The 941,262-nt window shown below is 42.5% G+C and overlaps 6 protein-coding genes and 1 long non-coding RNA gene across 7 annotated transcripts; 2 read left to right on the top strand and 5 right to left on the bottom strand.

The window, feature by feature from the left end:
* Positions 1-4,514: 4,514 nt before the first annotated feature.
* On the bottom strand, positions 4,515-54,245 carry LOC126295340 (RNA polymerase II subunit A C-terminal domain phosphatase SSU72). The gene is made up of 5 exons (XM_049987808.1): positions 53,593-54,245; positions 53,222-53,365; positions 21,112-21,251; positions 18,606-18,724; positions 4,515-7,219 (listed from the first exon to the last, which is right to left on the bottom strand). The coding sequence occupies exons 1-5, from the start codon at positions 53,673-53,675 to the stop codon at positions 7,118-7,120; spliced, it is 588 nt and encodes a 195-aa protein (XP_049843765.1). The 5' UTR covers positions 53,676-54,245; the 3' UTR covers positions 4,515-7,117.
* Positions 54,246-142,939: 88,694 nt separating this feature from the next.
* LOC126295339 (transcription initiation factor TFIID subunit 10-like) lies at positions 142,940-264,925 on the bottom strand. The gene is made up of 6 exons (XM_049987807.1): positions 264,009-264,925; positions 196,618-196,854; positions 186,498-186,758; positions 172,763-172,827; positions 156,734-156,939; positions 142,940-143,780 (listed from the first exon to the last, which is right to left on the bottom strand). Exons 2-5 carry the CDS (start codon positions 196,843-196,845, stop codon positions 156,738-156,740), a joined length of 756 nt encoding a protein of 251 aa, XP_049843764.1. The 5' UTR covers positions 196,846-196,854; positions 264,009-264,925; the 3' UTR covers positions 142,940-143,780; positions 156,734-156,737.
* On the bottom strand, positions 214,799-264,011 carry LOC126295338 (chloride intracellular channel protein 5-like). The gene is made up of 3 exons (XM_049987806.1): positions 262,321-264,011; positions 248,090-248,289; positions 214,799-226,835 (listed from the first exon to the last, which is right to left on the bottom strand). Exons 1-3 carry the CDS (start codon positions 262,716-262,718, stop codon positions 226,597-226,599), a joined length of 837 nt encoding a protein of 278 aa, XP_049843763.1. The 5' UTR covers positions 262,719-264,011; the 3' UTR covers positions 214,799-226,596.
* Positions 264,926-384,164: 119,239 nt separating the features above from the next.
* LOC126295341 (uncharacterized) lies at positions 384,165-406,463 on the bottom strand. The gene is made up of 2 exons (XR_007552460.1): positions 392,719-406,463; positions 384,165-392,553 (listed from the first exon to the last, which is right to left on the bottom strand). It is a non-coding gene; the product is annotated as an uncharacterized LOC126295341 (long non-coding RNA).
* Positions 406,464-445,542: 39,079 nt separating this feature from the next.
* On the bottom strand, positions 445,543-566,996 carry LOC126295336 (phosphatidylinositol N-acetylglucosaminyltransferase subunit A-like). Its single transcript, XM_049987805.1, has 11 exons — positions 566,868-566,996; positions 566,518-566,674; positions 534,672-534,851; positions 466,369-466,487; positions 464,340-464,461; positions 462,377-462,468; positions 459,431-459,636; positions 457,848-457,933; positions 452,701-452,884; positions 449,037-449,127; positions 445,543-447,448 (listed from the first exon to the last, which is right to left on the bottom strand). The coding sequence occupies exons 1-11, from the start codon at positions 566,882-566,884 to the stop codon at positions 447,344-447,346; spliced, it is 1,359 nt and encodes a 452-aa protein (XP_049843762.1). The 5' UTR covers positions 566,885-566,996; the 3' UTR covers positions 445,543-447,343.
* A 302-nt stretch (positions 566,997-567,298) lies between these two features.
* On the top strand, positions 567,299-938,009 carry LOC126295335 (E3 ubiquitin-protein ligase MIB2). The gene is made up of 19 exons (XM_049987804.1): positions 567,299-567,698; positions 577,101-577,361; positions 592,379-592,550; positions 602,713-602,828; positions 622,845-623,030; positions 663,865-664,031; positions 682,700-682,915; positions 694,308-694,482; positions 707,781-707,911; positions 711,669-711,817; positions 713,708-713,864; positions 718,116-718,270; positions 729,795-729,987; positions 734,923-735,075; positions 747,587-747,807; positions 757,715-757,949; positions 767,063-767,372; positions 773,309-773,852; positions 937,616-938,009. Exons 2-18 carry the CDS (start codon positions 577,136-577,138, stop codon positions 773,536-773,538), a joined length of 3,192 nt encoding a protein of 1,063 aa, XP_049843761.1. The 5' UTR covers positions 567,299-567,698; positions 577,101-577,135; the 3' UTR covers positions 773,539-773,852; positions 937,616-938,009.
* Positions 801,393-806,575, top strand: LOC126295030 (CARD- and ANK-domain containing inflammasome adapter protein-like). Its single transcript, XM_049987280.1, has 2 exons — positions 801,393-801,859; positions 805,903-806,575. The coding sequence occupies exons 1-2, from the start codon at positions 801,393-801,395 to the stop codon at positions 806,513-806,515; spliced, it is 1,080 nt and encodes a 359-aa protein (XP_049843237.1). The 3' UTR covers positions 806,516-806,575.
* Positions 938,010-941,262: the final 3,253 nt, after the last annotated feature.

Here is a 941,262-nt window from a genome sequence, read left to right as displayed (position 1 = left end):
TCATGCCTGATGCCATGTGCCCACTAGCCACCACAGCAGAGCCTCACATCTGACACCATGTGGCGAGTAGCCACCACAGCAGAGCCTCACGTCTGATGGCATGTGCCCACTGGCCACCACAGCAGACTCATGCCTGATGCCATGTGCCCACTAGCCACCACAGCAGAGCCTCACGTCTGACACCATGTGCCCAGTAGCCGCCACAGCAGAGCCTCACGTCTGACGCCGTGTGCCCACTAGCCACCAAAGCAGAGCCTCACATCTGACACCATGTGGCGAGTAGCTACCACAGCAGAGCCTCACGTCTGATGGCTTGTGCCCACTAGCCACCACAGCAGAGCCTCACATCTGACACCATGTGGCGAGTAGCCACCACAGCAGAGCCTCACGTCTGATGGCATGTGCCCACTAGCCACCACAGCAGAGCCTCACATCTGACACCATGTGGCGAGTAGCCACCACAGCAGAGCCTCACGTCTGATGGCATGTGCCCACTGGCCACCACAGCAGACTCATGCCTGATGCCATGTGCCCACTAGCCACCACAGCAGAGCCTCACATCTGACACCATGTGGCGAGTAGCCACCACAGCAGAGCCTCACGTCTGATGGCATGTGCCCACTGGCCACCACACCAGAGCCTCACATCTGACACCATGTGGCGAGTAGCCACCACAGCAGAGCCTCACGTCTGATGGCATGTGCCCACTGGCCACCACAGCAGACTCATGCCTGATGCCATGTGCCCACTAGCCACCACAGCAGAGCCTCACGTCTGACACCATGTGCCCAGTAGCCGCCACAGCAGAGCCTCACGTCTGACGCCATGTGCCCAGTAGCTGCCACAGCAGAGCCTCACGTCTGACGCCGTGTGCCCACTAGCCACCAAAGCAGAGCCTCACATCTGACACCATGTGGCGAGTAGCTACCACAGCAGAGCCTCACGTCTGATGGCTTGTGCCCACTAGCCACCACAGCAGAGCCTCACATCTGACACCATGTGGCGAGTAGCCACCACAGCAGAGCCTCACGTCTGATGGCATGTGCCCACTGGCCACCACAGCAGACTCATGCCTGATGCCATGTGCCCACTAGCCACCACAGCAGAGCCTCACATCTGACACCATGTGGCGAGTAGCCACCACAGCAGAGCCTCACGTCTGATGGCATGTGCCCACTGGCCACCACAGCAGAGCCTCACATCTGACACCATGTGGCGAGTAGCCACCACAGCAGAGCCTCACGTCTGATGGCATGTGCCCACTGGCCACCACAGCAGACTCATGCCTGATGCCATGTGCCCACTAGCCACCACAGCAGAGCCTCACGTCTGACACCATGTGCCCAGTAGCCGCCACAGCAGAGCCTCACGTCTGACGCCATGTGCCCAGTAGCTGCCACAGCAGAGCCTCACGTCTGACGCCGTGTGCCCACTAGCCACCAAAGCAGAGCCTCACATCTGACACCATGTGGCGAGTAGCTACCACAGCAGAGCCTCACGTCTGATGGCTTGTGCCCACTAGCCACCACAGCAGAGCCTCACATCTGACACCATGTGGCGAGTAGCCACCACAGCAGAGCCTCACGTCTGATGGCATGTGCCCACTGGCCACCACAGCAGACTCATGCCTGATGCCATGTGCCCACTAGCCACCACAGCAGAGCCTCACATCTGACACCATGTGGCGAGTAGCCACCACAGCAGAGCCTCACGTCTGATGGCATGTGCCCACTGGCCACCACAGCAGAGCCTCACATCTGACACCATGTGGCGAGTAGCCACCACAGCAGAGCCTCACGTCTGATGGCATGTGCCCACTGGCCACCACAGCAGACTCATGCCTGATGCCATGTGCCCACTAGCCACCACAGCAGAGCCTCACGTCTGACACCATGTGCCCAGTAGCCGCCACAGCAGAGCCTCACGTCTGACGCCATGTGCCCAGTAGCTGCCACAGCAGAGCCTCACGTCTGACGCCGTGTGCCCACTAGCCACCAAAGCAGAGCCTCACATCTGACACCATGTGGCGAGTAGCTACCACAGCAGAGCCTCACGTCTGATGGCTTGTGCCCACTAGCCACCACAGCAGAGCCTCACATCTGACACCATGTGGCGAGTAGCCACCACAGCAGAGCCTCACGTCTGATGGCATGTGCCCACTGGCCACCACAGCAGACTCATGCCTGATGCCATGTGCCATGTGCCCACTAGCCACCACAGCAGAGCCTCACATCGGACACCATGTGCCCAGTAGCCACCACAGCACAGCCTCACATCTGATGCCATGTGCCCAGTAGCCGCCAAAGCAGAGCCTCACATCTGATACCTTGTGCCCTGTAGCCACCACAGCAGAACCTCACATCTGACACCATTTGCTCCCCAGCCACAACAGCAGAGCCTCACGTCCGACACCGTGTGCCCACTGGCTGCTGCAGCAGAACCTCACATCTGATGTCATGTGCCTGTGACTATGACTGTGGGAGTCACTGTGTTAAACAGCATTTTGGTTAAAACGCTAACATTCACACAATATTTTCAGTTTCAGACAACCACAATTTTTTATTAGTTGCATACTGTACTATCACTTCCATTCATTGCACTGCCTAAGAGGACGGGGGAGGGGTGTTAATCTACATCTATACTCTGCAAGCGACCATGATGTGCATGGCAGAGGATACATCCCATTGTACCAGTTATTAGTGTTTCTTTCATTCACATACGGAGCACAGGAAGAATGACTGTTCGAATGCCTCTGTGCTTGCAGTAATTATTCTAATCTTATTGTCACTATCCCTGTGTGAGCAACATGTATGGGATTGTATAAATCCCAGGAGTAGTCATTTAAAGCCAGTTCTTGGAACTTTGTTAATAGACTCTCTCGGGATAGTTTACTTCCGTCTTCAAGAGTCTGCCAGTTCAGTTCCTTCAGTGTATCTGTGTCACTCTCCCACAGATTATCCTCTGTTAGTCCTGTGTGGCACGAGTCCCACACACTTGGGCAATATTACAGAATGGTCACACAAGTGAGTAGTAAGCAATCTCTTTTGTAGACTGACTGCACTTCCCCAGTACTCAACCAATAAATGTGACTTGTATGTAAAGTACAAGTGATTGAAATTGTCCACATAGATGGTGGAAAGGGGGGGGGGGGGGGGATATGACAATTGTAAAGTACCCAGTTTTCGCGGTAGTCTGTAATGTAATGCTTACTTTGGTCCTTCAGATGAATAAAGATGGGGTTTATTTTATTGGGTTTTTGGAGTTTTTGTGTAAATTGATTTTGTTAATGGCACTCTTCAGAGGGAAGATTACTGTGGTGTACGAGTTAAACAGGAGGCCTTTTGGCAACTGTTTTATTCAACCAGTCGGTGTTCTTTCTTGTGCTTTGGTATATGGAGATGATTTTACAAATGTCTCAATGAGTCTGTGGTTAGGTCATGTGATGTAATGTTGTGTAGCTCAGAGCGCTAACCACTTTTGTTAAGGAAGTGTTAATATACTTTATGGCAAGTCATGTTACTCCACAATAGTTTGTGGCTAATCTTGGATGACACAGATATTTTGAGTTTTTTTGTGGACATTTAAATTTTCTATGTTTAGTATAATTACCATGTGGCCTGTGCAGTCATAACAGTAACCTTGAGCAAGTGATCAAAATCACCAAACATTGACTGTATTTACAAACATGAAAAGTATGGTTCTTTGCATAACAGTGGAGGAGGGAGATCTGTAAATATGGAAAAATTAGCATACTGATTATTTCTGTGCTTTAATTTCTAGGATTGTGTACTCAAAGTTATGTATTATAACAGAGGTTTCATTCAAGAACTTTTTAATTTGGTAGTTCCAGCTAGGAAAAAGAAAAATTAATCCACTTTACAGTGATGATACAGTTAATGCCATGTGCCCCGAGGTTGAACACACTTGTGTTCGTGTTTTTTTACGAATAAATCCCATGTGCTCTGTTGCCAGCTCTTCTCAGCTAACAACACTATACAAATGAGGCTGCGCCAATGCACAGGTATGAACACTAACATTACTGGTTGAATGAGTGGTTCGCTAACCACAGATGTCCAGTGACACAAAGGCAGAATAAGGAAGATTAAGATTTAATATCCTCTCTCAACAATGGTATCAGTATAACAGAGCACATGCTCCAGACTGAACAAGGAAATCTCAGCATTTGCTTTAAACAATTTATCTAAACAGAAAATCTAGATTCAAATAGCCAAAAAGGGTGCTAACCACTTTCTTCCCAAAAACGAGTGAAGTGTCTTATACACAATACCACTCCACTCAGTATCTAGGAAGCAAATTGCAGTTCAGCAGTAATGTGTGCCTGCCTGAGCTATGCCACAACAAGCAGTGATGCTATCAAACCTGAATCATCTCCCATATTATAATTACAGTCGTTTTATTTATAATCTGGACAAATAGGCATTCGGCTGGGAAAAGGAAGGAAACTTTGGTACCTTCAACGTATCTGAGGTGTTGTATACAATAAAATACCAGAACAGTTTACAGAAATAATGATTTATAATTATAAGCACAAAAAAGTTATTTGTATACATATATATATATAATCGCTATGTCTCACAATATCGCCCATGGTACTAATGGAACACAGGCAATTGCACACAATCCAGTAGTCTCTCAGCTTGAGGTAAAAAAATTGGCAAAAATCTAAGAACGGAGGGACAAGCAAAAGACATGCTAGTACAATAATCAGTTCACTTCTTCCTCATCCCTCCAGAACAAATCTGACATTAATTCTAAACACATGACATAAATAATACTTTTGCAATATAAATAGAATAACAAAAAACAGAAAACATTTAGCAGTGTGCAAATACAGCTCCGTAATTGCTTCAATTTTAGTTTCATTCAGACTGACATAGTTTACAAAAAGTAAAATACTACATGTTAATATATGTAATCTGTTTATCAATGCATACATATCGCAACATCAGAATGGAAGAGAGATTGTTTTATGGAAGCACTGAGCAAAAGTTTCAACATTTCTCCTTAATATTAAAACTGCACTGTGGGTATATGTAGAATTGATTGAGCATTGTAAGATAAACATATACGGTTACTTCAGGTTTATACTACACTATTTCCTGGTAATTACAGATACGGAAACAACAGCTATGTCATACTTCATAGCAGAAATCACACAGATACATTTCACATGCAGAATCGAATGAAATGTATGTCAGGAAGTTCTTTTCCATTTATATCTTCTGATTAAGAAGAGAGACAAAAGTTATATTTTCACTTTCATACTTTTGTTTTATAAGGAAGAAAGGAGTAAGGAAAAATCAGACATCGAGTGCATAATAAGCAGATAGCCAGAAAGGCTGGGAGTGAAACTGGAATTCTTGTGCAACAGCTACATGGCACACGCCCAACAGTAAAAATACCCACTGAGAGTCACTACTGTTCCAGAGTAGGACTGATAGCAGTGAGTAAATGACGACAAGTGTATTTTGCACAGCATGTACCATTAAAACCAGAAATAAATATCCGAGCACCCTGGTAAGCAAGCACAAAATTGCATCAGTCACAGAAGGCCACCTAATACATATTCACATTCCTGACATGCTATGAATAAATACAGATCATAAGTAGGGCAGGGGATTTAGATACTTCAATCTGCTACAAAAGTTTCTTCCTGTAGAAGTCATGGCACTGTAACTTCCACAGCACTCTATGCTGTAACTTCCACAACACTCTTACCTAATTTCTTTTCTTCTTTGAAACTGTTGCCAGAATCTATCACAGGTGTGTCATCTCTGCATCATTTTCACCCAACTGCATTCTTGCCCCTGCTGTTACCATTTTCTATGCATTCAACTTCTTAGTAAGCCTTATAGTGCAATAAACATATGTACAAAGGACTTTCAAATATCTAGAACTAAGAAGATATTAAAACATATCAGCAATTTGTGCTGCATTTGCTGGACACACAGTACACTACTGAGCGAACAAAAGGATGACAAGACCATTTGTTATTAGCACATGTCCAGCATCAGTTCATATAACTGCAACTACAAGTATGTGGGACAGACAAACACATTAGGTAGCACAATGTCTTCACAGGAACATTCATACAAGGTATTCAGTTATCAACATAGTTCCAGATAATCTCATATTTGCTACATTTCATCTATTAAAGTAAAAAAAAAGGAAGTGACACTACACTTAGTAACACAGTAATAACACAATTCTGAATTGAGAGCTCAATCTCTCTTGAAATCCTTGCACTGATGGCTGCAAAGTTGTATCCTACCCCATCAATATCCTGAAAATAACTTCAGTTCCAAGTGTCCTATAAACTTTCCCGAACATTTTAAAACAAATCGGTATATATCTGCCAGCCTTTTAGCAATTGGAAAGCTTATTCCTACAATAATTTGAGCATGTGCATTTAGCTGTCATTGGATTACAATTAATTTTCAATATGAAAGGTGGACATAAAGGTAACCCGGAGAAATCTTACTGGCTGCTTGCTTAAATGAGAGTTAAATATGCTACGTATTATGTCTCAAGCTCTACAGTAAGTCTTTCGAAGAACAGGTTGTGGCAGTCATCTCAGAATACGCGGACCACAATAACCAATTGCAATTCTGTGCAACACAGGCTGGAGGATACAGAAACCGATTAATACGCCGGCATTTGCACACTGCTAGCTATAACTACACGGAACTGCAAGAAAAACATTATTTCTTTCCTTCTTTCTTTCTTAAAAATGTAACAAAATAAAAATGTCATAGTACAAATGCTGTAGTGGCCAATTCATCCAGTGCCACTGTTGAAATCAGTTTTTATTAAAGCTTTCTGTTTATAGACTTATAAGAGGAATTCTGACTTCCTCAATCCGAACTAACTTAACAAATATCACTCATTTCTGGAGCACCAGAAGGTAACCTGCTAAGGGAAGAGAAATTTCTTCGCCGGTTCGCACAGAAAGTGAGGTACAGACAAACGCATCGGTGTGCGAGCACACCACCGCTCCTCTCACGTCCCCTCACTGATGGACCGGACGTCGCAAAGTGCATGCGCGTGTCAGTAGAAACTTCTATCTGTCCTCTGGTCGTGTAGCATGCAGTCTCCATCAGTAGAACAGGACACAGTGGAGGATGGGACGCTGGCACTTCGACTCAAATTCGTGGAGCATTTCATCGATATCATTATCCAGGTCTTCACTCTGTGCCATCTGAAACAGAATGGCACATTTACCAAATTACAGCTGAAGAACAAGCAGTTGCTGTACGTATAACAATGGATGTTAGTTTCAAATTGAATAGTACCAATCACGTATCTTCATAAATACCCTTAATTTGGGAAATACTGAATCTACAGTCTGTATCTAAACTGAAAAGCGAACATGCCTGTCCCCGCAGTCTTTATCCAACTATGTTATGATGACCACCCACAGGCTGATGATGTTTTGCCAGCCCTTCCACAGCCCACCTTTTAAATGAGTGGGAATGTTGTGTTCAAATATTCCTGACAGTTTATTTCTCAATAAATGCATGAACACCTACATCAGTATCTAATGTAATGCACAATAGAAACTACGTGGCTCGCCACATACTGCAACCGCACTGCTAAAGAGGAAACTGATTCATTGTAATTCTGTACAGCAGGTAGAGCGTTCTTCTAGGAAAGACCAGTTGCCCGCCGAAAGTGCTGTTCGCTCTTCAGTTTATCGACAGATTATACTGAGACCACCTGTACGCTCTGACCCACAATATAAACTATTCGTATGCGTAAAATAAAGGATACATATAACAAGAATTTAGTTATTCTCATGACATCACATTCATTGGTTTCAGTTCTCAAACCAACTTCAACGTAATCTAGACCTTGAGTTATGCTACAGATTGATGTGTTGCCACAAAAGTAACGTAGCAGTAAAATGAATGTTTCCAGTGATTTGTCCATCCCCATTTGTGGACACGTCACATTCCAAAACTTCATTGTCACGTGTCACACAGACACATTTGGTATTTGTAGTTTTTAATTACCCTTAATTCGTGCACAATATTAATAATGTAAAGGTGATAGCCAGGTACTATGCAGAGAAGTTCAGATGCACTTGAGGATTCACATACTTACAAAACAGCCCATTTGTTGTATAATAGTATTTGTAGGTAACAATAAGAATGAATTTAGGATTGACATTGTCCCTGTCTACATTTTAGAATGAAGTTTTATATTCTATGAAAGATTATGCCAAACAAGGCAGAAAACCTGAAATCCGCAAAACACTCAAAGACAAAGTAAAAGAATATCTTATTAGCCGCTATTCCCATAATTTACCAGAATATTTGGACTTAATGTCCATAACTCTGCTCAACTCTAATGTTCATATTAAATGGGGTTTGATTTTGCCAATACACTATGTGACCAAAAGTATCTGGACACCTGGCTGAAAATGACTGACAAATTCGTGGCACCCTCCATCGGTAATGCTGAAATTCAATATGGTGTTGGCCCACCCTTAGCCTTGTTGACAGCTTCCACTCTCACAGGAATACGTACAGTCACAAGCTGGAAGGTCTCTAGGGGAATGGCAGCCCATTCTTCATGGAGTGCTCCACTGAGCAGACATATCGATGTCGATTGGTGAGGCCTGGCACAAAATTGGTGTTCCAAAACATCCCAAAGATTTTATATAGGATTCAGGTCAGGACTGTGCAGGTAAGTTACAGGGATGTTATTGTCATGTAACCACTCCGCCACAGGCCGTGCAATGTGAACAGATGCCTGATCATGTTGAAAGATGCAATTGCCATCCCTGAATTGCTCAACAGCGGGAAGCAAAATGGTGCTTTAAACATCAATGTACGCTTGTGCTCTGATAGTGCAACACAAAACAAGGGGTGCAAGCCCCCTCCATGAAAAAACGACCACACCATAACACCATCACCTCCAAATTTTACTGTTGGCATTACACACGCTGGTAGATGACGTTTGCTGGGCATTCGCCATACACACACCATGCCATCAGATCACCGCATTGTGTACCGTGATTAGTCAATTCACATATTGTATTTCCACTGTTCAATCGTCCAATTTTTACGCTCCTTACACCAAGTGAGGTGTCCTTTAGCTTTTTTTTTTGTGTGAGCTTATGAGCAGCCGCTTGACCATGAAATCCAGGTTTCCTCACCTCCTGCCTAACTCTCATGGTACTTGCAGTGGATGCTGATGCAGTTTGGAATTCCTGTGTGATGGTCTGGATAGACCATGTCTGCCTATTGCACATTACAACCCTCTTCAAATGTCAGCGGTCTCTGTCAGTTAACAGATGAGGTCGGCCTTATGTTTTGTGCTGTACGTGTCACTCCACGTTTCCACTTCACTATCACATCACAAACAGTGGACCTAGGGATGTTTAGGAGGGTGGAAATCTCGCATACAGACGTATGACACAAGTGACACCCAACCAACTGACCACGTTTGAAGTCCGTGAGTTCTGTGGAGTGCCCCATTCTGCTCCCTCACGATGTCTAATGACTACTGAGGTCCCTGATATGGAGTACCTGGCAGTAGGTGGCAGCACAAACATATGTTTTTGGGGGTGTCCGGATACTTTTGATCATATAGTCTGTATAAACAAGTGACAGTGCTCCATCTAAATCTACATAAATGCTTATTGGGATGAAGTATGGATGAAAATAGCAGCTGCATAGTGTATGAGAAGGAGCAGTAGCTCTCCCCTGAAGCAGTAGTTTTTCTCCTAGTATAAGGGTGGATCGAAAAGTAATGCCTTTTGTGTCATAAAAATTGAATAATGAACATGGAACACCAGAATTAGTACAGATCACAGCCTGAATGGTCTTCTACACAACAGTACCATTCAACAGTCACTACACAGTTGTACAAATTTGCACTACCATTGAATGCAGACATCACAACCATCATGAAAACAATTCAGTTTTTACTTCTTGACCTACGATTCTTAAAGCTGTTTTAACCTCACCCAAGTCACTGAATCTGTAACCACGTGAGCAATAATGTCTTTGTAAGTTTCTTAAGTACGGTTACATAGATTTCACTGCGATTGTGAAATCTAGCATGTGTGTCTCTTCAAATCACTTGATCAGCCTGTCCTCAACTGGCAGATGTTGGCCGGCCGCTACACGGTTTATCTCCAATGTCTGTTTCTCTGTTAGCAAACTTCTTCACCCAACACTATAGATTGCTGCTGTCCATCACAGTGCCCCATAACCCACAAGTGCACAATGGCTATACTGAATGGATAGTTAGGCTATGATCTGTTCTACACAATCCAGTCAAATTAATGTGACAGCCACCTATGTTCAAAATCAGCACGCAAGAACCTCTAACAGATGGCAGTACTAGCACTTGACGGTATATAAAGTGTGTCGGAGATTGCAGGAGACTGTGCAGCCATTGTCGTAATGCAGAAACAAAGCGATTTATCTGCTGTCCAAAAGGGCCTGGGGTGGAAGGATTTGCGAAATGGCTAAGTTTGTAAACTGTTCGTGTGCTCCAAAGGTTAAACTATACCGTGTGTGACAAAACAGAGCTATCCAAAACCGACATCGAGGCAACTGCAGTGCACCGCAGGCCACATATGACAGAGGTGAACAGATGTACAACTCATCATTACATGTAAGCTTTCACGGCCAGCGTCCATATATAAAACTACTTCTCCTTTCTGACATTTCATTGCCTACTGCGGGCAACATCTTCTGAAGTGAGTTGGCAGCTGGCTGTCCCACTTACATAGAGCGTTTAGATGGCACCACCACTCGTCACGTGCTTTCGACTTTAAAACTATCTCTGGCTATTGCCATCTCTCTCGATTACAGGTAATCAACTGTCACTTCGTTGGTACGGAGTCGACTGCCATATCTTGTCTAGTTTTAATCCTCCTCCTTTTCTGTTTAAATTATTTCCGTGCTTGTATATCTCTATAGCTTCTCAATACATGCGAGTATAATAATGTGAGGTCCTAGCTATCACGTTTGTCTCACTAAATTTTATTTCGTCATCACCGTCTTTGAAAATGTGTTCCGCTACAGCTGATTTGTCAATCTGTCCCAATCTACAGTTCCTTTTGTGTTCCATTAGGTGGGTATTAACACTCCTTTTAGTTGTTCCAATATAAAGCATGCCACAGCTACACGGAATTTTATACACACCTGGGGTAGCTAAAGGGTGTCATGCGTCTTTTACCGATCTTAAACTTTCACTAATTTTCTTGGTAGGCCGAAAGATTGTCTCCACTTGAAACTTGGACAAAACTTTACCAATATGGTCCGTGATGTTATCTTGCAAGATGAATTAAGCCATTTGCTAACAGTTTTCAAGAGAAATGGGTACACTGACAAGGAAATAGATCGAGCATTCCACCCTAGAAGAAAAGTGTCCGAAAATACACGACAACAACAACCGTCGGCTGGAAAAGTTTTTCTTCGATTTATTCATAACATCACGGACTGTATTCGTAAAGTTTTGGCCAAGTTTCAAGTGCAGACAATCTTTCGACCTACCAAGAAAATTAGTGAAAGTTTAAGATTGGTGAAAGACTCAAGACAACCCTTAGCTACCCCAGGAGTGTATAAAATTCCGTGTAGCTGTGGCACGGTTTATATTAGAACAAATAAAAGGAGTGATAATACCCGCCTAATGGAACACAAAAGGAACTGTAGATTGGGACGGATTCACAAATCAGCTGTAGCGGAACACGTTTTCAAAGACGGTGATCACGAAATAAAATTTAGTGAGACGAACGTGATAGCTAGGACCTCATATTATTATACTCACATGTATAGAGAAACTACAGAGATCTACAAGCACAGAAATAATTTTAATAGAAAAGCAGAAGAATTAAAACTAAACAAGATATGGCTGTCAGCTTTGTACCAACGAAGTGACAATCTACCTGTAATCGAGAGAGGTGGCACTAGCCAGAGAGAGTTTTAAAGTTGAAAGCACGTGACAAGTGGTGGCGCCATCTAAGCCCTCGATATAAGTGGGACCACCGGAGCCTAGCAGCCAGTCGCCCACTCACCTCAGAAGGTGTTGCCTGCAGTAGGCAATGAAACATCATGAAGGAGAAGTATTTTTATATATGGACCATGGCAATGCAGCCTGGAAGTTTTAATTAATGGAGATGTACAACTGTTGAGCAACTGACTGCCCAGATGAACTGAGGTGCTACTGACAGCATCCCCTCAACAACCGTTCAGCAAATGTTCTGCATATGCACTTCCGTAGCAGGTACCTGCTTTGTGCACCCGTGCTGGCAGCTGTTCATTGGTGACAAGGGCTGAAATTTGCACTGCAATACTGCAACTGGACATCCGCGAGTGGTGGCAGTCGGCTTTTTTAGATGAATCACGTTTTATGCTCCTTCGGACAGATGGTTGTTGGCACGTATGGCACGAAACATCAGAGCAAACACCCCACAACAACTGTCGGAATGATACAGTCTGGGGGTGCAGTGTTACGGTCTAAGAAATGTTTCCGTGGCATTCCTCGGGTGATCTAATCATTCTGGAAGGTACAATGGATCGACTCAACTCCATTCTTAGGGGCCATGTCCACCCCTACATGCAGTTTCTTTTTCCTCAACACAGTGGCATCTACCAGCATGACAATGCAACGTGTCACACTGCTCGCAGTCTACGGGTGTGGTTCAAAGGGCACCCCTGGCACCAAACTGGCCAGATTTAAACCCAATCAATGCGTACACCTCGATCAGGTGTACGTGACATGGATCCTCAACTGTGAAACACAGCACAGGTGGAGGTGGCATGGCTCCATATCCCTGTCATTACTGATCAGAGCCTCACTGACATTCCTCCTGCATGTCTCTCAATGATCTGCGCTGCAAAAGACTAACTTTTAGTAGGTGGTCTCATTAATGGGACTGGACAGAGTAATTCCGCTGTCATATGTTCATTATTACGCGACACATGAGACATTGATTTTTGATCCATCCTTTTATACAGCTGCATAAATGACGTACTCTAGAAATATTTCCAATAAATACCAGTATGAGCAGATTACCAGTAGTCATAATATACTGTTAGTGTACTTTACAGAATTGCCCGGAGTGGCTGCTTTGCCTGTTATACTTGCTCCACTACCCTTGACAGCTCTCTTTGAGAGAAGAATTATATGACAACTGGTGTAAACTGCCAATGTGAAGAGCATCAGACCCCCCTCCACCTTTAACAATGCCAAACCCACAAATGTCAGGCTGACCTTGTGAAGACACCAGATTAGACCAGGAAGTAGTAGTTATGTAAAAAACTTGATAGACTTCAGATGCAGTAATGTTTGAGCTATTTATTGACACGATCACCACCAGAATTCAGGTACTTGTTATATTAAGGGATCAACTTTTCTATTCCCGTGTCACAGAAGGCTGCCGCACGGGAATCGAATAAGTTGTGGTAATCCAGCACTCTGCCAGTGACAGTCCTGAGTATAGGACTAAAATTTCTTGATTGAGAACAAGATCATAACTGTACGGTGGATGGTCAAACAGCCCAGACAAACTCCTTCAGAACACTGGTTGTGTGCAATTTTACATAGGCAGGTATTGTCACAGATCAGCAGATTACCTGCACTAGGCTTTACACACCTCTCGTTCTAAATGAGCCATTGCAGTTTCCACAGTATTTCACATTTATGGTTCAGCATTCACTGTTTCACCTCTGGGCAAGAAGTCAATAAGCAGAATGCCTTTATTGTCCCTGAACAATGCCCCCTCTCCTACCCAAGACTTCTATGACAAAGAAATACAAAAGCTCATCTCATGGTATGACAACTGTCTTATTTCAGGTGGTGATTACATCCTTAAACAGATCAAACATTGTTGTATCCATTGCAACAAAGTTTTTAATATGATTGCTTTTTTTTTTAAATCGGGAAACAATTGCTAGACTGCCCTCATATACATGTACATTAGCGGAAAAACAGCTACTTTGATAAGAACCACTGCTCCTCCTCTTATACTACTAAGCTGTTCTTTTTTTTTATCTACTCCTTCGTTCTAAGCATTTGTGTAACTTTGCTAATTTCTGATACCACGGTGGCTCATTGTATACGCCGTATTATAAGAATCTATATAACACAACTGTAAGTGTTAACCAGCAAAAATAGGAACACAAATTCCTCTAATCTTGTATGCCCTTCACACTATACAACTAGACAAATGCTTAGGCTGGGTATTCCTACCAGCATAAACTACAAAAGATTTGTAGTGCCATAATTAGGAACACCAAAAAGTTTGTGCCAAGAGGCTACGGAACCCATTATATCTCTTGTTGGTCCCAAGAGAGTGAACAATTGCATCAAAGCTTCCTCAAACATGGCAACTTGAATCTGCAGCTGTGACACAGTATGGAGAGAAGGCATAATGTAAAATTTTGTCTAATCTTGAGATATACGCTAAAAGATCGAGTTCCGAATAGACACGACATCCAACATCAGTTCCCATAGTAAATTAAAAAATAGTTTACCACAGGGATCAGTCCTTGCTCCACTTCTCAGCTTGTACACTGCACATACGCCAAAAACAAATTCAAGCAGTTCGGTTACACTGATGACTAGGTACTTGCAACAAGATATAGCTAAATCAACCAGTCAGAGATAAACATAAAAAATCACTGAATATTGTGCCCCACTTTGGCTAAACAGCCAGTAAGCATGAAAGACAAGATTCCCAACTAAATAAGGTCATGAGAATAACTGCTGGGATTATTAAATCAATATTTATGGTATGGCTGCCAGTATAAGCCACATTCCTCCCCCTACATTGCTTAAGTGCTCTAACGAATGTGTACAAGAAGATCATGGGTAATAAAAATCTACCAATCCATCAAGATGTTGATGACATGAACCATAACCAATTCCACTCTAGAAGACCACCAACAATAACAGCAAGGGTCACAGTGGAAGATTAGTTACTAATGCATGGACTCAAGAATCAACAGTATAACAATATACCAATATGTTGTGTACCACACAAAATCCATTAGGTTTAGACTTGTCACAGAAAATATCATTAATGCTATACAGAATCAGAGTCCAACATGGCAGATGTGCAATTCCCCCACCTCCTCTTCTTCTTCTTCTTCTTCTTCTTCTTCTCACAGATGGGGTTCGCAACCATCCCCACTTTATGACAGTGGAAAACCATAGACCATCAGACACATCACAGACGAGTGCCCAAAAGATCATACAATGATATACCAGAAGACTTTCTTCTCGCAACTCCAAAGTTTGTGTGTGACCTTCAGCCCAAAGACTGGTTTGATGCAGCTCTCCCTGCTACTCTATCCTGTGTAAGCCTTCTCATCCCCGCATAACTACTGCAACTTACATCCTTTGGAAACTATTTACTGTATTCCTCTGTTGGTCTCCCTCTATAATTTTTATCCCCCACACTTACCTCCAATACTGAACTGGTGATCCCTTGATATCTCAGAATGTGTCCTATCAACCGATCCCTAGTCAGGTGGTACAAATAATTTCTTTTCTCCCCAATTCTATTCAGTACCTCCTTATTAGTTATGTGATCTACCCTCCTAATCTTCAGCATTCTTTTCTAGCACCACATTATGAAAGCTTCTATTCTCTTCTTGTCTGCCTATCATCCATGTTTCACTTCCATACATGGCTATACCTCGTACAAATACTTTCAGAAAAGACTCCCTAACACAAAAGACTCCCTAACACAAAAGACTCCCTAACACAAAAGACTCCCTAACACAAAAGACTCCCTAACACAAAAGACTCCCTAACACAAAAGACTCCCTAACACAAAAGACTCCCTAACACAAAAAAAACTCCCTAACACAAAAAAAACTCCCTAACACAAAAGACTCCCTAACACAAAAGACTCCCTAACACAAAAGACTCCCTAACACAAAAGACTCCCTAACACAAAAGACTCCCTAACACAAAAGACTCCCTAACACAAAAGACTCCCTAACACAAAAAACTCCCTAACACTTAAATCTACATTCAATGTTAACAAATATCTCTTCTTCAGAAACACTTCTCTTGCCATTGCCAGTCTACATTTTATGTCCTCCCTTCTTCCGCCATTATTAAGTTATTTTACTGCCAAAATAGTAAAACTCACCTACTACTTTAAATGTTTCCTTTCCTAATTCAGCATCATCTGATTTAGTTTGACTTCATTCCATTATCCTCATTTTGCTTTTGTTGACATTCATCTTACATCCTTCTTTCAAGACACTGTCCATTCGATTCAGTTGCTCTAAGTCCTTTGCTATCTCTGACAGAATTACAGTGTCATTGGCAAACCTCAATGTTTTTATTTCTTCTCCCCGAACTTTAATTCCTACTTCAAATTTTTCTATTGTAACTTTTATTGCTTGCTCAATCTATACATTGAATAACATTGTATATAGGCTACAACCTTGTCTCACTCCCTTCGCAACCAATGCTTCCCTTTCATGCCCCTCAAGTCTTACAAATGCTGTCTTGTTTGTGTGCAGGTTGTAAATAGCTTTTCACTTCCTATAATTTACCCCTGCCACTTTTAATTATTGAATGAGAGTATTCGAGTCAACACCGTCAAAATCTTTCTCTAAGTCTACAAATGTTAAAAACTTAGGTTTGCCTTTCCTTAACCCATCTTCTACAAGAACTCACAGGGTCAGTATCGTCTCGCGTGTTCCTACATTTCTTCAGAAACCAAACTGATCTTCCACGAGGTCAGCTTCTACTAGTTTTTCCATTCTGTAAAGAATGTGTGTTAATATTTTGCAGCTCTGACATATTAAACTAACAGTTCGGTAATTTTCACATCTGTCTGCATCTACTTTCTTTGAATTATTATATTTTTCTTGAAGTCTGAGGGTATTTCACCTGTCTCATACATGTTGCACACTAAATTGAAGAATTTTGTCATTTCTGGCTCTTCCAAGGCCTCTGTTGCCTTCACTGTTTCATCTCTCAAAGCTTCCCATTTGTCGTCTACTGTATTCCTTTCCCCTGTTCTAGTCAGTCATTGCCTAAGTTCTCTCTGAAACAATCAACAACCTCTGGTTCTTTCAACCTATCCCAGTCCCATCTCCTTAATTTCCTACCTTTTTTTGCAATTTCTTTAGTTTTAATCCACAGTTCATAACCAATCAATTGTTGTCAGAGTCCACAACTGCCCCCGGAAATGTCCTACAGTTTAAAATCTGGTTCCAGACTCAGCCGTAACATTACATAATCAATCTGAAACCTTATGGTGTCCTCAGGTCTCTCTCGCGATTCTTAAACCAAATACCAGCAATGATTAAATTATGGTCTTTACAAAATTATACCCAGTGGCATCTCTTTCATTCCTTTCCCCCAGTCCACATTCAATTAAAATTTTTCCTTCTGTCCCTTTACCTACTATCAATTCCAGTCCTCCAACACAATTAAATTTTTGTCTTCCTTAACTATATGAATATTTTCTTCTTTCTCATTATACACTTCTTCAGTCTCCTCATTTACAGAGCTAGTTGGCATATAAACTTGTGCTACTGTGGTGGGTGTTGGTTTTATGTTTATCTTTGCTACACGTTCACTATGCTTGGCTACGTGTTTGCTATTCTGTTCTTAGTAGCTTACCTGCATTCATATTTTCTTCTTCACTATTAAACCTACTCCTGCACTGACCCTGTTAGATTTTGTGTTTATAACCATGTATTTTCACCTGACCAGAAGAACTATTCCTTCTGCTACTGAACTTCACTAATTCCCACTATATCTAACATCAACCTATACACTTCCCTTTTTAAATTTTCTAACCCACCTGCATGATTAAGAAATCTAACAATTCAATCCATAGAACGCTGGTTTTATTTCTCCTGATAACATTCTCATGAGTAGACCCTGCTTTGAGATCTGAATGGGAAATTATTCCACCTCTAGAATACTTTATCTAAGAGGAAGCTGTCATCATTTAACCATACAGTAGGGCCACGTGCCCTCAGGAAAAAATTACAGTTGTAGTTCTCCCTTGCTTTCAGCCACTTGCAGTAACAACACAGCAACACTAATTCAGTTGATCTTACAAGGCCAGATCAGTCAGTTATCCAGATTGCTGCCCCTGCACATATTAAAAATGCTGCTGCCACTCTTCAGGAATCTCACATTTGTCTGGCCTCTCAACAGATACCCCTGAAGTGCTTAAATGCTCTACATGTTCGTTTAAAAGATTTTATATTGTATTTATAATGTGTATTGCTCTACATTCTACATATTTGTGTGTGTCACGAAGCCTTATGATAAATAAGATCTCAAAGTGCAAATATTCTCATAAATCATGGGAGTAACTAAGTAGGTACTCCTTTACTTTGCCTTTGAATTCAATTTTCCCGTGTATTACATGACTTATTCTTTCCTTATAGTCTGAACTGTGGCTACAAAACATCAGTATCCCATATTTACCAACAGTTCAAAATTAACTTTGGTCTAATCTCTGTTATTAATGAAGTGTAAATGCTAAAGAAAGGAAAAAAGCACTAACAAAACTTATTTCACCAGAAGCAATAGGTTATTAATCAGTGACCCACAAGATCTTATGGTCGGAGACTCACCATCGTAATCAGCTCACAGACGAGGAAGGCCCCTATCGTCGCCTCCTCGTGATTGTCCTGGATGTCAATGTTGATGACGTGGACTGCTGAGTTGTCAGTCGGTGTTCTGCTCTCCAGTGCTGAAACAGGCATTGGCAGGATACATCACATCCTCTGAGAAGTGACAGGAAAGTGAGGGCTTTCAGCGCAATGGCAACAAGTGTCATCCAACTAATCAGGAAATATTTAAAAGGCCAGTCTATTTAATGTAACATAGTTCTCAGTAAAGCATATAGTGCTACACAATTTACAAGGATCATTCTAAATGTAGAGAAAGTTTTGATCTGCTGAATGACAAAATTCTCTCCTCTCCCCCCCCCCCCTCGCTGCCACCATCATAACTATTGGTATGAATATGATAGTAAAGTTTATCGTTATCTGAAAAATGGGAAATTATTCAACTCAAATAATGGAAGAGAACAAATTCATTAAAATTATGAGAGAATGATATGCCAGAATTGGTGCCACACTTCAGTTTCATGAGTAGTTTACTATATTGACTCCCAATTATTGCTACACTCCTGGAAATTGAAATAAGAACACCGTGAATTCATTGTCCCAGGAAGGGGAAACTTTATTGACACATTCCTGGGGTCAGATACATCACATGATCACACTGACAGAACCACAGGCACATAGACACAGGCAACAGAGCATGCACAATGTCGGCACTAGTACAGTGTATATCCACCTTTCGCAGCAATGCAGGGTGCTATTCTCCCATGGAGATGATCGTAGAGATGCTGGATGTAGTCCTGTGGAACGGCTTGCTATGCTATTTCCACCTGGCGCCTCAGTTGGACCAGCGTTCGTGTTGGACGTGCAGACCACGTAAGACGACGCTTCATCCAGTCCCAAACATGCTCAATGGGGGACAGATCCGGAGATCTTGCTGGCCAGGGTAGTTGACTTACACCTTCTAGAGCACATTGGGTGGCACGGGATACATGCGGACGTGCATTGTCCTGTTGGAAAAGCAAGTTCCCTTGCCGGTCTAGGAATGGTAGAACGATGGGTTCGATGACGGTTTGGATGTACCGTGCACTATTCAGTGTCCCCTCGACAATCACCAGAGGTGTACCGCCAGTGTAGGAGTTCGCTCCCCACACCATGATGCCGGGTGTTGGCCCTGTGTGCCTCGGTCGTATGCAGTCCTGATTGTGGCGCTCACCTGCACGCTGCCAAACACGCATACGACCATCATTGGCACCAAGGCAGAAGCGACTCTCATCGCTGAAGACGACACGTCTCCATTCGTCCCTCCATACACGCCTGTCGGGACACCACTGGAGGCGGGCTGCACGATGTTGGGGCATGAGTGGAAGACGGCCTAATGGTGTGCGGGACCGTAGCCCAGCTTCATGGAGATGGTTGCGAATGGTCCTCGCCGATACCCCAGGAGCAACAGTGTACCTAATTTGCTGGGAAGTGGCGGTGTGGTCCCCTACGGCACTGCGTAGGATCCTACGGTCTTAGCGTGCATCCGTGCGTTGCTGCGGTCTGGTCCCAGGTCGACGGGCACGTGCAGCTTCCGCCGACCACTGGCGACAACATCGATGTACTGTGGAGACCTCACACCCCACGTGTTGAGCAATTCGGCGGTACGTCCACCCGGCCTCCCGCATGCCCACTATACACCCTCGCTCAAAGTCCATCAACTGCACATACGGTTCACGTCCACGCTGTCGGGGCATGCTACCAGTGTTAAAGACTGCGATGGAGCTCCATATGCCACAGCAAACTGGCTGACACTGACGGTGGCGGTGCACAAATGCTGCACAGCTAGCGCCATTCGACGGCCAACACCGCAGTTCCTGGTGTGTCCGCTGTGCCGTGCGTGTGATCATTGCTTGTACAGCCCTCTCGCAGTGCCCAGAGCAAGTATGGTGGGTCTGACACACCGGTGTCAATGTGTTCTTTTTTCCATTTCCAGGAGTGTATTTTACATCATATTCACTTTCCAGTTCTCCCTTCCATATGAATCTATTCTACATGTGAGTTTTTAGTAACACTGTTCTCTGTGACTAACATGTTTTGTTTCCATGTATGTTCCTGTCTGTTGCCAGAGAACAAAAAAAATGTATACTGCTTAACAATATCCGAATTTGAAAATTACCTCTGTCTTCAAAACCATATCTGATGGTTTGGTGAAAGCCTTTTACTTCTCAATCGCTATTTTATTTGAAAGTAAATTCATGTTTAACTCACAGAATTTAAAATTAGAAAATTTGTCACATATGAACTTTCCTCCAGCCAAAAGGCATACACAAATCAAAAATTTTAAGACAAAGTAAAACCATTCAATTACATCAGATAATAAATCACATATAATGGAAACTGGTGTAATGTATAGAAAGACTGCAATGATGTAACTTAGAATAAAATTTGCAATATGAAGTCAAAAAAAATATCTGCTTAGAGAATTCCTTTCCAATAATTACAGTGTCAAGTTGTGATTGGTTCTCACCTTCAATAACTTGGTCATAGACCCGTTCCTCGCAAGTGACGAGGATGTCAAACTTGTCCTTAGACGTCTGGAAGCGCTCGGGCCTCGGTTTGATTCTCCTGTTACGGTCCAACATGTGGAGCAATCCATTCTGAGTGTAGCTGTAATACATGAGTCAAGGAGAAATGTAAACATGTACAAGAAAAAAAAATCACATCCAAAAAGCAATTTCAATCTCTGAAAACAAAAAGTAGGTCAAACAATTTTTATTTTACAAAATAATGACAATTTGTCAGTCAAAATACTGATACCCATTAATCATCTATGCAAGTGAGAACAATTTATCATTTGATCATCACATCTGGGGGAGGGGATGGCCTCTTAAGAGATGGAGCTTTCAGCATTTTGGGAGAATGAAAAGTGTAAGAACAATATTTCCGAAAAAAAATTAGCACAAAACGTTGAATTTTGTGCTGTGGAGTGGTTTTTTGTGCTGCAGGCTGAAAATTAATTCCCTATATTGAGGCTAAACCATTTCTCTGAAACATCCTTTTTCCAGAAGCACTAGACCTGCTAGGCATGTATGAGAACTTTGGAAGGTAAGAGATAGTTACCGGTGCAATGACAGTTCTGAGAGTGAGTCAAGCTTAGATAGTTCACACAGTACTGCATTTGCCCACAGAAGGCAAACATTCTCGGTTCTGGTCCAGGTCCAACAGAGTTTTAATAAGTCAATGTTTCAAACAAGTGCACACTCTGCTGTGAAGTGAAAATTCGTTCTGAATTTCATATGTTGATCAAATTGGTACTTTTGAACATAACTGGTTAATGTCAAACTGAAATATCTAATAAATGTGTTCACTAATTTCTCAAGATAAAGTTGTTTTGCCATCGACCCCCGAGAAGGAAGCATTACTCAGTGTCATTTTTCAGTTGGTAAGGGTCACTATTCAAAAGGAGCTCCTTCTTAATATGACAACCCTATCGGCTGATAAAATAGTTGTAAAACTGCCTCTGAAACATTAATATTCCCCGACTATGGTATACAAACAGCTGCAGCCCATGGACAAAAATTTTAAAAAAGTTGGTGCAGCTGAATCTCTACATGCTCTACATGGCTACTGGTATATGAATGGGCACCTGTTCTGGGCTTGCTGTGCTCTGTGCTCACTTCATTGAAAACTGCAGGCTACTATGCCATTGCCCAATTGTTTCAGCACCTGTCTCTGCAACAGTAGCATATTAGCTATAGACACTTTAGCTTATTACTTTGAGAAGAGTCATCTTGTAATGGATGAGATGCCTCCTTTTTTTATTCTTGACCTGTTCATAGTTATTTTACCCAAATTATTTACTTTTCTTCAAATATGCCACAATTTTGACACAAACACTTTGCACAAAGTCTTATTTTTTTCCAGCCTCCATGATTATGCTATGGGTTACACGATACAAAATAGCAATTACACCTTTTTTTTTGCTTACAATCATCATAGATTTATCAAGCCTTGTACAAAATTAACTGCTGTTATTTAACATGTCCCATATCGTGTTTTAACACGTGCACTGCCACACACTTAGCGACATATTTCAATGCCCCGCCAGCCCAAGCACACATTAGCTGTGAGACTCTGCTGTTGCCTTTAGCGGACACACTGTTTCACGTGTGCGGTTATGCTGTAGCCACTGGTTGTCACACAGTGGTCAATATGTTGAACAGATAACCATTGTGTATTTCTCAAAATAAAGAAAATTACTACTATTAAGAAATTTACAGTAACTGTGGACTGATACATACAAAAAGATTTTTGAAACACTGATCAAACAATGGAAAAATCCAGGATGGACTGTAACAATACCAGAGAAGGAAAGTTGCTAATTACCATATAGCGGCACACATACAACTTGGCCGAAAGCTATGATTGTGCGAATCTTTCTGTTGTGTCTATCACAACTCAGCATCTCCACTATATGGTGAGTAGCAAATTTCCTTCTCTGGTATTGTTTTTGAAACATTGGGCAGATGCTTAGAGAAACCAGAAGTGGCATATTACAGCACTGCAATGTAAATTTGTGTAAAGTTGTGGTTTTCACCACTTTAAATCATAAACCAAAATTTTTTCACAAAATTGTAGTGTAGCTTCAACGCAACTTTTCCAAGTCTTGTAATAACTGCTACATGCAAATGCAAACAGAGCTTACACAGAACTCAGTAGCTCTACTTTTTATTACTTATACAATTACTCTCATCAAAGAATTTAATTTGAAGGTTATTATATGGCTCAAAAATTGGCTTTCTTGAGTAGGCACACAATTTGACTGGATTCATGATTTTCTGTCGAAAAGGTCACAGTTTGTAGTAACTGACAGGAAGTCATTGAGTAAAACAGAAGCAATATCTGACAATTCCCAAGGAAGTGTTATATTCCCTTGTTGTTTCTGATCTACATAAATGGTTTAGCAGACAACCTCAGCAGCACTCTTAGATGGTTTGCAGATGTCTGTGTGGATTGTGATGCTAAATAATGAAACGTGCAAAGTCATCCACACGATTACTGAAAGTAATTCACTAAATTTTGGTTATAGGATAAAAAACACAAATCTAAAGGCTGTAAATTCAACTAAATACTTAGGGATTATAATTACAAATAACAAACTGGAACAATCACATGGATAATGTTGTGGAAAAAGCAAATCAGACTGTAATTTATTGGCAGAACACTTAGACAATGCAACATGGCTACTACAGAGACTGCTTACATTACTCTTGTCCACCTGTTTCTGGAATATTGCTGTGCAGCGTGAGAGCTGCTTCAGATAGGACTGACAGAGGACATCAAAGAAGTTCAAATAAGGGCAGCTCATTCTGTATTGTAGCGAAACAAGGGAGAGTGTGCCGTGGATATGATACATAAATTGGGGTGGCAATCATTAAAACAAAGGCATTTTTGATTGCAGCAAGATCTTGTCATGAAATTCCAATCACCATCTTTCTCCTTAGAGCATTAAAATATTTTGTTGGTACCCGTCTACATAGGAGGGAGGGGGCGATGGTCATCATAATAAAATTAGAGCTCGCATGAAAAGATTTAAGTGTCTGTTTCTCCTGCACGCTGTTTGAGAGTGGTACAGTACAGAAATAACTTGAAGGTAGTTTGATGAGCCTTCTGCCAAGCATTTACTCATGAACTGCAGAGGAATCGTGCAAATGTAGATAATGAGTTATGCAAAAATTACACTTTCCGACCCAAGTATTCTGATAAATTGTAGGAGGGGCAACTGAGGTATTCTCTTCCTTTGGTTTTTAAATACTGGTGAATGTTCAACTTCCTGCCTGATGTCCACTGGCAACCTTTTACAGAGTTCTGCACCAGAATGCAAAAATACATTCTAAACACTAGACAAGGATGCAAGCCTGTACAGAAATTTTTTAGCAATCCCTTTTGCAGCTCAACACTGTGAGAAACCACCACTTCTAAAAAAAAAAAAAAGCAAAATGGCGAGTATACATCTCCCACAGCAACATAGAGGTCATTAGACAGGGCCTAAACTCAAATCAAGGAAGCATATCAGTCTTATCCTTTTCCGAGAAATTATCCCAGGCATTTGCCTTAAGCCTTTTACGAAAACCACAAGAAACCTAAATCCTGATGACGGTACAGAAATATGAATCACCATCCTCTTCAACGAGAACAGAGAGTCTTAAGCAATGCGGCCCCTCACTCAGTCACTTCTTCCCAACAAGCAGTCTATTATCACAATGCAAGCAAATCCTTTGGTAAGAAGTGACCAATAGTGCAAAGACTTAAGTTTTTGATAGGCCATACTTTTGATATAAAACTTTTAACAACTTCTGTGAAAAGAACAGGAACAGTCATCAACTTTCTCACACATGATGCTTCAGCCCTACTCAAAAACTTAACATGCATTGCATCTGGCTCTAAATTACTTCTCTACATTTATATTCACAGATTAGAATTACAACACTGTTTTGTCATAAGTGATAACATCTATTCCATTTCCCCTTTTTTATCATGTTGCGCAAATACACTCCTGGAAATGGAAAAAAGAACACATTGACACCGGTGTGTCAGACCACCATACTTGCCCCGGACACTGCGAGAGGGCTGTACAAGCAATGATCACACGCACGGCACAGCGGACACACCAGGAACCGCGGTGTTGGCCGTCGAATGGCGCTAGCTGCGCAGCATTTGTGCACCTCCGCCGTCAGTGTCAGCCAGTTTGCCGTGGCATACGGAGCTCCATCGCAGTCTTTAACACTGGTAGCATGCCGCGACAGCGTGGACGTGAACAGTATGTGCAGTTGACGGACTTTGAGCGAGGGCGTATAGTGGGCATGCGGGAGGCCGGGTGGACGTACCGCTGAATTGCTCAACACGTGGGGCGTGAGGTCTCCACAGTACATCGATGTTGTCGCCAGTGGTCGGCGGAAGGTGCACGTGCCCGTCGACCTGGGACCAAACCGCAGCGACGCACGGATGCACGCCAAGACCGTAGGATCCTAAACAGTGCCGTACGGGACCGCACCGCCACTTCCCAGCAAATTAGGGACATTGTTGCTCCTGGGGTATCGGCGAGGACCATTCGCAACCGTCTCCATGAAGCTGGGCTACGGTCCCGCACACCGTTAGGCCGTCTTACCCTCACGCCCCAACATCGTGCAGCCCGCCTCCAGTGGTGTCGCGACAGGCGTGAATGGAGGGACGAATGGTGACGTGTCGTCTTCAGCGATGAGAGTCGCTTCTGCCTTGGTGCCAATGATGGTCGTATGCGTGTTTGGCGCCGTGCAGGTGAGCGCCACAATCAGGACTGCATACGACCGAGGCACACAGGGCCAACACCTGGCATCATGGTGTGGGGAGCGATCTCCTACACTGGCCGTACACCTCTGGTGGTCGTCGAGGGGACACTGAATAGTGCACAGTACATCCAAACCGTCATCGAACCCATCGTTCTACCATTCCTAGACCGGCAAGGGAACTTGCTTTTCCAACAGGACAATGTACGTCCCCATGTATCCCGTGCCACCCAACGTGCTCTAGAAGATGTAAGTCAACTACACTGGCCAGCAAGATCTCCGGATCTGTCCCCCATTGAGCATGTTTGGGACTGGATGAAGCGTCGTCTCACGCGGTCTGCACGTCCAGCACGAACGCTGGTCTAACTGAGGCGCCAGGTGGAAATGGCATGGCAAGCCGTTCCACAGGACTACATCCAGCATCTCTACGATCGTCTCCATGGGAGAATAGCAGCCTGCATTGCTGCGAAAGGTGGATATAGAAACCGATATTGTGCATGCTCTGTTGCCTGTGTCTATGTGCCTGTGGTTCTGTCAGTGTGATCATGTGATGTATCTGACCCCAGGAATGTGTCAATAAAGTTTCCCCTTCCTGGGACAATGAATTCACGGTGTTCTTATTTCAATTTCCAGGAGTGTAGTTTCAGTATTTCCAACGAAGTTGTCTTAAAACTATGCTGACCAGCCAAAATATTACAGTTGCACATTCGCACACATAAAGTGTACAACTAACTATGGACAACTATAAAAATTTTGCAAAGAGAAGTACAGATTCTAAAATCATCAGTTTTGGCATGACTGATTTGGTCAGTTTGCAAACATGTCATGCCCACGAAATATGAAAATACACGCACAAATCCTACTGCATCTCAAATGAATGACATTCATTTAGTATTTTGTGGTAAATTACTTTGATACACAAACAACAAAGGTACTCATAAAATTAATGTTTTCATTAGTGGATGTCTTAGCTGCTGGCAAGTCTTCTGGATTTTATGGCCGTGAACCATAAAACATTTCTGTTCCTAACATTTCGGCCAGTGCAACTCTGGTGGAGCTCAGCCATACAACCTGAAAGACTTACCAACAGTTAATAACTGTACTTAGACACTATGTATGAAGTGCATCTTTTTTATTATTAATATGAAAATTGATGTCACATTTTTGTGTAAAAAGCTGAAATTAATTGCAATTATGATTAAACCCACAGTATCCAACAAGTTATGAAAACAACTAGAAAATAATTACAAAAAATATTTTTTCATATCCTCTTAAAGTTAGTTTGCAGCTGAACACCAAAAAGACAATAATGGCAAAATAGTGTCGAACACTAACAGAAATAACCAACAGAAGGTACTCCTCGGAAAAAAAAGAGACTTGTCGAACTCTTAATGCCATCCTACAACAAACTGTTTCCTACAGAACTTCACAGATGATCACATTACTGGATATAGTGTGTTGTTTCCAGCCCTTTTACATTTTTTGCTTAAGGGTATTGGTGCAGACCACAGCCACAAATATGGTTGCCATATTCAAGTTGTGCTGGGGTTCTGCACATCACGGTGTCATATCGGTCCATTTTTGCAGCTCGATATGTGTGTTTTGAAGAAGTGCCACAGAAAATATTGAGAACATTATTTTGGCCCAATTCTATGAAAGTTCACAGAACAGCACCAAAACCAACATTGGGCCAAGGAGTTGGTGCCATTTCCCATGAACAGCTTCACAGCAAAAATAAAATCCAAAATATATAGTGACTGCCACACAAATGTAACAAAAGTCGTGAAGTACATTCTAATATTGTGTCGGACCTCCTGTTGCCCGGCACAGTGCAGCAACACAAAGTGGTATGGACTCACCAAGTTGCCTTAAGTCCCCTGCAGAAATACTGAGCCATGCTCCCTCTACAGCTGTCCACAATTGCGACAGTGTTGTCAGTGCATAATTTTGGGCACGAACTGACCTCTCAATTATGACCCATAATTGTTCGATGGGATTCATATCAGATGGTTTGGGTGGCCAAACTATTCACTCGAACTGTCCAGAACATTCTCCAAATCAATCTCTAACAACTGTGGCCTTGTCACTCATAAAAATTCCATTGCTGTTTGGGAACATGATGTTCTGGAATGGCTGAAAATGGTCTCAACATAGCCAAACATAACCAGGACCCAATCCATTCCATGTAAACACAGCCCAGACAATTATGGAGCCACTACTAGCTTGCACAGTGCCTTGTCGAAAACTTGGGTCCAAGGCTTCGCTGGGTCTGCGTCACACTCAAACCCTACCACCAGCTCTTACCTATTTAAATCGGTACTCATCTGACAAAGCAACAGTTTTCCAATTGTCTCAGGTCCAAACTTTACTATCACGAGCCCAGGAGAAGCACTGCATGCAATGTTATGCTGTTAGCAAAGGCATTCACATCAGTAATGCTGCCATAGACCATTAATTCCAAAATTCACAGCACTGCCCTGACGGAAGCATCTGCTGTATATCACACATTGATTTATGTAGTTATTTCATGCAGTGTTGCTTGTTTGTTAGCACTGACAACTCTATGCAAATGCCACTGCTCTCGGTTGTTGCCCATGGTGAGAGGTGAGAGAGTTAACCGCTGAAATGTGGTATTAACTGCACATCCTTGAAACTGTGGGTCATGCAACACTGAATTCCCCAACAATTTTCAAAATGGAACGTCCCGTGCATCTAGCTCCAAATAAAATTCTGCATTAAAAGTCTTAATTTCCCGCTGTGCAGCAATAACCGTGTGGGGAACCTTTTTACAGGAATCACCAGAATACATACGACAGCTCCACCAATACACTGCCCTTTTACACCTTGTGTACATACCACCTCTCTCTGTACAGGTACATACCACTACCTGTGACTTTTGTCATGCCAGTGTAAAGTCACAGTATTTTACAGTGCACACAACAATGTTAAACATAAAGTTTAGTAAAGTCACAGGCAATCATAGGTTGACATGAGCAAAAATTCTGTAATGAATAAAAATTCTACACACACATTCCAGGAGGGGGCAAATGCCCCATCTTGCCTCATCCTTCACCCCTTCCCATTCCCACAGACACCAGTGCAACTAATTGCAGTGAGGGTTTTACACGTTCTTGTCTAATAACCATTAAGTGGCACCTTAGATCAACAGACCACATGGAACAGGAATTGCTATTTAATCAAGGGTCGTATACAACAGTTGAACCCAAAGTTGTTCGGGGATATTTTCAGAGTATTTTCGTATAAGGAGCCAGTGGTCTCCATTGACTCATTACTGAGTAATTGCATGTCATTTCGATTTCTTATCCCCATTTAGTTTTGTGACTATCACACTGAAACTACCTGCACAGGAATGTAAATGTCAATGATACACACTGTGTCTTGTTAGCAAGTGAACTTGTTCCAGTTGCACACAGTACTTGCTGTTGACGACAGTAATGCCCAATTTACGCTTTGCCCTCAAGCTTCCATTCATTACTGCTCAGTTCTGCCTTACGGTTTTTTTCCCAAAAGTATTAGTTATACATTGCCAACAGTACAAGGCAGTATGCACTGATTAACTGGTGAAGAGCTGGCCAACTTGCACCTCATGCGAGGATTCACAATGCAACGGAAGAGTGGCACGAGCTGTTCCCACAGAAATAACGACCGCAACACACTGCCTTTGATTAGCTTTTTTATCACAAAAACAAATGTAATAAACCACAATTACATCATTACTCTCTAATGAGGGAATGGAGATCACCCTTCCCTTACACAAAAATGCTTGGAACGTATCCACAAATATCCTTCCCAATAAGGTATTTACGTCACATGGAAAAAATTAAAAAGAAAAGCATCGGTGCATGAAAATGACTTAATTAAAGAGATTGAAAGACAGAGAACCCAAGAGTGACGTGAAAATGAGGAGGTTAGTACTTTTATAAGTTATCACCACACTTCTCGAACCAATAACACAATTATGGCCGTTCACATATAATATTGTTCACTGGATTTTCACATTACCAATGAATGGGCACATAATTCTCGATATGTGCTACTTTATTTGTTCTGTCCAAATCTAGGCCTCTGAACAGCTTTTTAATTCATTTGATATAAGATTTGCCTATTATGCAAACTACTGTTTTTTTCATGTAACCCAAATATTTTTCAACATCTGTGCCATCATAAGTGGGCTTCCTTGATTCAATTCTTAATTTTACATTACACGGTTATGTTAGACCATTTATACATTATCCTGTAATGGTAGCCTATTATGTTTTACTGTGGCAGAGACTTTTTCTTTCACGTTCTCACAAGTTATTGATAACCAAATGCACATACTAATGTATTTTGCAGAGTTTTGTTCATAACAAATGCTTCCCACTTCACCAAAACACAGTGTAAATGTTTTTATTCAGTTTGTCCAGAAGATTTGGGTAGTTTTTACCAGCTGCTGTTCTATCATATGCTAGGAAATTAAGCTCTCTGCTATCACAGAAAACACTTTCCATAACATTTCAGCCAGATGAAACTATGTATTTTTTGGTTTGCCTTTCCTCTCATTGTACTTCCACTGTGGCTTGTACAACAAATTATTCACAAGACTGCGAGCAGTCTTTCTTCAAAACTGTACAAAATTTGGTGACGACAGCCTTCTCGATCGCCACAGTTGAGTCTAATTTACTGAGGGAATATTACATTTTAAGTTTCAGGAGGATGAAATAATACAATGGTGAGAAATTGTGTATATAAGGTGGACACTACTGTGTTCAAACTTACTTTTCAAAAAGGAGCTGATAATACAATTTTGCTGAGATATGTATGGAATTACTGCACAGTATGGAGAGAGAAGAGAAAAAAATGAATATTTATTGGATTCAAGAAAAATAAGCATTTTAACACTTGTTGGTATAATTCCTTAATAACAATACTTTGTGAGGGCTCGAATTCTTTGTGAACAATGCAAACATTGCAATATTCTTGATTGTGTTGAGCTCTAAAGCTGATTGAGACTAATGAAAACCACCACAGCTGTATTAACACATACCTATTATGTCATATTTTTCAGATAATCACCAGGATGCTGAGTTGAACTAATATCAAGACAGCAAAGGTCTAAGTTCTTGTGCACCCAGCATACTGTGCTGAACGCACTTACTGCTCACCTACTTCTTCTTAGTCATCAGCAGAATACTTCTGTGGTCTTTGTTTCCAGAACGAATGACAGCCAGACCCTTTATAGCACATTACTGTCTGGGCTCAGCATTCTGATGGAGTTCTAAAAGAATGAAACTAGTCATAACACATTAAATATGTATGAAGACAGCGGCATTGTTTTTCACTAATCATTAATATTAATGCAAAGAAGAGTATTGTTATTGACGATTTTGGAAATCTGAGGTTTTTTCGGTCTTAGGGTCTGGCCTATTCAGCATTCTGTATACCAGTTACATTTGTGGCGATGACACACTATCGGACCCTGTGGAATCATCATTGCTCTAGGCGAAACATACAAGAAAATAAATTTAGCAACAGCTGCAGTGTTCTCACGGATACAAGTTGTCAGCTGGCCAACGCATTCATCATTCTTCACTGCGTACTGTCATTCGCAGAAAATCAGCTATGTACTGATGCAAATCCCCACCCCACAACATGTGTGCATACTGGAAATAGTATATTTCTACACTCATTTTTGCAATTTGGGCTCTGTGAATATTTTTGAGTAAGACCCTGCATGACATGTAACATTCCTTTTTGTAGTGTCTCCCATTGAAGTTCACAGAGCACCTGCGTGATACATGCTAATTAAACAAACCTATCACGAATTTAACAGCTCTTCTGTCTATCTTTTCAGTCTCTTCCACTCATCCAACTTGCTAAATGTCTTAGAGTGATGAACAAGGGTTACATAAGTGACCTCTTGTACATTAATTATGAATTACACTTCCTAGAAGATTCTTTCACTACATCTAAGTCTGGCAATCTTCCATCAAATCAGATGAATTTATTTGGTTATTCCACCCTGAATCATTTCAGGCAGTGGCTCCTCCTACAATCAGACTTCCTCCAAACTAACACAGCCTCAAAGCTCATTTTTCGCATCAATAAAATTTTCCCATACTGATTGGGAAGTACTTTGAGTTTGGACACCACACAGATAATGTACCTAAAAGTTTTCACTGTGTGTCAATGCAATAAAATCTTGAAGGGTTTCTCACACGTAACATCACAATGACCGTTTGATTTTCTGGAAGATTCCTCCCTCTTTATATCTTCTGGCAAAGCACTGGTCTAATACAGTCTGCTTCCTTACCCATGTATCGTCTGCAGTCATTTAACTCTCATAAGAGCCACTCCACAACAGTTTAAAAGTGACCCATCTGACTGTTTACAAAGTTGGCAATCCACATTCGCCATCTGCTCTTCACTACAGTGCAAGATTTAAATTCCCACTGTTGATATCTAGATAAGGATATGATCTGTGATACACTGGAATTTCACCTGACAGTGGAAAGGAGGAGGAGACTTTCCAAAATGTCATGCTCACACTGCGATCTTCTGCAGCAAGAAACTCGTGAAGAATTTATAACAGCATAGATAATTTGGAGCAACAAAGCGGCAAAGAAAATGACAGCAAACTGACCATATAACAACAGATATGAAAAGGGGGGAAAGGTATAACGCAACAGAAATTTAAGGATGGAAACAAGATACAAAAAAATATCGTCATGCAACCATCCATCTGCAGCTGAAACATGAGCGCATATACAGATTACACATACGTAGTGTTCATCTGATCTGTGTATCAACCTATGTTTCACCCACAGGTCCCAGCTATGTGTGTGCAGAGGCCTGTCCTCTTACATACAGAAAACAAGACATTTAAAATTAAAGAGTAAGAAAAAATAAACCAAAAATATTTGTCACAGTGACCTTTACATCCCATATGCTAAAATGCAGCTATCATATTCGACTGACATACAAATTAAAAACTGAATTTATCATTTGTATATTTTAAAATTATTTGCTACATGACAGAAAAACTACAAATAAGCGTAGAACATTCCTGTTAACAGTCCAAAAAACAGTTTGCTCCAAATCTCCAAGTGACTATCCTCTCCAAACTACTTCATTTTCCATATCTACTGCATCCTACACCCACATGACATGCTTACACAGTTTGGTCACTTCCCTGCTCTTTTAAACCACCAACCATGCTTAAATTACTCAAGGCTTGATATACTATTATAATTTAATTTTTATCCCTCTCCTCAGTATTAAATAATTTTCTTGATGCTTCAGGAAGTGTCCTGTCAATCTACACCTTTTAATAAAATTGTCCCAGTAATTGACTAGGTATCTGTAACATAAAAAAATTGGAATAAAGCAAAAATGGGGGAATGCTACTCCTTGATCTACATAAGAGTACTAAAACCACTACTTTCAATAAGAAATTCCTGTCAGTAGTAATTTCTGGCATTGACGAGGATTTAATATCAAAATGGCATTTACGTGGAATCAAAATTTTATGAAAAGAAGCAAGACTGAACATGGAAAAATCAGATACAGGATATCCAAAAGACTGATTGGTCCAAGCAAGAGAAAAATGTTAAATTCTTGCATACCCTTGGGAAAAAAGAGGGAGGGGGAGAGAGAGAATGGAAAAATACTGAGAAATATAAATGCAAGTTCCAGAAAACAGAAAAAAAATTGTAGTTTGGCAGAAGAGAACCAACTTTATTAGAAAGAGATTTGAGATACCCCAAGTTCAAGATGGGATTCCATGCTGGGACGAAATTTTATTTTCTACGCATAAACTACAAAATTACCCATTGTGACCACTACAATGTACACAGGGAAGTTTCCCCTACACTAAACCAGCTGAAGGATGGTTCTGCAGGTCTTTACTAGACACTGTCCTACTGGAAGTGGTACACCTTTGCCTTCCTCCCAGCTCCAAACTGGCTTAAAAATCTACTTTTAGGGAAAGCTACACTTTAAACAGGGTACAGCATGCCACTTGTAACATTAACAGGTAATATAGAGGTGAAATAAGCAATAAGCAACAGAAAAATCCCAATAAGGAGAATTCTGGTAGAATGTAAATAATTTTTAAGTAAAGGAGACAAATCGCTAGATAGCAGACATACTGAATTGTCAACAGGCATGTACTACTGCTCATTAAGGAATGTGTCCGAAAGTTATTGAAGTCTCTATTCTTTCCCGAGTGCCTGTCAGTGACCTGACGTTTCTACTATTCTGAATAAATACCATGATTGACGCCAAATGTTTGGATTTGTTCTATCGGTATTACACATTTGACAGTTTAAATGGTGCTGTGCTTAACTTTCAAATGTATATTTTTCATCTATCAAAGTTGCAAACTGAACTAATATTTCTAAAACTTTTACCACCTTTACTTCACTTGCAAACAGTATAAAGACAGCTACTGTGTTGTCCTCTCACCAAGGCAAATGGAACAGGTGGACAAGTCACTTAACTGGGACGAAATCTGATCTCTTAATGGTCACCAGACTGACAATCTAGTGTGGATGGATGAGACGTGCGATAGTGACATATACGATCTGGGCCAGGTCACGGGTGCAAGGTGCACAGCATACTTAGCCGTGCGGGCACCGGGCCAACTGCATCAATTTCGGAAAACAACTGCCATCACAGTCGGCTGCCACAAGTGACAAAGTGTCAATAACAGGGTTCTAAAAGAGACTATCAGAAGTTAAAATGACAAAAGTGAAGGGTGTGTCAGTTTGTTACGTTTTGTCATACATCTGCCACTTGAAATGGCAGAAGACATACTTCATCTTAAAACCCTTGCAACTGATATAGTACTTCAATTTAAAAGGGATCAGTTTGTCTTGTATCTGGCATATTCATTAGAATGAGCCCTAACTCGTGCAAACAAGAATCAATAAGGATTTTCGCCAGTCTATTCAAGGAAACTATGCTCAATTAATGGATACTTACAGTGATTTAAAGCACAGGAAGTTTAAACAGGAATGGCTGGCCAAGAATTAGAACCCGGTCCTACCAGTGTGAATCCAGTGCCCTCACTACGGTCAGTTCATCCCTCCAAAGGTTTCACAGCTTTAGTTCTGTCACTGTAAACCCACTCTGCATGTTTGCTGTTTAATCTGCCTCTTGTTAAATTCATTTGTAAGTCTAGCTGCCAGGTACATGAAGTTGAATGGACTCTTTCCGGTAATTTAATTTTGTTTCCACTTTTCCCAGTTGTTTGCACATTTATCATGTCAATTCAATCTACTCTGTCTCTTGTAAAATCATCTGCTATACATGCTGCATTCCTCTCAAGTACATAACTCCCAAATTTCTTCCACTCTTGCCAGCAATTGCTACTGTACCTTTCTGTCTCTCCCCTTTCTTGCAACAGTTAACTATATAATGCATTAACTTCTTTTTCTATTATGGTTTTCCACTTCTGTAGCTACACTCATATGTTGTTGCTCTGCAGTTGCCCATTCTTGGAGTACCAACCATAATTAGAATGAACCCATTCTACATATTTTTCCAAATGACAACGGACAAAATTCACCTGTCCACACCCTACCTGCTACAAAGAGTATGTTGTATGTCACTGTTCACACAGATGATTTTCTTCATCATGCTTATGTTTGCATTTAACGTGAACTAAATATGTATTACAGCAAAAGATTATATATTATTTGAAAAAAAAGTAGCAGGCCTTTATAGATTACATAATCAATGATGTTACTGAGTAGGTTGAACCTACCAATAATTAAACATCAGCTTTGACCTGTAACTTTAATGATGTGGTGTGAAAGACCAGACAGGCACAAACAAGAACAGAACATTGATAATTTTTTGCCTGTATATTATTTTCTGGAATGTAGGATGCAGTAACAGACTTCTGTTGTGTAGCCCAATGTTTACCTCAGATTGGAATAGGGCAATCTTGCTGCATTTTGCACAAGCTGAGGAATGTCAACACAAAATCTTGCAATGACTTACTGATGTGTAGTGTGGCCCATCTACATGGTCAGAATAAATGGTGACAGTTTGGCTGTAAGGTGGTAAAGCCAATAAAAATAATGTCATGAGTATAACTACAATTTTTGTTATGCCAAAACTTTTACAAACAACACATTCTGACAAGGCTTTACATCCATCACTTTGATGGTAACACGGGTCAAAGCAGACTGAAGGTTTCAGCATGTTCAGTTTTCCGCCCAACCCATCAATTCCTTCTTCCTAGACACCACTTCAGCAAAACTAAACAGAAGCCTACTCATCAGATTTCCAAAGCAAGAGCAAGCAACATTAACATTACAGTTAGAAGAATCTCCTTATGTGAGGTCAATTCTCCTCAGCCACATCTGCTATATGAAAAAAAATTAAAGACATTAATGGTAGTTATAATCCTAAATTCAATCAGTCTTTGACCTAACTAAGCAGCTGCTTTATCACCAATACTTGGAAAAGGATAGATTGCAACTCACTATAAAGATAACCGCTGAGTTGCAGATGGGCACAATGAATAGACTGTTACACATTATAGCTTTCAGCCAAAACCACCTTCCACAAAGAAAAAACGCACACATTCACACAAGCCAGCCACACGTCACACACATGAACAGCAGCTCCAATGGGAATTCCACTTGCTTATGTGAATGTGGTCTTTGATGAAGGTGGCTCTGATCAATGCTATAATGTGCAACAGTGTTCCTGTTGTACCTGCCTACAACTCAACATGTCTCCTTTATGATGTGTAGCGATCTATCCTTTTGCTAATATTGTTGATATTCCAAGACGGAAACCCAGATCTAAGCAAAGAGGGGAAAGCAGAAAGGTGGAAGGAGTATATAGAGGGTCTATACAAGGGCGATGTACTTCAGGACAATATTATGGAAATAGAAGAGGATGTAGATGAAGATGAAATGGGAGATACAATACTGCGTGAAGAGTTTGACAGAGCACTGAAAGACCCGAATCAAAACAAGGACCCCGGAGTAGACAACATTCCATTGGAACTACTGACGGCCTTGGGAGAGCCAGTCCTGACAAAACTCTACCATCTGGTGAGCAAGATTTATGAGACAGGCGAAATACCCTCAGACTTCAAGAAGAATATAATTATTTCAATCCCAAAGAAAGCAGGTGTTGACAGATGTGAAAATTACCGAACTATCAGTTTAATAAGTCACAGCTGCAAAATACTAACGCGAATTCTTTACAGACGAATGAAAAAACTAGTAGAAGCCGACCTCGGGGAAGATCAGTTTGCATTCCGTAGAAATGTTCTATGACTTATCTTAGAATCTAGATTAAGGAAGGGCAAATCTATGTTTCTAGCATTTGTAGACTTAGAGAAAGCTTTTGACAATGTTGACTGGAATAATCTCTTTCAAATTTTAAAGGTGGCAGGGGTAAAATACAGAGAGCGAAAGGCTATTTACAATTTGTACAGAAACCAGATGGCAGTTATAAGAGTCGAGGGACATGAAAGGGAAGCAGTGGTGGGGAAGGGAGTGAGACAGGGCTGTAGTCTATCCCCGATGTTATTCAATCTGTATATTGAGCAAGCAGTGAAGGAAACAAAAGAAAAATTCGGAGTAGGTATTAAAATCCATGGAGAAGAAATAAAAACTTCGAGGTTTGCCGATGACATCGTAATTCTGTCAGAGACAGCAAAGGACTTGGAAGAGCAATTGAACGGAATGGATAGTGTCTTGAAAGGAGGGTATAACATGATCATCAACAAAAGCAAAACGAGGATAATGGAATGTAGTCAAATTAAGTCGAGTGATGCTGAGGGAATTAGATTAGGAAATGAGACAGTTAAAGCAGTAAAGGAGTTTTGCTATTTGGGGAGCAAAATAACTGATGATAGTCGAAGTAGAGACAATATAAAATGTAGACTGGCAATGGCAAGGAAAGCGTTTCTGAAGAAGAGAAATTTGTTAACATCGAGCATAGACTTAAGTGTCAGGAAGTCGTTTTTGAAAGTATTTGTATGGAGTGTAGCCATGTATGGAAGTGAAACATGGACGATAAATAGTTTGGACAAGAAGAGAATAGAAGCTTTCGAAATGTGGTGCTACAGAAGAATGCTGAAGATTAGATGGGTGGATCACATAACTAATGAGGAAGTATTGAATAGGATTGGGGAGAAGAGAAGTTTATGGCACAACTTGACCAGAAGAAGGGATCGGTTGGTAGGACATGTTCTGAGGCATCAAGGGATCACCAATTTTGCATTGGAGGGCAGCGTGGAGGATAAAAATCATAGAGGGAGACCAAGAGATGAATATACTAAGCAGATTCAGAAGGATGTATGTTGCAGTAGGTACTGGGAGATGAAGAAGCTTGCACAGGATAGAGTAGCATGGAGAGCTGCATCAAACCAGTCTCAGGACTGAAGAACACAACAACAACAACAACAACATTTCAAACTCGAGTTTCCATTGTTAGTTTTAAGAAGCTGGTTTCATTTATGAACAGCTTTAGAGGATTCATAATAAGAAGCCAAACAACTACTTTTTTACCTTCAGCCTAACACACACTACAGGATTGTGTGTGTTTTTTTTAAGAATTCCTGGGCTTTTTTCCACAGGTACCTACACAATATGACCTCAACTATAACTGTAGAATTGTAAGCAAGCACTACAACAGAGCTGACAATATTTTCGAACTGGATAAAAGGACCACTGTTACCCAACTCGACAATCAAGATTTGTACAAAAACTGACACTTCTGAAAATGCAGTCTGGTATCATGGTTCAAACTAATGTGCTCCTTCCAGAACCTCACATCTGAATCCACTGAACTTACTACTACTACTACGTCTTCCTACTGAGTCTATTCATAAGATAAGCATACCTAGCCGTGTTGTTTGCTTTACTGATGGAGGAGTCAAAGTGCGAACTCAATGTGCCACAGGTTAGACGAAATAACAGCTGCAACTCATTCTCCAAAAGCTGTATTCTTATGGCAAAGCACTGCCAAGTCTGACAAAACTTGTATCTCAACCGCATTCTCATCTGGGTAATCAGCAGTTATGTGAAACCCTTTGCTTTCTCGACGTGTACGGCTTGGTCTTGGCTGAACAGTCCACAATCAGCTCAAACATAAAAGCAATCCTACTCTTATACCTCCATTTCCCTCACACCTATAACTTTTATCTTTCACAGCAGCAGCCTTTGCCTTAATTCCCTCATATGCAGCTTGGGATGAACGTTATTAAATCTAAAACTGTTGACATTTTGCCTAGTGCTGATTTTTAAGGCACTGTAGATATTTCCTGGAACAACCTGACTTGTTTCATTCGGTCCTCTTGGGTCACATGGCACCTCCCTCCATATTTTTGTACTTGTCCACTGAGAAAGAATATTACTGCAACAGTTGCCATTTGGACCTACTAAAGGAATCCATATCGCATTGGCATTTTTCATAATCGTGTGGGATACAATGCCAATTTGCTACACAGATACTCTGCTTGCTTTCTTACCATTACTCGATCTGGGGGAACACAAACAACCTCCTATGCTATCTTAGCTACTACCAGAACAAGGATGAGAAATAATTTAAAACATATCAGTATAAATGAACAGAATGACTTCCACACAGCAACTATGATCTCCGAATGTTATGTACCAAAATGACACACACACACACACACACACACACACACACACACACACACACACACACACACAAACCCCCCAAAGCCAGAGCATGAAGGGAGTACCCACAACTTATACCAGCTGGTATGCAGCTACTGTCTAGCTTTCAATGTCAGCATGCACTACTACAGAGTTGAATGCAGGCAATGTTCTTTACTTTTATGATATTAAGGATGGTCAACTGCTGAAGACATTGAAACCGCACAAAAATAGTTTTAAAGCACAACTCTGTCACAATAATGAACTAAACTAAAATTTGAGGTTTTATTTAAAAAATATGTTAATTCAATTGGCAGTAAATATGATTATAACATGGTTATTGTCATGACCGAAACTAGTATTACAGAGTAACAATTGTGTGACTCCTGCTTGAGTAAACAAGTTTTGCCTGCACTATTTCCATTTCTTCTCCAGAATGTTTGTCCACTATACTCCACCATTTTGCCCAACTTTACCACAGTTACAGTTTTACTTCTGGTTAACTGATAACTATTTCCCAAATATCTTGCTTCGCAAGTTTTCAAAATTACCTCTCGCTAACTGCTCCCTGCCGACTGACTTATTTAATTCACGCAGGCACCTAGGGAGAACGTTATTAAAACTGACAAACTACAGGGCTGGTTTCCTGATTGGAAATGGAGGAAAAAAGGTCCTATGAACATGTCTCTGGAAATGGACAGTGTGCGTGCAATAACAACAAATCATCCCGGAACACAGTACAGACCTGTCTCACATCCACGTCACAACAGATGTTCAAAGTGGCCGTCATGCAAGCATTCACATGTTGCATCACGGATTGGCGCACTCTTTCACACGTTCTGGCCCCTCTCCGAATAGTGTCACAGGTGTTGTGAACACATTGTTCAAGTGTTTACATGTCAGAAACCCATTCAGCATACACCATGCTTGTCAGTTGCCCCCAGAAGTAAAAATTCAGGGGGGTTTAAGTGTGGTGATCTAGCAGGCCATTCTTCAGGACCTCTGCGTCATATCCAACATCCAGGGAACACGTTGTTGAGCTGTAATGCAGAAATGGGGTGGTGCTCCATCATGCTGAAACCACATAACCTGTCATATCACCAAAGGCACATTCTCAAGCAGCCCACAGGGAGTATTCCACAGGAAGTCCAGGTATGGTCCTCCATTGAGCCATGTGGAATAACAATTGGCCCAAGTATGTGAGACACCTCAACCATTCCTCGAAGACTGTCAACAGACCTCAGATGGTCATCATGCAGATGAGGATTGAGGATGCCATTTCTGATAGAGATTACCTTGTTGGTAAAGAGGACTGATGACAGAAATCCCATAAATTTGATGGTCTGGTGCAAAAAGAATTGACAAGATCCTTCCCGTATAGTGAAGTCCACTGCTATAGTCCTTTAGACCTTGCAATGGTTGCAGGTGATAGGGATAGTAGCAATTGTCATGCAGCACACATGCAGCTTACACCATGTTGGTGGGACACCTGACTAGAGCTTGTACTAGGGTTTGTCTCAATATCCTATAAAACCCAGTCTTCCAAATCTGGTGTAAGCACAGTCTGCTGCTCCCTGCATGTTAATCTGTCTGAAGGGACCCATGATCACACCAATGCCCAAAAACAGCTTGAAATGTTGTGTGATGTGGTTGATGTGTGTAGGTACTTGTTTTGGTATAGCCGTGCTGCCTCTCAAGTCTCCATCTGCTTGGCCATACACAATCATCACCTCGGCTTGTTCCCAGCATGAATACAGTTTCATTTTGCTGCTTACAGTACACAGCATCAATCACACAAGGTACACGCGGCACATGGTCAGAGGAACAGTCATTCATCAGTGTCACCTAACGTGGCAGAAACCCATTTCCGAATACATGTTCATAGGGCCTTTTTTTCCTGCGGTAAACTATTATTGGCTCCTTCCATAATATCTTGCTTTAAAGGGGGAATGTGGAGTCTGATAAAGGTCTAGGGATTCAGGGTAAAAAATTCTAACACTGTCAACCCTATTCATAGCAGTTTGAGTCATTCTACACTCACATTAAATTTACAAAAGCACAAGGCATTTTCAAACATAGCATCACATTACGGCAAACAAAACATCTACCAAGGCTCACATTATGTTACGAAATTAAGTTATTTCTATCAATAAAAAAATTTGAAATACATAACTAATGACTTACAGAAGCCAACATCACTCCAGAACCTCACTATCTTCCACTTTAATATGTTGAAACTATTATCTGTGGCCCAGAGAAGAACATCAAACAAACTTTGTGCAAAACAAAAAGGGAAATGAAGAAACTCATGAAACTATATTGATTGATTAAGCTAAAAGGAAGAAGAAAGAGATGAACAATGAAATTGTGGGAGGTGGTGTGCATGTGTGTGTGTTCCCACAGACATTCAAAAGTACATGTAACAATATTATGAAAAGGACTACTCACCAAATTGTGGAGATGCTGAGTCGCAGATAGGCACAACAAAAAGACTGTCACAAATATGAAACCACAATGTGTGTGTGTGTGTGTGTGTGTGTGTGTGTGTGTGTGTGTGTGTGTGTGTGTGTGTGTGGTTTTTTTGACAAAGACATTAATGGCTGAAAGCTTTATTTATTTGTGACAGTGTTTGTCCTGCCAATCTGCAACTTAGCATCTCCGCTATACGGTGAGTAGCAGCTTTCCTTTTCATGATATTTTTACATTCCATCCTAGATTTTCCATTGTTTTAAAAGTACATGTAATTCACTTTCCTGTACCAATGCTCAACATCATATCACCATTGGAAATTGGTCACAACTGAACACAAGGCCTATAAGTCAGGGAAAGATGCAGATTTGTTATTGTAGGTACAACTCCCAGTATTGCTGATACAAATAGTACATCAAAGTTTTGGGAATAACAGGTTCCTTTTTCTTTCCTAAAGAAGACACCTTCTATTCCTAAAGCTAAGAATAATGTTTCACCTAAATTGGCCTTTCTATAAAAGAATTAAAAAATGGGCATGCTAGTCATGAATCGAACAAATTTGTGTTTTTGTGGAAAGGTGGTGATGAAGCAAATGCCACTGCTCACACTGATGATGTAGTCAAAGAAATTACTTTTGGAGTCTACTTCACTGACTTGCATGTCCCTCCAACTGAGGTGCTATTTAATTTCCACAGCAGTGAGAGGTGAATGGTAAGTTAAAATGCAGATTGAAAAATCCGGGTTTGATACTACTGCTAAAGTGCCACATCCGACTTTACCCTTGGTGACCATATAGCACTGGCTATCATCTGGACAAGCCAACTTGGTTACCACGTTCATTTAAAAAGCTGCACAACGATTGTTGACAATATCATGTCCACACAATCCTTTAATTGGTATAAGTTGACTCCTATGAGATTTGCTTGCGAAGATGCTGTATGGGACATGTATCACATCTAGTGCACAGAAGTGTCAAAATTGTTAGCTTCTTTTCAACAGTGAAAAATGATATGATGTTTTGCACCTCTGAGACCAGCTGACTCGATTACCTCTTCACTTCTGTGGACTTTCATCATTATTACTTTGAGTTTATGCAGATAGCAATTGTTTATTTGTGGTGCTTCGTTACCAACTTTGCACTCATAAATAAGACATGTCCAACAAAGAAACGAAAAAGTACAAGATCCATCACATAAAAGATAAAAAAATATTAATGCTTCCATACTGATGGAGAAATACAATCTAAGAAATTAAGCAGGACATATGGAAACCTATGGACTTGCTTTACAGAGCATACAAGAAACAAACCCAATAACACAAGGAGAACAAATATTTCCTTCAGTTATCCTTAGTAATTTTGTCTTCAATAAACAAACACTAATTTAATCGATGCCATACTCAAATTGTGGATTGGCAGACTATGACTTATCTGTCACTCCCCTATCACTTCCGATAAGATTTGTTTATGTGATAAATGCATCATTTCGCCATTGTTTGGAGACAATATTAAACTGTAGATTAACCTGTAACTACATGGGTAAGTCAGTTTAAAGATTGGAGGAAGGCAATGGTATACCTTTTATAGTACAACCACGTACATAAAGCACTGTAGTGTTCAAGCTGATCTTCAGGCTGATCTATTCACTTTCTCAGTCCTACTTTCTACAGTAAGCTATCACACCTTCAGTCCAAAGCGACTTTTTACTTGACACATACAGAGCCACATCTTAAGTTTATTTGCATATTTAACATGTGTAGGTGTCATATTTTCTTTTAATGAAGCTGTTCACCACTTTAACAAGATTGCAGTCATTATTATCGCGTGGCTGCGTGTGCTCACAGTTACTGCAGCCCTCCGGGAGGAATTGCTCAGTAACATCAAGTGCTTATCTGGCAATACCTAGATAGCACTGGAGTATCCCCCATGCCAGCTGCAGCAGTGCAATGTGCGAGCAACACTGCACAATGTGCCCTGCAATTCACTGGTGTTTAAGACCGTCTGGGATGGGGATCAGGAGTGGTGGTAAATGGCCAGCATATCATACAGATTGGCTCGAGGGGAAACACTACTCTGGATGGAGAAACCACCACACATTAAGTGTAACACACCACTTAAAGACTTCATCCTCTCATCAAGCCTAATCAACATGAGTTATAACCATGTCATTCAGCTTATTGAAGATATCATGAATGATTGAATCTCACTCCAGCAAATGAAGGGCAATGTGTGACATTACCAAGTCATCTCAATCAATGGCCACAATAAATTTGAAAGGAAGAGTTTACTTGAAACATTAAGAATGTTTGCCATTCAGTACATTTAACGGCTCTCTTGTGGGTCACCTATCCATAGGTTTCCAAACTGACGATTGTGTCCATCCAGCACATTCCACAATATGCAACAATCCTTCATCCACTTCCATACTATTATCCTCCTTTCCCGACTCATTCCATTCTAAGAAAGAAGTGTCTTCATCACTGCATCACATTTGCTCACTATCAAGTTTAAGTTAACTCCTGCCTTTAATGACATTCAAGAGCAATAAGGTGAGCAGCAGTCTGTCATTGTGATATAATTCCATTCAGCACTTACAATTGGTGGGGCAATTACTCTACGACAGATATCTTCCTGAACCTTATGACACAAAAGGATATCCTTTCTTTGAAGAGGAATTATATATATATATATATATATATATATATATATATATATATATATATATGAATAAAAATAAAAAACTAGTGCTTCAAACTGACACTTCTGGTTTAATTATGTGAGGGTATGTCAGTTTATTTTGACATGTTGGATCCTCATTTTTTTTTAACCTGACAGACAAAAAAAATTAAAAAATAGGAATTTAATTTTTTCACTCAAAATCGAGAATTCCTACCAAAAATAAATAAGCCATTACACAATGACAGAACATTATGAATTACCTAATGAACAATGAAACATAATATCATATATTTAAAGCAAAATGTGAAAAAATGTGCCAACAGGAAAAAAGTTCTCCTTTCTCAGTTTTCCAAGAGCACCACCTCTATTGAGCTGTTCTCCCCTTTTTCTCTGTATATTGTCAACACAACAAACAGGATTGAAAAACAAAGCAGACCAGGGTGTTCCAAAATGATCTTCACAACTTTGATCAATATATTTTAGATATTGGATAGGTAGAAAGGTGGTGTTTGCAGCATAATGTTATCAAACATCTAAAGCTAGCGCTCTCGCTCTCTCTTTTTCTCTTTCTTTCCAGGGTAATTCAATAAAACTGGCCTGTCCCCAGCAGACAAAATTTTACACCCATGTATAGCAGAGATACTGGACACTTTACAGAAGCACGCCATTATCACCTCAAACTACCAGACGGTGATACAGGAGGTTCAAGAAAACTGGAGTTGTCAAAATGAGAATGAGTTTTGTGTGTCTAAACAAGAGTAATGCAGATGCAGAACAAGTGCAACAAATAACGCAGATATCCTGCATGCTACAGGTGGTGCACAAGTTGAAGACAGCTACTAAGACTTGAGGTGTTTGTTAACATTATGCCACAAAACACACCTTTCTCCATTTCCTCATTTTTTTTAAAAAAAAATATGATTGATCAAAGTGGCAAAGATCATTTCGGAACTATGGGCATCAGAGTAGTGTACAGCATGGGCAATACCAAGTCAAAAGGAAATAAGATTCTGTTAAGGCTATTCTCTTTACCTGATGTAAACAGTGAATTTCAACCCACCTTCTCATTATCAAGTGATCCTAGTGGAAAAGTTAAAAACTAAGGTCTTCTAATCGTAAGCACCTAAAATAATCAAACCCACTAAATTACCTACGATGCACATATGGTATTGGTATACTGTGCATAGAAATGCCTTATTGCTCTTTTTGTTAAATCCCTTTTTTCTGGCTACCTCTTTTTTTCAATCACCCCCTTTCCTCCCACAGTTTCAATTTGTCACCCTACTATTACTTCTCCTCGCAGTTCCTCAAATACTTATATTCTTATTTCTAACTCTATTGCTGTACTTTTTTTTTAATCTCATCCTGTGCACCCAACTGTCAAAAATAAACATTTCTGATGGCAGGTACAATCTACAAAATCAGTTACCATTCTCAAATTTTGTCCACATTCACACGCATGACCTTGGTGCATCCACTAAGCAATTTGACACACCTCTGCCAACCTTGAGCAGTGGTATCAATTGTGGAGAGATCTTCAGAAGATAATACCAAGATGTTAAAGGTATGAACCATGCTGGGAAGCAAGTTCTCACCTGTGATCGTCTGGACACCTAGTATCGTGAAGCACTCACTAAAACTGTTTTACCACAGGGCACACACTACAAAGCACTATAACTACACACTGCTTGCATTCAGTCATTTGTGGTTCATAATGACCGTAAAGTTCTCTGCTTGTAAAAGGGAATTGACAAGCATGCAGTATTAGCAAATATATGCACTCCACTATTTAACAAGAGGGACACAGATTTCCTGCTTCGTATTTGAATACTGCAGCAATTCATTTTTCTTGCTCAAAACCTCACCTGGTCACACTTTGCCCTCTTTTCTCTGTGTCCTACCAACTAAGACAAATATCATGTTCCCTCCCCATTACCATCCCTTTTCTATTTCTGGCACTCCCCCACTGCCTCTTTTTCCCTTCTCTGAAGGGATTAGGGTTTAACATACTGTCAACAATGAGGTCATTAGACACAGCTCCTGTTTGGATAGGTTTCAATTTTCCACCCCATCTGCATTTCTTATACTTTCTACTTCTACAAATATAATCCATAAGAAATGATACAGTGCCTGGAGGTAGGTACTTTACACCGGTATCGGCGATTTCGTCCTATTCAGTGCCTCGGTGTGTCCCATACTATCTTTATATGAAAATCCTTGAGATATGCGACAGCAGCATAACTTTCATTTAATTATGACCCAGGTTCAGTCTTTCTATGCCATTTTCATGCGATTGAGCTTGTGACAAACAATGGCATAAAACCCTGACACCTGTATCGCAATTAAAGAACAATGCAGGTGAGTGACAGTGTGTTCATTTAAAAACTTGCATTCAAGTTCCCCGAGCATCTCTGATACTCTCCCACTGAAGCTATATTGACCTGCCACAATCTTAGGAGTGCATCTACAAATTTGTTCCATGTCTATCACCACCACTTGATAAGGACTTTTAACAAACTACCAATACTCTCAAATTGGCCACACTAAATTTCCCTATACTATTTACTTTATGAATGTACAGTACTGTCCAATCAACTCAAGTCTTCCAATTCTCCTTCCTCCATGGCAATTGGGTGTGTTGCTCATTCCATACCACTTAGAACACGACACCACCTGATCTTTAATCTAGTAACTGAATTTTATAGGGTTCTAACTCAAAATCACGGATATTACCTTACATTTACCCACATTTAAAGACAGCTGACAATGACTACACCAAATGGAAATTTCTGCATTACCTCACGACCATCTGCGGATGGTTCTGTCCTGTAAACAGCATTGCTAGTGTATAATCTGAGAGTTCTGTTGGCACTATCTCATGAACTGTTTAGGCATATTGCCATATTTCACTTTCCTGAGGCATACCCATTGTTATGTCAGCCTGTTAAATATGCCGTGTGTTTGGTTCTGTCAGTCAAAGATCAACTAACACTTATGGAAAGATATTCTGCATGATCACATCTTCGTTATTATTCACCTATTAAGTGTTGAATGCCTTTTAGAATTTTTCCATTCTTATCTCTAACTTAATTGTTACCTCACAAAGTATTCGTTTAGACAACCCCACCCCCCCCCCCCCCCCTTCCCTTCCTCCCATTCTCAATCTTATCTTGTGCAGTCCACTACAAATTTCACTTCTGTCAAATCATTTTTTCCATACAGACTAACGTTTAGCTTTTGCTTTAAAATAATCACTTATTTCCCTTCCCTCTCTACCTTTTCCTTCGTTGGAATAGAAAAGGATTCTTTGGTTCTGAAACTGCAATCCTCTTACATCATTTGTATTTGTCAGTGTTCGCAATGGATAGGCTGCTTTCTAACTAACGTTCATTTCGTGTGTACAACTTCTAAAAACTTACTCAGGCACTTGTAATGTTAGGAGATAAATAATCTTATCTCACCAAGAACTAGTTAATACTAACAGCATGTCAGATAAGTATTTGAAGCAACAAAAGTCACATTATCCGTGGGGAAAAAAAAAAGAAAAAAAAAGGGTACTTTAGAACAAGAGGGGGCAATGAAAGTTGACATGTTCCTTAAGACAACCAAAATATTGAAAAGTAGCTAACCCAGCTCTAAATATACAGCACATTAAAAAGTTTAGTTTTTATGCCAGTTCCTTCTACCAGGACTATTTCAGTCCATCTACCTCCCTGCCCTCCCCCCCCCCCCCCCCCCCAATAACAAAGCAACATTTTGAAGCCATACCCCTCCCTCCCCCCCCCCCCCAAAAAAAAACAAAAAAAACAAAAACAAAAAAACTGAACTGTCAAAACTCCATTTGTTTCACCAAAGCTACACCACCACTTACAGCAGGTCATATTCAGTGTCAATTGTATGGAACTGGGCAACAGCAAGTTAAATGGAAAACTGAAGCATGAAAACTTTGATCAATATATTTTATACAACAACTGCTATGAAATTTTAGTGGTTTTCGTGAGATTCAGAAGCTGACAGTTCAATATAACCTTGAAATGTGTTGCCATCTTGGGCAAACATTTCTATATGGTTTGTTTAATGCTTTGTAATAACTGTTCCTTCAGTCACAGCATTTAATAATATTTAACTCTTTTTCCTCTTCTAGTCCACTTATTCCCATCAGCAATCATACTTAAAGAGTTTTACTTTATGCCTCGGGAATTTTTAACCTTGTCTCATTAAATTAGTCAACTGCCATCAAAATTAAAGTTCCTGATCCTTCTGAAAATTACTTTCACTATATAGCCACATTCACCTTTTATATTCATTAGTTAAAGCTGAATCAGTGGGGGAATCTGTGTTTGCTATTTCTACACTTGAGACTGCATTTTTGTTAACCATTTCTTACGTTCTCAAATGCATCCACTTCCATCACTATCCCCCAGGCCTCCCACACACTGACTGCCGCATGGATAGTTATGGACATTTTACCACCACAAGACGCCATGAAATCAGATGTGAGGTTCTGCTGAGACTACTGGCAGCCTCGTGTGAGCTATTGTGTTAAAATACATGAACAATTTCCTCTCTGCAGTCTCCTTCGCTGCTGTTCTCTACTTTTTCCAACCACATAATTTCCCACTTTCATCATGTCATACAACCCTCCAAACTTCAGCCCTTGGATGATTTAGTCAATCTGCCTCTTATCATTAACCTAGATGTGCTAACACTGGAGCTGCATCGCCTGACAATGATAATTTCTCATTTATATAGCTATGGTGCATTCTCTAACTCTCACCATTCTGGATGGAGCTGCCCAAGTTGTGCCAACCACACCAAAGTTTCCACATATTAATCCCATCAGTTTCTAAATGGCCCCAAATACTTCAAATAAAGCAACATCCATCTGAGTTTTCAGGTTCACACCTACCTAAGAGAGATACTTATTACCAAGCCTCCCCCCCCCCTTTCCTTTCCCAAAGCTATATAGCGGAAACACTAGAATCAAATAATCTACCTCACTAAAGAGCACATTTCCTGTAAGGCAGAAAGACAGGTATACTTCTGTACATTCTTTAGCTGGTCAGCCTCATATGAAAGTTACTACACATGTTTCTGTCTGCACTGCAGTAATCACTTAAACCTAGTGAACATATTTCCAGCAACTATTTCCCATTCAGCAATATACTTCATAACATTCACTTCTAAAATGCTTAACCAAATAGCGTTAACACCAATTTTCAGTCAAGTCTACATCTATTTCTAACATACAGGAGAAGGGGTTGGGTGCCTTAGCAAATTTGTTTTGAGGACAATCACTCCTTTTTTAAACACTTACTATCCACAAACAACAATCTCATCATTTCCTCACAAAAAAGCCAACTTTCATGCAGACATTACTCCTGCTTTATTTTAGACTGCTTGCCTCGCCGCTTGTCTTTTAATCCATGTACTCATTTCATACACAACAGTATATTGTTACTTTTGACTTAATTCCATTCAGATTCATCTCTGAATAGGGCTGAGTTACTTCCTCTCTTTCCCTCTCAAATAACGTACATATTCTTAAAGTTAAATCTGTACTTTTCACACAAGACACTCAGAACAGATCAATATCATTGATTAGACTGTTTCACATTAAATTATGGACTATGTTAATCTTGGTTGCTTAGAATATATTACTAAAGAATTTTAACAAGCCACAGAGCTGCAAATATTTCACTGGTATATGTGTTTGTAAGGGGTACCAACATGAAAAGAGTGTTACATTCACTAAGCTCAATTATGATTCAGGGATTAAAAACAGCATGGTACGAGTGAAAAGGCAGTCATCCATTAAAGCGTATATTCCACATCTCAGTAGACGAATTGCATAACCAACAATTTTCACAACTACTAAAAACAAAGTTTATCAGCTTTTAATTCTCATTGGGAGAGGAGTGCACAATCATCTTTACAGCTCAGTTTTCTGAACAATGTTTTAAACCATTCAATTGTTACTGGTAACCACAGTATAGAACCTGAGATGAGCAATTTTTTTAGGGGCATCTAATACTCAGAAATATAAAAATATCTTCTATTTTCATAGCCTCCGTCCTACCAGGTTCTGCAAAGTTTATCAGGAGTTGTGGATGTAGTACAAATCTGATCTTAGAGACACTGCCTAGTGATGAAACAACAGTACTGACAATTAAGACTTTCAAAACAGAAAACTATGTTCGATAAAACATTTTTACAATAATCTTCCCATGTTAGTTACCACTATCACCGCCAATGGCATATTGGATGAGTGCACAACACTAAATAAGGTGTGAGTTGGGTGTCACCTATTCAATTACTGCTTGTAGCTGCTTCACTGCATTTCCAATGCTTAAATAGTTTAAACTGTTCAACCTAATTTCAATTTGAGCAGTTCATATAATCACACTGCTTGCACACTCATCAGCTACAACTACATTTTACCAGAAATGTGGAAACTTCTCATTAACCACATCCACAATAAAGTCTTATAAGCACTTTTAACAACAAAATATTTCTTTTATTCAATGACTAACATGTATCTTTCACACTCGTGTCAGGAGACCATGGATTCCACTTGTGTCTAAAAGTATGACCATCTTCACCTCTACCTGAAGCTAACTTTTTTTTCATTGTCAAACTACTAATAAATAAACTGAACACATTATTTGCTTTCATCCTGCTCCCTCCTAATACAAGACCTAAAGTAACACTGATTCAACTGCTCACTAAAACCTCTTGAGACACTAAATACTACAAAGTAATTTTGCCTTGCAACAATTAACTATGTCATCCTTGAATACACTAGATATTTCAAAATAATGGCACCTAGTTTTCATACATTTGCACTGAGATAACATTTTCATCCTAAAAGGATAAAATCTAATCCCAACATACAACAAAACAGTTCTCTATTACAACACCCTGGATTTTAAAAATAATACTTTAGCTTCAATACTTTCACCTGGATCTCTACCTCTTCTTAACAAGGTGTTACTACTACAGTTTAAATGCTTTCCTGCACATGAACGATACTGTAATTTAAGGCAAACCTCAATCCAGTAGTTTCTACGCTTCTGCCATGCCACTCTGTACCATAAACAAAAATAACTCCCTGTGGGTCTTTTCATATTTGTCAACTAAATTACGTTGTTAGCTTCAATACCTGTGTTTAGCACTAAACACTGCCACAGCAAAACAGTGATTTTCTTGGATGCAACTAAACCGGGAATATGCCTTATGCAGTCATGCACCACAATCTGATCCTTTGCAGTGACTACATGAACAGAAGAAGCAGAATATGTTCAGGTGGGTGAATTCAGCTGAATTATGTTTTTACTGTACCACCTGCTGGGAGTTTTCCACCGTACAGCATACTCTGCCCAAATCAGATTTAGCAGCATCAATAAAAACCAAAATCTCTCCGATCAGCACCTCACCTATCTTACTATAGATAACTGAAGACAGCGAAAGCCTCCACCGATTATAAAATATCGTTACCATGTAACTAATAGTAGTAGTAGTACACACACACACACACACACACACACACACACACACACACACACACCACTGAGAAAAATGCCGAAAGTGTTAATATGTTTGCTGAATATAGGCTCTCTGTAACTAGTTTCACCTTCAATTAACGACACTGTAGAATCCTATGTTTTTAGCATTCCAATTAAATGCATCTCAAACATGACCGAGATGATTGTCGATTTGTATCCAAGTTTGATACTGTTCACACTTATATAAGCAGTATTTTCACGTTTAATCTGTGTGCACATTTAGATTACATTACTCTCCCTTGTTATGTATATCAGTTGATTACCAATTTTATATGCTTAAATGTCAACTGTCTTCTTGCTCAACTGTTTTAAGTTTGCTCAAACTTAAGCATTTTCCCATAAAAGCAAGTCACTTCACGTGAGATACCCTCATCCCAATCCCACAAAGAGAACAGTTCATGCATGAGCATACACAGGCAGATTATGTGTATCGCAGTGTAAATATGTTAACAGAAAATGTCGCATTGGAATTTTGAGCTCTACATTTCTGCCATGTGTATGTATGTAGTATCATACAAACCAGCAGTCACCCACCCCTCTTAATGCAGTACAGGTGTTCTGTAAAATAAATTATAAGATATTATTCACAGACTTTTTTTTTATTGATGCAATACATGATCTCATGTAATGCTATACTAAGTAAAAAATTATACTAGGAATAAAATTTTAAAATAGAAATAGGTAAACTTAATTATAACGTCTGGCAGAACAGCTGGATGACTGTGACCAATGTGGTGTCGAAGTTCCCACGAACCAGCCACCGCATTTCAGCAGCCTTGACCTATAAAACAAAACATGTGAGCGAGAGCAAAGGAAACATACGATCAGTCACCAATCACTCGTGAAAATAGTACACATCACTGGCAAATTTTATGAGTGAAATTTTAAAAAATCCGAGGTGGTATTCATTTTCCTAGTTTCTTTAACAGATGTCAAAGGATACAAAGATTTATCTTTGAGGAGAAGATCTTGGTATATTTCTTCGTATGTCACTCCGAATTCATAACAATTAGGTTTGTCTGGGGCTGTTCCAGGTAGCTTTACTTTGTCTCCAGTGCCAAACGATTTCACCAAGAAGCCCTTTTTGCTGTACAAAATCAAAGCAATATCATAAAAATAGGCTATTTATACATACACATGAGCAACGAAATTAAGAGCCTGTAGAAATCAACTTCTTAACATTTTTTTAAAATTTATTATTTCAACCTCATATCCCTTAAAGGAACTATTACGCAATCGACGCCATTAAACACATTGGCTCAAAATCACGAGACGTATCTTGCTACTATTATACCTAATTTGTAAATTACAAACCTCAAAAACGCATGGGCTTCCATGCTTCTGTTCATATTACTCGAACATATAACGGCTACACGTAAAGGACAGCACACTGGCATCTTTTTGTCAGTAATTTACGGTATTGACTAAAGTAATCTATACACTTAAATCTCTAGGAACGTACTCAAATTTAAATGAAAGCCAATCAAAACATTAGCTGAACATTATAAGATAGTATCTGACGCTTCGCAGATATTAAGAATTTTCATACACAAAAGTGCAGGAGGAAATACCAATTGCCTTTCTTTCCCTACTAGCTCTGAGTAATGTCCCCCTATGTCTTACGAGTGACCTACTTCTTGTTCTCGAATATTCGATCCAATGCATTTCATCACAAAGATATTCTACTATACAAATCAAAGTGGTTATCTGTGACTCTTTTGTAGACCTCAAAGGAATTACTTCCTCAAAGTTATTTCATAAATGACGTTTTATAAAATATATGAAAGCGTACGACAGTACAAACTGTTTTAAGGCTCGTGTAAACGTTAAAATTTATTTGTTAAATTCGTCGTCTGATTTCCACGGGATTCTTAAACAAACGTGCAAATGTACCACCCCAGCTTGTCAAACAAAATCTCACGGTTGAAGTAGTTCTCGCTTTGTGTGTAAAGCGCAGTGAAATTTTGACAACATGGGAAATAGCTACCAATGCAGCCAAAGTATTTCTTGCAGGGAATTGAAATTTGCTGACACGCCACTTGGAGCGCTGCAAGTTTTGTCATGTCGATTTGTTATTGGTTGATATATTGTAAGCATTTCAATATTTGTTTTTGCTGCGTTCATAACAGCTGACAACAGTTTATACACCACGGACAGGGGCAAATTTGCTAATGTGAACTGCTTCTTGTGTGTATCGTCTTTATTGAATTGCATTTTAAGTGTGTTGCAGATATTCTGCTAATTTTTTTAAATGCACGATGTTGAGTGATGTAAATAATTCTCATGTTTGTGTTTGTCTCTTTTTTTGGAGTCTCATGTATTTGTTCCTGGTGCCGAAGACGTGTGTTTCTGTGTATTTCTCGAATTAATTGTGTTGTAAGTACAGGGTGTTTCAAAAATGACCGTTATACTTGAAACGGCAATAAAAACTAAAGGAGCAGCGATAGAAATACACCGTTTGTTGCAATATGCTTGGGACAACAGTACATTTTCAGGCGGACAAACTTTCGAAATTACAGTAGTTATAATTTTCAACAACAGATGGCGCTGCAAGTGATGTGAAAGATATAGAAGACAACGCAGTCCGTGGGTGCGCCATTCTGTACGTCGCCTTTCTGCTGTAAGCATGTGCTGTTCACAACGTGCAAGTGTGCTATGGACAACATGGTTTATTCCTTAGAACATAGGATCTTTCTGGTGTTGTAATTCCACCGCCTAGAACACAGTGTTGTTGCAACAAGACGAAGTTTTCAACGGAGGTTTAATGTAACCGATACCGAAAAGCGATACAATAAAGGATCTGTTTGAAAAATTTCAACGGACTGGGAACGTGACGGATGAATGTGCTGGAAAGGTAGGGCGACCGCGTACGGCAACCACAGAGGACAACGCGCAGCTAGTGCAGCATGTGATCCAACAGCGGCCTCGGGTTTCCGTTCGCCGTGTTGCAGCTGCGGTCCAAATGACGCCAACGTCCACGTATCGTCTCGTGCGCCAGAGTTTACTACACCTCTATCCATAAAAAATTCAAACGCGGCAACCCCTCAGCGCCGCTACCATTGCTGCACGAGACATTCGCTAACGATATTGTGCACAGGATTGATAACGGCGATATGCATGTGGGCAGCATTTGGTTTACTGACGAAGCTTATTTTTACCTGGACGGCTTCGTTAATAAACAGAACTGGCGCATATGGGGAACCGAAAAGCCCCATGTTGCAGCCCCATCGTCCCAGCATCCTCAAAAAGTACTGGTCTGGGCCGCCATTTCTTTCAAAGGAATCATTGGCCCACGTTTCAGATCCGAAACGATTACTGCATCACGCTATCTGGACATTCTTCGTGAATTTGTGGCGGTACAAAGTGCCTTAGACGACACTGCGAACACTTCGTGGTTTATGCAAGATGGTGCCCGGCTACATCGCACGACCGACGTCTTTAATTTCATGAATGAATATTTCGATGATCGTGTGATTGCTTTGGGCTATCCGAAACATACAGGAGGCCCGTAGATTGGCCTCCCTATTCGCCAGACATGAACCCCGGTGACTTCTTTCTGTGGGGACACTTGAAAGACCAGGTGTACCGCTAGAATCCAGAAACAATTGAACAGCTGAAGCAGTACATCTCATCTGCATGTGAAGCCATTCCGCCAGACACGTTGTCAAAGGTTTCGGGTAATTTCATTCAGAGACTACGCCATATTATTGCTACGCATATATAAAATGTAGACTGGCAATGGCAAGGAAAGCGTTTCTGAAGAAGAGAAATTTGTTAACATCGAATATAGATTTATGTATCAGGAAGTCGTTTCTGAAAGTATTTGTTTGGAGTGTAGCCATGTATGGAAGTGAAACATGGACGATAACTAGTTTGGACAAGAAGAGAATAGAAGCTTTCGAAATGTGGTGCTACAGAAGAATACTGAAGATAAGGTGGATAGTGCACGTAACTAATGAGGAGGTATTGAATAGGATTGGGGAGAAGAGAAGTTTATGGCACAACTTGACTAGAAGAAGGGATCGGTTGGTAGGACATGTTTTGAGGCATCAAGGGATCACAAATTTAGCATTGGAGGGCAGCGTGGAGGGTAAAAATCGTAGAGGGAGACCGAGAGATGAGTACACTAAGCAGATTCAGAAGGATGTAGGTTGCAGTAGGTACTGGGAGATGAAGCAGCTTGCACAGGATAGAGTAGCATGGAGAGCTGCATCAAACCAGTCTCAGGACTGAAGACAACAACAATGGTGGATATGTGGAAAGTATCGTACTATAGAGTTTCCCAGACCGCAGCGCCATCTGTTGTTGACAATTGTAACTACTGTAATTTCGAAAGTTTTGTTTGCCTGAAAATGTACTGTTGTCCCGAGCATATTGCAACAAACGGTGTATTTCTATCGCTGCTCGTTTAGTTTGTATTGCCGTTTCAAATATACCGGTCATTTTTGAAACACACTGTATATTGCTGTTATTACACATTATTATTGTTAACACAAGTTTTTCGCTTTTTCTTGAATTTAATGCAGAACTATGTTTTAACAGGTTTTACAGAATTGGAATCCAACTTTATTATGTATTGTCACGGAATGAGTATGTAACTTTGCATTGAATATCGTTGTTTTTTCACCACTGAGTGCACTGTGTTATCTTAATGATAAAATAAATAGTTATTGTGACAGGAACTATTGCACAGCAGACATACTCTACATCAAAGTACAAGCTTGTACTTGGTGTTTACTGTGGATGTGTTTCTCCATGCTGAATGCTTCTCCATTTAGTAAACTCTTAGTTATACATAATTCACTACTGCATGAGCATGATAAGTCAGTAGTACACTATCGAACTTGAAAGTTGGAACTGAACTGTGCTTCACTGAATGTCGTTACATGCTGCTCAGTTGATCTGCAGTGGTGTTGTCCAAACTGCGTTTTTTTTTTCTGCAGTTAGCATGACCGTATTTCTAGTTTAAAAGAGAATCTTGCTGCTGAAATGACACGTTAAAAAAAATCAGTAACATGTTAGAGGAGAAGGTTCAAATATGGGTGCTGATCTAAATATGAGCTAAGAGGCCTGGGCTCCCATCAGTACATATTGCTTATAAACAGTTAATTGATGGAACTTGTAATGCTTGGGTGCAGTCGATTTCCACATTTGAGAAACTGTTTTTGCAGTTTGTTTGTAGAACTGTTTTACTTACGGCTGGATTAGCTGTTGGCCACTTTCTTACCTACATTTTGTAATGATTGTCATGACCATTTTCTGATAATCAGTGTGTGGCACCAATCTGGATGCCATAATGAGTCTAATTATGAACACTCCCATATATTTGGACCAATTTGCATTCCTATATTTTTAGTTTAAATAAAAATAAATAAACACCCTTTTCATTGTTTTGAGATGGCATATCCCAAGCATAAATGCCAGTCCAAAGGCAAAAGGAAGACATTGGAACCCTTTTGAGATGGATGATGTGATCACTGCTGAGAGGGCAAATAAAATGGGAACTCTTAAACTCTAAAAATGTTTGTAGTGTACATCACTCTACTCTGCAAACTTTAAGCAAAACACCCCCCCCCCCCCCCCCCCCCCTAGTCCTGTGATCACGCCTGTAAGAACTTGTTCCTTACGTGTTTATCAAGGAAGAAAAGTTTTTTTCTTGTTTTACTTTATCTGATTGAAAACAAATGGAATTTGTTTTAGCTGAGAGGAATAGCATTAATGCACCTTTCACCACTAACGAAGCTGGTAGTAATTGGGCAGATCTGTTTCTGAATTGCCATTCATTGCGCCTATCAATTTGTAAGTCCTGTGGCATGTATTTTTCAAGAGCATTGGGTTTGAACAAATGTCACAGCTTTTATGAACTATTAGAAGAGGCTTACAATAACCAGCACTATCCAACAGATCACATATATAACATTGATGATACATGTTTTGAGTATCGTGCGAAGGAAACCTTATCAAGTAATTGCAAAAAAAGGAACATTTCAAGTTGCAGCCTTTACATTGCCGAAAGATGTTCAGCTATCACATTCATAGCTTGTATGAGTGCATCAGGATACTGTAGTCCTACTTATATTATTTTTCCCAGGTTTAGAATGTCAGACTGGTTGATAAAAGGAGCTTCTCCTGTACATATTGGCTGAGCCCACTCATTTGGTTGGATTCAGAATCACATATTTCCAGAATTGTCTGACTACTTCATCAAAATGGTTAAGGCAATTAAAGAGTCATCCATTCCCATCGTTTTAGACTAGCTTTACCGCCTTGTTCACAACCTGGAAATGAATCGTAAGGCCAGGACGAGCTAAATTTGCATAATGTCATTGCCACCTCAACCAAGAAACTAGCTCCAGCCCCTAGATGAAACTTTCTTAGGATTATTTAAGGCCTACTATAGCGAGGAAGCAAGAAAACTGTTATACCGTGTGAGGTAATGGAACTTTTCAGGAAAGCTTATCTGAATGTTTTAAACTGGTCAGATGCAGTAAGTGGTTTTAAAGTGACTGGTATTGACCCACTGAATAAACACCTTTTCACTGATGCTGATTTTCTAGCTTCTGTGCAGGAAGCTCACTGCCTTTTTCTATCTTAGTGCTTTCAAACGCTGCTGACGCGCCTTCTCTCACTTTATCATATCAACCAGGACCTTTAGCAGCAAGCGCTCCCACCGTATTCAGTTATCCTGTCCTCAGACATGAAAGACTTAAGCAGTTGTGCTGCATCAGAAAGAAAATGTCCGACAGAGGTCGGAAAGCTTTAAAAATTTGTTCGATTACAGGATCACTGTAAATCAATTCGCACATGCATCGGATAGACCAGTGAAGAGGAAGATGGTGTGTCCAACTTCTCAGACTTTGAGATGGCTAGTAGTAATACAGTTAATTAGATCACTACGAATAAATAATACTTTATTAATTACAGCGGAACTTATCTTTGCTTGCCAGGCTTGGCCTGCGAGCTAACATCCCAAAGATGTTCGGGCTCACGTGCGGTTCTTCTTCGTCGAAATGTTTTGTCTCAAACTCGTCTAGGGGTTGAACCACACGTGTCGCATTACACTCTGTAAATTAGACACTTGTGGCCCTTTGGTTACATTGTCTGGCTGATGGCAAGTTTGCAAAATACAAGGTTAACATAACATATAACAACAGTAATACTAATATCAGGAACTAAATTAATGACCCATAAATGAAGTAGGCCACATAGTTGCGATTTGGTTAGAAAAATGTTTATTCAGAAAGCAAACTAAAAGTGAAAGTGGTCGTATTTAGAGTTACTGTTACATTCAAGTGCATATCCATTTGACACAGTTCAATCATTCACAATCTCATTGCGAAATACAAGTTATCTACATGGAAAGTTAAAATTTCACACCAGGCTCACTGCACAGAGACTAAGTCCTGTGATAACACACAACGCGAAATTTTCTGTCGTTTCACTTCCTATCTGCCTAAAGTGCAACGGTCCGCTTTTGCGTCTGCATACGAACTGTACCCTTTGGTGTCTCCAGCCGAACTGTCTGCTTTCGCGTCTGCCGCAGTACTCCCTCTGCCCGTCCACAGCTGCATTTCCTGCGCTCTAAATATCCTTGCTCAACTGACTAGGGCAGTTCCCTTTCCTGAAGCCGTCCATCCGATTGGCTACAGCTTATTCTCCATTATTTTACATTTTAACATGTTTAAATAATCAAAGCATGACCACTTTCACGTTCTGAATAAAGTAACAATAATATCCATTACATAATAACGTTAAATTCTTTTACATAAAACCAATACAGTTTACTTCTTAGCTTTGAATGCCACGATTAGTAGCCTTCTACCAATGTGCTTTCTGATAAATAAATAAATAAAAAACAAAAGTAACTATTATTCACTAAACCTTGCAAAAAATATTCTACTACCTAATGATTCAGTAAGGTGTCATGCTGTCACTGTTCATTGTGTTTTGTGGGAGAAATGATGTTCTGATGCTTAACTGAAAATACAGATAATTTTATTATATCTTTTAAACAAATAAAGTTACAGAGTTGATATTTACAATGTTTGTCATGTTAATGGTGAGCTTCTATACGAAATGTCGATCGTTACGATCGACCAACGCAGTCAGATTTTAGCATTCAGGTTTTTTTTTTTTTTTTTTTCTCCAAAACTTTCTAATTTCACTTTAACAGTAAATCCTAAACTATTATAAATATGATCAATATTCAAGTTTTATTGGCATCACCACGAAAATTTATGAAGGATGGTAGATTAAAATAACTGTGGCTTAATTCCCTGCATTACTATAGAGTTTCCATAAGTATTTCCCTTTATAGCCGATCTTAGGTCCGCCATATTTAACACTGCTACATCTCCTCAACCACAAACGGCTTCTACTGGGTTACCCTACAATGTAGGTTCTCTTCTGTCTCACTCGTACACGACAGCACTTAGGCCTCGGTAGACAATAGATGCCTGTGAATTTCCTCATCTGGTGGTGAATCTGTGCCTTTTGTGACTCGCAGTCCTGGACGACTGGGTTCATTTCACAATTCCTGTAGGCTGACTCTTTCGGCTGTACATTTAAATGAGAGCGCAATGCTCGTTAACTCGCAGGCCGCGGCTACGAAACTGCACGTGTAGACTGGCAATTGAGAATGCACTAAATGACTCACCATCACTGAGTGGTGAATCGACACAAGTTCAGAGTAGCCGTACTGGAGCTTCACTACAGCCACTAGAAGATGCAAGTTCCTAGACACTTGTTGATAAAGTTCTGACAGTGTTGGCGCATAGGCACAATTCACAGGAAACGGGAGTCTCTTCGCTTCCAGACGGTCGAGCGGGCTGTGTCACTGCGATTAGATAGCACAGTGATGTTACTCTGACAGGAGCTTCCTGGAAGTGGGCAGGGTCTGACCTCGAACAGAACTGTCCTCCGGGCCTCTTGAGATGCAGCTTCAGGGCAGTGGTGCCTCAAAATTACGAGAGGCACGGCTTCTTCCTAGCATCTCATTGGGACCTCGTGATACCACTATGCTGTGTGTGCAGTATCGCTGCGGTGGTCGATACTTCTCGAGATACTCGACGACACCACTGAAGAAAGGGCTGCTTTTTTCTGATCCAAAAGTGAAGCAGAATGAAAAATCGTGTAAAAAGGGCAAAAGAAATAAAAAATCTGTGTAAAAAGAAGTAAGTGTTTTCATCTGTCGAATCGTGCAATAATGGACTTCCCATAGATGATTAGCATAGTCGCCTTCTGGAAAAGGTGGAACATGGATATTCTGGTGGCATCCCATTCTCAATGGACACCAGCGGAGAAACTTGGATTTGAAGTATCCAATGCCATACGGGGGTGCATACTGAGCTTTTGGGGGTAGACATTGACATTTACATTTGTGATTATTCCAAAAAGCTTGTGCTTTAAATTATTCTTCTTAATTTGAAGGTAGACTGTATTTTGACTCAAGAAAAAGTTTGGCATTTTTGTAATGTTTTTCGAAATAAATTATTTTAAAGGAATATGTTGCTTTTAAATTATTTAATCCTTCATAACATTGAAGTGCACATGCTATAGTACAATTTCAGGGCTATTTCAATTATTTGATTATTAACAATATGGTAGCCTGTGGTTGGGGTCACGAGAAGTGTCCAATTCCAGCCACCTGCTTTGATTCGTGATGTACTGCTGGTGTGGTGTGGTATGTGATGTCACTTTGGTGTGGTGTTTATGGATTTGTCTGTGTTTGTGATGTTGTGTTGTAGTATTTGTTGGTGCCGTCTTGTTGTAGATGTTGAGATTTGAAGTTGTTTGTGGCGTGTGTGGTATTCGGTCATTTGTCTCTGGGTAATGATTGTGTAAACTTGTTTTCGGAAGAGAATGCTTTGTCACCATTTTAGTTCATTTCTTCTGTGGTTTATAAGTGTTTTTTTATTAGATGTGATTGGTTTTGCGTGTTCTGTGGAACAAAATGTAATAGTGTTTTATGTTTCTCACTACCAATGGATATGACTGATAAATCCAATGGTTATTCTCTCAGTGTTGCATTGGGCGATGACATGATGATTATGATTGAATTCTTCCAACTGTACGGACTGAGTGCAGATTACGTGACATGTCACTTTTGTTGTGAGAGTATGAAGTTGATAGAGTCCCATCCTCTTGGGCCATAGGCTTATACACGTGGAGATGTTGCCTTGATAAATATTTGGAGATTAATTCAATGTGGAACCTACTTCGAGAGGCAGGCCGTGATGGAGATCATTTTACTAACTTATTATGGGAGTGATTGTGAAAAGTGTGGTAGTTTGGTTTTTTCTGTAGGGAAATATGTTGGAAGTAATGTTGATGGCGTTGAGATGGCAATCGGCGACAAATTTATTTTAAGGTCCTTTATTCGAGAGGTGCCGTTACCAGTTTCAAATCATTACAGTCCATTGTCAGGTGGCTTTCATTAGCAAGTGTGGTGCATTTTTTACTGATTAGTTGTTGTGAAATGCTGGTTTGCACTACTTGCTTTCAGAGTTTTCATCCAGCAGACGGTGTTCATAGTTTTCGCCACATTCCCATCATTCGCACATAAACTTTTATAATTGAGCATTTCATTCAATACATCTCCACCACATTCCTACCGTTGCACATGTAAATTTGTATCACTGAGCACTTTGTATTAGTCACAGAGCAGACTTGAACCGCGTGTTTTGATAGTATATTCTGCGACTAATATGAAGTGCTCAGTGATACAAATGTACGTGTGCAATGGTAGGAATGGGCTGGAGATGTATTCAATAGGAAATCTGAAGCGTTCAATTATACAAGTTTATGTGTGCAATGATGGGAGTGTGGTAAAAACTACGAACATTGTGTGCTGGATGAAAATTATGAAAACAAGTATCCAAACTGGCATTTCATGACAACTAATCAGTAAAAAATGCACCACAAGTTCTAATGAAAGCACAAAAGCCATCTGACGGTGAATTGTAATGATTCAAAACTAGTAACGGTACCTTTTGAATAAAGGAATATAAAATAAATTTGTAGCTGGTTGCCGTCTCTATACCATCAACATTTGTCTTCAAATAACAGCCAACGGTGTCCAACCATGACATCATATGACAAAATGGCATGTTGAGGGTATTTATGAGTATTGCTTGTAGCATTGTAGCAGTGGATGGGATGTGCAGGTCAGCGGTGTTAAATTTGGGGAGGGGGGGGGGGGGCTGGAGGGGTGTTCATATAGTTTGTGAGGTAATGGGGCAGGTTTTGGGTAGATAGTGTGTTTAGGACCACTGTGTGTGGTGGTGTCCCCACCCCCGCAGGTGTTCTAATTAGGACTGGCGTTGGGTGGGACACAGTTGCTTTAAGGAAGGTAGGTTCAGGGCTGGGGTGTATTTGGAGGATTTTATGTGTGTGTGTGAGTGCTCACACCAACCTAGTTTTATTTGTTGATGGCTTTGGTTCGTAAGTAATTTTTTTATTTTGATTTTAATGCACCCTTTATTCTTTGTTTGCTTTAGCTTTATAACTTTTTTTTGTGCTGTACTTTGTCTGATGAATATGGGTGTTCTGGTTTCTCGATTTGTGTGTTGGTTTTTGGTATCGTTGGTTGCTTTTAAGCTGTATAGGTTATGTGGAATCTGTGGTACTGGGATTTTTTATTTATTCTTGGGTTCTACAGTTTGAGTACTTCATTTGAGTTATGTAGGTCTAGTGAAGTTAGCAATATTGTGTAGTAAAGTCAGTGATATCATATTTTGCAGTAGTGTACATTGGTTTTTTGGTATCGAGGTCTTTGTTTGAGCTGTATAGGTAAAGTGGAATATGCAATTCCTGTGGCTTTTTATGTTTCTAAGCATTATGTTGTACTTTGAAAATTGTTTGAATATAATAGAGGGAAACATTCAAATTAATGATATGAATATAATAGAGGGAAACATCCTTTTGTCTTTCCCTCTCCTTCCCTCTTTCCTGATGAAGCAACCGTGGGCTGCGAAAGCTTGAAATTTGTATGTGTTTATATATTTATTGTCTCTATCAACCTACGAACACTTTTGTTTGGTAAGTTACAGCATCTTTGTTTTTAGATATATTTGAAAATTGTTTGTTAGACTTTGTGGATAATGTGTGTTTTTGGTTGGTGCTGTTCTTTTTTAATTGTATATTTAGATTGTAGCCTTCCTAAGCACCCTACTTCCCATAGTTGTCCCATTAGCTTCAATGTGTTGCTGAGGTGAAATATTCACATGTCGTTTTTATTTTTGATTGCGTGTGTATGCAGTGATATTATGGTCGCCATATTGGATATGCTGAAAGTACGGGTGTCTGCCACGTTGGGACTTCATGGGTCAAAGCAGATGGGTGGAATTGGATGCTTCTGTAATGCGCACATTTAGATCGTCTTGTCTCCCTTCTGCCAATAAGTAACACAACACAGGTCCTTCAACTCAAATGACATTTACACATAACATTGTGGTAATATGAAGTGCAACTGAAATTTTCTCCCTCTGTAATGCTTGGCATAATCTAGTATTATGGTTTAAAATATAGATTTATCGCACTAACTTTTTATCGTAATATGTACTTGGATCTCGCCTATAACATGATATGTAGTGATATTTGCTTAAATATTACAATTATCAGTGTTTTAAAATTCCACTATTTGAGGAGTACTGTTCAATGGATTTGTATTACAGATCTGTTCTGGAACCACATGCCGTGATATTGAATGTGTGCTCACACTGTAATTATTAGCAGAATGTACAGAGATTTAGTACAAATGAGATTTTTAAATTATTTTTTCACCTTGCTTTGTAGTAATAGCACGTCACCAAAATTACGAGCCATAAGCCTATTTAGTGACAATAACCAATATCTTGTCAGTACGGGAGAGTTGCATGTACCTTCATTCTTAAGATGCGGTAGTATTAAATAAATACATAACCACTTTTCCACTACCTGTTCATTACTACCCTCCACCACTGCTGAAATTTATCTGTTTAAGTGTATCACCATTCTCTGCAGCTCCCACTCACCTAATTTTTTTTTTTTTTTTTAAAGAAAAAAAAACCTCGACATTCCATTTCTTCCATCTCAGTGATCAATATATCTTTACATGGCACATTCTTTTTCCATATGTACAAAAAACTGTTTCATTAAGATATGAAAAGAGGGTGGTAAATCATACCTAAAAGAAGTTTTGCCTTTCATAATAATAACCGGAGCAGAACAGTCACAACATTTTAACAAAAATTAAATTGATTTGTGAAAGTATACTAAAGAAATCTGTGTGAAATTAGTCATCCATGTGGTCTGAATTTGCATTTTTTTTTTTTTCCAGAATTTTTGATTATAATAACAGACAAGTGAAGATGGATCATACGGGAAAGAAAAATTCTGGTTTAAGATTGAAATACTCATGTAAGTTTCCTGGATGTAGAAGTGGTTATTTTTCAAATATAAACACAAGCATAAAACATCAAAATAGACATTTTTACAAATTCCCAGCTCCATCAAAGAGTGAGCTGCTAAAACAGTGGAAACTAATTTGTAATATAGCTGAAGACATTGACTGTGGTTCTTATTCTGTGTGTGAAAATCATTTTTTCCAAGCCGATTTTGTAAACTTCTCTCGGCATAGGTTAAATCGTGGGGTTATTCCGAAGCATACGGAATTGGTGTTATACCACACGGAACCTACAGTGACTGGAGAGGCATCTGTCATTTTGCCGCCTATTAAAAGAGAAAACGATAAGGAAACTGCTTCTCATGAAACTGCTCCCCAGAAAACACAGTTAAAAACTAAATTACAGGTCCTCGTAAATCGCATTGATTCGTTGGATATGGAAACCGTGGGTACGCTGGAAAAAGAAGTGGACCATTGGCTGTCGTGCACTAATTCTGGTTTCAGTAGGGAAGGTGTGCATTGTGCTAGCAAAGGAAAAGTGAAAGTGCAGGAAATACCTGATCAGATTAAAATCCATATAAAGAGCATTATAAGAAAACCAACTCTTGCTGAGAAGTCTATTGTTGCTGATCTAATGATGCAATATGACAATGATGTGTTAACTGTGAGTGTTGATTCTGACCATACATACTGTACCAGTTGTTCTGATCACACATACTGTAATAGTTGTTCTGATCACACTTATTGTATAAATAAAAACTGACTTTATCTGTCCTCAATTCTTGTGCATGCATGTCTGTCTATCACAGTTTATAGGCCTTCTGGGGAAACTCGCCGTTTAAAAAAAGAGAGAGAGAGAGAGAGAGAGAGAGAGAGAGACACTTCAGGTTCGGTACCTCTTATAGTGTTGTGGAAATTGAAGCATCTTAATAAAGAAAATTCAGTGTGTACATGTTTCTGTTCATTTCTTTATCCTATCACATATAGTTAACAAGATTTAACTGAAATATCCCATTGACTATTTCAACAATAAGTGGACTACTTGTGTTATCATTTTTAATGACTTTTGCTACTTTTTGCAGGTGATGTGTTGATATGTGATTTGTCTACTGTAACTACTTACATTGTATAAATCAGTCACATCACTGTTATCACAGAAAAGTTTAAGTGGGCCACTTTCAGAGAATGAAGAGATTTCTCTTCCTAGACTTTGCAGCCAGTGTGCCTAGTATTCAGACTCAGCAGTTTATAGGGTAATGAGGGCTGTGCTGTGGCGCTCCAAGAAATTGCACCTCCTTGCAATTTAAACAGAAATCTAGTGATTGACGTTCCACCCAGTAACTGTAAAATGTAAATCTTCACAGTCAGAAATCTCTTCAATGTCCCACACTTTTACGCCACATTCGAATGGCTTTGTTATTGAAACCTGACAGTTTGTCCCTATTAGCGGAGGACATCTTCGAGAGGGCTCTTAGCTTTTTCGAATGTCCGATGCACATCCTGGCTCACTACTAACTGAAGCAAATTCGATTTCTGCATGCTCCCGAGCAGAGACATGACTTACCCATTTTGAACAGTGCAGTTGGCTTTTGTCAGTTTCCATCATCTGCTATTGCTATCATTCCTTGGTGGAGAATTGGCACACATCTTCTAAAGCACCAGAATCCAGATACCATTTAGTTTCATACCTTCCTCCTCCTAGGCACTTCAGTCCGGAACCGCGCGACTGCTACGGTCGCAGGTTCGAATCCTGCTTCGGGCACGTATGTGTGTGATATCCTTAGGTTATGAAAGTGTGTGTGTATGTGTACACCTGTCCTTTTTTTCCCTCTAAGGTAAATCTTTCCGCTCCCGGGATTGGAATGACTCCTTACCCTCTCCCTTAAAACCCACATCCTTTCGTCTTTCCCTCCCCTTCCCTCTTTCCTGAAGAAGCTACCGTTGGTTGCGAAAGCTTGAATTTTGTGTGTATGTTTGTGTGTCTATCGACCTGCCAGCACTTTTGTTTGGTAAGTCACATCATCTTTGTTTTTAGATATATCCTTAGATTAGTTAGATTTAAGTAGTTCTAAGTTCTAGGGGACTGATGACCTCAGCTGTTAAGTGCTCAGAGCCCTGTTTTTCTTCCTCCTGATTATAATTGTTGGAGCATTTAGTAAGTGAGTATATCACTTTTATATAGCCTTTCATAGTATCCACTTGTAGCTGCCAGTACTCGAGTCTTATCAAATGAAATCTGTGGTCACCTGGCTGCAAAGCATGTTCTGCAACAGCTGATGTGTCAGTTTCTCTTCTTCAACAGTTGCCCTTCTGTTCTTCTAGTTGTCTTTCAACCATTCTTTTAGTAGTACCCATATAAACGTCTACATAATCATGTGGTATCCTGGGTACTACTAAAAGAACAAGCAAACTGAAGGGTGACTGTAGGAGGGGATAATTTTCTGCATAAACTTGCAACCTACAAACTGGCCACCAGTTTTTATGCAGGCTATAGCACACTTGTTCATTCCTCAGTAAAAGATGAAATCAAACTGTATTGGAGTGTATACGACCCGGGAAAAACCCAGGAATTTTTTAGAATTCCGAGAATTTTTCATTGTTTTAGTTTTCAGTTAAATTTTTGTAATTTTGACTGGTAAGAACCAATACTCTAACAAAGGATATTACTGTGTCCTGCTACTGCAGAATAATACTTCAACAAAAAACATAAACGAGAGAAAAATACGAAAATAACTTAAATTGCAAAGGAAATGCACCACATACGACGACGACACACAGTGCTCATGCAAGCGTATGCCAATAGCAAAATGTGTCAAAGGCTTTAGGAAGACCATGCAATGCTTCATTACAACAATTTGCCTCCTGTAAGTGTGAAGTCACAACTGTTTACATTAGATTTGTTTTAGCAGTTACGAGCGGGCTCATGCGCACTTTAGTCGCGTTTGAGCAGTAGGTTCTCCTGCTTCTGCCTACAGGAATTTAGCTGTTGGCTGTGCAAGCAGTCGCAGCAAGCACCTAGATGCTACCGGGATTAGTGAGCACCAAATTCATATGCTTTAGGGAAACAAAACTTGTTGGACAAAGCGCTTAGCATCCAGCGCACATTTGTCTATCGATTATTCACATGATTTTGAAACGCTTCCCTGTTGGTTTTTGAACATTTTTAAACACAGTTTAAGTTGATTTCTGAATGAATGCATAGTGTACGTCTCTGTCAGGAGAATCCTTGTCGCATCTAGAAATAAACTTTCCGCAGACAAAAAGGGACGGGGCCATACGAGCTGACCAGAGTAAAGCTGAACGTATTATTGCCAGTCGCTGTCTGATTATGTGGTTGATTGGGTTTGTGAATGATGAGCGTTGTCATAATTACTAGCAAAATCCGTAGATTCAGATTACCAGAATGGAAATAAACGACTGACAGGAAGTAACAGGTGAGAAAGCTTACATATTATCTTCTCGGTGTATCCAAGAAATGGAAATTTTGAAGAAAATTTTTTGCGAGATCGCTGCACTAGTATGGACCAGTTGTACAGTCGCCAGCTAGCAGCCGCTTAAGTTCTGTTCTGGAAGTATGCGGAAAACGTGTTGTTCAAACATGTAACAACACCTAACCGGAGAATGATCACGGGATAACTAACGCGGTGATTCTGGCAGGGTTAGTGAAGGTAATCCGTGAACAAATTTTGACAGTGGTAGGAATAGCTACAGAATTGGTGATAACAAGATTGTTTGTTAGAACGAGGAAGGAGGAGAAACAGTGACATCACACAAATTATGGAAGAAAAAGACTATTCCAAATTTATGTAAAAATTTCTTAATACTACTTTTCGATCTCATGCTTGAGAAGCTGGTGCTTATCAATGAAATGTGAAACTATTTCCTAACGTAAAGCTTTTTGCTTCTAATAGGCATTTGGTATTGGTACTTCGTGAATTATATTCTGTCGTGTTATAAAAATTGCCATTTATGCCAAAACAGTCTCGTTTATTTGGTGTGTGTTACAAAATTGGTGCGACATTAGAAAGGCCTATTTTGTTTTATCTTGCAGACAATAACAAAATAGACGTTATCAGATTGTGAAACAACACCAGTCTTGGATATTATTTGTGTTAACAGCTTTTTCAGTATTAGGTAATGACAATTCGATTTTTCATGTAGCAAAACGTTTGACGAACTTTGAAGAGGTAATAGATTCTTATGCAGAAAGGAAAGCACGCCATGTAAAGCTGTAGCAAGATTAGAGAGAAAAATTTCTAGGAAGTAAGGATTGAAGAAATGTGTACTTTCTTGCTTGTCTCTTGTTTATATTGATTTATGTATCCTATATTAAATTTTATGTCACACAAAACAGCAAGTTATTAGCTAATAGGCAATAAAGAGTGCAAATTTTCTGAAGAGTTCTTGTTCTCCCGATTACAAATAATCCCATCCGTTATTAATTGTGAAATTTAAAAAGAGAGAGAGAGGGGGGGGGGGGGGGGTAGACAGGCTGTCAAACCGGCCGACTGGGAGCAGGAGAGGCACCACAGGACATTTCAACTTCCACTGTTCTGAATACAGTTTGATGGGATCCATTACAAAATATACATGTTTCAATTCCACAGAGCGAAATACAGCGACGTGCGATAGAAGAATGCTTTATGAAGAGGTGTGGCACTGCACTTTGGCACACTTAAGACCAAATAACATGTCTTACATTTCCTCGAACACATGTTTTATGTTTCAGGCTTTTCAGGAAGATGTGGTCTACAAGATGAACATATTTTTGAAAATACGATTTTGTTTTTTAGTGTTGACTCGGTTTGCAAATATTGTAGATCCGGGGCTGATGACAGAGCAGTCTGAGTTATAATGGGTAGTCTCCACGTGACCCGTGTTTACATTTAGTGATTTTACTGTTTCCCCTTCGTTTACCCCCACGTCAAGTGAAAACAAAACGAATATCTGTGGCCGGGAGCTATCAAGTGAATTAAAATACATTCACATAATTACGGAAGGCTAAAATATGTCATTAGTTTCAGATTTTATTTTATTTCCACCTTTCTAACAGTCAAGCATTAATCGCCTTGCAGAACAATGAAGTTATTTTAGTTTGTTTGCTAAAGAAATTTGACTTTTATTAACCTTTAGTGCAGACGCAGTCAATGTGTTTAAAACGAAATGTTTAATTCCACAGTACTGGCTAGTTTCAGCCGTTTACTGCATTTCAAGTGCACATTTTCATCTTTTAGCATGTACGGCATTATGCCATAATAAAAAACCAAAGTAGTATAATACAGTACTGACGCTCCAAGAAAAATTTACATCCCGAAAACCACACTCAAAAGCTTGATATCAGGTCTAGGTCTACTTCATTGGGAATCTGAACATATGAATGTGCACTTGAAATGTGCACATTTTAGTATGGTTCACGAAATTCCAATGCTCTTGGAGTATCCTGTGATGTCTTGTTTCTTTTATGACATAATGTATGATATTTAAATGTTTTACACGTACGTATATATAGGCTTCCTACATCATGGTAGATGCGCATGCGCGCTGTCGCCTGTTATCTGCACTCTCTGGCAACTGCTGAAACAAACCTATTTTTTACAGGTCACGGGAAAATATTGCGAATGATGGTTTGTAAAGCATTACTTTCATAGTAAATATCCTTTTATGTAAGTTGAACTATGTGCAAGAATGTAACGTGGATTTCTTAAGCCACAGAGCTTTTGACTCATTTAAAACTCAACTCTTTGATGACGAGCCATTTAGAAGAATTTCAAACCCTGAAGATCAGACATTTATGTCATTATCATTACTGGCACATTTGTGTGATATATCTTCAAGTGTAACACGCGCAAAAAAGATCAACAGTATATGCGAAAGCTTAGCTTCTCTTGTAGCTTGAGACCAATATTATATATGAAAGCTTTGCTTTTCTTGTAGCAACACTCTGTATATTAATTAAACTGTTAACTTTCCCTGTTTGTGTGTCCATGCTACTTCACAGTGATGCTGTTGGCTGACTACATCATGTGTCCTATGCTCTGAATATCCACTGTCATCAGCTGGCATCGTCACCTGACAGGAGCTATGACTGGCTTACAGAAGCGCATCGCAATCTCAATTTCAATGATTCGGAAAGTGACATGCGGTGTTTGGTTGAATTCCAATGTATACTTTCGTTATACGAAAATACGCAGCATACTTTCTGCTGCACATCAAAGATATTTCCAAAAAGTGTCTTTTTCTCTGAATTTCGTTTTCTAATGTGCCGAAAATTCTATGCCCCTGTATAAAACCATAACCATTCAAAGGATTGATACAGGAAAATATATTGTCACTTAGCACGGAAAAAGCGTGTCTTCACCCAGCAGAAATGGTATTTTTAACTGGGAAAAATCTGGGAATTTTTTTTCCTTGTCCGCATATACACCCTGAGTATGGTAGCCATCTCAATGAAGAGCTTACATTTGAAACTTGTAGTACAGAACTTAAAGAGTATAACAGCTTAATCATCAGTATATATCTCATCCCTGGGTAGTGTATAAGTTCTGCATTCTTTGATAAATTTGAAACATGGTTACATAAATGAAAAACAAAAAAACCTGTGTATGAAACTACCTACATGTGCTGATTTCATCATAGATGTAAGAACTGACAAGAAATTTGCTTCATATTTCTACATTTACATCTATACTCTGTTAACCAGTGTAAGGTGCATAACAGAGGGTATGCTCCATTGTACCAGTTATTAGGATTTCTTCCAGTTCCATTCACATATGGAGTGCAGGAAGAATGATGTGCTTGCAATAATTGTTCTAACCTCATCCCCACAGTTCCTATTTGAGCAATGAGGGTGTTGTAGTATATTCCTAGAATAATCATTTAAAGCCGATTCTTGAAACTTTGGTAACAGGCTTTCTCGGGACAGTTCACAGTTGTCTTCAAGAGTCTGTCATTTCAGTTCCTTCAGTATCTCTGTGACACTCCCTCATGGATTAAACAAACCTACGACCATTTGTGCTGCCCTTCTCTGTAGCCTATACGATTAATATCCTGTGTTGGACCTATGTGGCACAAGTCCCACGCACTTGAGCGCTATTCTAGGATGGACCGCACCAGTGATTTGTAAGCAATCTCTTTTGTACACTGATTGCACTTCCCAGTATTCCACCGATAAACCAACGTTGACCACTTGCTTTACCCACAACTGAACCTATGTGATCATTCCATTTCATATCCCTACAAAGTGTTACACCCAGTCATGTGTATGAATGGGCAGATTCCAACAGTGATTCACTGATATTATAGGATGCTACATAGTTTCACTTTGTGAAGTGGATAATTGTACACCTCTGAGCATTCAGAGCAAATTGCCAGTCTTTGCACAACATTGAAATCTTATCCAGATCTGACTGAATATTTATGCAGCTTCTCTCAGATAGTACTTCATTATAGATAACTGCATCATTCGCAAAAAGCCTGTTTTACTATTAATATTGTCTGCAACTTCATTAACATACAACATGAACAGTGAGGATCCCAACAAATTTCCCTGGGGTACACCCGAACTTACTTCTACATCTGATGATGACTCCCCATCCAAGAAACATGTTGTGTCCTACCTACCAAAAAGTCCTCAGTCCAGTCACAAATTTCACTTGATACTCCATATGATCTTACTTTTGACACTACTGAGTAAAATGCTTTTCGGAAACCAAGAAACACTGCATCTACCTGGTTGCCTCAATCCAAAGCTTTCAGTATGTCATGTGAGATATGTGCGAGTTGGGTTTCACAAGCTGGTTGGCACTGAGATCACGCTGCTCAAGATACTTCATTATATTTGAGCTCAGAATATGTTCAAAGATTCTACCACAAATTGATGTTGAGGACATTGGATGGTAGTTTTGTGGATCACTTCTACTACCCTTCTTGTAGACGAGTGAGACCTGTGCATTTTTCCAAAAACTGGACATGGTTTGTTGGTCGAGGGATCTGTGAAAGATTATAGTGAGAAGGTGGAATAACTCAACCACAAATTCAAAATAGAATCTGACAGTGATTTCATAGAGGCCTGGAGCTTTGTTCAGTTTTAATGATATCAGCTGTTTCTCAATACCACCAACACTAATACTTATTTCATTCAGCTTTTCAATGGTACAAGGATTAAATTGGGACAATTCTCCTGTTTTTTCCTTTGAAAAGGAACATTTGGTAACAGAGTTCAGCTTTTGCTTTGCTATTCCCAATTTCAGTTCCTGTCTCATTTGCTAGGAGCTGGACGCTTACTTTGGTGCCACTAACAACCTTTACAAACGACCAGGATTTATATGGATTTTGTGAAATGCCATTTGACAATATTCTGCTACGGAAGTCATGGAACGCATCACACATTGCTCTTCTGACAGCCAAACGTGTTTCATTCTTCATCTCTCTATCTGTAGCCCTACTCTATTATGGACAGGAAAGCTGCCACTCCTCATATAGCGGAGATACCAAGTCACAAATAGGCACAACAAAAAGACTCTCACAAACAAAGTTTTCAGCCCGTAAGGCACTTATTTACACATTGGCTTAAAAAATCACAATTAAACAATATAGCAGAAGACCTAGTTAAAGAAAACTTGAGATGCTTTCCAGGCTGAAGGCCCAAAACCACACAGCAAACACAAGAACGGCTGAAGGCCTGGCTTAGAAATCATAGGCAATTGAAAGTAGAAGGTAAAATTTTTGTTAAAAAATTATGCAGTGAAAACAATTAGCAGCTGAAGGTCTATACTACACGTCTGAAGAACAACTATAACTAAAACACATTAATAAACAATTTTTCTCACCAAGAAATTTCCTTTTGAACTTACAACAGAACGGCCGGACCCCTATTAAGAAAATATTAACTTGCTGCACAGCTGAAGGCCACAAACAAATTTGAAACAACGGCTGAAGGCCTTTAAGTAAACCTAAAAAAAACTGAATTAATACACAGTCAAAGGCCTCGCACAATACTTCAACTAAAATGAAAATCACAATTTAAAACCAACAGAACAAGTGGTGCTCAGAAATGTCCCAAGGGTCGGCCTGGGGAGGTAGCACAAACGTAAGGTGAGGTGAGACAGGGAGCCAAGAGTTAGAAAGTTAGCTAATTGGACGGCAACCCAAACTAGGGACAGCCCAAGGACAGACCAACAATTTAATCAAATCCCTTCTGCTGACCAATGGCACAGCAATGGAAAATATCGGCCGAGGAGAGAATACGAAGAGCACCTGGCCCCGCACCGCGGAGACTTACTTGCTGCTATGTCGTAACCGACTGACTAAATCCAGCACACAGACAGCATTAAAATAACTGCCGAGTCAAAACCACATAAGCTGCACACAGTTCCGTGAAAACATTTCCACAAACAACTCGAACAATACTTAAACCAGTCACTGTGGAAGAACTAAAAACGAATCACAAGTCAACACACGCAGAGAACCCAGAAGCGGTCGGCAACCAAATACACATCATCCGGTGAGACGACCGACTGAATGACCAACCCAGGTCGTCCACATTCGAGTCATGGCTGTCCGGACTTTACTGCTGCCCCATCCTGACTCCCTTGATGTCCTTTCGCAATTTGGACACACGACAACCTGGAGACATTGGCTCAGACCCAACCATGCAGAGGAAACACTTGCCCATTGGCCATCTGACATCTCTGCACAAGGAAGGAAGTGACCCACGTCCCACAAGATGACCAATTGAACGGGCCCAGAAGTGGTCGGAAGATGAGACGACCGACCGAACAACCAACCGACAGTTGTCCCTGCACAAGTCTCCTTCCGTCGGACAGTGCATGTGTGTAGCCAGCGGTCGGGCAAGTACTGGCTTTGCAGACCTCACTGGAGCTCCATACTGACTGACTTCACGACAAGCCAGAAATACTAGTGGTCGCTTCAAAGGTAATACTAAAGTGCTCTTATCAGTAGGTACTGCTGCTGCCACTCATGGGCAGGCAAGCCAGAAACTTAGTGACGCCAGTAAATCGAATAAGAAACAAGGTGACAGTTCCGTAAAGTCAAGCTGTCAAGCAAGGAATGAGAAATGGCATGAACACGAGCCGCGCAAGAAGAGAAAGAAGAACGGACATTGAGTATAGTGATGCATTAGAAAATATTAACAACGGAAACAACACTGGGTTAAGATTGAAGAAAAACAGTCAGCCAAAAATCAAACAATGGGAAATCCAGGATGGAATGTAACAATATTATAAAAAGGAAAGTTGCCACACACCATATAGCGGAGATGCTTTATTTGTGTTGTACCTATCTGTGACTCGGAATCTCTGCTATATGGTGAGTGCTAACTTTCCTTTTCATAATATTGTTACAGTCCATCCTGGATTTTCCATTGTTTGATTGTAGTCCTGCTCTTTGTTTACCACCTATTATGCAGTAATGTCTGTTTCTTTAGAAGTTTCGTTACAGTGACTGTATACTATGAACGTTCCCTCCTATTATGAACTGTTCTACTGAGTACGTATCTACCCAGTGTGTGGTCAACTACTCTTTTCAACTTGTTCCCACAAGTGCATCATAGTCACTGATACTAGTTCGATGTGGACATCCCCAAAGAGGAGGTCAGGACTATTTGTTGCTATTACGTCCAATATATTTCTGTCATGAGTGTGGTTCCTAACTATCTGTTGTAAGTAGTTTTCAGAGAAGACATTTAGTAAAGTTTCACAGGATGCCGTATTATGCCCACCACTCAACAAAATTTTAATCTAAAGCATCTGACAGCCACAAATGGAATAAATATAAAATCTGAATTCTGACCAATGCGCAAGAGTTAGAGTGAGTACTGCAGCATGTAGTACTAATATTGTAAGTAGTTATAATTACTGTGTAAAGAAAAATTTATTCTAGACTGAGGAGACCAAGAAGCACTATTTGTATCACTATGAAAATTAAATACAGGCTGCACAACAAAAAGATGTAGGAAATTCAGTCAAGAAAATGTGGAAGTATTTATTAATAAACTAAGCCTCACCATATGGTCAGTCAGCCAATGCAATTCAACAAATGACAACAATAACTTTCCAACCAAATTTATTAGTATATTCAGCGAATGCTTCCCTTTGTAGCAGGAATTAAGAGTCTAGTATCAAGAAGAGGAAACTGCATATGGAGGCAGAAGTTAATAGAAATCCTGAATTACTTAAATATGTGAGTACACACAAAAAAAAGAAACATTTGACAAGTAGTTAAACTAGCTAAGAATACACTACACTCATTTCAAATGCAAAAACAAATCCAAAGTTTTTTGGTCTGTTATAATAAGTGAAGTTGCCAGTGAAATGGAGAGAAGTTTCTCTTTAGACTAATGATAAATAGTAGAGCTATGCATGAAGCCTGCAATTATTTCTTCATTGATTGTAATAAAATTGGTGGTTGCTCGCCACCAAGTACAAATCCTAGCATGGCCGAGACAAACTGCTTGTGTTTTAAGTTTTCCGCCATTTCAAGATTTGGCATTATTCAAAACATAATATCAGTGGGTTGGAATGAGGTTCCAAATAGAATAATAAAAATAGTCTGTCATAGTATTGCACATCCACTCTCCTTCATCAACCAATCTTTCGAAGAGCCATGTTTTCCAGACCACTTAAAACATAGTGAAATTTGGTCAGTTCATGAAAAGGGAAAAAGAGATGAAATAGGAAATTGTAGGCCCAGCTCAGTGTCACCATTTTTTTTAACTATTTGAAAGAGTTGCATGAGATCAAATAGAAAATTATAATTCATCCTGACACCAGAATTTTGTGTAATCAGTATGGTTTCGAGAAAGGCTGCAACACAATCCACACGATAAATGAATTTGTAACAAAAATCACCAGTTGTCTCGATAATTGAATATGTGTGACAGGGATCTTTTTTGACCTTATCAATACCGTAAATCACAACCTGCTTCTTCAGAAGCTGAGTAGCTGTGGTTTTCAAGGTAAATCATTTAGTTGAATGTCATAATTGACAAACAGAAGAGAAAGAGTATTTGTTAATAACAATGGCAATAAACTCCTTTCTGGCTCAAAATACACAATTTGGTGTTCTTCAAGGGTCATTATTAGGCCCACAAATATTTTTGTATTACACTCCTGGAAATGGAAAAAAGAACACATTGACACCGGTGTGTCAGACCCACCATACTTGCTCCGGACACTGCGAGAGGGCTGTACAAGCAATGATCACACGCACGGCACAGCGGACACACCAGGAACCGCGGTGTTGGCCGTCGAATGGCGCTAGCTCCGCAGCATTTGTGCACCGCCGCCGTCAGTGTCAGCCAGTTTGCCGTGGCATACGGAGCTCCATCGCAGTCTTTAACACTGGTAGCATGCCGCGACAGCGTGGACGTGAACCATATGTGCAGTTGACGGACTTTGAGCGAGGGCGTATAGTGGGCATGCGGGAGGCCGGGTGGACGTACCGCCGAATTGCTCAACACGTGGGGCGTGAGGTCTCCACAGTACAGCGATGTTGTCGCCAGTGGTCGGCGGAAGGTGCACGTGCCCGTCGACCTGGGACCGGACCGCAGCGACGCACGGATGCACGCCAAGACCGTAGGATCCTACGCAGTGCCGTAGGGGACCGCACCGCCACTTCCCAGCAAATTAGGGACACTGTTGCTCCTGGGGTATCGTCGAGGACCATTCGCAACCGTCTCCATGAAGCTGGGCTACGGTCCCGCACACCGTTAGGCCGTCTTCTGCTCACGCCCCAACATTGTGCAGCCCACCTCCAGTGGTGTCGCGACAGGCGTGAATGGAGGGACGAATGGAGACGTGTCGTCTTCAGCGATGAGAGTCGCTTCTGCCTCGGTGCCAATGATGGTCGTATGCATGTTTGGCGCCGTGCAGGTGAGCGCCACAATCAGGACTGCATACGACCGAGGCACACAGGGCCTACACCCGGCATCATGGTGTGGGGAGCGATCTCCTACACTGGCCGTACACCTCTGGTGATCGTCGAGGGGACGCTGAATAGTGCACGGTACATCCAAACCGTCATCGAACCCATCGTTCTACCATTCCTAGACCGGCAAGGGAACTTGCTGTTCCAACAGGACAATGCACGTCCGCATGTATCCCGTGCCACCCGACGTGCTCTAGAAGGTGTAAGTCAACTACCCTGGCCAGCAAGATCTCCGGATCTGTCCCCCATTGAGCATGTTTGGGACTGGATGAAGCGTCGTCTCACGCGGTCTGCACGTCCAGCACGAACGCTGGTCCAACTGAGGCGCCAGGTGGAAATGGCATGGCAGGCCGTTCCACAGGACTACATCCAGCATCTCTACGATCATCTCAATGGGAGAATAGCAGCCTGCATTGCTGCGAAAGGTGGATATACACTGTACTAGTGCCGACATTGTGCATGCTCTGTTGCCTATGTCTATGTGCCTGTGGTTCTGTCAGTGTGATCATGTGATGTATCTGACCCCAGGAATGTGTCAATAAAGTTTCCCCTTCCTGGGACAATGAATTCACGGTGTTCTTATTTCAATTTCCAGGAGTGTATATCAGTGATATGACACACCAGGTACCATCCTTTATGCAGATGACTGAACACTTGATAGTCTGCTGTGAAATCAATGGAGACTTAATTGACCGTATTGGGTAGACACTTGGGAAAGTGACATCATGGGACAAAAATAATAATGTGAAATTAAACTTTGTAAAAACTTATACTGTTCATTTTCGAAATAGTCAACACAATGTGTAAGTGAAGTAAGCTCCATGGACAAGCTGTGTCAAATTCCTTGGTGTGGAGTTATCATGTAGACAGTACACTGACAGAACTGAACAGTCGTGTGTATGTGGTGAATGTCGTACGTAGTACCACTTATTTAGCTGTAAAAAAAATCATATTACACATTTGAATTGTCAGTTGTTGAAACAAAAAAGGCATTTTTTACACTTTTTAGGAGAAACAAAAAACTGAATACTGCCGTATGTATTATTGCTACATTACTGGAATTTCTCAGAACTGAAAGTAACTTCATTCCGCTTTTATTGAGAGAGAAATAGTTAACTTACAGTACATTATTTTGATATTTAATGATTTCAAAGTTTTTGACTTCTTTGGTTTCAACAATTTACCAACACTATTTTTGTTTTTTTAGGATTTAATTGTATGAACACTTAATAATACATTAGTGACGATGTAAATAAAACAGAAAGAAACTTCCACATGGGAAAAATATATTAAAAATAAAGATTCCAAGACTTACCAAGCGGGAAAGCGCCGGCAGACAGGCACATGAACAAAACACACAAACACACACACAGAATTACAAGCTTTCGCAACTGGCAGTTGCTTCGTCAGGAAGGAAGGAAGGAGAGGGAAAAATGAAAGGGTGTGGGTTTTAAGGGAGAGGGTAAGGAGTCATTCCAATCCCGGGAGCGGAAAGACTTCCCTTAGGGGAAAAAAAGGACAGGTATACACTCGCGCACACACACACACACATATCCATCCGCGGATGGATATGTGTGTGGATATGTGTGTGTATGTGTGTGCGCGAGTGTATACCTGTCCTTTTTTTCCCCTAAGGGAAGTCTTTCCGCTCCCGGGATTGGAATGACTCCTTACCCTCTCCCTTAAAACCCACACCCTTTCATTTTTCCCTCTCCTTCCTTCCTTCCTGACGAAGCAACTGCCAGTTGCGAAAGCTTGTAATTCTGTGTGTGTGTTTGTGTGTTTTGTTCATGTGCCTGTCTGCCGGCGCTTTCCCGCTTGGTAAGTCTTGGAATCTTTATTTTTAATATAATAATACATTAGCATAGTCTGACAAAATAGAACAGGCTGAATTATTTTAATAGCTATAATGATTAACTGTACATTAGCTATAATTTTAGTCAATCGCAGGCCAAGAAATAACTTCTTCATAGAATGATCTCTTTGCAGCATGCACATATTCAATGACTTTCTTCACATCTTCCATCTTCATCCTGGAAATAGGTACTTGTTATGTTGGGTAGGCCATTGTAATGCTGTCCATTAATCTTGGAACGATGGTCTCATGTCTTTTTCTCAAGTGAAAAGTATGCTTTATTAAACCATTTATATATCGAAGGCCAACCATCTCTCCTGTTGAGGCGCCCACTGAACCAGCTGGCCAGAACAGGTGATTAGGATTGTGGAAAGGGCCAAATAAGGTTGGGGTCAGTTTCACCTAAAAAATTGCAATTTATTGTAATTTAATAACACATTTACAACCAAAGCGGCACACAGCTGAACCCTTTCAACTATGAGTTTCAAACTCTAAATATTTCACAGCTGAAGGCCTTCAAAAAAGAAACCTTAAAAATCAACAAGGTAGATTTCAAGAGACTGAAAATACGCAGTTACAATTACAAATGAAATAATTACTATGTATGACAGCTAGGCTGAAAACATCATGGCAAGGGTGGATAGACAAACATAAACAAAATGCAATACTAACGGCTGAAGACCCACAATAAAACTTTCAAGATTTTAAAATAAAGTACCATAACCTTTCAAAGGCAGAAGGCCACAAACCTTAAGCTCGAACGGTAATTTTAAGAAGAATGTTCCAAGCCGCAATGTTTAAGCTTGAAAGGTAATTTTAAAAATAAGGTTCCAAGGCTGAAAGTCCACAATTAATATTCCAAAATTAAAAAAAAATATAGCCATAAGCCTTAAGTTTCAAGTAGCTGAAACCGGACTAAAAGAAAAGACAACACAACGTCAATAATCTTTCAGCAAATATCCACTTGCTGGAATTCAAACTTACTTACATAAAACATAGTAAAACCTATAATTTTTGTTTTATAATTGACTATGATAGATTATAAACAGACAATTAAACACTGGTGGGAAAGGCAGTAAAGATAACAGCACTCAGAAGCCTCCAGGGGGTCGGTCTGCCCTCGTTCACTTAGGTGAGACAGGTGGTAAGCCCAACTACACTTGATCTGTTGGAACTCAACCAAGGGACAGCCACAGACCTACTGACCAAACGACTTGCTTGCCATCAATCGGTACATGAAAACTCAAACACAAAATGTTACAGACTTAATTATCTGCAATCAAATATGCATATGTATAAAGCTGTCAAACCTACACACTGTGTTGGACAGTGACAACAGGTGAGGAAAGGACACTGCCTGAAATTACATTAGTGGCCAGGGCAGGTAACCGGAACACTAACGGCCACAAGGCAGAAAATTCCGCTGGTGCACTTGAATTGTAGTCAACCAATATAGTTAATTCCACAGCATGGCGGCTAACTTTCAGCAATACAAACACTCAAGTGTTGCTCACAGGAAAACCTCGCCAACAGCAAACTACTGAAATGAACTACGCAACATGAATGGACGTGGCTTGGGTATTTGAGACCACTACTCAACTTTGACGTCCTGGGTCGGTGAACCATGAAGCTTGTAGCGATCGGACAGCTCCACATACGCTCCGACACTGCGCAGGGACCACCAGCAGACCCAGCCGACTGCAGTGCGCGGAGATAACTTCACTGGTCGCAAGCAACCGACTGACTCCTCTCCGAATGCTGACAACATCTAAAATAGTCGTCAGTGGAAAAACGCCAACTACACACACAACACACAACCTAACAAACACTTGCACGAAGACCTGAACGATACTCAACAGTAACTAGGCACGTCACGAACGATCGGCGGGCCAAAACGCGTCGTCTGGTAGGATGACCGACCGACGATCCACCGAGACCGTGGCCCGGCTCAAGTGATGTGTGGCGGCAATGGTCGGGTGAGCCATGTCAAACAGACCTCACTGCTGCTCCAACCCGACTACACCGGTGCCGCATTGCAACTCCCCGACTGGCAGGCCCGTACTGTGCTACAGACGCGTTCTTACTGACTGGCAGGCTGAACTCGCGACCCGAACTGGCTTACGACCGACAACGACTGGGAAGTAATAGCAGTCGAGCAGAGACTACGAGAGGGGATATATCGATATGCGCTGCGAGTGCTGGTCACGGTCAGCCAAAGCAGCAACTCAATGACAGTAGTAATTTAAATTAATGTAGTGAGGTGGAAGTACGTTAAAAACAGGCTGTAAAATACATGATGGCGGGAACACGAGCCACGCATGGCTCACTGGTCTCAAGATATTGTATTTCTTTGAAGCTACTCAGAGCGAAGAAGATTTTTTTGATTGCATTGTTCTGTCACTGTTCCACATGAAACAACACTTTTTCTAAAATATTTTGGCCACCAGTTGTTGAAATCTGGTATTTCCTCTCCATTAACTAATTTTACTGGCACATTCCTTTTACCGCTTACTATGAGTTCCACGTATACATAAGGAGTGTAAACGCAGTAATGAGTTTTTATTTTCCTCTTATATTGTCCAACATCACGATCACACAGGAGGAATGAGCCTCCTCTCTCTGTAAATTTGTGTATTATGCTCTTGAGTATCCCTGCTTGAACCATGCCCATACATATTTGTATAAAGGGGTGATTTTTGTTCTGGCCGACACAGCGATCAGAAAACAAAAGAAGATCAGTCACATTTTTACTGAGATCATTTTTTATGTAATCAGAAATGAAAGATGCTACTCCGTTTGCATCTTTCCTTCCTGAGCCTTCATGGTACAACTACACAGTGCAGTGTGCAGTTTTCAAATCATGTAAGCTGAAACAGTACACAACAGACAGAATATCTGTTGGATAGATAGATGTGGAAGTGGCAAGTTTTTCACATAATTAAATGCTATTGCTCCCATAGTATCGATAGATTGGGCTCTTCTCTTACCATCCCGAAGTGAGCTGTAAAATTTAGAACTGCAACATTTATGAACATTTAGTTCCACTCTGGTGACAAGCTCGTCTCTTTCATTTAAAAGTGGGCTTTTCAGTTTGAGTTCAAGCTCTTCACATTTACAACACACATCCACTTGGGGTCTGCCAAAGGAATAATTAAAATTGTTGCGATAATAATTACAATAAACGTCATATTTTACTTTACAATCTGCTTAATTGTTGCTCACATGGGGATTGCGAGGATAACAGAATAATTACAGGTCACACAGAAGCATTCAGACAATTATTCTTTCCACACTCCGTACATGAGTGGAATGGGAAGAAACCATAGTAATTGGTACAATGGAACATAACATCTGCCATGCACTTTATGGTGGTTTGCAGAGTGTAGATGTGGATGTAACATTACCAGCGCCTTTATTGACAGGCAATACCCCGTCCAGCTCATCCATGAAGAGATCTGAGCCATCTCCTCCTCTGACACCTGTAAAGCAGCCACTGACCAGCACTCCTCTCACCAGTCATTTGATTTGATTTTTTTGGTCCAGTTTTATCATACAGCACAAATTGTACAATTGATATTGGACAGGTCAAAGATAATTTACAATAATAAATAATATTAGCAATTAACAATTAGGTACCTATTACAATTAATTTTGTTACTTATTCAGAAATTCTCCGGCAGAATAGAAACAGTGCTTTAAATATTGGATGAGTAGTATTTTTTTCCCCCTGGTATCTTATTGTGTAGTATTACACCAATGTTAATTATGCTCCTCTGATAGATGGTTGTTCTGTGATATTTTTGCTGTATATTTGACTCCCTTCTGGTACTATAGTTGTGTACACTTTTGTTCTGTAGCAGTTTGCCTGTTTTCAGGAGGTAGTCCCTGGTGAACCAGATAGTTTCATAAATGAATAAACTTTGAACATTTAGAACACCAAGCTCAGTAAAATGGGATTTACAAGACTCCATCTTTTTAAGGCCACAAATTATTCTTAAAGCTCTTTTTTGCAATCTAAAAACCTTTACACTGTTAGTTGAGTATCACCAGAAAATGATCCCATATCGGATTAGTGAGTGGAACTGTGCATAGTATGCCTGCAGTACTGTTGTTTTGCTTGTTGTAGCATTTAAAATTCTTAGGCCACAGCACACAGATGATAGTTTTCTACACAAGAAATTTATTTGTGTGTCCCACTTTAAGTCTTAAAGTAGTAAAGGAGTTTTGCTATGTGGGGAGCAAAATAACTGATGATGGTCGAAGTAGAGAGGATATAAAAGGTAGACTGGCAATGGCAAGGAAAGCGCTTCTGAACAAGAGAAATTTGTTAACATCGAGTATTGATTTAAGTGTAGTGAAGTCGTTTCTGAAAGTATTTGTATGGAGTGTAGCCATGTATGGAAGTGAAACAAGGACAATAAATAGTTTGGACAAGGAGAGAATAGAAGCTTTTGAAATGTGGTGCTACAGAAGAATGCTTAAGATCAGATGAGTAGACCACATAACTAATGAGGAAGTATTGAATAGGATTGGGGAGAAGAGACGTTTGTGGCACAACTTGACCAGAAGAAGGGATCAGTTCGTAGGACCTGTTCTGAGGCATCAAGGGATCACCAATTTAGTATTGGAGGGCAGCGTGGAAGGTAAAAATCGTAGAGGGAGACCAAGAGATGAATACACTAAGCAGATTCAGAAGAATGTAGGTTGCAGTAGGTACTGGGAGATAAAGAAGCTTGCACAGAATAGAGAAGCATGGAGAGCTGCATCAAACCAGTCTCGGGACTGAAGACCACAACAACAACAACTTTAAGTCTTGCTGAACCCAAAGACCAAAGAATTTTGTGACACGTTTTCTAGGGGATCATTTTTTAATTGGGATTGAATAGACATTTGATTAGTTGGAGGAATTAAATGAAAATCGACACACACAGTTTTTTCAGTATTTATAATGAGTTTGTTTTTGGTGAACCACTCAGAAAGTCTTTTCATAGAACTTTCTGCTGTGGTCTGCAAAGTTTCTGGACTGGATCCAGTGAGCAATATGCTGGTGTCATCAGCAAACAGGATAGTTTTTGTGGGACTCCTATATTCAACTTAGTCGTCCACATAAATCAAGAAGAGTAGTGGACCTAAGATTGAGCCCTGTGGTACACCATATTTTATTGGTAATTCCCTAGAAAGGAAGGAGGTGTTTCTTGTTTTATTCATTTTGTTGAATTCATACTGAAGTGATCCTTTCTGCCTGCAGTTTTTTAGGTATGAACACAACCAGCTATGTGCTACACCTCTTACTCCTCGTCTTTCTAATTTTTCGAGCAGAATGTTATGGTCCAGGACGTCGAAGGCTTTTGATAGATCTAGAAAAATACCTGCAGCTAATTTGTGTTGATCGAGGGATTTTAAAATGCAGTCTAAGAATTCGAAAATTGCTGTTTGTGTAGATTTAGACTTTCTAAAACCATGTTGTTGTACTGTAAGAGGTGCATATTTCTTTATGAAACTTAAAAGCCTGTCATAGACGAGTTTTTCTAGAATTTTTGAGAAGGAACTTAACTGTGACATGGGTCAGTAGTTTGATATTTTTTCAGAACAACCTTTTTTTAGCAGTGGTGAAACTTTTGCTATTTTAAAAACATCTGGAAATACACCAGTTTTTAAAGAGAGGTTGAAAATTTTTACCATGGGGTTTGCTATGTGGTGAGCACATGCTTTTAATATGAAATCAGGCACTTCATCAAGACCACTTGACATTTTATTGCTTAATGATTTAATTTTACTTATAATTTCATTGGGGTTTGTTTCATACACATACACAGAAGCAGTCGAGATCACTGACTTGCTGGAGAAACTTGGGAGTGGTCCTTGACAGTGTACTTGAACGAGATCTTCAGCTAGTGAGGTGAAGTATTCATTAAATTTTTCCACAACTGAATTTGGGTCTGTGACTTTTGAGCCTTCTAGTGTTAATGATACATTCTTTTTCTTTGCCACTGAACTACAAGTCTCTTTCTTTGTAACTCTCCATGTGGATCTCATTTTGTTAGATGAGTTTCTTATCAAATTGTCATTCCACATAATTTTTGCCTCTTTGACTGCTCTACCACAGATTCTCTTGTAGGCTTTTGAATAATCCGCGAATTCTTGGGTGAACTCTACATTTCTTACAAGAGTACTGCAGAAATCTGTTTCTCTCACTGGAAATTTTTATGCCTTTAGTTACCCATTGCCTATTATTGTTAGGTTTTACTGTTTTTACTACTTTTGGAAATGCTGCATTCAAATAGTGAAGAAAGACGCACTGAAAACTCATGTACATGCTATCAACATTGTTCTGAGTGGCGCTGGCCTTGAAAATTCAACCACATCTTCCGCCAGGGTTTTAATTAGCTTTTGCCGTGTCCAGAGATGAGGCTTTTTTTTTTTTTTTTTTTTCCCCCAATCAGTCTTCTGGCTGGTTTGATGCACTCTGCCACAAATTCCTCTCCTGTGCTAACCTCTTCATCTCAGAGTAGCACTTACAACCTACATCCACAATTATTGCTGGATATATTCCAACCTCTGTCTTCCTCTACAGTTTCTGCCCCCTACAGCTCCCTCTAGTACCATCAAAGTTATTTTCTCTTGTCTTAATAGATGCTCTATCATGCTGTCCCTTCTCTGTCCTCTCCAATTCTGCACAGAACCTCCTCATTCCTTACCTTATCAGTCCACCTAATTCTCAACATTCTTCTGTAGCACCACATCTCAAATACTTTGATTCTCTTCTGTTCCAGTTTTCCCACAGTCCATGTTTCACTATGATTCAATGCTGTACTCCAGACGTACATTCTCAGAAATTTCTTCCTCTAATTAAGGCCGATATTTGATATTAGTAGACTTCTCTTGGCCAGGAAGGCCCTTTTTGTCATTGCTAGTCTGCTTTTGATGTCCTCCTTGCTCCGTCCGTCATTGGTTATTTTACTGCCTAGGTAGCAGAATTCCTTAACTTCATTGACTTCGTGACCATCAATCCTGATGTTAAGTTTCTCACTGTTCTCATTTCTACTACTTCTCATTACCTTTGTCTTTCTTTGATTTACTCTTGATCCATGCTCTGTACTCATTAGACTGTTCATTATGTTCAGCAGATCATGTAATTCTTCTTGTCTTTCATTCAGGATAGCATTGTCATCAGCGAATCATATCTTTGATATCTTTTCACCTTGAATTTTAATTCCGCTCCTGAACCTTTCTTTTATATCCATCATTGCTTCCTTGATGTGCAGATTGAACAGTAGGGGTGAAAGGCTACATCCTTGTCGTACATCCTTTTTAATACGAGCACTTCGTTCTTGGTCATCCACTCTTATTATTCCCTCTGTGCCCTTGTCCATATTGTTTATGACCTGTCTCTTCCTATAGCTTACCCTACTTTTCTCAGAATTTTGAACATCTTGCACCATTTTACATTGCCATACACTTTTTCCTGGTCAACAAATCGTATGAACATGTCAATTTTTCTTTGTCTTGCTTTCATTATTAACCGCGACATCAGAATTGCCTGTCTCGTGCTTTTACCTTTCCGAAAGCCAAACTAATCATCATCTAAGACATCCTCAATTTTCTTTTCCATTCTTCTATGGGGTAATGCAGGAGTAGGTTTAATAATGAATAAGAAAATAGGAATGCGGGTAAGCTCCTACAAACAACATAGTGAACTCATTATTGTGGCCAAGATAGACACAAAGCCCATGCCTACTACAGTAGTACAAGTTTTTATGCCAACTAGCTCTGCAGATGATGAAGAAATGAAGAAATGTATGATGAAATAAAAGAAATTATTCAGATAGTGAAGGGAGACGAAAATTTAATAGTCATGGGTGACTGGAATTCGGTAGGAGGAAAAGGGGGAGAAGGAAACATAGTAGGTGAATATGGATTGGGGCTAAGAAATGAAAGAGGAAGCCGCCTGGTAGAGTTTTGCACAGAGCATAACTTAGTCATAGCTAACACTTGGTTCAAGAATCATAAAAGAAGGCTGTATACATGGAAGAAGCCTGGAGATACTGACAGGTTTCAGATAGATTATATAATGGTAAGACAGAGATTTAGGAAACAGGTTCTAAATTGTAAAACATTTCCAGGGGCAGATGTGGACTCTGACCACAATCTATTGGTTATGACCTGTAAATTAAAACTGAAGTAACTGCAAAAAGGTGGGAATTTAAGGAGATGGGACCTGGATAAACTGAAAGAACCAGAGGTTGTACACAGTTTCAGGGAGAGCATAAGGGAACAATTGACAGGAATTGGAGAAACAAATACAATAGAAGAAGAATGGGTAGCTTTGAGGGATGAAGTAGTGAAGGCAGCAGAGGATCAAGTAGGTAAAAAGACGAGGGCTAGTAGAAATCCTTGGGTAACAAAAGAAATATTGAATTTAATTGATGAAAGGGGAAAATATAAAAATGCAGTAAATGAAGCAGGCAAAAAGGAATACAAACGTCTCAAAAATGAGATTGACAGGAAGTGCAAAATGGCTAAGCAGGGATGGCTAGAGGACAAATGTAAGGATGTAGAGGCTTATCTCACTAGGGGTAAGATAGATACTGCCTACAGGAAAATTAAGGAGACCTTTGGAGATACGAGAACCACTTGTATGAATATCAAGAGCTCAGATGGAAACCAAGTTATAAGCAAAGAAGGGAAAGCAGAAAGGTGGAAGGAGTATATAGAGGGTCTATACAAGGGCGAAGTACGTGAGGACAATATTATGGAAATGGAAGAGGATCTAGATGAAGATGAAATGGGAGATACGATACTGCGTGAAGAGTTTGACAGAACACTGAAAGACCTGAGTCGAAACAAGGCCCCCGGAGTAGACAACATTCCATTGGAACTACTGACGGCCTTGGAAGAGCCAGTCCTGACAAAACTCTACCATCTGGTGAGCAAGATACCCTCAGAATTCAAGAAGAATATAATAATTCCAATCCCAAAGAAAGCAGGCGTTGACAGATGTGAAAATGACCGAACTATCAGTTTAATAAGTCACAGCTGCAAAATACTAACACGAATTATTTACAGATGAATGGAAAAACTAGTAGAAGCCGACCTTGGGGAAGATCAATTTGGATTCCTTAGAAATATTAGAACACGTGAGGAAATACTGACCATTCGACTTATCTTAGAAGCTAGATTAAGGAAGGGCAAACCTACGTTTCTAGCATTTGTAGACTTAGAGAAAGCTTTTGACAATGTTGAATGGAATACTCTCTTTCAAATTCTGAAGGTGGCAGGGGTAAAATACAGGGAGCGAAAGGCTATTTACAATATGTACAGAAAGCAGATGGCAGTTATAAGAGTCGTGGGACATGAAAGGGAAGCAGTGGTTGGGAAGGGAGTGAGACAGGGTTGTAGCCTGTCCCTGATGTTATTCAATCTGTATATTGAGCAAGCAGTGAAGGAAACAAAAGAAAAATTCGGAGTAGGTATTAAAATTCATGGAGAAGAAATAAAAATTTTGAGGTTCGCTGATGACATTGTAATTCTGTCAGAGACAGCAAAGGACTTGGAGGAGTACTTAAACGGAATGGATAGGGTCTTGAAAGGAGGATATAAGATGAACATCAACAAAAGCAAAACGAGGATAATGGAATGTAGTCGAATAAAGTTGGGTGATGCTGAGGGGATTAGATTAGGAAATGAGACACTTAAAGTAGTAAAGGAGTTTTGCTATTTGGGGAGCAAAATAACTGATGATGGTCAAAGTAGAGAGGATATAAAATGTAGACTGGCAATGGCAAGGAAATCGTTTCTGAAGAAGAGAAATTTATTAACATCAAGTATAGATTTAAATGACAGGAAGTCATTTCTGAAAGTATTTGTATGGAGTGTAGCCATGTATGGAAGTGAAACGTGGACGATAAATAGTTTGGACAAGAAGAGAATAGAAGCTTTCGAAATGTGGTGCTACAGAAAAATGCTGAAGATTAGATGGGTAGATCACATAACTAATGAGGAAGTGTTGAATAGGATTGGGGAGAAGAGAAGTTTGTGGCAACTTGACCAGAAGGAGGGATCGGTTGGTAGGACATGTTCTGAGGCATCAAGGGGTCACCAATTTAGTATTGGAGGGCAGTGTGGAGGGTAAAAATCGTAGAGGGAGACCAAGAGATGAATACACTAAGCAGATTCAGAAGGATGTAGGCTGCAGTAGGTACTGGGAGGTGAAGAAGCTTGCACAGGATAGAGTAGCATGGAGAGCTGCATCAAACCAGTCTCAGGACTGAAGACCACAACAACATGTATTATTCTTGTCAGCAACTTGGATGCATGAGCTGTTAAGCCACACTTGTAAGCTGTTGCAGTCTTCAGGATTATGCAGATGATTTTTTTCTGAAAGTCAACCAGACTCATACATTCTACACACCAACATGAACAGTCATTTTGTTGCCACTGCCCCCAATAATTTTAGTAAGTCTGATGGAATGTTATCTATCCCTGCCTTATTTGATCTTAAGTCCTCCAAAGCTCTTTCAAATTCTAATTCTAATACTGGATACCCTGTCTCTTCTAAATCGACTACTGTTTCTTCTTCTATTTCATCTGACAAATCTTTCCCCTCATAGAGGCTTTCAGTGAGGCATATCATACCCAAAATCCTACTCACATCATGGAACCCTCGCCTCCCTCCCTCTCCCCCCCTCTCTCTCTCTCTCTCTCTCTCTCTCTCTCTCTCTCTCTCTCTCTCTCTCTCTCTCTCTCTCTCCCCCTCTCTCTCTCTCTCTCCCTCTCCCTCTCTCTCCTCCCTCTCAACATCTAACATTGATTTAAATGTTAAGAAGTCTTTTCTGAAGGTATTTGTCCCTGAGTGCAGCCTTGGCTGGAAATGAGATGTGGGCAATAAGCAGTCTATACAAGAAGAGAATAAAAGCTTTTGAAATGTGTTTATAACAGGAGAATGATGAATATTGGATAGATAGATTGAGTAGCTAATGAGTAGGTACTGAACTGAATCGGGGTAAAAAGAAATTTGTTGCACAACTTTTAAAAAATTGGTCAGTTGAAAAGTCAAACGCAGAGACACGAAGAAATTATTAATTTGGTAATGGAGGGAAGTGTGGTGGTTAAAATTTGTAGAGGGAGTAATACAGGAAGTCACTTTTCACACGTTATTGTTTTGACCACGTGGGGAAAAAAACTGACTGGTAGCAGTCTTTTAGTGGAGTGGAAAACACCCTAGCCCCTTTCACATTGCACAGTGAAAGCACAATGCCACAGCTGTGCCGTATAGGAGCCATCTAGTACCACCGCAATCACAGTGACCGATAACGTAGTGGTGTATGTTGCCAAATACACACTTTCACATTTGACGGTTTTGAACTGCATGATCAGCTGTCAGTTGCCTTCGAGAGTGTTTAGTTGCATTTTCATTGTTTGTTATTTATTTTAGTTGTTTAAATAACAAAATAACATGTAGAAGTTTTGATTACCCTTGCGGAAGCTCAACCTGTGCTGTCAGGCAATTTTCTTGGCATCTAAAGAGGTAAAAATGCTACAAAAGGTGGCTGGCATAAATTTTGTGTAGAGCTGCTCCCAGAATTTGGTACTCTTGATCTTGAGGACAGAAACGTATCTGGTAAGTAAATTTTTACTAATACTATCATTTGTTCATAGGTTTGCATTTATATTCTTGAAAGAAAGGACTACTGTACAAAAACGCTTTTTAATGCTTATTTTACTTTATTAATTTAAGTTTATATTTTTGCCATGGCAGACTTCCGACGTCAGAAACAAAATATTTACAAAACACATTTCTCAGATAGTTTGCAGTTGGTCCTCCTCTTACTGTTCAGTCTTGTGGTAACTTTTACAAACCTGTTTGTGATAGGCATTGTATCTACATCACTATGTCTGTTTCTTTCAAAAGTGAAGATTCCAAAGACATAGCTTCTTGCTCTGCACAGCCAATAATTAAGTATTCTTTTCTCCACTGTCAGATTTGATCCTCCAAAGGGTGTCAACAAATACCAATGTAATCCAAATGGTTCTTCCCCAAGTAAGAAGTGAATTATATTTGGACTTCCTGTCCCGGAAGAGATTTTTCTTCCAGTAATTCTTGCTCTGTACAACTACTTGCAAGATACCTAGAAAAGAAAAATTGTATACAAAACTTTGAAATTTAACCAACAGTTAACAGACAGCCTTAATTATTGTTTTGTTTCAGGTGAAGAAGTAATAAGGAGTTGGACTGAACTTCGAGATTTGTTTTCAATGTACAAGAAGATCGAGGTCAACAAGACAAGTGGTTCATAAACGTTAAAATTGGAAAAAAAGTCCATTTTGAGAAACTGCATTTCTGAACTAAAATCTACGATGAACGAGAGACTGTTGTTAGTATAGAGCAGAGAAAGGAACAAGAAAATGAAGGGGAAGGAGGCACGGGACCGCAATTGCAAGCTTTCACAGATATTTTGCATGTTTCGACTCCAGTGACTGAAAAATCAAGTGTACCAACCTCGTCATAAATCTGATGAGGTTGAGCTGAGAATTTGAAAAACAATAGGACGAGAGAAATCTTGTAGCAAAATGGCTTTCTTAGAAAGTCTTTTGCCTCATATGCAAAGCTCTTCTGATGAGGAATTCCTGCAATTTCAGAAGGGCGTTTTGAACATCATGGGAAACCAAAGAAAAACAGAAAGGAATCCACCCTCATCCACCTCATTTTCCTAATCACCAATTCTTCAGTCGTCCCCAAATGAATTTTCTGCAGACTCAATTCCCAACTACTTCTTATCACCCTCAATCAACCTCCTTTTTACTGTGAACAATTAAACATCTGTGGCCAAATTCCTCAACCTTCCACCCAACTCTCCAAACCTCAGCAGCCTACAACTAGTATAGTGCCCCCAGGGGGCTCGCCGCTCTTCGGTTGGTTCGTGCTGGGCTACCGTGGGGCCACAGCCTTTGTAGCATCTTTTACCTTCCGTGCTGCATTTCTGTCCTCTCGCTTTTCTTTTCCCCCTCCCTTGGGGAACACGTCTGGGATGTTGTTGGAAATGTGTTCTGCATATTCAGTCACCGATATCAGAGCAGTCTTCCCACTGTCTGCGGTTCCTCCTTTCTTTTTTTGTTCCCCTTCTCCTCTCCTTCCTCTGCTTCAGCATTTGAGGTTGCTCTTTTTCGCCTTCCTCCTTGTTCTCTTCTGAAGGCCAGCCCATGCTGGGTCGACAGGAAGGTTCTCACATACCCCCTGGTACAGACCAGGTGCAGGGAGGTTTGATAGCCTGAGCTGATACCTTTCCAAATTGCCAATTGGTCCCTCTGTGAGGTGTTCGGGAGGTGTGACCTGAGTTGTCAACTATCACCTAAGGTGAGTGCACCCCTCCTGAGTGGGGCCCCCAGTTTGAAGGAGCATGCCATCGCAGACACTGGCAATTGTGGGGGATTTTCTCGCAATGAGCCAAACATCTTCATCTCAGTTTACGTTTATTAAATGTAAACGGAATGAGGCTAACGATTCAAAGACCCTCCCAACTGCTCCACAGTTACACGTGGTTTCACGTGCTGAAGATGGTCAGTCCTTTGCTACGGTACATTGTGTATTATTCAGAAAGATACTGATGCAATTACTGGGCCAGTGAAATCCCACTCTCGTTTACGAAATGGCATTTTGGTTTTTGAGACTTCTACTGATTCTCAATCCCAACTCCTTGCCCCTTCACTCCTCCACAGCTATACTGTTCTTGTCAAAGCCCACCAAGCACTCAATTCTTCCCGTGGTATTATTTACACTATTATTGTTGTTGCCTTCAGTCCTGAGACTGGTTTTATGCAGCTCTCCATGCTACTCTATCCTGTGCAAGCTTCTTCATCTCCCAGTACCTACTGCAACCTACATTCTTCTGAATCTGCTTAGTGTATTCATCTCTTGGTCTCCCTCTACGATTTTTACCCTCCACGCTGCCCTCCAATACTAAATTGGTAATCCCTTGATGCCTCAGAACATGTCCTACCAACCGATCCCTTCTTCTAGTCAAGTCCGGCCACAAACATCTCTTCTCCCCAATCCTATTCAATACCTCCTCATTAGTTACGTGATCTACCCATCTAATCTTCAGCATTCTTCTCTAGCACAACATTTCGAAAGCTTCTGTTCTCTTCTTGTCCAAACTATTTATTGTTCATGATTCACTTCCATACATGACTACAGTCCATACAAATACTTTCAGAAACGACTTCCTGACATTTAAATCTATACTCGATGTTAACAAATTCCTCTTCTCAGGGAACGCTTTCCTTGCCATTTCCAGTCTACATTTTATATCCTCTCTACTTCGACCATCATCAGTTATCTTTCTCCCCAAATAGCAAAACTCCTTTACTACTTTACCTGCCTCATTTCCTAATCTAAATCCCTCAGCATCACCCGATTTAATTCGACTACATTCCACTATCCTCATTTTGCTTTTGTTGATGTTCAGCTTATATCCTCCTTTCATGACACTGTCCATTCCGTTCAATTGCTCTTCCAAGTCCTTTGCTGTCTCTGACAGAATTACAATGTCATCGGCGAACCTCGAAGTTTTTATTTCTTCTCCCTGGATTTTAATACCTACGCCAAATTGTTCTTTTGTCTCCTTTACTGCTTGCTCAATATACAGATTGTATAACATCGGGGACAGGCTACAACCCTGTCTCACTCCCTTCCCAACCACTGCTTCCCTTTCATGTCCCATGACTCTTATAACTGCCATCTGCTTTCTGTACAAATTGTAAATAGCCTTTCGCTCCCTGTATTTTACCCCTCCCACCTTTAGAATTTGAAAGAGAGTATTCCACTAACCATTGTCAAAAGCTTTCTCTAAGTCTACAAATGCTAGAAACGTAGGTTTACCATTCCTTAATCTTTCTTCGAAGATAAGTCGTAAGGGCAGTATTGCATCACATGTTCCAACGTTTCTACAGAATCCAAACTGATCATCCCCGAGGTCAGCTTCTACCAGTTGTTCCATTCATCAGTAAATAATTCGCGTTAGTATTTTGCAGCTCTGGCTTATTACACTGATAGTTTGGTACTTTTCACATCTGTGAACACTTGCTTTCTTTGGGATTGGAATTATTATATTCTTCTTGAAGTCTGAGGGTATTTCGCCTGTCTCATACATCTTGCTCACCAGATGGTAGAGTTTTGTCAGGACTGGCTCTCCCAAGGCCGTCAGTAGTTCCAATGGAATGTTGTCTACTCCGGGGGCCTTGTTTCGACTCGGGTCTTTCAGTGCTCTTTCAAACTCTTCACGCATTGTCGTATCTCGCATTTCATCTTCATCTACATCCTCTTCCATTACAATAATATTGTCCTCAAGTACATCGCCCTTGTATAGACCCTCTATATACTCCTTCCACCTTTCTGCTTTCTCTTCTTTGCTTAGAACTGGGTTTTAGAACTGGGTTTCCATCTGATGTCTTGATGTTCACACAAGTGGTTCTCTTATCTCCCAAGGTCTCTTTAATTTTCCTGTAGGCAGTATCTATCTTACCCCTAGTGAGATAAGCCTCTATGTCCTTACATTTGTCCTCTAGCCATCCCTGCTTAGCCATTTTGCACTTCCTGCTTCATTTATTGCATTTTTATATTTTCTCCTTTCATCAATTAAATTCATTATTCTTCTGTTACCCAAGGATTTCTACTATCCCTCATCTTTTCACCTACTTGATCCTCTGCTGCCTTCACTACTTCATCCCACAGAGCTACCCATTCGTCTTTTACTGTATTTCTTTCCCCCATTCCTGTCAATTGTTCCCTTATGCTGTCCCTGAAACTCTGTACAACCTCTGGTTTAGTCAGTTTACCCACGTCCCATCTCCTTAAATTCCCACCTTTTTGCAGTTTCTTCAGTTTTAATCTACAGTTCATAACCAATAGATTGTGGTCAGAGTCCACATCTGCCCCTGGAAATGTTTTACAATTTAGAACCTGTTTCCTAAATCTCTGTCTTACCATTATATAATCTATCTGAAACCTGTCAGTATTTCCAGGCTTCTTCCATGTATACAGCCTTCTTTTATGATTCTTGAACCAAGTGTTGCCTATGATTAAGTTATGCTCTGTGCAAAATTCTACCAAACAGCTTCCTCTTTCATTTCTTTGCCCCAATCCATATTCACCTACTATGTTTCCTTCTCTCCCTTTTCCTACTGTTGAATCCCATTCACCTACGACTATTAAATTTTGGTCTCCCTTCACTACCTAGGCTACTTGATGGTCTGACTGAGGCAGAAATGCAAATGTACCTCTCTGACCAGGGTGTTATTGCAGTCCATCGGGTGATGAAAAAAGTGGATGCATCCTTAGTGCCCACATGCACTCCTTTTCTCACTTTCGACAGAGTGATTCTTCCATCAAAGATCAAAGCGAGCTATGAAGTTATCGCAGTACAACTGTACATTCAGAACCCGATATGCTGCTACCATTATCATTGTTACAATCACACCCTAAAGTCCTGTCGACACACGGCCAAATTTGTAACCTGTGGTAGGTATTCTCACGAGGCCGATCGTCCGCCTCGTCCTCTCCTCTGTATCAACTGCAATGGTGACCATCCCACTGTAACACCTACAGCGCCTCTCAGTGAAGAAAAAACAAAAATAGCTCCCAAATTAGCTCCCATGTCCTTAAAATATCAATTCACAAAATGACCCAAGTCTCTCCACAAGTAGTAATTACAAAAAATAAATAAAAATCAAATAGAGGGAAATATCTAGTATAGAAAGCAAAAGAAAAGAAAAGGAAAATTTAATTATAAATTTGAGAAACATGGTAAAGGGGAAAAACAGTAGAAAATATTAAAATATTAGTTATTCCAGTTCGTAAGAAAATTTTATTAAAGTATAAATAGCCATACATTGTAATTACTATACTCGAGTCTCTAGTCTGTTCCAGTTCGGAAGTTATTTAGGACATACAGCTTTAGAGAACAACAATTGGGACTTCATTAAACGGGGATCAACAATAGATCGTGATGAGATTGTTTTTGAGGATTGTCAATTCTAGTCTTAAATTTGGACATTTATCAGATTAGATAAATGGGAAGGTGAATAATAATCTCTTTGGCTTTAATGTCAATTTGTGTGAATATTTAAATGCTTTACTGAATTGAGAGTTTCAACCGGATTTGGACTTTGAATTGTGATAGTGGGAAACTTTAACTTTACGCGACTAGTGATCACAGTTAATGACAGCTGACGGATATTAAATAGAAATAACTTATTTACTGGAAGTGACAGGATATTTTCTAACATCTCTGATGATAGCGGGAATGCTACTTAAACATCTAAGTAAAGAACTTCTTTGAATGAGATCGTATGAGTGAACCTATTTATTAATAATTCTTGTCAATAAACTGATGTTGTTAATTTGAAACATAATACAAGTCTTGAACATTAATTAAATTTAGATTAATAAGCATTAAGGTTACGTGATGTATGCCAAGAACAAACTAGCGATTTGTAACTAAAACAATTGAATGAAAGGTTAGAGTATCATCGTCTGTAAACATTGGTAGTAAAGCTACTACAGATTTTTTCTCTCAGAGTTGTGAAAACTTTACATGTAGTGACCCACATTTAACATTGGGTTTTAAAAGTAATCAAACTGATACTTAGCCGGGACAATATTAAATAAAAGTAAAACCCTTTAATGGCAGTAAAAAAACAAAAAATCAAACTTTCACCTATTAGACGAAAACAGAAAAAGGGCTGCTACACCACCTTCTGAGCAGGTTGTCTATGAGATGTGGGTGGAGGAAAAAGTGCATTACCTGGTCGCTCGCAAGTTGTTGGCTAGCCAGAAACCCTGTATTCTACTATCTGGCATCTGCAGTACTGTTCTTGGTAAATCTCATGCCACAAAGGACACAGCCATGCAGACATGTGACCGCAAATCTAGCACCACAGTTGTGAAAATGCCCAGTGTCGTCGCGGCACCCCCGTCTCCTCCTCCAGCTGTGCAACAAACTGCCAAACTTTCGTCTCACAGGGCGAAGTCACCTGCTTCACATCCAGAAGGCTGGAAAGGACAGAAGGAATACTCCTATGTCCCTCCAGCCAACAAACATCTGGGTTTTCCTCTGCCAACTGGAAAGGCTCCAAGAAGTCAAACAAAGGGAAACGATCTTCTCATTCGCCAACTCGGAAATCCTCTTCGTCGGTGTCAGCACGTGATACCGTCACCCGGCCAACCTCCGTGTCGCCAGTGCACACCACCAACCATTTTTGCGCCCTGGACTCAGCGGATTGACAGAAACAGAATGCTGACGCCTCTGTAGACCTCGTGGAGCAGGATCCGCCTGCCTCTGTTCCCCGTAGCAGCGCGTCTTCGAAGGCTGGCACTCGGGATCTGCTGATGTGAAACCCCTAGATTTTTTCCTCATTGACTCTCTTACACAGGAATGTTTGTGGCCTTAGATCCAACAAACAGGACTTACTGCTGCTCTCAGAGTCGTAAAGTCTGCTTATACTCTGCCTCCAGGAAACAAAATTGCGCCCTCACGACCAGTTTGAGCTGTCGCATTTCGTCCCAGTCCGCTTCAACCTTCCCCCTGAGGATAGCATTCCATCTCGTACGGGAATCGTGCTGCTCATCTGGGATGATATTCACAGTCAACCCATCTCCCCGACTACCAGGCTCCAAGCCGTTGCAGTCAGCATTTTCCTTCCTCAGCTGGCCTTTTCCCTTTGCACCACTTACATCCCTCCATCTTTTAATGGCACTAGCGCAGATTTCCTCCAGCTTATTGGGCAACTCCCTTACCCCTTTCTGCTGCTCAATGACTTTAATGTGCACCATCCCCTTTGGGGCTCACTCAGAACTTGTCAGTGAGGTGCCCTCTTGTTTGACCTCCTTAATTATCTTAACCCCATCTGCCTTAACACAGGAGCACCCGTGTTCCTTTCAGACTCCACACACCTGTTCCCATTTGGACATCTCCTTCTGCACTCATCATCTCGAGTGGTCTGTTGTTTCTAACACATACTCGAGTGACCATTTCTCGTGTGCCATCCGATTTCTGACCCCTTCTCCACCTAAGTACACACCCAAATTACAGCTTTCTAAGTCAAACTGGAGGCTTTACCCCTCCCTGGCGACCTTCGACAAACAACAATTGCGATGACCGGGTAGAATATCTTACAGACATTATCCTTACTGCTGCAGAATGTTCCATTCCTTGCACTTCTTCTTTACATCGCCGTGTCCCGGTCCCTTGGTGGATTGTGGTGTGCTGCACTGCCATTCACTTGCAGACAATTGCTCTCCGCATTTTTAACCGTCATCCTACAATGACAAACAGCATACATTATAAATGGTTTTTTGCACTATGTCGTTGCATTCTTAGGGATAGCAGGAAAAAAAACTAGCTGTATTTCATTTACTAGTTCTTTTAACTGTCACACTCCCTCTTTCGTCATGTAGGCCAACCTCTGATGTCTCTCAGGGACCGAGGTCTATTCCCCAATTTCCAACTTGACAGTACCAGACGATGTCATAGTGGACTCTATTGTTATCTCCATTGGGTCACCATTATGCAGAATTTCAAGCTCTCCCCACTATCACCCTGCCTTCCTCCATCAGAAACGAGCAGAGGAGACTCAGGCAATACCCTTCTCATCTCAGAATAATGAGTACTACAATGCCACCTTTACTACAAGGGAGCTAGATCATGCTCTTACTTCATCCCAACCCTCTGCCCCATGGCCAGACAATGTTCATATTCAGATGTTGTCACACCTTTTTCTAGTGGGCAAGCATGTTACCAGGGCAGAGGGCACATTTCCCAGACGCTGACGTGAAGCCACTGTCGTACACATACCTAAGCCCACTAAAGACGAACACCTTCCTTCTAGCTACTGCCCCATTTCTAAGGTGGTGGAATGTACTATTCAAGCCCAGCTGGTACGGTGGCTCGAGTCTCGTAGTTTACTAACCACTGCACAGTGTCGATTTCGAGCGTGCCGTTCTGAAGTTGGCCATCTCCTCACTTTGTCCACCCATGTCACGAATGGTTTTCTGTGGAAATCCCAGACTGACAGTGTTTTTTGATTTCGAGAAGGCCTACAACACTTGCTGGAGGCCTCGTATCCTCTGTACTCTCTACACGTGGTGCTACCGTGGCTGCATGCCCCGTTTTCTTCAGGAATTTTTAAAAGACCGAGTTTTTGAGGTATGTGTGTGTTCTGCCTTGTCGGACACCTTTACCTAGGAAAACGGTGTGCCTCGGGGTTCCATCGTGAGTGTCGTCTTCTCTCCTATAGCCATTAACCCTATAATGGCCTGTCTTCCACTGGGCATATTCGGCTCCCCTTTTGTTGACGATTTTGCCATCTGTTGCAGTTCCCCGTGCACCTGTCTCCTTGAGTGGCGTCTTCAGCAGTGCCTCAATCATCTTTACGTGTGGAGGATCGACAGTGGCTTTCACTTTTCCACTGACAAAACTGTTTGTATGAATTTCTGGTGGCACAATTGATTTCTTCCACCATCTTTACACCTTGGCCTGTTGCTCTTCCATTCACTGAAACTAAAAAATTCCCAGGGCTCATGCTCGGTAGGAAACTTTCTCGGTCCTCCCACATGTCTTACCTGGTGGCCCGCTGTATGCGGTCCCTCAGTATCCTGTTTGTCCTCAGTGGTACTTCCTGAGAAACAGATCGAACCACTGTCCTCCACTTGTACTGGTCCTTTGTCCGTTCAAAACTAGACTATGGGCGTTTCGTTTATGCATCTGCACGTCTGTCCGGCTTACACCCTCTGAATACTATCCATCATCGTGGTGTCCATTTGGCGCCTTTTAACGAGCCCAGCTGAGAGTTTGTATGCAGAAGTTGCCAAACTACTGCCGTGATGTTCTCCTTAGCAGAAATGCGAGCCCTTTGTCTGCCATGCACAGCCACCTATCCTAAACCTTGTTTTCTGACGACTCCTTTGATCACCAGTATGGGGCGCACCCGTCTTCTCTGTTACCTCTTGAAGTTTGCTTTTGGCTCTTGCTCCGGCAGCACAACTTCACGCTACCTGCCACTTTTCCAATATGTGTGAACACTTCACCACCTTAGCTTTGTGTGGTGGCCTGTATTCACCTCGGCTTTCATTTGCTTCCTAAGGACCATATTCTGACCCCACTCTGCTGCCACAAGTTTCACGACCTTCCCACGGAACTTCGTGATAGTACCTTTCTGTACGCTGATGGCTAACGGGCTGACTTTGGTCTCGAGTGTGGCTTCATCGTTGGTACCGACGTTTTTCAGTATCGGCTTCCAGAACACTGCTTATTATTTACAGCAGAGCTCTTCGCCCTGTATCAGGCCGACCAGTACATTTGGTGACACAGGCTTTTCAATTGCGTCATCTGCACTGCCTCTCTCAGTGCCCTTCAAAGCCTCTGTGTGCTGTACTCTGTCCGTCCCTTAGTGCAACAGGTCCAGCAATGCTGTCAATTGCTCACTATTGATGGAGCCACTGTGATGTTTATGTGGGTTCCCGGTCATGTCGGACTGACAGGAAATGAGACAGCTGACACTGTTGCCGAGGCTGCAGTCCTCGTACCTCAGCCCACGAGTTCTTACGTGTCCTCTGGTGCTCTCTTCTGGCAGCAGATGTGTCACTTTGGCATCACCACCGGTCCTCGCTTCACGGGAACAAGCTCTGGCTTATTAAGCCTCTCCCAGCGACACGGACGACCTCCTCTCAGCCCTCTCGCCACGAGATCATTTTAGCTAGGTTGTGTATCGAGCATTGTTTTTTTAGTCACGGCCATTTGTTCATTGGTGCTCCCCCACCACTTTGTGCTCATTGCCCTCAACATTGAAGATTCACCATTTCCTGACAGAATGCCCTTTTTTAACCGCTTACATTCTCGTTTGTGTTTGCTGTCTGAGTTACCGGCCGTTTTAGTGATCGGCGCACTAGCTGTCGACCACATTTTACTTTTTATCCGCCGTAGCAATATTTCGAAGGAGATTTACTTCTTCGTTCAGGACCTCCGTACTCTTTTGTTCGGGACCTCCATATCTCTGTGGCATATTTTATAGACCTTTCTCCACAAAACTGTTTTTAACTGTCTTCTCTTTCATTGATTGGGATTCACATTTAGTCAGTTTTAACTCTTCTCCTCGTCTTCGTGTTCTACAGTTTTGCACTCGGTGCGTAGCACCCTACTTGTTTTTGCACCCTAAAACAAAACAAAAAAAACTGGTAACAACCAAGCACTCCTGTTTCAAGAACTGTCTGTATCTTACCAGTGTGAGCCATCTACAGTTGGAAGTAACTGAAACCAACCACCTCCAGCATCGTGCTATTCCAGGGACTTCGTCTCTCCAGAAAGAGAGGATAATACTCTGTCTGTAACTTCGGTGCCACCCTCAAATGCAGACAGTATTGATTTGGGAGAAGTAACTAATTATGTATTAGTTCATTATTTTAAAAAATAAATGTTTTTTTTGCTTTCTCTGTATATTTCATTTTGCAATATTATATTGTTCAATAAAGGTATATAGAGATCATTTGTGTTTTTCTTCTTTCAGAATTAGACTCCTTAATAACCGATTACAAGAGTACAGTTCCAGTAAATGCAAGTAGATTCAAACAAAGCATATATTTACACACTGAAGAGCCAAAGAAACTGGTACACCTGCCTAATATCGTGTTGGCCCCCAGCGAGCATGCAAAAGTGTCGCAACATGATGTTGCGTGGACTCAACTAATGTCTGAAGTAGTGCTGGAGTGAACTGACACCGTGAACCGTGCAGGGCTGTGCATAAATCTGTAAGAGTACGAGTGGGTGGAGATCTTTCCTGAACAGCACGTTTGCAAGGCATCCCAGACATGTTCAGTAATGTTAATGTTTGGGGAGTTTGGTGGCCAGCTGAAGAGTTTAAACTCAGAACAGTGTTCCTGGAGCCACTCTGAAGCAATTCTGGACGTGTGGCGCGTCCCACTGTCCTGCTGGAATTGCCCGAGTCCGCCGGAATTCACAATGGACACGAATGGATGCAGGTGATCAGACAGGATGCTTACATATGTGTCACCTGTCAGATTCGTATCTAGTTTATCAGGGCTGCCATATCATTGCAACTGCACATGCCCCTCACCACCACAGCTCTTCCACCAGCTTGAACAGTCCCTTGCTGACAAGCAGGATCCACGGATTCAAGAGGTTGTCTTCGTACCCGGACATGCCCATCCATTCGATACAATTAGAAACGAGACTCGTTGGACCAGGCGACATGTTTCCACTCATCAACAGTCCAATGTCAGTGTTGACAGGCAAATTTGAGACATAAAGCTTTGTATCACGCAGTCATCAAGGGTACGCGAGTGGGCCTTCAACCCCAAAAGCCCATATTGATGATATTTCATTGAATGGTTCGCACACTGACTCTTGTTGATGGCCCAGAATTGAAATCTGCAGCAATTTGCAGAAGGGTTGCACTTCTGCCAGGTTGAACATCTCTCTTCAGTCATCATTGGTTCCATTCTTGTAGGATCTTTTTCCAGCCACAGCTATGTCAGAGATTTGTTGTTTGATTGGATTCCTAATACTCGTGGTACACTCGTGAAATTGTCATATGGGAAATTTTCCACTTCATCACTAGCTTGGAGTTGCTGTGTCCCATTGCTCATACACGAGTGGGTGGAGATCTTTCCTGAACAGCACGTTTGCAAGGCATCCCAGACATGTTCAGTAATGTTAATGTTTGGGGAGTTTGGTGGCCAGCTGAAGAGTTTAAACTCAGAACAGTGTTCCTGGAGCCACTCTGAAGCAATTCTGGACTATGTTCAAACTCGCTTGAATCGTGATAACCTGCCATTGTAGCAGCAGTAACCAATTTAACAACTGTTTATGTATATCTGTACTTAAATACGAATGCCTATGCCAACTTCTTTGCCACTTCTTTGTATTAAGCTTAATGTAATAGCAAACATTTCAATTCAATGTACACAATTCCTGAATTGTGTTGTTTTGGTGCTGAAGGGCAGTCTTGAGTTTTTCATGTTATTCACCCGATGCGTTGGACCTTTGAAAGTAATTGAAAAACTTTTTTCCATCCTTCCATAGTTCCCGAGAATAGATATAAAATAAGTCCACCTCCTCTCTCCTTTCATTGACAGGATGCAACCAAACATGAGGTTTTGCATAGTTGTCTCTTTCGACAACAGTTATATAAGAACAGTTCAATAATTTAAAACAGTACACACCATAAACTGAGCTTAAAGTTGGAAAGATGGAACAATGCAATGCATAAACTGTATGGTGTGACCTTGTCGCCCATTGGGATTTTCGTCATTCGATTTTTTGCTGTGTGGTCAATACCATATAGTGTGAAACGAGCCTATGCAGATTCAAATAGAGGTAGGTTGCAGAGATTAAGAGGCCAGCATGGGATAGAGTAGCATGGGGACATTGAAGTGTGAGATGTCATTCTGGGAATGAGACGTCCACCTTCGCTGCTCACCATTGATCAACAAAAGATGTTTGTGAGTTAAGGCAGGTAGTGAGTAGGAAGCACCCCACGTTCAGGAGGTGTTTAATTGTCTGTGCGGATTGTAGTTGTACTGTTTCTGTGCTGTCGGCGAGGTGGGCCATGACTGGGCCCTTCTATATGCTGCGTGGAGTCTGCTCTGTGGTGTCGTGGGTGAAGGGCACGGAGAGAAAGTGATATCTGTCACGTCAAAGAAATGGTTGTCAGAGAGCAATTTACATGGAAATATTCATGTACCAGTTGTTGTCTTGTTGGACTCTGACAGACATTTATTTATTTTATTTATTTATTCTCCATGGACAAATACAAGGGTTTGTTTTCTGTAGTTTACATAGTGATCATTCCTCCTTATAACATTGTGGGAAACAATTATATACAATAGGCCTACAGATAAAAAATTATTTTGCTTTTTTTTTGTACATGTAAATACTATTTATACAAATGAAAGTATTCTACTCCTCTGAGAGGAATTCCTTAATACTATAAAAACACTTATTGCTGAGGAACTCCTTCAAGGCAATTTCAAAGCAGCTTCCACTTAAGCTTTTTTTGGAAGTATGTTATAAAATTTGATCCCCATGTAATAGGGGCTCTTTTCTGCACTTTTTGTATTATTTCTTTCCAGGTGATAATCATCGTTCCTCCTAGTATTGTACATGTACACTTCTCTTGTCTGACTGGAATACAAGCAATTGTTGTCGATCCCCCATCATCTATTACTGTATATTATAGGCAGTACATCAAGTTCAAACTATCTCGGTGTGTTATTCCAGTGGATATATCAAACAACAGAAATATCTTTTAGTGCCTTTCGATGCGAAAGTGGTAGTAGTCTGCTGAGAAATGCTGATCCACAGTTAAAGAGGCACTAATTGGCAGAACCCTTTCAGCACAAGAAATACAGCGATCAGTAAACATATTGAAAGTACTTTGAAGAAATAAACTTCGAAAATTCTACAGATCAGCTAGTGAATTGTTTTATCTATCAACAGCTATCACCAAAATAGGAAACATTTCAGCTGGCGACCTCAGTAAAGTACACTAAAAGGTGCGAAGAAAGGGAGGAAAAGGAGAGTTTTAAAAAACTTTTTTTAAACACAAATAAGTGAGTAGATATGTCATTGCCCACGGCTATCGAAGTCAAAACAATAGAAAGTCTAGCAGTCCACGTGGTGTGTGGTTGGATTCAGATCAGTAAAATATTAAAGAAGAAGATGTCTGTGTTTGTTATAACAAGTAAAATAAGGAAATTATTTGAATAATAGGAAGATAAACATAGCAGTTGTCTGTAGCAACAGAGTCAACCGTTACAACACTGTGATTGTTGACGGAATAGTAGATGTGACTCATGTACACACGTTTAGAGCTGCACAGAGGAATGGTTACATCGGGTTTGGAGAAGAAAAGCTTTGTAGCAGTGGACAGACTTCTCGGCAGCAGTATAACTCGGGATGCAGTCTACGGCTCCACGCAGTTTACCTACTGCCTGCTACACCGTAGCAATTTCAGCACTAGCCCACTACATTTGATCTCCAGAAGAGATTTGCAGTGTGCGCCAGATCTGTAATAGTTTACTGCAGCACAAAGTTATGTCATGGGTGAGCTCTACTGGTCACAGTCTGTGACGAACATTACGATTTCTTCGCAGTGCACGTTATTAAGAAGCGATGTTGATAAATTGTGTCTAGAGCTAGAATTCATTGTCAGTTGTTAAATAGCCTTCATTTCAGGATTATAATTTTGTTAATAGCCTATGCCAAACACCAAACGTAAAATGAAAATTGAAGCACAGTGAGTCAATATGACAGCTCTACTTTTGAAATTCGGAGAAATTCTCAAAGCGCAAGGGGATAAGAATAATAAAAAACAGGAGAAAACCTTAAAGCACAGGGGGAAATGATAAGTAATAAACTAGGGGAAACAATAAATGTGATTAAGATACAAGGTACTAGGATGACTACTTTAGGAAATGTCATAAATAATCTGCCTAAGGATTTATGACCTGAAATAAACGTGGAATGTGAGTTAGTTCCTAAGGGTGCAGATGATAATCTCAATGAAATTCATAATGATTTAAAAATAATTGATAAAGAAATCTCAGATACTAAGGAAAGGGTAAATATATTAGAACCAGGCAGGGCATTTAATGAAATTTTGAGTCCAGATACTGCACTGCCTAGTCTGTAAGAGCTATTGCAGGAATTTGTAGAACAAAAAGGATGGAGAGGAGTGATTCCTCTAGTATTACACCCATGGTACAAATTAATCTCCTGCTAGTCAGCAAGAGTTACAGAGATTATGGAGATAATCAGAAAAGACACAACAAGACGTCAAGAGGAAAACCTAACGTAACTGGTGCAAGTAGTACAGGCAAATGGTTGGAAGGATAGGAATTAATTTATCAAAACAATTTCCTGAGTCTTAAGCCAAACAATGAAGTATACCCTACTTACTTTTTGTAGTAAAATGAAATCTTTGCCTAAGAACTAGAAATACCATACAAGAATAGATTTTACTTTTAGGTAATTGATTGGAGATGCAGCTGAAAGGAGAACAGGCCGTTCCAAAGTATTTAAATTGTGGGTGCAGCTGATTCTGGAATTTCAAGTAGTAACAAATGAGTTGTGTCCTGTGTCCACGGATTATCTCCCTTTAAAATTATGGATAGATCTTTCATTGGGGAACCATTATTAGAATTATTTAAATGGCTACCTACACCCAAAGAAGATTCAGGTGAAATACTAAAGACATTAGAACAGCATTTACAAAAACATGCAAATTTAAGAGTACATATGTTTAATAGACATGCATATACTCCAAAATTTAATATAGATGAATTAGTTATAGTTCAGGATCATCATTATAGTTTAGATATCAAATATGAAACAAGAAAATTTTTTACCAAGATATTGAGGACCATACAAAATAATTTATGTTCCACAGCCAAAGGCTGTCTATCCTGCAGACCCTATAAACAGAGCAAGATAAAGGTCTACACTGTGTAAACATGTTAAGATAACTTAAATCCTAAGGTAAAGTTGCACTCTGATTAGGTTCAGTGGGGTTACATCCACCAGACACTGAGTTAACATTTTTTTTTTTTTTTTTTGCCTTTAATTTCTGTGAAACAGTTTCTACCTTCCTTTTCTGTCCTGTCATCTTGTACTATTCTATCCTACAGTTGAGTGTAAGGCTACGAGTCTTGCTGCGAGAGAGACATACGTGTGTGGCCTGTCTATGTACCTCGTGTTGGACATGTCATATGTTGTGTGGGGTAGAGAACAGGAACTTTACAGCATGTGTAGCAAGTCAGTTAAAAAGGTGACCTGTGAACATGGGACACTGTGTATTTTAAGAAGGGATGAAGTCAAGAAAGTAGTATATAGTGTCCATGAGGAGAGGAAATAACATTAAACTATAATATCCTAGGATAACAGGTTAGAGCATAGTTGTTGATGGAAGAAATCACAACCGTTGTAAAATATTCTAAGGTAATTAATAATTTAAGTGCTCTCACAGCACAGAAATACTAAGGGACATGGAAATGGTAGTGGAAGACCTGGGGAAGGTGCAAACATACATATAGTAATAAACCAAAAAGTGTAAATGACAAAGGAGAATAATATCTTTGAAATGTGCTATTATGAGTAGGGTAAGATAGTGCGTATAGAAATGGAAAAAGGACGGTGCAGTGTACCTAATATAACAGAGGTATTTAGGGATAAAATGACCCAAAGAAGGGAATGCCCAGGGCAGGTGTATCAATGGGTAGATTTTTGTTAGGAAATAAAGGGTAAGTGGACCTATAAAAAGGATGACTTACACCTTAGGCTGACTTGTTCTGAAAGAGGAATGACCCATATCACTGTAGTGAAGGGCGAGTGGTAAAAGGGAGGCTGTCAATTGGAAAGGCAATTGCAAAGTATCCACCCAAAGAATGGAGTGTACATGAACAGGTATGAGGAATATGTTCACGTTGAAGAAGCATTCTCCCAAACAAATCGATGTGCTATGAACCTGAGTGACTATATTTGCATAATTTGAGGACATTTATACTGTGGTTCAAAGACTCAGGTATCTTAGATTGGATATGGATTAGCATATTGTTGATTCCTATGTCAAAAGTAACTCCTCAGGCAAATAAGTGAAGCAGATGGAAATCAGGACGAAAAAGGTAAATTAATTTTGACAGTAAATGTGTGCCAGCTATGTTGTTAAGCAAAAACAAATATTTGGTTAAATGAATTATGTTGGAGGAAATAAAAAACCGGCGATAAATGTTAAAATACAATGTTTAAGTAAGGAACCCAGCTTCAAATTGTGAACACAAATGGAAATAAACAATGGATGAATAATTTTAAGTTGTATAAAGATATAATGAATTTAAAATAAAACAGTATAATTGACAATTATAAGAAATATATGAGGGTGAGTCAAATGAAAACTTTAAATTTGTAACAACAACTTGAAATTTCATGCCGTTATCCTGTAAGTTGGTAAGCATGCTACAAACTTCATGCAGAATGGCCTGTAGGTGGCAGCACAGTGCAGATTCACACATACCGTCGCAGTATCAGTATAAAGATGGCCGCCCCACTTGCAGCTTGCACCAGGGAAGAACAAAGTTCGGTTATTCGGTTTTTGCGAAGTGAAGGTGTGAAATCATCAATGAATGAAGGTTCAGTATGGTGATGCATGTTTGTCACAGCAGCAAGTCTATGAATGGAGTAGGAAGTTCACAAATGGTGTGACTTCAGTGGAAGATGATCCTCGTCCAGGTCAGGCACTACGAGTTGTGACTCCACAGAACTTACAGCAGTCGAAGCCTTAGTGAAGGAAAACTGCCGAGTGACACTGAATGACATTGCAGCATGTTTACAGATTAGTCATGGGTCAGCACACCACACTGTGCATGATGTGCTCCAGTTTCACAAAGTGTCTGCAAGATGGGTGCCACGGCAGCTGACTCCTGAAATGAGAGAACAACCTGTTGATGCATGTGAAAAACTTCTTCGGCACTTTGAATGAGAAGGTGATGGCTTCCTTGCAAGAATCGTTACTGGGGATGGAACTTGGGTCACTTTCACCAACAGGAAATGAAGAGAGTGAGCAAGGAAAGGCGCCATTCCTCATCACCAAAACCAAAGAAGTTTCGAACAGAACCATCAGAAGGGAAGGTTATGTTGACTCTGTTTTAGGACGAAAAAGACATCATTTTGGAGCATTATGTGCCTAGAGGGACTGCTGTCACCAGTGCATCATACAAAGATCTCCTAAAAAATCATCTGCGGCATTTTATGCCCACTTTACTTCAGCATCAGTAGTTACTTCTTTTAGCATCTCATTTCTGTATTAATTTCCTCTGACCTGTCAGATTTAATTCAACTTTATTCCACTATTTGCGTTTTACTTTTGCTGATGTTCATCTTATATCCATCCCATTCAGCAGCTCTCCCAAGTCCTTTGCTCTCTCTGACAGGATTACAGTGTCATTACCAAACCTCAGAGTTTTTCTATCTTCTCCCTGAAGTTATTTCCTTCACTGCTTTCTCTGGATACAGAATGAATAGTATAGGGGATAGGCTAAAACTGTGTCTCACACCACTCTCTACTACTGCTTCACTTTCATGCCCTTCAACTCTTAGAACTGCGCTCTGGAACCAGTACAAGCTCCATATAACCTTAGGTTCTCTATATGTTACTGCTGCCCCCTTCAGAATTTCAATGGTCCAGTCAGCATTCTCAAAAGTTTTCTCTAAATCTACAAAGGCTTTTAAGTGTAGGTTAGTATTTCTTTCACCTATCTTCTAAGATATGTTGTAGGGTCAGTCTTCCCTTGTGTGTTCCTAAATTTCTTTGGAAGCCAAACTGATCTCTCAAGTTGACTTATACCAGTATTTACATTCCTCGGTAAATAACTCATGTCAATATTTTGCAAGCATGACTTATTAACCTGATCAAGTAATATTCACATCTGTGAGCAGCTGCCTGCTTTGGAATTGGATATATTATATACTTCTTTAAGTGTGAGGGAATTACACATGTCTCATTATCTTGTGCAAGCAGAATATTTTTGTAATGGCTGGCTTTTCTACACATCTCAAAACTTCTGAGGGAACGATGTCTGCACTAGGCATTATTTTAACTTAAGGAATTCTAGTGCTCTGTCAAATTACTCTAATAGTGTCATATTTCCCAACTCATCTTCATCTACTTCCCTTCCTACAATGTTGCTTTCAAGTTCGTTTCCCTTGTATAGCCCTTCTATGTATTGATATGTATTTTTGGATATTTATATAGGATGAGTGACAATAAGCTGACAAAACAAATCTTCAAGTGTGTCTGGCATAATAAATTAACAAGATGCTGAATCTAGGAAGTTAAAAGGGTTTAGAAATACACAACTTAAAGCAGAAGAAGCAGCAAAAATAGATATACTCACAAGGGAAGATTTAAATTTAGAAGCATCTCAAGATACAAGCAGCAAGAGAACATGTGTAAAGTGATCTGAAGAATAGAATAGAACAGAATAGAATAGGATCTTTATTGTCACATTACATGTTACATACAATCATTTGACTGAAAACTGGTGACTCGCCAAAGGATAATTTTATGTCTATATAGTCATACATCACAAAAAGATACATTCAAAGAAAGCATATTACAACGTAAAAAGAGAAGTATATGTTACATGTCTTCCTGATTCTTAAAATTTTCCTTGTGGTTTAATTTTTTTTCTTTTTAAGTATTTTTCATGTTTGTTTATGTTGTGTATAAATATGGACATATACACAAAAAGAATGCATACCTACATGAAAAGGGAACATGTCTATGCACCTAGATACTTACCTACATAGTTTACATACATACATAGTTTATAAGTATGGATACATACAAAAAGAATATATACCTTCATTAAAAGAGAGCATATGCATACACATAGAACATAACATAGAAAAAAAAACAGAAAAGCAAACCAAATTTTATATCCCTACTTGTCTTCTTTGTTAAAAAAAATCATCCATGCTGTAGTAACACTCACTTTTAAAATATTTTTCTTTTTTTGCACCTGTGGGTTCTAGCTTTCAATCCTTGAACTTCAACCATATTTTGTTGCTAAGTTTCAAAGCCAAGTACTATGGAGTATTTTCAGGTAATATCATTCTGTGCCAAGGGAACATGTAATCTTGTTTGTGCGTTGTTTCATAAGCATGTTAAAGAGAATTTCCTTCAAAAAGATGTGGGTTGTTTAGCTCAATGACAAGTGTTTCATATATAAACATAGGGGGAATTGTCAATAAGTCAAGGCTCAGAAATAAATGTTAACATAAATGTCTATTAAGTGTTCCAGTCATAACTCTGATAATTTTTGTCTGTTATCTTGAATACTCTGAGATGGTTTCCTTTCTCAGCACCTGAAAAAATTATGCCGTATCTTACAACTGATATAAAATATGCATGGTACACAACTTTCTTAACAACTAAGTCAGTTATTTTATTTAGAACCCTCATTGTCTGAGGAAAACTTTTTAATAGCTAAAAATAATCAAAAAAACATGGAGAAAAGATTAAAGAATGTAATTTGCCAAAACAGAAAAAGCAGAATAGGGATGGAATCAAAAAAATATTGAATATAATTATAAGAGAAATGGGAAAGTCTAATGAGGAATGACAATATCTAGTAATTAAAGATAGTGACAAACAGCCCATGGCACCAAACATGTAGGAAGTCTCTTTCGACAGGCACTCTCTAGATTTTGCTGAGAAATATGTTACAGTAAACTTGAAAGAAAAGGCATTACAATATGTCCAATGGTCAGTACCACAGGCTTCAATCAATTGGAGATCTCTCCATCTTCTTCCAGGAAAATCAGAAAAATAATTTACTTCCTTGTAAGCAAATTTTCTCACAGAGCGATAACATTTCAAGCAGAATATTAAAATGTATGACAAACTTAAGTATGTCGTAGATAAAAAAAAAAATCTACTCACCAAGCAGTGACAAAAGAACATGCATATAAAAAAAAGTTTTACTATGTGTGTTCTGCCACCATTGATGAGTAGATTTTTTTATCCACCCAATCACATTATATTGTCAAAAATTGATTATTTTCATTGTTATGTATGTCATAGTTTGATCTCTCTCAAAAAGTTTTGAAAAAACCATATTTGCAAATATCAGATTCAGAGTTGAGATTTTCACTGTGCAGTGGAGTGTGCACTGATATGAAACTTCCTGGCAGATTAAAATTGTGTGCCGAGCCGAGACTCGAACTTGGGAGTCATAAGAGTGTTTACATAACAAAACTGTTGCATCCTTGAGCCTCTGGTTCTAGATGTACCCTTGTCCGATTAGTGGCTGGCGCTGCAAATCTTTATTTATGGAAATATACAGTACAATCAGCTACAAATTTTAAATATTCACATACACCTTTACCTTTAACCCATATAAAAAGAGATTCATTTTGATTAATTTTTCTTTTGCTACGAGTATACAAGACAAGCGGAGAAGTTGAGTCACAGGCTGATTTACCAAAATCTTTACTACGAATTTCAAACATATTATAGGTACGATAAGCAATTACATCTCTATCATTAAAACTTTCAAGTCCAGGTACACTAGGAGCCCTGCTACCACCTGTTACTGTGGCAACGGTAAACCATCCATTTCCATGTGAGAAAGTGTCGTTTATATCCAAGCTAAAATTAAGAGAACATCCAAGCAATACACAAGGTCCATCGAGGAGGGCAAGGGCTGCAACTCCCTTCACTGGAATGCGATTTTTCTTGTCTCCTGATGTTGTTGTAAGTACCTCCAAGTCCTTATCTAAGGTCAATGTCCTTGCACAGTACATAAACAAGCACTCTCACGTGCTACACCCAGTCTGTGTCTTGCTGCTGCACAGGCAACTGCATTGAACGCCGCCAGCATGCCCTACAGGAGGTATCGCCATACTCGCACAACAGTCTACAAAACCATAGGAAACATTGAACTTATGACAACATCAGGAAACAAGAAAAATCGCATTCCAGTGAAGAGTGTTGCAGCCCACGCCCTCATCGATTGACCTTGTGTATTTTTTGGATGTTCTCTTAATTTTAGCTTGGATATAAACCATGCCGCTGGCCACTGTGAAAACTCTGAGTCCTTATCTAAGGTCAATGACCTTGCACAGTATATAAGCGAGCGCACTCTCGCGCTATGCTCACTCTGTCCCGAGTTCGAGTCTTGGCCCGGCACACAGTTTTAATCTGCCAGGAAGTTTCGGATACAGAGTTAATTACAATGTAGATTCTCAATACACCTCTCCACTAAAAATGGCATCTGCCATTTCACTAATCATGTATTATAAAATATAAATGACAAGATTTCATGTACCTGAATTTCTTGTGTTCTAAGGTATTTGGAGAAGTTAACATTTATGGCTTCCGAGGTACAATGAGCAGTGTTTCACTTTATGTTTCATAAACATATTTAACTGATATGGAGCAAGGGGTCATGTTAGATTAGTACATGCAGTTCTCATAATGTATCTTCTTCTGAGTGGGAACAAATTACTGCCGGTGTTCCACAGGGGTCAATTCTGGAACCTCTACTGTTCATGCACTATACTGGGAGATTCAGCTGCCTACCAGTGTCATTTTATGCAACCTGGAATGTTAAATGTGTCCTTCAAAAACCATATGCTAGATTCTCATACGCTCTCGCTCACTAATTATAGTACAATTTTGTACTGGGAAATGTTTCTGATAAATACCATAGTTTTTGAGTTATTAAAGAAAAATCTACAAAAGGGCCTGTCAAACGCACCCCCACTCCCACACTCAGCCACCACTGGTAAGGATTTCTAGTATGTTGTTCACGGCACTCCCTCTTACCGCTGCAGAAAAATTTGCGACTGCACAAATTCTATCCCACATGCGACTTTTTTGGTCATCACTGACTGGCCTCATTCCAGCACTTACAAATTGTGAAACTGACATCTGTGTAAATTTTACCTAACAGTTTTGTGAATTTCAACAGCATAAAATAAATGGTTACGTCACTGTATTTGTCAGGCTTTCTGACTACGAAGCTAGTGTGCTTTTAAGAGTTAAGTTTGGATCGAATTGTCAGTGTAATCGAGCTTAGCATAATACTTTCAAAAGTTGTTTTTCTTTCATTACCCTCACAGGCAAATTTAAATTAATAATAGTAATTAAGTAGCTGACTGTGCTGGTGGCATAATAGCCCAATCAATAGTGAACAAAAAAATGTCGAATATGAGGAATAGTTCATGTAGTCTGAAATTTTTGTACGGTGGTAGGAGTGAGTGCTACATACAACATACTAGAAATCCTGACACGTCGAGGATGAGTGTGGGCTGGAGTTGTGTTTTGTGGATCACTGTTGTATGTTTTCCTTGATAACTTGAAAACTGTGGCCTCCAGAAAAAACGTATGCCAGTACAAAATTTAACTACATTAAATTTTCTACAAAAGGTGTTGTTCAATTTTTCTGTAGGACTAATTGTTTGCACATATTGAGCGAGAGAATACGAATATCTCACGTGTGGGTTTTGAACGTCATGTGTAACATTGTGGTTTGCATAAAGCAATGCTGGTAGGGGCAGCTGAGTTGTCTTGTATAAATAACTTTCCCTCTTATGCTTACAAATCGGATCTTTGCTACTAATTAAAGCATTGTAATCAAGCATAACAGAACTGCAGCAACAGGTGCAGCACTGAATCAAATATTCAAAAGTATTGGTTTTTGGAAGATGGTATATCACTTATTTTTCAAAAAAGCAGTTTAATCCATTCTGTACAGTTACACACCACAAACCTTCGAGAGCACTTGAGTTTAATAACATTTGCTGTGCATGTTATTGCTGAGTTTTGCAATGAAAAAATTAGCTTACTTTTTATACTTCCAGTCATCAATATCAAATAGAAGAGATTTATGGAACAAGTCCACACAGACCTAAAGCGTTCATTGCAGAGAGAAATGCTGCAAGGTGGTGGTACTATTTTCTGTGGGGAGGGTTGTACCAACAACTCCACACAATAAATTTACTCTCTTAGGAAAGAAACAGGCACAATTGCAAAACAGTAGTGGTAATCTTTAAAGTATGGCACTACCTACAAAAAAAGCCTCCACTCCTGCAGAGATATGAGCAAGGTATGCATTCATAAACGAATTATAGATGTCATCAGATAATAAAAATTTTGTAAACAAATTGAAATAATTTATGCTTGGTGACCTATTCTATACAGTAGAGGGATTTCTGAATATGTATTATGTATGTGGTTGTATTACATTTGTCAAATTTGGTTCTAGACCAAGTTAAAAAAAAAAAGAATACAGTTTTGTAAATGGCACATAACCATGTTTTCACAGAGAACATGTATTTCATTTGTAAACCTAGTGGCATATTCCACAAGATAGCAAGATGTGGCAAATAAGATACACAGAACATTCAAAATAACTACCGGTAAGCTAATCCTCTCCAAGTAAATCTAATGGATCTGTTTTCAATTATTTTTTGTGTTCCCTCTGTTTTTGGCAACTGTAAGGAGCATTAATTGCATGTAGTGAGCTAGCAATTTGAATTTAATATCATATGTCTGACTGCCAGTTGTGATTAATTTTAGTGTAATTTGCCTTGCTGAGTTAATTTGTTTCATGCCTAATAATGCTCCAAACCAGTCATCGTCAACTGTGGTCTGTTGGCATGCAGTCCAATAAAGTAGTAGTACAGCCTGCGGTTCTCAGTCATATTTTATAATAATCAGCATCTAGCAACTAACAAACGATTAAAACATCAACTAATGTTAAAGAGATTTTTAAGAGTGTAGCTTTTCTGCTCAGTTTCTTTGGGCCTTTGTCCTGGGTCGAAGTGGGGTCGGCCAGGTTATTACGAATTTGGCAGCGTTAGTTGCAGAGGGTGGCCGGATTCCCTTCCTGCCGCCACCCCGAACCCCCCAGGATGTAAGGAGTGTACCCCAGCTGTCTGCATCTAGTGTAAGAGATGAAAGAGTGTGAACGTCTGCAAATGTCTGTGAGTCACTGAGTTACTGAGGTTGGACGTGGGGACCAGCCCGGAATTCACCTAGCGGGATGTGGAAACCCACCTAAAAACCACATCCATGCCGCCCGACAGACTGGCTCTCATCATTAATCCACCAGGTTGATTCGATCCGGGGCTGACGCACCCACCTGAGTCCAGCTAACAGTGCATTAGTGCTCTCAGCTACCCTGGGGGGTGGTAGCTTTCCTGCTCAGTAACAAACAAATAGAATTAAGATGCAATAATATTTTAAGATGTTTTTAATTTTAATTGACAGTGGTGAATTTAACCTTGAGATAAGCAAGCTTGTCACTTCCATCAGGGATAGGGAGGGTGGTAAGGCAATAAGGCCACTGTGGAGTTAGATGAATGGAAGGGGGGGGGGGGGGTGATATATTATTGTTTGTCTTCCAGAACTGACTACATACGGGGTGTGTGTGCCTCATACCAATCAGCTACTATGGTAAAAATTAAAAGGTAATAACATGGATGCGTAGATGGGCATTACAGAGATGATCCCATGTAGGATTTCACGGCCGGCGTCTTCATCAGTAAACACTTCCGGGCTAAATTTCCGTGGTCGATCTGTAGAACTTCTTCTCCTGACGTTTCATTCTCAAATACGGAGAACATCTTCGGAGGTGAGTCGATGACTGGCTGCTAGAAGCGGGGGTCGCCGCGGCAACACCAGCTCCTAGCAGCCAGTCATCGACTCACCTCGGAAGATGTTCTCCGTATCTGAGAATGAAACGTCAGGGAGAAGAAGTTCTACAGATCGACCACGGCAATTTAGCCCGGAAGTGTTTACTGATGATTACAGAGATGGTCATTCTCAAGTGTGATACGTACTTGTAACAAGGAAATTAAATTAACTAATTAATGGAAAATCTCATATAAAGATGTGAAACAATTACTAACAAAGATATAGGGGGGCTGGCCAGTACTTACCTCAGCTCAGTACAGCCGATAGAAACACAAAAAACAACCGAAAATTTAAGCTCCTAGCTTTCGGAATAAATGTTCCTTCATCAGGGAGGAGAGAGGGGAAAGAAAGGGAAGAAGGGAAAGTGGATTTAGTTACTCACAACCCAGGTTATGAAGCAACAGGGAAAGGAAAACAGGGAAGGTAGCAAGGATGGAGGCATGGTTGTCAGAGGGAAGCCAAAGATATTCTACTGCAGGTACTGTGCCAGCTTCAAACCAAAGAGGATGCATACAGAAGTAAAGAGGTGTATAGTATAAAGATGTAGGATGGAAAGATGCATGAATGGCTAAAGAGGAAAGGGAAAGAGGAGAAGACTGAAAAGTAAATGGGAGTGAGGTTGTTTAACGTAGGTTTAGTCCAGGGGGATGGCGGGATGAAAGGATGTGCTGGAGTGCAAGTTCCCATCTCCGCAGTTCAGAGGGACTGGTGTTGGGTATGCATCCTCTTTGGTTTGAAGCTGGCACAGTACCTGCAGTAGAATATCTTTGGCTTCCCTCTGACAACCATGCCTCCATCCTTGCTACCTTCCCTGTTTTCCTTTCCCTGTTGCTTCATAACCTGGAAATTAAATTAAGACTGTTATAATACATTGCGATGAGTAGAAGAAAAATGACATTCCGACATTTAGTGAATGTTTGTGATTGTTGATGTGACTGGATTACATTTTCCTGGAGACATTTGAGTCTCAGCTTTATCTTTGATATGGACAGAAGCTGAAGTAATGAATTAAAAGTTGTGCCAAGGCCAGGACTTGTACCTGAATCTCCTGCTTAATAGACAGATGTGCTATCCCCTATGCCACTTTGGCATTCTAGCTGACACAGCTTCACAGAATACTTTAGTCCAACACCCTCCCTAACGCAAACCTCAGTTCAGCCTCAGCTTGTCACGATTTTCCCCTTCTTAAATTGTCAGTATTACCAAGACTCTACAATACCGGAATAGCACACCAGCTTTGTACGTAATGGGGAAATCCTGCCGGTCATCTGATAGAATTACATTTTCCTGGAGACAAACTTTAATTCATTACTTCAGCTTCTCTACTATACTTCATCAGCCAATTCAGAGTCCCAGCTTTGGGGTCACTGGAAGTGACAGCAATACAAAACACAGATTATTCGACACACAGTGTTTCCCGTGATGGTGACTTTTAAAGAACAGTACTTGGGGGCCGGTAGTCAATTTATTGTGCCCTTACTAAAGCTAGTGTATTGGTAGCTCATAACATACTACGAGGGCAAATCAAATATAAATGGGATTCTATTTTTTATTTAAATTCATTTATTGAAAAACTCAAGGCAATTATAATATATTTTTCCACATAATCTCCTGCTTTAGAAATACATTTGTACCAGCATATGGGCAGCTTTTTGATGCCCTAATCATAAAAAGAACAGAGCCGTGACACCAACCAGTTGACATGAAGTCTTCCACACTCGCATCATCTTCAAATTGTCATCCTCCTAGAGCTTCTGTAAGCGGTCCGAATAAATGGAAATCGCAGGGTGATAAGTCCGGGATGTAAGGTGGGTGATCGAGTGTAGTCCAGTGCATTTCCTGTAGCTTGGAGACAGCTAGAGCTGCAGTACGGGGTCACACATTGTCGTGGAGGAGGATGACCTGTCGAATCAATTGGTCTCATCTTTTCATCTTTTGCGGCGATACGCAACTCTCGCCTTCTTCAACATTTTGCAGTAGTAAGCAGCATTGATTGTGCATTGCTCTTGCAAAAAATCAATCAGCAAAATGCCTCACTGATCAAAAAAAAGTTGAAAGAACCTTGCCAGCTGACAGTTGAATCTTTGCTTTCACTAGTGGTGAACCCATGTTCCGTCACAGGTGATGATCTGACTCAAAAATACATCACCTACTGTAAACCTTGCTTTAAGCCTCTGACAGACCTCCGAACATCTCAACTTCAGATTTCTGGTCAAAAGTTAGGGACCGATCTGGAACACACTTTACAGAACTGTAGGTCATTTGTGGTGATTTGACTTTTTGTGTGCAATTTCTCATACTATCACTTATCGATTGTTGTCAATAATGTCTTTAACTGCATGAATATTTTTGTCTGTACTGCTGGTCCAAAGACAGCGATCATGTTGCTGATTTTCCATATGTCCTTGTCCGTCCTTGAACTTTTTATGCCAGGCAAACACATGCATCCTTGATAATGTTTTATCACTGAACAGTGAAGTCAATCTTTGGCAAATTTCCACCACTGTAACCCTTTCATGAGTAAGAAATGGAGGGGTGCACCTGTTGCTCAGACCTTGTGAGCATTACTGACAAAATGGCAGGAAATATCTAACAAGTTGCTCTCCTCACTTCTAACGGTCCCACCTAAACACAGCACAAGTATGGGGCCAGTCCTACCAACTGTTGATGTTCAGGAATAAAAGTCCCATTTATATTTGATCCCTCCTCGTAATTTATGTAGGTAAAATATTTTCCAGTCCATTGAATGGCAGGTACAACAACAGTTACAAATTATTTCAAAAAGAAAACAGTCTTGGTTGCAAAATAATGTTTACTTAATAAAGCAATCCATCCTTTTAGAGCAGCATCGGATTAAGAGTACTTTGCAAATAAGCATCCATCAAAAAATGTGCGACATTGAGTGTGGACTTTAAATGCATTTGCGGAAGCTGGTGTATTTAAGGTCAATATTTAAGGTCAAGACTTTAAACACATCTGCAGATGCTGGTGTATTTAAGGTCAACGTCCTATTTGTGATGGATGCTAATTTGCAGAATACTACATAATCCGAAAGGATGAAACACATTATTAAGTAATCATTATTTTGCAATTGAGAATTTAAGTGGCTCAGGGTGACACCCCACAATATCAGTATAGGCTCTTGAGCAAAAAATTTTGATGACCACTGCTCTAAACTGTTTTTGCTTTCTATTTGAAATTCTGAATTTTTTTGGCCACAGTTGACAACTTTTAACTCTTTCAATGACGCAGGGAAGAATTGTGCAACGTTGCACCATTATAGCTAGTTCTTTGCATTGAATAAAGCTCTCTTTCTGCCACAAGATATTTTGATCACAAAAATTCGTCATCCTTTCAATGGTTTTTACTGTAGTTCTCCCATAGCCACATTAAAGAAAACTGAATTGATAGGGTTGATGGGATATTTACAGGGAATATTTCGAATAGTGTTTACCTTTGGTGATCTTCTTTCCATTGTTCATCAAGAAAATTCTGACTGAATCATGTGACTGAGTCAGTATTTGTGATTCCATAAGGCACAGCAAGTAGTAGCATATTGTTCCACACCTCTGTCATTACAAATGTACATTGTGTAACAGTAGTGAGATTAGAGTTTAACGTCCTGTTGACACTGAGGCTATTAAAGATGGAGAAGAGTTCAAATTAGGAAAGAATGGGGAAGAAAATCAATTGCGCATATTTAAAAGGAACCTGTCTAGCATTTGCCCTAAGTGATTTGGGGAAATAGTGGCAAATCTATATCTAGATGGCTGGATAGGGATTTACCTAATAGAAGCTCAAATATTATTAAGCACTGTAGTCATTATTTTATCCATTACAGTTGGGAAACACCATAACTGTTTTCATAAATTATACTGCAGGAAATACTGCAACCAGCCACAAGATTTTTAGAAATTACTGTGCTGTACCATTGCTAGTTTTGGGGCTGAGTCCATTGTCAGATGATAGCATCAATTTTTTGGCAAGGTTTACATCTGCGTCTTCATGAAAAGCTCTCTCCTTTACATATTATAAGGAGAACTTTTCATGAAGACAAAAATGTAAACCTTGCCAAAAAATAGTTGCCATCATCTGACTATGGTCACTGAAACTGGTAATGGTACAGTAAAGTCATTTCTAAAAAAAACTTGTGGCTGGGTGCAGTATTTCCTACAGTGTAACATAGTAATTTTTCATTGTTAATACACTGTACAGATTAAATTTCTAAGAGTTGCTTCTATTTTGTTAATGTACATCTCATCTCATTCTCAACCTTGAAGGTTCTTCTTCTCCATGGCATCTCTTTAACCGTTTCACTGCTGTGGGCATGTATACATGTTCTGCAATACTGTGCCCTAAGTGTTGTGGATGTGTATATCCACACTGCTTGGGTTTTCCTACATTCCTATGGGCTTATGTATGCATCCTGAACTGCCGACCTCTTACTGCTGTGGACAAGTTACTTCCATATCTCAGTTAATAAAAAGATTTAGGGTGGTATTTATCATACAATATATGTGCCTCATTGTGTGCAATCATTTGAGAGAGTGAGAGAGAGAGAGAGAGAGAGAGAGAGAGAGAGAGAGAGAGAGAGAGAGAGAGAGAGAGAGAGAGGGGGGGGGGGGGGGGGGGGGGGGGGGAACACCCCTCATTCGATATCTTGAATTGTTTATGAGATATGAATATTGCTATGAGGACTTCATTTACGATCTGCAAGGACGTGAATGGACGCATCATGTGTGACTATCCTTCAGATTGAAGACCCAATAACTTGAGAACAAAATGAGATATCCCTGCTGCTTCCATTTTTAAGTAAAATTTTGATATCTTATGTACATTTCATTGACTGCAGTGTATGAGCTAAAATCAACAATATGCAAATGTTTAAAAAAAATTCTCACAATGTTTTAGTTAATTTGATCCAGCACATTAACTATAGCGTATAACAAAAAGAAATTCAATCCTTTGTCAGGCAAAGATATCAGGCTATAAACTGTGCAAAAATGAAACTTTTTCACTGAACAGTTTTGGAAAAATCAAATAATAAGTATTTTGTATCAGCCAGAATGCCATCTATCCACACAGGCCGAGCAGTACAGCCACAACAAAATCCACCTAGCACGGAATGCAAAGTATAAGTCTGTAACAGCAAAAGGGTTAATACTACAAGCTTTGTACACCAATATAGAGAGCAGCAAAAGGGTCTGTAGCACGAAAGTGTTAACACTACAGGCTTCATACATCAAAAAACATACAAAAATAAAAACTGACACAAGTTTATGTGCAGTAATGATAATGCCTTCAGCTGTATGTATTAGTTACTGTTTATTTAAAACTGGTTTCAGTGGTACAGTTCGCCATCTTCAGGCACCTCTACAATGTATAGAGATCATGTTCCTTAACAGAACAACACCATTATACTTTCACTTAAAGTTCAGGACCCTCATTGTCTGCAAAATCGACTCTTTCATCTATAGTGTGTGTGGCTACATGGTGCAACTGTGGATGAAGATTAACAAGGCAGATTTTAAATTCCTAGATTTCCAGAAAGTGTTCGATACAGTGCCCCACTGCGGACTGTTATCGAAGGTCTGAGGATATGTGACTCGCTCGAATACTTCGTAAGTAATAAAGACAGTACATTGCCCATTACAGTGAGTTTTCCTCAAGAACACCCCATGGAAATGAGATTGGACTTCTCCTGTTCTCTATACACATAAATTATGTGACTGTTTGCTGACAATGCTGAAGTGCACCAAAAGGTGTCATCGTTGAGTGACTGTAGAAAGATACAAGCGACGAGGAAAGAATTGCTGTTTGGTGCAATGTATAGCAGCTTGCTCTAAATGTGCAGAAATGTAAGTTAATTCAGATGAGTATGAAAAAAAAAAAAAAATGTTCGAATGTAGGATTATTGTAGTGCAGTTAGAGACAGTAACACTGATTAAACATCTAGGTGTGATGTTTCAAACTGATACGAAACAGAACGAGCATGTACAGTCAGTAGTAGTGAAGGCGAACGTTCGACTTCAGTTTATCTGGTGAACTCTAGGACAGTGCAATTCATCTATAAATGAAATATTTGGAAACCCCACCAGATCGGATTACAGGAAGAAATCAAAGCAATTCAGAGGTGTGTTGTCAGGTTTGATTGACGGGGACTACACAAATGCTCCACAGACACAGATGGTACTTCACAGAGGGAAGATGGCGATTTTTTTGAAAACATAATGAGAAAATTCAAACCAATGGCATCTGCCAACAGTGTAAGTCTCCTGTAAGAACTGCAAAGATGAGATAAAGGAAAGTAAGGTTGATATAGAGGCATACAGACAGTTATTTTTCCACCACTGTATTTGTGAGTGCAACAGGAAAAGGAACAACTAGCAGAGGAGCTAGGTACCCCTGCCATTCATTGTGTGCTGGTCTGTGGAATAGGAATGTAGCTAGAGGTATACATCTACATCTATACTCTACAAACCACTGTTCCATTCACATGTAGAGCATGGGAAGAATTATTGATTCACTGCCTGTGTGTGTGCAGCAATTACTGTACTCTGACTGTCGTGATCCCTGTGTGAGCAATAAGTAGTATATCCCTAGAGTAACTGTTTAATGCCAGTTCTTCAAACTTTGTTAATAGACTTTCTCGGGATACTTTATGTCTGTGTTAAAGAGTTTAAAGAGTCTGCCATTTCAGTTGCTTCAGTATTCCCTATGGATTAAACAAACCTGTGACCATTTGCATTGGCCTTTTTTGTATATGTTCAATATCCCCTGTTAGTCCTATCTGGTATGTGTCCCACACACTTGAGCAATATTCTAGTACCGGTCGCACAAGTGATTTGTAAGCAATCTTTTTTGTAGACTTGGTACGAAGCAAGCTGGGATCTCCAGAATGAGATTTTCACTCTGCAGCGGAGTGCGCGCTGATATGAAACTTCCTGGCAGATTAAAACTGTGTGCCCAACCGAGACTCGAACTCGGGACCTTGCCTTTCGCGGGCAAGTGTTCTACCATCTGAGCTACCGAAGCACGACTCTCGCCCGGTACCCACAGCTTTACTTCTGCCAGTATCTCGTCTCCTACCTTCCAAACTTTACAGAAGCTCTCCTGCGAACCTTGCAGAACTAGTACTCCTGAAAGAAAGGATATTGCGGAGACATGGCTTAGCCACAACCTGGGGGATGTTTCTAGAATGATATTTTCACTCTACAGCGGAGTGTGAACTGATATGAAACATCCTGGCAGATTAAAACTGTGTGCCGGACCAAGATTAGAACTCGGGACATTGTGGAGATAATGGCAGAAGTAAAGCTGTGGGTACCGGGCGAGAGTCATGCTTCGGTAGTTCAGATGGTAGAGCACTTGCCTGCGAAAGGCAAAGGTCCCGAGTTCGAGTCTCGGTCGGGCACACAGTTTTAATCTGTCAGGAAGTTCCAAGCTGGGATCTTTTTGCTTCCTCTCTTGTTTTGTCATATGCCTCCTTAAACTCATTTTTTATTTTTGATTAATTACCAATAACATAAATGGGTATAATCTGAATTTTCATAAAAGAATATAGCACCAGATCTAATTTTGTGCATGTAATTAATTTCCTGATTTATTTTGATTATTCCTAGTTAATATCTTTTGTTATAGGGTAAAATCAGTAACTGTTTCGTAACTTAAATTCTAATGCTGACTTACAAACAAATATAAATTCTGTACTAATTATACACCTTTGGAGGAACAGCCATTAGAATCCTTAAAGTATATATTTGGGTCTAATCGAATATAGCAAAGCCAACCCTTAACTTCCAAAGTAATTATCAGGTTTGTCTATTTTGGAATTAGATTGTATAGTATACATTGTAAGTGCCTTATTTTCAAACATACCGTGATTATTAAAGTAGAACTTATTATAAACACTGGTTAAGTCATTTTAATTATGACACAAATTAATTTTTGTTTTGAAAGAACCTTAACACATTACTGTGTACTTTAATTATGGATTCTTTGTGGGATTCGATTCTCTGCAGTTTCTGAGTCCCCAGTTACCGAGGAAAATCAAATGTTTGCTGCAGTTTATTTATTACTCAGGATGTCGTTACAGGTGCCGACCCCATGAGGCCTGAGACCCCATCAAAAATTCGTTTGGGGGGACAGACCGCCGCTGCCACCCCCCCCCCCCCCCCCAGTAATTTAATAAAATTATTAGTTATATTATGCTCTGTAAAATCACGAAACTGTGTTGGAATTTTTTATTTTACTTGTTTGTAGATAGTTACCTTTTAAAATTCATTCAGTAATGAGTTAAAACAAATAATTATTATGGTAATAAGCAGGTTAACTGAAAACAAGTGGTGTGAATCATGATAGTGTTACGGTTCTGTGGGCACACTTAGAATTTGTCCCAGTAAGCGAACCTTCGGGTGAAGTCTGGAGCCAGCGGTGACATCAAAAAGCTCCTGAAACCCTCTGTCTCACGTCGTCTTGATGCTTCAAGACATTACAACAGCGCAGCTATATAAAGTACACCCTGCTGTCACAGTCATTCAGTGCGGATAGTTTCGTTCAGTGCATGCTGCGGTCATGTTTAGTGTTCTGACTTTAGTGTCTGGTGGACTATTTTATATGACTATATTTTATTTGTTTACTTTAGTCTCTTAGTGTATTGTGAATTAAGTTTGCAATGGATAAATTTGTTACGAAAAAGGAGTGCTTGATGATACTGCAAGTCAACCTCCAACAATTATTGTCACATCAATTGCTTCGTCGTGTTCAGGTAGGAACCATTCACAGACAAAACCTGGACAATCCACTAAGGCAAGATCATTTCAGAAGTCTTGGTTGATCACATATAAAGCATCTACCGAAAAAATTTTTACAAAACGTGCAAAGAGGCAGATGCTAAATATCTATTACAATTTTCTTCAAAAAAAGAAAGGTGCATCTACTTCTGTAGGGTTTTCTAACTGGAAATGGGTTTGGAAAAATTCCGTCTTCATGAATATAGGTTTACACATAAAGAAGGTGCTCTGGAACTAAATTCTATCACTAATTGAATGAACAGTTAGATAGATCTTGAGGCAATTTCTATGCCAACAAGGACTAGCTATTAAAAGGCACAAAGATGGAAACTCAAATGTTTTTCAATTGTTGGAACTGGCATACCTGAGTTTAAAGATTGGTTAGTGCATTCGGGGTATAAGTGGTTATCCCAAGATATTCAAAACGATATCACTGACCTACTAGTAAAGTTTGTGTTGAGAAAGGTGCTGACTTCAATCAAGAAGACTGAACATTTTTCTGTTATGGTTGAGAAACAAGTGATTCTTCGATTCAAAAACAAGTGTCATTTTGTATTCGTCCTGTCAATGTTTCCTTAATCATCAACAAAGACTTTATAGGCTTATACGAGACCCCCAACACTGAATCACAAACTCTGTTAAGTATTTAGAAGACGTTTTTGCTCGTCTTCATTTGTCGATGGATAACTTAAGAGGACAGTGCTATGATGGTGCCTCAAATATGAGAGGTAAGTTCAAAGGACTAAAAAAAGTTAGTTTTGGATAAACAACCCAAAGCACATTACATGCACTGCACTGCTCACAGTTTAGACTTGGCAGTTATAGACAATCTCTGCCATCTTACGTCTATGAGGGATATTATAGCTTACCAAACAAAAGTGCTGGCAGGTCGATAGACACACAAACAAACACAAACATACACACAAAATTCAAGCTTTCGCAACAAACCATTGCTTCATCAGGAAAGAGAGAAGGAGAGGGAAAGACGAACATCCTTTTGTCTTTCCCTCTCCTTCCCTCTTTCCTGATGAAGCAACGGTTTGTTACGAAAGCTTGAATTTTGTGTGTATGTTTGTGTGGCTATCGACCTGCCAGCACTTTTGTTTGGTAAGTCACATCATCTTTGTTTTTAGATATATTTTTTCCATGTGGAATGTTTCCCTCTGTTATAGGGATATTATAGCTTTAGCCAAGGACTTAATAAACACCATAAGGTAAAACAACAAACGAATGGGACTTTTCAGAAGCATACGCCATGTGAGCGCCAATGATCAAGCTGGTCTATGACCCCTTTGCCTGACTCAATGGACTATGGGAGCTTCTAGTATCTTGAGAATATTGAAAAACTTTGAAGAAATTCTAGAATTTTTTGAAACGTTTTCTGCAGAGGACAAAACAGAGGCAGTTTACAAATGTGCAGGCTAAGTCAATGTTACAATTCAAGACTTATTTCTTTTTACGTCTTTATTGCCACGCATGAATCCAGTAGAGCATGTCAATGAAAAAATTCAGTGTCCTCATCTAAATGTTGCTGATCTGGAAAAAATACATGAGGGCTTGATTTGTATATTGAATGGAAGGCATGACAGTTTTGAACATTTTTGGGAATTGTGTTTAAAAGAAAAACCTTCACAAGTTGATGATCCTTCGCTTTCTCAGAATCGAAGTATAGCAAAGAAGAATGAAAGCAACGAGGCCAGATACCACTGCACACTTTCAAAACCCCAAAGGATTACTACAAAGCTATTTACATTGAAGTTTGTGAAACGTTGCAATCTTCCATTACTGAGCGGTTTGCTTCGACTGGACTCACACAGGTCATTGCAGTTAAACAAGAGTGCTTGCTTTTAGTAAACAGAGGGGAAACAAATTTGGAAAAATCAACAGCTTTTCAAAAATGACCTAGACATTGTGAGACTGCTTACACTTGAATATGTTACCTGATATCACTAATAGAAAAGAACTGGTCTTAAAAAACATGTGTGATGTAAGAAAGTACATTACACAAGAGCCTGCAGTTGGAAAAATGTCATATGAAGTAGTGAATAAAATAGAAAGAAACTTCCACATGGGAAAAATATATTAAAAACAAAGATTCCAAGACTTACCAAGCGGGAAAGCACCGGTAGATATGCACAATGAATAAAACACACAAACACACACACACAGAATTTGAACTTTCGCAACCAGTGGCTGCTTCGTCAGGAAAGAGGGAAGGAAAAGGAAAGATGAAAGGATATCCATCCATACATACACAGACACAAGCAGACATATTTAGAGGCAAATGTGCCTGCTTGTGTCTGTGTATGTATGGATGGATGTGTGTGTGTGTGTGTGTGTGTGTGTGTGTGTGGGTGCGCAAGTATATACCTACCCTTTTTTCCCCCTAAAGTAAGTCTTTCCGCTCCCGGGATTGGAATGACTCCTTACCCTCTCCCTTAAAACCCACATCCTTTCATCTTTCCTTTTCCTTCCCTCTTTCCTGACGAAGCAGCCGCCGGTTACGAAAGCTCAAATTCTGTGTGTGTGTTTGTGTGTTTTATTCATTATGCCTATCTACTGGCGCTTTCCCGCTTGGTAAGTCTTGGAATCTTTGTTTTTAATATATATGAAAAAGTGAAGTGCATTAAGCTTCTCCAAGTAGTTTCAATCATGACAGCAACAGCAGAACGGTCATTTAGCGCCCTTAGACATCTGAAGTCATATCTCCGATCAACAATGGGCCAGACGTGATTAAACATCTTGGCTGTTCTTCATGTTCACTGAGATGTTTTGGATGAATTGGATATCCAACCAGTCATTGACAGCTTCATATTCAGTAATCCAGTCAGATCGTCGACATTTGCACTTTTCTATAGACACTCTAGCCCTAATAGTGGCATTTAAAGCAACATGAAAAATGTTTATAAAATAGAGAATTAAATACATACATAATGTTAAATTTTCAGTTTCCAAATATTAGTACTAGTTTAGTACTGTATTACTCTACATCACTATAGTACTGTATTAGTTATTTTCAAATACTTAAATATTTTTAGGGTGTAAGACACAACTAAAACCCACTATTCACATACTTTTTGACTGAAAGTATTAGGCATAATGTATTAAAGAATTAACTTTGAGTTATTGCTTTTATTTAATGAATGCTGAGCCTTATTCAAAGTAAGCTTAAATTAGCTATTTAACTTATTAATCAAAATGCTATTACTGTGCGGTAGTAATATTTTATGTTTTATTCTTTTAAAGGTAGTTTAGGATTTAAATATAATTTCAGTCTTATCAGAGCTATTATTCACTGCTCTGTAATAGTCTATAAGCATGATTATTACTGTAAATTAAATTAGCTTTTTACAAAAATACCGTGCATGTTGATGTTTTGTTTGTTTTTTCAAAGCCACAACCTGTGTCTACATCTACATCTACATTTATACTCCGCAAGCCACCCAACGGTGTGTGGCGGAGGGCACTTTACGTGCCACTGTCATTACCTCCCTTTCCTGTTCCAGTCGCGTATGGTTCGCAGGAAGAACGACTGTCTGAAAGCCTCCATGCGCGCTCGAATCTCTCTAATTTTACATTCGTGATCTCCTCGGGAGGCATAAGTAGGGGGAAGCAATATATTTGATACCTCATCCAGAAACGCACCCTCTCAAAACCTGGCGAGCAAGCTACACTGCGATGCAGAGCGCCTCTCTTGCACAGAGTCTGCCACTAGAGTTTGTTAAACATCTCCGTAATGGTATCACGTGTACCAAATAACCCTGTGGCGAAACGCGCCGCTCTTCTTTGTATCTTCTCTATCTCCTCCGTCAACCCGACCTGGTACGGATACCACACTGATGAGCAACACTCAAGTATATGTCGAACGAGTGTTTTGTAAGGCACCTCCTTTGTTGATGGACTACATTTTCTAAGGACTCTCCCAATGAATCTCAACCTGGTACCCGCCTTACCAACAATTAATTTTATACGATCATTCCACTTCAAATCGTTCCGCAAGCATACTCCCAGATATTTTACAGAAGTAACTGTTACCAGTGTTTGTTCCGCTATCATATAATCATAAAATAAAGGATCCTTCTTTCTATGTATTCGCAATACATTACATTTGTCTCTGTTAAGGGTCAGTTGCCATTGCCTGCACCAAGTGCCTATCCGCTGCAGATCTTCCTGCATTTCGCTACAATTTTCCAATGCTGCAACTTCTCTGTATACTACAGCATCATCCGCGAAAAGCCGCACGGAACTTCCGACACTATCTACTAGGTCATTTATATATATTGTGAAAAGCAATGATCCCATAACACTCCCCTGAGACACACCAGAGGTTACTTTAACGTCTGTAGACGTCTCTCTATTGAGAACAACATGCTGTCAGGCTTGTTGAGTTTCTCGGAGAGTCGAGTTGTTGAGAGTCCAATTTTTGGGGTTCTAATGTTGATCATATGACTCTAAAATGCTTACAAAAACTATTTTTCATGTACAATTAAGAAAATTTCCCAGGGCAAGACCCTCAGTATGCCCCCTCCCCCAATATTTTTTATAAGTTGGCACCCCTCAATGTGGTACAGGACAATATACTGATATAATTTCTTGCAAAGATATAAGTAGGCAGGTCAGTCAGTTATGCTTCCTATTTTTGCCCCACATTATATTTATCATGTAGTAATCACGAATTTGCCACACTTCTGTGAAGCTTCTCCTACAGCCCACTCAATTAACAGCACCCTACGTCAACAGGTGGCAACAGTGTACAAGTTTAGAAACTGGCCAACACTGACGTACGTACGTATGAGATTGTACTCTGTGGTCTGCAGCTCGTGTTGTATTGGCTAGTGTGGCCGCCTCTGGATCACGGGGTCCCCGTTCCGATTCCCTGCTGGCTCAAGGATTTTCTCCGCTCGGGGGGCTGGGTGTTTGTGTTGCCCTCATCATTTCATAACCATTCGGGAAAGATGTGAGAATGGACTGTGTAAAGATTGGGAATTTGTACGGGTGCTGATAACTGGGCAGTTGAGCACACCACAAACCAATCATCATCATCACTCGTGTACTCTGTGATGGAATTCCTTAGTGCAGAAAGTGAAATGTCCAATCACATTCACAAAAGGCTGAAGAAAGTGTACAGAGATGCTACAGTTGATGTCAGCACCATCAGACAACGGACTCCTCTGTGTGGAGAGGCTGGAGGGCAAACATAATCAGCAGATACAATGCGGAATGCCCAGCTGCCAAATTCAGTGACTTCAGACAACTTCCAGCATTATCAGACGAAATATCAGAAGAACAAATAACACTGATTAACTGATTTATTTGTTGATCCATGAAACAATTTACGTTGTATGGGCTTCGTCCTTCAAAACATTAAAAATCAACAACTTAAAATTAATTTCTTACAATGAATTTTCTTTTGCTCTAATTACATTTGTTTTGTATATTTGTCTGTAGATGTGCAGAGTAGATTGAAAAGAATGTTGGTAGGTAAGGTGAGAGAGAAATGTAACTTGGATGTTCTGAAGGAAGAAGGAATAACCAAAAGGCTTGAAGAAGAGTTCAGAGACAAGTGGAAAATTAGAGAAAAGACAGAGGGCATAAATGAACAGTGGAACCAGATCAGAGACACCCTGAATGCAATCAGTAAAGACATTGTTGGTCTGGTGAAGTGCAAGCGGACAAGGAAACCGTGCGTTATGGATAACATGATCTTGAAGATGGCAGAAAGGAGAAAATGGAAAAATGCACAAACTGATGAAGGAACAAGGCAATACAGAAGACTGAAAAATGAGCTGAGAAGAGTAACTGATCAGACCAGGGAAAAATGGACGAGAGAAATCTGCTCAGAAATTGAGACCCTGGAGAAAGAGGGCAAGTACGAAAAAGCTGTATCGAGTAGCCAAGGAAATAGTATTTCAGTATTCCAGGGAAGGAAAAACAAAACAAAAATGGAGATAGAAGGGAAAGATGGAACTCTGTTAAGTGACCCACACGCTGTTCAGAATAGATGGAAAGAATGTACTGAAACTCTCCATGAAGCAGATCAAAGACCTTCCAATCTGCAGATTGGGATGGAAGAATCAGTAAATGACTGGCAGAAATATTAAAGAGTTTAAAAGAAACAGGTGAAAATGAGTTGAACTCTGTTTGCAACATCATCTATGACAAAGGAGAATGGCCATAAGACTTTCTCGTAAGTATAATAGTCCTAATTCCAAAGACTAATAATCCCAAAAAGTGTGAAGACCACAGGACAATTAGCCTAATATCGCAGGCAGAAAAGTAGTTCTTCGAATTATATGGCTATATGAAACGCTGGAAGAAACGCTCGGTGAAGAACAATGTGGTTTCATAAGGGGAAAGGAAACACGAGATGCCATTGGATTTCTAAGAACTGTCAGAAAAAAACACATAGAAAAGAGTAAAGAAGTGTATGCCATCTTCATAGGCCTCGAAAAGGCCTCTGATAGAGTGCCATGGGATAAGCTGTTAGATATCTTGAAAAAGAAGGAAGTAAAGTGGAAGGAGAGAAGACTGATGGCAAATCTTTACCTGAATCAGAACGCTCAGGTACGAATAGGTAATGCGATCTCCGAAGTCAGCAATATTGGGAGAGGTGTTAAGACAGGGCTGTTGTCTCTCGATGATCCTATTTAACATCTATCTGGAGGAAGTACTGGGAAGCTGTTTGGATAGGACAAGAGGGATCGGGATAGGTTGGCGGAAAATTGAACGTATAAGATTGGCAGACGACATGGCGATCCTCGCAGAAAATCAAGACACTGACTCGAATGCTAAATGACCTGAATGAAGCCTGTGCAGCATACGGTATGAAAATTATTAAAAACAAAACCAAAAGCACAGTCATAGGCCTAAAAACAAGAAAAGTGAAAATTAAGTTGGGGTCAGAAATCATAGAACAGGTAAGAGCATTCAAGTATTTGAGAAGTTGGATTAAAGAAGACATGGATCGACAAGATATAAAAGTGAAAATGGCTCTGGCAAAAGAGGCATTTCAAAAGCAGAGAAAACCCCTAACTAGTTGTTTAACCACGAATTAAGGAAGGGACTGGTTAAGCGCTTAATATGGAGCGTGGCCTTGTACAGAGCAGAAATGTGAACTTTGAGAGAGCAGGACGAGAAGAGAATTGACGTTTGTGAAATGTGGATATGATGTAGAATGGAGAAGATCAGCTGGGCATATAAAGTGTCAGGAATGAAGTAGTACTGGTGAGAATGGAGGATCCTGCTGACGGTGAAGGACAGGAAACTAAACTGGATAGGCCACAATCTAAGAAGAGATTGTCTTCTGGAAGATGCAATTGATGTTTCATTCCAGGAAAGAGGGGGAAGGGCAGAAGAAGGTTCCAGATGTTGGATGATGTCAGCAGACCACAAGGAGGGTACCAAAGAATGAAGAGGAATGCAGAAGACAGAGAAGCACGGAGAGCTATGCAGTCAAGACCTGCTGCAAGGCAGACAACCTGATGATGATGAAGTAGTATCAGCTAATTATTATTTTTACAGGTATAAAGTACTTCTTAAATTAGGGACCTGTTTAATTCCAGTACATTTTATAAAACTTTTGTTTTGTAAATTATGTTTTAGTTTTGTTTTGAAAGAGAAGATAGAACTATGTCTTTTACACTAATGAGCTAAAACTTTATGACCACCTGTTTAATAGCGTAATGTTCCGCCCTAGGAATGCAATACAATAGTGGTGCTGTGAGACTCGGATTCAACAAGTATTCAACAGTTTTCTGGAGGCATATGGGACCAGATATCTACAAACCAGATGGTTTGTGAGAGCTGGCACCAGTTAAGTGTCCCAAATGAAATTCAAATTTTGTGAAGTTGGTAGGTCCGTAGCTCACGGTCATGAGGTAGCGTTCTCGCTTCCCGCGCCCAGGTTCTGTTCCCAGCGGGGTCAGGGATTTTCTCTGCCTCGTGATGACTGGGTGTTGTGTGATGTCCTTAGGTTAGTTAGGTTTAAGTAGTTCTAAGTTCTAGGGGACTGATGACCATAGATGTTAAGTCCCATAGTGCTCAGAGCCATTTTAACCATTTTTGAAGTTGGTAGCAAAGACATCAACATAAGTTCACTATAATACTCGTCAAACCATTGAAGCAGGATTCTGGCTTTGTGATGCTGACAGTTACCCTGCTGGTAGGTGTTATTGCTGTTGGGGAGGACTTAGGGCATGAAGGGATACGGCTGCTGTAATCTTCACATGTTCAACAGCTGTCGTGCTTCGGTTACTACCACAGGATACGTGAAGGACAAGGCAAATGTCCTCCACAGCACAATGCCTTCCCTGACGGCCTGCACGTGTGATGAAGTAAACATTTTGAACAGTCCTTCACCTGGATTACTGTATATCTGGACACATCCGTCGACCTGGTGTAACAGGAGACACGATTTGTCAGACCAGACAATACGTTTCCGTTGATCCACGCTCGAAACTCGATGATCCTGTGTCCCCTACAGTCGTAACTGACTACCTTACTGGGTCGTCGTCGGAACAGCTAGGAAACATCTGCTGCCGGGCCCCGAGTTCGAGAGTGTGTGCCGAACAGCGTGCTCAGAAACACTTGCGCCTGCACCGGCGTTGTACCCTATCACCAGAACTGCCACAGATTATTGTATATCCTGCTTTTTGGATCAGACAAGCCTCTGACACCCACGTTACGTGACGAGACATACACATCCGACGCCTTGGCATCTTTTTTGGTCTCACCGTCCTACAACCCCTTTGCGTAGATATTCACGATAAGGGCGTGAGAACTGTCGACCGGCTTCACCCTTTCCGAGATGGCCATTACGAGTGCCGGGCCGTGACAATCTGCTCTGTGTTAAAGTCACTTATATCAGCAGATTTACCTATTTGCCTCCCACATTGTAGCTAGAATCATTCCTCATTTGCCTTCACTCTATTTACACACTCGCAACTCCACCAGGCGGCATTTAATCTCGCAGTGGGCAATGTTTGAATGTAACAATATTAGAGGAGGAAAGTTGCTAATCATCATACAGCAGAGATGCTGAGTCGCAGATAGGCACAACAAAAAGATTCTCACAATTATGGCTTTCGGTCATTAAGGCCTTTGTCAACAATAGACACGCACACACCCACAAACGCGACTCGCACACGCAACTGCAGTCTCAGGCGATTGAAACCTCACTGCGAGCTGCAGCACCATTGTATGATGGGAGTGGCAATTGGGTGCGGGTAAAGAGGGGGAGTGATAGCAAGGTGGGGGTGGTGAACAGTGAAGTGCTGCAGTTTAGACAGAGGGCAAGGGATAGGTGGGGACGGGGAGAGGGTGGGGGGAGTGCGGAAAAGCAGACAAACAAAAAGACTTGGCGTGGCGGTGAAAAGACGGCTGTGTAGTCCTGGAATGGGAACAGGGAGGGGGCTGGATGGGAGGATAGTGACTAATGAAGGTCGAGGCCAGGGGGGTTATGGGAACGTAGGGTGCGTATGCAGTAAAAGTTCCCACCTGCGCAGTTCGGAATGGGCAGTGTTTGGTTCTTCGGTATTGTGGTATTTTATTAGATAATTTGGTGGCATTGTATACGCAAATTATAGTCTTTTTTAGTTTCTTAATCATGTACTAAACAATTCTCACAATTCTTAATACAGTAGTCAATATATTCACATACATAACTCTACAAAAAATGCTTTCACAAGGGACATTTATTACTTCCAGCATTTTAAAAAGTTCAAGGCAGTGAGCTGTGTTGTCACTTTTAATCATCATATGTATTTCTATTCCTGAACTCTGAATATATCTTGAATATTTTTCCTATTCACTCTCCAAAATACAGGGCATTTCAAAACGAATATACGTATTTCTAATGCATATATTTATTAAAGTTTACGACATACGAATATGAAACTTTCCACAAATATTCACGAACCTTGCAAGTACAGGTTACAGATGTTCAATATGTCCTCTGTCAGTGACACAAGCAATATCACATCGATACTCAAATTCCTCCCATACTTGGGCAAGCATGTGCTTCATCACTGATGTTACGGCAGTAAGGATCCGGTTCTTCAACTCTTCGAGTTTCTGTGGGAATGGTGGTACACAAACGCTGTCTTTAACAAAACCCCACAGGAAGAAGTCAGAAGGTGTCAAATCTGGTGACCGTGGAGCAGACGGTTCGGTAGAGTTTCATTCAGATATTCACACACTTGGTGACTCCAATGAGGGGGTGCCCTGTCTTTTTCAAAAGTGAAGTTGTCTTCATGCAGCCTTGGAAATAACCAGTTTTGTAACATAGCGAGATACTGCTGACTGTTAACCGTGTTTCTATCAAAGAAGCATGGGCTGTAAACAGATTACTGGGATGTCCCACAAAACACATTGACTTTGAGTGAATCTCGTACATGTTCAGTGGGTGCATATTGGTTCTGTAGGCCTCAAATTTGAACACTGTTTATTTACCTGACCACTAACATGGAACAATGCATTATGTGAAAGTGTTATCATTGCCAGTAGCATCAATAATCACGTTACAAAATGCCAGACTTTTGTGTTTGTCATCACGACACAAAACTTGTAACAGCTGTAGCTTGTATGGCCTCGTAACCAATCGATGTCTCAAAACACACCAAACTGTAGTTGTAGGCAGTTGTAACTCCCAACTGGCATGACGAGTTGATATTGAAGGACTACGTTGGAAAGCAGTTTGAATTCGTGCAACATTTTCTTCAGGAATACGATGGTGGCCAGGACTCTTTCCTTTACATACACATCCTGTATCTAGAAACTGTCGATACCATCAGTGAATGTTCCAACCATTCGGTGGATCAATTTGGTACCTCAACCTGAAATGTCTTTGCGCTGTAATAACGGTATTGCACTCCGCAAACTCGAGAACACAAAATCATTTCTGCTGCAGAGTAGCAATTTTAAATTTATTATGGTTAACAAGCAAAACAGAAAACAACTGACATCTAGTGGCTACTAATATAAACTAGACTATGTATTCATCTCTCCAATAGCCGAGCCAAGGTGCAGCGATCGACAGTTTGGACAAAATAATATTTTGTAATACATATATTCTTTTTGAAACACACCGTATTATGCTGTAACTAATGCTAAAATGGATAGCATTTATCCTGGATGTGTATTCAAAATATGACAGAACATTTGATATGTCGACCAAATTATTCGTAACAACTACTGGGTCAAACAGGTGTATTGTGTTGACACTTGTCTGTTGGTAAAGGCTGTGTCCATTATTGACAACCAAGGCAACTGCAAGATTTGTGCATGCTGTGTTCCAAGAGTGTCCACTCAAGCTGTGGAGATGTTTGAAAATTGTACACACCAGTGGTTGAAGGAGCAACATGCTCTTGTTTCGATGTGGAAATTTAATCGTGATCTCTGTTATCCTATGCACACAGTACTTGTAAAATAAAGAAGAAAGTATTAAATTTCTGCCTGACCCTCGTATCCATTGCATAAGAAAGAGTAATTACAATTATACTTGCATTTCACACAGGTACATCATGCAGGCTTCTGTATAAGCAGTTGAGGAATTAACAGTGACCTCAGAGTACACTTATTCTCTGAGAAAGTTTATAAATAATTTAATGAACCATGGACCTTGCCGTTGGTGGGCAGGCTTGCGTGCCTCAGAGATACAGATAGCCGTACTGCAGGTGCAACCACAACGAAGGGGTATCTGTTGAGAGGTCAGACAAACGTGTGGTTCCTGAAGAGGGGCAGGCAGTCTTTTCAGTAGTTGCAGGGGCAACAGTCTGGATGACTGACTGATCTGGTCTTGTAACACTAACCAAAATGGCCTTGCTGTGCTGGTACTACGAACGACTGAAAGCGAGGGGAAACTACAGCCGTAATTTTTTTCCGAGGGCATGCAGCTTTACTGTATGGTTAAATGATGATGGCGTCCTCTTGGGTAAAATATTCCGGAGGTAAAATAGTCCTCCTTTGGGATCTCCGGGTGGGGACTACTCAAGAGGACGTCGTTATCAGGAGTAAAAAAACTGGCGTTCTACGAATCGGAGCGTCAGATCCCTTAATCAGGCAGGTGGGTTAGAAAATTTAAAAAGGGAAATGGATAGGTTAAAGTTAGATATAGTGGGAATAAGTGAAGTTCGGTGGCAGGAGGAACAAGACTTTTGGTCAGGTGAATACAGGGTTATAAATACAAAATCAAATAGGGGTAATGCAGGAGTAGGTTTAATAATGAATAAAAAAATAGGAGTACGGGTAAGCTACTACAAACAGCATACTGAACGCATTATTGTAGCCAAGATAGACACGAAGCCCACACCTACCACAGTAGTACAAGTTTATATGCCAACTAGCTCTGCAGATGATGAAGAAATTGAAGAAATGTATGATGAGATAAAGGAAATTATTCAGGCAACGAAGGGAGACGAAAATTTAATAGTCATGGGTGACTGGAATTCGAGAGTAGGAAAAGGGAGAGAAGGAATTGTAGTAGGTGAATATGGATTGAGGCTAAGAAATGAAAGAGGAAGCCGTCTGGTAGAATTTTGCACAGAGCACAACTTAATCATAGCTAACACTTGGTTCAAGAATCATAAAAGAAGGCTGTTACATGGAAGAAGCCTGGAGATACCGACAGGTTTCAGATAGATTATATAATGGTAAGACAGAGATTTAGGAACCAGCTTTTAAATTGTAAGACATTTCTAGGGGCAGATGTGGACTCTGACCACAATCTATTGGTTATGAACTGTAGATTAAAACTAAGGAAACTGCAAAAAGGAGGGAATTTAAGGAGATGGGACCAGGATAAACTGACTAAACCAGAGGTTGTACAGAGTTTCAGGGACAGCATAAGGGAAAAATTGACAGGAATGGGGAAAAGAAATACAGCAGAAGAAGAATGGGTAGCTTTGAGGGATGAAATAGTGAAGACAGCAGAGGATCAAATAGGTAAAGAGACGAGGGCTAGTAGAAACCCTTGGGTAACAGAAGAAATACTGAATTTAATTGATGAAAGGAGAAAATATAAAAATGGAATAAATGAAGCAGGCAAAAAAGAATACAAACATCTCAAAAATGATATCAACAGGAAGTGCAAAATGGCTAAGCAGGGATGGCAAGACGACAAATGTAAGGATGTAGAGGCTTATCCCACTAGGGCTAAGATAGATACTGCCTACAGGAAAATTAAAGAGATCTTTGGAGAACGGAGAACCACTTGCATGAATATCAAGAGATTTTTTAAGGAAACCCAGTTCTAAGCAAAGAAGGGAAAGCAGAAAGGTGGAAGGAGTATATAGAGGGTCTATACAACGGCGATGTACTTGAGGACAATATTATGGAAATGGAAGAGGATTTAGATGAAGATGAAATGGGAGATATGATACCGCGTGAAGATTTTGACAGAGCACTAAAAGACCTGAGTTGAAACAAGGCCCCCGGAGTAGACAACATTCCATTAGAACTACTGACGGCCTTGGGAGAGCCAGTCCTGACAAAACTCTACCATATGGTGAGCAAGATGTATGAGACAGGCGAAATACCCTCAGACTTCAAGAAGAATATAATAATTCCAATCCCAAAGAAAGCAGGTGTTGACAGATCTGAAAATTACCAAACTATCAGTTTAATAAGTCATGGCTGCAAAATACTAACGCGCATTCTTTACAGACGAATGGAAAAACTGATAGGAGCCGACCTCGGGGAAGATCAGTTTGGATTCCGCAGAAATATTGGAACACGTGAGGCAATACTGACCTTACGACATGTTAGAAGAAAGATTAAGGAAAGGCAAACCTACGTTTCTAGCTTTTGTAGACTTAGAGAAAGCTTTTGACAATGTTGATTGGAATATTCTCTTTCAAATTCTGAAGGTGGCAGGGGTAAAATACACGGAGCAAAAGGCTATTTACAATTTGTACAGAAAGCAGATGGCAGTTATAAGAGTCGAGGGACATGAAAGGGAAGCAGTGGTTGGGAAGGGAGCGAGACAGGGTTGTAGCTTATCCCCGATGATATTCAATATGCAAAAGACCACGTTGTGACATAAATTTCAATTTAATTCATCTGCCTGTTCCTGCACGCATTCCAGAGAAAAAGGGGCCTTAACGACAGATGGACAGACAGACAGTCTAACAAAAAATCAAAGAAAAATTTTTCTTGTGTTTTAATTACAAATTAACAATTTTTGGATTTTTTTTTCCCTTTGGTTGTAGAGTAAAACCTTAGTTCTTGGGAAATTTCATGACTATAGATTGACGGGAAATCCCTGTAGGTTTTGATGTCAGAGTTTGTGAGTTTCAAAATATGTGGCATACCATATTTACTTAAATTTAAGCCACACCTGAAAACTGAGACTCGAAATCAAGGAAAAAAAAATTTACCGTATCTAAGCCGCACCTGAAATTTGAGACTCGAAATTCAAGGGGAGAGAAAAGTTTTAGGCCGCACCTCCAAATCGAACAAAGTTGGTCCATTTTAATATGAGACACAATTTGGGTCGGATGAATGACGATACAGCTACAGTAGTTTGGTTCGAGTCGTAAACTTAGCAGTTAAGCTTTACCAGGTAGCCATTGCTATGCGTCACACGCTCGTCTGTATTTATACAGGTACCCTTCCTTTTTCACGTGCTTCGTCTGGTTTGAATTGATTGCTTATTTTTCTTTGATCTCGTAAGTGCCGTTCTCTTCGTTATAGATGTTTACGTCACTCTAAGCTGAAAATGCATTATTGTACTGTGTCGTGCATTGTTTGTCGCATTCTGGTAATGAGTGTTTACGACCTGTTGCCGCTCGCTGCACGGCTTGCTTTTTTGCACACTACCCCCACTTACAATGGGGAGGGGGGGGGGGGGGGGAAGAGATACGAATTGTCTCATTAGTGAAACAATGGCAAGAGACTGCTATTTGTTGTTACTTACACTGCTGCTTTCTTTGATAATGATCAACAAGAGCCAAATAATAGACTGCGTATGATAGAAGATGTTCTGAACGAGAGATTAGCAAAAATTTTTCTCCGTTTGAAAATCTTTAGTACATTACATTCTGCACAGAAATTAGAGTCATCTTAGATTTAAAAATCTAGTCAATTGCCGTGATTCATTTCTGATTGTATCACTATCAGGCATCAGAATAATATGAATATAAACATGACATGATATGTATATTCTTCCGTGTTTGCTGTTGTCTCACTCTAGTTTCATAGTTTATTAGGCAGACAGGATTTAAATGAGATAGCTGCAAACACGAAAGAATACATGACAAAATGTTTATATTCGTATTATTCTTATGGTGAAGAGTATAATGCATGTGATTCACAATTCATAAAAGTTCCTATTAGCAACCATCTCTTCTCACAGGTAGGAAAAAATTCAGAATGTAGAGTTGGCCATATTGACAAACATCCAAAACAGTCTTGCCAGTCAGATTTTCATTGTACATTGAAATGCTGCTACATTCGAAGATGAACAATGTGGAATTTGTATTTACTTCATTGGATAATGTATGAAAATGCAGTGGTCGAAACTAGGGGGCAGAGAAAAAAAAACTCATCTCTCACCTTTTTTTGAAATTTGTTTACTGACACAAGGGTTTTGGTGCCAGTATTTATCTTTGCGCCTGCAAAGCAAGCGTGTGTAGCACTACATATATTTGATGGCAGAAGTTAGTTGTGGCCAACATTTTTCAGACCTTCTGCTTACTTTGCACTCGATTATAAGCCACAGGCGTTTTTTTTTTTTTTTTATTCCAAAAACCGGAAAAAAAAGTGCAGCTTAGTTTCGAGTAAATATGGTAAGTGGCTGTATCTTTTTTGATTGCCTAGTCTTAGCAACTTAAGTTTTTTACATCATCAAGGGACCATAGAGCTTCACATTTGACATAAATTTCTACTCGATACAACTGCCCGTTTATGAGAAAAATGATTTGAAGAGTCACAGGGACAGACAGACAGATCAACACAGTAATTCTGTAAGTGTTTCTTTTTTACCAACTGAGGTATGGAACTCCAGAAAGGACTTATTGGAAGGCTAGCAAACTTTCCAGTCTTTTTTAATGTGCCTTTGAATGACTGAATACCTCTTCTACTTGGTTAGTCGTTACGTTTACTCTTCAACTACGTAGCTAGTCAAATGTTTACAGTACTTCTTTAACTACAGGTTTTGCGCAATGTTTCATGGCTTATGCTCTGTGATTTTGCTTAACCTTGCTCTGAAAAGCATCTGTCACTTGTTTTAGAAAATATGCTCACATTTACTTATTATACTTACCTCTTGACACAAGCACGTGGTGGTTTATCATAAACAAGCTTATGGCGTGGGCACATTTGTGTGGCTAACTTCAAGATACAGACGTGGATCTTGAAGAAGAGGGAAAAAACACTGAGTAATATGATAGGAAGGCAGGCAGTGGGAAGAACTTCTAAAAATGGTTTTAATTCAGTTTATTAAATACATTATAATCCTTGATATAAATGACAAGAAAGTCAAAACTCAAATTAAACTCAAGTCTTCTGCATCATAAAACAGTGGAGACAGAATGATATTTCAAAATAACATTTGAATTCTTAGTGTCAGATAACAGGTTGGAGTAAGGATAAAGCACATGTTGTGTTATTATATGACACATTTTTTTTTTAACAGGAATGGCAATAAAGTTTTCTTCTTTATTTCCTTTAATTTTCCTCCTTTGTTTAGCGTAATACAGAAGTGCAGACGTGCACGAATGTTTGCACAGAATCAAGTAAGCAGTTACTTGTGTGGAAAGTAAAAGGTTTGCCATACATTACACAGGACAACTCGACGGTGATATACCTAACGTGAGACATCATTACAATTTAAAATAACACCACTTACTTGACCACATGCCACAGTTCTAATCACTCTGAATATAATACATAATCATTTTAATGCAGTAATGTCCGTTTTGCTCGGCATTTTTCTGTTTAATCAACACAGCCTTCTAAAGTAATTTAGCTCATCGCAACTGCACACGCAGCACCCTAAAGGCAGTTCACATTAACTGAATAAATGTTGTCAACGAAACAATGCAATAAAAGGCATTCCCAACAAAAGTACTTCAACCTGCCACAAAATCTTCCTCAGCAGCAAGTGGCAGTACTAGCTCAACCTGCACACAGCTACCACAGAAGGCGGTCTGAGAATTGTAGTACAGCAGAGAAGGACAAGAGAAGCCACAAAGCTCTTCAGCGGGCAGCACTCGATGACCGCAGAAGGCCACCTTCCATTGCAGTCCCCGAGGTTTTCTCCCTGCACAGCACAAATTTATATTAAAGCTGCCTGTCCACATCACAAACTCAAATACCAAAAAAGATAACTTTACTGACACCTGATCACTATCAATCTTTTAGTCACAGCTCAGTTAAAAGGAGATTCTGTACATTGTCGTATCTGTTATCTTCTATGAGTTATCATTAGCAAAATTAGCAGATGGTGCTCACAATAAAGCATTCAAAAACATAATATTTTTGCAGTAATCCACATGCTCCAGCTGATGACAGCCACAATGTTTGCTGTAATCACCAGATATTACAAGCTTTTCACGTCACAAATTTCACGTGTCGATATTTTGTGATTATGTACTGATTGTGATACTAACTTGGAAAAGCAATAGCAAACAACTGGGGCGAACCATACTTGGCACGAAGAATCCAAACAAGAGTTGCTCAATAATTAAAACAATGCAGGAAGGCGAGAAAATCTTAAATCAGAAATGGAGTCCCACAAGGTTCAATTTTAAGTCCACCTCTGTTCCTGAAAAATGTGAATGACCTTCCACTTCACATGTGTCACACAGTGTTGGTACAATTTCTAAAAGACCCGTATTATTGTTCATTCTGCTAGAGCAATAGATATCAGATTACTCCATGTGGGGTGGGGGGAGAGGGGGGAGGGGGGGGGGTAGGAATTACATTATCTGAGTAGTATACACAAAAAGCGTTCAATCACAGACCAGCCCTGAAACGATATTCTTTAATTAAAATGATCTTTATTATGCTGTATAGTCAGACTGAAATTCATTAGGTAAGTAACTACAGCACACACATAAAAAAGAGTTTTGCATCATCCCGGTTCCCAGAAGACAGGAAGATAGACGTTGACTGTTGATATTGTATCACAGACACAGTCCCTTTGACTGTTCAGAGATGTCACTAACCCCACCAAAAGATGTAAAAACCATGTACGAGCAGTGCCTATTAGAGGGAGGGGGCCTGACAGCCGTTCAGTTCCAGTCATAACACTGGGAACGAGGTACACGGTTCGTGCTGTCTGTAGTTCAACCGTGCCTAGACGGTCAATACTGCAGTTCAATCGCGTCTGCATTGTTACTTTGTGGCAGGAAGGACTCTCAACAAAAGAAGCGTCCGGCCAACCCGGAGTGAACCGAAGTGATCATGTTCAGACATCCACAGGACATCGTGTTACGACTCAAACTGTGCTGAGCAGGCTGCACGATGCGCAACATCACTCCTGACGTCTGTGGCGAGGTCCACTGTGTAGCGCGGTACAGGTGGGCCCAACAACACGACAAATGGACTGCCCAGGATTGGCAACATGTTCTTTTCACCGACGAGTGTCGCATATGCCTTCCATCAGAAAATTGTCGGAGACATGTTTGGAGGCAAACCAGTCAGGTTGAACGCCTCGGACACACTGTCCGGCGAGTGCAACGAGGTGGAGGTTCCCTGCTGTTTTCGGGTTGCGCTATGTACGCCGCTTGCAGACGTTCCTAAAATGGTGGAAAGGGGTCATTTTCACCCCACATAAAACATTTTCATATTTGACTTAAACAAATACTTTTTTAAGTATTTGTTAATCCATACTTTATTTCTAGTAATCACAACAATTATAAATAGTGTGTGTGTGTGTGTGTAGGAATTCCTACCGGACCAAACTGCTGAGGTCATCAGTCCCTATACTTACACACTACTTAAACTAACTTATGCTAACAAGGGAACCTCCCCATCACACCCCCTCAAAGTTAGTTATAAGTTGGCACAGTGGATAGGCCTTGAAAAACTGAACACAGATCAATCGAGAAAACAGGAAGAAGTTGTGTGGAACTATGAAAAAAATAAGCAAAATATACAAACTGAGTAGTGCATGTGCAAGATATGCAACATCAAAGACAATGTGAGTTCAAGAGCGCCGTGGTCCCGTGGTTAGTGTGAGCAGCTGCGGAACGAGAGGTCCTTGGTTCAAATCTTTCCTTGAGTGAAAAGTATAATTTTTTTTTCCAGACAGTTATTAACTGTCCGTCCCATGCGAGGTAACTGCGCCGTAGTATGGGGACGCTACACCTAAACAAACATCGTAACACATGGTGTCAGTCGACACAGCGCACGGAAGAGAGAGTATTCCTGCCAATGAGGCTATCTGGCTGGCAGCTGACTGTTCGCTACTTTGGACAAGAGTACATTAAATACATGAGATGTATTCTGTGGGCAATATGAATCCAGCAAATATAGCTCGCGACTTTCTTCTACTAATAGCATGGTTTTGCAGTGCAGTCGCAAAACACAGACACTAAACTTATTACAGTGAACAGAGACTTCAATGAACAAACAGACAGATCATAACTTTGAAAATAAAGACAGTAAATTTGTCACTCGAGGGAAGACTTGAACCAAGGACCTCTCGTTCCGCAGCTGCTAACGTTAACCATGAGACCACGGCGCTCATGAGCTTACATTATCCTTGATGTTGTCTATCTTGCACATGGACTCCTCAGTTTGTATATTTTGCTTATTTTTTTCATAGTTCCACACAACTTCTTCTTGTTTTCTCGATTGATCGGTGTTCAGTTATTCAAGGCCTGTCCACTGCGCCAACTTACAACTAAATCTGAGTGGGGTGCGATGGGGAGGTTCCTTTGTAAGAACACCACACACACCCGTGCCCGAGGGAGGACTCGAACCTCCGGCGAGAGGAGCCACGCAATCCGTGACGTGGAGCCCCTAGCCACGAAGCCACTCCACGTGGCTATAAATAATAATTACAAATTTATTTGAACAACAACGTATTGTAAAAATTTATTGTTGCTACTGCTAACAAGTTTCTCAACTAAAGATTTTAATTTTTTTAGCTATTCATACAACCTTCTAGACACATTTAGTATATTTGGTCCATTTTACTCTCACACGTGTTTTACAAACAGCTCTGTATTACTTTTCACTCAGGTCATTTCAAGATGCTAGTTTCACTTAGCACAGGTGATTCTTGTTTTACGCAAACATTTTCCGCACACTGCTTTGGGGCTCTTTCTCTGCTTTCTAGGTGATTTCAGTCCCATGTCCTATTCCTTTGCCCGACATTCTTGCTCTTTCATTCCCTTGAGTTCATATGCTAGTTGAAGTATGGTCTTCCTCCTTTCCATTTTCTTGTTACAGATCACCCATGGATTTATTGCTGCCATGTCCAGTATGATGTAGAAGACATGCATTGACCATCTCCTATACGCAACCTTCATAGTATATTTAAGGGTCATTTGATCAACCACATCCACCCCATACTTTGTTGCATTGTAGAACGTTACGGTTTCAGGTTTTTTTCTTTCCTCCCTTGCTTATAGCTACTTCAGCATGCAGCATACTCAGAAGAATGACATTTTGATTCTTCTTTCCTTGGTATACAGTCAACGTGCAGTCTGTGTTGCCACTGGTGTGCAGTCTTGTGGTGGAGTGTATTTCAGCATTCAGATTCCTTACTTCGTCGGGGATTTCATGACGGATCTTCTTCATTGTACCAACTAATGAAGTTTTTTTTCCTTTTCTTTGAGTTTTTTAGCAAGTTGAAGAGACGTAAATAAGTTGTCTGTCGTCACATTTCTTCCTCGATTCACAAATTGCTCCACGAGACCCAGAACAACGTAGTCTCCAAGTGGTTGTTTCTCTCTATGTGTGTCCTCTTTCTACATCTACATCTACATCCATAATACCCAAGCCACCTGACAGTGTGTGGTGGAGGGTACCTTGTTCGTGGAAAGAAGAATTGTTGGTATGCCTCTGTGTGGGCTCTAATCTCTCTGATTTTATCCTCACGGTCTCTTCGTGAGATATACAAGAAGGGAGCAAATATACTGCTTGACTCCTCGGTGAAGGTATGTTCCCGAAACTTCAACAAAAGCCCGTACTGAGCTACTGAGCGTATCTCCTGCAGAGTCTTCCATTGGAGTTTATCTATCATCTCCGTAACGCTATTGCGATTACTAAATGATCCTGTAACGAAGCGCTCTGCTCTCCGTTGGATCAACTTTATATGATCGTTCCATTTTAAATCACCCCTAATGCGTACTCCCAGATAATTTATGGAATTAACTGCTTCCAGTTGCTGACCTGCTATATTGTAGCTAAATGATACGGGATCTTTCTTTATATGTATTCGCTGCATATTACACTTGTCTGAGTTTCAATTGCCATTCCCTGCACCATGCGTCAATTCGCTGCAGATCCTCCTGCATTTCAGTACAATTTTCCATTGTTACAACCTATCAATATATGACAGCATCATCCGCAAAAAGCCTCAGTGAACTTCCGATGTCATCCACAAGGTCATTTATGTACTTTGTGAATAGCAATGGTCCTACGACACTCCCTTGCGGCACACCTGAAATCACTCTTACTTCCGAAGACTTCTCTCCATTGAGAATGACATGTGGAAGTTCTGTTATCTAGGAACTGCTCAATCCAATCACACAATTGCTCTGACAGTCCATATGCTCTTACTTTGTTCATTAAACGACTGTGGGGAACTGTATCGAATACCTTGCGGAAGTCAATAAACACGCCATCTACCTTGGGAACCCGTGTCTATGGCCCTCTGAGTCTCGTGGACGAATAGCGCGAGCTGGGTTTCACATGGTCGTCTTTTTCGAAACCCCTTTGCCGAGGTACGGGAAAACATTACACATATACTTTGTCGTTACATCAACAGCCGACCAGAATTTGAGACCATATTTGTCTGGTTTGTTGGACACGAATTGAGTAAACCTGCACCTTGCTTTGCTCGGAAACAGTTGCTCGTCAATGGGTATATTTTCTCCAGGGCAGTAAGCACGAATACTGTTTTCAATTAACTTTCCCCAAATTTCAGATACAAGAGCAAATTTGTTGGCTGCTGAATGTTGAGCCCCGGTTGATTTTTCATCAAAATGGAGAAATCTGAGAAGCTCCTGAAATCTGTCCCTCGATAAAAGCAGGCCCCGAAAAGTGCGACCAGAGGCCATCCACAGACATAAATTTTGTGCACAATACATCCCGAACATACGTGGTGGCTATCAGTTTCTCCAGTTCCTCAAGAGACACAGTCCAGTCATTGTTTTTTAGTACTTTTGGAGCATTTGACTGTGTGTATTTCCTCACGACACGTAGCATTGCTTCGTCAAAAATAAGACAGAAGGCACTGATGACAGAGCTGTCTACTCTTTACTCGTCGGCAAGCATAAGCAGTGGCACCTCCTCTCTCCTTCAGAATGTTCACAGCTGACCGCCTTCCAGAAGATGAATAATTTCCAATATCCCACACAGTTCCATCCCTTGCAATCATCTTTGTAGATGCTCCCAACTGTATCTGCTGTGGTGAAAGAATTGAGGATTGACATGTATCAGCATCTGAATCCTCTTCCACTGATCACCCCTCCTTCACAATGTCTTCATCTTCCCCTCCTTCACAATGTCTTCATCTTCAGTTGTGTGAGGTACATAATGATCATCTTCATCAGTTAAGTCAATTTCCGATTCAACTTCGGAATTCTCTAAGAGATGTAACACTTCTCCATCAGAAAGTTCACCCTGACGACACGTGTTTGAAAACGTGTTTCACGGACAAGGACTGCCTGAGTGACACAAAATACACTGTGGCGGACTGGAATGTACACGTGCCGAGTTGCAACAATGAGGAGCAACTGCTCCGTATTACTGCTCACTGTTACCACTGTATTGCTTGATAATTTACTTATATTCAGAAGAGAAATTACAGTGGAGTCAAATTGACCCCTTCCGCCATTCTAGGTATACTAAAATGAAATGTCGAACAAAATTAAAATACCAGAATGAGATTTTTACTCTGCAGCAGAGTGTGCGCTGATATGAAACTTCCTGGCAGATTAAAACTGTGTGCTGGACCGAGACTCAAACTCGGGACCTTTGCCTTTCACGGGCAAGTGCTCTCCCCCATGCTGTAGCTAAGCCATGGCTCCGCAATATCCTTTCTTTCAGGAGTGCTAGTTCTGCAAGTTTCGCAGGAGAGCTTCTGTTAAGTTTGGAAGGTAGGAGACGAGATACTGGCAGAAGTAAAGCTGTGAGTACCGGGCGTGAGTCATGCTTGGGTAGCTCAGATGGTAGAGCACTTGCCCGTGAAAGGCAAAGGTCCCGAGTTTGAGTCTTGGTCCAGCACACAGTTTTAATCTGCCAGGAAGTTTCAAAATTAAAATAATTTTAAATACTGAAAAATCTTCAGAAACAGGAGAAATAATTAGAAAAAGTCATATAATTTCATTAACAAATTAAATAAATTGGATATGACAATGAAAGAAAAACATATGAAAGAGGTCATTTTGACCCCTTCCGCCATTCTAGGGTTAAAAGCACCTCATGTGCACAACGTTTGTGCAAACGGTCACACTTGAAAATAACAAAACTGAAGCAATGTGTAGATAATGGCTAACAATTCTAAGTAGGGTCTTGAGAAAGTAAGATACATGCTACGTCTCACATAAAGACCACTGCGCAACAAAAGTGCCACATTCTCAGAATAGAGTATGTGTTCCAGTTTCCTGGAGAGACAGTTCTGCTGTCGTACAGATAACACGGGCATCACTGCGTGCGAGATAAATGGTGCTGCCAACTGGAAATGTACTATAAAGTACGATTCTTGTGGGAAAAACACATAAATTACACACAGATTCACTGTGAAATTTTGGCAGTATACAGAGTAAATGCAGTGTTGCATCCAGCTGTAGTGAAATGCCACAAAAATTTTGACTGAGGCTAAAGGATGTGGGCGATGCCGATCAGGAAGTTGAGATCTCGTACCCTGCCATTTTCATTTTTACAGCAAGCTAAAAAAGCAGCAAAGTGGATTTTTACAGTCGACGGACTGAGCGATCGCTACAACAGTCCGACTGTTGTTTAGACTCGGTGACTATGATGAAAAACAATGTCGTGTATCTGTGTCACTTTTAAGTGTAGGGCATCATTACAAAGCCTGCCATTATAATGTGTAACTTACTTTTTGAAGTCCCCTGTAAAAACGTATAGAAAGGTACGCAGAGGACGCAAATCAGATCAGAAATTTGCAAATGCAAGATGTCAACACCGACACAATGCCTCCCCAGATAATCTTTTATTGTGTGACAGCAAACTGTAGTTCCTTTTACTTACTGCATCCTTTAAGAGACAAACAAATGAGCATTTTGCAATGAAAGCATTATGTATTACTCGTGTGAATGTTTCGTAAAATAAAATATCAAATTGCTGAGCAAAATCAAGTGCTGATGACCTCACTGTTGGGTGCCCATCAGATCCAAACACGTGCAGCACAATCGATGAGCCGTCAACAAGCACTACCCTGAAGGTGATGTTAACAAGAGAACTGGCCCAGTGCCTTCAAACTCAAGACAAGGTAATGACCTATCACCACTACTATTCAACTGTGTTCTACAAAAGACTGTGAGAATTTGGACATCAAAACACAAAAATAAAAAAACCTCACGGCAAAAACCAGAAGGAATTAAGGTTAACTGTCTCACCTTTTTGGACGACCTTGTGATACTTTCGGAAATCAAAGAGGCAGCGAACGTCCAGATCGACCTCCCAGAAAGGACTGCCAGTGGAATGGGGCTGAGTATGTCAATAGCAAAGACCAAATTCACGATTAGTGGCAAATATGGACCAAAATTCCTCGAAACAGAGTTAGGTCAGATCGCGAGGGTAAAGATGATCAGTACAGTCACCCTCATGCGACCACCATTCACACTCAACAACAACGTGCAATAACTATTCATAGATGGCCGGTGGAAACATTAGCAGTGGAGGCCCTAAGAAACCTGTTGGGGGAACACAGAGAACAGTGCAATCGTTTTCACAATGAAGAAACGGAGCAAGTTATCTACCATTTGAACGAGCACGGTGATTGATTTTTGGGCCAATGGTGGAAGTATTTACGTAACAGCTAAGTTTATCAGCTGTTTGCCTGCTGTTGTGGGTAAACTGCACTGAAGTGATAAAAATTGTGGACAGTGAAATGCATATATCCAGATGGCAGAAGGTATGGGAAGGCAGAGCACTCATTTGTACCCTGCTTTCCAACACGATTATGCCCACACAACGGGAATTAACAGACTTTGAATGCAGAATAGTAGTTGGAGCTAGATGCATAGAGCATTCTATTTTGGAAATTGTTAGGACATTCAAAATTCCAAAATCCATAGTGTCAAGAGATTGCTGAGAACACCAAATTTCAGGCATTATCTCTCACCCCCAATGATGACAAACGTCCTCATTAAGACGATTCATTGAAATTTAGTGTTAATGGGTTACTGACGCAAGTGCCTTTGCTAACAGCGAGACACCGTCTGCAGCTCAGTTTCACGATCTTCGCACAGAACTTTGCGATAGTACCTTTGTATTTACTGATGGCTCTCGGACTGACTGTGGGGTTGGGTGAGCCTTCATCATTGGCACCCGTGTATTTCGAAATCGGCTTCCGGCACACTCTTCAATCCTTACAAATGAGCTCTTCGCCTTGTATCAGGCCATGCAGTATATCTGTGGACACAGCCTTTCCAATTGTGTCCCCTATTCAGACTCAGTCACCACCCTCCAAAGTCTGTGCTCTGTACACTGCCCATCCCTTAGTGCAGCGAGTCAAGGAAAACTGTCACTCATCTTGGTGGAGCCAATGTCATATTTCTGTGGGTCCCTGGTCATGTCGGTCTGCCAGGAAACGAGGCCGCTCTCACTGCTGCCGAGGCTGCAGTCCTCGTACCTCAGCCCGTGAGTACGTATGTTCCCTCTGATGATCTCTGCGTTGCCACCTGCCAGGTGGTGGTCCTTCCTTCATGAGAATAAGCTTCAGCTTATTAAGCCTCTCCCAACGACTCGGACGACCTTCTCTCGACCCCCCTGCCGGGAGGAGATAATTTTAACTCGGCTGCCTATTAGACACTGCCTTTTTAGCAATCAACATTTGCCAACTGGTGCTACCCCACCACTTTGTACACATTGTGCCCAAGTTTTAACTGTCCACCACTTCCCGATGGAATGCCCTTTTTTAACCACTTACATTCCTACTTGGGTTTGCCGTTTATCAGCTGTTCCAGCAAATGATGTGCGCACTGTCGACCGCGTTTTACTTTTTATCCGCTGAAGCAATATGGCAGAGACCATTTAATTTCTAGTTTTGGATCTCCGTTTCTGTATGGTGTTTGTTTTAAACCTTTTTCCACGTGACTGCTTTTAGCTGTCTTCTCAATTGGGACTGACATATAGTCATTTAACTCCTCTCTGTGTTTGTGTTCTATAGTTCTGACTTGGGTGCATATGACCCCCGTTGTTTTTTGTGCCCTAAAGCAAAACAAAACAAACAAACCCCCTGCAGTGCCTCTCCTGGGCTTGTGACCGTATAGACTGGACCCTAAACAACTGGAAAACCATGGTTTGGTCAGATGAGTCCCAACTTCAGTTGGTAAAAGCTGATGGTAGGATTTGAGTTTGGCGAAGACACTTAAAGAAGTGGACCCAAGTTATCAACAGTGCACTGTGCATACTGGAGTCGCTCCATAATAGTGTGGCCTGTGTTTACGTAGAATGGACTGGGTCCTCTGGTCCAACTGTACCAATCATTGACTGGGAACTGTTGTGTTCAGCTACACGAGACCATCTGAAGCCACGTTTCTAAACATGTCACCAGACCATAACTGTTTGCAATTCGTTTGAAGAACATTCTGGACAGTTCGGGTAAATCATTTGGGCACCGAGATTGCCCGGTACGACCCAAATGAACATTTGTGGAACATAATTGGGAGGTCAGTTTGTGCACGAAATCCTGCACCGTCAACACTCTCACAATTTTGGACAGCTAGTGAGGTAGCACGACTTAACACTTCTGCCGGGGGCTTCCGACAACTTGCCGAGACCGTGCCGTGTCGAACTGCTGCAATACGCCGGGCATAAGGAGGTCTGATACAATATTAGGAGGTATCCCACGACTTTTGTCACCTCGGTATCTACTGCAGATGGCACAATGATGCTATCCAAAACTGCCACTGAGGAAAATGTGGAGCACCACAGACCACAGACGATAGGACTGAACGACAGCTGTCGATCACTGTTTGACTGGACAGACTCGCAACTGTTGAGCTACTGAAAGAGGCCAGATGAACTGAGGAGTTACTATCTGTCTCTCCTCAACACCCATTCAGTGAATGCCTGTGTGCAGTATGGGCCTCCAGAACAGGCCGACTGAAGCCTGGAGTTGGCATACCAATACCGCAACTGCCTGTCCACTCGGTGAACGCAGGTGGCCTTTTCGGTCGGATCACATTTTATGCTCAATCGGACAGATGCCTTTAGGTCGTCAGAAGGCTTCGGGCCAGAGGAGGGAGCATTACGGTCTGGGGACTTTTTCTGAACCATTAACTGGGCGATCTCATCATGCTGGAGGGCAAAATGGATGAACACAAGTAGCATCAATCCTCGGGACCGTGTCCACCGCCTCGTGCAGTTTGTGTTTCATTGGCACGATGACATCTACCAGCAGGACGATGCACCGTGTTACACAGCTCACGGTGTACGTGTGTGGTTTGAAGAGCACCGGATTTTAACACAATCAAAAATCTGTGGGACCATCTCGACTGGGCCGTTCGTGCGACATATCGTCAACCGAGAAACCTAGCAGAGTTGGGCACGACACTTAGTTGGCACGGCTCCACACATCTGTCGGTACTTTCCAGAACTTCATTGACTCTCTTTCTGCACGTCTCCCACTGCAAAAAGTTGTTATTCAGGATCTTGACAGGTGGTGAGACTGTGCAAGAAAGCAGACCTGAAAAAGTTGCTGTAGTGAACTCAATCTTAGAACTGGAGGGAGCATGCGGGCCAAATAAAAACTTTTACAGCTAAAAGTTCATCTCCTGGAATGTCAAACTAAGACGTTGTAATACTGTGGTCAAACAGAATGCCCGTGAGCCAGAAAACAGCTCTCGATGAATGAGCTAGAGAAATTGTTGAATCCAGCAAGGAGAGCGACAAAAAATCATGGCTGTAATCCACATTGAGTCCAGCTGGAAACTTCAGAGCAGCAATGTGACGTGTTACACGCCATTCAGGCTAATGATATTTCACACTCCTTGTGTAGTACAAGGAAAGATGATGGTAAAATATAAATGTCGTGTGACTAGGGCCTCCCGTCGGGTAGACCGTCTGCCGGGTGCGAGTCTTTCGATCTGACGCCACTTCTGCGACTTGAGCGTTGACGGGGATGAAACGGTGGTGATTAGGACGACACGACACCGAGTCCCTGCGTGGAGAAAATCTCCAACCCAGTTGGGAATCGACCCCCGGGCCCTTACGATTGACATTCTGCTGCGCCGACCACTCAGCTACCAGGGGCGGACAAGATGATCGTGACAAAGTAGGGAGTAAGTCACGGAATGTATGTCGTGCACAGCTGTTTGTTTTCGCATGTGCAGACATTAAATAGGAGGTGCGGGATATGACAAAATGGCAAGGTATGGAGACAAGTAAATGGCTTCACCTGCTGTGGGTGGAGCGTTTTACTTATTGGAATTGTGGCTTGACAGTTGCTTGACCATCAAGGAGCAACCACACTCTCCAAGAATGAAAACAAAAGACAAGATGGTTTTATGACAAGTAAAATACACGGTAATCTTGTCATGTTGAGCCTTCGATACATATGTGGTATGAAAAGTTGTGTTCTACTCTAATCCACGTGTCACCCTAACGTTCTGCACAACCATTCACGGAAATACAAGTCTGTAAAAGGAGAGTAGTGGATGTGCTTTTTTTGTGATATGAGTAGAAGTTGTCTTCGTTTGCTCCAATAACAGCTTCAAAATGTGAAGAAGTAAAGCCTTTCCTCAGCTACACAAATGATTTCAAAGGTGTCGATTACCAAGATGCCTTCAAGAGAGTCAACTACGATGACTGGATTAAAAGAAAAATGTAAATATGTCGCGAAGTGTTCAGAGTCAGCTTCAACTACAATTAGCGAGCCAGCAGCTACATAAAACTATTTATAATAATAATAATAATAATAATAATAATAATAATCCACCCACACATCTCTGAGACGCTAGGAAAAGAAGGCTGTTATTTTTTTGACATCTGTACGGAATGGTAAAAAATAATAAACACTATCCAAACAAATATTTGATTGCCTCTGTAACAAGAAGACCACCACGACGTCGACTTAAGAACCTCAATAATACCTCGAGACACCCAACAACAAGGGAGCCTTCAGAATACGAAGTTATGAAGTGTTTCACGCCAACGGGTATCGTATGGAGTAGTAGAAACAGAGGAAACTCTGAAGTAAGAGGGCAAACTGAAGCTCTAGTGTGATTCTAAATGATCAATTTACAATTTAGAAAAAAAAAAGTAATAAATAAATAAAATGAATAAAAAAAATCACAACTGAAGAAACGAAGAGAGCAAACAGACAAATCAGTACACCAAAAAATTTTTTCTAAAGATGTTAAATTAAGGCATTATAATGCAGTTCTAAAATCCCAAGTCCCGTGTGGGTCACAAACACTGCTTTTATCTCAATGCAAAACAGCAATAGAAGATTTAGAAAAAAAAAGAAGGAAAAATATTCCGAAAAGTATTAGGCTCAATCGAGAACAAAAACGACAGTTATGTTTCGAGACCAAATGAGGGAATGTATTCAATCTGCTCTAACAGAACAAATGAGGTCAGGAAGAGGTGTGTTACACTCTGTGAACATCTAGAGGTAATGGAGGGAGACAGATTAACAGAGAAGATCCACACACAATCTTCCAAAGCAGGAAAACGGACAAAGAAAATCAGTGGGGAGAGAAGACAAAAATTGTTCGATTCGGAACACTCGGACATCCCGTGCCGTAACTGATCTGCCCCGTCAGCTCACATCATCTGCCTGCACGTGCCACGAAAGTCGGCACGACAGATTTACCTCGACATTACGAAGGAAGAGAAACTTACAAACTCAGACGTAGTAAGGAGGTTTCCGCACGACGATGCCGTACTCTGCGAGGGCAGGCGTCAGGTCCTCCAGCGTGAGCGTGTAGCGGCGGTCCTTGAGGCGCGCCTTGGTGTTCTGTGCGGAAGAGCGTGTCTTGCAGTGCTGCAGGGCGTCGTTGGCCACATCCGAGATGAACTTCTGGGCTGCCAGCGAGATCAGCCGCACTCTGCAAACACGCAGTCCTCTGTTGTCGTACCACTCCTGATACCAACATCTATCTACCACTGCTTTCTTGTTTGGTAAGTCACAGCATCTTTGTTTTGAAACATTCCACGTGGGAAAAATATATCTAAAAACAAAGATAATGTGACTTACCAAACAAAAGCACTGGCAGATCGATAGACACAGAAACAAACACACAAAATTCAAGCTTTCGCAACCGGCGGTTGCTTCGTCAGGAAAGAGGGAAGGAGAGGGAAAGATGAAAGGATGTGGGTTTTAAGGGAGAGGGTAAGGAATCATTCCAATACCGGGAGCGGAAAGACTTACTTTAGGGGAAAAAGGGATAGGTATACACTCGCGCACACACACACACACACACACACACACACACACACACACACACACACACACAAGCAGATATTTGTAAAGGCAAAGAGTTTCTTTGCCTTTACAAATGTCTGCTTGTGTCTGTGTATGTGCGGATGGATGTGTGTGTGTGTGTGTGTGTGTGTGTGTGTGTGTGTGTGTGTGTGTGTGCGCGCGTGCGAGTGTATACCTGTATTATTATTATTATTATTATTATTTCCCTTTTTTTTTGTGGCACACACCTACAATGGTCATTAGCGCCCAGACTAAGTTAGGAATGCACCACGAAGCACAAGGTTAAAACAGCAACTAAAAGGGACAACACTATATAAGACGTATTAACAGGCATAGGATTTTTTTAAAAAAAACAGCATAATCAAACGTCCTTAGACAGGTTAGTCAAGTTGATTAAACGAAGAACGCAAACAGCAGCTCCTGGGTCATCCGCTAAAAGGCCAAGATCAAGACACAGTGTATTAAAATCCGGACAGGACGTTAAAATGTGGCAGACCGTCAGCAACTGCCAACACGGACAGAATGGCGCCGGCGCAGCCGTCAGCAGATGGCGATGGCTGAACCGGCAGTGTCCAATTCGTAGCCGGGCCAAAACGACCTCCTCCTACCGAGAAGGGCGTGAGGAGGACGTCCGAGCCGCAGGAAGAGGTTTCAAGGTCTGAAGCTCGTTGTCCGTAAGTGCAGCCCAATCGGCATGCCACAGCGATAAAATGCGCTGACAAATAACCCTGCTACAATCTGACGAAGGGACACAACAAGAAGCCGTCCAAGGCTGGAGAATCGCAGCCTTGGCCGCGGCATCTGCAGCTTCGTTCCCACGGATACCGACACGGTCAGGAACCCACATAAAACTAACCGGAGAACCATCATCCACCAGCTGCTGAAGAGAGCGTTGGATTCGATGCACGAAAGGGTGAACCAGATACGGATCACTGAGGCTCTGGATAGCGCTCAGGGAATTGGAGCAGATGACATAAGCAGAATGTCGGTGGCGGCAGATGTAAAGAACAGCCTGGTAGAGGGCAAAGAGCTCAGCTGTGAAGATTGAACAATGGCCACGTAGCCGGTATCTGAAACTTTGTGCCCCGACAATAAAAGAAGACCCGACCCAGTCATCGGTCTTAGAGCCATCTGTATAAATGAAGGTCATATTAATGACCTGAGAACGAAGTTCGACAAAACGGGAGTGGTATACCGAACGGGGGGTAACCTCCTTTGGGAGCGAGCTGAGGTCAAGGTGAACGCGAACCTGAGCCTGGAGCCAAGGTGGCGTGTGGCTCTCGCCCACTCTAAAGGTTGCAGGGAGTGAAAAATCAAGGTGTTGAAGGAGGCGACGAAAGCGAACTCCAGGGGGTAGCAGGGCTAGTATAAAACGCTCTGATCGCAAGACGTAAACCCCGATGTTGTATGGAGTTGAGGCGGCGTAAGGTGGACGGCCGTGCAGAGGAGTATACGAAGCTCCCATAATCCAGCTCGGAGCAGACGATCGACCGATATAGGCGAAGTAGGACGGTTCGATCCGCTCCCCACAACATACCACTGAGAACACGGAGGACATTTAGAGAGTGGGTACAACGGGCAGCCACTCGGACAGGGAACGTGTACGGGAGTGTGGCCCAAAGCAGTTTTTGTGCCTGAAAGGCGCTCTCAGTTTCTAGTAACAAGGTACCGTTAGACAACCTGGTACAAGACTTGACCGATCTGGCTATGGCATCTACGCCCTTCTGGATAACGAAAGAGTTGACAGAGGAAAAATCCTTTCCGTCCTCAGATCGAGGAACTACGAGGAACTGTGGGGCAGGCAGTAGTACTTTTGTCACTGGTGGCTGGTCAAGTTTCCGTTTGTGGGCAGAAGTCGAGAGAGGAGAAGAAGAGAAATCCATTGCGGAGGAATCCCCCACGATTGCCAGCATCTCCGATGGCGTGCTCCTTCCTTGTGGGGACCCTCTCAGAGGGCACTCCCGCCTTAGGTGATTGTTCACACCACGGGTCACACCTCCCGAGGAACGGACTGAGGGACCAATCGGCATAGTCGAAAGGTGTCAGCTCAGGCAATCACCCCTCCTTGGGCCTGGCCTTTACGAGGGGGTACGTACGTGCCTTACCTGTCTACCAAGGGCGGGGAATTATGCGTTACCCCGTCACCGGCTACGCGTGCGAACGCGTGGGTCGGCCTTCAGGCACGCACAGGGAGGAAAGAAGAAGAGGAAAATAAAAGGAGAGAGGGAAAGAAAGGACAGACTGTCTCAAATGTCTAGGCGGAGACCAGAGAAGACAAGGAGAAGAAGGCAAGGGAAAGAGTAAGTAAAACAGTGAGATGGAGAAGAACAAAGAAAGGAACCAACCAAAGGAAGGAAGAAACCAGGAGAAGTGAAAAACCAAAATGACCGCAAAGATAGGTCGTGGAACCGTCTGTCTCCGGACGCAGGCGCTAACTACCCCCTTGAGGGGCAGGCACTCCTTTTAGTCGCATCTTACGACAGGCAGGAATACCTCGGGCCTAGTCTAACCCCCAGACCCACAGGGGGTGTGTGTATGTTTGTGTGTCTATCAACCTGCCAGCACTTTCGTTTGGTAAGTCACATCATCTTTGTTTTTTAAACATATTTTTCCCACGTGGAATGTTTCTATATATATATAAACAAAGATGATGTAACTTACCAAATGAAAGCATTGGTATATTGATAGACACACAAAGAAACACAAAAAATTCAAGCTTTCACAACCCACGGTTGCTTCATCAGGAAAGAGGGAAGGAGAGGGAAAGACGAAAGGATGTGGGTTTTAAGGGAGAGGGTAAGGAGTCATTTCAATTCCGGGAGCGGAAAGACTTACCTTAGGGGGAAAAAAGGACAGGTATACACACGCGCGCGCGCGCGCACACACACACACACACACACACACACACACACACACACACACACATATCCATCCGCACATACACAGACACAAGCAGACATTTTCTGCTTGTTTTTAGATATATTTTTCCCACGTGGAATATATATATATATATATATAGGGAAACATTCCACATGGGAAAAATATATCAAAAAACAATGATGATGTAACTTACCGAACGAAAGTGTTGGTATGTTGATAGACACACAAACATACACACAAACACACACATCACTCCTTCCCTCTTTCCTGATGAAGCAACCGTGGGTTGCGAAAGCTTGAATTTTGTGTGTGTGTTTGTGTGTCTATCAACATACCAATGCTTTCGTTTGGTAAGTTACATCATATATGTATATACTAATCTCTTTTAGTTAATAGTACATATACAGTAGTTACACAAAATAACTAATTTCTTTTACAAGCAGTATTTAATAAGACTTTATTATTTGCAGTATAATTTAATGACTGCCTAATACAATCATACATCTGAGTACATCTGATGTGAAAACATTTTATATGACGAAATATTTGTGATTTGCTGTATGTGTGAACAATATGAACATAAAAACATACTGATAACAAAAAATTGTTTGTTTCAAGATTGTCTTAGATGGTTTACGAGCTCTCATACTACTTTTTCTACAAATATCTTACTTTTTCTGAAATTTAATTTTTATTTGTATTCAAAATTTTTGGGTTCCACAATGTTCAAATCTTAAAAATCTATTCTAAAACTGTATTCTTTCACTAAAATCTCTCATTAGTTTGTTAAGTATCCAAGGTGGAAGATTTCACTTCAAAAGCTCTTTGACGAACTTTAGAAATCCCTGTGCACTTTACACAGATGTCCCGTAAAACAGTACTGATAAATTTGCCATTTTCTAATCATGCAGCACATAGTTCAACACACTTACTTTACTGCCTAAGGTATCTTTGTTCCTACTAATTTTCTTGTATTTTTTTGTTGATATCATTAATGTACGTACGTGTGTGTGTGTGTGTGTGTGTGTGTGTGTGTGTGTGTGTGTGTGTGTGTGTGTGTGTGTATTTTGTAAGAAGGCCTTCTGGTCAAAAGCTCACATGTTTAGCAGTCTTTTTTGTTGTGCCCATTTGCAACTCAACATTTCTGCTATATGGTGAGCACCAACCTGTACTTTTAATATTATTGTGACGGAACACACATAAATAGTCATTAGGTAATGGAAAGTAGTCCTGGTGGATTGTAAATGAAATAATAATTCAACAAACAATAGCAGTTTCGGAAAAATCCTATAAAAGATAAGCACCTGTATGAATATCAAAAGCTCAATGGCAAGTATGGACTAAGCAAAGAAGGGAAAACTGAAAGGTGGGAGGAAAATCCAGTGTGTCTGACTAGTATAGGTACAAATGAAAGGTGTGAGTAGAGAACAATGATATGCACAAACAATTCTAATAAACAGAGGTCCAGAAGCCAACAGGTTGCCTGACTTGACATATTATGAATGAGTACATCATCATCATCATCATCATCATCATCATCATCATCATCATCTTGAACAGTTTCTGGCCACACACTGGGTCTGTCTGAAACTTAATCCTCACCATTTAGTCCTGTTTGTTCCGGTGCTTGTCTCTTTTTCCAACACTCTCCTCCACACCCTTCCGCCATCTACCCTCGGTCCTCCCCTCTACCATTTCCTCTGCATCTCCGTTTTGTTTATCTTCTTGGGAATCATCTTTTTTTTCCATTCTCTTCCAGTGCCCATACCATCTTAGCCTTGATATTTCTATCCCACCTCGCAAGGGTTCCTCTTGCAGTATTTCCCTTATCCTTTCGTTCCTCATCCTCTCTTTCTTTGTTACTCCTATACTACGAGGCGTGTTTTTTTAAGTAAGTACCATTTTGAAATTAAAAAAAAAGACATGCTAAGATATCTCAATAATTTTATTTTCACATGAAAGCCTTTACCTTAATCTATGCACTGACACCATTACAGTCCAATTCTTCCTTGTTTACGTTGTTTACTGAGTGTTTAAGATGCATCCGATAATCGTGAGTCCTGCCAAGTGTGAAGTACAGGCTGTTACAAGATTTCTTATTGCTAAAGACCTAAAAGCGATCCGTATTCATCGTGAGATCTGTGCAGTTTACGGAGAAAACATTACGAGTGATGAAATGGTAAGAAAGTGGGTGAGAGGATTTAAAGATAGCCCCACAAATGTGCAGGATGAACAACGGAGTGGGCGTCCTTCGGTCGTTAATGAAAGTTTGGTGCAGGAAGTGGACAATAAGGTGAGAGAAAGCAGACGCTTTACGATTTCCTCCTTGTGGGATGACTTTCCTAATATTTCTCATAGTGTTTTGTATGGCATTATGACCGAGCACTCGAATTACCGAAAATTGTGCGCATGTTGGGCACCGAAAATGTGGACGGATGTGCACAAAATCAAATGTTTAGACAGTGCATTGACTTTCCTTGAGTGGTACCACAAGAACGGTGATGATTTCTTAAGCCAAAATTTTATGGGCGATAAAATGTGGGTGGCGTATGTCACATCAGAATCAAAGCAACAGTCTGTGGAAGTTGAGCAAGGGCATCGTTTTGCTGCAAGACAATGCCTGCCCGCATGTGGCGAATCAGACCAAAGATCTCATCACATCTTTTTCATGGGAAACTCCAAATCATCCTCCGTACAGCCCCGATCTTGCGCCCAGTGACTACCATCTGCTCCTGCACTTGAAGAAACACCTGGGCAGTCAGCGTCTTCAAAATGATGACGAAGTCAAAACAGTGGTGACGCAGTGGTTAACAAGTCAGGTGGAAGACTTCTATGATGAGGGTATTCAAAAACTGGCACAACGTTATGACAAGTGCCTCAATATTGGCGGAAACTATGTAGAAAAGTAGATTAAGGTACAGACTTTCATGTAAAAATAAAATTATTGAGATATCTTAACACGTCTTTTTTAAATATCAAAACAGTACTTATTTTTAAAAAAAAGCCTCGTACTTGCGAGGAACTACATTTCATATCCCTATAATCTGCTTGCATTGATTTCCTACGTTTCAGATGCACAGGTCAGTACTGGGATGTAGTAACTTCTATATATTACATCTATGCCTTCTTGTGGGATATCTTTGTTCAGAAAGAACAACACTTCACGGGAATGTTTCTGAATATCTGCCACATTCACTCATCTCTTTCTCATTTCTTCCATTTCCCTCTATCACACTTCCCAAGTACTTGGAACTTCCCACCTTCTCGAATCCTCATTCCACTAGTTAGTCTTTCTTTCTTTCTAGTTGCAGCCACCATCTCAAATTTGTTTGCGTCAATTTTCATTCTGTACCGTCTCTCAGTTTCTTCCTGAGCATCCTGATGTTCCTGAATCTCCTCCTACCTGTTTCTCCAGATCATAAAGTCATCTGTGAACACCACTGCTTTCATTTCCTCTTCTCCAGTTTTTCTGGCACCTTAGTCATCACCACATCTGAGACCACTATGATGAAGAGAGGAGACAAGAAGTTGCTCTGTTTCACACCACTTGTTTCCTAGGACCAGATTGTCGTTACATTTCCCACTTTCACACAACTCAGGCTACCACAGAACAACACTTCCACTCTGCTTGTTGTCTCTTTTTTCCACTCCTCCCCTTCTACTGCTTCCGAGACCTTTCTTCTACAGATGCTATGAAATGCCTTTTCTGTATTGAGAAAGGCCATCACCAGATCTTCCCCAAATTCTCAGTGGTGCCCCTGGAGTTACCTCACTGCAAATACTAGGTCAACAGTTGACCTTCCAGGTCCGACAGTACACTGCTCGTCTCTCAATTTTTTCTCGAATCTCATTTGGGTTCTGCTCTCTGGAACATACCTCAGCACAGTGTGTCGTCAGTAGTCTATCTATCTATCTATCTATCGCTGGTGCCTTTTCCCACAGTTCACAGGGTGAGCATGGTTAAACAGATTTGGCAAAGTTAGTTTAAGGGGTGGCCGGATGCCCGTCCTGTCGCCACCCCGTACCCGCCGGGACAGAATTACTGTACCCCAACTGTCTGCGACTAGTGTAATCCATGGAAAAGTGTGAATGTGTTCAAATGTCTGCGAGCTGTGCAACTGATGTGGGATGTGGGGACCAGCCCGGTATTCACCTAGCGGGATGTGGAACACTGCCTAAAAACTACATGTGGCCTGGCTAGGACACCGACCATCGTCGTCAATCTGCCAGGTGGATTCGAACCAGAGCCAGCGTGCCTACCAGAGTCCGGGAAGCAGCGCATTATCGCTCTCGGTGAACCTGGCGGGTCGAGCGTGTTGCCAGTAATGAGTACAGGAAAAACTTATAAAGGAATCCCTGAACATTCGGAAGTGCACTCGAGGACAGAGACATTACAAAAATGAGAAACCCAAGTTTCTCCCGGTATATACAATTTTCAAATAACTTACAAGAATGCAGACAGTTGACAAATGCATATGTGCCTCAAAAATGACAGGGTGCACACCTGTCAAAATATAAGCAGTTACCTAAGATGTCACCCGGCTGTACTCCATAAGTTATTTGAACATTACGACAAGTGTCCTACGTGGCAATCGTTTACGTGAAGGCGGGGTTCAGCACATCTTGTCAATGCCCGTGCACGTTCAGAAATCCCAGTTGTGTTCCCAATGAACTGACAACCATCCACAAATGTTTCCCAGAGTTCGTCGAGACCGTCACCAGTGTCAGAATACACCGGATGCTTTTAAATGCACCCACTCAAAAATTCGAACAGTTTCAAGTCCATGGACCTAGGATGCCACAGTTTAGTGAGCAATCGGAGACACTAGTTGCTGAAACACAATGTATCAGTACTTGGGAACCTGAAATGTTGATGAATCAATGAGCACAGTTTTTCCCTTTGTAATTTATGCCCCACTTGCAGTGTTTGAAAAGAAAAGCAGCCTTAGACATTAGCAGTATCGTAACATGGCATGACTTCACTTAGGCATAAACTGTAGTGGACAAACCATTGGTTTGCAGACTCATGTTCACAAGGATTACTTGCACATCTCATTGTCCTCTACTTACTCCTTTTGTTTGCACCTGTGTACGAGGTGTGTGAGAAAAGTAATGAGACTGACAGCCCTATGAGAAATCCTGTACTCTTCTGCAGATGTAGACCTGTGTGTTCAACCCTTCCAAATGCTCAGTTGGATTTTCTGGTCTGTACAGCCATCATGTGCTTTTTGAGAACACCGTAAGTGAAGTTGTGTTTTTGTTGTGTGTTATGAAAATCGAATAGTGCAATTTAGAGCAATGTTATGACTTCAAGTTTTGCAGTAAACTTGGGGAACTCCCAACTGCGATCTTTGAAAAGTTGAAACTGGCTTACGGGGAACATTCCTTATCGAGGGGAGAATTTTTCACAGGCACAAATCATTTGTGGAAGGCCGAGAACATGTTAAAGGTAAACCCTGATCGGGGAAACCTTCACCTTGAAAAACCAATGAAACCGATAAATGTACACGTGCCCTAGTGAGATGAAACTGATGTTTAAAAATAAGAATGGCAGGTGACCTGGTAAACACTTTCACTGTACACCAAATTTTGTTTTGAAAAAGGAAGAGAACCGCAGGACAGTTGCTTAATCTCCATCTTTTATTTGGTACACGGCCAGTTTCGGAACAGTTAAGATTGTAAACTGCAGTAGTAAAAATACTCTGTTACTTGCAAAAGGGAAGGGAACATCACGTCTGATATATTACATAAGGAACTATGAATCTCAAATTTCAAAATTAAAACAAATTAAAAGACAGAGAATAGGATTTTACTTACAAAGATCCGTGTCAAAAAAGTAAGAGAGACCTAAAATGAACTGGGAACAAACAGCTGTCATAAACACACACCAAAAGTTACCAAACTAATGAAACATGTAAAATGCTATAAAAATGGGTCACGGGTCTGTTAACATACTGCGTGGAATTGCCTGCAAAAATTCCATAACAGCCATTCCCTCATGCTGTGTGACCAGAAACACAAACAGGAAAACTGTGTAATAATAAATACTAGCCATGAGTATTGAACTGCACACGCCCCAAGAACATGTGTGGTATGAAACAAACATGGCAGTGGAGAATCGTTTAAAGTGAAAGAGTTGGGAGTAACAGCTGAAAGGAGATGGAACAATCACAACATTAATGGAGAAGAAGACATGTACATTAAAAAAAAAAAAAAAAAAAAAAAAAAAAAAAAAAAAAAAAAAAACAAGGAAAAATATTATGTTACATGGACACCTTAATCTGCCTGGATAATGTCATAAATAACTGTTTGCAGGTTTGTTGGTTTATTAATTTTATCAAGAGGATGGGAATGAAGACTCCTTAAAATTTCAATTTCTGGCTTTTATCACACTGAGTACGATCCACTCTGGGATAGAAGGAGTGTCGTTTTTGAAGATTTCATGGTTCCTTTATCTACTACCGAAATTTTTTGGTATGAATAATGACTTGAGGAACTCCTCCCTTCCGTGTGTAACAGAATATTTTTACTACTACAGTTTATAACAGATGATGGAACTGCAACTGTTCCGAAACTGGAGGATTAAGCATATGTCCTGCAGTTTCCTTCATGTCTGAAAATGAATTTTAACAATTGTGGCTGCCCCATTAGGTGAACTCTTCATGCATCAAATTTTGACTGAAGAAAGATTTGTGCCACAATGGTGCCAAAAAACCTCACAACTAAGTAGAAGGTCAGCTGGAGAAACGTATGCATTCGTCCTGTTAAGAGGATTGCTAATAACTACTGTAAAGGAACTTAATAATTTTTCTTATTGATAAATGTATAGATTATTCAACCCTCATACCAAAGATCCGCCTGAAAAGTATTAAACACTGACTGACAAAATAAGCTTTATGCTATTTGTTTATTAGTTTAGTATTAGTTACCTTTCATTGTTCTCATGCCCTAGTGATAAGACGTGCACTGTAATTTTAAGAAATTGTGCTATACAATGAAAGCTGCTTATGAAACAGAACGACTTTCTGATTTACGATACCATGGATTTCAGCTGCTGTAACTCTGGAAGGTTACTATTATTTTAATTTTATATGGATAATTTAGATGGAGGCGACAATCTTCACGATGTGAATGTGTTCATCTCTTTCCCTTCACGGCCACCAATATCAATTTCAATATATTTGCCGTGACTTTCTGAAATTGGAATCTTTCTTTCCATTTAATTACGAAGTCTGATTATTTTCTATCCCAGACAAATAAGTGCATTTTTACCACAATTCTTTTCAACCCAGGACACGGGAAATAATAGTACTTACAATGTACGTGCCTCTATCCCAATCATACATTCGCATACATTGAGTGTGTACCAATGTAACTATACTTACGACCCATTTCCATCATAATATCATTCTTATTTTGTACCACTCACTCGCAAATGTGTGTGCTCTCTTATTTTCTGTAGTCAGTCAGGTGTAGTCTTTAATAACGTCACTTATAATATTCAGTTGCTTAGTTTCCACAATTGACTTTTGCCCATGTCAAAACGGTGCTTCACGCGAAATACTTATTATGTGACCTTCATAATAACTCTCATTTCAAAATTATGACAATGGCTGACTAAGCTTGTGACAATTTAACATGGAGGTTACACCACAAATGGTTCAGTCACTTGATCATAGGTGATGAATCCTGGACTTTTGAGTACAATTCTGAGACAAAGCAGGAAAGTGAGGAGTGTCACACTGAGATGCCTCTTCAACTGAAAAAAGCTCGAAGGAGCAAATCTGAGATTTAAAAAAAATGATGATTTGCTTTTTTGACAATAGTGGTATCGTGCATAAAAAATTTGTTCCTCCAGATGAAACTGTCAATGAAATGTTTTACAAAAATGTCATCAAAAGGCACAGGAAAAGGGAGGATCGAGTGTTATCGGACATCGCAGAAAAGTGGATGCTGCACCGTGACAGTGCCCCACATCACACGACCACTTCAGTCACCGTATTTTTCACCTCAAAAGTCATTTCTGTTGTTCCACAGATCCCATATTCACCTGATCTCGGTCCTTGTGACTTTTTTTTCTTTTTCTGATACTGAAGAAGTCTTAATAGGACGTAATTTTGGGACTCTACAGAACATTCAAAAGAATGTGATTGACAAGTTAAAGGGCTTACTGTTTAAGCCTTTCAAACCAAGACTGAGAAAAAACAAATCTACTTCAGTATAGCTTCGGAAGGGAGACAATATAGTTCTTTGAAAGAAATATAAACTCTGACAAGGAGACGGCACGACCGTGCGGTTGAGGATTTGTCCAAAATTTTGTGTGGTGAAAGAGGACCCCTAACACCTCACGTGGTTAAAATATTAGGACCCACTAACTGTAAAATCTGGGGAAAAATCGATCCAAAGTTTCTCAGGTGCCTTACGAGTATACAATGTTAGTCCATTGCCGAGCTGCCGTCTGGCGTAGATAATTAGGGCTCGGACTCTTACACCAGATGTCTTGGGTTTGATTCCTCCTCTGGCACTTTTTTTTTTCTTGTTTCATTTTCTTTTGTTATTCCACCAATTATTCAGAAAGTTTCCCAAACCTACCAACAACACAATTCATGGTGGTGGGCTTTCCATTTTTCATTGTAAAAGTATATGAGGAGAAACATTGAGTTTTTAGTCAGAATAACAAAGTTGATTGGGAAACATTTAATTTTTATACATATAATAATTATAAACAAGAACATAGCACCGCGAGAGATTTCTTCCGAAGATGTCGATGCAATTAAATTATTTTCCATCAACAGCTTTTCATAATGCACCACTGTGTCCTTCAATCGTAATTTTGATAGATCACCACGAATGGATTCTTCAGGAATTTCTTCTATTCCAGACGAGCCAGCAACTTCCTTCAGTCGACACGTTTAAGCTCGGATCGGAATAATACGTCGAAAATTGAAACAGGCACGTCTGTTCACGACAAAATCGAAAAACAAACTGCCGTTTACTTCTCACGGCTCGTGCACAGTCCTGTGCGCAGATGACCGTTATAATCCCAAGGGGACCCTTACAAAGCCCCTTTAAACCTTGAAACACCATAAAACCAAATGGAACAACGAGCACGAATATTTTTCAGTGAATGAAAAACTTTACGTTCTTGAGTTAAAATAATGTTTTAAAATAATGTAGGTTTGAGAAAGTTTTTGAGTAATTGGTGGAATAACAAAAGAAAATGAAACAGAAGGAAAAAACAGTGCGGAGTAGGAACTGAACCCGAGACATCTGGCGTAAGGGTCCGAGTCCTAACCGTGTAGGCCAGGCGGCGGCTCGGCTATGGACTAACACTGTATACTCATAAGGCACCTAAGAAACTTTGGATCGATTTTTCCTGGGATTTTCTAGGTAGTGCGTCCTAATATTTTAATTGTGTGAGGTGTTAGGAGTCCTCTTTCACTACACAAAATTTCGGACAAATCCTCGACCCCAGAGTCGTGCCGTCTCCTTGTGAGAGGTAAAAAATCAGTCATTACTTTTCTCACGCACCTTGTGTAATCAAATAATGTGTACAGTGGATGACCTCAGGGAGGCCTGTCATCAAAACGTGGGGCAGGCTCGAGCACCAGCGTCTCGACCACCTCCCGGACGGTGTGCCGACGAGGGTACGAATCTGTCACAGTGCACTGGATGTTAGCCAGCGGCAGATTTTGATTCCACTGATGATCGAGGCTGTTCACTTTGCTTTTATTTTGGGTACTGTTTTGTTTCTATTCTAGCAGATGATCAGTCTGGCAGACAATCACGCTCCCCAACAACTTATCAATAACGTATACAAAATTTACAGAACTAGTTTAATCTGTGTCGAGAAAGAGGGCAAATTATCAGAGTGGAGATGAACACCTGCAGCAGTACAACAGGGATGTGCACCTTCACCACTCATATTTATTACTTACATGAATAAACTCATCTACAGGTGGAGGCAAATGCCGTACAGCTTCATTCAAATCAGCAGAAACACAAAGCTACATTCTTTACTTTTTCCACACGATTTAGCTCTTTTAGCACCTTCAGAATTGAGCTGCAGCATTCTGTACACAATTTACAGATATATCTGATAAATACAGTAGGGGGGGGGGGGGGGGGGAGAGATTGTGTTCTTCCGTGGAAAATACCCATTACCGAGTACGAACTGTTTGAAAAATGAAATTCTAGAAAGAGTGAACAGATTGATATACACATCAAAAAAAGTTTTGCATCACCCCGATGCCCAGCACTCATGAAGAGAGACATTGACTGTGGTTATTGTATCACAGACACAATCCCTTTGACTGTTTAGCGATGACACTAAACCTGCCCAAACATGTAAACAACCATGCACGAGCAGCGTCTATTAGATGGAGGGAGTCCGACAGCTGATTAGTTCCAGTCATTCCACCAAGAACGTACACGGCTAGTGTTGACTGTAGTTCAACCGTGCCCAGATGGTCAATACCGCAGTTCGGTCGTGTCCACATTGTTACTTTGTGCCAGGAAGGGCTCTGAACAAGGGAAGTGTCCAGGCATCTCGGAGTGAACCAAAGTGATGTTGTTCGGACATGGAGGAGGTACAGAGAGACAGGAATCATCGACGACATGCCCTACTCAGCGCCCCCCCCCCCCCCCCCCCCTTCCAGGGCGATTCCTGCAGTGAATGACCACTGCTTACGGATTATGGCTCAAAGGAACCCTGACAGCAATACCACCATGTTGAATAATGCTTTTCATGCAGCCACAGGATGTCATGTTATGACTCAAACTGTGCACAATAAGCTGCATGATGCGCAACTTCACTCCTGACGTCCGTGGCGAGGTCCATCTTTGCAACCACGACACCATCCAGCGCGGTACAGATGGGCCCAACAACATATCGAATGGACCGATGAGTGTCTCATATGCCTTCAAGCAGACAATCGCCAGAGACGTGTTTGGAGGCAACCCTGTCAGGCAGAACACCTTAGACACACTGTCCACCAAGTACAGCAAGGTGGAGGTTCCCTGCTGTTTTGGGGTCAATGTACACTGATGGTGATTACGGAAGTCACCGTAATGGCTGTACAATATGTGAATGCCATCCTCCCACCAATACTGCAACCATATCGGCAGTATATTGGCGTGCCATTCATATCCATGGACGACAACTCGTGTCCCTATCATGCACGTTTTGTGAATGACTTCCTTCAAGATAACAACACCGCTCGACTAGAGTGGCTAGCATGTTCCCCAGACATGAACCCTATTGAACATGCCTGGGATATATTGAAAAGGGCTGTTTATGGATGACGTGACCCACCAACCACTCTGAGGGACTTACGCCGAACTGCCGTTGAGGGGCGGGACAATCTGGACCATCACTGCCTTGATGAGCTTGTAGATAATATGCCATGATGAATGCAGGCATGCCTGAATACAAGAGGATGTGCTACTAGGTATTAGAGGTACTGGTGTGTACAGCAATCTGGACCACCACCACTGAAGGTCTCGCTGTATGGTGGTGCAACACACAATGTGTGGTTTTCGTGAGCAATGAAAAGGACGGATGTTTATGTTGATCTCTATTCCAATTTTTAGTGCAGGTTCTCGAACTCTCAGAGTCGAGGTGATGCGAAACTTTTTTTTATGTGTGCATTTTAGCTACAATTACCATTTTGCAAGAAACAGACTTAGCTCAAAAAGTCACTAGATACACAAAAGCAGTGAGAATCATTAATAACATAATGAAAGCTTTTCCAGTCCAGAAGCTCAGTTGAATATGTTTACGAGATGTTAGCAAGACTTGTACTGTGGTACTGCAATGAAGTCTGGACAATAAAAGCAAAAGATGTGAAAAAGACTTACAGCCTGTGAAATGAAAGACGAACAGCTGGTTATGGCAAATGGGGTCACAAAAGAATTGAAGATGTGTCAAAGGAACTTAAAATGGAACCCATCACACATAGTCAGAACTATCAAAATACCTGGAGAAAACATCTACACAAAATGAGTTCAAAGGAGACCTCAAAATCCACAGTACACTGCTGATTAAAAGTCGGCAGGAGAATTTCTTGACCAGATCGTAACAGGTAGAGAAGCCTAATACTTGGAAGGAATATAATGACGACATTTTGTTTATATTACACATTAAAGTCATTTTTTCAATTTCCTAAGGTCATTCCTTCATATCCTGCTCTCTTTAAATCTAAGTTTACACACACATTAAAACGTTCGCAGGTGGTGTCCAACTTTTTTCATAATTTACAGTATAGCGGTGAGTGGGTCAGGTAGGACTGTAGTTAAGAAAAGGGGTGACCCTCTTTCTGATTAGTTTATTTACACACTGAGTGATTTTCTTAAACAACTTTACGTAAATGCTGGGAGGGGTTGTCAAATGTCACTGCAGCTTATTTCTTCCACATTCTGATCCAACTGAACTAATGGTCTACCTCCGACAAACTGGATGTCACGAGACATCAAATATTTACCAATTTCCGTCCATCAGAACTGTTTACATATAATCTTGATTGTTAACGTGAAACGATTAAGGCAGAGAAGTGACAACAACTTACATTCGGGGGTCCTCAGTATCGAATCCAGCTGTCTGCAAGTAATAGCTCGTGACTGCATCAGGAATCTGCAACAGAAAGTATGTGCATTTTCTACAGCATTCTGTTCCTGACTGACTTAAAAAATGTGTCTGAGATACACCAAATGTTTGTGAAAATCACACGGTCCTAATCTTCCCAACCTCTCGGTTGAAAGCTGGAAATGAAGCAATAATTCAGTCACATAAGTACTGCCTGTACGAACCGCAAAATTTGAAACTTTAAACAATTTAAAGACTGTAGAAAGTACAAAAGCGTGTTGTTGTTGTTATGGTCTTCAGTCATGAGACTCGTTTGATGCAGCTCTCCATGCTACTTTATCCTGTGCAAGCTTCTTCATCTCCCAGTACCTACTGCAACCTACATCCTTCTGAATTTGCTTAGTGTATCCATTTCTTGGCCTCCCTCTACGATTTTTACCCTCCACGCTGCCCTCCAATACTAAATTGGTGATCCCTTGATGCCTCAGAACATGTCCTACCAACCGATCCCTTCTTCTGGGCAAGTTGTGACACAAACTCCTCTTCTCCCAAATTCTATTCAAAACTTCCTCATTAGTTATGTGATTTACCCATCTAATCTTCAGCATTCTTCTGTAGCACCACATTTTGAAAGCTTCTATTCTCTTCTTGTCCAAACTATTTATCGCCCATGTTTCACTTCCATACATGGCTACACTCCATACAAATACTTTCAGAAATGACTTCCTGACACTTAAATCTATATTCAATGTCAACAAATTTCTCTTCTTCAGAAACGCTTTCCTTGCCAATGCCAGTCTACATTTTATATCCTCTCTACTTTGACCATCATCAGTTACTTTGCTCTCCAAATAGCAAAACTCCTTTACTTCTTTAAGTGTCTCATTTCCTAATCTAATTCCCTCAGCATCACCCGACTTAATTCGACTACATTCCATTATCCTCGTTTTGCTTTTGTTGATGTTCATCTTATATCCGACTTTCAAGACGCTATCCATTCCATTCAACTGCTCTTCCAAGTCCTTTGCTGTCTCTGACAGAATTACAATGTCATCGGCGAACCTCAAAGTTTTTATTTCTTCTCCATGGATTTTAATACCTATTCCGAATTTTTCTTTTGTTTCCTTTATTGCTTGCTCAATATACAGATTGAATAACATCGGGGGGGAGGCTACAACCCTGTCTTACTTCCTTCCCAACAACTGCTTCCCTTTCATGCCCCTCGACTCTTATAACTGCCATCTGGTTTCTGTACAAATTGTAAATAGCCTTTTGCTCCCTGTATTTTACCCTTGCCACCTTTAGCATTTGAAAGAGAGTATTCCAGTCAACATTGTCAAAAGCTTTCTCTAAGGCTACAAATGCTAGAAACGTAGGTTTGCCTTTCCTTAATCTTTCTTGTAAGGTAAGTCGTAAGGTCAGTATTGCCTCACGTGTTCCAGTATTTCTACAGAATCCAAACTGATCTTCCCTGAGGTCGGCTTCTACTAGTTTTTCCATTCGTCTGTAAAGAATGCGCATTAGTATTTTGCAGCTGTGGCTTATTAAACTGATTGTTCAGTAATTTTTACATCTGTCAACACCTGCTTTCTTTGGGATTGGAATTATCATATTTTTCTTGAAGTCTGAGGGTATTTCGCCTGTTTCATACATCTTGCTCACCAGCTGGTAGAGTTTTGTCAGGACTGGCTCTCCTAAGGCCGTCAGTAGTTCCAATGGAATATTGTCTACTCCGGGGGCCTTGTTTCGACTCAGGTCTTTCAGTGCTCTGTCAAACTCTTCACGCAGTGTCGTATCTCGCATCCTCTTCCATTTCAATAATATTGTCCTCAAGTGCCTCTATATACTCCTTCCACCTTTCTGCTTTCCCTTCTTTGCTTAGAACTGGGTTTCCATCTGAGGTCTTGATGTTCATACAAGTGGTTCTCTTATCTCCAAAGGTCTCTCTAATTTTGCTGTAGGCAGTATCTATCTTACCCCTAGTGAGATAAGCCTCTACATCCTTACATTTCTCCTCCAGCCATCCCTGCTTAGCCATTTTGCACTTCCTGTCCATCTCATTTTTGAGACGTTTGTATTCCTTTTTGCCTGCTTCATTTACTATATGTTGGAAAATTACAAGGAGGCACAGCTACTGGCCAATATATTGCTATTAGCACCCCAAATCCCAGGTAGCATAACTGGCAGATGGTTTTTTAAATTTTTTCTTGTCTTCTTACCTGCTTTCCACCAATTTAATTGTACTAGTTATTTCACTTATCATTTCTTCCTCTTAATCCATTCCACTTCTCACTCCGCCCTTCTGTCATCTTTGGACTGTTTCTGGAAAAGTGCTTACGGGTGCATATTTATACCAATACATTCATACATAATTTTCCAATATATTTATTGTATAACGCTCTCACTACCATTGGGACATATGTGTCACAGATGTGCTAATGAGGAGAGGTCACCAGCAATGGGATTGACTTATTGAAATCGTCTATACGGTATTGTAGGTTAAGGTCCCAGGTATCACACCCTGCAATCATTCGCACAGGTAGGCCCTCATTTGCAAGTAATTGATGAAAAAATTTCAGAATTTCACGTGATGCTCAATAGCTTCAACAAATATAACTCATACACATTGTCTGTGTAGTGCAATGGTTATAGTATGAACCTCGTATGCTAGTGTTTGTAGGTTCAAATCTTGTTATGCGTCTTGAAATGCCTAAACGACTCTGATCATTATTTCTAGTCAGTTAATGTGTTTTTAATGTACCTTTTTTTATATATTTTTATTCCTTTGTCACATAATTTTTAATCACCATATTAACTTTTTCAATTGCTCTCTTTTTTTTTTCTTGTAATTCTTTTTCCACTTGTAATCTTTATGTTCATGATTGTAATTATTTCCATACATTAAGACCGATTTAACTTCTTCCGTTTCATTATCCAATACTTTTGTCCATGCTATTGCGTTCATTATTTCTATTCCTCAGTTTGCTACACTTTCATTTTACTTACAATCCCTTCTTTTGTTTAAACCTTCATTTGTATTATTTTGTTGACTGTGCAATAAGAATTAATGTTTTTAATGTTTATGTAACAGTTACCATAGACGAAAATGCAAATCTTGTAACGAAAATGGCATTTTTGACACCGTTGTACAAATAAATAAAGTATTTCATCTTTTCAAACAATGGAAAATCCAGGGTGGAATGTAACAATATTATGAGAAGGCAAGTTGCTACTCACCATATAGCGGAGATGCTGAGTCACAGATAGGCACAACAAAAAGACCTTAACAATTGAAATTCTTTTCTTGTTTTGGTATGAGGAACCTGTCCCCAAATTTTTAAAATGCCATTCTGGAACACCCTGCAGGTTACAATGTAGAACATGTGGTCATTTTCATATAAGCCAAAATGGTCAGGACATGTCAGCCCAAATGACAAGATTGCTTTTGGCCATCACTTGAGAAGCATAATATATACAGAAGGTAGTATTTAAAATACTATGAAAATTTAACAAATTCAGCCTACAGGAATGGAGTTAGACATATTTGAAGAATGGGAAATATATAAAGAGAAAATAAAGGAGCCAGACAAACTGATGAACACACAGACTGAAATGAAATACAATAATTTTTCAGCTCTTTTTAAAAATGATTCAGTGAAGCAATTAACTAATGACATATCAGTAATTTATAAAATAGTGTGTTAACGTCTGAGACCCGTATCAGTACAGTATACCGATATATGCATTTAGATGTAATGTTACAATCTCTGGAGAGACGTGGCATATGAACACACAATAACAACTAAAGATGCCTATTAAATTTTTATGTGTAAACAACTGAAGACATCTATCAAATTTTGAATGCCAAGACAATTGTAATACAGTAAAACAACATTCATTACATAAATCTGATGCAGAAACAAATGTAGTGTGTGCAGTAAAACATCACACATACAAGTCTCACACGAGATTTATTACGCTACTGTAATCTCCCCACACAAAATGTTGGCAAATTTTGTAGTTCATGCTTTATTAATAATATTGCACCTGCAAATGTACGTAATGGTTTGAGAATGAATAAAAAGGTTTCTACGCCTTTGACCTTATCGGTTGGGTGCTATGTGACTAAAAAACCGTTGCCTAGTGAAATGCATCGCAATTTCAGTTGGTAAGAGCTGACGGTATGGTCTGAATGTGGTGTGGATCCCAAAAAGGGGACCCGAGTTGTCAACAAGGCAATGTGCCATCTGATGGTAGCTCCATAAAGGTGTGGGCTGTATTCACACGGAATGGACTTAGTCCTCTGGTCCAACTGAACCAATCACTGACTGGAAATAGTTCTGTTTGGCTACTTGGAGACCATCTGCTTCCGCTCACAGAGTTTACATTCCCAAACAACAAAGGAATTTTAATGGACAATTTGAGCAAACGATTTCACCACCCAGATTGCCCGACACGAATCACAATGGACATTTAGGGACATAATCGGGAGGTCAGATCGTGCACAAAATCCTGTCCTGCCAACACGTTCACAATTACGGATGGCTGCAGAGGCGGCACGGCTTAATACTGGGTGTCCCTAAAAGAATGACCCGATTTTAACTTGTAATAATATTAAGACAAATGTCACTAGGTAACTCAAACAGTGCTAGATGTAATCGGAGTTTCAGAAAAAATCCGCTAGATGTCACTACGAGTGCTGACCTGGAGCGTGCAGCCAGTCTCGTGCAATATGGCATCCGCACGACAGAAGGTGTATTGTGTTATTGGATTTAGTCGTACTCAATCAGTAATCACAATTCAGTGGGTGTTTCATATTCAATTTTGTGCTAAACCACCATCACCGAAGAACATTCGACGGTGGTATAAAAAGTTTGAAGAAACATGGTGCCTCTGTAAAGGTAAAAGTTCTGGCCGGCCACGCGTTCCTGAACAAACAGTGGAAAAATCCAACGAGCATTTGAGCACAGCTCTGACAAGACTGTCCTTCGTGCTAGCCGAGAACTTGTGTTACCGTGCACGACAGTGCGGCGTGTGTTACGGCATCGTTTAGCCCTCAAATCGTACAGATTACAACCGGTACAAGCTCTTCGAGATACTGACAAAGGGAAGAGTGGACTTAAGCAATACTATTCTAGAGGACACGGAAGATGACACACTTTTGTCACGGTTGATGTTCAGCGATGAAGCAACTTTCCATATTATCAGTAAGATTCACCGTCACAATGTGCGTGTTCACCAAAACTGAATGTTTTTTGTGCTGTTTTGCAAAGCAAGGTTTATGGACCCTACTTTTTTTGAGGAAGAAATCGTAACAGGAAAACATATCTTGCAATGCTACAGAACTGGTTATTTCCACAACTTGAGTATGACAATTTCATCTATCAGCAAAGTGGAGCACCTCTGCACTGGCACAACAACGTGCAGTTTCCTCAACATTGCATAGGGTGTACAGGACCACGAGACCAGGCTTTACACTCTTGGCCTCCTAGGTCCCCTGACTTAACACCATGTGATTTCTTCCTGCGGGGACATATTAAACAATGTGTTTACGATCCTCCCTTACCTCGTGACATCGATGAACTAAAAACCAGAATTTCAGCTGCTGTAGCTTCCGTGACAGAAGACACCTTGCGCTCAGTTTGGGATGAATTCGGCTATCAGCTAGATGTCATCCGTGCAGCCAATGGAGGACATATTGAACGTTTGTGATGGATTTTTATACACTATCTTTTCTGAGTAATTTAGTATGCAATTTGTTGGTGTTAAGCCCTCCTTCCTAATAAATAATTCTATATAAAATTGGGTCATTGTTTTTGGGACACACTGTATTTCTGCAGGGAACTTCGAACAGCTCGTCGAGTCCGTGCCATGTCGGGCTGCCACAGCACACTGGGCAAAAGGAGGGTCGACACAATATCAGGAGGTATCCCATAACTTTTACCACCTCGGTGTAAAAATGACAGTGTTGTATATGTGTTTACTGTGAGAAGTGGAAGCAAAGTAAGGCATGACAGATGAACTGAGGAGGACATAAAAAGCAGACTAGCACAGCAAGGAGAGCTATCCTGGGTGAAATAAGTGTGGTAGAGTCAAACAATGACCCTAATACGATGAAGAAATTTTTGAGAACACACATCTGGAGCACGGCATTATACAATAGCAGGGGGATACTGAGAAGAAGAGAATCACAGTGTTTGGTATGTGGCACTGTACAAGGGAGCTGAACAGTACAACAAGAAATTCTTCAGAATAGCACACTTCACTTTTATCCTCTCAGGCTGATTAAAGATGTCTGTAAGAACTCACGGGCTAGGCAGTGCCTCGGAGGTTGAGAAGCAAAAGGACATGTGTGAGAAGGTAAACCAAAAAATGTGCAGAATTATCACAAAAACTGCCACAAGCTACAAAGTAAAAGAGATCTGTTCACCCACGAAGTAACAGAAGTTGTGTACGAAAAAACTGAACATAAAATACAGAAGACTTACTGCTAAGCTGTTAGCTTGGACAGATTGGTGCTCTCTTCCAGCACTTGCACATTGCAACAAGGTGAAAGCCTACATCTACATGGATACTCTGCAAATCACACTTAAATGCTTGGCACAGGGTTCTTTTCAAACCACTTTCACAACAATTCTCTGTTATCCTCTCTCGAACAGCGCATGGAAAAAATGAACACCTACATTTTTCCGTGCCAGTTCTGATTCCTCTTATTTCATTATGATGATCATTTCTCCCTATGTAAGTCAGTGTCAACAAAACATTTTCACATTTGGAGGAGCAAGTTGGTGATCCAAATTTCGTGACAAGATCCCACCATGACAAGAAATGTCTTCATTTTAATGACGTCCACCCCAAAACCTGTATCATGTCTGTGAAACTCTCTCCCCTACTGCTCAATAATACAAAACGTGCTGCTTTTCTTTGAACTTCCTCTATATAGTCCGTAAATCCTATCTGGTAAGGATCCCACACCATGCTGCAGTACTTCAAAAGAGGACAGACAAGCATACTGTAGGCAGTCCAGTCTCTTCAGTAGATCTGTTGCATCTTCTAAGGGTTCTGCCAATAAATCACAGTCTTTGATTCACATTCCCCACAACATTTTCTAAGTGCTGTTTCCAATTTAAATTGTTTGTAACTCTATCTGCTAGCTATTTAGTTGAATTTACGTCCTTTAGATTTGATCGATTTATCGTGTAACCGAAGTTCAATAGATTCCTCTTAGCACTTATGTGGATGACCTCACACTTTTCATTATTTAAGGTGAATTGTCAATTTTTGCACCATACAGATATCTTATCTAAATCACTTTGCAATTGATTTTTATTTTCTGATGACTTTACTAGATGATAAATGACAGCATCATCAGCAAACAACCTAAGACGGCTGCTCAGATTGTCTTCTAAATCGTTTATATACAGAAGGAACAACAGAGGGCCTATAACACTACCTTGGGGAACACCAGAAATCAGTTCTGTTTTAATCAATGACTTTCCACCAATTACTAAGAACTGTGGCCTCTCTGACAGGAATTTATGAATCCAGTCACATAACTGATACGATATTCAATAAGCACGCAATTTCTGTAGAAGCCATTAGTGACGAAGTGTGAAAAGCCTTCTGGAAAACTAGAAACAAGGAATCAATTTAAAATCCTTGTCAATAGCAGTCAACACTTCCTGTGAGTAAAGAGCTACTTGTGTTTCACAAGAACAATGTTTTCTAAACCTGTGTGTCAATACACCATTCTCTTCGAGGTAATTCACAATGTTCAAACACAACATATGGTACAAAATCATACTGCATATCAATATTAAAGATATGGGCCTGTAACTTACTGGAATTTTTTTTTCCAATCGTATTGACCAACTAGTATCACGTTAACGACTTCAGTTCCTCTTCTTCCTTTGTTGTTGTTTCCTATTTTTCCAGTATTCCCTCATTTTCTCCCCATGAAGTCTCTGCCTTTCTTCTGTCCATGTTGTTCCCGATTTTTTATTTCTTCTGCTTTGGAAGCCTTCCAAATTTAGTATTTTGTTTTTAAAATGGTGTCTTTCTGCTATTTCTGATTCTTTGATGTTGTTTCTTTCAAGATCTTTTCTTACTTCTGTAATCCATGCTATTGCCGATTTCTTCTTCCAGAAATATAGGAGTATTTGTTTTATTAGTCTATTTCCATCCATTCGGTAGAGATGTCCAAAAAAGGTTAATTCCGTTTGGCCATTATTTCAGATATTTTCTCTATATTTTTGTAGATCTCCTCATTACTTCTTATTTTCCAACCATCTGCAGTTTTCGTTGCACCCATTATTTTTCTAATACTAGTACTTTCCAGTACCTTTAGTGTCTCCATCTTATAGTTCATAGTTAGGCATTCAGATCCATATAAACATTCTGGTCATACCACTGTGGTGTTGTGGTTTAGTTTTATTTTTCTAGATATACATTTATTGTTGTAAACATTTTTGGTCAAACCATAGCTCTTTCCATTTTGTTAATTCTTACATCTATTGCAAATTTTTCTAGTCCATTCTGTTGTGTAGTTTCTCCAAGATATTTAAATTTATTATTCGCTCTATTTTACCTATTTGTGGTTCTATGTATTTTGGTCCATTTTTTATATTTGTCATTTTCTTTCGGCTGAAATTTTGAGACCAGTTCTGTTTGCTAATTTTTCCAGAATGTTTATTTCAGTAACTGCTTCTGTCAGGTTTTCTGAAAGTATTGTGAAATCATCCGCAAAAGGCAAGCAGTTTACTTTAATTCCATATGTTTTCCTTTCCAGAGTTATTGGCTCAATTTTGTGATTTTTTAGCTCCGAATTCCAGATCCTTACTGGATTACTCTTATTGCCTTTCTTGAATATTGGTGTGACCTGTGCCACTTTCCAGTCCTTGGTTACGGATCTTCCGTCGAGCGAACGCTTGTATATGATTGATAAGAATGGAGCTATTGTATCAGCATACTCTGAAAGGAACCTAATTGGTACACAGTCTGGACCAGAAGACTTGCTTTTTATTGAGTGACTTAAGTTGCTTCACTACACTGAGGATAGCTGCTTCTAAGTTACTCATGTTCACGGCTGTTCTTAATTAGAAATCTCGAATATTTACTTTGTCTTCTTTTGTGAATGAATTTCGGAAGGCTGTGTTTAGTAACTGCTTTAGTAGCACTGTCATTGATTGTGTCTTGCCGCTAGCATACATTACAAACATGTAGAATCTCTCTGGATTTTCTGCCAGGTTACGTGACAAAGTTTCATTATGGAAATTGTTATACGCATCTCACACTGACATCTATGCCAAAGTTCTAACTTCTGTAAAAGATCACAAATCTTGGGCGTTTTGCGTTTGTTTAAATTTGGCACTTATTTTGCTTGTTGTTTCTGCAACAGTGTTCTATCCTGTTTTGTGTACCACGGGGAATCAGCTCTGCTGTTTGTTAATTTATTTGGATTAAATCTCTCAATTGCTGTCAATGCTATTTCTTTGAATCAAGCCACATCTGGTCTACACTTACACTGTTAATTTGGAAAGAATGGAGATTGTCCCTCACGAAGGCATCAACCGAATTTAAATCTGCTTTTTTGAAGAGATATATTTTTTTGTTTATTTTTGGAGGATTTGGGAGTTACCGTGTTCAATCTTGCTACAACAGCCCTTTGTTCACTAATCTCTGTAACTATTTTGACACTGTTATTTGCTCAGGATTATTTGTTGCTAAGAGGTCAGGTGTGTTTTCACAACCATTTACTATTCAAATGGGCTCAGAGGCAAACTGCTCAAAATAACTTTCATAGAATGCATTTAGCACACTTTCAGATGATGTTTTATGCGTACCTCTGGATTTAAACAAGTATTTTCGTCAACATATTGAGGGTAAATTGAGGTCACCACCACCTACAAACCCGACAGTACAGGACTGGAAATGGAGTATAAAGAAAAACTGACAGGCACGCTTCAGGATGACAGATTGCACACAGAGTACAGTTCATAACTGGCCATGAAACATCCACTTGATAAGGAATGATGGTTGTTGTTGAAGTTGCAGTGTTGTTTCTCTTTCTGTATACAGGGTGTTACAAAAAGGTACGGCCAAACTTTCAGGAAACATTCCTCACACACATAGAAAGAAAATATGTTATGTGGACATGTGTCCGGAAACACTTACTTTCCTAGTTAGAGCTCATTTTATTACATCTCTTCAAATCATATTAATCGTGGAATGGAAACACACAGCAACAGAACGTACCAGCGTGACTTCAAACACTTTGTTACAGGAAATGTTCAAAATTTCCTCCGTTAGCGAGGATACGTGCATCCACCCTCCATCGCACGGAATCCCTGATGCGCTGATGCAGCCCTGGAGAATGGCGTATTGTATCACAGCTGTCCACAATACGAGCACGAAGAGTCTCTACATTTGGTACCGGGATTGTGTAGACTAGAGGTTTCAAATGGCCCCATAAATGAAAGTCGAGAGGGTAGAGGTCAGGAGAGCATGGAGGCCACGGAATTGTTCCGCCTCTACCAATCCATCGGTCACCGAATCTGTTGTTGAGAAGCGAACGAACACTTCGACTGAAATGTGCAGGAGCTCCATCGTGCATGAACCACATGTTGTGTCGTACTTGTAAGGGCACATGTTCTAGCAGCACAGGTAGAGTATCCCGTATGAAAACATGATAATGTGCTCCATTGAGCATAAGTGGAAGAAACTAAAACGAGCTCTAACATGGAAATTAAGTGTTTGCTGACACATGTCCACATAACATATTTTCTTTCTTTGTGTGTGAGGAATGTTTCCTGAAAGTTTGGCCGTACCTTTTTGTAACACCCTGTATAATTGGTATTATATACTCACATACAGCTCTGTTTCCCATGACGTCTCTTTTTTAATGACAACAAACTCAGAATCTGTACCCTGCTATTCACACTTTTTTCTCTTCAATCACATGTCTGGTTCGATGCAGCCTGCCGCAACTTCCTCAGCTGTGCCAACCGGTTTGTCTCTGAATAGCACTGTCCAATGCTGATAGTAAAAATATTTGAAAAACACGGACAGGAGAACAGGACGGAATGAAGAATGCGTGTCAAGATACTGAGGAATAGCTTCCACTGTATTGGAGGCAACTGTAGAGTGTTAACAACTGCAGGGAAACGCAGAGATTGGAATAAATCCAATAAATAATTTACAAATAACTCTATGGTTGAGGCATCTGCAACTGTGGTAGCACATTTTATAGGAAGAACTCTGCAAACAGCCGTACCTTGAACCTATTTCATTAAGGCTCTACTTTTATTGTGGCTTGTAGCCACATCACCAGGTACATATAAAAATTAAAACACAGTATACAAATAGTGGACAACCTTCACCACATCTTCAGGGTAGATAGTTAATGAATAAACTTCGCGCACTACGTAACGAGGACGCAGCAGCAAGTTGGCATGACACAGAGCCATCCAGGTGAGCCACAGAAACTACTGGCTTTGTTGCTCTCGTGGAGTGAAGCGGTGAAGCAAAGCCCTCAACCATCTAGCTCCAATCGACAGTGTGGCCAGTGGTTGCCGACACTCACCTGGTCGGCTCCGTGTCACATCGACTTGCTGGCGCATCCTTGTTACATAGCAACAAATTTTTCTGTTGCCCAACTGTTTATTCATCGACCATCTGCCTTACAGACATGGTGAAGGTTGGGCCTTCAATATTCTCCCCTAATTATTTATCATATTTTAATTTTTGTACGTACTGGATGATGTGTCTATAAGCCATGAAATCGGTTGTGACTTAATAAAATTGGCTAGAGATACAGGTCTTCGTGAACTTCTCACTACAATAATAAGTAATAAGTTACACTGTTGGGAGCAAATGCAACTCAGAGATGAAGAGGCTCGCACAGCAGACAAAGTCAGGGTGGGCCGCATTAACAAGTCGGAAGACATACATGAATAAAAGAACACAAAGTACGAGTGTGCTGCCATTAAAAAAGAAACAGCATTTCACCCGAGTAGATAATACAGATATTATTATATAATAGAGGGAAACATTCCACATGGGAAAATTATATCTAAAAACAAAGGTGCTGTAACTTACCAAACAAAAGCATTGGTATGTTGATAGAGACAATAAAAAAAGAGACAAACACACACACAAATTTTAAGCTTTCACAACCCAAGGTTGCTTCATCAGGAAAGAGGGAAGGAGAGGGAATGACGAAAGGATGTGGGTTTTAAGGGAGAGGGTAAGGAGTCATTCCAATCCCGGGAGTGGAAAGACTTACCTTAGGGGGAAAAAAGGACAGGTATACACTCGCACACACACACATATCCATCCACACATATACAGACACAAGCAGACATATGTAAAGGCAAAGAGGTTGGGCAGAGATGTCAGTCGAGGCGGAAGTACAGACGCAAAGATGTTGTTGATAATATCATATATACGGGGTGTTGCAAAAAGGTATGGCCACACTTTCAGGAAACATCCCTCACACAGAAATAAAGAAAAGATGTTATGTGGACATGTGTCCGGAAATGCATAATTTCCATCTTAGAGCTCATTTTAGATTGTTCTTCCACCTACGCTCAATGGAGCACGTTATCATGATTTCGTACAGGATACTCTACCTGCGCTGTTAGAACATGTGCCTTTACAAGTACGACACAACACGTTGTTTGTGCACGATGGAGCTCCTGCACATTTCAGTCGAGGTGTTCGTACGCTTCTCAACAACAGATTCGGTGACCGATGGGTTGATAGAGGCGGAACAATTCCATGGCCTCCACGCTCTCCTGACCTCAACCCTCTCGATTTTCATTTATGGGGGCATTTGAAAGCTCTCGTCTACGCAACCCCGGTACCAAATGTAGAGACTCTTCGTGCTCGTATTGTGGACGGCTGTGATACAATACGCCATTCTCCAGGGCTGCATCAGCGCATCAGGGATTCCATGTGACAGAGGGTGGATGCACGTATCCTCACTAATGGAGGACATTTTGAACATTTCCTGTAACAAAGTGTTTGAAGTCACGCTGGTACGTTCTTTTGCTGTGTGTTTCCATTCCATGATTAATGTGATTTGAAGAGAAGTAATAAAATGACCTCTAACATGGAAAGTAAGTGTTTCCGGACACATGTCCACACAAAATATTTTCTTTATTTGTGTGTGAGGAATGTTTCCTGAAAGTTTGGCCGTACCTTTTTGTAACACCCTGTATATTACATATATTATATTATGCAAAGGATGGATATTGTGGAGATGCTGACTCACACATAGGCACAATGAAAGGACCGAGTTGTGTTTACATGTGTGTGTGTGTGTGTGTGTGTGTGTGTGTGTGTGTGTGTGTGTGTGTGAGGGGGGTGTCTAATTTCCACGAATGATTTTCGCTGATATTTAACAGTCTTTTTGTTGTGCCTCAGCATCTCTGCTATCCAGTGAGTAGTAATCTATTTCTTTCCTAATACAGTCATTATTCCACCCCGGAATTTCCCATTATTGGATTACACACAGAAAGAGATGCAACACCACAAGTTCGTCACTGTTCCCGGTGACGGTGACAGGATCGATCACCGAAATACTGAGCCCTTCCGACACCGACAGTCAGACATACACTTGCGAATCATTTCAAATTATTTTATTACAATATGCACTGTGATCAACTGAATGACGATTTGTGGTCTGTGTTACTAAGACAACACAGAGCGACACTCACCGTGGGTGTGTAGTCCTCGAGCTGGGTGAGGAAGTCGCAGAGCGGTTGCCCGGCCGACCGCCCACCCGGACCCGCCCCCGCCAGCTCGTCGTCTGCTCCTGGGCCACCGCCGTCGGCGTCCTCCCCGCCCACCTCCCGCTTGGTGCCACCTGAGATGCCGGTGCCGGTCACATCGTTTGAGCTCTGGCTGTTGGAGCTGTCGCCGACGGAGCCGGGGCCCGTCGCGGACTGCAGCGAGCCTCCAGCCGCGGAGCTGCCTCCCTGCGGGCGGGAGGTGACAAAACGTGTCGATGGGGCCGGTTAAAAAAATATCTGTCTACGTTTTACAAACCCCTCCCCCCTACTCCTCACAAGGGAACCTTCCCTTCGCACCCCCCTGCTCATCCTTTGGCTCTCGGTAAGACCGTTACAAATGAATCTAAATCTAGTGATCACAGTTATGATCAGGTTCATTCTTTTAAAATAAGTACTACATACTCATTTCACTGTAACAGAAAAACACTTCTGATTTTTATTCCAGCACTAAATATTACAAGGAAAAACAATGCATTTAAGGTAATTCCCAAGGTCTTTGAAAGATTTTTACTGAAAGCAGAATACTATGTCCTATTTTATTGTTCTATCTGCAATAAAAAATGTCCTAGATAGAAACATTAAAAATACAGAATGTGTGTTTTTTTTTTATTTCAATAACAGAATTGTTTGATTCTAAAATTATCAAACTTACTTCACTCTCCATCAGAAACTGGGGAAAAGAAAGAAAAAAATCATTTAGCTTTAAACTGACATGTTAAACATAAAGCAAATCACTGTTTATACACTCCTGGAAATGGAAAAAAGAACACATTGACACCGGTGTGTCAGACCCACCATACTTGCTCCGGACACTGCGAGAGGGCTGTACAAGCAATGATCACACGCACGGCACAGCGGACACACCAGGAACCGCGGTGTTGGCCGTCGAATGGCGCTAGCTGTGCAGCATTTGTGCACCGCCGCCGTCAGTGTCAGCCGGTTTGCCGTGGCATACGGAGCTCCATCGCAGTCTTTAACACTGGTAGCATGCCCCGACAGCGTGGACGTGAACCGTATGTGCAGTTAACGGACTTTGAGCGAGGGCGTATAGTGGGCATGCGGGAGGCCGGGTGGACGTACCGCCGAATTGCTCAACACGTGGGGCGTGAGGTCTCCACAGTACATCGATGTTGTCGCCAGTGGTCGGCGGAAGGTGCACGTGCCCGTCGACCTGGGACCGGACCGCAGCGACGCACGGATGCACGCCAAGACCGTAGGATCCTACGCAGTGCCGTAGGGGACCGCACCGCCACTTCCCAGCAAATTAGGGACACTGTTGCTCCTGGGGTATCGGTGAGGACCATTCGCAACCGTCTCCATGAAGCTGGGCTACGGTCCCGCACACCGTTAGGCCGTCTTCCGCTCACGCCCCAACATCGTGCAGCCCGCCTCCAGTGGTGTCGCGACAGGCGTGAATGGAGGGACGAATGGAGACGTGTCGTCTTCAGCGATGAGAGTCGCTTCTGCCTCGGTGCCAATGATGGTTGTATGCGTGTTTGGCACCGTGCAGGTGAGCACCACAATCAGGACTGCATACGACCGAGGCACAAAGGGCCAACACCCGGCATCATGGTGTGGGGAGCGATCTCCTACACTGGCCGTACACCTCTGGTGATCATCGAGGGGACACTGAATAGTGCACGGTACATCCAAACCGTCATCGAACCCATCGTTCCACCATTCCTAGACCGGCAAGGGAACTTGCTGTTCTAACAGGACAATGCACGTCCGCATGTATCCCGTGCCACCCAACGTGCTCTAGAAGGTGTAAGTCAACTACCCTGGCCAGCAAGATCTCCGAATCTGTCCCCCATCGAGCATGTTTGGGACTGGATGAAGCGTCGTCTCACGCGGTCTGCACGTCCAGCACGAACGCTGGTCCAACTGAGGCGCCAGGTGGAAATGGCATGGCAAGCCGTTCCACAGGACTACATCCAGCATCTCTACGATCGTCTCCATGGGAGAATAGCAGCCTGCATTGCTGCGAAAGGTGGATATACACTGTACTAGTGCCGACATTGTGCATGCTCTGTTGCCTGTGTCTATGTGCCTGAGGTTCTGTCAGTGTGATCATGTGATGTATCTGACCCCAGGAATGTGTCAATAAAGTTTCCCCTTCCTGGGACAATGAATTCACGGTGTTCTTATTTCAATTTCCAGGAGTGTAAGTTGTATGTTAGATGTAAACATAACTAACCGGTAAGTAGTTAAATTTTAGAAAATTTGGCATTATACTGAAAAGCAAACATACATTTTGGTGTGATACAAGAGAGAAATCGACTGGTAAACCGGAGTTCTGTTTCTGGTGACAACACCCATCACAGAAATACACATTTCTCTATATAGGACATACATGAGTGTTGCACATCTTATTGACAATATTCATTTGTTAGAGGAAAAAAGAATATTGTGATTAAACATGTATTTTAAAAAACTAATATTGAATTGTGCACATTATAGCATACGCTTCTGCAGATGCAGACTATTTCAATAAAATTCTTTTTGACTTTGTGATGCACAGTAAGAACTGCCACGGAAAATGAGCTGTTAAACGTACAACGAGGTGTTAGTGGTAATGTGGGCAAAATTCTATGCTGAATAAGAGACTTTCCGGATTGCAGAGACAAGTCCCAAACGTCAGGAGCACACAAGCTAACCTGCGATTTTGCAGTTGTCTACACCAGTGAGAGTGGGCGCACACATCGCGGAGCACAAGCATACGTGCAGCTGAGTCACCGTACTAAATTGGCAGTGGCAGAACGTGCAGATATGTTGGCAGTTCAACACAACTTAAACGTGCCCCTGTTTTAGTGGTTCAGTCAGTTATTATCAAGAAAAAGACCAGCGAAACTCTCTCTGTAGCAAAGCATCCCTCCGACACAAAACTTGAGGAGACATGTACAGTTTCGCCGTTTCAGCTGCCAATACCGTATTTACTCGAATCTAAGCCGCATTTTTTTCCCTGTTATTGTAATCCAAAGAAACACCTGCAGTTTAGAATTGAGTGCAAAGTAAGTGGAAGTTCTGAAAAATGTTGGCAGGTGCTGCCACAACTAACTTCTGCCATCGATTACATGTACCGCTACACAGGCATGCTTTGCACGCACAAAGATAAATACTGGCGTCAAAACCTCTCTGTCAGTAAATAAATCAAAAGACAAGATAGAAGAATGTATTTATTATGCCATGTATTCTTCCGTGTTTGCTGCTATCTCCTTTACATCCTGTCTGCCTAATAAACTACGAAACTAAAGTGAGACAACAGCAAACGCGGAAGAATATACATATCATGTCATGTTTGTATTCGTATTATTCTTATGCTGAATAGTGATAGTCAGAAATGAAGCACGAATCTAAGATGACTCTAATTTCTGTGCACAATGTAATGTACTAAAGAGGTGTCTGCAAAGATTTTGAAACGGAGAAAAAAAATTTTGCTAAACTCCCGTTCAGAACATCATTTATCATACAAAGTCTATTACTTGATTCTTGTTGATCATTATCAAAGAAAGTAGCAGTGCAAGTAACAACAAATAGCGGTATCTTGCCATTTTTTCGCTTATGAGACAATTCCTCTTTTTTTTTTTATGTCATGTTAGCGCGCACAAAAGCAAGCCATGACGCGAGCGGCGACAGGTCGTAAACACTCATTATCAGAATGCGACAAACAATGCATGACACAGTACAATAACGCATTTACAGCTCAGGGTGCTGTAAACACCTATAACAAAGAGAATGGCACTTATCAGATCAAAGCAAAACGAGCAATCGATTCAAACCAGATGAAGCACTTGAAAAAGGAAGGATACCCATAGAAACACGGACAGAGTGCCTGACACACAGCAATGGCTACTTGGTAAAGCTTACCTGTTAAGGTTATGACTCGAACCAAACTACTGTTGCTGGATCTTCATTAATTCAGCCTACATTGTGTCCCATGTTACAATGGAGCAACCTTGTTTTGATTTGGAGGTGCGGTCTAAAACTTTTCTATCCCCTTGAATTTCGAGTCTCAAATTTCAGATGCGGCTCAGATTCGGGAAATTCTTTTTCCCTTGATTTTGAGTCTCATTTTTCAGGTGCGGCTTAGATTCGAGCAAATACGGTAACAGCAATCAATGGGCCAAACACACTCAGGGCTGGCTCACGTGCCAGATGCAGGTATCGGGAAACCTCGACAGGTACAGGCGTTACCGGCAGCTACGTAAGCAGCTCTACGTCTCAGTAGCAGCTTCTGAATGCGACCGAGACAGCTTTCCAACTGAGGTAAGGCACTCGGTGACAACAATCGAAAGGAACAGGTAAGAAGGGCACAAATCGCTAGTATGCATTTGATTTGACAGCAATACTCGCAGCAGAGTCAACAGAACCTTGGAGCAACAAAAAGCCAAATTTTTTTTAAGTTACTTCCTCTACTCATAACTGTTCATTTATTTTACACTATCTACATCTACACCTACATCTACATGACTACTCTGCAATTCTCATTTAGGTGCTTGGCAGAGGGTTCATCGAACCACAATCATACTATCTCTCTACCATTCCACTCCCTAAAAGTACGTGGGAAAAACGAACACCTAAACCTTTCTGTTTGAGCTCTGATTTCTCGTATTTTATTTTGATGATCATTCCTACCTATGTAGGTTGGATTCAACAAAATATTTTCGCATTCAGAAGAGAAAGTTGGTGACTGAAATTTTGTAAAAAGATCTCGCCGCGACGAAAAACGTCTTTGCTGTAATGACTTCCATCCCAATTCGCGTATCATATCTGCCACACTCTCTCCCCTATTACATGATAATACAAAACGAGCAGCCAGATTTTGCACCCTTTCGATGTCCTCCGTCAATCCCACCTGGTAAGGATCCCACACCGTGCAGCAATATTCTAACAGAGGACGAATGAGTGTAGTGTAAGCTGTCTCTTTAGTGAACTTGTTGCATCTTCTAAGTGTCCTGCCAATGAAACGCAACCTATGGCTCGCCTTCCCCACAATATTGTATATGTCGTCTTTCCAACTGTAGTTGTTCGTAATTTTAACACCCAGGTACGTAGTTGAATTGACAGCCTTGAGAACTGTACTATTTATAGAGTAATCGATTTCCGACAGATTTCTTTTGGAACTCATGTGGATCACCTCACACTTTTCGTTATTTAGTGTCAATTGCCACCTGCCACAACATACAGCAATCTTTTCTAAATCGCTTTGCAACTGATACTGGTCTTCGGATGACCTTACTAGACGGTAAATTACAACATCATCTGCGAACAACCTAAGAGAACTGCTCAGATTCTCACCCAGGTCATTTATATAGATCAGGAACAGCAGAGGTCCCGGGACGCTTCCCTGGGGAACACCTGATATCACTTCAGTTTTACTCGATGATTTGCCGTCTATTACTATGAACTGCGACCTTCCCAACAGCAAATCATGAATCCACTCGCACAACTGAGACGATACCCCATAGGAATGCAGCTTGATTAGAAGTCGCTTGTGAGGAACGGTGTCAAAAGCTTTCCGGAAATCTAGAAATACGGAATCAACTTGAGATCCCCTGTCGATAGCGGCCATTACTTCGTGCAAATAAAGAGCTAGCTGCATTGCACAAGAGCGATGTTTTCTGAAATCATGCTGATTACGTATCAATAGATCATTCCCTTCGAGGTGATTCATAATGTTTGCATACAGTATATGCTCCAAAACCCTACTGCAAACCGACGTCAATGATATAGGTCTGTAGTTAGATTGATTACTCCTACTACCATTCTTAAACACTGGTGCGACCTGCGCAATTTTCCAGTCTGTAGGTACAGATCTATCAGTGAGCGAGCGGTTGTACATGAGTGCTAAGTAGGGAGCTATTGTATCAGCATAATCTGAAAGGAACCTAATCGGTATACAATCTGGACCTGAAGACTTGCCCGTATCAAAGCGATTTGAGTTGCTTCGCAACCCCTAGGGTGTCTACTTCTAAGAAACTCATGCTAGCAGCTGTTCGTGTTTCAAATTCTGGAATTTTCCATTCATCTTCCCTGGTGAAGGAATTTCGGAAAACTGCGTTCAATAACTCCGCTTTAGCGGCACAGTCGTCGGTAACAGTACCATCGGCACTGCGCAGCGAAGGTATTGACTGCGTCTTGCCGCTTGTGTACTTTACATACAACCAGAATTTCTTCGGATTTTCTACCAAATTTTGAGACAATGTTTCGTTGTGGAACCTATTAAAGGCATCTCGCATTGAAGTCCGTGCCAAATTTCGCACGTCTGTAAATTCTAGCCAATCTTCAGGATTTCGTGTTCTTCTGAACTTCGCATGCTTTTTCCATTGCCTCTGCAACAGCGTTCGGATCTGTTTTGTGTACCATGGGGGATCTGTTCCATCTCTTACCAATTTATGAGGGAATCTCTCAATTGCTGTTGCTACTATATCTTTGAATTTGAGCCACATCTCGTCTACATTTGCATAGTCAGTTCAGAAGGAATGGAGATTGTCTATTAGGAAGGCTTCTAGTGACACTTTATCCACTTTTTTAAATAAAATTATTTTGCGTTTGTTTCTGAAGAAATGGTATTGGCCTAGCTACAATGACCTTGTGGTCACTAATCCCTGTATCAGTCATGATGCTCTCTATCAGCTCTGGATTGTTTGTGGCTAAGAGGTCAAGTGTGTTTTCGCAACCATTTACAATTCGCGTTGGTTCGGGACTAACTGCTCGAAATAATTTTCGGAGAAAGCATTTAGGACAATCTCATAAGATGTTTTCTGCCTACCACCAGTTATGAACAAGTATGTTTGCCAACATATTGAGGGAAGGTTGAGGTCCCCACCAACTATAACCGTATGAGTGGGGTATTTATTTGTTACGAGACTAAAATTTTCTCTGAACTGTTCCGCAACTATATCATCGGAGTCTGGGAGTCGGTAGAAGGAGCCAATCATTAAGTTAGTTCGGCTGATAAGTACAACCTCCACCCATACCAATTCGCACGGAGTATCTACTTCTACTTCACTACAAGATAAAACACTACTGACAGACACAAACACTCCACTACCAATTCTGCCTAATCTATCTTTCCTGAACACCGTCTGAGACTTCATAAAAATTTCTGCAGAACTTATTTCAGGCTTTAGCCAGCTTTCTGTACCTATAACGATTTCAGCTTCTGTGCTTTCTATTAGTGCTTGAAGCTCAGGGACTTTCCCAGCACAACTACAACAATTTACAACTACAATTCCGACTGTTTCTTGATCCAAGCACGTCCTGTATTTACCATGCACCCTTTGAGATTGCAGCCCACCCCGAACTTTCCCCGAGGCCTTCTAACCTAAAAAACCGCCCAGTCCACGCCACACAGCCTCCGCTACCCGTGTAGCCGCCAGATGAGTGTAGTGAGCTCCTGACCTATTCAGCGGAACCCGAAACCCTACCACCCTATGGCGCAAGTCAAGGAATCTGCAGCCAACACGGTCGCAAAACTGTCCGAGCCTCTGATTCAGACCCTCCACCCAGCTCTGCACCAAAGGTCCGCAGTCGGTTCTGTCGACGATGCTGCAGATGGTGAGCTCTGCCTTCATCTCGTAAGCACGACCGGCAGCCTTCACCAAATCAGATAGCCGCTGAAATCCAGAGAGAATTTCCTCAGATCCAAAGCGACACACGTCATTAGTGCCGACTTGTGCCACCACCTGCAGCTGGCTGCACCCTGCGCTATTCATGGCATCCGCAAGGACCCTTTCCACATCAGGAATGACTCCTCCCAGAATGCACACAGAGTGCACACTGGATTTCTTCCCCTCCTTAGCTGCCATATCCCTAAGGGGCCCCATTACGCGCCTAACATTGGAGCTCCCAACTACCAAAAAGCCCACCCTCTGCTATTGCCCAGACCTTGAAGGCTGAGAATGATCCTCTGAAACAGTGCAGGCAGCGGCATCTGGCTCATCCGAACACAGCAAACGCAGTCCCTGTCCATTCTAATCGATGTCGAACAATAGTTACTGAAACACGAGTCTGTGCCTAGATAACGCAAGCGAAACACGCATAGAATGTATTAACTAACCTGCACAAATGCCTAACGACTGCGCTACAATCTGCGTGAATTTATGATTACAGTAACTAAAACTCAAAATTACACCTCCTATACGGAACTCACACACAATTTAAGTAAGAATCTATGAAGTAAACACTAAAGCGCAATGCTACAACTCTCAAATACTAAAATACGCCCGAAATTTATGAATTAAACAAAGCAACTACCAAAAACACGCAAAGAAATTAAGAATTAAACTATGTAATAAATAAGTAAGCTAAGGGTATACGACTTGCTGCTGCAGCTGCTTATCCAACAGCGGCAGGGAACACACTTTGGCTTCATAGCCGTTCTCATGTGCATACTGAAACGTTAAAATGTCTGCGAAATACTTTAACACTGCCAATGACCTAACACTGGTTCCCGTCAGATCACCGAAGTTAAGCGATGTCGGGCTGGGCTAGCACTCGGATGGGTGACCGTCCGGTCTGCCGAGAGCTGTCGGCAAGCGGGCTGCACTCGGCCATAGTGAGGCAAACTGAGGAGCTACTCAATTGAGAAGTAGCAGCTCCAGTCTCGTAAACTGACACACGGCCCGGAGAGCGATGTGCTGAGCATGTGCAACCTCCATATCCGCATCCAGTGACGCCTGTGGCTGAGGATAACACGGCAGCTGGTCGATACCGTTGGGCCATCCTTGAACTGTTCGGGCAGAGTCTAGTTTAGTATAACATTTCAACATGTGGCTGAGAATGGTTACAAAACTGAAATTGTGATTGTGTAAAATAAATGAACTGACAGCAAAATGGCAATTTCTTTCAAAAAATTCTATATGATTTTTGTCCCACAAGAAGGAAAGCTCAGTCTCAAATGTGGATTTCACCAATCCTCCCAAGACCTTCACCATTATTTGGTTCAGCAAAGAACAATCTAGGCCTCTGCAAACTGGGGGTCTAGCAAATCCCCTGCCACCGTGGAAAGGTGTACACTGGGGAAACTGTATGCACGGAAGAACAGAAGCGCCGTCAATGCAGATGCCACATAGAATTATGCCAGGACCACCAAACTGGCCGTGGCCGATGTCAACATAAAAACTGGCTGCAATATAAATTACAACAAAACCGAGATTGATAGGCAGTAATCTGCCTCCTGGGATTGCACAATAAAAGAGGCCATTGAAAATAGGTCTAAGGTCATCACACAGGAATTTTAACTGCATCACGATCCACTGCAAGTACTACAACAGTTTGGCAGGAGGTGAGAAAACTTGGAATTTCACACTTGTATGGCTGCTCATAAGCCACACGTCACGTCGGTAAATGCCAAACGACTCCTCACTTGGTGTAAGGAGTGTAAACATGGGACGATTGAAGAGTGGAAAAATGTTGTACGGACTGACAAATCACGGTACACAAAGTGGCAATCCGGTGGCAGGGTGTGGGTACGGCAAATGCCCGGTGAACATCATCTGCCAGAGTGTGTAGTGCCAATAGTACAATTTGGAGGCTGCGGTGTCTGTAGTTGTGTTTTTCGTCGAGGGGGCTTGCACCCCTAGTTGTTTTGCCTGGCACTATCACAGCACAGACCTACATTGAAGGCTGTTGGCCACTGCGTTGTCTGCGGTGAGGGGTAAGGCCCGAAATTTGGTATTCTCGACACACTCTCGAAACTGTGGACCTCGGAATATTAAATTATCTAACAATTTCCGAAACAGAATATCCCGCGTGTCTAGCTCTAACTACTGATGCACTTCTGAAGGCCGTCAGTTCTCATCGTGCGGCTTTTTCACACGAATCACCCGAGTACAAATGACAGCTGCTTCAATGCACCACCCTTTTACAGCACATACACACGATACTACTGCCACCCGTATACGCGCTTCTCACTATCCCGCGGATTGTCACCACAGTGTATATTAATGTCAGAGGAGTTTACGTCGAGCAGTAAAAGGTTTCTGCCATGCACTGCCGGTCTGAAACTTGCCGAGTAGAGGTGTGCGTGTGGTGCTCCTACCAGGTGCTGGTGGTGGTGCTGGTGTTGGTGCTGCAGCTGGTGCAGGTGGTGCACCGCAGACCCCGGCCCGGGGCTGCTCGCCACCACCTCCATCGTCTCATACGGCTCCTGCTTCACCTGCCCGTCAGACACCTGCGACAGCACGCCGTCGGCCGTCTGGATCCCCGCGGGGGTCAGAGGTGCGCCGAGGCCGAGTGCGCCATGGATCGCCGCCTGCTGGTCCGACATCGCTCCCACCTGCGGACGGAGGGCGCGTCACACTGTAATGTTACGTCTCGAACCTCCCTCCCGGCGTCGACACACAGTGTAGTCTGCCTACTACTTTACTGGTGACGATTTGAGAAAACTGCAGCTGTTTTTGTAAATGGCACTCGAGAAAAAAATCTGACCTGCCACACTTACCGACAAATGATTTACTTTGCTGTAACTTTAAGGGGCAAACAAACGAAAATGTGATGAGTGGAAAAACTAAGTAAACTGTTTAAATCACACGATGGCAAATCCAGTACGGAATAACGACAGAGGATAGATTTACTTGGAAGGAGAGACAGCGTTGGTTGTATTTTGTTGTTTTATTAACCGCAAAATCGATTTTTGGCGCCTTAGTGACCATCCTCAGTGCTGTAATATACAATTTACATTGGTAGGCACTGCTGTCAACAAGTTTAGAGCGATCACATAAACTTGACGACCAACGCTGTCTCTCCTTCCAAGTATATCCATTATCTGGTCGTGGTGCACAGGACACTCCATGGAGTCACCAATCAATAAAGGATAGATTGCTTCTCTCCACATAGTGGAGACGCTGAGTCACACACGGGCACACAAAAACAAATAAGCTTTCGGCCAAAAGACTTCCTTCTGATGTAGGCAAAACACACACACACACACACACACACACACACACACACACACACACACACACACACAAATCATGACCACTGTCTCTGGCCAATGAGATAGTGGACACGTGTGTCTGAGTCGTATTTGGTGAATCTGAACATGTGTATATACGCTACTGGCCATTAAAACTGCTATACCATGAAGATGACGTGCTACAGACACAAAATTTAACCGACAGGAATAAGATGCTGTGAAATGCAAATGATTAGCTTTTCAGAGCATTCACACAAGGTTGGTGACGGTGGCGACTCCTACAACGTGTTGACATGAGGAAAGTTTCCAACCAATTTCTCATACACAAACAGCAGTTGACAGGCATTGCCTGACGAAATGTTGTTGTGATGCCTCGTCTAAGGAGAAGAAATACGTACCATCACGTTTCCGACTTTGTTAAACGTCGGATTGTAGCCTATCACGATTGCAGTTTATCGTATCGCGACATTGCTGCTCGCATCGGTCAAGATCCGATGACTGTCAGCAGAATATGGAATTGGTGGGTTCAGAAGGGTAATACAGAACGCCGTGCTGGATCCCAACAGCCTCGTATCACTAGCAGTCGAGAAGACAGGCATCGTATCCACATGGCTATAAGGGAGTGTGTAGCCACGTCTCGATCCCTGAGTCAACAGATGGGGACGTTTGCAAGGCAACAACCATCTGCACCAACAGTTCGACGATGTTTGCAGCAGCACAGATTATCAGCACGGAGACCGTGGCTGTGGTTACCCTTGACGCCGCATCACAGACAAGAGCGCTTGCGATGGTGTACTCGACGATGAACCGGGAAGCACGAATTGCAAAACGTCATATTTTCGGACAAATCCAGGTTCTGTTTACAGCATCACGATGGTCGCATCTGTGTTTGGTGACATCGTGGTGAACACACATTGTTGCGTGTATTCGTTGTCGGCATACTGGTGTATCACCTGGCGTGATAGTATGGGGCGCCATTGGTTACACGTCTCTGTCCCCTCTTGTTCACATTGACGGCACTTTGAACAGTGGACATTACATTTCAGATGTGTTACGACCCGTGGCTCTACCCTTCATTCGATCCCTGCGAAACCCTACATTTCAGCAGGATAATGCACGACTGCATGTTGCAGGTCCTTTACGGGCCTTTCTGGATACAGAAAATGTTGGACTGCTCCCCTGGCCAGAACATTCTTCAGATCTCTCACCAACTGAAAACGTCTGGTCAATGGTGGCTGAGCAACTGGCTCATCACAATACCCCATTCACTACTCTTGATGAACTGCGGTATCGTGTTGAAGCTGCATGGCCAGCAGCTGTATCTGTACATGCCATCCAAGTTCTGTTTGACTCAATGCCCAGGCGTATCAAGGCCATTATTACGGCCAGAGGTGGTTGTTCTGGGTGCTGATTTATCAGGATCTATGCACCCAAATTGTGTGAAAATGTAATCACATGTGAGTTCTAGAATATTATGTTTGTCCAATAAATACCCGTTTATCATCTGCATTTCTTCTTGGTGTAGCAATTTTAATGGCCAATAGTGTGCGTGTCTATACATTGTGTGACTTGGGCTTCCCGCCAGGTAGACCGTTCGCCTGGTGCAAGTCTTTTGATTTGACGGCACTTTGGCGACTTGCGTGTCGATGGGGATGAAATGATGATGAACACAACACCCAGTCCCTGAGCAAAGAAAATCTCCAAGCCAGCTGGGAATCGAACTCGGGCCCTAATGATTGACATTCTGTCATACTGACCGCTCAGCCAGCAGGTGTGTGTGGTTTAATTCTGATGGATGCCCATTTGGCTCAAAGCTTTGTTTGGCAGTCTTTTTTGTCGTGCCTCTGCGACTCAGCATCTCTGCTATATAGTGAGTAGCAACTATCCTTCTCATATTATTGTGAGAAGAAGGCCTTTGGCTGAAAGCTGCTCACTTGTTTAGCAGTCTTTCTGTTCTGCCTGTCTGAACATCTCATGCACCCAACTCTAGTCAGCAGTGCCATTGGTAGCAGAGTGAGTGAGTGAGTGAGTGAGTGAGTGAGTGAGTGTGTGCGTGTGCGTGTGCGTGTGCATGCACGCACACACACACAAGCGCACTTGCTTGTGTGAAAGTGTGTGTGTGTTTTGTTTGCCGATTTGCTGATGAAGGCTTTGGCCGAAAGCTTGTTGGGTAAAAGTCTTTTTGTTGTGTCTGTCTGCAACTCAACAGGTCATCTTTAAAGGAGTGGAAATTTATCCTTTTCTTAAGTCTGCTTAGTTTTGTGGTTTTAATGCAGATTTTGCTTTATTATTTTTTCATTCATTCTACTTTTGATAACAGTGGGGTGCTCACTTAAGCAAATATATCTCTCCTGCTGACACATTTTCATTTTTCACCGATGGCAGGAGGTAAAGAACAACTTATATTAGTCACTTCTCGTTCAGGTAGCAGTAAAAGTGAATGGACGAGAGGCAAAAGCATGCTAACATTCTGAATGTAAGACAAGGGGGAGGGGGCGAGGGCGGGAGGGACGGAGGGACGGAGAGAGAGAGAGAGAGAGAGAGAGAGAGAGAGAGAGAGAGAGAGAGAGAGAGAGAGAGAGAGAGAGAGAGAAGGGGTGGAGAGGGGGGCGGGGGATTTTTTAAAAATTATGTTATCACATCTACCTTGTGTTTTACTTTTTTGCTGTGTATATTTTTTTGCTGCTGCACTGAAATATTGTTGTCGAAGAACAGATACCTTACCAGGTGATAGACGCTGTATCTATTTGTCGCTTAAATCCATGAACAGGAGCAGCCACAGCACCTTGTTATTGATCATTACACACCTCTCTGTGTTGGAAATCAATTCTCCAGTCAAGGCTTCAAGCTGAGTGAAATGGACAGCACTTCACAAGGCCATCATTTCAAGAAAAAGAGTAGTGCTTAAAAGTGGTGATTTGTTGTCGAGAGTGACCGACAGCTGTCGGCAATCGCACTAGTCGTTAATTCACTGCAGTCTTTGGGCATTGCAACCTTCCTGTAAACAACTTAATCCACAGCCAGGCTCACCTAGCTTCAGATTCTTCAATAATACGGTATTTCACTACTCTGCAGTTCCATTTTTTTTTACCTTGTACAACTTACACAGTATTCTTTCAGCTACAGTTTCATTTGAAAGAACTGAGAATCCATCATTCCCATGGAAACAGTAAGTGCGCACTGAGAAGAGTACACCGACTGACTCAAAGCCAGAAAAGTCAGTAACATGATATCGTTTTTCTGCTGACAATTTGTAGGTTCCTCAACACACAACTCCCATGGATGTACCTTATCTTCTCAATTTCATTATTTTGTCCAGATGTGCAGGCTGAAACTAACTGTCATATTTTGTTAAGCTCAGCAGTATAATTATTCATCAAAAGCAAAGTTCACTTTCATATTTTGATTAACATCTTTCTGCAATTATACTCCGTACAAAAAAAAAAAAAAAAAAAAAATCCTCTTCTTCATCTTGCTACCCTTCTTGTTCTTACTGCCATGCCATAATGCCATGCATATTGTATGCTCTGTAATCTAACTTGAAATAATAACTCATTTGAACTTGACTATATTTTTGTCCATTAGCAACGTGATTGATCCTGTTCGCTAATAACGTCTTAAGTATTTGTACATTTTTCAGCCTGTTAAATATGTCGGAACTGATTGGTTCGATGATGCCAACGCCATCATTTCCAAATTTCATTGTACATCTTTCGAGCCAGCAGTTAATGATATTAATGAAGTCTGGTCATTTTTATTATTTTCATGCAAATCATTCCTTGCATTCAGACTTAATGTACAACTCACTCTTGTGCCACCAAACATTTCCACTCTCCAACAACAGCTTCTGTGTGCCTGATGATTCATTTCCATAAAGATAACAGGTATTTAATCAATCGAACAGAACAGGAGAATTTTATTCCAGTTCATTCATTGTAAAGTTTATGTTTTCATGCTTTTTGTATTCTTTTCTCACTGTCAGTGTGATGGGGCCTTATTTCATGAACATTTTAGTTCTGATTCTACAACATTTAAAAAATCAACATGAGTCAAAACAAAGCCAGTATTACAAGGTTCAAGGCTTTTGTTGATGTTAGGTTAATCTAATGTTGTGTTACCAATGAATAATGAAAGAAACATTTCACAATGGTTGCTTACTTTTATTTGAGCACATGTGCACACATAAGAAATTATACTGTACAAAACACTGCAACCAGCCACAAGTTTTTTCGAAATGATTTTATTATACCATTACTAGTGTAACTTACATAAGTCTAAAACTATGTAATCACAAAAAGTTTGTTATATTTCAGAACTACACACCACAAAAATTTGTTAGATTTTTAGGACACAAATATAAAACTTGCAAAGAGATCAACATTACTATCTGACGGTGGGCTCAGGTCTGAAACTAGTAATGGTATAATAAAATCATTTCAAGAAAACTTGTGGCTGGTTGCGGTATTTCCTACAGTGTAATTAAAAAAAAAAGCGATGCAGTGTTCTCCAACCAAAATAGATAAAATAATGCTGCACTAGAAATTCCAAAATGACTTGAGATGAATATTGCCATCATAAAATTATGTAAAATGAATGCAGTGGTGCAAGAATTGTAGCAAACATTCATTACATGTCTACCTAACCTGGACGCCGTCAGGGTAAAGAATTTGGCTGAATTATATCCCAGAATTATATCCCAGAATCGGTTACCTCATTGTTTAGAAATGAGAAAGCATGGACACAACAAATTTTATCACAATTTCTATTATAATTAAATTACAGAAAGACATCATTTAAATGTATTTCATATCCTGTATTAGTTCAAATATTTTTTTTTCTTTTTTTTCCATAACGCCTTGGGTAGCATGCAAGAAAAGGAGTTTGTCAGCAGACACCCATACATCACAGCACGTCATGCAGAGAGCTACCGATGCCACACCGTGTGCCGAGGAGTGCTTCAAAGTGCTACATCAACAGAAATCTTTACAAAAGTGTCAATAAGAAAAAATATATTCAGAACTCCTTACCAGGTCTTCAGTCAAGTTCAAGCCATCGATCACATCATAAATGTTGCTTTTCATTCATACACGAAAGTTATTTGAAAGAGAATAATATTAGAAGATTGGTAAGTAATTACTTCTGGAATAAAAACACATACTGAGTAATTGGTTCACCACCCTTCCAGCACTGCGACTTATATTTGGCATATTATCCCCCCCCCCCCCACCATTTTCAGTTTATTCCATTTCCTTTGATCACTTGTTCCCCACCTCATTGTTGTGGTGCCCCTCGATCTAAATATCATAAGTATGACATGTATTTTGGATCAGTTTATATTCTCCATAGTTCTACATTTTATACCCAAAATTAGTGTGACAATAAAAACATATTTATAATAAGAGTGTACATAAAGACTGGGAACACTTTCAATTATTTATTGCACAAGAGCCAAACATTGTACAGGTATCATACATCCGTCATTTTCAAGAGAAACTCTAAGAGTTTTTTTTCATGTAAACTGCCACATCGTAGTTTGGTAATTTGCCGATAGTCACTGTCAGTCGCAAATATGGCGAGTTCAGGTGCGGAGAGAGATTTCTGTGTGTTGGAGTTGGACTAAAACAAGTGTGCTGCAGCTGTTCAACAAATGTTTAGAACCAAGAACGGTAAGAAGCCCCAACAAAGAAGGGCATTTACCTCTGGCACAATAAATTCGTTACAACGGGTTGCTAGTATCTGGCAAAAAGAAGCGGATGTCCCAGTGTTAGTGAAGTGAATGTGGAGTGCCATCGTTCTTCACCGAGAGTACTGTCACTGGATATTCCTACTTGGACATGTTGCAGCAATGGCTGATGCCTCAAATGCAATCGGGCAATCCATTCATCTTTCAGCAGGATGGGGCTCCACCCTATCTTCATCATGAAGTCGGTGGGTACCTGAACACGGAGCTGCCGCATCGATGGGTTGGCCGTGCTACAGAAGGGGACAGCTGTTTCACGGAATGGCCTCCCCGATCGCCAGACCTCACTCCGTGTGACTTTTTTCTGTGGGGACACATTAAAGATCTGGTGTATGTACCGCCTCTACCACACGATGTAGCAGAGCTCCGGGAGAGAAAACGGGAAGCGACTGCCACAATCGATGATGCCGTGCTGGGACAGGTATGGCAAGAATTCGATTACCGTATTGACGTCTGTTGGGTCACTCATGGTCTGCATATCGAATGTTTGTAAAAAAATTTCAGAGTTTCTCTTTAAAATGCAATATGTATGACATTTGTGCAATGTTTAGTTCTTGTGAAATAAATAACTGAAAGTGTTCCTGCACTTTATGTTCACCATGTATATTGATTGAGCTAGATCAAATCTCTAATGACCTCGTTATCAACTCTGACCTTCCTTCCATTTTGAAACTAGGATCAAAGGGTTAAAAGCAAACAACAAAATCCACATAAATAAAAATAAACTGGCGCATATACGAAATATCAGCACTTGGGAACGACTTTCAGTTTGACAGTTCTGCTGCCGCACATTTTCATAACAACAACAAATTCTGCAGTGAATATCGACATTTTGCAGAAAAGAATACAACGTGTTAATTGCTGTGCTCATATCTTTCATGTACTACAAAGATTGAAGTTCACGGTAATTTTTTTGCAATGCAAACATACAGCCGATTTCAGTTCTCAGTTTACTACCTTAGAAAAAATGCTAACTGGGAAGCTTCAAATTATTGACAGGCATGCTCGCAACACAGGCCAACTACATAATCACCTAGTAAATGACACTGACTAAGAGCTGACCACAAATTTCTTCCGAATGATTTCCTCGGAAATTCTGACGACGAAATCAAGCAGCACTGTGCCGTAAATCACGCAGTCAAGTGAGAGATTATTTCGCAAGTACAACCAGTACGTTAACACCATCAATTTATCACATAGGTCAAGATTTTCAGATGACCACAAATAGTGAACAGGGCAGACAAAAGACCAGACTCAGTTGGGATGAACCCCTTCTCGACCATCTGACAGACAGACATTGCACAGCCTAAACAACTCAAAATATAAACACATTACACACTAAACATTTTCCGTTGAACTGGCTACGAGAAAGAATGTGCAAAGCCGTGTTGTGAAAATGTACAGTTTTTTTCTTCTTATCATAGTCATTTATACCAGAAAACATGGCAGTTGTGATTAAGACTAACTTTATGGTCCTACCTGTTTGTACATTAAAACCACGTGAAATACTGTCATTAAAGCTACTACCCTCACATACCCAACAGCTCATACCCTATGCACTAATGATTGCAACTGATTAACACATTCATTATCACTTCTGCTCCCAATTGAGGTTCCATTTGCAATGACAATAAATAAGGTCACAGAGAGAGTGGGGAGAATATGAATAGACAAGGGGGGGGGGGGGGGGGGTTGGAGGAAATGGATATGAACGAGAGGAAGGAGGACAGGGACAGAGAGATGAGGGAGGAGTAGCTGTATAGAGTGTGGGATAAGAGATGTACAAGGAGCAGGGGGCAGGTGATAGACAGAGATAGGAGGAGATAGACAAAGAGAGGGAGAAGGAAGAGAGAGTTGGAGAGATGGGGGGGAGAAAGAAATTAGGGCGTGTATCCAATTCCCATACATATTTAGCAATTACGAAGCATTGCCAGTTTCGCCAGTGTACTATAAAATTGCCAATATTTCTTAAGTGTTTCTGTTGATAGAGGTTTTCCATTTTTTTTTTTTTTTTCCATTTTTGTAACTTCTTAGGGTGTGAAATGGCTAAGCAGGCAAGGCTAGAGGACAAATGTAAGGATGTAAAGGCATGTATCACTAGAGGTCAGATAGATACTACCTACAGGAAAATTAAAGAGACCTTTGGAGAAAAGAGAACCACTTGTTTGAATATCAGGAGTTCAGATGGTAAACTAGTTCTAAGCAAAGAAGGGAAAACAGAACAGCAGAAGGAGTATACAGAGGGTCTATAAAAGGGTGATGTACTTGAGGGTGATATTATGGAAATGGAAGGGGACGTAGGTGAAGATGAAATGGGAGATATGATACTGCGTGAAGAATTTGACAGAGTGCTGAAAGAGCTAAGTTGAAATTAGGCCCCGGGAGTAGACAACATTCCAGTAGAACAACTGATAGCCTTGGGAGAGCTAGCCATGACGGAACTCTACCATCTGGTGAGCAAGATGTATGAGGCAGGTGAAATATCCTCAGACTTCAAGAACAATATAATAGTTCCAATCAGAAAGAAAGCTGGTGTTGAAGGTGTGAAAATTGCTGAACTATCAGCTTAATAAGTCACAGCTGCAAAACACTGACACGAATTCTTTACAGATGAATGGAAAAACTGGTAGAAGCTAACCTCGAGGAAAATAAGTTTGGACTCCGCAAAATTGTTGGAACATGTGAGGAAATACTGACCCCACGACTTATCTTAGAAAATAGATTATGGAAACGTAAACCTATGTTTCTCACATTTGTAGACGTAAGAGAAAGCATTTTACAGTGTTGACTGGAATACTCTCTTTCAAATTCTGAAGGTGGCGGGGATAAAATACAGGGAGTGGAAGGCTACTTACAAATTGTACAGAAACCAGATGGCAGTTATAAGAGTCGAGGGACAGGAAAGGGCACCAGTGGTTGGGAAGGGAGTGAGACAGGGTTGTAGCCTGTCCCCGATGTTATTCAATGTGTATATGGAGCAAGCAGTAAAGGAAACAAAAGAAAAATTTGGAGTAGGAATTTCAATCCATAGAGAAGAAATAAAAATGTTGAGATTTCCCGATGACATTGTAATTCTGTCAGAGAGAGCTAAGGAAATGGAGGAGCAATTGAAACGAGGATATAAGATGAACGTCAAGAATAGCAAAACAAGGAAAATGGAGTATAATTGAATTAAATCAGGTGAGGAATTAGATTAGGAAATGAGACACTTAAAGAAGTGAAGGAGTTTTGCTATTTGTGGAGCAAAATAACTGATGATGGTCGAAGTAGAGAGGATATAAAATGTAGACTGGCAATGGCAAGGAAAGCGTTTGTGAGGAAGATAAATTTGTTGACATCGAGTATAGATTTAAGTGTCAGGAAGTCTTTTCTGAAAGCATGTGTGTGGAGTGTAGCCATGTATGGAAGTGAAACATGTACAATAAATAGTTTTGACAAGAAGAGAATAGAAGCTTTCAAAATGTGGTGCTACAGAAGAATGCTGAAGATTAGATGGGTAGATCACATAACTAATGAGGAAGTATTGAATAGGATTGGGGAGAAGAGAAGTTTGTGGCACAACTTGACTAGAAGAAGGGATCGGTTGGTAGGACATGTTCTGAGGCATCAAGGGATCACCATTTTAGTACTGGAGGGCAGCGTGGAGGGTAAAAACCGTAGAGGAGGCTAAGAGATGAATAGAATAAGCAGATTCAAAAATATGTAGGTTGCAGTAGGTATTGAGAGATGAAGAAGCTTGCACAGGATAGAGTAGCATGGAAAGCTGCATCAAACCAGTCTCAGGACTGAAGACCACAACAACTTCTTATTTTCACTAATTTATAAAATGGAACAAGGAACTTCTGTTCCTCAAATGACATATTATACCAGAAGATGGAATTATTTTATTCTGTAACTGGGCATAAACAATAAACTACTATTGATTAGACTACTGTTGCTGTTTGTGAAGTCTACCAAAATAAAACTGGATAGAACGCTACTACACAAAGACATACGAAAGTAAGCTACACACGGCTTACGACACTAAAACCACTACACTGGAAGAGGGTGCATTGTCAGAAGAGAATGCACCTTGTGGGCTTCCTGTAGACACGGTTCCGCTGCAGCAGGTCACTACAATGTGGGGGTGAAATGGGACTGCAAGTGGAAACGTTGAAGTACAGGAGCAGTATAATTCTTGTGGGCGAATTGTCTAAATTGCACACAGATTCGCTGTGAAATACTGGTGGTACGTCCACTACAGGCAATGTCACTTCCAGCCACATTGAAATGGTGTTAACAATCAACAGGTTGACTGAGCCCAGAGACAGATGATGCTGATCAACTATACAGTCCAAATCCTGCACTGTGTGATTTCCGCCCTTATGGAAAGCTGAGAGAACATTTCTGCCAATGAGATTTTCTGACAAAAAGTACATTTATTATGTCCTCAGGTGGCTCCATTATTGGGGAATGGATTTCTATCGCTAATGAACTGAATGATTGGCAGAATGTTTGACTGTTATTTACAGAGACTTGGACCGAAATAAAGTGTCATGTATCTATGTCACTTTAAATGTAGTCCAACATTCAATAAAAGTTGCATGGCCTGCCATGATAATGTGTAACTAACTTTTTGAAGTCCCCTGGTATTATGTATTTTAAAAAATACCGGTCTATTAAGGAGTACAAATGTGGACTCAACATTCCTGAAAGAAATGTATTTTTTCTCAGTAAGGAGCACAGGGTTATCGTTACTACACAGGTCCACCCCACACACTGTGCACAATTCAATGATCTGCTGCATCCCTTAAAAAATAACACGTACAGTGCACTTTTTCCTGTCACTCAATAAACCAAACAGTTTCACCTTTTACCAGTTATGATTCTTTTCGTTTCTGTTCTTCTCTGAATTGATCTCCTTTCTTCCCCCTTTTCGTTACTTGCATTTTACCACACACCCCTTTCTCTTTCCCTCCCTCCTTTCACAAGCTCCAACTGCTGCTGGTAATTTTCGGTTACATCCACACAACTATAATCTGTCTCTGTCATGCTACCTTTTGTGAACTAATATAATTTCTACTTTTTTTCTACTAAAGCTACTAATGGTGTCCACTTCTTATGTTCTAATTACTGCTAACTGTTCTATCTCACATAAAATGTATATCTTTTTATAACATCTGTGTTGTTACATGAATGTAATACACAATAAAAAAAAGTTTTGCATCACCACGGTTCCCAGAATTCCTGAAGACAGACATTGACTGTGGATATTGTATCACACACACAGTCCCTTTGTTCAGAGATGTCACTCAACCGGCACAAAAATGTGAACAACCATACATGAACAGCGCCTATTAGACGCAGGGGGTCCCACAGCCGATCAGCTCCAGTCATTCCACCTGGAAGGAGGTGGCTTGTGCAGTCCACAGTTCAACCATGCCTAGACACTCAGAACCACAATTAGATCGCATCCACATTGTTACTTTGTGCCAGGAAGGGCTCGCAACGAGGAAAGTGTCCAGGCGTCTCGGACTGAACCAAAGCAATGCTGTTCAGACACGGAGAAGATACAGAGATAGAAACTGTCGATGAAACTGTCACTCAGGCTGTCCAAGAGCTACTACTGCAGTGGACGACTGCTATTTACGGATTATGGTTCGGAGGAACCCTGACAGCAATGCGAGTATGTTGAATAATACATTTTGAGCAGACACAGGACATTGTGTTGCGACTAAAACTGTGCACAATAGGCTGCATGATTTGCAACTTCACTCCCAATGTCCATGCCGAGGTCCATCTTTGCAACCACGACACCGTACAGCACAGTACAAATGGACCCAACATGCTGAATGGACGACTCAGGATTGGCATCACGTTTTCTTCACCGATGAGTGTCACATATGCCTTCAAACAGACAATCTTCGTGTTTGGAGGCAACCAGGTCAGGCTGAATGCCTTAGACACACTGTGGAGGTTCCCTGCTGTTTTGGGGGGGCATTATGTGGGGCTGATGTATGGTGCTGGTGGTCACGGAAAGCACCGCAACAGCTGTACGATGCAGGAATGCCATCCTCCGACCGACAGTGCAACTATATCGGCAGCATATCGGTAAGGCATTCATGTTCGTGGATGACAATTCGTGCCCCCACTGTGTACATCTTGTGAATGACTTCCTACAGGAAAACTAATTCGCTCGACTAGAGTGGCCAGCATGTTCTCCAGACATGAACCCTATCAAATATGCCTGGGATAGATTGAAAAGGGGTGTTTACAGATGACGTGACCCACCAACCAGTCTGAGAGATCTACGCCGAATCACCGTTGAGAAGTGGGAAAATTTGGATCAATAGTGCCTCAACAAACATGTGGATAGTATGCCATGATGAATACAGGCATGCATCAATGCAAGGGGAAGTGCTACTGGATATTAGAGGTGGGCACATTGTGCAGGAAGTGGCAACTGGCCCTTAACATAGACAAATGAATGTATTACGAATACATAGAAAGAAAGATCCTTTATCGTACGATTATATGATAGCGGAACAAACACTGGTAGCAGTTACTTTTGCAAACTATCTGGGAGTATGCATACGGAATTATTTGAATTGGAATGATCATATAAAATTAATTGTTGGTAAGGCGGGTACCAGGTTGAGACTCATTGGGAGAGTCCTTAGAAAATGTAGTCCATCAACAGGGGAGATGGCTTACAAAACACTCGTTCGACCTATCCTTGAGTATTGCTCATCAGTGTGGGATCCGTACCAGATCGGGTTGACGGAGGAGACTGAGAAGATCCAAAGAAGAGCGGTGCGTTTCATCACAGGGTTATTTGGTAAGCGTGATAGCGTTACGGAGATGTTAAGCAAACTCAAGTGGCAGGCTCTGCAAGAGAGGCGCTCTGCATCGCGGTGTAGCTTGCTCGCCAGGTTTCGAGAGGATGTGTTTCTGGATGAGGTATCGAATATATTGCTTCCCCCTACTTATACCTCCCGAGAGAGATTCGAGTGGGCACGGAGGCTTTCAGACAGTCGTTCTTCTCGCGAATCGTACGCGCCTGTAACACAAAATGGAGGTAATGACAGTGGCACGTAAAATGCCCACCACCACACACTGTTGAGTGGCTTGCAGAGTATAAATGTAGATGTAGATGTACCAGTGTGCACAGCAGTCTGGACCACCACCTCTGAAGGTCTCGCTGTATGGTGGTACAACATCAAAATGCGGTTTTCGTGAGCAATAAAAGGGGTGGAAATGTTTATGTTGATCTCTATAACAATTTTCTGTACAGTTTCCGGACTGAGGTGGTGCGAAACTTTTTTTGATGCGTGTATAAAACACACCAGCTGACCACAGGTACATGCACGCCTGTCAACGGGTATTTACATGGCTTGTGCCCATCCTTCCTTTTTGTGACAGCTTTGACTGCGAAGGGAAGACTTTCAATGCACGGTACGTGTCACATACGACTTTGTACACAGCGGTAAGGAGAGCTGGGCTACAGAGAAGTGTAGCGACTGTCACTGCAGGAAGTAGGAAAGCTGGACGGGAGCAGAAACTATCAGCAAACAAGTTAACATGACACGAGGAAGATTAACTTAACTCGTATTTTTCTGAATGTACGAAGATTCGTTACAAATGATGTAAAACAGAGCCCAGGTCATACAATAGCAACACCACTGGAGTTGGAGCAGTGACTGGGCGGCGTCTGCATAGCATCGTGTCCAGAAGTAGTTCCGAGTGTGAGTGGGCCGAGTGGTTGCCGCCTGCCGTCCCATATTGCGGCAGCAGAGGACACCTGTGCTACCGAGCTCCTAGAGGCGTGTGTGGTGTCACAAGGCTTAGGCCTGTCCCACCCCTCCGTAAATCGATCAAGAGTTACACGAATAATTGTAAGGACAGTTATTATTATTATGTTCTTTAAGTTTGTTTTTGGGTTTTCAAAAATACTGTGGGAAGAAAGTTTATTTATGTTGCAGATAACGTGGAAGACGTCGCCCGGCGATCACCACGAAAGTTCGACGTAGCGGCAAGTGGACGAGGAATAAAACGAATGCTGCAAACTACTGCGAGTCGCGGAAGAGCCCGGGCCGCGAGGGCGTCGAGCGACGTCAGAGGAGGAGATATTCTGCTTTCTCTTTGTAAACAGATCGATCGAGTCTCGAAAGGTTCGTGTAAAACGTATAAGCGGGTGACATATTAGGTGGGACCCGATGCCTGTAATACTTCCACAGTTATTAAAAAGTTGTTAAACGGCAAAACCAATAGTTCATCATTTATATAGATAAAAAGTAGTAAAGATATAGGAAAGGATGATTTTTGGCGTCAGATCGAAAAATGATACATCGCTCAGCAACGAAGGAGGACGTAAACAGCAGGCGTTACGTGGTGAAAACAAAACAACTGATAAAATAGTAAGTCTGTAATTAAGGATAAAGCCACGTAACATGGCACGTGGCTAACCAGACATGCTCCACTGGATCCCTCACGACTGCAATTGGTGTCTCACAGAAACTTGCATTTCCATTGCTATAATGCCCGTGCGGTGATATAGGGGTGTGTGTGTGGGGGGGGGGGGGGGGGTAAGTGCGGGTGTGGGGCGGGGGGGGGGGGGGGGGTAGTTGCCTGGAAGAATCACAGCCTGTGCTTCATTAAGAGCCCCATCCTAAAGATGTTTCATTTGGTTCAGGTTAGGACTCTGGACAGGTCAGTCCATTTCTTTGTCCACAAACTATTGCCACTGTTACAGCTCTGTCAAGCAGCAGCATGGCGGTCAGAAACGAGAGAGAATACATGGCTGTGAGAAGTCAGCCAATTGCACGCTGACTGGACCTCCCTCCAGAATGGCGTGACAGTAGTGGCCCCTACAGAAAGAGGACACAAGCGCCGCGACCTACCGGTGACGACCCAGTCGAATAGCAGTTTTCGAGATTAGGCACTATAATAGCAGCATCAACTCTACTCACTTCACTTGTACTGTCTACGGAGCACAGACTTGCGATTGTTTATACTGAAGAAGATTACTTATTTTGTATGTCGCCTTTTGCTTGCGACACATCTGTGTAATTGTCGAAGCTACGTTGTCATTTACTTTTTCGTAATAAAGCTCAATTAATTCGATTTGTCTGAATGTTTGTCTAGCAAACCTAGTAAGCGGGCTCCTTAGACACCACATATCTGGCAAAAAGGCTGGACAGAGTACCCAAAATGATGCCACTTCATAACAGGCGGCAGTGTCAGGCTGATACAAACAATCGTTGTGCTCAATCTGCTCCTCTACTTTTTGCAGTCCACAATGCTGTAAAATGAGTTCTTGTTCTTCTACATTTCGCGTTTTCTTAAGTGCAATGAACAACGACACTATTGCACCCACTGTTTACGGGTAGCGTCTTTGATTAGGAATCAAAAGTCCTCGGTCCCGGGTTCGATCCACGCCACCGCTTAAATTTTGAAGAAAAATCATTGGTACTGGCGGACGAAGACTTCCTGCACGAGAAGCTGTCCCTCATTCTCCCAACAGCCATGTCAAAGAGGGAGGAGGAACGGAAAGACGTTCGGGGCACTCTCTTTCCCTCGGGGTGGGAAACTGCCCCTAAAGGTGAAAGAATCAGCACTGATCAATGGCTTGACAATGCAGAAGGCAATGAAAACCACTGCATTAAAGACACGTAATGTGTATCCACAGCACATGTGGCCTGTAATTGGAAAGTGTCACGCTCTCTCCATTGGTGTCACGCTCTCTCCATTGGCAAAAGACTGCAGACTAGTCCACTTGAAAGATCTCCGGGAGGGGACTGCCATGGGAGAGGTGACCGTGAGAAAAAGATTGAATGACCGACGAATGATAAAACGTTCTACGAGTCAGGGTGCGGAATGTCAGAAGTATGAATGTGGTAGGGAATCTAGAAAAAATGAAAGGGAAATGATAAGGCAACATCTAGATACAGAGTGGGTCAATGAAGTGAAATGGCAAGAAGACAAGAATTTCTGGTCAGACGAGTACAAGGTAAAATCAACAGTGTTAGAAAATGGTAACGGGAGTAGGATTCGCTATTAAGAGGTACACAGAGCAGAGAATGAGTTACTGTGAATAGGTCACTGATCAGGGGGTTCTCATCAGAATCGACAGCAAACCAACACCGACAATGATAGTTCAGGTATATAAGCCGACATCACAAGCCGAAAGTGAAGAGATAAACTACATGAGGATATTGAATGGGGAATTCTGTACATAAAGAGAAATGAAAATCTATTAGTCATGAAGGATTGTAATGCGATTATAGAAGAAGGGATAGAAGAAAGTGTTACAGGAGAACATGGGTAGGAATGAGAGAGGTGAAAGATTAATTGAGTTCTGCAATTAATTTCAGCCAACAGATATGGGAAGATTTCAGTTAGATTACATCAAGGTCAGGCAGAAATCAGATATTGGATTGTAAGGCATACCCAGAAGCAGATATAGGCTCAGATTAGATGAAGATTAGGCTGAAGTTTGACAGACTCGTTAGCAAGAATCAATGCAGAAAGAAGTGGGATACAAAAGCACTAAAGAATGAATAGGTACGCTTAAAGTTCCCTAAGGCTAAAGGTTCTGCAATAAGGAGCAACTCAGTATGCAGTTCAATTGAAGAGTAATGGGCATCTCTAAAAAGGGCAGTCACAGAAGTTGGAAGGAAAATCACTGGTACAAAGAAGGTAACTGCGAACAAAACACAAGTAGCCGAAGAAATACTTCAGTTCATTAATGAACGAAGGAAGCATAAAAATGATCCAGGAAATTCAGGAATACAAAAATACAAGTCACTTAGGAATGCAATAAATAGGAAGTGCAGGGGAGCTAAGGTGACATAGCTGCATAAAAATGTGAAGAAAAAGAAATGATTGTCAGAAGGACTGACTCAGCATATAGGAAAGTCCAAACAACCTTCGCTAAAACTAAAAGCAAGGGCAGTAAGCCTGTCCGTCAGTTTATGTGTCTGTTTAGCTGTGTTCGTTCTTTCACATTCCCATTTCACAATCACATCATCAACAGCTGAATGGGGAGCTTTAGAAGGCTTGAAATGTGTCTAATGGATTTATTACCTTGTAACATTCAATGATTACTCCATGTCTGAAGCCACTGACTGACATATTGTGCTGTTACTGACAACACAAACTCCACGCCTCCTTTTCCACCTCCTGAGACATCTAGTGGTCAATGCTACATTACATAAAGATGTCTGGATACTTCTGATCAGATAGTGTACAGAATACCTCATTACATTTAAGAACAATTCCGATAGCCATAATATTGCCAGGATAAATAAATCAGTAAATTAGTGTGATATACACTACCAACTTTTCCATCTCACCAGCGACATAAGGTTGATAGAGATGTTCTGTTAACAGAAATTGAGGAAATGACTCTGCAGAAACACAAACCAAGTTATTAATAGGTTGGCCTATGTAAGTAGCTAGCCACAATTCTTTTCGAAACACTGGGGGATCGTAATAAGAAGTGTGGGGGGGGCGGGGCGGGGGAGGGGGGGTGGGGGGGGGGGGGGTGTGTGGGCAGAAGAGGAAATAAATAAATAAAATTCTATGTATTGTTTAAAGCTGCTTTATTTGTTACAGTGTATGGACCACATAACTTGGTCATTGTCAGAGAAACAAACGCAGTGTGTGTAGATAAGCATCTCCAAACAAAGAGAACATTGTTAATTATAAAAATAGTGTACATCATGCCTGTACAGTAAATATTTCAATAAAAATAAACATCTGTATATCTAAAAAAAATACAGAAAATATATAATGATCCTCTGTTACAGTTCATACTTTTTCTTTGACTCCATTACACAAAATAGATTTAAATAATTGCTTAAGAATATAATTCGGCAAATTATCAAGCGATTGTACAAATCTTTGGTTACTACAGAATCACTCTTGTTGATAATACAGTTCTTAAAATTACAGATTATGTGTTAAGAAGCGAAAGTGTACTTCAGTTTGTCTGAATATAATACCAAAGACGCAGCTACAGATTCACTTCTTTTTACGATTCCTTAAAATGCAACTGATCTTTGGCTTTTTAAACAGGCTGGCTATTATGCACAATTAAACGGAAATAATACACATAGTAATATTATCTTTGGTTACAATGGAAGAAAACAATGAGAGCTATTGTTACATTATTCAATTTTAGTTGTAGCCCACTATCAAAGTGATATATCTTTGGATTAGAAATTGTGTAATATTACATATATAATGTACAATGTGGCAAGAAAAAAAATTTGGTTCAAAGTTGTAAATTGACTTGAATAAAACAGGTAAAAAATTTTCTTTACGTGGAAGTCAAAATTGAGTTAAATATATTCTACAATACAAGTTGCCTAGGTTTAAAATCTGATAAATGATAGAAAAAAAAATCTTTGTCAGATCTCTTCATAAATTTGTACGCTATCGTTAACGTGTTATCTTCAACGAAAACACTTTGTACAGCATTTTTGTGCAATTAAGGTTCATATATTATAAAATGAAGATGTAATTGAGGAGATTCAATATGCAGCACAATTCTCACATGTTTTACAATATATTCACTGACAAGATTTATTCCTAAACTCAGAATAAAAATTGTTGCAATGCCTTTCTACTTGTAAATAGATGACTGTCACATTTTCTCTGTCACAATTTTGCAGTGTATTATCACAAAGTTGTTGACACTGATACTCATTATTTACATTGTATATTTCAACATCAGGTCACAAAAAAGGCGCCATTACTGGTTTCAACTTATTAGCAAGGGCTTCAGTAGCTGATCTGTTCAAAACAGAAGTGAAAGTGTGTGTGTAACCAAATTTCAAATCAAATTAACTTTTACATGTCCCGTCGACATAGAGCTCATTAGGGATGGAGTACAAGGTCAACTTGTTTCAAACATGGGGAACAAAAATCAGCTGTGCCTTTTTGAAGGAACCATCTGGCATTTGCCTGGATCCGTTTAGGAAAATCATGGGAAACCTAAATCTGGACAGCTATACAGTGGTTTGAACTGCCTTCTCCTGAACGTGAGTCGATTTGGTCATCACTGCACCATATCACTCAGTGAAAGGCCCAGAGAAGTATCCATTATGTTAATGTGCCTGCACTCTGATTGTTGAAACTCTAGCCTACAGCTGATTATGTAATGGTATAAAGTTCATAAATCAAACCATAAATCTAAGGTAAAAAATATTCACAATATAAAAAAACATTGGGAGAGGAAGCATTCTAAAGGTGAAAACTAGTAAAACATTACATGACTACTAGTCTAGATACACCAGGTGTACACTATTATAGAAGAAGGATAGATGACGGCCATTTGCAGATGTTATCCACAAGTAGTAAACTGGTAGCTGGCAATCGCAACTGTAGTTACACTAAACAGCCAGAATGAACAGTTGTTTAATTTAATTACAATTAAACGAGTGTGAGCCGGCAGAATAAGAAATTCCGACAGAGGAAAATGCAGAACACTGGCAGAAGCTACAGCATAAGAGATCAGAAAATACTTGGAAAAAGGCTTTGTTATAAAAATTGCTTTTTCTTTTCAGAAACTGGTGTGGGTATTGCTTTTAAATTCGTAAAAATTTCAAGCTCTTCATGTGTATTAAAATGGTACCTTTCAGGAACATCGTGAAAGATATAAAGATGTCCATCTGTACATCTTACTTTTAGTGTGCAAGGTTTTAAATGAGAGCCAAATGCAGTTTCATTTGTGTACAATAAAATACCTGTGTCAAATTCCGGACATGTGCCACAGTTTACCTTACGCATACCTCACAAAGTCTGCATACATTGGAGATGCTTAGACTTCCTGAGAACTTTCTAAAGGAAGCTAGAGGGACTTTTCAGAATGAGAATGGTGTTGAAGCCTGAAGCTACAACACATTAGATAAGTACAAGCTCTCAATGTATCTGAAGCACAGAGGAAACACTACATGTTAAACTACAACTGGGGTCAAATATTTATTCTTGAAAAGTGGTGTACAGGAAATAACTTTTAAAAAAATAAATTTAGAGCAGTAAATACAGTATTGGCAATGGGAATTCAAATGAGCAACATGAGAAGCAATGGTAAAACTACTGTTACACGTATCTAACAGCAACTCAAATCTGGAAAAAAAAAAAAAAATGCTACACCACAGTATTTTTGTGTAGTTTCTCTAAAAAAAGTCAGGCAAATGGATGGGTTTTGCTAAAGATATTGTCTCAGAGCAGAAAAGTGTGGCAGAAATGACCATGTCCCAGGTCCAATGCAACACTGACATACCGGGCAAGACAATCTGGGTCAGTGATCCCACACCAGTAAATGGAAAATGTGCTAGCACTGTATAAAGGGAAAGGGGAAGAAAGGATGGAGACCTGTCTGAAGAAAATTTCTAACTCATAATGTCAAGTGTCTGGTTGCAGCTGTAAATTTTAAACATAACACAAGGGAGCAGATGAGATATACTTTTCTTCCTTAAAGCTAATGTACAGCAGGACAAAACAAAAATAAGAATCTATAAAACAGGTAATAAGGGATGGTTGCTTCTTCAGGAAGGAGAGGGAAAGACGAAAGGATGTGGGTTTTAAGGGAGAGGGTAAGCCAAGGCTTGTGTCTGTGTATGTGCGGATGGATGTGTGTGTGTGTGTGTGTGTGTGTGTGTGTGTGTGTGTGTGTGTGTGTGCGTGTGCGAGTGTACACCTGTCTTTTTTTCCCCTAAGGGAAGTCTTTCCGCTCCCGGGATTGGAATGACTCCTTACCCTCTCCCTTAAAACCCACATCCTTTCGTCTTTCCCTCTCCTTCCTGAAGAAGCAACCATCGGTTGCGAACGAAAGCTAGTAATTCTGTGTGTGTGTTTGTGTGTTTTGTTCATGTGCCTGTCTGCCGGCACTTTCCCGCTTGGTAAGTCTTGGAATCTTTGTTTTTAACATATTTTTCCCATGTGGAAGTTTCTTTCTATTATATATATGACTTACCAAACAAAAGTGCTGGCAGGTCGATAGACACACAAAATTCGGATATCCATCCGCACATACACAGACACAAGGTAGAAAATGTCTGCTTGTGTCTGTGTATGTGTATGTGCAGATGGATATGTGTGTGTGTGTGTGTGCGCGCGCGAGTGTATACCTATCCTTTTTTCTCCCTAAGGTAAGTCTTTCCTCTCCCGGGATTGGAATGACTCCTTACCCTCTCCCTTAAAACCCACATCCTTTCGTCTTTCCCTCTCCTTCCCTCTTTTCTGACGAAGCAACCACCGGTTGCGAAAGCTCGAATTTTGTGTGTATGTTTGTGTTTGTTTGTGTGTCTATTGACCTGCCAGGGCTTTTGATTGGTAAGTCACATCATCTTTGTTTTTAGATATATTTTTGCCACGTGGAATGTTTCCCCTCTATTTTATATATATACACTAACATTTGCAACTGACTGCATAACAATTCTACTGCCGCCAAGATACATTACATGTGAGGACAGCAAAGGACAAGAGGAGACAAACCAGGGCTCCTATGGAGGCACATGGACAATCATTTTTCCATCAGTTTTTGGGTGGGACAGGAAGTAAATGACTAGTTCTGGTAAAAGGTACCCTCCGTCACACACTATACGGTGGCTTACAGAGTACACATGTGGCCACAGATGCAGATAAAAATTAGTGCTACAGTTGTGCCACAAGATATTAATGTCAAAGGGGCAAGGGCCACGATAACAGAAATGTCACGTGTGAATTCACAATTCATTAAGAAAGTAACAGAGACAGACATCTCGCCATTAATGTGATAAGTGGGCTATTGTTGGTTCTTTAGGCTACATCTGTATCTATCGATATCAAATGGTATTTTTTGCTTTGTGGTCACTGCTAACGTTAGTTACGAATACAGCTATGAAACCAGACGTGACACTATTGCTGAAATCTTGAGTGGAATACTTGACACACACACACACACACACACACACACACACACACACACACAGAGAGAGAGAGAGAGAGAGAGAGAGAGAGAGTATCTATTGTCGCAGCCTAGAAGAAAAAGTTACTTGCTCCCAGCACGCAGGTGAATGCACATGCCCTTCAGAGTATTTTGGAAGGAAGTTTAGGACAATTGCCAAATTCCTCAGTCAATTGGCTGGCGCTGCACCGTTCCCCGAGGGGCACCATTGTGTCCAGAATTAAATCGGATCTACAAAATATCAAGGTCTCAAGAAACACATCCACAAACAGGTGCACCAACAGAACAGCTCGGCACAGTCAGACGAGAGGAACAAAATTATCTCAAAAGTAATCAGGTCCCCTTGCTGCAAAGATGGAGAAAGGGAAGAGGGGGGGAGGAAGCAAGGGGGGAGGGGAGGCAGAACACATCACAGTCTCCATAATTTGTTCATGCAAATCAACATTAGGCGGGGATTTAAATAAGTGTTTCTTTTCACATAAACCGGACTGCGATCAGTAAGTCAGTCTGTGTAAATGACTAAGATGAAACACAGGCAACAGCTTTGGCTGAGAGTACAATGTCCAACATAAATAAGCAGAAGATAGGGCATCATACAAATATTTATATAACACACACAAAGCAGTACCTATGGTGAAAGACCGATACACGTCAGTGAAAAATTCCTAGAATCAACTTGTGATTGAACTGTACGTTTCTAGATTTGTAGCACGATACTATAGTGTGCATCATTTATGATGGTGGCCGAGATTAGGTTCGTTCTGCGCATCTGACGTCACAAAACACAGTAAGTCACTGAACAGAGAACAGTGTTGCCAGAACTCGACTGCAGTGCAGAACACGGATGAGCGTCTTCAGTTTTAGAAACGTTCAGTCACAAATAAAGTAATTGAACAAAAGCAATGTCTTGATAGCAGACATTCTTTTATAGAAAGTTCAGAAAAACCATTCTTTATACCAATTGCTTCATATTCTATTAATTAATTAAACCAAACAAGAAATAAGCCTCCTAATTCAGGCGATAGCAAGGAAAGGTGTTTGTATCAATCTCACGAACCGCTTTTTCGCAATAAAGAACAGCAGTAATTGTTTATTTCCTATTATACTTCGACAAAGCGTGAGTAATTCATAGTTATATCAACAGTGTTTGTCAGTATTTTGCGTTTTAGAGTCTTCAAGGACTTTTGTTAACTGACGAGCTGCGTTAGCATAATGGTTAAGGTGTTGGGCTGCTAAGCGAAAAGTTATGAGTTCAAACCTTGTGAGGTGCTTAGTATTTTCTTTATTTAAAAACAATATTGAGGTGTCTTACTTCATGAATTTTAATCGTTTCAATGTAATTTTTTGAAATTTCTAGTGCTTTATCTCTTCATTAACCCTTTCGCTGCTACAGAGACGTGCTCCGCACATCCCGCACTCTGCGTGATTTTGTCATCACTGCACTGCTCACCTGTGCAGACACATGGTGTTCCGGCTGCTTTGACACACTTACATTCGATTTAACAAAAACTATTTGGCCCAAAAATTTGATTTTTAAACATCTTCTTGACTGATGCCGCCATCCGCCAACAGACACTATAGTGGCATACCTTCCAGAGCACCATCTGTTTCTACCATTTAATAGGAGAAGGCTCAGTGTGGTGCAAACATGTGAAGCAAGAAGTTAACTGTGTCAAGAAGATGCACTCATGCTTCCTACATCCACCTGAGAGTGTTAGAAAGGGATCAAATTGTGACCATCCGAGTGGGGGCCGATCCTTTTGGAGAATTGCCACACAAGTTGGACGTGCTGCATCAGTTGTGCTACAATGCTGGTATCAGTGGTGAAATGAACAGTCTCATGCCCGTAGATGTGATTCTGGACATCCACACACCACAGATGTCCACAAGAATCACTGTATTGTAAAGGCAGCAGTGGCATATTGTACAACTACCATAGCACAGATAAGGATGCTTGTTCTTTTTTTTGTTTAAGTTTTTTTTTTGGGCGCACAACTAAAGTGGTCATTAGCATCTAGACTAAATTGTAGGTGCACTGCGAGGCACAATGTTAAAACAGCAACTAAAAAGGACAACACTATAAAAAGCACATTCACAGGCAAGGGAGCAAAAGAAAACAGTATAATCAAATGTCCTTAGACAGGTTTGTCAAGTGGATGAAACGAAAAATGTGAGCTGCCGCTCCTGGGTCATCTGCTAAAATTTCATCCAGAGAACACGGCAGGCCGAGATCAGCGCGCAGTATATTAAAATTTGAACAGGATGTTAAAATGTGGCATACTGTCATCAATTGCCCACACGGGCAGAACGGCGCCGGTACAGCCGCAGGTGTGGCCGAACTGGCAGTGTCCGATCCTTAACCGGGCCAAAACGACCTTCTCCCGTCGAGAAGGGCGCGAAGAGGTCCAAGCCATGGGAAGAGGTTTCGAGGCCCAAAGCTCGTTTTCAGGAAGTATAGACCAGTCGGCATGCCACAGCGATAAAATGCGCTGACAAATGATCCCGCTAAACTCAGGCGAAGGCACACAACAAGAAGCTGTCCGAGGCCGGAGGGCAGCAGCCTCGGTCGCGGCATCTGCAGCTCCGTTCCCGGGGATATACCGATACGTCCGGGAAACCACATAAAGGTAACTGGAGAACCGTCGTCTGCTAGCTGCCGAAGAGATCGTCGGATCCAGTGCACGAAAGGGTGAACCGCATATGGATCACAGAGGCTCCGGATGGCGCACAGGGAATCGGAGCAGACGACACAAGCAGAATGTCGCTGGAGGCGGATGTACAGAACAGCCCGATAGAGGACAAATAGCTCAGCTGTGAAGACCGAACAATGGCCACAGAGCCAGTATTTGAAACTGTGTGTCCCGACAATAAAAGAACACCCAACACCGTCATCGGTCTTAGAGCTATCTGTATAAATGAAGATCGGATTAACGAACTTCGAACAAAGTTCGACAAACCGCGAGCAGTACACCGAAGCTGGGGTAACCTCCTTCGGGAGCGAGCTGAGGTCGAGGTGAACGCAAACCTGAGCCCGGAGCCGAGGTGGCGTTCGGCTCGCGCCCCCTCTAAAGGTTGCAGGGAGTGAAAAATCGAGGTGCCGAAGGAGGCGACGAAAGCAAACTCCAGGGGGTAGCAGGGCATATACGTACAACCCAGGGTGCTCGTGAGTGCAAGTGTTCAACACGAAGTGTTGCGAATCAGTTATTACCACTGGGACTGCGGGCACGCACACCTCTAACCCGTCTCCTACTCACGTGACAGCATCAAAGTGCGCGACTCGACTAGTGCCGTCAGAGGATAACTTGGAAGGTGGAATGGTGTGCTGTGGTTTTCAGCTACGAAAGCAGATTCTACATGCAGCTTAGACCTCGTAAGCACTATCTCGTAGAGTGTTTGCATTTGAGGCACACTGGCCCCTATATACACTTTACGGCGTGGGGTGCGCTGAGCTACAACTCTCGTTCACCTCATTTCAGGAGGCTACTCAAGTGAGTGCATTCCATCTCAACTCGAGGCAGGCAAAGTACAGGCTCAATGTTACCTGGAATGGGACATTACTAGAACACACAGATACTCCCACCTACCTTGGCACCGTGCTGGGCAGAACACTGAGATATAAATATCATTGCGAAAAAACACGTAAAAAAGTAGAAGCACGAAATTCCCTGATAAGAAAGCTGTCCAATAGCAAATGGGGTGCCAAACCTACTGTCGTCAGAACTTCAGTCCAAGCTTTGTGCTTCTCAACTGCCGAATATGCCTGCCCGGTATGGTGCAGATCCGCCAATGCAAAAAGGTAGATATTAGCTTGAATGAAACATGCAGGATAGTGACAGGCTTCACGAAATCAACCCCCATAGAAAATCTTCACAGGGCCGCAGGTTTCACAAACCCTGACTCATGTAGGAAAGGCCACGAACATACCGAAATGCTAAAAAAAACCTTTGATGCCCGTCACTCAATATTTGGCGTAGAGTTTGGCCCCAGAAGGCTCAAATCCAGATGCCGTTTCCTAAGTTGCGCCTTAGATGAGCCTCGCATCTACTATCCACTAAGAGAGGACCCACGAAGCGGCATTTCTGGTGATTGGAAAACATGGAGAATGCTTAACCGCATCAGAACTGTCGCGGATCCTGTGAAATCTAATCTGATCAAATGGGGTTTGTTGGACGAAAATGACAACAAATGGGACTGTGGCACTCGACAGGACATGGAACACCTCCTACAATGCCCTGCCTGCTCCCACAGATGCACCCTCGACGAATTACGGCTGGCTAAAGAAGAAGCATTGGACATTGCCAAATACTGGGCAAAAAAATTGTAGTTTCCGGACACAAAACAGTAAAGTAAGTCTGGAGGCTACGCAGCACTTGGTACATGCAGAATATTATTAGACCCATTCTTTTCATTCTTTTGCTGTTCTTGAAACAGGAAGGTGATGTGTTGTTCCAACAGGATAATGTCCGCCCACACACTGCCTGTGAAACTCAATGTGCTCTGCAAGACAAGCAGCAACTTCCCTGGGCAACAAAATCTCCAGACCTGTCTCCAATCGAGCACGAGTGGGATGAGAACTGACTCGTGTGACTCGTCAACTGACAACTACGTGAACACATTGAGTAGGCGAGGCGTAACATGTCCCAGGACAGTACTCACCATCTGTACTACCTACTGGGCACCAGAGTCAGCGCCTGTGTTGTTGTCCGTGGAAGCTACACCACATACTGACGTGGGTGTTTCAGCGTGGTTCGATACCTGGGACCTCAGAACCACTCGTGCTATTGATCTGTAAATCTAATCATCTCAGGTGAACTGCTGCAACAATAAATCTCAAGTGAATTGGAGATATCTGAAAGGGCGTACTAATTTCTTTTTCCGGAAGAGTATGTCAATAGCACAGTTGTCATGTGGCCCTGTGGTGAAGATAAATTACATGAATTTTAAAACTGTCTAAATTCCATCCACAAAAAATTAAGTTTAAAATGTAAATCAAAAAGGAGGAATGCCTTCCATTTTAGGATGTTTTAGTTCACCTAAAAGGTAATGGTACAATAGGGGCACGCAGCTTATCAAAACATGACTCGTACAGACTTATGTTTTACGTGCAAATGTCTGGCACCACCCTTCCCAGATTAGGGACAGATTGGCAGGACAAGGTTCTACACTTATAGGAAGTTTTTGAAGCAAACAAGTAGTCTACACAATAGATACGTAAGGCACTACAAATAGAGCCTGAGGTGGGATGAGGGAAAAGATGGAGAAGAATGTAAAACTGTGGGTTTCCTGTCACACGTGGGAAGTTTCTCATCAAAAACAGGAGGTCGGGACCTTATTGAGAACAAAGTGAACGTCGTTTTTCATCCTCCAGTGATGACAGCAGCACTTTTGGGTTTTGTCAATGACACCTCAATGTTTTGCAAGGTTCAGCTTCACGAGATCCCCTGCGAGTGTCATCTTTCGTATGTCGAGCAGACGGCTCGTACTGTCCATGAAAGACGTGTAGAACACCATAATTAGAGCTTGCTCTTAGTACACTGCATTGACACTCATTGCACTGTACAGTGTCAAAATGCTACTACAATTTTCTATACAAAAGCCAAATACGTTCAAAATTTCTCAGGAACTCAACTAACAATTTTTCTTAAGGATTATTATACTTTCTATCATAATTATTGTAAATAAGCACAGAACTAAAAATAAAAATAGACAGTACAGCTCAGAGCTTGTATACTGTCCTTTACGATATCTCGACCAAAGATGTGCCAGTAACACTTTAAATAATGGCATAAATGGCAGGCTTTCTGGACCTGAAATGGTTCCGTGTGGCTAGACCTCTAAGAATTAAGGGAAACTGAGTGGTAAGTCCACGAGTCTTCGATAAATGAGTCTGAGTATTACTCCCCCAGTATGTACTAATATTCTGATTAGGAACACCAACGTTCAGTGAAAGCATACCCCCAGCTTGCCCTGCTGCTTACAGTATCCAACAGCAGGCAAAATCGTGAGCGAAAGGACTTCTAGTGTCAACAGGCTACGAGTGTTTGACACGTCACCAAAGCAGCACCGCATCTGACACCATAATGTATAAACCTGGGCAATGTAAGAGCTGAATACCAGGCTAGGTGTGGTTGCCAACTGTTGTACAGTTACATACAATTAAGTAGTTTCTTAAGACACTGTGCTTCCACCGATCTCACACTGCACGATGGTAACCAGTTGGTAAAAATGTGGCAGTCATCACTGAATGTGCAATGATCAGGGGTATTGCCCAATTTGTATTAAACAAGAAATGCCTGAGTAGGCACAGATTATCTACTAACAGTGCCAAACCTGCTTCCACACAGTACGAGTTTTAAATACTGGCTTCTCATTAGTTTTTGCATTTTGAGTCCCACAGAAGAAAACAAAAAGGGGGAAGGCATTTTCATCATGCACCTCAATTAAATTTATGGCTAAGAGTACGTCTATTTACTATTACTGAATTATTTTGGCTTTGGCCCACTGTCAAGTGTGCAAAGTATATTTTTTTGTTCTCTCGATGTGCTAAAAAAAGACTACGGCGTAAGCTGAGAATGAGGCTATTAGCCCGACTGTAGGTAGAGTAAAGCCTATCTCCGTGGCACTACGACGGAGGGTGGCAGCCCACATCCTTTCATCCCCAGGAAAGACCATCGAGCACTCGTCTGATAGTCGGTTAAGTAGACCTGAGGCCGTAGTGGAGTGGAACGAGGAAAATTTCTCCTCCCTATGTCGGACTGAACCTGGGGCTTCTATGGGCAGAAATTAGACCACCACAGCCACTCCCTTAATGCGTTCAGTGTACATTTTCCCATCCACCTGAAAGTGTTACAAGGCTTTTTTCAGCCAAATGCGGGCAAAAATCGTGATTTCAATAAATACAGCAATGATGGGTGTATTCTTTAAATGAAATATGTGCTGACAATGTTTGTAAGCAAAAAGAATGAAAATATTATCACAATCTTAGTCACAACATTTAAAATTCAAACTCGTGATGAAATCATAAAAAACTTAGTCAAAGACGGTCTGACAGATTTTTGGGACTCTAAAGGTATACACAACTCAGATCTACCCACGGACGGTTAAGTAGACCTGAGGCCGTAGTGGAGTGGAACGAGGAAAATTTCTCCTCCCTATGTCGGACTGAACCTGGGGCTTCTATGGGCAGAAATTAGACCACCACAGCCACTCCCTTAATGCGTTCAGTGATTGTTTATACAGAAATTAATGTAGTGCCCAATTAAATATTTATCAGCTTAGGTTTTAAAAATTGATAAGCCTTCTGTGACAGATGAACTTTGTACCTAATCTTTCTTTTTTTTACCCACGTCTATTTTCTCTCAGGCACACACAGTGAATTCTTTAATAACCGTCACAGTAACAGCAGACGACACCGGAGAACTGTCGCCCTCTACTCTATGACAACAGGTGTGGCGCGGACGGGAACAGTGAGCGAAAAGCGCGGGCCGCCCTCGTACAGGGCCCGCATCTGGCGGCGACGCTCCGGGCTCGCCGTGGACTCGCCCAGCGCGTCCAGCCAGTGCAGTGTGATTTCCGCGTCACACGGGCACGACGCGACAAAAGCTGGGAGCGAGTACGCCGCGTGCAGCCAGCGCCACAGTCCGGTCAGCTCAGCCGGGATTTCGTAACCTGAAACAGTGAGAACACCGCGAGCTGTCAGTCACGCGTCTCACACGGGCAGTTCGATAAGCACCCTTTTTATTCTTTTCCGAAAGAAAATAACTTATTTTTAACACAGTCCTCTTTTACGTTAAACACTCCTCCACATGGCATCTTGCATCTTCGGGAATCCAGCCGGATGTTCGTGTGGTTCTCGCACGGTATTTGAACGGCATGCCTCGCTGTCTTCTTCGGGTGTTACCTGAGACTGGTCCTTCGGTCGATCTAGTCTAGTATTTACGCCTAGGAGTAGTTGGGCATTCCCTAATCGGTCCGCAACGAGTCGATTGTACCACCTGTGGTCCGCGCGTGCCAGACTCGGCTTCAACGGGCCCATCCAGTCACGGATGTTCCGACTGCCGTCGTCGCCAGTTCTGGCCGTCCTCAACGGCTGTGGTTGTCATCCGAGGTGTGTCAGACCCAAACATACCATGCCAGTGTGGAATGTCATACATTGGCCAGACCACCAGAACTGTGGACATCAGGTGTAAAGAACACCAGAGACATACCAGACTCAGGCAGGCAACTAAATCAGCCATAGCAGAGCACTGTCTGGAACTTGGTCATTCAATGGATTACAATGACACCAAGATTGTGACACAGACCTCGAAGATTTTGGGACAGTGTCATTAAAGAAGCCATTGAGATTAAGGTCACAGACAATCTAATCAACCGTGACTCGGGATACCAAATCGGCACTGCCTGGAATCCAGCACTTGAACTTGCGAAAACTCGACGAAGTACACTCCGGGATTCTACAAGAAATAGAAGTGGAGACCGAGAGAACAGTCGTGAGACAAGGTGTCGGACATTAGAGACCAGATCTGACACACCCCAGATCGTGAACTCGACTTCAGAAGATGGCCAGACCGAGCGAGGACAGCAGAGGGAACACCGGCAACCAGAGAGGGACAATGTAGCCGTGTCTGGCAGGCGTGGACATCAGATGGAACACATGACGCGGCACGGGCCGTTACGGAGCGCCCAGCACGAAACGCAAGTGGAAATCGTAGTAGCAGTCATGAGATAGATTACCGAACATATCAGATCAGGTCTGACACACCTCAGGTGACAACCACAACCGTTGAGGACAGCCAAAACGGGCGCTGACGGCAGTCGGAAGATCCGCGACTGGAGGAGTCCGTTGAAGCCGAGTCTGGTGGTCGCGGACCACAGATGGCAAACTCGACTCGGCGTGGACCGATTAGGGAACACCCAGCTCCACCAAGGCATAAATAACGGACTCGATCGACCCGAGGACCAGTCTCAGGTAGCACCTGAAGAAGACAGCGAGGCACGCTGTTGAAATATCGTGCGAGAATGACGCGAACATCTGGCTGGATTCCCGAATATCCGAGATGTCAACAGATCGCTGGGAAAGCGTGAAGAATTACACTCCTCCACATGTTGGCCATATTTATCACTTCCAAAACTGATATCATTTTCTCGATGAAGATCTCGTGTCGGTAATGCTTTATTAATCTGAGTCATTACTTCATATTCTGGGGCGAGAATAAATTTCAGAAAGCCAGGTCGGTCAAGCAATACGGGATATAGCTCCTACTGTTTCACCACCCAGTTTTAGTGTTTTATTATTTCCATACATCTCTGGAGGCTAATGCTGGGACATTTCCTGAAAGAAAGCAGCCAATTCTCTTCACCCCTCTCAGCTTGTATTTCACCTTGAGTGACCTCATTCTCAATGGTATATGAAACCCTACACTTCCTATTTTCCATATGTTGATGGTGCTTACTTTTAGCATCTACCCCTCTACAATGTAAATAATGACTTGCTCACTGAATAGAGACTGGATCAGATCACATTTTTAGGAAAATTGTGTGTGTGTGTGTGTGTGTGTGTGTGTGTGTGTGTGTGTGTGTGTGTGTGTGTGAGAGAGAGAGAGAGAGAGAGAGAGAGAGAGAGAGAGAGAGAGAGAATGAACTACTTTTCTGTGGGAATATCTACTGTCTGATGCTTCCTCTGTAAGGTGTGGATATGTTATTTCACAGCACTGTTATGCATTTGGCCATCACAGGACATGTACAAGAATAGTCAATTAAATGGCAGTGTTTGAAAACAAATGATGTCGCTAATGCTAATGCAACTTGGAGTCGCGACTGTGTGTCATTTTCCGTTAATGATACCAAAATAAAAATTGACACTTAGAAATACATTAGCTTGGATGTGGCAACTATTTCAGTAAGCTGCACAATGTGATTTTTGTCGAGAAGCAAGAGGTGCAGTATTGTTCCCATATTTGCTAGTTTACTTTTGGGTGGGAAAATTTGTGATGAGACAAAAACAAAATTTTATTCTTTTTATGGGAACCCTTCGGCATCAGTGACAGCATTTAGACATTGGCCACATGAATTTAAAAATAACTGGATAACAGTTTTTATAGGGATGAAAAAAATACACTGACAGAAAAAAAAATAACACAAAGATGGAGTTAAGTGAAATAAATGAAAACTGTTGACAATGTTTTTACATCCACAAGCTGGTACTGTATTGCCACTATGAGCAAGCAAATCAGGTTTGCTTTAAATACAGACTGTAACGGTCACGAGCATTAATTACCTTTGACGTTGGGCACAGCAAGTTCATGTTAGTTAAGAATGTCTTTAAGGGGCGTAGAACGTCAAACGGGCCGACTTGGAGCAGGAGAGGCACCACAGGACATTTTAATTTCCACTGTCTATACTTTTACAAATAAACTCATAAAACTTTAACAGCATGACCAGGAAGGATTCAGGATTCATACTCATAGCAGTGGAAGCTCAAAAATGTAAGAAAAAAACATTTTTTTTACATGTGAAATTTCATCATTATTTCACTTACTACTGGCTGCATTTGTTGCTATTCTTCCTAACTAAGAGAGATTCTTTGATGAATTTTTCATAGCATACAAACAGTAGTTACAGGTGAATGAAACTCTAGAATTTTCCAAATCTATTAAAAGACTGTGGAAAAATTGAGATAATTAACTATAAAACTTGAGTTTTTTCTAAACATGAAGTTTAAAATGTAGCAGTTCATTCATTTGTTCATAAATTAAATAACTTCTAGAGTTTCATACACCTGTAACTACGGTTTGTATGCCGTGCAAAAGACATCAAAGAATCTCTCTTACTTAGGAAGAAAAGCTTAACTATAGCAACAAATGCAGCCAGTAGTAAGTGAAAAAAATGATGAAATTTCACATGCAAAAAAATGTGTTTTGCTACGTTTCTGAACTTCCACTGCAATGACTGTGAGTCCTCAATCCTTCCTAGTCATGGTGACAAAGTTTTATGAATTTATTTGTAAAAGTATAGACAGTAGAAATTAAAATGTCCTATGGTGACTCTCCCGCTCCAAGTCAGTCCGTTTGACATCCTACCCCCCTTAAGGCGATTATCAACAATTCACCGAGTTTGAACAAGGTCACATAATAGGGCTATAAGAAGCTCGACGATGCTTCTGCGATACCGCGGAAAGACTTGACAGGATTGTAGCCACTGTACAAGATTGCTGGCAGTCGGGGTCACGAGAACGTACAGTCACAAGACTGTGCTCCAGATTGCCACGTGGCACTACCGCGAGGAAAGACCACCGTGTTCAGCATACGGCTCTGGTGCTCCATACTGCAGCTGCGGTAGCAATTCGAGAAACAGTGAGGCGAAATTTGCTATTAACGGGATACGGAAGCATCCGACTGACTCTAGTGCCTTTGCTAACGTCACGACATCGCCTGCAGCGGCTATCTGGGCACGTGTTGTATCAGTTGGACCCTAGCCGAAAGGGAAAACTTTGGCCCTGTCAGATGAGTCCCAATTTCAGTCAGTAAGGGCCGATGGTAGAGTTCACGACTGGTGCAGACTCACGAAGCTACAGAATTAGGTTGTCAACAAGCCACTGTGCAAGCTGGTGGTGGCTCCATAATGGTGTGGGCTGAGTTTGCAAAGAACAGACTGGGTCCTCAGTTGTGTCCTGCTACTTAAAGACCACTTGCAGCCATTCACGGACTTCATGTCCCCAAAAAACACTGGAATTTTTACGGATAACCACGTTATTCACGATTGGTTTGAAGAACATTCTGGAAAATTCGAGCAAATGATGTGTCCACCGATATTGCTCTACATGAATCTCATCAAACATTTATGGGACGTAACTGGGAGGTAAGTTTGTGCACAAAATCCAGCACCAGTAACACTTGACAACTATGGACAGCTGTAGAGACAGCACGCCTCAATATGGCTGCAGGTGACTTCTGACGACTTGATATTTCGCGCCACGTCAAGTTACTTCACTTTGCCAGGCAAAAGGAAGTCCGATACAATATTAGGAGGTATCTCATGACTTTTTTCACCTCAGTGTACTGTCAATAATTACCAAATCAGTCCTGTTGATATGTCCGACAGCTCTCTGCACCACGATTCCAGCAGTTGGAAAGGTACGTGTCTCAAGAATATGAACTTCTTGCAACCTTAAGCAACTAGATACCGAGTGTCAGCTTAATAGCACCTGATCGAGGTGCCCAGGGTGTAAGGATTTTCAGAAGTTTCCGATTCAGTTTCAATGAAATCCAACCTAGCAGTCCTCGTAAAACAAGACACTGAGCACACTTTGACTGACGAAGATGTACGTTATAGTACATTACAGTTCCTGTTAGACACCTGGACAGAGAGAGACTTATAATATTGAAAGACAAGAGTGAGAAGGTGACACAGAAAAGCACTAAAATTAATTTCAGCAAGTCTGCAGGAAGTTTTTTGAATCTATAAACTTACACATTAACAGAACATATGTAAATTACCTTTCTTTTTCTGACGACTTTATACTGATGCCTCTAAGTTGGACAAAATTCACATATAAATGGAAAACATAATAGCACAGGTGTCAAAGTAGGCCAAAAAATGATTTACAAAAATATTTATGTCCACATCCGTATTTTGCAAGCCAACATACAATGCATGACAGAGGGTGCCCTGTACCGCTGCTAAGCATCCCCATTCCTGTCCCAATCACAAATGGAGTGGGGGGGGGGGGGGGGGGCAGGGACTACTATCTACGAAGGTGGTTTGAAAAGTTTTCGGAATCACCACGAGAGGTCAGCACTAGCGCAATGAGTTGTTCGCATGATATTCACTGGACTGTTGCCTGTAAACATGTGCCACGCCAGTGCTCTCGGAAGAAAGCTGTGGCGGTGACGTCGCTCTGTCGTCTATCCCGCATAGAGATTTGTGAAGGTGGAAGAAAATGAAGATTCCAGCAGTGATTAAGTACTTCATGAAGAAAGGTATGGCAGCAAAAGGACATTTGTGCCGATTTCCAGAATACACTGAGGGACTCAGCTCCTTCATATTCAACTGTTGCCAAGTGGATAAAAGAATTTAAATTTGGTCAGGCGAGCTTAGAAGATGATCCGTGCAGTGGTCGGCCAAGATGTGTCACTACTCCAGAAATCTTTGCAGAAGTGCACCAAACGGTCACAGAGGTTCTCCGATTGAAAGAGTGTGAAATTTCTCACACTTGCCAGATGTCATCTGAAAGGGTATACCATATTTTAACTGAAAAATTAGAAATGAGAAAACTATCGGCAAGATGGGTTCTGCGACTCTTGACTCTGGATCGAGAAGGCACGAGACTGGAGATATCTGAACAATGTTTGACCAGTTTTAGGAGAAACAAACAAGATTTTTCGGGGCAGTTTGTGATCACAGATGAAACTTGGGTGCACTACTGTGCCCCAGAGACAAAAAAAGTTCAGACAGTGGAAAAATGCTGATTCTCCGCCACCAAAGAAACCAAAGATAATTCCTTTGGCAGGAAAGGTCGTGGCATCAGTGTTCTGAAATGTGAAGGAGATTCTGTTCGTAGATTATCTCCCCACTGGGCAAACAATTACTGGAGAATACTATGCCAACCTCATGTACATGATACGCAAAAAAGGAAAAGTTTAAGATTGAAGAAAGTCATCTTCCATCGAGACAATGCACACCCGCACACGTGCCGCCACCATGGAAAAATTACATGAACTAAGATATGAGCTGTTGCAACAGTCATCTGATTCACCTGATACGGCTCCATCACAGTTCCGTCTCTTACCAAAACAGAAAATTTTTCTTGGTGGGCGAAGATTCACTTCAAACGAAGAATGGATAGCCGGAGTTGACAAGTATTTGGCAGGCCTGGAGGAAACTGATTTTCGAAATGGGATAAAAGCACTGGAACATTGTTGGACCAAATGCATTATTCTACAAGGAGACTACATTGAAAAATAAAAAAAATTCACTGATGTAAGTAGTTTTTTCCTATTCCATTCTGAGAACTTTTCAAACTACCCTTGTATATACTTCCGTAAAAGCCAATTTTTCGTATTTTATCTTTGTGGTCCATACCAGAGATCTATGCTGGCTGCAGTAGGATCATTCTGCAGTCACATATGCCAGTTCCCTAAATTTTCTGAATAATGTTTCACAAAAAGATCATCATCTCCCACCAGGGATTTTCAGCTGAGTTCATGAGCATTTCCATAATAGTGGTAACAAATTTAGCTGCACAGATCTAAGCTGCTTCAATGTCTTCATTTTTATGGACGACAACGTGCGACTGCATCAAACAGTGCTGGTGGAGTAGCTTTTGAAACACGAGGATATTTAGCAAATGGACTGGCTTGCCCATTTCTCTGACTTAACCCTTTCATGAGCCGTGGGAAACATGCTTCCCACTACAATGAACTCGCTCCTAGTCACATGGGATTCACAGTTCCCACCTCTGTACGGTGCTACCACCTAGTGAACAGTATAGGGTACTACTTCCAATCGGAAGTTCCGCCCTTTTTGCTGTACCTTCGCACAGAGGCATTGTATAGCTGAGTGTTGCTCTGTAGAGAAGCCTTTGAGTGCTGTTTGCGTGACATTTTGTGAATTTTTCCTCAAAGTTACAGTATAAGGTAAATACTTTCGATTTACCGAAATTTATGAAGGAAAACGTAAAATTGGAACGAGGAGAATTCCAGTTTGAAACAAAAGGAGCCATTTCTGCAGTAAAATGGATGGATAACCGTCCAGTCACTTTCCTGTCCTCAATTCGTGACCCATGAGAAACAGCCACAGTGAAAAGGAAAAATAAGGATGGTACTAGGACAGAGATTTCTTGTCCTGAAGTTGTGGCAGAATACAACAAAATAATGGGTGGTGTCGATAAGTTTGATCAGTTACGAGAAAGGTATGCTATTGGCAGACGTTCTGTAAAATGGTGGTACAGAATATTTTATTTCCTGGTGGACGTTGCTGCAGTGAACAGTTATATCCTGTGGAAAATAAGTAAAAGAGAAAATGGACAGCACAATCAGCTCACTTAAGGATCGCAGGCTTCTCATCCCAAAAAAAGCGTGGACAAAAACCTGTCCTTCTGGCAAAAAGGGGTAAAGTAGCTGAAGATTTTCGTCACGTGGCTGTTGGGGAGCATCGACCCATTTTAGGAGAAACCTACTGGATGTGCCGTCATTGTAGTACCAAAGCTGCGGAAAAGAGCACTCATTCTGGAAACATCCCCCAGGCTGTGGCTAAGCCATGTCTCCGCTATATCCTTTCTTTCAGGAGTGCTAGTTCTGCAAGGTTCGCAGGAGAGCTTCTGTAAAGTTTGGAAGGTAGGAGATGAGATACTGGCAGAAGTAAAGCTGTGAGTACCGGGCATGAGTCGTGCTTCGGCAGCTCAGATGGTAGAGCACTTGCCCGTGAAAGGCAAAGGTCCCGAGTTCGAGTCTCGGTCGGGCACACATTTTTAATCTGCCAGGAAGTTTCATATCAGCGCACACTCCGCTGCAGAGTGGAAATCTCATTCTGGAATCATCCCAGGCTGTGGCTAAGCCATGTCTCCGCTATATCCTTTCTTTCAGGAGTGCTAGTTCTGCAAGGTTCGCAGGAGAGCTTCTGTAAAGTTTGGAAGGTAGGAGACGGATACTGGCAGAAGTAAAGCTGTGAGTACCGGGCGTGAGTCGTGCTTCGGTAGCTCAGATGGTAGAGCACTTGCCCGCGAAAGGCAAAGGTCCCGAGTTCAAGTCTCGGTCGGGCACAGTGTTTTAATCTGCCAGGAAGGTTTCAGCACTCGCTGTGTTTGTACATATTGTCAAATACCACTTTGCATAGACCAGCGGTCTCCAAACGTTTTAGTCTGTGGGCCACATTGATTCCTCCACGAAGTCACAAGGGCCAAGATCTACCTAGTGGGATTAAACAACCCTAGCACTCCACGATCACCATAATGTAAGGCTAAAGGAAAGATGAAATCGCAAAAATCTAAGGTTGTGGAAATAGCTAGCACTGAAACGAACTACGATATTTATTTCATTACATAATTTTGATTGGTGGACGTATCTGACCGAATTTCTGGCGCATTTTATTCTGGCGAATTTCACTGACAAAAAAGTATGTCACTGCACAGTGTTCACGAAAGCGTCCTGCAAAGTTAACTAAATCTCAAAAACGTTGTTAACAACACTATTACTACAAGAGTAACAGAGAGTATGTTAGCGCATTGTTAATTCAAGCAGCGCAATAATAAGTAGTCTTGTAACGAGTAGCAGAGCCAGAGCATATATTTGACAGTTCTGTTGCGTGATTGTGTCTATGTTGCGAGTGTCTCACGAGTTTTTTAGTGTTTTATGGGCTGTACTAGTAGGAGCGGGACAATTCAAAGTTTGAATTCGAAGAGACAAGGAAAATCTGAAAATCGAAATACGTAAAGAAAGTGAAGCCTTGCTTAAGAAGCATCTTCCATAATGATTGATTACTAAGGCTAGTCACCGAAGTGGCGTCCATTTGAAAGACTTGCACCAGACTCGTGACTAGAATAAAATGCAAAGAATTTTTTTTACTTAAAATGTTTTCGCCAAACTAGTCTGTTAACCGTTTTTGTTTTTTTACTATCGCAAGGAGAATGGTCTGTCTGTTTATTGTGGATAGCCACAAGTTTAACCACGACCTTCCGCTTTGTAAAGATAGAGCCCCGACAATTTCGCGGTGTATCGGTCGCGATAGGCCTCGAAACTCAATTGCTGGCAGTATAGGCACCACCTCAAATATTTAGCGGGCCGGATACCGGTGATGTCCGGCCAGCTAACGCGGGCCGGTTTGCCGGCTCTCGCGGACCGGTTTCAGCCGGCGGGCCGTAGTTTGGAGACCCCTGGCATAGACCCATGTTTCAGAAAATTTCATGGCAAGTAATTGTGAACAATCATTGTAACAAGAAAAGTAAATTTATCAAATAAATATGATATGTATTGAAAAAGTTGTTTTTGTCATTCAACTCCAAGGAAGGGCAGTGGGAAGAATACTTCCCACCTTTTTGTGTGACCTCACTTTCACAGTTGAAGCAAATTTGATATTTTGTATGATAAATATACCTATCCGTTAACTACTATGTGCTCTCCATTCATTATCATTAAAGAAAACTGCTCAATAATTTTGCCCACGAAAGGGTTAAGTCCCGTCGAGCAAGTGTGGGAAGTATTGGAGAGACATACTGCATTATTTCCACACGCACTGACAACCACCCAGCAGCTGACCACCACACCCTGTCATAAGAACTCATTACCAACCTCGTGGCCCACTCGGGAGCACATCACCGCGCACACACTGCCGCCACTGGTGATCGCACACCCCATTAAGAACTGTATCTCACCTTTTGTACTGTCCAGGGAAACATCATATACGAGGGTATTTCGAAAAGTAAAGATACACCGTACGCCCCAGAGGAACAGAAGAGTTTTGCAGGTTGGCAACACCGGTGTTAACCATGAACCGTTAGCTTTCTCTTCGCGGTCGTTCGGCAGTTGAGCGTCGCTTCTGGTTGGAGTAGGTCGTGTTTAAAATGGCTGTGCCGATTCAGAATCCCGCCAAATGCGAAGTGCGCTCCGTCACACGTTTTCTTTGTGCAAAAGGTCAGCGACCAGCGGTTATTCACAAAGAAATTGTTTCTGTTTACAGGAACATTATGAATCGACAAAATGTAACGAAATGGTGTCGTCATTTCTCTGAAGGTAGGATCGATGTTCGTGGCGAACAAAGGACAGGTCGGCCGTCTGTGATCTCCGATGCCCTTCTTCGAAGAATGGAGAAGCAATTCGTGCGAACAGACGTCTTACACTGATAGAATTGCATCAGATTGTACCAGACGTGTCAATGACAACTCTTTATGACATTGTGACTGTCAGGTTAGGGTACAGGAAATTGTGTGCGCACTGGGATCCAAAACTGTTAACGGAAGAACACAAAAAGAAAAGGATGGGCTCTGCACTCTACTTCCTCACACGCTATGCTGAAGCAGGTGATGAGTTCCTTGATCACATTGTGACAGGTGACGAGACGTGAGTTTATTACCGTACACCTGAATCCGAGCAACAATCGATGCAATGGCACCATTCGAATTCACCAAAAGCCGAGAGATGCAAAACGTCAATTTCGGCGAAGAAAATCGTGGCTTCTGTTTTTTGGGAGAGACAAGGTATTCTTCTGTTGGAATTTATGCTTCCTGGAACGACAATTAATGCTGCTGCATATTGCCAGACTTTGAAACGTCTTCAAAGGGCAATTATAAAGTAATGCAGGGGAATGCTGACAAGTGGAGTCTCCTTGCCTCATGACAACAGTCGGCCTCACACAGCGCTCCAGCACTCATAACCAAAGCACTACTCGAACAATTCAAATGGGACATATTGGACCATCCGCCATATAGCCCAGACCTTACGCCCACCAACTTCCGTGTATTCCGTTACCTGAAGTCACATCTCGGTAGAAAATCATTCCACGACGATGAAGGGAACAAAGGTGAAGCTGAAATGTGGTTCTGACAACAGGCAGCAACCTTCTATGACTGTGGGATATAAAAGCTTGTGCACCGACTTAACAAATGTTTGGATAACAGGGGTGATTATGTCGAAAAATAACAAATAATCCAGTTAATAAGAGGTAACTGATGTTTTCTAAATAAATCTTCTATTTAAGAACTGTGAGCCATTGTATCTTTACTTTTCGAAATGCCCTCGTATCATGGAGACTTTAGTGTAATTATTGTCTTGGAATAAAAGCATCATTTCTCTTCATTTTTCAGTTACCTTCTATCCTATATTGCAGCAGCTCTTTATATGTACAGTCCCAAGTTTGATTGATCTCTTACTTGGCAGAGGTACACCGTGCGGAAGTTACTTTCCTCCTCAAGTTTTGCACACTACTGTATTACGTGACAGTACCGAAACAGCCCTACTGATGGAGCAAACACACACTGCCTAGGAGGAACAGAAGTCACATCACGAACTGTCACATCCCACAGTAGCGAGAACTGCTTTTACAGAACACCTTTGACGATGTCACCTGTATGTGTCAGCTTATTCCTCCAAGTGGACAGTGCTATCTGACAGCTATCTGACCTTAGTGCCTGCTCAACGAGCTTACAATTCTAAATCACTCAGAAAAACTGAAGAACTTTTGTGAGCATAGGATCATCACTAAGCTGCAACTTCCACCTCATCAACACGGATGACAAATGCCTTAACAGTATAACTGTAAGGTTTAACCCTGTTTTCAGATGGAGTGGAGGATCTGAACCTACATATGTATTTATACTCCACAAGCCACTGTACTTAACATGAGGGTGGGTATTTTACCCAATATCAGGAACACTCTGCACTACTTCATGCGTACACTAAATGCAGGAAAAATGACAGAATATACGTTTCTCTAATTCACTCACGATCCCTATGTGAGATGTACACAGTAATCTACAAGAAATGGCTATTTTTTAGAGCGCTTAGTACAAATTCTGTGAGTGGTCGGTGGAGACAGGACATACGAGGAGGGGATAAAAAAAAAAAATCAAACTAAGTTTTGGTGGACAGAGCTTCGATAGTGTCACATACCGCCACTAGAGGCACGCAGAGTGGATACTCTGTAAACAGTAAGACGAGTGCCATTGCTAAAGGATTTCGGGACTAGTTTCAGTACAGATTACAAAAACAACTGTTTTTTTACAAATGTGGTTTTTGCAATGGCCAATTTTTGTGAACACCGTGTGGCAGTGAAATTCTGCTTTTTGACTGGGAAAAGTGGAGCAGAAACTCTCGAAATGTTAAAGACGCTTACAAGGATGACAATGTGGGGAACACTTGAGTGTGAGTGGTTTTCCCATTTCAAACTTGGTCAATATATATCAAATTATGGGCAATCAGTTGGCTGTGGTACTTCTCCGCTGAAACTTTCTCGTTCCGGTCATCTTCCACAATCCGAACATGTGAAAATGTTGAAAACATTCACACAATCGTCGACCTTCTAATGAACATCAGACTGATCGGCTCAGTGGCTTACACTGCTGCTGGTAATGATTCTGTTCAAACTTATTTTATAGTGTTGTTAAAATTACACTCTGATGAAGACATCTTTAGAGATGTCAAAACCTAGGTCAATATATTACAAATTATGTGCAATTGGTTGGCTGTGGTACTTCTCCGTTGAAACTTATATAAAGTTGCTGAGAGAGAGCCACGTTCAGAACTGCACTTTGGGACTGTCTGCCATTTCAGTAGCAGTGAACAAAAGAATGCCATGTGTCGACATGTAGGACCACTGTCCTAAGTACTGAATATGTCATTGTAAAGTCGCAAATATTTTGTTCACATCTCAACTGCTCAGTTCCAAGTAGCAATGTGATCCTACGGCTGGCTACAGCTTTCATAGCAATAGGAAACATTCTTCAGAAGCTGCCACATCCTGACAAAAAAATGAGGTCACCTAAAAATGTCGCCACTGTGAGAGGGGCAATTGTCACGGTGCTAGAGGCAAAACACACATCGACATGCACACCGTCTACAGACAATTTGGGAGTGTGTGAGAAAAATGTTACATTTCGATTTTAAAACCTGCCTGTACAAAATGCTGGAGGATCAGCAGATCATAGAGAGAGACTTCCAACGACGAGGAGACTTCCCAGTACAAGTGCGAGCAATTTCTGAGTCCGACGCAAATGCAATAATGTTTACGAGCAATGAGAAGCATTTTCACTTAAATGGTCAGTTAAAAAATAGAGTTACCATATTCGGGACTCTGAAATGTCTCGCCTAATTCGCGAAAGGTCTCTTCACTCCCAGCACACGTGTACGTGGTGTGCTGTAGCAGCTGTCAGTGCAACTGAGCGTTATTTTTTTGAGGAAGGCAGGTTAACAGTGAAAGGGATTTCTGACTGTTACTTACAGGCATACTGGGGTGTCATTTCTCTTTTCAGTTATGTGTCATGACCACTGAGGTCATCGGACTTACAGCTCTCGTGCGGAGGTATTTTAAAGGCTGTGTCAGTAAAAATCATCACATGTCGACACTGGCAATAATCTGTGTGACGAACAAAGAAAATGAAAAAAAGAATCGTGTACAAGATGTCGGCAGCCAGTGATAATGTTCATTCGGAACTGCCTATAGTTCGTAAATAAACGTATCAGATATTTTGTTCTACGTGATCAGAATTTTTAGTGAAATTGGAAATAAGACGTACAAGCAGGTTAGCGGAATAACAAACATTTATCTTGGGCTATGCTAAATGTTGCTTTATAACAGCAGCCATATTTTCCATTTTGAGATTCACTGGCTCTGCAAACTCACAAGTAAAGTATAGCATTGCAAACCCAACCTAGGCTCTGGGCTTTGTTACAGGTCAGTCTCTCAGAACATCTAGTTATCTTCCCATTTTCCATATAAAAATAACTGTAACCTATATGAGATTTTCACTCTGCTGCAGAGTGTGCACTTATATGAAACTTCCTGGCAGATTAAAACTGAGTGCCGGACCGAGACTCGAACTCGGGACCTTTGCCTTTCGCAGGCAAGTGCTCTACTATCTGAGCTACTCAAGCACTCTGCAGAGTGAAAATCTCATTCTGGACACATCCCCCAGGCTGTGGCTAGGCCATGTCTCCGATATATCCTTTCTTTCAGGAATGCTACTTCTGTAAGGTTTGCAGGAGAGCTTCTGTAAAGTTTGTAAGGTAGGAGACGAGGTACTGGCAGAAGTGAAGCTGTGAGGACGGGGCGTGGGTCGTGCTTGGGTAGCTTAGTTGGTAGAGCACTTGCCCGCAAACGGCAAAGGTCCCTAGTTCGAGTCTCGGTCCGGCACACAGTTTTAAACTGCCGCAAAGTTTCAACTGTAACCAATTGTATCTTCCACCACATGAAATCATTAGGTTCAGCAATTCTCATTGGCTACCATATACAATCACTCGATTGTCTACAACCTACATCAATGAAATGGAGACATCAGCACACAACATAGGAGTGGCAGACACTGTTAAGTGCACTTTACCTGGCAACGTCTATGTTAACAAACACCAAAGATTTAAGAAGTTGAAATCTGCCTCTAAAGAAGAGGTCGGTTTGATTGAAGGAGCCTGTCAGTTACAAGTAACTTCTGCACAGTTGAAAATAGTTTTCGAGAGAATGACTGCCACTTTGATGATGGTACATTTCCCTAAGTGCCCTCATAAATCAAATACAAGCTAATCGACACACTATTGTTCATTTGAAGACTGTCTGTAGGTCAACCTCTATGATGGAGATAGCAAAATTGTCACTGAGTCTTCCTGTAATACCCACTCTAAATTCACCCCACTGTGATTTGGAGGCAATGTTGTATATCCTTTTTTCCTTTCCAAAGATTCTCATTAAATTCCCTGAGACCTCTGTTACACTTCTGTATGGTCTACAATAACCGTTACGATCTTAGCAGTGTGTGGTGGTGGTGGGTAGTGTTTAACGTCCCGCCGACAACGAGGTCATTAGAGACGGAGCGCAAGCTCGGGTTAGGGAAGGATTGGGAAGGAAATCGGCCGTGCCCTTTCAAAGGAACCATCCCGGCATTTGCCTGAAGCGATTTAGGGAAATCACGGAAAACCTAAATCAGGATGGCCGGAGACGGGATTGAACCGTCGTCCTCCCGAATGCGAGTCCAGTATGCTAACCACTGCGCCACCTTGCTCGGTCTTAGCAGTGTGTGTCTGTATCCATTTGATGTTCTGTTGTGCCTACTTGTTCAGGGAAGGTTTGGAAGCAAAAAGCTGAAATTTCTGGAATTTCTCAAAATAAGTCCTTCAAAGTACCTCCATAAAATGGTTTACAATTTAACTCTGAGTCATCCTTTTAAATATTTTATTTCATTATTTGCTTGTCTGTGAAGCTATTTAATTTTGAGCAGATAATTCTTTATATATGGATATATCTGAAACTACTACACATAAAAGGATACACCGCACTCAATGTTGGCTACCCTGTCATTTACAATATGTATAGGGAGGACAGTCACACGCCTCAGAAAATTGAACCTAACTCTGTACAGCACCCGAAACTGTCAGACGGCAAGCCACTGAGGGATCAACTGTACGATAAAACAATAAAAGACCTACATTAGTATTATGAAATGACAATCATGAAAAACAGAAATAATTTAGAAGAAAGACGTCTGGGATACATATTTCCACAAACTCTAAAAAGACAAGAAACCAATAAAATCACTTTGGCAGCATGGATCTGAACCGTAGTGTTAATTCCAAATGAATGAAGTTGAAGATTGTGTTTCAGACAAATGAATTCTTCTCCTGAAGTTGTTACAGAAGCCAACAAGGCAATTTGTAGGGACATCAGTCACTGAGACCTCCTCTGAAAGTGTCTATGTGTGTGCACATTCAGAACCCCAATGAGTTATTCAGTAATATGTTTCAGACATGGGCACGTGAGAACATCTTTGTGGGGTTAAGTGCTACGAAACAGGGTGTCCGTGATGCTGTGTCATCGATTAATGTCGGAAACATGGGAAGAATACGAGTCCCAATGCATCTCAACATTTACCCTGGCTATCATACTATAAATAGACTGCAACTTTCAGGCAATTAGCCATTTCACACCAGTGCTGTAACATTTCTGCCTCTCCTGATACTTTTAATCTTCATTACGCTCAATTTCTGTGGAAGTTTGACTATGTGGCATTTAGTGGCTCTGTTGGAAGACTAGTTAGCAATAGTGTCACCAGATGGCAGTTGCACTAAGTTTCAAAGCATAGTTTCAGCTTCTGTTGCACTACTGATTTCCTGCCTCATTTCAGTTCTGTACTGACGTATTGAGCTCCTCGCTTAGTTGCGTAGTAAGGAATGCAATACAACACTATACACGTTTCCCTGCTTCAAGCTTTATCACACACAGAAGAATTTTTGAATGTTGCACTCTATGTGAAGAAAGTGACAGAATGTAATGTACTGAAATGAAATGTTTACTGAATGTAAACATTACCATACATGTGAAAACAGAAACAACATTTAACATAAATTTCAAATAATAAAGTACCGTATTTACTCGAATCTAAGCCGCACTTTTTTCCGGTTTTTGTAATCCAAAAAACCGCCTGCGGCTTAGAATCAAGTGCAAAGTAGGCGGAAGTTCTGAAAAATGTTGGTAGGTGCCGCCACAACTAACTTCTGCCGTCCAATATATGTAGCGCTACACAGACATGCTTTGGAGGCACAATGATAAATACTGGCGCCAAAACCTCTGCGTCAGTAAATAAATAAAAAAAAGGTGGAAGACGAGCTTTTCTCTCCGCCGCGAGTTTCGACCACTGCATTTTCATACATTATCCAACAAAGTAAATACAAATTCCGTGTTGTTCATCTTCGAATGTAGCACAATTTCAATGTACTACGAAAATCCGACTGGCAAGACTGTTTGGGATGTTTGTCAATATGGCCAACTCTACGTTCTGAATTTTTTCCTACCTGTCAGAAGAGATGGTTGCTAATAGGAAATTTTTGAATTGTGACTCACACGCAGTATTCTCTTCACCATAAGAATAATACGAATATAAACATTTTGCCATGTATTCTTTCGTATTTGCTGCTATCTCATTTAAAGCCTGTCTGCATAATAAACTAATTAATATAAGTCCCCAAAAATTCCATGATTTCTTTATTAAATCTGTTGAAGATGTAGGAAATACTACAATCAAACCTGACATCAGTTCATCAGAGTTACTTTCTAAAAATGTTTGCAGAACACCAACAGACACAGGTACGTTTATGTTCTCCGAGGTCTCACCTAGTCATGTCCTAAGCATTGTAAAACGGATGAAATCTTCAGACAGTGTAGATATATATGACATATTCTGTAACTTACTAAAGAAAGTAATAGACTATATTGTGTAGCCCTTAACATTCTGTATAAATACATGCATATCTGATGGATATTTTCCCGAAGAACTCAAAAGTGTCTAGGGTAGTTCCAATACATAAAAAGGGAGATATGGACTCATCTTCCAGTTACAGACCAATCTCCATAGTCCCAGCTTTTTCTAAAATACTGGAATGTGTAATTTACCAACAGCTATCTGTCTATTTTGAAAAATTAAAAATAATTAGTGAATTAGTATGGTTTTAGGAAAAAGTTGACTACTGTGGATGCTATAGACTTTGTAGCCAAATACTTACATCAAGTGTTTGAGGATAAGAGCTACGCTCAACTCACATTTTGTGATCTAAGCAAAGCTTTTGACTGTGTAAAGCATAAGCCACTCCTAGGAAAACTGGAATTCTATGGCATTAGTCATAACAGCCTTAAATTAATAAAATTATATCTTCAGAATCGTAAGCAAGTTGTTTGTGTAGGGAGAGAAATGTTGAGTATAGAACAAGTCAAGGTAGGTGTTCCGCAGGGATCTGTGCTGGGCCTTTTTTTTGTTCCTGATAATGATAAATGATCTGCCGTCATTTATCAAGTCCACCACTGCGTTGTATGCAGATGATACAACATTTCTTCATGCTAGTGATGATTTCAATAGCCTTAAAACATGTGCAGCAAAGACAATTGATCAAGCATATTATTGGTTCAAGGCAAATGTATTCCTGCTGAATGAAAACAAAACACAGCAGATGGTCTGTAGTCTTGGAGACAAGCTTCTGTCAGATGATCCAAGTTATGTCAAATTTTGGGGGGGGGTATACATAGATGATAAATTATCTGGGGGGGGGGGGGGGCAACATGTACAATATATTAGTGGTAAATTGTCAAGAGTTATTCACCTGTTAAGGCGACTTATGGATTGTGCTCCTGAAAAATATGTTAGAACATCCAAAGTATAACAACATATGGAATTATTTTGTGGGGGAACTCTAGCTGTGTACATGACATATTAATACTGGGAAGGGGGGGGGGGGCTATTAGGATAATTACTTGTTGTGCAAATAAGGCACACTGTAAACCATTGTTCTGTGAACAGAAAATCATGACTGTTATAAACTTGTACATATACTATGTTCGAATTTATATACGAAGAAGAAATTACCAGAAACAAAAACCAGAGAAAATGTACATAGTCACAATACAAGAAGGAATAGGTGCCTCTATATTCCTTACCACAGATTGTCAAAGTCACTCAACAGTTACGAAATCATGGGGTACAAATTATTTAACAATCTTCCTCAATCTGTCCAAGAATTACCTGAACAATTATTCAAACAAACAATTCATGACTGGCTAGTCCTCCACCCATTCTATGCTATAAGAGAATTTATCAACTGTAATATAATACTATAATGTTAACAACAAACCTGTTGTTTCTTTCAAACTATTAATTGTATTTTAGTATGTATATGACGTTGTCTATTGCTGTAATGACCAAATGACAATAAAATTATTATTATTATTATTATTATTATTATGAAACTAGAGTGAGACAACAGCAAATGCGGAAGAATATACATATCATGTCATGTTTATATTCGTATTATTCTTATGCTGAATAGTGATACAGTCAGAAATGAAGCAGAGCAATTGACTAGATTTTTTAATCTAAGATAACTCTAATTTCGGTGCAGAAAGTAATGTATTAAAGAGGTGTCTGCAAAGATTTTCAAATGGAGAAAAATTTTCGCTAAACTCTCGTTCAGAACATCTCCTATCATATGCAGTCTATTATTTAGTTCTTGTTGATAATTATCAAAGAAAGCAGCAGTAAAAGTAGCAACAAATAGTCTCTTGCCACTGTTTCGCTAGTGAGACGATTCCTCTCTTCTTCTTCTTCTTCTTCTTCTTCTTCTTCAAAAAAAAAAAAAAAAAAAAAAAAAAAAAAAAAAAATTGTAAGCGGCGTTAGCGCACACAAAAGCAAGCCATGCCGTGAGCGGCAACAGGCCGTAAGCACTCATTATCAGAATGTGAGAAACAGTGCATGACACAGTACAATAATGCATTTTCAGCTTAGAGTGACGTAAACACCTATAACAAAAAGAACGGCACTTATCAGATCAAAGAAAAATAGGCAATCAATTCAAACCAGACGAAGCACGTGAATAAGGAAAGGTACCCGTATAAATACGGACGGAGCGCCTGACGCATAGCAATGGCTCCTGGTAAAGCTAACTGCTAAGCTTACGACTCGAACCAAACTACTGTAGCTGTATCGCTATTCATTCGACCTAAATTCATATTACAATGGACCAACTTTGTTACGATTTGGAAGTGCGGCCTAAAATTTTCGAGTCTCAAATTTCAGGTGCGGCTTAGATTCGGGAATTTTTTTTTCCTTGATTTCGAGTCTCATTTTTCATGTTCGGCTTAGGATCGAGTGCAGCTTAGATTCAAGTAAATACGGTACCTACACCATCCGTACTCTGTCCAAAACCATGGACCTGACAGAAGGTATAAAAAAATTACGTGAAATGTCTAAAAGGTCAAGAACAACCATTCTATTCAAAATGAAGATCAAAAATATTTGAATATATGTAAAAATATTTTCCCAAATAAGATTATAATGCAAAGTCTTATTGTGATTAAGATCTAAGCAGTGACAAGGAAGCACAGGGAAAAACGGGATAAGTTAGCCCGAGCGAGACTGGCTCGTGTCCACAGCACACGGCTCTGCTACCACTACACCGGTGAGAAAAGGTTAAGGGTTGCCAAGTCACAGTGTGCGGCTGAGTTCAACACCAATGAAGCAAGACAAGGTGAAAGGAGAAGTTGCACAAGAATTTTTGGAATATATACTGCGTTCGAACACTGTGAATAACAGCACAGAAAAGGATCTCTTCACAAGCAGGTCAGCATGTATTCAGAAAATAACATCCTTGTGAAACACAACTAGGACTTTATTCTCACGAAGTAATGAGTGCTATTGAAAGGAGACCTCACATTGATTCCATAATATCTCTAGACATCCATAAGGCTTTGATACTGTTCCTAAAGGAAGCTTCTAATCAGATTATTTGTGTATGGAGTATCGCTTCAGTTGTGCAACTGGATTTGTGACTTGCTCTTGGAAAGGTCACAATTCGCACTAACTGATAGAAAGTCGTTGAGTAAAACAGAAGTGATAGTTGGCATTCTCCAAGGAAGTGTTAGACGCCCTCTGTTGTTCCTAATCTAAATAAGTAGTTTAGGAAATGATCTCAGCAGTCTTCTTAGGTTGCTTGTGGTTGTGTCATTAATCATCTAGTAGAGACATTAGAAGACCAAACTCAATTGCAAAATTACTTAACACAAGAAGAAAAGAGAAGTAAAAAGTAAGAACTGACTCTAAACAACAAAAATTGTAAGGTTCTGCATACGATTACTAAAAGGAGTTCATTAAGTTTCAGTTACACCTACGCCACACAATTTTAAAGATTGTAGAGTCGACTAAATACCTACAGATTACAAGTACAAACAGCTCAAATTAGAACCATCACAAAGAAATTTGTGGGGAGGGCAAAAGAAAGACTGCGTTCTAGTGGCAGGATACTGAAGAAGATGCAACAAAGCTACCACAGACTCATCCATCCTCTTCAGTATCTTAACTATCCAGTACCACAGAGAACTGATGGAGGACACTGAAACATTCAAAGAAAGCCAGCTCATTTTGTATTATTGACAAACAGGCAAGAGAGTATGACAGATACAATACGTGACCTTGGACTGCAATCCTTAAAACAAGTGGCAAGCTCTTTTCGCACGATCAATCACCAACTTTCTTCTCCGGATGTAAAACCATTTTGTCGACTTTCGTCTATTACTTTCATTTACTTTTTACATTCACAGGAAGTGAAAATTTCACTGAGCCAACTGCAAATCTGGAAGGATACTCTGTACAATCGTATTGCGGGTATCAGAGGAGGATACCACGGATGAGGCTCTCTTCTGTGGTCACTTGGCAGATATCCTGCATACTAGGGGATTAACTGCAGCTCACCCCTGATGGTGTGTGCGGCGACGCGCGCCTGATGCAGCTTGGGCAGCACCTCGACATCCAGCAGGGTGGGCGCGGCACCCGTTAGGAATGGCCCCCGCAGCCCCAGGAGGTGCGCGTCCGCCTTACGCAGCTCCGCCTCCAGCTGTGACGTGTCGCGCACCACGCCGCGAACCAAGTAGCAGAAGCGGGAGAACATGTCCCTGCAGAACAGACGGGGCAGGTCACGAGATAGACACCGATGAAGCTGTCCCTTAAACTGTACTGTTACACTAGTGGCTGTGCTCATATATCAATAGTTTTGCTACGATGATTCATGTAAGTAAGCCATTGTCTGTGCAATAACATCATTTGCCCGTACATGTCTGCATGTACGAGAGTGGGAACTTAAATAGTGGCAACACTACTGTGGTGACATTATGCGATGGACTTTACTATTGTCGTCGATAGCACACATTGTTGACATACATACCTTACCTCCGCGTAAATGGACTCGTCCGTCCCACGTCATCGGCGTGCACACAATCGAGGAACACAGTCACTTGTGAGCGAGCGGTATAACGTAACGGTGCCACTATGTTTTCGAAACAGGAACAACGGAGTTGCATGAGATTTAATGTGCCAGAGGTCTTGCAGCACGACAGTGTCATCGAGGTCTCCGAGAGGCGTGCGGGGAATCGACATTACCACAACACGCCCGTCATTTTGCGCGACAATGTGCAGGTGCATACAGCGCAAGCTTTGGCTGCTCTATTCGGTCAATGGGACTGGGAAGTACTGTACCATCCACCATACTACCCGGACTAAGTCCTTGTAACTTTGATTTGATTCTGAAGGTGAAGAAACCACTTCGTGGCTTTCACTTCAGAAATGTTCCAGAGATTCGACAGGCAGCAGACCGCTCCATTCGCACCATCAAAAGTACGGGCTCCGCTAACGATGTACCACGCCTTCCACATTGCTGGCAACAGGTTGTACACAACGCTGGTGACTACTTTGAAGAACAGTAACAGGTGCAATGTGTAACTCTTTTGTATCAGTTGTGAATAAATAGTTGCCACTATTTGAGTTCCAACCCTCGTATATACAGGGTGAACATTAAGTCTGAGAACACTTTCAGTTATTTACGGCATAAGACCTAAACATTGTACAGATGCCATACAAATTGAACTTTGAAGAGAAACTCTGAAAGTTGTTTTTACAAACATTCGACATGCGAACCACGAGTGATCCGGCAGACGTCGATACAGTAATCGAATTCTTGCCATACCCGACCCAGCGTGGCATTGTCAATTGTGGCAGTCGCTTTCCGTATTCTCTCTCGGAGCTCTGCTACATCACTTGGTAGAGGCGGTACATAAACCAGATCTTTAATGTGTCCCCACAGAATAAAATCACAGAGAGTGAGATCTGGTAATCGGGGAGGCCATTCCATGTAACAGCTATCCCCTTCTGTATCGCGGTCAATCCGTCCACGAGGCAGCTCCGTGTTCAGGTACCCACGAACATCACGATGAAAATGGGGTGGAGCCCCATCCTGCTGAAAGATGAACGGAGAGTCTGATTGCATTCGGGACATCAGCCACTGATGCAACAAGTCCACGTAGGAATACCCAGAGACAGTGCTCTCGGCAAAGAAGAATGGACCCTAAAGTTTTCGACGTGACAAGGCACAAAACATTTTTACCTTTGGAGAATCACAGTCAAATTCAATGCATTCGTGTGAATGCTTTGTACCCCAGATTCGACAATTATACCCGTTCACTTTCCCATTAGTGCGAAAAGTGGCTTCGTCGCTAAAAATTAAGTGATCAAAAGTGCCATTCCCATATTAGTGCGAAAAGTGGCTTCGTCGCTAAAAATTAAGTGAACAAAAGTGCCATTCCATCATCATTCAACTGTTGCAACTGCGAACAAAACTCAAAACACTTGTCTTTGTCGTCATTATCGAGCCCTCTGCACTAGCTCCAATTTGAAAGGTTTCACAAACAGCTTCTGTCGCAGGACATTCCACACTATTATTGGAGCCATTTTGAGCTCGTGTGATGCACGATGCACATATTTCTCTGGACTCCTTATGAATGTCTCTCATACGCGCTTCACATTCACATCACTCACACCGAGACGTCCACAACCCATTGTAGCAAATTTGTTGTGCCAGTGGTAAATGGCTTTCCTTGTTCGTGACTTCTTACTGTTCTTGGTTCTAAACATCTGTTGAACAGCTGTAGCACACTTGTTTTTGTCGAACTCCAACACACAGAAAGCTCGTTCCGTACCTGACCTCACCATGTTTGCCATTAGCACTCACTATCAGCAAATACCAAACTATGCTGTGGTGGGGGAAGAAAAAAATTTCAGGGTGTCTCTTCAATATGAAGAGACTCTTGAAAGTCTTCCCAGACTTTGTGTGCACCCTGTACACACACACACACACACACACACACACACACACACACACACACACACACACACACACACACATTCAGTGTTCAGATAAGCATAGCTTGTGATGTGCACCCACCTCCCATCGCCCCAAAATGGTCCAGCACATGACGCAGTGTCACATGCAGCATAGCTTCCGAGGGGGGCGTGTGGGGGAGTGTGGGTTGGATTGCGCATCTTCACATTGTGCTACTGCAGTAGCTATAAATTATACAATATCTCCATTATGCAATAAATTTAATAATTTTTTGGTACCATTTACTTTAATAGGTGTAAAAAAAAAGATATTCCATTCCCTACTTCACCCTTCTGTGTTTCTTTTTTTTCCCCCTAAAGTGGCCTGTGTTCTTCATTGGGATTGAAGCTATCTCCATACCAAATTTCAATGAAGCTGGTTCAGCAGTTTAGTTGTGAAAATATAACAGTTGTTACATAATTACTGGAATGTTAAACCATGACACAAAAAATGAGTTCTTGTAAAGATAGTGGATATTGGACAGTGAAGATGGATGAAAACAATGATTTTTTGTTTTCATCCTGTCTGATGCACCATTTAATTCTGCTCTGCCAAATGTGTGCCATAAAGATTATGTGACTGGCTGAATATATTCTTTTTTACATATGTATTTACAAAATGATCACACAAGCCTTTCACTATGGCATACCAATTTCATCAAGATAACTGTCCTCCTCAGATGGTCAACAGATAAAAAGAAGAGAAACAACCACAACGGAATATACTAAAATCTACTATTTACATAATGGTCATTATGTAGGGAGTTATCTGTCAGAGTTTACATATTCTATAATGATCATTTGTCTCCTATTTTTATCTGTTAGCAATCTTAGGAGGGACAGTGACTGTGGCTAACGCCTGTTACGGTTCTGACAAATGCTCATCCAACTGTGTTGTAAAAAAAAATAAAAGATCAAAAGGTTTAAATTAAAGATAGAGGATTTATTCTGGCATTTAAAGACAGTGGGACAGAGGGCACAAATCTCTGCTGCCTTTATGGATCGAACAGTGCCATATTTCTCCGAGTCACAGGTAAGACAATTTTTTGAAACACCTGTTACATGATGGCACTAGTGCCTCCTCTATTGTTCACATGTAATTTTCTGTTAGAGGTATCTGCAGTTTGTATTACTCTATGATTAAAGCGTGTGTGCTTACTGTTATTAAATTTTTAGTAGCTTTTGATTTTTAGTTTGTACCTCATTTGTAATGTCCAGCATAAGACACTGTCCCAGGTGCAAATATAATGATAACAGCTATTTCTATAACTGTTCTATAAAGTATGAATGTTGCAGCAAAGGAATAGAAGGTGGAGACTTCCAAATATCTGAGACATTACATTGCTTAGATACATTAATAACATCAGAGGAGGAGACTTTACAGACATGCACAAAAAGAATGTGATCCAAATTAGAAAAATTCAAGGAGGATCTGAAACAGATACTGATTTAGATCTGCTCCAGTACTATTAGGGTTTGGCTATATTGAGAAGAGCAGTGCAACCAACATTACTAGTCCATCCCCAAATGACAGCACTCGTTTGCCGCAAAAGTTCCAAGTCATAGTGTGGGTTTCACAAGGGAAATTAGAAATTACATTCCTAATATTTACTTGAAGTAGAAAGAACAACTAAATGGGAATATTGAGAAACTACAAATGTCCAAAAAACTAAACTTTTCATGAGATACAAAAACTATTCCAATCTTAACATTATGTCAAAATTCCAGTTTTTTTCTCGTTTTTCATCCAAATGAAAGTAGAGGGAAGAATGACGCTGCACTACAGACAATCACAGGTTTGCTTGATGTTGAGGTAAAATTTATTTAGTGACTATGTGGGCTTTCTCAATATTTTGTAATAGATAAGCATAAATCATCACTCATACTTTATTGCCAATATGGACAAAAATCAAACAAATTACACCTATTTTCCATTCTCTTTGAAATTATACTCCACACACTGTTCATTCTTTGACTCATTAAGTGGAGAAGATCCTGATGTTTTCTTCTTTTGGTATGAAAAGTAGAAATCACCTCAGTTCATGCAATTTATTGTCATTTACAGGCACATATCAGTCATTCTCTTTGTATAAATCAAACGCTGACAAAATTTTTTTTTGAGAATACCCACATCTTTTCTACATGAGGCACTGCATAACAACAGAGAGAATGCCAGAATATCACAATCGACCTATACACTTTAAGCACAAAATGATAGGCAACTCAATTTTGTCAAAAAAACTTAAGCATGTTTGGTTTCTCAATATTCCCATTCAATTATTAAAAATGCCATTTAAGATCTAAGAAGTGATTGAAGACATTAAGGAAAATTTGACTACAGTCATACAAATGAAAGTTTCAGTTACATAATATGAAAAAAGTGTGTCAAAAATGTTTTTGGAAAAAGAAGTACCTGGGGGCTAATTGTGCTGAATTTTGTAAGATCCACTAACAAACAAATTGAATCTACAGAGGTAGAGTTCATATAAAACAACAAGACTCCAGTGTAGAAATGCAGTCTCATCGTGAGTGCTGGGTTTCAATGGGCAGCTACTACCAACCGGCAAAGTTTGAGCATTCTCGATGCTATCTCTTTTCTGCACAGCGTGCCACTAAAGCCTTAGTGCATCACAGGAGTAAAGTTCTTCATAATCAGACTTGTTTGATTATACACAGTGTCATTATATTACTGTCAAAAGACGCAAAGGAGGAAGCAAAAATCTCTTTAAAAACTCATTGGATAGATGAAAAAAATCTAGTCACCTAGTGGCGGCAGGTAAATACACATATAAAGGTATTGAAATTTGCAAGTTTTTGGAGCCGGTGGCTCCTCCTCCTGGCAAAATGGTTGAAAGGGAAGGTAGAGCGGTGAAAGAAAAGGACTGGTGAGGTTTGCTTTCATCCCTCTTCCTTCCCCACCAACCCTTCTGCCACAAGAAGGAGCCACGGGCTCCGAAAGCTTGCAAATTGCAATATCTTTAGACGTGTGTTCTGCTGCCACTGCTTAGTGAGTAGATTTTTTATATATCCAATTACAGACTGCAGGAGCTGCTAGCTACTACAGTCTCTCAATACAGAAGACAAAGAAAGAGAGAAAACATAGTCACACCTACTTCCTAAGGTCTCACTACTTCAGAAAAAGTGCAGAAGGAGAAGAAAATTTTATATATATGTAAAATTTACAAGCAGGTCAGTAGCACAGTAAGCAATTATATCTGCATTTTTACATCTCTCCTGTTTTATGAGATTTCCTTCCGGCAGGCTTCTGTCGTCGAGCTGCACCTCCTCTACCTCACGATGGCCATTCTTGTCCCCTACCGTGGCATCCGTGCAGAAGGACCGAGTTATTTTGAATGCCCATTACTATGAGGAGACAGAGGGGAGCATGCCACTACAGTGCTGACTGCTGACAGAGAGCGTCTTGCCATATCAGAGAGACTTGCTCTTCAAAAGCTAAAAGGATCTGGAATTAAGAAGATAAGTCTCTCAAATTGAAGAAGACTATGACGCTGGACTGTTCTGGTGCTATACAAGTTATCTGAACTCTTATTTACTGTTTTTCCCATTTTTCTTAATTTTTATTCTCTGCGCTTTAGCTACAGTTTACTTTGGAACCACACGCAATAGGGAGTTTCAGAATTTGTGTGCTGTTTGATAAAACATTCCTTAGAATGAGCTGAACAGTTTACTTGTCATATTGAGAAAAAGTTTAGAAAAATAATTTTTTTTCCAGCAGTTTCCAGACTACATTTCTGTTTTGTTTTTGTGTTACACACACACACAAATTAAATATTGTGATTATTTTATTGTTCATTATGTTTTTATTATTTTTAGTAAGCTTCTCTACAATAGCACTGTAATTTTTTTTGTAAAGCATAGGCTCTACTGAAGCTGTCTGCAGCAACAGCAAAACTTAATCATTTTGTTCCAAATTATAGGCTAGCTGCATTATAGAACATTATTTCCACAGCTTAGGGCACAAAATAATTACTAAGTTGCATCTAAGATTGTTGCAGTATTTCTGTGAAGCATTCAAACAAAATATTTGAGATACTCGAAACTCTGTCATTCAAAATATTCTAACCTTTTTCAGGACTTTAGTTCTCCAAACAAGTCCACCTTCTTCCTTATATTCAGTGTGTGCAAAAGTACAATATTTTATCTAGTCCAGATAGTGGGCATCCAGTGCTACAAATGTACCTGTCTACTGCAGGTTTATTGAAATTATTATGTCTGATGGAACCGTGTGTTCGATGAATCTCACTTTCAAGTTCTTCACCATCTTGCCCTCCATATTCCACATCACATAAACACTGTACTTTACAGGCATCTGATCTGTCATTTTTATTTAGTATTATTCTTCAGATTGTCATGCAATCTACGGCACTTTATATCGTTTGTGTGTTTTCTTTAAAATCTTTGTAAAAATGCTGTAATAAACTTTATTATTTCTTGTAATAACTGGGTGATTTCATCTCAAATCATACAGGTCATATCAACTTGTGATCATGAATTTCTCTGGAAAAAATATATATTAGACCTCTATATCGTAAGTATTAAAAAAATAAGGTATTTTCATTTTATTTGAATTTCTGTAAATAGTGCGGCCCTTTGAAAAATGTATATTTTGTTAATAACTCTTAAAACAGTAGAGAACAAAAAATATATAACTAATAAACCAAAAGTGCTGGAAACTTGGTAGATGTTTTGCATTCAAGTTCCCTCTTAGTGTATTGCAATTTAGTTGAGACCCCACATTTACGAGTTTCCTTTAACTTACAAATTTAATATATTAACAAATTTTTGTTTCTAATTTGGAAAGTCACAGAATGCTTATCTTTTCTGTCATATTACCAGATACTACTGATGTACTTATAAAACAGTATCTTCTCTGCTCCAGCTATCTGTATTATGTAAATATTTACAACCAAAAAAGTGAAAAATTGCATTTTTGCTAGTTTTTACCAAATTATTTATTCGAAAATCCCTATCTGAAAACTTTTGAGAATTACACAAAATATTGTTTGATTAATGTGTCAGTAAGCAGTGCACACACAGTGGGCAATATTTTTCTGTGTTACGTATTAAAAATTTCACTACATTCTGCACCTTTTACATAACTGAATTTCTAGTATAAAATATCACTGAATAGTACAAAATATGCACATTGGTAAGTGTTTCCAGTGCTCTTCTGTTTTTAACACTCATTTGTTTTTTCTTGTACATTAACCAATTCTGTATCAAGTTTCGTGTTTGGTTTGAACTTTTTGTTAGATACAATGTCAGTGGGAACACAGCAGTGAAAGAGTGAGGTGTGTGGACTCTGAAAAAAGACAAAAGATGGTGGTGTGTAAGAAAAGTGAAAAACACTTGCTGGAAATCTATCAAAGATATTGCGGAAGTATCTTGTCCTCAAGTAACAGTATTAGCATCACATTCATTGTCCAGGAACAGTTACACTCACTACAAAAGAAAATTAGTGATAATCCACCTGAACAATCACCATCACAAGATGTTTATATTCCTGGCTGTGAAGCCAGTGATGCATTGATTGTTAGAATTTCTGCTGCAGCCCCTGCTATATTCCCCCTTAAACCTCCAGGAAAGGTAAGAAACAGAAGAAGGACGTATAAAGAATAGAGAAAGAAATTGAAACAAATTCTATACAAGCAACATCTTCAAAACGTTGGGAATATATAATGTAGATGCACTTGGTACAGAACCTGAAGATAGTGATACTTGCACAAAACGTGACATGTGGTTTCAAAATCTAAATACTGCTACCTCAGCAGCCACCTACACTGCGAAGATACAGTTACTGACACTGATAACACGTAGTGATTCTAAGCAGCAGATACAGAAATACTTACCCTATTACTCACATTACTTGATTTCAAAAGTTTGTAAAATAAAGAATGGGAAAGATATTTGGGCATGCCCAAATTCTTACCGTGGGCATCTGTTGCAAGAGAATATGCTTACTGTTGCTCTGGAATATTACCTAAGTGATGGCAAAGATTGCACCAGGCGAAGACCAGTTTGATGTCTCTGTTAGTAAAATGATGAAAAAGTTAAAAAGATGTATGACAAGACCAACAAGAGAAGCATATCTCCTAATGAACAAGCAGAACCCGAATTTAAAAATTGCTCTCACAAAATTTTACTCCTTATGACAAAAATGGGTATAATTCCAGCTAGTGAAGAAAGTATACTCATGTATTTACTGCACTAATTTGAAACTTGTTTGTTTCGCCATAAGCAGTGTCACAGGAATGAAGTACACAGAGATGGATCTGATGCTTTTGCGCATATGCCAAGTGCTGCAAGATAAATGTTGGTAGCAGGCCTGTGCAATGTGTCCTGGTGCTGAAGTGATGACTGTTAAAGCATTGTACATTCAGGATACTGGCAATGTCATAATATATGCATTGGGGAAAGGGGGAGAGTTGGTGAGAGTAGAGCCAGAGAAGTGTGTTGCAGATGATAGGCATTGGGTCATGAAAAGGATTGCTCACCATCATATCCAGAGGATTTGAGAACACGCCATAGCAGAAGTTTAATCAGACATCCCAGGATGCTGACACATTAATTCTTAATTTTGACATTGCTGAAAACAAGTCTGCTGCTTTGCAGAACGAAATTCAAAGTTACCACTGGCACATATTACAGGTATCAATATTCACATGTGTTGCTCACTTCCTTGGAACATCACACTGTTTTGCTATAGTCAGAGATGATCTTGTTCATGACAGGGCACATGCATGCTACACTGTCAGAATGATTATTGATGACATAACATCTACAGGCCATGCATTTTCTAAACATGTGTATGTGACTGATGGTGCAGCATCTCATTTTAAAAACAGCTTTCAGCTTTATGAGCTTTGTCAGGAATTAAACCAAAAAAGAAAAGAAAAAAAAGAATGGGTATTCTCAGCAACAGGTCATGGAAAAAGTACATGTGATGGGGTAGGAGGTCTCTATAAACATCTTGCAACAAGATTTAATCTCCAGCATGAAGCTCTTGCTGCTACAACAGATGTTACTTGATTTGGACACACCGTGTCAACATTAGTAAACAAAACATGAAACACTAAGTGCTAAATGAAAGTATGAGAGTAAGTGAATTTTTTCCGCCATTTAGTTATATTTTTGTTTATTTCGGTAGTACTGTTGTTTTACGCTACTTTTTTTTATATGTTGTTATATATTTGCAATTTTCAAGTAGCTATATTAGTTCGTTATCGATGTTGTGCTGTTAATCATGGCTGCCCTGCTGTCTATTTGCACCAAAGAAGAGCAATGTTCAGTGATTCGTTTTTTGTGGTCGGAAGGCGTATTGGGGGCTGAAATTCATCGAAGACTAGCAGTACAGTACAGGAACAGTGTTTTGCCATAACAGAGTGTCTACGAATGGATTGAAAAATTTCGAAATTGTCGCACAAGTATTACGCACGATGAAGGTGCCAGACGACCGTTTACCACCACAAATGAAGAAACCATGGAGCTTTCACATGAAATGATTCTCTTAAACAGACGATTAACTATTGATGAAGTGGCACACCATCTGCCAATTAGTCACAGTTCTGCCTACGAAATCATCCACAACACAACAGCCTTGGATTTCATAAAGTTTGTGCAACATGGGTCTCAAAACAACTCTAACAGTTGCACAAACAAATGTGCTTGGACATCTGCAAAAAACATTTATGGTAAAGAAGGGGTCAACTTCTTAGACACAAACATCACTGGTGACAAAACATGGATCCATCATTACGAGCCGGAGACTGAACAGCACAGCGCGGAATGGAAACATCCGAATTCGCTGTGCAAGGAAAAGTTAAAGAGCCAACCGTATGCAGGAAAATTGATGCTTATGGTTCTTGGGACACACAAGGTCCAGTACTGGAACATTTGGGGAGTGGCACAACAATAAACAGTGTATGTTACAGTGAGATGCTTACTGCCATGCTAAAGCCTGCAATTTGAAGCAAACACCAAGGATTGCTGTCAAGGGGTGTTGTGTTGTTGCACAACAATGCCTGTCTGCACATTCCTGCCCACACTGCTGAAACGCTCCATAAACTCAAATTTGAAGTACTGGATCATCCTCCGTATAGTCTTGATCTTGTCCTTTCTGACTATCACTTGTTTGATCCACTCAAACAAGTATAAAGAGTCTGTCGATTTGCCTCAGACGAAGGAATGAAAGAACGGTGCATTTCTGGCTTGCAGCTCAGTTGAGAACATTCTTTTATGAGGCTATTAGGAATCTTGTACATTGATGGACCAAGTGCATTTCAATGCACAATGTTGAAAAATGATGTTCTTGTAAGTTTCCTATTTGGTTACAATAAAATTTTATAACTACTTTGCGGATAATAAATGACTTAGCCTCATACATTAAGGGAATTCGATTAAAAAAAGAGAAGAGTGGCCTGCTATGAAGCCTGTGGTAGGAATTCAATCAGGTCATTACTAGGTTGCATCATGAAGTAGTATATGCATAGCAAGAATGGTTCACCAGGGAACGCAGCCTGTTACTGTGTGTGAAATGTAGAGACCACGATATACATTAGCAGGCTTTGTTGCAAGTCACTTCATTTCTTGTGTGTATGACAGTCAGTGGTGGGTGGGTCAGATAAGTGTGTCTCATGAGCTGCTTGATATAATCATCTCCTTTATGACAGCTTATAGTCCTGCTAATGCTTTGTAATCACCACCATCAAAAGTTCAGTGTGCAGTTCCCAGTCCCCAATTACTGCTTTTGTTGGATCATCCTTGTCCTTGTGCAAATTCAGCCCAGCTATACAAGCTCAATGAGGAAAACAAATGAACTCTTATCAACAGTGTTGTGTTGATTGTTACAGTGTAGGCAATTTTAATTCATGGAAATGCATGAAGAGATGAAAGTCATGACATGTCAATAACTTGTAAATGATATAATAAAAAGAAAACTGGGTATAAATAATCTAGATATCACTTTTGTTATAAAAAGTTTTTCAACAAGATTATGAATTGTTTTCCCACTCACTTATAATGTTGTAAAGCTTTTTTTTTTTTTAATCCTGAAATGCCACCAATGCATGACATTTACTTAAAATCAGTGATTTAAGTGTACACGATTTCTTGACCTTGAGACTAGAGACAGGTCTGCCTAAAAAATGTCTCACATGTTGTACACAACACACAGGTATTGCCCAAATCTAATTGTACATTCCCTAAGTACAATGACCAACTAATGTACCATAAAATTTTGAGAACACTTAGGATGGGAGTAACCAAAAAATTCAGATAGTTTCATCTTCATGTACAAATATTTTGACAGTTTAAGAATTTCACGTGATAATGTCATATCTGACAGCTAGCAGCCCTTCCACTTTATCATTACTCAAGACAGTTGACATCCTGTGACTACTCGTATTTTCAAAACAATTTTGAAACTTGCAAATAGTTACAAATTTTTATAGTTTATTTTTCCCAAAAAGAAGAAAGAAAAAAGCTTAGACATGTGTATGTATTAGCTTAGACATGTGTATGTATTAATCATGTCTCATAGTATTGGGAACAGAGTAAATTGAGATCTCAATTACTTTTCATTTCTTTATTACAATTTTTCAATTTTCCCCTTCGTTATGACATTTTCACAAACATTCACTCAGAGAAGTATCACGTGGAACTTCAACATATATTTTTTCAGTAAACTTTGAAATAGTGATGTGTGACATTCACTCCTGACCTGTACGATTTGACATGAAATCGCCCAACTTATATCAAGATGCCCTAAATTATGTGAAAGTCACAGGCTTCAATCTGACAACGTGTCAGTACTCAAAAATCTTCTTAGATGGTTGTAATAGATCAACACTCCATAATAACAGGTTCTGATGACAGACTGTACCATAACTCGAGCTTTAGGTTAGGTGGGAAGGTGACAATTTGGGAGTGATTTGGTGAAGCCAACAATTATGTATGTGAAAGAAAGGTTATGGTAACAGACCGATTTTTAGTGTATTTCACGGTCAAATTTCGCTACCTATTTACTCAATTTCTTATTATAAATACACAAAACTGTGAGGCAAATTAAGAAAACCTGAAATACACAAGACAAATTTATCATACATCAATGATGAGAAATGCAGATGGGAGGTGGGCACATAACTCATGCCACTGGTTTTATATAGCCAACACATACTGATACAAATACAATGTTAGAATGTGCTCTGTATTTGGAAGTCATTGATGTTAACACCAAAAATTTGTAGACATATACCATAACAAAAAAAAATAATTTTGTGACCCATGGTGCATGTACTAAGCCACTAATTGAACTGCAGAGGTAGCGGAGATTTTTCTCATGTCACAAAATGTGGTTGAATCAGTGCTTTATGTATCATAATGATGTTACGGCATGTGATGTGTGTGTAAACAAAAGCAGAAGAGAACACTGGAACACCGAATTTACCGATACTGAACACTGGCTTTGATATGTGTCATAACGACAATGTGACATATGCGTGCAAACAGAAAGAGAACAGAATGCTAACAATATTTCTTGTGTGTCTGTATTTTGGAGTGTAGATAGTAATGACGGACTGATCTCTAGCATAGCTCAAAGTCTGGGTTAGGTTGCAAGTTAGTGGAGTCAAAAAATTTGAATATGAAATCTTACATGTAATGATATTACAATCTGTAGTGTAGAAGCAGTATCAAATGTTTCCATTAACCCATCACAATTACCCACAATAACAGCAGTTCATATGTTGTTGTTGTTGTTGTGGTCTTCAGTCCTGAGACTGGTTTGATGCAGCTCTCCATGCTACTCTATCCTGTGCAAGCTTCTTCATCTCCCAGTACCTACTGCAACCTACATCCTTCTGAATCTGCTTAGTGTACTCATCTCTCGGTCTCCCTCTACGATTTTTACCCTCCACACTGCCCTCCAACGCTAAATTTGCGATCCCCTGACGCCTCAAAACATGTCCTACCAACCGATCCCTTCTTCTAGTCAAGTTGAGCCACAAACTTCTCTTCTCCCCAATCCTATTCAATACCTCCTCATTAGTTACGTGATCTATCCATCTTATCTTCAGTATTCTTCTGTAGCACCACATTTCAAAAGCTTCTATTCTCTTCTTGTCCAAACTAGTTATCGTCCATGTTTCACTTCCATACATGGCTACACTCCAAACAAATATTTTCAGAAATGACTTCCTGACACTTAAATCTATATTCGATGTTAACAAATTTCTCTTCTTCAGAAACGCTTTCCTTGCCATTGCCAGTCTACATTTTATATCCTCTCTACTTCGACCATCATCAGTTATTTTACTTCCTAAATAGCAAAACTCCTTTACTACTTTAAGTGTCTCATTTCCTAATCTAATTCCCTCAGCATCACCCGATTTAATTGGACTACATTCCATTATCCTCGTTTTGCTTTTGTTGATGTTCATCTTATATCCTCCTTTCAAGACACTGTCCATTCCGTTCAACTGCTCTTCCAAGTCCTTTGCCGTCTCTGACAGAATTACAATGTCATCGGCAAACCTCAAAGTTTTTACTTCGTCTCCATGAATTTTAATACCTACTCCGAATTTTTCTTTTGTTTCCTTTACTGCTTCCTCAATATACAGATTGAATAACATCGGGGAGAGGCTACAACCCTATATGTGAGGCATAAATAGTAATTATACAGTATATATAATGGATCATATACACCATTAACTGTTACCATCTACTACAAATAATAAAGTACAGCAATTTTTTCTCACCTGGTCGCTAGCTCCGCAGCAGCCTCCAGCTCAGGTGTAGCAGCTTTTGCAACACCACCTGGGAAGTATTTCTCGAGAAGAGCTGTAATGTCATCTGCGCTGTCAACAACTGACTCCGGACCCCATGGCCCGGCATCCAACTTTGCAGCAGGAAGGCGAAGTCTTGCTCCACCTTCTCCGAGGCATGTGAACTCCGGAGGAGGTCGAGAAGGACATACGGGAATGATGCGGTACTTGAGAGGTGGCTCGGTGTCACCAGAAAGAGATTTAAGTTCAGCCAAGAAGATGGAACGCTGACTATCTGGGCACGCTCCCAAAGATCGACCATCACGTCCAGCACGTACATACAATGTCATAAATGGAGTGGACTGGTTGTCACTTGAGTTGTGCGATGCCATTGTATGACAATTTTAAATAATAATATGTTCTTATGAGAAACCAGGAGCGTAGCACTGATACAAAATTAAAGAAAATGCTTTGTTAAATCTCTGTATCTCTCTCAGTATTCAGGTTCTTTTACTATAATATGACCAAATGGCTGGCAATCTCTGCCCAACTCTTAGGCAAATGTAACTTTCCCTCTGCCAAAGGTACGTAACTCTTCTAATTCGTTTTGTTATACAGAGTACAACACAAATAAAAATGGAACTGATGCCTTACGGAACTATTTCTTTTCAAAACAATATTTAAAAAACGAACAAAAGAAAAGTATTTTGTCAAGGTTCTGCCGAATTAAAATTTGTCTGAACCAGTTTGTGCTATTTTTATCCCTACTGTCAATCACAAAAGTGACGCTAAATGAAATTAAAATAAATACAGCTCGTAATAATCACATCACTGTTTCTGTCCGATAAATTTTGAGACAGAAATTGTTCCGCCTCAGTATGTCCTACTCGGATATACACAGGAATATTCACTACACTAGTGTATCATTGATAGATAAGTTCACAGCCGATCTTGCCACTAGGTACCTTCCACAATGTTACTTATTGTAAAATAATTCAATCCATCGCAACATAAAATTCACCTCGTCTCGTCAAAGGCAGAATTTGCACTGGCTACTGCACTTTCGCTGAAACAGGGGAACTAGTGTCTCAGTAAAATGCGAAACCATTGGCATTAGATGGCGCCTTTCTGCTGACGAACGATGCTGGTAACTGACTTTGCAGCTTTCCTACCGTCTCCGGTGTCCCGAGTACGACGCCGATCTGAAATGAGCGCCGACGCAATACGCAGAAAAATAGATGCTATCTTCTGTTAGCGGTGACGCCCATCCGACGCCAGAGGATCTCTGGTCCACCTCTCCTTCACGCTTTACTAACACTTACTCGAGGCAATAATTATTCTCTATTGGACACCCGTTGCGTCATAACCTAACTTTAACTGCTAGGCATGAACCAAATGGGCCGTGAACGAAGTTAGAAAAAGACACAAGAACATAACGTAAAACAGCATGGGAAGTCAAACGTCGAAAACACATGACGCAAGACGCGGTCTATATGTGGGGCCAAAAAATAAAAGAACTCGCTGGCCTTCCTTTATAAATAGTTCCGGAACTATTGCGACAACGGACGATGAACGAGAATACTGTGCATCTGTCGTCTCCCGTTATTTTAACATGTAACTCTCGGACGCTGTACGTATCACAGCAAATTATAAACGAATTAAAAAATAAACTGCAGACTTACCTGAATGACGAATTTGCTATTGTTACGCTGCTTATTAGACCGGAACCAGTAGAAGAAAACGAGTGCTTTTTCCTATAAACCTAGTTGTCAAATGATTGATTGCTCCTTAATATTAAATAAGCATTTGGTGAGATAATCCCAAATTGTTTATATTCCAACTAAATTGTAAATCGTAACAGTTGTCTTGCAAACTCTTCTGCTCCACACGTAAACAAACAATTGAACCCCGGATATGTAATCTAAGAATATGCGTGAAAGATATCCTTGTATTTCGAGGGGTTGGCAATAAAGTTTCGCAAAATTGCAGTCTGTAGTGCCCATACTTTTTTAAAATTTTGACAGCAGCATACGAAAACACTTCATTTGCAGTTTTCATCATTTTAATATGAATTTGGTGCAGTTAAATTTTAAACCATTCCCATATCAGCATTCCCAGGTGTTTCCTGTGACCTGTGAAATACATTTAATCAATAAATGTCTTTAATAAGTTTCTAGGTACTGCGTTTTTTGAAGTCAGTTGTTTTACTTGTTCTTTTTTTTATAGGAATAGCGACACGGAGTGGCAATTGATCTAGTGCACCGTACATAATCTTCATAACAAAGCGAGAAAAATTATTGTATGTGCTGTGTTACGATTATAGTTTCTGGGTGTTCACTTGCTAGACATTGCAACAAAGTGGATGTATTTCAGTACTTGCAAATCATGCCTCGCCTGTATGAAATAAAATGTACAAACTAATCCAAAGTTCTGTATTTCTCTTAAAACACTATGAAATGAAAATATCATATGTCGACTACGAAACTGAACAGTTGCAATGCGATCCATACCGAATGTATGAAATATGTACCGGTAATGTTATGAATGGGTAAATAAAGTAAAACACATAACCATGCAAAAGTACTTGTGATATCTGGAAGGTCGGTGTCACCAAATATGTGGTATCTGGTAGAACTGAAAATTTATTTCCACAAAAAGTACCACTATGTAGGATAGCTTGAAAGTGCGGAAGGCCGAACAATGAACTGTTGAGAGAGGAATGGAATCGTCTAAATCACTGACGTCAGAGAGTAACAATGATGACAAATACTTGTCACATGGAATGTTTATGCACCACTGTACACTCGCGTTTGTGGGAACAGAATAAGATGCTACGTACTAATTGTAGAAGATTCACATAGCAAGACAAGTTTTAAAGTATTTAAATGGTGTCCCAGGGTGCATTACTGCAACTTCCAAACCTTGTCTACCTTGAAACATGCACATTATACTAGGAGAATAATTTTAATTGGGAAATATTCAAGCAGACAATTGTTATTTGGTGGTATGGTATGTTTTTAGGTGGGTTAGTGATATACTCAAATTTATGATTTTCTTATTTCTTAATTTTATAGGGTTTTATTTTTACGCATGTAATCTGCTGTGTGGTAATACTTGGTGCACAGGTAGCTGGTTCAGATTCATTACCAACTGTCAGGCCAGGAGATTAGAGGTGAAGGTGTAGATCGCTCAGTGCATGAGGCACCATTTAGGAGGTTTTGGTTGTGTTCAGAACATTAATGTACACTTAACAGGAACCTACCCTCTTCATTAAATGTAGTGGTTTACCCATTCAGGTACTATGTGTATTAAGTTTAATAGCTGTTTTGATGTTATAAGCCTATATGAGGGGTATTTTACGTGCCAACTTTGGGTATCAATACCCTCCTCTTTTATTGTTTCTTCCCCCCATCTCAATTAAGAATACAAACATATGGGCACTCTTGTGTCAAACGAAGCGCTACAACCATGAGTTAACACTCAGATTGTCATTGTATGTCTATGGTATGCATTGTAAGCTATAGCCAATATGCAGAAATAGTTCTTTTTGCTGATTTATTTACTCAAGTCAGAAGCATACATATGGGATTCCATAAATTTGTATTTTTGAACAAGGAGATCGAATGAATTTTTACACATATACAAAATTGAAACCAAACGGTATTTGCCCGAAATGAGTCATTGCTGCAGCATTTCCTTGTACCTAACTCCTTGTAAGAATCAGGGCAGTGTAAACATTGACACAAATGTTTCTTTGCATGTCTCCACATTCACAGAAAGTTGGCCCTTGCAAGTATTCCCATTTCATTTGGTTGTCCTTAGATCTGCCAACACTCATTTGTAATCCATTCAGTGATATTCATGTGGTCCAGTCCAAGATGTGTCTGCCTAGTAAACATTCTGCTGACTTTACCCCCTGCTTGGAGATCATTTATTTTGGCTGCATACAGTTTTCCTCTGATTGATGATGTAAGATAATAATGGAGAAATGTCTGTACTTGAAAATGTAAGTTATATTTTTCTGAAAATTATTAATTAATTATCTACATCTATATTCTGCCAACCATCAAGAGGTTGCCCTGAACAGACACGATACAAGCAATTTTATGCTGTGCAAATCCTGATTGCACTGCTAAAAGTAAAAATAAAGAAATGGAACAGAATATTCTCAGGTGCTCATATTGATAGAGTTTTAACTGAAATTCACATTGCTACTGATTTTCAGCCTCAGACATCGCAGCTTGTTCATTTAGAACACTAACAGATTTTGGAAATGTAATATCAAAAACAGACTTGGTTTTGCTTTATGGACTCGCTACAGTCTTATGGCGGCATATTCAAATATGCCACAAGCATGCCAATCAAATTATTTAAGGAAAAGCTACACAGCTTCTTGTTAATGAACCCATTCTATTCAATAGAAGAATTTTTAGAAATACCCAATATCAACTTAAGTTAAATGTGTTAAATATATTTAATAAAAATATTAGGTTAAGTGAACTGACGAAGTCTATTGCGTGTAATAATGCTGAATGATCAATAAAGAATCTGAATCTGAGGCAGGTCTATATTGAGGAAGAATGTGTTTGTTGCACTGAAGCATGTAAAGCTAATACGCTTTCTACTCTCTATCCTGTCCTCATGCAGACTGTTCATGAAACAGTTGGACATACTGATAACCTCTAGCACATTTGCTGCCTCATGAAGTTTATTATCAACAACACACCAGAGCTCAGATACAAAGTAACATGACAAATTTAGTGTCAGAACAAGAACTAACTTACACAGAAAGGAGTGAGGTATTCACCTGTAAAAATCTTTTGACTATTTACTCAGTGATGAGGACACAGTAAAATTAACATTGTAAAAGGTTATCACATAATTTGTAAGAAAATATTTATTGTGTTGCTTACTGCCTCTTTTTTTTTGTCTGGGGATGGTTGCATGTAAGATAATTGTTACATGCAAATAACTAAACACAGTTTACTAAGCAAAGGTGCCCAACTTGTGTAAATATAGAAAAAATTCCCAAATACAGAGCCTTTCCAACCAACATCATGTCACTCACATTCATTTTGTGTAAGTTGATATGCCAGTTAGCATTATTGTAGAGATTACTTGTTAAATTGTAGATTGACCAGTAGCTTATAATTGTTGTCATAATCATTGAACTCTCACTGGAAGCAATCACTTTCATTAAATATCTAGGAGTATGTGCACAGAGCAACAATTTAAAGTGGAACAACCACACAAAACTAATCGTAGTTCAGGTAGATGCCAGACAGATTTACTGGAAGAATTCTCAATAAATGTCATTCACCCACAAAGGAGGTAGCTTAAAAGACCTTCATTTGACGAAAACTTAAATGTTAATTGTTCGTCTGTAAAAAACCAGATGGATCCTCCCCCCCCCCCTTTCTCTTTTTCTTCCCCCCAAAATTTTTCTTTTCATTTTTGTAAATATTTCTAATAGTGTTATTTTTTATGACAAGGTGCTCAACACCAGAAATCTTGAAAGTTAACTCTGAGCTTAGCCAACTTAACTTTATTATCCAGTATATTCATTTAGTTAATACAAGCCTGTGGGAGCACGCAGACGAATATTTGCATGTGTACAGTACAGGGGCAGCGGCAAAGACCCTAGTGTGCACATAATCATTTACTCTTTGCTTTGTGTTTGTTTTTAAGGTAGATGTTCTATGTTAATGTCTGGCTCATTGCTTCACAATAAAGTCAAACGTTAAGAATACGAATGAGTCCGTCATTAATAGAATGGAGCTACTTAGTGGCTACAAACCCTTGGTGTAATTAATTAACCTAAAAACTGTGATAATTACAAGTACCAGTAATTGCAAACTTCATTACCATGATTCATATGTAAACGTATATATCATAACTGCCTTTCAGATAAAGTAGACTGAAAATACATATTAATAAATGAAGTATCCCCAGGGTTAATGGTGGAAATATGCTAGTAACTTTTGCCCTCATTTAGTCTCAGAGTAATAAGCATTCTCAGTTAAAACATAGTTACTGAAATAGAGAATACCATATTTTGGAAAACTAGAGAGCATAATTCAATAGTAGTTATTGTTGTTTCTAAAATTCCATATTGAGAAGCATCTTTCCTCACCATTCAGCTAATCAGGAATGTAAAGTTGTAGTTGTAACTCAGGAAAATACAGCAAGCAACAATAGGCGGGTTCAGTTCTAATTATTGTAATATTATAAAAGAGAGGCTGCTGGGAGCCATTTTAATCAGTCTGCGGACCGTTACAATAAGAATAAAATCTGTGCCAGAAATTACTACACATGAGGTTGCACAAATTACATCTTGTACAATGCATCAAGTTTTGTGTGACAACTGTATTGGACTTTCAGCTGCATTATTTCCAAAGCATGCTTACTGTGCACATGCACATTGTGTTTGTATATGAATCTCTAATTTTAAGGATGTTGTATTAGTAACTGTGTTAATGATTTGCTTGCCACTTCAATGTCAGGTTACTGCACTCGAACAATCATTGTCATTATAGGACATCACTCGAGAGTATCATGTGGCTTACCTTGTATTTGTTCTTAAATTATAGTGAATGAGACTCGATCTGGGCATAAACAGCACAATGTTTAATATTAAAGTGGAGTTAAAATGCTTTGAACTGTAAACCTGGTGCGGTCAGTATCATTTGAAATAGCCTACCTTCGGGGATCATTTTCCATCCAGATGTGTAGGAGGCACAGCCACCAAAGGCATATCAACACAGATAAACATGGTAACGTTATAAGTCTGGGTTTGTGCCAGTGAGAATGAACAGATGAAATTGAGAAGATCCAATGAGGAGCAGCACATTTTGTTACAGGGCCATTAAGGAAGCATGGAAGTATCACGGAGGTACTCGGCCAAATCTAGTGGCAGTTGCTGCTAGAGAGGTGTTCTCCATCATGGTGTGGGTTATTGTTCCAAGAGTTTACAATGCATCCTCCTATATATCTTTCGGGATTGGAACAGGAGAAGAAGAAAATGATAGTGGTAGATAATGTACCTTCCGCTGTGCACCAGGAGATGCCTCGTGGAATGTAGATGTAGACAATGCACAGTGATTTTTTAACCAACCTTCAAGTAGTACTTTAATTAGATACTGGTTAATATATTAGATACAGTATGTTGTTCGTTTTGTGCGCCCACCGTGAACAGATCCCCCAGTATGTGAAACTTGTATGCTTCATATGTTACACAAGAACTGCTATTCTAAATGTTCCTTCCATAGATTCAGAGGAGACGAACCTGTAGGATGTGGACAAAGTAAAACAAATATATATTTCTCCATTGATTAAAGCTCTTACCACAAACATACTTCAACAACTATTTTTACATTTCTAAATTTGTCGTAGCAATTAGGGATATAGTAAGACAGGGTAGTTGTTAAAACACCACGGTGTCATTCCTTGTCAATTCCACCAAAAAAAAGGCATTTTCTCACTCACCATTTCAAATTTTAACGGAACCTGGCTTCTTTGTTCTCACTAAAGTGATGAATATCCATACCATATTTTAGCATTTTATTTCTCTGCATTTTCATTTTATGGCGTTTCAAAGTCTGGAAGTTTTGAAATTTTTAATGCCATATGGCACAAAATGACACTAGCTAACCTTTTTAAAATACTTTTTCTTTCATTTATCATTCAGTCTACATGTTGTTATTGTTGTGGTCTTCAGTCCTGAGACTGGTTTGATGCAGCTCTCCATGCTACTCTATCCTGTGCAAGCTTCTTCATCTCCCAGTACCTACTGCAACCTACATCCTTCTGAATTTGCTTAGTGTATCCATTTCTTGGTCTCCCTCTACGATTTTTACCCTCCACGCTGCCCTCCAATACTAAATTGGTGATCCCTTGATGCCTCAGAACATGTCCTACCAACCGATCCCTTCTTCTGGTCAGGTTGTGCCACAAACCTCTCTTCTCCCCAATCCTATCCAATACTTCCTCATTAGTTATGTGATCTACCCATCTAATCTTCAGCATTCTTCTGTAGCACCACATTTCAAAAGCTTCTATTCTCTTCTTGTCCAAACTATTTACCGTCCATGTTTCACTTCCATACATGGCTACACTCCATACAAATACTTTCAGAAATGACTCCCTGACACTTAAATCAATACTCGATGGTAACAAATTTCTCTTCTTCAGAAATGCTTTCCTTGCCATTGCCAGTCTACATTCTATATCCTCTCTACTTCGACCATCATCAGTTATTTTGCTCCCCAAATAGCAAAACTCCTCTACTACTTTAAGTGTCTCATTCCCTAATCTAATTCCCTCAGCATCACCCGATGTAATTCGACTACATTCCATTATCCTCATTTTGCTTTGTTGATGTTCATCTTATATCTTCCTATCAAGACACTGTCCATTCCATTCAATTGCTCTTCCAAGTCCTTTGCTGTCTCTGACAGAATTACAATGTCATCGGCGAACCTCAAAGTTTTTATTTCTTCTCCATGGACTTTAATACCTACTCCGAATTTTTCTTTTGTTTCCTTTACTGCTTGCTCAATATATAGATTGAATAACATCGGGGATAGGCAACAACCCTGTCTCACTCCCTTTCCAACCACTGCCTCCCTTTCATGACCCTCGACTCTTATAACTGCCATCTGGTTTCTGTACAAATTGTAAATAGCCTTTCGCTCCCTGTATTTTACCCCTGCCACCTTTAGAAGTTGAAAGAGAGTATTCCAGTTGACATTGTCAAAAGCTTTCTCTAAGTCTACAAATGCTAGAAATGTAGGTTTGCCTTTCCTTAATCTTTCTTCCAAGATAAGTCGTAAGGTCAGTATTGCCTCAAGTGTTCCAGTATTTCTACGGAATCCAAACTGATTTTCCCCGAGGTTGGCTTCTACTAGTTTTTCCATTCGTCTGTAAAGAATTCGTGTTAGTATTTTGCAGCTGTGGCTTATTAAACTGATTGTTCGGTAATTTTCACATCTGTCAACACCTGCTTTCTTTGGGATTGGAATTATTATATTCTTCTTGAAGTCTAACGGTATTTCGCCTGTTTCATACATCTTGCTCACCAGATGATAGAGTTCTGTCAGGACTGGCTCTCCCAAGGCCGTCAGTAGTTCCAGTGGAATGTTGTCTACTCTGGGGGTCTTGCTTCGACTCAGGTCTTTCAGTGCTCTGTCAAATTCTTCACACAGTATCGTATCTCCCATTTCATCTTCATCTACATCCTCTTCAATTTCCATAATATTGTCCTTAAGTACATCGCACTTGTAATGACCCTCTATATACTCCTTCCACCTTTCTGCTTTCCCTTCATTGCTTAGAACTGGGTTTCCATTTGAGCTCTTGATGTTCCTACAAGTGGTTCTCTTTTCTCCAAAGGTCTCCTTAATTTTCCTGTAGGCAGTATCTATCTTACCCCTAGTGAGATAAGCCTCTACATCCTAACATTTGTCCTCTAGCCATCCCTGCTTAGCCATTTTGCATTTCCTGTCTATCTCATTTTTGAGACGTCTGTATTCCTTTTTGCCTGCTTCATTTACTGCATTTTTATATTTTCTCCTTTCATCAATTAAATTCAATATTTCTTCTGTTACCCAAGGATTTCTACTAGCCCTCGTCTTTTTACCTACTTGATCCTCTGCTGCCTTCACTACTTCATCCCTCAAAGCTATCCATTCTTCTTCTACTGTATTTCTTTCCCCCATTCCTGTCATTTTTTTCCCTTATGCTCTCCCTGAAACTCTGTACAACCTCTGGTTTAGTCAGTTTATCTCCTTAAATATCCACCTTTTTGCAGTTTCTTCAGTTTTAATCTACAGGTCATAACCAATAGATTGTGGTCTGAGTCCACATCTGCCCCTGGAACTGTCTTACAATTTAAAACCTGGTTCCTAAATCTCTGTCTTACCATTATATAATCTATCTGATACCTTTTAGTATCTCCAGGGTTCTTCCATGTATACAACCTTCTTTCATGATTCTTAAACCAAGTGTTAGCTATGATTAAGTTGTGCTCTGTGCAAAATTCTACCAGGCGGCTTCCTCTTTTATTTCTTAGCCCCAGTCCATATTCATCTACTATGTTTCCTTCTCTCCCTTTTCCTACACTCGTATTCCAGTCACCCATGGCTATTAAATTTTCGTTTCCCTTCACTACCTGAATAATTTCTTTTATTTCATCATACATTTCTTCAATTTCTTCGTCATCTGCAGAGCTAGTTGGCATATAAACTTGTACTACTGTAGTAGGTGTGGGCTTCGTATCTATCTTGGCCACAATAATGCGTTCACTATGCTGTTTGTAGTAGCTTACCCGCATTCCTATTTTCCTATTCATTATTAAACCTACTCCCGCATTACCCCTATTTGATTTTGTATTTATAACCCTGTATTTGCCTCACCAAAAGTCTTGTTCATCCTGCCACCGAACTTCACTAATTCCCACTATACCTGCCCGATTAAGGGATCTGACATTCTACACTCTGATCCGTAGAACACCAGTTTTCTTTCTCCTGATAACGACATCCTCTTGAAGTAGTCCCCGCCTGGAGATCCTAATGGGGGACTATTTTACCTCCGGAATATTTTACTCAAGAGGACGCCATCATAATTTAATCATACAGTAAAGCTGCATGCCCTTGGTAAAAATTACGGCCGTAGTTTCCGCTTGCTTTCAGCCGTTCGCAGTACCAGCACAGCAAGGCTGTTTTGGTTATTGTTGCAAGGCTAGATCAGTCAATCATCCAGACTGTTGCCCTTGCAACGACTGAAAAGGATGCTGCCCCTCTTCAGGAACCACACGTTTGTCTGGCCTCTCAACAGATACCCCTCAGTTGTGGTTGCACCTACGGTACGGCTATCTGTATTGCTGAGACACGCAAGCCTCCCCACCAACGGCAAGGTCCATGGTTCATGGGGGGGGGGGGGGGGGGGGGGTCAATCTACATAACTGTTGGTTTTACACTATAAAAATTCAAAGGATTTTAGATAAAATTACCTAATTTAGTTAAACCCACCAATGAAGAAAAAATACATATACTAACATTTTTTTGTTTTATTTTTAAAAAATAGTTCAGCATTGCAATTAATATTGAATAAAGGGAATGATATAATTCCCAACATAATATTCAAAGCTTGAACTGTCCCATGGAAAAATAAAATAAGTGGCGTTTTGTTCTTTTGTGATGTTTTTCCTGTGAGACTGGAAACTTATATCTTTTTTATCATTTATTATTTGTTTGTTTCAAAAACATCTTTTTTTGTTCAAATGATTACTTAGAACCTCTTATATGCTTTTTAATAAACAATGTTTTGTTTAAAAATCAAGGAAAAAGTGCTAAAATAACCTATAAAGTCTCAGCAAAACACTGCATTTTCTGGTCTTTAACACTGTACATTTTACCCCAGCCACCTTCAGAAAGGGTAAAATACAGAGAGCGAAAGGCTATTTACAATTTGGTCAGAAACCAAATGGCAGTTATAAGAGTCGAGGGACATGAAAGGGAAGCAGTTGTTGGGAAGGGAGTGAGACAGGGTTGTAACCTCTGCCCGATGTTATTCAATCTGTATATTGAGCAAGCAGTGAAGGAAACAAAAGAAAAATTCGGAGTAGGTATTAAAATCTATGGAGAGGAAATAAAAACCTTGAGGTTCGCCAATGACATTGTAATTCTGCCAGAGACAGCAAAGGACTTGGAAGAGCAGTTGAACGGAATGGATAGCGTCTTGAAAGGAGGATATAAGATGAACATCAACAAAAGCAAAATGAGGATAATGGAATGTAGTCGAATTAAGTTGGGGGATGCTGAGGGAATTAGATTAGGAAATGAGATACTTAAAAGTTGTAAAGGAGTTTTGCTATTTGGGAAGCAAAATAACTGATGATGGTCGAAATAGAGAGGATATAAACTGTAGACTGGCAATGGCAAGGAAAGCATTTCTGAAGAAGAGAAATTTGTTAACATCGAGTATAGATTTAAGTGTCAGGAAGTCATTTCTGAAAGTATTTGTATGGAATGTAGCCGTGTATGGAAGTGAAACGTGGACGACAAATAGTTTGGGCAAGAAGAGAATAGAAGCTTTCAAAATGTGGTGCTACAGAAGGATGCTGAAGATTAGATGGGTAGATCATATAACTAATGAGGAGGTATTGAATAGAATTTGGGAGAAGAGGAGTTTGGGGCACAACTTGACTAGAAGAAGGGATCGATTGGTAGGACATGTTCTGAGGCATAAAGGGATCACCAATTTAGCATTGGAGTACAGTGTGGGACGTAAAAATCATAGAGGGAGACCAAGAGATGAATACACCAAGCAGATTCAGAAGGATGTAGGTTGCAGTAGGTACTGGGAGATGAAGAAGCTTGCACAGGATAGAGTAGCATGGAGAGCTGCATCAAACCAGTCTCAGGACTGAAGACCACAGCAACAACAACACTGTCAATACTATTTTCACAGAAGTGAGGTACTCACCTTTATTAATTTATTCATTCTTACGTCAATTCAGTACAACAGTGTCAGACATGTAATATATGTTACAAAAAATATATACATATGTAAAGCATATACAAAGGGGGATAGGATCATGGAACTATCCCAGCATTCACCTTAGCAACTTGGGCAGATTCAAGTCAGGATGGATGGATGCAGCGAAGTCCCATTCCTCCTGAAAGCAGGCCCACTGTATTAACACTGGTTAGCTACTGTGCTTGGTACGTCATTAGGAAAGAGAATAACCTATACATAGTGTATAAGAAGATTATAATGTATATAAGAAACATAAACAATCATATCTCTAAAGCATGAATCTGTGTTACACTGCACTTCTGAAAAGAAGCGTGTAAATATACGAACTCATTATTTAACACCACTGATGAGTAAAAACATAAACATCTCCCTATTAAATGACCTCTTCCATGCCAGCCATCATGGAATCCAAACACATCAGTCATGTAAAACATAACTTGTGCTTTGCCCACATGACATCCATAATGCCGTTGGTTAAGGCAATTGGGAAGATGCAATATTTCTTGAGTTCCAAGAAGCATTTGACTTGGTACCACAACAATATCTACTAACATAAGTATGATTATATGGGATATGAAACATCATCTGTGACTGAGTTGATGATTTCTTGGTTGGGGGACGGGTGGGGTGGGGGTTGCAGCATGTTATCTTGGATGGAGAGTCATCAGCAGATGAAGAAGTAACTTCAGTCATGCCACAGGGAAGTATGTTGAGCCTCTTGTTCATTTTGTATATTAATTTTGCAGAGAACATAACATGCAAGATGGGTTTCGCTTAAGAGGGGTAGGACATCAAACAGGCCAACTTGGAGCAGGAGAGGCACCACAGGACATTTTAATTTCCACTGCCTATACTTTTACAAATAAATCCGTAAAACTTTATCAGCATGACGAGAATGGATTCAGGATTCACACTCATAGCAGTGGAAGTTCAAAAGCATAACAAAATAATTTTTTTTTCATGTAAAATTTCATCATTTTTTTCACTTACTATATACTCTATTTGTTGGTATAGGTACACTTTTCTTCGTAAGTAAGAGAGATTCTTCGATAAATTTTGCACAGCATTCAAAGCATACGTACAGGTGTATAGAACTCTAGAATTTTCCAAATCTATTAAAAACTGTGATAACATTGAGATAATTAACTATAAAAATTTGAGTTTTATCTAAACATAAAGTTTAAAATGTAACAGCTCACTAATTTTTTCATAAATTAAATAAATTCTAGAGTTTCATGCACCTGTAAGTATGATTTGTGTCCTGTGCAAAATCCATTGAAGAATCTCTCATCCTTATGAAGAAAAGTGCACCCATAGCAACAAATGCAGTCAGTAGTAAGTGAAAAAACTGAAAATTTCACATGTTAAAAAAAAAAAATTGTTACATTTTTGAACTTCCACTACCATGAATGTGAATCCTCAATCCTTCCTGGTCATGCGGGCAAAGTTTTGTGAATGTATTTGTAAAAGTATAGACAGTGGAAACAAAAATAGTGCCTCTCCTGCTGACTGTTAATTTGGATGGTACATTGCATCGCAAATTGTTTATCGTGCTGTGAGAAGCTGGAGGTGCTCTGCCCCCTGCAATTCTTTCTCATATGCACGATCTTGCAAGGGCAGTTGGGAATATTTACATCGCAGCAAGGAAGAGAGGTAAAATGGGTGTAAGTGAATTACAGCCATGGTATGAGCACAGCTTTTGGCCAATAGCTAGTCAAAATAACTTGGTTTTATTTGATTCCTGATCTGTGTATAAAAATCACACTTCTTTAGAGCAAACTATCCCTCCTAAAAAGTATGTGACATGACAGTCACACTATCTGGAACCACTGGACAAATTCAGCCTCTGGATGTTTGTTTTTTCTGTGCCTTTGAAACATATTATTGCTTTATCTGCAGCTACACCTTAAAGAATAGCCACTTTCACGACAAGTTCCGTGACAGGCTGTTCCACATTTAGTTGCATGCCATCACATTTCATCAGTTCTCATCACCCTTCATACCAATATGATTCTATATGCATTCTTTAAGAGTGGATATGTAGGTGAATGTCCCTCATGGTATGTAACTCCCAAGGAATTTGCCTTCCATATTGATGGTGCAAACCTTTATAATCATTGTGGTGCACAATTTTTCACTCGGAGTTCATAATGTAAGTTAATGATTTTTTGTGTACATTTCTTGAATGTCAATGATGTCTATTTTGTGAAGTTTAATATGTGCATCCCACAGAAAGCTGATGCCTGTACCTCCTGGACAGTAATTTTCTGTTGCCCTCCTGATGCACACGGTGAGTTATTAGCAGCTAATATTTTTCCTGCCATAACTGTTAACACAACATTTTCAAATGAGCCTTACTAAAGATGGAACTTGTGACCTCACACTCAAAGTTTGTTGTAAGTGGCCCAAAATTAGCACTTAGCTATAATGAATAAAGACTACTAAAGAAAATTTTGTACCCAAAGACAAAAGCAGTGTCAAATGTACAGATAATGCAAATGAATGTAGCACTTTTAAATTAGAAATTTTATGGCCAAGCCTACTATGCTTGGAGAGGCGATAATAAAGAGTCATTTATGTCTAGATATGTACAGACACATATCAAAGGATAGAGACATGACAGAACCACAACAGGCAACCAATACCCAAGACACCATAGGTAATAATGTAGTACACCGCCTCCACAAAAAGTAAGAGAAACAACTTTTCTGTTTACCATCAGAATGTGCAGTAAATTAGCATTGACCTATTATCACAACAGACATGAAATATGTAACTGTCTTACACTATGTAATCAAAAGTATCTGGACACCTGGCTGAAAGTGACTTACAAGTTCGTGGGGGTGTTTGGATACTTTCGGTTATATAGTGTATGTATTACAAAACAGTGGCCAAAATTAGAGCAAATTTTACTCAATTAGCATACCTGGTTGTACACTAGCATCCCACTATTTCAGAAAAAGTAAGAAAGGTGAAAGTGCTGCCACATTTATAAAAAAAATTATAAAATTTAGAATTTTTGACCAATTTGGTTATTTAAATAAAGATAAGGATTCCGAAGTATCTGCTATGGAAATTGTAGAAACAAATATAGTTATTGCAATCTTTTACTGTTCCCCAGCAGGTAATGTACATGACTTTCTCATAAATCTTCAATTAATCCTAAACAAACCACACTAAAACAAAAGGGTACTCTTTTTTGTGGTGACTTCCATGTTGATTTTCAGTCTCCAGGGCAAGCCAGAGAAAGTCGGTTGAATGTCACAAGCTCACTCATTCTGAAAACTACAGTAACATTCCCTACAAAATGCAAAAGTTCTACCAAAACCACCCTCGACCAGATATTTACAAACTGTCTCTACCAGATTGCAGAACCATTGGATACAAGCTACAGTGATCACTGTGTACCTTACAAATACCCTCCCTTCAGGCTGCAGCAAGAAATACACAAGTAAGGAAAGACATAACAGCAGTGAATATATTAAAACTTTCAATGTTTCCTTAGCAGCAGAAAAATAGAATGAAGTGGATGATACAGACAAAAAATTGGAATACATCTTAAATATATTCCTATACATCATCAATATTGCTTTTCCTCTCAAACTGAAATGTATGAAATCAAAAGAAAGCCATGGAAAACAACTAACATGAAGATTTAGTGTAAAAGAAAGACCCATCCCCTTTCAAGAGAGACATATTAAGCAATGTGGCAAAATCTTTTAGAAAGATATAGCACAATCCGAGCTAATGGTAAATGAGAACTATGTGACAACATCCTCAAACAAAGCAAAGGCAGCGTAGAGCAACATAAGAAATGAAACAAATCAACTGCCACATGGACATGAAAACACTACTCTGATCCACAAAAGTTGCAAATACATTAAAAATTACTATGGAAGTACTGTAAGGAAATTACTACAAAGCAACAACAAACCCACACCCAGAAGACAAAACAAGAGAAAAACATCCACAGACTCTTATATTTTCTGGAAAACTGCTGCCGACAAAATTATATTAATCACAAAGAGCCTCAAAAATAACTTCTCATGTGGAACTGATCACATTCCATTTATCATTAAGAACTCCTTAAGTAAAATGGCTATCAAACTTAGCCACACTATGTGATCAAAAGTATCTGGACACCCCCAAAAACGTATGTTTTTCATATTAGGTGCATTGTACTGCCACCTACTGCCAGACACTCCATATCAGAGACTTCAGTAGTCATTAGACATCGTGAGAGAGCAGAATGGGGCACTCCACGGAACTCACATACTCTGAGCGTGGTCAGGTGATTGGGTGTCACTTGTGTCGTACGTCTGTATGCGGGATTTACACACTCCTAAACATCCCTAGGTCCACTGTTTCCGATGTGATAGTGAAGTGGAAATGTGAAGGGACACATACAGCACAAAAGCATACAGCCTGACCTGTTGACTGACAGAGGTTGCTGACAGTTGAAGAGGATCGCAATGTGTAATAGACAGACACCTACCCAGAACATCACACAGGAATTCCAAACTGCATCAGGATCCACTGCACAGTTTGGCGGGAGGTGAGAAAACTTGGATTTCACGGTCAAGTGGTTGCTCATAAGCCACACATCATGCTGGTAAAAGCCAAGTGACACCTTGCTCGTGTAAGGAGCATATACATTGGATGAATGAACAGTGGAAAAGTGTTGTGTGGAGTGACAAATCATAGTACACAGTATGGCGATCCGATGGCAGGGTGTGGGTATGGCGAATGCCCAGTGAACATCTTCTGCCAACAGTAAAATTCGGATGCAGTGGTGTTATGGTGTGTTTGTGCTTTTCATAAGGAGGCTTGCTCCCATTGTTGTTTTGCATGGCACTATCACAGCACTGGCCTACGTTCATATTTTAAGCTGCTTCTTGCTTCAAACTGTTGAAAAGCAATTTGGGGATGCCAATTGCATCTTTCAACAAGATCGAGCACCTGTTTGTAGTGCACGGCTTGTGGCGGAGTGATTACACGACAGTAACATCCCTGTAATGAACTGTCCTGCACAGAGTACTTACCTGAACCCTATAGAGCGTCTTTGGGATGTTTTGGAGCGTCACTTTTGTGCTAGGCCTCACCGACCAACATCGATACCTCTCCTCAGTGCAGCACTGCGTGAAGAATGGACTGCCATTCCCCAAGAAACCTTCCAGCACCTGAGTGAACATATGCCTGTGAGAGTGGAAGCTGTCGTCAAGGCTAAGGGTGGGCCAAAACCTTATTGAATTGCAGCATTACCGATATAGTGTGCTGCAAAGCTATGTCATTTTCAGGCAGGTGTCTGTATACTTTTGATCACATAGTGTAGATGTCCTGACTGTATAAAAGTGGCAAAAGTTATCCCAGTCTTTGAGAAAGGCAGAAAAAAGAACATCGAAAAATAAGATCTGTATTATTGTTATCTATGTTTGGTAAACTTCTGGGGGGTTAATTTATCAAAGATTAGTTGAAATCACATCTCTGATGCTCAGAAAGGTTTCAGGAAAAATAATTCCACAACAACTGCTATATAGAAAAGACATACACCTCACACTAGATACTCTAGACATAAAACAAAGCCGTGCAGAGTGGCCACGCGGTTTGAGGTGCCATGTCACGGACAGTGCGGCCCCTCCCACCGGAGATTCGAGTCCTCCCTCGGGCATGGGGGAGTCTGTTGTTATTAGCATAAGTTAGTTTATTTAGTGTTTAAGTCTAGGGACCGATGACCTCAGCAGTTTGGTCCCTTAGGAATTCACATACCTCATCATAAAGCAAAAAGCAGTTGGGATTTTCCCAGATTTGTCAAATGTATTTGATGATATAGGCCACAAAATTGTACTAGACAAACTGCAGTCACATGGCACTAGATGGGTCCCTCTAAACAGGTTCAGCTCATATCTCACAAACAGAAAAAGTAACAATAACACACAGTGATCAAGGCAGTATCAAAATGTACTACTCTGACTATGGTGATAATGCACAAGGCGTGCCCTAAATACACTTGGAACATTTCTGTTCCTTCTTTACATACGCGACTTACTGTTGAATACCAGTGCTGCTACTATTACACTCTTTGCAGATGATACTAGTATCCACATTACCAGCAGAAGTGACTGTGAACACAAAAAGGCCACCACCAAAAGTGCAGATGAGCTGGATGATTGGTTTGACGGAAGTAACACAAATAAAAATCATCTTCCTGAACTTCCTCCTGAGAAACAAGAAATTCATGCCTGATAAGAAATTCCATGACTCTGAAATATCCCTTACATCACAGACAAAATTTCGAGACCTGTGGATCCAGAGCAACTTACAATGGCAAACACCCATTAGCAAAACTAACAGTACATTGATCAAAGTGTGGTACACTTTATACACCCTCGCACACTGCTCGAGCCCAGAGACTCTTTGCACTGCTCACTATGGACAGTTTCGTAGTGTAATGCAGTACAGTATTGTATTCTGGTGAGACTCCGCATGTAGTTCAAACATCCTCACACCCAACAGAGAGCTGTGAGAGAATAGGGAAAGGTCAGCTGCAGGCCTCCCTTCCAAACGTCACTCATTCTACCAGTTGGAAGCCTCCACATATTAGAGAAGGGTAAGTTTGTGAAAGTGATTTTGCATAATTCAGCAAAAATGTGAATGCTCACAGTCATGGTCGGAGACAGAAAACAAAACTCCAGGTTTGAAAAACGCATACCTCTGCCTTTAAAATATCAACGTTTAAGCAAGGCATTTGATTTGATTTGATTTTTTATTGGACTAGTTTTATCATACAGCACAAATTGTACAGTTGATATTGGATACGTCAAAGATAAGTTACAATAATACATAGTATTAGCTAAATAGTAGGCAAATTAAAAATAGGTACCTATGACAATTAATTTTGTTACATATTCAGAAATTCTCTGACAATAGGAACAGTGCTTTATTAGAAATGCCTTCAGCTTAGCTTTAAATATTGGATGAGTAGCATTTTTTATTTCCTCTGGTATCTTATTGTGTAGTATTACACCAATGTTAATTATGGCCGGCCAGAGTGGCCGAGAGGTTTTAGGCGCTACAGTCAGGAACCGCTCGACTGCTACGGTCGCAGGTTCAAATCCTGCTTTGGGCATGGCTGTGTGTGATGTCCTTAGGTTAGTTAAGTTTAAGTAGTTCTAGGGGACTGATGTCCTCAGAAGTTAAGTCCCATAGCGCTCATAACCATTTGAATCATTTTTTTTGTTAATTATGCTCCTCTGATAGGTGGTTGTTTTGTGATACTTTTGATGAATATTTGATTTCCCTTGGTACTATAGTTGTGCACATTTTTGTTCTGTAGCAGTTTGCCTGTTTTCAGGTTTTCCCTAGTGTACAATATATTTTCATAAATGAATAAACGTGGAACATTTAGAACACCAAGCTCAGTAAAATGGGATTTACAGGACTCCATCGTTTTAAGGCCACAAATTATTCTTAGAGCTCTTTTTTGCATTCTAAAAACCTTTACACTGTGAGTTGAGTATCCCCGCAAAATGATCCCATATCGGACTAGTGAATGGAACTGTGTATAGTATGCCTGCAGTACTGTTGTTTTTCTTGTTGTAGCCTTTAAAATTCTTAGGCCATAGCACCCAGATGATAGTTTTCTAGACAAGTTATTTATATGTGTGTCCCACTTTAAGTCTTGCTGAACCCATAGACCCAAAAATGTTTTGACACTTACGTTTTCTAGGGGATCATTTTTTAATTGTGCTTGAATAGACATTTCATTAGTTGGTGGAATTAAATGAAAATTGACACACACAGTTTTTTTTCAGCATTTGTAATGAGTTTATTTTTTGTGAACCACTCAGAAAGTCTTTTCATAGAACTTTCTGCTGTGGACAGCAAAGTTTCTGGGCTGGATCCAGTGAGCAATATGCTGGTGTGATCGGCAAACAGGATAGTTTTTGTGGGACTCCTATATTCAACTAAGTCGTCCACATAAATCAAAAAGAGAAGTGGACCTAAGATTGAGCCTTGTGGTACACCATATTTTATTCGTAATTCACTAGAAAGAAAGAAGTTGTTTTTTGTTTCATTCATATTGTTGAATTCATACTGAAGTGATACTTCCTGCCTGCAATTTTTTTAGATATGAACACAACCAGCGATGTGCTACACCTCTTACTCCTCGTCTTCCTAATTTTTCGAGCAGAATGTTATGGTCCACTGTGCAACAGTCTGTTATTAGAAATAAAAAACAGTGAAGTCTCTGACTTTGTTGATAAGAATATAATCTGAGAGAGAGAGAGATGTAATATCATTGTACAAGGTGTACAACTTTGCTTCCGCCGTTTCCCAATAGGTGGCAACAACGGTAAGTAGCGGTAGAAAGAAACAGATCACAGATAACCTCATTCAAACATTAGTCGATTTGTGTCTGGATATAAAGTTGTTCTCGATTCAAACTGTCAATTTACGAGCCTAATTCTCGTCATTTGCGGGAGGTGTTACTGTTTCGTTTCAATATGAAGAAAACAGTGGCTGAGTCTCATAGAATGCTCTCATGTACGTATGGTAAGGACTCTATTAGTGAAAAAATGTGTCATGAGTGGTTTCAACGCTTCAAGAACGGTAATCTTAACATCATAGGCTGGCATAATGATGGAAGAGAGAATGTTTTCAAAGATGCAGAACTGGAGACATTACTGAGTGAAGACACGCATAAAACTCCAGAAGAATTGGCACAATTAGTGGGAGTGACACAGCAAGCCATTTCAAAATGTCCCAAAGCTATGGGCACGATTCAGAAAGAAGGAACTTGGGTCGCGTGCGAGCTGAAACTGAAATACGTTGAATGGCATTTGTGTGTTTGTGAACAGTTGCTTCAAAGGCAAAAATGAAAGGAATTTCTACATTGCATTGTGACGGGGGATGAAAAATGGGTGTATCACAATAACCCTAAACACAAAAGATCATGGGGATATCCCAGCCGTGCTTGCACATCAACAGCCAAACCGAATATCCACGGCACCAGGATCATGCTCTGCATTTCGTGGGACCAGTTCAGCATCGTGTACTATGAGTTGTTAAAACTGAGTGAAACAATCACAGGTGCTCATTATCAAATGCAGTTAATGCGTTTCAGCACGGCATTAAAAGACAAACAGCCACAATACAGCGAGGGGCACGATAAAGTGATTTTACAGCACAAAAATGCTCGACCCCATGTTGCAAAAGAGGTCAAAACATACTTGGAAACGTTAAAATGGGAAGTCCTACCCCACCCACCGTATTCTCCAGACATTGTTCCCTCTATCAACTGTTTACATCAATGGTGCATGACCAACACTTCTGATCCCATGAAGAAGTCAGAAATTGGATCGATCCGTGGATCACTTCAAAAGAGGAACAATGTTTTCGATGTGGGATTCTTCCTCTGCCCGAAAGTTGTGAGAAAGTAGTGGCCAGTGATGGAAAATACTTTGAATGTTACATGTGTAGCCACTTTGTTTCATTAAAGCCTCAAATGTTGGGGAAGAATGGTGGAAGCAAAGTTGTACACCTTGCAATAATTTGTAAAGTGAAGATACACCAACCAGATATTTGTTGTGTGTATGTGTGAAAGGGATACAAAACTAAAATAAAATTGTAATTAAAAGAAGTATGTAAAATCATGTTTTGTAAATTTTCATCACATCACTCCATTTCCTCAAACTGTTACACGATACTTTGTACTGAGCAATATCAAATGTATGTTTTGTGCATCACCATGTGCATGTATTACACAACAGTGAATCAGGGAATAAATAAATAAAGGACCTGGCAGACATTATTAGTAGCAACCTCAAATTTTTCACAGTAATTCAGTTATGCATAATGAAGTGCTGTCTGGAAAAAGCTGCAAAAATATTCAGTCAGACCTGGATAAGATTTCAATGTGATGTGGAGATTAGCAACTTGTTTTAGTGTACAGAAATGTAAAATTGTGCACTTCACAAACTGCAGAAAATTAGTATCCTATGACTACATTATCAGTGAGTCACATTTGGAGTTGGTCAACCTCTACAAATACCTGAGTGTAACAGCTTGTGGGAATATCAAATGGGATGACCACATATGCTCAGCCATAGATTAAGCGGATGGCAGACTTTGGTTGAGTATCAGAATATTGATCACATACTGTCAGTCTACAAAGAAGACTGCTGAAAAATCACTTGTGTACCTTAGAATATTTTTCAAGGATGTCAGACCCATATGAAATAGGACTAAGAGGTGATACTGAATATATACAAAGAAGGATGTCATAAATGTTCACAGGTTTGTTTGACTCATGGGAGAGCATCACGGGAATGTCTGAAAACCTGAATTGGCAGACTCGAAAAATCTAAATTGGCAGGCTATTGAAGGTATGTGATCGAAAGTATCCAGACACCTGGCTGAAAATGACTTACAAGTTCGTGGTGCCCTTCATCGGTAAAGCTCAAATTTAATATGGTGTTGGCTCACCCTTAACCTTGATGACAGCTTCCACTCTCACAGGCATATGTTCAATCAGGTGCTGGAAGGTTTCTTGGGGAATGGCAGCCCATATTTCACGCAGTGCTGCACTGAGGAGAGGTATCGATGTCAGTTGGTGAGGCCTGGCATGAAGCCAACATTCCATAACACCCCAAAGGTGTTCTATAGGATTCAGGTCAGGACTCTATGCAGGCCATTTCATTACAGGGATGTTATTGTGGTGTAACCACTCCGCCACAGGCCGTGCATTATGAACAGGTGCTCAATTGTGTTTAAAGATGCAATCACCATCCCTGAATTGCTCTTCAACAGTGGGAAGCAAAAATATGCTTAAAACATCAATGAAGGCCTGTGCTGTGATAGTGCCATGCAAAACAACAAGGGGTGCAAGTCTCCTCCATAAAAAACACGACCACACCATAACACCACTGCCTCCGAATTTTACTGATGGCACTACAAACGCTAGCAGATGACTTTCACAGGGCATTCGTCATACCCGCACCCTGCCATCAGATCGCCACATTGTGTACTGTGATTCGTCACTCCACACAACGTTTTTCCACTGTTCTATCATCCAATGTTCACGCTCCTTACACCAAGCGAGGCGTCATTTGGCATTTACCGTGATGTGTGGCTTACGAGCAGCCGCTCGACTGTGAAATCAAGTTTTCTCACCTCCCACCTAACCGTCATAGTACTTGCAGTGGATCCTGATATAGTTTGGAATTCCTCTGTGATGGTCTGGATAGATGTCTGTCTATTACATATTATGATCCACTTCAATTGTCGGTAATCTGTGTCAGTCAACAGACAAGGTTGGCTGGTATGCTTTTGTGCTGTACGTGTCCCTTCATGTTTCCATTTCACTATAACATCAGAAACAGTGGACTTAAGGATGTTTAGTAGTGTGTAAATCTCACGCACAGAAGTATGACACAAGTGACACCCAGTCACCTCACAACGTTTGAAGTCTGTGAGTTCTGTAAAGCGCCCATTCTGCTCTCTCACGATGTCTAATGACTACTGAGGTCGGTGATATGGAGTACCTGGCAGTAGGTGGCAGCACAATGCACCTAATATGAAAAACATATGTTTTTGGGGGTGTCCGGATACTTTTATCACATAGTGTAACTATTCACTACCACACAGAATTGCTGGTACTGACGAATCAGTTATCTTAGCATATTGTTTAAGGGTGTCAGACCCATATGAAATAGGACGAAGAAGTGTTAGAAATGGTCATAGGTTTGTTGGAATCATCAGAGAGCATCATGGAAATGTTGAAAAACCTGAATTGGCAGACTTGAAAAATCTGAATTGGCATACTTTTGAAGAGAGATGCAAATTATACCAGAAAGCCTACTAATTTCCAGAATGAGTTCATCATGAAAAATCCAGAGATATTCCTCAGCTCCTATATATTGTTCCCAGAAGGACTGCCAACACAAAATTATACTAATTACAGAATGCACAAAGCCTTTAAGCAGTTTTTTTCTAAGTGGTTTTTCTTGCCTAGCTCCATACAACATTGGAACAGAAATGAACCCTGACATGTGATGCAATGGGAAGTACCCTATGCCATACACTCCACCGTAGCTTGTAGAGTATGTTTGTGAATGTAGGCAACGAACTGAACTTTCAGATTAGTTTATCTGTGCGTTGACTATATTTTAACTTAAGCCGATGTGGTTTATCCTGTATGTAGCATGTGTAACTGACCTTCCAGTGGCTTCAAAGAACAGTTCAAAAGCTATAATGGTTGCTATGACACAAATAAACCACTCAAAGGTTCCAACTCATACATAACAAAAGCACATCAGGGAATAGCTGAACAGGTGTATAAATGGTTCACAGCTAACATTTTAAGACTTACCCTCACAGAGACTAATGCAACCCTGTTTCAAATGAGTAACAATGACCTTTCAGCTATAGAAGCAGACATTAATGGCTATACACTGAATGAAGCACAATGTGCAAAATTCCTTGGGATACATCCAGAAAATAAATTAAAATAGAGTCAACACATGGATAAACTAATCGAGAAGCTCAGTACAGTGCATTGTGTGTGCTGACCTAAAGGTAACAGTACTGGATTATTCTGCAATTTTTTCACTCCCTGTTGTGCCATTGAATTATCTTCTGAGGCAATGCAACCAAAATGAACTGTTTGTTCAGCAGATGTGAGCAATAAGAATATTGTGTAAAGTACACAACTGTCCTACTTTTTAATGATCTAGAAATTCTTCAACTCTTCTTCCCAATATGTTTACCCCTTAACGGTTTCTATTGCTGATAATAAAAATGTTTCAGCTAAACTGTGAGATATACAGTCACAGTACGAGAAACAACAATAACTTCCACGTAGACCTTGCCTTCTTGTCCAGGGTTCAGAAAGAAGTTCTGGTGGTAAAATATTCAGTAAACTCCATGTGACATTCAGTAAGCAATCGGGAATCACTACTGCAGTATCAACTGTTATCTCATCAGCTGCACTTTCAAATATGTACACTGCCAGTAATGCCACAGAATTTTATACAGCTACCACAATGGCTCAAGTATGCTGCCAGGAACGATTACGCCACTGCCAACGAGATGCGAGCATCACCTCTCCGAAGCTCCAGCAGCGGGGGTATTTAAGTTTGAACATTTATACACTGAGCCATTTTGTGCATTTGCCAGTTGAGTAACATTCACAGACTTTCATAGTGATCAGAGCTCAACATCTTCTGAGTAGACATTGTATTGGAGGGTGACATATTTATAAATCTTTTGTATCTGTATATATTTCTCTATTAAAATCTACTGTTAGCAACTGATGCTGCAAATACAGCAACAAAGTTATGTATTATTTTTACTACTTGATATTAGATGTAGAATAAATCAAAATCTGAATTCTCTGTTCGTGAAGACCACCTGTTCCTCGCTCTTGTATCCACTAAAGAACAATATAGCATGCATGGAAGCCATATCAAACTGGCGACAAGCAAAAGGATAGTTTTTGCCACCAGAACAGGGCAGTTTTTTCTTTCTGTTGAATTCTTTTTTATGTCTGTGCATACATTAAGTTGAAACACACAAGGTGAAGTATTTAAGTTGAGATACTGTGTCAACTGAAGAAGGGGATACAACGCATTTACTTTGACCAATAACATCACAGTTTACCTATAAACATTAATATCTTTATTTTTGAGCCACAGATAGTAAATCAATTATGTTTTGTGGTGAGGCATCATCATTGTAAACTGATATAAATGTGCCGGCCGGAGTGGCCGAGTGGTTCTAGGTGCTACAGTCTGGAACCGCGCGACCGCTACGGTTGCAGGTTCAAATCCTGCCTCGGGCATAGATGTGTGTGATGTCCTTAGGTTAGTTAGGTTTAAGTAGTTCTAAGTTCTAGGGGACTAATGACCACAAAAGTTAAGTTCCATAGTGCTCAGAGCCATTTCAACCATTTTTTTTATGTAAATGAATGTGTTTTTAAAAGACAGTGCTAGACATTGCTTACGGTATTTGGCACTTGTGTTAATTTAAATAATTTGTTCAGTCCAATTCATTTGATACTTATTTTCATTCTTGGTGAGTTTGAAATATTTTGAAATTTTTTTTCATTCTGGACAGTTTTTGCTTTTTGATTTTCGTTTATAGATTTATCAGCTGAACTGAGGAATGGGACGCAGGTGGGGCAAATGAGTTTCATCCCAAACTTCAGTTGATCTGTATAGGTTAACTGCAGTAGAGGATACACATTTAACGTATGTCGACTTTTCCGCTTTTACTAGCACTGATATCCTATTCTTCAGCTTACCTATATATATCAACTGAAGACCAGGGTACAAATTTTACAGGTGATGCTTTTTTTTTTCGTCTCTGCTACTACAAGCATCCTATTCTTCAGCTGATACTAGTACTAGCAAAGGTGAAAAGACCAACACACATAAAATTTGTATCCCATATTTCAGTTGACTTATATAGGTCAACTGAAGAATAGGATACTAATGCTGACGAAGACAAAAGAATCAATGTACGTAACATTGGCATCCTGTACCTCAGATGAACTATGTGAAGGCAAAAAAAAAAAAAAAAAAAAAATCAACATAGATCAAATTTTTAATTTTTATCCTATACCTCAGTTGACCTAAATAGGTATTTTTACTTTTTTATTTTTTTTAGCATTGGTGAAAAGACATGCAATCGTAAAATTTGTATCCCATACTTCAGTTGACCTCCAAAGGCTAGTGAAGGCGAAAAATAGCGACACATGTAAGATTTGTATTATGTACTGCAGTACCAAGTGATGTGGCTCTGCGGTCAGCACACGGGACTCACGTTCAGGAGAACGACAGTTCAAAATCACGTCTGGCCATCCTGAGTTACAGGAGACAAAAGTTTAATAGTAAAGGTGGACTGGTATTTGATAGTAGGAAAAGTAAGAGATGGAAAAGGGGAATATGGAATGAAAGAGGAAGCCACCTGGTAGAATTTTGCACAGAGCATATCTTAAACATACCTAACACTTGGTTTAAGGATCTTGAAACATAGATTTTATAATGGTAAGGCAGAGATTTAGGAACCAGGTTTTAAACTGTAAGACATTTCCAGGGTCAGATGTGGACTCTGACCACAATCTAAAGAAATACAGAAGAAGAAGAATTGGTAGCTTTGAGATATGAAATAGTGAAGGCAGCAGGGGATCAAATAGGTAGAAAGACGAGGGCTAATAGAAATCCTTGGATAACACAAGAGATGCTGAATTTAATTGATGAAAGGAGAAAATATAAAAATGCAATAAATGAAACTGGCAAAAAGGAATACAAACGTCTCAAAAATGAGATTGACAGGAAGTGCAAAATGGATAAGCAAGGATGGTTACAGGATAAATGTAAGGAGAATGCCTCTATATCCTATATAGATGAATGCCTCTATATCCTACGTAGAGGCATAGATCACTATAGGTAAGAGACATAGTGCCTACAGGAAATTTGAAGAGACCTTTGGAGAAAAGAGAACCACTTCCATGAATATCAAGGGCTTAGATGGAAAACCAATTCTAAGCAAAGAAGGGAAAGCAGAAAGGTGGAAGGAGTATATAGAGGGTCTATACAAGGGCGATGTACTTGAGGGCAGCATTATGGAAATGGAAGAGGACATAGATGTAGATGAAATGGGAGATATGATACTGTGTGAAGAGTTTGACAGAGCACTGAAAGACCTAAGTTGAAACAAGGCCCTGGGAGTAGACAAAGTTCCATTAGAAGTACTGATAGCCTGGAGGGAACCAGCCCTGACAAAACTCTACTATCTGGTGAGCAAGATGCATGAGACAGGTGAAATACCCTTGGACTTCAAGAAGAATATGATAATTCCAATCCCAAAGAAAGCAAGTGTTGACTGGTTTGAAGATTACTGAACTATCAATTTTAATAAGTCGTGGCTGCAAAATACTAACATGGATTCTTTATAGATGAATGGAAAAAAATGGTAGAAGCCAATCTTGGGGGAAGGTCGGTTTGGATGCCATAAAAATGTTGGACACGTGAGGCAATACTGACCCTTCAATTTATCTTAGAAGATAGATTAAGTAAAGGCAAACCTACATTTCTAGCATTTGTAGACTTAGAGAAAGCTCTTGACAATGTTGAGTAGAATACTCTTTCAAATTCTGAAGGTGGCAGGGGTAAAATACAGGGAGCAAAAGGCTATTTATAATTTGTGCAGAAACCAGATAGCAGTTATAAGAGTCGAGGGACATGAAAGGGGAGCAGTGGTTGAGAAGGGAGTGAGACAGGGCTGTAGCCTATCTCTGATGTTATTCAACCTGTAATTGAGCAAGCAGTAAAGGAAACAAAAGAAAAATTTGGAGTTGGAATTAAAATCCATGGAGAAGAAATGTAAACTTTGAGGTTTCCTGATGACATTGTAATTCTGTCAGAGACAGCAAAGGACTTGGAAGAGCAGTTGAATGGAATGGACAGCGTCTTGAAAGGAGGATATAAGATGAACGTCAACAAAAGCAAAACAAGGACAATGGAATATAGTCGAATTAAGTCGGATGATGCTGAGGGAATTAGATTAGGAAATGACACACTTAAAGTAATAAAGGACTTTTGCTATTTGGGGAGCAAAATAACTGATGGTAGTCAAATTAGAGAGGATATAAAATGTAGACTGGCAATGGCAAGAAAAGCATTTCTGAAGAAGAGAAATTTGTTAACATCAAGCGTAGATTTAAGTCTGAGGAAGTTTTTTCTGGAAGTATTTGTAAGGAGTGTAGCCATGTATAGAAGTGAAACTTGGATGATAAACAGTTTAGACAAGAAGAGAATAGAAGCTTTTGAAATGTGGTGCTACAGAAGAATGCTGAAGATTAGATGGGTAGATCGTGTAACTAATGAGGAAGTACTGAATATAATTGGTGATAAGGGAAATTTGTGGTATAACATGACTAGAAGAAGGGATTGGTTGGCAGGACACATTCTGAGGCATCAAGGGATCACCAATTTACTTCTGGAGGGAAGCAAGGGGGATAAAAATGACTGAGACCAAGAGATTAATGCAGTAAGCACATTCAGAAGGATGTAGGTTGCAGTAGTGACTTGGAGATAAAGAAGCTCACACAGGAGTAGCACGGAGAGCTGCATCTGGACTGAAGACCACAACGACAACTGCGGTTGACCTATATTGGTCAAATGAAGAACAGGATACTATCTTCATAGTCCATCTGTGTTATGGGATGCCAATGTTACCAATGTCACTTTTATTGTCTTTGCTAGTACTCGTGTACTGTTCTTCAGTTGACCCATATAGGTCAATGGAAATATAGGATAATTTTTTTTTTTTTGTATATCATTCTTTTCACCTTTCATAGTACTAGCACCGACTGAAAAATATCATAGTAATACTATGATAGCAAAGGTGAAAAAAAGTGACAGCTGTAAAATTTGTATTTGTACTTCAGTTGACAAATGCTGCTTCAAATCTTGCATATTCATAGAAATAGATAAATCAGGTCATCTCAAGAATAGATTACTAGGACTCATAGAAGTGATATGCTTGACATTATGTTTGAAATATGAATGTACATGTTATATGTCTACCATCTGTTTTCTCTGTCCTACACTGCTTTGCCTCTCAGTACTCGTCTTTTCTGTTAAATCTATGCTGACAGGTTGTATCCCATTCTTCAGTAACCCTGAGATATTTAAGGAATCATGGAAAACCAGAGGGGTTAACATAAAAGTGCCATGCAGTGTCTAAAATCTCTTGTTCAGTTTCAGAGTCAACAAATAAGAGAAGAGCTGTCAGCTGTTTGTTACCTAGTAGAAGTACAAGCAGTCCAGCAGCAAAATGCACCAGAAGCTAAATAAGGAATTCAGCTGCCATCTCCGCCCTTATGACAGTGCAATGAGATGAAGGAAATGTGGAAAGAATACATAACGTAGTCGTATCAACATTCCGACGACTACAAAACTGCAGATGAATCACATCACGCATTTTTCTTTCTGTGTGTAGGTGTTTATACCTACTGCCTCCTAGTGAAATTGTTTCCTATCGATGAGCCACAAACCCAGCCCTACAAGGTCATAATTGCAAGATTAGATGAATTTTTTTATATTCAAATACACGTTGCTGTGTTACTGTATAAATTTCTCTGCACAAAACGTCATAGTGGTCAATCCTATAAAGAATGGATTGCGGAACTGCAGGGCATGACTGGAGACTGTAAATTCAATGTATCAGGATGAAATGCTTTGCGATGCTGTTATTCAGAATCTATCAGAACAAAAATTGAGTGCCAAAATTCTAAAGCATCACAACCCTATTCAGTGAAGTGCTTAAGGATACAGGGTGCTTTTTCAGCTCAATATTATGTAAAAATCAACACCTGTTTGTATCTGGCACTGTTTTTAATGTATATGTTTTACAGATCTTTTGTTGATATCAGGTAATGCAGCACACATTCGAAACAAATTAGAAGTATTTTGAATATTTTTGAACCTGCTTAAGGTTATTAAAAAATTACAAAGAAATTGATTCAATTTTTTTTCTTCCAAAATGCTTCCTCAGATTGAGGTACCATTTAATCCACTGTTATACATTTGAAGGAGACCATATTTTTACCAGATATGCATGACATGATGGCTGAGATACTAGACCTATTTAATTCCACCTATTATCTATATTACAAGGATAAAAAATATTGCATCTTACATTTTAGTTTTTTTAATTTTTTCCAAATAAAAATGTTATTTTTTTCTACAATGTAGTTCATTCTGCAATAAAACTTAGGTCTACCACATAAGTATGGATTACTGCAGTTACAGAAAAAATTAGAGCAATGCTTTATAAACTGTAGAAAATATTTGTACCTGTATTCTGAAAAATACAACTTGCGGGAAATTGCGAATGAAGATATGAGTCCAATTAAATTGTGCCTCAGGACATTCCTGAAGCATAGTCTTCATCCTGCAGCATTTCTTCATCTGCAAGCTTCATCTTGGAATTCCTTTTAGCACTTCTTGCTTCTTTGGTAACTTGAACAGCGAATCTATCAGCTTCATGCACCCATTGTGTATCACATGCGAGCAATTGATCTTCCATGTTAGAACCACATTTTATGTCTAAATTTCTCAGGATTTCCAACCTTCCTATCAGTCCATCATTGAAACATATCACTGCATCTAGTACACTAACTTTTAATGTATTTAGTCCTACAAAAACATTCTCGGTTAATCTTTCCCATATGCCATGGTTGAAACTTTCATTTGTATTCTGAGTGTCCCCATGAAGACATTTACTAAGCAAATCAGGGTCACTCAGATCTCTAAAAATTGGTTTTATTTTGTTCATTACAGGCTCAGGAATAGAATACTTATGATGATATATTTGACCACTTCCTTTTGCAATTTGGTAACCATACCAAGAATCTGCTCCTTTAGGGTAAAGTCCATGAACAGAATGGTCATCTGGGGACAACTTATGAAAGTAGGTGGCCCATACAACTTTTCTCATTGCTGTAACATCATTCAGAAGTGCAGTTTGTCTAATGGCCAGTCCTTAATAACTCTGAAGAAGGTCTCTTTCAGTTTCTGTCAATCTTCCTCAGCCATAGATAGATTTTCTATCAGATAGCAACTTTCCTTTCATTTCTCTTCATAGCTTCCTCAATCTAGCACCCACCCTCTTTTGCACATGTCCACAACACTCCAGCTTTATTACCAAAGTTTCACCATAAACATTGAACTCATTAATTTTACTGAAAGCTTTAGAGTCCCCATCACCTAGGGTTACTTTGTATACCTAAGCCACCCACCGATCCTCAGCCGTGATGTCACGGCCGCCGCTGCTGAAAGCTCGAAGTAGCACTAGGTGGGGGCGTCACGGACGAGGGTCGGTGGGTGGCTGGGGGTCACTGGCAAGTAATCAGTTCTGGAAATTTCTTCATTTGCATTGCAAGTGAGGCCACGGGCAGGCAGATAAGCGGAGTCGTTGGATCTTCTGGCTAGTTCTACTTAGTTAACGATGGGTTACGGAGTCAAACCGTGGGAAATTTAAAAAGTATACCGCTTGTGGTGAACGGAAACAGTTACCTCGGTCAGCAGTGCGAGAGTTTAATTGTAAATGTGCCGCAAAATGTATGAGAGATATTTTAGATGAATCTTTAGAGTTAACTACTGAAGATAGAGACTTTTTTGATGCTTTAGAAGATCTTCATTTAACTGAATTATTTGGTGAGACTCCATTTGAAGTGAAATGTCCTAAACAAGACAACCAGCCTACACCAGGGCCTTCTTCAAGATCTGATAATCAACCTAATTTAATAGACAACGAGTTACGAGATCGAGGATTACAAATTTCAAGTCCTTCTGCATCCACGGTAATGGATACAGAAGAACAACCACGGTCCGCCCAACAATTACGTCAAGGTACTAGTGATACTGATTCTTCAGCTGGTGGTACGAGTTCTGGACAGTCGACTCCATTTCAAATGTGGAAGTCTGTAGGACAAATTAAACAAAACAGTGTTATAATTAGTAATACACGTATATTTTTTGTGTGGGGTTATGCATATAAATAGTTTGATGTAGTTGCTTCTTATAATAATAACAAAGTTGTAGCTAAAAGATTAGTTACATCTGGAGCCAAGATTATGACCAATGAATTAAGTCAATTTATGAGTAAAGCACAATTTGATTAATTGCTGCATAATTCATTTGTAAAGAAATTATGGATATTTTTAACTCCTGTTGGTTTAGAAGCAAGTTTTCAAACTGGAAGTACATTAAGTGCAAGTGGAAGTATTACCCATGATCCAATGTTAATTTATAATAAAGGTGCAAATCTTGCAATTACTCATGAACCAGTTTAAGTTTCTACTGATCAAACAAGACCAATGTGTATTAATAGTATTGCAGCAAAAGGTCATATAAAAAATATCTTATGGGGTTCAAGTTCAATGAATGATTATCCTACATGTTTAACTGTTCCACGTAATTGGCCTTTCTATGATTCTTTTATAATACCACATGGTAAATCTGATGATAATGGAAATTTATTTGCTACTGATGAAGTATTCAGAGTTCATCATTTACATAAGTTGTATGAAGTAGGTATTGCTTCAAAAGCTGTTGATCAAAATATATCATTTAATTGTGAATATGAACCAACTATAGGTATTATTAAGAGTAGAAAACATGCTAATGGATTTGCTGGTAAGGGAACCAATACTATTTAGGAACTCATGGTTATCCAGGACATTTTTGTAATACTGATAGTAAAGTATTAAAAAAAGTTGCACAATAATCTGTAAAGCCTTTGTCTGTTCATTTGAATTATTTTAATTATGACAAGGTACTGAGAAATCTCATCTTGTTAGACATTTAAATAGACCTACAAGTGTTAGATTAATGCCTTCTTTTACATTGGGTATTAATCCAGTTCCTAATAATGCACCAGCAGACTCAAATAGTTATGTCAATTGTAAAATTATTGTAAAAATAACTACAGCAATTGATTTTCTATAGAAGCATACAATACTTTAGTAGAAACATTAGATCACTCTGGAGAACTTTATATGAAAGGTGATAGTGATACTGTATATTCAATTTACAGTGGTATATCATTTGATTCTGGTACAAGAGTAACAACTGCTATAAATGCAGGTACCGCTGGTAATGCCAATATTGTATTAGATGCAGCAAAGAAGAAGAGGCAAGTACATGAAAATAGAGATGTGGAAAGTACAGAAATAGAATTTAAATAAAGACACTAATCATTGATGTTTTCATTGTAACAATTCAATAAAAAATTTATGCAATGTATAAGGATTTAATTCTTTTACAATTCTTGTATTCCATGATTTCCAATAAATTTTTCAATCCTTTCATCCCATACCTGACCTTTAAAATAATCACAATTTGAACATACAATAACTGGAATTTTAGCTAATGTATAATCTCCTTCAAACGTAATAGGTATATTGGTAGGATTACCAGAAAACATTATTTTTAATTGTTCAAAACATCCAGGATCGTAATTTGGATCATCCATAACAATCATTTTCTACCACATTCTTGTAATCCAAATGATACATATTTATTATTTTTATTACACCAGCCAGTATTTAACATTGATGGTGCAACCATTTGAACAAATGTGGATTTAAATGACGTTGGTTCTCCTATTTAATTTAAATAATTCTTTTCTCCATTACTTCTATTAAGTATATGAAATAATGTAATGATAAAATGTCATATAACCTCTTCATCATCTTGAAATTGATATCGTAACAGATCTTTTACAATTTTTCCACTAATATTTTCATCATAATAATAATCATTAAAATTAGAAAGATAAGATACAAAATAAACACAATCAGCTTTACATATATATTCATTAAGTTGAAGTACACTCAAATTATTCGTTTCAATTTGAATGTGTTATGACATTGGCTAACACTCTATCACTAAGTGTTCAAAGTGTTGTTTGGATGTCCACATAAAAGTTTCAAATTATTTTTTACTACATGTACGAGTTCCTCAAAGGAAATTTCTTTTTGTGACCTGTTGCCCACTTTCCATAAGTCTGTCGAGATGTTGTTGCAATGTTACTATTAGATTTCTTACAGCTTTAATCAAGGGAAAATGGCTTGAATCTGGATTTACATACAATTTCATTTCCCTCTTTTTGTGTCTCCACCATTGAGACCTGTTGATATGTTTTATGGTACGAGTCGAATAAAATTGAGCAATCATATAAAACGGTTGTTCATCCTCAGTCCATGAAGAGGATGTAATAGCATTGTTTTTTTGAACTGAAATACTGCAATAAATTTCTTTGGCCTTGTTCATTGGATGGGTTAAAGACTGTTGTATATTCTGACTTGCCAACTCTATTAGTGAAGTATGTTCTGAAGTAACATATGCAGCATCCATTTCATCTGTTACAGCAGTAGACGACATGGATGTGCTCTGAGTTGGTTTCCGATTTCTCTGCAAGGATGAAGAGAAATGTTTCATAGAATTTTTTTTGCAAAAGAATCTAATGCAAATTATAATGTCTTTATAACACTTCGAATATTGGCTTTGGATGAACACAAAGTGTATCCATTCCAATTCTCAAAATTAGATACACAAGTAATTAATTACGTTGTTTGAGGTGATTTTCCCATTGCCCATTCAATTTGCTGTAAAGTTTGTACATGTTCAATTTGATATTTTTTTTTCAAAGTGAGAACGAAACCATAAACTGAATTTAGACATTCTTGAGACTTACAAATTTAATTACATCTACTGTTAGTCCATCAGTATTGTTGTTGTCACTTGTTAAAGTTGTTATTTTTCTTTTCTTAAGTGGGGTTACCTCTTTTTGTTCGTCCGTGTCAAAAATTTTTCTCATCCGTCCTGTGTCTAGGTCCTTTGCTGGTGTCGTTGGTCTTGTGTCGTCTTCGTCTGAGTAGTCAGAGGATTCTGACAAAATGTTTATATGATAATGCAGTAATGAAAGCTGTACCAAATGCAATTTATATACACTCCTGGAAATTGAAATAAGAACACCGTGAATTCATTGTCCCAGGAAGGGGAAACTTTATTGACACATTCCTGGGGTCAGATACATCACATGATCACACTGACAGAACCACAGGCACATAGACACAGGCAACAGAGCATGCACAATGTCAGCACTAGTACAGTGTATATCCACCTTTCGCAGCAATGCAGGCTGCTATTCTCCCATGGAGACGATCATAGAGATGCTGGATGTAGTCCTGTGGAACGGCTTGCCATGCCATTTACACCTGGCGCCTCAGTTGGACCAGCGTTCGTGCTGGACGTGCAGACCGTGTGAGACGACGCTTCATCCAGTCCCAAACATGCTCAATGGGGGACAGATCCGGAGATATTGCTGGCCAGGGTTCTAGAGCACGTTGGGTGGCATGGGATACATGTGGACGTGCATTGTCCTGTTGGAACAGCAAGTTCCCTTGCCGGTCTAGGAGTGGTAGAACGATGGGTTCGATGACGGTTTGGATGTACCGTGCACTATTCAGTATCCCCTCGACGATCACCAGAGGTGTACGGCCAGTGTAGGTGATCGCTCCCCACACCATGATGCCGGGTGTTGGCCCTGTGTGCCTCGGTCGTATGCAGTCCTGATTGTGGCGCTCACCTGCACGGTGCCAAACACGCATACGACCATCATTGGCACCAAGGCAGAAGCGACTCTCATCGCTGAAGACGACACGTCTCCATTTGTCCCTCCATTCACGCCTGTCGCGACACCACTGGAGGCGGGCTGCATGATGTTGGGGCGTGAGCGGAAGACGGCCTAACGGTGTGCGGGACCGTAGCCCAGCTTCATGGAGACGGTTGCGAATGGTCCTCGCCGATACCCCAGGAGCAACAGTGTCCTGGGAAGTGGCGGTGCGGTCCCCTACGGCACTGCGTAGGATCCTACGGTCTTGGCGTGCATCCGTGCGTCGCTGCGGTCCGGTCCCAGGTCGACGGGCACGTGCACCTTCCGCCGACCACTGGTGACAACATCGATGTACTGTGGAGACCTCACGCCCCACGTGTTGAGCAATTTGGCGGTACGTCCACCCGGCCTCCCGCATGCCCACTATACGCCCTCGCTCAAAGTCCGTCAACTGCACATACGGTTCACGTCCACGCTGTCGCGGCATGCTACCAGTGTTAAAGACTGCGATGGAGCTCCGTATGCCACGGCAAACTGGCTGACACTGACGGTGGCGGTGCACAAATGCTGCGCAGCTAGCGCCATTAGACGGCCAACACCGCGGTTCCTGGTGTGTCTGCTGTGCCGTGCGTGTGATCATTGCTTGTACAGCCCTCTCGCAGTGTCCGGAGCAAGTATGGTGTGTCTGACACACCGGTGTCAATGTGTTCTTTTTTCCATTTCCAGGAATGTATTATTTATTAGAAATGAAGAATTTGATAGTCATTTTAATTGGAGTGCTATCCCTTTTAGAAGATACGATCATTTTATGTGTATTTGTTCTTTAAAAGATAAAGATTTAATAACATGGTCACAATTTGATACAATGCCTAAATTATGATATATAATTAAAATTGTCAATGTAAATTATAAATTAATATCACTTAATAAACCACACAATTACTATCTTAGACATTATGACCATATGCGTAAACCTGTTCTATATAATGTTTTGTGCACAAATTGTTATTTAAATATTATTGTTAACACTCATGATGAAGGAAAATTATGAATACTGATTAATAACTATTTCGTAAATAGACCTAGTAATGTATTATATTTAACTGAGCAACCGACTCAGGATCATTGTGGATTTACTACTCAGGAAATACTTTGTATATCAAAGGCTCATTATTTTGAAACTATATTACAAATTAGTGGTATTTTATTTTGTAGAATATGTTTAACTGCAACGTTTGCAGAACGCATTGAATGTATTTTCACTAAAGATTTAATACATTCTGTAAATCTAGGACTACATTGTGGTTTGTAAAATAATATACACATGAAACTTCCTGGCGGATTAAAACATTGCGCCCGACCGAGACTCGAACTTGGGACCTTTGCCTTTCGCTCTCCCATCTGAGCTACCGAAGCACGACTCACGCCCAGTACTCACAGCTTTACTTCTGCCAGTATCCATCTCCTACCTTCCAAATCTGTGAGGAAGTTTCATATCAGCGCACACTCCGCTGCAGAGTGAAAATCTCATTCTGGAAACATCCCCCAGGCTGTGGCTAAGCCATGTCTTCGCAATGTCCTTTCTTTCAGGAGTGCTAGTTCTGCAAGGTTCGCAGGAGAGCTTCTGTAAAGTTTGGAAGGTAGGAGACGGATACTGGCAGAAGTAAAGCTGTGAGTACCGGGCGTGAGTCGTGCTTCGGTAGCTCAGGTGGGAGAGCACTTGCCCGCGAAAGGCAAAGGTCCCGAGTTCGAGTCTTGGTCGGGCACACAGTTTTAATCTGCCAGGAAGTTTCATATCAGCGCACACTCCGCTGCAGAGTGAAAATCTCATTCTGGTAATATACACATATTTTTCTTTTACAAGTCTATTATTACTACTGGAGAATAACAATTGAAATATTTTACTCCAACTCAAAAAGATATAAATTTATTTTACGAAGATGACACAAGACCGACGACACCAGCAAAGAACATAGACACAAGATGGATGAGAAAATTTTTTGACACGGAAGAACAAAAAGAGGTAACTCCACTTAAGAAACCAAAAATAACAACTTTAACAAGTGACAACAACAACACTGATGGACTAACAGTAGATGTAATTGAAATTGTAAGTCTATTTGTTAAAATTTTTAATTTATTTTATGATCCTCAAGAATGTCTAAATTCATTTTATGGTTACATTCTCACTTTGAAAAAAAATATCAAATTGAACATGTACAAACTTTACAACAAATTGAATGGGGAACGGGAAAATCACCTCAAACAATATAATTAATTACTTGTATATTAAAAATAAAGATTCCAAGACTTACCAAGCGGGAAAGCGCCGGCAGACAGGCACATGAACAAAACACACAAACACACACACAGAATTACAAGCTTTCGCAACTGGCAGTTGCTTCGTCAGGAAGGTTTCTGTAACAGATATAAAGGGGGCTTGGCAGCATACATGACTGTAACTTTAAAATTTGGTATATATAGGTCATTTTTCATTTGAAACCCTATAATGTATATATCAGGGTAATCAGGAAAGACTATAGAATTTAATAAAGTCATAAAAATATTTCGATTTTTCCACCATTTATAAGTACCCTGCATCCTTAATGTTATCGATGCATGTAAAGTTCAAGATTCAGCAGAGCAAGATTTCCAACTACCAGTTATCTCTTTACTTCAGACAAACAATCCATGCCCTAGCCACAGTCCCAGCCTCAGCACTCACAATTATGCAGCGCATAGACAAGACTTGACACAGTACCTACAGTGTTTGCTGTGGCAGCGGAACGCTGATTATACTGCCCCTGCACCGCACAAGCAAAGTTGTGTGTGAAATGCTGTGCTACCCATGACCAGAAAAATTGTTCCTTCAGACAAGCTGAGTATAAATTTTGTCATTGCGCAGGATGTACAAAACCATTCTGCCTGCAAAAGGCTAGAAACGTCTTGTAACCTCCCCCTCACTTATCAACCTTCGTGACAGTGAAAAATTTAACCGCGCATACCTAACAGAAATTTGGGAAAAGCAATCGTCACCGAAGTTAACCTGTCAGTAAAGACGCAGGAAGGGTTACATCTAAATGAAAGGAAAAATGTAAATGAAATTGATGGAAATTAATTTTGAGAAAATGGTAGAATTAATAAAGAAAGTAAATCTGTGGTCACTACGTTAACAATTAACTGGCATTAATTAGATATTTGAGATTTGGAGAAAATTACGGTCGCCAGTCCTATGGACAACTACTATAATAACTGTAAATGAAACATTAATCCTCATATAATTAGCACTAAAAGCATGGCAACTGAAGGTTGACACGTGTTGTGTGAAAACTGAATGTTTGTCAGAAGTAATAAATTTCGCAACATTTTGACTTAATTTAGCAAAAGAATTAATAAAACCGGAAAATCAAAAGTTAATTTGGTGACTGAAATTAATAGTGAACTTTGTTTATGAAGCACTACAAAATTCAATAAAATAAGGTTAATCTTGGGCTACCTCAAAAATCATTTCAAAAGCTACTTGAATCTACGCAATTTAGAAATAAGAGATTTAACTTTGAACTTGAATTAAATGATTCTGAACAACACAATAGTAAAATTTAGTACGTACCAAGTTGAACTGCAGTCACAGGTAAGCTAAAATATGGTAACAAAACTCGCACTCTTAATTTGTGCTTGTGTAATCTAAATATTGTAGCCAGCTATAAATACTTTAACTGAACTTTGAAATTAAAGCAGTGAAATGGAATAATATTACTTTAATACTGGCATTTGAATTTCAACAACACTCGGGTTCATTCTGGAAAAGGAAGGGACCCTGCTTGGTAGTGCAATTGGGACAATGAGCAACAAAGGTTCATGCTATGTTGCTGTAATTTTGTGAGGCAAATGGAACAGTTTGAAAAGCTGAGGTCTGTCATACAGTTCTAAAACTTCACGTGCTTCCAGTCTTCCTTGTTGGTTGATTGCAGGGATACGACTTCCAAAATCCTGCCCCGAAATGAGATCCATCCTTCATGAAATCCTCCCCACTCCACCAAGAGTGTCTTTCCGCTGTAACCTCTTGGTTCATCCCTATGAAATCCCCAAACCACCTTCCCTACCCTCTGGCTCCTACCCTTGTAACCGCCACCGGTGTAAAACCTGTCCTATGCACCCTCCCACCACCACCTACTCCAGTCCTGTAACCCGGAAGGTGTACACGATCAAAGGCAGAGCCACGTGTGAAACCACCCACCTGATTTACCAACTGACCTGCCTACACTGTGACACTTTCTATGTGGAAATGAACGGCAACAAACTGCCCATTCGCATGAATGGACACAGCAGACAGTGTTTGTTGGTAATGAGGATCACCCTGTGGCTAAACATGCCTCGGTGCACGGCCAGCACATCTTAGCACAGTGTTACACCGTCCGGGTTATCTGGATACTTCCCACTGACACCGACCTATCAGAACTCCAGAGATGGGAACTTGCCCTTCAATATATCCTCTCTTCTCGTTATCCACCAGGCCTCAATCTCCGCTAATTTCAAGTTGGCGCCACTCATACCTCACCTGTCATTCAACATCATCTTTGCCTCTGCACTTCCGCCTCGACTGACATCTCTGCCCAAACTCTTTGCCTTTAAATATGTCTGCTTGTGTGTGTGTGTGTGTGTGTGTGTGTGTGTGTGTGTGTGTGTGTGTGTGTGTGTGTGTGTACCTATCCTTTTTTTTCCCCTAAGGTAAGTCTTTCCACTCCCAGGATTGGAATGACTCCTTACCCTCTCCCTTAAAACCCACATCCTTTCATCTTTCCTTCTCCTTCCCTCTTTCCTGACGAAGCAACCGCCGGTTGCAAAAGCTCGAAATTTTGTGTGTGTGTTTGTGTGTTATTTTATTGTGCCTGTCTACCGGCGCTTTCCAGCTTGGTAAGTCTTGGAACCTTTGTTTTGTTTCTTTCTATTATATAATTAATGGAAAATCTCATATAAAGATGTGAAACAAATACTAACAAAGAGATAGAGGGGCTGGCCAGTACTTACCTCAGCTCAGTACAGCCGATAGATACACAAAAATGGGCTGTGAGTAACTAAATCCACTTTCCCTTCTTCCCTTTCTTTCCCCTCTCTCCTCCCTGATGAAGGAACATTTATTCCGAAAGCTAGGAACATAAATTTTCGGTTGTTTTTTGTGTATCTATCAGCTGTACTGAGCTGAGTTATATATATATATAAAACAATTACAATATGTAGAGACACAGAAATGTCATATTTTCAAGTAACAAACTAAGGAAAAAATCTATAGTACAATAGATGGAAGCAGGAGGATATGCATTTACGGCGTAACAGCCTCCTCTGGTTCACATGGGAATAATGCAGATCAGAAACAGATGAAGATCACTGTCATTTCAGGTTCAGATACTGCACCTCCTACTGCTCAAAAATCAGAGAAGTGAAGGTGTAGAATATGCACACACATACACATTTAATGGCAATACTACACATTTCAAAAGGGCTCTCACAATCTCAAATTCCTCGCGTGTGCTCTAGCACGTGGATGGAAACAGAACAGTTTTTCACAACAGAGAATGGATACATGTATTCAGAGAACAAAATGCAAACTGTGGATTACATTGCATATTTGTAACCTGTCAGTGCCTTTTCAACTAGATACTGTCATGTTTCTTACCCAGATACATATGAAAAAATTGATGACTCACCTTTGCAGACATCAAGTGTGCATGTCACCCACAGCCTTTAATGGAAACAGCATTTCAGTGCTCGGAATGTACTGCTTACCTGAAAACTACAAAAACATGACTAAGGAAGTTCCTTTGATGACAGTCCGCTCACACAGGATCCCAAATATTTTTGGCATTAGTGCATTTGACTCCTTCAGATTAGTCATGCAGTATTCTGTGTGTACCATTGACAAAATGTTTCCCATTCCACAGTTCAACAGCTCTGTGGCATTTCTCAACATCTATTCGGTGGTACTCTAAGATGTGCAAAAGATTTTCTTACTCACAGTACGCTGATAACTAATTTTGACACGCACACCCTATGCTGCATGCGTTACACGACAATGTGGCTACATAAATTCAGAGACTGGAATGTGTCGATGCCTTACATCCTATTTCAGTAAGATTGTGGGCATTACCCTTAATCATCATTCGTAAGCCAAATGGGAAGATTCATCTTTGTGCAGATTTCAAACACACAGTAAATTGACAGTCAGTCATTGGTTCCTACCCACTCCTACATACAGAGGAAATTTTAGATTTCCTAGCAGGAGGACAGTCCTCAAAAATTGATCTCGCAGAAGCCTATCTTCAGTTACCAATGGATGAAGAGATGAAGAAATTTTTTGTTATGAATACCCATGTCGACTTGTTTGAATATCGGTGCCTACCTGCATTGTGCCAAAACTTTCTTGAATAAGTAACATTCGAGGTGGTTTCTTGTTTTAATAATCTTGACTACATAATTGTCTTTGGACAAACACTGAAACAACACCTTAAAAATTTGGACACTCTTTCTCAAGTTTTAACTGAGGTGGGCCTCAAATTTAACTTGCAGAAATATTCCTTTTTCAACACTTAGGACATATCATCGATACCAATGGTGCTCGTCCTTCAACAAAACATTTTCTAGCAATCCATAAATTGCCATCTCCTAACAATTTATGTGAATTGCAAGCTGTTCTCGGAAAATTGACTTACTACGTGAAGTTTATTCCTAATGCGGCACAAATTGCCACCCTCTGAACTACCTCAGATGTGAAAATGTTCTGTTCCATTGGACAGAACATCAAGATTTTCAAAGACTGAAAAATCCATTGGTTCATCAACCTCGCCTTATACACTACGTCCTGCTCGAAGCACTTGTGCTTTCAGGTGATGCCTCGCCCCGTGGCATCGAGGTGGTTATATCCTCCAAAATTGGCGAAAGAGAATGCCCCATCCCATTTGCTACTAAAACTTTGAACACTGCTCAGATTAATTATAGTCAGCAGAGAAGGAAGTCCTGGCTATAATATATGTTGTCACCAAATTTAATGATTACCTGTTAGGCAGAAACATTTTACTGGCTCTTTGACTGGAGTATTTCATCCGTCAAAGCAAGTTTCTGACTGCACGGTGCAAAAGCTTCAATGTCAGTCACTGTTATTGTTAAGTTATCAGTACGAAATTCTGTAGCACCTGACAGCACAATACGTACATGCCAACACATTGTCTCATTTGCATGTTGGCACATTTTAAGCATCAAAAGCTTCTCGTTTACATATTGATTCTTCTGATTCGCAAGCACTGGCCTTTTGATTCGTGGCAGATCACATGAGCCACAGAGCATGATCATTCATTATGATTGCTACAAAGTTACATTCACAAAGGTTAGCCACACTCTCAGAAATGAATTCCCAGTCCCTTAGTGTGAAGATACTTTGTGCACCACTGCAGTTTATCTCTTCTGAATAATGTGATTCTGCTTCAGATGTATAATGAACAGACAAGAATGTTTATCCCTGTCTTATTGCAAAACAGATGTTACATCTTGTACATAGATGTCACCGGTGAACTGTTCGTACTAACCAGCTGCCATGCCAACATTGTACGTGGGTCGGTTCAGATAAGCAAACAGAATGTGTGACGGCACAATGTACTGCTGGTGTGGAAAATCGGGCCACTCCTCACCAAGCATTTTTCTCCTGGCTGCATTCTGATACTCTGTGGCAGTGCCTCCATATAGGCTTCGCTAGCCCCTTTCGGCAAACACATCGGTCGATTATCGTCGACGCTTACGACAAATACGATTTTGTTATCCCTGTGCATTTGACGAATGTTACCAGCATCTATCGAGGCACTTGCTTCTGTATTTTCTCTCAGTGGCTTGCCACAACAAACAATTGTTTTTGACAATAGACCTCTTTTTCCTTCCAAGGAATTTGCACAGTTTTGCAAACACAATGGAAAACAGAACTTCAAAACTGCACTGTTCTTGCCACACTCTGATGGCGAGGAAAACATTCCGTTCAAATGTCCGAGGCACAAATGTCAAAACTTTGAGCTTCACATTCACTTGAAGATGTGTTACTTATGTTTCTGCATTTGTATTGTACTTTGCCTGCTACTGACATTTTGCCACCATAATGTTTGCACGGGAGACACTGTCGCACCTCAGTTCATTTGCTACATCCTTATTGCTCTGCTCCAGCTTCAGACTTCAGCACAAAGTTTCACCCAAACATCAGAGTTCAATATCGAGTGTACTACAATCCACATTTACAGGAATATGGCGTCGTTTTCTGATCAGCTGGCAGAACGCAGTACACCACTTGCGGGAGTTCAGGCACGCATCGGCGCCACCAAAATCGGCCACGGTTCTGTGAATCCAGTGATCCTGATGTGGATCAACCTGTTTCAGACTTCTTCACTGCACGACATCCAGCTCATGTGATGCAGCCACATCTGTCCGCCACAATGCAGCCTCCTATGCAACATATCCAGCGTTTGCCTCCACCTTCAGCCGTCTCATCAACGGACGTGTCTGAAACCATTGCCACCGACACTGCACATCACCTCTCCTGTGGACACTCGTGCCGTTCCCGACTACTGGTCGACTGGACCTTCTGTGGCACACTCCAAGTTGCTATCTGTGCCGTCGGCTGCATCCTGTGCCCAGTTTTCCTTGGCAGTCTCCCTGGTGTTCACAAAATGCAATGTTGGGACACGAGTCGATCTGCTCTGCCCCCAGCTGAGTGACCAGCCTCGTCACTATCGGAGACACAAGTCTCGCCCCTCCCCCTCCTCCCCTCCCCCTCCTCCCCTCCCCCTCCTCCCCTCCCCCCTGTACCTTCCAAGATGGGATGGAGGGGTGCAGTATTGACCATTAACCTATTGGCCAAACTTTAAAAAAAAATGGTTCAAATGGCTCTGAGCACTAAGGGACTCAACTGCTGAGGTCATACGTCCCCTAGAACTTAGAACTACTTAAACCTAACTAACCTAAGGACAACACACACATCCATGCCCGAGGCAGGATTCGTACCTGCGACTGTAGCGGTCACGCGGTTCCAGACTGTAGCGCCTAGAAACGCTCAGTCACCAGCGGCCGGCAAACTTTCAAATATGTTAGCTGCCAGGTATGCCACCACATTTCCTGCTACCGCCACCTCATCTCGAGGGTGTTGCCACAGACAATTATGACACTGCCGATGAGGTGTGAGCATCCCCAGTTTTGAGTTCCAGTGACGGGTGTACTTAAGTTCGAACGTTTGTGCTCTGAGCCATTTTGTGTGTTTGTCAGTCGAATAACATTTACACACTTTTATAGTGACCAGGGCTCGACATCTCCTGAAAAAACACTATATTGAAAGTGACAGATTTATAAATTTTTTGTGTCTGTATATATTTCTACATTCAAATCTACTATTAGCAATTGATTCTGCAAAAACAGCAACAAAATTGTGTATTATTTTCAGTGTTTGATATTAAATGCTAGAATAAATTAATATCTGAATTCTCTGCTCATGAACAGTATCTGTTCCTCAGTGCTGTATCCACCAAAAAACCACACAGTGTGCAAATGAGTCATAACAACTACCAGTGCAAAAGAAAATTAAAAACATATCTCTTTAGTCACTCTTCCTACAAATTATCTGAATATCTAGATTCAGTGGGAGATTCTGTTAGCCACATCAACTTTGCTAGTTCACTCCTCCAAAAGTATCCGTACACCCCCAAAAACATATATTTTCATATTAGGTCATTGTGCTGCCACCCACTGTGAGGTGCTAAATATCAGCGACCTCAGTAGTCATTACACATTGTGAGAGAGCAGAATGGGGCACACCGCTTAACGCATGGACTTCAAATGTGGTGAGGTGATTGGGTGTCACCTGTGTCATACGTCTGTATGTGAGATTTCCACACACCTAAACATTCTTAGGTCCACTATTTCCAATGTGATGGTGAAGTGAAAACGTGAAGGGACACATAGGTAAACGTGAAGGGACACATACAGCACAACAGCGTACAGGCCGACCTTGTCTGTTGACTGACAGAGACTGCCACTAGTTGACACCATCACACGGGAATTCCAAACTGCCTCAGGATCCACTGTACTATGACAGTTGGGAGGGAGGTGAGGAAACTTGGATTTCATGTTCGAGCGACTGCTCGTAATCCACACATCACGCTGGTAAATGCCAAATGATGCCTCACTTCGTGTAAGGAGTGTAAACATTGGACGATTGCACATTGGTAAAATGTTGTGTGGAGTGACGGATCACGGTACACAATGTCGCGATCCGATGGCAGAGTGTGGGTATGGCAAATGCCTGGTGAACGTCATCTGCCAGCGTGTGTAATGCCGACAGTAAAATTCAGAGTCAGTGATGTTATGGCTTGGTCTTGTTTTTTCATGGAGAGGGATTGCACCTATTGTTGTTTTGTGTGGCACTATCACAGCACAGGCCTACATTGCTGTTTTAAGGACCTTCTTGCTACCCATTTTTGAAGAGCAATTTCGGGATGGCGATTACATCTTTCAACACAATCGAACACCTGTTCATAATGTACGGCCTCTGGCAGAGTGGTTACACGGCAATAACATCCCTGTAATGGACTGGCCTGCACAGAGTCCTGGCCTGAATTCTATAGAGCACCTTCGGGACGTTTTGAAACACCAACTTTGTGACAGGCCTCACTGACTAGATCAATACCTCTCATTCATGCAGCACTCCATGAAGAATGGTTTGCCATTCCACAAGAAACGTCACAGCACCATATTCTTGTGAGACTGGAAGCTGTGATCAAGGCTAAGGGTGAGCCAACACCATATTGAATTCCAGCATTACCGATGGAGGGCACCACAAACTTGTAAGTCATTTTCAGCCAGGTGTCCAGATACTTTTGGTGTAGTTACCCCTTTCCCTGCTTCAACTCCAACACAGCACAGTCTTGTACTCCACCAGAGCAAGTGCTAGCTTTTTTCTGTTCTCTACTTCTCTTTTTTCGGCTACCTCCCCTCCCCCTCCCCAAAACTGCTGAACTACATTTAGCCTGTCCGTGTGTCCTCTTATGGTGATTGATTTTTTATATCAAAAGTCACAATCAAGCTACAGTTGCCCATTACAATCAGTACTGTAAGGTGCTTAAAAATGGTATTAGGAAGGCAAGGAAGGCAAAGAGTATGTGTTAAAAGCAAATAGAATATTAAATAAACAAGTTACTGTTACGAGTCACTGTTTTGTTTACTTCCACGACGCGTTTCAAAGGTTTAAACCTCCATCATCGGGTGGATTTACATTAGTCACAAACAGTGACTGGTAACAGAAAACTTGTTGTTTCATTTAATGTCAATAACAGTCACAGTAAAGCCTAACCTAAAATGTTTGCATTTAAAGCAAATAGAATGGATAACCATATTGTCAGTTGTGAAGTAAGTGTCTGGTCGGCAGAACAAGGCCCACAATATAAAGTCAGTTCGCAGTAAAAATATTTGTGTTACTGACAAATCAGATATATGTACAGTATTTAACAATCGTTTTCTGATCATTGCTGGTGAATTAAATAAAATTTTAATTTCTACAGGGAATCACATAACTTTCTTCGGAAATGCCTTTCCGAGGTTGTCATCTGAAATACTCCCCTCTGATATAGACAAGTGGGAGATTGAGTTAATAATTAAATAACTGAAAACTAAGGTCTCTCGTGGATATGATGGAGTGCCTAACAATATTAAATTACTGTGCTGCACATGTTAGCCCTGTATTTAGCCATATTTGTGATTTTTCCTTTAGGAATGGTCAGTTTCCTGAACGATTAAAGTACTCAGTAGTAAACTCGCTTTATAAAAAGGGAGAAAGGGATAATTTAGATAATTGTAGACCTATTTTTAAGCCATCACCGCTTGCTAAAGTTATTGGCTTCCCTCTGACAGCCATGCCTCCATCCTTGCTACCTTCCCTGTTTACCTTTCCCTGTTGCTTCATAACCTGGGTTGTGAGTAACTAAATCCACTTTCCCTTCTTCCCCTTTTTTTTCCCCTCTCTCCTCACTGATGAAGGAACAAAGTTCCAAAAATTAGGAATGTAAATTTTCTGTTCTGTTTTGTGTTATCTATTGGCTGTACTGAGCTGAGGTCAGTACTGGCCAGCCCCTCTATCTCTTTGTTAGTATTTGTTTCACATCTTTATATGAGATTTTCCATTAATCATTTAGATCACCTATATGGTCCACACTCTTCATTGTTTTGTCCCTTTTGTTAGCTATCACTTACATCTGTCATCTAAACATTTTCTCTTCTTCAGTGTTATATATTTTTGTCACCGACTGTGCTAGTCTCATTTCCCTCCCTCCAATTATCTTCTTCTGTTTATAGTCCACTTACATTTATTTTTTATTGATTTATTTAATTAATTAACATTCCATAGTTATAATGTATGTTTTTCGCTGTTTTCCAGCCAACAATCACTGCCCTCAATCACTGCCAACAATCTTTTCCACACCTGGCGATCCTTTTGTGCCATTGGCTGTCTTTCTCAGCCACAGGCAAATTTTTTGGGACATTTTTACGACACCCACGATCTTCTTTGTGCCACCCGCGATCCTTTTTGCGCCACTCGCAATCTCTTTTTTTGAGCAACGTGTGTTTGTTTGCCCTGATCTAGACATACTTGCTTTGTCTGCTCAACCTTTATCCGTACTTTTCTTATTTAGTGGTCTTCCTTTGGTATTAAACATTACCAACAGATTTTATTTTCTGTCTCGTCCTTCCCTCCTTGTTTTATTCCTTTTTATTATTACTACCTTAGTTATTTAATTTCCCTATCCACCAGTTACCCCAGTTATCCACTATGTACCCTAATCCTATACCACATAATTTACATTGATTCCAGCAACATGCTTTCACCCTAGCCAAACTGCAATCCCACATACTTTTCCTCCAGTCCTGCTTAACCTTTGGAATTACCCCTAAAGGACTTACCTTAAAAGTTCCCATCTCTGGGTGCAATCCCTCCATCCACCAGTCTTCCTGGAGTTCCAGAACCTTCAATCCTTAGCCCTTACCCAACTTGTCCTGAATCTCTACACTACTTCGTGTAACCACCACTCCCAACAGCTCCTATCTCTCTTCAAAGTCCTCCACCTCTCAAACCCCTGCTTCGAGAACACACTCAGAAACATCACCCTAGAAGCCAGCTGCAAACTTGAGTCCCATGCCACACACCACCTGAAAAAAACTATCCACAGTGCTGGTGCAACACCTAAGAAGTGGGGTCCGTCTCCCTATCCCTCTCAACACCAACCACAACAGCACTTTCAACAAACCCCCCCATAGCCAACAGACCTAGCCTAACCGCCCTACTCAATCTCCCAATCCCAGCACATACCCCACACAGACCAAATCTCAACTATAACCACAGTCAAATGCCACATACCACCAGTCCCAGTTCTGTTCTAAACCTCTCATCCAGATCCCTCTCTCCTCCAGATACATCTGTTCTATCAAAAGGCTTAACCTTTAGCCCCACGCCTAAATTCAACCACACTGCTCTGGTTAAAGATCTCCTCTCATTCACCTGGAACCTCAACTGGAAATATCAATTCACCACCCAAACACAGCCCCCAAATACTAAACCCACTGTTGAACCCTGTCTAGAACAGTTCCGACCGCATTCCCAAAGGGATCCTCCTCCCCTCCCCCAAAACCATCCCTTACAGACATTTCAGGAATTCCTCACATCCGTGTTGCCTTCCAGTCCTTCTTGAAGAACATCCCGACAACCCCCAACATCACCCCAGCTGAATCCCGTGCCATTAAGGAGCTGAAAACAGACCACTCTATTGTCATCCTCCCGTCGGATAAAGGCTCCACAACAGTGGTACTTGACCGTGTGGAGTATGTGACAGAAGGACTGCGTCAACTCTCCAACTCCTCAACCTATGAAGCTGTTACCCGGGATCCCATTCCCTCCATCCAGACTGAGCTGCAGAAAATCCTTAAAAATCCAATGTTCCTCACAAGGCCTCACAACGGCTCCCATAGACCTACTCACTCCACCTGAGCCACATACCCCTACCTAATACCTATTACCCAAAATCCACAAAGAGAACCATCCTGGCCGTCCAATTGTGGTAGGCTTCAAGGCCCCAACAGAACTCCCATCCTACATCAAAGACACAAACCACTTCCGAGAACACCTCAAATCCATTCCCACTCCCCTCCCACCTGAAACCTTTCTTGTCACCATAGATGCTACATCCCTTTACACAAACATCCCACATACTCACAGTCTCTCTGCCCTTGAACCCTACCTCTCCCAGCGCCCACCAAAGATCTTCCAAAAACCTTGTTCCTTATCACACTTACCAACTTCATCCTGACCCATAATTACTTAACTTTTGAAGGCCAGACCTACAAACAAATCAGGGGAATGGCCATGAGAACCAGGATGGCTCCGTCCTATGCCAACCTCTTCATGGGCCGCATGGAGGAGGCTTTCCTGAAGACCCAACAGCTGCTTCCCCTGGCTTGGTATAGGTTTATAGATGACATCTTTGTGGTCTGGACTCATGGTGAAGAAACACTCCTTAATTTCCTCCATAACCTCAACTCCTTTTCGAGTCTGAATTTCTCCTGGTCCTTCTCCAAAACCCAAGCCACCTTCCTGGATGTTGACCTTCAACTTGTTGAAGCTCACATCCACACCTCTGTCCACATCAAACCAACAAACAAACAACAGAACCTTCTCTTTGATAGCTGCCATCCATTCCACATCAAACGCTCCCTTCCCTACAGCCTAGGTATTCATGGCAAACGTATCTGCTCCAGTGACGAATCCCTCAACAATTACACCAATAACCTGACCAGTGCTTTCCTCTTCTGCAACTATCCTGCAGACCTTGTCCACAAACAGATCTCCCAAGCAATACATTCCTCCCCATCCAACAACGATGTTCCTACCCCCAGACCACACAGAAGCATCCCCCTCGTCACCCAATATTATCCTGGCCTCGAATACATCAACAAATTACTCCGCCAGGGATATGACTTTCTCAAATCGAGCCCTGAAATGAGATCATCCCTTGACAATATTCTCCCCACACCACCCAGAGTTGCGTTTCATCCCCCCCCCCTCCCCCTTACCTCTGTAACATCCTTGTTAAACCCTACAATGTTCCCAGACCACCTTCTCTACCCAGCGGTTCCTACCCCTGTTACCGACCCTGCTGCAAAACCTGCTCCATGCATCCCCCTACAACCACCTACTCCAGCCCCGCTACTGGTAAAACATACACAATTCACAGCAGGGCCACGTGTGAAACTACACATGTCATTTATCAGCTGACATGCCTGCGCTGCACAGCCTTTTACATTGGTATGACAACAACTAAACTGGCTGAGTGCATGAACAGACACAGATGAACTGTCCGCCTAGGAGATGTCCAATACCCAGCAGCAGAGCATGCCCTCCAGCATAATTCTAGGGACCTAGGAACCTGCTACAATGTACGTGCCATTTGGCTTCTCCCACCCAACACCAGTCCCTCTGAACTGCGGAGATGGGAACTTGCACTCCAGCACATCCTTTCATCCCGCCATCCCCCTGGACTGAACCTACGTTAAACAGCCTCACTCCCATTTACGCTTCAGTCTTCTCCTCTTTCCCTTTCCTCTTCAGCCATTCACGCATCTTTTCATCCTACATAGTTGTGTTTATCTGTATACTGTATACCTCTTTACTTCTGTATGCATCCTCTTTGGTTTGAAGTTGGCATAGTACTTACAGTAGAATATCCTTGGCTTCCCTCTGACACCCATGCCTCCATCCTTGCTACCCTCCCTGTTTACGTTTCCCTGTTGCTTCATAACCTGGGTTGTGAGTAACTATATCCACTTTCCCTTCTTCCCCTTTTTTTCCCCTCTCTCCTACCTGATGAAGGAACAAAGTTCCGAAAATTAGGAAAGTAAAATTTCTGTTCTGTTTTGTGTTATCAATTGGCTGTACTGATCTGAGGTAAGTACTGGCCAACCCCTCTGTCTCTGTTAGTTACACGTACTGTCAAATGCATTGAGGTTGACGGACATCATTTTGAGCATTTATTGCATTAATGTGGTATTTAAAGGTAATCACGCTGTAACAGCATGCTTTCTCAGAAATAAGTTCACAAAGGTGCATGTATCACATTGGAACAACTGAAATAAAATGTTCAAATGTACCTATATTCTGTATTTTAATTTAATAAACCTACCTGTTACCAACTGTTCATCTAAAATTGTGAGCCATATGTTTGTGACTATTACAGCGCCATCTAACACAAAGTGAAAAAAGTGGTTCAACTAAAACATTCATATTTCTTTATGTACTACACAAATATGTGATAAAAAATGGGGATTCCTATTTTTAAAAATGTAGCTGATATCCGTATGACCTATGGCAGCACCATCTAGCGGGCCAACCATAGCGCCAACTGGTTTCTCTCTTCAAGCTAGACAAGTTTCATTCTTTGTAGTTTTTTTGTTTGACACTTATTTTGTGAGATATTTGGCTCAGTCATGATCAGTGGACCACTCTGTATATACTGAGAGGGAAATGTCAAAATACCCAGACTAGTGAACAGGGGTTGACAAGAGGTTTGTGAATTTACACCACTTATTGCTCAAACTGCCCATTTCTGAGCCAAAAATATCCTTTTAGAATGTGAAAATATAATACTATATGACATAAGAGAATGAAAATAATCAAAGAAGACTTATTTCTGTGTCGAATGACCACTTACTTCAGATACTGTTAGTATAGTAAAAATGGCAGCGTTAAATCTTTGAACAAGGTCCTGAATGTGGGCTATTCACGACAGTTTACTATATATCTGGACATCTAGAAATTTGAACTGTTCAGTTTCACTAATCATATGCCCATTCTGTTAAATTAAAACGTCAGGTATTGTGTATTAGAAACTGTAAGAGCTGATTCTTACTGTGATTTAGCTATGAACTTATGTCATAAACAGGACTGTTTGAAACCAAGCCCATGTTGCACACAACATCCTTTACTACCAAGCTAGTGTCATCAGCAAACAGAAATATTTTCGAATTACCCACTGAAGGGCATGTGATTTATACAAATAAGGAACAGGAGTAGCCCCACACTGATTCCTGGGGAGCCCAAATTGGACCGCACCCCACATCAAAGCCATTCTCAGCACTGTGAATAATGACATTTTGCTGTCTGTTCTTAAAGTAAGAGGTGAACTAATTGTGAGCCACTCCCCATATTCCATAATGGTCCAACTTCTGGAGCAATATTTTGTGATCAACACAATCAAATGCCTTAGTTAAGTAAAAAACTAAGTCTAGCAATCGGAACCTTTTGTTTAACCCGTCCAGTACCTCACACAGAAAAGACAATAAGCTGAATTGTACATTTGGTAGCAAATTATGTAATATAAAATGATCAATTATTATTAAATACACAGCCTTTCCAATAACTTTAGCAAACACATATGGCAAATAAAAAGGTCTAAAATTGTCTACATTATCCTTTTGTCCCTTTTTATAAAGCAGCTTTACTAACAAGAACTTTAATCATTCAGGGAACTGACCATTCCTAAAGGAAAAATTACAAATATGGCTAAGTAACAGGGCTTCTAATTTGAAAGTCGAAAAAGGAAGAGAAGGAAAAATAGTATGAGAACATGGACTGGGGAAAGAGATGAAAGGGGAGGCACAATAGGATTTTGCATGGAGCATAATTTAATCACTCCTACGACTTGCATTAAAAATGGTTAAATAAATGCAGATGGTGGTGGTTGTTAGTGTTTAACGTCTCGTCGACAATGAGGTCATTAGAGACGGAGCGCAAGCTCGGGTTAGGGAAGGATTGGGAAGGAAATCGGCCGGGCCCTTTCAAAGGAACCATCCCGGCATTTGCCTGAAACGATTTAGGGAAATCACGGAAAACCTAAATCTGGATGGCCAGAGACGGGATTGAACCGTCATCCTCCCAAATGCGACTCCAGTGTGCTAACCACAAATAAATGCAGAATTTCAAAAGGATGACTGATAGCTGAAATCTATTATTTACAAATACAGAAGAGTTCTGAAGACAGTGTCAGATTACATACAAACTATAAAATGGTAAGACAGAGTTTATGACACCTTGTTTTAAACTATTAAACTTGTCCTGAGGTAGATATTGACTCTGACCATAATTTATTGATTATGAACTGCAGATTTAAATTGAAGAATTTCTAGGAACATAGAGAATTAATGAAATGCAGTGTGGATTAGTTTAAATAACCAGATATTGTTGAGATTTTCAAAGGAAATATTATAGAATGACTGACAGACTATTAGAAAAGAAATTCAATTATCTATGATTGGGTGGCATTGAGAGATGGAACAGTGAAGATAGCCAAGTAACAACTAGGCAAAAAGACAAGCAGCTGTGGAAATCGTTGTATAACAAACTAGACATTCAATTTTATCAAAAGGAAAATTAACTCAAGAAAACTACAAAAACATATTGTTGTTGTTGTGGCCTTCAGTCCTGAGACTGATTTGATGCAGCTCTCCACGCTACTCTATCCAGTGCGAGCCTCTTCATCTCCCAGTACCTAACGCAACCTACATCCTTCTGAATCTGCTTGGTGTATTCATCTCTTGGTCTCCCTCTATGCTTTTTACCCTCCACGCTGCCCTCCAATGCTAAATTGGTGATCCCTCGATGCCTCAGAACACGTCCTACCAACCGATCCCTTCTTCTAGTCAAGTTGTGCCACAAACTTCTCTTCTCCCCAGTCCTATTCAATACCTCCTCATTAGTTATGTGATCTACCCATCTAATCTTCAGCATTATTCTGTAGCACCACATTTCGAAAGCTTCTATTCTCTTCTTGTCCGAACTATTTATCGTCCATCTTTCACTTCCATACATGGCTACACTCCTACAAATACTTTCAGAAATGACTTCCTGACACTTAAATCAATACTCGATGTTAACAAATTTCTCTTCTTCAGAAACGCTACAAAGACACATGAAACAGAATTGGGGGACAGTACTTACCTCAAAGACACAAAATATTCAGTACTGCTGATTAACACACATAAAAGCACAATATTTCATGAAGTATTAAATTTAATTGATGAAAGGAGAAGGCATACGAATGCAGCAAATGAAGCAGGCAAAAGGGAAGAGAGACGTTTAGAAATGATTTTGTGAAAGATCCCCGAGAATTAGGGTATGATACTGTTATAACCTTTAATCACAATAATTGCGTGGATATTCAACACTCTCTCTTAGAAACAATAGCTGATCACATGATTACAACTCAGTCTCTCGTATTCAACTGCCGTGCCATGACATGCGGCCGGCGCCGTTCGTAGCTAGGCGGCGCTCCCACACTCAGCCGATTTGCGGAGCACCTCTATCGTCGTTTGCGCGTACTGTCGTGGTGGCACTGTTAAATGTCGTGGCACTATCACAACAGTTTTCCCCCCTTGAAAAAAAAAAAAAAACTCTCACTTTCTTGGAGACATGGACAGCGCGGAGACATCCATGGCCTCTTGTGAGGCCCCGAGGAGATCCCGCGGAGAGACACGAGAGTATGGTCGAAAATGTCCAGGACAGAAGCTCGTGCGTGGAACGTGCCTCCTGGATGAGATGATGGCTGAAAACTCCGGAACAGCATCCATAGGTGTCATGGACCTGGGAGTGTGCTCCAGTGAGATGGGTCCTGGAGCAGGCGGCGTCGCGACTGGGGCCGGTTGCGGCATACTCGGAAGCGGTAGCGACGTCGGCTGCATCAACACAGACGGTAGATCGACAGCAGCGACAGGACTGGCTTCTCGGGCTGGTGGAGGCGAAGGATGGGGCGGTGTCACAGGCGTGGCCACCGCTCGTGGGCGCATCTGGTCATAATGGCGAACAACCGTGCCGTCGCCCGTACGTAGTTCACAAAGCCGGTGGCCGCAAAGAGCCTTGGCCACCCCTGGAATCCATTTAGGGCGAGATCCATACCCTCGTGCCCACACGTCGGCGCCCACCGAGTACTTTCCCACACTAGGGGACTCAGTACAAGGCCTGACAGGGTGAAGCAGTTGCAATAGAGTGCGCGGTTGGCGACCATGCAAGAGTTCAGAAGGGCTGCGATCACCCAGAGGCGTGAAGCGATAAGAACTAAGAAACTGCAGCAGAGCATCATCTGTGGAAAAATCACTAAGGAATTTTTTCATCTGGCATTTGAAAGTGCGGACAAGGCGCTCGACCTCCGCATTCGATTGCGGATGGAAGGGCGGTGCGGTAACATGATGAATCCCTTGACCAGTACAAAAATCACGGACGGCCTGCGAAGAGAACTGAGGGTCATTGTCCGTGACGATCGTGCATGGAAGACCTTCTAGCACAAAGATTGTGGACAAAGCCAGTGTCGTCGCCGCAGTGGTGGGTGATGGACATCTAACAACAAACGGAAACTTCGAGAAGGCGTCAATCAACAGTAGCCAATAAGTACCGAGGAAGGGGCCGGCAAAGTCGGCGTGCACCCGTTACCATGGCTGAGCTGGATCAGGCCACGAAGAGGGCATTGTACGAGGTGCCGCTAGTTGTTGAGCACACTGGCTACACGCAGCAACCATATGGGCGATGTCCGAATCAATACCGGGCCAATAAATGTGCCTGAGGGCCAGGGACTTAGTCCGAGAAATACCCCAATGGCCTTCGTGCAACAGTTTGAGGACATCTTTGCGAAGAGAGCCTGGCACCACGACCCGTGGAGATGCGCCATCGGTGGCCAGAAGAACAACACCATTATGAACAGACAGACGAAGGCGCAAGGCATGGTAGTTGCAAAGGGGATCCTATGCCCAGCCCTTGGTCCTGTCCGGCCAACCCCATTGAACAAAACAGATCACCCGACGCAGAAACCGGGTCCCGCGCAGTAGCTGCCGCGACCTGCGAACCTGTAAGTGGAAAACCCTCGACCGCACAACGTTCTTCCTCATCAATGTGGAAACAGAGGAGTTCATCACGATCGAAAACCGGGTCGGAGACCAATCAGCAATCACGACAATGCGTCAGCGTTTGGCGTGCTGGGCCGTGGGGCGATAGTGAATCTCATAATCAAAACGAGACAAGTATAAGGCCCAACGTTGCAGGCGGTGAGCTGCCTTATCCGGAAGCGACGCCGATGGGCTGAACAGGGAGACCAGCGGTTTGTGGTCGGTGATGAGGTGAAACTTAGAACCGTACAAAAAAACGCTGAACTTTTTTGGAGCATAAATGATAGCGAGCGCCTGCTTTTTGATTTGGTAGTAACGCCGTTGCGCCTCATTGAGGGTCTTGGAAGCATAGGCGATGGGTCGTTCCAACCCATCGTCATACCGATGGGCAAGAACAGCCCCTAGGCCATACTGTGACACGTCAGTCGCCAGAACCAAGTGCTGACCCGGACGGAATGTGGCAAGACAAGGAGCCGACTGAAAATGAGCCTTCAGGCGGACAAAAGCCTGCTCACACCCGTCGGACCAACAGAAGGGGACGTTTTTGCGTAACAGCTGATGCAGAAGATAAGCTACCGCCGCTGCAGATGGAATGAATTTGTGATGATAAGCAATCTTGCCTAGAAACGCCTGAAGTTCTTTGACGTAGACGGCCGGGGTAGAGCATTAATAGCCACAACGTGCTGACGTAGAGAACGTATACCCTCACAGGACAAGTGGAAACCAAGATACACAATGGAGGTTTGGAAGAACTGTGACTTGTCCAGATTGCACCTCAACCCAGCCGAATGCAAAACCCGAAACAGTGAACGCAAATTACGAAGGTGCTCCTCAGTGGAGACCCCGTGACAACAATGTCATCCAGATAGTTTATGCAGCCGGGAACGGAAGCCGTGAGATGTTTCAAAAACCGCTGAAAAATGGCCGGTGTGCTAGCGACGCCAAATGGTAACCGCTGGTGCTGATACAACCCACAAGGAGTGTTGATAACGAGAAATTCCTTGGAAGTAGCGTCCAACGGCAACTGATGGTACGCCTCCGATAAGTCAAGTTTGGAAAAGAACTGGCCCCCAGCGAGCTTGGTAAATAGGGCGTGCCCGGAAAAACTTAGGGCGAGCCATAGATTTAAGAGTAATGTGGGCTTCAAAATCCTTGGCATGACCCAGACCAGCAGAGAACACGGACGAAAATTCAGAACGCAATCCATCCAGCTGTTGATATGGAATATCCTCAGATATGAGATGCACATCATCATCAATGGAGAACCCGAACTGGAAAGCATCATAACCGAACAGGTTTTCAGTGCCCGCATGATGCACCACATAAAACGTGAGGGGCCAAACAACAGACTTGTAGGCAGTGGAAGCATCAAACTGGCCCATGATAGGAATTTTCTGTTTATTATAAGTCCTCAGATTTCGCGTAACTGGAGACAAAGGAGGGGAGCCCAACGCCAAATACGTGCGAGAATTAATGAGAGTTACTGCAGAGCCAGTGTCCACTTGCATGCGGATGTCTTTATTCAGAACACGAACAGTAACAAACAACTTATGTGTTTGAGAAAGCACACAGTGAACATCCATGTCCGACGCCTCGTCCTCGTCGACAGGAACTTTAGGGGACTGACACACAGAAGCAATGTGGCCTTTTTTCCTACACGAATTACACGTGGCCCAACCTTTTGGTCACGCTGCCCTGTCGTGCTGTACGAAACAACGGGGGCAAGAAGGAAGTGCGGAACGAACCGGCTTCTGTGGTTGCTGGTTTCGCTGCGAGCGTTACGGCCCAACGCGACGTTGTTGACGCGAGTGAACCGCCGCCACAGCGTCGTTCTCCTGTGAAACAGGCAAATTGCCCGTGTCGAGAGTTGACTGTACAGCGCCTACATCACACCACGCGTCTATTTGCGCGCCAGCAGCGTGAGACACTTCAAAGGACTGAGCGATGCTTAGAACTTCCGACAACGACGGGTTTGGCAATTGTAGGGCACGTTGCCGAACTTCTTTATCAGCAGCAAGCCGTAGAATAGCATCCCTAACCATTGAATCAGCATAAGACTCGTGATGTGTGTCCGTGACAAACTGACGTTTGCTACTCAGATCGTGCAGTTCCGCCGCCCAAGCCCGGTAAGATTGATGGGGCTGTTTACGACACCGGTAGAACGCCACGCAGGCGGCAACAACGTGGGTGTTTTTTCGATAATAGACAATAAGTCACACATTTCTTGGAAGGACAGGGAGGCAGGTTCCCGCAGAGGGGCTAACTGGGAGAGCAGCTAATAGACCCGAGGGGAAATCCGAGATAAAAATTACGACTTACACATAGGAGCGTCGACAACGCCGAAAGCCAAGAAGTGTTGCCGCAAACGCTTCTCATAATCCTCCCTGTCTTCAGCGGCCTCGTCGTAAGGAGGGAATGGAGGCGGAGAAGAGGAAGACAGACGATGAGTAAGCGACGTCGACAACGCCTGAATCGCTGCCGTCAGCTGTGTTTGTTGTTCAATGAGCGCTTGCATAAGCTGTTCGGTGTGTGCCCCGTCACGAACACGCAAATCCACAACGCGGTGAAAATATCCCGACCTCGTCGCCAAAAAGTGTTATAACCTTTAATCACAATAATTGCGTGGATATTCAACACTCTCTCTTAGAAACAATAGCTGATCACATGATTAGAACTCAGTCTCTCGTATTCGACTGCCGTGCCGTGACATGTGGCCGGCGCCGTTCGTAGCTAGGTGGCGCTCCCGCGCTCAGCCGATTTGCGGAGCGCCTCTATCGCCGTTTGCACGTACTGTCGTGGCGGCACTGTTAAATGTCGTGGCACTATCACAACAGATACCTTTCACCTCACAGTGTTCAGTATTCACTTTCCTGCATCAGTTGACTCTAAGTGACGCTGCTGGCAGTGAATAAAAGCTGTCCATGCAGAAACAAAGCTGCTGGCTCTTGCATTGTGTGCCGATGTCGGAAATTTGTTGCCATTGATCGTAGCCAGTTGGGTGGCAGTATACAGCGCCCAGTGAGAATCACTGAATCTACTGATTTCTTTTGGCAGAAGATACAAACTGATTGGATTTGTTTTTCGATATGGAAAGCACCAGAATACCTTTTACTGTTCTGGTTATATTGAATTTGATTGTCGGTTACTGATTTTCGTATTTATTTGGTGAGTGAGAAAAACTAGATGTGCTGAAAGACTGGCCTATAGTGAAACCTGAGGGCTAGGTTAGGTTGGAATGTAAAACTATGGTTTTGAATTGGCAAAGTCATCAAATGTGAATGGAAGAAAACTAGATGGACTGGCAGACTGACCTATAACATGATCTGAGGCCTAGATCAGGTTAAATTGAGACAATTTGCTTGCAAGTTGGTGAAACCAATGAATCTCAGCACAAAAATATGTTTACTCTAATAGACTGATGTGTAGTGTAGCCCGAGATACACATTCTTACTTGTATGTCTTATTTCCAATTTTGCTGAAAATAGTGATAATGATACTAAATGCTAGCCTAATAGAACAATATACCAGCTAGCTTTACTTACAAACCATAGAAAATTATGATTAGGCGTTCTGATTCAATACCAGCTACTGACTCACGATTCATTGTGCTTAACTCCCATCATCCATCATTACCAACATGGGCACACAGTGCAACAGCCACGGACACGGAAAGCGCACTTTCACCAAGTTGTCAGTTGCGCTGTTGTCATTACCAGTGATGTCCACACTTAGGTTAAGTCAGCATGGATTGACTGCATGTATATCTATGTATTTTTGTAAAAATAAAGGCACGTGCAGTTATCTGACCATGGCTATGAGTGTTGAAATGTTTCCTGCGTACCTCCATGACAATTTACTAATGAGTGCTGAAAAATCAAAAATAGACTATGTGGCCTCCCCTTCTCTCTTTGCTCCGTTTCCTTCACTGATCTTTCCTCTTCTTTCTTCCTTCTCCATACAGCAGCCTTATCTCAGGGTTTTCAATGCAGAGATGTAGTGAGAAGGGGGCACATGTGTGTGGTGGTTCACGATATCGTAGTGCTGTGAGGAAGCGTCACTCGTGCCTCTGGTTTGTGAATTCTGATGGTTGAAGTACAAACATTCCTCAAAAGAAAAACAGGTATATGCTCTCTTTTCTTTTAAAACTATAAATAGTAACATAGCTAGTACCATCTATCATTCTGCTAAACTGAATGAGCGCGACACCACTGATGAAGTTTCAACCTCAAAAGAAATTTATTAATACCAATTAGCTGAAATAAAAAAAAACTAATCCAATCCAGAAGTCACTCACAGTTTCAGTAATTAGTTTCTGATGTGTGTGTAGTGGTAATTGATACTTAAAAGATCATTTCAGTACTTATATCACTGTCCGTTTATGAGTTGCTAAGCAAAGTATCGACAAGCTGACTACGCTATGATTAATATTTGTCATATCCTGACAGTAAATTGCTTCTCGCTTGCTTCAACCATCAGCTAAGTCCATAAATTGTGGTTAATGTTACTGAATCTCACACGTGGTCATAACACCCAATATCCAGCCACGTATCTTAAACTCCGTGCCGATATTTGAGAATTCACACACGATTTGTTTGCACCGAAGTCGAGCTGTGGTTCCCTAGAATAATTTTTAAATCAACTCTGGGTTGTAAATTAACTATTCGATGCCCATTCATGAAAGTTACAGGACATCCGTATTTGACTACTTGATCGCGCACTCGAGCAACATGGAAGTTTTTGTTCTTACAAAGAGAAAACATATCGTGCATAATGCAACTAGGTGATTTGCTACGTCAAAACATATTTCAATCTATCTCTTTAAAACTCGTTACCTATGAAATGTTGTACATAATTAAATTCTTTTCTCTGAAAATAATCAATAAAATTTAGAAATGAATTACATGTATAAAAAAATCTCAAGTTGATATGACATCATAGGTCAATACTTGTTTCTACTCCCCTACACTCACATGACGCAAAGTAGATCCGGCTCTATTGGACATACGCATGTAATGCTACAATTACTTCTTCCCACAATACTAAAGCAAAGGCGCCCATACAGTAGTTCGTATAGTGAGGCTCAGACCTAGGGGTACGGAGTATTTTTAATATTTTGGAGGACAAATGGCAATTTGTAAGCAGCCATAAACAAGTTTCAGTTTCGACACTGTTAAGGACTTGCATAATTATAATACCACAACCCTTTGTAATCCTATATCCTTTTATTAGTCTCATCCCCACTCTCTCGAAGAGAGCATGTGTGTTATATCAGTATGGTGTCATTTCTGGTTATCTGGATGCAAATACACTGAAGATTTTATTTTACGGCAAATTAATACTCGGCATTAATTTAAGCTATTGTTTTGATATTGTTTATGTTGGGCCTCACCAATATGCAGAATGAAGAAAACATGTTGGGTTGAAAGCTGACGTACCATCACAATTTGTACATTATACAAACTTCAGGCATATGGTAGGAATAAAATTGATACTGTAATCATGGAGTAATTAACGATTAAAGTTCTGATATTTTTAGTCATGAAAAGAGAACTATTTTTACACTTTCAAAGTAGAAAACAAATTGTATCATTACATTACATTACATTTTTATTTGTCCTTTTGATCATTTGTTGTGCAAGGTATATAATATTGATTTACAATACATGTTTTTAAATCACACAAGAATATTTAGATTGATTTAGGCTTAATATTATCACAACTGAAGCTTCAGCTTCCATACATTATATTTAACCCAAGTAATTCAATTTTTTTAGCAATACTTTTTTTATGTTTCAAAATACTCATCTATACTACAATAACATTTTTGCAATAAATATTTATGGACAGCAGTTTTAAATTTTGAAGTGTCTTTCTGACTGCACATTGAAAGAGACACTAAAAGATGAGTACTTCACCCAGGCAGAATCCTTACTGTGATACAGCATAATTTTTTGGGGAAACGCATCAGAAGTTGTTTTATATGCCAAAAGAGAATTGTAAGAACCATAGAAAACGCTGCATCAAAAAGCTGATTCAAGCCCTTATTTGAGAAACTACATATCCTTCCACTAACATGTCTGTACATTTTACAAGTTATCATATTTGTAAGGCCAACTGCCTTGCCGCAGTGGTAACACCTGTTCCAGTCAGATCACCAAAGATAAGCGATGTTGGGCTGGGCTCGCACTCGGATGGGTGACCATCCGGTCTGCCGAGTGCTGTTGGCAAACAGGGTGAGGCAAACTGAGGAGCTACTCGATTGAGAAGTAGCACCTCGAGTCTCGTAAACTGGGAGAGCAGTGTGCTGACCACATGCCACTCCATATCCGCATCCAGTGACACCTATGGTCTGAGGATGACACGCTGATACCTTTGAGCCTTCAAGGCCGGTTCAGGAGGAGAATATTTGTAAGGAAAGTGTTAGAAAATAGCAACAATCTTGTGTCAACTAACCAGGGTGTCCACCTGTATAACACAAGGAGAAAGCAGGACATACCTGTTCAACATGCACACACTCATACCCGCACTCCGTAACAGGAATATGACGTGACAATTTTTCAGTCAGAATTAAGCATACCAATGTTTTAATTGGAGTCAGTTAATGGAATTGTAATTACAACTATACAGAAATGTAAAGTTTTACTCATACAAAATTTAATTAATTGAATCTTGGCCTTTCATTCAATAAAACTAATCCCTCTGTTCATCTGAAAATGATAGAGTGATAATCCTTTTAGTAAGTAAAATGATATATGCAAATTAATGAAAGATATTGTTGTAATGATAAAACATGTAATTTATAGTCTTAATAGAAACACATTCTTTGCTGTCTTTGTATTAAATTATTCACTTTTATTTCACATAAATTTCTGTGTAATTTGGGAAGATGTATGTAAAAGTTTTAAGTGTTAAAAATTTAGTACATAACAATGTCTAAATGTTTAAAAATCATATAAATAGAGTCAATTTATACTCTGCCAGATATCAGTTGGAGTTCAGTTTGACGTCAGTCATGAGACAGTGTTAAGTCAATTTTACATGTAGTTCACCGCTTATCATCTAGCGTGTGCAATAAAACTCGTTGTGAATATGAATTCCTTGACCTTATTTCTACAATTGCATGATTCCTGGGTGGTGATGCAGTGACATCAACATGAACCTACAGCAGCATTAAGAAGCAGCAACCCCCTGCAGGTTCGGGGGTTCGAATAGGCCGCGGTATTCCTGCCTGTCGTAAGAGGCGACTAAAAGGAGTCTCAAACTTTTTGGCTTTATATGATGGTCCCCTGTTGGGTTTGACCTCCATCTCTCAAAATTTTCTGAAGAGCGAGCCGATTGGGAAAGGGCGCCTTACTTTGTACATTGTGTCCATCTTACGATCAGACTTTTTGCCAGCTTATACACTGTTGAATTGCAGTCCTGTCCCCTCTCCATCTCTTGGGCATGACTCTGTTTCTGCGTGCAGATTATACCTGGCACTGTGCGGTGCCTCTTTCTGCACCGACGGCGACCATGGACCACATGTTACCTAACATCCAGCACGGTAGCCAGTCCGTTGTGGTGGGGCCGCCATGTGCCTTGTTGGTTGTAGCCCCCTGACAACACAGGGATCGCTCTACTGATGCCTGCGCCGTTAACTCCCCACGTATGCCAAGGAGTAGATGCCTATCCTCCTGGGGTATCGGGACTCCCGGCAACGGCCATCCTGCCAGGTGGCTCTTGCCGTGGCTGGGTGGCGCCCGTGGGGAGGGCCCTTGGTCGGAGTAGGTGGCATCAGGGCGGATGACCCGCAATGAAGCGTGGTACATCGTCTCTCGCTGGTGGCCAGCCGCCAGCAGTCTCTAAGCGTTATCGGGCTCAGTTTAACGCTTAGAAGTATGATCCGAAAACGTTCCCCTCCCTGGCCACACCGTGGGAGGAACGTAAGTCTCAAAATGGCAGTAGCAGTTATTCGCCCCGCTTCTTAGTTTGTACGAGGGCTGATGGGGAGTCTCTTCTCTCCACAAAGCCTCAGTTCTTCGTTGAGCATTTAGAGGACAAGTTTGGGGAGGTGGAGGGCTTGTCAAAAATGCGCTCTGGGTCAGTCCTGATACAAACGGCATCCTCTGCCCAGTCACGACGGTTACTCGTTTGTGACAAGTTGGGGGATGTTGCCGTTACGATAACACCCCATAAGAGTCTAAGTATGGTCCAGGGAGTTATTTACCATAGGGATCTTCTTTTGCAGTCTGATGAAGAGCTGCGCGCCAATTTAGAGCGCCGAGGTGTACATTTCGTCCGACGCATTCATCGGGGTCTGAGGGAAAATCAGATTGCTACCGGTGCCTTCATCTTGGCCTTCGAAGGGGATACCTTACCGGAAAAGGTCAAGGTGATGGTCTACCGATGTGACGTTAAGCCCTATATCCCTCCCCCGATGCAGTGCTTTAAGTGCTGGAAGTTCGGCCATATGTCTTCTCACTGCACTTCCAGCCTCACATGTCGAGATTGCGGATGCCCATCACATCCCAATACTCCATGTGCCCCGCCTCCCATCTGTGTCAACTGCGGGGAGCACCATTCACCTTGCTCGCCAGACTGCCGAATTTTCCAGAAAGAGCGTAAAATCATGGAATACAAGACCCTGGACCGACTAACCTATACTGAGGCCAAAAGGAAATACGACCGACTCCATCCTGTGAGAATGACATCTTCCTACGCTGCTGCTACAACACCTGTGCTAGCCCCGCCTGTTTCTCAAATTGTGGCCGGATCGACGAGTAGTACAACTCCTCCTGCCCCCTCGCCAGTGGGGGGCTCTACCCGCCGGATTGCTCCTGCGCCACCTACCTCAGGAGCAACACCATCCCACCCATCGGGGACGTCCGTCCCCTCTTCTAAGCCGGAGAAGTATCCAACTTCTTCGGCTTCTCACGCTCGCAAGGGGTCCCTTGGGTCCCTCCCTTCCCAGGTTTCCGCCAGCGAGAAGGCTGACGACCGACTGTGGCGTAAGTGCCCGCAATCAGCTGGTCGTAGGGCTTCACGTTCCTCCTCCGTCCCGGAGACCGAATCGGTGAAGCCCTCCCAGTCGGTGCGACCCAAGGAACGGCAGTGAGAAACCCAAGAAGAGCTCTCAGCCCAAGGAACTCGCGGTGGCAGCCATCCCACTGCAACCTTCCAGCTCTGCGTCTGAGGATGCGGTGGAGATTCTGGCGTCCGCTGAGGACCTCGATCTCGCCGGTCCATCAGACGCCATGGAAAGCACTATCACAGGTGCTAAATCGGAGGCAGCAGGTGACCCAGTGGCGTGATCTCCCTTCCCAGTCCCGTCGCGCCTTTCTCAGCCATGGACAACACCATCCTCCAGTGGAACTGCAGCGGTTTCTTCCACCATCTAGCTGAGCTCAGACAACTTATCAGCCTTCACCCTTTCCTCTGCATTGCTCTGCAGGAAACTTGGTTTCCGGCAATGCGAACACCCTCCCTCCGTGGCTACCGGGGTTATTATAAGAACCGGGCAGCTTATGAAAGGGTGTCTGGTGGCGTCTGCATATATGTCCTGAACTCTCTTCACAGCGAGTCTGTACCTCTCCAAACACCTTTAGAGGCTGTCGCTGTCCGGGTGTGGACGCCACAGGCTGTTACCGTCTGCAGTCTTAACCTTCCACCGGATGGTGATGTCGTGCAGCATGTCCTGGCTGCTCTGATAGCCCAATTGCCGCCACCTTTCTTGTTACTGGGCGACTTTAACGCCCATAACCATCTGTGGGGTGGGTCGGTGGCAACAGGTCGAGGCGCCATCGTTGAGCATTTATTGGTTCACCTCGATCTCTCGATATTAAATCATGGTGCCTTCACACTTCAGTGTGGCGCAAGGCACATACTCCGCCATTGACCTTTCGATCTGTAGCCCTAGCCTCTTACTGTCTGTCCAATGGAGAGTGCATGACGACCTTTGTGGTAGTGACCACTTTCCGATCTTTCTGTCACTGCCACAGCGTCAGTCTTCTGGGCGCCCTAGCAGATGGGCTATGAATCAGGCTGACTGGGACTCGTTCTCCTCCACTGCCGCTATTGAGCCTCTCTCTAACGATGACATTGATGTGGTGGTTCACTCAGTCACCACCGGCATCGTTACTGCTGCCGAATCTGCCATTCCCCGTTCTTCTGGGTCCCGTCGGCGGCGGACTGTGCCTTGGTGGTCGCCTGAGATCGCTGAAGCAATTAAAGCTCGCCGCCGGGCACTCCAGCGTTACAAGCGACATCCCTCAATCGAACACCTTTCGACATGCGGAAGGCATATAATACGACATGGCATCATCACATCCTTTCTACGCTTCATGGATTGCCGATCTATATCCACAATTTTCTGTCGTATCGTACCTTCCGTGTGCACGTCGCGGCCTCATTTAGTTCCTCCCAAGTCCAGGAGAACGGTGTGCCACAGGGTTCTGTTCTAAGTGTCTGTCTGTTTTTAATAGCCATTAACGGGGTCGCTGTGGCTGTGGGAAATTCTGTCTCCGCTTCGCTGTATGCTGACGTCTTCTGCCTTTACTACAGCTCTATTGGCATTGCAGCTGCTGAACGTCAGCTACAGGGCGCAATCCGCAAGGCGCAGTCTTGGGCTGTAGCGCATGGTTTTCAGTTTTCGGCAGCCAAGACCTGCGTTAAGCATTTCTGCCAGCGACGCACAGTTCACCCAGAGCCGCGGCTTTATCTTGACGGCGAGCTTCTTTCAGTGGTGGACTCACATAGGTTTTTGAGGGTGGTTTTTGATGCCCGGTTGACTTGGCTGCCTCATTTTCTGCAGCTTAAACAGGCGTGTTGGCGGCATCTAAACGCTATGCGATGCCTGAGCCACACCGGGTGGGGCGCCGACCGATCTACTCTACTACGGCTTTACCAGGCGTTGATCCAGTCCCACCTGGACTATGGGAGTCTGGCTTACAGCTCTGCATCCCCATCTGCGTTGCGGCTGCTGGACCCAATCCTCCACAGCGGGATACGCCTTGCCACTGGTGCCTTCCGGACCAGCCCTGTGGACAGCATACTTGTGGAGGCAGGTGTCCCTCCACTGCGGTTACGATGCCAACAATTACTGGCTGCTTATGCTGCCCATGTTTTTAGCTTGCCCGGGCATCCAAATTATCGTGTCCTGTTCCCGCAGTCAGTCGTCCGTCTGCCAGAACGTCTGCCCCGGTCGGGTTGTCGGATCGCCGTACGCGTCATAAAGCTTCTCTTCGGGCTTGGGTGTTTCCCTGTACCACCTCCTTTCCGGGTCCCTCTGCGTACACCTCCATGGTGTGTGCCTCGCCCTTGCCTTTGGCTCGACTTGGCACAGGGCCCAAAGGACTCAGTTCCTCCGGTGGCCTTCCGACGCTGCTTTTATTCCATCCTGGCCACGTATCAGGGCTCTGGCGTTGTCTACACCGACGGTTCGATGGTTGCTGGTCTAGTCGGTTATGCACTAACTCTAGGGGACCATTCTGAACAACGTTTGTTGCCGGCTGGCTGCAGTGTTTACACTGCTGAGCTGGTCGCCATCTTTCGTGCCCTAGAGTATATCCGCTCCTGCTCAGGTGAGTCCTTCGTTATCTGTAGCGATTCCCAGAGCGGTTTACGAGCTCTCGACCAGTGTTTCCCTCGTTCTCGTCTGGTGATGGCTATCCAGGAGTCCCTGCGTACTCTTGCCCATTGTGGCAGATCTGTGGTCTTCGTTTGGACCCCGGGCCATGTTGGGATACCCGGAAATGAAACTGTTGATCGCCTGGCGAAAGAGGCCACTAGTGCACCATCTCTGGAGATTCGCCTCCCGGCGACTGATTTGCGGGCACTATTACGCCGCAAAGTTTTCGATTTATGGGACACTGATTGGCGCAACCTGCCTGTGCCAAACAAATTCAGCCGTATCAAGGAGACGACTACTGTGTGGCGGTCATCCATGTGAGCCAACCGCAGGGAATCAGTCGTCGTTTGTCGGCTCCGCATTGGCCACACCCGTCTCGCGCACAGTTATTTAGTGTCGTGAGGATCCCCCTCTTTGTCGTTGTGGGGCGTCCTTGACGGTGGTCCATATTCTGTTGGAGTGCGCCCTTTTAGCTGTGCTCAGGCAGACTTTTGCACTGCCTGATACGCTCTCTGTGCTTTTATCTGACAACTCTTCCATAGCGGACATAGTTCTGCGTTTTATTCGGGCAGGGGGATTTTATCGCTTAATGTAAGTGTGTGTTTTTGTGTTGATTCTGGCCTATGGCCTACGATTTGTCTGATTTTTTTTCATGTGTTTCTCGGTGGTTGGCTTTTCCCTTTTTGTTTGTATGGTCGGCCAACCCCCGTCTCACTCTGTGTGATTTTAGTTCGTCTTGTCTGGTCTTTGTCTACGTTTCTCTTGTTCTGTGTCGTCTGTCTTATCGTCTGTTAATCGTTTTTATGCTCTGTTGGTGTTTTTAGTATTTGGAAAAAGGGACCGATGACCGTAGCAGTCCGGTCCCTTTGACCCCCACAAACCAACCAAGAAGCAGCACCTCGGATTACACAAAATATATAATATTTATTTAGTGGAAGATATCCGCAGTATAGCATAGTATATTGTTTTTTTGTGTTAAGCGACGACACACACACACCAAACTTTACCACACACAAAACAATTTTTCGCTATATTGTATTACATAAAACCCACTTTTAAACCCTTTTTTTGAAGGAAATACACCTGCCCACACCATGTCTTTTCCTATCTTGAGGTGGGGGCATCCTTGCACTAATGGAGATAATTTTCTTCTTTCGTAAAATAAATGTATTATAACAACTTTTTACACTTGAGAATCAACTTTAAACAATTCTCTATCTGCTTGACACATGTGCTTCAAATACATTAATGATGATCAGAAGCCACTAACTCAAACTTCTTTTGTTCTGTGACTTTTTCATGCCTTGTCACACCTGTCTTTATCCATACAGGCTGCGCCACTCTAAGGCGGGTTGTCTGCCAAGTGGAGGAAACATTAAGAACAATGAGTGTGGCAGAAAGTGGGCCACCACCAGCATCATCTTGTTGACTGGTGACACTGTCTCCATTGCCATCCAGTTAAAATGCACGCACAGCGAAACACTGTGATCAACATGCATGTCACACCTTCCAAATTACAATAAGTACATTTTCTTCAGCAGTTCACAATCAACATTTGTCAGTCATACATACACTGTGTGACACATCACTTTACCAAAGCAGTATGTTACACTACAGTATTGATCACCTGCTAGCCCTTTATGAGCCCCAAATCCCAACACTGCTCACCGTGAATGAGATGCCTTATAATAGAGAGAAGGTGCGAAGATGGGGTGATGAAGTAGTTTGAGGAGAAATGCAAAGTGGTGGAATCGTGCATGACTCAGGAAAGATAGGTTCACGCCATAGGAAAATTAAAGAGGTCTCTGGAAAAAATGGGAAGTAGCTGTATGCTTATCAGAAGCTCTGTTGGGGAGCTTCTGCTACGCAAAGAAGGAAAGCCTGATTAAGGTAACACAATCAACATGGAAGGGGGAAAAATAAAGGAGTTATCCAGATGTACATGTCAGAGCCGGATCTCAGGGGAGGGGGGGCAAAGGAGGAAGCTGCCCCGAGCGGCAGAATTTGGGGGGTGGCAAATTTTTTTTAGTAAAAAATTCTGAAGAAGCTCCTTAATGTTGCATTCATACTATTGTGGCTGATAGTCTAAAAAATTTTTGATTTTTATGAATGGCTTCAAATTTAAGCTTGACCCTGTTCGTAAAACTCCTAGATCCGGCCCTGTACATTTACAAACAAATGATTATAATTTCAGGAAAATTGCATGTTTTATCTTCACAAACTGAGCAAGTCGGTAATACGTTGGTCCACCTCTGACCCTCATGCAAGCAGTTATTGAGCTTGGCATAGATTGATAGTTGTTGGATTTCCTCCTGAGGGACATCATGCCAAATTCTGTCCAGTTGGCATGTAGATAAAAAAAAAAAAACGTAGCTATCAGGACAGCGCTGCCCGCAATACTCCAAATGTTCTCAACTGAATTCAGTTGGCTGAAAGGAATGGAGGAATGCGTCCAGAAGAAAGGATAAGACTGAACCGAGGTGAAGACGGAGAGATGGTGGCAAGACAGAAGATGATGGTGGGGCTTACGTTCCAAACAAACCTGCCCAGAGGCTGAATACTGTCAGAGATGCTGGTGATGATGTGACTGGACTTGTGATGTCCTGTCAGAGAGGTCACAGTCTGCAGTAACAGATGTAAAGTCATCAAGTAAAACAGATGTGATTTCTGGCATTCCACAGGGTAGTGTTATAGGCCCTCTGCTGTTCCTTATCTCTATAAATGATTTAGAAGATAATCTGAGCAGCTGTCTTAGGTTGTTTGCAGATGATGCTGTCATTTATGATCTAGTAAAGTCATCAGAAAATCAAAAAAATTGCAAAATGATTTACAAATGATATCTGTGTAGTGCAAAAATTGGCAATTGATCCTAAATAATGAAAAGTGTGAGGTCATTCACATGAGTGTTAAAAGGAATCTGTTAAACTGCTGCTACACAAGAAATCAGTCAAATATAAAGGCCGTAAATTCAATGACACGCCTAGGAATTACAATTTGATAGGGGCCACCATGAATTCCTCTCCTGTGCCGACGTGTTCATCTTAGAAAAGCACTTGCAACCTACGTCCTCAATTATCTGCAGAATGTATTCCAGTTTAATAAGCCATGGCTGCAAAATACTAACACGAATTCTTTACAGACGAATGGAAAAAATGATAGAAGCTGACCTCGGGGAAGATCAGTTTGGATTCCATAGAAATGTTGGAACACGTGAGGCAATACTGACCCTACGACTTATCTTAGAAAATAGATTAAGGAAAGGCAAACCTACATTTCTAGCATTTGTAGACTTAGAGAAAGCTTTTGACAATGTCAACTGGAATACTCTCTTTCAAATTCTGAACCTGGCAGGGGTCAAATACAGGGAGTGAAAGGCTATTTACAATTTGTACAGAAACCAGATGGCAGTTATAAGAGTCGAGGGACATGAAGGGGAAGCAGTGGTTGGGAAGGGAGTGAGACAGGATTGTAGCCTATCCCCAATGTTATTCAATCTGTATTTTGAGCAAGCAGTAAAGGAAAGAAAAGAAAAAAATTTGGAGCAGGAATTAAAATCCATGGAGAAGAAATAAAACTTTGAGGTTCGCCTATGACACTGTAATTCTGTCAGAGACAGTAAAGGACCTGGAAGAGCTGCTGAATGGAATGGGCAGTATCTTCAAAGGAGGGTATAAGATGAACATCAACAAAAGCAAAACAAGGATACTACAATGTAGTCAAATTAAGTCGGGTGATGCTGACTGTATTAGATTAGGAAACAAAACACTTAAATTAGTAAATGAGTTTTGCTATTTGGGGAGCAAAATAACTGATTATGGTCAAAGTAGAGAGGATATAAAATGTAGACTGGCAATGGCAAGAAGCGTTTCTGAATAAGAGGAATTTGTTAACATCGAGTATTGATTTAAGTGGCAGGAAGTAGTTTCTGAAAGTATTTGTATGTAGTGTAGCCATGTATGGAACTGAAACATGGGCGATAAATAGTTTAGACTAGAAGAGAATAGAAGCTTTCAAAATGTGGTGCTATAGAAGAATGCTGAAGATTAGATGGGTAGATCACATAACTAATGAAGAGGAATTGAATAGAATTAGGGAGAAGAGAAATTTGAGGCACAACTTGACTAGAAGAAGGGATGGCTTGGTAGGACACATTCTGAGGCATCAAGGGATCACCAATTTAGTACTGGAGGGCAGCGTGGAGGGTGAATATCATAGAGGGAGACCAAGGGATGAATACAATAAGCAGATTCAGATGGATGTAGGTTGTAGTAGGTGCTGGGAGATGAAGAAGCTTGCAGAGGATAGAGTAGCATGGAGAGCTGCATCAAAGCAGTCTCAGGACTGAAGACTACAACAGCAACAACAACAACAACATTCCAATCTCTGTCTTCCTCTACAGTTTTACCCTCTACAGCTCCCTCTAGTACCATGGAAGTCATTCCCTCATGTCTTAATAGATGTCCTACCATTCTATTCCTTCTCCTTGTCCGTGTTTTCCACATATCCCTTTAGTCTCTGACTCTGCACAGAACTTCCTCATTCCTTATCTTACCAGTCCACTTAATTTTCAATGTTCATCTGTAGCACCACTTACCGAATGCTTAAATTCTCTTCTGTTCTGGTTTTCCTACAGTCCATGTTTCACTACCATACAATTTTGTGCTCCGAGCGAACGTTCTCAGACATTTTCTCCTCAAATTAAGCCCTATGTTTGATACTAGTACACTTCTTTTGGACAGGAATGCCCTTTTTGCCAGAGCTAGCCTGTTTTTGATGTCCTCTTTACTCCATTTGTCATTGGTTATTTTGCTGCCTAGGTAGTAGAATTCCTTGACTTCATCTACTCTGTGACTATAAATCCTCATGTTAAGTTTCCCGCTGTTTTCATTTCTGCTAGTTTTCATTACTTTTCTCTTTCTTCAATTTACTCTCAATCCATATTCTGCACTTATTAGACTGTTCATTCCATTCAGCACATCATGTAATTCTGCTTCACTTTCACGGAGGATGGCTATGTCACCATCATATCGTATCATTGATATACTTTCACCTTGAATTTTGATTCCACTCTTATTATTCCCTCTGTGCCCTTGTACATATTGTATGTTACCCATCTCTCCCTACAGCTTACCCCTATTTTTCGCAGAATTTGGAACACCTTGTACCATTTGAGAAACGTGTCTTGATTTTTATTTAGCCTTGTTTCCACCATCAACTGAAACATAAAAATGTCATCTCTGTTGTGTTTACCTTTCCCAAAGCCAAAATGATCATCATCTAAAACATTCTTAATTTTCTTTTCCATTCTTCTGTGTATTATCCTTGTCAGCAATGTGGATGCATGAGCTGTTAAGCTAATTGTGTGACAATATGCACACATTTAAGCTCTTGCAGTCTACAGAATTGTGTGGATGATGCTTTTCCGAAAGTCAGATGGTATGTCGCCAGACTCATATATTCTACACACCAACGTGAATAGTCGTTTTGTCGCCACTTCCCCTAATGATTTTAGTAATTCTGATGGAATGTTATCTATTCTTTCTGCCTTATTTGATTTCAAGTCTTCCAAAGCTCTCTTAAATTCTGATTCTAGTACTGGAACTCCTATATCTTCTAAATTGTCTCCTGTTTCTTCTTCTATCGTGATGGACAAATCTTTCCCATCCTAGAGGCCTTCCATGTACTCTTACCAACTATCCACTCTCTCCTCTGCATCTAACAGTGGAATTCCACTTTTACTTCTAATGTTACCACCTTTGCTTTTAATTTCATTGAAGGTTGTTTCAACTTTCCTATAAGCTGAGTCAATCATTTCTTTTTCGATTTTTTCACATTTTTCATGCAGCCATTTCATCTTAGCTTCTCTGCAATTCCTATTCATTTCATTCCTCAGAGACTTGTATTTCTGTATTCCTGAGTTTTCCTGAACATTTTTGTACTCCCTCCTTTCATTGATCAACTGAAGTATTTCTTCTGTTACCCATGAATTCTTTGCAGTTTCTTTCTTTTTACCTATGTTTTCCTTTCCAACTTCTGTGATTGCCATTTTTAGAGACGTCCATTTCTCTTCAACTGCACTGCCTACTGAGCTATTCCTTATTTCTGTATCTGTGCCTTCGAGAGCATCAAGTGTACCTCGTCATTCCTTAGTACTTCCGTATCCCACTTCTTTGCATATTGAATCTTCCCAACTAATCTCTTAAACTTCAGCCTACTCTTCATCACAACTACATTGTAATCTGAGTCTTTATATGATCCTGGGTATGCTTTACAATCCAGTACCTGATTTCAGACTCTCTGTCAAACCATGAAGTAATCTAACTGAAATCTTTCCGTTCACCTGGCCTTTTCCGAGTATACCTCCTCCTCTTTTTATCTCGAACAGAGTATTTGCTATGACTAATTGAAATTTACTACAGAACTCAATTAGTCTCTCTCCTCTCTGAGTGCTTGACCTTACCCTCTACTCCTTCCCCTGCAACTGCATTCCATTCCCCCATGACTATTACATTTTCATCTCCCTTTGTGTACTGTATTACCCTTTCAATATCCTCATACACTTCCTCGTCTCTTGTGATGTCAGCATGTATACCTGAACTATAATTTTTGATGTTGGTTTGCTGTTGATTTTGATAACAACAACTCTATCACTGAACTGTTCACAGTAACACACTCACTGCCCCACCTCCCTGTTCGTAATGAATCCTATGTCCATTATACGTTTCTGCTGCTGTTGATATTACCCTATAATCATCTGACCAGACATCCTTGTCTTCTTTCCATTTCACTTCACTGACCTCCGTTACATCTAGATTGAGCCTTTGCATTTCCCTTTCCAAATTTTCTAGCTTCCCCACCAAGTTTCTGACATTCCATGCCCCGACTCAATGTTAACCTTTTGTTGCTTATTCACTCTTTTTCTTGTGGTCACCTCCGTCTTGGCAGTCCCATCCAGGAGATCCGAATGGGCAACTATTCTGGAATCTTTTGCCAATGGAGAGATCATCATGAACCTTTTCAATTCCAGGCCACATGTCCTGTGGATATATGTTATGTGTCTTTAACTCAGTGGTTTCCATTGCCTTATGCATCCTCATACCATTGATCATTGCTGACTCTTCCATCTTCAGAGGCAATTTCCCACTCCAAGGACAAGAGAGTGCCATGAACCTCTATCCACTCCTCCGGCCTCTTTGACAAGGCCGTTGGCAGAATGAGGGTGACTTCATATGCTGGAAGTCTTCAGCTGCCAATACCAATTATTAATCAAAATATAAGCGGTGATGCATTCTAATCAAAGATGCCACCACCCCCCCCCCTTTTTTTTTTTTGAAAAAAAGAAAGAAACTCATTTTGTTCATTGTAAGTGTTCAGGGCGGACATCCCATGACACCCATTCAAGTTCATGCGTTCACTCAGTTTTTTTATTGCAGGAGGTAGCTAGCCCTGTGACCGAATATGCTGAGCTATTGTGTTAGCTGTAAACCTAGACCACAAACGACCTACACCGGATAGAACACATAGAAAATTTTGTGGGGAAGGTGAACCAGAGACTGCACTTTATTGGCAGAACACTTAAAAGCTGCAACAGATTTACTAAAGAGACTGCCTACACTATGCTTGTCTGTCCTCTTTTGGAGTACTGCACCATGGTCTGGGGTCTTTACCAGATATGATTAATGGAGAACATCAAGAAAGTTCAAAGAAGAGTGGCACATTTTGTATTATCCAGAGATAGGGAATAGAGCATCACGGACATGATACAGGATTTTGGGTGGCCACGATTAAAACAAAGGCATTTTTCGTTGGGGAGGAATCTTCTCAAGAAATTTCAATCACTAACTTTCTTCTCTGAAAGTGGAAATACACACATCAAAAAAAGTTTTGCGTCACACCAGTTCCCAGAACTCCTGATGATAGATGCTGACCATGGATGTTGTATTACAGACACAGCCCCTTTGACTGTTCAAAGAAGTCTCTAAACGCGCCAAAGATGTAAACGGCCATAGACGAGCAGTGCGTATTAGACGGAAGGCATCTGACAGCCAATCAGTTCCAACCATTCCACCAGGAAGGAGATACATGGCTCATGTTGTCTGCAGTTCAACTATACCTAGATGGTCAATACCGCAGCTTGATCGTGTCTGCATTGCTACTTTGTGCCAGCAAGGGCTCTCAACAAGAGAAGCACCCAGCCATCTCGGAGTGAACCAAAGCAATGTTGTTCGGACATGAAGGAGATACAGAGACAGGAACAGTCGATGACATGCCTCTCTCAGGCTGCCCGAGGGCTACTACTTCAGTGGATGACTGCTACCTACGGATTATGCCTCGGAGGAACCCTGGCAGCAACGCCACCATATTCAATAATGCTTTTCTTGCAGCCACAGGACATCGTGTTACGGCTCAAACAGTGTGCAATAGGCTGCATGATGAGCAACTTCACTCCCCACATCTATGGCGAGATCCATCTTCACAACCGTGACACCATGCAATGCAGTACAGATGGATCCGACAACATGCCGAATGGACCGCTCAGGATTGGCATCACGTTTTCTTAGCTGACGAGAGTTGCATATGCCTTCAACCAGACAATTGTTGGAGACATGTTTTGAAGCAACGGCAGTCAGGCTGAACACCTAACACACACTGTCCAGCGAGTGCAGCAAGGTGGAGGTTCCCTGCTGCTTTGGGGTGGCATTACATGGGGTCTACATATGCCGTTGGTGGTCACGGAAGGCACCGTAATGGGTGTACGATCTGTGAATGCCATCCTGTGGGCAATAATGCAACCATATTGACAGCATTTTAGCGAGGCATTCATCTTCATGAACGACAATTCGCGTCCCCGTTGTGCACATCTTGTGAATGGCTTCCTTCAGGATAACAACATCGCTCAAATAGAGTAGGCAGCATGTTCTCCAGGGATGAACCCTATCAAACATGCCTGGTATAGATTGAAAAGGGCTGTTTATGGATAACGTGACCCACAAACCGCTCTGAGGGATCTACACCGAATCGTCATTGAGGAGTGGGACAATCTGGACCAACAGTGCCTTGATGAACTTGTGGTTAGTATGCCATGATGAATACAGGCATGCATCAATGCAAGAAGACATGCTCCTGGGTATTAGAAGTACCGGTGTGTGCAGCAATCTGGACCACCACCTCTGAAGGTCTCACTGTATGATGGTACTACATGCAATGTGTAATTTTCATGAGCAATAAAAAGGGCGGAAATTATGTTTATGTTGTTCTCTATGCCAATTTTCTGTACAGTTTTCAGAACTCTCAGAACCAATGTGATGCGAAACTTTTTTTAATTTGTGTATTTTGTTGATGACGACCTACATAGGGAAAATGATCATCGCACTAAAATAAGGGAATTCAGAGCTTGCACGGAAAGATATAGGTATTTTTTTCCACACACAGTTTGAGATGGGAATAATAGATTATTATTGTGAAGGTGGTCTTTGAATCCTTGGCTAGGGACTTAAGTGTGATTTGCTGATTGGGTGTGTAGATGCAGATGTAGATGTGATTCTGCTGTTGCAGTTTCTCTCCTGATAACACACTACTCCCCATCTCCTTTCATACTGCCGGATCCATCTCTCATGGCATACAATCCTCAATTCTGCATTACCAAGGGCTGGCCGTGTACTTATGATCAGATAGTAGCTTTTGGAACTATTAATTTCTTTCCCAGGGAGGTTAAAATGGAATGGTGGCTCACTGAGATTCCTAGATGAGAGGGACTTGCATCTTAAGAGGATGAGATACTGCATCTTATAACCTCTTTTTCAACATTCATTTTACGTGGCATCCAAGAGGTGACTGGAAATGAAAGATTTCAACTACAATAAGATGGCACCCCACATCACTACCACAAAGATGTCAGAGCTTACTAGGATGACAATCTACAAGACAACGGACAGGTCGAAGAGGAGCTGCCGGATACACAGTACTGTCTCTAGGCCTTATGCCTCTTTACTTTTACCTATGGGGGACTGAATGAGCTACGAGAAACTGTCAAGGTGTCCCGTGCGGCTATCACAGAGGCAACACTGACAGCTGCAGATTATGCAGTGTTACGTGGCTTTATGCTTAATTACAGACTTACTATTTTATCAGTTGATTTGTTTTCACCATGTAACGCCCGCTGTTTACATCCTTTTTCGTTGCTGAGCAATGTGTCACTTTTAGTTCTGATGCCCCAACTCTTCCTTTCCTATATCTTTACTACCTTTTATTTATATAAAAGATGAACTTTGGTTTTGCCGTTTAACAACTTTTTAATAACTGTGGAAGTATTACAGGCATCTGGTCCCACCCAATGTGTCACTCGCCTATACATTTTACATGAACCTTTCAAGACTCAATCAGTCTGTTTACAAAGAGAAAGCAGAATATCTCCTCCTTTGACGTTGTCCAATGACGACCTAGGAAGCTCGATGCTCTCGCGGCCCGGGCTCTTCTGTGGCTCGCGGTAGTTTGTAGCATTCATTTTATTCCTTGCCCACTTGCCACTACGTCGAACTTTCGTGGTGATCGTCGGGCAACGTCTTCCGCGTTATCTGCAACATAAGTAAACTTTCTTCCCACAGTATTTCTGAAAACCCAAAAACAAACTTAAAGAACTTAATAATAATAACTGTTCTTACAATTATTGGTATAAGTCTTGGTCGATTTAATGAGGGGTGGGACAGGCCTAAGCCTTGTGACACCACAATTGGTCGACAATTTGGCGGCAAATGAGGATCACTTTGAACACATAAATAAGAATCAAGAATTAAAGAATTAAACAAGAATTATAATGGTATCACTTTGTTCCATTGATATTATCAAGGAGTGTCTACACTTTTCTGGACCCCTCTGAGTATGCAGACTCAAGCAATGAATGAAAATTTGTAGCACGGCTACGATCTGAACCTCGGCCTGCTCATGAGGCAGAGGAACTAACCACTACACCAGCCTGGCACCATATCTTTGCACAACTGCACGGATTACTCTAGCACATCTCCCATGCATGCCTTCACCCTCTCGGTATACACCATAAATGCTGTTCTAGTTTAGGGGTTACACCAAGTGGACTGAGGCGTGAATGGAAATTTGGACTGAGGAAGGAGGCAGAGGGTACATCCAGCCTGGTCAAATCGTCTTGCAAGTGATTTGCTCCTTCTGAGAGAATTACGAGGGCCTCTCCAAAAGAAATGCACACTAATTTTTTTTTTAAAAATCCTTTTTTTATTCTAAATGTTTGAAAGTTTTATGGTGTGCAGATACATCCTTTAGGAACAATATTTTCATTTCTCCACATAATTCCCATCCCTCCTAACTGCCTTACGCCATCTTGGAACCGGCGCCTGTATACCTGCACGGTAAAATTCTGGACCAACCTGCTGGAGACACTGTTTGGCAGCATGCACAAGGGAGTCGTCATCTTCAAACCTTGTTCCACGAAGAGAGTCTTTCAGTTTCCCAAAGAGATGATAGTCCACACGGAGCCAGGTCAGGATGGTAAGGCAGGTGTTTCAGTGTTGTCCGTCTGACTTTTGTGATCACTTCTGTAGTTTTTTGACTGGCATGTGGCCGTGCATTTTTGTGCAACAGCAAAACGTCCTTCTTTTGCTGATGTGGTCGAAACAACTCAGCGAGTTTGAAGTTTCTTCAGTGTCGTCACATTTGCATCAGAATTTATGGTGGTTCCACTTGGCATGATGTCCACAAGCAAGACTCTTTCAGAATTGAAAAAAGAAGGTGTGGTTTTAAATTTTTTTTTCTTAGGTGAATTTGCATGATGCCACTCCACTGATTGCCTCTTCATGTGTGCTGAAAAATGATGGAGAGCGATGTTTCATCACCTGCCACAACTCTTCCGAGTAATTCATTTCCACCATTCTCATACTGTTCCAAAAGTTCGCTGCATACCATTTTTCTTGCTTCTTTGTGAACCACTGTCAACATCCTGGGAACCCACCTGGCAAAAACCTTTTTTAACGCCAACACTTTCGGTATTCTGCGAACACTTCCTTCCCCTATCCCAACATAGCGTGACAATTCCCGTTCACTGTGATGCATCTGTCAGCAGTCACCAATTCGTTAACTCTCTGCACATTGTCTGGAGTGTGTGCAGTACGAGGCCTGCCACTGCGAGGACAATCCTCAATATTGCCGTTCCCGCTTTCATCGCGTAACCTGCTTGCCCACCGACTAACTGTACTGCGATCGACAGCAGCATCTCCGTACACCTTTTTCAACATCTTGTGGATGTTTCCCACTGTCTCGTTTTCACAGCACAGGAATTCTATGACAGCACGTTGCTTCTGACGAATGTAAGTGTAGCAGCCATCTTGAAGGCATGCTGTGACGGCACCACTCAGGGGAACAGTTTGAACTAAGTTTGGAAACAAGCGGGAAGGATGTATCTACACACCATAAAACTTTCACTCATGCAGAATGAAAACAGTATTTTTACAAAAATAGTGCGCATTTCTTTAGGAGTGACCCTCATACAACACCATTGGCAAATTTGATTAAAGTTTTTATTTTTTCACTTCGAACCTTAATTCCCTTTTCATATATCTTGTCAATTTTCCTCGATCTGTGTACAAACAGAATGACATGTGGGATACCTTATCACCCTGTCTCACACCTTTCTCTTGGTCTACACTCTGCAAACCACTGTGAAGTGCATGGCAGAGGGTACATCCCACTGTTCCAGTTACTAGGGTTTCTTCCCCTTCCATTCCCATATGGAACATGGGAATAATAGCTGTTTAAATGCCTCTGTGCATACTGTAATTAATCTAATCTTGTCCTCATGAGTTCAATGTGAACAGTACGTCGGGCATTGCAGTGTATTTCTAGAGCCATCCATTGAAGCTGGTTCTTCTAACTTTGTGTATTTTCAAGAGTCTGCCATTTCAGCATCTCTGTACACTCTCACACGTATCAAACAAATCTGTGACTATCTCTGCTGTCCTTCTCTGTATAGATGAACAGATGGATTATAAGGCTTTTTGGCATTTATTACTTTCAACTTACAATTCTAAATAATACACCAAATGAAAGAGCAGCTCAAACAGTTTTGTTTGTGGACCTGTATGCAAAGGGAACAGAATGGAATGAGCCAAGTGTGACTGGAGAACATGTTGAATGAGTATGAGCCTCTCACGCATAGCCCCAAGAAGTCAGTTTGGAAGGCTAGTCCCAAATTAGCAGCTCCAGTGACATCTGTTTGGAGTCTTTTAAGAAGACGTGTACAACTATGTCCTTATCGTTTCCAGTTGTTACAAGCTCTAAAGCCTACAGGCTACGGTATAAGTGCCAACTTTGCAAACGAAACGTTGCTGCATGGCAATGAAGATTTTTCTGGATTGTGTCATCTTCAGTAATGAATCGACATTTCACTGAAGTGGAAATGTGAACACAAGTAATGTGTGAATCTGGTGGTCAACAAGTCCCCACGAGATATTATAGTTGGAAAGAGACTACCCTAAGCTGAATTTTTCTGTGCCGTATCCCAGGGGGAATGCTTATAAGCATTTTTTTTTCTGCAAATCAACTATTACTGGTGTTTCTTATCTCAGTGCTCTAGGATTATGGCTCTTTCCATCAACTGGAAGAAGCTAAACCACAGAACTTTATTTGGCGGCAAGATGGTGCACCTCCTTATTGGCATAACTCAGTGTGCGATCGGTTAAACGTCGTTGTACCTTAATGCTGGATTTGTCGCAAGGGGCCGAATGACAGATCTTGTTTTGTGTGGCCACATTCACATGAGCTGACTAAACGCTACTTTTACATTTGGGAATTCATAACGGATCTTGTGTATGTGTCTCTGCTACCCACTGAGCCACCTGACTTTAGAGACAGCATTATACCAGACCCACTGGTTGACATTTGGGAGGAACTCCCATACCGACTGGATGTCAGACAAATGGTGATCACATTGAACACTTGTAAGAAAAACGTTTCAGCTGCTCTTTCATTTGATGTGTTATTTATAATTGTAAGTTGAATGTAATAAATTCTAAGGAGCCTTAGACCCTGTATATTCATTTTGAAACACCCTGTATTTAATAGTCCCTATCAGACCTATTCTGAGTAGGTATTAAAATCCATGGAGAAGAAATAAAAACTTTGAGGTTCCCCGATGACATTGTAATTCTGTCAGAGACAGCAAAGGACTTGGAAGAGCAGTTGAACGGAATGGACAGTGTCTTAAAAGGAGGGTATAAGATGAACATCAACAAAAGCAAAATGAGGATAATGGAATGTAGTCGAATTAAGTCACGTGATGCTGATGGAAATAGATTAGGAAATGAGACAATTAAGGTAGTAAAGAAGTTTTACTATTTGGGGAGCAAAATAACTGATGGTGGTCGAAGTAGAGAGGATATAAAATGTAGACTGGCAATGGCAAGGAAAGCGTTTCTGAAGAAGAGAAATTTTTTAGCATCGAGTATAGATTTAAATGACTGGAAGTCGTTTCTGAAAGTATTTGTATGGAGTGTAGCCATGTATGGAAGTGAAACATGGACGATAAAAAGCTTAGACAAGAAGAGAATAGAAGCTTTCGAAATGTGGTGCCACAGAAGGATGCTGAATATTACATGGATAGATCACATAACTAATGAGGAGGTATTGAATAGGATTGGGGAAAAGAGAAGTTTGTGGCACAGCTTGACAAGAAGAAGGGACAGGTTGGTAGGGCATGTTCTGAGGCATCAAGGGATCACCAATTTAGTACTGGAGGGCAGCGTGGAGGGTAAAAACTGTAGAGGGAGACCAAGAGATGAATACACTAAGCAGATTCAGAAGGATGTGGGTTGCAGTTGGTACTGGGAGATGAAGAAGCTTGCACAGGATAGAGTAGCATGGAGAGCTGCATCAAACCAGTCTCAGGACTGAAGACCACAACAACAACAACATTAGACCTATTCGGTATGGGTCCCATACAGTTGAGCAATGTTCTAGACTGGGTCACACAAGTGATTTGTGAGCAATCTCCTTTGTAGACTGATTGCGTTTCCCCAGTATTCTATCAATCAACCGAAGTCTACCACCTGCTATATCTACCTTTGAACCTATGTGATCATTCCATTTGGTATCCCTAGAAAGTGTTATATCCAGGTATTTGTACAAGTTGGCCGATTTCAGCCATGGCTCATTGACGTTATAGTCATAGCGTACTATGTTTTTTGTTTTGTGAACTGCAAAATTTTACACTTCTGAACATTTAGACCAACTTACCAATCTTTGCACCACTTTTAAATCTTATCAAGACACGACCGAATACTTACGCAGCTTCTTTTGGACATTCCTTCATTGCAGATAACTGCATCATCTGCAAAAAGTGAGAGGTCATTAATATCCAACATGAACAGTAAGGGTCCCTAGATCTGAGGATGACACTCTGTCTCAGAGAACATGTTCCATCCTCCCTACCAAAAAGTCCTCAGTCCAGTCACATATTGTGCTTGATACACCACGTGATCATAGTTTTGACAATAGGCCTAGATGCTTTTTGCAAATCAAGAAATACTGCGCTACCTGACTGCCTTCATCCAAAGCTTTCAGTATGTCACATCAGAAAAGTGTGAGTCGCATTTCACACGATCGATGTTTTCAGATTCGTGCCAGTTGGCGTGGAGGAGGTCTGTTATGGCATGTTTTTTTACGTCCTTCAGCTCTTGTATATGGGTAGTTTATGGGATGTAGTAAATATTTCGTCTCGTGAATATGAGTACTTTAGAACAAGCATGCCTGATAATTTTATAAATCTGTCAACATCTAAAATAAATTTAAGTGTTAGAAAGTTTTTTCTGAAAGTATTCGGCTGGAATGTAGCCTCAAGTGGAAGTGATATGTGAACGATATCTTGCAGTGTTACTTGTCACTCTGGAGGAGTGACGTGCATTTCATATTTATTACTGACAAATGATACTCGTGCATGAAAAACCTATAAAACAAAATATTACTTGAGAGAATAATTGATTTATTTGCATGTGGAGAATAATATTGAGGGATGATATTTGTCTCCAACATGTGCAGGCACAGCATATAGGCTAAGCGAATCGTCAGTCAGTGTCATCCCCATAATAAATGAAGGGGAACATGACAGTGGGTGTATGGATATTGAAACAAATCTGTCATTCTGAAAGATCACACTAAATCCTGAAACATTCACAACAACAACTACTGCTACCACAACTGCAACTGCTGCTCCTGCTGTTACTACCACACTAATTTTTGACATGGGGAACAATCGGGTTTACTGACACAATATTTCAGCCACATAACTCGTTGCCTTCTTCAGGTGCTACCTGAGACTGCCGTATTGGAGAATCTTGTCCAGTATTTATGCCCAGAGGGCGCTGGGGGCTCTCTTTGCTGTCCACGCCCACCTGGCGCTGCTTGTAAGGTGTTGTCTCTTCTCCGATGCTCCCTCGGACGTCCGCACCTGACTCGGTTGCCATCTGTGGCAGCTCTCCAACCTGTGCAGGCACAGCATATAGGCTAAGCGAATCGTCAGTCAGTGTCATCCCCATAATAAATGAAGGGGAACATGACAGTGGGTGTATGGATATTGAAACAAATCTGTCATTCTGAAAGATCACACTAAATCCTGAAACGTTCACAACAACAACTACTGCTACCACTACTGCAACTGCTGCTCCTGCTGTTACTACCACACTAATTTTTGACATGTGGAATAATCGGGTTTACTGACACAATGTTTCGGCCACATAACTCGTTGCCTTCTTCAGGTGCTACCTGGGACTGCCGTATTGGAGAATCTTGTCCAGTATTTATGCCCAGAGGGCGCTGGGGGCTCTCTTTGCTGTCCACGCCCACCTGGCTCTACTTGTAAGGTGTTGTCTCTTCTCCGATGCTCCCTCGGACGTCCGCACCTGACTCGGTTGCCATCTGTGGCAGCTCTCCAACCTGTGCAGGCACAGCATATAGGCTAAGCGAATCGTCAGTCAGTGTCATCCCCATAATAAATGAAGGGGAACATGACAGTGGGTGTATGGATATTGAAACAAATCTGTCATTCTGAAAGATCACACTAAATCCTGAAACATTCACAACAACAACTACTACTACCACAACTGCAACTGCTGCTCCTGCTGTTACTACCACACTAATTTTTGACATGTGGAATAATCGGGTTTACTGACACAATGGTTCGGCCACATAACACGTTGCCTTCTTCAGGTGCTACCTGAGACTGCCGTATTGGAGAATCTTGTCCAGTATTTATGCCCAGAGGGCGCTGGGGGCTCTCTTTGCTGTCCACGCCCACCTGGCTCTACTTGTAAGGTGTTGTCTCTTCTCCGATGCTCCCTCGGACGTCCGCACCTGACTCGGTTGCCATCTGTGGCAGCTCTCCAACCTGTGCAGGCACAGCATATAGGCTAAGCGAATCGTCAGTCAGTGTCATCCCCATAATAAATGAAGGGGAACATAAAAGTGGGTGTATGGATATTGAAACAAATCTGTCATTCTGAAAGATCACACTAAATCCTGAAACATTCACAACAACAACTACTGCTACCACAACTGCAACTGCTGCTCCTGCTGTTACTACCACACTAATTTTTGACATGGGGAACAATCGGGTTTACTGACACAATATTTCAGCCACATAACTCGTTGCCTTCTTCAGGTGCTACCTGAGACTGCCGTATTGGAGAATCTTGTCCAGTATTTATGCCCAGAGGGCGCTGGGGGCTCTCTTTGCTGTCCACACCCACCTGGCTCTACTTGTAAGGTGTTGTCTCTTCTCCGATGCTCCCTCGGACGTCCGCACCTGACTCGGTTGCCATCTGTGGCAGCTCTCCAACCTGTGCAGGCACAGCATATAGGCTAAGCGAATCGTCAGTCAGTGTCATCCCCATAATAAATGAAGGGGAACATGACAGTGGGTGTATGGATATTGAAACAAATCTGTCATTCTGAAAGATCACACTAAATCCTGTAACATTCACAACAACAACTACTACTACCACAACTGCAACTGCTGCTCCTGCTGTTACTACCACACTAATTTTTGACATGTGGAATAATCGGGTTTACTGACACAATGGTTCGGCCACATAACTCGTTGCCTTCTTCAGGTGCTACCTGGGACTACCGTATTGGAGAATCTTGTCCAGTATTTATGCCCAGAGGGCGCTGGGGGCTCTCTTTGCTGTCGACGCCCACCTGGCTCTACTTGTAAGGTGTTGTCTCTTCTCCGATGCTCCCTCGGACGTCGGCACCTGACTCGGTTGCCATCTGTGGCAGCTCTCCAACCTGTGCAGGCACAGCATATAGGCTAAGTGAATCGTCAGTCAGTGTCATCCCCATAATAAATGAAGGGCAACATGACAGTGGGTGTATGGATATTGAAACAAATCTGTCATTCTGAAAGATCACACTAAATCCTGAAACATTCACAACAACAACTACTGCTACCACAACTGCAACTGCTGCTCCTGCTGTTACTACCACACTAATTTTTGACATGGGGAACAATCGGGTTTACTGACACAATATTTCAGCCACATAACTCGTTGCCTTCTTCAGGTGCTACCTGAGACTGCCGTATTGGAGAATCTTGTCCAGTATTTATGCCCAGAGGGCGCTGGGGGCTCTCTTTGCTGTCCACGCCCACCTGGCTCTACTTGTAAGGTGTTGTCTCTTCTCCGATGCTCCCTCGGACGTCCGCACCTGACTCGGTTGCCATCTGTGGCAGCTCTCCAACCTGTGCAGGCACAGCATATAGGCTAAGCGAATCGTCAGTCAGTGTCATCCCCATAATAAATGAAGGGGAACATGACAGTGGGTGTATGGATATTGAAACAAATCTGTCATTCTGAAAGATCACACTAAATCCTGAAACATTCACAACAACAACTACTGCTACCACAACTGCAACTGCTGCTCCTGCTGTTACTACCACACTAATTTTTGACATGTGGAATAATCGGGTTTACTGACACAATGTTTCGGCCACATAACTCGTTGCCTTCTTCAGGTGCTACCTGGGACTAGTATTGGAGAATCTTGTCCAGTATTTATGCCCAGAGGGCGCTGGGGGCTCTCTTTGCTGTCCACGCCCACCTGGGGCTGCTTGTAAGGTGTTGTCTCTTCTCCGATGCTCCCTCGGACGTCCGCACCTGACTCGGTTGCCATCTGTGGCAGCTCTCCAACCTGTGCAGGCACAGCATATAGGCTAAGCGAATCGTCAGTCAGTGTCATCCCCATAATAAATGAAGGGGAACATGACAGTGGGTGTATGGATATTGAAACAAATCTGTCATTCTGAAAGATCACACTAAATCCTGAAACATTCACAACAACAACTACTGCTACCACAACTGCAACTGCTGCTCCTGCTGTTACTACCACACTAATTTTTGACATGTGGAATAATCGGGTTTACTGACACAATGTTTCGGCCACATAACTCGTTGCCTTCTTCAGGTGCTACCTGGGACTGCCGTATTGGAGAATCTTGTCCAGTATTTATGCCCAGAGGGCGCTGGGGGCTCTCTTTGCTGTCGACGCCCACCTGGCTCTACTTGTAAGGTGTTGTCTCTTCTCCGATGCTCCCTCGGACGTCCGCACCTGACTCGGTTGCCATCTGTGGCAGCTCTCCAACCTGTGCAGGCACAGCATATAGGCTAAGCGAATCGTCAGTCAGTGTCATCCCCATAATAAATGAAGGGGAACATGACAGTGGGTGTATGGATATTGAAACAAATCTGTCATTCTGAAAGATCACACTAAATCCTGAAACATTCACAACAACAACTACTGCTACCACAACTGCAACTGCTGCTCCTGCTGTTACTACCACACTAATTTTTGACATGTGGAATAATCGGGTTTACTGACACAATGTTTCGGCCACATAACTCGTTGCCTTCTTCAGGTGCTACCTGGGACTGCCGTATTGGAGAATCTTGTCCAGTATTTATGCCCAGAGGGCGCTGGGGGCTCTCTTTGCTGTCGACGCCCACCTGGCTCTACTTGTAAGGTGTTGTCTCTTCTCCGATGCTCCCTCGGACGTCCGCACCTGACTCGGTTGCCATCTGTGGCAGCTCTCCAACCTGTGCAGGCACAGCATATAGGCTAAGCGAATCGTCAGTCAGTGTCATCCCCATAATAAATGAAGGGGAACATGACAGTGGGTGTATGGATATTGAAACAAATCTGTCATTCTGAAAGATCACACTAAATCCTGAAACATTCACAACAACAACTACTACTACCACTACTGCAACTGCTGCTCCTGCTGTTACTACCACACTAATTTTTGACATGTGGAATAATCGGGTTTACTGACACAATGTTTCGGCCACATAACTCGTTGCCTTCTTCAGGTGCTACCTGGGACTAGTATTGGAGAATCTTGTCCAGTATTTATGCCCAGAGGGCGCTGGGGGCTCTCTTTGCTGTCCACGCCCACCTGGGGCTGCTTGTAAGGTGTTGTCTCTTCTCCGATGCTCCCTCGGACGTCCGCACCTGACTCGGTTGCCATCTGTGGCAGCTCTCCAACCTGTGCAGGCACAGCATATAGGCTAAGCGAATCGTCAGTCAGTGTCATCCCCATAATAAATGAAGGGGAACATGACAGTGGGTGTATGGATATTGAAACAAATCTGTCATTCTGAAAGATCACACTAAATCCTGAAACATTCACAACAACAACTACTGCTACCACAACTGCAACTGCTGCTCCTGCTGTTACTACCACACTAATTTTTGACATGTGGAATAATCGGGTTTACTGACACAATGTTTCGGCCACATAACTCGTTGCCTTCTTCAGGTGCTACCAGGGACTAGTATTGGAGAATCTTGTCCAGTATTTATGCCCAGAGGGCGCTGGGGGCTCTCTTTGCTGTCCACGCCCACCTGGGGCTGCTTGTAAGGTGTTGTCTCTTCTCCGATGCTCCCTCGGACGTCCGCACCTGACTCGGTTGCCATCTGTGGCAGCTCTCCAACCTGTGCAGGCACAGCATATAGGCTAAGCGAATCGTCAGTCAGTGTCATCCCCATAATAAATGAAGGGGAACATGACAGTGGGTGTATGGATATTGAAACAAATCTGTCATTCTGAAAGATCACACTAAATCCTGAAACATTCACAACAACAACTACTGCTACCACAACTGCAACTGCTGCTCCTGCTGTTACTACCACACTAATTTTTGACATGTGGAATAATCGGGTTTACTGACACAATGTTTCGGCCACATAACTCGTTGCCTTCTTCAGGTGCTACCTGGGACTAGTATTGGAGAATCTTGTCCAGTATTTATGCCCAGAGGGCGCTGGGGGCTCTCTTTGCTGTCCACGCCCACCTGGGGCTGCTTGTAAGGTGTTGTCTCTTCTCCGATGCTCCCTCGGACGTCCGCACCTGACTCGGTTGCCATCTGTGGCAGCTCTCCAACCTGTGCAGGCACAGCATATAGGCTAAGCGAATCGTCAGTCAGTGTCATCCCCATAATAAATGAAGGGGAACATGACAGTGGGTGTATGGATATTGAAACAAATCTGTCATTCTGAAAGATCACACTAAATCCTGAAACATTCACAACAACAACTACTGCTACCACAACTGCAACTGCTGCTCCTGCTGTTACTACCACACTAATTTTTGACATGTGGAATAATCGGGTTTACTGACACAATGTTTCGGCCACATAACTCGTTGCCTTCTTCAGGTGCTACCTGGGACTAGTATTGGAGAATCTTGTCCAGTATTTATGCCCAGAGGGCGCTGGGGGCTCTCTTTGCTGTCCACGCCCACCTGGGGCTGCTTGTAAGGTGTTGTCTCTTCTCCGATGCTCCCTCGGACGTCCGCACCTGACTCGGTTGCCATCTGTGGCAGCTCTCCAACCTGTGCAGGCACAGCATATAGGCTAAGCGAATCGTCAGTCAGTGTCATCCCCATAATAAATGAAGGGGAACATGACAGTGGGTGTATGGATATTGAAACAAATCTGTCATTCTGAAAGATCACACTAAATCCTGAAACATTCACAACAACAACTACTGCTACCACAACTGCAACTGCTGCTCCTGCTGTTACTACCACACTAATTTTTGACATGTGGAATAATCGGGTTTACTGACACAATGTTTCGGCCACATAACTCGTTGCCTTCTTCAGGTGCTACCTGGGACTGCCGTATTGGAGAATCTTGTCCAGTATTTATGCCCAGAGGGCGCTGGGGGCTCTCTTTGCTGTCGACGCCCACCTGGCTCTACTTGTAAGGTGTTGTCTCTTCTCCGATGCTCCCTCGGACGTCCGCACCTGACTCGGTTGCCATCTGTGGCAGCTCTCCAACCTGTGCAGGCACAGCATATAGGCTAAGCGAATCGTCAGTCAGTGTCATCCCCATAATAAATGAAGGGGAACATAAAAGTGGGTGTATGGATATTGAAACAAATCTGTCATTCTGAAAGATCACACTAAATCCTGTAACATTCACAACAACAACTACTACTACCACTACTGCAACTGCTGCTCCTGCTGTTACTACCACACTAATTTTTGACATGTGGAATAATCGGGTTTACTGACACAATGTTTCGGCCACATAACTCGTTGCCTTCTTCAGGTGCTACCTGGGACTAGTATTGGAGAATCTTGTCCAGTATTTATGCCCAGAGGGCGCTGGGGGCTCTCTTTGCTGTCCACGCCCACCTGGGGCTGCTTGTAAGGTGTTGTCTCTTCTCCGATGCTCCCTCGGACGTCCGCACCTGACTCGGTTGCCATCTGTGGCAGCTCTCCAACCTGTGCAGGCACAGCATATAGGCTAAGCGAATCGTCAGTCAGTGTCATCCCCATAATAAATGAAGGGGAACATGACAGTGGGTGTATGGATATTGAAACAAATCTGTCATTCTGAAAGATCACACTAAATCCTGAAACATTCACAACAACAACTACTGCTACCACAACTGCAACTGCTGCTCCTGCTGTTACTACCACACTAATTTTTGACATGTGGAATAATCGGGTTTACTGACACAATGGTTCGGCCACATAACTCGTTGCCTTCTTCAGGTGCTACCTGGGACTACCGTATTGGAGAATCTTGTCCAGTATTTATGCCCAGAGGGCGCTGGGGGCTCTCTTTGCTGTCGACGCCCACCTGGCTCTACTTGTAAGGTGTTGTCTCTTCTCCGATGCTCCCTCGGACGTCCGCACCTGACTCGGTTGCCATCTGTGGCAGCTCTCCAACCTGTGCAGGCACAGCATATAGGCTAAGCGAATCGTCAGTCAGTGTCATCCCCATAATAAATGAAGGGGAACATGACAGTGGGTGTATGGATATTGAAACAAATCTGTCATTCTGAAAGATCACACTAAATCCTGTAACATTCACAACAACAACTACTACTACCACTACTGCAACTGCTGCTCCTGCTGTTACTACCACACTAATTTTTGACATGTGGAATAATCGGGTTTACTGACACAATGGTTCGGCCACATAACTCGTTGCCTTCTTCAGGTGCTACCTGGGACTACCGTATTGGAGAATCTTGTCCAGTATTTATGCCCAGAGGGCGCTGGGGGCTCTCTTTGCTGTCGACGCCCACCTGGCTCTACTTGTAAGGTGTTGTCTCTTCTCCGATGCTCCCTCGGACGTCCGCACCTGACTCGGTTGCCATCTGTGGCAGCTCTCCAACCTGTGCAGGCACAGCATATAGGCTAAGTGAATCGTCAGTCAGTGTCATCCCCATAATAAATGAAGGGCAACATGACAGTGGGTGTATGGATATTGAAACAAATCTGTCATTCTGAAAGATCACACTAAATCCTGAAACATTCACAACAACAACTACTGCTACCACAACTGCAACTGCTGCTCCTGCTGTTACTACCACACTAATTTTTGACATGTGGAATAATCGGGTTTACTGACACAATGTTTCGGCCACATAACTCGTTGCCTTCTTCAGGTGCTACCTGGGACTGCCGTATTGGAGAATCTTGTCCAGTATTTATGCCCAGAGGGCGCTGGGGGCTCTCTTTGCTGTCGACGCCCACCTGGCTCTACTTGTAAGGTGTTGTCTCTTCTCCGATGCTCCCTCGGACGTCCGCACCTGACTCGGTTGCCATCTGTGGCAGCTCTCCAACCTGTGCAGGCACAGCATATAGGCTAAGTGAATCGTCAGTCAGTGTCATCCCCATAATAAATGAAGGGCAACATGACAGTGGGTGTATGGATATTGAAACAAATCTGTCATTCTGAAAGATCACACTAAATCCTGAAACATTCACAACAACAACTACTACTACCACTACTGCAACTGCTGCTCCTGCTGTTACTACCACACTAATTTTTGACATGTGGAATAATCGGGTTTACTGACACAATGTTTCGGCCACATAACTCGTTGCCTTCTTCAGGTGCTACCTGGGACTAGTACTGGAGAATCTTGTCCAGTATTTATGCCCAGAGGGCGCTGGGGGCTCTCTTTGCTGTCCACGCCCACCTGGGGCTGCTTGTAAGGTGTTGTCTCTTCTCCGATGCTCCCTCGGACGTCCGCACCTGACTCGGTTGCCATCTGTGGCAGCTCTCCAACCTGTGCAGGCACAGCATATAGGCTAAGCGAATCGTCAGTCAGTGTCATCCCCATAATAAATGAAGGGGAACATGACAGTGGGTGTATGGATATTGAAACAAATCTGTCATTCTGAAAGATCACACTAAATCCTGAAACATTCACAACAACAACTACTGCTACCACAACTGCAACTGCTGCTCCTGCTGTTACTACCACACTAATTTTTGACATGTGGAATAATCGGGTTTACTGACACAATGTTTCGGCCACATAACTCGTTGCCTTCTTCAGGTGCTACCTGGGACTGCCGTATTGGAGAATCTTGTCCAGTATTTATGCCCAGAGGGCGCTGGGGGCTCTCTTTGCTGTCGACGCCCACCTGGCTCTACTTGTAAGGTGTTGTCTCTTCTCCGATGCTCCCTCGGACGTCCGCACCTGACTCGGTTGCCATCTGTGGCAGCTCTCCAACCTGTGCAGGCACAGCATATAGGCTAAGCGAATCGTCAGTCAGTGTCATCCCCATAATAAATGAAGGGGAACATGACAGTGGGTGTATGGATATTGAAACAAATCTGTCATTCTGAAAGATCACACTAAATCCTGAAACATTCACAACAACAACTACTGCTACCACAACTGCAACTGCTGCTCCTGCTGTTACTACCACACTAATTTTTGACATGTGGAATAATCGGGTTTACTGACACAATGTTTCGGCCACATAACTCGTTGCCTTCTTCAGGTGCTACCTGGGACTAGTATTGGAGAATCTTGTCCAGTATTTATGCCCAGAGGGCGCTGGGGGCTCTCTTTGCTGTCCACGCCCACCTGGGGCTGCTTGTAAGGTGTTGTCTCTTCTCCGATGCTCCCTCGGACGTCCGCACCTGACTCGGTTGCCATCTGTGGCAGCTCTCCAACCTGTGCAGGCACAGCATATAGGCTAAGCGAATCGTCAGTCAGTGTCATCCCCATAATAAATGAAGGGGAACATGACAGTGGGTGTATGGATATTGAAACAAATCTGTCATTCTGAAAGATCACACTAAATCCTGTAACATTCACAACAACAACTACTACTACCACTACTGCAACTGCTGCTCCTGCTGTTACTACCACACTAATTTTTGACATGTGGAATAATCGGGTTTACTGACACAATGGTTCGGCCACATAACTCGTTGCCTTCTTCAGGTGCTACCTGGGACTACCGTATTGGAGAATCTTGTCCAGTATTTATGCCCAGAGGGCGCTGGGGGCTCTCTTTGCTGTCGACGCCCACCTGGCTCTACTTGTAAGGTGTTGTCTCTTCTCCGATGCTCCCTCGGACGTCCGCACCTGACTCGGTTGCCATCTGTGGCAGCTCTCCAACCTGTGCAGGCACAGCATATAGGCTAAGCGAATCGTCAGTCAGTGTCATCCCCATAATAAATGAAGGGGAACATGACAGTGGGTGTATGGATATTGAAACAAATCTGTCATTCTGAAAGATCACACTAAATCCTGAAACATTCACAACAACAACTACTGCTACCACAACTGCAACTGCTGCTCCTGCTGTTACTACCACACTAATTTTTGACATGTGGAATAATCGGGTTTACTGACACAATGTTTCGGCCACATAACTCGTTGCCTTCTTCAGGTGCTACCTGGGACTAGTATTGGAGAATCTTGTCCAGTATTTATGCCCAGAGGGCGCTGGGGGCTCTCTTTGCTGTCCACGCCCACCTGGCTCTACTTGTAAGGTGTTGTCTCTTCTCCGATGCTCCCTCGGACGTCCGCACCTGACTCGGTTGCCATCTGTGGCAGCTCTCCAACCTGTGCAGGCACAGCATATAGGCTAAGCGAATCGTCAGTCAGTGTCATCCCCATAATAAATGAAGGGGAACATGACAGTGGGTGTATGGATATTGAAACAAATCTGTCATTCTGAAAGATCACACTAAATCCTGTAACATTCACAACAACAACTACTACTACCACTACTGCAACTGCTGCTCCTGCTGTTACTACCACACTAATTTTTGACATGTGGAATAATCGGGTTTACTGACACAATGTTTCGGCCACATAACTCGTTGCCTTCTTCAGGTGCTACCTGGGACTAGTATTGGAGAATCTTGTCCAGTATTTATGCCCAGAGGGCGCTGGGGGCTCTCTTTGCTGTCCACACCCACCTGGGGCTGCTTGTAAGGTGTTGTCTCTTCTCCGATGCTCCCTCGGACGTCCGCACCTGACTCGGTTGCCATCTGTGGCAGCTCTCCAACCTGTGCAGGCACAGCATATAGGCTAAGCGAATCGTCAGTCAGTGTCATCCCCATAATAAATGAAGGGGAACATGACAGTGGGTGTATGGATATTGAAACAAATCTGTCATTCTGAAAGATCACACTAAATCCTGAAACATTCACAACAACAACTACTACTACCACTACTGCAACTGCTGCTCCTGCTGTTACTACCACACTAATTTTTGACATGTGGAATAATCGGGTTTACTGACACAATGTTTCGGCCACATAACTCGTTGCCTTCTTCAGGTGCTACCTGGGACTGCCGTATTGGAGAATCTTGTCCAGTATTTATGCCCAGAGGGCGCTGGGGGCTCTCTTTGCTGTCGACGCCCACCTGGCTCTACTTGTAAGGTGTTGTCTCTTCTCCGATGCTCCCTCGGACGTCCGCACCTGACTCGGTTGCCATCTGTGGCAGCTCTCCAACCTGTGCAGGCACAGCATATAGGCTAAGTGAATCGTCAGTCAGTGTCATCCCCATAATAAATGAAGGGCAACATGACAGTGGGTGTATGGATATTGAAACAAATCTGTCATTCTGAAAGATCACACTAAATCCTGAAACATTCACAACAACAACTACTGCTACCACAACTGCAACTGCTGCTCCTGCTGTTACTACCACACTAATTTTTGACATGTGGAATAATCGGGTTTACTGACACAATGTTTCGGCCACATAACTCGTTGCCTTCTTCAGGTGCTACCTGGGACTGCCGTATTGGAGAATCTTGTCCAGTATTTATGCCCAGAGGGCGCTGGGGGCTCTCTTTGCTGTCCACGCCCACCTGGCTCTACTTGTAAGGTGTTGTCTCTTCTCCGATGCTCCCTCGGACGTCCGCACCTGACTCGGTTGCCATCTGTGGCAGCTCTCCAACCTGTGCAGGCACAGCATATAGGCTAAGCGAATCGTCAGTCAGTGTCATCCCCATAATAAATGAAGGGGAACATGACAGTGGGTGTATGGATATTGAAACAAATCTGTCATTCTGAAAGATCACACTAAATCCTGAAACATTCACAACAACAACTACTGCTACCACAACTGCAACTGCTGCTCCTGCTGTTACTACCACACTAATTTTTGACATGTGGAATAATCGGGTTTACTGACACAATGTTTCGGCCACATAACTCGTTGCCTTCTTCAGGTGCTACCTGGGACTGCCGTATTGGAGAATCTTGTCCAGTATTTATGCCCAGAGGGCGCTGGGGGCTCTCTTTGCTGTCGACGCCCACCTGGCTCTACTTGTAAGGTGTTGTCTCTTCTCCGATGCTCCCTCGGACGTCCGCACCTGACTCGGTTGCCATCTGTGGCAGCTCTCCAACCTGTGCAGGCACAGCATATAGGCTAAGCGAATCGTCAGTCAGTGTCATCCCCATAATAAATGAAGGGGAACATGACAGTGGGTGTATGGATATTGAAACAAATCTGTCATTCTGAAAGATCACACTAAATCCTGAAACATTCACAACAACAACTACTGCTACCACAACTGCAACTGCTGCTCCTGCTGTTACTACCACACTAATTTTTGACATGTGGAATAATCGGGTTTACTGACACAATGTTTCGGCCACATAACTCGTTGCCTTCTTCAGGTGCTACCTGGGACTGCCGTATTGGAGAATCTTGTCCAGTATTTATGCCCAGAGGGCGCTGGGGGCTCTCTTTGCTGTCCACGCCCACCTGGCTCTACTTGTAAGGTGTTGTCTCTTCTCCGATGCTCCCTCGGACGTCCGCACCTGACTCGGTTGCCATCTGTGGCAGCTCTCCAACCTGTGCAGGCACAGCATATAGGCTAAGCGAATCGTCAGTCAGTGTCATCCCCATAATAAATGAAGGGGAACATGACAGTGGGTGTATGGATATTGAAACAAATCTGTCATTCTGAAAGATCACACTAAATCCTGAAACATTCACAACAACAACTACTGCTACCACAACTGCAACTGCTGCTCCTGCTGTTACTACCACACTAATTTTTGACATGTGGAATAATCGGGTTTACTGACACAATGTTTCGGCCACATAACTCGTTGCCTTCTTCAGGTGCTACCTGGGACTGCCGTATTGGAGAATCTTGTCCAGTATTTATGCCCAGAGGGCGCTGGGGGCTCTCTTTGCTGTCCACGCCCACCTGGCTCTACTTGTAAGGTGTTGTCTCTTCTCCGATGCTCCCTCGGACGTCCGCACCTGACTCGGTTGCCATCTGTGGCAGCTCTCCAACCTGTGCAGGCACAGCATATAGGCTAAGCGAATCGTCAGTCAGTGTCATCCCCATAATAAATGAAGGGGAACATGACAGTGGGTGTATGGATATTGAAACAAATCTGTCATTCTGAAAGATCACACTAAATCCTGAAACATTCACAACAACAACTACTGCTACCACAACTGCAACTGCTGCTCCTGCTGTTACTACCACACTAATTTTTGACATGTGGAATAATCGGGTTTACTGACACAATGTTTCGGCCACATAACTCGTTGCCTTCTTCAGGTGCTACCTGGGACTGCCGTATTGGAGAATCTTGTCCAGTATTTATGCCCAGAGGGCGCTGGGGGCTCTCTTTGCTGTCCACGCCCACCTGGCTCTACTTGTAAGGTGTTGTCTCTTCTCCGATGCTCCCTCGGACGTCCGCACCTGACTCGGTTGCCATCTGTGGCAGCTCTCCAACCTGTGCAGGCACAGCATATAGGCTAAGCGAATCGTCAGTCAGTGTCATCCCCATAATAAATGAAGGGGAACATGACAGTGGGTGTATGGATATTGAAACAAATCTGTCATTCTGAAAGATCACACTAAATCCTGAAACATTCACAACAACAACTACTGCTACCACAACTGCAACTGCTGCTCCTGCTGTTACTACCACACTAATTTTTGACATGTGGAATAATCGGGTTTACTGACACAATGTTTCGGCCACATAACTCGTTGCCTTCTTCAGGTGCTACCTGGGACTGCCGTATTGGAGAATCTTGTCCAGTATTTATGCCCAGAGGGCGCTGGGGGCTCTCTTTGCTGTCCACGCCCACCTGGCTCTACTTGTAAGGTGTTGTCTCTTCTCCGATGCTCCCTCGGACGTCCGCACCTGACTCGGTTGCCATCTGTGGCAGCTCTCCAACCTGTGCAGGCACAGCATATAGGCTAAGCGAATCGTCAGTCAGTGTCATCCCCATAATAAATGAAGGGGAACATGACAGTGGGTGTATGGATATTGAAACAAATCTGTCATTCTGAAAGATCACACTAAATCCTGAAACATTCACAACAACAACTACTACTACCACTACTGCAACTGCTGCTCCTGCTGTTACTACCACACTAATTTTTGACATGTGGAACAATCGGGTTTACTGACACAATATTTCAGCCACATAACTCGTTGCCTTCTTCAGGTGCTACCTGAGACTGCCGTATTGGAGAATCTTGTCCAGTATTTATGCCCAGAGGGCGCTGGGGGCTCTCTTTGCTGTCCACGCCCACCTGGCTCTACTTGTAAGGTGTTGTCTCTTCTCCGATGCTCCCTCGGACGTCCGCACCTGACTCGGTTGCCATCTGTGGCAGCTCTCCAACCTGTGCAGGCACAGCATATAGGCTAAGCGAATCGTCAGTCAGTGTCATCCCCATAATAAATGAAGGGGAACATGACAGTGGGTGTATGGATATTGAAACAAATCTGTCATTCTGAAAGATCACACTAAATCCTGAAACATTCACAACAACAACTACTGCTACCACAACTGCAACTGCTGCTCCTGCTGTTACTACCACACTAATTTTTGACATGTGGAATAATCGGGTTTACTGACACAATGTTTCGGCCACATAACTCGTTGCCTTCTTCAGGTGCTACCTGGGACTGCCGTATTGGAGAATCTTGTCCAGTATTTATGCCCAGAGGGCGCTGGGGGCTCTCTTTGCTGTCCACGCCCACCTGGCTCTACTTGTAAGGTGTTGTCTCTTCTCCGATGCTCCCTCGGACGTCCGCACCTGACTCGGTTGCCATCTGTGGCAGCTCTCCAACCTGTGCAGACACAGCATATAGGCTAAGTGAATCGTCAGTCAGTGTCATCCCCATAATAAATGAAGGGCAACATGACAGTGGGTGTATGGATATTGAAACAAATCTGTCATTCTGAAAGATCAGACTAAATCCTGAAACATTCACAACAACAACTACTGCTACCACAACTGCAACTGCTGCTCCTGCTGTTACTACCACACTAATTTTTGACATGGGGAACAATCGGGTTTACTGACACAATATTTCAGCCACATAACTGGTTGCCTTCTTCAGGTGCTACCTGAGACTGCCGTATTGGAGAATCTTGTCCAGTATTTATGCCCAGAGGGCGCTGGGGGCTCTCTTTGCTGTCGACGCCCACCTGGCTCTACTTGTAAGGTGTTGTCTCTTCTCCGATGCTCCCTCGGACGTCCGCACCTGACTCGGTTGCCATCTGTGGCAGCTCTCCAACCTGTGCAGGCACAGCATATAGGCTAAGCGAATCGTCAGTCAGTGTCATCCCCATAATAAATGAAGGGGAACATAAAAGTGGGTGTATGGATATTGAAACAAATCTGTCATTCTGAAAGATCACACTAAATCCTGAAACATTCACAACAACAACTACTACTACCACTACTGCAACTGCTGCTCCTGCTGTTACTACCACACTAATTTTTGACATGTGGAACAATCGGGTTTACTGACACAATATTTCAGCCACATAACTCGTTGCCTTCTTCAGGTGCTACCTGAGACTGCCGTATTGGAGAATCTTGTCCAGTATTTATGCCCAGAGGGCGCTGGGGGCTCTCTTTGCTGTCCACGCCCACCTGGCTCTACTTGTAAGGTGTTGTCTCTTCTCCGATGCTCCCTCGGACGTCCGCACCTGACTCGGTTGCCATCTGTGGCAGCTCTCCAACCTGTGCAGGCACAGCATATAGGCTAAGCGAATCGTCAGTCAGTGTCATCCCCATAATAAATGAAGGGGAACATGACAGTGGGTGTATGGATATTGAAACAAATCTGTCATTCTGAAAGATCACACTAAATCCTGAAACATTCACAACAACAACTACTGCTACCACAACTGCAACTGCTGCTCCTGCTGTTACTACCACACTAATTTTTGACATGTGGAATAATCGGGTTTACTGACACAATGGTTCGGCCACATAACACGTTGCCTTCTTCAGGTGCTACCTGAGACTGCCGTATTGGAGAATCTTGTCCAGTATTTATGCCCAGAGGGCGCTGGGGGCTCTCTTTGCTGTCCACGCCCACCTGGCTCTACTTGTAAGGTGTTGTCTCTTCTCCGATGCTCCCTCGGACGTCCGCACCTGACTCGGTTGCCATCTGTGGCAGCTCTCTGAGGTCCGTCCTTTGCCGGGCACTCCGTTCGCGGTCTGTGCCTGCCTGGCACTGCTCCTACGGTTTTACTACTTCTTGAGGAGTTTCTCGGTTCCGTTTGTTGGGCCCTGATAAGCTGCAGAGCCGGACTCCACACCGAGCTGAGGTGGTAATTGCTGTCTCGTTTTATTAGATTGTCTTTGACCTCGATCTCGATGGTCTCCTTTATGACGCTGTCCCAAAATCTTGGCGCCTGTGTCACAATTTTGGTGTTGTTGTAGCCATTGAGTGACCGAGCTCCAGGCAGTGCTCCGCTACGGCAGCTTTGGTTGCCTGTCCGAGTCTGGTTGTGTTTCCACCTGACGGCCACCGTCCTGGTTATCTGGCCGATGTATAATTTTCCACACTGGCACGGGATGTTGTAAATGCCCGGTTTACCTAGCCCTGTGTCGTCCTCCACGCTCCCTAGCATTGTCCCAATTTTGGAGGGGGGAGAGAAGATACTCTTTATATCATATTTTGAAAGAATTCTGCTGATCTTTGCAGCAATAGGTCCAGCATTTCGCAGGTATGCCACCTTCTTCACCTCCTCCGGCTCCTCTTCAGTACCCTGCGGTTGGCCGGTAGCACGAAGTACCCTTTGGATGTCTGTGGAGTAGTATCCATTTCTGCTGAACACCAGCTGTAGACGTTCTATCTCTGTGGTCAGATTTTCCGTATCTGACAGAGCCCGAGCCCTGTGAACTAATGTTTTCGAGACTCCATTCTTCTGTGCCGGGTGGTGGCAGCTACTGGCTTGAAAGTATAAGTCAGTGTGGGTGGGCTTACGATACACACTGTGCCCCAGAGTGCCATCTGCCTTCCTCTTGACCAGGACATCCAAGAATGGGAGCTGTCCATCCTTCTCTAGCTCCATAGTAAATTTTATACTTGGGTGGCGTGAATTTAGATGCTCCAAAAAGTCATCTAGCTTCTCCCTGCCACGGAGCCAAATGATAAAAGTGTCATTGACATACCTGAGAAAGCACTCGGGTTGGTAAGTGGCTGATGCAAGTACCTCCTCCTCGTCCTTTTCCGTGAAAGGGTTGGCTACCCATTGCCACTCCTTCCGGTTGCTCATAAAATCGGCCCCGGTGAAGAAAATATGTTAAGGTCAGTACATGCTACAACAGGTCGAGCAGGGCACCATCGAACTTCGCTCCAATGATACTGAGTGAATCGGTGAGTGGCGTTCGTGTGAAGAGCGACACCACATCTACATCTACATCTACATCTACATCTACATCTACATTTATACTCCGCAAGCCACCCAATGGTGTGTGGCGTAGGGCACTTTATGTGCCACTGTCATTACCTCCCTTTTCTGTTCCAGTCGCGTACGGTTCGCGGGAAGAATGACTGCCGGAAAGCCTCCGTGCGCGCTCGAATCTCTCTAATTTTACATTCGTGATCTCCACGGGAGGTATAAGTAGGATCCAGAAACGCACCCTCTCGAAACCTGGCGAGTGAGCTACACCGCGATGCAGAGCGCCTCTCTTGCACACTCTACCACTCGAGTTTGCTAAACATCTCCGTAACGCTATCACGGTTACCAAATAACCCTGTGACGAAACGCGCCGCTCGTCTTTGGATCTTCTCTATCTCCTCCGTCAACCCGATCTTGTACGTATCCCACACTGACGAGCAATACTTGACTATAGGTCGAACGAGTGTTTTGTAAGCCGCCTCCTTTGTTGATGGACTACATTTTCTAAGGACTCTCCCAATGAATCTCAACCTGGCACCCGCCTTACCAACAATTAATTTTATGTGATCATTCCACTTCAAATCGTTCCGTACGCATACTCCCAGATATTTTACAGAAGTAACTGCTACCTGTGTTTGTTTCGCTATCATTTAATCGTACAATAAAGGATCCTTCTTTCTATGTATTCGCAATACATTACATTTGTCTATGTTAAGGGTCAGTTGCCACTCCCTGCACCAAGTGCCTAACCGCTGCACATCCTCCTGCATTTCGCTACAATTTTCTAATGCTGCAACTTCTCGAAACTGACCACGATGTCAGAGTCCACGGTGTGTTGCTGTGTTGGCGGTCGTAGGAAGTCGTCCCGAGTTCCAAATGTGGTGTGCACATTTGCCCACATATGGTGCCAATATCTTCTTAAGGTGTTGTGCAGTGAGGTATGTCACTGTGCCGATGTTACTGAGAATAGGTCGAAGAGGGACCCCCTCCTTGTGGACCTCAGGGAGTCCATAGGGTCTGGGTGGTACACAGAGTCTGGCGACCGAGTCAGACGCGGACGTCCGAAGAAGCACCGGGGAAGAGACAACACCTTACAAGCAGCGCCAGGCGGGCGCGGAACGGCGAAGAGAGCACTCAGCACCCTCTGGGCGTAAATACTGGACAAGATCCTCCAATGTGGCAGTCTGGCGCAACTGATTCGGCATTTCGACAACAGTCCAGAACAGACAGAACGTGCGTCTGTAACGAGGCTAAATGTAGAAACTTCACTTAGAGACGTCATATGAACATCTTTCAGAATGCAAATTTCATATGAAAGAATATGCCCGCATATCGTGGTCGTGCGGTAGTGTTCTCGCTTCCCGCGCACGGGTTCCCTGGTTCGATTCCCGGCGGGGTCAGGGATTTTCTCTGCCTCGTGATGGCTGGGTGTTGTGTGTTGTCGTTAGGTTTAAGTAGTTCTAAGTTCTAGGGGACTGATGGCCATAGATGTTAAGTCCCATAGTGTTCAGAACCATTTTTATGAAGGAACAATCTGAAATCTTCAATTTCAATTCAGACACAGCTGACACTGCTGACAGGCTCACAGAACAGGAGAACTTTCAGTCACAAGTGTTGAGGGGTGGGCGTGGGGGGTGGGGGTGGGGGTGGGGGAGGGGTGGAGGAGCAGGTCATGTCATCGCTCACTATAAAACCTACACTCTCCTCACACTCATTCACAGAGTTAGGCCATCGTATCTGCATTACGAATACTGACGCTCTGTTCAGTTGCAGGATACGCTGCCGAGTTCAATAAGTGTCTACAAGCTGCCGCCGACTCACGAGTCCACTGCTGCAAATTCAGCCACCGTCCAGCCGTGGATGGACTTCTCATTTGTAGGCTGCAACCTTCCGGTCACAATTGTGAGTGACTGAGGTCAGGGGCCACGCCGTTCTTCCGTGGGTCGACAGCCGACCCGTCCGTCTGCGTGCTATTCGACTCGGACGCCAGACGCCCGTTTCGCCTTACCGGCCGTATGCCGCTTGGGCTGTCCTCTACGTCACTGCCAGGTCTTCCGACTGTACTCGGAAGCAAAGGGAACTTAACAGCAACCATAAACATAGCCAAAGCCTTGCAGACAAACAAAAATTACGCGAAGCGAAATGTAGCGTGAGGACGGCTATGCGAGAGGCGTCCAATGAATTCGAAAGTAAAGTTCTGTGTACTGATTTGGCAGAAAATCCTAAGAAATTTTGGTCTTATGTCAAAGCGGTAGGTGGACCAAAACAAAATGTCCAGACACTCTGTGACCAAAATGGTACTGAAACAGAGGATGACAGACTAAAGGCCGAAATACTAAATGTCTTTTTCCAAAGCTGTTTCACAGAGGAAGACTGCACTGTAGCACCTTCTCTAGACTGTCGCACAGATGACAAAATGGTAACTATCGAAATAGACGACAGAGGGATAGAGAAACAATTAAAATCGCTCAAAAGAGGAAAGGCCGCTGGACCTGATGGGATACCAGTTCGATTTTACACAGAGTACGCGAAGGAACTTGCCCCCCTTCTTGCAGCGGTGTACCGTAGGTCTCTAGAAGAGCGTAGCATTCCAAAAGATTGGAAAAGGGCACAGGTAATCCGAATTTTCAAGAAGGGAAGTGGAACAGATGTGCAGAACTATAGACCTATATCTCTAACGTCGATCAGTTGTAGAATTTTGGAACACGTATTATGTTCGAGTATAATGACTTTTCTGGAGACTAGAAATCTACTCTGTAGCAGTCAGCACGGGCTTCGAAAAAGACGGTCGTGTGAAACCCAGCTCGCGCTATTCGTCCACGAGACTCAGAGGGCCGTAGACACGGGATCCCAGGTAGACGCCGTGTTTCTTGACTTCCGCAAGGCGCTCGATACAGTTCCCCACAGTCGTTTAATGAACAAAGTAAGAGCATATAGACTATCAGACCAATTGTGTGATTGGACTGAAGAGTTCCTAGATAACAGATCACAGCATGTCATTCTCAATGGAGAGAAGTCTTCCGAAGTAAGAGTGATTCCAGGTGTGCCGCAGGGGAGTGTCATAGGACCGTTGCTATTCACAATATACATAAATGACCTTGTGGATGACATCGGAAGTTCACTGAGGCTTTTTATGGATGATGCTGTGGTGTATCGAGAGGTTGCAACAATGGAAAATTGTACTGAAATGCAGGAGGATCTGCAGCGAATTGACGCATGGTGCACGGAATGGCAATTGAATCTCAGTGTAGACAAGTGTAATGTACTGCGAATACATAGAAAGATAGGTCCCTTATCATTTAGCTACAAAATAGCAGGTCAGCAACTGGAAGCAGTTAATTCCATAAATTATCTGGGAGTACGCATTAGGAGTGATTTAAAATGGAATGATCATATAAAGTTGATCGTCGGTAAAGCAGATGCCAGAATGAGATTCATTGGAAGAATCCTAAGGAAATGCAATCCGAAAAAAAAGGAAGTAGGTTACAGTACACTTGTTCGCCCACTGCTTGAATACTGCTCAGCAGTGTGGGATCCGTACCAGATAGGGTTGATAAGAGGTAGAGAAGATCCAACGGAGAGCAGCGCGCTTCGTTACAGGATCATTTAGTAATCGCGAAAGCGTTACGGAGACGATAAACTCCAGTGGAAGACTCTGCAGGAGAAACGCTCAGTAGCTCGGTACGGGCTTTTGTTGAAGTTTCGAGAACATACCTTCACCGACGAGTCGAGCAGTATATTGCTCCCTCCTACGTATATCTCGCGAAGAGACTGGAATAGAAGGGAGAACCGATAGAGGTACTCAGGGTACCGTCCGCCACACACCTTCAGGTGGCTTGCGGAGTATGGATGTAGATGTAGATGTAGACAGTGAGAGCGTGCAGATTTCTGGGGCTTAGTCTAAGTGCAGCTTCACTTTCTGGCAGCACTGAAGTTGTGACAGACGTCCACAGGCGCACTGGGCTCTAGGGCAGACAGTTGCCACATCCTCCCGTCTCGGGGCCGAGCCACTGACCGCCGGCGATCCGTTGCCTGAAGTCGGCTAGTTCCTCGCCGGGCACTGCGGTGCCACCTCGGACTTTCGAGTGGCGCGGAACCTTCCACATCTACATCTACATTCATACTCCGCAAGCCACCCAACGGTGTATGGCGGAGGGCACTTTACGTGCCACTGTCATTACCTCCCTTTCCTGTTCCAGTGGCAGTATGGTTCGCGGGAAGAACGACTGTCTGAAAGCCTCCGTGCGTGCTCGAATCTCTCTAATTTTACATTCGTGATCTCCACGGGAGGTATAAGTAGGATGAGGCAATATATTCGATACCTCATCCAGAAACGCACCCTCTCGAAACCTGGACAGCGAGCTACACCGCGATGCAGAGCGCCTCTCTTGCAGACTCTGCCACTCGAGTTTGCTAAACGTCTCCGTAACGCTATCACGCTTACCAGATAACCCTGTGACGAAACGCGCCGCTCTTCTTTGGACCTTCTCTATCTCCTCTGTCAACCCGATCTGGTACGGATCCCACACTGATGAGCAATACTCAAGTATAGGTCGAACGAGTGTTTTGTAAGCCACCTACTTTGTTGATGGACTACATTTTCTAAGGACTCTCCTAATGAATCTCAACCTGGTACCCGCCCTACCAACAATTAATTTTATATGATCATTCCACTTCAAATCGTTCCGCATGCATACTCCCAGATGTTTTACAGAAGTAACTGCTGCCAGGGTTTGTTCCGCCATCATATGATCATACAGACCAGGATCCTTCTTTCTACGTATTCGCAATACATTACATTTGTCTATGTTAAGGGTCAGTTGCCACTCCCTGCACCGAGTGCCTATCCGCTGCAGATCTTCCTGCATTTCGCTACAATTTTCTAATGCTGCAACTTCTCTGTATACTACAGCATCATCCGCGAAAAGCCGCACGGAACTTCCGACACTATCTACTAGGTCATTTATATTGTGAAATGCAATGGTTCCATAACACTCTCCTGTGGGACGCCAGTGGTTACTTTAACGTCTCTTCATTGATAACAACATGCTGTATTCTGTTTGCTAAAATCTCTTCAATCTGGTCTGATATTCCGTAGGCTCTTACTTTGTTTATCAGGCGACAGTGCGGAACTGTATCGAACGCCTTCCGGAAGTCAAGGAAAATAGCATCTACCTGGGAGCCTCTATGTAATTTTTTCTGGGTTTCATGAACAAATAAAGCGAGTTGGGTCTCACACGATCGCTGTTTCCGGAATCCCTGCTGCTAGGCAGCACAGAGGAGAAGACGGAGCGATTTTAAAACTCTTGCCCATAAATGATAGTCAATTGAATGACATTTCGTTAGTACCTCAATTCTCTACACTCACCTACGCTATTCGCTCGACTTCCCGATAACGATAAGGTGTTGGGAGGATACGCAAATCTAAAACAGTTTTCCTAAGCCCTTCGTAATATGCCAGATTCTAGTCTATGCCGTACTTCCATGTACGACATTCGTAAGTGAACCTGCATCTCTGTCGTAAGTTGATTCGAGGGGAAACAAAGTTTATTCACGTAGCGCAGGCCTACCTTACGGCAGTCTGTACAATTACGCAGGTCGGTCCGAGATGCCTGCCTGGCTGTGTTTTGCAAAGCAAATGCCGTTTTCGACCACCGTGCTCTCACATTATAGGACATTTCTCGAATTTACGACAAGTTTCAACTTCAACATAAAAAGCTTTTGTTTTGTTGCGGTCTTCAGTCCTGAGACTAGTTTGATGCAGCTCTCCATGCTACCCTATCCTGTGCAAGTTTTTTCATCTCCCAGTCCCTACAGCATCCTACATCCTTCTGAATCTGCTTAGTGTATTCATCTCTTGGTCTCCCTCTACGATTTTTACCCTCCATGCTGCCCTCCAACGCTAAATTTGTGATCCCTTGATGCCTCAGAACATGTCCTACCAACCGGTCCCTTCTTCTCGTCAAGTTGTGCCACAAACTCCTCTTCTCCCCAATTCTATTCTAAACTTCCTCATTAGTTATGTGATCTACCCACCTAATCTTCAGCATTCTTCTGTATCACCACATTTCAAAAGCTTCTGTTCTCTTCTTGTCTAAATTATTTACTGTCCACGTTTCACTACCATACATGTCTGCACTCCATACAAATACTTTCAGAAACGACTTCCTGACACTTAAATCTATACTCGACATTAACAAATAAACAAAAGCTATACCACTGTAATTGTCTTCTGAAGAGCTATCGCATGCTGTTATAAAAAAAAATGTATGGTTCCGTTTAAAAAAACGTACTTAACTCAATGTCTCAGTCGATACCGGCTCTAAAAACGTTAGCCAAACAAAAAAATGTGTGCGCCTCGACGCTCTATCATTTGCCGAAAACCGCGTTTAGAAATGTGTAAACGTTCGCGAAATAAAAGGGATATTGCGTTTTACGTGATTCACCCTGTATATAAACACTGCTATTTCCATCACTGCCAGCTGATTTCGGCGTGTCGCTTCTTGTGAATTTATCTATAGCCTGAAATACACAGGCGATGACAACGTTCTATGCTTGTCAACACTTTTTTAAAATTGTTGTGACGGTTTGTCACAAATGAATTGGGTTCTGAACAGTTGATAAAGGACATGTTTATTGTATGTATAAAATGTAAGTATTGAAGATATGCGCGGAAAAACGGGCTAACACTCATATGTAAAAGCTTAGATATGAGTGTTGTCATCTAAATATCATTTAGGGGTGAGACCAATGTCAGTTTTATAGTCCCCGTACTCAGCAACAGATGGCAAACATTTATCTCTAAGCTTTTACATTTGAAGGTTAGCCCGTTTTTTTTCCGCACATGTCTTGAATTGTAATATATTTATAGTCAAAATGAACACTTTTTTATCTTTTGGTATGCAACTTCATCTTTGCTGTTGGTCAGAGTGTAGATACATTTATATACATAGACAGAACCAGTCTAACACATATGCTGAACTATACTGTCGTTGGTATAAGACTCGAAGTACTGTTCAGTAGAAACTCTTTCTCGTAGCACTGTTCAAAGACAAAGTTCACAAACATATGCAAGGACTTGCAGAATAACTTGGAGCGTGTAACTGGCATCGGGAAGTAGTCTTCTGATGCCCCGACACATAACATTGGTGAACGGCATGACACTGGCTCGGGTCATAACATTGGCATCAGGAAGTGGTCTTCTGATGCCCTGACACATAACATTGGTGTCAAGAAGTGTAACTGACATGTAACATTGGTGTCGGCAGTGGTTTGGCACTCTACCATGGCGTCAGAAGGTGGTTCTGATATACTACGTGTTACTGGAAAAACCTGCAGTCATAAATGCCAAGTGTCTGAGATGCTGACGTCGGCTGAACGAGTCACACTTTTATATTGCCAGTTGACGGCATCTGTCTGAGGTGCGATGTTTCACCAAATTTTTGTTGGCCTGTTTTCCTTTTTTTGTTTTAGAGTCTCGTTGAGTCGGAAGGACCAGCAGAGTAATTTGGTAGTTACGTTATGTAGAAGACATGAGCTTGCAGAACTATCACAGTTTAGAGGTAACTGTAGGGAAGAATATTTACGCATGAAAAGGTGCCAGTTTTGTTATTTATCACGGCATGTACTAAGCAGTGTCGGTAACGTGAAGTTTGTAGACGTTTAGCTATGAACAGGGTGTATACGAATCACAGACAACCAGATCAGGCAAAAGCCCGGGATTTCTTTCATCCGGGAGAAAACCGGGGGAAACCCGGGAATTTTTTAGAATTCTGGTAATTTTTCATCGTTTTAATTTTCAGTTACAATTTTGTAAGTTTGACTGGTAAGAACAAGTACCCTAACAAAGGACATTACTGTATCTCGCTGGTGCAGAATAATACTGCAGCAACAAAACATGAACGAGAGAAAAAAGAAAACGAAAATAAAACTTAAATTGCAAAGGAAATGGGCCATATACAACAACAAAACACAGAGCTCACACAAGCGCCTGCCACCAGCAAAATTTGTCAGAGGCTTTGGGAAGACTATTGCAATGCTTCATAAAAGTTGTCTCTGATGAGCGTGACGTCACAACTGGTGGTTCGACCGAGCAGTTGCGAGCAAGCTAATGCGCATGTGCACTTGAGTTGCTTCTGGCTACAGAAGTGTGGCTGTTAGCTGTATAAGCAGTAACAGCAAGCTACCCGGGGAAATTTTAGTGGTCCGCCTAAGCTGCCAGATTCACACACGCGCGCAATTAGTCCCGGATCTAGGGACCGGGGGGCAAACCGAGGTATCTGCCCCGGGCGGTTATTTCAGGTTGGGGAGGGGGACACCAAATACATAGTCTCCAGGAAAAAGACCTCGTTTCACAAAGCGCCTAGCATCCAACGCAAGTTGGTCTATCGATTATTCATACGATTTTGAAACGCACCCGTGTTGGTTTTCGAACAAATTCGAAGTTGATTTTCGAATGAATCATAAGTTGATTTTTGAGTGCATGCACAGTGTACGTGATGTGTCTGCCAGGGGAATCCCCGTCGCACCTAGAAGTCCGGCAGACAAAAGGGGACGGGGCTATACGAGCTGAGCCGAATGAACCCGAATGGGTGAGTGCCAATGGCTGTTTGCCTTGTGGTAGCTTGGGTTTGTGAATGATCAGCGTCGTTGTAATTACTAGGGAAAACCATAGATTCAAGCCACCAGAGTGGAAATAAATGGCTAACAGGAATAACAGGTAAGAAAGATTTATTATTATCTTCTAGGTGTATCCAAGAAAATGAAATTTTGATAGAAAATTTTTGTCTAGACCATTTCGACAATGGCAGTAATAGCTACAGAATTCGTGGCGACAAGATTGTTTGTTAGAACGAGGAGCGAGAAAAAAACGGGGACCATCACACAAATTATGGTCGAATATAACGATTCCAAATGTGCATAAAAATTTCATTCTACTACTTGTCGATCTCAGTCTTCAGGAGCTGGAGCTTATGAGCGAAATATGAAACTATTTTCTAACGTAAAGATTTTGGCTTGTAGGAGGCCTAACAGGCATTTAATATTAGTACTTCGTGAATTATGTCCTGTTGTGTTATAAAAATTACCATTTGTACAAAAAGAGTCTCGTTCATTTTGTGTGTGTTACAATTGCTGCAATATTAGGCAGGCCTATTTCGTTTTATCTAGCAGTGACAGAATGCACGTAATCTGATCGAGAAACGACACCAGTCTTCGGTACTATGTGTATTGACAGCTTTTTCAGTATAAGACAACGACATTTCTTTTTTTCACGTAGGAAAACGTTTGACGAACTCTGATGAGGTAATGGATTCTTTCCCAGAAAGGAAACCACGCCACGCAAAGCTGTAGCAAGATTAGAGAGAAAAAAAATGCTAAGACCTAAGGACGGAAGAAATGTGTGGTGTCTTGCCTGCCTCTTGTCTTTATTACTGGTTTTGTTCCTACATTTAATTTTATGTCACACAAAACAATAAGTTATTAGCGAATAGGCAAGAAAGTGCAAATTTTCTGAAGAGTCCAGGTTTTCCCGGTTAAAAATAATCTAATCCTGGATAAATTGCGAGCATATATTTAAAAAAAAAAAAAAAAAAAAAAAAAAAAAAAAAAAAAAAAAAAAAAGGCGGTTGTAAAACATGCCGACTGGGAGCAAGAGAGGTACCACACGACATTTTAATTTCCACTGGCCTGAATATAGTTTGATGACACCCATTACAGAATATAATACAGTGACGTGCGACAGATGAATGCTGTATGAAAAGGCGTGGCACTGCAATTTGGCACACTTAAAGACCAAATAACATGTCTCACTTTTCCACGAACACATGTTTTATGTATCAGACTCTTCAGAAAGATGTGCACTGCAAAACTAACATATTTTTGTAAAGCGATTTTTTTTGAAAATTTTTGGCGTCGTGCCTCAAACGCTCGAGGGGGGGCGGATCTAGTATTGCGCCGGTTTGGAAATGTCATAGATCCGGGGCTGATGCACAGAGCAGCAGTCTGAGTTGCGTTGGGAAGTCTCCACGTGATCCGTGTTTACGTTTAGTGATTTTGCTGTTTCCACTTCGTTTATTGCACTCAGGTCAAATGAAAACAAAAGATTTCTTTGGCCGGGAGCTATCAAGTGAATTAAAATACATTCACATAATTACAGAAGGCTAAAATGTTATTAGTTTCAGATTTTATTTTATTTCCACCTTTTTTGACAGTCAAGCATTGATCGCCTTGCAGAACAGTTAGGTTATTTTTGTCGGTTTGCTAAAGAAATTTATAAATCTTTTCTACTGAGGGAGTCAATATATTTGAAACAAAGTGTTTAATTCCACACTGTTGGCTAGTCTCAACTGTTCACTGCATTTCAAGTGCACGCTTTCTTCTTCTAGCACGGCATTATGACATAATAAAGAACCAAACATGAGATAATACCATACTGGTACTCCAAGAAAATTTACATCTGTGCTGTGCTGTTCTGTTCTGTTGAAAGTTCTGTATACTTATCACTCCGATATTTATGCAGCAGAAGCAAAGAAACACACATTATTTCAATCATTTTTTGAGCACAAATATGTGGTATTTCTAGTGTAACAGAGATGATTTTGGATGAAATTAGCCCAGAAACTAATAAAATGGACAATATCTACTTAATTTGTTCCTTTCAGGTTTTAGAGGGAGAAAGTTAATGTGGTGTGGCCCCACTAGTCACTTCCACAGGAAAAGAATGATAAGTTGGTTACATTGTTTTCTTTCCCTTGTGGTTAAATGTGACTGTTACTTGATATGTGCTGTTCCTTTATTCTGTTTCAACAGTTTTGTGACCTCTTAACGCATTTGAGAGATTCCCTTGCAACTCGTATTACATTTTGAAATTTAGTGTTTTATTATGTTGACTTGTTATAATGTGTAAACCCATATTTTCTTTTGTAAATAATCATAAATTGTGTTATTTAAGCAGGGAAGAGCATTAAAATTAAAGAACAAGAATGTAATTTATGTTGTGACTCATGTTACAAATGTGGGACATACTGTTTCTAATGTGCATTTTAGGTCAAAAGCGTCCTCAAACTATTAGCAGTATGGGTCTGGTTTTTATCACAGAAAATTCATATTAGGTTGGCATTCAAACGACAGAGTTACAGATTTCTAAAAATATTTATACCACGTGAAATATTGTAAAGTCAGAGAAATAAAAATATCCTCTTATATTGACAATGTCAAGTGGTTTAACTTTCTTTATAATTTCATCACATTTTACAGGCCATTTCCAATAGTGACCAGCGCATTCAATTGAACTGATTAAGTAAGAATTCCCAAAAACTGCACATACTTCTCCAACATTGAATTTGCTGTCATATTCTACTTTGTACCAGTCTCCAATTTCCCCACTTTCTACTTTCTTCAGTATTATGATCTTCAGCAGCAAAATTCTTTGGAGACAGCAGATATGTTTGTAGTACTCATATCTTGTACTGAAAGCAACAAATGCTTTGTATGTTTGGTGCTGACGAAAATATTTGAGCCAGATTAAGTTTCACATTGATTCCTTGAGTTCCATCAATAGACACATGAAAAACCAGCATAGTAATTGTACTTACAGCTGCCCAAGCGAAAGTTGATGCATCATCTAGTATGAATTTTCACTTTTTTAACTGCATAACCCACTAGCCGTTCCGCAACTGCACCAATTCCATCTGTGGCACCTTTACCATGGATGTAGCAAGTAAGTACCAGTAGATTTCAACATTGTGAAATTATATAAATTGAAGTACAGCAGCAATAACATATTTTTCTAAAATTGTGAGGCAGGTCCATCAGACCAGATTGAAACTACCTTCACATATTCTGATGTAGTTTACAGTACCTTGCCAATGTAAGCAATTGCAGCACTCGAGCCATTGCTTTTTGCAGAGCACTATGTGACTTATACGGTGACGAACTTGCTTTACTAGGTTGCTGATCTTGCATCATATGTTACCTATGTTTTCCAACTCTTCCCATTTTTAGCTCTTCTAATAACAGTCCTTGTGTGTTGACTCAACTGAAGAAACTTTAGTTTTGCTTCTGCTGACTTTTTCGAGCTTCTTCCAGATACTGCTTCTTAAATTCTTCATATTTTCCTTCACTCTAGCTTTTCCCTCCTCCTACTCTGTGTCCTACTGCAGCTAAGGGCATCCTCTTCTAATCTTAAAATAATACAACTGTGACTCAAACTACGTGACTCACGTAATTTCTCTTTTAACAATACTGGTTGAAATTGGGATTTTTTTTGTAGTGACTTTAGTTACACATTATTATTGTTGTTGTTACCTACATCCTTCTGCATCTGCTTAGTGTATTCACCTCTTAGTCTCCCTCTACAATTTTTACCCTCAATACTAAATTGGTGATCCCTTGATGCCTCAGAACATGTCCTTCTAACAGATCCATTCTTCTAGTCAAGCTGTGCCACAAATTCCTCCCCAATTCTACTCAATACCTCCTCATTAGTTACGTGATCTACCCATCTAATCTTCAACATTCTTCTGTAACACCACATTTCGAAAGCTTCTATTCTCTTCTTGTCCAAACTATTTATCGTCCGTGTTTCACTTCCATACATGGCTACACTCCATACAAATACTTTCAGAAATGGCTTCCTGACACTTAAATCTATACTCATGTTAACAAATTTCTCTTCTTCAGAAACGCTTTCCTTGCCATTGCCGGTCTACATTTTATATCCTCTCTACTTCGACCATCATCAGTTATTTTGCTTCCCAAATAGCAAAACTCCTTTACTACTTTAAGTGTCTCGTTTCCTAATCTAATTCTCTCAGCATCACCCGATTTAATTTGACTACATTCCATTATCCTCGTTTTGCTTTTGTTGATGTTCATCTTATATCCTCTTCTCAAGACACTGTCCATTCCGTTCAACTGCTCTTCCAAGTCGTTTGCCGTCTCTGACAGAATTACAATGTCATCGGCGAACCTCAAAGATTTTATTTCTTTTCCATGGATTTTAATACCTACTCCAAACTTTTCTTTTGTTTCCTTCACTGCTTGCTCAATACACGGACTGAAGAACATCGAGGAGAGGCTACAACCATGTCGCACTCCCTTCCCAACCACTGCTTTCCTTTCATGTCCCTCGACTCTTATAACTGCTATCTGGTTTCTGCACAAATTATAAATAGCCTTTTGCTCCCTGTATTTTACCCCTGCCACCTTCAGAATTTGAAAGAGAGTATTCTACTCTTCTCTAAGTCTACAAATGCTAGAAACATAGGTTAGCCTTTTCTTAATCCAGCTTCTAAGATAAGTTGTAGGGTCAGTATTGTCTCACGTGTTCCAACATTTCTGCGGAATCCAAACTGATCTTCCCAGGGATCTGCTTCTACCAGTTTTTCCATTCGTCTGTAAAGAATTCGCATTAGTATTTTGCAGCCATGGCTTATTAAACTGTTAGTTTGATAATGTTCGTATCTGTCAACACCTGCTTTCTTTGGTATTGGAATTATTATATTCTTCTTGAAGTCTGAGGGTATTTCGCCTGTCTCATACATCTTCCTCACCAGATGGTGGAGGTTTGTTAGGCCTGACTCTCCCAAGGCTGTCAGTAGTGGTAATGAAATTTGTCTACTCCCAGGGCCTTGTTTCGACGTAGGTCTTGCAGTGCTCTGTTAAACTCTTCACGCAGTATATCTCCTATTTCATCTTCATCTACATCCTCTTCCACTTCCATAATATTGTCCTCAAGAACATCACCTCTGTATTGACCCTCTATATACTCTTTCCACCTTTCTGCTTTGCCTTCTTTGGTTATAACTGTGTTTCCATCTGAGCTCTTGATATTCATACAAGTGGTTCTCTTTTCTCAAAAGGTGTCTCTAATTTTCCTGTACGCAGTATCTATCTTACCCCTAGTAATATGTGCCTGTACATCCTTACATTTGTCCTCTAGCCATCCCCGCTTAGCCATTTTGCACCCTCTTGATCTCATTATTGAGATGTTTGTATTCCTTTTTTGCCTGCTTCATTTACTGCATATTTATATTTTCTCCTTTTATCAGTTAAATTCAATATCTCTTCTGTAACCCAAGGATTTCTACTAGCCCTCATCTTTTTACCTACTTGATCCTCTGCTGCCTTCACTATTTCGTCTGTCAAAGCTACCCATTCTTCTTCTACTGTATTTCTTTTCCCCATTCTTGTCAATCATTCCCAAATGCTCACCCCGAAGCTCTCTACAACCTCTTTTTCTTTCCACTTATCCAGGTCCCATCTCCTCAAATTCCCACCTTTTTGCAGTTTGTTTTAATCTACAGTTCATAGCAAATAGTATGTGGTCAGAGTCCACATCTGCCCCTGGAAATGTCCTACAATTTAAAACCTGGTTCCTAAATCTCTGTCTTACCATTATATAATCTCTCTGATACCTTCTGGTATCTCCAGGCTTCTTCCATGTATACAACCTTCTTTCATGATTCTTGAACCAAGTGTAGCTATGATTAATTTATGCTCTGTGCAAAATTCTACCAGGCAGCTTCCTCTTTCATTTCTTCCCCCCAATCCATATTAACTTACTACGTTTCCTTCTCTCCCTTTTCCTACTGCCGAATTCCAGTCACCCATGACTATTAAATTTTCGTCTCCCTTCACTATCTGAATAATTTCTTTTATTTGATCATACATTTCTTCAATTTCTTCGTCATCTGCAGAGCTAGTTGGCATATAAACTTGTACTCTTGTAGTAGGTGTGGGCTTCGTATATATCTTGGCCACAATAAATCGTTCACTATGTTGTTTGTAGTAGCTTACCCGCATTCCTATTTTCCTCTTCATTATTAAACCCACTCCTGCATTACCCCTATTTGATTTTGTGTTTATAACCCTGTAGTCACCTGACCAGAAGTCTTGTTCCTCCTGCCACCGAACTTCACTTATTCGCACTATATCTAACTTTAACCTATCCATTTCCCTTTTTAAATTTTCTAACCTACCTGCCCGATTAAGGGATCTGACATTCCACGCTCCGATCCGTAGATTGCCAGTTTTCTTTCTCATGATAACGACGTCCTCCTGAGTAGTCCCCACCTGGAGATCCGAATGGGGGACTATTTTACCTCAGGAATATTTTCCCCAAGAGTACGTGATTATCATTTTACCGTACAATAAAGCTGCATGCCCTCGAGTTAAATTACGGCTGTAGTTTCCCCTTGCTTTCAGCCGTTCGCAGTACCAGCACAGCAAGTTTTGGTTATTGTTACAAGGCCAGATCAGTCAGTCATCCAGACTGTTGCCCCTGCAACTACTGAAAAGGCTGCTGCCCCTCTTCAGGAACCACACGTTTGTCTGGCCTCTCAACAGATACCCCTCCGTTGTGGTTGCACCTACGGTACGGCCATCTGTATCACTGAAGCACACAAGCCTCCCCACCAACGGCAACGTATATGGTTCATTAAGTTCACACTAAAAATTAAATTACTGGACTAGATAAATTTATCTCTAATTCCTCTCTTGGTATAAAAAACACAATTAGATGCGAGTGACTCATGCTACATGAAAGTTCATGCTGTTGTATTATGTTATTTACCCCAACCTCTAATTTACCTAATTCAGTTTTACTCTTTTGCAATACACTAGGGGATGTAACAGTAATATAAATAATTGCATGCTGATTCTTACCTGCCAATTAATTGAAATGAAGGTCCAAGATCTCCAATAATTCACACTTTTCATCGCATGAAAAACATATGGTGTTATAAATATGGCTGAAAATTATGGAGGGAAAACAATAATGGGCCACAAACCATTGTTGCCATACAGTAAAAAAGTCAAACCTTTTCAAAAAAAAAAGTACCAAATTTTAAATATCGTAAGCATGACCTACTTTACACGGAATTTCCCACTTACGCCCTTACGTTCAGTTACTCGTATGTATTTCAGTTTCCCAAAATCCTCAAGGTGTGAGACGGTGAAGTTAACTGCAGAATGAAGACCCAATATGGTAAATGATGTTCCCTTCAGCAGCAAGTCTTTAAAAGGAATTAAAAAGTTTTTACAGTTATCAGTGTTCTGGTCCTAATGCACCGATTTCAGAAAACACTGACCATTGAAGTCACTGTGATCAAAAATAACAGTGTGTTGCTAGATGACATTATGGCAGGTGTGCAGCTTAGCCTCAGATTTAGCACACTACATTGGGCATAGTATACTTCAATTTCACTAAAAGTTTGCTAGATTAGTGCCTCAGTTGCAGACATCAAAAATGAAATGGAGATCTGTCGATTTATGAATGTCGCTTGAGGAGAAGGTAAATACTTCTCTCACAAGAATTGCCTTGGAGGCAAAATCTGCATCTCTTATCACTGACCAGAAACGATGGGAGAGAGTGAGGGATGGTGCCACTTATCACCTAAACCAAAAGCCCAAATACCTCTGTCAACATTGTGCATACCCAGTTTTGGGACAAATAGGGTACCATAAACTGTGCATCGTACTCAGACTTGCTAAAGATCAGGTGCTGTTCGCAGTTAAGTCTAAACATTGTGCATCTCTGTCTGCAGGTTTTCTTTTGCAAAATGAAAATTTAGGACCTTTTACGACGTCTAAAACAGATTCACCAATAACAAAATTCAGGTCCGAGAGTTTTTGTCCACAATACTCACCAAAGGTGTTCCCCAAGCTATTTCAGTGTGATTGTACCTCTCACAGAAGCGCTGGGTAATGAGAAGTTCCGACAAAGATACACCGCACTGGACACAAGTCGTGTACAAAGTGTAAGGCTTCAGCTCAATTTCTTTACCTCGCAACTGTACAATGCCGAGTTATATCAGACTTGATTAGCCTTTCTAGTATTTTTCTGGTCTAGTTGTCACAAAACAGTCTCTTTCTTCAGCTTACAGCAATTTTTTGGCTGTCAAATTTAATTTTTTGATTTTTGTATCATGCTCATATTAACCCGAGCTCTGATGCAATGCTTTGACTACCAATGCTGAAAGGCGACCGTCAACTTTGTGGAACACATCGAGTCCAATAGCGACAAAAAGGCATAAAAATAAAAGATTCCTAATGATTTTAATATGAAATGATAATTTTAGATAGTTGGAATTAATAGTCGGCACTCCAGCATCAAGAACAAGGCAGACTACACTATAATAATAGATCTCAGTGAAAGTCGTGCTGATAAGAGCTCTACATAGTAGTAAGAGAGTTCACTTTTTGTCATCTTCTTGACAGTTCCTCGAGGTGACACCAGACAACGCCAATCCGTCATATTAATTCTTTAAACCCTTGCGCGATTCAGATTATTATGAAAATTATTAGGCGGTCTGTCTACCTGAAAAATCATTACACTGTTATTTGTTTGTAATTACTAATAGTTTGAATCTCCCTCTCAAGGTTTCTACCCGCGGTACCATTCTCGTTATTTTTGGGCGAAGCATCCATGTTTAGACTATTCAATGGCATTGCCAAATACTGAGTGATAAAAGTACTGCAATTTCTTTTTAAGTGCCCAGTTGTAAACAAACTGGTACACGAATACTCTCATGCAGTATTTGTGTACTTGCAATGGGTGTGGAGGAGATTGTACCATAAAGTGATAGTTATTTCCATAAAATTTGTCTCAGATGTAGACTATCATTTTGCAAAATAGTGTGCCAATGTTTCAGCCACTATTCCAATTATCTTTTGTCATGGTATCCATATTAGTAAATGGCTAACATGGTGCATGGGCGCCCACTTCCAGTTACATTTTACTTACTTAATTGTTTCAAGGGGCAACTCAATGTTGATTTTTAAGTATTTCGTACAACTGTTGACCAAATTTAAAATGCTGTCATAATGGACGCACAAAGAGGTTTAATCTGCAAGTCAATAGTTTAACACAGTAAGGCAAGTACCCCACTGGGCACACGTGTCTCGCGGCAGCGTAACCCACCGTGCACGTATACCCAGGCTATGTTTACTGTAAGTTTAAAAACGAGAGCACTCAGCAACTTTTAACAAACTTTACACATAATTTCAAACATTGTCTAAACTACTTCTCCCTTACACTCCAAATGTCAAATATTTAACACATCAACTGATCTGCAAAGTAATCAAATGTTTGAAGCTGTTTTGTACAAGGTAATACGGTTCTTTAAAGAATTGGGGGTTTACTGGTGTCATTCTACTGGAGCTGTGCAAGTTAAATATAACATATGCAGCTGAAATGTTGGCACATTGTTTTACATAATACAATCTAAAATGAAGAAGAATACTTACTCCAGCTGCAAAATCCTGTGCTGACTTACACAATACCTTGTGTTGGATGCAAACAATGAACAGTTTTCTGTATTTATATTAGAGTTTTCATTTGAATGCTCCATGAAAATCTCAGCCCCTTTACAAAGACGTGGAAGGCTGAACAAAGCAAGAAATGAGAGCCGAAGTAAGCAGGAACAAAAGGGGATAGATCAAAAATATTGCAAGACTGACTGATAAAAACCCGAATGAAGAATAATTGTAAAATTTGACAGGAGAGTGGAGGAATTGCTGTAAAAAAGAACATTTCAAAAAGAAAGATATTCTGACAAGGGAAGAGGGTCAATAGAGAAGGAATACTATGGTGGAGGATGAAAAGTAATAGGGAAAGAAGTTAGTATCAATTAATAAGAGGTGGTTGCCGAGGGCCTAAAGTATTTACAAACTCTACATTTATGTTTTAAACAAGTATTGGAGTAGTAGTTGTAGCAGTAGTAATTTTTTCACTGCTGTGAACAGTTTTGTTTGTTGCCTTTCATTGACAGCTTGTTTGTAGCTGCGTCAATAATTTTTCCTTTTGTTACTCGTACAGTTTGCATTGAGTCACATTCTCAAATTCATCAAAAGTATTTTTAAGGCCATACATGCAACATTCGCGCTTTTTATTTTTAAACTACTGGCCTCCCGGTGTACAATTACTTCTTGTTTTAGTGCCTTGTGTAAAGTGACAAAGTTATATCTGTCAAAAAATTAAAAAGGTCTGAGGAAGATGTGCATTATCAGTATAGAAAAACAGACTACACAAAATTCACAAATTTATTTCAGAGGTAATACAACATAGTAATCAGTTCTGGAATGATTTAATCCAACTAACATAGTTCATCTTTCACGTCTAATTTTATGGAATACTGATCTACATTTCTATAGTTCATAGATAGACAAACAAATAAAACTTATGAGACTCATATGCTTTCCTTCTGAAACCATATGAGGTCACTACAAGTTTGTTTTTGTTAGAGACATTTTACAACACACCTTTCTTTGGCTACACAATCCACTTCAGTCTGTTTTTAGGGCAGTGTACAATTTGAAAAGCTATAGACCAGTACTCCTCACAAAAAGTTGTCAAAACACAGAAAAATGTCTTTGGTCTCAAAAGCACCACAATAATGATAGGAAAAAGTTGTCACTATTTTCCATACTGAATTTGTTTACAAGTGGCAACTCTCAGAACACTGTGCCACACAATGTGTGTGTAGCTACTTTTTTCAGTCTCACAGGGACTGTACCCTTTCAATATCTCCACTCCTACATGATCACAGTATTAGAAACGTGGAAGAGAGTGGGACTTCCTGTGTATTTGTCTGTTTCCAGGATTCAAACTGAGGTATTTGCATTTTGGCAGGAACAGAATACTGTGGGAATCACCCAAGTACACCTCACAGCACCGAGCATTTGTTGCTGGACTAGAATGTGTCACACAGGAAGAGGCTGGCTCCACAGTAAAGATTACAATGGAACTAAAATTTAAATTTATTCATTCCATCACACACAAACTGAGGACTCAATATTATTTAATATAATTATATTTGTTGGTGTAAATAAACTTAGCAATATGACTAATTAAATAAGGAAGTATAAGGAGCATTTCACAATATTATTTAAACAGTTGGGGGGGGGGGGGGAGGGGGGGGGAGAGGAGAAGAAGAAGTAGAAGCTGCTGCCCCAATACATTTTCTCTGTAATTCTTCTCACAACTTTCACACACCATACATAATGATTTGGCCCCAGAAAAGCTCAGATACAAGATCTTTCAGATTTTGCACTTCTGTCAACACAACCAGGTATGCAAGTAAACCTAACAATAGGTACCTTGTAGGCCAACACTATAAAATTTAAATTTTTTATTCATTCCCACCCGTTTACATATATGAGATGGTGGTGTTCTTATACAAAAACCAATACACATTTGATACTTTGCATTTCCATCGCAGCTACAATACTAGCCACAGAGAGAATTTGAAACTTGTGACACTATTTAAAACTCTTTACGTCCAAACAATAGTCCATGGGATCAAAAATTTGCAATAAAATAAAAGGTAGTAATATGTTCACTGAAAAGATTGTTCCTAACTGGAAATGTGAGATTTTTCTATTAAAGAATTTACTGAGGACTATTTCACAGTGTGAACACTGGAAGTAAATTTTATTTTTACTTTAAACTATAATAAGTATTTGTGTAGCTGTAACACAGAAATGCATATAAACTGATGTATGTTATTATTGCAAAACTTGCATGTCTCAAATGTTTCTAATGTTCTGAAAATTTTATGTAATTTGATGAAAAAATCATATTTAACTTCATTACAAACATGGAACTATTCCCAGCTTTCACACTAAAAATTAACAGAAAACATTTCATTTTGGTTATGTCAGGATCTACATTTCACTCCAGTTGAATTTTCTGCCAATTTCATTTGGAACTGTGTCGCATTACACAATCACGTAAAGTCATTACAAACTAGCACTCAACAGATAATGCAACACAACTGACTATCGGAAATGCTACTATTTTCAATTGGAAGCTAATTTTATGTTAATAATTCACCAGTTTCCACAAAGCAGACAAAGGTCAACATTTCATGATAATTCAACAACAAAATGAAAGATTAATTGTATAATATTAGGTAATAAATCATCACACACAAGCTGTAGGCTGAGATATATACAACTAAATACTTTTACAATAAGTTTTATGGCAGACTTTAAAGGGAGCACAAACTAATCATAAATGGCAATGGCATTAAAAATGCTTTTTCTCCCTCAGTTTTAATATTATTTAAGCCATCACTGTTTGATACATTTTGTTATTATTTTCAGATTCTGTGGAACCACATCCCTGGCACAAGTCAATATGTAATTAATATAGTCCTGGTTTACATGATCTGATGAAATGATGCAAAACAATAAATCAGTAATATCTAGCATTTGTAGATTGCAGGCGTGGCAGCATTTTAGGCTGTGCGACACATTTAATAAATATGTACATTTAAATGGTTCATTATCTTTATCAAAAATGGGCAACTGAGAATACACTTAATCAAGAGACACTATTTCTTGCCTTTTAATCACATTAAACATTGGCTGGCATTAAATTAATTTAAAGTGCTTCTCTCTCTCTCTCTCTCTCTCTCTCTCTCTCTCTCTCACACACACACACACACACACACACACACACACACACACACACCAGGCAATGTGGTTAGTGGGTAATGGAATGGCTACTTGCAAGTTACTTGGCTTATGGGCTTTCAGAGCCAGTAAACAATAAGCAATACAAACTTGGGTAGCTACACTTGTGTAATTTATAGCATGTAGGACAACAGAACTTCAAGCAGGCAATGGTTGTTGCTGGTAGCATATTTTTAAATAAATTACACAGCAGATTAAAGGAAACACAAAACCATAAATTCCTTAAAATAATTCAAGATGTTAGTGAAAACAATGAGAGTTAAAAGTGAGCAGTATAACTAAATTTATAGTAACAAATGCACTCATCAGTGAATGGACCACTGTTAAACAACAGCTGTCTCATGAACATATGATTATTGCAAATAAAATTTGGATTCTCTGAAATTATGCCTACACAAAATTTAAAATGATAAATTCAACAGGCATGAATTTCGAGTGTGTGTGTGGTAGAGAATTTTCATATACAGTCTTGTACGTAACGTGATAAATTCCCTCCACACGGAAGTTATCAGGCAAGGAGAGAATGAATAAATCAATATTACAAGCTGATGTACTGAGAGCTCAAAGCTTCACCCACTAGCAACTACTTTAGTGTGCGGGCATATAAATTTCAGTTCCCAGTAAAGATAATTTGGGAAACAATGTCAGTGCTCCACTTGTTATTTACACTCACCACTAAATGTACAGGGTGATTCAAAAGAATACCACAACATTAGGAATTTAAAACTCTGCAACGACAAAAGGCAGAGCTAAGCACTATCTGTCGGCGAATTAAGGGAGATATAAAGTTTCATTTAGTTGTACATTTGTTCGCTTGAGGCGCTGTTGACTAGGCGTCAGCATCAGTTGATGCTAACATGGCAACTGCTCAACAGAAAGATTTTTGTGTTATTGAGTACGGCAGAAGTGAATCGACGACAGTTGTTCAGCGTGCATTTCGAACGAAGTATGGTGTTAAACCTCCTGATAGGTGGTGTATTAAACGTTGGTATAAACAGTTTACAGAGAATGGGTGTTTGTGCAAAGGGAAAAGTTCTGGACAGCTGAGAACGAGTGATGAAAATGTAGCACGCATCCAGCAAGCATTTGTTCGCAGCCCAAGAAAATCAACTCGCAGAGCTAGCAGATAGCTGCAAATTCCACAATCAACTGTATGGAGAGTCCTACGAAAAAGGTTAGTTATGAAACCTTATTGTCTGAAATTGGTTCAAGCACTGTCTGCAGCTGATAAGATTAAAAGAATCGATTTCTGTGATTTTATCCTTGCTCAAAAGGAAACAGATGAATGTTTCGTTTCAAAGATTGTGTTTAGTGATGAAGCAACTTTCCACACTAACAGGAAAGTCAACCGTCACAATGTCTGTATATGGGGAGATGTTAGAAAATTGGGTGTTCCCTCAGCTCGAACAAGAAGCACAACAATTCATATTTCAGCAGAATGGAGCGCCACCACATTGGAACTTATCTGTCCGTAACTACCTGAACATCAACTACCCGAGGCGATGGATCGGCCGCCAGGCAGCCTGTGACAGAGCACTTCATCACTGGCCTCCAACAAGCCCTGATCTTACCCCCTGCGATTTTTTCTTATGGGGGTATGTTAAGGATATGGTGTTTCGGCCACCTCTCCCAACCACCATTAATGATTTGAAACGAGAAATAACAGCAGCTATCCAAAATGTTACACCTGATATCTGTATGCTACAGAGAGTGTGGAACGAGTTGGAGTATCGGGTTGATATTGCTCGAGTGTCTGGAGGGGGCCATATTGAACATCTCTGAACTAGTTTTTGAATGGAAAAAAAAAAACCTTTTTAAATACTCTTTGTAATGATGTATAACAGAAGGTTATAATATGTTTCTTTAATTAACTACACATTTATAAAGTTGTGGTATTCTTTTTGAATCGCCCTGTATAAAAAACTTAAAATTGAGCTGTTACCCTCTAAAGAGGGTGATTAGACACAATCTGCTGATGATCTAGACACAATCAAAACCAGTTACTACCGACAGGCGTGACTTGCAAATGAGAAGGTGTTCATACTAAAAATTTCCACCACCTTCGCAATTTGCTCGATTTCATTTGCTTGTGACACTTGTCGGCTGAAGTAATTTTTTTAGGCAGAGTACCTCAGTTGCTCTTGCACTAAATGTTGCAAGTTGCATGACAGTCCACAATCTGTAACAATACAATAGAATCAAAAACAAGAGAATGCTATACTTGGTATAGAAGTATCATCCATTCCAAATCCCTCTGTATCAAGAGCTACATAGCAGTGATGTTCGGCTCAATTTTGAGTACTATTGTGGGTTCTCAAGCAAAAGACAATAATTTTGTGGAGAATGTGTTTTTGACTGATAATGTAACATTCAGATAACATGATAGTGTTAATTTGAGAAATAAGCACTACTCATCAATAGAAAGCCGACATTGGATTCCTAAGATGTTTAGCTAATGACAGTTGAGTGAGAACATTTAGTGTGACAAATCTGACAGCACCTGACCGTCCCTTATTTCACTAACATTGAATAGAGACAAGCACACACCATTTTTTATAAATACTTTAGCACTGTTATCGGAAAAAAGTGACTTGAAAACTAGTCATATGACATGGTTCCGATGTGATGGACATCCTGCCTGTAATTCTTCTGTAGCAAGAGAAGCAATAAGCCACTTATTTCCAAACTTGTGGGTGAGAAGGCAACAATTATAGAACTTCTCACCATTCAGCAGATGTGGGAATTTCCCAAGTTTGTGCAGGAGGCTCTCTGCAGAGGAGAGGGGCAGGAGACTGGTTCAGGTGGCTTATCTTGCAACACACATACAGCTAAAATAAATAAGATAAAAATTGAGCAGCAATGTGTTACAGCCACATGTAGTAAGCACTGCTTCACGCAGTGGAGAATGGCAAAACAGAGGCACGCCGGTGACCGAGACGTTGCGAAGTGACAACGAGAAATTGTAAAGAAAGTTCAATAAATAATTGTAAAACTCCACGCCATCTCAGACTTGGCGCAGCCACTGTGTCTGCTGCTAACAAGTGGTGCAAAGTCTTAAACTGCTCACCGTTCACTGCCTCCGTGCCATGTTTCATGAGTCCCCGAGGTCAGCCGGGTCCTCAGGGTCACATGGCGGCTGTCAATGGACGCTAAGATAATGGTCCGTTTAGGACCTTATCTGGGCAAGCACCCATGCCAGCAAAAGGTTGGCGCATGTACAAATTTTAGTATCAGCGCCATTTGTTATTCATATAGTTTTTCACGCTATGTTTGCATAACATGATAATGGTATATAAGGCCTGGGTTTGGTAGTCGATGTACCATGTTGTCTTCAGAAGTATCAGCGTCATCTTCTGCATTGTCATCGTCTGCGTCACATGTGCCTGAACCCACACACGTAAGTACATTACAGAATAATGGTGTCTTCATTAGTAAATTTGTCCCGACTTGTAATTGTAGGGAACCTCAGTAATGCATTAAATGTATTGACTTTGCCTCTACAAATAGTATTGAAGAAAGATATTCTTTTTAATGTCCGACGTGAGAAGTTGAATTGTGTGTTAGGATGCTTCAGGTTAGATAGCTCTTTTATATATACTCAATCTGTTAATCTGCCTATGATACATGAAATTTTACGAACTGCGGCAGATTGTTGTAAGAAGTTTCGTTCATAGATGTACAAATCGTGGGATGAGATATGACATTTAAAAATGTGTAAATTAAATTACCGTATATTTCCCCATAATGAGTTCAAAATTAATTTTCAGTTTTTTGAATTATATGTGGCCTTTAGTCCAGTAGCTGGTAGCGATGTTGCCATGTTCAAAATATGTGAACGATGTTTGGATAAATGTATTACATTACAATTTGATGAAAGTTTTACAACAGTGCTACGTGTTCTACATCAAAGGGTAATAGAAGTCCACATTTGTAGTAAAATGTGAAAATTTTACAATTTTGGGCAGGAGGCTCTCTGCAGAGGAGAGAGGCAGGAGACTGGTTGAGGTGCATTATGTTGCAACACACATTCAGAAAGAGGAAATAAACAAGATAAAAATTGGGCAACGACAATTATAGAACTGCTCACCATTCAGCAGATGTCCACATTTGTAGTATGAGGGTTGTTTTTTAAGTAAGGGCTGTTCACGCGTATAGTCCCGTAGTTCGCGCGGACGCTGCAACAAGCCACCGCGCCACTTGTCAGCATCCTTCCCCTTCACAATGATGCAAGTTGCACCTCTGTAGCTGACGTGTATGAAGCTCTGTAGCTGACATGTACGCATCGCTGTGCTACTTTATAATGTTTACGATTATTGAATCGCTCGCCGCGTGTGAGATATGGTCAGTGATACGTTTTTTGACCGCGAGAAGCCTATCAGCTGCAGAAATTCATCGTCAGTTAACAGAAGTTTATGGCTCGAATGCAATGAGTGAAGGTAAAGTGCGTCAATGGGTTAGAGTTCAAAAATGTCCGTCAAAACGTCCATGACGAAGAACGGTCAGGCCGGCCCTCTGTGATCACTGATTTATTTGGTGGCTGCTGTTGAAACAAAGATTCGTCAGGACAGAAGATTCACAATTTCTACTCTTTCTTTGGAATTTCCTCAAGTTTCAAGATTGGTTTTGTACAAAAATGTGTCTGAAAACCCAAACTTTAAGAAACTGTGTTCTCGGTGGGTACCCAGACTCCTCACAGAGGACCACAAAGGGAAGAGATTTGCCACTTCATTGGACTTTTTGATTCGTTACGAGGAAGAAAGGGATGACATGTTGAGTCAAATTGTCACTGGAGACGAAACATGGGTATCCCATATCACTCCCGAAAGCAAGCGACAATCGATGGAATGGCGACACACAACCTCACCTGTCAAGGTCAAAGCCAAACATTCGCTGTCAGCGCAAGATTATGGCAACTGTGTTCTGGGACCAGCGCGGTGTTTTGCTAGTGGACTTTATGCCACGAGGAACGACAATTAACTCAGATGCCTATTGTGCAACTCTAAAGAAGCTCCGCAGAGCAATTCAAAACAAAAGTCGCGGCATGCTGACAAAAGGAGTTTTGCTCCTGCACGATAACACTAGGCCTCACACCTCTCAAAAGACTGGATTTGACCCGTAAGGCTGGGAAGTTTTTGACCATGACCATATAGCCCCGACCTTGCTCCTAGTGATTTTCACCTCTTCCGGTACATGAAACACCACCTTGGCGGGCAGCGTTTCAATGACAATGATGAAGTGAAAGAGCGGCTGAACTCTTGGCTGTCGGAGCAGGCGGCCGAATTCTTTGAAGAGGGAATTAAAAACTTAGTTGTACGGTATGACAAGTGCTTAAATAAACAAGGCAACTATGTAGAAAAATAGGTAAAAGTGTAGAATCAGAAATTAAAGATTTTTTTACAAGAGTATTTGTATCTTTTTTTAATAATAAAAACGGACCTTACTTAAATAACAACCCTCTAAAATGTGGGAATTTCACAGCTTTGTGGAGGAGCCGTCCTGAAGAGGAGAGAGGGAGAAGACTGGTCCAGGTGCCTTATCTTGCAGCACACATACAGAAAGAGGAAATAAGGCAAAAATTGGGCAATAATTATTATAGAACTGCTCACCGTTCAGCAGATGTCCACATTTGTAGCAAAATGTGAGAATTTCACAGGAGGCTCTCTGCAGAGGAGAGAGGCAGGAGACTGGCCCTTGTGGCTTATCTTGCAACACACACACAGCTACAGTAAAGTGGGAATAAATAAGATAAAAATTGGGCAACAACAATTATAGAACTGCTCACCATTCAGCAGATGTCCACATTTGCAGTAAAATGTGAGAATTTCACAGGAGGCTCTCTGCAGAGGAGAGAGGCAGGAGACTGGTCCAGGTGCCTTATCTTGCAGCACACATACAGAAAGAGGAAATAAGGCAAAAATTGGGCAATGATGATTATAGAACTGCTCACCATTCAGCAGATGTCCACATTTGTAGCAAAATGTGAGAATTTCACAGGAGGCTCTCTGCAGAGGAGAGAGGCAGGAGACTGGTCCAGGTGCCTTATCTTGCAGCACACATACAGAAAAAGGAAATAAGGCAAAAATTGGGCAGTGATGATTATAGACCTGCTCACAATTCAGCAGATGTCCACATTGGTAGCAAAATGTGAGAATTTCACAGGAGGCTCTCTGCAGAGGAGAGAGGCAGGAGACTGGTTCTTGTGGCTTATCTTGCAACACACGTACAGCGACAATAAAGAGGGAAAAAATAAGTTCAAAATTGGGCAACAACGATTATAGAACTGCTCACCATTCAGCAGATGTCCACATTTGCAGTAAAATGTGAGAATATCAATTTTGTGTAGGAGGCGCTCTGCAGAGGAGAGAGGCAGGAGACTGATCCAGGTGCCTTATCTTGCAGCACACATACAGAAAGAGGAAATAAGGCAAAAATTCGGCAACAATGTTTATAGAACTGCTCACCATTCAGCAGATATCCACATTTGTAGTGAGATGTGGGAATTTCACAGCTTTGTGCAGAAGCCTTCCTGGAGCGGAGCAAGGTTCAGGCGGCTTATCTTGCAGCAGTTGGATGAACTTCAAATTTTGCCGACATTGGGGGAACGTGGGGTCGGCGAGCTGCCTGGTAGAGTATGGAGTGGAGGTTTCAGAACACGTATCTGCGTAGGTCACACAGAATTGCTGCACACAAGTGTGGCTGCCATGTCATTGGGCAGTACCGAGTGTCCGTTCCATTCGAAGCAGGAGTAGACAGGGGGACGAGGGATAACGAGAGGTGGACACCTCCAGATCTTACCGTGTGGACGAACGACGGGCATGCGATAGAGGTACTGCAGTTAAGCTTCCATTCTGACCGCACGAAGGTATTAATGAAATAACTGTCTCACATTGTAATGCATGTACTCCTATGCAGGATGTTAAAGAAAAAAAAAAAAAAAACACTACCCTATATTTAGGGGATGACAGTGAGCTTCAAAACGAGAAAAATGTCTTATCACCATGTGTTCCAAAAAGCATACATTCTGACATACGAACACGTGTTCGTAGGAGGTGCTCTCGTGATGTCATCCAATGTGTTACTTGTCCTATTGACACCCGATTATTAATGTTAATTACGATCCCCGGCACGGAATACTGTGAGGTAGGAAGGCATCATGAATGTGTGGTTGCGGATACGAGCACTGCTGTTGTACTGGTGCTCTGTGTCATACGGGGGTAGGCAGTGGGCCGAGATACTGCTGTGTGGTGCGGGGGGGTCACGTGGTGTGGTGCACTAGTTTTACTTGTCACTGCCCGTGCTAAAAATGCTAGACCAGAAGTTGGCATGAATTTCGCCTTCACAGTTCACTGTAAGCTAGTGAAGAGTAGAGACGCTTTCTTAACTTGGCTGCAGTGGAATTTTGATGTTGAGGAATATTGCTTAGCAGATGAGGATTTTCATGTGAATGAAGGTAAGCACATTCACACTTATATTAAAGTTAAGCAGGCACTGTACATTAACTTGTTATGTGCTAGGTTTATTCGTTCTCATGGTAATGATGCAGTATTTGATCTACAGAGTGTGCGAAATGTTGCAAACTGGTTACGTGCCTAAGGAGGACGGCTATGCTTTAACAAATGTTTTTCATGGCCACATAAATTTTTAGTACCAGTTGCACAGGTTTGCGAAAGGACGTCTGTGATTGATTATACAGGGATCCTTTCGTTTGTAGGTTCTCTCTCAAACTTCAATATATATAACAATTTATAAAATCGTACAAAGATCCAATGGTCTTGATGAGGCCATTTACTAAGTTTTATTATCCATACATTGGCTGGGCTGGCCGTATAGTAGAGTGGTGTGATGCGATCTACTGGAATTCGCAGGCGAGAAAACGACATTGTTTTTGTATGGCTCAGGTCTGCAGCGAGTTGTTCCTTTTAATTTTTGCAAATGCATCGTAGTCCTGTTACATCTGTTTACGTTTGCGTACATTTCTCCTAACTCCGGGTGAGTACCGTGACGTTTGGGTCTACTTGCACGTCACCTTTAAATCACACGTTATTCTGATGTTTTTCGTGCGCCTTTTATTCCACAAGGGAAATGGCATACGTGATTTTCTGCTACGATTTACCATATGGAGTAATGTGAGAGACCATAAACTGTACACTGAACAATTTCCAGCAAACAGGGTATCACCTGTTATACTGTTCAGCCAATTGTTAGAGCAACTCAGGGAAACAAGTTTTTTGGCATACGGCAAAGCAGACAGTGGGGAGCCTCGTTCTGGATGCAAGCCTAAAATTGAGGAGTGTGTTCTAAATGCAGTGAATAACAATCTCAGAACCATTGTGCCATGAATAGTAGCAACTGAAAGTGTTAGTTATCGTCTGGTCGTACTCTGTGAGCAGATGTATTCGTACCATGTTTCATGTGTCCAGACCCTCAGGGCACAAAAAAAAAAAAAATGCAGTTCTGCCAATGGTTGCCGCGGCAGTGTGGTGCAGATCCACGATTGCCTCCGCAAGATTTTGTTTACTGATGAGGCAGGGTTTACACGTGATGGCATCTTAAATTTCCATAGCCAGCATGTGTGGGGCGATGAAGATCCCTGTGCTGTTCAAGAAAAGAGACATCGGGCTCGATTCTCAATCGACGTACGGGTAGGTGTTCTTGGCGATAAATTACTGGGAACTGTACGTGCTACCACAGAGATTAACTGGGGCTCATTACCATCGCTCTCTGAAGTATGTGTATGCCTATCTTACTGCAGGATGTGCCACGTAAGGACACACTAAAGGTGTGGTTCAAGCACGATGGTGCACCACCACATTTTTTCTGCACCACCACATTTTTTCTGCACTGTGTGTCAGCACCAGATGAGAACATTTCAAAACCGGTGGGTTGGCTTTGGAGGTCCCACCTAAATCCACTAGACTTCCGGTTACGGGGACACACAAAGCAATTGGTCTACACCACTCCTGAGAGCAGACACTACACAATCGTGTCTTCTGTGCATCTCAGCACATTCAGAACTAACCAGGGCGATTTCAAAGGGTGCATTAGTCCTTACACCATAGGGCAGAGGCATGCATTGAGATGAATACACACGTTCTGCACCTCCTCTGAACAAGTGGTCATATGTCAGAATGGATGCTTTGTATGACTCACGGTTATAAGGAATTTTTTTTTTTGACACATACAATCATTGGATAGTTTTTCTTTCTTTTTTTTACTACATAGTGTGTTCTTCAGCAGATGCCCACATTTGAAGTAAAGTGTGGGAATTTCCCAGTTTTGTGCAGGAGCCTGTCTGGAGTTCAGGTGGCTTATCGTGTGGCAGTGGACAAACTTCAAATTTTGCCAACAGTAAGTGAATGTTGGAGCGACTAGCTACCTGTTGGAGAGTGGGGCGGAAGTCTCAGAAAACATCTCTTTCCAGAATGGCAGCACAGGTGTGGCTGCTGCTGCATTGGGCAGTATCGAGTTGCTACTCCGTAGGAAGCAGGAGTAGACAGGGGGGCCAGGAATAATGAGAGGTGGACACCTCCAGACCTCACTGTGTCGACGAATGACTGGCACTCGATAGAGGCGCTGAAGCTAATGTTCCAGTCTGAGCACACCAAGATATTAAGGAAATAAACTGTATCACATAAAGTCTGTACCCCTTTACAGATTCCAAAATTCTTACACTACGCTCAACCTTCGTACTATTACATAAGTAACACTCATGAGATTAGAAGGAATCTTCCCTCTCGCCTTCACCAGATATCGACAGTTTGGTACTACATCACTTCATTTGAATCCTGAACGTGTAACAAAGTGGTGCACAAAATGTGTCACTATTTGTTTCGCACATAATTTACAAGCTGCAGTAGATATCCTGTTGAGCATTTCAACAACAGTAACAGTACAGATCGGAGAAAAATATGAGTTACAAAATGATGCGTAATTCACAATAGTTACTAGGAGAATAGTGTTCACAACACGGCCGACAATGGACAACTGACATTGTGGCAGTGATCGGCACTTGTGTTACTGCTTCACAAAAAGGGAAGCCCCATAGTGACTGAGGTGGTTTCGACAACAGTTTAACACGTGGTGTCACGAACGTTAAAAATCTGCAATGGACAGTATATTCATTGGTACGAGGGTCGGTCAAAAAGTAATGCCTCCCATTTTTTTTCTACTTAAAAAAATTAAGTTAAGTGAAAAATTTGAATTTGGCGCCATTCCTCAAACCTTCTTCTGCAATACACTGCAGTAGTAACTTTCTGTGTCAACAGGTGGCAGCACAGCAGAAGTTTGTAAGATGGCCGACATCGATGTTCGTCTGAGACAGCGTTGTGTGATTGAATTCTTGAATGCAGAAGGTGAAACGCCCATACGCATTCATGAAAGACTGAAGAAGGTGTATGGTGTTGTGACAGTGGATGTCAGCACTGTTAGACGATGGGTTCGTCGTCGTAAGGAAGCTGAAGGGCAAACACCGTTGACTGACGAAAAGCGGAGCGGCAGGCCGGTGAGTGCAGTGACTCCACACAACATTCAGCAAGTTGATGACATCATTCGTGGTGGCCGTCGGGTGACTGCAGATGAAGTGTGTCGCATTATTTCTCTTAGTAAAGGCAGTGTGATCATGATTATTAAACAATTGAGGTACTCAAAAGTTCGTGCACGGTGGGTTCCAAGAATGTTAACCGATCAGAATAAAGAGGCAAGGAAAACAATAGCCTCCCAACACTTGCAGCGCTTCCGTTTGGAGGGAGATGAGTTTCTGAAAAAAATTGTGACCGGGGACGAAACATGGGTGCATTTTTTTGAACCCGAATCAAAGAGGCAGTCAATGGAGTGGCGTCACACAAGCTCGCCGAGGAAGAAAAAAATTCAAAACTGTGCGATCGGCAGGGAAAGTTATGGCAACAGTTTTCTGGGATACAGAGGGTGTGATTCTGGTTGATTTTTTGGAGCAGGGATGCACAATAAATTCTGTTCAATACGTCACAACCCTCAAAAAACTTAAAGCACGTCTTCAGCGAGTTCGCCCAACAAAATCAATGGCAGATGTTCTTCTTTTGCATGACAATGCAAGACCACACACCAGTCGTCACACCTCTGACGAGATTGTCAAAATTGGATGGTAAGTTTTGCCTCATCCCCCATACAGCCCTGACCTGGCACCATCAGACTTCCATCTGTTCGGGCCACTAAAAGAAGCTCATCGTGGGATTCATTTTGAAGATAAGGAGGCCGTCAAAACATCCGTGCGTCAATGGCTTAGGAAGCAGAGCTGTGATTTTTACCGTGCTGGGATACATGTCCTTGTTCAAAGATGGACCAAAACTGTAGAGGTGGGCGGAGATTACATCGAAAAATGACAAAATGATCCTCAATGTTGTGGTTTTCAACCTATGTAATTGCATTTAAATTTCCTGACAATTAAACGTAGAAAAAAAAAAAAAAGGAGGCATTACTTTTTGACTGACCCTCGTATAAGTAGTTAACTTGAAACCAGTAAGCCAGATGGGAAAACATCTTGGGCTTACAGCTCTTGTGACATTATCCATTTTTTCCAATGTTGACATAAAGCATGCCTTTACACTATCCATCCATTCCTGCCCAGGCCCTTGTATGGAAACTTGACTGTACCATCTACTTCCGGACTTGTTCAGTGATGATACAACTGAAGCAACACTGCTTCTCTCTTCTTTTTTCCTGGTGTGCTCTCTTCTTTTTTCCTGGTGTGATGGTTAAGCAGAGGTGTTTTGCACCCAACAACACAAACACACATTCACACACTAATAGCCCTGAATGTTTGACACTGCCCTCCCACACTAACGCTTTCTGCTGTGAGGCCATGCGACTTTCATGGTCCCGGGCAACGAGATGCCCCACCTCTGAACCAGCTAGTTCACGTAGTTCTCGACTGATTTTACTGTACAGCCCACAAGCGGCCTGAGAAGTTTTCCGAAATTTCACCAGCCATCTTCGTATAGTATTAGTAATTCCCCGAACTCTTTAGCAAATTTGCTACATGGTGGTTACGTCACCACTGACACACTTGTGCCAAACACACTTTCCATCTATCTTTTTCTTTAACTCCTCAAGTGTGTGCAATGGCATATGCTATTAATACCTCTATGTAAGGGTGCCCAAGTCGTCCTGCATGGTCCAACAGAGTTCTGCGGTGGAGTTCTCAACTTTACCATTAGCAACAATGATACCCTGCAGAAAGGTAACAAATGGCTAACTGTGGCCCTCGTCTGTGGACCAAAAGTCGACAAAGTTCCAGGACTAGAAAGTTTAAATAGCTGGGATGTCATCACTTATCGGACATTCCACATCGGTGAGGTTTACAATAAAGACATGGGTAAATCATATTACCTGCCGTCAATGCCATTCGTTTTGAGGACTAGGAGTCATCACCTCCCCTTAAATAAAAGGAAATTATTTGAAAACTGATCAGTTTCGCTTCAAGATTAGTATTTTCTGTAGATGTCAATGTTTGCAGTAAATTGGAATAATTCCACTATTTTGTGCTGCAGGAGCCTGTCTGGAGAGGAGAAAGGCAGGAAGCTGATCCTGACTGCTAAGAAGGGGGCACTGGAAGAGCTGCGGACTCTGCTGATGGCAAAACAGGGCCCAGAGTCGGGCAGAAACTGATCTGGACGCTGCCTACGGTGAGGGCAGAAATTGGGGTAGTTGCGAGTCCGACAGAGCAGCGCAAATGTGGATGCCAGGGACAGCTGTCTGAACATGCTCCTGTAACGAGCTACAGCTGTTATGTGCCTGCCGGCTGCATCCTCTGCTGGGGATTCGAGAGTAGAGGACGCTGTGGTCACGGCCACCTGCTGGCAGCGTTCTCTGTGACCCCTATATCGGAAGTCATAAAAGGAGTATGCTGTGGTAGTGGCGTGATTGTCATTCATCACGTCGGCTGACCCCAACGCTAGGGATCGAGATGGGAGGATTTGTGGTTTTGACGCACCTATCAGCGATGTCCTCTGCGAACGCCGCATTGGGAGTCTGGATGGGAGGATGCTGCGGGTGCGGTGCAACTGTTCTTGGTGACGTCCTCCGACCCCCAATGCCGTAGCCTCATAGCGTCTGTCGGTGACCCTCACAACGGGGATCAGGAGTGGAGGATGCCATACGCCTGCCGGCGACATCCTCTGTGACCCCCACATCATGGATGGAAAACCAGGATGCGACATTCCTCACACCGGGAGGTCAGAAAGGAGGACACTGTGGCAGTGATGCACCTGTTGCTGACACCTACTGCTGACCACAACACCGGGGACTGATAAAGGCGGTGGTGCGCCTGCTGTTGGCATCCTCTGCTGACCCTGATACCAGGATTTGGGATGGGATAATGGGACACTATCCTCGACTAATTTCTTGTGTTTATCGTGTTTGCTTACCTGCATTTGAGGCCAAAATTTACAATATAAAATGTATCTGTCATAGACCACACAGATCCACTGAATAACTAATTTTGAACCAAATTGGGATGTACTTAACCTTGTTAAGACAGTAACTATTTCCTTAGAATGTTTCTCTGGTACCAAACTAACGAGTCATAAATTTTGGAATTGTCTTCCATTTCTTATGTCCTCACACTGGCAATGTGATGACAACTTGCTAGGGGATAACACGTTACTTGTACACAAGTGACCCTAAAGGATGGCAGCACAAGTGCAACTAATGTAGAAAAGCACAGAACTCAAAAGTAAAACTTTACATGTGCGACATTCGCACCAGAGTGCGAGCGAAAGCTGCACCGCGGACGACAAATCTGTCTCGCCCGTACATGGAGCAGTTACTAGCTGCACTAGCATCTCAGAGGTGATTATGACCACTACAACACTCAGTGAAAGTCTGACATTCCTGAAGGGGTTAAGCATCTGAAGTTGTTTTGTCATTACTCGAAGGGTATTTTGACAAGAGATATAGTTTCTACTGACCAATTCTATTCAAGTCCCCACCTGTTAGATTTTCTTGTATCGAAAAGCACTGACTGTATTTGAACAGTTATGGTAAACAGAAAAGAAATGCCAGCAGCTTTGAGGGAAGGAAAACTCAAGAAGGGTCAAATGAAGACATCTTACAGAGTAAAATTGATGGTGATGCGATGGCAAGATAAAAATGATGTGTCCACACTATCCAGTATCTATAGTAACAAGCTGAAAACTGAGAAGAGGAGAACAGTAAAAACAAAGCCTGAAGTTATACAAGAAATACAATGACCGAATGGACGGCATTGATTTGGCTGACCTGTACATGACAAATTATACTGCAACAAGAAATCGCATGCGAAAATATTATATGAAGCAGTTTTACCATTTCATGGATGTGACAGCTCTCAATTCCTACCTTTTGTTGGAGAAATGGGATGACTATTTTTGAATTAGTCTAATCAAAACTTTACTAGAGAAATAAAGTGCACATGTTGTTTCGTTCTCTCAGCACAGTAAAGTTGGACACCCCTTCCAACTTTCAGCCCCAACACGTTTGGTAGGGTGGCACTTTCCTAAACATGTTACAGCTACTGAAAACATGAAAGCACCGACATGAAAATGCCACGGTTTGAGCTATACAATACAAAGAGTAATTTCTAATAAATATACAAGAAACTGTGTTTTCTTTAGCTCTACCACTGAACCCCTTCCTCAAAATATAAAAATTAATAATAAATAATTTTAATTTTAGCACAACAGTGTTATTTTCCGTGAAGACCTTCGAATTGTTAGCTATTCAGTTACATAATCACTTGCCCTCACAACAATCTATTGCGAATCTAGCCTAACAACAAGTATAAATTAATAGTAGTAAGAACAATTGAGGTCTTAAAGTAACGAAGCAGCATGTTCCAGGACGGAAGCGCTGCGCGGGTGTATTTGATGATAGCGTTTACCCAAGCGCTGTCACAGCGGCGCGGCGCCAAGAGTCAAATAAGCTTATATGACGATAACAGGGAACAAAATAGCTGTCACGCGTCTCATGATGATGGAAATGTACCAGTAGCCGAATAACTGGGCATTTTGCTCCACTTGGGGACCAGTGCAGTGGTCACACTGTCAGTAGGTAAATTGCAGTTGGTAGTCAACAGGGCCGCATTGGCTGACAGGAGCCTCGCGTTCGAGGCCACGTGACGAAAACGCCGGAAGCCACCGGTGGCGAGACCATCACCCCAGATGTCAAAACCTCGGTACTGGAATTGCTGCCAGCTTAAACGTTACTTCTATATACTCCGGGCTCCACAGCTGCTGAGCAGGGATCCTTGCACTTGCTGGTCGCTGCCGATAAGTATGGAGTGTGTGGCCTGAATAGTGATCGTCCCAGTTACTGGCGGCAGCTGACAAGTATGGCGTGTCTGGCCTGAATAGGTATCATCCCAGCTCCTGGTGGCAGCCGACAAATATGGCGTGTCTGGCCTTAATAGGGATTGTTCCAGTTACTGGTAGCAGCCGACAAATATGGTGTGTCTGGCCTGAATAAGGATTGTTCCAGTTACTGGTAGCAGCCGACAAAAATGGCGTGTCTGGCCCTCCTGATACTCCTGTTCTGTTAATATTGTCACAAGACAGCACCTGAGTAACTGGGCGCTTTGCTGCACTCAGGGACCAGTGTAGTGGTCACACTGTCGGGAGGTAAATTGCAGTTGATAGCCCACAGGGCCGCATTGGCTGACAGGAGCCTCACGTTCGAGGCCATGTGACAAATGCTGGAAGCCACCGGTGGCGAGACCATCGTCCCAGACATCAAAACCTCGGTACTGGAATTGCTTCCAGCTTAAACATTATTTCTATACACTCCGGGCTCCACAGCTGCTGAGCAGGGATCCTCACATTTGCTGGTCGCTGCCGACAAGTATGGCGTGTCTGGCCTGAATAACAGGTGGCCTCAGAGAAAGTGGCATTCTGGATGGCCCTTGAAAATTCCCAGATACTCCTGTTCCCGTCAACAGTGTACAGGGTGGATCAGAGGAAACGCATGTTCTTTGAACCGCTAGTACGTGGCGACGAGAGGGAGTTTTAACGCAGAATCCGCACTGATGCATTTATTGCCTCCAGAACTAAAAAGAGAATCAGAAGAACCAGCGCCATTCCAGCAATGTCAGACATCGACTGGATCAATGTTCTGTTAAATCTGTTCGTGCTGGCCAAGTAGGGGACAAGTTTGGATTAGTAGCTCCTATAAAAGACTACCTGGTCTGCTTGAAATTATACAACATTAAGATTTCATCACAAGACCCGTTGATGTACTGGAAGGGGAAGACATTGGACCTAATGATCAGTGCAAAGCGATGGAGGTCGTAAATGGCCTCATACAAAGTGCCAACCTATTACTACGGGAAAAGGGTGCAACCCTGCAACGATCGCGAGAAAGGTTTTATCCTTAATAATGTCTTACAACTGTATTCCGCCTGAGAATATAAATAATGTAATTCCGGCGGCACATCCATATTTTATGAATTTAATTGATCCTAAATTCAAAAGATTTTATGATATGGGATTGGAACTATATCAAAAGACTGTGAATGATCTAGATTTAAGAGGATTAGAAAACCTATTTAGGATCTGGTTCTGAGGACAATGTGTTTTATGCTTATAGTAACAATGTATGGGACTGTTATTACACTCCCCAAGATTCATTAAGTTGTTTAAACAAATGATTATTGTATCAATGTAATGATGATACTGACAAAGCTACCAGAATTCCTCACAAATTTAGTTTCATGATTTAATAAAAATGGCTTATATGTTTGGCGAAATGATAATTATGAACCTTCCAAAAAGTTAAATACACAGTGTGTAATAGGCCCTCCAAATAGTGGTAAACATTGGTTTTTCGACTGTTTAAATGGAGGCCATATTGGTCGTTGCAACAATAAAACAGGCTATACCTTCACAAACTTTCTTAAAATCTTCTAATGCACCCTCTTCCAATGAAATTTCATTCCCAACTATTACTCTTCTGTTTACAGCATCTTGAAGAGCAAACTTATTCAGCAGGAAAGGCAGCTGGGCGTAAGATCCGGGACAGAAGCATTGCGACAGTATTTGTCAACGACGATAGTGAAAAAATGTGGCTTGAGCCATACTTATTAAAGTGTTAGTGTGTTTCAGAGATGTCTACCGTGGCACGCAATACCGAGGTTCAGGAAACTGTAGCCTTAGATCTGGGTGTTCTGCCAGACACCAGGGACGGCGCCATTGTGACTCTGGTGGTGGGGGGCACACGGATGGCAGTGTATGAGGCTGTACTGATGTGCAAAGATACCGTGCTCAATCTTACTGTGCCATTAACACCAAGTGCAGTACATTTGGAGTACCCAGCCTGTCAGAGCTTGGTAGGATGATTAAATATGAAACTGAGAAGTGTTGCAGAGATCAGTTGACACACACACACACACACACACACACACACACACACACACACACACAAGTAGGCAGCTGCACCATCAGCATGTGCAAGTTGGGTCATACATGTCGGTACTGGATATAAACAAGTTGGTTCTGAGGAGCTGCTCTTCAGTTCAGCCCAATTATCATCACTGATGGCTAAAATGTGACCATGAAGCATCAAACTCATTGTGATAATAGTGGTGGGATGAGTAAGCATCCTTGTTTATGCAGTCGAGATTCTGAGTCCATCGTCACCGCTCTTTGCCGATCAAATTGTATATGCACGAGGCGTGTTTTTTAAAGTAAGTACTGTTTTGCCACAATGCGGCCCGCGCTGCGGTCGGTGTTCTGAGCATGCGCACTGGGTACCTACATCTGTTATCTACTCACTGACGGCATTACAGTCCGACTCTTCCTTGTTTACATTGTGTACTGAGTGTTTAAAACGGCTCCGACAATCTTGAGTCCCACCGATTGTGAAATATGGGCTATTACTTCTTAGTGCTAAAGGCCTAAAAGCGATCAGTATTCATTGTGAGATTTGTGCAGTCTACGGAGAAAACTTTATGAGTGATCGAATGGTAAGAAAGTGGGTGAGAGTATTTAAAGATGGCCACACAAATGTGCATGATGAACAATGGAGGGGGCGTCCTTTCAGTCGTTCGATGCAGTAAGTGGACAATAAAGTGAGAGAAAACAGGCGCTTTACGATTTTCTTCTTGCGGGATAACTTTCCTAATGTTTCCCGTAGTATGGCATTGTGACAGAGTGCTTGAATTAACGAAAATTGTGAGCACGTCAGGTACTGAAAATGTTGACAGATGTGCACATAACCAAACATTTAGACAGTGCATTGACTTTCCTCAAGCAGTATCACGACGACGGTGACGATTCCTTTAGCCAAACTGTTACGGGCGATGAAATATGGGTGGCCTACGTCACACCAGAATCAAAGCAACAGTCCATGGAATGGTGGCATTCACATTCACCCAGAAAAGAAGTTTAAGCAAGCAATTTCTGCCAGGAAAATCATGTGCACAGTTTTTTGGGACAGAAAAGGATTACTGCTTGTGGAATTTCTTGCGCCCAGTGACTACTATCTGTTCCTGCTCTTCAAGAAACACCTGGGCGGTCAGCGTCTTGAAGAAGCTGACGAAGTCAGAGCAGTGGTGATGCAGTGGTTAACAAGTCAGGCGGCACACTTCTATGAGGAGGGTATTCAAAAACTGGTACAACGCTATGACAAGTGCCTCAACACTGACGTAAATTATGTGGAAAGGTAGATTAAGGTACAGGCTTTCATGTAAAAATAAAATTATGAGATATCCTAGCACGCCTTTGTAAATATCAAAACGGTACTTGCTTAAAAATCACACCTCGTATATAATGTATATGTATTATGCACACCATCGTGATGTCAGATGAAGCTCATTTCGAGTTATGTGGTTCAGTGAATAAACGGAATGTGTGTTATTGGAGTGATGTTAGCCTGCACGAACTGTACATCAAGCCCTTGCGCAGTTCTTGTGTCACAGTGTGATGTGGAGTTGCTTCCTTTGGGATTATTGGCCCTTACCTCTTTGACGATAACAGCAGTGTTGCTGTAACTGTCATGTGGAACAATTATGTTTTAAACAAGACAGAGCTACCCTGCACACAGCTGGAATTTGCACCGATTTCTTGCGATGCCATTTCCCGGAAGAGTAATTTCCCGTTTTGGTGACATTTTCTGGCCGCCGCCTTGCTCACCTGACCTTTCAAGCACATGATTTTTCCTTTGGGGCTACCTGAAGCAAGAAGTGTTCAGAACATGTTGTGCCACCATTCCAGAGTTAAAGGATCGCTTCAGAAACCGGCAATTTCCCAGGGAATATGTTACTCTAACTTATGGAAAGCTTCCAATGCTGCCTAGATGAATGTGTTGTGCCGAGGGGACATCATTTGACAAGAGTCATATTCAAACACTAATTAATGGACAATGACTAACACATTTGTAAATGGCATACCTTCGACTATTGACATAGGAGATAGGAAGTACATTACAGTTAATGCCTGATGGTATGTTTTTAATATCCTACAATGAACACTGCCGCACCGTTTTTCAATTTTGATTTTTGTCAGTTTTGTTTCTTTATTTGGCTGAAGATGTATTTATTTTAAAGAATATCTTCGTATGGTGAAACATTCTTTGCTTTCTGGATGGCCCCTGTAAATTCCCAGATACTCCTGTTTCTGGCAGCAATGTAATGCAGTGCGGTTAGCTCGGAGAGTCAGTTGTTGAGTCTGTGAAGTCTGTCAGTTCTGTTTTGTAAATAAACGTCAGTAATGAAGAATTACTTCTTGTCGTCAATATGAACTCAAGACCTTTTTGCACGAAGCAGACACCTCCTAATGCAACGTTTTAATTTGGTTGAGGAAGCTGGGATCGCTATAAGTGCAAACAAATTGAAGTGGAACGTTTTAATTTGGTGTTGAGGAGCTGAAATGTTATAATTTAAAATTTATAATTTAATAATAATATAATAATAATTTATAATTTAAAATTATAACATTTCAGCTCCTCAACACCAAATTAAAACGTTCCACTTCAATTTGTTTGCACTTTTAGCGATCCCAGCTTCCTCAACCAAATTAAAACGTTGCATTAGGAGGTGTCTGCTTCGTGCAAAAGGTCTTGAGTTCATATTGACGACAACAAGTAATTCTTCATTACAGACGTTTATTTACAAACAGAACTGACATACTTCAACAACTGACTCTCAGAGCTAACCGCACTGCATATCCGAACTGGCAACTGACAACTCCTAGGTGTATTAATATCTTTCCAAACAATGAGAGTCTTTGACAATGTTTTGTTTACAATACGATAGCAATTCAAGACTTAAAACTAAATTAGACATTACAGAATTTTAGTACAGATTAAAGTAAGTAAAAGGATCAGTACATATAAATTCTTACAAGCATAATTTCCCAATAGACTTTATAACATTTTTCTACCAGCCTCCGGATAACCTTCACCAGACTTGCACCGACATTTCCAGAAATATCTTGACATTTGATTCTGGATATTTCTTGAGTGATTTAGAACTATTTATATGTAAAATGATTTAAATCGTGTTTCAAAACGTAAATAAATCTTTTTAGCAATATTTCTTGATACAAATCGTCTTTCGAAATTAGGTTATGAAACAGTTTTCACAAGTTTTCGTATTTTTGCGATCATAATATAGAATTTCTCCATAGAAAGTTCCAGAAGTGTGCATTAAACGTTCATTTACAGACTTTCTCTTTAGCTGGTGAGTTTTTAAAAGTATCTTGTCCATATTATAAGAAATAATTTAGCTCAAAACTGATAATTTATACAATTAATCAGAGCTACAGCAAACAGTGAGTCTTTCTTTTACAAAATTAAATATAATTACAAAATTGAATGAAAATAGGTTACTAACACTAATATATATTTACATTAATTCTATTTTTGTTCTTTCTGTGCAAAATGTCCTAATATTGACACAGTACAATATTTAAACATCACCAAAGTTTCCCTTTACATTTTGCATACCTGTATCTACATCCCCTAAAAGTCTACAGTATCGAATACTTCAATATGTCCCAATATGTCCTGTAATGTTACAACCTCAAATGCTAATAACATCGCTTTTAGTTTATATACAGTGGGGACAGAGGTAGTAGATCAAGCACAGGCAACATTGAACCATGACACACAGTTCTGCTTTATACACTTGCTGAAAATACTGTCACAAGACAGCACCTGAATAACTGGGCGCTTTGCTGCACTCGGGGTCCAGTGTAGTGGTCACACTGTCGGGAGGTAAATTGCAGTTGATAGCCCACAGGACCGCATTGGCTGACAGGAGCCTCACGTTCGAGGCCATGTGACTGTGAAACGCTGGAAGCCACCGGTGGTGAGACCATCGTCCCCAGACATCAAAACCTTGGTACTGGAATTGCTGCCAGCTTAAACATTATTTCTGTACACTCCGGGCTCCACAGCTGCTGAGCAGGGATCCTCGCAATTGCTGGTCGCTGCCGACAAGTATGGCGTGTCTGGCCTGAATAACAGGTGGCCTCAGGGAAAGTGGCCCTTGGAAATTCCCAGATACTCCTGTTCTGTTCCCGTCAACAGTGTACAGGGTGGATAAGAGGAAACGCACGTTCTTTGAACCGCTAGTACGCGGCAACAAGAGGGAGTATTAACTTTTAATGAATGTTGGCAGTCTGCCCGTACAATGTAATGAGCACAGAGCATTGTATGTTTATTGTCGAGGAGTACTTTAAAAACAATGATGCCGTAGTCACAGTGCAACACTGTTAGAAATACTGGATCTGTGATAAAAAAGAAACCACCTGGTCTTCCTCATTCAGTTCGTACTCCGGAAAATGTAGACCGAGTGAGAATGGCAGTTCTTGTTAGTCCGAAACAATTGGCTACATGACAGGCTGTAGTGCTGAGTAAGTCATGTCGTTCGCTTCACCGCATCTTACATGGTGATCTTACGTTTCACCCGTACAAGATAGTGATCGTCCAGCAGCTTAATGAAGGGGATTGTATGCAGCGCAGAGAGTTTTGTTGCGTAATGGATGATATTTTTATGGAAGATGCAGATGCTACAGTCTTCATGAGTGATGAAGCACATTGTCATGTGGACGGTTATGTTAATGTTTAAAATTGTTGGTACTGGGTGCTGGAGAACCCACATGAATTACACCAAAGACCTCTTCACAGTTTTAAAGTAACAGTGTGGTGCCACATTTCAAAGATAGACCATATTTGTTTTGAAGTTACTGTGACATCATCAGCGTAATACATTAAAATTTAGAACAGCTTTCTTTGTCCAGAAAGGTGTCAAGTGAACGTGACATATTTGGTTTCAGCATGACGGTGCCACAGCGAGAGCAGCCAAGCAGCCACGGTAGTGGTTCGACAAATGTTCCCACGACATATTATTTCCAGATATGGTGATGTTAACTGGCCCCCTCGTTCACCCGATTTGTCAATATGCGACTTCTTTGTGTGGGGTATTAAAATCAAACATCTTGTAACGTCATTTGGAATTAATAAGGATTCATAAAAGTCCAATGATAGAAAGATGAATATTTCGGTAGCCGCTGGCTGCCACAGTTCGTGGAAGCCCTTGCGACACCGTTTACTCAAACCCCACCAGGCCGGCACCGAGCAACACACAGCTGCCCTTGTCACTTACAGTGTCCTTACTCCCTCTCGGGACACGACAATCTACATGAACAAGCCTCGCACAATCGAAGTGAAGAATTCTGTACATCAGGTAATTGAAGCCGTGCTAAATAAAATGTCGGAGAGAGCCATGCATAACTTTCGGGAGAGGATCCCAATTTGTATCCAGCAATAAGGACGTCATATCTCCAAGACAAATTTCCGAACCTAATTAAAGTATGTATATTTCAAAACTGCATTAAAAATCTATCACTTAATGCCTGTTATTCTTATTTTCATCAAACGGTATCCCAGTAATTCGATAGTGAAAACCATGTGTTTCCTCTGCTCCACCATGTACTACACTTCAAATGCTAATAACATCACTTTCAGTTGATATACGGTAGTAGACCTAGTGTTGGGATTCTCCAGGGACGGGCAACATTGTAAGTTTATGACGACGACACAATTCTGTTATACACACTTGCTAAAAATACTGTCACAAGACTGCAGCTGACTAACTGGGCATTTTGCTGCACTCTAGGACCAGTGCATTGGTCACACTGTCGAGACGTAAATTGCAGTTGGCAGCCCACAGGGCTGCATTGGCAGACGAGAGCCACACATTCGAGGCCACGTGACTGTGAAACTTCGGACGCCACCGGTGGCGAGACCATTGCTCCGGATGTAAAACCTTGGTCCTGGAATTGCTGCCAGCTTAAATGTTACTTCTATACACTCCGGCCTCCACAGCTGCTGAGCAGGGATCCTCACACTTGCTGGTCGCTGCCGATAAGTGTGGCGTGTCTGGCCTGAATAGTGATCGTCCCAGTTACTGTCGGCAGACGACAAGTATGGCGTGTCTGGATTGAATAGGGATTGTTCCAGTTACTGGCAGCAGCCGACAAATATGGCGTGTCTGGCCTGAATAAGGATTGTTCGAGTTACTGGTAGCAGCCGACAAATATGGCGTGCCTGGCCTGAATAAGGATTATTCCAGTTACTGGTAGCAGCCGACAAATATGGCGTCTCTGGCCTGAATAGTGATCGTCCCAGTTACTGTCGGCAGGTGACAAGTATGGCGTATCTGGATTGAATAGGGATTGTTCCAGTTACTGGCAGCAGCCGACAAATATGGCATGTCTGGCCTGAATAATAATTGTTCCAGTTACTGGTAGCAGCCGACAAATATGGGGTGTCTGGCCTGAATAATGATTGTTCCAGTTACTGGTAGCAGCCGACAAATATGGCATGTCTGGATTGAATAAGGATTGTTACAGTTACTGGCAGCAGCCGACAAATATGGCGTGTCTGGCCTGAATAAGGATTGTTCGAGTTACTGGTAGCAGCCGACAAATATGGCGTGTCTGGCCTGAATAAGGATTATTCCAGTTACTGGTAGCAGCCGACAAATATGGCGTCTCTGGCCTGAATAGTGATCGTCCCAGTTACTGTCGGCAGGTGACAAGTATGGCGTATCTGGATTGAATAGGGATTGTTCCAGTTACTGGCAGCAGCCGACAAATATGGCATGTCTGGCCTGAATAATAATTGTTCCAGTTACTGGTAGCAGCCGACAAATATGGGGTGTCTGGCCTGAATAATGATTGTTCCAGTTACTGTCGGCAGACGACAAGTATGGCGTGTCTGGATTGAATAGGGATTGTTCCAGTTACTGGCAGCAGCCGACAAATATGGCGTGTCTGGCCTGAATAAGGATTGTTCGAGTTACTGGTAGCAGCCGACAAATATGGCGTGTCTGGCCTGAATAAGGATTATTCCAGTTACTGGTAGCAGCCGACAAATATGGCGTCTCTGGCCTGAATAGTGATCGTCCCAGTTACTGTCGGCAGGTGACAAGTATGGCGTATCTGGATTGAATAGGGATTGTTCCAGTTACTGGCAGCAGCCGACAAATACGGCGTGTCTGGCCTGAATAAGGATTGTTCCAGTTACTGGTAGCAGCCGACAAATATGGCATGTCTGGATTGAATAAGGATTGTTACAGTTACTGGCAGCAGCCGACAAATATGGCGTGTCTGGCCTGAATAGGTATCGTCCCAGCTCCTGGTAGCATCCGCCAAATATGGCGTGCCTGGCCTGAATAAGGATTGTTCCAGTTACTGGTAGCAGCCGACAAATATGGCGTGCCTGACCTGAATAAGGATTGTTCCAGTTACTGGTAGCAGCCGACAAATATGGCATGTCTGGCCTGAATAATAATTGTTCCAGTTACTGGTAGCAGCCGACAAATATGGGGTGTCTGGCCTGAATAATGATTGTTCCAGTTACTGGTAGCAGCCGACAAACATGGCGTGTCTGGCCTGAATAGTGATCGTCCCAGTTACTGGCGGCAGCCGACAAATATGGCGTGTCTGGCCTGAAGAGGTATCGTCCCAGTTCTTGGTGGCAGCTGACAAATATGGCATGTCTGGCCTGAATAGGGATTGTTCTCGGGACATGACACAGAAACCAGTATGTGTGGATATGTGCACTGTGGGTGTTTAAGCGTGCCTGCCACCAGGAATACTGTTCCTTCATTGTATACAGACAGAGCTTACTAGTTTCCATGGCCATGCTGATAAATGACCATGATTTACTGTTGTAGATTCTGCGTCTGACCCTGGACTCGTGTACTATGCAATGATCACTGTGTTGTATCGAAGATCTATTTGCTGTTAAAAAAAAAGGCAATATATGGTCAGAGGATAACATACGAGGGCTATTTACAAAGTGGGAAATGTTTGTCTTACACCACTAGGCGTGCACAGATCGCGTATATTTTGGTACGTGTGCGCTCGGCACCTCAGTCGGCAGCCATCTGTGACAGCGGGAACGGCTCTGCGCACCTGGTTTTTTCGATATTTGAATCAGAAATGTGCGCTCGAAAATCCCTCCAGTTGTGAGGTGCAGTCTGTGATGATTTTGTTAGCAAAAAACCTAAAACCTAGAGAAATTTATTGTGAACCGTGAAGTGTACGGAAACAATGTAGTGAGTGGATGTTCCGTCTGGAAATGGTGCATTAGGTTTAAAAATGGCCGAACCAACGTTCACACTGAATAGGTGAGTGGACTTCCGAGGATTGTGACTGACAATCTTGTTGCTAAAGTTGATGAAACGATTTGTGAAAACTGTTGCTTCACAATAATGGAGCTTTTGCTTTCTTTTCCACATGTTTCACAGACTTTGTTGATTGGAATTTTCACTCGAAAGCTAGGCTACCTCAAATTTTGTGCACAATGGATGCCCAAGATGCTTACAGAGCACCATAAAGAACAGCGAATGGGAGCAACTCTGACTTTTCTGGAGGCCTACCACAAGCATGGTGATTCATTACTGGAGCAAATCTCAACTGGTGACAAGACTTGGGTGAAACACGTCAATTGCGAGAAAAAATTACAGTCCGTGGAGATCCCCCCCCCCCCCCCCAAAAAAAAAAAACCAAGAAAATGTTTGCTAACTTTATCAGCAAGGAAGTTGATGGTGACAGAGTTTTGGGATAGGCAAGGTGTGCTTATTGAATTTCTCAAACATGGAGCAACTATGAATTCTGCCTGGTACTGTCAAACTTTGCACAGACTTAGAAGAGCAGTTCAATCAAATGCTGAGGAAAGTGAGTAATGATGAAAAAATACATGTATGGGTGAAAGGACTTGGTGTACTTGCTGAAAATGTAACTCTTAACTTGTGATGTAACTTTGTACAATAATTATTAATAAAGTGTGATCTGTAGTGTCAGCCATTAACCGAACAAGGGTACATCTCAAACCGGGAGCTCAAGGATGGAACAGTTTGAAAAAATTAAGAGAGCATAGTGCCGCACTGCCCGCTGGGCACCTAGCTGGCTGGTTATGCAATCTGCTTATCTCGGCGCACCAGCACACGCACACACGTAGAACCAGAGACGCGAATTTCAGCTAGATTTTACGCAATTTATTGAGCTGGTTCAAGCTAGTTACGACGCCCAGGTGAAAGCAGATAGGGGTATCCGCAAATTCCTACCATTTTGCGCGTATCAGTACTACTGTTTTGACCCTCCTTTGGAAGAAAATATATATAACGTCCTTTCATCAAGGGGAATACATGCCTTGGACAGCATCGAACTTGACTCACTGTTAAGCTTCGAGATGCCAGTTCCGCAAGACGTGAACCTCTATCTGATGGGGATAGGTGATTTAGTTGATTCGAACTCGCGAGAGTTCCTGCTCCAATTACAGACAGAGCTAGATGCTCAATTGAATTTCTTCGGAGCACAAGGAAGTTTCGGGCGAGTGAATGAACACACCCATATATTCTACGAGACACTACCTTCGCCCTTAGTGGCGTTGTTGAAGATACAGGCTGATCTGAGATATACATTTGCATCCAGAAACCCGGGTTTACATCCTGAGTGGCTGCATAGAGACTGGGACTTACCAGAAAATCTTAGACCAGAAAATCCTCACTTCACTCTGCCAACTGTGGGGCTCTTAGGATGGTGTCGTTCAGAAAGATTGACCCAAGACTCGGAAGATGGACTCAACGTGGCTGGCTTGACAGAAGACCAGCTAGCTGTCGTCAATGTTGGCGGCTATCCAGTCAATACCAAGATATTAGACTATGTTGCTGGACATCTCCGAAACTCAAAGTGCAGTGTGACAGGCGAAATGCCTACTTCAAGATTTGGATCACTAGCACAAACTGCCTATTTGACGCGTGTGTGGTAAGACATCCAGCCCAACCCACACATCAGAATAACGGCTAAGAACGGCGTGACTAACAACTACTCCCAAGCGAGTATACATATAGCGAGCGCCGCTTCTATATTTAGGTACAGAGTACAGCGACGTCCTCCTCACAGACAGGACGCCGACATGCTCTGTTACGTATGGGACCTCATGGAACCACCAGGGATATGGCTCGCTAACGAGAATCAAATATGGTTAGCAGGAGCAGAGAATTTACTCTGGAACATGAATGAGTTTGATTTTCGATCTTTTTTTGTTATGTCGGTACACGTGTCCCGAACATATGTTCACAGTTTCAAGTATACAGCATACTTCATTTGGTTTTGACAGAAATGTTAGACGTGTTTTCGATTATTATACAAAATGGAGCAAAGAATTTGCATCAGATTTTGTGTGAAAAATTGAATCTCTTACTCTAGAACACTTGAAATGTTGACAGTTGTGTACAGTGAGTCTACTCTAAGCAAAAAATGTTTACATTCAATGTTTTCTAGTCGAATTGATATTATGTTTACGTTGCCGGAGAACTGAGACTGTTATTTGCACAGCCCGACTTCACTTCATTACAGATTGACCAGAATATAGGTGTAGCACCTGCCACATAAGGGGGTGTCAGATTCTGAGTTGTGTGCTGCAAGAATTGATCAAAAGGTGAAGCGGAACGCTCTAGCTCCCTATTGCCATTTAGAAGGTGACAATGACCCAAATTTTGGGTATGTTCATACTATGAGAAGTGTTGATTTGGGAGATGCGCACATTACATGAACATTTTTATTTTATGGAGATCCACACGCTTGATGGACACAATCCTAAAAACGTGCTCCCGCCAGCACGTTCGAATGTGATAATTGCTTCAGTAGCAGACGCAGTGGTACAAGCTCTTCCAAGATGGCCGAGATGAAGCCAATGACAAACCTCACTCTGGACACCCCAACACATCAAACAACAGATAACGTCAATGCTGTGAAGAAAATTGTTTTGGAAAATTGTCGAATTATTGTGAAGGGAGTTGCTGAGGATGTTGGCATATCGGTCGGCTTGTCACATGCCATCTTTTTGGATGTTTTGGGCACGAGACGTGTGTCAGTGAAGTTTGTTCCAAAACTTCCGAATTTCGATCAGGAGAACCGTCACATGAGCATCACTCAGGAGCTCTTGAACAACATCAATGATGATCCCGATTTGCACAAAAGGGTCATAATGGGTGACAAAATACAGGTTTACAGTTATGTCGCAACCGAGGCCAAATTGTCCCAATGGAAGCATCCTGGAGATCCAAGACTGCAAAAAGAATGCCAAATTCGATCAAATGTCAAAGTTTTGCTCACAGTTTTTTTTTTTTTTTTTTTCATTTATCGTGGCATAGGGCACCATGAATTTTTGCCTCAAGGTTGTACAGTCAATAGGGAGTATTACCTTGATGTTATGTGCCATTTACAAGCAGCAATATGCTAAAACATCCGGAATTGTGGAAAAACAATTTGGCTTTTGCATCATGAGAATGCACCTGCTCATCCATCGTTGTCCTATATTGTGAAAGGAAGTAATTGGAAGTAATTTCTGATTCACAGTGTCAGCCGAGAACCTGTAGTCTTACATCTATAACGGGGGCCTCAAGGAGGCAACAGCTTTGTCTATATAAGTAATGAATCTGGGAAGAAGACGTCAGTATTTGTGCAGCCGCGCGAGCAATAGCATTGGACCGCTCACACAGAAGATGCCACGATGTTACAGGAGGACGAAATGTATGTGCCTTACAGTCTATAAAGCAACAGAAAATATTGCTATCAATACACTAACTGCATAGGTGCACAAGTTGTCCTGCATGGTCCAACATTTTTCTATGGTGGAGTTCTTAACTTCAGCAAGGTAACAGGGTTAACCGTGGCCCTTGTCCATGGACCAAAAGTGGACGAAGTTCCAGGGCTAGAAAGTTTTAATAGCTGGGACATCGCTTATTGCACATTTCACATCGCAGAGGTCTACAATAAAAGACATGGTTATCTGCCGTCAATGCCATTCATCCTGAGGACCAGGAATCATCGTAAAATAAACGAATCCTAATCTGTGTCAGTGTGGGTTAAAGGTGCTGACCATTGTAAAAAAATTAAACTTGTCGGTGATCTCACCCATTACTTGCCGAGAAGTCACTTTTCAGTACAAACAGTTTTTTAAATTGAATATAACAATACTATATGTTAAGTATATTTTGAACCTTGCATATCTAAAATACGCTCCTGGAAATGGAAAAAAGAACACATTGACACCGGTGTGTCAGACCCACCATACTTGCTCCGGACACTGTGAGAGGGCTGTACAAGCAATGATCACACGTACGGCACTGCGGACACACCAGGAACCGCGGTGTTGGCTGTCGAATGGCACTAGCTGCGCAGCATTTGTGCACCGCCGCCGTCAGTGTCAGCCAGTTTGCCGTGGCATACGGAGCTCCATCGCAGTCTTTAACACTGGTAGCATGCCGCGACAGTGTGGACGTGAACCGTATGTGCAGTTGATGGACTTTGAGCGAGGGCGTATAGTGGGCATGCGGGAGGCCGGGTGGACGTACCGCCGAATTGCTCAACACGTGGGGCGTCGTGAGGTCTCCACAGTACATCGATGTCGTCGCCAGTGGTCGGCGGAAGGTGCACGTCCCCGTCGACCTGGGACCGGACCGCAGCGACGCACGGATGCACGCCAAGACCGTAGGATCCTACGCAGTGCCGTAGGGGACCGCACCGCCACTTCCCAGCAAATTTGGGACACTGTTGCTCCTGGGGTATCGGCGAGGACCATTCGCAACCGTCTCCATGAAGCTGGGCTACGGTCCCGCACACCGTTAGTTAGGCCGTCTTCCGCTCACGCCCCAACATCGTGCAGCCCGCCTCCAGTGGTGTCGCGACAGGCGTGAATGGAGGGACAAATGGAGACGTGTCGTCTTCAGCGATGAGAGTCGCTTCTGCCTTGGTGCCAATGATGGTCGTATGCGGTTGTTTGGTGCTGTGCAGGTGTGCGCCACAATCAGGACTGCATACGACCGAGGCACAAAGGGCCAACACCCGGCATCATGGTGTGGGGAGCGATCTCCTACACTGGCCGTACACCCTGGTGATCATCGAGGGGACACTGAATAGTGCACGGTACATCCAAACCGTCATCGAACCCATCGTTCCACCATTCCTAGACCGGCAAGGGAACTTTCTGTTCTAACAGGACAATGCACGTCCGCATGTATCCCGTGCCACCCAACGTGCTCTAGAAGGTGTAAGTCAACTACCCTGGCCAGCAAGATCTCCGAATCTGTCCCCCATCGAGCATGTTTGGGACTGGATGAAGCGTCGTCTCACGCGGTCTGCACGTCCAGCACGAACGCTGGTCCAACTGAGGCGCCAGGTGGAAATGGCATGGCAAGCCGTTCCACAGGACTACATCCAGCACCTCTACGATCGTCTCCATGGGAGAATAGCAGCCTGCATTGCTGCGAAAGGTGGATAAACACTGTACTAGTGCCGACATTGTGCAAGCTCTGTTGCCTGTGGTTCTGTCAGTGTGATCATGTGATGTATCTGACCCCAGGAATGTGTCAATAAAGTTTCCCCTTCCTGGGAGAATGAATTCACGGTGTTCTTATTTCCATTTCCAGGAGTGTATATACATCATTCATGGGTTTTCGACAACACAATACTACGTATCATGTGTCATGAAAACCCAAGGTCAGGCCCGAGTCCCCAGGGTAACATGGCAGCTGTCAATGTGACACTGAGAATGGTCCGTTTAGGTACTTATCTGGGCAAGCACCCACGACAGTGAAAGGTTGGCCATGGCAGCACGTGTACGTATCTTTTGTAGAGTCATGTTTGCATAATTGAGAAGCAGTATACAGGGTGAAGCACCTAACATTACCACTGGTTATATTTAGTAAACCACAAATGTGAGGAGAGGGGTTGGTGTAATTGTTTAATACAAACCATACAAAAATGCATGGAAGTATGTTTTTTAACACTAACCTACATTTTTTTTAAATGGAACCACGTTAGTTTTGTTAGCACATCTGAACATATAAACAAATATATAATCAGTGCCGTTTCTTGCATTGTAAAATGTTAATTACAGCCGGAGATATTGTAACCTAAAGTTGACGCTTGAAACCTCCAATGTTCAGTTGCGTGTTGTAACAAACACGGGCCACGGTCGGCGAGCAGCATCTGCAGGGACATGTTTACGATGACGACCGGGTTGTGTGGCTGTAGCGCGCTGTTGTGGTTTGGTCTAGCTCTCGCACTATTGTGGTTTGGTCTAGCTGTCGTAGTGTCCGCATGTAGCGCTTGCTGCTATTGTTATTCTGCATTCGTCTCCACACGCAGACCAACTGTAGAACACCGTGTTACCAGACGTCTGTGATAGTGTAGTGCTGTAGGAACTGTGACCATGGTTGTATTCGAACTCTGAAAAGGCGGAGATGATACTCATCTATGGCGAGTGTTGACGAAATGCAGCTGAAGCCCGCAGCGTGTACGCAGAACGGTACCCGGACAGAGAGCATCCAGCGTGCCACAAATTGCAAAACATCTACTGCTAACTGTATGCAACAGTATCGTCGTAGCACACAAACAGGTCCGTAACAGGACCGTCACAGGAGAAGCAGGTGCAGTTGGTGTGTTAGCTGCTGTTGCCATAAACCCATACATGAGTACACAGGACATTGCGAGAGCCGGTGGACTGAGTCAAAGTAGTGTCATGCGCATACTGCATCGTCACCGCTTTCACCTGTTTCATGTGTCGCTACATCAGCAATTACATGGTCCTGACTTTAATCATCGAGTGCAATTCTGTCAATGGGCACTAACAGAGGATGCATTGCAGTTCTACCTGTTTACCGACGAAATGGGTTTCACAAACCACGGGGCAATGAATCTACGGAACATGCATCACTGGTCCGTGGACAATCCTCGCTGGCTCAGACAGGTAGAGTGACAGCGACCGTGGACTGTAAATGTATGTTGCGGAATCATTGGCGGCCACCTCATTGGTCCTCACTTCATTGTAGCGGCGCAAACAGCTGCAAGATACATTGCGTTTCTACAGATTGATCTGCCAACATTTCTCGAAAACGTCCCACTGGAAACGCGTCGACGTATGTGGTATCAGCATGATGGTGCACCAGCACATTCCGCAATTAACACTAGGCTGGCTGACCCCTGACAGGATGTTTGAAGGGCGTTTCATAGGACGTGGAGGACGCATAAATTGGCCAGCCCATTCTCCTGACTTACACCTCTGGACGTCTTTCTGTGGGGTATGTTAAAGGAGAATGTGTACTGTGATGTGCCTACAACCCCAGAGGATATGAAACAACGTATTGTGGCAGCCTGCGGCGACATTACACCAGATGTACTGCGGTGTGTACGACATTCATTACGCCAGAGATTGCAATTGCGTGCAGCAAATGATGGCCACCACATTGAACATCTATTGGCCTGACATGTCGGGACACACATTATTCTACTCCATAATTGAAAACGGAAACCACGTGTGTACGTGTACCTCAGCCCTCATGGTAATGTACATGTGAGTCAGTGAAAAAGACCAATAAAAAGGTGCTAGGTGGACGTAATGTGCTGTTCCAGTCTCTTCTGTACCTAAGGTCCATCACCGTTCCCTTTAGATCCCTACGTAATTCGGTGCTCTCCGATACACACGATCGAACAGCGGAGGAGTGGTACTCAAGCGTCAACTTTAGGTTACAATATCTCCGGATGTAATTAACACTTTACAATGCAACAAACAGCACTGATTACGTATTTGTTTGTATGTTCAGATGCGCTAACAAAACTAATGGGGTTCCATTAAAAAAAAAAAAGTAGGTTTGTGTTAAAAAACATACTTCCGTACTTTTTTTTATGGTTTGTATTAACCAATTACACTAGCCCCTCTCCTCATGTTCGGTCTGTGGAATTGATTCGTCAGTATTTGTTGTGGTTTACGAAATATATCCAGCGGTAATGTTAGGTGACTCACCCTGTATAAGGGACGGGTTTGAGAGTCGATGTAACATGTCATCTACAAACATATCACCATCGTCGTCTGCATCATCTGTGCCAGAAACCACACCAGTATGTACATTACAGAATAATGGTGTATTTATTAGAAGATTTGTGTCGACATGTAGTTATAGGGAACTTGCGTAATGGATTGGATGTATTGACTTTGCCTTTACCAGTAATATTGAAGACAGATATACTTATGAATTTCCAATGTGGGTTTGAGAGTCGATGTAACATGTCATCTACAAACATATCACCATCGTCGTCTGCATCATCTGTGCCAGAAACCACACCAGTATGTACATTACAGAATAATGGTGTATTTATTAGAAGATTTGTGTCGACATGTAGTTATAGGGAACTTGCGTAATGGATTGGATGTATTGACTTTGCCTTTACCAGTAATATTGAAGACAGATATACTTATGAATTTCCAATGTGGACAAACAGTCAAAAGTGATGGAGCTTGTAAATTCCCTCATTCAAGAAGGCCACAAATCACCACAGGAAAAGGGAGCAATCCTAGTTGCAGATAAAAAGATTTTATACCTTTTGATGTCTTACAATTTTATACCGCCTGACAATATTACAAATGTTATTCCCATAACTGAGCCTTATTATATGAATTTGATAGATCCGATATTCAAATGATATTTTTCATGTTTATTGCGATGTCACAAGGCCAGGAGGGTGACGCGGAGTGGTTCGCGGAACACAGTGGCGAGTTCCAACTGATGTGCTACCTCCTAACTAACCAAATCTGAACCCGATAGAACACCTCTGGGATGTGATTCAATGTGGCATCAAGAGCACATTGCCACACTCCCTGTAATTTATGGGAATTAGATGACTCGTGTGTGCAGATCTATCGAGGCCTCACTGCTTCCATGCCACGACACGTCGCCACTGTTAACTGTGCCAAAGGTGGACGTTCCGGCTATTAGGTGGGTTGTCATAATGTTCTCACTAATGAATGTATCTTGGAAATGGTGGCTCAATGGCATTCAAAGGAACTGAGAACAATGTGAAAACTAGAATGTGTGTGCCACATTCAGAAAGGGATGGGATCAAGACTGAGGAAATAAATTGATTCGACGTCAGTGGAAGCAGTTGCCACAGCAATACAGGATACGAGTGGTGGTACGCAAACATGTCGTGTATGGAGAATTGCCTGAACATTGGACATACCTGTGAGCACAGCATGTAAAATCCTACCGAACATCCTTCTTTGCTATCCATTCAAAATTACCCACGTGTACGAGTTGCTTCCTGTTGACCTGACAGCAAGAGAGACCTTTGCTTTAGAACTGCTTGCTCACATTGAAGTGGACAGTGATTGGGTGTAGAAGATTTTGTGGACAGACTAAGCCCACTCCCTATGACAGGATACGTCAAAACACAGAATTGTCAAATACGGGCAACGGAAAATCCACATGCAAATCAACCAGTACCACTTCATCGTGAAAAGGCTACTGTGTGGTGTGGGTTAAGTGCTTCATTTATCATAGGACCATATTTTTTCGAAGAGACAGGTGCTTCCAGTCCTGTGACCTGTACAGTCACTGGTAAGCACTATGAGTGTCTCTTGCGCAACCGTGTCATTCCAGCTCTCCAACAGTGTGGATGGGATCATTTTTATGGAAGATGGCGCACCTCCGCACATTGCAAATCCAGTTAAGCAGCTGCTGAAGCACTGTTTTAAATGCTAGAATTATCAGCCACAATTTCCTTACAGCCTGGCCATCCTGATCACCAGATCTTAATCTGCATGACTTCTGGCTGTGGGGCTATCTGAAAGATGACATGTTCAGTGTTCCGATTGCAAACTTAGATGCACTGAAGGCACGCATTGCGCAACACATTCTGAATGTGACCCTGGAAACTGATGTGATTGATGCATTTGATGTGGTTTTTGGCCTCTGGACAATTAAAAAACAATTTTTCCCATCTAACGTGATATGAATTGCCATGTTGGATGGGCTTACATAACTAACACACCTGTACACCCATGCACACAGTGTTGTTTGTTTAATGTCAAACGTAGACCTTAGGCACTGTTGTACGATTCATTTGTCATTTGTAGTTGCCCACTATTAAATTATGATGCTTACAACGCCATCTATTGCTACATTTTGTATCTATTTATTTTTCTTCTGCCATACATTTTCCCCCTTCTCCGATAATATTCTGTTGCAATTTGAGGTCATTATTATTTCTACGGCAGTTTGGAAGTTTAACTTTCGTTATATTCACCCTTATTTGAACTGAAAAAAAATTATGAAATTATATTGTCTCTGTATGAATGGATTTGTATTCTAAAGTAATTAAAGTTCCCGTTTCAAGTCATTGTAGAAAGAGAACCATTTCTCAGACAACATAAAAGTTGACCAGCATATTATTGATGAAGGTGAAAGGTCACAGGAGAAGAAAATAAAAAAATAAAAATAAAATTGACCAATAGATGGCACTTTAAGTGTCATAATACGCTCGCCAACAGACGTGTGGCACACAACTGTTCATCGTTTTGCAACTGAGATGCCCTACATGACTGTTTGAAGGATCGCACACTGCAGGTAAAGCGCTTTTACAAGAACAGTGACTGTGTGCCAGTAGCCCTGCAGAAATTCCGGACAATCAAAGGGATGGAAAAAATATTTTTCTTATGTCTACCAGGTGGAAAAAAATGACTGCAAAATCTGAAAAGACAGCTTCTTTCGAAGTGCATTGTGGTGGAGGGAGGCAAACAATTTATGCAATGTCTGAAGAAGATGTGGCCACACCATTGCAGGAGGGGTCGAGTGGTGGTGGGCAAACATGGTGCACATGGGTAATTGCCCAAACATTGGACATCCCACTGCACATAGTGCATAGAAGTAAGGAACATCCTGCATTGCTATCTGTACAAAATCACCCATATTCAAGGGTTGCTACCTACTGATCTGTAAGCACGACAAACATTCATTGGAATTTCTTGCTCTCATGGAACTGAGAAATGAATGGTCACGGACGTTCTGTGGACAAGTGAAGCCATTTCCATCTCCGAGGAAATGTCAATACGCAGAATTGCAGAATATGGCCAACAGAAAAGCTGAAAGTACATCAACCAGTACCATTTCATTCTGCAAAAGTGTGTGTGTGTGTGTGTGTGTGTGTGTGTGTGTGTGTGTGTAGTGCGAGTTGACGGGATCAGACTGTAGTGTCGTTTTTTCGCAGGAGTGAGTCCTGTGTCCTGTTACCTGTATCTTCATCGGTATAGTCTCATGCAGCGATGTCACTCCAACTGTTCGACAGTGTGGATAAGTGGGTAGGATTTCTTTTTTGTAAGATGGCGCTTCTCCACACAACGATCAGCCAGTGAAGGGGCTGTTGCAGGGGCTAGATTAGCCAGCCATCATTTCACTGCAGGCTGGCCGTCCTGATCACCCGGTCTTAATCTGTGCGATTTCTGGGTGTGGGGTTCTCAAAGGTGATGTGTTCAGTGCTCCAATTACGAACGAAGCCGAATTGAAGGCACGCTTGCACAATGCATTCTAACGTGACCCCCAAATGCTCCGATCTTTTGTGGAACATGCTGTTTCTCGATTTCAACACGAGGCAGAAAACGGTGGACAGCATATTGAACGTGTCTCGCGCGCCAGTCTCACGACAACTAGAAACTGGTGTCATTTTGCTTTTTATGTGGTGTTTGGACCCAGGACAATTCAAAGCCAGTGTAATTTTATTTTTCGTGTGGTTTTTGGCCTCGGAACAATTAAAAACTGATTTTTCCCACTGAATGTAGCACGACCTTGCCGTGGTGGATAGGCTTATCTAACTGTGCCACAACTGATAACTGCAAAACTTGTGCAGTCATCCACACTGAAGAGTACTGACTGTGCAATATGTGACGCAAACCGTAGAAATTGTATTAAGATCCATTTTTCGTTTGTAGCTGATCGCATTTACGTTAAAACACTTTCAGTGCTATCTATTGCTAAAATATTAGTTAAATTTTTTGTTGATGCATATTTCCCCTTGCGACAATAATATTCTGTTCAAATATGACATCATTCTGAGCACTGCTTCTTTCTACAGGGATTGAAACTGGAACTTTAATTATGTACACCCTGTATCTGTAGTGGTTATGTAATCATTTTGCCAAGTAGCCTCAATATGTACTATTTCTCTTAATCCTGTCTACGATTCAACTGGAGTCAGCAAACAACTCCAAGGTGTGATTGTTAGACATACTATTACCCAGATAACACAATCCACAAAGCATAGCCAGACAACAGGATGTTTCACAAGAAAGTTAATATTTTATAAGCTTTCTGCTCATGTGCAACAATCAGAAAACAGTGGTGGGGTACGTTCATCGCTCGGGCAGGCTTTAGGAATTAAGACGATATAGAATGCTGCTTGGGAGTGGACTGTGCATTCTGTGTGCGAGATTTTTAAAATGTGCTTGGTAAACGTATTTTTATGTCAGGAATAGTAAATCCTTCCATACCTCCCTAATCGAGGGTCTTTAGACATTCGTATAACCTTATTGTAATGTTTTAATGCCAAGAACAAATACCAACTTTTGCTGAACACAGGTCTGCTTGTGCCTCACACAAAAATTGAGGGTGCTATGTGAGCACAGTTCAGAACTGTGCACCACTGCATCCAGTACCGAGGTTTGGGAGATACTGGTCACACAGCTGAGTGCCTCGATGTATGCAGAGGACGACACCGTGGTAACACTCCACGCTGATAGTGGGGGACACGTGGCTTCTGGCATACAGGGCTGTACTGAAGCAAAGTGGATTTAGTTTAAGAATGTCCATCACCAAGAAAGCTGGTCCCTGTTGCATACATTGACTGAAACTTACTAGTTTTGAAAGTGATCCCGTTGCCTCTGACACCACTACCACTTAATGGCACATGAATGCACCAGCAAATCTGCTTGTATGCTAGTACGATTCCAATCTCAACAAATTCAAGTCAAATGTCAGGTGAATGTTTTATAGAATGTGCAAAAATTTTTTATAGTATAACAATGATGGAGTGTTGCAAAAAGTATGTGTAAAGACTAGTACAATTAAGGAGAGATGGTAGCAGAAATTGTGAAAAAAGTTTACAAAATATTTTTATTTGCTCATTTGGAAACTATATGTAACTGGATCATCATCCTAAATGTTTTCTTTGAAATTCAAGCTACAAATGTATAAAAAAAATTAAAACCATAAGTAGTTTAATGCACCATGTCCACCTTCCGAGGTATCTCAATTTTGCCCGTGAACCTGGAAAATAAAACTTTAGAAGGCTGTAATTTTTTGTATACAACACGTAGGAAAGGCTACAGAGCCATTCTGTGATCTAAGCAGTGTAGCATATAAAGCTTTGGGGCTTCTTAAACAAGTTATGTGCTGTTTGGTGGAATTCGAGTGTAGTATTCTGATCCATTTTTACAGTGCCTATGACAGGTATGTATTAGAAAAATACAGGGTATATCAAAAAGAATCGTCTGACTAAAAAATCTTTAACTATGAGGGTCATAAAGTAAGTCCTGTTTCTATTCCTATCCACAGCAGCGCTACGATCGCAGTTCCGAGCATGTGCGGCATTTACTATGACTCAGGAGAAGACATGTACACCATTTTCAGATCGACACCGAGGACAACAAACGAAGAAACTAATCAGGTAATATTCTAAAACTTACTTAAATGAACACTACTCACCTCAAATCAGCTGCTGATGTAGGTGAAGAGAGCATGAAAAGGCAGTGCAGGGGGCAAGTCAAGAAAAATGTGATTCAACTAATATCAAAGATATAGCAGTTTCCTGTGACAGTTCCTGGATGAAGAGGGGAGCACACTTCGCTGAATAGTGTTTCGACAACTGCTGAATAGTGTTTCGACAACTGCTGAATAGTGTTTCGACAACTGCTGAATAGTGTTTCGACAACTGCTGAATAGTGTTTCGACAACTGTTGAATAGTGTTTCGACAACTGTTGAATAGTGTTTCGACAACTGTTAGTCTCGACACTGGGCACGTATTAGATTTACACGTGATGTCTAAATATTGTTCTGCATGTTCCTTGCAAAAGCAATTGATGCAAGGAGAGAAATAGAATGGCAAGAAGCTCACAAAACCATTTGTAGCAGGAATTATGTAGGCTGCAGTAGTGGATGGTATGAAACTCATCTTTCACAGGTCTCGCGACCTAACCTATGTAACAGCATAAAATGTAAATTCATGTGTCAAACAGCTATTCTGTAATAAATTGTTATAATCAGGGCAAGACTTTATGCTTACCCTGTGTATCAGTGCGTCTCCCTTTAACCCTAGGACTGACTCTGGGGTCATAGGTGACCCCAATCATCTTTACTATGGATAAAATAATATTTCTATTTCTCGTAAAAATCCAAAATTTTATGACTTTTACCACACAGTATTATAGTTCTCTCACAAAAAATTTTAGAGTGCTTGACGATTTAAATCAAAACTCAACAAAAACTACTGTTGGGGTCAATTATGACCCCAGGTAGATTATATGTAACATTCATAGAATGTATAGATTATCAACTATCAATCTCTTTCTTAGGTATTTTGAGTTAGTAACACTGAATTCCGGTGTTATTCAGGTGTTACTCAGAACTAACCTCAAACTGGAAGTTCGTTTGTACGTTTGTTGTTGCAGTGTAATTTCAGCATTGATGGAATACGTTTTGCTCCTGGCTATAGTGTAGAACAAGCTATGGAAGACTTATTTCGTAGCAGTAGTGATTCAGAAGGTAGTGACGCCGAAGATGATGGAACAGACACAGGTAGACCAAAGTGATGAAATTTGTTTACATGAATTAGAAGAAAATGATATTCTTGCTGAAAATGATGACAGTGGAGAAGATGAAAGTGCAGTACTGGTAAGCAGGGGTCGGGATATTGCGCGGAGTACAAAAGAACCATCAAATCTTAGATTTCCAATCCTCAACATAACAACGATTTTCAGCAGGTATTCCTAGTACAGTTAGTGTTAGCTCTGCTGTTGATTGTTTCAGGCAGTTTATTACTAATGAATTGCTGGATATAATAGTTCAGTTCACAAATCAACGAGGAAATGAATTGAAAGTGTCTGGAAAATTAGTTGACTGGCGTGATACAGACAGATGCGAGCTTCTTTCACTTTTAGGCTTGCTGATTATCTATGGCGTACAGAAGAGCCGGGGGAAACCTACTGACGAATTTTGGGACTCCGAATATGGCACTCCTCTATTCCATGCTACTATGTCGAGGAGGCGATATCAGGACATTCTGCGTTCACTTCATTTTGACGACCGTATCACAAGACTTGAAAGGAAAGAGAGGACTGGAAATAAGGCTGAAGCTGTACAGGAAATATTTTATTTGTTTGCCGTGCAATGTCAAACATCATTTATACCTTCCAGCAACATTACTGTTGATGAACATCTTTGCATATACAGAGGTCGGTGCAGTTTCAAGGTCTACATTCCTTCAAAGCCAGGAAAGTATGGCATCAAGATATGGTGTCAGTAGACTGTGAACATGGTTATCTGACAAATCTTCAAATGTACACTGGAAGGAGTGGTGATGTCAGAAGTGAATCAAGGCAAGAGAGTGGTCTTAGATTTAGTGCGTCATCTGGCTGGCAGTGGTAGAATTATTACCACTGACAATTTTTTCACGAGCTATGACCTTGGCCAAGAATAAGTCCCAAAAGAGTTTTTGCCTTCGAAAACTAGGGAAGAATGCACTACCAGCTTTGCATTCAGTGGTAAAACCCTATTAGTAGCTGTGCTACTCCTGTCAACACAACATCAATCATTTCAAGTGCCCAAAGGAAAACAACTTGAAACGAAAACCAGAAGTAGTGTTGTATTACAACTCAACAAAATCAGGTGTTGATACACTAGATCAAATGAGCTCTTACTATTCTGTGAAAAAGGGTACAAAACGTTGGCCATTAGCAGTATTTTATGATCTTGTCGAACTAGCTGCACTCAATGCCTACAGACTCTTCTGTGTTGCTGTCGAAAAAACAGAGACACATCTTTTTCTAATGAAGTTGGCCAAAGAAATGGCAAAGCCCCAAGTGGAACGTCGTTTGAGTTTACCACAAGCAAGTAACAAGGATATTATTAGCAGTATCAAACGGTGTGGATTTGATGATCTGTTAGAGAATGGTCATCCAGACGTAATACCCGACAATCAGAAGAGAAAGCGAGACAGATTCTCTATTTGCCCCCAATCAAAGGACACAAAATACAGTTCAACATGGCAAAAAGTGTAACAAATTTGTTTGCAAGGAACATTCTGACATAGTTACTACTTGCAAAATATGTGTAGATGACTATGGTACGGATTCTGGATTCTGGTTAGAATTATGTTTCCTGTTGAGTTGTTCATCACATTTTCTGAAAATTTGAAGCCATTGTGAAACATTTATGACTGAAACAAATTATGACAGAGTAATATTGTAACTTCTGATATGTAATTACTCTGTCATATGTAATTTAATTCTACTATGTACATACTTGTTAAAAAAAGCTGTGAAATGTGTCTAAATAATAAAAAATGTAAACAAACGGTATTAAACGACAGTATGTTGTTCTCTGAATGATTAATACACACAGTCAATTATATATTGATTGGGGTCATGTATGACCCCAGATGGAGTACTAGGGAAATTTTAGCAGAGTGAGTCCTATGGTTAAGAGTTTCAACGACATGGAATTAATGATTCAAAATGGTCACTCGGAAACACCACTCACAAAAATGAAAATGTTTGGGAGACAGTGACCGTACATGCGAGTGCCCCGACGTACTTGGACGACATCATGGTTACACACCACGCCGGTAGAGGTGATGACACGCAGCTTGCGGTGTACAGAGCCATACTGAAGTGAAGTGATAGTGTGTTTCATAGACATCTACTGTGGCACACAATACTGAGTTTCATGAGACTGGCCTTAATCTTGGCATTCTGCTCCACGCAGCTGACGGTGCCGTGGTAACGCTTGTGGTGGGTGACATAAGTGACAGCATGTGAAGCTGTACTGATAATCAGTGACACTGAGTACTGAGTTTCAGGAGACTGGCCTTAATCTGGGCATCCTGCTCGTAGCAGGTGATGGCGCCGTGGTGACGTTGGTGGTGGGTGACGCGCGAGTGACAGCATACGAGGCTGTACTGATGCTCAGGGACGCCGCATTCTATCTTAAAGCTGTCATGAACCTCCGCCTCTTCCAATATTTTGGTTAGAGCTGTTGAGAAGAGTTCTTACTATATTTGACCTAGGAGCCGGCCACTGGACAGGATGTGTCTAAAGTGATTAGGCCTACAGTCTCCACTGATCCTATGGTGACGGCAAGACAAGAAGCTTTGGGAACGGGCTGCACAAACGGCGGGATGAACTGATGTGGCCTTAGCAGAGGGAAAGGTACCGAGTATGTGCACGACCAGTCTCATACCTCACAGAAGGTTAGAGAAACTTCCCCGTGACAATCTATCGTTAACATAAATAGGGGTTCAGCAGTACTCAGATCAGAGTGGGACCCAGCAATGTACAGTCGACACCACCTCTGTGTCGCCAGTCGCCCGAAATTCTAAACTGGTTTACAAGTTAGCCTTGGCACCACTGTCACTACGGAATGTAGGAATTTCACAGCTCTGTACAGAAACCTTCCTGGAACGGAACGAGGGAGGAGACTGGTTTAGGTGGCTTATCTTGCAACACACACAAAGCTAATATAAAGAGGGACTAAATAAGATAAAAATTGGGCAACAATGATTACAGAACTGCTCACCATTCAGCAGATGTCCACATTTGTAGTAAAATGTGAGAATATCAGTTTTGTGTAGGAGGCTCTCTGCAGAGGAGAGAGGCAGGAGACTGGTTCAGGTGGCTTATCTTGTAGCACACATACAGAAAGAGGAAATAAGACAAAAATTGGGCAACGATGATTATAGAACTGCTCACCGTTCAGCAGATATCCACATTTGTAGTGAGATGTGGGAATTTCACAGCTTTGTGCAGAAGCCTTCCTGGAGCGGAGCGAGGGAGGAGACAGGTTCAGGCGGCTTATCTTGCAGCAGTGGATGAACTTAAGATTTTGCCGACATTGGGGGAACTTGGGGGCAGCGAGCTGCCTGGTAAAGAGTGGAGTGGAGGTTTCAGAACACGTATCTGCGTAGGTCATACAGAATCGCTGCACACAAGTGTGGCTGCCACGTCATTGGGCAGTACCGAGAGTCCGTTCCATTCGAAGCAGGAGTAGACAGGGGGACGAGGGATAACGAGAGGTGGACACCTCCAGATCTTCCCATGTGGACGAACAACAGGCACACGATAGAGGTACTGAAGTTAAGCTTTCAGTCTGACAGCACAAAGGTATTAACCTTTTAAGTGGGCATGACGGATATATCCGTCCATGCTTTGCTATTTCACTGTGGGTATGATGAGTTATCGGCCTGCGGTTGACACTGTGGTATTAGTTGAGCTTTGTCCAATAGCTGGCAGCTCTTGTCACACAACACAGCGTGTTCTAGGCTAGTTATAACATAGTCAACCCGAGTGCGTCTCGAGAAAATGCGTCCTGTGATGCAGCCTTATATATACTTTGTATTATAATTACAGGGTACGTTCCGAAAGTAATGCAATTGAATTTCCCGCGCCGCTCCTAGTAGTCGGAGTGGGAGCGGGCCACATGGAGTAGGTGGGGGGGACGCTAAGCTTTGCCGCGAAACCGGTTTCAGTGCTCTCCGAGCTGTGGAAGCGGCAGGACGTCTGTTATTGTAAACCTCTGCGCGCCGACCGTGTCACGGAAAAAATGGCGCCGACCGTGTCACGGAAAAAATGGCGCCGACCGTGTAACGGAAAAAATGGAATCGACGATCGAGCAACGTTACGCGATTAAGTTTTGTGCTAAACTGAACAAATCTTTTGAGGAGCCTAACAAAATGATTCGTGAGGCTTACGGGGACTCTGCTCTGTCCTACTCACAAGTTTCGAGGTGGTTAAAGGCCTTTAAGGAAGGCCGGGAAGAGGTTCATGACGAATAACGCTCTGGGCGGCCGTCAACCAGCAAAACAGACAACAATGTGGCTCGTGTGCGACAACTGTTGGACTCTGACCATCGATTGAGTATCAGGATGGTTGCCAATGAACTGAACTTGTCGTCTACTGTTGTTTTTCGCATTGTTACTGAAGGTTCCTGAAGAGGGGCAGCAGCCCTTTCAGTAGTTGCAGGGGCAACAGTCTGGATGATTGACTGATCTGGCCTTGCAACATTAACCAAAACGGCCTTGCTGTGCTGGTACTGCGAACGGCTGAAAGCAAGGGGAAACTACAGCCGTAATTTTTCCCGAGGACATGCAGCTTTACTGTATGATTAAATGATGATGGCATCCTCTCGGGTAAATATTCCGGAGGTAAAATAGTCCCCCATTCGGATCTCTGGGCTGGGACTACTCAGGAGGATGTCGTTATCAGGAGAAAGAAAACTGGCGTTCTACGGATCGGAGCGTGGAATGTCAGATCCCTTAATCGGGCAGGTAGGTTAGAAAATTTAAAAAGGGAAATGGATAGGTTAAAGTTAGATATAGTGGGAATTAGTGAAGTTCGATGGCAGGAGGAACAAGACTTCTGGTCAGGTGACTACAGGGTTATAAACACAAAATCAAATAGGGGTAATGCAGGAGTAGGTTTAATAATGAATAGGAAAATAGGAATGCGGGTAAGGTACTACAAACAGCATAGTGAACGCATTATTGTGGCCAAGATAGATACGAAGCCCACACCTACTACAGTAGTACAAGTTTATATGCCAACTAGCTCTGCAGATGATGAAGAAATTGAAGAAATGTACGATGAAATAAAAGAAATTATTCAGATAGTGAAGGGAGACGAAAATTTAATAGTCATGGGTGACTGGAATTCGAGTGTAGGAAAAGGGAGAGAAGGAAACATAGTAGGTGAATATGGATTGGGGCTAAGAAATGAAAGAGGAAGCCGCCTAGTAGAATTTTGCACAGAGCACAACTTAATCATAGCTAACACTTGGTTTAAGAATCATGAAAGAAGGTTGTATACGTGGAAGAACCCTGCAGATACTAAAAGGTATCAGATAGATTATATAATGGTAAGACAGAGATTTAGGAACCAGGTTTTAAGTTGTAAGACATTTCCAGGGGCAGATGTGGACTCTGACCACAATCTATTGGTTATGACCTGTAGATTAAAACTGAAGAAACTGCAAAAATGTGGGAAATTAAGGAGATGGGACCTGGATAAACTGAAAGAACCAGGGGTTGTACAGAGTTTCAGAGAGAGCATAAGGGAACAATTGACAGGAATAGGGGAAAGAAATACAGTAGAAGAAGAATGGGTAGCTCTGAGGGATGTAGTAGTGAAGGCAGCAGAGGATAAAGTAGGTACAAAGACGAGGGCTGCTAGAAATCCTTGGGTAACAGAAGAAATACTGAATTTAATTGATGAAAGGAGAAAATATAAAAATGCAGTAAATGAAGCAGGCAAAAAGGAATACAAACGTCTCAAAAATGAAGTCGACAGGAAGTGCAAAATGGCTAAACAGGGATGGCTAGAGGACAAATGTAAGGATGTAGAAGCTTATCTCACTAGGGGTAAGATAGATACTGCCTACAGGAAAATTAAAGAGACCTTTGGAGAGAAGAGAACCACGTGTATGAATATCAAGTGCTCAGATGGCAGTCCAGTTCTAAGCAAAGAAGGGAAGGCAGAAAGGTGGAAGGAGTATATAGAAGGTTTATACAAGGGCGATGTACTTGAGGACAATATTATGGAAATGGAAGAGGATGTAGATGAAGACGAAATGGGAGATACGATACTGCGTGAAGAGTTTGATAGAGCACTGAAAGACCTGAGTCGAAACAAGGCCCCCGGAGTAGACAACATTCCATTAGAACTACTGACGGCCTTGGGAGAGCCAGTCATGACAAAACTCTACCAGCTGGTGAGCAAGATGTATGAGACAGGCGAAATACCCTCAGACTTCAAGAAGAATATAATAATTCCAATCCCAAAGAAAGCAGGTGCTGACAGATGTGAAAATTACCGAACTATCAGTTTAATAAGCCACGGCTGCAAAATACTAACGCGAATTCTTTACAGACGAATGGAAAAACTGGTAGATGCAGACCTCGGGGAAGATCAGTTTGGATTCCGCCGAAATGTTGGAACACGTGAGGCAATACTGACCTTACGACTTATCTTAGAAGAAAGATTAAGAAAAGGCAAACCTACGTTTCTAGCATTTGTAGACTTAGAGAAAGCTTTTGACAATGTTGACTGGAATACTCTTTTTCAAATTCTAAAGGTGGCAGGGGTAAAATACAGGGAGCGAAAGGCTATTTATAATTTGTACAGAAACCAGATGGCAGTAATAAGAGTCGAGGGGCATGAAAGGGAAGCAGTGGTTGGGAAAGGAGTGAGACAGGGTTGTAGCCTCTCCCCAATGTTATTCAATCTGTATATTGAGCAAGCAGTAAAGGAAACAAAAGAAAAATTTGGAGTAGGTATTAAAATTCATGGAGACGAAGCAAAAACTTTGAGGTTCGCCGACGACATTGTAATTCTGTCAGAGACGGCAAAGGACTTGGAAGAGCAGTTGAACGGAATGGACAGTGTCTTGAAAGGAGGATATAAGATGAACATTAACAAAAGCAAAACGAGGATAATGGAATGTAGTCAAATCGGGTGATGCTGAGGGAATTAGATTAGGAAATGAGACACTTAAAGTAGTAAAGGAGTTTTGCTATTTAGGAAGTAAAATAACTGATGATGGTCGAAGTAGAGGAGATATAAAATTTAGACTGGCAATGGCAAGGAAAGCGTTTCTGAAGAAGAGAAATTTGTTAACATCGAATATAGATTTATGTATCAGGAAGTCGTTTCTGAAAGTATTTGTTTGGAGTGTAGCCATGTATGGAAGTGAAACATGGACGATAACTAGTTTGGACAAGAAGAGAATAGAAGCTTTCGAAATGTGGTGCTACAGAAGAATACTGAAGATAAGGTGGATAGATCACGTAACTAATGAGGAGGTATTGAATAGGATTGGGGAGAAGAGAAGTTTGTGGCACAAAGTTCTGAGTGGCACACTGATCAGTCCCCCAAGCCCAAAAAGGCAAGAATGAGCAAATCAAAAGTGAAAACAATGCTCATTGTCTTTTTCGACAGCAAAGGAGTGGTCCATAAGGAGTTTGTTCCTCAAGGACAGACAGTTAACGCTGCCTACTACGTGGATGTGCTGGAAAGACTCCGCAAAAGGGTCGTCAGGACGAGAAAGGACATCTCCGCTACCTAGCAACTCCATCACGACAACGCGCCTTGCCACAACGCGCTACGAGTCCGCGAGTTCCTGGCCAAACACCAGGTGCCAACGCTGCCCCACCCCCCCCCTATAGTCCTGACCTCGCCCCAGCTGACTTCTTTTTGTTTCCTAGGATTAGGTCAGCCCTGAAAGGAACCCGTTTTTCGTCCATAGACGAGATCCAATCCGCCGTGACGAAGACCTTGCGAGAGGTCCCAGAAGACGCCTTCCAGGGCGCGTACCGGTCATGGCAGAGCCGCTGGAAAAAATGTGTAGAAGCCCAAGGACAGTACTTTGAAGAATTTTAAGTGTTTGTGCAAATCTGTTCAATAAATTACTTTTAAAAAAAATAATTGCATTACTTTCGGAACGCACCCTGTATTAATAAAGTGTTGTCCTTGACTCCTCTAACCGGGGGCGTCAGCTGAGAACCGCTAGATGTACATCTGGTAATCGTGGGCTCAAGGATGCAACAATTATAAAAAAAATTAACAAAGCATAGTGCCGCACTGCTTGCTGGGTGCCTACTTAGCTGGTGATGCAACCCGGCTGTCTCAGCACTAGGCCAGGGCACCAGCAGATGCGTACTGCCAGTAAGACAACAGCACGCGTACGGGTTTTTCACTATTTCGCTGGTGCCCGCAGAGTCTAAATCCGTTATCAGTACCTTACGTAACCAAGGTCACCGGTTCAGTATATAAGCGGGCTGTGCATGCCAGCGGAGTCATTCCGCTGTGAGCTCTATCGGCAACAGCATTGAAGCACTATGCCTCGTCGACATGTGTATCGTCACTGCCGCCACTGCATGCAGGTCTACAAACACATTATTAGCCTCGAAAATAAACTTGGCACATCTCAATCTGTTATTCTCAATGGACCTATATTCTTTCGTGGTTGTCGTGTTAATTTCTCACTCGATGTCGCAACCTTATCGTCTGTGTTTACCGCAGCGTTAGTGAGTGGCAAAAAGAAGTCTTATCAGATTCGGAGATTGAGAAGCAGCTTTTAGAAAGTGACAATAATTTCAGTGACAGTTCTGAAAGTTTTCAAGATACAGAAGTTGAGGCTAGTGTAAGTGACTTCGATTCAGAAATATCTGACGAGACACTACTGCAGCAGATGGTACCTAGTGAATTTGTGCGTGCTAGTTCAGTTCGTATTCAATATTTGTTCAGTGGTAATAGTGGTGCAGTTGTGCCTCTAAAACAAAACGATGGGATGAGTTGTTTTGTGTGTTTTTGGATGATGTGCACAATGATAGCTGAACAGACAAACTTATATGCAGAACAGTTCATAGCTTCTCATCCCAATTTAGCAGCACACTCCTGAGTTCACAGTTGGCAAAATACTACACGCGACGGGGTAAAAGCACTTATTGGAATGCTTGTACTTAAGGAATTCTTCACAAACCAGACCACAAAATGTACTTTTCAAAGAGGGAATCAGTTGACACACCTTTCTTCAGGAAAGTGATGAGTGAAAAGCGATTTCATCTTCTATTTAAATTCCTCCACTTTGCTGACAATACCTCATGTGATTCACTAGGCACTATCAGTAGAAAACTATACAAAATTCACCCCATTATGGAGCATCTGCAGCGTGAATTCAGTTCATCGTACATGCCAGAAAGGAACATCACCGTTGACGAATCGTCGTTACTCTGGAAAGGACGGCTCGGATGGAAACAATACATTCCATCAAAGTGTAGCAGACTTGGCATCAAATTGCACAAACTCTGTGAAAGCAGTTCCGCGTATGTAAGGGACTTTGTTTACAGTGGAAAGGACACATTATGGTAGCCATTATCCAGATGTAAAAATAACCTCTCTAATTGTTTTGGAGCTTGCACACGATCTACTCAGGAAAGGCCACTGTATTTATCTAGACAACTGGTACACCAGTACAGATTTGGTAGACAAACTAACCAGCAATAACACTGACATTGTTGGCACAATGCTTCAAGACACGAAGGGGTTCCCTGGCTTCGTAAAAAAGGAAAAACTGAAGAAATGGGAGTACATAACAGGGTACAAAGGCAAGCAGATGATAATGAAATGGAAAGACAAAAGAGACGTCGTTATGGTCAGCACCTTCCATGACGATACATTCGTAAATGAAAACTCGAAAAAGGGAATCGTTCAAAAGCCACAAGTTATCGTTGACTACAACCAGAATATGGGGAGCACGGATAGGTGCTATTCTCAGTTACAAAGCTACCAGATGGCCAGAAGCAGGCTGAAAAAATACTAGCACATTAGTAGGACGCCCACCTCTAACACCAAAAGCAACATGTCTTACAGCCAGGCATTTTCCAGACTTTCTGTCACCCACAACGAAGAAAAGACGAACAAGCAGGTGTGTGGTGTGTACGAGAAAAGGCCTTCGCAAAGACACTTCATGCTGGTGCGCAGAATGCGAAGTTTCCTTGGTGTGCAGCACCTTGTTTTAAAATGGTTCACACTGAAAACAATACACAATATACTGAAAATACAGTTTTGTTAACTTCTGCAATATATTTTATTCATTTCCACCCAATATCAACAATGAAAACGTGAAGGAAAATGTGAGAACAGTGTGCAGCACAACCGCGAAAGGGGACCCTGGCATATATTGCCCATTGTGGAAGACTCGCACGCGCAAACTACCCACTTAACAGGTCGAGTGTTTCAACGATAAAGAATTAATGATTCAAGATGGTCACTCATAAACACCACTCACAAAAATGAAAATGTTTGGGAGACAGGGACCGTAGATGCGAGTGCCTCGATGTATGTGGAGGACACTGTGGTTACACACTACGCCGGTAGTGGGGGTGACACGTGGCTTGCGGCGTACAGAGCCATACTGGAGTGAAGCGATAGTGTGTTTCATAGACATCTACTGTGGCACTCAGTACAGAGTTTCAGGAGAATAGCCTTAATCTGGGCATTCTGCTCGACACAGGTGACGGTGCCGTGGTAACGCTGGTGGTGGGTGATGCGCGAGTGACAGCATATGAGGCTGTACTGTTGCTCAGTGACACCGAGTACCGAGTTTCAGGAAACTGGCCGTAATCTGGGCGTTCTGCTCGACGCAGGTGAAGGTGCCCTGGTAATGGGTGACAAGCGAGTGACAGCATACGAGGCTGTACTGATGCTCAGTGACAATTAGTTCTATCTTAATGCTGTTGTGTACCTCGGTCTCGTCCAATATTTTGGTTCGAGCTGTTGAGAAGAGTTCTCAATATAGTTGACCTAGGGAGCCGACCAGTAGACAGGATGTGTCTAAAGTGATTAGGCCTACAGTCTCCGCCGACCCTACAGTGCCGACAAGCCGAGAAGCTTTGGGAACAGGCTACACAAATGGGATGAACTGATGTGGCCTTAGCAGGGGGAAAGCTACTGAGTATGTGCACGACAAGTCTTGTACCCCATAGAAGGTTAGAGAAACTTCCCCGTGAGGAGCTTTCGTTTACATAAATAGGATCTGTAATTCTGAATTGGCACCACTGTCACTACGGAATGTAGGAATTTCACAGCTCTGTACAGAAGCCTTCCTAGAACGGAACGAGGGAGGAGATTGGTTTAGGTGGCTTATCTTGCAACACACATAAAGCTAAAATAACGAGGAAATAGATATAAAAATTGGGAAACACTGATTATAGAACTGCTCACCATACAGCAGATGTCCACATTTGTAGTAAAATGTGAGAATATCAGTTTTGTGTAGGAGGTTCTCTGCAGAGGAGAGAGGCAGAAGACTGGTTCAGGTGGCTTATCTTGCAGCAGTGGGCGAACTTCAAACTTTGCCAACATTGGGGGAACGTGGGGGCGGCGAGCTGCCTGGTAGGGAGTGGAGTGAAGGTTTCAGAACACGTATCTGCATAAGTCACACGGAATTGCTGCACACAAGTGTGGCTGGCACGTCATTGGGCAGTACCGAGCGTCCGTTCCATTCGAAGCAGGAGTAGACAGGGGGACGAGGGATAGCGAGTGGTGGGCGCCTCCAGATCTTACCGTGTGGACGAACGACAGGCACATGGAATTGCTGCACACAGGTGTGGCTGCCATGTCATTGGGCAGTACCGAGTGATCGTTTCATTGGAAGCAGGAGTAGACAGGGGGACCAGGGATAACGAGAGGCGGACACCTCCGGATCTTACCATGTGGATGAACGACAGGCACACGATAGAGCTACTGCAGTTAAGCTACCGGCCTGACGGCACAAAGGTATTAAGGAAATAACTGTCTCTTATTGTAACGTATGTGCTCCTATGCAGAATGTTAAAGAATAAAACACTACCCAATATTTTAGGGGATGACAGTAAGCATCAAAACAAGAGAAAAATGTCTCATAACCATGTGTTCCAAAAAGCATACATTCTGACATACGGATACGTATTCATAGGCTGTGCTCTCGTGATGCCCTCCACGGCAATGTGTTACTTGTCCTATTACTGACAACTACCTGACTAATAATGTTAATTACAACCTCCGGCATGGAATACTGTGAGGTAGGAAGGCATCACTAACAAGGGTTGCAGATACGAGCACCGCTGTTGTGCTGGCACTCTGTGCCATACTGGGTTGGACAGTGTGCCGGGATACTGCTGTGCAGTGGCAGGGGGTTATCACGTGGAGTGGCACTTTTCGTTCTCAGGGCGACCGCGTACGGCAACCACAGAGGGCAACGCACAGCTGGTGATCGAACAGCGGCCTCGGGTTTCCGTTCGCCGTGATGCAGCTGCGGTCCAAATGACGCCAACGTCCACGTATTGTCTCATGCGCCTGAGTTTACTACACCTCTATCCATACAAAATTCAAACGCGGCAACCCCTCAGCCGCCGCTACCTTTGCTGCACGACAGACATTCGCTAACGATATAGTGCACAGGATTGATGACTGCGATATGCATGTGGGCAGCATTGGGTTTGCTGACGAAGCTTATTTTTACCTGGACGGCTTCCTCAATAAATAGAACTGGCACATATGGGGAACCGAAAAGCCCCATGTTGCAGTCCCATCGTCCCTGCATCCTCAAAAAGTACTGGTCTGGGCCGCCATTTCTTCCAAAGGAATCATTGGCCCATTTTTCAGATCTGAAACTATTACTGCATCTCGCTATCTGGACATTCTTCGTGAATTTGTGGCGGTACAAACTGCCTTAGACGACACTGTGAACACCTCGTCGTTTATGCAAAATGGTGCCCGGCCACATCGCACGGCCGACGTCTTTAATTTCCTGAATGAATATTTCGATGATGTGATTGCTTTGGACTATCCGAAACATACAGGAGGCGGCGTGGATTGGTCTCCCTATTCGCCAGACATGAACCCCTGTGACTTCTTTCTGTGGGGACACTTAAAGACCAGGTGTACCGCCAGAATCCAGAAACAATTGAACAGCTGAAGCAGTACATCTCATCTGCATGTGAAGCCATTCCGCCAGACACGTTGTCAAAGGTTTCGGGTAATTTCATTCAGAGACTAAATACCTGTCAGAATTTTGTCACGCTTATCGAAACTCTACGTGCCATTCTCCCTCGCTCCTTCCCCGAGACGAGCATGCCGGAGGACAATAAGTCATGACATCAATCGGTTCACGTGGTGATGCGAGAGAAGAAGGGGAAACAGCACTTAAGGGGGATGAGACTGGTGACAATGGGCTGCCCCAGCAGCCGCCGGACGCTGGCAGCGGCCAGGTCACCATCACGGACATCGAAGACCCGGTGCTGCGACAACTGCTGGCTTACTTCTATACACTCGAGGCACCCCAGCTCCTCAGCATGAGCTTCTCCAGCTGACTAAGTATGCGGGAGTGTCTGACCTGAAGCAACAGCTGTGCTTGTTGCTGCTGCAACAGCTGCAGGTTTCCTTCTGTACACTCGGGGCTACCCAGCTGTAAGTACCCCTTTTTCCTCTCCAGCTGCGGTTCGCTGCAGCAAGTATGGCATGTCTGGCCTGAAGACTGAGGGCAAGCAGCACAATTCGCTGTAGAGAAGGCAGTGGTCACAACCATGTTTCCCAGTACTGAAACTCCTGATGGCCTATTACTATACACTCGAGGTCCCCAGCTTCTACGAGGGCTGCTATATATATTTCTGGCCTAGGCAACACTAAGTGTTGCCAGGTGCAATCTGACATTTCCATTGGAAAGTTTGACATTTTTTAGCATAAATGTACTCAGAACTTTTTGACTTACGACATTTTTTTTTCTTTTACAGGGACTTGAAGAAATCAATTTGGCACAAAAATGGAATTAACTCGTGAACATTTTCGTGCGATCATTTTTCACAACTTTCGACGTGGATTATCACGACAAGAGTGCATCGATGAACTTAAATCTTTGTATGGCGACGAAGCACCATCCTATAGCACTGTGAAAAACTGGTACAACGAATTCAATCGTGGCCGACGCTCGCTCAAAGACGAATTCTGTGAAGGTCGTCCAAAAACAGCCGTTGTGCCAGAAAACATCGATGCCGTACGTGAACTGATAATGCAAGACCGTCATGTGACATACCGTGAGATAGAGGCATGCCTAGGCATTTCTCCCACCAGCATACATTCGATATTGCATGAACACCTGGCCGTAAAAAAGGTTTGTTCTCGTTGGATCCCGCACAATTTGACAATCGCTCAAAAGAAAGCTCGTGTGGATTGGTGTAAAGAAATGCTGAAAAAATACGATCGCGGTGCTTCAAAAGACGTTTATAAGATCGTCACAGGTGACGAATCATGGATCTATGCGTATGAGCCCGAAACAAAACAGCAATCGACCGTGTGGGTCTTCCAAGACGAGCCAAATCCAACGAAAGTTGTTCGTGGAAGAAGCACTTCGAAGCAAATGGTCGCCTGTTTCTTCGGCAAAACTGGTCATGTGGCGACTGTTCCGCTTGAGCAACTTAGGACGGTCAATTCTGAGTGGTACACCACCATTTGTTTGCCTGAAGTCTTCGGAGAAATTCGAAAAATGAACAAGAGAAGACGAATCATTGTGCACCATGACAATGCGAGCTGTCACACATCGGCTCAAACCAGCGCCTTTTTGACCGGCCAAAACGTCGAAGTGATGGGTCATCCGCCGTACAGCCCTGACTTGGCACCCAATGACTTCTTTTTATCCCCACACATCAAGAAAAAAAATGCGTGGTCAACGATTTTCGTTGCCAGAAGATGCTGTTGCAGCATTCAAAAACCATGTTTTGGAGGTGTCTCAATCGGAGTGGAAAAAGTGCTTCGAAAATTGGTTTGAGCGCATGCAAAAGTGTATAAATCTTGATGGAGAATATTTTGAAAAACAATAAACCATTTTCGTTGATAAATATTCGTATTTTCATTATTAGGCCAGAAATATATATAGCAGCCCTCGTATGCACCTGCCTCACACCATCTCTCTCCAACTACTGGCCGTCACTGATAAATACGGCTGTCTGCCTGCAGATTTCGACGACAGCAACAAGTGGGCGTAGCAGTTCGCTGTAGAGACTGGTGTTATCACAACTGTTTCCCAGTGCTGCAACAGGTGCTATCGTACTTTATACACTCTGAGCTACCAGCTTCTAGTTTTGTGCCTCACTCCTCTTCCTCTACAGCAGCTGCCTGCCACAGATAAGTATAGCACGTCGTTCGAAGACCGAGTGCGAGCAGGAGGTGGCCGTAACAGCTCTCTGTAGAGAAGTCCGTGATTACAAACTAAGTTTCCCAGTGCTAAGACAGCTACTAGCCTACTCCTATACACTTAAGGCTTCCTAGCCTGCAGACAAGATGTGCTCCAGCTGCTAGCTGCCACCGATAAATACGTCATGTCAGTCCCGAACACAGAAGTGTAAGCGGCAGATGGCCACAAAGCTGACAGTGGAGAATACGGCGGAAATGCATTTGCTGCAAATTGAGCCGAACGGGTGAAAAAAACTGCGATATCACTCATTTACAAAGTGTTGTATGCTATCTCACGAGGGAAGGGTCAGACTTGTCGTGCCAAAACACGTACCAATTTTTTACCACAGTTAGATAACTCTGAAAAATGAATGCACACAAAACTGTACAGGGTGTGGTAGATAAGTAATGAGACTGGCCGCCGCGCGGCGCCCCAGTCGCTCGCAGGGCGGTCTCCACCTGTACGTCACGTGGTGGGGGATCTGAGCTAACAATAGAACCGGTTCGCAGTCGCATCGGAGCTCTGGTGCAGTGAGGGTCGAGATTCGTGTATTACGTTGTTTGTGTGCCCGTGACACTTGTGAAAACGCTGAAGATGGATCGCTCGATAGAACAGCGGTATGCAATCAAATTTTGCTTTCGCTTGGGCAAAACTGATTCGCAAACTTTTGCTTATGATTACGGAGGCCTACAAAGAAGACTCCCTATCAAGAGCTTAAGTGTTCCGGTGGTTTAATGAATTTAAAAACGGGAGGGAATCCGTTGAAGACATGGAACGATCTGGACGCCCTTCAACAAGTCGTGTGGATGAAACGGTGGCTAAAGTGAAAGAACTCCTGGACTCCGACCGTCGTTTAAGTCTCAAAATGATCGCCGATGAGGTCTCCGTGAATAAATTTACGGTTCACCAAATTGTTACGCAAGATTTGATGATGAGGAAAGTTTGCACAAAATTGGTTCCCCGAGTGCTCACTGCCGAACAAAAGCAACGAGTGGACGTTTGCCGTGAGATGTTGAATGATTTGGAAAATAATCCAGACTGTTTAGACAACGTAGTAACAGGCAACAAATCGTGGACATTCCAGTACGACCCGGAAACGAAAGCCCAGAGCTCGGAGTGGCACACACCGGCATCCCCGCGCGGCCGAAGAAAGCAAGAATGTCAAAGTCCTGCATCAAGACAATGCTGATTGTGTTTTTCGACAAGCGGAGGTTAATTCACAAAGAGTTTGTCCCTCAGGGGAAGACTGTCAATGCGAATTCTACAAAGAAGCCCTTCAGCGACTGCACAGAGCCGTCAAACGGAAGCGACAGGACCTTGCTCAACGCTGGCGTCTCCACCACAACGTTCCGGCGCACACAACGTTCCTCGTGACCTCCCACTTGACCCGAATTGGAGTTGAAGTTCTGCCACAGCCACCATACAGCCCTGACTTGAGTCGTCCTGATTTCTTCCTGTTTCCGAAGGTCAAAAGATGCCTGAAGGGTCATCGTTTCGACGATATTCCGAACATCCAACGTGCTGTCACGAAGGCACTAACTGGGATAACTCAAACGGACTACAGTGGGGCCTATGAAGCTTGGAAAACGCACTGGCAACGTTGTGTCGACGCCCAAGGCGAGTACTTTGAAGAATATTAACATTTTGTACAAATTGGATCAATAAATTTGTTTTTCTAGACTGAGTCTCATTACTTATCTACCACAACCTGTAGCTGCTGACAAGAACTGGAAGTCAGCTAAACAAAATCGTGAAAATGGTCGTTTCTCTCGGTGAGGCAGCAGAGCTGAATACACCCATTGACAAACTGCCCCTGTAGATGTTGAAACCATAATACAGCCATAATAAAGCAATCAGCACATCCAGATGAGCTGAAGAAATGCCTCAGAGGAAAAACTCCAAATGTAAGAGTGTCTTTAAACAAACTTGTATGGACCAAGGTGCCCGAGAACAGCTGGTAAACCTGAAGACTGCAGTCAGTGATGCTGTGATATCCTTCTGTGGTGGAAATACAGCAGAGTAAAGGTTCTGAAGCAATTTGGAATTAAGTCTGGCCATAATAATGAAGCAATCCTAGATCCCTCATACACAGAAAGAGACTGCATCCGATTAATCCTCAAGAAGATTACAAAGCTGGAGAGTTTTATGTCTCTCTTGATTCAATAGAGAGTTTTCCTTTGTCAACTTCCAAGTGCAATTTCCAAAAAACTACTTTTTGCAAATGTTTCCCATTCCCATTACCTCAAGAACTATTTAAGCTAAAGCTCTCAAATTTTCACCTGTTATTGAAAGTGGTATTATATTTATGTAGCACTTATATTTTGATCATAAAACATACAGGTGTATCAAAAAGAATCATTTGATTAAAAAATCTTAACTATTATATTATTTGAGCTACTGGCAGCATGAGCAATGTTGTAAAGAGCGAACTCTCGACTTTTACACGGTTCCCACTACTTAGCAGCAGTGTGTCCACTTCAGTTCTAGTAAAAATGGTGTCGGAACGACAGAGTGTCTTGTGATCTACGTTTTGCACAGTGCCAGTCAGTAATAACTGTTCAGCATGACTTTTGTACTGGGTGTGGTGTGGATCCTCCTACAGCACAGAGCATTAAATGATGCTACGAACAATTCCAAGTAACAGGTTGTTTGTGTGATGCCAAATCACCGGGGCACACCCAAGAATGCATCACATACGTCAAACGCATCTGCCATAATTTCACATCCCGATGTCCGTGTGGCGTCAACATTTACTCATGAAACCATACAATATTCAGGTACTGCAAGCTCTTTGTGAAGGTGACAACAATTTCTGGAGTTCTGTGATTTCGTTCTTGGCAAGATGGAGGACGACAGTTTTCTTTCATGCTTAGTGTTTAGCGACGAGGCAACATTCGATTTAAATGGAAAGGTGATCTGCCGTAATGTGAGAATATGGGGTACAGAACAACCACATGAAGTTGTACAACGTGAGAGGGACTCTCCAAAATGGAATGGGTTTCATACAGTTTCATGGGAAAAGGTGTACAGTCCATTTTTCTTGGCCGAAAACACTGTTACAGGAAGCTCATATCTCGATATGCCTGAGAACTTTCTTTTCCCGCAGTTGGAGACTGATTCGAATGACATCATTTACCAACAGGATCGGTGTGAAATTCAACAGTGTTTTGTATCAATATTTAAAAATATTAGAACTGATAATGAAGCTCTCCTCTCTTCAGAACAATACATCTCGATTTCAGTTTCCATTATTCCATTTCTGACTGGCATCTGGAAGTGCGGTAACTTTTAAATCAAAGGATTACTGAATGATGGATCGGTTGCACTGGACCAAATGATTTAGCTTTTACTTACTGGCCTTCAAGGTCCCCAGATCTGGCTGACTGATTGTTTCTTACTGGGGTTTATAAAAGAGTTTGTTAATGTGCCTCCATTACCAACAACAATGAATGAAATGAGACAATGCATAACAGCAGCTGTGGAAGCTGTAACTCAAGACATGGTCACTGACACCATGCATCTCTAAAGTGGCATATGTAACACCTATGAAAACGCATAAAAAAGTAAGTTTCCTGTTCACCAAAAAACAGAACTCATTGCATGTGTTTATTAGTTTCAGACACACAAAACGTGCCAAATTGGATGATTCTTTTTGATACCTGTATCTTTAAAAATTACATACCTTTTTCAAGACCTTCAGTAAGAAATTCATATTTTGATTCCCAACAATGTTATATACTTGATGGCAGATCAAGGAATGTATATGACTGTACATGATAGAAAAGTTTTGTTACATAACCTTGGATAGTTCCTGAGAAACAGGATATATACACACTTTAAATTATCTGGAAAGGGCACTGATATTCCCCTTTAATACTGAAACTGCGTAAAACCACAGTTTTCAGAAGCTTGCAAATAAGAAATGAGATGTAATGAACAACTTTGGGAAGTGCTACATCTAGTTGTAGATCTTCCCAAAGTTGTTAGTTACACCTTGTTTCCTATTTGCAAGCTTCTGAAAACTGTGGTTTTATGCAGTTTCAGTATTAAAGAGGAATATCAGTGCCCTATCCTGATAACGTTTTTCTCAGGTTCTTTGTCAAGTGAGATATATTTTGGTAACTAAAAGAGAAAAAATTTTGCTCCAAGTACAGTAGTTTTTGAGGTACAACATTAAGTTTGAAGCTCTGGGACAATTTAACCATTTCAAAAAAATTAGTGTTAGCTCTGGCTCTCATTAATATTAAGAACAGATTTTTGACGTGCCTAGAGGAACTATAGAGATGTGTAGGGTGAGGCAGAAATGACAGACATTTTTAGAACAGCTAGTATTCACGCTCAGGCGGTCGGAGTGGGATGAGTGATGTGGTAACGTGTGATTGGTAGATCGTGCCATTTTGTTTAGTCAAGGTCATGGAGCTGTGGACTGTGCAACATCGTGTGTGTAGCTACGATAGTTTTGTGTGTAATAGTGAGTCTATCATTGCAGTGCAGCATGAGTAAGAGTTCGGCAAGCCATACTCCCGGAGTCCTGGTCAATCTGCTAGAAGACATTCGGCTGAGCTACACCTAGTAAGGCCTATTTTGCATACTAACCTAAAATTTCATCCCTACAAAATAGCCATTATGCAAAAATTAAACTCAAGAGATTATGAACAGAGGCTAAATTTTTCCCGAGAAATGGAGGCCATATTTGAATAAAATGACAACATTATTTTGCTTAGGAGTGGTAAAGCTCATTTCCATTTCAATGGAATGATAAATCAGCACAACTGTTGTTATTGGGCCAGTGAAAGGCCAAAACTACTGCATGAAAAACCATTACATAGTCCCAAGGTGACAGGTGTGCTGTGACAGGTACAGATGTTACTGGTCCATACTTTTTGCAAGACGAGTACGGGAACACTGTAACCCTAACCTCTGAACGATATAGAGAGATGATCACCGAATACTTCCTACCTGAATTAAGAAGAAAACTTATTCCTACGCGCACGCGCGCACACACACGCACACACTTTATGAGGGACAGAGAAGAGAGAGATATATGTAACTAAATTATTTTTGTACTTTGATGCATGTCTGAAGAAAAAAGGCATGCCAAAATAGTTGAGCTCTTGTGACTAGGAATGTATCACAACATTAACATTACATTACATCAAAACACTATGCAGCAGTCCACAAGCTAATAGCTTTTTGCACATTTGCAACTAGTGGATCCTAATTGCATATCCACCGTCATGCACCAGGCAGAACTGTTGAAGGCAGAAAGTACAGGCTGTCGACTCATCACAGGACCTTCCCCCCCTCTTCTCGTGTGTACGGTCTGCTGCCACATATCACCGACAATACCTTCAACCTCAACAGGCCGTTTCACCTTCGGCGACGACAGGACGCAGCCAGCATATCACGCGGGCTTCTTCTTGCGCGCCTGCGGCTTCCATTGCCACTGGTCACCAGCTGCACAGTTTCCTCTTCCGGGGTTGGTATAGTCTCGAGCAGTGTCTATGTACTGCAAAATCAATTTCATTATGACAATTTCAACGTATTGCTTTTTATATTACAAAATGAAACAAATATTGCATTGTTAACAACGAAATTATGAGAGAGTTTAAACAGCTAAAATGCACTGCAAATTATTTAACTTTCGATTCTATAAAGTAAAAAATCATTCACACAGGAGAATTGCTACAAATAAGACATCATTTGACGGTCGCACAGACTCTCGTATGGAGGACACAGTAATATGCACCCTGGCATAGGGAAACAACTGAAAGAGTTGAAAACAAAGTCATCAGCTCTAGATGGAATCACAATTCAGTTTTACAAAACAATTAATGTACGGCATTAGCCCCTCAGCTCGCATCTATCACCAGTCTCTCACCTTGCTCAAGTCCCAAACAAAATACGAAATAATCTACCTATATCTGTGCAATTGCGTCAAAAATGTTTTTGTTATAAAATGTATTTTTGTTATAAAATGTACAATTTGCTTTGGATGGTAATCATTATACAAAGATTTAAACCGCATCCTAAATTCCTATTGCACTATGGACAAAATGCAGATGAAGATTTAAGCAAAAGAAGGTATTATGAGTGAAAAGAAATTCAAGCAAAATGTGGTCTAGAATTAATGAAAGCAATAACATGGATGAAAAAACATTGATAAAACGAAAGAAATTAAATCCAACTTAATACATAAAATAAATTAAAATCACGTGAATATAGAGTTCAAATGGAAAATGAATTAAACAAAGAAAAATTAGACCAAGTGCAGTAGTTGATATGACGATTAAAATAATTTGACAGAAGCATCGAAATAAAAAGTTAAGTTTAAACCAATTAACTGGATAAACTAATGTATAAAGTTCTTTCGACAAACATTTAAAAATAATAAAAATTTGAAGTAGCTGACAAGATTCAAATCAATGACTTTTTGCACATGACAGCCTTACCCTATCTAACATACCACACAACCAGTTCATAACACTACTTTTTTAACAATACTGATAGTCATGTGAAATTACAATTTTTTTCCGTTAATTACTAGCAAACTAGGGACCATCAGTGTTAATGGCTGCAGGGTGCAATACCTGTGACCAACCTTACCCTACATCATCGTACAGACAGTTTTGAAAGTAGATCCCATCGCTGGAGACCTCTCCCCATTACATTAAAACTGGGTACTGGACAGGGACTCAAACCCAGGCAGGACCTTTGCTTTTTTGAGGGCATGTGTTTCTGGAGAAGAGGTATTGGTTGAAGTAAAGCTGTGAAGGTGAGTCGTGCTCAGGTATCTCAGTTGGTAGAGCACTTTCCTGCTAAAGACAAAAGTCCTATGTTAGATTCCCCATCCAGCGCACCACTTTAATCTGTCAGTTAGTTTCTAATAGGCACACACTCCACTGATGAGTATAAGTTCAATCTGGCAACAGTGTGATTAGTGTGTCAACTACAACAGGAAACTACTGTCAAACAGTGCCATTACAACAAATCTTGTTCTGTGTGACACGAGCAAGCACTACTGTGAAAATGGGCACACGTCCCTTATGAGGGTAGCATTACACCAGACGGCTACAGGCATGACCCCAGCCACTCACCTGTCGTGGCACCAACCAGTCGAGCAGCTGTAGGACGAGGTGGCACAGCGAGATCACCAGCAGGAAAGGCCACACGCCGCTGGCAGCGTAACTGCAACCAAACACACAGCCACTTGAGCCTCCACAACCACTATACTAGTTCTCCCCCCTTTCAATCACTTTAGTGCCAAATGCCATCTTACCACGACAGGGTATATGTGCTGAAAAGAAATTTTTTTCCATATTTACTGGCTAAAAATGCTCTTTTGCAGGTGAAAATACACTACACACCTGGTGAAAGTACATTTTCTTCATGATAAGTGACAACATATTTTCGCTCGGATTTCGCACACCAGCCAGAAATTCCAGGTACTTTAGGAAACAATTTTACTTTAGGAAGGCAATTGACACCATTAATCCTGCACGGCTGTCCATAAATCTCTAAGAGTAGGAGGGTGTGGAGATCTCTTCTGAACAGCATGTTGCAAGGCATCCCAGATATGCTCAATAATGTTCATATCTGGAGAATTGGTGGCCAACAGAAGTGTTTTAACTCAGAAAAGTGCTCCTGGAGCCACTCTGTAGCAATTCTGGACTGTGGGGTGTTGCATTGTTCTGCTGGAATTGTGCAAGTTGTAATGCACAGTGGACAAGGATGGATGCAAGTGATCAAACACTATGCTACATACCTGTCACGTGACACGAGTTGTATCTAGATATATCAGGGGTCCCCATCACACAAAATGAACATGCCTCACACTAATACAGAGCTTGAACAGTCCTCTGCTGATGTGCAGGGTCCACGGATTCATTGAGTTCTCTATATCCATACACGTCCATCCGCTCCAGACAATTTGAAACTAGACTTGTCCGACCAGAAAACACGTTTCCAGTCATAAACTGTCCAATATCGGAGTTGATGGGCCCAGGCGAGTCGTAAAGCTGTGTGTTGTGCAGTCATCAAGGGTACTCGAGTGGGTCTTCAGCTCCGAAAGCCCATATCGATGATGTTTCGTCGAACGGTTCACACGCTGACGGTCCAGCATTGAAATCTGCAGCAATTTGGAAGTGTTGCACTCCTGTCACGCTGAACAATTCTCTTCTGTCATCATTGGTCCCATTCTTGCAGGATCTTCTTCTGGACGCAGTGATGTCAGATATTTGATGTTTTACCAGATTCCCAATATTCACGGTACAGCCGTGAAATGGTCATATGGGAAAATCCCCACTTCATTGCCACCTCGGAGATGCTGCCATCGCTTGTGCGCCAATTATTAACACCACATTCAAATTCACTTATATCTGGATAACCTGCCATTGCAGCAGCAGTAACTGATCCAACAACTGTCCGATACTTCTCTTATATAGATGTGCGACCGCAGTGCCGTATTCTGCATGTTTATGCATCTATCTTTATTTGAATACACATGCCTATTCCAGTTTCTTTGGCAATTCAGTGTATATCGGGGAGGGGGAGGGGGGGGGATGCGCCATAGGTAGAGAAGCAGTAACTGCATAATGGGCTTGTCGTGAGAGCTCAGTTGTTATAAATGTAGACAAATCGGCGAATGAGACAAGAGGAACAAATCTGTCAGACATTTCAATCCATCTAAAGGTGCCTAATTTGACTGTGTGTAAAGCTTCTGTGAAGTAGAAACGAGGAGCAACGACTGCAGCTAAATCGGGACAGGGCAGACCTCATGCCATAAAAAAAAAAAAATTGCACAGAGAAGGCAGGAGGAACCCCACTTTAAGAGTTGCAATGTGTTACCGACTGTCCAGCTAAAACAACGATCACATGCATGAAGTTAAGAAGAATGGGGTACTACAGTCAAGCAAGTTGTTACATCCTTAAAAACCACCCACTCAATGATTAGAAGATAGGAGATTTTTGAAGTGGTGTGAAGAGCCACACCACTGGATGACTCTTAAACAAGTGATTTGTAGTGACGAATTTTACTGTACCCTTCAGCAGCCTGATGATAGGGTCTGGGTTCGGGTTTGGCAAATGTCCGGAGAATATTACCTGCGACCGAATGTAGGGCCGAAGGGGAAGTACGGAGGAGGAGGCGGTCTTACGGTACAGGGGTGTTTTTCACGGGTAGGGTTCGATCCCTTACTTCAATTAAAGAAATGTTAGATGTGGAAAGATACAAAAAAAATTACAGCATTGTGTACTGCGTACAGAGACTATGATCGATTGTGTCAGCACAAAAGGGCATCCTATCACAAATCAACAGTTTGCAGACAATTGACATTCACCAAATGTACTTGCCTGCTGAGGGTTGCAACCTGAACCCGACAGAACACCTTTGGGACAATTTAGAATGTCTACTTCACTCCAGACTCCAGGTTTCAACATCATTACCTCCTCTGGTTTCAAAGAATGGACTGCCATTCCTCCACAGACATCTAGACCCCAGCACAGTTGAAGTCATCAAAAAGGGGAAAGGTGCACAATCCATATTGATGTCAACTAAGAGGTGTCCAGATACCTTTGCTCAGATAGTGTACAATCGACCCTCCAGAAGCAGAGCATGCTACGGAGCACAACATACTCTATTTTAAGTGACAGTTTTACAACCTGTTCCGTCCAGACCCTTCCCTTCGACAGCAGATTCTTGGATTTATATGAACGGCAGTTGTCCTCTTTACAAATCCTTTGACCTTGTAATCCTCCCAGCCTACTCCTCCTGCGGCAGCCCTGGGCTTCAAGCCCCATTGTCTCTCTCTTCCTCTGCCCTACATCCCAATCCCAATCCCAATGCAACCGTCCACACCATCACATCCCGGACCCAACTCCCAGCCTAGCAAGCTCACCGGTATCGCATTCTGACCACTTCCTCCTGCTGCTCCCCCTCCCCCCCTTTCCCAGCAGATTCTCACTCTTTCACCCACCCCCCTTTGCCACATCGTCAGGTGAGACATCTCATTCCATTTGAGCTACAGTATTGCACGACAGAGAGAAAGGGCGAAACCGTACATGTATTCTATTAGCTCAAAAGGAGGATTTGCCCGAAAGCTCGCAGCATTTTCCCCGTCTCATTTCTGTGCCCATCAGTTGAATGACAGTACTAACAATGACTTATATGGCAATGAATGTTTGAAGACTCAACAGATGAGTTACGACTGAGATAGACTTCTTACATTATTTAACTGAAATTTGAAACCAAGACAGTTTTTCTCAATAACAATATAAGAGCAGAATGAAATTTTCACACTGCGGTGGAGTGTGCAGTGATACGAAACTTCCCAGAGATTAAAACTGTGTCCTGGACAGAGACTAACTCAAAATTTTTAAATTTTTGGTGGCAAATGCCTACCAACTGAATCACTCTTGCAGTACTCAGTTTTAATCTGCCACGAAGATTTGTATCAGTGCACACATCACCACAGAGTGAAATTTTCTTTCTGGAAACAAAGGACAGGGAGGGAGGGGGGGGGGGGGGGTGATCAAGTTACAGGCGTGCAGGCAGCACTCCCTTTGTAAGAATACTGAAGCGTGCACTATTATTGTATCAAATCCTCATTTACCGGGCACAAACACACGGGTGCTGCCACCCTATGCAAGTTTCCCATTCGTTTTACTGAGCTACACTATCGTGTTCCAAAATTCGTGCCAGTCACTATCCAGAGAATAGCTACATTTACACAGGACACTAAATTAATTGTGCAAGGTACGAACCTTCTCATCTGGTGCCCCAATGTGTGCGTAGGGGAACTGGCGACTGTGCGGTACACCTTCTCGGTGCGTCGCGTCACGTCGGGCCAGCTGTACAGGGCAGAGACGCGAGCGTGCCGCTTCCAGGGGTCCGGGCCCCGACCGCTCCTCAGGTCTGACAGAGCTGCCTCCAGGCCTTCCAGGAGAGCTGCAGAAAGAGTGTGTCAGTTTCTGTAGCAGAGAAGTGGCCAAAAGAGCAAAAGTAGCCTCACACAGAAGTGAAACGCATGCAATAAGATCATACGAGAAGAGAACAGGTTTCGAAATGCTGTAGATCACGAGGGTAAATTGAGTACTTCATGTGGCACTGAATCAAAATGCGGAAAAAAGACATTTATACCCCAGCTTGGCTAAAAGAATGGATTGGTTCCTATGCCACACTGTGAGGTATGAAGGAATTGTCAATTTAGTAATGGAGGAAAGTGTGAGCGGAAAAATTGTACAGGTACTCCAAGACTAGACTACATGACAGTTTTCAAATGAACATTTGTATTTTGATTTATAAGGAAAAAATTGCTTTATAGAGATCAAGTGTTAAATACTATTTATTAGTTTTACATAAGTAAACTCCCAATTGTTTAAAGCAGCGAATTCCCATTTATGTAACAGCTCCAAACACCTGGTTACAAATGAAACGATGTGTTCAATATTTGCCTTTATGCATTAAGTGGGAAAAAGTTTAGGAAAGGTTTGAAATCAGACTTGCAGTTTGTCAAAAGTCGCTAAGTGCTCTTATCAGGAAGCACTGAGCAACTATAAACAGGGCAATATGTGCTCCATTTTAAGCGAAAGTTTCTTCTTCTTCTTCTTCTTCAATGTTTACAGTGTCAAATCTCCCAATGTGTGTGTCACACAGTGATACAACTTGCAGGGCAACAGTGCCGAAGGACCCGCAATGTCCCAACGACATACTCTTCCTTTAGGACAAAAGTATTTTATGAGAACAGAGCGTGCTCTGCCTTCAGTGGCTCCATTCTTATTGAAATAGATGGCCCCAAAGTCAGTGATGTATTTGGTGTCTCCCTCCCACCACTGACAACAATACACTACACTGCCATGTACTTGCCTGCAGTCATAGTGGACAATGAACTCCTTGCACCACAGTACTGTAAGTGTGCTCTAGGAGGAAAATCAAAATGTGGCAACCCATTGCTGAAATGGAATATCACGTGGTAATCAGTTTTTGGCAGCCGTGGAAATGTTGCAGCTGTGTCAACTCAACCCAAATAGCTACAAGAGTCATCTGAATCGGTCTGATGCAGCTGCAATGTTTCTGCCTGTGTCAGAAACCAATTGCCACACAGGACTCCAATTTATCTACAGGCTGTCCCACTTCGGTTTGGGACCTCTAGCTTGCTATAGTACTGGTGCATGGTTTCAATGTTACTATCAAATGCAGATGTGTGCGAGAGGGATGGTGTGGCGATGGTAGTGGTATCAACAACAATAACAACAACCCCTCCCCCCCATATCTCTCCATTTCCCCCTCCTTTTTTTCTTAAGGGCCTTGCTGCAGTGGTAACACCACAGCTGGGCTTGGCTAGCACTTGGACGGGTGACCGTCCTGGTGTGCCAATCTCTCTTGGCCAGAGGGATGCACTCACCCTTCATGAGACCAATTGAGGAGCTACTCAACCACATAGTCGAACCTCTGGCCACGAAAACTGACAATGGCCGAGACAGCCGTGTGCCTCTCCACCTCCACATCCAGTGACACCTGTCAGCTGAGGACGCGGCAGTCGGCCAGTAATGTCGGGCCTTCCCAGGCCCGTTTGGATGGAGAGAGCATTCTCTCTTTTCTTGAGGTGACAAAACTACGACTACCCTTTGTATGTAGCACATGGGGAAAGACATTATTGTTATGGATAGAAGCATCTGTTGCTCAGGTAGCAGGACAAACTTAGTTCCACAGGTACTGAAAAAGCTATACTGCAACAGTACCAGCACAGTACTGCAGGACAACGCTCAATAATTAAAAAGAAAAAAATGTTAGACAATAGTTCGTGTACAAGGATATTACAATGAAACTGATAGCAATGCTTAAAAGCATAAACCTGAAATATTAAACTGTTACATTACGGTACATAGGTCAGCTATTTTCATAACGTAGGGTTCAGAAGACACTGTAGTGTTACTTATCACTTTAGTGAAGTGATACATTGCACAAGCATTGTACAAACCAAAGAATGATGATTGCCACAATAAAAAGTTAATTTTTGTTATGAGTTAGTATAACCTACTGTTTTGATGTATATTTTATTTATGAATGTGTATTATGAAATGGATGGACACAATATATCTGCGAACCAGGTTGACGATAAATGTCTTACAACATTCACGGTACCCAACAGTCTGACTGACTCTGCCTCAGAGATATAGTGCAAGTCATGGAGGAAGAGCAGCTGTGACCATGCCTTCAATATATGGGGACACGAGAAGGCTTGATATATATATACTCAACCAGTAATCTCTTAAATAAGACAGACCATTTTTCGATTCAGTCCTTATCAATATAACAGTGATGCCCAAATGTTGCAACAACCAAAGTACGATATACGATACATTGTTTATTAGAAGCATCATATTTATTTTAAGAATTTGATGTTCGATTTGTACTGTTAACTTACGGCAGTAACTGCACGATTTGTACTGTTAACTTGCGGCAGTAACTGCAGCACTCTGAGAGAAGAGGCTCAATCTGAAGAGGTTGTTGATTGAGTCGACATAATAAAGTAAGAAAGATTGATTAGCATTAAGTCTTAGCTCCCAATCAGACTATTTCATTACCCGATATCACAGTAAAGAACCAGCGGAACATCGCAACACATGTTACTGAAAAATTATATGTTGCATTTCTGACATTTCTTGGCCAGAAATAAAAACATTACACACAGTCAGAATAATCACCTGTGGGCAATACTACTAGTCAAGTGTACTAACCTGAAAGAAAGGCTGGCTTTCAGCAACTTACCATGAGCCCATAAGAAGCAGAGATACAAGATTTAATTAATGTTGCATATACCAGGGTAAACCAATTATTATCCGCGAAATAGTTATAAAATGTTATTGTCATCAAATAGGAAACTTACAAGAACATCATTTTTTGACAGTCTCCTTGCGTTTCAACACACTTGGTCCAGTTTTGTACAAGCTTCCTGATGGCCTCATAAATGAAGGTTCTCAGTTAGCTGTGAGCCAAGAATGCAAAGCTTCTCTCACTGCTTCGCCCGAGGCAAATAGACGGCGCCTCAATGCCTGTTTGAGTGGACTAAATAAGTGATAGTGAGAAAGTATGCCGACAGGCATTGTTGTGCAACAACACAACACCTTCTGACAGCAATCGTGCTTTAGCCTGGCAGTAAGCATCTCACTGTAACGTACACTGTTTGTTGTTGTGCCCCTTTCCCCATAATGTGCCAGTGCTGGACCTCGTGCGTCCCAAAAAAACTTAAGTGTCAGTTTTCCTGCAGACAGTTGGGTCTTGAACTTTTTCTTGCACGGCGAAATTGGATGTTTCCATTCCATACTCTGCTGTTTACTTTTCGGCTCTTAATAATGGATTCATGTCTAAAAAGTTGTCCCCATCATTACCGTAGCGATCCAAATGCTTTTTGCGGATGTCCCAGCGCATTTGTTTATGCAACTGTGCAAGTTGTTTTGGGACCCATCTTGCACAAATTTTATGAAACCCAAGTCTGTTGTGGAGGATTACCTAGGCAGAACCGTGACTAATTTGCAGACATGTGCCACTTCATCAATAGTCATTTGTCTAAGAGAATCATTTCAAGTGAACGCTCAATGGTTTTTTCATTTATGGCGGTAAACGGTTGTTCGGCTCCTTCCTAGTGCATAACACTTGTGCGACCATTTCGGAAATTTTCAACCTGTTCATAGACACTTCGTTGTGGCAAAAACATTGTTCCCATTCTGTACCAAAAATCTTTGATGAATTTCGGCCCCTGATGCACCTTCAGACCACAAAAAACGAATTACATAACACTGCTCTTCTTTGGTGCAGCGGAGCAGCCACGATTAACAGCACAGCAACAATAACGAAACCAACACAGCAGCTTGAAAATTGCAAAAGATATAACAACAAATAAATGAAGCATGTGTCATCAACGTACCAAAATAAACAAAAATATAACTAAATTGCGGATAATAATTGACTTGCCCTCGTATATTCACAAATTTTAAAAATTATTTTATATCTAATGAACCATAGGATTATAGCTGCAGCTCCCCACCTGTGACAGTCCTCATACACTGCAATGTTTGCTGATGACAAGCATACTAACGAGTATCCAAACTAGGTAACAGTAGACACAGCTCAGTTAACAGCTGAAGTACCTACATGTAGTTTACAGCTAACAGTTTAAGCCTGACTCATACAAAGACTCGTATTATGCAGTTCCAAACTATCAACTATGATCTATAGTACCAACAGTAGACACTGTCATACACTGAATGAAGCACTATGAATAAATTTCTTTGTTGTCCAGCCGGATAACAAGTTGAAACGGCATCACACGCAGAGTGACTATCCGAGAAGCTCAGTTCAGTCTGTTATGCCCTCACAAATATCTCTCATGCTTATCTAGAGACACAAGTCTTGGCTTGTCTCACGTTTTTATTTATTTCCCTACTCTGTTATAGATTTTCTGGAGCAGTGCATCCAAACTTAAGGGAGTTTGTTCTGTATATGCGCATAATAAGAATATTGCGTTAAGTATGTAAATGTACAACTTCTACAATATTTTTTGAAAATCTTCTCAATAAAGCAAGAAAGTTAGAACCCCTAAGACTTTAAAATAAAATTAAAGACATACCCCATTAGTCAGACTTTCTAGAAATTATGTCAATATCTAGAGTCAGGGATTCAAAGTTCTGTCAGCTACACTGCAAGTATCAGTGTTTACTATAAAGTTGTGTCACAAATAATAATGTAGCACCAACAGGGTTCAGTATTTGCTGAGGCATGTGCACATTTTCTTTGAAAAATAAAAAACATAATCACACAAATATTATAATATTGACAGACGATGGACCATTACTTGTTAGAGCGTTTAGAAATGCTACAGGGGAGAAAAATTAGCATTTGCGATATTCACCTGGCACAGTGGGTTCTGTGAGGTAGATCAGATCAGGTGGGAGTACCTCTGGTATTCCTCCCACTCTGGTGCTGACAACTAGCAACCTGAAAAAAATAAGGCCAAAAGCTTATAAATTAAATGTTACACATCTTCTCAAACTGGAGTAAGAACAGTAGTTTTTGCTGAACAGAGAGAGAGATAAAATAATTACGAAAGTGTTGCACCACTGAGTTAGTATTTTAGCTTATTTTCAAATGAAGACCACATGACCTTCTGGGTTTAGCTGTCCGTAATACACACATCAAAAAAAGTTTTCCATCACCCCGATTCCCAGAACTCGGGAAGATAGACATTGACTGTGGATATTTTTATCACAGAGACAGTCGCTTTGACTGATCAGAGATGTCACTAAACCCACCCAAAGATGTAAACAACCATGCATGAGAAGTGCCTAAAAGTAGGCAGAGGGCGTCAAAAGCCAATCAATTCCAGTCATTCCACCAGCAAGGAGGTACACAGCTCGTGTTGTCTGTAGTTCAACCGTACCTACCTAGACGGTCAATACCACGGTTAGTTTGCATCCGCATTGTTACCTTGTGCCAGGAAGGGCTCAACAAGGGAAGTGCCCAGTCTCTGAGTAAACCAAAGCAATATTGCTCAGACACGGAGGAGATACAGAGAGACAGGAACTATCGATGACATGCCTCGCTCAGGCCACCCAGTGAATGACCGCTTTTTACGGTTTATGTCTCAGAGGAACCCTGACAGTAACAACACCAAGTTGAATAATGCTTTTCGCGCAGCCACAGGACGTCGTCTTACAACTCAACTGTGTACAATAGGCTGCATGATGCGCAACTTCACTCCCGACGTCTATGGCGAGGTTCATCTTTGCAACCATGATGGTACAGATGGGCCCAACAACATGCTGAATGGACCACTCAGGATTGGCATCATGTTCTCTTCAGCAATGACTGTTGCATATGCCGTCAACTAGACAATTGTCGGAGACTGAGACCTGGTCGGGCTGAACACCTTAGATACACTGTCCAGCGAGTTTAGCAAGGTGGAGATTCCCTGCTGTTTTGGAGTGGTATTACGTGGGGCCGACGTACACCGCTGGTGGTTATGGAAGGCGCCATACCGGCTGTACGATATGTGAATGCCATCCTCCGACTGATAGTGCAACCATACGGCAGGGCATTCATCTTCACAGACAACAATTCGCGATCCCATCATGCAAATCTTGTGAATGACTTCCTTCAGGAAAATGACATCGCTCGACTAGAGTGGCCAGCATGTTTTTCAGACATGTACCCTATTGACTGCAGGATGTCAAGGCAACAACCTCCAACAGAAATAGGAACAGCAAAGTCAAATGTGGAGAAAGTAATTAAGTATACAAATGAAGCCCAACGATGGGAGAAAAAATCAATCAGTGGGAGAAATCCCCTTTCCTGTCTGAACTCCCACCCTTTGGCCCTTTTCCACTGTCATCCGAGTTCTTAGTTACATTTTCGACTCAGTTTGTCACTCCCCTTCCTCTTACTCGCATCTTTCACTTTTGAGACTGGCGCAGCGGCACGGCCACGGCCACTTACCCGCAGGCAGCAGCCTCCACGATGGCCATGCAGTAGGCTTCGGTGAGGCTCGTGTTTAGGAAGAGCTGGCCATCCACCAGCGCGTCGCGCACGCGGTCGTGGGGCAGGCTGCCCACCAGTGTCACGCGCTCCTGCAGCGAGTGCCGCTCCCGTGTCTCCTCCAGCAGCCACCGCTTCGGCCCGTCGCCTACCACCAGGAAGTCCACCTGTCGACCGGAAGCAAAATTGCCGTCATTACCGTACGGGTACCGTTACTGCCGTCGACCTTGGACGACGCGACTGGTTTTACCTCTACGTGTGATGGTGACAAAGTAGTGGTGGAAATGAGCAGAAAAGAAATAGAGCGATTATGTCTGTAATGTGTGTTACACGGCAAAATGTGAGAACAGATCTGATACCGAACTGCACTGTAACAGTGAGCCGATGCTACCTTTCTATACAACTACACGACCACTCCACAAATCACACTAAGTGTTTGGGGTTCACAGAAGCACTTTCAGAATATGTCCCATCCACACCACTCACAAATGGCAACAATGAACACCTAAATCTAATTTTTCTTATTAGGTCGGTGCGGCATAAGTTTGTAGAATTCTTATTCTCCAAGTTGATATTCCAGTTGTTGTGGTTTTATTTACCAATCCTCATAGGAAAAATGGGTTTCTCATTTAGGAGGAGGATCGTTTTGACATTATGACTCTTCAAGTTCTGAAAGACCTTACAGATTTCACGAAAACTGTTTAAATGTATTAATTTACAATGATCCACGTCACTGTACTCGAGAACTGGCAATTTTTGGTCAACTGCAATCATTTGTCCATCGTGCAACATTTGCGTGCAATGGGAAAGGTGAAAAAAATTGGGTGAACGGGTATCGCACGCTCTAATCCAAAATCGTAAAAATTGGCATGTAGCCCTATGTTCATTTCGGCTTACTCGACATCAATTGGCTCCTGAACAACACCGATCGATCCTATCCTGTAACGTTACTGGTGAAGAGAAATTGTCTATCAGGTAACCCTCCATTCGGAGGCTGTTCCAAGCAGCTATCGTTATTTTGATTTGTAAATAATAGATTTCAGTTAGAAACTAGCCATTCTCAAAGCACTATCCTTTTTTGGTCAATGCATGTAACGCCTGTTGGTCTGGCTTTGTACACAGTTTATTGAATGTTGTCGACAAAAGTGTTTTTGATTTTTAACAAATGTGTGATCTCCTGCATCGGCAAAAACACAGCGAGACCTTCAAAGACTTAAGTGGGAAATTTTTGGACATCCTCATTACACTAAGTGATTTTCACTTATTCCTGAAAACAAAGGCTTTTTGGGTGGAAAACTGTTTGCAAATAATGATACCCCCAACAGGTAGTGACATCCAGGCTCAAATCTTTGCAAGCAGAGGAGTACAACATGGGAAAAGAAAAACTGGTTCCACATTACAGTAAGTGCCTCGGCAGCTAAGGTGATAACATTGAAAAATAGAGTAGGTACCATAACTTTGTAAATGAAATTTTGCATTGATCTCAATTTTATTTAGTTATGTGAAAGTGTGCTTTACTTTCTGGACAATCTATGTACTAAAATCTGTTACACAAGTGATCTGAAGCAGTCTCCTTTGCAGGCTAGCTGCATTTTCTCAGTAATCACAAATGAACTGGGGCCTGCCCCAGCTTTACCTATGACTGAGCATAGTTATTATCCCCATTTCAAATTCCTGCAAATTGTTACATGTAACAACACTTTAAATAAATAAAATGAGGGCGGAGAGAGAGAGAATTAATGTAGGACCAAATAAATATGTTGTGTTATTGTATTCTTCAGTTAGAAGACTAATTTGATGTAGCTCTCCATGCTAGTCTATTCTGTCCTCGCCGTTTCCATATCAATTCTTACCTCCCACCCACCCTCCCCCCGCTTTCTTTCTTAATCAAATTGACAATTCCTTGATGCCTCAAGATGTCTCCTAGCAACCTTTTAATTAAGTTGTGCCACAAAGTTCTTTTCGCCCCAATTAGATACAGCATGTAAGGGATTCACAGCCCCTTATTCAGTGGTAACACATGCTTAGATCACAGAAGTTGAGGGTAGGTGAAGAATCAACCGTCAAGTGCCAAGTGAGCAAGTGATATCATTGGCAGTAGGTAGCTGGTAGTGTTAAGGCATAGAAAAAAGCAATGTACAGGAAATATACCAGCCGAGTGTGTCCCCATCACCACGGGTTGGCCCTCAGTAAACATAATAATGCCGACAAGGTGTTTTTACCAAAACTTGATAACAACAACAGTGTGACAATACATGCATTCACATCTACTGTGCCAGCCAGTAGACTACAGTGCGGATCACAAATGCACATTATTGTAATAGCATGTGGCACTGTCTCAATCTACTGGACCTACTTTGAGATTAGACACGAATAGGTGGGCGTGACAAAGGTTGCGACTGCCTCCTATTATGTTTGCTGATAATATATTACCTTACTTAGTGTAAACGAACACTGTCTTGATTACTGAAAAACCTGTACTGTGTAGTATCACTAAGCAGCGAAAATCCAACTGAAACAATACTGCAGCAGTTAAAAAGGATCGACTGTTATCCATTAGGTGACAGTTATTAAAATAAGAGGTTAGGCTGCTGGACTACCTGATTTCCAACAATAGAACATTTAATTGAGAGTTTTCCAAGCACCTCCATCTATAAAGCTATGAACCTACAGAAGGAATGTCATAAGCCAAAAGTTAAAAGATTCCTCAATTTGAAATTAAACAGAATGCTGGAATAATTGTTGGTTCTGCAGAAACACACCGTAAATGATTATACTGGGATAGCCTACATGGAGATGAACATTATTATTGTAGTGTGATGGAGTAAACAGAAACAGCATGACTCAAACAAAGTACTAATTCAACAAAGCAGAGTATAATGAAAGCATCATAGCAGTAGCACTTACATCAGAGTGCCTGGAACAGATTTCTGGGACGATCTGCGCCATGAGGTCCACTCCTTTTCGGTACACCAGTCGGCTCACAATGACAATTGTTACTGTAAAAAAAATGTTAATGTCAGCAAACAACATTTACGTCACCTTGTTTGTGTGAATTTAATACTTACTGTTCCTGCACAACTAATTTAAAACCAAATTTAAAGAAAAAATTTGATCATAGAAAAACAGGGGAAAGAAATTCATGTTAAAACTAAGTGTCTCATAAAACTTAATGACTGAAGACTTTTCTAGAACTGCAGGATATTCGGGAAGCATTAGCATTTATAACCCGAGCACAGGACTCCAGTAAGCTTGTCTTTAACAATAAACTGGCATACAAGAACCTTGACACAGGATGTCCAACTGTGAGCACCTCTAAGGATGCTGTAGCGTATCAGTGAGCACTAGCGCTTTTGCTTGAAATGTGTCCTTTAAATTCTAAAATAGTCTCGTACTCAAAACAAATGAGCAAAAAGCAACAGATTCGAGAAACATGCACTGCCACTTAAGGTGAGGTCCTAGTTGAGATTGCATGCCACTGCCTGTCCTCTGACACATTACGAAGTATTGAGTGTGTACTGTGTCATCTGAATGACTGACATGTGCCTGTGCAGCGTAGTGCTGACATTTTTAAGGATGAAGGAAAGGGAGAGGGTGAAACTCAATGCTGGCACACAGCACATTCCTCTGTAATTGCACCGAGGGCGCTGTCGAGCTTAACGTCCCAGCCCGTAAAACCGATTGTCGTCAACAGTGTCACGTGGATGAGACACTGCAGAGAAATATTTGAAATTTAACACAGAACTACTGGCATAGAGACTGCTGATCAGGAACTTTACACAAGCACTTCTCCTCCCCTTGATGGCAAAATACTGGCAGTGAAAATCTTTCGCCACAAGGACTAACTGACATATCTCCAAGTCTAGTGCCATCCCACAAGTTTATATCAGCAACCTAGCTTTTTAGTATATATCCGTACCTGCAACAGACACCAACCACATCATACAGGTGCAGTGAGATGGCAGACTGTGTATACACCTGATTTGGAGGAGAGGATTCTATAGGATATTGAAACAAACCCTAGTGCAAGCTTCGAGCAAATACCCTGCCAACACTGTGTAAGCCAAAGTACAATTGTGTGTATCCTACTCGACAACCGCTACTAGCTGTATCACCTGCAATGAGTGCTATTCAGCAGCAGATTTTTCTCTGCGAAAAGCATTTTGTCACTGTTTTTACACCACACTATCTAAATTATGGGATTTCTGTCAACAGACCGCTTTACCAATGAAGCGACCTTTACCAGTACTGGTACCATCAATCTGTCTAATCAACCATGGGCTACAGACAATCTTCTGAGAACGGTCGACGCATCTCATCAGCATCAGTTAAGCATCAATGTGTGGGCAGAGGTTCCTGAAGCAATGAAGAGCATAACTATCTGATGCCAACTGTGTAGAAAATAAAGAACACAGTACAATAGGGATCAACCATATGATCCCTTGCAGCCATTAAGAGAGTGACTATTTTCAGTTGGATGGAGTTTGCTCTGTCGAGTCATCCCGATTTCAGGCAAACACTATAATGGTTTCTTTATCAATACCACAGCCGACCACTTATTCCAATTTCTTAAAAGTTTATTTATTCTGTGTGTTAAGTATTTTTCAATTGTATTACAATGCAACTTGTTTATCACTGGAAGATAATCCCTGGATAAAAAAATAAATCTTCCTCCTGCAGGGCTGAAGGCCAGAAGAGTAAAGTGCATATAAACTAGCTACTTTAGTATCGATCAAAAGTACAACATTCTATATTCGTGTAGAATGAGCACAACCTTATTAGTGGTCCTGTGACGAGTATATTGATATGCTCAGGCAATATGAGTACAGCATCTACAACACAATGAATGTTTTAATTAGTTACAACTCACTCCTATCTGCACTGTTGCTCTCCGACTTTGGCTTTGGCACAAAAACTGTCATGTCGACAGCATTGGGGATCACCGAAACACGGTCGTGTTGCACCTTGGCTCGTAGAACGGTGTTCTCCTTCCTAGAAAAGGAAAGGAATTTCAGATAGAGGTCAATCAGCTACACACAGTACAAAACAGATCAAATATTCACCACACTTGTCACCAGCTGTGGGGAAGCAAGTATGGTCATCTGACATAACTCACTAATATAGTAGCCAGCTCTGTAATCAGCCTGTGCTGCCAAACACTTCTGATTGTGAGAACAAACCCCCTCTAATGCTGTCACTTTCACTGTGTAATCACTGTAAAGTAATAACTGTTCATCACCATTGTAGAAATAAACAGATCTATGTACTTATTAAAAAAGACCTTACATTTGGGATTACCCTCAAACAGTGTGTGGGAAAACTGAACACTTACATCTTCCTGTGCGAGCTCTGATTTCACGTATTTTATTATAATGATCATTTTTCCTTATGTAGATGGTGTCAAAACCTACTTCTGTATTTAGAGGAGAAAGTCCATTTAAATTTCATGGAAAGACTTTGCTGAAATGAAAAATGGCCTGGTTATAATGATTGCCACCCCCAACATTGCATATAATATCCGTGATATTCTCTCTTTATCTCATAAGAATACAAAATGAGCTCCCCTTCTCTGAACTTTTTCTAGATCTCTAGTCAATTGTACCTGATAAAAATTCCACAGTGTGCACCAATACTCCAGAAGAGAACAGGCAAGCATACTGTAGACGTCTCTTTAGTAGACTAGTTCATCACCTACGTTTCCTGCCGATGAAATTCAGTCTTCAGTTCGCTTCTCCCACTACACTGTCTACATGTCAGTAGTGGAAATATTATGCACCAATTCTCACCCATGTGATATATTAACCACAACACATTTTGAAAGTGTGTTATCGCACTACAGAGTGCTATAAAACAAGGAAACGAATCAATACATCAAAATACTACAGATACTGACAACTACGTACATACTGTCCTGCAGTACAACATACCTTAGAGTTCTATGCCATTAGGAACTATCAATAGTAAAACAATACTGAGGAAGACCAGCTCAAGGTTTTCCACATTTGCAGAATTTAGCAATAAATATCCTGGCCATTTCTCCCCCCAACACTAGCTTTTCTGAACTTTGCAGGTGGGAACACTACTTGCAATATATCCTATGTCCCCATAACCCTCCTGGCCTCAACCTTTCTTAGCCATTGTCCTTAACCCATCCAAACCCTTTCCTGTTTCCATTCCAGCACTACACAGCCCTCCAGTCCTTGAACGAACACACTCTTTTTACTTCTCTCGTTTTCTGCTACCCCCCCCCTCGACTCTCCGTCTAACCTCTTGACTGCACCTAGCTGCCCTTCTCCATCTTCTCACCTCATCCCTGCACATGCACTGCTGTCTGGCTTCAGCTGCCAGTCACTGTGGTCGTGCGTGTGTGAGAGATAGAGAGAGAGAGAGAGAGAGAGAGAGAGAGAGAGAGAGAGAGAGAGAGAGAGAGAGAGAGAGAGAGAGAAGAGAGTTGCGTTTGCGTGCGCACGCGTGTTGTCAATCTTTGACAAAGGCCTCGTTAGTCGAAAGCTTACTGTGTAACAGTCATCTTGCTGTGCCTATCTGCAATTCAGCATCTCCACTATACAGTGAGTAGCAACTGTCCTTTTCGCAAGATTGTTACATTCCATCCTGCATTTTCCAAGGCATTTAGAAAGTCAGATTTCAACACTGTATTACAGGTAACAGTTTTGTGTTTTATTTTCTCCTTTGTCATTCATTTTACCAACAAGAAACAATGATGAACTCTGACGAGACATGTCACATATGAATGTGTGAGATAGTTGTACAGTGTGTGTAAAAAAATTTAACATATGGGGGAAAAGGAAAGAAATTACTCTGGCCTAACTACACTAAACTTTGAGCACCTGTTACCTTCGGAACATCTAACTATTAAACATGCAGCAGTCAAGGCTTACCCAGTGTGGGAGACACATATGCAGTGATCACAGGCTGCCAGAGATAACTCCAGGAACTTGTTGGTGATAACGGCAGACGTATCGGCAAAGCCAAACAGTGAGTGGTCTGTGAACACCGACTGCAAACAACAATGAAAATGTCACATTCACCAGGTTGTAGGATTTTGAGTGCTTATTTAGCTGTAAAAAAATATTTAACATACTTATTAGGCAATGAATTGGAAAAACAATTTTTTTTACATTGGCGTAAAACAACTATTACTCACAGCTGTTCATTAACTGAGCTTGCAGTGAAAAAAAGAATAAGAACCAGAGAGATTTATGACAAAGTAAGCATACAAATAATACACTCGCAAGATATTTATCGTAGGTAAAGCAGTGCGAATGTTACGGAATGACAGAAAATGCGAGATGATAATACCTTTTAAAGGGGGGGGGGGGGGTTAGGATGTCAAACAGGTCAACTTCGAGCAGGAGAGGCATCACAGGACATTTTAATTTCCACTGTCTATACTTTTACAAATAAATTCATAAAACTGTCAGCATGACCACTAAGGATTCAGAATTTACACTCACAGCAGTAGAAGTTCGAAAACATAACAAAATAATTTTTTTTACATGTGGAGTTTCATCATTTTTTTCACTTACTAATGGCAGCATTTGTTGCTATAGGTACACTTTTACTTAAAGGTGTATGAAACTCTAGAATTTTCCACATCTGTTAAAAACTGTGGTAAAAATTGACGTCATTAACTAGAACATTTTTGTTTTTTCTAAACATGAATTTTAAAATATAACAGCCGATTCGTTTTTTCATAAATTAAATAAATTCTAGAGTCTGTAAGTATGGTTTGGATGCCGTGCAAAATTCATCGAAGAATCTCTCTAACTTATGAAGAAAAGTTTACCTATAGCAACAAATGCAGCCATTAGTAAGTGAAAAAATGATGAAATTTCGCACGTAAAAAAATTTATTTTGTTACGTTTTCGAACTTCCACTGCAATGGGTGTGAATCCTGAATTCTTCCTGGTGATGCGGACGAAGTTTTATGAGTTTATTTGTACAAGTATAGACACTGGAAACTAAAATGACTTGAGATGCCTCTCCTGCTCCAAGTCAGCCCGTTTGACGTCCTACACCCCTTAAATGGTTGTATGAAGTGCACATACCAAGAGCTGACTAGGTAATGTAGCCTTATACTGACACTACAACTCAAATAAAATACCTCTGTGACTGATGGACTGCAATAGCAACATAGTGGTATGCAGAGTGAACATATGGCAATCTAAAAATGAAGACTTTGTGGCCCTTTATAACTCTGCTAATCGATAATGCAGATATTTTAATAGATGGGTAATACATATTAAAAGAGTATACCTGTTTATGTGAACGAAAATTTCACGTCAAATTTGCTAGACTAGTTTTGAAACCACAAAATAGTCATAAGAAAATTTTAGGAATGAGAAAATATTAAGATTTTTTTTAATGACTAAGTCTTGTTGAGATTCTGATGCCAGCAGCATCATTTAGCTGGAGGGACAACTACAAAAAGAAAAAAAAGCACTTCATCTTTTGCAAGCAGCAGCACCCCGAAGGTGGCTGCCTCCTCTACTCAGAGCTCACGTCGGGCCGCTACGCAGAGGACCCAGTTCAATTCCCAGTGCCCCAGTGCTGCCAGGGATTTTTCCTCAGTGGGAGGACAGGAATGGGGTGCACTCGGACTTGTGAGGCCAACTGAGGAGCCACTCGACCGAGCAGTAGCTGCTAAAAGGTCAGGAAAGCTGACAGCAGCTGGGAGAGGTGTGCTCATCCCGCATCCCTCCGAACTTCATCCAAATGACACCATCAGTAGCTGATGATGTGGCATTTGATTGGTCGTATATGGAAAACTCTGACACTAAACACTATCTGTTAAGATGCCTTGTGTTAGCCCTACGGTAGAGTGAGTGAGCAACAACAGAAAAATATAGGTTTTCAGGTTTTATGAGCATTCTCTCAGGCTGCTTGGTAATGCTGAAAGTTGTGAAACAGTCTGCTAGTTATATAAGCTAACAGCACTATGCCGTATCAGTCTAAAAGTGTCAAAAAGCAAGTATGAGCATGAACAGAAAATTCCTGACAAATAAGACACGCATGCACGCACAAATACTTTTTGCACCTTACCTCACACTATACTTTCCTACTTCCAAATGCTATGTTAGTAACAGATGCATGTGGAAGAACTGGACTGAAAGGCCCAGAACTAGTTGTTAGCCCTACAGTCTGATCACTGTGTGTTGGTTACTGAAAGTATAGACCGCATTCACTCGTGAGTGACAACCACAAAACTCCTCTTACTTAAAACACTAGAGCACCATTGGTACACATTCCTCACACTGCACTCCTTAATCTACAGTGTCAGACAGTGCAGTAAGAAGTGGTAACAATTTTCTCCAATGAATCTCTCTCCAATTTGGAACCAAAGACTTCTCCAATTTGGAACCAAAGACTTTTCAAATACATGTGAGAGACTACAGAAGTATGTCCATACTACATTAATGCCTGAAATACATATGTGCAGAATGAATGACTAGCACAGGCAATCACAGTTGCTCCAAATCACAAATCGTGTTGCCAGAATTTCCTGCCGAGGAAAAGAGTATTAAGTCAGATGAGCAGCAATTTCAGAACTTGTTTAAATCGATACTGGCCAGAGGAAAAGAATGACTAGCACTCCTATAGCCCACATTAAATGTGTGTGGGTGCATTAGCAAACGAGCAAAGGTGCATTTACATTGTACCTGTCTCTTGCATTGTGTGCTGTAGTTGATAACTGCGCAACAAATGATGCGAGGTGAACATGATGAATTGAAAGTGGAATTGTCAGTTCGAACCGAACCTCAGCCTCTGGATTTGAAATTATCTTCCAAACACTGCAGTGCACATTTAGAAAATCAATATTACATGTAGACCACCATTACTACAGGCCTATGCCTGCAGTCTGCCATGTGTTGCATTACAGTGTGCATCTCTATGCGGTTGTGAATTTTTTTTTAAAAAAAGGTAAAGTAATGAAACATTTAATATTTGAGATAGCTAATAACGCTATCCGGACCTATCTACAGCTAACATAGGGAACAGCACACAGTATTACGGAGTCAGGGAAAACACCATGTACTACAATTTAAAAGGAACATTATACTGAATGCACATCTGTTGTTCAGTCTTATGATCACAGAGTGCCACACCAAGAGAAAGATCAAATTATTCGAAAATTACCAGTATTCGTTTATTGCTTAAGAAGTGCTCGAAGTCGCTCGTATGATGATTTTTATACAACTGAGATGATCTTATAGTTTATCAAACCATTTCTAAACAAGTGCAGCGAACTTCTCACGTGTTGACTATTGTACTGACTGATGAAATGCAATTCAGGGAGGGATTTTGTTCAGGATGAAACTTCTTTAGTGAAGAATTCGTATACGAAAGTCTGCCGACACCGCAAATGCACTTTAGTCCTACCACGCTGGTGCACGAATAATATGAAGTCATGGTTATCAACTACATCTTTTTCCTGCACCGAGCATAGTATTATGTTGCCGCCAAATGAAATTGTAAATCCCAAAATACATTACCAAACAAAAACCGTTACACAGGGATGTTGAAAAATATAAAAAAATCGGTTTCACAATTTTCCTACTTGGCTTGAAGAGCCGCACATATGAACATCACAGCAAACGTCTAAAAGATATTGGTTTAAATACCCTCACCGTAACAGTAATATTTTTACCTTTTCAAGACTAGCAATAACGAGTCCACTGCTCTACTGCCATCTAAAATTACTTTTAACTTTTTTTAAATAAAACATTTCATTTAGTCTAAGTCTCCAATTCGCAATGGTATGGAAACTCATATTTTCAGTGCACGCAAGAGTAAGCACGAAAAACGTATGATGCTTCACACATGTTAAAATCCAATATGGCTAGTGGCTCTGGCTACGCTAGCTTTGTGTGTGCGCTCGATACGCCTCAACAACCAATCACAGTCCAGTACATGACGTCATCACGGAAGATTAAAAGGATTTTAATTAAGGCGGTTACCATCCGGCCCGCCTTCTCCCACGAGGGAGGTGTTTTTAAAGGTATTAACAATAATAAACTTCACAACGCTCCCATGCCAGTCGTAGAGACTTCACAAGCCACCACGAAAAGCATGAGAATGGGATATGACCGCACCCAAGGTTATCCTAGCCTTGCACGTCCATCGCGTTGTGTGTCTTACTGTAAAACTTAACAGTGCAACTGAATGTCCGCTCCACACTTATTCTCATACTCTGTCAAAAGAGCAATAACATTTAAAATCATATATACAGCTCAATGTGTGCATGCATTTTAAATGCGCAGTAAACGTTTTCTTCAATGAATTTCCTTTCTTTTCCTTGGCTTACCGTATACACGGAACTGGAAGAGAATGTAATCCGTTCGGTAGCAAGCATTTCATATCTAAACAATATCACGCAGCTATCAGAAACGACTTTTTCCAAATCTAGGATGGATACTACCACTATACAGGGGAATTATACCGTCCACGAAACATGAAGGGAGGGGGGGACATACCGGCAGCGAGTAGGACTTGCGCACTGCGAGTTCCGTCCAAACCTAATTACGCATAGGGACAGTCCGTCCATGTCGGCAATCGATAATCTCGACGATTTTTGCCTGTTACCGACATTGATACCGGTAAAATACAGGTCCTAGGGATTCCACGACATCGAGAAGGTTTTAATTTCGAGTTTGTACTCGCATAACAAATGACGAAAGAATTTTTTTCATTTGATGTAGGCCTAATTACAAATTAACATTTCTTTCATTTTTTCTTTTACCTGTACTCTAAAACCTTGCTTCTTGCCCAATCTCATGATTGTACTTCAAGATAAGTATCCTTTACGCTTTAATGTGAGAGTTTACGAGTATCAAAATACGTGACAGATTTTTGAAAAGCCAGAAAGATAAACGGACGGACAACAAAGTGATCCTTAAATGTTCCTTTTGTACAGATTGGGGTACAGAATTCTAAAATACGGTCTAAACATAGCGCAACAAATTATATAGTAGGCCCCACACGAAAGAAATTATTTTTATGTGCCAATGAAAAAACCTCTTTCCTTTCGGGAAAGATCAGACGACAATAAGGCCGGTATTACACTCCCAAATTTCTTTGTCAAAGATTTGATCAAATATATTTCAGGAAGATCTTTGGCGTGGCGCTAAGAAGGAGTATTATGCTGTCATATTTTTCGTCAAAGTTAATGATTGCTGACAACAACTTGTTAACCATAGCAGTGGCATGTACCACTACTGCACTGTGCGCACATGCGGAAGAGAAGCTTGGGGATAAAAAGGAAACGTACCTGGGTGAAGCGGTGGACGTCACGATAAAAGCATTCAACAAAACTTATTACATGAGCTTATAGTTGAGGACGTCTAGTCGTACATCGATTACTTAAGAATGGATGAGCATACCCTTCAGTATGTGCTCAGTGAAGTGTATCCTCATGTCACAAAGTACAGTACTCACTCACGAACTGCTGTATCTGCAGAATACAGGCTCACTTCGATTCCTTGTTACAGGAGAGAGTTAGGTTATGTTGGGTCAGGTCTCCAACCTCCTTAATCTATTTTTGTATTCAGGGTGCCCACGTTTAAAGTGCCTCATCAGTTTCATACATCGCTATCAATTTTCTAGTTTTCCGTGCACACAATGTTTATAAAACACTACAGATGACAGAACGCTGCAGCGATACTAGCGCTCCACGTGGTAATGGGTCACATTGCAGTGAACAGAAGACAAGCGACTTCTTTGATCAAATCTACAGCGAGGTCCCAGATCTGGCCAAATTCATTTGACGACAGACGAGATTTGACAAAGTTGTCTATTACACCATCAAATTTCTTTGACAACGGTATTGTTGTTGTTGTTGTTGTCTTCAATCCTGAGATTGGTTTGATGCAGCTCTCATGCTACTCTATCCTGTGCAAGCTGCTTCATCTCCCAGTAGCTACTGCAACCTACATCCTTCTGAATCTGCTTAGTGTATTCATCTCTTGGTCTCCCTCTACGATTTTTACCCTCCAATACTAAATTGGTGATCCCTTGATGCCTCAGAACATGTCCTACCAACCGGTCCCTTCTTCTGGTCAAGTTGTGCCACAAACTTTTAACTGCTCCTTTCCTGGCATGGTACGTAGATATAAATTACTTTCCTGAGATGGTATGTAGATGATATCACCTACCTCGACATGCTGCAATGTGGCTCACGCCGCAACTTGAAAAGGATGGCAGAGAGTTTATCTTAACAAAATGGCGCCGCTCCACATCTTGAAATTATGTAAGAGATTACCTGAAAGAGGCGTTGCCACTTCGCTGGATACGCCTTGTTGCAGCTGCTGACATGGCGTAGAGTAGCCAATAGAATGCCGCAAGCTGCATCGCTGTAGATCGAGCGGTTACGAACCGCCAGCTGCACGGGGCGGGGGGCATCCGCTAGCCTACGTACTCGACTGCATGTCTGTTTTTCTGGACTCCAGTTATGCAAATAAAAAGATACCACGACCGGTATCCGCTGACTTCACCAAATCCATATCTTCATCCCCTCTTCTCTATAACTGTTCCTTCCTTTCTTTCTTTTTTAACCCAAGAGTCTCGTTGCCATGAACACTTACATCAGTCACTTCATACACTATTTGGAGAATAATTTCACATTTCAGTACCATAACAGAGAAAATTAAGACCTGAATGAAATTTTCACTACGAAGCGGGGTGCACGCTGATACAAAACTTCCTGGCAGATTAGAACTGTGTGTGTCGGGTAGAAACTCTAAATCAAAGCCTCTGGTTTCCGCGGGCAACTCACGACTGAAACCTGTCTTCCAGCATATACGGCAGGGTACGGTGGACGATGCGCAGTGACCAATTTTCGTCCAAAGCGCAAGAAGAGTTCATTTGTACATTCGCAAGGGGAGGCCAACGCTGTCCTCCACCTTTCGGCCGGTCGGCGATGACAGAAACGAGACACAAGCTCTGTGGTTTATCTCAAACGATTTTACAAAAAACTATGCGATAGAAATAGTTCATTTTTGCTTCACTTGTAGCTTTATACGTCAGGTTAACTATGTTGCGCTCATCATTTCGTTAATGGTCATACTGATATATTTATGAGGAAATGGCAACTTCCTCTTAATGTTGAGAAATGTACACTACACTACACAAAAAGAAGAAAACCTAGTATCCTATGACTATAATATCAGTGAGTCACTGTTGGGGTCGGCCAACTCATACAAGTAAAAACAGGTGGTAGAATTAAGCTTATTGGCAGAATACTGGGGAAGTGCAATCAGTCTACAAAAGAGATTGCTTTCAAATCGTTCGTGCGACCTGTTCTAGAATATTGCTCAAGTGTGCGGGGCCCGTACCAGATAGGATAACAGGGAAGGGCAGCACGAAAGGCCACAGTTTGTTTAATCCGTAGGAAAGAGTCAACAGAGATACTGAAGGAAATGAACTGGCACACTCTCCAAGACAGATGTGAACTATTCCGAGAGTCCGTTAAAGGTTTCAACAACCAGCTTTATATGATCCATCTAGGAATATACTACAATCCCCTATATGTCGCTCACATAGAGATTATGAGAATAAGATTCGAATACTTGCTGCATGCACAGAGGCATTCAAACAACCATCCTTCACGAGATACATTCGTGAATGGAACAGGAAGAAACCCTAATAACTGGTAGGGTGGGACATATCCTCTGCCATGCCGAGTATAGATGTAGATAGTATAAGAATTGGTACAGCATATACAATAATGTTGGCGATGTTGTGTGGCCTATTGGATGGTATGTGTAACAACTGTACATGCAAAATAATGGCTCTGAGTACTATGGGACTTAATATCTATGGTCATCAGTCCCCTAGAACTTAGAACTACTTAAACCTAACTAATTTACGGACATCACACAACACACAGTCATCACGAGGGAGAGAAAATCTCTGACCCCGCCGGGAATCGAACCCGGGAACCCGGCGTGGGAAGCGAGAACGCTACCGCACGACCACGAGCTGCAGACACTGTACATGCAATGTGCAACACGTAGAAGCACGCTACTGCGCGAAATTCGAAAAGTTTGCAATGAAAAATAAGGATAGCTTTTTTTTGCATTTGGTGCATATTATATAATTTGTTGCTACATATCAAATTTAGCTAACATATTTAATTTTTCTTTATACCTCAGTGGAGTTCTATCTGTCAGCAACGTCGAGAAAATTGCTCCGACATACTACACTCATTTGCTATCGCGCCACACCAGCGTAAGCCAGAGTGAAATATCCCCAACATTCCTCACATTTCGTAAGTGGTTTGAGACATCAAAATGAGAGTTTGGCAAATGATAGCCCGCAAAGCGAGACTATTATACAAAACTTCATTATCTACCGTGTTACTCCACTAACTACAGACTTTTTCGATGAAAATATACTTTTTAATAAGGGTTATCGATAGTTGGTGAAACACAAAATGCTATGAGCTTTGGAACAACATAAGTGAAGACACTACACATTTATTTTGTACCGAGGATGTGCGTTTTCATAAGATACTGACAAGGAAACGTCTCCCTCGCACCCCCCTCAGATTGAGTTATAAGTTGGCACAGTTGATACGCTTTGAAAAACTGAAGCTAGATCAATCGAGAAAACAGGAATAAGTTGTGTGGAACTATGAAAAAATAAGCAAAAATATACAAACTGCGCAAGAGGCCACATCAAGGACAATCTGCGCGCAGGAGCGCCGTGGTTAGCGTGAGCAGTTTAGGAACAAGAGGTCCTTTGTTCAAGTCTTCCCTCGATTGAAAAGTTTACTTCCTTTATTTTCGCAAAGTTATGATCTGACCTTTCGTTGATTCACGTCTCTGTTAACTGTAATAAGTTTAGTGCCTGTGTTTTGCGACCGCACCGCATAACCGTGCGATTAGTAGACGAATGGACGTGCCTCTCCAATGGGAACCGATAGCATTTGGTCGTAAGGTCATAGGTCAACCGATTCCTCCACAGGAAAACACGTTTGATAGATTCTATACGACACTGGTGACGCCATGTGCGTTACATGACAGGAATATGTTGTCGACTCATCTAACTTTTACACTTGGCGAATGGGTAAAAAGATTCTTCTACCTTGCCCGATTTACGTTTTCTTGTGGATGTGATAAACTATTATGTTTTCATCACTTTTTTGGGAGTGATTGTCACATAAACTGAAAATAAAAAATTAAACCTCTCGCTTGAGGGAAGATTTGAATCGAGGACCTCTCGATCCGCAGCTGCTCACGCTAACCACGGGACCACGGTGCTCCTCGGCGCACATTGTCCTTGATGTTGCCTATGTTGCGCATGGACTACTCAGTTTGTATATTTCGCTTATTTTTTTCATAGTTCCACAACTACTTCATGTTTTCTCGATTGATCTGTGTTCAGTTTCCACTGTGCCAACTTATAACTAAATCTAAGGGGGTGTGGGGGGGGGGGGGCGGGGTGCGGTGCGATGGGGAGGTTCCCTTGTGAGCTTACTTTTCGTCAGTTCTTCGCTTAATAAAGTTACTAAACCACTGTTTCAGAATTCTTTCGCAGTTGTCGCTGTACAACATGTTCGTGAGATGAGACTGCTGTATTTTGGCAAAAGAAGCTATTTTAACATAGCAACAAAAGGAATGTGTAGGTTTTACTCAAAATTCACCACTTGTGACACTTCTCTGAAAGTTAAAAATGGTTAATAAGCCAGGCGAAAAGAAATCGCTGCATTTTTGGCAAAATTCTTTCACCAAAGCAAAGACAGTAGATCATCTTGAATGACGACAATGCAAGTGTGGGTGTGGACGGCCGCATTTAATATTTACAAAAAATGTGAGTGTAGGCTCCAATTTAGAACGATGCTACCCCTCCAGCACTCAGCATTTCCCCTACAGCGTCTGCCCACAGCCCCCACCACAAGTGCCCTGCCACCTGCGCATCTACGGCGACGGTATTCTGGACGGACTACCTCGTATCTTACCTTTCAAACTTGACAAGCTCTCACGCGAAGCTATGAGGATAAACACTCCAGGAAGAAAGGATACTGTGGCGACACAGCTTAGCCACAGCCTAGGGGATGTTTCCAGAAGGGATATGGTAAATGTAAAGGTGTGAGGACAAGTCGTGAGTCATGCTTGGGTAGCTCTGCTGGTAGAACAATTGCCTTCGAGAGGCAACGGTACGGAGCTCGTTTCTCTGTCCGCCACACAGTCTGCCAGGAAGTTCAATGTAAGGCCTGTTTCCAAACTTCAGATGTATTCTGCCTGTCAGTAATAAACTATATACACATTAAATAAGTTCTATCCTTTAACTATAGGACACTACTGCCTTCATGTTGTTGTTGTTGTCTTCAGTCCTGAGACTGGTTTGATGCAGCTCTCCATGCTACTCTATGCTACTCTATCCTGTGCAAGCTGCTTCATCTCCCAGTACCTACTGCAACCTACATCCTTCTGAATATGCTTAGTGTACTCATCTCTCGGTCTCCCTCTACGATTTTTACCCTCCACGCTGCCCTCCAATGCTAAATTTGTGATCCCTTGATGCCTCAAAACATGTCCTACCAACCGATCCCTTCTTCTAGTCAAGTTGTGAAACAAACTTCTCTTCTCTCCAATCCTATTCAGTACCTCCTCATTAGTTACGTGATCTATCCACCTTATCTTCAGTATTCTTCTGTAGCACCACATTTCGAAAGCTTCTATTCTCTTCTTGTCCAAACTAGTTATCGTCCATGTTTCACTTCCATACATGGCTACACTCCAAACAAATACTTTCAGAAACGACTTCCTGATACATAAATCTATATTCGATGTTAGCAAATTTCTCTTCTTCAGAAACGCTTTCCTTGCCATGGCCAGTCTACATTTTATATCCTCTCTACTTCGACCATCATCAGTTATTTTACTTCCTAAATAGCAAAACTCCTCTACTACTTTAAGTGTCTCATTTCCTAATCTAATTCCCTCAGCATCACCCGATTTAATTTGACTACATTCCATTATCCTCGTTTTGCTTTTGTTAATGTTCATCTTATATCCTCCTTTCAAGACACTGTCCATTCCGTTCAACTGCTCTTTCATAAGGAAAACATATGTATATATAGTTACAAATGTAATTTTTTCACACGTTCCCTTGTTTCTAAGAGAAAAAAAATTGGTAATTATTGTTGATAAGCAGTACATCACTGATGAATTCTATGTTTAGCTGACAGTGGCGATTCGTTAGCAAGATGCCAGCTTTATTAAAGCACTGTTCAGGTGTGCTTGTTGCTGAGCTACATAAAATATGTCATGCAACAGCAGCCAGGCCTGGTAGATCCTTTGCAATTCCGCTCCACAACTCTAAGGTGTCATCATCATAACAGGGGTGCATTAAAATAGAGAGATCTACAATTGTTGTGGAGGACTTGTTAGTCTTCCAGTGGTTGAAAAACTCTCTTTTTGGCAGTGCACTTGAATGCTCCATGTTAACACTGGTAATACCGACACACTTTCCATAAGGTGTACAACAAGGGGGGAGGGTACTTGATGCCTACCTTAAAAATTAAGAAAGGCAAATTGCGTTAATTGTTGTTAACTTTATCAACAAAATCTTTTTTGAATAGGTACTTATGAATAAGTAGGGTCCAGAACCTGAAAATATTTTAACACAATCCCAGCAGTACCAATGCATTTTCTGTAATGTGTACACAGAGGAGCGGTACTGTATGACTAGCACAATTATTTTAAAAAATACAAATTGTGTTATAGTTGAATTTCACTTGCAATATACTTTTTGAAGATAAGTAGATATGTAAGATGGTCCTTGCAAAAAACTACATTTTCTACTACGACTTAAAGTTTTGGGCTACATTTTACTGCAAAATTCAAAACAATTACGGAATCTGGTGTGAGAACGTATTAAAAACTATTATTTTTTTACAAATTTTAAAATATCAATGAAGTGATTAAAGTAAACCCTGCTCTCCCATTGGTATTGCAAGGGTTTATAAACGAAAGAAGTAATACAGAACTGATGTGGAAATCATGAAGACATACGCTGAGAAAATTTATTTCAGATTGATAAAACATACAAATTACAGTACTTCCATCTGTCTATAAGACTATGCACTAACTGACATTGCGCCACGACAAATACACAAATTTGAATGAAGCGAACAGACACGTCAATGACCGGAAAGCTCGTAATTTTGTGAAAAAACAAAAATGGAATGAATAAGATTGGAACCCGGATCTACCAGTTCGAAGTCACACACCGTGACCACACAAGACACGACCAAGGCTGATGTTGCTCAAAATTGCGTAGATTAAATCTGGACAGTTCACTGTTTCCATTTTTCTTCTTTTTTCACAGTTCAGTATACCTTCTTTCTTGTTTTCATGCTTGATCTGTGTTCAGTTTTGTCGGGCTATCCAATGGGCCAACTTGCCACTAAGTCTGAGGGGTGTGTGACATGGAACTTCCCCTTGTCAGAAGAGGTCCTACAATAGCCATCCGACGGTGCAGCCTGGTACTACAAGATGCACAGTATTACGGTTGCGGTTATTTATGGGTCGCCGCTCGTATATTCAAGGCTTGGCCAGAAATGACAGAGAGAGATCAGATGGCAAAGCATTAAGATCAAAACCGCAGTACTGAACGATAACCCAAGGGACGATGGATCGTATCCCTGTGCTGAAACTATTTTAATTTTCAATTTTTTCGTTTCTTCCACCGCAAATAAATCGAAACAACAGTCAATAGATTGTACTTCATGTGATGAAACGCTACGTGCAGAAGTAGAAATTTCGTCTGGTAACTGACTCATGGAGAGGGCAAAAGGCCCACAAATATACGAGATTTTTCAAAATTAAGGATTGCCGTTGTGCAATATTAAAAGAGATTCTCCTAAATTCACACGGCTGGTGCAACACTGCGATGTCTTATTTTCATTGCCAGTTAAAGAATTTGATCATAAAGTTTCAAAAACTGATCTTATATCGTCCAATTCTAATCCGATATTTAGCGGTGAGGCCAAAGTCAATTTTGATAGTTCCCGTACACAGAAACAGGCGGCAACACAAGTCTAAGCTTTTACAGTTTAGGGTTAGCCCGTTTTTCCGCGAACGTCTTCAACTCGCATTGCTCAACGCATTCTGAACGTGACACTCGACAGTCTGATCTGTTGTCGAAGATGCTACTTTTCGATTTTAACTTGTGGCGGAAACGGTGGACAGTATATTAAATAAGTCTTATCAGTCTCACGACAATTAGAGATCGATGTCATTTTGTTTTTTATGCAGTCTTTGGACCCAGGACTATTAAGACCGATGTCATTTTTTATGCTGTTTTTAGCCGCAGGAAACTGAAACCATTTTTACCGTCCAATATGGTAAACTTTGCCGTGGTGGATGTGGTGACCTAACAGTGCCAGAATTGTTGACTGCCGAACTTGCGCAATCGCGATGTATTGGTTTCTTTTTTCTTTGTTCCATGAAGTTTCCCCCTGCGTCAAGAATATGTTGCTCAGGTTTGACGTCATTCTAAACAGTGGTTCTCTTTCCACAGCGTTCTCAAGCCGGAACTTTTGATTATGGACACCCTATATTTACTTCCGTAATTTCAAGGTCCGGGAAATCAGATGTAAATAAAACATTCACAAGAAACCAATCAATCTTTATGCAATGTGCCGTAGCGTCAAATAATTCACCTAATTTGACAATCAGTCCACGTACTAACAATGGCAACATATACTTTAGTAATAACTTCTTTAATATTATCCTGTTTTAAAGAGCATCAGCCTATTTTTTCACTCGTCTACTTATAGCAGAAGGATGTGACATTACATCTGAAATAACTTCTATGTAATTAACTCTTGACAGTTCTTTCAAACCCTTGCCAGAAATAGCACTGGAAGGTCTCATAGCTTTAACATACATTGCAACACACTTTGCTGTTGTATTATTTTTTACACACATCAAAAGTTTTGCATCACCCTGGCTCCCTGAACTCCGGAAGATAGACGTTGACTGTGGATATTGTATCACAGACACAGTCCCTTTGACTGTTCAAGAGATGTCACTAAACCTGCCTACACATGTAAACAAACATTCATGAGCAAGACGTATTAGACGGAGAGGGTCCGACAACCGATCAGTTCCAGTCATTACACCAGGAAGAAGGTACTCAGCTTGTTTTGTCTCTAGTTAAACCATGCCTAGATGGTCAATACCACGGTTCGATCACGTCCGCATTGTTACTTTGTACCAGGAAGGACTCTCAACAAGGAAGTGTCGAGGCGTCTCTGAGTGAACCGAAGCAATGTTTTTCGGACATCGAGGAGATAGTAACTGTCGATGACATGTCTCGCTCAGACTGCTACTGCAGTGGATGACCGCTACCTACGGATTATAGCTCGGAGGAATCTTGACAGCAATGCCAATGTTTAATAACGCTTTTCGTGCAGGCACAGGACGTTGTGTTACGACTCAAACTGTGTGCATTAGGCTGCATGATGCGCAACTTCACTCCCGACGTCCGTGGCGAGGTCCATCTTTGCAACCACGATACCATGCAGCGCAGTACAGGTGGAGGTTCCCTGCTGTTTTGGGGTGGCATTAGGGGGGGGGGGGGGGCTGACGTACGCCTCTGGGTCATGAAAGGCGCCGTAACGGCTGTACGATACGTCAATGCCATCTTCCGACCGATAGTGGAACCATATCGGCAGCATATTGGCGAGGCATTCGTCTTCATGGACAATTTGCGACCACCCCCGCCCCCCCTTGTGCACATCTTGTGAATGACTTGCTTCAGGATAACGACATCGCTCGACTAGAGTGGCCAGCATGTTCTCCAGACATGAACGCTATCGAACATGCCTGGTACAGATTGAAAAGGGCTGTTTATGGACGACATGACCAAGTAACCACACTGAGGTGTATGGACCAACAGTGCCTTGATGAACTTATGGATAGTATGCCGCGACAAATACAGGCATGCATCAATGCAAGAGGACATGCAATTGGGCATCAGAGGTACCGGTGTGTAAAGTAATCTGGACCATCACCTCGGGAGATCTCGCTGTGTGGTCTTCATGAGCAACAGAAAGGGCGGAAATGATATTTACGTTAATCTCTATTCCAGTTTTCTATAGTTTCCGGAACACTTGGAACCGAGGGGATGCAAAACGTTTTTTGATGTGTGTAGTACCGCCGCTAACCCTGCAGTAGCCGTATCAGTGTGAGGTGTGCTGCTGATGCATACAACCACCAGAAATTTATTCCAAACTTGGCTGTTTTTGGATCTTCGCATTTCACTGGCTTACTGCAGTGTCCTCCTCATGCTGTATGATTAGAGACCTGTCCCCATGTAGGATCAGTGGCCTCTACGATCACCGAACTTTACGCCTTGAATTTGAAAAAGGAGAAAATTTTACCGCCTCAAAATGTTAAGTTTCGGACCTGGGAATAAACATAGGTTTCAACTCGTGTAATCACGAAAATTTCGTCATTTGTTAGTGGGAAAACTTGTCAGTAGGGAAAAAAGTATGATTATTTCGCAATATTCCACACGTACCTTGCCCTATGTGTGTATGAAATTCACACAGGGATACACACTCTTCGATAGAAAACCACACGTATTTACTCAGTAGCGATATAACTCCTAAATTAGACAGGTTATCGCTTAACGTCTCTTGGTACAATACTGCTATTTTAAACCAACCTCGCGTGTGGAATGAAATGGTACTTTTACACGAGTGCGCGAAAATAACCTGTTGAATGAAAGACACTACAGTAAATAAAAATTTACGTTCACTCCACAAGCCGTGTTCAATTAGTATCGTCCATCAGCCAACGGACGTGTTGACTTCTGCAATGCCATACCACTGTCTAACTTAATCGCACCCTACTATTGGCCGCATTAAAAGTAATTTTTTTTAACACGTATTCGAATCTTGTTGCGCCAATCAGTCACACCTATCACATAAATATCAGTATGATGAAAGAATCAGCAATATATGCCAATTTGTAGAAAGTTTAGTCGCGAAACATTAAAATTGACTACATTCCAGTAGATAGAGATGGGGAGGGAAAGTAACATGTGAAGGTAATTCCGAGTGTGAGTGCAGATGGAGACCATACATTAAGGGTGGGACAATGGGAAAAAAAACAGTGTGTGAAAAAAAAAAACAGCAGAAAGTTATGAGGATACGGGATTGGAAACTGAAGGAGAATGAAAATGCTGAGAAGCATAGAGAATTAATCACACAAAAATTTCCAATAGACGTTTTCTGCAATGTGGAAAAGGAATAGAGTTTATTCAAAGGTACTATAGTCGAAGTCGGCCAAAAAGTATGTGGTACAACATCTGGAAAGAAAATGGTAAGACAGACAAGTTGGTTGGAGGATACCACAATTCAAGCATTACAAGAAAAAAATGTAGCATGGAGAAAGTGGTGGAAAACTAGAAATGACAAGGACCGTAAAATATTTATAGAGGAAAAAGAAGAAGTGCAAAGAAATAGTGGAAACAACGAAAAAGGCATGGGCAAGAGTTTGCAAAAAACTTGGGAAGAGCAATAAGAAAATTAGATTTTAACTAAAGTTCAGTCTTGATCACAACACTTATGTCTCAATAACATAGGTGACCGGTTTCGGTTATATTTATGTAAAAACTATGCATGAAAAATATGCTATACAACATTTAATTTTTTTATTTAATTGAAATTGGTTATTATAAAAACTATTAGATCGACGAGTTCTAAATATTTAATTAGCGATCTCATCAGGCATACAGAATGTGGAACGTACTCTTGGTTGCTACCCTACTGTTATAAAGAATGTTACTATGAAAACTACAGTTAAAGTAAGACTATTCTGCAACATCCATCAAAGATGCAATTGTGATGTGGGCGACTCGGTATAATCGATATATACCCCAACTCCACAGACTTTCATATATTTGATTTATCTGACAATGTAATACTATTAAGGTAGCCCATAGAGGGCACAGTTATTACACATCATAAAATGGTTCAAATGGCTCTGAGCACTATGGGACTTAACATCTATGGTCATCAGGCCCCTAGAACTTAGAACTACTTAAACCTAACTAACCTAAGGACATCACACAACACCCAGCCATCACGAGGCAGAGAAAATCCCTGACCCCGCCGGGAATCGAACCCGGGAACCCGCGCGTGGGAAGCGAGAACGCTACCGCACGACCACGAGATGCGGGCTTTACACATCATAGTTTACCGTTTTTATCTAAAATATAAATAAGTTTTACACATACTAACTATCTGTTAGACATTTTAAATGAATCAATTTTATGTTATTAGTGTACTTCGTATTTTTATACTTTGACCATAGCATCACGTTATGAATGCCGATTGGCAGTTGTGAAGCAGTGTGAGAGACCTCTGCATATTTAAGCTCACGCTCAGCACTCACAACCATCAGTTGACTTCGTAGCAGCTAAGGAGAGCTCTGTCTACCATCCTCCAAGAAAGCCATGGGTATAATAAGTATTATTTTATGTGGTTAACATTTCGTCGTCATTAGATACTTTTCATTTTACTTTAAGATTGGTTTCTAGTATTTTCTAAAATTTATTCACAGGTCTGAAGACAGTTATTTAATATAACCGAAAGCGGGCACCTATGTTATTGAGACATAGATGTTGTGATCAAAACTGAACTTGAGTTAAAATATAATAATCTATTGATCACTGTATCCAAAAATTTTTACCAATAAGAATATGTTCTACAAAATGATGAAAAATAAAAGGAAGGCTTCTAAAGTACCAGTAAATATGGAAGCAGAGGAGGGTACTGTGATTGAAGATCCAGATAATATAAAAGATCTCGAGGACATTTTAAGAAACAACAAATAATGGAGAAGTTGGGAAGCAGGATTAGGACAAATTACACGAGAAGAAATGGAAATAGCTGTGGAGAAGATGAATGGGGGAAAGTCCCAGGACCTGATGAAGTATCAGTGGACGTGATACGAGCAACAGGTCCAGTGGGAATGCATAGAGTACTATCAAGTGTGTGGAGAAATACACTCCTGGAAATGGAAAAAAGAACACATTGACACCGGTGTGTCAGACCCACCATACTTGCTCCGGACACTGCGAGAGGGCTGTACAAGCAATGATCACACGCACGGCACAGCGGACACACCAGGAACCGCGGTGTTGGCCGTCGAATGGCGCTAGCTGCGCAGCATTTGTGCACCGCCGCCGTCAGTGTCAGCCAGTTTGCCGTGGCATCCGGAGCTCCATCGCAGTCTTTAACACTGGTAGCATGCCGCGACAGCGTGGACGTGAACCGTATGTGCAGTTGACGGACTTTGAGCGAGGGCGTATAGTGGGCATGCGGGAGGCCGGGTGCACGTACCGCCGAATTGCTCAACACGTGGGGCGTGAGGTCTCCACAGTACATCGATGTTGTCGCCAGTGGTCGGCGGAAGGTGCACGTGCCCGTCGACCTGGGACCGGACCTCAGCGACTCACGGATGCACGCTAAGACCGTAGGATCCTACGCAGTGCCGTAGGGGACCGCACCACCACTTCCCAGCAAATTAGGGACGCTGTTGCTCCTGGGGTATCGGCGAGGACCATTCGCAACCGTCTCCATGAAGCTGGGCTACGGTTCCGCACACCGTTAGGCCGTCTTCCGCTCACGCCCCAACATCGTGCAGCCCGCCTCCGGTGGTGTCGCGACAGGCGTGAATGGAGGGACGAATGGAGACGTGTCGTCTTCAGCGATGAGAGTCGCTTCTGCCTTGGTGCCAATGATGGTCGTATGCGTGTTTGGAGCCGTGCAGGTGAGCGCCACAATCAGGACTGCATACGACCGAGGCACACAGGGCCAACACCCGGCATCATGGTGTGGGGAGCTTTCTCTTACACTGGCCGTACACCTCTGGTGATCGTCGAGGGGACACTGAATACTGCGTGGTACATCCAAACCGTCATCGAACCCATCGTTCTACCATTCCTAGACCGGCAATGGAACTTGCTGTTCCAACAGGACAATGCACGTCCGTATGTATCCCGTGCCACCCAACGTGCTCTAGAAGGTGTAAGTCACCTACCCTGGCCAGCAAGATCTCCGGATCTGTCCCCCATTGAGCATGCTTGGGACTGGGTGAAGCGTCGTCTCAAGCGGTCTGCACGTCCAGCACGAACGCTGGTCCAACTGAGGCGCCAGGTGGAAATGGCATGGCAAGCCGTTCCACAGGACTACATCCAGCATCTCTACGATCGTTTCCATGGGAGAATAGCAGCCTGCATTACTGCGAAAGGTGGATATACACTGTACTTGTGCCGACATTGTGCATGCTCTGTTGCCTGTGTCTATGTCTATGTGCCTGTGGTTCTGTCAGTGTGATCATGTGATGTATCTGACCCCAGGAATGTGTCAATAAAGTTTCCCCTTCCTGGGACAATGAATTCACGGTGTTCTTATTTCAATTTCCAGGAGTGTAGTACAATACCTGATGACTGGAGAAGGAGAGACATTGTTCAGTCTTCAAAAAGGCAATAAAAGACTTTGTAAAAACTACAGAGATGAGTCATACAGCCAAGCTTTTTGAAAGAATTTTACTAAATCAAATAGGTGAAAAGATAGAACAGGAGCTGAGTGGAGAACAGCATGGGTTTAGGAAAGGAAGAAGCATAATCGACCAGATATTTTCTGTCCGCCAACTGATGGAAAACAGTTGGGAGTATAACAAATAGGTAATAATGGTGTTTATAGACATAGAAAAGGCATATGACTCAGTTAACAGGGAAAGACTCTGGGAAGAAATGTAGATAGGAATAGAAGATGGATACATTAATGTAATAAAGAATGTACAGAGGACACATTTGTAGTATTAGGACACCATTTTGGAACTCTGAATACTCCGAAATAAGACAAGGATTTAAGCAAGGAAGTATTCTATGTCCTGTAATTCTTAATTTTGTGATGGGGGGTATGAATAGGGTGATTAAAGAAATAGAAGAAAAAGGCAAGAAGCTGATTTTTGACAATGATATGGTAATGTGGGGCAATAAAGAGGTAGATGTACAGTTACAAATTCATGTGCGGAAGGAAATAATGAAGAGGTATGGATTAAAAATAAAGACAAGAGTGAAGTAATGGTATTTGGAAGAGACAACGGGATCAACAGGAATATTACTTTTAATGGAGACCCCTCAAAGTGGTAGACAGTTTTACTCATTTAGGGAGCGAAATATTTAGTGATGGAAGAATAACCAACGAATTTATTTGCAGGTTACAGAAGGGAGGCAATTTCTACCAAACAATAAAACACCTGATCTGCAATAAGGAAGTTTCAGAAAAAGCAAAACTTCTTTTGTATAAGAGTTATTGCCAGCTATGGAGGAGACATGTACAATGACAGAAAGGGACTGAAAGACGGGGAATGAAATTTCTCAGAACAGATTAGGGAAAAAACAAGAATGGGCAGAGTAAGGAATGTAGATTTTAGAAAGGACTTTAAACAAGAAAGTATGACAGAAGAAATCGAAAAAAGAGAGATTAGGGTGGTACAGCCATGTTGAGAGAATGCCGGGCAGAGACTTCCCAAAATTATGGAAGAAGTAGGTGGAAAAAGACCTAGAGCGCACTCAAGAACACGGTGGAAAGCGGGAGTGAGAATATCTGTGGAAAAGAGAGGCGTGACCTGGCAGCAAGTGGAGGAAGAAAAGTGGTGGGAGGACAGAGGCAAATGGAGAGGACTCGTCAGCACCCAGTAAAGTAGCTGGAGCGGGATCCTGATACAACTGTGTATTTTGCGGTGGAATTTTAGTATGGACATCTGCTTATCCGTATTATAAGCCGGTGTTAAACTTCCGAAGATGACAGATTAATCTGTTGAAACTAATAAAATATTCGAATTGTGCAGGTGACGATTTAATTTTATACTGGAGAAAATCCCAACTGGATATTAGAAACACACACTACACTCACTTCATAGTCATACTCTTCTGAAACTGATGTGACGATGTGTCTGCATCAAAGTAACCAGCAGGGCGACTATAACGTTATATTTACATTTTAAACTTGTATGAACACTGCGTAAACAAGGCGTGTTGCGCGGTTACGTTCTTATAAATAAAACACGCGAATATCACACCTTTATTTCGACATTATGCAAGCTAACTGACGATAACTACAGGGATTGTAAGTCTCCCGGCTAGGAAGATTCCAACAGCAAATTACAAATAAAAGAAAATCATAAGTCACTCAAGCAGTCCTAATATTGGATTTAGTGCATCGCTAAAAAGATATGGCTCGAGTTACAATTACCACACATACAAACGTTTAACGACAATTTCTACAGCTGGAATCGATATGACACACGTACGGGCAATTAGAGTAAAGAAATCTAGACGTGCCTTATGGCAGCCTACGTTGAGACTGATATACAGCTATGAATTAACATACTTCACAATTAAACATGTTATCACCTATTCCAACAAGAAAGAAAAAAATACAATACTAAAAACTGTTAGCAAACTTGACCGACATAGCGTCTATAATGTTATATTTTAAATCTGCAAATAATGTGAAGACTGCAGAAACATCGTTTTCTCCGCGATTACGTTATTATAAAGAAGTGCATCATTCACTTCGACAACATGCAAGCTAACTGACAACTGGGGGAATTCGATGTTTCCATATGAGAACTTTTTTCCCTGCAATCGCGTATGAATCTACCTTAAGATTGCCTCGCATATTGTGACATCGATTATGCAATTAAGGGATTTAGAATGGAAAACATTTTTTCACGTTCTCTGATTTTTATCTCAAATTTTGCAATTATCCGAATAAAATGATATATATATATATCTCACTTATAAACTCACATGGCAATTATTTTTTTAATATAATCTACACCGGTTGAAAATGTTAAAATTTTTACGTGCCGCTCAGCCTTATGGTGAGATTATTATCACAAAACTGGAATGTGTTAGTCATGTCCAGAAGAGGATGAGCACCAGGTTGAGAAAGTTTAAACAAAGTTTGAGAGACAAGAAAGCTTCCGAGGGTAAAAACTTAAGAGAAAGACTGATTTATGAACTACGGCCGTCCACCAACTGATGAAAAACCAGTACACCACCTTCGCCCTCCTGGACCTGATTCATGATGCAATTACCAAAATGCCCAGTACTCAAAAAGTTCATACAGCCATAAACATTCCATCCCCACGGCAGTAACGATTATCATGAAGCCTATTTCCAGAGACCTGGCAAATCGTGAATTACTGAAGTGTCTACATGGTCAGACTCAAAATCCCAATTAGTTGTTCAATAACCTTTTATGGATTCGGCACAAAAAAAAAAAAAACGTTTTTGTTGGAATGAAGACACTAAACTTGGGGGGGGGGGGGGGGGCAGTGATGCTATTTTTGCATTTAATGATAACATTGGTAGGGTGAAAAGCTACAGGTTATGGGAATTAATCCTGGAGCAAACTGCATCAGAGAAGTTTAACAGATGGACAAGGTTCGCATGGATAAAGCAGAATATGCACCACAGCTGGCCACTAAGAAGTCCAGAAAGAAAAAAAAATTGGAAAAAGCTCACGAGGATGACAGTATGGTGCTAAGTGCTTCTGAGTGATGACAAAAAAAAAAATGCGTATTTAAAGTGAGTTACAGTCTTTTGAAACTTTAGAAGCGTTCCTGAAAATTTACATTTTCTGTTGCATTTTCCCTAAATCTCAAACAACTGCGAGTAGAGTATTCAAATTTTCAGGGAGAAAAAACATACATATCCTGAGTCTATTGAACTAGAAGAACATAATTTTATGTATAACTAAAATTATTTATGACAACATACAAAAAGTACACAAATTTTAAGCGTGTAATTAAAAAATTCTATTTCCGGAAGCAGTGGCTGAAATGCAATTACTGTAGTTCAGTAGACTCCGAATGTACAGTTTAATGTGCTGTAAAAGTTTCATGTCAATGGCTATAGTGGTCCCTGAAGAGCAAGGAAGCCAAGTCACTAAATTTAACGTTGTTGGGATAGGGCGTTCCAACTCCTCTTAATTGCGATACTGCTGTTGCGTTATTATCCACTCACAATTTCGTCTCAAAATTTCGCATCTTTTGCTTACGTTATAGTTTAACCATAACGTTTATGTTAATGTCCAGCAGATGAAACAAGTAACGCGTTTTACTTTGGTAGGCTTATCGAAAATCTGTAGATCTAAATATGCAACATAGCAACAGTGTCTTCGTGCTAAAGCTGGACTAGAACGGAAAACTCCCACTGACATCAGCACAGGATGTGACTTCACACACTGCAGTCGCGGCCTACTTTTTGAGAGGCTCCGCAAACGCATCGAGCGTAAGGCCGAGAGAAGATTAATACCCTCTCACAAAACCCCATTGGTAGCTGTAGCCAACTCTTAACCAAACGGTCAATGACACAAAATTACTGCAACATTATTAAGATGCATCCTTTCGAAGTATACAAGTTGTCGCTACGCACTGCACATTACGTCAAAACGGAACATTAAACTTTCAGGTAAGAGCGTTGTGCTAGACACGCCGTTTTGTGGCTACGGTAATACCTGTACTTCCGTTCACAGAAATGGCATTTCGCTGTATCACAATTGTTGGCTTCACCAACACATCCTTATGTTTAGAGTTCTCACTTCACTACAGATCAGCCTGTAACCAGAAAATGTTGATTCAGATACTGTTGGCGTTCCGTTTAACCGCCGGAAGCATGCGCGTCACTCGCTGATCAATCGACCAGTTGCCATACGTATTCGATTTCAGCTTTAATGGATGCCGTGCCGTATTTTGATGATTTTTCATATTTGCTTGTGCCTACGAATATATGCTGTTTCGATGTAACAGCACATTAAAAATCTCTCCAAAATGCGTAGTTTTTGGCGCACTCTGTGGCAAGAAAATGCCAGATAACGCGTCGCCGGCAGATAAAGTAAAAGCATAATTATATATAAGGCATACGAGAGTGGAAATAGAGCAAGGTTTAAAGCAAAGTACTCACGGTGTAGCTGAACGATCGAAAGGCATAGTGGTAGGTAGGGCTAAAATAATCATTTGACTTTCCGACAGTGTTCCACAGTTTGGCACTTCCACCCGTTCCGCTCCCTGCAGCTAGACTGGGATAGATTGTCGGAGGGAGAAGCTCCACCTGCGGCACTTATCGAGGGGAGGGGAGGGGAGGGGTGACGGTGGTGGGGGCAGGGTAGGGGAAGTCGAGCAAAGGAAGTTTAACGGCTGCGAAGATTAAATTTATCCTTGTTCTATGAAATTGGTGGCGGTCAGTAACTTTATTATAATTTCCTGAAGCAATTTTCACTACTTCAGTCTTTACTGAAGCATCAAAAATTAGTTCGTAAATTTAAAGATATACGACTGCAACTTCATCCGCAGCGGCTGGAATTTGCGCTAGGCGTAGCTGCCGATCGATACGGTACCTACCTACATGCCCCCAACTGCAAGATTTACTAGCAAGCAGAGTAGCAACTTAAGTTCTGTACAAGCACATAGTCGGTTCAACCAGCTTAAGCGTTTATCGATTTAAAAGTATGCAAGCTAGTGCAGGCATAGCGAGGTTCCACACGCCTGAGCCTGTGTGCGATAATATGTAGTCTTGTACAAGCAAACCGTGGTAGCACTGTATCTAGCGGCATAAATTAAGTCTAGAGATGTGAAGCGCAGCAAAACGGGCATACCTGTCGAAAATTGCTGAGAAAGTTTATTCGAGCAAATGGACGCTAGCCTCATTTCATGAACGTTAAATAGAGTGCGTTACGATTAGGCAAAGAGAGATAATTCTTATCTATACTCTTAACAAATACAAGGCAACTGACTGATAAACACGTTGCTACCAAATTCTCCCAGAAAGCAATACGGGCGTGAAAAGCAAAAACGGGGTGCTATTTATAAATCGAGAACGCAAAGAGGCGAAAATATATAAATTAACACTTGCGTATTAATGATACGTATGGATGTGCTGTTGTGTCTTCTTTCATGAGTGTCTCCTTATTCTTAACGGTATTAGATGGGTGGTTCCACTGAGCCTGAGAGAATTATACCGGTGCTGTAGATGTTTTTGTTGTTGTTGTCGTCTTCAGTCCTGAGACTGGTTTGATGCAGCTTTCCATGCTACTCTATCCTGTGCAAGCTTCTTCATCTCCCAGTACCTACTGCAACCTACATCCTTCTGAACCTGCTTAGTGTATTCATCTCTTGGTCTCCCTCCTCATTAGTTACGTGATCTATCCACCTTATCTTCAGCATTCTTCTGTAGAACGACATTTCGAAAGCTTCTATTCTCTTTTTGTCCAAACTAGTTATCGTCCATGTTTCACTTCCATACATGGCTACACTCAAAACAAATACTTTCAGAAACGACTTCCTGGTACATAAATCTATATTCGATGTTAAATTTCTCTTCATCAGAAACGCTTTCCTTGCCATTGCCAGTCTACATTTTATATCCTTTCTACTTCGACCATCATCAGTTATTTTGCTCCCCAAATAGCAAAACGCCTTTACTACTTTAAGTGTATCATTTCCTAATCCAATTCATTCAGCATCACCCGATTTAATTTGACTACATTCCATTATCCTCGTTTTGCTTTTGTTGGTGAACATCATCTATCCTTCTTTCAAGACACTGTCCATTCCGTTCAACTGCTCTTCCAAGTCCTTTGCCGTCTCTGACAGAATTACAATGTCATCGGCGAACCTCAAAGTTTTTACTTCTGTATGAATTTTAATACCTACTCCAAATTTGCTCTGTCAAACTCTTCACGCAGTATCTTATCTCCCATTTCGTCTTCATCTACATCCTCTTCCATTTCCATAATATTGTCCTCAAGTACATCGGCCTTGTATAAACCTTCTATATACTCCTTCCACCTTTCTGCCTTCCCTTCTTTGCTTAGAAGTGGGTTGCCATCTGAGCTCTTGATATTCATACACGTGGTTCTCTTCTCTCCAAAGGTTCTTCTCTCCAAAGGTGTCTCTAATTTTCCTGTAGGCAGTATCTATCTTACCCCTAGTGAGATAAGCTTCTACATCCTTACATTTGTCCTCTAGCCATCCCTGCTTAGCCATTTTGCACTTCCTGTCCATCTCATTTTTCAGACGCCTGTATTCCTTTTTGCCTGCTTCATTTACTGCATTTTTATATTTTCTCCTTTCATCAATTAAATTCAATATTTCTTCTGTTACCCAAGGATATCTAGCAGCCCTCGTCTTTTTGCCTACTTTATCCTCTGCTGCCTTCACTACTTCATCCCTCAGAGCTACCCATTCTTCTTCTACTGTGTTTCTTTCCCCCATTCCTGTCAATTGTTCCCTTATGCTCTCCTTGAAACACTGTACAACCTCTGGTTCTTTCAGCTTATCCAGATCCCATGTCCTTAAATTCCCACCTTTTTGCAGTTTCTTCAGTTTTAACCTACAGGTCATAACCAATAGATTGTGGTCAGAGTCCACATCTGCCCCTGGAAATGTCCTACAATTTAAAACCGGATTCCTAAATCTCTGTCTTACCATTATATAATCTATCTGATACCTTTTAGTATCTCCAGGATTCCTCCATGTATACAACCTTCTTTTATGATTTTTGAACCAAGTGTTAGCTATGATTAAGTAATGCTCTGTGCAAAATTCTACCAGGCGGCTTCCTCTCATTTCTTTGCCCCAGTCCATATTCACCCACTACGTTTCCTTCTCTCCCTTTTCCTACTACCGAATTCCAGTCACCCATGACTATTAAATTTTCGTCACTCTTCACTATCTGAATAATTTCTTTTATTTGATCATAGATTTCTTCAAGTTCTTCGTCATCTGCAGAGCTAGTTGGCATATAAACTTGTACTACTGTAGTAGGCATGGGCTTCGTGTCTATCTTGGCCACAATAATGCGTTCACTATGCTGTTTGTAGTAGCTTACCCGTACTCCTATTTTTTATTCATTATTAAACCTACTCCCGCATTACCCCTATTTGATTTTGTATTTATAACCCTGTATTCACCTGATCAAAAGTCTTGTCCCTCCTGCCACCGAACTTCACTAATTCCCACTATATCTAACTTTAACCTATCCATTTCCCTTTTTAAATTTTCTAACCTACCTGCCCGATTAAGGGATCTGACATTCCACGCTCCGATCCGTAGAACGCCAGTTTTCTTTTTCCTGATAACGACGTCCTCCTGAGTTGTCCCCGCCAGGATGTACGAGCATATTATGCTAACAAAATATCTTAACGTGAGAGACCAAGTCTCTCGTTCCATTAGTCATTCTTCACACCAGAAACTACAATTCCAGTTTTCTTTTCGCTCAACGAAGGCAAAGACGGCAAAAAATGTGCAAATTATTGCCGTCTGATCAATACGTCTTAGCAGCACAAACTGATCTTATTCACGCATGCTTCGACTGCGTGGAGGCGAAAGGGATTTATACGTCCGTAACACTCTTGCAGTTGCGCATTTAAGGTGCGCGTCCACTTGGGGGAATTCGGGATAGTTAAGAACTCTCGCGTCACTCTTACAGGGGATGGGTTGGGTTGTTTGGGGGAAAAGACCAAACAGCGAGGTGGTCATCGTTCTCATCGGATTAGGGAAGACGTCGGCCGTGCCCTTTCAAAGGAACCATCCCGGCACTTGCCTGGAATGATTTAGGGGAAATCACGGGAAAACCTAAATCAGGATGGCCGGACGCGGGTTTGAACGGTCGTCCTCGCTCTCACAAGGGAAACGCCACATTGCACCCCCCCTCCCCCGTTAAAAGCAGGAATAAGGTGTACTGAATGTGAAAAAAAAAAACTGCAAAATAGAAACTGAAAACTGTCCAAGCTCAAGAGGTGCAGCATAAAGAAGACGTGCGTAGCCATGACGTCATGGTTATATACTGTGACGTCGTCGTGTTGTATTGTAAGACGCCACGTATACCGTTTGTATATGTATACGTGTATGCCGTCGTTGTCTCTTACTTCCCTCGTCGATAACAGAGCATGAGAAATGTTTATGTTTGTGTTTACCTATTTGTTGTTGACAACACACAACTGCACGGCCACAATACCACCTGATTCCAGAATAGCTAACTTAATATAGTATAAAGATAGTGGGTTTCGATGCAGCGTTATTTAAGTGTGATTTTATTTTTTACTTAATCTTTGAGACTCTAAGAATCACCTACTCTTAATCAGGCCAAAAACTCGACTTTTAACGAGAGCACTTGCGATTAGCCTGTCACAATAATACGTAAGGCTCTACACCACTATAAGAAAATATCACTGTTCATGAAATAACAAAATGTACGAATAAACTTCTTTATTTCTTTCCTTTTATTCGATCAAACGCTTTCAAATATTTATTTCGCACCCACAAATCAACCACACCTCGATGTAGAGTGTACACGTGTGCACGAAAATTAGTACACTGTTCCTGCTGATAACCACGTATGAGCTTTTGGGTTGCTAGGCTGCTTCGATCAACAGGACTTATATTGGATTTTGAAAATGACCTTTCTATCCAAACTTACGTCGTCCACAATGGCCCATCAACAGTGGGATAACCAACAAATATTCTACCCTTTCGCGACAATTAAGAATTGTATTTTCGTGAGTTTAAAGCAAACCATCGACGGCGCGAAAGCCGTGACACTCGCGACGCTGTGCAATTGAACTTCGTCAAATAAATTATTTTTCGAATCGTAATTACTGATCCCGACACTGACCATTCATAAACGCACAATTCGCACTCTTTTCTTCTTCTAAGAGTAAAAGAATGATGTCATGTCATCTACATAGTTATTAGAATATTATTCCAAATGACCTCATACATTTATCATAATATTTTAACGGTAATCAGAAAAAAATGTGATTTACTATTGGAAAATAAAACATAACAGATCGCAAAGTGCACGTAACTAAATGATAGCTTTGCATAGTGTCGGGACTTAATCACTCAAAACTATATAAAGAAATGCCCGAAATCTCAATTTCTCCATACCAACTGACAGATAAAAATAAGATAGTCAAGACTTCATACATCAACCTCGACTTGTAATGTTATAGTTATGTGGTTACGCTGTTGGACTGAGAAGGGGAAGATCTGTGTTAAGATCTCACTCATGCCCCCTTTTTTGTTCACATAATTATGAACTGTCTGTCCGATTATTGACGTGTCTGGTGTAACGTCCGTCTGCAACAGCGAGGTTACGAAAGGGGCGTCCAGACATATGTACCACCTAGAGTGCCACATATGACTTGCATTTCGTTTTCGAAGTTTTGACACAGTTGTTATCTAGGACATATAACACACTTTAGTGTCTACATCACGTACATAGTAGTAATACTTCACAATCTAACGTGTATCGGCAGTTTCATCTGAGCCTCAAGCCACAGAATCCGCTCAATGAAAATTTTCGTTTGTTTTGGTTTGCACATAATTAGAGTCAGATCGTTCAATGTTGGTCCATTGTGTATGTTACATCCTTATAAAAAAAATAAATTGCATTTTATATGTACAAAAAGGTAGCTGCTCGCGTAACTTATGCGCTTTTATGTAAGCAAAACAGATGCAAATACAATTTACATGTGCAAACACAAAAAATCAGTATGATTATTGTTGTTATATTGTACTTAATAAAACTTACGTAATGATCAAAGGCAACAGATTCCTATTGTAACTGATAATGGCGAAAGTTGTTAAGCAGTAACAGAAACGTCTTTTTATAAGCTCACAGAAGTACTGAAGCGATGTTTGATATGTTTTAAATATTTTTTTTAATTTTACCATCTTTTGAGGAAACTGCAGTTCCTTCTCCATATGATTAATCTATTTTTTCCCATTTTTACTACATATCTGTTTCACGCTACAAATCAGTTTTGCTATAAATACTGTTTATTTTTAAGTAACAGACAGGACGATAACTATGGGAAACAAAAATATTCAGAGGTTACGTGGTCCTTTATATATATATCCACACACACTGTTTCTATACGTCTCACGACTTCTGATTTCCAGAGGAATGTAGTACGCGAACAAACAATCGCAATGAGGTAACGCCCGATAGGTATGCAACACACCTAACATAAGGTAAAGCGGTTATCTGAGAAAAGCTATTACGTAAACTGCTATAGTCAATGATTAATTACGATGGCCTACGGTAGTTTCACAACTCTAGCCGCAACCCATACGCCAATTCGAGAACTGAGCACATTTCGCCTTTAACGAGCAGCAAAGTGTAGTTTCTTACAGATTCTGACGGTTCAAAAGACGTAAAAGCAGATACAAAAGTGGGCCACGCAGCACCAAGAGGGTGGAAGCAAAGCTATGTTCATTTTATCATAAAAAAGAAAGCGTTTGTATTCCAAAAAATATTAAATAATATTATGAAAAAGATAGCTGATACGTAAGGCGGAGATGCCGAGTCTCATGTAGGCGCAACGAAAAGACTATCAGGAAGCGAGCTTTCAGCCTACAAGGCCTTCGCCTTCCGACGAATCATTAAATACTGCACGGAATAATGATGCGTGTTATATGAGATTTCAGTCTTTCTTGGCGTATTCCACTGATGTATTCTTCTCGGGTTATAAGCTGAATGGTGGCGACGTCTCGTCGCAACGTTTTAATCAGTTTCGTACCCATCATCATCTGCGACAAGACGACGCCACCACTCGGCTGCTAACCCGAGAAGGATTCATCAATGATATGTGATGTTGTTGTGGTCTTCAGTCCAAAGACTGGTTTGATGTAGCTCTCAATGCTACTCCATCGTGTGCAAGCCTCTTCATCTCCGAGTAACTACTGTAACCTTCATACTTCTGAATCTGCTAAGTGTATTCATCTCTTGGTCTTCCTTTACGATTTGTATCCTCCACACTTCCCTCCAGTACTCAATTGGTGATCTCTCGATGCCTCAGAACGTTTTCTACCAACCGATCCCTTCTTTTAGTCAAGTGGTGCAACAAATTCCTCTTCTCCCCAATTCTATCCAGTAGGTCCTCATTAGTTACGTGATCCACCCATCTACCCTTCAGCATTCTTCTGAAGCACCACATGTCGAAAGCTTCTATTCTCTTCTTGTCCAAACTATTTATCGTCCATGTTTCACTTCCTTACATGGCTATACTCGTTACAAATACTTTCAAAAAAGACACCCTGGCACTTAAGACTATACCCCCACATTAACCAATTTGTCTTTTTCAGAAACGCTTTCCTTGCCATCACCAGTCTACATATTATATCTTCTCTCAACTTTTTTTAAGATCTGAAGACTGATACCAAGCACATCAAAAACTGAAGAGTCTTGTTTCCATCTAGTGAATCATGCTGCGAACTACAAGCCAAGAGTTTTCCTCAATGGACAAGTGTTGAGCTACAATCCTTTCCCAAAATATCTCAGAATCACTCTAGATAGAATCCTGAGCTACAAAGAGCGCATCACCAAGATTTCTGATAAAGTTGCTGCAAGGAGCAACATACTACATAAGCTCAGTGGTACCACCTGGGGAACCTCTGCTGACTGTCTGCATTTAAGTGACATCAGTCTTGTGTACTCTGCTGCCGAGTACTGTGCACCTGTCTGGTTGGAAAGTGTACATATGAAGAAGGTAGACACAAAACTTAACGACACAATGTGGTGCATTACTGGTTCCATCAAATCAACCCCACGCCACTGGCTACCTGTACTGAGTCATATCCCTCCACATCACTTAAGGCGGAAACAAGCTCTACTGAGGGAGGCCAAGAAAATCTCTGCATCACCTTCTCTACCACTGCACCAGGAACTCTGTCATCTGCCACAGCAACGATTGCAATCAAGGAGACCAGCAAGTTTTACTCGGGGACAACTCATCGTGGATGGTTTTGATCTAAATGAAAGCTGGAAGCATGAATAGTCAACAAAAACATTGGGAACAAGAGCCCATCACCTCGATCCCACAGAGAAGCCAAAAGGTTTCGACCTACCGAGGAACATCTGGTGCCGCCTCAACAGGTTAAGGACTGGACACGCTTGCTGTAGCTGCTTCAGGTACAAATGCGGCTGGATCAGTTCACCAATGTGTGAATGTAATCAGGAAGAGCAGACAATTGAACATTTAGTCCAACGCTGTCCACTTCATTCATACCCTGGAATTCCCCATTACTTGTTCACTCTCATACCCAGCTTAATTAACTGGTTGAAAAGCACGGACTTTTAGGTTTTATCTTGTCTTATATGTATTTTCTATAAAATCACCATACGATTAAATAAATAAATCATCTTTACTTCGACTATTGTGAGTTATTTTACTCCTCAAATAGCAAAAATGGTTCAAATGTCTCTAAGCACTATGGGACTTAACATCTGAGGTCATCAGTCCCCTAGACTTTGAACTACTTAAACCTAACTAATCTAAGGATATCATACACATCCATGCCCGAGGCAGGATTCGAACCTAAGACCGTAGCAGCAGCGTGGGTCCGGACTGAAGCACCTATAACCGCTCTACCACGGCAGCCGGCAAATAGCAAAATTCATCTACTATTTCAAGTGTCTCATTCCCTCAGCATCACCTGGTTTAATTTGATTACATTACTCATTTTGCTTTTGTTGATGGTTGTCTTACATCGTTTTTTGAAGAAACTGACCATTCCCTTCAACTGCTCTTCCAAAACCTCTGCTGCGTCTGACAGCAAACAGTAAATAATGCGGAATAAAATTCCCGTGTGCGCAGTTTGAGTCTGCGCTGTAGATTTATCGTGAAAACGTTCGCAGGGTTGCCACAAATTTCCCTGATTTCCAGACAAGTTTTAGCATTTTTCCATGAAAAATTTTGGGGTCTCACGGGTAAGTTAAGACGTAATTTGACAATCTGTCTTTGCAGCTAAGGTACAAGAAACAATAGTGTAAACAAAGGGGAAAAAACCTGCAAGCAGATGGTGTTTCCTGATGTGAGCAGAAGTCCTAAGAGACGGAGCCCATGCTCAAAATGACTCCAGGATGGGGAAGGGAATGGGACGCACTCCTTCAAACAGCTCGTCCTGGCATCCACCCGGAGAGATTTAGGGAAATCACGGAAAACCTAATTGAGGATATGAGGGCGCGAATTTGAAATCGCCCTCCTGAATGCAAGTCCAGTGTGCTTACTCCGCCAGGTTATCAAAGGTTGTCCACCTCTGCACTACAAGATAAACTACAGGGTGTCCGAAAAGACTTTCCCTGATTACACAAATTGATAACTCAGAAGTAAGATACAGATATGAAACTTGTGTAATTGTTTACGAACTATCAAAGTTTTTTTCACGAACATTTATTGTTTCGTGCATACAAAGTGAAAATCGTTCAGGCCTTGTTGCCCAATGACAGTCGAAATGCTATGACGTATTGAGGACGATGATGGTAATCTCAGACAAATTGTCTTTTCTGACGAAGCGATCTTTTTTTGTCAGTGGAGTAGTGAATCGCCATAATATGCGCATTTAGGGTTCACAACCCCTGGCGAGGTCATGGAGTGCACCAGAGGCAGACCAAAGGTGAATGTTTGGTACGAGCTATTGCACAATCGAATTATGGGGCCATTCTTCTTCGCTGAGGCTACCATCACATCCGCAGTGTATCTGGACATGTTGCAACTGTATGCTGTTCCTCAGCTGCTTCAGTATCGCCCCGATGTCTTGTTCCAGAGAGACTGTGCACCGCCTCATTGGGGTTCGGACTTCCATGCCTATCTCAATATGACCTTTCCTGGACGACGGATTGGTCGTGATTAGCCACCGGTTTGGCCTCTACGCTCTCCTGACATAACCCCACTTCTTTTTATGGGGTTATGTCAAGGAGGTCTACCAAACACGTGTACCAGATCTTGAAACCCTGCAGCAACGGATAACCACAGTCGTTAAATCGATCCCTTCAGTGATGCTGGCTAATGTGTGGACGGAAATTGAGTATCGTCTAGATGTGCTATGTGCTAACAAGAGTGCTCATGTGGAAGTTTACTGATGTGTGAAAAAACTTTGATAGTTTGTAAACAATTAGACACCAGTTTCATATTTGTATCTTACTTCTAGCCCGAGTTATCGATTTATGTAATCAGGGAAAGACTTTTCGGATACCCTGTACATCTGCTCTCGGAATACAAACACTGATCGTATTTGGTGAGCTGCTGTCGAACAGGACCCTGTTGATTAGAGGGCGGCTCACGATTGGGTCACTATCAAGCAGCTGCGCATCAAATTTGGCGAAGCACACTCGACCCCTATACAGTTGATAGCCTTTCCCAAGGAGGCCACTCCCGAGCAAATCGCCAGGTAATGTGTTGTGCGCCAATTGGTTGATAAACACGATATCATACAGCAGCGTATGTAGGCAACACCACCTCTTGGTGGCATCGATGTAGGCCGCCGTCGCATGTAACAGTAGTAGAAGTCTACTCTCTTTACAGAGAGTAGTTTGCGTGAAAGAGCATGAAACCATTTCATCTCCTTTACACAAAAGGAAACTGTTACTAAATAAGATGACAGAAATTTAATTTAAGTCTTTGAAATGAAATGTGCATTAATTAAATTCATAAGTGGATGGTGCAATACAGCGGTATGCATATTTCAGGGCTTAACTCTGGAAAAAAATGAGCTAGTGTGGTAAGCAGTGGAAAAAACTTATTTAAGAGGTGCTTATATTGATACTGGCAATGGCCTTGCGCACTGGATACACCGGTTCCCACGATATCACCGAAGTTAAGCGCTGTCGGGCGTGGCCGGCACTTGGACGGGTGACCATACAGCCACCGTGTGCTGTTGCCATTTTTCGGGGTGTACTCAGGCTCGTGATGCCAATTAAGGAGCTGCTCGACGGAATAGTAGCGGCTCCAGTCAAAGAAACCATCATAATGACCAGGAGATGGTGTGCTGAACACACGCCCCTCCTATCCGCATCCTCAACTGAGAATGACACGGCGATCGGATGGTCCCGATGGGCCACTTGTGGTCTGAAGACTGAGTGCTATATTGATACTGACGACTCTTTACTGTAACAAGTGGCTTAAGAGCGTACTACATGGAGAACTCTCCAACTTTTGTAGGGAAACAGGTTGCTGAAAAATGGTACCAAAATACGAGTGGTAGAGTCGACTGCAACAAATAGTTGAAAGTGGTACAGTATTATTTTGTCATACCTGCACATAATGCAGCTGTAGAGAGAATGTTCAATGAACAGATGAGCAGAATAAACTCATATTTGTAAATGTAAAGCTGTTGTCGACTGTGTTGAACAGTCGAAGGAAATGAAAAATATGTGAAATAAATGACATTATCTGAATTCCTCCAATTTTTGATCATTAAAACATGGCAATAGCCAAGAGCTTCATAGGAATTTGTAACAATTTTGTCATCAGTCTTTGGATTAAAAATAACTTAAATTGCTTTCAGTATTACTCAGGGGTGCAGATTGTGTTCAAGTTGTTGTATCCAGTTTTCTTGCCCAACATTTCACTGACAGCATTAATAAAGTAACCGCTGTAGTAGATGTTATGTAGTGAGTCCCCTTGTGTTTTTCCTAATTTATACACAATAGGTGTACCTAATATGCATCCACATACTCTCAGTTTTGTCTATTCTGTAATTTAAGTTTTCTGAAATTATGTTGCAGTTTTATTTTTTATGATGAAAGATTGTTAAACATGGTAAAGTTTAGCAAATATTGTGTGAAAGTAAACATTAGGGTTTGGCTCAATCAGATATGACAACCTTCATTTGGAATTCACATTTTTTGGCTTCTGCAACTATCAATCAAATTATCGTTTTCTGAGCTAACCAAGATCTCAGGCTACACTGCAAATAAATCTGTTACAACAGCCAAGATTTGAGGGAGGGTCCAGTATCACACTCTAGACTAAATCGCAGTTATCATCATCCATTGGGCAACAGTAGTGCACAATGACTTTTCAGTTTGAAATTAATACTGCAGAGTTTGTGAAATGGAAAAGTGTAGAGTGCTTGTGTCGTCCAGGACACTGTGCGCCACGTTTCATTGGATTGTATTTTATTTTTTAACCAGCGGGCTACGACTGACTTGCCAGCGGACCTGCCATCTCTTGTAGGCAACAATCGGATAAATGTGGTTAAAGTTTTGAAGTTCTGTGCCGTGTCAAATGTTTTTACAAAGATTTTAGGGAGAGAATCTTAATTTGCTCACTGTGTGACAAGCTCGCCCATATTTTATGCAAGTGGCCGGCCAATGACAATTTACTGTGGCATTCTTGTTGCTACGTTTTCCCTTTCCTTACATTCTACTTTCTTATGTCGCATTTTCTTTCCTTTCCTGCTTTCTTTGCGTGTGTATTTCAGTTTTATTAGGTCTGTCCACATTCGTTCCCTTTAATGTGCGTCAGAGCGCTGATGACCTCGACGTTGAGCACCCATAAGCCCCAACACACACACACACACACACACACACACACACACACACACACACACACACACACACACACACACCTTATCAGCATAACTGAGGAAGACCATCATACCTCGGGTCACTTTTTTGTGAGTCATTATAAAAATAACGAGTGCAACTTCTTGAAAAATTAAAAGTATCATTGTATGTTCCACGTTTATTTTTTGAGCTGAAGTAATTGTTCTTTTGCAGAAACAGTCAATACTACCCATCTCTCAAAGTAACTCCCAGTTGCCTGCTTCCCAACAGCACTTTTGTGTGACAAGTATTCTGTACAGTAGTTCTGGAAACTAAATACTTTTTGGCACCTTCTGTGGCGCACAGTGACCTGCCACCTTCTGGGTCACACAGGTCATTTTTGTGTGCTCTTTCTACTGCTTCGAATACTGCAATTCTATCGAGTTTGGTTTCTTAACCCCACTTGTTTTGTGATATCTGAAGGTAAAAAGTTTTAAAGCCTAGGATGATGTATATGCCTTTATTTACTGACAAGAGAAATTAAAAATTGTTTTTGTCATCTTGGCCTACATGTATCTATTAGCCTGAAACTGTAAACTTAAAAAATTTTGATGTGGTGAAATCATGATACTTGAAAACAGCATTATTTTTTAGAGCATTTTATTTCAGACCTAACCAGATTTTTTTTACAGTTTATCAACTGAAAATTCATTTTTATAATTTACATTTGCTGTGAAGATTAAGCCCTGCCTCAGCAAATAGGCTATTACAGTGGCCTCATGTCTACATCCGCGGCATCGAGCGGGATAGCGCAGTGCACACTGGACTTGAATTCGGGAGGATGGTGATTCGAACCCATGTAAAACTGTCCTGATTTATGTTTTTCGTGATTTCCCTAAATTGCTTAAGGCAAAAGCTGGGACAGTTGCTTCAAAAGAGCACGGTCGCTTTCCTACTCTATCCTTCCCTGATCTGAGCTTGTGCTCCGTCTCTAATGACCTTGCTGTCCTTTTCGATCCATCATCCTAGGTACAAGGCTCAAAATTGGCCCTAGACACAATTGTTTACAGTACTATGCAAATATGGCAGTAATAACCTCATAGTACCAACATATGAAAAATAACACATTAAATTCTGAGTTGTGTGGTACATACTCTAAAAAACAATGCAGAACCAAACACAAAAAATTTTTCTTCGACAGTGCAAAAATGTGAAAAGTCCTTCACCCCTCTTAAAGAATAGCAAATTAACTCCAAATATGGACTGCTAAATTATTTACAGAAAGCTGCCAACCAACTGAGTACAAAAAAACTAAATATCCCAAAATTTCCCCCCAAATTACATATCTGGCTCTACATGCAAAGTGGCCCTAGGTATACTCATCTCCCCATACACTGCAACTGAGTTAACTAGCACAGATAAATGAAGTTACTGTATTTGTCGTGCATCTGGAAAAGTCATATCCAGTTCTACTGGAATTAGAACATTAAAAGTTCAAGGGCTCCATAGTATCCATAAGCACAGGCAACAGACTTAAATGTAGGAACTGAAGAGTGAACAGAATGCAGTGTGAAGGCAATAATTTTTTAAGTAGCTGGGAAGTGGAGATCCAAAATATTCTTTGGACGAAAATAATTTTAGTGTTTGTTCTTATAATTACAGTTAAATGAACTATGCTTAAATATGGGAGTAAATAGTTGTATTTCTGTGAATTCTACCCATATTCTCTATTAATAACGTTCAACAATCAGCTTTAAATGATTACTATAGGCTGCAACCCCCTATGTATCGCTCACAAAGGGATCGTTAAGATAAGATTAGAATAATTACTGCATGCACGGAGGCACTGAATCGATCATTCTTCCCGAACTTCATACGTGAATGGAACAGGACGAAACCCTAATAACTTGTACAATGGGACCTACCCTCTGCCATGCACATCACGCTGGTTTGCAGCGTATAGGAGTAGCTGTAAACGTAAATGTATGTTTATGTGTATGTGTATCACAGTCTGCTGCTATTCCCTCTGGTGCAAGTAATGATGAAAAATAATTCAGAATTTTGTGTGTTGATCAATACCTTTAAAGAAGGCCTACGGTATAGACTGGTTGTGTGGTGTAAAGGGCAGGGTAACATACTTGCTAAAGGATGATTGTGGGTTCCAATATTGTCAGGTGCTTTAAATTTTTTCATTTTTAAATGTTTATCAAAATGACTTCGATCATTATTTTTACTTAATTAACTAGATGAAATGTAATTTTTTTGGTTCTGTTCCTTTGTCACATCATTTTAATCGCCATTTTACCTTTTTCATTTGTTATTGTGTTTTCTTTACATCGCTGTTTTCCATTAGGAATTTTTGTGAATGTTAATTTTAATTATATTTATCTATCACAATATTTAAATATTTAAAAATGCTGATCTATCAACTGGAAAACAAAACATGAAATAACCTATTGACGTTGACTGTACAATGCTGTCAAAGATGTATTTTTCGTTATCAGAAGTGCATATTTTTTGGGTGGTAATTGTCTTACAAACATTCAAAACAGACTAAAATTCTACTGCAATAAAGGCAAAATAATGCAGATGAAGATTCAAATGAAAGGAAAGATAAGAAAAAACGAAATTAACATAAAATGAGGAATAGAAATAATGAATTCAATAACACAAATGAAAAAAATATAATGATAAAACAAAATAAATCAAATCAAAATTAACACACAAAATTAATTAAACCGTAGGAACAAAAATATGCAATGGCAAAAGAATGATAGGAAGAAAAATGCGAGCAAATTAAGAACTTGATATGATGATTAAAGTGCTGTGACAAAGAAATAGAAAGAAAAAAAATTCATTTATACAAATTCTTTGAATACAAGTAATGATCAAAGTTATTTCAATAAAGATTTAAAACTAAAAAAAAAGTATGATCCTGATGAAATTTGAACCCTAGTCCTTTTGCATGTTAAGTCACAAAACCAATGTGTCCAGCACTACCTTTCAACACTTTTCAGTGTCGAAAAATTCCAAAATTTTTTCATTGATTACTTGGAAACGAGGGACTGTCAGGATGAGTGGTAACTGACATCACCATATGGACGGTTTCACTGCTGGGGACCTCTCCTCGTTTTCATTAATCCAATGTGAATGCAATAACTGTAGAATTCAGTCTAGGTCCCACATTATGGACAGATAACCAGTTTTGGTTTTCATGCACCAGATCTTAAGAAAGCAGTGACAGAGGATGCATGCAGAGTTTATGACTGTGTATTCTCTGTGTCCCTACTTTATAAGATACGAAATGTGGAAATGAAAACATTCGAAGTGCCTTTTTTCCTTAATAAAATGCATTTTCAGTGCTACTTTGTTCTCAGTACTCTTTTGCGTTACCCTAGACTTGTACCAAGGAGGAAAAGTCCAAACATTCATTACCACATTGTGCATGGTCTTTGGGCCAAGTGGTACTCCCAATGGAGTTCCAAGTGCCAGACCATCAAGGTCTTGTCCATTCAGCCTGGGATGGTTTGAAGAGTAACACAAAAGATTTCGGTGAGGGTACAGCTTTCTGAGCTGTAACATTTTGCAAATGCAGAGAGGTTAAAAAAGTAAGCAAAGCTATTGTTCTACCCAGATTTACACTAGATTGTTGAGTAAGTTAAAGCTACAAACCCATTCCGTATAATTCCAATGCGTACAACTGATGTCTTTGATTTTGGAGATTGTCCAATGCAGCACCAACCAAGTGTGTCACACTTGAACATTTCAAATAGCTATATAAAAATTCTTACTCTGAAACAGAAGAATGGAGAAAAGTCAGTGTAGTCAAAAGAGGAAAGACCGTGGCCGATGTATGGCGTACCGTTTCACAGGGAACTTTGAAACATTTGATCCAGAAATGAAGCAGTGTAAGAAACAGAAGTCAATGCTGAGAATTTTTTTCTTCTTGAATTTAATTTGGCTACTCTCTTGTGATGAATTTAAAAGACAAGGGAAATGATGTTAGCTGGGTACTGTTCTACTAGTTAAAACCCTTCTGCTGAATTTCTGTACTTGCATTATCACAAATGAAAAACATGGTGCCTCAATGTTAGTAGCACTTTAAAACAAACATTTTCTTAAAGACATTTAGAACTAGAATGTTGTTTGATATACCATTTAGAACATTATTAATAATTTTTTAATTTCTCTCATTTTTTTGCAGCAATGAGGCTGGCAGCATAATTCTGAAGTGGCAGAATAGCTGCTTAGTTAATTGGATACAAATAAATTATGTACAAAAAGAGAGACATTGTTCTTTGATTCTCTGGACAAATTTGAGATTTAGGACTTATCGTTTTCATTTCCACTCTTATATGATTATGGCTGTAAATTAAAAAGGTTATCTGCCAAGAAGAAAGAAGGAAAAAAAAGAAACAAATAAAAAAATAAAAGAGGGACCATGACTGAATTTTACAGCTGATATAGATATCAAAGTCATCTGTCTCTTCCAGAGGCCAGGAACATCAATATTAAAAATTGTTACTTACTGTAACATAGTTCAAACTGCACAGTTAACAGATTATTAATTGAACACAACACTTGGGATTCTTTGCAACCTGAGTGTACCTTACGCCCACTGCCTATTTGTTATGAAATTACATTGTGACTGGCAACTCTCCTCTCACGTGCACAAATGAGGAGCATTCAATTTTAGAGACAACATTTATACCACTTGTGGTCAGTACTTTGCCATTTGTATGGGGAATGCTGGTAGTGAAAGTATGTGTTCCTTGCCTTGTATGGACTAACCTACCAGGAAGGGGGAAGCTTTGCCCCTTATTAAACTGGTAGGCAGATTATACTTATATTGCGCGTTTCTGTGCAAGCAGAAGTGACAAGGATGCAGCAATTTTGTGTAACAACAGAGTAAACAACACCTACCAGTGATTGAAACAACGCATCCACACAATGTGTTGTTTACTATCTAAGGTAGATAATGAAAAGCAACAAGTTACTATAGGCCTTCAGTTATCGACCTCCTGGTGATTCCTGTATCACAGCTTCCCCCCCCCCCCCCCCCCCTCCACCCCACCATCATCACCACCACCACCTACGCATGCAAATAGCCATGCTCCAATATGCACATTTATTAACTTATTTATTTCCTCTTCAAGCGTCTTGCATGCTATTGATGTTAATAGTTTTTATGCATTGAATAATACATAGTAATAATAATAATAATAATAATAATAATAATAATAGAATAGGCCTCTGCTATGTTCTGCCAGTCATTAAAGGCGACGAAAAGAACAAACCACTAATAGGGCTAACCCTCCTTTTAGTGTGATTAGTTGGTTCAGGACAGAACTAATGAAGCCTCGGACAAGCGCTGTCATGGTCGCGGACGAAGCTTGAACCCTATGCCTGTCCACAATGGTAATGACACTGCTAGCCACACGGAAAATGATTTAAATCCGAATAGAGGTGTTTTGCAGGATATGCTTCCTGCAACCACTCTAGAAGGAAAACAAAGGTCTGATGAAGTTAACCGATGCCTCATGTTCTGTTAGTACCAAGCAACAAACTTAGGAACCAACACAACTGGATACAGATCACAAGTATACACAACATTTATTACCAGATACCCAGAATTAAAATTTTTAACAGAACAGCGACTAGCTGATCAGATCCGTGTAGTAATAAAAAAATAACGGGATACCCCAATCAGAATTAGAAAACATCAAACAACAAGTACTACAAAAACTAGAACAAAATAATGTGCAAGAAGAAGAAGAAGAAGAAGAAGAAGAAGAAGAAGAAGATACAGGAATGGAATCAAACATCCCAGAGCAAACAAACAAAGAAAAGCACGCATCAATTAGACAATCAGAGGAAAACAAAATCTTAAGACAGCCACCAGAACAAGCACAAATAGAGCACGAAGTGACACACATGTTAGATATAGAAGAAAAATTTCAGCTGACATATATAGAATACAAAGACACAAATACAGACATTAGACCATTCTCGCATAGACCACCAAATAACCCACAAATCTAAACAACAATAACAACTATCAACACAACCATACACAACAAAAAAAATGAAAATACAACAAAATAAATGAGAATACAACTATGGAAGAGTTACAACTACTGGTTTATATAGGAGCACTCACTACACTAAATATACACACTAGGCAGAGATCAGAACCAACCCACACACAGAAGAAACCAACAAAACCAACATGGCAACATAGGCTATAGATCAGAATAGAAAAACTGAGAAAAGACATCAGACAGCCAACACAATTTATAAGAAATGAACTGTCAGACAAAAAACGAAAAAGGTTAGGTAAAATTTCACAACAAGAAGTGATGGAGCAATTAGATGAAAAAAAGCAGAAATTACAAACATTGGCCAAACGACTTTGAAGACACAAAAAAAGGGAAAACAGAAGGAAATAAAACCAAACATTCAACACAAACCAAAAGAAATTTTACAGGACAATATATAACACATACATTAAAATAGACTATCTACCAATCATAACAGACATGGAACACTTCTGGAGCAACATATGGTCAAAACCCGGTACAACATAACAGACACTCATGGTGGATACAAGCAGAAACAGACACATACAAGATGATAACCACAAATGCCTGAAGTGATAATTTTGCAACATGAAGTCACCCTAGCAATTATTCTACACACAATTGGAAAGCCCCTGGAAAAGATAAAATAGCAAATTTCTGGCTAAAGAAGTTCACCTCAACACATTCCCATCCAGCTAAATTATCTAACAGTTACATTGCAGACCCATACACAGTCCTTGATACACTTACACAAGGAATAACTTATCTGAAACCTAAAGATCAAGCAGACACAGCAAACCCAGCTAAATATCGCCCCATAACATGTCTACCAACAATATACAAAATATTAACTTCAGTCATTACACAGAAATTAATGACACATACAACACAGAACAAAATTATAAATGAAGAACAAAAAGGCTGCTGCAAAGGAGCAGGAGGATGTAAAGAGCAACTGATAAAAATGCAGAGGTGACATATCAAGCTAAAACTAAACGAAGGTCGCTACACTATGCATACAATGATTACCAAAAAGCTTTTGATAGTGTACCCCACTCATGATTACTACAAATATTGGAAATATACGAAGTAGATCCTAAATTGATACAGTTCCTAAACATAGTAATGAAAAATTGGAAAATCACACTTAACAACCAAACAAATTCAAATAACACAACCAATACAGATTAAGCGTGGAATATACCAAGGAGACTCATTAAGTCCTTTCTGGTTCTTCCTTGCTCTGAACCCACTATCCAACATGCTAAATAATACAAATTATGGACATAATATTACTGTAACATACCAACACAAAATCACACATTTTCTATACACGGATGATCTAAAACTACTGGCAGCAATAAATTAACAACTCAACCAATTACTAAAGATAACAGAAGTATTCAGCAATGATATAAATATGGCTTTTGGAACAGACAATGTTGTTGTTGTTGTGGTCTTCAGTCCTGAAACTGGTTTGATGCAGCTCTCCTTGCTACTCTATCCTGTGCAAGCTTCTTCATCTCCCAGTACCTACTGCAACCTACGTCCTTCTGAATTTGCTTAGTGTATTCATCTCTTGGTCTCCCTCTACGATTTTTACCCTCCAATACTAAATTGGTGATCCCTTGATGCCTCAGAACATGTCCTACCAACCGATCCCTTCTCCTGGTCAAGTTGTGCCACAAACTTCTCTTCTTCCCAATACGATTCAATACTTCCTCATTAGTTATGTGATCTACCAATCTAATCTTCAGCATTCTTCTGTAGCACCACATTTCGAAAGCTTCTATTCTCTTCTTGTCCAAACTATTTATTGTCCATGATTCACTTCCATACATGGCTACACTCCATACAAATACACTCCTGGAAATGGAAAAAAGAACACATTGACACCTGTGTGTCAGACCCACCATACTTGCTCCGGACACTGCGAGAGGGCTGTACAAGCAATGATCACACGCACGGCACAGCGGACACACCAGGAACCACGGTGTTGGCCGTCGAATGGCGCTAGCTGCGCAGCATTTGTGCACCGCCGCCGTCAGTGTCAGCCAGTTTGCCGTGGCATACGGAGCTCCATCGCAGTCTTTAACACTGGTAGCATGCCGCGACAGCGTGGACGTGAACCGTATGTGCAGTTGACGGACTTTGAGCGAGGGCATATAGTGGGCATGCAAGAGGCCGGGTGGACGTACCGCCGAATTGCTCAACACGTGGGGCGTGAGGTCTCCACAGTACATCGATGTTGTCGTCAGTGGTCGGCGGAAGGTGCACGTGCCCGTCGACCTGGGACCGGACCGCAGCGACGCACGGATGCACGCCAAGACCGTAGGATCCTACGCAGTGCCGTAGGGGACCACACCGCCACTTCCCAGCAAATTAGGGACACTGTTGCTCCTGGGGTATCGGCGAGGACCATTCGCAACCGTCTCCATGAAGCTGGGCTACGGTCCCGCACACCGTTAGGCCGTCTTCCGCTCATGCCCCAACATCGTGCAGCACGCCTCCAGTGGCATCGCAACAGGCGTGGATGGAGGGACGAATGCAGACGTGTCGTCTTCAGCGGTGAGAGTCGCTTCTGCCTTGGTGCCAATGATGGTCGTATGCGTGTTTGGCGCCGTACAGGAGCGCCACAATCAGGACTGCATACGACCGAGGCACACAGGGCCAACACCCAGCATCATGGTGTGGGGAGCGATCTCCTACACTGGCCGTACACCTCTGGTGATCGTCGAGGGGACACTGAATAGTGCACGGTACATCCAAACCGTCATCGAACCCATCGTTCTACCATTCCTAGACCGGCAAGGGAACTTGCTGTTCCAACAGGACAATGCACGTCCACATGTATCCCGTGCCACCCAACGTGCTCTAGAAGGTGTAAGTCAACTACCCTGGCCAGCAAGATCTCCGGATCTGTCCCGCATTGAGCATGTTTGGGACTGGATGAAGCGTTGTCTCACGCGGTCTGCACGTCCAGCACGAACGCTGGTCCAACTGAGGAGCCAGGTGGAAATGGCATGGCAAGCCGTTCCACAGGACTACATCCAGCATCTCTATGATCTTCTCCATGGGAGAATAGCAGCCTGCATTGCTGCGAAAGGTGGATATACACTGTACTAGTGTCGACATTGTGCATGCTCTGTTGCCTGTGTCTATGTGCCTGTGGTTCTGTCAGTGTGATCATGTGATGTATCTGACCCCAGGAATGTGTCAATAAAGTTTCCCCTTCCTGGGACAATGAATTCACAGTGTTCTTATTTCAATTTCCTGGAATGTACTTTCAGAAATGACTTCCGGACACTTAAATCTATACTCGATGTTAACAAACTTCTCTTTTTCAGAAACGCTTTTCTTGCCATTGCCAGTCTACATTTTATATCCTCTCTACTTCGACCATCATCAGTTATTTTGCTCCCCAAATAGCAAAACTCCTTTACTACTTTAAGTGTCTCATTCCCTAATCTAATTCCCTCAGCATCACCCGACTTAATTCGACTACATTCCATTATCCTCATTTTGCTTTTGTTGATGGTCATCTTATATCCTCCTTTCAAGACACTATCCATTCCGTTCAACTGCTCTTGCAAGTCCTTTGCTGTCTCTGACAGAATTACGATGTCATCGGCAAACCTCAAAGTTTTTATTTCTTCTCCATGGATTTTAATACCTACTCCGAATTTTTCTTTTGTTTCCTTCACTGCTTGCTCAATATACAGATTGAATAACATCGGGGATAGACTACAGCCCTGTCTCACTCCCTTCCCCACCACTGCTTCCCTTTCATTCCCCTCGACTCTTATGACTGCCATCTGGTTTCTGTACAAATTGTAAATAGCCTTTCGCTCCCTGTATTTTACCCCTGCCACCTTCAGAATTTGAAAGAGATCATTCCAGTCAACATTATCAAAAGCTTTCTCTAAGTCTACAAAAGCTAGAAACGTAGGTTTGCCCTTCCTTAATCTAGCTTCTAAGACAAGTCGTAGGGTCAATATTGCCTCACGTGTTCCAACATTTCTACGGAATCCAAACTGATCTTCCCCGAGGTCGGCTTCTACTAGTTTTTCCATTCGTCTGTAAAGAACTCGCGTTAGTATTTTACAGCTGTGACTTATCAAACTGATAGTTCGGTAATTTTCACATCTGTCAACAACTGCTTTCTTTGGGATTGGAATTATTATATTCTTCTTGAAGTCTGAGGGTATTTCGCCTGTCTCATACATCTTGCTCACCAGATGGTAGAGTTTTGTCAGGACTGGCTCTCCCAAGGCCGTCAGTAGTTCCAATGGAATGTTGTCGACTCCGGGGGCCTTGTTTCGACTCAGGTCTTTCAGTGCTCTGTCAAACTCTTCACGCAGTATCTATCTCCCATTTCGTCTTCATCTACATCCTCTTCCATTTCCATAATATTGTCCTCAAGTATATCGCCTTTGTATAGAACCTCTATATACTCCTTCCACCTTTCTACTTTCCCTTCTTTGGTTAGAACTGGGTTTCCATCTGAGCTCTTGATATTCATACAAGTGGTCCTCTTCTCTCCAAAGGTCTCTTTAATTTTCCTGTAGGCAGTATCTATCTTACCTCTAGTGAGATAAGCCTCTACATCCTTACATTTGTCCTCTAGCCATCCCTGCTTAGCCATTTTGCACTTCCTGTCCATCTCATTTTTGAGACGTTTGTATTCCTTTTTGCCTGCTTCATTTACTGCATTTTTATATTTTCTCCTTTCGTCAATTAAATGCAATATTTCTTCTGTTACCCAAGGATATCTAGCAGCCCTCGTCTTTGTACCTACTTTATCCTCTGCTGCCTTCACTACTACATCCCTCAGAGCTACCCATTCTTCTTCTACTGTGTTTCTTTCCCCCATTCCTGTCAATTGTTCCCTTATGCTCTCCTTGAAACACTGTACAACCTCTGGTTCTTTCAGCTTATCCAGATCCCATGTCCTTAAATTCCCACCTTTTTGCAGTTTCTTCAGTTTTAACCTACAGGTCATAACCAATAGATTGTGGTCAGAGTCCACATCTGCCCCTGGAAATGTCCTACAACTTAAAACCGGATTCCTAAATCTCTGTCTTACCATTATATAATCTATCTGATACCTTTTAGTATCTCCAGGATTCCTCCATGTATACAACCTTCTTTTATGATTTTTGAACCAAGTGTTAACTATGATTAAGTTATGCTCTGTGCAAAATTCTACCAGGCGGCTTCCTCTCATTTCTTTGCCCCAGTCCATATTCACCCACTACGTTTCCTTCTCTCCCTTTTCCTACTACCGAATTCCAGTCACCCATGACTATTAAATTTTCGTCACCCTTCACTATCTGAATAATTTCTTTTATTTGATCATAGATTTCTTCAAGTTCTTCGTCATCTGCAGAGCTAGTTGGCATATAAACTTTTACTACTGTAGTAGGTGTGGGCTTCGTATCTATCTTGGCCACAATAATGCGTTCACTATGCTGTTTGTAGTAGCTTACCCGCATTCCTATTTTCCTATTCATTATTAAACCTACTCCTGCATAACCCCTATTTGATTTTGTGTTTATAACTCTGTAGTCACCTGACCAGAAGTCTTGTTCCCCTTGCCACCTAACTTCACTAATTCCCACTATATCTAACTTTAACCTATCCATTTCCCTTTTTAAATTTTTTAACCTACCTGCCTGATTAAGGGATCTGACATTCCACGCTCCGACCCGTAGAACGCCAGTTTTCTTTCTCCTGATAACGACATCCTCTTGAGTAGTCCCCGCCCAGAGATCCAAATGGGGGACTATTTTACCTCCGGAATATTTTACCCAAGAGGATGCCATCATCATTTAATCATACAGTAAAGCTGCATGCCCTCGGGAAAAATTACGGCTGTAGTTTCCCCTTGCTTTCAGCCGTTCGCAGTACCAGCACAGCAAGGCTGTTTTGGATATTGTTACAAGGCTAGATCAGTCAATCATCCAGACTGTTGCCCTTGCAGCTACTGAAGAGGCTGCTGCCCCTCTTCAGGAACCACACGTTTGTCTGGCCTCTCAACAGATACCCCTCAGTTGTGGTTGCACCTACGGTACAGCTATCTGTATCGCTGAGGCGCGCAAGCCTCCCCACCAGTGGCAAGGTCTATGGTTCATGGGGGGGGGGGGGGGGGGAGATCAGACAAATGTAAGAGAAATAGCATAGTCAAGGGAAAACACACTAAACACGAAGATTACATACTGGATAACCACAGTGACTGCATAGAAGCGATGGAAAAAACAGATGCCTATAAATACCTAGGATACAGACAAAAAATAGAAATAGACAATACAAATATTAAAGAAGAACTAAAGGAAAAATATAGACAAAGACTAACAAAAATACTGAAAACAATTGACTGCAAGAAACAAGACAAAAACTATAAATACTTATGCTATACCAATATTGACCTACTCATTTGGAGTAGTGAAATGGAGTAACACAGACCTAGAAGCACTCACTCAATACACTTACACGATCACAAGGCCACAAATATAGAATACATCACATACATTCAGCAACAGAAAGATTCACATTAAGCAGAAAGGAAGGAGGAAGGGGATTTATAGACATAAAAAACCTACATTATGGACAGGTACAAAATTTAAGAAAATTCTTTATAGAATGAGCAGAAACTAGCAAAATACAGAAATCAATCACTCATATAAATACATTGGCTACACCATTGCAATTTCATAACCGCTTCTACAACCCTTTAGACCGCATAACATCAACAGAAACAAAGAAAGTAAATTGGAAAAAGAAAACACTACATGGCAAGCACCCATATCATCTAACAGAGCTACACATCGATCAAGATGCATCCAACATAAACTAACACGACAACACATTCCCACAAACAAGTATGCACCACAAAATGTACTGGAAAATGATGAATACAAATTATACTGGAACAGAACCATTATAACAGATAAAACACCACCACGTAACAAATCCGCCATCATACTCACCAATAAAAAAAAGAAATTAACACAACTAATCGAAGTATCCATACCCAATACAACAACACATATACAGAAGATAACAGGAGAAAAAACTGAAAAATACATCCAACTGGCTGAGGAATTCAAGGACATGTGGCATCAGGATAAAGGGAGCGGAAAGACTTACCTTACCAGACACTTGTGTCTGTGTATGTATGGATAGATATGTGTGTCTGTTATTTTATTGTGCCTGTCTACCTGCGCTTTCCTGCTTGGTAAGTCTTGGAATCTTTGTTTTTATATACAACTACATAAATCTGTAGTTATTGATACATGTTCAATTACCCGAAAGTTCCTAAATGCAATGTAACATATACAATACAGTTAAAAGGAAGTCATGCTTGATTAAGGTCCGTGTCACTTTCCATTTTTAACCAGACATAACGCCAGAGAAAGGAAATAATAATAATAATAATAATAACAAAGAAAACATTACAATAATCTGGATTTACATATATAAAAACATAAGCATAAACTAAAATTTTAGAGTTTCTTTTCCACAACAAAAAATTCTTTTATAGCATAGAAAGCCTTTTTAAGTCAGTTATGTAGAACATTTCTGCAGGTTTTTATTGGTTAGTGTATACTTCTAGTGGCAATGCACTGAACAGTTTTAATCCAAGGTATGCATAGCTATTCTGAGTCCTGCTTTGTCTTGTAAAGGGTTGGTCAATCTCTCCTTTGTGACATGTATTGTGACAATGAAATGATTGCCTTAATTTGTAGCTCTCTTGGTTTGTGTAGACTAGGCAACTAAGTATAAATAATGATGGGTCCATCACAAAAAGCCCATTTCCTAGAAAAATGGCCTATGAGATACATTATTTATGAAAATAGCCACTGCATATTTAACAGTTGTTTTCTGTCACACAAAAACTGATTTTGCTACAGTGGAGCTGTCCAAAAGCAGTATGGTGTATGCTATGTGGCTATGAAAATGTGCATAATAGGATGGCATGAAAAAGTGAGCTCAGCATCATGTTTTCACTCACACATGCTCTAAGAGTATGTAACAGGTGTATGACTTGATAATTTACAGTATACAGAATCTGTATGGTGGTTCCAACTTTTGAGAGTCTTTTTGTTGTGCCTATCTGTAACTCGGCATCTCTGCTATACGGTGAGTAACAACTATTCTTTTCATAATATTGTTACTTTCCATCCGGGATTTTCTATTGTTAGGTTGGCTTTGTTTTGTTCCTTTCGGGGATTTGTCTTGTTCCTTCAGGACCTCATTTCCAGTTGCAATGAAAATGGTATCATCAGGAACAAAATAGATTTACATGGCACAACACTAGGTAGGTCGTTAATATAAATAAAGGTGCCAGTAAAGAACCTTGAGACATGCCACTTCAAACATCTCAGAGCTCATACCAGTAAAGTGTACCGTCAGCTTCCTATTGTCAAGATACGATTCTGCAAGAGGGAGTTCTGTATCTCGAATGCCACAGCACCTCAGTTTGTCTTTTAGAATCAAATAACTTACAGAGTTATATGTCTTGCCCAGGTTAATCAGTGATTTTGCTTAAGAGATACTGGGTATTGCTGAAACAATATTTCTAACAGCTTTCAGCATAGTTGAATTTTCCCTGACACCCCAATGAGTGTGTGCCAGTTTTCAATTGCAGCTCAATTGTTTCTAAATTGTTCATACATGTAATTATGTTCTACTTTTGAAAGTGTTTGTATAACAAAAATAGCACAGTAGTTAACACACAAGTTGTCTCCTTGTAGAGGGACAACTTAGCTTTAAGCAGGCTCAAAAATCATCTTATCAATACGCAAAGTGTTTGTAGTATATGTGCTACCTTCTAATAACAAAATTAACCATATAGCAGAAATGCTTACTCGCAGACAGGCACACAAAAAGACTGTATGAAAGTGAGCTTTTGGCCAAAGTGGCCTTTGTCATCACACACACACACACACACACACACACACACACACACACACACACACACACACACAAATGACCACAATCACTGGCAGACAGAGAGAGAGTTTTTCGTCTATGTTTGACACTTGCCTTGTTGGCTGAAAGCTCACTTTCATACAGTCTCTGCCATATGGTGACTAGCAACTATCCTTTTCATATTGTTAAATGTTTAGTAACAAAATTTGGTGTACTGTATAACTCTTCTGATTTTGAGTTGCTGAAGTCTCTTATTGCTGCTGCAACATCAGTGACAGCAATTTGAGCTCAGTTAAATGTGGATGTTACAGGTTTCTTGTTATATGATGACTTTTTTTCTGTTTGTTTATTAATGCCTAATTTATAGTTATAATTTTGCTGAGTTGTGTGTCCTATCTTTGTTACCAGAATAAATAAAAAAGTAATTCGTTTCACTGGTTGTGATATTGGTAGTATCACAAGTGGTTCTGTTAGTATTACCCAGTTCTCTATACTCTGACAAATCATACGCGAGTTTCAAGTACATGCCATTCGTGTTGACACACAGTTTACAATAGTGACAAACTCAGTTGCCCCCTACTGTACCAGCTGAAACCAACATCATACAAAACAAAATTATTTGACCGCCTTACTATCCAAAGAGAGATTTCTTTAACAGGACAAAACTATTCATCCATTGCTAACTTTGTTCCTCGCAGTACATCTATTTAATTTTCATCCAAAAAGGACAAAATCTTGTACAAACCATACGAGGGTTGACTGAAAAGTAATGCCTCCACCTTTGTAACTCTTCGAAAGTTGGCAGCATTGGTATGCAGCAGGCACTGGTTTGTTCTGTAACCTCTTCTCTACAACTCAAGTTGGCAGGAAGCCTTAGCATCGAACGGATGTGTTATTACTGTGCAAAGCATGGAACCCTGCACAGACGGTCAGTCAGTGCGATTTAAGCAACATGCAGTCATTGAATTCTTGACAGCAGAAGGTGTCACCCTAAAGGAGATTCACCAAAGAATGAAAGCAGTTTATGGTAATTTGTGGATGTGAGTACTGTGCACCATTGGGTGAGTAAGTTTAAAGATGTTGAGGTGGGAACATCTGACCTGCATGGCAAACAAAAGAGTCTGATGTCCTGTCACAGCAACCACCAAGTTTCACAAGCAAAATCTTGACAGATTGTTTCAGGACGATCGTCTTATCACTCAGAGAAAAGCACAATCGGAATTTCACAAGAATGTGTGCGCAAATTATCGCTTAGCTCGGCTATCAGATCTGTGCACGATGTCTAACCCGGATGCTGACTCCTGAAAAGAAAGTGCACAGACCTGAAATTTGCCAGGAATTCCTCTCGTGTTACGTAAATGAAGGCTTTCTCTATTCAATTGTGACAGGTGGCAAAACGTGGGTACACCATTACGACCCGGAGACTAAACGTCAGTCTATGCAATATCGACACAAAGACTCACCCCAGAAAAAGAAATTCAAGACGCAGCCCTCAGCCGGAAAAATCATAACCACAGTGTTCTGGGACACAGATGGTTTTCTCCACATCGATTTCCTCGATCGTAGAACAATAATAAATTCGGAGCATTAAATCACAATGCTGAAAACTCAAACGACGGGTAAAAAGGGTTCGAAAGGAAAAGGGAAATGTTTTCCTGCAGCATGACAACGCCAAACCATACACTTCACATGCCACCAAAGGAGAACTTCAAAGACAATCTCACCACCGTACAGCATCCTCCATACAGTCAAGATTTAGCACCGTCTGACTTCCATCTGTTCTCGATAATGAAAGACGATCTGCGGGGATATCATTACGCTTCTGATGAAGACATTGAGAGAACTGTGAGAACTGTGAGACTGTGGTTGCGGAAACAGGGTGTCGACTTCTTCCGTGACAGCTTCAGAAAGCTTGTTCATGATTGGCAGAGATGTATCCAATTGGCTAGCGATTATGTGTAAGAGCGAGTATTTGTAATCAAAGGTAACATTCAAAGGATTATTTCTGTATTTGATTTATCAAAATATTCCCATTCCAAACCCAATTAATGAAAGTGGAGGCATTACTTTTCATTCAAGTGACTTCAGAGGTGATGTCAAATCTGCAGACGTGTGGTGCTCTAGAAAGTGGTATCTGTAGTACTTTTTTTTTAATTCAGTGCGATTCGCAATATTTACAAAATATGAATGTCACAATGAGACAAATACAAGCTTCTCTGACTTTTTTTCTAATGGTTATATATATCTTTTGCAGAATCTGTTGTTTGTAAGAGCTTCTGATGTAAGATGAGACTAGTTTCGATGCAGTCACATTTCTATTAATGGAAATATTAGATTTTTCAAAAATGGTTAACAGTTCGTTTTCCGCATCACACCGAAACTACCTTCTGGACAACTTATACTGAGGTATCATTGTTTCTTCTTGTTCATTCTGATAATCAGATATATCAAAATATTTATGACCTTCACTCTTGAGGATCATGCAGTCTCTTAGGCCAATATAATTCATTAATGCCGAAAAAACTAATTTTTCCATATCTCTTTACTGTCAGGAATTTTGTTCACTAACTATGGAGCTCATTCTCTCATTCTTTGTCCACTGGATCCTCACGGTACAGTGAACTTTATGGCATTAAACTTCCATGCTACAAAAAATTCACTTACTGAATAGATGGACACACACACACACACACACACACACACACACACACACACAGATATATAAAACACCAACCCACTGTCCCCCATCTCTCTCAAACAATTCAAGGAAAACTTGTCCAAAGGTTGTATAGGCACAAATTAGCAAGAAAATATACTGTGTGCACCACAAGGCTATTTGAACCCATCTACCTAACTGCACTTTCTACTCCTGTTCCCTGATATATTCTCCTAAAATGCACAAGTAAGGCAAGCATAATAAGGCATAACTTTACCATAAAACAGTTCACAAAAACTCACATGGATATCTGGTGCTTACAATGACATCTCTGATTGAATGTGTTAAATGATGCTCTCATCAGTTGTTTTAAAATGTTTCTGAACATCTGCCAGAAAATGCTTTTCAACAAATATCATACACAAACCATTTGACTCACCATACATGAATACATCTATTGTTGGTGTCAAAAATATCTACAGCACTGAAGCAACCAAATATTTTTCTTTGAGTCATGAACTTCTGCTACAATACAGTGCAGAAAATAATTCCCTCCACAGTACTCAAAATTTTTGGGCAAATTAAATAATGTCCTGTGAATTAACATTATTACACACTAACGACCTGGTCTGGCTTCACAGAGGTAACATTAAGCGTCTATTGTCAGATGAGCCATGTGACTAAGCGTATTTTGTTTGCGGGCCAGTGCGTAGAGTTGTGAATAAATTTCAAATCAATTAAGTAACTGATTATCATCATTTTCAAACAACTTTCACAATGTAAATGGTTCACAGCAGGATAGTTGACCAAAGGCATTAATGTTCTGCGTTCTATACTTAACTGGCATTTGGAGTGACATCTTGTGGCAATAATAGGAGCACATTGTGACCTAATTAATATCTTTACAACCAATCTAAATATTGTATGCAAATAATGAAGAAATGAAAGGAAACACACAAAACGTAGATGTTTAGCTCAAGCACTGTGATGCATCGTTGAGATTCACTGCTGAAATTCTTCGTCGGGGACTCTTTATGACAGAATTCTTTGCCATTGCCGTCCATATCTAGGTTTCATTCCAGAAAGGCAGAAGGATGGCAGCTGAGTCATCTACTGTGCTGCTGAAAGAACATATTGTACATAAACGAAACACAGTTGGTGAAGCAGTTTTTTGGAAAATATTTTACTTGCGGCACAAAAAAATAAAACACTGCATATTTTGCATTCGTACTTCTTTTCTCTACACAGCTGTTCTCAAATAATTTTAGTGAAACTGTTGGTTAAAAATATATGATTATTTCAAGTTGTAAAGTTGTATGCCTCACATAACAGCCTCATCATGGGGTCGTTATCTTTCTTTTATTGGTCATTTTTATACTCACATTCAGAAAAAAACAGAACACCTTGAACAACTAGAGATAGGACATTCATATTCACAGGCCATTTACATTAATATGTCCTGCAGAAATGATTAGCATATGAACCATGTCGGCCCGTGGGTTCGAGGTTGACATCAATATTGTGGTGCGACACCACCCACGGTAAATGTGTGTGGTAATAGATCAGTGTGACTTGAGCAGACATGCAGGATGACTCTCAGATGTATGCCTGAACCACACAGTCAAACCAGTGAGTTTGAAGGAGGGTGCATTACTAGTATGGGAGAACGTGATGCATCCATCCTGGAAACTGCTGCTCGTGTGGGAACAAGTGTTTCAACACCACAACAGATGTGTGCAGAATGGTTCACAGTAGGCCACAGAACTCTATGAGATAGATCAGCTTGCACCACTGAGACCACCTTCCCCAAGAGATCAACACCTCATCCGAATGGCACTGCAGGACTGATGTGCGTCAACCTCGGCTCCACGGAAATTGGTGGAACAGTGAAATACTTCGTACACTATCAGGTGTGACAGCCTATTGCCATTTTTAATGGCATGGTTACATGTGCACCATCTACACTCATGCTCATATATTAAGGATAATGCTGATACATGGTGAAACAACGCTCTGGTGGGTGGTTTGTGGGTTTAAATCACCTCGGGGTATGACCACGTGGTGCATTTGACCTGGTGACCGTGGTGCCTGCAGCAGTCCCCATATGCAGAGGTGTGTTGGTGCATGTCAGAGTATGGTGCAGTGAATAAGTGTGCACACGTTTTCAGGTGTGCTAATGGTGGCTGTGTGTTTAAAATGGCTCAAAGAACACACATTGATGACGTTATGAGGGGTAGAATACTAGGGCGACTGGAGTCTGGTCAAACACAGCAGGTCGTAGCACGGGCCCTCCGTGTGCCACAAAGTGTGATCTCAAGATTATGGCGATGATTTCAGCAGATAGGAAACATTTCCAGGCGCTACAGTACGGGACGTGTACAACACCACCACAAGAAGACCGATATCTCACCACCTGTGCCCGCAGACAGCCATGGAGTACTGCAGGTAGCCTCGCTCGGGACCTTACTGCAGCCACTGGAACAGTTGTCTCCAGACGACTGAACAGACACGGTTTATTCGCCCGGAGATCTGCAAGGTGCATTCCACTGCCCCTGGTCACAGGAGAGCCTGTAAAGCCAGGTGTCAAGACCACAGTACACAATCATTTGAACAGATGCTCTCCATATTTGCCTGGATGTCTTCAATTGAGTCAAATCACTTCCCTTTCAGTGAAAATTGCAATTTAGAAAACAGGCAGAAGTCTGCAGGGGCCAAATCGGGGGAATATGGCGGTTGTGGAAGCACAGGAATTTTGAATTTGGTCAAGAATTCAACAGTCCTCCATGGGTAACTTCTTGACGCACAATACTGGAAGATCTAAAAAAAAAAAAATCACCAACATTGTTTTTGCCTCCTACTGACTCTGCCGTGCTTTTTTCGGTGGTGGTAAACCTGCAGTCTTCTACTGCAAAGACTGCACTTTGGTTTCAGGACCATATCAATATACACACGATTAGTCACCTGTAATTACCCTATTTAACAAACCTGGGTCATTTTTAGTCTGATTTATCAGTTCTTGGCATACTTCAAGTCAGTACTGTCTCTGGTCACTCGACAGCACTTTTGGAATGCATTTTTCGCACAATCGACACATGTTCAGATCTTCAGTTAAAATTGACTGAAGTGCATAAACTAAATTTAAGTTTAGCAGCCCCCTCCCTAATAGTAAGCCTATGATCAGAGCACACACAGTTTTTGAGGTAGAAAGATGGCTGGACCGTAGTCCATCTTCAAATGATTCGCGGCCATTTTCAAATCTGTTGAGCAAGACAAAAACGATTTACTGGCTCATACAATTATCTCCAAAAGTGGTTTTTAATAGTTCATAAGTCTCAGAAGCTGTTTTCCTGGTTTTAAAACAAAATTTCACACAAACTTGTTGCTCTGTTTTTACGTCCATTTTCATGCAGACAGGATCTGGCAACAAGCCCTAGACATGCACTCAACCAGCTGCCACAACAAACTGAATAAAGGAAACAGTTTCCTGTCATAGGACACGGAAATGACTCCGTGTACATGCCCAGCAAACCAGTAAGCAGTAGTGCATCCATTCTTAAAACTTTCCCGTCACACATATTTTGAAACTAATATCTCCACATCACTGAGAGGTGAATGCTGAGTGAAATAACAGACTGAAAAAAGAAATGAGAGCCACAGTTTGATCTAACCACCTTTCCATTTTAGCAGTCTCCAGCCCCACACTATACCAAACATCAGATGCAAATTAGACTCCACTCGCTGGGTTCTCCAGGCACTGCGTCTCTTGAGTTATCAAAACTGTACAAAAACCTTTCTCGTGAATCAACATATCTATTAGTCAAAACCAGATTAGGATTCCTACAGTAGTTCCTAAGATCAGCCTGCATATATAGACATAAAATTTCCTCTCAGTTTTTCAAGAATTTTCATTGGTCACTCAAAAATGAGCCTCAATTTTCAGACTTCAATCTGGTGTTGCGTTTGAATGAAAAAGTGTTGAAGCTCGTAATCTGATGCCTTAATTTGTTGAACAACAAATTATGATGCTTTCTGTAAAATTATGCACATTGTTTCCCAACTTAGCATAGACCCATATGCAAATCTTTCTAAGATCACCTTGGGCTCTGAATACATGATCACATATCCTCGAGTCCTTACAGTCTTATTCAAACCAGACAACTTCACTGATTTTAATTATTCCTATAGTTCTCACAATTAGATTGTAAACCACCTGTGAAACTTATTGCACCTGCAAACCCCACACTGGATGCCAAAGTTGAGTGAAAAAGCTGTTAAAAAAACTGAGTCACTCACCCCTAGGATTGCAACTGGTCAGCTCAGCCTCTACAGAAGCTTAACAGTGAAGCTCAGAAAACTTAAATAATAGGAATTCTCAGAGGCAACATTATTGCAAAACAGTTGTTTGGTAAATGTAGACAATATTTAAAGAAAACTGTGCAACAATTCTGATGCCCCCAGTGTATATTCCACATAAAATCATAGGATGACACATTAAGGCATATACAGAGGCACACAAAAAAGCCATTTTCCCTTTGCCCAAAACAAAAATAAGCCACATTTACCCAATTACAAAACAAGATTTTTTGCCAAATTTGCCATTCAAAAAATAAAGGGTGGCCTTATATTCACGCATTAAACTACTGCTGCCGAGATCAATATTTTCACACTGTGTAATGGAGTAACAAAGCGGTCGTCTTATATTTACAAATGAAGCTCTGGCAATCCAAAGTCACGGGAAGATTTATTTTGAAGGATTCTGATGGGCCAGAGGGGGAACAGTGACACTACCTTGGCTAAGAAATATGGCAAATGTGGGGAGGGAACCACTGAGAGGGATAAGCAAATTTTGTCATGCTACCAACTGTGTGAATGTGTATCACACACTTTAGCTTTTTATGGACACCTCCTGTGGTATTGTCCAAAGATAGTGGTGCCACACTATAGTCAGCAACACACATCAATGCCACCAATAATAGTGGTGTCTCCCAGCAGTCCACAACGACAAGCGAGAGTGGGTGAAAAAGACACGCCCTCTTTCAACACGGCAGTGCTCTCGTGCAGAGGTCAATATAGAGCTGAGTGAGGATATGCTCTGCCCAGTTCGTGACGGCAGAAGAAAACGACATTGTCAAGTAGGCCTAAGCAGTTATTCAGTTCTCAGATGGAAATTACTTTAGTAAATGTTGAACACTATGAGGGGGGACCCAAAAGAAACTGGACTCCGAGGGCACTGACACTCGTTGACGTAGTGCAGGGTTCTCACACTAGATGGTGTTACCAGAGACCTTCTTGAAACAGCTGTGCAGACGGCGTAAGGGTAGAGCTGAATATGCAAGTGTGGTATTGTGTTTCTCTGACTGTCGGCGATTACCTCTGTGAAGTCGTTATGGCAACTTTAAAAGAACAGAGAGTGTGTGTGAAATTTTGTTTCCTGCTTAAAAAAGCTGCAACGGACACACACCAAATGCTTCAGGAAGCTTTCCAGGAGGATGCTATGAGGCACAACACAGGTTTTCGAGTGGCTTGGGCACTTTAAATGTGACGAGATGTGTGTTGAAGACAGAGCTCGTTCTGGACGCTCTTCAACATCGCGAAATGGGAAACATTGAAAAGGTCCGCCAAAAGATCGACGAGGATCGTCGCCAAACGATCGACCAAATTTCAGCTGAGACAGGAATCAGTTGGAGCTCGTGCCAGTGGATTTTGAGTGAGGATTTGCACACGACACGTGTTGCTGCTAAATTTGTTCTGTGCCTTCTCACACAGGAGCAAAAAACCATCTGCACGAATGTGTGTCAGGACTTGAAAACAGAGATTGCATGTGATCCAAACTTCTTGAACAAAGTCATTACAGGGGATGATGGTGTTACGGGTATGACCCAGAAAACAAGCAAGGGTCAAGCCAGTGGAGGACTCCCAACTCTCCCAGACCAAAAAAAATCAAGACAAGTGAGGTCAAATGTGAAGATGATGATCATACTCTTTTTTGAATTGTGCATCGGGAATTCGTACCCCCTGGACAGACTGTTAACCAGCACTTTTACTTTGATGTTTTAAGGCATCTGCGAGAGGATGTAAGGAGGAAACACCCGGAACTTTAGCGATGACCGGTTTCTGTATCACGACAATGCTCCAGCACGCACGGCCTTACGAGTGACCCACTGTTTGGCGTCTCAGAGGTGGTCTGTTGTTCCCCACACTCCGTATTCACCAGACCTAGCCCCATGCGACTTTCCTATTTCCGCAAATGAAAAAATAAGGCTCAAAGGGGAGCGTTACGACAATGTGGGGGCGGTAAAAACAGCTTCGCAAAGGGCACTGGACAATATCAAACTTTAAGAGTTCTAACAGTGGGAAAAAGTGACTTGACAAGTGCATCACATGTAATGGAGAGTATTTTGAAGGTGACTGAAGTAATTTTGTAAAAAGGTTCATCAATAAATTTTTTATGACAACAAAAGAGAAGAGGTGGTGTAGATGTATGCACCGAGTGATGCTTTGATAGTCTATGACAGTTGTAAATTATCAAGCACTCCCGTGGCAAAGGAGTGTATCAATTTAAGTAAGTCTTTATCACTCACGTAATTAAGTGAACTAATATTTCATATGTTGCAGTTCCAATGAACCATCTCCTGGAGTAAGCATAGCACCCACAATTATTGGCAGATGATTGTAGTTTTATCTGATCGTAACTTTGCCAGATTTAAACTGCAATTTGCCTGAATCCATTTGTAATCTACATTGAACTGACCTTAAAATAGGACAAATATTCGTTAATAGTATATATTTCTGCAGGAACTGGTGAAAGTCTACACTGGTGACTGTTGCATACTCACATGTAGTGTGCAGCAGTGTTATCAACGCTCACCCTGTGGTATAATAACAACCAAAGGTGGCGTATCAAGTGCAAGTTCTATGCAGCCACAGAGCTGGCTAGATATGTTCAGAAGCTACAGATGAAGCAATATTTTAATGTTCTCCCATTAATGTGGATACAAAATTGGCTGTGTGTTCTTAAAAAACCTCAGATGTGCGCTCAGATCCAACTGTAGCTACAACCTCGTAAATTGCAACATACTTGCAAGAAATGACCATATGTTTGCGATAAATACAATTATAAACTTCACTGATGCTCGTATACAGAAGTACACAGCCTCTTTTATTGCCTCTCGTGAAACTATACCAATGGCCATCATAACTAATATTGATACCAAAGATGTCTGGCTTTGATGGTAACCAAAAAAGGAAGTGAAGATAAACATTCATGTATAGCACTTGTTTTTGTTTATTTTATTTCTCTTTGTATAATCAAATTGTAGACAATTAACAAGTGGCACAAGACCCTGCTTTTAAGCAGATACTTCATATCCATAAAACAGTTCACAATTCAGATTAGTCAGAGTATGCTAAAAATTAAATTTTCTCAAGGAGCAATTTTTTTTTTTTTTTTTAAAGAAAGAAGAAAGTGACACACACACACACACACACACACACACACACACACACACACACACACACACACACACACACACACACACACAGAGAGAGAGAGAGAGAGAGAGAGAGAGAGAGAGAGAGAGAGAGAGAGAGAGAGAGTGTATGCACAGCTTGCCATGAATATGGCAGTTATGTTATAAATTGCTAAAAATAACATTAGTTACATTGTGCTCTAGTACATGTCATCGTATTCACATCTGTACATTGGTTCTATGTATGAATGTGTGTATAATTATGAGTGAGAGGCTATGTACATACTGAAAATGGGGCAAATTATACATAATTTTGTTGTTAACAACTTTAACATGACTCACATTAAATCACTACTCATGTACACTGTATATATACATGACAACAGAAGTAACTGGCCTGGAAACACATGCACAGGTCATATGCTTTGATCACACATTATCACAGTAACTTATTAGTTCTAAATTAGTTGACAAAAGTTTGGCATTCTATATTAAAATGCAAAAGTTTTGATGTTGATAAAAACATGGCAGTAAATCATATACACTGCTTTACATGTGCAAACACTAACAAATGTTATAAACGGGGAACACCACAGCTGCACAACCACCACCCCACAACAAAACTTGCACACAAATTGAACAAGCAAAACAATCACAAAAAATAATGCATGCTGGGGTACTTCCCACTTCTTACATAACATTGCTTGTACAAAAAAAAAAAAATAATACTGTGAACTATAAGGTTATATGGCACTTACGGATGTTGTGTTCATGCAACTCCATGGTTCTCATATTGTATGCCTATTTGGCTTGCATTGGTAATACTAGTTACATATATAATATTCCTGGTGGTTTCCTAAAATACATTACTTTTGTTGAAACACAAGCATTCTATGTATAAGGTACATATGGCGGTACACATGAGACTTGTTTGTTTTTATGTAGAACAATACAAAACGGTAATGGCATAAGCATTACCTGCATAATAAAACTGGCATACACATGCTTTAGTAGATATTATTACATTTCATGCGCGATAGTAAGCCTAAACCAATTTAGCAAGCAGTAAATTTATGTGACACTGTTACATAAGTTGGCACACATTCAATAATTTCAAAGTAGCTCAAGTGTGTAATACATTTTAGACGTATGTATAAATAACTTTATGTAATACATAAAACAGGAGACACCAAGTATACTGGTAGTGTGCATTTGGATGTCTGTATGAGTATGTGAATGTGTGTACTTTCTACTAGAGAGAAAGGGCCAGAACTTTGAAGGTAGTGAACACTGCACGCTACACCCATCAGTCTCAATGTGTGAATGGTCGTCTTTTCCTTATTTTACGTATTGTTCCATCTACGGATTTCCATTATTGCTAACTTTATACAATAGTGCATGTAATTTCATCCTGAAGAGAAAGTAATCCAGAAAAAAGTTGTCTATTATATATATTAATATACAGACTCAGTCCAACAAGAAAGGTGACGGGTTTTATATTTGCGTAACTACTAAAGATGTTGTGAATGGATGCATGAATTAACTAGTATGGTATTTTGATTACCTTCCATTTTAAATTTAACAGTGCTGGCTTCACAGACCGCTCATAATAACTGTATCTGTAACAGCACATTTTGAACTTTGTTCATTAAAGGAGCACTGGAGCGGTGTGTGGACATTAAATTTTGTTTTAAATTGGATAAATGTGCCACAGACAATTTTGAAATGACGCAGATTGTCTATATTAAGGCATCAAAGAGTCGTAAAAATGTTTTTAAGTGGCACAAATATTTTCAGAATACTGAAGAATATCTACATCCATGGGCATCACCAACAGTGAGTCAAAGAAATGTTCAAAAAGTGCCCGACCTCCTTCAAAATGATTGTTGTGTATCTACCAGGTTAATTAAGGAACTCACTGGAATTTCCAAAACAACTGTGCATTGCATTCTGACTGAGAATTTGGGCAAGAAGAATATCTGTTGTCACTTTTCCCCTCTCGCTCAATGACGATTAAATGTTTGCAGGGTGAAACACTGGAGAGAAATGAAAAGATTGGCCGCTAGGAAGCCGGACTTCACACCTTGCTTCAGAACAGGTGATGAAACATTGTGTTTTGACTACTAGCCACTTAGAAAGTGACAAAGCTACAGATGGAAACGTCCAGAACCTCCAGGGCCGAGAAAAGCTCACTCTCAGACCTGTGTCGAGAAGGTGCCCTCTGTTTTCCTAGAGTCAAAACGAATTATCCATACATAATTTGTTCGAGAAGGTCAAAAGGTGAATGCAAATTACTAATCGAGTGGTTTAAATTGTGATGAGAATTGTTGGGGTCCAATCTGAAGACCACGTTTAAGGGACATTGTGTTTGCTGCACGAGAAATTTGTTGTGGTGCTCGAATACCTTGCTTAGTCATTCGATTTGCCTCCGTGTGACTTCCGATTAATTTGCAAACCAAAAATCAAGCATTACGATCAATTTCAGATATACCGAAGGCAACGACCGTGGTACTGCAGACAAAGTTTCAAGTGTCAGGATTGTTTATCGCAATTTATCCATCATTTCTAGTTGTGCGTTATCTAACAAGGAGCCTGTTTTGAATAAATAGTCAAGTAAAATAAAATTAAAAGTCTTCTTTTATTTCAATTTCACTCTTCCGTGTGGAGGTGGACTGTGTACTGAATGTGTTAAGAACAGACTGTTTCATTATATTGTACTGGGCACCGGCTCAAGTCGAATTTCATTTTAAGATATATAAACTTATGTTCAGTATATACAAAGACAGATGTCTGACACGAGATAGACAATATAAAAGCAATTCTGCTAAAGATTTAGAGGGAAAAACGGAGAGGGGGGGGGGGGGGGGGGGGGGGGACGAGGGGTAAATCACTCACACATACATTTAATGCAGCATTTCCCAATATATAAACAGGAAATAGAGGTAACAGAAGTAGAGATTGGAGGGAACGTGACAAGTAAAGCTATGCTCAAATGAAGGGCACCACTGATTTTCTCACACAGTTCTCTGACACATCAAGTGACGCGTTTCCATTTGAAAATTATGAGTTGCATCCAAGATGGTCACCATGTTTGTGACAGCTTCACTGCACTCCCCCCCCCCCCCCCCCCCCCTTTCCCCATCTCATATTGTTGTTGTTGTCCTGAGACTGGTTTGATGCAGCTCTCCATGCTACTCTATCCTGTGCAAGCTTCTTCATGTCCCAGTACCTACTGCAACCTACATCCTTCTGAATCTGCTTGTGTATTCATCTCTTGGTCTCCCTCTACGATTTTTACCCTCCACGCTGCCCTCCAATACTAAATTGGTGATCCCTTGATGCCTCAAAACATTTCCTACCAACCGATCCCTTCTTCTTGTCAAGTTGTGCAACAAACTCCTCTTCTCCCCAATTCTATTCAATACCTCCTCATTAGTTATGTGATCTACCTATCTAATCTTCAGCATTCCTCTGTAGCACCACAATTCGAAAGCTTCTATTCTCTTCTTGTCCAAACTATTTATTGTTCATGATTCCCTTCCATACATGGCTACACTCCATACAAACACTTTCAGAAACGACTTCCTGACACTTAAATCTATGCTCGATGTTAACAAATTCCTCTTCTTCAGAAACACTTTCCTTGCCATTGCCAGTCTACATTTTATATCCTCTCTACTTCATCATCAGTTATTTTGCTCCCCAAATAGCAAAACTCCTTTACTACTTTAAGAGTCATTTTCTAATCTAATTCCCTCAGCATCACCCGATGTAATTCGACTACATTCCATTATCCTCGTTTTGCTTTTGTTGATGTTCATCTTATATCCTCCTTTCAAGACACTGTCCATTCTGTTCAACTGCGCTTCCAAGTCCTTTGCTGTCTCTGACAGAATTACAATGTCAGCGGCGAACCTCAAAGTTTTTATTGCTTCTCCACGGACTTTAATCCCTGCTCCAAATTTTTCTATTGTTTCCTTTACTTCTTGCTCAATATACAGATTGAATAACATTGGGGAGAGGCTACAACCCTGTCTCACTCCCTTCCTAACCACTGCTTCCCTTTCATGCCCCTCTACTCAGTCTCAATACTAGTTGACTTCAAATTTTTTGTTTATCCAACAGTTTCTACTCTTGTGTTTTACAGGATTACGCTACACTCGCTGGTTGCAGTCCTTTTAACTCCTGAAATGGTCTGATGCAGCTCTCAACAATAAGTCTACCCTGTGCAAGCCACATAATCTCTGGATACCATTTGAAACCTTCCACTTTTTAACCTGCTTACTGTAGTCAAACCTTGCTCTTTCTCCACAATAACCCCCCCCCCCCCCCCAAACTCTATTACTGTATAGACAGTTCTTTGACGTTTCAAGATGTGTCTTATCAACCAAACCTTCCTTTTGGTCAAGTAAGGCAATGAACCTCTTTTGATCCAAGTAAATTTAGTATCTTTTCAGTAGTTATATGACCTACTCAACTAATCTTCTGCAGCACCACATTCCGAAAGCTTCTATTGTCCACATTTTATTGCTGTTCACGGCTGAACTCCAGACAAATATTTTCAGAGAATACTACTTTGTTCAGAAGCCTCATGTTTTAGTAATGGCAATGGACATGTATGTTATACCACTGTACTAGTTTGTTGTAAGCATATATTGAGTGCTAGACTTAATAATATGCACTAGCACACAGAAGACCACCTGTATTACTCACACATATATATCAGTATGTCTTCCACTAATTTGAACAACAGTCGCTGAGTTGTCCCAGGATAATCACACTGTTATTTCTTGTTTGGCTATATTTGTGAGTACTGTGGCAGACTGGTTTTATTGTATTACTACAAGACATAATGGTAAGATATATTTAATATATATATATATATATATATATTTAATATATATATATATATATATATATTTAATATATATATATATATATATATATATATTTAATATATATATATATATATATATATATATATATATATAATGATATTTGTAGTCTATGTGGTTTGCTCTTACGCTTTATGACATGACAAGACTAGACTTACAACTCACTAACCGGAGAAAGGGAACATCCTAAATTTTTAAAATTTGTTTTATTGCATCACAGAAGTACAGCTCGATAGGGGCATGATTTGCTGCATATACTAAACTTGTGTACAGACAATGAAACACCACTAACAACAGGTATAATTCATCAGTTACTGAGAAAGGGAACATGGCCTGGATGTGTTCCCTTTCCACTGCCAACAATATTTCCTGTAGGCATCATTAGGACAAAACTGAGAAAACAGTAACAATACAACACTGTTAGTAAAGTGATAGACCTCATATTCAATTCTTCACGGAAGAAGAACACATTTAGTGTTGTTCTCATGAAAGTAGAGGATTTTACGAATTATAACATTTGGTGGTCAAAATTCTACAAAAAATCTTGCCTTACAATTTTTATGGAAAATTGTGTTCCAAAGGAGCAAAAGATGTTTTTGCCCTATCAAGAACTTAGTATCACCAAAGATATACCACAAGTAGCTCAATGTAAGAAACATCAATTGACTGCAAGCTGATAGCTTTTATTTAAGGAATTATCAGATGAATCTAGAACTTCCCATGGAATATGCGTAAAAAGCCTCACTACAAAAACATCTATTTTTATGATTATATTAAAAACAATTTAATCTACATTCAAGAAGAAAAAACAATAAACAAGAATTAAATCAAAATGTACTGGCGGAAGTAAAGCTGTGAGGACGGGGCTTGGGTCGTGCTTCAGTAGCTCAGTCGGTAGAGCACTTGCCCGCGAAAGGCAAAAGTCCCAAGATCGAGTCTCAGTCCGACACACAGTTTTAATCTACCAGGAATTTTCATATCAGAGTACACTCCGCTGCAGAGTGAAAATCTCATTCAAGAATTAAATTAACTTTTTATTCTTTCTATCAACCCTGTCCCTGTCACCTGAAGTGTATCTTTTTGCAATTTCTTCAGTTTTAATCTTCAGTTCATGATTAATAAGTTACAGTCCGACTCCACATCTATTCCTGAAAATGTTTTGCAGTTTAAAAATCTCTAATCGTGGGATTCAAAGTTGCCTACACTGTATAAAATATTTGTGTATCATGGCTACAACAATGCATTCACTATACTGTTCATAATAGCTTACACACATTCCTATTTTCTTATTCATTATTAGTGTTTTCCTGCGTTAACCCTATTCGATTTGGTGTCCATCGCCCTGTACTCACTTGACCAGAAAGTCTATTCTTACTGCCACCAAACTTGACTAATTCCCACTATACGTAATTTCAAACTATCCTTCTATCTTTCCAAGTTCTCACACCTACCAGCCTTACTATAGGCTTTGAAAGGCCATGTTCCAACCTGTAGAAGGCCGGTCGTCTCTTTCCTGATAACATCCCCGAGTAGTCCCAGTCCAGAGATCGTAAGGAGTGACTATCTTATCCCAGAAGATGGTGCCTCCTTATTGCATTTAATACATATCTTAATTCACTGCACATCGATAAAAGATCTCCATTTCAGAAGATGGTGGGCAAACAAATTGGTAAGTTGCACCACAGTTCCCAAAACTAATTTACTGTTTTCACCACAATTTTTACTTAATTTGCGGAAACCACTGCCTAATGTATTTGAATATGAAATACTGACCTTTATGCCAAGTAGCCTGCCAATGATCATGGCTTCGTGAGCGAGCGTCGAGAATGCAGAGTGGCCGTGCACGACAGAAATTCTCTCGCGCAGCAGGATGTAGCGTATAAGAGGCAGTGAGGCGATCATCGTTGGCAGCACACACTGGTTATAGAAGACGCGCACTGGGAGGTAGAAAACCTGTGGTACCGTAGACAGTAATTACCAGATTAATATGAATATTACACAATTTGAGACATAGGAAGAATGCCTACTTGCCAGCACCACAAATCTATAGAACAAGGCTAGCAGAAACGAGTTAAAGTACAAGAAATTTCTAGTTTCCTGTACTTTTAAATACTTCCTTTGACAGAAAGGGAAAGATATAATGTTATAAAATGGGGTGTGAGTGAAATTGCTGGAGAAACAAAGTGTGCTCTAACCCTCATCCATGAGACAGTGTAGATCATCATTATGAACTATAGGGTGTCCATAAAGTCCCACCACTTCAAACCATAACTTAGAATCTACTGAGCATGGAGAGTCATGGTTTGTTGTAAAACATTTAACAGCTCTCTCAGATTGTTTTCCTTTGTCCTTTGTTGCAGATTTCACTCTGACTGCAATATGGCAGGAGAAAGCACAAAGTCATAACATATGTAGAACCCAACACCTATGAGGTAATGGTTGCGTACAACCAATGCCAACCACGAACTGTGCAAGTTTCTGCCCTCTCCGAGTTGACCTAAGTTGGGGGTCTGTTTCCTTTAACTTTCACATCTGTCCTCCACCTCTAGTCACTTTGGCTCCCTGTAACATCTCTCTGGGGTTTCGGTTCGATACGGCCGCAGGGAGTTGTGTGCCTCAGTTTCTGCCCGTGGCCTTTCGAGCCCCTGGTAGCTCGCCGTTTCCATATTGACCTTGGTTTTACAAAAGCTCTGTGTTATTTTGCACAAAACTTATATTTCTCTCCTGTGTGTTTACCGAAACTACTACTCAATTACTGGTACAGAACCGGTCTCGGTGTGTCCTCGTTTTGCCGGCACAAGGGCCATGCCTTGTAGAAGACAATGCCAGTCTGACAGTGGAAGGATGCCCAGACCTGCAACAACCGAGGCAGGGTGCTTCGGCATACATCTCATCGAATTAAAGTGTTACGTAAAGCAATGGTCCATTATTGAAACCTTGCCTGAAGGTGTATTTTCTCAAGGATTCATAACACACACACACACACACACACACACACACACACACACACACACACCTCTCTCTCTCTCTCTCTCTCTCTCTCTCTCTCTCTCTCTCTCTCTCTCTCTCTGTGTGTGTGTGTGTGTGTGTGTGTGTGTGTGTGTGTGTGTGTGTGTGTGTTTTGCCTTTAAATGGCAGAAAAATGTAACTCTGAATTGTTTCTTAATTGAAAAACCTTGGATCTTGTTTAAATAAAGTGCGTAAACTAAAGAGTGAAAAATGTTTTTCCTGAACCTTTCCTAACTGTTCCACATTCCCTTCATCTTTAAACTTCCTGGAAGATTAAAACTGTGTGCCGGGCCGAGACTCGAACTCGGGACCTTTGTCTTTCGCGGGCAAGTGCTCTACCAACTGAGCTACCCAAGCACGACTCACACCCCGTCCTCACAGCTTTACTTCTGCCAGTACCTCGTCTCCTACCTTCCAAACTTTACAGAAGCTCTCCTGTGAACCTTGCAGAACTAGCACTCCTGAAAGAAAGGACATTGCGGAGACATGGCTTCCATTCTGGAAACATCCCCCAGGCTGTGGCTAAGCCAGGTCCCGAGTTCGAGTCTCGGCCCGGCACACAGTTTTAATCTGCCAGGAAGTTTCATATCAGTGCACACTCCGCTGCAGAGTGAAAATTTCATTCTGGCACCTTCATCTTGTTTTTAAAACTTATGTTTTGTTTGGCCATGTCACTCGCCATTGATATTAAGTGCTGATTTCACCAGTAGGAACAGCATCATCAGCCCCTCTGTGAGTAGTGATATGAACTTGAGCTGCTTTGTGGAGACTGAGGTATTAGAAAGTGCTCCCGGCTTATGAGCAAGCAGAAGTCTCGAGTTGTGGCTGGCATTGTAAAAAGTAGCTTCAACCTTAGGAGTTAGTGGATGCCGTTTTACATACTGTGTATAGTCAGAATTTTCAGCTACGCAAGCACACTTCACGTACACAATCACTGGCAGCAGTGAGCACATCAATGCAGCAGAACTGCTCTTCACTGCATAGAATTCCGCGATATACACACCACAGGTCGACAATAGGGAATCTTTAACAGTAAATATGTTAAGTTCTATTTGTTTCATCGCAGAGCTCTTTACTGTCAGTGACAGGGTGGAGGCTTTCATAACTTTGATATTAATCAGCATCAACCACTTAGCGTTTCCATCGCATAACTGGGGGCATGATTTCGAGTCACGTGACAAATCTTTTACCGATCTCAAATTTACATTAATGAGTAGCAGTAAACATTCTATGTCTATACTTGTTCACTTTGTATACAGGATGTTACAAAAAGATACGGCCAAACTTTCAGGAAACATTCCTCACACACAAAGAAAGAAAATTGTTATGTCGGCATGTGTCCGGAAACGCTTACTTTCCATGTTAGAGCTCATTTTATTACTTCTCTTCAAATCACATTAATCGTGGAATGGTAACACACAGCAACAGAACGTACAAGCGTGACTTCAAACACTTTGTTACAGGAAATGTTCAAAATGTCCTCCGTTAGCGAGGATACGTGCATCCACCCTCCATCGCACGGAATCCCTGATGCAGACCTGAAGAATGGCGTATTGTATCGCAGCCGTCCACAATACGAGCACGAAGAGAGTCTACATTTGGTACCGGGGTTGCATAGACGAGAGCTTTCCAATGCCCCCATAAATGAAAGTCGAGAGGGTTGAGGTCAGGAGAGCGTGGAGGCCACGGAATTGGTCTGAACACTTCAACTGGAATGTGCACGAGCTCCATCGTGCATGAACCACATGTTGCGTTGTGCTTGTAAAGACGCATGTTCTAACAGCGCAGTTAGAGTATCCTGTTTGGAATCATGGCGGTGAATCGAGGAAGTACAGTACATACTGACGAAACTAAAATGAGCTCTAACATGGAAATTAAGTGTTTCCAGACATGTCCACATAACATCTTTTCTATATTTGTGTGTGAGGAATGTTTCCTGAAAGTTTGGCCCTACCTTTTTGTAACACCCTGTATACATCGCTGCTTGACAGTTCATACAGTAATTTTTTTTTTTTTTTTAATTACGGAGATAAAACTATTAAAATGAAAGTGAATGGTATGTCCAATTGTCTGCTGTAGCTATGATTAGTCACAGAACTCTTACAGAGCAACAAAACCAGTTATGCAACTTTTAAGTTGCATTTATGGTGCAAATATCGGTAAAAAAATAGACGTCTTAAATTAATGCAGTTATCCGAGATATTTAAGATACCGAACGAGCAGACTTATACACGGAAGAAAATAGTACACATCAAACTAGGAAACTGGTGTGGCTCACATGTGCTCCACAAAAATGAGCTTAGACGCTATGTGATCAAAAGTATCCAGACACACCCCAAAACAAATTTTTCATATTAGGTGCATTGTGCTGCCACCTACTGCCAGGTACTCCATATCAGCAACCTCAGTAGTCATTAGACATCTTGAGAGAGCAGAATGGTATGCTCCGCAGAACTCGCAGACTTTGAGCCTGGTCACATATGTCATACATCTGTATGCGAGATTTCCACACTCCTAAACATCCTTAGGGTCCACTGTTTCCGATGTGATAATGAAGTAGAAACATGAAGGGACACATATGGTACAGGCTGACCTCATCTGTTGGCTGATAGATACCACCAACAGTTGAAGTTCGTAATGTGTAATAGGCAGAGATCTACCCACACCATCACACAGGAATTCCGAACTGCATCAGGATCCACTGCAAGTACAGTTAGGCGGGAGTTGAGGAAACTTGGATTTCACAGTCAAGTGGCTGCTTATAAGCCACACATCACGCCGGTAAATGCCAAATGACACCTTGCTCGGTGTAAGGAGCGTAAACATTGGATGATTGAACAGTGGAAAAACTTGATCGTGTTTTTCATAGAGGCAGCTTGCACCACTTCTTGTTTTGCATGGCACTATCACAGAGCACAGGCCGACACTGATGTTTTAAACACCTTATTGCTTCCCATTGTTGAAGAGCAATATGGGGACAATCGAGCACCTGTTCATAATGCACGGCCTGTGGCAGAGTGATTACATGAGAATAACATCCCTGTAATGGACTGACCCTAACCTGGATCCTATAGAACATGTTTACGATGTTTTGGAATGCTGATTTCATGCCAGGCCTCACCGAATGACATCGATACCTCTCCTCAGTGCAGCAATCTATGAAGAATGGGCTGCCATTCCCCAAGAAACCTTCCAGCACTTGATTTAACGTATGTCTTTGTGAGTGGAAGCTGGCCAACACCGTATTGAATTCCAGCATTACCGATGGAGAGCCCCACGAACTTTTAAATAATTTTCAGGCAGGTGTCCGGATACTCGAGATCACATAGTGTATATACACTTAATAAATATTGCTTGTAAGTTTGTACCAAAAGTAAGCTACTTACAAAGGCTGTGTCAGATTACAGAATGCCGCAGAGTAACAATTGGTTTGGCTAGGTAAAGTTTCCAGCACTCCTCAACTGACAAAGTCCTATCATCAATTTATAAAAAGATCACCATCAATGATGAATGTCACATCTGTGTGTTAAATGACGAACTGCACAGTTTCCGATTAAAATACGCTGTTGTCTATGTATGTCAAGCAACAAAATGCCCCTCACAGATATTATTCAGGCAAAGACTGGGCCCTCTAATGGCTGAAGAATACAATGAAGTTAATAATTCAAACTAGTATATTTAATGCATTGAAACCTATTAAAAATCGTTTTAACTGTTACTGGGTGGCCACCAATAACAAAGCAAGATGCATACGCTGCCAGTCATACTTGCAAAAAGCCAACATGCCCATGTGTATTTGCTACCAACGTAGCAGCTGACAACATAAGCTACGAGCATCCTGTGTGTTGAAACGTGTGCTGTGACTGCTGCCAGGGTACTGAGATGGTGATGCTTGTGTGTGTGTGTGCGCGGATAGATGTGTGTGCGCGCGCATGTGTACACCTGTCCTTTTTTCCCCCTAAGGGAAGTCTTTCCGCTCCCGGGACTGGAATGACTCCTTACCCTCTCCCTTAAAACCCACATCCTTTCGTCTCCTTCCCTCTTTCCTAAAGAAGCAACCATCGGTTGCTAAAGCTAGTAATTCTGTGTGTGTGTTTGTGTGTTTTGTTCATTGTGCCTGTCTGCCGGCGCTTTCCCACTTGGTAAGTCTTGGAATCTTTGTTTTTAATATATTTTTCCCATGCGGAAGTTTCTTTCTATTTTATTTACAATCTGAAAGGTACATATACTACAATGAAGAGCCGTCCATGGACATTTGTTCTAACTCAGCACATGCTCAATATGTCCACCATTTCATTTCCTAACTTCCTTCAAACGAACACTGAGGTTAGTGATTACCCTGTGGCACATGTCTTCCATAATTTCACTGCAAGCTTGAAGAATAAGTCTTCTGAGCTCCATTAAATCACGTGGACGTTTCGGGAAAATTTTTTCCTTTAGGTACCCCGAACGAAAAAAGTCACACGGATTGAGATCTGGACTATTGTGGAGCCAATTTTGTCCGTCATTGAAGTGACCTGGAAACATGAGTTAAATGATCCGCATGTTGAAATGCTCATGTAAAAACTGCAACACAGAGTTTGCAATAGTGGCCTTGCTCCATCTTGCATGAACCACTGCGTGTTGAAGGGCAAGGTAGTAGCAAGAAGCTGTGGAATGAAGTAATTGCGAAGCATGCTCAAATAACGCTCGCTGTTTACAGTTTCTTCAAAGAAAAAAGGTCCAAGAAGTCCCTGACTGGAAATTTCTGTCCCGAGCATAATTTTGTCCTTCATGAAGCACTTGTGGGTTTTCAGTGGCTCAAGAGCGTACATTTTGTTTGTTAACCACACCGTCTAAATGAAAATGTGCCTTATCTGAAAAACAAATGTTGTGAGTGTTTCTTCCCTATCCTCCACTCACTGAGCAAACAGTATTCTCTGCTGCTTGTGTTCTTCAGTGAGCTTCTGTGCACAGGCCATCTTGTATGGGTACATATGGAAGTAAGTTTTAAGAATGTGTTGCACGGAGCACCTGGATATTCCCAGTTGCAGTGCTGCCTTTCTACATGATTTCCTCTGACTTTTCTTTACAGCAACTTGTACCACTTCAATATTCTCCGGAGAACAAACAGGCTTAGGCCGAGGTCACTTTGCTTCCAATACTGTTCCTTCCTGTACAAATTTATCGTACAGCCTGTAAATGGTCTTCTTGCAATCTAACTAATGTGCGTCGTAAATTGTGAAAGAAACAATTGGTAACATTGTGTGCGCCACCCGGTACTAGAATTGACCCTCCATATCACATAAAATTGAAACTGAATAATACTAAATATAGGGTGCTCCACTGACAATGACCGAGCCAAATATCTCATGAAATTAGCATCAAACTAAAAAACTACACAGAACAAAATTCTTCTAGCTGCAAGGGGGGAAACCAGATGGCGCTATGGTTGGCCCGCTAGACGGCACTGCCATACATCAAACGGATATCAACTGCATTTTTTTAAAAACAGGAACCCCATTTTTATTACATATTTGTTTAGTATGTAAAGAAATATGAATATTTTAGTTGGACCACTTTTTTCACTTTGTGATAGATGGCACTGTAATAATTACAACGTGTACGTACGTGGTATCATGTAACATTCTACTAATGCAGACAATATTTGCTTCGTGATGCATTACCCGTGTTAAAATGGACCGTTTACCAATTGCGGAAAAGATTAATATCATGTTGATATATGGCTATTGTGATCAAAATAGCCAACGGGCATGTGCTATGTATGCTGCTCGGTATCCTGGACGATGTCATCCAAGTGTCCGGATCGTTCACTGGATAGTTACACTATTTAAGGAAACAGGAAGTGTTCAGCCACATGCGAAACGTCAACCACAACCTGCAACAAATGATGATGCGCAAGTAGGTGTTTTAGCTGCTGTTGCGGTTAATCCGCACATCAGTAGCAGACAAATTGCCCGAGAATCGAGAATCTCAAAAACGTTGGTGTTCATAATGCTACATCAACATTGATTGCACCCGCACCACATTTCTATGCACTAGGAATTGCATGGCGACAACTTTGAATGTCGTGTACAGTTCTGCCACTGTGCACAAGAGAAATTACGGGACGATGACAGATTTTTTGCACGTGTTCTATTCAGTGACGAAGCGTCATTCACCAACAGCGATAACGTAAACCGGCATAATATGCACTATTGGGAAATGGAAGATCCACGATTCCTGCGACAAGTGGAACACCAGCGACCTTGGCGGGTTAATGTATGGTGCGGCATTATGGGAGGAAAGATAATTGGCCCCCCATTTTATTTATGGCAATCTAAATCATGCGATGTACACTGATTTCCTACGTAATGTTCTATCGCTGTTACTACAAGATGTTTCACTGCATGACAGAATGGCGATGTACTTGCAACATGATGGACGTCTGGCACATAGCTTGTGTGCGGTTGAAGCGGTACTGAACAGCTTATTTCATGACAGGTGGATTGATCATCTAAGCACCATACCACGGCCCGCACGTTCACCGGATCTGAGGTCCCCAGATTTCTTTCTATGGGGAAAGTTGAAGGATATTTGCTTATCGTGATCAACCGACAATGCCTGACAACATGTGTCAGCGCATTGTCAATGCATGTGTGAACAGAAGGCGAACTACTCACTGTTGAGAGGAATGTCGTTACACATATTGCCAAATGCATTGAGGTTGACGGACATCATTTTGAGCATTTATTGCATGCTGTAACAGCATGCGTTCTAAGAAATGATAAGCTAACAAATGTACATGTATCACATGGAAACACCTGAAATAAAACGTTCAAATGTACCTACATTCTATACTTTAAATTAAAAAACCTACCTGTTACCAACTGTTCATCTAAAATTGTTTGTAACTATTACAGCACCATATATGACAAAGCGAAAAAAGTGGTCCAACTAAAACATTCATATTTCTTTACATACTACATGAATATGTAATAAAAAATGGGGTTTCCTATTTTAAAAATGCAGTTGATATCCATTTGACCTATGGCAGCACCATCTGGCGGGCCAACCATAGCACCATCTGGTTTCCCCTTTCAAGCTAGACAAGTTTTGTTCTTTGGAGTTTTTCCATTTGACGCTTATTTCATGAGATATTTGGTCCGGTCACAATCAATGGGAGTAAACACAAATGTTGAACATAAGAAAAGCTGTAATAAGCTAACCAGCTGAATAGATGTTGATCCACCTAAATTCAAAAATTTAAGTAAGCAAAACTGGCCAATAAAACTCAGTGCCTCCACTCTGTTTCATTAATGTTTACCTATTCTTTCTGAATAGAGGCTGTAGCAGGGAACACCGAGGTAGATCTTTTTGTCCTGCGTAACATCTGATGAAGTGCTAGAAAATGTGTGTACTGGCAGAACTTGTCTTGTTCAATACTTCCCTATTAACATTGTGATCAAAACTCGTATCACAATGATTAGCTAGTACAATACTTTGTATAACCCGGTACTTCCAGTCGAAAGCCTGGGGGGTTAAGGGGACTTGATGGAAATGGTAAAAAGTTTCAACACATGTGTGAACTGTCAAACAATCACGTATGATTATTCTAGCTGTGGTTGTCCCAGTTTTAAATTATCTCTAACACTGAATGTTGTTCTCTGAGACTTGTTAAAGAAAAAAAAAAAAAAAAAAAAAAGAAAAAAAAAAAGAAAAAAATTACTGGTACCCACTTGTCGTACTCTATCTGGGATTAGACTCCCAGGACCAATCCTGATCAAGCTAGAGTGGAGTATTGCCACAAACTGTGTAATTAGACCATACATTACTTCCCTTTGTAGGTTATCAATGGCAGGACTAATTCAATTCACTTTTTTGGCCTGACCACACCATCGCAAATATGACACTGTCAGCCATCATGCCCAGACTCATGCAATTAGAGAGGGTAGTGTTGGAAATAAAGTAGTTCAAAAACTTTAAATAGACAGGCAGCATCAAATACCTTCCTCAAAGTGGGTGTCTCCCTCAAATCTGGAGAGCGTGTTGACAAAATGCAAGCTGCATTTCGGAAGAGCCCCCAAACCTCAATTTGTTGTGGATCATGTAAATTGCAGGAAGCAAGAACAACTGTCAAAGTGTTACATAGGCAATTACACGTTTCTGCGTATAAAGCGAAAATGAACTGAGTACTGTAGCCGAATGCCAGTTTTCCGTCGTATTTTATGGATGCCATCACTGAACATGAAATTTTGTATCTGAAAAAATGCCTACCGAGCGAAGTCATGCAGTGGCTAGCACACCGGACTCGCATTCCGGAGGACAACAGTTCTAACCTGTGCCCGGCCACCCTGATTTAGGTTTCCCACGATTTCCCCAAATCACTTCAGGCAAATGTCGGGATGGCTCCTCCGAAAGTGCACGACCAACTTCCTTCCCCATCATTCCCTAAGCCAACAGGACCGATGACCTCGCTGTCTGATCCTCTTCTCCAAATAGGCCAACCGACCAAAAAGTAGTTTTCACATAAAACAATCATCCACATTTTTGGACAAGTGAATTACCACAGCAGTATACTTTGAGGCTCTCAGAACACAACCACACACACAGACACATCAGTGATAGCCCAAAGCTTAAAGTTTGGTGTGACCTAATCCACGCCCAGATTTCTTCGTGGAGAAAACCCTAACCAAAATTGTTTTCCTGGACGTGCTCTAACAGCACCTGTTAGCACACATCAAAGAGCTGCATCCGCAGTTTTCCACCACAATGGTTACGGCCCCACAGTGGAGTCTGAACATACGGGATGTGCCAAATGACATTTCCCAAGAGGTCGACAGGTTAAGCCGTCCCATCACGTGGCATCTGGAGTCTCCCCGAGCCCCACCACTAGACTTACAATTCTGAGTTTATATCGAGGATTGTGTGTGCTCGACACCGACAAATGACATCGCTATCCTTCGCGCGCAAATTGGTGCAGCAATCTGAACTGTTGCTGACCTGCACATGGACAGAATTCTAGTATCTCCTTGACATTCTACGAGCGACGGCATACACACATTCTGGCATAACACAAAGAAAGCTTGCTGGGAGCAACCTAGCGAAATCACAGAAAACCCAAATCTGGATGGCTGAAAGAAAGGATATTGCGGTGACATGGCTTAGCCACAGTCTGGGGCATGTTTCCAGAATGGAAGCCATGTCTCCACAATATCCTTTCTTTCCGGAGTGCTAGTTCTGCAAGGTTCACAGGAGAGCTTCTGTAAAGTTTGGAAGGTAGGAGACGAGGTACTGGCAGAAGTAAAGCTGTGAGGACGGGACGTGAGTCGTGCTTGGGTAGCTCAGTCGGTAGAGCGCTTGCCCACAGTTTTACACAGTTTTAATCTGCCAGGAAGTTTCATATCAGCGCACATTCCGCTGCAGAGTGAAAATCTCATTCTGGAAATATTTATATGTCTGGCTGAAAGGAATTACATTTAGCTTTGCAACAATTTTAACGACTTCTTGTTATTGCTGTGTGAACACTATTCATTAACATTAATCTTGCAACCTGTCAAAAGCCCGAATAACCACCTTTGCACTGTGGACATGCATGGAGACATCCCAACTCCGGTGTCGTAGTCAGACGTGCTAGGTCCCTCAGCTGAGGATTGGTGCCCTGATCGTGGTAATTCCACAGATTACCTAGTGGGTTTAAATCCGTAGTGGTTGGTGGCCAGCTGAGTAGAGTAAACTCAGCATTTGGCACTCTTCGAACAAGTCGCTCACACTGTGAGGTTGGTTTGTGGGGATTAAAGGGGCCAGACTGCTACTTTCATCGGTCCCTTTTTCCAAATACTAAAAACACCCACACAGAATAAAAACAATCAACAGACGACAAGACAGATGACACAGAACAAGAGAAACTTAGACAAAGACCAGACAAGACGAGCTAAAATCACACAGAGTGTGACGGTGGTTGGCCAACCATACAAACAAAAAGGGAAAAGCCAACCACCGAGAAACACATGAGAAAATCAGACAAATCGTAGGCCATAGGCCAGAATCAAAACAAAAACACACACACTTACATTAAGTGATAAAATCCCCCTGCCCGAATAAAACGCAAAACTAAGTCTGCTATGGAAGAGTCGTCAGTTAAAAGCACAGTGAGCGTATCAGGCAGCACAAAAGTCTGCCTGAGCACAGTTAAAAGGGCGCACTCCAACAGAATATGGACCACAGTCAAGGATGCCCCACAACGACAAAGAGGTGGATCCTCATGACACAGTAAATAACTGTGCGTCAGTCGGGTGTGGCCAATGCGGAGCCGACAAAAGACGACTGAGTCCCTGCGGTTGGCTCGCATGGATGATCGCCACACAGTCATCGTCTCCTTGATACGACGGAGTTTGTTTGGCACGGGCAGGTTGTGCCAAGCAGTGTCCCATAAATCGAAAACTTTGCCGCGTAATAGTGCCCGCAAATCAGTCGCCGAGAGGCCAATCTCCAGAGATGGTGCACTGGTGGCCTCTTTCGCCAGGCGGCCAACAGTTTCATTGCCGGGCATCCCAACATGGCCTGGGGTCCAAAAGAAGACCACAGATATGCCGCAACGGGCAAGAGTATGCAGGGACACCTGGATAGCCATCACCAGACGACAATGAGGGAAACACTGGTCGAGAGCTCGTAAACCGCTCTGGGAATCACTAAGGATTACGTACGACTCACCTGAGCAGGAGCGAATATACTCGAGGGCTTGAAAGATGGTGACCACCTCAGCAGTGTAAACACTGCAGCCATCCGGCAAGGAGCATTGTTCGGAATGGTCCCCTAGAGTTAGCGCATAACTGACATGACCAGCAACCATCGAACTGTCAGTGTATACAATGCCAAGGCCCTGATACGTGGCCAGGATGGAATAAAAGTGGCGGCGGAAAGCCTCCGGAGGGACTGAGTCCTTCGGGCCCTGTGCTAAGTCACGCCGAAGGCAAGGGCGAGGCACACACCATGGGGGTGTACGCAAAGTGGCCCGGAAAGGAGGTGGAACAGTTAGAACCCTAAGCCCGAGAAGAAGCTCTTTGACGCGGACCGCGATCGTACAACCTGACCGGGGCCGACATTCTGCCAGATGGACGACCCAATGCGGGTACAGGAGACAATAGTTTGTATGCCCAGGCAAGCTAAATACATGGGCAGCATAAGCGGCGAGCAAACGTTGGCGCCGTAACCGCAAGTCAGGAACACCTGCCTCCACTGGTATGCTGTCCACAGGGCTGGTCCAGAAGGCACCAGTTGCAAGTCAGATTCTGCTGTGTAAGATTGGGTCCAGCATCCGCAACACAGACGGGGATCCTGAGCCGTAAGCCAGGCTCCCATAATCGAGCCGAGACTGGATGAATGCCTGGTAGAGCCGTAACAGGGTAGTTCGGTCGGTGCCCCAGCTGGTGTGGCTCAAGCATCACAGAGCATTTAGATGCCGCCAACACACCTGTTTAAGCTGCCGAATATGAGGCAGCCAAGTCAACCAGGCATCAAAAACGACACCCAAAAACCTATGTGTCCCAATCACAGCAAGAAGTTTGCTGTCAAGATAAAGCCGCAGCTCCGGGTGAACAGAGCGTCACCGGCAGAAATGCATAACGCAGGTCTTGGCAGCCGAAAACTGAAAGCCATGCACTACAGCCCAAGACTGCGTCTTGTGGATTGCGCCCTGTAGCTGACGTTCAGCAGCTGCAATTTCAATAGAGCTGTAGTAAAGGCAGAAGTCGTCAGTATACAGGGAAGCGGAGACAGAATTTTCCACGGCCGCAGCGAGCCCGTTAATGGCTATTAAAAACAGGCAAACACTTGAAGCAGAACCCTGTGGCACACCGTTCTCCTGGACTTGGGAGGAACTAAATGAGGCCGCGACTTGCACGCGGAAGGTACGATACGACAGAAACTTGCAGATAAAGATCGGCAGAGGGCCCCGAAGACCCCATAGATGAAGCGTAGAAAGGATGTGATGATGCCATGTTGTATTGTATGCCTTCCACATGTCGAAAAAGACAGCGACCAGGTGCTGACGGCGGGCAAAGGCGGTACGGATGGCTGACTCCAGGCTCCCCAGATAGTCAGCGGCAGAGCGGCCTTTACGGAACCCACCCTGAGACTGAGCCAGAAGGCCCCGAGACTACAGTACCCAATTCAAGCGCCGGCTCACCATCCGTTCAAGCAACTTGCAAAGAACGTTGGTGAGGCTAATGGGACGGTAGCTGTCCACCTCCAGAGGGTTCTTGTCCGGTTTCAGAATGAGGATAACAATACTTTACCACCATTGCGACGGAAACTCAACCCTGACCCAAATACGGTTGCAAAGGTCGAGGAGCCGTCGCTGGCAGTCCACTGAAAGGTGTTTCAGCATCTGACAGTGGATGCCATCTGGCCCAGGAGCGGTATCAGGGCAAGCGGTTACAGCACTGCGAAATTCCCTCTCACTGAATGGAACATTGTACGATTCTGGATGGTGGGTGCGAAATGAAAGGCTCCGACGTTCCATCTGCTCTTTAATGGAGCGGAAGGCCAGGGGGTAATTTGCAGAAGTGGAAATCATAACAAAATGCTCTGCCAAGCGGTTTGCAATGACTTCGGAGTCAGTACAAACTGCCCCATTCAGTGAGAGTGCAGGGATGCTGACAGGGGTCCGATAGCCGTAGACGAGTCGAATCTTAGCCCAGACCTGAGATGGAGTGACATGGAGGCCAATGGTGGACACATACCGCTCCCAGCACTCCCACTTGCCTTGGCGGATAAGGAGGCGGGCTCGCACATGCAGCCGTTTGAAGGCGATAAGGTGGTCTATGAATGGATGTCGCTTGTGACGCTGTAGAGCCCGCCGGCGATCTTTAATCACATCAGCAATCTCAGGCGACGACCAAGGCACAGTCTGCCGCCGAGGGGACCCAGAAGAACGGGGAATGGCAGATTCGGCGGCAGTAACGATGCCGGTGGTGACTGAGTGAACCACCACATCAATGTCATCATTAGAGAGAGGCTCAATAGTGGCAGTGGAGGAGACCAAGTCCCAGTCAGCCTTATTCAGAGCCCATCTGCTAGGGCACCCAGAAGAGTGACGCTGGGGCAGTGAGAGAAAGATCGGAAAGTGGTCACTACCACACAGGTCGTCATGCACTCTCCTTTGGACAGACGGTAAGAGGCTAGGGCTGCAGATGGAAAGGTCGATGGCGGAGTACGTGCCAGGCGCCACACTGAAGTTTATGAAGGAACCATCATTTAACAGCGAAAGATCAAGCTGTGTCAAGATATGCTCAACGCTGGTGCCTCAACCTGTCTCCACCAACCCACCCCACAGAGGGTTACGAGCATTGGAAGTCGCCCAGTAACAAGAAAGGTGGTGGCAATTGGGCTATCAGAGCAGCCAGGACATGCTGCGCAACAACACTATCCGGTGGAAGGTAAAGACTGCAGACGGTAACAGCCCGTGGCGTCCACACCCGAACAGCGACAGCCTCTAAAGGTGTTTGGAGAGGTACAGACTCGCTGTGAAGAGAGTTCAGGACATAGATGCAGACGCCACCAGACACCCTTTCATAAGCTGCCCGGTTCTTATAATAACCCCAATAGCCATGGAGGGCGGGGGTTTGCATTGCTGAAAACCAAGTTTCCTGAAGAGCAATGCAAAATAAAGGGTGAAGGCTGATAAGTTGTCTGAGCTCAACTAGATGGTGGAAAAAACTGCTGCAGTTCCACTGGAGTATGAAATTATCCATGGCAGAGAAGTCAGGAAGGGACCAGGAAGGCAATTCACGCTGCGTGTTCACTCGCTGCCACTGATTCAGAACCCGCACGAGTGACATCCATGGCGGCTGAGGGACCGGCGAGATCTAGGTCCTCAGCGGACGCCAGAATATCCACCTCATCCTCAGATGCAGAGCTTATAGGAAGCGGTGGGACGGGTGCCACCACAATGTCGTTAGCCTTGGGGAATTTCTTCTTCTTCTTCTTCTTCTTCTTCTTCTTCTTCTTCTTCTTCTTCTTCTTCTTCTTCTTCTTCTGTTTCTCTCCCTGTGCCTTCGGTGGTTCAGGCTTCACTGGGTCAGTTGACAAATGACGACAGTGAGGCCCTACGACCAAGGACCGGTGGTTGGTTGAGCCACTTGCGGCTGTCTGCTTTTGTACCGGTCAGAATGTGCGAAGGGAGGTCCCCAAGGGACCCCTTCCTGGCGAGCTGAAGAAGTCTTACGCTTCTTTGGCTGGGAAGGGGGAACTGATGTCCCCGATGGTTGGGGGGGGGGTGGGGGGGTGGGGGGGGGGGGGCATTGCTCCTGTAGTAGATGAAGCAGGAGCAACAGAGAGTGTAGCGTCCCCCACCATCAAGGGGGCAGGTGTGGTTCTCTGGCTCTGAGAGCTAACGGTGTGTGGTGCACCTATAGGAATTGTAACACGAGCGACAATGGCAGCATAAGTGGACGTCATTCGTACTGGATGAAGGCGTTCAAACTTACGCTTAGCCTCAATGTAGGTCAGCCTATCCAGGGTCTCGTATTCCATTATTTTCCACTCATTCTGGAGAATATTACAGTCCGGCGAGCAAGAGGGATGGTGCTCCCACCAGTTGACACAGATGGGAGGCGGGGCACATGGAGTATCAGGATGGGACGGTCGACCACAACCGCGACATATGAGGTTGGAAGCACAGCGGGAAGACATACGGCTGAACTTCCAACACTTTAAGCACCACATCGGGGGAGGAATATGTGGCTTGACATCACAATGGTATACCAACACCTTGACCTTATCAGGTAATGTGTCACCCTCAAAGGCCAAGATGAAGGCACCGGTGGCAACTTTGTGATACCTCGAACCCCGGTGGACGCGCCGAACAAAATGGACCCCTCGTCGTTCAAAGTTGGCGTGCAGCTAGTCATCAGACTGTAAAAGGAGATCTCTGTGAAAAATAATTCCCTGGACCATATTTAAGCTTTTATGTGGGGTGATAGTAATAGAAACATCCCCCAGCTTCGTACAAGCGAGCAAGACTCGTGACTGGGCAGAGGATGCTGTTTTTATTAAGACAGACCCTGACCGCATTTTGGACAAGCCCTCCACCTCCCCAACTTGTCCTCTAAATGGTCTACAAAGAACTGAGGCTTCACAGACGCAAACGATTCCCCATCAGCTCTGGTACAGACGAGATACCGGGGCGAATACCTTTCGCTCTCATTCATAGCCTTTCGTTCCTCCCATGGTGTGGCCAGGGAGGGGAACGATTTGGGGTCATACACATTAGCCTTAAAGTGAGCTTTGGAACGCTTAGAGACTGCTGACGGCTGGCCACCAGTGAGAGACGATGTACCACGCTTCATTGCGGGTCATCCGCCCTGATGCCACCTACTCCGACCACGGGCCCTCCCCACGGGCGCCACCCAGCCGCAGCAAAGACCACCTGGCAGGATGGCCCAAAGGGATAGGCATCTACTCCTTGGCATACATGAGGAGTTAATGGCGCAGGCATCAGTAGAGCGATCCCTGTGTTGTCAGGGGGCTACAACCAACAGGGTACATGGCGGCCCCACCACAACGGACTGGCTACCGTGCTGGACGTTAGGTAACATGTGGTCCATGGTCGCCGTCAGTGCAGAAAGAGGCACAGCACAGTGCAAGGTGTAATCTGCATGCAGAAAAGGAGTCATGCCCAAGAGATGGAGAGTGGGCAGGACTGCAATTCAACGGCGTATAAACTGGCAGAAGGTCTGATTGCAAGATGGACACAATGCAGCAAGTAAGGCCCCCTTCCCCAACCGGCTCGCTCTTGGGAAAATTTTGAGAGATGGAGGTCAAACCCAAGAGGGGTCCGTCACATAAGGCCGAAAAGTTTGAGACTCCTTTTAGTCACCTCTTACGACAGGCAGGAATACTGCCTATTCTAACCCACACGGGGTTCACACTTTGAGCTGTGTGACATGTTGCATTGCCATACTGGATGTCACTGTTAGATACATACTTGCGTTGATCCAGTGTGCCTTCCAGAATAACAAGATCACTCAGGGAAAAAGCATTTCCCAGTCAACAACAAGGCCCGAACCCTTAAGACAATTATCACAGGGCCGTACACGTCAACAGCTATCTGTCCAATAGAGCATAAGCTTATATCCAGTTGCGGTACTGGCACACATATTCCAACCTTTGTCACTCATTAACAGCAGTAAACAGAGGTGTATGAAACAAGTACCTGCTGCAGAGGCCTATATGCAACAATGTTCACTGAATGGTCATTGAGGAGTCTGTTGTCAGCCCCTTAATTTATATGGGTGGTCAGTTGCTCAAGATTTGCACATATGTACACCCCTATACACATTCACTCGTCATCTACGGCTGGTGGTGCACGACACTTACCTCCAATCTGGTTTTTTAATAGTGCCATTTTGCCATGTACGGTATACTTTAACAACGGCAGCATGCAAACAGCTTACCAACTTAACCGTTTCAGAAATACTTCCATGCTTGGCCCAAAAGCCAATGATCTTGCCCATCTGGATGTTAGAGAAATCACTCATTTTCCACATCATGTCTCAACTACTGCACTGTTTTTAATGTCCTCCTCGCACGCTTTATACAGGGTGTTACAAAAAGGCATGGCCAAACTTTCAGGAAACATTCCTCACACACAAAGAAAGAAAAGATGTTCTGTGGACGTGTACGGAAATGCTTATTTTCCACGTTAGACCTCATTTTATTACTTCTCTTCAAATCACATTAATCGTGGAATGGAAACACACAGCAACAGAACATACCAGAGTGACTTCAAACACTGTTACAGGAAATGTTCAAAATGTCCTCCGTTAGCAAGGATACGTGCATCCACCCTCCGTCGCACGGAATCCCTGATGTGCTGATGCAGCCCTGGCGTATTGTGTCACAGCCGTCCACAATACAAGCACGAAGAGTCTCTACATTTGGTACCGGGGTCGCGTAGACAAGAGCTTTCGAATGCCCTCATAAATGAAAGTCGAGAGGGTTGAGGTCAGGAGAGCGTGGAGGCCACGGAGTTGGTCCGCCTCTACCAATCCGTTGATCACCGATCTGTTGTTGAGAAGCGTACGAACACTTGGACTGAAATGTGCAGGAGCTCCATCGTGCACGAACCACACGTTGTGTCGTACTTGTAAAGGCACACGTTCTAGCAGCACAGGTAGAGTATCCCGTATAAAATCATGATAACGTGCTCCACTGAGTATAGGTGGAAGAACATAGGGCCCAATCGAGACATCACCAACAATGCCTGCCCAAAAGTTCGCAGAAAATCTGTGTTGAAGACGTGATTGCACCGAAGTCAACATTACCTTCCTTCAATTGGGCTAACTGGCGGTGAATTGAGGAAGTTCAGTACATACTGACAAAACTAAAACGAGCTCTAACACGGAAATTAAGCGTTTCCGGACACATGTCCACATAACATATATTCTTTCTTTGTGCGTGAGGAATGTTTCCTGAAAGTTTGGCCGTACCTTTTTGTAACACCCTGTATATCCTACACTGCTAGTGCTGCCTCCTGCGGTACAAGTTGTTACAGACCACTGATATCGAACTTAGGCAGGGTCCCATTCATGTGAATGCATAATACTGATAAAAGTGACCTGTTTTTCCTTTCAAAGCTTTAAGTTTAGCAGTTCTTTGCTTATGATTTGTATGTTTTGTCCAGTTAAACTTCTGTGGATCAACTGACCCTACTGACACTGAAAGTCGGCATCGTCCCATGTAGATGATGTTGTAACGTGCATAAACAGATAGAGGACAGAACGGGACTTCTTTTGTTTTGTTTCTATGGTATTGTTTGGAATGTAGGTTAAGGAGACAGACTAATCAGTAGTGTAAGTCAAAATCTAGATTACGCATAAAGGAATCAGTTCTGTTGCGAGTTGGAAAATCAGTAATGAAGGCTTCACTCAATCCACTTTTGGGAAGTTTTTATTGTGGTCTTCAGTCCTGAGACTGGTTTGACGCACCTTTCCATGCTACTCTATGCTCCGCAAGCCTCTTCACCTCCGAGTAACTATTGCAACCTACATCCTTCTGAATCTGCTTAGTGTATTCATCTCTTGGTCTCCCTCTATGATTTTTACCCTCCATGCTGCCCTCCAATGCTAAATTTGTGATCCCTTGATGCCTCAGGACATGTCCTACCAACCGGTCCCTTCTTGTCAAGTTTTGCCACAAACTCCTCTTCTCCCCAATCCTATTCAATACCCTTTCATTAGTTATGTGGTCTACCCATCTAATCTTCAGCATTCTTCTGTAGCAACACATTTCAAAAGCTTCTATTCTCTTCTTGTCCAAACTATTTATCGTCCACGTTTCACTTCCATACATGGCTACACTCCACACAAATACTTTCAGAAACGACTTCCTGACACTTAAATCTATACTTTATGTTAAGAAATTTCTCTTGTTCAGAAATGCTTTCCTTGTCATATCCAGTCTACATTTTGTATCCTCTCTAATTCGAGCATTATCAGTTATTTTGCTCCCCAAATAGCAAAACTCATCTACTACTTTAAGTATCTAATTTCCTAATCTAATTCCTCAGCATCACCTGATTTTATTCTACTACATTCCATTATCCTCGTTTTGCTTTTGTTGGTGTTCATTGTATCTCCTTTTGAGACACTGTCTATTCCGTTCAGCTACTCTTCCAAGTCCTTTGCTGCCTGACAGAATTACAATGTCATCATCAAACCTCAAAGTTTTTATTTCTTCTCCACAGAATTTAATTCCTACTTAAAATTTTTCTTTTGTGTCCTTTACTGCTTGCTCAATATACAGATTGAATAACATCAGCGATAGGCTACAACACTGTCTTACTCTCTTCTCAAACACTACTTCCCTTTCATGCTCCTCGATTCTAATAACTGCAGTCTGGTTTCTGTACAAATTGTAAATAGCCTTTCACTCCCTGTATTTTACCCCTGCAACCTTCAGAATTTGAAAGATTATTCTAGTCAACACAGTCAAAAGCTTTCTGTAAGTCTACAAATGCTAGGAACATAGGTTTGCCTTTCCTTAATCTATCTTCTAAGACAAGTTGTAGGTTCAGTATTGCCTCGCGTGTTCCAACATTTCTACAGAATCCAAACTGATCTTCCTTGAGGTCAGCTTCTAACAGTTTTTCCATTCGTCTGTAAAAAATTTGTGTTAGTATTTTGCTGCCATGACTTATTAAACTGGTAGTTCGGTAATTTTCACACCTGTTGACACCATGAAGTCTGAGGGTATTTCACCTGTCTCATACATCTTGCTCATCAGAGGGTATAGTTTTGTCATGGTTGGCTCTCCCAAGCCTATCAGCAGTTCTAATGGAATGTTGTCTACTCCCGGGGCCTTTTTTTTTAACTTAGGTCTTTCAGTGCTCTGTCAAATTCTTCAAGCAGTACCTTATCTCCCATTTCATCTACATCGTCTCCCAGTTCCGTAACATTGCCCTTAAGTACCTCAACCCTTGTACAGACCCTCTATATACTCCTTCCACATTTCTGCTTTATCTTCTTTGCTTAGGACTGGTTTTCCATCTGAGCTCTTGATATTCATACATGTGGTTCTCTCTTCTCAAAAGGTCTCTCTAAGTTTCTTGTAGGCAGTGTATCTTAACCCAAGTGATACATACCTCTACATCCTTACATCTGTCCTCTAGCCATCGTCACTGAGCCATTTTACACTTCTTGGCAATTCATTTCTGAGATGTTTGCATTCCTTTTCACCAGCTTCATTTACTGCATTTTTAGATTTCCTCCTTTCATCAATTTAATTTAATATACATTCTCTTACCCAAGGATTTCTACTAGCCCTCGTCTTTTTACCTACTTGATCCTCTGCTGCTTTCACTATTTCATCTCTGGAAGCTACCCATTCTTCTTCTACTGTATTTCTTTCCCCTGTATTTGTCAATTGACCCCTAATGCTCTCTTCAGAACTGTCTACAACCTCTGCTTCTATCAGTTTATCCAGATCGTATCCCCTTACATTCCTACCTTTTGGATACTGATACATGGTGTATCCTTTCAGTATGCATGCAGATATAACTTGGGCTTATTCTGTATATTTCAATTTATTAATGAGTTACAGCATCATGTTTGGCAAAAAAATTACAAGGACAGTATTTTCAGAATACAGAAGTGTGTTTTAAGAATTTTATCTGGTGTTGAAATATCCTGTAAGGACTTCAGCAAAAGCTTTGGTAGTTTGACAGTTACTTTACAAGACATTTACAGAGTGAATCAGGAGGAAAGGTACATGCTTTGATGGGTGACAGTGTTACCAATTCTCAACAAAAAACGTCATACAGACGTATGTCCTATTCTGAATGGTTTCCAAGATAGAACACATCTGATGTACATTGCTGTTTATTTTTTGTATTATTGAGACACTGTCATTGTTACAATGGTAGAGGAAGTTGATACAAGACACTTGTGGTCTATCAAGTCAGGAAACTACTTCAAATCGGCTACAAAAACTACATAAGCTGCAGAGTTATTTTCAATATTGTGGCACAGACTACTAGTCATAGAGAAAAAATGACAGCCTTTTTTTTTATAAAAAATTTAAGTTAATTTTGTACTGTGACACATTTTCACTGAAGCATGCAGACTTTTAGTTATTCAAGAAAACGTACAAAAGGGATATTAAACGTGTTTTCTGTTTAGAATCACTGTTACACCTCGGAGTGTATATCTTTCCTATTGACTCACCCTGTGCACGTCAATACAGGGTGTATATAAAGTCTGGGAACACTCAATATTTTATTGCACAAGAACTAAACATTGTACAGATGTCATATATATTGCATTTTGAAGAAAAACTCAAAGTGTTTTTTTCCCCCCTCCCAGACATTCGATATGCAGTTCAGGAGTGACCCGGCAGACAATATAGTAATAGAATTCTTGCCATACCTGTCCCAGCATGGCATCGTAGACTGTGGCAGTCGCTTCCCGTATTCTCTCCCGGAGATCTGCTATGTCATGTGGTAGAGGTGGTAAATACACCAGATCTTTAATGTGACCCCACAGAAAAAAGTCCACAGCTCGTGGTTCCTGCAGTAGTGTTCTTGCTTCCCGAGCACAGGGTCCAGGGTTCGATTCCTGGCGGGGTCAGGAATTTTCATCAGCCCTGAGGTGACTAGGTGGTGTTGTGTCGTCGTCGTCGTCGTCGTCGTCGTCGTCACCATCGACCACCATCGACCACCATCGATCCATCCCCATTACGGTCGGAGGAAGGCACTGGTAAACCACCTTCATTAGGACCCTGCCTAGTATGGCACTGCAAGCCTGAAGCATCGTTCTCCTACACACTGTCAAGCAGCATCGAACTTCATTTTCACAGAAAAAAGTCACATGTAATGAGATCTGGTGACTGGGGAGGCCATTTCATGAAACAGTTGTCCTCTTCTGTAGCACAGCTGATCTGTCAAGGCGGCAGCTCTGTATTCTGCACTAGCTCCAATCTGAATGGTTTCACAGACAGCTTCTGTCGCAGGGCTTTCCACACTGTCATTGGAGCAATTTCGAGTTCGCAGGATGCACGAGACACAGTTTTCTTTGGGCTTGTTATGAATGTCTCTCTTACGTGCTCCACATTCACTTCACTCATGCTGGGACGTCCATTTCTCTTTGCATGGCACAAGGTACCCACCATAACGAATTTGTTGTACCAGTGCGAAATGGCCTTCCTTGTTAGCGGCTTCTTACTGTACTCGGTTCTAAACATCCACTGAACAGCCCTAGCACACTTGTTTTTGTCAAACTCCAACACACAGAAAGCTCGCTCCGCACCTGAACTCTTCATGTTTGCGACTAGCACTGACTATCGGCAAATTACCAAACTACGCTGTGGCGGTATACATGAAAAACAAAACTTTCATGGTTGCTCTTCAAAATGACATATGTATGATATCTGAACAATGTTTAGTTCTTGTGCAATAAATAATTGAAAGTGTTCCCAGACTTTCCGTACACCCTTTATTTCTTCTACATCTACATCAATACTCCGCAAGTCACCTAACCATGTGTGGCGGAGGATACCTTGAGAACCTCTATAGGTTTTCCCTTCTATTCCAGTCTTATTTTTCGTGTGGGCTCTAATCTCTCCGATTGTATCCTCACAGTCTCTTCGCGAGACATACGTAGGAGGGAGCAATATACAGCTTGCCTCCTCGGTGAAGGTATGTTCTCGAAACTTCAACAAAAGCCCGTACTGAGCTACTGAGCGTCCTTCCTGCAGACTCTTCCACTGCAGTTTATCTATCATCTCCATAATGCTTTCGCGATTACTAAATGATCCTGTAACGAAGTGCGCTGCTCTCCGTTGGATCTTCTCTATTTCTTCTATCAACCCTATCTGGTACGGATCCCACACTGCTGAGCAGAATTCGAGCAGTGGGAGAACAAGCGTACTGTAACCTACTTCCTTTGTTTTCGGACTGCATTTCCTTAGATTCTTCCAATCAATCTTAGTCTGGCATCTGCTTTACCGACAATCAACTTTATATGATCATTCCATTTTAAATCACTCCTAATGCGTACTCCAAGATAATTTATGGCAGTAACTGCTTCCAGTTGCTGACCTGCTACGTTGTAGCTAAATGATATGGGATCTTTCTTTCTATGTATTCGCAGCATATTACCACTTGTCTACATTGAGATTCAATTGCCATTCCCTGCACCATGTGTCAATTCGCTGCAGATCCTCCTGCATTTCAGTACAATTTTCCAGTGTTACAACCTCTCTATACACCACAGCATCGTCCGCAAGAAGCCTCAGTGAACTTCCGATGTCATCCACCAGGTCATTTATGTATATCGTGAATAGCAACGGTCCTATGACACTCCTCTGCGGCACACCTGAAATCACTCTTACTTCGGAAGACTTCTCTCCATTGAGAATGACATGCTGCGTTCTGTTATCTAGGAAGTCCTCAACCCAAACACACAATTGGTCTGATAGTCCATATGGTCTTACTTTGTTCATAAATGACTGGGGGGAGGGAGGGAGGGGGGGGGGGGGGGACTGTATCAAACACCTTGTAGAAGTCAAGAAAGACAGCATCTACCTGCGCACCCGTGTCTATGGCCCTCTGAGTCTCGTGAACTTACTCAAAGACTGAAAAACATGAACATCACACTTGGATAAGACACAACCACTATGAAGAGATCAGGGGCTTAACATTGGTACTAAAAGGGGTCTGACACAGGTCCAGACGTACAAAGTGTCACCTACAAAAAAGTTTTTTTAATAATTTTTGTGTTTGCTTGCAAGTACTTGTTTGTAGTCCTGCTACACACTGAAATCTTGCCTCATTAGGTAATCTCAACGACAGAGGAATCATTCTAACAATATGATACAACACATTGATTGTTTTAAGATGCAGTAATTCATTTTCTGCGCTCAAAGAGCAACAACACTGCAACAATCCGTACTGAATTGGTGGAGGTATACAGAAACAATGAACCATTATACAACAGTCGTTAGGCGTTGCAGACACGACGTCCACTGTGGTCTGAAGAACAAAGTGGGAGACCACGAACCTGAAGAGCTTGGAACCAAAATAGAAGTAGATGCTTTAGTGCTTGAGGATCAAGGTGCCACAAACAAAAATCTGTCACAGATATTCTAGCACGACATTTAGAACACAGCAAAATGTTGCTGTCCACTGGCTTCCAAGATTGCTTACACCCAAAAAGGAGTAAAGCTGGGTAAAGAGGAATATTCGATATTAGTTATTTGCTTTGACCAGGGATGTAGGAAATGTGTGACATATGTCTTAAGCAACTAAAAACCAAACTGTGAAAACACACACCAAAAGGAGATATCACTGGCCAAAGTCTACAACTAGTATAGAATATCCCTGTATCTACAAAACTGGCTACTGCGGTCTAAATTAGGTTCGAACGTGATAATTTGGTAGAGAGTTGGTGAAGCTAAAAAAGGTGTATGCCAAATAATGGTTGTGATACCGGTCTGACCTATAGCATAGCCTGATGTTTATATTCACACCATATTCAAACATTTTCCATCAGAAAATGTACACCTGCAAGGTAAACTCAGGAAAACATACTACATAATCGAAAAGTCCTCTACAAGCATTTTAATGGATATTATGCACATATACATAAACTAGGAAAATTGCAGGGGGGGTGATTCCAGTATGTAACTTTTGCTGCAAAGCATGCACTCTGAATATGTGGAAGAAGGAAGGGCGATTACTAAACATGCGGAATAACCTCTGTCAGCCAAAGATACAACCGGGCAAATGGATGCTGTGTTCTTTGGGAGTGCCATCAGGTTACACTAACTGATTATGTTCATAAATAGCAAACTGTCACAGGAACGCATTTCCGAAACCTCAACAAGCGGTAACAAAAGGTTTTTCGGATGAATCACTGCAGGGAGGTAACCGAGGGCACATTTTCTCTCATTTCACAGTATTGCATTCAGGTTAAATATACAGTGTTAAGGACAAATGCCGCACTTTGAGGTCGGTAGGCGACTACTCGTCCAGATTTGAGACAAAAGATTACCTACGAAAATCAGATCAGGCGAATTTTGAAAACACGTATGAAAATGACGAGCTGGCTGCACAGTTACATTATGAAGTGCATCGGAATGTATAGCAGAAAGTGTGTCACCTAACACCACTGCACCAGCCATTGTATCTCGCCGAGTAGACTGCTGGGACATCAAACTCACATCCACCATGCAGCTATAGTTTGACACATCATAGGGTTCCTTTTCTATTTTTTAGTGAGCCGTTACCTAGTTCTTATTTATAAACAGGACATCATTTTGTCACACAACAATAGGCTATCACATAACAGTGGGCTTCATTAAACTCCAAGCACGTATATACTAACAGTGCAGTGCATGACCACGAGCAGTCATGTCAGTTTTATGTACGGTGGCTTCCCAATGGAATACACAAATAATGAATAACCGATGATGATATCCTTGTGGTGCTGGGTGTATCCAAAAACCAAACTGCTGGTGTGGTGAAGAGTTTGCAAATGGATCATTCCATGTCAATTCAACCAATTTGAGAAAATGTTCCAGCTGATAGTATCAGATTTGGTTGAAATTTAGCACCCCAATGATAACAAGTGTGGAACACTCACGTACAAAGTTTTAAGTTCCCCTGCCAATTAGTTCCAGAATTATGGCTTGCGAAAGAAGGTGGCGTGACCCAGAAATTGCAACCCACATCTGGCAATCTATCTTCAGACCCAACTTCAGGTCTTAATAACTTTGGAACTATTCCACACAGTCCAGTGAAATTTTTACAACCCAGTAACATCCACTTTGAGAACACACTTTATGAATCTAAACAACAACAACATTTCTGAGCGAGGAAAAAAAAAAAAAAAAAAAAAAAAAAAAAAAAAAAAAAAAAAAAAAAAATGTGATCAAAAAATGTAATATGTTAAAAGGTACATATTGTAGGTGCCCTCTATGCCAAATATAATTCACTCAAAAAGGGTAAAAAAATTTTTTTGTGGTAAGCTTAATGTGGTCTAAACACACACAGAACTCATCTTGCCCATATCAGCCACACACAGTTACATGCACACAAAAATTTGGAAAATTACCTGAAAAACGTGGATTTTCTAAGTGTGGTAGCACAAAAGGGGCAACTGGTATCCAAGCCAAATTTCAAACACTGCATAAGTAGACCATAATATAATATGTGGCAAACTTTCAACTTGTTATTGCAAGGCATTTGTGTACAATAAAAGTTGACTGATGTATTTGGTTAGGTTTCTTTTTAACACGATTTAGCAAATAATAGTGATGATGCAGACAGCTCGCTTCAGATAACGCTGCAGCAATTGTTGGGAACCATTAGGCAACAGAAACTTAAACAATGGTAGTTTTCATGGACAGAATGAGTCATTGTTAGGCAGGAACAACAAAGGAAACAAGCAACAATTACAGGTTACTCATGTTTTTAAGATTCCAGTTCAGACTGGTCAGTACTGTTGTGGAAAGTCAGTATGGAGACAGAAGAGTATACTAGTGGTACTTTTGTTCAAACAAGTTGCAGTATTGGTAGAGCACAAGTATCTGAATGTCGTAAAACAACATATGAAATAAAATGTGGCATTCGATTTATACTGTATGATCTGGATGAATCGGACCAAGATTTGTTGCTATGGAGATCCGGGATATAGCCTGTGGGCACAAGAAGTACAGTTCCAGGAAACTTTAGTGTTTCCTATCATCATATGAAAGTGTTTCTGGATAAGTATTCTTTCCTACAAAGAAGTTGTTTTGATCCATTTCGAATTCATAAGAAGACAGTGAAGTGTAGCCTCAGAGAAATTGATATAAAATCAGTATTGAAAGTGAGTCAGTGCATGGGACTTAACACAAAACCAGGACAAAAGTTATGTTCCAGGTGTGTTAAACTGCAAAAAAATTAAGAATATTCTGATAATTTACATCACAGTGACGAAGACGATCAGCCACCTACAACCACAGCGTAAGAGCAATTAAATACTTCAGTGATTGCTCTTGGTTTGTATCCCATTAAGACACACAAAGTTGGGAAAAGAGACAGGCCCAGGTATAGTAGAAGAAAAGTACAAGAAGCTAAAATGGAATTGAAACACAAAATAGCTGACACACAGATGGTGAAAGAGGAAGAACTATCTGCTCCAAAGGAACAGAAATCATGGCAGAAATGCTCTGATTTGGACAAAATTGTGCACAAATTGAAAGAAAAATGTGCCATGTCCACACACCAGAAAAAGGTAGCTATTCTTACCCTTGCACCTTCCAGTTGGTCTACTGGCTACACTGCAAAGGAATTCAATGTTCACAATATATGGTAAAGCAAGCTAGGAAAATAAAAGCAACCCAAGGAGTGCTTCCGCAACTTCAGCAGGCTCAGGGTAAGCAATTAAGTTCAGAAATAAAGGTGCTAGTGTCGGAGTTTTATGGAAATAATGACTGCATCCGAATAACGCCGGGAGGGGGGGGGGGGCGCCTATGTAACGGTGAAAATGGGAAATGTACATGTACAGATGCAAAAGAGACTGTTGCTATGTAACATATCAGAACTATATGTAGAATTCAAGGACAAGTATCCCAATACCAAAGTAGGTTCATCATATTTTTTCAATCTTCGGCCAAAATGGATTGTGCCTGTAAGTGCAAGGGGCACACACAGTGTTTGTGTATGTGAGACCTATCAAAGTGCTATGCTGATGTTTGCTACTATAAAGGATTCTGGTCTGGATTACAACGGCGCAATGAAGCTGCCAGTGCCAGTGTGCGACATCAGTTCCTACCAGTGCATCACACACAGGTGTGAAAAGTGTCCTAGTACGGCAAATCTTGCCTAACACATGAATAACAAACTGTATGGTAAACTCCTTATGGATGACGAACTTGTTTCTTATAAACAACGGACACACATGGATCACACAAGTCTTGAAACAAAGCAAAGTACAGTGGAAGATTTTGTTGAAACGTGTTGTCAAAGAAACGGACAAACTGACCACACACAGCTTCACAGCAACAGCACAATCGGCTTATCTCCAGTTTTGTAAGGATAATTTGAAATAAGGTGAAATTATAGTAATACTAGACTTTTCTTAAAATTATGCATTTATAGTTCAAGATGCCATCCATGGATATCATTGGGACAACAGTCACGCAACTCTCCAGCCATTTGCAATTTACTAAAGAGGTGAATCAGGTGATGCGTGTCATGAACCTGTCCATTTTTAGTGACTGTTTAATTCATGATGCCATTGCAGTTTGTGCTCACATTCACACTGTCACGGCATATGTGAAAAACAAGCTGCCTCACATACATTTTGTGACATACTTCAGTGATGGGGCAACTAGTCAGTACAAAAACTGTAAAAATCTCAAAAATTTATGCATGCATTACCATGATTTTCAGATTCACGCAGAATGGAATTTTTTCACAACAAGTCGTGGTAAAAATGTATGTGATGGTACTGGTGCTACCATTAAGCGCATGGCATCACGAGCTAGTCTGCAGCACCCTACAGAAGGTCACATTCTAACTAACACCTCTTCAATTATTTACCTGGGTACAGAAAAATATCTCTGGCATACAATCACTCAATGTTTCAAAAGACGAGGTGAAATCAGTGTAAGAGTTGCTAAAAAACAGACTAGAACATGTTAAAACTGTTGCGGCCACAAGGAGCCATCATCACTTCTCTCCAGTGGACTCTGACAATGTGCAGATGAGCAGACAGTCTGGTTGTAACTATAGGTTCATGCACAACTTGTGTCTTCACAGTGTGTGTGACTCAGGATTCAGAAGCAAAAGCAGCAACATACAACCAGTTTGCTATGTTATTACTGTTTATGATGACAAATGGTACTTATTGTGTGTTGCGGAGTGCTTTGAAGCAGAAGGTGATGTATTTGTGAACTTCATGGCACCAGCAGGACCAGCAAGATCATTTCATTGGCCACGTTTGGCAGACAGGTGTTGGATTCCTTTTGAACATATTCTTATGACAGTTCCAGTTCCTGCCACAGTGTCAGGAAGACAGTATAATTTGCCACTCAACGTACAGAGTACAGTAACTTAAGTGTGGGAGAACTACTATTCGAAGCACAATCAACTGGTTTTTAGCAGTTAAGGTGCAGTAAACATTAATGATAGGTTGTGTTAATCTGCCTATATGTTGTTGCTTAGTGATTAAACAGTTGTGGGAGAGGATAAGAAGAGGCAGAAAAGTTTATGATATGTTTTTACAAAATTGTGTTGTGGAACAATGGCCACATTACCAAATACATCTGTCAACTTCCATTGTACACAAATTTCTTGCAATAACACGCTGAAATTTTGAGATATATATCATTATGCTCTACTTATGCAGTGTGTGAAATTTGGCTTGGATATCACTTATCCCTTTTGTGCTACCACACTTAGAAAATCCATGTTTTTCAGGTAATTTTTCCATTTTTTGCATTTTCGTGTGCATGTAACTTAGTTTTTGTGACTGATATGGGCATGATGAGTTCTGTGTGTGTTTAGGCCACATTAAGATCACCACAAAGAAATTTATACCCTTTTTGAGTGAATTATATTTGGCATAGAGGACACCTACAATATGTACCTTTTAACATATTACATTCTTTAAATCACATTTTGAAATTTTTTATTTTCCTTCAGAAATATGTTGTTGGTGTTTTGATTCATGGAGTGTGTTCTCTAAATGGATGTTACTGGGTTGTAAAAATTTCACTGGACTGTGTGGAATAGTTCCAAAGTTATTAAGACCTGAAGTTGGGTCCGAAGATAGATTGCCAGATGCGAGTTGCAATTTCTGGATCACACTGCCACTTTCTTTCACAAGTCATAATTCTGGAACTAATTGGCAAGGGAAACACTTTGTAAGCAAGTGCTCCACACACGGTAGAATTAGTATACTGAATTTCAGTCAAATCTGAGACTATGAGCTGGAGCCCCTGGTTGAACTGACATGGAATGCAAAGTGGCCACTTTGAACATCATCTCTAAAATGAATGGTGCTCACATGTGTATGTAATGACTCTGAAGGTAAGCCTGTACACCAAATACACAGAATGGAATTTGTGTTTGTAGCATAATGTGCAATCTAGTCTAGCCTACTAGTGTGTTTTTTGTACCTCACTGGATACAGACGAAGTTACTCTAGCCACTATATTTTTTATAGGATTTATCTATGTCATGGATGAAACAAAGTGGCCATTTACATCAGTAAGAAGTTCATGTTCTGTCTTAACATTTAATTACAGGTAACATTAACAGAAAGAAATACACAAGGTGCCACAGTGGGGAGGTGTAAATTGTATCCAATTTGCTGTATTAACTGAAAAAAGGTTTGGCATGAGTATGACCAACATAAGAGAACCTGCATATCCATTCTCCAAAGCATTTCCTTATGCCACTGAACTAATATAACAGCTCCAGCACAGTGCAGAGTTCATGCTACCACCTTTTGGCCATGCTGCACATGGTTACAGCATTGCTGGAGCATTGTTTTTTTTTTTTTTTTAATCACATTACTATTAGACCTATTTGCAGGACTAGGTTTTGCTAGATACCCCTTTGTCTTGAATTGGTGTAATGAATTGCACAATGAGACTTTTTTTCTTTCACCCAGTATATCTGATTACTGTAATGTAAATGGGAAATAACATGGACTGATTTCACACCAATGAAAAAGAAAACCAACAAACTAGAAATGCAGTAAGATGCTATCTATGAAGTTTTGAAGCCAAGCTTTTTGAACTTCCAGTACACCTAATTTTCGAAACTGTACTACTACCTATAAGATTCACCACAAGTGCAATTTCTTTTCCTTCCCACTGCATCTTGCCAGAATAAGATGTATTATTATTCTCACAGCTATATATTTATATTTAAACATTTGCATTTAGTATATAGGTGAACTCAAATGTTGCAAGTGATGATTAGATAATTACATGGCCACTTACTAACGAATTAGTTCTAACAGGATAATACATTATGGTTCTAGATGGGCAAGTATTAACGTAGGCCTAATAGGTAAAATTGTAATATGAAACATTTGATCTACGAAAAATGCTTGCTTTATCTCGACGAACTTACCTTGAGTCCATTTGTCATGTATCTGACACCTTTACGATTACCGTAAGAGTGGGTTAGAACAATCACTTTGTGCCCGCGAGCAATGAGACACTGTGACAGGTTGTAAATGTGTTCCTCCACTCCTCCCATGTTCGGGTAGAAGAAATCAGATGCCATGCTGGAAATGTAGAAACAAGTGTTGTCAGCAGTGTCTGTTTATGCGGCTACGATTACTTCCTTATTCTTTCTAGTTAGCTCTGCAGATAGACAATTGAACACATGTTCTGCCTCAAGTACCAGATTATCCAGTTACGATTGTGACACTTTTTTTGCGGACTATTTGCTTTACACTGATTATCGATTATACTTACCAGATCCTATGTCTCATTCTACAGACGTCGTCAACTCCTTTGTCACCTTTCTTTCCGGTAAATCATGCCTGCAACCTATAAATCCCTGTTATTTCCTCTCTTTCAAACTCGGCCCGTAATCTCCAACTGACACTAACACACCCCTTGATTACCGTGTACACAGTCAAAGATTCAAAGACGAAGTAATAAAACACCTCAGTCCTCACAGAGATGACTAGCATCAACAGTACGGTTTCAAAATAGTGGCTCCTTACATCTGACAGGAGCGGAAGATGAGGTGGAAACCACATGTCTAGCAATCTCAAGATACACGAAGAAAAAAGTCCGAATACGTTAAGTTATTATAATAAAGACTTATTTTTCTATCTGTAATTTGGTCTTCCTCAGATGTGGCCATGTTGGAACAGTTGCAAACAGAAAAGCAAAATGCGAAAAGCTAGCTAGCATTGCACAGCACATGAAAGTTCTAGCAGATTTCACTGGGAAGGACCTCTAGCGATAATTATGCAAGTGCCCTCTGAATCCGTTTGGAATGCTTGTTTTAACGAGCAGAAATTTGAAAGTTTGTTTTGTGTTATGCTGCTTATAAAGCATTGCAAACAACGGGAGGAATGATTGGATTTTCCGCTTGCCTGACGTAAGTTTTGTATCATGTGGTAGTGTTGTGAAAGCGGAAACAATTGAAGGAAGTACTGTCAAGTGAGGATGAACCCCGGGGAGTAATATGTCAATCAATTTACGTCAGTATAAAGAAGATGATAAGTTGGCTCTGTCAGAACGGTTCACATTTGCTAGTATTCTAAAAGTGTTTTGTGGCACAAGTTCACTGTAGTAAGTACACATTGCTCTTTTTCCACAGTGATACATAACCTTAGCGTGGCGTCCTTTGATGCATGTGTATTGTTTACTACATTGATTTCACATATTTGTCATCTGTTCATGTAAATTTGATTTAACTGCGCAATGAATCACGCGTGACGACCTTGTATACGTTGTAAGATATATAGACCAAAATAGTCCAAACTAGTTGCACTACTACAAATATAACAGAAGAAAGTATTAGACTCCCTTTATAAATGTCAAATCCCGAACGGTAGTGCGATTTCTACTGTTTTTAACAGGCCTGATGTATTGTGCTTGTATTTTCTGCATTCTTACGTGGCATTGCATTAACAAGCCGTGTTATTTTCTACATACATTTTTCTTTTCCATCCATGACGACTCTGGAATACACGGAGAGAGAAAACAGTACTGTCAGCTGTCTATATTAACTGAAATTAGCGAACCATCCCATTTTTGAAATTCGGAGCAATTGTTTGTCGAACTCATTGATAGTAAAATTTTCATTCTAAAAGATTTTACCACTTCTGTTAAACAGTAACATAAAATTTTAACTGTATATCCTTCCCATGCCCAGAAAAGCATAAGACAATTTTTTGTGTGCTGTTGCATGTACTTTAATATTAACTGAGGTGCAAATTGTAGTTAAGTTTAACATTGAATTTAGATGATATGACTCTCTCCTTTTGAATGGTACTGGGGCTCTATACGCTAATGCTGCACGAGTTGAAATATAATTGTTATGTTGGATTCCAGAAACAAGACAGAATGTTTTCTCTTCTGGGCTAACATAATGCACTCATAAGTAAAGTGTTATTATCCTATTTATGTGTTTTAAATGTGTTGGCCTTAATAGGTACAGTCCCATTGAAGGTGGTGTGGTTGCACCTTCCTGTGAGCCAACCAGCCTTGGAGATCTCATGTATATTGGGAACTAAGGTGCAACATGACTTTTTCAGATAAACAGTGTGGTCTACGCCAATGTCACTTCTGTTGCTTTGCAAAAAATTAAAACACTGACAAAAGAAATGATTTTGTAAACATCACAATCTACAAATGTAATAATATAAATTAAATATTTGATGTTCTGCACTTCTAATGAAAAATTCTTAGTTGGCTTGCTAAGTGTTTGTGAATTTGTGATTCAAGAACACACACTTTTGCTTGATATCAGATGATACGTTAGGTGAAGGATATAATGTTGATTCATTCATTCATTCTGTTCTGTGAACTGCCATCAAGACCATAAAATTTCAGAAATCTTGAGTAAGGTACTGTATAGGCCTACACTTACAAAATACAAGTAGACCATGAAAACTTAATCAGTACACTGTAACAACAATAAAATATCAATTCTGCTTATTGCTATTCATTTTTGTTGTTGTGTTCAGTCAAAAGATTAATTTGATGCAGCTCTCCACACGTCTCTATCCTATGCAAACCTCTTCATTTCCAAATAACTACTGTAACTTACATCCATTTGAACCCCTAATAGGGCTCACATTGCTTTTGTATTTGCTTAGCTAACACAAGGCACCCACCCTTTCAATGATACTTCCATTTCCATTGGTGCCAACAATGCTTCTATTTGGTTTGTGATTTTGGATAGTTGTCCCTTGTCCTCTTCCCCCCCCCCCCCCTTCCCTTTGTACTCTATACAACTTTTCATCCTTCATAACATGGTCTCCATTCTTGGGTTTGATATATCATTCCTATCCAAAATTTTACATTTTATAGAAGCACACATCATGTGAGAAAGGTTATCCAATGTAGTGTACATTCCACATCTTATGCCTTTCTATCTTTGCACCCTTCCTTTCAGGCAAAGGTACTAGAGCGGGAACCCAACACAATAGCCATTATGTTGTGGGATGGGGGTGGGGGGAGTGGTTGGTCAAGTATCCACACGGTGGTAGCCCTCCTGACCACATAGAGATTGTACTACTGTTGCCTGTGGTGAAAACTCCCTATGTTTGCCAAGGAGTGTATGCCTGTCCTGGCTGGGGCACGGGGACTCTGGGTAACAGTTAATGCTTACTCAGAAAGGTAACCATTGCCGTGACTGCATGGTGCCCAAGGGGAGAGCCTCCTTCAGAGTGGGTGGCACCAAGGCAGATGACGTGCAAATGAAGTGACTCACTTTCCTCAGGTGGTGGCCACCTGTCCCCAACTGTCTCTTCTGACAGAAAGAATTACTGATGACTAACTGACAACCTCAGCTGCCGACAGGTGTTGTTGTTGTACCTCGATGTGGACAGCTGAAAATGTGTGCCCTAACCGGGATCTCCTGCTTACTTGACAGATGCTCTATCCATGTGAGCCACCGAGGACACAGACGAATAGCGCGACTGCAGGGACTTATCCCTTGCACGCTTCCCGTGAGACTCACATTCCCAACGGTCCACAATGCTACATATGTATTGTACCTTATAGACATTTGCCCACCCACTCATTACTTGTGCACACTTTGGCGATTCCCGTAAGAGTTTGGGCAGCCTGTGCGCATTCGCACAGACGAAGGTCAATGGCTGGGTAGCCTTTAACTATATATACGAAGACAGTAACTTGTTCTCGAAAGAACAGTTATGTTGATGACCGTGCAGCTTTTCTCTGGAATAAATGACCTCAATGTGCAGAGCTGAAAATGTGTGCCCCGAGTCCCTGTCGGGGCACACATTTTCAGCTGTCCACATCAAGGTATAACAAAAACACCTGTAGGCAGCTCAGGTTGTCAGTTAGTCATCATTTATGTGGAGTCATATGACCCCACAGTATTTCCTTCCCAGTCCTTTTAGGACCAATGGTGATTCTGTTTTGGCCACAATGTCATTATTCTTTGTTGAACACCTTGAGGAAAGGTTTGGGGAAGTAGCAGAAATTTTGAAAAATTGCCCGAGGAGAGAGGGACAAAAAGAATATCTCAGAGATGGAGGAGGTTCCATTCGTCCCTGTGCCACTGGACCCCGTATGTTCCGACTCTGTACTTGTGGCGGAGTTCTCAGGCCCCCCCCCCCTGTCGTATCAGATCCCTCCTCACAACCTGCTTCAAAACCAAAGTATATCGATGCTGTATCTTCACAATCGGTGGCAGCAGGTGACCCTGAGGTGTGACTTGCCTCCTTCGCTCCCCCCCCCCCCCCTCCCCTCACCAGATACCAATAGGGCTATCCTTCAGTGGAACTGTAGCATTTTTTTCCACCTTCTCGCTGATTACAATACCTCTTATGCATTTGCCTTGCTTTCTGCATTGCCCTATAGCAGACTTGGTTCCCAGCATTGCGAACTCCTACCCTTGACACAAGAAGATAGTAGAAGCTTTCGAAATGTGGTGCTTCAGAAGAATGCTGAAGATTAGATGGGTAGATCACATAACTAATGAGGAGGTATTGAATAGAATTGGGAAGAAGAGAAGTTTGTGGCACAACTTGGCTAGAAGAAGGGATCGGTTGGTAGGACATGTTCTGAGGCATCAAGGGATCACCAACTTAGTATTGGAGGGGAGTGTGGAGGGTAAAAATCGTAGAGGGAGACCAAGAGATGAATACACTAAGCAGATTCAGAAGGATGTAGGTTGCAGTAAGTACTGGGAGGTGAAGAAGCTTGCACAGGATAGAGCAGCATGGAGAGCTGCATCAAAACAGTCTCAGGACTGAAGACCACAACAACTACAACCCTTAACAGCCACCTTGGCTATTTTATGAATTGAACTGACTCTGACAGAGCATCAGATAGAGTTTGCACATACATCCTGGACTATGTCTAGAGTGAGCATGTGACGACTTTGGAGGCTGTGGCAATTCGTGTGAGGAGTCAGTGGATTTTACCCTCTGCAATGTGCGTCTCCCGTCCAATGGTGAAGTGTCTTTGAATGTGTTGTGCCACTGATTTCTCAGCTCCACCCACCCTCCCTCATTTTGGGCAACCTCAATACCCACAACCCTTTGGGGGATGGAACTACAACCACTGGCCAGGGTAAACCTATCGAGCACAGGTTGCGGCAAACCTAACGAAACTATGCTTGCAGAGCTCGATCTTCTTCTCTTGAATACCGGTACCCCCCACACACATCAGTGTGGAACTTTTTGGCTATTAGTCTTTCCATTTGCATCCCTGGTCTTCTCCACTTCATCCATTGGAGAGTCTATTATGACCAGTGTGACTGATTATTTTCTGACCGTCTGATTCCTTCCTCAGTGTCACTCACTGGGCTTTCACCCGGATGAACTCTTTAAGAGTGCTGCTCTGCCATCACTCTAAACACACCACCACATGGAGGTATCAATGCTACTGTCTAGAGAACAACCTGAACCATTCTATTGGCAACAGACTTAGCAATCGGAGGGTGGACTTAAGAAATTATTGTGGTCATTAGGGACTGCAGACAGGGTCTCCAATGCCATAAGTGACATCCATTGATGGAGCACCTTGATGCCTTTAAAAGGTTCTGTGTCTGGGTCCGCCACCTAATAAAATGACAGAAACGAGATCACACCCCTCCTTCATAGGTTTGGGCAAAAGTTTTACTCTCGACCAAACTATCAGCTTCCAACGTAACCTAGATTTTGGTCAATGCTGCCCAAGAGATTTTTTGTTGTCTTTGCCAACTAACAACAAAACTGTGAATATATGACCAAAAGGTGATGTCACAACGCCTATTAACATTATGCCGATAACTGTTATTATACACTATGTGATCAAAACTATCTGGACACCTGGCTGAAAATGACTTACAAGCTCGTGGCAACCCTCAATTGGTAATGGTATAGTTCAGTATGGTGTTGGTCCACCCTCCCACCCTTAGGCTTGATGACAGCTTCCACTCTTGCAGGTGTACTTTCAGTCAGGTACTGGAAGGTTTCTTGGGGATGGCAGCCCATTCTTTGTGGAGTGCTGCACTGAGGAGAGGTATCGATTTTGGTCAGTGAAGCCTGGCACGAAGTCGGCATTCCAAAACATCCCAAAAGTGTTCTATAGGATTCGGGTCAGGACTCTGTGCAGGCCAGTCCATTACAGGAATGCTACTGTCGTGTAACCACTCCGCCACAGGCCCTGAATTATGAACAGGTGCTCGATTGTGTTGAAAGATACAATCGCGATCCCCGAATTGCTCTTCAAAGGTGGGAAGCAAGAAGGTGCTTTTAAAGTCAATTCTGGCCTGTGCTGTGATAGTGCCACACGAAACAACAAGAGGTGCAAGCCCCCTTCATGGAAAACACGGTCACACCGTAACACCATCTCCTCTGAATTTTATTGTTGACACAACGCGCGGTGGCAGATGACGTTCACTGGGAATTCGCAATACTCGCACCTTGCCATCAGATTTGTACATTGTGTACCATGATTTGTCACTCCCCACAACGTTTACGCTCCTTACGCCAAGCGAGGCTTTGTTTGGCATTTACCGGTGTGATGTGTGACTTATGAGCAGCTGCTCGAACATGAAATCCAAGTTTTCTCACCTCCCGCCTAACAGTCATAGTACTCGCAGTGGATCCTGATGCAGTTTGGAATTCCTGTGTGATGGTCCGGACAGATGTCTGCCCATCGCACATTAAGACTCTCCTCAACTGTCAGCCCTCTCTGTCAGTCAGCAGACAAGATCAGCCTGTATGCTTTTGTGCTGTACATGTCCCTTCACCTTTTCACTTCAGTAACACACAGAAAACTGTGTACGTAGGGATGTTTTGGAGTGTGGAAATCCCGCATACAGACTTATGACACAAGTGACACCCAATCAACTGACCACATTCAAAGTCCACGAGTTCTGCGGAGCACCCGATTTTGCTCTCCCACAATGTCTAATGACTACTGAGGTTGATGATATGGAGTACGTGGCAGTAGTTGGCAGCACAATGCACCTAATATGTAAAAGTATGTTTTTGGGGGTGTCCTGATACTTTTGATCATATAGTGTATAAGCTTATACTTTTTCCATCTGTTTGGCAGCACTTGAAGAAAACAGGAATGATGGATATTTTTTACCACCATTATTAATGCTTCACTCCACCAGCAGTATATTAAGTACGTGTTGCACATAATAATGCAATGCAGAAATAATTTTGTTTCAAAATCCAGATTAAAACAGTTTGCCTCAAGATGAAAATTTCCTTGAGAAAACTGTAAATTTATGCTGCAGAATTACTGTCCGGCAGTTACTGTCAGAATAACTACTAATACTTCTGTAAGCAGGAGTATTGTTGTGTATCTTTGTTCTGTTATCTGCTTTTCACCAGTACTGTAAATATGTCTACTGACGTAAATAGTGCCCAGCAATTGTGTCCCATAATTTTTGAACTATTTTGACATGTACAGGATGTCCCCAAAGGAACAATTCATTTACATGGAAAACACTTTTAAGACAACAGGAGCACATATGAGGCAACAGAAATCATCGAAGTTCATTGTGCCCAACATGCAAATCAGACCCTGTTTCCACTGTACCCTGGAACGGGCTCGATAATTGATTATGTGTGGTGTGTTAAATGTCTCAACAATCCAGTCACACAGCTGACACAGGCTAATGATTTTTAACCCCGTACAAGTGAAACTTGATGTAACCTTGTGTGTAGAATGGTACAGGGGTATGGTCACGAGAACACGGAGCTCACATACACGCTGAATCCCTACCGACCCACCATCCAGGGAACTTGCAGAGTTAATTCTGAACAGTGAGAGCAAAATTGAGAGCAGCCATGCCCTACCAGTGTGCAACAGACTTCTGAATTCCATTTGACTTCAATTGCGTTTCCAGGAGAAGCTTGAGCACATAGAGTTACCTGGTATCTGTTATTGTTGACTCTGGAAAAAGAATGGTTTCTAAATATTAGTCTGGGTCATGCGTAGCCCTGTCCCCAACTTCTGATCTCACTGTCGCGTTCTCGCATCCCGAGTACGAGGTTCCAGGTTCGATTCCCGGCAGGGTCGGCAATTTTTCCCTGCCTCGAGATGACTGGGTGTGTGTGTTTTCCTCATCATTCGTGAAAGTGGCAAGATTGGATTGAGCAAAGTTTGGGACATTGTACGAGTGCTGATAATCGCAGAGTTGAGTGCCCCACAAACTAAACATCATCGTAATACCTAGCTATGTTCAGTTTTGGGGGTGTTACTCTCCCATTTTGCCACCTCATGAGGACTGTTATCAGCCTGTAAGCGGCAGTTGTGGTCGTTTACAAAACAACACGTTGTAAAACATGGCCTTGTCTGTGCAGAGGAGTTATCTAACAGGTTTTCACTTTGTGCGACCTCCAAATGTCGCCACTCATTTCCGTACAAGTGGTGCAATCTTTCTGCTCCAGGTGATGTGTTACCCGAATATCACGTACCATACTCATTACAGGCAATCGAGATAACTTTGTACCACTTTCTAAAAATACTGGACACAGGATAAGGAATAGACATTGAAATGTTTTGCATCTATAGTTACCGAGTGTTTGGAAAGTGAAATGTATGCTAACTGTGCACTACTAGAGTAAAATTTCAGTTTTAATGCTGGTACATACTTACAGTTTCATTCAGTATAACTTTAGATTGAGAATTTTTCCAATATCTAATGCTCTGGGTAAATTTAGATAGTGCCAGAAGGAAATCAGGTCTTAATAGGAAGTAAAAACAAACGGTGGTAATTCAGTACTACTGGTTTACTTTGAAATCGAGATAAATGTATTGACATTGCACTGTTCAAGTTAAATCAGTGTCGCCAGCCACTCTCTTCAGTCGATACAATTAAAGGATAATCACAAGTGTAAGAGTTTGTAGGAAGTTGGAAAGACAAGTGAAATACTAACTAGAAATCATAGATGTAATAAAACTGTCACTTTTAGTACAAAATAATGCAAGTAGGTGGAGCAACAGCCATTTGAAACAAAAGTGGTACAGGATACGAAGATACCCTGACTGGTAAAAATTTATCCCATTTGACTGTAGCGTAAAATGTAGACTACACCAGACAGTGGATCGTGGAATGTAAAACTTGCTGTTCATCTGACAGATGGAAATGTCTGGGATCCTTTTGATGTCTCTTCAATCCAGGCAACATGTTGTCAGACGTCAAAGGTTATCTGGGACAGTCTTCTTTAAGCATAATAAATATTTGTCTGAATTTGTTGACAAAATGCCCAATATCGGTCCTCACAGGTTTTCCCCACGCCTGCGACGGTACAGCTCATGTAACTCCTCGTATGTTTTACAACCAATTTTCTGGGAGACGTTGTTGTGGTCTTCAGTCTGGTTTGATGCAGCTCTCCATGCTACTCTGTCCTGTGCAAGCTTCTTCATCTCCCAGTACCTACTGCAGCCTACATCCTTCTGAATCTGCTTAGTGTATTCATCTCTTGGTCTCCCTCTACAATTTTTACCCTGCACGCTGCCCTCCAGTACTAAAATGGTGATCCCTTGATGCCTCAGAACATGTCCTACCAACCGATCCCTTCTTCTAGTCAAGTTGTGCCACAAACGTCTCTTCTCCCCAATCCTATTCAATACCTCCTCATTAGTTATGTGATCTATCCACCTTATCTTCAGCATTCTTCTGTAGCACCACATTTCGAAAGCTTCTATTCTCTTCTTGTCCAAACTAGTTATCGTCCATGTTTCACTTCCATACATGGCTACACTCTATACAAATACTTTCAGAAATGACTTCCTGCTGCTTAAATCTATACTCGATGTTAACAAATTTCTCTTCTTCAGAAATGCTTTCCTTGCCATTGACACTCTACATTTTATATCCTCTCTACTTCGACCATCATCACTTATTTTGCTCCCCAAACAGCAAACTCGTTTATTACTTTAAGTGTCTCATTTTCTAATCTAATTCCCTCAGCATCACCCGACTTAATTTAACTACATTCCATTATCCTCATTTTGCTTTTGTTGATGTTCATCTTATATCCTCCTTCCAAGACACTATCCATTCAGTTCAATTGCTCTTCTAAGTCCTTTGCTGGTCTCTGACAGAATTACAATGTCATCGTTGAGTCTCAAAGTTTTTTCTTCTCCATGGATTTTAATACCTACTACGAACTTTTCTTTTGTTTCCTTTACTGCTTGCTCAACATACAGATTGAATAACATCGGGAAGAGGCTACAACCCTTCCCAACCACTGCTTCCCTTTCATGTCCCTCGACTCTTATAACTGCCATCTGGTTTCTGTACAATTTGTAAATACCCTTTTGCTCCCTGTATTTTACCCCTGCTGCCACCTTCAGAATTCAGGATATAGTGGCTCTCTTTCTGTGACATAGAGCATATCAGAGACACGTGAAAGACGAATTGACTACGTTAATGTGTTCGCAAAAATGAACATTTCTTTCGGGACATCCCGTATCGCGTATTACCGCGAGTTTTCGCGCGCAGTGCGGCACCACGACATTAGACCTCTGTGGCGTCTGCAGGTGGGGGCGGCCGCCGGCCATGACTTGAGCGCAGCATGGTGGAGCTCGGCGTGCGCGTGGTGCGCGGCCCGGACTGGTGCTGGGGGGAGCAGGACGGCGGCGAGGGCCACGCGGGCACCGTCGTCGAGGTGGGCCGCACTGGCTCCGGCACCTCCCCGGAGGGCACTGTCGTCGTCCAGTGGGACGCGGGCATGCGCACCAACTACCGCACCGGCTACCAGGGCGCCTATGACCTGCGCGTCGTCGACAACGCGCCCGCAGGTACGCACTATCGGAGCCGCTGAGTCACTCGCCTCTCCACATTCTCATCTCGGTTTGTGTGGAACGTAGCACTCGAGATATATTGTATTTAATCTGACAATGAGGTCACCTTAAATATGAGACTACCTCTGTTCTTTCTTCTTCTTCTCCTCCTCCTCCTCCTCCTCCTCCTCCTCCTCCTCCTCCTCCCACCCCCCCTTTCTCTCTGTGTCTGTCTCTCTCTCTCTCTCTCTCTCTCTCTCTCTCTCTCTCTCTCTCTCTTTTCCTTAGGCGAGGCCCTGTGAGAAATTTTTTGCCGAGGCAAGACTGCCTGTCTGTCTGGACTCGACATGGAGATTGTCCTCGTGTGTGCGAGTTGCATTTGCGTGAGCATAAGTGTTTATGTTGTCAGAGTCAGGCGGAGGCCTTTTTGACGAAAAGCTTACTTGCTTCATAGTTGTATTGTTTTGCCTGTCTGTTACTCAAAATCTCTGCTGTATGTTGTGTAGCAATGTATCCTTTTCTTAATATTGTAATTATTCTTCACGGATTTTGCACTGTTCTGATATAGAAACTGTTATGCTGGTGTAACACATCATAAGATATGTCTAAAAAAAAGTTAACACTATTTATTGTAAACAGCTATGGTGTGTTCAGACATGCCAACTCTCCTGATTTTAAGCAGGATACTCCCGATTTTTCCTTCTTCCTCCTGATCGTAAAGACCGATCTCCCGATTTTCAGAGCAGTTTCAATACTTTCTTGCTATTTGAAAATCCTGTGTCTTCGGTATATTGGTGGATGACAATGTATGGGTGCTACTTGTCTATGTTAACTTGGAAGATTCGTGCGGTGGCTGTCGGAAGCGGCAGTGGGCGTAGCTCGCACTTAGTATCTACGAGGAAGTGAGGGACTTATCATTGGCAGTGTTCGGAGACAAATGAATATCTTTCAACCAGTGCCAATTTCCTCCACTTCTGGTAGCATCAGTGCAATCGTAAAGATATTGTGGACAAGGAGTAGTCGATAGTCGTTCCAAGCGAAGTGATTAGCGTTGTTCTTTCTAAAAGGAAGTGTTGCCAAGTTGGGGATTTCCTTCTAAATATAGGGGGAATTAAGCTACCTGGGGGAAATTAGAGAGATAAATGTTTCAGGGGGGAAAATATTTAGGGTTACTACCCTCCCCTCCCCACCTGTCCACTCAACAATTTCATTGTTGACTCCCTTTTACACCCCCCGCTCGTTTACCTGACAGTGTGACAAATAATTTAGGGGAATTTGAAGTGCAATATAGGCATCATTGTTACATGACCATTGTCTACAACGTAGGACCATTGTGTTCTCGGTTCTGCTGCCTGATTTGTGTACTCTGTAGTAGTTGTTGGCTGCGTATCGTGGAGGTGCTGATTATTTTTTGTGAAGGATGGCGAAGAAATGCGACGCAGTGTTCAGAAACATATATAAGGAAGAGTTTCCATGTTTAAGTGAATCGAGGAAGGGACAAACTTGCTCATTTTGTAGTGTATGTAGATGTGACTTTTCAGTGGCTCATGGATGGGAAATGCAGCATTCTTAAACATGTGCAAACTAAAAAACACAAGGAGAGTGTCCATTGTGTAGAACGGAACCAGAAACTTAACTTCTCGTGTAAACCCCAAAATGTAGATTATGTGACAAATGCCGAGGCTTTATTTACCTCATTTATTGTAGAGCATAACTTGACTATAAACTGTGCCGACCACACTGGGCCTTTGCTTCGCAAAATGTTTCACGATTCTGGAATTGCGAAACAATATGGGTGTGCCAGGTACAGGTACTGAATTATTGCTACTTTATCGGGGATGTGTTGTAATTCACAATAGTACAGCACTAAAATTCTCCTGATTTTTCACTTTTGAAAGTTGGCATGTCTGTGTTTTCTTATGCAGCTTATCTGACACCTATATGAAACCAACTTGGTTCTGGATGCTATTTACAATTGACAATCTGAAGTTCCTTTGGTCTCGGTGCGTTAATCTTATTCTCGCATATCCCTGATACTTGACGAAGTGTCTATTCATTTATCTTCATGGCTATGTACAGGAACATGGTAATCTTATTAGGCGCAGACTGAAACTTGACTATAGACTGGTGCAGACGTACACTCGTTATAATACCTCGAGCATTCAGGTATCACTGTGCGAGTTTGGTGTGCGAGGAGAAAATGTTCTACGATAGCAGAAATCTCATTGGCTGAGTTACATATTAATACGTGGATCGACGAAAGCTGAATTTGGTCCGTCTCTAAGACAGCGCCATCTCGTAGTGCGGAGACGGACAAGCACCGCGCCTGTGCTGTTGTGCTTAGTGGGGCGCGCTCTAGTGGGGAAGTTGTGTATGCGCTGACTACGCGGAACTATGTACACAACAACAGCCACTATATTAATTGAACAGACTTTCCACTTTGTAGGATAGAGGCAGAAAGAAACTGCCACCTGTCTCGTGACATCATCCGTCTTATAGTCGAGAGATTCAGGATTCTCCAGAGCGCTACACTTCACTGAGAAGGGGAGCACCTCCACGGAGTGACTGCTAACCCGGCAAACCACGAATGGCGGTAAACGGCTGTTAGAGCTGAACTGTCTCGTAAAAATGCAGGGTCTGGTCTCCCGACTTTGTGCACATATAAACGAGTTTGTAGACAATGCACAGATTTGCATTTATCACACACTTAGCACAATCCCTACACGCAAATGACAATAGGCATTCGTCGGTAACAGATCAGGGTAGTAAATTATCACTTTCATGAATTGGTACGGTACATTTCACTCTTCCACTGCACGGAGTACAACCACTTCAAACTCGGATGCGCTGTACTGCTGTGGAGCACCAAAGTCTGCTCTGCCGGTCGCAAAAGCACCCGTCTCAGAGGCCTGCCGGTAAACCGTAGCAAAGAGAGAATGTGAAGGTGTCAGGCGGTCTGAAAAATGGTTGGCATGCAACTGACGAGCAGCCCTCCCACCTAGCTGCCCCAAACAATAAGTTCGTTTTGGCGTATTTCACAAATGTACAGTTCACCACGATCGACAGTGACACACTCAAAATGAAATGAATATACAGCTTGCATTCTGTACTGGTGCGAGTGATTACCACTGTACAGTACGAACAAAGACCACAAGCACATCAGGCACAAACCTCTCTGGGCAGGTCACAAACTCAACTGAATGGCACGTAAACAAACCCGTGGTGGGCACGGGGAACCAGGTGATCGCCGAATGACTTCCCGTAATACCCTAGTCGGTGTCTGTGAAAATGTAGGAGATTCAAATCTGTCATGGTGTTTTGTGTGTAGCCAGAGAACAGTACATTTCTGATTGTGAGTTCTCGTGCTGAACTGAACAATCTTGGTCCCTGCAAGAAGTCCTCCGTGTCCATACAGGAAACTTAGTTACGCCCTGTATATTTAAAAAAATGAAAAGTAACTTAACAATATTAGAGAAGGAAAGTTGCTACTTACCGTATAGTGGAGATGCTGAGTCACAATAGGAACAGCAAAAAGATTCACACAATTATTTTGACCATTAAGGCCTTCGTCAGCAATCAATATATATATACACTCCTGGAAATGGAAAAAAGAACACATTGACACCGGTGTGTCAGACCCACCATACTTGCTCCGGACACTGCGAGAGGGCTGTACAAGCAATGATCACACGCACGGCACAGCGGACACACCAGGAACCACGGTGTTAGCCGTCGAATGTCGCTAGCTGCACAGCATTTGTGCACCGCCGCCGTCAGTGTCAGCCAGTTTGCCGTGGCATACGGAGCTCCATCGCGGTCTTTAACACTGGTAGCATGCCGCGACAGCGTGGACGTGAACCGTATGTGCAGTTGACGGACTCTGAGCAAAGGGCGTATAGTGGGCATGCGGGAGGCCGGGTGGACGTACCGCCGAATTGCTCAACACGTGGGGCGTGAGGTCTCCACAGTACATCGATGTTGTCGCCAGTGGTCGGCGGAAGGTGCACGTGCCCGTCGACCTGAGACCGGACCGCAGCGACGCACGGATGCACGCCAAGACCGTAGGATCCTACGCAGTGCCGTAGGGGACCGCACCGCCACTTCCCAGTAACTTAGGGACACTGTTGCTCCTGGGGTATCGGCGAGGACCATTCGCAACAGTCTCCATGAAGCTGGGCTACGGTCCCGCACACCGTTAGGCAGTCTTCCGCTCACACCCCAACATCGTGCAGCCCGTCTCCAGTGGTGTCGATACAGGCGTGAATGGAGGGACGAATGGAGACGTGTCGTCTTCAGCGATGAGAGTTGCTTCTGCCTTGGTGCCAATGATGGTCGTATGCGTGTTTGGCGCCGTGCAGGTGAGCGCCACAATCAGGACTGCATACGACCGAGGCACACCGGCCAACACCTGGCATCGTGATGTGGGGAGTGATTTCCTACGCTGGCCGTACACCTCTGGTGATCGTCGAGGGGACACTGAATAGTGCACGGTACATCCAAACTGTCATCGAACCCATCGTTCTACCATTCCTAGACCGGCAAGGGAACTTGCTGTTCCAACAGGACAATGCACGTCCGCATGTATCCCGTGCCCCCCAACGTGCTCTAGAAGGTGTAAGTCAACTACCCTGGCCAGCAAGATCTCCGGATCTGTCCGCCATTGAGCATGTTTGGGACTGGATGAAGCGTCGTCTCACGCGGTCTGCACGTCCAGCACTAACGCTGGTCCAACTGAGGCGCCAGGTGGAAATGGCATGGCAAGCCGTTCCACAGGACTACATCCAGCACCTCTATGATCGTCTCCATGGGAGAATAGCAGCCTGCATTGCTGCGAAAGATGGATATACGCTGTACTAGAGCTGACATTGGGCATGCTCTGTTGCCTGTGTCTATGTGCCTGTGGTTCTGTCAGTGTGATCATGTGATGTATCTGACCCCAGGAATGTATCAATAAAGTTTCCCTTTCCTGGGACAATGAATTCACGATGTTCTTATTTCAATTTCCAGGAGTGTATATAACTTACCAAACGAAAGTGTTGGTATGTTGATAGAGAGACACACACACACACACACACACACACACACACACACACACACACACACAGTTATATACAGACACAAGCAGACATATGTGAAGGCAAAGAGTTTGGGCAGAGATGTCAGTCAAGGCGGAAGTACAGAGGCAAAGATGTTGTCGAATGACAGGTGTGGTATGAGTGGCGGCTACTTGAAATTAGTGGAGGTTGAGGCCTGGTGGGTAACGGGAAGAGTGGATATTTTGAAGGGCAAGTTCCCATCTCCGGAGTTCTGACAGGTTGGTGTTAGTGGGAAGTATCCAGATAACCCAGACGGTGTAACCCTGTGCCGAGATCTGCTGGCCGTGCACCGAGTCATGTTTAGCCACAGGGTGATCCTCATTACCAACAAACACTGTCTGTCTGTGCCTGTTCATGCGAATGGACAGTTTGTTGCTGGTCATTCCCACATAGAAAGCTTCACAGTGTAGGCAGGTCAGTTGGTAAATCACGTGGGTGCTTTCACATGTGTCTCTGCCGTTGATCGTGTACACCTTCCGGGTTACAGGACTGGAGTAGGTGGTGGTGGGAGGGTGAACGGGACAGGTTTTACACTGGGGGCAGTTACAAGGGTAGGAGCCAGAGGGTAGGGAAGGTGGTTTGGAGGTTTCATAGGGATGTACCGAGAGGTTACAGAGGTTAGGTGACGGCGGAAAGACACTCTTGGTGGAGTGGGGAGGATTTCGTGAAGGATTGATCTCATTTCAGGGCAGGATTTGAGGAAGTAGTATCCCTGTTGGAGAGCCACATTCAGAGTCTGATCCAGTCCCGGAAAGTATCCTGTCACAAGTGGCGCACTTTTGGGATTCTTCTGTGGGAGCTTCAGAGTTTGAGGGGATGAGGAAGTGGCTTTGGTTATTTGCTTCTGTACCAGGTCGGGAGGGTAGTTGCGGGATGCGAAAGCTGTTTTCAGGTTGTTGGTGTAATGGTTCAGGGATTAAGGGCTGGTGCAGATTCGTTTACCACGAAGACCTAGGCTGTAGGGAAGGGACCATAAAATAGAGGGAAACTCTTTGCCTTCACATTTGTCTGCTTGTGTGTGTGTGTGTGTGTGTGTGTGTGTGTGTGTGTGTGTGTGTGTGTGGGCTCACGAGTGTATATCTGTCCTTTTTTCCCCCTAAGGTAAGTCTTTCCAGTCCCGGGATTGGAATGACTCCTTACCCTCTCCCTTAAAACCCACATCCTTCCCTCTTTCCTGATGAAGCAACCGTGGGTTGCGAAAGCTTGAATTTTGTGTGTGGGTGTGTGTCTGTGTTTGTTTGTGTGTCTATCAACATACCAACACTTTTGTTTGGTAAATTACATCACCTTTGTTTACACACACACACACACACACACACACACACACACACACACACACACAAAATTTGCACACACATCTGTGGTCTTGGACAACTGAAACCACACTGTGAGCAGCAGCACCAGGGCATGATGGGAGTGGTGACTGGTTGGGGGGTAAGGAGGAGGCTGGGGTGGGGAGGAGGAGGGATAATATGGTAGGGGCAGCAGACAGTTAAGTGCTGCTGTTTAAATGGAGGGCAGGAGAAGGGGGGGGGGGTGGAGGGTTGGTAAGTAGTGGAAAGGAGGAAATAAAGAGAAGTTAAGAGACTGAGTGTGGCGGTGAAATGACGGCTGTGTAGTGCTGGAATGGGAACAGGTAGGGGACTGTATGGGTGAGGACAGTGACTTATGAAGGTTGAGGCCGGGAGGGTTACGGGAACACAGGATGTATTGCAGGGAAAGTTCCCACCTGCACAATTCAGAAAAGCTGGTGTCTGTAGGAAGATGCATATGGGACAGGCTGTGAAGCAGTTATCGAGATGAGGGGTATCGTGTCTGCCAGTGTGTTCACCGACAGGGTGGTCCACTTGTTTCTCGGTCACAGTTTGTCGGTTGCCATAAATGTGGACAGAAAACTTTTTTTTTAAAAGACTGATTTGAATAAAGTGTTCTAAGGAGCCCACACATTGCCCTACTTGAGTTGTATTACAATCTACAGGGTGGTCAGAAAATGTGTGAAATGCTTGTAGGAATGTTACAGGGCAGGTTGTACTGAGACATCAATGTTAAGAAAGAAATTTGATACATTGCACCGTTTCAGAGTTATTTAGCATTGAAGTTAGCCAGTCAGATCGTTGGGCGCGTAAATTCAAGTTTCAGCTAACAAGACACGGCACTCGTTGGGCAACACTGCCCCTGGCAGGCCGCTCGAATGCGAGCGCGCGATGCCCCAATTGGCTATATTCTATGCTAAATAACTCTGAAACGGAGCAACGTATCGAATTTCTTTCTTAACATTTATGTCTCAGTACAATCTGCCCTGTAACATCCCTACAAGCATTTCACATATTTTCTGACTACCCTGCGTATTACTAAATGGGTAAGGTTGTCACCCACTCCCAACGGCAAAGTGCCTCCCTAATGGCAACAAAAATTTGATTTTTTAGTATTTCACACAATGACTGAGTGAATTTTAAAGGCATTAATATGCTGTTACAATATACTCATTAAGAGGTGCACTAGTATGTCAAAGAGTTAACCCAACAATTCAGGTATTAAAGTTAGAAACTGTGTGTATATACCTTGAGGCAGTATATCTCACAAATTATCCAGATTATACTCCTCCAAAAAACTTTGCTTATAATTTCAAACCTTTTTCAAACTTTTACTTGCTGACACACCCACAAACTAACGAAGGAAAAAAGTTTATCGCTTACTACATGTGCACTGTTGTGTGCTAAAAATTCAGGATCGGGCATGACATTTTAGTTTTCTACTATGTTGCACTAACTCTAATTGCAACACATTCAGAAAGTTTCCACCTATTCTACTACATGAAGCTTCAGAATTGTATCATCGTACGATACAATTCACAGGGTGCGGGTGAATAATCTGAAAGTGCAAGGACAAGCTGAAAATTAATGCCTCAGAATTTTTTATTCTGTTCTCAGTGTCATTTGAGATACTGCACGTTGTGTGTATTACTTGATCAACTTCCCTGGTCTGCTGACACAAATGCAGTGGTGTTTGTACAGACCACAGGACAAGTCGGCATCCCAGGCAACAAACTTGCAGACAGGTTGGCCAAACAGGCTACGCGGAAACTGCTTCTAGAGATGGGCATCTCTGAACTTGACCTGTTTTCTGACTAGAGTGCTGCAGCGTGCAATGTTTGACCGGTCACGGATCGTCTGTTGATGGGGAGACGGAGCCGCTCGTGTCCGGCCCCATACGACTCGGCTCGGTCACGTATGCGCCCCATGTCTGATGTCCGGATTCTGGACACGCGGATAACCGAGCATGACTGGTCACTGCTGACGTCTCGTCTCGCCTCGCCCCGGCTCGCTGCACTGTACTGTGTAAATCCAACGCCTCTCTCTCTCTCTCTCTCTCTCTCTCTCTCTCTCTCTCTCTCTCTCTCTCTCACACACACACACACACACACTGTACTTATCTCTGTCTCTCTCTTTTAATAGAAAAGTAACGTTTCCAAGAACGAGTATGTGACACAGCTAAATTCATAAAGCACTTGGAAAGTAAAATGATATTTCAATACAATCGCGGATAGGAGTCGTAGCAGTTTTATGTCTAGAAGTGACCACAATCTTCTCACAAACAAAAGTCAAGGTTCGATTTTTAATCCTTCTTACCTTCTCTTAAAAAATACATATCTGTTAGTACACATCAATTACACTAGTTAATTATAAATCTATCGTGTATCGTAATGAAACAGTGCTTTTAACTGCAATAACTACTCACCTGACAGTCAGTGTCACTGACACTGCAGATTTGTTGCAGTTTGTGAAACCAAAGAACAACTACCTGGATTGTTGGTTCTTTTTCGCCTTCTAATTCATCTGTGGCCTCTTTAAAAGGTCTCAGAAAATGCCCAATTTTTCCTGAAATCTCATTATCATATCCTTGCAATCTGTAAGTGAAGTCCTTTTCCATCAGAAAAGCAGCAACTTCATTATACTGAATGTGTAAGGATTCCAGCGTAGTGTACAAGCTGTTCCAGCGTGTGAAGACCTCTTGTTTCGACGATGATTTCAAAGACGAGCAGAGACCACTTTTCTTAATGAACCTTACAATGCATTTTGCAGTATTTATTGTCGATGCAATGTTCGGGCACGATTTATCAAGAAGTTATCTTCATATAAAGTACGGCTAAGTGCCGTGTTTATACAATGAGCAGCACAAGGAATCCTTTCGTGATTTTCCAAAGCCTTTAGTACATTAGCAACCTGGTCGGAGACAAAAACAAAACTGTGCAACGTGTGCAGCGAAATGTCCCAATCGGCCATCCTCTCTTCAATTTCTTTCATAATATTTACTCCCTTCTTTTAACGTTAGGGAATTTTGTTGTAAATAAAACATTGTTCACAGGAGACCAATCTGTGTTAATGTAATGTACTGTAAGTGTCAAACAGCGCACCTGATCACGCGAATGAGTCCACATATCAACTGTGGCATCACTTGTTTTATTAATAATTTCCGTAATAACAGAAGGCATTATGCTGCATCGCATTGCATCAGCTTGTTCTTTGACATGTCTGCTTATAGTAGATGGATGTGGCACGACATCTGCCACATTAACTTCTCCATAATGCGCACCTAGATGTATTAATTCTCGGCCTAGTTCTCTCAAACCTGTACCGGAAACAGCATTAAAAGGTCTTATATCTTTAGCGCACATTGCAACACATTTTGCTGTAACAATATTTTTCATTACTGCCGGTATCCCTGAAGGAGCTGTATTTTTGTGAGGTTTCCTGCAACTGCATTTCTTTAACTGAGGTGTTCCCGACTGGATACACAATAACGTGGAGCAGTTTATGCACAATACGTACCCAGTAGACGCACTGTTTTTGTTTACAACAAACAGAAATGTACTCCGTACTTGGCTTTTTAGACCTTCCCGTTCCTTCAATGAGTAAACATTGGTTTCAATCTTGTGGATCTGACATAGAAGCATTGAAGAGTCTATTGCGCGAACTCAAAGTAGCCTCTGATAAACAAGACGCAAATGGCAGGAAGAAGGCACAAATACCACGGGCCAGCAAGGGAAGATGACAACAGATCGCATAATCACACTGGTCAGTTAGGAAACCAGGGTTACGGAAACCGAGGTTACGCTATTCGAGGTTATGGAAACCAGAGATACGGAAACCAGAACGTCAGGGAACAGGGTCAATCTAGACGAGGAATCTGGGACAGGAGGAATAACGAACGGCAAAGCGACCGTAAGTGGAGAGAGTGAAACCGAGGACAACAGGAGAACCAGGAGATTGAAATTAGACCTGCAAATCCTAATGCACATCAGAGGAGGGGGAGTCTGAGAAGGGATTGGCGCTAGTCCATAGGACTCCACCACATCTCTCACACAAAGAAGTTCGTGGAATAATAGTGGTTTAAGTGGTGTACATAGTAGAATAGGCAAATATATGAACCTTTCTTCGGGGAACACTAATCATTGCATTAATAGATTAAGATTGTTAAAGTATTAACACGCTGCGTTGTCCCTCATAAGAATTTACTGCTGCTATCCTTTTTTGTTTATGTTCGCGACGTCCAATGTCGATGGAGTAGGAGACACTACCTTTCCGTGAGCAATGTTTTTGTCCTTTCCTGTCTGGTGTCCATGTTGAGGGATAATGACGAGTGAGGAGATGTCGCACAAATGGGCGCATAAAAGAACGTGCTCTCAGAAACGTTCTGAGAAGTCGTGATACGCTCCATAGCGGCCGCAACCAGTTCGTGAGATGTTCATACCAGTGCTTGCAGGCACGCGTCAGAGAACTGCAAGAGTTTGGTATATTGCGTGATTTCGAGGATGAATATGGGCAGTATTGTTTTTACTGTGATGCGCACCAGCATCGTTGTCTTGTAAGTCGGTGTGAACCTGTGAGCGTTTGACTCCAATGGTGCCCTAGACGGTAGAAATGCGGGCATAAACCCTGCCGTGCCAATGTGCCGGTTGGGGATTTAGCATGCTGCTTGTGACTGTCACAGAAGAATAACCAAGGAATTATACTTGGAGATTCGTGACATACTGTGTAACTAGTGTGTGGTGGGCAACGGAATCCTCAACCGGAACCAGTCTTGGCTTGGTCATATTAGGTCTTACTGCACTGGCTTCCTCGCGCTGCACGATTACAGAGAGAGACGCACCATAAATAAGAAGCCCATACTGGCTGCAGTCTCACTCGGATAATGAGACGTCTAATGTGTCTGAAGTTACGTGCTACGTATTCAGTCACGGCTTCTTTGTTCCGTCACTAGAACTAGTGCGGGCAGCCTATCCAGTTAGGGTGTGCTCGCCCCATCTCGTATTTTGTGCTCGCGTACTCGGTCACGAAGGACTCTAGTTCTGATTTACACTGCAGGGTTTTTCGGCTTTGGGAGACAGAATGACATAACAGTACACACGACAAACTGCACGTCATTGAGGAGACGGCGGACGTGCGGAAGTCTTCCGTGTGGACCTCTCGCAGGGAATCGGACGTCTTTGGCCAGCTCCGCTTTGGCCACACCGGGGTGACACGCGGCTACCTCCCACGTCGCCTCGGTGTCGGTGCGGCACCCGGTCGACAGTGGCCCGTATTCTGGTGCACTGCCCCACTTTGACTGTCCGGCCACGAAATCTCGGGTTCCCGGACTCATTGACGCTCATTTTACCTGACGACGTCTAGTGCTTTTAGGTTAAAGGTTTTAATGTGTCGCATAGTGGCTGGGTTTTCCTTTCCATTTTCGTGGTCGGCCAGCTGACGTAGTATGCTTTTTATTTTTGCTCTCTTCTGTTTCTAGCATCTCTGTTGTTTTCTTGTCCTCTTTTGTTCCTTTTAGTGTATGTTGCCTTTCCTTCTTATATGTGGTTTTTCCTTTCTTATCGTTTTGTGTTAAATGTCTCTTCTGTTTTATTCTCACACTTGTGGCTTTTCTTTATTAGGAACAAGGGACTGATGAGCTCGTAGTTTCGTCCCTTCCCCCCACTTTTAAAACAACCAACCAACCTAGTAATTGGAAGAGTTTGTACATGCAGGGAGCACCCTCTACTTTAGAATGACTGTGGCAGACCACATAAAAGAACGTAAATAACATCTTCGAAGACTTTACTTTGATAGTGATGAAGTGGTACAAGTAGCGGCTCTGTCGGTAGTCAAACAATCTACAGCGACGGTATCAAAAAACTGGCCTGTCGTCGGAAGAAATTTGTTTGGCACCAGGGAAACTGTTGAGATATAAATACGAAGACTTGGAGAATAAAGATGCAGAATGATGATAAAGTTTATTTCACGTGGGAGGATATAAGATGAACATCAACAAAAGCAAAACGAGGATAATGGAGTGTAGTCGGCTTAAATGAAGTGATGCTGAGGGAAATAGATTAGGAAACGAGACACTTAAAGTAATAAAGGAGTTTCGCTATTTGGGGAGCAAAATAACTGACGATGGTCGAAGTAGAGAGGATATCAAATGTAGACTGGCAATGACAAGGAAAGCGTTTCTGAAGAGAAATTTGTTAACATCGAGTATAGATTGAAGTACCAGGAAGTTGCTTCTGAAAGTATTTGTTTGGAGTGTGGCCATGTATGGAAGTGAAACATGGACGATAAGTAGTTTGGACAAGAAGAGAATAGAAGCTTTTGAAATGTGGAGCTACAGAAGAATGCTGAAGATTAGATGGGTAGATCACGTAACTAATGAGGAGGTATTGAACAGGATTGGGGAGAAGAGACGTTTGTGGCACAACTTGACTAGAATAAGGGATCGGTTGGTAGGACACGTTCTGGGGCATCAAGGGATCACCAATTTAGTATTGGAGGGCAGCGTGGAGGGTAAAAATTGTAGACGGAGACCGAGAGATGAGTACACTAAGCAGATTCAGAAGGATGTAGGTTGCAGTAGGTACTGGGAGATGAAGAAGCTTGCACAGGATAGAGTAGCAACGAGAGCTGCATCAAACCAGTCTCAGGACTGAAGACAACAACGCGCTGTCGGGCTGGGCTGGCACTCGGGCGGGTGACCGTCCGGACTACCGAGCGCTGTTGGCGAGCGGGGTGCACTCGGCCCTTGTGAGGCAACCGGAGGAGCTACTCGGTTGAGAAGTAGCGGCTCCGGTCTCGTAAACTGACATACGGCCGAGAGAGCGGTGTGCTGACTGCGCACCCCTCCGTATCTGTATGCGGTGATGCCTGTGGGCTGAGGATGACACGGCGGCTGGTCGGTACCGTTGGTCCTTCCGAGGCCTGTTCGGATGAGGTTTACTTTTATTTAAACACTCTGAGTTTTCACATAAAAAGTTTGGAGGCACTACTTTTGCTGTATTCCCTCGTAATAAAACCAATGTGATTAGGGCTTTGCACCTTCAACCGTAACAGTTTTACATGCTTAATTTCAGATACGTAACATATTAACTCATTTGTAAAGTAATGGAATGTTTGAAGCTGTGTTTCAAACCTGATCTGAAAGCGGGTCCTGTGCCACGCTCCTTTTAGGAATTCATCATTATAGTTTATAGCCTTTCGCTATAACGTATTATTCTCCTGTAATACTAGTAGTTGGTATTTTGGCTGGAACAGTGTTTTGGAAGATACACACATTACTCAAAGCAGACTCCATTTGGATTTGTTAGCAGCGACATGAGAACATTTGTCTTGCCATAGTTGGATGGACCTACAATTACTGCACATATGTTGTTAGAAAGGAGTACACCATTCTTCTTCCGGTCATCTTGCACATTTACAACAAAGTCTTGATGTTTCACCCACTTTGCCATGATACCTACTATGTCAGTTATAGTTTTTTCTTCCTTCATTGTTATTTTGACACCTTATACAAAGGTAGGCTGGCAGCGACGATACTACGCCACTCTTCAGCCACAGATGTACATTTATTACAAGTGGAGACATCGATAAACGAAACAACATGGTGGATAGACAACAGTAGACACACAAATTTAAAAATTCGGTAATTTTCACATCTATCAACACCTGCTTTCTTTGGGATTGGAATTATTATTTTCTTCTTGAAGTCTGAGGGTACTTCGCCTGTCTTATACATCTTGCTCACCAGATGATAGAGTTTTGTCAGGGCTGGTTCTGCCAAGGCTGTTAGTAGTGCTAAATAGCGAACTGTAAATGGCACTGACACCACGATTCCGCTGAACTGAGGAAAGTTGTGTCGATCTAAGCATGCTGCACCGCAATACTAAAGGACATGTCGCACTGTGTTGTATGTGGGAGTTTGATTCTTTAAACGTGTGGGTGAGGGAGGGGGGGGGGGAGGAGGGGAGAGTTGGAGGGAAGATCTATCTATCTTGTTGCACGTAATAGTGAGGCGATGTGAAGGTAATGTATGCAATATATATATATATATATATATATATATATATATATATATATATATATATATATATATATATATATATATATATATATATTAAAAACAAAGATTCCAAGACTTAACAAGCAGGAAAGCGCCGGCAGACAGGCACATGAACAAAACACACACACACAGAATTACTAGCTTTCGCAACCGATGGTTGCTTCTTCAGGAAGGAGAGGGAAAGACGAAAGGATGTGGGTTTTAGGGGAGAGGGTAAGGAGTCATTCCAATCCCGGGAGCGGAAAGACTTCCCTTAGGGGAAAAAATAGACAGGTGTACACGCGCGCGCCCACACACACACACACACACACACACACACACACACAAGCAGACATATTTAAAGGCAAAGAGTAATGCCTGTCTGCTGGCGCTTTCCCGCTTGGTAAGTCTTGGAATCTTTGTTTTTAATATATTTTTCCCATGTGGAAGTTTCTTTCTATTTTATTTATATATATAACTAAAGTAACATAATGTTCCTTCTGGTTTCCTAGTTTTCAGAAATATTTTTTTCGTGTGTTGGCAAATCTCCTCCTATGACGAAATGAACTGTTCCTTTTCTTCTGCCCTGCACAGGTGTGAGGCACCCGAACATAAAGTGCGACGCGTGCTTCAAGCACGGCATCCGTGGGATGCGGTGGAAGTGCGTCCAGTGCTACGACTTTGACATCTGCACCCAGTGCTATATGGCCGACAAGCACGACACGGACCACGCCTTCGAGAGGTTCGAGACCAACAGGTCTGTCGGGTGAGTATTCTGCGTCGCAGAGCCTATTTGCTCTCCTAATATTTCGGAGACGCACTTGCGAGTTTACCAGTACCGGATGCCATTGAAAAGGGGATTCCATTGAACACTGACGTGGAACATATGATGTTGAGTTAAGCAACTTTCCTGTTCCAAATCCACATAGCAATATTGACATCTTGTGAAGAAAATACATTTCTGTGGGACTGACAATCAGGGCATAGCACGTTGCTCTGAGTGGAGATTAATGTACAGACACTGAAGTAATATCTGGTGTGCCACAAGAGATCGACATCTACATCCATACTCTGCCAGCCACCTGAAGGTGTGTGGCGGAGGGTACCCTGAGTACCTCTATCGGTTTTCCCTTCTATTCCAGTCTCGTATTGTTTGTGGAAAGGAGGATTGTCGGTATGCTTCTCTGTGGGCTCTAATCTCTCTGATTTTATCCTCATGGTCTCTTCGCGAGATATACGTAGGAAGGAGCAATATACTGCTCGACTCTTTGGTGAAGGTATGTTCTCGGAAACATTAACAAAAGCCCGTGCCGAGCTACTGAGCGTCTCTCCTGCAGAGTCTTCCACTGGAGTTTATCTATCACCTCTGTAACGCATTCGCAATTACTAAATGATACTGTAACGAAGCGCGCTGCTCTCCGTTGGATCTTCTCTATCTCTTCTATCAACCCTATCTGGTACGGATCCCACACTGTTGAGCACTATTTGAGCAGTGGGCGAACAAGCGTACTGTAACCTACTTCCTTTGTTTTCAGATTGCATTTCCTTAGGATTCTTCCAATGAATCTCAGTCTGGCATCTGCTTTACCGACGATTAACTTTATATGATCATTCCATTTTCAATCACTCCTAATGCCCACTCTAATATAATTTATGGAATTAACTGCTTCCAGTAGCCGACCTGCTATATTGTGGCTAAATGATAAGGGATATTTCTTTCTATATATTCACAGCATATTACGCTTGTCTACATTGAGATTCAGTTGCCATTCCCTGCACCGTGTGTCAATTTGCTGCAGATCCTCCTGCATTTCAGTACAACTTTCCATTGTTACAACCTCTCGATACACCACAGCATCATCTGGAAAAGCGTCGTGAACTTCTGATGTCATCCACAAGGTCATTTATGTATATTGTGAATAGCAACGGTCCTATGACACTCCTCTGCGGCACACCTGAAATCACTCTTACTTCGGAAGACTTCTCTCCATTGAGAATGACATGCTGCATTCTGTTATCTAGGAACTTTTCAAACCAATCACACAATTGGTCTGATAGTCCATACGCTCTTACATTGTTCATCAAACGACTGTGGGGAACTGTATCGAACGCCTTGTAGAAGTCAAGAAAGACGGCATCTACCTGTGAACCCGTGTCTATGGCCCTCTGAGTCTCGTGGACGAATAGTGCGAGCTGAGTTTCACAGGACTGTCTTTTTCGAAGCCAGTGCTGATTTCTACAGAGTAGATTTCTAGTCTCCAGAAAAGTCATTATACTCGAACATAATACGTGTTCCAAAATTCTACAACTGATCGACGTTAGAGATATAGGTCTATAGTTCTACACATCTGTTCGACATCCCTTCTTGAAAACGGGGATGACCTGATCCCTTTTCCAATCCTTTGGAACGCTACGCTCTTCTAGAGACCTACGGTACACCGCTGCAAGAAGGGGGGCAAGTTCCTTCGCATACTCTGTGTAAAATCGAAATGGTATCCCATCAGGTCCAGGGGCCTTTCCTCTTTTGAGCTATTTTAATTGTTTCTCTGTCCCTATGTCGTCTATTTCGATATCTACCATTTTGTCATCTGTGCGACAGTCTAGAGAAGGGACTACAGTGCAGTCTTCCTCTGTGAAACAGCTTTGGAAAAAGACATTTAGTATTTCGTCCTTTAGTCTGTCATCCTCTGTTTCAGTACCATTTTGGTCACAGAGCGTCTGGACATTTTGTTTTGATCCACCTACCGCTTTGACATAGGCCAAAATTTCTTAGGAGTTTCTGCCAAGTCAGTACATAGAACTTTACTTTCGAATTCATTGAACGCCTCTCGCATAGCCCTCCTCACACTACATTGTAAGCGCACCATTGTATGTCATATACCGAACCACGCAGACAGCATAATCAGATACCAACATAACTTTGTACACTTCCAACTGCAGGTGGTGCAATTGATTAGAGCTGCAGTTCTCTGCGACAGGTAAAATGGCCACCCGAAGACATTAGTGATCTTCCTGGTTAATGTTTGTACTAGGCTCTGTGGGCTATACGAGTTGTGACCAAAAGGAAATAGGAATTTTTGTTTTTCTTAAAGAATCTTTATTTATTCGTCAGCTTTCTCCGTCGGCATAATTCCTCTCGGATATAATATGAGGGTTGAATGAAAACTAATACCTCCACCTTTGTTAATTGGGTTTGGATGGGAATATTTTAATAAATCAAATGCAGAAGTAATCCTTAGAATGTGATCTTTAATTACCAATATTCACTTTTCCACATAATCACCAGCCAATTGGACACATTTCTGCCAATCATCAACAAGTTTTCTGAAGCCGTCACGGAAGAAGTCGACACTCTGTTTTCGCAACCACAGACTCGCAGTTCTCTCAACATCTTCATTGCAAGCATAATGGTGTACCCTCGGATCGTCTTTGATTATCAGGAACAGACGGAAATTGAGGTGCTAAATCTTGACTGAACGGAGGATGGTTCGATTAAATCTCTGAAGTGCTGCTTTGGTGGCACATGAAGTGTGTGGTTTGGCATTGCCGTGCCGCTGGAAAACATTTCCCTTTTCCTTTCTGACCCATGTTAGCTGTCGTTCCAGAGTTTGAAGCATCGTGATGTAATGCTATGAATTTATTATTGCTCCACGACGGAGGAAATCGACAAGGATAACACCGTTTGTGTCCCGGAACACTGTGGCCACGATTTTTCCAGCTGAGAGCAGCGTCTTGAATTCCTTTTTTTTGTGACGCGTCTTTGTGTCTGTATTCTGTAGACTGATATTTCGTCTCCTGTCACAGTTGAATGGAGAAAGGCGTCACCTTCATTCTCGTAATGCGAGACAAGTTCCTGGCAAATCTCAGGTCTGTGTGCTTTCATTTCAGGAGTCAGCATCCAGGGTGCCCATCATGCACAGACCCTCTGATAGCCGAGCAAAGCAAAAATGTGACCCACATGTTCTTGAGAAATGCCAATTGTGCTTGTAGTTTCTCTCAGAGTGATACAGTGATCGTCCTGATTTAATCTGCCATTTTGCTTGTGAAGCTCGGGGGTTCCTGTCACGGGGCCACAGGATGCCCAACTCTTTCTTTCTCACAGAGGTCAGATGTTCCTGCCTCAACATCTTTAAACTTACACGCCCAACTGTGCACAGTACTTACATCGACACACTCGCTGTAAACTGCTTTCATTCTCTGATGAATCCCCTTTGGAGCGACACCGTCTGCTGTCAAGAATTCGAGGCTACAGAGGTTTCGAAAAAGACGGTCGTGTAAAACCCAGCTTGCGCTATTTGTCCACGAGACTCGGAGGGCCGTAGAGAAGGGTTCACTGGTAGATGCCGTGTTTCTTGAGTTCCGCAAGGCGTTCGATACAGTTCCCCACAGTCGTTAAATGAACAAAGACCATATGGACTATCAGACCAATTGTGTGATTGGATTGAGGAGTTCATAGATAACAGAACGCAGCATGTCATTCTCAATGGAGAGAAGTCTTCCGAAGTAAGAGTGATTTCAGGTGAGCTGCAGGGGAGTGTCGTAGGACTGTTGCTATTCACAATATACATAAATGACCTGGTGGATAACATCGGAAGCTCACTGAGGCTTTATGCGGATGATGCTGTGGTATATCGAGAGGTTGTAACAATGGAAAATTGTACTGAAATGCAGGAGGATCTGCAGCAAATTGACGCACAGTGCAGGAAATGGCAATTGAATCTCAATGTAGACAAGTGTAATGTGCTGCGAATACATTGAAAGAAAGATCCCATATCATTTAGCTACAATATAGCAGGTCAGCAACTGGAAGCAGTTAATTCCATAAATTATCCGGGAGTACGCATTAGGAGTGATTTGAAACGGAATGATCATATAAAGTTGATCGTCGGTAAAGCAAATGCCAGACTGAGATTCATTGGAAGAATCCTAAGGAAATGCAATCCGAAAACAAAGGAAGGAGGTTACAGTACGCTTGTTTGCCCACTGCTCGAATACTGCTCAGCAGTGTGGGATCCATACCAGATAGGGTTGATAGAAGAGATAGAGAAGATCCAACGGAGAGCAGCGCGCTTCATTACAGGATCATTTAGTAATTGCGAAAGTGTCACGGAGATGATAGATAAACTCCAGTGGAAGACTCTGCAGGAGAGATGCTCAGTAGCTTGGCACGGGCTTTTGTTGAAGTTTCGAGAACATACCTTCACCGAAGAGTCGAGCAGTATATTGCTCCCTCTTACGTATATCTTGCGAAGAGACCGTGAGGGTAAAATCGGAGAGATTAGAGCCCACACAGAAGCATACAGACAATCCTTTCCATGAACAATAAGAGACTGGAATAGAAGGGAGAACCGATAGAGGTACTCAGGGTACCCTCGGCCACACACCGTCAGGTGGCTTGCGGTGTATGGATGTAGATGCAGATGTAGATGCCACATACTAATGATGCCAACTGTTAAAGAGTTTCGAAGGTGGAGGCATTACTTTTCACTCAACCCTCGTACACTTGTGCCAGTGCTGTTTCCAATTTCAGAAGCATTTCTGGAACCTACTTTTTGTAACGTTCAGCTCATTCAGTGGTTCTGTTTTTGTGTCATTAGTAGCGGCAAAACGACGCCCTTTCGCAATTCTCTCCAGCCTCGGGAATAGAAAGAAGTCACAGAGGACGGTATCTGATGACTATAGTGACTGAGACAGCATAACAGTTTTATTTTTCGTCAAAAAATCGTGAATGAGCATTGAGGTGTGAACAGGAGCATTATTGTGATGTAATTTCCACGACTGGTTTTGCCCAAATCTGGCACATTACTTCGGATTGCTACTCGCAAATGGTATATAAGTTCCAGGTAGTATCCCTTACTGACTGTATAATCGTAAGGCAGGAAGTCGTGATGTAATGTCCGTTTTTGATTGCAGAAAACAGTGAGAACAAGATTCAAGTGTGATCAAACTTGTCAAATACTTTTAGTTTCCATTGTACCCTTGTTTTGTCACCTCTTATAACCTCCTTTAGAAGTTGTGGATTGTTGTTGGATTCATTCAGCAATTTCTGAGTGATGTTTGTGCACCATCATATTTGGCTGAAGTTCAGTAATTTTGGAATAAACGTTGGTAGTACACACATCATGCGTAAAACGGCCAAAAACCTTGCTTGGCACGAGCCAAAGGATTTGCCGGCACCATCGGCAACTTCTGTGACGGTGATTAACCGATTGCTTTATCTTTTCCACATCGTCGTCAGTAATTGATGTGTTTGGGCACCCAGGGCAGTCGTCGTCTGACTTGCAATAGATTCGCCAAAAGCCATAGTCGGCATTTAGAGTGCACTTTATTCTATTTTTTGAGCAAAATTTAATGCAAATTTTTTGCTCCATCTTTTTCGAAATAATAAATTTATCGAGTACTGTAAAGCATGTATAACCTTTCTGACCTTCAACAATTAACTAAATATTGAAAATAACTGAAAATGGAATCATAAATCAGGAACGCTTGTACTAACAATGTGATCACTGCGAAGGACGTGAAGATGACTTGTACTCGTATGACGCACCAGTACCAGAAACTGACAGGTTTTGAAAGCAGTCTCATTGTGGGTTTTTATTTAGGTACTGAAGTGCTGAGAAGAGTGGGAGAGAAAAGACAGTTACTAGATGTAATAAAGAGAAGAAAAAGAAATTGGATTGGGCATATATTAAGGAAGAATGACGGACTGATAAACAGTTTTTTGGACTTTCAGTAGAAGGGAAAAGGAAGCGAGGAAGGAAGAGATTCCAGATACTGGATGACATGATGGACGGTACAATGTACAGCAGCCTTTACAAGGAAGCGATGGATTGCAGAAAATGGAGAGGCAAAGGACCTGCTGATATAGCAGATAACTGATGATGATTTAGGCAGCTGGTCAAATTGTGCTGCATCCAAATCTGCAGAGCACTCAGACGTGACAATAACTCCGTCGGACTGCACAGGAGTGTAAGTGAAGTCTTACTCGACATGAAGGTTCAGATCGACTGCATTTGATTTCCACGAGGAAGGACTGCCGCGTTGTGCACAGAGTGTAATCCCTTCGCATTTGTGCCTGCCATTTTTTGGGGCAATGGTTTAATAATAATGTTGTTGTTGTCTTCAGCCATGACACTGGTTTGATGCAGCTCTCCATGCTACTCTATACTGTGCAAGCTTCTTCATCTCCCAGTACCTACTGCAACCTACATCCTTCTGAATCTGCTAAGTATATTCGTCTCTTGGTCCCCTCCACGATTTTTACCCTCCACGCTGCCCTCCAGTACTAAATTTGTGATCCCTTGATGCTTCAAAACATGTCCTACCAACCACTCCCTTCTTGTCAAGTTGTGCCACAAACTCCTCTTCTCCCCAATTCCATTCAGTACCTCCTCATTAGTTATGGGATCTACCCATCTAATCTTCAGCATTCTTCTGTATCACCACATTTCAAAAGCTTCTATTCTCTTCTAGTCTAAACTATTTATCGTCCACGTTTCACTTCCATACATGGCTACATTCCATACAAATACTTTCAGAAACGACTTCCTGATACATAAATCTATATTCGATGTTAACAAATTTCTCTTCTTCAGGAACGCTTTCCTTGCCATTGCCAGTCTACATTTTATATCCTCTCTACTTCAGCCATCATCAGTTATTTTACTTCCTAAATAGCAAAACTCCTTTTCTACTTTAAGAGTCCCATTTCCTAATCTAATTCCATCAGCATCACCCGACTTAATTTGACTACATTCCATTATCCTCATTTGCTTTCGTTGATGTTCATCTTATATCCTCATTTCAAGACATTATCCATTCCGTTCGACTGCTCTTCCAAGTCCGTTGCTGTTTGACAGAATTACAATGTCATCGGCGAACCTCAAAGTTTTTATTTCTTCTCCATGGATTTTAATACCTTCTCTGAATTTTTCTTTTGTTTCCTTTACTGCTTGCTCAATATACAGATTGAATAACATCGGGGAGAGGCTACAACCCTGTCTCACTCCCTTCCCAACCACTGCTTCCCTTTCATGCCCCTCAACTCTTATGACTGCCATCTGATTTCTGTACAAATTGTAAATAGCCTTTCGCTCCCTGTATTTTACCCCTGCCACCTTCAGAATTTGAAAGAGAGTATTCCAGTCAACATTGTCAAAAGCTTTCTCTAAGTCTACAAATGCTAGAAATGTAGGTTTGCCTTTCCTTAATCTATTTTCTAAGATAAGTCGTAGGGTCAGTATTGCCTCGTGTGTTCCAACATTTATATGGAATCCAAACTTATCTTCTCCTGAGGCTGGCTTCTACCAGTTTTTCCATTTGTCTGTACATAATCCGTGTCAGTATTTTACAGCAGTGACTTATTAAACTGGTATTTTGCAATTTCCACATCTGTGAACACTTGCTTTCTTTGGGATTGGAATTACTATGTTCTTCTTGAAGTCTAAGGGTATTTCGCCTGCCTCATACATCTTGCTCACCAGATGGTAGAGTTTTATCATGATTGGTTCTCCCAAGGCTATCAGTAGTTCTAATGGAATGTTGTCTACTTCCGGGGCCTTGTTTCGACTCAGGTCTTTCAGTGCTCTGTCAAATTCTTCATGCAGTATCATATCTCCCATTTCATCTTCATTTACATCCTCTTCCGTTTCCATAATATTACCCTCTAGTACATCACCCTTGTATAAATCCTCTATATACTCTTTCCACCTTTCTGCTTTCCCTTCTTTGCTTAGAACTGGGTTTTCCATCTCTTTTCTCCAAAGGTCTCTTTAATTTTCCCGTAGACAGTATCTATCTTACCCCTATTGAGATAAGCCTGTACCTCTTTACATTTGTCCTCTAGCCATCCCTGCTTAGCCGTTTTGCACTTCCTGTTGATTTCATTTTTGAGACGTTTGTATTCGTTTTTGCCTGCTTAATAATAATATTAATCAGTAAAAGGAAATATTAAAATATGGAACTATTTCTGTGGTGAGCCAGAAAGCAATAGAGGGCATACATACCATAGTTTCCAGTCTGCACATTCTTGTCCAGCCCACTGAAAGAAATGTTTCTATTCTCTTTTTACTCATCTGGGTCAGGAACTATGATTATAAATGAAGATTTTGAGCTCTAATTGATAAATATATTTGATAAATTTTCGCACTCAAAACATTCCAGCACTACACAGCCGTCATTTCAGCACCTCACCCAGTCTTGTAATTCATTTTTATTTTTATTTCTCTCATTTCCACTACTTACCCCTCTCCCCCCTCTGCACCTTCTCTCCTACTCTCCGTCTAAACTGCAACACTTCACTGTTCGCCACTCCCACCATACTATCCCTCGCCCTCCGCTTTCCTAAAACCTGCTTGACAACTTGGGGTACAGCACCCCCTTGGCTCCGTCCCCGGACCTGCCTGCTTCGTGACCTTTGTCAATTTCCCAAGGATGGTACCCCTTCACTTGTTTATCGTCGGGCATTTGCTGCTCTATGTCCACACATGCAAAAAGCCACATTTATTTACACTGATGGCTCTAAAACATCGTTAGGTGTAGGGAGTGCCTATATTGTTGGCGACACCCCAGATCGATTTCGGCTTCCCGACCAGTGTTCGGTATATAGTGTGGAGCTTTATGCTGTTCTCCAGGCTGTCCAATACATCCACTGCCCTCAGTGAATACAGTATGTTATCTGTTTAGATTCTCTAAGCTCTCCCCTCAGTCTCCAAGCTCTCTACCCTGTCCACCCTCTGGTCCACTGGATTCAGGACTGCCTCCACTTGGGGGGCGTCTCTGTGGCGTTCCTCCGGATCCCAGGACACGTTGGTATCTGTGGAAATGAGGCGACCGATATAGCGGCCAAGGCTGCAGTCTCTCTTCTTCGGCCAGCTATTCGCACAATTCCCTTCGCCGATCTACGGAGTGTTTTACGTCGTTGTGTTGCTCTGTTATGGCATGCACATTGGTCGACACTTCCCGACAATAAATTGCGGGACGTGAAAGCTCTTCCCTGTGCTTGGACCTCTTCCTCCCGAACTTGTCATCGGGAGGAGGTAATTTTAACTAGACTCCGGATAGGGGACTGTCTTTTTAGCCATCGACATCTTTTAAGCGGCGATCCTCCCCCACTCTGTCCCCACTGCTCTCAGCTGTGGACGGTAAGACACCTTTAACTTGAGTGCCCCTATTTTACTCCATTACGCGCCCGTCTACAGCTGTCGCCTGATAATCTTTCATTTTAGCAGATGGCGGGGGCTCAGCCAATCACGTTCTCGAGTTTATTAATGCCAGTCAGATGACGTCAGTCATTTGAAGCTCTTTTTGGGGACAACCAACCCCCTTCTATAGTGGTTTTTTAAGCTTTCCTTCTATTTTTAGTTTCTCCAATTTTTTATTTAGTTTCGTTCCCCTTTCTGCCTTTTCCTAAGTCACAGACTGGGCGCTAATGATCATAGCAGTTTTTGCACCCTAAAACTATATATATATATAAAAGGTCCCCCCTCCTCCCTGCCCCAGCTTCCTCCTTACCCCCACCCAGTCACCACTCCCATCATGCAATGGTGCTGGTGCTCGCAGTGTAGTTTCAGCTCTCTGAGACTGCAGATGTGTGTGCAAGTAGCGCTTGCATGAGTGTGTATGTGCAGGTGTGTGTACTTGAATATGTTACCTAGACAGATGTGTTCCCAAAATTTCATTATTTTTTTGTATTGCAATTTTTTCCGTTAGTGTATTTTATACATAATCACAGCATACGCTGCAATAATATGCAACTGACTTATTTTCATCAGTAAATTTGTGTATTATTATACACTTTAAAGTATCATTCCTTAAGGTACATCCCTTAGATGTCCTCACAATTGACACATATTAACTAAAAAGTCCAGCTATTTGCTGGAAACCTTTTCATTTGCCTACTGTCTACTGTAACAACGGCATGTTTGCAGGGTGGACATGCCTCCTCGCAAGGGAGGTGTGAAGCTTCAGCTGAAGGGTATATTCATCGGAGCCAAAGTGGTGAGGGGGCCGAGCTGGGACTGGGGAAATCAGGACGGAGGAGAAGGTGAGTCCAAAGCCACAAGTAATTACCTTCTGCTATTTGATTCAAGTTTCTCGTATTGAGAAAATGGAAGGAGTGATCTACAGGGTGTTACAAAAAGGTACGGCCAAACTTTCAGGAAACATTCCACACACACAAATAAAGAAAATGTTATGTGGACATGTGTCCGGAAACGCTTAATTTCCATGTTAGAGCTCATTTTAGTTTCATCAGTTTGTACTGTACTTCCTCGATTCACCGCCACTGGGCTGACGAGAAACCGCATGCAATTGTGCAATCACGTCATCAACACACATTTTCTGTGAACGTTTGGACAGGAATTGTTGGTGATGTCTAGATTGGGCCCCATGTTCTTCCACCTACGCTCAATGGAGCACGTTATCCTGATTTCATACGGGATATTCTACCTGTGCTGCTAGAACATGTGCCTTTGCAAGTACGACACAACATGTGGTTCATGCACGATGGAGCTCCTGCACACTTCGGTCGGAGTGTTCGTAAGCTTCTCAACAACAGATTCGGTGACCGACGGATTGGTAGAGGCGGACCAATTCCGTGGCCTCCACTCTCCCCTGACCTCAACCCTCTTGACTTTCATTTATGGGGGCATTTGAAAGCTCTCGTCTACGTAATCCCGGTACCAAATGTAGAGACTCTTCATGGTCGTATTGTGGACGGCTGTGATACAATACGCCATTCTCCAGGGCTGCATCAGCGCATCAGGGATTCCGTGCGACGGAGGGTGGATGCACGCATCCTCGCTAACGGAGGACATTTTGAACATTTCCTGTAACAAAGTGTTTGAAGTCGCGCTTGTATGTTCTGTTGCTGTGCCCACTATTAATGTGATTTGAAGAGAAGTAATAAAATGAGCTCTAACTTGAAAAGTAAGCGTTTCCGGACACATGTCCACATAAAATATTTTCTTTCTTTGTGTGTGAGGAATGTTCCCTGAAAGTTTGGCCGTATCTTTTTGTAACACCCTGTATATGTAACTTGAAAAAAACAGTTCATACCCAAGATCACATTAATTTTATTTATTATTGATGACAATTTTGAGAGTTGAAACTGTTGTCATCTGATCTTCAAAAAATATTTGTTTATAAATAGTGTTCTGTTATGAGTTCATCACTCGTGCCATGTTGTCATTATGGTGGAGAGTGTACAGCACATCACACACAGGTTTGGAACGTGGAATGCTAGTTGGAGCTACAAGAGTGGGACATTGGGTTTCAGAAGCTGATAGGAAACTCGATATTCCAGAATCTACAGTGTCAAGAGAGTCTGCAGCTCGTGGTCTAGTGGCTAGTGTTGCTGCTTCTGGATCACAGGGTCCAGTGTTCGATTCCCGGCCGTGTTGGGGATTTTCTCTGCCAGGGGACTATTTGTTCGTTATGTTCTCATCATTTCATCATCATCATCACCATTTGTGACATTGTCTCAATTGGACTGTGAAAAAATTGTGACTTTGTACGGGCGCTGATTACCACTCAGTTGAGCACCCCACAAACCAAATAAACAGTGTCGAGAGTGTGCCGAGAATACCACGTTTCAGCCATTATCTCCCACCAAGGGCAATGTAGTGACCAGTGGCCTTCGCTTGATGGCCAACAGCAGCAGCATTTGCATAGAATTCTCAGTGCCAATAGACAAGCAACACTGCATAAAATAAATTGCAGAAATCAATGTGGGACATACATACGATGAATGTATCTATTAGGAGGGTGTAGCAAAATTTGTCATTAATGGGCTATGGCAATAAGTAACCGAGGTAAACGCCTTTGCTAACAGCACGACATTACCTGTACTGCCTCTCGTGGGCTCGTGACCGTATCGGTCGGGCACTTGATGATTGGAAAACTGTGGCTTGTTGGATGAGTCTAGATTTCATTTGATAAGAGCTGACATTTGGGTTCCAGTGTAGGGCAGACCCCACAAAGCTATGGGCCCATGTTCTCAACAAGGTACTGTACAAGCTGATTGTTGTTCCATGATGATGTGGGCTGTGTTTACATGGAATGTACTGAGTCCCCTGTTCCAACTGAACTGACCATTGAACGGAAGTGAATATGTTTTGTTACTTGGACACCATTTGTAGCAAGCACAATTTTTAGCGATTGATTTGAACAATTTGACAATTTGAGTGAGTGATTTGGCCACCTAGGGTGCCTGACATGAATCCCATTGAACATTTATGGAACTTAATTGAGAGGTCAGTTATGCTGTTCATTGTTGCGGTCTTCAGTCCAAAGACTGGTTTGATGCAGCTCTCTGTTCTACTCTATCCTGTGCAAGCCTCTTCATCCTGAATAACTACTGCACCATACATCCTTCTGAATCTGCTTAGTGTATTCATCTTTTGGTCTTCCTCCACAATTGTAACTCCATGCTTCCTTCCAATACTAAATTAATGCTCTTACCAGCTCATCCCATCTTCTAGTCAAGTTATGCCACAAATTCCTCTTCTCCCCAGTTCTATTCAGTACTTCCTCATTTGTTACGTGAGCTACCCGTCTAATCTTCAGGATTCTTCTGTAGCACAAATTCCAAAAGTTTCTGTTCTCATCTTGTCTAAACTATTTATCGTCCATGTTTCACTTCCATACAAGGCTATACGTATGGAAGTGAAACGTGCACAAAATTGTGCACTGGCAACTGCAATTAAGGATGGCTATATTTCCAGCGTTGCTCAATATTTCTGGAGGGGACTCTTGCGAACCGTGGATGAAGGATATCAGACAGATGCCATATTCTTTGGCTCCTGGAAAGTGTTTAACTCGGTGCCCCACTGCAGACTCCTAACTAAGGTACGAGAATATGGGATTGGTTCCCAAATATGTGAGTGACTTGAAGACTTCTTAAGTAATAGAACCCAATACATTGTCCTCGATGGTGAGTGTTCACCGTAGGTGAGGGTATCATCTGAAGTGCCCCAGGGAAGTGTGGTGGGTCTGCTGTTGTTTTCTATCTGCATAAATGATCTTTTGGATAGGGTAGATAGCAGTGTGCGACTGTTTGCTGATGATGCTGTGGTGTCATTGTTCAGTGACTGTAGGAGGATACAAGATGACTTGGACAGCATTTGTGATTGGTGTAAAGAATGGCAACTAACGCTAAATATAGATAAATGTAAATTAATGCAGATGAGTAAGAAACAGAATCCTGTAATGTTTGAATACTCCATTAGTAGTGTAGCACTTGCCACAGTCACGTCGGTTAAATATTTGGGCGTAACATTGCAGAGCGATATGAAGTGGGACAAGCATGTAATAGCAGTTGGGGGAAAGGCGGATAGTCGTCTTTGGTTTGTTGGTAGAATTTTAGGAAGATGTAGTTCATCTGTAAAGGAGACCACTTATAAAACACTAATACGACCTATTCTAGAGTACTGCTCGAGTGTTTGGGATACCTATCAGGTCAGATTGAGAGAGGACATAGAAGCAATTCAGAGGCGGGCTGCTAGATTTGTTACTGGTAAGTATGATCATCACGCGAGTGTTATGGAAATGCTTCAGGAACTCGGGTGGGAGTCTCTGGAGGAAAGGAGGCACTCTTTTCGTGAATCGCTACTGAGGAAATTTAGAGAACCAGCATTTGAGGCTGACTGCAGTACAATTTTACTGCTGCCAACTTACATTTTGCAGAAAGACCACATAGATAAGATAAGATAAGAGAGATTAGGGCTCGTTCAGATGCATATAGGCAGTCATTTTTTCCTCGTTCTTTTTGGGAGTGGAACAGGGAGAGAAGATGCTAGTTGTGGTACGAGGTACCCTTCGTCACGCACCGTATGGTGGATTGCGGAGTATGTATGTAGATGCAGACTTCTGACAACTTGTTGAGTCCGTGCCACTTCGAGCTGCTGTACTACCCTTGGCAAGAGGAGGTCCAACACAATATTTGGAGGTACGCCCTGACTTTTGTCATCACAGTGGACATTCTCCACCATAATGATGACACAGCACAAGTAATAAACGCGTAATGGAACACAGTTTATAACCAAAAATGCTTTGAAGATCAGATATCATGTGACTGTAAAAAATTTGTTTCATTTTATCTTCTGGTGTTGTTCCAGTTAAACGATTTCCAGTTCTTTTCCTCAAATAATAGTAAATGCGTGTACATTGTGAGTATCTGATTTGAGCAGTGACTAAGTCCTTACTAAAACTGAAAGGTTTGCATAAATTACCTTTTAAATCCCTCCCTCCCCCCCCCCCCCCCCCCCCCCTCCTTTCCCCATAGACCATGGACCTTGCGTTGGTGAGATGGTGTGCATGCCTCAGCGATACAGATAGCCGTACAGTAGGTGCAACCACAACGGAGGGGTATCTGTTGAGAGGCCAGACAAACGTGTGGTTCCTGAAGAGGGGCAGCAGCCTTTTCAGTAGTTGCAGGGGCAACAGTCTGGATGATTGACTGATCTGGCCTTGCAACATTAACCAAAACGGCCTTGCTGTGCTGGTACTGCGAACGGCTGAAAGCAAGGGGAAACTACAGCCGTAATTTTTCCCGAGGACATGCAGCTTTACTGTATGATTAAATGATGATGGCATCCTCTTGGGTAAAATATTCCGGAGGTAAAATAGTCCCCCATTCGGATCTCTGGGCTGGGACTACTCAGGAGGATGTCGTTATCAGGAGAATGAAAACTGGCGTTCTACGGATCGGAGCGTGGAATGTCAGATCCCTTAATCGGGCAGGTAGGTTAGAAAATTTAAAAAGGGAAATGGATAGGTTAAAGTTATAGTGGGAATTAATGAAGTTTGGTGGCAGGGTTTGGGTTGTTTTGGGGGAGGAGACCAGACAGCGAGGTCATCGGTCTCATTGGATTAGGGAAGGGTGGTGAAGGAATTCAGTCTTGCCCTTTCAAAAGGAACCATCCCGGCATTTGCCTGGAGCGATTTAGGGAAATCATGGAAAACCTGAATCAGGATGGCCGTCCTCCTAAATGCGAGACCAGTGCACTAGCTACTGCACCATCTCGCTTGGTCTGGTGGCAGGAGGAACAAGACTTCTGCTCAGGTGAATACGGGGTTATAAATACAAAATAAAATAAGGGTAATGCAGGAGTAGGTTTAATAATGAATAAAGTAGGAGCATGGGTAATCTATTATGAACAGCATAGTGAATGCCATATTGCAGCCAAGATAGATACGAAGCCAACTCCTACCATGGTAGTACAAGTTTATATGCCATCTAGCTCTGCAGATGATGAAGAGATTGAAGAAATCTATGATGCGATTAAAGAAATTATTCAGATAGTGAAGCGAGACAAAAATTTAATAGTCATGGGGGATTGGAATTCAATAGTAGGAAAGGGAAGAGGAGTACAAGTAGGTAAATATGGAATGTGGGCAAGGAATGAAAAAGGATGTCGCCTGGTAGAATTTTTCACAGAGCATAATTTAATCATAGCTAACACTTGGTTCAAGAATCATAAAAGAAGGCTGTATACATGGAAGAAGCCTGGAGATACTGACAGGTTTCAGATAGATTATATAATGGTAAAACAGAGATTTAGGAACCAGGTTTTAAATTGCAAGACATAACCAGGGGCAGATGTGGAATTCGACCACAATTTATTGGTTATGAACCCTAGATTAAAACTTCAGAAACTGCAAAAAAGTGGCGTTTTAAGGAGATGGGATGTGGATAACCTGAAAGAACCAGAGGTCGAAGAGAATTTCAGAGAGAGCATTAGGCAATGATTGACAAGAATGGAAGAAAGAAATACAGTAGAAGAAGAGTGGGTAGCTTTCAGAGATGAAATAGTGAAGACAGCAAAGGATCAAGTTGGTAAAAAGATGAGGGCTAGTAGAAATCCTTGGGTAGCAGAGGAGATATTGAATTTAATTGATGAAAGGAGAAAATATAAAAAAGCAGTAAATGAAGCAGGTGCAAAGGAATACAAACATGTCAAAAATGAGATTGACAGGAAGTGCAAGATGGCTAAGTGGGGATGGCTAGAGGACTAAAGTAAGGATGTAGAGGCATATGTTACTAGGGGTAAGATAGATGCAGCCTTCAGGAAAATTAAAGAGACCTTTGGAGAAAAGACAACTACCTGTATGAATATCAAGATCTCAGATGGAAAACCAGTTCTAAGCAAAGAAAAGAAAGCAGAAAGGTGGAAAAAGTATATAGAGAATCTATTCAAGGTTGATGTACTTGAGGGTAATATTATGGAAACAGAAGAGGATGTAGATGAAATGGGAGATAAGATACTGCATGAAGAATTTGACAGAGCACTGAAAGACCTAACTCAAAACAAGGCCCCGAAAGTAGACAACATTCCATTAGAACTACTGATAGCCTTGGGAGAGCCAATCATGACAAGAATCTACCATATAGTGAGCAAGACGTATGAGACAGGCAAAATACGCTCAGACTTTAAGAAGAACATAATAATTCCAATCCCAAAGAAAGGCAGATGTGAAAATTACCAAACTATCAGTTTAATAAATCACTGCTGCAAAATACAGACACGGATTCTTTACAGACAAATGGAAAAACTGGTAGAAGCCGACCTCGGGGAATATCAGTTTGGATTCCGTATAAATGTTGGAACACGCGAGGCAATACTAACACAACTTATCTTAGAAGATAGATTAAGGAAAGACAAACCTACATTTCTAGCATTTGTAAACTTAGAGAAAGCTTTTAACAATGTTGACTGGAATAGTCATTCAAATTCTCGGAAGGGTGCAAAAAAGGGTAGCTCATTTTGTATTATCACGTAATAGGGGAGAGAGTGTGGCAGATATGATACGCGAATTGGGATGGAAGTCATTACAAAGACGTTTTTCGTCACGACGAGATCTTCTTACGAAATTTCAGTCGTCAACTTTCTCTTCTGAATGCGAAAATATTTTGTTGAGCCCAACCTACATAGGTAGGAATTGTCATCAAAATAAAATAAGAGAAATCAGAGCTCGAACAGAAAGGTTTAGGTGTTGGTTTTTCCCGCGCGCTGTTAGGCAGTGGAATGGTAGGGAGATACTATGATTGTGGTTGGATGAACCCTCTGCCAAGCACTTAAATGTGAATTGCAGAGTAGTCATGTAGATGTATATGTAGACATGGATATCAGGTGGTGAATCCCGGCTGCCTCGTGCTGCCCATGGAGCACCCCAAACAAATAATAAAGTACAAAACAAATATTTGAACTTATCCAGGATATGATCTACATATGTGTAACATCTTTTGATACTTCTCTGATCTCATTTTATTGTTATTAGAACGATAAGAAACATATTTGTATACACACTTGTGCACTTATGGGCAACAACGGCACATATGGTTTTGCAACTCTAATGTATATCATAAAATATTAGAATTTTTATAATTCAACAAAGTTCTGTACTGTCACGGCAAGCAGTAGTCTCCATCGTACAGCAGGAATATATGTGGAGGGAGCACAGCATTCTGTGTGTACCACCAAAGTTGGTCCAGAATTGTCATGTGTCTTCAGCATATTGCTGTTTGTTTACATTTTTACACCATTGAAAGTTTAATGTTATGGGCACTTGTCTTATATAGTACCAAACTTGTAAATAATTTCTGTGGCTGCATGGATCACAATACCTGTGGTATGTGGGTAGTGTCTTTGACTAGTAATCGAAATGCCCCGGTCCTGTGTTCGAACCGAACCACTGCTTAAATTCTGAATAAAAATAATCAGTAAGAAATCACCCACGATCTGCCAACCGCCTTGCAAAGAGGGTGAAGGAGCAGACAGTGGTTCAGGGCATTCTCTTGCCCTTGTGGTGGTGAACTGCTGCTTAATGGTGGAAGAATCACCAATGATCTTTGGCATGAGGATGCGGAAGGCAATGGAAGCCACTGAATTAAAGGCACGTAATGTGTATCCACATGACATATGACCTGTAATCGGAAAAAGTGTCGATCATCTCTCCATTGGTAAAAGCTTACATCTTAGTCTCCTATTCAGGTCTCTGGGAGGGAACAGCCAAGAGGGATTTTAATACGGAAAAAAGACAGACTAACCAGAGAAAAGTAACATACCACCAGTATGAGCATGGTATGTCAGAAGTTTGAATGTGATAAGAAAGTTAGAATATTTGAAAGGAGAAATTGAAAGACTCAGTCTAGATATTATAGAGGTCAGTGAAATGAAATTGAGAGAAGATAAGGATTTCTATCCAGACAAATGTAGGGTAATATTAACAGCAGCAGAAAATGGTATAATGGGAGTGGGATTAGTTATGATTATGAAATTAGGGAAGAGAATGAGCTACTGTGAACAGTGATAAAGTCATTTTAATAAGATTCGATAGCAAAACATCGCCAATAATGATCATTCCGGTATACATGCTGATGTCAAAAGGAGAAATGCAGAAAGGATATGAGCATATTGAAACGGTAATTCCATATGCAAAGGGAGATTATGCACTCCTGGCCATTAAAATTGCTACACCACTAAGATGACATGCTACGGACGCGAAATTTAACCGACAGGAAGAAGATGCTGTGATATGCAAATGATTAGCTTTCCAGAGCATTCATACAAGGTTGGTGCCAGTGGTGACACTTACAACGTGCTGACATGAGGAAAGTTTGCAACCGATTTCTCATACGAAAACCAGCAGTTGACTGGTGTTGCCTGGTGAGACGTTGTGATGCCACGTGTAAGGAGGAGAAATGCGCACCATCACATTTCCGACTTTGATAAACGTTGGATTGTAGCCTATTGCGATTGCAGTTTATCATATCGCGACATTGCTGCTCACATCGGTTGAGATCCAATGAATGTTAGCAGAATATGGAATTGGTAGGTTCAGGAGGGTAATACGGAACGCCTTGCTGGATCCTGACGGCCTCGTACCACTAGTAGTCAAGATGACAGGCATCTTATCCGCACAGTTGTAATGGATCGTGCAGCCATGTCTCGATCCCTGAGTCAATAGATGGGGGCGTTTGCAAGACAACAACCACCTGCACGAACAGTTCGACGACATTTGCAGCAGCACGGACTATCAGCTTGGAGACGGTGGCTGTGGTTACTCTTGACGCTTCATCACAGACAGGAGTGCCTGCGATGGTGTACTCGACGATGAACCTGGGTGCATGAATTGCAAAACGTTATTTTTTTGGATGAATCCAGGTTCTGTTTACAGCATCATTATGGTCAAATCCGTGTTTGGCGGCATCGCGGTGAATGCACATTGGAAGCGTGTATTCGTCAACGCCATACTGGCGTATCACCCAGCATGATGGTATGTGGTGCCATGCCATTGGTTACACGTCTCGGTCACTTCTTGTTCGCATTGACGGCACTTTGAACAGTGGACATTACATTTCAGATGTGTTCCGACCCGTGGCTCCACCCTTCATTCGATCCCTGCAAAACCCTACATTTCAGCAGGATAATGCACGACCGCATGTTGCAGGTCCTGTACGGGCCTTTCTGGATACAGAAAATGTTCGACTGCTGCCCTGGCCAGCACATTCTCCATCTCTCATCAATTGAAAATGTCCGGTCAATGGTGGCCGAGCAACTGGCTCGTCACAATACGCCAGTCACTACTCTTGATGAACTGTGGTATCGTGTTGAAGCTGCATGGGCAGCTGTACCTGTACACACCATCCAACCTGTGTTTGACTCAATGCCTAGTCGTATGAAGGCGTTATTACGGCCAGAAGTGGTTGTTCTGGGTACTGATTTCTCAGGCTCTATGCACCCAAATTGCATGAACACATGTCAGTTCTAGTATAATATATTTGCCCAATGAAAACACGTTTATCATCTGCATTTCTTATTGGTGTAGCAATTTTAATGGCCAGTAGTGTATATTCTAATAATCATTGGCGTTTGGTATGTGGTTGTAGGGAAAGGAATAGAAGGAAGGATTATGGGAGAATGTGGGCTTGGTAGTAAAATGGGAAGCAGAAAGTCTAATTCAGTTCTGGAATAAATTTCAGTTGGTAGAAGCGAATAATCTGTTTGAGAATCTCAGGAGGATGGTGTATACTTCGAAAAGACCCAGAGACACAGGAAGATTATGACAGGATTACATCATAGTCTGACATAAAATCTCAAATCATATTACTGGATAATAATGCAAACCCAGGAGCACATGTAGACTCTGAACACAATATAATATTGATGAATAATGATCATAAATGTAAGAGAATCATCTGAAAGAATCAGTGTGGAAGGAAATGGGATACTGAAGTACTGAGGAAAAATAACATTGTGAAAAGGATAGTTGCTACGTACCATATAACGGACATGCTGAGTTGCAGATAGGCACAACAAAAAGACTGTCATGATCCTCTAACCTTGCCTCATCATCATTTGCCAAATTCCTCAACATGCTAACCAACCCTACAACTGCAGAAAGAACTGCAATCCACCACCTAAAAACTGATCACAACCTGCTGACAAAAGCTCCACCACTGTTGTTTTGAACCGCAAGGATTATCTGCCAGAAGGACTCTGCCAGCTCTCAGATTCATCCACCTACAAACCGTGCCCTGGTGACCCCATTGGAAAAATCCAGCAGGATCTCCAGTCTCTCCTCAAATCCATAGGCTCTTGCCACAACATCTCCCTGTAGTCCATCTCTCTCTCGTCACCCCTGCCACTGCCCGCACTATTTTCAACGTGCTTCCTTAAGTCCTCCACATTTCTTGTTCCTTTATGACACGATGCCCTGCTCGTAGCTGTCGATGCCCCTCCCTTTACACGAATGTCACTGATACCACTAATGCCCATAGCCGTACCGTCGTTGAACACTACCTTTAATGTTGCCAGACAAATTCCAAACTGACAGTATCCTTCTTAGTCGCCATGGCCAACTACATCTTAACCCTCAGTTTCCTCTTTAAAGGCATTACCTACAAACAAATCTGGAGTGCAATCTATTCATAAGCCATCTAGAGGAATCCTTCCTAAACGCTCACGATCTCAAACCTGTCCCCTGGTTCTGATTGATGAAATCCTCATGATCGGGATCTAGGTTGAGGACACCCTATCCACGTTGCTCTAGAACCTTGACACCTTTTCCCACATTCGCTTCACCTGGTCCTAACCAACCAAACAAGCCACCTTCCTCGATGTTGACCTCCACCTCAAAGATGGCTATATCAGTACCTCCATCCATATCAAACCTAGCAACCACCACCAATACCACCACTTCGACAGCTGCCATCCATACATACCAAGAAGTCCCTCCTGTACGTGGCCACCGCGTCTGTGGTGGCGAGCAAATCCTCTCGAAATATACTGAGGGTCTTGACTGAGACCTTCACAGACGGTCCTGAAATGAGGAACAACCTAACCACTATCCTTCCCACCGCTTGCCGAACCTACACAATATCCTCATCCACCCCTACACAATGCCTGTTCCCAACCCATTGCCTCGTGGCCCGTATCCCTGTAATAGACCTGGATGCAAAACCTTTCCCATACATCCTCCTGTATGGTAACAAGGATCACCTATTCCATCAAAGGCAGGGATACCTGTGAGACCTGTCATGGGATATGCAAGTGAAGCTGCAACCTCATTGCTGCATTCTGCACGAGCACGACAACCGACAAGCTGTCTGGCCTCCTGAATGGCCACAGACAAACTGTGGCCAAGTGATAACTGGACTGCCCTGTTGCTGAGAACGCTGTCTGACAAGGCGTTCTTCATTTCAATGACTACATCACAGCCTGTGCCATGTGGAACCTTCCCACCACCACCACCTTTTCTGAATTGTGCAGGTGGTAACTCTCACTGCAATATAGCCTACGTTCCCATAATCCTCGTGCCGCAGCATGTTGAGTAGCAACTATTCTTTTCATAATATTGTTACAATCCATCCTGGATTTTCCAATGTTTGAGGAAAAATAAGATTCATTTGAAGTCCACTAAAGATGTAAAGGTATACCACACTCGGGAGCTCAGTAGAAGACGAGTGTATATCCCTAAAAAGGACAATTGTAGATGTTGGGCAGTCAACTGTGAAGAAACTTTAAGTATTAAAAAAAAAAAAAATACTTCAGTTGATTGATGAAAGAAGGAATTACAAAAATGTTCAGGGAAGGACAGGAATACACCAATATAAATCATTTAAGAATAAAATGAATGGATAGTGCAGGGAAGCCAAGGTGAAATAGCTGCAAGAAAATTAACAGGCTTCAGTGAAATTAAAAACGATGGTTGTGACATTGAGAGTGCACTGTAAATTCTACTTTTAAAGGCAGAAGAAAGAGTGGATAGGTAGAAAGAGTGCATAGAAGGCCTCTATGTGGGGAAGGGCTAGTCTACTGATAAGACAGGAGAAGAAATTGGTATCAGTGAGGAAGACATAAAGCATCCAGTATTAGTCAGAATTTAAGACATCTGGACGACTCGATATCAGATAAGGTCGAAGGGATAGAACAACTGTTGAGGTCGGAGTGTAAAATCTGAGACTGGTGACATACTGTCAGACTTTCGGAAAAAGTATCATCCACTCTGTTCCAAAGATAGCGAGGGAAGATATGTGTAGAAATTATCTCAGCCGGCTTACCAGGTCACGTATCCGAGCTGCTGACAAGAATAAGATACAGAGAAATGGGAAAGAAATTGAAGATATGTTATATCATGACCAGTTTGCCTGTAGGAAAGGAAAAGGCACCAGAGAGGAAGTTCTGACATTGCACTTTACAATGGAAGCAAGACTCAAGAGAAGTAAAGACACACTCATAGGATTTGTCAACCGAGAAAAAGCATTTGACTGTGTAAAATAGTACAAGGTGTTTGAAACTCTGATAATAATAGGAATAAGCTACAAGGAAAGATGGGTAATATACACTATGCACAAGAACCAAGAGGGAGCAATAAAACTGGAAGACCGAGAATGAACTACTCGGATTAAAACAGGTATAAGACAGGAATGCGGTCTTTCACCGCTACTGTTCAGACTGTACATTAAAGAAGCAGTGACAGAACTAAAGGAAAGGTTTAAGAGTGGGATTAAAATTCAAGGGGACATGACATCAGTGATAACATTTGCCGATTACATTGCTATCCTCAGTGCAAGTGAAGAAGAATAACACGAGCTGTTGAATGGAATGAACAGTGTAATGAATATGGAATATATATTGAGTAAACCTGAAAAGGGCAACAGTATAGTAATAGCAGAAATGAGAATAGTGAGGAACTAGTAAAAATTTGTGGTCGTGAAGGTAAAACCCGTGTCAGATGAAGCAAGGAGGATACAAAAAGCGGATTAGCACAGAGAAAGAAGGCATTCCTGGCCAACAGAAAACTACTGTGTAGTGTAACATGAGCTGCTTCAGAGTAGCATTTTCTGCTGTCACACTTCTAGCTCAGTGAAAGATATTCTTGAGAGCGTAAAAACATTGTCTAGGTAGCTAGCTTCTAGAGAATTTCCACTGTGCGCACTTTGATTTTGGTTCGTGCACGGACCGCGATTGAAGTGCCGGCACAGGACATTGGAATGTGTGCTGCTGTCAAGTCTCTACCTGCTGTGGTAGTGGCGTTCGTACTTCGGTGTTGTGGCTTGGCAGTGTTTTGGAAGGCAGATAGGAAGCAACTCTGCTAATAATGTAAACAATGGCAGAAACAGCTGATAGAAGCTGGGGAGAAATGTCATTCTCTTATGTGCTGGTCTGAGGTTCACTTTAAACTTGTTGTTCTGGGTAATGAGAGATTTGTCACGTAATGTTGTAAATGTTCAATATGAGAACAATTGGATACAGAAGAGTTCTTAAAAAAAGACATTACATGATTTTGTAGTGAGTTGGCGTAAATGTGAGCTCTCTTACAGCCGTCTGTAATATAAAGTGGCAAAAAATGATTTTGTATGGTCAGGTTTGCGATGTGTATCGTTGCTTAACACAAGAAAACAGAATACCACATCATATTACGGATATCCTCCACTAAATAAATGATACATATCCTGTGTAATCCGGGGTGCTGCTTCTTAATGCTGCCATATGTTCATCTTGATGTTACTGCATAACCACTAAGGAATCGTGCAGTGGAAGAAATAAGCTCCAGGAATTCGTGTTCACAACAAGTTTCATTTCACACACTAGATGTTCGGGGACAAACTACATGTAAAATTGACTTAACACTGTCTCGTGGCTGCTGTCAAAATGAAGTCCAACTGAGATATTGCAGCTTACAAATCGCCTATATGTGAATTTAAACAAGTACTGACATTGTTACAGATTAAATTTTTAGGTGTAACAATTAAAACTTTTACAAATGTCTTCCCAAATTACAGAGCAATTTACGTGAAATAACATTGAATAATTTCATTCAAAGACAGGAAAGAATCTGTTTCTATGAAGACTATAAATTTCATGTTTTATCATTACAGCAATATATTTGGTTAATTTGCATATATTATTTTACTTACTTAAAAGATAATAATCCCATCATTTTCAGGTGAACAGAGGGATTAGTTTTATTCAATGAAAGGCTAAGATTCAATTAATTAAATTTTGTACAAGTAAAAACTTTACGTTTTTGTATAGTTGTAATTACAATTCGATTAGCTAATACCAATTGAAACATTAGTATGCTTTATCCTGACTGAAAAATTATCATGTCATATTACTATTATGGATACAATTTCTGTTTTAGTTTGAAAACATAAAAATAGCTGTCTTTTGATGACTACAAATATCGAAATTTTAATTGTTAATTTCTCCATAATTCCAATAGCAGTTATAGTTGTATCGTGTGCCTGAACTTTGTATAATGTACAAATTGTGATGGTACAGACAAAGTCCTACAGCACAATTAGTGGTATAGTGTGGCAAGTCCACTGTGTAAAGAAACCACAACAGTGAGATGACAGATCATTAGTGAAGTTGTTGGTTCAGTTACAACTCACAACCAGAGCTTTAACACTTCAAATGCTATCAAACATAGGTTGTAATTTGATGAAGAAATTTCTGAGAATGTACATTTGGAGCACAGCGTTATATAGTAATGAATTGTGGGCAGTGGGAAAACCGCAGCAGAGGAGAATTGAAGCATTTGAGATGCGGTGCTATGCAAGAACATTGAAAATCAGGTGGAATACAAGGGTGGTTTGAAAAGTTCTCAGAATGGAATAGAAAAACAGCACTTACATCACTGAACTTTTTTTTATTTTTCAATGTAGTCTTCTTGTAGATTAATCTTGTAGATTAATGCACTTGGTCCAGTGATGTTCCAGTGCCTCGATCCCACCTCGAAAATGAGTTTGCTCTAGGCCTGCAAAATAATTGTCAACTCCGGCTATCAATATTTTGTTTGAAGTGAATATTCACCCACCAAGAAAAATTTTCAGTTTTGGAAGGAGGTGGAAGTGTGACGGAACCATATCAGGTAAACAAGATGAGTGGGGGCAACAATTCATATCTCAGTTTGCATAATATTGCCACGGTGACAGCACGTGTGTGCTGGCACACGTCAAGGGTCGTGTCATCAATCTTGCAGATAATGTTTTCATTTCTAATTCTTCAGTTAAAATGAGTTACATGCTTTCAGGTGACATCTGGCAAGTGCGAGCAATTTCACGCACTTTTAATCGGTGATCCTCCGTGACCGTTTCGTGCACTTCTGCAATGATTTCTGGAGTTGTGACACATCTCGGCCGACCAATGCGCGGATCGTCATCTGAGCTCTCCCGACCAAATTTAAATTCGCTTGTCAACTTGACAACAGTTGAATATCAAGGAACAGAGTCCCCCAGTGTATTCTGTAAATTGGCACGAATATCCTTTACTTTCATACATTTGGTTTACGAAGTACTTAATCACTGCTCGAATCTCGATTTTTTATTATTTTATTTTATTTTATTTATTTATTTTTTTTTAAATTTATTTCCCCCCCCCTCCCCCCAATCTTCGCAAATCACCGTGCGGGAACAACAGTGCCGTGTCACCGCCACATCTCTCTTCTGAGAGCACATGTATACAGGCAACATTGTGTTTCTTGTGTTTCCAGGCAACATCCGGATGAACATCGCGGTAGTGCTGACCTCTCGTGGTGATACCGAGAACTTTTCAAACCAGCCTCGTAATAAGATGAGAAATAAGGTCAAGGTTTATGACACCAGGGAATCACCTATGTGGGACTTGAGGGAGGTGTAGGGGGTAGAAACTGTAGGGAAAAGCAAAGATTGGAGTACATCCAGCAAATAACTGAGGACACAGAGTGCAAGTGCTAGTCTGAGATAAACAGATTGCTACAGGAGAAGGATTCGTGGCAGGCGGCATCAAACCAATCGGAAGACAAATGAATCGAAATGTGCAGTTACAAATTGTGAAAGCAGGAATGGTTACATTTCATTGGTAGGTCATGTAATGTCGGAGACAGTGCACGCTGTTTACAGAAATTCTGGCCCGAGTGTCTCAATACTCACGCAGTGATCTGATCGGTGGTCCGTGTTGCATCCCTTGTATGTTGACATTCAGCCAGAGTCTGTGATGTCAGGTGGCACTTTTTATTAACGTGAAACCTCAATTCACACACAAAACTACTGATACACTACGTGATCAAAAGTATCTGGACACCCTGAAAACATAATTTTTTCATATTGGGTGCATTGTGCTACTACCTACTGCCAGGTACTCCAAATCAGCGACCTCAGTAGTCATTAGACATCGTGAGAGAGCAGAATGGGGCGCTCCGCAGAACTCACGGACTTAAAACGTGGTCAGACGATTGGGTGTCGTTTGTGTCATATGCTTGTACACGAGATTTCCACACTTCTAAACATCCCTAGGTCCAATGTTTCCGATGTGGTAGTGAAGTGGAAACGAGAAAGGACACGTACAGCACAATAGCGTACAGGGCGACCTCATCTGCTGACTGACAGAGGCCACCGACAGTTGAAGAGAGTCGTAACGTGTAATAGGCACACATCTATACAGACCGTCACACAGGAATTTCAAACTGCATCAGGATCCACTGCAAGTACTATGACAGTTAGGCGGGAGGTGATGAAACTTGGATTTCACGGTCGAGTGGCTGCTCGTAAACCACACATCGTGCCGGTAAATGCCAAATGACACCTCACTTTCTGTAAGGAGCGTAAACACTGGAAAAACATTGTGTGGAGTGACAAATCACAATACACAATGTGATGATGTAATGGCAGGGTATAGGTATGATGAATTCCCGGTAAACATCATCTACCAGCATGTGTGATGCCAGAGGCGGGGTGTCATGGTGTGGTCGTATTTTTCATCAAGGAAGGTTGCACCACTTGTTGTTTTGCATGGCTCTATCACAGTATAGGGCCTACATTGATGTTTTAAGCACCTTATTGCTTCCCACTGTTGAAGAGCAATTCGGGGATGGCGATCACATCTTTCAACACAGTTGAGCACCTGTTCATAATGAACGGCCTGTGGCTGGATGGTTATATGACAATAACATCCCTGTAATGGACTGGCCTGCACAGAGTCCTGACCTGAATCCTATAGAACACCTTTGGGATGTTTCGGAGCACTGACTTCGTTCCAGGATGTAGATAACTCTCCTCTGTGCAACACTGTGTGAAGAATGGGCTGCCATTCTCCAAGAAACCTCCCAGCACCAGACTGAACATATGCTTGCGAGAGTGGAAGCTGTCATCAAGGCTAAGGGTGGACGAACACCATATCGAATTCCAGCATAACCGATGGAGGGCGCTACGAACTTGTACGTCATCTTCAGCTAGGTGTCTGGATACTTTTGATTACATAGTGTATATAGATTTCTGAGAACTGGTACAGAATAATAAAGATGATATGAGTAGAATTTAGATTTGTGGATCATACATGTTGTTCTGCCAGGATTTCTGTTTATGTTAAATTAGGGAGGTTCTCATTCTGTAAGAGGAAAAAATTGTTATAATACTCATACGTCCAAATATTTTCAGATGGCCTAGCCTAATCATGTGTTTCAATATTGTTGTCATCCAACCACCTCTACACACATGAAATGAAACCGTTCTCTGTGGAACTATTAGTGTGCAACTAGTTGTTGTTGTGGTGGTGGTCCCCTGCTTTAAAACTAGTTTGATCCAGCTTTCCATGCTAGTCCATCATGTGCAAGCCTTTTCGTGTCTGCATAACTACGTGCATTCGAACCTGCTTGCTATAGTCAAACCTGGGTTTCTTTCTACAATATTTACCCCTCCAATCTTTTTTCCATTATCAAATTGACTATTATTTGAAGCCTCGAGAAGTGTCCTATCAAATGATCCCTTCTTTTACTCAAGTTGTACAATAAAGACCTTTTCTTCCCAGTTCAATCAGTACCTTCTAATTACCCATCCAAAGAAATAGACAGAAGCATTTGCTCACTTTTAAACGTGTTAATGTGCAAATGGTGTAATTATATAAAGCTTTTATGCATCTATAATTACAACGTTACGGTATTCTAATTAAGTTATAATTATGTTAGATGGAGGCATTCATTTCAGGTATTAATTTAGTAATGGACATGATTATACAAAAGTGACCTATTCTAATACAGTATGCCACAAGAGTCAACCTAACAACTTTATAAAACATTACGATTTATATTATTGTTTATTGTAGTTGTTTATTGCATTTTTCAGTTCATTCAGAAACACTGAGTAGGCATAGATCAGTATTCTCCTGTAGTGCACCACTTTGAAAGGGCTTCTTTTCTTATCCCTTTTTATTAGGTACGTTTATCTTCATTGTGACACTACACTCCAGACAAATATTCCTTATACTTAAATTTGTACTCATTGCTAAAACGTTTCTCTTTTTCAGGGAAGTTTTACTTATTATTGCCAGTCTGCATTTTATATCCTCTTTACTACTGGGACTGTGAGTTGTTTTAATAGCAGAAATCAACTGCTACTTTTAATAACTGAGTGCCTAATCTAATTTCTTTATCACCCGATGTAACTCAATTACTCCCCATTACTATTGTTTGTTGATGATTAACGTGTAACCTCTTTTCAAGACATTATCCATTCTGTTCAATGAAATTCCTTTGCCATCACTGACAGAAATACAATGTCATTGGCGAGCAGTATGATTTTTATTTCTTCTCCCAGAACTTTAATTCACTCTCCAGATTTCTTCTTGGTTTGCTTTACTGCATGTTCAATGTACAGACTGGATAATGTTGGGAAGAGGCTACAACCCTGTCTCACTCCCTTCTCAACTGATGCATCCATTTCGTGTCTTTTGATGTGTACAGTGATTCCTGTGAAAATTGAAGATAATTTTATTTATACAGTGCAATTCAAAAGGAATATACCATACTAATTAGAAATGGCTATAACAAAATTATGCATAGTTGTACAACAGTTAGAATGAAAAAAGTTCAATTTTTTCTTACATACATTAGAGAAGTTCAGAATGACTCCCCTGGATATCTAAGAGATGATCAGCTTCGCACCATACATTCTGAAGCAAATGTGGAGACACTGATGTGAGTGCATTACGAACGCGAACGTTGTTTTGGATTTGTTTTCAACGAAGGAGGCATATGCACAAAGTCTTCCAAATGAATCTCATAAAAATAAATCCACATTTGGTTTGGAGATCAAGGTGGCTAGGAGCAGAACATAACTTTGTCATTTTTAGTACAACCAATCTGTCAGCTTGCACTAAGTCAGTTTAAAAATGTGTGTACCTCTGTACCCCAAGGGGGTGCTTTCACAATGATCAAAATTTTGAGTATTCTTTTACATTCTCTGTGATTCATACTTGTGTGTAGCTATGCATTAAATAATTTATAGTCGGTATATTTCTTTTGAAATGTGCTGTATGAGATGTATGTGCTATGTCAACTGTATGTATGACATTCAGATAATTAATACTTTGCTAACCTGGAGGTGGTCTCAAAACTGAAAAGTAAAAAATTTAAGTTGTGTAAGTGTAGTATTAAGTTTATTCAGTCTGCCGTACGAATTTCTGTTTCTTCCTGCAACTGCAAAATGGAAGATGACTACCTATAACCTTGTCCGATTGCTGGCACATAACTGTTTGAAATTGCGAGGGCAAGGTATTCACTTTTACGCACGTTACAGGGAAGACCGGTAGAGTGATCGACATCCACGGCTGGGACAACGAATCGGGACGGTCGGTGGCGAACGTGACGTGGACGTCGGGCTCGACCAACGTGTACCGTGTCGGGCACCGCGGCAAGGTGGACCTGAAGTGTGTGCAGGAGGCATCGGGAGGTTCCTACTACAGGGACCACTTGCCCGTGCTCGGTACGTGGAGTTGTGGTAGTGTACTGAGAACCTCAGACACAGCTTAAAGTGCTTCAATTTTCACTACAGATTCTGTTCATTGAACATAATTGGGTGATGTGTCGTCCAATGTGACCAGTTGCTTCAACTACAGGAGAAGAAATTTGCACACGCACATACAAGGTCTGATTAGAAAGTAACGGGAATTTTTGTTTTTCTTAAATTAACTTTATTTATTCACTACCAACTATTACTTTGGCCCATTGAAAGTAATTCTGTACAGATACAATACACCAGTGCCAGTGCTTTGTCCAATCCCGGAAGCACTTCTGGAACTTGCCTTTCATTATGGTGTTCAGCAATCCTGTTTTTTATCTCACAAGTGGTGGCAAACTTGTGTCCCTTCATTGTTCTCTTCGTCCTCAGGACTAGAAAGAAGTCGTAGAGGGCCGTGATCGGTGTATGTGGTTCCTGGAGCATCATAGTGTCCCCCCCCTACCCCCTCCCCCCTTTCCAAAAAACCAGAAACAAGACTCGAGGTATGAGTTGGAACATCATCGTGAAGCAACTTCTGCAGGTGGTTTTGCCACAATTCCTCGTTGTTTTCTTCAGATTTCTTCATTCAAATGGTGTGTAACTTAAAGGCAGTATTCCTTATTGACCTTGTGACCATAAGGCAGGCACTCATGACCTACTGTTCCATTGGAATCTAAGGAAACAGTGTGAAGAATCTTCAAGTACGATCAGACTTGCCGAATTTTTTTCGGTCATGGCTCTTCAGGCAGTTTCCATTGGGATATTCGGGCCTCAGTTTCGATGTCACACCCGTATACCCGTGTTCCTTCACCTGTTGTAACCCTCTTTAGAATTTCTGGATCATTGTTGACTTCATTAAACAATTACTGGGTGATATGTATGTGATGATGTTTTTGGTTGAAATTCAACAATTCTGGAACAAATATTGCTGCTACACATTTCATGCCCAAACCTTAAAAAAAATTGCTTGGCACGAGCTGAAGGATCATCGGCAACCTCTCTAATTATACTTCATTGGTTTTCCAGAATCAGTTTCTGTACTTTTTCTACATTGTTGTCAGTAGTTGATGTGCGAGGGCATCTAGGATGGTAATCGTTTTCAATGTCTTCTAGACCCTCTTTGAAACGTTTACACTATTCGTAAACTGTTGCCTTACTCATAGCAGATTTGCCAAAAGTCACACTCAACATTTTGAATGTGGTGCTGAAGTTTATTCTATTTTTCAAGCAAAATTTAATGCAAATTCTTTGATTGATCTTCTTGGAAAGTTAAAATGCACCGAGTACTGGTGAAAATGTATAACCTTTTCAACTGTGAACAACAAACTGAATATTCAAAACAGCTGAAAATGATAATGTACATTAGGAACATGTGTACCAAGAAGATAAATAAAATTGAAAACTGTATGTATAAAGACTATGAAATTAAAAGAGTCACCTTTACATTTTGATCATAACTCGTACACGTAAAAATGGCACACTATCTATCATTCAGAATTAATAACTTCTTTATTATGGAGGAGGGGATGATTGGTGGGTGTTAAAACAGGGTGACTCGGTCATACACCATGATGAGTCGGAGAAAGATCCACCTTTAGTGAAGAGGAAGAACAAAAGTAGACAGAGGTTTAGGGGTTGTGTCAAAGCGGGGTGGTACATTGGTAAGCACGTGCCAGCTTTCGTCCAGAGATAATAAGTTCCAAGTGAGAAGTTAATATAGATTAGGAGGCTGGAAGTTGAATAGTAGAGTTGAGAATTAGGACGGAAAGAGGTCATGATAAAAAATATACATACATACTTGAAAGAAAGTACATGGGGCATAATCCGTATCACTTCAGGCAAGTGGGTTACCTTCATAGTCTCGGATCTTATTGAATTTAACATAAGTTAAAACTCATGAGTAAGTAAGAAACAAGGTTCGGACCCCCCCCCCCCCCCTCCCCCTCAAGGAAAAAAAAAAAAAAAAAAAAATCGGGTCCTGAGATACAGGTGTCCAAAGATGACACTGCGAGCACCATTTTGAAGATGTGAATTTTGGAAATATTTTTAAGATGCTGTATCTCTGTAACAGTACTAGATATTTTGTTAGTTTTTTATTTGAAAGGTAATTGCCCTATGATTACAATGGTACCCTCCATTTGGACATATCTGTCAACATTCTTTTAGTGTCACCTTTTGATTTTTTTATGATTTGCAGAATTTCCTTGGTTTTTCTTTCAAAAATGCCAATCGAGAAAAGTTAGATTTTCTTTCTGTTGATTACTACCATGTAGTACTACGTTCTGTGTAAAGGAGAGCTTCCACTTTTAAGTTGGACATGTTTTATTTAAAAAAATCATATTTTTAACTTTTAAGAGTAATGTACATCTTCAATGTTGTTGTTTCTTACTAATTTCTTTGTTACAATGTTTCTTTTTATTGTCTTTATTGCAGTTATTTCTTATCACTTTGTTTGTTGCAGTTATTTCTTATCACTTTCATTGTTGAAGATATTTCTTACACTTTGTTGTGGTTTCTTGTCAGTTTCTTTGTCGTGGCTGTTCATTGCAGGTTTCTGTATTGTATTTGTCAAGTGCTAATTTGTTTACTGAAGAGGCTTCTAAAAACTCTGAGACCATCCAGTGAGTTCTGTGTTTTTGTGAGGAATTTTCCAGTTGACACAGTTGCTGTGTGTTTTGTGAAAAGGACTGTTTGAAATGTCTTCCGACTGGGACAACAGGAGAGTGAAGCAGTAACACACCAGCATCTGAAGGAATAGCAACAACACCATTGAGCAGAAGTGAAAGGGTGTTTACTGGCTGAAGAACTATGTTTAGTGCTTCACTGTGATTTTGCTGATAACCTAGCCTGTAATTCTGCACAAGAAGTAGAAGGGTATCATTGGAGTAATGACCAGGTTTCAGTTTTTACAAGTGACATGACTCAGCTCATGCTTTGCTAGCAATGCACAAAATTCTTCAAGTATAAGCAGAGGTGGAGAAGATCATTATTATTTCTGATGGTGCTCCTAGTCATTTTAAAAATCGTTTCCAGCTGTTCAAATTGAGTAAGTCGCTTGTGCCAACTGAGTAGGTATACAGTGCTGTTGGTCCCGGGAAGGGGCCTTGAGATGTGTAGGAGGCCTGTTGAAGCACCATGCTACAAAACATAATCTTTCCAGACCAAATACAGCTGCAATTCAGAATGTTGAGGATTTTACGAGAATCGTGAAATCTGACACGTCTTTTGTTCAAAGAGGAAATCGAAGAATTCTGTTAGACGAAAAAAGAATAGTCCAAACAAATTGATGCTGTGAAAGGAATTCAGAAGACGCATTTTTGGACTCGAAGTGATGACGAACTCGTATTCCACGCACTGTAAAGAGCAAGAAAGAAAAAATTTTGTTTGTATGGCCAATGCATCGGAAACAGCAGGATAATATTCAGATTCACAGCCTGAGAAGTGTGATGTTTGTGGCATGTGTGTATGACTTTTATTGATGGATTGCAGAGTTTGTTGACTCCAGTTAAGAGTCAAATGAAATTCTAGTGAACTTTACGCTACCACATGGACCAGCTGCTGGATATAGGGTTCCAGCTGACGGGCAGCGACGACGTCATCGGTGCCCACTTCCTGTTCACAATGTTTTGAAGATTGTAAGTGCTCCTGTTCCTATTGGTTCAACAGGAAGGCATCACTCTATATCAAAAGGAGATACCGAAGCAGTGTAACACATTTTTAGTTCATTGACTGTCTAATTTCAGTACAAAATAGAGTGCACAGAAGTTGTACAAATTGAAACCTTTCACATACATTTTGGAACCATTTAAAAAGTTTGAAAAATGTGTCCCTTACTCACCTTTCAAAACTAAAATTATGTTAAATAAGGCTAAATTTTGATTTTTATGAGCCTGTTATGTGATAATGTGGTAATAAACTGGGTTTTATGTATGGCAAAAATTTCAATTGTTTATAAAACCTGTTCAACCTAAAAGTGGAGCTCTCCTTTTCAGGGAATGTAGAACTGTTTGGCACTAATCTACAGAAAAAAATTTAAATTTTATTGATTGGTGTTTTTGAGGAAAAAAAACTTTCACTATAAATTATGAAGAAGTTCAGAATGCTATAGTAAAAGAACTTTGACAGATAAGTCCAAATGGACTTCGTCTTTCAAATACAAAAAATCCAAGAAAATATCTAGAACTGTTCCAGAGATACAGCATTTTAAAAGTTTTTTCAAAATTCGCATATTTAAAATGGTATGCACAGTGTCATCTTTGGAGGGCTGTATCACTGATCAGAAACTTTTTGGAGAGAGGGGAAAAAAAAGTGTTTCTTACTTAGTCCTTCATTTTAACATATACTAAATTCAATAACATCTGAGACTATGTAGGTAAGATTTATTCGTAGCCTGCCTATGTAGGTAAGATTTTTTCGTAGCCTGCCGTAATTGATAGGGACTTTGTCAGGGTGCTTCAAAAAGAATATATGTATTTCAGAGACACACATTCATTAAATTACGAAACTTGGGACACAAATTTACGAACCTCTAGTTTTGATTACAGAAGTTCAGTATGTCCTCCACTAGTGCCACAAGCAGTATCTCATCGACACTCGAATTTCCTCCTGTATTTGAGACAGTGTGTCCATCGTCACTGATGTCGTGGCAGTATGGATCCAGTTCCTCAACTCTTGTAGTTTCTGTGCAGTGCTGAACCTGACAGGAAGAAGTCGCAGAGAATCAAATCTGGTAACCATGGAGGCCAGACAAGATGTGCTAAGTCACCGGCCGTATTATGACCATTACGACTGCCCAGTGGAGTTTCATTGAGATATATGTGCACTTGGCAACTCCAGTGAGGGGGAAAATGAAGTTGTCTTCATTCAGCATCGGAAATGATTAGTTTTGTGATGTACCCAGATACTGCTGACCATCAGCTGTGTTTGCATCAAAGAAGAGTGGGACATCACAAAAGACCCATTGACTTCAGCTGAAGCTCCTGCTTGTTCAGTGTGTGCATGTGGGTTCTGTAGTCTCCAAATTTGATCGATGAGAGGTTATAACTAGAATGTGTGTGTTTTTCTCACCGCCGGCATTTTGCTTTATTGAAGCAAAGCATCATCACTGGCCTTTAATTGAATATATTTAAAATTTGTTTTCTTTTCTAGATCAAAAAATGGGCCATTAACAATTGTTGGTTTTTAATTACTGCTTGATTTTACACCTACATCATGAAAAGCTGTCTGCTAGCACATTTTTGGTTCCTTTCTTCATTAGACAGTAATGTTGTTGTTATGGTCTTCAGTCCTGAGACTAGTTTGATGTAGCTCTCCATGCTCATCATCTCCCAGTACCTACTGTGGCCTACATCCTTCTGAATCTGCTTAGTGTATTCATCTCTTGGTCGCCCTCTACGATTTTTACCCTCCATGATGCCCTACAGTACTAAATGGGTGATCCCTCAATGCCTCGGAACATGTCCTACCAACTGATCCCTTCTTCTCGTCAAGTTGTGCCACAAACTCCTCTTCTCCCCAATCCTATTCAATACTTCCTCATTAGTTATGTGATCTACCCATCTAATATTCAGCATTCTTCTGTAGCACCACATTTTGAAAGCTTCTATTCTCTTTTTGTCTAAACTATTTATCATCCACGTTTCACTTCCATATATGGCTACGTTCCATACAAATACTTTCAGAAATGACTTCCTGACACTTAAATCTATACTCGATGTTAACAAATTTCTCTTCTCCAAAAACGCTTTCCTTGCCATTGCCAGTCTACATTTTATATCCTCTCTACTTCGACCATCATCAGTTATTTTGCTCCGCAAATGCAAAACTCCTTTAATACTTTAAGTGTCGCATTTCGTAAATTAATTCCCTCAGCATCACCTTAATTATTTTGTGACTACATTCCATCGTCCTCATTTTTCTTTTGTTGATATTCATCTTATATCCTCCTTTCAAGACATTGTCACTGTCCAATCAGATCAACTGCTCATCCAAGTCCTTTGCTGTCTCTGACAGAATTACAATGTCATCGATGAACCTCAAAGTTTTTATTTCTCCTCCATGGATTTTAATTCCAACTCCAAACTTTTCTTTAGTTTCCTTTACTGCTTGCTCAATATGCAGATCGAATAACATTGGGGAGAGGCTACAACCCTGTCTCACTCCCTTCGCAACCACTGCTTCCCTTTCATACCCCTCGACTCTTATAACTGCTGTCTGGTTTCTGTACAAATTATAAATAGCCTTTTGCTCCCTGTATTTTACCCCTGCCACCTTCAGAATTTGAAAGGGAGTATTCCAATCAACATCGTCAAAAGCTTTCTCTAAGTCTACAAATGCTAGAAACGTAGGTTTGCCTTTCCTTAATCTAGCTTCGAAGATAACTCGTAGGGTCAGTATTGCCTCAAGTGTTCCAATATTTCTACAGAGTCCAAGCTGATCTTCCCTGAGGTCGGCTTCTACCAGTTTTTCCATTCGTCTGTAAAGAATTCGCGTTAGTATTTTGCAGCTGTGACTTATTAAACTGGTAGTTCAGTAATCTTCACACCTGTCGACACCTGCTTTCTTTGGGATTGGAATTATTATATTCTTCTTGAAGTCTTAGGGTATTTCGTCTGTTTCATACATCTTGCTCACCAGATGGTGAGTGCTCCCAAGGCCGTCAGTAGTTCTAATGGAATGTTGTCTACTCCCGGGGCCTTGTTTTGACTCAGATCTTTCAGTGCTCTGTCAAACTCTTCACGCAGTATCATATCTCCCATTTCATCTTCATCCTCCATTTCCATAATATTGTCCTCGAGAACATCACCCTTGTATAGACCCTCTATATACTCCTTCCACCTTTCTGCTTTCTGTTCTTTGCTTAGAACTGGGTTTTCATCTGAGCTCTTGATATTCGATGATAACTGTGGTTCAATTGTATACTGCTTTGTGGAACTCTGTATTTTTTATGTTCAACACAGCTCAATTTTGCACAGTTGTGTTGATTGTTTATTTGTATACTTCTAAGTGGATACCATGTTTTGCTGTTTTGCCAAAATTGCTACTAGTTTTTCTTTGATATGTATTTTTTTCTCTCTGTAGTTTGTTATATGTGCGTTATTCTGTTTAATTGAGTTGCTGTGTATCCATATACTGTGTAAGAGAAATGGAGTATTGATGCAGTTTAAATTTTGTGTGGTGAGCTGTTGGTGGTGGGGGGAGCAAAGATGAGTGGACACAAGTACAAAGTATTGTGCTGGAGAGTGAGTTAAAGGAAAAAAGTGAGGTGCAAGAAGTGAAATGAAATTTGGGGGAGGGGAGGCGAGGTGAAAGAATGTGAAGAATAATGGAAAAGGTCCTTCTGTTTTATTTTATTTTTATCATTTTATATAGTGTATTGTTTCCAATATTTATTAGGTCATTGAGCAACAGTTTATTTGATGTTAGTGGTTTTTTTAATAACGGAGTTTTCTTGAAAAATGAGAAGGTGTCTGTCTTTACTAATTCTTTTGATGTTCATATCTTTTTCAGTGGTGCTTGCTGTGTGGTATTCCTGTTTAAGATGGTTTATACCATATTTCCTTGCTCTGATGCAGTCTATGTACCTTGTGTCAAATAGTATTTCTCTACTTCTCACTAATGTGGAAAGTTGCTTCATGACTTAACACGATGTGTTGTATGAAAGTGTTATTGTTGTCAATAGCATTCTGAAGCTTGTCAGAAAGTGTCACTTGTTTTCATGTGTCATCATGGTGTAAAACCTGTAACAGCTGTAGCATTTACGGTTCATAACCACCTGACATTTTGAAACACACCAGGTTGTTGTTATAAGCAGTTGTAACTCCCAACTGGAATATGAGTCAGTTTTGTAGGACCATGTTGAAAATCAGTTTGAATTTGTGTGATACTTTTGTCAGAAACACGAGGGTGACAAGGACTCTCTCCTTTACGTACACATTGTGCGTCTACAAACTGTTGATACGGTCCACGAATGTTCCATCCTCTTGGAGAATCAGTTTGGTACCACAACCTGAAATGTATTTACACTATACTCATGTAATTGCATTTTACAAGCTTGTGTGCACAAAATGGTTCCTGGCGTGGAGTAGTTATTTTGCAACATGTGACAGTAACTGAACAAATAAAAGACAGCAAACTTCTACTGGCAATGGGTATAAACTATACAGTGTATTCATTCCTCCAATAATGAGCCATATCATATCTAACCAAAAAAAAGTATTTTTTTAAATTTTATTAGTCTTGCTTAAAAATTGTATATGGTGGGAGATTACGATTACTTTTCTTCTAGATATAACAGTGAATTACTACACAAAGCTGGAATGTGATTTTGCTACATCTTTGGTTTGTAAATTGTTATAAAGAAAATTTTCACTTGTATGAAATGCTAATGAGATAAAATATTGTAAAGTTTCACAGTTTATGTTAGTAAATGTTTTCATAAGATAGGTCTACTCCAAGACAAAGTTATCTGTAATTTTGGCTTGTGGAATTTGAATAAGATCACATAAAATATTTGATGGTGTCGCCTATCACAAAAATGATCAAGCATTTTTTAACATGATGTAGAAAATTGCAGATTGCTGTGCCAGGTACGCACTATGATTAAATGTCGGTGAAGCCAACTTGGAACTCTTTCACAAAAACCTCATCTTTAACATATGCTACTTGTCTCTCAGTATATTTTAAATAATGTTGTGACTAGGATTGCATAAAAAATTACACATGATTTTGAATAGCGCTTTGCTTTCAAATTACACTGTGATCAAAAGTATCCAGACACCCCCAAAAACATACTTTTTCATATTAGGTGGATTGTGCTGCCAACTACTGCCAGGTACTCCATATCACCAACCTCAGTAGTCCGTACACATCTCGAGAGAGCAGAATGGTCTTTCCACACTCCTAAACATCCCTGGGTTCACTGTTTCCAATGTGATAGTGAAGTGGAAACGAGAAGGGACGTATACGGCACAAAAGCGTACAGGCTGACTTTGTCGACTGACAGACTGCCGACAGTTGAAGAGGATTGTAATGTGTAATAGGCAGATATATATCCAGACCATCACACAGGAATTCCAAACTGCATCACATTCCACTGCAAGTGCTATGACAGTTAGGCGGGAGGTAAGAAAACTTGGATTTCATGGTTGAGCGGCTGCTCATTAGCCATACATCATGCCGGTAAATGCAAACGACGCCACGATTGGTGTAAGGAGCATAAACATTGGACGATTGAACAGTGGAAAAAACGTTGTGTGGAGTGACGAATCACGGTACACAATGTGGCGGTCCGATGGCATGGTGTGGGTATGGTGAATGCCCGATGAACGTAATTTGCCAGTGTGTGTAGTGGCAACAGTAGAATTTGGAGGTGGTGGTGGTGGTGGTGGTGGTGGTATGGTGTGGTTATGTTTTTCATAGAGGGGGCTTTCCTCCCCCCATGAACCATGGACCTTGCCGTTGGTGGGGAGGCTTGCGTGCCTCAGCGATACAGATGGCCGTACCGTAGGTGCAACCACAACGGAGGGGTATCTGTTGAGAGGCCAGACAAACGTGTGGTTCCTGAAGAGGGGCAGCAGCCTTTTCAGTAGTTGCAGGGGCAACAGTCTGGATGATTGACTGATCTGGCCTTGCAACATTAACCAAAACGGCCTTGCTGTGCTGGTACTGCGAACGGCTGAAAGCAAGGGGAAACTACAGCCGTAATTTTTCCCGAGGACATGCAGCTTTACTGTATGATTAAATGATGATGGCATCCTCTTGGGTAAAATATTCCGGAGGTAAAATAGTCCCCCATTCGGATCTCCGGGCTGGGACTACTCAGGAGGATGTCGTTATCAGGAGAAAGAAAACTGGCATTCTACGGATCGGAGTGTGGAATGCCCGATTCCTTAATCGGGCAGGTATAGTGGGAATTGGTGAAGTTCGGTGGCAGGAGGAACAAGACTTCTGGTCAGGTGACTACAGGGTTATAAACACAAAATCAAATAGGGGTAATGCAGGAGTAGGTTTAATAATGAATAGGAAAATAGGAATGCGGGTAAGCTACTACAAACAGCATAGTGAACGCATTATTGTGGTCAAGATAGATACGAAGCCCACACCTACTACAGTAGTACAAGTTTATATGCCAACTAGCTCTGCAGATGATGAAGAAATTGAAGAAATGTACGATGAAATAAAAGAAATCATTCAGATAGTGAAGGGAGATGAAAATTTAATAGTAATGGGTGACTGGAATTCGAGTGTAGGAAAAGGGAGAGAAGGAAACATAGTAGGTGAATATGGATTGGGGCTAAGAAATGAAAGAGGAAGCCGCCTAGTAGAATTTTGCACAGAGCACAACTTAATCATAGCTAACACTTGGTTTAAGAATCATGAAAGAAGGTTGTATACGTGGAAGAACCCTGGAGATACTAAAAGGTATCAGATAGATTATATAATGGTAAGACAGAGATTTAGGAACCAGGTTTTAAGTTGTAAGACATTTCCAGGGCAGATGTGGACTCTGACCACAATCTATTGGTTATGACCTGTAGAGTAAAACTGAAGAAACTGCAAAAATGTGGGAAATTAAGGAGATGGGACCTGGATAAACTGAAAGAACCAGAGGTTGTACAGAGTTTCAGAGAGAGCATAAGGGAACAATTGACAGGAATAGGGGAAAGAAATACATTAGAAGAAGAATGGGTAGCTCTGAGGGATGTAGTAGTGAAGGCAGCAGAGGATAAAGTAGGTACAAAGACGAGGGCTGCTAGAAATCCTTGGGTAACAGAAGAAATATTGAATTTAATTGATGAAAGGAGAAAATATAAAAATGCAGTAAATGAAGCAGGCAAAAAGGAATACAAACGTCTCAAAAATGAGATCGACAGGAAGTGCAAAATGGCTAAACAGGGATGGCTAGAGGACAAATGTAAGGATGTAGAAGCTTATCTCACTAGGGGTAAGATAGATACTGCCTACAGGAAAATTAAAGAGACCTTTGGAGAGAAGAGAACCACTTGCATGAATATCAAGAGCTCAGATGGCAACCCAGTTCTAAGCAAAGAAGGGAAGGCAGAAAGGTGGAAGGAGTATATAGAAGGTTTATGCAAGGGCGATGTACTTGAGGACAATATTATCGAAATGGAAGAGGATGTAGATGAAGACGAAATGGGAGATACGATACTGCGTGAAGAGTTTGACAGAGCACTGAAAGAGCTGAGTCGAAACAAGGCCCCCGGAGTAGACAACATTCCATTAGAACTACTGACGGCCTTGGGAGAGCCAGTCCTGACAAAACTCTACCATCTGGTGAGCAAGATGTATGAGACAGGCGAAATACCCTCACACTTCAAGAAGAATATAATAATTCCAATCCCAAAGAAAGCAGGTGCTGACAGATGTGAAAATTACCGAACTATCAGTTTAATAAGCCACGGCTGCAAAATACTAACGCGAATTCTTTACAGACGAATGGAAAAACTGGTAGATGCAGACCTCGGGGAGGATCAGTTTGGATTCCATCGAAATGTTGGAACACGTGAGGCAATACTGACCTTACGACTTATCTTAGAAGAAAGATTAAGAAAAGGCAAACCTACGTTTCTAGCATTTGTAGACTTAGAGAAAGCTTTTGACAATGTTGACTGGAATACTCTTTTTCAAATTCTAAAGGTGGCAGGGGTAAAATACAGGGAGCGAAAGGCTATGTACAATTTGTACAGAAACCAGATGGCAGTTATAAGAGTCGAGGGGCATGAAAGGGAAGCAGTGGTTGGGAAAGGAGTGAGACAGGGTTGTAGCCTCTCCCCGATGTTATTCAATCTGTATATTGAGCAAGCAGTAAAGGAAACAAAAGAAACATTTGGAGTAGGTATTAAAATTCATGGAGATGAAGTAAAAACTTTGAGGTTCGCCGATGACATTGTAATTCTGTCAGAGACGGCAAAGGACTTGGAAGAGCAGTTGAACGGAATGGACAGTGTCTTGAAAGGAGGATATAAGATGAACATTAACAAAAGCAAAACGAGGATAATGGAATGTAGTGAAATTAAATCGGGTGATGCTGAGGGAATTAGATTAGGAAATGAGACACTTAAAGTAGTAAAGGAGTTTTGCTATTTAGGAAGTAAAATAACTGATGATGGTCGAAGTAGAGAGGATGTAAAATGTAGACTGGCAATGGCAAGGAAAGCGTTTCTGAAGAAGAGAAATTTGTTAACATCGAATATAGATTTATGTATCAGGAAGTCGTTTCTGAAAGTATTTGTTTGGAGTGTAGCCATGTATGGAAGTGAAACATGGACGATAACTAGTTTGGACAAGAAGAGAATAGAAGCTTTCGAAATGTGGTGCTACAGAAGAATACTGAAGATAAGGTGGATAGATCACGTAACTAATGAGGAGGTATTGAATAGGATTGGGGAGAAGAGAAGTTTGTGGCACAACTTGACTAGAAGAAGGGATCGGTTGGTAGTACATGTTTTGAGGCATCAAGGGATCACAAATTTAGCATTGGAGGGCAGTGTGGAGGGTAAAAATCGTAGAGGGAGACCGAGAGATGAGTACACTAAGCAGATTCAGAAGGATGTAGGTTGCAGTAGGTACTGGGAGATGAAGCAGCTTGCACAGGATAGAGTAGCATGGAGAGCTGCATCAAACCAGTCTCAGGACTGAAGACAACAACAACAACAACAACAACAACAACAACAACAGAGGGGGCTTGCACCCATTTTTGTTTTGCATGGCACTATCACAGCACCAGCCTACATTGTTGTTTTTAAGCACATTCTTGCTTCCCACTGTTAGCAAGCAATGCGGGGATAGCGATTGCATCTTTCAACACAGCCACGCACCTGTTCATATTGCACAGCCAGTGTTGGAGTGGTTGCACGACAATAACATTCCTGTAAAGGACTGGCCTGCACAGAGTCCTGACCTGAATCCTACAGAACACCTTTCGGGTGTTTTGGAACGCTGACTTCATGCCAGGCCTCACCGACTGATGTAGATAACTCTCCTCCGTGCAGCACTCGGTGAAGAATGGGCTGTCATTCCCCAAGAAACCTTCCAGCACCTGATTGAATGTATGCCTGCAAGAGAGGAAGCTGTCATCAAGGCTAAGGGTGGGCCAACACCGTACTGAATTCCATTGTTACCAATGGAGGGCGCCATGAACTTGTAAGTCATTTTCAGCCAGGTGTCTGGATACTTTTGATCACACAGTGTATATTTTTGATATAAAACTTACATTAATTCAGCAATTAGAATCAGAGTGAAACCAGCAAAGGGAAATGATGCGAATGAGAATGTGAATGCTAATGAAAGGCGCTATGTTTTTTCGTAACTGATATACTGGTTGTGAAAAAACATTCTCTTCATGTTACGATGTAGCTTGTATTGTCTCTCTATGATTTAACTTTTCCTTACTCATACATAATCTTAACAAGAGTGCTGGTACATTATGATTACTTATACATAACAAACAAAACATGAAAACTATGTAAAAACTCGTTCACTTAAGAAAAGAGGCGGCACATAGTTTTGACAACATAATACTTTGCCATACATGTATGATTTTTGAAACACCCTGTATATTGGAAAGAGAGGAGGATGTGTTAGCAGAGATTAAGTCCAGGAGGGTGTTGGGATGTGTCGTAGAGCTAGTTCCAATCTCCAGAGACCAGGGACACTACTGTGAATTGAGAGGATCTAGACTGCCTGTGTAATGCAGCAGTAATAGGCACTCGGGTCCCATCGATTATGCTGCTGGCTGCTGAGTGTCCCTAAGGCAGATAGTTCTTCTGTGCCTATTTGTGCACTCTGCCAGTTTTGTGGTGGCCATTCGTGCAGCGTAGAAGAACTGGTCACCCTGGGAATACCCAGTACTCAGTTGCCTAACGTGCTCTACAGCATAACAGATGGTGTCTGGGTGTCTGCTACTAGCACATCATGTGGGCCATTTGGATGCTCCACTATTATCTCCTCCCCCCCCCCCCCTCTCTCTCTCTCTCTCTCTCTCTCTCTCTCTCTCTCTCTCTCTCTCTCTCTCTCTCTCTGTCTGTGTGTGTGTGTGTGTGTGTGTGTGTGTGTGTGTGTGTGTGTGTGTCTAGTCAATTCTGGCTTTCCGTGGCCCATGAACTGGAGCACGTCAGTTTCTTCTGTCCTGTACCTTCTCCCAAAGGCTTTCCAGGAGGGGATCCGTTACTTATGCAACACTATTGATTCATCTCGTCCTTTGCCCTCCTCTTCCCTGTATGCCTTATCTCTTCCCCCTCATTAACTTGTTTCGCAGCAAGTCGTGTCCTCTTGTAACATGCTCAAAGTAGGTCACTTTTTGTTTCATTGTCAGACCTGCCAAGTAGCAGTCTGGTTTTGTTAGTTGTAACATTGACCTAATAGCATCAGGGTTGGAAAAGAACAAGATATTGTCCTATTTGCAAATGGCATGGAAGAACGTCAAGTATTGGTTAGTGAACTCGCATTAGCATGTTCTGAAGTTGGACTAAAAATGAACATTGATAAAACCAAGGTAATAAGTGGATGGACACCTGAGAAAAGTATATCAGTTGGAAGTACACAACTCCAAAGAGTCACAAAATATCTCTATCTGGATCAGTTGATAAACATAAAAGGAAGTTTAAAACCAGGAATATTATGATGAATTAAATTGGGCTGGCAAGCTACTTGGACATTAAATGAGTTCATTGTTAGAAAGCTAACAGTAGCCCAAATAGGAATGGAAAGGTCAGTGTTGGGTTACATGAAAAAGACAGGAAGTGAGCAGTTGAAATAAGACAAACAACGAAGGTCACCGACATAATGGAACGAGTGAATACCTTGAAATGGCAGTGGGCTGGTCACGTAACTCAAACAAATGGTGGTAGGTGGTCTAAACAAGTCCTAGACTGGAGCCCAATTTACCAAAAAAGACCTAGGGGAAGACCACCAGACAGATTGGACAGAGATATAAGGAAGACAGTGGGATTCAATTGGCAACAGAAAGCTCAGGATTGGAAGAAATGGAAGATCTTATTGGGATGCTTTGTTACCCGCTGACTCAAAGAGGCTACATTAAGTGATAGAACTGGCTGATGATGATGAAGAATATTGACCATTCGTTCTATTTCTAGCCCGTGGAACTCTGAGGAGTTCCCTCCAACACCGCAGTTTCGAGGTATCTATTCTGTGCTGGTCAGTCGTTCTTATGGGCTATGTCTCACATCCGTACATCACAACTGGAAAGCGCATAGTCACTACTTTATGAACTCCTTAAAATTAAGGTTGGACATTTCCCTTTGCCAAGTAGCTAGTGTCTCTTGATTTTTTGGCTACAGTCACCATCAGCAGAAATCTGAGAGCCTAGATAATTGAACATAAAAACAACCTCCCTTATTTCTCCTCCTGTATGCCACGAAGTGATAGGTATAGTTGGCATAATTTTAATTTTCTTGACATTCAGCGCTAGACCAGCCTATGCACTACCTTCTTTCATCTTCGTTAAGATGATCTTTACTTTAACTTCACTGTCTGCCATCAGTATGGTATTTATATTTATCTGAGCTATTTTAATTCAGATTTTTTCTTCATGTAACCCTGCATTCCTCATAATGTGCTCTGCATACAGATTGAATACCCAATATTACTATCTCAGAACTCGGTAGCAGGGGAAAAAATTTTATTTTGTTTGGCCATCTAGGACTTTTTACATTTGGCAGTGAACTTTGCTTTATTTGAAGCCCATATTTCCTTCATTCTTTGTAAATGGGCTTTCTTACCCTCCTCTGTCCAAGGGCCCCACATCTTCCTTTTAGTTGCTGTTCTCTGTAACACCTATTTGTCACTATCTTGCTGTGGGGGAAATATCTCTGTCACAGGCATTTTTGGGTTTGATTTGTAGGTGTTGGAGATCGTCTTTGGTATTTCTGAACTGGGGCATTGTGATTTTGAGGTTTGAATAAAAAAAAGTGAAAGACCTTCTTGTCATCTTGTTTCCATCCATTTGTTTGAGGTGACCATAAAATTGTACGTGTCTTTGGCAACTCTCTCTCTAATTTTCTCTGTTTTGACAGAGACTTGCTTTCGGGAACTACTTTGGTTGATGCTGTTCTTGTAATTGGATCCCGTAATAATTCTGCACCCTCATTTCTCCAGTTCTTCAAGGAGGCCTTTATTTACAGTTAGGGATAGGCATTCAGCTGCATATGTATTTGTTCCTTATCCCTCGAGTGGGCACGCCTAAGTATAAAGTGCGCCATCCACAAATAACGGTGTCTTCTACCGTTCCCTCATTGTTTTACAACTGAGAGCCAATACCTGTTCCTTCATTGTTGCTTCAGCTAACACAGTGCTAAGTTGTGCTGTCATATACCAAGTGAGCCACAGTGCTGAGCAATAAACAGCAAACTAGGTGAGGAAAAATTTACAGTCCGTTCAAGAAAGTGAACCCGGTTCTGAGCTAGTGGCACACTCCACAGTGACGCAGTTGTCTACAAGAAAAATAGCAACCGAATAAGCATGAGAATAGAATAGAAGTTTCTTGTCTTGTAACATACAATTTCAAGCTATTCCCTTAATTTACCAGAGACTCATCAAAAAACAAAAACTTGTTCACAATTTTCCTTATAATATCATTAATATAATATATTGTACTGAACAGTTAATTAGTGAAGCAATTAATAATAACTTTTCTTCAAAAGTAACAAACGTTTAAAAATGGACAGTCCGTGTTTAATTCAAACCAGGTATCTAGTTTTTCTAAAGTATTTATTACAGTTTGGGGAATTTGGTCAGTACTGTTACATTCAGAGATTACAGATGTTTCATCTGCAAATAAAACTGAGTGACACTCAATAATTAAATCACTGGAGACTAAGAACTGTCATGGATATGATGGAGTGCCTAGCAGAATATTAAAGTATTGTGCTGCACATGTTAGCCCTGTATTTAGCCATATTTGTAATTTTTCCTATAGGAATGGTCAGTTTCCTGAACGATTACAGTACTCAGTAGTAAAGTCACTTGATAAAAATGGAGAAAAGGATAATGTAGACAATTTTAGACTTGTTTCTATGTCATCAGTGTTTGCTAAAGTTATTGAAAGGGCACTGTACGTAAGAATAATTGATCATTTTATATCACATAATTTGCTATCAAATGTACAGTTAGGCTTTAGAAGTGTTTGAACAACTGAAAATGCTAAATTCTCTTTTCTCTGTGAGGTAGCGGATGGGTTAAACAAAAGATTTCGAACACTAGGCATATTTTTTGATTGTGTTGATCACAAAATATTGCTCCAGAAGTTGGACCATTACGGAATACGGGGAGTAGCTCACAATTGGTTCACCTCTTTAGCAACAGACAGCAAAAGCTCATTATTCACAGTGTTGAGAAACTGTTGTGATGTACGCTCAAATGGGGGGTGTCCCCAGGGATCAGTGTTGGGGTCACTCCTATTTGTTATTATCTAAATGATATGCCATGTAGTATTATGGGTACACTAGCTTGGTGGTAAAGGACGTTGTGTGTAAAATTGGTTCGGTTTCAAATTGTGCAGTTCATGACATAAGTTTGTGGGTTGGAGAAGATAAACTAATGCTAAATCACAATAAGACTCAGTTTTTACAGTCTCTAACAGACAATTCAATGAAACCCGACATTTTAATTTCACTGAATGGGCATATGATTAGTGAAACTGAACAGTTCAAATTTCTAGGTGTTCAGATAGGTAGTAAACTGTCCTGAAAAGTTCACATTCAGAATCTCATTCAAATACTTCATGCTGCAAGTTTTACTGTTCGGACAGTATTTGGAGTGAGTGATCATTCGACATGAATATTAGTCTACTTTTTCTTATTTTCATTCGCTTATGTCATATGGCATTATATTTCGGGGTAACTCTTCCCATTCTAAAAGGATATTTTTGGCTCAGAAACAGGCGGTTTGGGCAATAAGTGATGTAAGTTCACAAACCTCTTGTCGACCCCTGTTCATGAGTCTGAGTATTTTGACATTGGCCTCTCAGTGTATATATAATCTCCCTTACTGCCATTTCTTGTTAACAATATTAGCTTATTCCCAAGAATAAGCTGCTTTCACTCAGTTAATACTTGGCAGAAATCAAAACTGCATTAGGATCGAACTTCCTTAACGATTTTGCAGAAACGTGTGCAGTATACTGCTGCATCCTATAAGCTGCAACAAGAATTCAAAAATCTTAGCAGTAATCCATGCTCTTTCGAATCAAAACTGAAGAATTTCCTCATGGGTCACTCCTATTCTGTTGAGGAGTTCCTTGAAAAATTAAGCTGATTATTGTTATATTGTTGATTGTGTTTACTTAAACTTAGGGTTGGACTTTTATGTTTGTCTGTTACTACTTTGATGTTGTAATTTCATTTACTGACACGTTCCATGACCTTGGAAATTTGCTTCTCAGTTTGGTGCTATGGCACTTGATGTGTAAATAAGTAAAAAATAAGTACTTGCTCTCTCCTGCTCAAATTTTCAGGTTGTTATTCATGAATTCTTCTACTGAATAACAACATTTGAGTACTAGTTTCTCATATAAGATTTTTTCAGTGTTCCTAAATTTATGCTGAGTAATTCTCTTCCTTTCACTTTGTTATAAATTTTCATATTCGTATAATGTGGAGTTTGAGCATAATATTTAAACCAAATGTGGGAAGCATAAAGTTATTTTGATTTCTGGTGTTGTAATCATGTTGAAAATGATTTGCTACAAATAAATCGGAGTTGCTGTAGGTTTTTTAAAAAAAAGCACAGTTCTATAGTTTTCGGTAACTCCATAAACGGAGCCCAATGATCAGAAAGTCCTAAACATAAACAAAACTTATTTGCCTCATTATAAGTATAATTGGTTGAAATATTATCTATAAATGTTACAGACATTTTGTTCACTCAAGTAAGATCAGTGAAATTAGCAAAGAAACCCGATATTTGAATCATATCAATGAATATTGTTGAGTTTTTGGCTTCACTGGCTAGATCTATGTTGAAATCGGCACTTGTTGTGACCCTTTTCTTGGTTTTGTTTTGAAGTTTTTGCAATAATCACTGGGATTTTGACAAAAAGTGGAATTATATACATAGATAAAATTACAATATTTTGCCCTAACTCTATGCAGCAGCTGTCAAATATACATTCTTTATTAACGGAATTGAAATCAAATCTTGCTCTATATTCTATTGATCTGCTCACAACTATGTATGACCCCCTCGTGTTTAAATTACTCCTACAAAAGCTGCTGGCAACATAAAAATTATAAAGGTTATTTAAGATGTTGATACTATTCTTTGTAAGCTAGTATTCATTCAAGCATACATTCTTGATATTTATTTCTGACAAAATGACTTGCAAGTTGTTAAGTTTTGTTTCTCTGCCATTTGTATAGTTTGAAATTAACCCATTTATGTTAAACTGCATTATGAGTGTATTGAATATTCCTAATGGCATCTGTTTTGAAATGCTGTTTGTGTATTTTTGTTTCAACTTTATCATCAGTTTTTACACCCTGATCTCTGCAGACTAGTTTCCCTTACTAAGTATGATCTTACAAATATCACGATACATATTGCCGAATGTTGCCAATCCTGGCTTGTTTAGAAGCACCCCATCTTGTCCTAAACATTTATCACTGGTAAATTTATTTGAATCCACGAAAACTGCACAAAATCCGTTGAACTGCTCTCTGATGCAATTTGAGTGGGATCAGAAGAAACTGTGCTGTTTAATGCTTTGAGCGGGTCGTTAGTGTGTTGTACCACTTGTATGTGGCAACAGAGTGATAAAATGAAAGTTCATTTTATTATTGGTTAATTAAACAGTGATTTACCCCATGTAATGTAAGTTTATTTTTTCATTGTTTGATTGAACTATGATTAAGCTGTGATTGTTGTATATTTTTACCATGGTAACATAAAGACATCTATTCTTTACATGTGTACAAAGTACACTGTGTGCCTGCTCAATTATAAAAAAACTTGCAAGCCCCCTCGAGGGTTAAGAACTTCCTTGTCCATTTTATTTTTCATAATGGCGTCACCCAGGTACTTAAATGTTTCTACCCTGATGATTGTGTTTCATTGGTTGGGGTGGGAGGGGAGTTTCCTGTATTACAGCCCATCTGCAAACATAGAAATTTTTGAGTGATCTGTCACATTTAGTGGTATATCTCTTGACAAGTTTAAAGAGAAGCTAGGAACCCAGAATGGGTTCGTCAATTCTTCCACTCACAGGTCAGTGGAATGAATTTTAATTTGTATTTTTGATAAAGTCTCTCTAGGGAGGAAAATGTTCTATTAGTAAGTATCCAGAGAATGTGACAATTGATAAGGTGATGTAGGATAACTGTTCACATTGTAGGATAACTGTTGACATTGTTACTAAAATACTAATGGCCGATGTCCTTTTTATTTAGCCCTTGCTGTATTTTTAAAATTCAGAAATGTATTATTTTTTTATTCATAGTCCTCGATATTCTTTATACTTGTATATACTTTTCTCCCTTGCTTCTTTTGTTTAAAAAAAGCTTTACCATACCTAGAACAGGGGTGGCCAAGATTTCGGCTCACAGGCCGTGCCTGCTGAATATCGCTTCACATTTCCCCCACCGTCACACTTAGCTGTCTGAGTGTGAGGTGCGGGAAGAGGGGAAAACAGTGAATGCGCTTCATTTAAATGGTAGTGCAGTTGCAGTGGATGTGACTTTGTTTCATATTTCTCATTTCTGAACAACATAGATCACTAACAAAACAGGTTTTTGGTATCAATTAATTACTTTTTACATGCTGGGGACATACTATAATTTTTATCTGGTACAAATTATTGGCAAAAGCAGAGGTGCATACAATTTCACAGAGTTTCACACTCAAGTTGCCACGTAATCATGACTTATTCGGTTTCATAATTGAAAAAAGGTCTTTCACGCAAATAAGTCAATGGAAATATTGTAGCACTTTTACAACTTCATTATGGAGACTTGGAAAATCTACATGAGGAAAGCAATGCAGACATCCTGGACAGTTTTAATGTAAAAAAGATTTGTCATCGAAACAGAATTACCGTGCAGCTCAATCAGTTAAGTTTGCATATGCACAGGTCACTTTCAATTGAAACATCAAACAGTCTCGAAAAGAGATGTATAAGACTGACAGTGTCCTCAAAACCTTTATCAAACTTTCCTTTAAATTCTTGCAAGGCCACAACAAATTCTTAAAACCTTGCACTTTCTTTGACTAGTGAGCTTAAGGGTCTGGACTGCCTTTGCCGGAATGTCCCTTCTAGAATGTGATTTTTTTAAGTGCATCTCTACCAAATCAGAAAGAAGTCACCTTGCAGTGCTTTACTGTGGGCAGTGCGCAGTCAAGTCCATTTAAAATGAGAAGTCTGCAATACATTCCGGATGTTCTAATTTTAAATTGAAAACTTATTCCAGGTGTATCCTTGACTTAACCATCTTAATTTGCACTAATAAGAAGCCGCCATACTCTTCCATCTATCGACATTGTAATTTTTTTTTTTCTTCCATTGTCATCTAAATTTTTAAATTCTCTCTACTTGGTACTGTAATGTCCTTTCATAGCAAATAAGCAGTATCCGTTGCTTATGTGAATTGAGAATTCTCATCCCTCTCTTTTGTCATTCCTGTTCTTTTTAAATGATTGTGACGATGGATTACTAGATGGCCCCTTTTTGTGCAAATAGCCACTAGACGTGTGTGTGTGTCCTTCATGCCACGAACTAATAGCGAAAGGTAAAGAGCAGTGACGTCAAGATTTTGCCAAACTCAGAAAGTTGTGCTTATCAAAAACTGCTGTGCCACAATGCTAAATGAGATGTTGCACTGTTCCGGGCATGTCTGAGGAGGACTGGACAAACCCTATCTTTATAAAATATTTGTTGTTCTTTCTTAATGTTTTAACATTCTCAAAAAATGGGTAATCTGACAAATAAATACTTCTGCCGATGTAGCTTTTTCATGTTTCACCAATAACGTGTTCATTTGCACCTTTATCACAGTACAAATAAACATGTCTATTGCACTGCAGTTGTTACAAATATGAGGGGCATTCAATAAGTAAAGCAAAACGTTTTTCCTGAAAGCAGGTTGGTTCCATTTGGGATACTAGTACACCGTATTATTCCCCACACTTTCACCTACAAAACCCTATTTTCCAACATAATTTCTGTTCAGTGTGATGGCCTTGTGCCACTATACTGGGAAGGCTGGTTCACCTGCACAGTCTCCCTCCACTGATTGACAGTGGTGGATACAGAAAAACCTCAAGGAGGGGTCGCTAAAGACATCTTGAGCTACCTTTACTTTTACTGTAATAAAAAATATTTGTCACATGTAAAGTTTTATTTAAACTGATTATACACATTACAAGACTATGCCGACACATCTACATCTACGTGATTACTCTGCTATTCACAATAAAGTGCCTGGCAGAGGGGTCAATGAACCACCTTCAAGCTTTCTCTCGAATGGCACACGGGAAAAAATGGGCACTTAAATTTTTCTGTGTCAGCCCTGATTTCTCTTATTTAATTGTGATGATTACTTCTTCCTATGTAGGTGGGAGGCAACAGAATGTTTTTGCAATCAGAGGAGAAAACTAGTGATTGAAATTTTATAATATCCCATCGCTACGAAAAACGCCTTTGTTTTATTGATTGCCACTCCAATTCACATATCATGTTTGTGACACTATCTTCCCTATTTCATGATAGTACAAAACGAGCTGCCCTCCTTTGTACTTTTTCGATGTCACCTGTCAGTCCCACGTGATATGGATCCCACACCGCACAGCAATACTCAAGAATAGGGCGGACAAGCGTGGTGTAAGCAGTCTCTTTAGTAGACCTGTTGCACCTTCTAAGTGTTCTGTCAATGAATCATAGCCTTTGGTTTGCTCTACCCACAATATTATCTATGTGATTGTTCCAATTTAGGTTATTTGTAATTGTAATTCCTAAGTATTTAGCTGAATTTACAGCTTTCAGATTTGTGTGACCTATCACGTGATCGAAATTTAGCTGATTTCTTTTAGTAGTCAGGCGAATAACTTCACACTTTTCTTTATTCAGGATCAATTGCCACTTTTCGCACCATACAGATAGCTTATCTGTATCGTTTTGCAAGTAGTTCTGATTATCTGATGACTTTACAAGGCGGTAAATGACAGAAGAATCTGCAAACAATCTAAGACGGCTACACAGATTGTCTCCTGTGTCGTTAATATACATGGGCCTATGACAGTTCCTTGGGGAACACCGGATATTACTTCTGTTTTACTTGATGATTTTGTCTATTACTACGAACTGTGACCTTTCTGACAGGAAATCACAAATCCAGTCGCACAACTGAGGCAATACTCCGTAGGCACGTAGGCACGCAGTTTGGTTAGAAGACGCTTGTGAGGAATGGTGTTGAAAGCCATCTGGAAATCTAAAAATATGGAATCAATCTGACATCCCCTGTCGATAACACTCATTACTTCATGAGTATAAAGAGTTAGTTGTGTTTCACAAGAGCAATATTTTCTGAATCCGTGCTGACTATGTGTCAATAAATCGTTTTATTCGAGGTACTTCATAATGTTACAATACAGTATATGTTCAAAACCCCTACTGCAAATCGACGTTAGTGATGTAGGCCTGTAATTCAGCGGATTACTTCTATTTCCCTTTTTGGGTATTGGTATGACTTGAGCAATTTTCGAGTCTTTAGGTACGGATCTTCCTGTGAGTTAGTGGTTGTATATAGTTGCTAAATATTTAGCTATTTTATCAGCATACTCTGAGAGGAATCTGTCTAGTATACAACTTGGACCGGAGGCCTTGCCTTTATTAAGTGATTTAAGCTGCTTTGTTAAACCAAGGATATCTACTTCTGTGTTTCTCATCTTGGCAGTTGTTCTTGATTGGAATTCAGGAATATTTACTTCGTCTTCTTCGGTGGAGTTTCTGAAAACCGTGTTTAATAACTCTTCTTAAGTGGCACTGTCATCAGTGACTTCACCGTTGTCATCGCGCAGTGAAGGCATTGATTGCGTCTTGCTACTGGTGTACTTTATGAATGATCAGAATCTCTTTGAATTTTCTGCCAGATTTCGAGATAGAATTTAGTTGTGGAAATTATTAAAAGCATCTCGCATTGAAGTACACACTATATTTCGAACTTCTGCATAACTTTGCCAATCTTGGGGATTTTGCGTTCTTTTAAATTTGGCATGCTTTCTTCATTGCTTCTGCAACAACGATCTGACCCATTTTAAGTACCATGGGGGATCAGTACCATCACTTATTAATTTGTGTGTTATATACCTCTCAATTGCTGTCAATACTGTCTCTTAGAAAAGATTCCACAACTTTTCTACAATTACATGATCAGATCGGAAGGAGTAAAGACTGTCTCTTAAAAAGGCATTAAGAGCATTTTTATCAGCTTCTTTAAGTAGATATACTTTGCATTTCTTTTTGATGGTTATAGATGTTACAGTATTCAGCCTAGCAGCAACTGCCTTGTGGTCGCTATCCGTGTATTCATCACAATTCTCAATATTTGTCCAGGATTATTTGTTGCTAAGAGGTCAAGTATGCTTTCACAACCATTTATGCTTCGAGTGGGCTCATGAACCAATTGTTCAAAATAATTTTCTGAGAAAGCATTCAGTACAATTTCGGATGACATTTTATGCCTGCCGCCAGCTTTAAATGTATAATTTTTTCAGCATATCGAGGGTAGATTGAAGTCGCCACCGACTATAATTGTTTGAGCAGAGTACTTATTTGAAATGAGACTCAAGTTTTCTTTGAACTGTTCAGCATCTATATCTTCTGAGTCGGGGTGGTTAAAATGATCCAATTAATAGCTTAGTCCGATTATCAGGTATAACCTCTACCCATACTATTTCACACGAACTATCTACTTATTTCCGGCTTAGCCAGCTCTCTGTATCTACAATTATTTTGAGCTTCAGAGCTTTCTGTTAGGGCTTGGAGCTCTGGTTCTTTCCCAACAAAGCTATGACAATTTACAACTACAATACCAATCGTTTCTACAACTACCTAACTGTGTTTTACCTGCCCACTTTGACAGACGCTGCTTCTGTGGTTCCCTGAAACCTTCTGACCTAAAAAACCGCCCAGTCCCTTCCACACTGCCCCTGCTACCCACGTAGCCGCCTCGTGTGTGTAGTGGACCCCTAACTTATTAAGCAGAACCCAGAAACCCGTCACCCGATGGTGGAACTCGAGGAATCTGCAGCCTACACGGTCACTGAACCACTTGAGCCTGTGATTCAGACCCTCCACTCGGCTCTGCACCAAAGGACCACAGTCGGTTCTATCGACGATCCTGCAGATGGTGAGCTCTGCCTTAATCTCAGAAGCGAGACTGGCAGTCTTTACCATTTCCACTAGCCACCCAAAACCAAACAGAATCTGCTCCGATCCCAAAGCGACACACATCATTGGTACCGATCTGAGCCCCCACCTGCAGTTGGCTGCACCCTGTACTCTTCATGGCATCCACAAGCACCCTTTCCACTTCCGTAATGACTCCCCCTGGAATGCACACGGAGTGCACACTGGCTTCCTTCACCCTCTCGGCAGCCCTGTTCCTAGGAGCCTCATTACGCACCTAACGTTGGTGCTCCCAACTACCAGCAACCCACCCTCTGTGAATGCCCAGACCTTGCGGGCCGAGAAGCTTCCTCTGGAACCTGGAACGGGGGGGACGACTGCATCCGGCTCAGAGACATCGTCAGTCACAGATATCGCCCGAAACCTGTTCATCAAAAGAACCGGGGAGGCCCTACGATCGGCCCCTCGGAAAGTTTTTCGCCGTCTGCCAGACTTCGGAATGATCTCCCGGGTGAGGGGTCAACCTCAGTGCAGGCAGTACCCGGGGCGGTCACAGCAGTGGACCGATCGGAGGACATGTGGGACGTGCTCGACGTCCCTCGAATCCCTGCGTCCGATCCCCCACACTGACGCCCCTTGGCAGCAGCCTCAAGCTGTGTGACAGAAGCCAATGCAAAAAATTGGCTCAAATGGCTCTGAGCACTAAGGAACTCAACTGCTGAGGTTATAAGTCTCAGAGAACTTAGAACTACTTAAACCTAACTAACCTAAGGACATCACACAAATCCGTGCCCGAGGCAGGATTCGATCCTGCGACCGTAGCTGTCTGGCGGTTCCGGACTGTAGCGCCTAGAACCGCTTGGCCACTCCAGCCGGCCGATGCCAACGCAGCCTGGAGCTGTCAGCGAAGGGTTGCCAACTGAGCTTGCATCTGTACACAACAATCGCAGTTCCTATCCATTACTGCTGTCGCTCTTGTTTTAAGCTCGTAAAAATATGCAGCAGACGAACGGTGTACTCGCCTTATTAGCTGCGGGAAATCGAAGTACTCTCTCAATGACAGTCTAATTGACACTGAGCTGTTCTAACCAAACAAACAAAAGCCTGTACGATACGAGGGTCGATACAGCGGTCGATAGCAATGGCGGTACTGTACACCACACTGTTATTGAAATAGAAGGTTGTGCCTAGTAAGCACTCGAACAATGATGATATAAAAAAATTACAGTTGTGGTTCTTTTCCTTATATGATGAATTCTAGGCCTGTCAATGCATGGAGCACTTAACAGGAAACAGCATTAACATTAGCTTTTGTGCACTATCCTTTTTTCCAGTAATAACATACACATTCAAACACTCCACAGAGACACCATAAATGCATACTCCCGTGGCCATGGCATTACTCTTCCATCACATGTTACAGCCATGTCTTTGTACGCTGCAATGTTGAAAAACTTCTTTCTACTGTAGCAATAGATGCAGGTAGACAAGCAAATATTTTGTAGGGCGTGTGCAAAGTAGGACAGTCAGATCTAGGACAAATAGGCAAAGCTTGCATAACAGAATCGCAGTCAACTGATCACTCCCACCCTTCACTAATCTTCACACTTGTACTTGCTACAACTAAGACTTTTTTAGTTATTCATTCTTCAGTCTTAATATTTCTGCTTCTGAATGTAAACTAGCTTCCTATTCGGTGAATAGTCCATACTTATAACGCTACGTATCGAAGGTTCTCTGTACAAGAAAACAGTAGAATATTTGCACCTTTTCTCGAACAAATACCATACAGAATAACGTATTGAGATCACTAGAATGGCCGTCACTTTGTAGCATTATGTGGGTAATAGCCCACAAAATCTTTAAGCAATAATCCTGTCCGAATGTCCATAAAGTCAGATATACTTTGTGTCACGTGAGAGTAGGAGAGTCAAAACAGGTAGTAACGTGTGACGTCATCTCAAGTCGAGATTTTGTAGTGCAATCTTTGCTGAGCGATTGACACTATAAGAATCAATAGGTAAGGAGTTTTTTTTACATAGCAGATAACAATGCTGCATTATGCATGATTTTTTTTCTTCGAAAAAGATAATAACTTAAGAGTTGCTCAAGTGCACGGACAAGTTGTAACCAGGTGCGGGTTTTCTTTAGTTTTAGAGAATTGACCTAAAACTGATAATCCATCATCTGGAGTTGATTCGGAAAACATTCTAGAGAGCCACGGCCAATCTTTGTTATAAACAGATCGCGCACGGACTTTGAAATAGCGGTGCGAAGTTTGAGATACGCGGCAGGCTATCGCACGTTGTAGTCGCATGAAGGGTTAATTGATACTCTCCGTAATATCTTGATATTTACTTGGTAATAATTATTAAAGAATTTTTGGAGGTTATAGTAATCGTTCTTGGTGCTTACAGTAAATGGGGTTTAATTTACTTTTTGAATGCGACATATATTAATCGCGGAATAGTTGATTGATTGATTGATGTGTTGGTTAGCAACCAATAAACAGATTGTAAAGGAATTACTGGAATGATCGTTTCAATCATTGGTGACCACTACACACACACACACACACACACACACACACACACACCAGAAAACTAACTACTCTCGTTGTGAATGACATTTGGAACGGATGAGTTTCGTTTCAGCTCTTTGGATCAATAAACTTCATCCAAAGTTGGAACTTTATAAATGGTGTCATGTTCCTTCAATTTAGTAGATCAATAAACATTATAGTCGGCTTTAGTCATCAATCTTCACACACACACACACACACACACACACACACACACACAGAGAGAGAGCACTACGTCATTGTGATCAACCACATATGTGCCCCATTCTCACTCCCTTTTGTCGAAAATCCTGAGATATAGCCACGGTGTGACGAAGGAAGAAGGAAGAGGGTTTGGACAGCCGAGGAGAAAAGAAGAAAGCGACGACAATGGAGCAAGAGAGAGAAAGGAGGAGAGGGGAGGTCACAACTTTTCTCGTCGGTATGTGTGCCAGACAGAAATGTATAAAACACGATTATGCAGACGTGTGTGCTACATAGGAAAGTAAAACTACTCGATAACTCGATTCAATTGAGTTGACTGACTAAAGAAACGAACAAATAGTGTGTTGGCTGACTGGTGGAGGCGGCACAGTTGGTAATGCGGGCGACCCCACAAGGGGGGGTGGGGCAGGTGAGGGTGTGCATGCTCCGTGCACCTCCCACGTGTATCTGCCACTGCTGGTCGATATCGGAGGCAATACAGTGCTGCATCAATAACTCCTTCATCGTCCACATTATGCTTACTGCAGAGTGCGTCCTTCATTGGGGCAAACGGTGGGATATCAGAAAAGTGAGACCCGGGCTGTAGGGTCGATGAAGGCCAGTCCAGCAGGTGTATACATTTGAGCACCGCAGGTGGTGAACGAGTGTGGCAGCACTACCGGCAGAGACACCCAGTTGAGCAGCGAGGTGTTCGGTTGTGGTCTTTCAGTCACACCAAACGAGTGTGTCTGCACATTCCAACATTGCAGGAGTCGCAGCTGTATGCGGCTGGCCAGAAAGCGGCAGATCGGACAGCTTTGCGCGATATTATTGTGGTAGTGACTGATGCCTTGCCTGACAGCTCGATGTGCTTTTGTTCACTGCCAGGTCTCTGCATATAGTGTCTACAAATATCTGCTATTTCTAAGTTTCCTGTAAAAAAGCAGCACAATGTCAGTTCTCTTCTTGTAACACACCTCTGTTACAGACGCCATTTTGAAGGCTACGTATAGCGTCACCGTGTACCGCAACTTCAACTACAGAGGCTGAAGCGAGAATATTCCACGATGTCCCGCAACTAATTCTGCAGTTTTTTAAACAAAAAATAGGCTGAGAAAAAAGAAAATGAGGTTGGGCCCCCACGGACACTGCACCTGTTATGGGTTGTGCCTTGCTACCCAGTTTTCTGTATTTCAAGCAGACTAAGACAATGGCCCATATTAGCATAATATAATCACCTTAAATGATTTAAGGAGTAAAGGTAACAATCTAAGGAACATTTGAACAACACGCAAATGAGATAAAGAATGTGGATGAGCTTTTGGTTAGAGTCTCTCTCTCTCTCTCTCTCTCTCTCTCTCTCTCTCTCTCTCTCTCTCTCACTCTCTCTCTCTCTCTCTCTCTAACCCCTCCCCCCCGCCCTCCCCTGTCCCTCTGACCAAACACACAGCCTCCGCTGAACTGGGGCTCAGACTGGAGTTGACCGCTTCGTGGCTGGACAAGAGCTGCTGAGCGTGACTTATTAGACTTCAGTGCCTCCTGTTACTTAACCGGGCATTGCAGTGGTTAGCGTGATGGACAGCAGTTGAAATTCTGATTCGGCCCTCCGAGTGTAGTTTTCTACATCTACATCTACAGCCATACTCCGCAAGCCACCTGACGGTGTGTGGCCGAGGGTACCCTGAGTACCTATATCGGTTCTCCCTTCTATTCCAGTCTCTTATTGTTTGTGGAAAGAAGTATGGTCGGTATGCTTCTGTGTGGGCTCTAATCTCTCTGATTTTACCCTCACGGACTCTTTGTGAGATATATGTAGGAGGGAGGAATATACTGCTCGACTCTTCGGTGAAGGTATGTTCTCGAAACTTTAACAAAAGCCAGTACCGAGCTACTGAGCGTCTCTCCTGCAAAGTCTTCCACTGGAGTTTATCTGTCATCGCTTTCGCGATTACTAAATGATCCTGTAACGAAGCGCGCTGCTCTCCGTCGGATCTTCTCTCTCTCTTCTATCGACCCTATCTGGTATGGATCCCACACTGCCGAGCAGTATTCGAGCAGTGGGCAAACAAGCGTACTGTAACCTCCTTCCTTTGTTTTGGGATTGCATTTACTTAGGATTCTTCCAATGAATCTCAGTCTGGCATCTGCTTTACCGACGATCAACTTTATATGATTATTCCATTTTAAATCACTCCATATGCCTATCCCCAGATAATTTATGGGATTAACTGCTTCCAGTTGCTGACCTGCTATATTGTAGCTAAATGATAAGGGCTCTTTCTTTCTATATATTCGCAGCACATTACACTTGTCTACATTGAGATTCAATTGCCATTCCCTGCACCGTGCGTCAATTCGCTGCAGATGCTCCTGCATTTCAGTACAATTTTCCATTGTTACAACCTCTCGATACACCACAGCATCATCTGCAAAAAGCCTCAGTGAGCTTCCGATGTTATCCACCAGGTCATTTATGTATATTGTGAATAGCAATGGTCCTACGACACTCCGCTGCGGCACACCTGAAATCACTCTTACTTCGGAAGACTTCTCTCTATTGAGAATGACATGCTGTGTTCTGTTATCGAGGAACTCTTCAATCCAATCACACAATTGGTCTGATAGTCCATATACTCTTACTTTGTTCGTTAAACGACTGTGGGGAATTGTATCGAATGCCTTGTGGAAGTCAAGAAGCACGGCATCTACCTGTGAACCCGTGTCTATGGTCCTCTGAGTATCATGGACGAATAGCACGAGCTGGGTTTCACACGACCGGCTTTTTTGAAACCTGAGCTGATTCCTACAGAGTAGATTTCTAGTCTCCAGAAAAGTCATTATACTCTAACATAATACGTGTTCCAAAATTCTACAACTGATCGACGTTAGAGATATAGGTCTAGTGTTCTGCACATCTCTTGGACGTCCCTTCTTGAAAACGGGGATGACCTGTGCCCTTTTCCAATCCTTTCGAACGCTACGCTCTTCTAGAGACCTACGTTACACCGCTGCAAGAAGGGGGTCAAGTTCCTTCGCGTGTAAAATCGAACTGGTATCCCATCAGGTCCAGGGGCCTTTCCTCTTTTGAGTGATTTTAAATGTTTTCTCTATCCCTCTGTCGTCTATATCGATATCTACCATGTTGTGATCTGTGGGATAATCTAGAAAAGGAACTACAGTGCAGTCTTCCTCTGTGAAACAGCTTTGGCAAAAGACATTTAGTATTTCGTCCTTTAGTCTGTCATCCTCTGTTTCAGTACCATTTTGTTCACAGAGTGTCTGGACATTTTGTTTTGATCCACCTACCGCTTTGACATAAGACCAAAATTTCTTAGGGTTTTCTGCCAAGTCAGTACATAGAACTTTAGTTTCGAATTCATTGAACGCCTCTCGCATAGGCGTCCTATACTACATTTCGCTCCATGTAATTTTTGTTTGTCTGCAAGGCTTTGGCTATGTTTATGTTTGTTGTGAAGTTCCCTTTGCTTCCGCAGCAGTTCTCTAACTCGGTTGTTGTACCACAGTGGCTCTTTTCCAGCTCTTACGATCTAGCTTGGGACATGCTCATCTAACGCATATTGTACGATGGTATTGAACTTGGTCCACTGATCCTCAACGCTATCTGTACTTGAGATAAAACTTTAGTGTTGACCCATCAGGTACTCTGTAATGTGCTTTTTGTCACTTTTGCTAAACAGAAAAATCTTCCTACCTTTTTTTAATATTTCTACTTACGGCTGTAATCATGGATACCGTAGCCGCTTTATGATCTCTGATTCGCTGTTCTGCGTTAACTGTTTCAAATAGTTCGGGTCTGTTTGTCACCAGAAGGTCTAATATGTTTTCGCCACGAGTCAGTTTTCTGTTTAACTACTCAAGGTAGTTTTCAGATAAAGCACTTTAAAAAATTTCACTGGGTTCTTTGTCCCTACCACCCGTTATGAATGTTTGAGTCTCTGTATCCGACAATTTAAAATCTCCACCCAGAACTATAACATGGTGAGGAAATCTACTCGACATATTTTCCAAATTATCCTTCAGGTGCTCAGCTACAACAGCTGCTGAGCCCGGGGGCCTATAGAGACATCCAATTACCATGTCTGAACCTGCTTTAACTGTAACCTTCACCAAAATTATTTCACATTTCGGATCTCCGACAATTTCGTTTGATACTATTACACTTTTTATCGCTATAAACATGCCTCACCCTTCACTGTCCAGCCTGTCTCTGTGGTATACTTTCCAATCTGAGTTTAGGATTTCATTACTGTTTACGTCTGGTTTCAGCCAACTTTCTGTCCCTAGCACTATATGGGCGTTGTGACCGTTTATTAATGAGAGCAGTTCTGGGACCTTTCTATAGACGCTCCTACAGTTTACTATTACCACATTAAATTGTTATTCCCTGTTGCGTTTTGCCTACTCCTACCTTTCCGCGTCGCAGGAGGCATCTTGTTGGGTCTGTAACTCCCTATATTTTTCAAAGTCCAATTCTGCGTTGGTTTCTTTGGGAATGGCACCACTGATTTCCATCTCATGTTTCCACGATCCAAACTTGGGTTGAGCCTCTAATGGCCTCATAGTTGATAGGATGTTAAACTCTAATTTTTGCTTCCCCCCCCCCCCCCCCCCACCTGCCCCTTCTCACCCCACCTCCCTTCCCCAGTTAGCTTTTGTGAATTATGTAGATGCGAGGAGTGTTCTTTGATACTGTAATCCCAGCTGCAGTCTCCACCAGCTCTTGCCCTGTGGGCGTTGCTGTGATTTCCCTAAATCACCTCAGGCAAATCCCTGACCCAATGTAACCGAAGACCTCACTGTTCAGTTCACTCTCCCAAATCGACCATCCATCCATCCATCCATCCATCCATTCATCAGGGTGAATACGACCCGGGAGATCAGGAAGAAACCCAGGAATTTTTTCATCCAGGAGAAAACCGTAAAAAACCCTGGAAAATTTTAGAATTCCGGGAATTTTTCATTGTTTTCAGTTAAATTTTTGTAATTTTGACTGGTAAGAACTGGTAATCTAACCAAAAATATTACTGTATCCCGCTACTGCAGAATAATACTTCAGCAATAAAACATGAATGAATGAAAAAACGAAAATAAAACTTAAACTGCAAAGTAAATGTGCCATATACATCAACAAAACAAAGTGCTCATACAAGGGTCTGGCAACAGAAAAATTTGTCAAAGGCTGTCATTTGGCGCTATCTGGCAACTGCAGAAACGAACCTATTTCTAACAGGTCACGGGAAAATATTCTGAATGGTGATTTGAAAAGCGTTACTATCAAAGAAAATTTCCTTTTACGCAAGTTGAACTACGTATGAGAATGTACGATGAATTTCTTAAATCAAAGAGCATTTGACTCTCATTTAAAAATAAAATCTTTGATGACTAGCCATTGAAACGAATTTTGAGCCCAGTACAACAGACACTTGTATCATTATTAAAAATTTTAATGGCACATTTGTTTGATATATCTTAAATTGTAATACGCGGATAAAAGACCAACATTATATGTGAAAGCTTAGCTTTTCTTCCAGTGTATATAGACCAATATTATAAGTGAAAGCTTTGCTTTTCTTGTAGCAACACTATGTATATGAATTTAAACCATTACCTTTTTCTGTTTTTGTGTTCGCACTACTTAAGTGATGTTGCTATTGGCTGACTTCATCACGCATCATAAGCTTTGAATACTTGGTATAATGTGTTGGTGAAAATCACGTGACATGAGCTATGACTGGTTTACAAAAGCTCATCGCAATTTCGATCTCAATGCTTCGGAAAGTAAGATGCGCTGTTTGGTGGGATTCGAATTTATACTTTTGTAATACGAAATTATGCAGCGTACATGTTACTGCACATCGAAGATAATTTCAAAACGATTTTTCCCCCTGTATATTGTTTTCCAAAGCGTAAGGAAATTCTACGCCCATGTATAAAACCATAACCATTGAAAGGATGGATAAGTTACACAGTTCCGAGAGAAAATGTACTGTCAGTTAACAGGGAAAAACTATGTTTTCACCCGGGAGAAAATGTGTTTTTAACTGGGAAATCTGAAAGAAATCTGGGAATTATTTTTCTTTGTCCACGTATACACCCTGATCCATCCATCCATCCATCCATCCATCCATCCATCCAACCAACCGTCTGCAACTTGAGGTCTCGCAGTTGCATTCTCGCTTCCCGAGCACAGGGTCACGCGTTCGATTCCCAGCGGGCTCAGGGATTTTCACCTGCCTCGAGATCACTAGGTGTTTGTGTTTTCATCATCATTTCATCATCATTCATGAAAGTGGCAAGTTTGGGCTGAGTAAAGGTTGGGAATTTGTACGGGTGCTGATAACTGAGCAGTTGAGTGCTCCAGAAACCAAATCATCATCATCATCATCATCCAACCAACCACGCGTGCTACACTCAGTCTCCTTCCGCAATCGGTCTTGTCCTCCATTGCGTTTTGCTGTGCCGACCACTGCTCTCCACCTCTGTGCACTGCACACCACTTCACGTACCGGTGGCCATTGAAGTGAACTCACCGGTGCTTGTTAAAGTGCGTACGACCCGTTCGAGAAAGTAAGGAAAGTAGCAGAGTAAAATAGCACACACCAGTACTTTAAGTGTCTTTGCTTCACAAGCAAAATACACTACTGGCCATTAAAATTGCTACACCAAGAAGAAATGCAGATGCTAAATGGGTATTCATTGGACAAATATATTATACTAGAATTGACATGTGATTACATTTTCACACAATTTGGGTGCATAAATCCTGAGAAATCGGCACCCAAAACAACCACGTCTGCCGCAATAACGTCCTCGATACACCTGGCCATTGAGTCAAACAGAGCTCGGATGGCGTGTACAGGTACAATTGGAGTATTGTGACGAGCCAGTTGCTCGGCCACCATTGACCAGACTTTTTCAATTGGTGAGAGATCTGGAGAATGTGCTGGCCAGGGCAGTAGTCGAACATTTTGTGGATCCAGAAATGCCCGTACAGGACCTGCAACATCTAGTCGTGCATTATCTTGCCGAAATGTAGGGTTTCGCAGGGATCGAATGAAAGGTATAGCCACGAGTCGTAACACATCTGAATTGCAATGTCCACTGTTCAAAGTGCCGTCAATGCAAACAAGAGGTGACCGACACATGTAACCGATGGCACCTCATACCGTCACGCCGGGTCATACGCCAGTATGGCGATGACGAATACACACTTTCAATGTGCGTTCAATGCGACGTTGCCAAACATGGATGCGACCATCGTGATGCTGTAAATAGAAGCTGGATTCATCCGAAAAAATGACGTTTTGGCATTCGTGCACCCAGGTTCGTCGTCGAGTACACCATTGCAGGCGCTCCTGTCTGTGATGCAGCGTCAAGGGTAACTGCAGCAACGGTCTCAGAGTTGATAGTCCGTGCTGCTGCAAACGTCGTCAAACTGTTCCTGTAGATGGTTCTTGTCTTGCAAACGCCCCCATCTATTGACTCAGGGATCGAGACATGGCTGCACAATCTGTTACAGCTATGCAGATAAGATGCTTGTCATCTCGACTGCTAGTGATACAAGGCCATTGGGATCCAGCACGACGTTCCGTATTACGCTAGTGAACCCACCAATTCCATATTCTACTAACAGTCATTGGATCTCGACCAATGCGAGCAGCAATGTCGCGATACGATAAACCGCAGTCGCGATAGGCTACAATCCGACCTTTATCAGAGTTGGAAACGTGATGGTACACATTTCTCCCCTTACACGAGGCATCCCAACAATGTTTCACCAGGCAATGCCGGTCAACTGTTGTCTGTGTATGAGAAATCGGTTGGAAATTTTCCTCATGTCAGCACGTTGTAGGTGCCGCCACCAGCAACAACCTTGTGTGAATGCTCTGAAAAGCTAATTATTTGCATATCACAACATCTTCTTCCAGTCGGTTAAATTTTGAGTCTGTAGCATGTAACCTCCGTGGTGTAGCACTTTTAATGGCCAGTAGAGTAGTTATACTACTCCAGATTGTAGTTAACTTTTTTGCCCAAAGACTGTATTGTAATCCAACAGATTCTCTGCGATCGCTAATGCAACACTAAGTGGGCACAAAATCTCTCGTGTTAATTCAATAAAAATTTCATTCTAAGATTCTTCCTTATGTTAATGCAGTCTGTTTTTGTAACTATAGAGGCCAAATATGCTTCACTACATTTAGTGTTACCCTGTGTATCCAGTCAATTTGCAATAAAAAAAAAAATTTTAAACTGTAATTTAAAAATTCGGAAAGTAAAAAATGTATTTTTTCTACAAACATTTTTATTTCATATAATGAAACGAAACTGTATTTAACATACAATTTGATACTCAAGCTATTTTTCTGCATGGTCACTACTCAAGTTTAGGCACTTGTCATACTGGCTTACCAGTTTTCTATGCCTTCTGCATACTGAGTTGCTACCAAATTGTGGAACCACTGATTCATGGCTTCTTTATGTTCATTATAAGTTCTGTACTGTTGTCCACTGAAAAACATCTTTCAGTTGGGAAATAAATGATAATCACTTGCTGGTAAGTCCGGACTGTATGGCAGATGTCGAAACGTCACTGAAGTGAATCCTGTATCGCTGGTGCTGCGTGCAGACGTGCATTATCATTAAGGAGATGACTCCACTGGTTATCATTCTGCTCCACTTTGTTTTTAATAGTGAAGCAAAGTAATTGAATTTTTAATAGTGAATCATGTCACAGTAGGCCACTGCAGTCCACTAATTTTGAAATGCCCGTCGTCTTAGATTTTTGTTTCAATTCTCACTTTGAGTCTCAATCAGCCACCACTGAGAGCTGGCCTGAACGATCTCTGTTGTGAATATTCTTCCATCTACCATTAAACATGATATGCCACTTCTGAACTGCCACTTCATTCGTGCCATTACCGTAAACGTCAGTTATTCGTCTATAAATTTTGAGAAGTCAGAGTTTTTGTGCATTTAAAAAATCGATAATACTGTGCACCTCACACTTAGCTGGATCGTCAATTTTGTCTCACATTTTAAAGCTGGCACTAAACTGAAGCAGATGTGTATTGAGGTCAGCACTCAGTTGACAGTGTAACAGTGGGAGGTGGAGGTGAGGGGGTCATGGAGGTGGGGCGACACGGTCATGTGTCAAGACGTTCTGTACTTTCTGACTTACCCTCGTATATTTCAGATGTTGTCAGTCTGGGAGCAGTCTGCATTGTGTGAAAACTCAAGAAAGCTGCACAACCCAAGGTCACTAAAAAAAGCGTTTTACTGGATGACCGGTTTTGTCAGAGCTGTGCTGTCCCCACTGGACCTGCAAGAGGATGAACAGTAGTTGATAGAATATTTTACAATCATGATATTACAACTTGTTAAACTGTCTTGTTACATGAACTATAGACTTCCAACATACTTTATACTTTAAATTTTTTTTACAGTATATTGTCTAGCAGTGTTGCAAATTGCTTCACATTGCATATGCATTTACTACTACTGTGAAGATTACTGCATATTGGGGCGCGCGCGCGCGCGCTGCGCGCGCGCACGCACACACACACACACACCCACACACACATATCCATCCGCACACACACATATCCATCCGCACATATACAGACACAACCTTCTGGGTTACAGGACTGGAGTAGGTGGTGATGGTGGGAGGGTGCATGGGACAGGTTACACAGGGGGCGGTTACAAGGGTAGGAGCCAGAGGGTAGGGAAGGTGGTTTGGGGATTTCATAGGGATGAACCGAGAGGTTGCGGAGGTTAAGTGGATGGCGGAAAGACACCTTCATGAAATCCTCCATATCCATTGTGGAGCGACTTGCAACACTGATGTACAATATGCTGTAAAACAAATTTAAAGCATTAAGTATGTTATAACAATGTAGGTTATATAAAAAGACATTTTATGGTGATGTAATATCATTAAACTTCCTGGCAGATTAAAATGGTGTGCCAGACTGAGATGCGAACTCTGAACCTTTGCCTTTCCCAGGCAAGTGTTCGACCTACGATATCTTTTCTTCCAGGAGTGCTAGTTCTGCAAGGTTAGCAGGTGAGCTTCTGTGAACTTTGGAAGGTAGGAGACGAGGTACTGGTGGAAGTAAAGCTGTGAGGACAGATTGTGAGTTGCGCTCGGTTGGTAGAGTACTAGCCCACAAAAGGCAAGGGTCCCGAGTTAGAGTCTCGGTCAGGCATACAGTTTTACTCTGCCAGGAAGTCTCAAATCAGCACACACTCTGCTGCAGAATGAAAATTTAATTCTTGTAACATTGTGATCGTAAAATATTTTCGTATCAACTTCTGTTCATCCTCATGCAGATCTGATGACTGTGTTGCTCTGTCGAAACTAGTTATTCCATAAAATGCTGTTTTAGCTATCTTGGCTGAAGTTTCCTTCAGATTGTATGTAACTTAAGGCTTTCATTTTCATTCTTTAATCTCTGGCACTAGTGATAAGTCTTGTACATTTCAAAATTTTGTAACTAGTAGATACCTTTTTTTTTTCCCCCCCCCAGAGAATGTAAAATAATCTGCAATAAAGTTATTTCATCAAAGTATATCAGTTCCAAAGACAAATGAAACATTCCAGTTTTGCTTCATAAATACTTCTAGTTTCACTTCAGTAATATTAATTCACTGGATTTTTTTTCTCAGTAGATTAGGTCTAATTAAACTGCATTTATATGTTATGAAAATTGAAGGGGAAGGGGGAGAAAGGGAACGGAAGGGACGGAACAAAGTCAGCTGCATCGGGACCTTGTTGAATCAGTGGCAATGAGTTAAAATGCGTGCCGGACTGGGATTTGAACCTGGAATATCCTTCCTACTAGGCAATTGCGCTAACCTGTGCACCATCCAAACAGTGTGTTCATCACAAATGTGCAAACTATCATGCGACTGCCTAGCTGACTCACATTCCCACCTAGTGCAACCTATCTGCAGCTAATATCATTAATTTCTTCCTTTACCTGTCCTTCCTCCTCCCTCGCCCTTCAGTTTACGTTATGTGTATCACAGCTGTGGATCCTGCATGACTGTACAAACACCAGGCATTTGTATAATATTTATCTATTTTCAGGCTGAATCATCACATAGAAATATTTAAGTTTTAAATAATAACTTCTAGCTGATTTATTCTAGTCGTAGATTACAACATACGCCATGTAAAAACGTAAAGGGGGAGTAGGTCATCAAACAGGCCAACCTGGAGCAGGAGAGGTACCACAGGACATATTAGTCTGTACTGTCTATATTTTTACAAATAAATTCATTAAACTTTGCCAGCATGACCAGGAAGGATTCAGGATTCACACTCAAAGCAGTGGAAGTTCGAACACATAACAAAATAATTTTTTTACATGTGAAATTTCATCATTTTTTTCACTTACTTTTGGCTGCATTTGTTGCTATACGTACACTTTTCTTCATAAGTAAGACACATTCTTCGATTAATTTTGCACAGCATATGCACTTACAGGTGCATGCAATTGTAGAATTTATTTAATTTATAAAAAAAAATTGAATGAGCTGCTGTATTTTAAACTTCATGTTTAGAAAAACCTCAAATTTTATAGTTAATTATCTCAGTTTTTACCACAGTGTTAATAGATTTGGAAAATTTCCGAGTTTTGCACTAAGGCGTTTGTGTTTAATAAGCAGTGCAAGATTCATCAAAAACTTTCTCTTACGTATGAAGGAAAATGTCCCTATAGCAACAAATGAAATTTCACACATAAAAATAATTTATTTTGTTATGTTTTTGAACTTTCACTGCTATGAATGTGAATCGTGAATCCTTCCTGGTCATGCTGACAAAGTTTTATGAATTTATTTGCAAAGTTATATACAGTGGAAATTAATATGTCCTGTGGTTACTCTCCTGCTCCAAGTCGGCCCGTTTGACGTCCTACCCCCCCTTATGTCAAGTAATAACATTCAGTTTTGTGTAAGTGTGGCCAAACGTGGACACACTCTGATGGAGACTTGCCATAGACTGATAATATTCCATTACAAACATTATTTTGTTTATTGTCATACACTGTTAAAATAATCATTAAAGGCAGTCGAGTGCAACTTCTGTCATCTTCTTGCAGTGTGCGACTGTCAGCCTGGTGAGAATTTCACCTGTTGGAGAAAACCTGTCCATGCAGCACAGAAAGCTGCTGTTGGCTCTCACTCAGTGGCTGTGTTGCTGTTATAAGGAAAACAAACAAGCATACACAAAACACATTTTGCAGTCTTTTCATTTTAAATTACTGCTGCTGTAATTCCATTAATCAACACAAACTGAGTATTAAATGTGGCTCCATCCCACTGCTCGGTCACCCTCCCTCCGATCCTTTCTCCCCTCGCCACCTTTCCACGACACAGGTCCCGTCGAGCTGCAGGACAGTGTAGCCGCACAAGAGTGTGTTTTCAGTTAACTCTGCAAAAGAGTTCCTTCCAAAGCTCGGCAACATTTTCTGTCTCCTATACGTGCCTGGCTATGACCCAACTGTATTGTAGATTGTTACTTTTACTCCTTCTGTTATTTATAGACGACTGAGGACTTTCCAGTACTGTATTTGGTTGAGAGGTATGAGTAGCACTTTTATGTTAATTACTCGTATGTAATAGTGGTTAATTTTGTTTGTCAATTTCAACAGGAGCTGTGGTAGGCATTTGCCGTTCGAGTCCAAACGGTGGTACTGTAGTGGCCCCGAGGCGACACCTGACATTCAATGTCGGCGAGCGTGTCAAGGTCACGTTGGATGTGGCCTCCCTTAAGCAGCTGCAGGAAGGCCATGGAGGATGGAATCCACGCATGGCCAATGTGAGTAGTGATATATATCTAAAAACACACACACACACACACACACACACACACACACACACACACACACACACAACCAATACACACTAAGTGATCAAAAGTATCCAGACACCTGGCTGAAAATGACTTAAAAGTTCATGGCACCCTCCATCGGTAATGCTGGAATTCAGTACTGTCCCACCCTTAGCTTTGATGACAACTTCCACTCTCGCAGATCAATCAGATGCTGGAAGATTTCTTGGGGAATGGCAGCCCATTATTCATGGGGTGCTGCACTGAGAAGAAGTATTGATGGCAGTTGGTTGAGGCCTGACACGAAGTCGGTGTTCCAAAACGTCCCAGGATTCAGGTCAGGACTCTGTTCAGGCCAGTCCATTAAAGGGATGTTACTGTCGTGTAACCACTCCGCCACAGGACGTGCATTATGAACAGGTGTCCGATCGTGTTCAAAAATGCAATCGCCATCCCTGAATTGCTCTTCAACAGTGGGAAGCAAGAATGTGCTTAAAAATTCAGTGTAAGCCTGTGCTATCATAGTGCCATGCAAAACGACAAGGGTGCAAGCCCCATCCACGAAAAACCCGACCACACCATAACACCACTGCCTCCAAATTTTACTGTCGGCACTACACACGCTGGCAGATGACATTCACTGAGCATTCGCCATACCCACACCCTGCCATCAGATTGTCACATTGTGTACCATGATTTGTCACTCCAGACAACGTTTATCCACTGTTCAATCGTCCAACATTTACGTTGCTTACACCAAGCGAGGGGTCATTTGGCGTTTACTGGCATGACATGTGGCTTATGAGCAGCCACTCGACCGTGTAATCCAAGTTTTCTCACCTGGCTAATTGGCATAGTACTTGCAGTGGATCCTGATGGAATATGGAACTCCTGTGTGATGGTGTCGATAGATGTGTGCCTATTACACTTTACGACCCTCTTCAACTGTTGGTGGTCTCTGTCTGTCAGCAGATGAGGTTGGCCTGTACTCTTTTGTGCTGGTTGTGTCACTTCATGTTTCCACTTCCCCCTACCACATTGGTAACAGTGGACATAGGTATGTTTAGGAGTGTGGAAATCTCACGTTCAGATGTATGGCACAAGTGACACCCAATCACCTGACCACATTCGAAGTCCGTGAGATCCACGGAGCGCCCCATTCTGCTCTCTCACGATGTCTAATGACTACTGAGGTTGTTGATACGGAGTACCTGGCAGTAGGTGGCAGCACAATGCATCTAATATGAAAAATGTGTGTTTTTGGGGGGTGTCTGGATACTTTTGTTCATATGTGTACGTACGTACGTATCTACCTACCTACCTACCTACCTACCTACCTACCTATCTACCTATCTACCTTCCTTCCTTCCTACCTACCTACCTACCTTAACTCCTTTCTGTTTGGTGAGTTAGTTGTTGGCCTTACTTGTTACTGTTTGGTGAGCTGCAACCTGTATTCCATACTGTTCAGTGAGATGTGCAGTGTCGCCATAGTATTCTGAAGTTTAGTTTTATCTCAGGCAGTGACTTTAGATTATTATACTGCTTGACTTCAGTTACTGGATGATTGTGAGTGCAGCAATCTTGTCAGTGGTATAACTGGGGGGGGGGGGGGGGGGGGGGGTGCAGGGGTATAGTCTGCACCAGGTATCAGCTCTGTAGGGCGACAAAACTTGCTATATTCAAAAGTTGTAAAGATAATTTTGTTTTTTGTCATTATGTCCCTGACACTTAACAGGAGCAGGTGGGCAACTAAAAAGCTCGTGGACTGGCCTAACCCTTTTGCATCCATACGCGCATTTTTTCCACTAAAATAGTGTATGTGTTTTATTTTTCAGTTCTTTTCTCACACTTGATACTGACGTTTCGTAGAACTGCCGAGAGAATACTTCCGTTCATCTACGCTCTCTTCTGAGCACCAGATTGGACTGGCAGTGTATTTCTCTGACTGCAGAAAATTACAATGTGCCGTTGATATTATGTGCTGTTTCTGTTGTTTGGAATGGTGAGCTTTATTCTCTTTCTTGGCAGCTAATAGTTTTGAATGAAGCATCTTGCCACAGAGGCCTGTTGCGGCAAGCAACGGGCTGATGAGTAGTATTCCTTTACTGCATTGTTGTGTGAGCCATTCATAAACAGCTAAACACGGATTTTTTTTTTTTTTTTTTTTTTTTTTTTCCTGACCTTCCATTTTCCTAACTCGCTGTCAGTTTGGGTTGCATACTGTTGAGTAACATTGCCCTTTTTTATCCCATAATTACTTGCTTCTCACCATTTTACTCAGCAGCAGGGGCTTTCTGCAAAGTTCCTCGGTTCAAAGTATCTAAAATTTCAAGTGTCTGTTAGAGGCCTAGTGTAACGTGTTTCCTTTTAGGGGCCGTGGTATTGAATTGTAAAGAAAGTGTTAATTTCAAATATGTACAGCATTGTTAAATATCGTAATTAACTAAAAACATTTTTGCACTGCTAATTCATTGTTGTGCTCAACACTTCTGTCTGGCTTTCAAGATTTTAAACATGGCTGAAACAGCAACTGTTGAAATTCTTCATGGTAAATGATGACAGCCAAAACAGTTGCAGGATAAAGATTTATTAAAATTCTTGACCACAGTTTCTGTATATCTAAATATACCTTCATCAGAAGTAAAATACACTAAAATCACATCCTGCAATGGAGATTAATAAAACAATTGTGCCAAAGGCGTCGTCAGTAGTTAAAGCATCATCTACATTTATACAGCACGATTACAGACAGGGTCGATGCGAATGCAGTTTAGCATCAGTACTTCACCTACAAACTATCGTGACGAGAGTCTGAAAGCCCTAGGGTAGATAGTTTCGCCGAGAGAGGGCACTTGTGGTATGTGTCAGACACTCATGCACATTAAAATCCACGGACACATATACATCCGCATCAAAATTATTAAAAATTGTGCTAATTCAAACCTTCTGTCTTAATGAATAAAACATATCAGAACCATTTAAAAACATCTACGTAAAATAGGAAATATGAAACCAATTTACTTGTGACCAATTTACCTGTGTCCTAGTGTCAAACTGATGAAGCTTGCACTACGGAACACATCTAACGAGAGAGGACACTAGTGTAATGAGCGATAATCTCTCATAACTTAAACGGTGAAATACATACTAGCGAAAACAACCAAAATGCTAAAGTAAAATGAAACCATCTGTCGTTGTGTGGTTAATTGACTGTTATGTTTTTATTCATGCGCATGTATCTGTATCCATGGATTTTAATGTGCGCGAGTGTCTGGCACATAAACAAGTGCCCTTTCTCGGCGGAACTATCTGCCCTAGGGCTTTCACACCCTCATCACGATAGTTCGTAGGTGAAGTACTGATGCTAAGCTGTGTTCGCATCGACCCTCTGTCCGTAATCGTGTTGTATAAATGGAGATGATGTTTTAACTACTGACGACACCTTTGGCACATTGTTTTATTAATCTCCATTGCATGATGTAATTTTAGTAAGTGACTAAAAGGTTTTGAATTAAAAACAAAGATTCCAAGCAGGAAAGCGCCGGTAGATAGGTACAATAAATAAAACACACACATACACACACACACACACACACACACACACACACACACACACACACACACACAGAATTTCTAGCTTTTGCAACCGACAGTTGCTTCTTCAGGAAAGAGGGAAGGAGAGGGAAAGACAAAAGGATGTGGGTTTTAAGGGAGAGGGTAAGGAGTCATTCCAATCCCGGGAGCGGAGAGACTTACCTTTGGGGGAAAAAAGGACAGGTATATACCCACGCGGAAGTGTGGAGACAAAGATGATGTTGAATGACAGGTGAGGTATGAGTGGTGGCAACTTGAAATTAGTGGAGATTGAGGCCTGGTGGATAACGAGAAGAGAGGATATATTGAAGGGCAAGTTCCCATCTCCGGAGTTCGGATAGGTTGGTGTTGGTGGGAAGTATCCAGATAACTCGGACAGTGTAACACTGTGCCAAGATGTGCTGGCCGTGCACCAAGGCATGTTTAGCCACAGGGTGATCCTCATTACCAACAAACGCTGTCTGCCTGCGTTATATATATATATATATATATATATATATATATATATATAATTGTTGGGTTCAAATTAATGACGATGTAAATAAAACAGAAAGAAACTTCCACATGGGAAAAATATATTAAAAATAAAGATTCCAAGACTTACCAAGCGGGAAAGCACCGGCAGACAGGCACATGAACAAAACACACAAACACACACACAGAATTACGAGCTTTCGCAACTGGCAGTTGCTTCGTCAGGAAAGAGGGAAGGAGAGGGAAAAATGAAAGGATGTGGGTTTTAAGGGAGAGGGTAAGGAGTCATTCCAATCCCGGGAGTGGAAAGACTTCCCTTAGGGGAAAAAAAGGACAGGTGTACACTCGCGCGCGCGCGCACACACACACACACACACACACACACACACACACACACACACACACACACATATCCATCCGCACACGGTATGTGCGGATGGATATGTGTGTGTGTGTGTGTGTGTGTGTGTGTGCCAGTGTACACCTGTCCTTTTTTTCCCCTAAGGGAAGTCTTTCCGCTCCCGGGATTGGAATGACTCCTTACCCTCTCCCTTAAAACCCACATCCTTTCATTTTTCCCTCTCCTTCCCTCTTTCCTGACGAAGCAACTGCCAGTTGCGAAAGCTCGTAATTCTGTGTGTGTGTTTGTGTGTTTTGTTCATGTGCCTGTCTGCCGGCGCTTTCCCGCTTGGTATATATATATATAAAAAATAGAAGTTCTCGGTAAATGATGACGGACAAAACAGTTGCAGGATAAAAATTTATTCGGATAAATTTTTATCCTGCAACTGTTTTGTCCGTCATCATTTACCGAGAACTTCTATTTTGGCTGGATTACCAAGGCCGGATGACTGATGGCCATTTTACTGACCGTTTAGTGTACTTCCGCAACAAGTTTGATAATGTGTAGTACTTTACACAAGTATGTGCCACGTAAACATATTGTCTCTTTGTACTGCGTGGACTTTCACATCGCTTGGGCACTGCCTAGGCTTTCAGATTGCTTGCGCACTGCCTCTGACTAGCTTCTGAACCTTTTTTTGTTTGTACTGTAATCGTGGACCCAAGTTGTCAACGAGGCACTGTCCAGGCTGGTGGCAGCTCCGTGATGGTGTGGGCTGTGTTTGCATGTCGAACAGATTTGCAGAACTGTAGACCTATATCTCTAACGTCGATCAGTTGTAGAATTTTGGAACACGTATTATGTTAGAGTATAATGCCTTTTCTGGAGACTAGAAATCTACTCTGTAGGAATCAACAAGTTGATCATGTGAAACCCACCTCACGCTATTTGTCCACGAGACTCAGGGCCATAGACACGGGTTCTCAGGTGGATGCCGTGTTTCTTGACTTCTGCAAGGCGTTTGATACAGTTCCCTGCAGTCGTTTAATGAACAAAGTATATAGCATATGGACTATCAGACCAATTGTGTGATTGGATTGAAGAGTTCCTAGATAACAGTACACAGCATGTCATTCTCATTGGAGAGAAGTCTTCCGAAGTAAGAGTATTTCAGGTGTGCTGCAGGGGAGTGTCGTAGGACCATTGCTATTCACAATATACATAAATGACTTTGTGGATAACATCGGAAGCTCACTGAGGCTTTTTGCGGATGATGCTGTAGTATATCGAGAGGTTGTAACAATGGAAAATTGTACTGAAATGCAGGAGGATCTGCAGCGAATTGACGCATGGTGCAGGGAATGGCAATTGAATCTCAATGTAGACAAGTGTAATGTGCTGCGAATACATTGAAAGAAAGATCCCTTATCATTTAGCTACAATATAGCAGGTCAGCAAATGGAAGCAGTTAATTCCATAAATTATCCGGGAGTACGCATTAGGAGTGATTTGAAACGGAATGATCATATAAAGTTGATCGTCGGTAAAGCAAATGCCAGACTGAGATTCATTGGAAGAATCCTAAGGAAATGCAATCCGAAAACAAAGGAAGGAGGTTACAGTACGCTTGTTTGCCCACTGCTCGAATACTGCTCAGCAGTGTGGGATCCATACCAGATAGGGTTGATAGAAGATTCAAATGGTTCAAATGGCCCTGAGCTCTATGGGACTTAACAGCTGAGGTTATCAGTCCCCTTGATAGAAGAGATAGAGAGGATACAACGGAGAGCAGCGCGGGTCGTTACAGGATCATCTAGTTATCGCGATTGCGTTACGGAGATGATAGATAAACTCCAGTGGAAGACTCTGCAGGAGAGACGCTCAGTAGCTCGGTAAGGGCTTTTGTTGAAGTTTCGAGATCATACCTTCACCGAGGAGTCAAGCAGTATATTGCTCCCTCCTATGTACACTCCTGGAAATGGAAAAAAGAACACATTGACACCGGTGTGTCAGACCCACCATACTTGCTCTGGACACTGCGAGAGGGCTGTACAAGCAATGATCACACGCACGGCACAGCGGACACACCAGGAACCGAGGTGTTGGCCGTCGAATGGCGCTAGCTGCGCAGCATTTGTGCATCACCGCCGTCAGTGTCAGCCAGTTTGCCGTGGCATACGGAGCTCCATCGCAGTCTTTAACACTGGTAGCATGCCGCGACAGCGTGGACGTGAACCGTATGTGCAGTTGACGGACTTTGAGCGAGGGCGTATAGTGGGCATGCGGGAGGCCAGGTGGACGTACCGCCGAATTGCTCAACACGTGGGGCGTGAGGTCTCCACAGTACATCGATGTTGTCACCAGTGGTCGGCGGATGGTGCACGTGCCCGTCGACCTGGGACCGGACCGCAGCAACGCACGGATGCACGCCAAGACCATAGGATCCTACGCAGTGCCGTAGGGGACCGCACCGCCACTTCCCAGCAAATTAGGGACTCTGTTGCTCCTGGGGTATCGGCGAGGACCATTCGCAACCGTCTCCATGAAGCTGGGCTACGGTCCTGCACACCGTTAGTCCGTCTTCCGCTCACGCCCAAACATCGTGCAGCCCGCCTCCAGTGGTGTCGCGACAGGCGTGAATGGAGGGACGAATGGAGACGAATGGAGACGTGTCGTCTTCAGCGATGAGAGTTGCTTCTGCCTTGGTGCCAATGATGGTCGTATGCGTGTTTGGCGCCGTGCAGGTGAGCGCCACAATCAGGACTGCATACGACCGAGGCACACAGGGCCAACACCCGGCATCATGGTGTGGGGAGCAATCTCCTACACTGGCCGTACACCTCTGGTGATCGTCGAGGGGACACTGAATAGTGCACGGTACATCCAAACTGTCATCGAACCCATCGTTCTACCATTCCTAGACCGGCAAGGGAACTTGCTGTTCCAACAAGACAATGCACGTCCACATGTATCCCGTGCCACCCAACGTGCTCTAGAAGGTGTAAGTCAACTACCCTGGCCAGCAAGATCTCCGGATCTGTCCCCCATTGAGCATGTTTGGGACTGGATGAAGCGTCGTCTCACGCGGTCGTGCAGAACGCAGCACGAACGCTGGTCCAACTGAGGCGCCAGGTGGAAATGGCATGGCAAGCCGTTTCACAGGACTACATCCAGCATCTCTATGATCGTCTCCATGGGAGAATAGCAGCCTGCATTGCTGCGAAAGGTGGATATACACTGTACTAGTGCCGACATTGTGCATGCTCTGTTGCCTGTGTCTATGTGCCTGTGGTTCTGTCAGTGTGATCATGTGATGTATCTGACCCCAGGAATGTGTCAATAAAGTTTCCCCTTCCTGGGACAATGAATTCACGATGTTCTTATTTCAATTTCCAGGAGTGTATATCTCGCGAAGAGACCATGAGGATAAAATGAGAGAGATTAGAGCCCACGCAGAGGCATACTGACAATCTTTATTTCCACAAACAACACAAGACTGTAATAGAAGGGACAACCGATAGAGGTACTCAGGGTATCCTCCGCCATACACCGTCAGGTGATTTGCGGAATGTGGATGTAGATGTAGACGTAGATGTAGATGTAGATGTAGATGAAGATGGTGAAGCACTACAGGAAAGCCGCTGGCACCACTCTTTGCTTTCTAGGCATCTTTCAAACAGTGGGAGATTCGAAATAAGCGAAAATGAACGTATGTCACAAAGTAGCCCCTACAGTCACAAAGTAACTCCATTTTACGGTATCTTAAAATAAGGCTTTCACATGTTGGAAGTTCATGAGTGAGGAGACATTGGAGGAACAGGAGAAGTTGTTGGGGGGTTGATGGTGGTGGTGGTGGTGGTGGTGGTGGTGGTGGTGAGTAAAAGAGTGCACTCGCAAAGGGTAGGCAGATGGGTCAAACATCAGTTTAGTACAAAATAAAATCCTAAAACAAACATTTTTAAACCAAATGGCAGTAGAGATGATTTTACTGGCCATCCAGACACAAGTGATTATTGCCTATCTGTGCTTCACAAGTGGGTGTCGGCTATCTGTGCTAGTTATTTATTCACTGACATACCTGTGATGTTACTATTATGGAATGTGTATTATGTTTTTGTGTGTGGAAAGGGTAGACTGCTACTCACCGCATAGAAAGGGGGTTGAGCCGTAGGCTTTTCACTGTGCCTGTTTGCGACAGTGCACCACCTGTGTGTGATGAGTAGCGATGTATTCTTTCTATATTTTTGTCAATCCATCCTGGATCTTGATTGTTTTATTGTAATGTGTATTACTTTCATGCTAGTTTGGAAGTAATTTACACTTGCACTCACTAAATAGTGAAAGCACTGAATTTGTGAAAGGTGCACATATAAAAATGAAAACTAGGCTGGCTTAATAAGGTAGTATACACATCCACGTCCATCCCCCCAAACCCCGCCATGCCCCTACACACACACACACACACACACACACACACACACACACTGCTGAATGCAGGTACCAGGATGATAGTTGGCAGTGGGATATGGTTGCAGTGCAACTGTCTTACCTCTGGTTTGTGTTGCAATTGGTTATACATTTCTTGAAAGCTCACGTCTTCATGCATCGGATAGTTATTCTGGAAACTAATAGTATGAAGGATAATGCGAAATGAACTTGACCACACAATAGATGAATTTTAAAAGTAACTCATCCCATTTTATTTGCATTGTAACCCATGATGGACGGAGCAAGTAGGACAAAAAAGCAGACTAACACTAGTAAAAAGGGCATTCCTGGTCAAGAAAAGTTGATTAGTATCAAATGTAGGCTTTAATTTGAGCAAGAAATTTGAGATGGGGTGCTACAGAAGAAAAAAAGTTGGATTGACGGCTAAAGTACGACACAAGGAGGTTCTCTGCAGAATTGGTGAGGAAAAAGAATGTGTGGAAAACACCGACCAGAATAAGGGAAAGGATAATAGGACAAGTGTTTCAGATGTTAGGGAATCACTGCCATCATACTAGATGGAGCTGTTGAGGGCAAAACTGTGGGGGAAGACAGAGATTGGAATACATCCAGCAAAAAATTGGGCAGGCTGAGTCAGACCAGTCAACAGACTGATTCCTAAAAAATAATCCACATTGTTGATGGCCAGTTCCAGTTTTAATACTGTACAGGTAAAGAAATGTGAATATCATCCTTCACAAACACATCTGGAAGAGAACTAGTTCAACCACAAGTCATAGACACATAGCACTTTGAAGTTGCATGTTTACTGTTTCACACGAGCTTACTCACCAAAACACAGAAGCGCTGCGCTGTCAAAAGATACACGGACAGACAGAGCTTTGCTCTGCTTGCTTGGTTGTTGTTGTTGTTGTTGTTGTTGTTGTTGTTATGGTAGTTGTCTTCAGTCCAGGGACTGGTTTGATGTAGCTCTCCATACTACTCTATCCTGCACAGACTTCATCTCCCAGTACTTACTGCAACCTAAATTCTTCTGAATCTGCTTAGTGTATTCATCTCTCGGTCTCCCTCTACAAGTTTTACCCTCCACGCTGCCCTCCAATAGTAAATTGGTAATCCCTCGATGTCTCAGAACATGTCCTACCAACCGATCCCTTCTTCTAGTCAAGTTGTGCCACAAATTCCTCTTTTACCAATTCTATACAGGGTGGTCCATTGATTGTGAGCGGGCCAAATATCTCATGAAATAAGCGTCAAATGAAAAAGCTGCAAAGAAAGAAACTTGTCTAGCTTGAAAGGAGAAACCAGATGGCGCTCCCATAGGTCAAACGGATATCAACTGCGTATTTTTTTTGATAGAACCCCCATTTTTATTACATATTTGTGTAGTACGTAAAGAAATATGAATGTTTTAGTTGGACCACTTTTTTCGCTTTGTGATAGAAAGCACCATAATAGTCACAAACGTATGGCTCACAATTTTAGACGAACTGTAGGTAACAACTAGGTTTTTCTAATTAAAATACAGAACTTAGGTATGTTTGAACATTTTATTTTGATTGTTCAAATGTGATACATGTACCTTTGTGAGCTAATCATTTCTAAGAACGCATGCTGTTACAGTGTTATTACCTGTAAATACCACCTTTATGCAATAAATGCTCAAAATGATGTCTGTCAACCTCAATGCATTTGGCAATACCTGTAACAACATTTCTCTCATAAGCGAGTAGTTCGCCTTCCGTAATGTTCGCACATGCATTGACAATGCGCGGACGCATCTTGTCAGGCGTTGTTGGTGGATCACGATAGCAAATATCCTTAAACTTCCCCACAGAATGATATCTGGGGACATCAGATCCGGTGAAAGTCCGGGCCATGAAATGGTGCCTCGATGACCAATCCACCTGTCACGTAATATGCTATTCAATACCGCTTCAACCGCACGGGAGCTATGTGCTGGACATTCAGCGTGTTGGAAGTACATCGCCATTCTGTCATGCAGTGAAACATCTTGTAGTAACATCGCTACAACATTACGTAGGATATCAGCATACATTGCACCATTTAGATTGCCATCGATAAAATGGGGCCAATTGTCCTTCCTCCCATAATGCCGCACCATACATTAACCTGGCAAGGCCACTGATGTTCCACTTGTAGCTGCTATCGTGGATTTTCTGTTGCCCAATAGTACATAGTATGCCGGTTTACGTTACCGCTGTTGATGAATGACACTTCGTAGCTAAATAGAATACGTGCAAAAAATCCGTCATAGTCCCGTAATTTCTCTTGTGCCCTGTGGCAGAACTGTACACAACGTTCAAAGTCGTCAGCATGCAATTCCTGGTGCATAGAAATATGGTATGGGTGCAATCGATGTTGATGTAGGATTCTTAACACCGACGTTTTCGAGATTCTTGGCTCTCATGCAGTTTGTCTGCTACTGATGTGCAGATTAGCCACGACAGCAGCTAAAACACCTACTTGGGCATCATCATTTGTTGCAGGTTGTGGTTGACATTTAACATGTGGCTGAACACTTCCTGTTTCCTTAAATAAAGTAACTATCCAGTGAATGGTCCGCCCAGGATACCGAGCAACATACATATCAGTCGCCCGTTGGGCATTTTGATCACAATAGCCATACATCAATGCGATATCGACCTTTTCCGCAATTGGTAAACGGTCCATTTTAACACGGGTAATGTATCAAGAAGCAAATACCGTCCATACTGGCGGAATGTTAAGTAATACCACATACTTGTACATTTGTGACTATTACAGCGCAATTTATCACAAAGTGAAAAAAGTGGTCCAACTAAAACATTCATATTTCTTTACGTACTACACGAAAATGTAATAAAAAATGGGGTGGGGAGGGGGTGGGTTCCTATTTGAAAAATGCAGTTCATATCCGTATGACCTATGGCAGCACCATCTTGCGGGCCAACCGTAGCACCATCTGGTTTCCCCCTTCAAGCTAGACAAGTTTCTTCCTTTGTAGTTTTTTCAGTTGATGCTTATTTCATGAGATATTTGGCCCGGTTACTATCAATGGACCACCCTGTATAGTACCTCCTCATTAGTTACGTTATCTACCCATCTTACCTTCAGCATTCTTCTGTAGCACCACATTTCGAAAGCTTCTATTCTCTTCTTGTCTAACCTATTTATCGTCCATGTTTCAGATCCATACATGGCTACACTCCATACAAATACTTTCAGAAAATACTTCCTTACACTTAAATCAATACTGGATGTTAACAAATTTCTCTTCTTCAGAAACGCTTTCATTTCCATTGCCAGTCCACATTTGATATCCTCTCTACTTCGATCATCATCAGTTATTTTTCTCCCCAAATAGCAAAACTCCTTTACTACTTTAAGTGTGTCATTTTCTAATCTAATTCCCTCATCATCACCCGACTTAATTAGACTACATTCCATTATCCTTGTTTACCATGTCAACGTGTCTTCTTTCGTGTGCCGTCCAGGTCTTCAAAATTCTCCTACTTCATTTCTGCATGAAAAGTCTGCTCCGAAATCTTGCAATAAGTTTCATTGTCCAGGAATTTCTAATGTGTACAAAACCGTCTTGATAATAAACGCAATTTATTGTACGTTGCTTCTCCCCTCCAAATGTCAAACAAACTTCCACAATATGTCTACACGTCAAGAAGTTTTTTCGTCTTCATCTGACCAAGACTAGCTAGTAAGTTTTTATGTCTGCATTAAGCTTCCACTCTCGAGAGACAATAGACGGCCTTTTCAAATAATTTTTGTAGTGAAAATTGGTTTGACTTTTGCTCAGAAAGGCCACAAGGATCACCCCAACAATAGCTTTTCCGAATCACAAAGTTCGATAACTTTTCTGAACTTTTCTGTAATACAAAGTCCGATTTGCATTTCATTCTTTCCCATTTTTCACGGTCATTAAAGATTTTTTAAAACCCCCTGTTTCTTTCTTCTTCTTTTTTATTAAACACTACAGAGCGTTGCTTCGCCAGCTTTCAGAATGAAATTCCTTTCTCAAGCTGCAGGAGAAACAGACTTTAACCCCCCTCCCCCCCCCCGCGCGCGACACACACACACACACACACACACACACACACACACACAGGTGATTAAGACGAAAAAACTTATTAATGTTTAGACATATTGTGGAAGTTGTTATGAAATTCGGAGGTTGGAAGTAGCAACGTAAAATAAATTGCATTCAGTGTCAAGATGATTTTGATTTGTATAAATTAGTGATTCCTGGATGATTGCAAGATTTTGGAGGAGATATTACTTTTCATGCAGAAAGGAAGTAGGAGATTTTTGCAGACCTGGACGCCGCATGAAAGAAGACATGTTAACATGGTAAAGGATGAACTCTTATCTACGCCATTTCCCCTTGTCAGTTACATTTTGTTGTTCTCTGTTCTTTTTCAAATAATTTTTGTAGTGGAAATTGGTTTGACTTCTGCTCAGAAAAGCCACAAGGACCACCACAACAATAGCTTTTCCGAATCATGAAGTCCGATAACTTTTCTGTAATACAAAGTCTGACTTGCATTTCATTCTTTCCCTTTTTCACAGTCATTAACGATTTTTAAAACCCTCGTTTCTGTCAACAGCACAGCACTTTTGCCTTTTGGCGAGTCATCTCTCTGTTCCTAACTGATTCGTTATTCTCAACTGGAACTTTCCGTGCATTATTTCATATGCGGTGTTACAGAGCCGAGATATTTGGTGGTTGCAGACACTTTACATTAACTGATGTTTTTATTGCAATGTTGAATACTGTCGGCAGACATTTCGCACGCAGATGTAACTCGTGTGATTACCGGCCACGAACTTAAAAGGCATAATTAGACATAAAGGTGTTGCATGTTTACTCATTGGTCACAGACTTTTACACAAACTGACATAATGGTGTTATCTGTGTGTTGACCAGATGAAGACTGGCAATTTTGGGGGACAGGTTGCCTATATAAAGACAGGCATAAGAACATGAAACTACTTAATGTTTTGAAAATCAACTAAATTAGATTTTACTATTCTGAATGGATTCTTAAGACTTTACTATTATCTGGTTTATGAAAAATGTTTCTGGTAGTGGGTCACAAAAGCATATGAAATATAATTATTCATCCATAGTCTGAAATCCCCTATTTACGAGTACGCATTCATCTTGACGGAGTCGTCTCATTTTTGGTGAAAGTGTAGCTTAAAGTCCTGTTTAACGATATCACTGTAGGTGTTCGAAATGGTCACCATTAACATCCGCACACAAATGATGCCACTGAACTGCAGCACGAACTACTGACTGCAACGTGTTCAGTTGGGTATTTGCACATGAATGTATGATGGATTCTCGAAGTTAGCCTAATGTGCCTGGCTTTTGTTGATAAATGATGTCCATAATGTGTTCCCCACAGGTAAAAGTCCAGAGGAGTTAGCTCTGGGGAACGTGGTGGATACTCCACAGCACCTCTACGCCCTATCCATCTTCCTGGTAGATTTTCACTGAGACATGTCCTAACACTATTTTGGTAGTGGTCTGTGGCACCATCTTTTTGAAAATAAACCCTTCTGTCTCCATACAAGTCTCGGATGGCAGGTAAAATTGATGTCTGATTCAATGACCCAATCGAGCCCCGGTAAGACAACCCACACCACACATTTACTCCTGGCAAATTCACAGCTTTGTCTACACGGACGTTCAGATTTTCGGCGGGGTAGCACTTCCACTTTTTTGTCTTCAGAATTCACCGAACACTTGAGCGACCCACTCCAGTTTCACGGTCGCACTGTCTCACAGACTTCTGTGGTGAGTGAGTGAATTGTTGAACACTTGACTGGAGTTAGCTGGACTTGTTACTGCTACATGTTGTCCAGACCATTGTTTGTGTACATCTTTAACACAGCTTTCGGCTTCAAATTTGTCTCGAATGTGACAAATCATTAAACGTGTCAGTGGCTCTGTTTGATACTCATTTCACCATTGCCGTTGAACCTCATTATGTTTTTGTACTCAAAATACCACTTCAAAACTGACTTTCTTTCATCGAATGTAAGTCTTGCGCCAGCCATGTTTACTCGAGTAACTAGGTGCAACTAAGAAAAAACACTGACTGTCTGGTGACTGTCATCTGACAGAACAAAACAATGCAATACAATGATTGTGTGATGATTGCCAAAACTACAAACTATTACACTACCAAAGATAAAACAACTCCGTCAATTAGTTTGCCATTTATGGACTTTTACACAGTGGATACATTTTTTGGGACCCCTTTGTATCATGCAGTAATCTCTGTTTCTGACTGTATACCATATAAGTTCCCTACCATTATGAACTGTTCTGTTGGGTACATATCTACCCAGTGATGGCCAACTATTCTTTTAAACTTGAGCCAGATTTCTGTACATGCTCCTGCCCTGTGCTGAAAGTTTCAAGTTCCTCACTCAGGTAGGACACTACTGATTTTTTTATCTAGTTTACTGAGGATATAGATCATTCTGCTTGTTTTCATTGTCCTCAGTGCTTTGGTAATCTCTGTTCCCACAACCGCATCAAGGGCCGTTATACCAGTTTCGATGTGAACTTCCTCAAAGAGGCTTGTGCGTTGTTCCTTTTTGTTGACATTTTAAAAGATCACTAGACTGTATTCTGCCATGGTAGTCATTGAAGGCATAATGCATTACACCTGTGTTAAAATGACACTGACCACTTTTCCCATTTTATATAATAATGCAATATTTCAAAGAAAAGGAAATTTTACAAATAAAAATTACTGATGTTTTTACAAAAATGTTTAGTTAAAATAGGAAGAATCTTAGCACTGCTGCTATAGCTAATTGTTATTTTCGTTTTTTACCCAGTTATTAGTAAAAAAATAAAAACACCTATTATAACTGAGACCAAAGAAATACCAAAAAATTCCAGTTACAGTATTCAGAAGTAAGATACTGGTATCAGTTTTAACTGGTTGGCTCATCCCATCCTTAAGGGAGAGGCAGCAAATGTGTGGGGTAGGAATGCAGCACACAGGCAGTGGAGTTGTTGTGTTTGTGCAGTTAGTGATGTGATGTGATGTGGAGGTGTGGAATGGGGAAGGGGTGGCAGGTTGAGGGAAGGAAGGGAGAAACGCTGGCTGGACAGTGCGGGTGCACGGCCAGTGGAGACCGAGGCGAGGAGGACTCGGAGAACGAAGGACGTGCTGTGAGGATGACTCTCGTGTGTGTAGTTACGAAAAGCTGGCTGGCAGAAACGATGCTGAGGGACCAGGTCGTGGAGAGCAGCCACTGAACTATCACTCTGGTCTCGACAGCATGTCAGCTGCCTCGGAGATACATTGTGTCCATTTGTCCTGCTGATGTGTGTGAAAGAAAAAAAAAATTTCCTGCACAATATCCTCTCCAAAACACACACTGAACTATAACATAACGCTCACTTGAGGTCACGACTATCCTCCTTTGGTTAGACAGACGAGGGTATAACACCTCACTTTGGAGAGGGTGATTTTGAGGAAGAGGAGGTGGGTCCCGCTGTGATGGAGGACGGAACTGTTCCAGGGAGGGTTCAATTTGGTTAGTGTCTTGGGGAGTTGGATCATTAGGAGTGGGATCAGGATTATTTTTCTTCGTGGCAAAGTGATATTTCCAAAACAGCTTTCGCATCCCTCAACTACCCTCCCGACCTGGTACAGAAGCAGATGACCAGAGCCACTTCCTCATCCCCTCAAACCCAGAACCTCTCACAGAAGAACCCCAAAAGTGCCCCACTTGTGACAGGATACTTCCCGGGACTGGATCAGACTCTGAATGTGGCTCTCCAGCAGGGATACGACTTCCTAAAATCCTGCCCCGAAATGAGATCCATCCTTCATGAAATCCTCCCCACTCCACCAAGAGTGTCTTTCCGCCATCCACCTAACCTTCGTAACCTCTTGGTTCATCCCTATGAAATCCCCAAACCACCTTCCCTACCCTCTGGCTCCTACCCTTGCAACTGCCCCCGGTGTAAAACCTGTCCTATGCACCCTCCCACCACCACCTACTCCAGTCCTGTAACCCGGAAGGTGTACACGATCAAAGGGAGAGCCACGTGTGAAAGCACCCACGTGATTTACCAACTGACCTGCCTGCACTGTGACGCTTTCTATGTGGGAATGACCAGCAACAAACTGTCCATTCGCATGAATGGACACAGGCAGACAGTGTTTGTTGGTAATGAGGATCACCCTGTGGCTAAACATGCCTTGGTGCACGGCCAGCACATCTTGGCACAGTGTTACACCGTCCGAGTTATCTGGATACTTCCCACCAACACCAACCTATCCGAACTCCGGAGATGGGAACTCGCCCTTCAGTATATCCTCTCTTCTCGATATCCGCCAGGCCTCACCCTCCGCTAATTTCAAGTTGCCGCCACTCATACCTCACCTGTCTTTCAACAACTTCTTTGCCTCTATACTTCCGCCTCGACTGACATCTCTGCCCTTACTCTTTGCCTTTAAATATGTCTGCTTGTGTCTGTGTATGTGCGGATGGATATGTGTGTGTGAGTGTACACCTGTCCTTTTTTCCCCCTAAGGGAAGTCTTTCCACTCACGGGATTGGAATGACTCCTTACCCTCTCCCTTAATACCCACATCCTTTCGTCTGTCCCTCTCCTTCCTGAAGAAGCAACCATCGGTTGTGAAAGCTAGCAATTCTGTGTGTGTGTTTGTGTGTTTTGTTCATTGTGCCTGTCTGCTGGCGCTTTCCCGCTTGGTAAGTCTTGGAATCTTTGTTTTTAATATATTTTTCCCATGTAGAAGTTTCCTTCTATTTTATTTACATCATCATATATATATTAAAATGATGTAAATAAAATAAATTTTAATGTGTGTGTGTGTGTGTGTGTGTGTGTGTGTGTGTGTTTCTCCATTCCAAGAACTTTTCAAACCACCCTCGTAGAAGTCCTGAAACAGAGTGCCAGTCAATGAAATGGCGTATTTCATGAACCCCAACAAAAACAAACAGATTACGAACACCACCATGCCTACAGGCACTGTGTTCCGGGATTAGAAGGACGTCTTGCTCAGTGGCTTCATGCCTAGAGGACGGACCGGAATTGCAGTGGCCTGCCGTCCAATCCTTCACCAGCTACGCCACACCACTGAAAACAAATGATGTCATTTGTTGTACGACGGCATTGTCTTTCTTCACGATATTGTTCTCCTGCACTCTGCTGCATTGACAAAGGGTTTGGTTTGGCAGTTTAAGTGGCAAAGTTTTGAACATCCACATTATAGCCCAGGCTCAGTCCCGAGCGATTACCTTCTTGTTCCCAAATTGAATAATTTTTTTGGGTGGAAAGCACTACGGAAATGGCAATGAAGCGAAAGTGGATGTTACTGACTGGTTCAACAAGTTGGTGGCAGTCAACTATGCTGAAGGCGTAGGAAACGTTGTTGAGAGCTGTGACAAATGTTTAAATTCGAATAGTTAGTGTGTAATAAAAAGCTGAGGGGCCAAAAAATATTGTACAGTAAGTTTTGCTTCATTATCTGGATTTGAAAGTGTAGGGAGGAACAAATGTACTTTGCTTTTAGAACGGTCCTTGCATTTTAAGGCTGCATGCTTTGCTTCCTGTGCAAGAATAAGGGTAAGTGGTTGATAGTGCAGGTTACTTTTTCTTAGTGTTATCTTTATGCCTAGTGTTATTATTTTCAGATAATTATCTGAAACAACTACTACAGCCACTGCTATCCGAAGGCGAGTGTCACAGTAGTTTCCCGCTATTCCCCTTACACAGTACATCGGTACAGTCGGGACCGTGCACCGGGTGACGGAGCGCGGGGATATCCGCGTGCGCTACGAGGGCTGCAACAACCGCTGGACGCTGCACCCGGCGGCGCTCACCAAGGTGAACACGTTCGCCGTGGGCGACACGGTGCGCGTGAAGGACGACTTGGCACTGGTGCGCGAGTACCAGAAGGGCCACGGGGAATGGAGTGAGGCGATGCGACCGGTGAGTACCGTCGTACTCTGCTGCCGCGTGCAGTCGTCTTGTGCTCAGGTCGGAGGTTCTCCTGTTGTTCGTATCTTGTGCTTTGTGAATGGCTTTTGTGCCTTTCATTTGACTGCTGGGTGTAATTTTGTGAGAGATTAAAAATATGTGCTGGAACAGGACTCAAACCTGGAACCTTATCGACTCAACTGTCTGGACGTGACTCGTTACTTGTTCTCAAAACCACAGCCTTTCCACTTGTAGAGCTCTTTCTTTCTTGTACCCTGTGCCATTCATCAAGGAGTTAAACTACACCTAAATTATCTGTCAGTTTGAATGTTGTTGTGGTCTTCAGTCCTGAGATTGGTTTGATGCAGCTCTCCATGCTACTCTATCCTGTGCAAGCTTCTTCATCTCCCAGTACCTACTGCAACCTACATCCTTCTGAATCTGCTTAGTGTACTCATCTCTCGGTCTCCCTCTACGATTTTTACCCTCCACGCTGCCCTCCAATGCTAAATTTGTGATCCCTTGATGCCTCAAAACATGTCCTACCAACCGATCCCTTCTTCTAGTCAAGTTGTGCCACAAACTTCTCTTCTCCCCAATCCTATTCAATATCTCCTCATTAGTTACGTGATCTATCCACCTTATCTTCAGTATTCTTCTGTAGCACCACATTTCGAAAGCTTCTATTCTCTTCTTGTCCAAACTAGTTATCGTCCATGTTTCACTTCCATACATGGCTACACTCCAAACAAATACTTTCAGAAACGACTTCCTGATACATAAATCTATATTCGATGTTAACAAATTTCTCTTCTTCAGAAACGCTTTCCTTGCCATTGCCAGTCTACATTTTATATCCTCTCTACTTCGACCATCATCAGTTATTTTACTTCCTAAATAGCAAAACTCCTTTACTACTTTAAGTGTCTCATTTCCTAATCTAATTCCCTCAGCATCACCCGACTACATTCCATTATCCTCGTTTTGCTTTTGGTGATGTTCATCTTATATCCTCGTTTCAAGACACTGCCCATTCCATTCAACTGCTCTTCCAAGTCATTTGCTGTCTCTGACAGAATTACAATGTCATCGGCGAACCTCAAGGTTTTTATTTCTTCTCCATGGATTTTAATACCTACTCCGAATTTTTGTTTTGTTTTCTTCACTGCTTGCTCAATATACAGATTGAATAACATCGGGGAGAGGCTACAACCCTGTCTCACTCCCTTCCCAACCGCTGCTTCCCTTTCATGCCCCTCGACTCTCATAACTGCCATCTGGTTTCTGTACAAATTGTAAATAGCCTTTCGCTCCCTGTATTTTACCCCTGCTACCTTCAGAATTTGAAAGAGAATATTCCAGTCAACATTGTCAAAAGCTTTCTGCAAGTCTACAAATGCTAGAAACATAGGTTTGCCTTTCTTTAATCTAGCTTCTAAGATAAGTCGTAGGGTCAGTATTGCATCACGTGTTCCAATATTTCTACGGAATCCAAACTGGTCTTACCCAAGGTCGTCAGTTTGAATAGACGATCATATACAGGGTGATTATAATTAAAGTTAAACTTTCAAACCGTTGTAGAAATAACATCACTTGGCAGAATGACATCAAATTGCAACAAAATATTATCAGAGAAGGGGGAAAATTGTGGCAGAAGCAAAATAAATAGTTACAAAGTGTAGTAATGGATGGTGCTGTAAACATCATAATTTAATAGTGGCCGACTACAAATGGCAAATGAATCGTAGAATAATGCCGAAGGTGTATGTCTGAAGTTAACGAAATTGTACTACTCAGTGTGCATGGGTGTACAGGTGTGATACTGTTAGTTACACAAGCCCATCCACCACAACAGCGTCATATTACATTGGATGGGAAATATCTGTTTTTAATTGTCCTGGGGCCAAAAGCTGCATAAAAAGAATCCATCACATAGGTTTTTAATTGTCCTGAGGCCAAAAACCACATAAAAAGCTTCAATCAAAATCAAATCAGATTATTAATTTCCGTGTAACTGCCACAAAACAAGTTCAATCTGCTGTCTACCATTTCTGCAACAAGTTGAAATCGAGAAACAGCACATTCCACAACTAATTAAAGTGTTTCCTGGGTCACGTTCAGAATGTGTTGCACATTGCGTACCTTCAATGCGGCTAAGTTTGCAGTTGGAAGACTGAACACAGCACTTTTCAGATAGCCCCGCAGTCAGAAATACACGGATCGAGATCAGGTGACCAGGACGACCTGGCTGTAGGGAAATGGCGGCTGATAATTCTAACATTTCTGAAATGGCTCTTCAGCAGCTGCTTAACTGGATTTGCAATGTGCGGAGGTGCGCCATCTTGCATATAAATGATCCCATCCACACAACCATGCTGTTGGGGAGCTGGAATGACGTGGTTGTGCAAAATACACTTATAGTGCATACCAGTGACGGTACAGATAACAGGTCCGGAAGCACCTGTCTCTTAAAAAAAAAAATGCGGCCCTATGATAAATGATGCTGTAAACCAGCATCACACAGTGACATTTTCAGGATGAATTGGTACTGGTTGATTTGAGTGTGGATTTTTCGTTGCCCATACTTGACAATTCTGTGTTTTGACATATCCTGTCAGATGGAAGTGGGCTTTGTCTGTCCACAAAATCTTCCGAGGCCATTGATTGTCCACTTCTGTGATAGCTAGAACTTCTAAAGCAGATGTCTCTCTTGCTGGCAGGTCAACAGGAAGCAACTCGTGCACACGGGTAATTTTGAATGGAGAGCAAAGACGGATGTTTCGTAGGATTTTACGCCCTGTGCTCACGGGTATGTCCAATGTTTGGGCAATTCTCCGTGCACTATACGTTAGCACGCCACCACTCGTCTCCTCCTGCACTGTTGTGGCCTCTGCTTCCACTGACGTCGAATCAACTCGTTTCCTCCATCTAGCAGGTTGCACACTGAAAGAAACCGTCTTTTCGAATTTCCGAATCATTTTCTCCACACCCACAGTAGTCATTGGACTAACGCCTTTTTTAAAATCCTTCTGTGTGGAACTTCTGTAGAGCAATGTCTGCATGGGCATCATTCTTGTAATAACAGCTTTACAAGCATAGTGCGAAATCCTGCATTGAAACAGTCATGGCAAATGTCGCAGGCGCAAAAGGAGGAAAAGCTGTGAACTGAGCGTGTTCATACCAAATTCAGTGGGTCGTGCACATGACAGGTGTTTTCATTTACATATTCTGACACACACGGCACCATTTATTGATCAATTTTCACACAATTTTTGTCTTCTGCCATACGTTTTCCACCTTCTCTGATAATATTCCAGTAATAATAATAATAATAATAATAATAATAATAATAATAATGACTCATAAGACAGTAAAATAATTTATTGGTACACATTTTTAGGGTCTTCATGGGGGAGTATAATTTTTACAATTTTTTCGTTGACATTCCCCCTTTTAAATCAAATATGATTGCTACCAGTACGTAGTTCTCTTACGACTTTACCCCTCTGCTTAGAAGATTTAGATTTATGTGACTGTTTTAATCTGCAAGATGCTTCACAAGCAGTTTTATAAATTTCATGTAATTTTTCCTCCTCAAATTCAGTTGCTGTGAAGTGATGCTCACTGTTTATAAGTAAGAAACGTCTCTACAGTTGCAGTGAAGGGTTCAAGGGTGAGGTTATTTCCTCAAACTTCTGTAAGTAGTATGTGCTTTGGCACAATAAAAGTGTGAGGTCAAAACAAATTTCCTTATTTGCTGAAAATGTTGTGATACTTTACCACTAGCTTGAAGTTTCAAAAGCCACTCCAACAGATCCATTACATTTTTGCTGCTTATCATATTAGAAACCGAATTACACATTCTTTTTATTTCTTTTATTTTATAAACTTTTTATTTATCTATTTATTTTTTCAAACTAGCAACTAAAGTTTCTAACAACACTGTTCTTGTTTAGTGTTTACTATTAAGTTGCTCAATATGCTTCTTCAGTAGCACTTTCTTTTCTTTTACTCTGTCATATTGTACTTTCAGCATTTTGTGGTTTAAGAACAGGAACTGTGGTCATTATACTAGGTACATAAAGAATGACATTCCACGATAAAAGTAGAATAATAATTTTACACCATAAAAGAGAAATTATTGATATCTGTAAAGTAACAACATGGAGTAAAATTGAATTGTAGAGTCACTGTGAGTTACTGATGTCTCATTAATAGCATTATCTTGCAAATTGTCAAAAACCTGCTCTCTGTGTAGTGGTCGTAAGATTTTATCCTTTATTTGTAGTATATTGAAAAAGTAAAGATGGTTGGTATTTCTGTGGTTGAAAGGTTCCTGTGGTCATTTGATTGATATGTACATTTCTCTTCGAAATGAGTTGAGCAGAGGTAACTAGCTGTAATTGTAAACCGGTTGTCTTGTTTCATATTTATGACCCATTTCTTTCATAGTTCCTCTTCTTTTAAAGGAAATTTTTGATTAATGAAAACCAAATTACTTTCCTGCATGTATCTTATGCACAATTCCAATTCCAATACAGTCATTGATGCTTGAAAATATTTGTTATACTAAAACAGCTATTCATGATATGAAATATTTGTTGTTTTATTGTTTTGGTTTGTGCAATTGAATGCTGAAGATGCTGCAGTCCTGTTCAGTTTATATTTTATGTCTGCTTGTGTGTGTGTGTGTGTGTGTGTGTGTGTGTGTGTGTGTGTGTGTGTGTGGGCGCGCGCGCGAGTATATACGTATCCTTTTTTCCCCCTAAGGTAAGTCTTTCCGCTCCCGGGATTGGAATGACTCCTTACCCTCTCCCTTAAAACCCACATCCTTCCCTCTTTCCTTTTCCTTCCCTCTTTCCTGACGAAGCAGCCGCCGGTTGCGAAAGCTCGAAATTCTGTGTGTGTTTGTGTGTTTTATTCATTGTGCCTATCTACCGGCGCTTTCCCACTTGGTAAGTCTTGGAATCTTTGTTTTTAATATATTTTTCCCCATGTGGAAGTTTCTTTCTATTTTATTTACATCATCAGTGTATATTTTGTTACACAAATCATCCCACAAAATTTAATACTTGACTAATAAAGGCGAATACTTCAGGCACAACTAACAGACTGGCTTCTTGCAATTTTCTGACAAAAAAACATGGCGTTAGAGTTAGTGGACATATTAATTTGTTGCTAGAAACAAATTTCGAGCCATATGCCCAGATGACTTTTCTTCTTGTATGCTCTCAGGGATAGTTCCCGCCAGTTTGTCCCCATATAGCAAAGTCACCCTTTTAAATATTTGCAAATGGAAATTTTAATTAACAAATATAGTACCAACTGGAGAGATCGGAGACTTATAAGGAACTTGTACCTGGGACAAAGGGTAAAGGTACGACTGAACTACGGAGAAACGAACGGTGTGGAAATAGGAAGGGGAGTGAGACAAGGATGTTGTCCGTCGCCAAGTCCCTTCAACCTGTACGGAGAAATGCTGGCGAGAGAAGCGCCGAAAGTATGCGGAAACTTCAAAGTAGGGCGAAGTCTCATCAACACCGTCAAGTATGCAGACGACCTGGTAGTGCTCGCCAAAAATCAGAGACAGCTGCAAAATCGTGATGAACAATTTTGTGGAAACTGGAAGAAAACGCGGCATGGAAATCAACATCGAAAAATTAAGTGATGCGCATATCAGAACGTGAGAAACACGTGAAGATAACTGTTGACAATCGGGATCCAGAGAATGTGAATCAGTTAAAGTACCTGGGAAGTTTTATCACAAAGGATGCCCACTGCACCAACAAAATCTGCGCAAGAATCGCCGCGGCCAAAGCTGCTTTCAACAAGAAGAGGACTCTGCTGACAAGCAGGTTAAGTTTGGCATTGAGGAAAAAACTGGTAAAGTGCTGCATTTTGAGCATTGCACTGTATGGGGCAGAGACATGGACCATGAGAAAGAAGGAGAAAAAATACTTAGTGAGCTTTGAAGTGTGGTGCTGGAGGAGAAGGGAAAACATCAAGTGGACAGATCGCATAAAAAATGACAATGTACTGCGGAGAGTAGGAGAGAAGAGAAGTATTCTGCGTACAATTCTTCAGAGAAAGGCCAACTGGATTGGACATGTACTAAGACACGAGGGACTCTTACATGATGTCATCGAAGGGAAACTCGGAGGGAACTCACGATGAGGAAGATGAAGAATTCAACATCTGGACGACATGAAAGACGGAAGGAGATACAACAGACTGAAGGAAGAAGCTGAAGACGGGGAACAGTGGAATAAGAAATTCTCTGTACGAAGACATGGACCTGCCACTAGGCAGAATGCTACATAATAAATTGTACCATATATTTTAATGAAAATAAGATTTTTTATAAAAAATTACTAATGGCATGAAAATGCATATATTCATAATAAATTAAATTGTGATACAAAACTACAAAACATCAAATAGAAAATAAAATTCTTTTTTTCATAGAGACTGGCACTGTTTTTTTTAGGCTGTATAGGGTAGATATACTTCATCTTTCACTACTTGAGTGAGTGTAGATGGAAAACTATTTACTGTGTGGGTACCGAACTTTACAGAAATGATGTTCAGACTTTGCATTTCAGCAGTTGCATTGTTAATATCATGACTTGCCTTCAGGTGTCAGTACTGGGTATGGCACTGTAGTGTCGAAACACAAGCGGCCGTGTGCATTGCAATTGCAGACATTCAGCACGGTTCTGGACAAGGTGGGCAACGCTGTACTTATAAAAATGTTTTATCAAAATAACGGCACCGTTGCTGCTGGTCCTTATAAGTATTGATGCATTAAAGGATGCAGAGAGGTCCTCTTTCCGCACCACGGTTGAAGAATGTAATTGGAAAGTTGAAAGTAACTGGCGATTTGGCAATTGTTCCCGGGAGACACCGACAGTGAATTGCGCCACAAATTGTCGCTATGGCTGAGACTGCTGGATGCAATGTGTGATCTTCAAGCAGTGCGTGGGCTGTGTCGTGATAGCTGAACGTTCCGTGGTCCACCATTTGAAAAGCAAACAGTTGTGAAATGGTAGCCTTACAAACTTCCAGGCTGTCACTGGTGCGGGTGGTCGTCACATAGGGCAAAGTTTGTAATCTGGGGTGTAAATGTGGTACACAGTTAAAAAATGTTACTCTGTCATGTAGAAATTAATCTTCTTCTTCTTCTCTCTCTCTTTCTCTCTCTCTCTCTCTCTCTCTCTCTCTCTCTCTCTCTCTCTCTCTCTTTTTTTTCACGGATAGTTTATCCATTATCTCTCTTCTGCATGCCCTTACAAATGTTGTCACAAAATGTCAACCTCCTGCAATCGTTCATTTTTTGTGAGATCCCTCTTATGTAGCAGAGTTTAATAAGTACTCTCCACTGTCTCAAATATCCAGTCATATCACAAAATACAGAGGAATAGTGTCCTATGACTACAACATAGTCACAACTCTAATGTGTTGACTTGATCAAAAACTTTGGTGTAAGAGTTTGTGATGATTTAGAATGGAATTTTAACAGAGGCTAAGCTGTGGGTAAAATAGTTGTTGGTCTTTAATTTGTTGGTAGATTATTGGGAAAATGCAATCAACCAGCAAGAGAGACTATTGCTGAAGTATGTGGTAATAATATAAAATAGGATTAACAAGGCATATTGAACTTATCAAAAGGAAGTGGTACAAATGGCTACAGGTTTGTTTTACTTATAGCAGAACGTCATGGACACTGAGAAATGTGAACTGGAGACACTTCAGGATGTATCCCAAATATCCTCAAGATCCTCCTTACAAAGTATAGAGAATAAGTAGTAAGTGATGTTCAAATACAGCATTAGTAGTGCGCTGTTTGACACAGTGGCATCAATGGAATATCTGACGTGCAGTGCTGCAAAGCAGTATGAAATGGAATGAGCAGCCGGCCACAGTGGCTGAGCGGTTCTAGGCGCTTCAGTCCGGAACCGTGCGACTGCTACGGTCGCAGGTTCGAATCCTGCCTCGGGCATGGATGTGTGTGATGACTATAGGTTAGTTAGGTTTAATTAGTTCTAAGTTCTAGGGGACTAATGATCTCAGATGTTGCTCAGATAGCGCTCAGAGCCATTTGAACCATTTTTTGGAATGAGCAGGTACGATCGTAGTAGGGATGGTGAATGACTGACGTGGTATACTGGGAGAATCTTAGGGTAGTGTGGTTCATCTGTAAAGAAGACAGCATTTAGAACACTAGTGCGACCCATTCTCAAGTACTGCTAGACTGTTTGGGATCCACACCAGATCAGATTAAAGGAAGACAGCGAAGCAGTTCAGAGACGGGCTGCTAGATGTATTGCCAGAAGATTTGATCAACATGCGGCTATTACAGAGATGCTTTGGTAACTCAAATTGGAATCCCCTAAAGGAAAAGGACATTCTTTTTGAGGAACACTGTTGAGAAAATGTAGTGAAACCGGTATTTTAAGCTGACTGCAGAAAGGTTCCAATGCTGCGAACGTATTATTCATGTAAGGACCACGAAGACAAGATAAGAGAAATTAGGACTAATACAGAGGCATATAGACAGTCGTTGTCCCCTCCTGTTTTACCGTATTTACTCAAATCTAAGCCACACTTTTTTCCAGTTTTTGTAATCCAAAAAACCGTCCGCAGCTTAGAATCAAGTGCAAAGTAAGGGTAAGTTCTAAAAAATGTTGGTAGGTGCTGCCAAAACTAACTTCTGCCATCAAATATATGTAGCGCTATACGGGCATGTTTTGCAGGCACAAAGATAAATACTGGCGCCAAAACCTCTGCGTCAGTAAATAAATTAAAAGAAAAGGTAAAAGAATGTAAACATTATGCCATGTATTCTTTCGTGTTTGCTGCTATCTCATTTAAATCTGGTATCCCTAATAATCTACGAAACCAGAGTGAGGCAACAGCAAACGCGGAAGAATATACATATCATATCATATCATGTCATGTTTATATCCCTATTATTCTTGTGCTGAATAGGGATACAGTAAGAAATGAAGCACGGCAACTGACTTGATGTTTAAATCTAAGATGACTAATTTCTGTGCAGAATGTAATGTACTAAAGAGGCATCTGCAAAGATTTTCAAACGGAGAAACATTTTTGCTAAACTCTCGTTAAGAACATCTTCTATCATACACAGTCTATTATTTTGTTCTTGTTGATCATTATCAAAGAAAGTAGCAGTGTAAGTAACAACAAATAGCAGTCTCTTACCATTGTTTCGCTTAGGAGACAATTCTTCTCTTCTTTTACTGTAAGGCGCGGTAGCGGGCACAAAAGCAAGCCGTGCCGCGAGCAGCGACAGGTCGTAAACACTCATTATCAGAATGCGACAGACAATGCACGACACAGCACAATAATGCATTTTCAGCTTAGAGTAACGTAAACACCTATAACAAAGAGAACGGCACTTATCAGATAAAGGCAAAATAAGCAATCGATTCAAACCAGACGAAGCACGTGAAAAAGGAAGGGTACACGTATAAATACGGACAGAGCGCCTGACACAGATCTACATCTACATCTACATCTACATCCATACTCCGCGAGCCACCTGATGGTGTGTGGTGGAGGGTACCCTGAGTACCTCTATCGGTTCTCCCTTCTATTCCAGTCTCATATTGTTTGTGGAAAGATGGATTGTCGGTATGCTTCTGTGTGGGCTCTAATCTCTCTGATTTTATCCTCACAGTCTCTTTGCGAGATATACGTAGGAGGGAGCAATATACTGCTCGACTCTTTGGTGAAGGTATGTTCTCGAAACTTTAACAAAAGTCCGTACCGAGCTACTGAGTGTCTCTGTTGCAGAGTCTTCCACTGGAGTTTATCTATCATCTCCATAACACTTCAGTGATTACTAAATGATCCTGTAACGAAGCGCGCTGCTCTCCGTCGGATCTTCTCTCTCTCTCTTCTATTGACCCTATCTGGTACGTATCCCACACTTCTGAGCAGTATTTGAGCAGTGGGCAAAGAAGCGTACTGTAATCTACTTCCTTTGTTTTCGGATTGCATTTCCTTAGGATTCTTCCAATGAATCTCAGGCTGGCATCTGCTTTACCGACGATCAACTTTATATGACCGTTCCATTTTAAATCACTCCTAATGTGGACTCCCAGATAATTTATGGAATTAACTGCTTCCAGTTGCTGACCTGCTATATTGTAGCTAAATGATAAGGGATCTATCTTTCTACGTATTCGCAGCACATTACACTTGTCTACATTGAGATTCAGTTGTCACTCCCTGCACCGCGCATAAATTCGTTGAAGATCCTCCTGTATTTCAGTACAATTTTCCATTGTTACAACCTCCAATATACTACAGCATCATCCATAAAAAGCCTCGGTGAACTTCCGATGTCATCCACTAGGTCATTTATGTATATTGTGAATAGCAACGGTCCTATGACACTCCTCTGCGGCACACCTAAAATCACTCTTACTTCGGAAGACTTCTCTCCATCGAGAATAACATGCTGTGTTCTGTTATCTAGGAACTTTTCAAACCAATCACATAATTGGTCTGATATTCCATATGCTCTTACGTTGTCCAATAAACGACTGTGGGGAACTGTATCGAACGCCTTGCGGAAGTCAAGAAACACGGCATCTACCAGTGAACCCTTGTCTACGGGCCTCCAAGTCTCGTGGACGAATAGCGCAAGCTGGGTTTCACACGACCATCTTTTTTCAAAACCCGCACTGATTCCTACAGAGTAGATTTCTAGTCTCCAGAAAAGTCATTATACTCTAACATAATATGTGTTCCAAAATTCTACAACTGATCAACGTTAGAGATATAGGTCTATAGTACTGCACAACAAATAGCAAATGGCTACCTGATAAAGCTTAACTGCTAAGCTTACAACTCGAACCAAACTATTGTAGCTGTATCTTCATCCATCTGACCTAAATTGTGTCTCATGTTACAATGGGCCAACTTTGTTTCGATTTGGGGGTGCGGCCTAAAACTTTTCTCTCCCCTTGAATTTCGAGTCTCAAATTTCAGGTGCGGCTTATATTCGAGTGTGGCTTAGATGCAAGTAAATACGGTATCTGCAAGTGGAACAGGAAGGGAAATGACTTGTAGTGGTACGAGGTTCCCTCTCCCGTGTACCATGTGGTGGCTTGTGGAGTATGCGTGTAGATGTACAAGATTGTAGAAATAATCTTGCTCCTACAGGGACAGTGGCATTTATACAATCTGCCTGCAATTTGTACACAGTTGAAACGGGAAGAAGTCCTAACGTAAACTGTGCTGAGACCCTTTGTGATACACTTCACAGTTGTTTGCAGAGTATGTTTGTTGGTGTGGAATTTAGTGGTTGGTAGCTGTTTCAGATGTTACATAAGCAGCACTATGCATTTATGTAAATGTGTGCTGTCATCAGGCGCTGGGGAAGCTGGGGCAGGTGACGCGCGTGTACGGAGACGGGGACCTGCGAGTCTGCGTCGACAACGAGACGTGGACTCTGAACCCGCAGTCCGTCACGCTGGTGACTGCCGTCGACAGCGAGCTCAGCAACACGATGGGAGGCCGGAGTGCCGACAGGCAGGACCACGCCAGTGAGTACCCTGCGCGTATCTAGCACTCGCGGCTCACTCGCGAGTACCGACAGATTGGTGCGAATATCGAGTGAGGTCAGTGGGCCGATGTGGGGTGCCTCGGGAGGTAAAGTTTGTACGGGACCTGCATTGTTGATCCATTTGTTTACTCACTAACTGATTCCTTGTTGTGAATTATGACATACAGTTGTAGAGCTTAACTTTATGCAGTGTAAATGTGAAATCAAACTAAAATGTGACACAGAAACATTGCAATTTTTTGACCTGTAGCACTGTGGAAATGGGCTGAAGGCTGTCACTATACTAGCTGTCATCTACTCGTTAAAAAGCTGTAACAGTAGTGCCGACACAGATGTCGGACGATGTACTCTTGTTGTCTGGAGGAGGATGTGACTTCAACAAAAGTGCCCCCATACCCAGGGTACGTGGAAGTCTATCAGTGGAATAGTCAGTCATATTGACCGTATTCTAATAAATGCCCACCATACCACCTCAATTATAGGCGTACTATCTTAGCACCCACGATTTAGCTCGCATAGACTGTGAGGCCTGCAGAGACTTTTTTTGTTTTGTTTTTATTTGATCAAATTTTGTTGTTCAAGAAGTGCAATGCCTTCTGAGCTTTTCATGCTAGTGTGGTCTCTTCCAAATCTATTTCTGATCAAAAAGCAATTCTGGTAGCTGAAGTCCAAAGTTTCTGTTAGTCATGCCCTTTGCATTCTTGTGGAGATATTGCCATAGTAACTCCCATTACCTGACAATTATTTCTGTATATCAAACCGAGAAGAGAGATACCAGTTTTAATAAATTTAGCTTTCAAAAAGCCTTTCATCTCCTATTTTACCCCCTCAGGAATGGAATTTCTGAAAATCCCTTCTTAAACAATGCCTACAGTACAAGATCCTCACCCTCTTCAAACTTCAAATTTCTATTCTTGACGATTTTGGGCCGGGCGATGAGTCCGTGAATCAGGCTGACCCTGTTTCACCCCCATAGGAGTTGAAATTCCAAAAACGGTGACAGGCATATGTTTTACTTCTAACAGAGAACCCAAATAGAAATTTTCATAGATTTATCTTCAGAAATGCTTCCACAGTGAAATATTTCCATAAAAACTTTCATCATATGTTTCACACCCAAAGAGGCTGAATTGATGGAGGGGGGAAAAAAAACACGCAAAGAAAAACCTTTGTCCTCTGTTTCACCCCCTTTGGGCTTGAATTTTGAAAAATCCCTTTGCAAACGACGCCTACATTATAAGATTCACATCCTCTCCAAACTTCAAGTTTCTGTGTCTAGCAGTTTGGTCTGGGCAATGATGAGTCAGTCAATCAGTCAGGACATTGCCTTTTATACGTGGTGTGTCTAAGAATTATGGTGAATGGTGTCATATCTGAATGGCAACTTGGCACATGTCTGTGCATGAGCATGGGTCTTCAGACACTTGACAAGAATCGATACATGTGTCTCGCTGTGTTAACACATTGCTACCAGCTGAACTTATTCAATGTGAGAGGAAGTGTCAGAGCACAGTGGAGCAGCATGTAAACATCAAGTATTGCTACAAACTGGGGAAGACTGGAACAATGTAAGAGATGGAAGCCGTGAGCAGACCAGCCACAAATTTACTTTCAGTTGCTTTATTCAAAGGCTACCGTTACCAGTTTTGAATCGTTGTGGTTCATCCTCACATGGTTTTCATGCTTTCTTTATGACATGTGGTGTGTTTTTTACAGATTAATTGTCCTAAAATATAAATAATACATAATTATCAACATGCCACACACAGATGATTGTATTACAGATTTTCGTTGCACGTGACTTATTTGACAGTGACTTCTTTACCAATTGCAGAGAGGTGAGGGCCATAAGAGAGCTGCTTCACTTAAACAACTCACTACGAAATCACAAAACACAGATTCCGTAATTCTATATTCAAATAAGTTCTCACGGCAAAACAACTGATAATTAACAAAGCTTTTCAGACAAAATATTGCACCACAGAGTCTATATAACAACATCCATTTTTCTTTAGTGATCTACCATTGTCGTCAGGCTACTTTCTTCTTTGGACCCCATCACACTCGAAGCACGACTGCAAAGTGCAAATGACCTCTTACTGCAAAGTGCAAATGACCTCTTACTGCAAAGTGCAAATGACCTCTTACTGCAAAGTGCAAATGACCTCTTACTGCAAAGTGCAAATGACCTCTTACTGGCCAGTCCACAAACCAGATCACAGTAGGTGCTCTTTATGCTTTTACTAATGAAAGTCAGTTTTCACACACACACACACACACACACACACACACACACACACACACACACACCTTTCTTTCATCTATTAAAATGTAAGTAATACAGGGTGCTGTGCTTTCTGGCAACATGTACCACTATACTAACACTAAGTAGAAAATTGAGTAATACCTGGATTGAAAAGGCATCAAGAGATGCTGCAGAAGAAATAGTAGGTGTGAGAGAAAAACAGAAGAATCCAGGAATGGTTAGATAAATCATCGCAGTTAGTAATAGAGGAAAAAAATAGGACAAGGACAAGATTGTTAGAAATAAAAACAGGAACTAATATGTCGCAATTTTGGAAATTAAGGAGGAGAGCTGAGAGACTGTGCAAGAGAGGGAAAGGAGAATGGACCAAGAAGAAATGTCAAGAACTACAGAGCAAAATAAAAAAAAATCGATTGTGCTGTAGACAAAATAAGGAGTAGACTCCAGCCAAAAGTAAAATCGTGCTGAAGTAGAGAGAGGGAAATCGTAAGTAAATACTGACGTAGAAGAAGAACAACAACAGACATTTTCACTGGAAGATAGAGGGGAGCTGGAAGTAGGCAAGAATGCAAGAAAGCGAATGCTGCAAGAGATTTCTGTGGCTGCCACAAGATGAAAAACAATCAAGATTCCGGTGAAGACAGCATTATCTCTGAATTAATAAAAAGTGTTGGAGCTGCAGCAATAAGAGACTGTGCACACTAATATCAGACATATGGGAAACTGAAACCTTGCCAGACAGCTAGGAAGCTGGATTAATAATCCCCATTTACAAGTAAGGAAATGTGAAACTACAGAGGTATACCACTACTAAGCACGCTTTAAGATATTCATAAATGTGCTAAATGAAAGGATACAAAAGTAGGCACAGTTGTGGTTTTCAACCAGACAGAGCAACAACTGATCAAATACTTACAATTGGGCAAATGATAGAAAAATTCTATGAATATAATATAGATCTGCACTTATTGTTCATTAAGTTCAGATAATCCGACAGCATAAATCACCAAGAACTACAGAAGAGTGCTGAGAGAAGTTGGTATATGTACTAAACTAACAAATCTAATCAGAATGCCAATTACGGAGACAAGATTATGAGTAAAGATATTCAGTAGAAGTGAAAACTTTGTCTTTATTAAAAGGTCTGAAGCAAGGTGATAGGCTCTCCACTGACTTACTCAATATAGCCCTGTACAGCACAGGAAATAAAACAATAAAAGAGCCACCATTCAGATAGATATATGCATTTACTAATTGACATTGCAATTAGAAGAAATGCCAACCCACTGAAAGAAAACTACCTGGCAGTGTAAAGAGTATAATTAAAAATCAGCTTCATAGTAAATTACGAGGGTTGGAACTTAAATAGTGGCAATTATTTATTCACAACCGATACAAAAGAGTTAAATGTTTGCTCCTGTTACTGTCCTTCAAAGTTGTCACCAGTGTTGTGTTGACCGCTTTGCCAGTGATGTCGAAAGCGTAGTGTACCATTAGCGGAGCCTGTTCTGTTAATGGTGCGAATGAAGGGGTCTACTGCCCGTTGAATTTCTAGAACAGTTCTCAAGTGAATGCCATGAAGTGGTTCCTTCATCTTTAGTATCAAATCAAAGTCACAAGGACTTAAGTCCGGGGAGTATGGTGGATGGTACAGTGCTTCACAGTCCCATGGACCGAACAAAGCAGCCACAGCTTGCACTGTATGTGCTCGCACATTGTCATGTACAATGATGAGTAGGTTGCTCAGAAAGTGTCATAACTTCTTTTGCAAAGTTGCTCGCAGGTGATGCTCCAAAAACAAACAGTAATACTGTGCATTGACGGTCTGCTAGTGCGCACTTTCGACTTTCACATCGACCCATAATGACGCCATTAGTTGGATTGGCGTTTTGGTTTAGGCTCGTACGATGTGGTCCACGTCTCATCTTGTGTTACGATGCGGTGTAAGAAAGCCTCTCCTTCGCACTCTTAGCACTCCAGTTGCGTCCGACCAGTGTCTTGATGCATCCATTTCTGCATTTCTGTCAAGTCATAAGCTTCCCATCACGATGCAATTTTTCGCATGTGCCCAAGTGTTCTTTTAGAATGCAAAGCACAGTCATATGCAGTAATCAGATTTCTTGAGCGAGCTCACGAATTGTATGGCTTCGATCACTGTCCACTAAAGTGGCAATAGCATGCAGTTCTTCTTCAGAGACTCTAGAACGACCTGCGCAATGCGTGTCTGCCACAATTTTACGACCTTTGTTGACAGCTTTTACCCAGTGTGCGACTGTTGTTTATGGCAATGCCGGTTCCCCGCACGCCTCTTTAAGACCTTGGTGACACCGTCGTGCTGTACAACCTCCGACACATTCAATCTCGATCAAACTCCGTTGTTTCTGTTTCGAAAACATAGTGACACCGTTACGTTAGACCGCTCACTCACAAGTGACTTGTGTTTCCCTCAGTTGTGTGCACGCAGGTGACGTGGGATGGGTGAGTCCATTTGCTCGGAAATAAGGTAGGTTTGTCAACAGCGTGTGCTAGCAGTGACAGTAGTAGATTCCGTTGCATAGTTTCCGCACAGCAGTGTTGCCGCTTTTAAGTTCCAATCTAAGTAAAATAAAAAAAAGATGGTAATGTCACATTATGAGGCCAGAAGAACCACTGAAAATCTAAATATAAATGCTAAATGTTTCAAAGGAGTGTCCTCTTTTAATCACTTTGGAGCTTTAATATCAAACAATAGCAGCATTGGAAAGGCTGTAAGAGAAAGGATACAAGCAGGGAATAGAGCTACAACTATTCAGAAACAGCCTTCCTTCAGAAAGAGTCAAACTGTCAGTATATAGCTTTCCAGTTTATCCAGTTGACACATATGGAGCCGAGATATGGATGTTGACAGAAGATGACAGAAAAGCTTTAAGAAACTTTGCAGGAAAAGTAGTGCACAAAATTTATGCTCCAAGAAGGGAAGAAGGCTGGAGGACACACTATCACTCCAAGCTACAAGCATTGATACAAGAAAGAGATGCAGTAAAATTTGTCAAGCCACGACTAATACAAAAGTTAGGATGAATGGAGAGAATGGCGGAGGATAGTATACAAAAGAAAACAATGAAAGGTGCGATCCATGCTACTTGACATAAAGGGAGACCTAGAAGAAAGGGGGTTGGTGACGTAGAAGATCATCTCACCACCATGAGAGTCCCAGGGTGGAAGAGAGCTGCAAAAAGCTGAGAAAAAGAAAAAAAAAAGTGGGTTTCCATCCCACTCTGGACACATTGTTGTAACAGTGCATATGGCATACATGAATTGTTTATACACTACTGGCCATTAAAATCGCTATACCATGAACATGACATGCTACAGACGCGAAATTTAAACGACAGGAAGATGGTGCTGTGATATGCAAATGATTAGCTTTTCAAAGCATTCACACAAGATTGTCGCTGCTGGCGACACCTCAACGTGCTGACATGAGGAAAGTTTCCAGCCGATTTCTCATACACAGACAGCAGTTGATCGGCGTTGCCTGGTGAAACGTTGTTGTGATGCTTCGTGTAGGAAGGAGGAATGCGTACCGTCACTTTTCCGACTTTGATAAAGGTCGGATTGTAGCATATCGCAATTGCGGTTTATCGTATCGCGACATTGCAGCTCGCGTTAGTCGAGATCCAATGACTGTTAGCAGAATATGGAATCGGTGGGTTCAGGAGGGTAATAGGGAACGCCGTGCCGGATCCCAACAGCCTCGTATCACTAGCAGTCGAGATGACAGGCATCTTATCCACATGGCTGTAACGGATCGTGCAGCCACGTCTCTATCCCTGAGTCAACATATGGGGACGTTTGCAAGACAACAACCATCTGCACAAACAGTTCGACGACGTTTTGCAGCATCACAGACTATCAGCTCGGAGACCGTGGCTGCGTAAACCCTTGACGCTGCATCACAGACAGGAGCGCCTGCGATGGTGTACTCCACGACGAACCTGGGTGCACGAATGGCAAAACGTCATTTTTTCAGATGAATGCAGGTTACGTTTACAGCATCACGATGGTCGCATCCGTGTTTGGCGATATCGCGGTGAACGCACATTGGATACATGTATTCGTCATCGCCATACTGGCGTATCAACCGGCGTGATGGTATGGGGTGCCATCGGTTTCATGCCTCGCTTACTTGTTCGCATTGACTGCACTTTGAACAGTGTGCATTACATTTCAGATGTGTTACGACCTATGGCTCTACCCTTCATTCGATCCCTGCGAAACCCTGCATTTCAGCAGGATAATGTACGACCGCATGTTGCAGGTCCTGTACAGGGCCTTCTGGATCAGAAAACGTTTCACTGCTGCCCTGGCCAGGACGTTCTCCAGATCTCTCACCAATTGATAATGTCTGGTCAATGGCGACCGAGCAACTGGCTCATCACAATACGCCAGTCACTACTCTTGATGAACTGTGGTATCGTGTTGAAGCTGCATGGGCAGCTATACATGTACATGCCATCCGAGCTCTGTTTGACTCAATGCCCAAGCGTACCAAGGCCGTTATTATGGCCAGAGGTGGTTGTTCTGGGTACTGATTGCTCATAATGTATGCACCCAAATGGTGTGAAAATGTAATCACATGTCAGTTCTAGTATAATATATTTGTCCAATGAATACCCATTTATCATATGCATTTCTTCTCGGTATAGCAATTTTAATGGCTAGTATTGTATTTACAGATCAATAACACAAGAAATTCTTAGGTAGCAGGTATTGTCCCGTGCAGAAGCACCCATATCGATATGTGGTGTTGCCTCCACACGCCGCAGTGCAGGTGCTGACTCTACCGTCCTGTCGATCGTGCAGACAGCGAATACTGTCCCGGGATATGTGACGCCGGACCTGCTCGACCTGTTCGCGTAATTCTGTGAGAGTTATCGGTTGACGAGTCGCACGAGTCAGTTCTCGGCCCATCGTCTCTCACACGTGCTCGATTGGAGACAGGTCTGGAGATTGTGCTGGCCTGGGAAGTTGCTCACGTCTTGCAGAACGTGTCTAGTTTTACGGGCAGCGTGTGAGCAAGCATTATCCTGTCGGAACGACACGTCACCCTACCGTTGCAACAGTAGCCAGAGAACGGGTCTGACAACATTCTGCACGAACCGAGCACTGGTTAGCATCTCTTCCAGAAACGCTGACGCTGCACAAGTTTTGTAGCTGATCGCACGCCAGGCCATAAGGCCTGCGGTGGGGCCAGTGTGTCTCGAACGGCACTCACCGGGTCTACGTCATTACAGAAACGATCGTTACTTGCTTGCAGGCAGAATCTGCTTTCATCCCTGAAGACCACAACGTGCAATTTCCTCTTCGAAGTGACCCTCTGACAGCACCAGCGATGTTGTGGCACGGGTGGAAGACAGGCTGGAAGTGTAAGTGCCCATAGTCGCACAACTAATAAGCGGAATGAGATTTTCACCTTGCGGCTGAATGTGCACTGATATGAAGCTTTCTGGCAGATTAAAACTGTGTGCCCGACCGAGACTCGAACTCGGGACCTTTTGCCTTTTGGAAGGTAGGAGACGAGGTACTGGCAGAAGTAAAGCTGTGACAACGGGGCGTGAGTCGTGCTCGGGTAGCTCAGATGGAAGAGCACTTGGCCGCGAAAGGCAGAGGTCCCGAGTTCGAGTCTCGGTCTGGCACACAGTTTTAATCTGCCAGTAAGTTGAAACTAATAAGCAGCTTGCAACAGTTTGTGTCGTCACGCCTGGGCTCACAAGCCCTCTTACTGTGTTGTGATAGCTGTACGACCTGCCACCGCTGCTCTTACAATACGAAGATCGTGACAGGCACCTGTGTTGTGTGGATATCCAGAACCTCGTCTAAGCGTGGGAGAATGCTCACGTGACCACGGGTACCAGCATTGTTGCACAACTGACCCAGCACATCCAACTCCTACAGCAATTCTCCAAAAGAACCATTACACTTCTCACTTCTGAAAAGGCACTATTTGACCCCTTCAAAACTCGCTCGTTTGGCTGTAGGAAAAACGAGTGAATCTTTGTGGCACAGTTGCCCGTTTTCTTCACATGTTCGTACTACACAGAGTCTTCTGGGTGTGAGCATTCCCTATTAAAGGGAAGGCACAGATGACCTCAGATAGCTATGCCACTGCACTGTCTGGTGGTGAACAATGCTGAAACCATTACCAGTCCATCTACTATCCCTAGGTAGCACATGCTGTCATCAGATGAAAATTCACCTCACCTTTGCAGTTGATAATTTTTTATTTTTTCTCCAGCAGTGTAGTTGAAGAGGCAAGGCCTACTAATGGCTGTAGCATTGAGGAAGAAGAAATGCACTGTCCTATTTCACTGTTAATGTCTGTAGGACCCATGAACTTCTATAATGGCCAAAACAATGATTGGGAGTCACTTCTGTCGATTTTTGTGGACGTACGCCTGTGTAGTCCTGGACATTGAAAGCCCCACACCACTATACCATAACAAGTCACTAGAGGAGTGAAAAGAAAATTGTGCTGCCTGTGAATGTGGAGATTGGTTGCCCCTTTTAATTTTGGCTCCTCTAGAGGATGCTGAAGTAGTGTGGATGTGGCATTTCAGAGTACAACAGGACAGTCTCAGCTATCATTTCTTGTTTTCGTTAAGCTGACTTCTTAATGTGGCAGTGAACAACAATGTCAAATACATTGCAGTATAGATGAGTCGGTGTAAAGTGATCCGTGACAGTTGCAGATGGTTTCGCATGCGTACCTCAACTAATCGCATAAAGGGATTTAGTAAATGTCACTTTCACAACTGTGTAGATCGCTTTTTTTTTCACCTGCAGCTGTTTGCGCTGCACACTGGAATGCAGGCAGTAGTGCTCCAGGCTGTCTTGTGGATCATCTTACAGCCGCTCGACTGTAACCTTTGTTATGTGAATCCGATTCATTGAGACATTTGTTGCAGCGTTTGGTGAACTTTGAAATTCTACAATCAAAGTAGAATTTTACCGCATACACTGGTTTTGTGCAGAATGGTTTGTGGCAAAAAAAAAAAAAAAAAAAACTGCAGAGCTCTTGAAATCCATTGCAAACTTTATGAAGTTTGTGGGCCAAATGTAATCTCTTGACACCCACAGGTCATAGGGTTACCTTACAGAAGTACACTTCTACTTTCAATCGATCTGTAAAAATGATCCTCTAACAAGAGGATCATTTTGTTGTATGTCTGTCTGTCCGTCCATCAGTCTGACTGTTCGAAACCTGTTTCTCGGGAACGGGTAAATGTATCCAAGATTTTAAACATGGCTGAAACAGCAACTGTAGAAATTCTTCACGGTAAGTGATGACAGCCAAAACAGTTGCAGGATAAATATTTATTAAAATTCTACATATTTTTGATGTTTGCTGTTTGTGGTTTTTGATGTGTGTGTGGTTGTTTTTATTCACAACGGCAGATGGTTTTACTTTAACATTTTGGTTGTTTTCGCTAGTATGTATTTTACCGTTTAAGTTAAGAGAGGTTCTCGCGCATTACACTAGAGCCCTCTCTCGTTAGATATGTTCCGTAGCGCAAGCTTCATTTGCTTGACACTAGGACACAGGTAAATTGGTTTCATATTTCCTATTTTATGTAAATGTTTTAAATGGTTCTGATATGTTTTATTTATTAAGACAGAAGGTTTGAATTAGCACAACTTTCAATAATTTTGATGCGCATGTATGTATATCCGTGGATTTCAATGTGCGCGAGTGTCTGGCATGTACCACAAGTACCCTCTTTCGGCGAAACTGTCTGCCCTAGGGCTTTCACACCCTCGTCACGATAGTTCATAGGCGAAGTACTGATGCTAAGCTGTGTTCGTATCGACCCTCTGTCCGTAATCGTGTTGTATAAATGGAGATGATGTTTCAACTACTGACAACGCCTTTGGCACAATTGTTTTATTAATCTCCATTGCAGGATGTAATTTTAGTAAGTGACTAAATGTTTTTGTGCCTGTAATACTCTGTTAATTTTATAGTTACTTAAGCTATAGTGTTTTCTCCGGCTCATTTCTGATGCTGTTTTTGCTAATAAACGTGTCTTCCTGTTCAGGATATTTTACTTCTGATGAAGGTATATTTAGATATACCGAAACTGTGGTCAAGAATTTCAATAAATCTTTATCCTGCAACTGTTTTGGCTGTCATCATTCACCATGAAATAAATGTATCCATTTGAAATTTATGTTAAGTAGTATTAAGGTCTTTGGTCCATTGGTGCTGCAAAAAGTGAAGCATCTATATGAATGGAATCAAAAGATACGGCCATTTATGTAACATATTTTGATACTTGCAAACTCAGTCATCAAAACCTACTGGGTGCTTCCCCCTTCACCTACAATGATGAAATCAGCCAAGAAGCTAGGTTTCACAGTGCAACCAAAGGAAATAATATGAAAATTGTTAATTTCTGATATTATCACATGGGAAAAAAATAGTTTTTTCTCATATGTTATTAAACTGTTTGCCATCTATCTCTCTGTTAAGACCCCATTTCTCAGGAACAGATAGACCCATCAATATGAAATTTGTCATATACTGTCATCTGTAGTCCTCTGGTGGTGCAAAAATGTTAAGCATCCAAGTTAATGCAGTCAAACTGTATGGCAGTTTATGTCTCACATTTTGATTCTCAGAAACTCACTTGTTAAAACCTAAGAGGGTACTTCCCGTTGCTGTAGAATTGTGAAATTTGGCAAAAGGTATGGTTCAACAGTACAAGTAAAGAAAAGAAATTGTAAAATTGTTTATTTAAAATTATATCTCATGAATAAATATATATCTCCAAACGAAAGTGTTGGTATGTTGATAGAGACACTGACAAACACACACACACACACACACACACACACACACACACACACACAAAAAATTCAAGCTTTTACAACACACGGTTGCTTCATCAGGAAAGAGGGAAGTTGAGGAAAAGATGAAAGGATGTGGGTTTTAAGGGAGAAGGTAAGGAGTCAATCCAATCCCAGGTTGTGGGTTGTGAAAGCTTGAATTTTGTGTGTGTGTTTGTGTTTGTCAGTGTCTCTATCAACATACCAACGTTTTTGTTTGGTAAGTTACATCATCTTTGTTTTTAGATATTACACCAACAACCTGAAAACATCTTTCGCATCAAACAGCTACCCTCCCGACTTGGCAGAGAAGCAAATAACCAGAGCCACTTCCTCAAACCCAGAACCTCCCACAGAAGAACCCCAAAAGTGCCCCACTTGTGACAGGATACTATCTGGGACTGGATCAGACTCTGAATTTGGCTCTTCAGCAGTGATATGACTTCCTCAAATCCTGCCCTGAAATGATCTCCATCCTTCAGGAAATCCTCCCTACTTCACCAAGAGTGTCTTTCCGCCGTCCACCTAACCTTCGTAACCTCTCGGTCCATCCCCAAACCTTCTTCCCTACCCTCTGGCACCTACCCTTGTAACCACCCCCGGTGTAAAACCTGTCCCGTGCACCCTCCCACCACCACCTACTCCAGTCCTGTAACCCAGAAGGTGTACACGATCAAAGGCAGATCATGTGAAAGCACCCACGTGATTTACCTACTGACCTGCCTACACTGTGAAGCTTTCTATGTGGGAATGACCAGCAACAAACTGTCCATTCACACAAACGGACACAGGCAGTTTGTCGGTATTGAGGATCACCCTGTGGCTAAACGTGCCTCGGTGCACGGCCAGCACATCTCGGCACAGTGTTACACCGTCCGCGTTATCTGGATACATCCTACTGACACCGACCTATCAGAACTTTGGAGATGGGAACTTGCCCTTCAATATATCCTCTCTTCCCGTTACCCACTATGCCTCAACCTCTGCTAATTTCAAGTTGCCGCCCCTGTACATCACCTGTCATTCGATGACATCTTTGCCTCTGGACTTCCGCGTCGACTGACATCTCTGCTCAAACTTTTTGCCTTTAAATATGTCTGCTTGTGTGTGTATATGTGTCGATAGATATATACAGGGTGTTACAAACAGGTACGACCAAACTTTCAGGAAACATTCTTCACACACAAATAAAGAAAAGATGTTATGTGGACATGTGTCCGGAAATGCTTAATTTCCATGTTAGAGCTCATTTTAGTTTCATTCTTCCACCTACGCTCAGTGGAGCACGTTATCACGATTTCATACAGGATACTCTACCTGTGCTGCTAGAACATGTGCCTTGTGCCTTTACAAGCACAACACAACATGTGGTTCATGCACGATGGAGCTCCTGCACATTTCAGTCGAAGTGTTCGTACGCTTTTCAACAACAGATTCGGTGACCAACGTATTGCTAGAGGCGGACCAATTCCGTGGCCTCCACGCTCTCCTGACCTCAACCCTCTCGACTTTCATTTATGGGGGCACTTGAAAGCTGTTGTCTACGTAATCCCGGTACCAAATGTAGAGACTCTTCATGGTCGTATTGTGGACGGCTGTGATACAATACGCCATTCTCCAGGGCTGCATCAGCGCACCAGGGATTCTGTGCGACGGAGGGTGGACGCACGTATCCTCGCTAACGGAGGACATTTTGAACATTTCCTGTAACAAAATGTTTGAAGTCAAGCTCGTACGTTCTGTTGCTGTGTGTTTCCATTCCACGATTAATGTGATTTGGAGAGAAGTAATAAAATGAGCTCCAACATGGAAAGTAAGCATTTTCCAGACACATGTCCACATGACATATTTTGTTTCTTTGTGTGTGAGGAATGTTTCCTGAAAGTTCGGCCGTACCTTTTTGTAACACCCTCTGTGTGTGTGTGTGTGTGTGTGTGTGTGTGTGTGTGTGTGTGTGTGTGTGTTTAAAAAATAGTAGAGACCCTCAATTCCCGGAACGGACGAACTGTCGAAGTACGTAATAAAATTTGTGTCAGACCGTCAGTGTGTGCGAGTGCTAGAGGAGAAGATCGCGTAGAAGTATGCACAGTTGTGAGCAGAGTGTGTGAGCGGGCGGAGTGAGACGCGTACGGTGTGTGCGGCAGGCCCGCTGGCGGCGCTGCTGCAGGACCTGGTGGTGGAGCAGGCGGCTGGCAGCATCGACCGGCTGGTGAGGGAGGCCGCCCAGGGCCACGCCGACACCGTCCGGGACTTCATCACCAGCTTCCCCGACAAGGTGAGCGTCCCGGCCACGGTGTGGAGCTCTTCCGGTGCTTAACTTCACATATAAGCTGATTACTGGGTTTTGGTGGTTGTTGCTGTGGTCTTCAGTCCTGAGACTGGTTTGATGCAGCTCTCCACACTACTCTATCCTGTGCAAGCTTCATCTCCCAGTACCTACTGCAACCTACATCCTTCTGAATCTGCTTAGTGTATTCATCTCTTGGTCTCCCTCTACGATTTTTACCCTCCACACTGCCCTCTAGTACTAAATTGGAGATCACTTGATGCCTCAGAACATGTCCTACCAACCAATCCCTTCTTCTAGTCAAGTTGTGCCACAAACTCCTCTTCTCCCCAATCCTATTCAATACCTCCTCATTACTTATGAGATCTAACCAATCTAATCTCCAGCATTCGTCTGTAGCACAACATTTCGGAAGCTTCTATTCCCTTCTTGTCCAAAGTATTTATCGTCCACATTTCACTTCCATACATGGCTACACTCCGTACAAATACTTTCAGAAACGACTTCCTGACACTTAAATCTATATGCGATGTTCACAAATTTCTCTCCTTCAGAAATGCTTTCCTTGTCATTGCCAGTCTACATTTTATATCCTCTCTACTTCGACGATTATCATTTATTTTGCTCCCCAAATAGCAATACTACCTTAAGTGTCTCATTTCCTAATCTAATTCCCTCAGCATCATCCGATTTAATTCAGCTACATTCAATTATGCTCGTTTTGCTTTTGTTGATGTTCGTATTATATCCTCCTTTCAAGACACTGTCCATTCCGTTCAACTGCTCTTCCATGTCCTTTGCTGTCTCTGACAGAATTACAATGTCAGCGGTGAACCTCAAAGTTTTTATTTCTGCTCCGCGGAATTTAACACCTACTACGAACTGTTCTTTTGTTTCCTTTACTGCTTGCTCAATATACAGATTGAATAACATCGGGGAGAGGCTACAATCCTGTCTCACTCCCTTCCCAACCGCTGCTTCCCTTTCATGCCCCTCGACTCTTACAACTGCCATCTGGTTTCTGTACAAATTGTAAATAGCCTTTCGCTCCCTGTATTTCACCCCAGCCACCTTTAGAATTTGAAAGAGTGTATTCCAGTCAACATTGTCAAAAGCTTTCTCTAAGTCTACAAATGCTAGAAACATAGGTTTGCCTTTCCTTAATCTAGCTTCTAAGGCAAGTCGTTGGGTCAGTATTGCCTCACGTGTTCCAACATTTCTACGGAATCCAAACTTATCTTCCCCGAGGTCGGCTTCTTCTAGTTTTTCCATTCGTCTGTAAAGAATTCGTGTTAGTATTTTGCAGCTGTGACTTATTAAGCTGATAGTTCAGTAATTTTCATGTCTGTCAACACCTGCTTTCTTTGAGATTGAAATTATTATATTCTTCTTGAAGTCTGAGGGTATTTCGCCTGTCTCCTACATCTTGCTCACCAGATGGTAGTTTTGTCAGGACTTACTCTCCCTAGGTTATCAGTGGTTCTAATGGGATGTTGTCCTTGTTTTGACTCAGGTCTTTCAGTGCTCTGTGTAATTCTTCACGCAGTATCATATCTCCCATTTCGTCTTCATCTACATCCTCTTCCATTTCCGTAATATTGTCCTCAAGTACATCGCCCTAGTATAGATCCTCTATATACTCCTTCCACCTTTCTGCTTTCCCTTCTTTGCTTAGAACTGGGTTTCCATCTGAGCTCTTGATATTCATGCAAATGGTTCTCATTTCTCCAAAGGTCTCTTTAATTTTCCTGTAGGCAGTATCTATCTTACCCCTAGTGAGATAAGCCTCTACGTCCATACATTTGTCCTCTAGCCAACCCTGCCTAGCCATTTTGCACTTCCTGTTGATATCATTTTTGAGTTGTTTGTATTCCTTTTTGCCTGCTTCATTTACTGCATTTTTATATTTTCTCCTTTCGTCAATTAAATTCAATATTTCTTCTTCTACCCAAGGATTTCTACTAGCTGTCGTCTTTTTACCTATTTGATCCTCTGCTGCCTTCACTATTTCATCCCTCAAAGCTACCCATTCTTCTCCTACTGTATTTCTTTCCCCCATTCCTGTCAATTGTTCCCTTATGCTCTCCCTGAATCTCTGTACAACCTCTGGTTCTTTCAGTTTATCCAGGTCCCATATCCTTAAATCCCCACCTGTTTTGCAGTATCTCCAGTTTTAATCTACAGTTCATAACCAGTAGATTGTGGTCAGAGTCCACATCTGCCCCTGGAAATGTCTTACAATTTAAAACCTGGTTCCTAAATCTCTGTCTTACCATTATATAATCTATCTGATACCTTTTAGTATCTCCAGGGTTCTTCCACGTATACAACCTTCTTTCATGATTCTTAAACCAAGTGTTAGCTATGATTAAGTTGTGCTCTGTGCAAAATTCTACCAGACGGCTTTTTCATTTCTTAGCCCATATCCATATTCACCTACTATATTTCCTTCTCTTCCTTTTCCTACTGACGAATTCCAGTCACCCATGACTATCAAATTTTCGTCTCCCTTCACTACCTGAATAATTTCTTTTATCTCATCATACATTTCATCAATTTCTTCTTCATCTGCAGAGCTAGTTGGCATATGAACTTGTACTACTGGAGTAGGCATGGGCTTTGTGTCTATCATGGCCACAATAATGCGTTCACTATGCTGTTTGTAGTAACTTACCCACACTCCTATTTTTTTTTTTATTCATTATTAAACCTACTTCTGCATTTGATTTTGTGTTTATAATCCTGTAGTCACTTGACCAGAAGTCTTGTTCCTCCTGCCACTGAACTTCACTAATTCCCACTATATCTAACATTAACCTATCCATTCTCCTTTTTAAATTTTCTAACCTACCTGCTCGATTAAGGGATCTGACATTCCACGCTCCGATCCGTAGAACGCCAGTTTTCTTTCTCCTGATAACAACGTCCTCCTGAGTAGTCCCCGCCCGGAGATCCGAATGGGGGACTATTTTACCTCCGGAATATTTTACCCAAGAGGACAACACAGTATATGAGATTGCTTTATACAAAACTACCATTTCTTGTTAAGAAACTGACTTCAAAGTTAATACATCAAAGATAGCAATCATGACATCAATAAAGGAAGTTCATTCTTTTGCACAATCTTTTTGTTATTGAGTAAATGTTTCAGTAATCAGTAGTAATTATTCCAAATTTAATTTTAACATAGAAATTTTCCAAATAAATTATTATCCAAGGCAAAAGTATGCTGAATGTTCTCGAACCAGTGTTACTATAGTGCAGGTACAATTTATATATGTATTTCACATTGATACACATCTGTGCTTGCCAGCCAGAGTGGCTGAGCAGTTCTAGGAGCTTCAGTCCGGAACTGCACGACCGCTATGGTCGCAGGTTCGAATCCTGCCTCTGGCACGGATGTATGATGTCCTTAAGTTAGTTAGGTTTTAAGTAGTTCTTAGTTCTAGGGGACTAATGACCTCAGATGTTATGTCCCATAGTGCTGAGAGCCATTTGAACCACATCTCTACTTAGTCTGTATGCCATTTAAGTTATAAATGTAGATGTAAAAAGAAATTATATGCGAAACACTATTGGATTGTGTTGTAAATTAAACAGATACATTGTTTTCTTTGTAGCATATAGGTTTGTAATGTCAAACAGTTTCATTACACAGTCCACCACAGTCAAATGAGTTACACAGAGCAATATTGTGTGTATACTGCTGGGTGTGCAGAGTTTTAACGGCAATAATATGTCTCAGGTGGACGGCAAGAGCGGCGGCAAAACTTGCCTGCAGGTCGCGTGTCACCAGGGCCACACGGAGCTGGTGACGATGCTACTGGACGCGGGGGCGTCACTTGTGCTGCCGGACGACGAGGGTGATACCGCGCTCCACTACGCGGCATTTGGGTCAGTGCTGCTGCTGTTGATGACTGAAATACTTTGATGTGAGGTGGAAGCAGTAATTGATACGGAACAGGGACAGCGTTGTAACCTATGTCTCGTGTTATTCTGTCTGTACATTTAGTAAGCTGTAATGGAATCCCAGGAGAAATTCAGAAGGTGGAGTAAAGTGCAGAAAGGAGTAAAAGCTTGCTGATGACATAGTAGTTCTGCCAGATGGTAAAGGACTATGAAGTTGAGTTGAACGAAATGGGCATGTTGTGGACGGAGCTTGTGAGGCAAATATCAATAAAAGTAAAATGAGGGTTCTGAAATGTTGAATTAAATTGGGTGATACTGATGCAATTAGAGTAAGAATAAGACACTAAAAGTAGTCGTTGAGTTTTGCTGTTGGGTGACACAGTAACTGATGATGGATGAAATGGAGATGATTTGCTCTGAGGTGACAAAAGTCACGGGCTACCTCCTGATATCCTGTCGGACCACCGTTTGCCCGGTGTAGTGCAGCAACTGGATGTGACACGGATTCGACTAGTTGTTGGGCGTACGCTGCAGAATATGAGCCATACTGCCTCCATAGCGATCCCTAATAGCAAAAGTGTTGCCGGTACAGGATTGTGCACAACCTGGCCCTTTGATTGTGTCCTGTAAACATTCGATGGGATTAGCGTCAGGTGATCTGGGTAGCCAAATCGTTTACTCAAATTGCCCACAACATTCTGCAAACCAGTCGCGAACAATTAATCCATTATGGTTTGGGAATATGAAGTCTATGAATGGCTGCAAACAGTCTCCAAGTACCCGAATATAACTATGACCCAGTCTGTTCCATCTAAACATAGCCCACACTATTATGGAGCCACCCCAGCTTGCACAGCATCTTGTTGACAACCTGGGTCCATGACTTTCTTTGTCTGTTGTATTGTGATGTCAGTTCTGTTGTTGTATTGTAAGGCTCCACGTATACCGTTTGTGTATGTATACGTGTATGTTGTTGTTGACGTGTCTTGTTTCCCTCAAAGATATCAGAGAAATGTTTATGTTTAGGTTTGTGTTTACCTATTTGTTGTCAACAACACAACTACACAGCCACAGTATCACCTGATTCCGGAATAGCTAGCTAAATATAGTATAAATATAGCGGGTTTCGAAGCAGTGTTATTTAAGTGTGATATTATTCTTCATTTAACCTTTGAGACTTTAAGAACCAGCTACTCTTAATCAGGCCCAAAACTTGACTTGTAACGAGAGCATTTGTGATCAGTCAGTCACAATATTAATAATAGTTAATTCTCTACACCACTATAAGAAAATATCACTGTTCATGAAATAACAAAAAATGCAAAAAAACTTCTTTATATTTTTCCTTTTGTTTAATCAAATGCTTTCAAATGTTTATTTCACACCCACAAATCGTCCACACCTCGATGTAGAGCGTAAACGTGTGAATGAAAAATAGTACACATTTCTGCTGATAACCATGAATGCGAAAATGTTTTGTTGAGCTTATCCTACATAGGTAGGAATGATCATCAAAACAAAATAAGAGAAATCACAGCTCGAACAGGAACGTTTAGGCGTTCGTTTTTCCCGCGTGCTGTTCGGGAGTGGAATGGTAGAGAGATAGTGTGATTGTGGTTCGATGAACCCACTGCCGAGCACCTAAATGTGAATTGCAGAGTAATCATGTAGATGTATATGTAGATGTATCCGTAACTGGTGGGGGGGGAGTAGAAATCCTCCGAGGGAAGAGAGATCGTGAAATATCTGATATTTTGCTTCCGTGTCACTAATTCTGTACTGGCTAAAACTGTGTGTATTTGAGGACCGTTTCTTAGAATCGGTGTACACTGTACGACAGGGAGAGCTCTGTACAATTGTAATGACGTGTTACAGCAATCAGCCTGAGATAATGCAGCTGCTCCTGTCGAGAGGTGCGGACATCGATGCTGTGAACAGAGGTCACTGCACCGCGCTGCACGTAGCAGTCAACAAGCAACACGCGCAGTGTGTGTCTGAGCTGCTGAAGAAGGGCTGCAACGTCAACATTCAGGTGGGTGTCAGGGGCTGCACTCAGCTCCCAGTGTCATCAGGGCAGCCAAAATACTCTAAAACTGCCTACACACACAATCTCAAACACTGTGTGTCTCCAGCATTTTTTTTTCCCACACTTTAATGTGTTCAGTGTCAAGCAATACCACCACTTGCAAATTAGGTTAGAAATCAGATTAAAGATGTTGCTGACGCAGCATACGTTCGCTTTATTGGGCAACGACAAAGCTATTGGCTGTGGATGGTAGCGTCAGAATGGAAATAATGGAGTCACTGCAAAAAAGTCATTAATTTTGGCACTTATCTTCGTCCCAAGTTGTTACGGCTTGTCTTGTCGATTCTAGGGTGATTCCACTTTGACTGCTAGAAGGTCCAGATCTGTATTCTAGCAATATTTGAAGACCTTTTCAGGAAATTCTTAATGATCAAACAATCCCAGATCAGAACAATGGTACGGTAGAAGTAATTTTTGACTCGGTGTTCGCGGTCCACATTTTTATTAAATTTCTTGTAATACAAAATTGTTAAGGCTTTCGTGGCCACTTGTTGACAAACTGCCTATTGGCTTCTGTCTCGGGTTCTTCGGCCGACGTTCATCTAATGATTTTTCTGATGTTTCGCCAGCACGAGTGGCTGGCATTGTCAAAGCTTCACGACCGGCAATGGAGGGTGAAGCTTTGACAATGCCAGCCACTCGTGCTGGCGAAACGTCAGAAAAATTATTAGATGAACGTCGGCCGAAGAACCCGAGACAGAAGCCAATAGGCAGTTTGTAAACTTCTTGTAAATTCACATATACTTCTTCTTAACTGTCGCATCATCAAGAAAACAGTTTTGTATCAATCTTCATACATTTAATTTCCACTTTAACCAAACACAAGACTTGGCTTTTCCTTTACAAAGCGAAATAACAACATAACTTCTGCAAAATGAAACAAAGGCTGCTCTGTGCACATTCACGCCAAAATGGTTACGAGTAAGTCAAAGATGATGACAGTATCAGAGAAATGAATTCACACCAGAATCGTATCACTGTAATATATCGATACGTCGGAGTACCTAAAAATATGTCTGTTACTTCGCAGAAAAGTAGTACGATATTACTAGTATCGAGAACTGGGATTGGAGTGCCGTAAAGGTCACGTAAATAAAGAACCGTTACAAGTGCTTCATTCACTGTAAATGTCTCACTAAGAGACCCTACAGGATTTGAAGGCCAGTATCTGGACATCAGTTTTCTAAAGCAGTATGAGCATTACTCAAAAAATCTAAAAAAAACCTCTGGAGATTCCTGAGTGCTGTTAAGTGGAAACTATCTGAAGTAAAGTATCCAGACACCTACAATGTGTGATCAAACTATACCGACACCGCCAAAAACATACGTTTTTCATATTAGGTGCATTGTGTTGCCACGCACTCCATATCAGTGACCTCAGTAGTCATTAGACATCGTGAAACAGCAGAATGGGATGCTCTGTGGAGCTTGTGGACTTCGGACGTGGTCAGGTGACTGGGTGTCTCTTGTGTCATACATATCTACATAAGATTTCCATACTCTTAAACATCCCTAGGTCCACTGTTTGTGATGTGATAGTGAAGTGGAAACGTGAAGGGACACATACACCAAAAAAGCGTACAGACCGACCTTGTCTGTTGACTGACAGAGACTGCCGACAGTTGAAGAGGGTCGTAATATGTAATAGGGAGACATTTTCCCAGACCGTCACACATGAATTCCAAACTGCATCAGGATCCACTGCAAGTACTATGACAGTTAGGTGGTAGGTGAGAAAACTTGGATTTCACCCCCAAGCGGCTACTCATAAACCACACATCACACCAGTAAATGCCAAACGACACCTCACTTTGTGTAAGGAGCATAAACATTGGACAATTGAACTGTGAGAAAATGTTGTTTGGAGTAACAAATCCTGGTGCACAATGTGGTGATCCAATGGCAGGGTGTGAGTATGGTGAATGCCCGGTGAGCGTCATCTGCCAGCGTGTGTAGTGCCGACAGTAAAATTCGGAGGCAGTGGTGTTACTGTGTGGTTGCGTTTTTCGTGGACGGGGCTTGCACCCCTTGTTGTTTTGTGTGGCACTATCCCAGCACAGGCCTACATTGATGTTTTAAGCACCTTCTTGCTTCCCACTGTTGGAGACAAATTTAGGAATGGCGATTGCATCTTTCAACATGAATGAGTACCTGTTCAAAATCCATGTCCTCTGGTAGAGTGGTTACATGACAGTAGCATCCCTTTAATGGACTGGCCTGCACAGAGTCCTGACCTGAATCCTAACTAACACATTTGGAACGCCAACTTCGTGCCAGGCCTCACCGACGGACATTGGTACCTCTCTTCAGTGCAGCCCTCCGTGGAGAATGGGCTGCTCTTCCCCGAGAAACCTTCCGGCACCCGATCGAACGTATGCCTGCGAGAGTGGAAGCTGTCACCAAGGATAAGGGTGGGCCAACACTGTATTGAGTTCCAGCATTACCGATGGAGGGCGCCACAAACTTGTAAGTCATTTTCAGCCAAATGTCTGGATACATTTGATCATGTAGTGTGTAATTAGTGTGGAGTGTGTCCACACTTTACCTTTATGATGACTTGAACTCTGCTGAGGACACTTCCAGAGAGGCGTTCAAATGTCTGTGGGGGAATGGCAGTCCATTATTCTTCGAGAACTGAAAGCGGTGAAGGTAACGTGTGGGATGCTGGCGTCTGGAGCGAAGCTGACATTCTGAGATGTCTCACAAGTGTTCCGAGAGGTTGGTGTCGTGACTGTGGGCGGGTCTGTCCATTTGAATGTTACTGCCCACAAATCGTTGCCTCAGGGATGCTGCTATATCGCGGGTGCTAATAGTTGGTCACCATTTCCAAACTCTGCCTCTACTATACACAATACACAGTGCTGTAAACTGCGTTCTTATCCTTCTGCATTTGCTGTTTTAAATGCACCAAGGAGACCAGGCACACTTACTGTGACGCCATCTCCTCCGTACTTTATCCCTCCCTAGGGGGATCGCCACTCTTCGGTGGGTCCATGCTTGGCTACCACAGGGCCCCAGCCTTTGCAGCATCTCTACCCTTCCGTGCTGCGCGTCTATCCTCTTGGTATTCTTTTCCCCCTCCTTTGGGGAACATGTCTGGGGGGTTATTGAGAGTGTTCTGCATTGTCTGTCACTGACATAAGAACAGTCTCACTACTGTTTCTCATTCCCGTTTCCTTTCTTTGTTTCCCTTCTCCTCTCGTACCTCCGCTTCGGCGTTTGAGGCGCCTCTTTTCCTCCTCCCTCCCTGTGCGCCCCCGAAGGCCGGCGCAAGTGTCTGACATGTAACGGGTGACTGGGTAATGCGTAATTCTGTTTGATACTGATCATTTGAACGGTCACTGTTACCTCCAGTACAACTGAAATGTTGTTCTTCCCCAGACTTATTTTGGATTTGTTTCAATACTGTGCCATAAAGAAATCTACGTCTCAGAAATTTATAAACAGTATTCAGTACACATGAGAAAATTTAAATGGCTGCGCTTGCTCGAACCGTCTCCCCGCGCATTCACAGTGCCGGGCCCCGAAACCGTAATAGTTCCCAGAATGGGATTTTCACTCTGCAGCGGAGTGTGTGCCGATATGAAACTTCCTGGCAGATTAAAACTGTGTGCCGGACCGAGACTCGAACTCGGGACATTTGCCTTTCGCGGGCAAGTGCTCTACCGACTGAGCTGCCAAAGCCAACTCACGCCCCGTCCTCGCAGCTTTACTTCTGCCAGTACCTCTACCTTCCAGACTTTACAGAAGCTCTCCTGCGAACCTTGCAGAACTAGCACTCCTGAAAGAAAGGATATTGCGGAAACGTGGCTTAGCCACAGCCTGGGGTATGTTTTCATATCAGTGTGCCCTCTGCTGCAGAGTGAAAATCTCATTCTGAAACAACCCTCAGGCTGTGGCCAAGCCATGTCTGCACAATATCGTTTCTTTCAGGAGTGCTAGTTCTGCAAGGTTCGCAGGAGAGCTTCTGTAAAGTTTGGAAGATAGGAGACGAGGTACTGTCAGAAGTAAAGCTGTGACGACGGGGTGTGAGTCGTGATTGGGTAGCTCAGTTGGTAGTGCAGTTGCCCATGAAAGGCAAAGGTCCCTAGTTCGAGTGTCGGTCCGGCACGCAGTTTTAATCTGCCAGGAAGTTCGTAATAGAGTTGTTCTCCTGTCGCCGATCGACCTTCCGAGTGAGACGGGTGGTGTCGACAGGACCTGTACGGAGACACCGCCCTGCACGACGCCATCTGCAAGGAGAGTGCCGAGATCACCGACATGCTGTGTGCGGTGCCGAACATCGACTTCACGCTGCGCAACCGCCGAGGCTTCAACGTGCTCCAGCACGCTGCCCTCAAGGGGAACAACTTGTGAGTACTGCGTGCTTCCAAACAGCTCCAGTCACGTGCTGTTGAGAGCTCCTGCCTAAAGCATTGTATCGTAATGGTAATATGATTGTGAAAAACTCAATTTCAAATGTAAGCCATTTATTAAGTACCGGGTAGTCATAAGATGTGCCACGTAGTAAACTGTTGATTTTCCAATGAACAGTGACTTGCCAGTATTTTCTGCAAATGGTATATTACTGGACAAGGGTTTCTTATGAAAACTATCAAAGTCCCCACTACAACTCCTAGTAGCCTTTAATAGGAATTGTAAAGCTCTCTGTATTTCCTCATTTTAAGTACACGCACAGTTTAATATTGTGATAATGTGACCTGATGTAGATTTCTAGAATAGTAACTCACACGTAAATGTCACATGGGAAAGAAGATGGGTCACGTTTTCACAATATTAAACAAATATGTGAAGGTGGTTTGATGATAAATATGGAAAAAAAAGGAAAAAAATGTTTGTTTTATAAACAAGTCACCTTACTTCTCCTTTATGTGAGATACACTCAGTCCGGCAATACTTCAGCTTTTTTATTCCGTGGGAAAAATACGTGGGTGACTCGGATGAAAACCTTCAATTTGTAATAACAAATCGAAATTTCGTGCTGTTACCCTATAAGTTGGTAAGCGTGATACAAACAGCATGCAGAATGGCCTGTAGGTGGCAACATAATGCAGATGCACACATACCGTCGCAGTATCAGTATAAAGACGGCCGCCCCACTTGCGACTTGCATCAGGAAAGAACAGCAATCTGTTATTCGGGTTTTGCGTAGTGAAGGTGTAAAAGCTATTAAAATTCATCAACCAATGAAGGTTCAGTATGGTGGTGCATGTTTGTCCCAGCAGCAAGTCTACAAGTGGATTAGGAAGTTCACAAATGGTGTGACTTCAGTGGGAGATGCTCCTTGTCCAGGACAGGCACAACGAGTTGTGACTCCACAGAACATTGCAGCAGTTGAAACCGTAGCGGACTACAAAAAGAATTTTTTTCTAAAGGAATTTATGCACTTTGTAAGTGCTGGAGGACTTGCATTGAGTATGGGGGAGATATGTTGAAAAGTGATACAGCTTTGTATCACTTCTGCACAATAAATAGTATTTTAAAAAATATTTAAGGTTTTCATTTGATTCACCCTCGTAGGTTCTGTCAGACTCCACAAAATACTCATTGACTATAACTATCACTTCCTCATTTGATTAGAGTTCCTTCTCAGCAAGCCAATATTTCAACATAGGGAACAGGAAGAACACTTGGGGCCAAACCTAGCGAATACAGTGGATGAGGAACCCATCTGTGCACTTTTGCCATTGTTATCACTGATGTGTGGGGCGGTACATTATTCTGGTGAAAGAGCCCTTTTTCGCGTGGCAACCTTAGTGGTTTTTTTTTCCCCCCTCCTCCAGCAAATGTAAGTGAGGATTATTCTGTGGGGATCACCTCCCCCAACCCCAGCCCACCCCCACTCAAAAAAAAAATTGTCTGTCACATTAGCAGTTGAGAAAATGTTGTTTTTCTTCTTCCGTGCATGTTCGCCAGCCTCTGTCCATTGCTTTGACTGTGGCATGTAATGACGGATCCGGGTTTCACCAGCAGTCACAAATCAGAGTGAAGAGACTCGCAGATTGTGAATAAACTTCGCTAGACATTGTGTTGAAATGTCGTGTCGGTTGTGAGCAATCGTGGTACCCACCTGACACACAGCTTCATCACAGCTAGTTTTCCGTGCAGGATATTATGTATTTACTCACTTGAGATGCCTAAAGTATCACCAATCTCACGAATTTTTATTCGGTTGCCTCGTATTATCTTATCGTGGATTTTGACATTGATTTCCTTTGTGGTTATCTCAGTTGGGCAGCTGCAGCGCACTTTGTCTTTGGCACTTGTGTGACGGTGTTTAAATTCATTAATCCAATAGTAAATGGTCTTCAGAGTCCACACGAATCTCAACTAATTCTGTTTTGATCTGTGCAGTAGTCCAACCCTTCAGATGAAAATGTTCAGTAAAAGCACGAAGCTCGGTTTTCTCCATTTTAAATTGCAGTCGACACATTGACCAATTCAGAGGGCTGTCGACAATGAACAGTACACTGTATGTTGTCGAAATTTATTTTTTGTAAAGTTTGGAGTTGGTTGTCTCAGGTGGGACGGAATATAAAAATATGATTTTTTTACAGTTTGTACACCTATATGATAGCAACGTACTGTAAATATTTCAACATTGATATCTGACTGTGAACAAAGATACGAATTTTTGCAAATGAGGAGATAATTCACATTACTGTACAACTGATCTTACGGGTGTCACCTATTCATGTGTGATATTGGCAGGATATGATCAAACTGGGTGTTGTGTGTCCTTCATCATCACTGACCCGCAAGTCACAGAAGTGGCGTCAACTAAAAAGGACTTGCAATACGGCTGCTGAACTCCCCTGTGTGGGGCCTCCTGCCCAACAAAGCCATACGATCATTACATTTCGTTTCATATTGAAGAAAGGTACTGAATTTTGTACAAAAAGTGGAAACATCACTGAAATTAACATTTATGTTATTTTGACATACTTAAAATAAATATTTTCAATTAACATCCTTCGACGAGGGGCGACTGTTCCTAACCTGGTGGTGAATGTTAAGAACTTATTTCTTCAGACAGCTTCTGTGATACAGAATAAGACCTCCCAGTTTCTGTGGTAAATTCAAGCACTGAAAGTTTCCTTAAAACATTTTTCATTGGTATACAAACTTTGTCACTGATGTCCATCATACACACATGCCACTATGTTGTTCGACGTTAAAGACAGAGATGTATATTACTGACGCTATGACCCTGATAAATTTCGGTTTCTGATGATACGTAACATCGAACTAAGTTTTCTGCAGTGCCAAGGAATTTGTGGAAATGCCTTGTTCCTTTTATTGCCATACAGTTTTAAAATCTGGTTTTAAGTGTTGTTTTCATATGCAGAATCACATCTTCTTTCTTGATCAGTAGATAGGTAATGCCTTTAATATTATCCTTGCAAAAGACATACATGTCCTGTACTGTGAGAATTTGGCGTGTAGTTGGTCTTTGTGGGCTGACTTTACTTACTTCTTGTTTTGTTGTACCTCCTACTCCATCACATGCATTTTTATCATGGCATGATGCAAGAAAAGTGCCATTAAGCCTCCAACCCAAAGTCTACTTTGTGGTTGCACAGATTTGAAAAATTCTTTTTGTTCTTACACTGGCTACCACTTCCATCTAAAAAGTATACCAGATTCTCAACCTTGGGAAAATTTTCTTTTGTGTAATTTATTACATACTTTTGAAACACATGTACAGCCCAAGTATTGTGCTCCAATCACTTAGACTGCAAATTGAAGAACTGCAAACTTCATCTTTCTCATTTTTAAAGTAGAGGATAAATGGATGCACTGTTGCCTGGTCATTGACCCAGTGTTACCCTTGTATTGCTACCTGAGCTGCAAATGTAAAATTTTCTGCAAAATCAGCTAGCACCATGCATTCAGTTACATGAAGTTGTGCTTTTTTGTCCTTCAAAAACTTACTTTGGATTTTAGGAACATAGTGGTGACTTTTGAGTGTTTGTAAGTTATCAATTAAAGTTTCCGAGTACTCTTCCTAAGATTTAACCACTATTAGCATTTCTGCCCTGTCAGTTGTGACCCACTGTTTGAAGGTAATACTGTCTGGCATTTGCTCTTCATGTTCATGAAACAATTCAAAAACATTTTTCTTACCAGGGAATTTATTACACAATCTTGTCATGCAGTCATAACTGTTAGTGTCACAGACCATTAAAACTAGTAACACTTTGTATTTAAGATCACTGAGTTTGGCACCCACAATCATCAGTTTGACATTTTGATGATATAAGCAAACACATACGGAGTGTGTCCCTGAGGATCCAGCCAAAATACACCACTTAGGGCGGAGATCACAAAACTTTGACATTCCAATTTTGCATTGAAGATGAGAATTTTTGAAAGCTACATAAAGATCATTTAAATTTGACTACACTAGTCATTTCTGCTTTGTTTCTGTAACTCCATTTAGAACAACTGTTTTGCTATATTTGCAACCTGGGCACATGATACTGATTTCATCATCTTCAAAAAACTGCTTTTTAATTTTTCTTCACTTATACCTACTCCTTTCTTTTTTCCTAAAATGGGAAGAATGCCTTGCTGTCTCACTAATTTTTGGGTCAGTTTAACCAAGTGATGAGAAACGTTGAATTTATGAATTACTTTTTTTTTTCTTGACCATGAGTCAGGGAGCAAACCTAAAATTTTAACTTTTTTCCTCTTTAGATGGCACTAAACATTTAATTTTTAGTTCCTCTATTAAGCTCAAATATTCAGAAATAATTATTAGAAATAATGTTGGTATCTGTATTATTAAATCATGATTCCAAGTCTTTTCTAATTTTGTCTGAAATTTGTTTTACCTCATTTTCAATAGCTGCTTTTCTTTTAGTGCATGCAATTTTATTATTTTCAAAGCAGGAGATACATTTAACTTAGAACAAGCAAAATCCAGTTTGCTAACAGCTTCCTCATTAGTAATATATAAATGTGATTAACAAGGTTACATTACTCTGGTTCTAGATTCACAACAAATATTTTTGAGTAACAATTTGGGCACGGGGAATTTCCAGGAATCACTTTAAGTTTCACTTGGAAATCTGTTTTGCTCTCAAATAACAAGGACAAATGTTCAAGTTTTATTTCCCTCAAGCCTTTAGTAATAGGCTTTTTATGAATGTTAAGTGGATCACAGCACTTGCTTCCAAAAATGTTGTTGTACCTCAGAATATATTTCTTCTTATGATACTCACACACTGATGTTACAGAAGAACTTAATCGAAATTTAAACAAAGTTTGTCTGACTTCATCAACGTCGTTGACATTTTTCAAGTTTTTTTTTTTTTTTTTCAAACTAAACCGTGACCTTTTTTGTGACACACTTCACTTGCTATCTGTCCAATAGAGCACTGTTCACCCATGTTATTGTGTTCCAGTTAATCTCTCAAAATTAATTACAAATTACACACAGAACAAAGCACATAACACATTTTACATTCCCGATGAAGTATGTACATCCACTCTAACAGAGGTTTCAGAACAGACTAATTACAACAATGCCACAACTAACTATGTACATATGCAATGCCAGACCCAGCAATAATGTACTTCTTTATTGACAATAAACCTAAAGGTAAATGGGTATTTTTATTACCATAGAACAAAAGCGAAAGATCCTATTGTTTAATATTGCATTATTAAAAATAAATAAACTAAATGAAAATGGGGTGATAATGTTAACTAAATATGTCACAATTAAATTTTATTACAATGAAACAATAAACCATTTAAATAGGCAACAGCCATAAGATCAGTTGTAAAGTAATGTGAATTATCTCCTCATTTCCAAAAATTTATATTTTTGTTCACAGTCAGATATCAGTGTTGAAATTTTTACAGTACGTTCCTATCATATAGGTGTACAAACTATGCAAAAATCATATTTTTATATTCACTCCCACCTGAGATACCTAACCCCAAACTGCACAAAAAATGAAAATTTTCAAATTTCAAAAATTCATAATAAATTTAGGAAACATTTGTAAGAGTTCTTGCTCTATTTGAAGCTAGTAGTGTATGATACCTAACTATGCGAAAAAATAGACCCATAAATCACTCCTTGTTTGTTATTTTTGGGCCTAAAAATTGGATTTTTGAAAATTTGGATACCAAGCTTTGGAGGTCATTTTGACTGGTTATTTTTGAATTTAGGATATTTTGTGCAATAGACAATGTTGTAGAGGACACTTTTCTAAAAACAACCATGTCATTTGCAATGTTGTAAATTAACCTAGTGCAGAGATATCCAAATTTTCCCTAATGTCTCCAGACTGAAAAATCGTCGCGCACCTACAAATAAAAATGGCTCCCATCCAAGAAAGGTGCAAGATAAATTATTAAAAAATTTTTTGACATTCTCAATTATGGGGTAACCACATATTAAAAAAAATAAAAATATTTAAAAAATGGTCAAGCAACTGGACCACTTCATATGGACTGACACCCATCTTTTAAAAAAATGTTGTGTTGTGAACTGCTCATCTGCAGCCTTTCTGGCTCCATGGTAGTTCCAAAATTGTCATCCCTTGAGATGTTTCACGAGATTTGAAACAGGTAATGAGTGAGGAGGCCAAGTGAGGGGATTAGGGTGGATGTTTGAGGATTTCAAACTGTGTGATAGCTGCCTTGTGGAGGGGCAAGATTCCTTTTCTTGTCTTGCCTTGACGTTTGGAGACCGACAGTTGCTTCAGTTTAAGAAGTTCAACATAGTACTTTGCCATGATGGTTTTACTACACTGTAAGTAATCAGCAGGATTCCATCTCCATCCTAAAAGACGGGCACGTGGAACTCGTATGTTGATCTTTGTGTTTTGAACTTCTTTGGACACGGAGAACCAATGTGTGTCCATTCTTTCGACTGTCCTTTGGTCTCTGCATCGTAAGTGTATATCCATGTTTCCTTCACAGTGATGAAATGATCTGAGAATACTATACAGAATTAAGGCAAAATTGGACCAAAATGGTCTATGAAGCAGTCACTCGTTCATGCTTTTCTTCCGCATTCAGATGTTTGGGAACCCATTCAGCTGAGAGCTTTCTTATGTCCAAAATTGCCACAAATGATATGGACCCACACATTCACGGTATATGCTCAAGGTCTCTGCTATCTTTTTAGAATTTATTCTCTGGTCATCCAGGATTGTGGAATGAATGGCATCTACAGTTTCCAGAACTGTGACTTGAGTTAGTTAGTTATGTGTTCCATTGATCAATCTCATGGTAACTATTATGATGTGGAATGAGTCGAGTGCATAAGAAATACACACATGAATGAAGGGTGTTAGTCTTTTTTAATTATTTTTAAGCTTAAAATTTTTGTTACCAACTCTATGCCCTTAAATTGCACAAAATACATACATTATACCTATAGATTTATTTATTCCTGTTCAAGAATTCATCTATGGTATATGAGTTGTCAAAGAGATATGATTTCAATTTATTTGTGAAACTGTTACTGCTGTCTGTTAGACATTTTATTACATCTCGTAATTTATTGAAAAGTTGTACAGCAGCATATTTCCCTTTCTGTGCCAAAGATAGGTTAAGTAGAGGATAGTGTAAGTCTTTCTTTGTTCTGGTATTATAATCATGAATGTCGTTGTTTTTAAAGTGATCCATGTTGTTGGGAACAAATTTCATCACTGAATAAATGTACTGTGAGGCAGTTGTAAGAATTCCTAACCTTTTAAAGAGATGCCTGCAAGATGTGTGACTATGAGGCCCACACATTGTTCTAACCACTTTCTTTTGAGCAGTAAATATTTTTTGCTTAAGTGTTGAGCTACCCCAACTTAATATTCCATACAACATCAGAGAGTGAAAGTAACATAAAGTATGTTAGCATGCCAATTTCTATATCCTCAAAATTCGCAATTATTCTGATTGCAAAAATTGCTGAACCTAGTCACCAGGAGATTCAAAATATGAATCTTGTGCCTAAGATTCTCATCTGTATGCACACCCAAAAACTTAGTATCCTCTACCCTGCCTGCTGACTTCCGTTGATGTGATATATTAATTGAGTTGGTCTTCCAGGATGCTCTTAGTCTTCAGTGCTGAGATGCCCTGTTTTAAATCTCTTGATAGTGGAGTAGGAAGGGTAGCTACCAGTGGGAGACATATCATCATAGACTTGTGTGGCTGGGTTCCCTTTTAGAAAGAGGTACTTAATCACAACACTACCTCTTTCACTGTGAATTCTCTATTTTCATGTGCCATGTTCACCTCAGAACTGCACAGAAAACAAAAATCAGTGTTACTATTAAGTAATTACTATCACTTATAATGTAAGGATATTTTATCTGCAGATTCTAAAAATAATCCCAAAAAATTTTGGTTGTGCGTAAAAACTATGAATGCTACAAATAATTCAATACCTTCTCTTGCTGACAGTATGGGTAATGTAACTGAAGACGATAAATAGAAGGCCGAAATTCTAAACCTACCTTTCAAAAACTCGTTTATGATAGAGGACGGCAGCACTATTCCCTGTTTCAATTAACGAACAAACGAAAGGATGGCTGACACAGTGTTTAGTGTATCTGGGATTGTAAAACAGTTAAGATCCTTAGATGCCAGAAAGGCATCTGGTCCAGACAGTATCCCCGTAAGATTTTACGTTGACTATGCTACAAATATAGCTCCATTCTTATCTGTCATCTATCAGAGATAATTGGAACGGGGGAAAGTTCCACGGGACTGGAAGAAGGCCCAGATCATTGCAATCTATATAAAAAGGGTAGAGAATCGGATGCACATAATTACTGGCCAATTCACTGAAATCAATTTGTTGTAGAATCATGCAACATATTTTGTGTTCAGACATAATGACCTTTCTAGACTATGAGAAGCTCATCTGCAGAAACCAGCACGGTTTTAGGAAATAGCGGTCATGCGAGACACAGCTGGCCCTCGTTGTGCACGATATACAACAGGCTCTAGATACTGGCTCCCAGGTTGATGCCATATTTCTCGACTTTCGAAAGGTGTTAGACTCGGTTCCACACTGTCGCTTGCTACAAAAAGTGCACCCTTACGGTCTATAGACCGTTTTCTAACAGACAGGGAGCAGTATGTCGTCCTGAACGGGGTAACTTCAACAGAAACAAGAGTAACTTCAGATGTGCCCCAGGGCAGCGTAATAGGTCCTCTGCTTTTTACGATTCAGGTAAACGATCTAGTTGATGGTATTGACAGCAGGCTCAGACTGTTTGCCGATGATGCTGTAGTCTACAGGAAAGTAGTATCACACGAAAGTTGTGAACAAATCAATGAGGATTTGCAGAAAATAAATGCGTGGTGTAATGACTGGCAGTTGTCTCTCAATATTAGTAAGTGTAACCTACTGCGTATAACAAGGCGAAAATCCCCGTTAATGTAAGAGTACAAAATAAATGATCAGTCTTTGGAAGCGGTAACATCTGTCAAGTATCTAGGTGTGACTATTCGCAACGATCCCAAATGGAATGATCAGATTATACAAGTAACGGGTAAGGCAAACTCTAGATTGTGGTTTATTGGTAGAATCCTGGAGTGATGCAGTCCGTCAACAAAGGAAATAGCTTACAATACGTTAGTTCGTCCACCGAGCGAGGTGGCGCAGTGGTTAGCGCACTGGACTCGCATTCGGGAGGCCGACGGTTCATTCCTGTCTCCAACCATCCTGATTTAGGTTTTCCGTGATTTCCCTAAATCATTTCAGGCAAATGCCGGGATGGTTCCTTTGAAAGGGCACGGCCGATTTCCTTCCCAATCCTTCCCTAAAGCGAGCTTGCGCTCCATCTCTAATGACCTTGTTGTCGACGGGACGTTAAACACTAACCACTACCACCACCACCATTAGTTTGTCCCATCTCGGAGTAGTGTTCGTCTGTATGGGACCCTTATCAGTTGGGTCTGATTCAAGAGATTGAGAAGGTCCAAAGAAGAGTGGCAAGATTCGTGACTGGTATTTTTAGCCATCGCGAGAGCGTTACAAATCTCATAGAATGTTTGAAGTGGGACATACTTACAGATAGACGACACGCTAAACAGAAGGGGCTGCTCACTAAATTCCGAAATCCAATCTTCACCGAGGATGTAGAGCATACATTACTACCACCAAATTTCAAATCGCGTCATGATCATCGTTCAAAGATAAGGGAAATAAGAGCTCGTACCGAGGCGTTCAGACAGTCATTTTTCCCTCGCGCAATCCGCGAGTGGAACAGAGGGGGAGAAATATGACTTAGGCGCGAATTGTGTCCTCCACCACACACCGCTTGTTGGCTAGCGAAGTATATATGTAGATGTAGAAGGAACAAGGTTCAGTACAACCACCACCATCTTGAACCGTCTCCAGCCCCGGGCTGGGTCTGTTTGGAACATAAGCCTCACCATCTAGTCCTGTTTTCCCACCTTCTTTCAGTGTTTGCTCTGGTCCAGTCCTTGCCTCTTTTTTTCAAAAGGCATCTCCGCGCTTTCAGCCACCTATCCATTGGTCATTTCCTTCGCATTTACATTTCATGTATCTTCTTGGGAATCCTCATGTTTTCCAATTCTCTTTAAGTGCCCATACTGTCTTAGCCTCGATATTTCCTCCCTGCTCCGCAAGGGTTCCTCTTTCACTTCTCATCCTGCCTCCCCCTGTTACCCCTATCCTACTACTGAGGAACTTTATTTTGTGTACCTGTAATCTACTTACATCTCATTTCTTCATTACCCATATTCCAGATGCATAAGTCAATCTTGGGATGTAGTACCTTTTGTATATTACTTCTTTGCTTTGTTCCAACCGAGCGAGGTGGCACAGTGGCTAGCACACTGGACTCGCATTCGGTAGGATGACGGTTCAATCCCGTGTCCTGGCATCCTGATTTAGGTTTTCCGCGATGTCCCTAAATCGCTCCAGGCAAATGCCGGAATGGTTCCTTTGAAAGGGCACAGCTGCCTTCCTTCCCTAATTGGTTGAGACTGATGACATCGCTGTCTGGTCTCCTGCCCCAAACGACCCAATCTGACGCCAAATTTGTACCTAAACAGGCTCTTAACATTTCACAGGAAAGTTTCTACATATCTGCCATGTTCACTTACCTCTCTCTCTCTCTCATTTCTTCCTTTTTCCTCTATCACAATTCCCAGGTACTTGACACTTTCCACCTTCCTCACTTGTTCACCTCCAATCCTTATTCCTCTATTTGTGTGGTGTGCTTTTTCTTTTCTTTCTTTTCACCTCCTCCTAGTTTTAACAGATTCCATCCCATACCGTCTCAAAGTTTCTTGCCAAGCACCTGGCTGTTCCCGATTCTCCTCCTCCCTGTTTCTCTAGATCAAGTAGTCTGTGTACAGCATTGCTTTCGCCTTATATACGAAGACAATAACTTGTTCTCGAAAGAACAGTTACTGTTGATGACCGTGCTGCTTTTTCCTGGAATAAATGATGACTAACTGAAAACATCAGCTGCTGACAGGTGTTGTCGATATACCTCGATGTGGACAGCTGAAAATGTGTGCCCTGACCGGGGCTCGAACCCGGGATCTCCTGCTTACATGGCAGACGCTCTATCCATCTGAGCCACTGAGGACACAGGTATATCGACAACACCTGTCGGCAGCTGAGGTTTTCAGTTAGTCATCATTTATTGCTCTCACCTTGTCTTCTCCAATTTTTTCTGCCACCTTCATCATTCCGAGACTACAGTGTCGGTTTAATACCGAAACATCAGAATTAATATACTTCAGTTTTAACTAGGAAAAGCTGAGAACAAATCCGCACCCCATGTAGGCAGCGGCCTCGTTTTGTGAGACGATGGTGCTGTCCCGCATCCGGGCGACAGCCTTGTTTACGAGATCGGTACGTTGCAGTGCTACCGAGAGGCTGCTGCAGCGTGCCCGCCAGATGGTGGACGTCAAGAAGGACGACGGCTTCGCAGCACTGCACCTGGCCTGCCTCAACGGACACCGCGCCGTCGCGGAGACTCTGCTCTCGCTCGGTCGCGCCGACGTCGGGTTGCGCAACAATCGCAGGCAGACGGCGCTCCTGCTCGCAGTGTCGCAGGTGAGCGCTGTCGGCTGTGTGGCTGCGTCCTGAGGGCCCGCACAGCACAGATTTAAAATTCTGACATCTGAGACAAAATAGCTGACCTCGGAAGTGAAATGTGTTGTATTGTCAGTACACACATAATAGATAGAGTATCACACTACAGATGTGTTCACGTATTAGACTAAAAGATATACAGGGTGTTTCAAAAAGGGCTTCATAACTTTAAAAATTAATATAAATCTATTGAAAGATGATGTAGAGCTGGGTTTAGACTTATTTTGTAGGGAAACACATCAAGTGTTTTGACCTTTAACCCCGTATTTACTCGAATCTAAGCCACACTTTCTTTTTCAGGTTTTTGTAATCATAAACACAACGTGTGGCTTAGAATCGAGTGCAGAGTAAGCGGAAGTTCTGAAAAATGTTAGTAGGTGCCTACACAACTAAAATCTGCCGTCTAATACATGTAGCACAACTGAGGCACAAAGATGAATACTGGCGCCGAAACCTATGCGTCAGTAAATAAATTAAAAGAAAAGGATAAATTAAAAGAAAAGGTTGAAGAATGTAAACATTCTGCCATGTATTCTTTCATGTTTGCTGCTATCTCATTTAAATCCTGTCTGCCTAATACTCTATGAAACTAGAGTGAGACAACAGCAAACGCAGAAGAATAGACATATAATGTCATGTTTATATTTGTATTATTCTTATGCCTAATAGTGATACAGTCAGAAATGAAGCACAAATCTAAGATGACTGTAATTTCTGTGCAGAATGTAATGTACTATAGAGGCGTCTGCAAAGATTTACAAACGGAGAAAAAATTTCGCTACACTCTCGTTCGGAACAAATTCTATCATACACAGTCTACTATTTGGTTCTTGTTGATCATTATCAAAGAATGCAGCAGTGTTAGCAACAACAAATAGCAGTCTCTTGTCGTCGAGTTAAGAGACAGTCCCTCTCTCTCTTCTTCTTCTTCTTCTTCTTCTTCTTCTTCTTCTTCTTCTTCTTTTTTTTTTTTTTTTTTTTTTTTTTTTAATTGTAAGCACAGTAGCGCGCACAAAAGGAAGCTGTGCCTCGAGCAGTGACAGGTCGTAAACACTCATTATCAGAATGCGACAAACAATGCGTGACACAGTACAATAATGCATTTTCAGCTTAGAGTGACGTAAACACCTATAACAAAGAGAACGGCACTTGTCAGATCAAAGCAAAATAAGCAATCGATTCAAACCAGACGAAGCACGTGAAGAAGGAAGGGTACTCATATAAACACAGACGGAGCCCCTGACACATAACAATGGCTACTTGGTAAAGCTTAACTGTTAAGCTTACGACTCGAACCAAGCTACTGTAGCTGTATCTCCATCCATTCGACCTCAATTGTGTCTCATGTTACAATGGTCCAACTTTGTTTCTATTTGGAGGGGCAGTCTAAAACTCTTCTCTCCCCTTGAAATTCGAGTCGCAAATTTCAGGAGCGGCTTAGATTCGGGAATTTTTTTCCCCCTGATGTCGAGTCTCATTTTTCAGGTGCGGCTTAGGTTTGAGTGCGGCTTAAATTCGATAAAATACGGTAGAGATGTTGTATGTGGCTTCCACAGGTTATCCTGCACACATCTCATCGGAAGTCAATTTCTTCCCAAACGTGCTGTAGCGCATTGCAGGTGTAACTTGGTCAGCCGTGGTGTAAATTCTTGCTCTAAGTTCAGGTAGAGAAGCCAGCACAGGAGATACATACATGATTCCCTTGGTGAGTCCCCATCAATAAAATATAGTGGTGTCAGGTCTGGGGAACATGAGGGCCATGCAATTAGTACATCACGGCCAATCTACCTACCTGGAAAGCAGTAACTGAGAAAATCCCTAACGATTTCGGACACAGGATGTCCCGTACATCTTGCTCCAATTACCATTACACATTCAAAGTCTGTTATTCGCGTCATGTTGCTATTATCACATTGAGCATCTTTTCATGCGAATCATTGGAGTGCAAATGAGAGCTCCACCAATGCAGTGCCCTTTTATACTGTCTGGGGTAAGATAGGTACTGCCTACAGGAAAATTAGAGAACCACTTGCATTAACATAAAGAGCTCAGATGGAAACCCAGTTCTAAGGAGGGAAAGCAGAATGGTGGAAAGAGTATATAGAGGGTCAATACAAGGGCGATGTACTTGAGGACAATATTATAGAAGTGGAAGAGGATGTAGACGAAGATGAATTGGGAGATACGATACTGCGTGAAGAGTTCGACAGAGCACTGAAAGACCTGAGTCGAAACAAGGCCCCCGAAATAGACAACATTCCATAGGAACTACTGACGGCCTGACAAAACTCTACCATCTGGTGAGCAAGATGTATGAGACAGGCGAAATACCCTCAGACTTCAAGAAGAATATAATAATTCCAATCCCAAAGAAAGCAGGTGTTGACAGACATGAAAATTACCAAACTATCAGTTTAATAAGTCACAGCTGCAAAATACTAACGCGAATTCTTTACAGACGAATGGAAAAACTGATAGAAGCCGACCTCGGGGAAGATCAGTTTGGATTCCGTAGAAATGTTGGAACACGTGAGGCAATACTGACCCTACGACTTACCTTAGAAGCTAGATTAAGGAAAGGCAAACCTATGTCTCTAGCTTTTGTAGACTTAAAGAAAGCTTTTGACAATGTTGACTGGAATGCTCTTTTTCAAATTCTGAAGGTGGCAGGGGTAAAATACAGGGAGCGAAAGGCTATTTACAATTTGTACAGAAATCAGATGGCAGTTATAAGAGTTGAGGGACATGAAAGGGAAGCAGTGGCTGGGAAGGGAGTGAGACAGGGTTGTAGTCTCTCCCCGATGTTATTCAATCTGTATATTGAGGAAGCAGTAAAGGAAACAAAAGAAAAATTTGGTGTAGGTATTAAAATCCATGGAGAAGAAATAAAAGCTTTGAGGTTCGCCGATGACATCGTAATTCTGTCAGAGACAGTAAAGGACTTGGAACAGCAATTGAACGGAATGGACAGTGTCTTGAAAGGAGGATATAATATGAACAACAACAAAATCAAAACGAGGATAATGGAATGTAATTGAATTAAGTTGGGTGATGCTGAGGGAATTAGATTAGGAAATGAGACATTTAAAGTGGTATAGGAGTTTTGCTATTTGGGGAGCAAAATAACTGATAATGGTCGAAGTAGAGAGGATATAAAATGTAGACTGACAATGGCACGGAAAGCGTTTTTGAAGAAGAGAAATTTGTTAACATAGAGTATAGATTTAAGTGTCAGGAAGACATTTTTGAAAGTATTTGTGTGGAGTGTAGCCATGTATGGAAGTGAAACACGGATGATAAATAGTTTGGACAAGAAGAGAATAGAATCTTTCGAAATGTGGTGCTAGAGAAGAATGCTGAAGATTAGATGGGTAGATCACATAACTAATGAGGAGGTATTGAATAGGATTGGGGAGAAGAGAAGTTTGTGCCACAGCTTGACCAGAAGAAGGGATTGGTTGGTAGGACATGTTCTGAGGTATCAAGGGATCACCAATTTAGTACTGGAGGGCAGCGTGGAGAGCAAAAATTGTAGAGGGAGACCAACAGATGACTACACTAAGCAGATTCAGAAGGATGTAGGTACTGGGAGATGAAGAAGCTTGCACAGGATAAAGTAGCAACGAGAGCTGCATCAAACCAGTCTCAGGACTGAAGACCACAACAACAACAACATTCCCAAATAACGCAGAAGTTTATATGAAATGAAAGTGGATAATTTCATACAAAGACAAGAACGAATCTGTTTTTATTAAGATTATAAATTACATGTTTTGTCATTGCAACAATATATTTAATTAATTTGCATATACCATTTTACTTACTTAAAGAATGATCACCCTATCATTTACAGGTGAACAGAGCAATTAGTTTTATTGAATGAAAGGCCTAGATTTAATTAATTAAATTTTGCACTGTAAAATTTTACATTTCTGTATAGTCGTAATCACAGTTCTGTTAACTAACATCAATTAGAACATGAGCATATTTGGTTCTGACTGAAAAATCACTGTCATATTTCTATTAGGGTTACAATCAATTTTTTAGCTCGAAAACATATAAATAGCTATCTTTTCATGACTAGAAATATCAGAACTTTAATCATTAATTACTCCATAGTTACAATAGCAAAATTATTCCTACCATGTGCCTGAAGTTTGTATAATGTACAAATGGTGATGGTACAACAGCTTTTAATCCAACATGTTTCCTTCATTCTACATTCTCGTGAGGCCCAACGTAAACAACGTCAAAACAATTACCAAGTTGCTAAAAAAAATTTAAAAAAACTAATCCGGTTTATTTTAATCCACATAACCAGAAAAGACAAAATCAAAGCAGCAGTTTAAATTGGTGTAAATTAGTGATATTACACATATGCCCTCTTTGGGAGAGTAGGGAGGAGGCTGGGAGAGGATACAGGATTCCAAAAGGATTGTGGCGTTACACATACCAATTAAGGTGGAAACATTAGGTGACCTACATATGCATAGACTAACGCAGACCCAAGGAACAATATTATACCTATTGTACCCTATTCACAGGTACACTAGAGGTTAGGTTAGCTCATACTGTAATTTGTATCACTACAAGTAAGTAAATAAGTAGGTCAACAAAAAACTTGTAGTTAAAATAAAATATGTTGAACTTTTTTTAGCTCTCTGCATATGACGAATAAATACCTAAATGTTTGCTCTCTATTTTTGATATATTCTGTATAGCATGTGGTCACACGATGTCACAATGTGTCAATTCTTAGTGTAACGTCTGTAGATTGCAGTAACGTAGCCACTTTTGTTACACTGTCGGAGTCGGAGTCAGAGTCGTAGCGGAGGATCTGTCAAGAGTTTCGGTGTGACTCTCTCGGTAGCTGTGCATTTTCCGATACGGCCGCAGGGTCACTGCTCGGTGGTGGAGCTGGTGGTGTCGACGGGCGGCGACGTCAATGCGGAGGACGAGGACGGCGACACGGGGCTGCACCTGGCACTGATGAAGCGCGCGTCCATCTGCACGCAGATCCACGAGCTGGAGGCGCCCGCCATCTACGGGGTGAGTCCGGCAGCCGAGCGTGAGTGGCCTGCGCTTCCGGAGTCATTTGTTAGCCCCGGCACTGCTGCAGGCATACATCACTGATGTGGGTGTGTTGTAGAAATTTCAAATGTGTTTTATACTAGAGTAGTATGACCTTTCCCTATGCCAAAAATCTCCTCTGTAGCAACAAATATGGATTTGGCAGACAGTGATTGTGTGAAACCCAGCATCACTGTTCGCCTCTGGTGGGTGTTGTCTTGCCCGACTTCTTGGCAGTGTCTACTATAGTTCTGCACTGTTTCCTAATGAACAAGATACAAGTGTACAAAGAATTGTACCAGCTTTCTAATTGGTTTGACCACTTTCTAGAAGACTGAACCCGTTATGTCATCGTTACCGGAGACAAGTCTTCAGATCTAAAAGTCAATTCTGGCATGCTGCAAGCAACTGTTACGGATCCATTATTTTTCACAGTATTTACAAGAGCTTTTCAGAATGAAACTTACATTTTAGAATAATAATAAAAAATCCAAATGGAGAAAAAAAATTGTTACTTAAATTTGGAAGGCACATTGTTCAGCTATTTTTAACAAGTTTCACAGGAGAGCTTCTGTAAAGTTTGGAAGGCAGGAGACGAGGTACTGGCAGAAGTAAATCTGTGAGTACTGGCCGTGAGTCGTGCTTGGGTAGCTCAGATGGTAGAGCACTTGCCCGCGAAAGGCAAAGGTGCCGAGTTCGAGTCTCGGTCCGGCACACGGTTTTAATCTGCCAGGAAGTTTCATATCAGCGCACACTCCGCTGCAGAGTGAAAATCTCATTCTATTTTTAGCATTATCTTTGCACAAATTGAGACAGTTATCATAATACCATTTTTTTTATTCCAACATCACAGAATGTTGCTGCTTGAGACTTCAACCACGTATTGCGACCTGCATGCAGTTCCTCGTCATTTTGTGTGAACTGTGTTGTGAGCCAGGTCTTCGGGTGTGGAAAGAAGTTAAAGTCCTTTGGAGTAAAGCCTAGGCCAGGGGCGGGCAGGAATCCTGCGCGTGTGCAGTTAACCGGTGTCCTGCGTGCACACAGGAGCAAGCTGGCCACCCGCTCATCTCCCCTCCCCACCATACCTTCTCTCCACTCCTTCCTCTGCAATGCGTTTTGTTTCGTAGCTTGCTTTATTGAATGAAGGAATAAGATTAGTAGGAGTGCTTGAAAGATATCGTGGTTTGAAAGAGTACCTATTACCTACGATACGTTTTATTTAATTATCACAGGTGGAGTGGAACAAAGTTTCTACATACAGACAAACACAAACACTTACTTAAATTTTCATCACTGATGTTTGCTGTTAATCGACACTTACTAATTCAGCAAATGGTTTTCCAGCTCTCGCTATATTAAGCGCAATCTTGTAACTTGCACGTACCGCTGGGCTATTATTGTTGCCGTCCTTAAAAATTGAAAACAGTGCTACATAAAATGTTAAATCAGTTAGATGAGAGACATGATGAAAGAAAGTCGCAGATCTCTCATGACCAAAACAACTACAACAGATTTGTCTAGTATCCTCAGAGGTATTGAATAAGATTGGAGAGAAGAGAAGTTTGTGGCACAACTTGATTAGAAGAAGGGATCGGTTGGTAGGACATGTTCTGAGGCATCAAGGGATCTCCAATTTAGTACTGGAGGGCAGTGTGGAGCGTAAAAATCGTAGAGGGAGACCAAGAGATGAATACACTAAGCAGATTCAGAAGGATGTATGTCGCGGTAGGTACTGGGAGATGAAGAGGCTTGCACAGGATAGAGTAGCGTGGAGAGCTGCATCAAACCAGTCTCAGGACTGAAGACAACAACAACAACATTCCGAAATGAAAGAAGGGAGTAATCCTGGTGCATGAAGGGATTCAAGTGCTATTCTTACCACAAAAAAAAGAAATTGGTGATCCTTGTGATTGTTATGTCAGTTACGCTTTCATCAAGACACTGGACGCAGTTGTAGGTTGGCAGCCCTTCAAACGGGAGGTCAGGGCTTGTCTCCTCGCACAACCTGTCACCATTCGAGCACTCATAGTTCTCGTTTATTTATAATTGCAACACAGTGCCACAATGCACTGTCCGCATAAAACTGTCTATAAATATGCAGAAATCTCCTTTAATTGTGTGATAACACGATTTCTGTCCTCTCCACTGTTGGACAATGTCTGACATTATAATTTTCAGCTATAGCTCCAATCTCGTACGTCAGACACGTTTCTGTTAATGTGCTTTCTGTCTGCTCCATTATTGGAACTCATTAGGACAATGGCAGCACTCGGTACAAAAATCTGGCAACTCAAAGCGTGTTTCATTCTTACATTTCTAGTACGATAATGGCTGGTAGTAAACACATAAGTGATGTCGATATTGCCAGGTGGCTCCTGTAAGACATTATGGATGGAAGAGAATTTAGTGATGAAAGTCACTGGGAAGAAATTTCTGCTGTGTACAGTGGTATAAATTCCAGTGAAGCAGAATATACTGACGGAGTTGAAAGCAACGGAGGGAGAAAACCTGGAAAGTTTATTGCAACGGTAACAGTGATCTCGTGAAGTTTCCTTTTTCTGTCACACGATGATATATCACCATTTCTCCCGGTGTTCGGTCAAAATCTGAACTAGAATATTTCCAGCTCTTATTAGTGAAATTGTGTCTGCTACAGATGTGTATGCTGAAGGAAAGATACAGAAAGTCACTCCATATGCAAAACACAAAATGCTCATTGAGGTACTCGTGGAGGGATGTTTCGTAAGTGGAATTGAAGGCTTTTTTTGGTGTAATATTGAGCTAGGCCTTCAATTTACAGGCAAAATTAATTGACTACATTACCGAAGACTCGCTAGAATGAACTACATTTTCCAATATTTTTTTTCTCATCTCTGTATTCTATTTTTTTTTAATAATTATTTTGAATGCTGTATTGAGTTCCAACTGTCACAGCTCAGGGATGTCAACATATGAGATTGAGCAAGGTGAAGAATTGTAGTGAGTATCATAACATTGAGTGCAAAGAACTTTTATGTACCAAAAAATGCGGTTATAGATGAGAGCACAGTAAGATTCAAAGGACGAATTCAGTAAAAGTGCTACAACCTGGAGAAGCCTGTGATGTGGAGTTTTATGACTTTTCTGCCTGTGTAATTCAGGAAATGTTATGGTTTTTCTCACATTTATTGTGGATAGACAACTATAGAAAGTATAATTTGCCCTGATTCACTTTCTGTGGTTCAGGTGACAGAGCAATTACTATCTTGTGTAGGTGGTTCGGGCTATCATACGTTTACTGACAGGTTCTGTATGAGCCCTCGACTTGCTCAGGAACTGCACAAAATGAAATTTCATCCAACAGGTACAGTTATGCCTTCTAGCAAAGATTTTCCATGCGATTTGAAGAAGACAAAACTTGATGGACGTGAGTTGTGTGGCTATCAAAGTGAGATGAAAATCGTGTGTCTTTCATTCCATGCCAAGAGATCAGCGACTGTTTGAGTAAATTGTTTGGTCCTCAAACCCAACTAATCACTGGTTACAGGAACAAAGAGCCTGTGTGGTTCCTGAAACCCACTGTTATTTGGGAATACACGTTTATGGGAGGAGTGCACAGGGCTGATCAGCAATGCAGATGCTATGGTTTTACAAGACTGTCCCACAAGTTGTGGAAAAAAATTATTCTTGTGGCTGATTGAAGCTGCTGCAGTGAACAGTTATATTCTTTACCGGAAAGACAAAAATGAATGTCGAGAACATCTGAAGACCCACTTTTCGCATTTTATAATTCAAAAGTATGAAGATGAAAAAAATCAGCTATGGATTGCATGCTTTGCGGCAAACGCAAGGGGAAATGGTAGTTTCAAAAACTAGTATGAAAGAAAGTAAATTTGTCAAGTGTCCTTGTGTTACTTTGATCTTTTTAAAATGCTGATGTAATAACCTGTAATCCCTTACATACTTACCAACGGAAAATAAGTGCTTGTTAAACACAAACACCTTAGTGCAAAACTTTAGAATTTTCCAAATCTATTAAAAACTGTGGTAAAATTGAGAGAATTAACTATAAAATTTGAGTTTTTCTAAACATGAAGTTTAAAATGTAACAGCTCATTCTTTTTTCATAAATTAAATAAATTCTTGAGTTTCATACACCTGTAAGTATGGTTCATAGGCCATGCAAAATTCATCTAAGTATCTCTCTTACATATGAAACAGTGTGCCTATAGCAATAAATGCAGCCAATAGTAAGTGGAAAAAAATGATGAAATTTCACACATAAAAAAACATTATTTGTTATGTTTTTGAACTACCACTTCTAAGAGTGTGAATCCTGAATCCTTACTAGTTAGTCATGCTGACAAAGTTTCATGGATTTATTTGTAAAAGTATAGACAGTGGAAATTAAAAAGTCTTGTTGTGCCTCTCCTGCTCCAAGTCAGCCCGTTTGATGTCCAACCTGCGGAGACACACTTTAGTAGACGCGCACTTCCACACTTGTCTACGGTGACGGTCGGATGTCTGACAAATCTTGGCTCGGTCGATAAAGAGAAACCGTGTTCCGTTGCTCACCTACTCCCACCACAGTGTTCACGGGTTTGTGTTTTTGTTTTTAAGAGACGCCGCATGTCTCAGGAAACGATTACGTTCCACCTGTCTCGACACCGCCTTTCCTCTCGCTTCCAAAAAGGGAACACACAGTCCTGCCACAGGATCCTCAAAGTACCTGTGAACCATAATTCGTTGGTAGTGGATGTCGGTGGTTATTGCCATCTGCGGGTGACTGTTTCGAATCGTATCTACAATTTTGTGTGTCACGATAACAGTCAGATGATGATACTGTGGTGTACCTCACTTTTCACGCAGTTAGGGTGCATAAATCCTGAAAAATCATTAATCAGAACAACCACCTCTGGTCGTAATATCGGCCTTGATATGCCTGGGCATTGAGTCAAACACAGCTTGGATGGCTTGTACAGGTACAACTGCCCATGCAGCTTCAACACGATACCACAATTCATCAGGAGTAGCGACTGGCATATTGTGAAGAGCCAGTTGCTCGGCTACCGTTGACCAGACGTTTTCAATTGGTGAGATATCTGGAGAATGTGCTGGCGAGAGCAACAGTCAAACATTGTCTGTATCCGGAAAGGCCTGTACAGGACCTGCAACATGCAGTCGTGCATTATCTTGCTGAAATTTAGTGTTTCACAGGGATCAAATGAAGGATACAGCCACGGTTGGTAACACATCTGAAATGTAATGTCAACTGTTCAGAGTGCCGTCAATGCGAACAAGAGGTGACCGAGACGTGTAAGCAATGGCACTCCTTACCATCACACCGGGTGATATGCCAGTTTGGCAATGACAAATACACGCTTTGAATGTGCATTCACTGCAGTGTCACCACACACGGAAGCGACCATCGTGATGCTGTAAACAGAAACTGGACTCATCCGAAAAAATGACATTTTGCCATTCGTGCATCCAGGCTCGTCGTCGAGTACACCATCGCAGGCACTCCTGTCTGTGATGCAGTGTCAAGGGTAATCGCAGCCATGGTCTCCGAGCTGACAGTCCGTGCTGCTGCAAATGTCATCGAACTGTTCATGCAGATGGTTGTTGTCTTGCAAATGTCCCCATCTGTTGACTCATGGATCGAGATGTGGCTGCACAATCCGTTACAGCCATGCAGATAAGATGCCATCCATCTCGACTGCTAGTGATACAAGGCCGTTGGGATCCAGCACGGCGTTCCGTATTACTCTAGTGAACCCACCGATTCCATATTCTGCTAACAGTCATTGCATCCCGATCAATGCGAGCAGCAATGTTGTGATATGATAAACTGCAATCGCTATAGGGTACAATACGGCCTTTATCAAAGTCGGAAACGTGATGGTACGCATTTCTCCTCCTTACACGAGGCATCACAATGATGTTTCGCCAGGCAACACATGTGAACTGCTGTTTGTGTATGAGAAATCGGTTGGAAACTTTCCTCATGTCAGCACGTTGTAGGTGTCGCCACCGGTGCCAACCTTGTGTCAATGCTCTGAAAAGCTAATCATTTGCATATCACAGCATCTTCTTCCTGTTGATTAAATTTTGCATCTGTAGCACGTCATCTTCGTGGTGTAGCAATTTTAATGGCCAGTAGTGTAATTGGTCATTGTCTCCACTGTTCCACTGCCGTGTGCTGTATATAATGGTGTAAAATGTGTTCCTGTCCTTACAAAATTCCTATTTTCTTGAGCACAGTAGGAGAACCCTATCCTACCCACGGAAAACACCTGCATACGAACACCATCTTCTCAGTATTTCTCTGTTGGCACTACTCATAATAGCAGATAACGTTCTCCAGGCATTCACCAAACCAAAACCCTTCTATCGCATTGCCGCAGGGTACAGTGTGGTTCATCGCTGCGAAGCACTCGTCCAGTCATCTGTTGTCCAGCGGCGCCACTGGTTACTTCACCTGGCTGTCACTACAGCGATGTGTGGCTTACGAGGGGCTGGTCGCCCTCTGTACACCTCTTTTTAACTCCCTACACACAATCGTCGTATCAGCTGGACTGCCGGTGCCACCTCGGAACTCGAAATCGATTCCTTCCACTGATTCTGTGCAACTTTTACTATCGCTTTCTGCAGTGCTCTGACAGTCCTTGCCCGTCGGAATGTGAGGTCTGCCCAGTTTCAGTTTCAGCTACCGTCAATCCTTCAACTTTCCACTCCGCAGTGTCCCTGGCGGGTTTGTCAGTTGAGTGACATCCGATGGCTAGTCTGTGTTCAGAGTCACTGAACTCTCTTAATTGACCCATTCTCCTGTTACTGCTTCTCTACTGGCTATGCAATACCCCTCGCCTCTTCCTATGCCAGTGGGTCTGCCTGTCGTAACATCCAGTGCTCGATTCTGCATCGCATAGGGATGTCCAGATACTTTTGAGGTAGTTCGTTAGTTTTGTGTTGCAAGGATCATTTACACAGTACAAAGATGGTTTGAAAAGTTCTAGTAACGGAATAGAAAAAAAGTACTTTCTTTACTGAAACTTTTTTTTATTTTTCAGTGTAGTTCCTTGTATATTAATGCACTTGGTCCAACGATGTTCCAGTGCCTTGATCCCATCTCGAAAATGAGTTTCCTCCAGGCCTGCAAAATAGTTGTCAACCCCGGCTATCAATTCTTCATCTGAAGTGAATCTTCATCCACCAAGAAAAATTTTCAGTTTTGGGAAGAGATGGAATTCTGATGGAGCCATATCAGGTGAAAAAGATGGGTGTGGCAACAATTCATACCTTAGTTCATGTAATTTCGTCGTGATGACGGCACATGTGTGCTGGCGTGCATTGTCTTGATGGAAGATGACTTTCTTCCTTGCTAAACCTGGCCTTTCTTCACATATATTTTGTTGCCGTTTGTCCAGGAGGTTAGCATAGTATTCTACAGTAATTGTTTGCTCAGTGAGGAGATAATCTACTAACAGAATCCCGTTTGCATCCCAGAACACTGATGCCACCACCTTTCCTGTCGAAAGGAATTGTCTTTGCTTTCTTTGGTTGCAGAGGATCAGCATGTTTCCACTGCTTTGACTGTTGTTTTGTCTCTGGGATATAGTAGTGTACCCAAGTTTTATCTGTGGTAGGAAACTGGCACAAAAAAATCTTGTTTGTTTCTCCTAAAACGGGCCGAACATTGTACCGATATGTCCATTCTCGTGCATTTTCGATTCAGCGCCAAGAGTCGTGGCACCCATCTTGCAGATAATTTCTTTCATTTCTACGTCTTCAGTTAAAATGCGATATACCCTTTCAGATGACATCTGGCAAGCGTGAGCAATTTCACGAACTTTCAGTCGGCGATATTCTGTGACCGTTTTGTGCACTGTTTCAATGATTTCTGGAGTTGTGACACATCTTGGCCGAACAATGCGCGGATAATTGTCTAAGCTCTCCCGACCAAATTTAGATTCATTTGACCACTTGGAAACAGTTGAATAGGAAGGAGCAGAGTCCTCTAGTATATTCTGGAAATTGGCACAAATGTCCTTTGCTTTCGTACCTTTCTGTACAAAGTACTTAATCATTGCTCAACTCTCGATTCCCAGTGCCATCTTCGCAAATTACTATGTGGGAACAACAACAGAGCCATGTCATCGCCGAAGCTCTCTTCCGAGAGCACTGACGTGGCACGTGTTTACAGGCAACAGTCCAGTGAATATCATGTGAACAACTCGTTGCGCTAGTGCTGACCTCTCGTGGTGATTCCGAGAACTTTTCAAACCACCGTTGTAAATCGTAATGATGTGGAACGAGTCTCTTTACATTATATCGCAAATTAATTTGTAAATATTGCTACGTGCTGAACATTGAGAAAAATACAGGCGTGAGTTAGTAATTTGTGCCCTTCACATTTTACACATTACAATAATAGATGGAGTTGTCAAAGAGAAACTTCTTCAGCTTTTCAAAATGTGTTTTACTGTCTGTCAGACATTCTGTATCATTCGGCAAATGATCAAAAATTCTAGTTACAGCGCTGTGCACCCCTTTTTGTGCTAAAGATAACCTGAAGGCCGAGTAATGAATATCGTTATTTCTTGTTATTGTAATTGTGTACATTATTGTTCCTTTTGAGCAGCAGTATATTAGTGGAAATAAATCTTATGAGTGGATAAATCTACTGTGAAGCTGTGGTGAAAATGCCAGATGTCTGGATGGTGATTGTGGGGAGCACCATATATTATTCTTACACCATGTTTTTGAGCAATAAAGATGTTTTCCTCAAATGTGAGTTACCCCTTTCTTTGTGGCAACATTGAGTGAACATATGTGAAATTACTTATTTCCTTGTCCCCATGGTTTACAATGGTTGTAAATGCAAATGTAGCTGAACTAAGTTATTTTCGGAGTTCCAAAATGTCTCTTTTTCCAGATTAATTTGTCATTAATATGGACTCCAAAAAGTTTGAAGTACCTACCCTATTTATTTTTTCCTCTCCACGTGTTAGGCTCACCATTGGTGTAGTACTCCTAGATGTGCAGAATACATTCTGTTTTTAAAACTGAGAGCGAGACTGTTTTCAGAAAATCAGTCGATGCCACTGCTAAGAACTTCGTTTAGCGTATCTTCTGTTGCTGCACGTATTCTGGTATTGGTTAGAGTAATAGTGTCATTCATAAAAAGAACTAATTCTGCTTGTTGTACCAGGTGATAAAAAAGTCAGTACAAATTTGAAAACTAAATAAACCACGGAATAATGTACTTAGAAAGGTAAAAATTGACACACATGCTTGGAATGACATGGGGTTTTACTACAACAACAAAAAAAACGAAGTTCATAAGTGTCCGACAGATGGCGCTGCACAGCAAAAGTCAGTAACTGGTACCGTGACGGGTGAGAGGTAAGCCTATATGTTACAGAATCGCCTCATCCCCAGCCTGGCTGACAAACACCTGCTGGAACGAACGATGTTTACGGAGGATGGTGCTCCACACCATATTGATAGCGTGTGAAAGATCTCTTGCACGCATTGTTTGGTGACGATCGTGTGCTCAGCCGCCTCCCAGGTCCCCAGACCTCAGTCCGTGCGATTATTGGCTTTGGGGTTACCTGAAGTCGCAGGTGTATCGTGATCGACCACCATATGTAAGGATGCTGAAAGACAACATCCGTTGCCAATGCCTCACCATAACTCCGGACATGCTTTACTGTGCTGTTCACAACATTATTCCTCTACTACAGCTATTGTTGAGGAATGATGGTGGACATATTGAGCATTTCCTGTGAAGAACATCATCTTTGCTTTGTCTTACATTGTTTTGCTAATTATTGCTATTCTAATCAGATGAAGCGCCATCTCTCGGACATTTTTTGAACTTTTGTATTTTTTTGGTTGTAATAAAACCCCATGTCATTCCAAGCGTGTGTGTCAATTTGTAGCTTCTATCTACATTATTTCGTGATGTATTCAGTTTTCAAATTTATACTGACTCTTTGATCACCCAGTATGTTAGATGGAAGATTGCTTACATATACACGGAACAATAGTGGACCTAAGATTGAGCCTCGGGGAACCACAAATATGATTTCTTGCCAGTCTGAGTAATATTCCTGTGCTACAGTTGTCTGTTTACCAAGTACAACTTTCTGCATTCTTTTGGTTAGATACATCAGTATCCATCGGTCGGCTGCACAATAGATTCCCTAAAACGTCAGTTTACCTGGGAGGATAGTGTACTAACAAGGGAACCTCCCCATTGCACCCCCCTGAGATTTAGTTATAAATTGTCACAGTGGATAGGTCTTGAAAACCTGTACACAGATCAATCGATAAAACGCTCAGGAGCGCCGTGGTCCTGTGGTTAGCGTGAGCAGCTGCGGAGCAAGCAGTCCTTGCTTCAAGTCTTCACTCGAGTGAAAAGTTTACTTTCTTTATTTTCGCAAAGTTATGCTCTGTCAGTTCCTTCATTGACGTCTCTGTTCACTATAATAAGTTTTGTTTCTGTGTTTTGCGACCCCACCGCAAAACCGTGAGATTAGTAGACGAAAGGACGTGCCTCTACAATGGGAATCGAAAACATTTGATCGCAAGATCATAGGTCATCGGATTCCTCCACAGGAAAACACGTCTGATATATTCTATACGACACTGGTGACAGCATGTGCGTCAAATGACAGGAAGATGTTGTCGACCCACCTAACTTGTAAACTTGGCGAATGTATTGTTTTACCTTGCCCGATTTAGGTTTTCTTGTGTATGTGATAATCACTCCCAAAAAAGTGAAAACATGAGAGTTTGTCACATAAACTGCAACAAATGAATAGTCTGAAAATAAAGAAAATAAAATTTTTACTCGAGGGAAGACTCGAACCGAGGACCTTTCATTACGCAGCTGCTCACGCAAACCACGGCGCTGCGGCACTGCTGAGTTCGTACCGTCCTCGATGCTGCCTATCTTGTGCACGAACTACTCAGTTTGTATATTTTGCTCATTTTTTACACAGTTCCATACAATTTCTTCCTGTTTTCTCGGTGGATCTATGTTCAGTTTTTCGAGGCCTATCCACTGTGCCAACTTATAACCAAATCTGAGGAGGGTGCGATGGGGAGGTTCCCTTGTAAGCAATTTACGAGGTGCATTCAAGTTCTAAGGCCTCCGATTTTTTTTTCTAATTAACTACTCACAAGAAATCGATGAAACTGGTGTTACTTCTCGACGTAATCACCCTGCAGACGTACACATTTTTCGCAACGCTGACGCCATGATTCCATGGCAGCGGCGAAGGCTTCTTTAGGAGTCTGTTTTGACCACTGGAAAATCGCTGAGGCAATAGTAACACGGCTGGTGAATGTGCAGCCACGGAGAGTGTCTTTCATTGTTGGAAAAAGCCAGAAGTCACTAGGAGCCAGGTCAGGTGAGTAGGGAGCACGAGGAATCACTTCAAAGTTGTTATCACGAAGAAACTGTTGCGTAACGTTAGCTCGATGTGCGGGTGCGTTGTCTCAGTGAAACAGCACACGCACAGCCCTTCCCGGACGTTTTTGTTGCAATGCAGGAAGGAATTTGTTCTTCAAAACATTTTTGTAGGATGCACCTGTTACCGTAGTGCCCTTTGGAACGCAATGGGTAAGGATTATGCCCTCGCTGTCCCACAACATGGACACCATCATTTTTTCAGCACTGGCGGTTACCCGAAATTTTTTTGGTGGCCGTGAATCTGTGTGCTTCCATTGAGCTGACCGGCGCTTTGTTTCTTGATTGAAAAATGGCATCCACATCTCATCCATTGTCACAACTGACGAAAAGAAAGTCCAATTCGTGCTGTCATTGCGCGTCAACATCGCTCGGCAACACGCCACATGGGCAGCCGTCGTGCAGGATTGTGTGCACAGAACCCGCAGAAATGCCAACTCTGGAGGCAATCTGTTCGACAGTCATTCGGCGATCCCCCAAAACAATTCTCTCCACTTTCTCGAGCGTGTCGTCAGACTAGCTCGTGCGAGCCCGAGGTTGTTTCGGTTTGTTGTCACACGACGTTCTGCCTCCATTAAACTGTCGCACCCGCGAACGCACTTTCGACACATCCGTAACTCCGTCACCACATCTCTCCTTCAACTGTAGATGAATTTCAGTTGGTTTCACACCACACGAATTCAGGAAACGTATGATTGCACGCTGTTCGAGTAAGGAAAACGTCGCCATTTTAAGTATTTAAAACAGTTCTCATTCTCGCCGCTGGCGGTAAAATTCCATCTGCCGTCTCTCGGACATATTGACAATGAACGCGGCCTCATTTTAAAACAATGCACACGTTTCTCTCTCTTTCCAGTCCGAAGAAAAAAAAAATCTGAGGCCTTAGAACTTGAAGGCACCTCGTACTATTGTCTAAAGATTACGTTCCTGATCTAAAAAGGTAGACTGTGTGAATTACAAGGACAGTGCGAAATGTATCGGGAGCCGTTGACCCAGCGGCGGTAGCTGACGAAAGGGGTGTGTGTCGGGCAGATCTACACGCAGCTGCTGCAGGCGCAACGGGTGGAGGAGGAGAGCCCGGTGGCGCTGGCCATCGCGTGCTACCTGGTGCAGGAGGGCTGCAGCCTGAGCAAGAGGAACCACCGCGGCAAGAGCCCGCTCGACCTGGTCGCCGGCAGCCCACACCTCGCCGACCTGCTCCAGGCCTACAACGTGCAGGGCCAGCCCGCGCCCGCCGCGGCCGCCACCGCCAGGTGCGTCGCGCTGCTTGCCGCCTCTGGCCGCTCTCCACGTCCTCGTCCCGTACAACACTGCCGGCTCCTACTAAATTAGACGTACGCCGATAACTTTACTCCTGTGAAATGACACTTGCTGTATTTACTCGAATCCAAGCCGCACTTTTTTTTCAGGTTTTTCTAATCCAAAAAGCCGCCTGCAGCATAGAATCGAGTGCAAAGTAAGCGGAAGTTCTGTGGGTAGGTGCCGCCACAACTGAGTGCTGCCGTCGAATATATGTAGCGCTACACGGGCATGCTTTGCAGGCACACAGATAAATACTGGCGCCGAAACTTCTGCGTCAGTATATAAAAAAAAGTTAAAGATGAGCTTTTTTTCTCCGCCCCGAGTTTCAACCACTACATTTTCCGACAAAGTAAATACAAATTCCTTATTTTTCATCTTCGAATGTAGCAGCATTTCAGTGTACTTCGAAAATCCGACTGGCAAGACTGTTTGGGATGTTTGTCAATATGGCCAACTCTATGTTCTGAATTTTTTCCTACCTGCGAGATGATTGGTAATAGGAACTTTTATGTATTGTGAATCACACGCAATATTCTCTTCACCGTAAGAATAATAAGAATATAAACATTTTGCCATGTATTGTTTCGGGTTTGCTGCTATCTCATTTAAATCCTGTCTGCCTAATAAAGTACGAAACTACAGTGAGACAACAGCAAACGCAGAATAATAGACATATAATGTCATGTTAACGTTCATATTATTCTTATGCCTAATAGTGATACAGTGAGAAATGAAGTACGGCAATTGACTACAGTTATAAATCTGAGCTGACTTTATTTCTGTGCAGAATGTAATGTTCTAAACAGGCTTCTGCAAAGATTTTCAAACGGAGAAAAATTTTCGCTAAACTCTCAATTAGAACATCTTCTATCGTACGCAGTCTATTATTTGGTTCTCGCAGCAGGGTAAGTAATAAAAAATTGCAGTCTCTTACTATTGTTTCGCTAATGAGACGATTCCTCTCTTTTGTTTTTTAATTGTAAGCCGCGTTAGCGTGCAAAAAAGCAAGCCGTGCAGCGAGCGGCAACATGTCGTAAACACTCGTTATCAGAATGCGACAGACAATGCGTGACACAGTACACTAACGCATTTTCAGCTTAGAGTGACGTAAACACCTATAACAAAGAGAACGGCACTTATCAGATCAAAGAAAAATAAACAATCAATTCAAACCAGAGGAAGCACGTGGAAAAGGAAGGGTACCCCTATAAATACGGACGGAGCGCCTGACGCACAGCAATGGCTACCTGGTAAAGCTTAACTGCTAAGCTTACGACTCGATCCAAACTACTGTAGCTGTATTGTCATTCATTCACCCAAAATTATGTCTCATATTACAATGGACCAACTTTGTTTTGATTTGGTGGTGCGGCTTAGAACTTTTGGCTCCCATTGAATTTCGAGTCTCAAATTTCAGGTGCACCTTAGATTCGGGTAAATTTTTTTTCCTTGATTTCAAGTCTCATTTTTCAGGTGCGGCTTAGATTCGAGTAAATATGGTATTTATTGTTATCGTGCGTATAATGGTTAAGGTACCAGACTATTTCCAATTCTCTGAAGATTTCTATTCGAATGAAGCAGTAGTACAAAAAACGCCAATAGAACTGAGATTGCATTAGTAATCCAATAAACTGTACAGGGTGTTTCAAAAATGCCTTTACAACTTTGAAAATTCGAATAAATTAATTTATAGTACCTACAGAGGTGATTGTAGTGCCAGTTCATAGGGAAATAAAAGTTTTGTCTTGCGCAGTTCGCTAGTGCCAATTTGTGCTGTACGGAACACTAGCTGCAGTTGCGTTAGAGATAGCTGCTTTCACTGGACCCGAGCATGCTAGCTGTGAGTTTTGGTTTTAAGAATCGAAGTCGGCGACAAGAGTTCAGTGTAATTACTGTACCGAGTATGCTAAACATTCTCCTAGTAGGCCTACAGTTTGAGTGGCATAAATGTTTTGTAGAAACAGGGCGCTCGGTAAGACGTGGGAAATAATCACGTCGTCCGAGTACATCTGAAGATATCATTGAGTGAGTGAAACGACGTTTTGCCAACAGCCGTACGAAATCGAACCAGTGTGCAACTCGCGAACTGCAAATCCCACATACAACTGTTTGGTCTGTGTGGAGAGACTGTTTGCATGTGAAACTTTACAGAGTGATGATTGTATAAGCAATAAAAGCCTCTGATAAAATTGGTCACACGAAGATGAACATTTCTCAGACAAAATCGTCTTTTCTGATAAGCTGACTTTTTACAAAAGTGCCAAGATTAACACTCACAACTGTAGGATATGAGGCAGTGAAAACCGACATCAAACATCGCAACATGTTCGTGATTGCCCTAAACTGATTGTTATTTGTACATTGGACAATAACAAAGTGCACAACCCGACAGAAGCCTTGTACAACATCTTTAGTTTAAGGTAAAAACACTTGATGTGTTTCCCTACAAAATAACACTACACCTAGTTCCATATTTTCTTTCAATAAATTTATATGAATTTTTAAAGTTGTAAAGTCCTTTTTGAAACACCCTGTAATTCTGTAAAAGGAAATGGTTGCCAGCCTCATAAGGCAAAGTTGTGTTGAGTACTATAACAATTCGTAAGCAATGCTATCTGTTTAGTTTGACTTTACTTGACACAGAAATTATGTTTACAAGTAAGATACCAAGCAGTAACACACTTTATCAAACACTGTAACACTAGTTTGGCATGAACAACACAGAGGGAATATTATCTGTTTGTGCACAAACTGGCTCTCGGTATCACTTACTACCTGTACATTAACACTTACTATCTGTACATCAAAGCAGAAAGCTAATGATTATCATAGATAAATAATTACTAATGGTACAGCAATATTAACTTGGACTAGAGGTTGTTTTATCAGCTTAATTATTGGTAAATACTGTCCTTGAAAAAGCTGTCAGGTAATTACATCCTCTATTCCTATTATTATATTTATACTTTGAGAGCATTCACTTCCTTATGTTACTTAGCTCCTTATATTATTTACTGGGCTCTAGCATTGTTTCAATAGTTGTAGCCAATTCCTTATTATTGCATGCAGATTTTAGAGAGCTGGCAAGTGCATGTCGTTAATGCTGTAATTGTAATATGAAAATTAAATTTGGCTTAACAATTAGCGTGTGAGGGTCCAGAAACTAATCTACCAGTAGACCCAGCTCAAGGCTGAACATTTTAATCACAACACGAGAAACACTATTAACTACATACAAATGAAATTGTAAACACTGTTCCTTCGAAACTTGCACAATAAGTAATCCTTCTGCTGGTCCTTCAAAGAATGCTAGGCAGTAACTATTATGGATCTTCACAATTTTCACAGATAATCACAATAGTGTACTGAGATTTCAGTAACTGTAGTCTTTAAGTCCTTGTATGAAAAACACATGGAGTACTTCAAAACTTAGGCTCACTGAATAATTATGAAATTTACTTCTCCACAGAGTTTCTTAACCGTAGTGAACGTTTACTGAAGTGACTTTTCATCTCGATAAAATAGGATACTTGGAAATATCATAGCGCTTGGGATAGGACCCTGTCTAGGTAAACTACTAAGGATAAAACATGGGTGCTCAGCACAAAGTTTACAGAACACAAAGTTATTATTGAAAAGGAAATTGCACAACTGGTCCATGCAGTTACACAGTACTCAACTGATAATTCGATATGGAGGTTATAACTGAGTCAATCTGCTGCTCCTATCCATGGTTCTTGCTGTGTAACAATCTCTGAAAATGCTCTTCTTAGCATCAAATTTTCATAGTACAGAGCTAGCCAAAGTGTGCCATGAATAAGAAGCAAATTACTTCCACATCTGAGGTTATGTACTCTTACTAGGCTTCTTGCCTTATTCAGTTCACAAGATGCAAACTCTTTGTCTGCTAGCCACTGACTAACTCTTATCACAAACGAACCACGCAGTTTGGCTGCCAAATCCCCCTTTTCTATTCTTGCCAAGCCAGTTTCCTTGAAGAGAGACTTTCCCCATGTTTCACGTGATTGCAAACCTACATTCCCTATGCATGAACCATTATTACAAGTAAAGTTTCAACATATCCATTCTTTTACATAACATTACTTTTAAAATTACATCCATAGATTAATTACATTGACACAAATTGACGTAAATAATGAATAAATTTTTTTCATAGATGTTAGATCAAGAGCTTGGTGATACAGAAGTCACAGTAAGTAAAAATAGAGAAAGAAGTTAGAAGGTAATATAAACTATAGTGGTTACACGAGCCATTCGCCTGTAATCTTCCCATGTCTTGTAAATCACTCGGTTCCTACAGTTATATTGACATCAATACTCTGTAAGCTAAGCAAGTTGTATAGGTTAAATACCATCTTTTGCAACTGTAATGACTGTCTTAGTGAGACCAAACACATTTCACTTAACTCAGAGACATCTACAGTAGCCACTGTAACAATGATTTTTTTCTCTAAAAATTTTTTTTGTAGGATCGTAAACAGTTCACATGCAGGTACTATACTTACTACTGTAAATATTTTTAATTTTTATTGTTTTTCACGTTTTTTTACGTTGTTCTTCCTGTTTTCCCACACGTGTGTTTTAAAATTTAGCCCACAGTCCTTTCACTGCACCAAGTATATTCATGTTTGTGTGTTGTGAGGAACTTCTGTCATCTCACCATTCCATTGCAAATGACGATTCTTAATCTATACGCCTTATACATTTTCAACTGTGGAAAAAAGAGGCCGAAAAACAAAGAAGACAACATAGACGTGAGCCATTGAAAAGTGCAGAACAGAGTGTTCTTCACACAACAATAGTGACTCTGCCATCACCTCCATCTCAGATTATCAGTTGAGTACTGTGTAATTGCATGAACCAGTTATGCAGTTTCCTTTTTAATAATAAGTTTGTGTTCTGTAAACTTTGTATTGAGCACCTATATTTTATCCCTAGTAGTTTACCTAGATAGGGTCCCATCCCAAGTGCTACGATATTTCCAAATATCCTATTTTACTGAGCTGAAAAGACATTTCAGTAAACTTTCACTACAGTTAGGAAACTTCGTGGAGAGTAAATTTAATAATTATTCAGTGAGCATAAGTTATGAAGTACTCCAAATATGTTACATAAAAGGACTTAAAGACTGTTCTTACTGAAATCTCAGTACAGTATTATGATTGACTGTAAAAATTGTGATGATTCATAATAATTACTGGCTAGCAGACTGGCTGTTCCATGCCTGTACTGAGTGGGAGAAAAATTACCTTTTGTATTCTTGTGTATGTGCCCTAATCTCGTCTCTTTCTCGTGATTCCTGTATGAAATGTACTGTTTTAGCAACATAATAGTCACACTAAAAAGTTTACGAGTACTAAATCGTCTAACTTCCAAGGGTTCCTGTTTTGTTTCCTGAGCTTTTCTATGAGACTTACGTATGTGCTATAAACACCTGTTACGATCATAGCAGCACACCTCTGAATTCGTTCCGTGTCTGCTGTCTGGTCTACTCGACAATGACACCAAACACTGGAGCAGTACTCCAGAATTGGTCACACTAGCAACTTGCACACAATTTCTCTTACAGGTTCTAACAACTCTACCACAACAAAGGTCAGCATTTAATAATGATTGTGGTGTTGCTCACGCTGCTAAATACTGCATTTTTGGGCAACAACTGAGTTATTATGTAGCAGATGTCATTAGAGCACAGTTAATAAAGTCATTTCTAAACTAGGCACTCATCTTTTCGTGTTTCCAACGCTGGTCTCAATCGTCGAAAATCTAGGTGGTGGTGATTCCAAGAGCTCGGATGCAAAAAGGCCTAGGTTTTATTCTGTTATATTCAAAAGTTTTGTAGATGTGTTTCACAAACCATTCTTGAAGATTAAACCTTTCAAAGTTAGCACAATAGTGATGTAAAAAAATATAATCAGCACTCCGAATTTAAGCTACACTTCCTTTTTATTGCTTTTGTTGCAATATCACGTAACACACAAAACATCACTTCACAATACAAAACATACTTGAAAACATCTTCCTCACAGTCAGTGTTAAAGTTCACGTTTTATAATCTGACTACAATATGCGTCTTTCCAACATGGCGTCCAAGACTTGACTTTTCCAAGGTCCGACACTCTAACAACAACTAATAATCGCTTACACGCCCAAAAATCAGATTTACAATTACGTCCAAAGATCGTAGTGACAAAAGAAAGAATATACATAAGAATAATATCATTGCAATACAAACGTATTGATGTATCAAAGTACCTGTACATTAATGAAATCAAATCTGAATGTTGTCTCAGAAATATGTCAACTACTTTACAGAAACTGAGAAGAAAATTGCTGGTATCGAGAGGTTGAGTTGAGGTGCCATAATGGTTACGTAATTAAAGTACCATTACAAGGTGCATTGTATTTTCCAACAAATTAAAGTCTTTCCTAGTGCTGATTTTATGTCATTGTCCCATGTGATGTATCTTTATAACGTGATTTGTGCTACAAGTGTGAGAGACCCATACCAAAAGAGACTAACAGTGGATATTGAATGCATACAAAGTAACGTGCCACGGTTGTGTTGCTCTATATTACCACCTCTGTAAGATGCTTACCCTAAAATCGTATCTAAAGTTTCATTGACAAAGGTATCAGAACAGTTTTCTCTTGTAACTTTTGACATGCTTATTTCTGAACCAGGGACCCTTACCTCAAATTGGTATGTTCATCTGTCTTCCTCATTCTTAAAAGTTTGTAATACATCCACAACCTCTATAAGTGTGTAACGTGAATTGTGAAACAGCGCAAAGATGTCATTGCAGGATTATCTTTGGGCTTAATTTAAAATCTAGACAATATTTTCCTTTTCTACCCTTACATACCATTAATCTGACGATACCTGTACCGGGTGAGGTGGTGCATTCGTTAACACACTGGACACGCATTCTGGATTACGACTGTTCAGGCCAGCGTCCGGACATCCCGAATTAGGTTTCGCGTGATTTCCGTAGGTCGCTTCAGGCAAATGCTGGGACGGTTCCTTCGAAAGGGCACATCCGGCATCTATATCTACGTTTATACTCCGCAAGCCACCCAAAGGGGTGTGGCGGAGGGCACTTTACGTGCCACTGTCATTACCTCCCTTTTCTGTTCCAGTTGCGTACGATCCCGGGAAGAACGACTGCCGGAAAGCCTCCGTGCGCCCTCAAATGTCTCTAATTTTACGTTTGTGATCTCCTCGGGAGGTATATAAGTAGGGGGAAGCAATATATTCGATACCTCATACAGAAACGCACCCTCTCAAAACATGGCGAGCAAGCTACACTGCGATGCAGAGCGCCTCTCTTGCAGAGTCCGCCATTTGAGTTTGCTAAACATCTCCGTAACGCTATCACGCTTACCAAATAACCCTGTGACGAAACGCGCCGCTCTTCTTTGGATCTTCTCAGTCTCCTCCGTCAACCCGATCTGGTACGGATCCCACACTGATGAGCAATACTCGAGTACAGGCCGAACAAGTGTTTTGTAAGCCACCTCCTTTGTTGATGGACTACATTTTCTAAGGACTCTCCCAATGAATCTCAACCTGGTACCCGCATTACGAACAATTAATTTTATATGATCATTCCATTTCAAATCGTTCCGCACGCATACTCCCAGATATTTTGCAGAAGTAACTGCTGCCAGTGTTTGTTCCGCTAGCATATAATCATACAATAAAGGATCCTTCTTTCTATGTATTCGCAATACATTACATTTGTCTATGTTAAGGGTCAGTTGCCACTCCTTGCACCAAGTGCCTATCCGCTGCACATCTTCCTGCATTTCGCTACAATTTTCTAATGCTACAACTTCTCTCTATACTACAGCATCATCCACGAAAAGCCGCATGGAACTTCCGACACTATCTACTAGGTCCTTTATATGTATTGTGAAAAAACAATGGTCCCATAACACTCCCCTGTGGCACGCCAGAGGTTACTTTAATGTCTGTAGACGTCTCTCCATTGATAACAACATGCTGTGTTCTGTTTGCTAAAAACTCTTCAATCCAGCCACACAGCTGGTCTGATATTCCGTAGGCTCTCACTTTGTTTATCAGGCGACAGTGCGGAACTGTATCGAACGCCTTCCGGAAGTCGAGGAAAATAGCGTCTACCTGGGCACCTGTATCTAATATTTTCTGGGTCTCACGAACAAATAAAGCCAGTTGGGTCTCACATGATAGCTGTTTCCAGAATCCGTGTCGATTCCTACAGAGTAGATTCTGGGTTTCCAAAAGCGACACGATACTCGAGCAAAAAACATGTTCTAAAATTCTACAACAGATCAACGTCAGAGATATAGGTCTATAGTTTTGCGCATGTGCCCGACAACCCTTCTTGAAGACTGGGACTACCTGTGCTCTTTTCCAATCATTTGGAACCTTCCGTTCCTCTAGAGACTTGCGGTACACGGCTGTTAGAAGGGGGGCAAGTTCTTCTGTGTACTCTGTGTAGAATCGAACTGGTATCCCTTGAGGTCCAGTGGACTTTCCTCTGTTGAGTGATTCCAGTCGCTTTTCTATTCCTCGGACACTTATTTCGATGTCAGCCATTTTTTCATTTGTGCGAGGATTTAGAGAAGGAACAGCAGTGCAGTCTGCCTCTGTGAAACAGCTTCGGAAAAAGCTCCCTAATTTAACGGGAGCGACGATCTCGCCATTTGGTCCCCTCCGGCAAATGACCGACTGACCGGTCATTCCTGTTTGGCCAAATTAAGAAAACGTTTCTTCATACGTCCTGTGGCATGCAATGTAAGTACTTTCAAAAGGATGATAATTAGAGGTCTGCACGGATAAGAAAAGTGCAGTCCGCAAGTTCCTTATCGGCATCCGCATGTATTTATGTGTTGAATGAGTGAGTAATAGTAATAGGCAGTAGTACTTACAATTATGGTGTTATTGTTAGGGTGCCATTTCTGCGACAACTTGACTACCTTTGACTTCTTAAATCACAGGAAATGCTGTATACCTACTCTAAAGCAGACCATTCCAAACAGGAAAGCATTGGAGCACACACAGTAGCGATTCGGATCTCGTGAGATTGGAAACGCTATTTAAGAAATAAAATTCAGTGTAATAGTATTAAATGATGAAAGTATGTGTATAGAAACAATTATATTTTGCAGCTCTTGTGCCAAGGCAGCTGAAAATCACGAGGGTTTTAAACTGTTACTAGCAAATTGCATCATCTATCGACAGTTGTTTTGTACTCACTGCTCGGATGTGTGAAAGTTTGAAGCCATTCATGTCACCTGATGATTATATTATAGCGTACGCGTTGAGTCCTCGTTATTTCCAGTTGAAAATATTTACAGTATTAGGTCTACACTGCAAAACGCCGGCGCACCTGTGAAGAAGTTTAACTGTCAGCAATAATTGACGTTGTCTGGAAGAACGGATTAGGCGCAGGTCTCTTGGGTACAGCTACGTCGCTCGTAGCCCGGGGCTGAGGACAACAGACATCCGCTCTACCTGGGCCCTGCAAGATTCCAAGAATGTCAACAGACTTGAAGTTTTCAACTAACATTGCAACATACGTACTGGGCAGATGCCTCGCTCATTATCCGCAGCTGACCCGCGGTTACCCGCGCCGGTTGCAATTTTATCCGCCAAGTAACAAATACCGCGGATATCCACATCAGCGCAGGCCTCTAGTGATGATTGTATGTTACACAGTCTGCTCTGTATGACTTTCCATTCTCTAAATTGTAGTGTTGTAAAAACGTACTAATTTTGAAATGTGTGTGTGTGTGTGTGTGTGTAGCATTAAGTTTCAAACGAAAACTGTAGGAGACTCTGTTTTGTCACAGCCCCAATGGCACAGCAGGAATGAGCGGTAGCAGCAGCAGCAGCAGCAGCAGCAGCAGCAACAGCAGCAGTGCCGGCCACGCCCACCGCAGCACTGCGGCTGCGAGGCAGGCCGACAGCTCTGCACAGCCGCAGCCGCAGCCGGCGGCCGCCGAGCGGGCTGACGACGTGGCGGCCCGCGGCACTCGGCCCGCGCTGAACTGCACGGCCGCTGGTGCGGCGACAGTCGTGGACCAGGTCGGTGTACACTGACTACGTGCCATTTTATTTGTCCCCTAGCACAGAAATGCTCGCGGAACAAAGTACGGTCGTAGTGTGTAGAGGGTATTGGACAAAATTTGTGATTCGATTCAGTCTGTGCAGCAAAACAGCTGCACAGTAGGTTATAACAGAGCATAAGGCTACAGATGAAGAGAGATATTATATTAAACCTCCTGGCAGATTTAAACAAGTCAGGGCCCACCCACAAAGCCTTCCTACCACCACATCTCCTGCCCACTTCTCAAATTTCATAGCATTATCCTTGCATACTGTTCAGTACTACCACGCCCGAAGAAAATGACATTTCGAAGAAGTGGCATAACCACAGCCGAGGGAACTGCTTCCAGAATGAAATTCCCTCTTCTCCAGAGTACCGTATTTACTCGAATCTAAGCCGCATTTTTTCCAGTTTTTGTAATCCAAAAAACTGCCTGCGACTTAGAATCGAGTGCAAAGTAAATCCTGAAAAATGTCGGTAGGTGCCGCCACAACTAACTTCAGCCGACAAAAATATGTAGCGCTACACAGGCCTACTTTTTTCTCCGCTCCGAGTTTCGACCACTGCATTTTCATACATTATCCGACGAAGTAAATACAAATTCCGTATTGTTCATCTTCGAATGTAGCAGCATTTCAATGTACTACGAAAATCAGACTGGCAAGACTGTTTGGGTTGTTTGTCAATATGGCCAACTCTATGTTCTGAATTTTTTCCTACCTGTGAGAAGAGATGGTTGCTAATAGGAACTTTCATGAATTGTGAATCACATGCAGTATTCTCTTCACCATAAGAATAATACGAATATAAACAATTTGCCTAAATTGTGTCTCATGTTACAATGGACCAACTTTGGAGGTGCGGCCTAAAACTTTTATCTACCCTTGAATTTCGAGTCTCAAATTTCAGGTGCGGTTTAGATTCGAGTGCGGCTTAGATTCGAGTAAATACGGTATGTCCCAAGAGTTTGGAAGGTATGAGAGATGTACTGGCTATAGGAAGGTATAGTGATTCTCTTCCTTAAGGTGTCCCCCCCCCCCCCTCCCTCCTTCAGATTGCAGGTTCCTTGACCATTCTTAAAATCACTTGACTTGGAAAATTTTAACTAAGATTTTTTTTTTATTGTTGTGACACAAAATATATTCCAGTTACTTTTTGCTGATACGTTGGTGTGCTCAAATGTAATGCCTCCAAATTATTTATCTGTTCTCAGTATCAGTTCAGGTATTACAGTTCATTCATATTACTCGGCTGACTTTCCCACTTCACTGACACAAATTGCAACCCGCTACTGCCAGAGGGCTACGAATTGTGACATGTAACGTAGTGGTGTGCAAAATAATTATGTCAGTGCGTGGGAAGCAGTGTACTGTAATTGACTTTATAACTGTCCACACACGAAGCACCATCTTCTTTAGCGTGACAATACCAGACCACACACTAATGCTGCAGTATTTGCAATACTCCGACTTCTTTGGTTAACTGTCATCAATCCTTCTCCAATTTTCGTCTGTTTCCAAGATTTAAAGAAAAACTTGGATGATGTAACTTTGATAGTGATGAAGCAATAGGAGTGTAGATGAGGTTGTGGCTCTGTCAACAAAGTCAAACACTGTACAGTGACGTTATCAACAAACTGATCTCTTGTGATAGGAAATATGTACATCACCAGTGTCAGAGTTTTCATATAAAAAATTGTAAGGTAATAGTTTCCATTACACCCTCATATACACACATCGAAAAACGTTTTGCTTCACCCTGGTTCTCGGAACTCCTGAAGGTTGATGTTAACTGTGGGTATTGCATCACAGACACAGGTCCTTTGACCGTTCATAGATGTCACTAAACCCACCCAAAGATGTAGAAAACCGTGCGTTAGCAGTGCCTATTAGACGGAGAGGTTCCGACAGCCGATCAGTTCCATTAATTCTGCCATGAAACAGGTACACAGCTCGTGTTGTCTGTAGTTGAACTGTGCCTAGATGGTCAATACCGCAGTTTGACCGCATCCGAAATTGTTACTTTGTGCCAGGAAGGGCTCTTAACAAGGGAAGTGTCCAGGCATCTCAGTGAACCAAAGCAATGTTGTTTGGACAGAGAGGAGATAGAGAGAGACAGGAACTGTCGATGACACGCCTCGCTCAGGCCGCCTGAGGGCTACTACTGCAGTGGATGACCGCTACCTACGGATTATGGCTCGGAGGAACCCTGACAACAGTGCCACTGTGTTGAATAATGCTTTTCGTGCAGCTACAGGACTTTGTGTTAAGACTCAAACTGTGCGCAATAGGCTGCAGGATGCACAACTTCACTCCCGATGGCCGTGGCACGATCCGTCTTTGCAACCAGGACACGGTACAGATGGGCCCAACAACATGCCGAATGGTCCGCTCAGGATTGGCATCACGTTCTCTTCACCGATGAGTGTCGCATAGGCCTTCAACCAGACAATTGTCAGAGACATGTTTGGAGGCAACCTGGTCAGGCTGAATGCCTTAGCCATACTGTCCAGCGAGTGCAGCCAGGTGGCGGTTCCCTGCTGTTTTGGGGTGGCATTATGTGGGGGTAGACGTACGCCGCTGTTGGCGACGTAAGCAACCGTAATGGCTGTACGATATTTGAATGCCATCCTCCGACCGATATTGCAACCTTATCGGCAGCATCTTGGCAAGGCATTCAACTTCCTGGATGACAATTCGTGCCCCCATCGTGCACATCTTTTCGATGACTTCCTCCAGGATAACGGCATCGCTCGACTAGAGGGTCCAGCATGTTCTCCAGACAAGAACCCTATCAAACATGCCTGGGATAGGTTGAAAAGGGCAGTTCATGCGTGTGTGACCCACCAACCACTCTAAGGGATCTACGCTGAATCGCTGTTGTGGAGAGGGACAATCTGGAACTTGTGGATAGTATGCCATGACGAATACAGGCATGCATCAATGCAAGACGTGCTACTGTGTATTAAAGGTACTGGTGTGTACAGCAATCTGGACCACCGCCTCTGAAGGTCTTGTTGCATGGTGGTACAACACGCAATGTGTGGTTTTCGTGAGCAGTAAAAAGGATGGAAATGATGTTTATGTTGATATCTATTCCAATTTTCTGTACAGGTTCCGGAACTCAGAACAGAGGTGATGCAAATCTTTTTTTGGTGTGTGTATGATCATTGACTAAAACGTCATATAGATGTGTTGTATGTTACTGTATGTGATGTCTTTCATTGTAATACATTTTTGTATATAGTAGGCAAAAATACTACATGTAAAGCACAGCACATGTCTACTACTGCAACTGACATGAAGAATACTGCAAAATGTTTGTTTGTGTGACATGGTTTGTGATGTGTGTGCTGCTTACTTTGTGCTTCCTCCATAAATGCATAAATACCAGAATGAAAGAAAATGCTGTTAACTAGAACAAACTACAGAAGTAGACAACATTCTACTAACAATTCTTATACTGTAACAAAAAGAGGGACCAGCTGTTGGAGCCAGCCGAAGTGGCTGAGCGGTTCTAGGTGCTAGAGTTTGGAACCCCAGGACCTCTACAGTCGCACGCTGGTTCAAATCCTGCCTTGGGCATGGGTGTGTGTGCTGCCCTTAGGTTAGTTAGGTTTAAGTAGTTCTAAGTTCTAGGGGACTGATGACCTCCGATGTTAAGGCCTGTAGCGATCAGAGCCATTTGAACCAGCTCTCGGAAGTGGATGTAACGGCCTGAAACCAGTCATATCCGTAAAATAGAGCTCCTTAAAAGTATTTGCGTCTGGTTGCATTCTCCATCAGTAATCGTTAACTGAACAAACAGCCCTGGAGTTTATAGCATCCAGCATCAATAAAGTAACATGAAAGGCAGAAATGGTCATACCAAGCTATGCTGCACATTGACTCGCTTCCAAACTGCGTCTCAAGCAGGGAAGGTGTTACTGATACTACGAAGAAATAGTTTTGAGATTCCCCACCAAACGGTTCTGGGTATACTTGATACTAGTCAGTTCGCTTTACATGTCCCACATTTCTTCAAGCTGCCTCCCTTTCTAACAAACCACTACATTTGTCGTCTCATCTTCTAGATGTAGAAACCGATGTGTGTCATTTCTCTACGACTGACGAAGCTTTCTACAACTAACCTTCCGGGACAGATCGACCAATCCTGACACTGAATGTATACAACTGTGAAATTACAGATGACTTTCTTTACTCCTTTGCAGAACGTACTTATGCAGTCTGTGTATGTTACCCTGAGGAGACGTCATTACATGTGACCCACATTTTCCTAGACTTGATCCATGTCTGGCAGGAAATGACTTTCATTAATCTCTGTTGAGGTTTTTACTTGTACTGAAGTTAAAGCTTTGCTTTCCTTACATTGTAGTATCTATACTTGCAGTGCAAACTTTTCATTGTGTTAACAAAAAAAGAAAAACAATAAGAATTATTTCACTATCAAAATAAACTGTTCTGTTGCATTACGTTTGTCAAACTGCAATAAGTCCAATACTAGTCTGGTGCTACTAGGATTTATGTGATTTTTATAAAATAATAAACCTGCATCTACCATACAATGATCAATTGTAGACAGGAGATTCAAACGGATGCAATCAGGAAAGACACAAAGATCATACCAGTTCAGGAAAAAAGTCCAAAGCCGTCATTCACTGCAGTACAAAATTTTCATTCAGAAAGTAACATTTGGTTTCTTCTTACAAAAAGTAATGTATACATTTTTTTGTAATAATAATAATAAAAGATAAATATTTAACCTCGGACGTTAAATCATCATCTTCCTTAGGCTGTAAATATGAAACGTATAAACCACATTAAAATGGATCAGTGTTGTGAAAAAGTATGTTCTCAGCTTCACAATTTTTTCTATATCTACTCAACTACTAACTCCACGTGGGAAAAATATTTTTAAAAACAAAGATGATTTAACTTACCAAACGAAAGCGTTGGTACATTGATAGAAACAATAACAAACACACACACACACACACACACACACACACACACACACACACACAAGTCAAGCTTTCGCAACCGACGTTTGCTTCATCAGGAAAGAGGAAAGGAGAGGGAAAGACGAAAGGATGTGAGTTTTAAGGGAGAGGGTAAGGAGTCATTCCAATCCCAGGAGTGAAAAGACTTACCTTAGGGGGAAAAAAGGGCAGACACACACACATATATATATATATATATATATATATATATATATATATATATATATACACACAGGCAGACACGTTGCTGCTAACTATAGTAGACTGCAGGGCCACCTTATTTTTAGAATGAACTGTAAATACCTATTAATTGTTGTGTTTGTCTGTTATGTGGGGTAGGCTACAAATTTGTGTTTTTGAAGGTAATATTTTTCTGGGAGGGGGGGGGAGGAGGAAGGAGCAGGTCCCCCTACCCAAGTCACGCCCTCCTAAGGTGACCCACGTGCTGTGCGACGCCCTGAAAATATTCTAAGTTCGGAGTTGGCGGCCGGACAATGGCCGGACTACGTGGTCCATTGGCCACTTGGCTGGGAATTCCATTGTGATGCTGTGTAGGTGATGATGGTGGACTTTGTGAAACCGTCATGGCAGATATGTCACAGTTCGTATGGAAATGAATAGTAGCCAGATAAATCACAATACCTCAAAAAGAGACATGTACATTACCATTATTTGTACAGATGATTCTGATGGTGTAGTCAGATTTTCAGTATCTTAATTTGTTTAAAGTTTAGTATCTGACTGTAAATTGTACAAGTAACACCCAGCAACAAATTTCCAAAATCTAAATGGTTCTTCTGATTTCGTTGATGTGTTTTAGAAAGCTATTAGTGTAGACCTAAATTGGTATAAATTACAGGCGTGTAACTTGAATAGTACACAAGTTATTGGAGGTCAAAGTGGCCGATTACTACTAATCGTGTCAGGCCATAAGTACTCCACAGTGACATGAAAAAATGGTAGTAGCATGCTTATAAATATATTTATTCATCTATGTCTTTGTTTATATCCAACATATGCTATTCGTGAAGAAAGTGGTTAAATATTTACTGTTTTAGAAAGCACAGAGACATTAGGCTACTGGCCTACCTTTTGTTCTATTTCTTTTATATATGTTTATTTAATTAGAGTGTGCTTATGGTCCAGCCTTAGGAATATTTATTTAAATTAAAGTTATTTAAATGTAAATCCAGTATATCAAATGTGTTCCATTATCTTTGTGTGGGCCACACACCGTCAGGTGGCTTGCGAGTATGGATGTAGATGTAGATGTAGATGTAGATGTAGATGTGTGTTAGCCTTAAGACGTGGTGCGAGCGCTCTAGCCAATCACAGTGCTCGAGATTGGGGAGACTGGATGGAAGTGGGAGGAGAATTCTGGGCAGAACGGCACAGGACACGGGCAGTGCTGGACGTGACAGCCACACGGTCGCGCGAGAGACTCGAGGAATGTGTAGCAGTTTGTGCGTGGTCGCGAGATGTAGATATACTTCGAAGCGCCAACTTGTGAACTTGTGAGATTTCCGAGGTTTCTGCAGCGAAGACGCATTACGTGTTTAGAAGTGAATATCTCGCGAGCTATGTTGTCGCAGGAATGCAGTGGGAATCTATTGTTTCCCCATTATTGAACTTATATTTTGATTAACTGCTGGACCATCGACACCAGTAAGTGTTTCGCAGAAACATACCTCATTCTCGAAAGTACTACTACTATTGTACTCGTCATTCAAATTCGTTAAGATAGTACCTGCAGATATTTATAAATTTCTACATTACATTCACAACTGCCGAGTGATACGAACCTCGGAACATTCGATTCATGTGTATACTCATATTGTCTACTCTAGACTCATCAGTATTTGGCTCGTTATGCGACAACTACATATCCCGGCCCCTAGGCAACGAAACTGGCCGAAACTTTTAATATTTCAACTCTCAGTCTGAGGGTATGTAGTTGAGAGCCATCACACTACGCCATTTCATTGTTATTTGAAAGTCCGCAGTGTGTAACACACCGCCTACAGTTTTGCCGCTCACTGCCTCGAAGCCTATTCCAACTGTGCAGGCAGTGATGTCCTCATAAGACGCGACCGTACTGGACGTCACCCAAACACGCAGAGCCCTTTTTTGGGAAGGGTGTGCAGTGCTGATGGTGTACATCTACATCTACATCCATACTCCGCAAGCCAGCTGACGGTGCATGGTGGAGGGTACCTTGAATACCTCTATCGGTTCTCCCTTCTATTCCAGTCTTGCATTGTTCGTGGAAAGAAGGATCGTCGGTATGCTTCTGTGTGGGCTATAATCTCTCTGATTTTATCCTCGTGGTCTCTTCACGAGATATACGTAGGAGGGAGCAATATACTGCTCGACTCGTCGGTGAAGGTATGTTCTCGGAACTTCAACAAAAGCCCGTACCGAGCTACTGAGCATCTCTTCTGCAAAGTCTTCCACTGGAGTTTATCCATCATCTCCGTAGTGCTTTCGCGATTACTAAATGATCCTGTCGGATCTTCTCTATTTCTTCTATTAACCCTATCTGGTACGGATCCCACACTGCTGAACAGTATTCAAGCAGTGGGCGAACAGGCGTACTTAACCTACTTGCTTTGTTTTCGGATTGCATTTTCTTAGGATTTTTCCAATGAATCTCAGGCTGGCATCTGCTTTACCGACGATCAACCTTATACGATCATTCCATTTTAAATCACTCCTAATGCGTACTCCCAGATAATTTATGGAATTAACTGCTTCCAGTTGCTGACCTGCTATATTGTAGCTAAATGATAAGGCCTCTTTCTTTCTATATATTCGCAGCACATTACGCTTGTCTACATTCAGATTCAATTGCCATTCCCTGCACCGTGCGTCAATTCGCTGCAGATACTCCTGCATTTCAGTACAATTTTCCATTGTTACAACCTCTCGATATACCGCAGCATCATCCGCAAAAAGCTTATGTGAACTTCTGATGTCATCCATAAGGTCGTTTATGTATATTGTGAATAGCAATGGTGGTACGAGACTCCCATGCGGCACACCTGAAGTCGCTCTTACTTCGGATGATTTCTCTCCATCGAGAATGACATGCTGCATTTTGTTATCTAGGAACTCTTCAATCCAATCACACAATTGGTCTGGTAGTCCATATGCTCTTACTTTGTTCATTAAACGACTGTGGGGAATTGTATCGAATGCCTTGTGGAAGTCAAGAAGCACGGCATCTACCTGTGAACCCGTGTCTATGGCCCTCGTGGGCGAATAGCGCGAGCTGGGTTTCACACTATCATCTTTTTCGAAACCCGTGCTGATTTCTACAGAGTAGATTTCTAGTCTCCAGAAAAGTCATTATACTCGAACATAATATGTGTTCCAAAATTCTACAACTGATCGACGTTAGAGATATAGGTCTATAGTTTTGCACATCTGTTCTACGTCCCTTCTTGTAAATGGGGATGACCTGTGCCGTTTTCCAATCTTTTGGAACGCTACGCTCTTCTACAGACCTACGGTACACCGCTGCAAGAAGGGGGGGCAAGTTCCTTCATGTACTCTGTGTAAAATCGAACTGGTATCCCATCAGGTCCAGCGGCCTTTCGTCTTTTGAGCGATTTTAATTGTTTCTCTATCCCTCTGTCGTCTATTACGATATCTATCGCCCGGCATCTATTTAGATATCTACCATTTTGTCATCTGTGCGACAATCTAGAGAAGGAACTACAGTGCAGTCCTCATTTGTGAAACAGCTTTTGAAAAAGACATTTAGTATTTCGGCCTTTAGTCTGTCATTGTTTCAGTACCATTTTGGTCACAGAGTGTCTGGACATATTGTTTTGATCCACCTACCGCTTTGACATAAGACCAAAATTTCTTAGGATTTTCTGGCAAGTCTGTACACAGAACTTTACTTTCGAATTCACTGAACGCCACTCGCACTACATTTCGCTTCGCGTAATTGTTGTTTGTCCGCTAGGCTTTGGCTGTGTTTATGTTTGCTCTGAAGTTCCCTTTGCTTCCGCAGCAGAGTTCATTGTATCACATTTCACCTATCGCTGACAGTTGACAATACATTTTTGACACGCGATGTCGCAGCCGGGTCGCAGCGCGACCCCCGACGCGACTGCCTCGCCGGCCGCCGCCGCCAGCCCGCACCCCCTGCAGGGTGTGCCGGCGCGTCCGCACTCGGCGCCTCCCGCGCCACCCCCACAGGCCGTTGAGGCGCGGGCCCAGAGCCACGGCCACAGCGCGCCCCCACCTGTCGAGTGCGCCGTCTGCTCCGAGCTCGGAGACGAGAACGTGCGGTTCGAGCCGTGCGGGCACCGCGTCACCTGCGAGGAGTGCGCCTCGCGCGTCAAGAAGTGCCTCCGCTGTGGACAGGTGGTCAACAAGAGGATCACCAGCGGTGAGTGCCCCGCGTCCGGCTGTCCCGATGTAGGTTTTCCGTCATTTCCCTAAATTGCTCCGGGCAAATGCCGGGTCGGTTCCTTTGAAAGGTCACGGCCGACTTCCTTCCCTAATCCAATGAGACCGATGACCTCACCGTTTGGTCTCTTTCCCCAGACAACTGGACCCAACCCGATCCTCACACCACTGTAACAGCCATTGAAGTCGTTCTCGATACTGTGTGCAGATTTTTTGTGTAGTCGGGAGAATGTTTGTAAATCAATAATGGTACACGGTTATTTCTCGATTAATACCCCTGTTGCAGATTACGATGTGCTCTCTGAAAATAGCTGCACAAATATTCGTTCAGTCAGATCCTGATAAAATTTCAAAACGGCGAATCTTCTCTGAATGTTTAGAAATGTAAATTAGTGCGCTTCACAAAACAATAAAGTGTAGAATCCCCTGAGCGAAGCCAAAAAGACAGGGTAACTCCAGTAGCCCGCAGTCCTATTTCAGAAGAGAAGAGAAGTGAAGTGAAGTGAAGTGAACAGGTAAAGTTTGACGTGTAAGCCGTTTAGTGTCCGTTCCCGTCGGCAGCTCGCTAAGAAAAGAGTTCCGTTTGGCAATCGGTGCTCAGAGAGCCCTTCTCTTCTCAGTCAGGTGAGCCTTGCAGTGTGATCTAAACGGCAGGGTCACTTTGCCTCACCCTATTCCTGGAGTGCACTAGTTCATTATAGTCACATCGGAGGAAAGGTGACGGACAAAAGACACAATTTTTATGTAAAAGTTGCTTAGCATCTGCTGCTTATCTCACATAGACTATATGGTCTCATCAATTTGTATGTTCTTTCATCCATTACTTACAGTTTCAATGTACACACTGTGCAAACATTGTATCTAGTCTATGCCAATTAAGCTGCGGACAGGGCATTAAAATTTAATAAAGCAATTCTTCACCCAACATTGGCACATTTTTAAAAAAAAATCCTAATTGAATTTATACGAGGGTGGTCAGAAAAGTTCTTAGAATCACCACAAGAGGTCGGTGCCACCGCAACGAGTTGTTCACATGATATTCATTGGAGTGTTGCCTGTAAACACGTGCCACGTCAGTGCTCTCGGAAGAGAGCTGTGGTGGTGACGTGGCTCTGTTGTTGCTCCCGCATAGTGATTTGTGAAGATGGAAAAATCAATATTCGAGCTGTGGTTAAGTACTTTGTAAAAGAAAGGTATGAAAGCAAAGGACATTCGTGCCGATTTTCGGAATACACTGCGGGACTGATCGTTAATATTCAACTGTTGCCAAGAGGACAAATGAATTTAAATTTGGTCAGGTGAGCTTAGATGATGATCCACACAGACGTTGTCCGAGATGTGTCACTACTCCAGAAATCATGGCCAAAGTGCACAAAATGGTCACGGACGATCACCGATTGAAAGCACGTGAAATTGCTCACGCTTGCCAGATGTCATTTGAAAGGATATACCACATTTTAACTGCAGAATTAAAAAAAAAATCTGCCAGACGGATGCCACGACTCTTGACACTGGATCAAAAACGCAGGAGAATGGACATACTGCAAGAATGTTCGGCCCATTTTAGGAGAAATGAACAAGGTTTTTTGCGCCAGTTTGAAACCACAGATTAAACTAGAGTGCACTACTATACACCAGAGACAAAACAACAGTCAAAGCAGTGGAAACGTGCTGATTTTCCGCAGCCAAAGAAAGCGAAAACGATTCCTTCGGCAGGAAAGGTCACGGCATCAGTATTCTGGGATGCGAATGGGATTCTGTTTGTTCATTATCTCCCCACTGGGCAAACAGTTGCCGGAGAATACTATGCTAACCTCCTGCAACAAAGGATACAGGGGGAAAGACGTGGTTTAGCAAGGAAGAAAGTCATCTTCCATCAAGACAATGCGCACCCACACACCTGCCACACCCGCCTTATTCACGTGATGTGGCTGCATCAGACTTCCAGCTCTTCCCAAAACTGACAATTTTTCTCGGTGGTCAAAGATTCACTTCAGACGAATAACTGATAGACTGAGTTGACAACTTTGCAGGCCCGGAGGGTGCTCATTTTTCGAGATGGGATCGAGACATTCAAACATCGTTGGACCAAGTGCATTAATCTACATTGAAAAATAAAAAAAGTTTCAGTGATGTAAGTACTTTTTTCTATTGCGTTCAGAAGACTTTTCAAACCACCCTCCTAAGTTCTTACGCACATTGTATGTGTACAAGTCAGCAATCTAGAAACAGTGTACCTGCTCTAAAAGTAACGGAGATGCAGGCAGGGCGTTGGAAGCTATTCTCGATATACCGCACTGCCGGTTGTAGTGTTTGGCGCAAAATCACCAGGCTGCTCTCAGAATTGACTCTCGAACAGGCGACGTAGAACTGCCCGTGTGAGGAGCAGTCCTCCCCCAGGTGGACACTTGCCACCTTTTACGACTGGCTAGGATATTTATTGAGCGCCATTGCAAAATCGGCTTGCGAGGGGGACCTGTAATCGCTTGAATTCAAATGGGTAGTCAGACATTGTAAATGGTATTCACGGTACGACTACCGGTTCACCCCGAGCACATCCGGTAAGAATGGTGGTGTTGGTAATGTTCGTGCAGAGAGCAATTACTTGTAGTCTAGTACCATTACAAAGTTTAGGCAGTTCAAGGTGCACAGTAGTAGCATGGGTGTACTAAGCTTAAGGAGAAGTTTGGGAGAAAGATCGGGTGGGTTAGTGCTATTAAGGAACTCCACTGGTTAGTGGACCACGTCTTCTGTCTGCCACACTGACTCCATAGAACTGTATTCCATTTCTGACCCTCCAAAGGACGTAAGTACTACGTCATTAATAGCACCAGCTCTGTTGTTCTCGGGTGTTGTACGCCCTGTCACACATTCGGTCTGTGAACTTGATCCGTACAATCAAAATAGCGGGGTAAATTCTATCTGTTAGCATTTTTTAAGATTGTGGCTACTGTTCCCTATTTTCAGTAGAGGTTCAGAAACCTCTCCAGCACACTTATCACCTCTTAACATGGACTCCCATATTTTTCTTTAGACGCTGTTTCGTGAAATAGGGCCATAGATGGGAAGATTTAATGCACTTCCTAACCTCGTCTGCTCGGGCTCCTCTACGTACGAAAGGAAGCTAAACTCCCCTGCTCGAGCACAGGAACTCCACCTATCACGCGATCGTCACGTTTTATGTCTTTCAAAGTTCCGTTAATTGCTTCAAATCTGCCTTCGTGGGCCATAGTACTCTCATCCCATATAACAAATTTACACTCCCGGAGAACTTTACTCAGCCTTGAGATATTGCATACAAACGTTTTAAATTTGATGAGGCCGAACAGGAGTTAAAAGGCACTGTGAGCTGTATCACCACCTTACAATAGTGTTGCTAATTAAGGCAGTAGAAGCCTGGTCTTCTCCGAATGTACATCTGACCAAAAAACGATTCTGGTAGCTGGAGTCAGAGGTTTTCGTTGATCCTGTCTTTTGAGTTCTTGTGATGATAATCGGTAGAAACTTTCGTCCCCTAACAGATATTTCGTTATTTCTTACTGAGAATCAAATACCATTTTTGATAGATTTAGCTTTAAAAATATTTTGATATAACAAAATATTTCCATTAAAACTTTTATCCCTTATTTACTCTCTAAGGTGTTTGGTTTGCAAAACCACTGAAACACACCTTTTTTATGTCTAACTGAGAAGCCAAATACAAATTCTCATATATTTAGTTTTAAAAATGCTTGGATTATTAAATATTTTCATAAAACATTTCGTCCCCTGTCACCCACCTCCCCTCTTAGGGGTTAAAATCCAAAAACACTTAAAACCTATTATTTTTATTTCTAACCTAGACATCAAATACTAGTTTTCATAGATGTACCATTAAAATACTGAGTAGTTCTTTCATTTACAAAAAGGAGAAAAAAAATTTCACTCACTATTTCACTTCCTGAGGGGTTCAGTTTTCAAAAATGTTGAAACAAGTATTTTTTTGTTTCTGACTGAGAAACATAATACCATTTTTCACAGTTCTACCGTCAAAATTGCCTTAATAGTGACATTTTTTTAAAAAAACTCTTCATCCCACATTTGACCGTCTTACGGGTGGAATTTTGAAAAATCCCTTCTTAAATGGTGCCTACGGTGTAAGATCAAAATGCTCTCCAAATTTCAATTTTCTATGCTTAGCAGTTAGGGCTGGGTGATGATGAGTCAGTGATTCCATCAGGACACTTGCTCTTATCTATAGAGATAGAAAAAATGAAATTTTTTCATGTTGTGGCCTGCACGCACATGTTACACAGTTTTCGCTTTACACAATATTTCAAACCAGCATTAGCAGTTCTGGAGAGTTAAAGTCTGATTTGGGAACCTAATTATAACTTCAATGATTAGGCAAAGAACTGATAAAATGTATCAGCTATACTGGGTATCTCTCCCAAGAGCCGTCAGGTGGATTTTCTCTGGTGTTTCAGGAGATATTTGCAACTTTCTTTTTGCGGTGTGTAGGTCATGTGTGCCCAGACACATACTGCTAATCACGTCTTTCATGCAGTGCCACGTGTATACGGAAAGAGTCGATTTGTTTCCCATTACAAACAGAATTGTTTTTAAAGCAAAATATTGTGTGTCCATAATTAGTATAGTTCGCTGATGACATTGTAATTCTGTCAGAGACAACAAAGAACTTGGAAGAGCAGTTGAATGGAATGGACAGTGGCTTGAAAGGAGAATATAAGATGAACATCAACAAAAGCTAAACAAGGATATTGGAATGTAGTTGAATTAAGTCGGGTGATGCTGAAGGAATTAGATTACGAAATGAGACAGTTAAAGTAGTAATGGAGTTTTGCTATTTGGGGAGCAAAATAACTGATGATGGTCGAAGTAGAGAGGATGTCAAATGTAGACTGGCAATGGCAAGGAAAGCGTTTCTGAAGAAAAAAAAATTTGTTAACATCGAGAATAGATTTAAATGTCAGGAAGTCCTTTCTGAAAGTATTTGTATGGATTGTAGACATGTATGAAAGTGAAACGTGGACGATAAATAGTTTAGACAAGAAGAGAATAGAAGCTTTCGAAATGTGGCGCTACAGAAGACTGTTGAAGATTAGGTGGGTAGATCACATAACTAATGAGGAGGTAGTGAATAGAATTGGGGAGAAGAGGTGTTTGTGGCACAACTTGACAAGAAGAAGGGATCGGTTGGTAGGACATGTTCTGAGGCATCAAGGGATCTCCATTTTAGTATTGGAGGGCAGCGTAGAGGGTAAAAATCGTAGAGGGAGACCAAGAGGTGAATACACTAAGGAGATGCAGAAGTATGTAGGCTGCAGTACACGCTGGGAGATGAAGCAGCTTGCACAGGATAGATTAGCATGGAGAACTGCATCAAACCAGTCTCAGGACTGAAGACGACGACAACATCAACAACAACGACAACAACATTAACAGGGATAGTAAAACTTGAAGAGTACACCAGTACTCAGGCAGCAAAACGGTAGCTCCACGGCGGCAGCAGTCATCACGGACCGGGGCCACACTTCCACTACGGGAGTAAAGGTTATTCTTCACGTATTACTGCCCCTGTTAATGTGTATTAATAAAAGGAATATCGAACTTGACTAATTGGGACTGCTCTATTGAATGGCCGTGTAATATTCCATTTTAAAAATCATTTTGTTTTTAACGGGGAACAAACTGACACCTTCCGGGCGTCGCACGAAAAATGTGGCGAGCAGTATTTGTTTGAGTCAGCAACAGACGCACTACATAAAAAATTCTGCAAATATTTGCCAAAAGCGCAGAGAAAATGCTGTGAGAGGCACCGTATGTATTCACCTACAAACGTGCGAGGTTAGTGTCCTGTTGCTGTACTTTCTGGATAATACTAGAGTTTTCATATAAGATCTGTTTCCTCCACAGACGGGCGCACCATCGCCTGCAAGTCAAGACACCCGAGTGCCGAGAGACTGCGCTACCTCGAGTCGAAGATCGCCGAAATCGAAGAGACGCACTGCTGCTCCATATGCATGGAGCGGCGGCGCAACGTCGCCTTCCTGTGCGGACACGGTGCCTGCGCGCCCTGCTCGGCCACGCTGCGCACCTGCCACATGTGCCGCAAGACCATAACGCGCAAGATAAACCTGTACTAGGCTGCCCGCCTCGGGACCGTGACGCGGAAGACTGGAGCTCGGCCGAGACTACGACGTACGGCGAAAACCTGTACCGGGCCACCTGCCACGTGCGTCGTGTGACTGTAGAGCGAGAGGGAATCGGTGCCGGGGTCGTGTCACGGGCGTCGCAACTCTGTAACGTCGGAGATGAACCTGTACGGGCTACCCGTCACGTATTCCACGAGACAGTTGCGTCCTGCCAGCTTCTACCGATGAAGGCCTGCGGGTAGAGTCTACAGTGGCCCGGTGCGTCACCAGGCGACAGAAACGATTGCGGTGCCCAACTCGTGCCGGTAAAGCCACAGCGTGTGTGTCCGTACACTTTTTATTTTTACCGGGAAGAGCCTCGCTCTACAGGAAACAGTGCGTCCTCACGTAAGGTCTCCGTCTCGATGCAGTCTGACGCGGAGTGAGAATATCTCAGTGACACTGTGCGGGCTGCTGTACACTGGTGTTACGAATAGTGCAGTGCCGCTTGAGTGCAGCCGAGAGTTGCACTGCGTGTTTACCCTTCGAGGAAAAAATGTTTTGCTTTCTCTGCACAGTAACTTGCCTGCCTTCGGGGAAAGTCACTACAATAATGTGTTTGGCAGCAGTTAATTGTACGTCTCAGTACGATTTGAAATACTGTTGACTGATTGGGCATTGCAACATAGTTTTTGTGTCGTTGTTCTCTTTCTGTGTGTAGGGTAGTCTGTACTGACTGACTGGATTGTTGTGTCACATTCTGTGGTTTACTATGGTGTGTGTGTGTGTGTGTGTGTGTGTGTGTGTGAACGAAAGTGAGAGAGAGAGAGAGATTTAGGTTTAAAAAGTTTTAACTGTAAGTAGATTCATTAGAATGAAGTTAGTAGACACATTTTTTAAGAACAAATGTCGCTACAAAAGCAGAAGTAGCGTTTCGCCCGGTGCAAGCTCGACAGCAAAGCTAGAGTGTCATTTTGTACTACATGCAGTAGTGATATTGTGTGCCATCCAGGTTGTGAATTAGAATTTTATTTTCCTTGGCACTTAGTCAGTTAAATGCAGTGGGGGCTCAGATTTGAAAGAGAGATTCTTTCCTCAGCAGTGGAAATTCCTACCCGGTATACAAACAGTGGTAAGTCTTGTGTACAGATAGGCACGTAAACACGAAGCTGGATACCATACAGCTGTTAGGCTGCAATCCCTCATCACAGACTGCTTCGTGGTACGTGATTTTTGTCTTTCTGTCTGTGTGTGTGTGTGTGTGTGTGTGTGTGTGTGTGTGTACACATACATGGTGTTACAAAAAGGTACGGCCAAACTTTCAGGAAACATTCCTCACACACATAGAAAGAAAATATGTTATGCGGACATGTGTCCGTAAATGCTTACTTCCATGTTAGAGGTCATTTTATTACTTCTCATCAAATCACATTAACCGTGGAGTGGAAACACACAGCAACAGAACATACCAGCGTGACTTCAAACACTTTGTTACAGGAAATGTTCAAAATGTCCTCCGTTAGCGAGGATACGTGCATCCACCCTCCGTCGCACGGAATCCCTGATGTGCTGATGCATCCCTGGAGAACGGCGTATTGTATCACAGCCGTCCACAATACGAGCACGAAGAGTCTCTACATTTGGTACTGGGGGTGCGTAGACGAGAGCTTCCAGATGCCCCCATAAATGAAAGTCGAGAGGGTTGAGGTCAGGAGAGCGTTGAGGCCACGAAATTGGTCCGCCTCTACCAGTCCATCGGTCACCGAATCTGTTGTTGAGAAGCGTACCAACACTTGGACTGAAATGTGCAGGAGCTCCATCGTGCATGAACCACATGTTGTGTTGTACTTGTAAAGGCACGTGTTCTAGCGGCGCAGATAGAGTATACCGTATGAAATCAGGATAACGTGTTCCATTGAGCGTAGGTGGAACAACATACTGACAAAACTAAAATGAGCTCTAACGTGGAAATTAAGCGTTTCCGGACACATGTCCACATAACATCTTTTCTTTATTTGTGTGTGAGGAATGTTTCCTGAAAGTTTGGCCATACCTTCTTGTAACACCTTGTATACGTGTACATGTAGGCTGTGCAATGCTTCCTATACACAGTTCGTCTTTACCATTGAAAACAGTCCCTCTCTTGACATTGTTTTTGTACATACTATTGCTTGTTGTACTAATTCTTTCAGATGAAACAGCAGTTAGCACAGCAGGCTCACATTCGTAAGGAGCTGGTTTCTGTCTCTGGCCATCTCAGTGTCTGCTTTCTGACATTTCCCGAGACTCCATTATGTGAATGCTGGGACAGTTTCTCTGCAAAGGACCCTGCTGATTTTCTTCCCAATCTACGCCTGTGGTTCATCTTTAATAATATTGTCAATGACAAGGCAATAAATAGTGTTATTTTTCCTTCTTCAGGTCGTAGGACGCACTTGTCTAAGCTTACAGGTGTAAGTCTTCCCACTGTAAGGGAAATAGCGTATTGCAGTTACGAACATTCTTCCGAAGCACGAGTCTCACTTTTCCCAATTCTTATGTATGATATGATTGGAACGGGGTGTAATGATTTTATAGCCTTATGAATTAAAATCAAAGGCCAGAGGAGAAGAGTCAAAAAATTCATTTTTCACAGTCAAATAAAAGATGCAAAAGTGACAGTTTATGAATGCTGTCGTGTTAATTCGTGCAACATTCCAAACACATGAGGTGGGCTTAGGCAAATAACATGTTATCAGTCATGCCGCAAGTGTAGCCCTAATTTATGGCTGTCCTGATTCTCATTTATGATCACAGACCACCTTAGTTACAAAATATCCAAATTTAATGCCAAAGTGATGCCCCCTCATCATTTCAACACTTCTTCTTCTTCTTCTTATTCTTCTTACTGACATGATTCTCCTTATGCAGGTCATTCACAGAGCCTCTTCTAAGCATCTCTTTTCTCCCATAAGCATCTCTTTTCTCCCACAGTCTATCATTTAGCATCTCCTCCCATTGAAATCCTCTTTGGTTCACACCATCCTTTACTGAATGTCTCCATCTTGTCCATGGTCTTTCAGGTCTCATTCTTTCAATGTGACCAAACAATTTGGTTTTTAGGGACTTGATCAGCAGGGAATTTTGTATTATTTCATTTCTTATCCTGTCTCTTCGTGTCTTACCGAGGATTCCTCGTAGAAAATGTACCTCTGTTGCTTGTATTCCGCACAGATCCTTCTTTGTCAAGCGCAACATTCTGATCCGTAGGTCAAAATTGGAAGAAAATATTACTTGTATATCATGATCTTTGCTCTGGCAGTTATTTTTCAGTTTCTAATTATGTCGGATACAAAATAATAAAATTTTGAACAATTTTCCTTTCTCTCCTAAATTTCATCCTTGATGTTTCCTTTCGGGTTAATTTTCTTCCTAGATACTTGAAAGCATCTACTACTTTAATAATTTTTCCATTGTGGGTTACATCTTTCATGTTTTCACTTTTCTTGCCAATTTTCATTACTTCACTTTTTGTGAAGCTTATTTCCATTCCCACTTCTTCAATTACTCTCTGTCAGGTGTTTGGTTTCTCTCCCAAATTCTGCTCATTTTCTTCCCGAATTATCATTAATCTGCATATGATATGATTTTCATATCATCTGCTGTTGACCCTTGGTGAACTTTCCTTACGATGTTGTCCACGGCTGTATTAAAAAACACTGTGGAGTGCATGCTCTCTTGCCAAACCCCTCTGTGCATTATAAACAGTTCTAATTTTTTTGTCATCTATTATAACACAATTCAGGCATTTTTTTTGGTACATTTTGGCACTTCTGTCGTATTTCTCGTTCACATAGTAAATGTGGAATTGTACTATAGTTTTGATAATGTGAAGGTGCTGCTATTAGAAGGTGGCATTTTTACAATTTTTCTGTCAGAAATTCTCTTCTTACAAGCTATTAACACAGTAAAACCTCATTTATACATTTTTGAAAGTGGAAGATAAAGTAAATCTGCAAGTTGGATTAATGTTAAAATGAAACTTTTTAATATACTTTTATTAGATTAAAGAGTGTGCAAATAAAATACACATATATTGTACAGTAATAGGTACAGTAGTTCAGCTTATGCCTAAGTTATGGGAAATTAAAGTTATTTAGGCCTAAAGAATGAATCAGTTGTGGTTTGTTTTTTGGAAGCAATACTGCAGTCATAAATCAAGATTTCATATGCAGTCACTGTGCACATATTGTCATCACTAATCTTACGTACATTGTGTTACTAGTAATGCACTAAGTGCTTCTAACTGACTGGGAGGATTCACAGGTCCACCGTACAATTCTTTGGATTCTCCAAAAATATTTATGTCAGCTGATACTGGCACTGCTACTTTAATTATTTCCTCCTCACTTTGTACCCAACACATAGCAGTACCAGCATCAGAATCACCAAAATCAGTTCCATTTGAAATACGAGCCCAGTCATTCAAGTTACTGTCTTCGTATACATAGTTAAAGGCTACCCAGACATTGACCTTCATCTGTGCGAATGCACACAGGTTGTCCAAACTCGTACGGGAATCGCCAAAGCGTGCGCGAGTAATGAGTGAGTGGGCAAATGTGTATAAGGTACAATACGTATGTAGAATTGTGGACAGTTGGGAATGTGAGTCTCACGGGAGGCGTGCAAGGGATAAGTCCCTGCAGTCGCGCTATTCATCTGTGTCCTTGGTGGCTCAGATGGCTATAGCGTCTGCCGTGTAAGGACGAGATCCCGGGTTCGAGTCCCGGTCGAGGCACACATTTTCAGCTGTCCACATCGAGGTATATCAACAACACCTGTCGGCAGCTGAGGTTTTCAGTTAGTCGTCATTTATTCATTGTCTTCTGTTTTATTGAAATCTACGTCAAAATGTTCAGCGTCTTCGGAGTCTGCTTGAGTTTCATTTTCTGTGATGTCAGTTTTTTAAAAGGAGTTGGGTATTGTGTATGGCTTCAATTGATCCCAAGCATTCCTTATGTACTGCATTGCCGGGATAAGAAAAATAAATTAAAAAGCTATATTTACATATCTGTGCTGAATTTAAATTAGTTGCTAGTGCTTTTCTAAAAAAATTAGTGCAGTTCAGATGGAATTGACAGAGAATGCTATACGTACGTAGCCTATATGTAAAGTGTGTCCCAGCCTACAATGCTATTCTTTGGTTTATCTGCATCATATCCAGTTTGGGATCTTCCTTCCCACTGTCAAGATGTGTGATGACGTGATGAACCGGCATTTTTGTGTACTTTGCTCTTGTGGCAGCAATGATACCCAAGTCCAGAGGTGCTCTCGCAATTTGTTGGAAAAGCTTCCAGTTCTATGTTGCCGACCTGTAGTGTTGGAGAATGAGCCGAACAATTGCGTAGGAACAAAAGTACAGTAGTTTCCTCTTGTGACGACACGTGCAGGTGTTAAGCTCAACAGGGTGACTTTTGAAGAGGTTTGCAGCCATCCACACTTTCTCGTTTGTCTCGCACTTGGTGGAATACGACTTTATGCCCCGAAACATCGAGGCTTCGCCGACTTCCCAATCACCGGCCATCTGCGTTTACGGTAAAGAGTACAATCATTCTTGGCTGGCTTATCTATCCCCCAAAGCAGGGATAGCGCTTAAACGCCAATGTTTTGTCAGGCACAAGTAAAAAAAAGTCCCGTTTCATCTGTGTTGTAAATAACTTTCAGACTGTACCTTGCAATTACACTTGGGAGATCACACTCTTTCCAACATTCTACGGTGACATTATTCACACTGTTAACCTTCCCCCGAACTCTGCGGCCAGTGATGTCACGTCTTACTTTGAAGTGGTGCAATACCAACCAGAACCAGCATGAAAGTTTTCAACATTTAACTTTTTTGCAAATTCTAACGCCTTTTCTTTCAGTATTGCACCTGAAATAGGTACATTAGCTGCACACTGTTGCTGAAACAGAGTCTGTTGGCATTTTTCTTACATCTGCAAACTTTCCATCTCGGTTACTCATGTGTTTCTCGTCACTTCGTCCGGCTTCCGAAGCACTAGAGCGTATTCGAGTTTCAGTGGCCAGTATGGTAGTTAAGGTAGAATATGGGATTTTGAGACGCTGTGCCCACTTCAGGTTCACAAGAACTTCTTTGCACTTCTTCAGTTACATTGACTTACTCCTGCGTGTAAAGACGTCATCTTTTTCTTCGTGACAATCTCATCATATTCGCATGCATAAAAATTGGAAACTACACTAACAAATTGAGTTCACCCCTCACGAAAACACTGTTTCACTCGGTGTGCTCTCCGCCTGCTTACACTACCGTCAGGTGCCGCAGGAATGTATTGTACTGCAGGCCGTATTACCCCCTCCTTAGGACGTCATTGAGAAGGGCTGGTCTGCAGTGCTCACGCATTCACACGGCACGACACTTCGTGCGGCGACTGACAACAGGTTTAGCTGTTGCTGCGAGCAACTTCGATGCTGCTGCTGCTGTTTCTGCTGATGTCTCGGGCTGACTGTTCATAAATGGCTACTCGCTGCATGGCCAACCGACAACACCGTCTCCTCTCCCGAGTGGCATCGTGTGAAGGCAGCTATTGGAGCAATGTTCCGTCAAGTTATACGATCTGAAACCAACTGCCACGAGGTCAACAACAACAGTGTCGCCACGTGTACTGTAGCCGAGACCCGCAATCGTAACTGCGACTTTGGATGCACACGGCAAACCGATAATCGCTCGCCACACTAAATACAAAATGTTTTGAGACGATTTCTTGGTCTTTATATTAGATAAGTCTGACAAAAATGAGTGTGAAAGAGTAAAAATAATAGCGTAAAAGTGCAAAAACGTATAAATGGAAAATGTGAAAGTGGGGTAACTCTGCATGTAAAATCGAAAAAGTGCACAGTGTACAACATACGAGAGCAAAAAACGTAGAGCTGAGAAATGTATAAATGTGGTTTCACTGTTTAAACGATGTTTCTAATAGGAAGGGATAAGCATGCTTCCAGACCACAAAAAAGTTTATCTAGTGTCGGAAATTGCTGTAACATTTTTCTTGACTTCAACCTCTAATTGTACAGGTTTCTATTTCGGGAGCTCATCTCTCGCTACTCATTTTTGTAATGGGCTTATTTCAATTCCTTTTCTCCTCTTGAACTTTGTTTCTTACACCATATCTTCTTTTTCACCAAGTAGTTTCTTAATAAAGCCGATACATCCTTTCACTGTTCTGAGAAATGTATAGTACGTGCTTCTCTAGTCATTATAGACGGTGCTGTTAGAACAGATTTGTGTTACAAATTGTAACTCTCATTTGTTTCTGTGCTTCTCTAGTATCCCTTAATCTTTCTACATGAGAATTTCTGCTTACAGTCTCAGCTTTGACAACTTTTTGTCTGTGCCGTGCCATGTTTATTAGCAATGCCACACCTCAAATTATTCAGTTTTATTTTGAAAATTTTCAGATTATATTGTTTACAAATTTTACACAGAATACAGATTTCACCTTGCAGGTAACATTTATTTTAATGTTGGTGTACAGACAATGGAAAACTGTGTGTGTGTGTGTGTGTGTGTGTGTGTGTGTGTGTGTGTGTTTTACATTAGGATGGATTTTCTGGTCTTAGTGATTTCATCCATAAAAGTATTAAAAATAAGAGGTGAATACTGTAATCTTGTGTGAATACAATTATTTGTTGTGATTGTATGTTTTTGGAACTATTTTATTAAAGTGTAATTATATTCACATCTGAACTTCTATCTGCTCTTTCAGTCGAGGCAGTAAAGTGTTTATTCCTAAGTTCGTATGTGATTCGCAGGCACTGCAAGCTGCTGCATGCGGGCTTACCATGTACCCAATAGCCATATGTTGTGCTGAAGTGAGAAAGAATATTTACGTGCCAAATACCACATACTTTCACAGCAGAGATACAGCTGTGCGCTGCCATGTTAAATGAAGTTCTCTCCAATTGTTAAAGCTATGAAGCAGCTGCTTTCTCCGGTGAAAAGTTTGTCACACGCAGTTGTTTAAACTGTAATGATGTACTAAAAGGTAGTTATAAATGTTACTGCAGATTGGCATCAAAGATTGTTTTTTTGAAACATGGAATTTGTTACCGACAATACAAAATTGATGTTGTACTTGAATAAGTATTATATATTTCTCATTCCTATTCACCATCGGGTAATAAAAGAAAATGTATGGAAAAATCATTCTAATGTTTTAATTTCAGTGCTCATTGCCCAATACTTCAGGTCCTCAGCGGGGGGAGTGAAAAAAAAACCATGAGTAGTATATCGTATTAAGTAATGTAGTTGATGTGCCAACATATAAAAAGTCCTTTCCGTTTTGTCCATGTTATTACTGAAGACTATAGTGAATGAACAGTATTTGAAATATTAAGTAACACACACACACAGGTCATTATATTTACAAACTTATTTATCAAAGGCATGGAAATATTTGATGCACGAAGAAGAGAATATACAGTGAAGAGACAAAGAAACTGACACATCTGCCTAATATTGTGTAGGACCCTGTGAGCCCACAGAAGTGCCGCAACACGACGTGACGTGACGTGTACTCGACTAACGTCTGAAGTAGTGCTGGAGGGAACTGACACCGTGTACCCTGCAGGGCTTGTTAAGACTGTGAGGGAGTGGAGATATCTTGTGAACAGCATGTTGGAAAGCATCTGAGATATGGTCAATAACGTTTATGTCTGGGGAGTTTGGCAGCCAGCAGAAGTGTTTAAACTGAGAAGTGTGTTCCTGGAGCCACGTCTGTAGCAATTCTGGGTGTGTGGGGTGTCACATTGTCCTGCTGGAATTGCCAGTGTCTGTCAGAATGCAGAGTGGTCGTGAATGTATGGAGGTGATCAGACAGGGTGCTTACGTACGTGTCACCTGTCGGAGTGTTCATGAGGTTGTCTCCATACCCATACACGGCCATCTTCTCGATGCAATTCGAAACGAGACTCGTCCGAGCAGGCATCATGTTTCCAGTCACCAATGTCGTTGACGGGCCAAGGTGAGGCGTAAAGCTTTGTGTTGTGCAGTCATCATGGGTAGACGAGCGGGCCTTCAGCCGGCCGTTCTGGCCCTGCGCTTCTAGGAGCTTCAATCTGGAACCGTGCGACCGGTACGGTCGCAGGTTCTAATCCTGCCTCGTGCATGGATGTGTGTGACGTCCTTACGTTGGTTAGGTTTAAGTAGTTCTAAGTTCTAGGGGACTGACCATAGTACTCAGAGCAGGGTGTATACGAACCGGGAGATCCAGGAGAAAAACCGGGGAAAAGCCGGGAATTCTTTAGAATTGCGGGAAATTTTCATTGTTGTAGTTTTCAGTTACAATTTTGTGATTTTGACTGGTAAGAACCAATATTCTAACAAAGGATATTGCTGTATCCCGCTACAGCAGAGTAATACTGCAGCAACAAAACGTGGACGAGAAAAAAAAACGAAAGTAAAACTTACATTCCAAAGGAAATGTGCCTTATACCACAAAAAAAAAAACAGTGCTCATACAAGCGTCTGCCAATAGCAAAGTGTGTCAAAGGCTTTAAGAAGACTGTGTAATTCTTTATAACAACAAATTGCCCCCAACGAGCGTGACGTGACAACTGCTTAAATTAGATTCGTTTCAGGAGTTGTGGGCGTTCTGTTGAGTCACGTATAAGTAACATCTTGTCCCGCTTCTGGTTACAGAAGTGTGGCTGGGCGCCACTACTTAATATTGTCACGGTTCGGAAATACAGTAAATCTGGAGCTGATGCACACAGCAGCCTGAGTTGAGGTGGGGAGTCACCACGTGACCTGTGATGACCTTCAATGGTTTTGTTGTTTCCTGTTCGTTTATTGCTCTCATGACAACAAACGGATTTTTGTGGCCGGGAGCTATCAAATGAATTAAAATACTTTCGCGTAATTACGGAAGGCGAAAATATGTTATTAGTTTCAGTTTTTATTTCCACCTTTCTGTGACAGTCAAGCATTAATCGCCTTACAGAACAATGAAGTTATTTTTGCCGGTTTGCTAAAGAGATTTGGCTTAAAACTAATCTTTTCTGCTGAGGCACACAATTTATTTGAAACAAAGTGTTTAATTTCACACTATTGGCTAGTTTCAACTGTTCACTGCGTTTCAAGTGCACGTATGGCATTATGCCATAATAAAGAACCAAACATGAGATAATACAGTACTGGTACTCAAAGAAAATTTTTAGCCGAATTAGTATGGTTCACGAAATTCCGAGGCTCTTGAAGTATCGTCTGATGTCTTGTTTCTTTTATGACATACGTAAGATGTTTTACACGTACGAACATATGGGCTTCCTGCGTCGTCGTAGCTGCGCAAGCGCGGTGGTGCCTGTTATCTGGCGCCCACTTGCAACTGCTGAAACGAACCTGTTTCCAACAGGTCGCGGGAAAATATTCCGAATGGTGGTTTGAAAAGCGATACATTCAAAGCAGGTTTCCTTTTACACAAGATGAACTATGTGCAAGAGTGTACGATGAATTTCTTAAATCACAAAGCGTTTGACTCTGATTTAAAAATCAACTCTGAGACGACGACCATTTAGAACAATTTCGAGCCCAGAAGATCAGACATTTACGTCATTATTAAACATTTTACTGGCACATTTGTGTGACGTTCTTAAGGTGTAACACGCGCAAAATAGATCAACATTTTGCAGTAGTGGAAGCTTAGCTTCTGTTCCAGCTTATTAATCTTAGAGACCAATGTTATATGTGAATGCTATGTATATTAATTTAAACCATTAACTTTTCTTATTTGTGAGGGGTCATCTTGCTACTGGCTTACTACGTGTCCTATGCTGCCATCAGCTGACTAGATCACGTGACATGAGCTATGACTGCCTTACAAATGCGCAACGCCAACTCGATTTCAAAGCTTCGGAAAGTAACATGCGGTGTTTGGTGGAATTCAAATTTATACCTTCGTAATATGAAAATATGCATAGTACATATTGCTGCACATCGAAGGTCTTTCAAAACGTGGTCTCCCCCCCCCCCCCCCCCCCCTGAATTTCGTTTTCTAAAGTGCCGGGAAATTCTACTCCCATATATAAAACCATAAACATTCAAAGAATTGATGAGTTTTACTGCGCCCCAGAAGAGTATACTGTCTGTAACCTGAGCTTCTCCTGGCGTAAACTATGTTCAAAGTACTTAGGCAGTTGTCGAAAATTCAACCTGGCTGAATGCCCGTAAGTACTTTGAACAGAGTATACTGTCACTTAACACGGAAAAAGTGTATTTTCACCCGGGAGAAAGTGTATTTTTAACCGGGAAATATCGGGGAATTTTATTTCCTTGTCCACATATACACCCTATCAGAGGCATTTGAATCATTTGTGCCTATATCGATGTTTCGTTGAATGGTTTACACACTGTCTCTTGTTGATGACCCAGCATTGAAATCTGCAGCAATTTGCAGAAGGGTTGCACTTCTGTCATGTTGAACGATTCTCTTCAGTTGTTGGTCCAGTTCTTTCAGGATTTTTTACTGGCCACGGCAATGTAGGAGATTTGATGTTTTACCGGATCCTGATATTCGCGGTACACTCGCAGCTAATCCGCATATCAGTAGCGGACAAATTGCCCGAGAATCGGGAATCTCACAAAACGTCGGTGTTGAGAATGCTACATCAACATCGATTGCACCCGTACCATATTCCTATGCACCAGGAATTGCATGGCGACGACTTTGAACGTCGTGTACAGTTCTGCCACTGGGCACAAGAGAAATTACGGGACGATGACAGATTTTTTGCACGCGTTCTATTTAGCGACGAAGAATCATTCACCAACAGATGTAACGTAAACCGGCATAATATGCACTATTGGGCAACGGAAAATCCACGATGGCTGCGAAAAGTGGAACATCAGCAACTATGGCGGGTTAATGTATGGTGCGGCATTATGGGAGGAAGGATAATTGGCCCCCATTTTATAGATGGCAGTATAAATGGTGCAATGTATGCTGATTCCCTACGTAATGTTCTACCGACGTTACTACAAGATGTTTCACTGCATGACAGAATGGCGATGTACTTGCAACATGACGGAAGTCCGACACATAGCTCGCGTGCGGTTGAAGCGGTATTGAATAGCATATTTCAAGAGAGGTGGATTGGTCGTCGAAGCACCATACCGTGGCCCGCACGTTCACCGGATCTGACGTCCCCGGATTTCTTTCTGTGGGGAAAAAATGGCTCTGAGCACTATGGGACTTAATTACTGTGGTCATCAGTCCCCTAGAACTTAGAACTACTTAAACCTAACTAACCTAAGGACATCACACACATCCATGCCCGAGGCAGGATTCGAACCGGCGACCGTAGCAGTCGCGCGGTTCCGGACTGCGCGCCAAGAACCGCTAGACCACCGCGGCCGGCCTGTGGGTAAAGTTGGAGGATATTTGCTATCGTGATCCACCGACAACGCCTGACAACATGCGTCAGCGTATTGTCAATGCCTGTCGAACATTACGGAAGGCGAACTACTCGCTGTTGAGAGGAATGTCGTTACACGTATTGCCAAATGCATTTAGGTTGACGGACATCATTTTGAGCATTTATTGCATTAATGTCGTATTAACGGGTAATTAGTCTGTAACAACTTGCGTTCTCAGAAATAATAAGTTCACAAAGGTAGATGTATCACGTCGGAAGAACAGAAATAAAATGTTCAAACGTAGCTACGTTCTGTATTTTAATTTAAGAAACCCACCTGTTACCAACTGTCCGTCTAAAATTGTGAGCCATATATTTGTGCCTATTACAGCGCCATCTATCAGAAAGCGAAAAAAGTGGCCCAACTAAAACATTCATATTTCTTTACGTACTACACGAATACGTAATAAAAAATTGGGATTCCTGTTTAAAAAAACGCAGTCGATATCCGTTTGACCTATAGCAGCGCCATCTAGCGGGCCAACCATAGCGCCATCTGGTTTCCCCCTTCATGCTAGACGAGTTTCGTTCTTTATAGTCTCTTCGTTTGACGCTTATTTCGTGAGATATTTTGCCCGGTCACGATCAGTTGACCACCATGTATAATGATGAATAATTTTCAATCTCCGAGTGGGATACTTTCAGATCGTTCGCCTACGCTAACACTTCAGACCTCTACCCTGCATCAATGCTGACTCCTCACATTTAACATCCATCACTGCTGGCTGTTCACCTCCAACTGCCCAACAACACACCCATCACTGCTGACGACTAACTTCCAACTGCCCAACGCTACTGGCGATTAACTTACAGCAACGAGTCCAACCAGCCATAGAGTAAATATCCGTGCAGTGAGCATTACGTTCTGCGCATGTTAACAGCATTAAACCAGGATTGTCACGTGTTTTCGGGACTTCGCTATGCGCGTGTGCTTTCCGCAGACTTTTATGTTTAATATCAAGAGTTTTTGTTGTGTTTTCACCGTTTGTTGATAGTGTAATAGCTATGGTGAATTACTCTTGTTGCTACGGAAGCAAAGAAAAATATGTGAAAGGAGGGATAGTAACTTTTCATGGGTACTATATTTAAAAATTTCGCGACGTGTTACAATTAAGGCTTGATTCTGTAGAACTATTTTTCTACGATTTTATGACTATATAATAGATATTACGGCTTGTACAAAAGCTTACAAACAATCGCTTTCTCTCGTGAATTTGCTATTGGAACAGGAAAAGGAATGGTTAGTTGTTCCAGCAAATACTATCCTCCATGTATTTATCAGTGACTTCTCGATTATGTATCTAGATCTGAAAGACGGGAGACAGATAAATTCAATAGAGTGGGAGTCTGTAATTGTCTTCGTATAATATGTGTGTCCAAACATTTTTGTTTACTATAAAGTTTCAGTAGGAGGCCATGTTAAGTGTGTCTAGAACTTGGAGAATGATTATGTGTGATTTATATTTTAGCTTCCCTAAGGATGTACAACGAGTAAAGATGTGGCTCCAGAACATAAGGAGGAGTAATTTTGTCCCCACAAAATATTCCGAAGTATATTCAAAACACTTTGAAGAGGGATGTTTAGACAGAGAAAAATTTGGACGTGTGTGGCTGAAGGTAGATGCTATACCAACTATTTTTAATTTTCTACAGCACCTAGTACCAATTTCTGCATTCAGCTTAAATACATTTTCTGCCCAAATCAAATAAAAAACACGATAGTGCAGCTAATCAAAGTACGCATTCATCTTCTTTGGTGTATTTTGCCTTGAATTTATTTTCTTCACAATTTGATTAAGAAACGTAAAATATTAGTAAACATGTCCTCAAACTCTTTCATTTGTGTCACTTACCACTTCCCTTAATGGTGTTAAATAGGTTGACTGTTACATGACCAACTGTATTTGCTTTACAGTACATTTATTCTCCGGTCGCCTCCCCCCCCCCCCCCCCTCTTCTTGCTCAGTCTACTATTTATTTAATAAACTAGGAGCACGTACGTAAAATGCGTTAAATAAGCACTTCAAAGTGTCACCAGCAAGAAAAATTGTGCTTTAGGTCGCAAGAAAGAGAAAATACATACTCAGAGCCAGCCGCGGTTGCCGAGCGGTTGTAGGCGCCCCAGTCCGGAGCCGCGCTGCTGCTCCGGTCGCAGGTTCGAATCCTGCCTCGCGCATGGGCGTGTGTGATGTCCATAGGTTAGTTAGGTTTAAGTAGTTCTAAGTCCTAGGGGACTGATGACCACAGCAGTTGAGTCCCATAGTGCTCAGAGCCATTTGAACCATTTTTTTGAAATACGCAGAAATAGCAGAAAGAAGGACGAATTAGCACATCGCTAATGTGTGGCAAATTCTGTGTTTTTCGGACGCTTGCAAAAGTACTAGCGCACTGTCAAGTCGTTTTCCAAGAGTATCACTGCAAAAATGTACGTCAGGCTGTGTAATACTATAAAGTGCCGTATCATACCACAAATCTAGTGCATCTGAACTGTGACACCTATCGCAAAGAAGCAGAATGTAATATAACTTGCCCTTAAAAGTTACGCAGCTGGTTTATTGCCAGTATCAAATGGATATTGTTAAAATGTCTGCGCAACATACGTAAATAATCCACGACAGGTACGAAAAGAATCCGTCTGTAGTAGGGATGTAGTGACATTCGAAATATACAGGGCTATGCGGACAAACACACGACGTCCCGAGAACACGTGACCAGGCCGGCAATGTATGTTGACAACACAAAGTCTGCTCTGCGCATGTGAGTTAGTCTAGTGTAGTTGGCGAAAGAACTAGTTCGGAAGAACACTCACACAGGCGAACTGCGAGAACTAGTTCACGGATAAACTCGCTACTTCGTTCGTTCGCTTTTTTCCGAGGGCCGACGGACAATGGCGAGACGAAGCAGTAGGCTTTAAAAAAATCACGTGCTGCCCTTACTCGGTCCATTCTATAAAATTACGGTAGAAATCAGTGCCGAAAGAGATGTGACTTTGTCAAAAGTTATTGTGTTTTGTAACCCGCTCAACAGTTTTCTGCAGAAGCATGCTTCTAACAATAAAAAAATTGTCGCCGTGCAATCAGTGCTCTATAAAGGCATGGCAGACGGTTTTAAAGGTTATGAGGATAAAATTCTATACGCTGAGTGTACTATTGTGGACCCCCGATTTAGACAGAGGTAATTTAGAAATCAAAAAGCTTGTGAAGCTGCAATACAACGCCTCGAAAATAAAGTCGGCAGAGTGCAGTCACCTCAGAGGGAGAATCGAGATATTTTAGTGGCCGAGCCTACTGCTAGCGACCCTTCGGCGTCTTGTTCTAGTGGCAGCAGAAATGAGCGGGGCGAGCATGACCAAGAAATAAGAAAAATCAATAGGCCAGATAACCAACTTGCTGCTGGTATTCGCGAACTCGATAAATACCTCAATGAAGAGTATTTAGATCGAAAAAAAGATCCGCTTGAATGGTGGCACGGGCGTCGCCAGTTATATCCTCGTGTATATGCACGTGTGTTAACGAGATTTTCATAGCAGCAACATCAGTGCCCTGCGAACGGCACAAATCCTTAATGAACGAAGAACACTTATCAACGAATAAAGTTTCCAAATTAATGTATAATAATATGTAAATTTTTGCAATACTTGACTCGAAAATTAGGAGACTGATTATTTAAAGAATGATGGTGCGAAGCAGAAGAAGTATGCTTTAGAATACCATCTCACTCAGGGGTCATAGTTATTTTTTCTATGTCTAATAGTTTGGTAACAAATTACAAGTGTCAGTGTTTCTTCTGTTAATGATAACGGTATTATTGTTTGTGCCATATAGTACTTAACCTGTACCTCAAGCAGAAATATTTTTGTTGGTTGTTTCACAAACTTGAAAGAAGTAAAATTATTTATGAAAGTGTATTTTTATTAAAATCGCATTTAGCATATTCTGTAAGTAATATTCCTACAATGAACTAATAAATAAATATATTTTAAAATTAAAATACTACGGGTGCACTGTATGTAAAGTAAAGTAGTTGACTACCCCATTTTACCCATTTGTGTAAATAACTGGTTTATTTGCCCTTTCCAAGTTTAATTACTCGACATAAAACTGTAATAATACAGGCATTGGCAACACTGGTCATTACTTAAAGGGCTAGCACAGCGAACAAAAGAGCGTGTGCAATAGCGGTAGCAAAGCGAGCGAACTGACTTTCTGGAAAACGAGATGGGAGCTAACGAACTAAGAGAGCGACCTAGTTCGCGACGGAACCTGGAACTGAACTGAACGTTCCCATGCACAAGACAAATGCAAATGCTCACTGCGGAGATATTTACTCTATGCAACCAGCCCTTCGGCCACAGATACCAGTAGACCGGCCTCGCTGTGCAGAAGCTATAGAGCTGTGTGGCTCCAACAGAAACCGCGTGACTGTTAGCAAAACGTGGCGGGATTTCAAATCAGCGGTCTGCCATCCTACGTTTGTATCGTATTTTCCCCACATTTCTCAATTGACTGCCAAACGCTTCCAACAAAAATTACTGTTCTACTTGCGAAAAATTATGCCAGAGCTACATTTGACCTGGATTTGTTACAGTACCATTTATAAAATCTAACAAATACATCGAAGACGCCTCTGGTGGGCAGCGGGACGAAACTACTATAAACTGTCAATTGGAGTAAAATGTCGTTAAAATTCTTTTAAACAGTAAGAGGGGGCTCGGGTCAAAACTTTAAACATTGTATTCGCCGCGTTTTGAGCTCTAGCCACTTATAAAAGAAGATGGGATATGGGAATTATGTCAACTATAGGTGCCAAAATTGTCGACTTTAGGAGCAGTTGCATTTTAGAGTGTCAAATTTAGGTGCTCTTCAAAGGTTCAGTTCCTACTTTTTTTTTACAAAAGTTTAAATTATCAGTTTAAAAAAATTATATTTTAGATGAAAGGTGAGACTTTGAAGTTTCAGAAAATAATTTTGGAGCCTACATTTATTTAATAGTATTAGAGGGTAGAAAAAAATTCTCTTCATGTGTCGACTATAGGTGCTCTTACCTTATTATAGTCTCACCTCTATATACAAAAAGGCGCGTATGTGCAGATGGCTTAGAGATTTTCCGTTTCAGGGCCTGTATCCAAAGCTGCCTTCGTTTTTCATCCTTGGGGAACCTATGAGTAGGAACGAGAAACAGTTATACTTACTTATGTAACCGAATTATCACAGATACTTTCCAAGACGTAATATGAGTCTGACTTTACAGGCATCACTTTCGACACTTTAATTTACGTGATACTCTATTTCAAGTGTAAAAAAAAAAACCATATAAAAGTCACTCCAGCAGATTTTAATAAACGCATCTGCACTATCATAGAAACCCTTACATGTGAAATGTAATGCCATTTCCCCCGACAAAACGCTGAGTTCAGCCATAAGCGCAACACGAAGCAATCATGTTTTGCCAACATTCACGTGACTTTAGCCCAGAGATGTTGGAGCTACGAAAATGACGTCAGGGCCAGTCTATTATATTTATGGTCGGAGAACCAGCCACAGAGTCTCTTACAAAGAAAGCGCAATCAGAGATCCAATGCAGAGCGCTATGCAGCGCCGCCAACACAGGAGCAGCCCACTAACATAGCCCACTCCCCCCCCCCCCCCCCCCCTGCTCCACACAAAAGAATTACTAATTATTTTGGGCAGTGGCCAGGAGCAATTTGTTAATTTTTTTAGATTGACAATATCAAATAGACGAAATGCACACAATTATTAATGCACCCCAGGACAGGCGCTGCAGGCGATGTGGTGCACGCTGGCGCAGACCACTAACGCCGAACTTTTGCAGCAGGCCCTAACGGATACGTTCGTCGTAAGGCCCACATTCATTTCTGAGGTCATTTCACGCAGTGTTGCTGGTCTATTAGCACCGACAATTCTACACGCTCCCGATCGTTAAGTAAAGATATTCGATCACTACGTTCTTTGTGTAAGACGTGTATATTTCTATTGTCTATTGTCAAACCACAATTTATGAAAGATGTTTATATTTTATTAATAGGATTAAGTAGGAATAATTAATATTTGTCACGTTGGAGTAGATATTAAAATCCATCGAGAAGAAATAAAAACTTTAAGGTTCGCCGATGACATTGTAATTCTGTCAGAGGCAGCAAAGGACTTGGAAGAGCAGTTGAACGGAATGGGCAGTGTCTTGAAAGGAGGATATAAGATGAACATCAACAAAAGCAAAACGAGGATAATGGAATGTAGTCGAAATAAATCGGGTGATGCTGAGGGAATTAATTAGGAAATGAGACACTTAAAAGTAGTAAAGGAGTTTTGCTATTTGGGGAGCAAAATAACTGATGATGATCGAAGTAGAGAGGAAATGAGACACTTAAAAGTAGTAAAGGAGTTTTGCTATTTGGGAAGCAAAATAACTGATGATGATCGAAGTAGAGAGGATATAAAATGTGGACTGGCAATAGCAATGAAAGCGTTTCTGAAGAAGAGAAATTTGTTAACATCGAGTATAGATGTAAGTGTCAAGAAGTCATTTCTGAAAGTATTTGTATGAAGCGTGGCCATGTGTGGAAGTGAAACATTGACGATCAATAGTTTGGACAAGAAGAGAATAGAAGCTTTCGAAATGTGGTGCTAGAGAAGAATGCTGAAGATTAAATGGGTAGATCACATAAGCAACTAGGAGGTACTGAACACGATAGGGGAGAAGAGAAGTTTGTGGCACAACTTGACTAGAAGAAGGGATCGGTTGGTAGGACATGTTCTGAGACATCAAGAGATCACCAACTGAGTATTGGATGGCAGCGTGCAGAGTAAAAATCGTAGAGGAAGACCAAGAGATTAATACACTAAGCAGATTCAGAAGGATGTAGGCTCCAGAAGGTACTGCGAGATGAAGAAGCTTGTACAGGATAGAGTAGCTTGGAGAGCTGCATCAAATCAGTCTCAGAACTGAAGACCACAACAACAACAACATGTTGGAAATAAGACTACTGAAGGTATGTTTGCACATTGCTAGTTGTAAGATTATCGTAAAAAGTAAGTCCCATTTGAACGTTTGTAAAATCATTTCATTAACAAAAGTAAATATTTGAAGCGTTTTCAGAATATAATTAATTTTTGCCAGCAATGTTGCATTACTGATTATAATCCACCCAAGAAACCATCAACGTAGAACTCTGCAAAAATTTTATTGTTGTCAAGAAAAAGTGTAACTATGAATTACGTATCTTCAGCCAAATTAATTAAAGAATAACGTCAGCTTTGCTAATGAAGAATAATGTCAGCTTTGGTAATAAATACAGCCACTTATAATGACAGTACTTGCAGCGGATCCTGATAAAGTTTGGAATTCCTGTGTGATGTTCTGGATAGGTGTCTGCCTATTACACATTACGACCGCCTCCAATGTCGGCGGTCTCTGTCAGTCAACAGACGAGGTCGGCCTGTACGCTTTTGTGCTGTACGTGTCCCTTCACGTTTCCACTACACTATGACATCCTGAAACAGTAGGCCTAGGTATGTTCAAAAGTATGAAAATATTGTGTACAGACGTTTAGAAAATTGCAGCGAAATCCAGGAATATCTGCAGCGGTTAGGCACTTGGTGCAGGGAGTAGCAACTCTCACTTAACATAGACAAATGTAATGTATTGCGAATACATAGAAAGAAGGATACTTTATTTTATAATTATATGATAGCGGAACAAACATTGGTAACAGTTGCTTCTGTAAAATATCTGGGAGTATGTGTACGGAAATTCTGGTCGTATGTAAAGTACACAAGCGGCAGTCAATGCCTTCACTGCGCAGTGCCGATGGTACTGTTACCGACGACTGTGCCGCTAAAGCGGAGTTATTGAACGCAGTTTTCCGAAATTCCTTCACCAGGGAAGACGAATGGAATATTCCAGAATTTGAAACACGAACAGCTGTTAGCATGAGTTTCTTAGAAGTAGATACCTTAGGGCTTGCGAAGCAACTGAAATCGCTTGATACGGGCAAGTCTTCAGGTCCAGATTGTATACCGATTAGGTTCCTTTCAGATTACGGTCATACAATGGCTCCCTACTTAGGACTCATATACAACCGCTCGCTCGCCGATAGATCTGTACCTACAGATTGGAAAACTGCGCAGGTCGCACCAGTGTTTAAGAAGGGTAGTAGGAGTAGTCCATCTAACTACAGACCTATATCATTGACGTCGGTTTGCAGTAGGGTTTTGGAGCATATACTGTATTCAAACATTATGAATCACTTCGAAGGGAGCGATCTCTTGATACGTAATCAGCATGGTTTCAGAAAACATCACTCTTGTGCAACGCAGCCAGCTCTTTACTTGCACGAAGTAATGGCCGCTATCGACAGGGGATCTCAAGTTGATTCCGTATTTCTAGATTTCCGGAAAGCTTTTGACACCGTTCCTCACAAGCGACTTCTAATCAAGCTGCGGGCCTATGGGGTACCGTCTCAGTTGTGCGACTGGATTCGTGATTACCTGTCGGGAAGGTCGCAGTTCGTAGTAATAGACGGTAAATCATCGAGTAAAACTGAAGTGATATCAGGTGTTCCCCAGGGAAGCCTCCTGGGACCTCTGCTGTTCCTGATCTATGTAAATGACCTGGGTGACAATCTGAGCAGTTCTCTAGGTTGTTCGCAGATGATGCTGTAATTTACCGTCTAGTAAGGTCATCCAAAGACCAGCATCAGTTGCAAAGCGATTTAGAAAAGATTGCTGTACGGTGTGGCAGGTGCCAGTTGACGCTAAGTAACGACAAGTGTGAGGTGATCCACACGAGTTCCAAAAGAAATCCGTTGGAATTCAATTACTCGATAAATAGTAAATTTCTCAAGGCTGTCAATTCAACAGAGCATCTGAGTGTTAAAATTACGAACAACAGCAGTTGGAAAGACCACATATACAATATTGTGGGGAAGGCGAGCCATAGGTTGCGTTTCATTGGCAGGACACTTAGAAGATGCAACAAGTCCCCTAAAGAGACAGCTTACACTGCACTCCTTCGTCCTCTGTTAGAATATTGCTGCGCGGTGTGGGATCCTTACCAGGTGGGATTGACAGAGGACATCGAAAGGGTGCAAAGAAGGGCAGCTCGTTTTGTATTATCACGTTATAGGGGAGAGAGTGTGGCAGATATGATACGCGAATTGGGATGGAAGTCATTACAGCAAAGACATTGTTCGTCGCGGCGAGATGTTTTTACGAAATTTCAGTCACCAACTTTCTCTTCCGAATGCGAAATTATTTTGTTGAGCCCAACCTACATAGGTGGGAATGATCATCAAAATAAAATAAGAGAAATCAGAGCTCGAACAGAAAGGTTTAGGTGTTCGTTTTTCCCGCGCAATGTTAGGGAGTGGAATGGTAGAGAGATAGTATGATTGTGGCTTGATGAACCCTCTGCCAAGCACTTAAATGTGAATTGCAGAGTAGTCATGTAGCTGTGTATGTAGATTATAGAGCCTCCACCAACTCGGACACTCCACTGCTGATATGCAGGGTCCATCGATTCAACGAAAGTCGTCCGTGTTTCCAGTGATGTCGGGCCCAGCCGAGGCGTAAAGCCTTGTATCGTGAAGCCACCAAGGATATATGAGTTCGCCTCCGGCTCCATCTCGTCAAATGGTTCGCACGCTGACACTTGTTGATGGCCCAGCATTGAAACTGCAGCATTTTGCGGAAGGGTTTCACTTCTGTCACGCTGAACGATTCTCTTCAATCGTCGTTGGTCCCTTCTCACAGGATCCTTGTCCGGCCGCAGCGACGTCGGAGAATGGATGTTTTACCGCACCGCTGATGTTCACCGTACAATCCTGAAATGGTCGTACGAGGAAGGGCAGTAGTTGACGGCGGCGGCTCAGGACAAACCCTCGACTTTCCGGACAAAAGATGACGATCACCTTTTTGCAAAATTCCGGCGCTCACTTGACGCTACTTCGCTGCCACTCTTTTTTCGGAAGCGGCTTTTCGTGATCACTTTTTCTCGGAGAGGGGGATTTTCGTCCAAAAGATAGCAGCCCCTTTTTCGCGGGCGCATTTTGTCACAAGCGACAAAACCGGCAATCACTTTTTCGCGGATACTTTTTTTAGGAAGGGACTTTTTCGTTGAAAGCCAGCAGTCACTTTTTCGCGGCCGCTTTTTTTTTTAAGCGACTTTTCGTCCGAAAGACACCAGCTTCCAGGTTTTTCGGAAGCGACTTTTTGACGGTTATTTGCAGCTACTGTTTTGCAAAATTTCAGCGGTTATTTTTCGCAAAATGTTGACGCCTTTCTCGCGGCCAGTTTACCAGCAACGACTTCATGGCGACCACAAGTCTGAAATTTTATAGGCCTTGACTTCATTTATCCTTACCAGTTCTTATATGACACCTTTATTAGTTCTTCGTTGGCAAATGTCGTATTAATTATTTCTATGCGGGCCAGGGTGGCCGAGTGATTCTAGGCGCTACAGTCTGGAACCGCTACGGTCGCAGGTTCGAATCCTGCCTCGGGCATGGATGAGTGTGATGTCCCTAGGTTAGTTAGCTTTAAGTAGTTCTACGCTCTCGGAGCCATTTGAACCATTTTTGAATTATTCCTATATTGTCATCGAGAATGAGCTCGTACCAACGAGCAGGATCATCGACGAATTCTGTAATCACTGTTCCCATCAGTATACGCAAAAGTTTTTCTTTAATATCCCCATCGAAGTGCATCAGTTATGCCGTCTTTTTTCCTCTAGAAGCATACGCTTATCGTAGTTAAATTTAAACTCTTTTGCTACAAATTTATTCAGCAGGTTTTTCGTCTTCTTACCTCTCGTAATCATGTTGTTACTTATGATAATCTTATCTTCATAAGTCTGTATTAATTCAGTCATCGTTTTCATGTCGAATTTTACGCAATTTTTTCAGTTCAGAGTATAGCGATTATTTTTGATAGCGTTTGCCTTTATATGTCTGTTAAGCATAGCATTTGGCCGAGTGCTTGTCCATTCAATGGCAAAATCGTCTTTGCCAAATTCATCTGTCCATTCGCCAAGCATGCAACCTGCGTGCACTGTGTTTTTGCCCTCATCAATATAAACAAGAGAGTTTTTCCGTAGTATACAATGTTATCACAATGTTAGCATATCATACAGCCTCATCCTAGCGTTAGAAGTGGTGAAGGCGGCAACGAATGCGTTAGTACTATGTTCCACATACTAATCGTTGTAACGGTATGTCACTTCAGTGACTTCCTCATTGATGAATATTACGTTACTAACATCTGTCGCATCATCGAGTAAAAGTTCATAGCAACGACTAGCATTATCTATAAATTCGTTTGCGTCATATTCAGTCTTCGACCAAATTTTCTCCAAAGAGAGTTGAGACTTACTTGGAAACATCACGTTTGCCTGCGTTTGATTCAATATCGCTAACATAAAGGTCGATATCTTGCTTTTTTTTGATAACTCGTCTGTGTTCTTCATTTTACTTGTAACCATCTTCCAAAGAGCTAGTTTCCAGTTTGATCTTCATGAAGGTTTTTACGTAGTCTTTAAACAGTTCATTACTTATTCGAGCAAAATGTCATACCTCGTAAAAGTCTTGCATTTTATAGCCTTTTTCGATGGCTTTGTTGAGTTCTGTTGTTGTCCACGTTCCTACAAATGCTCGCTCATCGTCACTGTGGTTTCAACAGCGATGAGTTTTGATCTTCTACACATTTTGCCGTAGACCGAACAAAAGCTTTTCCTGTTTAACTGGTTGCACAGGATGATACAAGCCACGCGGCACAACCGCTTTGCATCTAACAAAACCAAACCATTCCTCGTCGCATTTTCCTGATTTCATTATCTGTGCAGGATGACCTGCAGGATAATTGTCGTAAAACATCGCTGTAGGACAAAGACTGCAGATGTCAATGTATCACTGCTTCTTGCTGAAACCTTCAATTCAGCAGTGTCTGTTCTTCCGCCGAAAAAGGCATCTCTAGGATTCACTAGTTCTACAACTTTTGTTTCTTTATTTACGTTCTTTTTGTAAGTCTTAGAATTTTTCCACTCACAACTCCCCATCTCCGCAACGTTATAACAAGCATTCCTTAACTCTTGTGTGCGATATGTTGTCTTTAAATAGAGCTCGCCCATTGAAATATTATTCACATTATTTATAGTGTCGGGTTAATAATACTCAGGACAACCGTGCCTAAAGCAGCCGTGATACTGATACATTGTTTTCGTGTTTGCGTCTTGACCATGAACTTCTGCGCCGCATATTGTAACTTGCCCGCCATGTAGAGCATGCTGTACATTAGGGAAAGTATTTATCTATGCCAACGATTCTTTGCCGAACATTTCCTTCTTTTGATCTTTGAGCACGGCAATAGCATTAGGTTAAAGAAAATTTGACTTGTAAATCGCCATACTATTCACATCTCCACAACTTCACGACGTTATAACCAGCAATCCCTTAACTCTTGTGTGCGATATGTTGTCTTTAAATAGAGCTCGTCCATTGAATCATTATTCACCCTCCCGACAGTCTGGATTTAGCCCCGTGTGACTCGAAGACGAAGAAACGCCTTCGTGGGAGGCATTATCAATCATCAGAAGCAATGGTAAAGACTGCGGATGCGATTTTGAAGGACCTCTCAAGAAATGGTTTCCAGCATATATTTCAAGACTGGCAGGGACAATTGCATCGCACTCATGGGAGACTGCCTTGAGGAGCACCGTAAAAATTATGACATCAGTAAAGGTGTGTAGTGAAAACATAATCATTCTTTATTGAAGAGCCCTCGGGTTTTGTAGACTTCAAAATGGAATGTAGTATAACTTAGGTCTACACTTTCGTTAGATGTGACAATTCTATCAGTCTGTGCAAGTAGTCGTGAAGCACTGACATTTACGTTACCCTTCGATGATACTGCGAGATTAAAAGAGTCATTTTCAGGCACGATCTTCATTTGATCACTTTTCTTGATCTCAGTTAATTTGTAGCGTGTACGGCTTGTCTGACTGCTGCTCGAATGGATCGCCTTTCAAGTTCTACGGTAAGATGTCTGCCAAATGCTTTATTTTTTATGCAATTTCATACGAACACATGGCTTAATTTCGAAGGGTAGTCTGTCTTCTTTGAGTAAAGTAAACCCTTTTTGCTTGAAGGGAAAAATTTGGCCGAGGTTTTGTTCACGTGGTTGTTCATTACGTTGCTTCTTTTCTTTTCTTCAATGTCCTAAATACATCGCGTTTAAATGGAAGAAGCTGACCTATTTTTTTCTCACAATTTTTTCTTACCATTCTTTTTCCTCGCCCGTGATTATGTGTTTTCCATCTAACAGTTCTGTTGTAAATTGAATTGTTGCTGATTTTCTTTAAAAATTCTATCTCTGCATCTATGAGAGCCACCAAACCATTTCTGTGTGAATTTGGAAACCCTCTAACTCTATTTTCCTTTGCAATCCGATTCAACTCACGTACAGTTTTGTTAGAAACTAAGTAAAACAAGCCGCTTGTCGCTGCTGTGGAATAACTCTTCTCTATAGCATCGACAAGAGCGTCCTTTTTCGTTTTGCATAAGCCTTTAACTCTGAGCGCTTTTCCGTGCGCTCAGAGACTTTGATAATAGTAATAGAATTGTTATTTATATTTGTATCCATTTTATATATAGAGATTATATTTGGAAATTTAGACGGTTCAGTTTTTGGAGACACCGCAACGTTGCCGTGTTAGGCACGGCTGACAAACTTCCGCGATAGCAGCGGCGGCGTAACCGCCGAGGCCACAGCCCCTCACCGCTTTCCTCGCTGTTATCGCTAGGCTGGCGCGTGATTCATAGCTTTAGCTGTTGTAAATTGACGATACGTTAAATGCTCTTGCAATAAATAAGCACAAAAATGCAGGCACACACGTGGACGACACATTAATGTTATTGCAGCGCTTGTCCCTCTTTCAAAATGGTTCAATTGGCTCTCAGCACTATGGGACTTAAGTTCTAACGTCATCAGTCCCCTAGAACTTGGAACTACTTAAACCTAACTAACCTAAGGACATCACACACATCCATGCCCGAGACAGGATTCGAACCTGCGACCGTATCGGCAAGAGCAGTTTCGCTCATGATCTTACGCACGGAATAATTAGTGACAACTTTTAGGCATGTGTTTCTTTAATGAATCTCGATCCACTAAAAATGTTCAGTCAATATTTCTCTTCATGACTGTTATGCACATTGGACTGTTATTTTGCACTGATAACCACCGGGCAATGCATTCCTTATGAAAAAGGTGTTTGGATTTTGTCAGCACGAATTGACCACTTTCATTTGTTAAGCATATAGAACAGTCATTTTCAGGTTCTTCTGTCAGTATTTCATATGGACATAACATCTTTTGTCTGAACGATTCAGATAGATTTTGAAATTTTAAAATTACTTCCCAGTTTACTTACTGCTGAAATTCCATTACAGAACCTTCAGACAGCTTTTCACAAAGCGATATCCCATTCCAGAACAATCTATCCTGGCAAGCCCGCATCAAATCTTCAGACATCTTTTTTTTGTGCAATGACATAAATTCCCAGTCTAATCTGTCAGCGAATTCTCGCCTGAAATTTTCAGACAGTTTTTGATGTGCTGATATTGGAAATCAATCTAATCTGTCTTGTAATTCTCTCATGAAATCTTGAGACAGCATTTCGTGTTTTGATACGTTATGCCAGCATAATTTGTCTTGAAATTCTCTAATGAAATCGTCAGTTTGTGCTTCCATGCTATTGCATATCAGTATAATCTGTTTTGGAATTATCTTATGAAATTTTCTGATATTTTTTGATGCAATGACAAATATTCCCAGTTTACTCTCTCTACGAATTCGCGCATGAAATTTTCAGACAACGTTGCCCACATGAGGCATCATAACAACGTTTCACCAGGCAACGCCGGTCAACAGCTGTTTCTGTATGAGAAATCGATTGGAAACTTTCCTCATGTCAGCAAGTTGTAGGTGTCGCCAACCTTGTGTGAGTGCTCTGAAAAGCTAATCATTTGCACATCACAGCATCCTCTTCCTGCCAGTTAAATTTCGCGCCTGTAGCACGCCATCTTCGACGTGTACCAGTTTTAATGGCCAGTAGTGTATGTTTCGCAAGGCAAGCGCTCTGAAAAATTCGGGAAATTTGGAAATTTGTGTTGCTGACTCTTTTCAGCTATTCACCTGAGCCACCATTGTGACACTGGGTGGATACATGGTGTAACTGACTTGTGGTGAACAACGTTTCCTGACTGATGCTTGCCACAGATCTGCCTGTGACCCCTAATTGCACCAGATGTAGTGTTTAAGGGCAAAGGGCTGCTCAGTTGGCGACGACATGTTTCAGGATCATCTCCGATGTCACACGCTCAGAAGATGGAGGGCGCACCAGCAGAGGCAGTGCGTGCGCAGACTCACTCCACAGCCAGTGTCACGGGAGGCGAGACTGCGCCCGAGCAGGTCGACTCCATACCCAGTGTCACGGCAGCTGAGGCGGTGCCTGTGCAGACTCACTCCATCCCCGGTCTGAAAGCAGCCGAGGCCGTGCGTGCTCTGACTCGCTCCGTGCCTGGTCTCACAGATGCTGGCGCCATTAACCTCTTAAAGGGTCACTTACAGCTGATGGCTGTACAGCATACGCACTCGACACCGAGTGTTACGGCAGACCAGGGAGCGTCTACGCAGAATCACTCCGCCCGCAGTCTCGAGGCAGCCTGGGCTGTGCGTGCGCTGACTGACTCCTTCCCCGGTCTCACGGGTCCTGGCGCCATTAACCTGTTAAAGGGTCACTTACAGCTGATGGCTATACAGCACAGCTTGGCACTCACGGAAGACAAGGCAAGGTAAGCATGAGCTTAGTCACTCACTTGTGTTCGCCGGTTCTGCACACATCCAAAAAAGTTTTGTATCACTCGAGTTCCCGGAACTCCTGAAGATAGACGCTGACTGGTGATATTGTATCTCAGATACAGTCCCTTTGACTGTTCAGAGATGTCACTAAACCCGACCAAACCATGCATGAGCAGCGCCTATTAGACAGAGGGGGTCCGACAGCCCATCAGTTCCGGTCATTCCACCAGGAATGAGTTACACTGCTCGCGTCATCTGTTGTTCAACCGTGCCTAGACGGTCAATACCACTGTTCGATCGCGCTTGCATTATTAATCTGTGCCAGGAAGGGTTCTCAACAAGGGAAGTGTCCAGGCGTCTAGCAGTGAACCAAAGCGATGTTGTTCAGACATGTAGGAGACGCAGCGAGACAGGAACTGTCGATGACATGCCTCGGTGACGCCGCCCAAGGGCTACCTACGGATTATGGGTCGGAGGAACCCTGACAGCAACGCATCCATGTTGAATAACGCTTTTCGTGCAGCCACAGGACGTCGTGTTACGACTCAAGCTGCGTCCAATAAGCTGCATTATGCGCAGCTTCAATCCCGACTTCCATGGCGAGGTCCATCTTTGCTAACAAGACACCATGCAGCGCGGTACAGATTCCGAATGGACCACTCACGATGGGCATAACGGTTTCTTCACCGCATATGCCTCCAACCAGACAATCGTCGCAGACGTGTTAGGATGCTACCCGGTGAGGCTGAACGCCTTAGACACACTGTCCAGCGAGTGCTGCAAGGTGAATGTTCGCTGCTGTTTTGGGGTGGCATCGTGTGGGGCCGACGTACGCCGCTGCTGGTCACGGAAGGCGCCGTAGCGGCTGCACGATACGTGAATGCCATCCTACGACCGACAGCGCAACCATATCGGCCGCACATTGGCGAGGCATTCGTCGTCGTGGACGACAATTCGCGCCCCCATCGTACACATCTTGTGAATGACTTCCATCAGGAGAACGACATCGCTCGACTGGAGTGGCCAGCATGTTCTCCAGACATGAAACCTCTCGAACATGGCTGGGATAGATTGAAAAGGGCTGTTTATGGACGACGTGGCGTAGTGTCCCACCAACCACTCTGAGGGATCTACGCCGAATCGCTGTTGAGAAGTGGGACATTTTGGACCGACAGTGCCTTGATGAACTTGTTGATAGTATACCACGACGAATACAGGCATGCACCAATGCAAGAGGACGGGCCGCTAGCCACTGTGTACAGCAACCTGGACCACCACCTCTTAAGGTCTCGCTGTATGGTGGTTCAACACGCAATGTGTGCTTTTCATGAGGAATAAAAAGGGGCGGAAATGATGGTTATGTTGATCTCTATTCCAATTTTCTATACAGGTTCCGAAACTCTCGGAATCGAGGTGATGCAAAACTTTTTTCGAAGTGTGTATACACGTATGTGTCTCACTACCTATAGTGTCTGCCACTGTGTTCCTTAGTGGTATTTTGACTTGATTGACAACTACAAAAGGCATTTGCAGGTAGCACATACACATAATGCATTCACTGGCTGCCGTGGAGAAATGTTCTCAAAACTCCCCTGGCTAAAAACGCAGCTGAGAAAGATTCTAGCCCCCTGCCACACACTGCGGCTACAGGTAGGAGCACCTCAGAGCCATTCACAGAATGTACGGCCGCGTATATTCTCCATGTCACGTCAGTCTGAAAATTACAGTTAGCCGTAAACCATAATGTTTATTACCAGTAGAAAGTGTGTAACCGAATTAAACACAGTTTTTAATTACGTGCGTGAGCAAAATGACATTTAATGAATGGGCATCCTCTGTTATATTCTAATGGAATGTCTGTGGGAAACTTAGATTATTATCGAGAAGAAGCCCAAGTCAACAGGGATTTCTTCTTCCGCAACATTACATGCAGTTTACGTGGAGACAGCTCCCGAAACATTTCGAGGACTCTGGCTTCTCGACATGAAGATGATACGTGACGAATATTCAGATGAAGCCATCTTGGTGATCAGCAAGAAGGAAGTTTAGTTATCCAAAAAAGATTCACTATGTGATCAAAAGTATCCGGACACGTGGCTGAAAATGACTTACAAGTTCGTGGAGCCCTCCACCGGTAATGCTGGAATTCAGTATGGTGTTGGACCACCCTTAGCCTTGATGACAGCTTCCACTCTCGCAAGCGTACGTTCTATCAGGTGCTGGAAGAATTCTCGGGCAATGGCAGCCCATTCTTCACGGAGTGCTGCACTGAGGAGAGGTATCGACGCCGGCAGATGACGTTGACCGGGTATTGACCACACGCACACCCTGCCATCGGGTCGCCACATTGTGTACCTTGATTCGTCACTCCAAACAACGTTTTTCCACTGTTTAATCGTATCATGTTTACGCTCCTTACACCAAGCGAGGCGTCGTTTGGCATTTACCGGCGTGATGTGTGGCTTACGAGCAGCCGCTCGATCATGAAATCCAAGTTTTCTCACCTCCCGCCTATCTGTCATACTACTTGCAGGGGATCCTGATGCAGTTTGGAACTCCTGTGCGATGGTCTGGATAGATGTCTGCCTATTACACGTTACGACCTCCTTCAACTGTCGGCGGTTTGTCAGTCAGCAGACGAGGTCGGCCTGTACGCTTTTGTGCTGTACGTGTCCCTTCACTTTCCACTTCACTTTCACATTTGGAACAGTGGTTCTCAGCATGTTTAGGAGTGTGGAAATCTCGCGTACAGACGTATGAGACAAGTGACACCCAATCACCTGGCCACGTTCGAAATCCATGAGTTCCGCAGAGCGCCCAATTCTTTGTTTTTTTTTTTTTTATTCCCGATACTTTGGATTACATAGTGTGTGTCAAAGTGACAGAAGTGAACGTTTCCTTTAAGAAAATCATAGCTTAGGAATAACTGGATTATTATGACCGAGGAAAGCACGTTGTCGAGGAGAGACATGATAAAAGCCAGCCCATATCTTCTGATAACAAGAATCCCACAGCAAATGCGCCAAGGATATCAAATAGCCTCTTGGCAGTGGTAGGCCCTGAGGACGGCGGTAACGTGCCGCAGAAACTCGTCGTGTGACACAATAGAGGCGTTCTCAAGATACAGCTGTGGCGTTATTTTTCTCAGAATGTTCTTGCTTTTCTTTTGTATGTGTGTTGCTGAGTTTTACTTCTCCCCTCAAGTAACACAGTTTGCAGTACATCAACATACTTTGTGTGCTAGGTTCATTGTGGCGAAGCAATGAAAACAGAATTGTTTGTTTCTCAGTGCACACTTCAGCAGTGTTACGCATACAGTGTAGTGGAAAAGCCAAGGTTTACTTACAAGAAGTTTTGTCATTGTAACCTACATGAGTGCATGAGACATTACTGTAGTCTGTAAGTCCACAGGTTTTAAAGTCGCCTTCAGATACATGGCAGGCATAAGAATTTACTTGCAAGTGGATGTGTGTGTGTGTGTGTGTGTGTGGATGGATGCGTGTATGTGGTTGAGTGTGTTATGCAGACGTTTCTGTGCATCATGCCAAACAATAAGTATTTGTGTTTGGTGTGGTTGAGTTGCGAAATTAACTATGAAGATGCCAAGCAACTGTTTTAAGCCCTCGCTGTAGATGTTTAGTGTCTTTGCTAGCTTGAGAAACGTTTGCTGCACACAAAGGACCAGTGATAGACGTATTAAGAACCTGTTTCATTGCAGGTCAGTTCTTAGATGTGAAGGTGAAAGGAAGTGAATGTCAAGTGTGACTTTGAGAAAATGTGTCAACAGAATTTCTTGAGTGATTGAGAACACGGACTCTTAATGGGAAATGGACGTGCATTTTGATACAGGGATGCAATGATATATGTGTACTTTAAGCGACACAGAATTCTATAAGATAAAAGGGAGAATGTTTTATATTGGTAATTTAGAACTGGACAGTTGCGTTTCATGAATTCTTGTCTGTTTCGCATAGTTTTCTTGATAACTTGTGTGTGTGTTTATAGTAAAGTATGAGAATGTCTCTGTTTTGTGTAGGGAGCTTTCTCAAATGAACAGCCGGATGATCCAGATGGCAGATGACGGGATGGTGGAAGAGGTGGAGAGGCTGCTGATGTTAGGGGCGAACGTGGAGGCGAAGGAAGAGAGGTATGGCTGGACAGCCCTTCACCCTGCATCAATCGACGGACACTTGGGCGTGGTGCAGTGTCTGCTGAGGTACGGAGCGGATGTGGGCGCGAGAGACAGCGAAGGGCGGACGCCACTGCACTGGGCCGCGAGGTACGGACAATTGGAGGTGCTGGAGTATCTGCTGGAGAACGGGGCGGATGTGCAGGCGAAGGACGTCGAAGGCCAGACGCCAGTACACTGGGCAGCAAAGAATGGCAGTTTGGGGGCGCTGGAGGCCCTGCTGGAGAGTGTGGTAGGCGCCGAGGACAACAATGACGACACCCCTCTCCACTTGGCCGCAACCTGGGGCTACACAGAAGCGGCGCTGCTACTGGTGAGGTTCGGTGCTGACCTGGGTGCCGAAGGCCAGGAGGGGCTGACGCCGCAGCAGAGGGCCGAACGCTGGGGCCACGAAGGCACGGCAGCTGCACTGCTGGCAGCAGCCTCCCAGACTGGAGTCCAGCAAATGTCTGTGGACTAAAATTCAAATAGTTTCACTACACATTTTTTCTTTTCTGGAATAAAGCATACTAAAAAGTTATGCTACAGTCACTCATTTGCACCCTCTTTGCACTATACAACAACTGAAGTAAAACACTGCAGCTAAACTAAGATGAAGGTAGGTATGTCAAACTATTATCAAGTAAACACAGTAACAAGAGACAACCTTTCTTTCGAATGAAACGTCTGAAATACATTCGTAGGAACAACATTCGAAACTTCAACAAGAACTGAAAAATACACGCGGCGTCATTATTCGATAAGCGTAACTACTCAACAAGTTTTCACATACTGTAAAGTATTTCATAGTGGTTTGCTAGGTATTCTGTGCAACTAGTATAAATTGCACAGTAGCCACGTTAGAGCCACATAAGGTCTACGGTCAGAATGGATCTTCGAGTCAGATCTGTTCTAGAATTTAATGTATGTCTGTCTCTGCAGCACAGATGATGTCATGCTTTGATTAATTCCAAAATGAAATAATTGGCAATATTCACACTACATCGAGCACTTATCGTGAGGAATCTTATGATCAGTTCACGTGTAGCTCAGGAGAATCGAAGAACAATCTCCAATTGTATGTTCCTCGAATAGCTGTAACGCTGCTGTTCAGCCTGCTAAGTAACACGAGCCGTCACTCTCAAACAACAGAAGCCTACAACAGATTTTCCGGCTTTCACAACATTCCTTACTACCACCTACAGCCAACTGATTGTGAGGCCGTTCCACTCAGACGGGGAACTCCACGTCACGTGTAACGCTGCTGGATGACAAAACATCGCTCCAACAACACTGCTTACGTTTGCTTTTCTCCACATACGCCACTGAATGACCTGCAGAAGAGACGCCCGCCTGTGTTACTCCACGCCAGTATAACGCCAGCACGGGTTCCACAATATCGTAAAAGCAGCGTCGGATTCACAAGGACACGGTACTGACTTTTAACGCATTTAATCGCGCTCGCAGACCGTCGAAATATAGAAGGTTGAGTTTATTTCTCCGTTAACTCTCCGTCTCCTGCGGCCCACAGAGCTTTGTCGATGCTTCAGCGACTGATTGTTGCTCCTGGCGCTCCACAATATCGGAGGTTCGCAACATTCTCGCGAGTGATGGTGGTTTTATGGAGAAAGTGAAAACGGGAAAAAATTATAACAAATGCACAATCACCAGTCAGACTTTACGTTTATCGAAGTTGTAAGCGAGTAACTGTATGTAGTCTATATAAACCAGCATTTAGTGTCAGGTCTCCTACACACAAACACGAAAAGATATCGTTCTGTCCAATCGAAATTACGCGTCGTATTCTTCGATGAAAAATGCTACTGACCTCTACCGATGACTTGTGGTGTCTTGCCTGCATAACACTTCCACCTTTCGACAGCAAACGATTGTGTACTACTTTACACACTCTGTGCGCACATAACAGCACTTCAGACTGCTGTGTGTAACGAAAGTATAAAGCGAATAATGCTAACAGTGCTGTTTGAGCGAGGTTTGCCATCCAGCAGCGTTATACAGGGCGTGGAGAAACAATTTGACCAAAATTGCAGGGCGAAAGGACACCATGAGACATAGGAGTTTCTGTATGGGAACTAAGAGTCGTAAATGCATGTTTTCAGCGCTACAGGAACGTAATCGAAATCTAACATACGGAGGCCCTTGTTCTAAATGACAGGTAATTTGCAGAAAATGTATCCGTAAACAGAACGTTGGCACTAACCAGTCGTCACGTTGAGAACAAGATAAATTTAAAACATCACTAACACGTGTATCGTATTTAGTTGACGAACGAGACGGTACTTGTTCAGAAATGAGGACAATCACATGTCCACGTTTCTTGTTTGGATATGTCTTAAAAAGGTCAAAATTGTTAACATAAGTGTGTATAGAAAATGTTCAAACTGACCACCGTTTTCATGCTGGCATAGTGGTTTTTCTCTACTCAGATTCCTTCATTGATACTGTCTTCGTCAGATTGGTTTTCCGCGCCCCGTGTATGCCAGACAATGCATTACACTCTGTTGTTGGAATTCTCACGAGTCCAGTACTCTTAATCTTTGGTAGAAAGAGCTAAGAACGGCAAAATGGCGGGAATACGTTGGTAGCGACTAGTAACTTTAAAATACAGACGACAGTAACTAGGTAAAAGGAAATGTGACACTTATAAGGAAGCACTACTTAATTAGACGTGAAACACGTTTCATGATTACAAAAAGTCCTCTAGTAGAGTGGTGGACGCAGAAATGCCGTGACAAGAGTGTCTGCCACGCTATTGTAGGGCAACGTATGAGGCCACACAGAATAGGTATTAGTGAAAGCAAGCACCGTTGCTCGGTTGCCAAAGCGTTTAAAATTAAAGACGAAATAAATTTATGCCGTCTACGATGTTGAAGTGATGTTTCGGAGCAGCATGACTACGGTTAAATTGATTATTCTTTCTTAGTTCGCTATATATCTACGACACAAGGACGATACCCTATGGAACCAAGTAGCCCCTACTCCTTCTCCTGACCAGAGGCAAACACTATTCTACTTATTAACTGTTTTGATTATACTGAAATGTGGTGAATATTGCTTCTAGCCCTGCATCAAGGTGGGCTAACAGAATCGGATACCTGCTGCGAGTTTCCATGTTTGTACGGAGCAGTCGAGACGAACGGCGCGACACAGACGGCGACCACGCGGGACACAACATCGGGATGACCAAATTTTCCGAAACAAATTTTCTGTAGTCCTGTTTACACGTTAAACCTTAATCTATTCTACTAGCCGGAACGAACGTCTGCGATACGTTCCAAGATTGATACGTTTCAGACCCATGGTCTCCGCTGAGAAAACTATCGACGATGGAACGAACTTAGTGGTGTTTTCGTATTGCGAAACGAAGAGGTCATCAAGTAATGTAGAGTACGAATCCCTCACGGACGCCAGTGAAAATATAAGCTGGGTGAGGTGAGACGTGAGGTGGTGTTCTAAAGTCTAAAGTCTTATCCAGGCCCACTACATCGTCAGTGGCTCCTCTGCTAACCGACCAGGATTACGCTCGTTGTCGAAAGAAATGCGAGGCGGCCACCGGTGGAAGGGTTTTACACCTGAAAAGATTAGGCGTAGGCGTTTAGGGATGGCCAGAAAACTTGTGATAGAGTAATCAATCAGTGTTGTGTGATGGAGCCTATGCCCCTAAGCGAGAGGTTGGCTGTGATTATAAGGGCATTTGCAGCATCGATATTGCAGTGTTTCCGTGATAAGACAGAACTGCTATTGGCAGATCGATCTGCAATGACGGCCCTATGTGGAATGTATTAACAGTCCTACTACTTTACTGTCAAAGAGACGATTTGAAGACGTCACGCACATCCCTAAATATGTATATTACCAACAAATCAGGGATTCAAACAGTAGATAATAATTGTATGATAACAAATTTGTCGCAGGTGTGCTTGTCCCACATTGGGGAATAATTTAGAAAGAGTACATAGATATACAAATCGCACTGACTTGAGGGACAACTCTGCGATGCGACACGAGGGACAGCTCATTCAATAGAGGAAATCAAAATGATAACTCTTGGAGGTTTCGCGGCAATTTATAAAGACCGCGTCATTTTGGTTGTTCGTTTATCTCGCACTGACGAATTACAGAGGTGTGACGCGGAGAGAAATGAGATTGCGATGATGAGTTGCAGGCTTTTCTTAGCTGCGGCGTAATCGGAGGAGCGCAACATTTCTTATCGTCTTTTCTGTGGATTAAGGAGGACAACACTATGCTCTTTTATTCTGCGAGTTTTGATATTTACTTCGAAACAAAAGTAGTAGGCGACATTCACTGAAATGTTCAGAGTACCTGTCACGCTACCTATGTAGAGTCAGGCAGATGAAAGATTCTAATGGTGCACAGTAGTTTCGGCTCGGTGACTGCGTTTGCCCTAATTGGGACATAGTTTCCAAAGAATTGCATTACATGTACGGCGTTTGCCAATTTGTAGCACAGATTCCTAGTAGTATGGACTTTTCGGACACGTCGTACGAGAACCTTGAAGTGATAAATTTCTTCTCTATTGTCATCGAGGCAACTTTCATACTGGGCTGATACGTGGCTGGAATGTGTAAGAGGAAGAAGCAAACTACAACGAAAACCCTTTGGCAACAAAGGCTGTGCCATTCGATGGTCGATGCAGAAAACAAAGCGACGGAAATTTGTGCGTTTGGAACTTGTAATCCCTGTTTTCCTAGCGACCGATTAGATGTGCGCCATTTATATGTTTTGATAGTATATTAAAGCAGTAGCAGTACACCATTTAGATGCTAAAACTTCAAAATAGGACAAATCTTTTGCAAATACTGAAGGCATCGTCTTAGTAAGAATACTGCAAGGCAGAGTTCTGTCTAAGGCAGGGGCTGCACGTGTGGCGCTGCAGAGTCGGCCGTAATAAACAGGGCATGTGTGTCCGTGTTGTGACGTCACGGCTGTGGACCGCGCGACGAGGCCTGCCGCGATGAGTACAGAGTGCGCGGACACGTTGCACAGTAGGTGTCTACGCCTGCATGTTGTGCGTTCCCCGGCTGGGTGGGCGGCGGTGAGTTACCGGCTCTGCTCGCTGTACAAGTGCTTGCAGACCGTCTCAAACACACGCGAAACAAACGCCGTTACAGTTTGCCCGGTGGCGGAGCTGTGAGGAGTGTTTGGACACACTCTCTAAGTAGGGAGAATTTTAACCCCACTGACTCCACAAGCTACGCACGAAACTTGTTTCAAAGTCGTCGCATAGGTAGAAAGTAGGGATGGGTGTCGGTCGTCAGCTCCAAAACGCTACGAATGGCGAAGATTCTGAGGCGACACGATGTGAATCTCTAACTCGGTATGTGAATGTCTTCCATCAGTGACGTATTCGGTAGATCACGCTCCATATCTCGATACTGTGTCGCTGTCTGTACTGGAGTATGCAGAGGTCATAGCCTCTTATTCTGTGCACTTTCGGACATCACGGATGTTAGTTCTTGAAGCATAATAACACACCTCACACGTACTCCCGATGAAACGGCCAGAAAACGATATGCCTCCCGCCAAACCGACCAGCTAAATGAGCCACATTCCTGCAAGAACAGGAATTCGTCGTATTACTGTATTCTGTCGTTTGTGAAAATAAAGAATTGTCAGGGCAGTGTTTGGAACGATTGATGTAGTTTCAGGTGGCCAACTGCAATCAGGACAGTTGTCGGATTAACACTGCGAGTCTTGGGGAAATTAGCTCAACTTCATTATTACGTGTGTGATACTAATACAACAAGGAGATCAGCTGTTGAAATCAGTCCTTGATTCTACCTATAAATGCTGCAGAATGAAATTTTTATAAATACTGCAACTGCCTTGGTTTCGAACCGCAACGCAGCAAGGATAGATGCACGTGCCTTATATGTGCTTATCTGTAAGGCCTAAGGTATGAAACGTGGAGTGTGTCCGCATGCGCCAAAGAGCAGTGTGTAACGCAGTCAGCCACCGTAAAATAAAGCTTTGCTGACTTTCGTTCTCGCGATCATTGCTCTCCGGCGACATGACAGAGTAATATCGCGGACAGAAGATTTTTTGTTTTTTGTTTTTATCGCCTTTCCAGTAAATTAGTTGTGACCTTCACGGCGGTTCTCCTCTTCACATATGCAGTGTGTGAAAGCCGACGACAGATCTCTTTTCTTATCCGTTACCAGATACGAACGCAATCTGTAGAAACGGACGAACAACAGTTGGACACATTGTACGAAGTAAAACACGTTCTGATACTGCGGTTATAATCCGCGTCGATACGAAACACACGACGGTCTCAACTTCTTTATTATGTCTTGACAATCGATAGACGGTGACTAGGTATCTGCTAATCCTATGTACGTGTTTAAGGTTTCGCCTTGACACGAGAGGAATTTTTCGAGCCATCACACGTCTTCAAAACCGTGCAGTTCCATCCCTTATCGCTGCGCAAACTCCGCACAACGCATGTCATGCAAGTGAGCATAATAAAAGTATCACGTGCGGCAATTGGCTTGGATAAAAACGTTTTGACGGTATTTTTTGACGATTACTATACGTGTTTTCGGGAAGATTTACTCACAGGATCTCCTCCTTCTCAGGAGTGTAGGGTAAGATCAGCTGGAGGCAGCTGAGACAGAAGGCTACCCATGTCGGTGCGGAGTGCGAAACAGCACACTTCGAATGCATTACAATGGTACAGCTGCCAGCGATTAGGAGTGCGATTCTTCCCGGGTTCGATTCCCGGCGGGGTCAGGGATTTTCTCTGCCTCGTGATGGCTGGGTGTTGTGTGATGTCCTTAGGTTAGCCAGGTTTAAGTAGTTCTAAGTCCTAGGGGACTGATGACCATAGATGTTAAGTCCCATAGTGCTCAGAGCCATGTGAACCATTTGTAGGAGTGTGATTCACGTGTGGGAATGGACACGCATCTCGCAATTGGCGGACAACGCAAGATTCTGCTGTTCCTAAATATTAAAAATTAAGTCGCTGTGCCAATTAGGAATTCACTGACGTTTCGATGACGAACGCTTGCATATATATATTTTCCTCCCGTTTTCGTTTATCTCAGGAAACCGCCAATACTCGCGGCAGAGCTAAAATTAACACCGACCCTCGTGGTGGCAGCAGCAATCAGTCACTGGGGCAGAGACAAAGCTCTGTCGGCTGCAGGAGACGGAAGACCAGCAGGAAAAGGAATTCAGCTTCTCCACTCCTGCTGTCCACTTTTTTTAAATTTGCTCACGCTCTGCACAGTGTAATTGTGAGGAGCTGATGCTGGTTTGACGGCTTGTGTGTCGCGTGCTAGCGTTCCAGTGACGTGGTGGGCGATCGGCGTGGCAGTCATCGAATGACAAATGCGCAGCGAATGTAAAGCATTAAAAATTTAAGCAGTGCTGATTCAGCGAATCCAGCATCGTTATACAGGGTACATACAAAATATATGATGAAAAGTGCAGCCTGGAAAGGCTGCATGAAACACAGACATTTGAGAATAGCATTTAGGCGTGGCAATTGCACATTTTCGGCGGTACCGGAACGTAATTAAAATCTCCCACACGGGCGTCTTGGCACCAAATGATGGTTAATTTACCGGAAATGTAACCTATGAAATGATCGATAAAAATAAATGATTAATTGCAGCGGATACAAGAAGACTTGGTTGCCAAGTGACGTCACACGTCAGTGTGGTCTGCTGCCGTCTCTTAAGGCCCCTCAGCCGCTGTCGTCACCATTAAGACGTCACGGAAGCCTCAGCTGTCACGACACCCCTGTGATTAAACTTTGATTTTTTTAAATAGATAAAACTCTTTATCTTTTAAAACTGGCGTCGCATTAAACAAAAAACAAAGTGCTGTCTGACTGCAAGCTGCTGCGTTCGTTACTTCTTTCTGTTTTCATTTCTTTAATGGAATCGCAGTTACTCCAGAGAAAGTCAGAATGTAACTGCCATCTTTCCGTGGCGCCTACGGCAACAATCGACCGCTGATGCACCGACAGAGCTCTGTGGTCTTCGAGAGATGGAGAATTATCGGAGAGATAAACTCGGCTTCTATATTACTACGATCTGCATTTGCAGAATGTGTATACGTAAACAGAATATTTGAAGAACAGGATAAATTAAAGGTATCACACGTGTATCGGACTTGGCTGACGCACCATGTTTCATTTTTCAACATCTCATAAAAAAGCCAAAATGAATGACGGATAAGCATCCACTTAATCTTTGATGGAAAGTGTGAAAAACGGCAAAATGACGGAATGCGTTGGTAGCAATTTGTAACTTTAAAATTCAGTGGATGATAACTATGAAACGTTTAACAAAGGCGCTAAGGAAATAGACGTTTCTTGATTACAAAATGTCCTCAGGTAAAGTAGTAAATGTACAAGTGTCGTAACAAGAGAGTCAGTCACGCTATTATGGGGCAACACGTGCGACAGCACAGAGTCAGTATTAATGAAAGTAAACACTATGCACCGTCGGTCAATTGCCAAAGCATTGAAAACGAAGCAAAATTTTTAACTGCGTTGGTCACATTCTTACCATCAACGTGAGTAAAGGCGGCACTCTTTTTTATCGTCTGTGATTTGGTATTGGTGGCTCAGAGACTGTTGAATAAAGCGATATTAACTTCTCTTTGTATTTCAATAAACATGTGAAATATGTGGACAACAATCTATGGAACCACGTGGACCTGGACCAGAATTTAATATTTTCTGTGATTTAGCTCCTAGCCTGGTTACTGAGCAGGTAAGGTGAACGGTACGACAGATATGACGTTTACACCGGACACAACATTCACAAGACGAAACTTTGGGCAACTGCTTTTCTCTAGTCATGTTTGCATATGAAACGTTAGTCCGAAGAAGCCTCTATTTTGCGAGCTTCATAACATTTACGCTCATAGCCTCTGCAATGCAACTATCCTCGGTACAGCGAACTTTTCGGTGTTTCCCTAATATCGAGAGGAGACATTAACAAACGGTGGAGGGTACGGACTTGTTACGGACGCCAGTGAAAACATGGGGAGAGGGAGGAGGTTGCACATAAATGGATGTATCCATGTCCGTTAAAGCGTTGGATGGTGCTGTATTGAGCGGCAAAAGTTACGTTTACTGGTGCACGGTTGTATATAGGTTGCGCACTTGTTTCTTTTACGGCTTTGTGGTGCCCACTATTCAAACACGATAGATAAGGGACAGGATACTAGACAAGAGGTTACAAAACGGATAACTTTACGTGTTTCCACATTGTCAACAAGACGAGTACCGGCCTGTTTTTGTACACGACCGGAATGTACAGGAGACCACAGTACCGTTTCCGGAAAGAACATGTCACAGCGATGTAAACATGTCGTGTACACGGCTCGCGCCATCCTTTTGCACAACCAGCAGACAGAGCGATTAATAATTATATCAGTTGGCAGCTGTTGAAACCAGTCGGAAAGATGTCCGCCGTTTACGTTTTCAAGGTGTATTAAGCGTATAGTAGAGCAAAAATGAGACACATAGAAATGGGAAAAAATTGTTTCTTCTGTACTTTAGTAATAAGAATTAGAGGCCTGGGTCACTAGATTACAGGCGTGGCGTGTTTGCCAGTGCAGGATCGTTGGTAATGAATGACTCGCGAGTGTCGATGTTACGACGTCTCCACAGTGCATCAGCAAGAGACGCCCTCCACAGACCTCAATATGTGTAACACAACTGAAGCGAAGGGAACAGTTAATTCTGGGAAGCGCGCCATGTTTCTAACATTTTCCCTCGTTTGCCACTTGCATCATCTAAGTGTAATACTTTGCCTAGCGTTTTACGTAAAAATAATCCGGCATCTGTGACCAGGTTTCGGGAGCCGATATGATAGCGTTTACATGACGAACCAGACGCGGTAGCGGCAGGTCGGTTTATAGAAAGTACATTCGTTAGCGGTGTGTAGAACTGTTAAATGACGTTTATATTTTGTTTGACAGAATGAAAGCGATTATTAAAATACCGTTACTTTCTGTTACCAACAAAAAATATAGGAATACAGACATTCTTTTGTATAAGAAAAGGGCTTCACATCTTTCTGTCGTCAGAGAGGCCGCAAAAATCAGATCCCTCCCCCCCAAAAAAAAGAAAAAATTCGCTTTGTGCAGCGGCTATCCTACGGAGCAGTTGGTCGAATCATTTGCGTCCAGACGTGGGGGAGCAGCGTCGCAGACGTCGACGCCTTGTCTGGCAGCACAGCGACAGTGTAAAGGAGACTAATCTTTCTAAAGTAATCCTGAACAGATAGAAAAGTTTAACTCGACAAGAGCACGGACAGCGTATGACGCAAGAATGCCCTCGCGAGCGACTCCGTTCCCCGTTGTAACGGAATTTTAGGCGCACAGCTGTTTTCGCGACAGTTTATTGTAAACACTGCGTCATTTGAATTGTCCGTTTATCTGCTTGTGGCGAATTACAGGGCGGTGAACTGGAAGGAACTGCGGTTACGATGACAAGTTGAAGGTTTTCCTTAGCTGTAGATTAATCGGAAGAACATAACATTTCTTATGGTATCTTGTGTGGATTAGGGGACACCACACCATGCTGATTCAGCCTGTTCACCTATGCGATGAAATGAAAAAAATTAAACAGATTTACCCCTAGCTCGCAAATGCCTTCATCGCCTCGCTAGTACGGACGACCTCCAGATTCAGCCTCCGTTGATTCAGCCTGTTCACCTATGCGATGAAATGAAAAAAATTAAACAGATTTACCCCTAGCTCGCAAATGCCTTCATCGCCTCGCTAGTACGGACGACCTCCAGATTCAGCCGTTGACGAAAGTTTGCTACCGACGCTTCCTTCTTTCCCACACAGAGCAGGGCACACAGCGAGAGGTGAATAACGTACACAGAAATGAATGACTTCGTTAAATATACTCATATCAGCTGTCTTTTTTTTCCTTTCTGCTCTCACTATACAGCTACGGCACAAGAGTAACACACACTGTGTGACGTGGTGGTTGTGCGTGCAGGAACGGTAAAGTATAATGTGGCGCAACTAAGAGGTGCCATCAGTTTCTTCTGAGCACAAGACAAAGTAGCTTCAAATGTTACCAGTACTGACTAAACTGGACGACAAAGTTCCTTCGGCTGCAGGAGACGGAAAATTCACAGAAAAATAAACCCAGCTTCTACATTACTGCTGTCTGTATTTGTGACTAACGTCTAAATGTGCCGGCAATCAGTACAGAGTAATTATGCAGATCTGGTGCTGGTTTCGTGATTTTGTGTGTCGCGTGCTGGCTTTCCACTGACGTGGCGCAATGTGGCCGGGAGACCGGGGTGGGAGTCATTCAGTGACATATGTGCAGCGTACGTGAAAAGTGAACAATTCAAGCACTGCTGGTTGAGCAAGGTTTTGCCTTCCAGAATCATTATACAGGGACCGGAGAAACGATTTGACCGAAAGTGTAGGGCGGAAAGACAGTGCGAAACATACTGAGTACAACAACTCAGGGTCGCAAATTTGTATTTTCGGCGCTACAGCAACGTAATTAAAATCTGACACGTGGACGCCTTTACTCAAAATGAAACATAATTCACAGAAAATGTAAGTGTAATCACAGTCTATGGACGAACCAGTCTCAGGAACGTAACAAGGAAAACTCAAAGCATCACATAACACGTGTATAATACTTAGCCGACGTTCCAGACAACACTTCTGTAAACAATCACAAGTCCATGTTTTATATTTCAAGACGTCTTCAAAAGGGCAAAGTAAAGTAACAAATAATCCTCCACTTAATTAGCGTCCTGTATGTCGCAGCAAATGTTCAAACTGCCCTCCGTTTTCGTGCTGGCATAGCGCTATAAATATTGAACAGCGACCTCTAGTTCGTATACTCGGATTACTTTTTTTCACTGCTGACTTTCTGCCCTACACTTTGGGTCCGTTTTTTCACACACTGTATATGTGAGACAAGACGAGGCAGAATGATGGTCAACTTCTCAGGAGTCCATAGAAAGTGCTGGAAACGGAAAAATGACGGAATGCGTTGGTACCGGTAGATAACCTTAAAATTTAATAGAAAAAAATGCGATACGTTTAACCGAGGCGCTAGAATGTAAGGTACGTTTGTTGGTCGCAAAACGTCCTCGACTAAAGTAGTGAATCTATAAATGTCATGACAATAGCCTCCGTCACGTTACTATATGCAACATATGAGCCCCTACAGCATCGGTATTCATGAAACGAGACACAATGCACCGGTGGTGAGTTGCCAAAGCATTGACAATGAAACACAATTCTTAACTGTGTCGGTCACATTGCTCCCATCCTCGTAAGCAAAGACGAAGTATTTTTATAGCTCCTGTGATGTGGACGTGATGACAGAGACCGACGCATAGCGTGATATCAACTCCCCCGACACGTTAATGTATGGAACCAAGTAGCGCCCATTTCTTCTTCTGATCAGAGGCAAACCATATTCTATTTATTTGCGGTTTTGACTGTACTGAAACGTGGTGATTTTTGCCTCTAGTCCTCCATCCAGGTATCTGACACCTGCTGCGAGTTTCCATGTTTGTACTGAGCAGCCAAGATGAACGGTACGGCAGAGACGACGGTTGCACGGGAGACAATATTCAGGTGAGGAAAATTTCGGAAACCGTTTTTCTCTAATGACGTGATTACATGTTAAAAACTAATCGGCTTTGACACGATGAGCAAACGTCGACGTCCCGAGCTTCATAATTTTTACACGCATGGTCTGTGCAATGCAGCTATCCTTTGGCGAAGCGAACTTGTCAGTCTCTTTGTAATGTGAAGAGCCGACATCAACAGGTAGTGGAGAGTACGGATTCCTGGCAGACGCCCGTGGGGCCGTGATGTGGGGGACGGTGAGGAGGAGACTGCACCAGATGGACGTCCAAAAGTCTCGTGCACTGCCACTGAGGCGTACACAGATGATTTATTAAGCGACCAGGATTACGCTCGTTGTGGAAAGAAGTGCGAGATGGTCACATTTCACAAAAAGCTTTAGGCGTTTAGGCACGGCGACAAAACTTCTCGAAGGCTTACATAGGTAGGAATGATCATCCAAATAAAATAAGAGAAATCAGATCTTGAACAGAAAGGTTTAGGTCTTCGTTTTTCCTGCGCGCTGTTCGGGAGTGGAATGGTAGAGAGATAGTATGATTGTGGTTCAATGAACCCTCTGCCAAGCGCTTAAATGTGAATTGCAGAGTAATAATGTAGATGTAGATGTAGATGAAGGCTAAAGACCCATCCGCACGGCTGTGCGAAGAGTTAGGGGCTGCCTTGTCTGCGACCACTGTTTGCCGTAGCCCTCGCCACTAAGCGAGAGGCTGGCTGTGCCTGCAAGCACATTTCCAGAGTCCACATCGCAATGTTGCGTGATAGACGGAACTGCTACTGGCGGGTCGGTTTGCAAACACTGCCCTACGTTCTATGTAGCAGCTGCCCTACTATTTGACGTTCACAGAAACGGACTGAGTACCAGATACGCTTTCCTACGTAACTTTATTACTGAGAAATCGGAGATTCGAATAGTAGAGAACAATTGTGTCATCGCTAATGCCCCGCAGTTGTGTTTGTCCCATATTGGAAATCACTTCGAGAGAGTGTGTCGATATACAAATCGCGCCGATCTGTGGTACAGCTTTGCGATGTCGACTGTTGAAACACGACGAATGGTACGTTTAATAAGAGGAAATAAAAAGGACAACTTTTGTCTTCGTGGCCATTCAAATAAATCGCGGGTTTGTTTTAATATATACCAAGAATGTGGAACCGACTACGGTAGAATTTCGAGATATAAGACGCTGCAGGAATAAAATCAGCATGTTGGCAACAGACGTCACGTAATCCGTTTGTCGAGGCGAACACAAAGCCATGAGGAGTACACGTTTTGCGCTTGTAGCCCGGTGAGTTAAACACGATCGCACAGATATCACGCTTTCCAAGTGTGTTAATACCTGTAGTAAGAGAAAAGTCGTATTAAATGGGAAAAATCTTCTGTCCAGAAATGCATGGCTCTTTTTAGAGTATTTACCGTGTTATTCTAGTGAGAAGCAAAAGGGCCGGGCTAGCACACGTGGCAGTGCAGAGCCGTAATGAATGAGACGCGAGTGTGGATGTTATGACGTCACTCTGGTCTACGAGCAAGTGAGTCCGGCCGCGGTCTTTAGTTAATGAAGTACTGCCGCAAGGAGACTGCAGAGCTACGCACTAAGCTCTCGATAATACGAGATACAATAATAACAACAACTCATTCTCTATCCATTATCGTCACGACAATTGTAACACTCTTTTAGTGTGTGGCCGAATATGTAAAGGGACACAGCACCACGTCGCAGTGGAAGGTGCCAAATTAAACAAAACATCTCAGGCAGTCAGCTCCTAAAACACAGGCCTAGGCCAGATTAATTGTACGTAAGCGAGAGAGTTGCAGACGGTAACATAAACACCTCTGAGAGTGTATTGAAGCTAGAGACAAACAAAAAAAGTATGCCACTGAAATTCCTTAACTTCTTTAAACGACGGTCTTTTCCGAGTGCTACACGTCTTCTCTTAGTGCGGCCAACAACAGGCCAAGCTGTGTCGGCTCTAGAATAGATGTAAACCTTCGCAAGTTGCTTTCTCGGTAAGCAAATTTCTCTCCGATGCTGGTTTGACGACGCAGAGTTTCCTGCACTGCTACTGGTGCATTTGATTGCCGACGGCCACAAACACATGTGAAAACAGTGAGGGTATTAGGAAACCTGAATATGCTTAGGACGATAATGCGACAAAACAGTTAGTAATAAATGTAAATATTCGCCGTAGAGTTTCGAGAACATTATTTACATTACATATGTTCAGGTAAAACCAAGGTACATATTTTGCGTGAAAAGACAGGTCGCAGAGATGAGAATGCACAGCAGTAACTTGTACCGTCAGAAGGAGGCGACGGAGAGATACGTCCGAACCTTGGTTTGTTACTCACGGCTAACCCGGCGAAGAACGCCGAAAGCGAGTGTCAGAGCAATGTCGCTGCGACTCACTCCGTCCCCATTTGTAACGAAAGTTTCGGCGCGGTTCCAAGTCTCTGTAATTGTTCGTTTGCGTATTGATCAAGAAACGAAAGCCTCTGAACTAATTACGATGGTGGGTTTACGAAACATTCAGCTTTTCGAAGACAACGGCTATGGAAATTTCTCTGGCTTATCTAAGTTAATATCATTTTCTAGCGACCAGTATCATAGGTAGTTTCTGTTGGAACGAACGACAACTTTTGCGATTGAGTTTTACGTCTGTGTCTACGAGTTTCAACCGCTGTTTCAGAGCGATAAAACATTATCAATCCCTGTTAACAGGGAGCTCACACAACGTTTGTGAATGCCGGCATGAGAATTAAGCAGTAACAAGACGAAAAATATTTTTAGCTCGTCAATTGCTATTGCGAAAATATTGAAATGCTTTTATATGCGGACAGTGTTTAATATAGCAGACAATCGTTTGCTATAGGGAGGTGGAACTGCCCCGCAAGCTCGACGCCACAAGTGATTAGTGGAAGTGAGTAGCATTATTCATTGAAGAATACGATGCGGAATTTCGATAGGACAGAAGGATAACTTTTTCGAGTTTGTGTGTGGAAGGCGTAACTCTAAGTGAGGGTTTACATGGACTTCATACAGTTATGTGTGCCCCGCCGACGTTGTTCATCGTTTAAAGGTTTATCGTTTACATTTGATTGGTGTTTGCGCATTTACTATCATTTTTTCCGTTTTCATTTTCTCCATAAAACCGCCATTGTCCGCGAGCAAGTTTCAAACTGCCGACATTGTGGAGCGGCAGCAGCAACAATCAGTCGCTGAGGCAGCGACAAAGCTCTGTGGTGCAGCAGACGCAGAATTAACGGAAAAATAAACTCAGCTTCTGTCTTGCTACGATCTGCAAGCGCGATTAAAAGTCCTCAACGTCACTACCGTGTCATTATGCGAATGCAACGCTGCTTTTGCGATTTTGTGTGACCCGTGCTGGCGTTCGAGTGCCGTCCCTTCTGGCAGTCGGCCAGCGACGTGTGTGGAAGAAAAGACGCAAACGCGAGCAGCGGCGGCTGGCCGGGGTTTCGTCATCCTGCACCGTTACACATTATCACACATGACGGGACAGGGGTGGTGACCGCTGTCTCAGTTCTTCGATGAAATGAAAGTGCTTAAAACCGTAAAATGATGGAATGCTGTGCTAGTGTTCTTTGTCCCTTCGAAATACAGAAAGAAATCCGGCATCTGTGATCAGGTTTCGGGAGTCGATATGATAGCGTTTACATGACGAACCAGAAGCGGTAGCGCAGATCGGTTTATGAAAAGCACATTCGTTAGCCGTGTGTAGAACTGTTAAATAACGTTTATATTTTGTTTGACAGAAGGAAAGCGGTTATTAACATACCGTTACTTTCTCGAAACGGAAACGCAGAGAAAGAAATATTTTATTTTTACGCTAAACGTTTCACGTCCTTTCGACATTTATAATTATCTAGAAAAAGGTACCAGAATTTCCGTGTCCATATTATACACAATGGAGCCCGTAGACATCTTTTTCGCGCTGTGTGTTCCGATTCACCGTCATATTCCCTATATCAAAGTTTAACGCGGCAAGTCGCATGCTGCCATCTGTCGGCCATCGACGACACTGCGTCCTCTGTAACTCCTTTCGCAGTTACCTTCTTCTGCAACACGGGGCGCCACCACAGCGTGTCTTTCGATACCGCTGATTCGGGTGCGAATCAAGAAATAAAAACAGAACATTCGTACATCGAAATCTCTTGTTGTGGACAACAAGGGAAGGCTGTACCCTATTTGTATGACAGAAGGTAAATTGAGACAACTGTGAGCGGACAAGACTGCCACACCAGAGAAACGGGCGGCTGCGATTTCAAATCCGCTTCCACACTGCACCAGAGAATGTCGTATAACGCAGTCAGGAGCCGTAGAATAAATTTCAGATTGTTTTCATTCTTCAGCGAAGCGTTGGTCAGCACTTTCATATACGTAATAGCATATTAAAACATGAAACAAGTTTATATTTCGTATTTATTTTGAAAAGAATGGAAATAAATACTGTTTTTTTTTCGTCACATTCCAACACTCGCCGGAACATCTTTTCTTTTTTCCTGAGAGGAAAAGAATTGATTTCAATGTCAGGTGCAGCTATGTTGCCCACGAAGCGTACTTTTCAACTACTTCAAATAATGAGTGGCATTATTTTTTCTTTAGTTCTTCAGTAAAATGCACAATACGTAGCATGGAGTAACAAGAGGCATAAGCAGTTATGTGCGACCCTTGATGATACTTTATCTGCATGGAGAAAGAGCCAAATTAACAACCGGCGGCAGTCTGTAGAGGAAGCGGTCGCGGATCGCGTGTTACGAGCGATCGACTGTCTGGCGGATTTTGAAACGGAGAATCTGAAGTACATCGGCAGCAGCGGGAGGCAAAGAGCGGAAAAGTTCTGTTAGGTAGGCAGAGTATCCAGGAATCTGTGGGCGGCGATATGGCACCGGGTGGACAGATTAAAATCGGCGTAACTGCTCGGTGAGTGGGACACGGTACTGGAATGGATCTTACAACTGGCAGCAGACGCGAAATGACGTCTGCGGTTTTCATAGAAACTCAAGTTTTGCATGCAAATCATGCAGATGTGTTAAGCACCTAATACTGCTAGAGATGTACCTTGTAAAGGCGGGCCAAGTTTCAGAGGTGCACGTAACTCGCTTGACGCTGGGTTTAGAATGAGGAAATACAGTAACTTACGAACAGCTACCCGACAACATTGAATGTAAAATTGTTAATAATCGTGCCGCTCGTGAAAAGTATGATACAGAGCGTTTAAATCGATTGTATTGATACCGAGAAAATATACTGGAGTTCAAAGGTGAGTTAATATGGAAATGCTCGATAAAGGGAAACAAGTGATTAGATACAGGAAAACACGTCGTGCGTTGTCTGGGAGACAGGGGTGCCTTGTGACGTCACCCCACACTGTGGGCTGCTGCTGCATCTGCAGCCGAGCCTCAGCAGCCGTGGCCACCATTAAGATTTCACGAATGACTCAGCTGCCACTGCAGCTCGCTGACGGCAGGTGTCTGCAGCCGAGTCTCAGTATTTTGTGCCTGTTGTTCTTGGTTGCAAAATCGCAGCATTCATTCACACTATGCAGTACTTAACTCGGTTCGCCCTTTTACTAAATAGTTTATACAGTAAAGCATCAATTACATGCAAAGGTAATTCTAAGATCATTCCTGTGTCGGAAAACGAAATGCTCTGGCTGGAGGAATTGTTTCCTGGATGACTGCATGATGGACGCAAGACTGCTTTCTCGTGTCAGCATTTTGCTAATTCCTTACCTAAAAAAAATACGAGTTAGTAGAAGTAATAGTCAACTTGATCATGAATTACACGCTCAGTTGTGTGTAGTTTTTAAGAAATGCAATTCCGTCGTGTTTAAAATGAAAATTGGCGGGGACGATAACTATAGTGAGTTTGTCTGTGGAGGGCGCAACTTGAAACCTGGGTTTCTGTTATTGCTGGTAACTCAATCGCATCACGAAAGTTCTCGTTCAAAATTGTCATCGCATTAAACTACCAGAAACGTACTGTTTTATTCCGAGTTGCCCCATTCGTACCTTCTTTCTCTTTTCATTCCTTTTACAGAATCCCAGTTGCTCGGGAGAAAATCTGAATCTACCTGCCATCAGCCCGTGGCGCCAACAGCGACAATCGACCGCTGATGCAGCGACAGAGCCCTGTGGTCTGCGGGAGACGGAGAATGAACGGAAAGATAAACTCAGCTGCTACGTTACTATGATCTGCAGTTGCGATTAACGTCCGAATGTGCTCACAACCAGTACAGTGTCACTATGCGAATCTGGTGCGGTTTCGTGATTTTGTGGATCGCGTGCTGGCTTTCCAGTGACGTGGCGGAATATAGGCGGGCGACCTGGCTGGTTGTCACTCAGTGACGTATGTGTGACGAACGTGTGGAGCGACTAATGTAAACAGTGGTGTTTGGGCGAGGTTTGCCATGCACCACCGTTATACAGGGCGTGCAGAAACAGTTTGACCAAAAATGCAGGGCGGAAGGACAGCTTGAGACATAGGAATGTGTGTATGGCAACTAAGAGTCGTAATTGCATATTTTCAGCGCTACGGGAACGTAATTGAAATCTGACATACTGAGGCCCTTGTTCAAAATGATAGTTATTTGACAGAAAATCTATACGTAAACAGAATGTTTGGACTAACCAGTCGTCACGATGAGAACAAGGTAAATTTGAAGCGTCACAAACACGTGTATCGCATTCAGCTGACGAACGAGACAGTATTTCTTCAGAAATGAGGACAATCACATGCACATGTTTCTTCTTTGAGTATATTTAAAAAAAGTTAAAATGAGTGAAAAATGAGCGACCACTTAATTAACAGGAGTATGTATAGAAAATGTTTTAACTGACCACCGTTTCCATGCTGCCGTAGCGCCTTCAATATTTAACTGCGACCTGTATTTTCTATACTCAGATTCCTTCGTTTGACGCTCTCTTTGTGCCCTACGCTTTTGGTCAAATAGTTTTTCCGCCCTGTATATGGCAGACGATGCGTTACAGAATGTTGTTCGAATACTCAGGAGTACAGTACACTTACTCGTTCGTAAGATGTTCTAATAATGGCAAAATGTCATTATGCGTTCGTAGCGATTTGTAACTTTAAAGTTCAGTAGACAGTAACTATGTTAAAGGAAATGTGACACGTATAACGAGGCACAACGGAATTAGACGCGTAATATGTTTTCTGATTACAAAAAGTTCTCTAGCAGAGTGGTAACTGCATAAATGTCGTGACAAGTGTGTCTGTCACGCTACTATGGAGCAACGTATGAGACCCCACGGAACCGCTATTAGTGAAAGTATGCACAGTTGGTCAGTTGCCAAAGCGTTTAAAATTAAACCAAACATTTAACTGGCTCTATGACATTGAATGAAGACGAAATAAATTTATAGTGCCTATGATGTGGAAGTAAAGATTCAGCAACTGATGAATACGATGAAATTAATTCCTCTTCCTTTTTTTTTTGTTCGGTAAATATCTACGACACTATTTAACCAAGTAGCCACTATTCCTTCTCCTGAGCAAAGGCAAACACTATTTCACATATTAACTGTTTCGATTATACTGGAGTGTGGTTAATATTGCTTCTATCCGTGCACCAAGGTGGGCTAACAGAATCGGATGGCTGCCGCGAGTTACCATGTTTGTACTGAGTAGTCAAGACGAAAGGCGCGGCACACAACATTTAGATGACCAAAGTGTCGGAAACCGATTTTCTGTTGTGATGGTTATGTGTGAGACCTTAATCGATTCCACTAGCCGGAACGAACGTCTGCGGTGCGTTCCAAGCTTCATACGTTTCACACCTATGGTCTCCGCTGAACAACTGTCGACGATGAAACAAACTTGGCGGTGTTTCCGTATTGTGAAAGGAAGACGTCAACATGTAATGTAGAGTACGAATTCCTTACGGACGCCAGTGAAAATATAACATGGAGAAGTGTGAGGAGCAGATCAAACGTAATGGGGTGTTCAAAAGTCTTATCCAGGGCCATTAAAGCGTTCGTGGCTGCTTTATTAATAGACCGGAATTACGCTCGTTGTCGACAGAAATACGAGGCGGGCACTGGTGGAAGCGTTTTGCACCTGAAAAGATTAGGCGTTTAGATATGGGCAGAAAACTTGGAGTAAATTCACATTCCCACGGCTGTACGCAGGGTTAGGGGACGTTTTTGTGCCCAGCCACTGTTGTGAGCCGGGGCCTGTGCCACTAAGCGAGAGGCGGCTGTGGTTGTAGGGGCGCATCCAGCATCGACATCGCACAGGCAGTCCTACTATTTTACTGTCACAAAACGATTTGAGGGTCGCATACAGCTCCGTAAATGTGTATATAACCGACAAATCGGAGATTCGTATAGTAGATTACCATTGTATCGTAACGAATTTCCCGCAGATCTGCTTGTCCCATAGTGGGCAATCATTTAGAAAGAGTACGTAGACACACAAACCGCACTGGGTCGTGGGACAACTTTGCGATGCCGACTATTGAAACACGAGTGACAGCACGTCGTGTAATAAGACGCTATCAAAATACTGACTTTTGTTTTACGAGATAATCAAAAAAGTTGGCAAGATTGTTTTAATATATGGCAAGAATATGAAGGACACTACGGCAGAGTTTCGAGATTGGCCGAAGGTACGGAACACGGTTTGTGTCCAAAATTTTACACAGGCCGACGTGCAGCGTGTAACGCATTCAGGCACCGTGAACAAAGCTCTCGTGGCGTTTGTTCTCGCGACCGGCTCTGCCCAGCAACAGGACAAAAGTGTATGGATGACACTGGTTTTTTGCTTTAATTTTCTTCCGCCTTGTCAGTGAATTACCGTTTGACTTGAACGTGTTCTTTGTCCTCACAGGTGCAGTGTGTGAAGGTTCTGGATAGACATATTTTAATCTCTTTCCAGTTACGAATGGAATCTGTCGATACACACTGCGTTTAAATTCCGCATCGGCGCAAAGCAGGTGACACTGTCGACAATTTTTTATGCATCTTCAGAATCGATGTCTGTTGACGAAATAGGCGCTGATAATGCGTATATGGTTAAGACTTGGCCGTGACTCAAGACGAATCTTTCTAGCCGTTACAGGTCTTCATAACCTTGAGGCGTAAATACGTAACAACTCTTACCACACAAAGCGTGTGACCCGGGTGAGCATAATAAAACAGAATCTCATGCAATAACTGACGCGGGTTAAAATGTTCTGACGGTGTTTTTTGACGATTTGTGTACGTGTTTTGTGGAACATTCTCTCACACAACCTCCTCCTCCTCCTCAGAAATTTAGGATACCATCAGCTGGAGGCAGCTGTAACACAAGGCCTCCCGTGAATGTGCGGACTGCGAAACAGCAGTGTCGCGATGCATTGAAACAGTGCAGCTGGCCAGCGGCTAGGCGTGTGATTCACGTCTTGGACCGGACACGCATCTCGCGAATGGCGGGCGACGCGGCGTCCTGCTGTGGGCAGATTTAAAAAAAAATTTCCCGTTTTCACTCACGTCAGAGAAGTGCCATCACTCGCGAGAGAGTCGAACTGCTGTCCTTTCGGAGCGCCATCAGTGGCAGAACTCTGTAGGTCGCAGGGGACGCAGAAGTGACGGAAAGATGTATTCGGTTTAACTATGTAAAATATTTGGCACTTGCGTTTTAAGCAAAAATATTGGCAGCACTGTTATTAAAGCAAAACCGAAGTAAACAGATTATTTTATTTCATACAAGGGTTTTACGTCTTCTGTCATCAGAGAGGCCGCACAGATCAGATTTCGCAACTGTAGTTTCAACCTGGACAGCGGCTGCACTCCAGAGTAATTGGTCGAATCATTGACGCCCCGACGTGGGGAAACAGCGTCGCAGACATCGACGTCTTCCCCGACAGCACGATGACAATGATACGGTCACCAAAAAAAGAGCCATGGAACTTCATAAGACAATCCTGGATCGCTATTCAAGTTTAACTCGGCGGGAACACGGACAGCGTCTGACGCAGAAATGCCGTCGCGAGCAACTCCGTTCCCAGTTGTAACCGAATTTCCGGCCCACAGCAGGTTTCGTGGCAATTTATAAACAACGCGTCATCTTAGTCGTCCTTTTATCTCATAGCGAAGAGCTATAGAGCGGTGAGCGAGAAAGAAATTCGATGACGATGAAGAAGTGAGGGCTTTTCTTAACTGTAGTTTAATCGGAAGACCGTAATATTTCTTATCGTGTTTTCTATGGGTTAAGGGAGACAACACTATGCTCTTTCAGTGAATTCCCCTACACAATGAAAGTGAAAAACAGAATATTTACCCAGAGTTGGGAAATCGCTTCATCGCCTCGCTAGTAAAGGCGACCTCATTTCATGGCAGCTGTGGTTTGGAAACTGAGTGTGAGCTGTGGGCAAAAGTTTGCTACCGAAACTAACTAGAGACGCTCCTTACTTCCCAAATAAAGCATCGCATACGGCGAGAACTGAATAACAGGCACAGAAATGAATGAGAGAAACTCATATATAATGACTTCATCGTTTTTTCCCTCTCTGGTCTCAATACACACCTGCGGCACAACCTGAGCAAAACGTGTGTGACGTTGTGGTCCACGTGTTGGAACGGCCAAGCATACTCTGCCGGAACAAAGAGGTGCTGTCAGTTTCTTAAGACCAGAAGACAACACAGCTTCATTTGTCACCAATGCTGATTAGACTGAAAGCTGCTGCATGTGGCCTCTGGAACCGTACGTGGATAAACTCCAAAGCAGTTTCGATATTTACTTCGAAGCGTCGGTCGGAACGAAAGAATAGTAGTATGCGTCATTCACAGAAATATTCAGAGTACGTTATAGTGCTACAACGATGGAAAATAATATTTCGACAATGTCAAACCTTATTTTCATGATGTAAAGAAGAACTGACGATATTAAAACCGTAATTACAATTTTAATTTTTGTGCTCAGTGAATCTATTGCACGGAATAAACTAGCATTGTTTGTACTACGAAACTATATATTTATGATTGTTAAGTGAGAAGTAATACTATGTAAGACATTTTGACTGGGCGGATTTTGTTCTCGTACTGGTCGGTAGAGAAAGAAAACTTTCTTAATCGATGTATGTAATGTGAATGTATAAAGGCTATAAAAAGGAGAGAGAGAGAGAGAGAGAGAGAGAGAGAGATAATCCTTGCGGACAATGAACATATTGTATAAGAAAAGGTAAATACAAGTTATTCAAAACAAATATCTCTAAAGCGTATCGTACTGTGATTTAAAAAGACTGAAAATTGCGGTGTGTAATCTAAACCTGTCCTGAATAACAGCGAAGAACATTTATGTCATCATATATTTTCTTTGCTTGACCAAGGGATTCGCATGTTACTTTTTGTTACGCGACGTGTTAGGAATATTTTCATCATACGCGCAAAAGTGCACACAGCTTTGATCGAACCTGCATCTTTCGGAAACGATAACTCTTAATCAGTACAATTACGCGAATACCGTCTGAATCGCAACCGTGATCAGAAAAGTGTTTCCTGGACCTGATTTTTATTAATGTGTAGACTAGAAAGCGAACAATATTGCACTATCGCTGGCTCACAACAATTGAAAGAAGCCAAAACAGGGAGCGAACAACTTTAAATTTTAAGGCCGTCAGCGTTACGAAATCTGAACGACGTAAGTTAATTAATTAAATATTAACAGGAAGAGAATTATTAAATTTTAAAGATTAAATGATAGCAAGAATTTAAAGCATTCTAGGATCAGTACGTTTCTTTGCATTAGTACTTGAGTATCAGATACCATCATATCTATTTAAAAGATAGTGCGTAAATAAAATTGCCACCTTTTATAATTATTGTTCCAGCAATTCAATGTGAGACGCTTTCCTACGTAAAGTCAGTGTATGGAAGACATATTAAACATTTTATTAGTACACACTAGTTTTAGCTTAGCAACTGTGCTTGCCGTAATTGGGACAAGGTTTTTAAAGATTATTGGCATACACAATGCGTGCCATTTTGTAGTGCGGTTTCCTGGTACGGACTTTTCGGACACGTCGGAGAGCGGACACGACACTTCGTACGAGCGCCTAGTAATGTCAAATTTCTTCTCTATTCTCACTAGGGCAACTTTCATGCCTATTTGATACGTGGATGGAATGTGTAAGAAATCACAGCACTACTTCGCAGAGGAGGAAGCAAACCACAACGAAAACTCTTTGGAACAAAGGCTGTGCGATTCGATTGTCGATGCAAAAAATAAAGCGATGGAAATTTGTGCGTTTGGAACATGTAATCACCGTTTTCCTAACGATCGATTAGATGTACGCCATTTATATGTTTTTGAGAGTATATTAGAGCAGTAGTCGAAGGCGCCGTACAACACAAACAGCCGCCGTAAAGTAATGCTTTCGTGGGGTTCGTTCTCGCGTTCGGCGCTGCCCAGACACGACAGAATAATATCGCTGACGCAAGACTTTATTTTTATGTTTATCACCTTTCCAGTAAATTAGTTGTTATTTTCCATACCGTACTTCTCCTCACATGTGCAGTGTGTTCAGGCCGATGATTGATCTTTTTCCTTATCCGTTACCAGATACGAATGCAGTCTGTAGAAACCCAGAAGGACAGCAGCTGGACACACTGCCACGAAGTAAGGCAGGTTCTCACACTGCGATTACATTCCGCCTCGATGCGAAGCAGACGACGCTGTCAACGTGTTTATTAAACCTTCACAATCGATGGGTGGTGACAACATATCTGCTAATCCTGTGTACTTGGTTAAGGTTTCGCCTCGACTCGACAGGAATTTTTCTAGCCATCATACGTCTTCAAAGCCATGGAGTGTAAATAAGTTCCATCCCTTGCCGGTACGCATATTCTGCACCACGTGTTTCATTAAAATGAGCATAATATAAGTAGCACAAGCGTAAACTAGCTTGGATAGAAAGGTTCTGGAGGCATTTTTTGGCGATTTCTATACGTGTTTTGCAGAAGATTTTCTCACAGAATCGTCTACTTCTTAGGAGTGTAGGATACCATCAGCTGGAGGCAGCTGAGACACAAGTCCATCCATGTAGGTTTGGTGTGCGAAAGAGCACACTTGGAATGCATTACAATGGTACAACTGCCAGCGATTAGGGGGTGCGATTCACGTGTGGGAATGTACACGCATCTCGCAACTGGACGGCTACGCCAGGCTCTGCTGCTCGTAAATATTAAAAATTAAGTCGCTTTGCCAATTAACGATCCACTCTCGATCAGATTATGCACATACGTTTTTCTTCCGTTTTGGTTTGCTTTAGAAAACCGCCATTACTCGCGGCAGACTTTAAAATTGACATCGTTCCGCGTGGTAGCGGCAACAATCAATCGCTGACGCAGCGACAAAGCTCTGTCGGTTACAGGACGCGGAAGAATAACGGAAAAAGAAATTTATCTTACACATTACTACTATCTACATTTGTGATTATCGTTTAAATATGCACATAATCGGTACAGTGCATCCACGCGGATCTGATACTGGCTGGTTTCGTGATTTTCTGTGTCACGTGCTAGCGTTCCAGTGACGTGGCAGATATGGGTGGCAGTCACCCAGCGTTCGTAAAAAAAAAAAAAAAAAAAAAAAAAAAAAAAAAAAAATTAAGCTGTTCTGATTCAGTGAAGTTTGCCATCCGGCGTCGTCATACAGGGTGCATAGAAACAGTCTGACCAAAAGTGTATCGTGGAAACGCAGCATCAAACACAAAAATTTGAGTATAGCAACTAGGCTTCGCGAATGAATATTTTCGGCGGCACCGAAACGTAATTACAGTCCCACACACGAGCGTCTTGGCTCTAAATGATTGGTAGTTTACAGAAAGTGTATACGTAAACACAGGCTGTGTGAACTAACCAACCGCCAATATGAGAACAAGATAAATTTAAAGCGCCACTTACACGTGTATCGCACTTAGCTGACTTAGAGATAAAGAGAATCGGATGTCCATGTTTCATGTTACAATACGTCTTAAAAAGGTGAAAATGAGTAAAACCCGATCAGCCACTTGTTGCTACATGTCATAGCAAATGTGACCACAGTTGCCATGTTGGCATAGCGCCCAAAATATTCAGCTGACACTTGCAGTACCGAAATTCCTTTACTTGATGCTGCTTTCCTGCTCTGCACTTTCGGCCAAATTTTTTTTCCCCACCCTGTTTGTTCTAGACGTGACGCAACAGCAATGGTCGAATTCTCAGCCATACAATACACTTCGTCTATTGTAGAAAGGGCTAAATACGGCAAAATGACGGAATGCGTTACGAGCGACTTATAACTTTGAAGTTCAGTAGACGGTAACTACGTAAAAGCACATGCGATACATTTAACCAAATCGTTCGGAAGCAAGGAAGGTGTAAAATACGTTTCTCGATAGTGGGCAATGATTTCTGAGGAGTATGAAGATGCACAAATCATACCAATCTGTGCTACAACTGTGATATGTCGGTTATTTAAACGCGACGGATAGCACACTTCAGAAGACGAAATAAAAATGATAATTTAGTTTTTCGTGGTCAACAAAAAAAATGGAGTATTTTTTAACGTATAGCAGAAAGGTGAAACAGAATACTGTAGAATTTCGAGGTGGAAGACGTGACGGGAGCAGTGCCAGCATGTTGCCAACAGAGGACGGGGGATCCGGTGGTCGAGGCCAAGACAATGCTTTAAAAAAGTATTTTGGCAGTTATCGACCAGAGAGTAAAACACAGTCCAACAGTTATCCGCCATTTCCACGTTTTCAAACTGTACTACACTTACAGTAGAACAAAAATGAGACGCTTTGAAATAGCGAAGAATTTACCTTTTTCAAAAAACCGTAATGTGTCACAGCGCTCATTTTATTATTTTAGTGAGGAGAACGTGAGGCCAGCCCCACTCCATTACAGAGCTAGCATACGTGGCAGTGCAGAGCCATTCGGGATGAATGAGTCGCGAGTGTGGAGCTCATGACGTCACCATAGAGTATCAGCAAGAGACGCCTGCCCGATCTGTAGATAATGAAGTACTGTCGCAAAGAAACTGCATAGATACTCACTAAGCTCTTGATAGTACGAGACACAATAATGACAACTTTTTCTTTTCCATCACCATTGTCATCATGACAATCATAACACTCTCTAAATATGTGGCCGGAATATGTAAAGGGCCACAGCCTCACTTCGCAATGGAAAATGTTGTAATAAGGAAAACATGTCACCAGTTAACTAGTAGAAACACGGGTAAGGCGAGATAAATAATATGTAAGGTACAGAGTTGCAAACGGTTACATATACGCCACTAAATGTTTTTATGGCGTTTTAAAGCTAGAGCGAAACAAAAAGTGCGCCCTTGACATTCCCTGACATCCTAAACAGACGAAATTTTTCGGGTGCTAATTTTATTTTCTTAGTGTGGCCAATAACAGAGTAAGCTGTGTAGGTTCCAGATTACGTGTAAACTCTCGCAAGTAGCTTCCTTCCTATGTAAGCAAATTCGTCTCCGATACTGGTTTGACGACGATGAGTTTTCTGCGCTTGTAATGATGCATCTGCTTTCCGACGGCCACAAGCACATACGAAAACAGTTAAGGTATTACGAAACCTGAATAAATTTAAGATGAGTAATGCGAAAAAGCAGTTACTAGTAACTGTAAATATTGGCTGTGGTGTTGTACGCAAAAATAGTAACGTTACTTATAATCACGTAAAACCAAGCCGCATCACTTGTGTGAAAAGACAGGCCGCAGAGAGGAGAATGCAGAGCAGTAACTTGTTGCCGTAGCATCGGCAGATGACAGAGGAGTGTCAAGACTCGTTTACGTTTTAAGCATGGGGGAAGCAGCGTCGCAGACGTCGACACCTTGTTTGGCAGCACGGCTGGTGTCAGCTGGTCCAGGAAGAGGCGGTGGAGACATTCACCCGAACCTCGGTTTGTTGCTCACGTCTCAGCCGGCCAAGAACGCCGGCAGTGCGAGCCACAAGAATGTCGCTGCGACACACTCCGTTTCCAGTCGTAACGGGATTTTCGGCACAGTGCTGTTTTAGCGGCATTTTATAAATCTGTCGTCTTTGAAACTGTAGCTTTATGTATTGCTGCAGAACTGAAAACACTTGACTAAGAAGAATGCAATTAACAGTTGACGAAACATTTAGCTATGGAAAGAGAACGGTTATGGAAATTACTGTCGCTTTTTTCAATAAGTACAGTTTTCTAGAGACGAATGCGATAGTTAACTCATGTACCGATGAACGATGAGTTTCGTGATTCGGTTTCCACATGTGCTGTTTGATGACAATAAATCATTATCTCTCCGTGTGAACAAACCGGTGGTCGACGCTCACATAACATACGTGAATACTGACGTGATAATTAAGAAGACCAAAGGTGACAGCTTTGAGTATCTCCTGAATTACTATTGCGGAAATGTTGAAGTGCTTCTACATCGGACAGAATGTGTAATAGAGCTGACAACCGTTTACTGTAGTGAGGTGGAAGTGTTATGAAAACATTACGCCACAAGTGACTAGTGGAAGTATGTGGCATTTTTCATCGAAGAATACGATGCGTAATTTCGTTTGGATATAACGGTAAGTTTTGCGACATTGTGCGTGGAAGCCCCAACTCTGAATGTGGATTCATGCAATAACGGTTATGCGTGCCCCATTGTCGTAATTTATGGCTTAAGGCTTTGCTCGCCTGTAACATCGCTAAACGTTACGTTTGACTGGTGGTTGTGCAATTATTATCATTTCCTCCGTTTTCATTTCCTTAGTAATATAGACATTACTAGCTAGAAAGTTTCACTGCCGACGTTGCGGAAGGCTACCAGCAACAATCAATCGCTGTGGCACTGACAAAGCTCTGTGGGCTGCAGAAGAAGGAGAATCAACAGAAAAATACATTCGGCTTCTACGCTACTAAGATCTGTAAGCGTAATTAAATGCGTTCAAAGTCAATACAATGTCATTATTTGGCGATTTCGTGTAGCCAGTGCTGGTATTCGAGTGACGTGGCGGAACATGGGCGGACGACCCGATTGGAAGTCATCCAGAGACTGTGTGCCACGTGTGTGAAGAGAGGCGTAACTTAAGCAGTGCTGTTCAAGCGAGATTTTGTCGTCGTGCACTGTCGTTCTTGCCAGAGAAGAACCCACTAGAGCGCTGACCGCATCCCCAGGAATTCCATACTTAGTCTCTGATGAAACGATTGTGCTTCAAACGGTAAAATGATGGAATGTTGTGGTAGCGTGTTTTACCTTTAAAATATAGTAAACAATCCGGAACCAGTAACCGCATTTCGAAAACCGATTTGACAGTGTTTACATGACGAACCACAAGCGGTAGTGGAAGATCCGTTTGTGAAAAACACATTTATCAGCCATATGTAGAACTGCTAAGGAATGTTTTCACGCAATGAAAGTAAATATTAACATAGTATTCCTGTTACAAAACGGAAACACAGGGAAGCAAAGATTTTATTTTTACGCTTAACCTTTCTCCCGCTTTCGATATTTACAATTGTCAACAAAAGGCTATCAGAATTTTCGTGTGCACTATTTTGATCGCCGCGTGTCACAAGACGCCCAGTAGACATGTTACTCTTTTCCGCGCTGTTTATTTCTTTTTAGCGTCTTATTGTTTATATCACTGCCGGACACGGCAAGTCGCCTGCTGCCATCTGTGGGCCAACGGCTGCACTGCGTCCTCCGAAACTCCTTTCGCAGTCAACGTCTTCTGCCACGCGAGGCGCCAATACAACGTTATATCGCTGGTTCGGCGCGAATCACGCATTTTCGTGAAATGAAAAAAAAAAATTAAATCTGTTTTCGTGTGCGTGCAGAGAAGGCTGCGGTCTTTCAGCATGAAAGGAGTTAACACGAAATATGAAATAACTGTGAGCGAACAAGACTGCCACGTCACAGAGACAGGCGGCTGCGATTTCAAATCCGTCAGCACACAGCGCCAGAGAGTATCGCATAACGCAGTCAGGCGGTGTGGAACAAACTTTGGATTGCCTTCGTTCCCTACCGCAGCGTTGGCCAGCCCTTTCAAATTAGTGTGAATTACAAATCTGGGATTAGTGGATTTTTTGTACTGCTTTTCTAGAGAATGGAAATAAATAGATTCCTTTTTTCGTCACAGCTTGCAACACTACAGGGAACATGTTATTTCGTTGAAGGAAAGCTCTGATTTGAATATCGGGTTCGAGGTTACTCGCTAAGAACTGTTACTTCCATCAGCTTAAAATAAGAGTCTACGTTGCCTTTTCATTCAGCTCTTCGTAATGCAGATCACCATTCATGGCATAGAGTAACAAGGGGCATCAGTCTTTAGATTCAGCGCTGGAACAAACGTTATGTGACTGGAGAAGGAGCTAAGCTCACAATCGGCGGCAGACTGCAAAGAAAGCGGTCGTGAAACACGGACTGGGAGCGACTGTCATTTGGCACAGCTTGAAACGGAAAATGTAAAATGCTTAAACTGGAGATAAAGGCCGCGCACGTTGTGTTACGGAGGAGTGGTAGCCAATAATCTGTGGACGGCGAAACGGCTCTCTCTGGACAGGTTACAATGGCGTAACTAATCAGCGACTACACGTTGAAGGCGGCAGTATATGCGAGAATGAGCTACGGGCGGAGTTTCGGACATTAGTTCGCCACTTCAGGTAGGGAGAGACTTCAACGTGTATCTTTAACTGAGATAAGGATTGACGTCTGTCTTTTTCGTAGAAGATTCAGTTCTGCGTGTAAATTATAAAGACATGTTATGTACCTAATATTTATAGAGATGTACCTCGTAAAAAGGTCCAAGTTTCGGAGATACATGTGGTTTGCTTGACGCTAACTGAGTGTGGAAAGAGAAAATAGGGTAACTAGCAAATAAGCTATTGAACAAAATTGAATGTAAAATTGTTAATAATAATGCCCCTCGTAAGGAAGTATTATACAAGAGGTTTCATTTGTTTATACTGATACAAAAAAAACTGACGTTTTAGGTATGGGCAAATAGTGAATTGATCAAATGCAGCGAAACACGTTGTGGGTGGTCAACCAAGACAGGGGTACCTTCTGACGTCACACCTCAGTGTGGGCTGCTGTGCGGTTGCCACGCGCCTCAGCCGCTGTGGTCACGGCCAAGGTTTCATGAACCACTCGGCTGTAACGGTGGCTCTGTGTTGCCACTTATCTACAGCCAAATCTCGGCATTCACTGATTGTTTATTGTTGTTGCCACCAAAATTGCAGCAATTATTCCCACTATGCAGTATGTAATCCGGTTGGACCTTTTACTAAATATTGACTTTACAAACTTACAAATGATTTCCATGAATTCCATGTAGATGTAATCACAAGATAATTCCTATGCTGCAACAGAAAATGCTCTGTCCTGCGTCAGTGCATGTTAAACGCGAAATTGCTATTTCGCTCGTTCCTTACCTAAGAAGGATACGATAGTAGTAACGGACAACTTCGACATGAGTTATGGCCTGCGTTAGGTGCAGTTCATAAGTAGTAGTCAGAGTCAGTTGTTTGTAAAATGAGATGTGGCAAGGAAGAAAACTTTAATGAATCTGCACATCGAGGGTATAATGTAGCTTACTGTAATTGCTCTTAGTTCCACTGCGTACTTTATTGTTTAAAATTGTCATAGCATTAAACCACCAAGAACGTTGAGTTTGACTGCTAGTTGCCGCTTTCGTTACTTCTTTCTATTTTCGTTTATTTCGTAGAATCCTTTATACTTTGGAGAAAATTTGAATTTAACTGCCATCATTCCGTGGTGGCAACAGCAACAATCGACCGCTGATACAGCGATACAGCTCTGTGGGTCGCACAGTACGGGAAACGGCCGGAGAAACGAGACGAGACATATTCATTGCTGCTTTCTGCAATTGCGATTAATATCGAAAGTAGCACACGATTAATACAATAGCTTTACAAGAATGTGATGCATGTATCGTAATCAAAGTCTTAACTCTATTGTTCGCCGAAACTTTCATCAATGACCATTATACGTGAATCTATTTTGAAACGATTCAAAATTATATACATCTCTTAACAGAGCCAGTTAATTTACTTCCTCGCATAGTCAGTCAGGACGACCGTGTGTTAATAATGTCTTTGCATTAAGCGTTTAGAAGATGTTCACTACAACAACAACTTGCAATGTCATTTTACTTACGAAATTAATATTATCTTAGCAAACAAGAAGTGAGTTATGTCGATGTGTGTAGGTTACCTAGCCCCATAAACTGAGTAGCTGTGACGTGAAGTCTTTCTGTTATCTCGTTATATGCATACGACAGAGTAACGAATCTGCCCCTTGGATGGGACAGAGTACTGATACGAAGTGTTAAGCTCTGTCTGTGGAAACAAATACTCGCTTTTCCTTTCTCCTGACTAGAGATTACTTTTATTCTACTTACTAACAATTTCAACAATATCGGAAGGTGGTAAATGTTTCCCATATTCCTTAATGTAATACTTGTTGTAAGTTACACGATGGCGATATCGAGACATCAGTATGAACCATGCAACAGAATTGTTTCCGGAGGTTTCAAACACATGGTGGCATTACGCTAGGACCTGAATCACAGCTGTCGAACTGATTCGGTCAAGTTAAAAATTTCACATGTGTGTCTGTGCACGATTTTCGCTGGATGCTTACTAAGATTGCATGAGGGGAGGGGAATGGTTACCTCATCCAAACCAAGCGAAAGAGGTGGATATGTATGTGACACTTTTCCACAGCTTTCATACTGATTGCATGGGATGAAAGAGTTGGATTTATGGAATGTGATACATTATGAACCCATCTCAAGCTTAGAGGATTGCTGCTTTAAACACAAACAGCGTAGGGAGCTCCCTAAAAGCAAGTAGCTCGAAAGACTTTATGTATGAGGCAAACATTGGTATTATTCTAGTTAGAGAAGTAAAGGGTACTGCACTACACGATGTGTTGGGATATAGTGCCGTAATTAATGCTGGAACTGGAGATGAAATGGAGACGGTGATACTGGCGAAAGAGCGTATAATAGTCGATCACATTGAAAATTGACATGTCATACAGTTGTAGCTTGTACTGAGTGCTACACCTGGATATTTAATATATATCTTCCAGCAGTATACGACGTAATCTAGAAGAGTTTCTTTAAATACGAAATTGTCCCTCTCTTCAGATTTCATTAAGGTAATATCATTTTAGCAGAAAATATCAAAGGTGCTCTACGTCCAAGAGGTCAATCTCCTAATCAGAATTCTTCTATTGAATTATAAAACATTAGGAAAGAGTACCACTAAATTGACACGTGAGAGCACAAAACAGCGACATGGCTGGGTATACATTAATTATTAACTGCTTGGAAGATCGCTCGTATAAGCTACACCTGTGGAACAGAGACGAACGTGCTGCACACAGAAGTGTGGCGCAGCAGGTGCACTGAGCAAGCAGCACTCGTGTGCACAGCTGATGTGGAGCGACAGGGCGCCCACCACACCAGAAGTCATGACGGAAGCTCAACCCAGCACTCATACTGCCAGGTGCCCAATGCTGCGACCGTTCCCGCAAAAATCGGCAGGAATGCGAAGTTAAGTTCACATCCTATGTTTCTTCCCTGAGTTTGTGGACATTATGCACAAGAGTAAACTGTCTCCAGAAGGTGTGCTGCCTTTGGGATATGTGCTGTCTTTTGGAGGAGTGCTGTATTTAGGAAATGTGGTGTCTTTGCAAGGTGTCCTGCATTTGCAATGTGTGCAGCCTCCACAAGGTGTGCTGCCTTTGGAAGGCAGTTGTTCTTTTCAAGGTTTTCCCTCTTTCCAAGATTTTTTGCCATTGCATTGTGTTTTGTCTTTGCAATGTGTGCTACTTTCGCTTGGTGTGCTGCCTTTGCAAGCTGTGCTGCCAAGACAGCACCCCTTGCCAAGACAGCACGCTATCCAAAGACAGTATGCCTTGCCAAGGCATCACGCCTTCCAAGACAGCACACCTTGTCAATACAGCATGCCTTGCCAAGACAGCATGCCTTGCCAAGATACCACACCTTGCCAAGACACCACACCTTGCCAAAACAGCACGCCTTGCCAAGAAAGCGCGAGTTGCCAAGAATGCACACCTCACAAAGACAGCACACCTGGCAAATACAGCACACCTGGCCAAGACAGAGGGCCTTGACAAGACAGCATGGCTTGACAAAATTGCACGTCATTCCAAGACAGCATGACTGGGCAAGACATCACGCCTTGCGAAGAGAGTATGCCTTGCCAAAACAGCATGCCTTGCCAAGACAGCACGCCTTGTCAAGACAGCATGCCTTGTCAAGACAGCATGCCTTGCCAAGACAGCACGCCTTACCAAGACAGGACGTCTCGCCAAGACATCAGATTAAGACACCACAACTTGCCAAGACAGCACACCTTGTAACGACAGTACACCTTGCCAAAACAGCACACCTTGCCAAGACAGCATGCCTTGTCAAAAAAGCATTTCTTGCCAAGAGAGCACGCCTTGCCAAGATAGCAGACCTCGCCAAGACAAGACACCAAGGCAGCATGCCTTGCCCAGACAGCACAGCTTGGGAAGACAGCATGCCTTGCCAAAACTGCACACCTTGCTATGACAGCATGCCTTCCTATGACAGCTGCGTTGCAAAGACAGCACTCCTTGCCAAGACAGCACAATTTGCCAAGACAGCATGCCTTGTAAAGACAACACACATCACCAAGATGTAACGATTTGCCAAGATGGCATGCTTTGCCAAGTTGGCACACCTTGCCAAGACAGCACGCTTTGCCAAGACTACTTACATTGCTATTTTAGCACCCTTTGCCAAGACATCACATCGTGCCAAGACATCACAACTTGACAAGAGGGTATGAATTGCAAAAAAGGACATCTTGCGAAAACAGCACACTTGGAAAGACTGAAAGCCTAGCCAAGACAGCACACCTTTCCAAGACAGCAAGCCTTGCCAAGACAGCACACCTTGTCAAGACAACACACCTTGCCAAGACAAGACACCTTGCCAAGACAGCACACCCTGCCAAGACAGCATGCCTGGCCAAGACAGCATGCCTTCCCAAGAGAGCACGCCTTTCCAAGACAGCACACTTTGCCATGACAGCACATCATGCCAAGACAGCACGCATTGCCAAGACAGCACGCCTTGCCAAGACAGCACCCCTTGCGATGTCAGCATCCCTTGTGAAGACAGTATGCCTTGCCAAGACAGCATGCCTTGCCAAGACAGCACGCCTTGCGAAGACAGCACACCTTGCGAAGACAGCACGCCTTGCCAATACAGCACACCTTGCCAATACAGCACGCCTTGCCAATACAGCATGCCTTGCCAAGACGGCACACCTTGCAAAGAGAGAACACCTTGCTAATACAGCATGCCTTGCAAAGACAGCATGCTTTGCCAAGAGAGAACGTCTTGCCAAGACAGCATGACTTGCAAGGACAGCACGCCTTGCCAAGACAGCACACGTGGCCAAGACAGAAAGCCTTGCCAAGATAGCATACCTTGCAAAGGCATCACACCTTGCCTAAACAGCACACCTTGCTAAGACAGCACGCATTGTCAACACAGCAGACAAAGACAGCATGCCTTGCCAAGATAGCAAGATTTGCCAAGACAGCACGCTTTGCAACGACTGCACGCCTTGCCAAAACATCACACCTTGCCAAGACATCATGCCTTGCCAAGAAGGCACGACTTGCCAAGAGAGCACACCTTGCCAAGACAGTACACCTTGCAAAGACTGCACGCCGTGCCAAGACAGCATGCATTGCCATGACAGCACGCCTTGCCAAGACAGCACGCCTCGCCAAGACAAGACACCAATACAGCACGCCTTGCCAAGACAGCACACCTTGTCAAAACAGCACACTTTGCAAAGATAGCATTTGTGCCAAGACAGCATGACTTGCTGAGACAGGAGGCGTTTCAAAGACAGTATGCCTTGCCAAGACAGCACGACTTGGCAAGACAGAAAGCCTAGCGAAGAGAGCACGCCTCGACAAGACACACACCTGGTCAATACAGCTGGAATGGCCAAGACAGTACGCCTTGACAAGGCAACATGGCTTGCAAAGACAGCATGCCTTTCCAAGACAGCACGCCTTGCCAAGACAGCTCACAATCCGAAGACAGCACGCCTTATAAATACAGCATGACTAGTCAAACAGCACGCCATGCCAGGAGAGCAAGCCTTGCCAAGACAGCATGCCTTGCCAATACAGCACTCCTTGCCAAGACAGCACGCATTGCCAAGTCAACACGCCTTGCCAAGTCAACACACCTTGCCAAGACAGCACACCTTGCCAAACAGCACTCCTTGCCAAGACAGCACGCATTGCCAAGTCAACACGCCTTGCCAAGTCAACACACCTTGCCAAGACAGCACACCTTGACAAGACAACACGCCTTGTCAAGACAGCACGCCTTGCCAAGACTGCACGCCTTGCCAAGGCGACACATTTGGCCAAGGCAGCACAAGCTAAGAAAGCACGGCTTGCTAAGACAGCATGGATTGCTATGACAGCAGGCCAAGCTAATACTGCACAGCTTGCCAAAATTGCACGCCTTGCCAAGACAAAAGCTTTCCCAAGACAGCATCCCTTGCCAAGACAGCGCAACTTGCCAAGACAGCACACCTTGCCAAGACGGCACATGTGGCCAAGACAGCACACTATGCACAGACAGCACGCCTTGCCAAGACAGCACACCTTGCAAAGACAGCATGCCTTGCAAAGACAGCATGCCTTGCCAAGATAGCATGCCTTGCCAAGGCAACACGTGTTGCCAAGGCAACATGCCTTGCCATAACAGCAAGTCTTGCCAAGACAACTCACCTTGTCAAGACAGCACGCCTTGCCAGGACAGCATGAATTGCCAGTACAGCACCCCTTGCCAAGACAGCACACCTTGCTAAAACAGCATACCTTGCCAAGACAGCACACCTTGCCAAGACAGCACACCTCACCAAGATGGCACATGTTGCCAAGACAGCACACCTTGCACAGACAGCACACCTTGCAAAGACAGCATGCCTTGCAAAGACAGCATGCCTTGCCAAGATAGCATGCCTTGCCAAGGCAACACATGTTGCCAAGGCAACATGCCTTGCCATAACAGCAAGTCTTGCCAACAAAACACGCTTTGTCAAGACAGCATGCCTTGCTAAGACATCACGCCTGACCAATACAGCACGTCTGGCCAACACTGCACGCCTTGACAAGACACCACGCCTTCACAAAACTGCACGTCTCTCAAAGACAGCACACCTGGTGAAGACAGCATGAATTAACAAGACAGCATATGTTGCCAAGACAGCACACATTGCCAAGACAGCACGCCTTGTGAAGACAGCACGCCTTGCCAAGAATGCACACCTTGCCAAGACAGCATACCTTGCCAAGACAGCACACGTTGCCTAGGTGGCACACCTTGATAAGACAGCAAACCTTGATAAGACAGCACACCTTGCAAAGACTGCACACATTGCCAAGACAATACTCCTTGCAAGACAGCATGCCTTGCCAAGACAGCACACCTGACCAATACAGCATGCCTGGGAAACTTTGCATGCCTTGCAAAGACAGCATGCCTTGCAATTGCTGCACTCCTTGTGAAGGAAAGCTCATCTTTTGAGGACAACACACTTTGTGGCTGCAGTCCATGTGAAGGCAGCACTTCATGCAAAGGCAGCACTCCATGTGAAGGCTGCACTCCATGTGAAGGCTGCTTTCCATATGAATGGCTGCACTAAATGTGAAGGCTGCACTTCATGTGTAGGCTGCACTCCATGTGAATGCCTGCACTACATACGAAGGCTGTACCCCATGCGAATGCTGCTGTAGGTGTGAAGGCTGCACCCCATGCGACTGATGCACTCCTTGCGAAGGCTACACTCCATGCCAATGTTGCACTCCATTAGGAAGGCTACACTCCATTGAAGGCTTCACTCCATGTGAAGGCTGCACTCCATGTGAAGGCTGCAATCCATGCAAAGGCCACACTCCATGCAAAGGCGGCACACTTTGCGAAGGCTGCACTCCATGCGAAGGCTCGACTCCTTGCAAATGCTGCACTCCTTGCGAATGCTGCACTCCTTGCGAATGCTGCACTCCTTGCGAAGGCTGTACTCCTTGCGAAGGCTGCAATGCATATGAAGGCTGCACTCCTTGCGAAGGCTCCACTCCTTGCGAATGCTGCACTCCTTGTGAACGCTGCACTCCTTGCAAAGGCTGTACTCCTTGCGAAGCCTGCAATGTGTGTGAAGGGTGCATTCCTTGTGAAGGCTGCACTCCTTGCAAAGGCTGCACTCCTTGCAAAGGCTGCACTCCTTGCAAAGGCTGCACTCCTTGCAAAGGCTCCACTCCTTGCAAAGGCTGCACTGCTTGTGAAGGAAAGCTCATCTTTTCAGGACAACACACCTTGTGGCTGTAGTCCATGTGAAGGCAGCACTCCATGCGAAGGCAGCACTCTATGTGAAGGCTGCACTCCATGTGAAGGCTGCATTCCATATGAATGGCTGCACTCCATGTGAAAGCTGAAATCCATGCAAAGGCCACACTCCATGCAAAGGCGGCACTCTTTGCGAAGGCTGCACTCCATGCAAAGGCTGCACTTCTTGCGAAGGCTCCACTCCATGCGAATGCTGCATTCCTTGCGAATGCTGCACTCCTTGCGAAGGCTGTACTCCTTGCGAAGGCTGCAATGCATGTGAAGGCTGCACTCCTTGCAAAGGCTCCACTCCTTGCAAAGGCTACACTCCTTGTGAAGGAAAGCTCATCTTTTGAGGACAACACACCTTGTGGCTGTAGTCCATGTGAAGGCAGCACTCCATGCGAAGGCAGCACTCCATGTGAAGGCTGCACTCCATGTGAAGGCTGCATTCCATATGAATGGCTGCACTCCACGTGAAGGCTTCACTCCATGTGAAGGCTGCACTCCATGTGAAAGCTGAAATCCATGCAAAGGCCACACTCCATGCAAAGGCGGCACTCTTTGCGAAGGCTGCACTCCATGCAAAGGCTGCACTCCTTGCGAAGGCTCCACTCCATGCGAATGCTGCATTCCTTGCGAATGCTGCACTCCTTGCGAAGGCTGTACTCCTTGCGAAGGCTGCAATCCATGTGAAGGCTGCATTCCTTGCGAAGGCTGCACTCCTTGCGAAGGCTACACTCCTTGCAAAGGCTGCACTCCTTGTGAAGGAAAGCTCATATTTTGAGGGCAACACACATTGTGGCTGCAGTCCATGTGAAGGCAGCACTCCATGCGAAGGCAGCACTCCATGTGAAGGCTGCACTCCATGTGAAGGCAGCATTCCATATGAATGGCTGCACTCGATGTGAAGGCCCCACTCCTTGCGAAGGCTCCACTCCTTTCGAATGCTGCACTCCTTGCGATGCTGCACTCCTTGCTAAGGCTGTACTCCTTGCGAAGGCTGCAATGCATGTGAAGGCTGCACTCCTTGCGAAGGCTCCACTCCTTGCGAATGCTGCACTCCTTGCGAATGCTGCACTCCTTGCAAAGGCTGTACTCTTTGCAAAGGCTGCAATGCATGTGAAGTCTGCATTCCTTGCAAAGGCTGCACTCCTTGCAAAGGCTGCACTCCTTGCAAAGGCTGCACTCCTTGCAAAGGCTCCACTCCTTGCAAAGGCTGCACTCCTTGTGAAGGAAAGCTCATCTTTTGAGGACAACACCTTGTGACTGCAGTCTATTTGAAGGCAGCACTCCATGCGAAGGCAGCACTCCATCTGAAGGCTGCACTCCATGTGAAGGCTGCATTCCATATGAATGGCAGCACTCCATGTGAAGGCTGCACTCCATGTGAAGGCTGCACTTCATGTGTAGGCTGCACTCCGTGTGAATTCCTGCACTACATACGAAGGCTGTACCCCATGACAATGCTGCTGTAGGTGTGAAGGCTACACCCCATGCGACTGATGCACTCCTTGCGAAGGCTACACTCAATGCCAATGTTGCACTCCATTGGGAAGGCTACACTCCATGTGAAGGCTTCACTCCATGTGAAGGCTGCACTCCATGTGAAGGCTGAAATCCATGCAAAGGCCACATTCCATGCAAGGGCGGCACTCTTTGCGAAGGCTGCACTCCATGCGAAGGCTCCACTCCTTGCGAATGATGCACTCCTTGCGAATGCTGCACTCCTTGCGAATGCTGTACTCCTTGCAAAGGCTGTACTCCTTGCAAAGGCTGCAATGCGTGTGAAGGGTGCATTCCTTGCGAAGGCTGCACTCCTTGCAAAGGCAGCACTCCTTGCAAAGGCTGCACTCCTTGCAAAGGCTCCACTCCTTGCAAAGGCTGCACTCCTTGTGAAGGAAAGCTCATCTTTTGAGGACAACACACCTTGTGGCTGCATTCCATGTGAAGGCTGAAATCCATGCAAAGGCCACACTCCATTCGAAGGCTGCACTCCATGCGAACGCCGCACTCCTTGCGAAGGCTCCACTCCTTTCGAATGCTGCACTTCTTGCGAATGCTGCACTCCTTGCGAAGGCTGTACTCCTTGCGAAGGCTGCAATGCATGTGAAGGCTGCACTCCTTGCGAAGGCTCCACTGCTTGCGAATGCTGCACTCCTTGCGAATGCTGCACTCCTTGCAATGGCTGTACTCCTTGCAAAGGCTGCAATGCATGTGAGGGCTGCATTCCTTGCGAAGGCTGCACTCCTTGCAAAGGCTGCACTCCTTGCAAAGGTTGCATTCCTTGCAAAGGCTCCACTCCTTGCAAAGGCTGCACTCCTTGAGAAAGAAAGCTCATCTTTTGAGGACAACACACCTTGTGGCTGCAGTCCATGTGAAGGCATCACTCCATGCGAAGGCAGCACTCCATGTGAAGGCTGCACTCCATGTGAAGGCGATATTCCATATGAATGGCTGCACTCCATTTGAAGGCTGCACTCCATGTGAAGGCTGCACTTCATGTGTAGGCTGCACTCCATGTGAATGCCTGCACTACATACGAAGGCTGTACCCCATGCGAATGCTGCTGTAGGTGTGAAGGCTGCACCCTATGTGACTGATGCACTCCTTGCGAAGGCTACACTCCATGCCAATGTTGCACTCCATTGCGAAGGCTACACTCCATGTGAAGGCTTCACCCCATGTGAAGGCTGCACTCCATGTGAAGGCTGAAATCCATGCAAAGGCCACACTCCATGCAAAGGCGGCACTCTTTACGAAGGCTGCACTCCATGCGAAGGCTCCACTCCTTGCGAATGCTGCACTCCTTGCGAAGGCTGCACTCCATGCGAAGGCTGTACTCCTTGCAAAGGCTGCAATGCATGTGAAGGCTGCATTCGTTGCGAAGGCTGCACTCCTTGTGAAGGCTCGACTCCTTGCGATTGCTGCACTCCTTGCGAATGCTGCACTCCTTGCGAAGGCTGTACTCCTTGCGAAGTCTGCAATGCATGTGAAGGCTGCATTCCTTGCGAAGGCTGCACTCTTTGCAAAGGCTGCACTCTTTGCAAAGGCTGCACTCCTTGTGAAGGAAAGCTCATATTTTGAGGACAACACACCTTGTGGCTGCAGTCCATGTGAAGGCAGCACTCCATGCGAAGGCAGCACTCCATGTGGAGGCTGCATTCCATATAAATGGCTGCACTCCATGTGAAGGCTCCACTCCATGTGAAGGCTGCACTTCATGTGTAGGCTGCACTCCATGTGAATGCCTGCACTACATACGAAGGCTGTACCCCATGCGACTGCTGCTGTAGGTGTGAAGGCTGCACCCCATGCGACTGATGCAGTCCTTGCGAAGGCTACACTCCATGCCAATGTTGCACTCCATTTGGAAGGCTACACTCCATGTGAAGGCTTCATTCCATGTGAAGGCTGCACTCCATGTGAAGGCTGCAATCCATGCAAAGGCCACACTCCATGCGAAGGCGGCACTCTTTGCGAAGACTGCACTCCATGCGAATGCTGCACTCCTTGCGAAGGCTCGACTCCTTGCGAATACTGCACTCCTTGCGAATGCTGCACTCCTTGCGAAGGCTGTACTCCTTGCGAAGTCTGCAATGCATGTGAAGGCTGCATTCCTTGCGAAGGCTGCATTCCTTGCAAATTCTGCACTCCTTGACAAGGCTGCACTCCTTGCAAAGGCTCCACTCCTTGCAAAGGCTACACTCCTTGTGAAGGAAAGCTCATCTTTTGAGGACAACACACCTTGTGGCTGTAGTCCATGTGAAGGCAGACTCCATGCGAAGGCAGCAGACCATGTGAAGGCTGCACTCCATGTGAAGGCTGCATTCCATATGAATGGCTGCACTCCACGTGAAGGCTTCACTCCATGTGAAGGCTGCACTCCATGTGAAAGCTGAAATCCATGCAAAGGCCACACTCCATGCAAAGGCGGCACTCTTTGCGAAGGCTGCACTCCATGCAAAGGCTGCACTCCTTGCGAAGGCTCCACTCCATTCGAATGCTGCATTCCTTGCGAATGCTGCACTCCTTGCGAAGGCTGTACTCCTTGCGAAGGCTGCAATGCATGTGAAGGCTGCATTCCTTGCGAAGGCTGCACTCCTTGCGAAGGCTACACTCCTTGCAAAGGCTGCACACCTTGTGAAGGAAAGCTCATATTTTGAGGGCAACACACATTGTGGCTGCAGTCCATGTGAAGGCAGCACTCCATGAGAAGGCAGCACTCCATGTGAAGGCTGCACTCCATGTGAAGGCTGCATTCCATATGAATGGCTGCACTCCATGTGAAGGCCCCACTCCTTGCGAAGGCTCCACTCCTTTCGAATGCTGCACTCCTTGCGATGCTGCACTCCTTGCTAAGGCTGTACTCCTTGCGAAGGCTGCAATGCATGTGAAGGCTGCACTCCTTGCGAAGGCTCCACTCCTTGCGAATGCTGCACTCCTTGCGAATGCTGCACTCCTTGCAAAGGCTGTACTCTTTGCAAAGGCTGCAATGCATGTGAAGTCTGCATTCCTTGCAAAGGATGCACTCCTTGCAAAGGCTGCACTCCTTGCAAAGGCAGCACTCCTTGCAAAGGCTCCACTCCTTGCAAAGGCTGCACTCCTTGTGAAGGAAAGCTCATCTTTTGAGGACAACACCTTGTGGCTGCAGTCTATTTGAAGGCAGCACTCCATGCGAAGGCAGCACTCCATCTGAAGGCTGCACTCCATGTGAAGGCTGCATTCCATATGAATGGCTGCACTCCATGTGAAGGCTGCACTCCATGTGAAGGCTGCACTTCATGTGTAGGCTGCACTCCGTGTGAATGCCTGCACTACATACGAAGGCTGTACCCCATGACAATGCTGCTGTAGGTGTGAAGGCTGCACCCCATGCGACTGATGCACTCCTTGCGAATGCTACACTCCATGCCAATGTTGCACTCCATTGGGAAGGCTACACTCCATGTGAAGGCTTCACTCCATGTGAAGGCTGCACTCCATGTGAAGGCTGAAATCCATGCAAAGGCCACACTCCATGCAAGGGCGGCACTCTTTGCGAAGGCTGCACTCCATGCGAAGGCTCCACTCCTTGCGAATGCTGCACTCCTTGCGAATGCTGCACTCCTTGCGATTGCTGCACTCCTTGTGAAGGCTGTACACCTTGCGAAGGCTGCAATGCATGTGAAGGCTGCACTCCTTGCGAACGCTCCACTCCTTGCGAATGCTGCACTCCTTGCGAATGCTGTACTCCTTGCAAAGGCTGTACTCCTTGCAAAGGCTGCAATGCGTGTGAAGGGTGCATTCCTTGCGAAGGCTGCACTCCTTGCAAAGGCAGCACTCCTTGCAAAGGCTGCACTCCTTGCAAAGGCTGTACTCTTTGCAAAGGCTGCAATGCATGTGAAGTCTGCATTCCTTGCAAAGGCTGCACTCCTTGCAAAGGCTGCACTCCTTGCAAAGGCTGCACTCCTTGCAAAGGCTCCACTCCTTGCAAAGGCTGCACTCCTTGTGAAGGAAAGCTCATCTTTTGAGGACAACACCTTGTGGCTGCAGTCTATTTGAAGGCAGCACTCCATGCGAAGGCAGCACTCCATCTGAAGGCTGCACTCCATGTGAAGGCTGCATTCCATATGAATGGCTGCACTCCATGTGAAGGCTGCACTCCATGTGAAGGCTGCACTTCATGTGTAGGCTGCACTCCGTGTGAATGCCTGCACTACATACGAAGGCTGTACCCCATGACAATGCTGCTGTAGGTGTGAAGGCTGCACCCCATGCGACTGATGCACTCCTTGCGAATGCTACACTCCATGCCAATGTTGCACTCCATTGGGAAGGCTACACTCCATGTGAAGGCTTCACTCCATGTGAAGGCTGCACTCCATGTGAAGGCTGAAATCCATGCAAAGGCCACACTCCATGGAAAGACGGCATTCTTTGCGAAGGCTGCACTCCATGCGAAGGCCGCACTCCTTGCAAAGGGTGCACTCCTTGCAAAGGCTCCACTCCTTGCAAAGGCGGCACTCCTTGTGAAGGAAAGCTCATCTTTTGAGGACAACACACCTTGTGGCTGCAGTCCATGTGAAGGCAGCACTCCATGCGAAGGCAGCACTCCATGAGAAGGCAGCACTCCATGTGAAGGCTGCATTCCATATGAATGCCTGCAGTACATACGAATGTGCTACCCCATGCGAATGCTGCTGTAGGTGTGAAGGCTGCACCCCATGTGACTTATGCACTCCTTGCGAAGGCTACACACCATGCCAATGTTGCACTCCATTGGGAAGGATACACTCCATGTGAAGGCTGCACTCCATGCGAAGGCTCCACACCTTGCGAATGCTCCACTCCTTGCGAAGGCTGCACTCCTTGCGAAGGCTGTACTCCTTGCGAAGGCTGCAATGCATGTGAAGGCTGCATTCCTTGTGAAGGCTGCACTCCTTGTGAAGGCTCGACTCCTTGCGATTGCTGCACTCCTTGCGAATGCTGCACTCCTTGCGAAGGCTGTACTCCTTGCGAAGTCTGCAATGCATGTGAAGGCTGCATTCCTTGCGAAGGCTGCACTCTTTGCAAAGGCTGCACTCTTTGCAAAGGCTGCACTCCTTGTGAAGGAAAGCTCATATTTTGAGGACAACACACCTTGTGGCTGCAGTCCATGTGAAGGCAGCACTCCATGCGAAGGCAGCACTCCATGTGGAGGCTGCATTCCATGTGAAAGCTGAAATCCATGCAAAGGCCACACTCCATGCAAAGGCGGCACTCTTTATGAAGGCTGCACTCCATGCGAAGGCTCCACTCCTTGCGAATGCTGCACTCCTTGCGAAGGCTGCACTCCAAGCGAAGGCTGTACTCCTTGCGAAGGCTGCATTCGTTGCGAAGGCTGCACTCCTTGTGAAGGCTCGACTCCTTGCGATTGCTGCACTCCTTGCGAATGCTGCACTCCTTGCGAAGGCTGTACTCCTTGCGAAGTCTGCAATGCATGTGAAGGCTGCATTCCTTGCGAAGGCTGCACTCTTTGCAAAGGCTGCACTCTTTGCAAAGGCTGCACTCCTTGTGAAGGAAAGCTCATATTTTGAGGACAACACACCTTGTGGCTGCAGTCCATGTGAAGGCAGCACTCCATGCGAAGGCAGCACTCCATGTGGAGGCTGCATTCCATATAAATGGCTGCACTCCATGTGAAGGCTCCACACCATGTGAAGGCTGCACTTCATGTGTAGGCTGCACTCCATGTGAATGCCTGCACTACATACGAAGGCTGTACCCCATGCGACTGCTGCTGTAGGTGTGAAGGCTGCACCCCATGCGACTGATGCAGTCCTTGCGAAGGCTACACTCCATGCCAATGTTGCACTCCATTTGGAAGGCTACACTCCATGTGAAGGCTTCATTCCATGTGAATGCTGCGCTCAATGTGAAGGCTGCAATAAATGCAAAGGCCACACTCCATGCGAAGGCGGCACACTTTGCGAAGACTGCACTCCATGCGAATGCTGCACTCCTTGCGAAGGCTCAACTCCTTGCGAATACTGCACTCCTTGCGAATGCTGCACTCCTTGCGAAGGCTGTACTCCTTGCGAAGTCTGCAATGCATGTGAAGGCTGCATTCCTTGCAAAGGCTGCATTCCTTGCAAATTCTGCACTCCTTGCAAAGGCTGCACTCCTTGCAAAGGCTCCACTCCTTGCAAAGGCTACACTCTTTGTGAAGGAAAGCTCATCTTTTGAGGACAACACACCTTGTGGCTGTAGTCCATGTGAAGGCAGCACTCCATGCGAAGGCAGCACTCCATGTGAAGGCTGCACTCCATGTGAAGGCTGCATTCCATATGAATGGCTGCACTCCACGTGAAGGCTTCACTCCATGTGAAGGCTGCACTCCATGTGAAAGCTGAAATCCATGCAAAGGCCACACTCCATGCAAAGGCGGCACTCTTTGCGAAGGCTGCACTCCATGCAAAGGCTGCACTCCTTGCGAAAGCTCCACTCCATTCGAATGCTGCATTCCTTGCGAATGCTGCACTCCTTGCGAAGGCTGTACTCCTTGCGAAGGCTGCAATGCATGTGAAGGCTGCATTCCTTGCGAAGGCTGCACTCCTTGCGAAGGCTACACTCCTTGCAAAGGCTGCACTCCTTGTGAAGGAAAGCTCATATTTTGAGGGCAACACACATTGTGGCTGCAGTCCATGTGAAGGCAGCACTCCATGCGAAGGCTGCACTCCATGTGAAGGCCCCACTCCTTGCGAAGGCTCCACTCCTTTCGAATGCTGCACTCCTTGCGATGCTGCACTACTTGCTAAGGCTGTACTCCTTGCGAAGGCTGCAATGCATGTGAAGGCTGCACTCCTTGCGAAGGCTCCACTCCTTGCGAATGCTGCACTCCTTGCGAATGCTGCACTCCTTGCAAAGGCTGTACTCTTTGCAAAGGCTGCAATGCATGTGAAGTCTGCATTCCTTGCAAAGGCTGCACTGCTTGCAAAGGCTGCACTCCTTGCAAAGGCTGCACTCCTTGCAAAGGCTCCACTCCTTGCAAAGGCTGCACTCCTTGTGAAGGAAAGCTTATCTTTTGAGGACAACACCTTGTGGCTGCAGTCTATTTGAAGGCAGCACTCCATGCGAATGCAGCACTCCATCTGAAGGCTGCACTCCATGTGAAGGCTGCATTCCATATGAATGGCTGCACTCCATGTGAAGGCTGCACTCCATGTGAAGGCTGCACTTCGTGTGTAGGCTGCACTCCGTGTGAATGCCTGCACTACATACGAAGGCTGTACCCCATGACAATGCTGCTGTTGGTGTGAAGGCTGCACCCCATGCGACTGATGCACTCCTTGCGAAGGCTACACTCCATGCCAATGTTGCACTCCATTGGGAAGGCTACACTCCATGTGAAGGCTTCACTCCATGTGAAGGCTGCACTCCATGTGAAGGCTGAAATCCATGCAAAGGCCACACTCCATGCAAGGGCGGCACTCTTTGCGAAGGCTGCACTCCATGCGAAGGCTCCACTCCTTGCGAATGCTGCACTCCTTGCGAATGCTGCACTCCTTGCGAATGCTGCACTCCTTGTGAAGGCTGTACACCTTGCAAAGGCTGCAATGCATGTGAAGGCTGCACTCCTTGCGAACGCTCCACTCCTTGCGAATGCTGCACTCCTTGCGAATGCTGTACTCCTTGCAAAGGCTGTACTCCTTGCAAAGGCTGCAATGCGTGTGAAGGGTGCATTCCTTGCGAAGGCTGCACTCCTTGCAAAGGCAGCACTCCTTGCAAAGGCTGCACTCCTTGCAAAGGCTCCACTCCTTGCAAAGGCTGCACTCCTTGTGAAGGAAAGCTCATCTTTTGAGGACAACACACCTTGTGGCTGCATTCCATGTGAAGGCAGCACTCCATGCGAAGGCAGCACTCCATGTGAAGGCTGCAATCCATGCAAAGGCCACACTCCATGTGAAGGCGGCACTCTTTGCGATGGCAGCACTCCATCCGAAGGCTCCACTCCTTGCGAATGCTGCACTCCTTGCGAAGGCTGCACTCCTTGCGAAGGCTGCAATGCATGTGAAGGCTGTATTCCTTACGAAGGCTGCACTCCTTGCGAAGGCTCCACTCCTTGCGAATGCTGCACTCCTTGCGAAGGCTGCACTCCTTGCGAAGGCTGCAATGCATGTGAAGGCTGCATTCCTTGCGAAGGCTGCACTCCTTGCGAAGGCTCGACTCCTTGCGAATGCTGCACTCCTTGCGAATGCTGCACTCCTTGCGAAGGCTGTACTGCTTGCGAAGTCTGCAATGCATGTGAAGGCGGCATTCCTTGCAAAGGCTGCACTCCTTGCAAAGGCAGCAGTCCTTGCAAAGGCTGCACTCCTTGCAAAGGCTCCACTCCTTGCAAAGGCTGCACTCCTTGTGAAGGAAAGCTCATCTTTTGAGGACAACACACCTTGTGGCTGCACTCCATGTGAAGGCAGCACTCCATGCGAAGGCAGCACTCCATGTGAAGGCTGCACTCCATGTGAAGGCTGCATTCCATGTGAAGGCTGCAATCCATGCAAAGGCCACACTCCATGTGAAGGCGGCCCTCTTTGCGAAGGCAGCACTCCATCCGAAGGCTCCACTCCTTGCGAATGCTGCACTCCTTTCGAAGGCTGCACTCTTTGCAAAGGCTGCAATGCATGTGAAGGCTGCATTCCTTGCGAAGGCTGCACTCCTTGCGAAGGCTCCACTCCTTGCGAATGCTGCACTCCTTGCGAAGGCTGCACTCCTTGCGAAGGCTGCAATGCATGTGAAGGCTGCATTCCTTGCGAATTCTGCACTCCTTGCGAAGGCTCGACTCCTTGCGAATGCTGCACTCCTTGCGAATGCTGCACTCCTTGCGAAGGCTGTACTGCTTGCGAAGTCTGCAATGGATGTGAAGGCTGCATTCCTTGCAAAGGCTGCAGTCGTTGCAAAGGCTGCGCTCCATGCAAAGGCTGCACTCCTTGCAAAGGCTCCACTCCTTGCAAAGGCTGCACTCCTTGTGAAGGAAAGCTCATCTTTTGAGGACAACACACCTTGTGGCTGCAGTCCATGTGAAGGCAGCACTCCATGCGAAAGCTGCACTCCATGTGAAGGCTGCACTCCATGTGAAGGCTGCATTCCATATGAATGGCTGCACTCCATGTGAAGGCTGCACTCCATGTGAAGGCTGCACTTCATGTGTAGGCTGCACTCCATGTGAATGCCTGCACTAGATACGAAGCCTGTACCTTATGCGAATGCTGCTGTAGGTGTGAAGGCTGCACCCCATGTGACTGATGCACTCCTTGCGAAGGCTACACTCCATGCCAATGTAGCACTCCATTGAGAAGGCTACACTCCATGTGAAGGCATCACTCCATGTGAAGGCTGCACTCCATGTGAAGGCTGAAATCCATGCAAAGACCACACTCCATGCAAAGGCAGCACTCTTTGCGAAGGCTGCACTCCTTGCGAAGGCTCCACTCCTTGCGAATGCTGCACTCCTTGCGAATGCTGCACTCCTTGCAAAGGCTGTACTCTTTGCAAAGGCTGCAATGCATGTGAAGTCTGCATTCCTTGCAAAGGCTGCACTGCTTGCAAAGGCTGCACTCCTTGCAAAGGCTGCACTCCTTGCAAAGGCTCCACTCCTTGCAAAGGCTGCACTCCTTGTGAAGGAAAGCTTATCTTTTGAGGACAACACCTCGTGGCTGCAGTCTATTTGAAGGCAGCACTCCATGCGAATGCAGCACTCCATCTGAAGGCTGCACTCCATGTGAAGGCTGCATTCCATATGAATGGCTGCACTCCATGTGAAGGCTGCACTCCATGTGAAGGCTGCACTTCGTGTGTAGGCTGCACTCCGTGTGAATGCCTGCACTACATACGAAGGCTGTACCCCATGACAATGCTGCTGTTGGTGTGAAGGCTGCACCCCATGCGACTGATGCACTCCTTGCGAAGGCTACACTCCATGCCAATGTTGCACTCCATTGGGAAGGCTACACTCCATGTGAAGGCTTCACTCCATGTGAAGGCTGCACTCCATGTGAAGGCTGAAATCCATGCAAAGGCCACACTCCATGCAAGGGCGGCACTCTTTGCGAAGGCTGCACTCCATGCGAAGGCTCCACTCCTTGCGAATGCTGCACTCCTTGCGAATGCTGCACTCCTTGCGAATGCTGCACTCCTTGTGAAGGCTGTACACCTTGCAAAGGCTGCAATGCATGTGAAGGCTGCACTCCTTGCGAACGCTCCACTCCTTGCGAATGCTGCACTCCTTGCGAATGCTGTACTCCTTGCAAAGGCTGTACTCCTTGCAAAGGCTGCAATGCGTGTGAAGGGTGCATTCCTTGCGAAGGCTGCACTCCTTGCAAAGGCAGCACTCCTTGCAAAGGCTGCACTCCTTGCAAAGGCTCCACTCCTTGCAAAGGCTGCACTCCTTGTGAAGGAAAGCTCATCTTTTGAGGACAACACACCTTGTGGCTGCATTCCATGTGAAGGCAGCACTCCATGCGAAGGCAGCACTCCATGTGAAGGCTGCAATCCATGCAAAGGCCACACTCCATGTGAAGGCGGCACTCTTTGCGATGGCAGCACTCCATCCGAAGGCTCCACTCCTTGCGAATGCTGCACTCCTTGCGAAGGCTGCACTCCTTGCGAAGGCTGCAATGCATGTGAAGGCTGTATTCCTTACGAAGGCTGCACTCCTTGCGAAGGCTCCACTCCTTGCGAATGCTGCACTCCTTGCGAAGGCTGCACTCCTTGCGAAGGCTGCAATGCATGTGAAGGCTGCATTCCTTGCGAAGGCTGCACTCCTTGCGAAGGCTCGACTCCTTGCGAATGCTGCACTCCTTGCGAATGCTGCACTCCTTGCGAAGGCTGTACTGCTTGCGAAGTCTGCAATGCATGTGAAGGCGGCATTCCTTGCAAAGGCTGCACTCCTTGCAAAGGCAGCAGTCCTTGCAAAGGCTGCACTCCTTGCAAAGGCTCCACTCCTTGCAAAGGCTGCACTCCTTGTGAAGGAAAGCTCATCTTTTGAGGACAACACACCTTGTGGCTGCACTCCATGTGAAGGCAGCACTCCATGCGAAGGCAGCACTCCATGTGAAGGCTGCACTCCATGTGAAGGCTGCACTCCATGTGAAGGCTGCATTCCATGTGAAGGCTGCAATCCATGCAAAGGCCACACTCCATGTGAAGGCGGCCCTCTTTGCGAAGGCAGCACTCCATCCGAAGGCTCCACTCCTTGCGAATGCTGCACTCCTTTCGAAGGCTGCACTCTTTGCAAAGGCTGCAATGCATGTGAAGGCTGCATTCCTTGCGAAGGCTGCACTCCTTGCGAAGGCTCCACTCCTTGCGAATGCTGCACTCCTTGCGAAGGCTGCACTCCTTGCGAAGGCTGCAATGCATGTGAAGGCTGCATTCCTTGCGAATTCTGCACTCCTTGCGAAGGCTCGACTCCTTGCGAATGCTGCACTCCTTGCGAATGCTGCACTCCTTGCGAAGGCTGTACTGCTTGCGAAGTCTGCAATGGATGTGAAGGCTGCATTCCTTGCAAAGGCTGCAGTCGTTGCAAAGGCTGCGCTCCATGCAAAGGCTGCACTCCTTGCAAAGGCTCCACTCCTTGCAAAGGCTGCACTCCTTGTGAAGGAAAGCTCATCTTTTGAGGACAACACACCTTGTGGCTGCAGTCCATGTGAAGGCAGCACTCCATGCGAAAGCTGCACTCCATGTGAAGGCTGCACTCCATGTGAAGGCTGCATTCCATATGAATGGCTGCACTCCATGTGAAGGCTGCACTCCATGTGAAGGCTGCACTTCATGTGTAGGCTGCACTCCATGTGAATGCCTGCACTAGATACGAAGCCTGTACCTTATGCGAATGCTGCTGTAGGTGTGAAGGCTGCACCCCATGTGACTGATGCACTCCTTGCGAAGGCTACACTCCATGCCAATGTAGCACTCCATTGGGAAGGCTACACTCCATGTGAAGGCATCACTCCATGTGAAGGCTGCACTCCATGTGAAGGCTGAAATCCATGCAAAGACCACACTCCATGCAAAGGCAGCACTCTTTGCGAAGGCTGCACTCCATGCGAAGGCTGCACTCTTTGCGAAGGCTCCACTCCTTGCGAATGCTGCATTCCTTGCGAATGCTGCGTTCCTTGCGAATGCTGCACTCCTTGCGAAATCTGTACTCCTTGCCAAGTCTGCAAAGCATGTGAAGGCTCCACTGCTTGCGAATGCTGCACTCCTTGCGAAGGCTGCAATGCATGTGAAGGGTGCATTCCTTGCGAAGGCTGCACTCCTTGTGAAGGCTGCACTCCTTGCAAAGGCTGCACTCCTTGCAAATGCTGCACTCCTTGTGAAGGAAAGCTCATATTTTGAGGACAACACACCTTGTGGCTGCAGTAAATGTGAAGGCAGCACTCCATGCGAAGGCAGCACTCCATATGAAGGCTGCACTCCATGTGAAGGCTGCATTCCATATGAATGGCTGCACTCCATGTGAAGGCTGCACTCCATTTGAAGGCCCCACTCCTTGCGAAGTCTGCACTCCTTGCGAAGGCTGTACTCCTTGCGAAGGCTGCAATGCATGTGAAGGCTGCATTCCTTGCGAAGGCGGCACTCCCTGTGAAGGCTGCACTCCTTGCAAAGGCTGCACTCCTTGCAAAGGCTCCACTCCTTGCAAAGGCTGCACTCCTTGCGAAGGCTGCACATCTTGCGAAGGCTGTACTCCTTGTGAAGGCTGCAATGCATGTGAAGGCTGCATTCCTTGCGAAGGCTGCACTCCTTGTGAAGGCTGCACTCCTTGCAAAGGCAGCACTCATTGCAAAGGCTGCACTCCTTGTGAAGGAAAGCTCATATTTTGAGGACAACACACCTTGTGGCTGCAGTCCATGTGAAGGCAGCACTCCATGTAAAGGCTGCACTCCATGTGAAGGCTGCACTTCATGTGTAGGCTGCACTTCATGTGTAGGCTGCACTCCATGTGAATGCCTGCACTACATACGAAGGCTGTACCCCATGCAAATGCTGCTGCAGGTGTGAAGGCTGCGCCCCATGTGATTGATGCACACCTTGCGAAGGCTACACTCCTTGCCAATGTTGCACTCTATTGGGAACGCTACACTCCAAGTGAAGGCTTCACTCATTTGAAGGCTCCACTCCATGTGAAGGCTGAAATCCATGCAAAGGCCACACTCCATGCAAAGGCAGCACTCTTTGCGAAGGGTGCACTCCATGCGAAGGCTGCACTCCTTGCAAAGGCTGCACTCCTTGCGAATGCTGCACTCCTTGCGAATGCTGCACTCCTTGCGAAGGCTGTACTCCTTGCGAAGGCTGCAATGCATGTAAAGGCTGCATTCCTTGCGAAGGCTGTACTCCTTGCAAAGGCTGCACTCCTTGCAAAGGCTGCACTCCTTGCAAAGGCTCCACTCCTTGCAAAGGCTGCACTGCTTGTGAAGGAAAGCTCATCTTTCGAGGACAACACACCATGTGGCTGCAGTCCATGTGAAGGCAGCACTCCATGCGAAGGCAGCACTCCATATGAAGGCTGCACTCCATGTGAAGGCTGCATTCCATATGAATGGCTGCACTCCATGATAAGGCTGCACTCCATGTGAAGGCTGCACTTCTTGTGTAGGCTGCAATCCATGTGAATGCCTGCACTACATACGAAGGCTGTACGCCATGCAAATGCTGCTGTAGGTGTGAAGGCTGCATCCCATGCGACTGATGCACTCTTTGCGAAGGCTACACTCCATGCCAATGTTGCACTCCATTGGGAAGGCTACACTCCATGTGAAGGCTTCACTCCATGTGAAGGCTGCACTCCATGTGAAGGCTGAAATCCATGTAAAGGTCACACTCCATGCAATGGCGGCACTCTTTGCGAAGGCTGCACTCCATGCGAAGGCCCCACTCCTTGCGAATGCTGCACTCCTTGCGAAGGCCGCACTCCTTGCGAAGGCTGTACTCCTTGCGATGGCTGCAATTCATGTGAAGGCTGCATTCCTTGCGAAGGCTGCACTCCCTGTGAAGGCTGCACTCTTTGCAAAGGCTGCACTCCTTGCAAAGGCTCCACTCCTTGCAAAGGCTGCACTCCTTGCGAAGGCTGCACATCTTGCGAAGGCTGTACTCCTTGCGAAGGCTGCAATGCATGTGAAGGCTGCATTCCTTACGAAGGCTGCACTCCTTGCGAAGGCTGCACTCCTTGTGAAGGAAAGCTCATATTTTGAGGACAACACACTTTGTGGCTGCAGTCCATGTGAAGGCAGCACTCCATGCAAAGGCAGCACTCCATGTGAAGGCTGCATTCCATATGAATGGCTGCACTTCATGTGAAGGCTGCACTCCATGTGAAGGCTGCACTTCATGTGTAGGCTGCACTCCATGTGAAAGCCTGCACTACATATGAAGGCTGTACCCCATGCAAATGCTGCTGTAGGTGTGAAGGCTGCACCCCATGCGACAGATGACCTCCTTGCGAAGGCTACACTCCATGCCAATCTTGCACTCCGTTGCGAAGGCTACACTCCATATGAAGGCTTCACTCCATGTGAAGGCTGCACTGCATGTGAAGGCTAAAATCCATTCAAAGGCCACATTCCATGCGAAGGCTGCACTCCATGTGAAGGCCGCACTCCTTGCGAAGGCTCCACTCCTTGTGAATGCTGCACTCCTTGCGATGTTGCACTCCTTGCTAAGGCTGTACATCTGGCGAAGGCTGCAATGCATGTGAAGGCTGCACTCCTTGCAAACGCTCCACTCCTTGCGAATGCTGCACTCCTTGTGAATGCAGTACTCCTTGCAAAGGCTGTACTCCTTGCAAAGGCGGCAATGCATGTGAATGGTGCATTCCTTGCGAAGGCTGCACTCCTTGCAAAGGCTGCACTCCTTGCAAAGGCTGCATTCCTTGCAAAGGCTCCACTCCTTGCAAAGGCTGCACTCCTTGCGAAGGCTGCACTCCTTGTGAAGGAAAGCTCATATTTTGAGGACAACACACCTTGTGGCTGCAGTCCATGTGAAGGCAGCACTCCATGCAAAGGCAGCACTCCATGTGAAGGCTGCATTCCATATGAATGGCTGCACTCCATGTGAAGGCTTCACTCCATGTGAAGGCTGCACTCCATGTGAAGGCTGCAATCCATGCAAAGGCCACACTCCATGTGAAGGCAGCACTCTTTGCGAATGCAGCACTCCATCCGAAGGCTCCACTCCTTGCGAATGCTGCACTCCTTGCGAAGACTGCAATGCATGTGAAGGCTGCATTCCTTGCGAAGGCTGCACTCCTTGCGAAGGCTCGACTCCTTGCGAATGCTGCACTCCTTGCGAATGCTGCACTCCTTGCGAAGGATGTACTCCTTGCGAAGTCTGCAATGCATGTGAAGGCTGCATTCCTTGCGAAGGCTGCACTCCTTGCAAAGGCTGCACTCATTGCAAAGGCTGCACTCCTTGCAAAGGCTCCACACCTTGCAAAGGCTGCACTCCTTGTGAAGGAAAGCTCATCTTTTGAGGACAACACACCTTGTGGCTGCAGTCCATGTGAAGGCAGCACTCCATGCGAAGGCAGCACTCCATGTGAAGGCTGCACTCCATGTGAAGGCTGCATTCCATATGAATGGCTGCACTCCATGTGAAGGCTGCACTCCATGTGAAGGCTGCACTTTATGTGTAGGCTGCACTCCATGTGAATGCCTGCACTAGATTCGAGGGCTGTACCCCATGCGAATGCTGCTGTAGGTGTGAAGGCTGCACCCCATGTGACTGATGCACTCCTTGCGAAGGCTACACTCCACGCCAATGTTGCATTCCATTGGGAAGGCTACACTCCATGTGAAGCCTTCACTCCATGTGAAGGCTGCACTCCATGTGAAGGCTGAAATGCATGCAAAGGCCACACTCCATGCAAAGGCGGCACACTTTGCGAAGGCTGCACTCCTTGCAAAGGTTGCACTCCTTGCGAAGGCTCCACTCCATGCGAATGCTGCACTCCTTGTGAATGCTGCACTCCTTGCGAAGGCTGTACTCCTTGCGAAGGCTGCAATGCATGTGAAGGCTGCATTCCTTGCGAAGGCTGCACTCCTTGCGAAGGCTGCACTCCTTGCAAAGGCTGCACTCTTTGCAAAGGCTGCACTCCTTGTGAAGGAAAGCTCATATTTTGAGGACAACACAACTTGTGGCTGCAGTCCATGTGAAGGCAGCACTTCATGCGAAGGCAGCACTCCATGTGAAGGCTGCACTCCATGTGAAGGCTGCATTCCATATGAATGGCTGCACTCCATGTGAAGGCTGCACTCCACATGAAGGCTGCACTTCATGTGTAGGCTGCACTCCATGTGAATGCCTGCACTAGATACGAAGGCTGTACCCCATGCGAATGCTGCTGTAGGTGTGAAGGCTGCACGCCATGCGACTGGTGCAGTCCTTGCGAAGGCTACGCTTGATGCCAATGTTGCACTCCATTGGGAAAGCTACACTCCATGTGAAGGCCGCACTCCTTGCAAATGCTGCACTCCTTGCGAATGCTGCACTCCATGTGAAGGCTGCACTCCATGTGAAGGCTGAAATCCATGCAAAGGCCACACTACATGCAAAGGCGGCACTCTTTGCGAAGGGTGCACTCCATGCGAAGGCCGCACTCCTTGCGAAGGCTCTACTCCATGCGAATGCTGCACTCCTAGCGAATGCTGTACTCCTTGCAAAGGCTGTATTCCTTGCAAAGGCTGCAATGCATGTAAAGGCTGCATTCCTTGCGAAGGCTGCATTCCTTGCAAAGGCTGCACTCCTTGCAAAGGCTGCACTCCTTGCAAAGGTTCAACTCCTTGCAAAGGCTGCACACCTACCAAAGGTTCCACTCCTTGCAAGGGCTGCACTCCTTGTGAAGGAAAGCTCATCATTTGAGGACAACACACCTTGTGGCAGCAGTCCATGTGAAGGCAGCACTCCATGCGAAGGCAGCACTCCATGTGAAGGCTGCACTCCATGTGAATGCTGCATTCCATATGAATGGCTGCACTCCATGTGAAGGCTGCACTTCATGTGAAGGCTGCACTTCATGTGTAGGCTGCTCTCCATGTGAATGCCTGCACTAGATACGAAGCCTGTACCTTATGCGAATGCTGCTGTAGGTGTGAGGGCTGCACCCCATGTGACTGATGCACTCCTTGCGAAGGCTACACTCCATGCCAATGTTGCACTCCATTGGGAAGGCTACACTCCATGTGAAGGCTTCACTCCATGTGAAGGCTGCACTCCATGTGAAGGCTGCAATCCATGCAAAGGCACTCCATGCGAAGGCGGCACTCTTTGCGAAGGCTGCACTCTTTGCGAAGGCTGCACTCCATGCGAAGGCTGTACTCCTTGCGAAGGCTCGACTCCTTGCGAAAGCTGCACTCCTTGCGAAGGCTGTACTCCTTGCGAAGGCTGCAATGCATGTGATGGCTGCACCGCTTGCAAAGGCTGCACTCCTTGCAAAGGCTGCACTCCTTGCAATGGCTGCAATCCTTGTGAAGGAAAGCTCATCTTATGAGGACAACACACCTTGTGGCTGCAGTCCATGTGAAGGCAGCACTCCATGCGAAGGCAGCACACCATGTGAAGGCTGCACTCCATGTGAAGGCTGCATTCCATATGAATGGCTGCACTCCATGTGAAGGCTGCACTCCATGTGAAGGCTGCACTTCATGTGTAGGCTGCACTCCATGTGAATGCCTGCACTACATACGAAGGCTGTACCCCATGCGAATGCTGCTGTAGGTGTGAAGGCTGCACCCTATGTGACTGATGCACTCCTTGCAAAGGCTACACTCCATGCCAATGTTGCACTCCATTGGGAAGGCTACAGTCCATGTGAAGGCTTCACTCCATGTGAAGGGTGCACTCCATGTGAAGACTGAAATCCATGCAAAGGCCACACTCCATGCAAAGGCAGCACTCTTTGCGAAGGCTGCACTCCATGCGAAGGCCGCACTCCTTGTGAAGGCTCCACTCCTTGCGAATGCTGCACTCCTTGTGAATGCTGCACTCCTTCCGAAGGCTGTACTCCTTGCGAAGGCTGCAATGCATGTGAAGGCTGCACTCCTTGCGAAGGCTCCACTCCTTGCGAATGTTGCACTCCTTGCGAATGCTGTACTCCTTGTAAAGGCTGTACTCCTTGCAAAGGCTGCAATGCATGTGAAGGCTGCATTTCTTGCGAAGGCTGCACTCCTTGCAATGGCTGCACTCCTTGCAAAGGCTGCATTCCTTTTGAATGGCTGCACTCCACGTGAAGGCTGCACTCCATGTGAAGGCTGCACTTCATGTGTAGGCTGCACTCCATGTGAATGCCTGCACTACACACGAAGGCTGTACCCTATGTGAATGCTGCTGTAGGTGTGAAGGCTGCACCCCATGCGACTGATGCAGTCCTTGCGAAGGCTACACTCCATGCCAATGTTGCACTTCATTGGGAAGGCTACACTACATGTGAAGGCTTCACTCCATGTGAAATCTGAAATCCATGCAAAGGCCACACTCCACACAAAGGCGGCACTCTTTGCGAAGGCTGCACTCCATGCGAAGGCTCCACTCCTTGCGAATGCTGCACTCCTTGCGAAGGCTGCACTCCTTGCGAAAGCTGTACTCCTTGCAAAGGCTGCAATGCATGTGAAGGCTGCACTCCTTGCGAAGGCTGCACTCCTTGCAAAGGCTGCACCCCTTGCAAAGGCTGCACTCCTTGCAAAGGCTCCACTCCTTGCAAAGGGGTCACTCCTTGTGAAGGAAAGCTCATCTTTTGAGGACAACACACCTTGTGGTTGCAGTCCAAGTGAAGGCATCACTCCATGCGAAGGCAGCACTCCATGTGAAGGCTGCACTCCATGTGAAGCCTGCATTTCATATGAATGGCTGCACTCCATGTGAAGGCTGCTCTTCATGTGTAGGCTGCACTCCATGAGAATGCCTGCACTACTTACAAAGGATGTACCCCATGCGAATGCTGCTGTAGGTGTGAAGGCTGCACCCCATGCGACTGATGCACTCCTTGCGAAGGCTACACTCCATGCCAATGTTGCACTCCATTGGGAAGGCTACACTCCATGTGAAGGCTTCACTCCATGTGAAGGCTGCACTTCATGTGAAGGCTGAAATCCATGCAAAGGCCACACTCCATGCAAAGACGGCATTCTTTGCGAAGGCTGCACTCCATGCGAAGGCCGCACTCCTTGCGAAGGCTCCACTCCTTGCGAATGCTGCACTCCTTGCGAATGCTGCACTCCTTGCGAAGGCTGTACTCCTTGCGAAGGTTGCAATTTATGTGAAGGCTGCATTCCTTGCAAAGGCTGCACTCCTTGCGAAGGCTGCACTCCTTGCAAAGGCTGCACTCCTTGCAAAGGCTCCACTCCTTGCAAAGGCGGCACTCCTTGTGAAGGAAAGCTCATCTTTTGAGGACAACACACCTTGTGGCTGCAGTCCATGTGAAGGCTGCACTCCATGTGAAGGTTGCATGCCACATGAATGGCTGCACTCCGTGTGAAGGCTGCACTCCATGTGAAGGCAGCACTCCATGTGAAGGCTGCACTCCATGTGAAGGCTGCACTTCATGTGTAGGCTGCACTCCATGTGAATGCCTGCACTACATATGAAGGCTGTACCCCATGCGAATGCTGCTGTAGGTGTGAAGGCTGCACCCCATGCGACTGATTCACTCCTTGCAAAAGCTACACTCCATGCCAATGTTGCACTCCATTGGGAAGGCTACGCTCCATGTGAAGGCTTCACTCCATGTGAAGGCTGCACTCCATGTGAAGGCTGAAATCCATGCAAAGGCCACACTCCATGCAAAGGCGGCACTCTTTGCGAAGGCTGCACTCCATGCGAAGGCTCCACTCCTTCCGAATGCTGCACTCCTTGTGTAGACTGCACTCCTTGCGAAGCTGTACTCCTTGTGAAGGCTGCAATGCATGTGAAGGCTGCATTCCTTGCGAATGCTGCACTCCTTGTGAAGGCTGCACTCCTTGCAAAGGCTGCACTCCTTGCAAAGGCTCCAGTCCTTGCAAAGGCTGCACGCTTTGTGAAGGAAAGCTCATCTTTTGAGGACAACACACCTTGTGGCTGCAGTCCATGTGAAGGCAGCACTCCATGCGAAGGCAGCACTCCATGTGAAGGCTGCACTCCATGTGAAGGCTGCATTCCATATGAATGGCTGCACTCCAAGAGAAGGCTCCAATCCATGTGAAGGCTGCACTTCATGTGTAGGCTGTACTCCATGTGAATGCCTGCACTACATACAATGGATGTACCGCATGTGAATGCTGCTGTAGGTGTGAAAGCTGCACCCCATGCGACTGATGGTACTCCTTGCGAAGGCTACACTCCATGCCAATGTTGCACTCCATTGGGAAGGCTACACTCCATGTGAAGGCTTCACTCCATGTGAAGGCTGCACTCCATGTGAAGGCTGAAATCCATGCAAAGGCCACACTCCATGCAAAGGCGGCACTCTTTGCGAAGGCTGCACTCCATGCGAAGGCCGCATTCCTTGCGAAGGCTCCACTCCTTGCAAATGCTGCACTCCTTGCGAATGCTGCACCCCTTGCAAAGGCTGTACTCCTTGCGAAGGCTGCAATTTATGTGAAGGCTGCATTCCTTGCAAAGGCTGCATTCCTTGGAAAGGCTGCACTCCTTGCAAAGTCTGCACTCCTTGCAAAGGCTCCACTTCTTGCAAAGGCGGCACTCCTTGTGAAGGAAAGCTCATCTTTTGAGGACAACACACCTAGTGGCTGCAGTCCAAGTGAAGGCAGCACTCCATGCGAAGGCAGCACTCCATGTGAAGGCTGTACTCCATGTGAAGGCTGCATTCCATATGAATGGCTGCACTCCATGTGAAGGCTGCACTCCTAGTGAAGGCTGCACTCAAAATGAAGGCTGCACTCCATGTGAATGCTGCATTCCATGTGAATGGCTGCACTCCATGTGAAGGCTGCACTCCATGTGAAGGTTGCACTTCATGTGTAGGCTGCACTCAATGTGAATGCCTGCACTACATACGAAGGCAGTACCCCATGCGAATGCTGCTGTAGGTGTGAAGGCTGCACCCCATGCAACTGATGAACTCCTTGCGAAGGCTACACTCCATGCCAATGTTGCACTCCATTGGGAAGGCTGCACTCCATGTGAAGGCTTCACTCCATGTGAAGGCTGCACTCCATGTGAAGGCTGCAATCCATGCAAAGGCCACACTCCATGCGAAGGCGGCAGTCTTTGTGAGGGCTGCACTCCATGCGAAGGCTGCACACCATCCGAAGGCTCCACTCCTTGCGAATGCTGCACTCCTTGCGAATGCTGCACTCCTTGCGAAGGCTGTACTCCTTGCGAAGTCTGCAATGCATGTGAAGGCTGCATTCCTTGCGAAGGCTGCACTCCTTGCAAAGGCTGCACTCCTTGCAAAGGCTGCACTCCTTGTAAAGGCTCCACTCCTTGCAAAGGCTGCACTCCTTGTGAAGGAAAGCTCATCTTTTGAGGACAACACACCTTGTGGCTGCAGTCCATGTGAAGGCAGCACTCCATGCGAAGGCAGCACTCCATGAGAAGGCAGCACTCCATGTGAAGGCTGCATTCCATATGAATGGCTGCACTCCAATAGAAGGCTGCACTCCATGTGAAGGCTGCACTTCATGTGTAGGCTGCACTCCATGTGAATGCCTGCAGTACATACGAAGGTGCTACCCCATGCGAATGCTGCTGTAGGTGTGAAGGCTGCACCCCATGTGACTTATGCACTCCTTGCGAAGGCTGCACACCATGCCAATGTTGCACTCCATTGGGAAGGATACACTCCATGTGAAGGCTGCACTCCATGCGAAGGCTCCACACCTTGCGAATGCTGCACTCCTTGCGAAGGCTGCACTCCTTGCGAAGGCTGTACTCCTTGCGAAGGCTGCAATTCATGTGAAGGCTGCATTCCTTGTGAAGGCTGCACTCCTTGTTAAGGCTGCACTCCTTGTAAAGGCTGCACTCCTTGCAAACGCTTCACTCCTTGCAAAGGCTGCACTCCTTGTGAAGGAAAGCTCATCTTCCATATGAATGGCTGCACTCCATGTGAAGGCTTCACTCCATGTGAAGGCTGCACTCCATGTGAAGGCTGCAATCCATGCAAAGGCCACACTCCATGCGAAATCGGCACTCTTTGCGAAGGCTGCACTCCATCCGAAGGCTCTACTCCTTGCGAATGCTGCACTCCTTGCGAAGGCTGCACTGCTTGCCAAGGCTGTACTCCTTGCAAAGGCTCCACTCCTTACAAAGTCGGAACTCCTTGTGAAGGAAAGCTCATCTTTTGAGGACAACACACCTTGTGGCTGCAGTTTATGTGAAGGCAGCACTCCATGCGAAGGCAGCACTCCATGTGAAGGCTGCACTCCATGTGAAGGTTGCATTCCATATGAATGGCTGCACTCCATGTGAAGGCTGCACTCCATGTGAAGGCTGCACTTCATGTGTAGGCTGCACTCCATGTGAATGCCTGCACTACATACGAAGGCTGTACCCCATGTGAATGCTGCTGTAGGTGTGAAGGCTGCACCCCATGTGACTGAAGCACTCCTTGCGAAGGCTACACTCTATGCCAATGTTGCACTCCATTGGGAAGGCTACACTCCATGTGAAGGCTTCACTCCATGTGAAGGCTGCACTCCATGTGAAGGCTGCACTCCATGTGAAGGCTGCACTCCACGTGAAGGCTGCACTCCTTGCGAAGGCCCCACTCCTTGCAAATGCTGCACTCCTTGCGAATGCTGCACTCCTTGCGAAGGCTGTACTCCTTGCGAAGGCTGCAATGCATGTGAAGGCTGCACTCCTTGCGAAGGCACCACTCCTTGCAAAGGCTGCTCTCCTTGTGAAGGAAAGCTCATCGTTTGAGGACAACACAACTTGTGGCTGCAGTCCATGTGAAGGCAGCACTCCATGTGAAGGCTGAACTCCATGTGAAGGCTGCATTCCATATGAATGGCTGCACTCCATGTGAAGGCTGCACTCCATGTGAAGGCTGCACTTCATGTGTAGGCTGCACTCCATGTGAATGCCTGCACTACATACGAAGGCTGTACCCCATGCGAATGCTGCTGTAGGTGTGAAGGCTGAACCCCATGTGACTGATGCACTCCTTGCGAAGGCTACACTCCATGCCAATGTTGCACTCCATTGGGAAGGCTACACTCCATGTGAAGGCTTCACTCCATGTGAAGGCTGCACTCCATGTGAAGGCTGCAATCCATGCAAAGGCCACACTACATGCGAAGGCGGCACTCTTTGCGAAGGCTGCACTCCATGCGAAGGCTGCACTCCATGCGAAGGCTCGACCCCTTGCGAATGCTGCACTCCTTGCGAAGGCTGTACTCCTTGCGAAGGCTACACTCTATGCCAATGTTGCACTCCATTGGGAAGGCTACACTCCATGTGAAGGCTGCAGTCCATGTGAAGGCTGCACTCCTTGCGAATGCTGCACTCCTTGTGAATGCTGCACTCCTTGCGAATGCTGCACTCCTTGTGAATGCTGCACTCCTTGCGAATGCTGCACTCCTTGCGAAGGCTGTACTCCTTGCGAAGGCTGCAATGCATGTGAAGGCTGCACTCCTTGTGAAGGCTCCACTCCTTGCAAAGGCTGCACTCCTTGTGAAGGAAAGCTCATCTTTTGAGGACAACACACCTTGTGGCTGCAGTCCATGTGAAGGCTGCACTCCATGTGAAGGCTGCACTTCATGTGTAGGCTGCACTCCATGTGAAGGCTGAAATCCATGCAAAGGCCACACTCCATGTGAAGGCGGCACTCTTTGCGAAGGCTGCACTCCATGCGAAGGCTCCACTCCTTGCGAAGGCTGCACTCCTTGCGAAGGCTCCACTCCTTGCGAATGCTGCACTCCTTGCGAATGCTGCACTCCTTGCCAAGGCTGTACTCTTTGCGAAGGCTGCAATGCATGTGAAGGTTGCATTCCTTGCGAAGGCTGCACTCCTTGCAAAGGCTCCACTCCTTGCAAAGGCTGCACTGCTTGTGAAGGAAAGCTCATCTTTTGAAGGCAACACACCTTGTGGCTGCAGTCCATGTGAAGGCAGCACTCCATGCGAAGGCAAGGCAGCACTCCATGTGAAGGCTGCACTCCATGTGAAGGCTGCATTCCATATGAATGGCTGCACTCCATGTGAAGGCTGCACTCCATGTGAAGGCTGCACTTCATATGTAGGCTGCACTCCGTGTGAATGCCTGCACTACATACGAAGGCTGTACCCCATGCGAATGCTGCTGTAGGTGTGAAGGCTTCACCCCATGCGACTGATGCACTCCTTGCGAAGGCTACACTCCATGCCAATGTTGCACTCCATTGGGAAGGCTACACTCCATGTGAAGGCTTCACTCCATGTGAAGCCTGCAGTCCATGTGAAGGCTGCAATCCATGCAGAGGCCACACTCCATGCGAAGGCGGCACTCTTTGCGAAGGCTGCACTCCATGCGAAGGCTGCACTCCTTGCGAAGGCTCGACCCCTTGCGAATGCTGCACTCCTTGCGAATGCTGCACTCCTTGCGAAGGCTGTACTCTTTGCGAAGGCTGCAATGCATGTGAAGGCTGCATTCCTTGTGAAGGCTGCACTCCTTGCGAAGGCTCCACTCCTTGCGAATGCTGCACTCTTTGCGAATGCTGCACTCCTTGCGAAGGCTGTACTCTTTGCGAAGGTTGCAATGCATGTGAAGGCTGCATTCCTTGCAAAGGCTGCACTCCTTGTGATGGAAAGCTCATCTTTTGAGGACAACACACCTTGTGGCTGCAGTCCATGTGAAGGCAGCACTCCATGCGAAGGCAGCACTCCATGCGAAGGCAGCACTCCATGTGAAGGCAGCACTCCATGCAAAGGCTGCACTCCATGCGAAGGCTGCACTCCATGCCAAGACTGCACTCAATGCAAAGGACAGCATACCTTATAAGAACAGGATATATTTTCAGCACCTTTAAATAAGCGAGCACAGAACACCATATTAAGGTGCAACATGTTGGGAGGAGAAACACATTTTCTGATAAGTGCATATTGTGCCATTCCTGCACACCTTGTGATGAGTACAAAACCTGTGAGGACAGTATAGCTTACATTGACAGTGCAGATATTGACACCGGCAATCCTCGCAAGGACAGAACAAGTAATTAGTGTATTTGACTTTGTGAACACAGCATACTTTTTGAGGACAAGACAGCGCAGCTTTGCAAGGACAGCGTAGCTTGCGGGGACAGTGCAGCTTCCGAGGACAGCAGACCCTGTGATTAACCTTGTGCATGCCATAGCTCTTGTACATTCAGTAACCGTTTCATTTGCAGCATTCTTTCTATACATAGTAACACTTGCATGTACAGGTACACTGAAATGAATAGGAAGAACTTTACATTCAGTAGTTTTAGCTGATAGAACATGAATAGTGTGTGCCGCAACACTAGCATGCACAGTATCTCTAATGTAAAGAGTAAGTTTTGCGCAAGCAGTCACTTCTCCATGCAAGATATCTCTTTCAAGTTCAGAAACAGATGATTTTGCAGCTGAGTTGTGTGTAGTAACTACAGAACTTGAATAGACTGCTTTGCTTGGATGCTGTAATGCAGAAAAAAAGAGCTGGGGAGGAGAAAAAGCAGTATGTAGAAAGAAGGGAGGGACGGAGGTATTGTATGTGGAAAGTATGTTTGAGAGAGTTGAAGAGGATAGTAATATGGGGAAGGAGGAGAAGGAAGTCATGGTGAGGAGACGGAGGATGTATGGGGCAAAGAGGAAACAATGGAGAGAAGTAAGGAAGGAACGAAAGTAATAGGCAATATAACCGTAAAGTGAATGGAGGAGAATAGAGAAAAGTAATATATATATAGTGTGTAGATGGTATGTTTACTACAATTGAGAACACACAGAAACGCTGTATAGGCAGTGAAGTGGAGACTCAAAAGGAGGAAACAAGCACTAAGTCTGTGGTGAGGCAAGAAGGAAGAACTTGCATAAAATTAGGCGCTACTGAATAATAAAGTGGGGAAACCAAATTGTAGAATGGTAGTGGAGCCACATGGTGGCTAGAATAAAAGACACTCGTCGGTGTGGTGTCTAATATTAGTCGTGCTGACTGTCAAGACAACAACAGGAATGTAGAGATCAAACACGTGCACAAAAATTCACGACGATTGAAGCATTGTAATAATGAATACGATAAGCTGTGCTGTGTGGAGCCAATTGACAAGTTGTCAGACGAGAATCGAAGGCAAGAAATCCACTGTGATACAGGAGATGAGAGACAGACGTAGCAGTTCTGCTAGACATGCCTAATGCCACACAAATCCACGATGCCACTTGTGCCGTACATTCACATAACTAAGAGCTACAGATGAAGTGCCTGCCGAAAACAGATAAAAAAGGAAAGTGTGAAAATCGTGGGACACATGGCAGGCGATGCGTTGTACGCCGAGGCCGGAATGCGTCGGAAAGCGCGGTCCAGGATTGCGATAAGGGAAGTGGTGGGGGGGGGGGTTAAGGGGCGCAAAAAGCGAACCCTGGTCGTCGGAATTCGCAGCTCGCGGCCGACATGCCATGGTGCGATTCCAGGGATGAGCTAGCACACACACAAAAACGCCACACAATTGGAGTAGAAAAAAAAAAAATTAAACCACAAGCATTTATGTAAGGCAGCAGTCAGAAGATTTCCAGATTCAACTACTGTGTACCCTCCTAGACGCAGATTTCCAGAATCAACTACTGTGTACCCTCCTAGCTGCCCGACTTAGCAAGCGACTTTGCAATGCGACTCCGCTGCGCTCCGCTTGGTCTCCGTCCTCATATAAGGCGGCCGCCCCGAACAACTGACAGCGAGACGGCGCGACGCGTCTCTTCTCATCGTCTTTCAAAATACGCTGCTTAAACGTCCGTAACTCCTCGCTGCCTTCACTTACAATCTTAATACTTTGACACCGACAACCGACCACCGTCCTCAGTACGTCATAAAAATTTCAACTCGATGCGCCCTTACCTTCGCAGGGAATAGCGCACTCAAAGACGCAAAAACGAGCCGAAAACAAATACGGATTTACACAAACGCACGCAAAAGCTCCTTTTTCCTCACGTTTCATTACGAATTAAACATTTTCTCTTACTTTCCATTCATCCTACTGTAGAAACTAGCATTTTTTTACGTCGCCACACGGTCCTATATCAAAGCAAATTGCACTCTTGGCACGAGACGGCGCGTCGCGTCGCGTCTCTTCTCATCGTCTTTCAAAATACGCTGCTTAAACGTCCGTAACTCCGCGCTGCCTTCACTTACAATCTTAAAACTTTGGCACCGACAAGCGATCACCGTCCTCAGTACGTCATAAAAATTTCAACTCGATACGCCCTCACCTTCGCAGGGAAAAGCGCACTCAAAGACGCAAATACGAGCCGAAAACAATTACGCATTACACAAACGCACGCAAAAGCTCCTTTTTCCTCACCTTTCATTACGAATTAAACATTTTCTCTTACTTTCCATTCATCCTACTGTAGAAACTAGCATTTTTTTACGTCGCCACACGGTCCTATATCAAAGCAAATTGCACTCTTGGCACGAGACGGCGCGTCGCGTCGCGTCTCTTCTCATCGTCTTTCAAAATACGCTGCTTAAACGTCCGTAACTCCTCGCTGCCTTCACTTACAAACTTAAAACTTTGACACCGACAACCGACCACCGTCCTCAGTACGTCATAAAAATTTCAACTCGATACGCCCTCACCTTCGCAGGGAAAAGCGCACTCAAAGACGCAAATACGAGCCGAAAACAAATACGGATTTACACAAACGCACGCAAAAGCTCCTTTTTCCTCACCTTTCATTACGAATTAAACATTTTCTCTTACTTTCCATTCATCCTACTGTGGAAACTAGCATTTTTCACGTCGCCACACGGTCCTATATCAAAGCAAATTGCACTCTTGGCACTAGGCGGCGCGTCGCGTCGCGTCTCTTCTCATCGTCTTTCAAAATACGCTGCTTAAACGTCCGTAACTCCGCGCTGCCTTCACTTACAATCTTAAAACTTTGGCACCGACAACCGACCACCGTCCTCAGTACGTCATAAAAATTTCAACTCGATACCCCCTTTACCTTCGCAGGGAAAAGCGCACTCAAAGACGCAAATACGAGCCGAAAACAAATACGGATTTACACAAACGCACGCAAAAGCTCCTTTATCCTCACGTTTCATTACAAATTAAACATTTTCTCTTACTTTCCATTCATCCTACTGTAGAAACTAGCATTTTTTTACGTCGCCACACGGTCCTATATCAAAGCAAATTGCACTCTTGGCACGAGACGGCGCGTCGCGTCGCGTCTCTTCTCATCGTCTTTCAAAATACGCTGCTTAAACGTCCGTAACTCCGCGCTGCCTTCACTTACAATCTTAAAACTTTGGCACCGACAAGCGATCACCGTCCTCAGTACGTCATAAAAATTTCAACTCGATACGCCCTCACCTTCGCAGGGAAAAGCGCACTCAAAGACGCAAATACGAGCCGAAAACAATTACGCATTACACAAACGCACGCAAAAGCTCCTTTTTCCTCACCTTTCATTACGAATTAAACATTTTCTCTTACTTTCCATTCATCCTACTGTAGAAACTAGCATTTTTTTACGTCGCCACACGGTCCTATATCAAAGCAAATTGCACTCTTGGCACGAGACGGCGCGTCGCGTCGCGTCTCTTCTCATCGTCTTTCAAAATACGCTGCTTAAACGTCCGTAACTCCGCGCTGCCTTCACTTACAATCTTAAAACTTTGGCACCGACAAGCGATCACCGTCCTCAGTACGTCATAAAAATTTCAACTCGATACGCCCTCACCTTCGCAGGGAAAAGCGCACTCAAAGACGCAAATACGAGCCGAAAACAATTACGCATTACACAAACGCACGCAAAAGCTCCTTTTTCCTCACCTTTCATTACGAATTAAACATTTTCTCTTACTTTCCATTCATCCTACTGTAGAAACTAGCATTTTTTTACGTCGCCACACGGTCCTATATCAAAGCAAATTGCACTCTTGGCACGAGACGGCGCGTCGCGTCGCGTCTCTTCTCATCGTCTTTCAAAATACGCTGCTTAAACGTCCGTAACTCCTCGCTGCCTTCACTTACAAACTTAAAACTTTGACACCGACAACCGACCACCGTCCTCAGTACGTCATAAAAATTTCAACTCGATACGCCCTCACCTTCGCAGGGAAAAGCGCACTCAAAGACGCAAATACGAGCCGAAAACAAATACGGATTTACACAAACGCACGCAAAAGCTCCTTTTTCCTCACCTTTCATTACGAATTAAACATTTTCTCTTACTTTCCATTCATCCTACTGTGGAAACTAGCATTTTTCACGTCGCCACACGGTCCTATATCAAAGCAAATTGCACTCTTGGCACTAGGCGGCGCGTCGCGTCGCGTCTCTTCTCATCGTCTTTCAAAATACGCTGCTTAAACGTCCGTAACTCCGCGCTGCCTTCACTTACAATCTTAAAACTTTGGCACCGACAACCGACCACCGTCCTCAGTACGTCATAAAAATTTCAACTCGATACCCCCTTTACCTTCGCAGGGAAAAGCGCACTCAAAGACGCAAATACGAGCCGAAAACAAATACGGATTTACACAAACGCACGCAAAAGCTCCTTTATCCTCACGTTTCATTACAAATTAAACATTTTCTCTTACTTTCCATTCATCCTACTGTAGAAACTAGCATTTTTTTACGTCGCCACACGGTCCTATATCAAAGCAAATTGCACTGTTGGCACGAGACGGCGCGTCGCGTCGCGTCTCTTCTCATCGTCTTTCAAAATACGCTGCTTAAACGTCCGTAACTCCGCGCTGCCTTCACTTACAATCTTAAAACTTTGGCACCGACAAGCGATCACCGTCCTCAGTACGTCATAAAAATTTCAACTCGATACGCCCTCACCTTCGCAGGGAAAAGCGCACTCAAAGACGCAAATACGAGCCGAAAACAATTACGCATTACACAAACGCACGCAAAAGCTCCTTTTTCCTCACCTTTCATTACGAATTAAACATTTTCTCTTACTTTCCATTCATCCTACTGTAGAAACTAGCATTTTTTTACGTCGCCACACGGTCCTATATCAAAGCAAATTGCACTCTTGGCACGAGACGGCGCGTCGCGTCGCGTCTCTTCTCATCGTCTTTCAAAATACGCTGCTTAAACGTCCGTAACTCCGCGCTGCCTTCACTTACAATCTTAAAACTTTGGCACCGACAAGCGATCACCGTCCTCAGTACGTCATAAAAATTTCAACTCGATACGCCCTCACCTTCGCAGGGAAAAGCGCACTCAAAGACGCAAATACGAGCCGAAAACAATTACGCATTACACAAACGCACGCAAAAGCTCCTTTTTCCTCACCTTTCATTACGAATTAAACATTTTCTCTTACTTTCCATTCATCCTACTGTAGAAACTAGCATTTTTTTACGTCGCCACACGGTCCTATATCAAAGCAAATTGCACTCTTGGCACGAGACGGCGCGTCGCGTCGCGTCTCTTCTCATCGTCTTTCAAAATACGCTGCTTAAACGTCCGTAACTCCTCGCTGCCTTCACTTACAAACTTAAAACTTTGACACCGACAACCGACCACCGTCCTCAGTACGTCATAAAAATTTCAACTCGATACGCCCTCACCTTCGCAGGGAAAAGCGCACTCAAAGACGCAAATACGAGCCGAAAACAAATACGGATTTACACAAACGCACGCAAAAGCTCCTTTTTCCTCACCTTTCATTACGAATTAAACATTTTCTCTTACTTTCCATTCATCCTACTGTGGAAACTAGCATTTTTCACGTCGCCACACGGTCCTATATCAAAGCAAATTGCACTCTTGGCACTAGGCGGCGCGTCGCGTCGCGTCTCTTCTCATCGTCTTTCAAAATACGCTGCTTAAACGTCCGTAACTCCGCGCTGCCTTCACTTACAATCTTAAAACTTTGGCACCGACAACCGACCACCGTCCTCAGTACGTCATAAAAATTTCAACTCGATACCCCCTTTACCTTCGCAGGGAAAAGCGCACTCAAAGACGCAAATACGAGCCGAAAACAAATACGGATTTACACAAACGCACGCAAAAGCTCCTTTATCCTCACGTTTCATTACAAATTAAACATTTTCTCTTACTTTCCATTCATCCTACTGTAGAAACTAGCATTTTTTTACGTCGCCACACGGTCCTATATCAAAGCAAATTGCACTGTTGGCACGAGACGGCGCGTCGCGTCGCGTCTCTTCTCATCGTCTTTCAAAATACGCTGCTTAAACGTCCGTAACTCCGCGCTGCCTTCACTTACAATCTTAAAACTTTGGCACCGACAAGCGATCACCGTCCTCAGTACGTCATAAAAATTTCAACTCGATACGCCCTCACCTTCGCAGGGAAAAGCGCACTCAAAGACGCAAATACGAGCCGAAAACAATTACGCATTACACAAACGCACGCAAAAGCTCCTTTTTCCTCACCTTTCATTACGAATTAAACATTTTCTCTTACTTTCCATTCATCCTACTGTAGAAACTAGCATTTTTTTACGTCGCCACACGGTCCTATATCAAAGCAAATTGCACTCTTGGCACGAGACGGCGCGTCGCGTCGCGTCTCTTCTCATCGTCTTTCAAAATACGCTGCTTAAACGTCCGTAACTCCGCGCTGCCTTCACTTACAATCTTAAAACTTTGGCACCGACAAGCGATCACCGTCCTCAGTACGTCATAAAAATTTCAACTCGATACGCCCTCACCTTCGCAGGGAAAAGCGCACTCAAAGACGCAAATACGAGCCGAAAACAATTACGCATTACACAAACGCACGCAAAAGCTCCTTTTTCCTCACCTTTCATTACGAATTAAACATTTTCTCTTACTTTCCATTCATCCTACTGTAGAAACTAGCATTTTTTTACGTCGCCACACGGTCCTATATCAAAGCAAATTGCACTCTTGGCACGAGACGGCGCGTCGCGTCGCGTCTCTTCTCATCGTCTTTCAAAATACGCTGCTTAAACGTCCGTAACTCCTCGCTGCCTTCACTTACAAACTTAAAACTTTGACACCGACAACCGACCACCGTCCTCAGTACGTCATAAAAATTTCAACTCGATACGCCCTCACCTTCGCAGGGAAAAGCGCACTCAAAGACGCAAATACGAGCCGAAAACAAATACGGATTTACACAAACGCACGCAAAAGCTCCTTTTTCCTCACCTTTCATTACGAATTAAACATTTTCTCTTACTTTCCATTCATCCTACTGTGGAAACTAGCATTTTTCACGTCGCCACACGGTCCTATATCAAAGCAAATTGCACTCTTGGCACTAGGCGGCGCGTCGCGTCGCGTCTCTTCTCATCGTCTTTCAAAATACGCTGCTTAAACGTCCGTAACTCCGCGCTGCCTTCACTTACAATCTTAATACTTTGACACCGACAACCGACCACCGTCCTCAGTACGTCATAAAAATTTCAACTCGATGCGCCCTTACCTTCGCAGGGAATAGCGCACTCAAAGACGCAAATACGAGCCGAAAACAAATACGCATTACACAAACGCACGCAAAAGCTCCTTTTTCCTCACCTTTCATTACGAATTAAACATTTTCTCTTACTTTCCATTCATCCTACTGTGGAAACTAGCATTTTTCACGTCGCCACACGGTCCTATATCAAAGCAAATTGCACTCTTGGCACTAGGCGGCGCGTCGCGTCGCGTCTCTTCTCATCGTCTTTCAAAATACGCTGCTTAAACGTCCGTAACTCCTCGCTGCCTTCACTTACAATCTTAAAGCTTTGACACCGACAAGCGATCACCGTCCTCAGTACGTCATAAAAATTTCAACTCGATGCGCCCGTACCTTCGCAGGGAAAAGCGCACTCAAAGACGCAAATACGAGCCGAAAACAAATACGCATTACACAAACGCACGCAAAAGCTCCTTTTTCCTCACCTTTCATTACGAATTAAACATTTTCTCTTACTTCACTCCATGTGAAGGCTGCATTCCATATGAATGGCTGCACTCCATGTGAAGGCTGCACTCCATGTGAAGGCTGCACTTCATGTGTAGGCTGCACTCCGTGTGAATGCCTGCACTACATACGAAGGCTGTACCCCATGACAATGCTGCTGTAGGTGTGAAGGCTGCACCCCATGCGACTGATGCACTCCTTGCGAATGCTACACTCCATGCCAATGTTGCACTCCATTGGGAAGGCTACACTCCATGTGAAGGCTTCACTCCATGTGAAGGCTGCACTCCATGTGAAGGCTGAAATCCATGCAAAGGCCACACTCCATGCAAGGGCGGCACTCTTTGCGAAGGCTGCACTCCATGCGAAGGCTCCACTCCTTGCGAATGCTGCACTCCTTGCGAATGCTGCACTCCTTGCGATTGCTGCACTCCTTGTGAAGGCTGTACACCTTGCGAAGGCTGCAATGCATGTGAAGGCTGCACTCCTTGCGAACGCTCCACTCCTTGCGAATGCTGCACTCCTTGCGAATGCTGTACTCCTTGCAAAGGCTGTACTCCTTGCAAAGGCTGCAATGCGTGTGAAGGGTGCATTCCTTGCGAAGGCTGCACTCCTTGCAAAGGCAGCACTCCTTGCAAAGGCTGCACTCCTTGCAAAGGCTGTACTCTTTGCAAAGGCTGCAATGCATGTGAAGTCTGCATTCCTTGCAAAGGCTGCACTCCTTGCAAAGGCTGCACTCCTTGCAAAGGCTGCACTCCTTGCAAAGGCTCCACTCCTTGCAAAGGCTGCACTCCTTGTGAAGGAAAGCTCATCTTTTGAGGACAACACCTTGTGGCTGCAGTCTATTTGAAGGCAGCACTCCATGCGAAGGCAGCACTCCATCTGAAGGCTGCACTCCATGTGAAGGCTGCATTCCATATGAATGGCTGCACTCCATGTGAAGGCTGCACTCCATGTGAAGGCTGCACTTCATGTGTAGGCTGCACTCCGTGTGAATGCCTGCACTACATACGAAGGCTGTACCCCATGACAATGCTGCTGTAGGTGTGAAGGCTGCACCCCATGCGACTGATGCACTCCTTGCGAATGCTACACTCCATGCCAATGTTGCACTCCATTGGGAAGGCTACACTCCATGTGAAGGCTTCACTCCATGTGAAGGCTGCACTCCATGTGAAGGCTGAAATCCATGCAAAGGCCACACTCCATGGAAAGACGGCATTCTTTGCGAAGGCTGCACTCCATGCGAAGGCCGCACTCCTTGCAAAGGGTGCACTCCTTGCAAAGGCTCCACTCCTTGCAAAGGCGGCACTCCTTGTGAAGGAAAGCTCATCTTTTGAGGACAACACACCTTGTGGCTGCAGTCCATGTGAAGGCAGCACTCCATGCGAAGGCAGCACTCCATGAGAAGGCAGCACTCCATGTGAAGGCTGCATTCCATATGAATGCCTGCAGTACATACGAATGTGCTACCCCATGCGAATGCTGCTGTAGGTGTGAAGGCTGCACCCCATGTGACTTATGCACTCCTTGCGAAGGCTACACACCATGCCAATGTTGCACTCCATTGGGAAGGATACACTCCATGTGAAGGCTGCACTCCATGCGAAGGCTCCACACCTTGCGAATGCTCCACTCCTTGCGAAGGCTGCACTCCTTGCGAAGGCTGTACTCCTTGCGAAGGCTGCAATGCATGTGAAGGCTGCATTCCTTGTGAAGGCTGCACTCCTTGTGAAGGCTCGACTCCTTGCGATTGCTGCACTCCTTGCGAATGCTGCACTCCTTGCGAAGGCTGTACTCCTTGCGAAGTCTGCAATGCATGTGAAGGCTGCATTCCTTGCGAAGGCTGCACTCTTTGCAAAGGCTGCACTCTTTGCAAAGGCTGCACTCCTTGTGAAGGAAAGCTCATATTTTGAGGACAACACACCTTGTGGCTGCAGTCCATGTGAAGGCAGCACTCCATGCGAAGGCAGCACTCCATGTGGAGGCTGCATTCCATGTGAAAGCTGAAATCCATGCAAAGGCCACACTCCATGCAAAGGCGGCACTCTTTATGAAGGCTGCACTCCATGCGAAGGCTCCACTCCTTGCGAATGCTGCACTCCTTGCGAAGGCTGCACTCCAAGCGAAGGCTGTACTCCTTGCGAAGGCTGCATTCGTTGCGAAGGCTGCACTCCTTGTGAAGGCTCGACTCCTTGCGATTGCTGCACTCCTTGCGAATGCTGCACTCCTTGCGAAGGCTGTACTCCTTGCGAAGTCTGCAATGCATGTGAAGGCTGCATTCCTTGCGAAGGCTGCACTCTTTGCAAAGGCTGCACTCTTTGCAAAGGCTGCACTCCTTGTGAAGGAAAGCTCATATTTTGAGGACAACACACCTTGTGGCTGCAGTCCATGTGAAGGCAGCACTCCATGCGAAGGCAGCACTCCATGTGGAGGCTGCATTCCATATAAATGGCTGCACTCCATGTGAAGGCTCCACACCATGTGAAGGCTGCACTTCATGTGTAGGCTGCACTCCATGTGAATGCCTGCACTACATACGAAGGCTGTACCCCATGCGACTGCTGCTGTAGGTGTGAAGGCTGCACCCCATGCGACTGATGCAGTCCTTGCGAAGGCTACACTCCATGCCAATGTTGCACTCCATTTGGAAGGCTACACTCCATGTGAAGGCTTCATTCCATGTGAATGCTGCGCTCAATGTGAAGGCTGCAATAAATGCAAAGGCCACACTCCATGCGAAGGCGGCACACTTTGCGAAGACTGCACTCCATGCGAATGCTGCACTCCTTGCGAAGGCTCAACTCCTTGCGAATACTGCACTCCTTGCGAATGCTGCACTCCTTGCGAAGGCTGTACTCCTTGCGAAGTCTGCAATGCATGTGAAGGCTGCATTCCTTGCAAAGGCTGCATTCCTTGCAAATTCTGCACTCCTTGCAAAGGCTGCACTCCTTGCAAAGGCTCCACTCCTTGCAAAGGCTACACTCTTTGTGAAGGAAAGCTCATCTTTTGAGGACAACACACCTTGTGGCTGTAGTCCATGTGAAGGCAGCACTCCATGCGAAGGCAGCACTCCATGTGAAGGCTGCACTCCATGTGAAGGCTGCATTCCATATGAATGGCTGCACTCCACGTGAAGGCTTCACTCCATGTGAAGGCTGCACTCCATGTGAAAGCTGAAATCCATGCAAAGGCCACACTCCATGCAAAGGCGGCACTCTTTGCGAAGGCTGCACTCCATGCAAAGGCTGCACTCCTTGCGAAAGCTCCACTCCATTCGAATGCTGCATTCCTTGCGAATGCTGCACTCCTTGCGAAGGCTGTACTCCTTGCGAAGGCTGCAATGCATGTGAAGGCTGCATTCCTTGCGAAGGCTGCACTCCTTGCGAAGGCTACACTCCTTGCAAAGGCTGCACTCCTTGTGAAGGAAAGCTCATATTTTGAGGGCAACACACATTGTGGCTGCAGTCCATGTGAAGGCAGCACTCCATGCGAAGGCTGCACTCCATGTGAAGGCCCCACTCCTTGCGAAGGCTCCACTCCTTTCGAATGCTGCACTCCTTGCGATGCTGCACTACTTGCTAAGGCTGTACTCCTTGCGAAGGCTGCAATGCATGTGAAGGCTGCACTCCTTGCGAAGGCTCCACTCCTTGCGAATGCTGCACTCCTTGCGAATGCTGCACTCCTTGCAAAGGCTGTACTCTTTGCAAAGGCTGCAATGCATGTGAAGTCTGCATTCCTTGCAAAGGCTGCACTGCTTGCAAAGGCTGCACTCCTTGCAAAGGCTGCACTCCTTGCAAAGGCTCCACTCCTTGCAAAGGCTGCACTCCTTGTGAAGGAAAGCTTATCTTTTGAGGACAACACCTTGTGGCTGCAGTCTATTTGAAGGCAGCACTCCATGCGAATGCAGCACTCCATCTGAAGGCTGCACTCCATGTGAAGGCTGCATTCCATATGAATGGCTGCACTCCATGTGAAGGCTGCACTCCATGTGAAGGCTGCACTTCGTGTGTAGGCTGCACTCCGTGTGAATGCCTGCACTACATACGAAGGCTGTACCCCATGACAATGCTGCTGTTGGTGTGAAGGCTGCACCCCATGCGACTGATGCACTCCTTGCGAAGGCTACACTCCATGCCAATGTTGCACTCCATTGGGAAGGCTACACTCCATGTGAAGGCTTCACTCCATGTGAAGGCTGCACTCCATGTGAAGGCTGAAATCCATGCAAAGGCCACACTCCATGCAAGGGCGGCACTCTTTGCGAAGGCTGCACTCCATGCGAAGGCTCCACTCCTTGCGAATGCTGCACTCCTTGCGAATGCTGCACTCCTTGCGAATGCTGCACTCCTTGTGAAGGCTGTACACCTTGCAAAGGCTGCAATGCATGTGAAGGCTGCACTCCTTGCGAACGCTCCACTCCTTGCGAATGCTGCACTCCTTGCGAATGCTGTACTCCTTGCAAAGGCTGTACTCCTTGCAAAGGCTGCAATGCGTGTGAAGGGTGCATTCCTTGCGAAGGCTGCACTCCTTGCAAAGGCAGCACTCCTTGCAAAGGCTGCACTCCTTGCAAAGGCTCCACTCCTTGCAAAGGCTGCACTCCTTGTGAAGGAAAGCTCATCTTTTGAGGACAACACACCTTGTGGCTGCATTCCATGTGAAGGCAGCACTCCATGCGAAGGCAGCACTCCATGTGAAGGCTGCAATCCATGCAAAGGCCACACTCCATGTGAAGGCGGCACTCTTTGCGATGGCAGCACTCCATCCGAAGGCTCCACTCCTTGCGAATGCTGCACTCCTTGCGAAGGCTGCACTCCTTGCGAAGGCTGCAATGCATGTGAAGGCTGTATTCCTTACGAAGGCTGCACTCCTTGCGAAGGCTCCACTCCTTGCGAATGCTGCACTCCTTGCGAAGGCTGCACTCCTTGCGAAGGCTGCAATGCATGTGAAGGCTGCATTCCTTGCGAAGGCTGCACTCCTTGCGAAGGCTCGACTCCTTGCGAATGCTGCACTCCTTGCGAATGCTGCACTCCTTGCGAAGGCTGTACTGCTTGCGAAGTCTGCAATGCATGTGAAGGCGGCATTCCTTGCAAAGGCTGCACTCCTTGCAAAGGCAGCAGTCCTTGCAAAGGCTGCACTCCTTGCAAAGGCTCCACTCCTTGCAAAGGCTGCACTCCTTGTGAAGGAAAGCTCATCTTTTGAGGACAACACACCTTGTGGCTGCACTCCATGTGAAGGCAGCACTCCATGCGAAGGCAGCACTCCATGTGAAGGCTGCACTCCATGTGAAGGCTGCATTCCATGTGAAGGCTGCAATCCATGCAAAGGCCACACTCCATGTGAAGGCGGCCCTCTTTGCGAAGGCAGCACTCCATCCGAAGGCTCCACTCCTTGCGAATGCTGCACTCCTTTCGAAGGCTGCACTCTTTGCAAAGGCTGCAATGCATGTGAAGGCTGCATTCCTTGCGAAGGCTGCACTCCTTGCGAAGGCTCCACTCCTTGCGAATGCTGCACTCCTTGCGAAGGCTGCACTCCTTGCGAAGGCTGCAATGCATGTGAAGGCTGCATTCCTTGCGAATTCTGCACTCCTTGCGAAGGCTCGACTCCTTGCGAATGCTGCACTCCTTGCGAATGCTGCACTCCTTGCGAAGGCTGTACTGCTTGCGAAGTCTGCAATGGATGTGAAGGCTGCATTCCTTGCAAAGGCTGCAGTCGTTGCAAAGGCTGCGCTCCATGCAAAGGCTGCACTCCTTGCAAAGGCTCCACTCCTTGCAAAGGCTGCACTCCTTGTGAAGGAAAGCTCATCTTTTGAGGACAACACACCTTGTGGCTGCAGTCCATGTGAAGGCAGCACTCCATGCGAAAGCTGCACTCCATGTGAAGGCTGCACTCCATGTGAAGGCTGCATTCCATATGAATGGCTGCACTCCATGTGAAGGCTGCACTCCATGTGAAGGCTGCACTTCATGTGTAGGCTGCACTCCATGTGAATGCCTGCACTAGATACGAAGCCTGTACCTTATGCGAATGCTGCTGTAGGTGTGAAGGCTGCACCCCATGTGACTGATGCACTCCTTGCGAAGGCTACACTCCATGCCAATGTAGCACTCCATTGAGAAGGCTACACTCCATGTGAAGGCATCACTCCATGTGAAGGCTGCACTCCATGTGAAGGCTGAAATCCATGCAAAGACCACACTCCATGCAAAGGCAGCACTCTTTGCGAAGGCTGCACTCCTTGCGAAGGCTCCACTCCTTGCGAATGCTGCACTCCTTGCGAATGCTGCACTCCTTGCAAAGGCTGTACTCTTTGCAAAGGCTGCAATGCATGTGAAGTCTGCATTCCTTGCAAAGGCTGCACTGCTTGCAAAGGCTGCACTCCTTGCAAAGGCTGCACTCCTTGCAAAGGCTCCACTCCTTGCAAAGGCTGCACTCCTTGTGAAGGAAAGCTTATCTTTTGAGGACAACACCTCGTGGCTGCAGTCTATTTAAAGGCAGCACTCCATGCGAATGCAGCACTCCATCTGAAGGCTGCACTCCATGTGAAGGCTGCATTCCATATGAATGGCTGCACTCCATGTGAAGGCTGCACTCCATGTGAAGGCTGCACTTCGTGTGTAGGCTGCACTCCGTGTGAATGCCTGCACTACATACGAAGGCTGTACCCCATGACAATGCTGCTGTTGGTGTGAAGGCTGCACCCCATGCGACTGATGCACTCCTTGCGAAGGCTACACTCCATGCCAATGTTGCACTCCATTGGGAAGGCTACACTCCATGTGAAGGCTTCACTCCATGTGAAGGCTGCACTCCATGTGAAGGCTGAAATCCATGCAAAGGCCACACTCCATGCAAGGGCGGCACTCTTTGCGAAGGCTGCACTCCATGCGAAGGCTCCACTCCTTGCGAATGCTGCACTCCTTGCGAATGCTGCACTCCTTGCGAATGCTGCACTCCTTGTGAAGGCTGTACACCTTGCAAAGGCTGCAATGCATGTGAAGGCTGCACTCCTTGCGAACGCTCCACTCCTTGCGAATGCTGCACTCCTTGCGAATGCTGTACTCCTTGCAAAGGCTGTACTCCTTGCAAAGGCTGCAATGCGTGTGAAGGGTGCATTCCTTGCGAAGGCTGCACTCCTTGCAAAGGCAGCACTCCTTGCAAAGGCTGCACTCCTTGCAAAGGCTCCACTCCTTGCAAAGGCTGCACTCCTTGTGAAGGAAAGCTCATCTTTTGAGGACAACACACCTTGTGGCTGCATTCCATGTGAAGGCAGCACTCCATGCGAAGGCAGCACTCCATGTGAAGGCTGCAATCCATGCAAAGGCCACACTCCATGTGAAGGCGGCACTCTTTGCGATGGCAGCACTCCATCCGAAGGCTCCACTCCTTGCGAATGCTGCACTCCTTGCGAAGGCTGCACTCCTTGCGAAGGCTGCAATGCATGTGAAGGCTGTATTCCTTACGAAGGCTGCACTCCTTGCGAAGGCTCCACTCCTTGCGAATGCTGCACTCCTTGCGAAGGCTGCACTCCTTGCGAAGGCTGCAATGCATGTGAAGGCTGCATTCCTTGCGAAGGCTGCACTCCTTGCGAAGGCTCGACTCCTTGCGAATGCTGCACTCCTTGCGAATGCTGCACTCCTTGCGAAGGCTGTACTGCTTGCGAAGTCTGCAATGCATGTGAAGGCGGCATTCCTTGCAAAGGCTGCACTCCTTGCAAAGGCAGCAGTCCTTGCAAAGGCTGCACTCCTTGCAAAGGCTCCACTCCTTGCAAAGGCTGCACTCCTTGTGAAGGAAAGCTCATCTTTTGAGGACAACACACCTTGTGGCTGCACTCCATGTGAAGGCAGCACTCCATGCGAAGGCAGCACTCCATGTGAAGGCTGCACTCCATGTGAAGGCTGCACTCCATGTGAAGGCTGCATTCCATGTGAAGGCTGCAATCCATGCAAAGGCCACACTCCATGTGAAGGCGGCCCTCTTTGCGAAGGCAGCACTCCATCCGAAGGCTCCACTCCTTGCGAATGCTGCACTCCTTTCGAAGGCTGCACTCTTTGCAAAGGCTGCAATGCATGTGAAGGCTGCATTCCTTGCGAAGGCTGCACTCCTTGCGAAGGCTCCACTCCTTGCGAATGCTGCACTCCTTGCGAAGGCTGCACTCCTTGCGAAGGCTGCAATGCATGTGAAGGCTGCATTCCTTGCGAATTCTGCACTCCTTGCGAAGGCTCGACTCCTTGCGAATGCTGCACTCCTTGCGAATGCTGCACTCCTTGCGAAGGCTGTACTGCTTGCGAAGTCTGCAATGGATGTGAAGGCTGCATTCCTTGCAAAGGCTGCAGTCGTTGCAAAGGCTGCGCTCCATGCAAAGGCTGCACTCCTTGCAAAGGCTCCACTCCTTGCAAAGGCTGCACTCCTTGTGAAGGAAAGCTCATCTTTTGAGGACAACACACCTTGTGGCTGCAGTCCATGTGAAGGCAGCACTCCATGCGAAAGCTGCACTCCATGTGAAGGCTGCACTCCATGTGAAGGCTGCATTCCATATGAATGGCTGCACTCCATGTGAAGGCTGCACTCCATGTGAAGGCTGCACTTCATGTGTAGGCTGCACTCCATGTGAATGCCTGCACTAGATACGAAGCCTGTACCTTATGCGAATGCTGCTGTAGGTGTGAAGGCTGCACCCCATGTGACTGATGCACTCCTTGCGAAGGCTACACTCCATGCCAATGTAGCACTCCATTGGGAAGGCTACACTCCATGTGAAGGCATCACTCCATGTGAAGGCTGCACTCCATGTGAAGGCTGAAATCCATGCAAAGACCACACTCCATGCAAAGGCAGCACTCTTTGCGAAGGCTGCACTCCATGCGAAGGCTGCACTCTTTGCGAAGGCTCCACTCCTTGCGAATGCTGCATTCCTTGCGAATGCTGCGTTCCTTGCGAATGCTGCACTCCTTGCGAAATCTGTACTCCTTGCCAAGTCTGCAAAGCATGTGAAGGCTCCACTGCTTGCGAATGCTGCACTCCTTGCGAAGGCTGCAATGCATGTGAAGGGTGCATTCCTTGCGAAGGCTGCACTCCTTGTGAAGGCTGCACTCCTTGCAAAGGCTGCACTCCTTGCAAATGCTGCACTCCTTGTGAAGGAAAGCTCATATTTTGAGGACAACACACCTTGTGGCTGCAGTAAATGTGAAGGCAGCACTCCATGCGAAGGCAGCACTCCATATGAAGGCTGCACTCCATGTGAAGGCTGCATTCCATATGAATGGCTGCACTCCATGTGAAGGCTGCACTCCATTTGAAGGCCCCACTCCTTGCGAAGTCTGCACTCCTTGCGAAGGCTGTACTCCTTGCGAAGGCTGCAATGCATGTGAAGGCTGCATTCCTTGCGAAGGCGGCACTCCCTGTGAAGGCTGCACTCCTTGCAAAGGCTGCACTCCTTGCAAAGGCTCCACTCCTTGCAAAGGCTGCACTCCTTGCGAAGGCTGCACATCTTGCGAAGGCTGTACTCCTTGTGAAGGCTGCAATGCATGTGAAGGCTGCATTCCTTGCGAAGGCTGCACTCCTTGTGAAGGCTGCACTCCTTGCAAAGGCAGCACTCATTGCAAAGGCTGCACTCCTTGTGAAGGAAAGCTCATATTTTGAGGACAACACACCTTGTGGCTGCAGTCCATGTGAAGGCAGCACTCCATGTAAAGGCTGCACTCCATGTGAAGGCTGCACTTCATGTGTAGGCTGCACTTCATGTGTAGGCTGCACTCCATGTGAATGCCTGCACTACATACGAAGGCTGTACCCCATGCAAATGCTGCTGCAGGTGTGAAGGCTGCGCCCCATGTGATTGATGCACACCTTGCGAAGGCTACACTCCTTGCCAATGTTGCACTCTATTGGGAACGCTACACTCCAAGTGAAGGCTTCACTCATTTGAAGGCTCCACTCCATGTGAAGGCTGAAATCCATGCAAAGGCCACACTCCATGCAAAGGCAGCACTCTTTGCGAAGGGTGCACTCCATGCGAAGGCTGCACTCCTTGCAAAGGCTGCACTCCTTGCGAATGCTGCACTCCTTGCGAATGCTGCACTCCTTGCGAAGGCTGTACTCCTTGCGAAGGCTGCAATGCATGTAAAGGCTGCATTCCTTGCGAAGGCTGTACTCCTTGCAAAGGCTGCACTCCTTGCAAAGGCTGCACTCCTTGCAAAGGCTCCACTCCTTGCAAAGGCTGCACTGCTTGTGAAGGAAAGCTCATCTTTCGAGGACAACACACCATGTGGCTGCAGTCCATGTGAAGGCAGCACTCCATGCGAAGGCAGCACTCCATATGAAGGCTGCACTCCATGTGAAGGCTGCATTCCATATGAATGGCTGCACTCCATGATAAGGCTGCACTCCATGTGAAGGCTGCACTTCTTGTGTAGGCTGCAATCCATGTGAATGCCTGCACTACATACGAAGGCTGTACGCCATGCAAATGCTGCTGTAGGTGTGAAGGCTGCATCCCATGCGACTGATGCACTCTTTGCGAAGGCTACACTCCATGCCAATGTTGCACTCCATTGGGAAGGCTACACTCCATGTGAAGGCTTCACTCCATGTGAAGGCTGCACTCCATGTGAAGGCTGAAATCCATGTAAAGGTCACACTCCATGCAATGGCGGCACTCTTTGCGAAGGCTGCACTCCATGCGAAGGCCCCACTCCTTGCGAATGCTGCACTCCTTGCGAAGGCCGCACTCCTTGCGAAGGCTGTACTCCTTGCGATGGCTGCAATTCATGTGAAGGCTGCATTCCTTGCGAAGGCTGCACTCCCTGTGAAGGCTGCACTCTTTGCAAAGGCTGCACTCCTTGCAAAGGCTCCACTCCTTGCAAAGGCTGCACTCCTTGCGAAGGCTGCACATCTTGCGAAGGCTGTACTCCTTGCGAAGGCTGCAATGCATGTGAAGGCTGCATTCCTTACGAAGGCTGCACTCCTTGCGAAGGCTGCACTCCTTGTGAAGGAAAGCTCATATTTTGAGGACAACACACTTTGTGGCTGCAGTCCATGTGAAGGCAGCACTCCATGCAAAGGCAGCACTCCATGTGAAGGCTGCATTCCATATGAATGGCTGCACTTCATGTGAAGGCTGCACTCCATGTGAAGGCTGCACTTCATGTGTAGGCTGCACTCCATGTGAAAGCCTGCACTACATATGAAGGCTGTACCCCATGCAAATGCTGCTGTAGGTGTGAAGGCTGCACCCCATGCGACAGATGACCTCCTTGCGAAGGCTACACTCCATGCCAATCTTGCACTCCGTTGCGAAGGCTACACTCCATATGAAGGCTTCACTCCATGTGAAGGCTGCACTGCATGTGAAGGCTAAAATCCATTCAAAGGCCACATTCCATGCGAAGGCTGCACTCCATGTGAAGGCCGCACTCCTTGCGAAGGCTCCACTCCTTGTGAATGCTGCACTCCTTGCGATGTTGCACTCCTTGCTAAGGCTGTACATCTGGCGAAGGCTGCAATGCATGTGAAGGCTGCACTCCTTGCAAACGCTCCACTCCTTGCGAATGCTGCACTCCTTGTGAATGCAGTACTCCTTGCAAAGGCTGTACTCCTTGCAAAGGCGGCAATGCATGTGAATGGTGCATTCCTTGCGAAGGCTGCACTCCTTGCAAAGGCTGCACTCCTTGCAAAGGCTGCATTCCTTGCAAAGGCTCCACTCCTTGCAAAGGCTGCACTCCTTGCGAAGGCTGCACTCCTTGTGAAGGAAAGCTCATATTTTGAGGACAACACACCTTGTGGCTGCAGTCCATGTGAAGGCAGCACTCCATGCAAAGGCAGCACTCCATGTGAAGGCTGCATTCCATATGAATGGCTGCACTCCATGTGAAGGCTTCACTCCATGTGAAGGCTGCACTCCATGTGAAGGCTGCAATCCATGCAAAGGCCACACTCCATGTGAAGGCAGCACTCTTTGCGAATGCAGCACTCCATCCGAAGGCTCCACTCCTTGCGAATGCTGCACTCCTTGCGAAGACTGCAATGCATGTGAAGGCTGCATTCCTTGCGAAGGCTGCACTCCTTGCGAAGGCTCGACTCCTTGCGAATGCTGCACTCCTTGCGAATGCTGCACTCCTTGCGAAGGATGTACTCCTTGCGAAGTCTGCAATGCATGTGAAGGCTGCATTCCTTGCGAAGGCTGCACTCCTTGCAAAGGCTGCACTCATTGCAAAGGCTGCACTCCTTGCAAAGGCTCCACACCTTGCAAAGGCTGCACTCCTTGTGAAGGAAAGCTCATCTTTTGAGGACAACACACCTTGTGGCTGCAGTCCATGTGAAGGCAGCACTCCATGCGAAGGCAGCACTCCATGTGAAGGCTGCACTCCATGTGAAGGCTGCATTCCATATGAATGGCTGCACTCCATGTGAAGGCTGCACTCCATGTGAAGGCTGCACTTTATGTGTAGGCTGCACTCCATGTGAATGCCTGCACTAGATTCGAGGGCTGTACCCCATGCGAATGCTGCTGTAGGTGTGAAGGCTGCACCCCATGTGACTGATGCACTCCTTGCGAAGGCTACACTCCACGCCAATGTTGCATTCCATTGGGAAGGCTACACTCCATGTGAAGCCTTCACTCCATGTGAAGGCTGCACTCCATGTGAAGGCTGAAATGCATGCAAAGGCCACACTCCATGCAAAGGCGGCACACTTTGCGAAGGCTGCACTCCTTGCAAAGGTTGCACTCCTTGCGAAGGCTCCACTCCATGCGAATGCTGCACTCCTTGTGAATGCTGCACTCCTTGCGAAGGCTGTACTCCTTGCGAAGGCTGCAATGCATGTGAAGGCTGCATTCCTTGCGAAGGCTGCACTCCTTGCGAAGGCTGCACTCCTTGCAAAGGCTGCACTCTTTGCAAAGGCTGCACTCCTTGTGAAGGAAAGCTCATATTTTGAGGACAACACAACTTGTGGCTGCAGTCCATGTGAAGGCAGCACTTCATGCGAAGGCAGCACTCCATGTGAAGGCTGCACTCCATGTGAAGGCTGCATTCCATATGAATGGCTGCACTCCATGTGAAGGCTGCACTCCACATGAAGGCTGCACTTCATGTGTAGGCTGCACTCCATGTGAATGCCTGCACTAGATACGAAGGCTGTACCCCATGCGAATGCTGCTGTAGGTGTGAAGGCTGCACGCCATGCGACTGGTGCAGTCCTTGCGAAGGCTACGCTTGATGCCAATGTTGCACTCCATTGGGAAAGCTACACTCCATGTGAAGGCCGCACTCCTTGCAAATGCTGCACTCCTTGCGAATGCTGCACTCCATGTGAAGGCTGCACTCCATGTGAAGGCTGAAATCCATGCAAAGGCCACACTACATGCAAAGGCGGCACTCTTTGCGAAGGGTGCACTCCATGCGAAGGCCGCACTCCTTGCGAAGGCTCTACTCCATGCGAATGCTGCACTCCTAGCGAATGCTGTACTCCTTGCAAAGGCTGTATTCCTTGCAAAGGCTGCAATGCATGTAAAGGCTGCATTCCTTGCGAAGGCTGCATTCCTTGCAAAGGCTGCACTCCTTGCAAAGGCTGCACTCCTTGCAAAGGTTCAACTCCTTGCAAAGGCTGCACACCTACCAAAGGTTCCACTCCTTGCAAGGGCTGCACTCCTTGTGAAGGAAAGCTCATCATTTGAGGACAACACACCTTGTGGCAGCAGTCCATGTGAAGGCAGCACTCCATGCGAAGGCAGCACTCCATGTGAAGGCTGCACTCCATGTGAATGCTGCATTCCATATGAATGGCTGCACTCCATGTGAAGGCTGCACTTCATGTGAAGGCTGCACTTCATGTGTAGGCTGCTCTCCATGTGAATGCCTGCACTAGATACGAAGCCTGTACCTTATGCGAATGCTGCTGTAGGTGTGAGGGCTGCACCCCATGTGACTGATGCACTCCTTGCGAAGGCTACACTCCATGCCAATGTTGCACTCCATTGGGAAGGCTACACTCCATGTGAAGGCTTCACTCCATGTGAAGGCTGCACTCCATGTGAAGGCTGCAATCCATGCAAAGGCACTCCATGCGAAGGCGGCACTCTTTGCGAAGGCTGCACTCTTTGCGAAGGCTGCACTCCATGCGAAGGCTGTACTCCTTGCGAAGGCTCGACTCCTTGCGAAAGCTGCACTCCTTGCGAAGGCTGTACTCCTTGCGAAGGCTGCAATGCATGTGATGGCTGCACCGCTTGCAAAGGCTGCACTCCTTGCAAAGGCTGCACTCCTTGCAATGGCTGCAATCCTTGTGAAGGAAAGCTCATCTTATGAGGACAACACACCTTGTGGCTGCAGTCCATGTGAAGGCAGCACTCCATGCGAAGGCAGCACACCATGTGAAGGCTGCACTCCATGTGAAGGCTGCATTCCATATGAATGGCTGCACTCCATGTGAAGGCTGCACTCCATGTGAAGGCTGCACTTCATGTGTAGGCTGCACTCCATGTGAATGCCTGCACTACATACGAAGGCTGTACCCCATGCGAATGCTGCTGTAGGTGTGAAGGCTGCACCCTATGTGACTGATGCACTCCTTGCAAAGGCTACACTCCATGCCAATGTTGCACTCCATTGGGAAGGCTACAGTCCATGTGAAGGCTTCACTCCATGTGAAGGGTGCACTCCATGTGAAGACTGAAATCCATGCAAAGGCCACACTCCATGCAAAGGCAGCACTCTTTGCGAAGGCTGCACTCCATGCGAAGGCCGCACTCCTTGTGAAGGCTCCACTCCTTGCGAATGCTGCACTCCTTGTGAATGCTGCACTCCTTCCGAAGGCTGTACTCCTTGCGAAGGCTGCAATGCATGTGAAGGCTGCACTCCTTGCGAAGGCTCCACTCCTTGCGAATGTTGCACTCCTTGCGAATGCTGTACTCCTTGTAAAGGCTGTACTCCTTGCAAAGGCTGCAATGCATGTGAAGGCTGCATTTCTTGCGAAGGCTGCACTCCTTGCAATGGCTGCACTCCTTGCAAAGGCTGCATTCCTTTTGAATGGCTGCACTCCACGTGAAGGCTGCACTCCATGTGAAGGCTGCACTTCATGTGTAGGCTGCACTCCATGTGAATGCCTGCACTACACACGAAGGCTGTACCCTATGTGAATGCTGCTGTAGGTGTGAAGGCTGCACCCCATGCGACTGATGCAGTCCTTGCGAAGGCTACACTCCATGCCAATGTTGCACTTCATTGGGAAGGCTACACTACATGTGAAGGCTTCACTCCATGTGAAATCTGAAATCCATGCAAAGGCCACACTCCACACAAAGGCGGCACTCTTTGCGAAGGCTGCACTCCATGCGAAGGCTCCACTCCTTGCGAATGCTGCACTCCTTGCGAAGGCTGCACTCCTTGCGAAAGCTGTACTCCTTGCAAAGGCTGCAATGCATGTGAAGGCTGCACTCCTTGCGAAGGCTGCACTCCTTGCAAAGGCTGCACCCCTTGCAAAGGCTGCACTCCTTGCAAAGGCTCCACTCCTTGCAAAGGGGTCACTCCTTGTGAAGGAAAGCTCATCTTTTGAGGACAACACACCTTGTGGTTGCAGTCCAAGTGAAGGCATCACTCCATGCGAAGGCAGCACTCCATGTGAAGGCTGCACTCCATGTGAAGCCTGCATTTCATATGAATGGCTGCACTCCATGTGAAGGCTGCTCTTCATGTGTAGGCTGCACTCCATGAGAATGCCTGCACTACTTACAAAGGATGTACCCCATGCGAATGCTGCTGTAGGTGTGAAGGCTGCACCCCATGCGACTGATGCACTCCTTGCGAAGGCTACACTCCATGCCAATGTTGCACTCCATTGGGAAGGCTACACTCCATGTGAAGGCTTCACTCCATGTGAAGGCTGCACTTCATGTGAAGGCTGAAATCCATGCAAAGGCCACACTCCATGCAAAGACGGCATTCTTTGCGAAGGCTGCACTCCATGCGAAGGCCGCACTCCTTGCGAAGGCTCCACTCCTTGCGAATGCTGCACTCCTTGCGAATGCTGCACTCCTTGCGAAGGCTGTACTCCTTGCGAAGGTTGCAATTTATGTGAAGGCTGCATTCCTTGCAAAGGCTGCACTCCTTGCGAAGGCTGCACTCCTTGCAAAGGCTGCACTCCTTGCAAAGGCTCCACTCCTTGCAAAGGCGGCACTCCTTGTGAAGGAAAGCTCATCTTTTGAGGACAACACACCTTGTGGCTGCAGTCCATGTGAAGGCTGCACTCCATGTGAAGGTTGCATGCCACATGAATGGCTGCACTCCGTGTGAAGGCTGCACTCCATGTGAAGGCAGCACTCCATGTGAAGGCTGCACTCCATGTGAAGGCTGCACTTCATGTGTAGGCTGCACTCCATGTGAATGCCTGCACTACATATGAAGGCTGTACCCCATGCGAATGCTGCTGTAGGTGTGAAGGCTGCACCCCATGCGACTGATTCACTCCTTGCAAAAGCTACACTCCATGCCAATGTTGCACTCCATTGGGAAGGCTACGCTCCATGTGAAGGCTTCACTCCATGTGAAGGCTGCACTCCATGTGAAGGCTGAAATCCATGCAAAGGCCACACTCCATGCAAAGGCGGCACTCTTTGCGAAGGCTGCACTCCATGCGAAGGCTCCACTCCTTCCGAATGCTGCACTCCTTGTGTAGACTGCACTCCTTGCGAAGCTGTACTCCTTGTGAAGGCTGCAATGCATGTGAAGGCTGCATTCCTTGCGAATGCTGCACTCCTTGTGAAGGCTGCACTCCTTGCAAAGGCTGCACTCCTTGCAAAGGCTCCAGTCCTTGCAAAGGCTGCACGCTTTGTGAAGGAAAGCTCATCTTTTGAGGACAACACACCTTGTGGCTGCAGTCCATGTGAAGGCAGCACTCCATGCGAAGGCAGCACTCCATGTGAAGGCTGCACTCCATGTGAAGGCTGCATTCCATATGAATGGCTGCACTCCAAGAGAAGGCTCCAATCCATGTGAAGGCTGCACTTCATGTGTAGGCTGTACTCCATGTGAATGCCTGCACTACATACAATGGATGTACCGCATGTGAATGCTGCTGTAGGTGTGAAAGCTGCACCCCATGCGACTGATGGTACTCCTTGCGAAGGCTACACTCCATGCCAATGTTGCACTCCATTGGGAAGGCTACACTCCATGTGAAGGCTTCACTCCATGTGAAGGCTGCACTCCATGTGAAGGCTGAAATCCATGCAAAGGCCACACTCCATGCAAAGGCGGCACTCTTTGCGAAGGCTGCACTCCATGCGAAGGCCGCATTCCTTGCGAAGGCTCCACTCCTTGCAAATGCTGCACTCCTTGCGAATGCTGCACCCCTTGCAAAGGCTGTACTCCTTGCGAAGGCTGCAATTTATGTGAAGGCTGCATTCCTTGCAAAGGCTGCATTCCTTGGAAAGGCTGCACTCCTTGCAAAGTCTGCACTCCTTGCAAAGGCTCCACTTCTTGCAAAGGCGGCACTCCTTGTGAAGGAAAGCTCATCTTTTGAGGACAACACACCTAGTGGCTGCAGTCCAAGTGAAGGCAGCACTCCATGCGAAGGCAGCACTCCATGTGAAGGCTGTACTCCATGTGAAGGCTGCATTCCATATGAATGGCTGCACTCCATGTGAAGGCTGCACTCCTAGTGAAGGCTGCACTCAAAATGAAGGCTGCACTCCATGTGAATGCTGCATTCCATGTGAATGGCTGCACTCCATGTGAAGGCTGCACTCCATGTGAAGGTTGCACTTCATGTGTAGGCTGCACTCAATGTGAATGCCTGCACTACATACGAAGGCAGTACCCCATGCGAATGCTGCTGTAGGTGTGAAGGCTGCACCCCATGCAACTGATGAACTCCTTGCGAAGGCTACACTCCATGCCAATGTTGCACTCCATTGGGAAGGCTGCACTCCATGTGAAGGCTTCACTCCATGTGAAGGCTGCACTCCATGTGAAGGCTGCAATCCATGCAAAGGCCACACTCCATGCGAAGGCGGCAGTCTTTGTGAGGGCTGCACTCCATGCGAAGGCTGCACACCATCCGAAGGCTCCACTCCTTGCGAATGCTGCACTCCTTGCGAATGCTGCACTCCTTGCGAAGGCTGTACTCCTTGCGAAGTCTGCAATGCATGTGAAGGCTGCATTCCTTGCGAAGGCTGCACTCCTTGCAAAGGCTGCACTCCTTGCAAAGGCTGCACTCCTTGTAAAGGCTCCACTCCTTGCAAAGGCTGCACTCCTTGTGAAGGAAAGCTCATCTTTTGAGGACAACACACCTTGTGGCTGCAGTCCATGTGAAGGCAGCACTCCATGCGAAGGCAGCACTCCATGAGAAGGCAGCACTCCATGTGAAGGCTGCATTCCATATGAATGGCTGCACTCCAATAGAAGGCTGCACTCCATGTGAAGGCTGCACTTCATGTGTAGGCTGCACTCCATGTGAATGCCTGCAGTACATACGAAGGTGCTACCCCATGCGAATGCTGCTGTAGGTGTGAAGGCTGCACCCCATGTGACTTATGCACTCCTTGCGAAGGCTGCACACCATGCCAATGTTGCACTCCATTGGGAAGGATACACTCCATGTGAAGGCTGCACTCCATGCGAAGGCTCCACACCTTGCGAATGCTGCACTCCTTGCGAAGGCTGCACTCCTTGCGAAGGCTGTACTCCTTGCGAAGGCTGCAATTCATGTGAAGGCTGCATTCCTTGTGAAGGCTGCACTCCTTGTTAAGGCTGCACTCCTTGTAAAGGCTGCACTCCTTGCAAACGCTTCACTCCTTGCAAAGGCTGCACTCCTTGTGAAGGAAAGCTCATCTTCCATATGAATGGCTGCACTCCATGTGAAGGCTTCACTCCATGTGAAGGCTGCACTCCATGTGAAGGCTGCAATCCATGCAAAGGCCACACTCCATGCGAAATCGGCACTCTTTGCGAAGGCTGCACTCCATCCGAAGGCTCTACTCCTTGCGAATGCTGCACTCCTTGCGAAGGCTGCACTGCTTGCCAAGGCTGTACTCCTTGCAAAGGCTCCACTCCTTACAAAGTCGGAACTCCTTGTGAAGGAAAGCTCATCTTTTGAGGACAACACACCTTGTGGCTGCAGTTTATGTGAAGGCAGCACTCCATGCGAAGGCAGCACTCCATGTGAAGGCTGCACTCCATGTGAAGGTTGCATTCCATATGAATGGCTGCACTCCATGTGAAGGCTGCACTCCATGTGAAGGCTGCACTTCATGTGTAGGCTGCACTCCATGTGAATGCCTGCACTACATACGAAGGCTGTACCCCATGTGAATGCTGCTGTAGGTGTGAAGGCTGCACCCCATGTGACTGAAGCACTCCTTGCGAAGGCTACACTCTATGCCAATGTTGCACTCCATTGGGAAGGCTACACTCCATGTGAAGGCTTCACTCCATGTGAAGGCTGCACTCCATGTGAAGGCTGCACTCCATGTGAAGGCTGCACTCCACGTGAAGGCTGCACTCCTTGCGAAGGCCCCACTCCTTGCAAATGCTGCACTCCTTGCGAATGCTGCACTCCTTGCGAAGGCTGTACTCCTTGCGAAGGCTGCAATGCATGTGAAGGCTGCACTCCTTGCGAAGGCACCACTCCTTGCAAAGGCTGCTCTCCTTGTGAAGGAAAGCTCATCGTTTGAGGACAACACAACTTGTGGCTGCAGTCCATGTGAAGGCAGCACTCCATGTGAAGGCTGAACTCCATGTGAAGGCTGCATTCCATATGAATGGCTGCACTCCATGTGAAGGCTGCACTCCATGTGAAGGCTGCACTTCATGTGTAGGCTGCACTCCATGTGAATGCCTGCACTACATACGAAGGCTGTACCCCATGCGAATGCTGCTGTAGGTGTGAAGGCTGAACCCCATGTGACTGATGCACTCCTTGCGAAGGCTACACTCCATGCCAATGTTGCACTCCATTGGGAAGGCTACACTCCATGTGAAGGCTTCACTCCATGTGAAGGCTGCACTCCATGTGAAGGCTGCAATCCATGCAAAGGCCACACTACATGCGAAGGCGGCACTCTTTGCGAAGGCTGCACTCCATGCGAAGGCTGCACTCCATGCGAAGGCTCGACCCCTTGCGAATGCTGCACTCCTTGCGAAGGCTGTACTCCTTGCGAAGGCTACACTCTATGCCAATGTTGCACTCCATTGGGAAGGCTACACTCCATGTGAAGGCTGCAGTCCATGTGAAGGCTGCACTCCTTGCGAATGCTGCACTCCTTGTGAATGCTGCACTCCTTGCGAATGCTGCACTCCTTGTGAATGCTGCACTCCTTGCGAATGCTGCACTCCTTGCGAAGGCTGTACTCCTTGCGAAGGCTGCAATGCATGTGAAGGCTGCACTCCTTGTGAAGGCTCCACTCCTTGCAAAGGCTGCACTCCTTGTGAAGGAAAGCTCATCTTTTGAGGACAACACACCTTGTGGCTGCAGTCCATGTGAAGGCTGCACTCCATGTGAAGGCTGCACTTCATGTGTAGGCTGCACTCCATGTGAAGGCTGAAATCCATGCAAAGGCCACACTCCATGTGAAGGCGGCACTCTTTGCGAAGGCTGCACTCCATGCGAAGGCTCCACTCCTTGCGAAGGCTGCACTCCTTGCGAAGGCTCCACTCCTTGCGAATGCTGCACTCCTTGCGAATGCTGCACTCCTTGCCAAGGCTGTACTCTTTGCGAAGGCTGCAATGCATGTGAAGGTTGCATTCCTTGCGAAGGCTGCACTCCTTGCAAAGGCTCCACTCCTTGCAAAGGCTGCACTGCTTGTGAAGGAAAGCTCATCTTTTGAAGGCAACACACCTTGTGGCTGCAGTCCATGTGAAGGCAGCACTCCATGCGAAGGCAAGGCAGCACTCCATGTGAAGGCTGCACTCCATGTGAAGGCTGCATTCCATATGAATGGCTGCACTCCATGTGAAGGCTGCACTCCATGTGAAGGCTGCACTTCATATGTAGGCTGCACTCCGTGTGAATGCCTGCACTACATACGAAGGCTGTACCCCATGCGAATGCTGCTGTAGGTGTGAAGGCTTCACCCCATGCGACTGATGCACTCCTTGCGAAGGCTACACTCCATGCCAATGTTGCACTCCATTGGGAAGGCTACACTCCATGTGAAGGCTTCACTCCATGTGAAGCCTGCAGTCCATGTGAAGGCTGCAATCCATGCAGAGGCCACACTCCATGCGAAGGCGGCACTCTTTGCGAAGGCTGCACTCCATGCGAAGGCTGCACTCCTTGCGAAGGCTCGACCCCTTGCGAATGCTGCACTCCTTGCGAATGCTGCACTCCTTGCGAAGGCTGTACTCTTTGCGAAGGCTGCAATGCATGTGAAGGCTGCATTCCTTGTGAAGGCTGCACTCCTTGCGAAGGCTCCACTCCTTGCGAATGCTGCACTCTTTGCGAATGCTGCACTCCTTGCGAAGGCTGTACTCTTTGCGAAGGTTGCAATGCATGTGAAGGCTGCATTCCTTGCAAAGGCTGCACTCCTTGTGATGGAAAGCTCATCTTTTGAGGACAACACACCTTGTGGCTGCAGTCCATGTGAAGGCAGCACTCCATGCGAAGGCAGCACTCCATGCGAAGGCAGCACTCCATGTGAAGGCAGCACTCCATGCAAAGGCTGCACTCCATGCGAAGGCTGCACTCCATGCCAAGACTGCACTCAATGCAAAGGACAGCATACCTTATAAGAACAGGATATATTTTCAGCACCTTTAAATAAGCGAGCACAGAACACCATATTAAGGTGCAACATGTTGGGAGGAGAAACACATTTTCTGATAAGTGCATATTGTGCCATTCCTGCACACCTTGTGATGAGTACAAAACCTGTGAGGACAGTATAGCTTACATTGACAGTGCAGATATTGACACCGGCAATCCTCGCAAGGACAGAACAAGTAATTAGTGTATTTGACTTTGTGAACACAGCATACTTTTTGAGGACAAGACAGCGCAGCTTTGCAAGGACAGCGTAGCTTGCGGGGACAGTGCAGCTTCCGAGGACAGCAGACCCTGTGATTAACCTTGTGCATGCCATAGCTCTTGTACATTCAGTAACCGTTTCATTTGCAGCATTCTTTCTATACATAGTAACACTTGCATGTACAGGTACACTGAAATGAATAGGAAGAACTTTACATTCAGTAGTTTTAGCTGATAGAACATGAATAGTGTGTGCCGCAACACTAGCATGCACAGTATCTCTAATGTAAAGAGTAAGTTTTGCGCAAGCAGTCACTTCTCCATGCAAGATATCTCTTTCAAGTTCAGAAACAGATGATTTTGCAGCTGAGTTGTGTGTAGTAACTACAGAACTTGAATAGACTGCTTTGCTTGGATGCTGTAATGCAGAAAAAAAGAGCTGGGGAGGAGAAAAAGCAGTATGTAGAAAGAAGGGAGGGACGGAGGTATTGTATGTGGAAAGTATGTTTGAGAGAGTTGAAGAGGATAGTAATATGGGGAAGGAGGAGAAGGAAGTCATGGTGAGGAGACGGAGGATGTATGGGGCAAAGAGGAAACAATGGAGAGAAGTAAGGAAGGAACGAAAGTAATAGGCAATATAACCGTAAAGTGAATGGAGGAGAATAGAGAAAAGTAATATATATATAGTGTGTAGATGGTATGTTTACTACAATTGAGAACACACAGAAACGCTGTATAGGCAGTGAAGTGGAGACTCAAAAGGAGGAAACAAGCACTAAGTCTGTGGTGAGGCAAGAAGGAAGAACTTGCATAAAATTAGGCGCTACTGAATAATAAAGTGGGGAAACCAAATTGTAGAATGGTAGTGGAGCCACATGGTGGCTAGAATAAAAGACACTCGTCGGTGTGGTGTCTAATATTAGTCGTGCTGACTGTCAAGACAACAACAGGAATGTAGAGATCAAACACGTGCACAAAAATTCACGACGATTGAAGCATTGTAATAATGAATACGATAAGCTGTGCTGTGTGGAGCCAATTGACAAGTTGTCAGACGAGAATCGAAGGCAAGAAATCCACTGTGATACAGGAGATGAGAGACAGACGTAGCAGTTCTGCTAGACATGCCTAATGCCACACAAATCCACGATGCCACTTGTGCCGTACATTCACATAACTAAGAGCTACAGATGAAGTGCCTGCCGAAAACAGATAAAAAAGGAAAGTGTGAAAATCGTGGGACACATGGCAGGCGATGCGTTGTACGCCGAGGCCGGAATGCGTCGGAAAGCGCGGTCCAGGATTGCGATAAGGGAAGTGGTGGGGGGGGGGGTTAAGGGGCGCAAAAAGCGAACCCTGGTCGTCGGAATTCGCAGCTCGCGGCCGACATGCCATGGTGCGATTCCAGGGATGAGCTAGCACACACACAAAAACGCCACACAATTGGAGTAGAAAAAAAAAAAATTAAACCACAAGCATTTATGTAAGGCAGCAGTCAGAAGATTTCCAGATTCAACTACTGTGTACCCTCCTAGACGCAGATTTCCAGAATCAACTACTGTGTACCCTCCTAGCTGCCCGACTTAGCAAGCGACTTTGCAATGCGACTCCGCTGCGCTCCGCTTGGTCTCCGTCCTCATATAAGGCGGCCGCCCCGAACAACTGACAGCGAGACGGCGCGACGCGTCTCTTCTCATCGTCTTTCAAAATACGCTGCTTAAACGTCCGTAACTCCTCGCTGCCTTCACTTACAATCTTAATACTTTGACACCGACAACCGACCACCGTCCTCAGTACGTCATAAAAATTTCAACTCGATGCGCCCTTACCTTCGCAGGGAATAGCGCACTCAAAGACGCAAAAACGAGCCGAAAACAAATACGGATTTACACAAACGCACGCAAAAGCTCCTTTTTCCTCACGTTTCATTACGAATTAAACATTTTCTCTTACTTTCCATTCATCCTACTGTGGAAACTAGCATTTTTTACGTCGCCACACGGTCCTATATCAAAGCAAATTGCACTCTCGGCACTAGACGGCGCGTCGCGTCGCGTCTCTTCTCATCGTCTTTCAAAATACGCTGCTTAAACGTCCGTAACTCCTCGCTGCCTTCACTTACAATCTTAATACTTTGACACCGACAACCGACCACCGTCCTCAGTACGTCATAAAAATTTCAACTCGATGCGCCCTTACCTTCGCAGGGAATAGCGCACTCAAAGACGCAAAAACGAGCCGAAAACAAATACGGATTTACACAAACGCACGCAAAAGCTCCTTTTTCCTCACGTTTCATTACGAATTAAACATTTTCTCTTACTTTCCATTCATCCTACTGTGGAAACTAGCATTTTTCACGTCGCCACACGGTCCTATATCAAAGCAAATTGCACTCTTGGCACTAGACGGCGCGTCGCGTCGCGTCTCTTCTCATCGTCTTTCAAAATACGCTGCTTAAACGTCCGTAACTCCTCGCTGCCTTCACTTACAATCTTAAAACTTTGACACCGACAAGCGATCACCGTCCTCAGTACGTCATAAAAATTTCAACTCGATGCGCCCGTACCTTCGCAGGGAAAAGCGCACTCAAAGACGCAAATACGAGCCGAAAACAAATACGCATTACACAAACGCACGCAAAAGCTCCTTTTTCCTCACCTTTCATTACGAATTAAACATTTTCTCTTACTTTCCATTCATCCTACTGTGGAAACTAGCATTTTTCACGTCGCCACACGGTCCTATATCAAAGCAAATTGCACTCTTGGCACGAGACGGCGCGTCGCGTCGCGTCTCTTCTCATCGTCTTTCAAAATACGCTGCTTAAACGTCCGTAACTCCTCGCTGCCTTCACTTACAATCTTAATACTTTGACACCGACAACCGACCACCGTCCTCAATACGTCATAAAAAGCTTCCTGTTTTCTCGGTGGATCTATGTTCAGTTTTTCGAGGCCTATCCACTGTGCCAACTTATAACCAAATCTGAGGAGGGTGCGATGGGGAGGTTCCCTTGTAAGCAATTTACGAGGTGCATTCAAGTTCTAAGGCCTCCGATTTTTTTTTCTAATTAACTACTCACAAGAAATCGATGAAACTGGTGTTACTTCTCGACGTAATCACCCTGCAGACGTACACATTTTTCGCAACGCTGACGCCATGATTCCATGGCAGCGGCGAAGGCTTCTTTAGGAGTCTGTTTTGACCACTGGAAAATCGCTGAGGCAATAGTAACACGGCTGGTGAATGTGCAGCCACGGAGAGTGTCTTTCATTGTTGGAAAAAGCCAGAAGTCACTAGGAGCCAGGTCAGGTGAGTAGGGAGCACGAGGAATCACTTCAAAGTTGTTATCACGAAGAAACTGTTGCGTAACGTTAGCTCGATGTGCGGGTGCGTTGTCTCAGTGAAACAGCACACGCACAGCCCTTCCCGGACGTTTTTGTTGCAATGCAGGAAGGAATTTGTTCTTCAAAACATTTTTGTAGGATGCACCTGTTACCGTAGTGCCCTTTGGAACGCAATGGGTAAGGATTATGCCATGCTGTCCCACAACATGGACACCATCATTTTTTCAGCACTGGCGGTTACCCGAAATTTTTTTGGTGGCCGTGAATCTGTGTGCTTCCATTGAGCTGACCGGCGCTTTGTTTCTTGATTGAAAAATGGCATCCACATCTCATCCATTGTCACAACTGACGAAAAGAAAGTCCAATTCGTGCTGTCATTGCGCGTCAACATCGCTCGGCAACACGCCACATGGGCAGCCGTCGTGCAGGATTGTGTGCACAGAACCCGCAGAAATGCCAACTCTGGAGGCAATCTGTTCGACAGTCATTCGGCGATCCCCCAAAACAATTCTCTCCACTTTCTCGAGCGTGTCGTCAGACTAGCTCGTGCGAGCCCGAGGTTGTTTCGGTTTGTTGTCACACGACGTTCTGCCTCCATTAAACTGTCGCACCCGCGAACGCACTTTCGACACATCCGTAACTCCGTCACCACATCTCTCCTTCAACTGTAGATGAATTTCAGTTGGTTTCACACCACACGAATTCAGGAAACGTATGATTGCACGCTGTTCGAGTAAGGAAAACGTCGCCATTTTAAGTATTTAAAACAGTTCTCATTCTCGCCGCTGGCGGTAAAATTCCATCTGCCGTCTCTCGGACATATTGACAATGAACGCGGCCTCATTTTAAAACAATGCACACGTTTCTCTCTCTTTCCAGTCCGAAGAAAAAAAAAATCTGAGGCCTTAGAACTTGAAGGCACCTCGTACTATTGTCTAAAGATTACGTTCCTGATCTAAAAAGGTAGACTGTGTGAATTACAAGGACAGTGCGAAATGTATCGGGAGCCGTTGACCCAGCGGCGGTAGCTGACGAAAGGGGTGTGTGTCGGGCAGATCTACACGCAGCTGCTGCAGGCACAACGGGTGGAGGAGGAGAGCCCGGTGGCGCTGGCCATCGCGTGCTACCTGGTGCAGGAGGGCTGCAGCCTGAGCAAGAGGAACCACCGCGGCAAGAGCCCGCTCGACCTGGTCGCCGGCAGCCCACACCTCGCCGACCTGCTCCAGGCCTACAACGTGCAGGGCCAGCCCGCGCCCGCCGCGGCCGCCACCGCCAGGTGCGTCGCGCTGCTTGCCGCCTCTGGCCGCTCTCCACGTCCTCGTCCCGTACAACACTGCCGGCTCCTACTAAAGTAGACGTACGCCGATAACTTTACTCCTGTGAAATGACACTTGCCGTATTTACTTGAATCCAAGCCGCACTTTTTTTTCAGGTTTTTCTAATCCAAAAAGCCGCCTGCAGCATAGAATCGAGTGCAAAGTAAGCGGAAGTTCTGTGGGTAGGTGCCGCCACAGCTGAGTGCTGCCGTCGAATATATGTAGCGCTACACGGGCATGCTTTGCAGGCACACAGATAAATACTGGCGCCGAAACTTCTGCGTCAGTATATAAAAAAAAGTTAAAGATGAGCTTTTTTTCTCCGCCCCGAGTTTCAACCACTACATTTTCCGACAAAGTAAATACAAATTCCTTATTTTTCATCTTCGAATGTAGCAGCATTTCAGTGTACTTCGAAAATCCGACTGGCAAGACTGTTTGGGATGTTTGTCAATATGGCCAACTCTATGTTCTGAATTTTTTCCTACCTGCGAGATGATTGGTAATAGGAACTTTTATGTATTGTGAATCACACGCAATATTCTCTTCACCGTAAGAATAATAAGAATATAAACATTTTGCCATGTATTGTTTCGGGTTTGCTGCTATCTCATTTAAATCCTGTCTGCCTAATAAAGTACGAAACTACAGTGAGACAACAGCAAACGCAGAATAATAGACATATAATGTCATGTTAACGTTCATATTATTCTTATGCCTAATAGTGATACAGTGAGAAATGAAGTACGGCAATTGACTACAGTTATAAATCTGAGCTGACTTTATTTCTGTGCAGAATGTAATGTTCTAAACAGGCTTCTGCAAAGATTTTCAAACGGAGAAAAATTTTCGCTAAACTCTCAATTAGAACATCTTCTATCGTACGCAGTCTATTATTTGGTTCTCGCAGCAGGGTAAGTAATAAAAAATTGCAGTCTCTTACTATTGTTTCGCTAATGAGACGATTCCTCTCTTTTGTTTTTTAATTGTAAGCCGCGTTAGCGTGCAAAAAAGCAAGCCGTGCAGCGAGCGGCAACAGGTCGTAAACACTCGTTACCAGAATGCGACAGACAATGCGTGACACAGTACACTAACGCATTTTCAGCTTAGAGTGACGTAAACACCTACAACAAAGAGAACGGCACTTATCAGATCAAAGAAAAATAAACAATCAATTCAAACCAGAGGAAGCACGTGAAAAAGGAAGGGTACCCCTATAAATACGGACGGAGAGCCTGACGCACAGCAATGGCTACCTGGTAAAGCTTAACTGCTAAGCTTACGACTCGATCCAAACTACTGTAGCTGTATTGTCATTCATTCACCCGAAACATTCCAGAAACTAATCTACCAGCAGACCCAGCTCAAGGCTGAACATTTTAATCACAACACGAGAAACACTATTAACTACATACAAATGAAATTGTAAACACTGTTCCTTCGAAACTTGCACAATAAGTAATCCTTCTGCTGGTCCTTCAAAGAATGCTAGGCAGTAACTATTATGGATCTTCACAATTTTCACAGATAATCACAATAGTGTACTGAGATTTCAGTAACTGTAGTCTTTAAGTCCTTGTATGAAAAACACATGGAGTACTTCAAAACTTAGGCTCACTGAATAATTATGAAATTTACTTCTCCACAGAGTTTCTTAACCGTAGTGAACGTTTACTGAAGTGACTTTTCATCTCGATAAAATAGGATACTTGGAAATATCATAGCGCTTGGGATAGGACCCTGTCTAGGTAAACTACTAAGGATAAAATATGGGTGCTCAGCACAAAGTTTACAGAACACAAACTTATTATTGAAAAGGAAATTGCACAACTGGTCCATGCAGTTACACAGTACTCAACTGATAATTCGATATGGAGGTTATAACTGAGTCAATCTGCTGCTCCTATCCATGGTTCTTGCTGTGTAACAATCTCTGAAAATGCTCTTCTTAGCATCAAATTTTCATAGTACAGAGCTAGCCAAAGTGTGCCATGAATAAGAAGCAAATTACTTCCACATCTGAGGTTATGTACTCTTACTAGGCTTCTTGCCTTATTCAGTTCACAAGATGCAAACTCTTTGTCTGCTAGCCACTGACTAACTCTTATCACAAACGAACCACGCAGTTTGGCTGCCAAATCCCCCTTTTCTATTCTTGCCAAGCCAGTTTCCTTGAAGAGAGACTTTCCCCATGTTTCACGTGATTGCAAACCTACATTCCCTATGCATGAACCATTATTACAAGTAAAGTTTCAACATATCCATTCTTTTACATAACATTACTTTTAAAATTACATCCATAGATTAATTACATTGACACAAATTGACGTAAATAATGAATAAATTTTTTTCATAGATGTTAGATCAAGAGCTTGGTGATACAGAAGTCACAGTAAGTAAAAATTGAGAAAGAAGTTAGAAGGTAATATAAACTATAGTGGTTACACGAGCCATTCGCCTGTAATCTTCCCATGTCTTGTAAATCACTCGGTTCCTACAGTTATATTGACATCAATACTCTGTAAGCTAAGCAAGTTGTATAGGTTAAATACCATCTTTTGCAACTGTAATGACTGTCTTAGTGAGACCAAACACATTTCACTTAACTCAGAGACATCTACAGTAGCCACTGTAACAATGATTTTTTTCTCTAAAAATTTTTTTTGTAGGATCGTAAACAGTTCACATGCAGGTACTATACTTACTACTGTAAATATTTTTAATTTTTATTGTTTTTCACGTTTTTTTACGTTGTTCTTCCTGTTTTCCCACACGTGTGTTTTAAAATTTAGCCCACAGTCCTTTCACTGCACCAAGTATATTCATGTTTGTGTGTTGTGAGGAACTTCTGTCATCTCACCATTCCATTGCAAATGACGATTCTTAATCTATACGCCTTATACATTTTCAACTGTGGAAAAAAGAGGCCGAAAAACAAAGAAGACAACATAGACGTGAGCCATTGAAAAGTGCAGAACAGAGTGTTCTTCACACAACAATAGTGACTCTGCCATCACCTCCATCTCAGATTATCAGTTGAGTACTGTGTAATTGCATGAACCAGTTATGCAGTTTCCTTTTTAATAATAAGTTTGTGTTCTGTAAACTTTGTATTGAGCACCTATATTTTATCCCTAGTAGTTTACCTAGATAGGGTCCCATCCCAAGTGCTACGATATTTCCAAATATCCTATTTTACTGAGCTGAAAAGACATTTCAGTAAACTTTCACTACAGTTAGGAAACTTCGTGGAGAGTAAATTTAATAATTATTCAGTGAGCATAAGTTATGAAGTACTCCAAATATGTTACATAAAAGGACTTAAAGACTGTTCTTACTGAAATCTCAGTACAGTATTATGATTGACTGTAAAAATTGTGATGATTCATAATAATTACTGGCTAGCAGACTGGCTGTTCCATGCCTGTACTGAGTAGGAGAAAAATTACCTTTTGTATTCTTGTGTATGTGCCCTAATCTCGTCTCTTTCTCGTGATTCCTGTATGAAATGTACTGTTTTAGCAACATAATAGTCACACTAAAAAGTTTACGAGTACTAAATCGTCTAACTTCCAAGGGTTCCTGTTTTGTTTCCTGAGCTTTTCTATGAGACTTACGTATGTGCTATAAACACCTGTTACGATCATAGCAGCACACCTCTGAATTCGTTCCGTGTCTGCTGTCTGGTCTACTCGACAATGACACCAAACACTGGAGCAGTACTCCAGAATTGGTCACACTAGCAACTTGCACATAATTTCTCTTACAGGTTCTAACAACTCTACCACAACAAAGGTCAGCATTTAATAATGATTGTGGTGTTGCTCACGCTGCTAAATACTGCATTTTTGGGCAACAACTGAGTTATTATGTAGCAGATGTCATTAGAGCACAGTTAATAAAGTCATTTCTAAACTAGGCACTCATCTTTTCGTGTTTCCAACGCTGGTCTCAATAGTCGAAAATCTAGGTGGTGGTGATTCCAAGAGCTCGGATGCAAAAAGGCCTAGGTTTTATTCTGTTATATTCAAAAGTTTTGTAGATGTGTTTCACAAACCATTCTTGAAGATTGAACCTTTCAAAGTTAGCACAATAGTGATGTAAAAAAATATAATCAGCACTCCGAATTTAAGCTACACTTCCTTTTTATTGCTTTTGTTGCAATATCACGTAACACACAAAACATCACTTCACAATACAAAACATACTTGAAAACATCTTCCTCACAGTCAGTGTTAAAGTTCACGTTTTATAATCTGACTACAATATGCGTCTTTCCAACATGGCGTCCAAGACTTGACTTTTCCAAGGTCCGACACTCTAACAACAACTAATAATCGCTTACACGCCCAAAAATCAGATTTACAATTACGTCCAAAGATCGTAGTGACAAAAGAAAGAATATACATAAGAATAATATCATTGCAATACAAACGTATTGATGTATCAAAGTACCTGTACATTAATTAAATAAAATCTGAATGTTGTCTCAGAAATATGTCAACTACTTTACAGAAACTGAGAAGAAAATTGCTGGTATCGAGAGGTTGAGTTGAGGTGCCATAATGGTTACGTAATTAAAGTACCATTACAAGGTGCATTGTATTTTCCAACAAATTAAAGTCTTTCCTAGTGCTGATTTTATGTCATTGTCCCATGTGATGTATCTTTATAACGTGATTTGTGCTACAAGTGTGAGAGACCCATACCAAAAGAGACTAACAGTGGATATTGAATGCATACAAAGTAACGTGCCACGGTTGTGTTGCTCTATATTACCACCTCTGTAAGATGCTTACCCTAAAATCGTATCTAAAGTTTCATTGACAAAGGTATCAGAACAGTTTTCTCTTGTAACTTTTGACATGCTTATTTCTGAACCAGGGACCCTTACCTCAAATTGATATGTTCATCTGTCTTCCTCATTCTTAAAAGTTTGTAATACATCCACAACCTCTATAAGTGTGTAACGTGAATTGTGAAACAGCGCAAAGATGTCATTGCAGGATTATCTTTGGGCTTAATTTAAAATCTAGACAATATTTTCCTTTTCTACCCTTACATACCATTAATCTGACGATACCTGTACCGGGCGAGGTGGTGCATTCGTTAACACACTGGACACGCATTCTGGATTACGACTGTTCAGGCCAGCGTCCGGACATCCCGAATTAGGTTTCGCGTGATTTCCGTAGGTCGCTTCAGGCAAATGCTGGGACGGTTCCTTCGAAAGGGCACAGCCGGCATCTATATCTACGTTTATACTCCGCAAGCCACCCAAAGGGGTGTGGCGGAGGGCACTTTACGTGCCACTGTCATTACCTCCCTTTTCTGTTCCAGTTGCGTACGATCCCGGGAAGAACGACTGCCGGAAAGCCTCCGTGCGCCCTCAAATGTCTCTAATTTTACATTTGTGATCTCCTCGGGAGGTATATAAGTAGGGGGAAGCAATATATTCGATACCTCATACAGAAACGCACCCTCTCAAAACATGGCGAGCAAGCTACACTGCGATGCAGAGCGCTTCTCTTGCAGAGTCCGCCACTTGAGTTTGCTAAACATCTCCGTAACGCTATCACGCTTACCAAATAACCCTGTGACGAAACGCGCCGCTCTTCTTTGGATCTTCTCAGTCTCCTCCGTCAACCCGATCTGGTACGGATCCCACACTGATGAGCAATACTCGAGTACAGGCCGAACAAGTGTTTTGTAAGCCACCTCCTTTGTTGATGGACTACATTTTCTAAGGACTCTCCCAATGAATCTCAACCTGGTACCCGCATTACGAACAATTAATTTTATATGATCATTCCATTTCAAATCGTTCCGCACGCATACTCCCAGATATTTTGCAGAAGTAACTGCTGCCAGTGTTGGTTCCGCTAGCATATAATCATACAATAAAGGATCCTTCTTTCTATGTATTCGCAATACATTACATTTGTCTATGTTAAGGGTCAGTTGCCACTCCTTGCACCAAGTGCCTATCCGCTGCACATCTTCCTGCATTTCGCTACAATTTTCTAATGCTACAACTTCTCTCTATACTACAGCATCATCCACGAAAAGCCGCATGGAACTTCCGACACTATCTACTAGGTCCTTTATATGTATTGTGAAAAAGCAATGGTCCCATAACACTCCCCTGTGGCACGCCAGAGGTTACTTTAATGTCTGTAGACGTCTCTCCATTGATAACAACATGCTGTGTTCTGTTTGCTAAAAACTCTTCAATCCAGCCACACAGCTGGTCTGATATTCCGTAGGCTCTTACTTTGTTTATCAGGCGACAGTGCGGAACTGTATCGAACGCCTTCCGGAAGTCGAGGAAAATAGCGTCTACCTGGGCACCTGTATCTAATATTTTCTGGGTCTCACGAACAAATAAAGCCAGTTGGGTCTCACATGATAGCTGTTTCCAGAATCCGTGTCGATTCCTACAGAGTAGATTCTGGGTTTCCAAAAGCGACACGATACTCGAGCAAAAAACATGTTCTAAAATTCTACAACAGATCAACGTCAGAGATATAGGTCTATAGTTTTGCGCATGTGCCCGACAACCCTTCTTGAAGACTGGGACTACCTGTGCTCTTTTCCAATCATTTGGAACCTTCCGTTCCTCTAGAGACTTGCGGTACACGGCTGTTAGAAGGGGGGCAAGTTCTTCTGTGTACTCTGTGTAGAATTGAACTGGTATCCCGTGAGGTCCAGTGGACTTTCCTCTGTTGAGTGATTCCAGTCGCTTTTCTATTCCTCGGACACTTATTTCGATGTCAGCCATTTTTTCATTTGTGCGAGGATTTAGAGAAGGAACAGCAGTGCAGTGTGCCTCTGTGAAACAGCTTCGGAAAAAGCTCCCTAATTTAACGGGAGCGACGATCTCGCCATTTGGTCCCCTCCGGCAAATGACCGACTGACCGGTCATTCCTGTTTGGCCAAATTAAGAAAACGTTTCTTCATACGTCCTGTGGCATGCAATGTAAGTACTTTCAAAAGGATGATAATTAGAGGTCTGCACGGATAAGAAAAGTGCAGTCCGCAAGTTCCTTATCGGCATCCGCATGTATTTATGTGTTGAATGAGTGAGTAATAGTAATAGGCAGTAGTACTTACAATTATGGTGTTATTGTTAGGGTGCCATTTCTGCGACAACTTGACTACCTTTGACTTCTTAAATCACAGGAAATGCTGTATACCTACTCTAAAGCAGACCATTCCAAACAGGAAAGCATTGGAGCACACACAGTAGCGATTCGGATCTCGTGAGATTGGAAACGCTATTTAAGAAATAAAAATCAGTGTAATAGTATTAAATGATGAAAGTACGTGTATAGAAACAATTATATTTTGCAGCTCTTGTGCCAAGGCAGCTGAAAATCACGAGGGTTTTAAACTGTTACTAGCAAATTGCATCATCTATCGACAGTTGTTTTGTACTCACTGCTCGGATGTGTGAAAGTTTGAAGCCATTCATGTCACCTGATGATTATATTATAGCTTACGCGTTGAGTCCTCGTTATTTCCAGTTGAAAATATTTACAGTATTAGGTCTACACTGCAAAACGCCGGCGCACCTGTGAAGAAGTTTAATTGTCAGCAATAATTGACGTTGTCTGGAAGAACGGATTAGGCGCAGGTCTCTTGGGTACAGCTACATCGCTCGTAGCCCGGGGCTGAGGACAACAGACATCCGCTCTACCCGGGCCCTGCAAGATTCCAAGAATGTCAACAGACTTGAAGTTTTCAACTAACATTGCAACATACGTACTGGGCAGATGCCTCGCTCATTATCCGCAGCTGACCCGCGGTTAGCCGCGCCGGTTGCAATTTTATCCGCCAAGTAACAAATACCGTGGATATCCACATCAGCGCAGGCCTCTAGTAATGATTGTATGTTACACAGTCTGCTCTGTATGACTTTCCGTTCTCTAAATTGTAGTGTTGTAAAAACGTACTAATTTTGAAATGTGTGTGTGTGTGTGTGTGTGTGTGTGTGTGTATGTGTGTAGCATTAAGTTTCAAACGAAAACTGTAGGAGACTCTGTTTTGTCACAGCCCCAATGGCACAGCAGGAATGAGCGGTAGCAGCAGCAGCAGCAGCAGCAGCAGCAGCAACAGCAGCAGTGCCGGCCACGCCCACCGCAGCACTGCGGCTGCGAGGCAGGCCGACAGCTCTGCACAGCCGCAGCCGGCGGGCGCCGAGCGGGGTGACGACGTGGCGGCCCGCGGCACTCGGCCCGCGCTGAACTGCACGGCCGCTGGTGCGGCGACAGTCGTGGACCAGGTCGGTGTACACTGACTACGTGCCATTTTATTTGTCCCCTAGCACAGAAATGCTCGCGGAACAATGTACGGTCGTAGTGTGTAGAGGGTATTGGACAAAATTTGTGATTCGATTCAGTCTGTGCAGCAAAACAGCTGCACAGTAGGTTATAACAGAGCATAAGGCTACAGATGAAGAGAGATATTATATTAAACCTCCTGGCAGATTTAAACAAGTCAGGGCCCACCCACAAAGCCTTCCTACCACCACATCTCCTGCCCACTTCTCAAATTTCATAGCATTATCCTTGCATACTGTTCAGTACTACCACGCCCGAAGAAAATGACATTTCGAAGAAGTGGCATAACCACAGCCGAGGGAACTGCCTCCAGAATGAAATTCCCTCTGCTCCAGAGTACCGTATTTACTCGAATCTAAGCCGCACTTTTTTCCAGTTTTTGTAATCCAAAAAACTGCCTGCGACTTAGAATCGAGTGCAAAGTAAATCCTGAAAAATGTCGGTAGGTGCCGCCACAACTAACTTCAGCCGACAAAAATATGTAGCGCTACACAGGCATACTTTTTTCTCCGCTACGAGATTCGACCACTGCATTTTCATACATTATCCGACGAAGTAAATACAAATTCCGTATTGTTCATCTTCGAATGTAGCAGCATTTCAATGTACTACGAAAGTCAGACTGGCAAGACTGTTTGGGATGTTTGTCAATATGGCCAACTCTACGTTCTGAATTTTTTCCTACCTGTGAGAAGAGATGGTTGCTAATAGGAACTTTCATGAATTGTGAATCACATGCAGTATTCTCTTCACCATAAGAATAATACGAATATAAACAATTTGCCTAAATTGTGTCTCATGTTACAATGGACCAACTTTGGAGGTGCGGCCTAAAACTTTTATCTACCCTTGAATTTCGAGTCTCAAATTTCAGGTGCGGTTTAGATTCGAGTGCGGCTTAGATTCGAGTAAATACGGTATGTCCCAAGAGTTTGGAAGGTATGAGAGATGTACTGGCTATAGGAAGGTATAGTGATTATCTTCCTTAAGGTGTCCCCCCCCCCCCCTCCCTCCTTCAGATTGCAGGTTCCTTGACCATTCTTAAAATCACTTGACTTGGAAAATTTTAACTAAGATTTTTTTTTTATTGTTGTGACACAAAATATATTCCAGTTACTTTTTGCTGATACGTTGGTGTGCTCAAATGTAATGCCTCCAAATTATTTATCTGTTCTCAGTATCAGTTCAGGTATTACAATTCATTCATATTACTCGGCTGACTTTCCCACTTCACTGACACAAATTGCAACCCGCTACTGCCAGAGGGCTACGAATTGTGACATGTAACGTGGTGGTGTGCAAAATAATTATGTCAGTGCGTGGGAAGCAGTGTACTGTAATTGACTTTATAACTGTCCACACACGAAGCACCATCTTCTTTAGCGTGACAATACCAGACCACACACTAATGCTGCAGTATTTGCAATACTCCGACTTCTTTGGTTAACTGTCATCAATCCTTCTCCAATTTTCGTCTGTTTCCAAGATTTAAAGAAAAACTTGGATGATGTAACTTTGATGCTGATTAAGCAATAGGAGTGCAGATGAGGTTGTGGCTCTGTCAACAAAGTCAAACACTGTACAGTGACGTTATCAACAAACTGATCTCTTGTGATAGGAAATATGTACATCACCAGTGTCAGAGTTTTCATATAAAAAATTGTAAGGTAATAGTATCCATTACACCCTCATATACACACATCGAAAAAAGTTTTGCTTCACCCTGGTTCTCGGAACTCCTGAAGGTTGATGTTAACTGTGGGTATTGCATCACAGACACAGGTCCTTTGACCGTTCATAGATGTGACTAAACCCACCCAAAGATGTAGAAAACCGTGCGTTAGCAGTGCCTATTAGACGGAGAGGTTCCGACAGCCGATCAGTTCCATTAATTCTGCCATGAAACAGGTACACAGCTCGTGTTGTCTGTAGTTGAACTGTGCCTAGATGGTCAATACCGCAGTTTGACCGCATCCGAAATTGTTACTTTGTGCCAGGAAGGGCTCTTAACAAGGGAAGTGTCCAGGCATCTCAGTGAACCAAAGCAATGTTGTTTGGACAGAGAGGAGATAGAGAGAGACAGGAACTGTCGATGACATGCCTCGCTCAGGCCGCCTGAGGGCTACTACTGCAGTGGATGACCGCTACCTACGGATTATGGCTCGGAGGAACCCTGACAACAGTGCCACTGTGTTGAATAATGCTTTTCGTGCAGCTACAGGACTTTGTGTTAAGACTCAAACTGTGCGCAATAGGCTGCAGGATGCACAACTTCACTCCCGATGGCCGTGGCACGATCCGTCTTTGCAACCAGGACACTGTACAGATGGGCCCAACAACATGCCGAATGGTCCGCTCAGGATTGGCATCACGTTCTCTTCACCGATGAGTGTCGCATAGGCCTTCAACCAGACAATTGTCAGAGACATGTTTGGAGGCAACCTGGTCAGGCTGAATGCCTTAGCCATACTGTCCAGCGAGTGCAGCCAGGTGGCGGTTCCCTGCTGTTTTGGGGTGGCATTATGTGGGGGTAGACGTACGCCGCTGTTGGCGACGTAAGCAACGTAATGGCTGTACGATATTTGAATGCCATCCTCCGACCGATATTGCAACCTTATCGGCAGCATCTTGGCAAGGCATTCAACTTCCTGGATGACAATTCGTGCCCCCATCGTGCACATCTTTTCGATGACTTCCTCCAGGATAACGGCATCGCTCGACTAGAGGGTCCAGCATGTTCTCCAGACAAGAACCCTATCAAACATGCCTGGGATAGGTTGAAAAGGGCAGTTCATGCGTGTGTGACCCACCAACCACTCTAAGGGATCTACGCTGAATCGCTGTTGTGGAGAGGGACAATCTGGAACTTGTGGATAGTATGCCATGACGAATACAGGCATGCATCAATGCAAGACGTGCTACTGTGTATTAGAGGTGCTGGTGTGTACAGCAATCTGGACCACCACCTCTGAAGGTCTTGTTGCATGGTGGTACAACACGCAATGTGTGGTTTTCGTGAGCAGTAAAAAGTATGGAAATGATGTTTATGTTGATATCTATTCCAATTTTCTGTACAGGTTCCGGAACTCAGAACAGAGGTGATGCAAATCTTTTTTTGGTGTGTGTATGATCATTGACTAAAACGTCATATAGATGTGTTGTATGTTACTGTATGTGATGTCTTTCATTGTAATACATTTTTGTATATAGTAGGCAAAAATACTACATGTAAAGCACAGCACATGTCTACTACTGCAACTGACATGAAGAATACTGCAAAATGTTTGTTTGTGTGACATGGTTTGTGATGTGTGTGCTGCTTACTTTGTGCTTCCTCCATAAATGCATAAATACCAGAATGAAAGAAAATGCTGTTAACTAGAACAAACTACAGAAGTAGACAACATTCTACTAACAATTCTTATACTGTAACAAAAAGAGGGACCAGCTGTTGGAGCCAGCCGAAGTGGCTGAGCGGTTCTAGGTGCTAGAGTTTGGAACCCCAGGACCTCTACGGTCGCACGCTGGTTCAAATCCTGCCTTGGACATGGGTGTGTGTGCTGCCCTTAGGTTAGTTAGGTTTAAGTAGTTCTAAGTTCTAGGGGACTGATGACCTCCGATGTTAAGGCCTGTAGCGCTCAGAGCCATTTGAACCAGCTCTCGGAAGTGGATGTAATGGCCTGAAACCAGTCATATCCGTAAAATAGAGCTCCTTAAAAGTATTTGCGTCTGGTTGCATTCTCCATCAGTAATCGTTAACTGAACAAACAGCCCTGGAGTTTATAGCATCCAGCATCAATAAAGTAACATGAAAGGCAGAAATGGTCATACCAAGCTATGCTGCACATTGACTCGCTTCCAAACTGCGTCTCAAGCAGGGAAGGTGTTACTGATACTACGAAGAAATAGTTTTGAGATTCCCCACCAAACGGTTCTGGGTATACTTGATACTAGTCAGTTCGCTTTACATGTCCCACATTTCTTCAAGCTGCCTCCCTTTCTAACAAACCACTACATTTGTCGTCTCATCTTCTAGATGTAGAAACCGATGTGTGTCATTTCTCTACGACTGACGAAGCTTTCTACAACTAACCTTCCGGGACAGATCGACCAATCCTGACACTGAATGTATACAACTGTGAAATTACAGATGACTTTCTTTACTCCTTTGCAGAACGTACTTATGCAGTCTGTGTATGTTACCCTGAGGAGACGTCATTACATGTGACCCACATTTCCCTAGACTTGATCCATGTCTGGCAGGAAATGACTTTCATTAATCTCTGTTGAGTCTTTTACTTGTACTGAAGTTAAAGCTTTGCTTTCCTTACATTGTAGTATCTATACTTGCAGTGCAAACTTTTCATTGTGTTAACAAAAAAAGAAAAACAATAAGAATTATTTCACTATCAAAATAAACTGTTCTGTTGCATTACGTTTGTCAAACTGCAATAAGTCCAATACTAGTCTGGTGCTACTAGGATTTATGTGATTTTTATAAAATAATAAACCTGCATCTACCATACAATGATCAATTGTAGACAGGAGATTCAAACGGATGCAATCAGGAAAGACACAAAGATCATACCAGTTCAGAAAAAAAGTCCAAAGCCGTCATTCACTGCAGTACAAAATTTTCATTCAGGAAGTAACATTTGGTTTCTTCTTACAAAAAGTAATGTATACATTTTTTTGTAATAATAATAAAAGATAAATATTTAACCTCGGACGTTAAATCATCATCTTCCTTAGGCTCTAAATATGAAACGTATAAACCACATTAAAATGGATCAGTGTTGTGAAAAAGTATGTTGTCAGACACAGGCAGACACGTTGCTGCTAACTATAGTAGACTGCAGGGCCACCTTATTTTTAGAATGAACTGTAAATACCTATTAATTGTTGTGTTTGTCTGTTATGTGGGGTAGGCTACAAATTTGTGCTTTTGAAGGTAATATTTTTCTGGGAGGGGGGGGAGGAGGAAGGAGCAGGTCCCCCTACCCAACTCACGCCCTCCTAAGGTCACCCACGTGCTGTGCGACGCCCTGAAAATATTCTAAGTTCGGAGTTGGCGGCCGCACAATGGCCGGACTACGTGGTCCATTGGCCACTTGGCTGGGAATTCCATTGTGATGCTGTGTAGGTGATGATGGTGGACTTTGTGAAACCGTCATGGCAGATATTTCACAGTTCGTATGGAAATGAATAGTAGCCAGATAAATCACAATACCTCAAAAAGAGACATGTACATTACCATTATTTGTACAGATGATTCTGATGGTGTAGTCAGATTTTCAGTATCTTAATTTGTTTAAAGTTTAGTATCTGACTGTAAATTGTACAAGTAACACCCAGCAACAAATTTCCAAAATCTAAATGGTTCTTCTGATTTCGTTGATGTGTTTTAGAAAGCTATTAGTGTAGACCTAAATTGGTATAAATTACAGGCGTGTAACTTGAATAGTACACAAGTTATTGGAGGTCAAAGTGGCCGATTACTACTAATCGTGTCAGGCCATAAGTACTCCACAGTGACATGAAAAAATGGTAGTAGCATGCTTATAAATATATTTATTCATCTATGTCTTTGTTTATATCCAACATATGCTATTCGTGAAGAAAGTGGTTAAATATTTACTGTTTTAGAAAGCACAGAGACATTAGGCTACTGGCCTACCTTTTGTTCTATTTCTTTTATATATGTTTATTTAATTAGAGTGTGCTTATGGTCCAGCCTTAGGAATATTTATTTAAATTAAAGTTATTTAAATGTAAATCCAGTATATCAAACGTGTTCCATTATGTTTGTGTGGGCCACACACCGTCAGGTGGCTTGCGAGTATGGATGTAGATGTAGATGTAGATGTAGATGTGTGTTAGCCTTAAGACGTGGTGCGAGCGCTCTAGCCAATCACAGTGCTCGAGATTGGGGAGACTGGATGGAAGTGGGAGGAGAATTCTGGGCAGAACGGCACACGACACGGGCAGTGCTGGACGTGACGGCCACACGGTCGCGCGAGAGACTCGAGGAATGTGTAGCAGTTTGTGCGTGGTCGCGAGATGTAGATATACTTCGAAGCGCCAACTTGTGAACTTGTGAGATTTCCGAGGTTTCTGCAGCGAAGACGCATTACGTGTTTAGAAGTGAATATCTCGCGAGCTATGTTGTCGCAGGAATGCAGTGGGAATGTATTGTTTCCCCATTATTGAACTTATATTTTGATTAACTGCTGGACCATCGACACCAGTAAGTGTTTCGCAGAAACGTACCTCATTCTCGAAAGTACTACTACTATTGTACTCGTCATTCAAATTCGTTAAGATAGTACCTGCAGATATTTATAAATTTCTACATTACATTCACAACTGCCGAGTGATACGAACCTCGGACCATTCGATTCATGTGTATACTCATATTGTCTACTCTAGACTCATCAGTATTTGGCTCGTTATGCGACAACTACATATCCCGGCCCCTAGGCAACGAAACTGGCCGAAACTTTTAATATTTCCACTCTCAGTCTGAGGGTATGTAGTTGAGAGCCATCACACTACGCCATTTCATTGTTATTTGAAAGTCCGCAGTGTGTAACACACCGCCTACAGTTTTGCCGCTCACTGCCTCGAAGCCTATTCCAACTGTGCAGGCAGTGATGTCCTCATAAGACGCGACCGTACTGGACGTCACCCAAACACACAGAGCCCTTTTTTGGGAAGGGTGTGCAGTGCTGATGGTGTACATCTACATCTACATCTACATCCATACTCCGCAAGCCAGCTGACGGTGCATGGTGGAGGGTACCTTGAATACCTCTATCGGTTCTCCCTTCTATTCCAGTCTTGCATTGTTCGTGGAAAGAAGGATCGTCGGTATGCTTCTGTGTGGGCTCTAATCTCTCTGATTTTATCCTCGTGGTCTCTTCACGAGATATACGTAGGAGGGAGCAATATACTGCTCGACTCGTCGGTGAAGGTATGTTCTCGGAACTTCAACAAAAGCCCGTACCGAGCTACTGAGCATCTCTTCTGCAAAGTCTTCCACTGGAGTTTATCCATCATCTCCGTAGTGCTTTCGCGATTACTAAATGATCCTGTCGGATCTTCTCTATTTCTTCTATTAACCCTATCTGGTACGGATCCCACACTGCTGAACAGTATTCAAGCAGTGGGCTAACAGGCGTACTTAACCTACTTGCTTTGTTTTCGGATTGCATTTTCTTAGGATTTTTCCAATGAATCTCAGGCTGGCATCTGCTTTACCGACGATCAACCTTATACGATCATTCCATTTTAAATCACTCCTAATGCGTACTCCCAGATAATTTATGGAATTAACTGCTTCCAGTTGCTGACCTGCTATATTGTAGCTAAATGATAAGGCCTCTTTCTTTCTATATATTCGCAGCACATTACGCTTGTCTACATTCAGATTCAATTGCCATTCCCTGCACCGTGCGTCAATTCGCTGCAGATCCTCCTGCATTTCAGTACAATTTTCCATTGTTACAACCTCTCGATATACCGCAGCATCATCCGCAAAAAGCTTATGTGAACTTCTGATGTCATCCATAAGGTCGTTTATGTATATTGTGAATAGCAATGGTGGTACGAGACTCCCATGCGGCACACCTGAAGTCGCTTTTACTTCGGATGATTTCTCTCCATCGAGAATGACATGCTGCATTTTGTTATCTAGGAACTCTTCAATCCAATCACACAATTGGTCTGGTAGTCCATATGCTCTTACTTTGTTCATTAAACGACTGTGGGGAATTGTATCGAATGCCTTGTGGAAGTCAAGAAGCACGGCATCTACCTGTGAACCCGTGTCTATGGCCCTCGTGGACGAATAGTGCGAGCTGGGTTTCACACTATCGTCTTTTTCGAAACCCGTGCTGATTTCTACAGAGTAGATTTCTAGTCTCCAGAAAAGTCATTATACTCGAACATAATATGTGTTCCAAAATTCTACAACTGATCGACGTTAGAGATATAGGTCTATAGTTTTGCACATCTGTTCTACGTCCCTTCTTGTAAACGGGGATGACCTGTGCCCTTTTCCAATCTTTTGGAACGCTACGCTCTTCTAGAGACCTACAGTACACTGCTGCAAGAATGGGGGGGGGGGGGCGGCGCAAGTTCCTTCATGTACTCTGTGTAAAATCGAACTGGTATCCCATGAGGTCCAGCGGACTTTCCTCTTTTGAGCGATTTTAATTGTTTTTCTATCGCCCGGCATCTATTTAGATATCTACCATTTTGTCATCTGTGCGACAATCTAGAGAAGGAACTACAGTGCAGTCCTCATTTGTGAAACAGCTTTTGAAAAAGACATTTAGTATTTCGGCCTTTAGTCTGTCATTGTTTCAGTACCATTTTGGTCACAGAGTGTCTGGACATATTGTTTTGATCCACCTACCGCTTTGACATAAGACCAAAATTTCTTAGGATTTTCTGGCAAGTCTGTACACAGAACTTTACTTTCGAATTCACTGAACGCCACTCGCACTACATTTCGCTTCGCGTAATTGTTGTTTGCCCGCTAGGCTTTGGCTGTGTTTATGTTTGCTCTGAAGTTCCCTTTGCTTCCGCAGCAGAGTTCATTGTATCACATTTCACCTATCGCTGACAGTTGACAATACATTTTTGACACGCGATGTCGCAGCCGGGCCGCAGCGCGACCCCCGACGCGACTGCCTCGCCGGCCGCCGCCGCCAGCCCGCACCCCCTGCAGGGTGTGCCGGCGCGTCCGCACTCGGCGCCTCCCGTGCCACCCCCGCAGGCCGTGGAGGCGCGGGCCCAGAGCCACGGCCACAGCGCGCCCCCACCTGTCGAGTGCGCCGTCTGCTCCGAGCTCGGAGACGAGAACGTGCGGTTCGAGCCGTGCGGGCACCGCGTCACCTGCGAGGAGTGCGCCTCGCGCGTCAAGAAGTGCCTCCGCTGTGGACAGGTGGTCAACAAGAGGATCACCAGCGGTGAGTGCCCCGCGTCCGGCTGTCCCGATGTAGGTTTTCCGTCATTTCCCTAAATTGCTCCGGGCAAATGCCGGGTCGGTTCCTTTGAAAGGTCACGGCCGACTTCCTTCCCTAATCCAATGAGACCGATGACCTCACCGTTTGGTCTCTTTCCCCAGACAACTGGACCCAACCCGATCCTCACACCACTGTAACAGCCATTGAAGTCGTTCTCGATACTGTGTGCAGATTTTTTGTGTAGTCGGGAGAATGTTTGTAAATCAATAATGGTACACGGTTATTTCTCGATTAATATCCCTGTTGCAGATTACGATGTGCTCTCTGAAAATAGCTGCACAAATATTCGTTCAGTCAGATCCTGATAAAATTTCAAAACGGCGAATCTTCTCTGAATGTTTAGAAATGTAAATTAGTGCGCTTCACAAAACAATAAAGTGTAGAATCCCCTGAGCGAAGCCAAAAAGACAGGGTAACTCCAGTAGCCCGCAGTCCTATTTCAGAAGAGAAGAGAAGTGAAGTGAAGTGAAGTGAAGTGAACAGGTAAAGTTTGACGTGTAAGCCGTTTAGTGTCCGTTCCCGTCGGCAGCTCGCTAAGAAAAGAGTTCCGTTTGGCAATCGGTGCTCAGAGAGCCCTTCTCTTCTCAGTCAGGTGAGCCTTGCAGTGTGATCTAAACGGCAGGGTCACTTTGCTTCACCCTATTCCTGGAGTGCACTAGTTCATTATAGTCACATCGGAGGAAAGGTGACGGACAAAAGACACAATTTTTATGTAAAAGTTGCTTAGCATCTGCTGCTTATCTCACATAGACTATATGGTCTCATCAATTTGTATGTTCTTTCATCCATTACTTACAGTTTCAATGTACACACTGTGCAAACATTGTATCTAGTCTATGCCAATTAAGCTGCGGACAGGGCATTAAAATTTAATAAAGCAATTCTTCACCCAACATTGGCACATTTTTTTAAAAAAATCCTAATTGAATTTATACGAGGGTGGTCAGAAAAGTTCTTAGAATCACCACAAGAGGTCAGTGCCACCGCAACGAGTTGTTCACATGATATTCATTGGAGTGTTGCCTGTAAACACGTGCCACGTCAGTGCTCTCGGAAGAGAGCTGTGGTGGTGACGTGGCTCTGTTGTTGCTCCCGCATAGTGATTTGTGAAGATGGAAAAATCGATATTCGAGCTGTGGTTAAGTACTTTGTAAAAGAAAGGTATGAAAGCGAAGGACATTCGTGCCGATTTTCAGAATACACTGCGGGACTGATCGTTAATATTCAACTGCTGCCAAGAGGACAAATGAATTTAAATTTGGTCAGGTGAGCTTAGATGATGATCCACACAGACGTTGTCCGAGATGTGTCACTACTCCAGAAATCATGGCCAAAGTGCACAAAATGGTCACGGACGATCACCGATTGAAAGCGCGTGAAATTGCTCATGCTTGCCAGATGTCATTTGAAAGGATATACCACATTTTAACTGTAGAATTAAAAAAAAAAATCTGCCAGACGGATGCCTCGACTCTTGACACTGGATCAAAAACGCAGGAGAATGGACATACTGCAAGAATGTTCGGCCCATTTTAGGAGAAATGAACAAGGTTTTTTGCGCCAGTTTGAAACCACAGATTAAACTAGAGTGCACTACTATACACCAGAGACAAAACAACAGTCAAAGCAGTGGAAACGTGCTGATTTTCCGCAGCCAAAGAAAGCGAAAACGATTCCTTCGGCAGGAAAGGTCACGGCATCAGTATTCTGGGATGCGAATGGGATTCTGTTTGTTCATTATCTCCCCACTGGGCAAACAGTTGCCGGAGAATACTATGCTAACCTCCTGCAACAAAAGATACAGGGGGAAAGACGTGGTTTAGCAAGGAAGAAAGTCATCTTCCATCAAGACAATGCGCACCCACACACCTGCCACACCCGCCTTATTCACGTGATGTGGCTGCATCAGACTTCCAGCTCTTCCCAAAACTGACAATTTTTCTCGGTGGTCAAAGATTCACTTCAGACGAATAACTGATAGACTGAGTTGACAACAACTTTGCAGGCCCGGAGGGTACTCATTTTTCGAGATGGGATCGAGACATTCAAACATCGTTGGACCAAGTGCATTAATCTACACTGAAAAATAAAAAAAGTTTCAGTGATGTAAGTACTTTTTTCTATTGCGTTCAGAAAACTTTTCAAACCACCCTCCTAAGTTCTTACGCACATTGTATGTGTACAAGTCAGCAATCTAGAAACAGTGTACCTGCTCTAAAAGTAACGGAGATGCAGGCAGGGCGTTGGAAGCTATTCTCGATATACCACACTGCCGGTTGTAGTGTTTGGCGCAAAATCACCAGGCTGCTCTCAGAATTGACTCTCGAACAGGCGACGTAGAACTGCCCGTGTGAGGAGCAGTCCTCCCCCAGGTGGACACTTGCCACCTTTTACGACTGGCTAGGATATTTATTGAGCGCCATTGCAAAATTGGCTTGCGAGGGGGACCTGTAATCGCTTGAATTCAAATGGGTAGTCAGACATTGTAAATGGTATTCACGGTACGACTACCGGTTCACCCCGAGCACATCCGGTAAGAATGGTGGTGTTGGTAATGTTCGTGCAGAGAGCAATTACTTGTAGTCTAGTACCATTACAAAGTTTAGGCAGTTCAAGGTGCACAGTAGTAGCATGGGTGTACTAAGCTTAAGGAGAAGTTTGGGAGAAAGATCGGGTGGGTTAGTGCTATTAAGGAACTCCACTGGTTAGTGGACCACGTCTTCTGTCTGCCACACTGACTCCATAGAACTGTATTCCATTTCTGACCCTCCAAAGGACGTAAGTATTACGTCATTAATAGCACCAGCTCTGTTGTTCTCAGGTGTTGTACGCCCTGTCGCACATTCGGTCTGTGAACTTCATCCGTAAAATCAAAATAGCGGGGTAAATTCTATCTGTTAGCTTTTTTTAAGATTGTGGCTACTGTTCCCTATTTTCAGTAGAGGTTCAGAAACCTCTCCAGCACACTTATCACCTCTTAACATGGACTCCCATATTTTTCTTTAGACGCTGTTTCGTGAAATAGGGCCATAGATGGGAAGATTTAATGCACTTCCTAACCTCGTCTGCTCGGGCTCCTCTACGTACGAAAGGAAGCTAAACTCCCCTGCTAGAGCACAGGAACTCCATCTATCACGCGATCGTCACGTTTTATGTCTTTCAAAGTTCCGTTAATTGCTTCAAATCTGCCTTCGTGGGCCATAGTACTCTCATCCCATATAACAAATTTACACTCCCGGAGAACTTTACTCAGCCTTGAGATATTGCATACAAACGTTTTAAATTTGATGAGGCCGAACAGGAGTTAAAAGGCACTGTGAGCTGTATCACCACCTTACAAAAGTGTTGCTAATTAAGGCAGTAGAAGCCTGGTCTTCTCCGAATGTACATCTGACCAAAAAACGATTCTGGTAGCTGGAGTCAGAGGTTTTCGTTGATCCTGTCTTTTGAGTTCTTGTGATGATAATCGGTAGAAACTTTCGTCCCCTAACAGATATTTCGTTATTTCTTACTGAGAATCAAATACCATTTTTGATAGATTTAGCTTTAAAAATATTTTGATATAACAAAATATTTCCATTAAAACTCTTATCCCTTATTTACTCTCTAAGGTGTTTGGTTTGCAAAACCACTGAAACACACCTTTTTTATGTCTAACTGAGAAGCCAAATACAAATTCTCATATATTTAGTTTTAAAAATGCTTGGATTATTAAATATTTTCATAAAACATTTCGTCCCCTGTCACCCACCTCCCCTCTTAGGGGTTAAAATCCAAAAACACTTAAAACCTATTATTTTTATTTCTAACCTAGACATCAAATACTAGTTTTCATAGATGTACCATTAAAATACTGAGTAGTTCTTTCATTTACAAAAAAGGGAAAAAAAATTCACTCACTATTTCACTTCCTGAGGGGTTCAGTTTTCAAAAATGTTGAAACAAGTATTTTTTTGTTTCTGACTGAGAAACATAATACCATTTTTCACAGTTCTACCGTCAAAATTACCTTAATAGTGACATTTTTTTAAAAAACTCTTCATCCCACATTTGACCATCTTACGGGTGGAATTTTGAAAAATCCCTTCTTAAATGGTGCCTACGGTGTAAGATCAAAATGCTCTCCAAATTTCAATTTTCTATGCTTAGCAGTTTGGGCTGGGTGATGATGAGTCAGTGATTCCATCAGGACACTTGCTCTTATCTATAGAGATAGAAAAAATGAAATTTTTTCATGTTGTGGCCTGCACGCACATGTTACACAGTTTTCGCTTTACACAATATTTCAAACCAGCATTAGCAGTTCTGGAGAGTTAAAGTCTGATTTGGGAACCTAATTATAACTTCAATGATTAGGCAAAGAACTGATAAAATGTATCAGCTATACTGGGTATCTCTCCCAAGAGCTGTCAGGTGGATTTTCTCTGGTGTTTCAGGAGATATTTGCAACTTTCTTTTTGCGGTGTGTAGGTCATGTGTGCCCAGACACATACTGCTAATCACGTCTTTCATGCAGTGCCACGTGTATACGGAAAGAGTCGATTTGTTTCCCATTACAAACAGAATTGTTTTTAAAGCAAAATATTGTGTGTCCATAATTAGTATAGTTCGCTGATGACATTGTAATTCTGTCAGAGACAACAAAGAACTTGGAAGAGCAGTTGAATGGAATGGACAGTGGCTTGAAAGGAGAATATAAGATGAACATCAACAAAAGCTAAACAAGGATATTGGAATGTAGTTGAATTAAGTCGGGTGATGCTGAAGGAATTAGATTACAAAATGAGACAGTTAAAGTAGTAATGGAGTTTTGCTATTTGGGGAGCAAAATAACTGATGATGGTCAAAGTAGAGAGGATGTCAAATGTAGACTGGCAATGGAAAGGAAAGCGTTTCTGAAGAAAAAAAAAATTGTTAACATCGAGAATAGATTTAAATGTCAGGAAGTCCTTTCTGAAAGTATTTGTATGGATTGTAGACATGTATGAAAGTGAAACGTGGACGATAAATAGTTTAGACAAGAAGAGAATAGAAGCTTTCGAAATGTGGCGCTACAGAAGACTGTTGAAGATTAGGTGGGTAGATCACATAACTAATGAGGAGGTAGTGAATAGAATTGGGGAGAAGAGTGTTTGTGGCACAACTTGACAAGAAGAAGGGATCGGTTGGTAGGACATGTTCTGAGGCATCAAGGGATCTCCATTTTAGTATTGGAGGGCAGCGTAGAGGGTAAAACTCGTAGAGGGAGAGCAAGAGGTGAATACACTAAGGAGATGCAGAAGTATGTAGGCTGCAGTACACGCTGGGAGATGAATCAGCTTGCACAGGATAGATTAGCATGGAGAACTGCATCAAACCAGTCTCAGGACTGAAGACGACGACGACGACAACAACAACAACAACAACAACAACAACAACAACAGCAACAACAACAACAACATTAACAGGGATAGTAAAACTTGAAGGGTACACCAGTACTCAGGCAGCAAAACGGTAGCGCTGCTCCACGGCGGCAGCAGTCACCGGGGCCACACTTCCACTACGGGAGTAATGGTTATTCTTCACGTATTACTGCCCCTGTTAATGTGTATTAATAAAAGGAATATCGCACTTGACTAATTGGGACTGCTCTATTGAATGGCCGTGTAATATTCCATTTTAAAAATCATTTTGTTTTTAACGGGGAACAAACTGACACCTTCTGGGCGTCGCACGAAAAATGTGGCGAGCAGTATTTGTTTGAGTCAACAACAGACGCACTACATAAAAAATTCTGCAAATATTTGCCAAAAGCGCAGAGAAAAATCTGTGAGAGGCACCGTATGTATTCACCTACAAACGTGCGAGGTTAGTGTCCTGTTGCTGTACTTTATGGATAATACTCGAGTTTTCATGTAAGATCTGTTTCCTCCACAGACGGGCGCACCATCGCCTGCAAGTCAAGACACCCGAGTGCCGAGAGACTGCGCTACCTCGAGTCGAAGATTGCCGAAATCGAAGAGACGCACTGCTGCTCCATATGCATGGAGCGGCGGCGCAACGTCGCCTTCCTGTGCGGACACGGTGCCTGCGCTCCCTGCTCGGCCACGCTGCGCACCTGCCACATGTGCCGCAAGACCATAACGCGCAAGATAAACCTGTACTAGGCTGCCCGCCTCGGGACCGTGACGCGGAAGACTGGAGCTCGGCCGAGACTACGACGCACGGCGAAAACCTGTACCGGGCCACCTGCCACGTGCGTCGTGTGACCGTAGAGCGAGAGGGAATCGGTGCCGGGGTCGTGTCACGGGTGTCGCAACTCTGTAACGTCGGAGATGAACCTGTACGGGCTACCCGTCACGTATTCCACGAGACAGTTGCGTCCTGCCAGCTTCTACCGATGAAGGCCTGCGGGTAGAGTCTACAGTGGCCCGGTGCGTCACCAGGCGACAGAAACGATTGCGGTGCCCAACTCGTGCCGGTAAAGCCACAGCGTGTGTGTCCGTACACTTTTTATTTTTACCGGGAAGAGTCTCGCTCTACAGGAAACAGTGCGTCCTCACGTAAGGTCTCCGTCTCGATGCAGTCTGACGCGGAGTGAGAGTATCTCAGTGACACTGTGTGGGCTGCTGTACACTGGTGTTACGAATAGTGCAGTGCCGCTTGAGTGCAGCCGAGAGTTGCACTGCGTGTTTACCCTTCGAGGAAAAAATGTTTTGCTTTCTCTGCACAGTAACTTGCCTGCCTTCGGGGAAAGTCACTACAATAATGTGTTTGGCAGCAGTTAATTGTACGTCTCAGTACGATTTGAAATACTGTTGACTGATTGGGCATTGCAACATAGTTTTTGTGTCGTTGTTCTCTTTCTGTGTGTAGGGTAGTCTGTACTGACTGACTGGATTGTTGTGTCACATTCTGTGGTTTACTATGGGGTGTGTGTGTGTGTGTGTGTGTGTGTGTGTGTGTGTGTGTGTGTGTGTGTGTGTGTGTGAACGAGAGTGAGAGAGAGAGAGAGATTTAGGTTTAAAAAGTTTTAACTGTAAGTAGATTCATTAGAATGAAGTTAGTAGACACATTTTTTAAGAACAAATGTCGCTACAAAAGCAGAAGTAGCGTTTCGCCCGGTGCAAGCTCGACAGCAAAGCTAGAGTGTCATTTTGTACTACATGCAGTAGTGATATTGTGTGCCATCCAGGTTGTGAATTAGAATTTTATTTTCCTTGGCACTTAGTCAGTTAAATGCAGTGGGGGCTCAGATTTGAAAGAGAGATTCTTTCCTCAGCAGTGGAAATTCCTACCCGGTATACAAACAGTGGTAAGTCTTGTGTACAGATAGGCACGTAAACACGAAGCTGGATACCATACAGCTGTTAGGCTGCAATCCCTCATCACAGACTGCTTCGTGGTACGTGATTTTTGTCTTTCTGTCTGTCTGTGTGTGTGTGTGTGTGTGTGTGTGTGTGTGTGTGTGTGTACACATACAGGGTGTTACAAAAAGGTACGGCCAAACTTTCAGGAAACATTCCTCACACACATAGAAAGAAAATATGTTATGCGGACATGTGTCCGTAAATGCTTACTTCCATGTTAGAGGTCATTTTATTACTTCTCATCAAATCACATTAACCGTGGAGTGGAAACACACAGCAACAGAACATACCAGCGTGACTTCAAACACTTTGTTACAGGAAATGTTCAAAATGTCCTCCGTTAGCGAGGATACGTGCATCCACCCTCCGTCGCACGGAATCCCTGATGTGCTGATGCATCCCTGGAGAACGGCGTATTGTATCACAGCCGTCCACAATACGAGCACGAAGAGTCTCTACATTTGGTACTGGGGTTGCGTAGACGAGAGCTTCCAGATGCCCCCATAAATGAAAGTCGAGAGGGTTGAGGTCAGGAGAGCGTGGAGGCCACGGAATTGGTCCGCCTCTACCAGTCCATCGGTCACCGAATCTGTTGTTGAGAAGCGTACCAACACTTGGACTGAAATGTGCAGGAGCTCCATCGTGCATGAACCACATGTTGTGTTGTACTTGTAAAGGCACGTATTCTAGCGGCGCAGATAGAGTATACCGTATGAAATCATGATAACGTGTTCCATTGAGCGTAGGTGGAACAACATACTGACAAAACTAAAATGAGCTCTAACGTGGAAATTAAGCGTTTCCGGACACATGTCCACATTAACATCTTTTCTTTATTTGTGTGTGAGGAATGTTTCCTGAAAGTTTGGCCATACCTTCTTGTAACACCTTGTATACGTGTACATGTAGGCTGTGCAATGCTTCCTATACACAGTTGGTCTTTACCATTGAAAACAGTCCCTCTCTTGACATTGTTTTTGTACATACTATTGCTTGTACTAATTCTTTCAGATGAAACACAGCAGTTAGCACAGCAGGCTCACATTCGTAAGGAGCTGGTTTCTGTCTCTGGCCATCTCAGTGTCTGCTTTCTGACATTTCCCGAGACTCCATTCTGTGAATGCTGGGACAGTTTCTCTGCAAAGGACCCTGCTGATTTTCTTCCCAATCTACGCCTGTGGTTCATCTTTAATAATATTGTCAATGACAAGGCAATAAATAGTGTTATTTTTCCTTCTTCAGGTCGTAGGACGCACTTGTCTAAGCTTACAGGTGTAAGTCTTCCCACTGTAAAGGAAAGAGCTTATTGCAGTTCCGAACATTCTTCCGAAGCACGAGTCTCACTTTTCCCAATTCTTATGTATGATATAATTGGAACGGGGTGTAATGATTTTATAGCCTTATGAATTAAAATCAAAGGCCAGAGGAGAAGAGTCAAAAAATTCATTTTTCACAGTCAAATAAAAGATGCAAAAGTGACAGTTTATGAATGCTGTCGTGTTAATTCGTGCAACATTCCAAACACATGAGGTGGGCTTAGGCAAATAACGTGTTATCAGTCATGCCGCAAGTGTAGCCCTAATTTATGGCTGTCCTGATTCTCATTTATGATCACAGACCACCTTAGTTACAAAATATCCAAATTTAATGCCAAAGTGATGCCCCCTCATCATTTCAACACTTCTTCTTCTTCTTCTTCTTATTCTTCTTACTGACATGATTCTCCTTATGCAGGTCATTCACAGAGCCTCTTCTAAGCATCTCTTTTCTCCCATAAGCATCTCTTTTATCCCACAGTCTATCATTTACCATCTCCTCCCATTGAAATCCTCTTTGGTTCACACCATCCTTTACTGAATGTCTCCATCTTGTCCATGGTCTTTCAGGTCTCATTCTTTCAATGTGACCAAACAATTTGGTTTTTAGGGACTTGATCAGCAGGGAATTTTGTATTATTTCATTTCTTATCCTGTCTCTTCGTGTCTTACCGAGGATTCCTCGTAGAAATTGTACCTCTGTTGCTTGTATTCCGCACAGATCCTTCTTTGTCAAGCGCAACATTCTGATCCGTAGGTCAAAATTGGAAGAAAATATTACTTGTATATCATGATCTTTGCTCTGGCAGTTATTTTTCAGTTTCTAATTATGTCGGATACAAAATAATAAAATTTTGAACAATTTTCCTTTCTCTCCTAAATTTCATCCTTGATGTTTCCTTTCGGGTTAATTTTCTTCCTAGATACTTGAAAGCATCTACTACTTTAATAATTTTTCCATTGTGGGTTACATCTTTCATGTTTTCACTTTTCTTGCCAATTTTCATTACTTCACTTTTTGTGAAGCTTATTTCCATTCCCACTTCTTCAATTACTCTCTGTCAGATGTTTGGTTTCTCTCCCAAATTCTGCTCATTTTCTTCCCGAATTATCATTAATCTGCATATGATATGATTTCCATATCATCTGCTGTTGACCCTTGGCGAACTTTCCTTACGATGTTGTCCACGGCTGTATTAAAAAACACTGTGGAGTGCATGCTCTCTTGCCAAACCCCTCTGTGCATTATAAACAGTTCTGATTTTTTTGTCATCTATTATAACACAATTCAGGCATTTTTTTTTTTTTTGTACATTTTGGCACTTCTGTCGTATTTCTCGTTCACATCGTAAATGTGGAATTGTACTATAGTTTTGATAATGTGAAGGTGCTGCTATTAGAAGGTGGCATTTTTACAATTTTTCTGTCAGAAATTCTCTTCTTACAAGCTATTAACACAGTAAAACCTCATTTATACATTTTTGAAAGTGGAAGATAAAGTAAATCTGCAAGTTGGATTAATGTTAAAATGAAACTTTTTAATATACTTTTATTAGATTAAAGAGTGTGCAAATAAAATACACATATATTGTACAGTAATAGGTACAGTAGTTCAGCTTATGCCTAGGTTATGGGAAATTAAAGTTATTTAGGCCTAAAGAATGAATCAGTTGTGGTTTGTTTTTTGGAAGCAATACTGCAGTCATAAATCAAGATTTCATATGCAGTCACTGTGCACATCTTGTCATCACTAATCTTACGTACATTGTGTTACTAGTAATGCACTAAGTGCTTCTAACTGACTGGGAGGATTCACAGGTCCACCGTACAATTCTTTGGATTCTCCAAAAATATTTATGTCAGCTGATAGTGGCACTGCTACTTTAATTATTTCCTCCTCACTTTGTACCCAACACATAGCAGTACCAGCATCAGAATCACCAAAATCAGTTCCATTTGAAATACGAGCCCAGTCATTCAAGTTACTGTCTTCGTATACATAGTTAAAGGCCACCCAGCCATTGACCTTCATCTGTGCGAATGCACACAGGTTGTCCAAACTCGTACGGGAATCGCCAAAGCGTGCGCGAGTAATGAGTGAGTGGGCAAATGTGCATAAGGTACAATACGTATGTAGAATTGTAGACAGTTGGGAATGTGAGTCTCACGGGAGGCGTGCAAGGGATCAGTCGCGCTATTCATCTGTATCCTTGGTGGCTCAGATGGCTATAGCGTCTGCCGTGTAAGGACGAGGTCCCGGGTTCGAGTCCCGGTCGAGGCACACATTTTCAGCTGTCCACATCGAGGTATATCAACAACACCTGTCGGCAGCTGAGGTTTTCAGTTAGTCGTCATTTATTCATTGTCTTCTGTTTTATTGAAATCTACGTCAAAATGTTCAGCGGAGTCTGCTTGAGTTTCATCTTCTGTGATGTCAGTTTTTTAAAAGGAGTGGGGTATTGTGTATGGCTTCAATTGATCCCAAGCATTCCTTATGTACTGCATTGCCGGGATAAGAAAAATAAATTAAAAAGCTATATTTACATATCTGTGCTGAATTTAATTTAGTTGCTAGTGCTTTTCTAAAAAAATTAGTGCAGTTCAGATGGAATTGACAGAGAATGCTATACGTACGTAGCCTATATGTAACGTGTGTCCCAGCCTACAATGCTATTCTTTGGTTTATCTGCATCATATCCAGTTTGGGATCTTCCTTCCCACTGTCGAGATGTGTGATGACGTGATGAACCGGCATTTTTGTGTACTTTGCTCTTGTGGCAGCAATGATACCCAGGTCCAGAGGTGCTCTCGCAATTTGTTGGAAAAGCTACCAGTTCTATGTTGCCGACCTGTAGTGTTGGAGAATGAGCCGAACAATTGCGTAGGAACAAAAGTACAGTAGTTTCCTCTTGTGACGACACGTGCAGGTGTTAAGCTCAACAGGGTGACTTTTGAAGAGGTTTGCAGCCATCCACACTTTCTCGTTTGTCTCGCACTTGGTGGAATACGACTTTATGCCCCGAAACATCGAGGCTTCGCTGACTTCCCAATCACCGGCCATCTGCGTTTACGGTAAAGAGTACAATCATTCTTGGCTGGCTTATCTATCCCCCAAAGCAGGGCTAGCGCTTAAACGCCAATGTTTTGTCAGGCACAAGTAAAAAAAAAGTCCCGTTTCATCTGTGTTGTAAATAACTTTCAGACTGTACCTTGCAATTACACTTGGGAGATCACACTCTTTCCAACATTCTACGGTGACATTATTCACACTGTTAACCTTCCCCCGAACTCTGCGGCCAGTGATGTCACGTCTTACTTTGAAGTGGTGCAACACCAACCAGAACCAGCATGAAAGTTTTCAACATTTAACTTTTTTGCAAATTCTAACGCCTTTTCTTTCAGTATTGCATCTGAAATAGGTACATTAGCTGCACACTGTTGCTGAAACAGAGTCTGTTGGCATTTTTCTTACATCTGCAAACTTTCCATCTCGGTTACTCATGTGTTTCTCGTCACTTCGTCCGGCTTCCGAAGCACTAGAGCGTATTCGAGTTTCAGTGGCCAGTATGGTAGTTAAGGTAGAATATGGGATTTTGAGACGCTGTGCCCACTTCAGGTTCACAAGAACTTCTTTGCACTTCTTCAGTTACATTGACTTACTCCTGCGTGTAAAGACGTCATCTTTTTCTTCGTGACAATCTCATCATATTCGCATGCATAAAAATTGGAAACTACACTAACAAATTGAGTTCACCCCTCACGAAAACACTGTTTCACTCGGTGTGCTCTCCGCCTGCTTACACTACCGTCAGGTGCCGCAGGAATGTATTGTACTGCAGGCCGTATTACCCCCTCCTTAGGACGTCATTGAGAAGGGCTGGTCTGCAGTGCTCACGCATTCACACGGCACGACACTTCGTGCGGCGACTGACAACAGGTTTAGCTGTTGCTGCGAGCAACTTCGATGCTGCTGCTGCTGTTTCTGCTGATGTCTCGGGCTGACTGTTCATAAATGGCTACTCGCTGCATGGCCAGCCGACAACACCGTCTCCTCTCCCGAGTGGCATCGTGTGAAGGCAGCTATTGGAGCAATGTTCCGTCAAGTTATACGATCTGAAACCAACTGCCACGAGGTCAACAACAACAGTGTCGCCACGTGTACTGTAGCCAAGACCCGCAATCGTAACTGCGACTTTGGATGCACACGGCAAACCGATAATCGCTCGCCACACTAAATACAAAATGTTTTGAGACGATTTCTTGGTCTTTATATTAGATAAGTCTGACAAAAATGAGTGTGAAAGAGTAAAAATAATGGCGTAAAAGTGCAAAAACATATAAATGGAAAATGTGAAAGTAGGGTAACTCTGCATGTAAAATCGAAAAAGTGCACAGTGTACAACATACGAGAGCAAAAAACGTAGAGCTGAGAAATGTATAAATGTGGTTTCACTGTTTAAACGATGTTTCTAATAGGAAGGGATAAGCATGCTTCCAGACCACAAAAAAGTTTATCTAGTGTCAGAAATTGCTGTAACATTTTTCTTGATTTCACCCTCTAATTGTACAGGTTTCTATTTCGAGAGCTCATCTCTCGCTACTCATTTTTGTAATGGGCTTATTTCAATTCCTTTTCTCCTCTTGAACTTTGTTTCTTACACCATATCTTCTTTTTCACCAAGTAGTTTCTTAATAAAGCCGATACATCCTTTCACTGTTCTGAGAAATGTATGGTACGTGCTTCTCTAGTCATTATAGACGGTGCTGTTAGAACAGATTTGTGTTACAAATTGTAACTCTCATTTGTTTCTGTGCTTCTCTAGTATCCCTTAATCTTTCTACATGAGAATTTCTGCTTACAGTCTCAGCTTTGACAACTTTTTGTCTGTGCCGTGCCATGTTTATTAGCAATGCCACACCTCAAATTAATCAGTTTTATTTTGAAAATTTTCAGATTATATTGTTTACAAATTTTACACAGAATACAGATTTCACCTTGCAGGTAACATTTATTTTAATGTTGGTGTACAGACAATGGAAAACTGTGTGTGTGTGTGTGTGTGTGTGTGTGTGTGTGTGTGTGTGTGTGTTTACATTAGGATGGATTTTCTGGTCTTAGTGATTTCATCCATAAAAGTATTAAAAATAAGAGGTGAATACTGTAATCTTGTGTGAATCCAATTATTTGTTGTGATTGTACGTTTTTGGAACTATTTTATTAAAGTGTAATTATATTCACATCTGAACTTCTATCTGCTCTTTCAGTCAAGGCAGTAAAGTGTTTAATCCTAAGTTCGTATGTGATTCGCAGGCACTGCAAGCTGCTGCATGCGGGCTTACCATGTACCCAATAGCCATATGATGTGCTGAAGTGAGAAAGAATATTTACGTGCCAAATACCACATACTTTCACAGCAGAGATACAGCTGTGCGTTGCCATGTTAAATGAAGTTCTCTCCAATTGTTAAAGCTATGAAGCAGCTGCTTTCTCCGGTGAAAAGTCTGTCACACGCAGTTGTTTAAACTGTAATGATGTACTAAAAGGTAGTTATAAATGTTACTGCAGATTGGCATCAAAGATTGTTTTTTTGAAACATGGAATTTGTTACCGACAATACAAAATTGATGTTGTACTTGAATAAGTATTATATATCTCTCATTCCTATTCACCATCGGGTAATAAAAGAAAATGTATGGAAAAATCATTCTAATGTTTTAATTTCAGTGCTCATTGCCCAATACTGCAGGTCCTCAGCGGGGGGAGTGAAAAAAAAACCATGAGTAGTATTTCGTATTAAGTAATGTAGTTGATGTGCCAACATATAAAAAGTCCTTTCCGTTTTGTCCATGTTATTACTGAAGACTATAGTGAATGAACAGTATTTGAAATATTAAGTAACACACACACAGGTCATTATATTTACAAAGTTACTTATTTATCAAAGGCATGGAAATATTTGATGCACGAAGAAGAGAATATACAGTGAAGAGACAAAGAAACTGACACATCTGCCTAATATTGTGTAGGACCCTGTGAGCCCACAGAAGTGCCGCAACACGACGTGACGTGTACTCGACTAACGTCTGAAGTAGTGCTGGAGGGAACTGACACCGTGTACCCTGCAGGGCTTGTTAAGACTGTGAGGGAGTGGAGATATCTTGTGAACAGCATGTTGGAAAGCATCCGAGATATGGTCAATAACGTTTATGTCTGGGGAGTTTGGCAGCCAGCAGAAGTGTTTAAACTGAGAAGTGTGTTCCTGGAGCCACGTCTGTAGCAATTCTGGGTGTGTGGGGTGTCACATTGTCCTGCTGGAATTGCCAGTGTCGGTCAGAATGCAGAGTGGTCGTGAATGTATGGAGGTGATCAGACAGGGTGCTTACGTACGTGTCACCTGTCGGAGTGTTCATGAGGTTGTCTCCATACCCATACACGGCCATCTTCTCGATGCAATTCGAAACGAGACTCGTCCGAGCAGGCATCATGTTTCCAGTCACCAATGTCGTTGACGGGCCAAGGTGAGGCGTAAAGCTTTGTGTTGTGCAGTCATCATGGGTAGACGAGCAGGCCTTCAGCAGGCCGTTCTGGCCCTGCGGTTCTAGGAGCTTCAATCTGGAACCGTGCGACCGCTACGGTCGCAGGTTCTAATCCTGCCTCGCGCATGGATGTGTGTGACGTCCTTACGTTGGTTAGGTTTAAGTAGTTCTAAGTTCTAGGGGACTGACCATAGTACTCAGAGCAGGGTGTATACGAACCGGGAGATCCGGGAGAAAAACCGGGGAAAAGCCGGGAATTCTTTAGAATTGCGGGAAATTTTCATTGTTGTAGTTTTCAGTTACAATTTTGTGATTTTGACTGGTAAGAACCAATATTCTAACAAAGGATATTGCTGTATCCCGCTACAGCAGAGTAATACTGCAGCAACAAAACGTGGACGAGAAAAAAAAACGAAAGTAAAACTTACATTGCAAAGGAAATGTGCCTTATACCACAAAAAAAAAGCAGTGCTCATACAAGCGTCTGCCAATAGCAAAGTGTGTCAAAGGCTTTAAGAAGACTGTGTAATTCTTTATAACAACAAATTGCCCCCAACGAGCGTGACGTGACAACTGCTTAAATTAGATTCGTTTGAGGAGTTGTGGGCGGGCTGTTGAGTCACGTATAAGTAACATCTTGTCCCGCTTCTGGTTACAGAAGTGTGGCTGGGCGCCACTACTTAATATTGTCACGGTTCGGAAATACAGTAAATCTGGAGCTGATGCACACAGCAGCCTGAGTTGAGGTGGGGAGTCACCACGTGACCTGTGATTACCTTCAATGGTTTTGTTGTTTCCTGTTCGTTTATTGCTCTCATGACAACAAACGGATTTTTGTGGCCGGGAGCTATCAAATGAATTAAAATACGTTCGCGTAATTACGGAAGGCGAAAATATGTTATTAGTTTCAGTTTTTATTTCCACCTTTCTGTGACAGGCAAGCATTAATCGCCTTACAGAACAATGAAGTTATTTTTGCCGGTTTGCTAAAGAGATTTGGCTTAAAACTAATCTTTTCTGCTGAGGCACACAATTTATTTGAAACAAAGTGTTTAATTTCACACTATTGGCTAGTTTCAACTGTTCACTGCGTTTCAAGTGCACGTATGGCATTATGCCATAATAAAGAACCAAACATGAGATAATACAGTACTGGTACTCAAAGAAAATTTTAAGCCGAATTCTTCGTTTTAGTATGGTTCACGAAATTCCGAGGCTCTTGAAGTATCGTCTGATGTCTTGTTTCTTTTATGACATACGTAAGATGTTTTACACGTACGAACATATGGGCTTCCTGCGTCGTCGTAGCTGCGCAAGCGCGGTGGTGCCTGTTATCTGGCGCCCACTTGCAACTGCTGAAACGAACCTATTTCCAACAGGTCGCGGGAAAATATTCCGAATGGTGGTTTGAAAAGCGATACATTCAAAGCAGGTTTCCTTTTACACAAGATGAACTATGTGCGAGAGTGTACGATGAATTTCTTAAATCGCAAAGCGTTTGACTCTGATTTAAAAATCAACTCTGAGACGACGACCATTTAGAACAATTTCGAGCCCAGAAGATCAGACATTTACGTCATTATTAAACATTTTACTGGCACATTTGTGTGACGTTCTTAAGGTGTAACACGCGCAAAATAGATCAACATTTTGCAGTAGTGGAAGCTTAGCTTCTGTTCCAGCTTATTAATCTTAGAGACCAATGTTATATGTGAATGCTATGTATATTAATTTAAACCATTAACTTTTCTTATTTGTGAGGGGTCATCTTGCTACTGGCTTACTACGTGTCCTATGCTGCCATCAGCTGACTAGATCACGTGACATGAGCTATGACTGCCTTACAAATGCGCAACGCCAACTCGATTTCAAAGTTTCGGAAAGTAACATGCGGTGTTTGGTGGAATTCAAATTTATACCTTCGTAATATGAAAATATGCGTAGTACATATTGCTGCACATCGAAGGTCTTTCAAAACGTGGTCTCCCCCCCCCCCCCCCCCCTGAATTTCGTTTTCTAAAGTGCCGGGAAATTCTACTCCCATATATAAAACCATAAACATTCAAAGAATTGATGAGTTTTACTGCGCCCCAGAAGAGTATACTGTCTGTAACCTGAGCTTCTCCTGGCGTAAACTATGTTCAAAGTACTTACTTAGGCAGTTGTCGAAAATTCAACCTGGCTGAATGCCCGTAAGTACTTTGAACAGAGTATACTGTCACTTAACACGGAAAAAGTGTATTTTCACCCGGGAGAAAGTGTATTTTTAACCGGGAAATATCGGGGAATTTTATTTCCTTGTCCACATATACACCCTATCAGAGGCATTTGTATCATTTGTGCCTATATCGATGTTTCGTTGAATGGTTTGCACACTGTCTCTTGTTGATGACCCAGCATTGAAATCTGCAGCAATTTGCA

The sequence above is a fragment of the Schistocerca gregaria genome, chromosome 11 (genome assembly GCF_023897955.1).
Source record: "Schistocerca gregaria isolate iqSchGreg1 chromosome 11, iqSchGreg1.2, whole genome shotgun sequence".
NCBI lineage: Eukaryota > Metazoa > Arthropoda > Insecta > Orthoptera > Acrididae > Schistocerca > Schistocerca gregaria.
Note: the sequence above shows the minus strand (reverse complement) of the source record. Positions and strands in the feature narration are given on the sequence as shown.

Bases quoted from the DNA above. Each gene is read 5' to 3' on its own strand.
- LOC126295335 (XM_049987804.1), top strand. From the start codon at position 577,136: ATGGTGGAGCTCGGCGTGCGCGTGGTGCGCGGCCCGGACTGGTGCTGG. The intron at 711,818-713,707 runs GTCAGTGCTGCT...GACGTGTTACAG, and splicing joins CTCCACTACGCGGCATTTGG to CAATCAGCCTGAGATAATGC. The intron at 735,076-747,586 runs GTGAGTCCGGCA...TGTGTCGGGCAG, and splicing joins AGGCGCCCGCCATCTACGGG to ATCTACACGCAGCTGCTGCA.
- LOC126295338 (XM_049987806.1), bottom strand. From the start codon at position 262,718: ATGGCATCGCACAACTCAAGTGACAACCAGTCCACTCCATTTATGACA. The intron at 248,290-262,320 runs GTGAGAAAAAAT...TCTGTTCTGCAG, and splicing joins GCTGCGGAGCTAGCGACCAG to GGACATGTTCTCCCGCTTCT. The intron at 226,836-248,089 runs GTGAGCTGCAGT...TCACTGTTTCAG, and splicing joins CGCCGCACACACCATCAGGG to GTTACGAAATCCCGGCTGAG.
- LOC126295336 (XM_049987805.1), bottom strand. The intron at 452,885-457,847 runs GTGAATATCGCA...CTCTTTCTGCAG, and splicing joins CACAGAACCCACTGTGCCAG to CTCTCCTGGAAGGCCTGGAG. The intron at 449,128-452,700 runs GTTCGTACCTTG...GTTTGGTTGCAG, and splicing joins TTGGGGCACCAGATGAGAAG to TTACGCTGCCAGCGGCGTGT.
- LOC126295030 (XM_049987280.1), top strand. From the start codon at position 801,393: ATGGAGGGCGCACCAGCAGAGGCAGTGCGTGCGCAGACTCACTCCACA. The intron at 801,860-805,902 runs GTAAGCATGAGC...TGTTTTGTGTAG, and splicing joins CTCACGGAAGACAAGGCAAG to GGAGCTTTCTCAAATGAACA.
- LOC126295339 (XM_049987807.1), bottom strand. From the start codon at position 196,845: ATGTCGGACCAGCAGGCGGCGATCCATGGCGCACTCGGCCTCGGCGCA. The intron at 186,759-196,617 runs GTAGGAGCACCA...TCCCGCCCGCAG, and splicing joins AGCACCACCACCAGCACCTG to GGAGGCAGCTCCGCGGCTGG. The intron at 172,828-186,497 runs GTGAGTGTCGCT...TTTCTGTTGCAG, and splicing joins TCGAGGACTACACACCCACG to ATTCCTGATGCAGTCACGAG.
- LOC126295340 (XM_049987808.1), bottom strand. From the start codon at position 53,675: ATGCCAGTGTGCTGTCCTTTACGTGTAGCCGTTATATGTTCGAGTAAT. The intron at 53,366-53,592 runs GTTTGTAATTTA...GATTTTGTACAG, and splicing joins GAAGCCCATGCGTTTTTGAG to CAAAAAGGGCTTCTTGGTGA. The intron at 21,252-53,221 runs GTATCCTTTGAC...CATGTATTACAG, and splicing joins CTCCTCAAAGATAAATCTTT to CTACACTCAGAATGGATTGC.